Consider the following 1,153,433-nt stretch of genomic DNA (forward strand, 5'->3'; position numbering starts at 1 on the left):
TATTCACTTAGTATTTTGATTCAGCTTTGAAAGGGAAAGGAAATTTTTCAACTCATAACAAAGGACTAGTATCAAAACATAATTTTAACATTTAAACATAAATTTTTAAAACTCCAACAAATAATAATGGATAATAATAATAAAAGACAAACAACACAATAGAAAAGAAGAAGAGAAAAAAGAAGAGAAAAAGAAGAGAAAACCTAAATGGCCAATAAAGTTGTGAAAAGATGCTCAACCTCATTGCTACTTAGGAAGATGCAAATTAAAACAATGATATGCCATTTCATACACATAAGATTGGTGAGAACTAAAAATAACAAGTGTTGGCAGGGATTAGGGATATTCTCATACACTAAGTACAACCACTCAGAGGAGTAAATTTGCAATTATTTTTATATTGAAGGTTGAAGATACCCTATGGCTTACCCATTCCACTTCAAATATTTACTCTAGGGCTTCCCTGGTGGCGCAGTGGTTGAGAGTCCACCTGCCGATGCAGGGGAGACGGGTTCATGCCCCCAGTCCGGGAAGATCCCACATGCCACGGAGCGGCTGGGTCCGTGAGCCATGGCCGCTGAGCCTGCGCGTCCGGAGCCTGTGCTCCGCAACGGGAGAGGCCACAACAGTGAGAGGCCCGCGTACCGCCAAAAAAAAAAAAATTGTAGAAGGATACAAAACTGTACTGTATTTTATTCTCCATGTACCTAGGTAATAAATACATATGCAAGACAACTATAAAAACATGAACAGAAAGTTCAGTGAAGAGGTAGCTCTGGATAGTTAGGATAATGGAATGGGGATGGGTTTCAACTGTATATGTATTGTTTTATAAAAAAAGAAACAATATAAAGTAAATATGGCAAATGATTAACTTCTGTGACACATGTACCCCTGAGAGTACAAAAAGGTTTTCTAAAAGATATACTGGCACTGATAGTTTTAATGGAATGGACCAAACCATAACTTCCATGTACTTGTTTTCCTAAAAGTTATCTTTCTAAGAACTTGTCACACTGGTTCTTTCTGACCTCCTTTTCACATTTTGAAAGGCATCTTACTCAATCTTCTGAGTCTCAGTAGCTGTCAAATTTTCTAGAGCACTGAACAAAGGGACAATTTAAAATATCAGGTTAGATACTGAGAAAAAATTTGACTCAGTAACCATGTAAACAAATCCTTTTGCATCTGGGTGACTTTTGCATGGGAGGAAAAAAATTTTTTCCCTCTACCCTTCCTAGTTTCATTGGCTGGGGTCCTATAAATTAGACTGACAAAAAAGAGTAACAAGAAAAACAAACTGAAGTTTCTTAACATGATTCATACACATGGGAGTAACTCAAAGGGGTGGTTAGAACTTGGGCTTATATAGCATCTCAACAAGATTAGTGATAAAATAAAGGAAAAGGACTTTGGAGTTTCTAGGGTGGCAAATTGTGGGAAGGCAAATATATATGGGAACTAATGGAAAATGAGGGTTAGTTAGTAAAGTTTGTTATGTACAATAGATTGCTTTGGTGCCGTGTCTGGGCTGGTAAGGGTAACTTTTGTCCTTCCTGGTAGAGAGAGGAGGGGGCAGAACTTTACAAATTTATGTTCTGTTTTTAGGCAAATGGAGGAGAGGGCAGAGAGCTTGTACCTGCTGCTTCTCAATTTCCTTCAGCTTAAAATAACCCTTATAGCAAAGTGGCATATTCTGCTGCTGTTCACTTTCAATTACTTGTTTTCAATACCAGTGGAGGACTAAATTGAGTTGTCAGTTGATTGATCGTTATATACAATACCTGATAATAAATTACTGTATGATTTTTGGCATATTAAAACTCAGAAGTCATTATATTGCTATAACAAAATACCTTTTGTTCTCTTCTAAACTTTTTTTTTTTTTTGGTCCTCGTCGTTGCGCACACCTTCTCCAGTTGCTGCGAGCGGGGCCACTCTTCGCTGCAGTGCACGGGTCTCGCATTGTGGTGGCCCCTTCTGTTGCAGAGCATGGGCTCTGGTCGCACGGGCCTCAGTAGTTGTGGCGTGTAGGCTCAGCAGTCATGGTGCACCGGCTCAGTTGCTCTGCGGCATGTGGGATCTTCAGGGACCAGGACTCAAACCCATGTCCCCTGCATTGGCAGGTGGAGTCTTAACCACTGTGCAACAAGGAAAGTCCCTTCTAAACTTTTTAATATGGAAAATCTGAACACAGAGATGAAATCAGAGAATAAGAATGAATACTCATATCTTCCACCTTGATTGAACAATTGTTAACATTTTGCTACATTTGCTTTTGTTCTATCTGTCCATCCATCTACCTAGTTTTTTTTGTTTCTGAAACTTTTGAATACAAGTTGCAGACATCCTGAAACTTTACCTCTAAATCACACACCCCTCAAAAATAATTAACAATAATCACATAATGTCATCTAATATCCATTCCATAATCAAATGTATATAATTGTCCCCAAATTTCTTTTATTGCTAGTTCCCAATCTAGAATCTAGACAATCAAACCACGCACTTGGCTATTATGACTTTGTACATGCTTTTAATTTGGAATAACTCTCCCACTTTTTATAATGATACTTACTTTTTAAAAAAGTTTTATTGGAGTATAAATGTTGTGTTAGTTTCTGCTGTACAGCAAAGTGAATCAGTTACACATTATACATACATGTACTCTTTTTTAGATTCTTTTCCCATATAGGCCATTACAGAGTATTGAGTAGACCTCCCTGTGCTATACAGTAGGTCCTTACAGTTATCTATTTTATTTATAGTAGTCTGTATATGTCAATCCCAATTTATCCCTCCCACCCTTTCCCCTCTGGTAACCATAACTTTGTTTTCTACATCTGTGACTCTATTTCTGTTTTGTAAATAAGTTCATTTGTACCATTTTTTTAGATTCCACATATAAGCGATATCATATGATATTTGTCTTTCTCTGTCTGACTTACTTCACTCAGTATGACAATCTCTAGGTCTATCCATGTTGCTGCAAATGGCATTATTTTGTTCTTTTTCATGGCTGAGTAATATTCCATTGTACATATGTACCACATCTTCTTTATCCATTCCTCTGTTGATGGACATTTAGGTTGCTTCCTGATACTTACTTTTTGAAGGGTTCAGGCCAGTTATTCTGTAGAAGGTACTTCATTTTGATTTTTATCTCATGGTGTTGTTTAACTTGTTACTCTCTTTACATTTTCTGTAAACTAAAAGTTAGGTCTAGATGGGCTGTATTTGATTTGGAGTAGATAATCTGTCAAGAATTTCTTTAGAAAATGTTGTGAATATTATGTCACATCAGGAGACAGTGTCAAGATAACCCACTACATTCATGGTGCTAAATTTAATCTCTTGATTAAGGTTTAACTGCCATGTTGCTCCATGGAAAAGATTCAATTTTTTTTTTTAACTAAGGAAAATTCTAATACCTAAAGGAAATGGGAGGAAAGGGCTGAGGGAATGTCATAAACAAAGATACATAGTGGTATGTAGGACCCAGCTCATACTGGCTTGCAAAAGCTGACTGTCAAGTTCTTAAGAACTGGTGAGCTGGCTTCTATGCACAGCTGCTATTAAAATTTTTAACTGTATACATTTACAATAAGTTATATTAAAAATAGATACTATTCAAAACTCAGTTCCTAATTATTTTTACTACAGCACTATATTGTATACCATTATCAATGTTAGATATTTTATTTATTTCTATAGTATCTACACAATGGAAATATTATATAATGGGGTGTAATGTTCGTCTCTTCCCAACTACATGTTCAGTGACATTATGTTGACAGTTTGAAATTGATCATGGTGGGAGCATTTACACCATGGAAATATCAGCAAACACCATAAATCAGGGGTTGATTTATTGTTTTGTTGATAGTCTAGACTTAAAAGTGATGAAGATAATGTTAATAATATAGATTAAACTTAAAAATGTGTTATGTCTGTAGCTGTTACATTGTGAATAGCATTAAAAAACAGAGTAAGCAGTCTTCCAATATTCAGAAACTATTATTCAAGTCAGCAAAGAAGCTGATCACATTATTTTTGAAAGAGTAAAGTTTCAATATATGTCACTTTCATCCTACTGCTTAAAAAAATATCAAGCAACGTTCATGGAACTACACTGGTTCATCAATTGCAACCATATGTTGCTATGTCTACAAGAGTTCAGCAAAAATCAACAGTATTTTGTGAGAATCAATTGGCTATATGGAATTTACAATAGAAGACACTTATATTTTAGTATTTTTATAATAAGAGGATCCTTTAAATCAGTAAAACATATATATGGACTGAACTGTGTCCCTCCAAAATTCATATGTTGAAGCCCTAACCCATAATGTGACTATATTTGGAGATAGGATTTTTAGGAGGTAATTAAGGGTAAGTGAGGTAATAAGGGTGGACCCCTAGTTTGATGGGACAGGGTGGCCTTATTAAAAAAGGAAGAGATCTCCCTCTCTGTCCGTCTCTCTTTCCCTCCCTCCCTCTCCTTACACATGCACCCACCTGGAAGGTCATGTGAGCACATAGTGAAAGGGCAGCCACTTACCAGTTAAGAGAAGAGGCCTCAGAATGAATCCTACCTGCCAGCACCTTGATCTCGGACTTATCAGCTTCCAGAACTGTGAGAAATAAATTTCTGTTGTTTAAGCCACCCAGCCTGATGTTTTGTTAGGGCAGATCAAGCTTAGAGACACACACATATATACACACACACACACACATACACATGCACTCCTGGTAGGTACACAAATAATTATAAGAAATGTTAGAGAGTGATAACAATAGGGATGGAATAGGATAGTTATACAGGTAGTTGTAGAAGTCCCACTAGGGGATTACAGATAGGGAAACCCAGGGAACTTTGGGAGACCACTGTAAGTTAATAATCGTTCAAGAAACATTGTGGGGACTTCCCTGGTGGCACAGTGGTTAAGAATCCGCCTGCCATGACATAAATCAAGGCAAGATCCTTTCTGACCCACTTCCTAGAGAAATGGAAATAAAACCAAAAATAAACAAGTGGGACCTAATGAAACTTCAAAGCTTTTGCACAGCAAAGGAAATCATAAACAAGACCAAAAGACAACCCTCAGAATGGGAGAAAATATTTGCAAATGAAGCAACTGACAAAGGATTAATCTCCAAAATTTACAAGAAGCTCATGCAGCTCGATAACAAAAAAACCAGGGGCTTCCCTGGTGGTGCAGTGGTTAAGAATCCACCTGCCAATGCAGGAGACATGGGTTCGAGCCCTGGTCCGGGAAGATCCCACATGCCGCGGGGCAACTAAGCCTGTGTGCCATAACTACTGAACCTGTGCTCTAGAGCCCACGAGCCACAACTACTAAGCCCATGTGCCACAACTACTGAAGACTGTGTGCCTAAACCTGTCCTCCACAACAAGAGAAGCCACTGCAATGAGAAGCCCGTGCACCACAACAGAGTAGCCCCCACTCACCACAACTAGGGAAAGCCCACGTGCAGCAACGAATACCCAACGCAGCCAAAAATAAATTTAAAAAATTAAATTAAAAAAAATAATAAATAACAAAAAAACAAACAACCCAATCCAAAATTGGGCAGAAGACCTAAATAGACATTTCTCTAAAGAAGATATACAGATTGCCAACAAACACATGAAAGGGTACTCAACATCACTAATCATTAGAGAAATGCAAATCAAAACTACAATGAGATATCATCTCACACCGGTCAGAATGGCCATCATCAAAAAATCTACAAACAATAAAGGCTGGAGAGGGTGTGGAGAAAAGGGAACCCTCTTGCACTGTTGGTGGGAATGTAAATTGATACAGCCACTATGGAGAACAGTATGGAGGTTCCTTAAAAATCTACAAATAGAACCCAGCAATCCCACTACTGGGCATATACCCTGAGAAAACCATAATTCAAAAAGAGTCATGTACCGGGCTTCCCTGGTGGCACAGTGGTTGAGAGTCCGCCTGCCGATGCAGGGGACACGGGTTCGTGCCCCGGTCTGGGAAAATCCCACATGCCGCGGAGCGGCTGGGTCCGTGAGCCATGGCCGCTGAGCCTGTGCGTCCGGAGCCTGTGCTCCGCAACGGGAGAGGCCACAGCAGTGAGAGACCCGCATACCACAAAAAAAAAAAAAAAAAAAAGAGTTATGTACCAAAATGTTCATTGCAGCTCTATTTACAATAGCCAGGACATGGAAGCAACCTAAGTGCCCATCAACAGATGAATGGATAAAGAAGATGTGGCACATATATACAAAGGAATATTACTCAGCCATAAAAAGAAATGAAATTGAGTTATTTGTAGTGAGGTGGATGGACCTAGAGTCTGTCATACAGAGTGAAGTAAGTCAGAAAGAGAAAAACAAATACCATATGCTAACACATATATATGGAATCTAAGAAAAAAAAAAGTCATGAAGAACCTAGGGGTAAGACGGGAATAAAGACAGACCTAGTAGAGAATGGACTTGAGGATATGGGGAGGGGGAAGGGTAAGCTGTGACAAAGTGAGAGAGTGGCATGGACATATATACACTACCAAACGTAAAATAGATAGCTAGTGGGAAGTAGCTGCATAGCACAGGGAGATCAGCTAGGTGGTTTGTGACCAGCTAGAGGGGTGGGATAGGGAGGGTGGCAGGGAGGGAGACGCAAGAGGGAAGAGATATGGGAACATATGTATAACTGATTCACTTTGTTATAAAGCAGAAACTAACACACCATTGTAAAGCAATATTACTCGAATAAAGATGTTAAAAAAAAAAAAAAAGAATCCACCTGCCAATGCAGGGGACACGGGTTCGAGCCCTGGTCCGGGAAGATCCCACATGCCGCGGAGCAACTAAGCCTGTGCACCACAACTACTGAACCTGCGCTCTAGAGCCTGCGAGCCACAACTACTGAGCCCATGTGCCACAACTACTGAAGCCCGTGGGCCTAGAGCTCGTGCTCCACAACAGGAGAGGCCACTGCAATGAGAAGCCCGCGCACCGCAATGAAGAGTGGCCCCCGCTCGCCACAGCTAGAGAAAGCCCGTGTGCAGCAACGAAGACCCAATGCTGACAAAAATAAATAAATTAAATAAATTTTTAAAAAAAGAAGAGAAAGAAATGTCATGGAATGAAGCAGGCTTGCTTAACTATAAAGCAGGAGCTATGCCCCAGGTCATTAAGTAAAATAAAAATGTTACCACCCTTCTGCTGATTTGAATAAATGCTTATGACAGTCTTAGTTTGACCTCATAGGGTCAGACACTCTCCTGCTCCATAAGAAGGAGGAACTGCTGATGTAAACCTGATGGCTACTCGAAGAATGAGGAAGAAGGGGGTCGTTTCTCGCTCCTCCACTTTCCTTTGATTATAAAAATGTAGCCCACTTAATCCTTGGGGCAAAGCTCCCTCGCCTACCTGCTTGCATCTCTCACAAACGTCCTATATTAATAAAGCTACTTCTTGCCTATCACTTTGCCTCTCGATGAATTCCTTCTGCACTGAGACACAAAGAACCTGAGCCTCAGTAAGTCCAGACATGAGTTGACTGATTCTAATTAAAAGTCTGTGGGTTCAAGTCCCATTCTGGGTTTAGGCTGGGTTCGAGTCCCGGCACATGGGTTCAAGTCCCAATCAGAGGTGAACGGTTTCAATAAGTGCTATAAAAATATGGAGTAAATGATATGTGAGGAGTGCAGAAGATGTGGCATTTTACCTTAGATGGGTAATCCAGGCTGAAGATCCTGAGGACTTGAACTTGGGCAGTGGCCTTAGAAAAACAGAAGTTTACTGTAGTTTCTTTTTAAAATATATATATATTTATTTATCTTTGGCTGCGTTGTGTCTTTGCTGCTGTGCATGGGCTTTCTCTAGTTGCGGTGAGCAGGGGCTACTCTTCGTTGCAGTCTGTGGGTTTCTCATTGCGGTGGCTTCTCTTGTTGCTGAGCATGGGCTCTAGGTGCATGGGCTTCAGTAGTTGTGGCATGCAGGCTCAGTAGTTGTGGCTCGTGGGCTCTAGAGCGCAGGCTCAGTAATTGTGGCGCACGGGCTTAGTAGCTCCGTGGCATGTGGGACCTTCCGGGACCCGGGCTCGAACCCATGTCCCCTGCATTGGCAGGCGGATTCATTAAGCACTGCGCCACCTGGGAAGCCCCTACTTTGATTTTAAGATGGCACCATTTGACTTGTCAGCTACAGCAGACTAGCTCCTAAACTACTCATGGCTACTGGTGGAAATCTACACATCTAAGAGAAGTCAGAGTATTACAGAGTCATGGTTTTCAAGTGGGGTACCAGCTGCCTGTATATCTCTAGTCAGCTTCCTGCCCCCAAACCCCTCAGATTTTATTCTCAATGTCCTGCTCTTCTAAGTCTTCCTTCTCTACAGCTCTTCTCTAGGTCTCAAAAGATGACCTTCCGGGCTTCCCTGGTGGCGCAGTCGTTGAGAGTCCGCCTGCCGATGCAGGGGACACAGGTTCGTGCCCCAGTCCGGGAAGATCCCACACGCCACGGAGCGGCTGGGCCCGTGAGCCATAGCCGCTGAGCCTGCGCGTCTGGAGCCTGTGCTCCACAACGGGAGAGGCCACAACAGTGAGAGGCCCGTGTACCACAAAAAAAAAAAAAAAAAAAGATGACCTTCCTTCTCCAGCACACCCATATCTAGTCAGTCATCAAATCTTGGATGGTCTCTCCAAGTCATCTTTCCTCTTCTCTTCCCCCATAACACTGCCTGGTTCAGAATCCCATCACTTCTCTGCTATATATATGAAATGGTCTCCCTATTAAGCATCAGGCTTTTGATTTGCCTCTCTGATCATCCTCTTATCCTGCTTCCAGAGTGATCTTTTTATGTCTCACAATGTCACACTTCTTAAAATTGTACCATGGTTCTCTGGATTTCGGGTCAAGTTCAGATCCTCTCTTTAGCACACCTGCTGGCCTCTCTAACCCAGATCTTGCACAATGCACATCCTCCCCGGAACACACACACACACACACACACACACACGCCTCCCGCGCCCATCCCCGCCTCCACTGGCATGTTCATTGTGGTTATACTGAACAAGTTCTCTGTCCTGTTGCTTCACGCGCTTTCTGTTGTCGTCTGCAATACCCTCCCCCATGTAGCTACCTTCTCCTTGAACTACCTTAGAACCTAGGGCCAGAATTAGATTTTCCAGGAACCCTTCCCAGACCCCTCTGATTAGGGCCTCCTGTGATTAACTCGGCCTCTCTGCATAGGGCACAAGCAGTGTGCCGTGATTTCATCTTGCCTCTCTCTCCCGCAGTCTGTGTCACAACCACCTTTTTATCCTCCTTGCCAAGTATGGAGCCTGTCACACAGCAGGCCTCAGGAAGTGCTTGCTGAAAGAACTAATGTTAGAAGTAGCACCACAGGGCCTTACGAGCCCCTGGAAAAAAACAGCAAAGAAGACATTTCTGAGGCTTCTATATCAGGGAGTAGAGAGCCTTCGTGGTTTGCCATGGGCAGGGAGGACCATCTTTGAGCTGTAACGATGAGTCAAAAGCTGCTTGGCCAGCCCCGCTTCTTAGCTTACAGAGCAACTGGCGTGCACGACACGGGAAGCCGAAGCCAGAAAAACGACACTTCCCGTCATGCCTCAGGGCACCGCTGCGGGTTTCCCCTCTGCGTCACCGCCTCTTCCCCACGGAAGTGAAAGGAGCACTTCCGGGTTCGGCAATAACCTGGAGCCGGCGGCCTTACCTCGGCCCTGTAGGGCCTTGTTCCGAAGCTCCGCCTTCTCTCCGCTCTTTCTAGAAACCCAGCTTTGCTCTTGGCGGTGCCGGACAGGTATTTCTTGGCCGCTGCGGGTACCCGTGGGACAGTCCGTTGCACTGAAGCGGCGAGTCCTTTGCTCTGAGGAGGCTCGGAAGCTCCCGCCGGGAGCAGGAAAGCCAGTTCCCGGAGTCGCGGACCGGGCGCTGACCTTCCTTCGCTCTTTTCCCTTTCCGATTGCAGCGTCCCAGACGCGTGTGTGAGACCCCCATGGCGGATACGGCCCCGAACGGCCCCCGAGGGGCGGGCGCAGTGGTAAGTGACCGGGCAGGGCCGTGTGGCTTGATTTGCAAGTTAGGAAGGAGCAGGAAGTGTTGGAAGTCGGGTCCGAGGCGTTGCAGAGGCTCTTTGCTTTCAGGACTGGGATTACTGGTGTGGGTGGGGGTGGGGAGAGGGCCGATCGTGAGCGAAGACGTTAGAGGGAGCTACAGGTTTCTGTTTCTGACGCGACACCAGGCCGGCCTGGAGCAGGTGGCGCTCACCTGCATGCCCACCTGTATGCTGCGGAGATTGGGCCTTCTTGCTTCTTCCCACCCCTCGGTCCCTGTCCTGTGTCCTAAGGTTGAAGATGCCACCTGAGGTCGAGGCGTGACACACGCCTTGTTCCGCACACGCGTGTTGGCCCAGAACCGTTGTGCCCGTTTTTAAGCAGAAAGAGGGGAGCGGTCGTTCTCTTTTCCTTTCGTCGTTTTACGAAGAGAAATGTTACTATGCTTTTGTAACTTTTTTATTTTTAAGTTGCAGGCCTGCTGCTTACTAGTTTCTTGTACCAGAAGCATAATTGTCCTCTGATTTTAAACACTAAGTATGTGAACTGAGCCGAGTGACTTTTTTCTTTTCAGACATTTGCAACGTCAGTTTATATGCACACTTTTTCTTTTTTTCTTCCCTTAATTTTGCTGAACCATTTGAGAGTTGCTTACATCATGATCATTAACCCATAAGTACTTCAGTATTCTTCTACGTGACCACAGTGCAGTTATCACAGCAATTTTTGCAGTTAAATTTGGGAAATTTAACGTTGATACGTGTTATCAACCTAATACACAATTTATATTCAGATTTCCTCAGTTGTCCTTTAAAGCTTCTTCCTCCTTATCCAGACTAAATCAGGAAGTGTGCATTGTGTTTCCTGGCCTTTGGTCCCTTTTAGTCTGGAACAGTTTCCTTGTCCTCCTCCCATTTTTGTCTTTCGAGAGTTGAGACCTGTTGTTTTGCAGAACGCTTCTCAAATTGGAGTTGTCTGATTCCCACCCCCCCTCCCCCTACAGATGACTAGATTCAGGTTAAACATTTTGGTAGGAATATTAAATAAGTGATATTCCGTTCTTCTCAGGGCATTATATATATCAGGAAACATTTTATGTTGATTTATCTCATCATTGGAGATAAGTTTGATCGTTTGGTTAAGGTGGTGTCCACCAGAGTTTCTGTTGTAAAGATAACTTGTTTCCCTTTATAAATAAAAAGTGTTCTATGTCATGATACTTTAAGATTGTGTGAATAATTTTTCTCCTCAATAGTTTTTTCACCCAAAGATGCATTATATTTTTTGCCTGAATTATTTGTAACATGGTCAGTCAGTTCACTCTTAAAATGTAAACCAATACGCTTTTTTAAACCTTTTTTAAATTGTGTAGTAAAATGCACATGCATAAAAGTGTACAAGATGAAATGCACAGTTTAGTGATTTATCACCAAATGAACACCGTAAACAAATAGGTTTTAAAGAAAATGTTCTAAAATTAAATTTCAAACTATCACGTAGAATCTGAATATTTGTAGAGAAACTGAGCACTGTAAGCTGGATTCATCCTTCCACTTGACTACTGGTGATCATTTAACTTTAGAAGAGTAACAGTAGTAGGATTGGGTAGAATAAAGTGGAGGCATATATCTGAAATTACCTGCATACTGTTAGAAAGCATGCAATAAAATTAAATAAAAAGCATCCTTGAATTTTAAAAGATACTTGCATTTTTCCCCAAAACTTCTTTTATATCTTCTTTCAAATGATAAATAAGTTAGATTGCTTTGAGCAGTGTTTAAGACTCCAGGTTAAGACCAATTAGTGAGATTTGAAATCCTTTTCATGGAAACACTGTTTATAAAACATTAAATAGACTACAAAATACCAAAATTTATCACACATAGTAAAGATAAATATTGTTTTTGTGAGATTTTTATTTTATATACTCACATATGTCTGTATTGGGTCTTGATGTAAAAATTGTTTGTGTAGGTTCTATCAAAAAATGTAAAAGCCACTTTAGAATTTGAATACACAATACAGTTTGAATGAGAAAACTGATTTTAAGTTATTGCATTCGTGATGATGGACACATCTGTTGGCAAAATGAAGCAAAAGAAAAGATAGAATGAGGAAAAAATGGAGAAGAAAGTGATATATGGAAGTTTAATCCAGGGCCGCAGAAACCAGGCTAAGACTTGTCAGGGAGCTTCAAGAGGATGAAGAAAGTCATAAAATCGGAGGTGAGAATAATGGCACAATGTCACGTGCCATTAACACCTGACAGCCATATTTTGAGCCCCTACAGTATGCCAGGCTTTTGTGTGTACGTTGGCAAATCATCCAGAGGCTAAGTGACTATTACCATGGTTTTACATTTCTCCTTTGTAAGGTTGATATAGTCCAAATTGGCTTTGTGTGATGCCTTTTTACTCAGACCTGAGACTTGCCTGTTTGAATTTGAGATTTTTTTCTAAGAATAAGCATTATGGTTCTCTTGAGAGCAATTAATTCTTATTTAATGTTCTTTTAAAGTAGGTGAAGCCAGTATTACAAGTGTTGAAGGAATACAGACAATTGTAGTTAAATTTTTCTTGCCTAATTAGTCTTTTTTTTTTTAATGTCAACTGGTATTTTTCTATTTAAGTACTTCCTATCCTTTCCATATCAAAACTATAAGGAGGGGACTTCCCTGGTGGCGCACTGGTTCAGAATCTGCCTGCCAGCGCTGGGGACACAGGTTCGAGCTCTGGCGCTGGAAGATCCCACATGCCGCGGAGCAACTAAGCCTGTGCGCCACAACTACTGAGCCTGCACTCTAGAGCCCACGAGCCACAACTACTGAGCCCACGTGCCACAACTACTGAAGCCTGTGCACCTAGAGCCCATGCTTCACAGCAACGAAGCCACCACAAACAAACAAACTTATAAAATAAAAAAAAACTATAGGGAGTTTGGCTTTGTTACTGAGCATATACATGAAACAGTTGCCCTAAGAGTTTACACTTAATGATCTTAAACAATTGCTACAGGGGCATTGAGACATTTTGAATAGGAATAAAACTACATAATATTCATCCTTAAAAACATAATTTGCAAGCTTAATTTACTACAGTATTTTTCTTTTTACATTCAGCAATTCTTGATGGCCAATAAACTGGACACGGCAATGTGGCTTTCTCGCTTGTTCACAGTTTACTGCTCTGCTTTGTTTGTTCTGCCTCTTCTTGGGTATGTATTATACATGTTTCTGCCTTTGGTATTCACTTGTTCACTTTTTCTGGAATACCTTTTAGGTGTCATACTTGTTAAACTGCAAGGGGTTCAGGGACAAATAAGACACAGGTCTCATCCTTAAGGCACTAATATTCTAGTAATACCAACTGGAGGTATATTTTATATCATGTGCTTTGTGAAAAGTAACATCACATTGAAAATTGAGAGAAAATGGATGTGGGGATGAGATAAGTTCATGGTTTTTTTGCATTTTTGATTGTTAAAAGGAAGAATGACTGCTTTATAAAATTCAGTTGGGTATTGTACATCAACTATGCTTCAATAGAAATAAATAAAAATTCAGTTGGGTATATATATAAAGTGATGCTTCTAAAAAGGTATAGTAGGGTCAAGCAATTTTTTTTTCTATTGACAAGTAATAAATTTAGGTATTGTGCAATTGTGATGCAATTCACAAAGGAGGAAGAGACACAGTAGTTGTTTACATCTCATGATAACCTCTCCCCTGGTAATTTGCAGGTTGCATGAAGCAGCAAGCTTTTACCAACGTGCTTTGCTGGCAAATGCTCTGACTAGTGCTCTGAGGCTGCACCAAAGATTACCACACTTCCAGTTAAGCAGAGCATTCCTGGCCCAGGCTTTGTTAGAGGACAGCTGCCACTACCTGTTGTATTCACTCATCTTTGTCAATTCCTACCCTGTTACAAGTATCCTTTTGTACCTTTTTGACAGTGAAATTGCCTACTGAGTGTATAGGAGATCTCTTCTTATTATTTTTTGCTACAGGAAGGATTCAGCAATGAGGGTGTTCCATGAAGCCTGGGTTGGTTGGTTTGTTCACGCTTCATTTGAATGAAGATACATTAAGTGTAAGAATTTCTGACTCTGAAATGTGAAGTCCAAATTTTGAAGAGCTGATTGGGAATTTTAAACTTTGTATCTTTGATCTTGCCTCTTGTAAGCTTCTTTATTAGCAATGGGTATTTTAAAATTCAGATTCAAAGCACAAGCCTATGGAGGACTTATTTTAATATATGTTTCTTTCATTTAATTCACACATTCTTTGGGAAAATGCCCAGATGCCTTGCCTTAAGAAAAGAGAAGTCATCAGCTCTTTCTTTCAACTCCCAGTGAGCTAGAAACAAATGGAAATTAATCAAGAAATAACTTACTTAAGCTGAGAATGGGATAATTAATAAAATAAATAGAAATTAGTATTTGCTATGGATAGAGTAAAATATAAGGACACATGGATACTCTCTGGAGCCAATGAGAATTAAATAACTCATTTGGAATTTGTATGTTTATACATTTCCAAAATATGTTGTGGGATAAAAGTAGGTATTCTTAAAAAGGAGGGGAAGGGATTCTGCAGTTTGGTATGTTTGGGAAGCAATAGGTTAAACATTGTTAAATAGATTTCTTTACTGTAGGACCTTTGATATGGTAGTGTGCATTGTGAGACCTAAGAATTATTAGTGTTTCCTAAACTTAATCATTTTAATAGGTTGTCCACCCCCCACCCCTGCCCCCCTATGAATCATCCCTCAGGGGAGTATTATGTACTTTCAAAAGTACTGTTCTTAAGTGTTCTTGAATTATGATACAACTGTACATAATGGAAAGCACAATAAAATATATCTCTAACACTAAATACTGCCTATTTAGATAATATTTTCTATGTTCATGAAGTATCAAATTTTAAATAGATTGTTTTAAGGAAAAGAGAATAGGAGAAAAGAGAATAGGAGGAAAGTGACATTTTTTTGAGCACCTATTTTGCCAGTATATACAGACTTGACATACTTAATCCTTGCAACACTCTGAAGAAAATTATAGTGAGCATTATATTATTGATAAGGCTACTGAGGCTCAAAGAGTTTAAAGTAACTTGCCTGGCATCACATTGGCAAGTGAGTAGTAATGTAGGTAAAACTCACTAGGTAATTGTTGTACTACAACTGTAAATGATAAGCACATTTGTTTGGCATATCATCGTGTTGACCTGCTTTTGTCAGCCACATTCATTGAGGTCCTTTATAATCACCAATATTAAAATTCTTGCTTTTCTGAGATATAATGGGAAATTATATAGAGGTTCATATTTCTGCCCTTACTAGCTTAAAATTTCTTTGAAAAGAAAAACAAATGATAGAAGTTGTGTTTTCTAGATAATTAATGTAGAGCAAATTGAATACATCAATACTGACCTCTGGGACAGTTTTATTGACTGAATCCTGAGACGGTGCCAAATGACTCATGACAGTGAAGACAACCTCTCTGCCTTGTCTATCCAATTAGTTATTTGCTAGGCCATCTCTAGGGAATGTTGGCGATTAAGGATTTAATGTTCTTTAAATTCTTACAGGGAGGGGAGCGGGGAGTATGCAGTGGGAATAACATAAACTATTAATTGGCAAGAAATACTGATCTGATTGCTAAAGTAGTTGGGTATTATGTTAATAAAGGTGATCCCAAAGTCATGTTGTGATCTTTGCTCTTAGAAAGGTGTTGTATTGTCCTTTTTCTATTGTACACTCTTCACCCCTTGTGTTTTCTAAATAGTTTAAATGTAACAATGAATGCTAAGGTTATGAATCTCTTATCAAGGATTTGTGAACTATAGAATGTTAGAGATGTAAGACTCATTAGAAATCCCTAGGTTTGATCGCTGCAAATTCATATGACAGAAGATGGAACTTGGCCTAGGGAAATGAAGTTAGTGTCAGAGCCAAGAGTGAAACCCAGATATCTTGACTCTGAATTAAGGATTCTGTTAAAAGTGTAAAACTCTGTGTGTGTGTGTTTGTGTGTGTGTGTGTGTGTGTGTGTGTGTGTATGATCTCTACTCAGGAGATTGGCATTTTACTTAAATTTTATGAATGGCACAGAAGAATTAGTGAGGATATTAATCGGAGAACATTTATATTAGAGAGTTAGGATTTTTATAATACTTGGCTATAGGTCATTGTTTACTAGCCACCTGGAACTTAGGAACCTTTGGGTCTTAAATGATGAGTTGTGGTTATAATGAATTTGATACTCAGGTTATGCTGTAGTGGTCATTTCCCTCACACCAAGCTTTCAGTTGGTGTAGAAAAATATAATGGTTTATTTCTTAGAAATTGCTACTATTTTTAGGACAAGTATTTTTGCCCTTCATAATTAACTGTCTATATCATTTCATGGAAATAACTTGGACAAGTGGGGTTTTTTTGTTATCAACCTAGCAGAAATTGGTGTAAAGTCTTTTGAGCAATTTCCATTTTTCAGAAAGCTGAATGAAAATTGTATATTTTATCTATGACATAAAGCCAAACAGTGAAACTCAAATATAAGGATTCTTTGCTCATATCTGTAATAAAACTGATGAGATTCTCAATTGACTATATACAAAACCAAATATACACTGTCTTTTTTATTTGTACAAATTGAGAACACATTAACTGTAAAAGCTTGATTGGAACAGTATCTCAAAATAATGGGGTCCTTGTAGGAAAGAAAGAATTAAACATCTTTAGTTGAGGAAAATTTGAGAACTACTCTTTAAACCACTACTCTATAGTCTTTCCTAAGCAACTGAGTTGATGAAAGCAGTACAAAAGACTATTTTGGTATTTGAAGGCTAAGTTATTCTGTCCAGGATGACCATTGTAGGGTTAAAAGCTGTATTACTTAACGCTTTGAGATGGCCTAGATTTCAACTTAATTTAGCCAATGTTCGCAATATTTTATCCAATAGGAATAGGTGAAAAAGCTTTTTTCACTATTTTCTTCATAAAAAGAACTATGAGGTTTAAAAAATGCAAGTTGACTTTCTTCTTTACAGATTAAAAAAACCTTCATTTTATAAAGTGTATCAGTAGACCAAAAGCCATCACTGAACTCATTTTTAGCAGATGCCATTTTAGATCTGTATATTTGAACATAATACATAGCCTGTTTTGCAAAGTGCTTGATGAATTTTTAATGTTTTCCTTAATTATTTTCTTCAGTGAGTATTTTCCCAGTCTTGCTATTTTCTTTACTTCATGCTGCCACATACACGAAAAAGGTCCTTGATGTAAGTAAAATTGTGCTGGCTTTGTTTTTTGTTTTTGACTCCTGGATTTACAGATAGTTAACACAAATTTGAGTTTTAAGACATTTGGGCATTTGTCACAAAAAGGTCCTGTATTCCGTACAAACTTGCTCTGAATTCGTGATTTGAAAGTTTTGGTATTTTTTACTGTTTAAGTTTCGATAAAATAGTACATTTTGTAGATAAGGGGTTGTATTCAAGTTTACCCCCCAGTTCCTGGAGTAATTTCTGAAGTTTGAAATAGATCTTTTTATTTAAAAAAAAATCATATATTTTTGATTTGATAAGTTGTCAGAGATCTCTTGTTCTGTCAGTAATTTTAACATACCGTGTGTGTAGAGTGTACCAAATTTCTTTTACACTGACGTTCAGAACTGCTACTTTCCTAAAATTTTTTTCTTATTAGTGGGTTGGATCATTAAGCCTAGTAACTGCAGTGTGCCAGGCAGATTGACTGCATGTGCACTGAAATTTGAATTAAAATATCCAGAATTGTGCCTTGTGTTGGCCGCCTTATTTATCCCTATAGTTCTTGGATCACAGCAGTAATTGGACTCTGTAATTTCTACCTTTAATCAACTAAGGAGTCACAGATACTTTAACTGTATTTCTGGGTAGCCAGGTTTTGTTATGGTTGGAGAGAAATAACCACCACTTTTCTTGAAATAAGGAAGATAAAGTGTCTATGAATGAAAAGGACTTTTATTGAAGTTGTTTCTCTATTTAACTCTACAAATATAGAAAATACAATAAAGCAGGAAAATACGTTAACTGTTGTCCCTAAATAATTTGTACATTTTTATATCATCATTTTCAAATAATTGTCTTTTGGTTGTATTGTGTATTGGATATGCAATTTATCTAAAGAAAGAAAATAATTGAGTGATCGAAAATGCTTTTGCTATTTCTAATGTTTGTTTTCTTATGTTTTAGGCAAAGGGTTCAAATAGTTTACCTCTGCTGAGATCTCTCTTGGATAAATTAAGCACTAATCAACAGAATATTCTGAAATTCATTGCTTGTAATGAAATATTCTTGATGCCTGCTACAGTTTTTATGCTTTTTAGGTAAGAATAAAAATATACTTATTTTAGGAGGCTGGTGTCTAAGTGAACATAATAAATGTATCAACTCAAATTTTATCCTGCTTACATCTGTTGAAGTACATACTGAGATTCAGAGCTTAAGATGGATTTTAGCAATCATCTTTTCAGATGATAGTAGAGAACCTGAGAGTATAGTAAACTCCTGTAGTTTACTATGATAAACCTAGGCATTTGTCTTCTTTATTATTCCTTGTGATTTATCATTTAACATTTTGAAAATTAATTTCAGAATAACTACTTTTGAAAGAATCTTAGGAAGGCTAGTTTAGTCCATTCTAACATTATTGAGATGATTTTTCCCATACTAGAGAAAAATCTGAAAAATTAAGGTCTGGTATTATTAGTTGCTTACTACCACCTCCATGTTTTGTTCGTATGTTAATTATAGAAGGAATGCATGAATAAAGAAAGCCTTCCATTTTTTTTCTTTTTTTTTTTTTGTGGTACGCGGGCCTCTCACTGTTGTGGCCTCTCCCGTTGCGGAGCACAGGCTCCGGACACGCAGGCTCCTTTTAAAAATAGAACTTTAGGATAGTATTGACCTACCTATATTCTTGCATTTAAGTTTTAAAACCACATTTCTGCCCAGATTATTGCTTTTTCAATTTTCAGTTTCTCAAATAATAGGACGTTACAAATAAAAGCTAAAATACCATGACTGTGAATCCTAGTTGGGTTCTGTCCTCTCCTTCCCAGAGCTAAGGAGTTTGATATGGGTACATGTATGTAGTTCTTTTAAAGTACTTACACAGATGGATAGAAAATATATATTATTATTTTATGGGTACGGGGCTTTGTTTAGTTTTTTGGGTTTTTTTTTTTTGCGGTACGCGGGCCTCTCACTGTTGTGGGCTCTCCCGTTGCGGAGCACAGGCTCCGGACGCGCAGGTCCAGCGGCCATGGCTCACGGGCCCAACCTCTCCGTGGCATGTGGGATCCTCCCGGACCGGGGCATGAACCCGTGTCCCCTGCATCGGCAGGCGGACTCTCAACCACTGCACCACCAGGGAAGCCCTTTTGGGTTTTTTTTAATAAATTTATTTTATTTTTGACTGCATTGGGTCTTCGTTGCTGCGCGCAGGCTTCCTTTAGTTGAGGCGAGCGGGGGCTACTCTTTGTTGCGGTGTGCTGGCTTCTCATTGCGGTGGCTTCTTTTGTTGCAGAGCACAGGCTCTAGGTGTGCAGGCTTCAGTAGTTGCAGCACGTGGGCTCAGTAGTTGTGGCACACAGGCTTAGTTGCTCCGTGGCATGTGGGATCTTCCTGGATCAGGGCTCAAACCCATGTCCCCTGCATTGGCAGGTGGATTCTTAAGCACTGCGCCACCTGGGAAGTCCCTTTGTTTAGTTTTTATTTTATATCAAAGGCATCAGTTGTCTGCATCTTGCTTTTTTCGTTCATACAGTATGTTTTCATGACCTATTTATATGACATTCATATTTCTGGTTTGTTTCACTTAATGGCTGTATAGTGTTCCATCATATTATTATGCTATATTTTATTACCCATTCCCCTGTTGATGGCCATTTGTTTCCAGATTTTTACTTTTCCAAATGTTGATGCAGTAAACATTTTTTTTACCTGTCTGCTTATACTTTTGTGCGAGTCTGTACTTTTGCTGAGTCTAAGCTAGGTGCATTTTATATTTAATAGACCGTACCAAATTGTCCTCTAATAGGTCTGTATTACCTATTTTCCATAATCTCATTAATTTGTAACAAACTTGTTTTTGTCTATGAAATATTTCATTTTAATGTTCATTGCCTTGGTTAACTAGTAAGGTTTTTAAATACCTGGCAGTTACTCCTTTCTTTAGCACTCTTTCTTTAAGCTGGTAATAGAGTTTTCTAGATTTCCTCATAAATGCATCTGTACCATTCTTATAAATAACATCTTTCTCTGAAAACTCCAGGATCACCACATGTTGCTTAAGTTGTGGGGTTCAAAACTAGATAATATAATCTAAATAGGGTCCTGGAATGATACAATGGGAAGACTTCTTATTGGGTGTTTGGGAGCTGGATTCTAGTTGATTTGACCACTAACTTAGCCTTCTGAGCCTTGATTTTCTACACTTAAAAAATTAGTAGTAGTTGAAATAAGTAATTGCCAAAATTCCTTCTAGTTGTAACGTACCATGAATGTTGGGTATAGAATTTGATGCAACTGTATTTGTCGATGATTCCACTCTGAAATTTACACCCTAGAAGTTAGTTCATCTCTTTTTTGTGATCCTGATCATACACTTAAACATTTTAATTGGTAAAAGGAACCTTTTGCCCTCTTACTTTCTTGCTCATTTTTCTTTTTCTTGGGTCATCTGGTCTTGAGTCACATGAGGTTCTGTGATTTGTTTCATGTACCTGGGTGAAAGTTAAAATGTAGCTACCAAAACTCACTCTTCATGTGGAGGTAATTGGTGACTATATCTGAAACCGCCACATTCTGGTTAATAAACAAAATAATTTGTTCTCCTTTTAGGTAAGCTTAAGAGAATTACAATGAAATGCTGAGATGCCAGGCACACTTAAACAAAAACCTCATTTTTGGGACTTCCCTGGTGGTGCAGTGGTTAAGACTCTGCCTGCCAATGCAGGGGACACAGGTTCGATCCCTGGTGTGGGAAGATCCCACGGGCCGTGGAGCAGCTAAGCCCGTGCGCCACAGCTACTGAGCCTGCACTCTAGAGCCCGTGAGCCACAACTTAAAAGCCCACACACCACAACGAAGAGTAGCCCCGCTCGCTGCAACTACAGAAAGCCTGTGCGCAACAGTGAAGACCCAACACAGCCCTCCCCCACACAAAAAAAAGCCTCATTTTTGGAACTGCAGTGAATTTTTTGTTGGAGCACCAAGTTTTGACTATACTGGTATATTAAGTCAATTGTGCTACTTAATCTTTTATTTAAACACTTATTATGTACAAGTTGATTTTAATTTTTAAGATTGTAAAGGAAATGAGAATTTACCAAAAATATTTAAATAGGGGAATCACTTTGTTATTCTAAAAAATTAAAATTAAGTAATAAAGTTTTATTCAATCCCTAATAAGAAAAGCTATTCATGTTTCAAGTGTGTCACTTGACTACAACGCAAACTGTAAAATTAAAAACAATTTTAAGTCATTATTCCTTAAATGCTACCTTTCATGGTAGAAACACAGTCTGATATTAGAAGGCTTTATTAAGTTAAACTTGTAGCAGTAATGCATAAAGCTCTGTATTTAAAAGTGAACATTCTATGAGTTTTCTTATACATGTAGCGTATGAGTTTATCTTACATATACACACACACATGTGCAAAGACAAGTAAAAGGATGATCGTTGTAGTTTTATTCATTAGTAGAGAGCTTGTTACATAATAGTACATGCATAAGATGGAATATTTGAAGCTGTGAAAAGAATGAGGTAATTTATGTGTTGTGATAGGGGATGATCTCCAAGATATAATAAGTTTAAAAGTGGTTGAGAACTGTGTAGGGTATTCCCCATTTATATTTTGGGGTGTGTGTGTTTAAAGACATGTATATTTCTTTCTGCCTCAGTTTCTTCATCTTTAAAATCAGAATGATAATACCACTTCCCTCCTAGAGTTAAATGGATTCAGTGCATTACAAAATGAGCACTGTGTGTTAGTCATTATATACACTTGTTTATGTAAATTTCTGGAAGGATGCTATGACTTTGAGGAAGGAACTAACTTGGCTGATGGAAAATTTGTTTTTCATTGAATATTCTTTTCTACTTAACGTTTTCTGTAATATGTGAATTTCTCAATTTAAAGAGTTAAAGTTTTATATGATTTATTGGGGAAGGTGGATATTACATTTAGTTATAAGTTTGTAATCATGTAAACTTTTATTATGACAGTAATATCACATAGTTTAGGGGAAAAAAGGCTGAAAAAGGGAATTCCCTGGCGGTCCAGTGGTTGGGACTCCACGCTTCTACTGCAGGGGCCCAGGTTTGATCCCTGGTTGGGGAACTAAGATCCCGCAAGCCTCATGGTGTGGCCAGAAATAAAAAAGGGGTGAGGGGTGGGACTAAAAAAAATTAACCTAAAAAACAAACCATATTTAGCATCTTAGTGCATTTATTCCCCAAAAAAGTTTTAAAATATAGTTGTAGTAATATGTATAGCTTTATATTCTGCTTTCTTCAGAGTTACTGTGTAGTTTTCATAGTCAAGATTTTAAGTAGTTGCATACCAAGTCCATCAAACATATGATTTACTTAGCCCTGCTACCTAACTATCCATGTTAGTTTGTTGCTGCATTTTATCTGTAGTTATTTTAGTGAATATCTTAAGATAGTTTTTCCTAGGAAAGTATTCCAGACTTAGAATTTCATAAACATATATATGACTGTTGAGGTATTGTCATTGTTTTTTAAACGAAGAAAAATAGTGTAGGCTATGTAAATTTACTAGTGACCCTGTGTGGTTTTATTAGTTTTCTTATTTGCTTGTATAAAATAAATTACTTTTCGTTTTAAATATCTTATAAAGTTTTAAAACTTTATTATCAGTTATTAGTGGTAATTGTTGAAGCATTTATTTAATATTTGCTGGTTTATTTAAAAGCTTTTAAAAATTTAAAAAAGTAATACCTACATAAATACATGAATAACTTGGATTTAGATATGATAGATAATTCTGTGACCATTTGATGAATGAAGACACACACATTCTCCAATTAAATTGCCTTTAAATTTTGAGAGTATACATATGAATTGATGATGTGTATTTATTGCCCTTGTATTTGTTTATTTCAGTGGTCAAGGAAGTTTGCTCCAACCTTTTATATACTATAGATTCCTTACTCTTCGATACTCCTCTCGAAGAAATCCATATTGTCGGTAAGCTGGTGACTAGTTTAAACCTGTTTTATTTATTAAGAGTATTGTGAAATACAGTATTTGTAACTTTTAAGAGTTGTTTAACTTTTATATTAGAATTTAGAAGCAAGCAGTGTTTTTGTGAATTTAAGTTTTGGCCTTAGAACTACCTAGGATTGATGAGGAGGTGGTTGTACTTCTTTTCAGACACTAAGACTAGACTTTTCTTGACCACTTCTAAAACAGTGCTAAAGCTTAAGGAGTTTAAAATGTGTAGGACATAAGTCCCACTCTCAAGGCACTTTCCTAGTTGAAGAAACAAAAAACACATGTCAAATAATGAGAAAGGAAGCAGTAGTTTAGGATATGGTATTCACATGTCAATCTATGATGAATTGTCATGTTTGTTCTACTAGATCAGTACTATAGTCCACAACAGGGGAGAGATCATTGAGCCAGAAGAGAGAAGAGCCCAGGAAAGTTTCACAAAATAGAGATTTTAATTTGTTCTAGAAGGATTAAAGCCTTTGAATAGACAGAATAAGGAAAAGCATTTTAGGTAGGAAAACAGAACAAGTTCAGAGGCAAGAAGATAAAAGCAGAGTTTAAGGGGCATTGAGTAGACCTATTTGACTATAAGGGAAATTCTGAATGGTGAGTGCTTGGAGCAAAGATTTAAAAGGTATATTGGAGCCATATCATAAAACTTCTTGAGTTTCAGGGTAAGAAGTTTGGAACTTACTTTTTGGATGTATAGGAATGATGGTTTTGACATGATCATAATAGTTTTCTGATAGCCTGTGCAGAATTGTTTGGAGTGGAAAAATGAAGCAGAGAAATATTTTAGTAAATTATCATAATATTGAGGAACGGAGGCTTAAATTAATGTACAATAAATTGTGCCTTCTGATCTCAAAAATTAGAAGAAAACAAAAATGAATAGCTTTTCTTTTTCAAAAAATATATTTATTTATTTATTTTGGTGGGCTTTTCATCATGGTGGCTTCTCTTGCAGAGCACGGGCTCTAGGCGCGTGGGCTCAATAGTTGTGGCTCACAGGCTCTAGAGCGCGTGCTCAGTAGTTGTGGCACACGGGCTTAGTTGCTCTGCCGCATGTGGGATCTTCCCGGACCAGGGCTCAAATCCATGTCCCCTGCATTAGCAGGCAGATTCTTTAAACACTGTGCCACCAGGGAAGTCCCTGAATAGCTGTTTTTAATGGCTTCTTAAATATGTTACTCAGATACTAATGTTAACATAGTTTTTGTTTTCACGTTTAAAATAAATTCATCATGTAGTAGAATTCAGCCAGAAATCCAGTGAGTGTGTTAGCATGATCTCTATTATATTTTCACCAGCAAAGTAAAAACTGAATTTGAATGCTGGTCCATCATTTGCCAGGTCCATCATTATGACTTCAGGCGAGTTACTTAAATTTTAATTTCTTCACTGACAGAGAGAAAAACCTCCTTCTGGAGGTGAAATGAAGTAGTGTTTTTAAAAGTGCTTAGATTCTTTTAGGTTCTTAATAGTTTATTTTCCTTTTTTTATGCTTCTTATTCTCCTTTGAAGGGGTTTTTATGTTCTCACAGACAATGTCTTTTTCACAGTACTTCCTAAAATAGAGCTAATTTTCTTTAGACATAGGTTCTTAATGAGTTCCTAGTAAAAAATAAACCTTTAATTTTACTTGCTTCCATGAGTTTTTCCCTTTTGCTTTCTGGTTCTTGTATTCATTTTAGACATCATATTCTGGTTCCCTACCCTGGCATCCACTTTTCATCAGTAGATTTGTTTTTCTCTGCTTCTTTATATCCTCTTCTTCTCTACTCCTGTTTTCTCCACATATCCTTAAATCATATCATTACCTATAAAAATGTAGAAGTATTCAGTGGAATAGAAAAGAAAGGATAGCAGTGCTATAAGATAACACAAATATGTGCTAATAAACATCTCGCATTAGTACACATTTTAATCAAAACAGTGGAAAGGTAATGAAAAATATTTGGGCTTATAAATATGGATAAGCAGGCTATAAAACTACATTTTCTACACTATACTTTTTTTTTGTTAAGGGTTATGAGACAGTCTATATAGCCAGTTTGTACCATGTTCACTTATCACGATATTTTTTCTCAAGTTAGTCATATGAGTCCTTTGTTCATGTCTAGTGTAGATTGTGCAGAGCTGTGCTAATAGAACAGCCACCAGCCACATTTGACCATTTAAATTTAAATTAATTAAAATTCATAAAATTTAAAACTCAGTTCCTGAGTCAACACTAACCATATTGTTAAGTGCTCAGAAGCCATGCGTGGCTGATGGCCGCTGCATTGGACAAACAGACATTTTCATCACCACTGAAAGTGCTGTTGTTTATGCCAGGGATAGAACCATGAATACGAGAACGAGGCATGCCTCATCGGTAACCTGAAGGGGTTTAACTAGAGTGTTTTCAGGATGCCCTCTAACTTGATTCATTAGCGTCATTTATTCTGAAGACAGTGATTGTGTGTTGATGATAACAAGTTTAATGTGGGATTGAAATACCTGCTTTCTAGGGACTTAGAGCTGAGTGAATTAGATAGCTACATAAGTCAGTATGATGATGAAGGTGCTGTGAAGGCACACAGTGCAGAGGGAGACAGATGAGAATTCACGGAGGAGGTGGTAATAGAAGGCCAAGCCTTTTGAAGTCTGAGTTCTGGCATGTGGGTGCCTGAATGCGCTTGGCATGCCAGTAGTTGTCACTTGAGTTGAGGAGGTATATAGGGAAGTAGTGAAGATCTGTGCCCAGAAAGGGAGACAGGAACTAGATCATGTGGAAGGGTTTGGACTTTATTCTAAGGTAGGAAGAGCATTTGAAGTTTGTAATGTGGAGGGGTTGAGAACACGATAAGGTCTGATTTAGAAATACTATTCCAGAAGATGGATTTCAGGCTCACCAAAAGGACAAAAAGACCAATTTGGAAACTGTTAGAGAAGTCCAGAGCCTGAACTAATTCAGTGGTAAAAAAGGGATAAATTTGAAAGCTATTTAGGAGGGTTGGAACTTGGGGCTTAGGGAAGAAGAATAATATAAAGAAGACCTCCAGGTTTCTGGCCTGGGAACCTTGGAGAGTCATGAGTAATGCGGCTGTCACAAAGGTAGGAGATACAAGAAGAAGGTCAGGTTTTTAGATAAATGTGCATCTTTCCAAATTTCCTTCCTGTTTTTGTGTGAGAGTGTATTACATCCTTTTAAAAAACAGATTATTGCCTTCTCCTAACCATAAAAATAACACAGCATACAAAAAGGTAGAAGTTGTATCTTTATGTAGGATGAGTCAGCACATAAAAATATGAACAGCCAAAATTATCCTTCATGATTCTTTAAAGCACTTATAAATTACAGTACAGTATACATGATTTTGTGTCTGCTAACCTGTACAATATGTGTGATGTGTGTGTGATTACAGTATGTAATAAAGAGTACTTCGTAGGCAAGTGGCACAGTTAAGGCAAAGTCGTGATCCACAGCCAGCCTAGGCTCAAAACAGGCAGCGTAACATGGGCATCGTGGCAGAGAGTGGTAGGAGATGAAGCAGGAAAATTCAACTGAGACAAGATTGCAGAAGGCACGGGATGTTGAGGAGGTGGGATTTAGTCTGAAGGCAAACAAGAGCTTATTTGATCAATGGAATGATGCAGTTGGGAGGTAACATTTATTGAGCATCTTCCGTGTTGTCTCATTTAAACTTCACTGTGACTCCAATAAGTACATAGCCCCATTTTTCAGATGAGGAAAGCTCTAAGAGGCAGTATGTTCTTTTAAGGAAATAGTAGGTGGGATTGCTCATATTATATAATTTTCACTTTCTTGGTCTCTTTTTTAGAACTAGTTGAATTTGCCTAAGTCAAATATGAAAATTATGTGACTCAACTGTAAAGAAGATACAGATCATCCCTAACTAATCTCAGCCCTCAGAGAGAGCCATTTATTAAATGCTTTTGTTAAATGATTTTTTTCCCCGAAAAAGGAAACAGGTGATTTGGGGAATTTTATTTTGTATGTTCCCTACAGTGCATCCTGGTTACTTTTACTTCAAATTCTTTAATGGCTGTGGGAAAGTCCTTCATTAGCATTTGCTCTTGCATTACGTTGCTTTTTCATTGGGTTCCTGAAAGAAAACTGTTTTATGTTGCAGGACCTTGTTTAATGAACTGAGGATTGTTGTTGAACATCTAATAATGAAACCTGCTTGCCCACTGTTTGTGAGAAGACTTTGTCTCCAGAGCATTGCCTTTATAAGCAGACTGGCACCAACAGTTGCATAGTTTAACATCCAGCTAAGTTATATATAATATAAATACGCATTGTTAGCTGCTGGTACTTCTGCTATGGATGGTTAATTCCAGGTGTAAAACTGACCTCAATGCAATTTACATAATTTACATAAATGCATCTCGAAAGAAAAATGATCATTTTCCTGGCATGTTAAATCAAGCCTTTTAAACACTTTCTGAGAAACTTTATTGTAATGTATTGTTAATAGTTAGGGAAGTTTGAATCTTGTGATAAATGTATCAAAAATTCTTTAGATGCTGCTGTGCCTTTATCATGAAGTACATTTATTTCTCTGGTAAAAATAGCTCTAAAATGTGTTTTCATCTAATTGGTAACCTGAATTTATATCTGGCATGAGTTCATTATAGTAACATTAACATGTAAATTCAGTATATTTTGAGACAGTATTCTTTTGCCATTCAGTAATTTTGGTTGATGATTTTAACAAAAACACTTCCCACTGTATTTAATTTCAAATTGCTTTTAAATTGATTTTGTGCTGCTTTGTTAGGACAGATTTATTTTAGATGTACCATTATAATAGGAATTCTATATGTATCTTATACTATGACCTTCCAAAATTTTATTTTCATAATTATTTCTGTGGCTTTGAATATTTTTTTTTAAAAAGGCCCAACTGAAAGCTTGTTAACCAATTGGGTAAATATTTGTGGTCACCTAAGCGTTTTACATCAGAGAGCAATACAGTAGTCGGACAGTTTTCCTTTCACAGACCCATTGAGTAACATTTCTCAAATAGGAAATCCTTCTTTTAGAAATGTGGATACATAGGTTTTAGTATTACTGTAGTTTATACAATTACTTAGATCATATTCTTGACTGTGAGTTTTCTCAGTTTCTTAGGCTTGATTTTCATAGACAGTTGCAGCAATTCAGATGCCTTTTGAAAGGAATGTAACTGAAGATTGAGCGCATGATTAAACTTTGTATCTGTTCTGAAATAATAACGAAGATTATACATACTTACCCATCAAATCTGACTTAAAAGGTTAAATAGAAAGATTTATAGGAAAGGTTATTGCCTGGGAATGGAGGCAGGGGAGGAATTGTGGGGGAAATAGTACACGTTTCGGTGGTGTAACGCACAGCTGTATTTGGGGGGGTTGGTTGTATTATGCAACTGTGATTTGAGTTGTATAATATGTTAAATGTGTTCATTGAGCTTCCATTAACTCCTTTTTAAAATTCATTCTGATCTTTATTGTTGCATGATTGGAAATGTTTAAAACCTTGCAAAATGTAAATACAGAGTAATGTAACGGTTTTTTGTGACCAGTTTTCTTCTATGTGCATGTAACTTGGATTTCTCCAGTATACTCTGACTTATCAGTAACATCAGTTTTCTTTTTCAACTTTTTGATCTATAGAAATGTGATACCTACTTGATAGCTCAACTGTCACCAGCTACTTTTGTAATTTTGTAATATTTATCTACTAAGTTAGAGAAGCCTCGTAGTATACAGCTGATTGTAGGGGTGGGGCAGTCTCACTATCACTATGTATCACTATCTGATGGTTTTAAAAACTAAACTTTCTAGAGCAATAAAGTAATTATAAGGTTAAGTAAACAATATATTATTGATTTCTAATGACGTTTTTAAAAATTTGAATTGTATCAAGAAATTTTGGCAGCTGAAGGCATACTTTTAAGTTACTAGGTGTTTTTGTTTGCTTTTACAATTTTTTTTAATCTTGAGATAATTTTAGATTTGTAGAAGAGTTGTAAAAAATAGTAAAGAGAGTTCCTATATACCCTTTACTCAGCTTCTCCTTGTGTTAACAGCGTCCATAACTATACAACATTTATTAAAACTAAGAAATTAACCCTGGAGCAATGCTATTAACTATTAAGGTACAGAACTTATTCACATTTCACCAGTTTTTCCATTTATTAATTTTCTTTTTGTGTGCTCTTGTTTCTACCATGATGATGTTTCTTCGAATGATCTATAAGTATGCCTCTGTTTTTAGTTTTTCCTCTTTATGTTGAAAATTACTATTGGTCAAAAGGATTTTCCTAAAGGAAATAATTCATGTTTAACAAAAAGAATATAACATTAATACTATTACAATTTAAAACCCTCTGTGCTTCAAAAGTCAATGCTTTTATCACATAATGGAGTTATATTTCTGATATGCTCATGTTCTTTAAAGGAAGGCTTGATTTATAAACAAAATACTACTAAACTCATGAAAAAATAAATCTTACAATTTGAGCATTACTAGATGTTTAGTTAGCATGAACATGTAGTTAGGAATTTTGCAGTATGAATACATACAACTAGCTAATTTGACATCTGAAATTATAGGGTAACTTGCATATCTATCAAATTAAAATTAAGGAAATAGAGTATATAGAATGAATGTACTAGGAGAAGTTATAGCTGCATAGCTGAATTTATTTTTACTTACAGGTTTAAAAAAAAGTTGATTTAACATCCAGAATATTCTTTAGGAAGTGGTATAATGCTGCTGTTCTTCTAGTACTTTTAGATATTAAACCTTCTTGGACAGGTGGAACAAAATCTACTTTATTTCTAACAAAGATTCTATATTCCATTTGTATACTTGATTCCTCATGAATATTAACTATTTAACATCAGTCTAAAGAGAAATTTCATAAATAACAATTAGTATTTAAATTATCTTGGCGTAAAATTCACGAAGGTAGATGCTCCTAGAAGAAGTAAGCAAGAAAAAAAGCTAACCTTTTTTTTTCCCCCCGGAACGCCAGCCCCTCACTGCTGCGGCCTCTCCCGTTGCGGAGCACAGGCTCCGGACGCGCAGGCCCGGCGGCCACGGCTCACTGGACCCAGCCGCTCCGCGGCATGTGGGATCCTCCTGGACCGGGGCACGAACCCACATCCCCTGCATCGGCAGGCGGCCTCTCAACCACTGCATCACCAGGGAAGCCCAAAAGCTAACCTTTTTAAAAAAAAAAAAAATGAATTTAGTTATTTAGGAACCTCCCTTACGGGGAAAATCAAGGCATGCTTAACATTAAACCAGAAGTTGTGAAGGATTTATGGTCTGTTGTATAACTAAGAATTGTAAAGCTATCAAAATACTTCTTTTCCTCCCAAAAATCAGGATCAAAAATCAGTTTAGGTTTGTGAGTTTAGGACATGAATATTATTCATCCGAAAAAGGAAAATAAGTGTGTATATAATGCTACGAGCAGAACTGAGAGTTTTTGTTCTTTTTAAGTTTGAGATAAGAATAAAATTAATTTTGAGGGATTGTGGTAAAGATCCTTATCTAATGCTAAGGAATCTGTTTTAATTAATATAGTTCTGAAGCTCCCATCCACCCATCTACCCAAATCCCCTTTTGATCTGCTACCCTCAATGCTGTCACCCATATTGAGACTGATTTTTATTCTGTAATGAAAACCTCAAGGGAAAAAGTAACCACAGTTATGCTTATGAGCAGTAGGTGGCACTCTTTCCTCAAGTAGTCCTCAGCTGTTTTATGGGCCATGTTGGAAGGTTAAATGCCACTAAATCCTGAGTCAGCATAAAACTAAGGACCTGAATTCCATGACTCTTTAATATGTAATTATTCAGTATTCAGTAAATATTTAGTAAGCATTTACTATGAGTACATTTTAAAAATATTGAAATGTTCAAAAGCTGGAAGAAGTACCCTGTTAATATCTGCTTCCTAGGTAAATAGTAGAATAGGCCACAATTATTGGTGTTATTCAGATCATGGTCTCTCTGCGTTTTTTTGTTTTCATAAGTGCCTAAATTACCTAAACACATCAATTATAAAATTGCTCTTTCTCCTTCATTTCAGGTATGTAGAAAAATGGTACTTAAAATTTGTTCATGGTCATTTTGTAGGTGTACAAGGTGTAACTAGTTCCATCTCTTAAAATTTAGACTTCACAATAATACAAAAGCATATTGAAATTTTTGGATATTAGGAAGGGTACCTAGATTTGTAAATTCAGTTTGAGTTGCAGAGACAACTATTGATAGTTTCACTTATCATCTCGTTGGAATTTCTCTAGAGTTAAGAGAATTCTACATAGGTTATATGATAGTGTAGCTCAACAGATAATATACCAAAGGCATATACGTTTTATAAATCCAGGAGTTATTTCCAGAGATTGTTGTAATGAGCAGGCCTGTTATAATATTCTGGGTGGAAAGCTGTGACTGGATCTGATACTAAGGATAAGAAAGGAGCTGCTAAAAGTTTGGGAGGTTTCCTGGTAGTAATTACTCTATGACGTGTTTATCTTCAGAGGTGGTATTTGGGAGGGTTCTTAGAAAGGAACACATCCCTGTGTGAGGGATTAACTATAGAGTAGTCTCTCTCCTGTTGTGCAGCGCAAATAGGAAAACTGACCTGCACTGAATTTGAGTTGATGTGACAAGAGATAAAGTACAGTATTTTTTTAGTCTAAAACAGATTCTTTTTCTTAGAAAATGATAGAGAAAAATTATTATTGGGTATCTTTGCTGGAATCTAAAAATTAGCTCACATTCCAGAGGAAGGAAAGGCCCAAGAATCATTTCACTTTTTCCATCATAGTTTTCCCGAGCTACTTTTTTGATATGCTCAGTACTTTTAAACTAACCATTTTTTTTCTTGGTTCATGACAGTTTAGTTCCAACCTAGACTATTTTCTTTTGTAACTTTAAAATAAGACAAATGCTTTTGATATGAATTTTTGCTTGCGTATGTATGTGTAAGTTGAGACCAAATGGGCAAAGTCTTGGGCAGATAACATTTGTGATATGTATATATTGAAACAAATGTAAAAGGGTCACAAGGATTAGAAAGAGAGTCATAAAAAACTGCTTGATATATAAATGCATTACTTCTGGTTCTCTATATAATGGGATATATTGAACTAAAAAATCTGTATACACAGTATGTCAGCATTTCTTAGTAACTTCTTTTGAATCCATTTTTAATATCTAATATTATACAGGTTGGGGAGTTACATACACTTCAGGCCAATACTATCCAGACTGTATAAATTTATAAAATAAATTGAAAAATTCATCATTCCCCTGTATTCAAGATCAAAGCACATAAATGCTAATGTAGGGCTCAGAGGGGACATAATATTGCTCCTGAATATTTGAGAAAATGTGAACTCCTTTCAAGAAAATCTAATAAACATAATAATCCTAGCCTGCTGACACTAAGGAAAAAGGACCTCATTCACTCTTTCTTTTATGCAGTGATTTACTGGTCCCTACTGATTCTCAAATTGAATCACCATACTAAATTATCTGTGCTGGTACCTGTGAAAGTAAGCCGTGGGATCCATATTTGTTTTGTGTTCTGCTTAAATCAGCAAGAATGATAAATTTGATGGTGTGAAATTGGAAGTGTCAAGGGCTTTCTTTGGTGATTGAGCAAAATAATGTCTCCACTTGTAATTTATTGTGACCCTTTTTCACTGTATTTGCTTTGTATATCTAATATTTATTTCAATACAAATTAAATTGTTGTTCCCTCATCTGTATTGTTATATCTAAGATTTTATTGATGTAAAAATCAAATTGCATAATAAAAAAAATTTTCTCTGGATTTAAGCTGATTTGAAAATGTTATGTTGCAAAAAAACATTTAGAATTTAGCTTTCCATTGCTCTTCCTTGCCTTATTGTTAGAATAAGGTGAATTTGAACTTCTTTTTTTGTCTTCAGCTCATCACAAACAATAGAACTGGTGTAATTTTGTGATCTAGTATGAAACTGGAAAAAAAAATGTGGGCTAAGGTGAAACTGGAAAGAAAAGAAAAATTGTAGTGCATCTCTCGGCTGTTCACTTGCTTGCTCTCCTGTACTTGTTTGTCTAGTGAAATTTACAGCCTAGTGGATGAGTTATTTGTAACCCTAAAATGATTCACAATACACAGTATATTCAGTCATAAATCAACACAGGATAACATAGAGGAATATATTTCCCTTCCAGATGTTTAGAGCTGGCAGATATTTTGTGTGGCAATTTTAATAACTGGTACTAAGCAAAACACTGAAGAAGCAAGTTAAATCCTTGTCCACTTAGAGATTGTAGTCTAAGAGGCATTATGGAAATCAGTTGTATAAAGGCAATTTTGAGAGGTGAATAAATATTGAATTCGTAAATGAGTTGTCCTTGTAAGGGGAAAAATGTTTGATAGCTCAATAAATTGAGTGTTAGGAGAATTGATTTCCTAAAGATTCAGTGGTATAGGCTCTTAGGAACATATATTGTTAATTCATAATGCTCTTTCCCTGAGCATATGGGGATATTTGAAGCTGTTTAGGAAATAATTCTGAGCTTTGGGGAGGGAAAGGTCATGTCATTCCCTAAGCCTGGTTGAATGGAATGACTCCTCAAGGAAGCAGTCTGCCATTGCTTATCGGGGAAGGAGAGTTTCGAAAGCAGAAAAAAGGAGGAGCAGTCAAGAAACAATAGTGCAGCTGTGGGGCAGGGTCCTGGTTCCTCCTTAAGGAATATAACAATATCTTTGAGTTCTGTAGGAACTATGGCCCCCACTTGGGTGGAGAATGGTAACTTAAGGCCGAGCACAAGATGCCTTGAACACGGCTCTGTTACCTCACCATAGACCAATCAGAAGAAAGTGCACACGGGAAGTCAGATCCCTCTTCCCCAAATGATTCTCCCTTAAAAAACTTTCATAGTCAAGCAGAATCTTCAAAGTTGATTTTTGGATACCAGTCCATCTTCTCCCCAGATTGCTTCCTGAATAAAGCAACTTTTCCTTTCCAACCAGCACTCTCATCTCTTGAGTATTGGCATTCCAGCGGCGAGCAGCAGAACCTGAGTTCGGTAACAACACCACCTTCCTCCTGGGAGAAGAAGCTGGAGATTGAGTTAATAATTGATCATGCCTATATAATGAAGCCTCCATGAAAATCCCTGAACTGTGGGCTTTGGAGAGCTGCCAGACTGGTGAACATACCCGTGCTGGGAGGGTGGCGCAACCCAAATCCATGGGGACAGAACCTCCTACACTTGGAACCCTTCTGGACTTCCATGATGTCTCTTCATCTAGCTGTTCATCCACATCCTTTATTATATGATAAACGTAAACACATTTCCCTGAGTTCTGTGAGCTGTTCTAGCAAAGTATCAAACCTGAGGTGGTGATTGTGGGAATGCTGAATTATAGTCAGCCAGTCAGAAGAGTAGGTGACAACCTGGGACTTGCAATTGGCGTCTGAAGTGGGGACAGCACCATGAGCCTGAGCCCGTAACTTGTGGGATCAGATGGATGGTGTCAGACTGAACTGAACTGTACGACACCCAGTCGGTGTCTGCAGAATATCGCAGCATTGCTTGGTGTAGGAAACCCCACACATCTGGCATCTGAAGTATTATGAGTGTGAGTAAAGGAAGAAGTAGTGTTTGTTTTCCTTTCAGTGGACACAGTTAAGTAATGGCATAGGTAAATAACATATCCAGAGTACAATACGAAAGAATGAGGAGGCTCTGTGATGTACTGATGTGGAAAAATCTTTAAGATATAAGATTAAGAGAGAAGCAGATGTATAGTTGCATGTCTGTGTATAGATTTGTTGCCTACCCTGGGGACTAAGGTGAGGGTAATTTCATTACTATTTTATAAATCATGAATTTTCCATCATGCATTATACTACTGATGTATACATTATAGGCAAATAAAATTTAATAAAAATAATATAAACATTAAAAAAAAAGTTGTCAGCCAAGATCCCCGAGAGTTATGAGTCTAAACAGGCAATTTGTCAACAAAGGTTTGGTTTTTTTTAAACTTCTTATGGTGAGTTTTGAACATACATAAAAATAGAATAGTATGATGAACTTCCATATTATTATCACCCAGCCCTCATTAAATCCTCCACCATGGCTACCCCAGTCTACTTTCACCTCTATTTACTTTTTCTTCTAGTTTAAATAATTCACAGTATTCTATACCACTAAGTAAAAATTACATTGTGTTTCTAAAAGATAAGGATCCTGGGACTTCCCTGGTGGCACAGTGGTTGGGAATCTGCCTGCCAATGCAGGGGACACGGGTTCGAGCCCTGGTCCCGGGAAAGATCCCACATGCCACGGAGCAACTGAGCCTGTGTGCCACAACTACTGAGCCTGTGCTCTGGAGCCCGTGAGCCACAACTCCTGAGCCCATGTGCCACAACTACTGAAGCCCACGAGCCTAGAGCCTGTGCTTCGCAACAAGAGAAGCCACCGCAATGAGAAGCCCGCGCACCGCAACGAAGAGTAGCCCCAGCTCGCTGCAACTAGAGAAAGCCTGTGCGCAGCAACGAAGACCCAACACAGCCAAAAATAAATAAATTTATTTTTAAAAAATAAAAGATAAGGATCCTTTTGAAGATCAGTATTAAAAAATTAACAGTAACATAGGTCTTTTAGATTGGGTGTCTAGAAGTGATTGACTAACAGCAACGCTCTGACGTGAAAAAGGCTTAACACAATTTTATAACAATAAGCATAACATAAGGGAAAGGGAAAATTCTAGTGTTTTTCAGTAAAAGGAAGACTTTTTCCCCTGTGTTGCTGCCCTCAGAGAAAGACACAGAAACCACCACCCTGTAGGGAAAGAGGTAGGGAAGATTTTGCCTTCCCACTTCACTTTCTCCCTCCAAAAGGAGGTAGTGTGTCCAAGGATTTTTTTCCTTGAAAACATGGTGAGTGTGGGACTTCGGCAGTCTTACTGGAAACAGAGAGGGGTTAGGTCATTGCTTCAAAGGAAGGGAGTGCTGTTAACCAAAGATGGAGATAAATAACATTAGAACCATTGTTCTTATTAAATTACCTTTAAAACTATAGATATTTCCAAATAATTAAATAGTGGAATTCAGGTCAATTTATTCCCAATTTTTAAAAAATGATAGCCTTTAAAAAGAAAACAGTAGTTTATAGTATTTTTTTCATTTAAATTATTTAAATTTGGAGCTCTACAATTATTTATTCCTAGACTTCCAAGAGTAATAGGCCATTTCATTTAAGTAACAAACTACAAACCCTCAAGACAAAGAAATGAAACTTGCAGTGATCCAGAATAAAATGGGTATCGTTTTTTGTCATTAACTCATAAAAAATACAGTTGTATATGCAGGTTTCTCTGATCTGAAATAATGGTCCTTGACACTGTGAATTATCAGGTTCATGTTTTACAGTTCCGTTTAGTAATATACAAAGTATATAGTTCATCTTTTGAGGTATTTACAAATTACCTTTGTCTGAAAGGCTAAACTTCCCTTTAGGGCTTACTGTATTATTAGACTTAGTTTGAACTGAAGTTTTTAATATGAACTTTATATTTTCCTTTCCTGAGGATGATCCTCAATTTCAAAATAAAAGCAGAACATTTCTTACAAAAATATTGGAACAGTTTTTAGAAAAATATTTTAATTTGGGCTCTGATATTTTTAGTTATATGGATATATTGCTGGGAATAAAATATTCTTTCAAAGTGAGTAATTAAACGTTTACCCTTATAATTAGAACCTACCAGAGGGCTTTTTTCTTTCTTTTTTTTTCTTAACAGAAAGGATATTAACTTACTGTGGTAAAAATCAAAGAATCTGTAAGGTTTATTACAACTCCATTTGAGCTTTTATGTTCATTATACTTGCTCTAAAGTGGTTTTGTGCAGCTATAATTAACTATACATATTTATATAGTACTGATAAGCTTTTAAAAATATTTATTTATTTTTTTGGCTGCACTGGGTCTTAGTTGCAGCATGCGAGATCTTTGTTGTAGCATGCAAGATCTTTGCTGCCGCATAAAGGCTGTTAGCTGCGGTATGCGGGATCTAGTTCCCTGACCAGGGATCGAACCCTGGCCCCCTGCGTTGGGAGCACGGAAGCTTAACCACTGGACCACCAGGGAAGTCCCTGAAATGCTTTTGATAACATCCATATCTTTTAACCTTTCTATAATAAGATGCACAAGCAACTTTGAAGTTAGTTTATAAAATCATTCCTACTCTATTTTCTATATACTGGTAGTTATCAGATTCTCAAATTTTAAAACTTTAGAATCTTATTTTAATTACACTACAAGCAAAGTGCCCCTTGGTGGCAAGTTTTTGGAGAAATAATTCTATTGGCTCTCATTTTGCCTGTAATAAAAAGCCATGGGCAAGGGGTGGAGGGAGAGAAACATTGCTTGACTCTTGATTTTATTTCCAGTGGTTTTTACATTAAACACCCAATCAAGGATATAAAGGCCTTCTTACTAATGATTTCTACCTTTTAATGTTAAAAAAAGTTTTTAGACCATTTTCATTGGTTAATAATCACTATTAGTTTCCAAGGTACCTAAATGAGCTAATGAATTTTTCCATTATATTTATGAAACAAGTAGACTTTTTATCTCTGTTTTATGGCTGAGAAACCGAATTTCCACAGACAGGTCAGTGGGAATTCCTGACTGATAATTTGTGAAGGAAATCATTAGAGCCCTCATTCAGCCCACGTTCACTGAGTGAGTGCGCATTTTTATAGTCTAAGTAACAGTCTTGTGACAGCTTATGGATGTTCTTTGGGATACCATCATAATTTGGGTATCATAAGATTAGTTCTTTCTTTTTTAAAATTTTGTAGAATAGGGACTTCCATGGTGGTCCAGTGGGTAAGATTCTGCGCTCCCAATGCAGGGGGCCCAGATTCGATCCCTGGTCAAGGAACTAGATCCCGCATGCATGCCACAACTAAAAAGAGCCCACATGCCACAATTAAGAAGTCAGCATGCCGCAACTAAAGATCCTGCATGCCGCAACTAAACCCAGCACAGCCAAAGTAAATAAATATATATCTTTAAATAAAACAAAAATTTATAGAATAAATGATTCGATACTTAGGAGATGCCTCCATACATGGGCTGTTTGTCCAACCTTAAGGAGGTCATCTTGGACACTCTTACGTGTCTTCAAAGTTTTGAGCAAGGATAAGAGGAGGTAGATGCTCTTCTTCTATAAGCGAACTGTTTTTGGTTGTCATAGGATTCTCTTATAGATGGATCTCCTAACTACCATGCCAGGAAAAAAGTATTGCATATTAATTACACCAAATACCCATTTTTTTAACCTTGAAATAATACATTATCACTCACAGACATCAGTAGAACTTAACACTGGTTAGTTATTTCAGTGTCATTTCCATATAATCTTTTAGTTAAGACTGTGTAGCCCATCTCCTATATTTTCATCGTTTATTCTTACCATTCAATGGAATATAAAAAAGCCCTTTGAAAAATGCAAAATTAATTTGGGTTGTAATTAACCACTTAGTAAATCTGGTTGTAAATCACAATGCAAAGTCACATAGAATCTTTTGAGGATTTTTTGTTTGGTTTTTATTGTTGCTACTGATGTTGATCAAGGCTTTTAAAAAGAAACAGATGGCCAGGATCCCAGGTTTTCAACTCAGTATTTACTGTTACCCAAGGAAAATAAACGGAAGGGATAATGCCACAAACACCAATGTATTTAAGTTTCCTAACAAGAATAGGTGAATTGGCCAGTGACAGGAATGTCAGGAGCAGTGGGAAGACTGAACTGAGACAGAAAGTACCCGTAACGACATTCAAATTCAAGTTAAGAAAACGTTCTAAACACTGCCAGTCTCACACTGTGGACCCAATTTAGCTATGGGCCACCAGCTTGTGGTCTCTTCCTGGGCCAGTTCACACTGTTAATAGTAATGGGTTCTGTACTAGACCCTTTTGACTTCCGGTCCTGGTGAGTTGGGCTGGATTATGTTAACCCCAAGAACTCATTCCTTTTGCTGACGAAAACAGGCTTAAAGATCTTCTCTATCTCTTTCCTTTGTGCTCCATCCTTGTCACAGGCCTTGTCCTGACTCAGATGCCTTTTGTGAGAGAAAATACCTAGGTTTGAACTCTATAATGCTTCAATCTTCTTCATACTCTCTTGCCAATAATTCTCAATTTTGACCAGAGAGAGGAGGGGAAGGGAAAGGAGAGTAGGCACCTCTTAAGTAAGGAGAGATCCTCAGGCCCCTGTGGCCTAAGGCTTAGTTGAGTGACTCCATGACACCTTTCCCTTTTATACTCTGAGGTACAGAAAGACAAATCAGGAAGAAAGAACTTCTCTCTAAGCCTAGAGCTCAGCTTAGGTGAAAAGTCCACCAGCACACTTGGAAGGCCAATGGGCGAAATATCATTCCACAGGCAGTCCTACTTTTTCCCTCTTCCTCACCTTATCCTTGTCTTTATTTCCTTTTTCTCCAAGCACGTTGACATCATTTGAACCTTTCTTTTGGCAGTGTCCTCAACACTTGCCCCATGGTCCTGCTGTATCCACCTGGCAAAACCTCAACCTCTAATCTAAGATAATACCTAATACCTCCCCAGCTTCTCTTTCACAGCACAGTATTTTTCCTTTACACTTTTTATTAGTGTTGTTCAATCTCGTATATTCTTTCTTATTTCTCATCTGCTTTTACTATGATTCGAAAAGGTATGTCAGAGTCTCTCACTGTGTTAACAGATTTGTCAATTTCTCCTGGTAATCCTCTCAATTTTTGCCTTGTGTATTTTAAGGCTATATTATTAGGTGTAGGCAACTTTAGAATTTTATCTTCCAGTTGAACATTTTATATCATGGCCCTCTAACTCTAGAAAACAACTTTTGCTTTAAAATCTGTTTTGTTTGATTTTAATCAAGTACACCAGGTTTCTTTTGCTTAGTTTTTGCCTGACGTGTCTGTTCCCACTCCTGTTCTTTATGCTTTAGACGTGTCTCTTATAAACAGTTATTCTGGATTGTTCTATCGTCAGCTCAATCAAGCTGGGAACTACATTTTCCCAGAATTTCCTTTTCTGGGTTAGACTTGGCTCCCAAAAGGAATTTGTATGAGAATTGACAGGTAGATGTGAAGGAGTGGCCTTTACTTTGAAGGTTTGTAGACAGGGTGATGAGTAACTGCAACAGATGCCCAGCAGGGTCCAGTGTGTTTTTCTCTTTGTGCTTCTTACAGCTCTTCCTCCTGAAGGCTGCTCCAGGTCGGCCTCCACTGCTTGGCTGCGGACCCAGAGGTGGTAGACTCATAGGGGCAATAACTTCCCATAGAACTCTCCACAAATTCCTATTCCATATCCGCTTCGCGATAGATGGGATATGCTTTGTTTCTCATTTTTTCCTTATAGTCTTCAACACGCATGGCAGTGCTTAGGAGACTAGTCAGTATCTTTGATTATTTATCTCCCCTTTCTGGATATTGAGGTCTCCACCTCCTCCCCCAATTGTATAAAATCTACTTTCAGTATAAATTCCTTGTCTCGTAACGCAAAGTTCTGCTTCCCTGACTGAAACGTGACTAGCAATAATATATAGCTAAACTTTTAAAAATGGTTTGATAACTTTGTTTTTTAACTGCATAGTTTAGTCCACTTATAATTACTGTTATTACTGATATATGTGGGTTTATTTCTAGAGTCTTATTTTGTGCTATTTGTTCTGCCTTTTCTGTTTCTTTTTTCCTCCTTTTTTTAAAAAAATTTTATTTATTTATTTTTGGCTGTGTTGGGTCTTCGTTTCTGGGCGAGGGCTTTCTCTAGTTGCGGCGACCTTCATCGCAGTGCGCGGGCCTCTCACTATCGCGGCCTCTTTTGTTGCGGAGCACAGGCTCCAGACGCGCAGGCTCAGTGGCCATGGCTCACAGGCCCAGTTGCTCTGCGGCATGTGGGATCTTCCCAGACCAGGGCTCGAACCCGTGTCCCCTGTATTGGCAGGCAGATTCTCAACTACTGCACCACAAGGGAAGCCCTTTTCCTCTTTTCTTGTTTGTGTCTTTCGTTGTTTGTTTGTGTGGTTTTTCCCTTAGATTTTTTTTTTTCAACCCATTTTTCCCACTCTACTATTTTGGAATTTATACACACTTGCCTTTTTTTTTTTCTTTTTCTTTTTCTCCCCATTAAACTTTAGAAATTCGAGCATGCAACAGAGTTTTGGGTTAAAAGGATTTAAATTTGCTTCTGCCAGGTGCCTTGGGGCATTACACACTGGGACCACTTAAACTCAATTCTTAGCTCTTAGCTCTTTTTTTCCCCCACACAGGAAGTGTAAATTTAGGGTACAAATGTTATGAATACTGGCTTGTGTTTACGAATTCTTAGGGAAGATTTTTCTTCCCTCCACCTGACACCAAGGTAGAAAAAGCCAACTTTCCTAGCTGTCTCTAGACTTCAAATGCAGTTGTTTGTTGTGCAAACTTCTGTTAGATTGCCCTCCTTGCGTGGGGCCTCTTCTTTACCTCCTGCCTTTAGTGTCCTGTTCTGGCTCCCACCCCTTACCCTAAGTTTACCAGGAGCTGGAATAGCTTACCTGTGTGTATTCACTCATTCTGAAAATTCTTTACATTTTGCCATTTTGGGGTTGCTTTTAAGATGTGTGTGAGGGGGGGAATTTTTTTCCTGTTTAACATGATTTTTTTAGGTTGATTTGAGAACTAGTCAGCATTAACAAGAGAAAAATGAAAAAAAGGTTCCTTTGGTGGTGTTTCATTCTGAAAAATCTGAAGGACCCAAAGCCTCCTTCCCAGATAGATGGAAACTAAAGGCTCCTTTATTGCCAGTCCAAGATAATGGGAGGCAGGAGATAGCGAAAGATTTGGGAGAAGGGATGAATAGAGAGGGAAAGTGATGGTGGAGAGGTAGAATCTGTGCTATGATAGGAGAAAAAACTCCATGGGAAAAGTAAATAAAGGCTTTGCCACATACTCTGGCCTCTTTTTTATTCAGGATGTCTCTGGTTTTCTTTTTGGTGATGGATTCAGGTGACATACTAGCTCACATGTTAAAACATAATGAAGGAGTTAAAATACATGCAACATCAGGAGTAATGTCAAAAAGTCCACACACGGTGGTTCCAATCTTTACAGACATTCTTTTAATTTCCTTGGGCCTCAATTTCCTCATTTGTATAATATGGCCAGTAGAGAATTATTTTGAGGATTGTTTGAGGTGAACTTGTACACTGTGAAGTTTTGTACAAATAGCTACATTTTATATTATGCTTCTCATTTTACCTTAGGAGATTCTGGGACTCCTGGAATTTAAAGAACTTCCTTCAAAATCCTACTTGATGAGTCAGTGTTGATTAAAATTTATGTTGCCATGTTTTAAGTCAGCACCTTTCAGGGAAAAAAAGAAACTCTGGACCCTTTAAGAGAATGTTGTTCTTTTTCCCTTATTAAAGTACAAAGCCTTATGTTGATAGGTGGATTTTTTTTTTTTAACCTCTCACCATTCCAGGGACATAAAAGTTTATGCAAGGGACAGAAAGCAAAACTGCTATTACTTGGCAAAGTCAGATCAGCCTCTGTAATTGCAAGAGTTCTCTCCACAAGTACTTCTTCAAAATCAGTAAATGATTGAAAGTCCTCTCCAAAACATGCTCTTTCTAAACGATCCCAAATGAATTCTTAAGAAGGATGGAAAAATAGTCTAAGAAATGCTCGAAACTAAATTTATCTGTTAATGTGCAGAGAATGATGCCCAGAATTACAATTTTATTTTCTTTAGATATGGGTATGACCTGAGACACATAGGAAGTAGCAGAGATAAGATCACTGGAAAGGGCTTCCCTGGTGGCGCAGTGGTTGGGAGTCCACCTGCCGATGCAGGGGATTCAGGTTCATGCCCCAGTCTGGGAGGATCCCACGTGCCGCGGAGTGGCTGGGCCCGTGAGCCATGGCCGCTGAGCCTGCACGTCCGGAGCCTGTGCTATCACTGGAAAGCAGTAGAGCACGACCAGGATCTAGGGCTCTGAGATCAGACAGACCTGGTTTCAGTCACTTCTTAGCTGTGTGATTTCTGTTTCTCCTGTAAAATGGGGATAATAATATCCTATCCATTGTGAAATGATAAAATGAGCTCAAGCATGTAGAGTGTTTAGCATAGTGCTTCACATAAAGGGCTCAAACATTTTGGCTGTCACCGTCGTCATCTATAATTTAGGACAATTCTGTGGAGTGCTATACTGAATAAATTGAAGAGTTGTTAACATAATTTCCCACTTATTTATATCCCAAATAGTCAGAAAATAACTATAATTATTTTCCAGGTACTGTTTAGTAATAATTGATGTTTGTAACAATGACCACCTCCCATTTTCTCCCCTACCCAGGTACTGTAAAATTTTGAATTGTCACTAAATTTTGGAGATTACGTGATATTGTGATATAATGGTAAGAGAACAGAATAAAACTCAGAACCGGGGTTTCAGTACTAACTACTTCTACAGATCTATGACCTTGGGTAATCCATTTAAACACTTTCCACATATGTTCCTCTTTTGAAGAACAGAGGGTAATATAGGATCCAGATCACTAATGTATGTATGACAGGACTGGGTTTTCTTCCCTACCACTTCCTTCCATTTTTCTAGAATGTTGAATTCTAAAGCCTACATTAATAGAAGGGTTAAGGTTTTTTGTTTTTTGTGTTTTTGTTGTTAGTTTATTTTCCCAAATAAAGTTCATCTTTTTTTTTTCTTCTGTAGAAGAGTGTTTTTAAAATGTTACCTAAGGCAATGAAGGAGAACAAGTATCAGTGCAATGAGGAAAGTTCTAATTGCAATAGATATTTTATCTGGGAATCAGACCCCCATGAGGACTACCCCCCCACCTCAAGCATACTCAAGTTTTGAAACCTGATCACTATCAAAAGCAGAACCACTTGGAGCAGAGAAAGATTGACAGCATCCTTTGAAGGCAAGACCCAGGAAAAACTGGAGCTGAGACTTTAAGGAAAGAGTGAATGTTTCAGAAGGACCAAGAGGGACTTCCCTGGTGGCGCAGTGGTTAAGAATCTGCTTGCCAATGCAGGGGACTCGGGTTCGAGCCCTGGTCTGGGAAGATCCCACATGTCACGGAGCAACTGAGCCCATGCAGCACAACTACTGAGTCTGTGCTCTAGAGCCCGCGAGCCACAACTACTGAGCCTGCGTGCCACAACTACTGAAGGCCACGTGCCTAAAGCCCGTGCTCCGCAACAAGAGAAGACACAACCTTGAGAAGCCCGCACACCGCAACGAAGAGTAGCCCCCGCTCGCTGCAACTAGAGAAAGCCCGCGTGCAGCAACAAAAACCCAACACAGCCAAGAGACTGCGTGTGTGTATGGAGTGGCACTGTCCAATAGGAATATAATGCAAGGCACACATGCAAGCCACATATATAATTTTGAATGTTCTAGTAGTTGGGAACTCCGTGACGGTCCAGTGGCTGAGAATTCCTGCTCCCAATGCAGGGGGCCTGGGTTTGATCCCTGGTCAGGGAACTAGATCCCACATACATGCCACAACTAAGTGTTCGCATGCCACAACTAAAGATCCTGCATGCCGCAATGAAGATCCCACATGCCACAACTAAGACGGGGCTCAGCCTAAATAAATAAATATTTTAAAAATGATAAAAATAAAATGTTCTAATAGCATATTAAAACAGTAAAAAGAAACAGGTGAAATTAATTTTTATAATATGTTTTATTTAACCCAGTATATCTAAAACATTATCAACAGTTATTAATTATTAATAATTTTACATTCTTTTTTTCATATTAAGCCTTCAATATATATTTTATTCTTACAGCACATCTCAATTCAGACTAGCCATATATCACAGGCTCACTCTCCACATATGACTACTGGTTAGTGTATTCAACAACACAGATATGGAAGGTATGAAGGAGATTGTCAAAGATTCTCTGGTGACCTTGGTGTTACCACATGCTGTTCCCCCAGAGTCTGGGACTAAGACTCCATGGCTGTGAATGGAGCTTAGGGACAAGTTGAACAGATTAAAACACTCCACTGGCTTGTGTACTTATGGACTTTGTGTTGTTTGGATTGCATGGCCTGAAAATGAAGTGCGATTGAACATCCTTTAGGATTTTGTGTGTATATTAAATTGACCAACATTAAGACTGCTTTATTATAGAGTAAACCACCTTGCTCTTCCATTATATGGTGTATTAGTCTGCTCAGGATGCCATAACAAAATATCACAAACTAGGTGACTTAAACAGCAGAAACTTATTTTCTTACAGTTCTGCAGGTTGGGAATTCCAAGGTCAAGGTGCCAGCAAAGTAGATTTCATTCTGAGGCCTCTTGGTAGCCACCATCTCACTGTATGGTCAGGTGGCCTTTCTTTGATGTGTGTACTTGGAGGGAGAGAGAGAAGGATATTTCTCTCTTCCTCCTCTTATAAAGCCACCTATTGGCTTAGGGCCCCACCCTTATGACCTCATTTAACCTTAATTCCCTCCTAAAGGTCCTGTCTCCAAATACAGTCACATTGGGGGTAGGACTTTAACATAAAAATTTGAACAAAATCCACCCCAGTTAGTTAAACAGAAAAGGATTTTTTTGAAAGGATATTGGGCAGCTAACAGCATTTTTTAAAAGGAGGGGAGACTCAGGCTTGGAAGCTCTATAACCAGGAAACGACACAGCTTCCTATTTCAGTTTCCATTGACACGGTGGTCACTGTTGCTGGGACACGCCCCTGGGCTTCTGTCTCTACTGCCTATGAATTTGTGTATTTGTGCCTCACATCTCTTCCCTCATCAAAACGTGTTCCATGAGATGCCATGCTTTTCCCATTATTTTCTTGCAAGTTGAGGCTTCTCACAGATTTCTGATGGTTGGTTGGAGCCTCTGTCACATCTGCGGGCCCTTGCTGGAAAGGAGCCTGGGAAAGCAAATGCCAGCCTTCCACCTTGGGGAGTTAAACCCACAAGGTGGGACATTCTCCAGATATTGGAAGTGTGTTCAAACTATGCTGGGCAGCCACAAAATATAAATGTCCTTCACTGGCACTGAGTTCTATCATTCGAAAAAATATTCCAGGTCAAGAGGCCTAAATTTAGTTTAAAAAACTTTGTTTAATCCAGAATTTGTTTCCAATAACAACTGTTAAACAATCTGTCTGCTTTCAAATTTACTTTTCTTTATTCCTGACCTTGCTTCTAAGCTTTATCAGTTGCATATTTTCTCATTTGACATGTTGGTAAGTAACAGCCAAAACCCATTGCCTCGGTTTCATCATGGACTGGGGGGTGGAGTTAGCAAGCAACATGATGCTTCACTTATGGAAAAGGAATAAGAGTGTGAGCCCATTATCAAAAAAACAGCAGGGGTGTAAGACATTGGGCCATCTCAGAGTGTCATGCCTATTACCATAAAATCCACAGTATTCAGCAGCAAGGTCGGTGAGAAGCCTGTTGCCCAGTTCAAATGGTATATTAGATTCTATGACTAGTCTTGACACCACATAACCACTTTTTCAATAACCTTTAATATTTCTTTCCTTTTCTTTTTTTTTTTTTTGAAAGCAGGAATGACTCTGCTAAATTATTAGATATTTAAGTTTAGAATTCATTGTCATTTCTGCACAATTCAGTTGCTGAAATAACATGTAGCAGATGCTACAGTGCAAGTTAATGAATAATTATTTTTTGTACTATGGCCTCTGACTGTAACATCTGTCACAACCCTGTGGGTTTAGTAATTATTCTTTTGACACTTTCTCAATTTTTTTTTGGCGGAGCCGAGCCGCATGCAGGATCTTAGTTCCCAGACCGGGGATGGAACCGGCGTCCCCTGCCGTGGAAGCACGGAGTCTTTACCACAGGATGGCCAAGGAAGTCCTCTAAAATGTTTTTAGCTTTAAAAAAAAACCAAAACACATTGTTTTTTAATGCTTTGCTGCAGTCTTTAAATTTTGCTTTTGTTTGTTTAATTATTTTCTATCTATTAAATTCTTCCATTTGTCCTAATTCTTTTGAAAGTGTAGTGGCTCTTTATGGTCTACTTTTGTTTAAGTATAAAGAGGAATGTGGAATTCTTCAATTGATTTTTTTCTTATTGTAAATAAGCCAAAGCCAGGGTCAAGCTTATTTCCCGTTTCTGGGGCACAGTTTAGCCTTCAGCTCTCAAGGGCATATTTTCAGCTTGTTACAAGCCATGCTTTGGCTTCCCTTCTTCAAAGTTGGCTCTTTCTTAACCAGGAAACAGGGCAGGGACAGGATTATTTTCTTCCCATTTCAGTTTCTCTATAACTGCTGTGTCCAGAAGTAAATATGGCATAGCCAAAATTAATACCAGAATTGACTCAATCCAACCTCTTTTAAAAAAAAGGCTAAAAATAAAGGCCTGGATATTTTTAGAAAGATCAAATAATCAGTGTCAAATTTCACAGAAATCTGATATATATAGATTGATGTCACGCAAAAGTATTTCCAGCAAGCTACTGAAAGACAAAAGAACAAATGTTGGAGGTGTTAGGAGATAGTGGAGTGAAGTTGATGGGAACAAAGCGGCTGTAATGAAGCATGTCCACGCTGCTGAAATATTTGGAGGATGGGTTCACAAGAGGCTGAGAATAAAACAAAGCTAGAATCTAGTCCTGTGTATCTTTTTACCTTCCCATCCCCACTTGCATAGATATTGGAGGCAAGAAGATGAGGAGTACTCCCTGTTCCTCTCTCCCTAATTCCCACCAGTGGTGCTGAAATGGGGAAGTGGCTTCAGACATGGACAGACCTGGTGGATGGGAAAACCTGTCAGTATCAAGATGCATATGTGAGGATTTAGGAGTTAAAAAAATACACACACAGGGCCTTCCCTTGTGGTGCAGTGGTTAAGAATCCGCCTGCCGACATGGGGGACCAGGGTTTGAGCCCTGGTCTGGGAAGATCCCATGTACCATGGAGCAACTAAGCCCGTGAGCCACAACTACTGAGCCCGCGTGCCACAACTACTGAAGCCTGCGCGCCTAGAGCCCGTGCTCCGCAACAAGAGAAGCCACCGCAATGAGAAACCCACGCACCGCAACAAAGAGTAGCCCCCGCTCGCCACAACTAGAGAAAGCCCGCGCACAGCAACAAAGACCCAACACAGCCAAAAATAAATAAATAAAAATAAATAAATTTTAAAAAAGAAAAAGGACATCTTTATAGAAAAAAATACAAACACACACACACACACACGCACATTTGGTAGAAGCTGATGGGCATTGCCTTTAATATGTAATTTCGAATTGTGACTCGGAAGAAGAGTTTTTCAACAGCAGCTCTGTTGACATTTCGAGGAGTCTAATTCGTTGTCGTGACAGGCTACCCTGCTTATTGTAGGATGTTTAGCAGCATCTTTGACCTCTACCCACTAGATGTCAGTAGTTACCAGTTGTGAGAACCAAAATGTCTCTAGACGTTGCCGCTGGTTGAGAGTGACTGCTGCAAAGCCAGCATGATGTGGTTAGGCGGGAGAACATGGGACTGAGCTGGGGCGGGCAGGCTGGTAAGGTTGGAGGGGCAGAATTGTGAAAGATGGGAGGAGGTGGTGGATGAGGAAATTGAGTGGAATGCTGGGGATGGAGCAAGCAGTTTCCTAAAAGAGAGGGAAAATATCCTAGAGGCTGAGGAGCCTTTTAGGAATGTAACCAAAAGTCATGTAACATTTAAGGGGAAAGGCTGCTTGCTCTTCCGATGGTGGGGTCAGGAGGTCAAGAGGCTAAAGGGCAATATCTTAAGTATTGCCTAACTGTGGGAAGGTTGCTGTCCCCTTTCTGTAGGTCAGTGCGGCTTATCTTGCTCACTGTCAGTGAGGATGAATGGGGATCCCAACAGGCCCCACGGAGGAGAAACTCGGTCCCAAGAGCCCCCTATTCTTTGGTAGCTCCTTGCAAGTCTTGCTGTATCTGTCAGCTCACTCCCAGCTGGCGGTGGTGAGCTACATTCATCTGAAACATACATACCTCTTGCCCCATGTTGTGTTCCATGGCAAGTCTGCAGGCCTCAATCTCATTTACTCTCGGTGATTCCAACTCTGAGTTCTGTAGGATCAGACGGGATCCATAGTCTATATATCACAGAAATTCTCTCTAGTCGCTGTACCATCTCTCTTCAATGCTCAAAAGTTTCCTCCAAATTCATAGCATCGGGACAGGTCAGTAAGCTTGGTGGCTAAGCAAACATCCAAACGGCGATGGAGATATGTCTCCTCTTCTTTTTTTTTTCTTTTGCGGTACGCGGGCCTCTCACAGTTGTGGCCTCTCCTGCTGCAGAGCACAGGCTCCGGATGCACAGGCTCAGTGGCCATGGCTCACGGGCCCAGCCGTTCCGTGGCATGTGGGATCTTCCTGGACCGGGGCACGAACCTGTGTCCCCTGCATCGGCAGGCGGACTCTCAACCACTGCGCCACCTGGGAAGTCCTGTCTCCTCTTCTTGAAGACACCCAAGAAGACATCTTATTCTTGCATGGAAGTGGCAAAGAGTGAACCTAAGTTTAATGGTAGTGGAGTACTCTATGATCATTTCACAAATAATTGAGAAAAAATGCCCCCACAAGTACCTTCATAGAATAATGCTGGGGGAAAACCCATAAACCTCTGTCTCTCCACCACCTTCACTGACGTGTATAACACAGATTTGGAGTCGGAGGGCCTGAGTCTGACTCCAGGTTCTAGCACATCCTTGCTGAGTGATCTTGGGAAAATCAATCACCTTTTCTGAAAAATGGAGAGGAAAGTTAGCAAACTGGTCAGAAACCATGTCAATTCCACATTTCACTTCCTGTGCTTCGGCAGGAGAGGTCTGCCTATACACGCAACATGTGTCTGTGCAGACCCCCATTGCTTCTGACCTTGGTTGTATAGCAGGCAATGACACCCTTGGTGTGGTCATTTTCTTTTTGAAGTGTTCAGATAGGCAAACTCCCTCCTTTCTCAACTTCACAGGGAAAAACATCATGACACCAACAAATACATCCGTGTTCAAAATTAAATTTGTGTTCTTGGTAAGCTTCAGGATAAAGCCACTGACTTTATCTTGTAATGGATTATCTAAGTTTTCCAGATAAACAGTTAAGTTGGTCTCATGATCAGAATCATTTTCCCAACGCTATCGACAGGATGAAACCAAGGAATAGTCAGCTCAACTATAGAAGCTGTAAGATGTGGAATTTCTGTAAGATGTGGAACTTCTTCAGAGTTAATGGAAAATGTTGCAGGAGTTGTGGTTAATGATAATAATCAAATGACACTTCCCATTTTCCTACTTCTATTTCCATCTATCTGACTTAGTATTCCCTATATTTAGGCATCTATTTATAACAAAAATTCTCATGAAATAGACAAATTAATATCATGTTGCTCACACAAAACAATGGGATATAAAATCTGGGGAAATGCTCTCTCTTGACCTACTGTTCAGAAAACAGCAAAAGACCTTATATTTTCTTCCAAAGGACAAAACCCACTGGCTTAGAAAGTAAAGTTTGGTAGTTAAGAGAGAGACGTGCCTTGGTTTCCTCATCTATAACTTGCTAAGGTGTTATGAATGAGATAATGCAAATAGAGGGTATGGCAATTAGTAAATGATCAATATTGCTACTACTACTATCACTATTTGAAATTATATGTGTTTATTTTTAAATTTTCTGTCTCCTCCAATAGAAAATAAGCTCCGTGATGTTACCTGTTTAGTACATATAGGCACCTGCTGAATGTGTCTCAATTTGAGCATTAAAGTAAAGGAAGGATGAGAATCCTCAAAGAATTTAGGGTCAGTGGAAATTCCCCTAAGGAACTCTAAAACTGATGCTGTTACTGAAACCATGCAACTCAGACTGGGACTTGAACCCATGGGCAGGGACTCAAACCCAGCCCAAACCCAGATTGGAACTTGAACCCATGATCTTTTAACTGAGATCGCATACCTGGTCTCAGGACTTAATGATGCTCAGGTTCTTGATGTCTCATCGCAGGAAGAATTTAGTGAGAGACAAAGTGATAGGTAAGAAGTGGATTTATTTAGAGAGAAACACCCTCCACAGACACTGTTGTCCATCTCAGAAGGTGAAAGCAGCACCAGGGTATGGGATTGTCAGTTTTTATAAGGGTGGGTAATTTCATAGGCTAATGAGTGGGAGGAGTATTCCATCTATTTTGGGGAAAGGGTGGGGATTTCCAGGAATTGGGCCACCGCCTACTTTTTGACCTTTATGGTTGCCCTTGGAACTGTCATGGCACCTGTGGGTGTGTTACAATGAGCGTCTGTATACTGAGGCTCAAGGTCTAGTGGAAATCAACTTGTCTGCCATCTTGGACCTATTTGGTTCTAATCAGTTTATGTCATGTCCTTGGGCTATGTCATTCTTTTAAAAGTTGTGCCCTGCCCCCGTCCCTCCTGTTTCATTACCTGAAAACTGGGTTTGCTTCTTGGTGGGTGTCCATCCAAGAGACACAACCAAGCCAAAGAGGGGGAGAAGGAAGGATTTATTACTTGCAGCAAGTAAGGAGAACACTGAGGATCCTTTCCAAAGCAGTGTCTCCCTGAACAGCAAAATTGGGGTATTTTTTAGCTAAGGATACATGCATGTTCATGAAGGGGCTTGAGCAGAGGAGAATTCAGTATAGAATTGGGGCAAAGGTTGACAGAGTCCAAACTGGAGTTGACTGAAGTCATGAGGGTCAGGAAAATTCATCATCATTCCATCCTCCACCTAGGTGGGGGCCTTAGTGCCTACAGAACTCAAAGATAAGTATCAGATTGTTATATATATCCCTTGAGGAGAAACTAGGACTCTGTTTTATCACTGGACTATTGTTTTTTGACTGTTTTTCTTTTGTTTCTGCATTCCCTCGAGATCATTAATTACTAAGACCTGTTCAAGGGCAAGCATCGTGACCAGGCTTAGAGCACACGATGGCTTAGGCCAAAAATGTCATCTCTTATGTCAAGAAAGCCATTCCTAGTTCTCTTTTTCCAGGGGCTCCCCGACTCTGACTGCTTACAACATTGCCTCAATTTTCAGCACTTGGGGAAATTTTTGAGCCTATCCAGCAAGACGAATATATGATGACAATATAGGTGTAAATACCAAGACAAGTGCAGAAGTATTTTAATACAAGTCCATGGAGAACTTATTATGTGATACAGCATTGTGAGGGTTAAAAAAGATAACACAGCATGATTCACTTTATTCTTGAAACTTTTGGCAAGTCAAGTCTTCTAGAGGTTTATTAACATTAATAGTGTCTGTAAGTCGAGTTATACGATGCTATATTGCCCAGCTATATCAGGGGAAAGGAGGGTAGGAAAAAAGTAGCACGTGGTGATATTGTGGTATACACCAGCAACACGTTCTTCACATCACACAGCTGTTATTAAAATTATTTTAACAACCCTGCAAAAGAATGTATTTAAAAAATGTTTCTTATCACAAAAGGAATGAATATTCCTCTAAGAATTATTAGAAAATACATATAAAGAAAAATTAAAATCCTATTGTACATAAAAGTAAATCCTATGAAGTTTTGACCAGTCTTGATTAAAATGATAGTTGAAACTAGGGGTCAACTTTAAGAATCCAAGGCATTTAAGTTAGCAATATAGTAAAGGCTAACGCAACATATAGTTACCATAAAATTAGAGTTAAGCCTTTATGTATTTTATATCATAAAGCTGGATTTCTGCTAAAATCTACTTATAAGGAAAGGATAAGAACTTTCCAGTAATATTCAGATTTTTCAGTAATCTTGAGGTTATAAATATTTAAGGAACAGCATTTTTTTAAAAGAAATTTATTAATTTCTTTATTTTTGGCTGTGTTGAGTCTTTGTTGCTGCACACGGGCTTTTTCTAGTTGCGGCGAGCGGGGGCTACTCTTTGTTGTGGTGCGCGGGCTTCTCATTGCGGTGGCTTCTCTGGTCGTGGAGCACGTGGCACATGGGCTCAGTAGTTGTGGTGCACGGGCTTAGTTCCTCTGCAGCATGTGGGATCTTCCCGGACCAGGGCTCGCACCCGTGTCCCCTACATTGGCAGGTGCATTCTTAACCACTGCGCCACCTGGGAAGTCCCAGGAACAGTATTTTTTAATGTTTAACCACTTAATGTTTTAATCTATGTTTGTCATAGGAAGTTGAATTGCTTACCATTCTTGTGATAATTTAATCACTGTCACCTCACTGGTTGTAGTTTCTCAATCAGCATAAAAGACTGTGTTGATTCTCTTAAAATTGGGAACATAGTAATTTATTTCCCCTTGAATTAGTTATTTTGTAGTGAAACTGAGCAGGACCCTGTGGGGCCTTTCCATGTCCCCTGTTTCTTACTTATAGGAAAAAGGCTACAGCCTCCCAGACCCTCTCCAAGTTACGAGTTATTCAAAGTTACTAATTAGGGTAGTGAAGGAATGCAGAAACAAAGGAGGAGCGGTCAAGAAACAATAGTGCAACAATAAAGCAGGGTCCTGGTTCCTACTCAGTAGATATACATAACAATATATCTCTGAGTTCTACAGGAACTAAGGCTCCCCACCCAGGTGGAGGATGGTAACTTCCGGCTGAGCACAAGCCACGTGGACCCTAGACTGGTTGGAACCAGAAGGCTGATGATTGAGATTCTTGGAATCTCAATCTCAACCTGCTACCTCACCACCAACCAATCAGAGGAAGGTCACACACCCTGCAGACCTTCATCCGAATTTTGCCCGCAGAAACTCTTCCCTGAAAACATTCAGGGAGTTACGGCTTTGCTTGGCCCTGCAATAAACCCTTCTCTGCTCCAGACTCCTACGTCTTGGTTTGTTTGGCCTCTTTGTGCATAGGACACACGAACTTGGGTTCGACAACAGTAATACTACAGTTAAATGACTCATTAATTTTAAAACAAACCATCATGCATTCCATTCGATTAATTTATTTGTGTCAGGCACTGTTTTAGCCCCTGGAAACAGCAGTGTGCAAAACACAAGATTCCAGCATCACGATGTTTATTTTTTATTGAGAGACAGAAAATAAAAAAATAAATACATATATAATTTCAAATATCTATAGACATTTTGAAGAAAAGTATACAGGGCAACAGGGTAGATAATAAACAGGCCTATTATAGCGTCGGGAGGAAGAAATTTTCCTCTACCCTTCTAAGTCCTAGTGTTACTGAGTCCAAGCTCGCTCTCTGCTCACCAAACGACAGGCCAATATATCAGAGACAAGGCGTTGAGGCAAGGAACACGACTTTATTCGGAAAGCTGGCAGACGGAGAAGATGGCAGACTTGTGTCTCAAAATAACCACCTTATGGTAATCTGGATGTAAGCTTCTTTTATAGAGTCAGAGAGGGAAGTAAAGTAAAAAGGCAGAATAGAGAGGGAGAGGTGGGAAAAAAGTAAAGTAAAAAGGGCCATCAGTCTTGCAAAACATCTCCTGGAACGGCCAGGCTCGGGGACATTCACAGGTGGGTAGGGTTCCCTGAGGCAGGCCATCATGTATGATTTTAATAACAAAAGCAACGAAAAGCAAAGGCTAAAGTCGAAGAAACAGATCCAACATGGAGTCAAAATTGGCTCTTCCGTTACACTAGCTGGTCTAAGAATTAAATTAACATGAGACAGATTAACAAGAGAAAATCAAACGAAAGTTTAATAACATGTATACATGGGAGAGACCCAGGAAAACTGACTAACTCTCCAAAATGGCCCAAACCCTCACCGTGAATACCATCTTCAGCTAAAGAAAAAAGAGGATGCTGGGGGTAGTAGTTTGGGGCTTCCAAGGGGAGGAAGGCAACTGCTAAGGAGACAAAAAAGCAAATGTTTGGTAAACAAATGTTTGCTGCGCCCACAGAGACAAGAGGACAGAGAGGAATTTTAACAAGCGACTTTGCTAGGTTCCTCCCTGTCTATATACCTAGTGTGTACTACAGTTATCTATGGTGATAGCTCCCTTCTTGGAACAAGTTCTCTATATTCTTTTAGGCAGGTAGGGGAAAGGTCAAAGGTGATGAGTCTTTCGGGCCTTAAAAAAAAAAATCAGCCTAAATTAATTCTCTTGCCAAAGAAACCCATTTTGGGGTGGCAAATTTTGCTCCCTTACAATAGCTAGGGTGGTCAAGGCAGGCCTCATTCCAGTTTGAGCTAAGACCTGAATGAGCATGTCAGATAAACAACACAGTTAATGCTTGGTGAATATTGTTCTCGTCTCCTTCTCCCTGGGGCCAAACTGACTCCTATTTGCATGTCTGCACATCTGCTTTTACCCAGACAAATCCTGAACGTTTAAGTCTTAGTACTGTATATTACAGACAGGAATCCGACGTTCAGACGTTACTAGGGCAAGTTAACTGATTCTGTGGGTACTTGCCTTCACGGTAATGGCTACACAACGCTGTTGTGATGTACTGTGTTCCAGGTCCCGAGGGCACTGAGGACAAATTAGCCTAGGCTTGGGATTATCCACAAAGGCTCTGGAGAGGGAGAGGCTCAGAAGGCCACTGTCCTTCCTTCCCACCTTACCTCCCATTTCCAACACCATGGCCCAGGATCTGAGCCCAGAAAAAAGAAAAAGGCAGAGCCCTCAACGGCTGTCACTTCTGCCAAGGCTTTCCTGGCGGTTAAGAAGCAAACAATTAACTTGTAGATATCCAAGCAAGGTGCAAACGCAGTAGCGCGTTAAGACAAAGCGAACACGCCAAACTTTCTGCGCAGCCACGCCCTACCAAGCTCTTCCGGGGCAAGATCTCGCGATTCGCGCTCTGCGTGTACGTCATTTCCGCTGCCTCCGCGGCCAGGTCATTAAATAATGTTACCATTTCCGAGTTCGCTAAGGCCGCCTGCGGCGGCGCAGGCGTTGGTGTTCGGTAGTGTCCGGTCTATGGAGTCAGTTGGTTTCGGCGGCGGAGCGGAGGTAGCAAGCGGTGTTCGAGTGGGGGCCTTTGCCCCGCCAGGATGTTACCGGGCTTGGCCGCCGCCGCCGCGGCCCACAGATGTAGCTGGTCTTCCCTGTGCCGGCTTCGTCTGCGCTGCAGGGCGGCAGCCTGCGGCTCCAGCGACCTCCAGGGTGAGTGTCCTGCGCCGGCCTCTGACTCCGCGGAAGCCGGACTGGAAGACAAGGCCGGTCTCGGCGCCGGGCGCCTCGCCTCGGAAGTATGCCGCCTTGCCCTTTCCCAACCCCAGAACCTTCTTGTCGGACCTCCGCCTTTGCAGTTCAGCCTGCTCAGCCGGCGGCGGCCCCTACAGGCCTCCCTGATCCTGGTCTCGCCCACGGTCCCCGCGGGCATTTGGGGGCAATTCTCGGGCCGGGTCGCATCCATGAAACGGACCACTTCGTTTCAGATAAAACATTACGTGAGCATGGCAGTGCCCGGCGGTGACCGCCCGCCTCCCCCCGCAGCCAGTGCGAAATTGCTGACTCCACAAAGTTCCAGGGTCTTTTGAGCTCACCGCCTTACCTTTTTTGAGCACTTTGACCAAATAGATTTTCTTACCCTGTTCCTTTTCTCGTACTCCCAACCTGTGTTATTAAATTTTCTAAGGAGGAATTTGGGGGTTGCTACGCAACATTTACGAGACATCCTTTAAGATGGGGGTATGACCATCCTACAGTTGTTGAATGAGACCAGTTCGGTTGAACAATCTTTTTGGTGAAAAAGTGTCCACTGGAGCTGAACTCAGAAAAAAGTGGTTGTCGGGAGGTTTTATCCCTCTTTTTCAGATGTCGTTTCTGACTCAAATTTAAATTGACAATTTACAAAAGAATCTTGAACTTGCAAGTTTTAATTAGGCTTACCTCCGTTTTTGCCGTCGTTGGCATGCCATAGGTTGCTTGACACTTGGGAACTGTTAGGAACAATGAGGGAAGAGACAGAACCAAATCCACCCCTAATCTAATCCCCCAGGGTCTTGGGGATGAATAGAGTGTTTACGGAAACATTTACCCAAAATTTATGTTTGAAAAAACTTGTAGCATGTTTGTGACCTTGCAGTAGAAATTGGAAGTCGTAGTCATTCAAGTTTATAAGTAACATAAGCTAAAATAATGCCTATTCTGTGCAATTATTTAAGAATATGGTCCTTTTATTTGCAATAAATATAAAAACTGGCTTTTAAGATTTCGGAAGGGTTAATTTTAACAGCACTATTTTGGGTGCTTTTTGGTAGTGATAAAAACGTGTAACTGTGGATTTTTCCTATAATGGAAATGTACCTGATTCTCTTGTGAACAAAATGATTCATCTGGTTGTACTGTACTCCAAAATCCCCAGTTAAACTTTCTGGCCTAGTTGCTTTTATTGACCAAGCAATTTCGGCATTTTACACTTAAATTACGTGGAGTGACTGTTGAATTTAGTCTAAACTGCCCTTTAAGGGTGGGTAAAAAGAAGTTGAAATAGTGTAATTTGTAATCCATTATTGTCTGTCGCTGTCAAGTCGAAAATTATGTGCTCTTTGTCTCATCCCTCTGTGAACTACAGATAATAATCACCTGTCTCACCAGTCGGAATGACTGCAAAGTTGTTTGCAGTGTTTATTACCAAAAAATTAAAATGTGTTTTCATGCTTAAAAACAGTAGATGTAAAAAGTAACCTTGTTTGTGCAAATTTAGTTTCAAAAATACTGAAACAATTTTTAAAAGGGCAACCATAATTATGATAAAGCTTAAAAAATTTATTTAGAAAAAGTACTAATTTAGAAAAAGAGTACTAAGTACTCTTTAGAGTACTAAGAGTACTAACTAAAAAGAGTACTAAGTTGGATGCATGTAAGAAGAAAATATTTGCAGAACTTTTGAGAAAGAATTCTAAAAATAAATATTTTTCTTTGTCAAATAAAGTTTAGTTTATGCTTCTGAAACTGCTGTGTGGCTGGGAAAAACTTATAAAGAATAAGTTGAGGAGGAAATCTTGAAGGAAACAACTGCTTCATTTGTATACTTAAAAATGAGAAATGTCTGTGGGTCAAACTAACACTGAAAACATTTAAAGGCAAAAAGCAAGACAATATTCTAGAGCAGATCTGTCAGAAAGAAATATAATGTGAACCATGTATGTTATTTTGCTTTGTCTGATAGCCATATTTTAGAAAGTAAAAACAGATGAAATTAATTTTATTAATATATTTTATCCAGTATATTCAAAATATTTCAACACGTAATCAATATAAAAATTATTGAGATATTTTACATTATCTTTTCTTACCGTCTCTGGAGTCCAGTTTACACTTACAGCACAACTTAGTTCAGACCCCACATTTCAAGTGCTCAGTAAACAGTGAGTACTGTATTGCACAGTGCACTTATAAAGTTAGTATCCCTAATTTATAAAGAATTTTTACAAACCAACGTACATTCCAGTAGAAAAATGGGCAAAGGAAATGAATGGTTTCATAAAGTCATTCGAGTAGCCAATAAAAATGCAAAAATGTTCCATACTTACTAATAAGCATAGAAATATAAGTCTAAAGGATTTACTACTCATTGTCTCATATTAGCTAAGTTTTTCATAGTGATTCTTCATATTGAGGATGCAGGAAAGCAGGAACTCTCTTACTACTGATTGGGACATATAGTTAGTTGAACAGTGTTTTGGAAGTCAGTTATTCTTTATATTAAAAATAACTTTAGGACTTCCCTGGTAGTTCAGTGGTTAAGAATCCGCCTGCCAATGCAGCGGACACGGGTTAGAGCCCTGGTCCGGGAAGATCCCACATGCCACGGAGCAACTAAGCCTGTGTGCCACAACTACTGAGCCTGCGCTCTAGAGCCAGCGAGCCACAACTACTGAATTCCGCATGCCTAGAGCCCATGCTCTGCAACAAGAGAAGCCTCCGCAATAAGCCACACACCGCAACGAAGAGTAGCTCCCACTCGCTGCAACTAGAGAAAGCCCGCGTGCAGCAATGAAGACCCAGTGCAGCCAAAAGATAAATAAGTAATAAATAAATAAAACCTTAAAAAAAAAAAAACTTTATGGGGGCTTCCCTGGTGGCGCAGTGGTTGAGAGTCCGCCTGCCGATGCAGGGTACACGGGTTCGTGCCCCGGTCTGGGAAGATCCCACATGCCGCGGAGCGGCTGGGCCCGTGAGCCATGGCCGCTGGGCCTGCGCGTCCGGAGCCTGTGCTCCACAACGGGAGAGGCCACAACAGTGAGAGGCCCGCGTACCGCAAAAAAAAAAAAAAAAAAAAAGAACTTTAAAGGTATATGCCTTCTCACCCAACAATTCTATTTAAAGGGATTTGCTTTCAAGAAATAATCAGATACATATTAAAATCTGTGCACAAGTTTATTATTAATAGTGGTAAATAGGTAACGTTTACAGTTATGAAGAATAGGAAATGTTATGGTACAATTATTTTTTATTTTATTTTTATAAATTTATTTTTGACTGGTTGGGTCTTCGTTGCTGTGTGCAGGCTTTCTCTTGTTGCGGTGAGTGGGGGCTACTCTTCGTTGTGGTGTGCTGGCTTCTCATTGCAGTGGCTTCTCTTGTGGAGCACGGGCTCTAGACACACGGACTCAGTAGTTGCGGCTCACAGGCTGTAGAGCGCAGGCTCAGTAGTTGTGGCGCACGGGCTTAGTTGCTCCGCGGCATGTGGGATCTTCCCATACCAGGGCTCGAACCCGTGTCCCCTGCATTGGCAGGTGGATGCTTAACCACTGCGCCACCAGGGAAGCCCTGGTACAGTTATTAAGGGCTGGTGATAGATGCAAACATTTTTTTTTTTAAATCATAATTTAGAAGAATATTTAGTGACGTGGGAAAATGCTCTTGAAACTAGAAAAAATGTAGTAAGAATATATACTATGATATTACCAGTGACTTTCTCTAGAAAATTTTTTTAATTAACTTTAATGTTTTTCAAATGATCTACACAAACATATACTTCTAAATAATAAAAATATTACTTAGTTTCTCTAGTAAATATGCCCTTTTTTAAAAAAGTTCTTTTGGCTTTGCATAAGCACTTATTTGTTCACGTATTTATGTCTTGCCTCATTTGACAATGATTTGAGATGGGAAGGTGCTCCTTTAAGGACTACATGCTAAATCAACAGATATGTGCTTTTGCTTAAGTCCGAGATTGATAAAAGTATAGTTTTTAAATATAAATATAGAAATTGACCTTTGTATTTTTTTTTTTTTTTTTTTTTTGTGGTACGCAGGCCTCTCACTGTTGTGGCCTCTCCCGCTGCGGAGCACAGGCTCCAGACGCGCAGGCTCAGCGGCCATGGCTCACGGGCCCAGCCGGTCCGCGGCATGTGGGATCTTCCCAGACCGGGGCACGAACCCGCGTCCCCTGCATCGGCAGGCGGACTCTCAACCACTGCGCCACCAGGGAAGCCCGACCTTTGTATTTTTAAATTGCTGTCTGCAATCTGCTAGTATTACCATATGAAAAGTAGAGTGGGAATTTAACCCCTTAAATAACTAATAGGAACATTGACAGTTATAAAAGACCATTTTGGCAGGCTGACAGCATGATTCTGTGTAGTTCAGGTTAATAATAGGGTTACCTGTAAAATGAGGTTAACCACAGTATGTGCTTCATAGGGTTTTTGTGAGTGAGGATCATTCAGGAAGGAGGTTGTAGTTGCTGGTGGTGCAGTACTGAACAAGACAGACACAGTTTCCACCTTTTTTGGAAATGAGGAATGAGAAAACATATCTAAATGCTATAAAGGAAATAAGCAGAGTGATGGGCTAGAAGGTAGCCAGCAGGGGCCATTTCATTAGCTGTGCTGGCCTGGGACTCCAGCTTTCCTGAGGTGGTGGAAACTGAGCCAAGGCATGAAAAATGAAAATGAGCAAGCCAAGTGAACATCTGGGGCAAAGAGCAATCCAGACAGAGCAAATAGAAACCCTAGAGACTAGACTTGTATTCAGGCGCAGGAGGAAACGTGCTGTGGCTGGAGTGTGGTTGGAAGGGGGGGAGGGGTGTGTGAAAGGAGATTGGGGAGGCATCATAGCCTTTTGGGTTGTAGGTTTAAAAAAAAAAAGCAAGTGTTTAAAAAATATCATTCTGACTACTGTGTAGAGAATGGATTGGAAAGGGAAGAGTGTAAATAAGGAGATCACTGGGGGCTATTAATTAGAGTTACCTACGCAAACAGGATTGTGGTTGGGCCATGGTACTTAGCAATGGAGATGGAGAGATGTAGATGGCTTTGAGGTATGTTTTGGGATATAAATTATAGTGTGATAATACAGGTAAAAGCATTTAGTACAGTGGCACTTGGCAAATCCTTAATGTATTTGATATTTTTTCCCCCTTTTCCTAAGCAAATATTTACAAGAATTAAGGCAGCAGAGTTGGTGTGCCAAGATGCAGTGCAGGAAGTTGTATATTCTTTACATACTCCAAAAAAAAAAAAAAAAGAAAAGGATTCCCTATTGCTTACTCTGTTCTGGTGAAAAATCACATCAGCGATAGTCCTGAAGGTTGAGCCACCTGGTCTAGGTCACACTTTTGCTTGCCAGATGATTAGACATAAGAGGGATTTTCCTGCATTTTTTGTTAGCTGAAAGCATAAAAGTAAACTAAAGATAGTCAGTGTGTTACTATTAGCAGTATAATATTTGAAGTAATTTAACAATGGGTGTATTTTTAATTTAAAATTTTAGGCATTTGGGGAACATACAGAAAAGTATAAGGTATAGAGTAAAAATTATGCATAATCCAGATATTTCACCAGTAGCATTTTTGAATAGTTGAAACCAAGCTGTATTAGTTTGTCTCCTGCTTTTTTTAATGCAACATCATGACTCAGTTATACACACACACGTATATTCTTTTTCAGAATGTATATTTTTCAGAATATACATATATATATATATTCTTTTTTAGATTCTTTTCCATGGTAGGTTATTACAAGGTATTGAATATAGTTCCCTGTGCTATACAGTAGGTCCTTGTTGTTTATCTGTTTTATGTTTAGTAGTGTATATATGTTAATCTCAAGTTCCTAATTTATCCCTCCCCTCTTTTCCCCTTTGGTAACCATAAGTATGTTTTCTATATTTGTGAGTCTGTTTCTGTTTTGTAAATAAGTTTATTTGTATCATTTTTTAGATTCCACATATAAGTGATATCATATGATATTTGTCTTTCTCTGTCTGACTTCACTTGGTATGATAATTTCTAGGTCCATCAATCTGCAATGGTCTCTCTTTTTAAAAAAAATATTTATTTATTTGGCTGTGCTGGGTATTAGTTGCGTGCTGCAGGGTCTTCATTGCTGCCTCCGGGATCTTTAGTTGTGGCATGCGGGATCTAGTTCCCTGACCGGGGGTCGAATCTGGTTCCCCTGCATCCGGAGCACGGAGTCTTAACCACTGGACCACCAGGGAAGTTCCTGCAATGGTCTCTTAAGAAAAGAGAGTGGGGCTCCCCTGATGGCGCAGTGGTTGAGAGTCCGCCTGCCGATGCAGGGGACACAGGTTCGTGTCCCGGTCCGGGAAGATCCCACATGCCGCGGAGTGGCTAGGCCCGTGAACCATGGCCGCTGAGCCTGCGCATCCGGAGCCTGTGCTCCGCAGCGGGACAGGCCCGCGTACCGCAGAAAAAAAAAAAAAAAGACGACGACTTAGGTGCAGGTTTGTCTCTGGTCCTGAAATTAGCCTGAAGCAAAACATTTCAAACCGTTAAGAAATCTTTTTGTTTGTTTTTAGTTATTATTATTGCAGAAGCAACATACACAGTAGACAGAATTGTCAGTTTGCGTGGGAGAAAAAGAGTTTTTTGTATTGTTCTATTTGTATTGTTTTTGTATTGTTTGTATTGTTGTAGTATGAAAAGGCTAAATTTCCTCCAAAAGCCAGAGTAAGTGGTAGGTGACAAACAAGATTGGAGAGAGGACAAAGGGTGATCAGTAGCAATGTTATTAGGAGTTGCAGAGGCAGTAACAGTAAAATAAAAGCAGAGAAAAGTGATTGTTTCGACTAGACTGATAAGATACCAGTAGCTCTGCAGTCTCGATGAACAGCCTTGTATATGCAGCAATGAGAAGTTCCTTGTCCAGGCCCATAGAGTAGTGAGCACCAAACTAAAGACTAATCTAACCATAACATAGCTTATTTTAGAAGTCACCTTGAAGAAAGGGTATGAATGGTGGTTACTTTTTTTTACTGTCTTTCTGCCTTCTAGAATTAATTAACAAATTCAGTAATTTATTCAACAAATGGTTGAGTTTCTACTGCTGTGTGTTAGGTATTCTGTTTTATTGAATCAAATGTGGTCTTGTGTATTTTTTAGAATATAAAATGTTAAAGGTAGAAACATTATGCAATTTCTGTGTAATTTTCAATCTTGTGTTCATGGCAAATGTGTACTTTTAAAGCTGATACCTAGCGGCTTCCCTGGTGGCGCAGTGGTTGGGAGTCCGCCTGCTGATGCGGGGGACACGGGTTCGTGCCCCCGTCTGGGAGGATCTCGCATGCCGCGGAGCGGCTGGGCCCGTGGGTCTTGGCCGCTGAGCCTGCGCCTGGAGCCTGTGCTCCGCGGCGGGAGAGGCCACAGCAGTGAGAGGCCCACATGCCGCAAAAAAAAAAAAAAAAAATTAAAGCTGATACCTAAAATTCTTCTAAAGTTAAAAAGTAATTACTTTTTGAAACGGTGAGCAAGGAAGCTATCAAGATTACTAAGATAGTGTCAAAGGACACAGGAGTTGGGAATTCCCTGGTGGTCCAGTGGTTAGGACTCTGTGCTTTCACTGTTGAAGTTAAGGGTTCGATCCCTGGTCAGGGAACTAAGATCCCACAAGCCGCGGGGAGAGGCCAAAAACAAAAAGGACACAGGAGTCAATTTGAAGAGACCCCTACTGGCCCAAAACGGGATGGACAGTTTGGACATAAATCAGGATAATGACTAAAATGGATTGATATACATCAAATAATGTTTAAATCTATGGAATCATAGTGATACATACACATGCAAATTATTGTGTCACTATTGCAGGATGGTAGGTAGTGAACTCATTATTCTGAGAACTGGTAAATAAAGGGAAAAAATTAAGCATACAGCCTGACTTTCTTATATGAACTATACTGCTGGATAACCAAATACATGAAGGGAATTTTCTCTTTGTAGAAGTATTCTGACTAAAAAATGAAGGATAAAACTATAATATCACCATTTTGTAACCACCTGAGGAATAAATGATTCTAGGCATTGAACAACAGCAGACACTATCACAAATAGAGATAACCAAATATTATGTGGCTCCTGATTAAAGAACACATCACCACTTATCAAGTAGTGTTGTCCTAATAAAAAGGAACCTGAATTTGGATAAAGCCTTTATATCCATCGATTTATAGAACACATAGAAGTACAGGTTAAACAACACCATGGGAATTAAATCAGTAAAATTCAGACTGGAAAACAGGACAAAAATTTAGTACAAACAGCTGGTTTCTTCAATATAAAAATTGCTCTAAAACACATATCCTGTAGAAAAGAGACTTAAAAGACATCTCATTCAATTGTAGTATGTGGACCAAATTAAGATCTGTTCACATACACAAAAATTAGGACTTGTAACAGTGGAAATTGGAAATTGAGGATATTTGATGATATTAAGGATTTTTTTTTTTACTTGCAATGGTGGTATGGCTATGTTTTAAAAAGTTCTTATCTCTTAGAATGCATACTGAAATATTTATGAATGAAATTATTTTATGTCTGAGATTTACATCAAATTAATATGTAGGTGGGGAGATGCAGGTGCAGGCAGAGGTGAAACAAGGTTGGCCATGAGTTGATAATTGTTGAAGTAATGAGTATGTGTACGTTTATTGTACTGTTTTTTTCTACCTTTGCATATAATTGAAATTTCTGTAATAACGTTTTAAAAATTAAGGAGAACCTTGAAAAAGATCTAGGATCAAGTCACGAAAACATTGTCCTCTTCTGAGGAAGGATTTTTAGACTGTAGTAATCCCTCTTTAAACACCTTAGCACAGTCTCTATAGAAGTGTTTCATCAGTGGGTAAAAAAAATGTTGGTGTCATAGTGTTTTTGTTAGGTAATAATCACAAAAGATATTTTGAATAGGGCTGACAAGTCGGAACACCAGTGGCTGTGGTAAAGAAGATGCTTTCCTGGAGGGTGGGTTTCTTAGGAGAATTTGCTTTAACCCTTTCTTCACTAATTTTGCTGGTAGGTTACATATTTTTATTTATTTATTTATTTTTTGTGGTACACAGGCCTCTCACTGTTGTGGCCTCTCCCGTTGCGGAGCACAGGTTCCAGACGCGCAGGCTCAGCGGCCATGGCTCACGGGCCCAGCGACTCCGCGGCATGTGGGATCTTTCCAGACCGGGGCACGAACCCGTGTCCCCTGCATCTGCAGGCGGACTCTCAACCACTGCGCCACCAGGGGAGCTACGTATTTTAACGTGCAAGAAGATACATTGTTATATTCACTTTACTCAGCCTTTAATAAGTAGAGGCAAATGATCAAAAAAACATGCTGGGGGACTTCCCTGGTGGCACAGTGGTTAAGAATCTGCCTGCCAATCAGGGGACACGGGTTTGATCCCTGGTTCTGGAAGATCCCACATGCCGTGGAGCAAGTAAGCCTGTGCACCGCAACTACTGAGCCTGCACTCTAGAGCCTGCGAGCCACAGCTGCTGAGCCCATGTGCCACAACTACTGAAGCCCACGTGCCTAGAGCTCGTGCTCCTCAACAAGAGAAGCCACTGCAATGAAAAGCCCGCGCACTGCAACAAAGACTGGCCCCCGCTCGCCGCAACTAGAGAAAGCCTGCACACAGCAAGGAAGACCCAACACAGCCAAAAATAAATAAATTTATTAAAAACAACAAAAACAAAAAAAACATACTTGGCCTTCAACAAATATTTGCCAAATAAATGAAAGAGTAAGTTGGCATCAGAAAGTTTTTGAAGAAAACAAGTTCTAAGCCTGAAATTTGAGTGAATACTTATGCTGCCTTATGTCCTCATGCTTTTCAGATTATCTTCAGTGTTCACAATAATTGTTGTTCCTGATGAATTCTCTGAGCCATTAAAAAATTTATTTTTCTTGATTTTGGCAGGCAATCTACACATGCACATACATGAATTAACATTTTGGGAAGATCATTATTAAGCAGTTAGAAAAGTTTCAACTTTTTTTTTTATGTTGTGGGTTTTTGTTGTTGTTGTTTGTTTTTTTAATAAATTTATCCGTTTATTTATTTTTGGCTGTGTTGGGTCTTTGTTGCGGTGTGTGGGCTTCTCATTGCAGTGGCTTCTCTCGTTGCGGAGCACGGGCTCTAGGCGCATGGGCTTCAGTAGTTGCAGCACATGGGCCCAGTAGTTGTGGCTCACGGGCTTAGTTGCTCCGTGGCATGTGGGATCTTCCCGGACCAGGGCTCGAACCCATGTCCCCTGCATTGGCAGGTGGATTCCCAACCACTGCGCCACCAGGGAAGCCCCAGAAAAGTTTCAACTCTTAAGTGCTTAACCCTCCACTCTTGGAGAAACTTGACTGTTTCTAATGATATAATTTCATTATTTCACCTAAAACTTTAGAAAATATATAAATTATACCTAAACAAGATTTTCGAGTTTTAAGTACTCAGCGTAAAAAAGTAAAAGCAAGAGGGTCACATGAGAGTAGAGACAGATAGATTTACTTTTCTACCACTTTGATGCAAATGTGGAATATATTTTCCTTCTGTATTTCAGCCCTCTAAAGCTCACAGTCAACCCAGATGCAACAGCTAAAGTGCTTTATAATTAGTCTCCTATTCTTCCCTCAATTAGAATTCCCAAATACCGAGAAATCTCACCAAATGTTGATCTAATTATCTGATTTAAAAACATCAGTGACAGTATGAATGACTGATTAATATAATTCACATATTGATTGTGAAATGAAAGATGACTCAGTCTCCATCTAGCAGAAGGAAGATGCAGGGTAGTTTTGAGTAGGACACCCTCCTGACCTTCCCCTTCTCAGAGTTCTTATTCTGAAAAGTACATTATGCTATTTTTTTAATCATGCAACCAGCATACAAAATAAAGAATATCTTTTAAATGCCAGAGACCTTTCAGAACAGCTGAATAATACAAATATTTTGATTTTATATAATTTTAAAAGTTACCATATAAATAAATTTGCAAATTAGGGGAAAAATATTTTCTTTTCCTTTACAAAATATAGACCCTGTATACCTAGGGCTCAATGAAACACCTCCATGGAAAGGGTGGCTTAGCATTGTGCATTTGGATATTTAACAGGATGAAAGTTTTACTGTTATTCTGTAAAATTATTCTCTTATCATAGGTATGTTTTATTGGGTATAAAAGTCCTTATTTGAAATTTGTTTGAAATTAAAATTTTTTTCTTTTAGAATGGCAGAATTTAGTGACATTTGGGAGCTTTTCAAATATTGTTCCCTGTTGCACACTGAATCAAGTAAAGTCGTATTCCACAAATGTTCAGAAAGAAGGACAGGGATCACAAACTCACAAAATGGAAAAAGTACCATCATTTGATGAAGCAGGTATGTATAAATCTTTTAAAATAGTTTTCTTCTGTATACTGGGATAGTTTGCATAAGATTATTTGTTCCTTGAATGTTTGACAGAACTTACATGTAAAACCATCTGGACTAGTGTTTTCTTGGTGAGGAGTCATTAAACTGCTAACTTAATTTCTTTTAATTTTTCTATTTCTTTTTGACTCAATTTTGGTAAGTTCTGTTTTTTTCTAGCAATTTACCCACTTCAACTAAACTTTTAATTTATTGGCATGAAGTTTATGGTACTCTCTGTATACTTGTAGCAGCATATGTAGTTACACCCTTTTTTCCATTCCTAGTGGTGTTTGTCTTATTTTCTTGATTAATTTTGCCAAAACTTTGTCTATTTTATTATTTTTCCAAGTAATTTTTTTTACTTTGAATCTATATCATATGTTTGTCTCTTATTTCATTAATTTCCACTCTTACCTTAAATATATTCTCCTTTCTGCTTCCTTTGTATTTACTCTGTTATTCATTTTTAAACTATCATATCAGTTAGCTATTTTGCTCATTAATTTTGAACCTTTCTTCTTAAAGTAGGAATTTAAGCCATAGTTTTATTGGGTATAAAAATCCTTATTATTAGTTTGTTTGAAATTAAAAAACTTTTTTTCTTTCAGAATGGCAGAATTTAGTGACATTTGGAAGCTTTTCAAATACTGTTCCCTGTTGCACACTGAATCAAGTAAAGTTGTACTTGAAAGTTGTACTTTCTTTTAGTTTTACCTAAAATTTTGCATCATGTGTTTTGAAGCTATGTTGTTAGATGCATACACATGTAGAATTGTTACATAACACTGATGAATTAGACCTTTTATTGTTATGTAACAACTCTTTTTTTTTTTTTTAGTGACATCTTCACCAGATTTCATTGGTATTTGCCAATGAAATGGCAAATGGTGTAATTTTTCCTGTCCTTTGGCTTTAACCTTTTTTTGTCCTAATTTGATAATCTTTGTCTTTTAACTGAAAATTTAGTCTGTTTACATTTACTGTAATAATCGATATGTTTGGACATATTTCTGCACATTGTATCATGTGCTTCCCTGTGCGTTTTTTTTTTTTTAAATTCCTTTTTTGCCTTCTAAAAAAAAACTTTTTTTTCTCATTCCATTATCCCCCCTCCCTCATACACAGAAACAACACACACTTACTTGGGAGTTATATACTTTATGTCTGTACTAAAGTCTAAAGGTAATTGAAAAGTTTACTTTCCTTCTGAAAAATACAAAGAACTTAGAATGTTTTAACTCTGGTCACCCCCTCCAAACTCACATGTGATTTGTTTGCTAGTATTTTGTGTCTATTCTGCTCTCTTTTCCTTCTGTAAAATAAACATTGCTATTTGTTCAAATTTATCTAAAATCTTTGTTAACCATCTTTTCTTATTTCTCTGCTCTTTCTGTCTGATGTAGAATACATCCTATAGAAATTCCTTTAGGTGAGGATCTTTCATGGTAAAGGCACATTTTAATATCTTATTCCACTGTCTTTTGGCTTTCACTGTTGCTGTTGAGAAGTCAGATATTTTACCTTTGTTTCCATGTCTTTTCTGTTTGTCTGCTTTTTAAATTTGATTAACTGTATTTTGAAAGTCTTTTTCTTTGGTGTAAACTGCAGTTTTACTATGAAGTGACTGGGTGTGTATTTCTTTGCATTTACCCTTCCTGAGATTTGTTGGGCTTCCTGGATCTGAGAATTGGCATTTTTCTATCAATACAATTCTGGAATTCTATGATTCTCTGTCACTGTCCCTTGAAGTATGTATTACCCCCTCTCATTTCTCTTTTATCTCCTTTTGGAACTCTAGTTAGAAATATTTTGGATCTTCTTGCTTTATTTTCCATGTCTCTAAATGTCTCTGACATACTTTGTATTTCTTCATGTTTCTGGCCTAGATCCTGGGTTATTTCCTTAGGCCTACCTAGTTCACTAATTCCCTCTTTAGTTGCCTCTAATCTGCTGGTTGGTACATCTGTTGGGTTTTTAATTTTAATGATTATATTTTTCATTTCTAGAAATTACTTCTGTTTTTCATCTTGCTTGGTTGGTCTCTTGCTCCTGGCTTATGTTTTCAGACTTCTTTATTATTAGGCGTATTAAACATAGCTATTTTATAATCTGGGACTGAAAATTCTGCTCTCTGAAATCTTTTGGTTCTTACTGTATTATCTTTTTCCTCCGTTTCTTGCTCTCATTCATGATGCCCTATCTGTTTTTAAACTGAGAAGTGTTCATTTTCCATGTAGTTTTATATCTTGGAACTATTTGATGTCTCTTATTGAGGATGTGTTCCTGCATAGAGAGTTTGCATTTGCCTATGTTAGCTGCTGGGGACACAACTTGGGACCACATTAAATTAAAGTCAGCAGGGGCTTCCCTGGTGGCGCAGTGGATGAGAGTCTGCCTGCCGATGCAGGGGACACGGGTTCGTGCCCCGGTCCGGGAGGATCCCACATGCCGCGGAGTGGCTGGGCCCGTGAGCCATGGCCACTGAGCCTGCGCGTCCGGAGCCTGTGCTCCGCAACAGGAGAGGCCACAACAGTGAGAGGCCCGCGTACCGCAAAAAAAAAAAAAAAAAAAAAAAAATTAAAGTCAGCTTAAGATTTTTGGACCACGTTGGTAGCATGAATCCAGACTATAAACTTGTGTGAGCTGCCTTATCCTTAGGATTTTCAGGGGAGTTTTTCTCTTCTCCACTATGTGACACCAGAGTAGGTGCAGGCTTGCTTCCTTGCTATCCCCTTCTCTGTGTGTTTTTTCTAGGTCACAGTAATGCCAGGTGTCTAGCTTTTTTTCTGGGTATCTCCTGTTAGACTCTCCATCTTTAGCAGAACCTAGTTTTATTCTTTGTTCTCCCATGCCACTTGCAGCTGTGGAAGTAGAATCTCAAAGAATGTAAGCTTCAACAGAAATCATCAGGGAAAAAACTGGCTTTGGTCTGCTCTCTTATTCTACAGAGGTCCTGCTTTCCCTTCATTTTTGCCCTCGTCACATCATTTTGCTAGCTTAGCAATGCATTTGAAGAGTTTTTTTTTTCCTAGTCTGCTGTGCAGCATTAAAAAGAAGTCCTTGGGGCTTCCCTGGTGGCGCAGTGGTTGAGAGTCTGCCTGCTGATGCAGGGGACGTGGGTTCATGCCCCGGTCCAGGAGGATCCTACGTGCCGCAGAGCGGCTGGGCCCGTGAGCCATGGCCGCTGAGCCTGCGTGTCCGGAGCCTGTGCTCCGCAACAGGAGAGGCCGCAACAGTGAGAGGCCTGCGTACCGCAAAAAAAAAAAAAAAAAAAGAAGTCCTTTATTTATTCATTTATTCATTAATTTATTCAAGGAGTATTTATTGAGCACTTTTTATATGGCAGCAAATGAGAATGACTCTCTGAGTTTATATTCTCTTTATTACTAAAATAGAAAATTAAGCAAAAAAAGTATAGTAAGTACTGTGATAGAAGAAATACTGTGTGCTGGAGGGGCACCTAACTGAGTCTTGTGTGGTTGAGGAAGGTTTCCATAGGAAATGATATCTAATTAGTGACCTGAAAGTAGGCATTGGTGTGATGAATGGTGGAGAAAAAAGGTAACACTGCAAGTAACTTAGTGTGTCTAGACTAGTGAGTAGAGGATCTCGTGGTGGGGTTGGTAGTTTTGAAAGTACTAGGGGTGAAACTCAAGAGGTAAACAGTAGTCAGATTAGGGTTTTGTTTAGGAGTTTGGGCTGTTTTTTAGGCAGTGGGAATCTATTGGAGTATATTAAGTAGAGGAAGTACTTAATCAGATTTAAGATTTTAGAAAGATAACTAGATGCAGACTGGAAAACAGATTGCAAAGGAGGGAGACTGAAAACAGTAATACAAATGAGGCTGTAGTCTAGGTTAATGTCAATGATTTTTTTTAAGGGAGTAGGTGAACGCAAGAGATTTAGGAGCTGAGTAATTAAGACCTGGTGATTGAATTTGGGGGACTGAAAGAGAGAGGGTCAAGTAAAGGACAGTGCATGGTTACTGGATTGGATTGGGTGATTGTGTTGGTGATTTCATTGATTTCTAAAATTAAGGGACTTCTCTGGTGGTGCAGTGGTTAAGAATCTGCCTGCCAATGCAGGGGACGTGGGTTGATCCTTGATCTGGGAAGATCCCACATGTCGCAGGGCAACTAAGCCTGTGCGCCACAACTACTGAGCCTGTGTTCTAGAGCCTGTGAGCCACAGCTACTGAGCCTGCGTACTGCAACTACTGAAGCCCGTGCGCCTAGAGCCCGTGCTCCGCAACAAGAGAAGCCACCGCAATGAGAAGCCTGCGTACTGTAACGAAGAGTAGCCCCCACTCGCCACAACTAGAGAAAGCCCGCGCGCAGCAACGAAGACCCAGCACAGCCAAAAGTAAATAAATAAAATAATTAATCTATAAAAAAATAAAATTAGGAATACCAAAGCTGGAGTATATATTAATGAGAAGGTGAGGATTCATTCTTGGACATCTGAATCATAGGTGCCTCTGGGGCATCTTAGCAGATGACTAGTAGGCAGTTGGTTATACTACTTTTCTACTGTGAGACATGATCTTTTGGCTGGATTAGTGCAGTAGCCTCTCCCGGGGCTCCTTAATTCCACTCTTACTTTCTCATTATATTTCAGCCAAACCAGTCTCCTTTTGGTTCTTAGAAAATACCAAACTTATTCTTGTTTTAGGGTGTGTGCTCTAGTTGCTTTTTCTTTCCAAGATGCCCTTCTTCATGTGGCTGACCGTTTTGGTCATTTACATCTTTTTAAAAATATAAATAAACTTATTTATTTGCTTAATTAATTAATTAATTTATTTACGGTACGAGGGCCTCTCACTGCTGCGGCCTCTCCCGCTGCGGAGCACAGGCTCCGGACACGCAGGCTCAGTGGCCATGGCTCATGGGCCCAGCCGCTCTGCGGCATGTGGGATGCTCCCGGACCAGGGCACGACCCCGCGTCCCCTGCATCGGCAGGCGGACTCTCAACCACTGCGCCACCAGGGAAGCCCTATTTTTAACTTTATTTTTGGCTGCGTTGTTTCTTTGTTGTTGCGCGCCGGCTTTCTCTGGTTGTGGTGAGTGGGGGCTACTCTTCGTTGCGGTGCGCGGGCTTCTCATTGCGGTGGCTTCTCATTGTGGAGCACGGGCTCTAGGCTCGCGGCTTCAGTAGTTGCAACACGCAGGCTCAGTAGTTGTGGCTTGTGGGCTCTAGAGCACAGGCTCAGTAGTTGTGGTGCACAGGCTTAGTTGCCCTGCAGCATGTGGGATCTTCCTGGACCAGGGCTTGAACCCATGTCCCCTGCATTGGCAAGCGAATTCATAACCACTGCGCCACCAGGGAAGTCCTGGTCATTTACATCTTAAATGACATGTCAGCTCTGCACACCCAGTCAGTCTTTAATATTACACTCATTTTAATTCTCTGTGTAGTTAGCACTTATTACTGACTGATATTTTCAGTATCTGCTTTATTTTTCCCGCCGTTTACAAGCCTCGTGATAGCAGGAACTTCAGTGCCTAGAGCAGTGGCTTGCCCATAGTAGGGGTTTAATATTTTGTAAATAAGTGAATGCATAGAGTTCTAACCTGGGGATAGAGATTTAGGAGTTATTAGCTACACCCAGGTGGTAACTGAAGTCATGAGTGTGTTTGAGACAGTATAGGGAGAGAGTTTAGATTGGGGAGATAAGAGCTAGTACAGAATCCCCAGTGAGTAAGGGACAAGTGGAAGAGGAGGAGCTTGCAAAGAATACTTGAGGAGGTGCAGTCTGGAGAGGTAAAAGAAAAGCCAAGCAGAGTATGGTGTTAGGAGAAGAGAGTATTTGAAGAAGAATAATAAACATTTCAAGACTGTCTTTCCTATAGTCGGATGTCTTTCACAGGGAAGATTTTACAGATTCCTTGAGAAACCTGTGTTTATGTTTATGATGCCTGTTTTTCATCCTTTTCCCTAAGCTTCATCTTCTTTTGGGCTTACTATGCAGTTTTAGCCAGTTTCTTCTCTTTTCCTTGTGGTGATGGAGAGCTGCTGGGGTAAATATTGATTGAGAGTTTGATATTAAAGGATGAAGGAATGGAGGGTGTCATGAGTTCCTAAGTTCCAGAAATAAGCATATTTATTAGAACATTGAAATGGGAGAAGAAACAGATGATGAAATAATATAATTAAAGGTAAAACATGTTATAATGCTTTTCTGAGATGAACATCGACTCAGGCAAAAATATTTAATGTTGGTTCCACTATACAGAAGGCTTGAAATTGAAATCTGTGACTAGGTTTCTTTTTTCTCTGCTGACTGAAATTAAGATGTTAGTTTATTTTATTATATTCGGAGTACATTGTTTATTGATTGTTTTATTTTGGGCTCAAGTTTTCAGAATTTGCTTAGGCCAAATTAGACCTTGTTAACCATCAGATAGACAGCAAGTAATTGCTTGATTGAAAGATAATTTGTATATTTAAGAGTTTGAGATCGACTTCTGAATAATTCAGATCACATGATAAAGTCAGAAACAGCTCATTAAGAGGCAGAGACTTGCTAAGGAATCCTTAAGTTTTTAAGGAGCATTCAAATGTTTTAAATTTTAGTAAAATCAGTTTTAATTTTGCTAATGACAGCAGATGTGTGGCAAACAGCCAGGGCTTGAGCTTAAAACAAACTTCTAGAGATATTCATGGATAGAATGTCTGGTTACTTATTGAAATCATAAAGATTCTACTCCAGTGATCCAGTGTAAGTTTATTAAGATGGTGGTGTGCAAAAAAAGTATTCATACATGTGTTTGAGCCATTTACTAGCATTTCTTGTTTGTGATTCTTTTTTGCTGCACTGGGTGGCTTGTAGGATCTCAGTTCCCCAACCAGGGATTGAACCTGGGCCATGTCAGTGAAAGCCCAGAACCCTAACCACTACGCAACCAGGAACCTCCCTGTGATTCATAACACTATATAATTAGTAATGTCTAGACAGTTTGTGGTGAGAAGAATATCCAGAAGTATCAGTTTTAGGGCTTCCCTGGTGGCGCAGTGGTTGAGAGTCTGCCTGCCGATGCAGGGGACGTGGGTTCGTGCCCCGGTCCGGGAAGATCCCACATGCCGTGGAGTGGCTGGGCCCATGAGCCATGGCCTCTGAGCCTGCGCGTCTGGAGTCTGTGCTCTGCAACGGGAGAGGCCACAACAGTGAGAGGCCCACATACCGCAAAAAAAAAAAAAAAAAGTATCAATTTTAGAGCAACTTATTTTATGTGATTTGTTTGAATGACTTTGATCATTGTAGAAAGGAGGGTTGTCTGTGAAACTTTAGACAGTAGATTTCAGTTGTTCAGACACTAGGTGAGTGTTGAAAGCTTATTATTCTGCCACTCTGTCCCTTCACTTTTCTCTGCCCAGGGCTGTATTCCCCAAAACAAAATTTTTAAGTAATTGATATATAGATTCTATAGATAAAGATACTTTAGAATTAGTTTGCTGTGTAGGTAGACAAAAATAAAGTATCAGTTATTTAACTGATCAATGTCAAATGTTATAAGCCATAGTTATTAATTAATTAAATAGAAGTGTTTTTAAGCCTTTTTTTTTTTTTTTTTTTTTTACTACTATGCCATCATAACCTACTTAGGATCTGATGAATAGTTAAAATAAAGCCTTTTGGGATTTTCTGCACATTTTGGTTATCAAAAAATACCATGTAGGAAGCAACCTAAGTGTCCATCAACAAGATGAATGGATAAAGAAGATGTGGCACATATATACAATGGAATATTACTCAGCCATAAAAAGAAACGAAATTGAGTTATTTCTAGTGAGGTGGATGGACCTAGAGTCTGTCATACAGAGTGAAGTAAGTCAGAAAGAGAAAAACAAATACCGTATGTTAACACACATATGGAATTTGAAAAAAAATGGTTCTGATGAACGTAGGGGCAGGACAGGAATAGAGACACAGAGAGGGGCAGGACAGAATAGAGACACAGACGTAGAGAATGGACTTGAGGAGTACTCATATTTTGAAACACAAACTGGCAGAAATAAAAGCAGAACAAGGAAATCTGGGAAAGAACCAACTATAGAGCTTACAAATAAAAGTGTGATCACTAAAGTAAGAATTTAATAGATTAAATAGCCATAGTCAAGTAGAGAATTAGTAAATTGAAATTCACCCTGAATGAGCATAGGAAAGCAAAAAGATTTTCCAAGAAAATGAAAAAGCTTTAAAAAGGCATGAAGCTCTAGCCTATATTTAATAGACATTTCAGAGAGAGAGAGAGAGAATAGAGAAATGGTGTAGAAATTATATATAAAGAGATAATGGATGAGAATTTTTCAGAATTTGAGAAAAACAAGGATCTTCGGATCAAAAATACACTTTTAGTACTAAACAGGGTAAATGAAAAGAAACCCATAGATTTCAAAACTGAAACAAGAAACAACCCAACTTAAAAGTTGCCAAAGAGAAAGTCAGCCTGCTATCAGTACAATTGTTGCTCTCTTGAAGTAGACTTTTTATCTGCAACAATATGCAGAAAATAGGGGAGGAGTGATTTGGAGTAATAGCCATGAAAGGGTAAGAGGAAAAATAAATGTTACCCTAGAATTTTATACTTGTCTAAATAATCATTCTAGAGGGAAGGCAAAATAAAAACATTTCACATATATAAAGATGACTATCATTTACTACTAACCTACCCACATTAAAAAAATCTATTCAAATATGTATTTCCATAAGATGCAGAGTAAACTCAGGGAAAGAAGCGTTGGGATATAAAAGGGACAGTGAAAAGCAAGAAGTGGATAAAATGTGTTGGAAAGTTAATTATTGATAGTAAAAATCATAAACATTTTATACTAAATGCCACAATTTTAGTCAAGAGTAATAAGATAGAAGAAGTTTTCAGTGGTTAAAGGTTTTTTTCTTGTTCAGAGGAAGGTAGAGATGGGGAATAACAGATGGTTAGAAAGATTTATAGGAAAGTTATGTATGTTAAATTTCTAAATGGAATCATGAAAACAGTAGAACTATAATCTTATAAATTTGAAACCAGCATGGGCGTGGGGTGAGAGGAGGATATAGAAAACTTTATAAATCTAACAGATGGCAAGAAAGGCAAAAGAAAAATAAAAGCAAAGGAAAAATGGATGGTAAACCGAAGTCAGATGATAAGATGGCAGAAGTCTAAATCGGGTAACCAAGTAGTCAGTCAGCTTTCATGGTGTTGCCTATCATTTATATATACTCATATTCTAAATATGTAGAAATGGTTCATTTCCATTTATTTCATTATTTCCACCTCTATATAAAATAAAATCAATATTTCCTTGATTCCATCCTCTTTTCCAGCTCTTACTGAAAGTCCAGATATTGCTTTCACTTTCTCATCTCCCATTCTCACCTCAACCTGTTGCTCTGTCCCTACTCTTCCTGCTGAAACTGCTGTTGTCAGAAGGTTGCCAGTGATCTTCATGTTGCTGATCCAGTTTTCACTTCTATCCTCTTTTCCCAAAAATACACAAATATCTACTTATAAATCAATTATTATTTTAAACATAGAGGTAATGTAGGAAAGTGGTTAAGAGAGGAGACTAATCGAAATGACTTGGGTTTCAATCCTGACTGTGCTTCCACGTTTAAAATACTAGCTGTGTGACTTTGAGGGAAGTTCCAAAACTTCCTGAATAAGATGAAGATAATAATAGTACTTACCTCAGAGCAGTTTTGTGAGGATTAAATGAAATAATGCAGGTAAAACACATAGTGTACTGTATGTGGCACATGGCACATACTTAGTAAATGTTAGCTATTGTTAGTAAGCTCCAAAATGTTATATTATTGAATGAAGATATGATAAAAGGTTTTAAGGGTGAGATTTTTATTACAAAATATTTGATACATATAAAAGAATACATGCTATGTATATGTAAGTTAGAAAGAATAATAAAATCAACGCCTGGGAATTTACCACCTAACCTGAGAACCTTGCATTCTTTTTTCTAAAACCTTTTTATTTTATTTATTTGTTTATTGTTTATTTGCAAGCTGCATGCGGGCTTCCTCTAGTTGTGGGGAGCGGGGGCTCCTCTTCGTTGCGGTATGCGGCCTTCTCATTGCGGTGACTTCTCTTGTTGCAGAGCATGGGCTCTAGGCACGTGGGCTTCAGTAGTTGTGGCACACGGGCTCAGTAATTGTGACTCGTGGGGTCTAGAGCGCAGGCTCAGTAGTTGTGGTGCACGTGTTTAGTTGCTCCGCAGCATGTGGGATCTTTCCGGACCGGGGCACGAACCCGTGTCCCCTGCATCGGCAGGCGGACTCTCAACCACTGCGCCACCAGGGAAGCCCGAGGCTATCATCTCTTCATATGTTTATTGGTTATTTGTATTTCCTTTCCTGTGCAAGTTTGTTCCTGTCTTCTGCCCTTATTTTTTCTAATGGTTGTCTTTTTGTTAATAGATCTGGAGGAATTCTTAAATATTCTTGATAGTTATCCTTTGTTGATTATATTTGCTGGATATATCTTCTCCTGTTTAAGTCATTAATTTACCTGGAATTGGTTGTTTATGGTGTGAGGTAGATTTCAGTTTTCTTTCATTAAATTTTTTGGAGGGGAGGGAGTTGTGCAGTTGTTCCAATAACCACTTAATTGTCATCCTTTCTTCATTGAATAGTATCTATAGAACAGTTTTGGGTGGAAGAATTGACAGCATGTGCCCTTGTTTTAAAGTGATGCATCTAAATTTTCACCATTGAATGCAATATTTGTTATAGGTTTGCTTTACCCTTTAAGGAAATTCCTTTTTGTCCTAATTTTCTTAAAAAGGTTTGAAACTTGCATGGGTGCTGAATTTTATTAAATGCTCTTTGTTTAGCTCCTGAAATGATTCTATAGTTTTTCTCCTTCAGTCTGTTAATGAGGGGAATTAATAGCTTTTCTAATGTTTAACTACTCTTTCATTCCTAGGATAAATCCAACTTGGTCTGTGATAATATTATCTTTTTTTTTTTTTTGTGGTACACGGGCCTCTCACTGTTGTGGCCTCTCCCCTTGCGGAGCACAAGCTCTGGACGCGCAGGCTCAGCGGCCATGGCTCATGGGCCTAGCCGCTCCGCGGCATGTGGGATCTTCCCGGACCAGGGCACGAACCCATGTCCCCTGCATTGGCAGGCAGACTCTCAACCACTGCGCCACCAGGGAAGCCCATGTGATAATATTATCTTTTTTATACATTGCCAGATTGTCAGCTAATATTAATTAAGTTTATAGGTTTGTATGAAAACAACTGCTTAATATCTTTTTAAAAATGAACTTTACAGCAGAGAATATTGGTGCAGAACTGAAAGCTCCACTTATTAAGCAAGAACCTCTCCAAGTAAGAGGTAAATATATTTTATTCTATTTTTTATTATAATGGTGTTTTGAATTAAATATATAAAGTTAGTTTATATAGAGCTCTTTATAGTTATAAGGGTATGTTCATTTTTCTTTAAATATATTGACCATAAGGATTTATTCCATTTATACACTAATTTTCTACTGAAGTTTACTTTGCATTTTAGTCATAAATTTTATGCAAGTTCTTTTTGCAAAAGCCCAAAGAAAGGAGTAATGGCAAATAAAAATCAATTGCTTTATCATTTTTAGAAAAGTAATGTGATTAATAAAGAACAAGAGGCCAACACCTACAGCTTGTTCAAATCCAGGTAGAGTTTGGACATTCTTGTCTGATTTCCTTTTCTGGGAGTGATTGAGTGATGAAGGAATTCTCGTTTGCAGCTCTCTTCTTTATAACGCGCTATGGCTTCCATCTCCAAAGTAGCATGTTTCATGGAGGTACTAATTCTGTGATTAGGAGCATCATGGCTTTGGCGTCAGATAAAAGTGGATTCAATTTGTAACTTCAGGACATACTAGCTGTAAGACTTTGGGCAGTTTACTTTATTTCTCTGAGCCTTAGTTTCCTCCCTATAAGATTGTGCTAAAAATGGGACTTCTTTTCTAGGATAACTTTGGAGATGATAGTGTACAGTCACAATTAAGACTACTTAATGTTGTCTTATCATCAGTAATCTGGGCTAGGACAGGCCAACAGGGATTTCTAGCTACTTTGAAGAAATTATTAAAAAGTAATGTAAAAAAAAACCTAATCTTTTTGAAGAGCAATGTAATTCTCCTGTCTGATCCAGAGAAGTTTATTTGGACTTAGAATTTTAGGATTTTTAGAGTAAGGTAGTTTAGAGAAACTCATGCAAAAAGAAACCTGAACTTCTTTATATACTTTTTTTCAAATAAGGTTTTGGTTTTTATATTGAACTTTATTTTTGAAATGTTCTTGTTAACTTGTTAATGTTCTGTTATTTGTGCCTTTGATTTTAATAGTTCGTGTGTTATTTTAAGATTCTTTTTACCTACTGTAGTGATGGATAATTTTAGTCTTAATTTATTCTTTCAACTTGTAAGTACAATAGAAAACTCAATAGTTACTAGACATTAGAATAGAATATGAAGTGGCTGGGTAACAATTTTCAGAGGTTTGCTTATGTTATTTGTGTTTTGTGACCAAAAGTCTCACTATAAAAATGAACAGACCAATGTTGACTGTAATTTTTAATTCATAGACTATAATTGATGCCAAATTGGTATTTTATTTTATTATTGATGTCTCTGGCTTTTTTATGAACAGGTTGATACTTGATAATAGGAAAAATTTAGAAGGCAGTATTTTACCTATAGTCTATAATTAACTTCCTATAATTTTTAACTGATAAAAATGTTCCTTATAGTTACTTCATCTTCGTTACATTATGTGAAATTGCCCAATGACTTTCAGACTTTTTTGACTGCAACCCACTTAAGAAATACTAACGATCTAGTATATATATAGATTACTATATGTAACTGAAACAAGTTTTCACAAAAAGTGCTTGTTCTTCATTATGTGCAGTACTCTTTGATTACTTTCTATTTTCATTTTTTATAAAATGCTGGTTTCACCAGTGTTTGTAAAACACCGAACCAACGTCTAATTTTTTATTGAAACTTCAGTTCATTTTCATTTAGACCCTAAGCAATTTAAATTATACTAGTACGATTTAAACAGACCAGTAATACCTATATAAGGTATCCTTTAGACAAAGGGTTGACATTTTGTCATCATTTACTGATGAACCATGGAGATAAAGCTGGGTGGGTACAAGTGTAATTCTGTCCTGTTCTGTACTTGGAGTAAACTTTTTTTTTTCTGACGCCATTCAGTTCATCAGGAAAAACAGTTTTCTATGGAATTCATTAGTGAATCCACTTAAAACTCAGCATATGTTCATCTTCAAATGTGACTTCCAATGTACATATTTAGTATGTTTTCCTATATTTTTGGTTTTAGTCAAAGCAGTCCTTAAAAAGAGGGAATATGGACCAAAGTACACTCAGAATAATTTCATCACTGGAGTCAGAGCAATGAATGAGTTCTGCCTCAAATCCAGGTACAGTAATTTTTAAAAAATGGGGTAGTTTGCTCTATCTAAATCTAAATAGCCAGTTATTTCCTAGAATTTGTTAACCCGCTACCATCCATGTGGAAACCTTACCATGGCTCCTTCCTAAATTGAAGAAGTATTTTTATTCAGTTAAAAAAAATGTTACAATTTTGGGGCTTCCCTGGTGGCGCAGTGGTTGAGAGTCCGCCTGCCGATGCAGGGGACGCGGGTTCGTGCCCCGGTCTGGGAAGATCCCACATGCCACGGAGCGGCTGGGCCCGTGAGCCATGGCCGCTGAGCCTGCGTGTCCGGAGCCTGTGCTCCGCAATGGGAGAGGCCACAACAGTGAGAGGACCGCGTACCGTGAAAAAAAAAAAGTTACAATTTTTAGCTTGCTAAACTGAAGGCTGCTCCAGCACGAGCAGTTCCAGTGTTTCTTGGCTCCTTTAACTCAAAAAGGTAGGTTCTTCAATATCTTTGTGTCACACAAGAACCTTAGGAGTTTATTGTTATGTTAATATGTAGTAAAATTATCAATAAGATTATTTGCATATTTGTATAACTTTAAAATTTTGGTTTTTTTGGTAAAGCAGTTTTATTATGTTTATGTTCACACTCCAGCTGTGATTCACGTTGAGTATAAATTATTTTCCTTCTCTCTGGTATCTTGTTATTAATTTTCTTGTAATTAAAGAGATTTAGTGAGGTATTTTCCACAAATTTAAACTTTTCCCCCTCTTTTGTGTGTTTACCTAGAAAAACCATATTTATGTGCAAGATGTCTTGGTAATTTCGACATCAGATGATCTAGCCTCTCCCACCCCACCCCACCCCCAGCCCATGGTCATATGATCTATGGTAGAATATCAAGAAATAAGGATTCCTGTAATCAGTTTTATAACTTCCATAACTATTGAAACAACAACCAATTATAATAATGATATAAAACTATATTCTGTTTCACATACAACAATTTTGTGAGTTAAGTAGGTTAAGTATCGCTATCTCCACATTATAGGCCAGGGAACATAATAAAGAGTGATGATGTAGCTTATTTAGTGAGTCAGTGACAGAGAGGGAACCAGAATATATATCTTTTGTTACTTGGTCCAGACTTTTTTTTTTTTTTTTTTTTGCGGTACGTGGGCCTCTTGTGGCCTCTCCCGTTGCGGAGCACAGGCTCCGGACGCGCAGGCTCAGCGTCCATGTCTCACGGGCCCAGCCGCTCCGCAGCATGTGGGATCTTCCCAGACCGGGGCACGAACCCGTGTCCCCTGCATCGGCAGGCGGACTCTCAACCACTGCGCCACCAGGGAAGCCCCAGACTTTTTTTTGATGTGTGATAGTTGATTGTTAAACTTACTTTATTTTATTTTTACTTTTTATTTATTTATTTTTTGATTGCGCCACGCAGCTTGCAGGATCTTATCCCTGACCAGGGATTGAACCCAGGCCACGGCAGTGAGAGCCTGGAATCCTAACTATTAGGCCACCAGGATATGCCCCAGATTTTTATTTATAGGTCTTTTCGTTGCTATTACAAACTTTCCTTAGGAAGACCAATGATCAAATTTAGTATGACTATTTAGCAGTGACTTGATGAATGTATTAACCTTTCAGAATTTAAGAGAAAGGAAAATAATTAAATAGCATGAAATTGACACATATTCTTTATAACTTGGTATCTGTGAATGATATTACCACTTAGTATTAATCTGGATATAAACAAATGACTGTAAATTTTAAATTTAAATTCTTAAATAGAGGGATAATACTCTAATCCATGTTCTTTCCACTTTTCACTTTCTTTCTTCATACATCAGACATTGCAATGGTGTGTCCCTAGCAGATAAAATGCAAGCACTAATAAAGGAATTGACTCTCTACATATTATGTTATGGTATCTATATTGAGCATCAAGAATAATTCTTAGTGTTTCAACTGTCTCTAAGTCACTTTTGTGTACAAAATGTCATCTTTAAACTGCTTTTTATAGGCTATACAGATTTAGCTATTAAAATGAGGATCAGTGTAGTGGCTTTTATCTGCCCTTAATCCTTTTAAGTACATGAACCATATGAACCTTGTCTGAATAAATTCAACATATTTCTTTCTTCAGTGATCTAGAACAACTTCGAAAAATCAGACGACGAAGTCCTCATGAAGATACCGAGTCCTTTACTGTATACTTGAGATCAGATGTGGAGGCAAAGTAAGAATATAGTTCTTTTAGAATAAAAATACAAGCTGAATTTGGGATTAATAAAAATGTATTTTAGACAGACTCAGAATTTTTAAAATGACATGTTTTAAAAGCAGAATATTTTTACATTTCTAAATTTATCTGAGAGTTACTAGTATGTACTAGTTAGCAAAAAAGTCATAATTTATGAGAAAATTTGCTGTTGAATTCACTCTTACTGTTTAGATTTAATTTAGAAAAATTTAAGTGCTTTATATTTTTCCTAAAGGACCTTATGCTTTGTTGTTAAATTCTCATATAGTTTTAGTTATCTAGATTTAAATATGATTATAATAAAGTCATTAAAATTGTCATTGTTGGTGATTGTGTGTACATAGATCTTTGGAAGTTTGGGGAAGCCCTGAAGCTCTTGCCAGAGAGAAAAAACTTCGTAAGGAAGCAGAAATAGAATATAGAGAAAGTAAGTATATTAAATTTACAGCTGAGTTAACTGAAAAGCAACTTGTAAGTAAGACTTGTGCCTATAATAACTATGCCCTCCCTAGTGGTTGCCCACCTCTTGGCTTTGGCTTTGTTGCTTCTAGCAAATACCAGTTTTCATTTTGGGATTCAATTATTTTATAAAAACAGTATTATTTGTTTTCTCCTCTATAGCTTTTTAAAGATCATGAGAGCAAGCAAAGGTAGTTTGTGGTTTCTATAAGATATATGAATATTAAAACTTAGGGTCTGATTTGAAGATTGTACCTGTTTAAAGGTAAATCCTAGTTTCTAAGGGGTTTTGGCCTCTCAGAAGAAGCAAACAGCTGTTGAGCATCTTTATATTCACAGATATGCTAAGAAGAGCTGCACTTAAATCCACAGGAATGAAATGTTTAGTTTCTTTTTTTAAAATTTGTTTTTCAGTGAGGTAACATTGGTTTATAACATATATTTCATGTGTACAACATTATATTTCTACTTCTGTTTACCCTACAGTGTGATCACCACCAAAAATTTAGTTTCCATCTGTTACTGTACAGTTGATCCATTTTACCCATTTCACCCTCAAGTAACCACTACTGTTTTCTGTATCTACATTTTTGGTTTGCTTTGGATTGTTCATTTATTTCATTTGTTTGTTTGTTTGTTTTTTATATTCCACATATGAGTGAAATCATATGGTATTTACATCTCTCCATCTGACTTGTCTCACTTAGCAGATGGTAAGAGTTCACCTTTTTTATGACTGAGTAGTATTCCATTGAGTAAAAATACCACATCTTTATCCATTCATCTGTTGTTGGGGGCTTAGGTTGTTTCCATATCTTGGCTATTGAAAATAAATGCTACAATGAACATAGAGGTGCGTATATCTTTTCTAATTAGTATTTTCATATTCTTTGGATTAAATACCCAAAAATGGGATAGCTGGATCATATGGTAATTTTATTCTTAATTTTTTGAGGAATCTCCATACTGTTTTCCTTAGTAGATTGCACTAATTTGCATTCCCATCAACAGTGCATATGGTTTTCCTTTTCTCCACATCCTCACCAACACTTGTTTTTTCTTACCTTTTTGATACTAGCCATTCGAACAGGCGTGAGGTGATGTCTCATTGTGTTTTGATTTACATTTCCCTAATAAGTAGTGACGTTGAACATCTTTTCATATTCTGTTGGCCATCTGTATGAAAAAATGTCTTTGGAAAAAATGCCTATTCAGCTCCCCTGCTTTTTTTTTTTTTTTTTTTGCGGTATGTAGGCCTCTCACTGCTGTGGCCTCTCCCCCTGCGGAGCACAGCCTCCGGATGCGCAGGCTCAGCGGCCATGGCTCACAGGCCCAGCCGCTCCGTGGCATGTGGGATCTTCCCGGACCGGGGCACGAACCCGTGTCCCTTGCATCGGCAGGAGGACTCTCAACCACTGCGCCACCAGGGAAGCCCTCCCCTGCATTTTTTAATTGGGTTTTTTTGTTGTTGTTGTTTAATTGGGTTGTCTGTATTTTTTGGATATTAACCCCTTATCAGATATTTCATTTCTTTTCCCATTCATTAGGTTGGTTGTCTTTTCATTTTGTTGATGGTTTTTTTTGCTGTGTAGGAGCTTTTTAGTTTGATGTAGTCCTGTTGGTTTATTTTTGCTTTTGTTTCCCTTACCTGAGGAGGTATAGCTAGAAAGATAGAGTGAAGACCGATGTCAGAGTGTACTGCTGCTTATGTTTTCTTCTAGGAGTTTTATGGTTTCAGGCCTTACATTGAGGTCTTTAATCCGTTTTGTGTTGATTTTTGTTTAAGGTGTGAGATAATGGCCTAGTTTCATCTTTTTTCATGTAACTGTCCCATTGTCCCAATTTTCCCAACTAATGAGTTGAAGAGACTGTCCTTCTTCCATTGTATGATGTTTGCTTCTTTGTCATAAATTAATTGTCCATATATGTGTGGGTTTCTTTCTGGGCTCTAAATTCTGTTCCACTGATGTATGTCTTGTTTTCTGCCAGTACCATGCTGTTTTGATCACTATGGCTTTGTAGTTTAGTTTGAAATCAGGGCATGTGATACCTCCAGCTTTATTCTTTTCTCTCAGTATTGCTTTGGCTATTTGGGGTCTTTTGTGGTTTCATAAAACTTTTAGAGTTTTTTGGTTCTATTTCTGTGAAAAATGTCCTTGGGGTTTTGATAGGGATGTGTTGAGTCTGTAGCTGAAATGTATTTTTTTTTTTAAATTGGGGTATAGTTGTTTTACAGTGTTGTGTTAGTTTCTACTGTATGGCAAAGTGAAGTAGAGTTTCCTGTGCTATACAGCAGGTTCTCATTAGTTATTTTATACATATTAGTGTATATATGTCAATCCCAATCTCCCAATTCATCTCATCCCTCCTTTTCCCCCTTGGTGTCCATACATTTGTTCTCTATGTGTGTCTCTATTTCTGCCTTGCAAACAGGTTCATCTGTACCATTTTTCTAGATTCTACATGTATGCATTCATATACAATATTTGTTTTTCTCTTTCCAACTTACTTCACTCTGTATGACAGTCTCTAGGTCCATTCACATCTCTACAAATGACCCGGTTTCGTTCCTTTTTATGGCTGAGTAATATTCCATTGTATATATGTACCATATCTTCTTTATCCATTCGTCTGTCAATGGACATTTAGGTTGTTTCCATGACCTGGCTTTTGTAAATAGTGCCACAATGAACATTGGGGTGCATGTTTCTTTTTTTTTTTTTAATACATTTATTTATTTTATTTATTTGTTTTTGGCTCCTTTGGGTCTTGGTTGTGGTGCATGGGCTTCTCATTGCAGTGGCTTCTCTTGTTGCCGAGCACGGGCTGTAGGCACACGGGCTCAGTAGTTGTGGCTCGTGGGCTCTAGAGCACAGGCTCAGTAGTTGTGGCACACGGGCTTAGTTGCTCCATGGCATGTGGGATCTTCCTGGACCAGGGTTCGAACCCATGTCCCCTGCATTGGCAGGCAGATTCTTAACCAGTGCGCATCGGCAGGCGGACTCTCAACCACTGTGCCACCAGGGAAGCCCTATTTTTAGTTTTTTTAAGGAACCTCCATACTGTTCTCCATAGCGGTTGTATCAATTTACATTCCACCAACAGTGCAAGAGGGTTCCCTTTTCTCTGCACCCTCTCCTGTAGCTGAAATGTTTACTTTTTTTTTTTTTTTGGCTGCACTGCACGGCTTGTGGAATCTTAGTTCCCTGACCAGGGATTGATTGAACCCGTGCCCTCTGTAGTGGAAGTGCAGAGTCCTAACCACTGAACCACTAGGGAATTCCATGAAATGTTTACTTTTTTTTTTTCTTTGCGGTACGTGGGCCTCTCACTGTTGTAGCCTCTCCCGTTGTGGAGCACAGGCTCCGGACGTGCAGGCTCAGCGGCCATGGCTCACGGGCCTAGCCGCTCCGCGGCATGTGGGATCTTCCCGGACCAGGGCACGAACCCGCATCTCCTGCATCGGCAGGCGAACTCTTAACCACTGCGCCACCAGGGAAGCCCGAAATGTTTACTTTCGATGAAAGAAATACATGTGGGGGTCAGAGAGCCCCAGAATTGTGGTATCACTATTCAGTTAATGGCTTCCATTGGGTTTCTTTATAGGCAATACAGGTGCTAATATAGGATATGATGAAATCTTCGAGTAGGGCGTAATCCATTGGGGAATTAGATACTTGTACTACAGTTACAGTTCTGTTACTCTGTGGAACTGAACGGTAATGTGGCAGGATTAAAGTAGAGATAGACGTGCTAGTATTTGCAAAAATTAGACTTTTTTTTTGGTCAGGCTTTATTTAGGAGGATTCTGACTTCTTTAACTATATTTCTAAGTTCTGCATAGGACCAAGGCTTAAAGGTGACAATATTTCCTTCTCATGAGTTGGAGAAATTTCTAGGTGGAAATTATGAGACAGTTGTGGTCAGTAGCACAGGAAGAAAAGGGGTTGGGAGAGTGTTTTGAGTGTATGGGTGTTCAGTGTCAAGAGGGACAGCAGTGGGTAGGAAGGAGATCAGGAGATCGGAAGAGCATGAAGAAGACTTGCAGGGAAGGAAAGAACAAAGTAGGCAAAGTCGTAGTGCTCAACTTCACTTTGGCCAGTGGAAACATCTCACATTGGCTCCGAAGTCCTTTTGTCATAATCCAGGTACTGTTGTAGCATCCTTGCTTTTAGGTACAATAAGATGTTTCAGGTTTATTTAGTATATTTCCTGCCCCAGATTGGGAATCAGCCATTTCTAATAGGAGACCCTTTCCTTTTAAAAGGAAATAAAATTGAGAGACCTGTGGGCATTAGGGATACTCATTCTTAACAGGTTGATGTATTTTTAAGGTCTTTGCAGTGGACAGAGCTAGGAAGTACTTTTTGTTTCTTAAGAAAAAACACATAGGTTATTCTGATAAACATTGTTTCTTTTCTTTTTGTATCTCTTACACTGAAAATCTTATTTCTTAATTCATTACCATAATTAATTACATTTTTGGTTTGTTCTTATGTGGGTATACACACATATAGAGAGAATACAGTGTAGTTTCAAACTAACAGGATCGATATTGCTATCAAGGTGTTTTAAGATTTCTGGGTTTTTTTTTTTGTCATCATTATATATCCCACGAGGGATATATAGTCAAATGTCTATGCTTTAAAGTCACTTTTAATTTCTCATTGTATGGATAAACCATCTAACAGATGTAAAATTAGTTTCATTTGTTTCATTTTGCTTTAGATTTTGAGAAATTATTTTTATTTTATAATTTTGTAAAATGTTTACACAATTCCAAAGCGACCTTTACCAGACAAAACACTTCAGAGAAGTTTAGCTCCCATCCCTGTCTTCTCTACCCTACTCCCTCTCTCTAACATGGGTAACTGTTTAAAAAATTAGTTTGGGGTCTTTCCTGGTGGTGCAGTGGTTAAGCATCCACCTGCCAATGCAGGGGACATGGATTCAAGTCCCGGTCTGGGAAGATCCCACATGCCGCAGAGCAGCTAAGCCCGTGCACCACAGCTACTGATCCTGCGCTCTAGAGCCCGCGAGCCACAGCTACTGAAGCCCGCGCGTCTATAGCGTGTGCTCCATAACAAGAGAAGCCACCGCAGTGAGAAGCCCGCACACCACAACAAAGAGTAGCCTCCGCTCGCTGCAACTAGAAAGCCCATGCACATCAACAAAGACCCAACACAACCAAAAATAAATAAAATAAAATTAATTAATTAAAAAAAATTTAGTTTGGGGGTTATTTTTTCCCTTTAAAAATTGCAATAAAATAGCATACATACTGGTAATTTAGACTCCCCTTTTCATAAATAAGGCATACTATGCATACTTTCTGTGCTTGCTTTTTTTTTTTACTTGATAATATGTCCTGGAGAATATTCCATAGCAGGAAATAGAGACATTTCTTCATTTCTTTTATAATACTCCATTTTGGGGGGTACAGCATAGTTTATTCAGTTATTTCCTCCTGTCATTTCCAGTTTTTTGCTAGTAAAATAATGATACCATGAATAGCCTTGTACATATATTAAAGGAGATATTTAAAGTACAGAATTTGAGAAAGCACGGTAATAGAAAAATATTTTTTCCTGTATTTTTAAACTTTGAGCTAACAATGAAGAATTGGTTCTTGTATTTTTTAGTTAATTCTGAGAAGAGACTCTTAGCAAACTGCCTTTATCTCATTGCAAAAATACGACATAAAATTTATCATTTTAACTGTTTTTATGTGTACAGTTCAGAAGTGCTAAGTATATTCACATTGTTATGAAACATTTCCAGAAAATGTTCTTCTGGAACCTTTTTCATCTTGCAAAACTGAAACTATGCATGTTAAACAATTCCCTTCTCCCTCTCCCTCGAGCCCCTAGTAACTATTATTCTTTTTTCTGCTTCTATGAATTTGGCTACTGTAGATACCTCACATAAATGGAATCATCCAGTATTTGTCTTTTTGACTAAGTTATTTCACTTAGCATAATGTCCTCAAGGTTCATCCATGTGACAGGATTTACTTCCTCATAAAGTCTAAATAATATTCCATTATATGCATATACCACATTTTGTTTATCCATTTATTCGTCCATGGATGTTTTGGTTGCTTTCACTTCTTGCCCATTGTGAATGGTGCTGCTGTGTGCTGCTGTGAATTTGGGTGTGAAAATACCTCTTTGAGACTGTGCTTTCATTTTTTTTGCGTATATACCCAGAAGTGGGATTGCTAGATCATATGGTAGTTTTTTTTTTCCAAGAAGATGTTGGGGGTAAGAGTTTTATTAATTAATTAATTTATTTTTGCTGTGTCCGGTCTTCGTTTCTGTGCGAGGGCTACCTCTTGTTGTGGCAAGCGGGGGCCACTCTTCATCGCGGTGCACGGGCCTCTCACTGTCGCGGCCTCTCTTGTTTCAGAGCACAGGCTCCAGAAGCGCAGGCTCAGTAGTTGTGGCTCACGGGCCTAGTTGCTCCATGGCATGTGGGATCCTCCCAGACCAGGGATCGAATCCGTGTCCCCTGCATCGGCAGGCAGATTCTCAACCACTGCGCCACCAGGGAAACCCCATATGGTAGTTTTTAATTGTTTTGAGGAACCTCCATGTTTTCCATGGCAGTTGCAATATTTTATAATCCTACCAACATACTCAAGATTTCCAATTTCTCTACATCCTTGCCTATACTTGTTACTATTATTATTTTTTTTTTGACTGCGCTCTGTGGCGTGCGGGATCTTAGTTCCCTGACCAGTGATCAAACCTGTGCTCCCTACGTTGGGAGTGTGGAGTCTTAACCACTGGGCCACCAGGGAAGTCCCTATACTTGTTATTTTCTGTTGGTTTTTTTTTTTGTTTTTGTTTCTTTTTGATAGTAGCCATTCTGATGGGTGTGAAGTGATACCTCATTGTGGTTTTGATTTGCATTTCTCTGATGATTAGTGATACGAGCATCTTTTCATGCACCTGTTGGCCATCTGTATATCATCTTTGGAGAAAAGTATTCAAATCCTTTGCCGGTTTTTTAATCAAGTTGCAAATTCAGATTTCTTCTAATAACATTTTTGTTGGTAGCTAGTAGATGATTTAATGTAGTCTTAGAATAATTGTGTTAATCTAAAATGTGACTGATAAGAATATGTATGACCTAAATGTATTGTGTAATTCTTTTCTTATAGGGCTATTTAGAAACCAAAAAGTATTGAGAGAATATAGAGAGTTTCTGGGAAATACCAAGGTAAGGATATCTTTCTGTTAATGTTATGTGTGTATGTGTTGCACAGAAAATCCTAGTATCAGTCCATGGTGAAAATCTAGCATGTCTGTGATCCTATACCAAGATTTTCTTAAGTAGATTGTAATTTACTGAATTACAGTCTCTTTGCTTCTGTCTGTTTTTCTTAAAATTAAAAAAAGTGGGACATAAGTTCTCTTTAAATTCATAACTGTGTTATACACATAAGCATATAGATATAGATGATTTATTTTGTTAGATTTTTAGCAAGATTTAGCTCTTGTATACACCTTTAATTTCCTTTATTCTTTTTCCTTCTACTCTTAACCTTGTTTAACATTCAAAGTGCTAATCCTCTGCTTGTACCCAAGAAGCTCAGCCCTTAGAGGAGAAAATTGCACAGCCATTTTGATGATTTTTTTTCTTTATTATATAAGTGTACAAAATCTATGGACACTCAATATTTGTCAGTCTTACTAAACTTCCATAGTATGTTCACTCTTCCATTCTGTGAAATACTTATTGCATACCTTTTCCTCTCTTCCCAAACTTCCTGCAGACTCGCTTTCCCTCTTCAGCTGATGACCTTGTTTTATATTTCATTGAAAAAATCTAATCTGATAGAAGTACCTTATCTTTCCATTAGCAGACTTATTACCTTATTGACAAGTGTGCCAGAATAACTCTTTTCCTTCCTATCAGAAGGAAATTAATATTGGGACCAGTACAGAAAGTTTACCTTTACTGTCCCACTTCTTTATTTTATTTTTTTTAAACTAGATTGCCTGTTTATTATTAAAGGATATATAGTTCAGGAACAGCCAGATGGAGGAGGTGCAGGAGGCAAGGCATGTGGGAAGGGGGTCAGAACTTCCATGCTCTCTGGGCAGCCACTCTCCCTGAATCTCCGCACATTCACCAAACCCCCTCCTTTCAGGGTTTTACAGAGGCTTCATTACATAAGCATGACTGATTAAACCACTGGCCATTGGAGGCTGAACTCAATCTCCAGCCTCTTTCTCAGCACTGGAGGTTGGAAAGTTATAACCCTTTAATTACATGGTTGGCTCCTCTGGTGACCAGCCCCAAATCTTACTTTCTTTTTTTTTTTTTCAACTAATTTTTATTGGAGTATAGTTGCTTTACAGTGTTGTGTTAGTTTCTGCTGTACAGCAAAGTGAATCAGTTATATGTAGACATATATCCCCTCTTTTTTGGATTTCCTTCCCATTTAGGTCACCACAGAGCACTAAGTAGCGTTCTCTGTGCTATACAGTAGGTTCTCACTAGTTATCTATTGATATTTTATATATAGTAGTGTATATATGTCAATCACAAACTTCCAATTCATCCCACCCCCCCCTTCCCTGCTTGGCGTCCATACGTTTGTTCTCTACATCTGTGTCTCTATTTTTGCTTTCAAATAAGTTCATCTGTATCATTTTCATAGATTCCACATATAAGCGATACTATACAATATTTGTTTTTCTCTTTCTGACTTACTTCACCCTGTATGACAGTCTCTGGGCCCATCCACGTCTCTGCAAATGGCACGATTTCATTCCTTTTTATGGTTGAGTGATATTCCATTCTCTATATATACCACATCTTTTTTATCCATCCCTCTGTTGATAGACGTTTAGGTTGCTTCCATGTCCTGGCTATTGTAAATAGTGCTGCAATGAACATTGGGGGGTGCATGTATCTTTTTGAATTATGGTTCTCTCTGGGTTTATGCCCAGGAGTGGGATTGCTGGGTATATGGTAGTTCTATTTTTAATTTTTTAAAAATTTTTATTTATTTATTTATTTATTTATGGCTGCGTTGGGTCCTTGTTGCTGTGCACGGGCTTTCTTTAGTTTCGGGGGCTACTCATCGTTTTGGTGCACGAGCTTCTCATTGCAGTGGCTTCTCTTGTTGTGGAGCACGGGCGATGTGCGGGCTTCAGTAGTTGCAGCACGTGCGCTCAGTAGTTGTGGTTTGTGAGCTCAGTAGTTGTGGCTTGTGGGCTCTAGAGCGCAGGCTCAGTAGTTGTGGCGCATGGGCTTAGTTGCTCTGCGGCATGTGGGATCTTCCCGGATCAGGACTCAAACCCTTGTCCCCTGAATTGGCAAGTGGATTCTTAACCACTGTGCGAACAGGGAAATCACCAGCCTTGTTTTTGTCCATTCTTCACACGAAACTTACTTCTGTTTCAGAATCTTTGAGTGTGTTGTATACTCTGCCTCAACCATTTTTCTTCCAGATTTTTCATGGTTGCCTCCTTCTCATCGTTGAACTTCTTTCCCTCACTATTCTAACTAAAATAACCCTCTCCATCATACCCCCCCAACACTATTCTCTCAGTCTGTGTTTTAGTTTCTTTATTATATTTATCACTATCAGATATGACAGACTTATTCTCTATCTTCCTGTACTAGGCAGTGAGATCTATGAAGGCAGGGACTCTGTTTTGTTTACTGTTGTGCCCCAGCATCTAGAACTGTGCCAGGCATATAGTACTTGTACCGTAAATATTTCTTGAATAAATTACATAAGGCAGAATATATGCCGTACTTCAATAGAAAAGTAAAGTACAATAATAAATGTGTAGCAGAGTGAGTATTCTCTGTGGGGGACCAAGGAAGGCTTTACGTAGGAAGCTGACACTTGGCCAGATACACAAGAAGATGAGTAAAGCTTGCCCAGGTTGCAGCGGACGATGATAGCATTCCAAGGAGAGGAAGGAGCAGGAGGAGAAACACAGAAAGTATAAATTCAAGGAATAGCAGAAGAACATTTGACTGAAGAAAAATATTTTCCCTGAATATGTTCTTGTTTGATTTCCTTTTGTTTTGGTGTGTTTTGAAATTAAACACATTGTTAACACTTGATGTCTTTGGTTTTTAGAGAACAGTCATGAGTTAAATTAGAGCAACAAACTTGTTGGCTTTGGCTGTTCCTTGTACTATAAGTTAAGAAGTTGCTCAAGAAATGGGAAAATTTTAGAGTATTTCAGTGCAGTACATTTTTATCACTTTACTTCTGGTTTTTATGTAACCAACTCAGATTTTTTTCCTGAAGTAGGCAGGAAATGAATTACAAGGAAATAAACAATTAAGGTTCTGCAAAAGGACCCACATGTACTTTCAATTTCTGTCTTCTCACATCTTAAACAGGAAATTCTAGAGAAAAAATTAAATAAGTAAATCTAGTTGTTTAGAGGCATTGATAAAGGAGGTATTTTCTGGTGTGTCAAGAGTCACTTATTAGCGTCACAATGCTTCTCTGGGAAATGTTAAGAGATTTTTTGTTTTTGTTTTTGTCTTATAGCCACGCTCTAGAACGACATCAGTTTTTTTTAAGGGGCCAGGAAAGGTGGTGATGGTTGCCATTTGCATGTAAGTACTGAAATATAAGCCTTTTAAAATAGAAATATTTTTAATGTATATATCCTTGAATGTATAAATTTATTACTTGGTACCTAGATAAAGATAAAGGTGCTATCTGAAAATTTTTCTCTCATTTTCACTGGCATTTATAGAAGTCTTTTTTAAAAAGTTGAATTGGCCAAGGTTATTTTTAGAGTAACTAAAGCAACCTGGGTTATAACTACTGAAGAGTACCTGCGCTTTTATTTTTCTCCCACTTAACCTTGGTAGAACATAATTAATGCTTTTGCCTCTTTCTCTTTTCCTCTTTCTTCTTTTTTTTTTTTTAACTTTTTATTTTATATTGGAGTATAGGCAGTTAACAATGTTGTGATAGTTTCAGGTGCACGCAAAGCGACTCAGCCATACATATACATGTATCCATTCTCCCTGCAAACTCCCCTCCCATCCAGGCTGCCACATAACACTGAGCAGAGTTCCCTGTGCTATACAGTAGGTTATTCATTTTAAATATAGCAGTGAAGTACTCCTCTTTCTTCTTGATTCCTGTTATTTTGCCTACCTTTTATCTATTTTGCTGAATAATCTAATTTTGTATGTTTGTGCATTAATTCCATAATTCATTAGTTCTTTTATTTCTAAAATACATATGTTACATGTGTCAGGAATTTTGATATGGTCTGGAAATGTAAAGGTAAAATACATAATTCTTATCTTCAAGGATTGGAGGGACACTAGACTAGAAGAAGTCATTTGTAATAATACAGAAAAGATAGTGGTAGTAGGGATGGAGAGTCACGGTTAGTTTCAAAAAGTATTTAGGTGGTCTGGTTAGCGATGGTGCCCAGGTTTCTGATTTGGACAATTGGATAGATATTGCACCATCACTGAGAGAAGGAATGCTGGAAGGAGGGGCAGGGTGGGAGTAAAGGAAATAATGAGTTCCTTTTTGAGTTTGAGCTATTTATAGGGCACCCAAGGGGAGTTGGTCAGCAGAATTAATTCTTTTCATTAATAAAACAGGATTAACAGTGAAAGCTTTTTACATTGGAGGAATGTATGTAATGTATATAAACTGCTTAGCATAGTACCTGTTACATAATATGTACTTAATAATTATTATTGTTAGTATATATGGCTCCGAAGCTCAGGAGGGATTAGAGATATAGAGTCAAGAGTTATTAGTGTATAGATGATAATTAAAGCCATAGGAGTAGTTAAGATCACCTGGAGAATGTGTATATAGTGTATGAGGAAGGAGAAGCTCTTGAGAAAAAACCTTGAAGAACGCTAACATTTAAGAAACGGGTAGAAGAAAAAGAGCCTGCAGGAGAGACTGAGGAAGAGTAAAGAGAAAGGTAGGAAGAAAACCAGTAGTATTGTGGAAATCAAGGAAGACAGTGTTTTCAGAAAATAGTGGCAAATGCTTCTGTGAGATTAAGGAAAATATTAAAATGTTTTCAGGAATTTAATAGCAAGAAACAGTTGATATATTGATAAAAACAATCTTATGAGGTGTTAGCGGCAGAAGCCACTGTTTAGTGGATTGAAGACTGAGTGCAAAGTGAGGAAAACTGAGACAGCAAGAGTGGATATAATTCTTTCAAGAAATTATTTGAAATGGAGGAGAGGAGAAAAGGGTAGCTGGAAGGGGATGTACAGTTTCCTCATTTATAAAATGAGGATGAAGTAACTACTACAATGTTAGCATTTGCATAATAGAATTATAATAAAACATGGTAAGTGACTATAGTATAGTGCCTGAGATAAATTATACTAGTTATTACTGTTGGAATCTGAGTACAGCTGGCTTCCTCAGAGCTAACCATGTTTATTTTAGCATGTATGGCCTTCTCATATGACACAGACTATTTGGTCTAGTTTTGTCTTCACCTCTGGCATCTGCCTAATTAAATAAACCGACCTTCACCAACATCTTCCCTTTGACACTGGCCTACTGAACAATACCAAGTGCACATAAGACACATAATTTCCTTTCTGATTCCATTTTGTTCATATGTAGAACACCCTCTTTTCTCATCTTCTCAAAACGTACGTAAGTAATTTGCTGGCACGTATCATGCCTCTTTCATTTAAATATTTAATGAAACCATAATCTGTGTTCTTCAAATTTGTACTCCTGTTGCCTAAAACATAGTAAATCTTAAAGACTAGGGATTCTTTCTAATTTACTTTGAACAGAATCGTGTGTGTGTGTGTGTGTGTGTGTGTGTGTGTGTGTAAATTAAGTAAGCTTTTAATGGGAATTTTTATTTAAACCTATGCTAAGTTATTTTCTCTTTCTCTCCTAGCAATGGATTAAACTGTTTCTTCAAATTTCTTGCCTGGATTTATACGGGTTCAGCAAGTATGTTCTCAGAAGCTATACACTCTTTATCTGATACTTGTAATCAGGTGAGGGGTAAAAGCTTCTTTCTTATTAAAGTAATATATTTTTTGAGGCTTTAGTCTAAAAGTTGACATATTTAAAAACAATGATTCCTATAGTTGGGTTGTGGAAGAAAATGAAAGTTGTTTTACTTTTGAATGATGATGTACATAGAAACATGACATAGTATTTGAAAGCAGTTTGTTACGCTTTAAAAACTTTTAATAATCAAATATGAAGTGTAAGATTATCAGTCACAGAGGCTATTGTAGAAGAGATTCTTATATTAGGTAGAAATTTGGTCTGTGAATATGAGTTCTTATAACTGTAAGAGCCGGTGGATTTAAGTGTTTTGAATAAAGATATAAAATAGTCACATGTGATTGATGAATTATAATGATTTTCACCTTAGACTAGTATTTTGATTTTGAATACTACAAATCTAAGCCTTTTTTAAGAACACATTTCTACTTGTATATCATTTCACATTTTAAAGAATGTGGCCTGTTAAGGAGAAAACCTTTTTAGTATTTATTTATTTATTTATACTCCTGTTATGTAAGAACAGATTTGGGAGAACTTACAATAAAAGACACAGGTATAATAAGAATATTTAAGAGAAAGTTAAAAATAATAATAAAATGGTAAGAAGCAGGGAGGGCAATCTTAATAAAATTAAACCTGAGAACTCATGTAACTCACTGTCAAATGGATTAAAACGTTTTGTAAAAGTAAGGAAACAATACAGGCATTTGCTATTAGTACTAACAGTCATTCTCTTGAATTAAATTTTTATACTCAGTAAATATTTAATAACTACTATTATATAATATTTTGCCTGTTGAGTCGGGGGAGAGGAGGGTGGGAGAGATATGACACACAGTACCTATTTTGTTGAAAGCTTATGTGAACATAAGAAAATTAAAATGTGAAAATATTTGTACATTTGGCCAAGGAGATATGTACATATTATTAATTTTAGTATTAGTTGTTATTTAAAACATTAAAGACAATTTTTTAAAAATTTATTTATTTTATTTTTGGCTGCATTGGGTCTTTGTTGCTGCCCATGGGCTTTCTCTAGTTGTGGAGAGCGGGGGCTGCTCTTCGCTGCGGTGCATGGGCTTCTCATTTGCAGTGGCTTCTCTTTTGGCACAAGGTGCGCAAGCTTCAGTAGTTGTCGCAGATGGGCTTAGTTGCTCCATGGCATGTGGGATCTTCCTGGACCAGGGCTTGTACCCGTGTCCCCTGCATTGGCAGGCGGATTCTTAACCACTGTGCCACCAGGGAAGCCCTGAATACAATTTTTAAGTGTCTGTACTCTGAAATACTATTTAGGGATTTAAAAACATGTGGTAGATAGCTATGTACTGATCTGGAATAATAACCATGATATGAATAAAAAAATCAAGTTGTAAAACATTATGTACAGAACTTATGTTTCTAGCCATGATGGACTAATGAGGATTGGACTTTAGCCTTTTGCTATAAACAGCTAAAAAACTAGACAAAATATATTAAACAATATTTTCAAACATTGGACAATAGCAATGCAAGACCATGATCCCTGAGGAAGGGGAACAGGTGAATTGAACTCTGATTTCTCTGGTGTTTTGCTTGGAGGCGCATTTGCGATAGTGGAACAGGGTGGGAGACCCATCATAGAGCTGAGAAGGTAGAAATTAGGGTTAGTGAGTCTGAAGTGACTAGAAATTACAAGGCTACAGAAGTCTACATAGGGTTTTCCTTGAGTTGAATCTTCGCTGAGTGTTAGATTACACATGTGTAGGGTAAAGCTCCATGAGACCAGGCAAAGAACCAGCAGGGAGCGTTAAGCTGAGTAATTCCTAGAGCTCACATCGGGCTTGGATTAATTAAGTTCTGACGTTCTGAGATAGAGAGTCCTGACTGATTACCCAGGCCAGTAGAAGGCTCAGACCTTAGTAGTAGGGCTAAATTATCTTAGTTGTAAAGACTATCCTAGAACAGGGGTCCCCAACCCCCAGGCCACATACCAGTACCTATCCTTGGCCTGTTAGGAACTGGTCCACACAGCATGAGGTGAGTAGCGAGCGAGCAAAGCTGCACCTGCCGCTCCCCATCGCTTGCATCACCGCCTGAACCATCTCCACCCCACCCCCCACCGTCTGCCACTGGTCCGTAGAAAAATTGTCTTCCACGAAACCGGTCCCTGGTGCCAAAAAGGTTGGCAGCTGCTGTTCTAGAAGCTTTCTAACAAAGCTCTAAGGGATCACACTGATTTACAAGTAACTTAATTACCTGTGAGAATAAAGCCCCACATGCTATTATAAGGAAGACAAAATCCAGACACACAGTATAACATTCACAGTGTCAGCATCTAATAAAAAAATTAGTAGACGACCATGAAGCAGAAAGTCTGACTCACAACCAGGGGAAAAATTAGTCAGTAGAAAGACTCAATTGACATATGGTAGAATTAGCAGAAAAGGATAAGTGGCTATTATAACTACGTTCATGTATTGAAAAGAAAATATGAACATCATGAAAAGAGAAATGGAAGATACAAAGAAGAACCAAATGGAACTTTTAGAGCTGAAAAATATATCTGATGTGAAAAATCCATTATATAGAATTAACAGCAGATTAGACGTCATGGAAAAAAATGATGAGTGAACTCAAATATATGGCAGTAGAAAACATTCATACTAAAACTAGAGTGAAAAGAGACTAAAAAAGATGAAGGGAGCCTTAGACCTGTGGGACATTATCAAGAGAATTCTGTCAAACATTTAACGAAGAAATAATGCCAGTAGTACACAGACTTTCAAATATAGAGTAGAAGGAAACACTTTTCAACTCCTCTAGTAAGGCTATCATAACCCTGATACCAAAACCTTAAAGTTATTCCAAGAAAAAAAAATACAAACCAGTATCTCTCATGAACATAGATGCAAAAATCCTTAAGATATAATCACATTGAATCTAGCAGTACACAAAAATGGTAATACATCATAATCAAGTGAGTATTATTCCAAGAAGCATGGTTAGTTTAACATTCAAAATCAGTAGAAGGTTAATGTACAAAAGTCAGTTGCAGGTGCTTCCCTGGTGGCGCAGTGGTTAAGAATCCGCCTGCCAATGCAGAAGACACGAGTTCGAGCCCTGGTCCAGGAAGATCCCACATGCTGTGGAGCAACTAAGCCCGTGCGCCACAACTACTGAGCCTGCGCTCTAGAGCCTGCGAGCCACAGCTACTGAGGCCCGCACGCCTAGAGCCTGTGCTCCGCAACAAGAGAAGCCACCACGATGAGAAGCCGGTGCACCACAACGAAGAGTAGTCCCCGCTCGCGGCAACTAGAGAAAGCCACGCACAGCAACGAAGACCCAACACAGCCAAAAATAAGTAAATAAATAAATTTATTTTTAAAAAAATCAATTGTATTTTTACTATCAGGAAACAAATGGAGAGTGAAATTTTTAATAAATTCCATTTATGATGTTAAATACTTAGGAGTAAATTTAACAAAAAATGTGTAAGACTTTAACACTGGAATCTTAAAATGTAACTAGGGGAAATTAAAGATGACCTAAGGGGCTTCCCTGCTGGCTCAGTGGTTCAGAGTCCGCCTGCCGATGCAGGGGACACGGGTTCGTGCCCCGGTCCAGGAAGATCCCACATGCTGCAGAGCGGCTGGGCCCGTGAGCCATGGCCGCTGAGTCTTTATGTCCAGAGCCTGTGCTCCGCAACAGGAGAGGCCACAATAGTGAGGGGCCCGCATACCGCAAAAAAAAAAAAAAAAAAAAAAGACCTAAGGAGGTGGAGAGAGATACCATGATCATGGATTTGATAACCACGTTAATATGTCAAATTTCCCTAAATTAATCTATAGATTTCATATAATCCAGCAGATTCTTTTGTAGAAATTGACAAACTGATTAAATTCTAAAATTTATATGGAGGGACTTCCCTGGCAGTCCAGTGGTTAAGACTCCACTCTTCCACTGCAGAGGGTATGGGTTTGATCCCTGGTTGGGGAACTAAAATCCCACATGCCGCATGGCGTGGCCAAAATAATAATAAAAATAAATAAAATTTATATGGAAATGTAAAGAACCTGGAATATTCAAAGCAATCTAAAAATAAATGAAAGAAATTTGGAGGGCTTTAAAACTTATTTCAGAGCACAGTAATTAAGACAGTGCGGTATTGGCACAAGGACTGACAGACCAGTGGAACAGAATAGAGGGTCCAGCAACAGACCCTCAGTTACATAGTCAGTTGATTTTTGACAAAGGCACCAAAGCAATTCAGTGAAGAAAAGAAACTCTTCAACAAACGGTATGGGAAAGGTTGGATATCCACATGGATAAAAAAACGAAGGACCTTGATTCCCACTCATGCCGTGTACAAATTTAAGGTGGGTCATAGACCCAGATGTACAAGCTAAAACTATGAAAATACTAGAAGGAAACCTAGGACAATATCTTCTAAGCCTTTGGGTAGGCAGAGATTTCTTAAACAGAACACAGAAACAAAACCATAAAATAAAAAAATTTACAAATTAAACTTCATCAAAATTAAATACTCTTACTTATTAAAGGACACTTTTTTTGGGGCTGCATTGGGGCTTTGTTGCTGCACATGGGCTTTCTCTAGTTGCAGCGAGCAGGGACTACTCTTCATTGTGGTGCACAGGCTTCTCATTGCAGTGGCTTCTCATTGCGGAGCACAGGCTCTAGGTGCGCAGGCTTCAGTAGTTGCGGCATGTGGGCTCAGTTGTTGCGGCACGCAGGCCCTAGAGCGCGTGGGCTTCAGTAGTTGCAATGCATGGGCCCAGTAGTTGTGGCACATGGGCTCAGCAGTTGTGGCTTGCAGGCTCTAGAGCACAGGCTCAGTAGTTGTGGCACACGGGCTTAGTTGCTCTGCGGCATGTGGGATCTTCTCAGACCAGGGCTTGAACCCGTGTCCCCTGCATTGGCAGACGGATTCTTAACCACTGCGCCACCAGGGAAGTCCCTGAAGAATACTTTTAAGGCAATAAATAAGCAAGCTGCTCATAGGGAGAAAATATTCACAAAGCATATAATCTGACAAAGGACTGGTATCCAGGATAAATAAAGAACTTGTATAACTCAATATTAAAAAGACAGTCCAGGGCTTCCCTGGTGGCGCAGTGGTTGAGCGTCCGCCTGCTGACGCAGGGGACACGGGTTCGTGCCCCGGTCCGGGAGGATCCCACATGCCGCGGAGCGGCTGGGCCCGTGAGCCATGGCCGCTGAGCCTGCGCATCCGGAGTCTGTGCTCCGCAACGGGAGAGGCCGCAACAGTGAGAGGCCCTCATACCACAAAAAAAAAAAAAAAAAAGACAGTCCAGTCTTTTTAACAAGCTGAAGACTTGGAAAGGTACTTCACAATGATACCTGAATGTGGTTGATGGACACACAAAGAGGTGCTCAACACTATTAATCATCAGGAAATGTATATTGTAACCCCAACAAGACATCTCTACACATCTGCTATTATGGCTAAAATTTAAGAGCCTGACAATCAAATATTGGTGAAGATGTAAAGCACCCAGACTTTTTAGACGTTGCTGGTGGAGTATAAAATGTTACAGCTACTCTTAAATTTGTCAGTTTCTTGTAAACATATGCCTACTGTTTGACTTAGCAATTCCACTCCTAAGTATTTATCCAAGAGTAATGTGAACAAATGTCCACAAAGACTTGTATAAGAATGTTTCTAGCACCATAAAGGTGCTATAATGGGCAAAAAACTGGAATCAACCGAAATGTCCATCAACAGTGGGATAAACAAGTTGTTGTATAGTCATACAATAGAATATTATCTAGAAATAAAAAGAAATACTTATCCGTAAGTAGCATATAAGCATCTCTAACAGTATGTTGAATAAAAGAAGGCAAATACAAAAGAGTAGTTACTGTGTGATGCCATTTATATTAAGTTCTAGAATAGAACTTTGGCTTTAATCTTTGGGGGAGAACAGGATTAGCGATAGTCTATGATATCTTATTTTTATAAGAAGAACTAATAAATAATGGCCATATTCAACTTATGAAACATTGGTCATCTCACACTTCATTGCACAGCCAACCTGAACATTAAGTACGTTAAAAATAATTGAACACTCATTGACTATTATGTAAACATTATAAACACAGATACATATATAGTGTGAATTGATAATGAATATTTCAGTTTTAATATACAGATTTAAAAATTATATGTTCTTAATTTACTCTCATTCTCTTAGTTTAATTCACTGAAAAAACATCATCTGTGTTTTAGGTAGTTTTGACTCTCTTTTCCTTTGGAATACAGTAGAAAAAAACTTGTAATATTCTGTATATTTTGGATTGGATTTCTGATATCAAAACTTAAAAGTCAGTATATATTTGTTTTAGCCTTTTTTTTTTTTTTTTTTTTTTTTTTGGCTGTGCCGCAAGGCATGTATTGTAGTTCTCTGACCAGGAATCGAACCCACACTCCCTGCATTGGAAGTGTGGAGTCTTAACCACTGGACCGCCAGGGAAGTCCCTGAATGGACTAGCCATTTGCAAGGTGGTATAATCCCCATGTATTTTACAAGAGGGAATGTTTCTATAAATGCCCAGTAACCTACAGAGAAACTTCATCCATGAAGAATTTGGTAATCTTGAAGACTTACCTATTTGATTATTTGATACAATACTGAAAAAATGCAAAAACCCTAGCTTAGTCAAAAAAAATCACATAGGGTATTCACTCAGGCTTTGTGTTTTTATTAAATAAATAATTCTAGTGTAATCTTTTTCAGATTTCTAAATTTACATCAAATTAAGAGAAAGGATACTAAGTGCAAGCATAATATTGAGCGGTACCAGTGGATAGCTCTTTTTAACAAAAGATACAATCAAAAAAAGAAACAGAAATAAAAGTAAGAAAAGATGAAGGCAAGGGAGGAAGGAAGGAGAGAAAGGTGGTAACTAGGATTAAAGACTTACATTTTTCTTATATTTACTTTAGACTTTTTTTCCGTAGAGAAATAAAATTTTAGTTATAACTAGTCTTCCGTCTTTATTTCTTCCTTCCACACCCCAGATAGTCACTGCTCTGTATACATTGATGTGTATACTTCATGCGCATGGTTTTGCAGTTTTACTAGAAATGTAAATGTATCATGTCCACATACAGTTTGTACTCACTCTTACTGTCTTTGGTACTTGCCTGGCGGTCCAATGGTTGAGACTTCGCCTTCCAGTGCAGGTGGTGCGGGTTCGGTCCCTGGTCGGGAAACTAAGATCCCACATGCCTTGAGCCAAAAAACCAAAACATAAAACAGAAGCAGTATTGTAACAAATTCAATAAAGACTTAAAAAAAAATGGTCCACATCAAAAAAAAAACAAAACAAAAAACTTTTACTGTCTTTTATTTGTGCAGCTATACAAGTTATTCTTCCTGTAAAAAATCAGATATTACAGACCACGCTAAACCTACTTCTCTCCTCAGAGGTATAAACAGAATTAAATGTGAGTTCTTTCAGACCTTTTCCTGTGCTTTACATTATATGTCATTTACAAAAACTACAAAACATAAGTTCTTTTGTATTGTACGTGCGGTTCCTAAACTTGCTTTTTTCCCGTCCACTGAATGGTACGTCTAGGAGCTTTCACCATGTCAGTACAGAGAGCTCTATTCCCTTTTACACTGTTGTAGAAGTAATTTATGGTTTGGTTATACCATGATTTATTTTGCCACTCCCCACTGAAGGAGTTTTAGGTTGCTTTCACATTTTACGTCATTATTCAGTGTTGTTTTGAACCCCTTTCGGTTCACCTTTATTTCTCTATGGTAAGTACTGGAAACAAGAATTGCTGGGCTATTGGACATACACATGTTAAGTACTTCTTTGTCATTGTCAGGTTGTGCCCTCCAGACTGGCTTATTATATTCCCTTGCTAATGATTATTTACCTTCTTCTCTCCATAGGCCTTACTAGCATTGGGCATCAGTAAGTCTGTTCAAACACCAGATCCTACTCATCCGTAAGGACGTTGTCTTTATTTTGTTTTCATGTGTTTTGGCAGCAAGTAGTTGAATTATAGAAATCTCTTGCAATTTATAGACCTGCAGTTTTGTGTTAAAGATTTGGTCATTGCTTCTGCTGTTGTATTTAAAATGCAGGACTCAAGCTCTGTGTCAAAGTAAATTCAAGATATAATTTGAAAATGAGGTTCAAATTATTTTTATGCTTTGTAACATAGCAAAGAGAACCTGTCCTCTTTGTATTTGATAGTTAATAACAAAGCACGTGTTTTGATCTTAGAGTTCTGTTTTATTTGGTCAAAGGAGATATATATATTTCACATTTGGACTAATAGGCCACTCAATCTAAAATTTTAGTGATAATTTCTATTAAATTTATGCTTAATGTATTTTAATCCCCCTGTTGTGATTTGGAAATAGGATTCTATTAATATTTCAAAATTACTTATTTGTAAAATGAGTATGCTCTTTAGGGTATATTATTTTGAATTATATTAGTTATTTGATACAAAGACTTTTTTTCTGTTGCTTCTACTAACATAACCAGGTGAAAATTTTGAATTCCACATGTATTATTTTGTTTTTAACAAGCTTCTGTAGTAGAATTTGAGCAGTCAAATTTGCCTTAAGGCAAAAAACAAATACACTTTTATTTCCATAAAGGAATCTGCCTCTGTGCTTTATATAAATGCCTTTCTTTACTTGAAAGTCAGGCACTCCTGTTTTCATATAAATAATAGCATATTATTGAATATCCTATAACTATCAGTAAGCTCGGACAGAGAACAGCTACCTTTCTAGTCTGCTAATTACACATGGTTATAGTATTTTACTCTGTCAAAAAAAATTTTTCCGGACCAGTTTTATATGCCAAAAATTTAAAAACGGTAAAATTTAAAAGTTTTAGGTTGTAAAGATTTCTTCTTAAGATATTTTCAACAACCTACTTTAGTACTGCCCAATAGAATTTTCTACAGTAATAGAAATATTTATTTATATCTGTTCATTGTGATAGTCACTAGCTGCATGTGGCTGTTGAGCACTTGAAATGTGGCTAGTGCGACTGAAGAACTGTATTAAAATTTTATCTAGTTTTAAGTAATTTAAATTTAAATAGTCTTATGTAGCTAGCGACTTACATTGGACAGTGCAGATCTACATAGTTAAAAATTTTAGGGACTTCCCTGGTGGCGCAGTGGTTAAGACTCTGCGGGCTCCCAATGCAAGGGGCCTGGGTTTGATCCCTGGCCCAGTACTAGATCCCGCATGCATACCACAGCTAAGAGCTTGCATGCCACAACTAAGACCCAATGCAACCAAAAAAAAAATTTTTTTTAATGAGAATCTCCAAATTCCTTGAAAACACATAAAATGAAAGTAATGCCATTTAATTTAGATCTTAATTTACCTTAACTTAAATAAATAAATAAGTATATCTCCTTTCTTACTTTGAGGGGGAAGCTTTAGAAGAATATAAATTGTTCTAAATCAAGCTGATAGAACACCATCACATCTATAAACTGATAATTTCCTATGGCAAGATTACATATTTGCAAAAAGAATTCAAAAAGCAATTTTAATTCAGAACTCTTGTTTAAATTTGCATCTGCTAGAAGGGTGCCATAGAGTTTGGGTTTGGGAGTAAATTTCCCAGAAAATACTTTTATTAATGAATGATTCTTTTCCTCTTGTAGTATCCCATATTTTAAAATTTCTTATTACTCAGTATTTTATTGGTACATACAGTAATACAGAATAATGCACACACTGACCAAAAGACTTTAAAAAACCCCTGAGATTTAACCAAAAAAAATTACCATAAAAACACCCAGAAAACTGAAGCTCTTAGTCTTTTAATGATGGTAATTAGTGGCACTTCCCTGGCGGTCCAGTGGTTAAGACTCCGCACTTGCACTGCAGGGGGCGTGGGTTCGATCCCTGGTCTGGGATTTAAGGTCCCACATGCTGCTCGGTGCAGCCAAAAAAAAAAAGATAATAGTTAGTTACTGTGTGTTACACTATACAGAAACAGCAAAAAGTATCTAGCGTCAAGTTATAAGTAATATAAATTGTAGGAAATATAAATTATAGAAGAAGACAAATGAGAAGCTGCATTACAAGTAAATGTTACCATCTTCATTAAACATCTGAATGCATTTAAAAAATAAATTTTGCCTGCATTTGTGTTACATAAAAGTAAAGTTGCTCTAGTAAATCAAAGCAAATATATGAAAGAGGGGTTAGAAAATACCTGAATTAAATCATATTCACTCTCTTTTTATATAGTTTCAAAGATCTTGCAGTTTTTTCCACTTTATGTATTGATTTTCTGATTAGATTTGAGTTTGGCACTTACATTTTACTTAAATATAAAATCATAACATCATGATGTTATAAGAAGTTTTTTTTTTTCATTGACCTGTTAAACATTTTGAGAGGAAATCATTTGTATTTCTTGTAAACTATATTATCTTTTTTATTTTTCAGGTATGGATTTTCAAATATGCGCTATATTGCTTCACTAATTAGTGGTGTTGGTATTTTCATGATGGGTGCAGGATTATCTTGGTACCATGGAGTCATGGGATTGCTTAATCCTCAACCAATAGAATCTCTTCTATGGGTAATCTTCTCCCCTCCTCCCCCCTCAGTTTTGAAGTAATATGAAATAGTGATTAGGTACAGTAGAATGCCTTTGTCATATTGATGTTAAAGAATGGGACGAAATATACCTTTTTTTTTTTTTTTTTCCGGTATGCGGGCCTCTCACTGTTGTGGCCTCTCCCATTGCGGAGCACAGGCTCCGGACGCGCAGGCTCAGTGGCCATGGCTCACGGGCCCAGCCGCTCTGCGGCATGTGGGATCTTCCCAGACCAGGGCACGAACCTGTGTCCCCTGCATCGGCAGGCAGACTCTCAACCACTGCGCCACCAGGGAAGCCCGAAATATACCTTCTTGACTGTAATATAGGGTTATGTATCTGTAGTTGTGTTTTTTAGAATGTGACTGGACATGACCTCTAAATCCATATGATTCAGTGATGTTGAGCAAGAGTATCTCTGTAGGTACAGTTGTTAAACACTTTGTCCTTGGTTAAAATTTTGGGCAATTCTGTTAATTTCTGCTGTTACTTTTGAAAAGCAAGAAGACCTCTGTTCACTTTTAGTCCCAGGAATAAATGTCCTATCAGTAGTTAAAATAACCATTCCTTTGTAACAGTCATATGTTAGAATTTTATTTAAAGTTAAACCTTCTCCTTTCCCTCATTCTGGTAGGAAGCCTACATTGAGAGAATGGGAGTGTGGTTCCCTTCTGTATTTTTTCACTTAAGGGCTTCTCTTCTCTCCTACTCCATAGATTGCCTCTGGCAGCACTGAAGGTAGAGATAGGGGACAGAAAGGTACTACTTTACTGGCACCAACGTCATCTTGCACTGGTTTCCACTGGCCTTTGTAGATACTTAAAGCTGTCGTCTTTTCCTCTCATGGAAACTTCTTGGAGATTACTCTGCTTGGCAGCTCTGACTGTAGCTCCCTTGACAAGTGCAAATTGGGCATGTGGCACCCCTGTCAGCTTCTGTATCTCACAGTGTAGCTCCAGACTATTTTTGCTGATGTTGCCAGTAAGATTCAGTGGAAAGAGCCTAGAATTGAGTTAGGAAAACCTGTATTCTAGTTCTTATTCCAATACCATTTCTATTTACTCAAGCAAACCACACAGCCTTGGAAATCTCAGTTTCCTTGACAGAATTAGAAGAGTGTTGGACTGGGTTCAAAATTTTTAAACCTCTGTTTCAGGGAAGCCTAGGGTTCCGAAAAGGTAATATTGAAAATTCTGTAGATATTTGATTTGAATTTCACTTAAAATTTAAAAAAATTTGTGTTAATTATTTCTATATATCTTGGATTAAAGCTATTCTTGGTATCTTTATCTAATTCAAGAGTGTCTGGGATTGTAAGGAAAGTGGTGTTATCTTCCTCCCCCAAATTGTTTACTTTTTATAACTGCTTATCTTTCTGAATGAGGACTGAGGAAGGATTCTCTTGGTGCTGGGCAAACAAAATTGAAAGTTACTGGGTATGGTTGTGTATCTTACTGCATCTGGTATCCACAACCCTAGATTTCAAATGCTTGTGTTCATTTTGAAGTTCAAATTTTTTTTTTTTTTTTTTTTTTTTACTAATTAAGTAATTCTTTTATATCATGAATTTAACTTTAGTCATGGTATAACATTCTACACTGGGGGGTGCGTGTGTGTATTACTTTTCCAAGTATTAAAAAATGAGATGGCCAAAAAAAAAAAAAATGAGATGGCCATCAAATTTTTAACTTTTAATTGTTTCTTCTTATGAAGATACCATCTATCTCGTCCTCATTTGAACTGTTTCCCATCAAAATCCTTATCTGGCTAGGATTTGAATTTATGTTTCCATCTTAAACATTAAGTTTATGCATGAACTGTTGTAATTCTTTAGTGAGATATCAACTTATGCTTTATTTTTATATTTCCTAGGCATATTGTATTTTAGCAGGATCATTAGTATCTGAAGGAGGTATGTACTGTCACAGAATCTTTTTATTCTTAGTAATATATATTCAGCAGTCTATTTTTATAGATTGCTAAGTTCTCTTGATTAAAGAAAGCTGTGGAAATAGGAATATACGTTTTATCTTCTTTGAGGGAAGAAATTCTTTGTATAATGTACTATGGTTGTTCCTGTAAGATGGGGCAAGTTTGGAAAAGCTTTTTATTTTGTTCTTGAGTATCATATCATTTGAAATGAAGTATAAAAACATAACTAACTATATACTGAGGTTTTTTCTTTTTTTGGAAAGTAAAAAACATTTTTATTTTTTTATACAGCAGGTTCTTATTAGTTATCTATTTTATACATATTAGTCTATATATGTCAATCCCAATCTCCCAATTCATCACACCACCACCCCACCCACTGCTTCCCCATTTTGGTGTCCATACATTTGTTCGCTACAGATCTCTCTGTTTCTGCCTTGCAAACCTGTTCATCTGTACCATTTTTCTAGATTCCACATGTATGCGTTAATAAACGATATTTTTCTCTTTCTGACTTAACTTCACTCTGTATGACAGTCTCTAGGTCCATGGAGTATAAAAACATAACTAACTATATACTGAGTTTTTAAAAATCAGGTTTTAGTAACGTTTATCAGGGAGGACTGTCTTTTTGCAGTACAAATATGTTAATGTTTCTGAAAGTTTCAGCCATAGCAGTATTATGACAGAGAAGTGCTAATATCATGTGTGAAACTGCCTAATTCACTGCTGTACTCACAGTATGCTTACTTCTAAAACATTGTCATTTTTTATGCATCATCCTTTCATCTTTGGCAATCTTATAAAATGGTGATAGCACCACCTGCCTCAAAAGGTTGGGAGGATCAAAGTGATTGTGCTTAGTGTGGTGCCTGCCAGCTAGTAGCTGTCTAATAAATTAAGGCTGTTGTGGTGGTAATGATATTTAAATTATTGTGGTTTAGAAATACGGGATTCATTATATCATAATGATTAATTGGGGTCTTGATAATGACTGGTTTAATATAGAACTTTTCCTTATTGACAGCCCTTAGCATTAAAGTGTTGTGCCTATTTATCTTTTGAGATGCCATCTTTAAAGTTTGGAGGCATGAAGTTTCTTCCTTGCTGATATGAATGCTTTTCTTTCAGCAACACTTCTTGTTGCTGTAAATGAGCTTCGTAGGAGTGCTCGGGCCAAAGGAATGTCACTTTACAAGTATGGTATGTATTTTAGAAACCTAGGTGTATTATTTCATCTTCTTTGTTTCCTTAAAATTGCCTAGTGCTATTATTGCTTTGTTCCATATAGATGTGTACAAAATATATCTCAGTGTCTTCCCTATGTGGCTCTTACTTATATATCAGCTCTTTTAAAAAGAGAAATGTAGTGTAATTTGAACAGCAGTACTTTATATTTGGATTTAACTTATGTGAACTATAGTATTTCTGTGTATGCTTATATAACTTGAGAAAGTAATTTGACTTTAAATATCTGTTATTGTTAACATTTAAACCAAGAAATTATATTTATATTGAACAGGTTTTAAAAATCAGGATCTCATACATTTTTTAATCTTAATTTTTTTTTTTTTTTTTGACTGCACTGCACGGCTTGAGGCATCTCAGTTCCCTGACCAGGGATTGAACCCTAGTCACAGCAGTGAAAGCCTGTAATCCTAACCACTAGGCCACTAGGGAACTCCTTCTTAATCTTAATTTAATTAAATTAATGGATACTTACTAAAGTGTTATCTGATAGTATTAAATTAAGATTTCAAAAGTTTCTTTTCTTGTCTCTACCCCAATGATTAAGTAATGGAAAGTCGTGATCCTAGTACAAATGTTATATTATTGGAGGATACTGCAGCAGTGTTGGGAGTGACAATAGCAGCCACTTGTATGGGCCTTACTTCTATAACAGGTAAATATTTCTCAAATTACAGGTGCTTTATTTGTGCTACTAAAATAATTCTCTAATATGTGGGAATTTTCCTTTATATCATTGAATAATTTTAAGCCAATAGATTGTTAAATGTGAATTTCATACTAACCATTTGTTTGTATAAGACAAATAAGATGGTAAAAGTGTTCAGATTTTTGAAATAGAAATTTCTTAGTTAGAAATAAAGAAGGCTGCTAATAGAGCATTTCTGTAATGCTCGAAGCCTTTCTAGCTGTGACTTAATAAGCTACACAACTACACAGAGCTTTAAGTTCTTTACCTATAAAGATATTAATAATATTTGTCCTAGTGACCTCGCAGGTTTAAGATAATATATGAGAGAGAACTTCAATAAACTCTGAAGTTTAAAATAAATATACATTGTAGCTCTTGTCCGTTTGTCTTCTTCTACTATTAGTACCAATAATAACTGCTGTTGCTTTCCTGTTTCCTTGACTCTTTAGTTGCTTCCATCCTCATTTTGGTAGCTAGATAAATGTTTTGAAGGCCAGTACAGCACAGGCGGATAAGAAGACAAAAACCATTTTATTTTTATTTTCTAAAACAAAGGAACCATTTAGTATGAAAAGACTCAATTTCTGAGGTTGGAATTCTCTTGAAATGGTACTACCATTCTTACCTGTTTGTCCTAGCGTATTTTAAATAATTTTAGGTGATGAGCTTCCACAGTTTTGCAGTATTTCTTAAAATAGCCTGAAATATGAATAGGTCTTTCTCATTTTGAATGTATATTTTAAGAGTAAACCAGCATTCTCTGATGTTCACTGTGATCCAAAATATTTCTAATTGTTTTGATCGTTTTTCTGGTTGACCTTACCATTTTAGACATTTTTTTAGACCTAAATTATTACTTAGCAAAATTTTAGGCTTAAGGAAAGTGTGACTTGATAGGTAAGTTGACTTTTAATAGATTTTTTTTAACGTAGTATTATAAACCAGTCAAATCAAACTTATAAAAAGTTTTGTTTCAAGAAAGTTTCACATTAATTTTTATTTAATTATTTAAATTGTCATTTAAATTAAATAACATGCCAAGAAATAAATAAAATATTTTCCAGCTAATAATTCTGTGATTTCTGTAGGATTATTAATAGATGTATATTTTAAAATGAAAATAATTAATTAACTTTGGATTTCTAAAGAGCAATATTTGATTTTGAACTCTATAATTACAAACTTGCTAGTGGATTATGTTTTACAAATGGATATATTTTTACACTTTAGTAATACAAAATAAGTCATTCAGTTTTTAGTGTTATATTTTGACTAAATGTTAATAAAACTAATGTAAATTGCGATTTTTTTAGTAATACAAAAAATGCTTTATCAAGCATTAAGAGAGTTAAATTTAATATTGACATTTGATCTTTGGAATAAAAAGACTTTTCATTATAAAAGCCTTGTGTGTAAAATTTATTATAAAGATTTAAAGTATAATATTTATTTATGTCTGTTATATAAATATTAACCTATGCATTCATAGATGATAAATCACCTCTTCTCATTGGTTCTGGAAGAGAATAAAGCCCTAATAACCTAAGGCAAACTTTAGAATCAGAATCATCTGGCAGGATTGGGAAGGCACATAATGCTAGACCCACACCCACCCTACCCCAAACCCCAGATTTCTGATGTAGAAGGTCTTGAGCGAGGCCTCAGAATTTGCATTACTACCGTGTTCTTGAGTGATGCTGACGCTGCTGGTCAAAGGACTGCACTTTGAGAACCACTGCTCTGAGGTAGCCATTAGAGGCAAGGAATTAACTTCCTTTTTTTTTTTTTTTTTTTTTTTTAAATCTAGAATGATACTAGCTATGTATCATTCTTCGTTGAATGAGATAAGAGTACCTCATATAATTTTTTGTATGGCTTAGTTCTTTCACAGAATCTTGGTAAGAATAAGACACAAAAATGGTTATTTCTTTTAGCTTTTGATTTTACAATTATTTTGTTAACTTGAGATAGGAAAAGTGCTACTGATATATCAAAAAGAAATGGACTCTTCATTGTATTATTAGTATGTCTCTAATTTGAAAATGCTCTGAACCCTCACCCATGTGACCAGGTGCAAGAAACAGATCATAAGTAATTCAACTGCATAGAATAGTAAAACTATTAGGAGAAAGTCATTAAAGGAATTAGAAATGAATTTACAGTCCCTTGATTTACTAATTCTGGTTCTTTGCTCACTAAAGCTCATTGAAATAATAGAAAATGTTAATTTACTGACTTCTTTTGTGCTTTTATTTAGGCAATCCACTGTATGACAGCCTAGGTTCTTTGGGTGTGGGCACCTTATTAGGTGTGGTCTCAGCATTCCTCATCTACACTAACACAGAAGCACTCTTAGGGCGATCCATCCAGCCAGAACAAGTACAACGGCTTACTGAACTCCTGGAGAATGACCCATCAGTAAGGTCAGCTTATTCCAGTGTTGCTGTTAAGGTTTACAAAAACGTATTAAGAAATAGAAATGCTTGTTTTGTAAATACTTCCAGAAGACGTTTTGAATTCCTAGTCTTTAGAACTTTTTTTTTTTTTTTTGCGGTACGTGGGCCTCTCACTGCCGTGGCCTCTCCCGTTGCAGAGCGCAGGCTCCGGACGCTCAGGGTCAGCGGCCATGGCTCACGGGCCTAGCCGCTCCACAGCATGTGAGATCTTCCCAGACCAGGACACGAACCCGTGTTCCCTGCATCGGCAGGCGGCCTCTCAACAACTGCGCCACCAGGGAAGCCCTAGAACTTTTTAATCTTATTACTTTGCAGCATTGCAACCTTACAAAAAAGCAAGTGAAAGCGTGTAAGGACACTCCCTAAGTTTCCTTTTAAATTTGTATATCTTTAATTTTTAGAATAAGGAACAGTTAGATGATGTAATGGGAACAGAAGTTTGCAAAGTATTTGCCTCTTTAATATGGAACCACTTATATGAAACCTTCATATTTGTATTTGCCTTATATTTGTATTATAATTCCAAATTAAATATATTAAACTTAAGATTTTTATTCATGGGGATATGATTACCAAGTTGAATATAATTTATACTTTTTTTGAAAATAGACTTCTTGTTTTAGATTATATTAAATGTTTTTTCCATATAATCTTTATCTTTAAATGATATACAAATAAAGAATTGAAGAGTTAGGAGGTAATCAGAAGAGATGCAAAGTTCTATTCTAATAGGACTTTTTATTGAACTTCAGCAGCAGTGTAGTTTCAGAATGAAGGGGAAGGAACAGTCCTTTAAAATCCTGCTTTTGGGGACTTCCCTGGCAGTCCAGTGGTTAAGACTTCACCCTGGTTGGGGAGCTAAGATCCCACGTGCCTCGCAGCCAAAAAACCAAAACATAAAACAGAGCAGTATTGTAACAAATTCGATGAAGACTTTAAAAATGGTCCACATCCAAAAAAATCCTGATTTTTCTACTACTTACCTACATATGCATATATAAACTTTAAAATAAGAATGTATTTTTCCTAATTAAAATCTTTAAGTTAAATCTTTTAAGAATGACCTCTAGGACTTCCCTGGTGGCACAGTGGTTAAGAATCCACCTGCCAATGCAGGGGACAGGGGTTCGAGCCCTGGTCCAGGAAGATCCCACATGCCGCAGAGCAGCTAAGCCCGTGTGCCACAACTACTGAGCCCATGAGCCACAACTACTGAGCCCATGTGCCACAACTACTGAAGCCCATGCGCCTAGAGCCCGTGCTCTGCAAAAAGAGAAGCCACCGCAATGGGAAGCACACGCACTGCAGTGACAAGTAGCCCGTGCTCACCACAACTAGAGAAAGTCCATGTGCAGCAAGGAAGACACAACACAGCCAAAAATAAATAAATTAATTAATTAAAACAAAAACAAATGACCTCTATATCTTCAGTAGAACAAATGAGTATGTGAGTAGTAGATTTATATTCTAAGCTCTATGTGTTTACTCTTAAGAAGTAATTACCTACTGGATCAAGATTTGAAATTGAGCATTCTTAGAATCAGTATTAGGCTTAGTAACTTAATGTGAGATACTCCATATTAATATCCTTCCCTTGTGATGTCTTTGTCTGATTTTGTTATCAAGGTAATACTGACCTTATAGAATGAATTGGGAAATGTTTCCTCCTCTTCTGTTTTTTTAGAAGAGTTTATAAAGAATTATTATTTCTTCTTTAAATGTTTGGTAGAATTCAGCAGTGATGCCATCTGGACACGGGCTTTTCTGCATGGTTAGTTTTTTGATTACTTATTCTATCTCTTGTTATTAGTTTATTCAGATTATCTATTTCTTCTTGTGTCAGTTTCAGTAGTTTGTGTCTTTCTAGAAATTTGTCCATTACTTCTGAGTTATCTAATTTGTTGGTGTACAGCTGTTCCTAGTATTCCTTTTTATTCCTTTAGGTTTGGTACTAACGTCTCCTCTTTCATTTCTGATTCTGGTAATTTGAGTGTTCTTTCTTTTTTCTCTTGGTCAGTCCAGCTAAAGATTTTTCAATTTTCTTGGTCTTTTCAGAGAACTAGCTTTTGGTTTAATTGATTTTCTTTGTTTTTCTCTTCTCTGTTTCATGAGTTCCTCCTCTAATCCGTATTATTTCCTTCCTTCTGCTTGCTTTAGGTTTAGTTTGCTCTTTTTCCAGTGTCTTAAGATGGTAGGTTAAGTTTTTTATTTGATATCCATCTTCTTTTTTAATATAGGCTTTTACATTTATAAACATCCTTCTAAGCCCTGCTTTCACTGCATCCTATAAATTTTAGTATGTTGTGTCTTCATTTTCATTCACTTTAAAATATATTCTAATTTCACTTTAGATTTCTTCTTTGGCCATTGGTTAATTAGGGGTGTGTTGTTTAATTCCACATATTTGTGAGTTTCTCAAATGTCTTTGTTACTTCTTACTTCATTCCATTGTGGTTGCCGAACATTCTTTTAATTATTTCTGTCATTTTAAATTTACTGAGGTTTGTTTTATGGCCTAGCATATGATCTATCTTGGACAATGTTCCACGTGTACTTGAGAATAATGTATATTCTTCTGTTGAATGGAGCATTGTGTCTGTTAGATTTTATAGTGCTCACGTTTTCTAGTTCCCTGTTGATCTTCTTGCCTAGTTGTTCTATCCATTATTGAAAGTAGGATGTTAAAGTCTCATGCTGTTATTGCTGAATTGCCTATTTCTCCTTTCATTTCTCTCAGTTTTTGCTTCATGTATTTTGGTACCCATTTGATAGGTATATGTGTGTTTATAATTTTGCATATATTGTTTATAATTAAAGTCTAAAGAAAGAACTGTAAATGGAAGGACTCACTGTGGCAAATTTGAAATTTTCTGGAATAGTGATGATCTGTAGATTAAATTGTTGGAAAAAATAAATGTTAGTATTCCAGGAAGTTCATACAGTTTTTTAATCAATGTATTAGTTATCTATATTGCTCTGTGACAAATTACCCCAAAACTTTGTGATTTAAAACAACATTTATTACCTCACAGCCTCTGTGGGTCAGGAATCTGGGCACGGTTTACCTAGGTCTCTACCTTAGGGTTTCTCATAGACTGCAGTCAAGGTGTTGGCTAGGACTATAGTCATCTCCTGGGGAAGGATCAGCTTCTAAGCTTTCTCATGTAGTTATCAACAGGATTTAGTTCCTTGCCATGTGGGACTGTCCAACATGGTAGCTTGCTTAATCAAAGTATGCAGATTGAGAAGACAATAGATATTGAGTATGAACACGATAAAAGTCACAGGTTCATCATCTAATCTTGGAAACGACATATCATCATTTTGCCGTGTTCTGTTGGTTAGGAGCAAATCGCTAAGTCTAGCCCACAGTTGAAGGAGGGAGGGTTGCACAAGGGCCTGAACACAGGAGGGGGTGGGGGGGTCATTGGGAACCATGATAGAAGCTGCCTATCACAGTTTTCTGTCTGCAGTTAGTTATGTGTAAGAACATAGGGAAGAAGTATATCAGAACATTTTTATTAACTGCTAATTAAGCATTAGTCAAATCATGAGTATTTTAAATCTTTTGTTAAGACTGAGTTAGATATGCTTTTTTTAAATGAATAAATTATATAACCTCTTACCAATCTGGACAAGTTCTATTTCAGTCTGGGCATACATAACTTTATAAATATAAAATCATTAATTCTTATTTTCATCTATACTTCTTTATTCACATAGATAAAGAATTTTAGACTCAGTATTTAGTAACTTGCTTAAGATCTCTCAGAAATTAGAGTCAGATGTTTTAAGAGTACTTGGATTCTCACTTAGGCTTGTTTTCCCAGTAGGATGTCTCTATGTCCTCAGAATTCAGAGTGTTTATAATTTTATTATGTATCCTCTAAAGAAAAGATATTATAATGATTACTCTAGAAAGAAAGGAATTTCTCAGTAGTTTTCTGGAGAAAATTGATTCCTGAGGATTAGGGCAGGAGGTATGGAAAAGCAATTATGCTTGAGCATCTGCTTCCTTTTCTGGAAGGCAGAATGGTGTAATGGAAAGACCACTAGGTTTGGGTATCTAAAGATCTGGGGGTGAGTCCTGGCTCTCCTGTTGCCTAGATGAGTTACCTTAGGCAGGTCACTTATGCCCCTCTGGGATTGTTTTATCTGTAAAGTAAAGATGCCATCTTAATCTACTTCATGAATGTCATTGATTAAATGCCTGCTGTGTAATTGGTAGCATATTAAACATTTTATATATGTTGGTTCATCATTCCCCACATCAGTCCCATTAGGTAGTTATTATCAACCTCATGCTAATGGAGTACTTCACAGAGTTGTATGAAGACTTTTAAAGAAGCTATTGAAAAAAGGAAAAAAGGATTATAAGATAAAATGACAACATTGTAGAAAAGCAATTTTTTTTTGTTTTTTAGAAAAGCAATTTAGAGTTGATTTTTTTAATCCACAAACTATGTAATTCATATATATACAAATTACCATAAAATAGTATTTATTGTTTACACCTTCATATGGCATTATGCAAAAAGAGCTAAATGAACATTTGTTTGGAAAATGATAGGTGGTGCTTAATGGCGAACACTCTGAAAGCCATCTTAGTCCATTTTTCATCACTGGTAGTAAAAAACAAGAATTCTAGACTTTTTGCCATTAAAATATATGTCTGTGTATATAAATTTGTATGTATTGTTTTTGGTTGCAGGGCAATTCATGACGTTAAAGCCACAGATCTAGGATTAGGGAAAGTAAGATTTAAGGCAGAAGTAGATTTCGATGGACGAGTTGTTACGAGATCATATTTGGAAAAACAAGATTTTGACCAAATGCTACAAGTAAGTTAAAGTATTTATTGATTTCTTCTTATATAGCCAAGGGTTATAAAAATTACTTCCTAAGTAAATAAAACTTTTTCTTTTATAAGTCTTAAAAGTCACTTCAGGTTTCAACTGATTCAGACAGTAGAAGAGGTAACTTATTATTAAAGTGCTTGTTGTGTGCCAGGTGTTTTATATATGTTACTTTATTTACTGTCAACAACCTGTGAGGTAAAGAAATAATATTTTCATTTTTATATATAGGCCAATTCAGGCACAGAAAGATTAAGTAACTTGCCTAAAATTGCAGAGCCATCATATGGGATCAGATGTGAATTCAGATCTCTCTGACTCCGGAATCCATGCTTTTTTTATTAAGAGTACTTTAAAAGAAAATTTATACAGGATAATATAATGAACAGAGCAGAAGCTACCGCTTGCCTTTGTCGAATATTAACATTTTACTGTACTGTACTTGCTTAAGATCTTAAAAAAAGAAAGAAATCATTACAAAAATATTACAGCCCTTGTTTCTCCTTATAGATCCCATTCTCTTTTCTCCATCCCCAGAACTCACAATTATCTTGAATTTAGTACCTGTCATTTCCATTCAGTTTTTTATACTTCTCAACATATTTTTCTTAGCGTAATATGTAACATTTTAGATGTTTAAAAATTGGTATAAATTGTATCATAATGGTTTCCTCTATAAGTTGCTAAACAGCATGTTTTTGAGATTCCTCCTCCATGTTAATATATATACCTCTAATTAATTTACTTGCTATTTAATAGTCCATATTAGTAAGATGTTTGCTTATCCAGTCCCTACTTCACGGACAATTATATTGTTTCAAGTATTAAACTATTGGAAACAGTGCCACAGTGGCATTCTTATAGATGTTTCCTTGTTTGCATGTGCAAGAATTTCTTTAGGGCATTACATAGCTAGATTTAAAGTATAGGTGGGCCATTGGATGAACATATCTTCAACTTCCTTAGATATTGGCAAATTGTTCTCCAAAGTGTGTCAATTTAACTCCCACCATCAATGTATCAAAGTTTCTATTGCTTCACATTTTCGCTAGATTGTATTGACAGAGTTTCGAAATTTTTATCATTATGATAGATATGAAATAGTATCCTGTTGATTTAATTTATATTTCCCTGGTAGTAGTGAGGTTAATAAACATAGAAATTTATTGACCACTGGGATTTCCTGTACTTGCTTTGTTCGCTTAATTTCTGTTATTCTGACAGATTTATAAATGTTTTATTTTTAATATACTAGTTACTAATCCTTCCTCAGTTGTGTATATGCATTTTCCTCTAAAAAAAAAACTTCCCCAGCACTATTTATTGATTGTCTATCCTTTTCCCACTGATTTTGCAGTGCTACGGTCTGTAGACCGTTGTACTCAATTTTTTCTCAAATTGAGTTTTGTTTTTGAAATATGTGGTCCATTGCCTATGGCTTGAAAGTTTTTCATTTTTTATTAAACTTAACGGTGTTGGTTATAATTTTTAAAAGAAATTATCAGTGTACCACTATGACTTTCTTAAGAATCTGTTTCATTTTTCTGCTATCATTTTCTTTATAGGAAATTCAAGAAGTGAAGACTCCTGAAGAACTAGAGACCTTTATGCTTAAACATGGAGAAAATATTATTGATACTTTAGGAGCTGAAGTAGATAGGCTTGAGAAGGAACTGAAAGTAAGATGTATTCATAATAATAATATAATACAGTGTCAGCTACTTTTTGAGTGCTTATCTATGTCAGGCACTATGCTAATTGCATCAGTTATGTGCTTTTATTTTCTCAGTAACCCCATGATGTATCAGTAGTTATGGGCAAGAAAATGATTGGGTTAGAGAAGTTGGATAATGTATTCAGGGTAGTATAGGACTTGCGATTTGAACCTTTGCTGTTCAATTTCAAATTCCATACTTTTAACCACTATTCTATACTGCTTGCTTAGTTTCTAAAATAATCAGTTTTTTTCTTGTTTGTTTGTCTTTAAATAAGAAGCGTTTCTAACATTTCTAGAGAAAGGTAAAAGGGAAACTTTAGACTCTGTTCTAAAGTTAAAAAAGAGTGTGACCTTAAACATATACATACATACTGCTTTAGCCCGTCTGACATTATTTTATATTTTCTGTTTGTTTCTGTTCAGTTGGAGATCATTACAACCTGTTGGTTTTTTACTGAAATATTACCTAACCAGACTGCCTTTAAAAAAGTGTCAGTGCTCTCAAATTGTCATTTATTGACATTTGAATTCTAATTGTTTGCAATGAAGAAAACTTGTAAATGATCTTTAACGTTTATAACTTGTTGAAGGCAATGTATTTTCTTTAGCTGATGTTGATTTTTGTTTAATTTTGTTAAAAATTGAAGAGAAACAAAGACAAAAATTGAAGGGAAACATTTCTATCACTATTTTACTATCTTTTAGAATCTAGATATGTGATCAGATTAATAGAAGCACTTCAAAAGAGATGATTTTGTTAATGTTAATATTATAGTTCATGAGCTTATCAGGCATGATTTTCAGAATTTCTAGATGAACAATTCTCGATATTTTGATATTAGGATTCTTAAAAATTATTGAGGACTCAAAGAGTTTTTTTTAGTTATATTTATTTATATTTACCAAATTATTAATTAAAATTGAGAAATTTAAAAATATTTATTCATTTAGAAAACATAATAAACGTATTTCATGTTAATATAAATAACAGTTTGAAGGAAAGTAACTATAGTTTCCAAAATGAAATAAATAGAAGAGTGGTATTTTACATTTTTACAAAAATCTAAGACAGCTAGATTCCCATTTGTGCTTCTGCATTCAGTCTATTACCATACGTTATTTTGGTTGAAGAATATGAAGAAAAAGGAGGAGCCTTTTTAAGTATTCTTATAGTCTTTCCAGATACTTGGTATTCTCTTTTAATATTACACCAAAACCTGACAACCGGTAACCTCTTAAAGCATAGTTGTGCTGTGAAATCTGAAACCATATCGATGAACTTTTCATATACTGTTTGTGAAGTTAGGGGGCACAGTCCAGAAGACCACCTTCATTTCTAACACCAGTTGCAAAGTTCACGTGGTTCCTAAGACCACCCTCAGGTTTGATAATTCACTAGGAGGACTCACAGAACTCACTGAATGGTTTATTATAATGAAAGGATACAGATTAAAACTAGCCAAAGGAAGAGATGCATAGGGCAGAGTTCCAAACCTGGAGTTTCACTTGTCCTCTCCCCATGGAGTCATGGACGGTGTTATTTTCCTGACTGTGGTGTGTGACAGTTTGCATGGAGTATTGCCAACCACAGAAGCTCAACCGAGCCTTGGTGTCCAGAAATGTTCTTGGGGCTCTGTAGTTGACTGCTTGAGTGGATGACCTTTCATCTCCAGCCCCTCTCAGGAAGAGCCGACAGCTTTAGTTTCCACCTGCTTCTGGAGGTAGAGCAGATACTGTGTGGACAAAGATAAACAAAGACATAATTATCAGGCAGAATATTCCAAGGACCTAGAGATTACCTCCCAATAGCCAAGAGCAAAGGCCAGACCTCGCTTTGAGTATGATTAGCAGTCTCCTATACACTATAGGAGACTGCTAATTATATTAAAATCTCTTGGTCTGTCTTTATACTCTGATTGAATCTTTTTTTTTTAACATCTTTATTGTCTGATTGAATCTTTTTAACCCATGCTTGATTCTTTAACATTATGAATTGGTCATTTGGAAAATACTGGCTCACTGAATTTATGCACATCATGCAAATGTTGATACATTTCTAAGTAGTGGGAAGCTGTCAAGCTCATGGTGGTGGATATGAGTTTTTCAACATTCTAATTTTGACTTGAAAGCTTGCATTTTATTATTAGCAACAAATACTGTTGTTTTCCTTGAAGTAGTAGACTCATTTTGTTTATTTCTTAAGAAGATGCCTGCCAAATACCCAAATTTGAATAACCATAGTTTGTTAGTTATTCTTTCAAGTAAAAAGGGTGTTGAGATAAAAACCGTCTGATTGAGCTCATTCAAGCAATCACAGGGATGCTTTTCCTTGTGACAACATCAGACTTCAGCGTGAAGCACAGCTTCCCATTTTGTCACCGAATATTTTTTTAAAGTGTATTCAGGAGTTGAAGTTTAATAAATCAATACTTTTTACTACTTCATGAAGGACATTTTAAAGTCAAACTGGCTTTTTTTAAAAAAAAAAAAAACTGGGTGGCAATAAAGGAACACAATGACTACCAGTATGATTTGGTGCAAGTTGCCTTGAGTTGTGTGAAGGTGCCAGCAGTTTTATCCATGCCATCAGAGGAAATGTCAGCATAGTAAAAAAAGGCAAAAAATATCTTACTGTAATTATGAGAATAGTTTTGACCTCGGAGTCCCCCCTGAAAATGTCTCAGTAACCCAGTAATCCTTGAACCATGCTTTGAATACCATTGTTCTCAATAAAATGTGAGATGATTATTTTTTTGCAAGGTGATTGGAGAATGAATAAATGTTGCATTTCCATTCTATCTGTTTTTATTTCCCTGGCAAGGAAAATAATGGACTTTTAAAACTAACTATTTTGGCTTTACTCTTTAATAGAAATAGTGTCAGAAGCCGATTTAAGAATAGTTAACAAGTTAGCCATTCTTAATTGTATTTACTCTTATCACAATCAGATATGCTTATTATTATTTTTTAAGCTAATTTTGTGCTTTAACTAGAAGCTATTAAATCATTAATAGACTGAATTATCTCGTGTTTTTGAATTATATAAGTCTTTCAAACCAAGAAGCCACATTTTGCCTACACTTTCAGGTGGAAACATCCCTAAGGTGGTAATAAGGTAAATTAATCTCAAGTGAAAAGAAAGTTCTTCATAGTTAAGGTACCAGACCGAGAGAGTGCATGAAAGTAAGCTGATTTTCTTTTGAAAACAAAAACTTTGTACATTGGTATTTTCGCTCCTTTTTAGTATCTAAGCATAGTTGCCTTCTAAGTTTAAATTTTAATAATTATTGAATTACTTTGGAAGGTCACACTCAGTGATAAAATTCTGCAGGATTATAGCCATCTCTTTGAGTAAATGCCATTGATCTAAGTATTAGAACAGGCGATATTTTTGGCTTGAAGTCTGTAACTTATAGTGCTATGTTACAAATAATAGAGGCTAATTTATAAAGTCCCATATTATAATGTGAAATACATCTTGTTCTTATTTTGAAATTGTTTGAATTGTTAATGTAGATTTTTGTTGTTGTTCTACCTCTATATTCAATCAGTAGATAGACTCTTGTCCTATATCTCCATGAAGTTTTTTTGTTTGGGGGGAAATAATTCTATCGGAAATTAATTCAGTGGGAAGATGCCATAGCAAATTTCTAATAAATTCCAGTTAAATGCTCTGCCCTTTACTATGTCTTTTGAATCTCTAATTACATCCTCCTGTAGTATTTTCTTTACTTGAGTCTACAACATTGTAAAATAAATTATGTAATTTGGTTTTTATCTCTGTATAATATGAGTGTTGGAAAAAAATCTGTGATGTGTAAAATATTCCAATTCGCATTGAACAGTGCCTGGGACATAATAGACCAATAAGTATTTGGTGAAAAAATGAATGAAAATTATAAGTTGGACACCAATTACTGATTTTCAGTTCTATTTAACAGTTATATATTCATGAATATATGAATATATTAATTTCTACTATGCACATGATATCTTGTTTACACACTAAACGTTAAATTTTAAGGATATTAATCCTATTTCTTTTCTCATTCATTCAGCAAACACACTGTGTGTGTCTGCTTTGTAATGGACACATACATTTTAGGAATTTGGTTAATTTTCTCTCTGAAAACTTGATTTTAAAAAGCAGAGTAAATTAACTTTTTAGTTTCTTTTTCTTAAGATCAGATTTTTTATTAGTACACATTTGTTATATAGTGCTTTTTAGATTGAATAATTTTAAACTTTCCATGAACAGCTAAAATTTTTCAAGTCATATTGGGATGAGTAAGTGTTGATTGGAATGGGAAAACAAAATTCAATTTCATTTCTGTTTGAGGAAGTCTTTTTTATTCCATATTGAATTTAAGAAATTCTAGACAGAGGGAATAGTTTAAGATAAAGAAAACACTGAGAACAAAAGTGTCATCTGCCACCCCCTTGTGGGGTCCCTGGTCACTCTTACCTTAGGACCCAAGAGGAAAGCACCCCTAGGTACAGTTGACCAGCACTAGTTGTAAGAAAAATCCCAGTGCACACTAAACAGAATGAGTGCTGTAGCTGGAGCTACACTCCAGTATTATACCAGGTTTTTGTCTTTATAATTAAATTTGTTTAATATGAATAGTATGCAAATGTTCCTGGGATATTATTTTTTAAGCTAGGAGTTATTAATCCTGACTGATTATTAGAATCCCTTAGAAGAGCTTTTTTCCCCTTGTTGATTTATTTATACGGTTTTTATCAAATAATACACACAGTTTACAAAATCAGAACTGAAAAGCTTATACAAAAGTGTCACCTGCCTCGCCTTCCTCAATCGTTAGTTCTACATTTTAGAACCATGTTTAATAGTTTTAGTATTTTATATTTACTGCCGTATTTCTACGTAAGATTCTGACATTGCTCCTCCTAACTTAAACGTTTCCTCTTAGGTAGGTATAGGTTTAGTTATTTTATAAGTCTCTTCTGTCCTGCAGTCTCACAATATCATTATATTCACTTTATTAAACTTTTAATTCCCCCCCACACATTGTGTTAGATGTCCTTCCTTTATGTATCCATAGAGGAAAAATCCCCTCAAATCTTTACTTTGCTCTGTAGTAGGAGACTATTAGAATCGCCTGCTTACTTACCTGTATTTTCTCACTAGAGATAAGTTCATTCAAGGCAAGTGCTGTTTATTTCCCATTCATTGTTGTATACTTGAGTGCTTGGTACAGTGTAGGCATATAATAAAGATATTTTTAGGGACTTCCCTGGTGGTCCATTGGCTAAGACTCTGCGCTCCCAATGCAGGGGGCCCAGGTTCGATCCCTGGTCAGGGAACTAGATCCCACATGTTGCAACTAAAGATCCCACACGTGGCAACAAAGATCCCACGTGCTGCAACTAAGACCTGGAGCAGCCAAATAAATATTTTTTTAAAAAGATGTTTTTCATCGTTAATGAAATTCCTTAAGGTTTTTCACAGTCTGGCTTCTGCCTGTCTTTCCAACCTCATTGCTTTTTGCAGCTGCTGTTCTAACTATACCATACTGCTAGTGCATACTTTCCAGGCTCTCTTGACTTTACTCATGCTATTTCTTTCATCTAGTCCCTTTTCATCATCTATCTGGAAAATTCACCGTATTCAAACCTTGTTTAGATACTATATCCTCTGTGAGTTCTTTCTGGATCTCATGAGCAAAAGTAATCTCATGTTTTTGTTTCCAGAGTTATTATTTAGTACATTAAAATAGTTAGGAGCCTTGGGGTCTGGAGTCAGGCCTGGAATCTATCCTGGCTCCATCACTTACTAGCTGTGTGACTTTGGACAGGTTAATTTCTTTAACCTTCATTTTTCCTATATGTAAAATGGAAATAATTGGGTTATTATGAGGATTTTAAAACACACACTTCCCGTGAACCCCCTTACTTATTATTAGCATAGTACTTGACACAAGAGTAACGGCTCAATATATGTTAACTGGTTATTATTATTAGCTATAATGCTTTTTTTTTTGGCTGTGCCAGGTCTTAGTTGTGGCAGGCAGCCTCCTTAGTTACGGCTCATGGGTTCCTTAGTTGTGGCATGCAAACTCTTAGTTGTGTTGCGGCATGCATGTGGGATCTAGTTCCCTGACCAGGGATCAAACCCAGGCCCCCTGCGGTGGGAGCGTGGAGTCTTAACTACTGGGCCATCAGGGAAGTCCCTATTAGCTATAATGCTTTTGCTCGTAGAGGTTATTCATACACTTTTCTCTCTGGCTAAACTGAGTCCCTCAGGGTAAGGAGCAGAGTCTTATTTAATAATCATAGCTCTACTTTCTAGCACAGTGCTAGATCAAGACTATACGGATTGTTACTAGAACATATAAAATAAGTTAATATCAGTTTAGTCTTTCAATTATTATTATTGCTTTGCAGTGATTTTCACCACAAATGAGCATATTTCCAGTGCTTTGCAGTGCTTGGCACATACTAGATTCTTAATCCATTATTGTATTAATGAACATATGGACAAAACTCAGGGAGGCTGGACTACTTACTATATATTTTATAGTGTATAACTGGCCTGCTCATCTATTGATCTTATGTTTTTCCCTCTGTAAATATTTCTCTTGCTAGTATGCTACAATGAAATAGTTTGACCAAATGTTTTCATTGGCTTTAGTGACCAAAAGGAATAAAAGGAAACAGAAAATTGTCTTTTGCTATTAATAACGTAGCGGTGATTTTTTTCCTTCCAGAAACGAAATCCTGAAGTTCGACATGTAGATCTGGAGATATTATAGACTTGATGGAATGAATCACCTTGGAGGGAGTCTTGGAAACAAGTTTGCCAAGACTGCTTTCCCACACTGAAGGAGTCAATGCCATTCAGAAGCCGTTTTTTTTTTTTTTTTTTTAAGATGGAGGAAATATTTATGTAAAGAGCAATTCAACAGTCCACAGAACTAAAACAACTTCTTCTAAGAGACATATTACAAGTTGAATCAATTTGAAAATCGTGTTTTTATGTTTCAGCAGGAAACATTTTGGTTACTTAAATTGTTCATAATTTCTTATTTTAGCCTGTCATTGTGTATTGTACCTTATAATCATGTTTCCTTTCTTCACATTGGTAAAAAATAAGCAGCATCTGTAAGATTATGATTTTTAATTTTATTGCCAGTGAAGATTTCACTCCGTCAAAACCTGTCAATCTTGAACATTCTGGCTAAATCTTGGTTTGCGGTTTTTAAAACAGTCACTCCATTTCAAAGTCTGTCTTTCCTTATAGAATGTAGACATTATTTTAACGTACCTTGTGTTTTTTGCCCTGAGCACGAAGAGGAACACTTTCCAAACCTAGTTATCCATAAACGTTCATTCCAGAAAGGGCTTTGTTACTGAATGGAAGGAAGAGATTTCAGTACACTCTTTTTAGGTCATGCTACTTGCCATTTTGTAAAATTTCTTTTCTCTTCGTTGCTTTTTTTTTCCTTATTTAGTTTAAGTTTCCTAGTGATAGGAAATATAAAATAGCCCTAGATATTTCCATGGGCCAGTGTGATGACTGGTTTTTTGTTTTTGTTTTTTAACTGGCTTCAGTCCCATAATGTGTATTTACTAGGAGATAATGCATTTATAAGCATTTTAACATGTAAAGTGGACTAGAAATATTTATAATTTCACAGAAAAGACAGCATTTTATTTTTAATTTATTTTAAAAGAGGCACTACTTGTGTAAATCTGAACTGTGGGATAGTTCTTTCTTTGAGAGATAGAGAAGTAAACCTCTTATGCAGAAACTTGTGGCCATGACTTTTGTATAATATCATAAGACAGTAGTGTGTCTGTAACATGAGTTTCTTGCAGTTACAAATGGGCATTTAGCATACTGTATGATTATAATATTATGTGATAAGTAGCTTTCTAATGATCATAAGGTATCAAGATGAAAAAACATGCAATTCAGTAATTGAAAATTTAGTGCAAAACTACAGCTGTGTCTCCATTCATCAAAAGAATTCATATGCACTTTAAATTGTTCAGGTACCAGTGAGCATTGTCCATGCAAGAGTGGTAGCTGGGTGAATAATCTCTTTGCTGGGTAAGTGAGTGCTTAAGAACCTAGGTCAGTGTCTAAAAACTTACTTAGATTGAAGTTTATGAGTTATAGCAAGTTATAATGCTGGAAACAAAAAATAAACATTTGATTAAAGGGTTTGTAATAGTAATTTTTTGATTCAGAACTGTTGTTTACTGGAAAATTGTGAAAATTTACATTGGTGTACGCTTTTTACCACTACAAATCATTTTGTGTGCTGTACATTTTAAGTGAAATAACATTCCAATTTTATTTTTTAAGATATGAAATTGTTTTATACATATATATGTACATACACGCACACAATTTGGGGTTTTTTTTGTTTTTTTTGTTTTTTTTTTTTGCGATACGCGGGCCTCTCACTGTTGTGGCCTCTCCCGTAGCGGAACACAGGCTCCGGACGCTCAGGCTCCGCGGCCATGGCTCATGGGCCCAGCCGCTCCGCGGCATGTGGGATCTTCCCGGACCGGGGCACGAACCTGTGTCCCCTGCATGGCAGGCGGATTGTCAACCACTGTGCCACCAGGGAAGCCCAATTTGTTCTTATGGTTTCAAATTCTTCGCTCCTACTTTTTAAAAAACTTTTTTACCCATTATAATTAACTCTACTTTCTGTGTCTTCCTCCTTCCCCTTTCCCACCTGCCATTTTGTTTATTCCATGTCAGTGTGCCATGTGGGAAGGTACCAAATTATATCCAATTTCCTCCTAGTAAAATTACTCTAAAAATTTTCACATAGACAAGAATATTAACTCATTTAAAAAAAAACCCAAAAGCTGATGTGCAGTAGTTTTCCAAATGGTAGATTTTTTTAAAGGACCCCCTGAAAGAGGCCAATTCCTGATATTTCTTTGGGTTTTCTAACCTTATTTTGATTGAAGTCATACCTATTCTTAAATAAAAATTGAAGGCTTATGTTTCTGTCCTTTCACTGCAGTTCTGTTCTGCACTGATACCTTAAAGTTTGTTTAAGTGAAATTTGACATAAAGAAGTACGGCCTATCTAGGAATTTAATGTATGACATCACTGGTCCGTTTTTTTTTTTTCCCCTTCCTTTTAAACTAGAGTCAAGTTTGAATTTTGAAACCAGGGAATTTGGTCCCCCTTCTTTAAAAATAAGATAATATCTAGTTGTTCAGGTTTCTTATTTTTGTTTTTTTTCCAAATTAATACTTCTTACTTTGTCTTACCCTCATGCGTAGTGTTCGAATATTTAAGCATATAAATCTTAATATTTTTAAGGAAGATAGCTTCTGTAGTAGAATAATTGCAAAAGTAATGTTGGACAGAGAAGAGGTCAGTCAAGGCCATGACTCCTGTTTGTATTAAGCTGAAATCTGGAAACCAGCAAAGGTGAAGTATATTTGTTTTCAGCTCTGGCTGTAAGTAACAGGGCCCAAACTGGAAGCTGGCACATTTTTTAGACCATGGCAGATGGGGGATGAGGGGTGGAGATCTATTTTTAAGTGGACCATGTTGGTGGCCAGTAAGTAGTATTCAGTTCCAAAGAGGGAGATTCCTGAACATATACTGAGGAAACTGTAAGATAGAATCAGATTGGAAATTTTTCAGGTTTTTTCAAAAACAAAGTTAATATCTGCATACATCCTCCTACACACCAAATAACCCAGAACAACAAAAGGGCATTAGGCTTGAATTTTGGGTGTATGATTTTAGTGTTACCTTAATTATCCTGTACTTTGGACAATGGTTTTTGCTAAAATTATATCATATAAAGGAAGCGGCTTAAGTTTTAAATGTGATAACTTTGGGGTAGAATGCTAGGAACTACAGAAAATTGCACAGGCATTTGGAATTTATACTGTTGTTCTTAGATGCATTTGTCAAGCTTTGGCATTTCCTTTAAATGTGATGACCCCCAATTTGCCAAACTGTCAGAAGTCAGTGAAGCAAAGAATTGAAGATAAAATGTTGATTCAAAGATTGTCCCCCCTAAATCCCTCATCCTGGTCTCTGAAATGGAAGTTGGGAAGGCAGTTATATAGAAGATTGGTCTGGCAGCCTTTATATTTGCATTTAAGTTTACTAGCATCCCTAATCTTGGTTTTATGGAAAAGAGAAAATTTTTGTTTCTGTTACATTGTATTTCATCTGTCTGATTTCTGTGGCAGGTTAAGATTTTCCTGGTCCATCAGGGTGCATTTTTCCTTAATAAATGCTGTATGTAAATAAGAGCAGTTCACTTCTTAGTTTGGGATATTTTCTGCTGATAAATGTTTGTTAAACACTTCTTTACCTCACGTGCTAACCTTTAAAAATCATGCCTTTGTTTTTGAACAGAATTTATTATTCCTTGAGTATGCTTGTTAGTTTGTGGGTGTCCTCATTTTACAAAACCAAGATATAAAAACTCTTCATTGTTTTATGATCCACTTTAAGTATAGAGAGAACTATTATTAATATACCATTAGGATGTCATGTAGGTTGGTAAAGTGCAAATTCAAAAAGTTATATCCCTTAGTGACACAGTATATGATTACACTTTGACAAAATAAGATTATTTAAACATGTTAGTTGGATTATTTCTTTTGGGACTGTGTCTATATAGTATAGTATATTTGGGGAAAAAATACAAAATTAAAAACACCGCAATGTAGAACCTAGAGCCAGCCTGCGGAGGGATCCAGGTTGAATTCTATACTAATCCTGTAGGAATTGCAACTGTGTTTTCTTTTTCACAAGAAACTAAACCAAAGTAATTTGGTATTTTGAGAGGGCATATTTCCCACCCCAAAATCAAAATGTATTGAAAATAGAAGCACTGTAGTTTAGAATTTGTGTAGCAAAATACAGAATTGTGTCTGTGTCTTTAAGGGCTTGTAGAGGTTTTAAAATAGACTTAAAAGTAAAAAAAAAAAAAAAAAAAAATTGTATATAATAGCTATCAACAGGATAATTTGACCTGTTTATGCCAGGTACCATTTTATATGTACAAGCATTCCTCAGAAATACTGCAGGCTCGGTCCCAGACCACTGCAATAAAGCAAAGATCAAAGCCAGTCACACAAATCTTTTGGTTTTCTAGTGCATATAAAAGTTATGTTTAGGGCTTCCCTGGTGGCGCAGTGGTAGAGAGTCCGCCTGCCGATGCAGGGGACACGGGTTCGTGCCCTGGTCCGGGAGGATCCCGCATGCCGCGGAGCGGCTGGGCCCGTGAGCCATGGCCGCTGAGCCTGCGCGTCCGGAGCCTGTGCTCCGCAAGGGGAGAGGCCACAACAGTGAGAGGCCCGCGTACCGCAAAAAAAAAAAAGTTATGTTTACACAGTACTGTATGTAGTCTATTAAGTGTGTAATAGCATTATGCCTAAAAGCACAATGTACATACCTTAATTTAAAAGTACTTTATTGCTAAAAAATGCTAACCATCATCTGGGCCTTTTGAGGGGCTCTTTGCTGGTGGAGCGTCTCGTCTCCATGTTGGTGGCTGTTGAAGGCTGGGGTTGCTGTGGCAATTTCTTAGGATAATGAAGTTTACCGCATCATGTGACTTCCTGTTGCGAATGGTTTCTCTGTAGTGTGCAATGCCATTTGATAGCATTTTACCCACAGCAGAACTTTCAAAATTGGGGTCAATCCTCTCAAACCCGGCCCTGCTTTATCAACTAAGTTTACATAGTATTTTCAGTCCTCTGTTGTCATTTCAATAATCTTCACAGCATCTTCACCAGGAGTCAATTCCATCTCGAGAAACCACTTTCTCTGCTCATTCATAAGCAACTTCTCATCTGTTAAAGTTTTACCATGAGACTGCAGCAATTCAGTCACATCTTTAGGCTCCACTTTGAATTCGAGTTTTCTTGCTGTTTCCTCCACTGAAGTCTTGAATCCCTCAAAGTCATCTACGAGGGTTGGAATCAACTTCTTCCAAAGTACTGTTAATATTGATAATTTGTCTTCTTCCCGTGAGCCACTGAAGTTCTTTTTTTTTCTTTTATTTTTGGCTGCGTTGGGTCTTTGTTGCCGCACACGGGTTTCTCTAGTAGTGGCGAGCGGGGGCTACTCTTCGTTGCGGTGCACGGGCTTCTCATCGTGGTGGCTTCTCGTTGCAGAGCATGGGCTCTAGGTGCGTGCAGGCTTCAGTAGTTGCAGCGCACAGGCTCAGTAATTGTGGCACATGGGCTTAGTTGCTCTGCGGCATGTGGGATCTTCCCGGGCCGGGGCTCAAACCCGTGTCCCCTGCACTGGCAGGCGGATTCTTAACCACTGCGCCACCAGGGAAGTCCAAACCACTCATGTTCTTAATGGTATCTAGAATGGTGAATCCTTTCCAGAAGGTTTTCAGTTGACTGTACCCAGATCCATCAGAGGAATCACTGTGGCTTTATGAAATGTATTTCTTAAATTGAAATTACTCCTCGATTCATGGACTGCACCATGGATATTGTATTGGCGGCATGAAAACATTCATCTTGTGATACATCTCCATCAGAGCTCTTGGGTGACTAGGTGCATTGTCAATAAGCAGTAATATTTTGCAAGGAACCTTTTTTTTGAGCCATGGGTCTCAACAGTTGGTTTAAGATATTCAGTAAATCTTGTAAACAGATATGCTGTCATCTAGGGCTTTGTTCTTGCATTTATAGAGCATAAGCAGAGTAGATTGAGCCTAACTTTTAAGGACCCTAGGACTTTGGGAATGGTAAATGGGCATTAGCCCCTAACAAAAGAGTCAGTCTGTCCTTTGAAGCCTTTAAAAAAAAAAATTATTTATTTTGGCTGCGCTGGGTCTCAGTTGCGGCATGCGGGATCTTTGTTGCGGCATGAACCTGGGCCCCCTGCATTGGGAGTGTGGAGTCTTACCCGCTGGACCACCAGGGAAGTCCCTCCTTCGAAGCTTTAAAGCCAGGCACTGACTTCTCTCTAGCTATGAAAGTCCTACATGGCATCTTGCTTAATGTAGCCACTTTCATTTATTATCTGAGCCAGATCTTCTGGGTAACTTGCTGCAGCTTCTACATCAGCACTTGCTGCTTCACCTTGCAGTTTATGTTGTGGAAACGGCTTCTTACCTTAAACCTCATGAACCAGCCTCTGCTAGCTTCAGACTCTTCTGCAGCTGCCTTGCCTCTCAGCCTTCACAGAACTGAAGAGAGTTAGGGCCTGGCTCTGGATTAGGCTTTGGCTTAAGGGAATGTTGTGGCTTGTTTGTCTTCTATCCAGACCACTACAACTTTGTCCGTATCAGCCATAAGACCGTTTTGCTTTCTTATCATTCATGTTTTCACTGGAGTACCACTTCTAATTTCCTTCAAGAGCTTTTCCTTTGCATCTACAACCTGGCTGTTTGGTGCAAGAGGCCTAGCTTTTGTCCGGTTTTGAGACACCTTCCTCACTAAGCTTAATCATTTCTAGCTTTTGATTTAAAGTGAGAGAATGTGCACCTCTTCCTTTCACTTGAATGCTTGAGGCCATTGTAGGCTTATTCACTGGCCTAATTTCTATACTGTTGTGTCGGATGACAGGGAGGCCTGAGGGGTGGCAGATGGGGGAATGGCTGGTTAGAGCAGTCAGAACACACACAACATTTATCCACTGTTTGCCATCTTACATGGGCACACCGTGCCTCGTGCCTCAAAACAGTTAAAACAGTAACCTCAAAGATCACTGATCACAGATCACCGTAACAAATATAATAATAATGAAAACGTCTGAGATACGCAAGAATTACCAAAATGACACAGACACAAAGCGAGTGGATGCTATTGGAACAATGGTGCTGATAGACTTGCTCGGTGCAGGGTTGCCACAAACCCTCAATCTGTAAGAAACACAATATCTGTGAAGGCAATAAAGCAAAGCACAATAAAACAAGGTATGCCTGTTCTAACCCATTTAATCCTTACAAAGAGCCAGTGAAGAGGGAATTATTACTCATTTTTTTTTGCAGATGAGGAAGCTGAGATACAGTAGTTACATGTGTCTGAGGACACTCAGCTGATAAGGGGCAGAGTCAGGATTTGAACTCACATAGTCTGGTTCTCTACAAGTCACTGCTAAGCAGAAGAGCCCAAGAAAGCTAACACTGTATAGAAAGTGGAGACAAAATTTTCATTTTGGTATAAAATGAGAAAATGAATTAATCTTCAGTAGACAGAATAACTAGCTGGATCTAACTTGAACTGCCTGGAACAAGGGAGTTGGTGGGGTCGGGTGGCGGGTGGGACACTGACATTGTGTGGAAGCTGAGGAATTGTGTGTCACCTCGAGATTTATTTTCAAGCATTACTTAAAGGCCACCTTAGAGACATATCCAGAAAACGGTATTTAGTTCACTTGCCAGTCATTGATTTGAACCATGCAGGAAAGAAATTTAGGGAAAGTTACAGAAATTAGCATTAACCAAAATTTTTTTTAAAATTTTAAACTTATATTTGAATAGACAAAACATATGACCCAAAATTAAGAATGTTCAAACAGATATATAGGGTGGCAGAAAAACAGAAACATAGGTCAATGGAACAAGGTAGAAAGCCCAGAAATAAACCCACGCACCTAGGGTCAACTAATCTATGACAAAGGAGGCAAGGATATACAATGGAGAAAAGACAGTCTCTTCAATAAGTGGTGCTGGGAAAACTGGACAGCTACATGTAAAAGAATGAAATTAGAACACTCCCTAACACCATACACAAAAATAAACTCAAAGTGGAGTAGAGACCTAAATGTAAGACCAGACACCATAAAACTCTTAGAGGAAAACATAGGAAGAGCACTCTGCCATAAATCACAGCAAGATCTTTTTTGATCCACCTCCTAGAGTAATGGAAATAAAAGCAAAAATAAACAAATGGGACCTAATGAAACTTAAAAGCTATTGCACAGCAAAGGAAACCATAAACAAGATGAAAAGACAACCCTCAAAATGGGAGAAAATATTTGCAAACGAATCAACGGACAAAGGATTCATCTCCAAAATACATAAACAGCTCATGCAGCTCAATATTAAAGAAACAAACAACCCAATCCAAATATGGGCAGAAGACCTAAATAGACATTTCTCCAAAGAAGACATACAGATGGCCAAGAAGCACATGAAATCTGCTCGACATCACTAATTATTAGAGAAATGCAAATCAAAACTACCATGAGGTATCACCTCACACCAGTTAGAATGGGCGTCATCAGAAAATCTACAAGCAACAAATGCTGGAGAGGGTGTGGAGAAAAGGGAACCCTCTTGTACTATTGGTGTGAATGTAAATTGACACAGCCACTCTGGAGAACAGTATGGAGGTTCCTTAAAAAACTAAAAATAGAATTACCATATGACCCAGCAATCCCACTACTGGGCATATACCCAGAGAAAACCATAATTCAAAAAGACACATGCACCCCAATGTTCATTGCAGCACTATTTACAATAGCCAGGTCATGGAAGCAACCTAAATACCCATCGACAGACGAATGGATAAAGAAGAAGTGGTACATATATACAATGGAATATTACTCAGCCATAAAAAGGAACAAAATTGGGTCATTTGTTGAGACGTGGATGGATCTAGAGACTGTCATACAGAGTGAAGTAAGTCAGAAAGAGATAAACAAATATCGTATATTAACGCATATATGTGGAACCTAGAAAAATGGTACAGATGAACCGGTTTGCAGGACAGAAATTGAGACACAGATGTACAGAACAAACGTATGACACCCAGGTGGGAAAGAAGCAGGGAGTGGTGGTGTTGTGATGAATTGGGAGATTGGGATTGACATGTATACACTGATGTGTGTAAAATGGATGACTAATAAGAAACTGCTGTATAAAAAAAAAAAAATTAAAAAAAAACTGGGCTTCCCTGGTGGCTCAGCGGTTGCGAGTCCGCCTGCCGATGCAGGGGATGCGGGTTTGTGCCCCGGTCCGGGAAGATCCCACATGCCGCGGAGCGGCTAGGCCCGTGAGCCATGGCCGCTGAGGCTGCGCGTCCAGAGCCTGTGCTCCGCAGTGGGAGAGGCCACAGCAGTGAGAGGCCCGCGTACCGCAAAAAAAAAAAAAAAAGAAAAAAAAAGAAAAAAAACAAAACCCAAATATATAGGGAATATTCTCTTTCTCAACTCTGACCCCTAGCTACCCATTCTTTTCCCAGAGGCAGCTAATGTTACAGTCTTGTGACGTATCCTTATTGATACTTGATGTATATATGCACACACACATATATACAAGTTTATAGTATATATTTCCTCTTCTACACAGATGGTAAAATACTTACACGTTAATGAATCTTATAATTTAAAAAGTACGCAGCCAATGGGACTTCCCTGGTGGTCCAGTGGTTAAGACTCTGCACTCCCAATGCAGGGGGCCTGGGTTCCATCCCTGGTCGGGGAACTAGATCCTGAGTGCCGAAACTAAGAGCCTGCATGCGGCAATGAAGATCCCAAGTGCCACAACTAAGACCCAGTGCAGCCAAATAAATAAATAAATATTTTTTTAAAAGTTAAAATCATGTGATAAAGAAAAAAAAGTATGCAGCCAGGGGCTTCCCTGGTGGTGCAGTGGTTGAGAGTCCGCCTGCCGATGCAGGGGACACGGGTTCGTGCCCTGGCACGGGAAGATCCCATATGCCACAGAGCGGCTGGGTCTGTAAGCCAGGGACGCTGAACCTTCGCATAAGTTTAAAAAAAAGTATGCTGCCAATTTTCAAAGTTTTGTGTTCACTGAAAATTATTGTATCGAGGATGTAACACAATATAGTGCTGTGCTTTACCATATGGTGGCCATTTGTGACTATTTACGTTTAAATTAATTAAATAAAATAAAAAATTCAGTTCCCCAGTTGCATTAGCCACATTTTCTTGTGTTCAATAGCTATGTGTGGTTACTGGCTACCATGTTGTACAATGCAGATATAGACCATTTCCATTATCACAGAAGGTTCTTTCAGACAGTACTAAAGATATATTGATATATAATTAGTTATTGGGCTATAACTTAAGGCTACCAACTAGTTAGCATTACTTTGAACAAGTAAATTTCTCATCTTCAAAATAGTTTGAACTTCATCTCTCATTCAAATGCACAGTCAACGTTCTGAACATTAGGGAAGAAAACCCTAAAAAAGTGTCCCTCACAACCCTCTATAAAATAGCAAACCCTATCCATTTCTCTCCATTTCCTATACAATATAGGAATACAATATACAACCCCTTAGCAAGAACTACTGGCTCTACCTCCAGAATATATTTGGAATCCATTTCTCCTCATCTCAGTTATTATCTTAATGTTAGCCATCATCATATCGTGCTTGAATTTTCAAAATAGCCTCTTAAGTGATTTCCCCCTAATAGCTCACACATTCTATTTCAACACAGCAGCTTGTGATTTTTTGAAAACATGTCAGATCATGTCCCTTCTCTTCTCAAAGCCCTCCCTGTGGTTTCTCATCTCACACAGAATAACATCATCTGTTCTGAGGAAGCATACAAGTTCTCCATGATGAGTTTCTCCACTATCTCTTGGACCCCATTTTCTACTATTCTCTCCCTCACTGTTCCAGCCAGACTGGCCTCCTTTCTGCTTTTCATACATCCTAAGCATGCTATCAACCCAGAACCTTTGTACTGTCTGAAATACTCTTCCCGCCACATACCTGCACAGCACGCTGCTTTACTTCTTTAAATGTCTGTTGAAATGACACGGTATCAGTGAGCTCTTTCCTCACCACCCTTTATAAAATAGCAAACCCTCTCCATTTCTCTCCTTACCCCCTAATATTTCATTGCTTTGTTTTTGACTATAGCATTTATTACCTGCATACTATAATTTTATTCTTCTTTATTATCTATCTCCACTAGAATGTAACATCCATTAGAGCTGGATCTCCAGAAACTAGAATGGCATCTGACACATAGTAGGCATTCAAAAAATATATGTTGATAAGTGAATATTTATGTATGATGCTGTCTCTAGAAGTATAAAGATAAAAAAGACCTAGACTTGGGATTTCCCTGGCGGTCCAGTGGTGAGGACTCTGTGCTTTCACTGCCAAGGGTGTGAGTTCGATCCCTGGCTGGGGAACTAAGATCCTGCACACCACATGGCAGGGCCAATAAAAAAAAGACATAGACACTCACAGTCTAGTTAATTGACAAAGAAGAAGCCCATACAAATAATTGCAATACAGTGTAATAATGTGCTTATCCAAAAACAGTTAAGTGGAGTAATATTAATCTTCATCAAAAGTAGGTTTGTGAGATAGGTCATGCTGATATGTTGCTCATGGGAGTGTGAAATGGGGCCTCCTCTCTGGAGGGTACTTTTCTAGTAGGTATCAAGAGGGGAAAATGTTCACACCTTTTGACCCAGTCATTTCACTTGTAGGAATGCAATCTAAGGAAATGGCATTGCTCTAGTATAAAAACATTTGAAAAAAATTAGGTAAATAGTTAAACAAAGTATGGCGTATTTGTAAGATAGACAGACCATAATGCAGTCTTTGGAATCATTTTTGGCAGAATACTTAATAAGATGACAAAATGCTTATGATAGAGAAAAACCTAAGAATACGCACCTATCACTTTAAGTTGTTACTGTTAAAGGTTGAGATTGGGGTGGGAGACGTCCTTTACTTTTCATTATCAATACAAAAATATTTTATGATCAAGAATTAGTTTTGCCAACTTTAGAAATGCTTGACTAATTTTTTAGTGGAAAAATAAAAATAGGACCCTAGTATATTAAGAATAATTTCAATTTTATGTACATAGAAAAAGGCCTAAAAGGAAATACACACACTAAATAGTAACAATGCTCATACATGATTTTTTTTTTTTTTTTGGTCATTTAGAGATTTCCTATGATGAACTTGTCTTTTAAAATTTGTTTTTAATTTTTGGCTGTGTTGGGTCTTTGTTGCTGCGCGCAGGCTTTCTCTAGTTGCGGCGAGCGGGGGCTACTCTTCGTTGTGGTGCACGGGCTTCTCATTGCGGTGGCTTCTCTTGTTGCGGAGCACGGGCTCTAGGCGCGCGGGCTCAGTAGTTGTGGTGCACGGGCTTCATTACTCAGTGGCATGTGGGATCTTCCCGGACCAGAGTTCGAACCCGTGTCTCCTGCATTGGCAGGCGGATTCTTAACCACTGCGCCACCAGGGAAGCCCTGTAAGTTTGGGTTTTGTTTGTTTTGTTTTTTAGATTCCACATATAAATGATATCATATATCATATATGCCTTTCTCTTACTTATTTCACTGCACATAACACCCTCCAGGTCCATCCATGTTGCTGCAAATGGCAAGATTTCCTTCTTTATAACAGAATAACATTCCATTGTGTGTGTATATAGATACATACATATATATTATATATACACATTTTCTTTTTTTATTGAGGTAACATCATTATGTAAGTTTCATGTGTACATTATATTTCTACAACACGCTCACCACCAAAAATTTATTTTCCACCTGTCACCATACAGTTGATCCCCTTTACCGATTTCACCCTCCACACCCTTCTTCTCTGGTAGCCACTATTGTGTTCTCTGCATCTATGTGTTTGTTTCTGTTTGGTTTGTATACCACATTTTCTTTATCCATTTATCCACTGATGAACGCTTAGGTTGTTTCCATATCTGGGCTATTGTAAATAATGATGCAATGAGCATCATTAGTGTTTTTGTTTTCTTCAAATAAATACCCAGAAGTGGAACTGCAGGATCATATGATAGGTCTACTTCTAATTTTTGAGGAAACTCCATACTGTTTTCCACAGTGGCTGCACCAATTTACATGCCCACCAGCAGTGCACAAGGGTTCCTTCTTCTCCACACCCTCACCAATGCCTATTATTTCTTACCTTTTTGACAATACCCATTCTAACAGGTGTGAGGTGGCATCTCATGGTTTTGAGTTGCATTTCCCTGATGATTAGTGATGTTGAGCACTTTTTCATGTTCCCTGTTGACTATTTGTATGTCTTCTTTGGAAAAATGTCTATTTAGATCCTCTGCTCATTTTTTATCAAGATTTTTTTCTTTTGCTACTGAATTGTATGTGTTCTTTATATATATTCTGGATATTAACCCCTCATCAGATATGTGATTTGCAAATATTTCTCCCATTTGGTAGGTTGCCTTTCCATTTTGTTCATGGTTTCCTTTGTTATGCAGAAGACTTCTAGTTCGATGTAGTCTCACTTGCTTATTTTTGCTTTTGTTGTCTTTGCTTTTGGTGTCAAATCCAAAACAATCACTGCCAAGACTGAAGTCAAGGCGCTTACTGCCTATGTTTTCTTCTAGGAGATTTATGGTTTACTTACTTAACTTTTTGAAATTCGTCTGTGGTCCACTACATTCAGCTGAATTCCTCTTGAAGATTTACATTCCTAAAACTTAACTGTAGAATTAATTTTCTCCTTAATAAAGATAGTCATCACTGACTATTCTATCAGAAAAGAGCTTCCTTCTCTTCATTAGTTATTTTCATTGGCATTGTAAATTCTGTTGTCTCTTCATAGGATCAGCTAGAGCTGTGTTTCTCAAATTTTAACCTGTATACAAATCACCTGGGAATCTTGTTAAAATGCAGATTTTTTGATTCGGTAGGTATCAATTAATTCTAAAGTAATTAATGCTAAAGTTGCTGGCCCATGGACCACACTTTGACTATCAAAGCCTAAGATTATTTTCAGATGTTGTATATTAAGCCTGCTGGCACAGTAATATCTCATCTTTTACAATAAACGTATCTCTAAAGACATTTGATAGTTACTGTGGTTGTAAAATTGAAACACTTTTTAAAGAGAGATCACTATGAATTCTCATAAAGAATGCATTCTTACATAATTAATTATTGGGAGTAAATCCTGAATTGTATCCAAAGTATGATCATAAAATAATGTCAACAGTATTTTTAATAAACATTAAAGCTCAACTATGTGTTCCTTTAAAAATAATCCCTTGTGTAAGCTATTGCCTTAGTCTAACAATGCTGCCATCTTTAGGATATGTTTGGAACACCTGCTTGGGAGTTAACTATAGTATTTGTAACTCATTTGTAAAAATAGGCCTGATGAAGTGATGGATATCGTCATCTTTTGAGGATAAATGGAAATGTTTTGGGAAGCAGTCAAAGCTAGCTGGATCCAAGACTGATGAACATGGTGGATGGGTATATGCTGGTTATTATCATTTTGGGTTAAAAATAAGGAACACCGTAATGAAATCTATTTTGTGTTTGCAGTTTATCATTTCATTCTGTAGGAGGAGCCCTAGAAACAACATGAATATTGTTTTAATGAGTTCATGTCCTTTCAAGGCAATTACTAATTTGAAGAATAATACTTATCTGAGCATATAAATTCTGGTTTCTTTGTTAAAGAAATCAGTCTCATTATCAGAGTTTCAAAATATGTGAGGCAAAACTGATAGAACTGAAAGAGAAATAGATAAATCCACACAACGCCCCTCTCACAATAAAAGTAGACTGGAAAATCAGTAAGCATACAGAAGATGTGGACGACACTATCAACTAACTTGACCTATTTGATATTTATAGTACATTCCATCCCAAAACAGAAATGAACATTCTTTTGAAGGTCACTTGGAATATTTACCAATAAAGACCATGTGCTTCGCCATAAAACATGTGTCAATAAAGTTAAGAGGATTTAAATCATACAAAGTATGTTCTTTGACCAAAATGGAATTGAGTTTAAAAACCCATAAAATGTAGAATTAAAATATATGACAGCAATAGCGCAAAGGAAGTGCATTGTTGTAAGTTTCTTACACTGTTAATGAAGTGGTATGTCTTTATTTCAAGGCAGCCCGCGATGTTAAAGATGTATATTGTTAAGTCATGGAGCAACCGCTAAAACACACGCGTGCGCATGCATGCGCACGCACACACACACACACACACACACACACACACACACACACAAAGAGGTATAGCTAATAAGCCAACAGTGGAGATAAAATGGAAACATAATAAATAATGAATCCAAAACAAGTCAAGTAACAAAGAAAAGATGAGTCAAAGAGAAAACAAATAGCAAGATGTTAGGTTCAATTCTTATGTTAACTCAAAGAGGTAGATATTTTACAGATAAGGAAACTGAGACCTGGAGAGAGTTAAGTAATTTATGTATTGGGGCTGGGATTTCAATTTAGGTCCCCTGTCTTCCAAGGTCTCTGTACTCTATCTAATGCCAAGGTACTGTAGTAGTGTGTGTGTGTATGCATTCTAGCTACCTGTGTGTAGAATAATTTGGAGAACTAAACCCCTATGTCTTCTAAGAGCTGTGAATATGATTGACATTTACATTTCCGCATGCCTGTATAACTAAAATAAATTCTTGCTTTTCGAATTACAGTGAAGTTATATAGAATTATTTCTTGAGGGTTTTCCCATCTGTCTTCACTTTCCATCACAGGTCAGGATGTGCATAGATTCTCTGCAGTTGAGGGAGTGGGATGAAATGGTGCCAGCGCTGCCACAGTGAGGACAACCTAAGTCATTTCCCACAAACCTCTTCAAATCTCTTAAAAGCTTCTTGCTGTGTTCATTATCTACGTATATACACATACATGAGCACAGTACACTAACATGTTAAAATATTTTGACACTCCATACAATATGCCAGGTTCTGTGGTAGGCAAAAGATATAAAAAGGTGAAAGAATTAATTATGTCCCCTGATATCATAGAGTTAAAAGTCTCATGAGGCATACAAACTTTATACAAAGAATCATACAAATATATATAATACTGTCATAAGTGCTATGAGAGCAGCAGGATACCATGACAGTTTAACAGGATGACCTATTTGCAGGTCCTCAATGGAAAAAGTCATTTTCTTTTTTTTTTTAACATCTTTATTGGAGTATAATTGCTTTACAGTCATTTTCTTCTTATACAAACATATTAAAGACTTTGAAACTATTACAAAGCCACCAGGCTAGAAGTTGACTATAAGTCAGGTAAGTTAGTAATAAAACAATTCTTTCAACTTTAGCATGCTTGGAGCCACGTGATATATTTCTAACAGAGTCTCTTCAGTATGAAGGGCTGTCACCGGCAATTATTTTGAAAGTTATTCATCCTTCTCTTTCCAATTTGCGAAAAGAATGATTTTTAAAAAAATATTATTTATTTATTTGGCTGCGCTGGGTCTTAGTTGCGGCATGCGAACTCCTAGTTGCAGCATGTGGGATCTTAGTTCCCCGACCAGGGATTGAACCCGGGCCCCCGAGAGTGAAAGCCTGGAATTCTAACCACTGTAGTCCATAACATTTTTGTTAGATGAGAATAAAGATACACATCTTAAAGCTGTATTTCAAAACCACGTTTTAACCTCATTTATTAAAATTGGACAATGCGTAAGTACAAGGTCCACAAGATATGCTATTTTGATGTAACTCATCCCACCTTATCTGTCTATCATCTATCTATCTCTCCATTCATTCATAGAAGCAAGCGTATTTCTTAAACATCAGGATCAATGAATACAGAGGACTACTGACAGGCATTGAGACTGTGTCTCTACGGATCTTTAGGACTGAATCAGAACCAAGACTCACCTGGGACCCAGAAACTGCACCAATATTAATCTGGGAATTTTTTCAGGATTTTGAGCATCAGTCTTCTCGGGCCACCTTGAGAAATGAATTATAGTTGGATCAGCCAAAGCTGGGTAGACTTAAGAAGTAGTTACTGTTTTATCAGCCTCATTGTTGCAACTTTTTCCCTCAGCCTTGCAAATCTTCAAAGATCAGTTTTATTGGAGTCAGTGAAACACGGGCTTCTCACCTGGAATGGGCCGCCTGGATCAGCACCTGGCCTTTAGCGCTTCACCACCACTAGCTCTGTGACCTTGGGCACATGTCTCTAAGCATCAGTTTACTCATCTGCAGAGTGGGGATAATATTAGAGTTTACCTCGTAGGCTGTAAGAAGATTCACTGCGATAACGATAGTAAAGCATTCAACTACTGACTTAAAAAATGTTAACTATTCAAATTATTAAAAATTAAAAGGTCATTTATGTAAAGATGTCGACTCTCAAGATTTCAGTGAAGGGGAACCAAAGAGATCTTTGAACTATCTTAACTCATCCCCACGATCAATTGTGATTCACTTCTTCCCTTTACTGTGCCTCCGCCTTGCTCTACGTCCCAGGGGGCTGACCTGTGTGGACATCAAGGTGCTCTCCTGCCCTCTGGTTTCCAGCTGCTCGCAGCTAGAGGGGAGCATCGTGAGGAGACAGAAGTGAGTTGAGAAGTAAGGGTACTGATTCTCCTGGCTCCCTCCCTGCAGGCTCTGCAGAGTCTATCCATGTTTCCTCACAGGGAGATCACATTTCCTAGCAGGGAGCCCTCATTCCAGTACACCCACAGGCTCACCTCATCTCTTCAGTGACGACAGTGCCCTGCCAGTGCAAGGTCTGGACACGACACTCCTCACTGTAGTTTCAGGCTGCCCTGCTCACACCTTTGGACTAAGTGTTTTTATCCAGCTCTTCTCAAATCAACCGTGCCATCTGTTTCCTGACACACCGGTTGAAACACTAGGTATGGACCACTAGGATGGTGTCTATGTGAGGCCTGAGCAACGGCTTTAAGGGGAGAGGGGAAAAAGGAAAAGAGAAAATAGAATGATTCAACCAGGATTTGGGAGCACACCAAATTATGTACGAATAATTCTTTCCCTGAATTGGCATGTACTTTGGCTGATATGGTCAGATTGAACTATTTTGGTATGATAGAGACAGACTCAGTGACCTTTATTTTCTCTCATTCTATGCCTGATTCAGCTTTGTAAATACAGCTTTATTGGGGGAACAAGTTGCCTACTGGAACTTGGGATTTTCTCATAATTCATAATAGGTCTCGGTCATTTTTCTCCAACTGTTCAGCCGCTGGCTGTATTTATTTGGTTCTTGGGACACAGTACCTGATACAGGCAAGCACCTCAGGCTCTCAGTAAATATACTGCATGAATGTGTAATCAACTTTAAAGGGTCCATCCATGTTGTAGTATGTATTAGTATTTCATTCCTTTTTTATGACTGAACAACACTCCACTGTGTGGATATACCACATTTTGTTTGTCCATTCATCAATTAACGGACATTTGGATTGATTCCACTTTTTGGTATCATAGGGCTCCTGTGAACATTTGTGTACAAGTTTTTGTGTAGACATGTCTCCAATTCTCTGGGGTATATACCCATGAGTGGAATTGCTGGGTCAAAGGATAACCTATATTTAACTTTTTTTTTTTTTTTTTTTTGCGGTATGTGGGCCTCTCACTGTTGTGGCCTCTCCCGTTGCGGAGCACAGGCTCCGGACGCGCAGGCTCAGCGGCCATGGCTCATGGGCCCAGCCACTCCACGGCATGTGGGATCTTCCCGGACCGGGGCACGAACCCGTGTCCCCTGCACCGGCAGGCGGACTCTCAACCACTGCGCCACCAGGGAAGCCCTATATTTAACTTTTTAAGGAGTTGCCAAACTGTTTTTCAAAGTGACTGCACCATTTTACATTCCTTCCAGCAATGTATGAAGGTTTCAATCTGTCCATATCCTAGCTAGTATTTGTTACTGTGTATCTTTTTCATTGGTATTTCACTGTGGTTTAATTTGCATTTCCCTAATAACTGGTGATGTTGAGCATCTTTTCATGTGCCTAACGGCCATTTGTATCTTCCTTGGAGAATGTATATTCAGAACCCTCGCTCACTTTTAATTAGGTTATTTGTGTTTATTGTTGAATTGTAAGAGATCTATATACTCTGGCTACAAGTTTCTTATCAGATATATAATCTGCAAATATCTTCTCCCATTCTGTGGGTTATCGTTTTGTTCTTCATGTTGTTCTTGGAAGCACAAAAGTTTTTCATTTTGAAGTACAATTTATCTTTTCTTTTTGTTGTCACTTATGCTTTCCGGTGTCATATTGAAAAAAACATGGCTTAACCCAAGAAGATTCACTCCTGTGTTTTCTTCTAAGAGTTTTATAATTTTAGCTCTTCCATTTAGGTCTATGATCTATTTTCAATTATTTTTTGCACATGGTATAAAAGTAGGGGTCCAATTTCATTCTTTTGGATGTGGATATCCTGTTGTCTCAGGATCATTTGTTGAAATGACTATTCTTTCCCCAATAAGTTATCTTGGCACCCTTGTTAAAAATCAACTGACTGCAAATGTAAGGATTTTTGTTGGCTATCTGGATTCCTTGCAGTTCCATCAGAACTTTAGGGTAAGCTTGTCAATTTCTGCAGAGAAGTCACCTGAGATTTGCGTAGAAATTGCAATGGACCAGTAGATCAATTTGGGGAGTATTGCCATCTTAACAGTATCGATTCTTCCACTCCATTATCATGGGATGTCTTCCCGCTATTTAGATCTTTTAAAATTTCTTCCAATAATGTGTTGTAGTTTGCAGTGTACAAGTCTGGCATTTGTTTTTTAAAATTTATTCCTAAGTATTTTGTTCTTTCTGATGTTATTGAAAATAAAACTTTTCTAAGTTTCATTTTCAGAGTGTTTATTGTTAGTGTATAGAAATACAGTTGATTTTCCTATATCGATCTTGTATCCTGCAACCTTGCTGAATCTGTTCCTATACTTTTTTCATCTGTAGCTTTTACTCTGTGTGACCTGCTACAAAATATTAAAAAACCGAAGTTACTTAATAATCCTCTTTTAATGCTTTAGAATAATAAAATAATTTAAATTTCATTTTAATTGATATCCCAATTCAAACTCAAATTATTTGGACTAAATTATTATTTTTTCATCCAAAACTACTGTTCAGAACATTGCATCTTGTAGTGCAAAAATAAAACATCTCTTTTCCCTAAAATGAAAAATGTGTTTTGTCTTAGTTTTTACTTATGAATGACACTTATTCAGTTTCGCTGTTCAGTAATGGTTGATACATCAGATTTATATTTTACGTAATAACTAAAAGTGGGAAGCCACCACTATGCCACCTTATTTAGCCATAGCTACTTTGCTTTTGTAGTCAGGTCACTGTTCAAAAACCATAAACAAGCAGCGTCTGTTTATCGTTAAAGGTCAAGAGTAGCAGCTGTGGGGTTTCCTCCTCTCCCTGATAGAATGGAACTATAGAAGCATGTATGTTTAAAATGTGAATGTACAAAATACTGTACAGAAATCTTGGATTACATGTCCCTGGATCATCATTGGTTGTCCCATTCATTCACTAGATCAAGTGAATTTTTGGATGAGTTCTGGTCGGTTCCCTGACATAACCATCTTTTCTGTTTAAAAACAAACAAACGAACAAACCAACCAGAAAAGCGTCTGGTTGAATTGGAGAAAGATGCAAAAAGCAAGTTAAAACACTTAACAGAGACTTGACATTTATTGTGCAATTTCATCTCCAACAGAACATGTGGCATTCTAGAGGTATATGAGGTAATAAAATCAATACTCCAGTTAGAACACCTGAAATAATTGGCTCTAGTAACAAATGTTTCTTATAATTAAAAATATTGAATGTTTAGAAAACTCTTATAACATTTTCAGTTCCTAAAAGGAAAGTGCTAACACTTAAAAAACAACTTACTCTTCTATATAAATTGTTCACAGAAAATCTTGCTATTCTATATTACACTATGCATTTATAGTTTTATTAACATACCTCTGGTGGGTTTTAACTCTACACAGTACAATCAAATAGAAATTATTCATAGAGAATCAACAAGACTTCAACAATAAAAATATTAGGATCAATGGATTTGTCACAGTTTCTCCACAAGTGTTCATCATAGAAAATAGAGTAAAGGCAAGTTGGCCCCAGTGTTAGGCTGCTACATGAAGTTCCAGAGAGGAGAGACACACGAGGGCAATGCTTAAATGGGGCAGGGTCGGACTAGACCAGGGACCTTGAAGGTTTCAGGACCCCTCTCATGGACTGGCATGCCCTATTCCTTAGAAACAAAGCCAGGCCCTGGTGGCCACGGCAAGCTCTTGAACTTAAACACAGCCAGAGATGTTAAAGCCACAACTACAGGAAAGAACAGATTACTGTATTTTTCTACAAAAACTTCACGACAGTTCTCACAGTGACATCATAGATTGAAACCCTCCCTTCCAAACCAGACTCATCAATTCTAAGGCTATGAATACAACAAATGTGAAAAGTGAATGGACATTGGCTCTGACGTCCAGTGCCATTTCTACCATCTAGCCGTTCCCAAAGACCATCACGTCACTGAGTTCAAAGTTTTGCTTTTATATCCCTGCGTTTTTGTACTGGGAACCTATGACAGAAATGTGAACAAATTTTAATTTATTCACTACCTCAATTAAACAACAAATCCATTCCAAAGTGTTTAAGGGGTTTGAGAACCTTAACTACTAGGGAAAACTGAACTAGTCATTCTGCTTACTAAACCCAAAGATTTCCTCTTATTAGCTGAGTACCTTGGGCAGTGTCCTTATCAATAAAATGGGGTGGTAACAATAACACCCTAGAGGGTGGTTGTGAGGATTAAAATGAGAGGATGCATTAAAGTGCTTACCAAAGTACCTGGCGCACAAGGGCTCAACGTATATAAGCTATAGCTATTGTTATAGTTGGGGGTTTTGAATGGGCCAATGTGCACAAGACCCATCTGGCTACTTGTAGTGGGGCAATTATTCTGAGAATGAACAGGCTTTTGAATAAGTCATCTTAGCAGATGAATTTTCACTGTAATTTGGGGAATTGCGATTCAGTGAAAACCTAGCCTGTATATTAGCCAGCTATGGATGGTCAGGAGGAAATTTAATCTGGTTATTTTTACCACAAAGATTTGGTAATTTAGTGCTTTCAAGAGCCAAGCTTACCGAGCTGGTCATTAGATGAGTGAAGTCCAGACCTCTCAATGTTTCTTGCAACTGAATACACTGTGGAGGGTAAAAGTGGTCTCTAACGTGTAAACATATCCGTTATAGTTTTGAATGTTAATTAGGAGGCAAGTTTTGGTGAGTTACTATTTTTGCACTCCATGCTGTCTGGTTATCAATTCTTCACTCTCCTCTAAATAATAACACAAATAGAAGTGATGCCACTGGCTCATAAAATGTAAGTAACTGCGGAGGGCCATCAACTGGGTGACATTTTTCTACATTATTCAAGTGAAGTGGTTATTTTTATCCAGTACTTACACGACTGAAAGAAGCCATCACTGTGTTTACAAAAATATATCATAATGATACATACTGCTGTTTAGACACATTTACACTAGAGTTCTGACTCAAGCATCCTATTTGACATGTTTTGCCAAGCAGTTTTGGCAAGTGTCACCACATTAAACACGCACCAGCAAGGCTTGCACCATATGTGCAAAATCACTTTCTATTACATTTCTAAAAACTGGTATATAAGAGCTGTCAAAAATTACAAACAGCTGTACTGTGAAATGAGAAAAGTTTAAATCTTTTTTAAAACGAAGTTATCCAAGAATGAGACTTTTTAAAATGATAGAAATCGAAGAAAAACTAAGGAGGTAGTCAGTGGGTATCAGGTTTAGGTTCTAGAGTACACACTGAATGACAGAATTCACATGAGGGCAACGTACGTTTGCTTTCCGGAAAACAGTGCATGCTTCATCCTACTTCATGCTCCATCCGTTTTCTGATAGCAACAGGAGGTCAAGCCATTAAAGGTGGCGGGAAAATGTAGACAACACGAACTTGTAGATTCCCAAGTTTGTATTATTGTCTAGATTTTTGGAAAACATCTGATATCACAAGAATATACTGGACTTAACCATTCTTTCGATATCTGACACACGGAGGAGCTGGATCAAATAAGATATTGAGTAATTTATATCGCCTTATAATCCTGGTGAACAATTCTCTCGGGTCAATGTGTTTATGACTGATGAAGGGCTAAGGAAGATCCAGGATATAAAATGACCCACTTGCCCTACAGCTATGAAGTAGCCACATGTATAACATATCTTCCAATTCCCCTACCAAAGGAGATGATGGCTATTTCCAGCAAATGCTCAACCAAGAGAGTGGAGCCTGGGTTCAGGGCTGAATATTTTCAATTGACAGTTTTTCTCCAAAGCATTTAATACTGAGGTTAAACCATGAGATTGTGAATGGTGGACCTTCAAAAGAGACCGTGAGAAGTGGGAGCTTAGTAACTGCTCGCAGAATATGACGCATCCCCCCACCCCAACTCCCGGTTCCTGGCCTACATCCCCCAAACAGATCACTGAAGGGTTATGCTGGGCCAGGTGGAACTGCACTTGGCGTTCCATTCACTGGGAAAGCAGGCATGCTCTTTGTGATATGACTTTAATTTGGGAAACCTCAGGACACATCAAGACACTGTCACTGAGAGTAGGTATGGTTGCCTTGATAGATGGGATTATGAACCATGCCCAGTCACTGACAAAATACCAAATTTGGTCTGTGGTGTCAGGCCAGACCTATGACCTTTTCTCTCACCAATGAGGTGGAGCAAAGCGGCATCCTGAGCTGTTTTAATTCAATCTATGTTATTCCAGTGCTAAAATGACTCAGGGAAGCTGCTAAAAGCTGACATGAGTATGAATGTCTCCTCAAGAGAGCAATTTGTCCAACTGCCAGACAAAGATGTAGAAGATCAAATCAAGAAAATATACAGGTCTCCAGGTCTCCAAAGAGATCAACGGAAAGGCTGACAGAGCAGTGACAGCATCCAATCTTCTCACTGGTGAGCTTTTAACCTTGCTACAGAGGCTGCGATGGCCTTACCAAAAAAATAAGTGAACGATCCTTGCAAACCCTGACTTGAAAATCAGGTGACCATGCAGGCAACCACCACAAGCCAGGTAATATACCAGCCTTAAAGGGGAAGTGCAAATAGCAGCATGTGACATGGACTAAGGAGAGGACAAAGCAGAACAGCCGAGCAGATACTGTGTCACAGCCCGAGGGCCATTGGTGCCCGCGTCAGGCGGTGGGTTCGGCTAAAGGAACACAGCAACTGCATCAACGGTGAAGAGTGGAATGGAACGTCTGACTGGGGACAGGGGATCGTAGGTCCTAGACCCAGGAGAGGCGTTAGAACTGGCCGTGTGATGCTAAGTCAGTCATCTTTCTGGGCCTGGATCGCTCATGTGCGTAAGAGATGACCAGTGTGCAGCTCTGAACATTTTAGAATTTGTGAAGTATTGGAAAACAGCTGATAGAGAGATAATTCACCTGAAAACAGGGGTGGGAGGGAGAGATCAGGTGTACCTTCGAGCAAAGGCTGGTGCGACCACGGGCCTTGAGGGGCAGAGCCTCCTGACCCCAGGAGCCTTCTCAGGGGATGATAACAGGAGTGGAGCAAGCACTTGTCTGAAGGATGCCGACCTGTAAGGCTGTGGAGAATGAATGCAGAAATGCTCCATCACCACCTTCCGTGAAGATCAGCCCAACACTCGGCTCCATGATGACGCGTAGATGTGAACATGTGTGGAATTCGCAAGCTTTCAGGGAAACGATAAGAATTGGAAGTTCTTTTGTTTTTTTTTTTTTAAGGCAGTGGTCAAATATTGCTGCTATAGAACAAAAAAGGACAGTGAACTCAGCAGTAAGGATAACTAAAGTCCAATGCAAAGAAAGGAAAAGTAGGATGGAAAGACAGGTGAGATTATGGTGGTATTTTTCTCCTGGCAAAGATTTCATGTCACCAAAGATTCTTATAAGATATTGACTTCTAGACCTTGAAAACGCCTCAGGGAGTATCTTTCTTCCTCGGAGAGCCAAAGATACTAGTCTCATCGTTCCCAGAAGCACCGCATTTGCCCTTATCTTTTCCTTTACCTGCAAATTTTAGCTAAGTTGCTCCAAAACAGGATTGAAATATTAGTTCTCCCCATACCATTTAACAGATCTGACAAATGACCATCTCTATAAACAAACTTTTCAGTGGGCGAAACTAATAATCGTAACAAAAGCTAAACAAGGACCTATTGCTAGGGTCATGCACAGAGTTGATGCTAATTATAGAAGATAAAGGGTAATTTATTATTTTACTTTGTCAAAAGGTGGCAAAAAACCCTCTTTATGCATGGATGCTCATAAACTTGAAATGAATTTCCAACCCATTCTCAAAACCCTTAGTCATGTTTGTAGATGACATTAGCAGCCTTCACTAACAGCTGCCCATTTAGCCCTCGACTCTAGAAAGAATGCAGACATCTGGATTAGGCTGATAAAGGAAGCCTCCCCTCCCACCCAAACCCGAAGCACTCAGAAAGATTCTAGCATCTCTAGAGCATCTGCGGATAAGAAATGGTTCCAAAGACATTACTACTAACTTCGCAGATGATGCTCAACATATTAAACCGGGGAAAGTGGGTGGGAGTGGTCACCGCTAACTCAGCCAGAGCCAGTAGTTCAGGGGGATACTGGCGGGAAGGAGGCACACAGCAGTTGGGATGAAACATTTCCATCGGTGACAACAAGAAACAAGATTTATGCAAATTCTGAAGATCAACTCAGCACAAAAAGACCCTCAAATTTCTGAGAAATTACAGACAAGCCCATTGCATAGTTGTCAGAATGGCCTTGAAGCTGTGTGTATACAATTCCAGAACATCTGGTCAATTCAGTGAATCCCATCAGTCACATCACTTTGTCTGGTCCTCAGTGCACCAAACAACTAGCTGACTGAGATGCTCATTGTTCAACCCAGCGCTTTGGCATCGTGTCAACAAAGCCCGATTTAAGGCTATGGAAACTGTGAACTTACAAAATCGAGCATCTGAAAATGGTTTTGAATCTTTGGATGTTTCTTGACTGATACGGTGAAAACTATTACTGTTTGTTAACTTCAGAGATCATATAGTGCCTTCCTGATCAACACAGGAGAAATTCTTTTGTGTGGTAAACATAACAGCTGACTTCCAATTAATCACTGTCTAGAGGTGGCTTCTGATCTCTGGTTTCTTTTTAGTAACAGGCTCTGTCAATGTTAGACACAGCATGCAATGTCACCTATCTTATGTCTTTGCTGAGAAGTATAAATTCAAGTCTTTGGAAAACATAAAGACAACTTATTTGAATTAAATAAAGAGAATGCTTGTTCCTTGTCCCTTAGGATAACGCCATGTCTCTACCTTCCCCCATGGGCAGGGACACTAATCCAATCTCCGTGGGGACCAGCTCTGCTCAGGAAACAGAGCTCACTTGAAGATTTCGGACAGGTGACCAGGAGCTCACCTCTCTTTTTTCACCCTCACCGTCTAACTAGTCATCATTTAAAATCAATTGTCATTTTTTCTTTGTATAATGTAATACTGTGAAAATCTCTGTAGGCTCCATAGACTTCCCAAACAACCCTAAAGTGGGTTTGTACTAGGAACTGTGGCAGTAGGTCAAGAGTTAAGGTTTAGGATGTGTAAACCTTTAACTCCGTTAGGATGTGACAGAGTGACATGCTCTGGATTCTAAAGTGATGGTAACAGAACATTCACAACTGGAACTCTTGAGAGGACCGGCTGCTAGTGTGGAAACATTCTGTCCACTAATCACCAGACCCGTCCTGGGAATTTTTAGTGAAGACTTCATCCTGGGAAGCCTGGTGATCAATCCCTTCATAAAAGGAGCCTCCGTTGTGCAGGAAAGTCCCCACTGCCCGCCCCTGCCGAGCGTGACCCACAGCGTCACTGAACACTTTGTTTATCTGCTCCTCCGAGGGCATCCACCAGTCGGGGTTGGAGGTACAGTGCATCCTAATGAATTCTGTAGGAATACACACAACAGTAAAAAAAAAAAAGAGAGAGAAAAACAGCTGGTTTTTGCAGCGAATTATAGGAAGGCTGCTTAAACTTTAACAGAAGCTCTATAAGAAAAGCTTTATGGGACATCCGATGTAATGCCATGATGATGTCACTTATTAGACCCAACTTACGCCATACACATTTTCTACTCAGGTGCAAAAGTAAAAATTACATAAGTGAGAGTGATTCCCTCTAAGGCACGATTGCTATGAAAGGTAAATTTGATTTGCGAGGCGTGGTATGCACCATGCTTGGTAAAAAAAAAGTTAAGAGTACATTTCAAAACCCTGTTGTTAATATGCTCACATTTTTAGAATGTTAACTATCTCCAGAAGCACAGCAAATATCATCAGATGGTATTCTTTAACCAGCTACTGATTTGTAGATTAAGTGCAAAAAAATAAAATCTCAATGAGTAAGAAATTGCCTAAGTTTTGGTTCAGGTTTTCACATTCTTAAAATGTTACTACAGGCTATACTTTATTTCTCTAATTGTGATGTCTATAAGTGTACTGACAAATATTTTTTAGATGACTTTTCCTCTAAATATTTAATATCACCAGAAAGCAATTAGCATGCCTGGAAGAAAGAATATACAAAAAGTAGCTCAGACTCCAATGAAACAAACTTGGCCTCCCTTGGGTTGAGCTCACATTAACCCTTCCTCTATTTTCTCAGGGAGTCAGGGGACATGTATAGTTCCTACACAGCTATTTTAATATGGACATCTGTAAACTGAAATGGAAAAAGTTCGACTGAAATGAGCATTCTGGGAAAAGTTCTAAGTCAAACTGTGCTTTTTTTCACAGCTGACTGAAAGTTCAAGGTGACTGCCATTTACACACCATTTCTTCGCCAGCACTGCTCCCTCTACAAGACAATGGTTCTGGCTGTAGGACTGGATTTGTCTGAAATTTATTTGTGAAATCCCGACCCTATTTGCCCATGGAAGCTGATGCTTTTAAGTACCTGGACCCGAAAAATCCCATGAACTGAACTGTGCCCATCTTGGCAGAGACGCAGGGGCATCCCCTTCAACTCCATGCCTGAGGTGAGAGACTCGTTCACCTCGCCTAAGTCCCAGCCCTAGTGGCCCTCCTGGGGGACACAACTGTGTTTATTCAGCTCCTCGCCCTGCAAAACTGTCAGGAACCAGATGGCCTATGCTGGGCTACGGGCCTAGGAAACACCGAAGGATGCTTTTCAAACCTAGGTCGTGGTCATTATAATGCTGAGCAGAGAGAAAGCAGGTATTCTGGGACCACGAGTGCTCAAATATCTAGTCCTCTCCCTATTATTTTCCTTGCATTCACGTCTATTCATTATGTCCTCAAATCATCTCCAGCCAGGCTATCAACTCCAGAATTCAGGCATTCTGTTTTCTCTTCCTCTGTCTTCCTCAGGTTCCCTACCTCATGTGTTCAGGGAGTATGCAATAACTGTTTAAGTAGTTTCTCTCTCTCCAGATTCCCCACTCTCATATGAACACAGAGAAATGAAAGACTCCAAGTATCCACGAGAGGAAGTCAAGGCTAACTGCTGAGGATGCCGCAGCCCCGCCCCTCTAAGAACGTGCTGCTCTGTGACACCTCCCTCCCCCTCCCCCTCCTCAGTGCCCGCTGCTGCAACAGGACTTCCCCTAACGTTGTGTCAGACTACTACAGGCTAAAAGCAGAGCTCATTCTGTTACACGGATAGGAAGTGTCCTCACATCACTGACCCCCCCCTTCCTTCCGGGGTCAAACCACCCTGGGGACAGGCCAGCCTAGAATTTGATTTCATTCCCCGAAGCACCCTGCTTTCCATCCCTCAAGTGTCCAACTGTCTGAGGCTTCCTTGGCCATTCTAATCTTGCTGACCACAAGGGTGTCCACCCTGGGAGTCAGCAAGCATAAACCTGCAGGAGGGGAATCCCATTTAGGTCACAGGAAGGCCCCAGGATTTCAGCCTTTGGGACAGACATAAATGCTCTAACCAGCCGCCCCGACACAATCAGCAGTTCTTGCCTATGCATTCTCCACCCATGGGCGGGTGGAAGCCTGTGCGTCCTGCCCAGCTCTCCCTGCTGGAGAGTGCACATTCTGGTCAGGCAGCCTGGGCTGCATCTGTGTCACAGTGGGTCCCGCAGCACTGACACTAGTGCTTTGAGACGTATATTAATCCCTCAGTTTCACTGACTTGCTTGTTAAAATATAAATCGTTTAACAAGGATTTCTGGAAAGGGATACCTTAGTGGGGCCCCTTATCCTGATTCTCTTGTAAGCCTCAGGGCAACTTCCAGAGTACTCGCGGAGCGGGCTCTCAGGACAGCCCCCACACTCACCGCTGCCTCTGCTGCCTCCGTCTGCTCTGACGATGCTGGGGAATAAGGGAAACTATGGCTAGTCTGCTAAGACAGACCTTGGAAATTTCCATTACCCAGTCACTCTGAGTAAGTAGAATTTTCAGACTGGCCAACAGGGGGTGCTCCAGCATACCTGTGCTGAGTTAATGCTGGTGTTTTCATTCTAGGTGGTTTTCTCAAGTCTAGGCCACCAGCCTCAATCACCTGGGGTGGTCGTGAGGTGCAGTAATGCGTGCCTCCCCTGTCTTCACGCCAGACCCGCTGAATCAGAAGTTCAGGGTGGGTCTGGGGATCTCCGCTACTAACAAGTACTACACAGGCACCTTAGGCACGCTGACAGTCCCTGTGGGCAGGCCCAGAGGGGTGTAGGAGTGAGTGTCCCTTCTGATGACTAAGGCCTTATCAGTGATAAGGTTTTTCAGTGTGATTTCTTCACCAGGAAATATTTTGATCCCTGTCCAGAGTAAATCTTTATTGTCTTTCCAACCAATAAGATCACTCTTGAACTGTACAGGTTGACATTTGAGCTATTTGATATGGGTTTTTCAGGTGTGAATGCGCTTTTGTTGCCACTATAGTGTTTCCACTTGTCTGTGTTTATTTATTTGCACCCACTGAGTCAACCGTATACACCTCCTTACCCTCTGCCTGGCCTATCCGTAGTGTGGATCAGCTGCAAAGTAATCAGCTGTTAATGCTGAGGAAATGGTATTATCTGAGTAGTATTTTTTAATACAGAAACTTTAAAAAAACCGAACAGAATAAAATCTGAGTGGGCGAGAAATACTTTAGGCCTAAGGAAAATTGATTCTAAATAAATTTAAGGAGTTGGGCCAAGTATTCTTGAGAAGGTAGCTAGATTGGGGGAGGGCGTCATAGGCTGCAAATGAAATTGGGATAATTTTTGAGGTTCCTCGGCTTCTTTTCCTCTGTGCTTTCCCCAAGTGCTCCAGCTTTGCTGGAGGTCGCCTTCCCGGGCGGCAAAGAAAATCTGAACTTAAAGCGTGAAACATGAAGTGCTATGCAGTGCTATGTGCCATTAAGTGCTAAAGCAAACGAAGAATTTTTAAAGGACTTCTTGATACCAAGGAGATGGGCCACATGAAGCCTATAACGTCTCAGCGGAAAGAAACCAAAATACAGTAAAGGCTGAACACTTGCACGGGGGAGCCACAGCCAATGCGGTGAAATGAGATCACAGATGGACACTGAGTGGAAGGATGCAGTACCTCGGAGGCATGTTACTTTAACTGGATCCAGAGGGCGTCTTTCAGGACCTGTCTCTCCTGACTGCACTGACCTTTTCCTTTTCCCAAGGCCGCATGAGTACTTAAGCTCATCGGTTGTGAAAACAAATCTGATGAGGTATCGAAGGAGCCGCCTCCCGTCTTTCTTTGAAGAATTTACAGCCTCGTCCCACTGTTTGCTCGTTATGTAGACAGGATAGTTGTTCAACAGCTGCTTGCTTCCCTGGAAAAGCGAAATATTTTCTCATTACCTACCTGGCCGGCCAGCCAGCCAGCAGCCCAGGCGATCTCCATTTCAAAGGCAAACATGCTTTTTAACCAAGTGGCTATACTGACAATGAACCAGGTACTGAAGAGCACAAGTAATTGCTCACACTCAGAACGGGGCACTTTTCAAATTACATTTGCATTTTCTATAACAAGAGCCAATGAGGTATAATGAACACCTTTGAAAGAGGAGCTATTTATAACTTGCATTTTAACAGGTAGGTTAAAATGTGTCAAGATCCAATGACAGGGAACACTATTTAAATATAACCCGTAACTTTCCTTTTCAATCTATTAAAATATGCAAAAATGACTTTGAAGAGTGTGATCAAACAGGTCTCTTCATCCTTTGGTTGGCGGTTAAGTACTTTTAGAAATGATGCTGGTGGGCTACTTCCATAAGGTATTTTTTTGTGTTTCATGCACCTAATATCTGATAGCCATTGTATTTCAGTGGAAACATTAAACAGTGAATTTTAAAGAGGGGGCATTGTGGAAACAAACAAAAATCACTAATAATAATGCAAAACAAGTTTTCTCATAGCTTCTGCAAATGCCACTATGTCAACTCAAAATTTTTCTTACTTTTCACCTTCATAATTTATGTCTGCTATAAAATTCCCAGGCTAAATAGTTGCACTGGGACTAATTACAGGAATTTCTGTAACATTTATAAGCCATGTTTAAGTCAATTGCACCTACACGACCATTATTTTAGCTCTGGTTGTCCATAAAATTCTACAGTCCAGGGCAAATTAATTAACCCATGATCTCAGCTTTAATGTACTTCTTCCCCAGTAATTAAGGTGTACAAAATAAAGAAGGGAAACTCACTCAGTTTTACAACTCTGCAAATTTACTACAGGTTATAAATTTGGCACTATTTGGAACTGATAGGTTTTAATTTTAAAAAGTGCTCTGTTCAGTTAAGCTCTGAGAAGGGCAAATGGTTTAGGAGCCAACAGGAAAGAAAGAGGCAGTAGGTATGGCTATGAAACTGTGACTGAATTATACCCATGGAAACTCATCACCGCAGCATTCATACTCCCTTGAAATAGCAGGAGTGTGACTTTGTGTCCTTTTTAAGGGAAGCAGCTGAGGGAGGTGGTTTGTGGTTTGAATTTAGAGTCAGCCTGGGTTTGAACTAAATCTCGGTTCTGGGTTTTATTTGTTGTTTCGTGAGCAAATTACTTTAACTTGTTGGACCAAAGTTTCCCCATCTATAACACGGGAAGAACTAAATTATCATGGGTTTAAAATACGAGTACTCGGGAGCATAAACCAACCCCTGGCTCTGTGTACTACGTATGATCAAAAGATGGGCAGGAGCCCAGAGGTTCCGAAGGGTCCTTCAGCCCAGGCTGCTGTTTCACGGCAGGAGGGGAGAGATGGAGGGACGACTGGAGTGACGGGCAGTGCCGATGGAGAAGTGAGGATGAGAGATGTAAAACCAAGGTGGTCAGGCAAACAATCCACTGAGCCAGGGTACGGGGGACTGAGGAGTGAAGATGGTTTCCAGGTGCAACGGGGGTGTCCTCCACAAAGATAAGGAACAGAAGGTTATGGCTGGGGGGAGGAGGAGGCAGATAGCAAGGAAGAACAGTGCCTGACATATACTAGGTGCAATGAACATCCATCGGGTGGGTGACTGATGCAGTAAATACTACCGCGGCTGGCACGGAGCAGACACTCAATACCGGTGGCTACAATGAAGAGTTCTTAATTTTCTTTTTTTTGCGGTATGCGGGCCTCCCACTGTTGTGGCCTCTCCCGTTGCAGAGCACAGGCTCCGGACGCACGGCCTCAGCGGCCATGGCTCACAGGCCCAGTCGCTCTGCGGCATGTGGGATCTCCCCGGACCGGGGCACGAACCTGCGTCCCCTGAATCGGCAGGCGGACTCTCAACCACTGCGTCACCAGGGAAGCCCCACTATATGTTTTAAAAACAGCTTTCCCTCGGGTGTGTGAGCTCATCTGGCAAGCCAGAATGCCCGTGGCTGTTTGGCCAAGAAGGTTAAATCCTCTCCCAAAGTCTCACAAGTCAAAAGGCACAGCTGGGAACCCTGTCCCCAAATTCAGAGTTGCCCCTAAAACAAGAGCTGAGGCTATTTCAAGATGGGAGGTACTTGAGATGAGAGAGCTGGCAATCCAGGGAAGGTGCCCTCTCCAAGCTTGAAAGCATCCACTCCTGCAGAAGAGCTCAACAGCCCTTCCAAAATGTAGAAATACCATTTGGAGGCCATCTTCAAGAAATAAAGAAAGGGAAGGAGGCAGAGAGGAAGGAAGGGAGGAAGGAAGAAGGAGAAAGAGAGAAAGTCATTTATAGCCCCAAATGCTGTGGATGAGGTTACCCATGCTGTTTCAGCACAGCTAATAGAAATCAAATATGATTAAATAATACTACTGAGAAGATGCTCATTTGCCTGAAATGACAATAAAAATAATATAGTAATAACGATGATGATGGGTAATAAAGTTTTAAATAGTCCTATCTGGAGGAAATGTAGATATTTCCCTTATTTTTATATTTTTATAGAATTCTCTTCATATTAGCCACCAGAAGGGTATTGGTGACCTATACCAACTCTGACCTATTGTCAAGTCACTCTGAACAAACCAATTTGAACAGCACTTATTTAATGTCTTCATAGAGTCATATCCAGATGGAAGATGGAGGTGTATACTAACTTTTAAGTAAGTTCTGATTTAGTCTCATGAACAATGTGCTCTCTGAGCACAGAGGAGTGTGGCAATCAGGAAGAGCTTCTGGAAGAAGTGGGCTTTTCAGATGTGCTTTTTGTATAATAGAAATGTCAAGTTAAAAAATGTGGACCCGGGACTTCCCTGGTGGCGCAGTGGGTAGGACTCCAAGCTCCCAGTGCAGGGGGCCTGGGTTTGATCCCTGGTCAGGGAACTAGATCCCACATGCATGCTGCAGCTAAGGAGCCCAAAAGCTACAACTAAGGAGCCCACCTGCTGCAGCTAAGACCCGGCACAACCAAATAAAATAAATAAATTAAAAAAAAAAAAAAAAGGAAAGAAAATGATTGGAAAGACTTTGGGTTTAAAAGAGGGGTCGGTTAAAAAAAAATAAAATGTGGACCCTATTTTAGGGAGCAAAGGATTTTAAGCATGTGACATTTATTTTGGATCTGTATTTTAGAAAAATAACTTTCCAGTGTGGAGCACGGAGAAGAAAGAATCTACTGCGACAGCCCAGGTGACACGTGACTGAGAATGAACTAGAGACAAGAGACTGTTCGACGTGACCGTCAGGAATGAGGAAGAGGAAGAGTCTGTGATGCCTCGAAAGTTTCTGCCCAGGGTTGGTGCTGCTTTTATTGAAGAGGAAACAGGAGTAATGATGGGTATTCAGAGGAGGCATGGTGAGTTCCACTGGTCAGGCAGTAGGACACAATGGTCTGGAGTTGAGTCCTGGGGATTGGGGTCTAGATCTAAATTTGGGACTCGTAAGTCCACACATGGTTGATGTTCAGAGAGAGCGTAACTGAGCAGAGAAAGGTAGTGCAGAGATGAAAGGTCAAAGTCCAGAGAACAGTGGTTGGAAAACTCCTTAAAGCTTAGTAAGAAACGGACGGGGAACCACAAGAGAGTCCTGACACAAAGGCCCAGAGAAAGGGAGCAGCTGGAGGAGGGGTGAGGCCCTGCGGATGACGAGGGCTGGAAAATGGGCCCCTGGACTGGACAACTGGGAGAGTAGCAGGCTGGGGGGGCTCTCGCAGACCATTCGCTGCGTCGTGGAGGTGGAGCCGGATTACGGAGGCAGGGGAGGGCAAAGGAGAACTGAGAGTGGAGCAATGAATATACACCAGTCTTTCAAGTGTTTAATCACGGAGAAGAATGAGGTCCCCATTCAGCAAATGCCTTCGATGACACGCACTGGGGATGCCAATGGGGACGAGACCTGGGCCCAACCTTCAAGGAGCGGGATGTGTCGTGGTGTAGGATGAACGTGCCGATAGGATGCTTCGGGTGATGGAAGGAGAAAGAAAAGATAATCACTGAGGGATGGAGGGAGAATCAAAGGAGGGCTGATTTTCAGGGTGGGAAGACTTGGAACAAACACTGGCTCTGCCTGAGGGAACGACAGGTGGGTTCTCTGTGCCAAAAGAATGGGGGGAGACTTGCCCGCAGGATTTAAACTATGTCTTTTTCTCCCCCTCAGAGTACAGAGTTGAATCTTCACGACGCATGATCTTTCTCCACAGGATATATACTCACCCATAAACCTCAGAGTCAAACATGTATTTTGCTAGCCAATCTGTTCTGGTATATATCTACATGGGTAAACTACCAGGGTGCTTCATCTTAAGGAAATTCCACACGGAATGAGACCTACCTCGGCCGGCTGGTCGGCTGGCTGTGGGATCACAAGCTGGTTGTAGTGCTGAAGCAACGTCTTCAGGTAGTCTAAAACCGTCTGGCAGGGCACTGGGTAGAAGAGATTGCAACAATTGCACATTAGCTATTTTGTGCTGGGAAAATAAAAAGCTTTAAGGTTTAAAAAGATTTTTGATGCAAACTTCTAAAAAAAAAGACTCATTTTCTAAAGGAAATAGAATCTTCTCTCATTTGACATCTGTAGTTATTTCAGTTTGTAAATATAGAACAGATGCTATGGTTCGGGGAGAATTTTTAGGCTCAGCACAGCTCACTGAAAACTTTTAAGTCAAACCTACTCTAAGATGAATTTGGGTTAATAATAATGATATCACACTGAACAACTCACAGAAGAGACATGTCTTCTTTGACTCAAGTTGGAACATTAGCACCCGACGGTACTTTTTAAAATTAAAGTACTGAAAACTAATGTTTCACTGGTTTTGGATCAATGATATAATGATCATTTGTAGTGCCATTCATTCCTAGTTCTTCAGGAAAGCAGTAAGCCATGCACTTTAGACCTGCTTCCTGACACAGACACATGTAGTTTTTCTGGTAAGTGTCTCACTCCTCCCCTCTCCAGAAACTCACCTGATCTGGTCCAATTCAGATTCGGTTATTATGTATTTCATTAACTGTTGCACTATATTTTGTGAGGCACAGTCTTACAGAATCACTGAATAATCACAGTAAAACGGAACAGATGTTAACCCAACATAGAGTCTGACATTTTTTTTTTGTACCATTGCATAAATAATTCTTATATTTTAAGATTTATATTAGAGCCCTTTCCAGAGTATTAACTGATTGCTTTTAAAGGTCTTGGTAACTTAGTAAATAACCTAACGGATACGAATTATTGCCATCATCTGTCTTGGCTGTGTGTTTTCTTAAGATGTTTTTGTCACATTGAAGAAAATAATAAATATTTAACCTAAACCCTAATTTTAAAGTATCACCACTGAGCCTTCTTCACTTCATTTTTCTCAGCACTTTTTTGAGAGCAAACTGAAATTATCTTTATCTCCTGCTAACAGCTCTGCGTTTTTCAGGTGACATCACATTGCAACATAAATCAAAAACTACATCACCATCCTTTTGAAGAATTTGAATGATAAGAAGTAGAAGTAGGTTAGGAAATTTTTCTTCTTGCCAAAAAATATTTTCTTAAATAACATCCTTATAGACTTGTGTCTTACAGACCTGTGTCATAGGTCACTCTTGTATAGTCATTTGAATATATTCTTCAAATTAAAGAAGCAGTTTCAGGACAACCGCAAGATTGTGCCTTCAACAAAAAGAAGGCACGTGTGTATCAGTTTGAAGTAGGACTTTTATTAAACCAAAGTTTAATAAAACCTGTCAAGTACCTCTAATTTCATCATCCTATTAAAAGACTAACCCACTTTAGAGCCCACCCTGAGGTAACTAAACCCTTTGTTTTATTTATAATTCGGCCAGACCTTGCCCAAGTTCCTTTTAAGGGGCGCACTTACTGGCCAACACTTCTATGTTCTGACAGACACTTTCACCCTGGGTATGGCTGAGTAGAGACTCTGAGTCACTGAGAGCTAGAAAATCCACTTTCTAAACCACACCACTCCTGCTAGGGTATGCAGTGTTCACCAAAAAGTCTGAGCAAGTTAACTGAATGACAAACAAGAATTTCCCACATTACTAGAGTTCCACAAACAAACAGTCTAACCCACTTTGCTCTCGGTGAGTGAGAATGTATCTTCTGGCAATGGGCACGGATTACAGGAGAAAAGCAGAAGCCGTGAGAAGCTAACGGAGACAGGAAACAAGTTTGCTGTTGAGTTCTGGCTTTTCATTAGCTGTGTGGCCTCTGGGACTCCATTTAACTTCTGTGCGTGAGTCCCTTCTACACACTGCTGAAAAGAAGGATCTCGGTAGCAGCAATGCAACTGTGTATACGTCACTGCTTTTCCAAGTGACACGTGAGAGGTATTACTCTGAATTTAGTTTGGAAGTTTTAGTAAAATTTGTAAATACTCACTGACTAAGATTTGAACGAAACTTCTTCTGATACTTTATCCATACTTTACGTTTGTTTAGGGAAGAAGTGTTTAAGTGAAGCACAAAAACGCTTACAAAACTGAATATTCAGTGTGACCTCAACCATGTTAAAAATAATTATGTGCGCAGAGAAGAGATTGGAAAGAAATAAACCAAAGTGTTAATAATTTAAAATGATTATATTTTGGTAACAGAATTAGGGCAGTTATTATTACCTTTATCCTTTATCATCCTTGTAAAAACCAGTTTAAAAAAAGTTCTACAGTGGGCATGGATTATAACTACTTAGAAGTTGTTTGAAGAATGTCTACATGACTGTTATCTCCCCTTCCTTTGCTATATGACCTTCAGTGTTGCCTGTGTAGCCCTGGAAGGGCTTGGAGGACGACTCTCCCATCCCTACACCCCCAGTATTTAGGCAGCAGTGCTAAGCCCTGAGCGAGGCCGGCTGAGGCACATGCGCTGGAAGAAAGTGGAATTTCATGTGACTTTACTGGCTGTAAGGCTCTCCTGAAGGCAAGTGGGTCCTGTGGGTGGTATCTGGGCACAAGGCCGAAGGCCAGGAAGACTTAGCTACTGAATTGACTCTGCACAGTTGGCGGCTGTACTGTCTGGGAGACTCTTAAGTAAGGGCCTTCCAAGGAGAACTGCTCTGATTCTGTTTTTGCCTATATTAAGGGTGCTTGGGTCTCGAGTACCTAATTTTCCTGGCAGATCATTGCATTAACATCTTGATCAGTTTCTCTTCTTGTTCCTCAAGCATTATTTAATCTACTTTGCTATGTAATTGTTTTTTTTTTTTAAGAAGATGTTGGGGGTAGGAGTTTATTAATTAATTTATTTTTGCCGTGTTGGGTCTTCGTTTCTGTGTGAGGCCTTTCTCTAGTTGTGGCAAGCGGGGGCCACTCTTCATCGCGGTGCGCGGGCCTCTCACTATCGCGGCGTCTCTTGTTGCGGAGCACAGGCTCCAGACGCGCAGGCTCAGTAGTTGTGGCTCACGGGCCTAGTTGCTCCGCGGCATGTGGGATCTTCCCAGACCAGGGCTCGAACCCGTATCCGCTGCATTAGTAGGCAGATTCTCAACCACTGCGCCACCAGGGAAGCCCTATAATTGTTTTTTAAAGACTCAAAACATTTACCTCCAAGTATACCACATACAATTCTATAGGGAGATTGAAATTGTTTACTGTCCTCTGACGACCATGCCATCTGTGTGCTTATTTCAAGTGTCCTATTCATATCGTCTCCATAAAGTATAAGTTCCACAATTGTAAATGTCTAGAAATAAACAATGAGCTTTAAGTGTTACTCAGCCTACAGACGCACGGTAATTCTCTTGATTATCACAATGTCCTGTCTCTGTTTAATTTAATTGACGTGTGTAGCTGCTACAACAGAACGTGCCTGACACTGGGCTGGGAATCGGGGTTATGAGGATGACTGTGACTTAGTCTCTATCCTCAAGGACCTTACACAGCCTGCCTCTCCTCGTATCAAGACCCCAGAAGAGACAGACACACAGAGAGTAAAAACTGGCCCTGATACAGACTTCAACAGAAGCAAGTATGATGTACGACAGCAAGTGGTTAATTCTGCCGGGAAACTGGGGGAGGGCTTGTTATGGACAGGTGTCGCCTGACCTGGGTACTGATGGCTGAAGAGGAGTTTCTCGAGTGGGGAAAAGGAGGATATGTTGGAAGGACAGCAGGAGTTAAGGGAAGACCAGAAGCAAGGGCACAGCGGCTCAGGAATCACAAATTGTCCAGAGGGGTTGGAACACTCGGTGTATGGTGGGAACTGAGGGGCGAGTCTCCAAAAATGAACAGGAAGACTCAGGCAGTGAAGGATGTCACGTGCCACACTGAGGGGGCTGGAGTTTACTCCATGGGCCAATAGAGGCTTTTCAGCAGTGGGTGACGTGGGCCTTTTCAGTTGGCAGAGCCTGGCGTCTGGGGGAGTTGAGTGGCTATCGCAAGAGTCCATATGGTGAAACAGGCCTGGATGAAAGCAATGGGGAGAGGGGGGAGGACCCCATACCGGTGGGTATGTACGAGGTGGAATCCAGAGGAGAGGAGGCTGACATCAAGGAGGGAGAGAGATGGTTATGGATGGAACTGCGGCTCCCAACCTGGGTAACTAACTGAATGCTGACCTTTTTACAAGGTAAGACTACCATCAACAATCTGAGAAAACCACTTAAGATTTCTGTATGATCAGGCACAGGACCATGTCCCTGTTTCTTTTTTTTTTTTTTTTTTGCGGTACGCGGGCCTCTCACTGTTGTGGCCTCTCCCGTCGCGGAGCGCAGACTCCGGACACGCAGGCTCAGTGGCCATGGCTCACGGGCCCAGCCGCTCCGTGGCATGTGGGATCTTCCTGGACTGGGGCACGAACCCGTGTCCCCTGCATCGGCAGGCGGACTCTCAACCACTGCGCCACCAGGGAAGCCCCCTGCCTCTCTGTTTCTTAAGGTTGCTCTTTGTTGAGTGCTTCCTGGAACACCTAGCAGGCACTCGGTTGCTACTTAATGAACTTAATACTTCCAGCATTCCAGTATTATTAACCTCACCTTACAGAAAGGGGAAACCGAGGCTCAGTATGGTTAAGTAAGTTGCCTAAAACCACAGATAGCAAGTGGCAGGAGCAGAAATCCAAACCCAGGTTTGACTCCAGGGCCATTTTCTTCAGCCCACGCTGTTCTGTGTCCCTCAGTCTCACAGCTACCGCCAATAGTCGTGCTGACTTCTACCAAATTCTGAGTAAAAGAACTCAATCCTTTATTGCTCTCTGTTCCTATCACTCGCTCTAGTTTTCTACTCAGAACATTCATTCTCCTTAGAACGCGCACGTTAAGCTTGATCAATGTGTTTCTCGGGACCAGAAGTCGACCTGAGCCTTCTCCCACAGGCACTTCTGGGCACGTGGGCTGGAGGGTGGCACGAGCACGGGAGAGCACTGGCATTGCGACACCACTTACTCCAAGGGCTTTTTGTTCTTACAAAACTAGTTATCCAAAAACAGACACCGATTTATCTTTTTAAAATCTTTGTACGTAGAATATCCTTACCTAGGACCAGCACTTTGTACGTAATCCAAGGTTAATTCTCTAGTTTGTAGCCTCCTGAGTTAGTACAGTCGATCCTCATTATTTGCAGGTTCTGGACCTGCAAATCTGTCTACTCGCTAAAATGTATTTGTAACGGTCAAATCTGTATTTGGGGTGCTCTTGCGGTCACTGCGGACTTTGGCTGGTCACTGAGAAATCTGAATTTCTGGAATCACACACCCCCAGCTGAGGCTGAACAAGGTAACACTTGGCTTGCTCGTTTCAGCCCTCATACAATAACAAGGGTTCTTTTCATGTTCTGTTTAGTGCCATGGTTTTTGCATTTTTGTGCCTTTTCTGCTTGGTGATTTCGCTGTTTAAAAGGAGCCCCAAACGGAGAGTTGAAGTGGTGTCTAAGTGTTCCTGAGCGCAAGGCTGTGATGTGCTTCAAGGGGAAAATGCGTGTTAGATAAGCTTTGTTCAGGCTTGAGTCACAGCGTTGCTGGCTGTGAATTCAGTGTTAACCAACTAATATTATATATTAAATAAGGGCTCGTTAAACAAAAACATACTTAAAACGACGTTTTGTCATTGGCTGACGAAAATGTTGCAACCAGAGGCTCTCGGGAACCGAGGTCTGTATTTCCCCTCAGAGTAATGCCTTGCTGATTCAGTGCTCACAGCTTACAGAATAGAACGACTGTGAATAATGAGAATCGACTACATTTTGAGGGTGGAAGAGGGTAATAAACTAGCTCTGGAGTCAAGAGGCTTCGATTCTAATCTGAGGTCTGCCACAGACTTCACCTGTCCATGTTGCAACCTCTTTGTCTGTAAAATGGGAATATTAATTTTTGTTTGGAGTTATGAAGATAAATTGAGATGATCATAAATGTACTTTTTAGAAAGTAGAAAGTTCTTTACTAATATCAACAGTAAGTGTATCTTCTCTATATTTGGCACTTAGAAAACGTCAAGTTTTGTTTTTTTTTTTTTGCGATACACGGGCCTCTCACTGTTGTGGCCTCTCCCGTTGCGGAGCACAGGCTCCGGATGCGCAGGCTCAGCGGCCATGGCTCACGGGCCCAGCCGCTCTGTGGCATGTGGGATCTTCCCGGATCGGGGCACGAACCCGTGTCCCCTGCATCAGCAGGCGGACTCTCAACCACTGTGCCACCAGGGAAGCCCTACCATTCTTCTTTTAATAACCTCTCAGCTCTTTGTATTCCTGATCCAAATGTCTTCCTTTTGTGACTTTTTCTTCTTTTAACCTATTTTCACTTTCTTTTAAAAAATTTAAACTTTTAAACAGACTTTCTATTTTCTAGTGTGATAATCTAATGTAAAAGAAAATGTGCTAATGCTATTTCCTGGGATAAAATATTTAATTGCCTATATCTGCAGATAACTCTGGAAAGTAAGTTAGACAGCACTTTCTCGAAGCCCCTTGTTTGCCTGTAGTTGATAATCAATAAGACTTTGTTGAATGTTTCACAAATAATACAATAAACAAAGGCCCTCTCGGGTGGTGCCAGAAAGAATACCCCTCCCCGGTCCCTCCTTTCGGTGAGGGCTGTCACCTTCCTTTCCCCCTTTTACAGCTACCCAAGTGAAAGCATTTTTTCCTGTAGACTAATAGGCTCATTTCTTTTGAACTCTCAGTTCAAGAACTGCTCCCAGATATAAATGCTTTATTTAAGGGGGGGGGGGGAAAGAAAGAAACTGGAATCTCAGAGTTGCTCAACAGCCTGACTCTGGAGAGAGAGGGAAGTGCCTGAGGAACACTGCCCCGGAACTGACCCACTGCAGGTGCTCCCATCATCTTGCTCACCTTATTTCCTCCGCTAACTGCTGCGTGCTCCTCTCCCCTTTGTGCTCATCCACCCTGCTCGGCTGTAAGAAGAGCGATCGTACAACATACGGGCAGATTCTACAGGAAGAAAGCCCCAGGTCCTTCCATGGAAATGTACGGCCTCTAGGATAACAGAGGCCTACTGGGATCATTGGGAAGCACGGATACTGCTTAGGGAAAATCGATCCCAAATCTCACAGGAAAGTTACGGCTTGCAAAATATTCTTGTTACGTACAAAACCAGAGTATTATTGCTGTACTTTTCTTCATATGGATAAAAGTAACAGATTCCCCCTCGGCCCTGCCCACACCAAAGGCACAGCTCGTAGAATGCCAGAGTGGATTCCTGGGTGATCACCCACAGGCTGGTTTGCTGTTTAGCCAAAGATGGAGGTTGGGAGGTGGGGAGGGCAAGAGGGCAGTTATGTCTCTCTTTGATTCAAGTCTTTCATCTCGAGGGGCACTTTCAACCTGACGCCCAATACTAAGGTATCCCTAGGTAACGAACCCAGGAGTTAAGTAATCACAAATGGCTAATCTTTCCTGCATTTCACACTATTTTTCTTCTATTCATAATTGACAAACTGAGTTTCCTCTATATCGTTGAATTTCAGTATGGATTATTTAAAGCAATCATGGCTCTCCACATAGAACTGGTTCAAGTTCATGGAGGGAACTCTTTACAGTAACAGTGGTGGAATGTTTACAGTAACAGTGGTGATCATTAGCTTAATTTCAACAACTGTCCTTCAATGTCTGACCATCAAGAGGACTCAAGAAATTGCAGCATTCTCGTCTTTCTGGGAAGCAGAGAAGGACAATGATTAGTGGCAGGCCAGCAATGAGTTACCCCTGACACAGACATTTCATCCGTATGGATTTAGGAAACAAGAGGTGGAGTGAACCCCAAATTTGCTTGGTAAGTTTACCAAGGGCAGACGGCTCACCAAATATTTACGGTTAGGAATTAGGCAATAACACTCTGGACATTTGTGTCACCTGTCCTTGCACTCTGAAACTCTTCCCCACAGCTCTGAATGGCTGATGCAAGGACCTGCAGCTGGCTGATCTCCAGGACACTATCTTCTCCCCTAATGAAAGAGGAGTGGGGAGTAAGATGCAACATACCCTTTTGGCGGTAAAACCAATAGTTCACATAATTTATGAAACTGTGCAAGTTGTAAAATCCCAGTGTGTCCGCTGCACCCATATCTCTTTGACTCGGAGAAACCAGTAGCGCTCTGGTTCCACCGCATTCTTCTGGGTCCTGCCAGTCAGTCTCTCTGCTGCAGTCAGATCCGGCCTGGCAGGGACAACGCCAAGACTCTGCATCTAACCCCAGGGCTCAAATGTAACAACAGAGAATGGATTTCCTTCACCTCTTGCTTCTCTCCCACAACTGCACTCAATCTAATTCCAAAACGTTCTGAGCCAAACCTCAGCTCTATTTGGGCAATTCTCTTAAATGAAAGGACAGAAGGAAAATAAATTTCTGATTTGGCAATTCTAATAAGCAAATGGGTAACTTTCTTCAACACTTCCTTCTTTTTACCTCAGCTGCCAAACTGGGTGGTGCAAAGACACCGAGTTAGGAAAAGAACGTAATTTCTATTTCTATTTATGGATCAGCCTTAAAACTTTTAAATCTGTTATGTATGCTTTATTTTGAACATATTAGTATGCAAGTATATGTATGTAAATAACCAATGAATGTGTACATTGGTAGATACACGCTCAAAAATTTTTATCAATGGGCTGCATGATTAAAAAGGTCTTAATGTCTTTTATAAGCCACAGACATGCAGGAATGACCTCAAAGATATAGGCAAAATCAGGAGCTTTCCAAATAGGGAAAAAAAATGGCTTTGCAACCCAGAGAAGATCTTGCCATAAAGATGACTTTACTACTCTGCAGATCTAGTGTCTCTGCGAGGCGGTACAATGCCTCGCGTTTAGCCAGGAGCACAACTAGTTTGCGACCAGCTTAATAACTGGTCTGTCTTTGAGATATTCCTTTTAGTTTACAGTTGCATATTAACTTTAAGGGGGAGTTTGCACGCTAAAAAGAGACCATGCCTATTGAAACTTAACAAGAAAGGGGAGAAGTTAGTGGAATAGAAGAGACCATTTTGTTCTCTGAGCCCTGCCTCTGTAGTTATCATTTCATTTTAATTTCTCTCATGGACTAATAAAACACATATATCAAAGTCTTTAAAAATACAAAAGCCATTTTAAAGGAACAGGGTCACTTTTTGAAGAAAGTTCAAGCTCACAGAACCTGGCCTATTTCAATCTCATTGCACTACATCTGGGAATCACTTTTGTATCAGTGGAGACATCTTTTAATTGGACCATAGTTTTCAGGCCTACACCCCAGAAGACTGTGGCTTAAACACAGGACAAGGCTAGCGGCTCATCTTGAAATTTCCATTTGGCACTGGTAGGCTAAAACTGTGCATGCCTGTTTTTCTAACTCTTCTACATCGCCGGCCCAAACAACAACAAAAAGCCACACATACACGCACACGTGCATACATACATGCAGATGGGACACTGGAAAGGAATGAGTTGCAGGTGGCTTGCAAGGAACAGGGCAGGGTACCTGGGATGCTCTCTAACTTTCTTCTGAGCTCTTCATTTTCTTGTTGCAGTGACACCACCTCCTGCTCCAGCTCTTGGCACCGAGGACAGTAGCCCTCCTCTTCCTCCTCCTCTTCTTCCTCAGGCAGCGTAGAAGAGGATGGGTGACCGTGGGATTCGGATGTCGCTGGGGAGGTCCAGCCACCTAGCGTGTGCACGGGGGATGTTGCTAGAGGATCCACGTCCGCCAGGTGGCCATACTCACTGACTGAGGAGGTGTTTGCAGTCGGAAAGCTCCCGGAGAGCAGGTAATTTTGTAGGGAGTCAGTGAAAACCCTCAAGAAGGCAGAAGTCTGTTGTTTCCTTTGCATATATTGCATCTCTATGTCTACACTGTCTGAGGTCTGACTGTGGATCCCTTTGCCAACAGGGCACTGCTCCTGTCTTTCAGTGTAACTTGAGCCTTCCTGCTTTACGCAAGAAATCAGGGATTGAGAATGGCTGGAGTCCAGAAGCTTTCCTCCACAATTTAAGAGGCTAAGGACTCGGCTGCATTGTTGAGCAAAGGCGTCCAAGATCATACGACTCTCTGAAATACAAGAGAAGACACGTCAGAGACTGCCAGCCAAGACAAGGGACAAGTAAGGTCCTCGACCTAGAGTTTAACATTAAAAAATGTCAAAAACATGGACTTCTACTCCCTGCTACACACACAGGTGACATGGCGCATCCACTCCTAATAGGATGCATAGCTTCCGGCTGCTCTGTGACTGGTGGGGTGCCTGATGAGCCACCCCTAACTTGACTCTGGGAAATGGCTGGACTGCGAGACGGGGGCACCGGATAGACACTCCCTCTGCGTGGTTATTAACCGGCCTGCACAGGTCTGAACTCACACCTTTGGCTTCATTAATATCCTTACTCTAATGAATCGAGCCAGCCCTGCAGACTCAACTCCTCATTGACAGGAGGGCTTACAGCAATCATTACGTCTATTTCTGGAGTGCCCTCATGCCCTTGCTATTAATCAGCTGATACAATCCCTGCTGAGAGTACGTTGCTCCCAGATGCAAAATGGAGAAGAACGATGAGTCTTTCTGAAGAGCTCACTAAACGTCTAAGGTAAAATAAAGAGTGGGCCTACAAGGCAAATAGTGAGGAGCCCCGAAGCAAGCCTGTGTCATCCAACATCTGTGCTCACCATTCTTTTATTTTATCTGCTAATTTAGATTTCTTGTCAAGGCCAGCGTTTAGCTTGATCTATAGCAGCAGCATCTGAAAAGCAATAGTGCCTCTTCTCAGGGCTTCTCCCACCAAATCTCTTAAATGGTATGTGCTGAGGGTGCCAGTTAGTTTCCACAAGTGTATTCTAAAGCATATTAACTGTTAATCAGTGGAAAGCAAAAAGCGAACAGAAAACAATCAGTTCACTTCAAAAAGAAAGAAAGAAAAACCCAATGTCCTGAAAATGTGATTTAATGTTGCCAGTCTAAGGGGCTTGAAAATTCACCCTAAATGTAACCGTCACAAGAACACTGTCTTCTTTCTGGACCACCACCCAGAACGTGCTATTTATATCAATAAATACCCACAGAGAGACAGATAACTTTTTTAGGGCTTATATAGAGCTATCAGGGTACCTCTCATTTCCTCTCCCACCCTACGCGGAATAATGGTAACAAACAAAATATTGTAGGTTCTAGATGCCGAGATCCGTTGTTTATGATAGAAATGTAACGAGTCACTTGCTGTCTCTGGAAATGTTGACTAGCTGTATTTTTTTCTGAGGGGAAAAAAATAACCTTGAAAAGTGAAAAGTGGTGAGATGCTTGAGGGCTTCTATGGGGACAACAAACTAAATAGCTGTGATTAAGAAATTGATTTCTCTAGAAAACCCAGGACGATGACCAGCAAACCAACCTTCAGAAACCTCCAGGTGGTACTTCAGCCTCTACTTTGTTTTTTCTTACTATTCTTCCTGAAGTAACTAAGATATCAGGGGAAGGGGGTACAAGTCTCCTATTTCACTTATTTAATAAGAATATACATAAAGCCCAGAGCATAGAGCAAGCACCTCTCATATCTCCCAAATCTATAAAATGCTCCCATTCCTAAATCTCTCAGGAAAAATGACAAGTCAGAACACAGAGGCCAGTTCTTCTCAGTTCAGGAGAGATTTATAGACTGTATATTCCATGAGTGGACTGGGGTTTGAGGGCCAGCGCAGAATCTCTAGAAATATTTACTGAATACATGTGGGGACTCTTATAAATAAATAGAGTATCTTAGTTTACAGCATTTGTACCCTTACCCTGAATCCCACATATATTAGGCACAGGCCTATTTTTTACACGATTATTTTGAGTACTAAAGAAAGAACTAGATGCCAGGTATAGTTTTAGGCTAGAGCTGATTGATGGGCTGGGAACCTGGCTGAAGTAGCGGCCAAGATAAAGTCGGCTTGCTGCCTTGGAGAAAAAGGGATGTGGATATGGGAAGGATATTTCGCACACCGAACACTGGAAGTGATGATGACTCTGCCCCCAGCCAGGTGGAAAGGAATAACTAAGCTCATGATTTGAACCAAAACTTAATGGAGAAAGATTTCAAAGAGCTGGGTGTTATATCTTACAATGACCAAAACCGAATAAACGAGAAAGTAAACAGTTGAACCATACAAGTGGGGAGGTTTAAGATGCTGCATTCTCATTTCTTCACTCCTGGCTTTTTGTTCTTTTATTAGTAAAATCAAAGGACAATATTGATTGGCGACTCTCAATTCTAGCACACCAGCAGTTTTCACTCATTTAATCCTATAATCCCATTCTAGATCTAAAGTTGTATTTACTGTTTGCATTTTAATCAGAATAGTCCCAAGTGATTTACAGCCTATACACCTATAACATAACCTTGATGAAAGGAACGAAATATGAAAGGAAAGGCTAAAACAGAATTGCCTAGAAAGAACTGCTCGAATGTATCTGTCCACTGTCCTAAGGAGCTCAGTTGTTTTAATCATGTTGATAAAACACGTTAGGGTATAGATTTTAAGGGAAAAAAAAAAATCTGATGTAGAGACAAGCATGATTTGTTTTCTTAACTGAAGGATAAACTCGTAATATGCTGAGAAAAAAATCATTATGTAATATACTACATTATGAAGATAATGTATTAAAGTGCACTCAGAATATCAGAGAATAGTTACAATCATAAAACGGTTCTTGCCTGCAGTTTTTTCAAATGCTTCATTCTGAATTTGTTCTCAGAACGAATATATGTAAAAATGCCAACTGTAGCCCTAAAGCTGTATTCTCTTCTTTTCACTACCTTATAGTTGAATAGTATTTTATGTCAATACATTGAAGAGTATGATGAAAAATACTACTATTATACTTGGTGAGAAATGGCAAATCTTTACACTCAACACACATTGCAGCCAGCAGTGCTTCAGCTTTCCATACAGAATATAATTAGAACACAAGTACTGTGCGATGCCCATTATTGCTGAGAAATGGAGAAAAGTTCTGTTTTCATATGAACACGATTGAATGGCCACTGATCCACGATTCTTAACTGAGCAAAGTGTGAACATGTATTTTGAAATTTTTAAACTCTTTTCCCCCGCTAGGCACAGAATGTTCCAGTCAAGTGATGGCAAGGAAGTACAAAGTCAACAGTTTATAGAGAGGCTTTAAAACAACCTAGTTGATCCCTAACTTCTTTAAAATTAAACACCGTAAAATGTTAATAAATCACAATCACAAAGCACTCTAAAACGACCACATCTCTCTCATTTATTTTGCTTTATTGTGCAATCTGTCGGGATCTAATATCATGTTGCAAATTGTGCCCAGTCTGATTCCAGAATCCGAACCCGTGTTATTTTTGTAATTAAAAACTTCATTTCTAGAATTTCTTCAGAATTTAAGTGGTTTAATCCATCCTAAATCTGATAAGTGAAGAAGAGGGATGGGAATTCAGCAATGAAACACAGGCTCCCTACTTTAACATCCTTCTTTGTAAGTAAAGCCTTGAATGGAATTTGCCCATCACAGCAGATCCCCAAGAGTATTCTGTTTCTATGAAGGAGATCACAGTAGTCAAGATTAGTGGTAATCTTTTGATTTTAGCCCACAAAGGGTGAAATATATTAATACTAAAAATGCAGAGGCAGAAAAAAAATTTTTGTGACCTATACGACCCTGTATCCATATATTACATCTATCAAAAGGATTTGCAACTAGTTCAAAATAGATAATTTCCTTAAAACATTAATATAACTTCTTTTTATGAGAGGACTTCGTGGCACAGAAAACAGAAGTTAGAAAATGAAAGCATCTTTGGAAGCATCACCCCTGTCTTAAATCAATGAACTACTGTATGTCTTTCAAAAAAAATGCCATCCAATTTTTTTTTCCCTAATGGCAAATATCAACACAGCAAAACAGGATGCAATTTTTCTAAATAAATAAATCAATGATGTGTCAAAAATTAACAGATGAGTTAATATACTCAGTGCTATCAAAACCAGATGGTGCTTCCTAATATCCATCCTGCTCAGTCAATCCCTGAATATTTTCTGGACCATCGGTATATAAAATAGGATGCTGCTATTCGTGATGGCAAACAAAAGCAATCATGCCTGCCAAGCACATACTATAACAGGCAGCATTTCAGCTCTGCTAGACAGAAAGTAATTAGAATGCTTTTAATGTCCAAAAGAATGATGCTGATAGGCTGCCGCAGATGTGTAGATTTATGAATATTTATATGGTGGTTTATAGCTGACACTTTTATCAGTTGAAGAAGATAAAATATCTGCCTGCCTCAAAAGCTTGACAGTCAGGTTAATAAAATCTCATTAAAGAGAATGACCTATGCAATTATATAGGATTTATTGTAATTCATTTTTGATTGTACTCTGCTTAAAGATGCAATTTCCCATTTCCTGATGCCAAATTTAGGCTGCATATCAAGATCTACGTGGGTTTTAACTCTAAGCCTCCCACAGAGGAAAAATAGGCTTTTAGAACCACGGCATATTACCGCTTTTAAGGAAAATTATACTCTTCAGGAGATTTTACAAGAATGTTGAAAAATCTATTTTAATCATGTATTTCTCCTCTCAATGGTTTATGGCCCTTAATGGCAAATAAGGTTCACTTCAACCCTTTCATCTTTTCACTGCATTTTCTCTGGACACTCAGTTATCTCTCTTCCATCCTTGACTCATTTCATCTCATCGACATTTTGACTATTTTCAGTTTACGAGGTAGCCTGAGACCCTGCAGTACCACTGTTGTGAGGGTGCCACAAGCAAATCACCACCCCTACCCCTACCCCACCCAGTGTGCTAGGATGGCTGTCTGTACACACATGCTTATTGGTTCAAAGTGGAACCACTAGTTCCTCAAAGAGCCAATCAGCTCTTCAGGTGACTGTCCCTCTGATGGCCACTCACATCACTGTGCCTGTTAAGAGATGGCTTTGTCCCCCAATGATTAATAGTATGACCACAATTCATGATGTCTAGTACTATGGTCTTTTTTTTTTTTTTTGCCCCTGACCATTTTCCTCACTGCATGGCAGAAAACTACCATTCAATTCCCATCTTTCCAACAAGTACATGGCATCCTGTCTTGGGGCTATCTAGCCTACCTCTCTATGACCTCTCTTAAAAAAAAAAAAAAAAAGGCAGCAGCAGCACTGAAAATAAAAGGAAATAAGAAACACAGGGAGTTGGAGGGACATCAAAAAGCCCCTTTCCACTCCTTTAGATTCAGTGATATGATTTCCACCTGCGGACAGAGACAAACTAAACAGGACGTTAGAAGAAACACTGAAAAAGAGGACATTCAGAACAAGGTAAGAAGGAAACAACAACAGCAAAAACTCCTTATGGATAAAAGAGTGGGGCAACTGCCAGAGTAGAAGGCACCATGGAAAGGATAGCAAGTGACTGGCGCAAAAAAAGAAATATAGGAAAAATAGCAGGGAAAGGCAAGGTTAAAACTATGGATGAAAATGGAAATGAGAAGGGGCAGATTTATACTGTATGAAAAAAAGTAGAAGACAGAAAGAAAGACAGTCCGCAAAGACTGAAAGGAGAAAGCAGGATGAGATTAAAGACTGAACTGGGCAGATAAAGAGGGGGGAAAACCCCAATGAACATGGTGGCACTGAGGCTGTGCAAAGGAGTAAGCAAAATATAGAATGTGGAAAAAAGGACCCAAACTTCTGAACAATGTAAAGATAAAGGAAGATAAAGCAGAGCCGGGAAATAAACAAGGAGTGAACAAGAAGTAGTATATAAGAAAACCAGACCCCAAGCCCAGAGAGCACACAAACCTCACTAAGAAGGGGGGAAAACAGAAGAAAAATGAGGAAAGTGAAAGTAGGCTAGCCTCACAGTGAACATAGAAGCACAGCGGAATTAAAATACAGGGAAAAAAACCACACCTCACAAACAATAAGGACATCCACATAAAAACCTCGCCAACATCTCCCAGCCAGTGAGGGATGTGACAGAGCAAGTCTTCACTATAACCTGTAATTAGGTTTTCTTTCTCAAAACCAATCCTTCCTGTGTCAAAATACTGACAAACAACAGAACATGAGCTTAGGCATCTATAACGCATTTCAAGACAATGCTCCTATTTTCATTAGGAAAAAAGGAAGCCGTGGATTCACTGATATGCAGGATTTGGGGGGCTCCAAAGTGCCATACAAGGCCTGAGCAGGAACTTTTCGTTCTGAGCGGCGGGATACACGGGGCTGCGAGTCCAAGGGGAGCAGAGAGCACACTTGGGCGCAGGCCCCAGGCTGTGACCTCTCCACCAGCCCGTCGCCCTCCCCGCCGCTGGGCTGGAGAGCCGGCTTTTCTCAGGAGTCGCGTACCCTGGGGTGGATGCTCCCCGAAAGGCAGTCATTTCTAAGGGGCCTGGGACCCCGCGGTGCAGCAGCGCCCACCCGGCGGGGCCCAGAGCGCCCGGGGTTCCCGGGGCTGCGGGGGAGGGGCGGGAGGTCTCCGTCCCTTAAGTCGCGGCCGCCGGGGCGAGCGCCAGTTCCAACCGCGCGGCTGCTGCAGAGGAGCCTCGCGTCCTGCACACACCGGCGGGGACTCTGGGGTGGCCGGGGAAAGGGGGCCAGGGAGAGGCAGAGACAGCGCGCGCTCGCCAGGAAAAAGCAGGAAAGCAGCCCTAGGGCCAGCCGCGTGACCGCGACAGAGTGAGCGAGAAAAAGAGAACCAGAGGGCAAATGAGAAGGGAAAAAGAGAAGGAAGAACAAATGGAGGAGAGAGGCAGATAAAGGGAAGAAGCAGAAGGAGAAAGTGAAGCAGCGGAGGGGAAAGGGAGGGCGTCCCCGAGAACCGCCAGAGTAGCGCCCGCTTCTCCCCGCGCCGCCGCCGCTGTCACCCCACGGTGTCCCGCCCCCACTCCCCGCCTGCGCGCCGCCCCCGCCCCGCCGATCGCCCCTGCCCGGGCGCCGAGCGGGACGCTAGCGGCGGAGCCACCTGTTAAGAGGCGCGCGCGCCATCGGAAGCCCCGGACGCGGCGGCGGTGAACCTCCAGAAGTTGCTGCCGGCGCGTAGAGGCCTTGGGGGTGCGCTCGGACGCCCCGACGCTCCCTCAGCCGGCTCTGGGAGCCTCCCGCTCTCCCCTCCCACCCCCCACCCACCCTGCTGGGCAAGGCGCGCGGGAGGCTGTCCTCGGTCCCCGCTTTCTCTTTCCCGGGTCCTACCCCTCCCCCAACCCGTGGCGGGACGGAAAGTTGCTCCCGAGAGTTGGTACCTGCGCTGAGCTCCAGGCTGGCGCCGTTGCCGCCCGCGCTGCTGCTGCCCGCGGCGCCTGCCGCCGGGCCCGAGCCGTACCTGACGACGGCGGCGAAAGATGAGGACGACGACGCGGCGGGGGCCGCGGGCGGCGGCGCTGGGGTCCTCAGGTGGCCCTGGGACGTGGCGGGCGTGCAGGACGGAGACGACGACGAGGCGGCGGCGGCGGCCCGGCCGGGCCCGGGTGGGTAAGAGCTCTGCGCTTGGAACTGCTGCGGTGGCGGCGGCGGCTCGCTGCTGCTGATGGAGACCGCGGCTTGCGGCGCGAAGGCCGGCGGGGGCGGCCGCACGTGCGGCAGCTCCACCAGGGTGGGTCGCTCGTACCGCTTGGCCAGCGTCGGTCTCTTGCTGGGGAATGTCTTGAGGACGCTGTAGGGGCTGCGCTGCTTGTAGATTTTGGGGACGCTGGGCCCCTCTTCCGCCGGCTGCATCTCCTCCTCCATTCTGCGCCTCTGGGCAGGTCCCGGGTCGCACGCCCCCTCCGCGCCCGGCGCCTGGCTCCGAGGGTGCCTCTGCCGCCCGCCCAACGGCTCTGCCCGAGTGCGCGCGCGTGGAAGGGTGGCTGTCTGTGCCGTGGCCGCCGTCGTCGCCGCCGCCGCCACCACTGCCGCCTGTCGCGAAGGCTGGCATCGCCGAGCCCCTGCGCGGGGGGCTGCCGCCCGAGCGCTGATTGACAGGCTGCCTCACCAATGCCTGGAGGGAGAAAGGAGGTAAAGAGCAAGTGTTTAGGGTTATATCTGCTAATGATAATGGGGGCGGGAGCGGGGCCTGGCGCCGCCGCTGCCGCCCGCGTGGTCGCCCAGCCGGGTGTGCGCCTCCGACGGGGGAGGGGAAGGAATGAGCCGGGACCAGGAGGGTCCCCTGGTAACAGCGCGAGGTTCCGGCCGGGACGAGACTTCGGAGCCCCAGACTTGCACTTGAGGCTCCTGCTGCTGTGGGCGGGGTTCAGTTTTAGGAAAGAGCTCTTGGCGCCGCCTGCTTGACCCCGAACTCTCGGGGTTGCCCTGAGGGGCTGGTAGTAGTAGGGGTGGGGCGGTAGCTAGAGTGCATGTGCGCCTTGGGAAGATATTACAACCCGTTCTGCTGCTGATGGGGAATTGCTCCCCCAGCCTTCTGAAAGGAACATCTTCAGAAGGTCTTGACCTAGGTCGCTGCGAGTTGTTTGCGCGCCCGGGGGTTTCTGTCTATACCCAGCTCCTGGCCTTCGAGCTTATGTTGTCCTAAGAGCACACAAAGCATCGGGCTTTCACGTTATTTCAGTTAGTTCCCTACAGGGCCCCTGAGAGGGCGTAACAGAATTGGTGTCCCCATTCCACAGATGAGAAAACCGAGGCTCTTGGAGGAAATTACCCAAAGTCAGACACTCAAGAGTGTGTGGCTGAGTTGCACAGATGTACTCAGATATTCAAATTCACATTTCTCGTATTACGTAGACTCTGTGCAATTGAGGGAAAAAAGTATGACCTGATACGTCCTTTTGGGACGGTGACTAGATACTCGCAACAATGTCATTTGATATATATTTATTTGTAAGTGCTTGTAGCATCAAGATGTGCCGAAAGCTCTTGCTCCCTGCGTTGCCCAGGCAGCTCCTCACTGCACCTGGGGTCACACGGCCAGGGTTTCTGGAGGACACACAATTTCAGTAGTTGTTTGAATGAGGGAAGAGCCTCTGTGGTTTGGAGGAGGATCCCATGAGCTAGAGATGTCTTCAGATCTAGAGGACTGTCGTCGCTTCTCCCAGGCACTTTTGGGAGCAAATCACCCCTCCCCTAGGTCAGCTCCAATACCAGCATACTCCCTTCCCTGGTTTGCTTTTCAGCCTTCAATCTTCGCTCTCCAGGTTAGAATTCTGGGTACATCTCCTCCTGGATGTGTGACCGTCATCTCTCCACTCTGAAGTTAGGTTCCTTTTCAGAGCTTTCCTTTTAGACTTGGGAAGGTGACCTATTTTCTTCTTCTGAGGGTTCAGGACCTTGGCCTCTCATTTGCCAGACCTCCCTTCCTTTGGAAGCCATCTCTCTCTTTGCAGGATCAGCTTCTGTGTTTCTCCACCCTAGATAGTCTCCCTCTCTGCAGCCTCCTCAGATCATGCTGTGGTTTCTGCCCCCCCTCCATTTATTAGAGATGAAATAAATAATGCCATAAATAAAAGTATTTGGGAGTCCAGGAACTGTCAGGGCTGATTAGGGCATAGAGGACATTTTCTTTCTCATTATGCAAAAACATTTCATGGGGAAATAAAAGAGGTTTCATTGTAACTCATGCATGTCATATTTCAAGGAATTCAAGATATTAATCATATTTAACATTATTTGCAACGTTTCTCCCTGGCTTCTGAAAACTGCTAAATGAGGACACGTGGATCACTAAGAAAAAGGGAGACAAGCATGAGAGGGACAGTTAAGAAATAATGAAATGCTGGTGAGAGACAGGGAGAAAGAATGAGATGCCAGGGAGATGTTTCTTAGGCACATGAGTGAGAAATGGGGAAGCTTCTTCTGAGACGTGAGACAGCTGAAATTGAATGATATACTGGAGGAAACAAATGATAACAAACCTCCCCAAGCTTTTCTTTCTATAAAGCAGTTCTGAATTTTGCATTGAAATGTTTCTCTCCCACTTTACTCCCAGATAATTTGTCAATAAGTCCTGGCTTTTGAAAAGAAATTGGGTGGTGGCAGTGTGTGTGTGTGGTGAGGGGGAAGGGGTTAGAGGGGAGAAATTCTTCAGTCCTTCTACTGAAGAAGTAATTTCCTATACCTGGGAGCTTTCTCTTCTGCTTATGTATTTTTCATTTGTATCATCCTCACCACTTAAGCACCTTAAGAGACTGGGAACAGTACTTCTGTTGTTATATTTTACCAACGAAAAGGACCTGGCCATCCTGTATGCCAAAAATGGATGTTTCTATAAAACAGAATGGTTAAAATTAGTGATTTGGCTAAAAAAATAAAAAGAGGTCCTAGAGGAAAAATATTAGAATTTTTAAAATGACCAGCTTTTAGATCCTCACGCTAGCAGTCACCTATGTCTGGGTCCATAGCAAAATGAAGTGCTTAATATTCACTCTTTAGAAAATAAAATGGGCATTTACTCCAAGTGTGGAATTGGACTCAATTTTAAAATTGTAACTGACCACTATACCCTGGCTGGGGTTGTACTTAGTTGAGTATCGTACATGAATGTAATGTATTGAAGTGTTTATAAAATCATTGGCAGTACTTTGTAAGCATCTTGCTGTAAATAATACTCCAAATTACCAGATGATATTCTCTTTAGGGTCTCATAGGGGCTGACAGGATCGTAATTACACCCGTGCTTTAAATCTTTTTAGGTATTTACTCTTATTTCAAAAAAAAAAGATAGTGAACTTTTAAAAGCCAAGTGACTATTTATGGATAGGGTGATTTTTTGATTGGCAGCATGTCAATTCCTCGAAGCCATCCAGAATATAGCTTTTAAATAATAAGTCAGCCATGGGAAATGCTTTTTATTGCACCAATTTCAGTGATATTTAATGAGCTTCTGATTGACTGTTTGATCTCCCAATGTTTTGTGCTACTTTTAATTCATTTCATATAATAGAAAAAAAAAGTAATTGGAATAAAATTTTGTGACAAGATAATGACCTTCCACTTTGAAATTAAATGTCTGATTAGCTTCAACATTTTAATGCTGAGATGATATTGCAGCAGGAACAGGGGTGTGCATACTATCATTCGGTGGAAAATGACTGAGGAATACTCCTTTGCTTTTTCCATTTGCATAGCAGAAAGAGCATGGTGGCCACAGAATCATAAGCTCATAGTCCTAGAAAGGACCAAAATGGTCTTTTATTCTTGTGACTGAGCATATGCCCATGGCTTTTCTATGACCCTGTCAAGCGGTTGTACAAACCATGCTTAAATACCTCCAGTGGTGGGAACTTCACTACTTCTGCGAGCAGCATTCACCCAGGGATTTCCTCAACAAATATATATTGAGTGCCTACCATGTCTGCTAGGGACCTTTCTAAGCACTGAGGATACAGCAGAGCCAAATTTCAAGATCCTACTATTATAGAATTGGGGTGGGCAGATAAATAAACTAGTAGCTAACTGAACAGTATTAATATATTTATATAATAAATATATTGGGAGATTGGGATTGACGTATACACACTACTATATATAAAATAGGTAACTAATAAGGACCTACTGTATAGCACAGGGTATTCTACTCAATACTCTGTAATGGCCTATATGGGAAAAGAATCTAAAAAAAGAGTGGATATATGTATATGTATAACTGATTCACTTTGCTGTACACCTGAAACTAACACAACATTGTAAATGAACTATACTCCCATGAACATTAAAAATTAAAAAAAAAAGGGCTTCCCTGGTGGCGCAGTGGTTGAGAGTCCGCCTGCTGATGCAGGGGACACAGGTTCGTGCCCCGGTCTGGGAAGATCCCACATGCTGCAGAGCGGCTGGGCCCGTGAGCCATGGCCGCTGAGCCTGCGCGTCCGTAGTCTGTGCTCTGCAACGGGAGAGGCCACAACAGTGAGAGGCCCGCGTACCGCAAAAAAAAAAAAAAATATATATATATATAATAAATACATTATGCTTATGTAATAATATTTTAAATATGTTAAATAATATATAATGCATAATAACACTGTTATTATTATATCAGATAGAAATAATTATGATGAAAAAAATAGGATGGGTATGTTACTTTTGAGAGAGTGCTTGAGAAGATCTCTCTGAGGGTGGAACAACTGAGCTGACAGTTTACTCTTAAAAAGAGCCATCCATGAGAAGAGCAGTCCAGGCCGAGGGACAACGGGTGTACGAGCCATAAGGTGGGAACAGACTTGATGTTCTCAGGGAGTTGAAAGAAGGGCCAGTAGTCGGAGTGTCCTGGCAAGGGGCAGAGTGAGGAGATGAGGCCTGAGAGGCAGGCTGGGTCCTGGCTGGGCAGGGCCTTGTCCATCTGGGGAAATGTTTGGGATTCATTCCAAATGCAGTGGGAAGCTAGGAAGCAGTTAAGCTGGGGAGTGACGTCACCAGATTTATGTTCTTGAGAGAGAGTTTTCAGAAAAGGTAAAGTCACGACTCCCATACATAAAAATGAACAGATGTTAAAGATTTTATTTAACTTGCTCAATGCCCTCATAGTATTCAAAGGACAATTTGACGTGGAATAAAGGAAGGTTGAATTGAATGTGTAAATGGTTTTTTCGTGTGTAAGCTGGTTTTCCCATGAGGAATGTGGGTGAGGGCTGCAAGGGAACCTCTACCAGGCAGGACTGTTTGCACATCTCTCAGTTATCTAACCTTTCAAAGTTGTAAAAATAGTTCAAAGACAATGAAAGAGTAGAATCAGGTAATTGGGGACGGTGTGCTGTATGTAGACAATGCAGTTTTCCGATGAAACACAATTTCTTTACTACAGCGCTTTAAAAAATAAAACCTTTTAATTTTGACGTAATTACAGATTCTAAACTTATTATTTTGAAATAATTACAGACTCACAGGAAGTTGCAAAGATAGTGCAGAGAGGTGCCAGGTACCCTTCATCCATTTCCCCCAATGGGTACATTTTATGTACCTTTCGTTATGTAAGTGGAATAAGGCAATGCATGATCTTTTGAGAGTTTCCACCTACTTTAGTGCCCTTGAGATCCATCCACATTGATTTATCAATAGCTTGATCCTTTTTATTGCTGAGTGAGTGGTTATCCCACACTTTGTTTAACCATTCACCTGTTGTAGGATATTTTCGTTGCTTTCAGTCCGGGACTATTGCAAATAAAGTTGCTCTGAATAATCAGGTACAGGTTTTTGTGTGGATGTAAGTTTTATTTCTCTGGGAGTAAATGTCCAGGAGTGGATTGCTGGTCTTTCTACAGTATTTTAAAAGGTTCATTCTGCTTTGTGGACAATGGACTGTAGAGGATCAAACTGGCAGCTGGGTAACTATTTATTTTCTAAAAAGTGACTGAGTAAACTTTTCAAAATATAATCATGTTTCTCCAGCGCCCTCCATTATCTTCCTCCTCTGTAGAGTAAAATCCAAAGACATGCATTCGCCTACTGAAGGCCCCTCAGGATCTACAACCATCCCTTGCCTCTCAGGCCCCATTCCTTCGGTCGCCTCCTTCACTCACTCCATTCCAGCCTCGCTGGTCTTGAACAGGCTCCAAATGTCTTGTGTCAGGATTCTTACAATTTTTTTTTTTTTTTTTTTTGCGGTACACGGGCCTCTCACTGTTGTGGCCTCTCTCGTTGCGGAGCACAGGCTCCGGACGTGCAGGCTCAGCGGCCACGGCTCACGGGCCCAGCCGCTCCGCAGCACGTGGGATCCTCCCGGACCAGGGCACGAACCCGTGTCCCCTGCATCGGCAGGCGGACGCTCAACCACTGCGCCACCAGGGAAGCCCAGGATTCTTACTCTTAATGTTCCTTCTGCTTAAAATGTTCTTTCCCCAGATGTCTGCGTAACTTCCTACCTTATCTCCTTCCAGTCTTTGCTGTAGTCTTTCTCAGTGAGCCCTTCACTAATCACTGTATTCACAATTGCAACCCAGCTTCCCCTCCCCCATACTCCCCATCTCCCAATCCAGCACCTATCACCATCTGTCATGCTATACAGACTACATGCTATACAATGTCTTGTACATTGTACAGTCAGCCCTGCATATCCTTGGGTTGTGCATCTGTGGTTTCAACCAACCATGGATTGAATTTCAAAATTCGACCTGCTGATACCTGGGGCTGACTGTACCACTGCCATTTTATGTAGGGGACTTGAGCAGCCATTTTGTGTAGGGACTTGAGCAGCCATTTCATGTAAGGACTTGAGTAGCCATTTTATGTAGGGTCTTGAGCAGCCATTTTGTGTAGGGACTTGAGCAGCCATTTTACATAGGGTCTTTAACAGCCATTTTATGTGAGGACTCGAGCAGCCATTTTGTGTAGGGACCTGAGCAGCCATTTTATGTAGGGACCTGAGCAGCCATTTTGCATAAGGGACTTGAGAGTCCGAGGAGCTTGGTCCCTGCAGGGCGTCCTGGAACCAATGCTGAGAAATGACTCACTTATTTACTGTTTGCTTCTGGGGAGTAGAATGCAAACTCCTTGAGGGCAGGGATTTTTTTGTCTGTTCTGTTCCTTGAGTCTGCAGCTTCTAGAATAGCACCTAGCACAGAGTAGAGGCTCAGGAAACATCTGGTGGATGAATGGGTGACTTTAGGAGGCCCAGGCAGTAGTCCAGATCAGAGCTAAGACTGCTTGGGCCAGTGCAGTGGTAGTTCCAATGGAAGGAAGTAGATAAATGCAGACTATATTCAAGAGGCAGTCTGCTCCATTTTATACAGCTTCGAACAGCAGAAAGTTTATCCTTATGTCAAGCCCAAATTTGCTTCTTCCAACTGTTGGCCCTTGGGGCTCTTCAGAAGAAGTGAATCCTCTCCTTAACCTGGCTTTAGAGTGAAATCTACAACATGTTTTCTTTCCTTCCTATGACGGTTTCTAGGACCTTTTTGAAATGGCTCCATCCTTTTAAACAGCAGAATAGGACAGTCATCTTTGCTCTAATTACTGTTTTTCTCACTAATAAGATTCTGTGTTCGTTAGGACTCTTTCAGTAGCGAGTGACAGAAACCCAACACAAATGGATTAAGCAGAAAGAGCTTATAGCTGACATATCCCTGAAGACTAGAGGTAGGGCTGGTGTAGGGCAGGCATGAATGCTCATATGGTATTATTAGGAATCTACCTCCCTCCATTTCTCACCTGCAGTTTTCCTTCTGTTGATCCATTTTCTGGCAGGTTCTTCCTTTGTGGTGTTCATCTGGCCACCAGCAGTTGTCACTTGTGTGAAAAGAGGACACCTCTTTCCCATCAGCACCAGGAAAATAACAGAATTAACTATCATTGTTTAATTGTGTCTTGACAATGGATTAGTTTGTTTGTTTGTTGACCCTTCCAATATTGTGATGTTGAGGCTGTTTCTCTTAAGGTGAAGAGAACTAGAGAACAAGGAATTGAAGGAATTTCCCCAAAGTCACAAAGCAAGTCATTGAAGAATTTAACACAAGTCAAGATTCTTCTGTTTAATCAAAGTAGCACATATAACTTGTCAAGCTTAGTAAATTTAATCTTTTATTCTCTATTCCTCACTTCCCTCCAATTTCGGAAAGAACATTCCTCCCAAAGAGCTAAAATCACCCTGGACAGAAGTATGAGCTTGAGAAATATAGGAGAATCAAGCTGGATATTAAAGCTGGGAGGGAAAAAGGAGGAGCAAGTCATTAAGAGAAAGTTGAGGAGATGTAGTAACAGCAAGTTGAACTGTGGGTGATTCAGTTTCTAAAAAGAGTTTGCAGTCTCCACCAGCAATATCAATTTCCTTTCTACTCTCTCTTCATTTCTTTATATGAGTATGGTATTGCAACAGGACACGATCAGTTCCTAATGTTAATTAGTATTTAAGCCAGAATTTTACTCCATAGTACCACAGGAGGACCAACTTCCACGGAGAAGGTTCTGAAATGAGCCAGTGAAATACAATCTTAACTGGCAGTTAAATGTTGAGGTTTTGTAACATCACACATTATACGCTTTATTGGAATTTTTACAAATTAATCCATACCATATGTCCCCAACCAAGAGAGCGACTGGATTTGTCTGCTGTCCTGGTTGCTTGGAGTATTTCATGGTTTGCTAACAGAGCTTCTTTATTTATTCTTAAAATTTTATTGAAGTACAGCTGATTTACAAAGTTGTGTTCGTTTCTGGTGTACAGCAAAGTGATTCAGTTGTACATATATATAAGAGTTTGCATTTGCTAATCCCAAACTTCTAATCCATCCCTCCCTCACCCTCCTCCCCCTTGGCAGCCACAGGTCTGTTCTCTATGTCTGTGAGTCTGTTTCTGTTTTGTAGATAAGTTCATTTGTGTCATATTTTAGATTCCACACATAAGTGATATCATAGGTTATTTGTCTTTCTCTTTCTGACTTACTTCACTTAATATGATAATCTCTAGGTCCATCCATGTTGCTGCAAGTGGCATTATTTCATTCTTTTTTATGGCTGAGTAGTACTCCATTGTATATAAGTACCACATCTTCTTTATCCATTCATGTGTTGATGGACAATTTAGTTTACTTCCATGTCTTGGCTATTGTAAATAGTGCTGCTATGAACATAGGGGTGCATGTATCTTTTTTGAATTAAAGTTTTGTGTGGATATATGCCCAGGAGTGGGACTGCTGGATCATATAGTAATTCTATTTTTAGTTTTTGTGAGGAAACTCCATACTGTTTTTCATAGTGGCTGCACCAGTTCACATTCCTACCAACAGTGTAGGAGGGTTCCCTTTTCTCCACACCCTCTCCAGCATTTGTTATTTGTAGACTTTTTGATGATGGCCATTCTGACCATTGTGAGTTGGTACCTCATTGTAGTTTTGACTTGCATTTCTCTAATAATTAGCGATGTTGAGCATCTTTTCATGTGCCTATTTGTCATCTGTGTGTCTTCTTTGGAGAAATGCATACTTAAGTCTTCTGCCCATTTTTTTTTTTCTGCCCATTTTTTGATTGAGTTGTTTGTTTTTTTCTCTTATTGAGTTGTATGAGCTGTTTGTATATTTTGGAAATTAAGCCCTTAGCAAAGCTTATTTAAGCACTCATTTTTGAAAACCAGTAGAAATATGTTTTTGCTGCAGAAACTGTGATAATTTTCTAGCTGACTTCTGTAATGTGCAGGCACCTGGGCTTTTTGCGGTACGTGGGCCTCTCACTGTCGTGGCCTCTCCCGTTGCGGAGCACAGGCTCCGGACGCGCAGGATCAGCGGCCATGGCTCACGGGCCCAGCCGCTCCGTGGCACGTGGGATCTTCCCGGACCGGGGCACGAACCCGTGTCCCCTGCATCAGCAGGCGGACTCTCAACCACTGCGCCACCAGGGAAGCCTAGGCTTTTTGTATCTGTTTTCTAGGCTAGGAAACAGGAAAGCTTAATTTGTTCCCCCCTCTTCTTTTGTCTTCAAAAAGCAGCTGGTAATAAACATTATGTGTTGTATGAAGATCAACAATAACCCTTTGACTTATTGTTTTCAGGTTAGTCAGACTTCTACGTCTCCCGTCTCCCCAACAGCTTCAAAGGTGAATGATTACAGAATCATAGACTTTGCTTTTCTGTAAGGGACTATTTTAGTTTCCTAGGGCTGTCGTAACAAAGTAGCACAAATTAAGTGGCTTTAAGCACAGAAATTCATCGTCTCACAAGTTTGGAGAAGTCTGAGATCAAGCCAGATTGGCTTCCTTCTGAGGGCAGCGAGGAAGAATCTGGTCCATGCTCTCACCTAACTTCTGGTAGTTGGCTTGCTGGCGATCTCTGGTGTTCCTTGGCTTGTAGAAACATCACCTCCATCTCTGCCTCCATCTTCCCATGGCATTCTCCCTGTGTGCCTGTCTCTGTGTTCAAATTTCTGTTTGTGGTACTTTCTTACCTCAACCCTAGCAAACTAATACATATACCACATAGGTAGATTATATGATAGTCTCTAGTAACAAAAATGAATTAGGACAGAAAGGTCAAATGTTTGATTTTTTTAAAAACAAGTCTACCAGAACTTGTATGATTTAATATACACTGATAGAAGACTGATTTGCACACAATAGATATGCACACTTGGGCACAAACAGTGGCTTCCCATGAGGTTACAAATCACAGGGCCAATGTGTACGTGACGTTCAGAGCAGGGACCTTTGATCATTCCTATCATGCTCTTTGAATTCAATGAATTCAAGCACAACCCCGGAAATGCTGAAGGAGAGTTACACAGGGCGAATGCCTCCATGCCTTCTCCAACCCAACCCCCAAAAGTATGGTCAGAAAACAAGTTTAATTAAACATAAAAACTATTAAAAGCATGTATAAATATATTTTTAGTCAGCCGGTCTTAATGTTGGCTGACTAAACTTTGCTGGGAGAATTTTCAGATACACTGTCGCCCAGATCCTTCCCCAGACCAAATAAAACAGAACCTTGGTGGTTTAAGCATCTCTTTGGATGATTTGAATATACAGCTATACTGAGACCGACTGACTGAAGCAATGGCAGTGTCCCTAGAATAAACACATCATGGTATCAAGGTAGCCATGTGGAAGACCAGTATACATTGGGATGCTTGAGCATTTTGCTGTTAATGAGAAAACAGGGTAGCTCCCTGTCTCCCCCAGCATAGATAAGTGGCTACAGTTAGAGAGCAATCCCATTGGCCTGGAGTTCGGGCTAAGCAGGGATTAAAAAAGGGAAGAGGGCTTCCCTGGTGGCTTGGTGGTTGGGAGTCCGCCTGCCAGTGCAGGGGACACGGGTTTGAGCCCTGGTTCGGGAGGATACCACGTGCCGCGGAGCGGCTGAGCCCGTGCACCACAACTACTGAGCCTGCGCTCTAGAGCCCGCGAGCCACAACTGCCGAGCCCATGTGCCACAGCTGCTGGGGCACGCGCGCCTGGAGCCCGTGCTCCGCAGTGGGGGAGGCCACAGAGGTGAGAGGCCTGCGCACGGCGGCGAAGGGTGACCCCCGCCCCCAGCTGCAACTGGAGAGGGCCCGCGCAGCGGCGGGGACCCAATGCAGCCAAAAGTAAATAAAATAAATTTTTTAAAAAGGGAAGAAATGGATTGAATGCAGAAGAGGATTGAGATTAGCAAGACAACAGGTTTATTGGGTATGAAAGAAACTCAGCCCTTTGTGAGAGGGGAAAATACATTCAGCTCAGACAGGCACCTTCTGTGAGAGGTCAAGGCGGCGATTTAAACTTTTAGTCTTTTATATTATGACTCTTTTGGTTGCAAGAGACAGAAATCCAACTCAAATCAGATTAAGCACAAAGGGAAGTTTGCTGGCTCATTCAACTCAAAAGCATGCTGAAATATCTTACAGGAAAGGTGAAAAGGACTGCAGGAATTAGAGTCTTTGAGATTAGAAAAAGGGGCTCACTGATTCTCGAATTTTCTCTCTCCATCTAACTCTTATCTCTCCATGTTTCATGATAGGTGGCCTCCAGCAGACACAAAGTGTCGTCATCTTCTCAGCTTAAAATCCACAACAGAAAGACAGCTGGTACATGCCGTCCTTGGACCCGTCTTCATTGTTTGGGGGAGAGGGTTCCAGTATGGGCTAGGCTTGGGTACTGCATGTGGGGAAGTGGTTCCCTGAGGAAGGGATGCAGGTAGACAAAAGCAACTGCTCTCTACTGCATCTTTGAGAGTGAATTAATAGCTCCTCTTTCAACCTTTCATAAAAGCCATTTCTGTGGGATAAGAATGCTCCCTAAATCAAGGAAAGAGCCTTCTTTGGAAATCCAAGGGAAAAATGAAATGACAAGGGAAGAAAATCATGAATGTCAAAAGGGAGAGTCAAATGGTTTTATGCCTAGCTGTCTCTCTTTTCTAGTTCGTGAAATTTAGGAGGATTGATCTGGACTTGTTTGTTCACGGACAGATACACCTGTGCAAACAATGACTTGGCTGGCTGTCCGCACACTCTGCTCTGTAAAGGAGGTAATGCATTTTCTGTAACATGCATGACAACAGCTGTTACTTAGGTTACTTTCTCTTTAAAGAAAGAACCTAGTGGTTTTGTTTTGCTTTTCTCTCCCATTGGGACCCCAGGCTTCCCAAGAAAGGTCATCCATGAATTTGGAAGCTAAGAAACAGACCCATGGGTGTGACCCCCATCTCCATCTTGAACCTGGGGGGCATGTGTTTCAGCCTATTGAAACTATCATAGGTGTTTCAGATTTCCAAGAACACCGATATGGTTTCAAGTATATAGATTTGTTTTTCTATGGAGTAACATTGAAAGAGATCCTATTTTTTTTCTAGAAACTTGTAAGCTTCTCCATGCCCCAGGTGTCTCATTTTTGCTAGTAGAAGGGTAGCATGAGTGTTGTTCTGAGTAAAAGTTTGGGTGGTACAATGCAGAATTTCAAAGTTGTGGGCTGTGCTAACCATCTATTATCTGTGTGTCTGAGAAGTAGAGAGCATAGAATAGAAGGTAGGGGTATGATGAGCTCTGGAGCCAGTGCCTTGGGTTTTATGTTGGCTCTTCCACTTACCAGCTGTGAGTTCTTGCACCAGTTACTTAACCCTCAGTGCCTTGGTTTGTCCATCTATAAAATGGGGATAATAATAGTGCCCGCTTGGCAGCATTGTTCTGAGGATGAAAGGAATGAATATGTGGCACATAAACAGAGCCTGGCACACAGAAAACACTCGGCAAAGATTAGCTCTTACCATTGTCTGTATCATCACTGGATATAGTCAAGTGAAGTCTTTTGGGTGTATCTTAATCCCAAAGGAACAACTGCCCCGGAGAGGGAGCTGTGAAGCTTACGCTCCTCTGCTGGCCTCTCCCCAAGCCCCGTGAAGAGCACAGACCTTGGAACCAGCAGCCCTGAACCCAAACTTAGGCTCCACCACTTACTGGCTCTGAGACATGGGTAAGTTGTGTGACTGCGGGCAGATTTGGCATGCCTGTGGGTCCCATTGTCCTGGGTGGTGAAACCAGGACGGTCACACTACACTCACTGCTCTGCTGGGTGGGCAGGTCAGGGAGATGGTGTTTGCCAGCTGCCCCAGGCCTGAGGTCAGCAGTGGTGAGTGGCCAGCGGCTCAGATGCATCCGTTCTCTCCTCTTCTCCCCACCGGTAATGTTTCAGTAAACGGAAGCCACCTACAATGCACTGTGACTTGTTTTTAACAGTCTCCCGTTTTGTCTCTGTCTTGCTCTCAAGATTTTGCTATTCCGGATTTCAGAAAATAGTTCAGTTGCCAAAATTGGTTGAATGAGCTACTTTTAAAATTAGTCAAGTGATACGAAGTATCGCTTTGCAGAGTGGTTCTAGCAGTTTCCCTTCACAGAACCATCCTATTAGAGAGTGTTTTGACAAAAGGGGAGGCTTTACAAAATTCACTTTATGAGCATGCCTCTGACCGTCCACACCCGGGAAAGTTCGTGTTGTAGAAATCTCTTCCCTTCCCTAACCAGAGCATCACAGGAAATCAAGACATGGGTCATCTTCAAGTAATCTTAGTGGAGGCATCCAAAGATAGACACGTTAAATTTATTATCATTATTCACTTCAACGGTGAGGTCCTGCTTGGACTACTCGTTTGGTCCTATCTGGACAGCCTCAGGTTTCAACCTCAGCTATTTAATTTCAACTCAGTTCAGGAGCTCATGTTTATGGATAAATGAGCAAAACAGTAAAGATCAAAAGCAAAAAATAAAATTACTGTGGAATTCAATATTTCAGAAGCTAGAGCCGGGTAAATGTTAGTGAAGTGTGGCGTTCAGAACGAGAGGCCTGCACTTAGGATAATATGCCTAACAAGGAAATGAGATTGACACAGCAATTCTCTGTTTTTGTCGTCCCCTGAGGTTAGAGATTATGCAGTGCATGTTTCTGTTTTTAGCTTCTTTGGTAATTCCTATGGTGAGAGGCAACTCTCTGCGTATTTGTCAAGGCTGCACTCCTGCAAGGTGATGGGTCTTTGAGGTAGTGCAGGAAACACTGTTCTTATCTGAGCCTTGAATTCTATCCCTCCCCACCCTGGTTCCCCCGTGATCCAGGGCCCCCTTCCCATGGCTGATATCTTTATTTATGCTCAGTTGCCAGGGAATTCCACAGAGGAAACATAAGTCTATCTTAACCACATTGTTGCTGTGAGAAATGTTGAAATGGGTGTCCGGAAGACAACATGTTTATGTTCTTTATTTGATATCTCATTGTAATCCTGAGGCCTTTTAAAACCAATTGAAGGTAGCCTAAGAACAGGAAGCTATGGAACATCAGCATGGATTTGAATGAAAAATAAACTAGTTAGGTTTCTTTCATGACAAAGAAACGTGGGTTTGGATCCAGTGCCTCTTTTTATTTTTTTTGCTGTATGCGGGCCTCTCACCGCTGTGGCCTCCCCCGCTGCAGAGCACAGGCTCCGGACGCGCAGGCTCAGCGGCCATGGCTCACGGGCCCAGCCGCTCCCGGACCGGGGCACGAACCCGTGTCCCCTGCATCGGCAGGCGGACCCCCAACCACTGCGCCACCAGGGAAGCCCCCAGTGCCTCTTTGATAATAGTTATTGTAGCTGAGTCCTTGGGTTGAAGTGGCGTCAATAAATTCAACTCAGGCCAGCTGAAGGAGCGAAGGGCTGTATCAACTGACATAGCTGGTAAGGTTGCGGGGGTAACAGGTTCAATGCAGCCGTCAGGGCTGTAGTCACTGGCACCAAAGTGTCGGTGCTGGCAGAACTCCCTCCTCATCCACTCCTCAGCCCTGCTTGTCTTGGCTTCTTTGTGAGTCGCCCTTACTCTCTCCTGCTGAAGATCTATCCTGTCCACATGTCGGAGCACACAGCCACCCTCAGCCTCAGCTTAGTACCCAGGCAAAGGGAGCCCCTTTCATCCAGTGCTTGTAGGTAAATCCCAGGCAAGGAAGCAGGTTCCCTCTACTTTGGGACATAGGCCCAGCCCTCGACCAGCCAATCTCTGTGGATGGATATTGTGATGGGTTGACCTGGGTCTGTTGCTTACTACTGTAGCCAGGGCAGAGGGTGAGTTCCCAGGAGAAGGGGGATGCAGTAGTTGTTGTTGGAGTCCAGGACAGTCCATCCCTTGGCTGTCTGACATGCATTTCTTACGATCACGAGAATGTATTCATTTATCATAACTGTACCCATGTTCAACCAAAGCACACTCACATACTCTCCTGAGAGAAACAACCTCTTGTCACACCCAGTTATTACATCTACCTCCAAGGGTAGCATTTCTGGGCAATGCCTTTTCCTCTAGGTCGAGTTCAAGCGTGGCTCTTTATGGTCTGGCCGCCTGTGACTAACCGTCTCCAAATATCCAGCGGAGGTAAAAGAAGATAAATGCAGTTAAAACTCCTGGATAGAAAAAAGGGGAAAATGGAGAGCAAAATGCAGCAATCACTGGTCCTTAGCCTTTTCCATATCCTGCTAGGCTGACAAGGAGAGCAAGCAGTCCTTTCCCTAGCAGCGAAGCCTCTCCAGAGATCCAGTCACTTGAACTGAAGTGGTTTTACTGGCAAGCTTGTAGTCAAACAATAGGATGGGTATGGTACATTAGCTCAGGGCGATGCCGAAAACATACTCTGATTCCCAACGTCCATGCCATCCTCAAACCGCTCTGTTTATGGGTTGGGTGATGGGCTGGTCGCATATTCCAAAACCCGAACCGAGCTTCCTGGCCTGCGATTCAGGATTTGGATGACAAAACATTAGCTTTTCAGGTACTTTCTTTTTCACGTGAACCATCTGTATTGGAACCTCTCTACAATATAAAACATACTTCTCTGCCTCTTAAAAAAAAATACGAGCAATCTGTATTCATTGTGAAAAAGGAAAAAATACAGATGAACAACAGAAGTATCACCTGTAATCCCACTATCCGGAGAGCGACTGTAAACACTTGACTTACATTCTCCCAGATGGTCTTTGTTGGTACGTGCGTGGTGCTTGTGTGTATGCTTAGCAAAAATGGAAGCATGTCAGACAACTTGGCTAAAAGCCTGCTTTTCTCCTCCTGCTTTGCTAAAAGGTGATAGGATGACTCAGGAGAGAGGGAAGGGAATTGGTTTTTTTAAGTGCCTGGGTATATGCACATTATCTCATTTAATCAGGACTGTGAACCCAGGAACATAGGAATGTATAGTGGTCCCAGCCCAGGACTCAACCACTGTGCCCTGCCTGGACCTCCCTCTGTCCCCTTTTCCTCATCACTCCTGAGGGTTAGTTCCCCTTGGAAGAATCTCTCTTCCTCCAGCCTTCCCTTCTCTTTCTTCTCTCTGTGACAGAGACCCTTGATGCTTTCTGTTCGCAGCTTTGTGGGAAGCTCTTCAGGAACATTTTAATGATTTGTGGAGCCAGTGGGATACAATATGTGGAACCATGACTGTCCCGGAATTTCTAGGACCAAAGGTAACGCTCAAACATCAGAGTAAGTGCTTAGGTCCTGGTAGATAGGACATACTTCAGTCTGGGGCCGTAATTCCTGGTTCTTTCATCAAGACTGAATTTTAGGATTTGGGTCAGGTGCAGTCTTTTTGGTTTTTTTCCTTTCTTCTCCCCTCAGGTTCTCCTTGGTCACTGTACCCCCAAACACTTGCCTGGACCAAAACTGAGTTCTGAGGATAGGCCAGAGGCTGTAGACTCAGACTCATGTAGAACCTGACTTCCTGTGGAGACGCAACTCTATACTCCTTCCCGTACTACCCTGTGCTTCTCTGTAGTATGTTTAAAAAGGCAGAATGGCTGTTTTCTGCATCTTTGCAAAATGGCCTCTCAACCCAGTTTCGAACATCTCAGTGGGAATGTTGAAGTTGAATTGGTGGACAGGTCGGACCTCTGGAAGTTCATCTTCATCTTTTTTGGGAACTTCAGGTCAAATATACCCAGTGCCTGTACTGCTGCCGCCAGAGGGATGTTTTCTAAAGGGAAGTCGGGTCACGTCACCGCTCTGCTCAGATCCAGAGCGGTTTCCTCTCTCACTCAGGCCAAAGCCCACACCATGCCTGCCAAGGCCCTTAGTATCTACCCCTCTTGTGCCTCTTGTTCCCCCTCTCTGTCCCCACCCTCCTGTGCTCACCGCACTCCATCCACACCAGCCTTGCTGTTTCTGGGGCACTTGAGGAGCTGCCCCAGTCCAGCGCTGGCTGTTCCCTCTGCCAGCATTCTCTTCCCCGCACATCCACACGGCTTGCTTCTTCAGCTTTTTAAAGTCTTTGATCAAATTCTCCATGTGATGCCGCGGAGCGGCTGGGCCCGTGAGCCATGGCCGCTGAGCCTGCGCATCCGGAGCCTGTGCTCCGCAACGGGAGAGGCCACAACAGTGAGAGGCCCGCGTACCGCAAAAAAAAAAAAAAAAAAAAAAAAAAAAAAATTCTCCATGTGAGTAAGCGGGCCCCGAGTGAGAGCAAAACCTCACTTCTCACTGAGACCATCCCCGCCCTGCCCGCGCACTCGCTGACCTTCTGCCTGCTTCCTCTCCAGACTTTATAACTACTTTTTTCTGCTTGTTACCTTCGTTTGTGGTGTACCTCCCCTCACTAGAAAGGAAACTCTATGGAGACAGAGAGTGTTGTTCATTGCGGTATCTCCAGCACCTAGAACACTGCCTGGCTCGATAAATATTGGTTTGAATGAATGAATTGAAGGCAGTTTCCTCAGAGCCTAAATGATCATCACCTAGAAACCCTTCCCCCACTTTTAAAACTAAATACAGATGTCCACTCATTAATGGAATAGATATCTTTTTGTAAGTTGGCTATAAAATCAAATCTGCTTGCCTCTTGATTTTCGTTATGAAATTAAAGATGCACTTCTCTGAAAAAAAAAATCTCCCTGGAGATTAAACAAGGATTAGGAAAGCTTCCAAGCCTATGACATTCTGGGCATCATTGTCATGCTGTGTTTACTTGCTGCCTTGGCATTCACCAATCCGTTCCTTCCACTTGCAGCCCATAGTGGCAATTCTAATTAATGCTGCCTCTCTCTCTCCAAGGAGGGTTTTTTTTTTGTTTTTTTTTTTTTTTAATGCTGGGCTCTCCTCACTCCGTGTCAGACAATGTTCTGAGCCTTCCTTTCGTTTCCTTCTCCTAAAGCCTGATGTATAACAGTATTGTCCAAGGTTATCAAGCATTCCATCTTACAGTTACAAATGAACAGTAGCACCAGCTTAGATTCCCTGTTCTTACCTTCACTTGCGCTGCAGAGACCACCTCACCTAACCGATATTTCTTGGAGTCCTCAAAGGGGAGCCCCACAACTTGAATGTCAGCTATAGACACCATTTGGTGTCCACCATATTCTTTTTCTCTTGCTTTGGCTCTTCTGAGTTGATATGCAATGCCAAAGACATCTCTTGGAGGACTCTCAGCATTATCATCAGTGCAGGTGGTGTCCACTGGGAGCTGCTGCTTCCTGATGCTCCCAAGGCTGCCAGGCCTCTAGAGTTCTCACCGCTGAGAAGTGGAGGAACGACCTGGTGCCAAAGGTATTGCTGCATTTGGTCCTCTGGGCATTGAAAAGCACTGCTTGGGTTTTTCTTTTTGGTTGCTGTTTGTTTATTGTCTGCTTGAAGCTTTGGAGTGATGGTTGACTTGACTTCTACCATTCCTACAAATGTTTCAGAAATCTTAAGGTCAACTTTTAATCAGAACTCAAGCCCAAGATTCCATGGGCTTCTTGATGCTGTGGGTGCTTGGAAGGATTTGAACTATCCCATTGGGGAGGTTTTGGGAATGAGAGCCTTGAGAAAATGATGCTCATCTTGCTCTAAGGATTGCTACTTTTTTCTTGCGTAGCAGAACATGTTACCCCAATGAAGCTGACTGTTGCAAATATCCATGGTAGTGTCAGCACATAGCTCACATTGTGTTCCATTCATTCCTTTATTCACCAGATCCACTGAGCACTTACTCCATGCTAGATGTTGGGGAGACAACAGTGAGTGATACAAACATGGCTCCTGCCCACCTGGAGCTCACCTGTGGTCCAGTGAGGGAGGCAGATAGATAGTACACAGGTAAGTGCACATTGATTACAGATGAGTTAAGACCATTAAAGGAAAAGCCCAGGTTAACTGAGATTGTATGGGGAGGAGTTAGTGGGACAGCCTCCTGGGTTGTGGGAAAGGGGTTCTGGGACAGCCCCCTGAGGACTGACAGAGAGGGAATCTGAGACCTGAAACATGGGTCAGAGTTACATAGGAGTAAAGAGGAGAACAATTTTCCAGGCTGAGAAAACAAACAAACAAACAAAAAATTTCTTAAGATCAAGTTTTCAGGAATCTATAAAATATGTAAAACATTAAATCATCACTAGCAAAGTGGCTGACTGCAGCATATTAGCTTCAATTTAAACATGGGTTGTAGCAATGTCCAAAATAACCCATCTTATTCCCAGTGACTCGGGACACATTTTCTTTGCACCTGCTTCCTGCTCTGGCAAAACCTGTGTTAAGTAAATATTAATAAGAATTCCAGGACTCTTTGGTTGAGCAATTTTTTGGTCTAGTTTTGTTTATTTAAATCATTTCCAGGGAATTCCCTGGCAGTCCAGTGGTTAGGACTCTCACTGCCGAGGGCCCGAGTTCAATCCCTGGTCGGGGAACTAAAATCCCACAAGCTGTGCTGCACGCATTCCCCAGCCCCCCAGAGAAAATCATTTCCAGAATCTAGTCCTTTGCTTAAGCCATGGAATTCTGTGGTATGTTTCTTAAAGTGGTCATCAGCTTTGTGCTTTGGTTGGCTGGATCAGCCCATGGAAAGTCCCTAAATGTACATATAAGGGAATCTCTGGATCTGACACACAAATGAAGAAAAAAAAGATGTTGCATAAGGAAGGTGCAGCAAGAATTTCAGTATGGACACCTTGGATATCAGACCGCGGTGATGCGGCTTGATGATAAGCACAGTTAATGCTCTGTACACGGGTATAAACTGTTTCTGGGAACTGACATGGCCTTTTTGGAAGAGGGTGAGGTAGAAGCAAGAAGCCAGGGATCCCCCTTTGTGTGGAGCCTTTGGACCTGGTGGGTTTTTTATGAATCATGGACCACAACCTTGGTGGATGCCAGGAAGAAACATTCAGCAGTAGCCTTTGCTTTTTTAAATTTATTTTGCTTTATTTTTTTTATTTTTGGTTGCACTGGGTCTTTGCTGCTGTGCGCAGCTTTCTCTAGTTGCGGCGAGGGGGAGCTACTCTTCGTTGTGGTGTGCAGGCTTCTCATTGTGGTGGCTTCTCTTGTTGCAGAGCACGGGCTCTAGGTACGCAGGCTTCAGTAGTTGTGGCACATGGGCTCTAGAGCGCAGGCTCAGTAGTAGTGGCACACGGGCTTACTTGGTCCGTGGCATGTGGGATCTTCCCAGACCAGGGCTCGAACCCTTGTTCCCTGCATTGGCAGGCGGATTCTTAACCACGGCGTCACCAGGGAAGTCCCAGCCTTTGCTTTTTGATAGTTTCTGAGGCTTGTGAGTAAAAAACAATAATCTGCATTCGTGAGATTCATTTCCACCATTCACAAACCCATCTCTGTTTCTTCGGAATCTAAGCCTAAGACACAAAATATGGATGTCTAAGCAACTTGTACTCTTGGGTGTTATGTAAGTGATACCTTCAGTGTCGCTTTTTTATGCCAGTTTTGACAAAGTTCCCATATTTGTCTATAGAATAGTATTGACTTACACATCCCAGTTTAAAACTACCTCATGAACCATGCATAGGTGTCTCATTCATTCATTTAATCAGCACATGTTTATTGAGCACCTCCTATGTGTCAGGTGCTGTTTTATAGGCTGGTGGTGAACAAAACAAATTTTTTATCCTGATGAGCTCACATTTAATTGAGAGGTGCAGTCATTGAATAAATATATACATAAATAGAGAAATATGTCAATCATATAAGTGCTAAGAAGAAAAAATGATAGGGGATAGAGAGTGACGGGGGCAGAGGTGTACTGCTTGGTACAGGGCAGCCAAGGAGATCTCTCTGAGACGATAATGTTTTAGCAGAGGCCTGAAAGAAATAAGGGAAGAAACCACGTGGTTTTGTGGGGGAAGAGCATTTTGCACAGAGGGAACAGCAAATGCAAAGGAGCTGAGGAACGAGTATGTTTCACCTGTTCAAGGAATAGTAAGCACAGTAGTGGGAGTGGAATGGGACACCAAGGCGGTGGTGGGTGGGAGGGAAGATGTGTTAGGACATAAAAGTCTGAGAGGTAGTCAGAGGCCAGAACAAATTGGGTGAGGTAAGGACTTCAGGTTTTAACCTCTGTGTGATGGGCAGCCGTTGGAGGGTCTTGAGCAAGGTCTGACATGATCCCACTTAGGTTCCATTCAAGGAATCCTGGGGGTGGCAGGCTGTCGGGCTGGGAGTGGTTGTTCCTAGAAGTGCTCCAGGTCACCCACCTCTCTCTAACCAGGGCAACCTCACTTTGATCTATTTCACGTATTTGGCTTCTGGGTAGATTTTTTTTTTTTTTTTTTAAAGAAAGGTTCTCATTGTTTCAAAAACTTCCAGAAATTACTGTTTTATATTGCCGGTGATATTTATAAAAATGGGTGGCAAGTAGAAAAATTAAAGTAGTAGGAAATGAGTATCTCATAAATTTTACTCTATTGAGAAGACAAAGATGGAACCTACTATGAAGACAGGGGTGGTCAATCTGAACCTCAGCTGGACCATCTACATTTAAAGCAGTTGAATTGTTCCTTTGTGTTAACTACAAAGGAAGAGAGCAAAATTAAAAGTGAGGATTATATAGGGTATTTATAATACTTTTTAGTAGGGTGGGAATAGAAGTCTGTTCAAAACGAGTGGCTTCTTCACATCCATCTTTAAGAACACATGTGTAGTCAAGACAGGTATCCCCTGTGCAGTGCAAAACTGAAGTTTAAAAACACGTGCTGTCGGGCTTCCCTGGTGGCGCAGTGGTTGAGAGTCCGCCTGCCGATGCAGGGGACATGGGTTCGTGCCCCAGTCCGGGAAGATCCCACATGCTGCGGGGCGGCTGGGCCCGTGAGCCATGGCCGCTGACCCTGCGCGTCTGGAGCCTGTGCTCCGCAGCAGGAGAGGCCGCAACAGTGAGAGGCCCGCGTACCACAACAAACAAACAAACCAACAACAAAAAACACAGGCTGTATATTTACAACATTTTAAATAGAACTTGTCATTTTTGCTTCTTTCCCTTTGTATTACACTGATGAATGGAAAAAATCTAATGTTTGAATTTTTAAGAATTGATATTTTAAATTGATATTTATTTTCATGAATTTTAAAATTCATTATCTCAGAGAGGTGTTATTAAGTTGTCGCCTGACATTTATTGAGTGACAACAATATGATAGGGTCAGTGTTTTTAACGCGATTGATTTAAAAAGACATAAATTCTTTAAAACTCAAAACCTCAGTAAAAGTACATCATTATTTAAAGGAAGCCTGCTCTCTGCTAGCCTCTGTGTTGAACATTTTGCATGCATTAAATGTTTTAATCCCGATAACCACCCAGAACCGGGCATGATTTTACCCACTCCACAGATAAGGAAACTGAATCACAGAAAGTAAAGCGATTGACCCCGAGTCATGAAGCAAAGGGGTGGTACAGCTGAGCTTGGGAGGTGGATCTGTCAGCCTCACGGCCGGCCCTTCTGCTGCTGCAGGGAACCATTCTCCCAGGAAGGGAAAGGTGGTTTGTCTGGAATACTCTAGATGGGGTCTAGATGTAGGTGGCAGAGAAATTTCACATCCTCCGTGCCTTTGCAAAAACGTACCTTTACTTGAGCCCATGGTCCAGTGACCACATAAATGCTGTTTCTAATGCTCTGGGTTATGGAACCTTAACATATCAGCATTTTGGGGTTCTTTTGGGGATGGAAAATGAAATTTGAAATAGATTTTTTTTAAGTACATAATAAAACCTCAGAGCTTCGATATCCATAAAATAATGCTAATGGTTCTTGCCAGCAAAGTGTGTCGCTGGATGTGAATCCCTGATATTGAGATACGTTTGTCAAAATCTTTCTCCTCAAGGAATCAAGACATGTAGGAATATCAGTCCTTAGGATGTTCATTGCTCTAATAAAGTTATTCCATGGTCCTGCAAACATAAATGCCTAGTCTATAGTCTTTGGATTTTAATGTGTAATAAAAATGGAAATAGATTAAAAGTTAGATATTAACACTAAAGGGGAAGGAACAGACATAATTGTATGAATGCACTTAGGTCACAATGTGTTCATTAAATGTTGATGGAAGCTGACCTTCTTCAGATGGAGGAATCAGTCTGAGAAGGGACTAACATAGCCCCAGGGTCAGTTGTCTTCAGTGTCCGCTCTCTGCCTTCTCTGTCTCTGCTGTCTCTCTGTCTCTTTCTCTCTCTCTTTGTGGCTTTCCCTTCATCTTAAAGAAAAAGAGTACTAGGGTAACCAACAAAATTACAAGAAGTAGGATAAAAAGTGGGGACTTAGCCCAGTAATTTGAAAACATATTATAAGGTTACAAATAATAAAACAGTGCTTGGCCAGGAATTAGGCAGCAGATAACACATCAAACTAGGAGGTCAAGAATCAGATTTACTTCCAGGTGGGTAAAGGGAATCAGAATCAATCAGGAAGTGACTGGATGGATTTTTCAAAAAATAATTTTTTCTATCATTTTCTAATTCCTTAGGGAAAAAAAGTGACAAAGTATTTTCTCATTGCTTACATCAAAATAAATTCCATTTGGAGGAGATTTTAATGTAAAAACAAAACTCCATAAAATATTAGAAAGAAAATAAATATCCTAAGCTGGTAAAGGGCTTTTAAAGCATAACTCTGAAGTAGAAACAGGAACAGGTTGATCGATTTTATTAAATTTTAATTAAGAACTTGTATATGATTAAAAATATAATACCCAATTGAAAGACATGTAGACTTGGACCAAAATATGCAATTGTATAAAAGTTAGTATCTTTATTATATAGGGAGGCCTTATAAGTAGAAAAGATCATTACCCCAATATCATAGTTTAACAGAATGATGAACATAATGAACAGAAATTACTCTGAAAAAACAACTGTTTAGTAAGTACTTAAGAAAATACTTTTAATGTCACAAGTAATCAAATAGATGCATGTTGAAGATTTTTTTTTTTTTTTTTTTTTTGCTTATCAGACTCTCAGAGATTACAAAGCATAATATTTAGTCTTTTCTGGGGTATAGGAAAATTGACACCATGGATAAGAGCATTATATAATATTTCTGGTGAAAAATTTGGCAGTGTGCATCAAAAACTTTTAAAATGTTTATAGCTTTCAACCCATTAATTTCACTCAAAGTATTTATCCTAAGGAAATAATTAGAAATGTGGACAAAAATTTGTACAAAATATTTATTATGGCATTAAAGATCATAAATATTGAATGCTATAAGAAATTGCTCATGACAAAATTATATGTAAAAAAAGATGATCTCAATTTGATTAATTTTCTCCACAGGGATACTGGAAGAAAATATATCAAATTGTTAATAGTGATTATCTCTGGCATTTTAGGTGACTTTTGTTTCTATCTTTAAACTTTTGTGAGTTCTCTGACATGTCTACAATACTCATGTATTTTCTCCACACTTAAAGGAGAAAAGATTAAATGTTAAAAAAAAAAAGTTCCTTCTCTTTGGCTTCAGACAGATTTTGAGCACATCCTCCTTGGATGGCTACCAGTTAAATTATCAGTCTTTCGTGTTGCAGTGTGAATTAATTTAGGTATCTTTTCCTTTGTAGCTAAGAGAAGCGTCCTTGACAAAGTCGTCAGAGAGGGGAGGCAGACTTAGGCAGGCTGCTTTATCCCCTAAGTGCTTTTGCTTTTATGGACCACTTCTTCCATAAAAAAAATCAAAAATTGTATTTTAGAATTGGGTTGATATGTAGGGGAATATAATCCAGGGTAGATTATATTCATTTTTTTCTTCTGATTTTAAAAGATATTAAAACAATTTTGTGGGCTCCTGAAAGCATCATGGCCCTAAGTACTGTGCTAACTGGGCTTTAACAGAGGAGTCGGCCCTGGGCCCCGGTGTGAGGCTCAGGGGTGCAGGAGCTGGGGGTGGGGAGGGGCGCACAGAGGATTCTAAAAGGCACATTCTACTCCACTGAGTGGCCTTGAGCATTTCCAATTTACTTGTTGTCTTTGTGAGAAGAATCCAAATTTCAGGCTCCCAGGGAATGCTTTCTAAGCCCTGTAGTGAATTGTGCATGACATTTTCAAGGCCTTTAATGGGAAGGCGTGCTAGACTTCTATGTGAATTTCTGATTGGGGGGTGGGAGTGGTTCACAAAAGGCAGGACGACTCCCAGACTTCTGACCAGGACACCTGGCTCCGTGGTGGTGCCACTCTTCAGTGTAGAGGTCATGAAGGAGGAAGATTTCTATTTGGATATGTTGAATTTTAGGTGACTTGGGACACAAGAAAGAGGTGCAAAGTACAGTCGTTGGGATGTCCTAGAACTCAGAGGGGAGAGGTGTGCTGGATTCGTGGGCTTGAGACACCAAGGGACAGGGGGTGGATGATGACACGAGCATGGGTGAGTGACTGGGAGAGCAGTGAGAAGAGAGGTGACATAAGAACAGAGTTCCCAGAATGCTTCCAGAGGATTCGGTGGAGGGCACCTGGGGGCAGGAAAGAGGAAAAGCTCAGGCTAGTGATGCTGACACTGAGAAGGGATACAGTTCCCAAAGGAGGATGTGATTCACAGGTTTAAAAGCCACAAAGAGGTTTAGCAAGATAAGGATTAAAAAGTAAGACATTTAAAGGTTAGGCAGTGGTTGGCGACCTTCGCTCAAAACATTTGGTGCCAGGCCAGATTAAAGTGGGCTTAGGAATATACGGATGGAGAAATAGAAAGATGACTCTCTTGAGAAGCTGGCTGTGAAAGGGAAGAAAGAATTCAGGTCATAGTAGGGTTATTATTGTTCTTAAGCTTTATTTATAAGAAAGGAGATAGTAGAGCATGCTTATACTGAGGGAGTAGGAGAACGTTATGGGTTGAGTTGTTTTGCCTGAAATTCATATGTTGAAGTCCTAACCTCTAGTACGTTAGAATGTGACTTATTTGGGTAAAGCGTCTTTGAAGATGTAATTAGTTCATATGAGGTTATACTGGTGTAGGATGGGCCCCTAATCCAATATGACTGGTGTCCTTATATGAAAGGAAAACTCGGACACAGGTCTGCAAACAGGGAGAACTCCATGTGAACACAAAGGCAGAGATTGGGGTGATGTGTATACAGGCCTAGGACCACCAATGATTGTCGGCAAACCACCAGAAGTGAGGGGAGGGGCCTGGAACAGGTCTTTCTCTAGCGCTTTCAGTGGGACCATGGCCCTGGCAACAATTTGATTTCCAACTTCTAGCCTCCAAATCTGTGAGACCATAAATTTCTGTTGTTTCAACTAATCTGTTCATGGTACTTTGTTTTGGAAGCCCTGGGAAAGAGAGAGAGAAAAGAGGAGGAGAGGGGAGGGAAGGGGAGAGGAGACCTAAATAAATCCTAACTTGAATGCTCTGGCTAGGTGGTGTTGTCAGAGCAGCATTCTGCTTAGGGACCACCATAGGAAATATGTCAAAGAATACATGGAAATGCCTCCGAACCAACTAAGCGACACGAAGAGGGCTACATCCGGTGTTTTGGTTGTATCTCTTCAGTCAAATGACCTAGAAGTCATTTCTACACACTGTTGCTGGAGACAAAAATCCTTGTGAGTGTTTTTTCTAATTGATCATTTCTCTATTATATAAGTTCAATAAAATCTAACATCACAAAGCATAATTCATAGTGCTCTTAGAGATAATAGTTACAGGAACTTGGCAGTATAAATCTTGGTAGTATTGACAAAAAGTGTTTATGTAGATATTTCCAAATACCTCAACTTGAGCAGAAAAGTGGGAGTGAATAAGTAACAAATTGCACTCAAATTTTAACAAATTGATTTCCACTAAAATCAAAATGAAAAAAGATTTATATCTTGGCTGAATATTAATTCTTATGCTCTTTATAGAGGGCCAAATTAATCTTTAGGGTAAAATTCATAATTCAACCAAATAAGAATTACATACATCAAGAAAAAGAGCTAGAAATTTATTCAATGAAATGCAGCTGTTTCTCAACTCTAACTTGATCTTCATTTATTTACTTTCGGGGAACAAATGCATTATCAGACATTTGCTACCTTATTTACTTTGTAAATGACTTTTGATAATGTTGTTTGTGCTAAAAGGATATGAATACTATGTTGAGCAGGAGAAAGGCTGTTTCATGTTTATGGATTGCCCAGGAAAAGCTGCGTCTGAGAAGAGGGCATGTTCCATGCTGGAGTATGAGGTGAAGAGGGAGAGAAAGGAGCAGTAAACAGACACGGTACAACTTGCTAAGCTTTGTGGCCTTGGGCAAGTCACTTCACTTCTCTGGGCCTCGGTTTCCTTACCTCTAACATAGAGTTAATCAGACCTACTTCACTATTGTATGGGAAACATCTAGAGTGTCTGAGGCAGAATAAAAGTGCAGTTGATGTTAGTAGCATCTCTTTTATACCAGGATCTGTAATGGGAGACAGTGTGGTATTGTGGGAAACAGGTGAGTTTTGGAATAGGCTGGTCTAGATACAAATTTTAGCTCAGCTTCTTACTAGTGTGTGGTTGACTGTTACCAAGTTACCGAACTTCTCTGAGTCTCTTTTTCTTCATCTTACCACTCTTATTTTGTAAAGTTGTGTATTGATTAAATGAGACAACATAAAAGAAAGCATTTGGCATAGTGACTCTCAGGGTCACTGCTGGCCTGTATGACATCTTTATGTGAACTGCAAAAATCAACCCCTTCCCCAAGTGATTTGACTTCTGCCTATTAGAAAGTCTTCCTAATATACTGATAATTAGAACAAAACACTTTACGGCTTACAGTAATTTTCTAGAGCCGTAGCAGAATACCACAAGCTGGGTGACTTAAACAACAGAGGTTTATTTCTCACAGTTCTGGAGCCTGGAAGGTCACGATCAAGGTGCCGACAGGGTTGGTTTCTCCTGAGACCTCTCTCCTTGGCTTGCAGACTGCCGCCTTCTCACTCTGTCCTCACATGGCCTCTCTGTGTGCTCACATCATTGCTGTCTCTTCCTCCTCTTATAAGGACACCGGTCCTATTGCATCAGGGTTCCATCCTTATGACTTTATTTTACTTTAATTACCTTGCTAAAGGCCCTATCTCCAAATACAGTTACATCGGGGGGGTTAGGTCTTCAATATATGCATTTGCAGGGGACACAGTTCATGCCATAACACTATGGTCTAGCAGAAAATTGTCAGAATAAATATGCAAATCTATGGTATCTACACTTTGAATGTGGTGCCTTTGTGCAGAGTGCAACTTGGGGAGCGTCCCACAAGGCTGGCACACAGGTGCTGATTTAACGCATATTTCCTCTTCTTCCCTCTGTCTCCTGTCTCGGTCTTCCTTTCTTCCTCCCAGGCATCTGCAGATCTTGCAGCCTTACCTGAGTAGTTGTCATCCTGAATGGGGTTGTACGACCCCCTAACGAGGAGTCTCCGTTGGGAGCAAATGTCACTTGAGTTTTCCTGCCTCCACACATACCCAGAGTCAGGGTTGATACTTCTACCCTATGTTTCTCTTTATCCCACTGCCTCCTCATCTCCTCAAGCCAATCTGTGAGCGTGAAACTTGAGGAAATCAAAAAGGAGCCCCTTAGCAGGAAAAAGCAGGTGAGCTCTGGGGAGCAGTAGCTAAACAAAGAAGCAATGGGTGAAGAGGAAGTGATGCTGGACAGGTGCTAAAGAGTCTGCCCTTTCAGCTTAGTTCCACCATTCCTACTCACTCCTTGAAGACTTTTGTCCAACGGTCTTTCTAGTCACCCCTATGCTTGTCAGCACTGATGACTTCCACTTCTAAGAGTTGATCCATCCAACACCTGAGCCAGTGACTTTCATCTCCATTCCATTGCAGCTACCAGCCCAGAAACCTGGGAGTCATTCTTGATTTTTCTGTCTCCCTTACCTTCCATATCTAATCCATCACTAAGATTTTGGGCTTTATCTCCAAAGTATCTTTCCAGTTAGTCAACATCTCTCCATTTCTACTACCATCAGCTAAGTGCAACCACTTAGCTGCACCTGGACCACTGCTCTTAACCTATCTTCCCAATTATATTCTTGCAGCTCTCCAAACCACTTCCCACACAGCAGCCACAGTGGATGTTATACAATGTGAATTTCATCCTTTCATTTCTCTGATGAAGACTATTTAGAGACTTTCTGTTGCTTTCGGAATAAAAGCTGAATGCCATTCCATGTCCACACAAGCCTTCCCTGCATGGTTTAGCTCCTGCCATATTTATCACCCTCACTTCATGCCCCCTTTCCCCTCACTCACTCACATCACCTTTCACTTTTCTTCAACATGCGTCCTTTCTTTCTGAACCAGGAAGCAGGCTCTCACCTGCAGACACTGAACCTGCCAGTGCTTTGATTTTAGACTCCCCAGCCTCCAGAACTGTGAGAGAGAAATTTCTGTTGTTTATAAGCCACTGTGTTTATATGTTTCTGTTGTTTATAAACCATGATGGCATTCTGTTATAGCAACCCAAACAGACTAAGACAGAAATTGGTGCTGAGGGAGAGGTTGCTGTTGTAACAGAGGCCTAAAAGTGTGGAAGAAGCTTTGGAAGTGGGTAATGGAAAGAGGCTGGAAGAGTGTGGAGATGCACGCTAGAAATACATCTGATTCTGATGAGGATTCAGAAAGAAAAGAGGAGAGCTGTAGAGAAAGCATCAATCCTCCTAGAGAATACCTAAGTAGTCATGAACAGAATGTTGATAGAAATATGGACAATAAAGGCCTTTTTGATGAGGCCTCAGATGGAAATGAGGAACATGTTATTGGAAACTGGAGGAAAGGCAATCCTTGTTGTAAAGTGGCAAAGAACTTGGCAGAATTGTGTTCCTGTTCTAGTGTTTTGTGGAAGGCTGAACTTGAAAGTGATGAAATTGGATATTTAGCTGAAGCAGTTTCTAAGCAATGTGTTGAAGGTGTGGCTCGACCCCTCCTGACTGCTGATAGTAAATGCCAGAAGAGAGAAATGAGTGGAAGATGGAATTGTTAAGCAAAAATGAACTAGACTTACAGATTTGGAAAATTCTCAGCCTCTCCATATCACAAGAAGTGAGAAAGCGTGTTCAGGAAAGAACACTGTGCGGCCAAGTGACCACCGGATTAGTAAGTGTTGGAACCACGGACCTAATCAGCCTTCTCGATAGAAGCCAGGTGTTATTCTTCAAGACGAGGGGGAAATGACCCCAAAGGCGACTCAGAGATCATTAGGACTGCTTCCTTGGTTTCAAAAGGGGGGACCATCGCCTTGCTTTCAACAGGCCAGGTGACCTCTTCCCAAAGCTATGGGGGCAGGGCCATCCTGAACCTGGGAGGCCCAACCCCTGCCTGACAAAGTTTCAGGGACAGGATCACTACTCCAGTGGGTCCAGGAAGTGGGACTCCTGCCCCAGTGGGTTTGAAAGGCGACACTTCTGTGCCAGTGGGCCTGGAGCACAGAGAACTGAGCTAAAGGGGATTATTCTTGAGCTCTAAGATCTCATGGAGTTTGCCTTGTAGTTTGGACGTATTTGGGACTCATTAACCCTTTCTTCTTTCCTATTTCACCCTTTTGGAATGAAAAGGTCTGTCCTATGCCTGTCCCACCATTATATGGTGGAAGCACACAACTTGCTTGGTTTCACAGGTTGGCACATGAAGAGTCATCTGCCTCAGGATGAGTCATACCTCCAATCTCACCCATATCTGACTTAGATGATATTTAGATTGAGACTTTGAACTTTAGACTTTAGAGGTGTTGCTGGAACGAGTTAAGACTTTTGGGGCTGTTGAGATGTAATGCATGTATTTTCATGTGAGAAGAACAAGAATTTTGGGGGGGCCAGAGGTGAACTGCTATAGTCTGAATATTTGTGTCCCTCCAAGTTCATATGTTGAAACTCTAACCCCCCACGGTGATGGTACTAGGAGATGGGGCCTTCGGGAGGTGATGAGGTCATGAGATTAAAACGGACCCTCGAGAGCTCCCTCACCCTTTCTGCCATGCGAGGACACAGGGAGAAGACAGTCCTCTGTGAGCCAGGAAGCAGGCTCGCACTAGACACCAAACCTGTCAGCACCTTGCTCCTGGACTTCGGTCTCCAGAACTGTGAGAAATAAACTTCTGTTGTTTATAAGCTACCCAGATATGGTATTCTGTAATAACAGGCAGAATGGACTAAGACGCCTTCCTTGGGGCTTTGATACATCCTGTTCCTCCGTCTGGAATTATCTTCCCTTCAATCTTTGTTAGGCTGATGCCTTCCCAACTTCGAAGTCTCTTCGTACATGTCCACCCGCTGGTGGGCAAGAAGGTCTTTTCCACTCTTTGTCAAGCGTGCCTCCACCTCTCTTCCTCTCTCTCACAGCGAGCTCTTCTTTGACTTCACAGCATTGATCACGAGGGTAATTTCATATTTACGTCCTTGTTCTTGTTTATGTCTGGCTCTCCCACTAGACTGTCAGCCCTGTGAAGGCAGGAACCGTGTGGGGTCGTCCTCCATAGTGAGCCCAACACTTAGCATAATGCTTAGCCCCTAGGAGACACATTTGTTGAAGTTTTGAATGAACCAGCCGTTAGATTTTGGTTAAGTCAGTTATCAGTTCTGAACTTAAGCTTCTTCACCTGCATTCCCTAAAGTATCACCCTAAGATTTATAAAATGATTATGAGAAACTTTATGAGTCATTATGTTTTTAAAACGACATGTTTCCATTTTAATTAGTACCTATTAATTCCCTGCTAGGAAAGGTGAGGAAATTAGCACTCCCACTTCTTTCCACTTTCCTCACCCACCTCCCGTTTTTGTTAGTTGTATTATTTTATTATATATTGGCAAAGTTTGTAACATTTACACCTGCTTTGTATCTCGAATTCCCTCAGTTACTTAATCTTAGCTTTCTATTTAAATGGATTAACTGCTCACCATCTGTATCAATTTACATTCTTGGTTTCAAACAACAAAGACCAACTTTTGTTAATTTAAGCAGAAAAGGAATTGATCAGAAGGATGTTGGGTGACTCACAGGTGGGACGGCTGGGGAATCCTGCTCAGAGCTGGGCAGGAACTAAGGGAGGCTGAGCAGTGAGCAAACTCGGCTGAGGTCCTGCCATGTGAGCATCGGGTTAGGATGCACCGCAGAACCCCCTCCCTCACTGGACCATCCCTCCCTTCCTTCTTTCTTCCCTCTTCCTTCCTCCTTTTCTCCCTTCGTCCCTCGCATTTCTCCCTCCTCCTTTGCTGTAACGTGCGTCGAAGCTTTCTTGTCATCTCTTTTCATTTTACTTATGATTAATCTGAGAAGCTTTTCCAACCGGTATCTGCTCTCGTGTCATGTGGATGAATTCCCCTGGACCCTTCCCTTCTACTGTGTCTGAAACCTTATCATTTCCCATTCTGTGTTGTTTGAAGGCTGGGGGTGTTTTGTTTTCTTTCCACCTCTTTTTTTTTTTAAGCCTTGGGAGCGGACAAAAAAAAAAGAGGGCAGATGGGGCTGAAGATATGGGAACTCTCCACCAGAAAACCCATGCTTTGTTTTGTATTCTAATTTTGTCTAGTGTACTTTATGAGAATTCACCCCAACTAGTTGGGGTAGATCACATTCTCATGTGCCGTGGTCCCTGAGCTCCAGATTATTCCAGCCGCACGGGTCCTAGATCCACTGAGTGGTCCTAAAGCCTTCATTTCTGGCAGAGAAAATGGCCCCTGGTGTCTCTTCCTATTTCATTCATCCATCTATTTTCTATTCTCTCCCATTTCTATTGGGAGACATTTCTATTCCCTCCCGATAAGAAGAGGGAAAATATGAAGGTGTACCCTCAATTCATTTCTCTCCTGATTGAGAATAAAGGAGTTGCAGTTTACGATTTTTTTGATTCCCTGTTACTGCATCTGGTGGGCCAGGGGTGGGTGATGGTATGGCTGGAGGGGTTGGGGGCCAAAGGTCATATTTGGGAGCTATGCTAGGTCAGAAACTTCTGCTTCATTCATTAGCTGCCCTCCCCTTGTTTGGTTGATATCGGTGAAATTTCTGCTAATTGTTTGACTTTAAGGTTTGAAGGGGGAAAGTCTGTCCATCTTCATTGGTTCCAGCACCCTGATAATATACCCCCTATTCACTTAATCTGATTCAAGTTGGATTTCTGTCACTTGTGAGCCAAACTCTACTAACACATGGAGTGCCATAGACGCAGGAGGCAGCCTTCTGGTCAACAATGAGAGACCCAACTTGTATCTTATCAACTCTCTACCTTTTCTGCTCAGAGGTGGGTCATAGGGAGCCTATGACCAGGAGCATCTCTTTCTCCAGGGGCAACATTGGGTTGTTTGCTTAAATACTCAGTTTGCAATCACATAAAACTATAATGTTAAGCATTAACAGACCCAGTTTAGACTGGATCATTTTAAGAGTAGCTTGACTGTTAATTTTATGTGTCAACTTGCTTAGGCCATGATAGCCCAATATTTGGTGAAGTTATCAGTCTTGATGTCTCTTTGAAGGTATTTTAGAAATGTGATTAACATTTAAATCAGTAGGCTTTGAGTAAAGCAAATCCTCCTCCTTGATGTGGGTGGGCCTTATCTAATCAGTTGAAGGATGAGGTCCCATGGGAAAGAGGGGACTCTGCCTCCAGACAGTCTTCAGACTCAAGCTTCAACGTCAGCCATCCCCTATGTCTCCAGCCTGCTGTCCTGTCCTACAGATTTCACAGTTTTGGGTTTGCCAGTCCCCACTATTGCTTAAGCCAATTTCTTAAAATTCCCCGTATATATGTGTGTACACACACACACACACACACACACACACACACACACACCCTAATTCAAGTAGCAATTACTGAACGCCTCAGTCACCACAGATTTTCAATGTATCTCCTAAGGGGCAACTAATTTTGCCTGTTGCTGACTCCTGTAGGATTTGCCAAGATGAGTTTGCTGCAAAGGGAACAGGCAGGCTCTGGATTCAGACCGCTTCAGGCAGGTTTCAGTCCCCAGACCCACCACTTACCTTGCTGTGTGACTTGACAGCTTCTGCACTCTCCCTGTGCCTCAATTTTCTCATCTGTAAAATGGGACAGATGTTTGGATGTACCTTGCAAGGTTCTGTGAGGATTAACTGAGATAATAGATGCAAAGCATTTATAACAGGTTCTGATACGTTGCAACTTCTTAATAAGTTTTGGCAATTATTACAGGTCCACTGTAGTCCCATATCTGAAGCCTACAGAATGTATACTGTGTGTTCCATAACACCACCAGCAGGGGCTGGGTGGCCCCTCATAATCAAATTCACTCATATTTCTGCAGTGAAATCCACTAAGAGGAGTAAATAAAGACCACAACCTATTAGTTCAGGTCAGTTTTTGCCACCGTATGAGTTCAGGAAAAACTTGGTTTTCAGAGCTCTTTAGGTTTTGGAATTGTGGCTAAGGAATTGCAGACCCACATCACACGATAATGTTTTCAAGATTCCCCCAAAACGAGTTGGCTGGTTGGGTGAGCTTGTTTAATATTTTCCACTTGAACACTGGAGCATGTCTATTCATAAAAGTAATTTTTGTTTAGGCATAATTGATAAAGAGCTATTTTTTTGGACTCAGCACCGATATGAGTTGCTTCTGGAGACTGCTCCTGGTTTGCCAGATGAAAGCTATGCCCTCAGGGTAGAGAGGATGCTTGTCTCCATGCTGTGCTGTTTGTCACAGGGTGGAGGGTGTCCTTCCACTTCACACGGAGTCCTCCCTGTTCCTTACACAAGCCGCTAGACTGAGGGACCAGACCTGCCATGTGCCGGGAGGAAGCCAGGCTCTTGGCGGGATGTGGGAGAATTAGAATCATACTCCTTTATCCATTCAACATATATATTTTTGAGGACTTGCTCTGTGCCAAATATTAGAAGCTGTGTCTATATGGCATTTTATTATTGATCAAGCGCTTTCACATTCATTGCCTCTTTTAGTAATCTGATGAGGAAGATACAGTCAATGGGGTTATCCTTGTTTTATTGGTGAAGAAGCAGAGTCTTAGAATGTTTGTGTCACTTTAAGGCACAGATGTAGCTGACCTGAGACATAAAACCCGGTTCTTCACTTTCTTCTTGCACTTTGTGAAAATAGGGGTGAATATCTATTTTTGAACCCATAAAGAGTAAAATGCCTGGCAGCCGTTGGTGCCCACAGTCAAAATAGGATTTGAAGAGCTTTGGCAAAACGCCTCATGGAACCTGTTTCAGCTTAAGGTGGATAATCAGGTATTTCATGTTATATGGGGTTACCTTGTGCTTTGGCTGGTGTGCTGCATCACCCGATCCCCTCTTCAGGACGGAAGGGCTTAGTCCCTTAGCTACTGGGAAGGTTGTTGGCTAATGTCACTCTCTGGGAATTGCCATCAGGTGGGGAGAGAGCCCCACTCCCGCTTTGGGGGCAGCCTGCATCCCGTGATGCTGATATACAAGCCCCGTCCCCTTCCCCTGACTGGGGACAGCTCTGAAGGGCCATTCCTGCTCTAGATTTCCTGTGGGGTTCGCTGAAACCTTGCTGTGAAACGTCCTTATTGTATGAGAGAATACCCACTTCTGAGATTTCCTGTCTTTGTTCATTAAAAGCAAAAGCAAAAAAAAAATGACCCCTCTTGAAATTTACCAGGTCTTTTGGTTGAACTAGACACGGCCGTTTGTTGTCTCTTTTTATTTATGAACATTCACTCTAGTTTTAATTTAACTCAAAATACAAATAGCCAAGCCAACTTGAACCAGTTTCACCACTGAAATTTTTGCAGAACAGAGAATTACAAGAGGAACTTAAAGGACAAGGCATTAGTTGGAACAGGAAACACAGAACATAATAGCAGACTGGAATACTTTCGGTGATGATGCATGGGGTTGAAATGATGTGAAAGGGAAATCATTTAACCATGGAAATTGAACAAAGGAGAATTCCATGATAATGATTCCAGGCCTCAGTTTTCAGGAAAAGAAAATGGTAGGCATCAGAATAAGGTCACCCTGGCACATGTGGCATTTTGGATCCATTAGTCCATGTGCGTTTGGCAACCTGGTTTATTCTCTGCCAGAGCATGAGTTAGCTTTTATCTCAACAGTCCTTCTGCTCCTTTGAGGATAAAACACAGGCCCATTTTATAGTATACTGCAAGATACCTCAGGGTAAGAGCTACCTTAGGGAAGGAGCATTTTCACAGACAAACTGGCGACTCAGTCTGAACTGGAGTTTCCAGGTTAAAACAGTTGCATTCGCTGGAGAAAAGGAAGAGGAGGCAGGGCTGTTCTTGTGATTGTTTTTTCTAATATTTCCTACCAAGCCACTGCTTTGGGATAAAAACAAAATGATTTCACTATGGAAAAATGCAGAGAAAAGAAACTGGGGCTGTTTGATTGGCTAATAATGAACATAAAGGACTTCATGCTTGTTGAATGGCAGATTGAAATCCAGTGTGTATTCATGCAGATCTTATGGGGGTGGTATTGGATTAGACCACAAATTAGTGCTGGCATTAATGAGATGAAAGCTATAAAATACCGAGAGTTCCACTAACCATGATCTCTGATAGGGCCCAAGTGAAAGCACCCAGACCTTTCAGACAAGTCTTGTGTGAAAGCAGAGCCACCACCAACAAAGACACCTTCAAAACGGGGGAAAACTGGGGATTATATAACGGACTGAAGTGGTGTTAGAAATCTTGGTTAAAAGAACAGAGCACAGCTGAATGACAAACATAGCCTTGCCTAGAATAATGATTTTTAGAAACAGACCCTGTTTAGATGCTACTCAAATGATCAGGGAGAAAGATTATGCCCCTTCCTTGTAGAGAAGTTAGTCTAAACAGGAACCTCTCTGTGATGATACCGCTATTGCTACTACCACTACCTATACACCTTATATGTGATATGTATTGTGATTTAGTGTTTAGTGCACCCTTGATATTTGTCATCCTGTGTAATCCTCACGATATTTTCACATTGATAGTTGAATCCATGTCTGTGCACGCAGTTAGCGTTTGAATTCCACGACTGCAGAAACTGGGTCTTATTCATTTTATGAAAATCCTCCTCTTTCCGTTTAGTTTTTCACGTATAGGTAATTTGTTTCAAAGAACACGGCCAGGTGGAAAATCTCTCTTTCCCAGAATTTTTGGGATTACCTGGCATATAGAACAGATACTGTTATGACAAAATTATGTCATATGATTAAATTAAGTTGATAAATGAGCAGAAAATACCATGTCACATTAACACGGGTGGATTGAATTTGCACACGCAATTCCTGGATGACCTCAGTCTGCAAAACTCATCCACAGCAACTGTCACTGTATTCCCTTTCTCAAGTACTCTAGCAAGGTCTTGGTGAACATGTGTGCATCTCTGTTCAACCTCCTGGTGTCCTAGAACTCCATCAGTAAGTTTTCAGGAATTCTTCTCAGTTTTGTCTCAGGTGAACCAGATGGGACCTCTCCTGTTGGTGCTACCCATGCCTATTTGTTGCCCATCATCCAGTGTTTCATATCCTGTCGCTCTAGGGAAGCCCTGGGTCATGAAGTAGCTATTGCCTGTCCAGCACGCTTTATGTTCGAGGAACACATAGTGGTTGCTGTGTTGCTATGGGGGACAGGATTGGGTGGGAGAATTTATTTCATTTCCCTGATGGTCACCATCTTGGCTGCGTCCTTCCACATCATTTTCCCATATAGCTTGAGAGTTATTTCAGTGCCTGTAAGTCCTTCAAGGTCTTAACACCATCCTTTAACCTGCTTTTTGTAGTCTGTCCTTTCTACTAAAGTTTGATGTATTTGTGCCCAGCCCAGGGCCTGACATACAATATATGTTTATTTAGTAAATGTTGAAATGAATGCAACTACTACCCTGTGAGAGAGAGGCCCTTCCATATTCATTGTACATATGAGGGACAATTAAACCAAAAGAAGTTATATCAACAATCTTAGATAAAAATTTACAGCTGGGAAAACCCTTAGAAATGAACCAAGCCTCCCAATCTCATCTCCACTGTTTGTGTTGATAAGAAAATTAAATTAAAAGGGAGTTGACTTTCCCAGTATCTAGTAGTTAGGGGGTGGTTTAGCAAAGTCTAGAACCCTGAGCCATGATCACTGTCTGTCTCCCCACATGTCTTTCTCAAGGGTAAAGACAGGAGACGTAGAGATGCTTCTGTGCACATCATGTCAATCTTATTTCAACATCTTGCTGCCAGGTATGGCATGACGATGGATTTTTATTTACGCTCCTTGATGACTGCCTGTCTTTCCACACAGAGAACTTAAGAAATGTCAAGGAAGCAGAGGCTGGAAGGCTTCCTGAACTGGCTGGTACAGAATCATAGAATCTAAAGGTCAGAAGAGGCTTTGCATGTTCCTCAGGCCAGTCATGCTATGAAGTTTGAATCTCCATCTATGACTTTCTGCCAACTGGTGAGCCACATTCTGTTGGCGCATTCATGGCCTCTCTCTTTGGGCAGAGCTGACTCTTAAGATCTGACTGAAATTCATCTGCCTGGAGCCTTCACTTGAGGTGCAAGTCTACCCCCCTGGGGACACTCAGAACAACTGAATTTTTGGCCCCCAGGGCTGCTCTTCTGGCCTGGTGTATCCGTGATGTGTCTCCTATATGAGCGACGTTTTTCTACCAATGTTTCCTAGGCTTTTGAATTCCAAGGCAGATGTCGAAAATGATATTTGCATGACATCCTGGGGTGAACCCGAAGCAAATTAGGGATGTCTGTCTGGGGATTAATGAAAAATTCATTACATTTTCTTTATAGCAGTACATAATTATGATACGAAAATAAAATATAAAATATTAGGGAGGATGTTAAATATTGAATTTGTACCTAGCTTCCAAATAAAATCTTTTTGAAGGTTTGACAGCAAAACTTAGCTTAATTCCATGAATGCAACCTTCAATATCATGTTTTACGTTTGAAATGGCTACAGGTAATTCCTGATCAAGACTTTTTAATGACGGTTTCTTCAAATTTTTGGTAGTCATGATGGACAAGGAGCTGTGATTTAAACTTTAATACCCTTTTTACAACCTTCAAAAATGTGTAATAGTTGACGTTATAGTTAAAGACTCTCATAGCTTTTCCTTTACTTTCATTGACAGATATAACGTTGAAGTTTCTAATGCTGGTGAGAAAGGACTTCTAATCCAACTGAACTTTTTAAGTGTTTCAAACTATGCTGAAGCTCTACTTTGCAGAATGCAGGCGCACTGTTAGGGCGCCCAGCCAGAACCCAAATAGTTCTCTGGGTAAGTCCACACATATTCCTATGTGGATGTCTCCTTCAGGGGTCCTTAAGCTACCCAGGGAGGGAAGAAGTTGTTGTATGTGAAGAGAGGCCCTGAACAGCACCAGAACTACATCCACAGGGCCCCTGCCAGCCTCCCTCCCCCGCCTCCAGCTGGCAGCACCTAGGGTCACACACTGTGCTCTTTGGGCATCTGGAGTATGAACTGCTTCAGCAGGAGGTCCTCGGTCCCTCTTTCAGGATGGGCAATAATGTGCTCTGCTTCTGTCTGCCAAGGTAGATGTCTCAGGTGGTACAGCACCTTCTTGTCTATGCTCAGTATATCCAGGCTGAGAGCCAGTGCCAAGAGTCACTTTTTGTGCTTTCCCCTGGGGGACCGTGAAAGGCATCCTCAGGCCCACTGTGCTTGAACAATACAGAGCCCTTACCAGGGCCGTCTTGACCACAGCTGGCTGGCATGGGGTTTTTTGCTGTCCTAAGTCCTGCTCAAGGGCTGAGTGATTCGTGTCCAGGTACGGCGTTAAACGATTCGGAGCACACTGGGATGCCAAGGCACATGGATTGGGAAGATAGCCTTTCAGCCATTGATTCCATGATGTAGATTCAAGTTCTTTCGTCATCGTGGCCTCTCTCTGATGGTTGTGTCAGGCTGATTTCCATCCTTTTCACAGCATGATGCCCAGACCTGAACTCCAGGTGCAGTCTAATCCACAAAGGAGACCCCCAGGAACCTTCACCTCTCTAGACAGAGATACTATTAAGACAACACATCTGGTGTCTTCGTCATGCCATTGGCTCCTATGAAGCTTCTTGTAGCCTTTAAATGAAACCTAAGCTTATTTTAGCCTTTAAGTGGCTTAACTTGTTTCGAACAAAGCCTGCTCCCCTGGCTACAAACGACTGGGCCAGTGATTATTGTGTGAGTCAAAGGCAGAAACCATGGTTGAATACAGGGAGAGCAGCTGTTTCTGAGGTGACAAAATTCTGCCACATGGATGGTAGCATCTGTCTCCTTACCTTGAGGGAGGGCACTGAGTACGAATGCTAGTTAGATGGGGAGAAGGCATGTTACTCCTTGCAAACTTAAAGGGCCTTCTGATATTCCATGCTAAGGAGCTTAAACTTGATTCTATGGGCAATGGGGACCATTACAAGTGTTTGAGAAGGCAAGCAACGCAATCCAGTTGTGCACTTTTATTTCGCTTTGGGTTAAGATTCTTTCTTGCAGATTCTCTTCTTTCTCAACGAGCCATTTATATTTGGAGTATGTATAAATAAAAGTGCACCGATAATAAATGTACACCTCAATGAATTATTACAAAATGAACATACAAGTCAATAAATAGACCATTACCAGGAATCTAGAAGATTTCTTTTTTTTTTTTTTTTTTTTGTTTTTGCGGTACGCGGGCCTCTCACTGCTGTGGTCTCTCCCGTTGCGGAGCACAGGCTCCGGACGCGCAGGCTCAGCGGCCAAGACTCACGGGCCCAGCCGCTCTGCGGCATGTGGGATCTTCCCGGACCGGGGCACGAACCCGTGTCCCCTGCATCGGCAGGCAGACTCCCAACCACTGCACCACCAGGGAAGCCCTAGGTTTCTTACTTCCCTTTCCCAATCACTTCCTCCTTCTTCCTGTCCAGAGGTAAACCACTCTCCTGACTTCTAATGCATAGATTAGTTTTGCCTTTTCTAGATTTTATAAATGAAATCATATAATATATGATTGACCCTGACAATATATTAAAACTTTTAGAGCAACTCCAGATATTCCAAATTGGTTGCTCAGTGTTGACGATCCAGTTGAAGGATAGTATCAGCATCCAGAAGCACAAAATGAGTTAAACTAATAAAAACCACAGAGCTGGGCTTCCCTGGTGGCGCAGTGGTTGAGAGTCCGCCTGCCAATGCAGGGGACACGGGTTCGTGCCCTGGTCCGGGAAGATCCCACATGCCGCGGAGCGGCTGGGTCCGTGAGCCATGGCCGCTGAGCCTGCGCGTCCGGAGCCTGTGCTCCGCAACGGGAGAGGCCACAACAGTGAGAGGCCCGCGTACCGCAAAAAACAAAACAAACAAAAAACCACATAGCTAATGCTAATTTAATTTTCTATTGGCCAGGCAATTCTATGTTTTTACATTTAGTAATTCATCTAATCCTAATAACAATCTTGTAAGGTGTTATCATTTCCATTTTCAGGTGAGGAAATTAAGTCTCCAACAGGTTAAGTAACTTACCTAAAGTTAACCAACTAGAAGGGCAAAACCAGGATGGGAACCCCGGCAGCCTGGTTGCAGAGCTTGTATTAGAACCATTGCTTTACACTGTTTCTGCTGAGAAATTCAGCAGAGAAAGAAATACCTGTTGGTTATTTTCACCTTGTGTCCTGTTGAGGAAAATTTCCTAGGTAAATAGTTCTCTGGGTAAGTCCACACATATTCCTAATGGAAGCCTTGCATAGTAGTTGGGTGCAGAATCCTAACCCACGGTGGAGAGGTTGAGAGCGTGGGTTCTGGAGCCAGAGGCCATGGATTTGAAGCCTTGCTCTGCATCTTATTTCTTGCAACTTTAACAAGTTACATAACATCTCTGAGCCCTGGTTTTCTTCTCTGTAAATTAGGGATAGTCATTTTTACTTTTACAACATTTTGAAAGTGAAAAAATGTAGAGCACAGGGAGATCAGCTCGGTGCTCTGTGACCACCTAGAGGGGTGGGATAGGGAGGGTGGGAGGGAGGGAGACGCAAGAGGGAAGAGATATGGGGATATATGTATATGTATAGCTGATTCACTTTGTTATACAGGAGAAACTAACACACCATTGTAAAGTAATTATACTCCAATAAAGATGTTACAAAACGTATATAAAATACTTAGCGTGGAAAAATAATAAATACTCAATAACTGGTAGTAATAGTAGTAGTACTACTAGTGGTAGTATTAGCTGTGGCACCATGAAGTATCTTCTCTCTTTAGATATATTTCTTGTTTGAAAAACCGTTCATCTCTAGCCCTCTACAATCAGAACTTTTTCTCTTTTGAGCAGTCTTGAGAGAAAACAGACTCCTTTTTCTCCAATACGTACTTTTTTTTTATTATAGTAAAATGTACAAAACATAAAATTTACCATTTAAATCATTTTAAAGTCTACAGTTCACTGGCACTATATACATTCACACTGTTATGGAACTATCACCACCATCCATCTCCAGAACATTTTTCATCTTCCCAAACAGGAACTCTGTACCTATTAGACAATATCTCCCCAGTCCTCTTTGCTCCTGTTCCTGGCAACCACCGTTCTGCTTTCTGTTGTTATGAATTTGACTACTGTAGGTATCTTATATAATTGAAATCATACAATATTTGTCCTTTTGTGACTGACTTATTAGCATGATGCTTTCAAAATCTGTTCATGTGGTAGCATGTGTCAGAATTTTCTTCCTTTTTAAGGTTGAATAATATTCCATGGTACGTATATACTACGTTGTGTGTACCCATTCATCTGTCAGTGGGTTGCTCCCACCTTTTAGCTGTTGTGAATAATGCTTGCTAAGAACGTGAGTGTAAAGATATCTGTTCGAGTGCTTGCTTTCAGTTATTTTGGTATATACCCAGAAGTGGAATTCTTGAATCACGTGTTAATCCTGTGTTTAATTTTTTTGAGGAACCACATACTGTTTTCCACAGTGGCCACACCCTTTTATATTCCCACCAGTAATGCACAAGGGTTACCAATTTCTCCACACCGTTGTCAACACTTTTTAGTTTCTGGGTTTTTTTGTGTGTTGTTGTTGTTGTGATTGTTTTTAAATAACAGTCATCCTAATGGGTGTGAAGTGGTATCTCACTGTGGTTTTGATTTCAGTTTCCCTAATTGTTGGTGACATTGAGCATCATGTCATATGCTTTTTAGCCATTTGTTCTCTAATACCCATTTTTTTATTATTTATGAAAAGCACATGCTCCCACTCAACTCTAACATTTCATAAATTCATACTAGGCAAGTCATAATATAATACACCAGTAATTTCCTTTATATTTTCATGATACGTCCGTATCTTCCTAATCAGCACATTTCTGGACTTGTTACCTGTGAGTTACGTGTGATAGATGTCCAATCTCAAATAGTAGATGTTGATCTTTTCTACCTTCAGTTTCAGAGGGTGCTTTTTCTTCCATCATGTTGCCATAGTCTGATGAGCAAGAAAGCTTTTGGTAGGGATTACAGTGTGAAAGTAGACCCCACGTGTTGAATGAACTCATGATGCCTTCTCAAAAGCAATTTAATGAGTATACCTCGAGCAGCCCTTGACAATGTTGACCACTTTGTTCTTTTTTTTTTTTTAATATTTATTTGCTTGGCTGCATAGGGTCTCAGTTGCAGCACACAGGATCTTAGTTGCAGCACGTGGGATCTTAGTTGTGGCGCGAGGGCTCTAGAGTGCGCAGGCTTAGTTGTCCCATGGCACGTGGGATCTTAGTTCCCTGACCAGAGATCAAATCCCCTGCATTGGAAGGCGGATTCTTAACCACTGGACCACCAGGGAAGTCCTGACCACTTTGTCCTTTTTAAACCTTTCTTCTCCTTTGGCTGTCCTGACACCATTCTCCCTGGTTCTCATCCTACCTCTCCAACATACGTTCTGAGTCTCATTCTTTCCTCATCCTTTGTCCATCCATTACAAATGGTGTTTTCCATTTCTGCTTTGGTGCTCTTTTCATCTGCATCATCTTTCTCCCACACCCACCATTTTTTTTTTTTTTTTTGCAGTACGCGGGCCTCTCACTGTCGTGGCCTTTTCCCGTTGCAGAGCACAGGCTCGGGAAACACAGGCTCAGCGGCCATGGCTCACGGGCCTAGCCGCTCCGCGGCATGTGGGATCTTCCCGGACCGGGGCACGAACCCGTGTCCCCTGCATCGGCAGGCGGACTCTCAACCACTGTGCCACCAGGGAAGCCCCCACACCCACCATTTTAACCTCCATTTATATACGGAGAATTCTCAAACCTGTCTCCTGCCTAAAACTCTGAGCTCCAGGTTCATTTATCCCATTGTCCATTTCTACTTGGAGGTTCCCTAAGCACTTCAAACTCAACATGTCTAAAATTGAACTCATGATATTTCCCCCAATAGTATGTCTTCTCAAGTCTTCCCTAAATTGATGAAAGACACTGTCATCTAAAGTCACAAAACAGGGGTATCATCCTGCCTTCTCTCTAGCCCTCACCTCCCCACATCTGGTAAGTCACTGTTGATCCTGTCTCCTGTATATCCTTCGGCTCTCCCCTCTGGTCTTGCCCTCTGTCTCTGAATTCAGTACGATAAGGCTTGCAGTGTGTTGGCTCCATTCCTGGCCGTCTGTAGCATGTCATACACGGTAGCTATTCCTGTTGGTAGGAGTTGCTTCAAACCCTTGTTACCATTTACGTGGACTGTGGCAATCATCTCCTGTTCTCTCGCATCCAGTCTGGTTCCCATCAAATCCATTCCTTAAATACTTTCAATCAGTATGGATTTTTCTCACAGCACGATCTTATCATCTCACTCCTCTGCCCAAAACACCTTAGTGGCTCCCTATTGCCCATTGATTACGTTTCTAAGCTCAGCACACAAGGTCCTCCAGGATCTGGCTCCTGGCTCAGTTGAATCCATCTTTGGCTGCTTCCTCACTGAGCCCCATGTTCCAGAGCAAATGCCTTTTTTTTTTTTTTTTTTTGCAGTACGCGGGCCTCTCACTGTTGTGGACTCTCCCGCTGCGGAGCACAGGCTCCGGACGCACAGGCCCAGCGGCCATGGCTCACGTGCCCAGCCGCTCCGCGGCATGTGGGATCTTCCCAGACCGGGGCACGAACCCGCATCCCCTGCATCGGCAGGCGGACTCTCAACCACCGCGCCACCAGGGAAGCCCAGAGCAAATGCCTTTGTTCCTCTGAACATACCACCCAGGTGCATGAGTCTGTGGCTTTGCACACACTCCTCCCTATATATAAAACATGTTCTTACCCCTTGTCCTATGACCACATTCCATCCTTTGAGACTCACCAGGTGACTTCTACCTGTTGCCTTCCCTGACCTCAGGTTTTCCGGAATGGCTGATCATCCCCTCATTTGTGCTACTGTAACTTGCACATTATCATAGGCAATTCAGGTCTCCGATCAATAAGATAGTAACTGCTGACAGCATTTTAGATGGTCGTTTTTCCAGCATTGAAAATAACATAAAATTGTAAGGTCCAGTCCTTACCAGCAATTCTGTCACAGTACCATTTTTTTTCCAGATTGCTTTATAATTATCTTTTTAAATGTCTGCCTCCTGACTAACGTGAAATATGGGGAAAGGCCTGGGTCAGAGTCTTCTCTGCCTTTGCAGTGCCTGGCATGGCACCTGATAGCAGGTATTCATTGAACACCATCTGTTTGCCAAGCTCTGCTCTAGGGGCTGGGGGTATCATAAGGAACAAAATTCCTGCCCTCCCTGAGGGAAGCCTGCACATTGCCCATCATTTTCCAGTCTCTTTCCTACCCAAAAGGTGATGGTATTCCCTGAGTTTTCTGTGATTAGTAATATAAAGGGGGAAAAAAAATCACTCAGAGAGAAAATATGAACTGTCAGATGAGAATGAAATTATAAGTGGTAAGAGGAGAATTAAATTAAGAGCAGTAAACATTATGGATTTATAAAAACAAGTCATGTCAGACAAATTTAATTGCTTTTCCTGATGGAATTGCCAAATTAGGGGATGGCGGTGTGCAATATCCTGAGAGCAGTTTCCTTCAACGACCAGGTAATGAATATTATTTTTGAAGTTAGCAGAGCCCTTTGAAATAGTATCTGTTGAAATTGTACAAAATGAATTCACACTGACTTTGATGTGAGTCTGGTTCTCTGACTTGATGGCAGATTAAAGAGGAGAAGAGCTAAGGCAACTACAAGCGATATAGCACTAAGCTTAAAGGTATTGCCTAGCAGGAGCTTGGGGGCCTTTATGCAGATGTGTTTATCATGATCATTGTCAGGGTCAAAGTGTGATTTTATGGCATTTAAAAGACAACAAGAGAAAATGACAATACTTCGGGGAAACCTTTGCGTGAAGCACAGAAATGAGAGGGTTCTATGTCATCATTATAATGGTATGGCCCTTGCAGTGATAATACCCAATATTTTGCGTAGTGCTTCAAAACCTTGCTACTCCAAGTGTGGTGTGCAGACAACAGGAGCCTGGGGAGCATCTGGGAGCTTGTGAGAAATGTAGAATTTCAGTCTCCACCTCAGTGAGTCTGAACCTGCATTTTAACAAAATCCCCACGTGATTCGTATGCACGTTAAGGTTTGAGAAGCGCTGCTGGGTTTATTTCATATTATACTACATCTATGACTTGACTTTTAGACCCTTCTCAGAGGGTCAAGACGTTAGGTTGTCCCTTTAACCAGGATTAAGCCCAAGTCTCAGTAATTCCACTATTTGCCCCTTTTAATTTCCTTACGGTCAAGCATATGAAGCTGACGAAGTTGCACCCTCAGGGAAGTTATTTCAGCCTAGTGGGCCACCCTGTCAGAGGGACTGACAGCCGCTCCCTCCTCATATAGCATTTTTATGTGCCGCACATGCTCCTCTTCTGAGAAATATATTGCTGTTCCCATTTCATAGATGGGGACATTAATGTTTGGAATGTTAATGTAGTTGGCATAAATTCATAGTTTTACCAAGTGGCAGAGCCGGGATTTAAACCTAGGTTCTGTGTGACTCCCCGAGCTATTTCATATCTAGATGTGACGAGGGCTCTAATACAATATGTGAAAGGAATTTCAGAAGCTGGGACCAAGAAGGGGATTCAGTTAAGAAATTTTTATTGAGCACCTATGATGTTTTAGGAACTACAGAGACTATTCATTAGGCAATAAAATAGACCTGAGACCTGCCTTTGTGAGGTTTATAGCAGGGATGGGAAAGCGTGTGTGTGTGTGTGTGTGTGTGTGTGTGTGTGTGTGTATGTGTGTTTTGAAGCGGGCAGAGTATGGGGACATTGCTGTGTGTGTGTGTTTGTTGAAGTGGGGAGAGTATGGAGACATTGCTTACAAACTTGTACCATTGGGATAATGCAGATATCAAAGATGTTGGAAAATTGCTCTAAATCTGAGGTCAACTGGATGACCGGAAGACATGAGAGTATGGAAACATATATTAAGATATGTAATATACTATTGAGCTATTAATGATAAACTTTTAGCCAAACGTTTTGCCTCTTTAGAATTTATTCCAACCTTGTAAAGAACCTGACTGGGCCCTTAAAGAATTCTGTTATTCAGTGTATGTCGATGAGAGCTTTGGAAAGGAAAGGTGAAAGAGGAGATTAAAATGCCATCTCTGTTATCACTGACCTTGGCCTAGTGTCTAGGTCCCACTCTCTTTTGGTATTTGACACTGAACTAAGAGAAAGATACTTGTTTTCAGTGTGAATCTGGTCTCCAGAAAAATGCTGGGTGACAAGTATTACAGAAATCCAGAGCCCAAGGGTCCTTAGTGGGGAGATGGTACACTGAGAAATGTGGGATCAAGCATCCCTCACATGTTTTTCTCCTATGAACTCTCCTTCATTCCTCAAGTTTCCTTCCTCAGTCAGGAAAGGCTTTTCTGTTCCTGCAGTCCAGGTCAGGGGGATGGTGTCCGCCAAATGGTCCTGCACAGCTTTTCAGTTTTCCTTCAAAGTCCTCATCAAATTGTAATTTTTAAAAATATTCATCTCTCCTCACTAGCTCTCAGCTCCATGGGCACGGAGCATGTGTCTCTCACAGTAAATACCGTACCCCCAGGACCTAGCAGAGTACAAGGCATAGAGTAGGTGTTAAATCAATGATTCAATAGTTAGTTCTATTAGAATTTTGAAATATATTTTTAAAAGTTCTTTTTACTTTAAAAAATGTGGCTCAATAAGTATCTTTTATTATTTTTTGTGGTAAAATACACATACCATAAAATATACCATCTTAACCATTTTAAGCGTACAGATCAGTGGCATTAAGTACATTCACAATCTTGTCCTACCACATGAAATCCATCCACAGAACTCCTATCTTGCAAAACTGAATCTCTGTACCTATTAAACAGTAACTCCTCATTTTCTCCTCCTCCCAGCTCCTGGCATCCACCATTGTACTTTTTGCCTCGAGGAATACAAGGTACTCTAGGTACCTCATACAAGTGGACTCTTCCAGTATTTGTCCTTTGAAGACCTTTTTACTTTTATCATCCTGAGTTAGCAAAAGGGACACAAACTACGTGGTGGTGTTTGTGGGAGTGAGTCGTTTTCCATCTAATTTAAAGAGAAATATGCTTCTTCTTGGCCTGCTTATATTGCTAGAGTCAGAGAATAATAGAGAGGAAGAGCCTTCTTCAGGCTCCTGGCTTTGAAACCTCAGGCATAAGGTTTGTTGCTGGACTAAAATTCAAGTGGTGCAGGAATAGACCAAGTATTTCCTCCCTGAATGTCAACCTACTGAATGTGAAAATCCAAGGCAGTGTAATTAAAACAGTGTTTCCCCTACACTGCTTATTTTCACATCTTACTCAGACGTCCAGCATAATATTGGAGGGAGAGCACAGAGTCAGCCTAAGAAATGCAAATAAGAAATAAAGACAGGGGCTTCCCTGGTGGCGCAGTGGTTGAGAGTCCGCCTGCCGATGCAGGGGACACGGGTTCGTGCCCCGGTCCGGGAAGATCCCACATGCCGCGGAGTGGCTGGGCCCGTGAGCCATGGCTACTGGGCCTGCGCGTCTGGAGCCTGTGCTCCGCAACGGGAGAGACCACGGCAGTGAGAGGCCCGCGTACCGCAAAATAAAAAAAAAGAAATAAAGACAGAATGAATGTGGCAGAGATCCTTGGGCGGTTGTTTAATACCTGAATCTGGGGGACAGTGAAGGTACGGGCTCTAGTCTCTTTGCTCGAACAAGGCTGGGCAAATTACACGATTCCAGTTTATGCTTTGACTGTAATATACTTACCGAAAAAATCTTGACGGTTTGGAGATGGCAGAAAGGGTTTGCCGAAGGTCAGATCTACACATGCAACATCTCTTGACAGGACAGTGAATTGAGACCCATGTTTAGGTTAGCTGTCTGTATTACTCAAATTGCCCTTTCTGTGGTGCTGGGAGGAGTGGGGGAGAGGGAGTGGTTGGTGGTCTCAGTGCTCCATGGGCTGGGGCTGGAAACAGGAGTCTCCTCTGCAGCCTTGAACATCATGAGATTCTCGGGGACACATGGAACAAAGAGCTGAGTAAGACACCAAAGTCCAGTAAGCCGGTTTAGGAGGTCTGAAGGGTTGCAAAATGCGAAGGGGGTCAGAGATCATTGTCAGAAGCAAGAACTTGAAAGGTGAGGGTTTATAAGCAACAGTTAAAGCACAAGTGAGCTGAGGTCTGGGGCAACATTGAGGGTGGGGTGATTCCTGTGACCATGGCCCATGATGAGGGTAATCCAGGCCAGCGTAAAGGGCTAGGAAAAGTACAGGCATATAAGTGCCCAAATTGCTAAACAGGTTGCGTTTATTTTACTTGTTATTTATTTGATTATTGTCCAAGGTGCCACGTCACCGTGTCCTTTCCCTGAAACCTGCCTCCTCCACATCTGAAACCTTAGCCACGGTTTTGTGGCCAGCCTCACACCCCTGTTATGGATCAACCACCCGGACGCCAAACAGTGTATTAGTTTAATGGGGGAGGGGTGTTCTAGCAAGATAGGTTCTCTACCTGCCACGATTCTGCCTGGAATTATAAATGTTTATCCCACTTTGAGAGCCCTGCAGTTGTCTGAGAAGCTTTGGGTCTTACACAAAACCATCTTCATGGGCTTCCCTGGTGGCGCAGTGGCTGAGAGTCCGCCTGTCGATGCAGGGGACGCGGGTTCGTGCCCTGGTCCGGGAAGATCCCACGTGCCGCGGAGCAGCTGGGCCCGTGAGCCATGGCCGCTGAGCCTGCGCGTCCTGAGCCTGTGCTCCGCAACGGGAGAGGCCACAGCAGGGAGAGGCCCGCGTACCGCAAAAAACAAAAACAAAAACAAAACCATCTTCATGTCTTTAACACACACGTTTAGCTCTTACTTGTGCAGAAGTGATAATGGGCTTCCATTTATTCTTTCAACTTCCTTTGACTATTGAAAGAAGTAGTTGCAGAGTTTGCTGAGAATCTTTGCAGCCCAAGTGCAAGTAAAAATACATGTATCATGAATAATATATATATATATATATATATATATATATATATATATATATATTACATTTATGTTATCCATGATAAGATGGCTTCAGAAATCAGCAGACAAATGTATCTTAGCTTTTGCAACCTCAGGTCCTACTTCTGGACCAGGTGATGCTTTTCTTCTTGGGTCATATGATATGTGCTTCAGTCTGAATAACATTAAAAATACTTCTCTTAGCAGGATGTGGTGGGTTGTTTTCTTTTTTAATTTCAAATAACACCACTCCTTGAACTGGGAACAAACAATTCACTTGCAGCTCAGCTCTGCATTTATTTGTAATTTTCACATAAATCAACTTATATGAAAATGTATTCATAATTTGAGCTTTCTCTATAGCCATAAAATGTTTCTGCTTCTGTGGTAGAAAATAGCTTATTATGCAAACAACATTGCCACTGTTACATTATGCATGGGATTTACCTGGAGAACATCACAAAAGCTTCAAAAACAAAAAAAAGAAAAGAAAGGCCAGGGGAGGGTGAAGGGTGCTTCATTTACTGCACCATTTACCTATAATATTAGCTACAAATGAGCTAATATCTGTATTTAGCAACTTATTTAATATTGCTTTGGTTAATTCAGTGAAACAATGGGAGGAAAAGAAAAAAATACAAGGGAGGTCTCCTGACAAATGGTGCCTTTCAGGATGTCAGCCCAATGAAAAATGAGATCTGGTGGTCTCAAACGTAGGCCAGTGGTGGAGAGTAATTAATGGCCAACTCATTTGAACCTGGGTGCTTGATCTAATTTGGGATATTGCGAGTTCACACTGATTTGCCTTTAAAAGAATGTCACTGTCAAATAAGGTGATTGTATAAGATTGATATGGAGAGCTCTGACTTGGATGTATAGCACATTTTATATTTAGAAAGGAAGCAGCAAACAGTATTCTTCCTAACTGTGTGTGCAGTGGGACCACCATTTCTGGAGGGAAAGCTGGTGTCCTTTCTATGTAGGATCCAAGCAGGGATCACTCCGGGTATAAATGGTGTATGGAATTTATTTTTTCAATCACATAACAAACATATTTTGAATGTCTTTTCACTGTGTTCAGGCCTGTGGATAAAGCAATCATACAATATGGCCTCTTCTCTTATCTTACCTCCATTGTAATTGGGTAAGGCAGTGGGTAGGGAAAGAACTAGTAGCACAAATACATAAAATAATTGCCATAAGAGTGATAAATGCTATGAAGGAAACATACAAAGAGCATGATTTAAGGAGTATGGGGTGTTCCATCACCTTTAAGATATAGAGTATAATCTTTGACAAATGATTAACCTCTTTAAACTTACTCTTTGTAAATTATTGAAGAAGATGTGTACATGAATTATCATTACTTTACATAGTTATATGCAACCCTACACAGTTACCCCTCATGGATCTGCCATCTTGAATCACTGTTCACGTGGTCCATTTGCTCCATCTGGATGATCCCATTTCAAAGGACCAAATGCCAAGGAGATCATTCTGTGGTTGTGGCTTCCCAGCAATTCATAGCTCTTGTTTGTAAGGCTTGTGACTGTTCCATTGGGTGTTCTCCAAAGGGTGACTTTCTTTTGTTGGTCCTGCTGTAGGATTTCTGCTCTCTTTTGTTTAGGTCAGGATTTCAGGCTCATCCCTCTAGAGAAGATGTGGTACATGGTAGACCAAGGTCCAGGCCTGGAATCAGAAGACTGGTGTTCCATTCCCAGCTTCGTACCATAATAGTTACTTGACTTTAGTCAACCTGTATACTTTTCTGAACATCTACTCCTTGCCATGTTTAAAAGTTGTATAACAATAATACCCTCCCTCCAAAAAGCAAGCAAACAAAAAATACCCTCTGTCATAATATCTAACAATACCTTTCTTAGTTTATAAAGTAAAATTATGAAGTAAAATGAAAATTCCTATGGTATTTAAATAATTTCAGGCCATAGGAAAAAAAATGGGCAGTTCCTGAATTCATTTTATAAGCTAATGTAATCTGATAATTATATATTGATTTCACTTATAAATATGGATGCAAAAAGTCTAACTAAAACATTGGTTTACCAAATCTAGCCCTGTATAAAATGAATAACACACCATGACTAAGTAGCGTTTATTTCTGTAATGTAAAGGTGTTTTAATATCAGAAAATCTACATGAAAGTTCTTTAAATCAACAAATTAAAAGAGGAAAAAAATCATAGGATTAAATCATTAGATACTATAATATAATTTTATAAAATTAAATAATTATTCTTGACAAAACTATAAGCAACATGGGAATATAAGGATATTTACTTAAACATGAAAAGACTATCAAATCATTTTAGCAAATATAATAAGCAGTCCAATGTTGCAGTTATTTTGTTTCAAATCAGGAACAAAATAGGGCTCCACTCTATGAACACAATTATTGACATCGATTTGGAGGTACTAGCTAATGTAATAAGATGAGAAAAGTAAATAATGGATACAAATATTAGGAGAGATAAAATTGTTGTATTTGGGGGTGATATGATTGGTTAACAAACCCAGGAGACTAAAAAAATACTAGATTTGATAAGAGCTTTTGATAAGGTGTTTAGATATTTGATAAATATACAAAATCTGTAATTTTTCTTTTTACTAGTGTCAGTCAGCTAGAAACAGACTTTGAAAAAAAACCCATTTATAAGAGCAACAAAATATAAAATACATATGGGTAATTTTATAAGATTTGGACCCTCCATTAAAAAAACCTAAAACAACTATTTAAATAAATGGAGGGATGTACAGTCATCCATATGGAATACTTAACGCTGTACAATTTTCTGTTCTTTCAAATTCAATAAACATATATTTGCAATTTCATTCAGAACTTTAATGGGTTTTTTTGAATAAAATAATTTAACTTCAAATGGAAGGATAGGTATCTTAAAGTACAAAATGCAAAAGAATAGTAAGACATACTTACCTCACTAGATATTCAAACTAACTTTAGAGCCGTTGTAATCAAAATGGCTTGTTATTGGCATCAAATCAGATAAATTGATTAGTGAAACAGAGTAGAAATTCCAGAAAAAGATCCAGGTGTTTATGAGAACTTCCCATATGTCAACAGTGGCATTGCAACCTATGAAAAGGGTGGTTTATTTAATAAATGATGCTGGCAAAATTGGCTAAACATGTGGCAGAAAGCAGAATTTGTAATCCCTACCTCCTCATACAAAAGGTAAAATCCAGATAGATTAAAGAAAGTAATAAGTCAATATCTATTAAAATGAGTAATGTACCTAAGCTCTGACCTTGCAGAGTGAGTGGGATTCTAGCCAATAGAATTAAAGCACCAGTATGTAAGGACATGTGTACTAATATTTATTATAGCAGTGCTTTTATTGGCAAACAAACGAAAAACTGGAAACAACCTCACTTTCCATCAACAGAACTATTGAATAAGAAAATCCATACATTGGATTTTGACACAGTCATTTAAAAGAATGAGTTCCACTTCTAACTGTTGGCTTGGAGGGATGTCTACAATGGAATTAAAGGAGAAAAGCAAACTGCAAAATTATGTGAAGGGTATGATTCAATTTTTGTATCTATATATTATATACATACAAAAAGGTTTAAAAGTGTATAGCTGGCTGTTAATATTGGTTTTCTCTAGGAAGAGAGTGAGAATGGAGGAGAATGTAAAGAGATGCATAATTTTTTCTTTATACATTGTTAGATTGTACCATTTGTTACAATGAGCACATGTTCATTTCAAAATTTAAAAACTGATTTAAAGTATTTAAATGACCAAATGAGATAGTGGATGCAAAGTGCCCTGTCTGACTGGCATTATTTCTTGCCTCTGCCTAATTTTTTTCCCCCAAGAATAGAAAATCAACCTATTGAGAGTGGGCCAATTCTCCTCTAATTAGGTTATATTTTTCCAAACACACTCTATGAAGTAAGACTTCCCAAAGAGTCCTAAAATCTCAGATCCTCAAATCCCGATTACTTCCCTTCAGACTCAAATTACTAATGTTAAAAAAAAGTACACTGGACAATAAGAACAATTTATAAAAGGTTTAAAAACCTTTGGTTGGAAAATGTTGTGGGGTCAGTCTCCAAAGGGATGAGTCCTAGGGCCTGCGGAGTTCTGAAAGGACGCTGGTGTCCCAGGCCATAATGCTGGCCCCCCTCACGCCTGACTTAGAATATGGTGTTCTTTCCACAGCTCCACGCTGCCTCTCAGTCTGCACAAAGGGCACCACACCTATTCCAAATGGAAATGTTTTTATCTCCCACCAATTTGAGAAGACCTCTGAACCGTAAGTATCACACAGCTCTGAGAAGGGTCAGCTTTTTTGAACTCTTTGGTTTTTGAGACACTGAGTAAATAGAAATTTTCACAGGCTGGCCCTGACCATTTCCTTCCAGACCTGGCATGACAGCTACAGTCAAATCGATGCCCACTTCTGCCTGTCTTGTTCATTTTACTGCCAACCCAGGGAAGGTTAGAGACGGTTTGCAACCTGGTGGGAAGTGGGAGCCTCTTGGTCCAACACCACAATTCCCTAGGTTTCTGACGTGGGCCAGGTTAGCTAGGAGAGGCAAGCTGGTGGAATGGATGAAACACATGCCCGGGAATTAGAGAGCACGGCAGCCCAGGCTTGTGTGTGTGTGTGTGTGTGTGTGTGTGTGTGTGTGTTTGCAAGGCTCAGAATTGCCTCGATAATGATTACAAGCACTTCCTGATGTTTGCAACCTGTGGACAGATGCCAACAATTGACTGACTGGCTGGGCTAGATGAGTGTCCCAGAGGATGGACCACTGGCAGCTGTTCTTGGTGTACCTTCCAGCATAGTTACTTTTGAGAAAAGAAATAAAATTGGATCAAGAGAACAGCTTGGCTTCATTCCTTTAGCGGTGGGAAGGGGTTCTGACTCAAACTCATCTGCCTGTATCCTGATGTTAAGAGTAGCTCAGATGTAAATTTCAAATTAAATAAGAAAGTCTGAGAGAATGCCTTATGAGCTCAGTGCTCAATGAACAAAATAGAAAAACTCCCTTGGCCAAGGGAGTTAATTTTATTCTGGGGATGAGTTTCTATTTCTCCTCTTTAAGCAGGCTTGGAATTCAGTCCTGAGGGTCAAATATTGGCATTTACAAGATGACTTCTTGTATTATACAGCATTGGGAATGAATAACTGTAAGTACAGTCATCCCTCCGTATCCACGGGGGATTGGTTCCAGGAGCCCCCTGCCCTCGCCCCAGCTACATGCAATATTATGAACAAATCGCACAAACATAATGTCAGCTACAAGAAGCCAGATACAAACGAGTACACGCTATGATTCCATTTAAATAAAATTCAAAAACAGGCAAAACTCATCAGTGGTGTTGGAAGTCAGGAATGTGACCGTCCCTGGGGGCAGGAATGACAGGAAGGGGCGTAAGGGTCGTGCTGGTCCCAGTTTCTCAATAGGAGTATGTTCAGTTTCTGAAAATTTCATCGACCTGTATACTTCTGATGAGTATATTTTTCTTATATGTATGTCAGTAAAGAGTAAAAAGAAAAATCAATCTCATGTGCCTTTCTTACCTGCCCTTCCTTTAGTTGGCCTACTTAGCGTCCTTGGTAGATGGCAACTGTTCTTCTTTCCCCATGACGCTCCCATCCTATGGGTAAATCTTTAATAAGGGCTACGATTGACTAGTATTATGGTCGGCCTTCTGTATCCTCTGCATCCGAGGAGTCAACCAATGTCGGAGTAAATACATTTGGGAAAAAAATTCCAGGAAGTTCCAAAAAGCAAAACTTGAATTTGCCCCATACCAGCAACTATTTACATAATATTTACATAATCAGCTATTTACATAGCATTTACATTGCAGTAGGTATTATAGGTAATCTAGAGATGATTTAAAGTATTCGGGGTTCGGGGGGACTTCCCTGGTGGCGCAGTGGTTAAGAATCCACCTGCCAATGCAGGGGACACGGGTTCCATCCCTGGTCCGGGAAGATCCCACATGCCGCGGAGCAGCTAAGCCTGTGCGCCACAACTACTGAGCCTGCGCTCTAGAGCCCGTGAGCTACAGCTACTGAGCCCGCGTGCCACAACTACTGAAGCCCGCTCACCTAAAGCCTGTGCTCCGCAACAAGAGAAGCCACTTCAATGAGAAGACCGCGCACCGCAAGGAAGAGTAGCCTCTGCTCACCGCAACTAGAGAAAGCCTGCGTGCAGCAACGAAGACCCGACACAGCCAAAAAATAAAATTAATTAATTAATTAATAAAATAAAGTGTTCGGGATGTGCACAGGTTCTATGCAAATTCTACACCATTTTATGTACCAGGACTTTAGCATCCTTGGCTTTTGGTATCCGTAGGAGTCCTGGAACCAATCCCCTGCGGATACCGAGGGATGACTTATAAACTGTTTTGAGTCGTTGACTAAGAATGAGTTCATTTATTACAATCTTTTCCACCTTATATTTTACTGAGGGGGCAGCCTAATAATAGAGAGAACAGGTGCAGACAGCTTGAAATAAATGTTAGGCATGAGGAAAATAAGACCCATTAGCTTCACACAGTGAAGGGTGCTGGAACTGTAGATAGAAAGGCAGCTTTCATCCTGTTCACAAATTGCCCAGGGCCTGGTCACCTAACGAAGCTCTTAATCTTTGCTCTGGGTAGTTTGTTCATTTATTCTCTGTAGAGGCACGGCATTGACTGGGAGCCCTCTGAAGATCTTTTCTGCTTTTTCTTTCAGATAATTAGTCTATCAGGGGCAATAATCATGAATGGTAAAGCTGTAGAATCTTTCAAGCAAGGTCAGGAGGTGAGGATAACCCTCTCATAAAAGTAAGACCTCCAGTATCCCAGGGCCATGAGTGGACCGCTTCTGCTGTGGGTGGTCCCAGGCAGGAACCACATAGGCGTGAATGAAGGCGGTGATGAAATCTGGTTGGCTGCTAGGGCAGGACATCTTGCCTTCAGCTCATAGCGTCGCTTCAGCGCCTACCCGAGCCCTTTCCTCCTGAGTCCACCCCAAGTTGCCATGGCCACACTCACCTTTGGTTTGTTTGCAGATCTTATTTAACCCCTACTTCTGTTGAGATCTCCTGGTACTCATTCTGCACGAATCCATCTCTCACCACTGAACTGTGTCCCAGGCATCATTTTGAGTGGCTCCTGTCTGTGAGGGATGGCCATCCACTTAGCACTTGACTTGCCTAACTTATGCTCACCTCTTTTCTCCAAGAGGACTCCACCCCAGCTTACCTTGGAATGTTTCTTCACTGGGGCTTGTACTGTCCCTTCCTCATCTATCAATGACCCTTAGCTGGCACTAAACAGACGAAAAGGAGAAGGAAGGGGGGTGAGAAGAAGAAGGAGAAACTGATAAAGGGTGCTACTCTGTCTTGAGGGTGCTTTAGTTCAAATGTTACTTTCTTATTGAAACATTCTCTAACCTCCCTTTCTAAAGTGACACCATCATTTTCTATTATATTACCCTCTTCTGTTTTCTTTGTTACTACCAAAATTATCTTGTTCATTTGTTTACTTGTTTGCTGTCTAATTCTCTACTTCCCCACGGCTGTGATCTCTGTAAAGAGATACTTACCTTTCTTGTTCACTGTGATATTCTAATGTGAACAGGTAGGACTTAACTAATATTTTGGAATGAATAGATGAATCACTAAAAACACTCTAAAACATGAAGAAAGATTGAGTTACTCTCACTCTGAGTATAATATATAAAAATTTAAATAGCCTCGATCAGTGAGGTAGTCAGTGATTTTGTCTTGCAATATCCAACTGGCCAAAGACTCTAGAACACTCACTTGTGTTAGTTACACTATGATGCTGATGTAGAATTTCTTGGGATAAATTGTAGATTATTGGAGAGGTTGCTTCTGACTTTGGAGAAGAGTATGGCTTTTAGTTACCGAGTTGGGAAGGCATGCAAGGTGAATTCTGAGTTAACTTCAGGATTTGACTCCCTAGGGAGACCTAGAAATGGCTAAGGTCTTACATTCATATGTAACCAAAATTTAAACTCGTTATTTCAGCAAGAAGGAATAGTAAATAATGCATTGCTTCATGAAAATTTGCTTAGTTTATTTACTTACATTATTTATAGGTTATGTTGGGAACAGACTTGGCCTGCTCTGCTTCGCTCACAGTAATATTCCATAAATATAACAGCAAGCAATAAAACAGCATTGATTCAGAAGTGAGCTCATAACTTCGTACAACATCAAACATAAAAGTTGTGTTACAGTGATAAATACTAAATCTTTAAAATATCTTTAAATTATCATTGGCTTTTGACTGCCGTTACTTATGCAGAGTGTATTTCAGATTTCCATATTCAGTATTGTATATGAAATGTACAATGCTATGAGTTATATCCTGAGCTTTTGGTGCAGCGTGTACAAATTAGGCATTTTGAAGTTGTGGATGGGTGGCAGAAGAACTTGATTCAGGTTCAAAAGGCCATCCTAAATCGTCCAGGAAAATCTCAGGAAGAGAACAAATGGCAATACAATATATTGGCTTTTTTCCCCCTATGAGTGTGAAGTTTAGATTCAGGCAAAAAAAAGCGAGACTTAATAGAAGTCTTTCACTCTTCCTGTGGTAGGAGATGTCCTTGTTCTCCTATCTGGTGTCTCCTTGAGTTTTCTCAATATTCTGGAGTCTCTGCATGGGCTCATGTTGGTCTGAGGTAAGCCAAGATGGTGCTTTGCAGACCATGGGAGACGGATTTGTAGTAGTGCTAAGATCTGGACCTTGCAGTCAGGTAGATCTGGTGCTGGCTCTGCTATTAACAAGCTGTGTGTTCTTGGGCAAATGACCGCGTGAGCCTCAATTTTCTTGCCTGTGAAATAGAGATAATACCATATTCCTAATAACGAGATTATCCAATAAGGCAATGTTTGTAGAGCACAGTGCCTGACACATAGTGAGGGTCTGTAAATACTGCACTGCCTTGCAGATGTGCTCATGGAGAGGAGATGAAGGTATTGTGGCTGTGTAACCAAACTAGAATTTGAAAATTACCTGGTATTTATGACAGAAATGAATTATATGAAATGGTCATAATTATACACTGAAACCTCACCTTAACACTGTTTGACATAAGGCATGTCTGCCTTGGACCCTTTTTAAGGAAATTTTTAAAAACTGGTATAACAAAACGGCCTGTCATGCAGTGGATTTATGCATGTCTATTTCCGTGGCAAAGGCCTGAGGGCAGTGTGAATATATTTTAAAAACACAATCTGGGGCCTACCCTGGTGGCGCGGTGGTTGAGAGTCCGCCTGCAGATGCAGGGGACACGGGTTCGTGGCCCGGTCCAGGAATATCCCACATGCCGCGGAGTGGCTGGGCCCGTGAGCCATGGCCGCTGAGCCTGCGCGTCCGGAGCCTGTGCTCCGCAACGGGAGAGGCCACAACAGTGAGAGGCCCGAGTACCGCAAAGGAAAGGAAAAGGAAAAAAAAACAAAAACAAAAAAACCACAATCTGTGATATAGGTGAATCTGAGTGTTGCATAACATAATTTTGTGATTTTTTTCAAAGCCCTTATGAAGGTACAGCTGTGTTTTTGATATAGTGAAAGACTGAAATAGGGATGGAGATGGAGTGGATCAAGCCCATGGAGGGACGAAAGGTGAGGAGGGCTGACAAATGGACCCCAAATGGAACCATTCAGAGCAAGCCTCAATATTTATGGGGCACCCCTTTCTACCCTGCAGTCGGATAGCTCTGTTTTTGACTTGCAGATCGGAGAACAGTGGCTCTGGTGGTTAGATCCCCTTGTGAGGTGATCTGAATTATAGCTTCCGTACACTGAGACACGGGGAATTTGTTACAAAATTATCTTCTATCTCTTATGGAATCCTCAAGATTTACTTAATCCCCTCTCAAAGTTTGAAGAATACATACGAATTATTATATCTTGTTGGGAATATCTTTGTAAAAAAATTTCACCTTTTAATTTGCAAAGTTTCATCTACTGCAAAGTTCAGGAGTGATGCAGTGAACTGCCACATGTCTTCACCTGGGTCAACCTGTTGTTATTATGGTCCCACATTTGCTCTGTCTATGCATATCTATATGATATATGATATGTAATTTATTTTATATATTTGTTTCTTGCTGAACCCTTTGAGAGTAATTTGCAGAGGTCATGATTGTGGCAGCGAATGTTTCCTAAGAACATTAAGTGCGTCAGTATTATGAACCCATCACCTAGGGGATTTCACATTGATCCAAGGCTATTATCTATTACACTGTCCATATTCACATTTTTCTACATGTCCTAAAAGTGTCCTTTCTAGCAACTGTTTTTCTGCTCCAGGGTCACACATTTCATTTAGGCATCATGTTTTTTTAGCCTCTGTTCATGTGCAACTTTCCTTGGACTTTCTTTTTTATTTCCTGACATGGACATTTTTTTAAGTGTGCTGGCTCCTCATTTTGTAAAATGTCCCCCAATGTGGGTTTGTCTGATTGTTTCTTTTTTTAAAAAAATATTTATTTATTTGGTTGTGCTGGGTCTTAGTTGCGGCAGGCGGACTCCTTAGTTGTGGCTCGTGGGCTCCTTCTTTGTGGCTCACCGGCTCCTTAGTTGTGGCATGCAAACTCTTAGTTGTGGCATGCATGTGGGATCTAGTTCCCTGACCAGGGATCAAAGCCGGGCCCCTTGCATAGGGAGCGCAGAGCCTTAACCACTGGAGCACCAGGGAAGTCCCCGTCTGATTGTTTCTATATGATCTGTTTCATTTTTGTCAGGAATACCCCTGAAGGGAGGCTGTGTCCTTGTCAGTGCCTCATCACAGGGGCTATGCAGTGTCAGTTTGAAAATTTTCATTGGCATTAAAAAATATTTTTAATAGTTTTACTTCTTATTCGTTCAAATGAAGACTCCGGAGAATTTCTTAGTTGGAAAAATCTTAATACGTGAAACATTAGAGCCATAAGACTTGCCACCGTTTCTTGGAAAAATGGTTGTAGATTCATCCTTCTGGTCTTTATCACTAGAAATAATGCTGATGCGTTTGAATGCTTAAATATCTTAGGGACTTCGCCAAGATGCCTTGTTATCAGGAGAATTTCATTGTGCTGGAAGTCTGAGGGTGCTAATTAATCCCCCTCCCCCTCCTACAGGTCCTTAACACAAGGAGTAAAATGCTGATGAGCTTTTTTACTAGTAAAGCTGGAGGATACCTCCCTCTCCAAAGCAGAGTCTTTGATACTATCCCAGCCCCGACCTATTCATACTCAGCTCATATTGGAAAGGTTGAGACCTGGCTAGGCTCAACGTGTCCGCCGACTAGTTGGGAGAGGAAGGAGCTGCCCATCTTGCTGAGCACGTGCAGGTCTGAGAGGCCGAGTGCAAGTGAGAAGGGGAGGCCAAGGCTAGCCCCACTCCCGGGAATGGCCCCGGCTCCTGGACAGTGTGGCCCATGAGCGTTCTGAGGAGTCAGTAACAGAGGAGAGAATGATGAGATGTGCCTCAGTTCACACTGATGGGGCAGGAGGTCATGACTGGACTCCCTTTGGTAGGTCTGTGCCCTCTGCGTGCTGGGCAGTGCTGGGCAGCTGGGAGCCTGCCTCTTCCAACCCTGCTGCTGAAGCCCCGGTCGAGGTGCTGCCGTGCACTTACCTCCTCGACTTGGAGAGATACGCCTCGATCGGGTGTGGGAGGGGATTGACTGGGGACTGAGGCCAGTCCCTGAGAGGAGAGGCTGGGGTCTCCAGGAAGGTGGATACTTTAACAGGAATGTGCAAACCTGAGGGTGCGGGTCCCGGGAAGGACTTAACTCATCATATTATCCTCTGGAGGTGGCACCTGAAACCCCTTAGCTGCCTTTTGTGCAACCCTTCTTGCTTCAAGTCAGAAGAGAGAGTATCAACATGAAAACTCTTTTTCTTAAGAAGAGATGCCACGGATCACGGTGTATGCGCTTGTATTAAGGAAGAACAAATGACATAAGTGGATTTGTTATTAGGAATTCTCCTCTCTTGATGCCTCTTAATATCATTAGTGAAAGACTTATTCCTTTGTTTAAGATCTAATGGGATTTTACTTGGCCAAGCTTTGTCATGGGCAGAAGCCTAATGGGATTAGTCCTTGGGGAAAGAACGGTTCCCTGTGGGCCTCTCAGTTTTTGTATCAGGAGAGGTTGGGGGGTGGGAGGAAGAGAGAGAGAGACAGAGGGCGAGGGAGAAAGAGAGAGAGGGAGAGAGAGAGAGGGAGAGAGGGAGAGGGAGAGAGGGAGAGGGAGAAAGAGAGAGAGGAAGAGAGGGAGAAAGAGAGAGAGGCAGGGGAGAGAGAGAGAGGGAGAGGCAGAAAGAGAGGGAGAGAGGGAGAAAGGGAGAGAGAGACGGGGAGAGAGAGGGGGAGAGAGGGAGAGGGAGAAAGAGGGAGAGAGGGGGAGAGAGGGGGAGAGAGGGAGAGAGAGAGAGGGAGGGAGAGGGAGAGAGGGAGAGAGAGAGAGAGAGGGAGAGGGAGAAAGAGGGAGAGGGAGAGAGAGAGGGAGAGGGAGAAAGAGAGAGAGAGGTAGAAGGAGAAAGAGAGAGAGGGAAAGGGAGAAAGAGAGAGAGAGGTAGAGGGAGAAAGAGAGAGAGAGGGAGAGGGAGAAAGAGAGAGAGGGAGAAAGAGAGAGAGAGGGAGAGAGCGGGGGGAGATTGGGAAAAGGAGAGGCAGTGGTAGATGTTAACAGCCTATTTTTTTATTGGAGTATACTTGATGTACAATATTATGTAAGTTACAGGTGTACAATAGAGTGACTCATAATTTTTAAGGGTTAGAGTTGTTATATAATATCGGCTCTATCCCCTCTGTTGTGGAACAGCCTTTTTAAGAAGGGGAGATACATTTTAATGTCTTCTTTGTGACATTTCACATATATGATCTTATTTATTCCTAATGACAATCTTATGATGTCAGCAGTATGATTGTTTCTTTTCTATAGAGAGATAAACAAATTAACCAAGAGCATAAGTAAATCTCCAAAGTCACATAGCTGGGCAGTTGTGGAAACAGTCCCCTGCCTTTAGTCTTGTACCTCCCAAGTCTGTTCTTTCTACTGCTAGAGAGAATTAGAATGGAAGGTTGCTGGGAACTCACTTGTGACATGGAGGAGTTCTCCTTTTCTTCCCATTTGTCTTGGCGTTTCTCTGACACAGAAGACTCTGTTCTGAATGAGCTACCGGTGAGAAGGAAGGATTGATGGGGCCACTGAGCCCAAAAGGGGTGGGAGGAAAGGAGTTGGTTCATTTGTGTTTCACACTCTCATATGGTGAACACAAAATCTGTCTTGGTTTAAGAAAAAAATCTTCCTTAGGAAATAAGAGAGGGTGAGTTTGTGTGAAAAATATCTTCCTGACCTAATCATGTCAACAATGATTAGAAAGCAATATGGATAATGCACTGGTGGGTAATCAAGAGTGAATATTGCACAAGTCAGTGTAATGATCATCATTTCTTTTTTTTTAATAAATTTATTTTTATTTATTTACTTTTGGCTGCGTTGGGTCTTCGTTGATGAACGCAGGCTTTCTCTAGTTGCAGCGAGCGGGGGCTACTCTTTGTTGCGGTGCGCGGGCTTCTCATTGCGGTGGCTTCTCTTGTCGTGGACCACGGGCTCTAGGCGTGCGGGCTTCAGTAGCTGTGGCACTTGGGCTCAGTAGTTGTGGCTCGCGGGCTTAGTTACTCTGTGGCATGTGGGATCTTCCCGGACCAGGGCTTGAACCCGTGTCCCCTGCATTGGCAGGCAGATTCTTAACCACTGCGCCACCAGGGAAGCCCTGATCATCATTTCTGGAATTTCAAGGACAGAGTACTTTCTTAGAAAACATGGGAATATTGGCTCAAAGGGTTCTCCCTACTGCATGCTGTTTTTACACAGAGAATACCCTCTGTGTAAAGGAAATTTGGGGTTGGGGCAGGAGAGGACTAGGCTAACCCAAGATCTTTCTTTATTACTGGGTAAAAATAGGAAAGAGAGCATGAGAGGAATAATTGTTGACAGAAAAGTTTGTTCAGGAAGAAACATGAAGCCACCCCTAGCTCCATCTGGACCATATCATGCTGAAGATGTTTAACCTTCAGACTGACAGGACATGGGGCCAGACAAGCTAGCCCGTGTATAATAACACTCTTGTCCCATGCTTAATCACATTTTGAGGTCTTTGAGGTTTAGAGAAGATTCCACTGCCCTGGTAACAAACTAAAACAGCACTATACTTACTAGTAGACTTCACTAATGCCTACCGATATTTCCAGTTTCCTCCCCTCCTTGGACATAGGGAAGACTATGTTTCCCTGCCCCTCCGTAAGCTGGGTGGAACGGTGTGACTAGTTCTAGCCAATAGGCTAGGAATAAAAATGGCGTTTGTCCCTTTTGGGAAAAGCATTAAACCCTGGCGTGTTATTTTCCATCTTCCTTCTCCTAGCATGGTGAACCAGGAAGCATCATGTGGAGATGGAGGTGCCCAAGATTGAAGTCTGAAAGGGTGAGCCACTACGTGGAGGACAAATGTGCTGAAGAGACACCTGGGTCTGCAGTGGATTTAGTGTGAACCAGAAGTAAACTTTTGTTGTGTTAATGCCTGGAGATTTGGGGTGATGCTTGTTACCACAGCCTAACCTAGCCTATCCTGACTAACACACACACACACAGAAGTCAAGAAGAATAAAATACACCATCGGTTCTGTGTCTAATTATATCTTCTAATTCATACAGATTGCACAGATGATGGGGTTTCAGGTGTGAATTCTCTCCTCTGCCTTTTGCTATCCACTACTCAGCTGGGCTACCTGTAACCTCAGCTCTTAGGGCCACCTCCTGTGCTTACTTCTCAGGTGATCATTGCTTGCACCCAAACTCTTTGTTCTAACTCCCCTCACCCAAGGTCTGGCAGCTTCTCCTTCTCGCCTCTGGTGTGCATTTCAGTCATTCCATTTTGTCCTGAGGATAAAACAGAAGGTACTTAGGATTCTTGTGTAAGGATCATCTTTTTTTTTTTTTTAGTAAATTTATTTATTATTTTTTTTGGCTGCATTGGGTCTTTGTTGCTGTGCACGGGCTTTCTCTAGTTGTGGAGAGGGGGCTACTCTTCGTTGTGGTGTGCGGGCTTCTCATTGCAGTGCCTTCTCTTGTTGAGGAGCACGGGCTGTAGGTGCACAGGCTTCAGGAGTTGTGGCACACGGGATCAGTAGTTGTGGCTCGTGGGCTCAGTAGTTGTGGCTCATGGGTCTAGAGCACAGGCTTAGTGGTTGTGGTACAGGGGCTTAGTTGCTCCACGGCATGTGGGATCTTCACGGACCGTGTACCCTGCATTGGCAGGTGGATTCTTAACCACTGCACCACCAGGGAAGCCCAGGATCATCTTTAGCACAGTCAGAATTTTCCCATCAGGATGTCGCCTCTTAGCAGGGATTCTAAGAGTTCTGAGGCTGAAAGAATCCAGTATCTGGATAGTCTGTACGTTGGTCTGTACTGTGTCTCAGGAAGAGGTGTTTATGTGTGTGAGGAGAGATGGCAAGAGCAGGGAAACAGACCACCTTTCCTGCCACGCTGAGAGACAAGAAAATGAGGCTCATCCCTGCTACGATTCTATGGACGCCCAGAAAATGCTGATAATGATGACACCCGGCTTTTCATATATAAATGATTTTCATTCATTTTCTCTCTTTGTTTCTGCCCTAACCTGAATGTGGTGTCAAGGGAACTATTAATGACTGCTCTTCAGGGACATGTGACTTGGTATTTATATATTACCTGCCCACTTCATCAAGTGCTAATGAATGTTTGCAAAGCTCTTTGAAATCCTCTGGTGAAAGGTGCAATGTTAAGTGAAAAATATTATTATTATTAGAAGGTAATAGACAGCTTTGAATGATTGGTCATAAGAATAATTGACATAGCTTTAGAAGAAGTGCCAGAAATCATCCAGACCGTTTCAGCTCCTCCAGCCCCATCAGCCTCCACATTACATATATTACACTGTTTCCCTGACACCCATCCTAATAACCATATAATTCACACATTAAATCACCACTTCCAGTGAAAGGTTGAGCTCACTCATAGCTCTATTGATAGTGACACTGAGAGGGTATTAAGTGCTGAAAGGTCTAAAATGGAGAAGTGCTTCTCAGATGGAGAGACCAGATCCAGCCACTGAATGGCTACCACATTTAAGAAGGGATGAGAACGGAATGAGTCAGAAATACCTTGGAAATGGAGAGGAAACTTGAAAATAGGTGTGAGATTGGAAAGCCATGAAAGCAATAAAAATCTAAAGTAAGATTGCCTATTCACAGCAATATTCTTTATTGTATGCCCTCTCTGGTTTGAAAAATACTGGCAGCACAAACTGATTTTGGTTTCCTAATTTCTTTAACTTGGAGTTATTTAGAATTCCTGTCTTCTGAATAAAATGCAGTCTTGGTCAGAGTTGGCGAGTTGGGTCCAACTTACTTGCTAGCTCTGGTTGGATGGCAGTAGCTGCCTGAAGTACAGTGTTGAGAAGAATGATGGGGGTGCATGGCTGGAAAGCGTGCTATGATCCATTAGCAATGTCTGCCACTGGAGAGGGAGGAGGTAGGGTGGCACATATGTGGGCCAGGCATGACCAGGTGTGAGGATGGCTAAAAAGGTCAGCTTGGATGTAGTTCAAGGTTGCTTTTATTATGACCTTTAACCAAAGGTATTAAAAAGCAGTCTACCTGCGCGTCCGGAGCCTGTGCTCCGCAGCGGGAGAGGCCGCAACGGTGAGAAGCCCGCCTACCGCAAAAAAAATAAAAAAATAAAAAGCAGTCTAAAGGCTTTACTCTTGGTCAGGGTATAAGTGGGAGTGCTTTCTCATGGAGCACTACTTCAGTTTGGTGGCCTTGGCAGCCATGTGGAAGAAGACAACCCCAGGTCACTCAGAATAACCCGTTGTCTTTTATGCCCAGAAACAATTTATGCTGCCTCCTAAGGCTGTAATTCTGCCAGTCAGCAAGCTCGTCTCCCAGGCCTGGTGTCTGGGTTCTGGGGCCTCGGCTGCAGGGTCTGGGCATTTTCCACTTACATCCACGACCTGTGGGGGGCAGGCTTGACTGTGCCCCCCCCCCCCCCCCCACTGTGCGCCACAGAGTGTCTGTGTCACAGAGTGGCTTCCAGTGTAGCCTCCGGGAGATCTGCGAGCCTCCTTTGGATGACAACCTGCTTCTTGAGGACTTATGATTCATCATGAAGGGGTTTATAGTGCAAACAACTTTGTTTTTAGAACATTAGAATTCTCTGATTTCCATTTGATTTAGAAAAATGGATGGCTGCAACAATGTTTCATCAGTAGAGAAAGGAGCAGGGGAGCAGGTAGCCTTTGGGGATCATTTGCTCAATAACCTTTATAATAATAGTAACAGTTAACATTTATTGAGCACCTAACTGTGCATGAAGCATCATTTTTCTAAATTTTTGTTTTTATTCCCTCACTTAATCCTCTCAACGGCCGGACTGTCCGTTTTACAGACAGGAGCACTGAGGCTTGGACTTTCTCAAGCTGCATAAGCGGGGAGTTAAGGTTGGTTTTGAACTCAGGTCAAGGGGACTGTCACTCACTGCAGTGCACCCCTCCCGTGTGCTGACCTGAATCCTGTTGCAGCAGATAAGGCTACCTCCTTTGACCCACCCCCAGTGGTTATTAAACAGTCTCCACAGAGAATTAAAATAAACTATTTTAGTTGTCTGTTCTCTTCCTTTGAAAACTTCAGTCTCACACGTAACCTTCGGATAATGTGACCTACTGAAAATGTCACATTTACAGCTCGTCCCAAAGGGCTTTGGTTTAAAACAGTGGATAACATTTCCCTCTGTTTTCCATTATTTGGTTTAGAAAAAATCATAACAAGACAAAAACAAATTGGTAACCTCTATCATCAATAAACTTTTACTTGATGCCAGGCATCTCTTTTATTTAAGTTAATACGTAGAAGCAGTATAGATGTTAATTCTCTTCCTTCTTCAGGTGACATATTGCCATTTAAACCAGCATGTACTTCCATATCCTTTCTTACTAGCATTTTAGATTCTTGTCAACCAACTTTGTTGCTTCAGTGAGCAGACTCTGGGTTTGGGGGTTTTATAGCTAGAAAAGCACTGAGTACTTTTATAGTTTTACTATGCATTCTCCTCAAGGCAAAACTGTTATGCCTATACTGACATGCACTGACTATGGGACATATCATTAAAAATCACTAGTCACAGAGGAGCTGAATCTCAGAATAGAGTTGCTAACTTATTAAGATTCTAGTGAGGATCATGGAATTGCCTTAAGGGATTTCATAGGTGGGTTATGGATGCCTTTTGACTGTGCAAGGTTAAAATGTTGAAATGTTTTTTCTTTAATTTTATTTATTTTAGGCTGCATTGGGTCTTCGTTGCTGCACGCGGGCTTTCTCTAGTTGCGGCGAGCATGGGCTACTCTTCGTTGCAGTGTGCGGGCTTCTCATTGTGGTGGCTTCTCTTGTTGAGGAGCACGGGCTCTAGGCACACGGGCTTCAGTAGTTGTGACACACGGGCTTAGTTGCTCCGCGGCACGTGGGATCTTCCCAGGCCAGGGATCAAACCCATGTCCCCTGCATTGGCAGGCAGATTCGTAACCACTGTGCCACCAGGGAAGTCCCAAAATGGTTGAAATTTGATAGCATGAAAAGTCATTGGCTTACTGAAAATAGGCCTTTTCTTGGATTCTCTCAGGTTCCCTTGAGCCAATTCCGCTAGAAAATCATTAGCATGTTTACATGAATAATTTCAAACCGCCAGCAGGTAATGTGGAGATCTCAATCCAGTTTTTTTTTTTTTTAAGTGGAACTTAAAATGTATGTCTAGATACATTCTTCTCTTATTTTCTCCCATCCTGATGCCTGCCCTGTTTGTCTCTACCGGACAGATAGCAGTAAGAGAAACAAAGACGGAGGAAAAGAAAGGGAGCCAGTTCGTTCTTAAAAACCTTGCGGGACTGCAAAGAAGCTGTAAGTCACAATGCACAGAATATAGCTGGAAAGACTCTTTAACTGTCGTTACTGAAATCTGTGTGGCATTAAATAATTTAGAGCAGGAAATGATCTTAGAATTCTAGAAAGAGTCAAGTGATTAGATAGTTGGAGAGTGAGGGTTCACGCTGGACCATTCACTTCAGGTGAGGTCCGGGGAGTCACTTAAGTCCCTGCCAAGAGCTTTAACCGTCTCGTTTGGGCTCCTTGAAGACAGGAACCAGGTCCTAATCTTTTCTGCATCTACAGCGAATCGAGTACTACAGTAGTAGGTGCTTCATAAACATCTGTTGGATGATTGAACTGTTGGCTCCTAATGTCACCAAAGGATGGGCGTCACTGTTCCCACACAGCTGTGGTGCCCATGGAATCAGTGATAGCAGTTCAATTATTCAGTTCACTCTAAACCTGGCTCATTGGATGCTCTCAACTCTGTATTTGGAACCTCCTTTTCCTGTTCAGTAGTGTCTCCCATAGGACTTCTCGGCCTGATTCCATAACTTATGAGCCACGTTTGGTTACTAGAATAGTTCCTATTGTTTTATTCAAGACTCAGCGCTCTTCGTTTAAAAAAGTCAGGCTTGCATGTGATTCAGATCTTATGCCCTCCCCTCTCTCCAGCATAGCCTAGAGCTCTGGCTAGTGACTTGGAGTATAGGTAAGGGTGGACGTGTGCACGACTGTGTAAACTTGTGTCAGTTTGTATAAGTGTGTGAGTGTGTAAAGGCTTGGACATCTCTTCATCCAAGAACTCACTTCTCCAAGGTGCTGGGGGCAAGGGAAGGAAAAGGCCAAACATCTTCCTGCCATCCTGGGCAAGTTTCATCCTCTACTGACCACGGGCTCACTCCCAAGCCGTTCCCTAAGAATTAGCGAATCCTTTCAAGACACAGCTGCATCTTACAGCAGACCCCTGGCTCGTGGCATTCCATTGCATTTCCCCCATGTCTGCACCTCATTATCCTTCATGCTGTGACAGTCCCCAGGCTCTGCTACCAGAGCTAGAGCTCTTTAGCAGTGCAAGTTCTACCCTCTGTACCTTTCTCCTCCAGGGTCTCAAGGGGGCGGTCCTGGCTTCCTCTCTCCTGGCAGTCTCATGCCTGCCTCTCCCTCCCTGCCATGTTGCATTTCCATAATTCTCTTTCTCATGGTCACAAGCACTGGGGTCAAATCACAAGTCCCCTAGCTAAGCAGTCATCTAACTAAGAAATGAAAGCTTGGTCTCCGCTTCCTTCAGGAGCCCTTTTCTCGGCCAGTGAGTCTCTTGAGGCCCCTGTTAGGACGAATGGGGGGAACAGTGTCAAATACTTCCCTCTCCCTAGTGCCACCTCCTCACTCTTCAAATCCCCCCTTTATATGGACTAGGGTGATGTGGAGGGAGGCAGTCGGGGGTGGAGCCAGTCCAAAGATACTTCTTGGCGATTCTTGTAAGCCCTGAAGAGAGGAGACCATCCCTAAATAACGGCATATGGACAATGTGGTGTATTGGGCCTTAGCTCCAGTTCTAGGACAGTTAAGAAAAGTTCTAGTGAATTTTTTTTTTTTTTTTTTTTGCGGTACACGGGCCTCTCCCGTTGCGGAGCACAGGCTCCGGACGTGCAGGCTCAGCGGCCATGGCTCACGGGCCCAGCCACTCCGCGGCATGTGGGATCTTCCCAGACCGCAGCACGAACCCATGTCCCCTGCATCGGCAGGTGGACTCGCAAGCACCGCGCCACCAGGGAAGCCCTCTAGTGAATTTTTAAAAATTAGTTAATTAATTAATTTTTGGCTGTGTTGGGTTTTTGTTGCGGTGCACGGGCTTCTCGTTGAGGTGGCTTCTCTTGCTGTGGAGCACGGGCTCTAGGTGCGCGGGCTTCTGTAGTTGTGGCACGTGGGCTCAGTAGTTGTGTCTCGCAGGCTCTAGAGTGCAGGCTCAGTAGTTGTGGTGCACGGGCTTAGTTGCTCTGTGGCATGTGGGATCTTCCCGGACCAGGGCTTGAACCCGTGTCCCTTGCATTGGCTGGCAGATTCTTTACCACTGTGCCACCAGGGAAGCCCAAGAAAAGTTCTAGTGTATTTTTGCATAGGCTTCAGATGAGCATTCTAACTCTTTATTTACAGTCAAACTACACTTACCTTTAAACTTAACAAAGAGTACAAGCTAAGAACTAAAATAAGAGGCAAAAGGTAAATAAATAAAATGAAACAAACTCAAAGTATAAAGCAAAATGTTTAGTACAAATATAACTTTTTTTTTTTTTTTTTTTTTTGCGGTACACGGGCCTCTCACTGTTGTGGCCTCTCCCATTGCGGAGCACGGGCTCCAGACGCGCAGGCTCAGAGGCCATGGCTCACGGGCCTAGCTGTTCTGCGGTATGTGGGATCTTCCTGGACCGGGGCACAAACCCGTGTCCCCTGCATCGGCAGGCAGACTCTCAACCACTGCACCACCAGGGAAGCCCTATAACTTTTTTAAATAATAATAATAATAATGGCTTACTATGTGTCAAGCACTGTTCTAAATTGACATGTATCATCTCATTTAACCCTTGCAACAATGCTATAAGTTCTTTTATTATTAGCATTTTATAGATACGAAAATGGAGGCACGGAGAGATGATCTGTACTTGGACACAAGTGAGTGCACCAGCAGCAAGTGTATTAAAAAGATATTGAGCTGGGGACTTCCCTGGTGGTGCAGTGGTTAAGACATCGCACTCCCAATGCAGGGGGCCCAGGTTTGATCCCTGGTCACGGAACTAGACCCCACATGCATGCCGCAACTAAGAGTTCGCATGCCACAACTAAGGAGCTGGCGAGCCACAACTAACGAGCCCGTGGGCCGCAACTAAGACCTGGTGCAACCAAATTAATTAATTAATTAACTTAAAAAAAGATACTGAGCCGATTTTTGTAATTAGCGTTCTATGTGTGCCAATTACAAAAACAGTTTTTAGGGCACCGTCGCAAAATCTAGAAATTTAAGGTGTTTAGCATCATATCCTCCCAAGAGCAGCACAAGTGTAGTGGTTAAGCACACAGATTCTAGAACCAGATTATATAAGTTCAAATCTTGGCTTTCCTTTTTACTAACTGGGTGGCCATTTACAGCTGGGGTCCCTGTGTCTCAGTTTCCAGTAAGTGGTATTTAGCCTAAAAGGTTACTGGCAGAGTTAAGAGAGTTGGTATGTCTACAGCAGCACTGTCACATAGAATAGCATGTGAGCCATCTATTTAATTTAAAATTTTTTAGTAGCCTCATTAAAAAGGGGGGAGAAGGAACAGGTGAAGTTAATTGGAATAATATATTTTACTTAACCCGATATGTCCCAAACGATATCATTTCAATGTGTAATTGACATTATTAATGAGATATTTTACATTTGTTATTTTTTGTTCAGAGTCTTTGGAATCTGGTGTATATTTTACACCTGTAGCACGTTCAGTTTGGACCAGCCTCATTCCACGTGCTTAATGCCCACGCGTGACCAGTGGCTCTCGGAAGGGACAGTGCAGCTGCAGAGCACTTAGAACAGTGCCAGGCACATAGTAAGTGTTACTCAAACGTTACTGATTATTTTACCTTCCAAATATTTTTCAAGTCACTCACTTCTCTCCTTCTCCACTGACATGCCTTAGACCAACTTATCATCATCTTTGCCAAAAAAGGTGGATGAGCTTCCTAACTTGGCCTCCCTGTATTCACTAGCCACAGCCCTCGGCCGTCTATTCTTCATACTGAAGACCAAGAAATCCTTTCAAAATATGTATCTGATCATTTCCTCGCTCCATTACCCCTGAGCCTTCCCTGTACCGTATTCCTGCCTCTCTGTGCTTCAGCCACTAACCTTTGTTCTGTTCCTTGGACTGGCCAGATACTTGCTGAGCCCTTCCCTCCGGAACCCCCATTGGTACTTCCTCTGGCATCCCTGTTTGTACTTCCTCCCTCTTTATATCTTCCTCAGGAAGCCTTTTCTGGTGGCTTCCAGTCTCTGTCAGATGAGTTTGTTAAAATGCCGTCATAGAATCATGTTGCTTTTTTTTTTTTTTCCAAAGCTCTTATCTCTGTAATTTTGCTTTCATAGTGCAATAAATTAATTAACCTGTCTACTGTCCCAACTAGACTTTAAATTCTTTCAGGGCAGACACTGCATTTGTTTTTGTTCACCATTTTGTCCCCTATACCTAGCCCAATGCCTAGCACCTTGCTGACCGTCATGAAATATTTTTTAATAAATAACTGAAGTAAGTAAATATGCAGTTATTGTACGAGACCCTAAAAAATCAGAATGAAGGGAATTTAAATCCAGGAAGAAAGTGCCGCAAGGCCAGCTTTTAGTTTAATTTAAATTCTTTTTTTTTAATGTCTTTATTGGAGTATAATTGCTTTACAATAGTGTGTTAGTTTCTGCTTTATAACAAAGTGAATCAGCTATACATATACATATATCCCCATATCTCCTCCCTCTTGCATCTCCCTCCCACCCTCCCTATCCCACCCCTCTAGGTGGTCACAAAGCACCGAGCTGATCTCCTTGTGTTATGCAGCTGCTTCCCACTAGCTATCTATTTTACATTTGGTAGTGTATATATGTCCATGCCACTCTCTCACTTCATCCCAGCTTACCCTTCCCCCTCCCCATGTCCTCAAGTCCATTCTCTACGTCTGTGTCTTTATTCCTGCCCTGCCCCTAGGTTCTTCAGAACCACTTTTTTTTTTTTAGATTCCATATATATGTGTTAGCATGCAGTATTTGTTTTTCTTTTTCTGACTTACTTCACTCTGTATGACAGTCTCCAGGTCCATCCACCTCACTACAAATAACTCAATTTTGTTTCTTTTTATGGCTGAGTAATATTCCATTGTATATATGTGCCACATCTTCTTTATCCATTCATCTGTCAGTGGACACTTAGGTTGCTTCCATGTCCTGGCTATTGTAAATAGTGCTGCAATAAACATTGTGGGACATGACTCTTTTTGAATTATGGTTTTCTCAGGGTATATGCCCAGTAGTGGGATTGCTGGGTCGTATGGTAGTTCTATTTTTAGTTTTTTAAGGAACCTCCATACTGTTCTCCATAGTGGCTGTATCAATTTACATTTCCACCAACAGTGCAAGAGCGTTCCCTTTTCTCCACTAAATTCTTAAAGAATAAGAGCAGAGGAATTCTAGAGTAACTCCCCATGTAATAAGATTCAGAAAATTTCACAAATATGGAAATAACAACATTTAGACTGACATGAGACAAAGACAAGCATGGATTATGCCCTTAACCACCCCAAGCATGGAAAACCAGCCTGAAAAACTGAAAAAAGGAGATGAGGAACAGGAAGGAGTATTGTGAGCCACGTTCTACTTCTCATGTGCCTGAAAAATTAAGTATGAGTTGAGCATGGGGAAGCATTGGTGGTAAAGGAGGCCCGGGAGCCAGCTTTAATGCTATGGTCCTGTACTATTTTCTTGCAAATAGTGAAGTATCATGGAAATTCTACTATCTCAGCAAATAGCAATTAATTGAAGTTGGTCGATGAATCAACAAGTATTTGTCTTCCATATTATATGTGATGAGAATACAGAGGAAAACAAGGCAGCTGTGGTCTCTGTATTATAGATTTAGGGATGCCATCAGTTCTTTCTTCCTTCCCTCTCAGTCTTATGTCAACTGAGCCCAGACCTGAGAACTAGATTAGGATTAAAGTACAGTGTCAGGACATGTAAAATAAGTGACAGTAATGGTGGTTCAGTGAATCTCACGAATAAGGTAGGTAACTCATTCTTCCCACTCACCTTCTAGGAGATGGTGGAGAAACCGAGTTGAAGAGTTCTCCAGCACTGCTCCCTCCTGGAGTGTACAGTGCATGACTCCTCCTCTCTAAGAAAACGTGAGAAATAGATGAGCATATCTACTCATTGCTAACACTGAGTTTCTAGCCTTATCAGTTGAGTGGAGAGAGAACGCTAGAAAGAGGAACATGTTGGAAATGGGAGGAGGAAGAGAGATCAGATGACTTCCATTCGGGATGAGCTAAGTTATTCTCCGATAATAAATTAGTCACAAAATTCTCAGCGGCTCACCTCAGCAAAGTTTTAGTTCGTGCTCACACCATGTCTGCTGTGCATTTGGCAGCCTGCTAGAGCGACTCCCCTCCAAGCACTGAAAGAAAGTCGCTCTGTGGTCTCCCCATGACTTCCAGATTTCCAGGTGATTTCTAGATTGCAGGGGAAGAGAGAGCAGGCGTTCACTGCCTCAGCCCGGAAGTCACATTCACGTGTGTTCACAGTCCATTGTGCAGAGATAGTCACATGACTTTCCCTAACTGCAAAGAGGACTGTAAGATGTTGTCTTCTATGTGCCCAGGAAGGAGGACAACTAAACGTTCACATACGTTAAGAATGTCCAGGGCTTCCCTGGTGGCGCAGTGGTTGAGAGTCCGCCTGCCGATGCAAGGGACACGCGTTCGTGCCCCGGTCCGGAAAGGTCCCACGTGCCGCAGAATGGTTTGGGACCATGAACCATGGCCGCTGAGCCTGCGCGTCCGGAGCCTGTGCTCCGCAACGGGAGAGACCACAACAGTGAGAAGCCCGCGTACCGCAAAAAAAAAAAAAAAAAAAAGATATAAATGAACTTATTTACAAAACAGAAACAGACTCACAGATTTTGAAAACAAACTTATGGTTACCAAAGGGGAAGCATGAGAGTGAGGGATAAATTAGGAGCTTCTTTCACTTTTAATTTCTAACTTAATGCATATCTTCCTCACTGGACTGTAAGCATGTAGCAGCGGCCCCTCTGTCCTATTTCCTGCGGAACCCTCAGCTGGCAGGGAGCGAACATTCCATAATGTTTTCTGAACAGAAGCATCAGTCAGACCATAAGACGGCAGGAGAGGGCACAGGTAGAAGGAGCACTGTGGTGACTCGGGAAACTGTGCCCAGGTGGGCTCTGATTGTGTCTGACCACGGCTGTGTGGGAGCTGTGTGGGTGCTCCGTGTCTCTCGATGTAGCTAGAACTCACCCAAACAGCGTTAACGTGAAAGCCCGTGTAATTGTAGCTGCCGGGCAAAGTTGATTGCAGTATAAGGTGATAACAATATTGAGCATTTCTTATATAATCAAGCATAGTTATTTTGTCTGTAGTTTAAAGTTGTTTGAGGTTCAAGATTACTCAATTAAAAATTCTGGTTTGTTTCCAGAGGAGTACAGGGACTAGAAAAAAGGAGCTGTTTCATGAGATTATTCGAAAGAATATAACTCCCTGAGGAAGCATCAGAATCCACATGTAAGTTTTTGTACCTAAATTGGTAAAGATAAACTGCTTATAGCAACACATCTGTTATTTCTGCAGCTTTCATCCAGCAGTGTGCCTCCACAGCCCCACCCCTTTTATCTAGTTGCAGGGTGGTTGGGACGTGGGATGCTGGGGCATCATTACATAACCCAGGGATTTGCAAATTTTATTTATAAATACTTAATGTTTTGTGGGCTATACAGTCTCTGTCGTAACTACTCAACTCCACTGCTGTAGCCCCAAAGCAGCCATGGACAGTACTTAAAAAATGAGCATGGCTGTTGTATTGCTTTTATTGCTGTGTAATAAATTACCAAAAGCTTAGTGGCTTAAAGCGGTAGACATTTATTATCTTACAGTTTCCATAGGTCAGGATTCAGCTTAGCTGGGTCCTGTGCTCAGGGTCTCACAAGGTTACAATCAAGGTGTTGGTAAGGACTGCAGTCTCATCTGAGGCTTGGGATCCTCTTCCAAGTTCAAGTGTTTGTTGGCAGAATTCATTTACTTGCAGCTGTCTAATTCATGGCAGCTTACTGATGATAGACAAGCTATCTATCTCATCTAACTCATGTCAGCAGGAGGCTTAGGAAAGGCCTATACCATCTTTTAAGTGTTCACCTGATTAGGACAGGCCCACCCAGAGTGGTCTTTCCTTGGTTACCTTGAAATCAGCTGATTAAAGGCCTTAGTTACATCTGCAAAATCCTTTTATCTTTGCTATCTAAGGTAATATAATCATAGGAATGATACCTCATCATATCCACAGGTCCCACCCACACTTGAGGGGAGGAGAGATTTCTACAAGGCATGTATATGATAGGGGGTTGGGAATATTGGGGGCCATCCTAGAATTCTGTCTACCACATCTGTGGTCAAATAAAACAGCCTATGGGGGCTTCCCCGGTGGGGCAGTTGTTGGGAGTCCGCCTGCCAATGCAGGGGACGCGGGTTCATGCCCCGGTCTGGGAGGATCCCACGTGCCGCGGAGCGGCTGGGCCCGTGAGCCATGGCCGCAGAGGCTGCGCGTCAGGAGCCTGTGCTCCGCGGCGGGAGAGGCTACAGCAGTGAGAGGCCCGTGTACCGCAAACCAACAAACAAACAAACAAAAATAATGTAAAACAGCCTATGGACACTGAAATGTGCATATCAGAAAATAATATTTCTGATATTCTGTCACAAAAATAATATTTTTGATTATTTTTTTCGACCCTTAAAAACAGTAAAACCATTTTTGTGGGCTAGAAAAAATAAAAGCCAAGAAACAGGTAGCTGGCTGGATTTGGCCTGTGGGCTATAGTTGGCCATCCTCTGATATTAATCTGTAAAATGGAGTAAGATAGCCCTGGTAGCTTGGTTAAGAAATGGTTTCTAGAACCAGATGCTGGATCTAGAGGGTATGGCTTTGCAATGTGTGGGAGCAGTGCTGGAGTTTAAGGGTGACCTGCTGGGTTATAAAATGCTAGATCCCTTCTCTCAGAGGTTGTTCTTCCTGTGACTTGGAAAGATCTACGCCTGAACAGACCAAAGACCAGAGCCACTGCCCTAAGTGCACATCCCATATGAGGACAGGGGGAAACCTGAGAAGCTGGGCTACCAAACAGCCCGAAGCCCCATATCGCCCAGTTGCTTTACGAAGGTGTCTCCTTTGTGCTTATCCATGCAAACTATAGCTTCTTTGCCTTTTTCTGTTCAAGTGCCCGATCGAATCCTCTGTGGGGCTACTACAGCTTCACACAGTCAATCAAAGAGCAGCACGCTTTTTAGTGTTACTGAAAATGTAATTCTGCTGAAATGGAATTTATGGCATAGGAAACAATCATTTGCTCTTCACATCACAAGGCACAATGATAGTTTCAGATAGTTGGGTTGTACATCTAGGCTAATTTTCATATTGTTCAAATCTAAATTTTCGTCTGCACAAACCAAAAGATTAAGGATGTGAAAAACATTCTTGCTGCAGAAGCTCAAGAAAACTATAATAGTACTGTGGGAAACATTACATCTTAGAATCATGGTATCCTGGTGTAACCACAAATGTACTTATCAAATGTTTATATTGTGCTTACTGTGTGCCAGGCACTGTTCTAAGCATGGTACAGATATTACTTTATTTAACCCTCACACTAACCCTTTGAAGACAGTATTATTATTGTCATTATCCTTGATAAGGAAAGAGAGGCACAGAGCACAGTTAAGTAGTAACTTGACCAATATCTCCTGCTTAGTAAGTGGCTGCCCTGGGATTTGAACCCCAGCAATTTCATTCCAGAGTCTGTTCTCTCAACTACTATCCTATGCTACTTCTCCAGCATATAATAATAATTTTAAAATGTTTCTGGAATATGCTGATGTAATTCGTGGCATACAAATAATTAATAAGATATTTTAATGAAAATACTGAAATTAGTGTGAAAGTTCTTGAAGGTGACATCCTGCCAGGTGACTGAAGTGGCCAATTAAATGACCATCTTCCCTCTTGTCTAAGCTTCAGCAGGCTTGTTGATTAGCTTGTCAGCATGTCATCCAATATTTCTAACGCCAGCTTTGAGATGCTTTTCCAATAATGCCAATATCAGAATCTCAATAAGGATCAGTTACATGGCACACATTTGCCACAATTGTATTAATAATTCATCAGATTTTTTCAATTGATGTAGAAGTTTTTATTGTAAAATTATTCAAAATTTGTTACATTTCTATAATACGAGTGAAGATACTGAAATAACCATGTGATTTTATCAAAGACAAATTTGGTTCTATTCAAACATAAGATTTCTGATAGAGATGCCTGTTCTCAGAAGAATACTAATAATGTTTCAACTACCAGAGGCTTAGTTTTTATCAGTTGAAAGAGTTCCATTGTCAAGACATTTTCCAAAGACCCTAAATCAAAACAATGCCATTGCAATTTTCCGTGACACTTTTTTCAAAATGAAGAGGCAGAATATTTCTCCATGTGAATTTTTGCATTTTAATCAGAACTGAAGAGAAAGATAAAAAGTGAATGGTTGGGCTTCCCTGGTGGCGCAGTGGTTGAGAGTCCGCCTGCCGATGCAGGGGACACGGGTTCGTGCCCCGGTCCGGGAAGATCCCACATGCTGTGGAGCGGCTGGGCCCGTGAGCCATGGCTCCTGAGCCTGCACGTCCGGAGCCTGTACTCCACAACAGGAGAGGCCACAACGGTGAGAGGCCCGTGTACCACAAAAAAAAAAAAAAAAAAAAAAAAAAAAGTGAATGGTTTAATTCTAAAAATAAAAGAATTTTATAAGAAAATTACTAGTAATGTTAAATAATCATCGTGATGTGGATTTAGTGAGACTGATAAGGGAATAGGAATTAAATTACCTACCTTTAGAGGAGATATATTGAAAAGCCTTTAACAATTTTGTTTTATTTGGAGAAAACAACAAAAACTTGTAAAAAGAATGATCTGAAGAAAGCACGGAATAATTTCTAGAATATTTTATTTTCTATTATTATGAAGACTTTTCAAAATGAGATCCTTATCTTAAATTATTGCTTGAATACTTGTTTGCTGAGTAGAAGTAGAAGAAAACAAAATTCCTCAGAAATATTTTCATAGATAAACATATTAATACTTCAGGATTTCACACTACCTGGTATGACTCCAGTTCATCAGATCATTTTTGCTAACAACTTTTGGGAATTACTAAAGTAATTGATATAAAAATCTCTCTTGATAATCCAAGTGAATTACTCAGACTTTCCAAGAGATGTTTGAAAAGGTAAAGAATAAATTCTAACTTCACAAGTTGAATTCTACAAATGAGCGTAAAAATGGAAAACTCTGTCAATCAGGTTCAACAGGGATGATGAAAATGACAAAAATTGTATTAACCCAACTGTAATTTTTGGCAGAATTTTGTATTCATTCTCATTTACTCTTGTCAGTAAAAGGTGACTGGTTAAATATATAGCTTACAAAATTTAATTTTTCTAATTTTTGAGACTTTCTAAAAATAAATTCACAAATAAAAAGCATGATTTGTCAGAACATGAATTCAAACTTGGGGCTTGTTGTAAATATGGTCACCATATGAGTGTTCTGGACCAGAAAGAATGAGGCCAAGAGGGAGTCACAGTGAATGGAAATGAAAGAAAAATGAAGTGTGGGTGATTTGAAGATTAATCGGGCCTTTTTTCTGTCCAGAAGAAAAACATTGCAGACATAAGACGATTCTTGATAAGGTAATAATCACTTACTATAATCAAACTCTATGTACTTCAGCTAGAAACTACTGAGCACTAGGAAAGAGCTATTAGGCATTGTTAAAGCAATTGATCACTTCCATCATTGTTTGTATGGCTGGAACTTCACAATCAGAACGTATCATACTGCATAATGAGGCCTGCTGAACTTCACAAATTTGGAAGGACAAATTGGCTGGATGTTTACAAAACTGTAAGGCTGACATTTCCGAATTGAATGTCGACAGAGAGTAAAAAAACATCATAATGTACATACATTATCTAGGCCCCCCGTGTTGGGATAACGCATATAAATCTGACATTAGGCATGAAGAAAAGAAGCAAATAGTCTAAAAGATCTGGTAGTTAGTGTTTTGGAACAAGCAAAGGTTTCTGGCCGGGGCGGTGGAAAACACTCCTATTTCCTGAATAGAAAGTTATGAAATGGTTCATTCATTTGTCCAACAAATATTTATTGAGTGTGTGTATGTGCCAGGCACCATTCCAGGCGTGAGAAATACACTAGTGAAAAAGATGAATCATAGGGCTAAGGGTCCAGCAAAGCCACAGAGAGTGAGATAAAAATATCGTTGTGTGAAAGCTGGATTGACTTTGTAAAAAAACAACACAGACTTTATTTACCCTTTGTATTGCCACTGTTAAGTACTACTGGATGTCATGTAAATACAGTCAAACTTCTAATTAAAATTTCTTTTTCATGGAAGTTATATTTGACTAATACAGGTTATGCCACGGAATTGCACGTGCTTCTTTTAAAAAATGTAATATTTAACTATCACACAATCCCAGAATTCTGTTCATCTAGTTTTTTTTTTTTTTTTCAAGTTTCATCCATGCTGTAATTTATTCCTTTTTATTTCCAAATAATATTCAATTATATGGATATATCACGTTTCATTTATCTATGCAATAGTTGATGGACATTTGAGTCATTTCCACTTTTTGGCTATTATGAGCGATGCTGCTGTGAAAGCAGCGATGCTGCTGTGTACATTAATGTACAATTTCTTTCTTTTTTTTTTTTTTTTAACATCTTTATTGGGGTATAATTGCTTTACAATGGTGTGTTAGTTTCTGCTTTATAACAAAGTGAATCAGTCATACATAAACATATGTTCCCATATGTCTTCCCTGTTGCGTCTCCCTCCCTCCCACCCTCCCCATCCCACCCCTCCAGGCTGTCACAAAGCACCGAGCCAATATCCCTGTGCCATGCGGCTGCTTCCCACTAGCTATCTACCTTACTGCGTTTGTTAGTGTGTATATGCCCATGACTCTCTCTCGCCCTGTCACAGCTCACCCTTCCCCCTCCCCATAACCTCAAGTCCGTTCTCTAAGAGGTCTGCGTCTTTATTCCTGCTTTACCCCTAGGTTCTTCATGACATTTTTTTCTTAAATTCCATATATATGTGTTAGCATACGGTATTTGTCTTTTTCTTTCTGACTTACTTCACTCTGTATGACAGACTCTAGGTCTATCCACCTCATTACAAATAGCTCAATTTCGTTTCTTTTTATGGCTGAGTAATATTCCATTGTATATATGTGCCACATCTTCTTTATCCATTCATCCGATGACGGGCACTTAGGTTGTTTCCATCTCCGGGCTATTGTAAATAGAGCTGTTCATCTAGTTTTTCAAGAGAATTGTAGGCTGTTATACATGATCAACCAAATTAAAACTGATCTGCGAAAAAGCAGATTTAGCATATATGACCTAGGAAAATTCCAACTTTGAAGAAAACGCAAACTCCATACAGCTCCACTTTATACTTTCCTATAGTTAAAAGTGTTTCCAAGGAATCCACACATTTGAAAAATATTTCTAATGTACTAAATTTAAGATGTTTGCATTATTTCTCACATGTACCAGGAAAATATTCTGATAGTTTTCTATAGACTAGTCCTGAAAAGCAAATAAAAATTTCCAAGTATTTCACACAGTGCTTGACACATAATAAGAACTCATTTAATACTTATAGACAAGAGCAAGCAAATTGGGTATGACAAGTTAGCATCACAATAATTAAGTAGTGGTCAGATCCAGTTTTATGGAATCTGAAGCTTATCTAATTAGGGGGTCCCTCTTTAAAAGAAAGAATACAAAATCATACATATAAAATTAGCCATGAGAGTGAATGTCTATTTAGAATAAGAAAATAAATTACTACAAATTATAATATTTAAAATGATAGACAATGACAATGAATTTCTAAAATATGTTTTTGGCTCCCACCAGAATGTTTCATTTCATCATATTTATCAATAATCTACGAAATATAAAAAATGAATCTGAAATGAAGGCACACAAAACCGGAACACAAATGCATTTTTTAGAAGGCTGCTATGTTTTTTGGGGTTTTTTTTTTGCGGTACACGGGCCTCTCATTGTTGTGGCCTCTCCCGTTGCGGAGCACAGGCTCCGGATGCGCAGGCTCAGCAGCCATGGCTCACGGGCCCAGCCGCTCCGCGGCATGTGGGATCTTCCCGGACCGGGGCACGAACCCGTGTCCCCTGCATCGGCAGGCGGACTTTAAACCACTGCGCCACCAGGGAAGCCCTGCTATGTTGTTTTGAGCTACATAATTGTGTGACCAAATTATTCTTATTACATGTAGTAATTTAAGAATTTTGTTACTGGAACACTTGTTCTGCCGTTTTGCTGTGCTAGAGGCAGATTTGTGTGCCACTTCATATGGAGCTGCCAGACCTCATGGGGACAGGATGTATCAGGTATGGTAAGATCTGATCCGGTAGACACTGGGGTACGTACAACATGTGACTTCACACACAGGTGTACTCACTGCTTATCGTACCACTATAAGCTTGTACCCTACGAACACGGGAATTCTATTAACTTCTGTTTAATGAGATCCCATCAAAAGATAGAACTATGTATGTTGTGTTTATAATTGCATATACTGCATTACTGAGCATATGTCTAACAGAATGGGACTCCCATTTTGACTAGGCACTGTTGAGAACTGAATGCCCCGCTTAAATTAGACATGTCTGACAATTAGAAAGCTTTTCCACAGACGAGCTATATTTTAAATCTTGTTTTTCCTGCACTAGCCACAATCTACCAGGTCTGGATGCTCTAGGACAGGTTTTTCTCTCTCTTTTTTTAATATTTATTTATTTATTTGGCTGTGCTGGATCTTAGTTGCCACACGTGGGCTCCTTAGTTGTGGCTCACAGGCTCCTTAGCTGTGGCATGTGAATTCTTCATTGCGGCATGCATGTGGGACCTAGTTCCCTGACCAGGGATCGAACCTGGGCCCCCTGCACTGGGAGCACGGAGTCTTAACCACTGTGCCACCAGGGAAGTCCCGGACAGGTTTCTCTTAAAATTCTACCCCTGAACCTGGACTTTGTGTCTGACACTAAGTGAGCCAGCACAGTGCAGGTAGAGTTGGAAAAGGGTCAAGTGGCCTTCTAATTTTAGATGGACCTCTTTATCCATTTGTTTCCAGACTTGGGGCCAAGTACCAATGTTTGGGTTTCACAGCATTCAGTTGGCTGCTTGTGAATGGTACCAACTGCTGTTAAGACTAGCTCCCTTCCCCAGACCTGCTCACTGGCCAAGAGAACTTTACCAATGGGTTGGCACCTAACGTTGACACCGATTTGCACAATGGTGCAATAAAAGGCATCCTTCAAGTCCCTTTTCTTTGTAGCTTATCAATAAAGGGGAATCAGAGCTTGTGGCAACTTGGAGATGGAGACAGCCTATCAACAGGGATTGTACCTGGGACCTTGATGCAGACTCATGCAAGAGAGGGAAGCTGTCAGGAGGGCTCTCATGCTGAATCACCTCCCACCCCTGGTACTACTGTTATGCCCTGAACCCTTTGGCCCAGACCTGCCAATTCTCTCCCTGTCAGGGCTGGATCCTACTAACCATTTTCCAGTCCCTGACTGGGGTCCTGTTCCCTCCTGAATGCACAGCCTGGACTTTAGAAAACTATCACCCTCTTGTGCGGCAACTCTTTTAGCTCACCCTAACCTCCAGATCCTTCCAGAACAGATGGAGCCCGAGGTCTCTGCACCCTCGGGCACTAAGATCAAGTGGCGCCTTTTGCCTCCCTGTAGAAAGCAGACCTACGACTGAGCTTGCCTCCAAACTCGGGCGCTGCCCTTCTCTTCCTCACCTGGCACTGTTGAGGTCGCGGGATCCCTGGTGTCAAGAATGAGTGGGTTGTCATGGGCTTCCTGGCGGATTCCCTAACTGCTCTCCTCACACACAGCCCGGGGGCTGCGCACTGAGAAAGGTGACGCAAGACCACCTAGACCCAGGCTTTACCTTCCTGAGGTCTACGTGGACAAGAACAGGCACGTACGCGCGCACAGGAGGACCGAGGCCGGGGAGGAGCCACCTGCCCAGGGTGCCGAGGGCTGAGGGTGGGCATGGGCCCGGAGCCATGGGTGATGCCCCCTGGGAGCTGGTGAGCCGTGATGGTGGTGATGGCGCTTTCCTGGTCCCCAAGTGGTTCAGGTAGGAGGGACAGAAACAAAAAACTCTGCGGATATCCAGCACTCCTGTTCTCGTGGTTCCTGTGATTACACGTAGTGTGTGCACCTGTCTTACGGTTCAAAACCGGACTTTTTTGCGGTACGCGGGCCTCTCACTGCTGTGGCCTCTCCCGTTGCGGAGCACACGCGCAGGCTCAGTGGCCATGGCTCACGGGCCCAGCCGCTCCGCGGCACGTGGGATCCTCCCGGACCGGGACACAAACCCGTGTCCCCGGCATCGGCAGGCGGACTCTCAACCACTGCGCCACCAGGGAAGCCCAAAACCGGACTTTTTAATATACCTATTATAGTTACACACTGTTTAATAAAAAGTGCCGAGAAGCAGTGTGATTCTTTTGGATCCTTGCTTCTTTTCCTGACAATGAGCAACAGGCGCCACTCACTTGAGACTTTCCCTATCACTCTGCCTGGATTCCAGGGGGAAAAGCGTGTCCTCATACTGCATACTAGCTTTCTCTCCTGTGTCTTTCTCCTCTGCCTGGGGTACGCTTTGTCCCCTTCTTCATCTAGCTAATTCTTCATCCTTCACAATACTCCCCATCTATCACCTCTTCAAGAAAGCCTCTTCTGACACCCCTGAAGTCTGGATTTGGTCCCAGCCTGCATGCTTCTGTGACAGCCCTGCCTACCTCTGCCGTGACGCTCAACCCACTGCCTTTCTAGGCTGACTGCCCACCCATCTGAGTTCCCAATAACTACGACATCTTGAAAAGAGGAATTACATCTTTTATCTTTATATTTCGATGCCTAGTGTCCAGTAAATATGCAGTAGGTGTTTGTTGAATGAATGAATGAGATTTATTGACTTTGGGGGGCATCAAACCATTCCAGACCCTAGTGATCTCAAATCCATCATATTCTGCAGAAACTGATTGAATATCGATCCCTTGCCATTGCTTCATATTTTAAGGAAAGGTCTTTTGAAAATATGATATGCAGCTGTAAAACAACAAAACTGATTCTACAAGCCACACATAAATATCAGTCTCATTATTTTATAATCATCCTTTGTAAGTGACTAACAAAATTTGAAATGATTGAGTTGCACTCAGATTTGAACACATGCTTCAAGAATCATAACTTTGCTCAGTATAAAACTTAATAGTTTTAATTACAATTGTTGGGAAGAATCAGGCTGGCAGAGATTTTCAAATAGGATTTAATTTCATTTCTATCATAACTTTACCTGGTTTATTCCTATGTCCTAGCTTTCAAATTCTGTTTCTCAGTGAAATCTACACCCGTGTCCTTGGAGACTCTCGTCATTGACATAAACCTGCTGCACAGAGAAGACGCTATGCAACTTACTCAGTTCCACAAAGTGTATTGAATACTTGCTACTCACACTGTGCCATTACTGCGATAAGATCACAGAGACTGGATATTTGTATACAATATTTTTTGTTTTTGAAGCCTTCATTTCTCAATTCCACAAACATTGTCACACTTTCACATGAGTTCATCAGACACTGCTGTAAATGCCATGGTGATAGGGACAGGGGAGATCAATATGTTCCTGATTTCAGAAAAATTCCAGTTTAGCTTGGGAGATAAAATACACAGATGTAACATGTTTAACATCAACACTGAAGTTTAATAGCAACACGAACTGATAACATAACAAACATCTTATGATTAAGTCCCATCCCTCCTGGCTCTCCCTGGCTTTCGGGGTTCACCCTCACAGCAAGCCAGGCTGTGCTAGAGAGACAGGGGTTTCAGACATAAGCTGGTGTTCGAAAACAGGGGCAAGTTACTGGCTTCAGTTGCTTCACTTGTATCTAGTGTGCATAGAATTATTGGGAAGAGTAAACGTGGAAAAGCAGGTAGAAGTGGTGGTAGAAAACTCTCAATTCCTGTTCTCTTTCTTCTTCTAGTTTCTAGACGAACTAAGTACAGCCTGTGCTAAAGCAAGTTCCCAACGATCCAGGTGCCTGCCACGCCTTCCCCAGGGTTACAGGTGACACCAGCACCAGCCCTGACACAGTCAGCCGAAGACAGCACTGGTTGGGGGTGAGAGAAAGAGTGGCCAGATTCTTCAGTCTATAGAGAGTGGTGTTGGCGACAAGAAGATTTCCTCTCTTCTCTGTGGAAGAAGGAAGAGGGGGCCTTCGCCCACCCCTAAGCCTAATTGGAGGGCAGGGGGCTTTGAGAAACTCTTGTTTAGATTGGGGGTGTCAGCACCACAGGTAGGAAGGCATCTCGCTGCCCAGCTGAGCTGTCATTGCCTGCCCTGGAGCTACTACTGGGGCAGAATGGGGTGTTTGAAGGAGTCCTCAGGGGAACCTGAAGGTGAGGGATGTATTCAAACATGGAAATTAGTGCCACTCTCTTCAAGAAGTAGGAAGAGTTGCGAGTAAACCTGGGAGGGAAAGGATGAATGCAAGCCCACTCGCATTCCCAGGGGCCTCTAGAGGGTTTGGAGGAGATGGAACAGGACCACGCTGTTGCCCACGGCCCCCAGGAAGGGGTGGGAAGTAGAGGAGGGGCCCCGGTGGCTTCTGGGGCCAGCCAGGCAGTGCCTTTACTCAGAGAACTGGCTGAAGGCATGGATTCCTGGTTGGGCCAGGTCACGACTGCCTCTTTGAGATAGTCCTGGGGACAGAGGAGCTGGGGTGAAACTGAGCAGCACCCCAAGAAATCTACTTCCATCGTCTATAAGGAAACCACCGTATAAAATCAAACCAAATCAGAATGAGGTCTGAGAGCCGCCCTACAGTGGTACCACTCTCCCACCAGAGAAGACAGCTTTGAGGGAGAGGAGGCTGGAAATGTTTCAGAATGACACCAGGCCAGCACCCTGTTGCTCTCCCCCTGCCAGCGCTGGAAGAAAGGGCAAGAAGTGGGATTTAAAGCACCTTTCAGATAAGCCCGAAACTGAGCTGGGCTTTTATAATCAAAAAGGATTGCAAGTTATAAAAATCTGCCCAGGACGTCACTGGCAGAAGAAAAAGGAAGGTGATTTGACATAGCACAGCTGGAGTAATGATGGGAAGAAATGAAATGGATTCATGTTTATCCCACTACTAAGAGTCCTTAACAAACTCCAGGCCCACGCTGGGACACACACGAGCAGAGATGCTCGTCCCCAGGGAGTTAGACAGGAAGGTCATCTTCAGGGACGTGCTGGTGGCCTCCCTCCCCTCACCCCCTTTCCACGTCTGCTCAGAATATGACTCCCTACACCTCAAGCAGGAGGAACAGGAACCTCCAGCTTAGCAGGATGAGGGCTTAGATCAAATTAGATTGAGTTAAAAAGGGCTGCCTGCGTAGTGTCTGGAGCCAGAATCCTGTGTCCTCTTGGTTAATTTTTTCAACCTCAGCTTCTCCACCTATAAAACGAGGATGAATAAGAAACCTGCCTTTGAAGGTTGTTTGGGGTTCTTTTGAAAAGAAAATGAGTTTATGATTATAAGGCACTTAAAACACTGTCCTGCATGTAGTAAGCATTAAATATATGGATATATATTTGGGGGATGTTTCTTGCCTGTGCAAATTTATGAAGTAAAAATTATGCCTCCAACTTCCAGTTTCCTGCTTGGCATAGAGGAGCTTAGAAGTTACCACTCCATCCTAACAAGTAAAAAACTAAACAAAGTGGAAATTAACAACTCTTCTTAGGGCTGTCAGAGAAGTGAGGTCACAGGGCAAGCCACAGTCCCCAAAATTGGAGAGATAGGCAGATGCGGAGAATCACAACTTACCAGAGCAGGAACCCACAAACAGAAACTTCTGCAGGAAATTAAATAACATGAATTTAGTAAGCAGCACAGGTTCATTTTGAACCCAGACTGTCTCTCCGCATAGCATGCTTTTTTCACGCAATGAACATTTATTATGTGCATAAGTGCCAAGCTCTGATACAAAACAGGTTAAGATGGTTATGCTCTTACCTTACCTGTGTGGTTGGTGACCTTGATGTCTATCTGGGGAGATCCTAGAGACGCTCTGTTTAGGAAGACAAATTCCCTGGAGAAACAAGAAAAGCAACTGGAGATACTGGCCATGTGCTCCCACTACTCTTACAGGTAAAATCTGTCTGATTCCCAGGGCTGCAAGTACACAAGCTGATGTCCTTGTACGAGAGGCTTCTTCCTTCCACTTGTGTCACCTAACCTAAAAGGCATGGCTATAATGGAGAAAATGAGCATCTGCCCTGAAGGAGCTGAGATAACCTTGAAGGGAATAAATGATCGTGCATATCGATGGACCAATTTGAGTACTTATTGATTCCTGGTAGCTTGGATTCTTAGCTCATATAATAGGTGGGAAGGGTTACTTATAATTAAGGCTACAGAATACTTTTTTCTAAACTCAATAAACCCTCGGGGGATCTTTTGATTTTTGTTTATAAATACTCAATTGATGGAGGATGCAGCGTGGCCTGTGGCTTTGTGGTTATTGAGTTACAGGCCTAATTAACAGAGCCTCAAAACCGATAGGTGGCTACAGAGGCAATCCTGAGCAGAGAGCAAACATGCTTCCCTTTCGGGAAATTGATAATGCAGAAAGGAATTCTCCTAATGGGAGTGCCTATTGGAAAGGAACCCTGTTGATTTTTTTCTTCCTGAAGGAGGGGGATTCTTCCTGGAAGAATCTACCTCACTCTAAACTGGATCAAGTGCAAAAACCAGGATCAAGAGCGAATGTGATATGTCTCGGATTCTGCTTCTCTTTCTACTCAATCACACACAATTGTTAAGTCACTTGCATTTATTTAATGTCTGGCACTCTCAAAATAGCCTTCCAAGATCTTCCTTCTTTTTTTTTTCCATCACCATCTTGCCATGAGGCAGACGGAAAAATCATATTCTTGGCTATGTAAGAGAGCAGAATGAGGCTGAGAGTCCCTCGATGGATTCCAAGGGAATGGACACTTAGTAATATTGCAGTTGGAACATCCATTTATCTGTCTGTCCATCCATCCATTCATCTATGCATCCATTATACATTTATCAGACATTGTGTTTATATCTGGAGATACATAGATAAACAAAACACAAAGCCCTGGCTTGGGAGCTCACACTCTCGTAGGGAAGAAGGGAAGACAACTGTGCAAGCAAATGTAGACATCCTCCTTATCCAAATTTAATTTTTTTAAAAAGTGTTGGATTGCATATTTTCACGTAAGGTATATTTCAATATATGCTATTGTTTTATATTGGAAAAATGACGTGTCCCCATCCCATTGAAAAACCCCAATTAGGGCTTCCCTGGTGGCGCAGTGGTTGAGAGTCCACCTGCCGATGCAGGGGACACGGGTTCATGCCCCGATCTGGGAAGATCTCACATGCTGCGGAGTGGCTGGGCCCGTGAGCCATGGCCGCTGAGCCTGCGCGTCCGGAGCCTGTGCTCCGCAACGGGAGAGGCCACAACAGTGAGAGGCCCGCGTACCGCAAAAAAAACAATTAATTTCTCCAAAAATCTCTTAAAACACTTGCAAACACCTATACAACTATCCACTAAAGATTTCTGGTTTAATATAAAACATCTAAACACCAATCATCTAATTTTTTAGTACTTAATGAACTCCCTATGGTTTTGTGTAGTATACAGTGACATGGAAGAGCACTGGGTATGAATCATGTTTTACTTCTATTGCAAAGGACAGATCCTCAGTGCATCCCATTCAGATTGTGGCCATCAGGCCATTGTATGTGGTCTTTCTCTAGATTTAAAAGAATCTTGCCATGTCCAGTGAAGCATTCCAGAAACAACAACACTTGCAAAATTTTTCTGCACTGGTCGGGATTATGATGGTGGAGTAGAAAGATTCTGAGCTCCCCTCTTCGCATGGACACACCAAAACTGCAACTACGTACAGAACAACTATCTGTGAGAACAACCTGAAGACTAGCAGAACAGATCTTCTGCAACTAAGGATATAAAGAAAAGGCCACACTGAGATGGGTAGGAGGGGCTGAGACTCAGTCTCATCAGAACCCACATTCCCAGTGCAGTGACCCATAAGCAGGAGGGCTATCACAACCTCGGAGGTGCCCCCTGAGGTGTGAGTTGTCTGAGCCCCATGTTGGGGTCCCCATCCTGGGGGACCTGCACTGGGAAGATGAACCCCCATTATGTCTGGCTTTATAAAACCAGTAGGGCTTATATCTGGGAGAGCTGAGGGCTGTGGGAAACTGAGATTCCGCTCTTGAAGGACTCATGCACAAACTCACTCACTCCAAGTCCCATCACAGAGGCAGTAGCTTGAAAAGTACCTGGGTAGTACAAAAAGGAAATTCATTAGTTAATTTTAGTGCATGTGCTGGAGGGGCAGGGATCTGGTGGAACTTTCTCCAGGGATAGAAGTGCTGGCAGTCACCATTTTCTTTTCACTCTCCTTCCACCTACTTGTCCTGGTGCTGGTGAATGCCATTTCTAACACTCTCCATCAACCTAGATAACACTGTGTGCCCCATCCCAGTGTTCCCCTGAGGACCCACCCTCTCCAACCTGCCCACCCTAGCTGGCCCCTACAAACACTCCTGCCCTACTCCACATGGTGGGCTGCCCTGGCTGACAATGTTGCCCCTCCAAAGTGGGCACTCTGGGAGTCTAGCCCCACATATGAGCACACCCACAACAGTTGCAGCTGGGCCTTGTAATTAGTCATGTTGAGGGCCAGTCCTGCACATCCACACACCTGCAGCAATTGCAGCCCAACCACAACAGGAGGGTACACATAGCCCACACATAGCCCCCAGAGCACCTGGCTCTGGTGACCAGGGGGATTGTACCCTTGAGCCCCACATGATGTCTCTACGTAAGACAAGTTTTTCAAACCAAAGACATCACTGATATACCTAATACATAGAAACAAACACAGAGGGGCAAAATGAGGAGACAAAGGAATACTTTCCAAACAAGACAACCAGACAAAACCTCAGGAAGAAAAGTAAATGAAATAGAGATAAGTAATTTACCAGATAAAGAGTTCAAAGTAATAGTCATAAAGATGCTAACTGAACTTGGGAGAAGAATGGATGAACTCAGTGAGAACTTCAACAAAAAGACAGAAAACATACAAAAGAACCAACCAGAAGTGTAGAAACAATAACTGAAATGAAAAATACACTAGAAGGAATCAACAGCAGATTAGAGGATGCAGAAGAATGGATCAGTGATCTGGAAGTCAGGGTAGTAGAAATCACCTAACTGGAACAACAAAAAGAAAGAAGAATTTTTAAAAATGAGGATAGTTTAAGGGACCTCTGAGACAACATCAAGTGCTCTAATATTCATGTTATAGGGATCCCAGAAGGAGAAGAGAAAGAGAAAGGGACGGAAAACCTATTTGAAGAAATAATGGCTGAAAACTTCCCTAACTTTGACCAAGGAAACAGATATTCAAGTCCAGGGAGCACAGAGAGTCCCAAACAAGATGAGCCCAAAGAGACCCACACCAACACACATTGTAATTAAAGTGTCAAAAGTTAAAGAGAAAACCTTAAAAGCAGTAAGAGAAAAACAACTATTTATGACAAGGGAATCCCCATAAGACTATCAGCTTATTTTTCAGCAGAAACTTTACAGACTAGAAGGGACTGGCATGATATATTCAAACTGCTGAAAGAGAAGAACTTACAGCCAAGAGTATTCTACCTGGCAAGGTTAACATTCAGAATTGAAGGAGAGAGAAAGAGTTTAATAGATGAGCAAAAGTTAAAGGAGTTCATCATCACTAAACTGGCCTTACAAGAAATGTTAAAGGGACTTCTTTAAATGGAAAAGAAGAAGCCATCACTAGAAACAAGAAAATTATGAAAGAAAACATTCTCACTTTGTAAAGGCAAATATATAGTAAAGGTAGAGGACCAGCTGAGGTCAGGAAAATCCTGGGCTGAAAATCAGGGGACCCCACTTCAAGACCAGTCTGGCTTTGGGACTATAAGGGAATAGAGGCTGTAGGATCATGATATCCCTAAAGACTCCACCAAAAAACTATTAGAACTAATAAATGAATTCAGTAAATTTACAGGATACAAAATCAACATACAGAAATCTTTGGCATTTCTGTACGCTAATAACAAACTACCAGAAAGAGAAGTTAAGAAAACAATCTCATTTACAGTTGTATCAACAGGAATAAAATAACTAGGAATAAATTTAACCAAGTAAGGAAAAGACCTATGCTCTGAAAACTATCAGATATTGATGAAAGAAATTGAAGACTACACAAATAAATGGAAAGATAGGCTGTGACCGTGGATTGGAAAAATTAATATTGTTTAAATGTCCATACTACCCAAAGTAATCTACAGATTCAGTGCAATCCTTATCAAAATAACAATGGCACTTTTCGCAGAACTGGAAAAAATAATCTTAAAATTTGTATGGAACCACAAAAGACCCCATATAGCCAAAGCTTAAGCAAATCTTAAGCTTAAGCTTAAGAAAGAGGAACAAACCTGGAGGTATCATGCACACTTATTTTAAACTATACTACAAAGCTATTGTAATCAAAACTGTATGGTACTGGCACAAATACAGACACATAGATCAGTGGAACAGAATAGAGAACACAGAAATAAACCCATGCTTATATGTTCAATTAATTTATGACAAAGGAGCCAAAAGTATACAGTGGAAAAAAGACAGTCTCTTCAATAAATTGTGTTGGGAAAACTGGACAACTACATGCAAAAGAATGAAACCGGACCACTTTCTTACACCATATACAAAAACAAGCTCAAAATAGGTTAAAGACTTAAATGTAAGACCTGAAACTATAAAACTTCTAGAAGAAAACATAGGCAGTATGCTCTTTGACATTGATCTTAGGAATATTTTGGTGGGATCTGTCTCCTCAGGCCAGGGGAAAAAAAAACAAAAATAAATACATGGGACAACATAAAGATAAAAGCTTTGGCACAGTGAAGGAAACCATCAACAAAATGAAAAGGCCTCCTACCAAATGGGAGAAGATATTTGCAAATAATATGTGCAATAAGGGGTTAATATCCAAAATATATAAAGAACTAACAACAACAAAAAAGAACTCACACAAGTCAATATAAAAAGAATCTGATTAAAAAATGGGCAGAGGACATGAATAGACATTTTTCCAAAGAAGACATACAGATGGCCTACAGACACGTGAAAAGATGCTCAACATTACTCATCATCAGGGAAATGCAAATCAAAACCACAATGAGATATCACCTCACACCTGTCCGAATGGCTATTGTCAAAAAAACAACAAATAACAAGTGTTGGTGAGGATGTGGAATAAAGGGAACATTTGTGCACTGTTGATGAAAAAGTAAATTAGTGCAGTTACTATAGAAAATAGTATAGAGGTTCCTAAAAACATAAAAAATAGAATTGCCATAAGATCCAGCAATTCCACCTCTGGGTATGTGTCTGAAGAAAATGAAAACACTAATTGGAAAAGATATATGCACTGCTATGTTCACCACAACATTACTTACAATAGCTAACACATGGAAGCAATCTACATTTTCATCTATAGATAAATGGATAAAGAAGATGTTGTATATGTAGACAATGGAATATTACTCAGCCATAAAAAAAGAAATCTTGACATTTGCAACAACACAGATGGACCAAGAGGGTATTAAGCTACGTGAAATAAGTCAGAGAAAAACACAAATACCATATGGTTTCTGTCATATGTGGAATCTAAAAACAAAAAAAAAACCCAAGCAAACAAACAAGAAAACTAAAAACAAACAAACAAAATCCGAGCAAACAAAACAGAAACAGACTCATAAATACATACAAGCAGGTAGTTGCCAGAGGGGAGAAGGGTGGGGGGATTGGATGAAATAGGTGATGGGATGAAGATGTAAAAAATTCCAGCTATAGAATAAATAAGCCACCACGGGGATATAATGTACAGCATAAGGAATATAGTCAGTAATATTGTAATATCTTTGTATGATATCATTGCACATCAAGTATACTTCAATAAAAAAATAAAAGGGAAAATTTTTTTCTGTATTTTTCATGCATAGAAAAAATAGTATGCATAGTAGATGGGGATGTATTCGTGGCCAAACCTGGGTCCTCCGTGTGTTTACCCTCTCTCAGTGTTCTTTGTCACTTCTAATGTATGGACTTTTCCAGGCATCTTACATTTATCTACTCTCTCTGATACGTCTTTGGTGACATTTTCACTTAAGATTGGGGGATACCTGAGAACAACAATGCATAGTACAGAGCAATGGAAGGTCGTGATAAGGTTGTTTTGGGAGAACAGTTGACCTATGACCACAGGGCACTGTGTTCCCTTTTGCCTGCATTTCCATGCAAGCTAAATATGCAGATTTATTGTGATGGGTTTCTGATTTGGGTAGAGACCTATGGGTGAACATTTTTGCAAGTCATTACAGCAAATGTGCATATGATGAGTCCTCAGATAACAAGGGATACCTGTAATTTCAAGAGGGGTGAGTATAAGGTAACATGGTCACATAGAGGAGAGTGATGGGCTCTGCCTGGGAGGGTCAGGGAGGGCTGCTCCAAAGGGAAGCAGGGCCAAGGAAGAGCTGCAGGATGGCTGTTCAGCACACAGGCCAGGTGGAGAGGTCCAGTGCAAGGCATTTTAGACAGAGAGAAAGACATGAACAAAGAAAGGATAAAAAAAAAAACCCAAACCCCAAACTCATCATACTGTGTTCAGGGAACTGAAAATATTTCCATATTGCTGAAGGGTAAGGTAAAAGGAAAATGAGACTGGAAAAAGTGGCATCAATCTGAATGAAAAGGGCTTTGTTTGGACTTTATTCTGGAAGACACGGACCATAACTGAAGGCCTTTAAGCAAGAGAGTGTTGGCATCACTTTTGAAGTTTAGAAAAATACTCTAGAAACAAAACAGAAACAGAATCTGAGGACCGAGACCTGTAGCTAGAGATGACAAGGATCTGAGCAAGGGTCATTGCAGAGACGATGATAAAGAGGATGGGGTGGACCGCTGAGGAGGCCGGAGAGGCGGAGTTGATAGGAATTAGTGATCTCTGTGATGGAGAGGACAGCTCTTTTTATCTCAGTGTCATAGATTAAGAAATTAAGATCAGGGGGTTGTGTCTTTTACATTAAGTATCTCCCAAACCTAACACAGTTCCTGGCAGATACCCAATACATGGTAAATGGATAAATTCCATTGTTTAAACAACACATCCTCAGCAAGGTACTGAGAGGATGAGTCAAATAATGAATCAGTGAGTGAGTTACTAAATGAAAGTCTGCTTTCTTGGTAAGGTCTGATGGTCTCCCATAGCATTCTGGCTTCTCTTTTTAATTTCTACCACCATTCCCGTCACATGGGAGAACAGGAGTCTCAGTGGAATGTTGCAATATCCTCCTACAGACTCTATTCCCTTACACTCCCAAAGCCAGACTGGTCTTGAAGTGGGGTCCCCTGATTTTCAGCCCAGGATTTTCCTGACCTCAGGTGGTCCTCCCCCACTCAACTTTTTTCCTCATTTCTCTCTCCCTGATGGAAATAATGATCCTTATTCATCCATCTCAAACAAATATTGGACAGATTGATTAGTTAACGCGCAAAAATTGCTTTGAGGATGAAAAGTGCCGATTATTATTATGTTGTCTAAGAGAAATTCTCTGCCTTTTAAAGGGAGCTGCAGAATGGTCACTGACGTTTCATTTGAATGCTCTGCATCTCACATGTGGAATATTTATTTATCAATAGAGAAAAATATATCCACATAGAATAGCTCCCTGAAGCTTGTTCATCTGTTTTTAAAAGACGCGACCAAATTGCCATTGTGGAATGGAATTGGGGCGACTTGGTTAAGGTCAACGTCCAAGCTGTTGTCAGCAAGGGGTTTGCCATCTTATCCAGAGGCACTGATGCTTTGCCTTTTGTCAGCTACCTGCCACCTCAAATGCTACTGACATCAACCTAAATCATATATAGGGTCTCAGAGATGTATATATAATTTTTCTCCCTTCCAGAACACTTTGAACTTACAACCTTTCACCTTGGCCAGGAGTGAATAGTGGTTTCTCAGGGACATCTTTTTTCTTTTCTTTTTAAAAATTTTATTACATTTTATTTTTATTTACTTTATGTTTAAGAGCTATCATGTAAAAAACAAAGAGCTATCATGTGATAGTTTAGTTAGATGTAGAGGTGACTGTTTACAAATACTGAGATGATGAAAACAGAAATTGCAAACTTGAGTTTTAAAATTTTTTACCTCTCAAAGATAACATTATTTCTATGGACCACTAATTAATTAGCACTTTAAGGTTATATCCTTCTACTATATTTAACTTCTAATGCAGTTCTCATCTTGGTTACTTATTCTTTAAATTCTCACCAAACCCCAAAACCAGTTAGATAAGAATCTCTGGGGTGGAACTCAGGCATCAGTATTTTTTAAACCTCCCTAGGTTACTACAGGACACTGGTTGAGAACCAGTGTTCTAATTCATTTTTCCATTTATCTCTATTCTGAGGTGATTTTTATGCATATACCTCAGAAAGTCCAGTATTGGATAACAGCAAAAAGAACAACAACAAAAAACAAGTGAATATGTTGAGTTTCCTTTTTTTTTTTTTTTTTAAAGTTTGGGGCTTGATATAAAGTCAGGGAAAGTTTTAAGAAAACTTTAAATTATATTTAAACAACAGGGAAACAACCTTTAATTTGAGGTGTGTGAATATAGAATTGATAACTGATGCTGGTGGCTTGATATTCCAAGCTTGATTTGCTGCTACTTTTCTTCAGCAACTTGGGCTTTTAGCATGATTTATGCCTAAACTTTAAGAGTAAAATTTATGAACTGCATTAAGTGCTGAGGAAAAAACATAAAAATCAGTAATTTGAGAGTCCGGAGAAGTAGAATACTGTGTACAAATAAGCTAAATGGAAATAATAGGCTAATAGAGGCATCAGAGAAAAACCAATGGCTTTCTGACATCAAGGAACCAGAGTTTTGGGAAATTCTTTAATTACCATCTAATTGGCTGGATGAGATAGTGTGGCCAAAGGTACATGAAATCAAAGAGCTCTCATTTAAAAATGAAACAAGCTTGGGTAGGGAAACTGTGAAGTGTATGGCAGAGTTTCGTGAAGGTGGTCAATTGGACCAGAGTAGAATATCAGAGAATCCCCATCTTAGGACTTTGCCCAGCAGGTGGCAGAAGTGAGACTTCAGGACCAGGTGTGTGTGCTGCTGGGCCAGGATCTGTCTTCTGAACGTTGTCCCTGTGAATGCAGATGCATTATCCAGACGGTGGGGTCTGGCTGAGCAAGCCTCTGGAGCCATCTTCCTAAGATAATGAACGTCATGTGTCAGGCTGGAACAGCTCTTATCGGACCTGGTCATTCTGCACCTTTGTTCTTGCCTTTTCCCAAATGTGAGCCACGTTCCTCTTTCTCCCACTGTTCCATTTCCCAAGATTCCTCCGCCAGCCATGTGGTCCCCTGGGCATATCTATGTAGTTTCCCTCCAGCCTTTTCTCTTTACTGGAGAGCAGTTGCTCTGGACACTCGGACCTCTATTCTCTTTGCTGTCCAAAAGTGCTAATAGAATGAGCAGAGGATGGGGGAGTTAGTGTGTCCGGTGCTGAGCTAGGAGTTTCATGTCCACCCTTCTCACAACCCTCTGTGATAGATCCCATTTTCCCTTTTGACGGATGAAACAGGCTCGGAGAGAATAAGGAGCGTGCCTATGGTCCACAGTAAGTTTTGAAGCTGTAACGTGTTTTTTTTCCTCTCAATGTTTCTTGATCCTTACACCAATTCCTGCGGCACCGAGATTCCCTGGCATCGTGAACATTCATGATCTCGGGAAAGGGTTTTACAGGAATTGGACAGGGTCTCAGAGCATAGAAAAACTTGATGACTCAGGGCAAGGTGAAACCCTTGCGCCAGTCCTCTCAGGCTACGTAGAGATTCTCTGGGTATAGTAGCCAAGGTTGTCCAGAGAAACAGGATAGATAGAGGATAGATAGATGATAGATAGATAGATAGGGATTGGGTGGTGCCCCCCCATCCTGGTGAGGCTGATCTTCTTTACTCAGTCTACTGATTCAAATGCTAGTCTCTTTAGGAGACACTCGCAGACACACCCAGAAATAATGCTTTGCTAGCTTTCTGGGCATCCCCTAGCCCAATCAGAGGGGCGGGGTCCAAGTGCAGAGCGATCTGTGATCCTCTTTCCAGATAGGGGTGAGACCCCCAGGAGCATGGCTGTGGTGTGCCTTGGCATCTGGGCCTGGGGCAGCCTCGCTGGATTCCTCAGCAGCGGTGACCTCCCGGGCTCAGAACAGGCACGGGTCCTGCAGGGGAGGACAAGACCGGAAGGAGTCTCCGAGAACAGAGAGGATGTTCAGCAGTGACTATGTAGTGACGCAGCTGAACACTGGACGGGAAGGGGAAGGCTCAGTGGATGTGCCAGAGGGCAGAGGTAACGATCAAGACCAGCCACCAGCTTGCCATGCTGTGACACCACACAATCCCCTTTCCGTCCCCATCAGGTGCCAACGTGGAGGAGCTGTAATTTACTCAGATCACGTTTCTGCCCCCTGGTGGAACAGGAGCTCATTACAGAAATTAAGCTAAATTAGAGCAACTAAAAAGTTCGTTTCCTGTTTGTGGACTGGGATCTGTACCCTCAAGCAGCATCGAACCCAGGGTTTTCTGGCTCCGAGAACGGGTCATTTCAAGCAGGAAGCAGCACTGACAGATCCAGGATTTGACATAATCAGAACCAACTGCTATCTCTGAATTATCTAGATGCCTAATATTATTTTAAAAATATTCCACAGTTCAAACTAAGTCAATCCAAGGTTCATTTTCCCCACATCATTTCCATTCAACTTAATTTTTGTTTATTTGTTTATTAATTTTTGGCCACACCGTGGGGCATGTGGGATTTTATTTCCCCGACCAGGGATTGAACCCACATCCCTGGCAATGGAAGCTCAGAGTCTTAACCACTGGACTGCCAGGGAAGTCCACACTTCCATTCAACTTAATGAGATTTTACTCAGTATTTTACAGAGGCAAATCACCAGGAATCTCTCTTAAAATATTTTTAGTGTGTTATACAAAAAGAGGTACTCTCTATGAGTAAAAAATATTTTTTTTCCCATGAAGACGTGAATAACTTCAAGATAACACATAGTTTCCAATCACACCATACATCAGGGCTTCTCACATAAGAATGATTCATCTATTTGAAGTGAATTTTCACACTTTAGTGTCATTCAATTGTTCTCAAAATTCAGCATCATATTCAAGTGCAAGGAAGAGTTCAAAAGTCATTCATAACAGTATTTTATTGGCTTATGCCCCCCAACCCCCAAGCTGCTGGTGCAACATTTCCAGGATATCCTCAGCCTTCATTTTAAAAAGTTACCTGATTTGCCCAGGGTCCTGCGGGTTGCTGGTGGCATTGATCCTAAATGGCATTGATTGGTCCTCTGCCATGGTTTGTGCAACCTCGGAGTAAGGGGAGTGAGGTGGTCTTGTGGGGGTTACAGAGATTCACCTATTGGGCAATAATGGTTCTTACCAACACGGAAGTGAAGACCAGCCACACCGTGGGTTTGCAAGGCTTTTTCCTGGTTGAATTCCTCCGCAGGGGCTGAGCTGTCCTCTGCTCTGGGGTCGTCCCAGGAGAGAGAAGCATCTTCACAATGGTTATTAATGCTCATTAAACTTCATACAGACCAGGTCTTACTATGATCAGCTGTACTGGATTCAGCTTTGAATTACAAAAAAAAAAAAAAAAGAAGCCGAAAATGGACCTAAACTTTGCACACATATCCTGAGAAATTGATGCTCTCCGGAAATTAGGCCGGACAAGAGCGGCTCTAATGTACCCAGTTCTCCTGTGTGTAGCGGCAATGGAGACAAACTTCCTCTAGAGGGCACTCACAGCTTCTCCATGAATCGAGAGCTCTCGAAATCGCAGTTTTACAGAACGGGCACAGACTGCAAAACGAGATTCATATAAACAGATGAATGCGGTTGTGCAGATTTTTTTTTTTTTTTTTGATTAGCAAATAATACCTCTTTGTCTTTTTCAGATCGGCATCAGTGAAAATCATGCACGTGTGGGAATGTAAAATATGGACAATTTCTTTTGGTTTCCTTTGTGAAAGAATACCGAATCCTCACCTCTAAGGGAGTTTGCTGTAGTTCACTGCTGTGTCATATTTATAATTATCAGGAGAGGGAGGGAAATTGAAAGATTCAACTGCTTAACTCTTCAGCAGTTGAGCTGTCAGCCCTGGGGACACGCGGGGAACTTCAAGTTCTGGCAGAGCTCTGTGGAAAGCCTCAGGAATTGCCCTTTGACCTCTCCCTTGGCCACCTGAGGAAATCAGCTTTGGTTAGATTAGATGGACCGTAATTGGCTTTTGAGTTGTTGAAGCACATTCTGGGTGCGCATTTCTCCGTGTTTTGAAAGGCGTGTGTTTTCCTTGGATCAGATCAGTGTCGAGGGGAGTCAGTCACGGCTTGGGCGGGTGGATGGACAAGAATGTTGTTTCCGGAGACCTGCTCTGCCTCTCAGCTTCCCCAGGGATAGGGTGCCTGATCAGCTCCTCCATCCCCTCTGCCCCCTGCCCTTCAGGGTCAGGGAGAGGGGTGAGTCACTGTGGGTCTGCAGTATAATTTGCAAGGGAAGTTTTGGTCTGGATGGTTTTGAAGGGTTCTTTTCAACCCTTAAGGTCTATGGCTCCATGAATTTGCAGACTCTGAACTGAGGAGAACATACAAATGCGTCAGGGTGACTTCAACATTATAAATGGTATGACTATTTTCCTAGCCTCTAGTCACGCCCCTCCCAAAACCATTCTCCAGCAACCAGGATGAGCCTTTAAAAATGTGTACGGATCGTGCTTTTCTTTTCTGCCTAAAGTTCTTCAGTGGCTCCATACGGCCTTCATGAAAAAGCCCAAACTCCCTAGCACACACCATTGTCAACACTCTTCACGATCTGCAACCTCAGCCCTTCCTCTCGAATGACGGGCAGCTCTCCAGTGCACTGTTCTCTCTCTCTCTTCCGGGTCCGTGCTGTCCCTTCCACCTGGAACTTAACCCTCCAGCCCCACAGCACCCCCCCCCCCAACATACACGCTCCTTAACTTGGCCGATGTTTTCCATGCTTTAGGTCTCAGCTTGGGTGCTTCTTCCTCTAAGAAGCCTTACTGTTGCAGGAAAGGGGACCCCTTCCAGGGTCCAAGAGTGGGCTCTTATCTAACACTCAGAAATGAATTGTCCAAGGAGACACACGTACTGACAAAGCAAGAGACTTTATTGGGAAGGGTCACCCGGGCAGAGAGCAGCAGGGTAAGGGAACCCAGGAGACCTGCTCTGCCTCGAGGCTCGCAGTCTCAGGTTTTATGGTAATGGGGTTAGTTTCCGGATTGTCTCTGGCCAGTCATCTTGCTTGGCCCGTATTTGGTCTGACTCAGGGTCCTTCCTGGTGGCACGCACATCTCTCAGCCAAGATGGATTTCAGCATGAAGCATTCTGGGAGGTTGGCAGGACATATTATGGGCTGGCATATCCTTTCTCCTTTTGGTCCCTCCCGAATTCTCCCGGTTAGTTTTCAGTAGCAGCACCATCTTCCTTATCGGGACCTCCTGTTGTGAGACAACTCATGCAAGTGGCTATCATTGTGTCTGGCCAAGGCGGGCAGTTTTGGTCAACGGTTCCCTAACATTACTGACTCTCGAAGACTGGGTTGGATACCCCTTCCTTCGTTATTTTGCGTTCTGTTCTATCCTTAACCCTGTGGATATAGGGTTTGCCCTCAGAAGCTGAAAGGGCTTCTGCGAGGATGCCTCGTAATGCTGTCTGAATATTCAAACCTATCCAGAGCAAAGTTCAGACAGTCTTCTTAGCTACCTCCGAACCAAAGCTCTCTACCCCTGCACTCAGGCTGGACTCTGAGAACTGGAGCCACTCTTTCCTATCTCCATGAACATGACTTTGTACTACTCCTCTGCCTTTCTTAGCATGACTTTATTTTTCCAGGAGTCTCCTGTCCAGGCAAATATATTGATTGTTCACCACAGGAACTTCCCCAAAAGGTCTTCCAACTCTTCAGTGGAAAACATCAACAGACAGGTAGTGCCCTGAGAGTCTTTGAATCCCTTGCCTCAAAACTCTTGCCTTGCTATTTCCACCAATTCTGGACTGTTGTGTCGTGATCCTTATCCAATCCTAACAAGCTCCCTGCTTTGGGAGACCTGCCTCCCAGTTCTACTTCTCAATAAATGATTACCGCGCCTTCCTCCCTCAGAAATAGTCAAACGGTCGCAAGATGACATTCTCCCTTCGTGTGGAGGTGACAAACTCAGCTTCGTCTTATTGACAGGTTGTGTTAGTAATGTCTGGGGAGCCAGCTTTGGGCAAACCTCTGTAATCGGGAGGGCTGGGCGCTTACCCCTTAAGAAAGGATAACGAGCCCTATTGAGCTTCTGAAAAGCAGTTTGGCTGGATTTGGGCATTTGAGTTCTGAACCTAGAGCTCCCAAGGGATGGCTCAGGAAATAATAACCTGGTAAAGCCAAGGGTGTATGGTCTCTGTCACCTTCAGAAGCTTGTTCTCTACTTACTCACTAGCTTACTATACCTGTAATTTTTTAAATGTTCCAGTTAGAGATCTTAGTAAGGGGCAATAATTCATCCACATAGCTTTATGGAAAGTATGGGGTAGGGGAACCTCTTGCAAACCAAGCACAGCCAGCCTTCATGGACCTGGAAAGTTACAAAAGAGCCGTGCCGGCCATGTGTCACCCACCAGGAGCACGTGGTCTTTGGGCTTTGCTTTTCTTGCGGCATGTGTTCCATTCCTTCTCCACTTCCTGTGGTTCTGGGGCAAGTGCCTGAAGTTGCATCTTGCTAGGATGCTGACATTGGACCTGACTCTACCCGACGTCTGGGGACCAGTATCTACTGTGGTCTGGCTCTCATCTCCATGTCTTTGGTTCATATTCATGAGAAACTTTGATTAGTCAGTGACCAGCCAGTAGAAGCTGGCTGGAAAGGGATTTGGTCCAATCCTATCTTTCAGGGGTTTAGGGTCACCTGACCTTTACCCTCCCAGCAATGGTTGCAGAAGACAGCAGAGTGTGAAGGTTTTATGACTTGAATAGTCAAATTTGCTGACGTAACAGGGATTCTACTTGCTAGAATATATGAATGTCTTGTTTCCTCTTCACCCCCTTGAACGGGCCTTCCCCTGTATTTGGCCAGAAGCACCCTAGCGGAATCTACATATAAAGATGGAATCAGTGTTCAGCTTTGACTTTAAAACAAGATCTTGAATTCCACAATCAAACAATAGTCTTGAAAGGCAGGCTTTGTTGAGAGAAAAAAGAGATTTGTCAATTACAAAAGCTTCTTTTACATATCAAGAGTAGAAAAGGGGATGCATTCGAACTGGTGATCTGAACAGAGAGTTTTATTTTATTTTTATTTTTATTTATTTATTTTTCCAGTTCTCAGGCCTCTCACTGTTGTGGCCTCTCCCGTTGCGGAGCACAGGCTCCGGACGCGCAGGCTCAGCGGCCACGGCCCACGGGCCCAGCCGCTCCACGGCATGTGGGATCTTCCCGGACCGGGGCACGAACCCATGTTCCCCGCATCGGCAGGCGGACTCTCAACCACTGCACCACCAGGGAAGCCCCGGGATTGAGTTATTTTTAATTTGCAAGTTTCTTTTCTACAATCAATAGGAAAGGGGCTCAAGATCACGATATGAACAGTACAAGAGACAAAACAGATTATTTTTTTCACTGAGTCACCCTGTAAACTTTGCTTTTATTAGAGTGTTGGGTCTACTAAACCCAAATCCTTCTACCCATCATTATTTAAATATATATACTGGGATAGGCAAGGAGTGTGTACTCTGACTTCTTTTTTCAATCAATCTTTGTTGAACAAGTACTATGTGCTGCCTGTAGGAGCATAGCATGGAATGAGACAGGTGTCAACCGAAAAAAAAAGTACAGTGTGAGAGCTGTGAGTTCAGTTTTATTTGGGGCTCACTGACTATAGCCCAGGAGACAGCCTCTCAGATAGCTCTGAGGAATTGCTCCAAAGAGATGGTGGGGGGTGGGGTGGGGGGGTAGGTCAGTATATATGTGATTTTGGTGAAGGGGGTACATGCAACCTTTACTTTGTAAAGGGACAAAGTAGGTGATTAAATAGTTAACCCCACTAGGGGATTGTAAGTAGGGAAAAACTATGGGAGACTCCTGTAAATTAATGATTACTCAAGAAAGCAGACTTGCTTAACAACAAAACCAAGCAACAGAAGCATGAGACATGCCCCCAAAACAATAAAACAATGGTGGAATGAGACCCACATCCTGCCCAGTGAGGTCAGTAAGTTAATAATTCCTAGGACATGCTCCTCTGTGCACATTAAAAACAAAAACATAGAGAAAACATGACATTATACTGAAACCTGAGATGATTTACCATTTTTTAGTGTATATTACCACCCTTCTGCTGATTTTAATAGTGCCATGACAGTCCTAGTTTGATCCTATAGGGACAAGAAAACTCCCCTGCCTGACGATGTGGAGGAGGAACTGATAACGGAAGCTTGATGTCTACTCGAGAACGAGGAAGAAGGTGGTCTTCTCTCCCTCCCCACTTTTCCTTTGATTATAAAACTATAGCCCACTAAGTTCTTGGGGTGGCACTCCTTTGCCCACCTGTTTGCATCTCTCGCAAGCATCCTATACTAGTAAACTCTTTCCTTACCTGTCACTCTGCCTCTCGCTGAATTCCTTCTGCACCGAGACAGAAGAACCTGTGCTTTACTAAGTCCTGAGACGCGTTCTGCAATTTCAGAAGGCTACTGCTAGTCACAAGGAACAGATGTCTCTGTTAATGATTTTAACGCTTTTCTAGTATGAGAATATGCAAGAATTTGGGCTCATAAAACTTTCTCCTGAAAATATCTAACGATCTGAAGGCCCATTCTGCCAATTTTTCCCCAGAGCACGGAGAGCCTCATTCCTGATCTTCCCCTTGAACTCCTTTCAGGGTGCATTGAAGATCGGTGACTGCAGTGGCTAATGACTTCATGCTTGTAGAACCAGATGGCGAGTGACATTCTTTCGTTGGCACAGGGGTAGTCCTTTCCCTAAGTAACTGGTTTGGAATAGAGGGCGGGGCAGGTCATTCTTCTATCTGGGTGAAGATTTGTCATTGTTCTTTGCACACTGAGGCCACTTGGAGGTATTTTCTGACCACACTATATTAGAAAGTAGTACAATTTATATATTGGGCAACGTGGGAAGGCAGAGTTAAAACTCCAGTTTAAAATTCATTCCAACACAAATTTGTTGGAATTCATGCTTTCTGAGTCATTCCAACATGTATTTGTTGGTTGATCATTACTTGCCCAGCAAATATTTGTTCTGCTCCACTTTATAGGTGCTCAGTTGCCAGAGATACAGCTGTAGATGAGGCCCTTTCCACCTTCAGTCTTTGACTGTCTATTGGGAGACATGAATAAATCAATAAACATGGAAATGGGAATGCAGCTACCTCTGCCTGAGTCGTGTGGTGGGGAGAAGGCAGGTCTGCCATTTATGTTGTGCAGGATGTGCACTGCACAAGGGTGCCAAGCCAGGGGGACAGAAAGTCAGTCCGAGGACCCTGGTACGGGGCTGCATACACCCAGCTAAGGGTTGTTTTTTTGTTTTGTTTTTTTTTGTTTGTTTTGCGGTATGCGGGCCTCTCACTGTTGTGGCCTCTCCCGTTGCGGAGCACGGGCTCCGGACGCGCAGGCTCAGCAGCCATGGCTCACGGGCCCAGCCGCTCCGCGGCATGTGGGACCTTCCTGGACCGGGGCACGAACCCGTGTCCCCTGCGTCGGCAGGCGGACTCTCAACCACTGCGCCACCAGGGAAGCCCTAACGGTTGTATTTTTATGTAAACAAGGGGCTACATACACCCAGAGGAAGTAACTCCTTTCTAATTTGCACAATCATGATTTCCACGCAATTCTGAGAGAAGAAAGGACGTTTGAACTGAGTTTAAAAGATTGAATAGAGTCACAGATGTAGAAAACAAACTTATGGTTACCAAGGGGGAAGGTGGGGAGGGATAAAGTGGGAGATTGGGACTGACATATACACACTACTATATATAAAACAGATAACTAATAAGGACCTACTGTATAGAGCAGGGAGCTCTACTCAATATTCTGTAATGACCTATATGGGAAAAGAATCTGAAAAAGAGTAGATATATATGTATAACTGTTTCACTTTGCTGTACACCTGAAACTAACACAACATTGTAAATCAACTATATTCCAATAAAGAAAATTTACCTGGAAAAAAAAAGATTGGATAGAAATTGGCCAGAAGACAGATGTGCAGGAGACTTTTCCAGGCAGAGGGAGCAGTGAGTGCAGATGTAGTGGGGATGGAGAGAAGACGGTGTATTGGAGGAACAACAAAGAGTTGGGAGAATTCTGGGACACTAGACCACAGGATGGACAGAGGCTCTCTCCAAAACTCTGGCTGGGCAGGGAGGAAGCAGAGGGCTAGATCATTCTATTGCTATCACGAAGGGGTGGGTGTGCTGAGGGGTTTGGCATTTGTCCTGCAGCTTTGGGGGCCTTTGGAGGATTTTAAATATCACCCCCAAGTCAATATATTCAATGTGGCTTAATGCTTCCTCACCAGTCAGCCCCTCTCTCCCACCGGCTTCTCTGTTTCTCTGACCTGTCCATTTCTTCCCTGCCTTGGCCACATGCTTTGGGATTTAATTACAGTCTGCCTTGTTCACCATCTATCCGCTTCCTGTGAAATCTTCCTCTCCTTTTATCTCTCAGCAGATGGAAAGCTTTGTGACTGTGAGGGCTGTGCCTTGTACTCCTAAGGAGTACCTCCTTAGGTACTTAAGTACTTAGGTACACCTCTCTTTTAGCAGCCTGTCTCCAAGTATGCTGTATGTCCCATCGCTGGTAAGTGCAGCGAGTTTAAGCAGGACGCTAACAAAGATTTTTCTTTTAATATATGTATTTTATGGTATAATGTTTTACAAATATTTTTATTTTAATGTCTAAGAAGAAAAAAAAATACCACAGGCACGCCACATCCATGATTTCACTGTTTAGAATGAGGCTGAAACAAAGTTGAAGTTAAAGAATTAATGAATTTAAAGAAAAAAAATATACTGATGATTCAGACGTAGGAAAAATTGTAAAAATGGTGTGCAAATGACTGATGTTTGAGATCCAGCTCAGCGTTGCCCCTGCCAAACAGCTGTTGGAAAATTGACTTGATTTTAGTTCGTTTAGTACTGCATATTCAGGATGTGTGCGCCTAAAAGGTAACAGTCAGTATAAGAACTTGGAAAGAAGGAAGGAGAGGGGGAAAGAGAGAAGGAGGAACAGGATGGGAGAGAACAAGGGCTAGCGGGGGGCCTCATGGCCTGGAGGAGCTTTGGGTCCCCACTGCTAGGCTCAGGGCTAGTGAGAAGGGCTCAGAGTCCTGGGGGTTTAGGGGGTCCCAGGTGGCCAGGAAGAGGTGGAGTTGCATTCCTCACGGGTGAGAAGGTTACCCAGGGCAGGGGGCAGAGTTATGCTTGTCTTCCCCTCGTGCAGCTCTGCTTTGCTGTCTCTTTCATCCTCAGAGGTGATGCTGTTTCCTCTCCTCCCCTAACCGCCCCCCGACACACACACGCCTCCTTCTCAACGTCTCAGGGTGTAAGGGAGCTGACCCTCCGAGTCTGACCCCACCCGAAACCAAACTGTGATCATTTCAACAGGTTTCCTCTGTTTTTAAGTTTTTAATGTCTGATCACCTCATCGAACACTCTCTCTTTGGTGAAAGTAACTTCGGGTAATAGCTCAGAGGTGGGAGAGCGTGTGGGTTTTAGGAGCGGGCCTCACCCTTGGCTTTGAAATCATAGCTCGTGTAAGATGACGACGGGGTAAATGCACTTTGGTAGGTCTAGGATGCCCAGCTACGGTGTCACACAGCCCTCTGATCCTCTCCCTTGGTTTCCGTGTCCACAAAGGCAGGGGGTCCTAAACCCATTTTCACAAACCTCTTGTATTAGTCAGGATCAACAGGGGACACATGGCACACTCAGAAGGTCTAGTTAGGGAGGGTTTAGTGAAGGGGCTACTTACTGAGGTTACTTAAGGGAACCCACATGGATGGTGACGCTCCCCAGACCTGGCAATGGTGGGACCCATTACCGTCCCCAGGCTTGAAGAAGCTGGGGTGGGATGATGTTACTGAGCCCATGTTACAGGAACTGTGGCCATAATGGAATGCAGTCACTGCCAAAACTCTGGCTGGGCAGGGAGGAAGCAGAGGGCTAGATCATTCTATTGCTTTTTCTTCCCATCCTTTGGGCAAACCCAACTGGAAGCCAGAGACCGGGGAGGCTGGGTGACACATCCATACAGGTCAACCTCCCGGGGCCCAGAGATGGTGAGGGGAAGAGCGGGGTGGGGAATGGATCTGATGGCAGAGAGAATAGCTGGCATCCCCCGGCCTGACTGGTTCTTAGAGACTCCCAGCCTCACCCACAGCTTGAAAATCATGATGCTCTGCAGGAGTAGATTTGCAGGATTAGGGGGGAAAAAGGAAGAAAGGAAATAGAGGACACCTTTATCTTTTCCGCCTTACAGAGCTCAGTGATTTTTTTGCACCTTTTGTTTATCTCACAACAACTTTGTAAAGTACATATTACAGAAGTTGATAAGTATTTCTTGCTCAAATCTTATGTACTGGAATCCGGCCTTGATTTGACCTTCTGTCTCTAAACTCTTCTCTTTGCTTTGGGCCAGTGTCTTTCAAGCTGTGGGTCTCAAGGCATTGGTGAGCCTTAAACCCATTCAGTGGGTTATGACCTGCATTGGAAAAATAACGAAATAGGATGGAAGAGAATAGATTAGAAGATTTCAGAGTTTATTACCTGTAATAGGGGTAGATATTGTTTCTTGAAACTCATTTCAGTTGTGTACACACACACACACACACACACACACACACACCCCATATGCTTATGTGTACTAGGTTGTGATATCACATATGTTTCTTCCTGAGGTGTCTGTTTGAAGAAGTCTGAAAACACTGCACTGGACCATCCTACCGCTCTTCCCACTCTGTGATGTTTGTTTTTTCTTTTATTTACTTGTTAATTCATTCCCGTTTATTAAACACCTTTTATGTGCCAGATTCTGAACTCTCTGTCACCCTCAGGTGCGCATCTCTTTCAGTGCAAATTCCGTCTCCATTCTCTCCTTACTCTTCCTTCTTCACTACTTTCACTTCCCTGAACAATCCACAGTCTTTCTTCTTAGGGGTCTTTGCCAAACTTCACTCATCCCTCTCTCCTCTCTCTTTGAGGGAAAGAGTCCTGCCTCTGTCCTCAAAGACTGGCTTTGGTTCTTGAAGCAATTTTAAAAGAAGGCTACAAATTCTTTGATACTTGCTCCATAGAAGGGATGAGACGATGTCACCTCCCCTTGAGGCTGGGTGCGCTGGTGACTGATTCAGCCAATAGAATAGGGTGCAAGTGACTTCTAAAGCTAGGTCATAAAAGGTGATGTAACTTCCACCTTATTTGCTGGAAACACTCACTTTTGGAGCCCTGAGCTGCCATGTGAGAAATCCAAGTATCCAAGGCCACCATGCTGGAGAGGTAACATGTGAGTGCTTCAGTGGACAGTTTCAGCGGGACCCAGCCTTCTGGCCATCTTTGCCAAGGGGCCAGGCGTGTGACTGGACTGTCTTGTACCCTCCAGAGGAGCCCACCCACCAAATGTATACCAGCGAGTGGCCTCCACTGATGCCATGATTAACAGAATCACTCAACTGAGTGCATTTGTGACCACAAAACCATGAGCTATAATAAAACAGTGGTTGTTTTAATGCACTATGTTTAGGGGTGCTTTGTTACGTAGCAGTAGATAGCTGCAACAATTCTCTCTCTCTGTGCTTCCACAGCCTTCTATCTTATCCCTGCTGTGGAGTTTACCGTACTGTAGCTTAATTTCCCAGTAGCTACCTATCTGTCTTTCCTAGTAGAAAATATGAGGCCAGAAATGATGTTTTGCTATTATATTTCTTTTTTTAAACTATAAATTTTATTTACTTATTTTAACCTCTTTATTGGAGTATAATTCCTTTACAATGTGTGTTAGTTTCTGCTTTATAACAAAGTGAATCAGCTGTACATATACATATATCCCCATATCTCCTCCCTCTAGCATCTCCCTCCCACCCTCCCTATCCCACCCCTCTAGGTGGTCACAGAGCACCGAGCTGATCTCCCTGTGCTATGCGACTGCTTCCCACTAGCTATCGATTTTACGTTTGGTAGTATATATATGTCCATGCCACTCTGCTATTATATTTCTAATATCTAACATCATTCTGCAAAACAATGGACTTAATAATTATTTTTAAACCTTAGGATGAGTTGAATTAAATAGAATGGACCAGCGCTGATTATAGGGAGGGTGTCCATATATTCATTTTGCCTGGAACCTATTGATATCTTGTAAATATCAATAAAGTCGTCTCTCACTCTCAAACTTAAAGTATAAATTATAGGGCGCCCTAATTAGAGGGATCTTTATGGGGTCAGGGCAGGGTCCCAAGCAGTACCCATTGGGTTTATTAGAGTTTGGGGCTGGCTCTAGTTGGAGAAGAATGTTGCATTTTTAGGTGAAAAACTTTGAAGAGTGACTTATGACTCCTGTTGCCATTATATTTTGATTATGTGCTCTATGATTAAATGTTCAAAATACTAATGCATATGAATATGTAATTGATTTGATTACCCATCCTGACTACACTTTGATCACTTTTGATAAATATATTGATTCCTATTTTATTGACTTCACAGAATTCTTTGTATAACCATGCTTTGATAATATCTGATTACATCTTAATATGTGATGGCTTTGAGTAGCTCTTGTTTTAACCATTGGGAAGTTGGATCATATTAGCTATGATATATCTGACTAGTGGTTATGAGCATACATTTTGCAGTAAAACGTGCCTGGGGCTGATATTCCCTGCTACTTACCACTGTGTGACATTTGGTAAGTCACTTAACCTCTCTGACCTCATCTGTGAAGTGGAGATAATAATAAAATATACTCATAGGTGGATTAAATAAGATAATATATATTAATAGGGTAAACTGGCTGGGCCCTGGCATTCTAGATAATTCCAGTGTGTAAGTGATATTCCCTACTCCCGTCCAAATGTCTATTGGCGTGAGCTGATATGCATTGAAGCATTTGTTGTTCATGTTGCTCAATGAGGGGGCTCAGAGAGAGGGGAGGGGTAGTTTAGGGTAGGGTGCTGGTGAGGGGAAGAAGGGAGAGGAGAAGAATGAAGAGGTTGGTGGCATGGACACCATCTTCCTATTCGGGCCACAAGGCACAGGTGTTCTCTGTAAAGTGGGCCTGGCTAAAGGGGCAGGTGGGGTGGAAATCCACGCCCCGACACAGGGCTGTGGCAGTTTTGGGGAGGGGTGTCTTGTCTAATTCACACAGAGGAGCCCTGACAGCTGCTTGGGGGAGCCATATGAGAGAGGGCCTCGTGCCACCGGCTTGAGATCCAGTAGCAAGAGATAGCAAATGGCTGAAGGACCTGAGTAAGTGAAAGATCGTGCAACTCTAGGCACAAGGGGGGCTGTTTTAAGGCCCCCGTCCCACCCCCCTTCTGCTGTGGCATTCTGCCCTGGATCTCGGCGTCCCCGATGGAAGAGGGCTGTGCCTGGAGATCAGCATTCTCAGGAAGTTTCGAGACCTGGGGGTGTGTGTGTTGGGGGGCGGGACATGGAGTGAGTGAGTGTTGTGGGGTGGAGGCCGTGCGTCCAGCTACTGTAACAGCTGGACATCACAGGCCCCCTCACTCTGCCGACACTTTACACACATGCTCACGTTTAGTGGTCACATCAAGCCTGTGACAACAACCACTGGCACTTTTATCATCTGTGTTTTGCAGGTGGGAAACAGAGGCAAAGAGGGATGAAACAACTTCCTCCAGTGCCACAGAGAGTAACTGTCAGGACCAGTACAGAACTCCCTCACATTTTGAAAGTGTGCTTTCAGCCAGGGGTCCCCAAGCCCCGGGCCACAGACCGTTGGTGGGCTGCAGCCTGTTAGGAATGGGGCAGTACAGCGGGAGGCGAGCGACGGGGAGAGCGAGCAAAGCTGCATCTGCTGCTCCCCGTCGCTCCCCATCGCTCCCCACCGCTCCCCATCGCTCCTCACCGCTCCCCACCACCCCCCATCGCTCCCCATCGCTCCCCACTGCTCCCCATTGCTCCCCACCGCTCCCCTTTGCTCCCCACCGCTCCCCATCGCTCGCATCACCGCCTGAGCCATCCTCCCCGCCCCCCGCCCCCTCCCTGGTCCGTGGAAAAATTGTCTTCCACAAAACTAGTCCCTGGTGCCAGACACCTTGGGGATCGCTGCTTTACAGCACTTTGCTTTCACCAAAAACCTACATTAGTACCTGTTTTCACTAACTGAAAGAAATCTGAAGAGGATTTTCGTTTATAAGAAAAAAGGCAAACAGTGAAAATAGCATCCAGTGCTTATTTTGCACTGAGCAGTTACAGAGACAGCATGCACCCCCAGCGCCGTCAGCCGCCAGCCTCCTTCTCTGGGAACTACGCTCAGCATCTCAGCGTCAGGCCACCATCGCTTTGGACTGTGTCTGTGAGCATCTGCGCTTTATCTTGATTGATTTTGTGCATCCATTAGCAAGACGTGTCCTAAGGTAATTGCTTCTTCGCTTTACACCATTTCCGCTTAAGAAACAATTCATAGGAATGCTCTGCTTTCGGAGAGCAGGGGAAACCTGTATCTGAATCCAGGCCGTCAGATGCCAGAGCCACTGCTCTTAGCTCTTACCCCAGATTGCCTCCTCATCAGGGAAACTGGCTCAGTTCCTGAGCCCTGGTGAGGGTCCCACCCCTACCCCTGGGGAGCCCTGGAGTGGGGAGGAGGTAAATTCCTGCATGAGCCGGTGATCAGGAAAATCGTTGAAATCTGGCCATCTGTGTTAAGGTGACCCCATCTCTTCCCTCAGCCTAGAGACCCTCTGTGTTTTTGGATTTACTGTACATTTGCCTGGGACCTGGCCCACACTTACAACTCAGGAGAGGGGTCTCTTTTCAGTGTTATGGATGACTGGTGAGAACATGGAAACGCTCTTAACTAAACCAGTGCCCTCTGTGGCCTCTCGTTGAGGCTGTCCTCTCCTGTGACCTGGTTTGAGCTCCACAGGGCACTGGAAGGAGACCAGGGAGTGAGTAATTGTCCCCTGGCATCAGGCCATCGGAGAAGGCCGTTGACTGCCTATCGGCTGGGGTCTCTGGCTGCCTTCCAGAAGATCCCAAGGCCCTGGGAACATGTAAAGCAATGACCAGATACCGCCCATGTGCATGGAGCCCCAGAACCACCATCCTGAGCCTTAAAGGACAGTTTTACAGAATCCCGTAGGAATAACCACAAATTAGCAAGTACCTTGTATTCCTTCCTTCCCAGAAAACCATTTAACCCATGTCCCTGACACTGAGATGCTCTCTCTCTTTTCCGTTACTCTATATTATAACTTTTTGAGTGTATACAGTATTATTTTTAATATGTTTGGGATTAGCAAAATTAAAATGACATTTCTCCTTTATATATGATGTTAAAATGTTTTTTGTCATGCATGGATTAAAAAACACTTGGAGAAAATAATAGTAAAGTGCTAACAACTCTGTGGGCGATGCGATTATGGGTTATTTTAATTTTCTTTTCTATTCTCAGTAAGCATGTTCTGCTCTTGTAATATGAAAGGAAGAGGAATTGGTTTGTATGTGTGGGTGTTTTTTTAAATTTTAAAATTTTGAGATCCGTTGTCTCCTTCGGTATGGTACGGACAACTTTTATTTCGAGTAGGTATGATGTTTTTGTTTGTACTTCATTGTACTCCTGGGAGAATTCCTCCATGGCAGATTTGTCCAGCTGGGATGGAGGTAGATTAATGACCAAAAGTACAGACCCAGCCAGCTTCTCATCTGAGAGTTGAATGGAAAGAGCTTTGGACTGGGAGTCTCAAGGGTGAGTTCAAGTTCTGATGCCACCAAACACTGAGGCCTCAGCCTCCTTGTGTACAAGTAGTCTACTACCCCTTCCAGGACTAAGCTTCAGTAAATCTTTGGTGCCTTATGGGAGTCAATGGGGAAATAGAGCAACCATTAGCCTACAGCTGACTTTGTTAGCTTATAGCGATTTAATTACCTGGGAATTTGGTGGTTCAAATTAAGTATGAGAGTAGCTGTTCTTACTGCTGAGTAAAGGAAGTAAACTCCGGTGGTGGCCCTCTGGCAGGGTTTCCTGGAATTGGTATTTGAAGTGATATTTTTAAGGTCGTGAGCGACATGGATGGATATGGACGAGGGAGGACAGCCTAGGACTTGTGGGTAAAAGTGTAGTGGTGGCATCAAGCCCATCACGTGTGGATGAAGGATGGGAGACAGAAAGGCAAAACCCCAAGGAGGAAGCCTGAAATGTCGCTAGCTGGAGGGAAGCCCAAGGATTTGGGGGTCCATCTTCTCATTCATGGTGCCCTGTGGTAGCCACCCAATGGCAGTCTCCATATATCCTGTGACAGTTACCTAATAAATTCTGTTTTTCTTTAATTTAGCTGTAAGTTTAAAGTAAATATTGATATTTTCTAAGATATAAAACCAGTCACTCGTCACAATGCATTTCAACAAAACTAAACAGTTTGGTGCCCTAGACTTACAGAGGTTTCTCTAATTGGATAAAAAGATGAGGTCTGTGCTTTTTCATTTGTCTGATTAATTACTGCTCTGAAACCCTTGAAAACAGACATGGTCTGTAAATGGTATCTGTTATTTAATCGAGGACAGATGTTTTCAGAAACCTTTTAAATAGGCCTGGAGAGTTACCGACTCTTAAGCGAAGTGAATCATTGAACTGTATGTTTTAAGACTGTAACATGCCAGCAAAAAGCAATTTTTACTAATTGTTCAAGTTATGGTCACTCTAACTGTGGTTTGTCCTAAATCCAACAGCATCAAGAAGCAGCACAAAGATAATGATAGAAAATGGCATCACCACCCACCCAGGGGTCTAGGCTAAAAATCTAGCCATTGCCCACAACTTTCTCCTACCTGCACTTCCCTCCCTGTCCCTGCTGTGTCCAAGTTCTCTTGTCAAGTTCATCCCCTAAGCATCTCTCCAGGGATTTCCTTTAGTCTATTCCTACCACTACTACCTAAGTTAAGGCAACAGTATCAATTGAGTTCGATAGGAAAATAAGCTCACCTCATATGGTCTGAATAAAGACTTTAATGGGGAGACCATCTCTGGGTGTGTGGTCAGGGCTAAGGACACAAACGAGGGAGAGAGGTACCGGGGAGCAGGAATGTTGGATGCCATTACCACTCTTAGGCCAAGGGGCCATGGGAGGACGCTGTGTTCCCAAAGCCCGGGGAGAGCCCCGAGGAAGCTGCTGTGGTTGAGGAGTGGGATAGCTGAGGTGATGCGGCACCGGACCCGGGGAGGCCGTAGATACACCCACCCTTTTCTCTTCCTCTTCTCCTGTCTCCTCTTGGCACCTCCTACTGGCCAAACCCAACTGCAACCCTGTGCTGAGGGAGCCCCTGAGATACAGTTTTCAGGGTCAGCCTCCTTGAGCGCAAAATCAAGGCTAGGAATGCTTTTGCCAGTGATTCGCTCAAATTTTTTTTCTGAGTTTTACAGATAAACACGAACAAACAGAAAACAAAGAAGTGGCAGGGAAACCCATTTTTGTCATAGAAAGATGAGATACAGGAATGAATTTTCTTGATTGACTAAATGAAAGAAGACTGTTGAAGATATGGTCCGGAAGACCAACTAAGATTTTATTCTGTACGTATTTCCCCATGCATAGTTTTAGGGATATAAGCAATTCAAGATTTGGACCAAAGTATATATTTAATAAAACAATTTATAGCAAATATCTTGGTGGCAGTGTATTGAAATGGATATGTTAATTTCCCCAAATCTTTCTAAGTGTGTCAGATTAAACAAGGTGTCCTTCATTGAAAGCATTTGTACGTTTAGTATAATTTGTATAATTAGTGGTTAACATGTAAGTCCTAAGAAAGTCTTTTTAGAGTACGTCATAACCACTGAGAAAGTGAACGACTAATGTTGGGGTCCAATCTTTATGCAAATCTGATGGTTTGTAATTCTTTGCATTTAAGAAAATTATAATAGAGTTTAATTGGGTTTTCAATTGATAGAACTTTTAAATTTAGCTTTGATAGTGGCTTACTCTGTAAGCCATTAGCATTTACTTCAGAAGAAGTTCAAATAATTGAATGACATGGGTCTAACCAAATTCCTTCCATTCACATTAATGTACATTTCAGGGCACCATTTCTCAGCACATATATCTGTTATAAACAAAGAAGAAAATAAAATGAATAAAATTGAGAAAAAACATTACGAATTTTTTAAAAGGTATTTTATTCTAGTCCACCCATGTGTCAAAATTCATTTGGGACATCTTCTCTGTATCTGTCTGTCTCTCTCCATAGTTGCTGTCAATTTGGACATATCAGGCTGCGTGTGGGGCCGTGTCCTTAAGTTTTTTAGGAACCTGATTGTCCAGCCAAAAGGATCTCATCCTAGACCAGGGCTACTCAGAGATGCAGCATCAGCACCATCTGCAGCCTGTCCAAAATACAAGTTCTGTCTTTTTTTTTTTTTTTTTTTTTTTTTTTTTGCGGTACGCGGGCCTCTCACTGTTGTGGCCTCTCCCGTTGCGGAGCACAGGCTCCGGACGCGCAGGCTCAGCGGCCATGGCTCACGGGCCCAGCCGCTCCACGGCATGTGGGATCCTCCCGGACGGGGACACGAACCCGCGTCCCCTGCATCGGCAGGCGGACTCTCAACCACTGCGCCACCAGGGAAGCCCCAGAATACAAGTTCTTAAGCTCCTCCCCAGATCTACTGACTCAGAGTCTCCGGGGGGGGGGGGGGGTTCCCAGGTGTCCGTGTTAACAGGCCTTCTAGGTGACTCTGGAGCCTGCTGAAGTTTGTGCGCACTCTACCATGTAAGGATGCCAGCTTCTTTCTTTTAGAGTTTGGTCATTACCCTGAGGACGTGGCTTAACTGGCAGTGCCCAGGATTGGTTTGTGTTTCCCAGATGTATCTTGATGACCCTATCCTTTTTTTTTTTTAATTTAATTTTATTTCTTTTTTTATACAGCAGATTCTTATTAGTCATCCATGTTATACACATCAGTGTATACATGTCAATCCCAATCGCCCAATTCATCCCACCACTCACCACCACCCCCTGCCGCTTTCCCCCCTTAGCGTCCATACGTTTGTTCTCTACATCTGTGTTGACGACCATATCCTCGACTTGATCTTTGTTTCCAGGCTGTATGGTACTTGAGAATCTTTAACTGGCTGGAAAGTCTGGCAATGAAAAACAGTTTTATTTTCCACCCAGGTAATTCTGAGCTCTCGACAAGCCCTCTAACTTCTGCTTGCAATCTCACCAGTTCTTCTCTGAGCAGTACCGTGTCATATAGAGCTGAAAGCAACCAACTACTGGTTGTCATCTTCTGCCTGGCAGTCTCCTTGCTCAAGTCTCAAGTTCATTAGATACAATTTCTAAGTTAACTTAGGTGACAGTTTTACCAGATGTTTTGTCATTGCATAATATAGGTGACACTTTTCTAGCCTTTATAACTGTTTCCTTGCTATTTTTTTCAGCCTCTGTCTGTCTTCTAAGCCCAGAGCTAATACCATGTATTTTAGGATTTTACTGAGGCACCAGTGTCTGCAAGGGTTTGATATTACTGCATACCAAACCACTCCAAACTTAGTGCTAAAACAATAATATTTATTATTGCTCACATGTCCGTGGGTTGACTGGGCTTCAGCTGATAGGCTCGGCTCCACGTGTCTTACATCTTCCTTGGACCATTGACCCCTGGTCCCCGTTCTTTTCATCAAAATGATAGATGTGCAAGAAGGCAAGTGGGAATATGCGACACTTCTTAAGTCCTAGGCTCAGAACTAGCACACCATCACTTCTGCCCACCTGCTGACCAAAGCAGCAGGTCAAGCATGGTCAAGCATGGTCAAGTCTGAAGCCAAGGGACACCCATGATGAAACCATGACAAGAGTCTGGATACAGGGAGGGGTAAAGAATTAAGGACTTCCATCTGGCATTGCTTCCAGCATAAAAATAGGAATCTCTCCTATGTGCTGGCAAAACTCTTAAAATTTTCCTCCCAGAGCATTTGTCATTGTTTTCTGTTTCTTTCTCTCACCAATTAGACTGAATTTCAGAAGAGCAGGGTCACGTCACCATTGTGCCTCCAGAGCCCAGACAGTGCCGGCACACAGTAGATGCTCAATAAATATTTATGGACCAAACAAACGGCTAGATACAGGAATGAGTGCTTTCTTAAAGGGCGGCTTGCCAAGTTAGAGCTATAGAGACTAGGAATTAAGTCCTGATTTGGAACATTGTCTAGACAGTTAATTTGAACCTTCGAGATTTTCATTGGTAGGTCTTCTTAGGAAAATAAAAGCTTACCTTTGCATTTGGACTTCATAGGAGCAAAGTGATGCTTAGCCTTTGGAAGACACCATAAACTGAAAAAGAGTAATAAAAGAAAAAAAAATGGAACCAAAGAGAAATTGTTGAAAGGGAAGAGCTGATGAAATACCTGTGTGGATTTTCATGCTACTTTCTCCCTTTTTCTCAAACGTTTTCTTTCAAAAAGGATGAGTGAGGGAGTTCTAAGTAGCTGTCTTAGGGGTGCCCAGCCTGTCACTGCTTGTGTTTTGTAACCTGAGCCAAGAATCCATCGGGGAGGGGGATAGTGGTGCAGTAAAACCTTCCCGCGTCGGTGGGCCACGTGGGACAGTGTGATGTCTGCCAAACCTGTCCACACCACCCTTCCCTCTGCGCTCACAGCTTGGCTGTCACCGCCAATAACAGCGGCAATATTTCTCCCCTTCGTAACCCACTCTTGTCTGTTCTTCTCTTTCAGAATTGTATTGTTACAAACATATTGCAGTGCTTGGGGCTGAAAGGAGAGAGAAATATTTAAATTCCACTTGACTCTAAGATCCATGGAAATCAGATGACTCCTGCTAGCTGGACAGTCTTAAGCCTTCTCTGCTTTTCAATACAAGCCCTTTCCTTCGGTTAAGTGTCATGATTTTGCTCCTGCTGTGCCTGGCCTTTCCTCCGACGTTCAACAGAACTCACCCCATCCAGCCTTCACGTGGGGAAACATCACACAGAGCACAGGTGAAGGGATGGTCCTGGCGTGGATTCAGATGCCAGCTCTGCTGTTTACCAGCTGTGTTACTTGAGGAGAGTTATTTAACCTCTCTGAGCTCCATTTTTTTCACTTGCAAATGAGAAAAGCAGAGGATTGTTGTGGGCGTTAGATATCACATAATATTTAGCACAGAACGCGCTCAGTGAGCAACTTTTTTAAAAAGGGACTCGTTCAAGGGCTCTGCCTTCTCCTTCCTCAGACTCCTCAGGCAGAATTTGCCATCTTCGGAGACTTCCCTGGTGGCGCAGTGGTTAAGAATCCACCTGCCAATGTAGGGGACAGGGGTTTGAGCCCTGGTCCGGGAAGATCCCACATGCTGCGGAGCAACTAAGCCCGTGCGCCACAACTACTGAGCCTGCGCTCTAGAGCCCGTGAGCCACAACTACTGAGCCCATGAGCCACAACTACTGAAGCCCATGTGCTGCAACTACTGAAGCCTGAGTGCCTAGAGCCCGTGCTCTGCAACAAGAGAAGCCACTGCACCGCAACGAAGAGTAGCCCCCGCTCGCCGCAACTAGAGAAAGCCTGCGCGCAGCAACGAAGACCCAATGCAGCCAAAAATAAATAAATTAATAAAAAATAAATAAAAATGAAAAGAAGCCCTTGAGTGTGCTGTTGGTGGGGATGTGAAATTGTGCAAGCACTGTGGAGACCAGTACAGTGGTTCCTCCAAAATTAAACGTAGAATTGCCATATGGGGACTTCCCCGGCGGTCCAGGGGTTAAGACTCTGCGATTCCAATGCAGGGGGCGCGGGTTCAATCCCCGTTCTGAGAACTAAGATCCCACATGCCCTGCGGTGTGACCAAAAAAAAAATAAATTAAGTAAGTAAATAAATAAATAAATAAAAATAGAGAGCTGCAATATAAAAATCTACATTAAAAAAAAAGAAGAATTGCCATATGCTCCAGCAATTCCACTTCTGGATATACACCCAGAAGAATGGAAAGCAGGGACTCTAACAGATATTTGTACACTCATGTTCATAGCAGCATTATCCACAACAGCCAAAAGGCGGAAACAACCCACATATCTATCAGCCACTGAGTGGGTAAACATTATATGTTATGTACATACAATGGAATATTATTCAGCCTAAAAAAAATGAAATTCTGACACATGCTACAACGTGGATGAACCCTGAGGATATTACGCTAAGTGAAATAAGCCAGTGACCAAAAGACAAACATCGTACGCTTCCACTTATAGGAGGTACTTAGAGCAGTTAAACTCGTGGAGACTGAAAGTAGGCTAGAGGTTGCCAGGGGCTGGGAGGAGGGGAAATATAGAGAGTTATTATTTAATGCCCAGAATTTCAGCTGCAGAAGATGAAAAGAGTTCTGGAGATGGAAGTGGTGGCTGTACAACAATGTGAAGGTACTTAATGCCACAGAGCTGTCCACATAAAAATGGTTACGGTGCTACATTATGTGCTATGTGTATTTTGCCACGTTTAACAACAACCAGAAAGAAAAGGAGAGCCCTGGGAGACGTCCCTTTAGACCTAGGGGTTACGGGTTAGTCTACCCTCCTCTTTCCCTGTTCTCAGAGGGCTGCTCACAGGGCAGGGATGAGCCTGGGGTCACACCTGAGAAGATTCAGTTAGTGCCCTCGTGGTTGGTGTGCTTGGTGTCAAACTCGGCCTCGGGGCCTAGGCTCATCCACAAGCAGGAATGGTTCTCTCTTCCGTCCGGATCTCAGTGCACGTGGAACCAGTACAGGACCTGCAGACGCCAGGTTCCACAGTGGAGTCAAGAGGGCTGGGGTGGGGGCATGAGAAGCTGTTAATCCGAGGCAGTGACCTTTCCCTGCGCGAGTGTGGAAATGCTCATTTTCTACCCAAACGTGGAAGCAGAGCTCTCCCCCAGGTCATCAGGACCCTGCTCTGGAGAAGGTCTGTCAGCGAGAAAACAGCAGATGTGCTGAGGAAGGAGGCCAGGCTCCTGGAGAAGGTTGGACCCTCACTCAACCTTCCTAGGGGCTGCACGCGGGGGCCCAGAACCTACTGCATCTCTCAGGTGGGCCCTGAAACCAGGACTTCAAAGGCTGCTGGGGTTTGAGTCTCCTCATTTTTCCCTCAAGATAAGATGGGTTTTGTGGGGCTTAGCATGAGCGGGTGCTTGGGGTGAACTGACCCCTTGGAAGAGACCAGCAGGGCTGAGATTTGCATCCACTGCTTGGTCCACAGCGAAGGTGGGCTTCACCTGGGCTTCATTTCAGGAGGCCTGAGAAAGTTGGCATACAGCCTCTGCTTCTGTGGGCGCCAAGTATTAGACTTTCCCTTTAGGACTCTCTAGGACCAAAGAGAGTTCTTGACAATAGATTGACAGACTCTGGGAGGAAAAGATACACTGCTGCAGTGGCTTGCCCCGGGTTCATGCATATTTTATTTAACCAGCCCTTCCCTAGCACTCCCCAAGTGCTTTATGAATGTTAACTTTTATAATCCTCCTAACAACCATATGAGGGATCTGTCCCATTGTACAGGTGAGGAAGCTGAGGCACAGAGAGGTTAAGTAACTTGTTGAAGGTGACCCAGCTTGTAAGAAGTGTTGCCAGGTAAACCTGATGTCAAATTTATTCTCCTAGCCACCGTGCTCTACTGCCCTTCCCTTTGGACAACCAGCTATAATACGGGGGAGGAAGACTTGGAAAGTCCGGCAGAAGTCCTTCTGTGGCTCTGTCTTTAAGAGCTGCAACATTTGGTTCCCTCTGACACGTCCACTGGGCTTTACAAAAGCAGCCACAGCTTCAGCACTGAAGGCTTACTTTTCTGAGGCTCGACACACTCTGAGTCCTCCTTCTGAGAAAAACGGAGCCAGCACATTCTGCTTTGGTCAGCCTCCGGTGGAGCCAACAGCCAAGCATCTTGGGGATGGAGGACTGTATGGGGTTGAATGGTGCGGAGGCTAGCGCAAGCCTGACCCTCAACCCCCAGGTGGCAAATACCTGATTAATGCTCATTAGAGAGACTGACTGCTAAAGGGAGACTTCAGTTTCTTGCAGGAGCCGAATGATGTGATAAGAAGAACAAAGTTTGGAGATAGAGGCCCAGCTGTGTGACCTTGAGTAAGTCACCCTATCTCGGTAAGCCTTGTTTTCTTGTCACAGAATGGAGTCAGTAGGTGTGTCTGAACAGACTGAATGAGGTAATATACGGCTGATCTGCCAACAGATCTGCGACAGCCAACCGGGAGAGGTAATGTTCCCAGAGGATGTACCATAAGAAGACTGGGAATCTGGAGATGCGCTCTGGGACGGGAACGTTCCCTTAAGAGCAGAAGCTGAGTTCGCGGGCTGGGTGGTGCAGTTGAAGGAGAGAGGAGAGACCTGGGAGCCAGCCACTTCTGGGTTCAACTCCTAGCTCTCTGCTACTTGCTAACTGTGTGACCTTGGAAAAATTTCTAAACTTTCTAAATTCAGTTTTCTCATTAATAAAATTGGCATGTTAATACACACCTCTCAGGGCTGTCAACTTTTATGAAATAATGAATGTAGAGGGTGTTAAAAATGCTGATTTTCTCAGACCCTATGGTCTATAGCTTCATGTAAAATAACTAATAATATCATCTCTGAATGTTTAGAGCAGAAAAGCACCTATCCCAGTGTTCATTGTACCTATCGTGGCTATGACTTTTAGCCATAAACCTTGTTGAACCCCTTATAATTGCAGAAGGAGGGAGGGGCATCACACACAGTGACTAGACCTCATCAGAGGCCACTCTAGCAACCAAACATTGGGGGAATTTTTCCAGTTTCCCTCTTCTCAAAGTCATTCCTATGTGTTGATGGCATACGCTTAACCTTTGTATAAGGACTGGGAGACCCAGGTTTTGGGAAGGACAGAGGCAGGCATGTCTCTCTTTCCTTCTCTCCTATCTTTTCCTCTATAAAATCACTTCTTGACAACAAAGTGGGGCACTTCTGTTCCAATAATACAAGAATCTCTAGTGGGTCCATGAACGGGCTTGAAACGGGGTGCATGGACCCCTGAAACTGGTTTACATTTCTCCAGTTAGAGGATCCACAGCATTTGTGAGGCTCCATGACACCCCTTCCCTGACAAAGGCTAAAAACACTGTTCTGAAGGAAGACGGATGCAGAAATGCTACCCTATTTGGGACCTAAACACAATTTATTTCTGCAAATGGATGGGAGGCAGATTTCACTGGAACATTTCCCACTCCCTTTAACACAGAAGTTGTAGCAGTAAAAAAGATCTAAATCTTTTGTGCAGTTTCTTTCCCCCCTAGTATTTATTTTTGCCCTCAGGGGAGGAAGTCCTGTGTCTCTGGCCCAGAGTACCCCCATCTCAGGACCGGCCCACAGGCCAGGTAAACTTGCCTTTTCTAGAAGATCTTTGTCCTTGTAACCCTTAACTCAGTGATGAATGTTGTCATTAAAAGCCCACAGACAAGGGCTTCCCTGGTGGCGCAGTGGTTGGGAGTCCGCCTGCCGATGCAGGGGACGTGGGTTCGTGCCCCGGTCCGGGAACATCCCACGTGCCGTGGAGCGGCTGGGCCCGTGAGCCATGGCCGCTGAGCCTGCGTGTCCGGAGCCTGTGCTCCGCAACGGGAGAGGCCACAACACTGAGAGGCCCGCATACCGCAAAAAAAAAAAAAAAAAAGATGACGTCATTAAGTTAGGCCCTAATCCAATGTCTTTATAAAAAGGGGAAATTTGGGCAGAGGGACAGCCACACATAGAGGGATGAAAATGTGAAGTTACAGGGAGTCTACACGCCAAGCCATCTACAAGCCAAGGAACACCTGAGGCTACCAGAAGCTAAGAAAGAGGCATGAAACAGATTCTCCCTCACAGCCCTCAGAAGAATCAACCCTGCTGACACCTTAACTTTGGACTTGCAGCCTCCAGAACTCTGAAACAATAAATTGCTGTTGTTTAAGCCACCCAGTACTGTGTTACGGCAGTCCTAGGAAACTAACACACTTACCAAGCATTTTCTCAATAAATATAATGTAAACACATACTTGGGACAAGAAACTTCTTAGACCTGCCTTTACCTTAGGTTCAGAGGGTCCTAGAACTCAGAAGTCTTTGTCATCCCTGTCATCATAGTCATTATCACTATTTACTCTGTGCCAAGCTCTGCATTGAGTGCTTTACTTCTATTATTTCATTTATTTCTGAAAAGGTAGATAACAATATATCCATTTTGCAAGATAGTAAACTGAGATCACCCATCTGATTAGTGATGGGACTTGAGTTTTAACTACTATACTAAGGGGGCCAGGACCTTGGCTTCTGGACCTCTGAAGGATTGAGAGCCATTTGTCATATTCCGTATGGTAAAGGAGTCTTAGGGGGTTGGCCCAAGAATCTATCCACCAAAAATAAGATCAGATGTTTGGGAAAGTATATTCTGAGTTTCATATAACTAATGAATCTTTAAAACATGTTCATTAGCTCATCGTGGTTTTTTTATAGGTTGCCTGACTCACTAAGTTGAAATGTTGCATTACCTATAACAATTATTCAGAATTTTGAAAGATATGCAAACGTATGCTCTATGTTTTTGCTAAATAATGGCAGAAGATCTAAAATAGATTTTTTCTCCCTACTGGATGAAGCAAAGTGATAATGGGATTATTTGATTACAGATTAGCAGGATGGGAACTAAATTGAAGGGTGCAAGGTTTTCGTTCATACAGCACTGACATTTACAAATTAAAAATAGGAGTGGCAAGAAAGACTGTTCCCACGAAATCAAATAACCACACTTTTTGGATTGGTGAAGATGGCCCTCTTCACTCCCTTTTCTCCCCATAAACATTTTATACAGAATAAGAAGTATAATCATCATTAATTAATGTACAGAATATGTTTTTTTCTGAAAACTTAAGAAATCCCATAATGAGAATTACCTAAGAAAAATTTAATCATAAAGTTGGTATATACATTGATTAGTTATAAAAGATACCTGATAGGGCTTCCCTGGTGGCGCAGTGGTTGAGAGTCCGCCTGCCGCTGCAGGGGACACGGGTTCGTGCCCCGGTCTTGGAAGATCCCACATGCCGCGGAGCAGCTGGGCCCGTGAGCCATGGCAGCTGAGCCTGCGCGTCCGGAGCCTGTGCTCCGCAACGGGAGAGGCCACAACAGTGAGAGGCCCGCGTATCGCCAAAAAAAAAAAAAAAAAAGATACCTGATAGATAGTTAAGAAATGATTTGCTAATTTTCTTGGTCAACACATTTTGGAGATACTGTATTAATCAGATCTTAGTGGTATGCAAGTCTAAGAAGTTTAAGTCAAACTAACTTAAAAAAATGTGCATGGGGAGGAAGGAAGTGGGATTAATCAAGTTACCTAATTGAAAATTCTAGTGTAATCTCTGTTACTTAATAAAGACAGACGTATGCACCTCCTAAATAACCAGTCTCACCTGTTGCTAATAAAAATGTGGTGTGAATGTGAACCTAAATTTCATAGTTCTCTGTACATTATCTTTGGATTTTATGAGTTTGAAACCACCCAATGTCAGTGGAAGAATGGCAGCTTAAAGATAGACTGTCAATTTCATGTAATTTTTTAATTACCATAAATATGTTGGTTGCTTTTGAATGCCTAGAGAGGCATTTTTAATTTTGAAAAAATTTAAATTTGATGGTAAGTGTTATTTTATCTTTAAATGTTAGGAAGAATGGGAAATGGGTATCAAGTTAACTGAATAACTCTAGCACTTCCAAATAAAATATCCAGTATATCCCCAGATAGTACTTGACCTTCATCATGTGCCTGAAAGTGTCCAGCTTTTAGGAGAATGCCTCTTCTCTGTCTTACCTTTAATGTCCCATTAATGTGATATGAGTTTTATACGCATATTCCTACATGTTGGGGCAAGACCTAACTTCCATGCTGTAGATTGAAAAAGGGGGAGGCGTGAGTTAATAGGTAGATCTTGCTGTGTGAAGGGGGAAGAAATGCCTTTCTCAAGTAAAGATATTTTCTTTTTTTAGAATCATGGAACTTTAAGAAAAGCCACATTCTAAAGACTCCATTTTGCAAATATTTTGCTCAGGGTTGATAAAAACTTTACTAGTTAGTGGGAGACCGTGGCATGACATGGAAGAAGTGCAGGAATGGGAGCCAGGAAACACAACAGTCTTGGTTCTAATCTCCATTCTTCCATCACCTTGGAGGCTTTTCTAGAAGGATGGTGATACCATTCACCAGGGCAGAAAGCATAGGAGGAGGTGCAAGAGGGAATCATGCAATTCCACATCCACAGCAGAGCTGCCCAAAGTTCCATCTCATCTCTGCTTGTGTTTGCTTGATCATCACGGCACTGAGGTGATTCGGCGGTCCTGTTAAGGGTAGTAGTAACAAGACTCTCACTCCTATGTTACACTCAGCCAATGGGTAACCAGAGGAAAGCTGCCATTGTCGAAAGTCTGACCAGTCTTTCAAAAATTACACACCCACGGATAATCACTCCAGGGCAGATGCCCATGCCTGGGTGGCTGTTGTGGATTTCAGTATAAGCTATTCAGAGGCCTCCACTCACCTGGGCTTTGGTGGGAACTCTGACATTCTGAGTGAGGCTTTCTGAATAGAAACCACATGGTATCTTCCAATGGTCTGGTCTCGGTAGGGCTGAGACCAGTCTATTGCTTTGCAACTTCCTGGGAACAAGGACAGGGATTCAGAGTTTAAATTCCTTTTCTCCAGGAAGTTCAACCACGCTTAGGAAATCTGTGTAGGCACGTACATATATATTAAAAAATAATGTCACTCATCCTCATTCACCATCAAGCATCTAAGTTCCCAACGAAAAGGGTAAAGTTGTGAGAGGTGATTCCCAAATCCACCATTGGGGCCACCATTGGCCTAAAGTCCAGCAAAACTATCCTCTTACATTTGTTTTCTGCCTCAGAAATTCTTCACATTTGGCAAGTGTGATGCTGATGAGGAGGGAAATTAGACTCTTTCAGGAGGAATGGCACATTTCACTGCAATATGGTTACTCCAGTTTTCTAATCTAGCTGTATACACACATGCTCTGGCTTAAGCAAATCCTACAGCATTTTTTTTTTTAAGATGTTGAGGGTGGGAGTTTATTAATTAATTTATTTTTTGCTGTGTTGGGTCTTCGTTTCTGTGCGAGGGCTTTCTCTAGTTGCGGCAAGCGGGGGCTGCTCTTCATCGCGGTGCGCGGGCCTCTCACTATCGTGGCCTCTCCCGTTGCGGAGCACAGGCTCCAGATGCGCAGGCTCAGTAGTTGTGGCTCACGGGCCTAGTTGCTCCGCGGCATGTGGAATCTTCCCAGACCAGGGCTCGAACCCGTGTCCCCTGCATTAGTAGGCAGATTCTCAACCACTGCGCCACCAGGGAAGCCCCTCCTACAGCATTTTTTAGAGTTAATAATGACCGTAACGTTGTAAAAGCTCAAGCTCGATTGACAGAGCAAAGAAAGAAATGTCAAGGTCTTCAACAGGACACAGGGTAGATGATTACTCTCATGATAATCATGTAACGAGAGGCATATGCAAAGACCAAGAATGTAACTGCTCATTGAAAAGATTACACAACTCTCTCTTATTTCTTCTCTCCAGACCGTTGAATAAGATGGTGACCACAGCTGTATCTCGTGTGTGTGGTTTTTTTTGTGTGTTTTTCATTTTCCTTTTCTTGTTCGATGATCCTGTTCCATTTCTATAGAATTCTGAGGAAACAAAGTAGCAGGAGGAGATTATAGTTGGAATCACGTCCGCAGGCAGAAGCCAGGAGTTTGAGCACAGACTACCGCTTGTTAGCTGTGTGACTTTGAGCAAGTTATTCATCCCTGCAAAATGAGGATGATGGTATCAAACACCCCCTGTGGTGGTTGTGAGTATCAAATGAGATTGTGTGTGAGAAAGTGCCGTGTAAAACAGAAAGCAGTGAGCAAATACTACCTGCTACTCCTGGTCAACTTGCAATGGAATATGATTCTATGCACTTAACTCCCACGGGCTTTCTCGGTCCCTCCTTTAGGATCACTATCTTCTAGTAGCCACTGACAGGTGTGCCCAAGCATAGACATTCTCTTATCATCACCTACCGTAGAAATGGTAGGGAAGCACCCAGGCTCTCAAGAACACATTTGTAGTAACTTTTCTGGGCTTCCTGTCAAGGTGAGAACTCACATCAAAGACCTATGCTTGACAAAACTGTTTTTTCTCACTCTTTTCCAGTACCTAAAAAGGATCATATAGTCCTAATTAGGCCTAGAGAGGTCCACAAAAGAAACGTGTTTCCAAGAGCTTTGGATTTATGAACTGAAAACTGTAGCTACTGTGTATTTTCATATATTCAGAGAGACAATTAAGATAACTTTAGTTATGATTTTGGAAAACAGTCCGGGCAGCATTCAATGGAACATATAGCCTTTCTCTGTCAAAAACCAAACTGAAATGACATATCTGGAATCAACTCACTCTGTTAAAAGCAACCAACCATCTGAAAACACTCAATGAATTGGAATAAAGATGTACAAAGTTTTGTGATCCTCCAGAGAGGAACAAAAATTTGGAAGTAAGTTTAGCTGCCAAACTTCAGGAACAGACAATTCACAAAGAAGGGAGTTAAATGGCCTACAGCATGTGAAAAAAATGTTCAACTTCACTGAAGAAAGAAATGCCAGTTAAAGCAACAAAAATGCCATTGACAGAGATAAACACAATTTCCAGTAGCCAGTGTCAGCCAGGTTGTATAAAAAACGAGCACTGGTACCCTATGGTTGGGAATGTAAATTAGTACAATCTCTTTGGATTATAATTCGGCAAGATCTAAAGTGAAACTTTAACTTCACAATTCTGCTTCAAGAACTTTGTTCTAAGGAATTTATCATAGATTTCTTAAAAATTATGAATAAAGGAGTTCACTGCAATCTTATTCATAATGAGAAAAACTGGAAAAACCTGAATTCAATAATAGGAGAACAGTTACAAATGCTGGGGTATAGACATCTGCTATGACCTGCATGTTCGTGTCTCTCCATTCTTGTGTTGAAACCCTAACCCCCAGTAGGATGGTATTGGGAGGTGGGGCCTTTGGGAGGTAATTAGGTCATGAGGGTGGAGCCTCCATGATATTAGTGCCCTTACAAGGAGAGGAAGAGGGTTAGCTTTTGCCTTTCTACCATGTGAGGATGCAGGAGAAGACAGCAATCTGTGAACCAGGAGGGACTTCACCAGAACCCAACCATACCAGTATAGGTATCCTCTGCTTCTCAAAAGTTCACTTTAGGTCACTTCACTTTTACAAAAGACCTACATTAGTACCTGTTTTTTGCTAACCAAAAGAAATCCTAACAGGCTTTTCACTTTTATGAAAAATATGAAAAAAGTTGATTGCTTCTTCGCTTTACGCCATTTTGGCTTATGAAAAGTTTTCATAGGAATGGTCTACTTTCTGACAGAGGGGGGACCTATATCCTGACCTTGGACTTCCAGCCTCCAGAACTGTGAGAAATAAGTTTGTTGTTTCAGTCATTCAGTCTGTGGTATTCTATTACAGCAGCCCAAATGAACTAAAATACCATCCATATATCACGTGTTATTTTATTATTTTGAATTTTATTATTTTGAAAATATTTTAAATTTTATTATTTTGAAATTTGCTTAATGATGTGGGGAATATTGTTCTATAATGTTAATTATAATAAAGGAGGATGCAAAACTGCACCCAGTGTCTGGGAAATCTATGTATAGAAAAAAAGTGAAAGACAATATAAGAAAATGTTCACAATAGTTACCCCTGTTAGGTAAGGTTATACAAGGCTTCTATTTTCTTTTTTTCTTTTTTTAATTTTTTTAGTTTTTATTTTTTCGGCTTCTATTTTCTTTTAAAAATATTTTTGTACTTTCCAAAATATAAGTAAGTATTATATATTAATATTTTAACAATAAATAAAAATGTAGTATTAAAAAGAGTAAATATTTGGTATCCTCTCAAAACTTACAGCTGAGACAGCTTGAGCTGACAGTGGAGCCTCCACCTGCCCAACAAGGAGGGTCAGCCTGACCTCTGCTCTTCCTGAGAAGGATTCCAGGAGCAGGAGATGTGTCATCAAAGGGAACACAAAGACCTTTTAGTTCTGTCAACCATCGAAATCCTATTGAGTAAGTACAACAAGAATTAAAGGGGAAGAGGGTGAAAAAAAATCTCCTGGTAATATTTCTGTTATTTTTCTGGTTTTTTCCTTTCCCTTCAGTATAAATTCTGTGAAGTTTTATTGTTACATTCTGCTCAACAGATAATCTGGAAATGGAAATAAAGGAACTGAGACGTTGGGAATTTTCCTGACAAGGTTAATTAAAGTGGCCTGGGAAAGGTATGACTGAGATTTCATTTAGGTTTGAGATGAGGTGATGTGTTTCTAGGGTATAGTGGCACACTTGTGAGTCTAGTTGTTTCTAGTTTTGCGGATTGAGAAAGAGGCTTTCTCCTTTAGACTGAGAAGAAAATGACTCAAACTTGTCTAGTACATCTGAAAAATAGGCTCCAAATCACAATGCACAATCAAGAAGAAAAAAACTAGTTGTTGGCTTCTGTGCTGGATGTCTTCCATGTGTCCCTCCAGACATTCTTCGCATCTCTCAGCACACTCCCCGTCTGAGAGGACTACCATGAAGGACTGCATCGATGGTCCGCACCCTCTGAATTCCACCTAGGTTTGACCAATGGGAGTCAGAGGCAAGAGAAGGACAAAGGTCTTAAAGTCCCCTGGGGCAGCAGCTGCATCCCCCGCCCCCCACGTTCCCCCCACCTTCCCTTTCCCTACCCCTGGGACAGCTTATTCCAACAGCTACAGCTCTCTCTGGGTTCCAGTGGCTGATTCCTTGCTTACTCCTTCAAGAAGTAGGTAGTATCAACTTCCTGCTGGTGCTAGCCCCTGGGTGTGGTACCATCTTTGCTGGTTTCCCTTAAACCTGCCCAAGCCTTTTAAACAGTGCCTTCATCAAACTCTTTTAAATCTCCCTTTTTGAATTTGCCATCTCTTTCCTGCCAGGACCCTGAGCTTAACATCTTAGGGGGGCTTCCCGGGTGGCTCAGTGGTTGAGAGTCCACCTGCCGATGCAAGGGACACAGGTTCGTGCCCCAGTCTGGGAAGATCCCACATGCCGCGGAGCGGCTAGGCCCGTGAGCCATGGCCACTGAGCCTGCACGTTCGGAGGCTGTGCTCCACAACGGGAGAGGCCACAACAGTGAGAGGCCCGCGTACCGCCAAAACAAAAAGAAAAACAAACAAACAAACAAAAAACATCTTAGGGGACAGTGCAACTTCATTCTGTGTCATGACTATACATGAGAATATTCTGATGGTACACTGGACAGAGCCCACTTTTCATAATTACTATGATTTGTAGAAGAGTTTGCAAACATCTCACACTGTGACAGTGGTCAGCCTTAAGCCCTCAGGACCTATAATAATGGCCCTTAGCAACTGGGTTTCACAAAATTCTGGTGCGCCAAAAGAGATGTATCCTGGAGTAATGTGTTAGTAATAATGAATAACTGAGTTTTGTGCATTAAAAATTAATGAGTGGATGCATTATTTTCATCATTATGCCATTTTATTCATAACATTCCAGTATGCTTTTTTGAGACACAGGGAAAGGAGATAGAGAGTTCCAGCAAATGTATCTGAAATGGCCTGTAATCTGCATGTATCCTTAACTGCATGCCAGTCCATAAGAATGACCCTGGGAATATGTCCCACATGTGATATCACTCAGCTTATGTGTAGTGGTAGAAAAAAAGGGGAGGCGGACTATTCTTGGGTCACATAGCCATTTTTTATGGGAATTCCTTTGACTTAGCAGCTCTATTCCTTGTCCTATGATTTTTCTCATCAGTCTGCAGTATAAAAATTACTAATATTTTACTTAATAGTTCACTAATAAGTATCGTAGATCTATTATCTTACTTAATCCTCATAACAGTTCACATTTTGCCAACTAAAAATTCACCAGTAGGCTGAAAGTGAGCCAGGCTTTGGAGCCCATTGCATACATTCATCAAAGAGCTCTCTCTTGGGTCTCATGGTACAAATGAGAGCTGGGTTATACTCATAGCACTGTTTCCTGCTGAGACTGTAACTAATAGATCTCAAACAGTGAACAGAAAAAATCAGTTAAAATCTCTTCCTCTGGTCAATTTAATTCAATTCAATTGTTAGATCTTGGGGATACTGAGATGAATGAAACACAGTTCTGTCCTCCAGGAATCTAAAGCTTAGTTGGTAGACAGGAGTATAAATAAATAATGAAAGAATTGTAATAAAATGTGATTAAAATGATAATAGAAGCATGTTTAAAATTTATTGGGGAAACAAATGAGGGAGCAATTACATCTTTGAGAGGTGGAGGGGTGTCATGAAAAATTATGTACCAAAGGTGATGGTTAAACTTGACCTTGAAAGGTGTTTAGGAGTTCAACATCTAAACTGATGGAGAAAGAGGTGTTACAGCAAAGGGCCCAGCAGGGGTCTTTCTTCTCATTCCTGCCAAGGCTTAGATTCTCCAGTTGCTTTTTCAACATTGCACTTCCTATGACCTGTCTAGATTTCTCACTTAGTCCTCTTTGGGTCTAAGGGATTAAAGTACCTTTGGAAGAGAGGCACTAGGAGAGAGGAGAACTGGCTGGCCTAGAGTAAAATTGTAAAATCCAACCACTGATCTCGGTCTCAGCAGGAGCATGTACCAACTACTTGAGAAAACAGCTAGAGACCCCTGAGTCTGAAATCTGACAAAAATGTCCAGTCTGAGATGCGTACCATGATTCATGGGGCCTAACTCTGACCTGCTTTTACAGATAGCCCTGGAGACAACGATCTATCAGAGATTCCTCTGGCCACATGGAGTTTGGATTATGAAAGTATTAGGGAAATATTAAGAAAGGAGAATTTATAGTAGGGATTTATCTACTCAATACTATTACTCATAAGTATACTGTATTATATCAGACCAAGAAGAGGAAAGAGGATTTAGAAGACTGTCTAAGACGTCACAAAGATTGATAGAGTTTACCTGACTGAGTAAAACAGACCAGTTAAATCCAATTTAAGATTTTTAAATATGTCCGAGTCCTGAAACTTCTTATCTTTGCCCCCAGACAGATGTGAATTCTTTCTTGCTAAGACCTGAAGACCTTATTCACCACTGTCTTATGTCGTCTTGTCTTAAACCTTAGACCTACTATTGTTTCTTATTCTCCCAACATGGTCGATAGAGAGACCCTCAAGTCATGAGACTAGGGAAAGGGAAAACAAAATGGGGTGCAAAAGAATATATTATCCTTATTTAGAACCCAAGATCAAGTGCCTGGATAAGCTCGGCTTCAAAAAGTAATGGGATGTAGCAACAAAAAAGATACAACACTTCGGAATAAACTAAAAATAAATGTACAGATTTTATATGGAAAAAACCTTTAAAGCACTCTTGAAAGACATAAAAGTAGACTTGGACAAATGGGAAGAAATCCCTGTTCTTGGATAGGATGGTTCAGTATCACAAGTATCACAGAGGTATAAGCTCTTCTTAAGTTAATGTGATTCCCAACAAAAACACCAATAAGCTTTTTTTCTGGAACTAGGCAAGTTGATACTAAAGTCCATAAAGAAAAACAAAACAAGGTATGCAGGAATAATTGCGAAAAACACAGGGGAAGAGCTCTCTACCAGATATAATCATACACTACAAAGCCTCTGATTAAACCAGTGTGATGTCGGCACTTGGATAGACAGTCATACCAATGGAGTAGGATAGAAAGTCAAGAAATAGACCCAAATATATGTGGAAATTTAGTACTTTATAAAGATGGTACCTTGAACTTTTTAATAACTGTTGGGAGGGCCACTGGATAGCCATATACAAGAATAAACTCCAGATGGATCAAGAATTAATACCACCAGTGTTAGGGGAAAATGTGGGTAACTTTCTCTATAACGTAGGTGTGAGGAGATGCTTTGTAAATACAACTCAAAATCCAGATGTAACAACAAAAAGGACTGATAATTAGAACTCCTTAAAAATAAAATATATTTGCATGGGAAATAAAAAAAATCATGACAAAGTCCTAAGACAACTGGGAGAAAACATTTGAAACATATATCACAGTTAAGGAGCCAATCTTCCTAATACATGAAAAGTAACTGGATGTGGGAGGTGAGGATGCTTCTCAGGCTTTTCCCTGGCTTATCCTTCCGTCTTCACCCTGGGTTTTCTACAGAGGCCACAGAACTTAGCTTGCTATTGGGTTGGTCTGATTTAACATTTCATGTCCACTTTGTTGTTATTTTTTGCTAACTTGTACTTTCACTCCCTGGGACCTCTTTGATTTATAAGTGTTTTCCCAGATCACATTCTGTGCTGGTCTCTGCACCTGGTGTTTTCCCTGGGCCAGCAGCGATGACTGGTTTGCTGGGCTCTCATTTCGCTGAGGGTTCCTAGTGAGATCTGCTCCTTTGTGGGGTGGGAAGAGGCTCAGGGAAGGGAGTGGATTGAGGGTATTCTTTATCAGAGATTTAATGCATCCCAAAATACACTTAGTGTACCATCTTGGGGATTTTCAGGTGTTATAGACACAGAGGGTCCTTTATGCTATCCCAACAGGAATGGATTCATTTTCAAAGGAGGGGGGTAAAATAAATAAGTTTTAGGTTATGGATATCTAAACTTGGTCTTCATTTTCATCTTTGTTACTTGAGGAATCATAGTTGAATGCACACAGACTAAATCTCATTGTCATCTAATACATTAAAGTGTCATGAATGGACAAGAAAAAGATAATGATGCTTTGGAATGTGAGAATGTTCTGGAAAATAAAAGGAATGATGCCCAAACTGCCCCACCTCCACCCCCTCGTGACGCTGGGGAGCAGCCTTAACCAGAAATTCATGTTCACATCAGGACAGACGAATGCCTTTCCTAGAAGCGTATTTTTGGAGATCATTGGTCTGGGTTTTGAGCTAGATTGACCCACAATTGACGTGCTAATACCACTACAGCAGCACTTTGCTTTCTGCTTTTTGAAAGCATGTATTTCACATCATTGACCTCATTTGCTCTCCACACAGCCCTGTGAAACAGGCAGGGGCAGATATTACTGTCCTCATCTGCAGGTGAGATAACTGGGGCTGAGGAAAGCTGAGAGATGTGGGGAGAGCCAATGGAGGAGGACTCTGGATAAGGAATTAGGGCACCTGGGATAGATTCCCATCTGGCCATTTACCACATGTGGTGTCTTGAGTAAGTCAGTTATACAAAGGTCTCTGAGCCTCCACTCCAGCTTTAATTAAGAGAGGTTTGCACAAGATGGTCCTTGAGGGCCCTCCCAGGGTGAATGTTCCAGGATTTTATCACTTGCCAGACTTCACCAGGAATTAGTCAGTGGATGAGAAATGGTATACGAGCCCCCTGAGATGCAAAATTCTCCTCCTCCTTCTACCCCACACAGTGGAGAACCGAGGACTCACTTGGGATAGGGGGGAGAATTTTTCCTTCTGCAGACTACAGATGGATTTCCTGCCTAAATACAGGAAGTTTTTTAAGTTTAGCTTATTTTCTTGTAATTTTTTCTATTTCTCCTATGTCTTCTTCTATTAACATTTTCCAGCTTTACTGAATTTTACTTTGCATACCATAAAATTCACCCACTGCAAGTGTATAATTCATTGCTTTTTAGTAAATTTATAGAGTTCTGCAACCATCACAATCCAGGTTTAGAACTTCTCCTTCACCTTAAAAAATTCCTTTGTGCCCACCTGCTTCAGTCTCCACTCTCCCCTGCAGCCCCAAGCAACCACTGCTTTCTGTCTCTATAAATTTGCCTTTTCTGGACATTTCCTGTAAAGAGAATCATATAGTATGTAGTATTTTCCATATGGCTTGTTTAACTTACCATAATGTTTTCCAGGTTCATCTATGTTGCATTATGTATGAGTACTTCATTCCTTTTTAGGGCCAAATAATATTCCATTGTATGGGCTTACCACATTTTGTTTCTCTGTTCATCTGCTGATGGATATTTGGGTTGTTTCCACATTTTAGCTACTATGAGCAATGTTGCTATGAGCATTCATGTACAAGTCTCCATGTAGACATATATTCTTTATTTCTTTTGGGTAAATTCCTGGGAGTAGAAATGCAGGGTTGTTTTCTTTAGTTTTTATATAGTATTTGAATCTCTACTTTTAACCTTTATATCTGAATAAAAGATTCATAGAAAATGTGTGGGAGAGTTAATGGGTAACTTGTTTTAATAAGCTTTCTTAATACCCGGCAACTTGTCTTGAAGTAATGTAATTATACAGAGTAGTGGTTTTTATGGACTGAATTGTGTCTTCCCAAAATACATGTGTTGAAGTCCTAACCCCCAATACTTCAGAATGTGACTGTATATGGATATAGGGCCTTTAAAGAGGTGATTAATGTTTAATGAGGTCATAAGAGTGTGGCCCTAATCGAATATGATTGGCGTCCTTATAAGAAGAGGAAGAGACACCAGGGGTGCCCGCACACAGAGAAAAGACTACCTGAGGGCACAGCAAGAAGGTGGCCAACTGCAAGGCAAAGAGAGAAGCCTCAGGAGAAACCAAGTCTGCCCACACCTTGATCTTGGACTTCCAGCCTCCAGAATTGTGAGAAAAGGAATTTCTGTTGTTTAAGCCACCCAGTCTGTAGTATTTTGTTATGGCAGCAACAAATGAATACATGGGTCTATATTTTAAGAAATTTGCTTTTCAATGACACTGGAAGAGTGTTTCTCTCATATTAATTGCCTTCACACATTGTATTCTCTGTTGCCCTTCATGTACCTTGTCACAGCAGGTCTCTCTTCTGTTTCTCCACGTGGTGGGCTCTTCCTTGCATCACTCCACTTCACGATCACATCTCCAGTCACTCCCCATGGCAGCCCAAAAGCCACCTCCTCCATGAACACTTCCTCCCACTAGGAAGCAATTCTCTAAATCCCCCATCTATTTCTCTGTGCATCTCTTATGGCACAGGCTGTATCTACACTGTATGCTGGCTAGTGGGTATGTTTTCTCTCTCATGCTAGACTAAGAGCTCCCTGTGGACAGGGAAAGTGGTGTTTGCATTTATTGTCCCTCTAACCTAACCTCTGGCTCAATGTCTGACACAAAGTAGGAACTATTTTAATTAATTAAAACTGACAACTCCAGCTACCAAAATATTTATGAAGTTTCAGAACTTTGTGAAGACTCATAAAACACTGGTTAGTGAAGTGTGAGTAGAAAAAGGATGGCTACATATTTGGGAATAGCTAAGTGCATATGTTGGAAAATCACTGCTGGTGACCTCCAGCCAACTCACTTCCCTGCTTCAAACCTCAGCTTCTTTATCCCCGAAAGTGTTGATCTGGCAAAGGTCTGCTCAATAGTGAACATTTTACCTCCCTAAATCTCTTGGTGAGTTTTGCAGGATTCCTCTTTTTGAAGTGCTTCCTTAGTTACGTGGCTGGCTGAGGAAGTTCAAGGTCTAAATTACACTGCAACTCAATTAAAATGAATTTTGAGTTTCTGTTTTCCATGGAGAGCTTTTCCAAATACGTAGAATTTAGAAGTGCTAGTCACTGCCTTCTGGGGGCCTAAATCCCTAAGAGGAGGTGAAGGCATAGGAACCTACATCACCATCCTTTCGACAATGAACAATTTTAAAGAAATGCACACACACACAGCGAGCTTGGAACCATAGAGCATCATGTTCAAATCAGACCTCACTAGGAGAATGGTTTGTGTGGGAATTACACCATAAAATAAAACAAAACACAAAATTCCCCAAATGATAAGAAAAAAGAGCCTGTGTGGTAAACAGCCCCAGAAGGGGCTGTTGTACTTCTGTACAAGTGGCCTCTGACTTTCTTGGCCCAACTTTTCACTTCACCCTTGGGTTTCTTTAACGTTTTCCTCCACTCTTCCTACCAGTCTCCAAGGATTTGTAGATCTTTATTTCTTTAGGCAGAGGCACAGACAAAAATTCTTTTTTCCTTCCTTCACTCAGCAAATTAAGAAAACAAACAGCTAAGAGAAATCAAGAGAGAGAAGGAAGGGCAGAGGAAGGAAGTACCACTGGGCTGAGAATGCAGTGTATGGGTCTCTGATCCCAGGGGGGTTAAATCCCTACCCCAAGCTGGCAGGCATTGCTGGTGAGGCCATAGGCCCATGATCCTTTTCTCCCTACTCCCGTCAGCCACTGTTCTACACTGCCATCTCCCTGCTTAAAATGAATCCACTTAATATACCTGAACCATCAATAGCAAAGACCAGTTATATGACCTTTAGGAAGTTCCCTAGGCTTCAGGGACCTCGCACCAAATTATTTTTTAGCTTCTATTTATAGCTCTTGTTTCATTGGCTGAGCATTCATAATTGATGCCATTAAAATCCCATCCCTTTCAGTTTTTCCTCAGTTCCACACAACAGTTTAGATGTTCTGGTTCGCAAAAGGTGGGAAACAGCAGATTTCCAGCCATGATCCTATGGCAAGACTTGACTTCCTTTTCCCCTTACCTATCTCGGGTGGGAAGGCTCTCTTTGGTAAAGAGTCTGGGACATTGTTCGTAAAATAATGTCTTGAGGTTAAAATAAATAGATGCTCAATATTTGGAGAAAAAAAAAACGTTTGTCTTGCTTAGAAGAAAATGTTAGTAGTTCTTCAAGTTCTCCAAGTGTGTTCCCCAAACCAGCAGCTTTAGCGTCACCTGGGAGCTTGTTAGAAATGCAAATTCTCAGGATCCTCCTCAGGCCTTTTAAATAAGAAACTCCGGGGATACAATGGTCTGTATTTTAATAAGCCATCCAGATGATCCCGACACTTGCTCTGAGACACTGGGTTAGACAATATCCATTCTCTTCTTTTTTCTCCCATAATAATAGAACAATCAGGGCAGCAGTGTGTTCAGCTAAAAGGTAACATTCCTTATCATCCTTGCTCATAGGGTCGCTCCATGTAATGTAAGCAGAAGTCCTTAGATGAGGCTTCTTGGAAACCTCATTAAAGGGGGCTGCCTCCATGGGCAGAAATAGCCTCGCTGTTTTTGCTTCCTTCCTTCTACTTTCTGCCCGGAACTAGAAGTCCAGCAGCTGTCTTGGACGATGTGGTGACTTTGAAGATGGAAGTGACAAACTAAGGGAAGTGGAGAAGAGAGATTGAAGGAGCGCTGGCCCCTGATAACGAGATACCATATCAGCCTGAACTGCCTTCCTTCAACGTCTTTAGAAGAGAGAGAGAGAAATCTCTGTCTTGTTTAAGCCATCTGGTTTTCTGCTGTATGCAGTTGAATCCAATCCTGATACATTTTATATTACAGTTGACCTTTGAACAATGCAGAGGTTTAGGGGTACAAACACTCAGTAATCAAAAATCCGCATTTAATTTTACAGTTGGCCCTTCTCTGGGTTTCCTCATCCACACGTTCAAACAACCTCAGACCATGTAGTACTGTAATACCTATTTATTGAAAGACATCCGCATGTACGCGGACTCACGCAATTCAAACCTGTGTTCAAGGATCAGCTGTATTTTGAATTGCTTTGGTAGTACTACTCTGAAAAATATTAAGAGCTAAAAGCCTTCTCCAGCAACACATGGTGAAGATGAGATGTTATTCTCTAGGGTGAGGCACAGACCTGAAGGAAGGGATGAGGAGAAAAGATGGAAAGGACAGTGGGGGGATAAAGGAAGGTAAGACCAGAGAAACGGTCATTCTCAGATGCCCACCCAACAGGGGCTCTTCGTGGACTGGAAGTTGACTTCATAAGTAAAAGGATTATTTCTCACCATCCTCTGGACTTTATATATGTCAGCTGTTGCCTTGAAACAAATCAGATGCCAGAAACTTCTCCAGCAGAGATGGGTTTATTTGGGATAAGCAGATAGATGCAAGTTGGGGTCCTTTAATGATTTTTAATTTAAAAAGAGGAAGATAAAGGATGAACAGAAAATTGGAGGTGAGGAGAGAAGGCGGGAAAGAATAGTTGGAAACAGGAATATAGCTTCTTAGAAGAAATCACAAAGCACAGCCCTTTGAAGGAGACTCAAAGTTACAAATCTTTATCTTATTATTTTATTTTCTTAAAGCTAAGAAAATTAAGCAATTAAAATATTCATATTAAAAATCCAAAGTAAATCACAATCATGAGCTCTTAATCTATTGTTTTGTTTTGTCTTGTTTTTCTTCCCTCCACACGTAGAATTACGTTTCATGTCAACTTCCATTGAAATCCCAGCAACAAAATTGTTTTCCATGGAAGGGAGGCTGGGAGGGGGTCTTTTCATATAATGTCCCCTCAGACAGAGTCCTGAGAAGACCGTGTATGGGGCAGTCTGATTATTCACATGGGCGTAAGTGTAGAGAGGAGTTTTCAAATTAAATACAACAATAGAAGAAAAGAAAAGCTATCAGGAAAAGGGTATCTCTTTACTCTGACCCGGGCAAGATGTCAATCATGTGGTATGTTGACTCTGTAAACAAACAGCAGGGTCTTCATTGGAGATTGTAATGAGGTAAGCTCAGATTGCCAGAGCAGATGGGAGGCCCGAGCAGGGGAGGGGAGGATTTCACCAATGGTCAGGAGGAAAGGAGAATAGGGCTTTCTTCTCCGGTAATCCTCTCCCAGCTATTCATCAACCAGATGCATATATAGGAAAGAAATTGCCACAGTCAGTTTCCACTGTGGTTGCAGACATTAGATGGTGGGGCTGAGGAAGGAGCAGTGTGATCAGGGTGAGAATCAGGGCTTCCCCAAGTCCTGTTTTATGTATCTTTTTCACCAGCAACAAACTGGAGTCTGTCTTGCCATCAGAGTCCAGTCACCCAGTACCTTTGAAGACCACCTTGACAATTTCCAAATGCCCTTGAATCAAGACAAAGTCTCAAGAAGCTGCCAACGTAGACTTCATTGTCCTCCACTGTTTTAATTAAAGTGTTCTAATTAAATTTCTCACCACCTTAGAGCATGTGGTGTGGGAGTCTGATTTAATTTGATTTATTAAAGTAATGTGCTGCTGAGTGAAATTTATTTCTGTCTCTAGTTTTGTCTGTAGATGGTTCACTCTGAAGCCTGACCAGGAGAGGGCTTTTCCCTCCAGTCTTTCCTCAGAAGCACAGGCTATGTAGCTCCCTGCTCCAGCTCCCTCAGGGAAACCAGAACGGAAGCCAAAGTAAGAACTGAAGCAGCAGCCATAACAGCAAGGCCAGGGATGCAGAAGGACAGCCCCCAAATCCCAAGGGACTATGGAGAAGGGAGGCCAGAGGGAAACCAGAGAGGAGACACAAGGTTAGACTCAAGGGGAAGAGTTGAGAACTCTTCCACCATCTTCTGGATTTTGTGTTTAGCCTGAGTATCTCACAGTAAGATCTACTGTCTGCTAATGGACTAGATCTTCCCAGCCTTACAGCCATTAGGGTGACACCAGGTCACATGCCGACCCCTAGAGCCGGGCGAGTGGTCTATTGTTAGGCCAATTCATCGCTTCCTTCTACGGGTTGGCCTTCTTCTCTCCTCCTTCATTTGGTCCTTTTAGCTCAGCAACTCCAGTGGGAGGAAGCGTTACTCTTTTAATGCCCATTTTACAGTCCCAGGAAAGCATTCTGTTTGGCATTCTTTGGGTAATCCAGCAACAACAGCTACCAAAGTTCACTGACCAGTGAGGACAACAGCACTGTAGTTAACAAGACTGTATTACATACTTCAAAGTTGCTAAGCGAGTAGATCTTAAATGTTCTCACCCCAAAAAAGAAATGGGAATTATGTGAGGGGATGGAGGTGCTAGCTAATACTGTGGTGGTAATCATTTCACAATTTATAATTGTACCAAATCAACATGTTGTACACCTAAAACTTACATAGTTTGTATGTCAGTTATATCTCAATATAGGTGGGGGGAAAAGAGGTTTGGCAAGTTTCCACCCACCGTCCTGAAACGTCCATCCCCTGCCACCAGTAGAACATGCCCCAGGTACCCGTTACTACTTTAGTCCCGTCAAAGAGTGAACAGCAGACCTCAGCCCAAAGTCCAGCCCAGTCCAGCTAAGCCCAGGGGAGATCAGCTGAGCTGCAACTCATTGGCAGACCTCTAATTATGAAATAAATGCTTGTAAGCTGCTGAAATTTGAGGATGTTTCTTACATCGATTATTACAGAAGAGATCTGACTAATGTTCAAAGGGTAGGGCAGAGAATTACAGCTTGAATGACTGGGAGAATGAGGGGCTGGTTGTAAATAGAGACTTGGAAAAGAGAAACAGAGCAGATCTGGGTGACAAGAAGAGCAGCATGATTTTTGTTGTGTTTTGATTTGATTTATAAGTAATTGATAGTGTCCTTACCTGAAGTTCTACTGAACGATCATGTCTTGGAGAACAGAAGTGGTATTTTGATCGTCCCTGTGCTTCAGGGCCTAGCATCGTACTTGACACATCACAGACACATGACATATATTGGTTAAACAAAGGAATAAGTGAAAAGTGGGATGATAACAGGATATCCAAGAGGCAATTCTCTAAACAGAAACGTGAATCAGAACTCAGCTGAGAGGACTGAATTTAATATAACGAATCAATTAGTGTAGAGGTGATAGTTAAGCTGTAAGAGGCTGCACAATCCCGAGGAAGAAGTGTAGGGACAGAGAAGCAAACAGATAGTGACAGGTTCCTGGGGGTCCAGTATTAGAGGATGGGGGGGCTTAGTGGGGGTCTGTGATGAAGACAGAGAAAGAATGATTAAAGAGGGTGGAGGAGGGTGAGGGCCTTGTGGGGTCACTCACACCAAAGGAGGGAAGGGTTTCAAGGGTCAATCATATCTATCCCAGGAGAGAGGTCAAAAAGAATGAGACTGGGGAAGAAACATAGAATTTCTCTGACCAATGACTGACCAAGGCAGTCATCGGTCAACTTAGAGAGAGATGCTTTCTATCATGTGTGAAATTTCTATTAACGTCCAACAGAAAAGATATAAAGATAGCTGAAATCATATAGATATCAATAAACTGTAGAGGCAGAGGTCTATTGATTTAAGGCAGCACACGTAACTGAGAGCAACTTTGGCTTCTAGGGTCATTATCAAGAAAATGTCGTATGAAACTAGATGCACAAAAATCATTTTAAAAATAGAAAATCAGACACCGTCACCTCCCTCAAATACACTGTATTTTTTCTTTTTTCATTCTTTTTCCCTTGGAAACAAAGAAAGCAGCTATAGAGAATTCCTGCAGAGAAAACATATATTTTCATCTAAGCCAAGTATTTGGAAAGCAGGGGACAGCTAGGCTCCGTTAACAATGTATTAATTCACGACAGCAACAGGCTTCATAAATAATAGCTAGATGTCAACAGGCCCCTGCCATGAACTAGAACTGAGACGAAAAGCTGAGAGTGCAGTGTGAAGCTCGTTAGTGAAAATGAACTTGGGGTTCCACTTTAAATGGGGATGACTTACTTGGTTAAATGTAGTAATTAACCAAAGAGTGATTACAGGGTCTAAGGGATCCGTTTATTGGGTAGAGAGTAAGAAGCCAATTTCACTGAGCTTTGTGATAGATGCTAAAGAAGCATAAGGATGTCCAATGCCTGCAGGCAAACTGATACCAAACTTTCTTGTGAGCTGTTAACTTCAGATAGACTGCCAGGAGGCTCTGAAGAAATACTCTGTTGAAACAACAGTAAGAAATCCTACAGCCTAATAAATACCGTAGGGAGAAAGGAGTTAGAAATAATGATAGTTTAAAGATCAATTATAATGAAATTATTAGTAAGTTAATAGTAATAGAGAAGGAAAGAAAACAGTAACTCCTTAAAAAGGATTGACCAAAATATCCCAGAAGAGCAATATAACATGCTCATTTGTTTTTTGGTTTCTTATCGTTATAAATGATGGACTATCTCAGCAACAGCAAACCCATTAATCAAGACTGTAAACAATTAAAATCTCTTTCCAGATCCGGGAAAGCATCAGAATGATCAAGACAGTGCCAAAAAAAGGAACATAAATTTCAGCCAGCTCTTTGGATCTGGGAAGTGTTTAGGCTACCCAGCCAAAAAGTCAGAGAGCAAAAAGTCTAAACTAAGCTGATAACAACTGATCATTAATTAGAACTGAAGCCAACTATCTCAGTCTACAGAAATGTCTTGGCTACTCAGCTAAGAGCCAGAAAGCCAAAGGTCCAACTTGGTTCATGATGATTAATCACAGGCAAATCCACTGTCCAGAAAAGCCCCTATTAATGAAGGGCCTTTGAGAAGAAGCAGCCCCAAGAGAAGCTGGCAGGGACCCCGCCCCCAGGGAAAGGGAAGAAAAGATAGGGGATATTGTCCACTCTGCTTAGGAGCTCAAAGTAAGGCTGAAGCCCTGGAATTAATAATCATGTATAGCGAATTCCAGCATTAAAAAGCAAACTGAGCATTTGATAACTCATCTTTACTGCAAGGATTTTTTAAAAAAATGAGACTCTGGTCTTTGAATACCATTGAAATAGGAGGAAGGTACAGGTAGGAGAGCAAGGGAGCAATAATGGTTATTTAAATAAAAAGTGTCCAAAAGGAAATTAACCACTGATGGCACCAAAAGTCAGATACCAAATGGAAATATGTAAAAATGACAGGATGTGATGGTGGGAAGTGACTTTGTAGCGGTAATTTAGAGGGGATTTAAGAATTGGATGTCATTTATCAGCTCATGCATACTGACATTTAAATTCATTTTGGCATCTATAAAAAAGCATTTCTCTATCTAATCAGAGAAGGCACAAGGACCTTCTTATGCACACATCCATTTTCCTTCTAATAGTTTCGTATTTCATGGATTCTAGGCTGCACATTATTTTTACACTTATTATCTCTGAAGTCAGTGCGTATCTTACAATCATGACATGTCACGATTTAATTGGAGGTGTTTTTACTTTCTCATTGGTACCCAAACAGTGGCATTTCTTACAATTGATGCCATTTAGATATGATGTAGTCCAGATGGGTGATACGGCTACACAAACACCATTTGGTGCTGCAAAAGAGAACCCCAACCCTTGTCCCGTGAGGTCTGAAATACGGAAAGCTGGGGGCATATCTGAGGGCCACGGATGCATGCAGAGCTAAGCAGTCCAGAGAAGAGTTTGCCTGAGTGTAATATAGAGAGAACAGGGGTGTTCCAACTGTGCCCTGAGATCTTTGCATGCAGTGAGATCTTTGAGCTTGCCAGGTCGTCCTGTACAGAGCACAGGTTCTTCTTGGAAACACGGGGGAGGTGACGGGCTACAGTTGGATCCTTCCCTCACACTATGTGCTCAGGACTTATTCATGCCTCATAACAACGCAGTACATTTGGCACTAGAGTATCCTCCGCATTTCATAGATGAGGAAACCAAGGCTCAAACAAACACGGTGAATAATCTGCCAAGGGTCACACTGCTAATGAGTGTGGAGGTCAGTAACCAAGCATAGGTCCATGTGACCTCAGAGCCCACGCGCTTAACCATTACATCACCCTGACTCTACCAAGACAGCCTTCGGACAATTCCTACTGTTGGTGATTCACAGGACTTGGTAGGAGAGGAGGAGATGGAAGAGAATGGAGAAAATTAATTTTAAGTAAGAGGAGAAAGTAAAGGTAAGGAAAATACTCACCCTCAAGTTTTTTGTTTTGTTTTGTTTTGCGATACGCGGGCCTCTCACTGTTGCGGCCTCTCCCGTTGCGGAGCACAGGCTCCGGATGCGCAGGCTCAGCGGCCATGGCTCACGGGCCCAGCCGCTCAGCGGCATGTGGGATCTTCCCGGACCGGGGCACGAACCCGTGTCCCCTGCATCGGCAGGCGGACTCTCAACCACTGCACCACCAGGGAAGCCCCACCCTCAAGTTTTGATACCATCTATAATTGTGGGGTTTTATTGCATGAAGGTGGCTTTGTGAATGGTAGCGCTGCTGACTCTGAGCACACGGCTTCTATATCCTTGTAGAAGGGTCACAGGAACCCGAAAGAGTAAGCTATTTAGTCCTGGGATTCAAGTGATATGTGATAAAACCTGTACCGCTTTTCTACCACCAAAAGATGCAAGTTTTATGCTTGGAAAAGTTGATTAAAATTCTCAGTGTCTTAATTATCCAAAGAAGGAACCAGAAAAACATTATATTCAAATCTGAACTCTGATCTGTGTGTGTGTGTGTGTGTGTGTGTGTTCGTTCAGAGATATATGCCATTTTAAAAGCTGTAAGACATAATTACTTGGGTAAGCACTGAACATGTGTGCTATTTCAGAAATATCACTCTGATATATCTAGGTTATGTTTACACATTTTAAGACATATTAGGGTAATTTCCATGGGAAAAATGTGTGTTTTGCCCCAAATTCTATGTAAATGGTAATTTTGAATACGTAAGTACATTTTTGGTTAAAGAGAACATCAGTGTCACTTAATATGTTACTGGAGATATACACAGATGTTTATGTTTGCATTTTATGTAAATTGCCTTTCAGTGGAGAAGAAATGTATACATAAGATTTCAACTTGTTATGTTTTACATATTTAGTGTGTGTCGTTTATATTTCACAGAAAGCAAATATAAGAAAGCAATAGAAACCAGCACATTGCATCAAGCTTTCTGATAGTTTTAGTGCTCTGCATTTGTTAACCTTTACAAATGCCGAGGAATTATGAGACACTACAGGAAGGCTGTGTCTTCACTGTACTCCATGCACAGCAGTTTCAGCTGTCAACCGGTCTTTTCACTGTTCCCTGACAGCAGTCATTCCAACTATTATTTCTTTGCTCATGATATCTCTTCAGAACCTATTTCCATCTCACCATGTGCTTCCTGGGGTCTTGTCAAATCTAACCCATATTAGTGTCCTGAAGCTGCTGTGACAAATTACTACAAACATGGTGGCTCAAAACGACAGAAATGTATTCTCTCGAAGTTCTGGAGGCCAGAAATCTGAAATCAGTTTCTTTAGGTTGAATCAAGATGTCAGCATGGCTATGCTCCCTTGGGAGACTCTAGGGGAGAATTCATTCCTTGCTTTTTCAGCTTCTGGGAGGTGCTGGTCGCTTTTCTAAAAAACTTTTTATTGGAGTATAGTTGATTTACAATGTCGTGTTAATTTCTGCTGTACAGCAAAACGAATCAGTTATACATACACACATAGCCACTCTTTTTTAGATTCTTTTCCCATATAGGCCATTACAGAGTACTGAGAAGAGTTCCCTGTGCTACACAGTAAGTCCTTATTAGTTATCTATAGTTGTGTGTGTATGTCAATCCCAATCTCCCAATTTCTCTCTCCCCTGCTGGCCATTCTCAACTTGTGGCCATGTCAGTCCCACCTCTGCCCCATGGTCATATTGCCTCCCTTCTGTGTGTTTCATCTCCTTCTGCCTCTCTCTTATAAGGACGCTTGTGAATGGATTTGGGCCTTTTTCCTCAGGTTGACCTCAAAAATAAAATAGCCAGTTTTATTACCAGTTATTTGACCAGCAAAATGGGTTTATTTGGGACTAGCAGAGAATTGCAGTTCTGGACAAGCATGCTATAGCAAAGACTATAGGCAAGTCTGGAGGAATAAAGGAGAGCAACCATTGGGAGGGGCTGTTATAAACAAAGTCCATTGGAAAAAACTGGGAGTTCAAAGCATAGTGGCTTTCCATTGGCTGAGTTGTGACAGTCTCTCATTGGCTGGGCTGTTGCTGGGTGAGCAAATCATCTTCCTTCCTCCTGCTCAGGTAGTAAAGTAGGAACCTTCCTGCTGGGAATGACAGGTACCTCTCTTCCTGTTGGGGTCTGTAACTGACATTGAGAGGTAGTCTGTGAGAGCTCCCCCTTCTGGCCTCCCAACTCCATTTTATTTTATTTATTTATATTTTTTGCGGTACGCGGGCCTCTCACCGCTGTGGCCTCTCCCGCCACGGAGCACAGGCTACGGACGCGCAGGCCCAGCGGCCATGGCTCACGGGCCCAGCCGCTCCGCGGCACGTGGAATCCTCCCGGACCGGGGCACGAACCCGCGTCCCCTGCATCAGCAGGCGGACTCCCAACCACTGCGCCACCAGGGAAGTCCCCAACTCCATTTTAAATGAGGTTTCCTTTATTCAGTTTTACGGTTATGACGTTTACAGGTTCCAGGGATTAGGACCTGATATCTTTGGGTGGCCATTATCCTGCCTACTGCACTACCCATTCTTCTAACTCATCTCAAATCCCACCTTTTCCATGAAGTAGGAAAGTGGAAAGAGCTCTGAACTGGGAACCAGAAGAGCTAGACTCTAATTTTGACTTAGAACTAACTTGCTGTGTTACCTTGGACACCTCACTTCTTTGGGCCTCAACATGCTTGATTGTAAAAATAGATGAGTTAGATGCAATTTTGTCAATAGGAATGCCTTGGCATTTGGGGTGGGATAATTCTTTGTTCCGAAGGACTTTAATATCCTGGCCCTAATGCCAATACGGATCCCAGTCAATGTGACAATCCCCACCCACATTTCCCAGAGTCCTAGGGTGGGGTGAGGGAACAATATTGTCCCAGTTGAGAGCCATTGTAATAGGATGTCCCTTTTAAAAAGAATAATATATTTATTGATCATATTTCTCCCTGATTTAGAAATCATGTATGCCATGCCAATTTTTAAAAATACTTAAAAAAGGGTTCTAAGTATCAACAAGAAATAATTGCTATAAGCATTTCGACATTGTCCATCCAGTCTATTGTGCCCCTCCTCCCCAGGGACTGCCGCTTACTGCCCCTCACCGAGTTGGTAGTTGGTAGAGTTCTCTGCATATAGCTGCCAGCAATTCATCAATTGCAGTCCCAGTTTTCCTACCTTGGCCCTGGTTTCCATGGTGGTTTCCACTCCTGAGTCTCTGCTCCACTAAGCTGTGACTCCCTGTATTCACCTGTTGGTCTTTCCAGTCTTGGGGACAGTGTTTTACCCTGGGTGCTCCCCTCTCTTATGGGTCCAAGAGGAGTTGTTGATTTTTAGTCTGTTCAGCTTTTTACTTGTTATGACACAATGGCAACTTCTAAGCTCCTTACATGTGGAACCAGAAATCTCCAGAGCAACGAAGGAAACATTTCAGGCTCTGCCCTCAAGGAGCTTGAGGGAAGCCCAGATAATAACCAAACCTAGGCTAGGCTCTCAGGTAGTGACGGCTATTGGGAAGAAAAATAAAGTGGCAGGAAGAGGACCAAGTGGGTTGGGGGTGAGGGATGCAGGAGGGTGGCTACTTGGGTAGGATGGCCAGGGGACAGGTGAGCAGAGCCTGGAATGACGGCGTAAGCCACACAAACAGCAGAGGCAGAGAGTTCCAGGCTCTTGGAACCTCATATGAGCTTGACGTGATCAGGAAAGCCAGTGGGACTGGAAAGTGATGGGCTAGGGGCAGAGGGGCCAGAGGTGAGATTGGAGACGGATTCAGGAGCTAGATCACGCAGGACCTGAATATATTGTTAAAAGAGTGACAGGGAGACAGTGATGGATTTTGAATCAAGAAGAGATTATTTGATTTTCATTTTATACCTTCATTATAGTGCCATGTGGAGGATGGCTTGTAGGAGGACAAGGGTAGTAGAAGCTGGGAGACATTAGGAACGACTGCACTGGTCTAGGAGAGAGATGACATGGCTTGACTGGGGCCCCATGGAAGGAGTGAAAAATGGTCAGATTCTGAATATAATTTAAAAGTAGAATTGATGAACTGACTGCGGCAGTGTGAGAGAAAAAGAGAAATCAAAGATTTCCCCTGCCAGGGGTAGGTACAAGTGGGGAGGGATGCCAAAACAAAATCAAATATTAAATTTGGTTTGCCTGTTAGATATCTAAGTAAAATGTTGCATAAGCATTTGGACAGGGGAGAGTTCCATGCTGGAGATCTAATTTGGGGCACGTAGATGTGATTTAAATCCATAAAACAAACATCGTATCTAGAGCTGTGCTTTCCAGTATGCTAGCTACTAGTAGCCACAGTGGCAATTGAGCACTTAGAATGTAGCTAGGGAACCAAGGAACTGAATTTTCTTTTTTGGCGGTACGCAGGCCTCTCACTGTTGTGGCCTCTCCCGTTGCGGAGCACAGGCTCCCGACGCGCAGGCTCAGCGGCCATGGCTCACGGGCCCAGCCGCTCTGCGGCATGTGGGATCTTCCCGGACCGGGGCACGAACCCGTGTCCCGTGCATCGGTAGGCGGACTCTCAACCACTGCACCACCAGGGAAGCCCAAGGAACTGAATTTTATTTAGTATTAATTAATTTAAATGTAAAAATAAACACTTGATTCAGTTATTGGAAAACTTTTAAGTATGTTCAGAAAAACTTAGCAATAATTTTTAACTGTAAATTTTATAAAATCGGGCATTTCCTATGAAGTGGAGACCAGACATTTTTTATGAAAGTGTAGCATCTGAATTAAGATGTACTATAAATGTAAAATACATACCATACTTCAAAGACTTGGTACAAAAATATAAAATAACTGAACAGTTTTAGTATTGATTACATGCTGAAATGATAATACTGACATAATAAATGTCACGAAAATTAATTTCACCTGTTTCTTTTTGCTTTTTTAACAATGTGGCTACTAGAAAATTAAAAATTACATATGTGCCTTGCGTTTGCTTTCTATTGACTAGGAGAGAGTGTAATAAAAAAGAAATGTCCGGGGATTGAACCCTTGGAAATAGTTTATGACTTAGAGGTTCTGGAGAGAGGGATAATCCTTTGAAAAAGCCTCAAAAAGAAGTAGCCTCAAAGGGAGACCAACCAGGAGAGTGAAGTGTTCTACAAACCAAGTGAAAAAAAATGTGTTAGGAAAGAGAGAGCAAGTGACTGTATGAGAGGCTGCTGAGAGGTTGTTAGGTACAATGTAGACTGAGAATTGGCAGTTGGATTTAGTAACATGGAGACTGTTAGTGAACTTGATGGTTTCTGTGTGTGTGTGTGTGTGGGTGGGTGGGTGGGTGGGTGGGTGGGTGTAGGGGGGCACAAAAAGCTGACTGGAGTAGATTATTTAAAAATCAACTATAGACTACTCCTTCAAGAAATTTTGATTTGCAGAGAAGCAAAATAATTGAGATGTTGGGGAATGGGGGCTCAAGGAAGGATTTTTTTAATTTAATGGGAAATATATTTTTATAACAGCTATTTGTTTTTTACTCTCTATTGAGCTTTTGACCTAAATAAATCATCTTGTAAATATCTATTAGCTAGCAGGATAATTCTAATTTTATTTAATCAGAGTTGAGGAATGCTAAAAATTTTAAATGAGTACCCGTGTTTTGCTCGGCCCACAGAATCATTGTGAACAAAAAGGTCTAGGGGTTACCAAAATCTGTGTTTAGGGTTACTAAAATGACTAACATAATGGACTGTACACAGTTCCCTAAAATATAATACGTGACATCATCTGTGTTGCAGTAGAAGTGTGTGGAATTCTCTAACTTTGGAATAGAACACAAATGCCGAACTTGTATTAAATTTTGGTCATCATGTCTTATCTTAATTTCCATAGTACTTAGTGTAGGTTCTGGCTCATAGTAAGTGTTAGTATAACTGAATGAATGAGTAAAGATAATCTCAATATCCTGAAATAGTAAAGGGACCAGCAATACCCGAGAATTCACCAACAGATGGCCCCATGCTGTTTCCTATATGAGTTTATGTAGAGACAGTGTTAATACAACATTCAATTCTTAATCTCAAGTGCTGGTTAAGGGGGAAAAATGAAGTCCCTGGGGAATGTATTTTGCTCTTTCAAATTTTATAATTGAATTATTAAAACATGTTCATATGTATTTATTTATTACAAATGTCTATGTTCCTACTCTAACTTAGACACTTTCCTTAGGTCAGACCTTGAAAGAAAAGCAAATAAGATTGATTTGTAGATAAGAGAAAGAAAACATCCACGGGCTATCACTATTAAACTGTTTGTGAATGCTAAGAAGTCAAGCTGCTAATTTATTCCCCCTCAGAGATGAATATCCTTCAATGGCAGTGAAACCCAGGATGTTTTGTAGACTTTGGGAGCACTGGCATGATGCTTTAGAGAGCAGATGTTGCATTTTGCAGTCCCAGTGTGTTCAGACTGAAAGTGACAAGGACTAAACACACAGTGTGCTTTAAAAACAAAACAGAATGAAACGACTCCTAACCCCATACGGTCTGCACATCCAAAGTGTAAAATATTCATCTGAGTGCCATATGCAAACAGCGCTCCCGTCATGACCCACAATTATTTTGATTTTCTGTAGAATTGCTTGTAATTTTCATAATTCCCTATGCCTATTACTTCTCCTGCAGATCTGAGAAGTGAATGGATGTGTCCTAAGACAATAGTGTTGTGAAAAGCCAAGCCTGGAAGCTTGGGGTCCTGCTCACACACAAGACAGGTGGGACAGCAGCACAGCATGGATGATCCCACAGTGTTAAGTCACTTGCTTAAAATTTGAGAAGAGTGACTACTTCCACAATTACTTTTTCGTCAAGAAATCTCTATCTCAGATGTGCATACATCCTTGCAGATAAATGCGATGGGTCAAAGGTAAGAAAGTGGGTACTTTCAAAGTGACTGGGTTCTGCTGTAAGTGGAGCAGGACAGCAGATGCCCGCAATGCCCAGCACCGCCAGCCCCCTCTACCCCGGGAGCCTGCTGGCTGAGGTTTCAGGAAGGGCCAAGCAGGGCTAGTCTGGGCCTCCCTGGAATATCAGTAAGAACCACCCAGGTGCTGGTATGTCTAAAATGGCCAATACTTTGCCAGGAGGGTTATCACTGTGTTTCTCGATAACAGCACCACTATGAACTTAAAAATATATGCACATGAATTACTAACTATTTAAATGACACATCAATTATTCTCCCTGTGTTTTCTTCCATCTGAGCATGCTCCTCAGTTGCCTTTGTGGGTTTCTTCCGTCTTTAAATAGAGGCTCATCCCAGGGCTTTGTAACTCACTCTCTGACTCAATTACCACCCAGAGGATGAGGATTCCAGATCTCTCCCAAGCTCCTGATTCCTCTCTCCACCTGCTGAACCTCTCTTCTTGAATGTTCCCTCAGTATCTCAAAGACAACATGTAGGGAAACAAAAAAACCTCATTATTCTCTTCCTAAACCTACTGCCCTTCTGCATTCACCTCTGTGTATGTCTCAGTTTTTCAGTATAATACTTGATACTTTAAAAAAGAACATGCGTTGGGCTTCCCTGGTGGCGCAGTGGTTGAGAGTCTGCCTGCCGATGCAGGGGACACGGGTTCGTGCCCTGGTCCGGGAAGATCCCACATGCCACGGAGCGGCTGGGCCCGTGAGCCATGGCCGCTGAGCCTGCGCGTCTGGAGCCTGTGCTCCGCAACGGGAGAGGCCACAGCAGTGAGAGGCCCGCTTACTGCAAAAAAAAAAAAAAAAAAGAACATGAGTTATGTAAGTTATGAAGCATAATTATAAAATACATATTCATGAAGCTTAACTTAGGAATTAACACATTAACCAATAGTGTTGCATCTGTGTAGGACTTCACGGTCCCAACTTCTTGACTCCTTCTTATAGTGTATTCATTTCCTATTGCTGCCGTAACAAATTACCACAAATTTAGTAGCTCAAAACAACTTAAAAAAAGTCTTGCAGTTGTGAAGATCAGAAGTGTAAAATGGATCAGCAGGGCTGCATTCCTTCTGGGGGCTCTAGGGGAAAAGCTGTTCCCTTGCCTTTTCCAGCTTCCAGAGGCTGCCTGCATTCCTCATCTCATTGCCCCTTCTTGCATCTGCAAAGCCAGCAGGGTAACATCTTCAAATCTTTCTCTCTCTCCCTTCTATATGGTGTCTGAGATAACACAAAGGATCAGATTCTCAAACAGACTCACATGAATCCGAAATCTCATCCACTGTTAAGCTTTACTGATAATTTAAAGGATACAGGTAACTTTGAAGCATAGGTGAAGCAGCGGGAGGTCTGAGACCATTAACATCGTTCTTCACATCCTTTCTTACCACATTGGATGCACCCTGGGCCCAGATTAATATAAGAAGTCTCTAAGCAGTGTGTGAGATTCACATCACTTATACAGGGGGAGGTCATTTTGAAAATAAAATGCCTCCATCTATGCCCCACCAATCCACAGATCTCAAGTTTCTTTACCATGATCAATTCTAGACAACAGATATATCCTGCTAAAAAGCAGGATAAGGACCTTTCCATTCACAAATTCCATTAATTCGTTTGCCAAGGTGTCTGTCATGAGTATGTTTACAAGGAGATTTAGACACTGATCCTTTTTTCCTGGAGTCATTTCTCCTCATTCCCCAACTGGAGAGACTGAATTACAGACCTGCTGCATAACCATTTATTTCCTGGTGTCTTTGATTAATACGTATGGTGTGAGGTAAAAAATCCAATGTAATTTTTTTCCTATATGGATAATCAGTTGTCCCAGTAACATTTATTGAATTTCATGAAAAAATTTTTATAGACTATAGTCTATATAATATTCAGTCTTTGAAATATGTAATGTTCGGAGATGAGTTTTGAATTAGTATGTGGTCGAGTTTTGAAATATTTTATATGTATTGAGGAAGATGGTGTAATTTTTTTTAATATTGTGTTTTCTTTAACTGTTAAAGATAGGTTTTTTTTAACTGCTTAGTAAATCAAACTGATTGTATATTTTTCAAGTTGTCACTTTCCCGATTTTCACAAAGATTTATTATATTTTTGACTTCTGAATAATTGAGATAGATGTGTTGAAATCTAATATGTTATATGTCAATATTCTTCTGTGGTCCTATTGATTTTTTTTCTAGGTACATGAAGGTTTCATTATTGAGTGCATACAAGTTTAGAATTATTCTATATCCTTGGTGAATTTATCAAAATAGAGTGACCATCCCATTCCCTATTAATGCCTTCATCTCTAAGTTTACTTTGTCTGCTATTACTATAACCTTACCAGCTTTATAAAGTTAATATTTGCCTCGCCTTTAAAAAAAAATCTTTTTACTTTCAACATTTGTAAGTTCTTGTTTTAAGTGCGTCTCTTGTAAAGAGACTATAATTAGTTGTCTTTTCTTCCAGTCAAAAAAATCTTCAGTTGTTTTATTTAATTTACATTTATTGTGATTACTGACATATAGGAACTCATTTCTATCATTAATTTTTTTCTCCTTTTCTTTTAAAAGTTGATTGTGTTTATCATTGTTTCTTATTTCCTTTCTTCCACCTACTGGATTGAATGTATGGATGCTATTCCTATTCTTCCATCAGTACATTTGAAACATCATTATTCATATTTTAAAAGTATGAATAAGTAAGTAAGTTCATGTCTTGGACCCACCTCCTGAACAAAAAATTACTTTAGAACGTTTTAATTTCAGTCACTCAATTTTTCTTTTTCTGGAGATGTTATTTTCCTCAGTTCTTGAAATATAGTTTGTTGGCTATACAACTTTAGACTGATAGTCATTTCTCTCAGTGTCTTTGAGATTTTATGTTACTGTCTTTTGACTTCTATTATTGCTATGAGATGTTGGCTATATTCTAATTGTCATTTCTTTGTAGGTAATTGTCTTTTCTCACTGCCTGCTTTTAAGCTCATCTCTTTTTCTTTGGTGTTCTGCAGCACTATGACTATGTGAGTAGGTGTGAATTTCTTTTTATTATTCTGCTTGGTACAGGTTGTGCTTTCAATATATGTGGACTTGCGTCTTTCATCATCTTTCTGGAAAATTCTCAGCCTTTATATCTTTAAATATTGCCTCTCCTTCATTATTTCTAGGTTTTTTTTTAATTCCAGAACTCAAAATAGGTGCATGTGAGACCTCTTGTTCTATTTTTAATATCTCTTAATCCTTTGTTCATATTATCATTTCATATCCCTCTTCTGCTGCATTCTGGAAAATGTTTTAAAATATATCTTCCAGTTTACCAGTTCTCTCTCTCTTTACCTGTGTCTAATCTATTGTTTCACCCATCTATTATGTTTTATATTATAATAATTTTTACTTTGAAAAAATTATATTTGGTTATTTAAGTTTACCTGTTAATTTTAATATGCTTGTCTCTTCTTGACTGCTTATTTTTAATTCCACCTTTCTTTTTTAAAATCCAACATATACATTTAAAAAATATTCTGTAACAGATAATTCCAAGTTCTGAAGTACTAGGGGGTCTAAATCTATATTTTGTTGTATCTGCTGACTCTCACTTACGGCATTTTCCCTCCTAAGTGTGTTTTTTGTCTTTATGGTGAGGTCATATTTGCTTGAAGATACATTTTTTTTCTGAGAGGATATTCATTTGCCAGGGGATCTAAAATACCTGTGGCAATTTTAGCCTCCATCTAGTTTTTCCCAACCTAATGTGAGGGCTTGCAGTTCAGCACTCTAGCCTTGCTACTAGTCCAAGGCTTGGACTCACCAAGACAGGACTCGATGGCAAGATTTGCATGTGTTCCTGCTACAGTTTTCTTTCTTTTTTTCTCTCAAAAATTTTCCCTCATCTTGAGATCCCAGTAATGCTTTGAAAATTATGTTTTATGCATGATCTTCTTGGTTTATAGTGTAGGACCTGGCAGAGCATCTAGCACACCAATTACAGTAGAGACCTGCCAGAGCATCTAGACATGGACTTGTATTTGCTTTTTAGTGGAAATGCCACTAAAATAGACCTGGCTGTTACCCTAAATATACTTTCAAACATATCTCCCTCAGTTTTTCCAGGTCTGGCCTGAGTAATTTCTCTTGGATTACTCAGAACCTCCCACCCAGTCTCTGTTTCTCCAACTCCATACCTTCTACTGTAGCCCCTACAGAATCACTAGATTTAGTGCCTAGAGTGACCTGTTAAAAATGTGAATCTCATAGACGCCTTTTCCCTGATAAACATCATTTAATGGCTTCCCAGCATGTTCTGAATAAAATGAAAATTCCTTATCCTTGTACACCTGTCTCCATCTCTCTCTCCAGCTTCTCAGATGCCCCTTTACCCCTTGCTCCTCCATGACCAAGCTCATGGCCTTTCCACAGAATGTTCTCTGCCCTCTTTTGGGGAAAAATCATCTCTAGCTAGACATAAGTTATCAGATCCTTTTATTTGGAAGTCTATTTCTTCTTCTTCCTACATAACAACTCTCCTCTAGAGGCCAATAATTTTTCAACCCACAACATTTAGTGAGAGTTGAATATTACACAAGTGTGAATGAAAGAAGAAATTCCCAAAGTCAACTTTAATATACTATATAACCAATCTATTACTGAAAAAAAAATTGTTTTTAACTGCAGAAAGAAATATCCAAGGATGAAAACTTAATTCAGTTCTGATCCTTGAAATCTGAGCTTTTTAATTAAAAAATGAAACTATGGAAAGACACCTCCTCCAACACTAATACGTTTTAGACTGTCAGCCAACCTAAGGTATGCATAATGTTCAGTGTGAAGGGGCTGTTTGACAAGTCTAATTTCTTAACTTTCTGCAAATTTGCCCTGTGACTTAAGAACTATGTGGGGGCCTGGGCTCCCCAAGTAGAAGCTAATCAATATATTAACTCTCAAACTATGTTGGGTGGATTGAGTAAAAACAAAAGAGGTATTCTATTTATTGGAAGAAAGGAATCAACTTGAATTTTTGTATCCCATAAATAGAACAGCCAATTAATTAAATTATTCCCTATTCTCATTGCAGCAGACTCATAGTGAGTAGACCACCCAGAGGATGAATTTAGACTCTGGAGTAGGTGAGAACATGGCACATTGGGCACCTTACTTAAATTCTGAATCTTCTCATAGGGTTGATGTGACCATTAAACAAGGTAGCACATGGCAAACAGGTACCACAGTACCTAACACAAAATAGGAACTTAAGCATTATTCAGAAAGACCCTCCACACCAAAGAGTGTATTATAAAATTAACTGTCACTTTGTGACCTTTATATTCAAGGGAATTTTAAAAAATCTACAGCAAAAGCTTAATGCAAATAAGTTAATGTTTCATTGACGAAAAGGTGATCACAAAGTTACCCTGAGTGAATCAAAAACCCCAAATTCACTAGTTATCATCAATTTTATATAATCTCCTAAACAGAGTGTTTCTTGTGTGACTATTTTTCCTTATTTCTTTTCTTATTCCTTTTCTTATTTTTCCTTCTTATAATGAAGCCTCTGAGGTCTAGCTATGCCATCAAGATGGTCGAATATTTTCATTCAATTAAATTATGTAATGTGAAAATGAATGATGGCCAGGAGGCTGATGGCCAGTGTAATTCTGGTGAGGAATTATGTTTCACGCATTGGTTTATTTAGTTAGAATTTTCTTTGGGTAATAAAAATAGTGTTATATAAAACTTAGTTGTATCTAACCTCACACACACTGCCATAAATGACTCTGGCAAATCCTACACTCTGAGAGACAGTGACAAGTCTCCCAGAAGGCAATTTTACAGTAAAGTAGGGCTATCCCAGACCTGCTCAGAATGACTTCTTTTGGACAGCTGAATATTCCAGACATCTGATTTAAAATAACAAAACAGTGAACATTTCAACTATTTGGATTGGAACATTTTTTAATTGTGTCATACACTTACTTTTTTTCTTAAACAGGTTGCATAAGGATTATGATGCAAACTTTTCTTCATGACACATTGTGACGTGGATGTTAAGGAATCAGATCCAGATCTTGGCATTTGAATGATTCCTTCCATGTTACTCCTGGATTCACTTTTCTTCTTATGAATTGGCCAAAAGCACAAGATATAATAATTCCAGGGACTTCCCTAGTGGTGCAGTGGTTAAGAATCTGCCTGCTAAGGCAGGGGACGTGGGTTCAAGCCCAGGTCCGGGAAGATCCCACATGCCGTGGAGCAACTAAGCCCGTGCGCCACAGCTACTGAGCCTGCGCTCTAGAGCCCGCATGACACAACTACTGAGCCTGTGTGCCACAACTACTGAAGCCCGCGTGCCTGGAGCCCCTGCTCCACAACAAGAGAAGCCACTGCTATGAGAAACCCGTGCACCGCAACAGAGAGTAGCCTCCGCTCCTGCAACTAGAGAAAAGCCCATGCAGTAACGAAGACCCAAAGCAGCCAAAAATAAATAAATAAATTAATTAAAAAAAAAAAATTCCAATGACCAGCCGCAGGGACATTGTTTTTGGCAGGGATACTCTCCAGATCAGCAAAGATGAAGGTCTCAGCAGACTCATCTTGCACCACCTTCGCCTCTTGCATTTTTGCAGAGTCCTCTGTGATCTGGCCTCTGTCATTCAGTGTGCAACCAGGAAAGGAACTCAGGGGACCCGTGAGGAGGCATTGAGAACCATGGCCCTTGTCTTTAGCAGTTTCTGTGGGTCAGTTGACTGTAGTTTGCAAATCCAGAAGGATGTCCCTCAAAATGTCCAGGTCACAAACTCATTGTTAGTGAAGGTGTGTAATAGCATTTCTCCTCTACATGCCAAAAGGTAGGGAGGGGGTGGTAAAGTTAGTAAAACTGGCCTTGGTTGTTGCCATTGCTGCATTAACTTGCATCCTAAATGGGAGGAGAGATGAAATGAACAAATCTAAATTTAAAAAGGGGATCTAAGGCAGGGGCTGGCAAACTATGGCTTGGAGGCCAAATCCAGCCTGCTACCGGTTGTATATAACCCACAATTAAAGAATGATTTTTATGTTTTTCATGGTTGAAAAAAAGTCAAAAGAAGCATATTTTATAACAATTGAAAATTGCATGAAATTCAAATTCCAGTGTCCATAAATAAAGTTTTATTGGAACACAGCCATGTCCACTCATTTACGTTCATCTATGGCTGTTTTTGTGCTACAACATCAGAGTTGAATCGTTACGACAGAGACCATATGGCCCACAAAGCCTAAAATATTTACTATCAGGCATTTTTTACAGAAAAAGTTTGCTGACCACTGGTCTAGAAGAATAAATTTTCTTTGTCTTCTGCCTAGAAATTTCTTTTATTGGACAGAGAAGTAGGGCTATTTCCATACTCATAAAAGCCCACCCACTCTTGTAAATAATGATGAAGAATTATCCCAAAATCTCAGGGGAGAAATACCAAGAATGTATATGTGTGTTTATGTGTACAGAAACTAAGTATTTAAAATACCTAAGTGTATTTCAAGCTGACCACCACATGTGATGATAATTATGAACATAAATTGTTCTTGTAAAAGGATAATATTTATTAAATTATGTCAGTAATTTAAACAACATATCTCAATTTTTGTAGCCTTTCCCCTAATCAGCCAAGGGCATCCATTTTCCTCAGGGTATTCAGAGTTTGTTAAAACAGGAAAAAAAGAGAAAGCAAAGGTCAATGTCCTGGTTTAGACTACCAATATGGCATTTTTCTTTTTAAGTCCATAGAGAGACAATGGTCTTGAGAATCCTGAGGATTTTAAAAATTCCTTAAGCTCTCCTTTACTCATTAAGAGCTATGTCTGTGTGACTTCAGGCTTATGGTAAGTCATTGGTAGAAATAACTCAGTAAATCATGTAAGGAAAGACCTTGACCCATGGGAAAAAGGGAAAGCATCCCCCATCGGGCCCCAGTGGAGTATGGGTAGGAGCAGGGTACACATTTAAGAAGCAACTGGTGAGACAGGTGTGTTCTGGTTGCTCCTTTCCAAACCCAAGTCCCAGAGAAAACAGAGAGATGGGAAGGTGTCAGAAAATTCAGAGTAAAGTCAAGAGCAGAGTAGGGTTTGCCCCTTTCTCTGTTTGGGACTCTTGGGAGAGACAGCCATGATGTGTGGTTTTGCTGCAATGGGAGGAAGCCAGTTAAAATGGCAGTGAGGGTGAACAGGCAAAGAGAGAGATTGAGCCAGCATCCCGGAAACTCTCTTGGGTGCCTGTGTATTGTGGAGGGATCTAAAAGGTCCCTCATACTGAATGGAGCAACATGGAAAACGGTTGATGATGCTGGCTGGCGGGCTTTCTGTGTTGAGGGTGATTTACCCTGTAGCCAAGGGCCAGGGGTGCACCACGGCCCAAGACAAGCTAGACCTGAGGCAGGGGGTAGGAGGGGTGGGGGCAGGGTGGGGATATTCATAGCCCCGGTGAGAGCCAAGGCCAGGAAAGGGACAATACCTCATGCGCTTGCCAACTACACACTTCTTCAGTGGACCAGCGCCCCGGCGAAAGGTAACAGTGAAGATCTGGAGAACTATGTGCATTCCAGACTCTCTCTCCTGTCCTGGAGAGCTGAGGCAAGCAGCTTCTCTCCTCCACCCCTTACAGTAAGGGGGAGGACGAGGGGCCAAAACAACCCTGAGAAAGAGATGAACTGCAACTGAATAAATAACTCAGAGGAAGCAGTCTTAAACTGGAAGAGCCTGATACCTTTACTTAACTGCTTTAAATCCATGCATGACTCCTACCCATCCTCCCGCCGCATGCATACCTAGCAAGGTCAGGACTGAAGGAGCAGTTATGGAAAACGGGCAGCCACCTTTACTTAGAACACAGGAATAATAATGTGCTAAATATTTTGATTCTTCTGTTTTATTCAGCGTTGTGATGCAGTTTTGTTCTAAGTGGTGACTTTCAAATGTTTTGATCATACCCCTCTGTAAAAAAAAAAAAAATTTATATCCCTGTCTAGAACATATATACTTACACAGATGCCTGAAATAAAATGGTGGGAAATCAAACTTACCTTTACTATGGTGACATACTCTCTATTTTGTATTCTATTCTTTTATTTATTTATTTATTTATTTATTTATTTATTTGTGGTACGTGGGCCTCTCACTGTTGTGGCCTCTCCCGTTGCGGAGCACAGGCTCCGGGTGCGCAAGCCCAGCGGCCATGGCTCACGGGCCCAGCCGCTCCGCGGCATGTGGGATCTTCCCGGACCGGGGCATGAACCCGTGTCCCCTGCATCGGCAGACAGACTCTCAACCACTGTGCCACCAGGGAAGCCCTCTATTCTATCTTTTAACAAATGCCATTTATGTCCCTGTAAATTGATTTCATGATCCACTCAATATGTTGTGACCGACAGCTTGGAATGTACAGTCCTAAAGGCCTAATGAGGTAAATAAAATATTTGTCCCTTCACGATATAGCCACAGGTGCTGTGCTTTCATATCATTCTATTTTGATAATTTTACCACCCCCCTAATTGCAGGCAGCAGTAATTTATTAAAGCTGTCTCCATAATATTTATTGTAGTAGTCAAGATGCTTTCAATTATATATGATCAAAACCCAACCCAAACTGGCTTAAGCCCAAAGTGAATGTATTGTCTCGTGTTAACAGAGAAGATCAGGATATGGCAAGCTTCAAGCACAGCTGGATCCGGGACTCAAACATTTTAGGTTTCTCCCTTTGATTCTTCTCTTGCCTCTGTGAGTTGGCCTTATTCTCAGTTAGGCCTTCTCTACAAGATAAGGATCATGTCTTCGACTGCCCCAAGCAAACATCTCCAGTGTTCACACTCTACAAATAAGGGAAGCCCTCTGCAAATCTCATGGAACGATTCTGATTGGCCATGCTTGAGTCAAGTGCACACCCCTGAACCAATCACAGAGTCCAGGAAGACAGGAATTCTTATTGCTTCACTAAGGTCTCATGCCCAACCCTTAGCCAGGAGTGGAGTGCCATGATTGACAGTTCTTCCAGGCTCACGTGGAATGGGGGAAAGTGGGTTACGTTATTAGACTAGGGGGAGGAATTCTACTCAGGCAAAGTGAAAAATCAAGAGGATAGATAGAGTACATATAGGAAGATAGGCCCTGTGTGAGGGTGTAAACCACTCTCATCAATAAAATAAGCTAAATTTAGTACCAGACTCTGTAAATTTTTCTTTTGCGGTACGCGGGCCTCTCACTGTTGTGGTCTCTCCCATTGCGGAGCACAGGCTCCAGACACGCAGGCTCAGCGGCCATGGCTCACAGGCCCAGCCGCTCCGCAGCATGTAGGATCTTCCCAGACCGGGGCACGAACCCATGTCCCCTGCATCGGCAGGCAGACTCTCAACCACTGCGCCACCAGGGAAGCCCTGTAAATTTTTCTGTCATCTTAGGAAGACAAGACTGCTGTGTTACAGGGTGGGAGCAGTGAAGATTATTTCCTGGATTTCCCCTGTCTTCAAGAGGGCTGAGGTTGCCAAGTAGCTAAGTTCTAGATAGAAGACGCAGAATGGCACATAAACTAAAGAAATACTGAACCTTAGTTTTTTAAATACTAAACTGGAATAACCATGCAGACTGCTACAAATGTCGTCTCTACTTCAAGCCCAGTTCATGTGGAGAAGCCAAAAAAAGATGCCAAGGATGAGTTTTCTTCTTGTCCTTGATTACAAAAAATATGTTAAAGAAATATAAAGTGGCGGGATTGTACAGAATGAATGGTTGCATAAAATCAGATGGCGGAACAGACAAAGCAGAAAGAATTCCAAAGCACAGTTCTGAGGATAAGATGAAGGGCACATTACAGAGATGACACTGTTGACCCATTTGCTGTAGGAGTGTGTAACACTGAGTTCATTTCCCCTGCTGCATATGGATTGTGTCTGTTACATCCAATTTCTTTGGCTGGTGCCCTCAAACAACTCACAGCAGGTGTTTGCCAGCCAAGGTCAAGTGTGCATTCTGTATTCCTGAGACAGTGGAAACCTAGTTGACCCACAGGGGTGGAAATTAGGACCTTTGCCTCATTGACCCTTATGTTACCCACAGAGCTAACAAACTACAGGCTATTTAAATAAAGGAGAAAACTTAAAAGATACCTTTGACAGCCATTGTATAGCAGCTCTCAAAAGAATTCCGTATGATTTACAAACTTTAAGGGTGACAAAATTTTTCAAAACATTCTGTGTGGCTGGTAAGGATAAGAAGAGGCATAAGAAAAGAAGACAAGCACCCTCTGTGTTTTCTTTCTCCTCTGTAAACCTTCCCCCCACCAAAAGAGCACATGGCCGCCAAGCAGCAACTCACCATTTTTTCCAGGATCAGTTAGTTCGCTTTCCGTGCTGCTCTAAACCCTGCTGAAAGCCAGCTCCTTGGGGAGCCCCAGGAATTGGGGCTAGCCTCTCTTCAGTCTGCAAGCACTGGGAAGGAAACGCCCCTTGCTGAGAAAGGGGTCCCGTTGGTGGGGGGAGGAATCCATTTACTGTCAAGTAAGTTTCGGTTAAATACGGACGCCAATTAATTTAATTTATATTTCTGCATGAAAAATATCATTCTATTATACATGCACTGAAAGGATGCCAGGAGCCCAGGTTAATAAATTACATCTCTACTGACATAATATAGAATCACAGACTAATCGGAGACTTATTAAATGCCCACCTGTGCTTGGGGCTACACCTTGTAGAAATCTAGCTGCAATAAGGTCTGTCCAGCAGGGCCTGTCCCTACCCTGTGATCATCTGACACCACCCTTATTCCCTCTTCTCCTAGCTTTAGTGCGTGTCTCAGGAGAACGACTCCAAAAATGAATAATCAATATTCAATTGCCGGTGGTTATGAATGGGCACATTGAATGAATAAGGGAATGGATGATGGAGAACTGTAAATTACCCACTCAAATTAATCAGGGCAGAGGCCTATACTCGTTAGCAGGAAACATGCCATGATTATTTCACTATAGATTCAAACCAGCTGGTAGTAGGTAATATCTACTGGTTCTGAAGCCCTTACTCTGAGCCAGACTTGCTATATGTTTTATTTTGAATCCTTACAAAAATCCTGCAAGGTAGGGGTTACTCCCTCCCACTCCCCTCATTTTAGAGACAGGGAAGCTGAGGTTTCAGCAGTGGAAATGACCCTGCTGAAGGTCAGGTGATCAAAAAGAGGCACACGCAAGCCCAGACTTGTCTGACTCAAAACTGGAATGTTCTTTCTACTGTGCTGGTTGATTTTCTCTACATCACAGTTCTAGTCTCTTGGACAAGTGTCACCACTGTCTCCATGAGGGACTGGCTGGTGACTGCCCTATTCTAGGCAGTGCTGATACTCTGGACCGTTCTTGATGAGCTATGTTTACAGTTAAATCACCAGGAGTTCACTCTACGAATATCCCCTGCCCTGGAAATTCACCCTGCTTGCCACTGACCCAGCTCCGAGATATTCAACTTGCTGCAGCTTTATACGGTTGTGAGGCGGGTGTCTCGATTGTCACAAGTCCTCAGCCAGTTGTCTATTGTCTACAGTCAGTTACACTCAACATTTACTGAGCACTCACCATGTATCAGGTGTTCCGCTAGGTCCCAGGATACAAGAATGAAAAAGGAGAAGGAGAAACCAATGGAGAAGAAGATAGATGCCCTATCACAGAATTACCATGAGGTATGGTAAGTGCTTAGAATTATTGAAGGAAATTAGTCATTTCATCATTTATGCAACCATTCACTATTCCCTTTATGACTATTTATTTTCTGAGTCCCTGGGATGTGCCAGGCAACAGGTCCACTCTCTCATGCGTGAGCCAGGGCTCTGGTGGAGGCCACCAGCCTGAATCTGCCCACCCCCTCCTTCATCCCATCCCAGACTCCATCTTGCACTGCAGGGGCCTCTCATGTCCATGTCTGGACATCCTAGCCTGCCTTTACAAGTTTTTAACCATCTCCCCCTAGAACCACTTATGACCTGGAACAAGCTTTTGCGAACCCTAGAAGCCAGCTTGGGTCTGTTTGGGTAGGGAGTGCTGGGGTCTTAAGGCCCAGAGAGTGGTAAAGAAAGGGAGGAAACGGGCTTTGGGTGGGCCAGTCCCGTTGGCTGTATTCATTCATTCCCCTGTGGGTAAGGGCAAGGGCAGAGAAGGCCCAGAGGGGTACAGAGGATGGGCCTCAGACCAGCAGCCTCTGCATCACCTGGAAACATGTTGGAAATGCAGAATCTCAGGCCCCTCCCCAGACGCTGGGAATCAAAATCTGCATCTTAACACGCCAGGTGATCCTTGCGCACTTGTGGTTTGAGAAACACTGCTCTAAGGGCCCTATGTGTCTAATCCCCTCTTCACAAAAGAAGAGTCTGGGGCTAAGGAACAGGGCGGAGGGAGGGGCACAGCTTGGGGCTGGGCTGCTGGGGTCTGAGAGTACACATCTGGGCACCTTGTATTCTCTAGTGGTGAATAAGTGCCAACGCAAATTTGAGAAAAAATACCTTTTCAGTAACTCCGATTGACAGGTTCCTGGATTAAGAGATTTCTAGTGAGTGATCCAAGCAAGAGGATTCTATTACGTCACAGGCGAAGTAATTAAAGGAAGGTTAGTGATAATACTTCACTCCAGGAAGAAACTGGAGGGAGGGCTGAGAAACTTTTGTTTTCTATTTTATTTCTGGATCCAGTGCACTTAAGCTGGAGGAGATTTCCATAGCCAAAGTTAATTGTCCTTTTTTTACTTATTTATTCCCTACTGCATTCCATCGGCCTTTTCTCCCCCTTTCCTTAGGGCATTTTAGTTCCCCACCCTTTCTGATGCATCCATTTGGTCCTGTTTTTCTTCACTTCTCTGCATTTGCTTTTCTTAAGTCTTTCACTCTACTCCAAACAACGTAAAACAAAGAGAAGTGAATGGGACAAGGTTGAGAAGTATGGTCCGGTGCCAGTTTTATGCTGCTACCGACTCCCATCTACTAAAAATGGTTTTAAAAATGTAATTTTTATTCCTGTATAAAAATAGAAAGAATTGCATTTCCATTTTGCCAGTACCCTTCACCCAGTGACAATTATCAACATATTGTCAGTTGTGCTTCAGATTCTCTATCCTATCTTCACATCTCCATTTCTCCCTTCCCTCCCTCCCTCTCTTTCTTCCTCCCTCCACTCTCCTTCTCTGTCTTTTCTTCTCCATATCCTCCTTCCCCCTCCTTCTTTCTCTCCCCCTCTCCCCTCCCCCCACTCTCTCTCTTTTTCTGGTGTTTATTAAAGCAAATCCCAGACATCATATCATTTAACTCATTTCCTATAGCATTTCCCGGAGGCCGTGAGGGCCACAAGAGAATGTAAGCTGAGGAAATGATCTCTTATGATTGCGTTCTTCACCAAAATATGGAATTTGTGTTACTGAGATAAGGGAAGATATAGAATTTCTTAAAACCTCGGCATAATACCCCAGATGGTGCAGATTGTATTTTCCATCTCCATGTCCTCTCCCTAGAGTCTTTGAGGGGGGTCTATAAGGACTTTTTAATCTTCCTTTACTATGAAAGTAGTAACACAATAACAGCAACCTTGGATGTTTATAAACCTAAAAAGAAGGGTATGTTCTCTTCCTGTTTGCAAACAGCATTCTGAGAGCATCACTTTTGCAGTATAAATCTGTCAGTGTAGAACTTGAGGAGATCTTCTATGACAATGAACCAAACACACTCCCCGCCCCAACCCCGTGCAAGCCCCCAGAGCTGATTGTTGTGATGGTATAAAGTTGCTTCAGATCAGGACCTAGATAAGAAAGCATGGCGTACAGTTGCTTTAATGTTCACACACATCAGATCTAAGGAGTATCAAGTACTTTGGAGGTTTGGTTATTTTCCATTAGTAAATATCCAACTAAATTTGAGTAAAATGTCTTCTAAATGAGTCAAACAGACAGGACTTTGAATGAGGGAATTAATTATAGCTCGTATCCTAAGGAAAAGAAGCCCACTGTGGCAGAGAGAATGTAATTAATGGGAGGTAAGTGCCAACAAATCATTCCCTAAAATATTAATGCTATCAAAGAACAGCTGGATAATGAGAGAAACTTGACCCTTGGGGGACTAGCAGAGGTTGCTGTAGAACTTTAGGTAGTTGTGATGTCATGGAATTCCTCTAAATTTAACAAGAATAATATTAAGAGGTGTGGTTCTGGGAAAGTTATTAGCAGTAAACATGTTTTTGTAGTTTTATCATCTTATTACGATCACTATATCTCATTGTTTCTGTGGCTCTGCATGACTTTCCTCCTTAATTGCTCAGGGTTTATACAATCCAAACAGCACTCCTTAAAAAAAAACAAGAAAAACACACCAAAAAAACCCCTTTACGGTGCTTTGTGACCACCTAGAGGGGTGGGATGGGGAGGGTGGGAGGGAGACGCAAGAGGGAGGAGATATGGGGATATCTGTATATGTATAGCTGATTCACTTTGTTATAAAGCAGAAACTAACACACCATTGTAAAGCAATTATACTCCAATAAAGATGTTAAAAAAAACCCAACAACCTTTAGGGCTGGCAAGGATTTTTTTTTGTACGTAAAAACAGAGTACCTAAGAAATTTCTGCAAAAACAATTTCCCATATGCTTAAGTTCTTTAAGTCAAGAAAAACTGTCTCATTGTGGATAAAAGTCTGAACTTAATTTGGTTTTACTTAATAACATATTATTGTCCCAAGAAATATCTAAGGAAGCAATAAAATATTTACACAGTTCTATTTAACATCTGAAATGTTGGGCATTATTTTTACATTCTCATAAATAAATGCTAATCCCAATATTTAAAATCAGAAATCAGAAGTGATTATTTACTTGGAATATCCTTGAGCATACATTTTAAAACAGAAACCGTTTCATTCAGAGTTAAAAAAAAAAAAAAAGAAATATGCTTCTGTGAACGAACTCGGACCCTCGGGAAGCCGCGGGCTTGGTGAACGCTTTTGACCGCACACTTTTATGGCTGGTGCGCGGCAGACTTTGTCTTCTTTCACTCAACTTGCCAACAGCTAAATCAGTGACACGGGCATTCAGCGTGTTTGACAAATAGGTGGAGATACGCGGGACATATTCACACGTACGAATAAACGATGACAGGAAGTTCAGGATGCCGTAAAAATAAATTCTTGAGTTGAGCCCAGGTTTCACGTAACGCCAGTTTCATAAGGCACTTACACCGCCAAAGGAGCAGTGCCCCTGAAAATAGCACACGGGGGACACATCATTTAAATAAATGTGTTTCTTTGCCCGAACAGAAGTTCAGATCTGCTCAATTATCATTAATTTTGTTCTTTTATTTCTTTTGCGGGCGCGAATGGAGAAGTCGTGCTCTTTGAGGTTTTGCGAGCTGCCCTCGGCAGGCGGAGGTGACCGGCGATTCTTCGCCCGGTGGCGTTCGGGTTAGGGGGGCGGGGGAGAGTGCGAGTGTGTGTACATTTGTGAAAATGTGCCGTCCCTTCTGGAAAAAGTGGAAACTTAGGTGGAAAACTCAGCGCAGATGTGGGCGGGCCCTAGAAAGTATGCTATCCGCCCAGAACTCTCAGAACAGGTGTCCCAGGAACGAGGCCAGATCTGTGCAACAGACGACAGAAGATTCTACAAACCCCAGTTACCGAGTTCGTTTTTGATTACATCCCTAAAAAGCAAAGCCCTGGTCTCCACCCGCGCGCTAACGCGCGTGGATAGATGCAGAGACCCGGCGGCCCTGGCCCTCTGCGGAGTTTGCTGGGCTGTGCGAGAGCTGGAAGGTGTGCGTGGAGAGGGCCTGATGCCCCAGGTTTAGGGTAGAGTCCTGGGGAAGCGTGCTGGGCGGGGGTGGCCCGGAAAGGCGGAGGGGGGCGCGCGAACCAGAGGGCGCACAGGACCGGCGGTCGCGCCGCGCCCGCTGTGATTAGCCCCGGCGGCGCGCCCCGGAGGCGGACTCTTTCTTAACCCTCGCTCTCTCCCCCTCCCTCTTCCTTTTTAAAGGACGCCGTGGAGGCAGAGCTGTCAGCAACCGGGAGGCCGTTTGTACTTGGCCGCGGCCAGGCGGACTCCAGCTCCCGTGACAGACAGGGGCGGGGAGCAGGGGGGGGGGCGCCTGTCCCGGGGCTCCGCACGAGGGCATCTCCCATCCTCCTGCCTTCGGGCTCCGCTCTGGACCCAGCAACGGACGCAAGTCGGGGTACTGCGCGGCCCGGGAGTTGCCAGACCCGGGCGCGATGGCTCCTTTGAGGAGTGGGGCGGTAGGTGGCCGAGGGCTGGGCGCGCCCCTCGCGCCGGGAGCGTTATGAGCCGGGCAAAGGGCCGCTGCAGCAGCCCCAGCCTCAGCCTCGGCTGGCGCCTTCCGCCGGCCCTTGCCCACTCGCCCCCGCGCACCATGCCGACCCCCGGCCTGTGGAGCCCGCCGTGCAGCCCCTTCCTTCTCTCTGGCCCCCGCTAAACCTCGCGGGAGTGGCCTTGGCCGCCGGAGCAGCTGCCCAGGCCGCGCCCCGGGGGGAGGCGGAACCGCGGGGCGCCCGGAGCCCCGGCTCAGCCCTTCGCTCTCCAGCCGCGTGCCCCTCTCGGCCGCCCAGCGCGTCCGCGGCGATGGGGGCGCTGCTGGCGCTCTGCCTCCTCTTGGGCTGGCTGCGCGGGGGTCCGGCGGACGCCCAGCAGTCCGGAGAGTACTGCCACGGCTGGGTGGACGTGCAGGGCAACTACCACGAGGGCTTCCAGTGCCCGGAGGATTTCGACACGCTGGACGCCACCATCTGTTGCGGATCGTGCGCGCTGCGCTACTGCTGCGCCGCGGCCGACGCCAGGCTGGAGCAGGGCGGCTGCACCAATGACCGCGGCGAGCTGGAGCACCCCGGCATCACGGCGCGTGAGTGCGGGCCCACGGGGGGCAGACCCCGCCCGGCCGCCCGGGCTGCCGTGTGTGCCGGCCGGTGTGCGCGCGGACAGGCGCGCCAGGCTTTCCCGGGTCTGAGCAAAGGGGAGGCTAGAGGTGGGAGGATCAAGGGAGGAGTGGGTGGTCGCGTTTCAGGTCGGGCCCTATTCCTTTGCAGTCCCGATTCCCGCCACAAGCGGTTTCCGCGGGTCTGCCCAAGAGAAAAATTTCAAGGGACAGTGAGGACCGCGGAGCTTGCATCCGGTGACCCCGGGGAAGAGAGCGGGAGCCTCGGGCGCTCGCGACATTGCAGACAAGGGCTGTAGGGGCAGCGCAAGGCTGGACTTGGGTTTTAAAGGACGGTGAGGGTGCCTCAGCGCGCGCCCTGGGCGCTCCGGGAGCTTTGAGAAGTGGCCATGGCGCAGGGAACGCAACTCTTGGGGCGCGCTTATCTGTAGCCTCACGGGCGTAAGGAACTTCAGACACTTTTTTTTTTTGGTGGCCTTTTGGTAGCGTTTCTAAGCCGCTGCCCTATTCTCCCGACTTCCTTTCATTTCTCTGCATCGAATTACCCTCTCCGGCCCACCCCCTATTGTCACGCTTTTCAGAAATGCCCAGGTCCTCCAGCTGGAGATTTAGAAACCGGGGTCGCAGGGGTTTCCCCGCCCCCTATTCTCACATCGGAAAACGCGGGTCAAATTTCCACTAACTTCAGAGCGGAATAAATCACGATCCCAGCAGAGAGATTTTACACCTTAAAAAAAAAAAGAAAAAAGTTTTCCACCTGAATCGGAACTTCAGGGCAACCCTTTAGAGCTACAGGCGATGGTTTTATGGCCGGGAAACCGGAGGAGCGGGCGGAGCTAAGGGCCGCGACACCCCAGAACTCCGGAGCGGAGGTCTGAGGCCGGCAAAAGACGGTCCCTGGGAAAGACGGGGAGAGGCTGGAGAGGTAATTGATGGCGCTGGAGCCCCGGTCCCCCTGAGACTGACAACCCAGAGGAAAGGGGGGCCTGCCCTTCCTTAGAACCCCATTAGACTTCCAAGAAATTTAACTTTGGAGGGCAAAATACCAATCTGCAGGATTGGGGAAGAGGCTTCTGGGAAAAAGATGTTCAGTGGAAAGGAGAGAACTCTAGGCCGGCCTGGCCTGTTAGGAAAATACAAACTCTTTCCGTGGCTTTACTCCACTCACCCTGGGGGGCCCGGTTGCTCTCTGCAGAGCAATCGTGAGTGCCCGGCCTCCAGCAGGGACTCCATCCCGGCCTCCTCGGGCGAGCTCTGCAGCAGATGAGGCAGTCTCCTCTCTCACCAAGGCTGGGTGGGATCTGAGGAAGTCTCAGGACCCGTGGCTCTCTTGCTCGCCAGCTTGTAACCTTGGGCAAGTTACTTAACTTCTCTGGGCCTCTTCTCAACTCTAAAATGGGCATATAGCTCTCAGAGGAGTTAGGTTGCGCATTAAAGGAGTGCATGAATGCTTAGCAAGGTGCCGAGTAAGTAGTTCGTCCCTTTAGACTTGCCTTCCACAGGGCGCTGGTAAATGGGGCAGAGTGGGTGAGCTTACACCCAGGAGCCCACAGATCTCGGGGTGGATAGTTACCTGTCGCTCATTGCCTGGGTGTCTTTGGGAAAGTCAACAACTCTCCAATGTGCTTCCACATCTGGAAAACAGAGAGTATCACGCCCACCTCACCGGGTCTCCGTGAATCCGACAATAAATACGAAAGAGCCAGGCACACAGTAGGGCCTGTCAGCGCAGGCTTGCTTTCATCTACCTCTAAGCCAGAGGTTTGCATCCAAGCGTGGCTCTATCAGGCAGGGGACACACCTGGAGCAGTGCCCCGGGGGTGCCTCCGGGGTAGGAAATTTTATGTCTGCCTTATGTAGAGAAGGAAACTGGGGTTAACTCTGATTAACTCCGGGTGCTCTCCCGGAAAGTCTGGGCCACTAACACCAAGAACTGCATCACGATCTATCCAAGGTTCGGCCTGACCTTCCCAGAATTTGGGTGGGAATTGGGAGGCAGAAGCATGGCAGCTGGAGGAGGCATCCCAAATTGTTTCTGGAAAGAAGTATTCAGAGGTGACAACTTGTGATGCAGTAGGAGACACAGTTAATTGGGGCCCACTCTGGATTTCTTTATCCTGTGCTTTCTGTAGTCTTGTACATTCCCGGGGGTTTCATTTCACAGGCCCAGCTCTCTTTGCTTAGATTGGAGATTCTTGGATAGGATTTTCAGCCTTAGAGCCCTTAAGAGCCCCACCGTGATAAAACTACTAAAACCCAGATTGAAAACCAGTGTTATAGTAACCCCCCAAACTCATCCTTTCCCTCTCCCCAGTGCGTGAACAGGAGGATAGAGTCTGTTCCGACTTCCAGATGTGCAGTGTGATGGCTAATTGCTAACAGAGTCTACAGTATCAGTTTGCTTCCTCCCTGCTAGGAACAAGAATATTCCATCATCACAGTTTGCACTTCAGAGGTTGCCAGTCACAGGCTCTGAGAAGCTGGGCTGACAAGGGTGGTGATGTGGACCTCCCACCTCCCACCCCCAAGCAGCCCAGAGTTTGGGAGACTCTAGTCCCAGCATCTGTGCCTGTTTTTGCCTTTTAGAGCCTGTGTACGTTCCCTTCCTGATCGTTGGCTCCATCTTCATCGCCTTCATCGTTCTGGGCTCTTTAGTGGCTGTTTATTGCTGCACCTGCTTGAGACCCAAGGAGCCCTCGCAGCAGCCAATTCGCTTCTCGCTCCGCACCTATCAGACGGAGACCCTTCCCATGATCCTGACCTCCACGAACCTCAGGGCACCTTCCAGGCAGTCCAGCACAGCCACCAGCTCCAGCTCCACAGGGGGCTCCATCCGAAGGTTCTCCTTTGCCAGGGCAGAGCCAGGCTGCCTGGTGCCCTCACCACCCCCGCCTTATACCACAGGCCACCCAATCCACCTGACCCAACCGTCCGGTTTCCTGGTGTCACCCCAGTACTTTGCTTACCCACTCCAGCAGGAACCACCACTGCCTGGGAAGAGCTGTCCAGACTTCAGTTCCAGTTGACAGGCCATGCATGGCTACAGATCCACCGCGTAGTGCAACGGCAGACCCACGGACGCTGCTGCCACGGCCACCAGGATTTCTGAGGAAATTTCCCTTGAACCCAGCAATGTCATGGAGAAAAGCGCAAGGAAAATACAGCACCTTCTAATCTTGAGGTTCCTGGCTCCAGTCGCAGAATGGCTGTTAGAGAATCGCTTTCTGTCTTTGAAAACATGGTGACTATTACATTTCAATTTATGTTACTTTTATTCAAAATAGGCAGCAGTCCGACTTTAAAGTTACAAATTGGCTGAAGATGTTTTATTGGACAACTCAGCTATCCTGCTTAGAAAAGGCCTACGTTGTTCTTTTTTCATTATAAGTTGTGTAGTGAGTGATAATACAAATATATATATAAATAAACCAAGAAATATACCTGATTGTAATTATTGAAGGTTCACTTAAAAATTAATTGCTAAGTAAACTGAGGGGACAGTGAACAACCTATTTATAATTTGGGGAGCAACTTAACTGTGAATAATATTAGCATCATGGGAACAGTTACTTTTTAAATTAATAGCTAAATTTTGTTTAAAATATAAGAGCGTCTTGAGAATACAAGATTTCAATAACCACATGAGAAGTTAACATTTTACATATTTACTTAGATATTCATTGTAACAGAGATCTTTTGTAAAAGCGTTTCCCCCACCCACCCGAGGGAGTATTTATTGCAGACTTTTTGTTCAGCAACATTTAGTGTTTAAATGAAAGTTGGACAGTTGGGTCTTAAAACATTTATTTGTAAAATGACTTATGTACAAATGTAAAGATTTGTAATTTAATGTATTTACCACATTGACGGTACTAATTAGTAGTCGCACTGTAATTTTTTATGTTAATAATAAGTGTGGAGTTCAAAGTCCAGCTTTGGCTATAATCATCTGATATTATGTATCTTAAGTGCCACTGAATTCCATGTCTGATGACTAAATATTTGGGCATATATATATCCTGCTGGATTAGAATAAATAAAATCTTTTATGTTTTCGTGAAATCTCTTTGAAAGTTTAGATCAAAGTGCTTCATTTTATCGTCTTAATGATACTCTTTGCTATTCAATAAAAGGAAATGTCTTTGCCTAACACTTCATAATTTGAAATGAAAAAAATCCTACACTGATTTTGAATTGCGTTAGAAAGCTATTTTCTGCAGCGGGACTCCTGAAAGCAGCCAAGGAAGTGAATTTTTATGGAGGTATCAGCCTGTGGGCTTCAGCCCTCGGATGTGTTATTTGCATAGATTTAAAACTTGGGACATTTCTCATAAGAATCTGAGTTTTGGCTTCTCGTGGCAGGAAAAGGTGCGGCACCAAGGGTCCTGCTCTGGCAGGGGGTCAGGAGGTCCTTTTCAGAGAGGACAGTTGCCTTTTGCCAGCCTCCTGCCCGGTCTCCCCGACCTGGCTCATCTCCTTCAGTTTTGTTGCCTCCTGTCCCTTACGGATGTCCTTTGAAAACCCAGGTTTATATGAATTCATACCATCATATGACATCCTCAACAGCTCTTGTCAAATACAGCTACTTAGAGGTGGAAGTCTGACCTAGGGAAAGTCATCTGGCCTTGCCCTTTGCTTTCTAGTTGAGGAAACAAGTTGGAAGATACTATGCCTTTGCCCACTCTGATGGCAGAGGAGCTCTGACTTCTAGTCCCCTGCTTTCAATTAACAGTGGCCTGACTTCCAGGTATCCCAGGATAGCCCCAATAATCCAGGAATAAAGGGAAGGCAGGAAGGGAGAGCAGGAAGGAGGGAGGGAGGAAGGAGGGAAGGAGGGAGGGAGGGAGTAAAGGCTGAATGTGAAAGGATAAACATTTGTGAGAAGTTCTGGAACTCACTCCTGTGTTATTAGGCTGGCTTTATTTATGTTTGTTACATTCTGCTCCTTTGATATTTTAAAGTTAATCTTTACTGGGCTTTTATGACCCAAACACTATTCTAAATATTTACATGTACTAACTCATTTTATCTGTAAGCAATGCAACAGGGAGGTATTATAATTCCTATTTTCATAGATTTGGAAACCGAGGCATGCAGGAGTGTAGTAACTAGCCCAAGGTCCCGCAGCTAGTCAGTCCTGGAGCTGTATGCATAACCATATTCAAACAGCAAGGGAACAGGTTTGCTACACTGGCAACTCACACCCCAGAGGCGCTCTGCTGTTAATGTGATGTTTTTTCCAAATGAAGCAAAGTTCGGTCTTCTTTTGATTTGCACAGTTGTTTCATATCTGGAAAATTCAGTGTATGTTAAGGCAGTGGGGAAAACACTCTTTCAGTACGATGGGATTAGGTTTTTCCACCGAAAGGAATGGAGGGACATTTCAAAGTCATGCCCCTGGACGTCAAATCTTTGTTGGGTGGACTGTCCCATGCATTGTAGGATCTCTGAAAAACAGAAGTTCCATATTTTGAAAAGTAGTTATGCAAATAATGGGTAACATTTATTAAGAACCACGTGTGTGCTGTATGGCGTGTATCACTTAATCTTCACAAACCGTAAGTCGGGACTATTATCACACCTATTTTGCAGCTAAAGAAAGCAAAGCAGAAAGGTTGAACACTGTGCCCAAGGTCAACAATAACAGAGCCAGGATCTGAACCCAGGCAGTCTGCTTTGAAACTCTACATTAACTTTATGGCATGTACCTAGAAGGCCTAATTTTCTCAGGAAAAAATTATCCAACCTACTTTTCAGAAAATCTGTTTGGGGAGGAGTGATTGACTGTAATATGGTACATACCCTGCAGATAGAGGGGATTGTAACCATCAATAGGATTGGTGCTACATTATAAGAACATAGACTAATACAGAGCACAAGTAGAAACACTAGAGGACAAACATTTCTCCCTTTATACCTGAGACACTTGAGAGAGCAGAGGGTGATTTAGATGGATTTTGGAGTCAGAGTGTCTGGGTTAGTTTCCTGGGTCTGTTTCCCATAAGCTGAGTGACTTTGGGCAACTGACTTTACATCACTGTGTCTCAGTTTTCTCATTTGTGAAATGAAGATGTTGATGGTACCCTATTGCTGAGGGTTGTCTTGACGAATCAGAAGTCAGAAGCACTCTCAAATCACTTGCAATCTAGAGGGTAGGGAGCTGTGTAGTAAGTCCACGATACACAGTAGAAAGCAGATGAAATATCCCAGCATATAAATGCAGGACTGAGTTCTGTGGGAGGGCAGATCCAACGCTGATTGGAGTGCAGGGGACAGAGAAAATGGCCCGACGGTTTGATAGAGTTAGTCCCTGGTAATCCATGGGCTCCTTCGATACCTGGCCAACTTCTCCTTATTAACTGCGACAGAGCACCCTCCCACCCTGCACTCATGGCCTGTGGATTTATTTTATCATCTGCTTTAGAAAAATGTATTTAATAAATTTGCTTTAAAATGGTTATTCACTCCAAACCCAACACATTGTATTTTTAGTTGTCCAAATGCATAGGTGTTCCCTCTTATTTTCCCACCTGTTTCTTTTTCATTGATGTTATTCTTAGCTATTCCTCATGGTGGAGAATTTGCCAGATTGACTTAAATCTATAGGAAATTTTCTCTCTAAAACCAGATAACCAAAAAGTTTCCTGAAAATATATACAATCACAATTAGGAGTATGATACACTTCACTGGGTCCAGATCAGTTTACCTGTGCATAACCTAAAAAGCTTACTTAGGATATGTTCAGGAAAAATAAGGATTTACTTACTTAACTATTAAGGGAACAAACTGTCCCATATTTTTATGTATAACACTTTCAAAATTGCAATTAAACAGTTATTAATGAAATTATTCGGACAGAGAATTTTTTATTCGAATTGCTGGTTATATAGTTTGTACTTGAAATAAAGACTGAACAGTAAAAAAGATTTCATTTTCCAACAATTTTTATTAGCTTTTTAGTGAAATGATCCAGGTTCGGAAGATCTTTCTTCACTAAAATGAGTGGCTCTGTATTACTGAAATGGAAGGTTTAGGTCTGAGATGCCATAAGCACATAAAAACAAACTTTAAATGGGGATGACGCATTGAATTTATGGGAATGTATTTCAAGTTTGCTGTTTCCTTATGGTGGTATTAGATGACAGTGCTTATTTTAAGGGGGATGGAGTTGAATGTGAAAATATTTGACATAATTCACAGGTAACTTTTCTGAACACTGTTTTGCTGTGGTTTTGCTTGGGCGGGGGGGGACCCACACTCAATCGTTGCCCTTGGAAAGGCGGTGGGAAAGGAAGTCGGGCCCCAGACAGCAAAGCACACACTGCCCCTCGCTCTTATGAAACCAGAGGCTGCTCACATTGCTTGCCCAGCGCTTGCCTGTGAACTAATCCTGTTCTAGCAGTTTTCCAAATTGCATTTCAGTTCCTTTTACCGAACAATGGTTATTTTTGATTAAGCTCTTGTCCACGTTTCCAATGTTTCCTGTATTTTTGTCTCACGTGGCAATTTTAGTATCTTCTGGTTTTACTTCCTTCAAATTTTATTAGCTAAATGCGGCCACTTTCTCATATACTTAAAAAATTTCGGTGGGTTTAGAAAACTGAAGACATTCATGCTATGTGAAAGGAAGGAGCTGTGAATTAGCTGTTGACTTAGAGGCCGATTTAAATCTGTAATGAGGACAATCCTGGGAGGCTTTTCTGACTGAAGAATCAAAATATGGTAATTTTATTTTAAAAATTGTTTTTTTGATACTTAATTATCAACACTACCAGCTCATACAAAACTAGAGCTAATATACCCCACTTTATGTTGGGTTGAATGGGATTACAATGCAGGGATATTTTGTATATCACTGGGGTTGTAAACAAAATGTTAATATTGTTATTAAACAGATACACCTTCTCAGACTATAGTTAGAGCAGATTTGAGGGTTTTATAAAGCAATATAGTTTCTAAAACTAGCAATTAAATCTTGAACAATTTTCTTAATGTAATGGTAAAGTTTATTTCATTTTTAACAACAATCAGGAACAAAATGTTTAAAATTTGCCGTTTAAAACATGCACATTCACAAAAGGTCAATGACACATAACACTGCATAGAATTGAATATTACTCGACTTTAATAACTATTTATAAAACAGTGCATTGAACATCGAGATAAACACACCTGAGAAAACTACTATAATCACAGATTCAATACTCTCCACTCATGCAGCTTCACAATTTCTACAGCAGTTTCAGCAGGAATGGTTTTTCATGGAGTTGAAAATACTATTTTATCTTTAATGCAAACTGCAATTTTCCATAGTAGCTGCCTTCCAAGGCTGCTTTTTTTAACCTAATAAACTTGAAAATGTGAAAAATGAAGCTTGAAGTAGTAAGACAAACAACAAACAGTATTTACTGCATTTATGGCTTCTAGTCTAGAACCATGAAACATAAAAATATATACTTTTAAATATTCTGCTCACATCTTTGCAAGAGCAGATTTACCTATGGAAAGTTGCTGTTAATTCAAAGTAAGCAAGTATGAAATCTAGCTTTTTTTTTTTTTCCTACTTAAGGGAGATTTATTTGCTGAGAAGTTTTGTGAGCTTTATTAAGAAAAGTTCTTAGAGGCAAGCTAAACAAAAGTCTCAATTAAATTAGTTCAAATTTGTTTGTAAAATAATTTACTTATTAAAAAAAAGTTGTGTGGAGGACCAATTAATTTGTCCACTGAATATGAAATTCCAGGTAGGCCATGAGAGACTTTTATAAGGCAGAAATAAACATCAAGATTTACAGCAATAGCCATGCACTGGCCTAAGCCACTTTACATATTAATTCATGCAAACCATAAACCTATCAAAAACACAGCTGCTCTCATATAGAAAATAAATCAAGACGAAAAATGGAAAACATTTATTTCCTTTCCTTCAAAATTTAACTTACATTCCATTTTAATAGCTGTTGAAGGCTAATTAAAATGCAGCAAAGTATAACAGTTTCACAAGTGACTTCAATTATTTTAACGTGAGAAAAATCAGACTATGGTCTCTTTAAGAGGCATTATAGAAATGCTGATCATTAAAAAGCATTTATTAGGCACCGAACTGCATGGTGTTACATTAAATAATTTACAAAAAAGAATTCCATAGGTCTGGTTCATATGATGTGAATAGGGTGGGAATTTTCTCAATGAATTTTGTACATAATTATAGACTTATTTGGTAATATAAGTTTTAGAACCAGGAAACATCAAAGGGCAAACTGCACAAAAATAAACACCAATGATTATTTAGCTTTGTAATAACGATGACATTTTTAGAAATAAAAAATTGTGAATATGCAATCTAGTACCTTCAGAATGGCATTCGTTTCCTGAAAGAATATTTAAATGACAGATTATAAGTGCTGTACCGTGCACAAAATGCAGAACTATCATGTGACTTTCATACTGGATATTTAGAATGCAGAATTGCAAAATTAAAATATAAAATGTTATGACCAGAATAAGTGTTGATTTCTTGAATTCATTTTTTCCCCTGGAAATTAAGAGGAATCGCTGAGTCCATTCAATGATCATACAATTCATGTAAATGGCTAAGACTGAATAGAATACACGATCACCTGACTTCATTAGAAAAAGCTTTCAATTAACTTTGCCACGTTGCTGAAGCAGGCTCACGCCAGACAGAGTGGCGTGTGGGAGGGTAGGCAGCACATATGTCATTTAAAATTTACTACATTCCTGAGAGACACCATTTTCCTGCTAATAATTTCTACCATACAGCACCTTTCTGGGTGGGAGATACCAATATATTTTTATATGAGTATGTAAAACATTTAGAAAGTTCATGCTCAATATCACTGTGTACTAGTTGACACTAAAGAAGCAACCTCTAGCTTTTCAGGGTGAAATGAATGAGGATTTTCTGCAGTAAGTAGTATTTTCCGAATTGTAAACACTGTAAAGCAACGGTGTTAGCGTTTGCCGGAGTTCCAACAAGGGACTTTTTAATCGAAGAGTGTCCCTTATTTCAGAAAATACAGGTTAAAAGTCACCTCAACTGTTTATTTTAATCCTGGTAAAACTCTGTTACTTCCCCCACCCAAGGTTAAAGAATCAGAGGGTTTTCTCTAATGAACACTACAAAGTCACTGCAATTGCAATGTTATCTTTTAAGTTGTACCAAGGTGGTCACTCCGTGCTGCCTACTCCCAACTCCCACCCAAGAAGCTAAGAGACTGACTTAATGTTGATAATTCAAAAATAGATCCATGGGACCAAAAGGCATAAATTAGTCATGTTTCAGATCATGATCTTCCACATGATTAACCATGAGTCTTCCACTCATGTTGAAGGGCTCCACAGAAACGATCCAGTTTCAGGATAAAAATAAAGCGTTTCGTTTAAGTCATAAAATTCAGTTCTATGACACTCATCACATTTTGATATTAAAGTTTTGGGGAAGGATGTCACCTATGAGGTGAGGGGAAATGGAAGCAGCCCTTTTCTGGAACTGCTATGAAGTGTTCCTCCAGGGGGATGTACCTCATTCTGCTTCTTTTTAAAAAATCCTTATTCGTTGTACTTGATTTTTGTTTTTCATTTTTTGTGGTTTGACCTCAACTCTCATCATGGAGGCCCAGAAAAGCTGCTCTGAATAGTGATTCAGTAGACAAAGACTGTGAAATCTGAATTTTGAACATGATCTTAGACCCTTACGCCTGTGGTCTTGTTAGATGTTTGAATTTATGATTTTCTTAATCTGATCCCCAAATGGGAAGGGTCTGGGGAGTGAAGTATGTCAACTCCTTGTCCCCTTTAAGTTCAAATTATGTATGTTATAACCTCTCTTATGTGTAGAAAATGTGGGAGGCATACAGGTAACTAAATAGCTAAAAATACAGAGAAGGAAATAATATATAGCTGAATTTTAAATCTAGATTGAGAAAAAGGACGAAAAAGATGGGAATTATTAAACTCAAGGAGTGATTTGAAAATCTCCTGTCTTCTCACTTGTAGTCGACTTATTTTTTTTTAAGAGGAAGTTGTACCAATTTTGCTGGTAAGTCCACTTAAAGGCAAACAGGCTTTTGAATACAAGGCAAAAAGTTTGCTTCAATCTCTGAGGTGTATCTGAAAGCTAGAATTCTTTTTATTTCCACATGAAAGCATTATGTTAAAAATAGTGTAGAAAACTGGTTGTGGTTTTTAAACAGCCCCTTCACCATTGATTGTTGGTGGCAAAATAGGCCTTTTCAGATGTCTTGAAAATGCTGAAAATAATTAAGCTGAACACACATTTTAAAGCATATTAACAAAAATCTACTTTTCTTTGTAAAGTTATAGGCTTGAGTACAATAGATGTGTTTAAAATGGGTAAAAGGTACTACTTATTTGTCCCAATTAGCAGTGTGTGACTAATTTTGGGAGCTGCTTGACTAGTGAACTGTGAAGTCATTCTCAGTCTTATGTACGGGGCAGTCACCATAACACTGGGCGTGCCATTGAGGACAGCAGGCATCTCGAGTGGGCAGTAATAGGGAAAACCAAAACACAGGACACAAGCTGAGTCTACGGACATTACAAAGGCCCATGCATTTATCCAACATGGTATTCCAAACACCTGGACAGAAGCATTGGGAATCTCACTTGTAAGATATGTAATATCTTATATGTAAGATATTACATATAAGATATGTAAGCGTATTTTTCTTAAAAGAGAAAACTGGAAGCGTATTTTTCTTAAAAGAGAAAACTGGAAGACAAAATGACATCAGTCTACAGCAGAAGCCAGGTTGTTAGAAAAATCTAAATGACAATGAAACCTCATTAGAAAGGATGGAGACATAAATACAGTTTTAAAAATCAGTATCATAAAGACAGTCACATACCACGTGTGCACTGCAACTTGAACAAATAGACAAGACGAACGAGAAAGAAGCATTTGTAAGGCTAAAGGTGCAACATCACAGATTTTAGTAGCAAATGCCTTGAAGTACTCGTTTTTGCAAATCACTCTTAGATTTGTAAAGTCAGGCATGCAGATCTTACAGCAGAACTAGAGGTAAACCTTCTCTTAAATTTCTGGGCAAATGACTACTGAATGACAAAGACATTTATTAAACTTCTTTGGCAAACATTTATAGTGACAATTTTTGACACAAACACATTATTATTAATGTCTTGTTTAGAAATTTTGCTCAGTGAGTCGCTTCCGTAAGAAGGCTGGTTTTTCTCAGCATATTCTGAAATCTAAAATGGATATCAAGGAGTCCCTTTAACTTACTACCATTTTAGAGATTTGTAAAGGTCGGTCGCTTTGTGGTATATCCAAGACACTGATAGTTAGTGGCAGCCCCAGAGTAACAGCATAAGAATGCTGACCTATTCTCAGTTTAAGAAAACACTCTGGCAAGATACAAGGTCATTTTCCATTTCTGTTTACAAAGACTTAGTAAATACTTTAGAAAATCTGAAAGAGATGGTGTTACAGTGTAGTTGCACAGTGCTTATGTCTATAATATACATGAATCTGAATGTCAGTCAATGAGATGAGTTCAGATCCATTTCCCCTCCTTGGACCAGGCTGGAATTGGTCAGCAGATTCTGGTGAAGACCTGGGAGCTCCCCTTCGAGATGTGTCAGAGCTGGCCTCTCATCCCTCCCCCCGTCACCACTCATCGGGTCTCTGCTTTGTGGTATCATACGCTCTAATCACTTCAGACTGTGAGACGATTCCATTTTCATCTTGAGAGAAAGCATACCCGTCTGTAAGTTAAAGATAATATAGAAATGGTCATCTTGAAGTCGTTGGAAATCTCTGTTATTCTGAGTGTTGAGCGCTCATTTCCTAACTTGGGGAACTAATGCATCCCTCCCACCTTTAAAAGCATGAAGACACTAGTTTTTAATGTCTGTAAAAGGTATAGACTCAACTGCAAAATGAAGAGTGAGATGATGGTAGCTTAGATTCTAGGAGCTGTGTTCCCTAGACGAACAGATGCTCTCGGCCCCCCTCAATTCTCCCTTCAGCATCTCAAGTCCAGCCCCTCTAATGTCTGCTTCCTGACTAGCAGAGGGGTGGGGAGTGCAGTCAAGTGGGTGCGTGTATTCCATATAGATCAGGCGGATGAGAGGGAAGGAAGAATAAAAGCAAGGGAGAGGAGGAGATAAACACACACAACTTCGAATAGTGGAAGCGTGCTCTCCTTCCCTCAGAAGACATTATTCTGGGCGTTCAGCATCTACAAATAAACTCACTCATGCCCCAGCCTGGTCCAAGGGGGCTTGGGGATAAGAAATGACCTCCAAGGGAATCACATCTTTAGAAAAGGCCTCTTGAAGTATAAAGAGCAAAAGCATTAAACATGAGCATATATAAATGAAAATAAATTACATGTGGAAATAACATGAAACAAATGATATATTACTAACACACATACATTTACCACAGGGCTTTATATATTATATTCTTTTTTAGATCCTTGAAATGTTAAGAGGGTGCGATACCTAATAATTTCTTACAACTCTAAATATTCATAAATATTTTTGAAGGGGAAAATACATGTTTCAATTGTGCGATGTTTCACATACATGTCATTGCGTATGAAAGCTGAAAAGGCTCTTGCAAAGTTATTCAAGTAGGAAAGATAACAATACAGAGTGAGCTTTTAAGAGTTAAGATTTATTTCACTGGTTCTTTTTAAGACTTAAGGAAACAAGGGGCATGCCGGAATATTTTTCTTGAAGTGAAAGCAGCAAGATTTTCAAATGCTCTATCTCTTTTGCTGAAAGTGAGATGGCTGTGGTCAAAGGATTCTTTAAACATTTGCTATTTACATAACATGTTGCAAATGTGCAAAACTTGTTTTAGGTGTTAACTGTAAATAGTTAAATATCTCTAAAGTTAAAATACTGCTCTCAGATCCTATGAGGTAATGGCAGAGGATGTGTTTAAAAAATAGAACTCAAATACTTACGGAGCAGGTTTTGTTGCAATGATTCTGATGGGTACAAGTTCACGTGGTTCTTCTTAAAGACATTCTTGAGCAGTTGCGCCCTCTCCGTGAGGCTGCAGAACAGGTGCAAACGTGTGAAATGAATTATCAACTCGGTGGAGAACCCAGAGAGCCCACAGGACCACCAGAGAGAGTCAGACTGACACAAAAGATTGCTTGAGAAATCCGGAGTCTAGTGATTATTTCAACCCCATTTTCTCAGACAGCAAATGAGGTTTCAAGTACTGGATACTTTTGAGGCCATTTTTTCCCCCCCTGACAGCTAAGGAGAGTTTTGTCCCCAGTAGTCCAGTCAAAAGATTTCCCCACCCCCAGTTATATTTAAGTCAAATACAGACACAGAACCTGCACAATATAATTAATAAAAAATACAAACTCTACCAGTTGTGTTAGTGGCTTCTAAAATCTTGGAATTTAGATTTACTACATATAGCAAGCATGGCATTTTAGAATTAAAAAAATTAACCATTACTATACCTTTTTCCTACTTTGCACATATTCTGGTGTAAAATAATTTTTTTTAGTTATACAGAGAAATCTGAAAAATTATGCAAAGAAGAAATTTCACAGACTTTTTAATTAGAAAAATTCCATTACCACTCTAATATGGTAATGAAATGTGTTCCTTAATTTCATTTTAAAATAAAAAAGCTGTTTTCAGAAAATAATTTACTAGGTAAAGTGACAAGAAAAAACACATTTTCCAATAAACGTTTAGAAGAATCTTCTCTGCAGAAACAAACCCATGTAATTATGTAACTTCTAAAAGCAGAATGTAAGAAATAATGCATCTGTTTTTCTCCCCTGCACACAGAACAGTGTTTCACCCAGTAGGGAGTCAAATACTTGTCGGATAGATGAATTTGAGTAATAATTCCAAAGTGCACTTTTAAACATCATCAATCCTCCCAATCATGCCGTTTCTCCATTGGCTGATTTATAAAACTTTGCTTTGATATCAAACACATAACAAGCATGAAGAGCTAATAAATAATCCACATGTGTTGCAGCAAATGTTTATGCAATTTTGTTTTAATCACTGGAATTGACTCAGTGGACAAATTTCCATCTTTTAGTTTCCCCACTTTAAAGCTTTAGTTAACTGCTGTAAGTTATGTTAGTTCTGTATTTTGCCAATTTTTTTAGACCCCGAAAGGGAACAATGTTTATCATATGCAAAAAAAAGGATCATCTGCAAAATGAACTCATTGTAATTACACAAACATTTAGGCTTTTGCTGAAATAAAATATTTAGAAATGTTGACATCTGTAGTAGTCTTACACACATTTTTAAAAGTCTAGCGGTGTTAACTGCTATTTATTAGACATATTTTATTGTCACTGGGAATTAAGGCAAGAAAGCTAATTAATCTTAAAACTCCAGTGGTTTTGCAACAATTTGTAAAGCTTGTTTTTGCTAGTGAAATAAACAGATATGGGGAATGAGAAGGAGCCATTTTTACAGAGTGACTTTTCTTACTCTGCTCTTAAAATGATCTACCGTTACAGACCCGGGGACTCACAGGGACACTAAAATATGTAACCGCTTGGAGGAAGTCGGCAGCTTTAGCAGCAGGTGGTCTGATGTTGTTAGCAGAGCATCTTGGATGGGGTGCTTGGCAAGTCTCTGGTGTTTAAAACTGAAATGACTACAGAAGACTAGAGGACGGCAATGTATCATGCTAGAGCTTCTTCTTCCCAAAATACGTTTTCCAGGTTTCGGGCTGGCCTTCCTGAATGCATGATACTTTAATACTACGACATGACACTTTAATATTACAATTATGGAAGCGATAAGAAGGCAGATGTGAGAATTGCCCCTTTCATATTATGGCAACCTAAATATATGAGATAATGTAATTTTGTTTTGTAACGGTTCATATAAGGCTAGTTTATCACTCAGCTGTTACATCAAGTTAATGTCTAGTGTTAAAAAAAAAAGGAGAAAAGTCTCTTTCTGGGGAAAGAAGCACACTACTGTGGAAAGAGCCTGGGCTTTGCAGTCTTACTTTGGTTTAATTCTGAGTCTGTTACTTATTAGCTGGGTCACCTTAGGCAACCTTTCTTGGACATCTCATGGAGAACAGGACAATTCCTAACCTCGGGCTGACAGGAGGATTCAGGGAGTTGTATAGCTTCAACCACAGTTACTGGTACTCAGGAACCACTCAACACTTAGAAGCACTAGTTCTTCCCACCCTTACCATCCCCCAGATCCCACGGAATTTATTATTTAAAAAACCCCAACTAGAACAGAGATCATCACGAAACAAAAGATACTCTGTGAGGCCCATTTCTGATGCCTTGGTTTATATTCAACATTACCTCAACAAGAAGTCTATTGCTGAACATGAGTTTTAACTTATAATGCCCCTCACTCCACTTCCTTAGGAAAACTACTAGGTTTTTTTGGTGTGTATTTTGCTTTTTGCCTTGGCTACGCTGGACCTCTTGATAGAACAAAAACTCCCTCCTCAGAATATAAATGCCGTTCATGGGAGGGTGCTTAATAAATAATAACTGATGATGATTTGTATCTCTCTAGTACTATCCCACTTTTGGAGAACTACTCATCATTTCAAAGTTATGCAGTTTCTGTACCATCAAGGTTTATGGGTACTGATATCACTATCAAGCCACATTATAAAATATACTGGTAACATGTTAATATTAATAGACATGTTAAAAGTTTAGTTTCTGTTGAACAGTTTAACACAGTGTGAGGAGAAAAAAAGACTCTAGGATGCCTTCTAACTAAAACCACATCTTATTCACAACTCTCGTTCAGTAGTTTTACTCAATTTGTAGGGTCTTTCATGTACATACCAAGCTATGTAAATTTTCGATTTATTTAATGCAATCACACAATTACCACTTACGTTATTTCCAAGCCTGTTAAAATGCTGCAACTTAGATATCTGATGAGGTGAGGTGGAAATATACCACGTTTTAAAATAAAATTTCATTTAGAAATACTAAAAAAAAAACCGTAAAAACTCATTTACTGTCCTGGAACATGTTGTCTTAAGGTATTTTCAGTTATCTTTGAAGAGTGGTCAATTTGCATTTGTTGTTTTATTGGGTTGCCAAGCTGTTTTCATTCATTCATGAAATGTTTTAGTGCATAGCATACGACAGCTGTCCTGTAGTAGGCAGTGGTGGTGGGGAGATGAACGATGAATATAAGAAGCCTAAGTAATCTCTGCTCTGGAGGAGGTATTTCATCGTTCTGTCACGTTTCTTTACAAATGTTGGATGGAACCCTTATCACAGGGATGAGAGTAGGCTGGGGGAAAACATTTGATATGTCCTCCTATCCTAATCACCTCCCCCCCGACCCCGTGCCTCTGCCCCAGCCTCAAAGAAATTTATGTAATCCTGATATAAAACCCAGGTGAAAATTGAAAAATATAGTTTCTTTTCTATTAGTTCTGGGGCAATGTTAAAATTGCTTTTCATTAAGATAAACAATACAGAGAAAAGCTGGGAGAGAACACCATCACCACCCCCATGACCAAATGATCTGACATCCATACTTCCCTACTGTCTTTTTTAAAGCTAAGGCTGTGGGCCACACAGTGGTGATGGACAAATTAATAAGGACTGACCTGAAGATCTTGGGCTAAAATTCTATTTAGTAACGGCTGATGATGATATGCTGGCTAATGTCTACAGTTAGATACAAAAAATTATGAGACTCATTATTCATACTGCCTTACCATAAGATGCATTGCTTCACACACACGTGAAAGGTATCCAGTAATAACTGCCCTGTCTCTAATGAGCCCATTGTCCACAACCCCTTACTTTAAATCTTTGGGATTCTGAATTCACATTTTGTTTTGTTTTGTTTTAGAAAAAGTAATATGTTACACACAATGTGTAGATGTAATACTCCCAAGTGGCATCTTAGAGGCCCATATTCCAAAAATTAATATTCCTGCTATAAAATACAGGAATATTACATTGTAGAAAAATAAACACGATCAATGTCCTTATATTTATAGTACAAATTGTTTTGGTTTTTCCAGCAAATTTTGCTAGAAACCTATGGAAAAAATTGAATTTCAAAGCTTTTTGGACTTTGGGAATGAAGATGTTTTGGCTCCCTAGTGTTGGAGCAAAGAAAGTAAAAGTAAAAGCAAAGAACAGGATTTCACAGCTTAAAGTCATTTTCTTAACACACAAAAATAAGCCATGGCTACACAGTATTAGGAATAAGGTTTGGCTTTATTCTCCCAATTTTTTAGACTTAAACTGATTTCTACCATAACCCATGGCTCAAAAGCAATATACTTAAACGATGAAACATACTTTTTTCCTCAAAATTTCGATGTAAAATTAAAATATATCTAATTTGCTGGAAATTATGATAAGTGGCATACTATTTCTATAAAAAGGACTAATTCTTTTAACCAAGGCGTTCCAATTTTTGAAAATGAGTAGAGATGAGAAATAAATTCTTATAAATACTAATCTGGATACGGTGCTTACAAGTAAGTTATAGTTTCTCTGACACTCTTTCATTTTACATCTAGGTTGACTTCATAGTAGTGCTTAGTGAAGATTAAAAAAATTGGGATGATCAACCCGCAAGATCTTTCTTAAGAATTGCATCATTCTATGACAAAAAAAGTAAACAATCATTAACGCTAGGCGTTACTAGTTTGGGAAGTGTAACCTATATACTTCTATGTTCTTGTTATCACATTTTAATTTAATTACCCACAGGTCAACCCCACTACTCAACTATCCTTTCACCCACCCTTTCATTCGTTCGTTCATTCATTCCTTAGTTAACTCTCTTGGCCATACATTCACCCACTCAACAAATATTGACTGAGTGCTACTATGTTCCTGGCTCTGTGGCCGGTTCTGGGTTGTAGTTAAGACCAGGACAGAGGCCTCTCCTACAAGGAGCTCCGTCTAGTAGGGGAGACGAACAAGCATAGGGCGAACAAATACACTATATCATAATGCAATGAATGTAAAAACAGAAGAACAAACAAGATACAGAGATAGCAGAATAAGAATTGATTTTACCTGTGAAAAGCTGAGGGAATTGCATTTGGACTGGGTTTTGAAAGCTAGGAATTGGATTACCCAGTCTGTAAGGGGTATCAGCTCTAGACAAGGAACAGCATGTGTGGAGACCGGGAGGCGTAAAATAATGTGGTGTTTTGGCACTCAGGGAAGCCTGGTATCACTAGAATACACAGAAATCACTATTTCTTCCTCTTTGAAAAATGCAGATGAAATTAGCTAGTTTTTTGAAATTTGACATGAGTCTTATTCTCCAAGGTTTCTGAAAGAGTTCTATCAATAAAATCTATCTGACAATTTCTAAACTGCCTTAGAATGTAGTTTGGTGTTAAGACTTTTCCAACCAGTTGCTACTTTTCCCCTTTCACAGATCTTTTTCTCCCCCTTCCTCTAGCTACCGTTTAGCAGGGAGACACCATGCCGCACTGACCATCGCCATCCTTCTCTTCACCGATTGGCAGCAACGGCAACACAGGGTCCCTACTGTACTAGGGGTTTTTGTCTGGGGTATTCAGCTAACATCTAACTTAGTCCTGAGTCCTTAAGAAAAGCTGAACAGCTGTTTTAGGCAAATGAGCTGAGCAGCAGCAGGAAATTTATCAGATGCATTTTCTTGGAGAAGCTGGTTGTCAGTTACGGCGGAATTCACTTCTTTCCTTCTAGGTTCTCTGACTTATTTAATGTAAGGGACTACACACATCACAGACTCAGGTCTTTAGGACCCAGAGGTCAGAGGTCATCACAGGGAACCCTCAGCCTGACTTATGAATTGCTGAAGTCACCGATATACTATAAACGATGGAAAACCAGTATCACATGGAGGGGCTTAACGTAGGTTTTATTAACATACAAATAGGAGAAATTTACTAAGGGTAGTAACAATGCTATCAGTAGACTTTCCCTAATAATTGTGAATAAATATTTTGGTTCACAATTTTGTGAGCTAGAACTCTTACCACATCCTTTTTACAGCTAGAGTGAAAGAGGGAAAAAACATTTACTGAGGAACTAGTTATGAAAGGCAATAGAATAGATGTTGACTTGGAGGTGAAGGGAAGAGATGAGGAGAAGGTGGAGGGAGGAGTAGCTACACCTGTAACCGCAAAGGTAGCAGCCCATCAGGTACACAGGGACACCGACTCGGAGAGGCTATGAACTGTCATGTTAGCGGCAGGCTAGTTTTGCTGCCATCCTACGTTCTTGAAAAGCAGCAGCAGGAGGCAGAATAGTGCATGGTTAGCAACAGGGTTTCTAGAATCAACTGACATGGGCTCAAGGCCCAGCGTGGTCATTTCTGACCTTGAGAACCTGGTCTGTCTAAGCCCCGGTTTCCTCATCTGGAAAAACTGGGGATGATGGATTTGTACAGGGTCGTTGCAGGAGTGTAATGCAATAGTACCTGTGAAGTGAGGAGTGCAGCAGCCAGCACGTGGTGCACGCCCCACAGATGCCAGTGCTGTTATTTTTAAGAGAGGCACAGACTGGCGTGTGACGTGCTCCTTCGGCCTAATGAGAGCACGAGAGGGCTGGAAGCCAAGGTCTCAGCCTGAGTTCCCAGTCTGACACTCCACTGTGTCAAATTGACTAACAACAGTGAACCACGATGAAGGTGACACAGACCAGGGCAAAACGTTTCCTATGGTTGAGACAAAACTTTAGCTCACTTTAGTGTGATGAAAGACAGAAAGAATAAATTCCTCGTATTTTCTTCATAATTGTGGTGTATCACAGAGTGCTTTCATATAAGTTTAAATTCTTTTCTATAACGTTTTGTGAAATTTAGTCAATTCAATTAGCTTTCTAACCTTGCTTTTTTGCGGGGCGGGGGGCGGTAAGGAGGACTTGGAAGACATAACTGACTTCATATATGACAGACATATGCCCAGGTCAGTTCCTAACAATGTACTGAACCACAAAGGTAACTGTGGGAGAGCTGACTTTATGTCAAGCTCTGATTTTGACTATATTCTACTGTGTTATTTTTTTTCTTTTTCAGTTTAATAATAAACACTATTTGTACCTACCATTTATTGAGTGCTCATTAAGCACCAGATGGCAAGCCACCTGCTTTATCCACAGTATTTTATGCAATTCTCACAACTGGCCATGAGGGAGGTATTATCACTCCCATTGTATAGATGAGAAAATTGAGGCTCAGCAGCACTAAGCAACTTGGCTAAGGTCACCTGCAGCTTAGTGAAGAAAGATGTGATCTGAATCTGCATCTCTCTGACTGCAAAATTTGTCAGTGACACTGCTAGCTCCACGTTAACAGATAAACACGTTTAACTGCTTATTTCCAACCACTAGCAAAAGACATTTAAAGTTCACTTGGAAAAGAACATATTCAGGTCATATTTTACCTTTTCCCAAGCACAACTGCTCCTGGGTCTTGAGATTTTGCCTCCAGCTCCTGAACTTCATCCACTAATGTTTTAAAAGCAGTCCTCTTGATACTGCAAAAAAAAAAGGGTAGAAGTATTCGTGTGAAGATTTAAGACTTTATGAAACTAGTTTTGATCATGCTGCTGCTAAGTACAACAGTAACCAGTGTACAAGCAATTTTTCCATAGAATCTAAAAAACTACAGTAGGGACTTCCCTGGTGGCGCAGTGGTTAAGAATCTGCCTGCCAATGCAGGGGACATGGGTTCGAGCCCTGGTCTGGGAAGATCCCACTTGCCGCGCAGCAACTAAGCCCGTGTGCCACAACTGAGCCTGCACACTAGAGCCCATGTGCCACAACTACTGAAGCCCGCGAACCTAAAGGCTGTGCTCCACAATAAGAGAAGCCAATGCAATGAGAAGCCTGCGCACTGCAACGAAGAGTAGCCCCCGCTCGCTGCAACTAGAGAAAGCCCGCGACCCCAACACAGCCAAAAATAAATAAATAAATTTATTAAAAAAAAAAAAAGACTACAGCAATTCTGGGCATTAATATAATTATAGAAACAATAGTCATAAAATAAATCGTTTACGTTTACAATATTAAAACTCTCAGTTATTAAATAAGCATCACATTAACTAACATTAATGATATCTTTTTTGTGGGAAGAGAGGACACTTTAAAACTTATAATCCTTGAGAAAGATTAGTAAAGTTGTAGTTTCTTCTATCCTGTTTTATGCATGTTTAGAATCAGGCAAGCAAAAATTCCCTTTCACAACTACTGTTCAGTAAAATTTATATATATATGTATTTGGAGGTAAAAGAATTTTTTCTTCTACCTTGAACGGGTTTTTCAGGCTGATTAACAAAAATGTTAATTGAAGCTACCTGCTTTACTTCTGTTCGCTCTTTTAAACTAACTTAGTTTTCTAATTCTTCAATCACTCCTTTCTTCTTTATGTAGAATTAATATTACTAATTCCTATTCTGTAAGCTCTACACTAGAGTTAATGTTACAACGAGAGAAATCTGAGGATTAATATGCATCTGTGTTGTTAATGACATAACTGAGCATTATACTTACACTTTGTACACCACGTCAAGAAGCAAAGATGCCACAGGGATAAATAACAGGCCTGTCCAAAAGACTCCGGAACTGAACAACATGGCTGCCTGAGTAAAAGCATCAGAAACAGTATTACTTTAAAAACCAAGAAACACATCATTCATGTTTAGTTTTCATATGATTTCAAGTAAAATAATTTTAAGAATCTCATTCTGCAAGAGAGTACACAATAACTCTGAATTCACACTTGTGAAATATTTGGAATTAAAAGCCAAATGTATTAAAACATGCATTTTCTACATTTCTTTTTTTCCTTCAAGTAGCTAATACAACAAAGTTTTATCACGTGCCAAATCTTTTCATAGTTTTATGTGAAATTTTTATTACTGTGATCAAAACAATGGAGTAATAAACTTTGACCTTCTTTTATAACTTAGAATATAAAAATTTATCTTTTTGAGCAAACTTCAAACATACACTGGATTAAATTCTCTTATAATACAACATGGAAAATCAATCCTAATTAAAAGCTACATTTACTATTGCTGGCACATAAAAATTTGCTTTTCTAAAATATTGCATGATACTAAAAGATCATCCAGATAAATCATGAATACAGTATAAACAAATTAATTAAGGAATCTATGAAAAATAACAATTTGATATTAGATAGGAATAATATTAATTTTTGTTCAAAGATTTACATAACTTGTTTCGGTGCATCCTGTTATTGCTAAAGTCAAGCCAAATGTTTAGTATGTAAAACCCAAATAAAAATGTATTAAAATAACTTTAAGCATTCCTTTGTATTAAATCCCAAATTGCTATATCAGAGCCTTTGGGGTTGCAAAGAAAATGATTCTATAATAAAAATCAACAAATTCTATTAGTTATTTGCGATTATAATAAAAAAAATCCCTTTATAATGTAATTAGATTACTAGAGCTTAAAAGGGATAGTGTCATATAATAAAACCAAAAGGGATATTTTGCTTCACTTCGAGTCTATTTGTTTATCAAGAATAAATTTGCAGTACCTATTTAAATCCATAGACATATTGTTATAACTCCATTCTGAAGTAGCCAACCAACGCACACACATTTACATCCCATTAAAACTCACGCAAGAAATTTTTTTTTTTAACCAGGTCAGGAATTAAAAATGATTTAGAGTTTAATTCGTATAGGCAGGTTCACAATTACACATAAACAGTCCTAATCAATCAATCCTTATCAAATACAAAGATTACTAATTTTAAGTTGTGTTTCAGATTACCTATTCATTTTGACTCTCAACTGGAGACCAGGAGCTGCTGTTTAAAATTTTTTCTACATTAACACAAGCTTATTGATACGGACTCTTGGTACAAGGATACTCAGGTTTCCCTCTATCTAGGCTGACACAGCTCTGAACACAACGTTAAAATAAGAACATGCTATTACCCAAAATTTCAGAAAGTAAATGTTGCCACGTGGATTCAATGGAATAGCACCCACATTGTAGATACCACCAAGACGAAAGATATTCACATAAAAGTCATTTTATTTTATAAGCAAAACATGATCTTCGACATGCTTGCTGACATCCTCAATAGTGAAAACCAACAATAACTGTGTAATAGGAAATGTCCATCAAGTCAGTGGGTTTTGTTTAGTTGGAAGGAAGCTTTTGAGTTAGGTAATGACTGCAAAATGGCACATTTCTTTTTCCTTCTACGGGAAAAAGGTAAGATGAGATTCTAAGTCATGTAACTGAAAATGCCTCTTTTACTTGGCTTAATTTTATAATCTCTTTTAATTTGGGGGCAAGAGAAGAAAGATTTATTCTCGCCTTTGCCACCCTGTATTAAATGTCCACTGGTGGTGAAGGAGGCCGCTAATTCTGACCATTGTAATGTTAACTATGACGGGGAGACTGGCGCCCACTATTCAGTCCACCAGCCTTTGGCTTTGCAAATGAACGCCATGCATTGAAGGGAAAGAAGTTTTTCTGCGTCATATCTGAAAGCCTGTCAGATTTTTTTTTCTTTTGCAGAGTTAATCCAAACCTAAAAGATTTAAAGCCGACATTCGCATTAAAGACAGAGAGCCTCTTTGTATTTTTTGGATGAAGAAGGGGGGGGAAATAAAATCCCACAGAGGTATTTCCTTCCTTTCTGTACAAGAAAGCTCCCCCTCACTCTGTAGAGACCATTTTTGTCTCTAACTTTTCACATCTCTCCACTCGCAGGCAGGTCGGCTGGGAAAAGACGCCCGATCCCGCAGACAATGGGGGTGGGGGGTCAGGAGCCGCCTGTTCGGGGCCGGGCTCGCGCTCCCTCCGCCAGCGGCTGGCAAGTCGCTCCTAACATGGGAGATTGGGGGGCCACGCCAAGCAGCCCCGATGCCCCTCCTCGAGGCCCTTTGAAACCAAATGGAATCTGCCACAAAGGTGCCTCCCGGGGGACTTGAGAAAGGATCAGCCCAGGGAGCTGCAAAGCCAGTACACTTGAGGGCACAGGTCCCGCTCCGGGAACAAACAATTGCTTGTCTGCAGAGCGATGCTGTCTCAGCATCGGGCCACGCGGGCTTCAAAAATGAACCATCACTGCCTGAAAACGCAAGCTGCGGCAGAGGAATGAGGAATTGTTTTGAAATTTCCCTGTGAACTTGCAGAGAAAGAACGTTTGAGAAATTCCTAGCTCATGTGCAGTTAGCTAAGCCGAAGGGCTTGAGCAGATAAGAGGGCTTACCTTCTGACCCACAGTGAGGTGACCCCTTGGTACCCACGTTCCCACACAGAGAGGAACACTTACTTTTTCACCTGCAGTGTCTCCCATGTTCAGTCTTGGAGGAGAGAATTTCGATGTGCTACCTGCCTACAAACTTTCAGCAATGCACTTTTTAAGTCTGTCCCTCCTTTTACCCTATAAATGTCCAAGTGGGGAACTAGGATGCTGATTCTTCGCTTAAGTACAGACACTATCTAAATAAGAAGGCTCCCTGGGGAGTCCTAAAACTATATCCGCGGACCCCAACTAGAGCAGGGCTGGTGATAAACAGCCCTGGAAGTGGTGGTGGCTCTGCCTGTCCCAGCTCTCAGAGATGGAGGGAGTAACTTCGGGGTCTCTGCTTCCTCAGCTGTAAAGTGGATTGTAAGAATTAAACCAATAATGTTTATAAAGTGGCTGCTTTTATTACTACCACTGATTATTAACAAACGTTCCTTTCTTCATTTTAATTTTCAAATTCCTTTAAACACTCGAGTCTTGTGTTCTTTTCAGTAATCTCTCCCATGAGCTTCAAGGAAGGAAATTTTTATCACAACATCAAATTAAGTGTAAGTTTATAAATGTCATGGTTTTCATCACATTAACATCACAGTATATACTCATCTCAAGACTGAAACTGGCCGAGTAACTGAACCCTAATAAATTGCCATTCATCTCAATTTGCTAATGTAGGAAATGGAGATAAAATTGTTTTCATAAAAATTATTAAAGATTGCATGGGCACAATATATTAATTTGGAAGGGAAAATTCAGAAAACAGTGCCGTAAAACTTGGTTAGTTTCTTCTGTCGGGGGGGGGAGGGCAGCAAGATAAATTAATATAAATAATATAAATACCAGAGGAGTTACGAGTTAATGTTAATAACAACAACAAAAAAACAAGCAGTGATTATTAAGTGTCTAGATAAAACTTTATAAAAGGACTTTCTAAGCTTAAAAACAGTGGGAAAAGAGCTATAAAAAGAAATGCTTTAAAGAACTGACCCATGAAAATGGAGAAGTTCCACGTGTTCAAAAAGAACTTAACTAAAAAATAAATGATACATAAGAACTTGGGAAAATGGCTGCCATAAGTATATGAAATTCTGCACTAAAACCTGATTATAAAAATAGACCACTTATCTTCATAAGAATAGCTAAGATTCCAACAGATAGGCAAAAGACCTGAGAAGGTATTCACAAAAGCAGCAGCAAGTAATCAACAACATGGAAAAATGCTGGGCCTCTCTGTAGTCACAGAAACATTACCAAATTAGATCAGATTTAAACAATTCATGATCACACTTGGGGGAGTGCGGAGGTATGGTGAAACAGGTATGTGGAGTAATTTACATTCCCATCAGCAATGTACTTGCCTTTGGGAAAGGTAATTGACATGTGCATCAAGAACACAAACATGCATTCCTGTTAATTTGATAATTCAACTTCTGGGACTATGTGTTGAAATCTGGTACAGCTTTTACATACAGGTTAATATCCTATGAAACTGTTCTGTGGTCACTAGTCCTGCAAGCGCTCCCTCCAAAAGCCTGTCATGGCCCAAGGCTTAGTAAAGGTATAAACAAACCACAGCATACCCCTCCTGGAGAGTCACAGGGCAGAGTAGCGTGTTTAAGGCTTTGAGAAATCACAGTAAAGAACCTACTGAAGAGTTTTTAAAATCAAGGTTTCCAAAATACATTTATCGACCATGGAACACTTTTTCCTATATATTGCTTTCTAACATCCCAAGGAACTAATTTTGCGGAATGCAAATATTCATTGTGCGTTTTTTTAAAAATAGTAAAACATCAGTGAAAACTAACAGGAAAAACTACGTGGCTGGTTAAGTAAATGTACATCTATATGAGATAATACTGTCCAAGCTATTAAAGATGCTGTTCGAAGAGTGTAATTGTTAGGAAGCTGATTGTTTGGACAAGTCCTGAATAAAGGGAAAGGTAGACTATCCTGGCATTCTCTCAGGAGCCTTCTGTTATCATATACACACACTCCCTGGGAAGGTTGGAAGTTTCTATTATCTACATGGGGATCAGTCACGGTCTCTCCCTGTGGCTTAGATCTCTTGCCTGTGCTTCAAACACAGACCAGCCAGCTCTGAACTTGAATGTCAAAGAGGCACTTCAAACTTAATACATTCCCCAACTGAACACACACTGTCTTCCTCCCAAACCTGCTCTTTCTTCGTGCAATCTCTTCAGGGAATAGCTTCATCACCACCTGCCTGAGACGGAAGCTGGGCTCTATTCTTGAACTGCCTCTTGATACTATATCTGCTTTATCACCAGGTTCTGTTGTGCTTTAGTATCTTGAGACCCACCTACTTCTCGCTCACCCTGCTGCCATTACTCCAGTCCAAAACTTGCCTGTCCTCCTAATAGCCTCAGGCGTGGACTTGGTGACTCCCGTCCTGCTCTGCTTCTAGCCAGTCCCCCCACTACAGCCAGAGCCACAGTGCAAATTAGCTTTGAGCAGTTCTTGGATTAAACCCTTTCAGTGGCTTTATACCACCCTCAGGATGGAGTACAAAAATCCGTAATATGATTTCATGACCTTTCCTACCTGACTTCTGATTACGTCCCCTACAACATCTCTCAAGCCAGCCCCCATCTCTAGCTTCACAAAGTGTTTCAGATTTTGGAATCTGCCCAAGCTTACTCTCGTCCTTGGACCCTGTATCTGTGACTCCTGCTTGCTCTTTAGTTTTCACATCAGATGTCACTGCTTTCCTTAGACTTGGGTTAGCTGACCCTACTTTGTGCTTCCACTTTGGTGGTAACTATTACCCATTTTCTAGTTACAGACTATAATCCTTGTAAGAGGAAGAAATATATCTTGATGAATTCTTACAGCCCAAGTGCTTAACCACCAGCCAGGTGTTCAATAAATAATTGTTGAATAAATAAGTTCTTACAACCTAGTGTTTAGAGCGATTAAAGGTCAAAAAACACCAGAGCCTTGGGACTATATTCCTGAGATGTTGTTTGGCTTTCTTGTGCTCTGGCATGGAGTTATTCTGGGAGCAGTTATAACTAGATATTTATGTGATTTGGGGAGAGAGGAGAAGGGCTTGATTCAGCTCCCTAACCATCCTTTTCCAATAGAGGTCATTTTATCTGTTACAAAGGCTGAGTGACATGCATTAAAAGCTAAGTATGTTAAATTACCTTCCCCATCTCCCTTTTGAATCAACAGAAATATTTTGGCAAATCCAGGGAAAGTATGATAACTAAAAGTAACAATTTTTTTGTGGGGGGGGGCAAGGAAGGGATGTAGAATGGGCAGGAAGAGAAGGAAGGTCTCATACCGGCATTAATGAAGACTTTTCTTAACTACACAACGTGACTATTTTGCTACGTTAAATAAAAAGAATATAAAACCCCAGTCTTCCCTGTCTCGGCAAATATAAACTTTATCCTTCCAGCTGCTCTGGCCAAAAAACTTGCTTTTCCTCCTTTTTTCTCTCAGACCACACTTCCAATCCATTGGTAAATCTGATCTGCTCTATTTAAAAAAAAAAATCCACATATCAATGTTTATAGCAGTATTATTCACAATAACCAAAAGGTGGAAACATCAACAGATGAATGGATAAACAAAATGTGGCTTATAAATATCATGTGCTGTCATTCAGCCTTAAAAAGGAATGAGGTTCTGGCGCAGGCTACAAATAGATGAACCCCGAAGACATTTCGCTAAGTGAAATAAGCCAGATACTAAAGGACAAATATTACAGGATTCCACTTACAAGGGGTACCTAGGGTAATCAAGTTCAGAGACAGAAAGTAGAATAGTGGCTGCCAGGGGTTGGGCAGAAGCAGTAACGGGGAGTTATTGTTTGATGGGTCTAGAGTATCAGGTGGGGAAGATGAAAAAGTTCTGGACGTGGATGGTGGTGACAGCTGCACAACACTGTGAATGAGCTTAATACCACTGAACAGTACACTTAAAAATGGTTAAAATGATAAACAGTAAGTCATATATATTGTATCAAATAAATTTAAAAATTAAAGAGATTCTGGGGCTTCCCTGGTGGCGCAGTGGTTGAGAGTCTGCCTGCCGATGCAGGGGACACGGGTTAGTGCCCGGGTTTGGGAAGATCCCACGTGCCGCGGAGCGGCTGGGCCCGTGAGCCATGGTCGCTGAGCCTGCGCGTCCGGAGCCTGTGCTCCGCAACGGGAGAGGCCACAACAGTGAGAGGCCCGCGTACCGCAAAAAATGCAAAAAAAAAAAAAAAAAAAAAAAAAAAAATTAAAGAGATTCTAAGGGCAAAACTCCCTTCTCCTTAAATCCAGAGTCTACCCACTTCACAGCCCCTCCCCCATGCCTCATGCTCCGCCACCTCTCTCCTCTGGATTACCCCCCCAACGGCCTTTTCATGTGTGCCTTTCCTTCTGTTCCCATAGCAATCTATCCTCAGCACAGCACCCAGAGCAATCATTTAAAAAGCCAGACTGTGACTGCGCTCAACCCTCCAGGGACTCGGGAGTCTAAGCGCATCTTTACAATTGTCTCTTGGCCAGGGATGCTCTGCCCCATCCCTCTAGCTCCTTTACTACTCGCTCCCTCCTGCCCTCGTTCTGCTTCCGCACTCTGGCCTCCTCAGTGTCTCAGCACTTGGCCATCTCTCCTGCCTGCAATTCTTTCTGCTGGCGGCCTCAGGGCTTCCTCACCCCACTTCCGGTCTCTGCTCGAAGGTCATCTTTGCAGTGATCTCCCACGGCCACTGCACCTAAAGCAGCACCACACCGCCACGGCAGTAATTTCTAGCTTTTTTCCTGCACTACAGTGCTCCACAGCACTTACCATCCGCACGCTCTAGAATGTACTTTTGTTTCTCTCTTTATTCTCAAGAATATACGCTCCCGAGGGCAGGCCTTTTCTCTTTTGTTCACTGCTGTATCTCCAGAACCTAGACTAGTCCTTTGATATATATTTGTCAAAAGAATAAATTATCTAATCAAAGATAAGTACACAAATTAAGGATAGAAAAAGACTGGACTCATATGTTTACAGGGATTACCTTTGGGTTGTGAAGCTGTTGTTTTTTTCCTTCTTTTTTCAGAAGTTTATTTAATGACTGTAAGCTAACCATATAATTGAAAACTTTTTATTATGAATTTTATTTAAAAAGCAAAAACATCGGGGCATCCCTGGTGGTGCAGTGGTTGGGAGTCCGCCTGACGATGCAGGGGACACGGATTTGTGCCCCGGTCCGGGAGGATCCCACATGCCGCGGAGCGGCTAGACCCGTGAGCCATGGCCGCTGAGCCTGCGTGTCCGGAGCCTGTGCTCCGCAGCGGGAGAGGCCACAGCAGTGAGAGGTCTGCGTACCGCAAAAAAAAAAAAAAAAAAAAAAAGCAAAAACATCAATTTTTACTGATTTGGGAGGTATTCAGAGGAAGAGGCCAAGGCTTCAGCTAGCCAGGCGAGGGAGGGTGCATTGTCTATGACCTGTTTCCTACTCCCGGTTCACCAGCTGATCAGAAAGTGAAGAATAAGAATTTAGGGAAATACTGTGTGGACACGTTTGTCACCATGGACATTGCAGAGTCGGGAGGCATCTGAGGGGACATACACTCAATGGTATCTGTCTAAACGGTACAACTAAACAAGTTATAATAAAGCTGCCCTTTTCAGTCACACTCTAACCTTTTTCTGCACTTAGAATTATTTTCCTAGGTTAGATCACAATCACAAGGAGAAGATGTATTTTTTTTTCTTTTCCCCCAAACAGTTCTCTAATGGAAAGAAGTGATGATTTAATAGTGATCCTCTTATTCAGAGACATGGTATGTTTATTTATTCAACTCGTTTAAAAAATATTCTCTCATTTTTGTCAAATTTTCCAGTTTTTTTTCCCATTAACCATACACACATCTGGCTAAAGTCTCTCCTTGCTGTTGTGAATGAGACCTTTCAAATTTTTGGGGTAGGAGGGCTATTTATCTTTGAGATTTAGGGCTTTTCCAAGGGAGTTAGCAAGTTTTGGAGAAAACTCCAAAAGCTTATATTACATATAGCTTGTATATCCTGTTATGTGCTTCTTAGGATTTGGTTGGGTGTGGTGTCCAAGAGTTTAATTGAATCTGAGTTTAATTGTTCTTTCTGGCTCTGGCTTCTTTGAAACATCCTGGTAGAGCAACTCTTCAGAGATGATCTGTACTGTGATGTGGTTTTGTGACCCTCAGAACCCACAACTCCCACTTTTCTTTTGTTTCAGAGCCATCTACCAAGTTATGAGATCATTTAACTTCTCCTGCTTCCTCCTATGTTTCAGTTAACCCTTCTGGTCTCCTCTGGAACCATCTTCTTCATGAAATCATTTTCATCAAAAGAAAAAAAAATCAGTGCTCAACTTCAGGTTATGCAGGTATTGTTTCTTTTCATACAAACTTTCTGGACCTTTCCCACCAAGTTGTGGCTCTTCCCTCCTTACTGCTCCTCAATGCTTCGTCTCTGCTGTATCAGCTGAATGTTTCTTTGGAAAAGGTAGACTCTCTTGCTGTATTTCACTTTCAGTCCCATCTCATCCCACCGCAGTTACCCACATGGTATCTCCTACTCCAGCTCCCTTTCTCAGGGGACTGGGGAGGCTGACTCACTGAGCCTGAGATACAGTGATACTCTTTAGTACCCTGAAAGCTGAAACCCACAAGGTTAACATCTATATTTTAATGGCAAAATATCAATGTTATATACACAGAATGCTTTTTTTTTTTTTTTTTTTTTTTTTGCGGTATGCGGGCCTCTCACTGCTGTGGCCTCTCCCGTTGCGGAGCACAGGCTCCGGACGCGCAGGCTCAGCGGCCATGGCTCACAGGCCCAGCCGCTCCGCGGCATGTGGGATCTTCCCGGACCGGGGCATGAACCCGTGTCCCCTGCATCGGCAGGCGGACTCTCAACCACTGCACCACCAGGGAAGCCCCACAGAATGCTTTTAACTGCATCGAAATTGTGCCTTCTCCTGGCAACACTGCCACTGATGTATGGAAACGACATCAGATGATCAAAATCAACTCTGCTTTCAGATATTATTGTGTTATTTGAATGTAAACTTGCAAAGGTTTCTTAAAGTGTCTTTGTGACCAAAGCCTGGGAAACACCATGGCATGACAGAGATTTCCAAGTTGTGGGAGCCTTTCTCAGAAATTTAACCCTTTCTGTCTGAATTCGTTATAGTACCCGGGCATGGAGTTGAACTGAGAGGTACATAAGCATAACTGGGTCAACACTAAGTGGTGAACTCTGCACTTTAACCAGAGAGAAATTTCAAGCTCATGCGAACTTTGGCTTGAAGAGGTGAACTTCCACTGAAAGTCTTCAGTGGCTACACATCTTGGGTAGTGAGGCTCAAAACATCCCTCGGATAAAACCCAAAGACAGAGGAATACCCATGCCAAGTTCTATGGTCTGGAGCTTATCACTGAGAAAGGTCTTTGATGTCTTATTTTAGCTCAACAGAATTCTTGCAAATTTTCAATTATATTATGTGATATATATTCATGCCAAAATATAAAAAATGTTCTTCATCACTCACTAGCTTATTACTAGCATTTATATATCACGTCCTCTGACCTGAATCTGTATTCTATGGCCTCAGGTACCTTCTGGAATACTATGTATTTCATAAGGAATTGCAATCTGCCACGGCTTAATGTAATGATGTAAATACATTTGGGTAACTTTCTGTGACCTGGTCTTGGCTACACTTCTCAGTTCCAGCTCCCTCAGGAACCCCAACTTCCCTCTTTGCTTGGGCTGCTCTCTAGCTGGAAGGCCCTTCTTTCTCTTGGCTTCCTGCACAGTGTGGGGAACAGCAGTACCAAGAAACCTTTCTAAACTCTCCGAACTGTAGCCTGGGGGGTTGAGTGCCCTCTCCTCTGCTAGCCCCTGCGAGTCCTGATCAAAATAACTAGCGTCTTACATTCTAATGATCTGTTGATCTGTTGGTTTACTCATGACTCAAGCTCCTCAGGACTCTCTTTTTTCAACTTTTGATCCACTGACACCCGGTATAGGTCCTGACACAAGGCACTCCATAAATCTCAGTTGAATTGAGCTAAATTGGACTCTTATATGGGATGAATTATTACTTTCTCCATAAAAGTAGATAGAGCAGAACACCCAGAAAATAACTAAGGAGAAGGGTGTTTTGGATAAACCCCAATATGTTTGCAATTATACCAGAAGCTCTTGATTACTCAGAGACAAAGAAAACCCTTGGTTTGGATTATCCCAAACAAACAAACAAAAGTCTTAGAAAATATGCAAATTGTTCCAAACAAAGAAAATCTTAGAAAATATGCAAATCAGACGCCAGTTCACAGCGTTTATGTGCTCTTTTTCCCCTTGGACATTCCTGGGTGGTGGTGAGGAAATGAAGAAGGCGTGATCACCCTGCGGGACTAAGAACCAATATTCAATCTAGTTGAATGATGAAAAAAACAACCTTTGCATCTCCACCCTCCGGAAATAAATGATTAAAAGAGATGTTCAGAGGAAAAGGAGGAAGAGCTAGTTGGGACCTAGATCAATCAGAAGCTAACTTTTTTTTTTAAAGTAAAATTTGACTGTGTATCACTATATACTGAGAATTGAACATGCAAAAATAGTCCTTCTAAAAAGGAATCAAGAGCACTAGAAAATGTATGGCTCTGAAACTTTATTTTCTAGGGATATAGTTCCCAGAATAGTAAAAGTAATTAAGAACAGAATTTGTTTTGCTTTGTTTTATTTTAATCTTCTTTATTGTGCTGTTTAAAAAACTTAAAAGTACCAGAAAAATGAGGACAAAATTAGTAACAAAATATTCTTTTTTATTATGAGAATTATAATTTTAAAATGTTCTGATGTTACTGGAGAAGTTGTATAAGATAGGGCACCTTATCTCAATGCTCAGTATGTTTACTTGTTATATCATTCTTACAAGGTTTTATAATTTTGTGATGGCTCTGTATTTTATCTTCTTAAAAACCATCTCATAAAGCATCAATTCTCTGATTACTAGTAATTCAATCTGTGAAACATAATGGCCTATATTTCAGATTGTAGGAAGTTTTTTCTTTAAAAAATTTATTTTCCTGCTTTACTGAGATATAATTGACGTATAACATTACATAAGTTTAAGGTGTGCAGTGTGTTGATTTGATATATTTATACATTGCAAAATGATTACCACCGTAATATTAACTAACACCTCCATTCCGTCATCTAATTACCATCTGTTTTAGGAAATTATATTTTAAAAACTCGAAACTTCAAAAACCATTTACCTATGGACATATAAAAGCTAATATATGGCTGAGTAATATTCCATTGTATATATGTGCCACATATAGCTGATTCACTTCGTTGTACGGCAGAAACTAACACAACATTGTAAAGGAATTATACTCCAATAAAGATGTTAAAAAAAAAAAACTAACATGTGGCTTATGTTGAAAATTTATTGACTTTCATGGCAGAGACTTCTAGTTGCCTCCCAGTATATCTCCTCTCCCCTTCTTAGATGCAACCACTTGAATCTTGGGTGAACACCTTCTCCTCTAGCTCAGACTGTGTTCCTCTGGCTCTCTTACTGCAGCTAGGTATGGCCATGTGACTAGCTTTTGGCTAATGAAAGCTAAGAGGAAATGTGGTGGGCAATGTCTAGGAAAGAACTTCAAAGAGAAAGGGTTAATCCTTCTTTCCTTTCTTGTTGGCTGGAATGTTGATAAAATGGCTAGAGCTTAAGCAGCCATTCTGGACTACGAAGAAGGACACGAAAGTTGACAGTGCAGCAAGATAGAAGAAATCTGGTCCTGGATGACTGTGCAGCTGCCATACCAGTCTGGAACTACCTGACACCACTGGACTTTTTTTCACATGAGAGAGAAATGTTTCTATCTTGTTTAATCCACAGTTACTTCTTTATTTAACGTAAAAAAATATGCCATAAAATAACTTGCTTTGCATGATACATGCTAGGGAGCCTTACTGATAACTTGGAACCAAGCAGCTTTTGACCTCATTGATGATCTCTTTTCCTTACCATCTCATGGAATGCAAGAATTGTGTCCAGTTGTGAGCTTTATTGAAGTAGATGGCACAGTGACATTCATGGTTTCTTTTATGAGCATTTTTGATTGCTCCCTGGCACGCAACTCAAAAACAAGCTGTACGGTCTTATGAGCCAGAGCGCTGTGCTTATAGGGGTGATATGCTTTCTGCCCATCTCACTGGCTCCATCTCATAGCACTCTTTCCCACTCTCTCTGCTCCAGCTACACTGACATTTTAGTCTTTGAATCTACCAGGCTCATTCCTGCCTCCGAGCTTGGGCACGGGCTGTTCCTTCAGCCCTAAAATGTTCTTCTTCACATGAAGGCATCTCCACATCATTGGAATTTCTGCTTAATCATCTGTTCTCCAAAAACACCTTCCTGGAGCAGCCATTACAGTCCTGTCCCTTACTATATCATCCTGTTTTCTTCCTATCACTTTGTGAAATTATCTTTAGTCGTTCAACATTTAGTCATTTGTTAACAGACTCAGTGACTGTTTCTCCCTCTCCTTGCTTCTCTCAACCTGAACGCTAATGGGTATCTTGTCTAATTAACCCATTACCTTGACATGGTGCCTAGAGCCGATTAAGCACTCGATAAATAATTACGGAATGAACGAACGCGAGAATGCACTGACTCTAGAGAACAGCCAAAGTTCTGCCGTACTAAGAGCAGCTTTGCTCAGCTTTCCACGCCTTGTTCACTGCCATGGCACTTGGGGTGCACCACATCATCCCTCACATTTATGACGTCAACAGCTCATCAATAAAAAAATGAGACCCTTAAGGGAAGTGACCAATTCTGTTCACCCTCTGCATCCTCCACTGCCTAACAAAGAGCCCGTAACACACATACACTAGAGACTCAATATATATTTGCTCTGTATGGTAGGAAAGGGTGCTGTGTCTACAAAAAGCAATGCCAGCTCTCACAGTGACTCTAAAGAGAGCTTTAACTTTAAAATGTGTGCCAATGTCCTGACTGGCCATTGCATTTGTCACATCCATGTCTCTCTTTGCTTCTCAGTGTTTCTACAAGGTTTCTCTTTACAAAATGGGCTTGGAAGTGGCCATGCAGCCAGCTTCTTTAAGACCCGTGATGGTGTGCCTGTCTCATTCACTGTCAGGGCCCTGACCCATGGCATGTTTTACTGGATGGGATCCCAACTGTTGGCTCATTGAAGAGCATCTGACAGAGTTTAGGGTTCTTGTTCCCTCCAGGCTACTTGGCTAAACCCAGTAATCTTGCATGAAACTCCTTCATATCGTAACACTGCTCCACCCTATCTGCAAGGCCTGGTCTTGTGACCAATAAATTATTACATGCTATCTAGGTAATTAAAAGCTGAGAGATGAATAAGGACTATTTTAAACCAGGAAATTCCTCATATGCAAAGTAATTCATTATGCTGGTAAAATGGGCAACAGCACAACTTAGGAAAATCGTATCACTAACGTGGTTTATTAATACCTTTCCTACAGGGGTGACACTAAAAGGGTTCAACAAAGATTTTTATTGTTTTTCAGAGAGACTTTACTAACCTCAATCAAGAGATCTGAAATTCTGTAAAACACATGCTCGTTCCCTAACTTCAATTTCCTTCAGTAGTTTTATAGATCCCTCAGGCCAGGGAGAGCAGAACCAGATGCGCTTGGGAAGACTTTACAGCGTGTGTCTGCAATGCCGCGATACATTGAAAAGCTCTGCCGATACTAAGCTTCTGGTATAAATCGTGATATGAAACGATCCTCGATGTAGCGTACTTTTTACTTTGTAATCTGGTCTACTAATCATAGTGCCTAAAATATTTTCTTCTGGAAATTCGAAAAATACCCAGTAACATCATCTAGACAAGTTGAAAAAGCAGGCCAGCATATGTTTATATAACATAGCACTTCTCCCCAGGGCCTACCTTGCCCCATAAATTGTGGTACCCGTGTGAAAAAATACAAGTCAGGTCTGAAGAAAAAAAAAAAAGGCCTCCTCTTAAATCACAACCATATTTGTGAGAGGAAAGGAAGACAGAGACAAATTTAAAGTTGCAGTCAAGCTTGCCACGCTATTTTCTTTTTATTTTCCTTTCCTAAATAATTTCTTATTGTCGCATTTTCCACCTTTGTAGAATCCACTCTCCCCCTACCCTGATGTCATAATTCTTTTTTAATTGTTAAATAGTTCAGTCATTTGTGGTACTGGGATACTTGTTAATCATTATCATTTGAATCATTATTAGGGGAAGAGATGTAGAATTACTGTAGTGGAAACAACACTGTAGGAAGGAATGTTTCCCAAGTGGCAACACCCTGCCCACCAACTGAGAACAGCCCTCCCTAGCTGCGTCTGGAGAGACTGCAGTCTGCCCTAAACGCTCAGGTATCTGGGGGATGGATTTCTGGTAACTTCAGGCATGCAGAATGTGCTGAAGGAAGGGGGAAAGAAACGATGCCTGATCAGTGATACAGGCAGCTGGGCAGAGCTGAAGATGGAAATATTACATGCAGATAACGGATGGCTTAGTTTACCAACCAGATGGAAGTAAGTACTTAGATTGGGGCACTGACACTAAAAGGAATTTATACCTTCGAAGTAGATAAGGCTGGGAGAAAAATGCAGAGGAATGAAAAGGTGAGAGAAGAAATGTAAAAGCGACAGAGAACAGGGTGTATGGTGGTTAAGGGAAAAGACTGGCTGGGTTCCAACAGCAGCTCAGATACTTACAAGCTGACCTTGGGAAAATTATTTAACCACTCTGTGTCAGTGAAATGTGTAATAGGAACTACCTCACAGTGTTGTGTGAAATGCTCAATGTTAAACGACTGAAGACATGAAAAGTACTTATGACAGTGACTGACTCTCAGTAAATGGGGCCCTGCTACCATCTGAGTGGCAACTGTACATTCTCTGATGATGTGGTTTTCAATTTCATATATATATATGTATATATATAGTCATCATCGCCAGATTTAAAATGAGATGTTAATTGTTCGATCCAATTTTCCTTCCCGGATAAGTTTTTCTTTCCTATCTCTGTCGGTTTTGAAAACATAATACCAGAAGAGGAGGGGCCCAATTCCAAACAGAGCTCTTAAAAGTGAGGAGCTCTCAGGAGTGGGTCTGAAATTTGGGATAGATATTTTCTCATCCTGCATAGGTCCAATGAGTCAAGGCAGAATCTTCAATGACCCCATGACAGCTGGGGTCATTGTACTGAAGCAGGTACTCCCGTTTAAGCTGGGATCTTACGGCCAGCCACTTGGCTTGTGCCTTCCGGGTTTCCAGATATATATATATACATTTTTTTTTTTCCGGACGCGCAGGCTCAGCGGCCATGGCTCACGGGCCTAGATGCTCCGCGGCATGTGGGATCTTCCCGGACTGGGGCACAAACCCGTGTCCTCTGCATCGGCAGGCGGACTCTCAACCACTGTGCCACCAGGGAAGCCCTATATACACATTTAAAAAAAAAAAATGAGCTGGGTATTACATATGCTGATTTTGCTATTAAGAGGACATGAGAGGCCAGGATACAAAGTGAGGCAGAATTTCTATACCTGTGTTGAGGGAGTTAGGTGGGTGTTGAGAAGAGAGAATTAAAAATCTTGGCACTTTTAAAAAGAGACAGGAATGCTTTTATATCTGGCTAACTGAGGGAAATTGATCATGGCCCTGGGTATCCTGGGAAACAGCAGATAAATCAGGGAAATCAATGGAATGCAAGGAAAATGGCTGCAAGGAGAAAAGAAAGCATTCCCATCTGAGAGAAAGGAATAGGAATGGGCCCTGAAGAGAAGGTAGTTACTCAAGATCTGAGAGTAACCAATGGGATTTGAGGAGAAAACCTGGGATGAATTCTCTGGGTCACCTGCTATTGCTCTGCTTATCACAAAGGTTTGTGATATGGATTTAAAAGAAACAAAGAATGCCTGGTGCACAATAAATATTGGTTCCCTTCCCTCCCCCTCGTGGTGAGCAAGGATTTTCTTTCAACATATTGAGAGAAATGGCTCTGTCTTCAGATGGGGGCTACAAAGACAAATCAAGGACATAAATTGGAAATGACTGTAAAATCCTGATCTACGTATGAATATGCGTCCAAGCTGAATATAGAAGCATGAGATCCGTACCTGTAAGTTGCCTAACTTGTGTATAATTTGCACTCTGAGTTCCAGTTGACATTAACTAGAGCAGAATAGTCTGTGCCCTTCAACATTTTAGATACTCCTCTGGAGAGAACACAGTGAAGAGAAGTCCACAGAAAATCTGAATCCTAGGAGTTGGAAGCAACTTCGCAGGTGCAGGTGAGCAAGGCTCCGCTGAGTAGCACTACTGTCCGATACTGGGGCTGGTTACATGAGACCAGCATTCTGTTCTGCTGCTGGAAAGCGCCACGTTGGGGAAATCTCTGGATGTTAGCAAGATGTTCTTATCTGAGCTGAACTCTGCCTCTATGTCACCTCTACTCTATCATTTCTCACGTGTTTGTGCAAAACAAGACGCAGACGTAGAGAATGGACTTGAGGACACGGGGAAGGGGAAGGGGAAGCTGGGATGAAGTGAGAGAGTGGCATGGACATATATACACTACCACATGTAAAATCCATAGCTAGTGGGAAGCAGCTGCAGAGCACAGGGAGATCAGCTCGGTGCTTTGTGACCACCTAGAGGGGTGGGATAGGGAGGGTGGGAGGGAGGGAGACGCAAGCGGGAAGAGGTATGGGGATATATGTATAGGTATAGCTGATTCACTTTGCTATACAGCAGAAACTAACACACCATTGTAAAGCAATTATACTCCAATAAAGATGTTAAAAAAAACCCCAATAACAACAAGCAAGGAAAACAAACTTACTTCACGATCCTTTACTTAACATTTATGGGGCACTAGGAGCCTGAGGCCATTATGTCAGAGCAACCAGTAAAGACACGAAGGGGCAGTGGACACGTGAGGAGGAGGGTGATCATTCTGGCACAGCGGCTAGGGTGTAGAGGACGGAGGGAGGAAGACCGGGACGACCGACATGTCCACACATGTGAGGGGGAAGAGGTGTGGGGGAACCAGTGCTGTCAGGAAAAAGAAAACAGAGATTCCCTCGTCCACACAAATCCTTGAAATACCTGCCACGAGGGGCAGTCCCTTTAGACTTCTAATTTCCAGATTATACACCACAGAATCCTTTGAATAACTATGATCAGAGAAGCAGCACCGGGCAGTGTATAAGGTAGCTGACCCTGGGACCACACAGCTAAGTCAAAGCGTACCTCTGTCACTTAGTACCAGTGGGGTATCAGATGAGGTACTTAACTTCTCTATGCCTCTGTTTTCTCACCTGTAAAACAGGTATGGTAACAAGTTTGCTGGGAGGATCCAGTGAGCTGAGGACAAGCACGTCCTGAAGGTCACGGCCAACACGACGGCATCCACCTTGACTTCTTTTCCTCTCACTCCTCACGTCCAATCTGTCAGCAAATCCTATTAACGCTACCTTCAAACTAGATTCAAACTCTGACCACTTTCACCACTGCCACCCTCCTGGCCCAAGCCACCATTACCTCTGGCCTGGGTTACTGCAATGATCTCCTAAGTAGTTCATAACACAGCAGTCATAGTCTTGCTCTGAGAACATAAGTCAGATCATGACACGCCTCTCTCAAGCCCCTCCAATGGCTCTTTATTTGACCGTGAGTAAAAGCCACAAGGCGCTATGGGAAGCAATGGAAATCATGGTTCTCGGTTTCTCTTGCCTGCTGTGTTCTCTACAGCACCTACATCGGTCTATATATTTCACTTAATTATTTTATTTGCCTGTCTCCTTTCAGTAGAAAGTTGAGGAGGTCATGGATTTTTGTTTATTTATCCACTAATGAATCCACAGCGCCTGACCCACAGAAGAATCTCAACAAATAATTGTTAAATCGATTGAATGAGTGCACATCAAGTACTTAAAGTGTTCAATATACCTTAGGTGTTTTTGGTGTTACTTTTTCCCAGATCTTGGTTGTCTTTTTGAAGAACTTCTCTATTGTGCGAATGCTTTTTAAAACCACACAGTACCTCATCCTCCAAAATATCACCTGAACCAGGATGGGGGGAATGGGGCTGCTATTTTCGGTCTTGCCTACCCATCTCTATTAACGCTGTACTAAGCTGGGCGCCCTTATTACGCCTTTAGACAACCCAAACATACGGACATATTTAATTATTTAGTTTTGGAAGGAACTCATGCCAAACCAATACAGGGAAAAACTGGAGTCCTTGGGGTATGGTCCTTGGATTAGACACTCAGGGCCCTGGTGGTGGTGACAGAAAGTTGCCTTCCCCACACCAGGAATGCTTTGCAATAGCGTTATGTTCTGGGGGATACCTTGTGCTGTGTTTCATTACACGGATTACATAAAGCATGTCAGGTCCGGAAATGCTAATATTTGTACTTATCCTGGTGTTATTTACAACACTATATTACTACATGTAATATATAATAATATATATGTAAAATGTATTATAATAGTATATTGCTATGAAAGTTAACAGATGAATAGGTAAGTTTTATTCAGGATGGTTGGCCAATTATATACATACATATATATATACACACACATACAGATATAACTATTGGCACATAAATGAATGTTTCACATATATGTATTTGGCTATATTCTTGACTGAAACATAGAATTTTAAGATTAAAAAATGTAAATCTAAGGGTAGTTACTTCTTTCTGAAATTAACTGGATTGTAATAGAACTAGTGACTATGCACAATAAAAATGTTCAAAAGTTGAGTACTGACACAACATTTTTGGGTCCTAAAACCCTGGTGCCTAGGAAACAGTAAACGTAGGCTATCACTCCTTGGGAATGTGAGTGGCGTTCTTGTTATCTTCCTTTTTTGCAGTTGTTGTGAGGCTCATTTACACACACATGCATACCAAGATGCTTTGCAAACAGTAAGTACTAAATAAATTTAAATTATTATTCTTTTCTTTAAATACATTAAACAGATTTACATTTTGGACAACCAGCCAAGCCTACAGCTGAATTAATCCATTCTCCCTACTTTCGATGGAGCACCAGCTATTTAAACATTATATTCAAAGTATCAGTAGCAATAAAACAACAAGAAAAAGCAGCCCTGTTAGCACTTTGCACTGTATATGAAGTGAACAGAAATGTGATGGGGTACTGACATCCATTTCACTTTGAATTAAACACAGCATCACCGCAAATCTCAAGAGATGATATTAAGTTTTGTGTTTGGGTAATACCAGGAATTCTACAGGCAAGGGTAGAATTATATTTGGTTGGCTAAAAGCCAGTCAAACTTCACACTTGTCCTAGAAGTAGGTGGTCAAAAACTCTGTTCTTGTCTTCAAAGCGATTGGCTACAGCTGCTCAAACTATCTCGATTTCAAAATCTTTTGTGTCACTCATTTTGAAAATAAAATATTCGGACATGAGGTAAAATGAGGTCTATTGAAAAAGATATTAAGTTAGAATTGACCTTGGGGGAAAAGCAGGTCGAATCGGACAGTGCACATCAAATAAAAACAGAGAATAGAATTGGAATTTCCAAGTGGCATCAGCAGACATACACAGTCTTTGATTTTATTTCTTCAGGAAAAAAGGACTCAAACCAAGGGAAGGAGGTGATGCATTCACAGCTTTCTCTCTGTTCTCCTCAAAATACATGCTGTAAATTTTCTCAAGTTCACAGTACATGTTTCAGAAGAAGCCTTCCCTTTGGGTGGAAGGAAGTACATGCTCCTTGATATGTCTGGTTTTGCTGTAATAGTATGTAATGCCTCTCTCTAATAAATTTAACCACAAAATTGTTTTTTTAATGTGCCTGCATTCTGCTAATTTATAAAAAGCAGGATGCTGTCAGATAAAATTTCATGAACATGATCTATAAACCAGACTGTCAAAAGTGAAAGGTACTCAGGCAGTACTTAGGGAAACAAATAATGGAAACCCCTGGAAAGGTTTCCTGTGACTGCAGGAAAACAATGTACTGTAACGGAGCTCACATTACCTTGATTTGCAAGTTACTGTGAGGTCACAGGAAATCCTGAAATGTTTTCCACATTTTCTTTTATACATTTTATGTCAAATTTCCTGCAACTGAAATCATACACCCTCCTACTGCTGGAATCTCTTCTGAACGAAAGGAGATCTTGTGACACTCCCCCACGAACACCTAATAATTCAGTTCCTACCAGTGTAACAAGAAAGTGACAGATGGAATTGAGAGTGGACCATGATAAGGCTGAAATGTCAGATATCCTAACTCTTTCAAAATGAAAACTGAACTGATGTCATTAAGACAACTCTAAAAGTGCATTTAATCTAGTGACAGTAGCCTTTTCTTTAGAATAAGAGATAACAAAAAAAAAAAGACAGACTGTCCCAAGACATAAGCTCACCATTTCTCCAAATCTCTTGTTCAAAAAGTATGCATGGATTGATGGTCTAATTTTAAAATGGCATCCTCTATATGGATATTCTTTTTTTTGCGGTACGCGGGCCTCTCACTGCTGTGGCCTCTCCCGTTGCGGAGCACAGGCTCCGGACGCGCAGGCTCAGCGGCCATGGCTCACAGGCCCAGCCGCTCCGCGGCATGTGGGATCTTCCCGGACCGGGGCACGAACCCATATCCCCTACATCGGCAGTGGACTCCCAACCACTGTGCCACCAGGGAAGCCCTATATGGATATTCTTAACATGATTCAAGCTCCCGACAACCACATTTTATTAACCCAGCTATGCTTACGAAAGGGTAAGTCAGATTTAAGTAAAACATCCAAGTTTAAAATATTCTCTCAATTTTTATACTCACAGCTGTGGAGTTTAAAAATAGCTTTTAAAATGGACGAATACTATTTTAATATAAACCCAAGCCAAGTAATTATAACTCATTAATGAATACCAATTTTTAGGGTTTGTTAGATCATGAGTGATTAGGATACATTACCTCTCCTGACATATCAGGGGCCATGGGGACAGCAGGCCACAGAGATGAGTAGATTCCAAAAAACACCACCCAGAGTGCGATGCTGCCCCAGATCGCTATGTGGCTGAACTGTGAAGGAAGAGAATCTGAGTTAAAGGACTATCAGGTAGTTGGAGGACTCCCACACTGATGACGCTTTCACAAATTTCCTTATTAATTTTTTTACTACATCCATAAGATATTACCCATGGCAATTATTAACTAAATAACTGCATGTTTTAATTGGATCTTTCATTAAACACTCATCTCTTCCACATCGGTTATAATGCTGGTGGTACTGGCATGTAGAACCGTTCCTTCTCTACCCCTTTGGCGGGTCTCACCTTTCACCCTTACCTTTTTTATCCGCTACCATCTTTAAGCCTCCTTAGTTTTTGCTCCAAATGCTCTTACTGAAAGATGCTAAGACACTTGTATGAATATTAATCTCTGTGTTGATGACTGTCAAATCCAAATTTCTTGTGCCCATCTTTCCCTTGAGCATCTAACTTTCTTTTTATTTATTGGGTCTCTCTACCCGGATGTGAATATACTTCAGTACGAACATTATCTAAAATGGAACTTGTTTTATTCAGACTGGATATCTACAAATGTCTGAGGACAAATCTTTCTCTGATATTTTTGGTCTTCAGAATCATTTTCCAATGAGTTTTCTGCCAGTCTTGGGATACACTCTACTAAGAAAAGATTCCTAGTCAGTAAGTTTGAAGGCTTCCTCCCGTCCAGGGATATTTACAATGTACAACAATATATTAAGGGCTCTTGAGAAGTCTTGTGGTAAATAAACTTATTTAAGTTTTACTCAGTGTTTCCACACTAGAGTCTCCAGTTCCCCCTAGTCCATTCCTGACTGCTCTCCCCCCCACTATAATGATCAACCTGTGGAACTAGGGTAAAGGGACACATGCAGTTAGAACGAAAAACAACAGCAAAAATTAGTGATGACACATAAGTAAATGGGATATTCCTTGGTTGTGACTACAGAGTCTCTTACCCAGGTCCAATACGATGTCTCCAATCCAGCTTTCAAACACACAGTTATCACCACAAACTAAAGCAGAAGGGAAATGTTATTTTATTTCATAAATATGATAGTTCATCAAATTGGACTGGTAGATTACTCACAGCTTGACTTGTACGTCCAACAAGCAAAGAAACAAGTGAGTTAGCTGGGTGGCTGAACATCATGACCACGACCGGCTGGAACTGCCATTTACAGCATCACGTTCCCGACTCCTTTCCCTGCCTTCCCCTCACCCTCACTGGCTGACAGTCCAGCCGTGAGCTTCTGAGCATGGGCCTGGCTACTTCGTGTACAATTCAGGAACAGTGATGGAGAATCATCTATAGTAATCTTGGGTTTCCAAGCTTGCTTTAATTTTATTTTTTATCAACGGTAGTACTTAAAGCCTCCATTTTCTAAATTTTAAAGATAAATTGTAAAAGTAATATAACTGGATATTTAGAAATCTGAACACTTACTCTGTAACTTTACTTACCTGAAACCCTGCAGAGTAGAATGTAAGAGCCTGTTACATCTCCATGCTGTACACACCCGCTGTCACTGGTGCCCATGCTACTAATTCTAAAGCAGGGGGACCCGGGTTTAACGAACTGCGCTGTGTCTTCCATAGGATAGCATAATGGCTAAATGGAGTCAGACTGTATTGCCCTGGAGTCAGACTATTTGTGCTCAAGGCTCCATCATTTATTAACTGTTCTGATAAGGCACAAGGCAAATTACTTGACCTCTCTGTGTCTCAGCTCCTTCATCTGTAAACTGGGACTGATAAAGCTCACCTACTCTATAGGTAAAACACCAAGAACAGTGCTTAGCACTGCAGCATTATCTATTATTATCTATTTATAATCAAAAACATTAAATACTGTTGGTAGCCAAAGGAATTTGGGGCACTTTCAGTAGTTTGGCGGGATGGAAGTGTGACGCTTGCCTAGCACTGGTGCTCAGTGGTGAGAGCTTCAAGGGCGCAGTCCTACTTTTGGGCACTGTTAAGGGTTTGTACACAGTATTAGATGCTTTCCAGTGGCGTCATAAAGTCAGGACAAAGTGAAGCATTTGAGCTTTCTCAGCGGGATATCTAATAGCAATTTAGGATAAATATCTGTAGAAATAAAACTCTTGTTAAAATTTAAGTGTTTAATTTAAGCTATATAAAAAATTCTAAAACAAGAGAGAGGTTTTGACACAAAGTTAAAGAAACACTCTCTCTTAAGCCTTGGATACTTTAAAGTCCCTCAGAGACATCTATGACATCTACTTTATTTCTAAACTTAGTCCATCAAGTATTATTTCTGTTTTGCACTCGTGTTGTATGAGAACAAACCACTAGCCCCCAAAATGTGTTTTCCCTTTTTTTTTTTTTTACTACTTCATTGAGGTCAATGCAAAGGAGAGCCTCGATTTGCCAAAACCTTAATCCCTCTGTTACTTAATGGTCTTAACTTCCTATTATTCAGTTATTTAAACATTGTATTATAGTTTTTCCACCGAGTCAGCCGTACCAATGGCCACTTAGTATTTAGGACAGCGCACTGCCCCCACTTGGGGGCCATGGAGAGGAAAGGACACTGGCTGGAGAATTCAGAGTTCAAGGTTGGAGTAAACTTTTATTAGAGACTAATTGTGTGACCTTGAGCATTTGCATCCAAGTGGAGCTTTTGACCTTAGAGGGAAAAATGGTTTTAAAACCTTTTTTGGTTCTTTAATGGCAGGGTGCAGCTCACACTCAACTGTGCATCCTCCTTAAGTGTTTGACATAGTGACTTAACACAGCGAGGTCCATGCCTCGTGTGGGTTAAATGTCCCAAAAGAGTGGAGATTTCTCTCCCAACTTTATTTTCATTAAGTTCTAGAATAATTATCGGTTAAACACCCAAGTAGAATGGTACTATTTGCCATAAATTTAGGAAAGCAAAAGAAATACGAACAAGGGCAGTAAAATAAAACTGAGGAAGAAGGGACAAGGAAGAGAAAAAGGGAAAGTGAGGCAGTAAGTGTAAAGAAGGAATATTGAAAATAGGAGCAACCAAAGGCCTATAAAGTCAGTGAACCTAAATGACATTTTTATACCCTAATATAAAATAATCTCTTACTAGTCGAAACATCTCATTTCATTTTTAAGAGGAAGTGTAAACAACCCCTAAATCCAGAAATGCACACATTTAAATTTGAAAACGAGCTCATATGAAAATTCAATTTTATATGCAAACGAGGCAAACGTTCCACACTCACAGTGTAAACGAAGTTTCCCAACAGCAGGTAATCAGAGGTCTTCCCATTTCCAAATACAGTACCTGCATGAAAAGAAGAGAGACTTGTTAGAACTGAAAATAACTGAGGTCCTTTCAGAATCCTTTCAAAGACAAGTCAATTTAGGAGTGCTGAACAAAAGAAGGGTAACCAAGAGCCATACAATGGAGCCAGAAATGAGGCTAATTTAACAAAACACTGTATGAAGTCTCATAAGGTTGCTTAACATGGGTCACAAATGAAAATCAAATTTCCAACAGTCAACATGAAGAAGGCAACTGGACTTGTTAACCAATTCTCAGGGTTCGTGAGATTAAAAAAAAAAAACATCATTCAAGTGGAGCTTAATGCTATGGGCAGTAAGACAGAAGGCATTCTGAACCCTTAGAAAAGAACTCTGTTAACAGTATAGATGAGGGCTTTAGGGAGCCTTCTTACTATCTCTCATAGTTGTTGGCATTGGACCGAAAGAGCAACTTACAGAGGGCTGGGGAGCACCAATATAACTCCAGGCACATGGCTCTTTGAGGATCTGGCTGAATTCAGGGGTACATCTAAAGGTATTCTGTTTTTCTAGCAATGACTAATAAACATGCCTTTAGATGAAGGGAGTGGTACTGACAAACCAAAATCACTATTACTGATTAAAAAAATCAAATAAAAAATTTAAAAAATAACAATAATTTAATCATTGGTACCATTGAAAAATGTAAAACCCATGGTATGTGTCATACAGTAGTTTACTTCTGCACATATTTGACAATAGCTATTCAAAGCCTAATATGGAAGTACAAAATATGTTAGAGTAAACTGAGAGGAGACACGGAGCATGGTGCTGGTATGAAGAAACAAGGAGAGCCAGGTGAGCTTTGGACATACAGATCAGGCGAGGTTCTGTTACAAGTTGTGTCATCTTGGTTTATTTATAATCAATCTCCACTGAATTCAGTTTCTTCACTTAAAAGATTGAGTGAAACTCCCTACTTTGGAGGAGCTTTGAGATTACAATAAGTTAAATATATAAAGCACCCAGCCATGCTCCACAGTGTGACCCTGCCTCCCCTCTAAGGTTTTCAGATAAAAGTAGCCACGAAGCGCTGCTTAAGGGGCAGCCCCGAAACCTAGGAGACTACCTTTCTCTATGGAGTATCCCACGATGAAGGACACAGGATCTGACATGCTAACATGTCTTGTGGTATGTGGTGGACAGACATAAATGCCTGCAATTAATCTGTGAACTTTCATAGAACCAAATTAACAAACTCAAATCTACAAAATAACTGAAAGCATCTTGTGATTACTTCTGGACTTCCATACTTCTGCTATGTGGCACGTTGGTTAGGTCCCTTAATCAATATAAGCAAGTTATCAAAAATAATCGTAGTTGGGTCCAACTAAACCTTCTAGTCATCACTGGTTTGTCATAAGCTGGAGATTCATTTCAAAATCGAATCGAGGAAAAAAGTTAAAAGCCTGTTGTTGTGTTTATCAGTTTTGGCATTTGGATGATTTACGTAAATTATTCGTGCTAAAACTTTCCGGTCTCTGGACCCCTTTATACTCTTAAAAATTATTAAGAATCCCTCAAAGCTTTTGTTTATGTGGTTTATATCTACCAATATTTACCCAATTAGAAATTAAGACAGAAATTAAAAAAATTTGTATTGATTTACCTAACAGTAATATACCCTATATATGTAACATAAAAACAGAGTTTATGAAACATATCTATTCTCCCAAACAAAAAAATTAGTGAGAAAATTGGCACTGTTTTACATTTTTACAATCTCTTTAATGTCTGGGTTAATAGAGCTGGATTCTCATATTGTTTTAGTTGCCATATATGAGGGAAATCCAAATTCACAGAGAGATGGAGTTATAAAGGAGAGAAGTATTTTAGGAATCTTTTCTAATAATTGTGGTTATTCCTTGATACTACTTTAAAACTCAAGAAGTTTCTTACAGTGGCGGAGATAGTTTCCTAAAGGTTAGTAGCAGTGTAGAATCTGAAACTGTTTTGGTGGGAAGCATGCTGTCGTGCATACTGAAGTAGAGATATACTGTTGTACACACAAAACTTACATAATGCTATAAACCCATGTTACAATAAAAAAAAATACACCTAACCTTAAAAAAAATCCATTGGTCCATTTTGCATTTTGAATGGATCTTTTACTTATGCACGATTCTGTAACCTCATGGAAGTAGCTGGCTCAGCTCACAACTCAAACAAGCCCCAAGACACTCTACCTTGATAAAGCTGCTGCATGGTTGGTATGCAGCCGCTTTACGCATACTTCCCATTTTGTCACACAGAATATTCCTAAGACGTGTATCGAGTTTCAGGATTTAATAAAAGTATTAGGTTTACAGCTTCTTCAAGGGCATTCTTAAGTGAAATAGCTTTTTGGGGTTGTTTTTTTAACGTGGGTGCATGGCAGTGAAGAATGACTCCTAATACAATTGTACCCCTGTTTGTGTCAAGGTACCAGCAATTGTACCCACTATTCCTCTTGCATCAGCAATGAAAAAGACAAATAATGTCTTGATAATATAAAAAGTCTGAAACTATTTTCAATTTTGAAATTGAACTAATTTCAATTTCAAATTTTGACCTCATTCATGGACCTGAAAAGGTCTCGAGTAGTCTCAGGTGACCAGATTTTGAGAAACGCTGAAGCAAGTCGATGAATGAATACTTAGCCATACATTACATAGTTATTTCTATTTCTTCTGTACCCCATCCTTTCAAACGCTAAAGAAAACAAAAACTCCTTATGTAAAAATAAAAACAAGACAAAAAAAGCAGAATGTTAAAACACAATTTGTGCTATATGCTATTATCTCTTAAGAAGAGGAAGCACACGTTCTCTGGACTTGGCTGGGTTTGGGTTCCTCAGACAGCACCCCTTGTGAACTGGTTCTGCTGAGGCTGGCTGGCTTTGGCAGTTCCCCAGACAAATGCAAAAGGAGACTCTTCTGGGGCTGGAATTACTTAGGAATTCCTTTCAAACCCTGTCATTGCTAAAGTGTTCTGGATTGGTAAGGTGATGTGGAGGCGGCTTGGTTTGAGCTACTTTTGATATGAAGTTTCTTTTTTTTCTGATTTAGAACCCTAAAATAGCAGTTTCATAGATGGACATGCCTAGTTTTTCATACCTACATTGATTTTGTGTCATGAAAATAAACTACCTGGAGAACTTGTCTAAAGTCCTTTATCGTTCCCTAGATTTCAACACCCTATGTCTCCCCTAAGTGAAAGCAATCCAAGTGTCCATCAACTGAGGAATGGATAAACAAAATGTGGTCTATACGTACAATGAAATATTATTCACCCATAAAAAGGAATGAAGTACTGATTCATGCTGCAACAATGATGAATTAAGGTCACATATTATGATTCCATTTATATGTCCAGAATAGGCAGACCACAGAGATAAAACTCAGTGGTTGCCAGGGGCTGGGGGAGGGGGAGGGGAAATGAGGAGTGACTGCTCATGGGAATGGGGTGATGAAAATGTTCTGGCATCAGAAAGTGGTGACATTGGCACAATTCTGTGAATATACTAGAAACCACTGAATTGTACAATTTAAAAGGGTGAATTTTATGGTATGTAAATTTTATCTAAAAAAAAAAATGCCACTGTGATTCTCCTGGCCCACTGGGTTAATATTTTATATTTAATTAGATTTTCTTACCACACTTATTTCTATGGCCTAGAACATGAGAAGTATTCACCGTTGGACTGTCAGAGTAGTTAATAAAGGAATGAGATGAAAATCTCCGACTAGGACATGAAAGTACTGCCTTCTCTGTGACACTCACACCCTCCCACTCATGCTCTCATGAACTTCTCCACAATGGACTGGGTGCCGACGGTGAGCCTGGCACTGTTCTAGGCACTACGAAAACAACAGTGAACTAAATGGACAGTTCCCTGCCCTTCTGGAGCTTTGATTCTAACAGAGGAGAATGATAGTTATAAAAAAAAAAAAAAAAAAAAGCAAATATATCACACCCGATAGGCAAGCACTATGAAGAGGATACAGGAGGATGGGGAGAGGGGGGCAGCAGGGGTGGGGTTGGTGGGTCTCCGAGGCAGGGCAATCCGGGAGGGCCTCTCTGAGCACAGACCCGAGGGCGGGAGGAAGAGAGCAGCTGGAACATCTGGTGAAGATGAGGAAGAACACAACGGCCTGCGGTCTGGAGCACAGGGACGGGGAGAGCGGGCTGGGGAAGAAGGAAAGTCGGGTGTGGTTAGCCAAGGCTGGGGCTGTGGATTTCTTTCTAAATGTGATAGAGCCTGTGGGGTTTTGCGGAGGGAGGCACCTGGTCTGATTTACGTTTTACAAGGATCCCTCTGTAGGTGGGATAGAACATCTGGCACTGCATTTCATGGGCCAGGGTTAACTCACAGGCTGAGAGGACGGCCAGCACCTCTAAAGGACGCACAGATCCTTGGGTGGAGGTGTCATGTTTGAAGTACTGTAGGTTGAGAGCTGAATGGTCAGCCATCTTCCTCAGGATCTCAGGGCAAGTTCTGCTCCGGACACAGTAGCACCAGCTTAAGCATCCCAGAAACCTCTTTTCTAAAGTGTCTACTTAATCATTTTTATGTGCAGAGGAAATTCACCATAAGCCTATCTCTCAAAACTGACAAAATAACATCACCCCCTCAAAGCAAGCAGAGAAAAGTTTACACTCCAAGATGAACTTAGAAACATATTAAAAATCTCATTTAAAGCTCCGGCTCAAGTACTTGAAAGTACTAGCATGTCTGATTAGGTTCAGTATAAAGAGTTGATACAAGCCTCACAGGTATAATAAATAGATCACATAAAATATTAGCACTATTGTCTTCAAACTGTACATCAACAGAGGAAAAGAAAGAGCCCTAAAATTTAACTCTCTGCAAGATTGGAAAACATGAGAAGTAGAGAAGAAAGGCTTTGCATATATTAAATCACTTTGCTCCCAAAGGAACAGTAAAAATCTTTAAAGTGTGTACAACGTTTAGATGCATGTATTTTAGGTTAAGGAAAAATACCATAACAAGAAACACTGCTATAATTTTTAACGTATATTGACAATGAATTATTTTTCTAAACAAGTAAAAAGTCATCTCTTAGCATGCATGTCCTTTCTACTTACCATACTGAAGGGCTTTTAGTGGAAACCAAAACAGAATAACTGAGTGGAAGAGGCCATTTAAACAATGAACCCAGAAAACCTGAGGGAAAACAAAAATCCATGAGAACCATTTGCGATAAACTAGCTCTGTGAACTCTGACCTTTCTTTTTATCTGTGAGCTAGATTCACAAAACGTGTTTCTCTCGGGCCACCACTGTGAATTAATAGAACTGACAGACACTTTCTGCCTCTTAGACCTTCATGGGTCATTTATTTATTTTTATGTTTCTCAAAATGTTTTTTCAGCTTCACTGAAATTTTTTCTACTTCTTAAAAACCAAGTATTAAAAGTTTAAATTTCTGCCTGAAAAAGAAAATAAAATTTCAAATAACTGCAGACCTTGAAATTCTTTAAGTGGGACTATTTTCATAATTCCACTAGAATAGACTTTTGAAAAGATTGTAATTTAGTGAAATCCCTACTTTCTCTTTTCCATGTGCAATAAAAGTGTAAACTTTTTAATGGTAAGGATATAGTGCATTCTCTCTCTCCCCCTCCACACACACACACACACACACACACACACACTAAATATAGCAAGTATAACACTTAAATTGTATAATTCCTTAAAGCAAAGCATTTTCACTAGGACCTAAGTAATAAAAGACTTTCATAATTTTTAAACACCTGTCAACATTAAACTTCATACAATTATAACGTAGTTTAACTGTTATTGCTTTCTCATCTATTGTATTTTAAGAACAAGAAAGCAAGTATCACTGATCTTTTCTTTGTAACATGGATGTGAAAGATTAAGTTATAGAAAAACTGTTTAGAACTCTTATGGCCCTTTGAATGGTTGCAGTTTTGTCATTCAAAATTGCTTCTTGCAAACAAAACTTATGCTAAATAAAATTGGCATGCATTAACAGTTTTAAGCTGTTCAAACAACAGAAATTAAGTTGCCTGCCTCCCAAAATTTTCCACTGTGATCTCAACCTCCTTTGTTAGTTCACCCAGCCACACCGCGTTGTATGATCCAATTTACGCTCCAATACATTACACATTTGAACTTGTGTTACTCATTAACCTTTGTCTCTTCTCCTCACTATGTCATTACTGCAAGTTTTTATTTGACAGAAAGCACAGGTGGGTGCAAGAAAAATTAGTTCTACTTTTCCATTTTCCTGACTGATACTTATTGTCACATGTTAATTCTTTAACCCCTGTCATGACCTCAGAACCTCCGACCCTTTTTACCATAACAAACGTAATCATCATCATTCAGGGCAACAATGCTTCTACATTGGGGACCCGCAGCACTAGCTGTGTATACACATATGCATTTTGTAACCATGTGTCCCTGAATTTTAAAATGTTCATATGGGATTTATTCAAATAATTTTCACTGAAATCATTAGAAAAAACCATAAACCCTATAAAAATTGTTGGCATCTTGTGTATCTATAAATATTTAAATGGATACTGGAGCTGTAGAATCTATTTGGGTTGATCTGGTGACTTTTCTAAACGCGTGGGCTTTGCAGACAGTGAAGTACTTTGTATACAACAAAAGAATAGCAAAAAGTACAAGGAAGGATGCTCACACATTAAAACTATATATGACCTGCTACACTTTTTCACTGGCCGCAAGGCTGTTTCCAAGTTGCCACATGCAAAGCGCATGAAAGGATGTGACTTTCTAGCAGAGTTTTTTTTTTTTTTTTTTTTTTACTGAATTTATTTATTTATTTTTGGCTGCATTGGGTCTTCATTGCTGCACGCGGGCTTTCTCTAGTTGTGGTGAGCAGGGGCTACTCTTTGTTGCAGTGTGTGGGCTTCTCATTGTGGTGGCTTCTCTTGTTGCAGAGCACGGGCTCTAGGCACACAGGCTTCAGTACTTGCAGCATGTGGACTCAGTAGATGTGGCTCGCAGGCTCTAGAGCACAGGCTCAGTAGTTGTGGTGCACAGGGCTTAGTTGCTCCGTGGCATGTGGGATCTTCCCAGACCAGGGCTCGAACCCGCGTCCCCTGCATTGGCAGGTGGATTCTTAACCACTGTGCTACCAGGGAAGTCCCTCTAGGGGTGGTTTTGGGTAATCCTGTGAGGATCAGTTTATGTTTATAAGCAACAGTACCATGGCCAAGGTAGTGGCTGGGAAGTTAACTCTCGAGAGAGCACCGTGAAGCCTGAGCTACGGGAGATGTGGAAGTGTGACTGAGGTTGATGTAACTGCCTGGGTCGGTGAGGATTACTGTTAGCATGCCAGTAGGCCTGGAACCTTCCTAGCTCTCAGATTACATTTCCAAGGAAACAAGAGCTCATGGTCCATTGTATCTGCCCTGATATGGCTTTCCGTCACTTGAAAATACTCACCGTAAGTAATGAAAAACATTACAGCAAGGCAGTGGAATTTAATACAAACTGGACATGAAAATTAAATTTTAAAGAATCAAAAAATAAAACATTTAAAAATAAAAGCATAGACCTTGCATATTATAAATAGTAAAGGTTTTAAAAGACCACTAAAAATACTTTTTAGAACCAATGGTGTAAGTCAAAGAATGCTTTAGTTTTTTTCTTTTTTTTAATTTAACCAAATTCAGTTGTTTAAAACCATGCCCTCGAATTGTATGCATCTGCACACCTGGACACACTGTGCACAGTGCATTCTTGAAGACCTCATCTCAGAAGACGAATAACATCCTGGTGGTAAACTTAACATTATCATTTACTGTATGAGGTTAGAGGCACTGACACACCTGTTTCACTCTATTCCCTTGATATACTGAGAACAAATGTCATTTGAGAATTTTATGAAATAATAAATATTTTAAAAATCCTACATTAATTTCCTAAATTCAAAACACTGAATTTAGCTTACAGGTAGTTATTAGTAACATAACATGCATAACATAATAAACATGCACTATATTGACTGGGAAAAAATTCTGTGAAGGTGTATTTGATACTTTTATTATCGTTTCAAAACGGCATCCACCTTGACTGTTATAAAATTAAAAAAATTTTTTCCTCCCTCACACTGGATAGAAACACGAATTACTAACATACTACTGGAAACATTTTAGAATAAATAATTGCAGGAAAAGTAAACTCTTCAGGAAATTAGATATTTTTGTTGCTGAGATGAAGAAATACCATGGATCACAAAGATGACAGGAGCCCATGGCTTGTTATGTAGGACATAAACCCGGAATATGATATTAGATAAAGTGTTGGTTATTTAATCTTGTATTAAATTTTATGTCTTGGAAATACTGAGTATTATGGCTGAGTTATCTACCAGAGACTATATTTTCAATGCCCAATACAAACAACCTAATATTCCAATAAGGACAAGGTTATTCCACAAAACAGAAAATTAGAAAAGAATGATATATTACCTCTCACCACTTTATATGTGTAAGGACAGTCCTTGTCAGTCCTGCAGTACTGACCCCTGTGAGGAGTGACCATTGCCCCAGAACACTGCAAAGACAGAAAGTCAGAGGGCCAAAGGGGCACCTCTTCTGCCTGCTAGACCTGGTTTACTGCTGCCTGGCAAACCCCAGTGAATTGTGGCTACAGTTTAAATTTATAGCAAAACAAAACAAAACAAAACAACTTCTCAGTCCATATCAGAACCCTAAGCAAATCTGACCTGCCATGGTCAGGACCCGGGAGTTGTTTCCTTGGCTTTAGAAGATCCAATGCCCCAAGCAATTGGAGCAGTAAAGCAAGTCCCACCAGGGCACTGGTTCCTACCTTGGTGTTGAAGTCCAGGGCATTCTGAGATGTTTTGTACAATTCAGGATACTTCAACATATTCTCTTTTCTGCATGATCTCTCAAATATTCCCAGAGTTAAGGGCGGCATTGCTGTAAACATCTAAAGTGCACAAACTCGTCATTATACCAGGCAGCCAAACTCAGGGTGAATGTCTATCTCAAAGTATTCAATAGAACAGGAATAATAAAAAGTCCTAAACTTACCACGTTATAAAGACCTATGCACCATCTCTCAAAGAGGATCTGTCCAGAAAAGCCATTAACAAAGGCAAACCAGATCTAGGAAGAAAACAATCCCAAACCCCCCAAATTAGAACACAAAAACCATAAATTCGTTGCTTAGAATCTGCTGTATACTCAACCACTGCATAAAAGCCTCACTGACATAGTATTTTCACGACTCTCTTGAAAATGGCATTTTTTTGGTTTGCTTTTTAATTCGAAGGGATTCTTTCGTAAGGTCTTTGCTATTTAAGTCAGAACTGGTTCCACTTGTTGAATCAAAAAAGAACTATATCAATGGACAGTCACAGACTCTAAAAAAAATTAGATATAACCTTGTTTCCTAAAAGGCACTTACGAGAATATATTTTATGCAATTAAAATTTTAGAGCTTTAATTCCCTTTTAAAATATCTACCTTCTGATAGCTATTTAAAGATTATTGTTGTTTTCATTATAATTAAAAATTTGTTTATTTAGAAAATAAAATAGTTTCCTATAATAATATCATCACCATTTATTTTCTTCCACTTTGGTTGTATTCATGTAGTAGCTCATTTATATATATTCATAGATTTATCTTACTGGGAAGCTGTATGTAGTGTCATGTCCTGCTCCTCTCCTTAACATTATATAATACACATTTTTCTTAAGTTGTTACATGTCCTTTTTTTTTAATTTTTTAATTTTTTTAACGTCTTTATTGGAGTATAATTGCTTTACAATGGTGTGTTAGTTTCTGCTTTATAACAAAGTGAATCAGTTATACATATACATATGTTCCCGTATCTCTTCCCTCTTGCGTCTCCCTCCCTCCCACCCTTACATGTCCTTTAAAACGATGTTAATGGACATATATCCCCTACAGTGTGGCTGTAACTATTTCTGGATATTTAGCTTGCTTCCGGTTTTTGCTATTATACATAATTCTGAACTGAATATTCTTGTACAGAAATCCTAAACATCTCTATTTCTTAGGATGAATTATTTTTTAATAAAAATAGCTTTACTGAGGCATAATTGACATACAAAAATGACACACATTTAATGTATACAATTTGGTGAGTTTGGACATATGCATGCATGCATGAAACCATCACCTAATCAAGGTAACAGACATATCTATTACCTCTAAAATTTCCTCATGTCCTTTTTTCTTTTTCCTTTTAGGATGAATTCTTAGAAGTAGAATTAATGGGTCAAAGAACATAACTTTTTCTTTTTTCTGGTTCTTGATAATTATAGCCATCAGAATGCAAAATTTGAATACATTAAAATATATTTTTTAATATAATAAATGTGCTTCTTTATATAAAAATATTTTGTAGCTTAAATTTATGCTTTGATTAAAAACAAATCTTTAATAGAGCAACACGTTCTTATACATTTTGCAGTTCTCTTAAAAACTGAAAGCTTAACTTTGGCTACAAAATTAAGGGGCAATATAGGGAAACTTTCTCCAGCATGTTTAAGACAAATGGAAAATTAAAGTGAGTATCAGTAAATCAATAATCCCTGAATTATTTTTTTTAAAAGCAGACATAAAATGTAATTAAAAATCACATTAATCTGGAAGAGTAAAATGTCTGGTCCAACAATGAGATTATATAAACACAAACACAAAGCCAAAACATAACAACCACCACCGAAAACCAGTTAGGGGACAGCAGTCTGGACATGCCGGTCAAGTGAATTTTTGAATTGGAGTTGCAGGGACTTTGCTACACTTCACGTTTCATTTAACCTCATTATGGAAGCATGAATTGCTACAAATTCACCATTTATCAATATGTACCCAGGCTGGCCTCCCTATGAACAGTTTCTGTACCCACATTGATCTTTTTCCTTTTTATAGCGGAAAGGAATGACTGAGCGTATATAAAAACCAATGTGGGCTTCATGAGATGGAAAAGAGAACAAAGTAGCAATAGCACGTGAAAAATAAGTCCAAATTGTGTTAGGCTTGTAACACACATTAACAACAAAAAGAACAAAAGCACAGAAATCAGAGGTAAATCTGAAATTCTTACTTGCTTTGCTACATATATTTACAGAAAACATTTGAACATGTGCCCTCTGCTAGGAGCCAGATCATTCACTGCTACATGCAAACTTTAAAAGAACCTAGCATCCTCACATAAGTTAAATTTATTCCTTGGGGTGCTGCTGAGTTTTAAACTTTTTTTTGTTTTTTTTAAAGCATTAAGTAGACACCAATGGACAAGACAGACTTCAACGCTATCTATTGTGTTTTCACACTTGGCCTTTTTGAGATGTGGATTATGTAAATACATATTTGTGATGCTCTGGGTGATGGTAATGTTCTCCCTGAAGGCGACTGTGATCTATTGTGGCATTCAGATTTCTTAGGGTATGATGGTAATATAAAGAATTTTTAAACACAAACTTTCAGTTATGGCCTTAGTAGTCTAAGAAGATACAGTCTAATCTTCATTGGTCTGAAGAAAGCCAAAGCTGCATGCATACCAAATTCCTCTAATGGGCATGATTTGGCTCAAAGCTTATAGTTATAAATGCATTGGTAATCATCAATACTGCATAATAGGAGAAATTTATGTTCATAAATGTGTGTGTTAATAAACATTTGTAAATGTGAATGGTCTCCTGGCCTCTTTGTACGTAATTTTTGGTGTTGATTAAAACACCACTATGAGCTTGAAATTCAGGAATCTCCCTCAAATCAATGGATATTTACATAACATTTCCAGTTCAAAATAACTTGCAAATAAACCAGCATGCTCACAGTCCAAGTTTATTTTAAAATGCACCACTTGAAGGTTTTATGAGAGAAATGCACACATTGTTAAGTGGAAAGCTATCAACACGTTGTTACCATTTCATTTTTCCTACTGAAAGGTATGTGAACATGTTTCTAGAAATACTCTTCCTGCACTTTAGAAAGTTAATATTCTAATTTCTTTTTTTGAAAAAGGAGAAATGACTAGATAGGAATTGATCCTTCCGATATAGTACACATCTTCATACAAATATTTTGGCATTGAAGTTTACATATCTTAAAGGAAAAGAGGTTTTTTTTAACAGTGAAGAAGTCTACCAGAAGGCTGATTTCAAGTTAGTCTGAGATTTGTAGTTAAAAGATATATTAGAAATGCATCCCGTACTTAATGAAACAACACCTAAATTACTATAAACACATAAAAGTCCCTCCTTTGACTCAACAAAATCATGGATGCAGAAAGAAAACATCAGCCCCTCTGGGGAGGTATCTAAATTATTTAAAGTCACAGGAAAGCCCTATCCCAGCACAACTTGCTGGGAAAGTATCACCTCATTGACTTTAATCAAAGCTTCTGGAAATTAGAAACGCTACACTGCTTTGGGATCTTCCTGGAAAACCTGGATGTGACTGATTATTTGAAAGAAAAGGTCTTATTCTGCTAGGAAGGAGTCAGATGTTTCAGAGAAATTGAAAAAAAAATCTCTTTAGAAAATGTCAGTAATTTCAATGAACACCTAGGGTTGCTGCTGGGCAGCCACCATAAGCAAGTGCTTTATACTGCCACCTGCCAAATCCGTATTTATTTGTTTGACTGTAATTTATGGCAATGGAGTAGCTAGATAGTGACATTCCCGGCAGTATGGCAATGGCAAAAGCAGTTTTTGCAGATAATCTATAAAACCCATAGCATTCCATACCATTCCTTTATTAGCAAGGGAACTTCAGACCTTCCTGTCTTGGTATTATTTTCTAACTTCCATGTCCTAGTAGAGGCGTGGCAGTTAAAACTTCACAGACATTTCCCCGATTCCCCGATGGAGCATTTCTGCATATTAAACAGCAGCTTACAAATAGTCAGTGAGTATTCTGCTCCCACGCCTGAACAGCACAAAAAACTGAAAGGGGAGATTCGAGACTGGCAGTTGTCCTCACTAGAGACATTCAATGATGTGTTTTCTGTCTATTCATTCACAGTATTGACGTGAGCCATTAACATCTGCAGAACTTGTTTTAGCTGGCAAAAGTTGGGTATCTGGGAATTGATTTAAGAGGTCAATTCATTTCCAAGATAGTTGAATTATATTCAAAATACATTTCCATAAACTGTTAAAAGAAAAATAACTTAAGAATGAGATTTCCAGTAAAGTTTAGGACTTGCTTCCCTTTCAACATGTATAGAAACTGATCAGTGTTAAATATCTCTCAAAGAGGCTTTAAATTCAAAGCCTAGTAAAATTTAGGGCCAATCAACCACAAATCACATAACTCTGGATTTGAAACAGAGCATGCAGATTTAGTTTTTCATTTGAGTTTAATATATTTTATTTCTCCCATTAGACATAATTTTGACCACTTCATTGTTGATTGTCAAATAGATTTAAGAAGTGGCAAGTTGAGTACTCTTATTTCTTTTCACAAAATTTATACTTTGTAAGCAGATTTGTTGCTGCCAGTGGCTTTAAACTCCTCGTACCTTCAAGAGTATACGTAAATAAACTATAAATGGATATTCTTTTGAAGGTCAATGTCTTGGGATGAGAAGAAAATATAACTAGAAAAGTTAGGACTGGGAATTACAAATAATTATATTAGAAAATAATCACAAATTTATATAAACAAAAAGAATATTTTGTATGATCTCATAAGCTATTTTGGAAGTGCAGTTTGCTTCAAAACACAGACTATTCCAGACCAAATTCAGCAGTAATGAACAATAAGTAAATTCATAGATTATCTTATTTATATTTCCAAGTATTTAAAGTGTCTATTTTATCTAATGGGTTGCAACCTAATTATAGATTTTTAGTGACCAATAAATAAAACTGCCTGTCCACTTCAAAACTAAGTTTTATTTTTATTAGTCTGACTCATAATAAGAACTAAGCTCAATCAACATTTTGCTAAGGAGATAAACATTCAGACAGAGGCATAAAGAACAGCTGAAGCAAATATGCAGCAGTTCCCAACTAATGTATCAATAAGGGAAATGTGGAGTCTACTGATTGTTTTGTTTATGGTGTTACTTCTGTGGTGTGAAGTATGGGATATTATTTCCACATGGCATATGGTTAGGTTGTGTCTCTTCTGATAGATGTGCAGAAACAGTCAACAGAGTAGAGGGCAAGGTGGCATAAACAAACATCTGTAAGGGACCCCAGGGCAGATTTATGAGGGTGTAGGCAGTTCCTCTGACAGGACTGGAAGATGGAGGGTTTTCTTAACAAGCTATGGAGAGCTCATTGTCATGCTTTGTGAAGCTGCAAGAGGAGAAAGAAACTGGTAACACCTAGAGTTTAAGTATTACAAATACAGCTTCTGATGATAAAATGGTCATATGTTAAAAAAAAAAAAGATAAATAACTTATTTATCACATCCTGAGTGTTCAGTTTACTTATTCATCTACTGGTGCTGTGCTATCCAGGGGGGTAGCCACTGGCCATGCGGCTCTTGAACACTGGAAATGTGATTAGTCCAAACTGAGATATACTGCATGTGTAAAATACACAACAGACTGTGAACACTTAGTATGAAGAAAAGAATGTGAGATATTGCATTAATAATTTTTATAGTGATTCCATGTTGAAATAATACTATGGAGTATATCGAGTTAAATGAAATATAATTTAAAATTAATTTGGGCTTTAATTTTTACTTGTGGTTAATGTGGTTCCCAGAACATGTAAAATTACACATGTGGCTTGTTCTACATTTCTATTGGCAAGCTTCTGGAGGATACGGACCTTGCTTGACTTACTTCGTACTTGGTGAACTAAGCCTGGTGCCTGGCATCCAGTAGGTACTGCAAACATGTTTGCAGAACAAAATGCATCCTTTTAAAAGTGATATTCCTGACCCAGGTTAACTTTTCATGTTAAAAAATGATGTTATGTGTGTACATGAAAAGGGATATAGAAATTCCTTTGACACAGGAACTGAATTATTCTGATAATTTTTAGACAAATTCCTCATTATCTAGACTCTTGTTACCTACCAAACTCAGAAACCAAAACAGGCCCGAACAGCAAGAATACTTGTATATAATTATGTAAGTCTGAGACATAATAAGAACTACAAGATGACCAATATTAGCAAAACTACTTGTGTATTTTTCCTGATTAGACCCCTTAGTAGAACTGATAGCCTCAGTTTTATGTCCACTATTCCCTTCCTTTTCTTTTTAAACACAGTTTTGCTTGTGTACATCCCTAAACAGTGTACTGTCTTCTCTTGTATGTTTTTGAACTTTATAAAAAAAAAATGCTACATAGTTTGTAGTCTTTTAAAAGCCGAACACATTACTTCATTAGCAATTATAATTCATCATTTCTTACCAAAGCAGTATGTTTTTAGCCACAATTTCAACATTATTCTCCATTTTTGACGAACTTTTTGTTTTAACATATTTAGAAGTTATAAAAAGTGGGCAAATGAAGGATTAATTAAAATGATAAGGAAATGTCTTCACACAAAAAAGTTTCAAATATATATGCAAATGACAAGGATCTTTAAACTGAACTTGGGATTACCTCAATAATATAGAGGACTATATTCTTGTAGAAGCAGTACAAAATGCACTTGGAGACTCTGTTATAGTTCCAGGCACCATGAACCATCAACAAATTCTTCAAATATTTGAACTAAAATAAGAATGGAAAAAAAATTAGTATTTTCCTCTTCATAGTGTCAGTTGACAAACAGTGTGTTTTACAGAAATGATGCTTTACTTGAGCTATGGAGTAGTCAGAAGAATTAGCTGCCTGAAGGCCTTCATTGCCACTTATTCCAACTCCAACATGTGCCGTCTGTATCATGCTGACGTCATTTGCTCCATCACCAATGGCAAGTGTTATGACTTTAACTTGTTTCTTAACCATCTCAACAACTTCAGATTTTTGAAGAGGAGAAACCCTTAAATTAGAACAAATTATTAATCAATTTTGTTTTTTGAAAAAAGGGATTTTAAGGTGTCATTGTCTTGAAGCATAAAAGCAGCAGAAGAGACAAATGAATAGGTCTCTAAAAAATCATCACGGGGGCCTCCCTGGTGGCGCAGTGGTGGAGAGTCCGCCTGCCGATGCAGGGGACACAGGTTCGTGCCCCGGTCCGGGAGGATCCCACATGCCGCGGAGCGGCTGGGCCCGTGAGCCATGGCCGCTGGGCCTGCGCGTCCGGAGCCTGTGCTCCTCAACGGGAGAGGCCACAACAGTGAGAGGCCCGCGTACCGCAAAAAAAAAAAAAAAAAAAAAAAAAAAAATCACGGAAAAGTCTTAGGTTTACAAATGTTTAGTTCTCTGTTAGCCTGGTTTGCCACTTTAAAGGAAAAATAAAGGCTTGGAAGCAAAACTCTAGGTGACAGATAGACGCTACAATGCCTTGTTAAGTACTAGTTTACCAGAATGTGTGAATAAATTTGTTTTAAAAAATGACATTTGAGTTCAGAAATTCCATTACTTCCTAACAAATAATATCAGAACTTCTAATTCTTCACTTTTGAATGAAAAAGAAAGCCAGAAAGGCTGTTGAATGGTAGTCCAAACACTAACTGTTCTCCTATACCTTGAAAATAAAAGTTTTGCGCCTCCATAAGCTGATCTTAGATGATATACTATACATTTAAAACAACTTAAATTAACAGTAGGGAATTAGCTAACTTCTCAACTTGTTCTCAGCCACCCTGGTGAATCAACCGAAGTAAATACCAAGCGCTTGATTACACAGCTCACGTGCCTCAATTTTCTTCCGAAGCTACTAACCATGGCCAAGTAGAATCAAGTAACCTTTTATACAAAGGTGGACCAGGAACAGAGAACACCAGCATCCATACCAAAATCCTATTTGGTATTAACTTTGGAGCAACTTATCACAGACTTTTAAACGCAATTTGAGAAACAGTCACCATGACACTCACAGAAGAGTTCAATGACAGAATATGCATTGGCCTGATTAACTTAATCTAGTATCCATGCTACCTTGGCGATTAGAGAGAAAGAAAGAAAAACTGAACAGTGATCTGGCTCAGTAAACTATTAAGATAGTAATGAACTACTGAGAAACAACTAATATACACAATGTTAGTGGACAAGAGCAATAACCCAGAGCTAAATTCTTTATCAAGGTTAAGTACAGTAAGTATCTGCTGGAACATCTGGTAAATCATTTATTATTCAACTTAGAAATGAAGATCATGACTCTGAAAGACTCAATCCATCTTTGCACATTTCCCTGATTATCTCCTTAGGGAAAAATTCCTAGCAGTGGATGTTCTGCACAAATATGTGCCTTCAGGAGGTCCAGCTGCCCTTCTCAAAGCCTTCAGCCAAGAACAGATCTGGTCTGAGTTTGAGAATCATTGTGTTAGACTGTGAGTTGCTTGCAGGCTGAACCAGGCTCCTCATCTTGGTATTCTTAGCGCTGATCCAGAGTAGGTGCTCAATAAATGGCTGCTATATGAAAGAATCATTTTTAATTCTTCCCTTGGAAGAACAGCAACAGCACAAAATGACAACAGCACAAAAATGACACAACTGTGAATACAGCAAAAGAATGGATGAGTATCAGGCCATTAATGGGCTTTTCCACTGTCAGCCCTCATTTTTCTTCAAAGCAATTTTCATTTCATTTTCACATTTTATTTAATTTTTCTTAACAGGCTAATATAAATTGGTTAGCCCACTGGCTCTAGGCCAATGTTTTAAACATGGACTATAGCTGACATTTAGTAAATGTCAAAAAAGAATTCTCACCAAGAAATGATCTAAAAAGCAAATGGGAAATGGGCATGAAAAGGGAGAAGCATTTGAAAACATTTATCCAATTCCCTTTACAACTTAACAGGCTCACAATGTAAGTACACTGTGAAGTCAAACCGTGGGATCATGGGAAACACTGGTATTTATTTTGTTTTTTTTTCATAAGCTGAATGTGTAATAAAGGATAAAATCTCTGCACGGTGAGCTAATATTAATGATTTAAAGAAGCATCAGAAAAAAGCTGGATTAAATTTTGTTTTCTTTTTTCATGGCTATTACAACCAACTACTGCTTTCTCTGCTTGACACTGCAATTTTCAATGCCCCCAAATTAAAATTGGCTGAGGGTTTTTACCAACTCTATGGATGTGGCTAACTCAGGTGTTAAAAGCAGAGCATGAATTCTCTAGGCAAGAACAATGCTTGCTTTTTTTTTTTTTAAAGACGATGACGTAGTGAGAAACTTCCCAAAATTACATTGCAACTGCCACGAGCAAGGGTATCTGCTTCCATTATCAAGATACAAGTAGACAACTGGGTTGGAAGAAGATTCAAGAAACAGTAGAAGCCTTGGTATCTGATGGGTTTGAAATAGTAGTTGGTTGCTAAACAAAGATGTCAGATTTAAGTGAGAATTCATAAAATATATGTACTTAAAACATTTAACTCAAAATATAAATGTATAAGCTTGTGATGTAGGGCAAAGAACCATAAGTTGCAAAGGGGTTTGTGTTTGAAACTCTGCATATTTTTCTTACAGAAACCTCACTCATGAGGCACAATCCATGGTTTGTTTCAGTTAGTGGAAACTACAATATAATGATGCCCTCCACCCAGTTTACTGTTATCTTATCCCTAGATTCAACAGCAATTTTTTTCAGCAACTCAAGAAGTCTTTCTATAGCATTATATCTGGTTCTCCTAGCAACAATTTTGGTTAGATTATTTTTTGGTGGCTTATGAAACATTTAATTCAGTGATGACTACTTTAAGAAGTACAACAGGAATAAACAGATTAAGGAACAAACACCCCCAGATTCCCAGTAAGCACCAAGTCGACTCATTGAAGCAAAAGTGCAGGCATGCACTCAAGAATGTCCTTCCAGCCCAGTTTACTTTCTTGACTTTTGTAAACTTGCTTCTATATTTGTACAATTTCCAGAATAGTCTAGAACAACCTTACCACACAAGTTAATTCTTTCAAATGCCTATCAAGAACCACACATCCATGGTTGAGAGTATCTAAAACCTAAATTTTTACAAATATCAATAGTGATCCAACGCATAACTCAGGGACATCATAACAGTGCTCTGTTTTCTACCCTAGATTATTATTTTTTTTTAACCACCCATGGGTCTGCATCAGGACTTAAATTATTCATGGTTCTCTTCTCTTCCACTGTTGCTCTTTCTTCTTTGGAAGAAGTCAGAGCCTCTGCGGAGAAGGACTAAACATGCAGCATTTGCTATAAAGTCGTTTTCTTTCCTGTGGCTCCACAAACAGAGGGTGGTCCTTTGTGATACAACCTAAGCAGCACACTGAGTGCAATATGCTTTTCAGATATTATCTTGGCTGCAGTTTCTGCACGTGTTATTCATTATTTTTCTTATTTGCTATGTAGTAACTCTCACTGCCCTGTGAACATTAGGTTGGAGTACTGGAAATTTTTACCATTTAAACTGGAAAGTATATAGGGTGGCCCATCTTATATGAGCCTCATTTTGCACCCTTTTAATGGGATTAGCTAAATGAATCACCTTTTTGAATGGAATATGGATAAGGATTATATGTGCGTGTATATACACAGTCACATAATAAAGAATATTTTAAGGGACTTTTTATAGGTAGCTAAAAGAAGTACAATAATTTATCTTACTGTATTGTGTTTTTAGGTTAATAACCTAGAAAAATCTCACACATATATTAAAAATTAGGCTGATAGTATGTTAACTTAAAAACATATTGCAAACTTAAAAGTTACTATAAAGTTGCTTTTGGAAAGTAAATCTAGAAAAAAAATTAAGAACATAGAAGAACACAGTATTTCTTAATTATCCTGAAGTGCTTTGTATAATGACCCTGTATTTACAGAGCCCCTGTATTTACGAAGCTTGAGGACTGCTCCTGCTAACTCTCTAGAGGTCAGGATCATTAGTGGGGCATCTGCTTTACTTCCTTTGCAACAAACTTCCCAAGTTTTCTCTTTGTGAATATCAGTCTATTCCCCATTGAGTCATATTCTGCTAATAAAGAAATTACAAAAAGAGAGAAAAACCTAAGAGAAAAATTTATGAGATCTTACTTAACTCTTTGAACTAAAATCTGTAGGCTCATTTATAAAGTTTTGAATTGAGGAGGAGTTAAATATGGCAAAAAAATCTGTGTTACATGCACCAAAATTTATGCAAATATTGTAACACTTCCAGAAACTCACCATCAATTTACTACTGGAATGAAAACAGCCGCTTAAATAGCAAATCCTAAAAATGATTCTTAGCATAGGGTACATAATGAAACATTCACCCACTTCTAGGTAAGAGTGTTGTGTTATTCAAATGACTGATGAGTGAGTGCTTTCCTAGTCTCCAAAAGCAACATCTGTTGACACACTGTGAAGTCAGAGGCATCAAGGGGAATTTATAATACAGGGAAATTGAGTCTACAGAAACAAAATACAGATAGCCTTGCCACAGGGCAAAAAAAAGAAAGTATCTTTAAAAAAGATTTCCTTTTGCAATGCATTTTAGATGCAAAACTTCTCTTTTGTGGAATTTATGTTGTTATAGGTAAACTTCCGTTTCAATGGTATAGATAATATTTTAAATAATGACTGATCACATTGACAGTGTATGTTGGAATATGCATGTGTGTGTGTGTGCACAGGCATCCTGAACTATTAATTGGCAAACAGACCTTTAGTGCGTTTAAGGCACTAAAAAGAAAACTCCTAGAAGAAATCTTTATTATAGTATTCACACCATAGAAGAGTTTGCCACAGTGGTACTGTTCATTAAAAAAAAAAAAAAATCCATCTACCCATCTATCCATCCATCTAATTATCTGGGACCTAGCACTGTACTCAACACATAGCAGACTACTCTAAGCAATAGGAACTAAAAAAGAATATAGTAGCAGTGCCTTAAAAATATTAATTTGGACTGTTCAAAAGATATATACATACCTCAATTAAAAATACTTTATTGCTAAAAAATGCTAACCATCATTTGACAACACAGGGTTGTCACAAACCTTCAATTTGAGAAAGCCTGAAGAATCCAATAATCCTTTACATAGTTCCTCTATACTGTAGGTACACAGCAGACTGCCTTCTAACAGTGAACTGTCAAACATGAATAAGAGTTGTAATCTTAGCATCATGGATAATTAGATGAATTTCTCTTTCTTGCAAAATTTCCATTTATTCAATTCCTTTACTATGTGATGAAATTTCTATGGAAGAATATAAGGAGAAGAAAGGAAAAGAGAGTAGAAGATCTCAGAACCCTCCTTCTGCCCCTAAGAGTTATTACTTAAGGACTTTTATTGAGCTACTGTCTCAGAAGTTAAATATTAAGAGCCTATATAACAGGGGTTTCTCTATGGACTCTCGCTTTAAGAAGACAGGAGTGGTAGAGAGAGACAGAAGTTTCTCCAACATGGGACAAGGCCCAGCCACCTCTTTTTGTCTAGGGAGCCTCACTTGATAGGACTGGTGGGCTTCCAACTAGGAAGCACATCCACTCAAGAAGGCTGAGTGCTTCTCCCTTTAAGCTCTGCCCTATGGTGACATGGCTCTCAGAGTGGTAAGACCTATGGCCACCATCTCTTCCCATTCACCATATCTGTTCGGGGACCATATGGGCACTGATTTTCTTCCCCTTTCCCATGACTCTGGGTAGGTAATGAAAGGCTGGAGCTTCTTTAGGCTTAAATAAAATCAACTTGCCCTTCTTTCCTTCCATCCTCCATCCCCCACTTGCCTTTTTTTTTTGAATTCTCTCCTACGTGGATAGGTTTCTCCAAGGAACCTTCTCTCAGAAATACCTAGTAGAAGATGGAAAAAGTGGCAGCACAGACTATTGACAGAAATTGGAATAAAACCCTGACGATGTCATGAGTTGAAAAAGGAGTTCACTAGATTTCAGGGTCACAATTATCAGTTAACACAAAATCTGTGATAAACCTTTGGGGAAACAGGAAATGATGGATGACTATTAGAAGGTAAATGGCATAGAGAGAAAGAGTGGTGTGCCAGAGCCCATAGATGAACAATCAGGTGGGAGAAGCTTTCCAGCTGTACTTTTTGCTCTCCATGGTACCCTGTGCAAGCCCAGGCTGACCAGTGTGAGGGGGTTGAGACCAGGCTGGATGGAGCTAAGGGGCTCCTCTCTCATTGCAACTGCGAACTTTGGCTTAGGCCTGGAACCTGTCGAAACTCAAAGTCCACAAAATAATGTGCTTGAAAAACAAAACACACCAATTCCAGGATTATCCTCAATGTTCTAAAGCTTAAAACCTCAGGAAAATTCTCACCTCATGCCTTGGAAGAGGAAAGTCAGAGCTTTCTGGTACACCTCAGGGCATGAAGCCAGGCAGGGACAGGTGCCAATAATATGGGTGTGCTGGGAACCCTTGAATGTTACCTCACTCAGGCAATTCCATCACAATGTGGCTGCCTCTAGCAAGAGCAGTGCTTGGGTAAAGGAACTGGGGGAAAACAGGGATTCATTAAGCTCAGACTGAACCCTGTCTCCAAATTTGCCTCAAGTTAGGACCCAGCTTTCACCTTTCCCCTAAAAGGAACATTACTGCCCACTAGAGCAAATGGGGAAAAACAGTCTCACAGGGAATATTTATAAGACAGAAGATCATGAGCACAAAAGAAATACAGTAACTTATAAGAAAGAAGAACTTGTAAAACCAGATAGAACAAGAATTTAAAACAAGTATGGGAAAAAAAACCCTGGAAAGATATGGAAAGATACTGTTAAGAAATGTTAAGAAATGTTAACAGAAATGTTTCTGTTAAGAAATATTAACATTTCAGAAATGTTAAGAAACATTTCTGAAAGCTTCTAGAGAGAAAAAGTAGATCACTTACAAAGAAAGTAACCTGACTGCTCCTGAATGCATGCACAAAATTACTTTAATACATTCAGTACCTGTCTCTTTATGGGGGAGGGGGAGGGAAGGGAAGACATACTAATACATATAGACAATGAGCACAAATATGGTTATCAAAAATTAGAAATAATCAGACACAGCATAGTTATAGATTGTAAAGCTTTCAAATCAGATGAAGAAAATCTGATTCAGACAATGGAAGGAGGGGGAGAAAAAAGAAACGAAAAGCATAATAAATGGAAAACACAAAATAAGATTGAAGACATGAGGCCAAACATGGCAATAATAATAAATATAAATGGGTTAAATTCATTGATTAAAAGACACAGATTCTCACATTACTAAAACAAAAAGATCCAGCAATATGGTGTCTAAAAGAGACACACGGGCTTCCCTGGTGGCGCAGTGGTTGAGAGTCCGCCTGCCGATGCAGGGGACACTGGCTTGTGCCCCAGTCCGGGAGGATCCCACATGCCGTGGAGCAGCTGGGCCCGTAAGCCATGGCCACTGAGCCTGCGTGTCCGGAGCCTGTGCTCCGCAACGGGACAGGCCACAACAGTGAGAGGCCCGTGTACAGCAAAAAAAAAAAAAAAAAAAAAAAAAAATTAAAAGAGACACACTTCATAATAACAGCTAATATAACACTTATTTGTTCACTATGTTCTGAGCACTTTACTTGTTTTAATTCGTTCAATTCTCAGAAGAGCCCTATATGAGATAGATTACTAGTATTGCCATTTTATAAATGAGGACACTGAGGCACAGAAAAATTACATAACTTAAAGTAAAACAGCAAGTAAGTGGTGAAGACAGAATTCAACACTAAGCAGTGTGGATTTAGAGACAGGACAGCATTCTTAGAGGCTACGTTATACAGAAGGATTGAACGAAAGGGTTTAGTGGGGAAAAAAAAGACAAGGCCCATACGAAACAAAGGAAAGCCAGGTTAGCAATTTTAATACCAGACAAAATAGAATTTAGGTCACAGAAAAGGCCACAGTGGTCAAAGAGAAATCTTTATAGTATTCCTCTCATCAGAAATGTTCAATTAGCTATATAAAAGAAAATTTGATAGCATTTCTAAGAGAAGCATAATTTAAATAATGCACTGAGTATGTATATTAATCCATTTATTCCTCACAATTCCAGGAGGACAATTATTTTTATCTCTATTTCAAAGATGAAGAAAACTGAAGCTGGAGAAGTTAAGCAATGTGCTACTCAGCTAATAAGAGGTGGAGCCTGGACTTAGACTCTGGAAAGTCTGGCTCCGGAGCTTGAGTTCTGGATCATCTGGCATTACAAACAGAAGAAAAGGGTGGACTGTTTAGTAAGCAGTGTTGGGAGAATTTGCTCACTATGTAAAAACGAATAACACTGGATCCCTTCTCATTCACAACACAGATATAAAAAAATAAGCTTAAAGACCTATCCAAAAAACAAAAAGCCGTAAAGTTAACAGAAGGAAATGTTGGAGAATACCTTTGTGAGTGAGAAGTTCTTACTATCTCCAAAGCACAAACCATAAAGGGAAAAATTAATGGAATTTGACTATCTCAAGGTCAATGACTTCTGTTCAAGGAAGAATACCACAGGCAGAATTAAGAAGGGAATCAGATGAGAAGATATCTACCATGTCTATACTCAACAAAGAACTGATATACAAAACACACAAAGAATTCTAGTACACAGGCAGAAAGAAATACAGGAAACACAAGAGAAAGCTCTGTATCCCTATCCTTTTTCAATGTGCTACTTTTCTTCATAGCAAGTGTTACCACTGACTTTATATGTCTGTCTGATATATAATAAATTGTTACTATCCACAGACACCAGCACTTATTGCCTTTTGAATATGCATATGTGTATTTATTTTATTGAATAATAGCTACAATGTGAAGGCAGGGAGTATTTTTTTCTATTGTTCACTGCTCTATTTATAGCACATATAAAGGTGCCTGGCACATAACGGGTTCTTGAAAAACACTGGAAGGAAGGGAGGGAGGGAGGGAGGGGGGAGGGAGGGAGGGGGAGGGGGAGGGAGGGAGGGAGGGAGGGGGAGGGGGGAGGGAGGGAGGGAGGGAGGGGGAGGGGGAGGGAGGGGGAGGGGGGAGGGAGGGGGAGGGAGGGAGGGAGGAAGGGAGGGAGGGAGGGAGGGAGGGAGGAAGGGAGGGAGGGAGGAAGGAAGGAAGAAAGAAACAAAGAAAGAAACAAAGAAAGAAAAGACTTCAAAAGCAGAAATCCAGAGAGGTAAATTGTTAAATAAAGAACTACTCAATCTCCCTAGTAATCACAGAAACAAAAATCAAAACAAGGTGCTACTTTTCAAACATCAAACTGGCAAAGTTATAAAATAAGGAATAAGGTGTTTGGGGAAACAGCGACCTTCCTACATGGATATGGGAGTACACACTAGTGCAGCTGTTTTGGAGCAATGAGACAATTCTGGTTGAACTGAAATACATATATATATTTCCCACAGCCAAGCATTCCCATTCCTAAGTATATATCCTAGAAGAACACTTGTGTGGGTGCATACATTGGATATTCATTTCAGCACTTTCTTTGGTAGTAAAGATTTAGGGTCAACCCATGTGGCTATCACTATAAGAGATAAATAAAATGGTGTATATTCATCAGGAAAATAGTAAGTGGTGGTGAGAAGAAATGAACTTGTCCTACATATGGTAACATGAAAAGGTCTCAGAAACATGTAGAAAAATAAAAAAGGCAAAAAATTTATGACGGAATGTCATTATAAATACGTGTTTATTCCTCAAATCGAATCACATATAACAATATTATATATTTTTCATAGCTACACAGATATACAAATAAAGTACTGCAGATGGATGGGAACATATTAAATACTTGAGACTGTTTGTCTAAAGAGGAGTGAAAAGTGACTGGTGATGAAGGGCAAACACTAAAATAATATATAAAAATCCAAGAAGAATTTCCTTTAGTTCAAGATTCCACGATGCTTCCAGCTTAGGGAGAAGGTGAGCTGGCATATCTTCCACCTTGATTCCTTGGCTGCCCTTGTCTTCTAGCACCTTGCTGGCACCTCCCCCTAGAGGGAAGGCACTGGGGTGACAGAGCAGGATCCATGTTTGTGGTCCTGGGTTCCTCATATATCTCTTGCTATTGACACTTCATTTTAAAACAAATTGACTTCAGGAAATATCCACATTTTAAGGAATTTTCTTGAATCCAAGGGCACAGAAAGATTGAATGGAGATGCCAGACTGTGCAGCTGTCACCACAGAAAGAATATCAGTCATTTTTGAGGAATCATGAGGAATCATGGAGGAAGGGAAACATGCCAGGTGAGGAGAGATGGGCAAATGTCTCAGTTTTCAAGAAAATAAAAGAGCGAGCCTATAAATGTTACAGACTAGGGAGTCTGGGGTGAACTCCATCAATATTACAGAAAAGATGTGTCAAAATCAACTCCCTTTACTGTTCATTCATGAGCAATCGACATTCCATAATGGGTTGGCTAACTATGGCCTGAGGGTCAAATCCAGGCAGCATCCTATTTTTACATAAAGTCTTATGTGATCATAGCCACACCCATTCACTTACATATCGTCTAGAGCTGCTTTCAAACCACACTGTCAGAGTTAAGTAGTTGTGACAGAGACTGTATGGCTTGCAAAGCCTGAAATACTTACTATCTGGCTCTTTACAGAAAAAGTTTGCCCACCCTTGCTCCATTTTAATGTTCCCTCTTGGAAAATGCTACGTGGAATCATCTCTTCTTTCGTGCCTCAATATAAAGCCCATCAGGAGGAGCTTCAAGATGGCGGAAGAGTAAGACGCGGAGATCGTCTTCCTCCCCACAAATACATCAGAAATACATCTACATGTGGAACAACTCCTACAGAACACCTACTGAACGCTGGCGGAAGACCTCAGCCCTCCCAAAAGGCAAGAAAATCCCCACGTACCTGGTAGGGCAAAAGAAAAAAGAACAAACAGAGACAAAAGAATAGGGATGGGACCTGCACCAGTGGGAGGGAGCTGTGAAGGAGGCAAGGTTTCCCCACACTAGGAAGCCCCTTCGCAGGCGGAGACTGTGGGTTGCGGAGGGGGGAAGCTTCGGAGCCGCGGCGGAGAGCGCAGCAACAGGGGTGCGGAGGGCAAAGCGGAGAGATTCCCGCACAGAGGATCGGTGCCGACCGGCACTCACCAGCCCAGGAGGCTTGTCTGCTCGGCTGGGAGCTGAGGCTCGGGCTTTGGTCGGATCCCAGGGAGAGGACTGGGGTTGGCGGCGTGAACATAGCCTGAAGGGGTTAGTGCGCCACAGCTAGCCGGAAGGGAGTCCGGGAAAAAATCTGGTGCTGCCGAAGAGACAAGAGACTTTTTCTTGCCTCTGTTTCCTGGTGCGCGAGGAGAGGGGATGAAGAGCGCTGCTTAAAGGAGCTCCAGAAACGGGCGCAAGCCGCGGCTATCAGCGCGGACCCCAGAGACGGGTATGAGACGCTAAGGCTGCTGCTGCCGCCACCAAGAAGCCCGTGTGCGAGCACAGGTCACTCTCCACACCTCCCTTCCTTCCAGGGAGCCTGTGCAGCCCACCACTGCCAGGGTCCCAGGATCCAGGGACAACCTCCCCGGGAGAACGCATGGCGCGCCTCTCAGGCTGGTGCAATGTCACGCCGGCCTGTGCCGCCGCAGGCTCGCCCCGCATCCGGACCCTTCCCTCCCCCTGGCCTGAGTGAGCCAGAGCCCCCAAATCAGCTGCTCCTTTAACCCCATCCTGTCTGAGCGAAGAACAGACGCCCTCTGGCGACCTACACGCAGAGGCGGGGCCAAATCCAAAGCTGAGCCCTGGGAGCTGTGAGAACAAAGAAGAGAAAGGGAAATCTCTCCCAGCAGCCTCAGAAGCAGTGGATTAAATCTCCTCAATCAACTTGATGTACCCTGCATCTGTGGAATACCTGAAGAGACAAAGAATCATCCCAAATTGAGGAGATGGACTTTGGGAGCAATTATATATATATATTTTTTCCCTTTTTCTCTTTTTGTGAGTATGTATGTGTATGCTTCTGTGTGTGATTTTCTCTGTATAGCTTTGCTTTCACCATTTGTCCTAGGGTTCTGTCTGTACATTTTTATTTTTTTTATTACATAAAATTTTTTTTTAATACTTATTTTTTATTTTAATAAATTGATTTTTATTTTACTTTATTTTATGTCCTTTCTTTCTTTCTTTCTTTCTTTCTGTCTGTCTGTCTGTCTTTTTTTCTCCCTTTTATTCTAAGCCATATGGAGGACAGGCTCCTGGTGCTCCAGACAGGTGTCACGGCTGTGCCACTGATGTGGGAGAGCCAACTTCAGGACACTGGTCCACAAGAGACCTCCCAGCTCCACGTAACATCAAACGGTGAAAATCTCCCAAAGATCTCCATCTCAACACCAACACCCAGCTCCACTCAACGACCAGCAAGCTACAGTGCTGGACACCCTATGCCAAACAACTAGCAAGACAGGAACACAACCCCATCCATTAGCAGAGAGGCTGCCTAAAATCATAATAAGGCCACAGACACCTCAAAACAAACCACCAGACATGGACCTGCCCACCAGAAAGACAAGATCCAGCCTCATACACCAGAACACAGCCACTAGTCCCCTCAACCAGGAAGCCTATACAACCCACTGAACCAACCTTAGCCACTGGGGACAGACACCAAAAACAACGGAAACTATGAACCTGCAGCCTGCGAAAACGGGACCCCAAACAGCAAGTTAAGCAAAATGAGAAGACAGAGAAACACACAACAGATGAAGGAGCAAGTTAAAAACCCACCAGACCTAACAAATGAAGAGGAAATAGGCAGTCTACCTGAAAAAGAATTCAGAATAACGATAGTAAAGATGATCCAAAATCTTGGAAACAGAATGGAGAAAATACAAGAAACGTTTAACAAGGACCTAGAAGAACTAAAGAGCAAACAAATGGAGATGAACAACACAATAAATGAAATTAAAAATTCTCTAGAAGGGATCAATAGCAGAATGACGGAGGCAGAAGAACAGATAAGTGACCTGGAAGATAAAATAGTGGAAATAAGTACTGCAGAGCAGAATAAAGAAAAAAGAATGAAAAGAATTGAGGACAGTCTCAGAGACCTCTGTGACAACATTAAATGCACCAATATTCGAATTATAGGAATCCCAGAAGGAGAGAAAAGGAAAGGAACTGGGAAAAAATTTGAAGAGATCATAGTTGAAAACTTCCCTAATATGGGAAAGGAAATAGTTAGTCAAGTCCAGGAAGCACAGAGAGTCCCATACAGGAAAAATCCAAGGAGAAACACGCCAAGATACACATTAATCAAACTATCAAAAATGAAGTACAAAGAACAAATATTAAAAGCAGCAAGGGAAAAACAAGTAACACATAAGGGAATCCCCATAAGGTTAACAGCTGATCTTTCAGCAGAAACTCTGCAAGCCAGAAGGGAGTGGCAGGACATATTTAAAGTGATGAAAGACAAAAACCTACAACCAAGATTACTCTACCCAGCAAGGATCTCATTCAGATTTGACAGAGAAATTAAAAGCTTTACAGACAAGCAAAAGTAAGAGAATTCAGCACCACCAAGCCAGCTCTACAACAAATGCTAAAGGAACTTCTCTAGGCAGGAAACACAAGAGAACGAAAAGACCTACAATAATAAACCCAAAACAATTAAGAAAATGGCAATAGGAACACACAATTTGATAATTACCTTAAAAGTAAATGGATTAAATGCTCCAACCAAAAGAGATAGACTGGCTGAATGGATACAAAAACAAGACCCATATATATGCTGTCTACAAAAGACCCATTTCAGACTTAGGGACACATACAGACTGAAAGTGAGGGGATGGAAAAAGATATTCCATGCAAATGGAAATCAAAAGAAAGCTGGAGTAGCAATTCTCATAACAGACGAAATAGACTTTAAAACAAAGACTATTACAAGAGACCAAGAAGGATACTACATAATGATCAAGGGATCAATCCAAGAAGAAGATATAACAATTGCAAATATTTATGCAAACGACATAGGAGCACCTCAATAAATAAGGCAAATACTAATAGCCATAAAAGGGGAAATCGACAGTAACACAATCATAGTAGGGGACTTTAACACCCCACTTTCACCAATAGACAGATCATCAAAAATAAAAATAAATAAGGAAACACAAGCTTTAAATGTTACATTAAACAAGATGGACTTAATTGATATTTATAGGACATTCCATCAAAAAACAACAGAATACACATTTTTCTCAAGTGCTCATGGAACATTCTCCAGGATAGATCATATCTTGGGTCACAAATCAAGCCTTGGTAAATTTAAGAAAGTTGAAATCGTATCAAGTATCTTTTCTGACCAAAACGCTATAAGACTAGATATCAATTATAGGAGAAATCTGTAAGAAATACAAACACATGGAGGCTAAACAATACACTACTTAATAGTAAAGAGATCACTGAAGAAATCAAAAAATACCTATAAACAAATGACAATGAAAACACGACGACCCAAAACCTATGGTATGCAGCAAAAGCAGTTCTAAAAGGGAAATTCATAGCTATACAAGCCTACCTTCATAGCTATACAAGCTATACAAGAAACATCTCAAATAAACAACCTAACCTAACACCTAAAGCAATGAGAGAAAGAAGAACAAAAAACCCCAAAGTTAGCAGAAGGAAAGAAATCATAGAGAACAGGTCAGAAATTAAACGAAGGAAACGATAGCAAAGATCAATAAAACTAAAAGCTGGTTCTTTGAGAAGATAAAATTGATAAACCATTAGCCAGACTCCTCAAGAAAAAAAGGGAGAAGACTCAAATCAATAGAATTAGAAATGAAAAAGGAGAAGTAACAACTGACACTGCAGACATACAAAGGATCATGACAGATTACTACAAGCAACTATATGCCAATAAAATGGGCAACCAGGAAAAAATGGACAAATTCTTAGAAATGCATAACCTTCCGAGACTGAACCAGAAAGAAATAGAAAATATGAACAGATTAATCACAAGCACTGAAATTGAAACTGTGATTAAAAATCTTCCAACAAAAGCCCAGGACCAGATGGCTTCACAGGCGAGTTCTATCAAACATTTAGAGAAGAGCTAACACCTATCCTCAAACTCTTCCAAAATATAGCAGAGGGAGGAACACTCCCAAACTCATTCTGCGAGGCCACCATCACTCTGACACCGAAATAAAGATGTCACAAAGAGAGAAAACTACAGGCCAATATCACTGATGAACAGAGATGCAAAAATCCTCAACAAAATACTGGCAAACAGAATCCAACAGCACATTAAAAGGATCATACACTATGATCAAGTGGGGTTTATCCCAGGAATGCAAGGATTCTTCAGTATACGCAAATCAGTCAATGTGATAAACCATATTAACAAATTGAAGGAGAAAAACCATAGGATCATCTCAATAGATGCAGAGAAAGCTTTTGACAAAATTCAACACCCATTTATGATAAAAACCCTGCAGAAAGTAGGCATAGACGGAACTTACCTCAACATAATAAAGGCCATATATGACAAACCCACAGCCAACATCATCCTCAATGGTGAAAAACTGAAACCATTTCCACTAAGATCAGGAACAAGACAAGGTTGCCCACTCTCACCACTAGTATTCAACATAGTTTTGGAAGTGTTAGCCACAGCAATCAGACAAGAAAAAGAAATAAAAGGAATCCAAATCGGAAAAGAAGAAGTAAAGCTGTCACTGTTTGCAGATGACATGATACTATACATAGAGAATCCTAAAGATTGCTACCAGAAAACTACTAGAGCTAATCAATGAATTTGGTAAAGTAGTAGGATGCAAAATTAATGCACAGAAATCTCTTGCATTCCTATACACTAATGATGAAAAATCTGAAAGTGAAATTAAGAAAACACTCCCATTTACCATTGCAACAGAAAGAATAAAATATCTAGGAATAAACCTACCTAAGGAGACAAAAGACCTGTATGCAGAAAATTATAAGACACCGATGAAAGAAATTAAAGATGATACAAATAGATGGAGAGATATACCATGTTCTTGGATTGGAAGAATCAACATTGTGAAAATGACTCTACTACCCAAGGCAATCTACAGATTCAATGCAATCTCTATCAAATGACCACTGGCATTTTTCACAGAACTAGAACAAAAAATTTCACAATTTGTATGGAAACACAAAAGACCCCGAATAGCCAAAGCAATATTGAGAAAGAAAAACGGAGCTGGAGGAATCAGGCTCCCTGACTTCAGACTGTACTACAAAGCTACAGTAATCAAGACAGTATGGTACTGGCACAAAAACAGAAATGTAGATCAATGGAACAGGACAGAAAGCCCAGAGATAAACCCACACACATATGGTCACCTTATCTTTGATAAAGGAGGCAAGAATATACAGTGGAGAAAAGACATCCTCTTCAATAAGTGGTTCTGGGAACACTGGACAGCTATATGTAAAAGAATGAAATTAGAACACTCCCTAACACCATACACAAAAATAAACTCAAAATGGATTAAAGACCTAAATGTAAGGCCAGACACCATCAAACTCTTAGAGGAAAACATAGGCAGAACACTCTATGACATAAATCACAGCAAGATCCTTTTTGACCCACGTCCTAGACAAATGGAAATAAAAACAAAAATAAACAAGTGGGACCTAATGAAACTTAAAAGCTTTTGCACAGCAAAGGAGACCATAAACAAGATGAAAAGACAACCCTCAGAATGGGAGAAAATATTTGCAAATGAAGCAACTGACAAAGGATTAATCTCCAAAACATACAAGCAACTCATGCAGCTCAATATCAAAAAAACAAACAACCCAATCCAAAAATGGGCAGAAGACCTAAATAGACATTTCTCATAAGAAGATATACAGATTCCCAACAAACACATGAAAGAATGCTCAACATCATTAATCATTAGAGTAATGCAAATCAAAACTACAATGAGATACCGTCTCACACCAGTCAGAATGGCCATCATCAAAAAATCTAGAAACAATAAATGCTGAAGAGGGTGTGGAGAAAAGGGAACTCTCTTGCACTGTTGGTGGGAATGTAAATTGATACAGCCATTATGGAGAACAGTATGGAGGTTCCTTAAAAAACTAAAAATAGAATTACCATAGGACACAGCAATCCCACTACTGGGCATATACCCTGAGAAAACCTGGACATATATACACTACCAATAATTCAAAAAGAGTCATGTACCAAAATGTTCATTGCAGCTCTGTTTACAATAGCCAGGACATGGAAGCAAACTAAGTGTCTATCTACAGATGAATGGATAAAGATGATGTGGCACATATATACAATGGAATATTACTCAGTCATAAAAAGGAATGAAACTGAGTTATTTGTAGTGAGGTGGATGGACCTAGAGACTGTCATACAGTGAAGTCAGTCAGAAAGAGAAAAACAAATACCATATGCTACCACATATATATGGAATGTAAAAAAAAAAAAAAAAAAGAGAAAATGGTCAGAAGAACCTAGGGGCAAGACAGGAATAAAGATGCAGACCTACTAGAGAATGGACTTGAGGATACAGGGAGAAGGAAGGGTAAGCTGGGACAAAGTGCGAGAGTGGCATGGACATATATACACTACCAAACGTAAAATAGATAGCTAGTGGGAAGCAGCCGCATAGCACAGGGAGATCAGTTCAGTGCTTTGTGACCACCAGAGGGGTGGGATAGGGAGGGTGGGAGGGAGAGAGATGCAAGAGGGAAGAGATATGTATATGTATAACTGATTCACCTTGTTATAAAGCAGAAACTGACACACCATTGTAAAGCAATTATACTCTTAATAAAGATGTTAAAAAAATTACATTAAAAAAATAAAGCCCATCATATTACATGCATTTGTTGTTTCTCTCACTGCTCTCTTGGCAATATGCCTTTTGTTTTCCAAGGATCATTTCTGCTAGGATTTTGTCTCTCTTTTCTCCACTCCATGTCGCACAGCTTCTAGACAGCCATGACTTACTATTCTACATGATCTCAACTCCTGGAACTCTAGTCTGGATCAAGACACTAAGCCTTTAATTTTCCCTAAGTGGGGATCGCTCAGATAGGTTTATTAACAAGAAGATAATCACTAGAAACTATGAAGGGTTCAAGGAGAACCAGTTATACCAAACTAACTCTGCTTCCCTTTCCCACATGGTGCGGTCACTAGTTTGACAGATCAGATAATGCCGTGGATTCTATATACCATGTCTTTAGCAAATTGGAAAATTAAGTCCTTTCATTCTATCACTGTAGAACTGAAGGAGAAGTGTAAGTTATCTCTTAGGTGGATCTGTATTTGACTGAAGAACATATTAGAGTAGTACCGATTTACTGATTGATGTAAAGCTTTAGGGAGGCCTTTAGTGTGAGGCTGCAGAGCTCTGTACTTAAAACTGCTGAACAGAAAAGAATCATAAAGAATTTGAATGTAGCTGCGGAAGACACATGTTTACTCCAAATGAGCAAGATACAAAACAGAAAAAGACTGAAATGAACAAGATATAACTTAAGAAAGATGGTGATGGAAATCAAGTTAGCAGTTATCCTTGGGAAGATAATAAAATACAGGAAGCATGAGGGGGCATCTGGGGTGCCGGTCATGTTTGGGTGATTGATACGGGAGTGTGTTCACTTTGTAAAAATTCACTGAGCTTTACACTTATGCTTGATGTACTTTCCAGTACAGTCTAACTCTGTTTTATCAGAATTATACAATCTGTGGTTCTAATTAGTGTGTGTTTGTGTGTTAGTGATGGTGGTTTATGTAAATTGAGTCACATCTAAAACTATATAACGAATTACAGTGGGATTCTATAGCATTTAGATTTCTCGTAAGTTTTTAGATATTTTACTGTCCAATACGGACTTCCCTGATGATGTACATCATCATAATTGGCTACCAGCCTATAATATGGCCACTTATTTCCTTTAACATTACTCAGTGGAGGTAGAAAAGCAAATGAGATGAACAGGGCTGAGCAACTTATTATTATGTTAACACAAAATATGGGCATTTTATGAAGTTATAAGATTTATTCAGTGTGTCCTCTTTTAGCCATACATGTATGAAAGAAATATTCTCTCAACATTGCCAACATTTATTCATATTTTCTTGGAAGCAAATATACGGTTGACATTCATTAAGCGTTTGTAAGTCTTCTCAAAGCCAAACATCTGCTTGGCATCCAACGTGTTCACAAACTTCTTTCTTTAAAGGAATGTCTGTTGAGCATTTATTAGCTTCATTTGTGCTTTATGACTATCCTTTAAGTAGAACATTTATTTAGACAAATCCTTAAAGTTTAAGACAATCCCAAAAGATTCAAGAAGCGGATCTGTCTTGACCCTTTACTTAACATTCTCAGGCTATGACAGAAAGTATTCAAGGTGTCCCTTTAGACGCCTTCTTGGAGGGCCCCTCGATCGGACTCAGGTGAAAGGTTTTGCCTGGAATGCCACTCCCGAGTGAGGACACTCACTGAAGTCAAGTGTTTTCTTATGCACTATGGGGAAAAGGGCCTAAAAGGGGGTTAAACTTTGATTAGAGATGTTGCAAGTAGGGAAAAATGCTTACTTCAATTTCACTTCTGCTTTTCAGAAGACATGAGTACATAAATTATGTAGAAGAACGGTGATTACTAGACAGTCTAAAAGCTTGGAGGCTCTAGGCCAATTTTCAACCAACTGTCACAGAACATAAGTTTCAAAATATGTTTAAGCTAAACTGACAACTACAGAAAAAATGTAAGATTCTTTGAAAGGCTGGCTTATGTGAACTGACGAGGATCTCTGAAACCACATGCTATTTAACACACAGCGATACTCCACTGCAACGTTCCCACTCTCTTCTGGAGGGAATATTAAAAGAGGTAGAACAGATGCTTCCCTGAATTAAGCAGATCCAAGCAGTAGACAGACTCTTCCCACAGAGTGGCCAAAAGAAGTAGGGTTCATCCAAAAACTGAAAGGGCTAGGAGAGGTCCCCTGGCCTAGTAGCTCTCAAGCTGGAAGAAGCTAACCCAGGAAGGGTGCCTGTGTGCATGGGTTTCCCACCTTTCTATGCCAGAGAAGCTCCAATCTTAACTGCTGTAGACATCCATTCTCCCTGGAATATTTGACTCACTGCTACATGCTAAGCTCTTCATTTTACAGGTCACAAAACCAAGGCCAGAGTGATTCCATTAGGTATCCAAAGTGCCAGGGCAGCAAAGCTAGAACAAGCATTCCATAAATCCCCGGCTAAGGTGCCCTTCTATCAATTATACAACCTGTAAGACCTTAGGGCGTAAAATATTGGCAGCTGAGATGAGAAAGTATTTATCTGCTACAGTTAGTTTGTAGAATAGCTCTTGATCTTAGCTGTGTGATCAAATCTCCATGAGTCCTGGAGCAAGCCTTTTCCCCCTCGACCTGTCCAAGGAGTTCCAGGGAGTCTATGAAATCCCTGAAGCGGTACATTCAATTTAACATGTCTGTGTAAAATTCGTCCATAGCTTTCATTTGTTCTTCAAAAGTATCTGTGATCACACCAAATGGTAAAAATCAGTGTACCTGAAGAAGGGACTAGGAAAACTTGCCAGAAAGTCCTTTAACATAACATGCATGTTTACTATTAAACTACTCAGGTTATACAGGTAAATTCACACAGTGGTGAAAACAAAACCTGCACAGTACCTATGAAAATACAGTACTTGGTAGACTGATAAAAACAGATTTTATTTTACTTCTTGGATTTTACATAATTGAAAAAAGTATTTGATGTATAACATGCAACCTTCACTCTGTAAACCAAAACCAGCACTCCAAAGCCCTGAATAATTTGGGGGCTAGGGGATTATTGCTGTCTCTGAGTATTCCCTTTAGAAACTGATGGTGAGTAAGAGATGTCATGACAACTGACAGAGAACAACTGTTTCTTTCAATTCAACTGTAGACTCTTCAGGGAAAACGCTCATCTTTATAACTCTGTCAATTAGGCAAACACTAAAAACTGCCTCCTGCCCTTCATGCTGATAATGTCAGGGAAGACAAGTGGCTGATGTAATCCTGAAGATGGAGCTAATGTCCAGAGCCTCATTATCTATTAAGGGAGGCTTTCCCCCTACTTCCACTCTAGCAAAGGAAGAGCAAGATGCTGAATTATCTTCATGTGTGGACTGACAAGAAATAAACTGTAAAGTCGTTTTGAGGGAAAAACCTAGAAAACCAGCATGAACATAAACTAATTTGAGAAACAGTGCCCTACTGTATTTTGAAATAATATTCAGTATTTATCCAGAGGGTTTCTTATAATGGAGTAAAATAGAGAATTTCCTGAGGCTAGGAGATTACAATCATCTGAGAAACCAGGAGTAAGAATGCGTGCATTTAACTGCAAAGAAGGATATGCAGAACTGCCCACCTAGTCCTCACAGTGAGGACTCATCATGGAAATTATGCTTCAAGGTCAGTAAGCTAAATGACAAGAAGATGGTCTGTGCCAATAATTTAAATGTCAAGCGGCACCGGGCCAAGAAGGTGCACAGATATAAATCGGGCAGTGGCACTGATGTAATTATGGGCTTAGACGAATTCTCAAAGCCAGACCGGAAGCTGAACCACAGTCTTTGGGGAAAAGAGAGAATATGAGGGTAATTAGAGGAAAAAAGCAGAGGAAAGTTTTTTACTTTTTAAAAAAACCCCTAAAACTCTAAATAAAACTCAATGTCTGCAGAGGGACCTTCATGGTCCTCAAACATGCATAAAACAGGATGGAGGGAGGAAGGGGCCACCCACATCTTTATAAGCTCAGTGTCAGAGCAGAGCTGCACGTGCACGGCAGTGTGTGTCCCTCCCAGGGGCCTGGGACCTGGAGGGGTGCTCAGGTCCATGTGACTTGTGAGCATCCAGAACGAGGATCTCAGGAGGGAATTTCACAAGCACAGAACGTATTTTTTTCTCCCTGGACTCTGCTTTCTAGTTTTTCTCTCCCTCTGCTATTGTTTAATTTTGTGGTTCGACTTTTTGAAGAATGGTGGGAGGTACCGTGTTAAGCAATGCTCTAGGAATGAGGCTCAGCGGCGATGAAATCGGCCTCCCACGTCTTTCAAACCAACTGTGAGTCTGCTTAAAACACAAGGCAGACACAAATACGAAGAAGAGCAGGCAGGACGTCCTGTTCATCCTTGTATGTGCAGCATCTCTCCCCAGCACACAGTCGGCACAGAACGGATGCAGGCTCAAGGAAACCCGTCATTTTATCTAAACAGCTCTGTGGTCCGTTCTGTTTCTGAATAGGAGCCAACAGCCATATCACTTAATGTGCTTTTGAGCAATCTTTTGTTGATCCTTGTGCCTCCGTTAATGAAAGTGATTAAACAACCAAGTCTGGCTCAAAATTATCCTGATGGCAGAGCATCAGAGTTGAACATGGTCAAGAGATTTACAAAGGAGCCAAGAAACATCACTGGAAAAGCAGATATTAAAAAATCATGAGTATCCTCATGCTTTTAATTTTTATTTATTTATTTTTAACATCTTTGTTGGAGTATAATTGCTTTACGATGTTGTGTTAGTTTCTGCTGTATAACAAAGTGAATCAGCTATATGCGTACGTATATCCCCATATCCCCTCCCTCTTCTCATGCTTTTTAAAGAAGACAGTCAAAATAATTTCCAATTTTTTCTTCATGGTTAAGCAGAGTCTGATTATTACTAATACTAAATATCTGTACACTGTATTGCCTAAAAGCTTTATAGTAATAGTATTTATTAATACATGCCACAGAGAAGAAAAATTAAATGAAATAATTAGATTCCTAGGAATAATAAGCAACTCTTAATGCTCTGAGTATAATATAATTTTATAGGCTGAAATGACACTTATCAAGGATATTTATTAAGTATGGTTTAAACTATATTTCACAAAAACAACCCACTGAAATTTAGGAAATACCTATAAGGCATGGCTTATAAGTTTGGAGACAATATCATATACAGGATATTTAAGTAAATAAAGCCTGGACCAAAAAAAGTTTTAAAAAGCAGAAGATTCTTTTATTCATAAATATATTTTAAGAGAAAAATAAAGTTTTACAAATAAAGTTTGTAAAACAAATAAAGTTTGCCAATAGTACAGTTTTAAAGATAATGTTAAAAGCACAGATTCTGAGAAATTCTCCAGAAGCCCTGCTAGTATTTCATCTCGCATGAAGAGAAAGCAATTTGAGAACTGCTACCCAACGCCTAGTCTGACCAGCTGGTAAGATTCAGTAAGTGGGTGGCAAAGAGGAAAATCCTTGCATTTCATGGTGACCAGAGGGGAAGAGACTGGGCATAGTCATAAATATACTTTAAATTTTAGGAAGACTTTGTTAAAACAATTTAGTCAAAGACATGAGGAAGATTCTTTGACAAGAAGTTCAGGAAGGATTGGAGCTAAATAGTTCACAAAAATACAATTCTACGGAGTAGGCCTTGATACCTCAAAACAGATTTTAATTTAGGATATAGGCAATATTATAAATTAGAGGGCAGAAGATTATATGGTCAATAAACAGTCTTCAGAAAAATGCTCAGCTATTTGGAAAATGATTCAGTTAGTGTCTCCTATCATGCATTCCCCCAAATAAGTCCAAGCAACAGAATCAAAGATTTAAGTGTAGAAAACAGAACCTTTAGAGAAGCAACCCTGGATGGAAATGCAGGTAAATAAACACAGAATGGCAAGAAACCTGCCAATTCAAATTATGAACAATAATCATTAATGATTGTCAGGACTCACTTTTAAAACTCTGCTAATAAATGCTATCCCAGTTTGTGAACCCTGAGTGAATGAATTAATAAATAACCTGACATTTATGATTCTGGATAAAATAACTTCAAGGAACTTTAAAAATCAAGAACTTAGGATCCAGTTGCTCATTACTGAAATCTGACAATACCATGGAGAACTTACCTGCAGCAAATGACAGCTTTGCACGACAAAGCTAAGTCCAGAAAATACTGCCGTACTCCAAAAGTTAAGGCATACTTGAGAGTTTTCCCATCAATTATAAGAGCAAAGTCATTCTCCTTCCGAAGAGCATCACCAAGGGTAGTGCAGTGACGACTGAGAGTTTCCCTTGTTCCCTGTAAAATTAAACAAAAGATGCCCTCAACATTTACTCCCATTTGTTCTACCAAGGTTGTTCAGCAACTACTTTTAGTTATTTTTAGTGCTTTTTATGTTTCAAATTGCTTTCACATACCTCTACTCATCTGATTCTCACGAAAGCCCCTCAGAGAAGACTGGACAAACATTGTCAGAAAAAGTGAGCGACTCCCTTAAAGCCATACCCTGTTCCTAGCACGGTTGGGACTTGACTACACATCACCCATTCCCCTGCCATCTTTGCTCATTATTCCAACCACACGGTCGCAATCTTCTTAAAATATTTTCAGTACATTATCTTGTTAAAGCATAACAACGCTGAACTAGTCAAAATTGCTTAGCTATGAATCAAGGGGAAAAGTTGGGGAACGTAATTTAAATAATTTATGGGTATTCTTTCAGAAGTTGTCAATGCGACTGAAACTTAATTCTCAAGAGGAGGAAATGTAGTATCTGTAATCTCTTCCCACTTCATGAATTGGCGTCTATAACTTTAATCGCGATTTCATGATGTGGTACTTCAGCTGGGGATGGTGACATGTGGCCTAGTAATCTTGACGGATTGAATAAAAGAACCCCTTCCATCAATGAAGAGTTCATTTTCAGGCACAATAAAAACCTTTAGTGTCAAGAAAGGCTTTGTTCACCTCAGCTATATAGAGAGGTTGTATTTGTTTCCCTCTGTTAAGAACTATTGCTTTCCCAGCTCTTCAAAGGGAAAAAATTTCAAGATACTTAATTTTTCTCCCTAGATCCTGTAGACTTTTCCTATAACCTGATAGGGACAGCTTCTTATTTCAACGGAGCCCTAACATTATGAAGACACAGAACACGGGCTCTGCACAAGGAAATGTAAGGAACAATTACTTTCCTATTAGAGTTTTGTTCTGAGTGCTAGTATCTGAGCCCGCAGTTATTTATATAATAAATTTAACAAATCTATGTTTATATAATAAAATATACCTATAGTAAAAAATAATACATAATAATTTTTGTTATATTCAAAGGAGATATAATTATCGTTCCAATTTAAGACTGTGGTACAGTTATTTGAGTTATCTTCACAAAGAGGGAAGCAAAGACAGAGGTAATTAAAATTTTATATTGGGGATTTTTGAAGGTGTTTCTACATTCGTATTTCAAATGTGGTTCACACTACGTTCTGGAATTTCAGGATCTGTTTATCGAAATAACAGAACAGTGTTGTACCATAAAGTAAGCATGCCCAACCCTCCGAACGCTGGAACTTCATTTAACACTTCCCCTGTTCGCTGTTACACACAGTGACATGAAGGGCCGCCATATAGCAGCATTCTTTGCAAAATTTTCTGTTCACACTTTACATCGGGGAGAAAGAGCTGTTTTAATTTACAGGCCTTACGCTCCTATTTCCTACTGGAAATTTTTGGCCCAAGAGAATTTTAAGAAAAGGAGGTAAAAAGTGTCAGCAAGACTCTGCAAGCAAATTTATCAATGACTATCCATAGCAGATTACCCTGGATTGTCTTAAAAGCAAATTCCCATAGATGAAATGAACAAACAAGCAGATTAATACACAGATAAAAAATGAAAATAAAATAAAACAATATTCAGCATGTACCACACACCAGTCAGTACACACACAGATACAGTACTTCAGTTAACACTTACTACAACCCTGTGCAGGAGGCACAACTATTGTCCCCATTCTGCAGATGATAAGCATGAGACTTAGAGTTTAATTTCCTTGCCCCAAAACACATGGCTACTAAGTAGAGAAACCAAACTCAGAATTAAATTTCTGTACTAGCTAGTCATTCTCTACATTATCCAGCAAAAACAAAACCAACAGTACCAGGCATAGCAAATCATAAGTGAAATCCCCATACCATTTCCCCTGTTGTTTCCCTAGAGCCCTCATCATCTGTCTCTCATCTTGTCTTTACCACCAACAGAGCCTTCTCTTTACAAAACAAACTTGAAACACAAATGAGTCTCTTCTTGCTCTAAAATTTTTCAATGGCTTCTACTGCTTACATGATAAAATCTAAAATCCAAGTCCAGCTAACTTTCGTTCGCTTTTCTCTTCACAACCTTGACTCCTTTATTCCCTCTCTCTGGACCACCCTTTCCTCCTGAGATATTCCATCTTTGAAACCAAGCTGTCCTCCCAAGCCCTCCCAGACTCACTCCATGCTATCATGTGTAATTCACTCTATGCTAGCAAGACCCTCAGTTCCTTGAGGGGAGAGACAACGTTTAATGTGGTTCCCAGCCACAAACAGTGCCTGTAATTACAGACGCTCGGGAAAGACATATTTATGGAATGAGAGCACTGATAAATTTTGATTTCACCCCACTGGAAGCACTCCATTTCCCCTCTATTATCACTTCTGATTTGAGAGAGAGACAGACAGGCAGTCAGTCTTCTCCTTCGTGCTCTTTAATTTTCTAGAGAATAATAGGGATTATTACTTCAACAGTCTTTCAAACCAAGGCACTGTCCACTGAAATGCATGTGTGTGTACCTGTGTATTTATTTGCTTGCCTGCCTATCTACCTATCTACTTACCTACCCATCCATCCATCCATCCACCCATCCATCCATCCATCCATCCATCCGCTACTCTGTTTTTTTAAGTTTTGCCCAAGTCACTCCTGATCTGAAAACCTAAATGAAACCTGAGATGTACCTCAAGAGGACTTCAAATTTCTTTATAGATCAGCTGCAAAGCAAGACTCAAAGTCAAGTAAACCCCTGGCTGTGCAAGCCCCTCATGATCCTGTCTGTTCGACACAGTCCTGTGCACCCCACTCTCCCTTCTTCTGAGGGCGTTCTCTAACATCTTAAAATGTACTGAGAACTTATTTGTGGGGTCAGCATCCCTGGGTTTCCTGGGTGATTATCACAGATCTGCAGCAAATCAAACAGTGTCAGGAGATGTAATAGAGATCACATTTCAGAAGGTGAGTGAAAATCTTCGCACAGTGAATTCTCCAGTCAGCCTACCTAGGGCGCAAGGTAACAGCAACAGAAAAGCTGCAAACACTTTCTTATTTTCGTTTACAGTTTTATTTTGTAAGCAGCTCTGTTGTTGGCTGTGTGCTGCCAGTTACATGTTATATTTCACCCTTATTTATACTGCCAGGAGTATTTTAAAATTCTTTTATTTATGAAAGTTTATTGCTTCTCCTGTAAGCCTGGGAGCCATACTTTACGGCCATATTGCATTGAAGCTTATCTCCTGTAGCTAGAAATAAATTTATTACTACATTAGCTGTTGCTTTGTTTTCTTTTTGGTTACCGAAGGGGGAAATGTTTAAACGTTTAAACTTAGTGACATGTGAAAGTGTAAATATATAAATGAGAAGCTAACTCAGAAAAAGGATAAAAGACCATAGAGTACAACAACATAAAAGTTCTGTATCTCCTTATGCTACAAAGTCTTATTTGTGGGCTGAAAGAAAAGGAGCATTTGTTGCTATAATCAGGGAGAGTCAGAAGTAAAGGCAGTTTGGGGAGACAGACAGGCATTCAGGCGTCTCACCAGGCGGGGACCCAGGTATGGGAAGGAGCCGCAGGGAAAGCGGGATTTGCCTGCACCTCTCACAGCCTGCATCCCATGTGGACACGACAGTTGAGCATTCAGCTCTCCTCTCCCTGTCCCTGGGCTGCACCTAGCCAAGTGCTCATCAGGGGCCCTTATGAGCTCCTCCAAGCTTTCCTGCTTTGCCAAGTCACAATTCAGTCTACAGCCAACACTTCTCTGTTCTTAGTCCTGACACAACAGGGACTAGAAAGGGAATAAAATCACCTCCCCCTGAGGACAGGCTCTACTCCAGCTCTCCTCTCTTATATGGGTGCTCATTACTGCTGATCTATACTTTCACCCAGGCCTAGCCAATTCCAATGTTCCCAGAGGTTACTCCAGACCTTTTCTTCCCTTCTTCAGACTCCAAATTTGGCTCCTGTTAGTGCAGCAAACATCTCCCTGCTTTACTGAGAACATTCGTAAATTATTCTCTCAACTTTCCTCTCTTAATCTCAAAACTTCCCTTTACCTAATCCTCCCTAATTCCTGAGCTGGGAGGAAGACCTGCCTTCTTTTCTCACCTCTGTTCCTCCCTCTTCTCCCCTGCATCTTTATTCTCCCCCACTGTCACTCTTTCTTTCCCTTAAGACTACATACGGAAAGCAATGAACAATAAATAAACCAAGAAATGTCCCCAACTCTATTTTTCCTGAGTCCTCCAGGTGACATGAATACCTCCACCTTCTGGATTCTCCAAATATGTGTTTATACTTACACAATGTAGCGTGATGTATAATTGCTTATCTGTTTATATCTCTACTTCCCTGCAGGACTGAGGTCCTTGATAAAGAGATGAAATAAAATCAATACAAGCTTGGTAATAAAAGAATAACCAAATTATTAATGATTGGAGAATACCTTGTGGGAAGTTACAATGATTTTGTTGTGTGACCATTGTTTTTTACTGCCTGTAAAACTCCTGTGTAATCTTGGACACTTTTAATTAGAGCAATAAATAAAATGTTAGTGTGCTTATTTTATTGCAGAGGAAATGGAGAACAAAGTGGTGGTTATGATCTAACATCTCCTTCTATCTCATATAACAGAAATTGTCTAATGAATAATGGAATCAACACCTAGACTAGCTACTTAGTGATCAAGCAGGTTATATAATAGTGGATTTATGAGAAGACAACAATGTGTATTTGGTTTATAAGAAACACGCTTGGAAAAGAAAAAAGAAAGAAAGATGCTTGGCAGATAATGAGGTCAAGTACAATTCCTCACAAAGATTAGCTCAGACCAAAGGGCCTTAATAAAGTTCTATTTGCATCTTTGTATTGCCTGGCAAAATAGATAACATGTTCATACAATACCTGTCGGGGAGGGGGAAATTTCCCACCCTCTGCTTCTTGAGTTTTTTTGGCTGGCCTAATAATTAAATTGGCACAAGACAGATTAACAGGAGGGAAAAACCCCCAAATTTAATTAGTACACATGGAGGTCTCATAGAAATGGGACCTAAGAAGTGACCAAAGCAGGCAGTTTTTATAATTTTTAGACAAAGAAACAACAAATTTGTAAAGAATTGACAAGACAGAGACGTTTAAGCTTGGGGTAGTAAATTAGTGAGGCAGTAACAAATTTTGTTTAAACAGCCTTCTTGGCCTGGAATTTCCTCTCTCTAGTGATAAGGATGTCTATCTACCTCCTGGTGCAGGGCGGGTACTTTTCAAATGGGAGATTTATTTCTTGCTTTCTAAAGACAAAGGAGGGTCAGAATGTTCTTCTTGGATTGGCTGTTTCTTAAGTAACTTTAATTCAAAATATTCAATATGCCAGTCTGGCATATTTTAGGGTGGCCTGCCCTGACCCCCACCATACCCTCCAATAAAATAAAATAACAACAATTTTTAAGAAATCAAAGACTGGCATCTTTATGATAATCTTTTTTTTTTTTTTTTTTTTTTTTTTTGCGGTACGCGGGCCTCTCACTGTTGTGGCCTCTCCCGTTGCGGAGCACAGGCTCCGGACGCGCAGGCTCAGCGGCCATGGCTCACGGGCCCAGCCGCTCCGCGGCATGTGGGATCTTCCCGGACCGGGGCACGAACCCGTGTCCCCTGTATTGGCAGGCGGACTCTCAACCACTGCGCCACCAGGGAAGCCCTATGATAATCTTTTAAAATTACTTTTACATGACGTTTGCCGAGGAAATCTTTGATAAAAATCACAGAGGGCACCCTAGACAATGAACACACTTTTATAGTGAAATAAATTGAAAGCCCTGACTTGTTTGGAAAGTATCATAGTGTGCAAGATGTCGTTTGCATTTTGGCAAAAACTCTGCTTGGAACACTCTAAAGAATCCAGAGGCCAGATGTGCAAAGAACATGTTAGGCCACCTAAGAACTATGATTTTGATGGCCCCAAATGTAATGTTGCAGAAAGCACTTGCATAAAAATGGCCCTTTTCAGCCTCTGGCCTTTGGTTTTTCTTCCTGATTCCTTTCAGGGGTTTACAGAACAGAGAGTCTTACTTAGGAACATATCCAGGAAACACCCCAGTAGAGAATGTGGAAATATCCCTAAGGAGAGGTAAATAAAAGCCTCTTGCCTTTGACTAGAACACCAGTCTATTCCAGTCTAACCAGCAGAAATGATGTGAAGGTTACAGACAGTGTAAAATGTTAACACCTAAATGTCGTGGTGTGGGTGTCGTATGGGTGTCGTAACACCCACATCCTGCTCCAGGGCCACAGTTACTTATAGTGACAGAAGAAAATGTGTGATAACTCATCTTATCCCAGAAGGAGTCATCAGCAAGGCTAAGCCCAAGAGCAAAAGTTAAAGGAAAAAAGTATACATATAATACTTATTTAGTTCAAACTATATGTTGGTATTTGGGTCAGAATACAAATAAGCCTTCAGCACCTGGATTTATTCCTGGGAATCTCTTAAATGTGTGCAGGTCAAATGATAAATTTATGTTTATCGTAAGTTTATCATGAGTTCACCACCAGTTAAGTGAAATAAGCATAGAATTTTGGCTAATGCTGAATCACTTTTGGAAGACACACAACTTTCACCCTTGTCAGAATGGACTTAAGTTTATGAAGCCTGTGCTTCTCACTTCAGTAGCAGCACAGCGGGTTTCTGTTTTCACTTACTTTCCACCAAAAGGACAAAATGCAACATAATGTTACAGGAGAACATCTTGTGGAACAAAGACGGTGACTGATGAAATAAGACAACTTGCTGGAGGTTGGGTCACTGTAAAATAACTCTTCAGAACTCATCAGCTGATGTGCACAAGTTACCAATCAGTGTAGAGAAGGCAGCCATCAACATATAACAAATATGTAACCATAAAAAAGTGGGGCTTTTTTAGTTAGAAAGCCAAGGATGGCCATGAGGGTTCACATGATGCTTCTGGGCACCAATAACATCTGAAGCAAAACGATGACGCCACATGGTAAAGGACTTAAGTTCCAGAAGCTGTAACATACCCCATGGCTCAGAACACAAGGCTTTCCTCACCTTTAGGTGGTTGTAGAATATAAGGTGAAAACAAGCTAATCAAGCATTTTTCACCTTTCTTGGAAAGGAAATATTAGGTGTTTTATTTTGAAAAAAAGTTCCTTATGAAAAAACTAAATGAGAAATAAGGAATGGCTTCAACCACTAACTTAAGACACCAAGAACCCCAAAATACTTTTGGATCAGGTGGCTACCTAGGCTCAGCGTTCTACAAAGGATTATATCCCACATCATAGGTGTCACAGGTAAGTTTATTTCATGGCCTATCGATAAACTTCTTCACCAGGAGTACATATGTATTCCAATCTACCTCGTCCTTATTTATTTTTTCACTTGACTAACTAGCAGTAATATGGTATCAGAATGACTCGGTTTGAATCGTTGTTCTCCCACTTCATGGCTGTCTTTCTTCAGGCAGGTTACTTAATTTCTCTCAATCAAATTTTTCTCATTCATAAGATTGGGTTAATATCTCTTTTGTAGGGTTATTGTGGTGACAAGATGTGCTAACTCAGGTGTCCTGCCCAGTGCTTGGCTCAGAGGTGATTTCCAGGAAAGACTAATTCTTTTCCTTCCTCTGACATCAGGTCTAAGAGAGATGTCAACATCCGAAGAAGAATGAATGTTCTGCAACCTGTCAATCACTGCACAACATCAGTGCAATCCAAGTGGTATATTACTGAGATGATTTTCAGTTTCCTTTTGAAATCTCCTAATGGCAATTTTATTTCAATCTACTTTTTCATTGCTAACACCCAACTCTACTAGCTACTACTTCTTCTACATAAAAACTATCTGGAAACCTGTCTTCCCTCAATTACAGAAAAGATGGCATTATCTCTTCTCATATGGCATGTAGCTCTTGCTAGATGGTAGGAGGACAAATATTTATAAAGTTAACCTAGACTGCTTTTCTTTATCTCTTAATTTGTCTCTAACCTGATACAACTCTTCTTTAAAAAACTAAATTTATTTATTTATTTATTTTCAGCTGCACTGGGTGTTCGTTGCTGCTCTAGTTGCGGTGAGCGGGGGCTACTCTTCATTGCGGTGCGCGGGCTTCTCATTGCGGTGACTCCTCTTGTTGTGGAGCACGGGCTCTAGGCGCGTGGGCTTCAGTAGTTGTGGCTCGCGGGCTCTAGAGCGCAGGCTCACGCAGTTGTGGCGCACGGGCTTAGTTGCTCCGCGGCATGTGGGATCTTCCTGGACCAGGGCTTGAACCCATGTCCCCTGCATTGGCAGGTGGATTCTTAACCACTGCACCACCAGGGAGGCCCTGATACAACTCTTGAGCAGAAAATAACTTGAAAGTTACAAAGTGATTTGGCATTTCTCTCATACTATGTTTTTTTGCAGATGACCACATCAATATATGTTAGACTTTAAGCTCTCATAAAGATATATATATATATATATATATATGCAGTTACATAAAATAGCATTATATGCAAATGAGAGCTTCACAAATAGTAGGTTGAAAATAACTAATGATAAACAAAACATAGAGGACTTATTTCGCTGGCATGTTCTTCAGCTCTAACACCATCAACTTAACTTCTTAGGTATTGATGATTTTTAAAAGCAGATAAATAAATACTCTGTGTGTGTGTGTGTGTGTGTGTGTGTGTGTGTGTGTGTGAAAAAACCTTAGCTTACCTACTTGGTTTTAAAACCTACTATCAGTTAAGTTAAAATGTCAAATAAGAGAATATATATAAAAATCTTAAACTAACACCTATTTTATTAGCTGTTTTGGTGGTTTGTGGCCCCATCTCATCATCATTTAAGACATGAGGTATTTACAAATTTATGGCCAAATAATGTTTCATTCTTTCTCTATTTTTGCACTCTCCAAATGTTCATACCCTAAAATTACAAATCAATGGAACATTCCAATGACATTCTTAATAATACATTCTGACCATATCAAGTATGGACAATGTTAGCACGTTCTTAAAGAGTGAGTTATGATTTCCATGACAGCAACGTCGGTAAACCATTGGGTATTATCTTTTGACACTGTATTATTGATTCAGTGGAACACTGGTCATTCCATATAACCCTATGCAACACATATATCAACTACTTCTTTAGCTACTGCAGGCGGTAGTAAGTGGTAAAGAACATATACCTGAGAATAAAGAGAAATTACGTTTATATACAATTGGTCCATTTAGTATTCATCCCCGTCAGGATCACTCCCTCTCTTGGACAGTTTCTGACCAGAAAAACTGGTGTTTCTAAACTCCTAGGCTACATTAGAACATAACCTTTAAAAACATACTTGTATAGAACCAAACCAACATAAAGTCATTTTTCTAAAATAGGTAAAGGCAGACAGAAGGTGAAATCATTAAAAACATATGGCCAAAGAGGTCTTCTAAAACAGCTTAGTGGAAGGCAGCCAAGCAAATGCACTTAATCAATACATATTGCTAAATATAATGAAGAGGGAAACAGAGAAAAAAAATTTTTTCATGCTTTGCTGATACACAGATATGAGCTTTCCAGGGCAGGCGTAGATATGAAACACTGTAATTGAGGAAATGGCCCAATCTCCCAGTAGGGTCATGCCATCTGAAACAGGTCAAAGAATGGAAGAAGCTAAGAAAAGGAAGTTGCAGCGCTGGGTAAATTGCTCTTGGCCCCTGGGCAGAGGTTTGGGATTTGGGGTTATGATAGGTTCCATCAGGCAAATAATTCGTTGTGAGGCATCTATTCTCGTTTTGGGTACCCTAGAGAGAAAGGCAGAAAGTGTCCAATCTGGGTCTAAGTCTATCTTTCAGTGTTGGGATGGCGGCACAGAGCAAAGACAGACAAATCCCGGGAAAGGAAGGAAGAGTGAGGTAGGGGATATAATTATATAATTTAAATAGTTTTGTGGATAAAGGCTTTTACCAAAGCTCTCACAGTAATTATTTGAAACCACCACTGAAAGTCTCCTAAACACTTATTTTGAGCTTGGCATTAAATATTCTCCAGCGGCGGCGGTGACTCAAGGGCAGGAGGAAGTGTCCTGGAGGAACTGGATGGGCAGACATCCAGTCTCTCGTATGGCCTTCAATTCAGCCAGAAGAGGCTGCGCAGAATATACAACCGGTTTTTTGAAAATAAGCAAATTACCAAATCAACGGTTTGGAGACAGTAACAACTGGGGTCTGTGAGAAATTCTTACCCAGAACCACAAAGAAAGCTGATGTTGGGCCCATTTCCCTAATGATTTGAATTAATTAATGTAGGAATACCGAAGAATCATTATCTGCTGTGTTTTCTCACTGCACATTCCAAATGCACACCATGTCCATTATTTCCCACATCCATTCAAATAAATCTATGTACAACTGTCACAGTAAAACGAAATATAGGGTCGTTCCCGAATTTCGTAAATACAAGATGCCCAAACGCCACCATCTCCCAGAAGAACATTCCTCTTTCAGCTGCTCTGCAGTCCTGGTGGTGAGCGGGAGAGGAGGTAGGGACAAGCTGGCAAACGTGGGGCGTGCCTTCCAGAATGCTTTTTTCTGAGACTGAGTCCCCTTTACCTCTGGAGAAGGAAGGGTTATTTAAGAACAAAAAGAAAAACAGTTTTGGACTTAGAGCAATCTAGGTCAAGAGTCAGGATCCCACAGGCGTTAGCTTTGTGAACTCAAAGTCTCCATCTGTATTTGAGACAGACACCGTCATCCGTATAGAAGCAGAGGCTAACGCGTGCAGATTTACCTGACACATAGGTTTCCTGTAAACTGTCAATTTTATGGCTATGCTGATTCATCAAAAGATACAAAAAAAAGAGATGCAAAAAAAGTCACAAGGCATGGTCTGCTCACCTCAAAAATGCCATCAAGCTGTTGGGAGGTGGCAAGAGGGCAGACTGATTAGAAGGCATTTAACGGTAATTCTAGGTCTCAGAGAGTCTTAGAAGAGCTCAGATGTTTAGCCAAAAAAAAAAAGATAAAGACTATTCAGGCTTAGGGGGAGGAAGAATTTCTCAGAACAGCAACACTATGAATCTGTGAACAACTTCACTTAAGGATCTGAACACAACCCAAGATTACAGAATTTTGTTTGAGCAAAGGGGACACATTTTGTTTTTATGAGACCAAACAATGGGTTTGATGGAACTTTTTCAACCACAGTCTTTGGCTTGTGGCAGACATCATCTTAAATCAGAGGAACAGAGAACAGATTATTTGTTCGTATGTTATTTTCTTTTTTTGTAATGTTTATATATAGTTTTTACTAACCCGTTTCTCTCAAACGGAACAAAGTTGGCTTTCTTCACTGAGAGCTACTTGAAGTAAGCCGTGTGCCAGACAGCATTTGAACAATCATCCTGCAATGGGACATTATAAAAACACATCTTTGCTTTTGATAGGGATACATTAACACCTTAAAAGTTAAACTGAGACCTTACACATTTTCAGGCCAAAAAAGCTGAAACAGCTTTGCTAATGGCAAAAGAGAATTCACAATACTAAAGTTCCCGAGCTGGCAGTGGAGGAAAACTCAGTGTGGTTTAAAACCTGCCTGAACTATTTTTCAAAGCAATACAAAACGTACTGCATTAGACTCATGGGACATATCAAGACAAAACTTGAAGTAGCCTCAATTCTCTTTTTTCCCCTCCTTTTCCGGAGTCAAGTCAATAACTTGCTTATTCTGGACTTCTTTCAGAAGCCGTTCAACAGTGACTGGTTCCCCAAGCAGTAAGGTTTGTCTGCATAATACATATAAGTCGAGCTTAAAAGGGTGCAGATGACAACTTCACCATTTATGTCATGAATGCCTGTAAGTTACATTTGAAGCTTACATGGTGTTAGAAAATCAAATTCGGCTAGGAAAAAAAATGTGCAATCCCATAAAGGGCTTTCTTTTCCCGTGGTGTTGAAAAATATATATTCTTATCCTTGTTAATATGAAATGTGGTTAACAATTTATTTTCTGTAAAATATATGAGGGAGGGAAAAGACTGGTATCCATAATCAAACCTAGGCTGGCTTAAGTTCATATTTGCAAATTAAGTAGAGAAATTTAAGTAGTGAGGAGGGCAGCTGTTTAAAATCACCTCTTACAGCAGCTGGCAAAACGAAACTCCCCCTACCCCCAGGAGTAATGATGCTAAAAGAAATGATCACGATCATGGTAATGGTCCATACTTCTTATGTGCTTACTAAATGCCAGACCTTGGACTTAAAAGGTACTGTTTTGTTTAATCCTCACAACAACATCCTAGAGATGGATATTATTATTATTATTTTATAAGAGTCACTGGCAGCTGAGGCCCAGAGAACTCTTATTTTCTTAGACTCTGGAATCCAGTGACTTAGGTACAGCCTCCAGGGCTGCTTAGCACTAGAGGGCAAGTTAACCTTTCAAGATGGGGCATAATAGTATCTGCCTACTAATGTTTTCAGGTGTAAATGTGATTGTCCTTGTAAAATCCTTAGTCCGGTACTTAGTACAAAATATAAGCACTTATAAACATAAGCTAGTGTTTTTCTTATGACTATAATAGCCACGCATAGAACCCTGCAGGGGTAAGCAGTTCCCTTTTCACACAGTCAAAAAGCTGCATATTCCTTTGGGATCCATACTCTGCTTCCTTATATTGGGTGCTGACTCCTAATCAGGCTAAATGTAAATGTCAACAGAAGCAGAAACTGAAAAAACTGTGCCCAGATGATCAGCAGGAGAGGTGGGCAGGGCTTCTCAGGAGTTCAACTTGGGAAAACTGGAAGCCTTTTGACTCTGAGTGGAAGAAATTTATTTCTCCAAGTTCCTCACATACATATTTAATCATCATTTCTGTTGATTCAATAAATATATAGTAAGTAATTTTCCTCTCTGCCCCTTTTTGTTTCCTAGGGAAGCCAGACAGTAGAAAAGAGGAGAAAAAACAAGAACAAATTTAAGATCCAGCCCTACCTCTCAGGACAGATCCCACAACTCTCCACATAAAAAAGATGCTAAAAGGAGGAGAGGCCAAGGTTACAGGTATATCATGTGAGACTCAAGAAAGATGATTTGGGTACCTACAGGGTTAATGGCTTAAGAAATTATGGTTCCTCCCACCTACCCAGACTTGACAAATGAGGGTAGTGAAATCCTGAGCTATCTCAATGAATCAGTCTTCAATTTCTTTCTACCTTTTAGAAAAAGTTAGATCATATCCATCAAAAAAGATATTCTGGGTCACCTGAAAGTATTTCCAGAGATTCACAGAGTTGGTATGCTATGGGGGATGTGAATACTATAATAATCACACTCCTTAATATAACATCAACTCAGTCCTTCCAGAATTGTTTTACTACATTTTGAAAGATGCTGTAATCAGACACTGGGAGCTAAAGATAGGTCACATAGGAGGTTCCCTAGCTCTTAGCTCACATTTTCAGATGTTTCCAGTTTTAACAGACAGGATCTAGGTCATTAAGTGGAAGGGGTTTCTGTGAATTTAATGGGATACTTCCTGGGCATTTCTGTAGAGTTAGGGAAGAAGTACAAAATATCCTTCAAGCCAGTAATTTAAAATTTGTGCTTTTGCAGACCCTTAAGAAAATGTCTCATACCAAGATCATAATCAGAACCCAAAACAAAGTGGTTCAAAGTCACATGATAGAAAATTCTGTTACCTAACAAATATCTAATAGATTCTGATCTACTTTAGATTATTAAAGGTACTCCTCCACGAAATTCTTACTTTCTAAATTAAAACAAGTATGATCAAGCTTTTTAAGAAACTCTTTTGCTGGCACTGTCAGGTAACTGGGTGAGAACACCTAGCTTTGCTCTCAGGCGTCATACTAGCAGGGCGTGCTGCTTTTGCTGTGAAAGGAACCGGGGATGTGCAGAGGCAGAAAAGCCCATCAGATTTCCATATTAGGTCTGTAGAGCAAGCCTTCAACATAGACTACTTTTCTACACAATTTTGTAACATATCCTTTTTATACGTGCCATGCCTTGTGCTAACCATACCAATCCAAGGGTAACATTATCCTCACCTGACAGGCAGCACAAGTGGCTCAGAGAAGTTATCTAATTTCACTTTGCCCAGGGTGCCCCACTCAGGTGGGGCAGAACTGTACCTTAACCACTGTGCTACTGCACAGAATGATCTGAGTACGTTAAAATTGTCACTTGACAAAACTCTGAACACCCACAATTTATTTCCTATTATATTAATATTATTTCCTAAGATGGCATATTCCTAAGTTTATCACCTAAATGTTAATTATTCTTTGTGCTGATGGAGTGGTAACCCTATCTCTTACTATTATCAGTACAATTTGAACACATAGGATGCTTTTCTTTTCCATGGCAATGAAAAATAAATAATGATTTACCTAGACTCATTCTAATGACCTGCCTGAAATCTCAGCCGTGGGTTGTATGACACAAGATCTGAAGGAGCTATGGTGCAAAGTGCTGTTTCCTTTCCTGCTGAGAAGCGAATGAGTTTGCCACAGCAGGTCTCACCCCAGACAGCCAGATTTGTAAAGTCACCACTTAACTCCCTGGGAGAAAAACCTTCTCCAGACAGCAGTGCGAGAACCCAAGGTAGCCTGGAGCTGGATGCGTCTGTCAGTTCATTCAGCCATAGTGTTTGCCTGTGATCTTCCACACCTAACTGGCATTTGCATTGCTAAGGACATTTCTAAACACTTGCTCTTTAAGTATCAGATATGATCGATTACTACCAAACTTAAAACTGATACACAACCTTTTTCTGTTTTTAAAGGAAGCCCTTAATTAAACCTTATTCAGTGACTCACTTCTCAAATATTTATGGAGTACGAACTATGGGCTAGGCAACTTGCTGGGGAGTGAGAGAGAATGGCAAACCAAAACAGACAGAGGGGTGTCCCTGCTCTCACTGAAATTGAGTATTCCCCTGAGGCTCTACGTTTGGTCCTGCAGCAATAGGTAGTGCAAGTACTTTTGAGGTGTTTATTACTTTTCTTTAAAAAAAAAATTATTTATTTATTTGGCCCCATCAGGTCTTCGTTGAGGCATGCGGGCTCAGTAGCTGCAGCACTCAGGCTCTCTAGTTGTGGCACATGGGCTCCAGAGTGCGCAGGCTCAATAGTTGTGGCGCATGGGCTTAGTTGCCCCATGGCACGTGGGATCTTAGTTCCCTGACCAGGGATTGAACCTGCATCTCCTGCATTGGAAGGCGGATTGTTAGCCACTGGACCACCAGAGACGTCCCAATGAGGTGTTTATTACTTTTGAGTTGCCATCTTGGAAACTTCAAAATGGAAGTAAATAAACTTGTCTTAACAATACATGATTCAGTACATTGAATATTTTTGGTATTTCAGTTTTCTCTTTTTTTTCTTGAGATTGCTATTTACATCACTTGATACTTAAAACACTTCAAGACTGTGTTTGTCTAAGAGTTGGAGAAAAATGATGAAACAGATGAAAACAAAAGAAGCAATGCTTAGCACACTCTACGTAAAGTGAAAGCCTAAATCCAGAGAAGAAGGATGTCAAATCAAGCATGGTCATGCTTCTGCTTTGACCTCACAGGTCCCACTTCTGACTTCCTTCAAGTGTCAGAAAACCTGGGTACCACGTGTAACCCATGATGCTGACAAAGGCCTAATGGTCTACAGGGATTATGGGGATGTTTACACTGAGGGTCTTGTAATGTTGTGAACAACTGCAACCCAGTTCTGGAACCACCTTCGATGGCTCCTTCTCAGGGACCCCATGGGATAAGTTTCCCTGAATTTCACACCACATTGCTGGCTTTGGTGCCCCTATTTCCTCCTCCCTAACTCTTATCCTGGTCCCTTACCTGCACCCCATGCCTCCCACCCTTCCAACTTGCCTATGTAGAACTGCTTCTAACCATCACACCTCTTTTAAGAGGCTGATGTAATTGCTTCCCTCGCCTATGAAGGCAAATTCTCAGACCTGGCCCAGCTTTCCACAGCTGACCCGAGACTAGCTCTCCAGTTTTAACCCCCCTCTGTCATTTCTTTATGGCTGTCTTATAAATACTGTGCCACCATTAAAATGAATTAGGTAGCTTCACACAGACCATTATAAAATAATTGTTCAGATATATTAAGTGAGAAAAGCAAAGTGCAGTATCAAGCAGTGTGGACAGCATGCTGCAATTTGTGTTTAACAACAAAGGATGCATCCACAGACATGCACATCTGGGACATGCATATCCCTTAGGTAAGTCAGAACATCTCTGGACAAACACACAAGACTGGAACTAGTGACCGTCCCTAGGGAGGTAAACGAGTAGGCTGGGTGTAAAGGTGGGCGATTCATTTTTTGCCACCTAGACTTTCCCTTTTTGTAACTTTTAAATTTTACATTCTGTGCCTACATTTATTCAAACAAAACATACTTAAAAAATTATAACCTTGTGCTCAAGTTTAATGTTCCTCTTTCATGCCCCAAATATGCCTTGAACTTACTTCCAGTAACTTTCAGCTTTTTCTGCTTTTGTCCCCCTTACTCAGGTACTCACTTCTATGTAACTAAATGCCACTTACTTTGTAAATAGTTCCTTAAACATCGTGATATTTTCACAGCAAGCTATCTACCTTATTTACATATCTGTTACTTGAATGCACTTTACCTCCCTTATTATTTATAAGCTTCTGGAGGGCTGGCTTTTTTTTTTGCGTGTGTGTGTGTGTGTGTGTGTGTGTGTGTGTGTGTGTGTGTGTTTAGGATTAAAACTTCATTCACAAAAAGCACTTCCCCAATAATGAAAGGCATAAACAACTCTCATAATTGCAAAATCTTATATTATTCTTCAGGCTACAAGGTGCTTAAAGATTTCACAAGAAAGGGAAGAGTATCACAAGGATTGTTTTAAGGACAAATAATAAAGAGGTCATCATTTCAGTTTAAAAATCAGAAGCTAAATACTTCTTACATGTAATTTGTTTTATATCCAACTTCAAAACATCTGCCTCTTCATCATCCCTTCTACAGAGCTGGTCTCGGCTTCTCCAACATCCCTAATTATCAGGTTTGCTCTGCTCTGCTCTTTGCATCACAATGACTGTTTCAAGCGGTTGTATAATCACCTCTCCTGTTCTGTCTTCCACCTTAAATTGCACTCACCTTTCCTTTAAAATATTTACAGGTCATTTGACCTACTTTCTTTTTTTTTTGTTGTTAACTTTTATTTTACACTATATTCCTAAAATATCTTTCCCTCTTTTCCAAATATAACTTCATGTGAACACAGCCATGAAAAAAGACATCCTAGGAATTCATATTTCAGCCCAGAAGTTAGGACATTAAAAAAAAAACTTGAGGGGCTTCCCTGGTGGCACAGTGGTTAAGAATCCGTCTGCCAATGCAGGGGACACGGGTTCCAGCTGTGGTCTGGGAAGATCCCACATGCCACAGAGCAACTAAGCCCGAGCACCACAACTACTGAAATCCGTGCGCCACAACTATTGAAACCCGTGCCTAGAGCCCGTGCTCTGCAACAAGTGAAGCCACCGCAATGAGAAACCTGTACACTGCAATGAAGAGTAGCCCCCGCTCGCCGCAACTAGAGAAAGCCCTCGTGCAGCAACGAAGACCCAACGCAGCCAAAAAAATAAATGATAAAAAACAAAAAACAACTTGACTATTGGTTATTTGGTGTTGTTCAATAGCTTTCACATTTTTTTAAAAGAAGCAAAATATCAACACTGGAAGCTAAAGCAGACATTAAATGCTTAATATACAAAATACCCAGGCAGATACAAATAAGTTGCAGTCACTCAGCAACCTCCTGACATAATGCTTTTGTAAAGCAGCTTTCTTGTCTCACAACATTAAGCAAATCATTTAGCAATTTCTTTTAGCTGTCATAGATACAAAGCTAGCATCTTTTTACATCAATGGTTCAAAACAGTGTACGTTTGTTCTAGCAGAACAATAGTAGTAAGGTATCTTTTAACCTCAGGAAAATAAAATATTTCCACAGCTAGCTGAATATAAAATAAAATGCTACAAGATAATTAAGTTATTAAAGGTTTTTTTTTAAAAAGATAATCTTACTTACATCAAGAGAGCCTTCATTTATAACAATCATTCCCATGTTCTTCCTCAAAAGTTTGCAGGAGTGTCCTATGTCCAAACAGAGTAAATAGATTGATATAATTAATTTCTCTAGAGAGAAGAGGTGAAGACGTTAACACGATAATACTACAAAATTCTAAATTTTATCTATTTTATTTGATAAAATTAAAATTTTGTCTATTTTAATAGAAGTGATGGCTGTTTTCTAGGTTTGCAGGAAGTTTAAAAAAGAAATGCTCTTGCTTGCTGTAAGAGGGATAAGATACAAGGACATTACCTGGAGTGTTAAGGCTGTCTTGATAAACAAATATGGAAGAGATTACAGTAAGGATTCTCAACGTCCTGAAAACTGATAAACGTGTATGAAATAGCCTTCACGATGACCAACACGAAGAGCAGAAGATGGGCCAGTGGTTGTTTTGGGAGAAGGGTTCAGGAGGGTTGTCTGGCTCTCTCTTGGACCATTGATCCCATCACAATCTTCCTGCCCTTGGATTGCATCACATCCTCTCCTCTCCTGCCCTCTCTTGCTTTGCTATACTTGCTGCAGGGCAAAATCACCTGCTGATTAAACCAACTCGGCTCACTCTGCACCTGTCTGCCTACAGCTGAACGTGGCTGGAGAAAAACAGGCAACCTTGTTGGCGGGCCTCACATTTAAAACAATACCATCTACGCTCACTCCCTTTGTGATCTCATTCCTTCCCAAGGTTTTAAACACCATCTAAATGTTGACCACTCTAGAACTCATAAATCCCCTTCAGACCTCTTTCCTGAACTCTAGACTCTCACATGCCAGTGCCTACTTAATAGCAGACATTTAGGTGTAAAATAGGCATCTCAAACTGAACGTATCCAAAAACCAGGCTCTTAACCTCCCCCCAGAAAACCCGTTTCTCCTTGAGTCTTCCTCATTTGATTAGTGGCAACTCCATCCTTCAGTTGCTGCGGCTAAAAGACCTTGAATTTACCCGATTCCTTTCTTTCTTCCATACCCTACATCTAATCTATCAATCAATCCTGTTGGCTCTACCTTCAAAATCCATCCAGAACCCAACCATTTCTCACCACCTCTACTGTTATTACCTGGGTCCAAGCCACCACCATATCTCATCTGGATTAATTCAATACCCTCTGGCCTTCCTGCTTCAACACTTGCTTTCCTTTGAGTCTACTCTGTCTAGCAGCCAGACAGAGATTATATATATATATATATATATATATATATATAGTTTTGTTTTTTTTTTTTTTTACAGGCAAGTCAGATCAAGTGTTTCCTCTGCTCAGTTCAGTACCATCCAATGGTTTCCCATCTCACTCAGTATAAAAGCCAAGTCTGGACAACGGTCTGGGAGGCCCATCCAACCTGGGCTCTGCTACACTGCTCACCTCTTCTCCTCCTCTCACACTTTGCATTTCTGTTCTTTCTCTAGAACAGAAGACAGCTCTCCCGAATCATCCAAGTGACATCTTTTCCCCTCTTAGGTCATTCCTGAGATGTCGCCTTCTCAAGAATTCTTCTTGACTTCCTGATTTAAAACTGAATCCCTCTGTGCAATGCCCTATTCTCCCTTCCTTGTTTTATTTTTCTTTAGAGCAATTATTGCCATCGAATATACTACGTGTCCTCATTTACTTTATTGTCTGTTTCCCTGACTAGGATTTGAGCTCTGAGGGCAGAGACTCTGATACGGTTTGTTCCCTGTTCTTAACGGATGCCTGGCACCATAGGCACTATCATCATTTGCTGAATGAATGAATCTTACCTTCCCTTTTCTAGGAACAAGTATGGCCTAAGATTCTAAAGGTTAAATGTTGCTAGAAACCACCACCATACTCTCCTTTCCAGAGGAGCTTTCATAATGGCTACAAATCTGGAACCATCTTGAGGATTGCTTATTTTGCCCACATATTACTCTTTACCCACCATGCATTTTTCCTCTATCTGTAGTCATGTTGCTTTATCATATCTGTGTGTTCCAGGTCTCCTGATTCTAAAGCATTCTGTATTCTCACACATCTTCTTTCCGTTTTGTCTCTAACACCAGTGATAATTTTTATAATCAAAATTAACAACTTGTTTGGCCTGTAGGTTTAAACTTCTACTGCTCAGTTTTCTTTTAAAAGTTAAGTTTCCTCTATTAACAACATCAATTTACTATAAATTTATAGCATTTATACTATTTAATACAAATACTACATTTATAAATACAGTATTTATCACAGAATACTGTCATTACTCACACTTCTAAAAGGAGTATTAGTTATATGTTTTTAGATACATGATACTTGATGACTTTCTAAAAATGGTTTCATCTTGTGAATACCGCTGAAATGCTTTCTTTAGTTTTGGGAGAGTTTTACACGTAATTCATAAAATCAATATCATCCAGAGGTTACTGTCAGGGTTCACAGTGTTCAGGCAACAAACTATTACTGAATTGGGGGAAAAAAGCAATATTTTTCTTGCATATTATTGGTACTATAGGCCTCTAACAGCGAATATTAGCTTTCTCCTCTGTTACAGACTGAATTGTGTCCCCACCTCCCCATTCATATGTTGAAGCCCTAACTGCCATTGTGAATGCATTTGGAGGTAGGGTCTTTAAGGAGCTACCTACAGTTAACTAAGGTCATAAGGGTGATCCCTAATCCAACAGGACTAGTGTCCTTATAAGAAGAGGAAGAAACACCAGATGCTCTGTGAGAATCCAGAGAGGAAAGGCCAGGCGAGGACACAGAGAGAAGGCGGCCATCTGCAAGCCAGGAGGAGAGGTCTCAGGAGATACCGACCTGCTGACATTTTGATTTGGACTTCTAGCCTCCATGACTGTGAGAAGATAACCTTCTGTTGCTTAAATCATCTAACCTGTGGTATTCTGTTATGGCAGCCTGAGCTGCCTAATACAACCTCCTTCTGCAGAATTGGAATTAACTGTAGGATGAGTGAAAACTAGCAAGAACCTTACTTCCTATCTCAGAAATAACCTTTGGTCACAGAAACAAGTGTCGGTATACAAGCCTGCCATAATCCCCACCTCCAGACTTTGGCAGACAGCAGCAGAACGGTTACCTACATGTGTCAATTATGGATGGGAGGTGGGGCTAGGCAGGGATACAAAGTTGAGAGAGGGCGTTACATAGTTGCAAGAGCTGAAGTTTGGCTGTACATACAATCATTGCAAATTTAAAGGGGCACTGGGGCCATAAGTAAATAGACAAGCCCAATGATATTAACAAATATGGAAATCTGAAAATACCAAATCTTTCAAATCTTGAAATATCTCAAATCTATCTTCTAAAATATCTCAAAACATGTTAAAAAGCACCATGACTTAAAGTTTAAATTAGGTGAATTACCAATGTTAATGGCAGTCTCCTGCTTGTCTCCTGTAAGGATCCAGATTTTGATGTCTGCTTTCATTAGCGTTTCTATGGTTTCAGGCACTTGATCTTGTAATTTATCCTCGATGGCTGTGGCTCCAAGTAGCTGAAGATTCTGGAGAAAGAGAGTGGCAACATTTTTTAAGATTAAAAAAAAAAAAAAGTTTAGATTCTTTAAGAATGAAACATTGAAGTGTATATATGTTTTAAAATCAGAGACTAAATGATAATTCATGAATTTGTTGTAAATTCCAAATACCCCATTGAGTTTTCTCTCTCAAGGATCCCTAACTTTCATCCAGTACTTTTGGCAGGGGACTTAGGCTCCCTGAAGCTACCTGTCTTACCTTACTCCTCCCTAAGGTAAGGAACTGATTCTAAACACACACAGATGTAGAAGGGGGGAATCAAACACAGTTAAAAAGGAGCAGGCAGCTATTAAGAAAAAATAAAAACAAAAACTATGGAAGATCACCAGTGAAGAAGTAATCCAAGTGATCTGTTTGAAAAAGAGTAAGGTTACAGGCGAACACTATTAAAGTGTAATTTGATGCAGTGTCAGGAAATGTAGACACAAAATACAATGAGAAAGGATGAAGAAAGGAGCAATAAACAAAGTGATAGCATTAGTCTCTTAAAGAAAGAACAGGGCTGAGTGTTTTTCACATGGTTCCATGTTTGCACAGTGGAAGGTCAGAGACCATTAAAGATCTCTTGCTCCTTAGATGGTATCTTTCATACAAGACTGAACACAACCAAAACACTGTGGAAAGCTGTTCTCATCTCTGACAAAGAAGAAGAATGGTTGCTTCTCTCATCTTCCTAAATGGAGGGAAAAGTGAGAACAATCTCCTGGCTGTTAGGGAAAACCGGCCTGCCAAATGGAAACAGATAATGGTGTTCTCGGTCCTAAATACATAGGAATGGGCAATAATGGATTAAGATTTAAATCTTTCTTTCCATCATGTGACCAGGCATTGTCACTAGTTGGGTACCCTTCCCAACGGTGTTCTGCAAGCCACAACCGATTCTCAGTCTTACCCATTTTCCCCATAACCTAACCTCCAGAATGAACTACTTCAGCATTTATCTTTCTTCTCAACTATTTTCTCCCTTCTTGACTTCACTTTTTAATTTACAGTATCAGAGAAGGACAGACTAGATATAAGGGAGATTACTGCAAAGGATAGTGTCTGGGTTGATAATAATAAAGAAAGCATTCCACTTTCTATTTTTCCCTTTAACATTAAGTCCTATTTACTTTGCATCACAATTCAAGTCTAAAAATAACCCCAAGTCTTGGTAGGCATGGAAAATAAAGTTAAATATATATACAAACACATAAGAGTGAGTGTGTGTAGTTGATGAGTATATTGCTTAGGAATGTTTTTGGCTATAAATAATAGAAAAAAATCTGACTGAAAGTGGCTTAAATAAAGACTTCTAACATCACTAGTACTGAAGTGGGTAGCTATGGGTATAAGTCGTTGGCTTGACTATATTTCCACGCATTCTCCAGATCTCTCTCAGTGTCTCAAGGTGGCTGTCGCAGCTATAATTATAACAGCCACACTGAAGACAAGAAAAAGGTGGTAAAACCAACTGTATCCAGCTCTTATTTGAAAAGCAAAAGGGTTTCTAAAAGTCCTCAGTGTATTTCCAAATACAGCAACTGGCCCGATGGTGCTCCATGGCCATCCTGAACTGTTAGTATTTAGCTCTTCCAGCCTCAGTGGAGGGGCAAGGCAGAAGGGCAGTAGGAATAGCTGTTAAATTAGCTGGCCTGCAGTCTCTGCCACAGGGCTTAAATATAGATGGGCGAGCCTATGCATCAGTGTTAGCATATACACACATGCACGTGTTTACGTGCGTAGGTATGTGTACAGACACACACACATCCACCACGGCCCTGCGTGGTGAAACGTGGCTCATCCTGGAAGTCCAAAAGAAGTTTTCCTTTACTTCTTAAAACAAGTTTTCCCCTCTGCTGTGCTCTGATAGAACTTTGCTCATCTTTACTTACTTAATTTATCATATTAAGATTACCTGTTTAAACGTACGACTCTGGTAGTTTTGTTCAAAATTAGGGGTCATGCCTCCAAGCTCCTTGTTTCTTCACAAATGAGGAGACGGGAGCCCAGAGGGGGGCAATGATTTGTCACAGTGACATAACTTGATAGATTACGGAAGGGCAGGGCTTGAACCAAGATCCTCTGTATTGCCCATCGCGTTCTTGTCCCTTTGTGTCTAGGATGGTGCCCAAGATAGTGGTCAACTCCCAGTCTCTGCCCCATAAATGTTGGCTGAAGTAAATTAAGTAGGCATCAGTCTGTGAGGGGCTAGCGTTGATTTCTTTAAGTTCTTTTCTACTTAAGTAATATTAGGTAGAGGAACAAATGCAGCTCCTCCTCTGGTTGTAGGCTGATGTCCCTATTCGGCATGAGGGAGTGAAGGGCCCTTAACCTGGGCATATTCCTCATAAGAATGCTGGCCTGAGCACTAAGTGCTGACTCAAAGAAGGCCCTGTGAGCCCAGACATACCACATCAGGTTCCGAGGAGATGCTGGAGAAGAGCTCTGGGGAGTCTTTGGTCCCTGGCTACCTATAAAAAGTGCAATTTTAAGTTGAAAAAAGGAAAAGTAGGGACCAGGTTCTGTTCACCTTTATACTGTATCTCCAGAACACTGATAGTCAGCATTTGGTATATTTGCAGAGTGAGTGAATGACAAAACAAACAAAAAACAAAAACAAAAAAAACCTCAATCCAAATGTTCTAAAGTATTGTTGCAATCTAGACTATTTTCTCTTCAATATATTCCAAATAACTTATGCAGCTATTAGATTCACTTGATGCATGACTTCCTAGTATATAATATATAAGACAGGAAGGCAAATTTCCTTCTTTAAAAAGGTATCATTATTTTATTATCTTTAATGGGAAGCAGATTTGAAATCTATCAAAACCTGATGAATAATCATCATCAAGAAGTTCAAGAATGAAAAGGAAGACCAGTTCAGCATCAACTATGCCAACATCACAACTGCTGTAATTTCAACATTGAGACAATGGTTCCATCAGTTCTTTCAGCTACTCTTAGGAAATCAGTAGCTAAATCATTCTGGCCCACATGCCAGGGAAGATCAGGATATAGTTGTGTTCAAATGTTAGATATTCCACAGAAAGCATGATAAGATTTTAAACGATCATGAAGATAGTTCAGTAATATAAGCTCTCAAAAATTTTAAACCAAAAAAGTATTTTTTTTTTGTAGTATGTTTCACAAAACCCGGGGGTAACTAGATAATGTGAGAGCCAAGATGTGAATACACTAATTAGAAATATATCAACAAGTTTATTTGCCTATTTTCTAGTTCTACTTTAAGGGGATATATGAGCTCAGGAAGTACATGGGTATACACTACTCTGCACAAACCTAATAAAAAGAAAATGACTGCATGGGGGAGATCACACTGAAAGCATATTTGAAAGAAGGAAAGCAGCTGGTTTTGCACAGGTAAAAAGGAAACATTTTCCAAACCAGGCAAAGATAATATAAAGTACCAAAAAGGTAGGGCCAGCAATAAATACGCTGAGAAGTGTTACAAGTAGGTTAACTTGGAGCATGTTGGTGGCTATGATAACAGGAATTTCTAATGAAACATTTCTGAATATTTAGCAAAATTGCAGTGGGTCTACTTTGATGCCTACGAAAGAAAAACTACATTTGAAAGCCTGTTAATTTTCCCTTTATCCTCAGGTACAGCATTTACTAATTTTAGTGGAAGGCTCTGCAGGCTCCTTTCCTTTGGCCCTGGTGTCATTTATTGTGAGATTAGATCTTGAGTGATAGGCTGTTCAGCCTCTGGAAATGAATATCTTTAGCTACACAATGATCATTAGGAAAAAAGATTTGAACTTTGCGTGCTTTTCCTGATCATAACACAAGAGCGTTTAGGCCATAATCAATTTCATCCCAAACATGTATTACCTTACACAGATGGCCACTAATGGTCACAATGGGAATTACATATTCAGCAAGTGTTGAAATGTGATAAAATTCCCATGGCATTTATGGAATTAAAAAAAAAAACCTCCAAAGACTAATTTTACTTTCAAAATGTCACTGTGCCAAAAGTTATAAAGGTTTCAGTTGATGCCTCTTTGATATAATATAGATTTAGTTATCACTGAAAAATCATGAAATAATACTTATTTACCTAGAAAAGTCATCGATAATCTTATCTTCTCTTTTAGATGTTCATAATGTAATGCTTTTAAAAAGGGATATAAGTATAAAATTTCTACCCTAGTGAAGATACAAACGTCATGTAGAGTATTTTAAAACTATGGTAAAATGCATTATGACAGATTTGGAAACTGTGTTTTTTCCCCAATACATTTATATTACATATATTGGGAAATAACGGAACCTTAAAATGACCTATTTCCATATAAGCAAATATTGTGTCAGGGCTTAGATTATTTCATATTTTTTAAAAGTTTAAGATATGTTCCTAAATGAGGAAAAGCATAGTTATCAAACTCATATCAACTTGGGCTTCAGACGATAACATGGACTATCGGGCAGAAGTTTCTTTGAAGACAAATAAAAGGAATAATACTGGTAAATAAAGTTTTATCACTGGAGTAAATATGAATAAATAGTAGTAACATTTGGGAACCTTTGTTACAACATAAAATAAGATTGTGACTAGGCAGATGAAGAAACATTTCCTTAGCACAGAAATACCAGATACTGCTACGTGCTTTACACTGATTCATTCAGTTAATAGCTTCAGGGAGGTTGAATAAATGATGTCAGGTCAAACTGGGGTACAGCTGAGCTAGGATGGTAGAAACAAGACACCAAGAATCAATACACACCCCAAGGCAGCGAATGGAAAGTAAAACTGAGATTAAATGAAAGTTAGAATTTTATGTAAATCATCAGGTTTTTAAACATTTGTCTCTGTTGTTCAGTTTTTGGTAATACTCTGTTTCTGTGAATGGGTTTCAGCCTCAGTCCTGAGGCATTCCTGCCAGGGGTACCTGTTTCCTGTTTCCACCTGCAGGCCCCAGACTCACATTTTGGGACTGGTTTCCTTCCACACACACACGTGTGTCTGCATTCATTCCCTCACACACACACCGAGCAGGTAGTTCTGGGCAAGATGGTGGGACACAACCATAGTCCCTTCCTTCCTCGAATCTGTACTTCAGAATCCATTCTTTGGATTCTCCCTTCCTTGTTTTCTGACTGTACCCCCTTGCCTTGCGTTGGTACCTGTTTCTCCTAGACCCTGCTGCCTGGCCATCATCAAGCCCCAAGTAATTAGCCACAAGAGCAGAAATGGAGAGCAGCGGTCTTCAGATTTACCTGAGGGGCTTATTAAACACAGATCAGTGGGCCCTACCCGCAGAATTTCTCACTGAGTAGGTCTGAGATGAGGCCTGGAAATGTACATTGGTGACAATGCTGCTGGTTTGAGGACCTAATTGCTTGTCTCCAGCAAGATTGACAAACTTTTTCTGTAAAGAGACAGATGGTAAATATTTTAGGGTTTGAGGGTCGTACATTCTGTGCTGCAATGACTCAATGCTGTCACTGTAGTGTGAAAATGGCCAAAGACAATTTGTAAACAAATGGATGGAGCTGTGTTCCAATAAAACTTTATTTACAAAAATAGGCAGTGGGTGAATGTGGTTCTTGCGCTGGAGTTTGCAGACCCTTGATGCATAATACTGGTGAGCAGCGCATCTCTGCACCGGCCTCCATCCTGACTGATTGCTCTTGATACTTCCTGGGTCAGCTCTGACCCTTCTTTCTTAGCCTGGCCTTAGGTCCTCTGGTCCCAGTTCTCTCTCCTCTCCTTGCAATCCCAAACTATAGACAGAGCCTCTCAACTGTAATATACGATTACCATCAGAGGAAAACAGTACTCTCCCTAAATAATCAATTTACTATATGCTATATACTATCTTAGAAGTAAACACAAAATGTTCTGTGAGTACAAAAGATAAAAACAGGAAATAAGCATTTTCTTAGTTGGGGTGACTCAAAAAAACCATCCAACACGAGTTAACATTTGACCCAAAATCCTAAACGAAGAAGTAAGAATTAGCCAGGCACTTGGGAGAGGTGGGGAGGGATGCGGGAAGAAATCCCAAACAGAAGAAATCACATGTTGCAAAGACAGAGGTATGCAAATGCACATTGTGTTTGAGAAGCTGCCATTTAGTCAATATGGAACCGATAAATGAAGCGAGGTGTGTGATTTAAATAATGCTAATTTAATAGGGTTGTTCTGAGGATGAAATTGGATCAGTCATCTCAAACTCTGAGTAGTAAGTTAGGAAAACGATAAGCCTGAAAAACTGGCAGGGAATGGAAATCAAAGGGGCTATTTTTTATGTTTGGGATTCCAAAGGCAAAGGGCATCTGGGGAAGAATTGTAGAAGGGGAGGGACAGGATCAGAATTACACTCAGAGAGTTCACCGGTGGCCAACTGGGGATGGATGGGGAAGAATGGAGGTTGCCAGACCTGTTGGAAGACTGTGGCAGTCACCATACTCTGTAGCTTTAAGATACGGTACCTCTGGAATACAGAGGCCCTGGTGGCCATGGGATTCTCAGAACCATTCTACAACGCTGGCTCTCAAAGATCACCGGCTTCTCTCTGGTCTGCATTCCACTGGGCATCATTCACTCTTGTGCTTCTCTTCTCAACATCTCTTTGCACACAACAAAGGGGTTTTATTTAACAGAAGAGACTCTCATACCTCTGTCCTTTCAGTTTAAGCTGAGCTAGAGTACACGAAGACTAACAGCGTTAAATCACTGGCATGGCTCATTAGCCTGCTTCTGGAGAAATCAGGCAACCAAGGCCAAGAAGGAGGTTTTAACTTGGTGCTTTTTGAACCACAGAAATCATATTTGAATTGTCACAGAGCCAAGGGCTTGCCAAATAAGGTCAGAATTCACACACCCAGCTGAAAAGAATCAGGATTTGAGAGGCGACTGGGTGTAGCCTGCAAAAACAACACATCCATCTTATCGGAGTGAGAAGAGAGCAAAACCCAGTGTGGAAAGTCTACCTCAAAGCGTTCATAATTAGGGATCGATCAGCCAGAAAGGAGAAGCGTGAGATCAGAGATCTAAGGGAACATTAAGTACTTTCACTAAGAAGACTCTAAAGACGAGTTGAGGGAAAATCATGAAAAACATATTCCCACCTTCTTTTTTTTTTTTGCGGTACGCGGGCCTCTCACTGTTGTGGTCTCTCCCGTTGCGGAGCACAGGCTCCAGACGTGCAGGCTCAGCGGCCGTGGCTCACGGGCCCAGCCGCTCCGCAGCATGGGGGATCTTCCCGGACCAGGGCACGAACCCGCATCCCCTGCATCGGCAGGCGGACTCCCAACCACTGCGCCACCAGGGAAGCCCCCCACCTTCATTTTTAAGGAGGATAGAGTACATTACATTACACAGAGTGCACACAGCCTGCCTCATTTCCTACGCAGACGGGTCCTGAATACCATGCCTCCCCACCCCAAGGGCTGATCTCATGATGACTCAACTACACACGTGGTTACATTTTACTTTTCAAGTCACCAACATTTTACATACATTCTTGCTTTCTTTTAAACCGTGCTGGCAGAATAACATACGGATTAGGAACGTGAGATCTGGAATTAAGACAGAACTGGGATTTGAATCCCTGCTCTGCCAACTACTGGCTATGTGTCCTTCAGCAAATAACTTAAGAATTTCTACATCAGCAAGATAAGGCTAATAATATGGCTGTACTAGAGTTGTTTTGAGGATGAAAACAGATTGTTTATCTTAACCTTTTTTTTTTTTTTTTTTGAGTACAGGTAGGAAAAGATGTTGAGTACTTACCTAAGAGTAGGTGTGTCTATATCTTTTGTATAACCGATTTGCTTTGTTAATGTTAATAAATTATATACATTGCAAAATGCAACAACAAATTGTAAAAAAAAAAGATGAGTAAAACATAAATAGAAACAGAAGTTATAACATTTTCTTGCTTACCCCAATGGTTCATTTTGTGTACCCCACGTTAGAGGCCCCTGGAACTAACTAATCAAGTTAAGGAGCAGAGGACTTGAAGCTTAGTAGAGGCTCAAAAACTGGCAGGTCTTCTTAGTAGATAAGCTGACAGACTGCAAATGTTCTTAAGCAAACAGTAAAACAGGAAACTACTGGAATTTGAAACCACAAAATCACCAGTACATCATGTAAATTTTCATCTAGTACGTTTCAGTTTTTAGTACAAATGAAAGTGATATTGGCAGCTACTAAGAATAGAAACGGGTGGTTTTATCTGAAAAAGTATTCAGTTCGAATACAGAAATGACTGTGAATTTGGCAGTCATAAATATTCAGGAAAAGTTCTGTTTTTCATTAACTTTTCTATTTCTCTAGGAATCCTCTACACCACTCCCCACCATATGTTGGGAAGGGTGCTGGACTGCTGTTAGTTACCCCCGAGTGTAGTGGTCAATCTGTATTATGCCACATCAAGGCAGTCTTCTAAAAAAATCCCAGAAATGTCAACCATATTTTGGGAAGGAACCAAGGAGATAATATAAAAAAAAAGACCACTAACTACCTCACTGTCCTATCTCGGTGCCTATCGCGGAGCCCAGGGTGCTAAGCCCTGTCTGCAATGACATTTTCCAGTGTTTAAGTTTACTGCCTATCTCCCTGCACTGAAATGAAGACAGGGATTTTTCCATCCTTTCCCCCTCCTGTGCCCCCAGAGTCCACAACAGAGCCTGACAAGTGCTGAGGCATTTGTTGTTGAATCTTTGCGACCAAGTGTGTCCCACATTCATCTGTTAAATAAGTAGGAAGACAGGTTTTTAAAAAAATGACTGAGTCTAAATTTCTAACGAATGCATCCTTTAAAATCCTTCGCTACCTTTTCTAACACATCCCTAAAGTATCCTTAGTGACAATGCATTTGAAACCAACATCCTCAAATGTGCAGAAAGCATGAACTATGTGGGTAACAGAAGGCAGGCTTTCGTTAAGCAAGCTCTTACTAAGTAAATTTAGCCTTTGAATTAATTAGTTAATTGACTCATTCATTTATTCATAAAATACTTATTCAGTGATTAATACAGGCCAGACAGGCAGTTCTTGGAGACACAGAGATGAGTTCGATAAAAACGATCCCTGCTCTCATGAAGCTTCAGTCTAGTGGAAGATATATATTAACTATGAATTATAAAAATTTGTGCATATAAGACACAACACAGCTATCTGATTCAAAGGGGTGCTAAATGCTGCCAAAATTGTAGCTTTTTGATTACTCTTAAGCTCAAAAATGATCCTCTCTGACCCATAATTAATCTAAAAAATATTAACAGATAAAAGTATGGGGTAAGTTTTGATTTTTCAAAAAGCATATTTTGTAATTTATGCCTCATAATAAGAGAAGAAGACAAGAACAATTTTATCACCAGGGAAATACTAGACAAGTATTATATCTCACTGTTTTCTGTAATGCTCAAGATAAATAATTTGCTTTCTCAAACATCAGAAGTGATTAGAAGGTAATTTATGCAATTGCATTTCCCTATTGAAGCAAATAAATATAAAAATTTTTCAAAAACTCTATTTACCATGAAGGAATATCTTCATATTTCGACCAATGGTTTAATTATAAAATATTCCCCAATAAGTAAGATCAAAGCCCTCTGTACCACTAATTTTCAAAGGAATCCAGCAGCATACTATAAGTATGAGGCAAATAAATTTGTGTCTTAGAAATAAATATAAAGTAGCAGATCAAAGAGGAAGGTGAGAAATTACAGAGAAACCACTGCTAATGAAGTATAAGACTTGATAATTATTCTGTTATTTATTTGCAATTCTTTCCCGACCAAATAACAAATAAATTCTTAATTTAAAAAATAATCTAGGGCTTCCCTGGTGGCGCAGTGGTTGAGAGTCCGCCTGCCGATGCAGGGGACACGGGTTCGTGCCCCAGTCCGTGAAGATCCCACATGCCGTGGAGCGGCTGGGCCCGTGAGCCACGGCCGCTGAGCCTGCGCGTCCGGAGCCTGTGCTCCGCAACGGGAGAGGCCACAACAGTGAGAGGCCCGCGTACTGCAAAAAAAAAAAAAAATCTAATACTTAAAAACATAGACCAATACTATAAGTGGTTTCATAATCTAAATTACAAGTCCAAATACATTGTCTTTCAAAAGAAATAGGCTAAAGAAGGTAAAAGAGGTCAAGTGTGCTGTCTGAAAGAATGAGACAATTGTAAATTCTTTCAAGTGGTGATGAACAGAGACGAAAAGGTGTTTTCTGTCCACAAAACCCAAGTGATGCTACAATTCTCCTCAAACTGGGTAAAGACACCTCAATATCTGATGTGATTCTCATAATCCCTTTGGCATTTTAACTATGTGAGCCTTCTTGCTCCTGAATGTCTTGGGTTTCCTAGTAATAAATGTCACCTTCCTGACCTTTATTTAGTAAAAGAAAAAAGATATTTCAGGAACATCCTGAAACAACTCATAGCATCAGAGAAATGATTTCTTTTTAATCCTGAAAAGTCTACCATCTGAATGCAAGTGTTGGAGACCAAACTGTACAACTGTGTAGCAGAGATGTTGATGATATTTTATAGATGGATGTAAAAGTCCTAAATCCTCTAAAAATGACTGTTACTAGGGAAAACCCTATCCAGAGAACTTTTTCAAACCTTTCACATCCTCTCTCCCTTACTGTGCCCTGAAGGTGAAGGGGGGCATTCTAGTGCTCAGATGAGCTGGGTAGAAAAGTAACAAAGCATTGCACCAGGGGACACATGGCATTATCTTCTTGGATGTTCTTGGCTTATTTTGATACATGTTTTTGGAATTATGCTAGGAGTTATAGCCCCCAAGGGAATAAGGCTTTTAACTAAATTTTGAAAACTGAATTACTTGTTTGAACAAACACTGGAGGGATAAGACAGCAGGGTTTAAAAGTACAACCTTAACCATATTATAACATTTCCACTTATTTTGTAACTTATTAAAAATACATTCTTGATTTCAGGAAAAGCTCTACAAATCTTCCACATTTTAAATGCCTTTAATGTAATGCTACCATTAATGTGTCAATGGCATTTTGCATCATTAATTCAAATATGGCCAGAAACGTCTTGTGTATGACCACAAGGATGTTCTGATCTTTTGTTGAAAAGCGAGGGAAAATATCTATAGAAATTTTGAGAAGCACATTTCCTAAAAATTTCACACACATACGGAATATTATCTGGTTTCCAAACTGTGCTCCGTGGAGCCCCAGAGTCCTGAAAAGCCACTCGTGGACCATGATGAGGGCAAGGGTCTGAAGGGAGAGACAGTTAGGGGCTTCTCCCCACCTCTCCACTTGTTAACCCGAGAAGCTCTGCTTCTGTATATTACATATACACTGAAAATATATAAATATATTCAGGCAATATTTAGTTTGGAAAATGGGTCCTGCTCTTAGAAAAAAAGAGAGATTTGAAAACCACTCTCACAGTTTAAAAGTCATTATCTTACAAGTCCAATATTATGGTCTATATAAAAAACAGATCCCAAGCATATGAAAAATAGATTACAATAAATGAGTCTCATTTAAAGTAGCCAAGGAAGAAGCCAAAACGGATGAGCCTAGGACTATGACAGCTAAATTTAAGTTAGAGTGACACACCAGCAGAACCTGCGCTGACACACTGAAACCTGCCTCACTACGATGTGTGGTAACAGTCCCCCACAACTCCTCCTGAATACCAATCCCAGCTGATTTTAACAAAGAATGGAAGCTCAGACCAAGAGAGACCCGCTCTCACCCCACAGTCCCCAAACGATCAGGGGGGAGAATCATTTTTCAGAAAAGCAGCTTTTAGTTGCAGGGACCCCTCTGTGTCATTGTGCCTATTCTTTTTCTTTTAAGAAGACCTCTGCTCTCCTTTAACTGGTAAAATAATCTTTTGAGGCTCATTTCAAAAGTTACCACCTCTCTGAAAGCTTGCTATGGCCCAAGTTTGTGGGTCACTCCTCTGGCTTTCCTGGAGGAACTGGTTCAGACCATGACACTCAGAGGGCCACACTGAGTGTTCCTTAATTGGTTGTGCATCCCTGATACCTAGCAACCATTAACCGCTTAATGAAAGTTACCTAAGTTAATTACTGAAAGAAACGATGGTTTCAGGGGATTTAGAAAATCAGTCCTTATATGGAACAAGCTGGCTGACCATGGGAACCCATCTCTTCACCTTTCTGATTTTTCAATAACAGAAAGCATGGCTTATCATGAAGTAAAGAGAGATTAGCTATAAATTCCCTTTTTCATTTATTTTAGGTAAGAGACAGTCATAAGGGAGGCTTCTGTATCTGTAAACTAAAAATATATAAATACATGTAATGGAGTTCCCCAGGCAACTTAAATTTCAATGTGACTCGCGATCGCCATCTGCTGGAAGAAAGGTTGAACATCTGTTTTAGTTAAAAGAGCGAAGTCAAAATTTAATGACATATTAAACACACACACACACACACACACACACACACACACACACAACTGTTAAACCTATAAAATCGAATCTATAAACTCTAGGACATTCACAGTAAAAATGTTAGGCACATTAAACATTGAACTCCAGAATCTGCTACAGTGCACTTCAAGTTGAAACAAAATTTAATGGTTAGAATCCACTTAAAATATTTTTATTCAGTTATTATATATTAATTCTACCATTGCCACAGAGGAAAAGGCTACATTATATTCAGGCTGTGTAGGAAAGGAGACAGGAGAAAAAGAATCATTTCCAAACAGTTTTTTTTTTTTTTTAACTTCTCAAAAGAGCAAGAAAAGCCAAAGATTAAGAATCAATACCATTAGTACTTTAAGACAATATGGGACTTTGGTTGGAGATATTGAAAGAGATTATAGTCATGGTCTCATAAATAAAAAATTACTTTATTTCACTAATATTCCAAAGACATAACCATATATAAGGATATTAGAAAAAAAAGGGAGAGAGAAATTCAATAAATTAATAACAAGTCTCCTGCTGTGTGTGCACATCTAAAATTGGTGGCGGTGGTGGGATTTATCGAGTTGGAGGGTTCCATACATGCTATCACAAGTCTTCTGAGAAATAAGGAGGATACAAAATAGGTTCAAATATAAGGGAGAGATGAGACACAAACTAGCTTCTAAAGTGATCTCAATCCACTGAGAAGACAGGGGAACAGTAGAGTCACAAGTGGCAACTGCATACCAGAGAAAACCACCTCCAGCTGTACCATGCCACTGCCGGTATTACACAGAGTGGGCGGCATGCGGGGACAGGAAGGAGGGAAGGGTCCAGGGAGACAGGCATGGTGCTGGCTACCATCCAAGACAGGAAGTACATTGAGAGAGACGAAGAAAAAACATGTCAGTCGTCACTCATCTGAAGGCAAGATCAACTTGAAGCAAGCTTGAGTCTATGCCTTATAAACATGAGTATAGTTGAAGGAATTATGTAATGAGGAAGTCAGAATGAAGATACTCGAGTGGCTAAGAGTATGAACTCTGGAGCCAGAGTGAGAATTCTGGTTCACCCTCTATGAGCCGAGTAATCTGTAAAATTACTTAACCTCTCTGGTACCCTGATTTCTTCATCTGCACAGCAGGGATAATTAACACTACCTACCTCAAAGGGATGCTATGAAGATTAAATAATTTAATACAGGGGTCCCCAACCCCCGGGCCATGGACCACTATAGGTCCGTGGCCTGTTAGGAACCTGGCCCACAGCAAGAGGTGAGCAGCGGGAGAGCGAGCGAAGCTTCATCTGTTTACAGCCGCTCCCCATCAATCGCGTTACCGCCTGAGCTCCGCCTCCTGGCAGCATTATGGTGAGTCGTATAATTATTTCATTATATATCACAATGTAATAATAATAGAAATAAAGTGTACAATAAATGTAATGTGCTTGAATCATCCCGCAACCATCCTCCCTCCCTGGTCTGTAGAAAAATTGCCTTCCATGAAACTGGTCCCCGGTGCCAAAAAGGTTGGGGACCGCTGGGTTAATAGATTCAAGTGCTACAAACAGCACGTGGCACACGGTAAGCACAACATAAAAATGTCTGCTAGTTTTAATTTAGGAAGCGAGATTTCTTGCTATTTATGCAGCATCAATCATAGTGTATCCATCACTTTTTTGGCTGAATAGCCTTGGTTTCTTTGTTGGTAAAATGAGGATATTTACAGTTGTGGCAGAAATGATGGATGTATCTAAGTGAACAATGACAGGCCAGGTATAAGCACTGGGTTGTTCACTTACACATTCTATATGATTGGCTATGGAGTCACACAAGCTGTATATTTATTATATTACTTTGTATTACACATTATATGCCTTCATTAACTATATACACACATGCATGTGTGTGCAGTTTGTGTGCATGTCTGCGTGTGAGCAGGAGGCATGCACACCTTCAGCAATGCTGATGCAATGGAAGATTTTGGCAAAGGTACTGCTAGATGACACTAAATTTGATCCAAAATTGTGAAAAGAGCCCAGATCTATATAAAGCAATTCCAGAGACTTTTCAGCAAAAACTTTAAGAGCTGTCAGTGCTTAGACCGGAGGAGATTCAACAGTTTAGTGGTGTGTCAAGATATTTTGATTTTAATTTTATTGGCCCCTTGAATTAAGACAAGTTTTCTGGAAACCAAACTTTCCTTACGGGCAAAACAGTCTTCCACGTACCTTTTCAATTAACTCGTAGCTCTCTTCCAGTTTGAGCAGCCTGTTCTGCACGGACGTGGACGCCCGGTGATAGACCGTTCGCCACTCCTGAAAGTCGCTCTCTGAAATCTCAGCCACGGCAAAACACAAAGTTCTCAACCCTGAAAAAAGGGAGCATACACCCCCAACCACAACATCAAATAAGATTTTGTTCAGAAGTCTGACACTTCCTTATTTTTTTTCCCCCATAGCACAGTGATATTTATCTGGTGCTCAGGAAATTTATAGTTAGGTAGAATGATGCTGCAGCCACTCTGCAAAGCAGTTTGGTACTTTCTAGAAATGTTAAACATAAATATATGACCCAGCAATTTCACTCCCAGCTATCTACCTAAGAGAAATGAAATCATACATCCACACAAGGACTTGTAGGTAAATGTTCATTAGCAGCACCATTCACACCAGCCCCCAAAAGGAAACAGTCCAAATGTCCATCAACTGGTGAACAGATAAACAAAAACTGGTGTATCCATACAACAGAATACTCTTGAACAATGAAAAGGAATGGAGTAGTGATGCACACTGCAGCATAGATGACCTCCAAAACCATTATGTTAAGTGGAAGAAGCCAGACACAGAAGATCACATGCTGTAGAATTTCATTAAAAGTCCAGAAAAGGTAAATTTATAGTGACAAATAGTAGGTTAATTTTCCTGGGGGGTTGGAGTGTGGGTAAGGGGTGTCTGCAAACAGCATGAAGTTTCATTTTGGGGTGAAAGAAGTGGTTTAAATTTGGATTGACACTTCCATTTTTATTTAACGAAGTCTCATTTCGAAAACACTGACTCAGTTCAAACAATATGTTGAAATCTGATTCAAGTTCAGTGGAACCTTAGTGTCCAATTCCCCAGCTCTTTCAATCCACCCTCCATGCCTCGAGTAACTTGTCTAAAATCTGAATGAATCTCATCAGGTTATTCCTTTGCTTGAAGTCTTTTAATCGTTCCCCAGGATGAAGTCCAAACCTCAGAGTCTGGCTCAGTCACCACATATCAATTGCCTTCCACCTCATTCTCTGCCATTCACTTCCCATGGTAGGGTCTTTGCACAAACTGGTCATTTTTTTCTCCATTCCACCCTTTCTCAATCCCCCTCTGCTGCCTGCCTTGCATCTACTTTAAGACTCAGTTCTTAAAACCATCTCTTTGAAGCATCCTCCTCTCACCCAGACCCCAAAGGCAGAAATCCCCAACACTCCTGTGGTATGAATGACAATGTTTCATATTATTTTCCTTGTGATCTCCTACATTAGCTTGAAGCTCCTGAAGGGCAGGGTCCCGGAGTTCTTCATACCTGTAACTCCAGTGCTGAACACAGTGGCTTCACAGACGCTTATGAAGTAAGGAAGAGAGGGACCCCAATGGGGTCTACTGGGAGAGCCACCTTCCTCTAACTGGGATATATGGTTGTATTTACTATTGCTCTTTTACCACTGTGAATCTGTAGTATAAAGAGTCTAAAAAACTGAGGGACAGTGACTCTCTCCCATTGCGGAGCACAGGCTCCAGATGCGCAGGCTCAGCGGCCATGGCTCACGGGCCCAGCCACTCCGCGGCATGTGGGATCTTCCCGGACCGGGGCACGAACCTGTGTCGCCTGCATCGGCAGGCGGACTCTCAACCACTGCGCCACCAGGGAAGCCCCCCAGCTGATGTTTGAAGTGACCTGTTTCTAGTGTTCAATGCCTATCAATTTTATAACTCACTTGGAGGCTACCCTCAGCCAGAAAAAAGTTGATGAGCTGGAACAAGGAAGAGGCAGAAGCATTTACCAGCCATGATAAATGCAGTTAACTAGGTTCCCAAGAAGACAATGTCCTCGCTCAAGGTCATTTAGCTCTCAGATAATTAGGTGCTAGTGATCTCAAGTCAAATGAAATATGGCTGGGACCATGTCAGAAAAAGAAGCAAAGAAGAGGGGCTTCCCTGGTGGCACAGTGGTTAAGAATCTGACTGCCATCAAAAAGAGTCATGTACCACAATGTTCACTGCAGCTCTATTTACAATAGCCAGGACATGGAAGCAAACTAAGTGTCCATCGACAGATGAATGGATAAAGAAGATGGGGCATATATATACAATGGAATATTACTCACCCATAAAAAGAAATGAAATTGAGTTATTTGTAGTGAGGTGGATGGACCTAGACTCTGTCATACAGAGTGAAGTAAGTCAGAAAGAGAAAAACAAATACCGTATGCTAGCACATATATATGGAATCTAAAAAAAAAAATTGTTCTGAAGAACCTAGGGGCAGGACAGGAATAAAGACGCAGACAAAGAAAATGGACTTGAGGACACAGGGAGGGGGAAGGGTAAGCTTGGACGAAGTGACAGAGTGGCATGGACATATATACACTACCAAATGTAAAATAGATAGCTAGTGGGAAGCAGCTGCATAGCACAGGGAGATCAGCTCGGTGCTTTGTGACCACCTAGAGGGGTGGGATAGGGAGGGTGGGAGGGAGATGCAAGAGGGAGGAGATATGGGGATATATGTATATGTATAGCTGATTCACTTTGTTATAAAACAGAAACTAACACACCATTGTAAAGCAGTTATACTCCAATAAAAGATGTTAAAAAAAAAAAATCCACCTGCCAATGCAGGGGACACGGGTTCGAGCCCTGGTCTGGGAGGATCCCACATGCCGTGGAGTAGCTGGGCCCATGTGCCACAACTATTGAGCTTGTGCTCTAGAGCCCGTGTGCCACAACTACTGAAGCCCGCATGCCTAGAGCCCGTGCTTGGCAACAAGAGAACCCACCACAATGAGAAGCCTGCTCACCGCAGTGAAGGGTGGCCCCCGCTCACCACAACTAGAGAGGGCCACGCATAGCAGTGAAGACCCAACACAGCCAAAAAAAAAAAAAAAAGCAGCGAAGAAGATAGGACATAAAGTGGCCAGAGGACACCATCTTCCAAGAAAGGAGTAGGGTTGTCCAATACCAGATCATTTCGAGTAGAACTTAAATCTTTGGGCCATATTAGGACATGTTTTTCTCTTCCGGAAGCCTGGCTGGAAACTTACTCTGGGGTAGCCATGGTGCACAAGTGCTGCTCACCTAGGGCCAGACAGAAAGGGGTGGAGGTGGAGGTCAAGCCAACTGGAATGTGTCTAGGAGCTGGACTATCTTTAACACCACAACCAGAGAGGAGAAAGATGCTCCCCTAACCCTCCTCAAAAAAGGAACCTGTGCTGTGTGCTGGGTAGGTTGTACCTGCCAAGCCCCTCTGAAGTTGCGCCTCATGGAATCTGAACTACAGACGTGTGGGTCTTCATGCTCTTCCATTTTTGGAGGAGAAATGGGAGAAGGTTCGTCATGTTCCTGCTTTTCAAAGCTTAGTGCTTTTAAAAACATTCCTATCTTTCTGTAGCTTGGATTAAGAGGAAAAGGATTGGATCAGAGGTCAGGCTCAGTGCCACTGGCAACAGTTCCAGCAGATGCAGACAAAAGTGAAAACTTGGATGGGAGATTCAGATACGGCGCTGGCCACTTTTGTTAAGTTTAGAGATAAGATTCTATAAATTCCTGTAGGAACTGACCCTAATGTGTACCAACTCTCACTTCCTTTCATCTCATCTAGATCATCTCCCTAGACTACATTTCAGTAGAACAGAGACAGAACTAAGCATGTTTGCCATGGATTCTCAGGTCTCACACAGAGCCTGGCAGGTGGTAGGAGCTTAATAAAAAGTTCTGAGTTGACATTAAGTTGAATAACTATTTTAAGAGTTACAGAGATTTATTTATTTCTTCTCCTCTTTCTTAGATTAGAATACCCAGTTCTTCGACTCTTGTTTCTTTCCTTCTGCATTGCTTGAGCTATAAAGCATTTAAACTGTAAACAGAGAGAGGTCTGGTCATTGGCTTTGGGGTATCACATGACCAGTGACCCACACTCTCTAGCTGCCCAGGGCTGCCATGTTGGGAGTGTCTCCTTGCTTCCTTCTCTGCCCAGGTCCAAGGCTGTGGGTGACGCAGGCCAGACCAGGGAGCAGCCTGGCATCTCCTGAGTGGTGACCCAGTAGCCCGCTTCCATCTTTTCCTCAGAACCTGCTCCTCTTTCTTGCCAGCGAGGCAGGGCCCAACTTCCTCTACAGTAACTTAGTTTCTGTGCACTTTTTTTTTTTTTTTGCGGTACGCGGGCCTCTCACTGTTGTGGCCTCTCTCGTTGCGGAGCACAGGTTCCAGACGTGCAGGCTCAGCGGCCATGGCTCATGGGCTCAGCCGCTCCGCAGCATGTGGGATCTTCCCAGACCGGGGCACGAACCCGTGTCCCTGCATCGGCAGGCGGACTCTCAACCACTGTGCCACCAGGGAAGCCCTCTGCGCACTTTTAACTGATCTCAGAGGTGCCTGTGAGGTGTAGAGTAGGAAGGGACAGAGCTGCTGAGGGAGTAGGGCTGAGAAGTCCCTCACATCCTCCAGCATGGCCTTTGAGCCAGGCCTTAGGGACCATGCCTGTCACTTGTGGGTGCCCTTTGTTACCATTTGTGTGTTTGAAGAAAGTCTGAAATGCTGGAAAAAAAAACACCTGTAAACAGTATTTATTCTAAAAAGCAAACAGATTAATAGGCCCTACATCCCCTAAAACGTGGGGGCAAAGTCTCTCAGAATTTTAATAAATACAGGAGAGCAAAATAAAATAAATGGGTGGGAACAGCATAGAGTATAATCTAAATTATCAACATTTATTTTCATCTTACTTTAGGAATCTCTAAGTAAAATAATAAGAATGATACTGTAATATATTGGTAGTACATGATTTCATTTTATTTTAATCATGCTTTATTGCCATATTACACTCACCTTCTGTAGCAAACTGCTCTAAATGTTTTAGGGTAATTTCTTTGTATTTTGAAGTCTCTGCTAGTCGGTCATAAATTACAGTGTCCTGGAAAACGAACAGAAGGTATACACACTTAAACTAAGAATTCTGAGTTTAATAAAGTTGATGTTGGCAACATTATTAGCAGCAAATGAGTATTAAAAAAATCACTTTTAGCATTAGTGTTGAAGTACAAAATATTTTTCCCTAATAACACTGTTTCCCTTATGACACTAAGAAATAAGGTTCTGGTCCTATATTTTCATCTTTCTCCTTTCTGAATAAATCCATAATTACTGCAATGTTCAAAACCTCATATTCTATCAATACTTCGCCTACCTGTGATGTGCTGCAGTATCTCCCCCAACCCCTGAAGATTTTGCAGAACAATGCAGTGTTCACAGGTGCTATAAGGAAGAATGGTCCAGGACTCAAAGAGTTTGGAAAATGCTGGAGTAAACAAAGCGAAAGAGCTTGCCCTGCTGCAATACTTCTTAGAGCCTTTAAAACGCTAATGCGCATGGTGGTTCCAAGGGGGCGGTATGGTATATGCCCCAAACTTACTACTGAACCTCTTAGAGGTTAGGGCATCTTCATGGGATTGGTGCTCACAAAAGAACAAACTCTCAGAAACACAGGTCTAAATTCACGGAGTGGGCTGGTGGGTAGAGCAGGGAGGATCTTGGACAAGCCTAGCATTGCCTTACAGATGAATATTTCTCATTGTGTTACTTTAGCTTTAAGGCTCAATTTATTTAGTCTGTAAAATTAAATTACCGGATTATCTTTAAAGTACCTTTCAGCTTTAACTTTAAGCATCAGTACGCTTCTCTAATTCTTGTCCCTTTATAAATTGCCTATTGTTCCTTTAGTTGTTCTTCAGCTTGGGTTTAATGTTTTAGGAATTTTAGTATTTGGCCTTCATGGTTTTATTAGACCAGGAAAAAATAAATCATTTACCTGCAATTACTTTCTCAGTGGCATTACTCATTTTGGGGTCTCCAGTCTCAGGGCTGAGATTTGGAAGCAGACTAATGGAGTATGATTTAGAACCCTTGAGAGAAACAGAACTTAGTGACCTCAGAACAGATGGAATATTCCAGGCTCCGATTATGAATTTCTCTTCATTTTTCAGTGGTGGAATAGGAAGAGGGGCAAAGCAAAAGGAAATGATAATTTCCCCTCATGGCTCCTTTCTGAGAACGAAAGGTATAACTTACAAACTAGTTTTTTGAGAGGCTAATGAAATTTTCCATGAAATTAAAATAGGCCATTTTAAAATTAAGAAAATCTTTAAAAAAATTAAGGTCATGAAAACAAAAGTGATACGTAATAAAGCTAGGGAGATTAAATTCTGCAATGTAGTTAAGCATTCTAGTGGAAGAAACTGATGATCACCCTAAATGGATTTACGTATCTGGTGTCTTAGCCCTTGGCAAGGTAAAAGTGGAAAATCATGGTTGGGTGATGCTGCTGGAGTGGCATGCACTGTCAGATTACAGTCACTTATGTGAAGAGCCTAGGCTTCATGGCTAAGAAATTGTCTTCGGTAAATTTTCATACAAAGCATTGTTTTCCTGTTCATCTTTTAGTCTGAAGTTCCAGTGCTACTCTGTCCCTCACCTACAGTGCCTTGCACATGGCAAGAATTCAAAAAATATGTGTGAAATGAATAAAGCACTGATGTAATTCTCAGTTATCCCCAAATTTCACTTATATGGAATACCACATTATACAGTAAAGCCAAATAAAGAAGAGCTACACAATGAAATTTAAGAATCAATAATAATAAAGTATCAAGTAGGAAAAAAAAAGGTCTTATATAATTACTTAGCTAAGCACTGTAATTTATACTGATGTCATGCAGATAATCTTGCTATAAATTAGCCAGTTACTAATCATCAAGGAATCTGCCCTTGTTGTCCAGCTAAACACCAAGTTGAGATTGATCTGCTGCATGAAGCTGGGGCTGGAATATTTGCTAAAGACATTATACACATCTATATTTAAATACAGACAAACATTTACTGTGTTTATGTGTGCCATTCAGAATTATCTGCACTTTGCCTCTGCCGTGGTGGTGAATGGCTAGAAATAACTAATTTTAGATGTGGTCTTTTTTGCATATGGCACAGAATTTTATTTAGGGGGCACTTAATTTGAAAATTTGCACTCACTTTAAGGTCCCTAAAGCATTAAGTGTATTACTCAAGTTTCTAATTTCTCTCTTGAATATAAATATTGGAGTAGGATTATTTTCTTGAATAAATTAAATTTTTATTTGTGTAAATGTAACTTTCCCTAAATTGGCTACTACTGCAGACACAACTTGTGTATTGTGTACTTTTCCTTCTTTTTCACTTAAAAATTAACAAAGCAAGACAACCCAATTACTGAAAATCTGGAAAAAAGCAAGAAAAATAAGTCATACACACACACACACACACACACACACACACACACACACACCCCATTTCTTTGTGTGATATTTTAAATGAACTCTTCAAATACTATCTTCCAATTCACTAACTCCATCCTCACCCCTCCAACTCTATCTAGAGCTTATTTCATTTGTTGATGTTTTTTTCTTAAATTTATTTATGATTTCTAATTTATCTTACATGTAACCTATTCTCCCCTCTCCCCCAAATTTCTTTTTGATTAAAAATAACTGTAATTTCTTTATCATGTTGAGCTCTAAACATCCTCTGTCAGAACAGTTTACACAAATGATTTCATCTGGAGTGAGTTTATGCTCCAGTTGTTTACATGTTTGTTCTCTCTTCGACATGAGATTTCCTCATGTGTCTCCAAGTTTTGTTCTTGCTCTTTCCTTCTTCACATGCATTTCAATCTAGTGGTTTTCTGTACTCTCCAGTAGGGGCTTGAATGAGCTTTCCTCAGCTCTTCTCCTGGTTAGGAAGTTTACCACTATCTTAGGTTTTAAAGAGGGGAGGCTGGCTCCTATCTGCATTTTACAGAAAGTACTATTTGTGCCCATTGTCCCACAGAAACCAAACTCTAGACATTGCTCCCTGATTACCAACCCAGGGCCTGGGACTCCTACCCATCTCAGCTCAAGACTTCAGTTCAGTGTACCACCTTGATTTTCTATACCTATTTTGGTCTACCTCTGTTTTCTCTTTATACTATATCCATCACTGCTATGATTTTGGAATAAAGGAGGTGCATCAAACTATGAACAGATAATACCATGTTGACTGGAAAATATTCTTGAAGACTTCTTTTTTTAAATTTTTATTTATTTATATTTATTTTTGGCTGTGTTGGGTCTTCGTTTCTGTGCAAGGGCTTTCTCTAGTTGCGGTGAGCGGGGGCCACTCTTCATCGTGGTGCGCGGGCCTCTCACTGTCGCGGCCTCTCCTATTGTGGAGCACAAGCTCCAGACGCGCAGGCTCAGTAGTTGTGGCTTGCGGGCCTAGTTGCTCCGCGGCATGTGGGATCTTCCCAGACCAGGGCTCGAACCCGTGTCCCCTGCATTGGCAGGCAGATTCTCAACCACTGCGCCACCAGCGAAGCCCCTGAAGACTTCTTAATTGGCTTTCATTACTAAGGTATTCTGTTGCACTTGTCCCTGTTGATTATTCACTCTGCCAAGGAATCAACGGGCTCCTCAGGCTTTCCTCCAAATTTCAATGTCCTTCCTGAATCCTCTACTTTTCACATTTAGCCCTCCTCTCTTTTCATGCATTATTTTCTCCATATGAGATCTCATCAATCCCCTGCTTTTAGTTTCCAGCTACACTTTTAACTCCTATATCAGCACCCCATATATCTTCCCCTGTGAAATGCAGGTATCTTTGCTCTTATGGCCCAGATGTAGCTCCCAACTCTTTATCTTAGTAAGTGGTATCACTTAGTCTATTTAGTTAGCTAAACAGAAATCTGATAATCCTAGATCATCTTTTCCCTCATCACCCACATGTAATCAATTACTAAGTCCTAAATCTCTGTCCTCTTAATCCTCTCTGCAATTGTCTGTTATAAGGTTTTGATCCTTATCAACTTTTTCTTGGACTGTAGTCAACAGCTTCAACTGCTAACTCTCTATACATCTCTTTTCTGCTTTAAATCACCTTCTAAATGGCATCAGAATGATCCAGAAAGAAAGAACAAGTTCTCGAGCATGAAAAACCCATGACTTAACCCATGCTCACCTTTCTAACCTCACATTCTGCTATTCCCTGCCAAACTGCACATAGTTCTCAAATACACCTTGCTGTTTTACATGTTTATGCTTTTTTAGTATTCAACCACATATCATAGCTAATTTGGGAGCGGCAATAAGCAAGTTAATGTATGCAAACTATCTTCATGATTATTCAAAAAAGAAGTCCAATGTTTTTATTTTTTATTCAGTGCTTTAATGCCCCAAACAAAGTTTCTAGCTGGATTACTCAAAACTAAGAAAAGAGGATGTGGACTGGGTGTAGTTAAACTGGACACATACAAACTGTTTAAAGTGGGAGGTCTTAAGGGCTCTCTTTATTACTTTATCACTTAATGTATTACCACTGGGAGGTGGAAGATCTTTACAATATATTTTAATATTGTATCCTAATCTTCTCTTTATATATATTTCCCTGAGTAGTCTTAAGCTCCTGACAAGTTTTGAGTCTTATCTTCCTAACCTCCAAATCCAGCTGAAAGTCTAGTAGATAAAATGCACGCAGCAAACAAATGTTAGATGTTTGAATCAACAACCAAAGGAATTCTAAAACTACATTCACGAGACACCATGAAATAATTCTACCAAAATTCTTTAAAACCAAGCATTCAAAAATTACATTTCAATGCTTTAAAACCAAGGCACTGAAAAACATTCTCAACAGGAATTCAAATAATAAGCTTGGGTTTCTTGGTAAGTTCAGTTTCCAAGTTCTATGTAATAAAGCAAGATTGGTGATTATAGTTGAAATTGGAAAGTTCCAAGTTGGTAAGTTACCTGACTACTCCAACTATACTAGGTACCTGGAAAGGATAATTCAAAAGGGAAATATTAACTAATTTTAAGAATTAGAAAGAAAAGGCCCTGGGCAGTAGATTTCTTATATTTCCATGAGTGTAGACATATTTCAACTAGAAAAATTCAGTTAGAATGACTATTTTATCAATATAACCTACCCATATACCATAGCCAACCAATAGTTAGAAATTCTGTTATAATTAAACCAATGCAAATACAATACAAATAGTAATCTCCACATGAAGAAATTATAGCAGTAATTGTGATCCATTTTTTCCCCCATTTCTACGGCCTTTAAAAAATTAAATTCAAACTGGTATAGGTCACTACATCTCTAATTCAATTTTAAAATATTTTCCGTATTTAACTGGCTTCTAACATATTTCTAAACAACAAACCTCAAATATTATGTACCAAACATTGAATTATATAAATAACCCAGGCCAAACTTTTTCAAAGCACCAAATTTACCCAGAAGGAATTCCATATTTCACCAGAAGAGGCTGAACACTATTACTATAAAACACTACCCAAAGTGGACGTCAGCAGCTTCAGGCTAAACATCTGTGTTACATTTCCGTAGCAGAATGCTTAACGTATCCATTATAAACCATCGTAAATCAAAACTGTAAAAGACAAAAATAAAAACTTACGGCTCCTTTGCAGTAAAGTCGTAACTTCCCGGATGGAGTGCGAACAATCACTGACATTCTTTTTCTAGCACTGAAAGAAAGAGGTTTTCCACAATGTGTCAGCGTAGCGAGAAGATACACCTATTTGTTTGTCACGTCTCACATATTTTAATACTCCCAGTGAAAAAATAAATTTGACCAAATTATGAGGCCGATCCTTCCACATACACAAACCATCCCCTGGGTGTATAGCTGAGTCCTTTGAAAGTTACATTATGTTTTTTAAGGCACCAGGGTACCATCTGCTTCCCTAGAGGAATAATTTACAAAATAGCTCCCTAGAAACCTGCAAGAGTTAGTATCCACCAGGATAAAGGAGAGTTCTAGTTCAATGTTTTCAGATTTAAAAAATATTTAAGCCAGTATCTTTTTCTATGAATTATTAAAAAGAGAAACGATAATCAATTTTTTTGATATTCAAACATGGCTGATTTACCGTACTTCAAAGAAATTATCTTTTTTTGTCTATATGAACTTTTTTTTTCACACACACACTGTATTTTATTTTTACAAGAGAGAAATAAACTGACACCAAGCATTATAAGTGGATGACCACAACAAAAGCAACAATGATTGCAATTACCAAACACGAAACACTCTCATACTATGTCATAATATTGACATTCAGTCCAGGAATCCTCCACTGTAACAGCTCCTTTACTTTGCAATGAAAATTGATTTGTGTATTTTTTGCCTCTGAGTCCTTGTGGGATTTTTTTTTTTTATTCAAACAGAAAGTCAATTTTAAGTACACATCCAATCACACATAAAGGCAAACACTAGAACTTTAAAAACCCACTTAAGCCTTCATGACTATCATTTTTCAATGATTACTAGCAAACCACTGGCATCATGTAAAAAACCTAATTTATCTTGCAAATTCTAGTTAATGAGCACAAACAATTTAACATTATGTTGGCAGTACAGACAGATAAAAATTGTTAGTCAAACATACAACATCTTTTAATGCATTAGCAAAGAGATTGCAAGTAACAGTGAACAGAGTAAACAGGTATGGCATTGCACAGGATAAGCCTCACTTGGAACTAATTGTGTATAAGCATATTCTCTCCAGAAACCAGGGGTAAAAAAAGACTTCTCAAGTGTCTGTGTCTATTTGTGTTACCTTATAACGTTCTGTGGCTAAAAAACTGAGATGAGTGCAATATAGCAGTTAGATTTGATGTCATAGCATACAGCTGGAGTTTCCTTCAGAAATGTCTAGGAGTATTTAGTTCTCTCTTTCTCCATCTCTAATCCCCACTGTATTAATATCTCTGATCTTCATTCCTGTGCTTTAGGACTACATTTAATTGGGCGCCTTTTTGTAATCACATCCAGGTATTCTATCTCAGCCCTTCATGATTCATGTCTCTCTTAATGCAGCTTTGATGGCATGGTCCCAAACTCATCAACTTTCTTGCTCTTTCCTTCTCCTGGCAAAACTCCCACATCTTGGGTGAATAGGAACCCTTTCTGTGGTCCATCAGGGTAAGTGGACATTGCTGGAGAAAAGTCACCCAGCCAGAGATTAGTAAACACATGGTCCCAACGTCACTGGGTGCTCCATGCTGCCTCGTCATCTACATTTCTCTAATAAGCTTGCTTGCTCTTTGTCTCCCCACAGGACTATAAGCACCTCTCCATTCCTCAAGTCTCCAATGTGCCCTTGTCATTCCTGACCCTCAGAATTTTTGCAGTCACCTTGACGGAAGCCTCCAACAAGAAATCCCTATTCTTTCTGCCATTAAAACCTGCACATTTATCCACTGTGGACCATCCTCTGTCTTGTTTCTTGTTACCATGGAAGGAACACTTCCTTTCGTATCAGAGACCTTCCTTTCACATGCGCTGTGAATCTTCTCTCACCCTGCGTTCCTGGTCATCTCACTCCTAAAGCTGTGCTGCTCTCCCCTGAACTTGTATCTTCTCCTCCTGGAATGGATCCTTCTCATCAGTACTGAAACAGTTCTAGTCTCTCTCCTGAGAAATTCATCCCAAACAACCCTCCCCGCTGAGCCACACGCATCCCTTTTCAACGCTCTACTCCCCTTCACAGCTCAACTTCTCAAAACAGTTGCCATCCACAGTTCCCACTCATTCCCCAGTCACTCCCATCTTGTTTCTCTTTCCACCAGCTGTTGAATCTCTAAGTCCAACAACTACTTTCAGCTTTGTCTTACCTAACCTTGCAGCAGTCTCTGACACAGATGACCACTCCCTCCTGGAAATTATCCTCTTCCCTTGGCTTTATGCTCTTACACTCTCTTTCTCTAATCACAGAGCAGTCTCTTTTGCTAATTCCTCTTTGCTAATCAACCCTTAGAGTTACTCGTAGTTCAATCTTCAGCCTTTTTTGTTTCCCTTACTCTATTATTATTTTATATCCAGGAGATCCAACTCATGTTCATGGCTTTTAAATACCATTTACAGGCCAATGACTACCAAATTTATATTTCAGCCATAGGCTTCTATGTGTCAGGCCTCTATAACCAGTTGCCTACCTGACATCTCTATGTATATATATCTCACTGGCATCTAAAACTTAACGATTCAAACATCTCAGCCTCAGCATCTATCCTGTATCCACCATTTGTGTAAACAGTACCTCCATCTACCCAGTCACTCATGCCAGGAACCCTAGCCCCTCCCCCTCTTTTCTCCTGCCACATCCAATTCATACCAATGGCCCCCTGACATCCCTGCAAAGGGTATCTGCATTCTATCAACTTCACTTTATTTTCTCTACCATCATCCTAGTGTAAACCACTCATGTCTTTCAGAGATTATTTTAATACCCTTAAGCCTCCCCCATCACAGCATCCTGAAAGAGCTGCTAACTTTGCTTTATTTTTCTTCACACACTTACCACTTACATAGTGTTTCTAAGTGTGTGTTCGTAAACAAACATATCCAAATGCTAACTGATACACTATTTATAATACATTACAGACATAATACAAGTAGGCTTAGGAAAAACAGTCACTTTGATGTGGAAAAAAAAAGATGGGGGATACACTTTGAGAATATTCTATGACAGTTAATCATCCAACTTCTTCTTATGCATTTTTCTTTGAGCCTTTCAGTGCATACAAGTGAAAAAAACCACAATGTTTAAATAATAAATTAGATCCCATTACTTTTGATATTAACCACTGGCATGTGGTCACTCCTAACCAAGACAGCAACAAATGTTGGCACAGAAAAGAAAATGCCTCTTAGTGTACAGACTTGCCTTATGTAGGAAAAAGTTCAAGAAAAAAAGTAGACACTTATTTCCTTGAACAGCAGCATTACGTCCTGAAGATATTTTTAAGTGTCCCCTGAATGGTGACACAATCTTTATAAAGACCCTCTTGTCTGTAGCTGAGGTCATTTTGCCCCAAGAATGTAGGTTAGTTGGGAAACTACATAGTCACGTGGGAATAAAGAGCCCAAAACTCATAGAGATATCACTGCCCATAATGGAAGGCCTCTCTTATTTGACCTTAGGAAATAAAGTAAGTAAAATAATCCTTTTGCTTTCTGCCCTTGCCTACTACATGGGAACTGGTTTTATACCTAACAGAGAGATGGGTATCCCAAGATAATTAGATGTTATAATGAACACTTAATTAGAATGGTGGGTTCCTGACTCTGATTCATTTTCATGCTAAATAAATCTTGGCACCTCTAAGTATAACGATATTTCCAGATCACTGTCTTGGTCCTATACCCCCTACAGTTGTAATGCAGACAGTTACGTTCAAAAATATTTTTATATTGCCTCTAGGAGTAATGCCTTACAAGACTCTGAAGAGTGCTGTTTATGATTTACTTACAGATATGACAATTAAAAATTGCACTAAAGATTTTAATTTAATATTTGGTATAAATAAATTTAGTTAAATAAAAATGGAAGGAAATTTATGTCATACATACAAACCACAGAGCAGATGTTTTACCTGGTGAACTCCAAGACATTGAGCAATTCGTATCTTTCTTCCTGCCCCAGCTATGAAGAAAAGGAAAACTTGATTACATAGAGTTGGCATCTTTGGCGTCTTGGAAATAAACCCTAGTCATGAAATTTTAATGTAAAAAATGTCAACACAAACAAATTGTCCCTTCTGAAATACATCATCTTTAATTGAACTTACTAACTTTTCAAGTTAAGATGGAAGATTGAACATACACATTTAATTTTCATCCTTCCCAAAGCCCCATCAAAACTACAGAAAAAAAAAAAAAAAAAACACTTCAGAAAGAAACTTGCAATGGCAGGAAAATAAGAGAAGAGAAAATTGCACAAAAAACATGGAAACCAGAAAAGAGATCAGTGAGAAACGCATCCTTAGCAGATACAAGAAGTTTCAAAGCCTGCAGTAGCCATGGGAAAAGCTGAGAACCAACCCGATTTGTACCACATAATCCCTAAGAGGCTGAAGGAAGTGGAATAGCAGGTAGCTCTAGAACTGGGAGGAAAGAGAGGGGCCTAAAATGGGAGGACTGGGAAAGAGCTACTAGAAAAGTAGCTCTGGGCACTGGCTCTTCCTGCATACTGGCAGAAGACCGAGGCTTTGCTCTATAGAGGGTAAAACAGAGGCTCTTTCATCTAGAAGTCGACTGGCACACTTGAAGATACAGCACTGTTATCATATTTGTACTAGAGGCTAGGTCCCAATGACCCCAACCCACTTGGCCCCCACCTTCTGGCAGTCAGACCTTTCCAGGTGGAAACCAGAAAATGAAGCTCTGGGGAATTCACAAGACCAAGAGAAGCCCTAAAGGTACAGACAACCACGACTTCCCAAAGGAATCCCACCAGACCACCCCACAGTGAAGCCCAATGTTGACAAATACCCTCATGCTCAGAACGGCCACACCAGCTTTCACGTTCTTCACTCTTAACCATGAGAAAACCAAAGATTAATAGATATTCAAGGACAGCTATTAACATGGATCACAGATACCCAAAACAAACAGATAAGAGCAATTTGGAGGAAAGAGAATTCAAAAAGAAAACATCCATGTCGGCCTGTGGGGTGTCAGGCTCTGGGTTTCTTGATGGACGTGAGGGGCTGGTGGACAGGTCCTGGATGTCATTCAAACACCAGACATCTGGTCATTCAAACACCAGAATGAAGTGGTTTGTCATATGCTTTCTATGGGCATTTTCTGTTGTCTCATTGGAACTGGATTACTGTGGCTTCCTGGTGGCATAAAACTTTTTGCAGTGTTTTATACCTTTGGAAATATTGCTGTACTCTCCAGTATATGCTTTTTAATGGCATTCATGAAGCAAATGAAGAAAATGTTTGAAACAAAAAGATGGCTTGTACAATTGTTATGTTTTTGTGATTATTATTTAGGTCCTGTATACTGCTCTTTGGTGGCATAGGAGGAGACTGGCCTTATGATTCTGCATTTTGAAGCTCTTGTCAAAGAACTGGCATAGTCTAGTATACATCCCATATGCAAGTGTTGCAGTAATTAAATGCTGTTCTTTTCTCCTTAGTGGAGAATGGGAAACTCTGGAAAAGAACATTGAAAGTTGATATTTAATTTTTGGTGAAGTATCACTTTCCCATTGCAATAATCAAAACAACTATAATGACAGCTTAAGACCACTTTATATTCCAGTAAAAACCATATGCTTATTTAAACTGTTAAATGCTTGTAATTGTTGAAAAAAGAAAACGTCAAAAAACTATCATTATTCCTCCCAGAGAAGAAACATAAGTACAACACCTGTGAAACAAGAACAGGGTACTATTAAAAAAAAAAGAAATACTGAAAAAACAATAAAAGCTTCTAGAAACTCAAAACATGATAGCAGAAATGAAAAGAAAATCAACAGAAGTCTGAGAAGATAACACGGAGGAAAACTTCCAAAAAGTAGAACAAAAAGGCAAAGACATGAAGAGCAGGACAGAAAAGTTAAAAGATGCGTTCAAGAATTCTAAAAAGAGAGAGCAGAGGAAAAAGAGGGAAGGAAAATGAATAGACTCATTCAAGAAAATTTTCCATAATGGAAGGATATTGATTTCCAAATGGAAAAGTGTCCACTCAGTGCCCAGTACAATGGGTTAAAATATTCTCACTAAGGACACTGTCATGAAATTTCAGAACTTTTGGGACAAGGAACATCCCACAACCTTCCAGAGAGAGAGGGGTGGGCAAGTCACAAAGACTGGAGCCACAGTGGCTTATGACTTCTCAATTAGGTGTACTGGAAGCCAGGAGACAGAGGAACAGTAAAAATTCTTCAGGAAACTGATTTCCACCCTGGAGTTCTACATTCAGCCAGACTACCAATTAAGTAGAAATATAGGATAAAAAATGTTTAGACTTGAAAGAACTAAACAAAACAAAACAAAAAACCAAATAACTTTCCATGCACCTTTTCTCAAGAAGCCAATAAAGAATGTGTTCCACAATAACAAGAGTAAGCCAAGAACAAAGAAAATATGGGATCCAGGAAACAGAAAATCTAACACAGAAGAGAGGTGAAGAAAGTCCCCAGGGAGACAGGAGAACGATTCCTCCTGACAACCACGAGTAAGACTGAACTGTCCACCAGGGCAGCTTGGAGCCCTGAGTCAGGAGCTAAGTTTACTGAAGGCTGTCACTACTGTGACTTCCGCTTCTCTAATAACACCTTTTCAATAGGATGAAATTGACAGAAAATGTGTTCTATCAACACCAGCGAGTTTACTAAGAAAGAAGTTTTGACTTACGGGAAATAGAAAGTCCAAAACAGGAGACAATCAAAAGGAATTCCAAGTGCCAGAGAAGCAGGCAAAACTGGCCCAGACCAAGGAGAATGGAGGACTTCTGGAGGGATGTCTCAGGGAAACAACTACCCACTGGCAGATTATCTGGTGTAATTGTACCAATAAAAGTGCACTAAGAAGGTATGGAACAATTAGTAGTAGGTAGAAAGTCAAGCAATTGGAAAAAAGACAAGAGATTCATGTTTAGAAAATAAAGAAAAAATATTTATTTTCAGGAGATAATTTTGTATCTGGACAGACAATATTAAAGAAAAGAAAATAGGGACTTCCCTGGTGGTGCAGTGGTTAAGAATCCGCCTGCCAACGCAGGGGACACGGGTTTGAGCCCTGGTTCAGGAAGATCCCACAGGCCATGGAGCAACTAAGTCCGTGCACCACAACTACTGAGCCTGCGCTCTAGAGCCCGCGAGCCACAACTACTGAAGCCCAGGCGCCTAGAGCCCGTGCTCCACAAGAGAAGTCACCGCAATGGGAAGCCCGTGCACCACAACGAAGAGTAGCTCCTGCTCGCCACAACTAGAGAAAGCCTGCACGCAGCAACGAAGACCCAACGCAGCCAAAAATTTAAAAAAAAAAAAAAAAAAAGAGTATGCATTCCTCTGTGTCTGATTTTTTTTTTCCCCAGTATGATGTTTCTGAGACTTATTAAGGCTCTTGATGAATCGATATTTTACTCTTTTCTATCGTTTAGCTATTCCATTGTATATTACAATTTGTTCATCCATTCGCCTAGTAATGGATATTTGATTTGTTTCTAGTTTTTGGCTACTCTGAATACAGCTGCTATGAACATTCCATGACACATCTCTCTGTGGACATATGCTTTCACTTCTCCTGGTTAAGTATGAGTAAAACCGCTGGGCTGGGTACATGTTTACCTGTGTTGGAAAACTCTAAAAGGATTTCCAAAGGGATTGTACCATCTTACACGTCTACTAGCAAAAACAGGTGATCTACTTGCTCTGCGTTTTCCTTCACATTCGGTGCTGCCAATGTTTTTAATTTTACCTTTTGTGTGGGTATGCAGTAGTATCTCATTGAGACTTTAATTTGCATTTCCTTGATGACTGATGATGTGTTCTCACGTGCTCACTGGCCATCTGTATATCTTCTTTCGTGAGATGTTTGTTCAAGTCTTTTGCCCATTTAAAAATCTGGGTCCAAATACTTGTTTAACCAAATACTGTAATATAATTATAATACTATTGGGAAGGGATGGTGAGTCAAGAGAAATAACTCCTCATTTAATATAACTGAATAGAAAGTCAGTAGATATGTCTAAAATTGAAGAATCAATACATATATCATTCATCAAACATTAAAAAATATATATAAGATGTGTAAATGTCCGAAGAAATAGCTAAAAGAATAGAAAGTTTTTGCTTCTGGGGAGGAGAACTAGAGTTGGGAACCTCTATTCTATTTTGAGCTTCTTTGGTATTGTTTTATCTTTGAAGCTAAGCATATGTATTACTTTGATAAAAAACAGACTTAAAAATAAATAACTTACTGAATCTATAATCACTGAGTCAGGTGTTCTTCCAGTGAAAACAAAATTCAGTTGCTTGGCTGCTCTGACCAAGGCTCCTTCATCTGTTTTAGGAAAACAGGACAAAGCAAATATACAGTGAAAAAAAAAATTACCCCAAATACGACAGAAAGACACTATTGCAATCCAATTTTCTGCTTAATTTTAAAAAGAATTACAATTCTTTTTATTCTGGCTCCTTTTACTGAAATCCACTTCTTTTAAAATTATACGACAATGCCAAAGGAATGAGTAGAATGATCTTAAGAATCTGAGACACATATAGACCCCAGAGTCATATTTCTGAAGATTAAGTTTCACTGTTAGCCAAACATACCTAAGAAGGATAATTAAATATACCCCTTGGTCCAGCATATTCTCTGGAAAACTTTTCTCAAAATGAATGATGCATAAAAAAATGAGGAAATCCTACATTTGCCAACAACACGGATAGACATGAAGGCATCATGCTAAGTGAAGCAAGCCAGACAGAGAGAGAAAAATACTGTATGATCTCACTTATATGTAAGATCTAAAGGGAAAAAAAAGAAAACAAACCCCAAACTCATAGAAAAAGAGATCAGATGTGGTTAGCAGAGGTGGAGGGTGGGAGAAGGGGCAACTGGAGAAAGGTGATCGAAATGTACAAATTTCCAGTTATAAGATAAATAAGTACTAGAGATACAGTGATATATGTAAATTATTTCTTAATAAAACTGGAAAAAATGAATGGCATGAAATTGCCTTAAGTTTTATCCTTTTCTTCCTAAAATGTTTAATGTAGAAAAACTAATACTATTAATGTTGAGGGGTCAATTTAAATGGATATAAATGAACTGATGCTTTGTTGTATTATATATTATTTACTTACATCACCCTGTTACATCAGACCTTCTTGTTTCTTAGGGAAGGGTGTGGGATAAAACATTCACATAGCTTCTATCTTAATGATATGAGATCTTTTGGTTTTTAGGAATTTGGTACATTCTACAAGGGAGCAGGTGCTGGTTGATAATACAGTTTAAAACACTTATTAAAAAAGTTCCCCAAAGTGTGTTCATTCTTTCCTGAAATCTTACAATCATCAAATTGACTATTTACCCAATTTTTCATTGAAAATAAGCCTAAGTATTAAATAATGATAACTGTGCTAATACATATTTTATGGAATCCCTTCAAATGTGTAAAACTTTTCCCATCCAAATAAATACACAACGAACTCCCTGATTATCATCTCCAAGAGAAGACAGCAAAATTGGTATTCTAAAATGCGCTCTATTTAAGCAAACAGATCTTCCTTTTCCTGTCTGCTTATGTGCAAAAACAGTTTATGACTAACAGTTTATTCTTAGTTATTTATAAAGAAGGGAGAATTTACTATGTGTATATATAAAGTACCATTTTTTTTACTTGTGTGAATTTTGTTATTCAAATTTACATGTAATTTATGCCATATAACAAATGTTACACAAAGTTATATATTTTAAAATATATATATTTAATTTTGAAAGCCAAGGTTTATCTAATTAGTAAATAAAATTTGTAATCTGAAAAACATAACTTGTTTATTTTACTTCCTCAAATTAAATTTTTCTGAACAATCTCAAATTTCAGAACAATTTTCCAGCAAGAAATACCTCACAATTGCTTCATTTGTACCTGGAGATGCTGCCTGGTAAATAATCTTATCACCTTCCCGCTCTGGTACTGCTGTGTGACAAACTGCCATCATTGTAAGAAATTCACATATTATAGGTGCAGTTGGCTGTAAGAAATAAACACATAATTTAGCCACTTTCATTTAAACATTTGACACTAATGATAGTAATACTACTTCATGCATATTTACTAAGAGTGCAGCTGTTAAATATTGAAGGTGTGGAAGTCAAGAAGCCAACAACTATTATGAAGAAAAAATATTTTTAACTAAAATCATTCATTTGTGCACCCTCTCATTCCTTTTCTAAACATTTATATAAGACCACTTTGTCTTGTTAAATAGAAACCGTACAGCGAAAAAGGCAGATATGGTTGAATCTTGTTATTAAGGACGGGAGAGAAATTCTAAAATGTTCATTTACCTGGTTCTAATTCCTGATCAGATCTATATTTTAGGCATCTACTCTTACTGTGGTTCCACTACTTTGGGCTGAGATGATGGTGGCAGGGGATTCCTCTGTAAGGTTTGTCTTCTCTTTTTGCAAAAATGGCAACCTTAACCTGATACACGTTTTACTAAATAAAAAAGGATTGATTGAGAAGTCCTTTATACAATGGACTCTCATGGCCTGAGGAAGACAAGATCCTTTCTGCAAGAAAGCAGTCAGATTTTTAAAATTAAACATCTTCTTGTCTGGTACCTGATGAAGAAAAATGTCATTCGAATTAATAAAGGAAAAATATTCCTCTATGCTCTTGGACCAAAAAAGTGAAATGACTGGAAAGGTAAATCCGAACATTATTTGAAAAAAAACTGTGTTAAGCCTCGAAGAGCAGACAAAACAGACAAGGTCCCTGATATGTGAAGCTTTGACTAGTGGGGAAAACAGAACATAAATAGTATGCAAGCATTATTTATTTATAGTGTGAAAAGAGCTTCAAAGGATAAATGTGCAAATATCATATAATATGATATAGGCCAGTCTGTGGTTGTTCTCATGACAATGTGATTTTTAAGCTGCTGAAGTTTTAGCCTCATGAAGAACTAAGCACAGTTTTCCAACAAGCAGGAATCACACATGACTGAAAAGGTTCTAAAGGAAGAAAGAATGAAGTGTGTTTGAGAAAATAAAAGAAAGCCGGTGTAGCCTGAGGAGAAAGAAAGGAAGGGTAGCTCCACGTGAGGCCGAAGACTTAGGCAGGGGCCGGACCATGTAACTTTGTAAGTTGAGAGGGAAGCCCTCTGGCATGGTTTTAAACAGGAGAGTGATGGGACTTGATTTACATTCGCATCATTCCAGCTGCCACGTGCAACAAGAACTGGAGGGGGTAAAAACGGAAACAAGGAGAATGGTTAGGAGGCTGCTGTAATCCACCTGGAGGATACCAGTAGTCTGGACTGGGGTAGAGAAAGTGAGAATGAAGTGAAGAAGACATTTAGGATATATTACAGAAAGTCATATTGACAAGGGCTTAGTGACTCATTACAGATCTGGAGATGGAGGGGAAGGAGGTATCAAAAGCAACCCTAAGTTCCTAGAATGAGTAATAAGACAGTTAGTTGATGGTGCAATTTACTGAACCTGAGAACACAAGAGGGAAGAGGTGGGCCTAGGTCTAGATTTTGTGCATCTGGAAGCTCATGCTTTGTTGAAGGCAAAAATAACCACATGAACACATTACTAGGGCCCTGCCCAGGTGGTAAGTCCATCAGTGCTAGGAAGGGACTAGGTTTTGGGGTGATGAGCATGAGTTCAAGTTCTGACACATTGAGCTTGAAGCGATTGTGAGAAAAAATTGGGGGTTTAAACTTAGGAGACCATATCATTTGATCGGATGGAATTTTAGTTAAGTATCAGTAACTTGCATAAGTGGAATGTTCACATTGGGTGGCAGATGTCTGAAGTTCTTATTGTATAGATTTAGCACTGGCCAGTAATTCTGAGCAGGAAATTCATTTCTATAGATGTTCTGAAATTGTTAACAATGAGCTGCTTCATACAAATAGAGTTCTAGAATTAATATATAATATTTTTAAAAACAGAATGTTGATTAATGACAATTGTTAAAACTAAATTTCTAACAACCATGAATTCATGTTGGCCAAGTAAAAAGAATTTAGAGATAATAGATTTTGCTAATTATCAGAAATGATCATGAAACTAAAAAAAGGAATATTTAAACATGGAAGATAATTCAGAGAAACACTCATTAGTTTTCATTTATTAATGAAAAGATAATAGTATTATGTTGCTTACATGATTATTTTGGAGGTTTTCCAGCAATGATGAATCACTAAATGTTTTTTCATCTCCAAACTGTGAGCTCTGCCTAAAGGGGAAAAAAATTGGAGCAAACTTGGTTCATTTATACAAGCCCACTGATCTGTTTGTAAGTTACTTTTTTAAAAAAATTTTGAATTTTATTTATTTTTTTATACAGCAGGTTCTTATTAGTCATCCATTTTATACACATCAGTGTATACATGTCAATCCCAATCTCCCAATTCATTCCACCCCCACCCCCACCAGCCGCTTTCCCCGCTTGGTGTCCATGTAAGTTACTTTTAAAATAAATCATTATGCCTGCAAACTCTTAATAGATTAAATATAATTTAGTCTGCACTTCTAAATAAGACATCACAGATTTCATGACTGAATCATAAAATATTTTCCAACATTCTAAAATGTGAAAGTCTTTTGCAGTGTAATGAGTCTTTTACAGTTCATTTTCCTGGGGTAAAATTATGTTGTAGTCACATGAAATTTAAAAAAAGTAACAAAACTGCTGAAATACCTGGGACTGAAATTTTCTACTTCCAAAATTTTTCCAAGTTTAAAAATTTTTGAGAATTAATGGAGGTATTATAAAAAATAATATCCTTTTACTTTAGCCATGAGAAATTATTTGAAGTGACTAATACCACATGATTATCATATGAAACTAAAATATGAATAAACTGTTTACATATTTCATCAACATCTATCTATCACTAACAAATACCTGATATATTTATGTACATATCACATTTACTCTGTATATAAGGAGAACAAACCATAAAAGTGCATGGGGTTTTGTGTTGTGGTTGTCTTCAGATCAGCAAACATGAACTCCATATGAAACAAATCAAATCAGAATTGCTTCTATAACCTAGCTATTGCTAGTCTCATAGCCATGCGATTTAATATCAAAATGGTGAGATTCGAAGGAAGGACAAGAAACATTTACGTGGAAGTACCAAACCCCAAGGGTATACTTTTCAATGTTCAGTGAAAATATATAGATCTAAAGCTTTTGTGCACAGATGGAAATATCAGAAATCGCTGAGGAAAAAATAACATGTTCAATACTAAGTAATTGTAATCCAGAAAGCTTTTAATCACAGTTTTTACAGGTTACAAAGAGTATTATCAGTGTCAGTGTCCCAAATATCAAGAGTTTCATATTTTAAAGCCAGCTGCTTGAAAGGAAGGAGAAATCATTAAAAAAAAAAAGAGTGTGAAATCATTGAACATAAACCATATTGTCAATATATGTATTTTACCCATAAACCAAAGAAGGAAGTTAGAGTGTTTATAGTAAAATATGTCTTTATTTACATGTAATAGTCTGGTCTATTAATTCTCAAAATTGTAATATAATTCAGCTTTATTAGCATGTAGTAGATCAGAATTTTCAAAAACATCAGTGGGAGACAGAATAAACACATTATGTTTTATTATTATTACTACTACTATTATTTCTCCTCCTCCTCTAGTTTTAAAGATGAAAGGAAAAAAATCCAAGAACTTTTAAACAACTTATCAATGGGTGGACAGAAAAAAATTAACGTACATTTCTCCTCCAAGTAATTCTCATTTCTTAAAAATAGTTAATTATTCAAGTCTCTATAAAATTTCCCTATTATTTATAAAATGTATTATTAATAGTTCTTAGCTATACTTCCCCACTTTTTATTAGATAATAATTATTGAAATGTCAAGGAATATTCACAGTAACATCTTTCATGTGGAGATCTATTTTCCCTCTAAAGAATTCCAGGTTAAAAGCCTTTATAAATCTGAAGATATGTCTTATTAATCTCACCAGTAATTCTTTCATTTCATAAATCACAGTTAACACAATTGATAAAACTTTCAAATGTTTTATAACAAATAACACTAGATATGCAATTGAAATATTTATTAATACATGGACACATCCTGCCCTCTATTCATCAGTGAAGCCTTCTGACAAGGATAATGCTAAATAACTCTTCTCCCAGGAAGCAGCTTCCTTTCCAGGATCATAAAAACCACCAGCAATTCATCTGCTAATCACATAGCCTGGGTTGGATACCTCAGGCATGGAGCTCTCACTACCCCTCTCCAAAATCTCACAAAATGTTCACCTTTAGTAAAAGTAAACAGATAAAATTAGGAAGCTCAAGTCATTGCAAAATAAGGACCAACTGCATTAAATGTAAAATAGTTTTAACTGTTAGTTGACAAAGCTATATGAATCCGGAAACTGCTCAAAAATAAAAGTGCAAGGCAACATCTACATTTTGTTAAAATTTTCCATAGAAGTTTTCAGGTGACACTTTGCCTCAAAAGGAGACAAAGAAATTATGGTGTTTTGCAAAAAGTAATAAGGCAGGGGTTGTAACGTTAAGGTAAAGAGAAAACTGAGCAGTTAACCCACAATGTCATATAATTTGCAGCTTCTTGTAGGCTGATTTAAAAGCTGTGATACATTGTAAATAATTATTTCCTGATCATCCTAATATGAAGAATCTATTTTTTATAGCAATAAAAATTGAGAAGATTCAGAATTTTATGAATAAATATAAATTAGAATAAATATGGCCTAATCAGCATTAGTTAATTTCTTTTTTTTTTTTTTCCTTTGGCTGTGCTGAGGGGAATGTGGGATCTTAGTTGCCTGACCAGGGACTGAACCCTTGCCCACTGCATTGAAGTGCGGAGTCTTAACCACTGGACCGCCAGGGAAGTCCAGTATTAGTTAATTTCATACACGACAGTGTGGACTATGAAATCATGTCAACAAGAGAGTCATCAGAAAAAAAGGAAAAAAGTTCAAGCCATACCTTTTACCTTAAACCAATGGGTGAATGACTTAATAAAAGTACTAAAGTGAAAAATAATTATTTTTAACTAAGTTAAAAAATAACTTAGGAGTAGAAAAGGCCTAAGTATTATACATGATTCAGAAAACAAAACAAATAAAAAAATCTGACTGTATAAAGCTAAAACATTTCTGCATAGCAAAAACTATTGCAAGCAAAGTCAAAAGTCAAATGACAAACTGGGAAAAAAAAATATTTCCAACACATATAATGAAGGTTATTTCACTTAAAATAAAAAGGATTTGTAGAAACCAATAATAAAACAATCAACAATGCAGTAGAACAATGAGCAGAGGATATAAACACACAGTTCACAAAGAAGGAAATCCAAGTGGCTTTAAATGTACATGTAATTTTACCTCATAATGAGAGAAACGAGATTTAAATTTATGATTTTGGCAGAAATAAAGTTTGACAGCTCTACTGCTATGATTATGGGAAAACAGTTAAACCATCTATCATTGGTGAGAATGAAAATTGGTGCAATTTCTAAAAAGGGATATTGGCAATTTCTATCAAAATTTAAAATGCATGTAATCCTTTGATCCAGAAATTCCAGTTCTAAGAATTTACGCTACCTGGTGCAAAATGCTGTACGACCAAATTCATTCTTTGCAGCGCATTTTTAATAGCAAAAGATTAGAACTAACCCAAAGTTTATTAGGATTGTTGCTTAAAAACACTGTGGTACATCCACATAACAGAACGCTATACAAAAAATGGGAGGCTCTCCATGGACTATGGACAAATCTCGAAGATGCACTATCAAAGGAAAAGCTGGTACAAAACAGTATGTATAGTATGCTTCACTTTCTATAAAAATATGAGAGAAAAAAATACATGCATGTATATGAGTAGAGTAGATGTGGAAGGATACACTGGTTACATTGGCTGCCTTCAGGAGGGGAAATGGAGGTTAGAAGACAGGTAAGGGAGGGAAACCTTTCCCTCTTTACATCCTTTGAACTTGTAACATGTTAATGCATTATGAACTTAAAAAATAAATCAAATTTAAATTAAAAATAAAAAACCACAACAAAATCCACGTCAGAACAAAATCCAATCCTGTCAGCTGAAATATATACACATCCTACATACAAACTAAATGTATACCTTATATACATATACACGCTACACACATGCACACATGGGAAGACAAAGGCAGTCTGACTGCAAAGCACTGTTTTTTGAAAGGATCTACACCTTCTGCTTTTGAATGGTGCTACTGTTCCAAGTCAAAATTTCTTAAAGGGAGATTTTCAGAAATGAATAGGTTATTCAGTATCAGGTCCAGTCAAGTCCAAGAATATGAACAAGCGATTGAATTCAATTATAATATTTTTGTTAGACACCGGTTTTGACCAAAGTAATGAGATCTGCTCTTCTGTGTGGTTCAAAGTATTTCTGAAGGCAATTATAAAAGAGGAGTTCCAAAAACGTTTTGTGAAATGGTTGCTTCATTGGAATAAATAAATTACCTGTCAAAGTGACTACTTTGAAGACCAACACTAATTTGGATGTGTTAGATCTCATTATTATACAGTCACACCTGGAAGAATGTTTTAGTGAGCCTAACGATTGCAGCAGAATAAATAAATACCACTCATTCCATACATAATTACAGACCAAAACGAAATGAGAAAATAAGACCAGAAAATGGTACTATCCACTGATACCGTGATAATACTAAAAACCACAGTGAAATGACTAAGCACAGAACACTTTAAGGTAATCCTCCTGGAGAATCACCCTCGCTAGCACTTACTTAAGGAAAAACAACAACTATCAGAAAGAATAATGAGAAACCATACCAAATAGTTAAGAGAAAGTGAAATAATATGTTATTTGGGATTTGCCTCAAAGTAATAGCGAGGGGAAATATAGACGAATTGAAATTGGATTTGAGTACGTATTATTGAAGCGAGTGAATGAGTACATCTGTCTCCTTCTGTTTATGCTTGATATTTTCCACCAAAAAATTAGAAAAAGAAAAAAATGTAATGAAATATACAGTTTTGGAAAATAAGCGCATCTTAGGGCTGCATGGATGTTGATAATAAGCAGATGTTTTTGTGCATTCCTCTAAATATTGATACTATCTGTCTAGAGAATGGTAGTTTTTTAATAGAAATGAACTAATCTATAAGGTCATATGTTAGCTGATGGTACTTGGCAATAATAAGAAACCCATACCAATTCTGGAGTAAGTGGCTACTGGCTGGGAAATGATTTCATCTCTGTAAACTATTTATACTAATAGATTTAAGTGAGTAGAGCTACAGCCATCATCCAATTATTTTTAATGTCAAGAAAGTGTTTTTGAAACATTATAGATTTGCCTTCAAATTTGACTAAATGTAAATATGTTAAATAATCTACACACACTTAAGTGTTAACTGTTATGTGTTTTTTTTTTTTTTTTTTTCTTGCGGCACGCGGGCCTCTCACTGTTGTGGCCTCTCCCGCTGCGGAGCACAGGCTCTGGATGCGCAGGCTCACCGGCCATGGCTCACGGGCCCAGCCGCTCCGCGGCACGTGGGACCCTCCCGGACCGGGGCACGAACCCGTGTCCCCTGCATCGGCAGGCGGACTCTCAACCACTGCGCCACCAGGGAAGCCCTGTTATGTGTTTTTTAACTTGGTATTTTTGTGGCAAATATGGTTCACGTAGGGTAGTAAAATATATAGTACAGGCCTCAGGTTTTATATGTGGAATCAATGAACTTCACATTGAAAGGGGAAGCTGCTGACTGTCAGACAAAAATAAACTTTCAAATTTTGGATTAATATAGTCAGCTACACTCTCCAGTTTATCCCTGAAGACGAGCAGCATGAAGATATGGCCAGGTACCTGGAGCGTAGGATTCAACCAGGATAACACTTTCAATCTTGGTTTCACTGGCAACACGAAACCAAGTGTATCAGATTAGGCAGATGCCAGATTTAGGACTGTGCAAAGTTGTGTCCCCCCATGCTAACTTTTCTCAAGTCGGTCAGTTAAACTTTACTTGCTCTTGCTACCTTAACAAAACAAGAAAGAAAGAAAAAATAAAATAACAAATAGTAAGGATATCTTTTGCTCTAAAAGCAGATTTTTTTTTTTTTTTAACATCTTTATTGGGGTATAATTGCTTTACAATGGTGTGTTAGTTTCTGCTTTATAACAAAGTGAATCAGTCATACATAAACATATGTTCCCATATGTCTTCCCTGTTGCGTCTCCCTCCCTCCCACCCTCCCCATCCCACCCCTCCAGGCTGTCACTAAGCACCGAGCCAATATCCCTGTGCCATGCGGCTGCTTCCCACTAGCTATCTACCTTACTGCGTTTGTTAGTGTGTATATGCCCATGACTCTCTCTCGCCCTGTCACAGCTCACCCTTCCCCCTCCCCATAACCTCAAGTCCGTTCTCTAAGAGGTCTGCGTCTTTATTCCTGCTTTACCCCTAGGTTCTTCATGACATTTTTTTCTTAAATTCCATATATATGTGTTAGCATACGGTATTTGTCTTTTTCTTTCTGACTTACTTCACTCTGTATGACAGACTCTAGGTCTATCCACCTCATTACAAATAGCTCAATTTCGTTTCTTTTTATGGCTGAGTAATATTCCATTGTATATATGTGCCACATCTTCTTTATCCATTCATCCAATGACGGGCACTTAGGTTGTTTCCATCTCCGGGCTATTGTAAATAGAGCTGCAATGAACATTTTGGTACATGACTCTTTTTGAATTTTGGTTTTCTCAGGGTATATGCCCAGTAGTGGGATTGCTGGGTCATATGGTAGTTCTATTTGTAGTTTTTTAAGGAACCTCCATACTGTTCTCCATAGTGGCTGAACCAATTCACATTCCCACCAGCAGTGCAAGAGTGTTCCCTTTTCTCCACACCCTCTCCAGCATTTATTGTTTCTAGATTTTTTGATGATGGCCATTCTGACTGGTGTGAGATGATATCTCATTGTAGTTTTGATTTGCATTTCTCTAATGATTAATGATGTTGAGCATTCTTTCATGTGTTTGTTGGCAGTCTGTATATCTTCTTTGGAGAAATGTCTATTTAGGTCTTCTGCCCATTTTTGGATTGGGTTGTTTGTTTTCTTGTTATTGAGCTGCATGAGCTGCTTGTAAATTTTGGAGATTAATCCTTTGTCGGTTGCTTCATTTGCAAATATTTTCTCCCATTCTGAGGGTTGTCTTTTGGTCTTGTTTACGGTTTCCTTTGCTGTGCAAAAGCTTTGAAGTTTCATTAGGTCCCATTTGTTTATTTTTGTTTTTATTTCCATTACTCTAGGAGGTGGGTCAGAAAGGATCTTGCTTTGATTTATGTCATAGAGTGTTCTGCCTATGTTTTCCTCTAAGAGTTTGATAGTTTCTGGCCTTACATTTAGGTCTTTAATCCATTTTGAGCTTATTTTTGTGTATGGTGTTAGGGAGTGATCTAATCTCATACTTTTACATGTACCTGTCCAGTTTTCCCAGCACCACTTATTGAAGAGGCTGTCCTTTCTCCATTGTACATTACTGCCACCTTTATCAAAGATAAGGTGTCCATATGTGCATGGGTTTATCTCTGGGCTTTCTATCCTGTTCCATTGATCTATCTTTCTGTTTTTGTGCCAGTACCATACCGTCTTGATGACTGTAGCTTTGTAGTATAGTCTGAAGTCAGGGAGCCTGATTCCTCCAGTTCCTTCTTTCGTTCTCAAGATTGCTTTGGCTATTCGGGGTCTTTTGTGTTTCCATACAAATTGTGAAAGTTTTTGTTCTAGTTCTGTGAAAAATGCCAGTGGTAGTTTGATAGGGATTGCATTGAATCTGTAGATTGCAAAAAGCAGATATTTTTGAAGCCTGTCGGATGTAATATAACCAGCACGTACTTCATAACCAGGCTGAGAGAGGTTTTAATTCTTTCTCCCATGTTTACTGGTTGTATACTTTGGGGCAAGTTACTTATTAGCTTCTTTGCCTAAATTTCACCAACTTTAGAATGGTCATGTCAATTTTAACTCCTCAAATATGTCTTGAAGATTGAGCGAGAGACACCAGAGCTAACACTTTCTGTGCGCTTACTATGTCCAGACACTATTCTAAGCACTTTAAAAACGTAATTCTCTTAATCTTCACAGCCTCCGTATGATGTCCACATTCTACCAGATGAGGAATCACAGGCATAGAGGTTTGGTAATTGGTTCAAGGGCACCAGTAGGATCAGGATGTGAACTTCGGTAGTCAAAATCCTAAGTCTGTATCCTTGACAACTGTATAGGACCAAGGACACAACTAAAGTTCAAGTAGTATCTATTCCTTCATCTTTGCTGCCTACAGGTAACTACTGGATAGATCAGGAATCCAAGTATATATTTAAAATAAAGCTTACTTTGTTAGAAAGTTGGCAAAAGCCTTCCCTTTTATTTTAAAAAAGTATCATTAATATCTAAGTTTATATGTAACTGCAAGTGGAATGGTACAAAAATTTATGAAAAAGCTGGCATTTTTTAATTTGGAGTTACCTAGTTTAGAATATCAAATTTCCCAAAAGGGTGTTTTACAAAAAGAACTTGTTAAACAGATAAAATAACATCTTCTCTTTCCAATAGTGATAAAATCATGAAACAACCTCTATTGAAAGTAGGATATTTTAAATGACCTGAATAAACAACAATTTTTAACATTTCCATCCAATCTTAAGAAAAATATGATGAAGGTAATTTCCTTCTCTTAATATGTGAGTTACCTTAGAAAAACATATATTAATCCTACACTCATGAACCGTGTTCAAAATGAATAGAATTATGTTAATTCTACAGAAAAGCAACAAGATATAGTCAAAATTTTAACTACGTTCTCAAAAGATTAAATAAAAGGGAATATCTACATCATTAAACTTGAGTTACCCACCAACAGTAAGATGCTTTGGCACATTTAAAAAACACTAAAAATTATTTGGTTGTGGGTAGGTGTCAAAATGTATGATACTCCAAGCAGTGAGCTTAAATATAATGATTCATCAGTTATCACATGAACCAAACAGCTGCCTCTGTCATTAACCCTAGGTAGTATGAGGTTTACTGCAAATTGTTACTAAATTTCCACTTTACTGAAATAAAATCCAAGTTGAAAAATATGGCTTAATCATAAAATACATGTGTAATCTGAAAACAGAAATGTAACCACATATAAAGCCATGTTTTCTGGAGTTACCAGCATTAAAGGAACCTGTTTTCTAAAATTTCACTTGCCACCAAATCATGATGAATTATCAAAATAAACTTATACCATTCTAAGTAAAAATGTAAATCCATGGGGGGATTTTAAGGTAAGACAAAAAAACCCCAATACATACTGAAATTAACCCTATAAAATGCTGTATTTAACAATTCTAAAAGTAAGTCTGTTCCAGTTAACTCTAGTCCTTGGCAGCATGGTTTTCCAACATTTGTTCCAGACATTTAATTTTTAAAATGTTTATTTTCCAGCCTCTAAACAGCTTTAGGAAATTAACAAATATAAATGTAAAGGAAATTTTCCACTCTGTGGGTGTGTTTCAGTAGCAGCTTTTTGTAGCTCTGTAGAGTATGTAAATAGTGGCAGAAGGTGGCAGTGCTGAGCTAAAAAGAAAAAGAAAATTTCTCGAGCTGTAGCTGAACCTTAGGTAGTAGTCCACAGCCCAGGGACTCTGAGTTGATCATCACATATTTTATTACAGATACATAGCTCTATAAAACTCTAGCAAGCCTAAACTTTGAAAGAAATGTTTATAAAATGACTAAAGGTTATTTGATAGGAAATCAGGGATATTCAACAGATTTTAAGGAATACTTTACAACGTTGTCACCCTGCCTGGTCAGTAATTTTTTCAAAAGTAGTGAAATGTGTCTAACAAAACAATAAAATGCAAACCTTTTAAGGGGATCTATGAGACAGAAAGGTCCATGCAGCTTACCATTCATCAGGAGAGCAGCCATAATCCTCAGGTTCAGGGACATGGCTTCAGAAAGCAAGAGGAGGGACAGAAAGAAAGGACAAAACAATCACAGAAAGGCTGGAAACATAAAAGCATGAATAAGGGAAGTACTGAGAGACAGATCTTGAAAAACTTAAGAAAATAAACTTTTAGTTAATTTTGAAAGAATGGCAGTTAGTACAGTAAGTATGATTTATGGTAACTAAGCAGATTGACAAAGTTATTCTTTAACTGGATAGTCAACTTGCTCCTTCACCATGAAATTTCTTGATTTTATGCAGAGAATTCAGTATTCAGTAGGAAATATTGAACTTAATAGTTTAAATATATGCTAAAGCCAATGGAAAATTAATCACATATTGCATAATCAGAATAAATGGTTTAATGAAACAAACATGTTAATACCTAAGAACACAAACTATCACACTGATAAAATCTGCCAAGTATTGAAAACATTTCAGAAGTAAATCTGACTACCATGAGGGGATGGTTCTTTTTTTTTTTTTTTTTTTTTTTTTTGCGGTACGTGGGCCTCTCACTGCTGTGGCCTCTCCCGCTGTGGAGCACAGGCTCCGGACGCGCAGGCCCAGCGGCCATGGCTCACGGGCCCAGCCGCTCCGCGGCATGTGGGATCTTCCCAGACCGGGGCACGAACCCACGTCCCCTGCATCGGCAGGCGAACTCTCAACCACTGTGCCACCAGGGAAGCCCGAGAGGATGGTTCTTTAAAGAGTTATATTAAAGTAAAAATCAACTGCATTGCTATAACTAAAGGGGACCAAGCAAAAACACTGTGTCAAGTTCTGCCATGTCGCACTGCTGTTGTACAGCAGCCCTGGATCTCATACCTGGAGAGGGGCTTGTACTTCTCAACTCAGGCAGCTTTTGAAAAGCCTCAGAGCTCAAGGCTTAGGGTCGCTCTCCCTGGGTGTGGTCCAGCCCTGGCAGATGCCGAGAGCTATTCAGAATGTGATGAGGTGAGCAGCAGGCGACCCACATACCTGTTACTTATTCTGTCTGCATGAGTTTCCCCAAGATCATTGCTCCAGTGGCTCTGGTGTGTATGTGCTGTCTGGTTATTTGCCTTTGTGGGTCAGTGCTGTTATATCTGCTTGGTAAGTTCTTTACTTAAGCCAACTCATTCTTGATCGCAGCCTTAAGCATCACAGTCCCTGATCTCCCTGATTAGATCACCCTCCTCCTTCACTCCCAATCACAGGCTTACACAGACCTTTGTACTGTGCTATGATTTTATATTTGTCTGTATGATTTCTTAACTATATCCATTAACCTCCAATTAGACTATAAACTTTAGGAGGGCAGAAGCCATGTCAACTTTTGCTGATCATTAAATCTCCATCAGCTAACAAAGTGCTACATACATCTAAAGCACTTTGTTGAGGCATGTGAATGAACAAACGGTGTTTACCCAACTTTACCCACCAGTCATGGTGAGCAGTAAGATACATTTATTGGTTATAATATAGACCTTGGGACTATTTTGATAATTGTGAGGTTTCTCATGGTGAACCTCCTCTCAGTGTTAAAGAAGTTGCTGATTCTTTCAGTAAACATTGCTAAACAAAATATTGTGAAATGAAACTACTCACATACTGTTTTCATACATAAATAAAGATTGCTTTTAGGAACATTTGGTTTTTACTTAAAGGGAAAATGTCAATGAAATGTTTTTAATACTGATTAAAATGACTTGCCCATACAAAAAATATTGTTTAGTTTGCTTCACAGAATCTTTTTTTTTTAACCTTAGAGATTGTACTCAGTTCATCAGCTCATTCTAATAGTAAGATCTAAATCATCAACAAAGATAGTACTTAGGATTGTAGTCTAGAACAGTCACTGTATTGCAAATTCTAGCCACTAAACATAAAAGCCTCCTTACCTTTTCTGGCATTCAAGTAACTGTGATAAAACGGAATTATTCCCTATAGGAGGCAATTTGCTGAAATGATGCCTTAATAAATGTTTAACAGCAGAATTTCTAGTTTGTAATAAGTTAAATTACAAATATGACATCACTATTTACATTTAACTGAAAAAAATCTAATGAAACATTCTAATAAGTTTAAGCATGGTGGCATTTCTGACAAAGTTGATCTCTACAAAATAATCATCATTGCTAAATATGTACAAATCTAATGTTATTGCCCATCATGAATCCAATTTAGGGCCAAGGTTATATGAAATGAGAGAAAACTTACTAAGACTAAATTTTGGAGCATTGTTTTACGTGTTAAATATTTTCTTCCTACAAGCCTATGGAATACACTGAACTAGGCAAAGACTGTACTGTCAAGAGGCTTCAAGTCTTGCCCTTCAGACTGCTAAAAGCCAACAGAAATCATCTTTGACTCTATCGGGTAAAAGGAAGCTTTATTTTCTTAAAAAATGCTTAAGAAGCATCAGCTCTGAAATCATTACCCCAAAGGCATTTGTTAATACATGAAAGTTTCTGTTATTTTCCTTTGTTTTGCTGTACTCTGAGGAGATAACCACCATACTTTCTTCTGCTGGAGCTGGAAGTGTACGCATGTAATATCTCCCCATGTTAAACAAGTGTTAAACACTCCTACAGGGCAGGCTGCACAGTATAACCATGTTATGGTTCCTATAACCAAAGAGTGCCCAGAGGAAATGCCAACAGAAAGGTAAGTTTTCAGTCATCACTTTTTCCTGTGGAGTTTGGCGGAATTAAGTAACAGCCACACGTCTCTCCTACTGTAACCACCTGAGTAGTCTGATGTCTCACCGTTTCTCCAAAGCTTTCATATATCAACAACTCTCTACAATGCTGACATTCCAGTTGTCCATTGGGAATGTTTAGGGGAGGGGATGTTGATAAAAACTCGGTCGGGGTTAAGGATCCTAAGAGCACATACACAACTTACTGGAAGTAGTTTAACAACTGGCTTCACTCACAACAAGGCTCTTGGTATTCTTGAAAACATGACACATTATCCAAAGAAGAAACGTATTTCTGTTTTCACAGTTAAAAATTGCAAATAAAGGAATTCCTATTTTTAAATTTCTAAACATGTTAGAATTTTATACCTGAAAAAGAATCTTGGAGACCATCTGGTCTCACCACCCTCATTTTAAAGTGTTTGGAATATTTGAAAAGAATTGTCTAGGGTCACATGGTGAATTAATGACAAAGCTAGGACTATGACTCATGTCTTACAACTGCACATCAGTGTTAAGAGATGTGATTTTCCCAGGAGAGGAAATTTGTTTCGGTGCAAACTTAATCTAAATGATGACAATATTCAACTCTGAATACTACTTTAACATTTGCCAGTCTCAAACCCACCCTATCATAATACATAATACATAATTGTTAATGACCATATCACCAACAGATACAGGAAGAACAATATTCTTTTACGGTAGTTATTCTTTACAACTACTGCTTGAAAGTGTTTAAGGACTTGTTCCAAGAGTAAGAAAAAAATCTTATAAAATGCAAAAGAAAAGAACACCTAGATATCATCCTAGTTTTCTGTTCTGATAAGTTCACAATCAATAATTACTAATTTGAAGAACTTGCTTATTCAACTGGACATTTGACAAATGAAAAAAGGATGTCAATTACCAAACAGAACCCTCTAAAAGTAATATTTATGAATGAATGCAGAATTTGTGTAAAAACAAACATCACCATAAATCTGTTAGCAAGTATAATACAACAAACTCTAGAATCACAGTAGGCCTTTCCTTCTCTCAGCTGGGATAACTGTGGGTCGAACATATAAATGCAAAATGTCAAAGATTATGGTTGAACCTCTCCTGCCCCGGCAGCAAAACGAAGAGGCCTGTAACAACTGGGGGGAGGAGAGAAGAAGGCCTCTTTTGTCTAAGGGAACTGGGAGATCTTCAGATAAAAAAGGGAAGATGCAAAATGGCATTCAGCCCTGGAAATAGTAAATAGGCTTCTTAAGTTAGCGGCCTGCCCTTACAGCGTAAAAAAGCCATTACATCAATGCCTTTTTAGCTTCATTTATCCACATAGTTTGAAGTCAATTTTAGTCATACTCTCTACTGACCCAAAGAACATCTGTCTCCATCTATTTCTCTTTGTAGACCCTGCATATGGGAGTAATCACATGCTTTTAGAATTTTTTACCAAGTGGTCACTTATTTGGTTTTAAATAAAGGCATTTTCATAATTCAATACCCTATTTTTATACTGGCTTACTGCTTAGAGACAGAGTATGAGTGGGGAAGGGGTGGGCACAAGCCAGAAAACCCAAAAGCAAGTGCCCTTGCTTGCATGGTTAAGATACCAACATTTACCAGTCTTACTTGTAGATAAAGATAGATGGAAAACCTGATAGTAGGCCAAGGTCAGTCAGCCAGGATGATATTTCATCTTTTGAGCATGCCTTTTTAGGAAATGTAGAAATTAATTTTCTCACATTACCCTATAAAGTGTTTCAAAAAGAAGGCTTTTGAGCAGTTTAGGCAAGAATACCTGGAAGTAAGAAAAAAATGGGTGCTCAACAAGCACATTCTAAAGGAGCCTGATAAGAGTATTTGATGATATTTATTATCTCCCGGATTTAAGAGTTTTGTATCCCTACCTCCTTACCGTCATGAGAAATTTAGATTGCTCTGTGACTGCAAAGAGGAGAGATGATAAAAGAAATCAAAGGGCTAACTATCAGAGAAACAACAATATTTTAACTTGAAAACTTCCCAAGGATAGAATGAATGTTTTAACACATGCAGACTGTCCTCTGACTTCACGACATCGGAGAGGGAAGTGTATTTGTACCTTATTACCAGAGCCAGATAGAGACCTTCAGCAGCTCTAAACACTGAAATATTATTGGGCAGAGCCCCTGCCTCATAGGTAATTCCAAATGAAAAACAATACCAAACTATAAAACACAAAACGTACATGCATGCTAAAATTAAAATAGCTGCCTTCTAGATTAAAAAAACTCCCCTAATAAGAACTCCCCAAATTATACCAAAATGTTAGCATTAATTAAATCTGTATATCATACTCTAATTAAAGGGAAAAAACTCACCCATAAGCAACTCCAGCTATGGTGCACTTCTTAAACTGCATTACATTGCACGTCAAAGTACCAGTTTTGTCAGAAAATATGTATTTTACCTAAAAAAAGTTTAAAAGTTCTCATTAAAATTTCAGAGGTCTTTTTAAGCCAGTTTTTAATGAAGGGAAAAAGCCTTACATTATTCTTTCTATCAATTTTGTTACATTGTAAGGACACAATGAATGCTATTAACTGACTACTTTCTGCACATCATTAAGGAATATTTTCAACTATTTCTTTTCGTATTTTAGCAATGAATCATATATGAAAGCTAGTCTCTCAAGCTAGCAGAAAAACTACAGTCATATAGAAATCTGTCTTAGTATGCTTAATATGGTCTGAATTTCCACTAGTAAGTGCCTCTATAGCTACTTAACATGTATAGAGCACTAAAACATCGGCATTTCTCAACATAACAAACAATTATGGGATTGGCGATGGGTTGCAATTAAAATGAACTTCATACAACATCTGAATTGGTAAGAAAAAGGATAATTCTGGCTTAAATGCTATTTGAAGAGTAGGAGTTAGCAAATGGCAATGGTACAAAAAAAGAAGAATCCTTTCTTAACTAATACGTATAAATGAATTACAAATATACACATATATGTGAATATAGTATGAACTATAAATCTCAAATTCCTGCTTGACTTATACAACTTCATTGATAAACTAACTTTTCCTTCCTTTCTGGTCAAAAACTATACACAATTTTAATACTGGGAGTTTATAACTCAAAAGCACTCAATACTTTACATACTAATCAGATTATATACTGAAGGACATCTTTCTGTGTAATATCTTATCCTGAGAACAGAATATGCATTAAATAATCTTCTTTCACTAAAAATGAAAATTGAAAGTTAGGTACTAACATGTATTTATGCCAATCATTCAAAAAATGGAAAATTAGGAGCTGTCAATTCATCTGAAGTTGCCGCATATGGCAGAAATTACACCAAATCTGACTCCAATTCAAAATATCAATAAGAAATTTAGTTTACCTGGCCAAGTTCCTCATTCAGATTAGATGTTCGAGCCATAGCAGCAGTGTCTGTGGGTTCATAGTGCATGTCAAGATCCTTTTTTAAAAAGAAGAAAGAAATCCTTGAATACAACTCATAATAAGAGGTCTAGTACAATTTTATTTAACTGGTGAGCAATGTATGTAACACTCTCATCTCTTGTCATCACTAACCATTTCAGTTGATTTCCTAAAAAATACTCAATACAGAATACCATATTTCACAGTAAGGGCAGAACAGTATGGTAGGTAGAGCATGTCTCTGGAAGCAGGCAATCCTGGTTTACTATCATTCCACCATTTCCTAGGTATGTGACCTACTACAATATAAGGATTAAATAAGATAATGCATGTGAAGTGCTTCCTACTGTGTCTGGCACAATGCTTTACGTGAGCCAGAATAACAGCAACGAAACATTGCTCAAATAATTTAGACTTTAAATCCCTGGAAAAATTACTTAAGGGATTCCATCTTGTACTTCTTGGTCAAGTTTCTTACACTGTATATACTTGAAAGTAAAGAACATTTTACGGACAAGCCAGGGTTTACTGATTTTCACATGTCAAATGAAAAGGCCAGATCTGATCTCTCCTACATCTGTATTTCAGACTGATCAATATCGGTTCTGGAACAGGTACCTTGTTTTAAGAGGGATAGTAAACAAATGGGCAATGTTTAGGCAGTAGCAATTGCAATAGGGATTAAGTTGGAAATCATGTCAAATGAAGAACGGAAGGAGATGGAGGATACTTAGTCAGGGGGCGGGGATGACAGAAGAATAGGCATGATAGCCAAGTTCAAATATTTTGCAAGGCTGTCATTTGGAAACAAGATTAGACATGTTCATAAAAGATCTATTGGGAAGAACTAGAAGAAAAGGAAGGCAGTTACTAATCTCATTTCCACACAAGGAAGAAACTGCCTGGTAAGGGAAGACCTGTCAGGAATGTTGGAAAATCTCTGCATATTAGAAAGGCAGTTGAAAAGCATAAGCCTGCTGGGTTCATCCAATACTAAAATTATATAATTATTTGAAGCAAATATTACTTTTGAAAATCCAAATAAAAAATAAAGTGATTGACTAGTTATTTGATTTTCATAATGAGCTACCTTATTATTTCTGTAAGTGGAAAACCTTCAATAAGCTTTAATTGTACTTATACAAATTTTATTACACCACTTTTTAAGCAACAAATCTCCTGCATGAAATTATCTATGCCTGCAACTCATTTCAGATTTCTAAATTATACTGATCTTTCAGCAATGAATTTAGAGATTAAGGGTTGAAGTGGGTCCCTTACTATGGAAAGATAATGAACAGTTGCGAAAGTAGCATATTTTTAAAAACCCTAATATTGTTCATATTGAAAGACTTTCAAGTGATTTTAAAAAATCAAAAGATAATATAAAAATCAAAATAAAAGAGAAAATTAAACTTTCTGGCAGATTAGGTTTAAAGACTTAATTTACATAAATTCATTACTTTGAACTTTGGTAAAAATTACTGAAATTTAATTGACGGAGAGTAAAATTTTATAAACAAAACATTTAGGAAACAGATGTCTAGTACACTTTTCTAAGATTAAAAAAAATTGAGAAAATTAAAAATAAAAATTCAAGCCCAGCTAAAATTGTTTACAGTGTGGAAAAATAAACTACAAAGATTTATAAAACATGATAGAAAGCCTGGTTGCTACAAGTAGCAAATACGGTATTATTTCTATAGTGCTCAACTGTTTATGAAGTTGTTTGCTATGTCGCAAGCGTCCTTTGATCTATATAACCGCTGTGAGATGCAGGTAAAGCATGTTTTATTTATGCCCGTGTGATTGGCCAAGAAGATAAGTCTCAAAAAAGTCAAGTGGCTGGCAAAGTTCACACAGCTAGTAATTAGAACTAAAATCCATTATTTTAACTCTAAACCCTATGATTCTCGTTTTCCCCAAGACCACTATGTAACCAAAAAATAGGTCTCCTCAACTACAGACCTATTTTCCCCAGCGTGTCTGGTCTGTAAATTTGTGTGATTCTGAGATGAGAGACTTTGGTACGATTTTCACATGTCAAATGAATTTATTATTATTATATTATATTAGGCTCAAAAATATTTTGAAATGTTGTCTTATAGTCAAAAAAAAGTAAGGCATAATTAAGATTTTTTTCCTGAAAGATCAAAAGACGCTATCAGGAAAAAGGACAAAATGTACGTTTCATGTAATAAAAAACAATAATAATTCATATTTACCCAATTTATGAAGTATGCCTGGGTAAATTTCACCACTTCTAATGTAACCAACAAGCTGATAGGAATGAGATTATTGAAAAGGATGATGAAGGTCAAGAAATTCAGTCCAAAATTATTAGCACCACCATCTGTTGGGGGAGGTAGGAAAAAAGTCATTTACAGTTTTGTATTTTATTTGCATTAACCAGAATTTTAGCATAACAAGAATTTTCTGTATTATATAGTATATCTAAAAGTGTGGGAGGAACACTGTGCTGATAACATGTTCTTATTCTCAAACACAGTCTTCAAGATAGAATGGCATTATTTGTGTTCAAGATGTTGTGAACCCTTTTAAGGATTGCATAATGGTACTAAAAAGAGAAAGTACTACCACGTATTTCAAACCCATTCCAAACATGAAGTTTAGAGATATTAGGGATAGGACTGAGGTAGAATCTCAACCAGGTAGAATCACTTTCACATGAATTGTTTTGTTTTTTTTTTTTTTTTTTGCGGTACGCGGGCCTCTCACTGCCGTGGCCTCTCCCGTTGCAGAGCACAGGCTCCGGACGCGCAGGCTCAGTGGCCATGGCTCACGGGCTCAGCCGCTCCGCGGCATGTGGGATCCTCCCGGACCGGGGCACGAATCCGTGTCCCCTGCATCGGCAGGCGGACTCTCAACCACTGCGCCACCAGGGAAGCCCTCACATGAATTTTTGAAAAGCATTTCCAGTGTGAAGGATGTCTTAAAAGCAAACAAACAACTGCAGCAAAACCAACCCAGGTAGCTAAAACAATGTAGGGCTGAACCCTAGGTAAGTTCAGCTCTAGGTAAATTATATTCTTCCTCTTCAATAATGTAAGTAGAACAGTTATTCCAGATAATCTGTAAAGTATATGAAGAAACAAAATGATGGTAGTCTTAACAATTCTAATGTTGAAATAGCAAACCAACAACTGTTAAAAAATAAGAACCTTGGAATAGCTACAAAGCTAAATCAATATAATAAGAAACAACTGAGAAAATCAGTTGTGATACAAAATTTTACTAGAACTTGTTTTCACACACTTGGAAATTAAGTATTTATTGGTTAAGTGCTCATCGAAAGGAAATGTAAACTTACTTCCCAGAAATACTCAGTAAAAAGATAAATGATCCCAAAAGGAAATTACTTAATAGTACTTTCCCTCAGAAAAGATGACTATTGAAACAATTCACTGCAATCATGAGTTGAAATGAAAGTACATTCAATTTAAACACTTTAAAAACATGTAAAATATTTTTTGGTGCTTTAAATATACTCAATCTGCTTTCTTTACCAGATAGCTATGTAACCACTTGTGTTAAAATATTTAAAAGAATAAATTAATAAAATTAAAATAACATTAATAAAATAACATTTTATACTATTTTAGAGTACTCACTATATTTTTAAGGATTCTGAAATTTTAGAGATTGTAACATTTTACTTACTTTTACTGGAAATTGCATTGAAAAATAAAGATTAAATGCCCAGTTATCTTGGCAACAAGGTTTTCTTTTTAGAAATTGGAAATTCCAAGATCAGCTGTGAAACAAATACATGTTTTAATGAAAGGAAGAATAAGTACAATAAGTACTTTAATGCTCACAGTTTAGATTGAGATACCAGTCCTTTCCAGAATGCCTTCGATTCCAAATGGCTGAGCCCACAGAACAGACCAGAGACATGGCAATCAAGATACAAAATAAAATCAAAATCTGTACATTTGTAATCCGTTCTACATTTGAGAGTTTAAGTGGTGGACTTGTTGAATTCTGTAAAAAGAAACAAAAGATGAGTAATAAGAAATGTGTACAAATGATCTAGTAATGTGTATCTAGTATTTTGGTGAGGATGATAACGTCAGTCACAATTCAAAATCTACACGTGGTTCAACACATGAGAATTATATGGAAAACGATCAGATGTAATAAGCTGTCAAAGGTTAACCACCTCTTTTCCTTCACTGTATCCTTTTTATCCAATCCTTTCTCTACAATGTAAAGCAGTAAGAAAGAAGGAAATAACATTCCTTTTGTAGACATGGCTTTTGCATTGTGGCAGGTGAGATGAACAATGCATTACCTGACTACCTAAGCAAACAGGGTCGACTAAGGCATCTAGCATCTCAGCTCCTGAAGAGAGGCAGAGAAGGTGACCTATGTACCCATATAGCCAGAGACCTGGAAATTCCAGACTATGAAGACAACATTTAAAGGATCTCTGGTTTCCAGATTTTTGGGTGGCATTTAGTAATTGTTTTACTAAACACAGCAGCAATCTAAGTAGTGCTATCAAGAATAACAGAGGCAAGTTTCCTGAGCTGTATTTAATGATAAAAAATGATCTGTGCTAACCACGGCATCCACATGACAGAAACTTAAATGTCAAAAATCAACATAAAATGATGATTTATAGAATTTATAGAATAGTTAGGGGTGGAATCATTAACAGCAGTCCTGCTTGCCTGATGATAACACCTTTGTGCCTTTACAATGTACAAAGTTATCAGCCCTCAAAGCAGATTTTCATTTAGTACCTTAAAACTGAGTTTTCCACACCTACCTCACCACTGAACACTCGTGATATTATAATGTAGAGAAGGAGCAGCCACAGGCATGTGTAAATGTTGCAAGTGCTAGGATTAAAGCTGATTAAAAATGGCTCAACATAAAAATGCTGTGAAAAACAGTCAATATAATAGTTGACTATTAACAAACCGTTACAAGTTTTTCTTTCAATTTTATAAAAAATAAAAATAAGTTCTAGAATGTGATCCTTGTAATAAAATTATAAGATAAATAATGCAGAGCACTCATCGTTACACAGACAACTTTTGTCAATCATTGCAATAGTCAGTAAATGCTGCCAATGGACTGGTATGCAAAATCACTGGGTGTTCACGCCTTGGTGATCTCTGGTGGAACGTTCTAGTGTTCTTGCATGGAGTGAGCCATGTCACAGCCCCACTCACTGAAGAATGAGATCTGGATATAGAGTGTGGGGCTCAGGTATCTATGACACATGATCTGCTAGGTTTAGGACTACAGAACCGAGACCTACAAATAGCATATTTTCAACAGACTTGGATCCAAAAGGTTTTCATAGATAAAAATCCCACCTGCATCAGCTTGGTGTCATGTCCAGTGTAGACAACTATTCCATGAACCCACTGTGTATTTCTCAATTGAGCGCCTCGAAGAAGAATCTGATCTGCTCCCAGGGGAACAGTGCTATGACAGATTATGTTGACATTAGAAACGACATTTTCCAAAACGCTTAAGAATTCTACAGCCACTATATAGTTCCAAGAAAGGTCCTGTTATGAAAATAACCCTTCTTACATTTTACTTTATTTCTAGAAAAGAAGTAATTTTCCTACCAATAAGAATAATCTTCTTACACAAGGACAGCTGGAGGGAAGCATTTCAGTTGCTTCTTCTTACCACCAAAGCAGCCATTTCCTACAACTTCATTATCCAAGACAGTAGGCAACAGTATGGAATTCAGAGGCTCATTCTCAAACCTGTTGAAGACTTTTCCTGATTTAGCAAGTCCACTTAGGGTTCTGAGATATTTGAAAGTAGTGAGATTAGGGGATCTGTTCCCCCTCCTCCACCTTCCTTTAAATTAAAAATAGCTTTGTGCACAATAAAGATTCAAAAAAATACACAAGGTAAGATAAATACACAGATCTCATCATATACTTGCACTGCCATCCCTGCCCTCCAGAGATTAAGTCTCTGTATTAAAATCTCTAGGACATTCATTTACCGTATTTGAAGATCAGTCTTCCAAGAACTGTGAATAAAATCGTAAGCGTCTAAAAGTCTTAAACACTCCTCTGAAATGATAGCAAATTGAGGCTCTCCATTCCATATGATTTAAACTACATCTTTCATGAATAAGGGTCAAGCGGGGCCTTTTGTGGGTTTTTTGCAAGGCTACCCACTATGGTAGGCTGTGGGTTGATACAACCTCTCATAGAGCTATCAGAAGGCTACAAGCTATCGCAAATATAGTGGGATTCTTAATGGAAACGTACTACATAAAATCTAATGGCTCAAAGATTCCTATCACTACTGCTTCGTTTTACTGATTAAAAAAAGCAAAAAAAAAAAGTCAAATATAAATAAAAATTCATAAAATAAAAATTCCAGAAAAAGGAAGAGGCAATTCCCCCAAGAAAACTCTCCAGAAACACAGAATTTATTTGTCAGAGGACACAAATAGAGACTGAAGCTTTCATTTCTGGTGGATTTTTATAATCCAGTAAGTGTCTAAGGCTAGTAGTAGCTTGGGCCTGGGACCTTCTTTTAGGAACTACACAAATGTCACTGGCTCAGATGAAATCAATCGAGATAGATGGGTAATGACAGCACCTGAAGCCTTCTACTTAAGTAAGTAAATTCTTAGGAATTAGTGTATTCCAATTTAGTCAAAGAACACAGCAACTATATCTCTCATTCTTCATGTACAACAACATGCCTTTCAGACCCATCTTAAGATCTGGGGTGCACTTCAGGGATGGGAGGAGTCCTCAGGCCTAAAGCAGGTTTCCAAGAAGTTCTTGGGAAGCTGCTGGATTATGCTCTGGGGCACATATGTGCCAACTGTTTCTCACATATCCGATGGGGTATAACATGGCAACTGGCACCTCAGCACTTGTGGTGTGCATTGATCGGAATTAGCTACAAACTCTTCAAAAGAAAAAAAATGCTTTTCAATTACAAGGACTCAACAAGAATGAGTTATTAATTTTTCATCAGAGCTGGAATGCCAAAGTCTCTGGCATTAGACAATGACCCTCATCCTTAATGGCATCAAACTACATTAATTCTAAACTAAGCGGCTCTAAGAGCACTGGGTAATCACTGTAGAAGTCAAATGTGCTACAGGCACAAAGATACTGAAAATCTGTTTCCACCTTTCATGTAAATTGAAGCATATTATATAAATGCTATCTGTACCCCAAATCTTGGCACCATCATACAAAGTTTCTCCTTCACTGTGTGGATTTGCTTGGCATCGATCTGCTGGGGAACTGATAAGAAATGGAAGCTGGCCAGTTAGGAACGTCAGGCTACAGAAACACATTACTTGTATAAAAGTCCAAATCTATCATTAGTCTATGTTCATGGAAAGATCACTCTGTGAAAAATTTAGAACAATATATAATTACTTCAAAAATTACAGGAAAACTTTTGGTGGATCTGAATGAGGATGACAGTTCAGGGTACTCAAGTGTCCTTTAGAATTCAAATACTGTAATAATGGAATTACAAAATACTGAAAGCACCGATAATCTCTCAAGCTGGTGGCGTGAGCTAGTGCGCTTAGCTGCATTTAGTTGGCCACTACAAATGCCTAGTAGGAAAGGAGAAGGGAAGCAGAGGAGACCCCACCCTTCCTGCCAAGTTCTGCCCCATTTCTCTGCTCCCCTTTGTAACAGAACTCCTTGAAAAAGTTGTCTATTTTTCAACTCTTCTTCTGTTATCTCAAACCCACTCTCATGAGGCTCTGCCTGTCCTAATAGAGTTCAAGGATCTCCACTTGCTAGATCCAACTGTTAATTCTCAGACTCACTGTATTTGACTTCATGGTACTTGACCATAAGCAACATGTGACCCACTTTAGTCACTCCCTCTGCCTTGGTACGGTTTCTTCACTCTCTCGGTTTCCATGCTACCAACTTGATCTCAGTCTGTTTTGCTGGTAACTCCTCTCTTCCCAACCTTAATGCTGGCGAGTCTTAGGACAGCCCTTTCCACTTTTCTAACTATACCCTTTCACCCTTGGTGATGGCTTTAAATATCTATACCAACTACTTCCAAATTTATCTCATGAACCCGGACCTCTAGCACAAATTCCAGGCTTATATGTTTAACTGCCTCCTGACGTCTCTGTTTGGACATCACAAACTTATTAAGTCCCAAACTGAACCGCTGACATTGCCCCTTGAAACACTTCAGTGGATCCCCATTTCACTCAGAATAACACCCTTACAATGGCCTACAAAGCCTTGCATGGTCTGGCCCACTATTCTCTCTTAGCCCTTCTTCTACTACCCTCTTCCTTGGTCATTCCACTCCACACACACTGGCAACTCTGCTGTTCCATAAATACTCCAGGCACTTCCCCGCTTTCAGATGATGTAACCATACAGCTAATAATTTGCACTGTCTATTCCTTCTGTCTAGAATCTTCTCCCTCCAGATATTCAAATGGCTGACTTCCTCATCTCCTACTCACCTTTGCTCAAATATTACCTTCTCAATGAAGCAACATTTTACCTTCTGCAACCTCACTAACTAAAAGTGATTCCCTCCCAAGAACTCCCAATCTATTTTATCCTGGGCCATTTTTTCCAAAGCATTTATCACTTTCTAACATGGTATAAAATTTTTTATTTGTCATTTTATTGTTTGTCTGTTTGCCCTTCCCTTACTGCAAGAAAGTTAGCTCTCAAGGTCAGGCAGATTTGTCTGCTTTGTCCATTGCTGTCTCCTTAACATCTGCAACTGGCCTGGCCTGCTGGGTACAGGTTGAATGGATGACGGAAGAGGCAGGAAACAGGAGGGGAGGGGAGGGGAGGGAAGGGAGAGGGGTAGGAAGCAGGTATAAAAGATGACTACAGATAACATGGCCTAGAAAAGAGCATATGCAATTACACAGAGAAGACAAGAAATTATCCAGCAAATTAACCCCTGTGGGTAGAGTCTGAACTCCTTGAGGCATCTAGAGATTACAAGAAAGCACCTGGGCCATGGAGACTGACAGTTAAGCCTATAAGGTAAGTATTCTGGCCAAAGAGGAAACCACTAAACAATGCGCCAGAAGCTTGGCATATCCGTGAAAATATCCAGCTCCTAGGCTGGCAGGAACCCTGGGGAAGTCTTCAGCTATACCATGTGTACAGGGTTAAGAGCATTTTCACAAAAGAACTCTGGGTAGAATACAGAAATGCTTAAGAAAAAGGGTTTGGATTATCAAACTCAGAGTACAAGAAAATGTGTACCTAGGTCAACAATACCCTGCAACACAGTGACTTCTGTGTTTTTATGAAAACCGATTTTACATACCTGTGTCCATCAAGCCTTATGTTTCCAACAAAATCGTAGAGATGTCTGTTTGGACTTTCACACTCAATTCTGCCAGAAATTCTCATCAAACTGTCAATGTCTTTTATATCTGATGTTGCTGGTAAGCCCTGTTTAGAAATTTTTAAATAAGCAAAGAAAATATTAAATAAGTTGTATGTGGGAGGGAGCAAGGAATTCTGAATTCATCCACACCTTAAGATCTAAGAGATCCCACGGTTTTATAAGCAATTATCCCCCCACCCCTTTGTCAAATCGAAATTAGGGGATAACTTCCTCTCTACTTGAACATATATGTTTTTAGCAGAACAGGGCAGCTTTTGTGAAAACTCTAAAATATCTTAAAGAGATTATAAACTAGCCTCCGAAGATATTTTGAAATAAGTCCTCAAAGAACTGTTTGCTTCCAAAAATAAAACTACTATTTAGCATTATACAGTCTAAATCTGTCTGCTGAAGCTCCAAAAGGGAATGCAAAATAACTAGAATCTATACCCAAAGACAGTAGTTACGTTTTTGTTCTTTTAGTTCACTGAGAAGGAAAACTCCAAAACAGTTCCTCCCTCTGGCCACCTACAACTGGCTGGAATTGAGCAGCCCTCACTTCCTGTGGCAGGTTGAGTTCAGGTGCTGTGAGGACGACCTGCTTCTACCACAACCCAACCTTCCCACATGTCATTTTCACTATTTGTCTAGAACCCAAGAGAATACATTTTTTTAGTGTCCCTTTTAAAACTTTAAAAACCGTACAGTGACTTTCTATTAGGAGTAGTATGAGAAATAAATAGAGAAATCTAACCGATTCCCTGAGATTAGTGAGAATTTTAGAACAGCAATGGAAACTGTGTCTTTTCCATATGTCAAAGCAAAATAATATGGGCCAGGAGAACAGAAAAATAAATAAGTTAACACACATGAAAGCACTTAGAGCTACTGATGCTATCATCAGAGTGTTGGCTATAACAGAAAGTGTTAAAAATATTACAGAATAGTATCTATATGATGGACCACATTTAATTAGGCAAGTAAAACTGAATTTTCCATAATATTTAACTATTTCAGTTTATAAAACCACTTCATTGTGGCTCAATGAGGAAATATTTGCAAGTAGACAGAACTGTCTCAACTCAAGACAATAATACTAAGAAATAAAGCTATAGGGGTTCAGAAGGAGCCTCCTCAAAATGTGTCACTTTTGGAGCTTCCCTGGTGGCGCAGTGGTTGAGAATCTGCCTGCTAATGCAGGGGACACGGGTTCGAGCCCTGGTCTGGGAGGATCCCACATGCCGCGGAGCAACTAGGCCCGTGAGCCACAACTACTGAGCCTGCGCGCCTAGAGCCTGTGCTCTGCAACAAGAGAGGCCGCGATAGTGAGAGGCCCGCGCACCGCGATGAAGAGTGGCCCCCGCTTGCCACAACTGGAGAAAGGCCTCGCACAGAAACGAAGACCCAACATAGCGAAAAATAAATTAATAAATTAATAAACTCCTACCCCCAACATCTTTAAAAAAAAAAAAAGTGTCACTTTTGCATGAGGATTATTTTGAGCTACAGGCAATGGAGATCCTGAGGGTTCAAGAGAAACTACTGTCCTTCCCTTAACTACCTAGAAGAATTTAAATTGGGGATTTTTCCCAGAGAAAAGTTATTACCAGAGATAAATTTTATTTAAGTGGACCCATCCATCTGGTAGGGCAAACACCTAATTACCAAACATCTGCTCTTCTTATCATCCTATGAATGACCCTCCTGTCCTTGGAAGCCCCAGGACACTTATCCCATTCCTTACCTCAGAATGGCATGTATACCTCATTCTACCTTTCTGTTTCTGAGCCTCTCATGCGTGTGGGGTTCCTATACGTATGAAATTAAATTTGATTTTCTCCTGTTAATATGTCTCATGTCCATTTAATCCTTAGACCAGCCAGAAGAATGTAGAAGGGTAGAGGGAAGTTTTCTTCCTCCCCAGCAAAGCTCTCAATTCCATGTAAGAGAACAGCAATAATTATATAAACCTATATTAGATCTTACCTGTCTAATTTTCAAGTTTGTTTCACCATCTAAGTTGGATGTTTCAATGTAGCACATGGCCTGCGGCTCACTGTTTTTTAAAATTGAAAAGCACAAAGATTTAGTGGGGGAAAGAAAGCATACTAATAACTTATTTAAATGCTCAGACTCACTGAAGCCTTTCATTCTAAACAAAGGTTTAGTCGCCTAGTTTCTTGATGTCTTTCATTCTAACCACAAAATGCTGTGAGGCAGACCCCATGCATGAAAACTCATGGATCAGATGTGCAGCCAGCAGGACCCCAAAGCAACTTCCTGACAATTAGTACTGATCTTTAAGATAATGTAAATAATTAGATTTGTCACATTTTACTTAAATTGTTCATCATATAGACACAACACAGACTGTATCTGAAATGTAGAGCAGTTTTGTGTCCATATATATCTTTAGCTCAAAAATATCAAGTGAGATTTCATGCTCATAGCCCACATGTAAATTGATTAAGCGGTGGATTAGAAAATTCCAGATTATTGCTTCTATAAACTTGCATTTACATGTTCAGATTGTATTGTACTGCATCTTTAGAAACGATGAATAGGATCATATGAACCATAATATTTACATTTCAAGGCTACTTTAAAAAAACTGTATGAACAGATTTTACAATGAAAGTGGATATACACTTTCTTCCCCCTATTTTTTCTGTTTTATTTCTTAAAGTTGCTTCAGAGATTTGCATGGCAGCTAAAAGCTAAAACTAAAATTAGCCAACTTGGCTATGTTGTTCCTTGACCTGAAACTAGGAGATACATTCTATGGGTCCCCACCAGAGTGTTTCAGTCAAGTTTGGTACACAATGACTGGTATAAGGGGCCCATGCTCTCCAGTTTTATCACAGGTACACACCCGTGACTGTCGTATAACCTGACCCTTCACGTGCTGACTTTGCTTGCTCAGCAATTACAGACAGGTGAGTTTGCAGCCCAACTGTATAACTGATCCTCAGCTATAAGGAAAAGCATTTTGAAGTTAAATTAATCTTATTAGCACTTGCTTATATAAAAAGCCCAATTAATTAACATCCTATAAGTAATTATGAATGTAATTTCTGATAAGCATGGGTACTCACAGTTAGAGATTTCTAAGTCACTAACACCTGGAATTTTCTAATCAACTTCCAATTTGTACATGTGTAAAGCAGACGATTCTGAGTTTCAGAAATGAGCACACAGCTTAGTTTTATGGCTTGAAGACTTGTGAAAAGTACTGAAACACATGGTCATTAATCAAATATTTTACAGATTCATTTTAAAGTAACTTTGCAAGTTCTTTAATTTTTCTCTATGGGCTTTTTTTTTTCCCTTCCATAAAGGCTGATACTTTTTCCCAACCAAGTTTTGGGAAAACACGTTTTTCAGTATTTATATCTTCACTCTATCAATTAAATAAGGTTTAATTTTTTATTACTGTCATGATAGTAATTTGGTTTTGGCAATTGCTCCCAATTTGTAATTTACTTACATATACATTTGAAATAAAAATGGTTTATAAAACCAGTATAAAACACATCTGATAATACAGAAGCATGATGACAAACAAATGTTAAATGAACAATGCCAATTCCATATTTTGACAGTGAAATGCATTAAATTTCTACTGCTCAATATAACCAAGGCCATTCTCATATCAAAATAAGACTAACGTTCTAATTCTATCTTTTTTTGCCCCACAAAATAAGGTCCTTTTCTAGGACCTTAAATGGCTAGGAAGTTAGAAGCTTAAATAGCTGGCTTCTATTTGAAGTGGTGCAAATAAAATATACATCCAAATTCAGAACTTTCTTAATCTCTTAAGACAACTGTTACTGAATAAGTTCTTGACAATACTATGAAAAGGCAGCAAGAAGTCTCAGACAAGGAATCATGCTAGATAATAATTATTTCAGCAAATTATGATGACATTCAAAACACAAACTAGAGAAGGGCAAAGCAGGCTTTTTGATTAGTACGTGGAAAAATGAAACAAGATGCATATCACAATACAGACACTAGTAGACAGCTGAAATATATCAGAGTAACGTGCATTTTGTCACTAGTTACAAGTGGGATAAAAACTGATCCCAAAGCATGCGGTACCAAATGTACAACATCCAGCTTTGTGCAGGGGGTCCTCTGTAAACCCTATACAAGCCCAAATTATAGCATAACTGCTGAAGGGATTCTATTGAACTTAGAGAAAATTTCAAATTTAAGACATGTTTAAAATTGTAAAAAATTCTCGATAACTGTCTTTCATGTAAATCTTAACATTGTGCAAAACAATATCCTGGAGAGGTAATAAATTAAGCCTTGGCATTTAGCCAAGTTGTTAAATATGAATATAGCGTAATGATGCACAGGCAATTACAATCTACCTTTACTGGCGCGCCTCAAGGACTCTGACTCCTATTGATAACAACAGGAGCTGCATTTGCCCACTTGAGGGAGGAACGTCAATCAACAATGTATTCAAAAAAGGCCTTTGAAACATCTGTGAAACATCCATCACCAAGAAGTGTAAAATGTTTGTGTTTTAACGGAAGAGATACAGAGCTCAACCACCTCTGGGTGCAAACTGTTTTCTGGTGTAGGGTGAGGATCCACATACACACATCCTGTACAACTCAGTATTTCTAACCTTGAGGACAAGCTGATGAGATCTGCTGGGAGGTGTTCCCCATTGGTCACTTTCACTATTTCCCCTACTGCCACCTACAGGTCCCAGTTCAAAATAATTAAAACGGAAAGAAATGAATAACAGAGAAAAACAAACAAACAAATGGACAAAAGAGACAGAAGGTTTGAAATTATTATAGAAAATAATACATGTTAATAACAATGTCTAATGCCAATTTTTTCAAAACTCATTTTGATCAGGTCTAAAGGCACAAGAAAACAGAATATTTAAGGATCATTTATTTGCTTTTAAGCCCAATTTTCAATTTTTAATGCAGAAGCTTTTGAGTTCTAAAGTTTTACTCACAAGCATATCTTAGCAAATTAAATAAAAACATTTTTTTTTACAGAGAGCTACTTTATCTTATAGATTTTCCTTTCTCCAATTCCTCACTCTCTTGCCATCTCTTACATGTCCACTCCTACCCAAGAAGAAAAGAAATAATGGTGGAAACTATTCTTAGGCTTTTGAGAAACAAAGTATACTATATTATTTCTCCCCCTACACCCACTCTAAAAAAAAACTTTGTTAAAGTTTCCTGATTCCAAAACATTTTCAAAGTTAACTGCATAAATATCTTAATAAATTTAATGTAAAGCTGCAAGGGCATGGATCTTGGGAAGTTAGAAGTCATAACTGCAGCCTTTTGAATTATTTAATAATAAAGTCTTGGTAATGAATTGTCTTGGGAGGGTAAGCCTTTGAATTCAGTAGAAAATTTTCAGAGAAGGTATGAAACAGACATGCCAGGAACCTGTTTGGAATTGAATTAGTAGCTTGAGTTATTTTACTGTATTTTATACTTTCTAAACCCATATATGTATTTTTTGTTATATGGTAAAATTTCAGTTTCTTCATTTCAAAATGAAAATCAATGAAACACAGTAACTTTCAACCATGTTCATGCTTTAATTTCAAACTACTTCAAAGAACAAGCAATACTAGCAATTAATAATTTTTTAAAAATCAGAAATTAAAATATCATAAATTGTTGTTTATGCTTTTTGCATTTAGCATGGTGCTCACTTGCCGGTGAAAATCACCATGTCATTATTTTGATAGTGGACAGTGTAGTATACTGAAGATACTAGATTAGTATCTAGTTGGAATTAGTATCTAGTTGGAATTCCAATTAGTTGGAAGTTAGGTATTCCAACCCTGACCTAGTCACTGGCTAAAGTGAAATGACCGAAAATAAGAAAAGTCAAAATTCCTCTTTCTGTTAAATGATGGCAAAAGCTTCTACCTACTTCTTAAGGCTAATGTAAGTTCAAAAGGGCCAAGTAATGCAAAAGCCTTTTGAGAAAAAAAAAATTTTAAAAAACCAACAAAAAACCCCCTGAAAGGTGGTATTTTTGCCACTTGGATAGAACTATTTAACAGCACAAGCTTCATACTTTACTTTGATTCTATTATAACAAAAAACAATGAATCAGATAATATTTTTAATTTTTAAATGATTATTTGAATCATCTTTGAAGAAGTTAATCATGGTGGATGCTATATTAAGATACAGAAACTATTCTCATCTACCATTATTGATAGTCACCACTAAATGTTTTTAATGCTGAGAAAATAAATCCTGTAAAAATGTTTTAGAGTTTAAGAAATACAAGCACAAGAGCTTATTGGGAGTCTGGATTGGATAGAGGCAGACAAAAAATATTTTGAAAACTTTCAACTTAGAATTAAATATCAAGTCAAGGCAGTATAGTCAATGATCTTCATATTTTTGAGCATAAAAAATGAAAATTATAATTAATGTTTCAGCATATGATGGTCTTTATGGTAAGTTATGTCTCTATGAAAAGTTTAATCAGAAAAATATCAATAGTTTCTGAAATTGCTGGAATGCTTTACTATCCTTTTGAACTTTGTTATATGACATTCAGATGGTCCATCATCCATTAAATTTATCAAACTTTTACTTAGTATCACCAAGTGTACATCGTTCTGTTGGTTAGCCATTCTTAAAACTTAAATGAAAGATTATCAATTTAAACAGAAAGGAGAATCAGGGAGTTACTTCAACTACCTGTAGACTTACTTCTATAAACATCTGGCGAACTCTTACTTGCTCAATTAAGTTTCACTAACTTGTCATAAACTCAATCAGTTTAAATAATGACCTGATTAAACACATTTTGAAAAAAGGACACGTTCATATTTATATGTGGATTTTACAAATAAAACTGTCCAAGGAAATGGTGATAAACAACCTCTAAAATAGTAAAAACATTTTTCTTAATTTATATTAGGACTAGTTTTACAGTTTTTAAACCTAAAACCATTTGAAAGTCACATTCTTTAAAGTGTAACAGTGCCATATGTTCTGAATACTAATTCATGACTATCTTAAATATCAGCAAAACAAAAATTATCTAAATTCAGTAATGGAAAGAACTTAAAAGAAAGAGCAAAGTGCTTTAATTTTTTGGTTGGAAGAGTATAATATTTCAAAAGATATGATGATAAAAAAGAAATCATTTATCCATTTTCTTGTACCAATGCACCATAAAGATTGAGAAACGTGGAGGGATACACGAATGCATCATAAAGGAATTTATCATGAACAAGCATTACAAGATAAAATCAACAGAACCCAATCCATGTATTATATAAAATAAATGATAGGAAATCTTACAAGAGTTAGTAGTCTACACAAACAGATATGGATACATCCATAGGGACAGTAGACTATTAAATGTAATTATAATTTCTGAATTATAAAGTATAGTACCTATCACTTATTCTATATGGCAAACATGAAAGAGTCCTTTAAATCCAATCAATTTTTAACATTTAATTCAAAATCATTAGAGAGGTTTAAAATTCTTCGTTTATTCCTTATTTCCTTGGATAAATCACAAGGTCAATGCAGGGTAGAGAAACCATCCTCTACACTGTTTGAGCATCAGTAGGTATCTCTACCTTGATGAGAGAAGTACAGTGTCAGCAGGTATATACTCTTTGCCTTTTATTATAACTATATCTCCAACATTTACCTGAAAGAAAACTGGGAATCGGTTAATTATCTGCATTGAAAATAGTTACAAATATACAACCCATTGTATTTAAGCATAGAATACAGTAAAAATGGTTATTGGTAAACAAGAACCACTTATCTTCACAAAATGGCATAAAATTATTTAGGAGTGAGGCCAAGGATGGGGCAATCCTTTAAAAAACAAACATTGTATCTTTATTGTACCGGCTATATAACCTAGCTTAATAGAAATAAATTTTATCCATTCTGTCCACTTAATTGGCATCTCATCTTCCCATTATTCTCTCCCTATGACATAAAAATAAAAAGGAGGAATTTACCAAATGAAACCTTCACTCTGTTTAAGGAAATCTCAAAACTACTGGAAAGACTATCATATGTATATATATGATACTACTCCTCAGATGACCTTAGTTATAATTCATAATTTAGAGAGGAAGAAAATGACTCTTCGATTCTAAGTTATTTCCCAAGATCACAGAGGAAGAGCTTAGACTCAAACCCACATCTGACTGTCTGCAAAGCCTGATTTTGCATAAGCAAATATAATGAAACAATCACTGTATTTTAAATTAAAAAAAAAAAAAACAGCTTAGTCTCTTTCTCATTTTACTACCTGTTAGCATTTTTGTGAGCATGGTCTGAAGACAAATTAAAGATAAACTATGTCCAGAAACTCAGAAGTAATTTAAGGGATAGGTTTGTCACAGAGCTTTTGGCAAACTAATTAACAAGTTGGCTTGCTGACCAAATTCAGCAAGTTACACTGATGGCCACACTCCCATTATATTATGAAAGCTGCCCTCACTTTTAGTAGCCAAATGATCCTAAAAGCACGTCTTAATAATTAATCAGGAAAAGAAAAAGCCCTTTTTTTTGGGGGGGGAGCTTAAAGCCTTTTTGTTCTCTCCCCTCCCTAATTTTCCTTGAACCCCCAAATAACACTTTACTTGGAGGGGAGGGGTGGGAGAGAATGATGTCTTCAGTGGGAATCACAATATGAGACAGCCCCCTGTGGTTTACTTATATACTGGGGGAGGAACAGGTTAGGCAAGGTTGGAGGGGACTGTCTCATCTACGGTATGTATGCTGGTTATCCAGGTAGGGAAACTCTGAATGCCTTGATTTGAAAGAGGTTTATTTCAGATGAAATCTGGATTATCTCAAATTGACAAATTGTCAGGGATCTTGGAATCGAACACCCCCTTCCTCAAAAAAGGGCAAACTGGGAAAATAAAAAAACAGCGAGTATAGGTATAAACTAGCCCCTAAAATAATGTGTTGTGATAGTATTCTGATAGCACCCACTGAAAGCAAGATAAAAAGAACAAAGTTCTCTGCAGCCAGAGCACTTAGAGAGAATGCTACCCAGGTTACCATTTAATTGCTCCTTAATCACCTTCTGTGTATTAAGGTTTGCTCTCCCATCAGACTGTATGCTTTATAAAATCAGGATATTTGTCTATATTACAGTGTTAGGGATTTTCATAAGTCAGTTAGAGTCTAATTGTACAGTTTTCCAACACTTTATTCACTGTAAGACAAAAGAAAGCCTTACGGTTATTAAACTGAAGACTAAAAGAAAATATTAGCCTCTTATATGGTCTAACGGGTTCCCCCAGTGGCTTCGGAAAACCAAGGGCTCACTGAATGCTAAAGTCGTTCTCACGGCACTGTGAGGAGAGCAGGGAACTTACAGCCTCCTTCTGATGCCTATGTTTTAGCTCACTTTCTCAAACACCTCTTTCTTTTTGGGTTCTAAGCTCCTAATGTGGCATTCATTCCCATTTCCAGCCCGGTGTGTGCATGGGAACAGACAAGAGAAAGTCAAGACGGCAAAAATTCTTTGACCACGTGTTCTAGTTGGAGGAACATCATATGACAAAGCAGTTTTAGTCCCCAAAATACTGAAGTTAAAAAAACATTTAGGGCTTCAGGTCACTACCTTGAGCCTTCTGAAGTCATTGACATTAGTAATTACAATTGAGGATTATGAAAAAGGGTAAGCTTATTGAACTGTAACAGACTGACTGAAAATCTGATTTGTCCAATTGCAGGCCCCAGTATATTTATTTCTATTTTTACTGAGGAATTTTTGTAGATGTGAATTCTTAATCCAGAGAAATATATTTCATGGTGGAAACTTCATGCATTAAAGCAGCTATATAGAGTGACTTTTACACATGCAGGAAGCCCACCACTACATGTTTTTCTACAGAACCAGAAAAATGTGTCAATTCTAAGATTCTTCACCTAAATTCTATCCTAAGCAACTATCTCAAAAACATATGAACAGTCTCAGCTGCATCTCAAGCTTAAGAACTGATTTTTGTGGTAATGAAGACAGCTGTTTACTTTCAAGAGTGGAGATGCAATGCCTTGTATAGGGCCTTTTTTTTCATTTTTATTGGAGTAGAGTTGATTTACAATGTTGTGTTAGTTTCAGGTGTACAGCAAAGTGAATCAGTTATCCATATACATATATCCACTCTTTCTTAGATTCTTTTTCCATATAGGCCATTACAGAGTATTAAGTAGTTTCCTGTGCTATACAGTAGGTCCTTCTTAGTTATCTATTTTATATATAGGGCTTTGTAATTGTAACACTTTCTCAGAAAACCAGATACTGGCAACTTAATCTCGTGCAACAGATCAGTAACTGGAGGGATGAACTGTTAGTGTCTGGGAGCTGAAGTCTGCCCATCTGTGAATGGCTGGATGGACACTGCAAATTTGTAGGTCTTCTGAGAAACATTAAAAAGCAACCTCAGTAGCCACACACTCAGAAAGACCAAGAAAGAAAGAACGCTGAACTAAAGCCCATTTGCACTAAGGTTTACCATATTACATTGGCATGTGAATCAGACTGTTGGTTTTGGTTTATTGATTTTATTTTTAAATGCACAAAATATTACATAAGCTAAAGAAAAGACTTGCCTTATAATCTGGCTAACACAACAAGCCAGCCTGCCTTCACACCTGTCCACATAGTGTTCAATAAACCATTTTTACATAGCCAGCATCTTAGGGTACACCGTCCCGTTCTTTTCACCTCTGATTATTCTATGACACAGGAATCCTCATATGTCCTGCTTGCTATTGTGAGCTCACTGCTTGGCACATACACTCAATAAGTATTTGTTGAATGATGGTATAAAATTTTTCTGTGTTGCTACAGTATTTGAAATGACAGCTTTTACTTGTCACAATGTAGAATGTCATTATTTATAAATGCTCTTTCTATTGTTGGATATCCTCATATTCTAACTTTTCACTGTTACAAATAATGTTAATTGATAATTATTATACATGTACAGGTATCTCCCTACTTTATGATTATTTTCTTGGGATAGATTCCCAGAATCTTCTTCTTTTTTTTTTTTTTTTTGGTGGTTGTCAATATGAAGACCTAAATTGCTAATCCACAATAATATGTGAATAAAATACTTCATAAAAATTCTGAAATACAAGTTTTTTTCCTTGACTAGATAGCAAATGAGGCCTCAATAACGTTTAAATTTGCAACTTTTATTATTAGGTTGAATATTATACTGAGTCTGGTTGCTTATTATATTTCTTCTTACTTTTTGCCAGCTTATATTTCCTATCTAGATAACGATTTCAATCTTTTGTCATATTTGGTGCAAATATTTCTATATTCTCTCTGCTTATTTGCGTGATGTGTACTAGTTTTAAATTTTATATAATCAAATTCCATAGATTCTTGAGATTTTGATCTTGTTCTCCTCCAAATATTTATTAAGGTCTTTATTCTATTTGTATGTTTTTCAAAAACAATGTTTCAACATTTTCTTCTAGCCAGTTGAAATTTATTTTAGCACAGGCTGTGTCTTAGATATGAAACTGTATTATTCCTGAAACTGCTAATCTGTGGTCCCAACATGATTTACTAAATAATCCTTTAATCCGTGATTTTTGCCTCCTTTATCAAATATTAAATAGGCTTTATTTCAGGGCATCCTATTCTATTTTATGCTTTTCATCAATGTATATTTTTGCAACAGATTCACGCATTTTAATAAATTTTGCTTACCATTTTACTTATATTTAATCCTCACACTGTTAATTTTCCAAAACATTCTTCTATTTTCTCAACTGTTTATTTTTGAAATTACAATGAATAATTTAGTCAACTCTTGAGGAAAAAAAAAGATAATTTCCCTGATTATACTACATCATTACTTTTGAACAAGTGGTACTGTTTTTCTAGGAATTTGTCTTTTTGTGAAACTTTACACATTTGTCTTTTTGTGAAACTTTAACACCTAAATATTTTATGTTTTCCTTGCAATGGTCATATATATATTTCAAGTTTACCTGTAAGCATCCCACATGCCACCAGGAATGAGATCTCTTTTTCACTGTGTTTTTCTAAATTGCTATTGCTGAAAAGAGTGAAGTCAATTTCTGAATATTTATCTTGAATTCATCACTGAACCAACTTTTATTAATTCTAATTAATTAAGTATCTACCTCTAGTTATTAAGTAACATCAGCTCATTTTGGCTGGATGATTTTTGGCAACACCTTAAATTCTACCCCTCTGTATTTCGAAGTGGGATGCTCAGCGAAAATGTGGCACTCATCTCCAAGACAACTGAGAATGCTACCTCTATGGAAAATCATGGGCTGGTAATTTAATTTTTTTCTCTGTGGAAAATTGAAAAAGTAAGTTAAAATAATCCAATCAATCTTGGAATAATGACTATCTATTAGGAAAATAAAACATCTTAACAGGTTAATTTTAGGGGGAACTAGTAGATGGTTATCTCCTGACTTTACAACTGTTTATTTTCTAAGCAAGCACTCTAGGTAAGAAGAAACTGATATCAATTTATTAGGATATGCACTTATGTTAATTACCCTGACAAACCTAGTAAATGAAACACATTTATAATAAAATTCAATTTATCATACTTGATTATATCCTACTTGTCTTGGCTCTAAAGTGTTTAAATCCACAAGTACTATACAAGAGCATAAAAGAAACTTTTTTTGAAACAGTCAATTGAGCTTTTTTGTTATTTTTATCTTGCTCTGAAAAAGAGGTGACTATCACAGAAATAAGGAAAGCACAAAGTATTTTCCTCTATGTTACTTTCATGTCAAAGACCAGAGGGAGAGACTAGTGAGTTTTCAAATATCCAGAAAACGAGATGTCAATCTCTATTCTGGCTACTGATTTAAAATAAACAAAGATGTAATTAATTCAGGATGAATCCTGTTCCCTGTGGGAATACAAGGTGACTATGAACATCACAAGGTAGAATCAGGGCATGGCCTTTACCTGGGAAATACTGGAGTGCAAATAAACTGAGTGTGGGTTACACCTCCATTGTACTAGCAATCTCAGAAAACAAAGTCCCCTGGGTAGAATGGCCTCGCCTCCGAAAGTCTCTCACCAAGTTACTAAGGTTATTCACTTGTGGATGACTGGCGATTAAATGGTCTTCCAGAACTAAGGGAGAACTAACAATCATTGCTTACCTTTTGAAATTGAGGTCTGAAAAGCGTACGAATGCTTGGATAACACTTGCTAAATTATGACTCAACTCACTAACTACCATGTTAGAGCTCCTATGAGCAAATTAACTTCTCGATCGGACTGATTTCCAGCTCATTAGAAGATGATATTTAGTTAGTAAGACATTAAAAAAAATGAATTAGTAGTGTGTAAATGCGATTAGTCATGATATATGAATGTGAAGTAAAGTATACAAATGTGAACTATCAGAATCTAATTTTTGTTTTACTTGGACAGTAGATGATTAAAGCAAAAAATTACAACACAAAACAATCCATGGATAAGTGAAATCTAAGAAAACAGTACTCAAAATATACTATGAAAGGAACAAAAAGTTCTAAATATTACTTTAAGGTAATAGTCTTTCTAATATATTGCAAATTATTAAATGGAAGTGACTAACTGAAGATTCCATGTATGTTTACAACATTAATTACTAAATAGCTTTCGTATCAGTGGAATCCTTGACATTTGCTTATATTATATACAAAAATTACATCTACTAGAGTTACCTCTATGCATTTCTTCTCCTGTAACAAAATAAAAATCAATGCATACCTTTTCCCAGTGCACAATTTCCCAAGCACCACTTCTCAAAACTGGAAAGAGAAAAGGTGACAGTTTTAAGAATATTTTTACTACTTATCAAAAGCCAACCTCTGATGAAATGATCATTTTAAATGAATAGCTTCAAATAAATTAACTGGTAACAATTTTTATAGGTTTAAAAACCAATTATGACAGCAAAGATACATAAAATTACACAAAGAAACAACGAATGAACATTTTAGATCTCAAAATAAAATACTATTCTATCTCACTGGCATTGCCAAGGGCTTTCATCAGCACACAAAGGAATCACAGGGGTTGGCTGGAAGTGAAAGCCATAAAAATGCTTGGCAAAGGGAGTGACAAGCTTAAAATTTCAGAAGCCATAACAGTAGCAATGTTAAAAAAGAAAAAAAAAAAGATTTACAAGCATAGCAGGAATGGATTTCAAACTCGGTAGTAAAAATTTAATACATAAACCAGTAGATTAAAAAAATCTGTACCTTTAGCTTTAAAATAATGCAAAATAGCAAATGTTTCTATATTTGGTTTACTGAGAAGAAATAAAAGAAGAGCTACAATTAAATTATGATTGAGGGGTTGATATTTCTCAGTGTTTTATTACTGCTTTGCAACAGTAAAGTTACTCAGTATACCTTTCTTTTATTCCTGCAGTGTGTCTGTGGCATAATACTGAATATGCCAATAGACACTAGCAGATAAAACAAAACAAAAAAGAATAATGTGAAGTAGATAGCGCAGCACGTAGTACTTAAAAGGATTAAGTCAAGGTCAGTCAACAAATTATCCTCACAGTAAATTCCATGAGGGCAAGCTAATATTTACTTTGTTTAACACAATATTCTCTGGAAACAGTACAGTACCTGGCACAAAGCAGCTATTGGGTAATATTTGCAAGATGAATAATTTACAGGCACAAAAACATTAGATTCAGTTTCTTTTGATGTTAGAAGAGATGAAGGCTGAACCCTCTTAAGTAAATCACGATGATGATAATCCCCAAAATGTGCAATAGCAAATCTAACACTAATTACATACCAACAGGTCTGGAAACCAGTGTTACAATATAAATTATTTTAATCTAAATATAATCTCTTTGTGTTCCAAAATTCCCTGAAGCCAGGAGCTGTGTCTTATTCCTTTCTTTATCTTTAGCACTTCACAGCACTCCTGGCCCATAAGACACTCCAGCACTAGTTAAACAGATGAATAAATGCAATAAGGAATATCTTGCAGTGAATTTTGGTGAATCAACCTCATTAATTTAAATAATAATTCCAAGACGAAGAGCTAACACTAAAGTATTTCCAGTAACTATATGACTAAGTTAAAATTCCAATTTTGACAGTATTCATACAGTTAGGGGTGAAGGATCTGAGCACCAGGCATCTAAAACTGATCCCTATATTCTAATACACAAAACTCTAATGCCTGTAGAGTTCACCCAAACTGATGCCAGGAGTAAAACTGCTTGTGGATGTTGCTCCGGGAGTACAAGGGGTTCAGAGCGTCACACTTAAGAGTAAAAAAGCCCTTGGGGAAGTGACTTCCCTGGTGGCGCAATGGTTAAGAATACACTTGCCGGGGCTTCCCTGGTGGCGCAGTGGTTGAGAGTCTGCCTGCCGATGCAGGGGACACAGGTTCGAGCCCTGGTCTGGGAGGATCCCACATGCCGCAGAGCAACTGGGCCCGTGAGCCACAACTACTGAGCCTGTGCGCCTGGAACCTGTGCTCCACAACGAGAGGCCGTGATAGTGAGAGGCCCGCACACAGCGATGAAGAGTGGACCCCGCTTGCCGCAACTGGAGAAAGCCCTCACACAGAAACGAAGACCCAACACAGCCAAAAATAAATAAATCAATCAATAAATTTAAAGAATATGCTTGCCGATGCTGGGGACACAGGTTTGAGCCTTGGTGCAGGAAGATCTCACATGCCCCAGGGCAATTAAGCCCGTGCGCCACAACTACTGAGCCCGTGTGCCACAACTACTGAAGCCCGCATGCCACAACTATGGAAGCCTGTGTGCCACAACTACTGAAGCCCGCGTGCCTAGAGCCCATGCTCCTCAACAAGAAAAGCCACTGCAATGAGAAACCCGTGCACCGCAACGAAGAGTAGCCCCCGCTCGCCGCAACTAGAGAAAGCCCGCGTGCAGCAACGAAGACCCAACTCGGCCAAAAATTAAAAAAAAAAGAACAAATGAGAGCACTTTGCCCTTTAATCACTTAACCCAGTGACTGCGATATTAAGTACTCAGCAAGGAGTGTTGGCAAAGTGCTGTTCAAATCTGTATAACTGACTGACTGGGGCTAAAATCTGCATAAATTTAAATTAGAAAAAAAATCCTGTTTAATAGTATCTGGAGCTCTTCATTGCCGTTTATTTTCTTCTAATTCCACCTCATACAAGTAAACATTCCCACATTGCAATACTTGGGTTTTTAAAAATCAGTTTCCAATATTTGTAAAATCAAGAGGTTTGACATGAAAATGAAGACTTCAGGCTTATCAGCGGAGCTCAGTCAGTTACCGCACTGTGACGTGCGGCATGGACAGCAGTGGCCACCTCTTTCGATGGTGCTCACCACTCCATCGCCATGCCTGTTTGTGGTTTCCTGCTGCTTTATAGGCAGCCTACTTCCCTGTCCTGTATGTAGGACACCTGCCTGGCTCACACTCATGAGGTTTTCCTTTATTAATTGAAGTATAACTTACAACAAAGTGTATAGACCTTACGTATTCCGTTCAATGAGTTTTTTAAAAACTGTAAACACCTGTGAATTCACCACTCAGGACAAGATGCAGAACTCCAAAAAGACTCCTCATACCACTTTACAGTCCATTATCTCATCCCCAGATATAAATTATTTACCGTAAGTTAGTTTTGCATGTCATATGCACTGAATCATATAGTATTTTTGTATTTAAGGTTTCAATCAACATATCTGAGATTCTGTTTAAAAAAATCTTTCTTTCCCCGGTTAAACTGACATGGTACTATGGTGGATCAATTTCTGGACTCTGTATTTATTCCACTGATCAATTTACACATTTTCACACCAATACATACCACCTTGATCATTTTAACTTTATGTTAAGTCTTGAACTTAGGTAGTCTTCCCACATTGTTCTCTTTCAGTACTGTTCGGGCTATTTTGAATTCTTTGCATTTCCATATAAATTTTAGAATTGAACTGTCAATTCTAAAAAAACTCCAAACCCTCCTGGGACTTTGATTTGGGGCTCAAGTGTTTCAATTTATGGACAAGCTACACTTTTCCATTTATTTATGTCTTCATAAATTTTCTCCAATAGGTTTTGGAGTTTACGATGTATGGGTCTTTCATTAGATTTATTTCTTGACATTTGATGACTTTTTTCTTACATTATAAATTGTATTTTTTACTCCATTTTCCAATTAGTCACCGGTAGTATATAGAAATGCGTTAAACTTTCGTACACTGACCTTGTCATCATGTAATTTTGTAAAATTCACTTAGTTCCAGTAGGGTTTTTCTTTGGGGTGGGGGTAGCAATACTTTCTAAGAAACAATTTTGGCTTGTTAACAATGCTGTATTACGGTTTTTGGCAGTTTTATTATGCTCATATGCCTCACTGTTCATCTATTTTTAAGCTCTTCTGCAAAAAAAAAAAAGAAATCTTTGGAAATCATGAATAATTTTTACTACTAAAAATATCCTGTTGATTTTGTGCTCTAAACATATCCAATTACACCTTGTTTTATCTCTTCCACCATGACCAACACTGGCATCCCTACTTCAAGCAACCGTCATCTCCCAACTGGAGGTCTGAATTAGCCTCACCACTAGCTTCCTACATTCACTCTTGATCTCTTTCAAATTTAGTTTCTACAGTATAGCTATAATGACAAAGTACAATGATTTTACATACAATTATGGATTACTATGTATCAATTCATATATCCTTATACACATACATACATATACAACATTAAGTGACTCCTTGCTTAAAACTCTTCGACTGGCTCCCCTTGGCTCATAAAATAAGTCCAAACACCTCGAAGCCCTCTGATGAAGCAGCACCTGCCTAATCTCCATCACCACTTCTGACCACTCCCTCTGCCCCTTCCCCAGGCCCATCGTGCTGAAAGCAACACGCTTTTTCCTGCCTCAAACCCTTTGCACATGTTTCCATGACTGCAACACACTTTCCCTCCGTCCTCACCTAGATCTCAGCTTTAACACTACTTTCTCAGGGGACATTTTTTGACACCTACACCTTTACCACTACCCTCAAGTCTAAATCAGCTTCCTGCACTTCTCCTTCAGAGCACTTATGACAGTTTTACTATATACTTAGTTGAGAGAGGATTTATGTAAGGCTTTCTCCTTCCCCAGACTCCAAAATCTTTGACCACAGGAATATTCTCTATTCTGTTCTCCGCTGTATTTCCAGTGTTTCTGTGCAGCAACACAAAGATGCTCAGTCAATACTTGCTGGATGGAAAGTGGATCCACTGATGTTCCTATGTGTTTGGGCCCATATGAAGCCATAGTAGTAGTTACACAGATTTACTAAAGATACAACCCTGTTCCTTAATAGATCTCATGCGAAAAACAATATATACGCAATGTTTAAAAAATAGCTATACAGGAAAACACTCTGGCATTTCCTCAAAAAGTTAAGCACAGAACTATCATGATACAGAAATTCCACACCTATTTCCAAGGGAACTGAAAACATAATGTTCACACAAAAACCTGTGCACAAATGTTCACTGTATCATTGTTCATAATAGGCAGAAAGTGGAAACAACCCAAATGTCCATCCACCAATGAATGGTTAAACAATAGGGGTAAAGCCATACAAAGAAATATTACTCAGTCATAAAAAAGGAATGAAATGCTGATACATGTGACAACATGGATGACTCTTGAAGATAAGCCAGTCACAAAAGGCTACATGTTGTATGATCTCCTTTATATAAAATGCCCAGAACAGACAAATCCATAGAAATAGAATGTAGATTAGTGGTCATCAGGGGCTCATGAAAGAGGGCAATGGGGATTGACTGCTTATACGTCTGGGGTTTCTTGTGGGGGTGATGAAAGGATTCTAGAATCAGATAGTTGTGTTGGGTGCATAACGCTGTGAATATCCTAAAAAACACTGAACTGTATACTTGAAAATAATGAGTTTTATGGTTTATGAATTATAACTCCAAAAAAAAAAACCAGCTACATAAAATGATGCCAATGAACTATTTAAACATTTGCTTAAAATAGCCTTCTCAGTTTCATAAGTTCCTGAAATGTTTCCAATGTGAGCAGCTGGAAATGGTTACACAACCATTAGATACACTAATGTTCCTGTGTGTTTGGGACATGAATGTCCTCCGATGTCAGCTCTGGGCCACCCCTTCCAGCTCTGTAATCCAAACTAGCCCTCCTTGAAATGCTGCCACTTGGAAGAGACTGGTCAGTTCACATCTGAAAATAGCCCTGAACCACTCTACTGGGTTCCCCTTACAGGATGGAAGTGTCACAGCAGGCTTCCCAAACTCAGCTGACCAGACCATACCAGGGAGTCTGCTCCACCAGGGAGGTTGGAAGCCTGGCCACTTTCACTGAAACCTGGAAAACCATCTGAATCTGCTTCACTTGTCCATCCTCCCCACCTGCTCATCCCCCTCGCTCGGATGGTTTCTCCATGCACATTTGAACCTACCTACGTCCCTCCCCTACCTGACCCTTCTGCACCACCCTCCCTCTGTAAACTAGCCTGTCCTCCTACCATCTCTTAGGGGATGCCTGCCTCCACCCAAACAGTACATCCTCCTACTCTCTTCTCCCCTACGCTCCATCCAAAGGTTTCCTCCATTCATCCCTGAAGACACATACTGGAAACTACGGCTTACTGCAAAAACTGTTATGTCTAAGAAACTTTTAAATACATTTTCAGCCAACAATGTTTTCTAACAAGCTGCAGAATCAATGTATTATTGGCCAAGTCAACTGGAGTTATATAAAGGAAGAGCTGAGATTCTTTCCTCCTCTCATGCCACTTTCTCAAGGTAAGGAATGCTGATGCATCCTCACATACTTTTCTCTAGACAAGCATGCACATATGCATGTTTGTTCTCTTTCTTTTTAAAAATTTATTTCTCTGCAACTTGGTTTTCCACTTAACATGTACTTTCAGGACAAAGCACAGAGACAACCCATTTTTTGAGAAATAATCCCTGGTATGGATGTATCCATTACAAATGGGTCAGATAACTGAACAGACTCACAAGACTCCACAGGGTGTATTCAAGAAAAGTTTTAATCAAGCTAGAGGATATGGTACAGAGGGAAAATGAAAGCCCAGGCAAGCATCAGGGGCCTGAGAAACTCCTAGGCACAGCCCTCCAGGGTCCCTTCTCGTTCACCTCGGACATGGATTTTGAACCTCCATGATATGTATGATAAATATTAATTTCAGGAAAGCCTGGGAAAATGTTTCCAGGGGATCTTTTATACCCCCCAGTCAATTAGACAAGCCAGATTATGTTACAAATTAAACCAGGTAAGCCATCAATCTATATACATCCTTAAACTAAGCAGAGGAAATTTTGGGTGCTTCAGGGGAGTTTCAAACCCTGCAGAGAGCATTAATTCAACAGCTAGTCCATCTCGTCCTTCTTTTTTTTTTTTTTTTTTTGCGGTACACAGGCCTCTCACTGCCGTGGCCTCTCCCATTGCGGAGCACAGGCTCCGGATGTGCAGGCTCAGCGGCCATGGCTCACGGGCCCAGCCGCTCCGCGGCATGCGGGATCTTCCCGGACCGGGGCACGAACCCGTGTCCCCTGCATCGGCAGGCGGACTCTCAACCACTGCGCCACCAGGGAAGCCCTCGTCCTTCTCTTGGCCAAGGTTCAGCATCACAGTTCCAGGTGTCTCTGGGATCAGCACAGAGGTATTCCAGTCCAGCTGTGAAACAACTCTGATTTACACAACAGTTGTATCATAATGTATTCAACTATCCTCTTCTCAATGGAAATTGTGACTTCTACCTTTTTCTACCACCTCAAATAACACTGAAATATATTTATGTAATTGTACTCTATAGGAGAGGAGTCCCAAAGGAGCATTGCTGGCTCTAGGGTATTTGTGTTTGTACTTTTATCAGATACAACCAGATTACTTCCATATGGCAATCTACACTGTCACTAGCAATATATAAAGTTCCACTGACTATAAACTTAGACAAGCACAAACTGTTATCAGTCGCTTGAATTTTGTCAATCTGATGGGTACTTGGTAATTATTCTGAAAGCTACAGTGGCCTAGATTAATCCAAGTGTAAATTACCTTTATGTCCTACACTGAATTAGAATTCTAACTAAGAGTAACATACTTTTGGATGTAGTACAGAACCTTGCCACTCAACAGGTGGTCCAGAGACCTGCAGCATCAGCATCACCTGGAGGCTTCTTAGAACTGAGGATGTTTCTATCCCTTCTACCTTCCACCCCCAATTTCGTTTGTTTTTGATCTACAAAACCGTAACACAGAAATAAAAGCTAGAGGTGCATAGCTTCTTCAAACTTGAGGCTAGACCCATCTTAGGATATAGAGAACAATACAGAATTCTGGTGAAGTTAAAAATCAGCTCACGACATATAAAAGGTTTCTGGGGACTTCCCTCTTGGTGCAGTGGTTAAGAATCCGTCTGCCACTGCAGGTGACACGGGTTCGATTCCTGGTCCGGGAAGATCCCACATGCTGCAGAGCAACTAAGCCTGTGAGCCACAACGACTGAGCCTGTGCTCTAGAGCCCAGGAGCCACAACGACTGAAGCCCATGTGCCACAACTATTGAGGCCCACGTGCCTAGAGCCCGTGCGCCGCAACAACAGAAGCCACTGCAGTGACAAGCCCATGCACCTCAACGAAGAGTAGCCCCCGCTCGCTGCAACAAGAGAAAGCCTGCGCGCAGCAATAAAGACCCAACGCAAAAAAAAAAAAAGGTTTCTGCACAAATCAAGGCTTGGATAAAAGTCAGTCACAATTCATTGTTGTCTTTACTTCTGAACTGGTTCCTAAACATCCAACCATAGAACAGTTACAATAAACCATATCACATGTATTATGCTGGTGACTGAAATAGAAACCTAGTTATTTTTAATCACTGACCTCCTCTAACCCAGCTCTAACCAGGTTTAGAGGAAACAAGAAATGATGCTGGGTCCTTTGCTGAGCTTTTACCTTTCTTAGGCCCAAAGTACACTTACTTCACAACTTTAGAGAAGGTGAGCCATGGAGGAGATGATCAGTGATGCCTGGTGAAGGGAACTGAGAACAAGCTAGGAAAGAATTATGTCAATGGCTTGTCTTATGATGCTTTAACAGCTCTTCCTTTTAAATGCAAATCTCCTCCACCTCTCAGCAGTTCCCCAAACACACCTGCTATAGTTTCCACACTGGCTAATTAGTATGCATGGGAGAGCTCAGATTTTAAACAAATACCTCAAATGTCACCTGTTCTTACTGAGCAGGATGCTACTTAACAGCTTTTTGGTAACGGATTTTCTGTTGAAATAAAAACATTCTGTTAGAGTCCCTTGGGAATTCCCTAATCAAAGGCTCTGGAGAAACTGTCGGTCTTTCAGGACTCAATCAAATGTCGCACACGTACAGGTGCTGGCTGAGGGTCTCGCACTGGCTTCTCTGAGAGAAGCCATCACCACGGTAATCTAACTGGTCTACCATTAAGGACGTTACAGAGAGTCACTGGAGTGTGTGGGGTGTCGTTCCTGGGCAATCAAGCCACTTCTTTTTTTTTGTGGTACGCGGGCCTCTCACTGTTGTAGCCTCTCCTGTTGCGGAGCACAGGCTCCGGATGCGCAGGCTCAGTGGCCACGGCTCATGGACGCAGCCGCTCCGCGGCATGTGGGATCCTCCCGGACCAGGGCGCGAACCCGTGTCCCCTGCATCGGCAGGCGGACTCTCAACCACTGCGCCACCAGGGAAGCCCCAAGCCACTTCCTGAAATAGGTTAACAAAAGGCAAATTATCCAAAAGGATAACGGGCACTACCCTTGTCACAGGACACAGAGAAACCACAGCAAAGGCAGCGTGCTGCAATCCCTAAGTGGCAGGAAGCACTGCAGAGACGCTTTAGTGCATTGAGAAGGCTAAGAGAACCGCTGAGACTACAGTTTTGAACCGGGCAGAGAAGGAAAACCAGCATACCCATATTAAAGCATCAATTCATTCACCATGGAGACCCTTACAGAGACAACTTGAAGGCAAAAAACCTCTTGTGGTACAAACTGACACTGCACAAAAGTCTCCTTCGTGAACTTGCCTATAAAGGTCAAATTAAGCAACAATCTGCTTGGGATCGGACACAAAAGACAAAGGGAACATCCTGAGTTCCACTCTCATCCGTATTCTCTATAGAGATTTGTCAATGAATTGATACCACTTCTTCCAGCTTTAAAACTTTGAACAAGGGTCCTCACTAGCAGCATCAGCATCACTGAGAATTTCTTTAGAATGAAATTCTGGGGTCCCCTGTGAGGCCTACAGAAACTCTAGGGGTGAGTTTCAGCAAGCTGTTTGAGAACCAGTGACTTATCTTAAAAAAATATGGGTGAGATGATGGGATCAGTGCACAAGGGGCAGGAACCTCCTTCGCTCAGAATGTTCCCCCCCGCCCAATGCTGCACAGAGTCATGAATCATTTGCTTTTTCCTTTATGTAACTGAGAAATTCCTTGAAAGAAAAATCTCCTTGCATCCCCTCACCAGTCATTCCACCCTTCCTTGCAGCTAGGCTTCAGTTCTTCCAGCCCCACATCCGCTCTCCAGTTTAGAACTGGAACTCCAGTTAAGAACTGTGACTTTTTTTTTTTAATTGAAGATGTGATTTACAATATTGCATTAGTTTCAGGTGTACAGCATAGTGATTCAGATTTTTTGCAGATTTTATTCCATTACAGATTATTACAAGATACTGACTATAATTCCCTGTGCTATACGCTAAATTCTTGTTGTTTATCTGTTTTATGACTTCTTAAATGCTGGATTTAGTGGGTGTCACAGCCTCGGTCCTCTATTAATTCAGCATTTGGTGTTTGATGGGTTTTCCCCTCCTTTGCCAAGTCCAGTTGGATCTGTCCACTGTGTATTTTCCTTTGCCTTCTCATTGCTACCACCCTATTCCCCTTCCCTAATTAATCAAAAGTCAGTCTCCCTTTGTGCCTCACCCCACCCCTCCCCATACAGCTGTCACATTCCTTGTTAAAAAGTATGACTGGGAACCTAGCCACACCCTTCAGTAATTCTCTCCAAGTTCTTCACCTTGGTTTTCAAAGCCTCCAAATTATGACCCTAACTTGCCTTCCCGTCCCTGTCCCCACTGCTCTCTGCCACGTACCCTGTGCTGTAGCCAAAACGGACTGCATTCAGCCCTCTGTATCCACGGGTTCTGCATCCACCACTCATATGCCATTTTGTATAAAGGAATCAGATTTTGGTATCGGTGGGGGTCCTGGAACCAATTCCCCATGGATACCAAGGGACACCTGTATTTGCTCTTCCCAGAATATACCTCACGCCTTCCCATTTCCTCCTGGATCATCCCTGCACCCACCCCGACAGCTCTGCTTACTCAAAGTCCACTCGTTTTTGTGATCCTCGCATGTGACATCTCTGAATCCCCACCCCTCTCATTTGGTCTTTATTAGTCTTTCTATCTTGTATCATAGTATCTGTGAGCATCTTATTTTCCCTACCAGATTCTAATTTCCTACAGGGCAAGCATGAAGCCTGGTTTCTTTCTGTATTTTCTGCATTTTCTGCATTGGGTCTTACACAAGGCAGATGTTCAGCAAGACTTACTGAAGTGAAACAATAAATGTTCTAACTTGGAGTCACACCTGTTTTTCTCCTTTCACTTTATCTATGGCCCTCAATTTCCTCAGTGGATTTTGTTTCTTGGTGTGCTTTTATTTATGGGACAAATGAAAGATCATATGCAGTTGTACTTCCCCACAAATAAATACTTTCTCTTCATCCAGAGCTGTTGCTAAAAATATCTAACCAGTTCAGTTCATAAAATTGTACGATTTTAAAATTTTAATTTGAAGATATTAACAATCTTAGAGGTGTCTGAAAACATTCTTTAGCACATATGTGCTCAATTTTCAATTGCTCATGGAAACAATACTTTCTAAGAACTATTTATAGGTAACTGATGTACACGTGGCAGAGTACAGGTCCAGGCTTATGGATGGATCAGATGTGCCACATACCTCCAGGGAAACAAAAAAGCTGCACACTGGCTTTTTCAGTAAGCCACGAAAGTGGTGCTATTTTAAGTCCCTTAGCATGAAATGAACTCAACCAGATGGATTCAGCCTTGTTAGTAGGTCATTTCAGGCTTAACAACCTAAAACAAATTCAACCCACACCAACTCAACATCTTTTTCATAAAGGACTTTAAAGGTGAAATGGCTTGCAGTCAGAGATAAGCAACTATGTGCCCTGCAGGGAAGTAGCCTTGTTAGGGGTTATCAGTGGCCACCAACTCAACTCCACTTCTGAAATGGCTGATGTAGCTCTGGGAAAAGACGAATCAGGTGGAGATGAGATCTATTATTTTCAGCTATGTGCCTAGTTAAAAAGAAGTTCATGTTATCTTTTTCTAAATTAAATTAAAACAGAGCAAAACTGCTTTATTAAAGACTTATTCTACTGCTTTATTAAAGACTTATTCTAATCTAATACCTACGAACAAAACAAGGTATGAAACAATCTAATGTCAGGTGACTGATGGGCTGCCAGATGTCACAGGTGTCTCCCAGACATTCTCACCTGCAGAATGTATGGACACCATCCTTCAGGGAATATATCCAAACCTGGGATTTTAAAACAGCAAATCTACTTCATTAAGAGGCATCTTTAATTTTAATTTTTTAGATCCGAAATATCTTTCTTAGTCTGCACCTGAACCCCATCCTTCCCCAGGCCTCCATATTGTGACTTTATCTGAAACTATCATTCCACTTGAAATACTAGCCATAGCAGTTTTCCACAAAAAGTAAAAGCATAAGTTGACAATTTAAAAAGAGAACTAGCTCAATCACAACAAATTCTTATGGGGACTGGCTTCAATATACATATTATAATGATAATTACAAATGCATAATTAACAAATTTCTGCAGAACTAAGTTTGGCCAAGAAAACCCAATTTAGGACACAGAGTGAGAGACTGCCTCCTGTGTGTATGTAGACACGTGGAGGGAGGGTATGTCAGATATTGTGAGCTCAAATATTGAGGAAGAAATCAGAGAAAATAAGGTAAATTTCGATGCCAGGAAAACCTGGGGGTCCTGAATACGGCAGTGCTCTGGGCTTTTGGGCAGTGGAAGTGATAAGTGGACACAGTGCTGTGTTCACAGGATGCAGAGCAGAGTAAAATGATGATATGATGACTTCAACAGAGACAGTAAAGAGGAGGCAAGAACTTCTACCATGTTAGTTTTTTTTTTTTTTTTTTTTTTTATCTTATCAGCGCCTGTGAAACAGTCTGGGACACAGTGTTTTGGAAATACTGCTTTTCATCTTGCTCACACCCTAGATAATGAATTTTCAAGGAGGCTCCTTTCATTTCTAGTCTCTTCCTGCTTCCTATCTGTACTGAAGTATCTATACAGAGAGTGGTTCCTTCACTCACATAGAGCACCTGCTGAGGACGGTCCCCTGGGCTAGAGCTGTGAGGACACAAAGATGAGGAAGACTTGCCCTCTGCAGAATGCAGAATTTAACCCCTGATCAAGTTCATTAATTGGTGAAAATGAGGCATCAGACAGGTACCAGTCCACTGAAAATGTTGTAAGTGAAATCATGAATTTGTATTTCTGAAGTCACTAGGGAATGACAGAGAAGAAAGTCACTCTTTAGTGCCTCAATGCAAAATAAGGAGAGAAAATATTCATTTTTCTAAGAATATAGAAGGATTAATATTTGAATCTGAGGGAAAGACATCCTCATATATTACATGGTCTTGATAAACATTTAGAAAATGAAATTTAAGTAAAATACTAAAAATATCTGTCATGATTAATTGCCTGTCAAAAATAACAACCCCCTTCCCACTCCTACACCACTTCCTCCCTCAACTCAGGAAAGCAAATTCAATTTCAGTCTGGCCTATGGACAGATGGCTTTCATTTAAAGTATCAGTAATTTGAGTTATCTGACAGCAAATAGTATCCTACTCAAACATTTGTTATCACCTATCAACTGGAAAATCAAAAAGATGACCAGATACTCAAACTAGGCAAAGAAAAAAAAAAAGAACGATTCGATTCTCTTAGAAAACAATCAAGTAGCAAACTAAAGACCATAATTTCTTGAACATGGGCTTTCCAACTATTCTGACTTAAAATGATTTTTATATGTAAGCCTTAATATTTTATTTTTGACATGAGTTTTCTATACTATAGAAGACTTTCCTCTCACTTTTTAACCACAGAGCTAATCCTGTTAATCCAGAATGAATTGGTGAACCAAGAATGATAACCAAGAAAGAACCTTTTCTCTGAATAGTGGGCAAAAAGGGAGTATTTTTGGAAGTCGGCAAGTACCTGGAAAATCAGAGAACCCACCCATACAGGGTGTGGTAGCTTAAATCAACACGGCTATGACGGCTACTCTTCAACTGTACAATGTTGACTTCTTGTGCCAAGGCTTGAAAATAAGTAACTGCTAGTCCCTGAGGATAGGAGCCCTCTGCCAGAAGACACATTATGTACTGGAAAAAACAGTTACATATTTTTGGTTCAAAAGCTCTTACTGAACATTCTGAGCAACATGGCAACAAATGCAAAAACTGCACCACTTGCCAAAAATGCCAGTACCTGAAACATTTTTGCTTTTTTTTCCCCCCCCCTTTCAATACCTATGGCTGTCCCTTCCTACCTAAACCCCTAGAGTAGCTTAGTCCTCAAGCTTCTATGAGCCCCCTATTCCGTGTCACTCTGCTCTCCGACTTTAATCTGCATATTTACCTTATCTCTTTTTGGCTTGTAAACCTTCAACAGCTACTCAGCATACGTAAGAAAAGTTGGAATCTCCTGGCTTGGCATTCAAGGCCCTGTAAAATTTGACCCCGGCCTACCGTTCTGATCATGTCTTTGCTTCCCTTTGCCAGGAATCTCCTTTCCCCATCTGGCACTCTAGTGGTTCCACAAAGCAATCCAACAGCCGTCTTCATCTCTGCTCAGGAAAAGCTCTCTTCACCCTTCCTCACTTGGCACACAGGCAATGTCTTGCCCAGGTGCCTCTGCTCATCCGAACTTTTCCCGAAATTCAAGATCTAGCTCAAGTTACGCCACAATTCTCTCTCCTGCTTTTGAATCCGTAAAGCATTTGACACAGGAACGAGCATTTGCCACAAAAATCTAGAGACACTGAGATCACGTAATCCAAATCCTTCATTTTCCACACAAGATCATTTTTCACCTTTAGAGAGTTCCCATCTTATACTTTTTCATATGTCCCGTAATAAGTATAATCTCAGTAAATATTTAATTTATTAGGTGATACTTTAATAAATGTAACTTTTTCAAATGTATCAAAGATCAGCAGATAATCCCTTTGGTAGAAGGTGGTAAGAAGAGAAGCCCTAGGGCATTCTGACAGAGTCCCATAAAAGTCAGAGCCTTTAATTAAAAAATACTGTTTTTAATTACCAGCTAATTTTGGCAGACATGGCTGAGCCTCGTCACATCAGGGAACTTCAGAGAGATGAGATTCTCAGAGTGGGAAAGCTCACGGATGGGGTAAGATGTCTGTTTCACGTGTTCCTGGGTACTTTTTTTTAAAATTGAGAGCACAACAGTCTAATTGCTTGTGTTGAAGGTCATTTGGGTTTCAACTCCATCAAAATGAGACCCACAACAAAAGAGCCACATCAACATGCCATGTGCTTTCCAGAAGCTGGCCTGGTTTTAACTGTTTTATTTATTTATGGAGTATATAGCTTCTGCAAGTACAGGATAATTCAAAGTGCTTCCAATATGCCTTTTACTCAAGGAACATCACATCTGATTATTTTCTATAAAGCATACCTAGAGTACATCTATAGATCATATACACACACACCCAAAGACATTTTGTAGCACTTAACACTGTCAAAACAACTGCAGATTTTATGGACAGTACTTGTGAGTACATTGCTATGAGGCACTTAAAATGTATTAAAAATGTTACTTTTCAAAACTATCAATATTACCCCTGTAAATCGCTCTAATGTGAATTTAAGTGTCATGTTAATAAATGCTACAAAGGAAGAATCTATCCTGGAACAAAAACTTAAGAGATACACAGTGTTCTCAGTTGAATTATATTTAATTGAAGTGATTTGTATATATTACTATGAGTGTATTTGACAGATACGAGAAACAAAATGTATAATTCTTACCTTGGGTCTGTTTCTTGTTCACTGCATTATCAGCTTTATGTCGTTTCTAAAATTTAAAAGCAAAAACAAAAACTGTGAAAAAGTGGATGAGATTAACAAAACAAGATAGCACCTATTACAAAAGAGAGATTTTTAAAACTTATGTTTCTCAAAGCTTCTGTCCTTTCACACCCATATCAATTATTTTTGTGTGTGTGGCATGCAGGCCTCTCACCACTGTGGCCTCTCCCGTCGCAGAGCACAGGCTCCAGACGGGCCGCTCTGCGGCATGTGGGACCCTCCTGGACCAGGGCACGAACCCGCGTCCCCTGCATCGGCAGGCGGACCCTCAACCACTGTGCCACCAGGGAAGCCCCTACCCATATCAATTTTATAAGTACGCCCAGGGTGTGGTAATGGGAATAATCAGGGTATGCAGGAATTTTAAAATTGAAAGTGCAATCCATAGCATCTTTATATGCTACTCCTGTTCTGGGAGTACAGGGGCGTGGTCCTCAGAGGGATCTTACATTATTATACAGGTACGATTAAAATTTTAATGTACTAGAAAAGATGGAGCTGAAAGGCTGATTTAGACTTTTGTTTAAATAACTTACTTAAAAAAGAAGATCGCCCATGAGTATTACCTATAATAACTACCATTTAAATAATGGTACTGAAATATTTTCAGTTTCTTATGAAATTCATTATCTAATTAGCTGAGTACATCCTCTATAATTTAATGACGCGCCGATGTCTGTCAATGACGGGAACCAAATATGTCTACCGTTTGCACAAAGCTGCTTCTCCCCACTGTTCCCCTACAGCCCCCTCTCCCACTACCACAAGTCACTGAGTCTCATTTTCCCTCCTCCCAAAGCAAAATTAAACGGTAAACAAATGAGTTAGTCTAAGTCTAGGTGGGTGAGTTTGAAAAGCTACAGAAGCCAAGATTTTATAGCAGTAAGAAAGAGAAAGGGAACGTCAGAGGAAAGGTGAGAATTTGAGTGGCCAGGGGAGGCTATCTTCTCTACGGTTCAACTAGAGGTTTTCCACAGCTTCTGTCTAATCTTACAGCATCGAGCATAACACATCAGCCTCTGCTGACGCTGAAGAAACGTGTTGAGTGCAACTGACTCTGAGCTCAAAGATTCTATCATATAAAGCCCAGGGTCAGGTTTAGCTGCGCATACCTGACCACAAGGTGGGTTGGCATGAGTGTAGTAAAATGAGTTCCTAAGTTCCCCGTTTGAGAAGAAACATGGTTTTTAGAATCACAGGCACAAATGAAAACACTTTTCCAGAGAAAAGCCTGGGCTTGTAGATGAGCACTCCAAGACACAGCAGCACTGACGAGCAGTGGCATAATAGCTGGCACTGGGAGCTCAGTTCATCCAAACAATCAGTCACTGAACTGCACAAAATGCAAATAAGGCATTCAGAAAGCCTCTGTGGAAGGCTTGTTGAAAATGATTCCTGCCACGCCCATAGGCAGGAACACACCACAATTCTTTCTCAATAAAACACTCACTAATAAAAATGTAACAATGCAGACTTTTAATAGTCAAATTATTGCTTCCAAAAGTAAGCACACGATTTGCCAGCAAATGTTCTTAAATAAATTTTTAAAGTTCTGTTAAATTTGTAGCATCAGTGGAGAATATTTTATGATGGATAAAACTCTAAAATACTTACTCTTTCTTTGTTGTGAATAAAGATCTTAAGAAAATTAGGAAGTAACCCAAAATAAATTTTGGTCCAAAATAAACTTGGTCCAAGGCAAATTTAGATATCTGAAGGCAGTGCAAATATTTCCAAAACAACGCACATCTATGACAGACAATGGTTGGACTTCCAACTGAAGGAGACAAATAAAAGCTAATTAATGAAACCCTCCACTTAAACTGGAAATTTAATCTTAGTGAAACTTAAGGAGATCCTGAACATTTCTTTCCATCTGCAGAAAATTCTTATATAGGAGTCTCTCCTTCCTCAACCTTCCCACCACAGAATAAATTAGGTTACTTGTCAAGAAACAATTTTCTGAATATACATGAGGATCCAACCCAGATAGGTACATTCTAATCTTATCATTACATTGTATCTGAAAGAGATCCTATTTCTTCTAAAACTAATAGTTCAGAAGAAATTAATATAGCTATTCTCTGAGTTCAAACACTTCTACTGTCCTGTAATCAGAGTTCACTTAATATCACTGAGAGCTAGTGAATTATTTAATATTATCAATAGTTGATTGACAGTGGTCCAATAAGCTCTACTGTATAAATAGTGCCATGAACTTTATGGTTCTTAAGCATGTGGTACTGACCACCCCTTCCTTCTGGAAACCCTTCCCTCCCTAGACATATCTTAAGACTTCATTACCCAGGTGTTCTACCTGCACCATGGCCCCTTCTTTAGCTCTCTGAGATGGATTTCCTCAAGGCTTACTCCCTGCCCTCTCCACTTCTTACTCTCCACTCTCTTAGTTCATTCATAACTGTAATTTCAATGATAACTATTATCTTAATATATACCAGCCAAGACTCTCATCTGAGCTCCAGACTATTATATCCAGTTGCCTCCCTGACAGCTCCCTCTGGCAGTCTCAAAGGCATCTTACACTATGTCCAAAAGGCAATCTCTGACTTTAACCCCCAAGACTAAGTACTTGTCTCAGAATGGAACCATATACCATCCACTTGCACAAACCAGCAACTTGAGAGTCGTAAGTACCTTCTTTCCCTTTCACTCCCACCCAGTGTATTTCTTCATTCAATAAATGTTAACAAAATACTGTGTCAGGCCCTGTTACTACTGCTGATACAGCAATGAACAAGAGACAAAAACTCTTCCTCTCATGGAACTTACATTCTAGTTGTTAGAGATAGAACATTAATAAAATGAGTAGGATATACAGCATTTCAGATGGTGATAAGTCTTGTCAATTTTACTCCTAAATATATATCGAATTCATTTTTCCATATTTCTTTATCTTTACAATACCACTTAGTTTAAGACATCTTTATGTTTTCATACCAACTATTACCAAAATCCTCTCTTCTTTCCTTGCAATCCATTTTCTATATTTTAGTCAAAAAAGATCTTTGAATGATGACCACACAGTTAACATTTATTCAGCACTAATTATATACTAAGCACCACTCTAAGGACTTTAGTGCATCATTTAATTCTCATAATAGCTGGTGTGGTTACCCGAGTAACGTCTGTCCCCTGTACTAGACTGCAAGCTAGATCATAACTACTTTCACTCACTGGCGTATTCCCAGGATTTGGTCTCTGAACACTGTAGACTTTAAATAAGTATTTGTTTTATAATGAATAAAGTTTATCAGTGTTTAACTGAACAAGTGTATAGCAAAGAAGGCATGTTTTTAAAGATGAATATTATCAATTTAACAAACAACCTTGACTCTTACCATAAGAATTAACATTTGACATTATGCAGCTTTTTTTAAAACTAAGAGTTCTCCAATGATTCTATATTTTCAAGTAAGTGTATATGTAATTTGTTACTTACACACAAAAATAGGAAATCATATTATGTTAAGGTGTCCAAAGCATTGAGAGTTAAAATGTAAACTCGGTAGTTGAGTCTTAGGTAATTCTTACTGTTTATTGTAAAAATTTTTTTAAAAAGGTTGTTTAACAGAACATAAAGGAAAGCTTACTCGAATGTAAGCTTTGTTTCATTCACTGATGTAAGAGTGGTAGATTCACCAATATCTAATTCTCCTCTACTGCTATGGACACTGAGATTATAGCTCCCTTTTGTCATGTCACTAGTTCTAATATTGTGCTGTAAGCAGATGTGATATGCACCATTTCTATGTACCTCCATTCTCTCCCTTCCTCTGTTCTGGTGACCACTGACATCCCACACAGCAGAGCCCTGATTCAGCTGTATCCCTGAATGACTACATGAACAATGGTGCCTCCTGCCCTCCCTTCCTCCTGGACAAAAACCTGCAGTGTCTCTGAGTACGTGAAAAATCAACTTATGTTTAAGCCCCTGACATTTGGGACTTGATTACTGCAGCAAAAGTTTAACACATCCTAAAACATACCCTAATGAATGCTGGGTACCTAAGTACTGCTTCACATATCTTTGTTGAATGAATGAAAAGTTATATGTACTAATTATAATTACTGATAAAGATACTCTCTGTCCAACTATCTAAACGATTATCTGATTGTTTTTCCTTTTCTAGGGAGTAACATTTCAAACTTTCTATCACCTTACACATTGACATAAACTTCTTATTAAACCATTCTTACAGAACATTTTTAGTCAACTTCTTAACAGTGTTTTTCTTTATTGGAAAACTACTTCACATGATATCTTATTACCCACAATACTATTATTACATCCTTCAGGAACTGCCTGATTAGCTGCTTTCCAATAGTATCCAGTTATTACATATGCCAATAAGAGTTCTGTTAAAAACAAGCAAACTTCTTGGATACTATTTTATTTACCATGTATTTTCATAGAGAGAGATACTAGAAACCATAGCTAGAGAGTTTATAGTTTTGCTAGGGAAAAGGGAAAAAAAAAGAAAGGCAGTTTAGAGCAGTGATTATAAGGCAGGGGCTCTGGAACCAAACAGCCTTATTTGAATTCTGACAGTCCCAGTTATTAGCTCTGTGACCTTGGGCAAGTTAACTTACCCCTCTATGCCTCCTCTCCCTCATCTTTAAAATGGGGATAATATCAATAATCTTTAAAGTTGTTATAAGATTTAATAAATTAAAAGGACATAGAGCAAGTACATGGAACCCAGAAGCTCTATAAATGTTATTAATATTATCATTGGTGACTCGCTACAATAATACAGAGGAAGAACACTGGATGGGATGGAATTCTGATTCCACTGATTTCTTGCACAAGTTACACAACCTCTCTAAGCCTCAGCTTTCTTACCTTTAAAATGAGGCTAAAAATCTAACTTGCAAAGTCACTGAATGAATTAAATTTTTAAAAATTTGCAAAAATGACAGCACAATGTCTAGCAAATAAGAGATGTTCAATGAAAATTAGGTTAAACAAAGAAAGAAAGGGGAATATACATAAGGCAAAGAAAGAGACAAAACTGTAGTAAAGACCAGTCCTTAAGGACTGCCAAGTGCAAGTACAATTTAAAGGATGGTAACTCTGTGTGGAGTGATACAGGTGAGAAGAGAGTCCCTTAAATTTTCAGCTAGCGGTCCCCGGCAAGTATGCCATTTCCAGCTAGAGGACTATGATGTTTTACACACACACACACAACACACACACACACACACACACACACACCACACACACACACACACACACACACACACACACACACACACACACACACACACACACACACACACACACACCCTCTGTTTGTACCCCTAGACACCTGGATGTTTTTGAGGCTGATGATCTAAATGGTCAGTTGACCCATTTCTAATATGCCTAGTGATGTTACAGCTCATGTGTTCTTCATGAGATCCCAATTTGATTCTTTACAAAAATAATATCAATGTTTGTACAATTTTAATTGGAGCTTTCTAAAGAATGTCTCAGCCTTTCCTTGTCTTACCATCTGACTTGCCTAAGGCTTGACAGATGATCATTTCAGACAGGCAATGTATTTAAAGGGCACAGAAAAAAAAATATTAGCTTCCTCAACTAAAGTTGTGGTTTCTCAACCACTGCGCCACCAGGGAAGCCCGGGAGCATATTTTATGTTTAAATTTTTATTGAAGTATAGTTAGTTTACAATGTGTTAGTCTCAAGTGTACAGCAAAGTGATTCAGTTATACATATATATCTATTTTTTTTTTATTTAACATCTTTATTGGAGTATAATTGCTTTACAGTGGCGTGTTCTAACACATATATATGGAATCTAAGGAAAAAAAAAAGGTCATGAAGAACCTAGGGGTAAGACGGGAATAAAGACACAGACCTACTAGAGAAGGGACTTGAGGATACGGGGGGGGGAAGGGTAAGCTGTGACAAAGTGAGAGAGTGGCATGGACATATATACACTACCAAACGTAGAATAGATAGCTAGTGGGAAGCAGCCACATAGCACAGGGAAATCAGCTAGGTGGTTTGTGACCACCTAGAGGGGTGGGATAGGGAGGGTGGGAGGGAAGAGATATGCGAACATATGTATATGTATAACTGATTCACTTTGTTATAAAGCAGAAACTAACACGCCATTGGGAGCATATTTTAAATACTTTTAAGTTGAATGGGGATTTTAAACAGTCTGTGTCCAGAATTAAACAACTTAGGAAGAAACTAATTTTTTAAAATATGTATATAAAAATAACAGAGTTACATTTATTTATGAAAAAACAAATACTTACAATATCTTCTATTATCTCTTTGACAGCTGCCACAGCTAAAATAAATAAGAGAGGAACCAGTGTTGTGTAGCGACCTGTTGGTGATACATCAGGTATTTGCTATCGGAAGAGAAAAAAAGGATGAGAAATTCAGTAAGAACTAGAAGGTTTATAATAGATTTAAAAACAACAAAGCCTTGGAGCTTCTTAAAATATGCTTCATTGATTTTACCATCTTGGTAGACTAAACACTACATGAGGTAATTTGCTTGTACCTAGTATGTAGCTGGGAGAGAGGGTTAATTAGCTTCACAGCAAGCAGTTGTGTGTAGGACTAACACCTACAAAGGGGGATTGGTTAACTAAATTACAGCATGTCCATACACTAAAATTTCACCCAACCATTAAGGACGTTATTTTAGAAACACAATGAATCACACGGGAAAATACCCACACATTATTATATGGATAAAGCAGATGATAAGACATATATACTCTAAGATCCCCTTTTTGTAAAGTAAGTCAATTAACAATGCTTGGGATGAAAAAAAAAAAAAAAAGACCAGAAGGATAAACACCCAAATTTTAAGACAGTAATTTCCTCTTGGTGGTGGTAGAATAGTAAGAGTTATAAAATTTTTTCTTTGTTGTGTTTTCTTATTCTTTTTGCATGAACATAGACTACTTTTTAATAAAATGAAACTTTTTTCCTAATTACATATAACCCAAATACAAAATGAAAGAATTTTTAAATGGTAACTTACATTCTAAGGTTCAGAATTGACAAGGTTACTGTTACTAAAATCACTTACTAGTTTAAGAAAAAGTCCCATCCCCCTTTACCACCCAAAATGAATAGTCCCCGCCACATTAAATTTACAGAATGTTTAAAAGAAGTTGATAAAAATGAATCAAAAAAAAATGAATCAAAAGGCTTGATAAGGTAGCAGCAGTATTCTAACTCGGCTTGCAGCAGGAGCTGGAAATGCCCACCAAACCAGCTTATCTCTGTGCTTAGATAAGCTTCAGAAGATTGGTCATGGGCTTAAGAAAAACATTTATTAATATCTGAACACATGATTTTGAGCTAAGGTTTTACAACATGACTTTACCTGAAGCAGTGCAATAAAGAGAAAAAATGAATTAGCGGCTCTTCTGAACTGAGAGTAGAGAAATCTTGGAAGGAATGTGATTACGTTATATTTTGCAGTGCTAGAAAACAAAAATGAAAAGCAGCGTAAAAGTCAATTACTCCACAATTAGCACCCATGTTTACAAAATTCTATTATCACCATATAAAAAATTAAATGAACAAATGTCCTCTGTTTTAAATTGGGTGAATACTGCAAATGGTCATTAACCTCAAAGAAAAGGAGTGAAAGGAACTGTCTAAATAGTAAGAGTTTAATTTTCTGCACAATATCTTTTGTTATCTTTGGCCGATCATCCTGTTATCATTACTAGCAACGGCTTACAAAGAAGAGCACCTTTAGTTAAGATAGTGTATAATATGTTAATAGAAAATAAAATCTTGCAAAAAGAAAAATCAGCAATTTGAGCAAGACCAGAAACATCAAATAGAGGGACTTCCCTGGATAACGTCAGAGAAATGGGGAGTTTTGGGGGGTTCTGTCTGAATTTTCTTCATGGCTCCTCTAGAAACTTGGCTAGGACTCCACACCAAACATCAGATATGTCCACAATCAGGAAGATATCACCATTTAGGTCTCAGAAATATCCAACCTTCCTCTTGTTAATTAAATAGAAAGGAGATTAAAGGGACACATGCCACACTCCTTAAGCTCAGAAAAGTTACTGTATAATTTGAAGGTGTAAATATTAATTTTAAACGGTCATTTCACAAATCTAGGAGTTTTGTCACCAGAAAACTACTGGGCTGACGTGTGGCGGGAAGGGGGCTGGTGTTCACTTGGTTCCGGAGGCCACTTAGTGAATAGTGCTTATAACAGCAATAGTTTTACATTATTGTTGGAATGAAAATAGAACAGTGAAGTAATTCTCACACCTTCCATTCCTCGACACCATATGAAATTTTGCAAGTATCGAAAGCCAATATTTAAAGACTATTTAACAAAAAGGAGTTCTAAGTGAAGAACTGCAAAGACTTCTTTTAAAAGGTGAAAACTTGTTAATCAAAAACAACGGTTCATGCATCTATTAACAGGTTTAAGACAAAGGCACATACCCATGAACAGTTTTCATTATTCAGATACTGAAACTAGAACTGGTAGCATACATATGGCTGCTTAGCCCTTCTCCTTCCTGCTTCTAGATTCTTTTGTTTGTTTTTTTGCGGTTCGCGGGCCTCTCACTGTTGTGGCCTCTCCCGTTGCGGAGCACAGGCTCTGGACGCGCAGGCTCAGCGGCCATGGCTCACGGGCCCAGCCGCTCCGTGGTATGTGGGATCTTCCCGGACCGGGGCACAAACCCATGTCCCCTGCATCGGCAGGCAGACCCTCAACCAGTGCGCCACCAGGGAAGCCCTCTAGATTCTTATTAACATCTCCTTCTTGGCTAGAAGATGGAGAAACGGCTGATACACACTGCCTCCAGTAAGCTCTTAAATATTAAACTGATTTCACTGAAAACTCCTTGCAAGCATTTTCATTTTGGTCCGGCAGGGGAGATGTCCTCCCAAGTTCTGCTGTAATAGCTAGTCCCAAGCATTCTTTGGTTTCTTACCTGACATGGTTATTGCAGAATTTTGTCAGCTGGGGCTGGTTGATGAATATAGTCCTTACTTCCTCCTGGTCAGCCAGTGAAGTCTTCTCCGAAACATCTTCAGTCTTCTCATAACCTTAAAGAGAGAGAGTCTTATTTGATAAGAAATGTTTCATTTTATTATCCAGACCAAAAACACATTTCATAACTATCCTAGAGCCTAAAATCTGTTAAAAGCTATCTACTTCCCTGTTATTGGTGTTGCTTCTATTCTAATAAAAGGAAAAATCCCCACATTTAACGTTTCTACTAAATTTGAAAGGCAGCACTTAACAGTCATGTGAAAGCTGACCCATTTCAAAAAGAGTAACATCAATTTTTAATTTGTACCCATCTTTTCCCCAGAAATGTTCAACTTATTTCCTTTCATTACACAAAGATATGTCCAAAAGTAACACAAAATTGTAAAATGGTTTACACTTTTAGATAAGACTAACAAGACAGAGGTAATGACAATACATTCTGAAATTTTAAGCATACACATTTAATGCTTTTCTGGTTTTGCTCTTTCTTTGTGAATAAACACAGAGAAAAAGATCAACATTAAGGTTTAAATAGGCAACCACCACAATGATCTAACTCACTATGATCATCTTAATCTTTCCAGTAATTAGAATTTATGTTTATGAATGATCTTAAGTTTCTTAAGATCAAGTCACCTCACCATCACTGAAACAACGTAAACAGATACGGGCAATTTCTGCTGGGTAACACCTTGCTGCAATGTTGACAACACTTTAAAAAATACATGCAGCTTCTAGAAGAACAGAAAAAATTTTAAACTGCTTATTTTACTTTCCAGTGAGAATTAAATGAGACTGAATTAAATCAGTCCCTTACCCCTTTCCTCGAGTCACCAACAGTACTTTATCTCAAATACCCACTTTTCTTCTCTTTTCTGCCTAGTCAGTGCCAACTCCTCCCAAAAGACCTGCCGACAGCGGTCTCTTCTGAAGTATTCTCTGGTGCTAAAGTCAGTGCATCTTCACTATGTTCCCACAGGCCTCTGTACCTCCCCTGTCCCTTGAGTCTGTCCCCTACCAGAATGGAATTCCCTGGGGCCATAGCTGGGGTGCTACTTATCTTCCAATACCAGTACTAACAAACAGCAGGTACTCAATAAATGTTTGCCAAATAAATAAAAACTAAATGACAAAGGACTTGTTACGTGCCCATTTCTTTGAGAGCAAGCAAATGATTCTCCACCCACTGATAAAGAAACTGATGACAGCCATGTGCTGGTAACAAACTGTACAATAAAAGCTTGCCTGTGGGGTTCCGTTACCCTATGAAACCAGAAAATCATAGGAGCTTCCTACAAAGGGGCAGAACATGAGCATAGGGACCCGGCAGGTGAGAAACAGTGTAACTGTGTGCAGGGCAGTGCACACAGGACAACACTGTTGAAGAATATACAAAAGGCAAGGTAAAGACAGGTGAGATACAGTGCTGAAAAAGCACACAGGCCAGGTTTAAAAGGACCTCTCACGCTTGTGAAGAAGTCTGGATCACATCCTCTCGTTGGTAGTGAGCCAACGAAAGCTTGCCAAGGAGAGAGGCACAGGGTGAGAGCCACACTTTATACTCATCACGTTGGAGGTCACAGGGATCCAAACTAGGTACTGTCACACTCATTTTGCAGTCTTAGACACATCAGCAGCTTTGCCCATGGTCACATGGTTAATAATTATCTGTCACTACACCATGTTTTAGACGCAACACAAACTTTCCTCCCTACTGTATACAATCAAAATTCCATATAGGGATTGCTAAAGACTGAATGTTTATGTCTCCTCCAAAATCCATGTGTTGAAATCCTAACCCTGGATGTGATGGTATTAGGAGGAGAAATTTTTTCGAGGTGATTAGGTCATGATGGTGGAATCCTCATAAGAGGGATTAGTGCCCCTTTTAAAAGAGGTCCCAGAGAGATCCCTCCCCCCGCCCCCACCATGTGAGGACACAGCAAGAAGACGGTCCTCTATGAACCAGAAGGCAGGCCCTCACCAGACACCTAATCTGCCAGGGCCTTGATCTTGGACTTCCCAGGCTCCAGAACTGTGAGAAGTAAATTTGTTATTCATAAACCGGCCAGTCTATAGTATTTTATTAAAGCAGCCTGAACAGACTAAGTCATGGATTATCAGAGGCACAGCAATATTAAAATTCTTAGAAATCTTTTATTAGATTTTCCTTGATGACAGCACAAAGACCGTAGTGTACTGTTTACAGTACCTTAACTGGACAAAGTGCCTCAAGAAAACCAGCTCTCCACTCGGCTTTGAACTGATATCCTCAAGTTGTACTTACTTTACGTAACGTTCTCAGTTGAGGTGTTAGGTATCACTCCTTACCTGACACATCCATTTATACTGGGGTTTCAAATGCTGCCAGGTAAACTTGGACATCACCTCTCCCCATCACGTATGAATCTGTATTCAAAAATTTCTTGGGGCAAAGGACCCTCCTAGGAAAAAGGGATTGGAATCGCCTCTTTCCTTAAATTTTGGTCTCATACTTCTGGGTTACAGGTGAACACATCCCCTATAACCGATCAATATGCACCAGACAACTCTGTTTTTATGTTTTTTTTCTTTTAAAAATGTTCTCTGCAGGAGATTGGTTCAAGGTGGCGGAGTAGAAGGACGTGCTCTCGCTCCCCCTTGCAAGAGCACCAGAATCACAACTAACTGCTGAACAATGATTGACAAGAAGATGCTGGAACTCACCAAAAAAGATACCCCACATGCAAAGACAAAGGAGAAGCCACAATGAGATGGGAGGAGGGGCGCAATCACAATAAAATCAAATCGCATAACTGCTGGGTGGGTGACTCACAAACTGGAGAACACTTAATACCACACAAGTCCACCCACTGGAGTGAAGGTTCTGAGCCCCACGTCAGGCTTCCCAACCTGGGGTTCCGGCAATGGGAAGAGGAATTCCTAGAGAATCAGACTTTGAAGGCTAGCGGGATTTGATTACAAGACTTCGACAGGACTGGGGGAAACAGAGACTCCACTCTGGGAGGGCACATACAAAGTAGTGTGTGCACGGGGACCCAGGGTAAGGAGCAGTGACCCCACAGGAGACTGATCCAGACCTACCTGCTAGTGTTGGAGGGTCTCCTGCAGAGGTGGGGGGTGGCTGTGTCTCACCTTGGGACAAGAACACTGGCAGCAGAAGTTCTGGGAAGTACTCCTTGGCGTGAGCCCTCCCAGAGTCCGCCATGAGCCCCACCAAAGGGCCCAGGTAGGCTACAGTGTTGGGTCACCTCAGGCCAAATAACCAACAGGGAGGGAACCCAGCCCCACCCATCAGCAGACAAGCAGATTAAAGTTCTACTGAACTCTGCCGACCAGAGCAACAGCCAGCTCTACCCACCACCAGTCCCTCCCATCAGGAAACTTGCACGAGCCTCTTAGATAGCCTCATCCACCAGAGGGCAGACAGCAGAAGCAAGGAGAACTACAATCCTGCAGCCTGTGGAGCAAAAACCACATTCACAGAAAGATAGACAAGATGAAAAGACAGAGGGCTATGTACCAGATGAAGGAACAAGATAAAACCCCAGAAAAACAACTAAATGAAGTGGAGATAGGCAACCTTCCAGAAAAGGAAATCAGAATAACAATAGTGAGGATTATCCAGGACCTCAGAAAAAGCATGGAGGCAAAGATGGAGAAGATGCAAGAAAAGTTTATAAAGACCTAGAAAAATTAAAGAACAAACAAACAGAGATGAACAATACAATAGCTGAAATGAAAAATACACTACAAGGAATCAATAGCAGAATAACTGAGGCATAAGTGACCTGGAAAACAGAATGGTGGAGTTCACTGTTGTGGAACAGAATAAAGAAAAAGAATGAAAAGAAATGAAGACAGACTAAGAGACCTCTGGGACAACATTAAACGCAACAACATTCGCATTATAGGGGTCCCAGAAGGAGAAGAGAGAGAGAAAGGACCAGAGAAAATATTTCAAGAGATTATAGTCGAAAACTTCCCTAACATGGAAAAGGAAATAGCTACCCAAGTCCAGGAAGCGCAGAGAGTCCCATATAGGATAAACCCAAGGAGAAACATGCTGAGACACATAGTAATCAAATTGGCAAAAAATAAAGAAAAATTATTGAAAGCAACAAGGGAAAAAAGACAAATAACATACAAAGGAACTCCCATAAGGTTAACAGCTGATTTCTCAGCAGAAATTCTACAAGCCAGAAAGGAGTGGCATGACATATTTAAAGTGATGAAAGGGAAGAACCTACAACCGAGATTACTCTACCCGGCAAGGATCTCATTCAGATTCGAAGGAGAAATGAAAAGGTTTACAGACAAGCAAAAGCTAAGAGAATTCAGCACCACCAAACCAGCTCTACAACAAATGCTAAAGGAACATCTCTAAGTGGGACACACAAGAGAAGTAAAGGACCTACAAAAACAAACCTAAAACAATCAAGAAAACAGTAATAGGAACATACATATCGATAATTACCTTAGACGTGAATGGACTAAATGCTCCAACCAAAAGACACAGGCTCGCTGAATGGATAAAAACAAGACCCATATATATGCTGTCTACAAGAGACCCACTTCAGACCTAGGGACACATACAGACTGAAAGTGAGGGTATGGAAAAAGATATTCCATGCAAATGGAAATCAAAAGAAAGCCGGAGTAGCAATACTCATATCAGATAAAATAGACTTTAAAATAAAGAATGTTACAAGAGACAAGGAAGGACACTACATAATGATCAAGGGATCAATCTAAGAAGAAGATATAACAATTATAAATATATGTGCACCCAACATAGGAGCACCTCAATACAAAAGGCAACTGCTAACAGCTATAAAAGAGGAAACTGACAGGAACACAATAATAGTGGGGGACTTTAACACCTCACTTACACCAATGGACAGATCATCCAAAACGAAAATACATAAGGAAACAGAAGCTTTAAACGAAACAATAGACGAGATAGATTTAATTGATATTTATAGGACACTCCATCCAAAAACAGCAGATTACACTTTCTTCTCAAGTGTGCATGGAACATTCTCCAGGATTGATCACACCTTGGGTCACAAATCAAGCCTCAGCAAATTTAAATCATATCAAGCATCTTTTCTGACCACAACGCTATGAGATTAGAAAACAGTTACAGGGAAAAAAATGTAAAAACACAAACACATGGAGGCTAAAGAATACATTACTAAATAACCAAGAGATCACTGAAGAAATCAAAGAGGAAATCAAAAAATACCTAGAGACAAATGATAATGAAAACATGATGATGCAAAACCTAAGGGATGCAGCAAAAGCAGTTCTAAGGGGGAAGTTCATAGCAATACAATCCTACCTCAAGAAACAACATCTCAAATAAACAACCTAATCTTACACCTAAAAGAACTAGAGAAAGAAGAGCAAACAAAACCCAAAGTTAGTAGAAGAAAAGAAATCATAAGGATCAGAGCAGAAATAAGTGAAACAGAAACAAAGAAAACAATAGCAAAGATCAATAAAACTAAAAGATGGTTCTTTGAGAAGATAAACAAAATTGATAAACCATTAATGAGACTCATCAGGAAAAAGAGAGGACTCAAATCATTAAAATTAGAAATGAAAAAGGGGAAGTTACAACAGACACCGCAGCAATACAAAGCATCCTAAGAAACTACTACAAGCAACTCTATGGCAATAAAATGGACAACCAGGAAAAAATGGACGAATTCTTAGAAAGGTATAACCTTCCAAGACTGAACCAGGAAGAAACAGAAAATATGAACAGACCAATCACAAGTAATGAAATTGAAATTGGGATTAAAAATCTTCCAACAAACAAAAGTCCAGCACCAGATGGCTTCACAGGTGAATTCTATCAAACATTTAGAGAAGAGCAAAAACCCATCCTTCTCAAATTCTTCCAAAAATTGCAGAGGAAGGAACACTCCCAAACTCATTCTATGAGGCCACCATCACCCTGATACCAAAACCAGACAAAGATACGACAAAAAAAAAGAAAATTACAGACCAATATCACTCATGAATATAGATGCAAAAATCCTCAACAAAATACTACTAAACAGAATCCAACAACACATTAAAAGGATCATACACCATGATCGAGTGGGATTTATCCCAGGAATGCAAGGATTCTTCAATATATGCAAATCAATCAATGTGATTCACCATATTAAAAAACTGAAGAAGAAAAACCATATGATCATCTCAATAGATGCAGAAAAAGCTTTTGACAAAATTCAACACCCATTTATGATAAAAACTCTCCAGAAAGTGGGCATAGAGGGAACCTACCTCAAAATAATAAAGGCCATATATGACAAACCCACAGCAAACATCATTCTCAATGGTGAAAAACTGAAAGTATTTCCTCTAAGATTAGAAACAAGACAAGGATGTCCATTCTCACCACTATTATTCAACACAGTTTTGGAATCCCAGTCATGGCAATCAGAGAACAAAACGAAATAAAAGGAATACAAATTGGAAAAGAAGAAGTAAAACTGTCACTGTTAGCAGATGATGTGATACTACACCTACAGAATCCTAAAGATGCCACCAGAAAACTACTAGAGCTAATCAATGAATTTGGTAAAGTTGCAGTATACAAAATTAATGCAGAGAAATCTCTTTCATTCCTATATACTAATGATGAAAAATCTGAAAGTGAAATTAAGGAAACACTCCCATTTACCATTGCAACAAAAAGAATAAAATACCTAGGAATAAACCTACCTAGGGAGACAAAAGACCTGTATGCCAAAAACTATATGACACTGATGAAAGAAATTAAAGATGATACAAATAGATGGAGAGATGTACCATGTTCTTGGATTGGAAGAATCAAGATTGTGAAAATGACTATACTACCCAAGGCAATCTACAGATTCAATGCAATCCCTAACAAATTACCAATGGTATTTTTTACAGATCTACAACAAAAAATCTTGACATTTGTATGGAGATACAAAAGACCCCAAAGATCCAAAGCAGTCTTGAGGGAAAAAAACGGAGCTGGAGGAATCAGACTCCCTGACTTCAGACTATACTACAGAGCTACAGTAATCGAGACAATATGGTACTGGCACAAAATCAGAGATATAGATCAATGGAACAGGATAGAAAGCCCAGAAATAAACCCACGCACCTAGGGTCAACTAATCTATGACAAAGGAGGCAAGGATATACAATGGAGAAAAGACAGTCTATTCAGTAAGTGGTGCTGGGAGAACTGGACAGCTACATGTAGAAGAATGAAATTAGAACATTCCTTAACACCATACACAAAAATAAACTCAAAATGGATTAGAGACCTAAATATAAGACTGGACACTATAAAGCTCTTAGAGGAAAACATAGGAAGAACACTGTTTGACATAAATCACAGCAAGATATTTTTTGACCCACCTCCTAGAGTAATGGAAATGAAAACAAAAATAAGCAAATGGGACCTAATGAAACTCAAAAGCTTTTAGAAAGCAAAGAAAACTACAACAAGAGGAACAGACAACCCTCAGGATTGGAGAAAATATTTGCAAACGAATCAACGGACAAAGGATTAATCTCCAAAATATATAAACAGCTCATGCAGCTCAATATTAAAAAAACAAACAACCCAATTCAAAAATGGGCAGAAGACCTAAATAGACATTTCTCCAAAGAAGACATACAGATGGCCAAGAAGCACATGAAATCTGCTCAACATCACTAATTATTAGAGAAATGCAAATCAAAACTATCACCTCACACCAGTTAGAATGGACATCATCAGAAAATCTACAAATAACAAATGCTGGAGAGGGTGTGGAGAAAAGGGAACCCTCTTGCACTGTTGGTGGGAATGTAAATTGATACAGCCACTATGAAGATCAGTATGGAGGTTCCTTAAAAAACTAACAATAGAATTACCATATGACCCAGCAATCCCACTACCGGGCATATACCCAGAGAAAACCAGAATTCAAAAAGACACATGCACCCCAATGTTCATTGCAGCACTATTTACAATAGCCAGGTCATGGAAGCAACCCAAATGCCCATCGACAGACGAATGGAATAAGAAGATGTGGTACATATATACAATGGAATATTACTCAGCCATAAAAAGGAACGAAATTGGGTCATTTGTAGAGACGTGGATGTATCTAGAGACTGTCATACAGAGTGAAGTAAGTCAGAAAGAGAAAAACAAATATTGTATATTAACGCATATATGTGGAACCTAGAAAAATGGTACAGCTGAACTGGTTTGCAGTGCAGAAATTGAGACACAGATGTAGAGAACAAATGTATGGACACCAAGGGGGGAAAGTGGCAGGGGGAGGGGTGGTGGTGTGATGAACTGGGAGATTGGGATTGACATATATACACCAATATGTATAAAATGGATAACTAATAAGAACCTGCTGTATAAAAAAATAAAATAAAATTCAAAAATAAATAAATAAAATCCCCCCCCCAAAAAAAAATGTTCTCTGCAAACTGCCCCCTTCGACAGTTATGATGACCAGATGAAGACCTCTGTGTTCACACCTGGGCAATGCCTTCAGTGAGAGATTGATGTACAGTGGTGGCGAAGGTAACCGAAGGAAGGATCCCCCCGACCGACTCTGCCCCAAAGCGGGTAAAACTTAGATGGTACCCTTGTTATTCCTTCCCATACGTGGTCTGCCTTTTGTTTTAAGGAGGGAGGCTGTGTCCCTCGGGATTTGTTTAGTAATTTAGAGGCCTTGGTTACGTAAGTCATTAAAATTCACTAGTAGCTTTTAATCCACTTGTCCTGCCTTCTAAGGTCTACTGAGAACCAAGCCAGCTCATGTGTCATCCCCTCACGGAACGCAGTGGAGGAGAGTGAGGCCATGTATCCATTAACAGTTCTCATGGAGTATTCCCTGAAGGTCAGGTGAGCCTTCTTTGTCCTGAAGTCATGCAAAAGGTGAAGAGTGCCAACAGAAAGAAACAGACCTTAATCAGGCTCTGGAACCATCTCTCGCAGCTTTTCTTAGCACAAGAGTTGCACAAAGAAGGCACAGGATACTCCCACATTTAATGGAAATGGACTTCAAGGGGTCTGGGTGACTGCTTCTGGGATCCCCTCAGGCACCCATCCTCCCTGGGTTAGTACTGAGATGGTCCAGAGTGAACTCTGATGCCCATCTTGGAACACGTTCAAACCCCTTATCAAGTATAGTCAAACGGACAGCATCTGGCAAACAGCAAAGCCAAGAATAAAACGTGACTTTAAGTAGTTACTTACTCTCATTAGGCTTCAGTTTCCCAGTCTACAAAATTTTATAGAAATTTTATATGGAATAGTTGCTATTAAATGGAAGAATTTATGCAAAGTACTTAACAAAATGACTAATATTTGTTAGGTACATAACAATCTATTATACCTAAAGAGTTAATAGAAGTAAATAATGATAAATTGGTATGTGGAAGCTTACAGAAATGGGAGGCTGGCACGCTGCCTCCAAAGTAATGTCCAGAGTGGTCATTCCCTACCTTGTAATTGTTAATTCATCTGCTTCCCCTGTTACCCTGAGAGTTATCTGAATAGTACACCTCTGGCTCACAGTAAGCACTCAGTGTCTAATGAATTAACAAATGAGCGAAAATATATTTAACAATATATCAAGAACAGATCCTTCTCTTAGAAGTAGACACAGGTTATCCAAGCCTGTAAGACTGATGCATAAATCCAAAATGACAGTTAGTAAGTTTATTACTAGAGAAATAATTGCCACAGGAACTAGAGTAACTGAGGTCCCATAATTAATTGAATTCTCCCCTGGTGGCCTATGTAGAAAGTCCAGAGACCAAGTGATGGTGTCTGGTGAGCACTGAGGTAACCCACTGGTCGTTAGATGATATGAGTCTAACGGCATCGGGCCAGCACAGCCTGATGCACCCAATTCCACAACAGGGGTTGAGGCACTGTCAGACCAAAAAATCCAAAGTCTGTTGGAACACCCTGGCAATGGGGCCATGATACCAGATCTGTCCACCAACCCTTCTCTTCCCCTCCACAGAGCTGAGAAGAGTGCTGCCAATGTTGACCTCCCGGACTCACCCTTTTCCAGAACATTTCCATCTCGAAATTCAAACTGACATTTTATCTGCCAGTGGGATTACAATCAAAACCTGCAGGCCTAGGAACAAATTTGCCCCTCATGCAGGTGGCTCTGGTCCTATCATGTGTTGACCTTACACAGAAGTAAAAAGGTAAACTCATTTTCCCCCTTTCCAAGTTCTTGGGGGCATCTCAACATTGCCGCCAAGTACAGACACACAAGCTCATGATGATCATGCTACCAGGTACACAGTCCTTCCCCACGTTTTGGATTCTCCAGGAGAATCACTCAGGCATTCACCCCAGTGTCCTCAGTGCTCAGTCAGGTATTTGACATCCACTAAAGAATCATTACTCTTCTGACACTAACAGTTCTACAGAGGAAACCTCTGCAGCCACCTTCACACAGCCATTCCTTTAAGGATTAGAAATGAGCAAGGGCTCAACAGTGCCTTCTGAAATACCTTAGCTTCTTTTGATGTTATACTCTCCAAGTTCTATAATGTCTTTTTTTAAAATAAATTTATTTATTTATTTTTGGCTGCGTTGGGTCTTTGTTGCTGTGCACGGGCTTTCTCTAGTTGTGGTGAGCGGGGGCTACTCTTTGTTGCGGTACGCGGGCTTCTCATTGCGGTGGCTTCTCGTTGCGGAACATGGGCTTCAGTAGTTGTGGCATGTGAACTTCAGTAGTTGTGGCTTGTAGGCTCTAGAGCGCAGGCCGGTAGTTGTGGCGCATGGGCTTAGTTGCTCCGCGGCATGTGGGATCTTCCTGGACCAGGAATCGAACCTATGTCCCCTGCATTGGCAGGCAGACTCTCAACCACTGCACCACCAGGGAAGTCCCTATAAGGTCTTTTTTTTTTTTTTTAGTTTTACCTGTTTCCTTTTACCATTTAAAAAATTTTTTATTTTATATTGGAGCATAGTTGATGAAGAATGTTGTGTTAGTTTCAGCTGTACAGCAAAATGATTCAGTTATACATATACATGTATCTATTCTTTTTCAAATTCTTTTCCCATTTAAGACCAGCCAGAATCAAACCAGTCTCCCAAAATAAACTACTCTGGACTAGTTTTTATTGAAATAAATAAGGAAAAGGCCAAATAGTATAGACAATGATTCTGTAATTCAGAATTCCAGGTATACTGAAAATTCTGTATTTTGTGTTTGTAATATCCCACTTGATTATTATTTCCCCCAGCAGAAAAGCAGTTGTTTTCTGAATTGTGGTTTGTTTTAATTAATGATGAAATTACTTAGTATTTCCTAAGCACACACCAACCTGGGGATTTTACCAGACCAAATTCTGCATTCTTGGTTATAAAATGACCAAATGCTACTTCTAGACTTCTGAAGCATCAGTGATTTCAGTATAGGGAAATAAAGAGTCACACGTCGCTTTTAGCTACTGAATGTACTACAAGATATTACTTTGTATTACTAAATAAGGATATAGAAGCACCATCCTCCTGCTGTCCATTTCAACTTCCAACAATAATTTTCACTATCAAGAAAGCATAAGATGCTGATGGGACAGCACCTCGATCATGGCCCTGAAGTGAACACTTGGTTCATCCTCGCCTAACAGCATCTGATTATTAAACCCACTTAGTGGTTGTGAGGCGACCTCTGGTTCTTCCACTAATTACTTATGTGATCCTGTGCACATAATCCCTGGGAGTTATTCCCTTCCCTTGTAAAATGGGAAAGGTAGGCGAATACGTAATCTGAAATTCTCTTTCAGCTTTAAAATCCTGTGAAATTAGTATCCACTGGGCACCTGGATGAAAACAGTCAATACCTTATTTGTTCAGAAGAACAGGGAAATTAAAAAAGAAATTTCCTTACTTGAGCCAGATGTTTCAGAGTAACAGCTGCTTTACCTAATCAGCAGCCAGACACAGGCACAAAGTCAAACGGTGCTTTGTGCTCATGGCTGAATCTCCATATGTGAAAAGATAAGTAGTGACTATAATCTGTTGCCAGCAACCACCTGGCACCCACCCACTGACCAGTGTCTACTGGGTTACCGAGTATGTTGACACCTAGTTTTCCTTTCTTCCTCTGTCCAGATTCAGTCACGTGCTCAAATGCACACAGTATAATGCAGTAGAGAAGAAAAATGCTCAATAGCTAAGGCGAAAGGCTTTGTGCCCTCTCCTACAATTATAGCAGAAGCATCATCTCAGAAATTTTCCATTTCTTGTCATAATTTATCACAACCCAATCAGTAAGACCTGTTGTTCATTAGCTCATTCATTTGTTCATTCATTCATTCAACATATTTAAGTGCCTACTATGTGCCAGGCTTTTTTTTTTTTTAAAGCTGCAGAAACAGCTTAAAATAAGATAAGGTTCCCTTCTCTCGGGAACTTATTTTCCAGAAGAAAGCAAGATAATTACAGATCATGGTGAGTATGATGACGTAAAACAGGTGATTGATAAAATGATTGGCAGAATTCTCTGTGCCTCAGTTTCAGCATCTATATAATGGAGTCGATAATAATACCTACCTCAAAGGGGGCTTGTGAAGGACCTGGTAGTTAATCCATGTAGAGAGCAATGGCTGGCATTCAGTAAGAGCTCAGTAAATGTCAGCTGTTCTCACTGTTGTTGCTGTTATCATTACTGCTATTGCAGCTTTCTATTGAGTGGTAAGAGAGGTACTGAGAAGCTGAGCTGAGCCCTCAATGAGAAAAGATAAAGGACAGTGTAAACACAACCGGGGAACAGCAGGAGCAAAGCCAAGGTGGCAGGAATGAGCTTGGCATTTCCAGGAACATGAAGACCCGTGACAGTGAACAGGGGACGCCATCAAACAAGAAGGGGCACGGCCAGATTGGGAGAGACAAAAAGAAACCCGAATTTATATCCTTCATGTGGTAGGAATCCACGGAAAACTTTTAGGTAGGAAGATCATTTTGAGGCTACTGTGACAATTCAGGTAAAAGACAACGAACGGGGCCTGGGTGAGAGAGTGGTGACAGAGATGAAGTAGATGATACAGGATATTTTTTTGGAGGTGGAGCTGGTCTGACCCTCATAGCCTCTCCATGTCTCTCATCATTTCATCCTGTATGATGCCACATATACCCACTGTCTGATGCTACTCCAACCAAAGCCCAAGACTTGAAAGAAATCTAGAACTTTAAATATAACAAATGATTAATGACTTCACAGAATTCTCTTTACAACCAAACAACCCTAGCCTTAGATATCACACAGCTTTTTCTCATTATAACATGGTAATCAATAATATTGAAAACACAGGGTCTGATCAAGGAAGGCACTACAGAATCGTGACTGGTGGTACAGACCATGGAGTGAGAGAGAGACAGTTTAGGTCCCTTATTTGTGAGGTATGGTTATCTTAGATTACTTAACTCTAGCTGCTTACCTTCTTTCACAGGATTGTGTGTACAGACTAAATGAGATAGTGCATGTGTAAAAAGTACCCAGGACACTGCCTGGCTCTTCATGCACACACAAACATTCTAGCTCCTATTTTTATTGCTGAAATCAAAAAGGTAGACTGTGGGGAGAAGGAACATGTTTTGTAGTCAGATCTGTGTTCAAATTCAGATTATGACACTTCTACATAACACTGGGCAAACTGTTTTATGTCTGAGCCTCAGCTTCCTCACGTAAAATAGGGTTCATAGGAGGATTAAATGATTATGTTAGCAATGTAGCACAATACTATCACTCAAACGGTTCCTGTCAGTGTATCCTCTATCCAGAGATTATATAAAGTTAATCTTTCCTTCAAAACACTTGAGATGGGTAAAACAAGTCTTAGGAACACACTGAGGTAGGTACTAACATGTAAAAAACTTTTTGCATAATATTTAAAGTTGTGACCAGTGAATAAATCTAGAGAGTAAAATAAATTTTACCCTACAATTTTATAAATTAATATTTAGCAAGTACATGTTTTCCTAAAATTGTCATCTGTATGGGGTTATGTAACAGAAGCAGGGGTGGGTAGGTAGGAGGGAGAAGAGAACAAGACACGAAATCATTCTGTTGCATGGTAATATGGTTTTGAACCATTATGCTTTTGCAGACTCGACTTTATCACGATTATAAGTAAGGCTGTAATTGGAATCATAATATCTACATTATATCCTAAACATATTCAGGAGAATCCAACTATATATCCTTTTACTCAACGGCTTCTAATATTAGACACTAAAGAGACCATATTAATTGCTCGCATTTCTTGAGCTAGAATGAAGTCTTTAGACAACAGTGTAATGAAAGAATATTAACTGGAAAACTAGCCAGAGACTTCAGGGGTACAACTGCAGAACTTAGGTGTGATTAAAGTTAGGTGCTAGTTAGTAGGAAATTATGAGCATTACCCATGATCTTTTCCAAGGTTTAATAGGTTTTAATTTTGTTCCCTGCAAAAAATAATAATAAATTAAAAGTCCTCAACTTACATACATATTTTTTTGGTTCAAGTTTCTGGAGCAAAGCAATCTTTGGCTGAATAATTTAGACATTTGTATTTTATTTATTTTGCTTTTAGTGGTTACCATATATATTGTTTATTTAATTAGAAATACAGAAGCAGTTACTAGAGCTACAAAAGAGATTTGAAATCCCATGTTCTGCATTGTTGGAGCAGAACGGTCATTTCAAACGTTCAGTTGTGAGACTGACAGCAGCTGTTCAGACAGAGAGGGAACAAAAGGAAGGAACCACCACTCTGGAAACAATGAACTCGGTCCTTTAAAGGTTAAGACTTACATACTACAGTTTCAAATATGGCACTGAAGAAATAAACACCTTTAAAAGCACCGAAATTAAATAGAAACTATTCAGCAATGCATCTCAAATTTCTAGACCATGACTGCAATAGCCAGAGGGGAAATGAAATTTTCAATTGCATCAATACACCTTCCCTGTACCGAATATTGATTCAAGCTCTACGCAGTGAACATCTGTTGTTCATTCCAGCTCAGCGTCTGCCTCTCCTGAAAAGAGTCTTTGGTTTTCCTTGGAGAACTCCCCTCCCCCAACCGTAGGCAGTCTTGAGGGACTGGTCCATAAAAATACCATTCCCCCTTTTTTTTTTTTTTTGCAGTATGCGGGCCCCTCACTGCTGCGGCCTCTCTCATTGCGGAGCATAGGCCCCGGATGCGCAGGCTCAGCGGCCATGGTTCACGGGCCCAGCCGCTCCGCGGCACGTGGGATCTTCCCGGACCGGGGCACGAACCCATGTCCCCTGCATCAGCAGGCGGACTCTCAACCACCGCACCACCAGGGAAGCCCCCATTCCCCTTTTTGACTTAAAGGTGCGCACATGAGCCATGCTAAGCTAATCACAGACAACTTCCAGTCTAGACATATGAAAAGGCTAATAAGCATAGATAAGACAGATTCTGTGGCATCCGAAAGTAACTGTCCATTAGTCCAGCTGCCGTGCATGCTCCTTGACCTTCCTGTAAAAGCTTTTCATTTGATTCTGGGAACTACTCTACCTACTTATAAAGATTATGCTCAGCTTCCATAGTGTGGAATTTAAGCAGAGGCATTTCAGTCCTCTGCTGAAAGCCAAGTCCTGTCCCACCACGCATCTAACGTAGGTAGGCATTGATACTGGACCCGGACTGGGCCTTTCTTCTTCTTCAAGGAGCCGAATCCTGTTCTCTGTCCCCCAGTCACTAGCTGGCTTTTCTGCTCTGCATGGAACAATGACCTGGAACCACCTGGAATGCAATTACCCTGCCCCCCAAAAATATCATGAGGCTGCCTGGAACCCTCCCCAACAGGCCCTACTTGCTAAGATCTCCTCTGATGTTAACAGCTGCCTTATCCAAGCCCTGAGTCCAGCATGTTCTGGGATATCTAGGGGTTTCCATCCTAAGGAACTTGTACAACAGCCAAAAAGCTTCCCACATTCCCAGCTTCTCCTTTACCTTCTTGTTTATGCAACTGTGATGCCAGCTCATTACCCTCAAGCCCATTTAAGTTATAACAAAAAATATCCACTTACCCTGATGATGTAAAACACGGTTATCTGCTTCAAAAAAAATTGTTCTTCATCTTACAAAAGAGTTCACTCCACCCCACCCCCAGGAATTCTTCTCAAAATGATGAAGATGAGGAAACTTGCTTCTTGTGTGGAGAACTGCTGATGGTCAAAGGGCCAGTGAGTACCAGCGCCAGGATAATATTTGGAAATCGATGAAGTCCAACTCAGTTCTAAAGCTTTAACACTACTGGATGCATTTATTCATTCAACAGCTAAGCTTGACCTGGCCTCTCCCTCTGATCCCATTTCTCCTCTACTGGCCCTATTCCACCTCAACACAGTTTTTCCAGCCACGACTTTCCCCTACTTCATGGCAATGTAGATGCTATTACATGTCTAAGCAGTCTCCCTGACCATTCATTCTTGAGGTGTCACCTACAAAAGTTTTGAATATACAGTGGTCTTTTGAACACTCCAATATTAATCTTTTGATCTGTATACTTAGGTATATAGCAACTGACTTATGCACAGAGAACAGGACAGGCATAAGGGCACATGTGTGTATCTATCAGGTACTACTCTAATATGGAGAAGTAACATAAATAACACTTCAGGGAAGTCCCTTGAATGCAATAAATGTTTACTAAATTTTCTACTTTAATATAAGGTATCCAAAAATTCCTAGAACTTTACAATCTTGTTCCGATCCTGATACCCACTAATATATCTTCCTATTAGGACCTGTCTAATATTACCATACATGGTAAGTGATATTTTTCTGTGTCTTTGTGGGAACCGATCTAAAAATAAACAAGTGTAAAAACATATCACCATTATTCCTTGTCTAAAAGAGGAAAAAAAATAATGGCTTAACACTTCCTGCACTCATGCTGAACTGCAACAAGCTCCAAAAGTAGCACTACAAATTCTAAGTGGTAGAAACTGAAAAAAGTATTCCTGACATTCAGAGGAAAGGCTAGCCTTAAGCAGTATTACATGGAAACCTATGCATGCCTAGTGTTGGGCCTCACACACAGTAAGCACTCAATTTCTTCTGCTGCCAGCTTTGGATACTAACCTAGAAAAATAATCATCTCGGGCATGCTGAGTTACTGCAAATAATAAAGAAAACACTTATGAATGCCAAATCATGCTTAACAGGAAAAGGAAGCAGAACAATGAAAGATAAAAGGAATCTAATGATATCCCCTTGGGGATAACCCATAGATTCTTTGGTCAGTCAGCAGAAGTAAGTGGTATGTTCCCAATATAGATAAAACATTGGCATAGAAACAGACTGCACTAGCAGCGAGGGGTTTCGACCACCAGACATCCATCAGGCATCTCCTAGAAGGCTCAATTAGCTAAAAGCATCATTTACTTGTCTTGGCAGCAAATTCATCTCTTGAGAAGGTATAGGAAACAAGATGAGGAATTGCTAACTATGGACTGGATTCTAATCAACGCAGAAGTGATAAAGCTAGTAGAAAACATAACTGTACCAAAGAGCTTTTGGCAGTCAAAGAGGGAAATACCAGGCTAAGCCAGACATGTGTTCTAGATTTCAAGAGGATGTATTTCAAGTTAGCATCAAGACCCAAAAGGGGCAGAAAGAAGTCCGGAAGGCTGTCTGAAGTAACATGGTGACTAATTGTGAAAGGTCCTGTCTAGGGGGAAAACGGAAGTGTGGTCAAAGAGACCATTGTTGCAGCACAAGAAGTCCTTGAACAAGGAAAAGCAGATAAAAAGATCATGGGAAGGAAAGGTTGGAAATAGGCTTACATGTTTAATAGCCAATAATAACAGATGTACAGACATCTGAAAATGGAGGAAAGGTGTTTTAAAAAATGTTAGAGATTACAGAGGTGTTTTCTTCCTTCCATTTGGAATACAAGGAATTGATGGGGTAAGTCTGCTGCCTGCAATAGATGGTGTAATGTTAACGGACAATAAAAAGCAGAACTCCTCAACCCCTACTTCTCCGGCTTCACTTCATTCTCCATCAAGGATAATCATCCTAAAACTAGGAAGGTTGGAACAAATAGCTGGAGGAACTAAAGCAAAAGAGAAGGTAGGGAATTATTTTAAAAAGAAAAAAGACAAGGTAGCACCTAGATGTTCTAAATAGATTCATATCTTGTAGCATGTGTGTATACACACATGTATAGCATTTAAAAATCTATAGAACCATGAGAACTTGCAGAAGAATTAAGTGAACTGTCATTAACCACAGAAGAACCATGGTGAATGAGAAAGGTCCCAATGTTCTAAAAAGGAAAGTAGATGGATCCTGTACATTATAAACTACTGTTCATGAAAAGGGCAGTCTAGAGACATGCTTTCAGAGTTCACATATTTATATAATGAGATCTACAGCTTCTAAAGGATTTAAGGTTAATTTCTGAAAATAATTCAAAAGTTAAAAGGAACATTTCCCTTTTGTGTTGAGAATTCAGTTAACATTGAGTAGGGGTTCGTTGTTTTTAAAGTGGTGTTTCTCATACCCAAGGGAGTAAAAGGAATTTTTCCCCTATAAAAAAGATCCTTTACATTAACCTAAACCTGAACAATAAATGTTACTGGCCAAATCCTTAGCATTCTGAACTTCAACAAGGTTAGACTCACCCTGTTCTTAAAAACCTGAGACACTGGATCCCATGATTAGGTAACAATGTGGATTCACAACTGGTTGACAAACATCCACAAGGGGACGCATACTGGAGCCTTCCTTTGGTTCCCCCTTCCCACAAGCCCTTCTGAAGCAGTCTAGTCTGGGTCACCCCTGGCTCCTGCCCCTCCTCCCCTCTCCTGGCCTAGTCCCCTGGCCCTGGGAGTCATGATCAACAGGTGCACCTGACCAGCAGGGCCAACTGGACTTCCTTCTGAGAAAGTGGACTTGTGGTCCAGAGACGCAAGCAGGCAGACTCGGCACTGAGCAGGGACCAGACTGAGCCTGGAGAGTTCGGCTGGAGGCAGGTCGCGGCACCCCCCAATGAAGCCACGTGTATGGTGAAGGTATGAAGAGCATGGAGTAGATAGACAGAGAACAAACCAGGGTAATACCAGGCAGAGTGAGAGACCCCAAAGACTGAGTCTCATGAGGCTCTGTTATGATCCAAGGGACCCCTGGAGAGTTAAAGTAGGCGCATAACTTCCTGAGCGATCTGGAGCCAGACGGCCTGGGTCCCAATGACAGAATAAGATAAGGACATAAATGGCACGATTGATAAATGTGCAGATGACATAAACGAATCAATTCAGGAAGGTTTTGAGAGGTTCAATAAATTGAAGATCCTATACTAAGGCCTATATAAATCAACTGTGCAAATATAATATGGGGACATTTGGCACAGCAAGATGTGTAGAAGACAAATGATTTTATCACCTTTATTGCTTTCTTTCTTTCTTTTTTTTTTTTGCGGTACGCGGGCCTCTCACTGTTGTGGCCTCTCCCGTTGCGGAGCACGGCTCCGGATGCGCAGGCTCAGCGGCCATGGCTCACGGGTCCAGCCGCTCCACGGCATGTGGCATCCTCCCGGACGGGGGCACGAACCCGTGTCCCCTGCATTGGCAGGCGGACTCTCAACCACTGCGCCACCAGGGAAGCCCCCACCTTTACTGCTTTCTTAGCAAGAAAGAACTTGCTAAGAACTAGATCCATGTGAGAATGGAAAGGGCTGTTTTACAAGGGGGCGGGATTCCCGTCACAGAGTTCGATCAGGAGCTGGATAACCAATTGGAGAGGGCTGTACCGGGGACTGCGTACACAGTTCCCTCCAAGTCTAGAGTTCCATGATGCCATCTTCCTAAAAAGACTTTTTTTTAAAGACAGTTATGAGGTCATCAGAGAACCACTAATATAGTGCCAAGGCACAAGCAAGCTTTAGTCACTTTGTATATGGAAAAAAAAGAATTATTGAATTAGTGGATAAAAATGCGTGCAGGGTAGGTAACTCCACTAAGTTTACTAGCAACGCATTCATAGGAAGATACAACTGAATTATAGTTCTGAATAAGCCACCTCTTGAAACATACTGGAAAAAAAATAATAACTGTTCAGTTACCTGAATTGTTACAACTTTTATTTTTAGAGCTATTGATGCATTTTATAACATAAAAATGACTGGTTCCAAGACTAGTCCTCCTTTTCTCAAAAGAAGCAGAAGCATCCAAGTAAAATCATTTTGCTGCTGTATTGTTCTCAGAATGAGTCAGTGGAGTTTGATGGGCCACCTGCTTATCTCCATGGTGATTTTGCGAGAGAGAAAAAAAAAAATTCACGTTTTTAAAACCGTTGTCTCAAGTGTCAAAAACACTCAGTGAAGAAACTAAAGCCTACCTGCTAGCTTGTGGTTTTGGAGAAGCCAGTGCAGCACACACAGCAACATGAATCACTCAGGAGCCAGCAAGAACAGCTTTTTACTCTATAGAACCAGACACTACCCAGGATCAGGAAAGAGGTGACACCTTCCTCTGCCTACTGATGACAAGCAGTGTCACAATCTGGCATGTGAAGTAGCCAACAAGTCCAGGAACCTGGCTAGAAAAATAGGACACCCCTAAAGGAGCACTGGAGAACTCCACCATGCCCCAACATGACCCTGAGAGCAGGCATGGCTCTGGGATGGCTCGTGTGTCATAAGCACCGTGGGGCAGTATTAAAGAATCCACCAAGACGGGTTAGGCAAGACAGGCTCAGAGAAACAGGAGTCACCGGCACAAAAGCAAGGAAGGCACAGCTACCTTCAGTTTGTCAGGATGTGGCTCAAAAAGGAGACCGAAGCCTCCACTCAGCAGATTCTACCAGGATGTGTGAATGACAGCGGGTGGGCTGCAAAGACTTCAAAGACCCAGCACAGCGCCGGCTGACATTAAAGCAATGACACCTACACATGCGTGCAACTGCCATCAGCCCTACCCAATTCACAGGTAGAACAAGAACGCTGAGAGGACGGATTGCACAGCTGCTTCAAGAACCTTCTGACACCATAAATAAAAACCACCCAGTGCAGAAAGAGCCTCGTAATGCAGTGCTTGTGCCACCACATGCTACCACCACTAACCACAAACATGAAATCAGACGCTTAGATCTGCTGGGGTATCTGTGGCCACTGCTGAGCAACGTGCAATGGGCCTGGACGTGATAATAAGAAAACTCCAGAGATTTCAAGACCACGCCAGCATGTTAAAATCTCAGCTTCCAAAATCTGAACAGCTTGATGTTATTCCCAGTCACACACCAGATGCAAATTCAAGTAACATTTTCTTAACATCTACTTTAGAGCAAGTGCTTTAATTTTCCCCTCTGAAAGATGTCCCTGCAGTGTGGAGCACCTCAAGAGTCAAAAGAACACAATGATGACATAAAGACTGTTATCATCAACCCTGATTATGGAGTGAAAAGTCCCAGCAATAGAATGATCAATCCCAAACTTTAATCCATACAGTTCTTAGCTGTCTAAAACCCATAGAAATGAGGAACAGGTTAAGACACTAATAGTTATGTTTACTGAATTTCTAAAGAATACTAAGAGAAAAGAAGATGGAAGAAGTAGATGGAATTTAGGATAAACTCCTAATACTCTTTCCAAAAGAATAAAAAAAGTGTACGCAAACCTACATATTTTGGCACATACGGATCTGCTCACTCTTTTCTAAGATGCAAGGACGTTTTCAGTCCTTTGTCCCAGTGTTTCCTATCTTAGTAAATGGTGCCATTGTTTTGGGCTCAGGGCCCAAAACTTTAGTCATTCTCCACTTCTTTAACACTCCACATCCTATCCATCAGTAAATCTATTAGATCTACCTTCAAACTACTGATATATCCTGAATCTGACCACATCTAATCACCTCCATTGATACCCAGTAGTCCAAGTCACTATCATCTTTCTTTGTTTCAACTTCTACCCCCAAGATGAAATCAGAATCTCTAGGGGCGGAACCCAAGGATCAGCTAGTTTAAAGCCCCTCAGAAGATTCCAGGCTTGGTCTACTCTCTAGCCAACAGGCAGATGATTTATGGGTAGATATTATTACTATTTTGGAAAAGAAAAACAGGAGTCTTAGAGAGGTTATGTGACTTGCCGAAGGCCACACAGCTCAGAAGACCCAAAAGTCAGGTATCACTCCAGGCCTATTGGTAGTCCCAAGTGCCTTATTTCATTTTCTCTCTGGTCAATTATTTACAGGGCAGTAGCTTAAGATACTGAGGAAAGTGGGACAGCATTAAGTGAGTTATAGTCTCAAGTTTTGTTACTGTGTCACACAACAAATGGACTCTACTCTTTAAGTGGCTACTATATCATGTAGTCTGGTACCAAATAGACGAAAGACACATGAAGTATAAACAGTAAAGATGGTGATTCTATTAGCTTGTGTCACTAGAATTTAAAAAGAAAGACAATTCCAGCTGAGTATATGGAAGAATGTCTGAAATCTTACAAAGAAAACTATTAATTCAGACTGAAGACCTTGGTACATATTCAGACTTAGTTAAAATTAAACCATAGAAAAATAGTTCACTCACCAACCATAAGGATAAATTCCACAGAGAAAGTCACTTAATAAGATCAAGGGGGATTCAGCTGGGTACCTGGGGCCTTCTTCCTTCTTTGCTAATTATATTCACTTGGAAGTCAACAAAAGGCCAACTCATGTAATGATTCTTTCACTGAACTTTAAACAAAAACACACGAATAAGCCGCCATCTGGGGCTAAACTAAGCCAGTGATTCAGAACTCCAACGCCCTCCCCCAATCAAATCCTGGCTTTCTAAAACAGATGTCCATCTGTAGAGTACAAGTAACATTATCACCTAAAACAGTAAAGTGTAAATGCAGAAATGATAAAGATAGAAAAGAATATAAAATAAAGAAACAATCCCACAAAGTTTGGACACAATACACTTGATCTAAAGGACCGTGGAGCTTGTTTTCTACTCCTCAAAGTTTGAAATAATCATCACAACCTGAAGCAGACCCAGCACCTATCCATGAGGACACAGAGAAATCACACTGGCTGATTTGGGGCTCATGGTAAGTTTTTGTTTTCTGTACATTAACCTGTAAAAGACCTATCAACATCATGATGAGATAAATTAATAATTGTAAACTAAAGAAAATAAACCCCTTGAAAATAACATAGCCACTTTTTTTTTTTCAGAGACTTTTACCAAGTTGTTAAGGTATTTCTTCCAGGTGCAAATAACTATACATATGTAGATTACAAATATAGGATGTGTAAAGAGATTAATTACAAAAGTAAGTAGGTTAGCAAAAACTAGAAAAGACACTGCAGAGAGGCTCATATTCATCAAACTCCCAGAGTAGATATAGCAACAGCTAAAAATAAACTGAATGTGTTTACTCTTCATTTGGTTGTACTGAACTGAATGTTTAATTCAGAATTTTAAAGTCTTCAAAACTGAATAACTGAGTATCAACGTATGAACTTTATCATTTCTGAGGGGAAATTTAGAGAAGTGTAATTAGACCCATTAAGTAACTGGGCAATAGACAAAAAATCTACCAAAAAAATATCCATACGCTCTTGGTTTCTTGGCTGGCAATCTACATGACTTTATACAATCTATTCCTCCTCCTCTCTGCAAACAAGGAAATTCAAGGATCTACACCAGTGTTTTTCCATACTACTGCACATCAGAATTACCTGGAAGATACAATATCAGTGCTTGGTCCATATGCCCAATGGACCAGACTGACTGATTCCATTGTTCTGGGATGGGTCCAGGCATCAGTACTGTTTAGACAATTCTCATTTGATTCACTGTGTAGCCAGGGTTGAACACCACTGATGTACACATGACTATAAAACTATCCACATCACACAAGCCTTCCACTGCCCTGACCACAGTGGACACACTCTGCATTAAAGATGGCAGAGTCATTCTTCCTCACGTCATTTCTCTAACCCTGACTCACAAAGGTAGGGGAAAAAAGTTATGAAAGTCGAGTGAGTCCACTTGAGAACATTAATCACACCATTCTGGCATTAATGGTGGACTGAATCCCACTTAAGCTTAAGGTATAAAACGGCACATCAAATTTGGGTAAAATCTATAGAGAGAGATGTTTCATTTCTTTGGTCAGGGATAGGAGGACATGGTCTGATTTTAAAAGTAAAGTGAGACAGACGAGAAGGGGCTGGAAAGGGTCAACTAGTCACAGCCATCAGGATGACAATATGGCAGCAGAGCAAGGGATCCAGGAAAATGGTCATGGACTCAGAACCAAAGAACTCCAACATGGGGCAACGAGCGTGTCCAGAGGAGCTGGCCAAGGGCAACAACGGGGAAAGTGAAAGCAAATGATATTCAAGAGCCCTCGGCAGCCTGGTTTGGCAGTGAAACTCCTCACAAGTGCAGAGCCCTGGAGTCCAAGCTAGCATCAGGGACCCGGGTCTCTTCTCTCAGAGCAAGGCAGGGCCCCCAGTTCCGGAGCTCTAAGTTGCTATAACAAGCATTCAGAGTCACGGAAATGGTGACAGGGTGGTTCAAGTCACAATCCTTAAACTGCTAAGTCATAGTTCCTTAAGGGTCTCCTACTGCTAAGGTTTTCAGGGCTGGGGCAGGGCTACCTCTACATGGGGGTGAGGGAGGGAAAAGGGGAAAAGATGGGCTGCAGATGCTAGAAGGAGATTTCCTCTAAACCAAGTTAGCTTTACTTTAAGACCAGAGTTAGCCACAGTGACCTACACCAATTACAGAAGCTCAACTATTCTAAACTGGTATCAGAACAAACGATCTTTCTGATTCACCCCTGCAAACCAGTTTGCTTGCTTTACTCATGAAGGCCAATATTGTATTATAATTAGGTCTGGCCCACTGAACTGCTTTCCTGGTCCAGAGCCTAGATTGCCTTTGGCTTTCTTAGCAACAGTCTCCGCCTAAATTGTCACCTGACTAACCCAGTCCCATGAAGTACAACCTCAAATGGATCAAGATAAGTCATTTTCAAAGATGGCTTAAGCAAAACAACAGAGGCTCAATTCAAAACAACTACTTCCCTTTGCTCATTCAACGTGTCAATGACCCATGAAGCCAAGTTCTTCAGTCCTCTTAGATTAACAAGATTGATGGCAATGATGTATATAAAAGCATAGTACCCGAAGTTACTATCCTATGTACACACATCTTATGTTAACATTTAAATGAAAACTAATAGGAAGGTAGGGCAGAATGGTTTTTATCAAATCTATTTAAAAAGAATTGGACCAAAACAACAGGCTTCAAAAGATGCCACAATGAACTTACATCAAACCTCTAAATTGCCATGAGGGCTGGGTCAAAAGCAGTATTATCTAAACACTAACACATTTTGTGCGGTTTTATGAGGACACTGGAGAAGGTCTTCTGTTGGAAAGAAGTAAGTTAAAGGCTTAAATCTCTACTTAAGAGAGAAGTATATCTACACATGTACTTTTAATAAGGTTACTTTGAGCCTCACTTCCATTATAAAATGTTATATTCTAAAAAACTCTAGTAAATCCTTACATGTAAGCCCAAGCTAGAAGTATAACCTACAGCTGTGCTGTCCAGTAAGCAGCCGCCAGCCACATGTGTCAAGTGAGCATGTGAAATGGGACTAGTGTAAAGGGAGATGTATTGTAAATATAAAATATACAGCAGGTTTAGAAAACAGTACAAGAAGAGAAGAATGCAAACTATTTCATTATTAATTTTTATATCAGTAACATGATGAAACTGTATTCTGGATATATGAAGTTAAAGAAAATATATTATTAAAATTAATTTCACCTATTTATTTATTTTTACAATGTAGCTAGAGAATATTTAAAAGTACACATGTGTCTAGTGCTTATGGCTCACATTTTATTTCTCTCAGTGCTGATCTAAGACATGAATGCCAATTTGATAATAAGTAGATTTTACAGAACAATTCATTAATCCCAGCTGGTCTAAATTCTGACCCCTAACCCTAGCGAAAAGGATAAAAAAGAGCAATATCTTGACTATTATGTAAGGGCTACGTGAAACCTTAGAAGTAGTAAGTTGGAACCCGAGTCCACAAAACTTCAGCACATAAAAATAAACAAACCTCGCTGAAAAAAGTAGTGTAACCAAAATATACCTGGTAAGTCTAATTAATTGAAAATCTTGTTTAAAAATACTTTGCTTTATGATATATAATTTTAAAACCTACAGAGGTGAAAATTAACTGAAAAACTATTTAAAATAAAAGAATTCAGACTGATGGTCAGTTTCAAAATCAACAGCTTCCACCTTACATGTGCTAACAGTCACAAGTAAGAACATATAATTTTAGAAAGGACCCCATTCACAATATCTTCATAAAATATAAATCATCTAGGAATAAATCATTAAAATGCACAGGATTTATTTAAAAAAACTCTCCCCAGCACATAAAAGAAAAACCAATAAATGGAGAAAAAAACTAAGCTTAAACAAGTTAGTATACGAAAGATGTCAATTCTCTCAATATAAATTTATAAAATTAATGTGATACCAATAAATATCCCAACACATTTACTTTATTCAATGATGCACTCATTGGTTTAAATGGAAAAATAAGCATGAAAATAGCCCTCCAAAATTAGAGGAAAGAGCAGTGATAGGACAGTTATGAGGACAATTTTTATTAATTGCAATAAAGTAATTTGATACTAGGGGCCAAAACAGACCAAAATAGAGAGGAAAGGTAAAGAAAAGGGGAGGGAGTTACTGACTCCAGTCCAGAGACTGACTCAACTATATATGTAAATTTAGCACATAAAAGAAACACCTCAAACCAGTGAGGGGCGAATAGATTATAAAATATATGGTTATCATGTCAGATAATTGAGAAAAAATAAAATTAGACCCCTACCTTACATCCATAACAAGATAAATCCCACAGGAATTACACATGTAACTGTTTAAAGTGAAACCTAAACGTACTAAGAAGAAAATATAAGTGAAAAATTATCATTATCTTGACACGAGAAATATGACACTAAACCAGAAATTTTAAGAAAGAAACTGAAAGACTATACTTTATAAAAAGTAACTATGGGGCTTCCCTGGTGTGCAGTGGTTGAGAGTCCGCCTGCCGATGCAGGGGACACGGGTTCGTGCCCCGGTCCGGGAAGATCCCATATGCCGCAGAGCGGCTGGGCCCATGAGCCATGGCCGCTGAGCCTGCGCGTCCGGAGCCTGTGCTCCGCAACGGGAGAGACCACAACAGTGAGAGGCCCGCGTACCGCAAAAAAAAAAAAAAAAAAGTAACTATATACATGAGAAAATACCAAAAAAAAGTTAAAAGATAAACTATGAACAGTGAAAAGAGTTAATGTCTTTAACATATGATAAGCTCTTAAAATTCAATACAAGATAATCTTCATAAAGGAATGTACAATGAATAAACATTCAGAAAAAAATAGAAATAATTATTAAACTAATCAAAATGCATTCAACCTTATAAGTACAGCAATGTAAACTTAAAGAGTTTTTTTTTTTTCTTTTTTTTTGCATTGCATATTCATAAGGATAAAGAAGACTATCTGGTGGTGGAGAAGGGGTAAAGGAATAGGCACTCTTGTTCATTTTTAGTGAGGCTGTAAACTTGCATAATCTTTCTTGCATTTTTTTTGCCCTCATTATAAAAAAAAAAGGTACATACTTTTGCCCCAGAAATCCCTTTTCTCAAAGATTTTCACAAAGAAATAATCAGAAAAGTGTACAACGATGTATAAAGGTGCTTATTCAAGAGTGGTTTTTTTTTAAACAACTTTAAAGGACCTAAATACCCACCCACAGAGGATTCCTTAGTAAATTATTATACAATAACATGTATAATGCTAAGCTGCCATAAAATTCATGATCCATGCATTCAACAAATAACTACTGAGGCCCTACTAAGTGCCAGGCAGTGCTCTAGGCACTGAGGATATGAGTAGTGACGGTAGACAAAAAAATTCCTTCCCATGGAGAAGGTGGTCAAAAGTACAATACAAACTTCCAGTTATAAGATAAATAAGTTCTGAAGATGTAATGCACAGCATGGTGACTACAGTTAACAAGACTGTATTATATATTTGAAGTTGCTAAGAGAGTAGATTTTAAAAGTTCTTATCACTAGGAAAGACAGCTGTAACTATGTGAGGTGATTAATATTAACTAATCTTATTGTGGTAATCATTTTGAAATACTATATATACAAATATCAAATCATGTTGTACATCTTAAACTAATATGATTATGTATCAATTATATCTCAATAAAATTAGAAAAAATAAAATTAAAAATCCCATCCTTTGTAGAGTTTACATAAACTATATTTGACAGGCAAGGATGTGGGAAAAAAAGTTTAAAAGTAACGTGGAGTCTGATCTGATTTTTCTTAACAAATAAATATACTTCTCCTCTCCTGGAAAATAGTTGGAATGGATTAAATGTTAACATATATATTAAATGATTGTATTTGGATGGCATAGTTTGGGGTGATTTTTACTGTCCTCTTGACACCTTTTTGCCACGTGAGTTTTCTTCAATGAGCAGGTGTTACTTCTACAATCAAGAGAACAAATTTAAGCTCTTCTATTAAAAACAAAGAGTTACCTGTTCATCTGACAAACATGGAGGGCAACTATATGGCAGGCAAAGCTTTAAGTGCAGAGAATACAGCAGTGAACAGATCACAAAAAAATCGCTCCCTTTGTGGTACTCAGGTTCCGGTAGGAAGATATCAAGTAGGTCTGATTATAACGCATCTGTAGGACATCTCATCTCTAGGTCATAAAATTCATTTAAGTCAACCAATATCTGAGCTCCTACTATGCCCCAGGCAATGTCCTCAGTATATCAGTAAACAAAACAGACAAAAATCTCTGCCTTTAGGGAGCTTACTACCCAGAGGACAAGAGAACTGAAAGATGTGGGTTCCAGTGAGGAGTAAAGAATAAAACTGTTGGGCTTCCCTGGTGGCGCAGTGGTTGAGAGTCCGCCTGCCGATGCAGGGGATGCTGGTTCGTGCCCCGGTCCGGGAAGATCCCACATGCCGCAGAGCGGCTGGGCCCGTGAGCCACGGTCGCTGAGCCTGCGCGCCTGGAGCCTGTGCTCCGCAACGGGAGAAGCCACAACAGTGAAAGGCCCGCGTACCGCAAAGAAAAAAAAAAAGGAAAAATGAAACTCTTGCCTTTACTCACATTCTAGTGAAACTATGTGAATAGAGACCCAGGTGGCAAATATTTCATGAACTTCAAAAGTACGCTCTGATCTCTGCAAACTTTCCTATGGCTGTAAGGTACGCAAATGATTCAGTTCTCATTGTTTTTGAAATGATATAATGAAAAAAAAAAGAATGATGCACTATAGACTAGAAAACCTAAAATAATTTAGTTCTGCCACACTTATTATCTCCAGGATTACACTAAGCAAAATTACATGTATTGGGAATTCTCAAATATTGATCACATGAAGCACCGCTATGTTCACACACCCTCTCTGTGAAAGAGTGTCATGTCAGTTGTAAATCTTTTAACTCATTTCCATGGTTACTTTGGGGCATCCTTCATTCACCACACCTTTTTGTCCCACCATTCAATTAGCTGGCACACAGCAGATGCATAATACATGCTTGCTAAAGGAACAAAGGATCTTAGTCATCTTTTACTTGGACAAATGAAACAGCCTTCTAAAGGTTTCCTTTTAACAATTCTTGCAGAAATCATCTCCATGCTCCTTTTGTTATCTTTTAATTAAAGGAAATGTAGTATTCTTTATAATTACAAACATTTTAAAGGTGCCGTTTACACAGACCAGGCTAGGAAAACAGTCCCTAGGATGATTCCTAGATTTATCACTTAGCACATGTTTTACATAATCAAATGAATGTCTTACATTTTAGCATAATATTCAACAGAAGAAAATGCAAACCACTGGATAGGTATGTGGTTTTTTTGTGTGCATTTCCTTAGTTTCAAATAATGGTCCTAATTTTGTAAATTATGAGCTCTAGAACACCTCTTTTATTCAAGCAAGAGCCTTTGAAAATCTGATGGTGACAGTACCTGTCAGTTGCCAACCCAATAACCATTTTCCCTTTTTCTTTTAGGAATAAAACACTGAGTAATGTGCCAGATAGAAAACTCCATTTCCCAGCTTCCCTTGCAGAAGGGAGCCAATGCAAAATAAGCATTAGCCTTTGTGCGGTACTTTGAAGAAAACCCTTTGGTCTCACACCCTTCCTTTCTCTTCCTACCTGGGACTCCTACACAATGGCTGGAACCCAGTAACCAGGTTATGACTTTATGGAAGTTATATACTCAGGATGATGAGGCAGAAAGACGTAAGGAGCCCATGTCCCTTATGACTTTATGTAGTAGACATAGCTCACCTGGACTGCCTTCATGTTAGTTTTACAAGACTGAGAAAAATTCTATTTTGTGTAAACTGTTATTTCAGTCCCTGTTTCTAGGATTCCTAATGCTGAATTCAGAGACTTATTTGATTTAGCTGGAGTAGAAAGTGAAGAGACCTGTAATTCTTAGCCTTCTGCTTTATCTAGTCTTGCGTTCTGGCAAATTTATCTACTATCAGGGTTTCAACTATTATCTCTGAACTTGAGATTCCCATTTGATTTTACCCATATCTAACCTCCAAATTTCAAAGTATCCTCAAAACATGTCCATTTGGATGTCCCCCAATCACTTCAAAATTTGAATGTATATCTTCTCCTACTGTACTGGCCCTCTTTCTCAATTTCCTTATCTTTTAATAGATCTTCCCAATCAATCAGGTTCAAGACTATAAACCACAGTTCCTGAAAATGTTTCACCTGCACCAGAATATTCTGGGCAGCTCATTAAGAATGCAGTCCCATGGCAGATCTACTCAACAGAATCGTCATGAGGCAGCCCAAGAAACCACAGTTTTAATGGGATACCTGGGATCTTGTAAACATTAAAATTTGAAATTACTGTTTCAGAATCTCCTGCGGTATATTCACTATATCACTATGTCCTATGACGTGACCTTTGTCACCTCATTTCCTACTCTTCTCCCCCTCCCTGTTCCTTTAACACTCCTCTCTCCTGTCTTGGGGCCTGTCTGGAACATTCTTTCCCCAGATTCCCACCAGGCTTCTTTCACCTCCTCCACCTCAATTTTTCAATGAAGGCTAGCCTAACCAACCTATTTAAACTTGCAATTCATCCACCAACCTTATGTATCTTACCTTTTCTTTATTTTTCCCACAGCACTTACCACATAACAAAATCTATAATTTGCTAATTTTTTGTGTTTTCTTTGTCTCTTGCCTCACTAGAATGATAGCACTTCCAGGGCAGGGCTTTTTCTATTGTTCGTTCACTGATGCATCTCAAGTACCTGGAACGGTACTTGCAGGAGTTCAACAGATATCTGTTGGACACGTTAATGATTTACTGAGAAATATCTCTAATTCCTCCCTTCCCAGTGTCACTGCTCCACTCCAATACTAATCCTGGCCTTTGTCATTTTTAGACTTTTTTTTAAAAAACAACAGAGTGTATTTACAGTGTCATTTCCTCCAAACCATCCAACATACTTCCAGGCTTATCTCTCTAAGACACTGTTTGGGGATGTCACTCCCCTATAATGATTTGGCTCCTAACTGGCCCTGTTAGAAGTATTATACATTGGCCTCATGCTTGCATGAGAATTGAATTAGATGAACTCTAAGATCCTTTTCAGATATTTGATTCAAAATCCGAATGATTCATCTTGGCATTTAAAATGCTCTGTAATCTAGAAGTATTTACTTATCCAAATTTACATCCTATTCCTTCCAAGTTTCCCTTTGTTCCTGGCCAGTTTCTTTAAGAACTCTCAAATAAGCCACGGTCATGTTCACTGCTTTTTCAATTGGTTACTCTCTACCCTCAATGCCCTCCTGACTACTGAAATAGATGGCATTATCTTGGAAGCTTGGTACTCAGACTGTGACCTGCAGGCCAGCATCACCCAGCGTTACCCGTGAGCTTGTCAGAAATGCAACTCCAGCCCTACCCATTTAGAAGCTGCATCTAACAAGATCCCCAGGTGATTTGTGGGCATCTTAAAGTTTGAAAAGCACTGCGTGAGCACTCATTTCAAATCATTTCTCAATGGAATGTTTGCTCGGCAGACCTCGTGTTCTTATGTCTGATCTGCCACAGCTCTTTGTTACCCATAGCAGGCACGCTGTTTAATTAATAACATCCCCTGTTAGACTATTTATTTCTTTTTTTAAAAAAAATTAATGTATTTATTTATTTATTTTTGGCTGCATTGGGTCTTTGTTGCTGTGCACAGGCTTTCTCTGGTTGTGGTGAGTGGGGGCTACTCTTCATTGTGGTGCGCGGGCTTCTCATTGCGGTGGCTTCTCTCATTGTGGAGCACGGGCTCTACAGTGCAGGTTCAGTAGTTGTGGCGCACAGGCTCAGTAGTTGTGGCGCACGGGCTTAGTTGCTCCACAGCATGTGGGATCTTCCCAGACCAGGGCTCAAACCCATGTCCCCTGCATTGGCAGGCGGATTCTTAATCACTGCACCACCAGGGAAGTCCCAGACTGTTTATTTCTTATTTCATGGAAGTTCTTTCCCCTCAATTTGGTTATAAATAGCTTGCACACAGAACAGCCATGCATCTGGCCAATCTGAATGCAGGGAACAGAAGCCCATTCAAGTCACTTCAAGGAAAAAAAAGAGCCTGTTCTAAGGCTACTTGGGAACTGGGACTAAAAGAGTCAGGAGGGAGGTGCTCCAGGGACTGGCCACCCTCTCTCAGCGTGTGTCTCTCCCCCTCATTCTCTCCATCCAGTTCACTTTCTCTCCTATCTTCCTCTCTTCACGCAGTTTCTGTTTCCTCATACTAGCAGCATTCACACAACCTATTACAGCCAGCCATTCTCTCCTCTACCAGCCTATTCTCCTCTGCCCCTTTCTGCTTCAAACTTCACTCTAAGCCTCTAAGCTTAACTCTTCCCATGGGAGAGGTGATCACCACAAAGCATCTTTCTGAGCCAAAACACAAGCTTACAAGTGTTTGAGCCACCTATGGATTCTCTGCTCTTGGGTCAGGAGCCTGCCGTGGTCCAACCAACTGAAGCCAAGGACGCTGCTGTTCAGAACAAGGCCTTTAGGCAGCAGGAGCTGTCAAAAGAGACTATTCCTTAGGAAAGAAAAGTGTGGGCAAGGCAGGCAATGAGCCACATCACCAGCCCACAGGGTCATTATTGATTCTGTCCTCACCACAGTCCAGAGCAAAATGCTGGGCACATAATAAACTGAACCAACCAACACGGGGGGTAAGGGTCATTCACTAAGTGCCACTATGCCCCTGACACTGTCCTGGATGCACAGGGAATACAAGGATTAAATAAGAACCAGTCACTGTTTTCCAAAGCTGTTAATTCAGTGTGTCACTGAACTAGCTACTTGACCTTTGACACGTACCTCAACCACTTGGGCCACAGTTTCCTCAACTATCAGATGGGATCATCTTCACCAATCTCCAGGAGCACTTTAAGGTCCTATAAGGTAATCTTTGTAAAAATGCTTTGAAAAATATACATGCCAATCAAAAACAATACTGTAGCCTCTCGGTACTTAATGAAATCCTCTCATATGGCATAGGTTTTACATTATTTTCTGGTCCTTTCTCTTTTCCCATTTCCCATGATATAGAATCCATCAACTGCTATTATTTGAAAGAACAATCCCAGTATTACCACTATATTTTCATTACCCGAATGGCTCACTCAAATGATGATTAAGAAAATTCATTCACTATTGTCAAAAAGACAACAAACAACAAGTGCTAGTGAGGATGCAGAGAAAAGGGAACCCTCATGAATTGCTGGTGGAAATGTAAATTGGTGCAGCCACTATGGTAGTGTGGAGGTTCCTCAAAAAATTAAATATAGAGCTATCGTATGATCCAGCAATTTCACTCCTGGGTATTTATCCAAAGAAAACAAAAACACTAATTAGAAAAATATACGTATCACTATGTTCATTGCAGCATTATTTACAATAGCCAAGATTAGGAAGCAACCTAAATGCCATCAGTAGATGAATGAATAAAGAAGATGCAGTGTGTGTGTGTATGTATACATATAATGGAATATTACTCAGCCATAAAAAAGAATGAAATCTTGCCATTTGCGACAACATGGATGGACCTAGACGGTATTATGCCAAGTGAAATAAGTCAGAAAAAGACAAATGCAGAATGATTTCATTTCTATGTGGAATCTATAAAACAAGTGAACAAACATAACAGAAACAGCATCATAAATACACAGAACAAACAGGTGGTTGCCACTGGGAATTGGAGTAGGGGGTAGAGACACAGGTGAGGAAGATTAAAAGGTACAAACTTTCAGGTGCAAAATATGAGTCATGCATATGAAATGTACAGTGTGGGGAATATAGTCAATAATTATGCAATATCTTTGCATGGTGACAGATGGTAACTAGACATTGTGGTGATCATTTTGAAATGCATAGAAATATCGAATCACTATGTTGTGTAACATAAATTAACATACTATTGTAGGTTAATTATACTTCAAAAACAAGCCAACCAATCAACTCATAGAAAAAGAGATCAGATTGGGGGTTATCAGAGGTGGGGTATGGGGGGAGGGGAAATTAGATGAAGGCAGTCAAAAGGTACAAACTTCCAGTTATAAGATAAATAAGTACTAGGGATGTAATGTACAACATGATAAATATAATTCTTTATACATGAAAGTTGTATGTTATATATAAAATTTGTTAAGAAAGTAAATCCCAAGAGTTCTCATCACAAGGAAATTTTTTTCTGTTTCTTTAATTTTATATCTATATGAGTTGATGAATGTTCACTAAATTCATTGTGGTAATCATTTCATGATGTATGTAAGTCAAATCATTATGCTGTACACCTTAAACTTATACAGTGCCATATGTCAAATATAGCTCCATAAAACTGGAAGAAATAAGAAAAAAAGAAAATGCACTTCACTCAGAAGTGTAAAAAACGAATGTACACATTTTTACTGTGTACATTTAAAGACAGCACTATCATTTACTCAATGTGCATCTATGAGGTGCCCTGTATATTTTTTCATTATATTACAAATGACAATAAGAATGTACTAAATCCCTAAGTAGGACACAGGTTAGTTTTGACTCTTGTGTGGCCTTCTCCCCAGAGCAGTTTCACTGAGTACTTCCTAAGTGCTGTAATCCGAAAATCATAGCTACTAGAGCTCAGAGCCCCCATTTTTAACATGGGGGCTCTGAAGAGGAAAAATAATAAAATGGCCTGTTTCAAACCCCTATAATCCAATTCTCCTAAAATCTGTATCTTTTTTCCTAACATCACTTTACCACTTGCCAAACATTAAAGGGGGGAGGGGGCGGGGGTGAAGGAAGGACACCAGTGAGTGATGTTGTGAGAACATGAGCCACCCTTTATAGGATTCAAGTATGGGTTTATGTGACACAAAAATAAAACAAAGCTCCAGATATGCACTGTTTTGGCTTCGCTATGAACAAAATGAAAACATATTTACCAACTGACTGCCACATGCTAGGCCGGATGCTGAGGGCTCATCAGAGGATGAAGACAGCGTAGGCCCTCCAAAAGCTTACTGGCCTTTACCCTCGGGCATCTGTTGCTCATTGCTCACAAGTGTAGCCATTCAACATCTGGCCCCGGGTGGAGCAAAGAAAACAGCTTCCACCTTGCTAAAAAGTCCGCTCAGCTGGCCAAAAGGCAGGTATCAGGTAAAGGGAAAAACAAAACCTCAGACGGGAGCTGGGTGAGACTCCGCTGCAGGAGGCGGAACTGCAGAGACTGTAATGCACAGCACCGGCTGAGCGCCCAAGCCCAATTAAGGCTCCTCCCGCTCGGAGAGGCGAGGGGCTGTGGATCAAAGGATCCTGCAACCTGGGAAAGGCAGATTCAGTTCCCGGGGAGCCGTGATATGGGGGCTGCAAAAAGGTGGGCGGCTGGCTGGCGCTGTGCTCCCTAGAATGGAGAAGCAGACTGGAGACAGAGTGGTTTGTGCACTAGTGGGGAGGGAGGTGGGCAGGGCGAGAGCGCAGAGACCCAACAGTCACGCTGCAGTGTAAAGCGAGCCTTGGGGATCCCTCCGAGGACACCAATTTCGGGGCTCTGCAGCTGGAAAGGGGTCTGCACTGATGGCGGCGCAGGGAGAAGGGTTCGCAAACACACACACACACTCACACTCTCTCTCTCTCTCTCTCACACCGCCTGACCCTCGGCTGGCCCCGAGCCGCCCCCGCGCGCGCTCCGCACCCAGCTTCGTGCTGCGGCAGCTACTCACCCTCCGCGCGGGAGCGGATCTCCGACACGGTCCTCCGCATGGTGGACATCGCGGCGGCCGCCGCAGGTGGCTCTTCAGACCAGACTCTGCACCTGTCACTGCGCCGCGCAGGCGGAGGATCTGGCTTCCCCGCGCCGAGCGCTCAGCAGCCGCGCGGGCCCAGCCGCCCACCCAGGGCAGTGCCGCTGCCGGGCGAGGCCCTCGCACACCGGCGGGAGAAGGGGGAGGTAATGAAGGCGCCGGCGTCCGCAGAGCTGAGCGAGCTCTGCCTGCAGCCACCGAGGGAGCGGCGAGGCAAGGGGCGGAGCTTCGGCGTCTGCGTCCGGGCAGGGATTCTCAGGACGCCCACTCACTCGCACAACTGCAGCGCTGCGGGGAAGGCGGGAGAGGGGCGGGGAGAACGGGAGAGGGGCGGGGAGAGACTCCGGAGAGCCTCCTGCGGCCCGCCCTGCTTTGGACCGTACCATCCCTGAGTGGGGAGAGGCAGATGCCGGCCTCTTCCACCACAGGCGCCCTCGTCCCTCCCCGTGGCTTCGGCTCTTCCTGTCTTTTCTCAATGCTTTTCTGCTTCTTCCAAGGCTTGGCCAGAGAGGAAGGGGTACTGTGGCTCCTGCATCCTTGCAAATCCTCTCCCGCCACCCTCTAGTTTTAATAACAATGGAGTCGCCCGTGGTGCGGAAGTGGGGTTGGGTCTGAGTTGGCTGCAAAGCGGCGAAAAGGCCTGGGGCGTCAAGGGCTAGGAGCTGTGGCAGGGCACTGCGTGTTGGCCACCCCCGGTTGCAATTCTAGCCTCCGTGCGCCGCCAACAGCCCTCGCGACCTGAGTCGCACCTGCTCACTCGCCTGGTCCACGAGCAACAGGTTCTGAGGCCGGGGTCCTCGGGCGCTGGTGGCTCCTCCTGCCCATGGTGCTCATGTGCGTCTGGGGCCGGCCTGCGAGTGGCCGTGTGCATCCAGCTAGTGCGTGTTCTGCAGACTGACAAACCTCTGGACTTGCAGTAAAGTCAACTGTTGGGCCAGGTGCTTCAAATTTTGCTTTTAGTCAAACATGCAGGAAGTTGGGAGGCGTAGTTTTACCTGAAAAGGGGAGAGGGAGCCTAGTATAAAGTTCGTAAATACATTAAATTTTAGTTTGCCCCATATCCTACAAATAAGGGTAACTTCGTTACCTTTTATTTTGTATAAGGAGATCTATGCTAACAAGTTATCAGAACAAGTACGGTAGTTTTTATTTATCGTTGATTTCATCTTTAAGTTAGGCTGTAAGGTTTTATATATTGAATAGATAGTGGCGAGCCGCTGAAATGGCGAGAAAGGAATAAATTGAGTTGGAAACAATTTGCTGCTTCTCTCATCTTGTGCTCTTCCTCCAGCACTCGGTGGAAGAGGGCTTAACGTGGAGGCGTTTATTGTGAACTTCTTTCAGATCCTGAAGGGAGAGATCTGGAAAGGTTTGAACAGAGAGATAAGTGATTATTCCCAAGCCTCATGAAAAAATAAAACCTGCTGATAGCATCTTATCTCCATTTGTGGTGTTTCCTCTGTCTCCTGCAGGTAGCGTTTGCTAATCAGAGTCCTGCCCTACATTAATTCTGAGTCAGGTGCTCAGTACATATTTATGAAGAACCCACTCTACTTGGCTCTGATTCGGAGGCTGGGATTAGAACAAAGAAAATGTATTTCCAGCATTCATGAAACATTGCAGGGTAGAGCAGGACTCAAAGGTGTTTATTTCAGTGATGGTCTTGATTTACAAGTATGGTCTTCTAAAATTAAGAAATGAACACACAGCCTTTTCAGGACAGTCATCACTGGCCCTTTTTATTCCTTTCCAGGTCCAGGATCTCCTTGTATAAAGCAGACTCTCTCTGGCTTGATGAACATGCATCTGAAAAAAATTAAAAGGGTAAGTACCACAAGGAAATAGTTTTAAAAAATCAGCTCTAAAAGTTAGTGAACAGAAACCAGAGAAAAATGCAGTGCTTTTGTGATTAACATTTTAGATAGAATTTTATATAAAGCCAGAACCAGCTTCTATTCAAAATCAGTGCACAGCAGCATACCAGTATTTGTAATTCCTATGGACCCTGAAATGAAGTTCAATTCTGCTTATTTACAGATAGTAATTAACTGGAGTTCCAGAGATTACCTCTGTTTTCTATAGACCAATCTATTTTATATATGTCCGTGTGTCTGTGTGTTTCCCATTAACAACCCATCGGCAAAGTTGACAACATACATCATTCATACAGGAAATGACAAGAGTCTTTCATACAGAGAAGAACATTTCATGATATAGTCCATAGCTCACTGTGTGTCCTTTCCCAAGTTATGCTGTCACTTTATCCATAATGGCAAGAGTATCCTACCAAACTCATTTCTGTTTTGTTTATTTGTTTTGTTTTCCCCAGTTTTGTTTTTTAACATCTTTATTGGAGTATAATTGCTTTACAATGTTGTGTTAGTTTCTGCTGTATAACAAAGTGAATCAGCTATATGTATACATATATCCCCATAATCCCTCCCTCTTGCATCTCCCTCCCACCCTCCCTATCTCACGCCCCCCAACTCATTTCTGAAAAACTATTCATTTATGATTGTTAGAAAGCACACATGTTTTTATTGGTTCAGAACCCTGATTGAAGTTGAATGTTGTACTAATCTGCATGTGCTTGATTTCAAAGTCCTCTCAGATCTCCTCATCTTCCATTGCACAGTGCGCTAGCCCCTGGCAGGGAGCTCTGGTGCCAGCAACATGACCTTGTCACAGAACCTGTAATACAACTCAGATGTCAGCAAGATCGTTTAAAAACATTCAGGTCCTGCGACTGCACTGTTGATGGACTTAGAAGGAAGCGGGTTATTCAAGAATAACTTTAACAAGGGCCAGGTTTTATCCTCCACAAAGTATCCATTGAATGCATAACATGTGTGAAGTGCCCAGCCAGAATGCTAAGTTACAAAGACAATGCATTTGTTAAAGTAACCAGCAGTGTAACAAGATGGCTGACACTTAATGCCAAATAGGCCAGCAGCAACACTAGAAGCATTGAGAGAAGGGGAGATTCCAAGAGCTGAGTGATCAACATACTTGAGCTAGGTTTTGAAGTAGGGGTTAAGTCGGTAGTGAAAAGGAATGCTTGGCATATAGTTAAGTGCTCAATTATGATTTTTTAATGAATGGTTAAGGAAATGGAATGATAGAAGACTATATATGGTTGGGGAGAACCAAGAGACCAATTGGACTACAGGGATCTCACTGAGAATCTGTACACTTTATTTTTATTTTTTCTAATTTTATTGAAGTATATTTGATTTACAATGTTGTGTTAATTTCTGCTGTACAACAAAGTGACTCAGTTATGCATATATATATATTTTTCATATTCTTTTCCATTATGGTTTATCACAGGGTATTGAATGTAGTTCCCTGTGCTATACAGTAGGACTTTGCTGTTTATCCATTCTATATATAATAGCTTACATCTGCTAACCCTAAACTCCCAATCCATCTCTCCCCCCGACCCCCTCCCCCTTGGCAACCACACCTCTGTCTGTTCTCTATATCTGTGAGTACGTTTCGTAGATATGTTCATCTGTACACTTAAAATGTGGGAATTGTATGTTATGTGAATTATATCTTAATAAAGCTGTTTAAAAAATTGTCTCTAGAGGTGTGAGCCACAAAAATTATCAAGTCCAGCAAGTCAAAGAGATGTTGAGCATATTCCTGTCTTGGTGGTTTTTCACTTACTAATTACGTGATGTTGCCTTGAGTTTGTTGTTGTTGTTGGGGACACCGAGAATTAAGAATTGGTCCTTCTTGGGAGGAACTCATAGTTAACTAGGTGACAGAGGCATGCTCACTAATTTACTAATTTATGATATACCCAGGAGTGCTTTGGGAACTTACATCCTGAAGGTAGTTGGAGATGTACTTGAGAACCCTGCTTCTGATTGAGAAGGAGGAATGCAAAGTTGAATACTATACGACTATAGAATACAGATGCTGGATAATGCTGGCAACTACATTCTAAATTCTTTTGCAAAAGCACAAAATAATGGGGTAAATTAATCTTAAAGTTTAGATAATTATATCTTTTAGTTTAAAATTGAGGTTAAGATATAACATAAATTCTATCTAGTCGCAAAGCTACCTGGTTATTGTAAGAAAAGATGCTTATTACCTTTGGTGTGTGGTTGGTATATTGATTCAATGGATGGTGAAGATACTGTTATGGTTAAGAGATTATTATGACATCATTATGGTATGGTTAAGATATTATTATGCTGTTGGGCTTGTAAGGCATTTTCCCCAAGTCTTCCCATCTTGATTGCTCTTTTTCTATCACCATCGTTTACATGCACACCGCTCCGGTGCACCAGCAAGTTCTTTAGGCTCAGTTTTAAAAATATGTCTTACTTCTATCCACATTTCATCTCCACCTCTACCTTGTACAGGCCCCCATCATCGTTCACCTGCAGTAGCCTCCTAACTGATCTCCCTGCTTTTACTTTTGACGCCCATTCATAGTTATTATTATTTAAAAACACAAATGAGTTTATTATTTTAGGATGAGTCATGTCATTATTATTATTTTAAAAAACAAATGAATTTTAATTTCTTTAAAACACAAATGAGTTTATGTCATTTCTTAGGACTTCAGTGGCTTCCGGCAGCACCTGGATTGAAGCCCAAACCCTTTCTGATCTTGCCCTTGCCTGCCTCTCAGGCTCATCTCCTTTTACCCCTTATTTGGTCATTGGGCTCAGATTATCCCAGCCCACCCCAGCTGATATTGTCCCACTTCCCCAGTGCTAGCCACCACCACATTGCCTTAGTCTGTTTTTCTCATAGCACTTATCTCTGAAGTTTTCTTGTTTGTTGGTTTACCTGTTTATGATAAATAGGTCTTGCTCTGTTGTCTTACTTATTACAATTTGTCTAACGTTAAGAACAGTGTGTGTCAAATGGCACAGGATCAATAAATATTTGTTGAATGAACTGAAAAAATGAGTGTACTGTGAATAATCTGGTTCCTTAAGATTGGAGACTGGAAATAAGTCAAAGAATAGATAGTATTTTATTTGAATAGTTAATAAGTTTTACCCTTCATAAGCATGTATACTGGAATATATTACTTTGTCATGAAATAATAGAACATATTTGCTATGAAGTACTTGATACCAGAAGAAGCTTCTGAATACCATATTGGCTTTTGTTAAAATCAAATGATCGAATTTTTAAAACAATAGACTGATTGGAGTAGCTTGTTCTTGCTGGACTCACTGTAACAAAACCCATATAACAGAGATGTGTGTGCAAAGATATTCACTGAAGCATTTTGTAGGGGCAAAAAGAATGTAGTCATCACCATGTGCTGATATGGAAAGAGTATCAAAATATATTAAGTAAAAAAATGCCTGTAATAAAACAGAGTGTATAATATGATTCACTTTGGTAAATAAATGAATTATATATATTATTTTATAGAAAAGCATAAAACAATAATTTACCTTTGGGTGGAAGGACTGGGGTAGTGAGGAGGGAGGTTCCTATTTTTCCTATTTGATACTTTTCTGCATTGTTTGCATTTTCTAACTATAAGATTTTTTTTTAAGTGTCAATAGGGGTTATTTGGATTTTGCTTTTTTTTCTGTATTAATAAGTGTCATGTCTTTAAAGCACTCATGTTTTTAAAAGTGCACTCAGAAACCATCAGAATATTCAAGAGAATTTAATCAGAATAAGAAATGCCAGATGAAAAAACAAAACAAAACAAAAGAAAAACTGATTTCAACCGAAAGCTCTAAATCCACTGTCACTGAATAATCCAGTCACTTATTCTTACTCATAATGTTAAAATCAATACTTTTCTCTCATGCCTGTGATTCATTTCTCATGAGTTTACCATTCTCTTTCCAAACACGTTAGCAAAGTTTTAAGTCAAAGTTATAATGTCTTTAAACATTATTATCTTCTTCATATAGTGGGAATTTCCAACAAAAAACAGTACAATGATTTTTTTCTTCACTATAATTGAAAATATTTTGCTCCTGTTTAAATGAAATGAGATTTAAAATGTTGATTTGTTTTATATGAAAAGACTTAATAGAAAAAAATTTTAAAATATACTCCAGTACATTTAAAATAGTGTTTGATTCACACACAAGTTTTCAGAAAAAACATTTACTGAATTTTTTACTCAAAAAGTAAATGAACGTTCAAGGCAAAATAATCCTGGTATTGAGATCTTGAATTCAGACTTATCATTTCAAACTGATAAGAGACTAACTAAATGGCATGATTTTTACTTTAAAAACTTCCATTCTACCAGAGCCAGGAAGTGAAAATTAATTCTTAATTTAGAAGTGCTGTTTCTTTTCCAAAACTTAACAAAACAACATTCCAGTAATGCTGAGTCTCTGTAAAATATTACTGTAAAATATACTTCATGGATAATACATTTACTATAGTATTTTCATGAATTCTGATATTTTTAAAAGCAGCTTTATCGAGGTATAATTGACACACAATAAACTTAATATGTTTAAAGTGTAGATTTAATAAGTTTGGACATACATATAAACACCTACGAAGCCATCACCACATTCAAGATAATAAACATATCCATCATTTCCAGAAATTTCCTCTTGCTCCTTGGTATGGTTGTTATGTATAACTAGAGATGCTTTTTCTTCATGCATTCAGTGCAATTTATTGAGTGCCCACCACGTTCTAGATACTGAGCTGAGTATTTAAGATTGAATGGTCAGCTAAACCAATAGGTTCTGGACCAATGAAAAATTATGATCAAATGATTATGTAAGTAAATAAATATAAAATCACAACTGTATATCATATTCTAATGGAAAGATAGTCTACACCTGTATATATTGATTGTACTTAAAAGTATTTCTGGGTTTTCACACTTATATCTGGAACTCTTCAAAAATGTGTATATGTACCTTTATAATATATCTGAAAATAGACATTAACATTTTATTTCTACTGGATGTTATGGCATTTATCTTGAAAATGGTGTCATGTTTCTTATATGAAAAGGATAACCAGTGAAGACAAGAAATTTTATTTTAATTTATTTCTTTGATGTTTACCAGAAAGCCAATATTGGAAATGAAAAAACTCTTAAGAAAATTTCACTTCTTTTTCTTGCCATGTCATATTAGGTGTTATTTCAAAGGAGGAGAGGTGATAATAATGAGGTAAAAGTATTGAAAGAAAGGAATGTTTATTAAAAATTGAATATAGTGGTAAATGACATAAATATGATTATGAAATACAATTTTGTAGTTCCATCACTTTTAATTTGGAAAGAATGCCAGGCTTAAGATGGTTTCCTGATGAATTGAAATAAGCCATAGCTATCAAATGTGAAATATTTGCCGATTGCTTTTGGGCCTCTTGGATGATATATCCACTGCTCAGGTTCATAACTCACTGCAGTGTTTAGCAGATATATTGGAAAATCACAATGTTGTTTTTTTCCCTCTGACCCCAGAAATTCTCAGGAACAACATTTGCTGGAAAGAGGAATCATTTATCACTGTAGATTCTTTCCAACTTTGAACTCTGAGGAAATCTACCAAATGGAGAAAGAGAATCAATACTTAACTCAGGATTACATTTTAGTATTCACTCTAAAGAAAGAAGCCAGGGGGAAAACACTATAAAGAAAAGGTGTAAAGAAGGTAAACCAGCTATAGATTCAGGGCTTGTGGAAGCTGGATATTCCGGAGGCAAGAGTGAAGTGAGCTAGTGCCAAGGACGGGAGCAGAGGCTTGGACCTCTTGGATAGATCTGCTTCTGGACCTAGGCCTGAAATGTCAGCTCCTCTTCCCTGCCTGTGTTCTCTTGTCTGTTTTTCATTTAGTCTAACCTCTTAAAAGCTGACCTTTGCCTGTTAAATTGGAACCTCTTTCCTCCTGTTCCTGAATCCGTGCTATTCTGATTCCAGCTTGCCTCCCAGGCTTTCAGCAGCCATATAGCCTCTGATTGAAGTGGCTGCAGTCTGTTGCCTGCATATCCCCTCAAGGTTTCCAGTGCCCCTTGGTTTGATCCTGTGCCTAGTGTTGGCCCCCATTGGCTTCTTCTGACTTCCTCTTTTTTATGTGTGTGTGCGTGTGTGTGTGTGTGTGTGTGTGTGTGTGTTAATTTCTGTTGTACAGCAAAGTGATTCACATACATATATATGTTTTTTTAAATATTCTTTTCCATTATGGTTTATCACAGTATATTGAATATAGTTCTCTGTGCTATACAGTAGGACCTTGTTGTTTATCCATTCTATATATAATAGCTTACATCTGCTAACCCCGACCTCTCACTCCATCCCTCCCGCAACCCCCTCCCCCTTGGCAACCACTAATCTGTTCTCTGTGTCTGTGAGTCTCCTGACTTGCTCTTGATCTAAAATGACAGTGAAGGAGGAAAAGGGAGACCTGTAGGTTGAGAAATACTGAGAAGATTTGAATAAGTACATGGGAACCAAATTATGGAGGACCATGCAAATCAACAGAGGTGTTAGAATGAATGCACAAGGTGAAAGAGAGTTACAGTAGGCCCTAGGTAGCACAGGATAAAATTGTGTTTTAAAAAGATTTTTGTGGTGGTAACAATACGGAGCATGAATTACAGTAGAAGTAAAGAGATCAAGATGGAGACGTCAAAGATCTGTTCAATTAACAGAGGAAGTGATGATTTTTAAAAAATTAAGCTTGAATGTAACATGAGGCATTTTTCGTAATACTTATGGGACTATGGAGACTAAAGGATAATAGTCTGTTTATCTGAAAAGAAAAGATAATCTTCTCTGTGTAGTTACAGATATAAGTATAGATATAGATATGATTATGTTTGAACTTTTTACATGTTAGGTCGATTTTTTATTTAACCAGAAATTCTGACATTCACGGAGGGGAGATTACCTTCATTACTTTCTTTGAAAGGTGCTAAGTGTATGTTATATTTTAGCATATGCTTAATTGACAGAAGTGTTTTGTTTATCTTTTAATGTTACCATAGCTTTCAGTAGTCTGAAAAAAATGTATGATTAATCTAAAAACCTCATTGGTATCAATCCTGACTTAATGAAAAGAACTGGAATCAGAAGACCTGGTTTGCACCTCAGTTCTGGTTCCTTCTAGTGGTTGGATTTTGAGAATATCATTAAAAAACCTTTCAGAACCTCAGATTGGCTAGTGGGTTAACATATAGGCTTTACAATCAAACAGCTAGATTCATATACAGGTTCTACCACTTACCAGTAGTATGACTTTGGCCAAGTTACCTAACTTCTCTGTGCCTCAGTTTCTTCATACGTAAATGGGGACTAATTATAATACCTATTTTATCAGCATGTTGTGAGAAGTACATGAGATAATTTATTATAATGTACTGTACAAATTTTAGCTATTATCATCTGGTGCATCCAAACTGTTTTTATACTCTGAGTGACGTAAAATTAAATGATTTTAGGTACTAGAGGCATTTCCCTCAATATTGCCTTTCTTTGTATAGTCAAATAACATAGGTTTACTTAATCTGTCATTTGTATGACAGATGGCAGGAATGTTGAATATGTAATTTTAATGCAGGATTCTATTTATGGGTTTCAAGAGACTTGCTGCAAGAATGCTGATTAGTAATATTTATTAAAATGTTAAAACAAATATGTCTTCTTATGTCATTTAGAATAAGATTCAACTATATATAATAGAAAACCCAAAATAACGGTGATCTATATGAAGCGGGAGTTTATTTCTCTGTCATATAAAAGAAGTCTGAAGATAGACTCGACACTGGCATCAAAGAATCAGGGTCTTCCCTTTCTGCTCTGCATGCTAACATATGGCTTCCATCCTCAAGGTCACCTCATGGTCCTAGCTGTCTTCTGGTATGCCAGCTATAACATCCGCATTGGAAGATGGGAAAAGGAATAAAGATAAAAAGAGATCCCAGCAGGCTTAGATAGATCTCTTTAAGCATCCATTCCTGAAGTCTCCAAAGAAATTATGCGTAAATCTTATTAGCCAGAACTTAGTCTCATGGCCACACCTAGCTGAAAGGGAGGCTGGTAAATTTAGTTTCTTATTCAGCTGTCAGTGTACCTAGATAAAATTTGAGGTTCTGATACCAATGAGGAAGGAGAGGATGCCTTTGAGGGTAGGCAGCCAGCATTCTCTGGCTTCCTCATAAATCTCAGAAATCATTCTCAAGGTTGCATTATTAAAATCCTGGAGTTCTTCATGGACATCATAATGAAACTATGTTTTGTTCAAATTGTGTTTTTAAATATTTATAAGAAAAAAGGGAAAGAGTTTGCTTTATTTTAGAAACAGTCTTGATGAAGTAGGTTTTAAATTGATGGAGTTTAGCAAATAATTTATTAAATGCTAATTGAATATAATATTGAATTGAGTACAGTAGAAAATGGATAAATTGTTGATAAGTTATTAGTTATTAAGGTGACTTCCTGTTTTAAAGACACATAAAATTTAAACATTTATACACCAACAAATTGGACAACCTAGAAGAAATGGATAAATTCCTAGAAACATACAACTTACTAAGACTGAATCATGATGAAATAGAAAATCTGAACAGACAGATTACTAGCAAGGAGATTGAATCAGTAATCAAAAACCTCTCAACCAACAAAAGTCCAGGACCAAACAGCTTCATGGTAAGTTCTACCGAACATTCAATGAAGAATTGTTACTAATTCTTCTCAAACTCTTCCAAAAAATAGAAGAGGGGGAACTCTTACACACACATTTTATGAGGCCAAATTTACCCTGATACCAAAACCAGACAAGGATACCACAAAAAGGAAAATAATAGGCCAATATCCTTGATGAACATCGATGCAGAAATCCTCAACAAAATATTAGCACACAGAATTCAACAATACATTAAAAGGATCATACATCATGATCAAATGGGATTTATTCCATTCATTTAAATGGCTCAGCATCTGCAAATCAATCAGTGTGATACACCATATTAACAAAATGAAGGATAAAAATCATATGATCATCTCATAGGTGCAGAAAAAACATTTGACAGAATTTAACATCCATTTATGATAAAAACTTTAAACAAACTGGGTATAGAGGGAACATACCTCAACATAATAAAGACCATGTATGACAATCCCACAGCTAACGTTATACTCAACAGTGAAAAGCTGAAACCTTTTCCCTTAAGATCTGGAACAAGACAATGCTGTCCACTCTTACCACTTTTATTCAAGATAGTATTGGAAGTCTTAGCCAGAACAATTAGACAAGAAAAAGAAATAAAAGGCATCCAAATTGAACGGAAGAAGTAAAACTGTCAACATTTGCAGGTGACATGATATTATATATAGAAAACCATGAAGACTCCATCAAAAAGTGTTAGAACTAATACATGAATTCAATAGTTGTGGGATGCAAAGTAAATACACAAAAATCGATTGCATTTTACACTAATAACAATGTATTAGGAAGAGAAATTAAGAAAATAATTCCATTTACAATTGCACCAAAGAGAATAAAATACCTAGGAATAAATTTCACCAAGGAGGTAAATGACCTGTGTATTGAAAACTACAGGATATTAATGAAAGAAATTGAAGAAGACACAAATAAATGGAAAGACATTGCATGCTCATGGATTGGAAGAATTAATATTGTTAAATTGTCCATACTACCCAAAGTAAAATATGGATTTTACTGCAGTCTCTATCAAAATTCCAATTGCATTTTTCACAGAAATAGAACAAATGATCCTAACAATTGTATGGGACCACAAAAGAGCCTGCATAGCCAAAGCAATCTTGAGAAAGAAGAGCAAAGCTGGAGGCATCACATTCCCTGATTTCAAACTAAACTATACTAATTAAAACAGTATGGTACTGGCATAAAAACAGACACGTAGATCAATAGAACAAGATAGAGAATCCAGAAATAAACCCACACATATATGGTCAATTAATTTATGACAAATGAGCTAAGAATATACAATGGGGAAAGGACAGTGTCTTCAATAAATGATGTTGGGAAAATTGGATAGCCACTTGTGAAAGAATGAAACCAAATTACTATCTTACATCATACACAAAAATTAACTCAAGATGAATTAAAGATTTGAGCATAAGACCTGAAACCATAAAACTCGTAGAAGAAAACATAGGCAGTAAGCTCCTTGATATAGGTCTTGGCGCTGATTTTTTGAATCTGACACCAAAAGCAAAAGAAATAAAAGCAAAAATAAACAAGTAAGACTATATCAAACTACAGAGCTTCTGTACAGCAAAGGAAACCATCAACAAAATGAAAAGGCAACCTATTGAATGGGAGAAAATAATTGCAAATCATATATCTGATAAGGGGCTGATATCCAAAATATAAAAAGAATTCATACAACTCAATAGCAAGAAAACAAACAACCCAGTTAAAAATAGGCAGAGGATCTGAATAGACATTTTTCCAAAAAAATACAGCAGGTACATGAAAAGATGCTCAACGTCATTAATCATCAGGGAAATGCAAGTCAAAACCACAATGAGATAGCGACCTCACAGCTGTTAGAATGGCTATTATAAAAAAAGACAAGAAATAAGTTTTGCAAGGATGTGGAGAAAGAGGAACCCTCATAAACTGTTGTTGAGAATGTAAATTGGTGCAACCACTATGGGAAACAATATGGAGGTTCCTCAAAAAATTAAAAATAGAACTGCCATATGATCCAGCAATTCTGCTTCTGGGTATTTATCTGAAGAAAACAAAAACACTAATTTGAAGATATATATGCACTCCTATGGTCATTGTAACATTATTAGCAATAGCTAAGATACGGAAACAATCTTAAGTGTCCATCAATGGATGAATGCATAAAGAAATTGCATATATATATATATAGAGAGAGACATAATGGAATATTATTTAGCCATAAAAATAATGAAATCTTGCCATGTGGGACAACACAAATGGACTTCCAGGGCATTATGCTAAGTGAAATAAGTCAGAGAAAGACAAATATCATTTGATTTCTCATATGTGGAATCTAAAAATAAACAAATGAACAAAAAATAAAAACACAATAAGCTCATAGATACAGAGATCAGATTGGTGGCTGCAAGAGACAAGGGTTGTTGGGGGGTGGGAAAAATGAGTGAACTTTTTAAAAAAATTTAAACAAATTTAATAAAAATTAAAAAAGAAAAAATCTTAGGGGTGAAAACAAGACTCACAAAAGCAATGGATGAAATAAACACATAGAAAGGTCTTCTATTTCCATTTTGTCTCTCTTTAAAATCAGAAAAGGGAAAAATTAAAGAATTAGAGGTCTCTGAAGAGAGATGGTACTTAATAGCATTATGGAAGCATCAGTCTTTTGAGTTGTGTACAGACTGCACTGTGAGGGAAGAGTGGCATACCATATTACGAAGCTGCTGTGGCCGTCTTTTCGATGTTAGTTTTCCGTGTTCTTGAGGACGGCTTTTGGATCCCGAAAAAGTCATCCAAAGCAAACTTTATTTTTAAAATTTAATATTAAATGTATTAAATTTATATATTAAAAACACAGTTCTTTCTTAAGCTTTGAAATTCAACTTAATCATTTTATTCTACTTAAAAATGTAGCAAATTTTAAGAATTACTTTAAGGAGGTGTTAATGTTTGATTCTTTTCATAAACAAAAACTCCCTGAAATGTTTTAAACTACACTTATTAAGTTGGTACATTTTGTTTTCTTTTTAAGTCCTTTACTCACCTGAAAGAGCCTTCCAAGTACTTAAGTAACCATTAAAATAGGATAAATTTAACTTATAAAAATAAGTCTTAGGCTTTCTTAAATTTTCTAATACTGGTGGATCTCAACATAATCTCTTTGACTAAATCAATTATTCAGTCCTGTCAGTTTAGTTTGGAATCACAAGGATGAAATATTTCTGTAATAGGTAGAATTCTCTTAAATACATTGATTATTTCTAAACTTTACTAAAAAATATTAGTACTATAAGTTTGATTTACTTAACCATATGAATGCGTCATTCTCCAGGTTTAAAGCTAATAGTTCTCTTGAAAACAATTATGTCATCCACACAATTTTAGGGCTAGCATTCCAAGCACTTTTGGAGATTACACTCTCAGTTGGCTGAGGTTGAATATTAACCAGAGATGTCATTTAGGACATCTGAGCTCTAGAACTACAGATACCCTTGAAATTTTTCTAGCATCTGTGTCTGTCAACAGGACTCATTCTCTAGATTCAAGTAATCCAAATACTTCTCTCCACGTACAGAAGTCCATATTTGGTCCATTTGATTCATTTCAACTAATCCATTACTGTGTTATTCTATTTTACATTCTCTTCATATTTTTTCCTGTCAACATTAATGTGTACAGTTCTTTCAACGACATTGGATTGGATTCCGTTTATTTTCCAAGGCTTTTTCTAATTGGTTACTTTTAGTTTTAAGATCTAGGTACCCTGAATGATGATGGTGAATTGAATAGAAACAAACAAATGGAGAAATGGAGAGTTGTCCTGAAGGGAGCATAGAGAGTAGATGTTAGGGTTGGTGATGGATTCTTAGAAAAGGAAACACTGAGTAAAGACCTCAGAGGTAAGGTGGAGCCCTCAATCCCATTACTCCCCCATCTCTTCAATCCCCAGAACACAGCTCTCAAATCTACGTGAAAAGTACTTTGTTGAGAGTTTTGGAGTTACTGAAAGGGATTATATAAAATGGAAAATAAGAGGATGTTTCTTTTTAAATTTATGGCACTTAAGAAAGACTTTTATGCTAAGTAATTGACCTAATGCCTTTCTTATGAAAGACATTGAGGCAATTTGTTCCATAGACCTTACGGAGTCCTTCCCTTCTGTTATGTGGGAAGCTTAGTTCCTGAAGGAGATCAAAGTCACTAAACTTAAAAAAATACCATTATCACACCTATAAATTAATATTACTTTCTTAATATTATTACACATCTAGCAAAAGCTGAAAGTTCTTTAACTTTTAGGAATTCTTTGCAGATAAGTTGAATGGAAGATGAGGGGAAATATTCTCATTATAGAAAAACTCTCGCTGTTAGAACAAATGAACAGTCATAGTGAAAGGAAACATTTTACTCAACATATAAGAAATCTTACTGCTTCTAGTATTTCTTTGTAGATTAGATAGTGGAAAAATTTATAGAGTAAACCATAGGTATTTCTTTTTCAATGTCTGCTTCCATAACAGATGTTTAGGGAATGTGTGTGTTGGCAATGAGATACCACTTTCAGCAAGAGAGAACAGGAGTAGCACACTTACTGAAATTTCCATTCTGCCAAAAACCTGGTCCAATGCATGTTTCACCCTAAATATTAAGGGGGAAACCTCATCTCACATTCTCTCAATTTCATCGCAGTTTGTTTTCTGGCATTGGGAACGAAATAGGGACTTTTGCTTTTGTTTCTGTTTTTTTCTTATCACAATGCAGTAAGACTTGGAACAACTGACAACTGAGAATGTTGAAACAGTGAGTGAATTATTTGGATTGGTCACCTTGAAGAAGCCTAAAGAATTTGGCAGGCATTCAAAAGCCAGAGATTGAACGAGTTAAGGGTAAAATTGACCTGTCTTGCAGCTTTCTGTCCAAAGGACTGCCTCCTTCTATTGCAGCTTTGGAGTCTGAATTCTCTTGTTTAGAACACTGAGAAGTTTTGAAAGCCCTGACATATATCCATAAAACTCTATCAAGCAAGGTGGAGGAAACTGCTTCCTTCCACGCATACACAGGTATCCAGGCAGCTTGCTCAGGCATACAGAGAGCAACTCAGAGCAAAGCAGCCTGTTCCCCTTGAGCTCTGTTCTCTTATTTCCTCGGAGTACATTCAGCCATCTGAGCATCTGACTCAGACATAGCGGAGATACTGTTGCTGCCAGAGGGTAATAGTTTGTTCTGTTTTCCTGGAATGCCCTTGCACTGAGAACATTAGAGGCTGGGGAACTCAATGAATTTTCCCACTAAGTGCATTTCTCACTAGCTCTTCCTGCCTCTTATTTCTTCCTACCATTTTAGAGGGAACAGCCATCCCACTTTTTAGGCCACCAGCTTGTCTGTGGAATCGGTTGAGTGCATTTAATGCGTACAGGAGAGATGCTTACAGAGCAGGTAGCAGAACTAAGAATAGGAAGTTTCATTTTTCCAATCCCTTGGAGAACGAGATATTTCATGTAAGTGTATTTTTCTAGACAGCTGAAACTTCTGCCCTAAGCATCAAAATTTGTTTTTAACTTAGGGAAGTGGTATAGCGTAGTGGTTAAGCACACAGACTCTAAGACTCTGAGACAGATTGTCTGTATTTAAATGCTGACTCTGCCACTTTCTAGCTTTGTAACTTTGGGCACTGTACTTAACCCCTCTTGCCTCAGTTTCCTTATCTGTAAAGTGGGGATAATAATAGGCTCTATCTTACAGAGTTTTTGTGAGGATTAAACAGGATTCAGCGGGTTAATGTATGTAAAGCCCTTAGAACAATGCCAAATATGTTAAATCATAGAAGAGTTGTTACTATTATTAGTAATTCAACTATTTGTATACAAATATTGCTGCAAAATGGTACTCATTGTTTTACAGAATATATTGAACATTGAGTATCTCAGTGCCTTTGCACACAGAGAAGTAGTATATTCATGCCTTCAGACAGTGCTGTGAAGATGTTGATGATGAAATAATAGTTAATATTGTTTACTGAGCAGGTTTCATGAATGTTACTGGTAATTCCTACAATGAACCTCTAAGATAGATATATTTGTAAATAGGTTTGGAGGATTTAAGTACTTGCCGAACTTCATGCATCTAGAAGCAGACGATGTGAGATCCAGACTCAGGGCTGTGTGACCCCAGAGCTGGTGCTCTTGGTCACCTCACCTCACCGACTGGCGGCTAGGACTTCTTGTCCTCACACCAGTGTTTCTTAAACTTGGGTGTGTGTTAGAATCACCCTGACACTGGCTAGACTGCCAGCTTCCACCTCAGAGGCTGAGAATTGGTGTATTAAGTTGCTAGGTGACGTTGATGCTGCTGGTACAGAAATCATTTGTACTTTGGGAACTGCTAGCCTACAGTAAATCACCCCAGGCTATTTTCAATACCATTCTTTAAAAAACTGTTTTTTTACCATCAGTTGCCCCTTGAAGCTATCAGTGTGTGCTTTTGCTTTCAAATTCCATCACACACACATTCACCTGTTTTAAAATCCTCTGTGACTCACATCTTATGGTATTGAATTTGTGGATTTTACGAGCAGCAGCTGCCCTTTGGAGGTTTCTTTCACTTGCTGCTCGGTTCCCTGGTGCACTTGGTTCTTTAACTCTGCTAGGAGCTTGACTTACTTCCTTGCATGTTGCTTCTTTATGTTTTAATGAAGGAAAAGTTTTGAGTGACTAAGCTTAATGGATTTAAAATCTCCATCACGTGCCACTTGCTCTCCTTTTCGATGTTGAGGGCTTCACAGCATCAGAGATGATTCTATAATAGAGCATAGCAAAGTCTAACACACCCTGGCTTGGCTTTTTAGACTCCTTAACACAGGAATCTCATTCCAAGAATCTGGTGTTTTGCATCTGTTTCTCCATAGCTAGTCCTGTCTTTTATCAATATAGTTCTAAAATCCTGTGTCAGCCATGGAATCATCACAGAATTAGGTCTAGCAAGATTTTTTTCTTGGTAGAATGGTTTTTTTTTTTTCCTCTTGCAATAACAGAATATGTAGATTCTTGATTCCTGAGCTGTTCCTCTATAGCTTAACAGTATAAGAGACAGAAAGCTCACAATTGTGGCTTCCTCCAATGTGATTCCTCACTCTATTAAAGCATAGATAACTTTGGGTGTACTTCTGTGAGAAACCAGGGCATGAGGAGCTATGTTGGCTCACTTGTTCCCTCGATCTCATATTTATCTTTTGCATTGCTTTTTTGGCTGTTCGTGGTAGATTGAAGTAAACATAACCTTAAACATAGCTCAAGTCATCGTTCTAGACCAAACTTTGTGGTATGGCTAATTCATATTCGCTCCCGGTTTCCTATTATAAACCCATACTTTTATTTCTGTATTGCTCAATACTTTAAACATACATCCTTTCTGTATTACTGTATGTCACTCATCTTCTATCCCTACTCTGTACCTACCTCTGGACTTAATGTTGAAAGAGAAAAATAAAAATTTATTAGTTTAAAGCCCTGTATTGGGGTTTCTATTACTTTTAACTGAATACATTCCTTAGCTGATCCTCTTATATTATCAGAATTCTGTAAAGTAGGACTATTCTAGGATTAGTTATTTCAGTGGCTCAACAAAGTCATCAGAAACTGCAATTCTTGCCCTCTTTCTATTTTTCCATTCCCTGCGCTACAGCAGATTACCTCATGGTTGCCTGATGACTGCAACAGTGCCAGACATCACATATGCTCATATTAATGTCTATGTTGGGTCTCTCTCTCTCTCTCTCTTTTTTTTTTTTTGGCTGTGTTGGGTCTTCGTTGCTGTGCATGGGCTTTCTCTAGTTGCGGCGAGTGGGGGCTACTCTTCATTGTAGTGCATGGGCTTCTCATTGCGGTGGCTTCTCTTGTTGCAGAGCATGGGCTCTAGGCACGCAGGCTTCAATAGTTACAGCACATGGGCTCAGTCATTGTGGCTGACGGGCTCTAGAGCACAGGCTCAGTAGTTGTGGTGCACGGGCCCAGCCGCTCCGCGGCATGTGGGATCTTCTTGGACCGGGGCACGAACCGGTGTCCCCTGCATCGGCAGGCGGACTCTCAACCACTGTGCCACCAGGGAAGCCCTGTGTTTAGTTTTTTAAGGAACCTCCATATTGTTCTCCATAGTGGCTGTATCAATTTACATTCCCACCAACAGTGCAAGAGGGTCCCCTTTTCTCCACACCCTCTCCAGCATTTGTTATTTGTAGATTTTCTGATGATGTCCATTCTAACTGGTGTGAGGTGATAACTCATTGTAGTTTTGATTTGCATTTCTCTAATAATTAGTGATGTTGAGCAGCTTTTCATGTGCTTCGTGGCCATCTGTATGTCTTCTTTGGAGAAATGTCTACTTACGTCTTCTGCCCATTTTTTGGATTGGGTTGTTTGTCTTTTTAATATTGAGCTGCATGAGCTGTTTATATATTTTGGAGATTAATTCTTTGTTGATTCGTTTCCAAATATTTTCTCCAATCCTGTGGGTTGTCTTTTCATCTTGTTTGCAGTTTCCTTTGCTTTGTAAAAGCTTTTAAGTTTCATTAAGTCCCATTTGCTTATTTTTGTTTTCATTTCCATTACTCTAGGAGGAGGGTCAAAAAAGATCTTGCTGTGATTTATGTTAAAGAGTGTTCTTCCTATGTTTTCCTCTAAGAGTTTTATAGTGTCCAGTCTTATATTTAGGTCTCTAATCCATTTTGAGTTTGTTTTTGTGTATGGTGTTAGGGAGTGTTCTAATTTCATTTTTCTACATGTAGCTGTCCCGTTTTCCCAGCACCACTTATTGAAGAGACTGTCTTTTCTCCATTGTATATCCTTGCCTCCTTTGTCATACATTAGTTGACCCTAGGTGTGTGAGTTTATCTCTGGGCTTTCTATCCAGTTCCATTGATCTGTATCTCTGTTTTTGTGCCAGTACCATACTATCTTGATTACTGTAGCTTTGTAGTATAGCCTGAAGTCAGGGAGTCTGATTACTCCAGCTCCGATTTTTTCCCTCAAGACTGCTTTGGCTATTCGGGGATCTTGTATCTCCATACAAATTTTAAGATTTTTTGTTCTAGTTCTGTAAAAAATGCCATTGATAATTTGATAGGGATTGCATTGAATCTGTAGATTGATTTGGGTAGTATAGTCATTTTTACAATATTGATTCTTCCATTCCAGGAACATGGTATATCTCTCCATCTGTTGTTATCATCTTTAATTTCTTTCATCAGTGTCTTATAGTTTTCTGCATACAGGTCTTTTGTCTCCCTAGGTAGGTTTATTCCTAGATATTTTATTCTTTTTGTTGCAATGGTAAATGGGAGTGTTTCCTTAATTTCTCTTTCAGATTTTTCATCATTAGTGTATAGGAATGCAAGAGATTTCTGTGTATTAATTTTGTACCCTGCAGCTTTACCAAATTCATTGATTAGCTCTGGTAGTTTTCTGGTGGCATCTTTAGGATTCTCTATGTATAGTATCATGTCATCTACAAACAGTCACAGTTTTACTTCTTCTTTTCCGATTTGGATTCCTTTTATTTCTTTTTGTTCTCTGATTGCCATGGCTAGGACTTCCAAAACTATGTTGAATAATAGTGGTGAGAGTGGACATCCTTGTCTTGTTCCTGATCTTAGAGGAATGCTTTCACCATTGAGAATGATGTTTGCTGTGGGTTTGTCATATATGGCCTTTATTATGTTGAGGTAGGTTCCCACTATGCCCACTTTCTGGAGAGTTTTTATCATAAATGGGTGTTGAATTTTTTCAAAAGCTTTTTCTGCATCTCTTGAGATGATCATATGGTTTTTCTTCTTCAGTCTTTTAATATGATGAATCACATTGATTGACTTGCGTATATTGAAGAATCCTTGCATTCCTGGGATAAACCTCACTTGATCATGGTGTATGATCCTTTTAATGTGTTGTTGAATTCTGTTTGCTAGTATTTTGTTGAGGATTTTTGCATCTATATTCATGAGTGACATTGGTCTGTAGTTTTCTTTTTTTGTAGTATCTTTGTCTGGTTTTGGTATCAGGGTGATGGTGGCCTCATAGAATGAGTTTGGGAGTGTTCCTTCTTCTGCAATTTTTTGGAAGAGTTTGAGAAGGATGGGTGTTAGCTCTTCTCTAAATGTTTGATACAATTCACCTGTGAAGCCGTCTGGTCCTGGACTTTTTGTTTGTTGGAAGATTTTTAATCATAGTTTCAATTTCATTACTTGTGATTGATCTGTTCATATTTTCTATTTCTTCCTCGTTCAGTCTTGGAAGGTTATACCTTTCTGTGAATTTGTCCATTTCTTCCAGGTTGTCCATTTTATTGGCATAGAGTTGCTTGTAGTAGTCTCTTAGGATGCTTTGTATTTCTGTGGTGTCTGTTGTAACTTCTTTTGTATCTCCGTTGGATACAGTTTTCTTTAGGTATCTAAAATATCTAAAGTCGCTGCATTGTTTTGTTAATAATATGCATATTTCGGCTTGTTAAAAATCATTTCTTAGTAAATGATTACACTTACAAATATAAATTTAGTTGAATCATTGCCTCTATTGAATATCCAGTGATCAAGCATTGTCAATTTCAAAAGGTCTTCATATCAAAGCAGTCTCTCTCCTACTCCCTCTTAGAAATAAGTCATGAAAATGAAAGGGCATGCAATATATTTTTATCTAATATGAAATTAACATTAACCCTAGGAAATTATTTTAAATATTTTACAGAGAGTCTTGTTGAGATCCAGATCAAAGCACCTTTATGGCTGCCTTAGAATGTAATGTGCCAGTACCAAGCATCAGCTTTATTTTCTTTTGGATCTGTATAGATATTATTTCTAGGTGTTTGAATGTTTTCTTATGTAAGATTACTTAGAATACATCCCAATGATTAGACCATAATGAAAGACAGTTTACATAGCTGAGTATTATCATCTTTCAATGGTAGGCAGTATAAATGGGAATAGAATAACAAAAGCAAACAAAAATGACAGAAGCAACAACTAAAATTTTTTTTAAATCTTAAAAATTACATTTACCAAGGCGAGGATTATTCTTCATAATTTTATCTGGAAATGGGTACAATATTGGTAGGTAGGAATGTGTAGTAGATTATTGTGTTTAATATTACTTTGTATAAAAATATTGGCATTCGTGTTCATAGGACCACTGTGGTTTTTATTTTTATGAAGACCCAGTAGCAAGCACATTTGTAACATGAAAGACTTGGATACAATTCCATTTACATAAACGCAACCTCATACACAGAGCTCATTAGTTTATCCTCAACTGATATATAAATTATTGAACCAGTCTTGATCTGCCAGCTAAGTGGAATATGAGATCTCACAGCAATATTTATTAATTTCTATGAGGACTTTATTTCTGCCCTGCTTCTGAAAGATACAAAGGAAATTGCAGCTTTTGTGGTTTCTTAAGGAATGAATACAATCTAAATGACCCTAAATTTCAGAGCAGGAGTTGAACTTTAGGATTTCTTTTGTTGGCTTACCTCCAGCTGCCTTATAAGAAGAACATGATTTTTGGTTCATATTTATATTTTCAGATGTTGACTCATCCCCTTCACTGATTTTGTCTTTTTATTTAAGAAAATATCCTTCATGAATGATTGAATTGTTAGACTCATGCATCCATTTGCTCTGTCTCCTGATATTACAAAGACTTTTTTCAGAAAATGACATTACAAGATTCCTGGCAGATGATTGGATTGGCAAATAATTCATGCAGATGTGAAAATAATACCAATGACAAATAAGAAAAATTCAATACATGTAACAGTACCAAGCATTCATGAGGTTGTGGGGGAAGATGAAACCACATACATGTTGGTTGGAGTGTAAATTGGTTTGCTGACTTTGGAGAGCAATTTGTGAGTACTTTGTAGAGGTGAATTTGCACCTGGTGTCCATCCTACTATTTTATTACTTCTTTACCCTAGAAAACCCCAGGCATTTGTGCACAGGGAGAGTCTTTGAGCAGGTTTGTAACAAGGGAAATAATCCGTTTAACAGTGAATAAATGTATAAACCATTGTTTATTCAAACAATTACTATGCAAAGATTTGTAATGAATGTTCCAGATCTACAAGAGTAAGTATGGTTTATTTCAAAAATGCAATGCTGAATAAAAAAGAGTAAGTTGCAAATTATACTTTAAGTATAATTCATTTATGTAGAATTTAAAAATAGTACTATTTATGGATGCTACATATGTAATGAAGTAGAAGAATGTCATGAATCTAATACACATCAGCATTAGGATAGTGGTTACTGCTGGGGAGGAAGATGGCAGATTGAGTGTAGAGATGTAGGTGTAACATTTCATTTTTTAGAAAAGAAAGTGAGAGAATTGAAGTAAAGAAAGCAAAATATTAGTGTATGCTTAATCTTGGTATTTTAGCATTGTTACACTTACAGGTATCTGTCACATTGTATTTTTACTCATATTTTTAAATGGTTTTATAGTTAAGGGAAAAAAAAGTCCTAATTACTGGTTGTGAAGGGCTGCGTTCAACCAGGTGAATGTCAACTTCATGGGGTAAAATCACCCCATGAAGTAGGGAATTGAAGAGGTTTTCTCCTAAGCTGGCCCAAGGGAGTAACAAGAGGAATTAATTTATGAAGGAATGAACTTTGAAAATAGACCAGGACATATTGCTGTTCTCATGGGAACTTAATCTCTTTCAAATAGTCTTCTTTAAAGAAACCTTAAGAAGTTAACTTCTCCAATGCTCATATTTTCTCAGTAATAAAAAATAATGATAATAATATTGCATAAAATTTAATAAGCACTTATATTCAGATTCTGCTAATGATTTATACATTTGTCTCATCTAATCCTCACAATGTCTCTATGAAGCAGGTATTATTATAAACCACACTTAAAGATGGGCCAAGTACTTTCCCTACTCACATGGCAGAGCTAGTACATTGCAATAGCAAGATTAACCATTAGAGGCCTTTACAAGAACAACAGATTAATAAGTAAATCAGTGAAACATGAAAGGTAATGGGGATGGTCCTTTCAACATCCCTCTGCTTTCATTTTATAGTAGACTGCCCCACTGAGTTGCTACCAAAAAAGTTTGATAATTAATTTAAGAAAGATTAAGTTTATGTACTAACAGACACTGTACCATCCCTTTTGAATATAACATTTAACAGAGTTTCTTTTTGTTTTAGTGCTAGGAACTTAAAAGCTAGTGAGTGTGAATATGTGAATATTCAAAATATTTTTTAAACTTATATAAACATAAGTTTGTGTTAATGGGCATCTATCTGAATAGAAAAGATACTGCTACTTCTGAATTTCCTTCCACCTCAAAAAATTCTGTTTGTGTAGTTAGATGGATTAGATATTAATTCTACTTCTGAGAAATAAGAAATAATAATCTTTTTATTAAGAAATAGCTCATTTGAGCATTAAAAGATTTTAAAATTGAGAAATTGTATAGGTAGAGTTTTGATATAATAAAATCGAAGCAGAAAAATTACCTAAAATATACTTGAAGTATATTTTTTCCTCTCAAATAGGAGAAAACTGATGAGGATGGGGTGGGATTTTGTACTGGACCAAAAAAGCTAAGTTTCTGAAGTTATTTGGGAGGAGGCTTAAGTTTTATTTTAGAATTAATTATAGTTAAATTTATTAAGCCATTCAATGCTCCAATAAGTAATTACTATTTTCCATGCACTGGACTGTGCCTTTTTACGAGTAGGATCTCACGCAGTCCTGACAACGTTGTGTACTCATTTTGCAGATGAGAAAACTGAGGCTGTGAGAGGGGAAGTAAAGGGCTCAAGGTCACACAACTTGAGGATAGCAGAGTCATGACTCAACCTAGAGTAGGATTCAGATCCAGGTAGGCAACTCTGCTTTTGTGCCTCTTTCAGTCTGTTAAGGTGTCCCAGTGTGAAAACCTCTATAGCTGGTTGGGGGAAGAGCAGGTGAATCTGAGCTCTGAAACCTGCAACCTTGTGTGTGTGTGTGTGTGTGTGTGTGTGTGTGTGTGTGTGCGCCAGGCTAAGCACTTTTTGCTTCTTTATGAGAAACAGTCATAATTAAGGGCAATAGTTTAAGGATACCTCAATAAGAGAGTTCTTAAAGATGGGATAGAGTTTAATGGAAAAAAATGTTCTGCTTGGAAAACATGCTAGGGAGCTATGAATGGTTTTTTTCTCCTTTTCATCCATAAAAAGATTAGAAGTGTAGTACTCTGAATTACTTTTCAGGCAGAGAAACTATAAAACACTGTGAAATAGAGAATCAGGATTCAGAATGTTGCATTTTGTTTTTTATTACAAAAGAAATACATGCACATGGTAGAAGATTAGAAAATACTGATAATAAGAAAAGAAAAAAATTTACAAAATCTGTAACTATCGTTGAGTGATAAACACCACCATTACCTTGATGTGCATAACTCTATGTATGTTCTTTAAAAATCAAATCATGTTGTGGAAGCTGTTTTGTTACCTGATTGTAGCTTTTTTAAAGGTTAAAGGCATTTATTTTTGTACTTTAGGGCATAAATGGAGCTACAGAAATGTCGATACAATAAGTGTATATCCATGAGATTTTGGACCACCTTTCCATAAGTCTTACTTGAATGCAGTGTTATTTTCTTCTGTTTTTTATTCAAGGTGGTGCATCACAATTATGATGTAGTTCTTTTTTTTTCTAAAGATTTTCTTTTTTTTTTTTTGATGTGGACCATTTTTTAAAGTCTTTATTGAATTTGTTACAATATTGCTTCTGTTTTTTTATGGTTTGGTTTTTTGGCCGCGAGGCATGTGGGATCTTAGAACCTGCACCCCATGCATTGGAAGGTGAAGTCGTAACCACTGGACCACCAGGGAAGTTCCTATGATGTAGTTCTTGATGCTAGCTACTGGGTGACTGTCAGGACTTTCATGAAATGAACTGTGAAATTGACAAACCTATATGTCAATTATGATTCTTCCAGGATGGAAGACTAATCCAGGGCCAAAATTAAAACAGAGATAATCATAATTTTTGAAAGGTAGAAGAGATCCTACAGAGTGAGTATATATGTTACACACAAGGGAAGAGAGAAAATATTCCGAAACAGTGTCCAGGGCCATACAACTAGTTATTGGTGAGAGATTGCAACTGAAATCCAGCTGTTCCGACTTCTAGTCCATTGCTTTTTCATCTATTGCATGTGTCTCTCACTAGGAGCCCATTTCATGAGATTGCAGAATAGAGCACTGTGTGGTCCGGCTTTCTTAGGGGCAACGTTTCCAACCTCCAGACTCACAGCCCTACATAAAGAGAGGGCTCCTGGGAACCTCTCCACCGTTAAGAAATTCCGCGAAGCAGAGTAATTGTCCCTATTAACTCTTTAAGTCCTGTCTATCATGGGAAGAACAGAATGACCATTCCTGGATCTTAGGATTTAGGACAGCCATTGGAAAGATTTTTTAATTTATTTTTGAAGTCCTATGCAATATAAGGCATGGTGGGAGTTTAAGGTGGAGGGATAAATGTGGGGCAGAAGCTGGCCAGAAAATAGCCAAAGATTTAACTTCACCAATAGGAATGTTTTTCTTTTTTGTCCTCCCTCTGTCAGTTGTCATCATCCTCTTCATCATCACTATGATTTTTTTTTAAAAATCTAACATATCTCATACTTACTATAGTCAGACACTGAATTCAGTGTTTTCATATGCATTATCTCATTTAATCTTATGAATCAAATTGTTATTCCCATTGTACAAATAAGCAAACCGAGGCTCAAGTGACCTTAAGTAATTTGGTCAAGGGCTTTCTAAGCTGGTAATCAAGCTAGGATTCTAACTTAAGTCTTTGGGTCTCCAGAACCCATGCTCTTTACAATCTATTACACTGTTCCTCTTATAAGCATCCGTGAGGGGTTGAGGTTCAAAAACCCAAGTCAGATTGCAGAGTAATCTTGAACTTGATATGGACAGTGGCATGAAAAGGAGGTCTAAGCTGGGGCACATGAGGTCTATGGCAGTGAGCTTTCTAGTTCACACAGTCCGATACTAGAAATTTGATTTCTCTGTCTATCCTTGAGGTCATACTGGGAGTGGGGGTGTGAGAAGGATCCAACATGATCAGGCTGAAGGTCACAGCTATGCTGTTTTTCTAGCAGGAAACATAGATGAAAATTAGGAATCAGGGCAGACATCCAGCTGGGTAGAATGGCTCTGAGATTTATGCCAGATGCTCATGAAGGTACCATGGGGACACAGTTCACTCTGAACACCCGACACACAGGCATTGATGTAGCAGACTAATTCCAGAAGAAATATGTGTAGTTTTTACATATGACACCTGTTTCCAAAAAAGAAACTGTAGTGGAACTAAGTGCAGCTTACATGTTATGCTCAGTTCTTGGCTAATGAGACACTTATGTGTGTTCAGGCTCAAGACACAGATGGGAATGGTGAGGATCTCCAGCTAAAGAAAAAAATGCAAGTGACCATGGGATGGTGAAGGAGCCTACTCAAGGTAATAGATGTCACCCTGGGAGGCAGAGGGACAGATTTCTCTCTCTATTGCTGCTGGTAAGGGGTGCACATTTTTCAATTTGAATATCTATAGCGGTAATTCTCAAAGTGTGGTCCCCAGACCAACAGCACCAGAATCACATGGGAACTTATTGGAAATGCACACTCTCAGGCTCCATCCCAAACCTAATTAATTAGACACTCTGGGGGTGGCGACAAACCTTCCAGGTGACTGGGATGCAACTGAAGTCTGAGACCCACTGCCCTGCAGCATTACAGCATTTATTTATCAAAGCAACCATATGAGTTATGTATTGTCATCTTTGTTTTGCAGAAGGGAAATCCAAGAAATGTCAAGTTAGTGTTAAGTATCATGCCCAAGATGACACAACTAGTAGATAGTAAAATTGAGATTAAACTTCACTGTTACATGGCTGTAGTTATGTATGCTTCCAGATATTTTTAACTTAACTGAATTTAATCTTTTAGTTAATGTGTTTGGATATTTTCTTCAGAGGTGATTACCATATCATGTATATCATATGTCATATCATGACATGTCATATATCATGCCATATATCATATATAATATTATACTATATATTTATCTTGCCTCTAACATAGCATTTAAATGATATAATAGGAGCCACCTTCTACATGGAATTATCTTGAAGAGCTTCCATATTAACCACCTTTCCCTCCTTTTCCCTTTAGCTCTTTTTTTCCACAATTTATTTTGAATTTCAATGCTATGAAAGTTGAGAATAGTCCAATAAGCAACACTATATTCTTTATTTAGAATTACCAGTTAACATCTTGCCACGTATGCTTTCTCTTTCTCTTTCTGTGTGTATATAATCATGTGTATCAAACACATGTTTCCCTGAATTATTAGAAATAAGTTGCAGGTGTTATAACAGTTCACCTTTAAATAACTTAACGTGTATCTCCAAGGACAGGAACTTTCTCTTATATAACTACAATACTACTAGACAGCAAATAAGTTTAATATTTGTTCAGTAATATAATCAAATATTTGGTCCATATTCAAATTTCTCCAGTTACTAAAGAAATATTGCATATGTTTTTTTAAATTCAAAATGCAACATAAATCATGCAATGCATTTTGCTGTCATGTCTTTTATTTATTTATTTATCTTTAATTTATTATTTTTTTTCTGAAGTGAAAAAATAAATTGTAGTTTATTGCAAAAGAATTTACATTAAAATTAAGGGCTTCCTACAACTACTGATCTAGATGTTTGCATAACATCTGAGATATTTTTATTCAAGTATTTATTTTTTTTGAATTTTATTTTATTTTTTTATACAGCAGGTTCTTATTTGTTATCCATTTTATACATATTAGTGTATATAAGTCAATCCCAATCCCATGTCTTTTTCATCTTGTTTATCTAGAGCCATCCCTCTGTCTTTTTGTTTACTTTCATGCCATTGACATTTCTGGAGTGTGGGTTAATTATTTAGAAAAACGTCCCACTTCCCACTTGTGTACTTCCTGTTGCATCCCATTAAGTAGCACGTGGTGTCTGTTTGTGCCATTCTTGATGAACAGCTTGGTTATTTAGTTAGGTGATGTCTGCTATAGCTCTGCAACATAAGGTACCCTTTCCTTCCTCTTGTAAATCAAAAGTGGTATGTGGGATGATACTTCGAGATCATAGGATGTATTATCCTGCTTTTTTAACAACTTTTCACTGAATGGTATTAACATCCCTTTGGATCCTTGTCTGAATATCACAGATATCACACGGGGTTGCAAAATGGTGATTTTTTTGAATTCTATTACTTCTACATTTATTTTCTGGCATTTTTCTAGAAGGAAGAACCCCGTCCTCCATCATCTTCCCCTTTTCCTCCCTTATTTTTTTATGTACTAGGTATTACATATATATGTATGCATGTGTTATCACTATTTACTTTGATTACATTTTCTTAAGAATGTCATTTAATTTCATGTTTTAGGTTAGTAAATCTATTATTATCTTTCGAAGAGAAATACATCATAATTTTTGATGAATGATGCTAACTATATGGTCACTGGACTTATACCTAGATAGAAAAAATAGAAAAAAGATTAGATGACCTGTGTATCAAATGGGAGGGTTCAGCCCTTTACTCTTCTAGTTTTTATTACTCATTAGGACTTCTTCGATGTACTTTGGGCAGAATGGAGGAGGGATGGCCAGAAAGAATCTTTTAGATTTGATTTTTTTTCAAATTCCTGTAATTATACTCTACTTTTAAGAGAAATCTGTTTTGAATTTGGGTTGTAGACTTGATCTATGGTGGATTTTTACATCTCTGTGAGTTCAGTAGTCTTCTAGAAGTATTTTATATGCATGTGAATGTGACATATTCACATGTATATAAATGAATATGAAAATGAATATAGTTCCCTGTGGTATACAGTAGGACCTTGTTTTTCATCCATTCTAAATATAATAGTTGGCATATGCTAACCCCAATCTCCCACTTCATCCCTCCCCCACCCTCCTCCCCCTTGGCAACCACAAGTCTGTTCTCTATGTTTGTGAGTCTGTTTCTCTTTCATAGACCTTAAAAGAGGCATTAATTGCTATTTTTTTCTCATTCTATTGTTAACTCTTCTTAATGTGGCTGATTCTCACTGTTACTTCATAATTTTTTCCTGAGAGTTTTTGAAAACTGTTCCCTTTGGAAGGAAGCAAGGCAAGACACCAGTAAACTAGTCTCTTTTGTTATCAGACTTTAATGTCTTAATAATTAAGCAATTTTAATATAAATTTATATTGCGATTATTGTTCTGCTTGAGTGATTGTTGATATGTTTAGCAATTTAATATTGCACTGAAGTTAATTGTCTTTATGTCACTTATGGAGGAATCTGAGAAATGATGGTGATGATTCATTGAAAATAGTCATTCCCTTCTGATACTTTTGGGAACATAGAACAATGTTATGGTTTTGATGTTTGTAACATTTAAGCTTGACAGGAGGCCCAAAGTAAGAGTGGCTTAAAGAAGGTAGGGATCTATTTCTCTTTCTCATAAACAGGAAAAAGAAGTAGGCAATCTATTACTAATAAGGAGACTCCACAGTCGTGAGGGACTCAGTCTCCTTCTATCAGGTCCCTCTGCTATCTTTTTTTTTTTTTTGTGGGTATTCCTATTTAAAAAAAAAAAATTATTGAAATATAGTTGATTTACAATGTTGCGTTAGTTTCCACCAACAGTGTAGAAGTGATCCTTTTTCTCCATGCCCTCACCAGCATTTATTATTTGTAGACTTTTTGATTTGACCATTCTGACTGGTGTTAGGTGATACCTCATTGTACTTTTGATTTGCATTTCTCCTATAGTTAGAAATGTTGTCCCTCTGCTATCTTAACACATAGCTTCCCTTGGAAGGTCCAATATGGCTGCTCCAGATAAAAAGCTCATATGTGCTCTCAACCAGCATGAAAGAGGAAGGGTGCACCCCTCCCTTTAAAGAAGAACGCTTCCTGGAGTTCGCACATTCCTCTTCTGCTTATATCTTATTGGCCAGAATCTAGTCACATGGCCATGTCTAGCTATAAGAGAGACTGTGAAATGTAAATTTTATTCTGGGCAACCCTATTCTGAGCTAAAAATGGGTGGTTATGTTACTAAAGAAGTAGGGGAAGATGCATATTGGGGCAAATTAGCAATCTCTGTCATAACCTTGTAATAATCTGGGCTTTATTTGTCAATATTTTCCAGGGGCAATTATCAACTTGTCCACTTTTTAACAGTTGACAAATTCTCCTTGAGAACTTTATCTGTTTTCTGGAATAGTTCAATGCATTTTTCAGTAGTTCAATGACATTATTTTAAAGCATAAGAAAAGGAGACTCTGATCTCTCTTAAATGGTAAAGGAGAATGGCAGGGGGCACATGGATCTATGTGCTATTTCTCATCCATCTGCTCTGACACACAGATGTACCCAAACCTCCACAGGTCTGTTGCCAAATTTTGGTCAATGAGCAAAACATTAATTTCTGTAGCTGATTGTGCATATAGTTATACAGTGTTGCCACTTAGAACATTGAATGTATACAGCATGTATATGGCAGGTATACCTGCATTAGATGAGGCAAGGGCATTATGAGGGGGTCTTTGTTGGGGATCCAGGCTCTATCTGTGGATTGGCTATCATCAACATAGGGCTTCCATCGTCCACCATTACTCCCAAATTCCAGCAAGTAGGAATGGGAGGAGAGGAAGAGAGGAACACACTCCTTCCCTTTCCGGGCAGTGTCTAGAATTTGCACACATTATGCGTGTGGATCTTTTTTCTTTTTATTGAACCATCTCTTACACTCACACTTTTATACTGATTACATCTAAGATGATTATATCTAAATCAGTCCCTTAGACTTTTACATTATTTGCTATTTTTTCATGATTATAAACATCAGTATATACATTTTGAAATATGTAAATCTTTAAATGTGTTTAAAGATAAGCATTTAAATGTTTAACAATATAAATTATTGTCTGCATTTTGAATGGTATCAGAATTGGGACAAGCACAAATTTGATAAATATTGTCAGTTTTCTTTTTAAAAAATTAAAACAGCACTCTCATCAGCTATATTTGAGAGGGTCTGTTTATTGCAAACTTACTAGTGTTTTGTTTTCTCATACAGTTTTTAAAAATATATAAAGTTTCTTCATTCTAAGTGAGGTGAACATTTATTGTCTATCTGTAACTTTTTCTCTCTTCCTTTCTTATTAAGGAATCTTATTAGATATTTATATATAAATAATACTAATTTTTCTTCTCTTATATTTGTTACTTATAAATTTCCATATATTATGTCCTTTTAATTTAGCTAATGTTTCTCATTGAAGGAGAGAAATATAAAGTGCTCACAAAGTCAAATTTATTAAGTATAAATGATGTGACTTTTTCCATTGTTTTTAAGTATACAAGATATTTCTCATCCTGAGATCCAGAGATTGCAGAAATATATACCTTCATTATCTTCTATTTTAATTTTTCTGTAATTTAACTTGGTTTATGATATGAGGTAAGTCTCTAATCCATATATTTTTTCCAAATAGCCAACTGTGAATCCCTGCTATTTATTAGGTAATCTTTTTCATTTGCATCAATTTGTAGTGTATCATTCTATAAATACACCAACAAAAAATAATATGTATTTTCAACCTGTCTATTCTGTCTTATAGGTGCCAGAAATGTTTTTGTAGCAGAATATTGGTATGTGATGAGAAATTTTGTTGTAGGGAGTGTTTTTTATGTCCTTACAGCACAGTTATTACCATTTTGAGCCTAGAGACAAATAAAAGCATTTCCTTTTTTTTTTTTATAATGTGAATTTAGAAAGTGCTTTTCCACATGAATGTCCTGTGGGCACATCAAACTCACTGTGTCCAAAAGAATGCCATTATTTGTGGCCCCATTACAACTCTCCTCTTCTAATGTTTCCTAGTGCGGCTAATGGCATAGCTTTCATCCAGTCTCCCTAGCCACAAACCTCAGCATCATTTCTGACTTTTCCCTCTGCATTTCACCCCACATAGAGCTATTCCCTAGTATTTTCTAACTCTATCCTGAAATACTACTGGAATCAGTTCTTTCCCTTTGGTTATCACTGCCTCTGCTCTCAGGGCCGTGCCATCTCTGCTGGACAGCTTCAGATTCTTGCCTCCAGCCTGTCCACCTTCAGCATAGGTACCAGTTATCTCTCTAAATTACAGATCCAAGCACATTACTTCTTCTGCTCTTAATCCTTGAGTGGCTTCACACTGTCTTGAGAATAGACTTCAAACTCATTAACATGATATTCAAAGCCTAACAAAGGGTGGCTCTTCATCTTACTTTCCTTTTTCAACTCCCTTCATTCCTGGCCACCCATGAACCCTGTGTTCCTGTCACCTTTTACTTTCAAATATTTCAGCATTCTTTTCCCTTGGGCTGTTTTGCCCATAACTGCCTTTCTCACTTTGTTTTCACAATCCACACTCTTAAGTCTCAGATCAAATATCATTGGCTCTGGAAAGCTCTCTTTATTCAGTCAAACTTAATTGCCCTGTACTCTGTGTTCCTATTGAATTTGTGTACACATTTATCATAGTCCAGATTATTTTCTAAATTGTTTAAGATGCAGTATATCTGGTGAGACTCTATACATTTTAAGGGGACCAAAGTGGCCATCTGTCTTTGTAGACACAGAATATGTAGCAGATTTTCTTAGTTTGGCGTGATGGGCTTGTGACTGCAAACTAAATGAGATAAAATTTTGAAAGCCAAAGCACAAAGTATCACTGCAGCCTCTGCAGAGATCTGACCCAGCAAGGATGACTTAGCAGCCAAAGGCAAGGACCCATATTCAATAGTGACACCAGATGGTAGCAACAGAAGTGATGAAAATTGTAAACTGAGGCTCACAGTGCCCTGATCAAACTCTCTAATTTTGTCTTGTGGATTTCAAATGGTCCTCTTTGAACTGAATAAGCAACTCTGCCCCCAGATTTCTGCTGGAGAAAGAGCTTAGATAATTCAGGCATGGGGCAACTGGATTATTAAAAGTGTGACCATATTTGTACTGCAAGCTGGTTAGGCAGGTTATCCAGGTTACACTTGGTTGTGTTTCCTCGACCACCCTGTACATATCTGCAAAGTGGGGCCCTTGTGGAATAATCTTTATATCTCCCTGCTGATGAGAACTGTGATTTGAACATTGTAAATATTTGAATTGAATTGCTTCTGCCCTATGTTTATTTTAATATTTATAACGACAGTCATAAAACAAGTAACGTTTTAAAGTTTTTTGTCAAAAATATTTTGCATTTGTAAATATTCCTGTAGAAGGTATGGGCTGCCTGGAAGCGCTGCCTGTGCTCTTTGGGATCTCAAGCTGCAGTTACTACTGTAGTAAATTCAGTTAACTACTGCAGCATAATGTCATTAGCATTAATATAAAACCCCGAGAGATAGAGTATCATTACATTAAAAAAAACTATTTTGTCTACTTAGGTTGGCACTGGAGAAGATTGCCCCACAAAAGCAGTTCGCAGTTCTCTAGTTGCCAAATTTTGCAAATTTGCTTGGCTTTGCTCTCTTATATAGAAATTGGTTACCCTCCATTGCAGTTTAAAATATCATTTTTCTTGTTTAGAGAAGAGGTTTCTAAGTGCACCCTACTACTGGAGAATGTTTATGCTGACATCCTGTAATTTAGAATATGTAGCTGTGCTCCCAGGGACTTGTGCTGGCTCAGCCTTTCCCCTCAACTCTTCAAAGAGACTTTTGTACCAGATCCACATGGTTTCTATTGTTAGTTCCCTTTCCCTATTACTGTTGTCTGTTTATGTGAAAGGAGGGTCGGTGAATTGCTTGAGCTTTAATTTTCATGCCCTGTATGAAACCATGTGCTCTATATTCTAATGGGAAATACACATAGGGTGTAGTCCTGTAGCTGAAATTTACAAGAAGTTTTGTTAAAGAAAATACAAAGGTATTTTGTAAGGAAAGTAGTGTTGATCTATCTACATTATCTATGTATATATGTAAGTATGTACATTTACATCTATCTATTTATCTATCAATCATCTGTTAACTATCTACTGGTGTGTTAGTAAATAAGCTGGTAAATAGACTCTCCAGGAAAAAAGAAAGCTCTAGTTTGTAACATTTGCACATTTCCACGGCATAAATACTCCCACCATGGCTCATTTTAAGCTATCAATATGACATCGTTGAATACAGAGCTGGGAAGTGATACACAGAAACCTTTGTATAGTATTTTTACCATACAGTTACAACAAATGTAAATAACTTTAAAAGCATAGATAAATGCAAAATATAGTAAAAGAAGTAGGAAGTACTCAGTTCTGAGTATTTATTATATTTGGTTTTATTCAGATTTACAAATTTTGATAATATATTTTATTAATTTTTTGTTTTATTTTTTAAAATTTTTATTGGAGTATAGTTGATTTACAGTGTTGTGTTAGATTATCTTCATTTTAAATGCCGTTTGTTTACTGTAAGTTCATGTAATTTAGTTTTTTCACAAGGCTCTCTTTAAGAACTGCTTGCAGAATTCCTGAAAATATAGCAACTGGCTCTTGCAAGCTGGTATAAAGTGGCCCCAACACAATACTGTATTAATCTATTTCTATCCACTTCTTCCTTTTTCTAAGAAGGGTAGGCCCCTGTGGCTGGGAGATCTTTGTTGAACTTCGTGGTGGGGGGTTAGGTAAACAGGGCTGGAGGAAGAAGCAGAAGTAAATTGCAGAGTGTAATAAAGGATGGAAACTTTTGTGTATGGCGTGGGTAGGTGCTAGAATTATGGGGGATCAGAGGAAAGGTTTACATTTATTTCTGTGATAATTATCTTTCAAGTTGTCAGAGTAGAATGATTGAAGTCTTCAGGAATGTGTCCGTTATACAGCATAACACACTGTAGTTTGCCATGGGGTATTTGATGCAAGTCCCTTTTTCCATTTCTTATATGAAATACTTAGTAAAACCTACATTGCTTAGTAATGTCTTTCTTGGGAATGGATTCTTCTTGGAGAGGGAAGTAATATAGAGTTCTATATCAAAGTTGAAGTGGGGCAAAAGCTGAGACTGCTTTCTGGGTTACAAGAGATATTTGAAAATGGTGTATCTAAGACTGAAAATTAAATCACATTAGCTGAAGTACAGAATCATTTGTTAAAATCTAAAATATAAGCAGCATAGCATGGTGCTTCAGAGTACAGATTTTATAGCCTAACTTTTGGAGTTTGATTATAGATTCTACCACTTATTATCTGTGTGACTTTGGGCAAGTTATATAATACCTCTGTGTTTTGGTTCTCTTGGCTCTAAAACAGGAATTTTAATAATAGACGTTGTATTGGTTTGAGGATTAAATGAGTTATACGTAAAGCACTTAGAATAGTTCCTGGCACACTGTAAATTATAGGATTAGCTATTATTTATAATTGGTCTAGGGACTTAGGAATATGATTAATTAGAATATAATATATATGAATATTATGTATGCTGGGTTTCTGAGGGGTCCCAGTAAGGACCCTCTTCCCTGTTTGAGTTCTGAACTAATTGAGGTATAGGAAACAAAACTGATAACCATGGAGGAATCCATGGAATTACCCTTATTACTGATAATGGTGATAAAGCACACTGTACTTGCATCTGTAGAAGAGTGGGCTTCCTAATCCAGAAACTTAGAATTTGGCAGACTTGCCCAGCCATTGGCAGCCCTAGAACTCTGCAAGCATCCTCTTTGGGGCCAGACCCTTTCACCATGTGGCTGAGGGCAGAGCAGAGCACACACTGCCTGGGGGTATGCTGACTTCCAGAGGAAAGGGGAAGGGAAGAGACTGGGCTCTGCGTGCCTGACTTCTACTTCCACACTCATCAGTCAAATGATTTTACTCTTTTGTCAGTGGCTCCATGGTCACATGGCAGAGAGAAGCCAGGATTATTCCATAACTGGAGCTCCTTCCCCTCTATATCAATGTTCAACCAGTAACGCAGAAACTACTTCTGGTGTTTTATTTTTTTTACTTCCGGTGTTTTTAATAGAGCACATTTAATTTGGTTATTCAGGCCACAAAGGAGTTGAGAGACTCAGCTGGGGATGGTGAGATAACTCAGGAATTTATAGCAGCAGGAAGACATTGCCTACCTTCACCAAAGGGAGGAGGTGCTGTTTGGCAGAGACCAGGGGCTGGAGTTACCCCCAAAGAAGCTGGAACCCTGGTGGGTCTGTCCAGGAGGAGCTGGAACCACAGAGGTACTGCCTGAGGTGGAGAGACAGTGGGAGAAATACCCTGGTCTCTCCTTTCCCAGCCTCGCATCCGTCTCCAGCACCTGGGAAACACAGCCTGCAGCGGTGAGCCCCACTGCTATATAGAGCAGAGAGGGGAAGGGACGGAATAGATCCGGGGACAAACGGGGACTGGCATGTGCGCGCATGCACACACACACGCACACCCCTTCTATTTCGTGCTACTTTGCTTTTGGACTCTTTGGACTGTGTAGATCAAAATACTCATTCAGAAGGTATGATTTTTTGACATTACTTAAAAACACTGTCTATGGAAGTCAATTGAAGAAAACTGAAAATCAATATGCAATTTGGCCCTAAATTCTCAAAATTCTGGTGAACCTCCTCTGCAATATTCGTAGGTGATGCACTTCCCGACTACTCCCTAATAATGTCAGATTATTGCCTAAATTCTTTATTGTTTGTGGTCCTTTTAAAGATAGGCTCAGATAATATTCTATACTGTACTCGGAGTCCGACTTGATACAAGTGGAACAACGCCAGCGCTCCACCTCTTCACCTCCTCTGCGTCAGCTAATGGGCACCGTCCAGCCTTGCTGCCTCCATGAAGTCTTCATGCACTGTGGCCCTCATGGAGAGGCATTGCTGAACCTATTACACTTATTTTCGGTATTTGCCTTGTGCAATTATGTGTTTATTTGTCGTAACCTCTGTATCATTCTCCTTAAGAATTGGCTTGTCATAAAAGCCTGTCATGGACTCCCCATGGAGCTAGCTGCTTAAAGCCAAATTGTGTGCATCTAGTTTAAAAGTCCATCATTATGCTGTTGCTGAACAAAGTTTTCTTGAAAGCAGTTCATTTTCAGACTGTTTAGTACTCATAGGCCATTTCTGAAGATTTTGAACCAAAACAATGAAAGAAATGGAAGCCTTGGATTGCATTTACTCTGCAGAGAATTGTGAGGACTCTGGAACAGAGCTGTCCACTGTCAAGGTCTGGTATGAGAATCAGTCTATAGTAGAGAGGTTAAGAGCCAGAAGGCCCAGGATTAGATCCTGATGTAAAAAAGATGAGCAAATGACAGGACCACTACATGCCTTGATTTCTTATGTGGAAAGTGGGGCTAAAAACAGTACCTTCCTCATTATTGTATTCTATGAGATTACCCATGCTTATTACTTGCCTCACTGCCTAGGGCTCAGTGTTAGTTATTATAATTCAGTATGCCTGTTGTTTTTTGAAGTTCGTTTTTAGGTAAAATTCTCAGAAATATAAAAGGTTGAGTTCCTACTTTCTGGAGAACAATATAGCTCATATGCTTAACTGCAGAACTGCATCAGGGAGCAGAGAAACTGAGCAGCTGCCTAGGGCATCAAACCCTAAGGGATGGTAAAACATCACTGTAATTGTGGCAAGAGGGAGAGAGAGAGAAGTGTGAAGACTGGAGTTCCTTTAGTGGGGCTATGGCATTTTAATGGAAGGGGTGCCTGAATAAGGCCCTTGAGTTAGAAGAGTGGGAAAACCCCAAGGGCTATGTTTACATGCTGATAGGTAGCTCCTCCGTCACCTTCTCAGGAAGAGGCCCAGGTTAACTGCAGGGATTTCACTTTGCTGACGCAACTTCGGGCCAGTTTAGAGCAGCAGTGAAAAGACTGAGAGCGCCCCTAGATGGTCTTTCTCCTCTCTTCCCCCCAGTGCCACTAAGCTCCAGAATTCCTCAAAAAATGGTATCAAACAATAGTTTCCCAGAATGGGGCACCGATATATTAGCTCATTTGGTGTATGTGTGTAACGCCATGGATTATTTCAGTGGGGGAACGTGTAAATCAGTCAAGGACCAAGGGCTTTGAACGGGGTCCATATAAAGAATTGCTAACAAGATATAAAAGTTGTTAACTAGGTAACAGAAAGGGCCACAAGAGAATTCTGAGGTGTTCGGGAGGTAGCAATTGCAGGAAGCAGCTAAGGCTGAGGGGACAAAGGACAGAGGCTGGAGTTACTAAAATTCAGAGTGTTTGAAGACACAACCTGGAGAGCTGAAACTCAGACCTCTGAGGAGGCGTTGCTGCTAAGCTGGTTCTGATATTTCTGAGCTTGGAGAGGGGCCTGAGGAAGCGGTGCTGCCTGGCTGAAGAGTCTCAGGGATGGGGTGAGAGTCTCGGGACGGGGTGGGATTTGATCAAGCTGGCCCTTCAAGTGTTGGAAAAAAATGCCAACTGGGCTCAGCTGCTACTTCAGGAAAGAACTGCCCTCAGGGTGAAGAAACACTGGGGTGATGCTCATAGGAATAGGAAGCAGGTAGGAAAGAGCGAGCCTCTTCTTCCTCCTCCAGCCTTGCTGCCTCCCTCTGGTTTTCCTCTTGGCGGGGCCCAGTCCAGGTGGCAGAGCAAGGTATAAGGAAGGGAAGGTTTGGAGCCCAGAGAGAGTTACTTCATAACTGGGACAGAAATATTGTGAAACACAGAACAAGCCACTTAGTAGATATTGGTGACTGGGTCTTGGGCAAATACTTTACAGGGTATCTACTCCATGCTCCTGGGAGTACAGAACTGAATAGGACCTGTCTCTGCCCTAAGAAAGGAGGGAAGGAGGCTGATTTATAGGATAAATGATGGTGTAATGTGAAACAGTTATGATCATGGGAGCATAGAGATGGGAGTCAACTGAATAGGTAGTGAACCTGGTCATCTTTTCTTCGTTAACTAGATGCTATTTAGGTAGCTTAATTATATGAAAATAGAAAAGCAGCATCCATTACTGGTGCCACTTTAAAGGTAATCAGTAAAGATCGTGTGGCACAATTTTGAGTATTTCCTTATAAACGTTTCCTCCAACTTAATCTCCTTCAATTTGTCAAACCAGTACAATTTACTAGTGTTTATTTATTCATTTTAATCTCAAAGTATTCTGATGTTGTCAAATTTAAGGTATTTCTTCATTCAAGGAAATAACTATACATTAATTTTGTTGAGTGTTACCTTTTAGTATTCTACTAAAACAGGATATTTCATAATTCTTGAGTCATCTTGGTACAGGTAATGTTCTTGTGATATTTTATAAAGGTATTCCAATTTACTTACATTTATTAACTTAGCTACAAATATTTGCTTTGTATTTCACTAGATTCTGGGGAAACATACATTGAATAAGATGGGCTGTGGCAGACTCTTGGTTGCTAACACGTGAACCATTCTGCCACCACTTCCTTCCCTACAGAGCCCAGATTTTGTCTAGGTGTTGGGGATTATAAATCCAGTCCGGGGCAAATCATGGTTGGTTTAAGACAATTTTACTAATCCTGTTCCCCTTTGCTAATGGTTGAGGTTGGGGTTTGTGACCAATTCTGACAAATCCATTTTAAGGTAAATTCCGCTGCGGGTTTCTGGGAAATATTTCCTTCCCTGGTCAAATGTCTTATTGGACATTTTTGTTTGAAGACATGATATTTGGGGTCATGGCAGTTATCTGAAAACCCTAAGAAAACAGCTCCAAAAATCACAGAAATTCCAACTGGAGTCCAGTCATTGTTGACCCACTGAATTAATCACCCTGGACCAACCTAATTTTCTACTTATCTTTATTTGAGATAAGAATACCCTTATTGTTTAAGCCATTTTTAGTGGGGTTCTGTTTTAGATGAAACCAAAGTAACCTAAAATAATATACATGGTCTCTATCTGACACAAATTTTTACATTTTTAAAGGGTTCTAAAAAAAACAGTGTTTCGCTGCACATATATCATTCTAAGTTGCCAAGTGGAGGTCTCAGGGAGTAGATACCATGTAAAACTGCCAATAGGGTATCTTGCTCAATAAGGGACCCTCTCTCCTTTTTCGTGATATACATTTTTTTTTCTTTTAATTCTCAAGTGGATGAGATTTTGACCTGAAAATCCACCCAGAACTCTCCACACCCCTCCCCCATCCCTGCCTCCCTGAAGCTATAATTCCATGTTGAGTTTTATTTTTATGAAGCCATCTATTTTATTTTATTTATTTAGCTATTCCCAAGCAAAAAACCCACCAAAACCAAAACCACAACAACCAAACAAAAAAAAACCCAAAATAAACAAACCAAAACTCCCTCAAACCCAGGTGCTTGTTACATTGTTCTTAAACCAAACAAAGCTGTTAACAGGGTGAAGAGTCAATATACAAAGTATTCATGAAAATTATATGAAGCCACTCTAAAAATATCGTTAGGGCAAATCCATTTGTGATTCATATTCTTGACAACAAATAACTGATGAAACTCATTGATTGACTCTTCATTCCATGGTGGTAGCTCTTAGGGACCGCCCCCCCACCGTCTTTTTTAAAGGGAGTCATCCCCATGGCCATGCAATAGACTGGGGAGCCTTCTCGTTCCTATAGGGTGTTCTTGGCCCTGCTCTGCCTACCTCCTTTTCCTTCTATTAGAGATCTCTTAGATAAGGTATGTCTGGACTTCCTTGGAACCACCAACTTGCTGCTGAAAGTAAGAATTTTTAGGAAAGTTCAGACAGGTAATTTATGGCTTGCCATTCAGTAGGCATTTTTTATGAGTACAGACATCCAGTGTTGGGGTGGTGTTTGGAAGGGCATCCCTGGAGGCAGAGAGCAGGGTTGTGACAGCATTTATGTGGTTACCGTTTCTTGCTGTCAGAGAGGATGCTCCCTGGGTGTATCTGATCTGAAACTAACCCCGCAATAAACTATTTGATTTTGTCATTTGCTCAGTATCTCTGGCCCACTGCTGTAAACTCTTCTAAATAAATTAACCCTAAAAAACAAATTGACGAATGATGTGACTAGAAAATTTACAAAAGAAGACATACAAATAAAAAGTGAGGAAAGTGTTTAACCTAACTAAAAAATAAATTAAAATAAATATAGGGAAATATTATTTTCTGTTTATCAAAGTTACAAAGATTTAAAAGTAATAATACTCAGCTGGTGAGAGTTGGTGATACAGTCTCAAGTACTGCTTGAAGATCAACATATACATCTTTAGGAAGAATTTTAGCAATGCATATTAAATTTTCAAAAATATTCTTACATTTCAAATTAGCTGTTCCAGTCCTAAGCTATTTTATTCCATTTCTGTTGATCCTAAAGAAACAATTTTTAATGTAGAAAAATCAACATGTAAAGCTGTTGATTACAGCATTATTTGTCAAGATGTACAGTTATAATCAACCTAATTATTCAACTTTAGGGGAGGTGTAAATATATTTTGGTACATCTGCAAATATGAAAATTATGCAATATAAAAATCATGGTGATACTACAATTTTGTATTCAGTATTAAAGGCTATTGTTATAATGTTAACAAAAAATCAAAATCAAAATTGTGTATACTTTATATTATAGCTTTACTATGAAAAATCCTATAGAATTGGAGAAAATATGACAAAGATTTTAGCAATGATTTCCTTTGAATATGAATGATTAGTATTTTCTCCTATGTATTTTTCTGTATTCTATAAATTTTCTGCCATAAGTATATATTACTTCCATAATCAGGAAGGAAATAAACAGTTTAAGAAAAAGTTTAACACTTCTCTTATAAGAACTGCTTCCCTCTGTTCTCTAAAGAAGATTTTCCAACTGCTTTTACTTTTAACCTTTAAAAAAATCATACTGTATAGCACAGGGAACTACATTCAATATCCTGTGATAAACCTAATAGAAAAGAATATGAAGAAGAATGTATGATATGTATAACTGAATCACTTTGCTGTTCAGCAGAAATTAACATAACATTATAAATCAACTATGCTTCAATAAAATAAATTTAAAAAAAAACATCAAGCTACTACAGTGTAAAGCTTTTTTAGGTCTCTAGGTTTGAAAGGTACAATGAAAAACAAAGGAATTTGCTGCAATTTTGTTCTTTTTCCAATTGTCATGACAATGCATTTATAACGGGCAATTTTCTATTCTCTGGAAAACTAAGTATATCACATTAAAAACAGATTTCTATCTGGTGTCTTAGAACATTTCCTATTGTTCAAACAATGATGTATCAGCAGTCTTTTCAATATGTCTTTCCTTTTTACAGTTTGATTTTCCTGTTTTTTGTAAAATCTGCACTTCTGTTGAAGACTAGGTAGATACAGCACGCCTGCTGGCTGTGGAGCAGTCGATGAAGGAGTAGGGAATGGGTAGAATGAAAGCTATCAATAGCGGGCATGTGAGAGCACACTCTTGGCCTCTTTGTGCCTTTTGAGGATTGCGTGGGTGCCTTAGGGCCATGTCTCTGAGCAATTACAAGCTAATGGTGTGTGTCATCCCATGTATACATTAAGGAAATGTTATTTAGTCCTCTGGTCCCCTTTCCAGTTTGTATGTATATATAAAATCTTTAAATTTTATTTATTTCTGATTTTTAAAATGATACATTCTCATTTAAACACTGGGGACATATATACTAGATTCCTATTGCTGCTGTAACAAATTACCGTAAACTTAGTGGCTTAGTACAAACTTACTACCTTAAATTCTGGAGATTTGAGGTCCAAAATGAGCCTCACCGGGCTAAAATCCAGGAAATGGAAGGGCTGCATTCCTTTCTGGAGGTTCTTGGGCAGAATCCATTTTCTTGCCTTTCCTGGTTTCTGTAGGCTGCCTGGACTCCTTTGTTCATTGTCCCCTGCCACTTTCCCCACCAGCAATGGCCAGTTGAGTCTTTCTCAAATGGCATCGAAACCACAGAAATGTGTCTCGGGGGCTCCAAGGAGCCCTGGTTCTTTATGTCTAAGTGCAGAAAGAATTCAGTGAGAGGCAAAGTGATAGAAAAGAAACGATTTACTAGAATAGGATGCTTGTGAGGTTTACAAGCGGGTGGGCAAGAGGGTGCCGCCCTGTGAACTTGGTGAGCTACAGTTTTATAATCAAAGGCAAAGTGGGGAGGGGGAGAAGATCACCTTCTTCCTTATTCTTGAGCAGATGTCAAGCTTCCATCATCAGTTCCTCCTCCTTGTTAGGTAGGGGAGTTTTCTTGTCCCTACATGGTCAAACTGGGACTGTCATAGTGCAATGGAAATGAGCAAAAAGGCGGTAACATATGCTAAAAATGGTAAATCATCTCAGGTTTCAGTGTCATGTCACCTTTTCCTTATATTTTTATTTTTAGTGTGCACAGAAGAGCATGTCCTAGGGATCATTAACTTACTGACCTCACTGGGCAGGATGTGGATCCCATTTCACCACTGTTTTATTATTTTGGGGCATGTTTCATGCTTCTGCTGCATAGTTTTGTTGGTAGGCAGGCCTGCTTTCTTGAGTGATCATTAACTTACAGGGGTCTCCCATACTTTTTTCTTTACTTATGATCCCTTAGTGGGATTAACTATTTAATCATTTACTTGGTCCCTTTACTCTGTCCCTATCAGCATCACACTGGCTCTGAGTCTTCAGCTTCCCCCTTCCACATTTAAGGAGTCTTGTGTTATTGAGTCCACTGATAATTCAGGAGAAACTCCTTACTTAATGTCAAATACTAGCCACCTTAATTCTATCTGCAACCTTAATTCTTTTTTTGTCATGTAACCTAACATTTTCATGGATTCCAGCATTTCAGATACAGACATCTTTCAGTTGGGGGGGGCAGGGGGCATTATGCTACCTTCCACAGAAGAGTTCCAGAAATGTAAAGATATGTAAATAAAATCCTTAACTCACGTCACCAAAGGTAACTACTGTTAACATCTGGGAAAATGTTTCGTCTTATGATTTCGTGAAATCATGACCTAATTAATTTAAATACCTAATGGGGACTTGAAATATTTTTTGAGTAGATAATATATATTCTCATAATTGGAATATATAAAAGTATTCACTAAAAAGTCTCTGTCTCCCTACCAAAGGTAATGACTTTTAGTAGTTTCCTGTGTGTTCTTGTAGGTTTTTAATGTAAATATATGTACACTAACATCATTGTTCCTTGTTTCATATCTGGTCCTTACCTTATCCTAGAGTTGGAGTGGACATAGGGATAATAGTAATGACTAATATTTGTTGAATATTTACTATGTGCCAGACATTGTAACAAGTGTAATACATTTAATCTTTGCAACCCTAAGTGTAGGTTCTACTATTATTTTTATTTTTAAGATGCAGAGCCTAAGACATAGAGAAGTTAAGTCATTTACCCATGGTCACTTACCTGGTAGATTAAAAACTGGGGTTTGAGCCCAGATAGTCTGACTTTAGAGCCCTCATGCTTAATTCCTGTTCTCTATTCCCTATCCTATATGATGAGTACATTACTTGCTAATTTAAAGAGTTGGTGAAAATTTTTGTGATCTCTAAAAATCCCTTCCATAAAAGTGACCACATTCATATGCCTGCTTCACAATGTCATGTGTTTCTGAGGAGGTGTGTCTGACACTCTTGGTTGGCTGCCCAAGAACTATACCCAACAGCCATTCCCAATGGCTTTCTCCCTTACTGGTGCCCCCAGTAGAGCTGACAAAACAGGAACTTGCTCTCAAAACCTCTATGGAGCAAGGACTAGCTATATGGCTCAGTTCTAGCCAGAGAGACTGGGAAAATTTTCTGAGAGACTTCCGAGAAATATTTCATTCCTGGCGACATGACAAAGGCAAGTCAGGAAACTTCTCTCTCATTCCTCCGTCCACTCCTTTGCCCCACTTGGGACATGACCACATGGAAATATGATATTCAGAGCTAAGGCAGACCTCTTGCAGCCATTCAGGGTAGATTAAGAGAATTTCAGAGATTTTGACATAACCCCTGACGTTCTGGATTTACCAAACTTGGCACCAGCTCTCTGCAGACTTCTTGTTAAGCCAAACAGTAAGGAGTATTATATTTCAAGCCCCTGTTAGTCAGATTTTTCTATTACTTGCAGCCAGACACAGCCTAACTAATATGGAACTCAGTAGTGCTGCTCAAGAGAAAACATCCGGAGTGTACAGTAAAATCACTGTCCTACCTTTTAAGAGGGATATGGACAAATGTGTAATAAAACAGGAAAGCAGCCTACATGGAAGGGGTTTTGAGACCTTGTTGTAGGAACTGGGTGGAATTATCCTGGAAAGGATGTCAAAGAAGGGGATATAAGTGTCGTGTGCTTGAAGGGCTTTCTGGTAAATTGAAGATGTGGCTGCAGATTCTTCCCATCCCTGTGCGTGTCACCTTGCAAAGTGGCGTTTCTCTTCTTCTTTTTAGTAGAAGTAGTGGTGATGTTTTTTTCTCTGTTCCTTGAATCTCCGCTTGGCCATGTGTATTCGTTTCCTAGGGCTGCCATAACAAACTACCACAAACTGGGTGGCTTAAAATAACAGAAACTTTTTCTCTCATGGTTTTGGAGGCTAGAAGTCTGAAATCAAGGTGTTGGCAGGGCCATGCTCTCTCTGAAGGCTCCAGGGCAGAATCTGGTCCACGCCTTTCTCTTAGCTTCTGATGTTGATGGTAATCCTTGGTCCCCTTCGGTCATCACACAGCATTCTCCCTGTGTGTTTCTATGTTTCTTCTTTTCTTCTTATGAAGATACAAGTCCTGTTGGTCAAAGCCCCACCCTATTCCAGTGTGACCTCACCTTAACTTAATTACAACTGCAGTAATCCTGTTTCCGAATAAGTTCACGTTATGAGGTTCTGGGAAGGACATGAACTTAGCTCTCTAGCCCAGTACACTCATGTGCTTTGCTTTGGCCAGAAGGATATTAGCAAACATCGTGCATCAGAGGCTGAAAAAGTATTGCTCTTTGGAACCCTGAGATAATGATGTGAAGAAGCCCAGAGTGGCTACTAAAGGATGAAATACCGTGTGGAGCAAAGACAAACTGTCCCAGCTGAGGTCACCTCTAGAACCAAGAGCCTGACAACTGTCAGACATGTGAATCAGGCCACTCTAGACCATCCAGCCACATCTGAGCCAGCCAGTGGAAGAATTACTCAGATGAGAGATAATAACTATTTGTTGTTCAGGATGTTGGAGATGATTGGTTATCCGGAAAAAGCTAACTAATATGGGTTGTAATGTGATAAGGAGATTTAATTTGATTGTGGACATTCTAGAGAGCAGAACAGTCTTGAGATTCTTGCCAACGTGTTTTTTTTTTTTTTTTTTTAATTTTGGCCTCACTGCGCAGCTTGCAGAATCTTAGTTCCCTGACCAGGTATTGAAACTGGGGCCACGGCAGTGAAAGCGCTGAGCGCTAACCATTGGACTGCCAGGGAATTCCCGCTTGCCGACTTCGAAATGCTGTGGTCTTAGGATTGGTTTTCTGACCAGCACCTGAAAGTAATAGAAAGGCAGATTTTATTGAATGAAAGTAAGGACTTTCTAATAACTGGATCTGTCAAACAATGTAGCTGGCTGCCACCTGAGGGGAGTGTTATAAAAGGTTGATGTTGTTTGGGAGACTGTATTAAAACCTCTAATATCCATTTCAAATCTAAGACTTTAAGGAAAAATAGTTTGGATTTTAGAGTTTTAGAAATGGGAAAATAATCATTGATGATTTAGTATTCTTTTGTTTTTTTTGCGGTGTGCGGGCCTCTCACTGCTGTGGCCTCTCCCGCTGTGGAGCACAGGCTCCGGACGCGCAGGCTCAGCGGCCATGGCTCACGGGCCCAGCCGCTCCGCGGCATGTGGGATCTTCCCGGAGCGGGGCACGAACCCGTGTCCCCTGCATGGCAGGCGGACTCTCAACCACTGCGCCACCAGGGAAGCCCGATTTAGTATTCTTTTAATGCATTGTTCATGCCAGAAATTATGGAAAGGCCAGAAATTACTCAGCATACTCTGTAAAATTCCCAGTGTCTACTGGCATGATTGCACATATTCCTTCTAAATTGAATCTTGGGCTAAGAGTTGGAAGGGAGCCTTTGACTTTGGGTTTCTATACTGCCATCCCCATTTCATTTTGTCTCTTGTAGTCCCCAGGGCTAGAAACACTTTGGTTTCCTGCCAGCTGGTGCATCAGTATAGAAGTAACCTGGCATTGGGCCAGGACTGAAAGTGGTGGACTAAAGCCAGAGCTAGAGCCACAAGGCAACCCTCTAGAATGATGTCATGTATCTCCTGACATAACACCAAAAGGAGGATAATGAAAATAGCCAGAGAGAAATGAACAAGCTGCTATAGTAAGATGCTTTGGATGGCTTCTAAGAAACACAGGTATGGGGGATAGAACATTCTTGGGATGTCGTACATTGAGTATAGTTATGCTAGATAAAACATAAAGAGGATTTAATTCATAAATGTGCTAGTCCTGTTTTATCAGCCAATATTAGACCCTTGTCAGGCTTTAGCTATAGTAAGATTTTCTGTGCTATCTCAGGAAAGTAAAAAACTTCTTTAAGCTTCTTTCTTGGAGGAATTGGTCTTAAATGATTTCTAAACTTTTGTATAAGAGTAAAATTCTATTACTGCCTAGAGGCATTACTCTCAGATATTAAAGTGAGGGCTCAAAAATTCATTTATATTTCGTTTAGAATGTTGAAATTATAATTCATTGAATGCTTCCTGAATGCCTGGCACTGAGAAAAGAAGTTTGCATCTCTTATCATTTGTATTTATCACAATGACCATATTATACAAATGAAAAATCTAAGGCTTAGAATTGTCACAAAATTGGTAAATAGATTTCTGTGCTTCAGTTTTCTCATCTTTAAAATAGATATTTATCCTAGTTATAACTTATCAGTTTTGTGTATATTAACAATTATTGGCAAAGAATACACAGAAAACAACACCCTAATATTCTATAGTCTGTAATTTAAAATTATTTCAGTATAAACAGTGTTATCTGAGTGCATGTATAAGTGACCTCTGTACCTTAGGGATGGCATCTGTCCCATAACCTGGGACACTGGTGAGACATGGGAAGAGGGCCCAGACCTCTGCTGTTCATGAAGTGAAAGCTCTTCTCAAGAAGCATTTCACTCTTCCGGGAACCAACCCTCCCTAGGCTTTACCCTCTCTTTCTATGTAAGAAAGAATATGTAAGGTCAGAATAATAGCTGACCTTGTCACAGGAGGAGGGGCATGGGTTGGAACTTAAAGAATGGGTATTATTTAGGTAAAAAAGGAAAAAATAAATATGCGGATGGAGAGGAGAGAATACAATTGAGGAGCGGTCAGGAGAGTTGTCTCTACAAATTAGGAGATAAAGATAAGGGTCTGATCAGATTATTGGATGGGTTTAAAAGCCAAGCTCAGGAATTTGGGACTCTTCCTGTAGTCAAGAAAGAGTTGTTGATACCTTCTAAGAACATGGAGAATTTTGTTTGCTTTCATTTGGTTTCATTTTAGGGAGACTTCCCTGGTCTCGTGGAAGGGAACACAGACAATACCAAATATCACATAAAATGAAAGCCATGTACATTTGCCTTGGGATGGATGGCATTACATGTGTGGCTGGATCCTGTCTTGAGAGAGTTAGTTCCTATGACATATGCTGTAAGGAACTTGAAAATGAGAAGAGGAAAAAAAAGTTTCCAGGCTTCCCTGGTGGTGCAGTGGTTGAGAGTCCGCCTGCGGATACAGGGGACACGGGTTCGTGCCCCGGTCCGGGAGGATCCCACGTGCCACGGAGCGGCTGGGCCCGTGAGCCATGGCCGCTGAGCCTGCGTGTCCGGAGGCTGTGCTCCGCAACAGGAGAGGCCACAACAGTGAGAGGCTCGCGTACTGCAAAAAAAAAAAAAAAAGTTTCCTTCCTGCTCCATCGCCCTACCTTTTCTGCAAGACCCACCTAGTTCAGGAATTCTACAGGACTAGACATTTCCTGCACCTGAGAAAAATGAACAACACTTTGTTTTGAAAGCTTAGGCTATCCTACATTTGAATATTTTCACAATATAAATTTTCATCTTTTATTCCTAGCCACGCAGCTTGTAATTCTGTGCTCATGTCCAATCAGATAATCGTGTATCTGTGCCTTTTCGATAGTCTGTTTTCCTTGCATTAGTGATTCTGTATATGATGAGTGTGTAGGGATTAGTGAGTGAGTGAGTGGATGAATTTGTTTTCAAGCCATTAATGCCACTCTCTTCCTAGTAAACCTGGTTCTATTGTAGTCACCGTTACAGTGACAGCTATTTTTAATGTTGGAAATGGGTCTATTCCTCACCTCTCTTAGGGCAGATAAGAAGCTGCAAATCATTGTTGCACATTCTTCAAGACCCAGGTCAAATGCTTCCTCTGTAGAATCTTTCTAAACCTTAGTCCCTTTCCTCTCCCTTGTTTACTCCCTCTAGTAATTACATGGTAATTTCCCTCTTCTACCCTTGCATGAACTTTGGTTCATTTTATGGAATTTATAACTTGTGACTCTTTATTTTGGTTTTCCAAAGTTATTTTCCTGTTTTACAGCTCCTGATATAAGCATTTGTTGAGTGATCAGACCAGGTCTGTCTTAGGGTGGCTGAGGGCTCTGAGGTTTCAGACCTCGTTGCAAATGTGTCTCAGGTTCTTGTAACTTTTGGTTGTGTCTAATGTCAAGAAACCCATACACACATGCTTTCAGGTTAAACAGCAACAACACAACGATGAAACTGATCCTTATCCTCCCTCCATCAGCAGGGGTTAGAGGGAAGATCCCTAATAGATGTCTGGTAGAATAACTGAGAAGTAAGAGCCTGGCTCAGTAAGCTGAGTGTGCTCTAGGACGCTGGGTGGTTCTCTTCTGTTTAGCAAAGTGCTTTTTGAAACCTGTTGGACAGGATCAGCATGGTCAGAGAGCATCTTCCTGGTGGGTGGAGCTACCCTGGAGAGAGAGAGCAGTGTTTCCCTTTTAGGAAGCTTATTGAGTAGAATGTATGCCCAGCTGCTTCACTGCCCACTCCATGCCTGCTAAGAAATACGCTTGTTTGAAGTTCAAATCAACATGTAGCATCACAACAAAACAGTTCACTGCTCAATTACAAACTTCTAATAATAGCTAGCATTTGTGCTTGGTATGTGCCGGGCATTGTTCTAAACAGTCTACAGGTGTTAATATATTTGATCTGTACAAGACTCCACAAAGCAGGCACTGATGTTATTACCATTTTGTACAAGAGGCAGAAGAGATACAGAAAGGTCAGATGATTTGACCAAGGTCACATAGTTAATGCCAGAATTGGGATTTGTGCTCAGACATCGATTCCAGAGTCTGTGCACCACTCAACAGTTGATTCCCCAACTGCATAAACCTGGGGAAAGACAGACCCCAGGGATGTTCTGGATTTTTCCTTCACCTAGAAGGTGTGTCCAGTCTTGAGATTCCCTGATTTATGAGGTCATGTTCTCTACTAGTTTGCAAAACTAATTAAGGTACACATCAAAAACTTCCTGGGGCTCCAATTCAAAAGGAAATACTAAAATCTCACCGGAATGAATGGGAAGTATGGTGTTCATCATGTAACAGTTCCATAAATAATTTCTTACACAACCAGAAAAATGCATACTGTTGCTGCTCTCTACCTCTAACTACGTGGGGCCAACAACTGGAAATTTTAAACAAGTTCCTCCCAGGTGCTCTTTATTCCCATGTAATATCTTTGGGATACACAGGTACACTGGGTTGTGCCGCCCACTCTGAAACCGGCCAGTGACAGTTCCCTAAAGTTGGCACACACAGACATCTAAAATTCTGGAATTGGGCAGTGCTATTTGATGAGAATAAGTGCTTTTTTGTATTATCTAAAGCTTGAATCTTTAAGTATGCCTCCCAAGACTTCATCTACTTTGAAACTTGCAAAAGAAAACTGAAAAGAGATCAGGAACTACAAGAAAGGAGGAACTATTTTGCCAACATGATAGCCGGAGGAAAAAGATCTTTCAAATAAATATTTGTTGAACAATTAGCTGTAACTAGAGTCTTGTGATCTACCTTGATCCTTAATGAGTATGACTTATTAACAGTATTTAATTATGAATGACGGAGAACTGTGAACAGGAAGAATTTTGCAAATAAAAGCAAATTTTTTATTTTTTGGCTGCGTTGGGTCTTAGTTGCAGCACACAGGATCTTCGTTGCGGCATGTGGGATCTTTTGTTGTGGCGTGTGGGCTTCTATCTAGTTGTGGCGTGTGGGCTCCAGAGTGCATGGGCTCTGTAGTTTGCGGCATGTGGGCTCTCTAGGTGAGGCGCATGAGCTTGATAGTTGTAGCACGCGGGCTTGGTTGCCCCGCGGCATGTGGGATCTTAGTTCCCCGATCTGGGATTGAACCCATGTCCCCTGCATTGGAAGGAGGATTCTTTACCACTGGACCACCAGGGAAGTCCCAAAAGCAAATGTTAATTATAGTTTTAATGAATGATTTTGGAATAAAGAAAATATATAATTTTATTAATAGGATATGTTTCTTTCCACTGCCACTAAATAAATATTGAATAAACATTTAAAATATTATTTGTCTGTGCAGGGCATCTGTGTCAGGTTGTCCCTAATAGCATGTGAGCTCCTTTATCCCTGATTGTGTCTTTACGTCATTGGTATTATTCAACAAGTTTTCTTGAATGTGTGCATAAATGAATTATTGAAATAGATCTGTACAACTTTGATATGTAGAGGTCCTCTCTAATTTGAATGTTTTTTTTCTTCTTTTTGTATGTCCTGGATAATTGAGTTTGTATACCATCTGAGCAAATAAATTATCTTAATTCCTGTTATATGTTGAGTTGTTTATCCCTAAAATTCATATGTTGAAGTCCTAACCTCTCACACCACGGAATGTGACCTTATTTAGAATAGGGCTGTTGCAGATGTAATTAGTTAAAAGGAGGTCATATTGAAGTAGGGAGGGCCCTGAACCAGTATGACTGGTGTCCTTATAAAAAGGGAAAATTTGGACACAGCCATGTACACAAGGAGAATGCCATGTGAAGACAAAGGCAGAGATCAAGGTGATGCTTCTACAAGCCAATGAATGCTATAGATTGCTAGCAAATCACCAGAAGCTGGGGGAGAGGCATGGGACAGTTTCTTCTTCCAGCCAACAGAAAGAAACAACCCTGCCAACACTGACACTGTGATGTTGGGCGTTGAGCCTCCAGAACTGTGTGGCAACACATTTCTTTTGTTTAGGTCACTGAGTTTATGGTACTTTGTTTCTGCAGCTCTAGCAAACTAACATGATTCCCATCCTTTAATGAAAGGAGGCTAGAGTCATGTGGCTGAGATGGAATGACTCTGGGATTTTCTTATCATTTTGTCTGGATCATTGATTACAGAATTACTTTTAAACTGCTGTGGGCTTTGAGAATTGAAGCCAAAGGTGTTTGTTTGCTTAGGAGGACTATGTGTTATTGAGGACTTCAGAAGCTGAGTGTTTATTTTCCATGTAAAAGGTTGTTCCAAAAATTTCTAGTATTATATATATACTTTTAGGAAATGTGTGTAAGAGCTGGATGCTTTGAAGTCTTAGTAATTATATTATGATTATTTAATCTGCTAAAAGTAGAAATATTGGCTGGTAATTTGCCTTCATTTTTCTTCCTGGAAATCTAGCATTTCAAATTTTTTAGCAGCATGAATATTTTTTGGACTCTAACAGTGCAAATAATTTGCAGCTGCAATGTGTCCGTATCATGCATGGTCAAGGGTCTGGGAACCTGAGGAACAAATAGAGCACCACAAACCAGTTTTTAAAAAATATCCTGAGAACACTTTGTCTTTTGAGGGTTATGGCTAGTGAGCATAAATCTCACAAGAACTCCCAAGATTTCCTTCATGATTGAAAAGATAAAGCCCATCTTTCCAGTTACATTTTGAAAAAAATGGAAGAAAGTACAAATTAAAAGGCTTTGGTATCCCTGAAACTGTTTAGTCTGCAGTGGAGATAAACAGACACTCCTCTCATTGATGCCTATTTAAAACCTCAAAATTTAGTGTTAAAAGTAATAATGTTTCCATGTTTTATGGTTTTCGACTCCTAAGCACTTGCTAGAACTTGTGATAGTGTAAATTATGACTGTGATAGCGGAGTATTAATTTACTCTCCGGGGAGCGTGGCATGTTCAAGATTTCCTAAAAGCAGATTTTTACTGTATACCTTATATACTATACTTATAATTTCCTTATTTTAATTTGTTGTCTGGGTATGTTCACTAGGAGGTTCATGTCTGTCCCCACCCACTTCTATTTGCCCCGCACCTTCTGGTTATTTGAGGAGACTCCCAGATATTACATCATTTCATCCATGAATATTTGTTTGTCTCTTTAAAAGATAACGAATTGCTTAAAAACATAACCGCAATACCACTTTCACACCTAAAGAACTGACAACAGTTCCTTAATATCAACAAATATCCAGTGTTCAGATTTCCCTGATTGTCTCCAAAATGGTTTTTTAATCTTGGTTTGTTTGAATCAATTTCCAAACAATGTTCACACATTCACTTGGTTCTCACATGTCTCTTAAGTTTCTTTTAATCTATAAACTCCCCCAATCTTTTTTCCCTTAGCAGATTGTTGAAAAAACAAAGCAGTTTCTCGTAGAGTTTCTTGAATTTTGGATTTTGATGATTGCTTCTTTGTGATGTCATTTAACATGTATTGTTGCCGCCTGTATATCCTGAATACAGGCAATTTTATCTAGAGGTTTGGCTTGATGGTTTGATCTGATTTAGGTCTTTTTTTCAGGAATACATGAATAATGTCTGTTTGTTTCTCTTTTTGTGTGTGTGATCTTAGTAATCATTGATGAGCATTGCCTAGACTCATTATTTAGGGGTTTGAAAAAAATTATGACTAACATTTCTTCATCATTTAACAGCTGGAATATTACACTTTCCATTTTATACCAAGTGTTATATTTCTAGAGCTACACAAGTTTCCTTGATACACCTTAGGCTTTTTGAGTGTTTATGTGATCTCAGTTGATCCTTAAAATAATCCTGAGAAGTGTTTGTGGTGAAGTATCACTATCCTCATTTTACAGAGAAGTTAAATCACTTGTCTAAAGTTCAGTGGCAGCTGGAGTATTTGGAACCTGGTCTCCTGGTTCCTAGTCCATGCTCATTCAAAGCTGGCTCACTCGTGAGGCACAGAGACCATAAAGTTCCATTTGGAAAGGAAGAAATAATTCCATGGTTATAAAATGCTCAGAGTGTGCAGAGTGTACTCAACTTTGCTCATCATTCAGCACACAAGAAGATAGAATGTGTATCTTGAGAAAGCTTAAAGAATACAAGACAGGCTGATCCCAGAGTCCCTAGCTGCCTTCCTTTCTGCTGCCCTCCTCTTAGGGAATAACATCCTTTTCTTTTATGAGCTTGGCTATCAGTAGAGCATTGGATCTGGTTATCTATCATATGCACAGGTAATAAAACTATGGCCCCTCTCTAAAATGCGTTAATAAGAATATTAAGTTGATCTCTCATTGTAGTTTTGATTTATATTTCCCCAATTAGTGATGTTGAGTACCTTTTCATATACATGTTGGCCATTTGTATGTCTTCTTTGGAGAAACTTCTGTTAAGGTATTTTGCCCATTTTTAAATAAGGCTGCTGTTGTTTGTTTGTTTGTTTTTGCTAGTATTGAATTATAGGAAGGAGTTTTAAAATGTATTTTGGATATTAACCTTTCATCAGATATATGGTTTGCAGATATTTTCTCTCATTCCACAGGTTGCCTTTTTGACTTTGTTGTTTCCTTTGCTTTGCAGAAGCTTTATAGTTCGATGTAATCCCATTTGCCTATTTTTGTTTTTGTTGTCTGTCCTTTTGTTGTCAGGTCCAAGAAATCATTGCCAAAGTCAACGTCAAGAAGTTTATTCCCTATGTTTTCTCCTAGGAGTTTTGTGCATTCAGGTCTTACATTTAAGTCTTTAATCCATTTTGGGTTGTTTTTTGTGTACAGTGTAAGAAAAGGGTCCAGGTTTATTCTTTTGCACGTGGATATCCAGTTTTCTCAGCACTATTTACTGAAGAGACTATCCTTTCCCCATTGAGTATTCTTAGCACTTTTGTTACAGATCAGTTTGCTTTATATGTATGGGTTTATTTCTGGGCTCTCTATTCTGTTCCTTTGGTCTATGTCTGTTTTGATGCCAGTACCATCCTATTTTGATTATTGTAGCTTTGTAAAAAAATGATATATGGTATACTTAAAATTTTTCTAAGAGGGTAGATCTTACGTTAGGATCTTAGATAGATAGATAGATAGATAAATGAATAAGGTGGGAGGAAACTTATGGAGGTGACGGATATGCTTATGACATTGATTATGTTAATGGTTTCATGGATGTATATATTTCTAAATACCTAGAATTATATACGTTAAATATATATAGCTTTTTGTAATATGCCATAATATTTCAATGAAGTGGTTTAGAAAAAGTATATTGAGCCAGCATGTGTACTACAAATACTTATAGCACAAATTATGTTTGGTGGTGAGAGATAAAGGAAGGAGGACATGAAGGAAATCTTAGATAATTTATGTATATATATATATATATATATAAAATATATTTTTCTCCTTTTTCTTCACTTTCTTTTTATTGATGTATGGTGGATGTACAATATCATATAATAAGTTACAGGTGTACCATATAGTGATTTACAGTTTTTGTTTTCGTTTTTGTCAATCCCAAACTTCCTGCTTTATCTCTTTGAGGATATTGTTTTTCTTTTATATTCTGGACCCAGTGGTTCCAATAGTTCTAATTCATGCGTATGTATTGTTTGGCTCATTGTCTTTCTTTAGTAATTCTTGGGGGTCTCATTATTTAGGCTTCTGAACGAGTGTGTGTGTAACTATGCTTTTTAATTTTGTAGAGCTGGAGTAATAAATACTCTACCAAACTGGAAGTAACTTGTTTAAAGAAAAAAAGATTCCCTTCAATTCCTCTTTACTTGTATAAGAAGCATTCACTAGGTTAAACTGTCTGAAGAAAAGCTTGGTAGACATCAATTCAAATTGCTTTTCCTCTCAGAACTCTTCTTTTATGAGGAATTTTTCATTTTTACTCCTCCTTATGGGTAGGTTGAATCCCTAAAGTGATTTGGATATAGTAGTACTCACAGAATACAAACAAGAGAGTCAGAAGAAAAAGGTGTTTTTAAGTAACAAGTGCTACATGTAGCTTAATTTCATTAATTACATTTTCAATCCCTTTTTTCTCTCTTCTCCTCTTGGGACCCCTATAATGTGAACGTCGGTACGCTTGATGTTAGCCTAAACATCCCTTAAGCTATTCTCATTTTTTAAATTTGTTTTTCTTTTTGCTCTTCTGATTGGGTGGTTTCCATTACTCTATCTTCCAGATCTCTTATGTGCTCTTCTGTATCACCTAGTCTACTGTTTATTTTTCTGTAGTGTGTTTTTCATTTCAGTTTTTGTATTCTTCAGTTCTGACAGGTTCTTTTTTATTTTCTAGCTCCGAGTTAAAATATTCACTGTGTTCATCTGTTTTTTTCCCTAGTTCAGTTAGCATTCTTATTACTAATGATTTGAATTCTTTACCTGGTAAATTGTTTGCTTCTGTTTCATTAGTTGTTTTTTTTCACGGGTTTTCTCTTGCTCTTTCAATTGAGGCAAATTCCTCCATCTTCTCATTTTGCTTAACTTTCTCTCTCTCAGTGAAATTAGGTGCAACAGTTACCTATGCCGGTCTTAAAGGGGTGTCCTTAGGTGAGAACATCCTTATACAGTGTGTGTGTGCCCAGGGTCTTTGGTGGGAGAGCTGGATTTGGTGTGAACACAAGTCACATCTTTCCTCAGGATGTGCTGGCAGCTATCACCTTGGTAGGAGCTGGGGCTGGAGAAGGAGTGGCTAGGGCCAGATCCAGGTGTGAGGTGGGTCTTCCCCTTGGTTAGTGGCTGTCATCACTCTATAGAGGCAGGGGCAGGTCCCATGTTGCTGGAGCAGAAGCCCTGAGGGTTGGCCTCAGCTGGCTCAGTTCCCTTTAAGTGTGTGCTCTTTCCCCTCCCAGCATCAGCACCCTTGCCACAGAGGGGAGCAGTGCTGGAGCAAGAGGGGCTGGCGGGGTGTTTGGTGAAGGTCAGCATGTGAACTGTGTTGGACTGACTGCCGTTAGAGATCCAGACTGCCTCTGATGTGCTACCTGTGCCATCGCCAGTAATGGCTGCCCCCTCCCTGATCAGATGCCACTTAGGGTCAGTTTATGAGGGGAGCATGTTAAAGAAAATAATACAGCAAGGAGGTATCATCAGCATTTATATAGATGCTTTAACAATATAGCCTCAAAATATACAAAGTAACAGTGGCATAATGGTGGGGATAAATAGATATATCAACATATGTTGCAAGAGATTTTAACGTGCTTCCCTCATAAATTGACAAATCAGACAAACACAAACTAGAGACATAGAAGAACTGAGTAATGTAATAAAAAAGCTTGAACTATTTTATATACGTAGATGTATGTATGTATGTATTTATGTGTGTGTTTGTGTCTATGTGTGTCTGTGTGATTATACTGGGCACCTGGATAATCCAGGACAATATCCCCATGTCAAGATTTTTAAGTTAATCACATCTGCAAAGCCCCTTTTGCCATATGTACTGGGTTGAATTGTGTCTCCCAAAAGATACACACATACACAGACACACATAAGCACAGAACACAACTCAACACTGAAGCAACTGGGAATACAAATGATCACACAGATTTATTTACAAAATGTTCTCTCATGGAAAATTTACTAGACCATAAAGGAAGCCTCAGTAAATTCCAGGGAATCGATATCATGTGGGCTATATTCACTGACCATAATTGATTGACGTTAGAAGTTTTAACAAAGGAAATAAGTGTGGTTTACATAATCTTAAATGGCAGGTTTTATATTAATAAATAGGCATGGGGCTAAAAAGGAGATCATGAAGGGAATTATGAAGTTTTACAACTTAAACAACAATAAAGCCTCATATGTCATATTTGCTAAGGTATGGTTAACACAGTCCTTTGACAGAAGTGTATAGTTTCAAGTAAATTTAACAGGACACAGAGAGTTTGAAAATGATTAAGCTAAACATTCAATTCAGGAAGTTGAAAATGTAACAGAGAAAATCCAGAAAAATAAACGGAAAGAAACAAGGAAGGAGGAATTAATAACAATAAAAGAGAAATTAATAAAATAAAGAATTAAAAACAAGAAAAATATCAACAAAACTAAAAGTCTGAGCAAGGAAAAGAAAAAACAAAATGAAAACAGAAACATACAATGAAAAAGAATAATAACTACAAATATAACATTTTAAATCAAAAGCAATGTTATGAACAACTATATAAGAATTTACCTGATAACTTATAAGAAGTCATTAACTATTTGGAAAAATATAAAGTGTCCAAATTAGAAGAATTGAATAGGTCGATAAGCAGTAGAGACGTTAAAATGGTGGCAGAGGACCTCCCTCCCACCAAAACTTTGTAGCCCCCGTCTGTTTGAAGGGAATTTCTACTAAATTTTCAAGGAAAAACTCTTAGAAATTTTATTCCAGAAAAGAAGCACTATCAGCTTATTTGATGAGATTGGTGCAATCTTGATTCCAATATCAGATAATGGCAATAAAAGAAAATTATAAGCCAATTTCACTTGTTAATGCATGTTTCAATATTATAAATTAAATATTAGCCAATTGAACATTTGATTATTAAACAATAATTCATTATTCAGATCAGGTTTATCCCAGTAATCCCAGATCTCAACATAAGAAAATATAACCAGAGAATTTACCATAATAACAGACAATAAAGAAAATAATATGACTTTTTAAATTGATGCAGAAAAAGTATTTGATAAATGTAAACACCTATTTGTTAGATAAATTAAATAATATGCATAGAAATATGTTAAAAGCTAGAGGGGCTATACTAGAACTATATGTTCTAGGATCTAGGACAAGCTTAGAGTTTTGTTAATGGCTTGGTCCCATCACTTAATTCACAGTACTTTTATTGAAGTTGGTCTTCCATCCCCAGAAGGCCATTAAAGAGGACAGCAAGAATTTTGCTGAAGTATAAAATGACTGGGCAGAAAATAGTCAAAGCAGGGGATGAGTTTTAGCTGCAGCTTTTCAAATAGCCTAGGGCAGAGTGGAATGAGCACTAGGAAAATCAATACGAAAATGTTTATAAGCCAAGACATAGACCATTAGTTGCCTGGACAAGTTTACTCATTCATTCCCTAAACAGTAAACCCCTATAACTTAACTTTTGCTCTTATAAAAATAGTGGAACTTCTGGAGAAAAGATAAAACTATTTCAGTAGGAAAAAGATCCTACTTCTCAGCCACAAGCACAGTTAGCACTTTGGTCTATGGCCAAGTATATATACCGTGGAAGAGAAAAAAATAATCCATAACTATAATGGACTACCAGTCTGTTTTGTTAACCAAAGACTTAACATGACTTAATATGGCTTTGAACTTTCTGAGTTCAGCAGGTGTTTAAAGAAGAATTTTTCTCTCATGAGGTTTTCAGAGCCCCCCATCACATGTTTAGGAGCTTCTTCCTTGTAGTTCTCTTGTGGTAAGTGACGCACTCTCCTCTTACTCTCTCCTCAGTTGCTAGCAGTCTAGCAGGCCATATATGCAAAGTGGGTTCTGTTGGATAGGACATAATATAAACCTCCACAAGGTCTCTCTTTTGTCATGACCCATATCTGGTGCACTGGAATCCTTGATGTACCCTTGGACTTGATAAGCTGTACAGTGGAGGTAGACCCCACAGTCCTTGGGTTCATTCATCAACAGCTAATCACCTTACCTTTAGCTCTTTATATTTGTCAGGTGGGAGTCAGATTCCAGTCTACTGGGTTTCCCATACTGCATACATACTAAGCTCTTTCAGTAGTACCCGCGAAGGTCCTCTAACTAGCTTTCAGGTGAGAATGAGCACAGCAAACCTCTCCGTTAGGGGCAATTTATTAACAGAGTTCTTACCTGAGAAATCATCTTCAAGAATTTTCTTCCCATTGAAAGAATCAAGCATTTAATCACCTTCTCCTATATGAACTATACCTCAGGGCAGTCAAACAGTTCATGAGGGTGTTTCTCTCTATAAAATTATCATAGCCAATAGACAAAGAAGGAATAATAGAATGCAAATATCACCTTTTTGTGAACCCTCAGTGATATAGTTGATCTAGGAAATGATCATTTACAGCTGTTACCCCCACAAAAAGAGAAACTACTAAACATTTTACGCTTCTTGATAGAAGTATATACCACCATCTCTAAAGCATTCTTGCCAAAATTTTTCTTTGAAACAGATCAAGCCTCTAGATTTAACTAGCAGCTTACAGGAATTACAGGGGACAGACAAACATGTTAAAAGACACCATGGGGAAGCAGTCATTAAAATCCAGAGTGTGGAAAGCTTTATTGGATAAGTGATCTTATTTTTTTTAAATAAATAAATTTCAAAGGGGGAAATGTGGGCATGGAAAAATCTTAAGAAATTTAAGAAACACGGTCAAATGCAATATGTGATTCTTATTTGAGTCCTGATTTAAACTAAACACTTTAAAATGTACAAGACAGTCATGGACATTTGAATACCAACTGCTTATTTGACCATTATTAAGGAATTATGGTTCATATTTTAGATGTGGCAGTGAATGACACCATGGCTGTGTTTGAAAAAAAAAAAACGGCCCTTATATTTAAAGGTATACAATGAAGTAATTATGTATAAATTGATACTGATGTTTGAGGTTTGCTTCAAAATAATGCTGAGAAACTTGAACCCAAGCAGTTTCTTGCAGAGCCTAATGATGAAGTTATTCTGTAAAGAAATAAATGTGAAAAAATAAGGGATTTGTCAGGGAAGAGTAACTGCCCAGTTTTGTTGGTCTCTAGGGGCATGTAGGGATAGTCAGAGATAAACTTAGAAAGGCAGGTTAGGGTCAAAGCTTGGAGACCTTGGAAATAGGCTAAGGAGCTTTAAAGGAAATCATTATTTCAATATGTAGGGCACCATAATGTTCTGTACCAAAATTTGTTTTAAGATTTAGTGCTAATTTGGACTCTCCTGGTGGTGCAGTGGTTAAGAATCCATCTGCCAATGCAGGGGACACCAGTTCGAGCCCTGGTCTGGGAAGATCCCACATGTTGCAGAGCAGCTAAGCCCATGCGCCACCATTACTGAGCCTGTGCTCTAGAGCCTGCGAGCCACAACTACTGAGCCTGTGTGCCACAACTACTGAAGCCCGCGTGCCTAGAGCCCATGCTCCACAACAAGAGAAGCCACCACAATGAGAAGCACATGCACCGCATCGAAGAGTAGCCCTGGCTCGTCAAAACTAGAGAAAGCCCGTGCTCAGCAACAAAGACCCAATGCAGCCAAAAATAAATAAATAAATAAATTTATATATGTATAAAAAAGATTTAGTGTTAATTTAAGTGCTGGTCACCATGGTTTGTCAAAATATTGGAAGCTCCCTTTGATGGAAGATGAGTTTTGAAAACATTAGATCTATGGAAGTTGAACAATGGATTTTGATGACATATTCTTTTCTTAATGGTGATAGGAGCTCTTTTTAAAATAATTTAATTTTATAGCCTAGATTATAAATTTTTAGTCTTGAAGGCCTAGGAGAACCAGAGTTAAAAGAATACACTTGTTCTGTGTCCTCTAGAGAAGGATTGAACCCACCAAGTTTCCTAGTGTTATGATTACAATTAAGATTTAAATTCTCTGTGGTCTTTTTTATTTTGTTTTTAACCTCAATTTAGTGTTTTTTGAATCCATAATATTATATATTATTTCTAGAAATATTTCCCTCTATAGTACAATGCTGATTTGTGACTTTGTTTTGCAATATGTTTTTTTAAATTGGACTTTTGTGGGAAATCACCTGAATGATAATTTATTATAAGCAGAATAAATTTTATGGCATGTGAAAATTATTTTAAAAGTCATTTCTTCTTGTTGTAGATGGCCTCTGTTTCAGTTTTCTTGGCCCATACAAAACAACTAATGTGAAAGATAGGCTCTCTGTGATTGCATGCTTCCTGCCTTTAGAGTAATGAAGATTTTGGAAAGACATCATCAAAGCAGAAATAGAAAGCTTGTTGCCTCTTTTGAATTAACAATATTTTATTATATTTATCATAAACTCTAGGTTCCTAACTCAAGTAATATGAAATGCATACAGGGTTTGTGTTATCTACAGATTTAATTTTAATCATTTGGTTTCAAGTTTCAGATTTGATGGAATCTGTCAAGTTTTACAAGGCATGTCTAGCAGAGCACAGTTTTATGATTCACAAGTGTCTTAGCTGGGGTTTCTACAAGGAGAGTATGGGATAGGAATTCTTGTTCCAGTGGTTTTTTTGTTTGTTTGTTTTTTTAGGAAAGCACTTTCAGGGGAAGGAAATTGAGGAAAATAGGATAGGACAGGAAAAAAAAAGCAAAAAACTGAGCCAGAATATGGATCTGATTCCACAGGAAACCGTGGAGGACAAATTGTACAACCAAGTCATTTCCTCCTGATGAGAGTCAGTCAGGGCAGTGGTCTTCTTCCCTTGGGAGGGGTGGGCGGTCATAGCCTTCTAGGTGAGGCTGCTCCTGTTTGTGTGAGGGCAAGTCACTAGAAATGGGAGTAGCTGTGAGCTGTTATCAACCAATGCTCACAGTAGCTGGGGAAAAGGGGGACGCCCCTGTTTACATGACGTGGATGGGTACCAACAACATCCTTTACAGTTTACCCTTCGAACTCAGATACACTTACATTCAGGCACAGCCTCTCGAGCATTCTGATTGGAAAACCTTACAAGAAGGTTACTGGGATAAAATCCAGCTGCTGCTGCCGCAGTTTGTCCTGAGGCCATGTGTAATATTCATTACCTCCTGCCTCCACTACCAGTTCTAAATTCCTCTCCCCATTGATGAGCATTTCTGCCAACGTGTGGTTTGCCTGGTGGGGGTGACCCAGGCCCCATCCTTAATTTGTGAGTTGTGAGCCTCTTGGTCACTCTGTCTTTATCAGGTCATGGTTGCTATACTTTCCCATTTACAGTAACGACTGGGAATGAAAGTCACCTGGCTATCCAGAGTGAGTCCTTGGTGATGCTGGATGGGAAGTGTGGCCAGGAAAGGAAAGGCAAAGTGCTATCTGGAATACAGGGTCAAGCATGGGTAGCATGGCTAGCCCTTTCCAGAGTGTAAAAGTCTGGTTTGTTTCACTGAAAGATTATTCCATATTGGGGGCATACTGTAGTTCTCTGCTACTGGCAAGTTAGACGTTCAGCAGTGGCAATAGCTAGACTAGCATTGGTGAGAAGGATTCCAGGCCCATGTGAAGGTCCATTTCTTCCACCATGGCCATTCTAGTTCATAGCTATACTATTCAATTGCCAGAGAAGCTAAAGACCGAGGCTGGGCGACTGAGTCATCCTGTCCACTTGAGTGCTGGATGCCTCTTCTGAAGTCTGTTCTCCTAGCAGACATTAACATGTGATACAAAGGTCCTCCTTTGTCTTCCTTGAACAGGTTTTTAGATGTACTGTTTTCTTAGTGGTTGCTTTAGGTATTACAATGAACGTGTGTAACTGCAATAACGATCTACTGAAAAAATACTTTACTACTTCAAGTGGAGTATAGGAACCTTATTTCCATTTAAATCCCTTAACTCTCCCCATTTAAAAATTTATTTCCTTTACACACATCAAGCACCCCCTGGGGTGGTGTTATAGTTGCTGCTTCAACCACCAGACATGATTAAAAATCCATGAGAAGAAGGATAGTCTATTATGTTTACCCCCTCCCTGCTTTTTTTCTTTTAACCTACTGCATTGTTATTTCTACCTTTCTGAAGTCATTTTCTTTCTGTGTGAAGGATTTCTTTAAGGCATTCTTTAAGGGTAAGTCTACTGGGAACAGATTCTCTTAGTTTTCCTTCATCTGAGAATGTCTTTTTTTCCCTTCATACCTGAAGGATATTTTTGTGAAGTATAGAATTTAGGGCTGACAGTTTTTTTCTTTCAACACTTGAAAAATGTGCTAAATTTAATATAATATAAACCAATATTTCTAGGGCTAAAGTTGCTAAAGTTTAATTATATGATTGCCACCTAAATAGCCTGTTTTGATTGGAAAAAGAAAAGGGAGGGTATAATTTCACTCTTGTTATATTATTAGAAATATTTCTTTTTGACTGAGGGAAAATACACATGAAAGCTTTTTTTGTTTGTTTGTTTGACTGCTTTCTAGGTAGTTGCTTCTTTCTTTTTCTTATGAAGCATGCAGAAAGAAGAAGCATCTGTTCTGAGGGCAAAGAAGATGAAAACATAAATTAAAAATTCAGTCCCAGTGAGCCGCCTTCTGTATCTGAGTCAGAGAGAAGAGAGCCAGTTACACAAAAAATCATCTGTGGGGAAGCATAAGGAGTTTGGAATCAGCCATATCTGCCTTTGAATCCTCTCTGCCATTCACTAGGTGCATGATCTTGGTGAGTTTTTTAACCTCTCTTGGTCTTAGTTCCTTGACTAAAATTGAAATAATAACACTTACTCTTTGGGTCATTGTGGGATTAAGACAGACGAGATGTATAGACCTGTAGGCTTCTCAATAAGATTCTTTCAGTTGTCTTCCTCTTTCCTCCTTTAATATTGAGGAAATTTAAAGTTAAGGAAAGACCACCAGAAAAGGTGTTTGACTTCCTCTTGGGAAACATGGTGAACTGGCAAAGTTAATATTTCATGGGAAAGGTATTATTTGAATTATTTATTTCTTTAAAAGTTGTGATGTTAAATTATCATCTTTGAAATGTATAGAGTTACTATTATTTTAATTTCTTTGGTTATTTTAATTTCTTTGGTTATTTTAATAAAGGTAAGTGTAACTGTATTTTATCCGTATGCATATTATCAGGAGAGAAAAATCATGAAGTGACTTGAACAGGGAAAATTTAATATAAAGAATCACCAACTCTAATCAGAGATTGGAGCAATGCCTCTTTCACTGGTGAGAAGTAAAGAGAACACTAAAGAATACAGTATAACGGGTATAAGGAGCAGTCCTTATCCATAGGGCTGAGAAGATCACCCAAGGAAGAGTTCCTCCGCCCCTCTCTACACTCCAGGATTGAGATCTGGAACCTACTGCAGAAGGCACAGTCCTCACTGGATGTCAGAAAAGTCCCTGTGATGCTACCCTCGGGGAGTTTGTTGGAAATCTGCTCTCAGGAAGCTGCCTTTCTCTAGTGCTCCAGGGAAAGTTGTTCGTGAGGAGGTATCTCACCTGAAGCAATGCTACAAAACTGCCCAAAGGTGGTATCACTCTTCTCCTGACCACTCTGCAGGAACCTGGCTCTGGAGAAGCTGGGCACACCGTAGGAACCTGGTGCTGGAAGCTGCCTGAGCTGTAGGACCTGGGCACTAGGCACGTGCTGCAGAAGTCTGCGCAGAAGCGAGCACATGAGAAGCAGGAGGCAAAACCCTTTCCCCCTGTAATGTCCCTACAGCAATCTCTACTGATAAAGTGTGACATGGTACAGTTGACAGTGGAAAATATTTAAAGGGCCCATTTTCACAGAGCAGGGAAATAGAATTTGGACCTGAGAGGCAATAATTTATGACAGGCATATAAGGGGTAAAGAATTCATGATTGGAAATCTCTGTTAGGTCTTGATAAAAGTGATTGTCTTAAACTTATACAATGTATTGGCTTAATTATTCAAACCCTGATATCAATGTATCAGTGCCTCCTGGTGATAGCATATTGAAATTGCATCTCAAATCTTTGTGCCTATTAGAAGCAGCTTTTATAATCAAAATTTTAGAACAGGCTATAAGATTGTAGCAAACATTTCTCTACATCCATAGTTCCTAAATTACAAATTACACTTTAAAAAACTTTCTAGTTAGAGGAACTTATCCTGCATAAGAGATATTATATAAATTTGAATGTGGTTTGATTTGATCCTGAAAGATTTATTTAAGTACTAGGGTCAGGAGTTCAAATGCTAGCTAATCCAACTGCTCAGGTAATCCAGATTAAGACCCTTACAATGGGCCAGTACCAAAAAGATGTCCAGGTTGGTTTCCGACTTGTAAAAGTGGTTAGATACATGGTTGTAGAGTAAGTTCCTAATTCTAGTAGCTGAGTGACTGCTGAGCATGTGAAAGGGTCAGCAGGACTGATGAGTATTACTAACAGGGTATTAAAAGAAAATGCAGTGTATAATTTTTTCACTCCAATTTGTATAAATATAGATTTTTATGCATATTTAATTTATATTTACCTTCTCCATGATATTTGGAATTTTTTTTTTTTTTTGCGGTACGCGGGCCTCTCACTGTTATGGCCTCTCCCGCTGCGGAGCACAGGCTCCAGATGCGCAGGCTCAGCAGCCATGGCTCACGGGCCTAGCTGCTCCGCGGCATGTGGGATCTTCCCGGACTGGGGCACGAACCCGGGTCCCCTGCATCGGCAGGCGGACTCTTAACCACTGCACCACCAGGGAAGCCCGATATTTGGAATTTTTGACAACACATTTCTTTTGTAAATTCTCCTCTCCTTTGTTTCACATGACCCTGTTTATTTTCCTTTTCTAGGCTCTTTTCTTCTGGAGCATCATCTTAAGTGTCAGTATTCCTTAGAGTTCCATCCTTGATGCCCTGTCTCATTCTATATATTCTTTCCAGGGTAGCAGTTTAACATCACACTTAAAAATAGAGAACTTCAAGTTAGAGAAATCTTGGCTATTAGCTCTGCAACTTTCTGCTTTGTGATCTTGGGCAACTTAATATCTTCAGTCTCGATTTCTTCATCTGTAAAAATGAACTACCCTCTCTTACCTTTCAGAATTGTTGAGATTTTGAAATGAGAAATTATGTAAAGCCCTTACATTAGTGCTTGACTCATAGAAGTTGGTGAATAAATAGTACTTATGATTATCTATTTTGTCAATTTCAAATACTATGCTTATGATTCTAGATCTTCCACTAACGCTTCTCTATTGGACCCCAAATCTCTATATGTACAAACTATTTCATTGGTTTTAGTGCCAATTTGTGGTCTGTTGTAAGTCAGTGATGAGGATTATGTTGGAAAAAGAGGAACGGAAAAAAAATAAGGACATTTTGGGACTTCCCTGGGGGTCCAGTGGTTAAGAATCCACCTTCCAGTGCAGGGGATGCAGTTCTATCCCTGGTCAGGAAACTAAGATCCCACATGCCACAGGGCAACTAAGCCTGCGTGCCACAACTACTGAGCCTGCGCACTCTGGAGCCTGTGCGCCACGACTAGAGAGAAGCCTGTGCGCTGCAACCAGAGAAGCTTATGCACCGCAACTAGAGAAGCCCGTGTGCCACAATGAAGATCCCGTGTGCTGCAGCTAAGACCTGTCTCAGCCAAATAAATTAATTAATCAATTTAAAAGAAGGACATTTCAGTGCAGTTTTAAAATGAAGTCAAGTTTACTTAATTTAATAAATTGGCTTTTATATTAAGATTCACTCAGGTTTTGAAATATCCTTTTATAAAAATGAAATATTGATATCAGTGGATAGATTTTTTTTAAAACGTATCCTGACTTAGCAAAATGAAAAATTGGCAGTTTTAAATTGGTCCCTCATGTTTATTTGGAAATTTTGCTGGTATGTGAAATCTGGAAGCTTAGGAACCTCTGATCTGTTGGACAGTTTTACTTGAATAAACCATAAGCTCCTCAGACTCGACACTGTGAAAAGTATATTTGTTGCTTCCTTCTTCCCCTAAACACAAAACTCATTTTTATTATGTATCATAAAGTACGTCATAACTGTCCATCCCAGTTGGTTGTCAGAATATGTGAGTTATCCTCAAACCCCCCGTGCAGCTGTTACCCTTACATTCAGTTGATCACCAAATCCTTTAGACTCTCTCTTGAAATTTCTTGATTCATACCCAATGCCACTTTTGTAATTTCTTGTTGGAATTATTTTCTTTCTACCTCCGGACTCTCTTCATTTTAATTCATTCTATCCTAAGCCGCCAGAATGATCTTTTACTTCCTTGCCTAAAATCCCCCAAGGTCTTCCTGTCTCCTTTGGGGTTAAACTTTCATATAGCCAAAAATTCCCTCCCTTCCCATCTGCTCCTTCTCCCTCACATGGATCCCTCAGTGAGCCTGCCATAATTAGCTGCTTGCTTCTCTGTTGCCTTGCAATCTTTGAACATCCAGTTCCAACTTCTGGTAAATATCCTTCTCTCCTCATCTAGAAAGTTCCACTTAGTCCTTCAAGATTCAGTGTGAGTTTCTACCATCCTAAGCCTTCCCAACCACCCCCATCTGAGTCTTGCAGCTCTTTTCTTTGTCCCCAAATCTTTGTTACAGCACTCTACCACAGTGGGATGCAATTTTGGGGGTACATAACTCGGTTTTATTCCCATCTGTGAGAAACTGATGGTGGTAATCACGCCTTCCACCTCAGGACTTAATACAAACCCTGACACGTTATAGGTGCTCAACAACTACTAGCTGCATGACTATAAGCTTAACATCATCCAGTTAATGATTCTGATAGACCATCTTTCTGTTCCTAGGAACTCTGCAGATCAAAGTGTTAAGAGAAAAATGATAGAAGGCCATAGTCATTGTATTTCTATTATAAACTCCCTACTCAGGAAATCAAGACAGAGGTATAAAAACTGTGTTTAATGTGTTGGCACTTTTTTTATACTGTTTATTTTCATTATTGAATAAAAGTGTGTGGCTGAGGTATGAGTGGGAGATGGGCAAAGGGAATAGGATGCATATTATTTAGCATGGCTACACATTCCTAGGCTCCTTCTCTGCTCTGCAACCAGGATTTGTTTGTAAATATGAAATGTGCCCTCTCCTTTTAGGTACTTAGGTATGTCTTCTATGCTGTGTGTAGTGATAACCAGAAGTATAAATTTTTTTTTTTTTTTTTGTGGTACGCGGGCCTCTCACTGTTGTGGCATCTCCCATTGCGGTGCACAGGCTCCGGACGCGCAGGCTCAGCAGCCACGGCTCACGGGCCCAGCCGCTCCGTGGCATGTGGAATCCTCCCGGACCAGGGCACGAACCCGTGTACCCTGCATCAGCAGGCGGACTCTCAACCACTGCGCCACCAGGGACGCCCCAGAAGTATAAATTTTAAAAAAAGATTATCAAGTAAGATCATCTCATCAAACAGCTTGTCTTCTTGAGGAAAATTCCTAAAATCTGAAGAGTCATGCATTATTTTCTTAAATGATGATCCTTGTTGTGAATTACAACTCAAAATTCAGAGAGGACCCAGAGCGGTATCCATTGCTTATCCATAACTATGCCTTTCACCTCAGTCATGCCATCCAGAAGGGCATATCAGAGAAAATAAACTCCCTCACCCACTCGGAGAGGGCAGCTGAGCTCGATGAAATGCTTCTATTATTTAAGCCTGATCAAAAGCTTAACTTTCTTTATAATCTTGAGCATCATATATGTTCTTGATGGTATGAAAACGCTCTGATACTGTTTCAGTTAGGATGCGTAGGTCTGCAATTAATAAACACCCAACGATCATTTGAGACATTTTTCTTCTCTTATATTAAAAAGAGTCTGGAGGAGGCAAGACATCTAGTTCATCAGTGCAGTGATGTCATCAAAAACCCAATTTCTTTGACCCTTTCTGTTATTAAGCACATTTAATTTTTGTCCTCCTTTATTGCATCATGGTGGCAAGATGGCTGCTGAAGTTCTAAGCGTCATTATGACATACCATTATCCCAAATAGGAAGGAATCAAAAGGAGACATTAAAGTGATTATTGGTAAGACTAACCCGTGATTCAGTCCTTGGGGCTGGGCACACTGTCAACCCAAACACAGTGGGCTTCTGTTAGCAAGAAAGAAGGGAGAAGATGGGTAGACAACTAACATTGTCTACTTCCTACTCCTTCCCTTTTAACTTCGTGAAATATGACAGTGTCACAAAGGCTTCACTTTGGGGTGTTACTTCTACTATGTCTGTAACCAGAGCAATCTTCTGTCTTCTCCTTTCTTTCCTATTCCCTCCACAACTTATAACAAGTTGTACTATATATTTACTGCTATGTGTTAGGTTAAAAGACACGAACTTAACAATATTAACATTTTTCCCAAGAAAGTTGAGCGATTCCCCCAAATAATTCAGGATTAATGGAAAATGAATAACCGTGGACAGTAAGTGAATAAAAGCTGCTTAAAGCCACCAGAGAATGTTTTTAAAAATGGGGGAAAAATGTAATTTACAATTTAAACCAGTGAAAGATTCACATTGGACATTTTCATTTGGAAAAAAAGAAAAAATCACCTGTTAATCACGTTTAATGACATTTTTAGAGGTTGACAATAATGGACGAGGAAATGTCCATTTTTATTTCTTAAATTTGAGGAATCTATCGAGTCATGTACTGCAGAGAGAAAATGTATTACCTTGTGGCTTTCTTTAATAGTGTAAACTACCATTTACCTTATGCCTTCTCTCTGACCCAGTTGGAATTATCACAATGGCTGCACATATATTCAAAAAGACATGGAACTCAATGGAGAAGAATTAATCTTCCTACAGTAGAACACTTTAAAAAAGATGAGTGGAAAAAGCCAGCACAGAGGGGAAAGACAAGTGTCTCAAACACACAAACATGGAGCAGATCCAGCACTTTGCAGGGGCCATAGCCAGACTTTGTAACAGGAGAGGAAGTCATCTGGAAAATGGCATTTCTCACACACCAGCTGTAAGTCAATCTCCTGGGTAAGAGTATCAAATTAAACTACCTTTGCAAGTCTCTCATTTCTATGAATGTAATAAGATTCCAGCAACAGAATCATTCTTTTGTTCAGTGGTTTCCCACCTGCGGCTCACATCCTGCTAAAGTCATCTTCTTCTCAAAAGTCTTGCCCATCAAGTTTCATATGCTTAGTCCCAAATGTCTCTTTTGTGGAAGAATTAGATTAATATTATCAGAAGTCACCCTGATGTGCAGCCATAAGAAATAAAATTGAGTCGTGATCATTAAAATGTAGGTCATTTAACAGCTGGGAAGGACAGTGTGAGAGCTCTTGAGGAAGTTAAGAAATGGGAGGAAAGAAAGAACTAAATAAAAATACAAAAATGGCAAAAAAGCAATGAAGATTTTCAGAAAATAAGGGAGTAAAAAGTAACTGTGTTACACACAAGACAACAGCAAGGTAAGAAAAAAGAATTGTACTGGTTGGGAAAGTGTGGATTACAGTTCTGACTTCACTTATTATTCCTGCAATTTTGAACAAGACACTTAATTTTTACTTTTTAAAAATAGGTTTATTAAAACATCATTTATGGGCTTCCCTGGTGGTTGAGAGTCCGCCTGCCGACGCAGGGGACACGGGTTCGTGCCCTGGTCTGGGAAGATCCCACATGCCGTGGAGCGGCTGGGCCCATGAGCCATGGCCGCTGAGCCTGCGCGTCCGGAGCCTGTGCTCCCCAACGGGAGAGGGCACAACAGTGAGAGGCCCGCGTACCGCAAAAACAAACAAACAAACAAACAAAAAACCACATCATTTACATTTTATACCATTCACTCATTTAAAGTATACAATTCAATGCTTTATAGTATATTCACAGAATTATACAGTTGTCACAATCTAACTTGAGAACATTTCATTATCCCCAAAGAAACCTAATACCCATTAGCAGTCACTGTTTATTCACTCTGCCCCCAAACCTGGCAACCACTAAGCTACTTTCTGTCTCTATAGATTTGCCTATTCTGGACATTTCATATAAATTTCACTTAATGTAATGTTTTCAAGGTTCATCCCTGGAACGGCATGTATCAGTACTTCATTCCTTTTTATTGCCAAATAATATTCCATTATGTGGATATACCACATTTTATTCATCCATTTAGCAGTTGGTAAATATTTGAGCTTTTCTCTCTTTTTAGCTATTATGGATAATGCTGCTATTAGCATTTGTATAAAAGCTTTTGTAAACCACTTAATCTTTCTATGACCTCATCTGTAAAGCAAAACTAAGAGTTTATGCTTTATGTTTCCACATTTGAAGAAATCTCCATTTTAGGTTTCTAATTGATTTATGACATAGGTATTGAAGAATAGAACATAGATACAACATAGATGCAGCTGATATTCCTAGTAAAACAATTAGCAGTAGCATATACTACTTCCCCCTTTCAGTTGATAAATAGATGAGAGTTCTTCAAATATTTGTTAATTAACAGACCATTTAATTTTCTTTTGTATTCATTTAGCCATCCATCCACTTATTCATCAGATATTTATCAAATGCTTATGAGTGCCCATAATGTTCTATTTCCACAAGATACATAGTGGTGGATAAGAGAGAACTTACACGTAAGGAATTTATATTCTGGTAGAGAAGAGAGGACATGTATGCACATCCATAAAATATGTGGTGAAAATGAAAATGACATTTATTGAGACTCAGATACAGCCTCAGTGGGTTCAGAGTACAATTCTTTGCCTACCATGATATTTCAACAAATTCTTTGTTGTTGAAATGAAACTCTTTGTTGAAATTATCTAGGAAAGACTTACGTATATATAGAAAATGGAAAGCGTTCAAGGAGGAGGTACTTACTGTTGAAAGATACTGTTGTTGTATATGTTACAACAGTGTATAATAATTGCCAAAGAGATCTGGAAGTGGTGTTAGAAGCACGTTACAGAAGCTCAAAACTTGTGCCTTATGCAGCCGTGTGACTATACTTTGGCACAAAACAAATCAGCCTATATTGCTGTCCAGTTTGTTTGAATATACCCCGCATTTCAACATCTTTTTGAAATAACCGTTGGCCTTTCCTTTTACATCATTCTGGATTTCTGATAAAAAGCCTTATAAAGGATGTAACATCTAAAATTGTAACATAATAAAGGAAATTCATTTTGTTAACTCATTAGGTATCATAATCCAGTCAGTATTTACGAATACTCCCAGTAGTCAGTGTCATGAAATGTTGCTGGTTACCATATTTCCTCTTCTCAGAACTCATGACAACATTTGATACACTGAGAAAGTTTTGCTAATTTGGTTAATGTATGAAAAAATTATATAAGTATGAATACAAAGTTTATTGATTTCACATCGACCTGAAATAATCTTGGACATCATAGCTTACAAATGGATTCATTCCAATCATAACCATTTGCCATCTGTTTCCTTTCCTGAGAAGCAATAAAAGAATGTATTAATTTGTAATCAGAATGTGATGAGACACTACATCCATGAATATTAGAATCTATCAAGAGGTTCCTTTTGGTATAGTACCAGTTAATCAGTCATTGCTTTATGTCCCAGGAGAGTGAGCTATAGGACCTACGTAAAGGCTCCTTTGCCCTCTGGCATCAGGTTGGATTTCGCCAATGGAAGTCACCAGAGATTGGAGAGCAGGAAAATGATGAGGGATATTCTTTCCTTTATTATCTTCCTCAGGCTGAGGGATTGCCACTGGATGTGTTCCTCTATCAAAGTCCACAGTTGGCGTCTACAGCTTTAGGTCTCAAAGGGTCATGGTAACCATTTGCTCCGTTATCAGACCTGGTGGAGCTACTGTTGCTGATCCCAGGGTCCCTTCACCATTTTTGGTTTCTCTTTCTTGACTCTGTCCATAATTTCATAAATGGATTGTTCATTAACTCACTTCACTCACTTTTTTTTTTTTGAGTGTTTCTGATACTTGCCAAGACCTTGAAGATAAACTTCCTTTCTATTTCCTTAGCAACTACTCTCTCTTGAGAAAAATTGTTCAGAACTTGTAAATAACGCCAAAAGGTGAACAGAATGTCCTTTTATTATCATATGGGGTCATTGTTTTACAGGTCCACGTAAGGATTATCTAAGGAAATGTACTCTGTTCAGCTCACAATTTATTATGACTTAGTGAAGTTACATGCATAGTTAAGTTATGCATTTTGCCCTATAGTGATGTAAATAAGGTCTGTCCACTTTTTCTCTTATGTAAAAAGATAACTCCAAAGGCTTCAGTTTTTTGCTTTCCAGGATATTAATCATTTTGCACTTACTGAGCAATCTTATCCTTACATTTCCATATTAAATTACTTATAAATAAATCAGCTATTCAAATCACTTTGAGCTGGTCTTACTATCTTGAGTTACCTCTTTGTTTAGTGAGTTGAAGGCCATCTTTGATACATGTTCATTTTATATCTGCATGAGGGTCCTGATTTTATCTTTTTGAAAATTCTACTTTAGCATCTCTTTGGACTATCTCTCCTGTCTTATCCCCACATCTTCAATCTGCCCTTATCTGTTGGTTCTTTCCTATGTTCATTTAAAGCATATTCAAATCTCTCCTTTCATTAAAAAACAAAACAAACCCTGGAAGTTTCCTCTGTTTGCATTTATACTTTACACTTCTTGAAACAGTTGCCTATGTACACACACATTTGTCATTTCTTCAATTCACTTCGACTTCTCTTTCTATTGACATGATTTCTTCCTCCGATTCTAATGAAACTGCTCATATCAATGTAAATAAAGACCTCCTTATTCAATCGAATAAACACTTTAAGTTCTGAAGTTATTCGAGTTCACCATAGCACTTGACAATGATGTCTCTTTTCTTGAAATATTCTTTTAGCCCCATGGTATCCTGCATTCTTGATTTTCTTCTTTCTAGTCGTAATTCTAAGTCTTTTGACTGTCTTTGAGTGGTTGTGCTTCAAGGGTTCTCAGCTGAACCTTTTTTCTTCTTGTTCTTCATATACTCCGACATGATCTTGTTCTCTTTCATGACTTCAATTACCATTTAGTTCCATGGCACAAGCCTAGCTTTATCTCCAAAGCACCAGATCTGCCTATCCAACTTCTGTTGAACATCTCAGATGTCCCAGTACATCTCAGACTCCTTATAGTATCAAAAGAACAAAATGCTTTCACTGTCTCATTTGCTGCATGCTCTATGCTCTCTACATTAGGGAAGAGTGCCACCGTGACATGGTTGCTCAAGGCAGAAACAGACAATTTTCTTAAATTCTTCTTCCTCACCTCTTGTATACAACTAAACTCTAAATTGAGACAATTCTACCTTTTAAACATTTCTCAAGTCTATTCTTATCTGTATCCTAACTCCTACTTTTTGGGTCAGGCTGCAATCATTCAACTGCCTCCAAATTAGCCTTCCTGCCTCTATATTTGCCTGTTCCATGCCATTTATATAAAATGCAAATCGAATCTCTCTCACTTTGAACCCTCAAATAGCTCCTGTTTTCTTTGGATAAGTCCAATGTCTGTATCGTGGTATATAAAACCCTTCATCCTCTGACCCTGACTTCTGCTGCAGCCTCATTTCTTGTATTTCGTTCACCAACTCTTTGCTCTAGTCATAGTAGGTGGGGATAAAAGCCAAGCGGAGCCCAAGCATTGAACTACATCGAAATAGGCTTGCTCTGTGTTCTCTGCAGAATAAATAAAAATTTGCAAATTTTGGTCGATGATTTATTTGTGCTTATATAATAATAGTTTTGTGGGAGAGAGAGTCCTTTGTAGGCTACTTGGCTGTCCTTTATGTCTTGCTGAGTGTGCTAAGATTGTAAGGCCCTAACTGCTGTTTACTGAGGCCATTTTTCAGGGCTGTTTATGCAGTTGGTAATCTTGAGAGATGAGGTGATATCTCCTTCTACACCCACACAAAGAGTAAGCTAGTTCACTCCTTTCTATAAATGTGATGGATTCCCCAATCTCAATGTTTCTCAGCTGGGATGCACATACTCTGCATGTATAGCATCCATCTGGCCCCCTCCCCATCTCCTTGTGAGATCTGGGGGCAAGAAGAACCATTGTAAATATACTGATGCTCCAGCTGTTTGCGGTGCCATGAGTGACAAAACCCTTTTTCTCTGACTCAGGAGTTTTATCTCTTCTACCAGCATCCAGGAAAGAACAACAGACTAATTTATTAGCTTGTAAATCAAATCAAATCTTAGACCTGACCATTTTATGTTTTAAAGTAGTTCTTTTACTTCCAAGTAATTTTAAGAAATGTTGATAAAAATGCTGCTTTTTTTCTGAATAAGAAAATAAAATAGTGAATGGTCCAGGTCAATATTGGCATCTGGCAACAGTACTTGAAGGCAGTTTTAGATGGGATTCTCAATAGTGATAGGTCAGCATTTGGTGTCAACTTCTATATGATCATGGGACCTAAGACAATGTTAGGAATGTGAAGTCATGTTATTCTCAGGGGCATCTGAAGGATATTAAGTGATTCATTATTTGTTTTCTTTTAAAAATGTTAGCACTTAAAAAAAAAGCACAACATGACAGTTGTGAGTTAAGTTTTCTTTGGGGTCAAATGAGGACTATAGCCCAGAGACAGCCATTCAGATAGCTCCGAGGAACTGCTCCGAAGAGGTGGGGGGAAGGTCAGTATGTACGTGATTTTAGTGAAGGTGGATACATGCGGTCAGGCACACATTTTGGCAAAAGGTTGCTGCTAGTCATGAGGAGCCAGATGTCTCCATTAATGATTTTAGTGCTTTTCTAGGTATGAGAAGATGCAAGAAATTGGGCTCATAAAATCTTCTCCTGAAAATATCTGACGGCCTGTTCTGCCAGTTTTTCCCAGAGCACGGAGAGCCTCATTCCTGATCTTCCCCTTGAACTCCTTTCAGGGTATGTTGAAGGTCAGCGACTACAGTGGCTAGTGACTTCATGCTTGTAGAACCAGATGGCGAGTGACAATTTTTAGTTGGAAGCACTTCTAACATATTAGCACAATCACAGGAACGTGGATCATCAAATCCTGGTTAGAGTACTTGAACGAATGGATGGACACTGACCTGAATGAGGAAGTCCAAAATCAAACTCATTCTTTCATTAATTTATTCTGAGGACAACAAGCACTTACTAATTTCCAGGTACTATTCTGGAAAGTATGGATATAGAAATAAGTGACAAGACCCTTGAATCCTTATAGAGATTACAGCTAATGGGAGAGACTGACATGCAGACATTTCTAATATAACGTAATAAGAATTTTGTTAATAATAATCATATAGCCATAGTAAAGTGCCAGTGTGCGTGCTGCACGTGCCCCAAACACAAAATACCTTTATCCCACCATCCAGAAAAGAGCACTACTGTTAGCACTACTGTTAATAGCTTGGTAAATTTGGTAGATATCCTTATAGTCTAATATTTTACACCCCTGAGAATACATGAATACTATATATATATACTCTCTATATATAATTATTAAAATACATGATAAATGCTATTAAAACACATACTGTGCTATGAATTTATGAAACTATCTCCCAGAAACCTTTATCTATGAGAGTTTATATATATAACTATATATACTAATATATATACTAGTTTATATATACTTTATATCCATATATACTTATTTATATTGCTTATAAACTAGTATACTCATTTACGTATATAAATCATCATATAAGTTTATATAGTTTAGTGTATATAAACTAATATTATATATTTTTGTATACAGTAATATATTAGAATATACAGTGGAGAAAAGACAGCCTCTTCAATAAGTGGTGCTGGGAAAACTGGACAGCTACATGTAAAAGAATGAAATTAGAACACTCCCTAACACCATACACAAAAATAAACTCTAAATGGATTAGAGACCTAAATGTAAGACCAGACACTATAAAACTCTTAGAAGAAAACATAGGCAGAACACTCTATGACATAAAGCAAGATCCTTTTTGACCCACCTCCTAGAGAAATGGAAATAAAAACAAAAATAAACAAATGGGACCTAATGAAACGTCAAAGCTTTTGCACAGCAAAGGAAACCATAAACAAGACCAAAAGACAACCCTCAGAATTTGAGAAACTATTTGCAAGTGAAGCAACTGACAAAGGATTAATCTCCAAAATTTACAAGCAGCTCATGCAGCTCAATAACAAAAAAACAAACAAACCAATCCAAATATGGGCAGAAGACCTAAATAGACATTTCTCCAAAGAAGATATACAGAGTGCCAACCAGCACGTGAAAGAATGCTCAACATCATTAATCATTAGAGAAATGCAAATCAAAACTACAATGAGATATCATCTCATACTGGTCAGAATGGCCATCATTAAAAAATCTAGAAACAATAAATGCTGGAGAGGGTGTGGAGAAAAGGGAACACTCTTGCATTGTTGGTGGGAATATAAATTGATACAGCCACTATGGAGAACAGTATGGAGGTTCCTTAAAAAACTACAAATAGAACTACCATATGACCCAGCAATCCCACTACTGGGCATATACCCTGAGAAAACCATAATTCAAAAAGAGTCATGCGGGGCTTCCCTGGTGGCGCAGTGGTTGAGCATCTGCCTGCTGATGCAGGGGACACGGGTTCGTGCCCCGGTCCGGGAAGATCCCACATGCCGCACAGCGGCTGAGCCCGTGAGCCATGGCTGCTGAGCCTGCGCGTCCGGAGCCTGTGCTCCGCAATGGGAGAGGCCACAACAGTGAGAGGCCCGCGTACTGCAAAAAAAAAAAAAAGAGTCATGTACCAAAATGTTCATTGCAGCTCTATGTACAATAGCCAGGACATGGAAGCAACCTAAGTGTCCATCAACAGATGAAGATGAATGGATAAGGAAGATGTGGCACATACATACAATGGAATATTACTCAGCCATAAAAAGAACCTATATTGAGTTATTTGTAGTGAGGTGGATGGACCTAGAGTCTGTCATACAGAGTGAAGTAAGTCAGAAAGAGAAAAACAAATACCGTATGCTAACACATATATATGGAATCTAAGGAAAAAAAAAAAAGCCATGAAGTACTTAGGGGTAAGACAGGAATAAAGACACAGACCTACTAGAGCATGGGCTTGAGGATATGGGGAGGGGGAAGGGTAAGCTGTGACAAAGTGAGAGAGTGGCATGGACATATATACACCACCAAACATAAAATAGATAGCTAGTGGGAAGCAGCCACATAGCACAGGGAGATCGGCTAGGTGGTTTGTGACCACCTAGAGGGGTGGGATAGGGAGGGTGGGAGGGAGACGCAAGAGGGAAGAGATATGGGAACATATGTATATGTATAACTGATTCACTTTGTTATAAAGCAGAAACTAACACATCATTGTAAAGCAATTATAATCCAATAAAGATGTTAAAAAAAGACTATACTAATCATCATAATGTATTAGTATATATATACTTACATATTTATATATACAAATATATATACTAATCATATGTATACTAGTTTATATATATGATAATATATATAGTTTATATATATAAACTATATATATATGTGTGTGTGTATATATATATGCTAATCATCAGGGATACTAAATTTGAATTATATTTATTGTCCAGAGAGCCTGGAAAGAGTGCATAATTTGCCTAACAAACCTGTGTTTTCCTGAGTCTTCATAAGAGAAAATGAGGATATTCATCTTCAGTTGTATTCACTGAGTATACACAGGGGCAAATATTTCTGTTGCGAGACTTAGATGACAGATTAAATTTAGGAAGAGTCAAGTTTGCTTGCAGCAAACAGCTTAGTATTTTACATTTTAAACTGTAAGGACCTGGCAGAATTGGAAATTTTTCATGTGTTGTGCTTGCATTTTGGAATTTCAAGGGCCTGCCCTGCATTCGATTATGATATCCACCTCATGTAAATTAGAATGTATCTTTGAATGAATTGAGTACAGTAGCAAGACTAAATATATTTGCCCATGAACAAAATTTCTTGTATAGGAAAATCTTTCTTCTGCTTGCTGCCAGACCACTGGAATATGACTGCCAAGGGAAAAATAGCTGTTGTCCTCTTCATTAAAGTGTGACCCCAGGCAAAGTAAATTGATCTCTTGAAAATGTGACTGTGGTGAACATGGTGGTTTACCACGCCATCCCCATACACAAGCCCTTCTCCCTAGGGAACGTGGTACTGGCCTATGAGATGTAAGCACAAGCGGGCTGAGCGAGGTGTCCCAGATGCCATGGCTTCTCTGATAAGGAGGGAGAGGCACGCAGGAAGGCCCCTTTGGTCTTGTTCTTTATTATTTTTCTCCAGTCGCACTCTTCTTTCCTTGATATCAGGCCTGCTGGTTCAGGAGCTATCTAGAGACCTGGAGGCCACAATGGTGAGAGGAAGGTCTTTTATTGTGGCCAGGGCACTGGAACAAAGAGAAAAAAGTTCCTGAATCCTCAGTAACGTCATTGAGCAGTCAGTGAACACCAGATACTGCCTTGCCCTGAACTTCTTGTTCTGTGAGGAAAAAAAGAAACTTTTTTTTTTTTGCAGTACGCGGGCCTCTCACTGTTGTGGCCTCTCCCGCCGCGGAGCACAGGCTCCGGACGCGCAGGCTCAGCGGCCATGGCTCACGGGCCCAGCCGCTCCGCGGCATGTGGGATCTTCCTGAACCGGGGCACGAAGCCGTGTCCCCTGAATCGGCAGGCAGATGCTCAACCACTGCGCCACCAGGGAAGCTCTAAGCTACTCTTAATCGTGGTTTCTTTACTTGCAGCTAAACTTATTTATAACTGATAGAGTAGGAAATACGTATTTCTCTCCCTAAATGAATATTAAATTTTTATTGCCGTCTTTAAATTATGGGAAACTTACAGCTCATAGCTTATTGTCCTTTGACTCTTTAGGAAAATTCAAAATTTGACATTACTGTTTAATCCTATTGGGGGAACACCATAGCCCAACTTTAACAGCCTATAGCAGTAATTGTTTAAAAAGCTTTTAATAGGGAACACTTCTCTCTTTCAATTCTTGCTGCTTTCGATCTATGTTTCTATCTTTCTTTTTCCTCCGTTTTCCCTCTCCCTCCACCTTCTTGATCTCTGTTGCTTTCATCTATATTTCCACCTATATCCCTTTCATTGTATTCCTAACCTAGATAAAGATTATACTTATATTGACTGAATATATTTTTTCTGTTTCCTATTGTAATTAAAAATGGATGAGTAAAATATTTTAATTTATAGATTTATAATGCTGCCTTATTCCAAAAAGGATTTGTATTGCCATGGTTTGTAAGTTTCTTTAAAAAAAAAAAACAGCTACTTTCCTAATACCTTAGGTTGCCTCTGTGAACTTTAATTGTTTTTGAGCTAATTATTCTTGAAAGAAAAATAGTCATCCCTTTTCTGAGAATGATGACTAAGATCATTATAATTTACTTTCATAAATTAGAAGAAAAAACAGAAACGGATAAAACCCTGTATTTCTTCAAATGTAGAGGAAACTTACTTGGACCTTGTGATTCCAAGGATCCAGTGCCATCTTTAACTTGTTTGTCATTAGTTCATTCATTCAACAGATGTTTATTGAGAGACTGCCCTGTGCAAAGAACTATTGTCTCCTCTATTGCCCCCGCCCCCGCAAAGGGATAAGTGGGTAATTAAGATATAATTAACTTTTATCATCAGAATCACCAGTCCTAGAAATAAAACATATTTATCTCATGCCTGCTGAGATAAAATATATTTATTTCATGTTCTCTCCAGAACCAAAGAGAGAATGAAGAGAGAGTGCCAAAGGGTTGGAGGCATAGTTTTCTTCCCAGGTCTTAGAGGTGTTGGTGTCATTTTGCTCAGTGACTTATTGAAAATATAAAATCCTTATGATTAGTTAAGGTTATCTTAGCCAGTTTCCTTGTTTTTGCAATGCAAACCCCTAGGAAACCTGGAAAAACTGTGAGAAAGCTCTGAGTTATTTAGGGTCATGGAAAACTCTGTTTGGAAGAAGTACGTGGTAGCACACAAGAAAACAGAGGGCACAGTCTCTGAGGTCTTAATAAAAGAGGTGATGAGGAAGTGTGTCTGTGGTCAAGATTTCCTCTCTGCAGGAGGCCTCCACTCTCCCACTTTGCATAATCCCCTTATTCAAGGCTTCTCAAGCAGCATTAACGAAGACAACATATTGAATGTTTGGGTTCCTAAGATCATTTTTTTATTTTATATACCATTGGTCAGGTAGTTTTAGGGTTTAATATTAAGTTCTCTGTTTCAAAATTTAAAAGATACGGAGAGACCCTAGGCAGAGTTCAAAGGAATGAATCAAAGAGAAATATAGGACTTGTGAATAAAGATTTAAGAAGAAAGGCTCTACAAAGGAAACATCATTTATTATTGGCAGTGAAAAAGAGATGAAAATTTATTTCATCAAAATGAAAGAATGGCTGCTTTTCATGGGTGCTGAACATAGAATAATTACAAATATACTTTAATAACGGAGAAGCTTAATATTAAAAGAATGGATTACGAAGAAAAGGCTTACCACTTCTTGGCAATTTTATGCCTTTTGGTATGAAGCCAAAATAATTGGCCAAATTGATTTTAATTGTTAAAAAAAAAAGGTAATTCAGTGTTAATTGATATACCCTGGTGAAATTTATCAAGGGACAGGGAGAGAAAAAACATCTAACCTACAAAATAAAATTGCACATACATGAACAGTGTACAGTCTTATGTAAAAAATTTACATTGTAATGGACAATTTCACACAGAAAATTACTTAGCAATACTGAATCAAGTAGAAACAAAAGAAAATCTTAGTAGACCTGTAACCTTTAAAGAAACTAGATCAGTGTTTAAAAATCTTTCCCTCTTCTATATAAAAAGCCAAAATGAAAACCCAAACAGAACAAACAACAGATCTAGATCAATTAAAAGGCAAGTTATGACACATCATCAAGAAACAATTAATTCCAAAACCATATAATCCTTCCAGAAAATAGAACAAAATAAAACAGGTGACATCTTACAAATAACTTAATGAGGCTAAATTATCATGATGCCAAAATCAAATAAGGATTTTATTGATAATGGATGATTAAAAGTCATTCTTCCTTGTGAAAATAGATGCAAAATTCCTGAACAAAATATTAGCAAACCAAATCTCACAATGTGTTGAAAAAGTACATCATGAACGAATTGGCTTTTCCAAAGAATTCAAGGAAGGTTAATGTTTAAAAATACATTGCAAAGCATGATACAACCATTCATTTAGATTATTACTATTTTTTTTATTGAAGTATAATTGAATTACAGTCTTGTGTTAGTTTCAGGTGTACAGCACAGTGATTCGTGGGGTTTTTTTGAAGATTATAGTCTATTTTAGATTATTACAAAATATTGGGTAATAATTCCCTGTGCTATAGGGAATTGTTGCTTCTCTATTTTAAGTATAGTAGTTTTTATCTGTTAATCCTGTACTCTAATTTGTCTCTCCCCCTTCCCTTTCACCTTTGGTAACCATAAGTTTGTTTTCTGTCTGTGAGTCTTTTTCTGTTCTGTATATAGGTTCATTTGTATTATTTTTTAGATTCCACATATAAGTGGTAGCATATAGTATTTGTCTTTGTCTGATTTATTTCACTAATCATAATATTCTCTAGGTCCATCCATGTTGCTACAGATGGCAGTATTTAATTCTTTTTTTGGCTGAGTAATATTCCATTGTAGATATAAGCCACATCTTCTTTATCCAATCGTCTGTTGATGGGCACTTGGGTTGCTTCCTTGTCTTGGCTATTGTAAATAGTGCTGCTATGAATGTTGGGGGTGCATGTATCTTTTCAAATTAATATTTTCTTTTTTTTTTCCAGGTATATATACAGGAGTGGAATTGCTGGATCATATGTTAGTTCTATTTTTAGTTTTCTAAGGAACCTTCATACTGTTTTTGCATAGTGTCTGCACCAATTTACATTCCCACCAACAGTGTACAAGGGTTCCCTTTTCTCCACATCCTCTCCAGCATTTATTATTTGTACACTTTATGATGATAGCCATTCTGACCTGTGTGAGGTGATATCTCATTGTGGTTTTGATTCACATTTCTCCAATAATTAGCAATGCTGAGCATCTTTTCATGTTCCAGTTGGCCATCTGTATGTCTTCTTTGGAAAAATGTCTATTTAGGTCTCCTGCCCATTTTTTAATTGGGTTGTCTGTTTTTTAAATATTGAGTTGTATGAGCTATTTGTATATTTTGGATATTAACCACTTGTCAGTTGCATCATTTGCAAATATTTTCTCCCATTCCATAGGTTGTCTTTTTATTTTGTTGATGGTTTCCTTTGCTGTGCAAAAGCTTTTAAATTTGATTAGGTCTCATTTGTTTATTTTTGCTTTTACTTCTTTTGCTTTGGGAGACTGATCTAAGATAATATTGCTATGATTTATGTCAAAGAATGGTTTGCCTATGTTCTCTTCTAGGAGCTTTATGGTGTCATGTCTTACATCTAGGTCTTTAAACCATTTTGAGTTTATTTTTGTATATGGTGTAAGGGGATGTTCTAATTTCATTGTTTTATATGTAGCTGTCCAGCTTTCCCAACACCACTTATTGAAGAGACTGTCTTTTCTCCATTATATATTCTTGCCTCTTTTATCATAGATTAATTGACTGTAAATGCATGGGTTTATTTCTGGGCTCTCTGTCCTATTCCATTGATTCCATTGATCATGCCAATATCATGCTGTTTTGATTACTGTAGCTTTGTAGTATAGTCTGAAGTCTGGAAGGGTTATACTTCCAGCTTTTTTTTTCCCCCCCCCCTCAGGATTGTTTTGGCAATTCTGGGTCTTTTATGGTTCCATATAAATTTTAGAGTTATTTGTTCTAGTTCTGTGAAAAATGTCATGGGCATGTTGATAGGGATTGCATTAAATCTGTAGATTACTTTGAGTAGTATGGCCATTTTAACAATATTAATTCTCTCAGTCCAAGGACATGGGATATCTTTCCATTTCTTTGAATCATCTTCAATTTCCTTATCAATGTTTTATAGTTTTCAGCATATAGATCTTTCACCTCCTTGGTTAAGTTTATTCCTAGGTATATTTTTTATATGATTTTAAATGGGATTTTTTTTTTACTGTCTCTGATATTTCATTATTAGTGTGTAGAAATGCAATGGATTTCTATATCTTAATCTTGTATCCTCCTACCTTGCTGAAATCATTTATTAATTCTAATAGTTTTTGTGTGGAGACTTAGGGTTCTCTATATAGAGTATCATGTCATCTTCAAGTAGTGATGGTTTTACCTCTTCTCTTCCAATTTGGATACTTTTATTTCTTTTTCTTATCTGATTGCTGTGGCTAGGATTTCTAATACTGTGTTATATAGAAGTGATGAGAGTGGACGTCCTTGTCTTGCTCCTGAATTTAGTGGGAAGGCTTTCAGCTTTTCACCATTGGGTATTATGTTGGCTGTGGGTTCGTCATAAATGGCCTTTATTATGTTGAGATATGTTCCCTCTGATGAGACTTTTTATTCTGAATGGATGTTGAATTTTGTCAAATGCTTTTTCTGCATCTACTGAGATGATTATATGGTTTTTATCTTTCCTTGTGTTGATGTGTTGTATCACACTGATTGATTTGTGTATGTTAAATCATCCTTATGACCCTGGAATGAATCCAACTTGATCATGGTGTATGATCCTCTTTATATATTGTTGGATTTGGTTTGCTAATATTTTGTTGAGGATTTTTGCCTATATAGACAATTATTATCAAAATTATTACCTTCCTGTTAATTTGAGAGCCCAGAGAGGGCAAAATTGTGTCTATTTTGTGCACTGTTTAATTCCCAGTTCCAGGTATAAGGGCTTTTGGTGGGCACTCAGTGAAATTTTTTTTCCTATTAAATTACATGTGGTTGGATAATAAAAATTTAGTTTCAGAGGTATTTATAGAAATCAAAACGTGTTAGATGTCTTAATTCAAAGTAGAAAAGAATATTCGTTAATATTTTGAAAGGTAGAGGTAACGTCCTAAGGAATTCTTTTCAGTTCTTTTGGAGTCAGGATGGCCAAAAATATGTATCCAGTCCTCCACTCCTGGCTAATATTGGACTCTGAGCCACAGATTCTTTCTCAGAATCCTCAACACGGTCCTGGAGTTACTCAGTATCAGATAATTGGAATTGGTGCATGCAACACAACCTATTTGGTATTTCTGTTTTGTCTCAGGAAAAAAAAAAATCACATTTTGTACTCTATCAAAATATTTAATTATGTATTGACTGATGATACTAGCATAGAAACAACCTTAGGAAAGCCTACCTTTTAATATAGATTCAGTCTCTTCACTTTGCTTTCCTATTGTACTTACTATATGACCTTAAGGCAATGGTTTGGGACAAATTATTTATCATTTCAGATTCAGCAAAAATTACTTTGGGTTTTTAAACTGTAAAAATCTGAATGATTTGGTGAAAACTTGGATTCTAATTGCAGCTTTGTTTTGGCAAAGCTAAACCTAGATTATAAATATTAATGTGTCTAGATGATATATCTCAAGTTATTGTCCAAAACTTTTAAATAAATTCCAGCTAGAAAAAGAAACACATTTCTCAATTACTTTTTTTTTTACATTTTTTTAATTGGAGTAAAATTGCTTTACAATGTTGTGTTAATTTCTGCTGTACAATGAAGTGAATCAGCTATAGGTATACCTATATCCCCTCCCTCTTTGACCTCCCTCCCACCTTCCCCCATCCCACCCATCTAGATACAATGGAATATTCTCAATTACTTTTGAAAAGCCATATGTTAAGTGGCCAGAGAGGTTCAAGGTAGTTCTAATAAATCACATAATAGAGGCAGTCTTAAATTGTAGAGAATTATCTTGCATAATTAATTTGAGGTTCAGAGGCAAGGTAATCAGTATCATTTTCTCTAACAATCAGACATCTTTAATTGAGTATTGCTCCTCTATCCTTAGGGGACCTTTTTCCAATTTGAGCATGAAGTTGAAAGTGTCAGTTACAATCAGTCTTGCACCAGAGGGTACCATTTGCCCACATAAGTATCATCAAAGAGATTTGAAGATGCTTTTTCTGTGAGGGCTTAGATATTGAACTTCCATGATGAATTATGTCTTTCAGCATGCACCAGAATCTCAGTTTCTCTCCAAGTGAAAACTGAAATTTTTTCCAATTTTAATTTGCCTTATTGTTTACAGATATAATGCTTTTCTTATTTTAATTAAAATAGTGAACAACCAAAGATTTTCATTTTTTGTCTCGTGTATGGATGGATAAAGTATATATCTTGGCATTTGTTAAGTAGTTGATTTAAAATTTTTGTCTCATATTAAAAGTAATTACAACTTACTAAAGACAATGACAGCTTTAGAAATACACTGCTCTATAAAAATTAGAAAAGTTATGTAACTTCCTGGAAATAATTAGGAATATTGGGCTGAAATGGGTTTTGAGTACATAAAATCATAGCAGAATAAAAATATTGAAAATCACTCAAAATGTTAGCACTGTCTTTTAGACAGTTTTTATTGACAGAGTTTAAAAAATCAAGTGATTATATAAATTTTAATAAAAATGGTAAAGATTATTTAGTTCATCACATTATAAAAGTAAGGAGGTTTAGTTACAGTTTTGTGAGGAGTTAAAATTTCAAGTAGGGATATCATAGAGAAATGGTAAAAATCAACTAAAAATATCAATGCTTCTAGGAGGAGCTAATTCTATGCCTTGGGGAAGAGAGTTTTCAAGATTAGGCTAGAAATGTTTGTTTCCAGCAGGCAAGTGTGCTTTGAAATGTTCTGATGTGGTGTTGACAGGACTCAGAAGCTAGCTTAAAAAGAGTTCCCACTGGGCTTCCTTGGTGGCGCAGTGGTTGAGAGTCCGCCTGCTGATGCAGGGGGCACGGGTTCGTGCCCCAGTCCAGGAGGGTCCCACATGACGCGGAGCGGCTGGGCCTGTGAGCCATGGCCGCTGAGCCTGCGCGTCCGGAGCCTGTGCTCTGCAACGGGAGAGGCTACAGCAGTGAGAGGACCGCGTACCGCAAAAAAAAAAAACGGTTCCCACTGGCTAATTTGTGACAATTTGAGCATTAAAAAAAGGTAATAAAAATCACAGTTGATTAAAACAGCAGAGCCTAGAAGAAGCCATTATTCATAATTATGCTTAAAAGAAAATGGAACTTTATTTTCTCTTCATATAAATGGTTCTACATTCAGGTTAATTTTTTAAATTTGTTCAGGTTAATTTTTGAGAGGAAAATTTCCTCATAATAATATATACATAATATATATATATAATATATAACATAATAATAATAAAATATTGATGTATGTTTGTAGATATTATTTTTAAGGTAAGGTCATATCCATACACAAATAATAATATGACCAGCACCATTGTTATTGGTATTTTGTGGAATCTGCTTTGTTCATCCTTCTTGTATGCTTTTCTGACATCCCTTTATGGCTAATTTGTCCTCTTCTAGAAGTATATTTTAAGTGCTTTTATTTAGAATCTATTAATAGAAGAAACAGTTTGTTTTCATCTAATGATTTACATGTTTTGCCCGCATTATTGGATGATAATTTTGTTGGACGTACATTTCTAGATTGATTTTCGAATGTATTTTTTGAATACATTTTCTCAGAATTTTCTGTCTTGTATTGTAACTGCTGATTTGTTTTCAATCAAATTGTCATACTTTAAAGATACTCTTTCATCTATGGATGCTTTTTCTCTCTATTTTTGTTAGTTTTTTGAGAAGAGTGGCTTTGTGTTTTTTTGTTTACTCTGATATCATCAAAGCCCAGAATAATGTCTCACAGTAGTTGTTCAATAAATACTTCTTAAATGAATATTGTAAAGGTTTTCACCATTTTAATATGACTTTGTCATAGAGTTCTTATATGAGTCTAAAGAGCTTAGTATGGCACTGAGCACATAATAACTACTCAATAAATGATAGCTTCTGTGTTTATTGAGAGAAAGGGATTGTTAATCTCTGTAATAGGAGGAGAAGGAGCTATCTGTAAGTATATGTATCATAAGCTTACATTCTAGAAAGTAGGCAAAACAAAAGAACAACACACACGCACACATACACACACCGTATCTTCTCATCATACTTCCAAGTTTAAATACAAACATTGATTTTTGTTTCTTATTCTTTTCCCTTTGGCAGCCACAAAAAAAGTTTGAAGTAGTAAAATTTACAACAAAAACGTACAAAAAAAGTTACCTCTCCAGTTCTATTTAATGGTGCTACAAATGTAAAACCAGAATTGCTTGCTTAAGAATAGAATATCGTCTTTGCAAACTGAAGAGAAATGTATTCTGTAGAAAGGCCGTTTTGATGAAAGTTTGTTCATGCAGTAAAAAATATTAGACCAACTTTTGAAATAAATTGTAAATGAAAATATTAAAAGTAGCAACTCAGGGTAAAGGTGATATTCTTGGGCCACGTCGTTATTGATATTTCTTCTTTCAGTGTTTTCATAGAAGGCTCCTGTTCCATTATACCAAGACATCTAAACTTCTCCCTAAAGATCTTCAAAGAAGTGAATAGACATTTCTCTAATGGTGTTCCAGATCCATCAGATAATTCCATTTGAGATTTCTGAGGAGATTCTATGCCAGTATTTTTCATTCTTCTAATTTTTTAGGATATGGCTTTTTAAAACTTCTAATTAGAATTCATTACATTAGCATGTCATTTATAATATTTATATGATTCCAAACAGTCACATATTCAATAAAAATGAGTCATCAAATTATGTGATCAATTTGTCTTTATTTACTTTGCTAAAACTTAAATTTATAAAACCTGCATGCTGATAGCATCTTACATTTGATGAAATTCAGTGTTCTGTGGTTTCCACTTGTGCACATTCAACAAGATTGGTCTTTATTTACTTTGCTAAAACTTAAATTTATAAAACCTGCATGCTGATAGCATCTTAACATTTGATGAAATTCAGTGTTCTGTGTTTTCCACTTGTGCACATTCAACAAGATTGGGTCCTATTACTAGAAGGACCCTATTGTGTTTTATGTGATGATCCTGCAGCTTGGAACTTCACAGTAAGTGAGGTATTGATTTGAGCTCAGAAAGAACACTAGTTCCTCAAAGTGCTAAAAAAAAGTACCTGCTAAATGAAAGAATCTTTCAACCCTGGAGTGGGGAGAATGATTTTTAATAAATGTGAGTGGTTTTTGCATGTTGCAGGGAATTTTGAAAATATCATTTATCCTAAATATACAATCCAATGTGATTTATTTGTTTTGCGTGTGGAAATGTCACCTGCCATATCAGTAAACAAAGGATATTGCAGTCATCAAGCCATCAGCCACTGTAGCCGCCCACAACTGTGCACCTTGAGGGGATTCAGGATGGAGAAAAACAGGATACTTGCCTTTGATATCAAGGCCAGATATATCATATCAAAGGATTGATTTCAGTGAGGCCAGACTCTTGCATCTTCCTATATATAGAAAAGCACTAAATTCATTAACTTGAGATGTCTGGTTTTCTTTAGCAGTAATCTTCTGATGTTCCGACTACCTGGTTTTTTTTGCAAAAACTCCTATATATATCCTGGCTCCTCTCATACTTCTTAGGAGCAGTCCCTCAGAGCAAGCTGAGAGGCTGTCTTCCAGGCTTATGTCCTCAGCAAGTCCACCGAATAAAACATGATTCTCAACTTTCGGGTTGTGCATTTTTTTCAGTCGACATGCCTTTTTTCTCTTTCATGGAAAACTGGCCATATGTTGGGGTGAGTGGTAACAGGTCCAGACACATGCAGGAACCCATTGCTCTGGTTCCCTCCACTCCTCTCACACGCAGCACATGCCCATTCCTGCAAGCCCTTCTTCAGAAAATTGTGAATCTAAGGGTCCACGTCAATTTGTTGTGTCTCTTTTTCATCTAGTACCAACAGAAAAGTGTTGAGAGAGTGGAAGAAAGTTCCTTTCCCAAGGAGCTCAGTGAATATATTCCTTTGCAATTAGAGAGGAAATTAAACTGTGGCTGAACCTTTTTTCCTTTTTTCTTTCCAAAAGCTTTCTGCCGTTTGATGTCCAGGATGATTGCTTAGACTACTCAAGGGGCCACTGGAGTAATAGGCTTGCTCACTTAGCAGAGCCTGGATATTTCTTAAATTTGAAACAAAGCTGAGAAAGATAAATTTTGTCTTTGTAGTCTGTGTTTACAGTTTGTACTTGGTGAGACTTGTCTGTAATACATTGCATCTAAGCAGTGGGGTAGTTGCTTCTATACCAATTGAAAGAAGAATGTTTAAGTCTGCCAGATGCTGTTTTCATGAAATTGTTATGATACTTCTGTTTATACAAAGTTAGGTGAAAATGATCTCATAGGTTCCTATCAGCTCTACAGTTCAGTTTCTCAAATGACTCAATGATTCCCCTTAAATCCATGGCACTTATAATTTCTGAATTATCACATAAGAAATAATTTTCACATTTGCTTTTAGAAGTCAGAAGTTACCATATGAACTAATGGGTGGATCATAGATTAATACAGCTGCAGGTTGGATAAGAGAAGCACTGTACATTTTAATACTTAATGTGACTTTTTAAGAGACAGTATAATTTATTGGTTTAGTACATGGGCTTTGGATTTTGGGCTGTCCTGGGTTGAGATCCTGGCTTGGTATATCAGTTAGCTAAGTTTTTTTTTGATTGCAAAGAAACAAACGTTGGTCAGCTTAGGCAAAAAAGGAAATTTACTGGCAAACAAAGATTGGAGAACCACATCTTGAAATAGGAGGAAATCAATGGTTTCGAGTGGAGCAAGGAAACAAGAACTAAAGGAAATTTCTCAAGACAGGAACAGTCAGATGAGAATGCTGCTTCTAAATGAATGGGACCTCACCATTTTTTAAAGCCTTGCACCAATTCTTCAAGGGTAGAAGTCCCAGGAAAGAGTGTTTGGCTAAACTTTTTTCCCCCTTGCAGTTCCAGTCTAGTGGAAAAGGATCTGGGCCTTCAACTTTTATAATGGAAATCAACTGTTTTACTACTTATTAAGACAATTGCTTATGAGCTATGATGCTATTACATTATTATTTTGTAGTTTCTACAGTTCTTTCACATACATTTGCTTCCTTAAATTCTCACAATATGCTGTTAGGTAACTAGTAGATTTCATTATCCTTGTTTTATGGATGAGAACCCTGAACTTAGGGACACTGACTAAAGCCTAAAGCCTGATGTTCTTCCAAACCGTGTGTGTTTCGTTCTACAGAACGCAGCCCGTTACCACACTGTCATCGGTTTGGGACGAAAGACGAGTGAACAACACTGAGACAGAATGTTCTTTCTGAGAAATAGTCGGATCTCGATGAAATTCGGAGCAGACTCCTTAGCAAGAGGATTGTTTGTTCGCTGCTTGGCTACAGGTTGGTTGGGCTACTGTGTGTTTCCTAGAAGTCGATGTTCTGAGAGTGAAACCCTGATACACACTCACAGGATGGGATCCACGTTGCAGTTCAACCCTGTGATCTTGTGATTTCATTGCAAAGATACCCAAGCCTGTAAAGCTGAGTTTTGAAAGTTTAGCTTTGATACTGTTAACCTGTTAAAATGTGACAGTACAGAAAAGCAACGTGTCACACACCACAGAATTTTCCAAAGCAGTTCTCAGCTGCGTGTGGGGGGCAAAGCTGCATTTGTCTTCCTTTCAGGTTGACACCTGGACACCTACACTTAAGAGTGGGCTAGTCTGTTTGATAACAGGCTCAGTTTTTGTCTCTGCAAGGTGACATCTCTGCTGGGATAAATACTTACCTAGTCTAGGAGGCTGTTTTTGGAAACCATGAAGAAGCTAGCATTGTCTGGGGTCCATCTTCCTTTACTGCTCTCTGCAACAAGAAAGCAGAAGTATGTTGGTAGTAAACAAAGTCAGCATTCTCCCACTTCACTAAGAAAACTAGCAAGAAAGGGATCAGAAAAGGGAGAACATATTTAATTTCTTTTGGGACCTCCCGACTGGGTCCTCATTTCTTTTATGTTACTTTCTTAAAGCACTTGACATGAGATTCTGAGAACAGCCCATGTTGCATGTGTTCTGCTAAAACCTCAAGGCTGCCTGGTGTTCAGCATCCTTTTCAGTACTCACCCTTTGCTGCTTCTTATTTGAGTTCTTACAGTTACGGTCTGTACCTCCTATGAGACTGTGAACTCCGTGAGAATTAGAGACTATTTCTCATCCATTTTTTGGCATCCTTTAGTGCCTCTCAAAGCGCAATCTGTGGACCAGCAGAATTGGCATCACCTGGGAGCTTGTTAGACTCTCCTATTTTGCTCCTGACTTACTGAGTCGGAACCTTTGTTTTAACAAGATCCCAGGTGCTTCCCATGCACATTAAAAATTGAGCAATGCTGCTCTGTAGCACTTTTCATACAATATATGTTAAATAATAATAAAGATAATGAAGCATAATAAAGCATGTGAGGCAGGTAATTATATATCACTGATAGAACGCCCTCCACTGCCATTTTTTTTCTTTCCACCTCTTTAACATTCTCGAGTCACCCCAGAATCCTAGAAGCAATGGAAACTTGATCCTTCTGAATACAGATGAAGTTGGTAGTTTCAGAATCTACTTGCCCAACTCAAAAAAAAAAAAAAAAAAAGAATTAAAATAAGTGATCATGCAGTGAGGAGGGATGAAGGAAGAGAGGCAGTGCACAGCAAGCTTAGTTCTTTTGTGCTTCACTCAAAGACTGCTTGCTGCCTACACATGGTTGTCACCGTGAGCTCCAAGGAGCAGTAGGGATCCTAAGGCTCTGTCTCAGTTTCCCTCATCCCTCCATCCATCCTCAGCTACCTCACTCACTTTTATCTGTTTCATTTATCGATTTTTATGCTCATGCTTTATTTGGAGGAAAAAAAAATCACAACTTAAAATGTGCACCAAAAAATAAGCACAAAATGATCCCCACCCCAACTCAAAGAGCCAAGTTAAAAACCACTTTGCTAAGCCATGCATTATAATATTGTATCATCAAGAAGTGGGTTAATAGTTACTAATGTGCTCCATGCTCAGTATACTAATTGGCATTTAAAAATTTTTAATTAAAAGGGTAAGGAGGGAATTTAACCAAAGTTCACCAGTGATTATTTGCCTTCCCTGCTCTTCAAGTTTCTTATGTTGGAAGCTGGCTATTTTGTTTACCCACAGGGTTCATTCTGGGGGTAATTATGATTGCATAAGCTCAAAGCGCTGTTCCAAAAAGTTATTGATATTTTAGTTGAGTTGGGCTCTGTTCAGTATTTGTTGACTGCATGCTGTATGGCAAGGACTGAGGTAGTAGCTGGGTCTATAAAGGGGAGAATGACACAGTCCTGTGCTCTTGAGAAACTTGTAGGCTGGACAGGTATGTAAATAGATCATTTCGAAAGACTAATTTAAGTGTTACGATACTGGGATGCTCAGGGTATGCGGGTCTCAGGGGAGAGGAGCATTATGTGATTGGAGAAGAGACACTTCTGGGACTGTGTTTTGCATGAGGGGTGGAGGCAGGTGAAGAAATAATTGCTGGAAACACATTCCAGGTAGAAGTCACAGTGAAACTAAAAATGCTGATGTATGAAACAGCATATTCTATTTTGGGAACTTTGCCAAGTGCAAATTACAGTGCAGGAGAGGCAGACAATGAGGCTAGAGAGATAAGCTAGTCTCTGGAAAGAATCTGCCAAACTTGACATGCTTGAATTTGTCTGTAAATAAGTGATGTCATGAATTCTACATTAGGAAAACAATCACTCCCACCGCCACCGCCACTGGTTCAAAAGAAAAATGCACTCATTTTCCACCTTACTGTGAAAATATGCTCTTTTTTCCTTAGGGTACGCTGATCTTCCTCAGTAGGAGAATGGCTTATGAAATTACGTCTCTTCCCAGTGTCCTGAGGGAAACAGGCATGAACAGTGGGAAAGAACTGTAGTCCAATAAGATAGTATCTAAGTCAGCACTGCATTTATTGAGGGCATTAAAAAGAACACTCAACATTTTGCGTGACTTTGATATACACTGTATATACAGCTGTAGTGGTATAGAGCGGTGAGCTGACCTATGGAAAAGGGAACAAAGTCTTTGTTTTTGCAGAAACCACCGCTGATGCATTGCAGTGTCTAGAAATTTACAGTCGTGGATATCAGAAAGAGGCATATTATTATTAATAACTTTATTGAATACACTGTAAGAGGAAGGAAGAAACTACTTTTGTATCCCCCATATACTCTCTATTTTCTTCTTGGTAAAGGAAATGATTTATGGTAAGAATTAAACTCCATGAGGGTTAACGTATGCTTTTTGTTGTTGTTGAATTCATAACATTTAAACATATTGTAGGCACTTAAGAACTATTTACTGAATAAATGGATGCATGAGTTAATTCATTAATCTGAAAGGGGATAGACTGAGTGTTTCTGAGCAATGTCTTATTAGCTACATACTACCACTGATAAAAAATAATGAAAACTACAGGGAATAATATCCCTAGGAACATGGAGATGAGTGACATATTCTAAAGGTGGGAACTCCTGTTGGTCAGAGGATTCCGTTAGGCAGTGAGGGGGTAGGTGGTGGGTGATGGGGGTAGATACAATTTGAATAAAAAAGAAAATGTGGAAATGTTATCTGGGATTCTAAGAAATTTTCAGTGATATTTTAAAAACATAAAATAAATTAATACTTGCTTATTGATAAAATTCTAGCAAACAAAGACATAGTTATAAACCTAGTGTTGCCCTAGTGTGGTGCAAGAACAGACCAGTAAATCAGTAGAACCAAATAGAGGGCTCAGATTGGACCCATGTATACATGGGACCCCAGGTGGATTTATTGTGAAGCAAACAAAGCTTAGGCTTCAGGGCTCCTTACTTGCTTTGGGAGGGGCCCTCCCAAGATACTCACACTGTTGTATGTTTTAGTGAAATTTGCAAGACTAAGTTATTTTTATTGCAATTAGTGAGGACCACTAGCTCTTGCCACTCTGACTGCCCCTTCATTACACTTCCCTTTTGTGTCATATTCGAGCGTCCATGGACAGTTTGAATCCAGTTGAGAGGAAATGAGTTGGGAATGTGCCATTTTAACTACAATTTGCAAGATGCATAAGGGGTATGAATACACAATTTAGAGAAGAGGAAATTCCAAAAGGTAACAAGTATGGTCAAGGTAACAGTGTATGTCAAAATACTCCTCATAGCTGGTAATTAGAGGATCCCAAACAAAATGCGTCATCTCTGTTGTAATTATTACCCCCAGTCAGTTGGATAATGGCATATGTTGGCAGGAATGTGGGGATATAGGGATCTTCATGCCCTGGTGGGAGTATAGTCTGAGTGTATTTACTTTGGAGGTGGCGGTATTTAATAAACTAAGTATATTTGTTCCACATGGCCCAAGAGTAATGCGCTGGATTAAATATCCTAATGAGGTTCTCATATCTAAAAATATTGACTGCAGCATTATTTCTGCCACTAAGGAAGTGAGACAAGCTGGCTGTCCATCATTAGGAGAGGGGATAAACCAAATGGAATAGTATGCAGCAGTTAGAAGCAATGGATTAGGTGTTCACGTAGCAATGTGGATGGATCCTAAGACACAGGACTAAAAGAAACCAGTAAGAAACAGAATTTTGATGTAAATATGCAACACAAATAAATATTGAATACAAACGTATATACGTTTGTACATGCTTACAAAACAATACACATACTTCGAAAATGCATCAAAATAAGAGATAAACTGTAAACACCAGTAAAGGATTAATAAACAGGTCTAAAACTTGGTTCCTCTCTCCTTGCCTGAGGTAGCTCTGACCTTACCCAGACCCCTTTGTTAGCAAATTGATGGAATTTACTAATTGGAAGGTAACTGAAAATCTTCCAGGAGGTGCCATGTTCTGATTTCTTACCTAAGGAATTTTTATAGCAGGATGTACCTCGTCTGTCTGGATTATTTATTATAAACTAGTCTTCAGTTCATGGCTTTATGAGCCATAGCTGGGCTGGATAATGGAAGTTAATCACATAGACCTTCTTACTACATAACCAGAAAGTATAAAGATTGAGAGAAGCACAGAAGTAAAGGGCTTCCTTGTGCCATTTTGTATTGCCCATTGTGCTTCTTGCTCTGAACCCAAAATGCATCCTAATGTGAAAAAGGGATTTATGATGCGGCTCCTTTGTGTAAACTTGACTAAACATTAGTAAAGCTTGGTGCTTGGTAAGACATGGGTTTTGTGAGCCTGATTGATGATTGAGCTCATTGTGTTAGTATAAGCACATTATAAGAGTTGCCTGGGAGCACAGGTAGAGTACTAAGAGGGGGATAAAAATAAATAAGTAAATAAATTAGTAAGTAATATAAATAAGAGAAAGCCTCACTAGGACAAATGATGGTGATATGCTATGAACTGAGGATGTGATTTAACTTTCATCAGTTCTCATCAAAGAAGGTCCACTGTTTTAGGGTGAGTTGTTACGAAATGATAGGTAACAAGAACACATTTGGGTATTTGGAAATGGGACACTGCCATAAAAAAACAGTGAAACGTGGACTTGATGGTGGGTAAACTCGGGGAGATGTTAATAAAATCTTAAGAGCCATGAGGACCACGTTAGCAGTAGCTAAAAGGGCCTCAAATAGCCTGTTGGTGAGAGATTAGAGAGAAAATGTTATTGGAAGTTGTAAGAAAAGAGACACTTGTCATATAATAGAAGAAAGTTTATTAGCACTGTACCCTGCAGTAATATGGAAAATAGCAAATACAACTGATGAACCCCATGATCTAGCTAAGATTTCCAGGCAGAACTGTGACAATGCCAACTTCCGTCATCTCATTGCCTTTCATAAAATACAAATAGAGGGAGATGATTTAAAAAAAGAAGCAGTTCATTTTTCAAGCATAATTTAGAGGAAACAAAAGATTAAGGACTTGCTGGATTCGAAATAAAATTTTTCATTCCTGGTCTCTCCACGTGATGATAGATTCTCAAAGTAAGAAAGATCATCAGGCAAGTGATTAAATCCAGAGAACAGTGGGAGAAAAATGGTATAAAAATAAAGCAAATAGTGTGTGTTTTAAGATCCTTTCCTAAGATAAATTAGATGTTTCCTATCTTCAGAAAGTTTGGATTCTGTTGTAGATTCTGGTGGAGGAGACAGACAAGTAAGCAAATAGGTACAATTTAGTGTAATAAGAGCCCCAATAAAAGAAACATGGGATGCTATGAAAGCATGTATTAGGGACACTTTACCCTGACTTGGGAAGGAGGAAAACGTAAGATCAGGCTTTCCAAGAGGGCCATGCCTAAACTAAGCCTTGAGGAATAAAAAGGAGTTAGGGAAGGTGGTTGGGGCAGCGGGGGGAGAGGTGATGATTTCAAGTAGAGAGAGTGGAGTCATGTTAAAGGAAACCTCAGAAAAATCTCCCAAAGGAGCCCTGAACCACTCTTGGCACTCCTTGTAATCGTTTTCTCCTTTTATAGGAACAAGTAGGATCAACTGGCTATAAAAATTCATTTTTTTAGAAAGATTTTTGTTATAATTTTAAAAAACTTATGCAGAAGAAGAGACTAGTATAATTAACTGTCGTGTTTTAATCACTTAGCTTAAAAATAATCAAGCTTATGGCCAATCTTATTTTGTTTATGTTTGCCCCCTCCCCCATTGCATTATTTTAAAGCAAACCCCAGGCATATATAATTTCATCTGTAAACACTGTAGTTATCTTTAATGCATAAAAACTTTCTGATTAATAATATAATACTTTTATCACACACACACAAATTAACATGAGTTCTTAATATTGATGCTTCCTTTTGCACAAGCTAGGCCAGTGGGTTCCTTCTGGGAAATTGATCACTTAAGTCACTCTAGTGCAGAAAGTGAGTTATTCAGTATTTGAGGTCATTTGTTAAAAATTCCTTTTCTTGGGGAAAATTATGCTAGCTTCCTCTTTTACGAGTATTTATGAGTAATAGGCTAGGGAAAAATCTGTCCTTAATTGCCCCAAGGAGTTATAAAAATGTAAGAAATGAAAGTCACTATGGGATCTTAATTTTGTTCCTGAGTGAAGTAATAGAAAGTATTGGGCATTTCCTTTAGGACAATGGTCCATTTATTTTTAGGGAGGCCTACCTGCTGATTTCAGAAAATCCCTATCTGGTTTACTCTTAGTGCTAAGTCATCTCATCTTATACTAGCCTGGGTTCTGTGCTGATCTGGGTGGGTGAATCTCCCTTACCTTTATTCAGAGGAACAAAATTCATTGTTGTGAATAGCTAGCACTGTAGATAACAGGAAATTAGGAGATGGGGTAAACAAGACCAGCCCTGGTACCATAGAATCTCGGGACTTCTGTTTAAGTATGAATTACAATCAAATGCTATCTAGCCTTGAAGTAGTAGCTACAGGGAAGAAATATTCAATTTGACTGAACCCAGGATATATGCCTATAGATTCAGAGATGAGAGCATGACATGTTCTAAGCTCTGCAAGAATTGAGTCAACTATAGGGTTGGTAAGGCAAGTGCTGGCAAAGTTAGTAGTCACCAAATGTAAGCAAAGAAATTAGGAATAATTGAAATACTTTAAGGAATAGATTGCTGTGATCAGACTTGTGTTGGAGCGGGGCACATAGGACGGCACAAAAGCCAACAGGAGACTATTTTATTACAACTAAGAGATGATTAGTGCGTGAATGAAAGTAGTGCCGATGACAGCCGTGACTGTGGAGAGCATGGAAAGATGTCTGTAGATCGAATACATAGTACAGGCAGGCCAGTTGGACAGGAAGTTTAGAGGAAGGAGTCAAAGATGGCTCCCGGGTTTGTGTCCTGACGGTCCTGAAGATTGGTGGGATGCAGATGTTCAACTGCAGTGTTTCTTGGCTGATGTTTCTTGGCTGATGTTCAACTGCAGTGTTTCTTGGCAAACTACTGGATTACTTGTCAGTGGTCATCGCCACTCTAAACCCCATTCAGTATTACAGCAGTGGCATTTCTGAGGTCAGGGCTATGGCCAGAGGGTTAATTAGGGGATGGGTCAGGCAGTTTGTATTGGAGCAAAATGGTTATTCATCTGACCTGTCCTCTGCTCAGCACAGAAAACAGTCCCCAAGTTCCCATGTTCCAATGAACTTCATCATATTCCCTAAGGCTTTTAGTTACTCTTACACTAAAATAAGGCTTTATTTGGTCTTTCCAAATTCTGGAGTCTACTTGACGATCTATAATCTTATAGATTATAAGAAAATAAATTGAAACACACTTTGATTTAAAGGGTATTGCATCCTAAAATTAAAACTTTCATAAGTTAGATAGGCCTTCATGTGTTATGTATCCCTGCATCTTAATATTGATCACTTATTAAAATCTTTAAATTGATCTTTATCTCTCGTCCGAAAAATGATTCTACCTCTTGGGCTGTTTTCCTTCTGGGTAAACCAGAAGAAGAAGCAGAATATTTAATAATAGATTGTTCTGAATCCCAGGGTCTTAACAGGCTTTATAAACTGGATGTGGAGACAGAATCTTTTGTTCTTTTTCAGAATAATTTATACCAGCATTTATGGACTGGAATAGTTGGTTTCAGCCCCCTGTTTTCTCCGTGGACTGTTTCTTCCCTGTATAATATATATTTCTACACTTAATTCCAAAGGTTAGTCACCTGGCATAGCCAGAAGGAAAGCAATACAATGGTAACATTTATTCTCTGGAAGAGAGGCACATTTTCCTCTCATATCTTTAATATCTAATACTTCTTTCTAGTTTTCAAATTATGCAGCAGCAAAGTGTTTCACATACCTGGGCAATACCTACTAACTGGCGAACATGCAAAGTCCAGGAAAAATTTTTGGTGATTTTTTTAGTAATGGAACAAATTTTTAATTTATTATCTTGTACAGAAGTTAGTTTTACTGGTGACTTACTAGGCTCTGGCACTGATGGTTGATTTGCTGTTATATCAGTTACTTAATTAAAATGAATTATTCATAGTTTTTCCTGATGAACGACCTAATTATTATGCTAATCATAATAATCTAAGTCTTCAATGTTTTCTGACGCATCCTGCCTAATGGGGTTATTAACTATGTGTATAATTATAGTCTTATAAAAATTCAGAAACATGGTTTGACAGACATTTTTATTTCTATTTAGACCTTCAAAAACATCAGCTATAAGATATCTTTTGCCCTGAACTCAATTAATCTCTTAAATGTCATTTTCTCTTTCTAATATAAAACTGAACGAGTATAATAAATAAAATGACAACCAACTTCATTAGTAATACTAAGAAGTGGAAGAGATTTTATACCCAGTCCTGCTTTTGAGAGCTTTAGCATTAACAAGAAAATGTTCCTCCATGATGTGGGGATTCTAATGAAAGCAGAAGCAGTGAACTGACCTGATATTTATTGTTATGTTGTGAAATCTTACTTGTTCATAGGAGAAGCAACTATGCCATCCATGGGTTCATTAACAATTGACTGTATCAGGGACATCTTTCCTTTACTTCTCTATTACTTTGTTTAATTTCTCAGCCCCAAATCACCATACTTGCATATGCTTATCTTATTTCAGGGCAAAACTTAATATTTAAAGATATTAGGTTATTCTTTTGCATTCAGTAATAACAATGACATTAATAACCAACTCCCAAGGGCATCTAAAGCTGGAACATCTGGCACACAATCAAGGTAATAGGAAGTGATATTTTGATATCAGGTCCCAAATCAAGCAGTCTGACAACCCATAGCTGGGTATATATAACCAAGAACTAATTAGGGTTCAAAAACACATGCTCAATTTTGTTGCAGTCTAGGTGTTAAAGAGATTTTTTGAGACTTGAAAACAGTAACTCATGGCTTTTGTGAAACATGAAGCCTATTCTGAAGAAATAAGACTGACTCTTTTTGGTTGCAACTCATTTTGTCTTTGAGCACACAGGTATAGATGATGAAAATGAACATTTTCCATTATTTAATGGCTTATACTTTTTACAAGATTTTTTTCCTTATTTTAATTCCCTTATTTTCTCTAGCATTTAAAAACCATCAATTTCCATTTCAAGCTCTGAGATCAATAATTGTGTCCTCTAGGACCTGCAAGTGGAAGACATTTGAGGAACTTACAGTCTTGCTTGTCATTCTCCTCTTCATCCTAGTCCTTTTAGAGAGACGAGGTCCAGCCACGATAGGAGGCAAACTTGTGTGCTGTGGTCTGATAAAATGCTTTCATTCCCATCTTTTGGGAGCCACTGTGATTGAACACGTTATTGGACCGGCCAGCTCAGGTTGTTGGCCTGAGTGTACCCTCTATACAATGATGCTGATTCTCCAGTTGCAGGTTGGGGGGTGTCATTTGAAATGTTGGGCAGCAGAACAAAGTTAAATAGTTTCGGTTCTGCTTAAATGATTTTTGTAATTATGTAGGATATAAATAAAGAAAAATTAAACTAATTCCTATTTCTAGCATCTTGTTGAGGCAGCTTCAGCTATATTTTGGCCCTGACTTCCCTTTTCCTTTGGGGTCTGTCTTAGTCTGTTTGGGCTGCTATAACAAAACACTACAGATTAGGTGGTAGCTTATAAACAACAGAAATTTTTTCCTGGTAATTCTGGAGGCTGGAAGTCTGGGATCAGGGTGCCCACATGGTTGGGTGAAGGCCAGACTTCTTGTAACCTCACGTGATGGAAGGGACAAGCAAGCTCTCTGGGGACTCTTTTCTAAAGGCACTAAACCTATTTATGAGGTCTCTGCCCTTGTGACCTATTTATGAGCGCTCTGCCCTCAAGACCTAATCACCTCCCAAAGATCCCACCTCTTAATACCATTGCCTGTGGTGTTCGGATTTCAACATATTAATTTTTGGGGAGCGGTGAGAAACAATGTTCAGACCATAGGGTCTGTAGAGAAAGGACACTGTAAAGCTGAAAAGCATTTTAAAGACTCTCTTTCAACTGCCTCATTTTCTCCCCTCCCTAAGGGGGACTTTATCTTGGCCCTGGTTGCTTCAAGGATGGTGGGTATGATATAGCTCTGAGATACCTCCTCTCCAAACTCTCCTTAAAGTTCAGTTTCTCCATTTCATTAAAGGAGGAGGAGGAAGAGGGAGAGGAGGTAGTTACCTTAATTGGTCAGCAGTGATGTCCTTCTTTTGCTGCTTTTCTGACTAACAGTAATTTACAATCAATGTCCTTTCCATGGTGGGTGACCGAACACTGACTCCTCATGGGACACACATATAGGTTTGAGGGGGAGGCTTTGGAGGATGACACTGCACATTTCCCTGCACTGTAAGCTCCAGTCTGGCCCTTCTCTTTCCACTCCCCCTTGACTCTGGCCAAAAGAAGCCATCTTTTAGCCTCTTATTGGTGGGATTCTGTCACAGGTGAACTGAGCTCTTGAGTGGGGTCCTGCCAAGATAGCTCAAGCCCAGCTGCCTTCTCTGTTGGTCACACGTCCTGTGGGAAACTCTGGCATCATTTCTAGGGTTGTCATGAACAACTCTGTCCGTGTCTTCAGGGACTTTGTGAGAATGTCTTTTGGACATACACCCAGGTACAGTATTTCTGGGTCATATGGGACATGCATTTATTTTGACTAGTGCCCAGTTGCTCTCCAGGAAGTTTGCACTGGTCCGTATTTTCACCAGCAGTGGACAAAGATTCATATTTAACAACATCTCTGCCGATAGTTAGCATTATTCAGCTTTCCAATTTTTGCCAGCCTACAATCACTTAACTTGTATTTCTGTAATTGCCAGTTGTTTTGATTTGTCATCTGTTTGTCAGCATCTTGAGTTTCTTCTATATTGGATATTCATATTTCCGACTGATTTTTCTATTTGGGTTGTTGCCTTTCACTATACATTTGTAGGTGTTTCTTGTATATTCTAAACATTAATCCCTGGCTGGTTTTACACTTTGCAAATATCTTCTTCCATTCTGTCAGCTATATATTAACTTTATCCATAGTATCTTTTATTGACCAGAAATTCTTCACTTTGACGTAAGCAACTTAATTACTCCTTTTTCTTTGTTTGTGCTTTCAAAGTTTTGTTTAAACAATCCTTCCTTCGCCTCAGATCTGTAGCTATTCCACAGTTTATTCTATCAGCTTTCTAGTTTTATTCTTCACCTTTAGATATTTACTCCTTCGTAGATTCCTTTGGTGTGTAGGGTTAAGCTGGGATTCACTTTTTGCAAACCATTTTACTAAATAATTCATTGTTTCCTCATGAATTTGTGATGCTATCCTTATCTTATATAAAAGTGTCCCCTCTACATGGTTTATCCCTGAGCTTTCTATTGTGTTTTTTTGGTCCATATGATTGTTCTTATGACAATATCTTTCTTTTATTATTATGAGTTAAAAGTATGTATTTATATCTGGCAGCTTGCCCTTCTTTTTTTCATCTTTTTAAAGTTTGGCTTCCTATTAAATAATAAAATTAATTTATTTAATTCTTTAAAAATCCAACTAGAAATGTGATTGGTATTACATTGAATTTATAGAATAATTAGGAATAGTGAATATCTTTGTAATGTTAAGTCATCTTACCTAAGAGAATAAAATGTCTATTTAATTTTGTAAATCAACTAGTATACCCTTTATTAGGGTTTTTACGTTTTCTCCATACCGTGTGTTCTTATGTGTTCATGTTGTGTGTCCTTGGTTAAATTCATTACTAGATATTTTATAGCTTTTTTCCTTTTCTTTTTTTTGCTATTGTAATGTTTTCTAGTTGGTTATTGCTGGGGTAAGTTAGTGCTATTGATTTTTTAAGTTGTTATTTTCAGGTAAATTTCTGAACTTTCTTATTTCTAATTGCTTCATTTGGTGATAATTCTGTGGTTTTATTAGGAGATGGTAACATCTAGTGCAAATAGTGATCATTTTTCTCTTTTTCTTAATTATTTTTCTTTCCTTTTAGTATTGGTAGGACTTCTAGTACTGTATCAATCAGTTGTCATTTATTGGGTATGGTTCTATAATTTGGAGGGTATGCTATCTGTGTTTTTCCACTAACTGTAGTGTTTGCTATAAGATTTTGGTATATAAGGTTTACCAGTGAGAGGGAGTTCTCTTCTAGCCTTAGTTTGCTAAGATTTTTGAAAAAGATAAATAGGTCCTGAACTTTATTAAAATCTCTTTGCCTCATTTAAATAATGATATAACTTTTTTCCACTCTACTAATAAGATAAATGGCATTGATGAGTTTCATGGAGTGTAACTAATTTTGCGCTTCTGGGATTAACCTCATTTGAGCATGATGTCAATTTTGGGGTCCTTTTTTTCCAAATGAACTGTTGGATTCAATTAGCTGGCGGTATGACCTTGGGGAAGCCATATGACCCTTCTATGCCTGAATTCCTTATCAGTAACATGGAGATAATAGTCAAGGAGTTGTCTTTGAATTACATATGTTCAGGGCTTAGGCAAGTTCCTGACATAATAAAACCTATGTAAATGCTTATAATATAAATTTTTTTTGCGATCAGTTAAATGAGCTTCTAATTTTCTTTTCTTCTGTACTATCTGATTTTGATAGCAAAATGATACTAACCCCCAAATGAGTTGGGCACCTTTGGACTTTTAATTAATTTTTATAGGAGTATAGTTGCTTTACAATGTTGTGTTAGTTTCTGCTGTACAGCAAAGTGAATCAGCTATATGTATACATATATCCCCCTCTTTTTTGGATTTCCTTCCCATTTAGGTCACTACAGAGCATTGAGTAGAGTTCCTTGTGCTATACAGTAGGTTCTCATTGATTATCGCTTTATACATAGTAGTGTATATATGTTCATCCCGATCTCCCAATTCATCCCAGCCCCCTTTTCCCCCCTTGGTATCCAAAGCAAGCACATTTAAATAGTACTTAGTTACCCTCCTGGTTTGAGAGGGTTTTTTTGCCCCTCTTTTTCAAAAAGACAATAATGACTATTGAATATGATGTTAGCTGTGGGTTTGTCATGTATGGCCTTTATTATGTTGAGGTGTGTTTCCTCTGTGCCTACTTTCTGAAGAGTTTTTACCATAAATGGATGCTGAATTTTATCAAAAGCTTTTTCTGCATCTATTGAGATGATAATTATGGTTTTTATTCTTCAGTTTGTTAATGTGGTATATTACACCGATTGATTTGCGTATATTGAAAAATCCTTGCATTCCTGGGATAAATCCTACTTGATCATGGTGTATGATCCTTTTAATGTACTGTTGGAGTCAGTTTGTTAGCATTTTGTTGAGGAGTTTTGCATCTATATTCATGAGTGATATTGGTCTGTAATTTTCTTTTTTTGTAGTATCTTTGTCTGGTTTTGGTATCAGGGTGATGGTGGCCTCATAGAATGAGTTTGGAAGTGTCCCTTCCTCTGCAATTTTTTGGAATAGTTTCAGAGGGATAGGTGTTAACCCTTCTCTAAATGTTTGGTAGAATTCACCTGTGAAGTCATCTGATCCTGGCCTTTTGCTGGTTGAGTGTTTTTAAATTACTGATTCAATTTCAGTCCTGGTAATTGGTATGTTCATATTTTCTATTTCTTCCTGGTTCAGTCTAGGGAGATTGTACCTTTCTAAGAATTTGTCCATTTCTTCTAGGTTGTCCATTTTATTGGCATATAGTTGCTCGTAGTAGTCTCTTATGTTCCTTGTATTTCTGTAGTGTTAGTTGTAACTTCTCCTTTTTCATTTCTGATTTTATTGATTTGGGCCCTTCCCTTTTTTTTGATGAGTCTAGCTAAAGATTTATCCATTTTATCTTTTCAAAGAACCAGGCTTTAATTTCATTGATCTTTCCTATTGTTTTCTTAGTCTCTATTTCATTTATTAGAGACAATAATAAATGGGATAGGACAGATGTTTAAACAACATAAACAACCCTTAAACAGGGTACAGACCTATGAGTAGTAAATCTAGAGATCTAGTGCACAGTACAGTGAATATAACCAACACTGTTACATTATAATCATCAAACTTACTAAGAGACTAGGTCTTAAGTATTCCAGCCACTAAAAGGAAATGATGATGTTATGTTATAGAAGTGTCATGTTATAGTGTAGCTAATTATTGCTACAATGGCAGTCACATTACAATATATAAATGTGTCAAATTATTGTGCTGTACACCTTAAATTTACACAATCTTGTATGCCAAATATATTTCAATAAAAATATTAGATCTAAAAAAATAAAATAAATACAATAAAAATTATTAAAAAACAACAAAGAGAAGAACTAGCTTTGGAAAAACATGGTATCTTTTTAGGTTGGAAGCTAGCAGTCTAGGAGTTTGAGGGAAGAGGGGTTGGAGGAGTAGATTTTCCAGTTCGTCCAGGTAGCTCACATATTTTCATCTACTCTTCACCCAGCAGAGATTTTGCAATGCTTTCACCAGGGCGACTGGAACTCATGTTGCTGATTTCTATAGTGGAAGGCCAGGCTTTGATCATCCCAGACTACTGTGGAGAGATGCGAGAACTGGCCTGGAAGGGTTTCTTCTCTTGCGAGTGGTTTTGGCTCTCATTGGCCCCAGGCTGCAGTTTTCTACCTCTCACACCCACCCAGTAAGAAAAGCATTTTGTCCCCAGGGTTTCATGAGCCTATGCATTTTGTTTGTGCATTAGCTCCTGTAACCCATACTTCTATATTCCTCTCAGACTGTGTAGAGGAACCCAATAGCCCTTGCTCTTTGCCATCTCTTTTGGACTAGGACACCATGATTGTACTTTCACTTTGGTAATGTGCTGATTTGACTTAGTAGTCCTGACATGCCCAGGGAGCACTGAGACTCAGAGAAAAACTTTTCATCTTTGGCACATTCTCAATGCTGTGACAAAGGACACAGTCTCAGGTGATTGCTCTGCTGGACTTTGACTGGGGGCCTTGTTATTAACTAACTTCAAATGAAATTTTTAAAAAAGGATATTTTTCACATTGGCATTTGAGAAGTTGTGCTACAGGAAGCAGTACATACTTGTCCTTTCACTTGACAGAGAACACAAAGTACTTCGGATTGTTCATGGCTCCCTCAACGCATTTCAGCAAAAGAAAAGCTGACATTTTAAATTTATTGCCAATCCTAGAGAAGAGCTTACTAAATTCTTCACTGAGCTGAAATGTAGCCACGAAGCTACCATTAATTATATTAGTTACATAAGTAGGCTCTAATCAGTCACTAAATTAAATTAAAACATCCTTCTGAATTTCTTTCATTCTGTTATATTTGGTTTAGACCTGATGGGTATATGTAAAATATTGGTCATCGTCGCCACTAGCAGTTATCAAATGAAAACAATACATTATTTCACAGAGGGTCTTAGACCTTGTGTTGGGGTATGTATGGAAGTGTAAAGCAAGTAGTATAATGCGGCTGCATTTCACGTCGGCCTAATCTCTCTCAAGTATAGATATTAGAGTTTTATCTCTCATATAATCACCATTACTTTTGACATCAAGGACTCCATTTCCTATTTTGGGTGCTTTATGGTTCTGTTCATCACTGCACAGGGGAATCTGTCCGTCTGAGGCAGTTGAGATTAAGTTTAGCAAAGTCCCAGCTACAAATGGACATCACTTCTGCCTGCAATTGTTAAATGTGAAATTCAATCATTAAATGACTTATTCGCACCAGTGAATACCCTCAGCAGATGACAAGAAGAACAGCTAACCTGCATCCTCAACAAAAATGACATTAAAATATTCTCTTAAACTTACTAACTTAATAGCACAACACGTGTTTATTGAGCATCTTCTAGGTGTCAGGCACTTTTCTACACTCAAGGAAGACACTGCAGGGAACAAGTTAAGTCAAGTTCTTCCCCCATTATTAACAAGGAGACAAAAATTAACAAAGTATGAAGCAAAAATAAGTTCTATAAACATACTAACAGTGTGAGATGTCACTGACTGGGGACCTACTTCTGCTTGGGTGGTAAAGGAAAGGCTTATGCAAAATGACATCTGAGCCAACGCCAGAGTGATATGCAAAGATTCGGAGACAGAGCTTCCCAGGCGGAAAGAAGAGCAAATACAGAGGCTCAGAGGCTTGCATTTTCATGAAGAGAACTAGGGTCAGTGTGGATTGAACTGGGTGATGGAGGGAGAGAGCAGTGTGGAATAAGAATGAAGAGGTGGATAGAAGCCAGTTCATTCAGGGATTTTGAACCCTGACCAAGAGCTTGGATATTATTCTAAGGGTAATGGGAAGCACTTCCCATCCAATAGCAGTCGTGCCATCTATGCCTTTAAAATGTATTCAGAATGTGACCACTGCTCACCATTACACCAACACTTTCACTTATTTTAATCAGGAAAATAGCAGGATCAAATTCAAGTAAAAAAACAAACAGAACTCTGCTGTTTACAGAATGGTACAGAATGGATTGTGGAGAAGAAATTATTTTATGGTCCAGATGGGAGATAATATTGGCTTGGACTAAGGTGGCAGCAATGAAGATGGTGAACAATGGACACATTTGGGGTAGATTTTGAAGGGGTAGTTTGACAGGGCTGCTGTTGGATTGGATATGGGACATGAGTGAAAGAAAGGAATAAAAGATAGCTTCTAGGTTTTGGAATGAGCAGTTAGGTGAATGGTGGAACAATTTACTGAGGTGGGAAGATTGGAGGAAGAACACATTTGGGGTGGAGAGAGCCAGAGTTTTGGGTTTTTTAAAAAAATTTTTATTGGGGTATAGTTGATTTACAATGTGTTAATTTCGGGTGTACAGCAAAGTGAAGCAGTTGTACATATACGTATATCCACTCTTTTTCAGATTTTTTCCCCATATAAGTCATTACAGAGTATTGAGTAGAGTTCCCTGTGCTATACAGTAGGTCCTTATTAGTTATCTATTTTATATATAGTAGTGTGTATATGTCAGTCCCAATCTTCCAGTTTATCCCCCCCTGTAACTGTAAGTTTATTTTCTACATCTGTAAAAGAGTTTTGTTCTGAGATACAAATTAAACATTCTGATGGTGTTGTCAAGAAAGCAGTTGGATATACAAGTCTGGACTCCACTGAGTTGAGAGCATATATGTGGTATTTAAAGATATATACAACACTATGTATAAAATAGATAACTAATGAGAACCTACTGTATAGCACAGGGAGCTCTATTCAATGATCTGGGAAGGAAATCCAAAAAAGGGGATATGTATACATATAACTGATTCAATTTACTGTACAGCAGAAAGTAACACAACACTGTAAAGCAGCTATATTCCAATAAAAATTAAAAAAAAAAACCTGATGACACACAAAAGGAGATGCACGATGTTTATAAAGCTGGATGTTTGGAAGGCTCAGCGCTGCCACATCAGATGTTTGGAGACACCCAAGGAGGCAAAGAGTGAAGCATTGTGGCAAATCCAATGTCGACCTTCCTTTCACTGGGAACCAGAGCTTTGCACCATGCTGAGCATTTTGCTATCCATGAAATCCACATTTGAGTCACTGGAAGCAGAGCCAGTTCGATCGTGTGGCTCTCTAATGCCCAGCTGAGAACAGTAATATGTTTTGGAACAACTTAAGGAAACCCAGAGGACTGTTGACTAGCAGGGCATCCCGACATTATTAGCTTCCTTCTGATATGTCAGTGTTCCCAGTGAATTTTAGTTTTCCCCAAGGTTCTTTCTCATCTTGAAGGCAACAGTGGATGTGCTTCTGGACTCTCAGATTTGCACTGAATTCAACTGATATTTCTTTTTAAGACTTGAAAGGATCATAAGTTACAACAGGCTTTTTGGCCTCAGAGCAGTCATGGCCCTCAGCTGTGGCAAATGTGGGCAGTAAATACGCGCCTTGATGGACTAGACTTTTGTAACCAGCCCCCCTCCCCTCCCCCCTGTCTTGGAAGGAATAAAAGGAAACTTTATAGACATAAGGAGATAAAGAATATGCTTTATAAAATCAAAATATGATTTATAAACAAGAAAAACACTCCAATAATTTGGGCTCAAGTTGGGACTTCCAGTTTAAAAAAGTCTTAAATTTCATAGTGCTTTGATAGTGTTTTTGTAAAATTTCACATGATCCTCAGCATACAATACCATTCCATTTGACCTCTATTTGCTCAGTGATAACATTTGATTGAAGTCCTGGAATTCTTGTCTCAACAGGTTTATTAACCTCAGTGTTGCAGGTCCTATAATCAGTTGTTGCTACTACCAATTTTGCAACATTCAAACTTTTATCACGTTAAGAAAATGATAGCGTAGTCAGAAAAGTATGTTAATGTTGGTTCTAAACAAGTTACTTAAATTCTCAGTGAAGTAGTGGAAGGAACACTGGCTAAGTTTGATGACATTAAGTGTTAAAATGTGGATTTTCCTGCAACAAGCTAGAGGACCTCGGACAAATTTTTTTAAACCTCTTTGATTCTCAATTTCAACATCTGTGCTTTGGGGATAAAAATATTAACCTTCTAGTGCATCATTTATTCACTCCAGAAATTTGCTGAGCAGCTACTCTGTGCTAGGCACTATTCTAAATGTTGGGATACAATGCTGAATAAGATACTCAAAGTCCCTGTCCTCATGAAGCTTGCCTTCTAGCTGGGGAAGACAAACAGTATGTAATTAAACAGCTCTGATAGTCTTAAGTGTTATGTAGGATACACATTAGGATAATGTGGTAAGAATGCCCTGGCTGATGGGGCAGCCCAGCATCACACCTGGTGATCGGGGAAGGTGCCTCTGAGGATGTGAGATTGAGGATGACCTGAATGACAAACTGGCACTAGCCTTGTGAGGGGTCAGGGCAAGTGCATTCTATGGACAGGGAGTAGAAGTACAAAGGACTTAAAGTAGGTGAGAATGTGGAGTGTTTTAAGTACAGACAGAAGATGGGTCTAGAGGAAGGCAGGGGCCGGATCACGACGTAATGCATTTCAACCATAGTAAGGATTTGGATTGTCTCTAAGGGCATTGTAAGTCATTGGAAACTTTTAAGAAATGTAATGACATGGTTCGATTTGTATTTCAAAAAGTTGACTGCTGTGTAGACAATGGACTATGGGGGAATTCCCTGGTGGTCCAGTGGTTAGTACTTGGCGCTTTCACTGCCGAGGGCCCGGGTTCAATCCCTGGTTGGGGAACTAAGATCCCACAAGCGGCACAGCCAAAAAAAAAAAAAAAAAGGACTATGGGATAGATGTTAAGAATGGTAACAGGAAGAACAGTTAGGAAGCTATTCTAGGTACGAGATGATGGTGGCCAGGACTAGTGAAGTAACAATGGAAATGGAAGTGATGGATTGGGGATGTATTGTAGAGGAAGAAATGTCAAAACTTGCTGATGGATTGAATTTGACGGGTTTAAGAGAGAAGTCTGGGATAAGTCTTAGGTTTTTGGTTTGATGGGAAGAACCAATCAAATGGTGTAAGACTTGGGAAGAAACTGGTTTGGGCAAAGAAACTGAGAGTTCCCTTTTGCATATGTTAAGTTTAAGTTGTATTTTAGGCTCCAAGTAGGGATATCAAAGAGGTATCTAAGAATAAGAAGTACAATATACAAACTAGAGCTCAGGGCAAAGCTCTGGGCTGGAGATATAAATTTGGGAATCATTAGCTTTGTTGATATTTAAAGCCATAGGCCCGGAAGAGGACTCAGGGAGAAAGAATGAACAGAGATTAGGAGACCTGGGGCACTCCAACATTTAGATGTCATATTCAAAAGAAAGAATCAGCTGAAGAGTTCGAAAAGGAGTAGCTTGCAGACAGAAAAACACAAGACAATGTTTTATGTCTAGGAAGGGGTTATTTGTATCTATTGCTGCTGAGAGGTAAATGAGGATAGAGACGTGGCCTTTAGGTTTGTTCACAGCGACTCAAAACAAGTGCACTTGCATTGGAGTGATAGGGACAAAAGCCAGACTGGAGTGGATTGTTATGAGAATTATAATCAACACAAAGCAAGTGTCTGTACACAGTGTGTGCTTAACATATGGCAGGTATTACTGAGAAATTATAATTTGGTGGCAGATTTTGTGGGTTGCTTATAGCAGCCATTCTCCTTGCCTCCTTCTCCCATCCCCTACTTCATTTTTCTGGCAGACAGCCCCCACCTCAATTTGTTCAAGTTTCCCACTCTCCCATATGCCTAAGGATGAGCCATTATTAGTCTGGGTCACTCTTGGTGGTCTCTTTGCTCTTGTCAGTGACGAGTTTCAGCACAGGAATGCAACTCAATCCCAGCCAGTGCGATCTGAGAGAAGTCTGGTGAGGGCTTCTGGAAAAGGTGTTCTTTGCTAATAAAAGGATATTCATGGGAAGAAATGCCCCTGTTCTTCACTGAATTACGTCTATTGGGGATATCTGGAATTGTTGCAGCCATCTGCATAGCAACTGAGAGAGACAGGCTGTGGATGGCAGCGTGGAGATAGGGGAGGCCATCTTTGTAGACCTAGTGCTCAGTCTCGTGGGGGTAGTAAGGCACTCTTTAAGTCAGTGCTTCTCAGGATATGAATCCCACAAAGCTCTGTACGATGCTGATTTTACTTATAAATTACCTAGTGCCAGACGGTCTAAGCTTTACTTAATATTTTACAGATGAGTAAATTGAGATCAAATGAAGTTAAGTGATTGGCCTGGGAGATTCAAACCTAGGTTCCCTACCTACCGTGTGAATGCCATATCTTTGTAGGTCACAGTAAGTAAGTAGGGCATCTGTAAATAAAGGTGTATTTATTTGGTATCTGTTTTTAAAATGATGGGTTGTTTTAAAATTTATTTTCTAATAGTGCCAACTGGTTTGAGACTGAGTTTCTCCTTTTGTCAACTAATGAGCCTGGAAATGCTGAGGAAGTGTGTATTAGCAATCCTTGGTCCATGTATATGTTGGGTGACAATGTGCTTGACTAGAGGTACCAGAATCCAAGTTTGGTACAGATTAACAGTCTAGTTGTTTACATTGCTAATTTTAAAACACATATAAAATTTCAAAAAAACTATTATTAATTTAGGGCTTAATATATGACCTATCTTATATTCAGTGCTCTAAGTACATTGTTTCACCAAATCTTCACTGAATCTTGAGCTCCAAGAAAATATGATTTTCGGCATTTTTATGATTGAGGAAAGTAAACCGTGGAGAGTTTTAATGTATGTTGTTCCAAACTACTGGATTTTAATCCAGGTTTGTCTCATTCCGAAGGCCATGCTCTTAACAATCCAATGAATACATTAAATTCTAACTAAAATTGTGGCATAAATGTGCAGGCTACCTAGTACACCGAGGTAGCATGTTGTCTCTAAAAGGGTTTGTGCATAGAAAAAGCCTGGGAGGAGGTAGATCAGATCAGCAATAGTTTTTTTTGCTGTTGGGAATTACAGTTAATTTTTATTCTCTGATAGATCACTGTTGTTAAAAGAAAAACTTGTATGTGCTGTTTTTAAAAAGTCAGGATTTTTAGTTTACAGATCTGGTCACCAGATGCTGGACAGAGATGGATTTCCCAAGGTAATGTAGGACCACTTTGCTACCAACCACCAGGCCAATTGGGCAGTTGTCCCTTTCTTTTTGTCTTTCATTGTAACTTCCACTGTAGTGCTAAGGGAAGAGACATCAGTCCTCTTTTTGTTCACCAAACTCTTGCTTCTTTCTGTAAACCACAGATGTCTTCTTTCCATCTCTCTGGGCAAGACTGAATAATTGGAGTTTTCATGTTCTAAAGACAAACAGAAACCAGTTGCCCAAGTATTTATTTTGTGTTGGATTGATTGGTACTTTTCTTTTCGCATTTTCTTTTCGCATCATCTGTAGATAAAACAGGCTTACTTATTGAGTCGCTGGGGTTCCTTTTCTATTGACTCTAGCTAAAGCCACGTACTCAACCACAGGATAGTGGGTGATTACTTAGTAAATAACCCCGATCACCTCTGAGATTCCTCCTTCATCAATATATGTAGAGCAAACAGAACCTTGATAAGACCCAGGTTGATTGCAAAATGAGTTTCCTGTATATGTTGCCAACAGTTTTTTTTTCCTGACGGCTTAGTTATGTTTTGCAGGTTTATATGCTTTTTAGAATTTGCATTCTGCCACCTTCATATAAAACTTTGAGTGATATTTACGGAATGCTGTTAGTAATATTGTAAAATACAGGTGGTCAAGTTAGAATTGAAATAACTCTGCCAAAGATTGAGGAGAAAATTTTATAACTTATTAAGTATTTCAGCCAGGAAATGACAACCGTTCTTGTGATAAGAACCGAAATACTGTCAAATTCAAGTGATGGTGTTATAAGAAGACATTAAAATTTCATGATATGTCCTGAAATTTGAGTTATAAAGTGGATATTTAATGAATGACACTGTCCTTCACTGCCATCTGTCCTTCAGATTTACTCTGTTGTGTTAAATCCTTAAGTGCATAGATTTTTTTACAGTTAAATTCAAGCTCCAGTAACACATCGCCTATTTTCCTTCATCAAAACATTGCCAGTTTTGGTCGTTGCACTGCCTTCTTCCCCCATCTTTCAGTTTGTAGTACAGACCACAGTGGCTTTCTGAATCACGTGAGGAAGAGTGCTATCCTTTCTCTTCCTCTCCCAGATTTTAGGCCTAAATCATTTTCAAGGTGAAATGGTTAACAGAGGACTCGAAAAGTTAGCTCTGTCTAAAGTGCCTGATTGGCCTGCCTCACTCAAAGGTGATGACCTCGTTCTTCGTCCCCTCAGGGAAGAAGGGAAATGCCTGCACATCATCCTACAGAGACAGTAGTACGATGCTGTGTGTAGGGGAATGTCTCCTAGTTTAGCTCAAATACTTATGTAAGTTCACTTTACAACTTGAAGGTAGAGAAATGAATTCTTGATTCTGTGCACTAGTTTTACAGTGTCAGAAGTATTGCTGGACCTGTAGAAGACAAAAGAAATAGGCATATATCTATGTTCAACCAACAACAAAATCTTCAGTACTTAAAATTGTTGGTACATTTTCTTTCAAAAATATTTTATTCATATAAGCACACAAATATACCTATGTATGTAATTGAGGAATTTACTCTCTATAAAATTTTGTTTTCTTTTCCCTGCATGTAAATGCTACTTTATAAACATTTTCTTATTTTATCAATAGATATTCGGAAATATTTTTAAATAGCCAATGTATTTAACTATTTATAAATTTTAGGGCATTTAGGTGTTCACAATTTTTTTTCTGTTATAAATAGTCCTGCAATATATACCTTGGTTCATAATCTGGCATTTGTATAGCACCAACTGAGTGTCAGGTACCTTTCTAACCACTTTATATGTACTAAGGATATGAATCCTTCCAACAGGCCTTAGAGATGGGTACTATTATGACATTCATTTTATAGTTGAGGAAGCTGAGACGTGGGGAAGCTAGTTTCCAAGACCACACACTGGCAACTGGTAGGGATCAAATCCAGTCCAAGCAGTCTGACACCAAGATCTCCATAAACACCATGAGATTTTCATTTCATTTCTTAATATTTTCTTAAGGGTAGACTTCTAGAAGTATAATGAATGGACTAAAGGGTATGAACTTATTCAGGCTCTTAATTAGTTTATACAAAGGATGCACCAATCTGTATTTTCACATCGCTTCATGGGGAAGCTTGTTTTACTACGTTTTTATCAACATTGAGAAATGTGAACAAAAATCTTTGGTCAATCTGATAGGTGAAATTTACTATTTCATGTTGCTTTATTGGCATGTCTTTGTGCATAGTAGCATGGGCTCCAGTTTATCTGTGCTTGAATCCCAGGGGTATCTCTTTATAGGATGGTTGTGAGAATTAAGAATCAATACATGGGCTTCCCTGGTGGCGCAGTGGTTGAGAGTCCGCCTGCCGATGCAGGGGACACGGATTCGTGCCCCGGTCCGGGAGGATCCCACATGCCGCAGAGCAGCTGGGCCCGTGAGCCATGGCCGCTGAGCCTGCGCATCCGGAGCCTGTGCTCCGCAACGGGAGAGGCCCCAACAGTGAGAGGCCCGCGTACCGCAAAAAAAAAAAAAAAAAAAAAAAGAATCAATACATGCAAGGCTCCTAGAACAGACCTTGTATACAGGAAGCAATAGATAGATGCTGGTTATATTAGTATTTATTTGGTAGTGATGGGGTTCAGAACATACTGCCCCAAAATATGGCATACTTAATATTTTAACTTGAAAGAATATAGGAAAACTGCAGGTCCTGGAAGGACTCTCTGACCTTCCCCTTCTCCCCTGAGCAGGTCATAAAACCCTCTTGTGAGTGGTGCCCTCCCTATACTGGAGGAAACGAATACCCGTATCTCCAAAGATGAGGGACACCAATAGGAATGTGAGCACACAGCCTTGCTAAGGTTCTCCCAGTTTATTACCTTAGCTCATCACCCTTTGTCCTATCATATCTTTCCATGACTTCCTTCATCAGACCTCGTATTAAAACGCTCAGGTTTAACCATTTCTTTGGATTTTCATTTCCTTATGAAGGTTCCCATGTCAGGTAAAATTTATATTAAATAAACTTTTATGCTTTTCTCCTATTAATCTGTCTTTGTCCGGCCAGTTATAGAGCCCCAGCTGGAGAACCTAGGAGGCTAGTAGGAAAAGGAATCTTTCCTCCCCTACCACAGTAAAGGTGAACGTTGTTTCTTGTGTTTCTTGGCCACTTGTGTTTTTCTTTTGCAAATATCCTATTCATGTACTTATTTTCAGAAAGCTCATAGAAAAAGGATTCCCTACAATATTCCTTTAAGATAGTATTGCCGTATTTTATTTTTATTAAGGAAGGAAAAGAGACAGAGTATTGATTGAATCAGACTTAACATTTGAATGAAACTCTTAAAATCTAGAGTGCATTTAAGAAAAACAATAGTGGGAGAGAACACCTTCTTTGGCTTCAGCAATCGATGTGTAGACCAGAGCATGTATTGCTTTTGTAATTTATCAGTAAAAAGAAAGATAATGGAAAAAGCCAAGTTTCGGTGTAATAAGAAACACTACAAACACATTTCGTTACAGAGCTCAGAGGACCATGCAATAATTCATATCTTTGAATTACAGAATACATTTTGAGTTTGACATTTTGTGATGAGAACACTGAAATGTTGCAGCTAGTGTGGGGAGAAATGGGCTTAGTGTATAATTAATGGAGACAAGCCATTACAGAGAACAAAAAAATAAAATTAAATCAAATAAGCATACGTGTCAACTGCTCGGGGGAGGTGGAGTAAAGTGTGAATCATCGTATTTTGGATTAAAATAGCATGCTTTGATAATTGTAGTGTGGGGCTTTATATCCATTCTCCTGCGGTGCTAAGCGTCCTCACTGAGTTAAGTCACATTAAAGCAATCAACAGAATTAGCATGAACCTAGAGCCAGAACATTTAAAGCAGAAAAAAAAAAAAAGCACAGATCTGTAGGTCTGCAGAATGCTTATGAAAGCTAGCAGGCTCACCAAATTCTTGTTCTAGTTGGCACAAGTCCACTGGACTCCCAGTGAGCAGGAAAGCCAAGGAATGGGAAAGGGTGCACTAACCCAGATTATTAACGACATTAATAGCAACAGTCAGTGTTGAAGTGTATACTCTGTGCGTGCCCAGTGCAGGGCCCTTCGCATACAGCTCTTCATTTCATCCCCACAACCCATTAGGGAGGGATTATGATCCCCACAAAAGCCTGTAGCTGTTAAGAGGCATCGCTGATATTCAAAGCCAGGTCTCTTTCCAAAGCCCATGTTCTTATTCACCTGGAGGTGCTGCCACAGTATCTCTTCCCTAACCCCATTAGTTTTTGCTGTTGTCTACTACTGTCCCAATTTTTCGTTCCTTCATGCATTATATATCAAATAGCAATGAGATTCTTAATAGGCGCCCTGCCCTGTGCTAGATGCTCTCGATACAGCAGGGAAATCAATGCCTGCTTCTTCCATTCATGGAACTTACAGTTGATCAGAGGACACTGAGAATTACTAATCATCATCGTCAAACAGCATTTATTAAGTACCTAGAAAGTGCAGTCTCTGTCATTTTTGCAGCAGTACTTTACTTTGGTATTATCACCTCCACTTTACATATAAGGAAAGGGGCTCAGATACATTTGGCAGTTGGTTCAGTTCAGATTTCAGCCAGCTGTGAAGTGTCTGGTCTGGGATGCCAGCCTTGGCCTTTAGGATGTTCCGTTGCTTCCTCACGACATCACCCTGCCTCATTACTATGCCTCTTGATTCTTCAACGAATTTCTCATCAGGAACATAAGTCCCTGTGCCACCATCTTTTGCATTTTTTGCCTCTACCATCTTGTCACTTTCCCTCTAAGTTACTTCCCTTGTCAGAATCTCCCACAGATAGGATCATTTCTGTACAAAGTAATGTGTTCAAAGTAATGTGCTAATACTGTCTCTAATAGTCTCACCTCCCATGAGAAACACACGTGCACATGAACACACACACACACACACAAACACACACACACACTTTAGCCATAGGGGCATGTATTAAATGAACTAATATTCAACATGATAATTAAACATTTTCTGGAAAAGTCAGATTATAGTAGCTTTTTGCTTTTCAAGGCACACACAGTGCAAATTCAAAGCAAGTTTCAGCAGCAACCACATTAGCTGTATTGCCTCTAAATCAGTCTTCTTTTAGGATGCTTCATAATCTTTGGTAATGTGACACGACTTAGACACATCATCCCAAATCATTTCAATCACTCCTGTAAATGTGTCATAACCATATCCTAGCTCTGGCAAAGTGATAAATTTCCCCTCTACTGTAAACTATCTTCTCTGACTTGTGGGAGTATCTGTCTAAGGAATACATGGGCTATAGGAAGCAGCTCTCTCTTTATATACTGGAAGTTCTTTGAAGAACATTAAAAGATTTCAACATAGAGTATCTTAATTAACTAAGTAATACAGGTGCCTTCAGGGCTCCTACCTTGGACTGTGATTGATGGATACCCTGTCCAGGTGTCACTACAGTTGCCCTGCTCCTTGCTGTATGGCAAGTTTTCAATCCCTCTGTTAGTCTAAGTTTACTCCTTTTTAGAGTTGAGATAATATCTGTAGTGGCTTTAAAACTGGCCCCAAATTCTATGACATACCTCCCATCAACAGGTTGGGTCTGTGTCCCCTCTCCTTGAAATGCGTGGGCTTGTGACTGCTTGACCAATAGAGTACACTGAGGTGATGCCATGTGACTTCCAAGCCTAGGTCATAAAGGTCCTGCAGCTGCCATCTTGCTCAGGGAACACTTGCTCTTGGAACCTTATGCCTCCATGCCGTAGTCTTATTACCCAGAGTGCACCAAGCACTGCAGTTGACAGTCTCAGATGAGCCCAGCCTTCTAGCCATCTCCACTGCGGCACTAGACATGAAAGCAAGGTCATCTTGGGTCCTCTAGATCAGTCCATCTGGCAGCCAGATAACACCAAGTGACTGTCATCGACATGATGTAGAATTTCACCTCTCCAAGTCATGACTAAATTTCTTACACACAAAATCATGAAACATAATAAAATTGTCGTTGCTTTAACCCACTATGTTTGGGGTAGTTTGCTATGCAGCAATAGGTAAGTAAAACACTTATCTCATTCATCGTGAAGGATGTAGCAAGACTCTTAGCTTAGGGCCTGACCTCTGGTAAGCACTCAGTAAATGCTATTTTTATTTCTTGAGCATCTACTATGGTCACAAACACACATAAAGTGTTTTGAGGCATAGGAAAGAAGTGTAAGATATACTTTTTTCTCTTACAATTTTGGGAGTGGCAGTAAGGATGAATACACATGAAAAGATAATGTACCTTTTGTTAGAGTAATAAATGCTATAATTGCTGTAAGTGTTTAAAGAAAGGACAGGTAAGTCACTGTGAAGAAAGTGGTTCTTGAAATCTGAGGCCCCCATCTTCAGGAAGAGTAAGGGAATATTTGTTCCAGAGACTGTGCAAGATAATTGATCTGATTTTAATTCACGTTGCATAGATTAAAAGACAAGAGAGGTGATGCATATGTTTTGGTCACCTCCTATTCACCCTGTTGGTGAGGGAGGGATTCCTGCACTAGGGCTATGGGGATGGGAATGGCTGAATACAAGCCACTTGATAGTGGACAGATGAGATTGATAGCAGTTCAATAGTTGCATATATCCACAGTGAGGGGAGGAAGACATTGTATGTGGCTATGCAGGGTCACGCAGGTTTGTGCTCAGGAGCAGAATGAACAACCAGGGGCTGTGGGGGGCAGGCTTTATAGAATCAGGAGGGTGGAGTGACCCATGGTTTCCAGGAGGGGATGTGACTTGGCTTGAATATTTCTTAGGACTTGGAACTGAAACTCGATATTCAGGGATAAGTATCCTCTGCCTAGGTCCTTTGATGGAAAGTGTTGTCTGGGTAGGCAACCTTACTCACAGAAATAGACGGGAAAGGGAGACTTGCTGTCGGGCCATTGGAGACCCTCCTGGTTTTATCAGTTACATACATAAAAAAGCAGCACGTGATATTGAGCATTCATTTTTGGCCTTAAACTACATAATAATCTGCTCAAGATGGCAAAGCCAATGAAAAGTGCAGCTTGGTTTTGAATCTGAGTGTGTCTGGCCCAAAGTCCTTCATGAGCTCAAAGTCCGTGCACTGGATACAAATGAAGGAGTGGACAAGTTTATGAATACCACTGCGTGTGTGCTGCCTCTTTCTATGCATCCTCCTCTATTTCACTGAATTTAGTCTAATCACGAGGCACCCAATACCCTAAGAATGTTCATGAGTATCTTATTACAGTTACAAAAGATGTCACCATTGGCAGAAGTGAGGTAAAGTGTACACAGGGGTGTTTTTGCAACTTCCTGGGAGTCAATAATTATTTCAGAACAAAATAAAATTTAAAAATGCTCAGGGGCCTAAGGTTCCTGGCTTTGGAGATGGTCACTGTAGTCACTATAGGGCAGCAGAGTCATGGTCAAGCTTGCCATCTACATGGGCACTTTTCACTGTTTCTCACCCCACCTCATGTCCTTAGTCTCTCCATATCAAGCCTAATTCTAGGTAATTATTAAAATCACTCTCTTGCACCCACTTCCAATTCCTTGTCTCTCTTGTTTTGGCTTCCTTGTGTTCATTGGCTAAACTGCAGCCCTGGTTAAATCCAACTCTGCCTCCACTGTGTCTTTACCAGGAGACCTGGATCCTGTGGGAGAAGAGCACACAGCCAGGCTGACTGGTGTTTTTTTCTTACATCTTGTATCTTCAGTGCCAAGAATAGTGCCTGACACATAGTAAACATTTAATATATATTTGTTTAATGAGTGAGTGAATAAAGAGTCATCTCTTGAGGGCTTCAGGCATCTAGGCAGCCATAAAGATGGCTGTATTAAGGACAGTAGACATATTCTCCCCTTCTCTTTATCTTTTATTCTGTTTACAGTGTCTCCCAATTCAGTCTGAGTAGAGCCAGCATTCAACAGGAAACTCTAAAGAGGGCTCTGATATTTATTAGTTCCTGAATGAAGTCTTCTTATATGTCACTCCAAAAAGTGGCATATAAGAAGGAGGAGACATTCATTATAGACATTATCTGATTTGAGGATACCTTCCACTTAGGTAGAGAATCCAGTTGTGTAAGTGAAATGACAGAAAGTAATGAAGATGCCTCTGTCCAAATATCTTGATTACTTTCTTAAAACTGAAATCCGAGAGACCTTCAAGGTGGCGGAGGAGTAAGACATGGAGATCACCTTCTTCCCCACAAATACATCAGAAATACATCTGCTGTGGAACAACTCCTACAGAACACCTACCTAACACTGGCAGAAGACCTCAGACTTCCCTAAAGGCAAGAAACTCCCCACGTACCTGGGTAGGGCAAAAGAAAAAACAGAGACAAAAGAATAGGGATGGGACCTGCACCTCTGGGAGGGAGCTGTGAAGGAGGAAAAGTTTCCACACACTAGGAAGCCCCTTCACTGGCAGAGATGAGGGGTAGCTGGTGGGAAGCTTTGGAGCCATGGAGAGAGCAGCAACAAGGGTGCAGAGGGCAAAGCGGAGAGATTCCCGCACAGAGGATCGGTGCCAACCAGCACTCACCAGCCCGAGAGGCTTGTCTGCTCACCCACGAGGGTGGGTGGGGGCTGAGAGCTGAGGCTTGGGCTTCGGAGGTCAGATCCCAGGGAGAGGACTGGGGTTGGCTGCATGAACACAGCCTGAAGGGGGCTAGTGCACCACAGCTAGCCAGGAGGGAGTCCGGGAAAAGGTCTAAAACTGCCTAAGAGGCAAGAGACAATTGCTTTGGGGTGAGCGAGGAGAGGGGATTCAAAGCGCCATCTAAATGAGTTCCAGAAATGGGCGTGAGCCGCGGCTATCAGCGTGGACACAAGAGACGGGCATGAGATGCTAAGGCTGCTGCTACAGCCACCAAGAAGCCTGTGTGCAAGCACAGGTCACTATCCACACCTCCCCTCCCGGGAGCCTGTGCAGCCCACCACTGCCAGGGCACCGTGATCCAAGGACAACTTCCCCAGGAGAACACACGACACGCTTCAGGCTGGTGCAACGTCACAGTGACCTCTGCTACTGCAGGCTTGCCCCGCATCCATACCCCTCCCTCCCCCCCGCCTGAGTGAGCCAGAGTCCCCGAAGCAGCTGCTCCTTTAACCCCGTCCTGTCTGAGCAAAGAACAGACAACCTCAGGTGACCTGCACGCAGAGGCAGGGCCAAATCCAAAGCTGAACCGAGGGAGCTGTGCAAACAAAGAAGAAAAAGGGAAGTCTCTCCCAGCAGCCTCAGGAGCAGCGGATTAAATCTCCACAATCTACTTGATGTACCCTGCATCTGTGGAATACCTGAATAGACAATGAATCATCCCAAAATTGAGGCGGTGGACTTTGGGAGCAACTGTAGACTTGGGGTTTGCTTTCTGCATCTAATTTGTTTCTAGTTTTATGTTTATTTTAGTTTAGTATTTAGAGTTTATTTATCATTGGTAGTTTTGTTTATTGATTTGGTTACTGTCTTCCTTTTTTTAAAAAAATATATATATATTTTTTCTTTTTCTCTTTTTGTGACTGTGTATGTGTATGCTTCTTTGTGTGATTTTGTCCATATAGCTTTGCTTTTACCATTTGTCCTAGCATTCTGACTGTCTGTTTTTTTGTTGTTGTTGTTTGTTTTATTATAGTTTTTAGCGTTTATTATCATTGGTGGATTTGTTTTTTGGCTTGGTTGCTCTCTTCTTTCTTTTTTTTAAAATTACTTTTAAATTATTTTTATTTTTAATAATTTTTAATTTTAGTAACTATTTTATTTTATTTATTTATTTTTTCGTTCTGTCTTTTTTTTTCTCCCTTTTCTTCTGAGCCGTGTGGCTGACAGGGTCTTGGTGCTCATCCGGGTGTCAGGCCTGAGCCTCTGAGGTGGGAGAGCCAAGTTCAGGACATTGGTCCACCAGAGACCACCCAGCTCCACTTAATATCAAACAGCAAATGGGGATATATGTATATATATAGCAGATTCACTTTGTTTTAAGGCAGAAACTAACAAACCATTGTAAAGCAATTATACTCCAATAAAGATGTTAAAAAAAAAAAAAGGGCGAAAGTTCTCCCAGAGATCTCCATCTAAATGCTAACACCCACCTCCACTCAACAACCAGCAAGCTACAGTGCTGGACACCCTATGATAAAGAACTAGCAAGACAGGAACACAACCCCACCCATTAGTAGAGACCCTGCCTAAAATCATAAAAAGGTCACAGACACCCCAAAATACACTACTGGATGTGGTCCTGCCCATCAGAAAGACAATATCCAGTCTCATCCACCAGAACACAGGCACCAGTCCGCTGCACCAGGAAGCCTACACAACCCACTGAACGAGCCTTAGCCACTGCAGGCAGACACCAAAAACAATGGGAACTACGAACCTGCAGCCTATGAAAAGGAGACCCCAAACACAGTAAGTTAAGCAAAATGAGAACACAGAGAAACACACAGCAGATGAAGGAGCAAGGTGAAAACCCACCAGACCAAACAAATGAAGAGGAAATAGGCAGTCTACCTGAAAAAGAATTCAGAGTAATGATAGTAAAGATGATCCAAAGTCTTTGAAATAGAATGGAGAAAATACAAGAACCATTTAACAAGGACCTAGAAGAACTAAAGAGCAAACAAACAATGATGAGAAACACAATAAATGAAATTAAAAATTCTCTAGAAGGAATCAATAGCAGAATAACTGAGGCAGAAGAAAGGATAAGTGACCTGAAAGATAAAATAGTGGAAATAACTACTGCAGAGCAGAATAACGAAAAAAGAATGAAAATAATTGAGGACAGTCTCAGAGACCTCTGGGACAAGATTAAACTCACCAACGTTTGAATTATAGGGGTCCCAGAAGAAGTAGAGAAAAATAAGGGGACTGAGAAAATATTTGAAGAGATTATAGTTGAAAACTTCCCTAATATGGGAAAGGAAGTCCAGGAAGCACAGGGAGTCCCATACAGGATAAATCCAAGGACAAACATGCCAAGACACATATATTAATCAAACTATCAAAAATGAAATACAAAGAAAACATATTAAAAGCAGCAAGGGAGAAACAACAAATAACATAGAAGGGAATGCCCATAAGGTTAACAGCTGATCTTTCAGCAGAAACTCTGCAGGCCAGAAGGGAGTGGCAGGACACATTTAAAGTGATGAAAGGGGAAAAACTACAACCAAGATTACTCTGCCCAGCAAGGATCTCATTCAGATTCGACGGAGAAATTAAAACCTTTACAGACAAGCAAAAGCTAAGAGAATTCAGCATCACCAAACCAGCTTTATAACAAATGCAAAAGGAACTTCTTTAGGCAGGAGACACAAGAGAAGGAAAAGACGTACAATAACAAACCCAAAACAATTAAGAAAATGGTAATAGGAACATACATATCTATAACTACCTTAAATGTAAATGGATTAAAGGCTCCAACCAAAAGACATAGACTGGCTGAATGGATACAAAAACAAGACCCATATATATGCTGTCTACAAGAGACCCACTTCAGACCTAGGGACACATACAGACTGAAAGTGAGGGGATGGAAAAAGACATTCCATGCAAATGGAAATCAAAAGAGAGCTGGAGTAGCAATTCTCATATCAGACAAAATAGACTTTAAAATAAAGACTGTTACAAGAGACAAAGAAGGACACTACATAATGATCAAGGGATCAATCCAAGAAGAAGATATAACAATTGTAAATATTTATGCACCCAACATAGGAGCACCTCAATACATAAGGCAAATGCTAACAGCCCTAAAAGGGGAAGTTGACCAACACAATCATAGTAGGGGACTTTAACACCCCACTTTCACCAATGGACAGATTATCCAAAATGAAAATAAATAAGGACACACAGCTTTAACTGATACATTAAGCAAGATAGACTTAATTGATATTTATAGGACATTCCATCCAAAAACAGGATATTACACTTTCTTCTCAAGTGTTCATGGAACATTTTCCAGGATAGATCATATCTTGGGTCACAAATCAAGCCTAGGTAAATTTAAGAAAATTGAAATCGTATCAAGTATCTTTTCCGAACACAAGGCTATGATACTAGATATCAATTACAGGAAAAAATCTGTAAAAAACACAAGCACATGGAGGCTAAACAATACACTATTAAATAACCAAGAGACCACTGAAGAAATCAAAGAGGAAATTTAAAAATACCTAGAAACAAATGACAATGAAAACATGATGACCCAAAACCTATGGCATGCAGCAAAAGCAGTTCTCAGAGGGAAGTTTATAGCAATACAATCCTACCTCAAGAAACAAGAACATCTCAAATAAACGACCTAACCTTACACTTAAAGCAATTAGAGAAAGAAGAACAAAATACCTCAAAGTTAGCAGAAGGAAAGAAATCATAAAGATCAGATCACAAATAAATGAAAAAGAAATGAAGGAAATGATAGCAAAGATGAATAAAACAAAGCTGGTTCTTTTATCAATAGACAAAATTGATAAACCATTAGCCAGACTCCTCAAGAAAAAAAGGGAGAAGACTCAAATCAATAGAATTAGAAATGAAAAAGGAGAAGTAACAACTGACACTGCAGAAATACAAAGGATCATGACAGATTACTACAAGCAACTATATGCCAATAAAATGGACAACCTGGAAGAAGTGGACAAATTCTTAGAAAAGCACAACCTTCTGAGACTGAACCAGGAAGAAACAGAAAATATAAACAGACCAATCACAAGGACTGAAATTGAGACTGTGATTAAAAATCTTCCAACAAACAAAAGCCCAGGACCAGATGGCTTCACAGGCAAATTCTGTCAAACATTTAGAGAAGATCTAATACCTATCCTTCTCAAACTCTTCCAAAATATAGCAGAGAGAGTAACACTCCCAGCTCATTCTGCGAGGCCACCTTCACCCTGATACCAAAACCAGACAAAGATGTCACAAAGAAAGAAAACTACAGGCCAATATCACTGATGAACATAGATGCAAAAATCATTAACACAAAGTACCAAACAGAATCCAACAGCACATTAAAAGGATCAGACACCATGATAAAGTGGGGTTTATCCCAGGAATGCAAGGATTCTTCAATTATACTCAAATGTAATAAACCACAATCAGTGTGATACACCATATTAACAAATTGAAGGTTAAAAACCATATGATCACCTCAATAGATGCAGTTAAAGTTTTTGACAAAATTCAACACCTATTTATGATAAAAAAAACCCTCCAGAAAGAAGGCATAGAGGGAACTTACCTCAACCTAATAAAGGCCATATATGACAAACCCACAGCCAACATCGTTCTCAATGGTGAAAAACTGACACCATTTCCTCCAAGATCAGGAACAAGAGAAGGTTGTCCACTCTCACCACTATTATTCAACCTAGTTTTGGAAGTTTTAGCCACAGCAATCAGACAAGAAAAAGAAATAAAAGGAATCCAAGTTGGAAAAGAAGAAATAAAGCTGTCACTGCAGATGACATGATACTATACCTACAGAATCCTAAAAATGCTACCAGAAAATTACGAGAGCTAATCAATGAATTTGGTAAAGTAGCAGGATACAAAATTAATGCACAGAAATATCTTGCATTCCTATACCCTAATGATGAAAAATCTGAAAGAGAAATTAAGGAAACACTCCCATTTACCATTGCAACAAAAAGAATAAAATACCTAGGAATAAACCTACCTAAGGAGACAAAAGACCTGTTTGCAGAAAGTTATAAGACACTGATGAAAGAAATTAAAGATGATGCAAACAGATGGAGAGATATACCATGTTCTTGGATTGGAAGAATCAACATTGTGAAAATGACTCTACTACACAAAGCAATCTACAGATTCAATGCAATCCCTATCAAACTACCAGTGTCATTTTTCACAGAACTAGAACAAAAAATTTCACAATTTGTATGGAAACACAAAAGACCCCGAATAGCTGAAGCAATGTTGAGAAAGAAAAACGGAGCTGGAGGAATCAGGCTCCCTGACTTCAGACTGTACTACAAAGCTACAGTAATCAAGACAGTATGGTACTGGCACAAAAACAGAAATATAGATCAATGGAACAGGATAGAAAGCCCAGAGATAAACCCACGCACATATGGTCACCTTATTTTTGATAAAGGAGGCAAGAATATACAATAGAGAAAAGACAGCCTCTTCAATAAGGTGTGCTGGGAAAACTGGACAGCTACATGTAAAAGAATGAAATTAGAACACTCCCTAACACCATACACAAAAATAAACTCAAAATGGATTAAAGACCTAAATGTAAGGCCAGAAACTATCAAACTCTTAGAGGAAAACATAGGCAGAACACTCTATGACATAAATCACAGCAAGTTCCTTTTTGACCCACCTCCTAGAGAAATGGAAATAAAAACAAAAATAAACAAATGGCACTCAATGAAACTTCAAAGGTTTTGCACATGGAAGGAAACCATAAACAAGACAAAAAGACAGCCCTTAGAATGGGAGAAAATATTTGCAAATGAAGCAACTGACAAAGGATTAATCTCCAAAATTTACAAGCAGCTCATGCAGCTCAATACCAAAAAAAAGAAACAACCCATTCCAAAAATGGGCAGAATACCTAGACATAGACATATCTCCAAAGAAGATATACAGATTGCCAACAAACACATGAAATGATGCTCAACATCACTAATCATTAGAGAAATGCAAATCAAAACTACAATGAGATATAATCTCACACCAGTCAGAATGGCCATCATCAAAAATTCTACAAACAATAAGTGCTGGAGAGGGTGTGGAGAAAAGGGAGCCCTCTTGCATTGTTGGTGGGAATGTAAATTGATACAGCTCCTATGAGAACAGTATGGAGGTTCCTTAAAAAGTAAAAATATAACTACCATATGACCCAGCAATCCCACTACTGGGCATATACCCTGAGAAAACCATAATTCAAAAAGAGTTATGTACCACAACATTCATTGCAGCTCTATTTACAATAGCCAGGTCATGAAAGCAACCTAAGTGTCCATTGACTGATGAATGGATAAAGAAGACGTGTCACATATATACAATGGAATATTACTCAGCTGTGAAAAGAAAGGAAATTATTTGTAGTGAGGTGGATGGACCTAGAGTCTGTCATACAGGGTGAAGTTAAGTCAGAAAGAGAAAAACAAATAGTGTATGCTAATGCATATATATGGAATCTCCAAAAAAGAAAATTAGTTCTGAAGAACCTAGGAGCAGGACAGGAATAAAGATGCAGACGTAGAGAATGGACTTGAGGAGGGGGACACGGGGAGGGGGAAGGGTAAGCTGTGACGAAGTGAGAGAGTGGCATGGACATACATACACTACCAAGTGTAAAGTAGATAGCTAGTGGGAAGCAGCTGCACAGGGAGATCAGCATAGATCAGCTCAGTGCTTTGTGACCACCTGGAAGGGTGGGATGGGGAGATGCAAGAGGGAGGAGATATGGGGATATATGTATATGTGTAGCTGATTCACTTTGTTATAAAGCAGAAAGTAACACAACATTGTAAAGCAATTATACTCCAATAAAGATGTTAAAAAAATAAATAAAAAGAAAATAAAAAAATAAATCTTCAGGAAAAAACCCTGAAATCCACTAGCAATGATACATAAGCGTTGCATTTTATGCTATAATTTAGTATCTGAAAATAAAACAAGCAATTAACAGTTATTTCCATACCTTTTTTTATGAGTTAATTTGAGTAATATTTCTACCCTTGTTTTTGCTACATTTATTTTATTTTAACAACTTTTAACACAGCGGTCTCTCTTAACAGATTGCCTTTTCTTCAAGGGGAGTGAACACAGACTATTGCTTTGTACTTTCCTAGTGCTTAACACGGTGCCTTTGGGACTTCCCTGGCGGTCCAGTGGTTAAGACTTCACCTTCCAATGCAGGGGGTGCAGGTTCAAACCCTGGTCAGGGAGTTAAGATCCCACATGCCTCCTGGCCAACAAAACCAACACATAAAGCAGAAGCAATATTGTAACAAATTCAATAACGACTTTAAAAATGGTCTGCATCAAAAAAAAAAAAAAACTTAAAAAAAATACAAACCACCACAGTGCCTGGAACATAAGAAGCAGTTCCTAAATGTTTCCTGGAAAAAATAAAGATGTGAATGAATTTGTACACAATCATATTTATCCCACAATACTCTCAGCAATCCTCCTACATAGGCACATAGTAAACTTTGAGATGGGAGGAAGTTATGCCTTTTTTTGTATGGTGGGAGAAAGATGATTATGAAATAGGAAGTGGGAAAAGATCCATCATGATAACTGGACCACAGTCATGTTCTCAGCACAATTTTGGTAGAATGTATATGGAAGTGGAGAATCTAGAAATTGATATTTTGTATTGTTGTTTAAACGTTTTATTGTGATAAGAAAATAACATGAAATCTGTCCTCCCAACAAACTTTGGATACATTATTGTTGATTGTAGGTGCACTGTTGTACAACAGATCTCTAGAGTTTATTCATCTTACTTAACTGAAACTTTATATCTGATGATTAATAACTCCACATTTTCACCTTCTCTGCAGTCACTGGTAACTACCAGTCTGGTCTTAGATTTTATGAATTTGACTATTTTAGATACCTCTTATAAGTGGAATTATATAATGTGTTTATTTCTGTGCCTAGCTTTATTTCACTTAGCGTCATGTCCTCAAGGTTCATCCATGTTGAATGTTAAAACAAATTTCTAGGCCCAAGATGTAGGCACTCCTGTTCAGGGTGCCATGTTAGCAAACCAAAACTTAGATAACGTCTGTGTACCTGTAAATGTTCCACTTGACTGGAAGCGTAGTATATCCTGTCAGCCAGTCCCCAAACACCAAGCCAACTCTGGGCTCTATACTCACTTCCTTGTTCCTTGATCATTCTAAATAAGGTCATATGTGCAACCACAGCCAATCAACTTAAGCCCAATACTTCTTGTTTCCTGCTTGCCTTTTTCTATAAAGGCTTGCAGCCCTTTTCCCTTACTTTGCTGTTCTCGGCACTCTTGATGGTGGAGCCTGCCTGCTTCAAGAAGTGTTACATAAAGTTTGTTTGTATTACCTATATTATCTTATTTAATCATTTGACATGTTGCATATTGCAGAATTTTCTTCTTTTTTAAAAGCTGAATAGTATTTCATTGTATGTATATACCACATTTATTAATTTTTAACTTTTTTAATATAATTTTTTATTGAGTTATATTTGATGCACAATTATATGATTACAGGTACAATATAGCAATTCACAATTTTTAAAGGTTATACTCCATTTATAGTTGTAATAAAATATTGGCTATATCCTCTGTGTTACACAACATGTCTTTTACCTTATTTTATACATAATAGTTTGTACCTTTTAATCCCCTACTCCAGCTTGCCCCTCCCCCCCTTCCCTCACCCACCTAGTAACCACTAGTTTGTTCTCTATATCTGTGAGTCTGTTTCTTTTTTGTTATATTCACTAGTTCGTTGTATTTTTTAGATTCTACATGTTAATGATGTCATAAGTATTTGTCTTTCTTTGTCTGACTTATTTCACTTAACATAATACCCTCCAAGTCTATCCATATTGTTGCAAATGGCAAAATTTCCTTCTTTTTTATGGCTAAGTAGTATCCCATTGTATGTATATACCACTTTCTTTTATCCATTTATCTGTCGATGGACACTTAGTTTACTTCCATATCTTGGCAATTGTAAATAATGCTGCTATGAACACTGGGGTGCATGTATCTTTTTGAGTTAGTGTTTTTGTTTTCTCTGGATAAATACCCAGGAATGGAATTGCTGGTCCTAGAGTAGTTCTATTTTTAGTTTTTTGAGAAATCTCCATATTGTTTTTCACGGTGGCTGCACCAAGGTACATTCCTACCAACAGTGTGCAAAGGTCCCCTTTTCTCCACATCCTTGCCAACATTTGTTATTTGTGGTCTTTTTGATGATAGCCATTCTGACAGGTGTGAGGTGATATCTCATTGCGGTTTTGATTTGCATTTCCCTGATGATTAACGATGTTGAGTATGTTTTCATTTGCCTGTTGGCCATTTGCATTTCCTCTCTAGAAAAATATCTATTCAGATCTTCTGCCCATTTTTTAATTGGGCTATTAGGTTTTTTGATGTTGAGTTGTATGAGCTGTCTATATATTTTGAATATTAACTCCTTTGATCAGATAATTTGTAAATATTTTATCCCATTCAGTAGGCTTTTTGTTTTGTCAATGGTTTCCTTTGCTGTGCAAAAGCTTTTAAGTTTAATTAGCTCCCATTAGTTTATTTTTGCTTTTATTTCCTTTGCTTTAGGAGACAGATCCAAAAAAAATATTGCTATGATTTATGTCAGAATGTTCTGCCTGTTTTCCTCTAGGGTTTTATAGTTTCTGGTCTTATATTTAAGTCTTTAATCCATTTTGAGTTTCTTTTTCTGTATATGGTGTTAGAGAATGTTGTATGATGCCAGCATCACCCTGATACTAAAACCAGACAAACATATCCCCAAAAAAGAATATTACAGGTCAATATCACTGATGAACATAGATGCAAAAACCCCCAACAAAATATTAGCAAACAGAATCCAACAATACATTAAAAAAGATTATATACCATAATCAAGTGGGATTTATCCCAGGGATGCAAGAATTTTTCAATATCCACAAATCAATCAGTGTGATAACGTCACATTAACAAGCTGAAGAATAAAAATCATATGATCATCTTAAAAGATGCAGAAAAAGCTTTTGACAAAATTCAACATCCATTTATGGTAAACACTCTCCAGAAATTGAGCATAGAGGGACCTTACCTCAACATAATAAAGGCCATATATGACAAATCCACAGCTAACTTCATACGCAGTGGTGAAAAGCTGAAAGCATTTCCTCTAAGATCAGGAACAAGACAAGGATGCCCACTCTCATCACTTTTATTCAACATAGTTTCGGAAGTCCTAACCACAACAATCAGACAAGAAAAAGAAATAAAAGGAATCCAAATTGGAAAGAAGAGGTAAAACTGTCACTATTTTCAGATGACATGATACTATACATGTAAAATCCTAAAGATGCCACCAAAAAACTACTAGAGCTCATCAATGAATTTGGTGAAGTTGCAGGATACAAAATTAATATATAGAATTCTGTTGCATTTCTATACACGAACAACGAAATATCAGAATGGAAACAATCCCATTTACCATCACATCAAAAAGAAGAAAGTACCTAGGAAAAAACCTACCTAAGAGGTAAAAGACCTGTACTCCAAATACTACAAGATGCTGATGAAAGAAATCGAAGATGACACATACAGATGGAAAGATATACTATGTTCTTGGATTGGAAGAATTAACATTGTTAAAATGACCATACTACCCAAGGCAATCTACAGATTCAGTGCAATCCCTATCAAAATACCAATACCAAAATACCATTTTTCACTGAACTAGAACAAATAATTTTAAAATCTGTATAGAAACTTAAAAGACCCCGAATAGCCAAAACAATCCTGAGGAAGAGGAACAGAGCTGGAAGAGTTATGCTTCCTGACTTCAGACTATACTACACAGCTATAGTCATCAAAAAGTATGGTACTGGCACAAAAACAGGCACACAGATCAACAGAACAGAATAGAGAGCCCAGTAATAACCCCCTGCACTTATGGTCAGTTAATCTATGACAGAGGAGACAAGAATATACAATGGATAAAAGACAGTCTCTTCAATAAGTGGTGATAGGAAAACTAGACAACTACATGTAAAAGAATGAAATTAGAACATTCTCAAATACCATATGTATATACCACATTTAGAAATTAATATTCTTAAAACCACGCATGCCCAGGTACCCATTGAAAAATGATCCTGCATTCTCAGGGCTATGATACACTAGGCCGAAGACTGCTCTCTAGAGGGTAAGCTCTGTAAGAGCTATCTTGGACACCACTAAATCCTCTGAACTTATCATAGTGCTGGACACATAATAAGTACTCAAAAAACATTCATTGAATAAATAAATGAATGAGATAGGCTCATCACTGTTGTTGCTATTTCTTCAAATCTTGCTTCTTAACTAAATCTGATGCCTGATTAAAAGCCACCTTCACTAACTCATCTTAATCCTGTTTATTAAAAAATTTTTTTTTTTACCAAATCCCATTGTACGGGGCACAATAGAGACTCTTTATTGGTCTTAATGATCTAAATGTACTTAGGTTAAGGCCATGTAAGTAGACTACCCACTAAAACATCCAGGACTTGGTTTTGCTGTTCTGTATTTACTTGGATGACATGCTAGGAATTATTTTTCAGTTCAAATGATCTTTTCTGTCTGCTTATAAATTCTTATTGTTTCAATGCCATCCATGGCTAATTCAAATAACCATTGAAAAAGAAAGTTCATACCATTTTTCCCCTTGAAAGGTTACTCTTTTTAGTTTAATTGCTATTGTTGTATTTTAGCAAGGTATTGCTGCAAACAAAGCTAAGGTTTTTTATAGTGTAACTTCTTTTAAAGCTACAGCAACCTTATAATCTCAATTGGATTGTCACAAAATCATTTGTATTTATAATTAAGTTTGAACATTAGAGCCAGTACTTTGAGTCCGACTGATTCGAGATATATTTATTTAAGCTGACAAAATGAAATTATATTTAAGGCAGGACAAGAAATATTTAACATAAACTTTTCTCTGCTGTTTGAGCCACTGTCTCCTCCTCTTTAGTGTGCATTGCGCATCTACATTGTACCTTAACTAGATCCCCTTAGAAAACACAGGAATGCCTGCTCACCAAAGAAAGCAATTAACTCCTGGTGCCAGCAAGATAACTCCTTAGGAGATAACATTCCTCCTCAATCCTGTAAGGGGTCATGATGACCTACTACTCACCTTGTTGGACTGTGCAAACTGTCATTATGTTACTTTGATGTATAACCCTTTGATGTGTAACCCTTTGTCTCAAAAACTTATATAACTGTGCTTTGACTTCTAATGGGGAAGTAGTCCTCGGTAGTTCCTGAAAGACTGTGTCCTGCGTTATAATCCTCAGGTTAGCCGGAATAAAATTCTCTATTTCTTTCTTAGATTGACTGTTGACTAAGATTTTTTCATTGACAAAGCCTTCATACTATCTGGGGCATATTGTTCAATTTTTCATTTAAAATAACTCTCTCAACATCATTTACCATTGACTGCGAACTTCTGAATTTGACTTGTTTCACTAATCCTGGCCTACTTTGCAATGCATTCCAAGTAACTTTATTTTATACAGGTTACATGTAGTGAATGAAAAGCAAGTATGATTTAATGCTTTTGGGGTAGAGCATATTTCAGAACATAAATATGTTTTCTTAATATGTGATTATAATGATGTCTTAAGATATAAAGACAGTTGGTCTAACAAATGGTAATTTTTCTTAATGGAGGTAGCATGTAAAAGCAACATCATAAAAATACCTTAGATATGTGTGTATCCCATAATTCTACAGATTATGTTAATCTTAGAATTTCCACATAAAAATACTAATAGTGTTCATTTAGACTCAGGTCTCACTCACTATTTAGCAGGGCACTCATACCCAGATCTTTCCATTCAGACTGGAGTTTATGTGAGTTTTTCACATGTGCTCCGAACACTCTCTTTCTAGACAGAGAATAGTATAAGAATACCCCCATTGAGAGGAAGGCAGAAAGGGAGGAACACATTCCTAGAAGTGGGAGCATTCCCTGATCACTGCTGACACACCTATTCACTAATAAACATGCAGTGTCTTAGTAATACAATTGCTATTACTATTACCACCACGTATCTTACTTCTCTTCTGCTTCCCAATGACCCGCGGTTCACTCTTCAACTTTATTTTAAAGGGACATCATCCTATCCTGTATTTGGGGTCAGGCAGTGGTGGCGGCAGCTAGTGAAAGGTAGAGTTAGAAACTAGGAGCAGGCAGCAGGGGGAGCCAGGTTGCAAGAAGCCCGGTGAAAACTGGTGGAGAATGGTCAGTAACATGAAGGCCATAGAGCCAAAAAGGTTCAAACCAGCAACAGGTTGTCCTGAAAACACAAAGCCTGAACGTGCCAAGGCAACACTTGGGAAGTAGGCAGAGATAGTGATATCCATGTTCTTCTGACCCTGTCGCCTGCCCTTTTTGGGACCATCCTCTTGAAGCTCTTCTTTTGGGCATCCGTGTCCTTTCCCAGCCTGCAGTGTTCACGCCACCTCAGAGCGGCTTGTACTGTTCTGGTCCCTTTTTCTAGTATAGACTTTTCCTGCTCAGGGCTCTAAACCTTGAGGAATTTGTTCTAGGTGATCTGGTGACCAATATATGCCAAGGGGGTAGTAGGTGCTACAGTGTAACGCCACCTTTTCCAAATGAAGTTCGTGCAACTTACATTGATGCATCTAGAAGAAATAGAAATTTCAGGCAGATCAGAAAGGAAACAATTTGGCAGAATAATTTGCTCTTTGATGCCTCCAAAATTTTGTCTCCTAAGAGGTCTTTCCAAAGTGTTCAGCATTCATAGAAGAGATTTGCCTCAGAATCATAGGATTTTATAGCTAAGGAGGGATTATCTCTGCCATTATTTTCTAATGGCTCCCAGGACAGGTCTCCACAGTGGGTGCTCACACAGTGCTTGTTAATAAACAACATTAACAGAGAAATAAAAAACTTCTGTCCTATAATGACATCTGCTGTCACTGTTTGTGACATGCACAAAATACAGTGGATGAAATCCATAATCGAAGTATGAAAGCAGCTTTTTACAGATGTCCTGGTACTGAATTGTTACAAAATAACGGCACCTCGATTGGTCTGTTTCATTCTAATGTGGTTGCTATAGGTGAAAGCAATTTTAGAGCAGTCTCTGTCTATGAATGGGAGAAGTAAATTGACTACTTCAGGGATTTTAAGGCTGCTGAAAAAACCCTCTGCCATCTGCTCCCTAAAATATCTCCCTTGCTTTCTGTTGCCTGAAATTCTGCAAATGGTGCTCCAGATTTTCCCTTCTGTTTCCTTTCTCCATGAAAATAAAATGACAAAACAGATTCACCTGGGGAGATAATAGAACATTCCCCATGCTTGGACCTGACCCCCAGAGTGCCTGATTTTATTAGTCTGGATCAGGGCCCAGGTATTGGAATTGTTTTTAAAAGTCCCTGGTAAGTTTAATATGCAGCCAGTGTCCATAAACACCGTTAGTGAAACACTAAAATGTACTCATTTGCACCCTAGTGTGGGCATTTTGTTCTTGTTTTCTTTTCAATCATATCTTCCTCAAAAACAGGTTATTAGAAGGGAGAAGGACAGTAAAGAAAACTGTGGATTCTAAAGGAAATTGACGGTCAAACTGGAGAGACTGGAGTGGAAGACCTGGAGATTCCAAAAACCTGCATTGTCCATTTCACAATGCTTGAAGGTTAGCCATGCTAGGATTAACGACAAACAATGGGGAAAAGACAAGCTGTAGCCTCCCCTGCCTTCCCCCGGGCATTTAAGGAGACCTCCACAAGTAGGTCGGGGGAAATAACACGCACACTGATCTGTAGGCCGCAGGAGAAGTTTTAAGATGTTGCTGTCACAGTTGCTTCTGCCCTGCCAACCCATCAGGGAGCTGCATCGTCTCTCCTTTGAGTTGAAATTCCAGATTAATGAGCCTGAAAATTGGATTAGCTCAGTGACTGCTCAGAGATCCATGGTGAAATGAAAACAAGTCAGGATAGAAACAATCTGTGGCTAGGTGCTACAGAATCTTTTCAGCTTGGCGTTTTCAGGGTTAAAGTGAATCTGAATTGGTAATACAACATGGGCAAATCAAAGTTAGGGTTAGAGCTAAAATGTTCTAAAATGTTCTCAGGTGTCAAAATGTCATAGGGTGAACAACCAATACATAGACATGTTTTCTTTCCGGCTGTGAATCCTTTGCTTTTCTTTGCCTAGATGTTCCTCAGGTTTTTCAAAGCAGCAAGACTGGTCCAAGAGAATAAATAAATTAGAAGGGGCATAAAGGTAGCCTTTGTAAGGAGTTAACTTATCTTTTTAAACTGCTTGAGAATCCTAGAACTATTTTGCCTCTTATGAACAAAAATGGAGGCATCTGATTAGGTTGGCTCCCTGGCATTGCTTTGGGGATGGATCTGTGCAGAGTTGGATTTCCTTTGAAGCTGAAGCCCCAGGGCCCCTCACTTGCACTAGCCCCATCTCAAGCCCTGCAAGGAGGGGCCCTAGCAGTGGGTTCTAATGGTCATATGTTCTGTAAATTTGAAAAAATATGTAATATTTTAATAGCAATCAGTTAAGACTATTTTCTCTACTCCAAATTTTCCTCTGACATGCTTTCTCTCATGGTATGTGGCCTTGGAGGGACTGTATGCATTTTGGGGATCTGGCTAAGGGATTTATGAGATCAGTTGTGTAGTTTGCAGTCACTTTAGTATATACCTAAGTTATTGCTAGGTGTTCTAATGTTCACATAGTTTACAGGGACACTCCTCTGCTCCCTGTCTATATGCTCATCTGGCATCCTCACCTAAAGCTACAGTATCATGATATAAACTAGCTCCAGAAGTACGTTGGTAGGAAAAGGGGTGAAACAAAGCTTGGAATGTATGGAGCCAGAAACTAGTCCATGGAAAATTCTCTCAACTCTCAGACATGTAAAATTGTAAATGGAGGATTCAGTTCGTATTGATACCTAATTAAAGCAGAAGTTCTTTCTAGTCAGTAACACTCCATCTTTTGTGTGTGTGTGTGGGATATACATGAAATAGAATTGATCAGAATTACTGTGTTTATAGGACATAAATCTATAGCAGTAGGGCCAACTGAAGTTGTATATTTTATGTACTCCAGCACATCTGATGGCACCTTAGAATATCTGATATATCTTGCCTAAGTTGGCAGTTTCAGACCAAACTGCAGGTAAAATTGTCTGCAATAAAATGAACAATCAACTGTGCTAGAAGAAAACAATGACTTATTCTGCTAGTCTCTGTATTGGAAAATGTGTCAAAATGATTATATGAAGAAGTGGTCAGAGTATGCAAAAAATGGAGGAAAAAGGTATTATAGAGGTGTTTTTGTTAGTTGATAGATATGTTATCTTTTTGGTTTTGTAATGTTTTCATTTTTAGGCTTTTTTAAAAAAATAGATCTTTATTGGAGTATAATTGCTTCACAATACTGTGTTAGTTTCTGTTGTAGAACAAAGTGAATGAGCCATATGCATATGTATATCCCCATATCCCCTCCCTCTTGAGCCTCCCTCCCACCCTCCTTATCCTACTCCTCTAGGTGGTCACAAAGCACCGAGCTGATCTCCCTGTGCTATGCGGCTGCTTCCCACTAGCTAACTATTCTACGTTCAGTAGTGTATATATGTCGATACTATTCTCACTTCTCCCCAGCTTCCCCTTCCCCAGCTGTGTCCTCAAGTCCATTCTCTATGTCTACATCTTTATTCCTGCTCTGCCACTATGTTTATCAGTACCATTTTTTCCTTTTTTTAGATTCCATATATATATGTTAAAATGCGGTATTTGTTTTTCTCTTTCTGACTTACTTCACTCTGTATGACAGATTAGGTCCATCCACTTCACTACAAATAACTCAGTTTCGTTTCTTTTTATGGCTGAGTAATATTCCATTGTATATATGTGCCACATCTTCTTTATCCATTCACCTGTCGATGGACATTTAGGTTGGTTCCATGTCCTGGCTATTGGAAATAGTGCTGCAATGAACATTGTGGTACATGTCTCTTTTTGAATTATGGTTTTCTCAGGGTATATGCCTAGTGGGAATGCTGGGTCATATGGTAGTTCTATTTTCAGGTTTTTAAGTAAACTCTATACTGTTCTTCATGTTGGTTGTATCAGTTTACTTTCCCACCAACAGCACAGGAGCGTTCCTGTTTCAGCACACCCTTTCCAGCATTTATTGTTTCTAGATTTTTTGATAATGGCCATCTGACCAGTGTGAGGTGATACCTCACTGTAGTTTTGATTTTCATTTCTCTAACAATAGCAATGTTGAGCATCTTTTCACGTGCCTCTTGGCCATCTGTATGTCTTCTTTGGTGAAATATCTATTTAGGTCTTCTGCCCATTTTTTAATTGAATTGTTTGTTTTTTTGATATTGAGCTCCATGAGCTGTTTGTATATTTTAGAGATTAATCCTTTGTCCATTGTTTCATTTGCAAATATTTTCTCCCATTCTGAGGGTTGTCTTTTCATCTTGTTTATGGTTTCCTTTGATGTGCAAAAGCTTTGAAGTTTTGTTAGGTCCCATGTGTTTATTTCTGTTTTTATTTCCATTACTCTTGGAGGTGGGTCAAAAAAGATCTTGCTGTGGTTTATGTCAAAGAGTGTTTTTCCTGTGTTTTCCTCTAAGAGTTTTATAGTGTCTGGTCTTACATTTAGGTCTTTAATCCATTTTAAGTTTATTTTTGTGTATGGTGTTAGGGAATGTTCTAATTTCATTCTTTTACATGTAGCTGTCCAGTTTTCCCAGCACCACTTAATGAAAAGACTGTCTTTTCTCCATTGTATGTTCTAGCCTCCTTTGTCATAAATTAGGTGACCATATGTGTGTGGGTTTATCTCTGGGCTTTCTATCCTGTACTGTTGATCTGTATTTCTGTTACTGTGCCAGTACCAACCATCATACTGTCTTGATTACTGTAGCTTTGCAGTATAGTTTGAAGTTGGGGAGCCTGATTCCTCCAGCTCCGTTTTTTTTTTTTCTCAAGATTGCTTTGGCTATTCGGGGTCTTTTGTGTTTCCATATGAATTGTAAAATTTTTGGTTCTAATTCTGTGAAAAATGCCATTGGTAGTTTGATAGGGATTGCCCTAAATCTGTAGATTGCTTTGGGCAGTATAGTCATTTAAACAATATTGATTCTTCCAATCCAAGAACATGTTATATTTCTCCATCTGTTTATGTCATCTTTGATTTCTTTTATCAGTGTTTTATAGTTTTCTGAATACAAGTCTTTTGCCTCCTTAGGTAGGTTTATTCCTAGATATTTTATTCTTTTTGTTGCAATGGTAAATGGGATTGGGGGATTTATCCCAGGGATGCAAGGGTTCTTCAATATATGCAAATCAATCAATGTGATACACCATATTAACAAATTAAGGAATAAAAACCATATGATCATCTCAACAGTTGCAGAAAATAGGCATAAAGGGAACTCCCTCAACATAATAAAGGCCATATATGACAAACCCACAGCAAACATCATACTTAGTGGTGAGAAACTGAAAGCATTTCCACTAAGATCAGTAACAAGACAAGTATGTCCACTCTCGCCACTTGTATTCAACATAGTTTTGGAAGTCCTAGCCACGGCAATCAGAGAAGAAAAAGAAATAAAAAATTGGAAAAGAAGAAGTAAAACGGTCACTGTTTGCAGATGACATGATACTAAACATAGAAAATCTTAAAGATGCCCCCAGAAAACTACTAGAACTAATCAATGAATTTGGTAAGGTTGCAGGATACAAAATTAATGCACAGAAATCTCTGGCATTCCTATACACTAACAACAAAAATCAGAAAGAGAAATTTAGGCTTTTTAAAACTTATAATTTGTTGTGACTTCTTTTCTCCTTCTAAATAAATACCACTTTTATACCCTATTCTGATATTCTCAGTTTTTTATTCTTAAAGAGCTTCCAAATTAAGTGACAGGCTGCACAAAACTTGGATCTGGAGAGAAATTTTCACATTATGGACAAGTCATAAAGCATCATTGTCCAAGGGACTTGTGGGCCCTGAGCTGCTCTTTTTCTACTTGCTCCGGAGTCAGGAAGTTGGATTCTGTTCTGAATTTTGCCATTTATTGGCTGAGTGGTCAGACCCAGATCTCTGAGGAGTAGTAAAATGCCATTAGCATACCAGTGCTTTTCATCCCTGATCCCATTTAATCCTCACAACTGGTTTAAGAGATTGGAGGAAACTAAGATGAATGGATGAAGAGCTCACACCAAGTGAATGCACTGGAATTAGAATCTGACTTTAGGGGCTATGATTTTTGCCTTCACTTACAGATTTAAGACTCTCACATTCCTCAGTTATAAAATTGTAATAATTATGTCTTATTTACCTGTTTCCCAGGGTTGTGTCAGCCATCAAATGAGGGAGGCTGTGAGAAAGGACTTTAAATATTATTCTATAAACATGAAACAGTGCTTGAGGTGTGCAGCTCTGTATGCAGCCCATGTGATTTGGGGTATTAAATTATTCAACAATAACAGCTTTGAGATATTGCAGCAAGTGGAACTCCTCAAATGTGTTTCAAAAGCAGTGACACTGCAGGTTTTCTGTGCCCTCTGGGTTAGTTGTTTTCTGCTTGGACCCCAATAGAGATATGTCTCTTTTTACCATAGGAACTCTTGGCTCCACCCAGAGCAGAGAACAGAAGCATAGAAGGATAATCACGATGGTAACAAGAAACAAAGAGCTTAGAGCTAAGTTTGCAGAAAGAAATGACCATTAATACAAAGCATATTAGAGGAAGTTGTCATCCACCAAAAGCAGTTATTAAAGTTTTGTTCATTTCAGTGAACCTTGTGCTTTTGCAGAGTCTCAGAATAATATGTTAAATGTATTACAGGCTTAAATTACAAGGTTACTAGTAGAATTTGGAAGATGATAAATCCAGACGAGACCAACACAGAGTCTGTTCTCCTGGCCAGGCTGGGTAAGGGAGATAAATTTCTTATTGAGAAGGAACTTTTCGTTAATATCAGGATAAAATTGTAGATTTATTTAGAGAAAGTTGTATATGTCAATTCAGGGTAAAATTGTAGAATTATTTAGAGAAAGTTCAAGTTAACTGTATTTTAATAAGTACAGTTTCTTCATTTCGAAGAATATGATTAGTAGTTCTCAATTAAGCCATTTTTTCCTTCAAATGATATGAATTTTAAAATAATTCTAGGTATTTTTATAGATAGGTACTTGAATGAGGTAGATCATACATTATTATTATAGTCAAGATTCTCTTTTCTTGAAAAAGGTAAAACTGGGTTAGAAGAACTGCTTTAAAAAGGTTTATTAGTGGGGCTTCCCTGGTGGCGCAGTGGTTGGGAGTCTGCCTGCCGATGCAGGGGACACGGGTTCATGCCCCGGTCCGGGAAGATCCCACATGCCGCGGAGCGGCTGGGCCCGTGAGCCATGGCCGCTGAGCCTGCGCGTCCGGAGCCTGTGCTCCACAACGGGAGAGGCTGCAGCAGTGAGAGGCCCGCGTAATGCAAAAAAAAAAAAGGTTTGTTAGTGAATGGGCTACATGTAAGGCCACACTGAGATGTAGAATTTGATAGGCAGTTAAAAACTTGATCTTTTTCAGACAGAAATTTTAAAAATATATTTTAAACTTTTATACAGTGGAGGTGAGGAGAAACTTTTTTCTAAGAAGTTATGACGGGCAGAATCATATACAGACATCCCATGGAAATATTGCAGGTGCAGTTCCAGACCACCGCAATGAAGTGAATATTGCAATAAAGCCAGTCAGATGAGTTTTTTCATTTCCTGGTGAATATAAAAGTTATGTTTACACTATACGGTAGCCTCCTAAGTGTACAGTAGCATTATGACTAAAAAACAACTACATACCGTAATTACAACTACATACCTTTATCGCTAAAAGATGCTAACCATCATCTGTGACTGTGCAGAGTTGCCATAAACCTTCAATTTGTAAAACATGCAGTATCTTCAAAGCACAATATAGGAGGTAGGCCTTAATACTATCCAAAATATTTGTCAAACTATTTTCTATTTATCTAGTTCTTATCTTTGCATTTTTCTGTTATAATATTTTTAACTTGTAGATGCTATGGAGTTCCAAGACAACGTCTTAGAAGTACAGTTTTTTACTTTAGTAAACTGAACTACTCACCCTCATAAGCAGACCTATGTCTGGCTTTAGTTGTTTTTAGAACCTTAGCTCACTTTGCTGACATCTAACTCACTAAAATTATATATGGGTAGAGGGAAAATATTCAAAAGATAAAGTAGTAAAGAGATCATATTTGTGGTTACCAGAGGTGAGGGGTTGGAGGAAGGGAAATTGGATATAAGCAGTCAAAAGGTATGAACTTCCAGCTTTAAGATAAATAAGTACTAGGGATGTAACGTATAGCATGATAAATATAACTAACATTGCTGTGTGTTATACATGAAAGTTGTTAAGAGAGTAAATCCCAAGAGTTCTCATCACAAGAAAAAATTTTTTTTCTTTTTCTTTCATTTTGTATCTATATGAGATGATGGATGTTTGCTAAACTCATTGTGGAATAATTTCATGATGTATGTAAGTCAAATTTTTATGCTGTGTACCTTACAGTGCTGTATGTCAATTATATCTCAGTAAAACTGGAAGGAAAAAAAGAGATAAAGTAGTACAGTAAGGGGTGTTTTGAATTTTAATTTCATTCTGTCTACTTTAATGGGAGTGGGACCAATTTACGTTCTGTGACTTTTTCCCAGTGATGTTTTATTATTCATTAGACATCAGTGTCCCAAGCAACCTCCTGGCTTATCTGTCCATTAATCCAGCTCAAGGTCAGAGTTACTTATTTTGTTTTTCCTTGTCTAGATCTCCTCTTCTAAGTTATGTTTTGCTTGGTTCTTATTTTTAATCTCTATTTACATTTTGCTGTTTTATTTCATACTCTGCCATTAAGTCATATTAAATCTTTTGTGGAGAGTGATAAGGCATAAATCAAATAATATTGGCTGTTTCCATCTATCTTTTTTTTTTTTTTTTTTGCGGTATGCGGATCTCTCACTGCTGTGGCCTCTCCCGTTGTGGAGCACAGGCTCTGGACACGCAGGCTCAGCGGCCATGGCTCACGGGCCCAGCCACTCCGCGGCATGTGGGATCTTCCCGGACCCGGGGCACGAACCCGTGTCCCCTGCATCGGCAGGCGGACTCTCAACCACTGCGCCACCGGGGAAGCCCTGTTTCCATCTATCTTACCTGTCTCCTTTGTTTTCATCTCTTCCATCTGCCTCAGAGTGATCAGAATTCTGATGATATGGTGGCCTGACACATCCACTCTCAACTCTAATCCAACTATCAACTCTGTCTCCATAGAGAAACAGGTGCTTAGACTGCAGGGTGTGTGGGAACACTCTGACCTTTCCAGGGGCTGCATGTTTAGGATGGTTCTTGATTCTGGGCCTGGCAGTTGGCCTGGGAGGAAAATCTGAATTCTTTTGTTCCTGAAGAAAGATTGTACCTCTGAGTTCTGTGGATCCCTCAGAGGAAGAGCCCTGCCATTCCATTCATTGTCATTCTAGGAAGACCTGCTCATTGTCAAATCTTTGGAGCGGCCTTGATCCTCCTTATGTCAGAGATCAGCAATCAAGCTTTTTCCTGTGTTTGCAGAAAGAACTGAAGAGTTTCCAGTTTCATGTCCCTGTCTGTGAAGAGCAGTACTTCCTACCACTTGTGGGTTTCCATCACTCCCAGGTACCCTAGTAGCTTGTTATGTAAATAAACTCATGGGTATGCTAAGGAAATCATCACAATCTAAGGGGACCCAGCAGCAGTGTCTTTGAGATAGAACAAGGAGAGAGAGAGAGACACAGAGAGAGAGAGAGAGAGAGAGAGGTAGAGAGAGAGAGAGAAAGAGAGACAGAATGGATAAAAAGAATAGGAAAGCTTCTAGTATAGTAATAAAACTGTTAGAGGAGACAGATAATGATTAGAATAACCACAACAAAATGTTTTAAAAGAAGGCTCGAAGAGATTCTATTATAGCTTTATAAGACTTTCTGAAACTTAAAAATCTGATAATTTTTAAATTTAAAAACTGAGTGTATGGGGCTTCCCTGGTGGCACAGTGGTTGAGAGTCCACCTGCCGATGCAGGGGACACGGGTTCGTGCCCCGGTCCGGGAAGATCCCACATGCCGCGGAGCGGCTGGGCCCATGAGCCATGGCCGCTGAGCCTGCGCGTCCGGAGCCTGTGTTCCGCAACGGGAGAGGCCACAGCAGTGAGAGGCCCGCATACCGCAAAAAAAACCCAAAAAAACTGAGTGTATGAATTGAGGAAAGATTAGTCACTATAGAGACCATCCTGGAGGGTCAAGTAGAAGACACATTGTAAAACAGCAAAAATACAAAGAGAATGAAATCATGGGGAAGAAGCTGCAAGATTTGGAGGCAGCATCAGGAGTTCTGAAATATGGAGAAGAGAGATTCTAGAATGGCGAAAAAGGAACAGATAGAAAGAAACATAACCGTTGAAATAACCACTGGGAAAAACAACATTGGATTGAAAAAAAGACTTGTATATTCATATTGGAAGTGCCCAGGCAGGGTCGATTTCCATAGCTGAGGGCTGGAGATGAGAGGGAGAGAGAGCAAACAGGCTGTTGGATACTGACTTGGCTTTTCATTCTGCTCCCAGTGGTACCGCTTTGGGAAGAACATAATGCTATTGTCATGTCATGTGATGGAGGAACCTTGATATTCTCTGATAACACCATATGGTCACACCTTAAACTTCTCATGTGACATATCAGCTCTTGTTCCATTGGCTTCCATATCAACTACTGTTATCTAATGAATGAAAAAGTTGTGTATAAGCACCACTGCCATATAAGAGAGTGGTTCCTGTTACAGAAATTATTTTGAGTTGCTGTGCATGCTGGTCGGTTTGGATATACCAAATGGGCCTGAGAACTAGGTTTGGGTTGGGAAATGAGGAGAGTGAATTTCTCTGCAATTAGGGAGAATTTGGAAAGTCAGAAACAATCTAGAAAGGAGGGGTGAGATTGCATGTGGCTGGGATTTTATCTGGTGTAAAGTATCCAATGAAAAATCCCACAGGGAATTAATCCAAAGAAAATAATAAAGATGTCCAAAGTCTAATGCCTAATGCTCAGTTTGAAATTGCCATAAACTTTTCATGACTCTGCCCCATCCCTCATATTCCTTTAAATCTACTGTAATTATGAATAACCCTCTATGTGTCTGAGGCAGAAAGAAGTTTACTTCCCCAAATTGGTGCTTTAAATATAATTAGGCTTAAGGAAGCGTGCTAGGTTGGGTTTCCAGAAACATCTTTAGGAAGACTGCATCACTGTCCCACTAGGCAAACCACTGAGTCTGAGGCCTCTAATACAGCCTTGCTGGAAGCAAGAAGTCCCCGCTCTCACCAAACCTGCCTCTCAATTCATGGAACCAGAGAATGGACACTGGAATGCTGGTGTAGGAAGAACGATCTTATATTTCCATGACTTTTCTTGACAGCGGCTACAGCTGAGAGTTTCAGGAATATGGAGCTCACTGTATTTCTGCCTTTGGAATCTTAAGAAAAGGGCTTTGACGCACAGAACCTAATTTGCTTCCAGACTATAGCACCTGGAAGATAGTTGGTGCAAAAGTCGAGAGAGACAAACCAAAGAATGATTTTCAAACAATGCTGATTTTCAAGAGCCAACCAAGTGGGGACAGAGATTGTTAGTATTAGTAGGACATTAGATAGTATGGGGGCAGGAAGATAATTCATGAACAAGAAATCAGGGGGAAGCAGGATCTGAGGGACAGAAAAATTGTAACACCTCAATCTAGGTTACAGTTGTCTTTGGAGGACTTGGATTATCTTGGGTGCTTTATCGTGACTTAGAGCCAGGGTGATGGGTCATGTGATGACTAAACTAGCTCTTATATCCCAGCTAATAGCAAACATTAAGAATCTACCGTAACCTGCTATTTCCTGGGCATTAGAATCTTCAATTAAGCTGGTTAGTAATTCAATTTACCAATTGACTAGAGTTGGCACTAAGAGAGAAATGAAACCTATTTGCTACCCTGCTTGTCAATACTTGTGAAACAGGCTTAAGTAGTCCCACTTGCTGCATATCACAGAGCTGTTATTGTTTAAAACTTGATAACCAAAACCAGTGAGCTGTACACAGAGCTAGAGGCCGTACATGTTATTTCATTTTTATAAACTTTATCAGGAGGCAGTATCTATCTATGTATGTCTACTGTTAGAAAACAGCAACCAAAAACCAAAAGATGCTAGGTAAGGGTGGCTGAGCATAAACTAGAGGGTCTGTAATTGAACCATTGGTTGAAGTGATTTAACCTTAGTATTTCTATCTAACTATTATATTGTTCCATATTGTTGATGGTCTTAAGAAACTTGTTTTCATCTTGTGAAAACAGACATGAAGAAAGCAAATGTAAGTATACTAATGAAATGCTAAAAACTTTCGTATGTAGCAAGGTATATATATATGTCTGCTAGGGGTTTAATTGTGTCTTCCCAAAATTCATATGTCCTGACCCCAGTAGCTGAGAATGTGACCTTATTTGGAAATAGGTCATTACAGATGTAATTAGATAAGATGAAGTCATTAGGGTGGGCCCTAATCTAATGTGACTGGTATCCTTATAAAAAGGGGAAGTATGGGCACAGATACCCGCACAGGGAGAACATCATGTGACAATGAAGGCAAAGATTGGGGTGCTGCTTATACAAGTCAAGGAATGCCAGAAATTACTGCAAACCACCAGAAGCTAGAGGAGAGGCATGGAACAGATGCTCCTTGACAGCCCCTAGAAAGAATAAACTCTGCTGACACCTTGATCTCAGACTTCTAGCCTCCAGAACTATGAGACAGAAACTATCTGTTGTGGGAATTCCCTGGTGGTCCAGTGGTTAGGACTCCGTGCTTCCACTGCAGGGGCCATGGGTTCGCTCCCTAGTCAGGGAACTAAGATCCCACAAGCCACGCGGCATGGCCAAAAACAACAAAAAAAAGCCTACAAAAACTATCTGTTGCTTGTGCCACCCAGGTTGTAGTACTTTGGTTGTTATGGCAGCCTTAGCAAACAAATACAAATTATAAGAATTTTAAAAAACATATAAAGAATATTGAATTGATAAAGTAAAAATGAAGAAAATTGAACATAATGACATTATGTAAACTGTTGCATACACTCAGGGCCCGATCAACACCTGTCCAGATGGTGGAAACTTTGGCCACAAATCTCAGCATGACTGAACCAGCTATAAGAAAATTCTATGCTGTTATAAATCAATGAATTAAAAAAAGATATTTAGCCTCTTAGTAGCGATATGAAAAATTTTGGTTAGAAATGGAACCTTTGGAAGCATTCTTTACCAAAACAACATGAGGCAGTAAAGGAAGGTGAATCAGAAATAGAAGGTTAGTGTCATTTCATAAACTGTATGTGGGTATATTGCTTCATTTCTGACCTAAAGTGTCCTCTGTGGTATTATAATAAAAAAGATAATCAACTTCAGAGGAGTGTCGAGAATGAAAATTACCTAGACTTTTGACATTTAGATTTTCATGTGAAATGGGGCCTGCTTCCAAGTTGATATAAAAAATAGACTTGTAAATAGATCTACTGGTGCATATAATTCAGTGGTGTCTGCCCTAGAGAAGGTATAAAGTGGCCATATCACTAATTCCTCCTCCAGGAGAACACACGTTCAGTCTTCTCTCTTTCTATCCATAACCAAGTCTTATACCCAAAGCCTATAGTGTTTTGTAGCAAGTCTAAATACAGGGGAAAGCATTTTTATTAATGTGTAAACCTCTAACAGTTATAACTAAAAAGGTTTTTTTTTTTTTTTTAATTTTGTCCTTCTGGAGTCCGCACATTTCTGAATGTTTTCTGTGTGTATTTTTTCTACTAGTGTTCATACTTAGTAAGAATCTGGCAATTTCAGAAATGAGAAGGCATTTTAACTTTCCCTATCACACAGGAAAATCAAGATTATATCTCAGCTCCTTGGGAGAGTTTACATACTGCTGAAAATGACCACTTCAGTGCAGTCAATAAAGGTCTATGTCTAAGTAGGAAATTATTATCTACAGGACAATATGAGGATGATTTTGCTATAAGGCCAAGAAGGAAACCAAGAACTCTTGGTGTTAATTTGAACTAGGACTCAAAACTCTTTTGAAAAGTTAAGTATTTGTATGAAAATAGCTACTAGTAGCTATTATTTGTGGAATGTTTACTCACCTTCATACATACAGGATTTTTGTGAGGACCAAAATTCTGTATGTGAAAAACTTTGGAAACTTGAAAGTTGCTGAGCTGGGTGAAGCTCAAACCCAGGACTAGAGTCTGCTGTTCACCAAAACACATATCACAGGCTGTGCTCACATATTTGAATGTCCTAACTCATCAATAAATACTATTATAAAGAAACCCTAAAAGGGTTTTTATCTATTAAAATTAATTCATAATGGCAAACAATGAGAATTGCAATGTTCTGCTTTGGAATGTAAAAACGTTTAGTTTAGTTATTACTGAAATTGGGGCAGGTGGGGTCCCCTGTTCAGTTTAATTTAGGACTTAAATTTAGATGCATTGTTTCAAAACCACAGGAGCTTCCCTGGTGAAATGTGAAACTGCCTCCACCCCCAGCCCCGGAGGGCAAGGAGAGACTGAAGAAAGGGGCAGGCTACTCCAGACTGGCAGGTGGCAATTTTTTGCTTTTGTTTTTAATTAACATATATATTTATTTTTTAAATTGAAGTTTAGTTAACTTACAGTGTTGTGTTGGTTTCAGGTGTATAGCAAAGTGATTCAGTTACACACACACACACACACACACACACACATATTATTTTTCAGATTCTTTTCCATTATAGGTTATTATAAGATATTGAGTATAGTTCCCTGTGCTATACAGTAGGTCCTTGTTGTTTACCTATTTTATATATAGTAGTATGTATATGTTAGTCCCAAACTCCTAATTTATCTCTCTCCCTGCCCTTGCTGTCCCCTTTGGTAACAAAAATTTTGTTTTCTATGTCTGTGGGTCTATTTCTATTTTGTAAATAAGTTCATTGGTATCATTTTTTTTTAGATTCCACATATAAGTGATATCATATGTTATTTGTCTTTCTCTGTGTGACTTACTTCACCTAGTATGATCCATCCATCTAGGTCCATCCATGTTGCTGCTAATGGCATTATTTAGTTTTTTTTATGGCTGAGTAATATTCCATTGTGTATATATACCACGTCTTCTTTATTCATTCATCTGTCATTGCTTCCATGCCTAGAAAAAAATTTTTTTTTAATTTGTATGGAAACACAAAAGACCCTGAATAGCCAAAACAGTCTTGAGAAAGAAAAGTGGAGCTGGAGGAATCAGGCTCCCTGACTTCAGACTATACTACAAAGCTACAGTAATCAAAAAAATATGGACTTCTTAATTTTTGCCAATCTAATGAGAATAAAATGATATATCATTTTGCTCTAAAAAAGCCCCAATATGGCACTGGCACAAAAACAGACACATAGATCAATGAAACAAAATAGAAAGCCGAGAAGTAAACCCACATACTTATGGGCAATTAATCTACAACAAAGGAGGCAAGAATATACAGTGGAGAAAGGCAGTTTCTTTAATGAGTGGTGCTGGGAAAACTGAACAGCTACATGCAAAAGAATGAAATTAGAACATTTTCTAACACCATATACAAAAATAAACTCAAAATGGATTAAAGACCTAAGCGTAAGACCTAAATGTAAGACTAGCTATAGAGGAAAACATAGACAGAACAGTCTCTGACATAAATCACAGTAATATATTTTTGGACCCATTTCCTAAAGCAATGGAAATAAAAGCAAAAATAAACCAGTGGGACCTAATTAAACTTAAAAGCTTCTGCACAGCAAAGAAAATCATAAACAAAGTGAAAAGACAACGTACGGACTGGGAGAAAATATTTGCAAACAATGCTACAGACAAGGGATTAATTTCCAAAATATACAAGCAGCTCATGTAGCTTAATATCAAAAAACCCAAAAACCTAATCAAAAAATGGGCAGAAGACCTACATAGACATTTCTCCAAGGCAGGTGGCAGTTTTAATAAGCAAGGGAACTTACATATGAAACTTGTCTTGGGCAGCCCCAAGTTGAGTAGATCTCCATACGCACCCACCAGAATCTTGAAGATTTATAGAGAGGTTTTAACTGGGTTCAGTCAAGTATACCATCCAGATGGTCTCAACAACATATTACTGTCTCAAGGCTGCATTTGAAATGACTCCAGCAGGGGAGAGGGTGAGGAGCCTCCAGTTGCCTGGATCTAGCTCGTGAGTCAGCTGACAGTCATGTTCTCTTGATGACCTCCTCCAACAAGATGATAAGTAGATAATTACAATGCATAAATGTGTGCAGATTATAAGAATATTAAATCATTATTTATTCCGTTAGGTTTATATACATGTTTACAAAAAAAAAAGAGGTGGCAGCATAATCATTTTGAAATTCATTCCAAGTTGTTGATATCTCGGTAGTTCATTCTTTTGCTACTGCTGAGTGGTTTTCCATTGTCTAGATAGATGAACCACAGCTTTTATATCCATGAACTCAGCGATGGACATTTGGATTATTTCCAGTTTTTGGCTATTACAAAGAAAGCTGCTGTAAACATCCCTCTATAAGTATTTTTATGTACATATACTTTTATTTCTTTCGGGTAAATACCCAGGATTGGAATGGCTGGGTTATTTAGTAAGTGTATGTTTAACTTAAGAAACTATCAAATGGCTTTTCAGAATAGTGTCAGTTTACATTCCCGTCAGTGGCATGTATGCTCATAGCCCCGCAGTGCTTGGTATGACCAGTCTTTCTATTTTAGCCATTCTAGTGGGTGTGGTAGTATCACATTATGGTTTTTGTTTGCATTTCCTTAATGATGGATAATGCTGAGCATCGTTCATGTGCTTATCTGCCATTAGTAAACCTTTTTTGGCAAAATGTTCAAATCATTTACCTTTTTTTTTTTTTTTTTTTTTGCTGTACACGGGCCTCTCACTGTTTGTGGCCTCTCCCGTTGAGGAGCACAGGCTCCGGACGAGCAGGCTCAGCGGCCACGACTCACGGGCCCAGCCGCTCCGCGGCATGTGGGATCTTCCCGGACCAGGGCACGAACCCGTCTCCCCTGCGTCGGCAGGCGGACTCTCAACCACTGCGCCACCAGGGAAACCCCATTTACTCTTTTTGTTTTTTACCTGTTATGTTCTAATAGTTCTCTTTGTATTTGGATAAAAGTCCTTTATCAGATATGAGATTTTCAAAGATTTTCTCCCATTCTGTGGTTTGGTCTTTTTTTTTCTTTTAATGGTGTCTTTTGGAGAACAGAAGTTTTTCATTTTGTTGAAGCCCAAATTATTAATATTTTATTTTATGGATTGTGCTTTTGATATCTTATCTAAGAAATCTTGACCTAACATAAAGCACAGAAGTTTTTTCTTATGCTTTGCTTTATAAATTTTATAGCGTTATATTTTACATTTATATCTGTACTCCATTTCTGAGTTAATATTTGTATATGGTGCAAAATTCAATTGAAGTATATATATGTATATGTATATGAATATCTGTTTGTTAAAAAGACTGTCCACTGAATTGTGTTTGAAGCTTTATGGAAAATCAATTAACTATATATCTATTGTATATTTCTGTACTATCTATTCTATTCCATAGATCAATCTACCTATTTTGGAGCCAATACTTGTATCTAGATTACTATAGTTTTATGCTAAATTTTTAAATAAGGCAGAAGAAATTTGTTCTTTTTCAGTTATTTTGGCTATTTTAGTTCCTTTGCATTTCCAAGTGAATTTTATAATTGTCAACTTCTACAAAAAAACTTCTGGGATTTTGTTAGCAATTATTTGAATCTATACATCCATTTTAGAATAATGCCACCTTAATTAAGTCTTCTGATCCACAGGCATGACGTTTTTCCCCATCTAGTTAGATCTTCTTAATTTCTCTTTTCAATATTTTGTAGTTTTCAGTGTCCATATTTTAACAGATTTATCCTTAAGTAGTTCCTATTTTTACCCTATTATAAAAATATATTTTAATTGCAACTTCCAATGGTTGCTAATAGAAATACAGTTGATTTTCAGACATTGATCTTTTATCCTGAAACCTTGAAAACTCACTTGTTAGTCTTAGTAGCTACATAGATTTTCTGCATAGATAGATTATCAGGGCATCTGTGAATGACTAGTCATATGTATGGGTGGTAGGATTATGGAGGAAATTTGGGATGGCCATCATGTTTGATATCACTATCATTAATAAGGATTAGAAATGTAGAATTAATAATATGTTTTGCAAGAAGAAAAATGATTAAATTTAATGCTAGATATGTTGAATTCTAGGGTCCCATGGGAATTCCAATGGAAACATTTATCTATTCTTAGGGGAGCAATCAGGAATGAAGAAATGTATTTGGGAGTCATCACTATAGATGATGGTCTGCTTTGTAGAAATACATAAAATAAAAAGAAGAATATCAAGGATAGAACCATGGGGAGCATCATGTTTAGTTTAAGATGGAGAGACTTGGATATTTTCATGTGCTGAGATAAGAGAAAGGAAATTACTTTAGAAGGAGACTCTTTAATTTCCTTTTCCTTAGTGCTTTGTTCAGAATCACTAATATCTTTTTAAATCCAAGAGAAAGTATGTTGATTCCCATAAGGGGTCATATCTCTATCTCTGGCTTCTGTCTGGATTCAGGGTCCATGAAAATAAATTTGTTTCTCAGTCTGACATTGCATTTCTGAAATTGTAAATCTGAGAGACAGTTTCTATGTGATTGTGAGCCCGCCAGTATGTCATAATTTTTTTAAAGGTTTTTAGGAGAATAACTTTTTTATAGTTACAGAAATAATGCAGATGCATTATAGAAAATTAGAACACAAAACGAGCAAAATAAAAGAAAAACAAACATTACATTCCCACTCCCTTACGGATCATCACCATTAATACCTTAGTACATATTAATATTGTACATCCTGTTTCATAAGCTGCTTTTCTTAGTCAATGATCCTCATCTTTCCTGTTGAGTAAATTTTTATCTCATCTAATACCCAGATCATATTCAAATTTCCACAATTGGCTAAAAAGTGTCCTTTACAGTTGATTTATCTAAGTCAAGACCACACATTGCATTTGGTTATTATGTCTCTTAGTTTTTTTTATTTTAATTTGGCACAATTGCATTTTCTGATGATCCTGACTTATCAAAGAGGCTGCCGTATATCAAACTCCTAAAGATTTTGTTTCTACAAAGCAGATAGCCTGTTTTCATAGAGCTGTTCATGGAAAAATACTGTCATAACAAAAATCAGTAATCTACTCATCAATTTACTAGTGTACCAGTCAGTACTTTGTCAAATCAGCCATAGTTATATAAGATGCAGGCAACAAGAGCCAATATGTATGATGGAATGATTAGGACTGTTTCTGTGGGATCACTGGGCCTGGAATGGCAAGACCTAGATTCCCCTTCCATCTCTCCTTGTGACTCCAGCACATACCTCCAGCACTGGTCTTTATGGCTCTGACTCCACAGTCCTTGATCCTTGTAATATTAACTCTTTCTGTTCTCCCCGACAGAGGGATGGTAGCTCCTTCCTCTGCCTGGTGGTTTTTAAACATGTTCACAGATTCTCTGACATTCCTCCCACTAAGAGATGGGACCTATGTCTTCTTCCCTTATACCTAGACCAAACTTACTGACTAATCAACCAACAGAATATGGCAGAAGTGATACTAAGTGATGTTTGAGCGTCAGTCATAAGGGGATGGATTTTTTAACCTTTCTCTTGGATTACTTGCCATTGATGTCTGAGCCATCAGTAAGAAGTCTGAGACTGTTATGTTGTAAGGAAGGCCAGGCCACATGGAGAAGCTCTATGTGGGTGTCCTAGCCAACAGCCCTTGCTGAGGTCCCAGCCAACAACCAGCATCAACTATCACATGTATGAGCAAGTAAGATTTCAAGATGCCTCTAACCTCCACCACCATCTGACTATAACTGCATGAAGGAATCCAAGTGAGAGCCACCTAACCGAGTGCCCCGTTGCCCCCAGATCCTAGAAGTCTGAAAGATAATGATTTTAAAAAAATGATTGTTTTGAGCTACTGAAGTTTGAGGTACTTTGATATGCAAAAACAGAGAAATGGAATACTCAGTTACTCATTTCTGAGTTACCTCATCACCCCTGGTTTTCTCTCTTACCTCATCTATCATCAGTGTATCCAATCCCCTCAATTAAATTTCCTCTCTTTGAAAAACCTAGAATTGTTTCCATTCTCCTCACAAGAACCTTACTGATAACCCTCCCAGGCAGGGCCTGCACAAAACAGCCAGGAAAGATTGAAAAAAAAAAAATCCAGATCACATGTTGATCTTTTTTAGTTACAAAGCTTATGATGTTTATTATCAACTGGTTTGTAAAACCAGCATCCTAAAATGATTCTGTTCTCTCAGAAACTATAAATGTAACCTTTTGAACATGTGTAGAAACCTGCCCTATATTTGAATAAGTACAAGATAAGAATTTCAGAATTTGTTAAAGTTCTAAAAAAAAAATGTGATTCTTAGTGGTATCTTTTTCCTTCACTACAGCAAATTGCCTTTTATTTTTGTGCCTACCAAGAAAAAGGGAGAGAGCTTTAAAAACACACCTTTAATTTTATTTTTATTTTAATGTCTTTTCCTTAGGAAAGTTATAATCTTTCTTTGTAATATGAGGAAGTATAGTGAAGATGATCCTGGCATAAAATAGCTTTCACTACTTAAAAGCTGGCTTTGCTTGTGAACTGCAGCACATGTAGTAAGAAGCCTGCTGCTCCCCAAGCATTGTAGGGTGCTTAAGACTAGGGACTTAGATTTATGTAGATGGAGGCGATAACTCCAAAACTTCATGGGAGTATTCCTCTCAGGGTGTCAGGCTCTGCTGGATACTCCAGGGAGTAATTCCAAAGTGAATCACAGGGAGTTACATTTTACAGCCTTGGAGTGTGTGGGTCCTGAGCTGGTCAGAGTCCAGGAAGCTAGTCTTCGGTGCCTGTTTCATGGAGAAGGAAACTTCCCAGAGCAGGCTTTGCCACAGTTTCAAAGATGTTTTTTAATGGACAGCAAGTCTGCTTCCGTAGTTAGTACTGCAGTATTAGTTCTGCTCTCATGTTTCCCTTTACCATCAATTTCTTTGCCTCCTCTGACGTCATTCTGCATGCTACACATGGCCTGGGTCAGCTTCAGTTTTCTCTGGCTCAGCTTTGGGAACTGAGGTCTCACTCATTTTCTGACACAGTAGAGACTAAAGTAGGAGACTCCAATCTGTCAAGCAGTAGAAGAGAAGACAAGTTTTGCTGCCAAAAGCCACGAAACCAATGCTAGCCCCATGAGGCACTGAGCTGCAGCCTTTCCTTAGGATCTGCACTGTTGGTCCCCTCCACATGGCTGGGTTTCTACCTGTCGCTGTCTCGTTGCATCAGGTCCTGCTGGCACTCTCCCTTAGTCCTGAACCCTTACATACTCTGATGGTTCTCTGACAACCTGCCCAGTTCTGACCTGCTCTTTTGCTAGCTCTCTCTTTACCATCCATGGCTGGAAACTGTCTCATGTTTACTTGGGCAGGTAATGGCGTCTGTCCCCAGAGAATGATAACTCACAGCCCTGACCCAGTCCCCTCACCCACCTCACCTTAGCCTTGCACCGAAAGTGACCCCTACCTGGACTCTGCTGCTGCCATGCCCCAACTTCCCTACCACCCAATGAATTCAGGCACTCATCCGAATGGAAGGTGAGTTTGCCATACTCTTCTGGTTATGGATTACTCCTCTTGCTCTGTTTTCTTGTCCCTTGTTTGAGCCTGCCTGAATTATGACACTGTTCTTTGGTCTTAACCTTTCCCCTGGCCTCTATCAGCCTTCACTTTCCTTCTTGTCATTCCAAATAAAAGCACATAAAAGGCTTCGCGTTGAAATTTGAGAGGGGAAGAAGATAAATGCCAAAGTAAATTTGTAAAGCCAGAGGCTGTGGAGCCCAACAGGTGTGGAATAGCGGGGAAAATAATGGAGAAGCAGGTGATCAGCACTTATCAGGAGAAACTCATAGGAAGGAGGATCCAAAACAATACTTACAGCTTCAGGTGGCTGTATGTTTAACAATGTACAGAGCATAACAATAAAGAAAGTGAACTTAATACTCAACCCAAGAGTGCGAATATGATCTCTTAGGCATTATTGAGACTTGGTAGCATGGAACAGTGGTAATGGAACATTGTCTCCACTGGAAGCCAGTCTTCATTTGGGTGAAGTCCCTAACTATCCATGTGACCACCCTGATTCTCTCCTTTGAAAACTGGTGAAATGGATGAAACTCAACTTGAGCTCCAAGTTTCTTTCTTAGTTCTGACAGTCTGTGAGCATGGCCCACGGCCCATTCTCACAGTTGAGCCTATACATGATGGGTTCCGCCAAGTGCTGTTTTCAGGTTCTTTAAATAGTTACCCATGTCCCAGAAACAGAAAAAAAAAATATAGTTGTTGGGAGATGATGGCATGTGAAACCAGCTACAACGATTGTAAAACATGAGTCATTGCTGTGCAGTATTTAATTTTTGGTTTTATAACATTTTGACATCCAGCTCATGAAAGATCGATCACTGGTTACATGAGTTTATACTACCCTCTGGGGACCTTTTTTTTTTTTTTTCCTTCCACTTGTTGCTTCTAAAAGGTTCTTAAGAGATATTTGAGTGAAACCTGTCTACTGTGCAGAGCCTGTGGGGATTACAGTCATAGAATGATGAAACTTTAAGGGTAAGGAGGTTTTTGCATTTCCTGGACATGGAAGCAGGAACCCAGTTTCAGCCAGAAGTGTGAATGAAAGGAACATCAGTGAGTTGGTCTTTCCGTTCTGATACCATGATGTCTATAATATGGAAGGCAAGGTTCAACCAGATTTGCATTTGAATCCCAGCTCTGCCTTAATGAGTAAGGTATTTAGTGTCTCCAAACCTCAGTCTTCTCAGTAAAATGGGGACAATATTACATATTTCATACGCTTATTTTAAAGACTAAAAGAGGTAACGTATGGAGCATTTTTTGTCACATAGGAAATACTTAGTAAATGTTACTTTTATCATTGTTATCTGTTATTTATGAAGCATCCAAAATGGAGACTATCCAGTAGGAAGTACACCAATATAAGCTAAAATGAGTTTCTCACTCCAAATTACACTTTCTAAGTATCTGAATTCTTATTTTCAGTTAGACTTCACAATTTAAAATGACAAAATTTCGTTTCTGAGAAATTAAGAAAAATGTAGTTCACAGATGAAAAAGCAAGAATATTTTGGCATTCAAGGCAGTAAACAATCTAAACCAACTAGATTGACCGTGACAATGGAATATGCTTTTGTACTTTCCAAGTATGAAAAGCAACTTCTCAGTTTCATGTTACAATTATGATATTATTTGCAAAATAGCAAAATAATTTGCAGAAACATTTCTATTTAAAGAATTAATTCTATTTTTTGAACAGCAAGTTACCACAACTGAGCTTTCTGTTTGCCCTCTCACTTTGTTTTAAAACTGAGTAGACAGTCAAAAGAAGTGTTGAAATCATGCCTTCAGATAAATAGTGTTTCTGAAAAAAAATTTTTTTTATAAATTAATTTAATTTAATTAATTAATTAATTTATTTTTGGCTGTGTTGGGTCTTCGTTGCTGCGCGCAGGCTTTTCTCTGGTTGCAACAAGCGGGGACTACTCTTCGTTGCTGTGCGTGGGCTTCTCATTGCAGTGGCTTCTCTTGTTGAAGAGCGTGGGCTCTAGGCACGAGGGCTTCAGTAGTTGTGCGGCACGTGGGCTTAGTTGCTCTGCGGCATGTGGGATCTTCCCGGACCAGGGCTTGAACCCGTGTCCCCTGCATTGGCAGGTGGATTCTTAACCACTGTGACACCAGGGAAGCACCCAGGTAGTGCTTTTGGATACCCGTGCTCTGAACTGTAGCTATTATACATATATATATGTATATGTGTGTGTATATATATATATATATATACACATATATATATATATCCTTTTTATAAAGAAAGTGAGGAAAACCCAAGAAGCATCTGTGGATTGTTAAGAACTCTTGAAAAGGAAATATTTGGGTAGATTTTCTAATCTAAAGCCTAGTTTTGGAAAAAAATAATAAAAATAATGACTTTAGAATTATATGATATTTTATAGGTATTCAATAAACCTGTATTTACAGGTGTTCTAAAAAACCATGTTTTTAAATGAAGGGACTGCTATCCATTATTCTTTCCACTGAGGATGAAACTAACAAAAGGAGTAAATTTTTTTTCTTTAAATGTGCAAGCAATTATTTCTATTTCTATTTGACTTTACTGCATAAAGGCTTTTCTTGAACATTCTTGGGAATTGTAACAGCAGTAACTATTACTAATTTTTTTTGCAGAACCTCCCTCTGACCTTCTACATTGGAGACTAAGCATCCTTTCTCTCCATATTCCTCTGTACTTCATTTATCTCTGTTGTACTGCTTGTCAGACTGTACTGGAAATTCTTTGAGGGCAGGAGTTAAGAAACTTTGAATCCCTGCTGTTTGACATGATATTTGCTCAATCACATGGGTTGAATGAACAGTTGAAAAATTAACGGTACAAGTGTCTCGGGGAAGGAGCGGGGTAATATGCAGGCCCACAGACAGAATTAACATCCATGAGATCAGGATTCCCATTTAGATGGGTCTAGCTGGGAAGGGAGGTATCTGAGAATTCTAGAGTATTAGAAGGGCCTGGGTTAGGATTCAGTCCCTATTCCATCTATTTTCCAAATCCCCATAATACTAGTGTGGTTTGGGAGAAACTGAAGATGAATTAGTTCAGTGGTTCTTAGGAAAGGAAGTACTCCCCCACGGGAGGCATTCCGGAAATTGTGAAGGAGTGTTTTGGGGTTGTTAAATATTTGGGGGTGGCTCTCTATTGTCATTTAATAAAGTTGGATCCAGGGATTCTAGTTGCCTTGCCATGTGTGGGAGAGCCCTGCGCAACAAATGTATACATATCCTGTGCACATTTCAAATTACCTTAGCCTGGAAATGAACTCCAGCTGACATGTGAACACAGGTGCTTTTTATGCAGTTTTAATATGCAGTTTATCTTCCAGGAAGTGCAACTGATGTGTAAATTGAGAAGAGTAGGGTATTTTGCTTTGTTTGGAAATTTCTCAAAAGTTATTCATTGTTTCCGAAAATTATGAAACTGTGTTGGTTGTGCATTTGAGTGGTTGACAGGACCCCCTGCCAGTTTGCATGTGTGTCTGTCATAACAGTGATGGATGCTTCTGTGTCCTGGTGCAGGCACCAGACCACTTCAACACATCTTCCGCTATGTCAGGTCTAAGGGCTTACATAATGAAGTATGTGTGGTTTCTTATCAGTTAACATCCTTTTATTTCTTCTTCATGCTAGAGTTAGAGTGTTATATTGAGTTTTTGTGTGAAGGTAGGTTACCTATAGTTCCAAAAGTCATTTTCTGAATCTCTTAGCCAGAAGTGTTTTCAGTCTTTTTCAGATTTTAGGAAGCCAATGAAGTACATACACCTGATAGCATATGACACTCTTGGTGGATATGGGAGAACCCCTGTAACCAAACACATTGATTTTGCTGTAGCAAATATTCATAATAGGCGGGATAAATAGACATTTACTCTCATTAGTTCAGGTCAGGGGATGCAGGCATATGAGGTTAGGTGCCAAAATTTGGTAAAAGTTTTCAGATTTCAGAGCTTGTTGGTCTTTAGAGTTATGGAGAAGAAACTGTGGAATGAATGCATTATTTCTGTATAGATGGATCATAGTGACTGTGTATTTTATTCCAGGACAATAAAAGGGGTATTAAAATATTAGGTGCAAAAGGAGATTTGGGGTGTGATGCAGTTAGGGATCATTGATGGAGTTGAAGAAACTCAGACTTCTAAATAACCATATGCAGTGAATCACTGACTGAGTTACGGCCTAGACTTGATTCTGAAATAGTTCCCTGAGGCTAGAGTCCATTCATAAAGTATTGAAATGTACAAGCCAGGTTATTTATCTTTACCTGCTTTTACAACAAGGGATTGCACTCAGGACCACTGGTGCTTTGTTGATATGAGAATGTTATGTACTCCCGTGAAAAATGAAACATAAAGCAACAGTCAAAAAAGCCAGATGGGCTCTCCAGGTTGTTAAAAAGGGGTTTTGTCCTTTTCCATTTCCCATAAAAGCACAGCTGTGCCTTCTAAAATTGGAACTTATTCGTGTGCTCACCAGGTGCCAGCACATAAAAATCAAAAGTGGAGAAAGCTGAAACAAGATATTTTAAAAATAGAAGTAGGAGGTGAGAATAGGCAAAGAGGTAAATGAAAAGAAAGTAAACGAAAAGGTAGAAAGGAAAGAAAAAGTAGCTGTATGGAAACACGTTGATGGGGTAAAGTGCACATAGAATTTTATTAAACAGAGTGAATTTATTGGATAAGAAATGATCATTCGTCCACCTAATTGTTTTAGTTGGGGTGGGTGCTCGGGCTCATCCATTCAAGTTCTTTGGCTTATATTTTTTTCCATTTAAAAACACAGGATCCAAAGGCAGTTAGTAGAGAGGTTTGGAAAAAACCCAGACCTGCCAATTCTGAGTGCAGTTTTCTTTTCACACTAAAACTTGGGCTTAAGTGAAGACTCTTGAGAATGAGGAGAAAGGACAGACGTGGGGTTTGTTTCGAAGGGAGCACAAGCAGTACTTATGGATTTGGAGACCATGTAGAGAGAGACAAAGGAAGGAATTCCTTTTAAAAGGAATCTTTTAAAAAGAGGAGTGCGATCGTCAGAAGTGGAGATGATTAGAAGGAGGAGGATAGGAATAATGAAGTTCTATTTTAGATATTTTACACTTAAGGAACAGAATCACATTTTATTGAAAATGCCTAGTGGGCATTTGGAAATAAAGAAAAGTCATCAAGTGGCTTTGAACCATCAATATATTTTCATTCAAATGCTCCATTTTCCTAAAGCCCAACTGTATACACATCAGCTCCAGAGAGTTAAAGATGTTTGGAATTTTGGGTTCCAGGGAAGTGAGCACCTGGGAGTTTTGGCCTGGATGGTATTTCGTAGTAATGAGAAGAGACGATTTTGGTGAATTCCCCCAGTGACTCGGGGTTGTTGGTTATAAGCAACATGAAGTAAACAGGTGGCTTAACTAAAGGTATACATGGCAGGACATCATGCCAGGCCTCTTGAGGAGGCAAGAGCTGGAAACCCCAGGAATCCAGGGGGCTGCTTCCTCCACCTTCTCTGCTGGAAGCTCCTAGAACTGTTGTGTTCTAATTCCAGGTAATGTGACTGGGCCAGCCAACGGACAGGGTCGTATGACCTTCTGCCCACTTGCTAGAGCTGCTGGAACAGACACTCTGTATAGGGGCATGGCCACGGCAAACAATTTGAAAATATGCCTGCTAAATACCATTGGCCAAGCCCTTCACTGAGTACGTGGAGGGTGGTTCAGGAAGAGGGAATGCTTGACCATTCCGAAGACTTGGGTCATGGGCATTTATAATTTTAGAATTTTTAAAACTAGGAGAGGAGTGCACCATGGCATTGCCTACTCTAGGAATGACACCTCAAAGACCAGCAGTGTGAGGACTGGCTGACCTCTCCTGTTGGAGCCTGACCCCTGATACAGGTGACTGTCAGTGTCGGAGCAGAAGCATTGCTTGTGCGTTGGGAGCCCTTTCCACACTATGGTCACAGGAAGATGGCGTTATGGTGAGGCTGCTTTGTAGAAGTCTGGCTCAATTTGTGGCTCTATTTTGAGAAGTCCTTTCTGTCTGGAGACTTGGTATAACCAAAGCCAGATGGCTGCAGTAGGATAAACCGCTGCCTCTCTTTCCTGGCTGCACCCTTTGCCTCACACAGGGGCCTCTGCTTCTAGGTGTCCTCATAGAGCTTGGGCGCTCACCCTGCTTCTGTGGACTGTCACAGTTCAGTTCCTTGAGCACCCTGCAGCTGTCTCCTTATTGCCACCTGTTCTCCATGCGCCCTGCTCAGCTCAGTAAGGTCATATTCTGTCAAAAAACTACACTGGGGTTAATAAGCCAGGGAGCCTAGCAGCTTGGGGAGGTTGGACCACTTATGCTGTATTAGCTTTTCCTTCCCCTCTTCATAAAGTACCTATGGAAAGAAAGATACTGTGCTGGATAACAGCAGCGACAGCACATTGAGATTAATAGCTGTTACTCATTGAGGCCAGATACTTTAAAAAACTGTTTTAAAATTTCAAATCTTGGGACTTCCCTGGTGGCACGGTGGTTAAGAATCCGCCTGCCAATGCAGCCGACACGGGTTCGAGCCCTGGTCCGGGAAGATCCCACATGCCACGGAGCAACTAAGCCCGTGTGTCACAACTACTGAACCTGCGCTCTAGAGCCTGCGAGCCACAACTACTGAAGGCCATGTGCCTAGAGCCCATGCTCTGCAATAAGAGAAGCCACCGCAATGAGAAGTCCGTGCATTGCAACGAAGAGTAGCCCCCGCTTGCCACAACTAGAGAAAGCCCGCAGACAGCAACGAAGACCCAATGCAGCCAAAAAAAAAACCCCCAAAAAACCCCCCCAAAACTCAAATCTTTACTCAACTGTGAGACAGGTATAATACTGTTAAGTTTATCCATATGAAGTTATTTATACTCTTCTCATTTTGTCCTACAGAAATGACAGTTTCATCTGGTTAGACCTAAGGTTTTACAGGCAAAGAAAGGGAAGCTCAGGGAAGTTATAAAATGTTACCAAAGTCACACACCCTGATTCAGAGCTAGCATTTTAACACTAGGCAGTTGGCTTCTGGGTCATTGGTACTTGCACTGTGCCTGCCTGACTGCTGCATCTTGTAAAAGGTACAGTAACTGGTTCTTTCTTCGGAGAGCTTTCAGGCTAGAACATACAGCTGCAGAGGGATTTGTAGAACCTCCAGAATCCCTTAATCCTGCAGAGCACTGACCCAGTGCTGGGATATTTGAACCTGAGAGTGAGACCCCAGTTCCCAAACTCATGAATACTAAGATGGCACTGTGAGGTTAGAAGTTGAAAAGGGAAGTGAGCAAAATTGTCAACTCAGAGGGCGTCTGGATGGGAGGACCTGCTAGGACATTGCTATGGTCTGAATGTGAAACAGGAGGCTTCCGGAAGCCGAAAGGCAGAAGCCAGCACTGTTTCCCAGTGGGGTTCTACCAAGCCCACCAAGAGATATCTGAAGGCAAATAGGCTGGGAAACTGCATTCTCCTGCAACTGAACCAGAAGCAGTAGTACGAGTGAGACGAGGAAGCAAAGCTTATCTCTCTGTCTCTGTCATGCCGCCACCCTGATCCCAAAACTCTGATTTTGTTTTCCTCTGGGTATCTATATTTACTCTTTCCCTGTCTTTATTAACAGCTCTCTCAGTTTCTTCATGCATATGGTGAAAAATGACCACCCCAAGAATGCCCCTAAATTCCAGTGGCTACAAACACTGGTGAAAAGCGCTGCATCCTAGTTAGAAGTTCCCCAGAGAGATATGCCTATCTATCAGGCTTGGGTCAGAGGTCCTCTGAGGCCAGGGGTAGGTTCAATGCACACTCTCTAAGGAGGAGACCTGGTACTATAGGCAAATTGACAGGCTTGTTATGGCTGGTATTAAGCCAAATTGAGAAGCTAGCTAGAAGTTTATTTTTATGCTTTTTTTCCCTCTTCTGGTGTGTCTGTGCTCACTCCCGAATCTTCACAGCTTACCCCAATGTTGTAGTCTGCCTTCCCTCGTCCCAAGCTTCCATGCCATAGGAGGCTGTGTTGGCCTGTTTCCATGCTCCCCTGGAACTCCTTTGAAAATTTCCAGAAGAAAAATAAGTCCAACAAATGGGGGTATTGGTTCAAGTATAAGATCTGTTCTGATCTTAGGTAATGTGAGAAGGAGTGGTTATAATCTGTAATTTTTTTAAGGTATGGGCGTATACATTTAAAGAATAATCCCTTAAGATTTGTAAGAAAACAAACATTTGGAGAGATATCATCAAGTCAGCCATCCCTTTTAGTCTAGGACTGTACCTGTTTTAGCACTGAAAGTCCCTGGCCCCAGGGAACCCCTCTTTCTTCCAGGCACCCTGGGACTATTTGCCACCCTAGAAGTCCAATGAATGCCTGTTTTACCTTTCTAGAGTAGTTATCAAGGGTGAAGAAGCCTGTATTTCTTCTCCTCCTCATAAAGTGATTGGGTTAATCCACACTGTTTATCTATACTAGCTAAAAAATTGTGTATTTCTTTGAGCTAAGTTTCAAGAAGCATCCAAATTTGACAGATGTGGATTTATTCCATAAGGTATGGGTGTAAGAAATATTCTCTATAAATATAAAAAATATTCTGTTTTACTTGTTCCAAAGCAGCACTTCTCAAACTTGGATGTGCTTTGGAATCCCCTGGGGATCTTGTTAAAAGGCAGATTCTGAGTCAGTAGCTCTGGGTGGGGTCTGAGGGACTGCATTTCTAACAAGTTCTCAAGCCATGTGATACTAATGCTTTGAGGACGATCCATTGACTAGAAAGTTTCTAAATCATAAAATCTATTGCTCAGAACCCCCAGTTTGGGGTAGACAAAACTTCAGTTGGACTCTTATTTTGGGGTGTGCCCCTCTTGAATTATATAAGAATTGTGAGGACTCATTTGGTGATTGGAAAATGGAGAGGTGCGCTTTGCTTACAGCTTCCCAAAGCAGTGACAACAGAAGAGAAACTGATGTCTTTATACATTTTCCTGCATCACAAATATACCTTTCAGGCGTTCGATTTTAAACTTGTGTATTTTTTTTTTTTTTTTTTTTTTTGCGTTACGCGGGCCTCTCACTGCCGTGGCTTCTCCCGTTGCGGAGCACAGGCTCCGGACGAGCAGGCTCAGTGGCCATGGCTCACGGGCCCAGCCGCTCCGCGGCATGTGGGATCTTCCCGGACGGGGACACGAATTCGTGTCCCCTGAATCGGTAGGCGGACTCTCTACCACTGCGCCACCAGGGAAGCCCTAAACTTGTGTATTTTTAAAGCTCGAATTGGATGTGCTATGCATATAGAACTTGCTGTGCTTCCGGTAATAGATGTCTGAGTTTGCAAATAATTACTGGTGGAGTAGCTGACCTCTTTGGCTGCCAACATTAAAATCTTCTCTCACTAAGAAGCTATGTGGGTGATCATTTTGCAAAATCAGCTTCTTCAGATGCTATTTCTTTGATCTGATGTGTAAGACACAGCATGTGAGAGCCACTGGAAACTAAAGCACTAAACGAATGCAAAATCTTATTCTCATAGATTTTATGATGGGTTGAGTGCCAGCTTAGTAGAAATGCTTCTCAAGGTGTCAGCTTAGTAGAAATGCTTCTCAAGGTGTCCTTGGTCATCTTTTAGATTATAGATCATCACTTGAGGATCTTTGCATATTTCTGATAGGAATAAGAAACCTGAGGCAGGAATAAACATAGAAGTGCTAGTGCATTTTCTGTGCCCCCTAATTGATACTCCTTTGGAGTGTGTGTGCAGTGCTGGCCGAGCCTGGGCAGACTTTGATCTATCTTAAGCAGATGCCTGTAACAAAAAGTTAGCTGGGCTTTAGGGACGGCTAATGTCTCACAGGCTGCAGAGTGTTATTAAGGCTTGATTGCAATCTCTTGACATGATAAAACTGAATTGTAAGAACAGGAACTAGCTGCTTGGCAGCTCTGATGGCAGTTGGAAAGCTCAGAGAAGACACAAGCATTAAGGAAGAAAGAACGCTGACAGAAGCTGGGCAGGCAGACAGGGCTATTTAATTCAGAGGGGTGGGTGTTAATTAATTTATTTGAGTTGAAGGAGATCTGATTTCTAAGCCAGACGACAAGCTGTTGCCCGTCTAGCTGGGGACAATGTCCTCACAGCTATAGGAATATCATCCGTCATCTGGGTGGCCGATCTCATACCATATCCATCTTCCTGGGTCCAGACTCACCATACTGTGTCAGCTGGACGCCAGCAGCTCGTTTTTCTTACGCTTCAATGTTACTCTTACTGTGCGTGCCTGTCTAGCTGCTCGTCTCTGCTTCTCATTTCTCCCAGAACTCCCTTAGAGCCCCAAAATGATCCATGGCAGGTGGACAGAAGGAAACCAGGAGTGAGTTGGAAGTTATCACTCCTAAAATGGCATTATTTTAAATGTATGAAGTTTTGGCTTCCTGTACTTTTAAGATGGGTCAAATGTTATCCAGAAAAAAAGGTTAATCATTAAAATTCACTAAAGCAGATGTCAGGTTCATGATGTCTTGATTTCCTGTCTGGTCTCTGTTTTCTCACTACCCAAAATTATTTTCTCTCAATTCCACTGTTTCACATAACAAAGGGCCTGTCTGATGATGTCCTCCCACATGCAGTTCTATGGAGGCGTTTATTATAGTAATTAATTTTTCAAGGCAAAAAAATGGTATGATGTATTATAAAGGGCAAACAGAAATGAGTGAAAGTTTGGGGGTAATTTTTAAAAGTATTTTAATGTAGTGGAAAGAGCACTGGATTTGGGTCAGAGGGTCTGATTCAAGCAAGTCAATTAAAAATACAAGGAGCCCTGTACATGTTTGTCAAAATTCCTCCATCTGTGGCATTAAAAGGGTGAAATTTATTGTATGTAAATTAAACCTGTATAAATTATAACTTGAAAAAAATCTGAGGAATAACTATGCTTTATTTATTAAGTATGAAGGTAACACATGCTCATCTGAAAATATAGAAAAGCAAACACACACACACAAACACTAGCCATAATATTTCAACCATGAGATGATCACATATCTATCTTCTGGTGACAGTGGGGTGAATTAATCATATCCTGCCATTCAGGGTGCCTCTATCACCACTGGCCCATGCAAAGCCTCTCCTTCCCCCTTCATCCCCTCCTCCCATTTCGTTCCTGTATCTTGTGTGCACTTACAGAATATACCTCATTTTATATCACCCTTATAAAGTATGCAGTGTTGTTTGTGCATACATTTGTTTTTATTCTATTTACATGATATGTTATTGTCTGTAGAACCCATTCTATTTCTGAATTATTTTACTCAATGCTTATGTATTAAAAATATATCGGGATTATGTGTAAATTTAGCTCATTGATCCCAATTTCTACAGAGCATTTACCGGGCTATTGTTTCCAGTGTCCCACAACCCCACACAATATTGAAATAAACCTCCTTAGACACGTCCCCTCATGGATCTGTGAGGTCACGTCTCTAGGTTATATGCCTGTGAGTAGGTTTGCAGGATCATGGGATCCAGAATGTTTGTATCAGTGTATTCACCCACTAGTTATTTTAGTTATTTTTTCCACACATCGTCCAGCATTTATGTATCTAATTAGCTTTCTGAATATATTTTTTAAAAATGAAATTTTTTTGTCATATAATTTACTTTTTTTTTTTTTTTTCTGTACGCGGGCCTCTCACTGTCGTGGCCTCTCCCATTGCGGAGCACAGGCTCCGGACGCGCAGGCCCAGCGGCCATGGCTCACCGGCCCAGCCGCTCCGCGGCATGTGGGATCCTCCCCGACCGGGGCACGAACCAGTGTCCCCTGCATCGGCAGGCGGACTCCCAACCACTGCGCCACCAGGGAAGCCCATAATTTACTTTTAAACGTGTTCTACGGTGGACATTTTTTTTTCAGATTTAAAATAATATTCTAAAGTTATATTCAAAGGTAGGCCTTAATTATTGGACTGTCATCATTTGTTTAACTGATACCCTATTCTGTGATATTCAGGAAAAATATGCTTCCAAGATAGGACATAAACAAGTCTACAGTTGAGGAAACATGATTATCAAATTAATAAATTGAATCACTGATCTTTGGACATGGGTAGGGACCTACTTCTTATCAATCTTGGAGTGTTGCTAAATGTAACATTTTGTTTAGAGGAAACTAATGAAATTTCGAAGGTATTAAGAGAAGTAATTCAATAAGTAAAAGGATAAACTGAAAAGAGATGAAAACCTGACTTCCAGAGCAATACTATCCATCATACACTCTTGAAAATCAGGTTGCTGTGCATGCAGTTAGTTAATGGAAATAAAAAAACAACTATGAGGTATACCATATCCCTTATGTAGAGGGATACCAAATCTAAGTGCCTAAACTCATTGGTGGGAATTACCTTAGGATAGAATGTAATTAAAAATAATAAAATTCCCCAGTTTTAACAATATACTGACTTTTCATATGCAAGTTTCCTTATGAAGTTGAGTAAAATTAAGCCAACATTTACGCTGCATGGTTCAGTGATGCAATATTTCGGGTGTTTGATGTACGTATTGATTATTCCTTCACCACCCCGACACCTACCATCTCTGATACAAATCTTCAAGTGTGTATTGAATGTTAGGATGATACTATGATACTTTCAGATCATCAATGATTTGCCATAAACTGGTTTTGTAGAATTCAATATTGATATGTCAAGCAAGATATCTGAGAATAGAAGGGATTTATTTCAGCACACAAAAATTAAGTTAGATCCACAGCCTTTGATTAAGAAGCGTTCTTTGAGAGCTTCCCTTGTGGCACAGTAGTTGAGAGTCCGCCTGCCGATGCAGGGGACACGGGTTCGTAACCCGGTCCGGGAACATCCCACATGCCGCGGAGCAGCTGGGCCCGTGAGCCATGGCCGCTGAGCCTGCGCGTCCGGAGCCTGTGCTCCGCGACGGGAGAGGCCACAGCAGTGAGAGGCCCGCATACCGCAAAAAAAAAAAAAAAAGAAGTCTTCTTTGAAAGAGAGTCGTCAGCCTTTTCGACCAAGGATTTTTAGGCATAGAGTGTACAACATGATATATGTAAAAGGAATTTCAGAATCCCTAGTGTAAGAAAAAGAAAGATGAGTGCTGATTGTAATTCTTTTCTAAAATGTAACATTCTGCATCTGTCTGACATTTAGTTAGACTTTTATGTAGGGGGTGAGGAAAACTGCTGAAAAAAATGAAATAACCTTGCATGAAAATGTTCTTTTTTGATGATAGGATGTTATTTACTATGCACTGTGCTTTATATCAGGACAGCATAATTTAAGTTACTTATTTATGAAGGGTAAATATATCCATACTAAGAGAGCTCAAAGCAGACTTTATACTAGGAAATTCCTCACTCTTTTTCTTGTTACTTACTTGGAGCAAAGAGAATTATTTTCTATGAAGAACACTATTTTTAGAATACTACCATTTTAAACACAAATAATTGCAGGTACCTTGGGAACTTTTGGAGGTTAAAATGTTCATATTCAAATTGCTCTGTGTTGGTATTTGAACTGGATGGCAACTTGAAGAGGAAGAAGTAAAGCAAGTCACTTTCTGTATGAATGAGGATTAGCCTTGTTCATATTTGCATGGGCAGGGCCAAAGCCAACGCTGGGTACATGAAACATGCTAAAAAGTATTTGATGAATAAATTAATGAGTTGGGAAATAAAGCAATTGGATTTGTAAGGGAAAAAAGTGAAAATATAAAGATGGAGATTGACTTTCTGAAAGGTTACTAGCATTCAACTTCAATTCACATGTTTCATTTACACAGGACACACAATTGTGGGATAAACAATGAACTAGGAATAATTTCATCTTGTGCCTCACTTTCTTCAGTCTGGAAAGTGGATATATTAATATTTTCCTCCAATCTTTATTTTTCCTATGCTTCCCTTTTCAGAGTTATTTTAAATTTATTTTATGTTGCTATATTGTATGCATTTCTGGAGGCTTTTAGTCTCTATAAGAATTGGGTAGACATAAGTTGAAGTGATGATAGGTCTTTTGTGTAAAATCAAGTTAGAGGCCCCCTAAGGAAGGATTCAAACTTTCTTCATAAACAAGCATTTGTAAACATATATGAAGGATCATTTTAACACACACACTCTGCTTATCACTCTTCTAAGCAAAATATAAGATTATTTTCCCCCAATGTCAGTCACCGCTAATGGGCTGCTCTAACTCCAGAATCTATTGGCCCATGTTAGAGTTAGTGCCTGACTAACTATTTAGTCCCATCCATAAAATGGATATTTCATAATCCCCTGTTCTCAGGAATGTTATGAGATTAAATAAGGTAACAGGCAGTGTTCTCTGTCTATTTAACCCAGTTCATTTCTCCCCATCCTCACCCTGCTGGCAGGAACATCCCCTTCAGCAATAACAAGTTACATCTATGCCATAAGATGTGATCAATATGGGCAAGAGAAATCTTGGTGGTTTCAGAGATGCTCTATTCTGAAATATCTTAAAAACCCGAGGCTGTCCCCTTAGAGGAGTAAGAGGGGCCAGAGTCAGTGGCTTTTTTTTTTTTTTTTTTTTTTTTTTTGCAGTATGCGGGCCTCTCACTGTTGTGGCCTCTCCCATTGCGGAGCACAGACTCCGGATGCGCAGGCTCAGCGGCCATGGCTCACGGGCCCAGCCGCTCCGCAGTATGTGGGATCTTCCCGGACCAGGGCTCGAACCTTCATCCCCTGCATCGGCAGGCGGATACTTAACCACTGTGCCACCAGGGAAGCCCGAGTCAGTGGCTTTGACCACATAGAGCAACAATCAAATGGAGGTGGGATCCTGGGAGGAGAGCAGAGAGGCGGAGGAGGAAGAGGGAAGGGAGGAGATGGGAATGGGGAGAAAGAAGTCTCAGATGCTCCTCTGAGGCTGACTTTAATGGTTAGAAAGGTGACCCTATGGAGATAGCAAATAAATTTATGGCCCATTTTCTGGATCCCAGTGTGTTCCTGACAGACCTCTAGTAAAAATACATATTTTCTGATAATGAATTTCTTTGTTGCCTGTTCCTCTGGATGTTAAATAAAAGTTATACGTATGTGAATATTGTGGCATATGCTCATATTTCATTGACTCTAAGATGATATCAGCTGGAAGACGCATCTTTATTTTATGAGCCACTGGGAAAGGAAAAAAAAGACCTGCTAAGTTAACAACGGCACAATATTTTCTCACTTGAAATTTTTAGTTTAAACGTGGGAAAAGCTTTTTAAGATGTATTTACACATAGACTGCTCATATATATCACTCTTGAGCATACATATAAAGGCAAATAAATACAAAATAAATTGATTTGGGTGTTCCTAAATGCGTTCATACGCAGAGTTTAATTCTCATGAATCACCTTTCCACTCAGAGCCGTTGATATGTGTGCTTTTTCACACAGAGCAGTTCGTCCTTTCTGGAGTCAAGAGCACCGATGATGCAGTGTTTCTTAAAAGTGTGCTTTGCTATTGTCTTGGATTTTCTTCCAAGCTGGTGACACCAGTCAGCAAGTTTAATATGCAGGCAATGCCGGCTATGTCATGACTGTCAGGGAGTGATCCGATGGTCAGATGCCCAACAATTTCAGAGATGTTAACACATGTGAAAAGTGCATGTCTTAGAACGAATGAAATACTCTAATGTCCTAGGACCCTCAGATCCCTCTATAACTACCTGGAGGTTGAGCCTTTCACATTTAGTGCACTGGCGAATATGTGTTGCAGCTTCCACAGCCTGAGGGAACAAATGTTTCCTAAGTTACAGTGGCTCTAGGGTTCAACGGATGGATGGATGGACCTTGAGGTCCCCAACTCCACAGCCCCCAGAATTATTTCAGAGAAGGGGGTTCAGTGAGTCTCACATGAAAAACTACACAACTGACTGTGAGCCCAGCCCTGTGTGGCATGTTTTCTCCCTTTGTCTCCTGCTGATCAATACCCACCACACCTGAAACTGCCTAAATATGCCTTACAGATGTCAGCTGCTGCCCCGCCCTTTGTGAAGCCACAATGTCTGTGCCCAAGGGTATTGTCTTCTAATGCTCCCAGTGATTTTTATCTCCAGGATGTCAGAGCTGTAGTTTTGATGCATAGTGGTCCTCGTCTCATTTTATCACCTGGGTGCCAAAGGAGCAAGGTTTATCCCTAGAGTCCATTGAGTCTTCCAAGAGACTCCCAGCTTCTGGTTGTCATCCTTGCAATATTAGGGCTTCAAACCATTCCAAGATTCCAAGAGGGAGACAGATACCAAGATATCATTTCTATTATTCCCTCGTATCCCTCACCTATACTCTCTGTTGGCTTCCCTGCCAAGACAAAATACAGCAAATACTTATCACCCACCCATACTTCTTTCAGCCACAAATCAGGAGTGATTTGCAATTGTGCATTGCACACTTGTGCAAAATGAAGAGACAGTGGAGGTATGATGATCCATATTCTACCACACTAGTTTTAGCCCAGGAGGAATGATGTTTCACTCTGTTTGCACACATATTCCCTTCTTTGTAATGAATTTAATTTTAATCATAGTTCGTTCCTCTCAAGAAGATGATAAACTCCTTGAGAGCAAGGATTATCTCAAATTTCCTTTGTGAATATCTTCTAGTGGTGGGCAGTAAATAGAAATGATTATTTTTTTTTCTGTTTCTAATATGACATATATTCATACTGGAAAAAGATTCTATTTGCAAACAAAGCAGAACAAAGCCCAAGTTAGCTAGATTACCTTAGAGTTTCAAGTTTATATATGCAAAACTCAAAAGCTTTGGAAACTGCATTAACTCATTTTACAAAAGATGCTGCAAATATATGTCTGCAAATGCCGTCTCTTCAATGCGTAATTGGTACTTTGGGAGAGTTGAGTGAACTCTGTGCTTTCTGAGGTGATGTGATTTTTCAACCACAGACCTCACAATCCATATCCCATCATGCCTTCTTTTCAGGGAAACTTTCTTGGTCTTTCCAGGGCACCACTGAGTGCTCTTAAAAACTTTCTATTAGTTTACTTTTGGACTCAAAATTACAGTCTCACCAGAAACACAGAAACATCTCTAGATCTCTATATGAACACAGATTTTTGTTCTGTCTTGCTGGTTCCTTGTTTTTCCTCTCCCTGTCAGTTTTAACCTTCATCTCAGACAGTAGAATCAACAGGCACCTGTTACCTTGGCAACGATGATAGGATAATAGAATTAGAATGTCCCAGTGCTTCATTCTAGCATCATGCTCTTGGAAGAAAAAGACAACACAATTATGAAATATAATTTGTGGTACTTCAAAGTGACAGTGTCCATGCATTTTAAGTACATGCCATGTATTGATGAAAGATAATGTATGTTGAAATTTCAGTGATTTAAAAACAATTCAACCACAAGAATAAGACAGACAGTCTGTCTCAGGATAAGGATATCTTTTATATACTTTTTTCAGTCAGTCTTGCATGTTTCTTTTGGCAATTCTACTTTTTCATCAATTTAAAAATAATGACCAAGAAAAATTTATCAGCAGGGTAGACTTTGAGAGAGTTGCTATTTTATCTGAATAGATTTGAAAATTCTTTAGGCTCTTGATACTTCCTACAAGCACATTCTCACTATAGAAAAATAAATTGACACTCTGGGGATTTACACTACCAAGCTACCACATTCAGCACTGATATTCTGTTGAAATATGCTGCTGATTTGGAAAAGTAGCTTTTGCTGATGTTTCTAATACTGTGACTCTACTTCCCTGTTCTCCTGTTTCTATCCTGATTCTGGAAAATCTCAAGCATAAACCTTGGTCTTTATGATACCAAGAATACCTTGAGTATTTCTGGGTCTGATTCAGTATTTTTTTTATACTGATATATAGTTGATTTACAATGTTGTGTTAGTTTCAGATGTAGAGCAGAGTGATTCAGAACAATACATTATATATATTATTTTTCAGATTCTTTTCCATTAGAGGTTATTACACAATATTGAATATAGTTCCCTGTGCTATAGAGTAGGTTCTTGTTGTTAATCTATTTTATATGTAATAGCATGTATCTATTAATCCCAAACTTCTCAAAACTCCTAATTTATCCCTTCCTCCCCTCCTTTCCCCTTTGGTAGCCATAAGTTTGTTTTCTACATCTGTGAGTCTATTTCTGTTTTGTAAATAAGTTCATTTGTATTACTTTTGTAAGATTCTGTGTATAAGTGATGTCATATATTTGTCTTTCTCTGATTTACTTCACTTAGCATGATAATCTCTAGGTCCATCCATGTTGCTGCAAATAACATTATTTCATTCTTTTTTTATAGCTGAGTAATATTCCATTGTATGTATATACCAAAATTTCTCTACCCATTCATCTGTCCATGGGCATTTAGGTTGCTTCCATGTCTTGGTTATTGTAAACAGTGCTGCTGTGAGCATTGGGGTTCATGTATCTTTTTGAATTAGAGTTTTCGTCTTTTTCAGATATATGCCCGGGAGTGGGATTGCTGGATCATATGATAACTCTATTTTCAATTTTTTAAGGAACCTCCATACTGTTCTCCATTGTGGCTGCACCAATTTACATTCCCACCAACGTGTAGGAGGGTTCCTTTTTCTCCACACCCTCTCTAACATTTATTATTTGCAGACTTTTTGACGATGACCATTCTGATTGGTGTGAGGTGGTACCTCACTGCGATTTTGATTTGCGTTTCTCTAGTAATTAGTGATGTTGAGCTTTTCACGTGCCTGTTGGCCATCTGTGTGTCCTCTTTGGAGAGATGTCTGTTTAGGTCTTCTGCGCATTTTTTTGTTTGGATTGTTTGCTTTTTTGATATTGGACTGTGTGAGCTGTTTGTATATTTTGTAAATTAATCCCTTGTCAGTTGCATCATTTGCAAATATTTTCTCCCATTCTGTAGGTCATCTTTTCGTTTTGTTTATGGTTTCCTTTGCTGCACAAAAGTTTTTAAGTTTAATTAGGTCCCATTTGTTTATTTTTGCTTTTATTTTCATTACTCTAGGAGACAGAACCAGAAAAATATTGCTACGATTTAGGCCAAAGAGTGTTCTGCCTATGTTTTCCTCTAGGAATTTTAATAGTATCTGGTCTTACATTTAGGTCTTTAGTCCATTTTGAGTTTATTTTTGTATATGGTGTTAGAGAAGGTTCTACTTTCATTCGTTTACAAGTGGCTGTCCAGTTTTCTCAGCATCACTTATGGAAGAGACTGTCTTTTCTCCATTGTATATTCTTGCCTCCTTTGTCATAGATTAATTGACCATAAGTATGTGGGTTTATTTCTGGGCTTTCTATCCTATTCTTTTGATTTATATGTCTGTTTTTGTGCCACTACCATAATGTTTTGATGACTGGAGCTTTGTAATATAGTCTGAAGTCAGGGGGCCTGATTCCTCCAGCTCTGTTCTTCTTTCTCAAGATTGTTTTGGCTCTTTAGGGTCTTTTAAGTTTTCATACAAATTTTTAAATTCTTTGTTCTAGTTCTGTGAAAAATGCCATTGGTAACTTAATAGGGATTGCATTGAAAATGCAGATTGCCTTGGGCAGTATGGTCATTTTAACAATACTGAGTCTTCCAGTCCAAGAACATGATATATCTTTCCATTTGTTTGTGGCATCTTCAGTTTCTTTCATCAGTGTCTTATAGTTTTCAGAGTGCAGGCCTTTTGCCTCCTTAGGTAGGTTTATTCCTAGGTATTTTATTCTTTTAGATGCAATGGTAAATGGGGTTGTTTTCCTAATTTCTCTTTCTGATATTTCATTGTTAGTGTATATAAATGCAACAGATTTCTGTATATTAATTTTGTATTCTGCAAATGTACAAAATTCATGGATGAGCTCTTTAATAGTTTTCTGGTAGCATCTTTAGAATTTTCTATGTATAGTATCATGTCATCTGCAAACAATGACGGTTTTGCTTCTTCCTTTCCAATTTGGATTTCTTTTACTTGTCTGATAGCTGTGACTAGGACTTCCAAAACAATGTGGAATAAAAGTGGTGAGAGTAGGCAACTTTGTCTTGTTCCTGATCTTAGAGGAAATGCTTTCAGCTTTTCAGCATTGAATATGGAGTTAGCTGTAGGTTCGTTATATATGTTTATTACGTTGAGGTAAGTTCCCTCTATGCCAACTTTCTGGAGAGTGATTATCATAAATGGATGTTGATTTTATCAAAACCTTTTTCTGCATCCCATATGGTTTTTATTTTTCAATTTGTTAATGTGGTATATCACATTGATTGATTTGTGGACATTGAAAAATCCTTGCATCCCTGGGATGAATCCCACTTGATTATGGTTATGATCCTTTTAATGTATTGTTAGTGTCAGTTTGCTAGTATTTTGTTGAGGATTTTTGCATCTATGTTCATCAGTGATATTGACCTGTAATTTTCTTTTTTTGTTGTATCTTTGTCTGCTTTTGGTATCAGGGTGATGGTGGCCTCACAGAATGAGTTTGGAAGTGTCCCTTCCTCTGCAATTTTTGGAATAGTTTCAGAAGGATAAATGTTAACTCTTCTCTAAAAGTTTGGTTGATTTCACCTATGAAGCCATCTGATCCTGGACTTTTGCTTGTTGGGAGTTTTTAAATTACTAATTCAATTTCAGTCCTGGTAATTGATCTGTTCATATTTTCTGTTTCTTCCTGGTTCAGTCTTGGGATTGTACCTTTCTAAGGATTTGTCCATTTCTTCTAGGTTGTCCATTTTATTGGCATATAGTTGCTCATAGTAGGCTCTTATGATCCTTTGTATCTCTGTGGTGTCAGTTGTAACTTCTTTTTCATTTCTGATTTTATCTGTCTGTGTCTGTTACCTTTTTTTTCTTGATGAGTCTGACTAAAGTTTTATCAATTTTGTTTACCTTTTCAAAGAACCAGCTTTCAGTGTCATTGATCTTTTTAATATTTTTTTTAGTCTCTATTTCATTTATTTCTGTTCTGATTTTTATTTCTTTCCTTCTACTAACTTTGGGTTTTGTTTGTTCTTCTTTCTCTAGTTCCTTTAGGTGTAAGGTTAAGTTGTTTATTTGAGATTTTTCTTGTTTCTTAAGGAAAGCTTGTATTGCTATAAACTTCCCTCTTAGAACTGGTTTTGCTGCGTCCCATAGGTTTTGGATTGTCATGTTTTCATTTTCGTTTGTCTCTATGTATTTTTTGATTCCTTCTTTGATTTCTTCAGTGATCCATTGGTTGTTTAGTAGCATATTGTTTAGCCTTCATGTGTTTGTGTTTTTTGAAGTTTTTTTCTTTAGTTGATTTCTAATCTCATAGCATTATGGTCAGAAAAGATTATCTATATGATTTCAGTTTTCTTAAATTTACTGAGGCTTAGTTTGTGACCTAGCCTGTGATCTATCCTGGAGAATGTCCCATGAGCAGTTGAAAAGGATATGTATTCTGCTGCCTTCAGATTGAATGCTCTATATATGTCAATTAAGTCCATTTGGTCCAATGTGTTACTTAAGGCCTGTGTTTCCTTACTGACTTTCTGTCTGGATGATCTGTCCATTGATGTAAGTGGGGAGTTAAAGTTCCCTACTATTACTGTGTTACTGTTGATTTCTCCTTTTATGTCTGTTAATATTTGCCTTATATATTGAGGTGCTTCTATGTTGGGTGCATATATATTTAAAATTGTTATATTTTCTTCTTGGATTGATCCCTTGATCATTATGTAGTGTCCTTCATTGTCTCTTGTAAGAGTCTTTATTTTAGAGTCTATTTTGTCTGATATGAATATTCCTACTTTAGCTTTCTTTAGATTTCCATTTGCATGGAATACCTTTTTCCATCACTTCACATAGGTCTGAATGTGTCTCTAGATATGAAATGAATCTCTTGTAGGCAGCATATATACAGGTCCTTTTTTTGTATCCATTCAGCTACTCTATATCTTTTGCTTGGAGCATTTAATCCATTTACATTTAAGGTAATTATTGATATGTTTTTTCTCATTGCAATGTTGTTAAATATTTTGGATTTGTTTTTGTAGATCTTTTTCTTCTCTTTCTTCTTTCTCTTCTCTTGTGATTTGATGACTATCTTCAGTGTTATGTTTGGATTCCTTTTTCTCTTTTTTTTTTTTGCGGTACACGGGCCTCTCACTGTTGTGGCCTCTCCCGTTGCAGAGCACAGGCTCCGGACGTGCCAGCTCAGTGGCCATGGCTCACAGGCCCAGCCACTCCATGGCATGTGGGATCTTCCCAGACTGGGGCACGAACCCGTGTCTCCTGCATCGTCAGGCAGACTCTCAACCACTGCGCCACCAGGGAAGCCCTCCTTTTTCTTTTTGTGTGCATATCTATTACAGATTTTTGGTTTGTGGTCACAGTGAGATTTTTGTATAGCAGTCTATATAAATTCATGATTGTTTTAAGTTGCTGCATCTCTTAAATTCAAATGCATTTTAAAAACCCTGCATTTGTACTCTCCTCCCCTCATGATTACTATTTTTGATATCATATTTTACATCTAACTGTATTCTGTATCCCTTAACTCTATACAAATGATTTTACTACTTTTGTCTTTTAACCTCCCTATAGCTTTGTGTGAAAAATCAGCTGATAGTTTTTGTGGGAGTTCCTTTGTATGTTATTTGTTGCTTTTCCCTTGGTGCTTTTAATATTCTCTCTTTAATTTTTGTCATTTTTATTACAATGTGTCTCGGTGTGTTCCTTTTTTGGGTTAATCCATATGGGACTCTCTGTGGTTACTGGACTTGGGTGACTGTTTCCTTTCCAGATTAAGGAAGTTTTCAGCTATTATCTCTTCAAATATTTTCTCAGGCCCTTTTCCTCTCTCTTCTCCTTCTGGGATTCTGGGACCCCTATAATGCAAATATTAGTGCCCTTGATGTTGTCCCAGAGGTCTCTTAAACTGTCCTCATTTCTTTTCTTTTTTCTGTTCAGTGACAGTGTTTTCCACTACTCTGTCTTCTAGCACATTGATCCGTTCTTCTGTATCATTTAGTCTACTATTGATTACTTCTAGTGTATTTTTCATTTTAGTTATTGTATTCTTTATCTCTTTGGTTGTTCTTTATATTTTCTAACTCTGTTAAAATCTTCTAACTTCTCACTCTGTGCATCTATTCTCCCAAATTCTTTGATCATCTTTATGATCATTACTCTGAACTCTTTAATTGGGTAGGTTACCTATCTCCACTTCACTTAGTTCTTCTGGCGTTTTATCTTGTTCCTTCATCTGAAACATATTTCTCTGCTGCCTTGTTTTGTCTAAGCTGATATTTGTATTTTTATGTATGTGGTAGGTTAGTTATGTTTTTCGACCTTGGAGAAGTGGCCCTCTGTAACAGATGTCCTATGCATCCCAGCCGTGAACTCCCCTCTTGTCACCCAAACTCTATGCTCTAGTGGTTCCCCCTAAATGGGTTTCTTGGGTCCCTCTGTTGTGGCAGGCTATCATATGGGCAGTCTGGTAGACTTGGTTGGTCCCTGGTCCCATTGGCTGCCAGGCTCTGCCTTATGAGGATGTTGCCTGCTGCTATTTAGTGTGGCCTGGTTATGACGCAGCTGGTTGCAGAACCAGTGGGTCCCGGGGCCCTGGGTCCACTGGTGGGTGGAGTCATGGTCCCAAATACTCTAGGGATGTTGCCCCCCCACTGGCAGGTGAAGCCAGATCCTGGAGTTAGTGCCAGTTACTGTCAGGCACAGCTGGTTCCTGGAGTCTGACTGCAGGGCCCAGGGATCCCAGAGCTCATTTCAGGTCATTAATGGAAGGGGGAAGTTCCTGACACAGTTGGTTATGGGGCCCAGTGTGTCCTGAAGGTTACTGTGGTCTGCTAGTGGACAGCACTGAGGCCCACCTGGTCTCAGGGTAGGGTCTGGGTTGCTGTTGGTGGGCTTAGTCCACAGGCTGCAGGATCATAGTTTTCTTGCTTCTAGTGTCTGCCCCCTGGTGGGTGAAGCTGGTCTAGAGCCTAGTGCAGGCTTCCTGTTGGGAAGGGCCAGTGTCTTCCCAGTGGTGGGTGCAGCTGGGTCTTGGCCTTCTGGTAGGTAGGGCCATGTCTGGGGGCATGTCTAGAGGTGGCTGTGGGCTCAGGAAGTCTTTCAGCCGCCTGTCTGCTGTTGGGTGGGTCTGGGTCCCTGAACACTTAATTTTTTGGCCTGAGGCATACCAGCACTTGTGCCTATAGATTGTTGGGTGTTGGCGCTAATGAGTCAAGATGGCAGTTGCCAGCAGCAGCGTTCATGTGTATGACTGGTCTACAATATTTTTGCCACCAGTGTCTATGTCCCTAGGGTGAGCCTCAGCCTCCTCCCAACTCTCCATGAGACTCTCCAAGACCAGGAGGGAGGTCTGGCCCAGGATCATATCAAATTACTGCTTTTTCCCTGAGTCCTGGTGCATGTGGAATTTTGTGTCTGCCCTTTAGGAGTGAAGTCTCTCTTCCCCCAAGTCCTGCGGGGCTCCTGCCATTAAGCTCAACTGGCCTTTAAAGCCAAATGCTCTGGGGGCTCATCTTCCTGGTGCCAGACCCCTGGGCTGGAGCCTGACGTGGGGCTTAGAACTCTCACTCCTGTGGGAGAACCTCTGCAATATAATTATTCCTCAGTTTATGGGTTGCGCACCCATGGGATATGAGATTTGATTATATTGTGAGTCTGCCCCTCCTACCCATCTTGTTGTGGTTCCTTCTTTATGTCTTTAGTTGTTGAAGAGCTTTTCTGATAGGTTCCAGTCTTTTTTGTTGATGGTTGTTCTGCAGGTCATTGTGATTTTGGTGTCCTCATGAGAGGAGGTGAGCTCAGGGTCTTTCTACTCTGCCATCTTGGCCACTCTCCCCCAGTTCAGTATTTTTGATGCTTTATTCATTAATATTTATTCTTGAGTGCCATATTCATTCATCCTATCTGACCTTTTCTCCATCCTGGGGCAGTTGGATTTGTTTTTGTTATGGTTCCATGCAGAATTTTGAAAAGTATATGTCCCATGTGTAGGATAAATGTATGCTTAATTTTATTTATTCATTTTTCTCTTTATTGGTAATTAAGAGATGTCAGATCCATATGCCAATATCCTGAAGTAATAATGAAGGTAGTTCAAAATCTTTTTATTGATACTATAAGACATATTTATAAATATTCTACATAGTGACAATCTGAATGAACAAGGACATAAAAGTGAACTTTCTTCCTTCCAATTTGAAGAAACTTACTACAAAATACACAAGAAACTCCTTATTCAAGAGAAAATAGCAAAATCCTTGTTTCATGCTCGAGAATGAAGCTTGAGCTTATAGCTACTTGCTGCTAAGTGGACTGGACGTTTGAATCTCTTGGCTTTTATAAGTTGAAGACAGCCAAGTCAAGGTTTCAACACCTAAATAGGTAGACTTGATTCATTGCTCTTTGATTTCTTCTAGGACTTGGATTCTACAGGTAGAGTATACCATTTACTCTGTAGCATTCAACAATTTCTAATGTAGTGTAGATGTTGCCTTTAATGACACCAATAGCATTATATGGCTTAGATTTTTGCCTGGAAAGTAAATAGACATTATATCCCACCTTGCATATAGACTGGAAGCAGGATAGAAAGAGATGAAAGCAATCACGTTGGTTGTAATTTACCTGTCTCCTAAATGTGAGGTCAGTTTGTTCTGACATTAAAATCTAATTTAGCTAATTTTAAATCAGCAAACATTTCTCTGGGTGCCATTTATATGCAAAACACTCTACAAAATACAGTAGTGAAATCAAAGATGAGAATTGAACTGTGAAAGTCTATTTTGGGAAGCTGCTCCTCTGGGACCTCTTTATTGGTCCTCCTTCATTGGTGGCTATGTTAATTTTATAATTGAGGTAATTATGTAACGAAAATGCTCTGTGCATGTTGAGTCCACAGTTGAACAGCCCCGGGACTCTGAGACAACCATGCCCTCCCAGGATCCAAGGTGACAGGTATAAGCCAGCGCTGAAACCCCCTGCTCCCAGTACAGCACTTAGTATATAGTCAACAGTCCATAATGGTATAGAGCAGACAAGCTTGTGCAAACTGGAGCCCTTCTCCTAGGATCTAAGTGATGACAGACTGATTCAGCCTCCAAGCCCTCGAATCAGACCACAAAAAAATTGCCTTGATTCTCTGTCACTTAATTATGCTCACCTGGCTCCATTCTTCTCACTGTCCTCCAAACGGTACAGTCGGCACTCCATATCCATGAGGTTCCACATCCATGGTTTCAAACAACCATGGATGGAAATATTTGAAAAAATTCTGTAAAGTTCCAAAGAACAAGACTTAAATTTGGCACACACTGGCAACAATTTAATAGCATTTACATTGTGTTAGGTACTATAAGAATCTAGAGATGATTTGAAGTATATGGGAGGATGTGTGTAACTTATATGCAAATACTATGACATTTTACTTTATTTCTTTAATAGATCTTTATTGGAGTATAATTGCTTCACAATACTGTGTTAGTTTCCGTCGTACAACAAATTGAATCAGTCATATGCAAACATACATCCCCATATACTCTCCCTCTTGGGCCTCCCTCCCACCCTCCCTATCCCATGTCTCTAGGTCATTGCAAAGCACTGAGCTGATCTCCCTGTGCTATGCTGCTGCTTCCCACTAGCGAACTGTTTTACATTCAGTAGTGTATATGTGTTGATGCTACTCTCACTTCGCCCCAGCTTCCCCTTCCCCCACTGTGTCCTCAGGTCCATTCTCTACGTCTACGTCTTTATTCCTGCCCTGCCGCTAGGTTCATCAGTACCATATATATATATTTTTTAGATGCCATATAAATGTGTTAGCATATAGTATTCGTTTTTCTCTTTCTGACTTAATTCACTCTGTATTATAGACTCTAGGTCCATCCACCTCACTGCAAATAACTCAATTTCGTTTCTTTTTATGGCTGAGTAATATTCCATTGTATATATGTGCCACATCTTCTTTATCCATTCATCTGTCGATGGACACTTAGGTTGCTTCCATGTCCTGGCTACTGTAAATAGAGCTGCAATGAATATTGTGGTACATGACTCTTTTTGAATTATGGTTTTCTCAGGGTATATGCCCAGTAGTGGGATTGCTGGGTCATATGGTAGTTCTAATTTTAGTTTTTTAAGGAACCTCCATACTGTTCTCCATAGTGGCTGTATCAATTTACATTCCCACCAACAGTGCAGGAAGGTTCCTTTTTCAGCACACCTTTTTCAGCATTTATTGTTTCTAGATTTTTTGATAATGGCCATTCTGACTGGGGTGAGACCATATCTCGTAGTTTTGATTTGCATTTCTCTAATAATTAGTGATGTTGAGCATCTTTTCATGTGCCTCTTGGCCATCTGTATGTCTTCTTTGGGGAAATGTCTATTTAGGTCTTCTACTGATTTTTTAATTGAATTGTTTGTTTTTTTGATATTGAGCTCCATGAGCTGTTTGTATATTTTGGAGATTAATCCTTCGTCCATTGTTTCATTTGCAAATATTTTCTCCCATTCTGAGGGTTATCTTCTCGTCCTGTTTATGGTTTCCTTTGCTGTGCAAAAGCTTTGAAGTTTAATTAGGTCCTATTTGTTTATTTTTGTTTTTATTTCCATTACTCTTGGAGGTGGGTCAAAAAAGATCTTGCTGTGGTTTATGTCAGAGTGTTTTTCCTATGTTTTCCTCTAAGAGTTTTATAGTGTCTGGTCTTACATTTAGGTCCTTAATCCATTTTGAGTTTATTTTTATGTATGCTGTTAGGGAGTGTTCTAATTTCATTCTTTTACATGTAGCTGTCCAGTTTTCCCAGCACCACTTATTGAAGAGGCTGTCTTTTCTCCATTGTATGTTCTTGCCTCCTTTGTCGTAAATTAGGTGACCATATGTGCATGGGTTTATCTCTGGGCTTTCTATCCTGTTCCATTGATCTATATTTCTGTTTTTGTGCCAGTGCCATACTATCTTGATTACTGTAGCTTTGTAGTATACTTTGAAGTCAGGGAGCCTGATTCCTCCAGCTCCGTTTTTCTTTCTCAAGATTGCTTTGGCTATTTGGGGTCTTTTGTGTTTCCATACGAATTGTAAAATTTTTGGTTCTAATTCTGTGAAGAATGCCATTGGTAGTTTGATAGGGATTACCTTGAATCTGTAGATTGCTTTGGGTAGTATAGTCATTTTCACAATGTTGATTCTTCCAATCCAAAAACATGGTATATTCCTCCATCTGTTTATGTCATCTTTGATATCTTTCATCAGTGTTTTATAGTTTTCTGAGCACAAGTCTTTCACCTCCTTAGGTAGGTTTATTCCTAGGTATTTTATTCTTTTTGCTGTGATGGTAAATGGGAATGTTTCCTTAATTTCTCTTTCTGATTTTTTGTTGTTAGTGTATAGGAATGCCAGAGATTTCTGTGCATTAATTTTGTATCCTGCAACCTTACTAAATTCATTGATTAGTTCTAGTAGTTTTCTGGTGGCATCTTTAGGATTTTCTATGTATAGTATCATCTCATCTGCAAACAGTGACAGTTTTACTTCTTCTTTTCCAATTTGTATTCCCTTTTATTTCTTTTCCTTCTCTGATTGCTGTGGCTAGGACTTCCAAAACTATGTTGAATAAGAGTAGCAAGAGTGGACATCCTTGTCTTGTTCCTGATCTTAGTGGAAATGCTTTCAGTTTTTCACCATTGAGTATGATGTTTTCTGTGGGTTTGTCATATGTGGCCTTTATTCTGTTGAAACAGGTTCCCTCTATGCCCATTTTCTGGAGAGTTTTTATCATAAATCGGTGTTGAATTTTGTCAAAAGCTTTTTCTCCATCTATTGAGATGATCATATGGTTTTTATTCCTTAATTTATTGATATGGTGTATACAATTGATTGATTTGCATAGATTTGCATATATTGTAGAATCCTTGCATCCCTGGGATAAATCCCCCTTGATCAGGGTGTCTGATCCTTTTAATATGTTGTTGGATTCTGTTTCCTAGCATTTTGTTCAGGATTTTTTCATCTATATTCATCAGTGATATTGTTCTATAATTTTCTTTTCTTGTGATATCTTTTTCTGGTTTTGATGTCAGGGTGATGGTGGCTTCGTAGAATGAATTTGGAAGTGTTTCTCCCTCTGCAATTTTTTGGAAGAGTTGGAGAAGGATCTGTGTTAGCTATTCTTTAAATGTTTGATAGAACTCACCTGTGAAGCCATCTGGTCTTGGACTTTTGTTTGTTGGAAGATTTTTAATTACAGTTTCAATTTCACTTGTGATAGGTCTGTTTATATTTTCTAATTCCTCCTGGTTCAGTCTTGGAAAATATACCTTTCCCAGAATTTGTCCATTTCTTCGTGGTGTCCATTTTATTGGCATATAGTTGTTTGTAGTAGTCTCTTATAATCCTTTGTATTTCTGTGGTGTCAGTTGTGATTTCTCCATTTTCATTTCTAATTTTATTGATCTGCATCCTCTCCCTTTTTTTCTTGATGAGTCTGGCTAAGGGTTTATCAATTTTGTTTATCTTCTCAAAGAACCAGGTTTTAGTTTTATTGATCTTTGCTAGTTTTTTCTTCATTTCTATTTCATTTATTTCTGCTCTGATCTTTATGATTTCTTTCCTTCTACTGACTTCGGGTTTTCTTTGTTCTTCTTTCTCTAGTTGCTTCAGGTGTAGGGTTAGATTGTTTATTTGAGATTTTTCTTTTTTCTTGAGGTGAGATTGAATTGATATAAACTTCCCTCTTAGAACTACTTTTGCTGTGTCGAATAGCTTTTGGGTCATTGTGTTTTCATTGTCATTTGTTTCTATGTATTTTTTATTTCTTCTTTGATTTCTTCAGTGATCTCATGGTTATTTAGTAGCACACTGTTTAGCCTCCATGTATTTATGGTTTTTACAGTTTTTTCCTGTAATTGATTTCCAATCTCATAGCGTTGTGGTCAGAAAAGGTCCTTGATACAATTTAAATTTTCTTAACTTTATTGAGGCTTGATTTGTGACCCAAGATGTGATCTATCCTGGAGAATGTTCCATGTGCACTTGAGAAGAAAGTGTATTCTGCCACTTTTGGGTGGAATATTCTATAAATATCAATTAAATCTATCTGGTCTATTGTGTCATTTAAAGCTTGTGTTTCCTTATTTATTTTCTGTTTGGATGTTCTGTCCATTGGTGTAAGTGGGGTGGTAGTGTCCCCTACTACTATTGTGTTACTGTAGATTTCCCCTTTCATGGTTGTTAGCATTTGCCTTATGTATTGAGGTACTCCTATGTTGGGTGCATAAACATTTATAATTGTTATATCTTCTTCTTGGATTGATCCCTTGATCATTATGTAGTGTCCTTTCTTATGTGTTATAACAGTCTTTATTTCAGAGTCTATTTTATCTGATATGAGTATTGCTATTCCAGCTTTCTTTTGATTTCCATTTGCATAGAATACCTTTTTCCATCCCTTCACTTTCAGTCTGTATGTGTCCCTGGGTCTGAAGTGGGTCTCTTGTAGACAGCATATATATGGGTCTTGTTTTTGTATCCATTCAGACAGTCTGTGTCTTTTGGTTGGCGCATTTCATCCATTTACATTCAAGGTAATTATCAATATGTATGTTCCTATTACCATTTTCTTAATTGTTTTGGGTTTGTTTTTGTGGGTCTTTTTCTTCTACTGTGTTTCCCGCCTAGAGAAGTTTCTTTAGCATTTGTTGTAAAGCTGGTTTGGTGCTGAATTGTCTTAGCTCTTGCTGGTCTGAAATGCTTTTGATTTCTCCGTCATCTGAATGAGATCCTTGCCAGGTAGAGTAATCTTGGTTGTAGGTTTTTCTCTTTCTTTACTTTATGTGTATTCTGACACTCCCTTCTGGCCTGCAGAGTTTCTGCTGAAAAATCAGCTGATAACCTTATGGGGATTCCTTTGTATGTTATTTTTTGTTTTTCCCTTGCTGCTTTTAATATTTTTTCTTTGAATTTAATTTTTGTTAGTTAGATTAATATGTGTCTTGGTGTGTTTCTCCTAGGGTTTATCCTGTATGGGACTTTCTGCGCTTCCTGGACATGGGTGACTATTTCCTTTCCCATGTTAGGGAAGTTTTCCACTATAATCTCTTCAAATATTTTCTCAGACCCTTTCTTTTTCTCTTCTTCTTCTGGGACCCCTATAATTTGAATGTTGGCGCATTTAGTGTTGTCCCAGAGGTCTCTGAGATTGTCTTCAATTCTTTTCATTCTTTTTTCTTTATTCTGCTCCTTGGCAGATATTTCCACCATTTTGTCTTCCAGCTCACTTATTCATTCTTTTGCCTCATTTATTCACTTATTGATTCCTTCTAGTGTAGTTTTCATTTCATTTATTGTGTTGTTCATCTCTGTTTGTTTGTTCTTTAGCTCTTGTAGTTCTTTTTTAAACATTTCTGGTATTTTCTCAATCTGTGCCTCCATTCTATTTCTGAGATTCTGGATCCTCTTTCTTATCATTACTCTGAATTCTTTTTCAGGTAGATTGCCTATTTCCTCTTCATTTATTTGCTCTTTTAGGTTTTTACCTTGCTCCTTCATCTGTGACATATTTTTTTGCCATCTCATTTTTTTTTCTTTTTTTTTGAGTGGCATTGTGTTCCTGTGTTAGGTTGTTTGGCCTAAGGCTTCCAGCACTGCAGTTTGTAGGCTATTGGGTAGAGCTGGGTCTTGGTGCTGAAGTGAGGACCTCTAGGAGACCTCACTCTGATGAATATTCCCTGGGGTCTGAGGTTATCTGTTAGTCCAGTGGTTCGGACTTGGTGCTCCCACTGCAGGAGCTTTGGTCCTACTCCTGGCTTGTGAACCAAGATCCTGCAAAACACATGGGGCGGCAAAAAAAAAAAAAAAAAAAAAATGGTGGATAAGGCCTTGGCAGTGGAGGGCATGGCCTATGCATGGGTGAGGTTTGGGTGGTGGGCAGGGCCTATGCTTAGTACTCACAGGGCTGGAAAAGTTGGGGGGGTGGGGGGGTGGGGCTTAGGCTCAACAGAACAGAAGTGACCCATGCCCAGACCAGAAGTGGCCTCTGGCCTCAGAGGGTGGGCAACCCCACCTGGGAGCCCAGCAGGCTTCCTGGGCTCGAGTGGGCGGGGCAAACGCCCTCCATTCATCTCCTGCTCCTCCTGTCCTGGAGAGCCCCTCCTGCAAGCCTCCTGGCCTCCCTCCTATGTCCCCAGGACCCACTCAGCCTGTAGTGGGCTTTGGAGGGTGGGGATCTGCTTGGGAACTTAGCAGGCTCCCTGGGCCTTAGTGGGTGGGGCAAACGCCCTCCGCTCCTCTCCTGCTCCTTCCATCCTGGAGTGTCCCACCTATCTGCCTCTCCTGATCTCCCTGGACTCCCTCCTATGCCCCCAGGGCCCACGCAGCCTGGAGTGAGCTTTGGAGAGTGGGAGATCGACCTGGGAGCTTAGGGCCCCAGTGGGTGGAGCAAACGCCCTCCACTCTTCTCCCACTCCTCCGGTCCTGGAGGGCCCCTCCTGCCTGCCTCTCTTGTTCTCCTGGATTCCCTTCTATGCCCCCAGGACTAACCCAGCCCGGAGGGGACCTCTGAGGGCGTAGGACCCGGCCTGAGAGCTGGCCGACTTCCCCGGTGGATTGGGCAGGGGAAATGCTGGGCCTGCTCCCCCCTGATCCAAGCCCCTGAGGGTCCCCCCAGGTATGGGAACCCCTCCCCCACTCTCAGCCACCGTTCAGGCGTCGGTCCTGTCCAGCCTCCACTTCTCCCCCCTCAGTTCCCCCACGCTCTACTGGTTCGCTTGGGGGTTCTTCCCATCTCCTTGGGCATTGGGGTCCCCCATCAGTGTCCAGCAGGCACCCTAGTTATGGGGAGATGCGAACTCTGCATCTTCCCACACCGCCATCTTGACTCCTCCCCCCCTGCCTTTTTTTTTTTTTTTTTTTTTGCGGTCGCGGGCCTCTCACTGTTGTGGCCTCTCCCGTTGCGGAGCACAGGCTCCGGACGCGCAGGCTCAGCGGCCCTGGCTCACGGGCCCAGCCGCTCCACGGCATGTGGGATCTTCCCGGACTGGGGCACGAACCCGTGTCCCCTGCATCGGCAGGCGGACACTCAACCACTGCGCCACCAGGGAAGCCCCCCCCCCCAATGCCATTTAATAAGAGACTTGAGCATCCATGGATTCTAGTAACCATGGGGGTCCCGGAACCAATGCCCCAGGATACCTAGGGATGACTATATGTATGTTTAGCTATTTTAAGTAACTTGGGATTTATAGCTACCCTCTGTTGATCAGCATTCAATGCACTTCATATATATCATTCTAGTCAATCTTGCCAAACATTCTATGCAATAAAAACTACTGTTTGACTGATGAGGAAACTGAGGCTCAAGGTCACTTAGGGGTGGCATATCCAAGGTTTAAACCCAGCATTGTGTACACCCACAGCCCCCATTCTTAACCACTAATCTATAAACTAAGAAATCATCCATCTTTCTCGTTATATAATAAAATAATAGTCCTGTTTTCAAAGAATATTTTCTTTAATGCACTGAGTTTCTTTTCTGATTAGAAGTTCTCTGCCCTTCAAATGAATAATTGAGCTGTGAATTTTGATTTGCAAATTCATGTGTGTTAAGAAAAGTTCAATATTCTATAAGCTGAAAAGTTTCAGGGGTAGCTTGTTTTTCCTATTTTACTGATGGTTAGTAAATCTTTTTTTTTCCCTTCTAATCACCAATGTAGTTAGAAAATAAAAATTGATTGGTTCTTTCCATCCAAACAGAAGTTCTGAGAACAGCACTTGGGGAGTGAGTCATGATTTATTGCTTCTCCAGGGACAAGTGTTGCTGGAGAAAAGACCATTACCTTGCCAACGACTGGCAATATTTCTGCAAGGCCAAAAAATAAAGTAGTGAATATGATAGCTGTAAAGTAGCAGCAAATGGAGACATTTTGCACATATTTACTGTGATCCAAGGGATTAAAAACTTATGCTCCAAATGCTAGAAATATGGTTAAAATTACTTCTCACCATGCAGTGATAATCACACACAGAATAGTATGTGGGGCAATATTTGGAGACAAGATGAGTAAAAGAATAATTATATTTTTATGTCATACTTTCTCTGCAAATAAGGAAATAATTAGATGTTCTGATTAAAAAACTAATGCCAACAAGAAATATCCAGGCCTAGGTATAGCTGCTAGGTTATTGTTTCTACTGGGAATTGAACAAGGAGTATTTTTTTCTTTGAATACATCATTCATGGTAATTTCCAAAGTAGTTCTAGTTTGGTTAATGAAACATTTGACGCTCTATAGCTTCCGGAATTTTTAACTTTCTATTTTAAATAAATAGATGCCCATTGGTAACAAACTTGAAATATTTCTGTATTGGTAATATGGCTTATCATGTTAATGGGGATTTGGTCATGTTTTGAGGGGTAGCATAAATCAAGGGTTAGGTTAGGAAGGAAAGGTCTCGCTAGTCTTGCCCTCTTTTGAGAAGAGCTTTGTAGAATGGGAGTTATACTTGTCTTTGGCCACTCTGTCTTTTTTTAGTGCTTTCAACGAACCTATTGTTTTCTGCCTCAGGGCCTTTTCACTTGCCGCTGAAGTTTAGGAACTATCTCCAGCTACTCCTTCCCACCTCAATCAATCTCTTCTAATTTTGCTAGACCCTAGTTTAATGTCTTCTCTTCAGAGAGGCTTACTGTGACTTTTCTAAAGTAGGCTCCCTTATATCATTTCTGATTATATCCACTTTTTTTCACTTGGTCATGCTTGTTACAGTTTTCATTATTATCTTTATTTGTTTATTGAATGTTATCTAACTCTCAAGGCAGGGATCATGCCTATTACATTCACCTGCATAGATCCAGCAACTTTTTGACATTTAGTAGGTGCCCAATAAATATTGTTAAATGAATAAATGATGGTAAGAATACCTCTGAAGGAAAAGAAGGAAATTCTTGCTCAAGGGGGGGATGCTAGACTGGCAAAGCAATTATAATGTAGGGAATAATAAACTGATACTGGGAAAAGGTGGCAAGTGGAGTAGTTAGAAAGTGCTGCGTTCACATTGAGTAGCTGGGAACAAATTGTAACCAAAATGAGAGTGGAGAGTGTTGAGAATAGCGATCGTAATGTTTTATTGGCGACGACTAGAAATTTTGTTATTTCAAGAAAGAGGGATTCTGTATGTGCTTAAAATACACTGTGTTGAACTATAGCTATTTTGTCTAAGCATTATGTTACCAATGGAAGGTATGGGACATAATTTTATATATCTTTATATTTGCTATAGTCGCCAGCTATGTCTTACTCTTGGGTGGCACTCAGTAGATGATTGTGGGATACTCATTGCCTGAATGAAAAATGAATTACAAAGATTTATCCACTGAAGAGAAAAGCTTAATTTTTTATTTTAGCTTAAGACAGGTGTGTGAATTATAAATATCTAGGGCATATTATACATCAGGGCACATATCTTCTTACACTAGCATATACTTCCTTTTATTTGTAGCCCAATGCAGTGGTCGTGGCTGTGAGTTTCTCTGTGATTCTGACAAGCTCAGCATATGACAAGATTGCTGGCGCCGTCCAGGTAGCAGGTGGGAAGAGAAATAGCATGGACAGGACACTGTCTGTCAACTGCCTTGGCCCACAAATGACACATCACTTTTGCTCACGTCCCCTCGGCAAAAGCTAAGCATTTGCTTCCTCTCCCTTAAATGCAGGAGGCTGAGCAATGTAGTTATGTGTGCATCAGAGCATCTCACCTTCATACACTGGAAGACATTTCACAAAATTACTAACATCTCTGGTGACGTTAGTTGTGACTTTTATTTTCAACTTTAAGCTGTTTTTTCTGAAGTAAGTATAAATTGAGTTTATAATCAGGTAAAGACTTACAAAGATAAAAAAAGCTTGAAACTCAGTATGAGAGCCAACTGAGTATCCTCCCTCTGGAGTTTCAGACAGGTTGGGGCACTTACTATGGTATAAGTTCCAATATGTCCTTGTATCTTAGGAGCTTCTTCAGGTGCTTGCCAAAGTGACAGAAAATCCACTGAGCACAGCGTAAGGCAGACCCTTCTCTATGCATGGGTGATTTGGATATGATATTTATCAATGTTGATCACCTGGATTACTTTGGCTGATCTGGCTGGCTTGGAGGATTTTCCATTCTTCCCTCGCTGTTCCATGTTTCCTTTCCAAAACCTTTCCCTTTGTCAAAGAGAGGAGTGTTTTCTGCTAGCAAAAGTGGGAAAGCAACAAAAGAAAAGATATTCCTTGTTATAACCTGTTAAAAAGCTATTCTTCAGTAAAACTACTTGTGCATGAAGATGAAGGTGTAGATTGAAAATTCATCGTATACAATATGGATGAAGTCTAACTGATGATTTAATAAGAGCTAATATTGATAGCTCTATGCAGGCATGTAATATGTTCACTGCCCTTTTTAAAGAGCATGAAAGACAGAAGGAATAAGCACTGTGAGAAGACTATGACACCTCCCATCCTACACATTTGATTCCATATTTTATCCCTGGTCTCCATTCTGAGCTGTTAGAGGTATTTCTGCTGCTAAGGTCCTTTTCAACACTCACCACTGGCTTCAAAGTCCAAGTCTTTCATTTCCTTGCCCCAGACTTATTTTCTGTTTCATTGCATGCTACTTTCTTGCACTTGTCTTGCTAAAGCCTCCACCATGGCTATTTAATATTTAAAGGCTGGGATCACTTTGCAGGTTTTAGTTTAAAGGTAACCATAGCACACACACACACATTCATTATTAATAGCAGAGATGCACTGTAAGTTCTTGGGAATCTTCTTTCGTTTTGATGTTAGTTTCATATGAGTGCTGCTGTCACTAGAATTAAGCTCTGGTATTGCTATATGGAAAGTGGACTAATGCAGTAACCAGGGAACCAGAATTATGTGAACAACTTATTATGTGGATGGGACCATGCTAAAAAGGGAGATGAAGCCAGAAAATGACAGGTCACGGAAAGTCCGGTTTCGGATCGCGTCATCTCACAGTGGGCGAGTTCTGAAGGAGGTATATGAAGATGGGCGACCGGCAGGCTCTTTGGATTCTGAATGTGCCAGTATCTGTGGCATAGATGGACTCAGTGAGTCTGATGGACAGCAGAATGGCCACATAGGATCGGAAGGGGACGAGCAGGAGAATGACCAGGATAACTTGCTGGTGTTAGCAAGGGCTGCCAGCGAGAAGGGGTTTGGTACAAGAAGAGTCAACATTTTAAGCAAAAATGGCACAGTCAGAGGTGTTAAATATAAAGTCAGTGCTGGACAAGCTCTATTTAACAATTTGACCAAAGTATTAGAGGTAAGTCACTGTACTTTGTCCTTCCTGATCTTTGTTTCTAATTCACCATCTCAACACCTCTCTGTTCTCCAGTTTAAAGCAAACCTCTCTTATTCATGATTCCTACATACTTCATGAGTCACTTCTACATCTAGGATATTGTCTCAACAGCCATTGATTAAAAATAAGGTCATATGCTTAGCAAACTAGATTGACCTCTCAAAGCCAAATTCCTAACATTTAAGTAGTCGTCTTCTAGGGTGTAATGACTAAAACAATATATCTGTTTCTTAGCCAAGGAAGGGAAGAAGACAAACTGTAGTCTTCAAAGCATTTGAGCAAAGCTTAGGAGTTAATTTCTGGTTGATCATCCTTAAGACACCAGTTTAGCATTTATCATCACTTGTATAGATATTTAAACCAGAAAAGGCTGAGTACTGCGTTCAGTGGAGTTGGATTCAGCTGGAATGTTATGTAGATATAAAGACTTCCTCCCATTCCTGGGGAGGTTGCAGGTTTCATCTGAGGTGCATTTCTCCATTAATTTGCTTAAGAACTCTAGAGCAGCACTTGAAAAAGTTATTCTATAAATGTACAGATTGAGATCCAGATTTTATAGTAAAAAATTAGCCCTTAAGATATGATAGATTCTGCGCAGTAATGTAGGAATGTATTATTCAGGTCCTGGGCCTTTGACAGTGATCTTATGTTAAGTTTTTGAAATTGCCTGGAAGCATTGGTGAAATGATTTTCTGTTAAAAACAGGTATCATTATTTCAGGAATGGAATTCATAATCACTACCATTAAGATAGCAAGCCAGTATTTTTCATTGTAATACAATTTTATATTATTCTCAATATTTAAATAAAATGATCTCTTGTGATGAATTATTCAATGCCTTGACATTATATAACAACACGGGAGTGGTGGGGATTTTAACCAAAGACACTTATTTTTCACTTAAAGGAAGTATTTGGAAAAGTCACATCATGAGGATTTAGAAAAGAAATCAAAGGATAAAAGCAGTTAAAAGCAAAGGTTTTTTTCATTTATAGAATTTATTTATAGAAGGATTCTATATAAAGTTCATTTATAGAAGGATTTCACAGATTAGGGGAGGGGGTTGAGAACCAAAAATCAGAAACTGATGACTATGTTTTACTAGGTTGGAAGCAATCCTGTGTGGATTTCTAGTCATTAGGTTGAGTTCATCTTAGTGGCCTCTGTGTTCCACCCAATGCAGAAATTGTTATTGCTAAAGTGTAGACCAAGACTCTGTAACAATTGTTTAAAAATGTTTGCATTCTTGTGATTAATTTAACTTGTCATGATTTCAATTGCTGTATGATTTGGAGGATTATTTACAAAACTTCTGTACCAATTTTAGTACTTAGATTTGAATTTGTTGTTCAAATCTCTCAAGAAACCCATCACTTATGAGTAAATATCTTAAATCTTCAAAACCTATGAGAGAAGAGCTTTTCCTCCTTATGGCTTTATCCTGGTACTGCTATAAATTCACAAGGAGGAAATAGAAGAACTTCCAAAGTCCAAATTTAGTACTAGATTAGGTTACAATATTTACTTATATTTTTATGCATAATTCCATCCCACCCTTTTTTGGCGAAAAAAATCTGTCATTTTCTAGTAATTTAACCTCATTCCATTTACCCCATGCTTTAAGAAAACAATAATGGTTTCTAGCAGAGGTCCCTCAAAGTCTGATATTTAATCAGTTTCTTTTGGTCATTCTTTTTTTAAAATAATTATACAGTAATCAGCACATTGTAGGTATTCACAGATTTGGGCCATCATCGTTAGTGTTCATCATCATTATCATTGCCATCATTGTCATGGGAATATTCTCCCATCTCTCCAGGATAAAATGTTAAAGGAGCTCCTACCTTGAATCAGGCTGCCAGCTGCACTATTCTAAGGGGCTCCATTCACATCACTGTGTGAGCAGCACCGCTTGGAGTTGTGCAGTGCAATCTACACAGCGTTATGTTGAGAGCTGACTTGGATACTTGCTGCTTGCTAAGAGATGTGTATGTCATAACGGATGACAAATATCTTAGGCATATGTCTTAGGATGACTGAGTAGGGCACACCAACAGGCATCCCACAGTACAGTAGCAGAGAATCCCCAGGGGGGTAAAAGCAGAAGTTACCATTCAATTACTCCCCTAAGTGTGATATAGGGGCCAGATGTGACTCTTCCCTGGATCTCTGTATATTTTCCGAATTCCTTGGAAAGTAAGCAGCAAACTTAACTAGATGTAACTGTAATGTAGCAATTTCTCTCAGTGAGGAAAAGTGAGGAGTCAGGAGTCATATCTTGGATATTTGATTAAGGTTCCAATGCACAGCCCATCTTATTGAAGAAAGGAACTGTGATTGAAGAAACAGTCAAGTTTTTCTTCCCTTTTAGGTTACACAATCTTAAAGCACTCAATCTGAAACTTGAGAGGGAGCCCTAAATACAAATAATATCTTTCAAAGACCCTGTAAATCACTTTGCTTCCTCTCTATTAGTTTTCCATTATGTTATTGCTGTCTCATAAAACATTGGCATGTGCTTTGCAAAAATTTCAACTGTGCAGAGAGTAGTCACTGAAATTATTTGCTCCAAACGTTTACACTTCTTAGCAGCACTTATTTAGAAAGTTGTCTGTAAAAGGGACATCAGAACAAATTTTCATTTCGTTTGTCAATTAATTTACCCTATAGAATTCTGGGTAATTGAGAATGTGCAGTATTAATCAAGGTTTTGAAGGGTACTGATGGGCCAGGAGAGAAAAGGTCACCTGGATGATCAGGTGGCCCTTATAGACTGTGGTTCGTTGGTGAATCACTCAAGAGCCTGGAGCTGGTCTAAGTTATGGCTTTTCAGATGCCTGACTTTTTCATTTTTCTCAGAGATGACAAGAATGTAATGCTTAAGAGAGGCCAGTTTGGAAATCTGAAAACCTAGAATCTAGTCATGGCCTGGAAATGGGCATGTATTAGAAACTGTTTAGGTTGTTCTTACATACAGTAAAGAGAATTATTGACCTAGATGTAAAAGGAAATTTTAATAAAAAATATTCCTTAGTGTTCAATGTTTAATGAGGAAAATGAAGAAGATATGTATTGATCTATGATTTTTTTTTCTGTTCAGGGTAGATCACCAGGAGGGTATTTCCTGAGCCAAAGATAAATACAGGTATACTGATAGGCATGTTTCCTGTTGGTATCCTAATTTATCCATCACTAGTTTGTTTAGAAACAGGGCCAGAAATCTTACCATTATTCTCTGATATAGGTGTTCTTTTTTAGTTCTCTTTAAGAAATTGTACTGTAATGATGTTTCTATCTGATAATAATTTTACCCATTATTTGAAAATTTTAGAGATTTTTTTATTTTAAAAAATTATTCCTTTTTATCTCATGCAAGACAAGTTGCAAAACGACTGCATAGCTCATAGCTCTCCACCCAGTTCACATGATTGAATTTGAGATACACCTTGCTCTTAGCAGCAACATTATTTCCAAAGTCTCTTAGGGTGGGTCAATGATACAGACAATTAAGGTCATTAATTTTTTCTAATTTATTTTTACGAGATTACATTTCAGATGGTAATCTTTTCTTGACCTTATCCTCAAACTTTGTAAGCATACTCTGTTAGAATCACGTACTATAATTTCCATAATTTTAGTTCCCTCTCTTTCTGCAAATTTAACATTACTGTATTAGAGAAAAATAGATGCAAAGAAGGAAGGTAATTACAGCACATACCATAATTTGCTGGCTCCTTTCTAAGAACTCGAATTAGACATTAACCTCCATCTGTGTATGTACATGCATACCTCTGGCCATGTGCTCATACTTATGAACATTCTAACATTTCAAGACAAATAAAATAAAAATAATAATGCACTTGCAGAACAATTTACATCATGCAAATGGTTTTACAGACATTATTTTACTTAATTGTACCCTAAATTTTGTGAAATAAACAGGATATTATTATGATGATGATGTCTGTTTTAAAATAACTGAATATCAGGGAAATTAATTGTTTGGCCCAAAGCTAGAATTCTGCCTTTTGCTGTTTTGGCTTTGTTCGTTTTAAAAGTATAATGCTCTATGCTCTATAAAATTCCCAACTTTCCCTTTTGAAATGTTATAATAATAACAAACATGAAGATTTACAAGACTAAATATATCATGTTATGATATCATCTGGTCTTTTGAAACTTCAACATTTGGTTAGCAGCTTTTAAAATTTATCATTTATTGAATGTTCAGTCTTCACCTAGGGGAGGTTTTTCTGCAGTTAAATAGCTTCTATCCAGTTTTAAATTATACTTTTAAAATTTATCAAAACATCATTTCTATAACATCATTTGATTGAATTGTCATGAGATTGGAGGAGTTGAGACTGCAGGGGGATGGCTAGGTTCACTCAAGGAGGACAGCTGCTCAGCTTTGCTTACTGACCTTAGCACGCAGCCATTAATCTGTATTAACAGAAGTTTCAGGTCATACTTCTTATCCATCTCTGGTTCACTGAATCTAGCTTTGGTAATAAGATAATATTCCAGAAAAAAGGAAGCGATACTCTTGACTCTTTAGTCCCAGTGGTTTATGTGGACCACTCTGGAAAAACAACAGCAAGAATGATAGTAAACACTGCTTAAGTACTTCCTGAATGCCAGGCACTGTTCTCATTATTTATGTGCATTGACATATTTATTCCTCATAGCAACTCTATAAGGTAGTATCATTATTAATCAATTAATTACAATTTGAGCTCTTTTCTGTATATGAAACATTAAGTTGTAGGATTTAAAATCACATTTATCCAGGGAAATTCTTATGCAATAGTCTATCAAAGCAAGCATCTACTAATGGAATATTGCCTTCTTAGCTTAGTAGGCAAGAAATTCTAGGATTTTTTGATACAGTTTCAAACAATGCAGAAAGCTACATTAAGAAATTAGGTGACGTCATCCAAGAAGCAGAAAAAAGCACCAAAAAATAAGTTGGTACTACTGCTATATTATTTGTGTACAATTAAAGAATTGTTGTAAACTACAGAGTACTGTGACCACCTTCCACATACCATCACTTTGCTACTCTTTATCACAGCATTTGACATTGATACTAATTAGGACCTCAATAAATATTCTTACTTTGAGTTAATGAATTCAGTGACATTCTCTTAGTGGTTATTTCCTTCTTTTCCATCTCTTTATCTTTGGAGATTTCCTGTATTGAATAGGAATAGAGTTTGCATGGTGAAGTATTGGTAGCTTGTTCCAATCAATTATTTCTGATGTGAGTTATCTTTAATATTCATTCAATCATTTATTTAATAACCATTTACTGCATATCTATTATGGAGCAGGCACTATGCTAGATAAGGTGAGGAATAAAACCCAATTCCAGCCTTCATGGAATATTCAGTAGTGTATAATGAATGGTTGTGTAAAGTGATTCCTGGAAGAATTCAGATACCACACTTGACTTTGTTTCCCATCTCTAGAGAATTCCCCTCCTCTGTTTTCTTGTTGGCCTATCATAGCCTCTGCCACCCATTTTTCACTTCTCCAATGCTTATATTTTTCTTGGTTTTAGTCTTTCTCTTGTTAGACCATCATTATATTAGATTCCTTTCTTCAGCCTCTTCTTGCTTTCTTTCTAATGTTATTCTGATCTGGGCCCAAGAACTGAAAGGTAATCTGTTCCCAAGATTACCTGCAAGTCCCCTAAAGTCAGGAATGGTGACTCTGACCATTAGCACTCACTTATCCAAGTCTTGTGAATCTTATTAAAATTTTCTCTCCTTAGTGCAAGAAATATCTAAATTGGAATATATCTCATTTTCGTCAACTTATCAGAATTCTTGTATCATCATAACATTTAAATTTGTGGAAGCTTTGTTTTAATTGCTTGAAGATAAATCCCATGAATCTATCTTAATTCTGACTTTAGAACAACATGCTGAGCAAACCCACAGATTCCACAAGCTGACGTGAAACAACTTAATGAACTCTACTGGCAGACCATGATTACCACATAATTAGGGAATTAGCACCCAAAGTTTCCAAACTTCGTAAAAACAGTATAAGAGTAGGACTAAACAAATATCCTCTGGCTGGCCTATTCATGCTTGTAGATTTCTGATCATTCTCCTAAATCCAGTATTCTGAATATTGTATAAAGCAATATAAACATTTAATAGTCTATAAATTGACACACTATAAAAAAAATATCAATCCCTCAGTCATTATTGCCTGGAAGGAATTTTCAAAATGATACACAGAATAAAATACCATCCAAAAATTCTTGGTTAAGGAAATTTTATTTATGTGTACAAATCTATTCAACTAAGAATTTGGATCTCTTTGCTTAATTTTATTTTTCTAATAATTCATTATCTCACCTAACTGCTGACAAACTTTTTTAAACATCTTTATGGGAGTATAGTTGCTTTAAAATGTTGTGTTAGTTGCTGCTGTATAACAAAGTGAATCAGGTATATGTATACATATATATCCCCATATCTCCTCCCTCTTGCATCTCCCTCCCACCCTCTCTATCTCACCCCTCTAGGTGGTCACAAAGCACAGAGCTGATCTCCCCGTGCTATGCAGTTGCTTCCCACTAGCTATCTATTTTACATTTGGTAGTGTATATATGTCCATGCCACTCTCTCACTTCATCCCAGCTTACACTTCCCCCTCCCCATGTCCTCAAGTCCATTCTGTACGTCTGCATCATTATTCCTGTCCTGACCCTAGGTTCTTCAGAACCTTTTTTTTTTTTTCTTTTTTAGATTCCACATCTATGGGTTAGTATATGGTCTTTGTTTTTCTCTTTCTGACTTACTTCACTCTGTATGACAGTCTCTAGGTCCATCCACCTCACTACAAATAACTCAATTTCGTTTCTTTTTATGGCTGAGTAATATTCCATTGTATATATGTGCCACTTCTTCTTTATCCATTCATCTGTTGATGGACACTTAGGTTGCTTCCATGTCCTGACTATTATAAATAGGGTTTCAGTGAACATTGTGGTAGATGACTCTTTTTGAATTATGGTTTTCTCAGGGTATATGCCCAGTAGTGGGATTGCTGGGTCATATGGTAGTTCTATTTTTAGTTTTGTTTTTTTTTTTAACATCTTTATTGGGGTATAATTGCTTTACAATGGTGTGTTAGTTTCTGCTTTATAACAAAGTGAATCAGTTATACATATACATATGTTCCCATATGTCTTCCCTCTTGCATCTCCCTCCCTCCCACCCTCCCTATCCCACCCCTCCAGGCTGTCACAAAGCACCGAGCCAATATCCCTGTGCCATGCAGCTGCTTCCCACTAGCTATCTACCTTACTGCGTTTGTTAGTGTGTATATGTCCATGACTCTCTCTCGCCCTGTCACAGCTCACCCTTCCCCCTCCCCATAACCTCAAGTCCGTTCTCTAGTAGGTCTGCGTCTGTATTCCTGCCTTACCCCTAGGTTCTTCATGACATTTTTTTTTCTTAAATTCCATATATATGTGTTAGCATATGGTATTTGTCTTTTTCTTTCTGACTTACTTCACTCTGTATGACAGACTCTCGGTTATTTTTAGTTTTTGAAGCAACCTCCATATTGTTCTTCATAGTGGCTGTATCAATTTACATTCCTACCAACAGTGCAAGAGGGTTCCTTTCCTCCACACCCTCTCCAGCATTTATTGTTTGTAGACTTTTTGATGATGGCCATTCTGACCAGTGTGAGGTGGCACGTCATTGTAGTTTTGATTTACATTTCTCTAATGATTAGTGATGTTGAGCATCCTTTTGTGTGTTTGTTGGAAACCTGTATATTTTCTTTGGAGAAACGTCTATTTAGGTCTTCTGCCCATTTTTGGATTGGGTTGTTTGTTTTTTTGATATTGAGCTGCATGAGCTGCTTGTATATTTTAGAGATTAATCCTTTATCAGTTGCTTCGTTTGCAAATATATTCTCCCATTCTGAGGCTTGTCTTTTCATCTTTTTTATGTTTTCCTTTGCTGTGCAAAAGCTTTTAAGTTTCATTGGGTCCCATTTGTTTATGTTTGTTTTTATTTCCATTTCTCTAGAAGGTGGGTCAAAAGGGATCTTGCTGTGATTTATGTCATAGAGTGTTCTGCCTGTTTTCCTCTAAGAGTTTTATAGTGTCTGGCCTTACATTTAGGTCTTTAATCCATTTTGAGTTTATTTTTGTGTATGGTGTTAGAGAGTGTTCTAATTTCATTCTTTTCCATGTAGCTGTCCAGTTTTCCCAGCACCACTTACTGAAGACGCTATCTTTTTTCTCTGTTGTATACTTTTGCCTCCTTTATCAAAGATAAGGTGACCATATGTGTGTGGGTTTATCTCTGCACTTTCTATCCTGTTCCATGGGTCTGTATTTCTGTTTTTGTGCCAGTAACATACTGTCTTGATTACTGTAGCTTTGTAGTACAGTCTGAAGACTGGGAGCCTGATTCCTCCAGCTCCGTTTTTCTTTCTGAAGATTGCTTTGGCTATTCAGGGTCTTTTGTGTTTCCATACAAATTGTGAAATTTTTTGTTCTAGTTCTGTGAAAAATGCCATTGGTAGTTTGATAGAGATTGCATTGAATCTGTAGATTGCTTTGGGTAGTATAGTCATTTTCACAATATTGATTCTTCCAATCGAAGAACATGGTATATCTGTCCTGCTGTTTGTGTCATCTTTAATTTCTTTCAATAGTGTGTTATCGTATTCTGCATACAGGTCTTTTGTCTCCTTAAGTAGGTTTATTCCTAGGTATTTTATTCTTTTTCTTGCAGTAGTAAATGGGAGTGTTTCCTTAACTTCTCTATCAGATTTTTCATCATTAGTGTATAGGAATGCAAGAGTTTTCTGTGCATTGATTTTATATCCTGCTACTTTGCCAAATTCATTGACTAGCTCTAGGAGTTTTCTGATAGTGTCTTTAGGATTCTCTATGTATAGTGTAATGTCATCTGCAAGCAACGACAGCTTTACTTCTTCTTTTCCAATTTGTATTCCTTTTATTTATTTTTCATCTCTGATTGCTGTGGCTAACACTTCCAAAACTATGATGAATAACAGTGGTGAGATTGGGCAACCTTGTCTTGTTCCTGATCTTAGTGGAAATGGTTTCAGTTTTTCACCATTGAGAATGATGTTGGCTGTGGGTTTGTCATATATGGCCTTTATTATGTTGAGGTAAGTTCCCTCTATGCCTACTTTCTGGAGGGCTTTTTTCATAAATGGTGTTGAATTTTGCTGAAAGCTTTTTCTGCATCTATTGAGGTGATCATATAGTTTTTCTCCTTCAGTTTGTTAATATGGTGTATCACATTGATTGATTTGCATGTATTGAAGAATCCTTGCATTCCTGGGATAAACCCCACTTGATCATGGTGTATGATCCCGTTAATGTGCTGTTGGATTCTATTTGCTAGTATTTTGTTGAGGATTTTTGCATCTATGTTCATCAGTGATATTGGGCTGTAGGGTTCTTTCTTTGTGACATGTCTGGTTTTGGTATCAGGGTGATGGTGGCCTCATAGGATGAGTTTGGGAGTGTTCCTCCCTCTGCTATATTTTGGAAGAGTTTGAGAAGGATAGGTGTTAGCTCTTCTCTAAATGTTTGATAGAATTTGCCTGTGAAGCCATCTGGTCCTGGGCTTTTGTTTGTTGGAAGATTTTTAATCACAGTTTCAATTTCAGTGCTTGTGACTGGTCTGTTTATATTTTCTATTCCTTCCTGTTTCAGTCATGGAAGGATGTGCTTTTCTAAGAATTTGTCCATTTCTTCCAGGTTGTCCATTTTTTTGACATATAGTTGCTTGTAGTAATCTCTCATGATCCTTTGTATTTCTGCAGTGTCAGTTGTTACTTCTCCTTTTTCATTTCTAATTCTATTGATTTGAGTCTTCTTACTTTTTTTCTTGATGAGTGTGGCCAGTGGTTTATGAATTTTGTTTATCTTCTCAAAGAACCAGGCTTTAGTTTCATTGATCTTTGCTATCGTTTCCTTCCTTTGTTTTTCATTTATTTCTGATCTGATCTTTATGATTTCTTTCCTTTTCCTAACTTTGAGGTTTTCTTATTCTTCTTTCTCTGATTGCTTTATGTGTAAGGTTAGGTTGTTTATTTGAGATGTTTCTTGTTTCTTGAGGTAAGATTGTATTGCTATGAACTTACCTCTTAGCATTGCTTTTGCTGCATCCCGTAGGTTTTGGGTCATTGTGTTTTCATTGCCATTTGTTTCTAGGTATTTTTTGATTCCCTCTTTGATTTCTTCAGTGATCTCTTGGTTATTTAATAGCAAAATGTGTAGCTTCAATGTGTTTGTATTTTTTACAGATTTTTTTTCCTGTAATTGATATCTAGTCTCATAGCGTTGTGGTCAGAAAAGATACTTGATATGGTTCCAATTTTCTTAAATTTACCAAGGCTTGATTTGTGACCCAAGATATGATCTATCCTGGAGAATGTTCCATGAGCACTTGAGAAGAATGTGCATTCTGTTGTTTTTGGGTGGAGTGTCCAATAATATCAATTAAGTCCATCTCGTTTAACGCATCATTTAAAGCTTGTTTCCTTATTTATTTTCATTTGGGATGTCTGTCCATTGGTGAGAGTGGGGTGTTAAAGTCCTCTACTATGATTGTGTTACTGTCAATTTCCTCTTTTATGGCTGTTAGCATTTGCCTGTGTACTGAGGTGCTCCTATGTTGGGTGCATAAATATTTACAATTGTTATATCTTCTTGTTGGATTAATCCCTTAATCATTATATACTGTCCTTCTTTGTCTCATGTAATAGTCTTTATTTTAAAGTCTATTTTGTCTGATATGAGAATTGCTACTCCAGCTTTCTTTTGATTTCCATTTGCATGGAATATCTTTTTCCATCCCCTCACTTTCACTCTGTATGTGTCCCTAGGTCTGAATTGTGTCTCTTGTAGACAGCATATATACGGGTCTTGTTTTTGTGTCCATTCAGCCAGTCTGTCTTTTTTTTGGAGCATTTAATCCATTTACATTTAAGGTAGTTATCGATATGTATGTTCCTCTTACCATTTTCTTTGTTGTTTTGGGTTTGTTATTGTAGGTCTTTTCCTTCTCTTGTGTTTCCTGCCTGGAGAAGTTCCTTAAGCATTTGTTGTAATGCTGGTTTGGTGGTGCTGGATTCTCTTAGGTGTTGCTTGTCTGTAAAGATTTTAATTTCTCTGTTGAATCTGAATGAGATCCTTGCTGGGTAGAGTAATCTTGGTTGTAGGTTTTTGCCTTTCATCATGTTAAATATGTCCTGCCACTCCCTTCTGGCTTGCAGAGTTTCTGCTGAAAGATCAGCTGTTAACCTTATGGAGATTCCCTTGTATGTTATTTGTTGCTTTTTCCCTTGCTGCTTTTAATATTTTTTCTTTGTATTTAATTTTTGATAGTTTGATTAATATGTGTTTTGGCGTGTTTCTCCTTGGATGGGACTTTCTGTGCTTCCTGTAGTTGACTGACTATTTCCTTTCCCATATTAGGGAAGTTTTCAATTATAATCTCTTCAAATATTTTTTCAGTCCCTTTTTTTCTCTTCTTTTCTGAGACCCTTAGAATTCGAATGTTGGTGTGCTTAATGTGTCCCAGAGGTCTCTGAGACTGTCCTCAGTTCTTTTCATTCTTTTTTCTTTATTCTGCTCTGCAGTAGTTATTTCCACTATTTTATCTTCCAGGTCACTTATCCGTTCTTCTGCCTCAGTTATTCTGCTATTGATTCCTTCTAGAGAGTTTTAAATTTCATTTATTGTGTTGTTCATCATTGTTTGTTTGCTCTTTAGTTCCTCTAGGTCCTTGTTAAATGTTTCTTGTATTTTCTCCATTCTATTTCCAAGATTTTGCATCATGTTTACTATCAGTACTCTGAATTCTTTTTCAGGTAGACTGCGTATTACCTCTTCATTTGTTTGGTCTAGTCGGTTTTTACCTTCTTCCTTCATCTACTGTGTATTTCTCTGTCTTCTCATTTTGCTTAACTTACTGTGTTTGGGGTCTCCTTTTCGCAGGCTGCAGGTTTGTAGTTCTCAGTGTGTTTGGTGTCTGTCCCCAGTGGCTAAGGTTGGTTCAGTGGGTTGTGTAGGCTTCCTGGTGCAGGGGACTGGTGCCTGTGTTCTGGTGGATGAGGCTGGATCTTGTCTTTCTGGTGAGCAGGACTATGTCCGGTGGTGTGTTTTGGGGTGTCTGTGAACTTATTATGATTTTAAACAGCCTTTCTGCTAATGGGTGGGGTTGTGTTCCTGTGTTGCTAGCTGTTTGGCATAGGGTGTCCAGCACTGTAGCTTGCTGGTCGTTGAGTGGAGCTGGGTCTTAGCATTGAGATGGAGATCTCTGGGAGACCATTTGCCATTTGATATTACGTGGGGCTGGGAGGTCTCTGGCGGACCAATGTCCTGAACTCAGCTCTCCCACCTCAGAGACTCAGGCCTGACACCCAGCCAGAGCACCAAGACCCTGTCAGCCACATGGCTCAGAAGAAAAGGAAGAAAAAAAATAAAGAAAGAAAAAAGTAAAATAAAGTTATTAAAATGAAAAAAAAAATTATTAAAAATAAAAAAGTAATAAGAAAAAGCAAGAAGAGAGCAACCAAACCAAAAAACAAATCCACCAATGATAAAAAGCACTAAAAACTATACAAAAAACCCAAGAAAAAACCCCCAAACAAACAGAGAAAGAACGGACAGACAGAACCCTAGGACAAATGATAATGTCAAAGACAAAATCACACAAAGAAGCATACACATACACACTCACAAAAAGAGAAAATGGAAAGAAAATTATATATATATATATATATATATATATAAAATTTAAAAAGGAAGAGAGCAGCCAAATCAATAAACAAATCTACCAGTGATAATAAGCTCTAAATACTAAACTAAGATAAACATAAAACCAGAAACAAATTAGATGCAGAAAGCAAACCCTAAATCTACAGTTGCTTCCAAAGTCCACCACCTCAATTTTGGGATTTTTCGTTGCCTATTCAGGTATTCCAGAGATGCAGGGTACATTAAATTGATTGTGGAGATTTAATCCGCTGCTCCTGAGGCTGCTTGGAGAGATTTCCCTTTCTCTTCTCACAGCTCCTGGGGTTCAGCTTTGGATTTGGACCCGCCTCTGCATGTAGGTCGCCTGAGGGCATCTGTTCTCTCCTCAAACAGGATGGAGTTAAAGTAGCAGCTGAGGGCTTCCCTGGTGGCGCAGTTGTTGAGAGTCCGCCTGCCGATGCAGGGGACGCGGGTTCGTGCCCCGGTCCGGGAAGATCCCACATGCCGCAGAGCGGCTGGGCCCGTGAGCCATGGCCGCTGAGCCTGCGCGTCTGGAGCCTGTGCTCCGCAACGGGAGAGGCCACAACAGTGAGAGGCCCGCATACAGCCAAAAAAAAAAAAAAAAGTAGCAGCTGATTAGGGGGCTCTGCCTCACTCAGGCTGGGGAGAGGGACGGGTATGGAATGCTGGGGCGAGCCTGCTGCGGCAGAGGCCGTCGTGACGTTGGTACAGCCTGAGATGCGCCATTTGTCCTCCCAGGAAGTTGGCCCTGGATCACAGGACCCTGTCAGTGGCGGGCTGCACAGTCTCCCGGGAGGGGAGGTGTGGGTAGTGACCTGTGCTTGCACACAGGCTTCTGGTGGCTGCAGCAGCAACCTTAGTGTCTCCTGCCTGTCTCTGGCGTCTGCTCTGATTGCCACAGCTCACGTGCATCTCTGGAACTCGGTTAGGCAGTGCTCTGAATCCCTCTCCTTGCGTACCCCAAAACAATGGTCTCTTTCCTCTTAGGCAGGTCCAGAGTTTTTTCTGTACTCCCTCCCAGCTAGCTGTGGTGCACCAGCTTCCTTCAGGCTGTGTTCACGTAGCCAACCCCAGTCCTCTCCCTGGGATCCGATGGAAGCCCGAGCCTCAGCTACCAGCCCCCACCCACCCCAGTGGGTGAGCAGACAAGCCTCTCGGGCTGAGTGCTGGTTGGCACCGACCCTCTGTGCGGGAGTCTCTCTGCTTTGCCCTCTACACCCCTGTTGCTGCGCTCTCCTCCGTGGCTCCGAAGCTTCCCCCCTCTGCCACCTGCAGTCTCCGCCTGCGAAGGGGCTTCCTAGTGTGTGGAAACTTCTCCTCCTTCACAGCTCCCTCCCAGAGGTGCAGGTCCTGTCCCTATTCTTTTGTCTTTGTTTTTTCTTTTTTTGTGTGTGCCCTACCCAGGTACGTGGGGAGTTTCTTGCCCTTGGGAAGTCTGAGGTCTTCTGCCAGCCTTTAGTAGGTGTTCTGTAAGAGCTGTTCCACATGTAGATGTATTTTTGATGTATTTGTCGGGAGGAAGGTGATCGCCACCTCTTACTCCTCTGCCATCTTGAAGGTTCCCCCTGACAAATTATTTATGTCTTAGAACCTTTCATTAGGAGGGAAGAAGTAGATGTAATTTTTGTCCATGTAACTCTCCCCTATAGTTAATAGACCAAATTAGAGAAGTATTCCTTATTTTATTGATTCTTAAACAATAAAATTAGGCCATGAAAGAATTAAATTGCTCCTTTATGTATCTTTTATGTAACTAATGATATGGAAATTAAATATCTTTATTATATGAAAACTCTGAAAGCTTGACTAGTCCACAGGTGGATAGAGGAACGAAAGCCAAGGTATTGATTTGCAAGAGACAGTCTGTGTTAGAAGAGTAGGCGCTGGGGAATTATGCTCTAACAGGTCCGTGGAAACAGAATAGGGAGAAGTCACAGTCCCAAACCAGTGGAGACTAAATGAGGGTCATCTTAGGAAGGGGAGAAGAGGTGGATGGGTCTAGAGGTTGGGGGATGGGGCTTCATGGATTCGAACTGGGTCAGCATGGAGAAGCTGCAGGCAACCCTGCTTACGGGGGCCCTAGAAGCAGCCCATGCTGGCAGAGCAGCTCTTCTCACCTGCATGGTGCCTTTGGTGTAGAGCCAGGTTCACATGTCCCCTTATGGCTGTCTCCTGAGCACTTTCCTTTGACAGCTATCAGCACATTGCTTATGGAGCATCTGGCAAAAGTGATGTCCTCTCATGTCCCAAGATTCTGGGTGCAGTCCCCTGCACCAAACGGTCCCAAGTAAATACTCCCCTTTTCCATAATACGGGACTCATAATTTTCCTCTGAAATGAAAAGCGGGGCTTTTGGCATCCAGATTAGTCATGCTGGTTATGTGAAAAATACAGCCTGCAGTATCCATATTTAGGAAGGACTGAACAATGATAATTACCTAGTGTATTAGTTTCCTGTTGCTGTTGAAACAAACTGCTACAAACTTAGTGGCTTCAAACAACACAAGTTTATTGCTTTGCAGTTCTAGAGGTCAGAAGTCTGAAATGAGTCTTAGGGAGCTAAAATCAAGGTTTCAAGTGGGCTATGTTCCTTCTGGAGGCTTTAGGGGAGAATCCATTCCTTACCTTTTCCAGCTTCTGTAGGCTCACATTCCTTGGCTCGTGTGATGTCTGCTTCCACTGTTACCTCTCTTTTCTAGCTCTTCCACTTCCCTTTTTCTCTTATAAAGATATTTATGATTCCATTGTGCTCTGCTGAGTAATCCAGGCTAATCTTTTTATCTTAAGATCCTTAACATAGTCACTCTGCAAAATCTCTTTTGCCATTTAAGGTAATGTATTCACAGATTGTGGGGATTAGGGCATGGCCATTTTGGGGTGGCTATTAGTCTGCCTAGCACACCTCGTAGCTGTGGTAAGTTTATTTTGTCTATGAGAAAACTAGGGCTTTGATTAAATTAATCAAAGATTAAATTATTGGCTGTTTTTTCCCTTTCCCTGTAGTACACTGACACACTTCTGCCATGGCTACCTGAGGACAGGAGTGACTTTAGTCTGGCCACATGACTCCCATTGGACAATGGGATGGTAACAGATGTAGCACATGCAGAGGCTTGAAATATGCTTGCATTTGGGGGGTCTGCCTCTTGCACTCCTTCCATCACCAAAAGAAGGACATGCTACAGAAGTCTGGCTGGTCCTAGAAGAGTGAGAGACACAAAGAACAGACCTGGACCCAACAACAACTTGCCAAGCCCTGCAGAGCTTAGCCTAGATCCTAGATTGTTAGTCCCCACTCAGACTCATGAGCAAGCAATAAGTGCTTATGGTTGTATTCCACTCAGTTTGGGGTGGTCTGTTAAGCTGCAGAAGCAAACTGGTCCAAGCTCACGGATATTGAGTACCTTCGTCAAAGTCACAGGATGGTAAGTGATATAACTACCAGAACGTTTGACTCCAGAGATTGAGCTCTTATCCACTGAGCAACTAGTGTCCAGCCTTTAATCAGATGCCTGAATTTTCTCTATAATATTTCTGCCAAGAAGACCTTATCTTTTTGACTCACTTAATCATCTTTTCTCAATGAAAAGATTCATGAAGTTTAAGCTTTCGGTCCCATAAAACATGTATTTTTCATTTAATGTGATACTGTTTTGTTAGTTTCCTTTCTGTATATATGTACAAGACTCTATGTTCAACAGAATATGATTTTATTGTGTTAGTCCAGGCTGTTGAAACCCTTTTGGACTCTGGTGTTATACCACGCCCCCATACTTCCGTACCTCACTGAGTCAGCAGAACACAGTTTTGAGCATGGCACATTATCAGCATGGAGTAATATCAAGTGAGTGAAGAAATAAATTTAAAGAACATTAAGAATCCTTAATGAAGTGGCAAGTGTATTTTAGTAAGTATTAGGAACCAATAAAATTAAACTAGTAGTCAATCTAATATGAAAAGAAGAGAGAGACAAATGATGTATAAGTGTTTGTGACATAGACTATGTCAGCCTTAGAGGACTCCATGGGTTTCCTCTTACTACGTTCTTTAAAAATGATCCTTGTACATAACTCGTATAGTGCCAGAAACTTTTTATCAGTAGGGGAGTCATGTGTCCTGAAGAGGTCATGCATCCTAATTCCTACAATCTGAGGGCAGTAACTATGATCTCTGGGAAGGAGATAGCTTGTAGTCATGGCACAACATTGCATGTTGAATCAATTGAATTAATACTCAGCAGTACTGGGCTTCTAGAGTCCTGAAGCTTCCAGCACAATTCAGATGGAGCAGTAGGAGCCTGCAGGCTGGAGTTTGCCTCTCTGAGTGTCTGGTGCTTTTACCTGTAGGTTTAGTGCATACAGTTATGCATATTTTTCAGTTAAAAAAGTATTAGGAAATCTGAGAGTTCCCTGGTGGTACAGTGATTAAGACTGTGCCTTCTGATGCAGGGCATGCGGGTTTGATCCCTCCATTAATGGGTAAGAGCACTATTCTCTGGAGGGAGATGGCCTGGTTCCTGATGCAAAGTCTGAATATCCTAGGTGGATATTCTAGGGAAATTTACTTAACTTTTGTAAACCCTAGTTTCCTCATCAGTTAAGTGGGGGTAATGATAGTGACTAGTTCTTGTGAAATAAATGAACTATTGTGTATAAAGCATCTTATACAATGCCTGGCACATTGTAAGAGTTCAATAAAACTGTTATTATCTTTATTATCCATCCAACAAACTGTGAGTCAATCGTTGTTAAGTACTCTGCTTGGCAATGAGGGCACAGATATGAGTAAAGCATGATTTCTGTCCTCAGGGGAACTAGTCATGAGGAAGACAAACTCAGTTACTGTAAAGTATGGTGAGTACTCAGGAGCTTACAAAGGGATAGAGGCAGGGCATCTGACCCAATTCTGTAAGTCTCATAGCGATCCTGTTCCCCTCACATAATATCTTTTAAAAGACGCATAGGACGTCCTGGGCCACTCCTGAAAAGACGTCGTGGTACTGCAGGCTTTATTGGCTGCACTCACTTCCCTTCAGAGAATCTCAACTGCTGCCTCTAAACTTGGCTTAGCCTCTGCTACATAAATCTGTTTTCCTGAGGCCAGTGCCTCTGCTGCAGCTCCTGTCCTGGCTCTGGTGCCTACCTGGGCCTTTTGTCTTTGACTCTCTAGTTTTAACCTCCCGTGGCTGCTAGGCCACATGGTTACGAGCCTGGCTGCATACCTGTGAGCTCAGCCAGCCGCCCACGTGCCTTGTGTCTGAGCATTCCTCTACAACACCTGTCATCCTGAAAGCTTGGCCTGCTCCTTCCGGGTAGAGGTGGATTCCATCTCTTCCCTAGTAGTAGCCTGGATTGACTTGTCATGCCTTTCAACACTAATCCAGGGAATTATTTGTATTTTTATGGGATGCACTCAGCTATAAACCACAGAGTAGACTACTAGACATGGCTTAAAATACAGACGTTTATTATTATCAGTTCAGAAGAAGTTTAGAAAAGGCTGTTTGTTGCTGAGGTTGTTGGTTGGTTGGTAAGGTGATAAACAACCCAGTTCCTGTTGTTCTGCTCTATCATCCTTGGCTTATTTGTGAAGTTCCCTCATGGATCCAAGATGGCTGCCAGGCCAGAGCCAAAAACGGAAAGGGAGGGGTGGCAAACGAGAACGTTCTTTGTAGGTTTGCCTCTCCCATCAGAAAAGAAAAGAGAATTCCAGAAACTTCTCAGAAGCATTCTCTGACATTTAATGGCTAGAATAGGGTCTTATGGCCACTGTTTGCTTAATAGAAGGCTGGGAATGTGAGGTCATGGCATTGCCTCTGTGGCAGAGGAGAGCTTGGAGCCTGGGGTTGGAAACAGCTGCTGGGTAAGCAAGCCACTGTGCCTGCCACACCATTATCCAAGAGCTTTGATGTGACTTAATTTTTATTTTATGCAATTTGACTCACATTGAACCATACAAAAGCATTTCAACAGTGATCTTATAGTATAATCTGTGTACATTTTTTTTTTGGCCTGTCTTTGTTTTTTCCTGTCTTTCCAGGTTTACTTCTTTCTAATTTTTTTTTTTTTCAGTATTCATTCCTTTGGATTTCTGGATGCCATCCTTGTTTTCTCAGGCCTAGAGCTTTTTACCGGATGGCTTTCATTATTCTAACACTAGAACTTCAGAAACCTCAAATGACATGAGGGATGGTAAACAATTTGTTATTAACTAATAGCAGTAAACGTGTAATTATATTAGTTATCTATTATATCTAGAGTAGGGTCTAATTGTGTAATTTTAAAAAGGGGCGTGCCACACTTGACCTAGGCTGAGCCATCTAAAACAGAAAAGAACTTCCCCCAAACAGTGCATATTGCTTTATTTTTTTCCCTCCTGCTTTCCTACATTAAATCAAAAACAAAATAAAATACAAAACACAGCGACTACGGAGTCACAGGGCTCCTTCCCACAGCTTCTTCCTCCACACCTGCCTCGGAAGCTGTCCCCTCCGGGCTCCGCAGGTAGTGAGGTGGAACTCATTTTCCATTTGAGGAGAACGATGATAAAGCAGCTCTCTGCGTGCAGAGCAGGGCAGACCCTCTCTCAGCAAGCCTCTTAGCAATGCTGTTCCAGCTTTCCTGATTCTGCTAGTCATAAACAAGGTTTAAAAAATTATTTAAAGGAATAGTATTAGGAATAAGAGCAACGCTTTTTGAATGCCTACACTGACAGAAATTAACTTAGGTACCTTGCTTATAAATACTGTTTCTTCGATCCTCACGGCAAATTTGCAAGGCGGATATTAATTTATTTTATATGATATAAACTGACAACATCCCAGTTCGATGAAAGAACAATGAAAAAACATTTGTCCCCCAATATTTTGACCTTCATTTTGATCTGCCATCTGAAATTTTTTTCCATTATTTTTCTTTCTCCAGAGAGCTCCTTTGTCCTTTTTTTTTTAAACATTCTGTCTCTCCATTTATTTAGATCTCTTAAAATTTCTCTCATCAGCAAACTGTAGTTTTCAAAATATAAGTCCTGTATATGTTTTGTTAGATTTATAAGTATTTCATGTCCTTTGGAGTCATTATAAGGGGTATTGTTTTTTTTTATTGAAGTATAGTTAATTTACAATGTTGTGTTAATTTCTGCCATACAGTAAAGTGATTCAGTTATACATATGTATAGATTCTTGTTTTTTGTATTCTTTTCCATTATCATAGGATACTGAGTGTAGTTCTCTGTGCTATACAGTAGGACCTTGTAGTTCATCCATTCTATATAGAATAGCTTACATCTGCTCACCCCAGGCTCCCACTCCATCCCTCCCACAACCCTCTCCTCCTTGGCAACCACAAGTCTGTTCTCTATGTCCATGAGTCTGTTTCTGTTTCATAGATAGGTTCATTTGTGTCATATTTTAGATTCCACATAAAAGTGATATCATATGGTATTGATATTTGTCCTTCTCTTTCTGACTTACTTCATTTAATGTGATAATCTCTAGGTCTATCCATGTTGCTGCAAATGACATTATTTCATTCTTTTTTATGGTTGAGTAGTATTCCATTGTATATATGTACCACATTCTCTAACAGAGATACAGATGTAGAGAACAAACATATGGATACCAAGGGGGAAAGGGAGGGGTGGGATGAATTGGGAGATTGGGATTGATATGTATACACTATTGATACTGTGTATAAAATGGATAACTAATGAGAACCTACTATATAGCACAGGGAACTCTACTCACTGCTCTGTGGTGACCTAAATGGGAAGGAAATCCAAAAAAGAGGGGATATATGTGTACATATAGCTGATTCATTTTGCTGTACAGCAGAAACTAACACAACATTGTAAAGCAACTATACTCCCATAAAATTTTTTTAAAAAAAGAAACATACACCCCTATGTTCATAGTACCACTATTCACATCAGCCAAGATGTGGAAACAAATGTCCATTAACAAATGAATGGATAAAGAGCTCTTTTGTCTTAAGTCAAGTTCCCTAGAAGGAGAACCTGAGATTGGATTCTTGTGACAAGTGATTTAGTGAGGGAGTACTCTCAGCAGAAAAGGGATGGAGGAAACAGGTTAGGATGGCAAGAAAGCTAAGCAAAGAAGTGACCTTGGCTAGAGACCAGCTTCAGCCTGGATACTCGGAGTACAAATTGTACCATGGATTTGTTCCCATCTTGCAGGAAGGGGCTGGCATTTGTCATGCCTGTGTTAGTCTGTCTTTGGCCATTGGCAGTCTGTGTGTGTGTGTTTATGTCTGTGTGTAACAAGGTATCATCCATTCTGCTGAGACATTTATCCAGAGAAGGGGGAAGCTGTGAGTTTTTAGCAGCCAATATTCACAATGGCTGGGGGGTGGGTGAACCAACATTGTGGAGGGAGTGTGGAGCATACACAACAGTCTACCTCTTGCACTGTTCAGGTTTACTTGCTTCTCCCATAGAGTTTATTTCATCCAGGCACAGCCATGCCCCAGTTAGTGGGAGAGTTAGTGGGATAAATTATAGCCCGCACACTGCAGTTGGTCTCAAAGTGATTTTTGTTTTATCTGTCTCATACTTTCCATTGTAGACCTCCTCCTCCTAGCTAACCCTTCTGCTTGTCGAGATGTCTTGCATGGTTGGGTGACCTGTATTCTCAGTCCCTGTGGATTCTGAGCCTCTGGTCACTATGCGCTTATCAGGCAGTGATTGCTATACTTGCCCATTTACATTTAAAATCAAGTAAGTACCAAGAGTGGCCTCTGAATACCAGACATATTTTTATCTGCCCCTAATATATAGTGGAAGTTTACCTCCTTGAGACAATCCGTGTTAGTTACCCCTGCCAGTGTGGTAGCTCCTTTTTATGCCACTTGGATCACTGTCATGACGAACCCAAGGGGACTACATGTCAACTATAGCTTTAATTTTTAGTGGGCCTCTTCCTGTGTTGCTTAGTGGAAGTATTCCCTTCTGGGAACACAAGAATTAGATTAATGATGTCTCAAATTGCAGGAATGGAAAACCCAATTCCCCAGGTGGGTCACTGGGAGTGATGGGGAATGGGATCATTCTTGCATCTCCCCATTGGTTCCTGGACCCATGAATTCTAGATATTGGCAGTATAGCACCGTATGATGACTATTGGGTAAAGGTATAGTTGGCATCCCGAAGAACGACACCCTTTCCCACAAGGTGCCGTCAGCAAACTGATTCATCATCTCTGCCTTCAAGCTGCTGTTCTACGGCTGTGTCAGGTGGCAGGTTCTGGACGGTGTGGGACATGGTAGGGCCAGTGCTCCTTCTTATTCAAGTAGCTTCCTTGAGCCCTCTGAAGTCACTTGAGCCTGATCTTAGGTAAATCACTTTCATTTTAAGATGAATTATTGCTAGATATACTTGACCTTATGACTTTGTGGATGTGACAGTATATATTTACAAACTATACATCCAGAGTAGTTCTGATGGCCTGCAAGGGTGAATACTCAGTCTCTACCGGGGCCCTGGCCATGCCAGAAGCTGCTTTTCAAATATTGTAGTTTCTCCTGCATACAGCATGGTCTTGAGCCCGAACCCTAGGGGTTGCTGCTATGTCTTTCCTACTGAGGCTGGCCAGAGATTTGACACAGTGCGCTTCTCCACTACAGGTAACTCTAGTAACATGGGATCTGCTGGGTTGCGTGAATCACACTTCAGGGCTGCTTGTACCTCGGCCTGCAGCTGTTGCAAAGCCCTTCTTTTTGTGAGCCCTACTCTAAGACTGGCAACCTTCTGTGCCACTGGATACATGGATGTGTGTCCTCTAACACCTGAACGGGTCCATCCAGCACTGTGCTTTTTACTTAGAGATAGAAGGTGCAAAATAGAATAATTTGTCATTTCCCTTTGAGGGGAAGTTCCAGCATGCCCCAGACCACCAGACTCATACATGATTAACCAGGAGTTGCAAATTCTTGGGTCTTTGTGGCGTTTGTCTCCCACACTCTGGAGCAGATATGTCTTACCTCCAGGCATTTAATATTCCTTGCTCATCAGGTCTTACTAAGATGAGTTATTAATACTAATGGACCACTATGTGGTTCTGGGTAATGTCCATAATTGCCCTTCCTCCCTCCAGTCTCCTGGATGAAGGGGGTAATTCACTTCTGGATGAAGTCTGGATGAAGGGGCAGCTGAGAATGGTTAGCAGCCACCACCCATGGCAACGGAGATGCTGTACCAACCTGGTGAAGGGAAGGGAGGGGTGGGGACACACACCACAGCATCCACTACACCATGGAAACATACAGTGATGTTATCTGGAGATAAGGGAGGAATGGTGCTGAGTGGGGAAGGGATCAAAATTCAGGATACTGGGATCTCTCACTAAAGCATTGCATTGAAAAGCAGTCCCGTTTTGATAGAAAGGAGATTTGTTGCGAGAGCTCTGAGTGGCCAGGTACCTTTTGCTGTGGGAAGTGGCAGTGGTGTGATGGGGACAGGATTGTTAAGTATTCATAAAATCTGCAAGTCAGTTGTCAAATCTTGGCAGTTTGAAATTGGCCATGGTGGGAGTATTCCTAGCACGGAGATCAACAAATACTACACATTAGAGCTTTTTTCTCTCCCCTGAAAGTAGTTTACCAGCAGATCATGGCTACTGAAAAGTTTTTTGAAAAGAATAGCAAAACAGGAGAAGGTGAAGAGCATGAGAGCCCCGAAAATCAAACTCTAACTAATTAATATTTTTTCCTGGAGCCAGAGCTAGTCCCTGCACAGTTTCCTTTTCCTAAAATGCAGTCAGAAAGTGCCATCTAGTTAGCCATTTTTTTAAGGTCATTACTGTTATTTTCTCATTAAAAAACTCATTTGCTTCTGGGGATTGCTTAGTGAGCTTATGCTGCAGGAGACGTGAAGAAACTCTTCCTAGTTCATTTTCCAGCTTCCAGGCTTTCCTCATACAGCTGAAAATCTTATCATGTTACTCCCCTGCTAAAAGCAAGCCTGTTGTTCTCTGTAGCATACACATATAAAATCACACTTCTTAGTCTGGTATATAAGCCTGAGTTTCTCTCAAAATCAGAGTGTAAAATAAGGATCTGTGTGCAGGTGGTTTACTGGGGAGGTAACCTCAGGGCACGAGGAAAAGAGGAGGAATGTGGAAGAGGGAAGGAGCATTTCTCTTCTTGCCACTTTCTTCTCTCAGTTAACTCAATCTTTTGCACTAATCTCAGATGTGACTCTTTCCTGGAAGCTTCCATGGTTCCCCCTAGTTAGTGTTAAATGCCCCTATAGCTCTTGAAACATCCTTATTATAGCCCTTATTACAACACATACTAGTTCTAACACACAAATCTGTTTACTCCTAACACACAAATCTACCACATAGGTTTATAAGGGGCTATATTTTAGATTTCTGTATCCTGAGTACCTAGCATAGTACTTGGCTGTATAAAAAAATGTTCTGTAAATACTTGGGGATGAAAAGAATGAGTGCATTTTGATTCTGCAATGGCTTGCTTTTACCAAAAAAGAAAATCTAATCTGAGCCCATTCCAAAGAAATGGAAACATGAATATATTTTGAAAGAAGTGTGCTAGGTATCCAAATAGGTCTCTGATTATATATATATATTTGTGTGTGTATATACGTACACATATATATGTACATATTTAATCAATAAAGCAGTAACAATGAAATGTAAGGAAATCAAGCAATATATCAATAATAATGACCATGTGGCTCCTGCTCTCAAGAATTAGATAGGTAAGACATGAGCACATAATGAATAATAACAAACACATAATGAACGTAATAATAATAAAAAAGGGGAAAACAACACACTGAGATATGAAATATTATAAGATATTATGGGTGAATGGGGTAAATAACTAGTAGAAAATATATTGCTATGATATCAGAGGATTCTGACATCTTCTGGGGACAGAAAGACAAGGGGGTTTCTAGGCAGCAGATAAGATTTGAATTAGGCAGTATGTGTAGGGGTTTATAGCAGTGACTCTGGAAAAGAACTCCTAGGCTCAAACTCCTAAGTCACATATACCTATTCCTGTGTAACTGTGGGCAAATTTTGTTGGTTCATCTATAAATCAGTAATTCATGTGGTTATTGGTAGGATTAAAGAATACTTAATACACATATAGAGATTAGAACAGTGCTTGGCATATAACTCTTCTGTTACATATGATATACTTCCCTTAAAAAAATGAGGAGGTTAGTTCTTAGCAGAAACATAAGATACATTTGGGAACCAGAGAAAGCACTAGTTTACTTGTAGCAGAGTATTTATGTGGGAAATGGTGGGAGATAAAACTGGAAAACTGTTTTGAATTCCTACTGAGGACCCAAAAAGTCAGCTATACCCAGTAATGAGAACAAAGAAAGATAAGATGATTGTATGTTTTGGTTTCTCCTGGATAACTGTGGTTTAAGTATTGTCTTGAAATAATTATAAGATCACCTTTCACTCTCAAAAGTGTCTTGTTTGGATTAAAGATACCCCAAAATGATATTTCGACAAGGATCATGGGGATTTCTGGAGATTGTCTGACATAAATGTGTAAAATGCACTGGAGAAAAGCAGTTTTATAGGTTGGTGGCCACCCATGGTGTGTTTATATAAAATCATATTAGTTTCCATAAATTATAAAACTCAGTACTGAAAGGGACCTGGAGATAATCTGGTAGACTTCATTCTTTAATTTTTATATTGGCATATTGTGATTAGCTTTCAGTGTATTTGGAAATGTTCAAAGAAGCATGTAAAACTGAAATCTTTTTAACAAAAACAAAAATAAACAAAATACAAAAAAAAATAGGGAAGGTCAAAATTCATTGCAAATAAACTACATACATACATGTGTTTAGGATGTCCTTTACTTCATTTTGAAATAACAGCCCTGAACTATTTTCATATGCTAGATTTGGAGTTGCATACATTAGTCAATAGTTTAGTTTGAACAGCAATGACACCATTATACAGCATGTTCGTGCAGTGAGTCCTTCTGCATTTTGCCCTTGTTATCTAATAAATGTAACTGGGAAATTGGGAAACAAAAGTACTGATACTAGTGATAATGAAACATAGATCTCATCACTTTAATAAAACAAAATTTGAAACCATTAGTTGTGCTCATAAAAGCATCTCAATCTAGTGTTAAGTGGACCTAAGTCCACTCCCTGGGCAGGGGTAAGAGGTGTGGGGAAGGCCTTTGGTGAACGCTGTTAGATTGCACCCTCTTGAAGTTGGTTAGAATTCATGCAAAGCTGGTATCCCAGCAGGGAATGGGGTATGAGAGATGTGAGGCCACTAGGATCTGAAGTGGTATGTGGGAGGTGTCTGAGGCAAAGTCTTTTTCAGATTGCATTAGCAATTTCATTTCACCTGTACTATTCTTCTTAGAGTTAATTTTTTTTCACACATTTGGAATTAGGGTATGCAGGATCATCTTGAATGGAAGCATATTTTTTTCTTTTATTTTCTCCTCTTCCCTGTTTAATAGTTTTTTGTGCTGTCACTCAGTCTAAAACCACCTCTTAAATGGTGTCTTACAACCTGTTCTCCGGTGATACTGGGTATATCTTAGATCCAATTTCAAAGCCAAGGGGGTAGTTTGGCTCGGGTATTGTTTGCAAGGCTTGTTTGTTTCTTGCCATGTTTCCTATAAGCTGTATTTCCAGGCAAAGAGGTTATTATTATTATTTTCCATGTACGTGTCATAAGATGGGAGCCCTAGCCTAGCCTTATTTCAAGCAGTGAGTCTGGCTTCAGTCTATTGCTGTGGGAGGTCTATGACTTCATCCCTGCCTACTACTTTGTTTCTGTTCTATTTCTGTTCCTTGACATGAATATCTTGTTTTGATTTTTTTTAAAAAATCTACTCTTTTTTGTTTTAATCCCCATACTCCTAGGAACATTGAGTTGGGGCACATGTAAACCTAAAGTTACAATGCCATCTTGACTGGACATCTCTTGGAAAAAAAATGATTTTGAACAGATAATTCTACTCCCAGCCAAATCAAGTGTAATTGTAGAACTAATCAAGTATAAGTGTAGAACAAAAATGTTTCCTTATGTGTAAAGTTTCAAGAGCGTTTACCTTGCTCGCATCATTTCAGAAGAATAAAATTGCTTAAGCATGCACTTTTGTAAAAAAGAAAGGTACAAACCAAGAGATTTGGAATTTAGGAAACACTGAATCCAACTTAAGAGAGCAGTAAAGGAAGATTCCAGGATAAAAGTCTTTTTAGCAGACCTGGAAAGCAATTGGTCCAGATTGGATTAACAGAGTAAATGATAGTAAGAGGAAAGTCCTCCTGCTTAAAGAGGGCTACCTGGGATACACAGGTATATTAATCCAGAGAAAAGAAAGTAAACTATGAACACCAGGGAAGACCACAGAAGCTGAAAAATAGTCGTGATACAAATACGTAGCAAAAAATTTGTCATTTTTGATATGATAGTTTCTCAGGCCTTTTTTGGTCTTTCGTGCCACTGACATTTTGAACAATATTGGCCAGTTACTTAAGAGAATACCCCTTAATCTGGGTTTCTTTGATGTTTCCTCAGGATTAGAACCAAGTTATGCATCTTTGGCTGTGATAATGTATCATTCTGGGGGTATCATAGCTGAAGGTACTTGGTATTCATTTGCTCCCTATTAGTGATATTAATTTTGATCACTTTATTATGGTGTTTTCTAATTTCTCCACTATTTAGTCATTTTCCCCACTTTAATTAATAAATAATTTGTTGGGAGATACTTGAGGCTGTGATTATCTTGTTTCTCATCAAACTTCCACACCCAAGATTAAGCACCCATTGATGATATTTGCCTGCATAAGTTTTTAGAATTATGTCTGCAAAATTATCATTTTTTTCCCTGTAGTAATTAGTCAGCATTTTCCTGTAAGGAAGATTCTTTGTTTCTCCTTTGTTTATGAATTTATTTATCCATCTATTTATATCAGTATGTAGACTCATAGATTCTTATCACTGAGTTATAATCCGTCACTGTTTTTATTTATTTTAAAATTTTAAATATTCCAGTTTGGGCCAGTGGGAGCCCCTTACAGCTGGTGCTGGTGTCTTTTGACATAGCTCCATCAATTTTCTGAGCATTTCCTTACTTTGTGGCATAAGGTGTTCCAGGATCATCATACAGTTTTCCTGCACATCCCAGGAATCAACCATTTCTCCAAAGAGCTTTGGTACCTTTTGGCGCAGAATGGTACTAGGAAACCAAAATCTGGGTGGTGGGTTTGCTCACCGCTGCCGGCATGTTGGTCCTTTCAGTGAACAAAGCTGATGATAGTGGTAGAGGGAGGGAGAAACGTTGTAATTTGCATTTATTTTAAGCTCATGCTATTCTCTCCCTCCTAGTAACGCTCAAGACATGGGACATGTGTGGTTTTATTTTTGCTTCTTGTTGGTCTTCTTTTGGTGGGGAGGAGGTGTAGAGTGATTCGGATTCAGGAAACCACCATTATCTGAGCGCTGACAAGAACCTTCGAGATCCAAGATCTTCTGGTGTTTCGCATATCCAGGGCACTCTCAGTCTCCATGGTAATTAAAGTAAAGATTTTCAATGAACTGATGTATGTGCTGATGAAAACTGGGAGAATAGAAATTTCTGCTCTATCTCCCTATGATCTTTCACTTTAATAGTGTGTGGTTGCTTTAGGGTCAAAGAAGGCAGCTTGAGAGGAAACCGAGCCAAGAATACTCCCTTAAAATGAACACTGATAGGAGGATGGCTTTTGTAATTTGCTTTTATGCCTTGCCTTCAGAAGCTGTTGTTACATTTGCCAATTTCTCTTACATATTATATATATCACATATAATATATATAGCCATGTTATATATATCATAGATACATATATGTATAGCCAAAAGTGGAACCCTTGGCATTTATAAAAGTCTAATCTGATTTTATTGCTGAAAGCAGAAGTATATGGAGAAGAAAAAAAGTATCCTGTTTCCTTCAGTATTGATAGAACAAATGAGAGCTTAGTGTTTCATTCCAATGAGCTTGTGGCTTTCATTAATCTCATGCTCACAGCTGATGAATGAAAATTGTTTTGTCGTCCTAGGCAGACTGCTCCTGCAGAGTAATTAATCCCAGATGAAGGGTTGGAACAACTTGCCAGTGAAAATGCTGTGTGCCTTCAGCTCAGCTGGGACTCACCAGCGAGGACTTCACTGGCAGAGACTCATGACTTTCTGATTCCTCTCACTTACATAGGGAGTGACAAATGGAGCCACTGACACTTGCTTTAATCGAACAGTCTCTGAGACAGGTGGCCAGTCAGGATGAAGGAGGTACAGAGGGCTTCTTAGATAAGAGCTTCTTAGGGTGAAGGAATCTCACAGTGAAAGAAGCTGTCCTGAGCAGAAAAGCTACCTTAGTATTTCTGGGTAGAACAGGATCAACTGGGATTATGAAGCATAAACCACAGTCCTCTAATAGGGAAACAAAATGAGAATTAGACATAATGATAGGAAGAAAGGAAACGCATGAAATATTCACCTTAATCTTTAGTTTGTCAATATTCTGAGATCTAATATGGAACCTAACAGGTGAATAGGCATTTTAAGACTCCAGCACAGCCAGCACTTACTTATATCTGAGTGCGCAGTGGTTTGAAATCAGTTTTCTATGCATAAAATATTTCTCAAAACTCCTCTGGTGGGTGTCCCCCTTACCACACCAGCCTCACTTTCATGAAGGGGTGAACCTAGAATCACGATCATGTATTTCTTGAGCAACTCTATTTCTAAAAAAGTTTTCTTTTTATCCCCTGGGGCACTAAAATTCCCAGAAGGAGTCAAAAGCCTCCTTGCTTCTCAACATGCCATCTAAGAAACAGCAGCATCAGCGTCACCTGGAAGTTTGTTAGAAACAGAGGATTTGGGGCCCAGCCCAGACCTACTGAATCGGAATTGCATCTTAACAAGATGCCCAGGTGATTCCTTTGCAAATTACAGTTTGAGAAGCCATGCTGGTGAGGACTAGACCTCGCCACTGACCTTATGGTGTCCCTCCATTTTCCTCTACATTCCAGCTCCATTTTCTGCCTCCCACTGTTGCTGAGGCTCCTGAACACCCCCTGCCTCTGCCCCTGCAGGTGCCCATGGGGTCTGTGCTGATGCGCTCTGTGCTTTGAGGGAGTGGGTGACAACCCAAAGGGTGCTCGCTTGTTCCCATCTCTGCGGCCTCGCATTGATTTTGTAACAAGTTCTTGTGCTTTGACCATCCCTCTTCTGATACATGAGTTCTTTTCCAATAGGTACCTCAGTTTACTCACGTGAATAAAGTGCTAGAGGACTCTCCCCTTTGGTCTACATACTAAATCCTAGGGTGACTCTATCTTAGGTTCAAGCTGGGAGCTCCACCGGTCATTATTTTAATAATAGCTAGCGGGCTTCCCTGGTGGCGCAGTGGTTGAGAGTCCGCCTGCCGATGCAGGGGACACGGGTTCGTGCCCTGGTCTGGGAAGATCCCACATGCCGCGGAGCGGCTGGGCCCGTGAGCCATGGCCGCTGAGCCTGCGCGTCCGGAGCCTGTGCTCTGCAACGGGAGAGGCCACAACAGTGAGAGGCCTGTGTACCGCAAAAAAAAATAATAATAAAAATAAAAATAGCTAGCATAAGGATTTAATAATACTCTGGGTTAAAGAGAGCCTATATTAGCTTCTAATATTTTAAAATGAGGAGATTTTGCATAAATCTGTATCAGGGGCATCTCTTGACAAACCTGGGTCTACATTTCCTCTTGTGATATCAGCTAGAGCTGTGATGGAGGGTAGTGGGTAAATTTCTTTTGAGCATTTGGGGCAGGGCGTGTGGTGCCCAGAGAATCCTGTAGCTGTACACACATATACACACTCAGTCATCTCCAAACAGTCCATTGAATAGTCTGAATTTGATGAGATTCAAACAATCAATTGTTCTGCTTTTTTCAAATCACTGTCTTAAACATGTTTCATCCAATCTCGTTTTTATTTCATCAACATGTCAGACAAATCCCATAATGATTCCAGGTTTTTCTATTCTTAAAGCATTCTTTCTCTTACTCCATTCTAGGATTTTCTTTCCCCCATTGCTGTTGTGACTTAGGGCTGGAAAGACTTGGAGAGATGAGAGGTATGGTCTGCTTGTAAAACATACCACCTGCCTTCCTTTCCTTCGCCCCACTTCCTTTCTTAGGTCCCCATGCCTATTTTGCAGGAAGGAGAAAAGTGATTGAAGGTGACAAATGTTTCTCGTTTATCTCGTGGTTGACACTGGTTGGCTGCCCCAGGTAGTGCTCTGTTGCCAGGTACCCCTAATATTTTTGGGGCCTGGGGCATGAGTATGGATGGAAGCCCAGACATCCTATGTCTAAATATTAAGAAGTTATATATCAAGCTAACAGAGTATTGAATAAATATACTACTCCATGTACTTATCTTGATAGATACATTTCATAATGACCTTCAAGGCCAGGTTGGAATTTAGAGTCCTTGAACTCCTTGTAATTTTCTATGTTAACATGGTGGCATGGGATCAACCGTCCTTGCCCCCCTCCCCACCCATGGCCCAAGGCATACTCTCCTTATCTTTCCTGGATCTCACACTGATAGTGGCCTTGTACACCTGTGTGTAGTCACTGCAGTCAACAAATTCAAGCTCTGTTTTACCTTCTGTCACCTGCTGCAAACAGCCACCCCATGGCTACTTCTTGGGCACAGGGGTTTTGTTCCTCAGGAGAATGGGCCCAGGAAAGAAGTCTGTGTAAGATCTGAAAACAGGCTTAGGACCATTTGGAGAAAGAATTCTAGATTACTCGGAGCATGATCTAGAAGAGGGTTCAGGCTTCAGACAGGCAGTTCCCTTTGCACCTCACCTTGCAGAAGTGGGCATGGCTGTAGGAGGGTGAGAATGGGGTCCTCTAGAGAGCAGGCTAACAGCTACCTCCTCCAACGATTCTCTGCTCCCTTATATATTCTGCTGATATAAGGTAGAGGGGTGAAAGTGGGGTGGGGAGGTAGTTGGAGGATAGCAGAGTTTATTTGTTTCTTAATAAGCCCATGGAGAACTGTCGATCCCCCATTATTAGGTAATTTATGCTCTATGTTCTCAGCTTACAATCTGAGTAGCCCATTCCAGAGGCAATAAGAATTGGCTCACTCCTCTCAATATCCTAATATACATGCAAACAAAATATCTCTCCTAATAGAGTAGGTAACTTTGTCAATTAAAAAGAAAGAGGACTATTTAGCCAAATATTTACCTTGATCTTCGCTTTTTGTGTATAGAAATTTTCTTTTACTCGCAGCTATACAAATAGCATACTTGTGATTTGGCTTAAAAATGTGTTTGGGCAACATGCAAATTACCAATTTAATACCTTCTCTTTCTAGCTTCTCCCCACGCTTCTACGCCTCCACCTGTCACGAGTCTAGGCAATGCACATACACAGTATTCCCACAAATACCAATTCCATCAAAATCTCCAAAGGTGCTCCAACATTTTTTTTTTCTTCTGAGACATAAATAATAGATATTGCTCACTTACCAAGCGTTGTTCCATGTGCAACAGGGAAGGTGATGTACAGCCTCTGATATGGTACCTTTATTCACTCACACATCCTCTCTCACTAAGGAGAACATTTCAGAATGCTAGTATGTGAGCATGAAGTTATTATGAGGATAACCTTGAACTCACTCTATTCTATATTAAAAGGTAAATCACTTATAAATAACAAAGCTATTATCAGTAATAAATTACCTGCCACAAATTGCACAACTGACTGTGATACTAAAGTTGACAAGCAATTCCCTAGATGATCGAAAATACAAAAAGCAATAGAGAGCAGGATGTTATAACAAAGGGAGAGGATCTGATTCCTGAGAGGGACCCTAATTTATGGAAGGCCTTAGATACATGGACCAGGTCCTATAACTCACTTTCAGATTCATCAAGCACTCATTAGATACTGACGTGCTTCTACATAGTTGTCATGCTTTTAGAAATATTTATGTGAAGGTAAGAGTTGTATATTAAACATGTGTGTGTGCAGATACACATGTAATGAACCAGGAATAATAATTGATGGATTGATGATTTTACCTATATTATCACATTTAATCCTTAAAACAACTCTGTGGGAGAGGTAAAGTCAATTCCATTTTATATATAAGGAAACAGATGCTCAGAGAACTTACATAATCTGCCCAAGTTCGTACATGTAAGAATCAATGAACTGGTACAGGCACTATGGAGAACAGAATATTTTCCTCAAGAATTTAAAAATAGAACTACCACATGATACAGCAATTCCACTTCTGAGAACATATCCAAAGGAAACAAAATCAGTATCTCAAAGAGATATCTGTACTCCCATGTTCAATGCAGCATTATTCTCAATAGCCATGGTATAGAAACAATCTAAGTGTCCATCCATGGATGAACGGATACATAAACTTAAATGTTCTCACTAAAAAAAAGGTAAATATGTGAGGTGATGGAATGTGTTAATTAACTCAATGAGGGACATCCTTTCACAGTGTATACACAGATCAAATCATCATGTTGTACACCTTAGATATCATACAGTTTTGTTTTTCGTCAATTATACCTTAATAAAGCTGGAATAAAAAGACAACCAATACAACAAAAACAGCAACAAAAGAAGCAATGAAGCTGTGTTGCAATTCAGGACCTTCTAACTCCAAGACCAATGTTCCTAACCACTATTTCCTTCCGTCCTTTTGAGTTTTCCTTCTTTCTTTTACTTAACAGAAATAAATGGAACACCTGATATGTGCCAGGTATGTTTCTAGGAGCTGGGTGTACAGCAGGGACAATACAAATTCCTGCCTTCCTGGAACTTACAATCTACTTGGAAAGGCAGGTTATGATCAAGCAAATACATAACTATATAAATACACAATGCACCTTCAGGTAGTGACAAATGCTATAAAAAGAAATCTCCAGAAGGTGAGGAGATTGAGAACGAGGGATGGGGTAACAGGTGAGAGCAGAGGCAGGGTGCTTTTTCAGGTATGGAGGTCAGGAAAGTCTAACAATTGACATGCTTCACAAGATACTGCCTGTTTTATTGAAGGATCTAAGTTCCACTGTGGCCCTGTAAAAAATACGCATTTGTTAGCAGAAACCCTTTGGTGCTTTCTACAATTTGTTTGTAGTTTATGGTTTCTTATGTAGTATTGGATGCATTTGCTCTGACTATCCCCAGTGAAAGAGAAAACTTTGTGAGCTCTTTCTAAAAGCAAGTTAAGATGTCTGAGTATATTTACAAACACTAAGTTTTTATATGGCAAGCAGATAGAAATCCTGTATTTAGGTTGGATGCCCCTTTAACTAGGGCCAATATTACATGTTTTGGAAGGAGGAAGAAAATCATTCTGTCCAAGCCTAGGTGATATATGAGTGTAGAAATGGGCTATGTCCCACGCATGTGGAAACTGCTAAAAAGGCTGATTTTCTCTACAAAAGATTGTTTCTGGAAGGGCTTTTATTTCTGGAGAGCAAGAATGTAATCACTAAAGTTTATGGAATCTGCTGAAATCTGGGGTGCTATAACAGTATCTTTGATCACAGCAGAAACATGACCAACTCAAACAAAAAACTCAGAAAGAGGAATTTATTTGTTGACTCATGTCATAATCCGTGGCCATTTCAGGGACGGAGATGGAAAGAAAGGTGGAAATACTGTCAAGAATCTTTCTTTCATCTCTGCTTCTTTCTTCCTTTCTTCTCCACATTTGGGGGCGATGGGAACCATGTTTGTCACCTTCTCTACTTAGATTCTTAGAGCTTGGGAACCAGAGAGAAAGATGCTCTCTCTCTCCCAGGGCTGGCTGAGGATGTGACAGTGGAATGCAGGTTGGGGACTGTAAATTGGTCTCTTCAAAGGGTGGTTGTTTCTTAGATTACCATTCCAGTAGGTGCTACCAGGTAGACGTGGATGTTGATGAAAGACCAACAGGCTAGGCTTTCCTTGGGCACGGCTAACATCTGCACAGGCATTTAACCACATCTTACTGGAGCATAATGACGCTCTCTGTTTTATTTTAAAGATGGTTAGTGCTTCACAAATATGTATTTTGGAGTACCACTTCACAGAATCATCATTAACTTGAATAAAACTACATTATTTCATTTTAATTGTAAGTGCTAGTCTTTTCGTCTTTTTCTCTTCCATATGTCGTTAAAAACAATAAAATGAGGACAAGTGAAAGAGGCCTTTGGTGATTTCTTTGAATGCATCCTGTTGGCTGCTGTGCAACTCTCAGCTTGCAGCTCTTGGCCTGGCAATGTAGTTTCAATTTAATCAGAGACAACCATTATTAAATCATTCCAGCCAGACTTATCTACACCTACTGAATGGCCAGGCAACAGCAACAACCTGCATTTTCGCTTTGGGCATTTTGCTAAGAACAAATTAGTCATTATTATTCAAAAATTTGTTAATGAGATAGAAAAAATATACGCTGTAAATGTTCCCCTAAGTTGCAATCAGTTTGATGATATTCTAGTGAGGTTTTATTGATTTGCCTATTTTAGATGAAAAGCATCCATTTTCTTTTCTTAATTTTCCCCTGTATCATGCTGTATTGTGTTATTATAGCAGGAAGTGCATAAGCTTTAGGATCTGACGGCCTTAAGTTCAAATTTTGGTTTGTTCTTCATTCAACAAACATGTGCTTAGTGCCTCTTAATAGACACTCTATTAAGTGTAAAGGATGTAAAATAACAGAAACACTGATCCCAGCAACTTCATAGTCTCATGGTAAAGGAGGAAGGGGTGGTGCAGAGTGCATGATGGGATGCAGAAGTTGGGCAGCACCCAGCCCGTTGGAGGGAGGAGTGGGAGAGGCTCCCTAGAGAGATGCGGCTTGACCTGACTTGTGTTGGTTGAGAAGGAAGAGGAAGCAATGGAGGGAAGTGTTCCAGGCACAAGGACTACATAAGAGAACGAACGTCATGGGTCCTAAAGAACATGGCGTGTTTTGGTGTGTTGGAGAATTTGGCACATCGTTGAAACTTATAAACATTAGTCAGATAATCGGTACAGGGCAAGGTGTGCCATGGGAAAGAATGCTAGGGGGAAGATAAGAGCCACATCACAGAGGGCTTTATAGGTGAGTATTTTGACCTTATCCTGAAAGCTATGGGAAGCAGTCGTTTATTATTATTTTATGTCAAGAAATGACATGATCAGATTCTTCTATGCATTCTGGAGAATGGATAGAAAGGGCCTACTTTAGAGGCACGGAGACAAGTTAAGAGGCTGTTGTAATCCAGGCGAGAATAGTGGGGTCCTGAGTTAAAACTGTAGGAGTGGGAACAGAGGGAAGGAGACAGGCTTGAAACATAAAAAGAAAGAATTGATACTTGATTTATAGAACACAGGGGGTGGTGAGGGAAAGCGCTGGAGAAATCAGGACCTCCCCAGATTTTCAGCAGCTGGTTGAATACGTTTAGTGGCAATAATGAAGTTAGCTTCAGGCATCCTCAATGCAAGGTAGAGAGGGTGTGTTTCTCCAGGTGGAGATGTTACAATGATAACCGGACCTTCAATCTGGAATGCTGGAGTGCAATCTGAGCTGAGGATATACCCTTGGGAGTTCACAGCCTTCAGTTAACTATTGAAATTTTGGACGAGCTCATCCAGAGAGAAGGAGGTAGACCAAGCTGAGAGCCCATGAGAGCCAGAATTCTTAGGGAAAGAGAGACCCTAGCTGAACGTGGAGAAGGGATAACCGGACATATAAGAGGAAGTCTAGGAGAGAAGGATGTTATATACGTCAGTGGGAAAAGAGTTTTGTGATTTTGTGCTTTGAACAAGTTTGCAATCTCCCTGTGACTCACTTACTTTGTCAGTGAAAATGGAATAATAATATCTATTGCATTGCATATTGTGAGGATTATAGTGATAATAAATGCATTCATCTGCTATAAAGCCTGCAGCATGAAAATCATCAATGAATATTTTTTCTGCTTCCAGTGTTGATTGAATTATGAATAAAATTGTTGATGATAAAATCTTCCACCTAATGAGACTTATTATTTCCTTCAGTAATTTAAGCAGATCTCTTTCCTAATGACTGAATTTCCAAAATCTAGTAATCAGCTCCAGTAAGGAGTTCTGGTGTCAAAGCCAGCAGTGTCTGGTGAAGAACATTTCCAGAAATATTTTTGTTTTCTTCCTTCCAATAATACTGTGATCAATCTTGTTTAAAAACACCTGCATTGGGCTTCCCTGGTGGCGCAGTGGTTGAGAGTCCGCCTGCCGATGCAGGGGACACGGGTTCGTGCCCCGGTCCGGGAGGATCCCACATGCCGCGAAGCGGCTGGGCCCGTGAGCCATGGCCGCTGAGCCTGCGCGTCCGGAGCCTGTGCTCCGTAACGCGAGAGGACACAGCAGTGAGAGGCCCGCATACCGCAAAACAAAACAAAACAAAACACCTGCATTTATTTCGTATTTGAATATGCAATCAATATGAAGTGTTAAACTTCCTTTACAAAATTACATTGATCATCCCAAACAGTACAGTATGTACTTGAAAAAATACGTTTTTTATGGTTTTGAGTATTATTCTTCACATCTGCTTCTGTAGGTTTCATGTGCCTCACAACTTAGTTCCTTTTATTAAAGCAACCTAATCTGGGGAAATCTGAGGAGAGATGGGAAGGCAACGTTTTCTTGCTTTTGAAATCTTACTGTTATTCGTTTGTGCGCTTTGAAGTGGAACTGAAAGACTTAGCTAGATTCCTTTGTGCAGCACACAGACAAATTCAACCTCTGGCTTTATGCAGAAATTTCAAGCATTTTCATTTCTGTTTTCCTTTTCATGTAACACAAAGTACCTCCCTCATTTGATCATGCTTCGTGTCTGGTTTTCAGAGCAATTTCTTAGGCTTGTTTGACATATGCAAGGCATATTGCAAGGAGAGTGGTAGGAAGGAGTAGAAAAGAGAGATGAGACACACTAGATTGATTAAAGATCAGGCAAATCTTTCTTTAATGCACTTACTCCTTTTTATAATCTTTCCATTTCTTCAGCAGCAACTTGGAGAAGAGTGCTGCTCACAAGTGACTGTATCGAGGTCTTGAAAGAACAATGTGTTTCATGCCTGCCTTACCCTCATTGTGTGTTTATAGGAAGTCAATAAGCGCACTAGTCCAATTACCAGAGGTTTGAGTGTACTCTTGACACTGTCATACATTTGTTCAAGTTGGGCTAGATGATCTCCAAGTTTCTTGTCTGTTTTAAGATTGTGTAACCTGAAGTCCTTTAGCTCCTAAACCTGTGATCCATGACCTTAAAATTAATCTATCTCTATTTGTCTGTCTATCTATCTGTGTATCTCTCTGTCTCTCTATAGGCTTGTCACCTACTCCTCTGTTTCCTCATCTGAAAAGCTAAGATAATGATAGTACCTATTTCCTTCAGAATTAAAGGACTTGATGCTCATAAAATACATGTATCAGCTTCATGTGCCAACTTCCAAGCTACCCATCAGTGCTGTCCGGCAGTTTCTTCCCCTAAATACTGTGTTTAGAATCTGGAGTGGAGCATACTTAGCAGAGGTTGAGACTGACATTCAGAAGAGTCAGAGGGACATCAAGGCTTAAACCTGGAAACCTGAGGAGGAGGCAGGAATGAGGGATTTGCCTGGGGCTGGGTCCACTTTTCTCAACCTCTGAGTGTCCTCTGCCTTTGAAATAGACTCTCAGTCTACTCTGGGAGTTCCACAGAGACTGAGATCACTTCTCATCATAACACCGGAATTTGTGAAAGCATCAAGCTGAGACGAGATGCAGGTATTTCAAAATCCAAAGTAGACTCTTATCACTTCCTAACCCACTGAAAGGGATTGACTACATTTAGCTAATTATTCAGGCATTTTCTTTGATGTAGAAAATCCGGAAAGATTTTAATCTTTTATTGTTTGATTTTTATTCATCATATGTATATATTTGGAAGAGTGGAAGATAAAGGGCACCTTTCCCTTTAAGAAAGCACAAGGGTTTGTATAAAGTAAAAAGATGAAAGGTGTTATGAAAATGATCAAGGCAGAACTAAGCACTTATTATTCTGATGCTGTTGTTCAACATTTTAGTCCAGTTTCTTCTGGTTTCGCAACTTGAATCTTTCATAGGATGAGAGGGAAAATATGTTTTTTCAATGCCTCCATTTGTAGGGTGTTTCTGATTCATTTGCTGCCTGGTTTTTCGCTGTGGCAAGCACATCACTTTGGGATTGGATGCTCCTGAAATGATGATTTTGTTGTTCACCTCAATATTAGTGTTATCTGCAGAGATGAGTAGAATTGCAAATGCCAATAAATCATGTTTGTGACAATTTCTATAGAAACCAAATTATTCATATTGGAAGAGAGATGCTTTTGTTTGGGAGGAAGGTGGTTTCCATGAGATCCTAGTTCCTCTTCTCCCAGCTGTGTGACTTTGGGGGATAATGATGGCTGGTGTGTTTGTAAAGTTTTATAATTTACAATGTCTTCAGGTGCATTTTACCTGTGATCCTACAACTCCCTTATGGGCTAGATTATAGCTACACTCATAAGAGAGAGAGAAAAAGTAGTCCCAGAAAAGTAAACTGATTTTTCCAAATTTATGCAACTCCTAAGTGCCAAAGTCATGGCTCCAGATGGATTTTCTTTCCACTGCAACACGTTGCTTCCTAAAAAAGTTTGATTCAAATACTGAGACTGTGAGTCTCAATTTCTTCCCATATAAAGTGTGCATATGGACTAGATAATGACATCACTAACTCAGATCTAAAGGGGCAATGCAGACAATGTTAATGAGAGATGTTGTCTAGATATAAAGGAATGATATTAAATGTGGCAACAGGAGACATGTGTCATCTAAAGGGAGTTGTTGCTGTCAAGCTCCAGGTATTACTTTTGCAGAGGAATGCAATAAAACTAGTGTTGTCAAGTTTTCTGCTTTTTAAAGAGAAGACAAAAATTTCGATGTTCAAGTGAAACCTCCCTGTGCTTGAATAACGCAGAATTGAGAGAACTGAGACCCCTTTCTAAGGTCTTCATGAGGTGGGGAACACCTTCATTTCCAATTAAGTCTGATGTGCTGTAAAGTCAGTATTGTTTCAGTTTAACTTTCTGGAAAAATGTATTTCTTTGGTCTGGAGGATTCATTAGGTTCATTGACTTTTCAATTCATGTCTAGGCCAACTCAGTAATTGATTTGGACAAATAGATAATTTCTGAAGCATGAAAGGAAATGAACTATAATGAATGATATAAAATGAACTCCATAATCTTGGAGCATTGTGAAAACAGAATGCTCTCTACAGAAATCTTTGGGTGCAGAGATTGTTACTCACGTGTTTCTTTCATGCCACCCAGAGGGCAGCTGAACTTAGACAAAGAGGGATTTTTATTACATCTTATATGCATGGTCTCCTCTATTGTTTTCACTCTCAGAATTGATGGCGCATCCAAACAAACGTAAGTGGTAAGTTAAGTCATTAAAGAGATTTATTTTTTCATCATCGTGTAATTCTGAAGTTAAACTTTGCCACATTCAGACTTCTGAGGTGTGAATTTGGACTTGTTGGTTATAATCATAGTGGTGATAGTGCTGCTGGTGTGTGTCCAAAACATTTTGTACTAATGATATTAATAATAAAGAAATGGCATTTGTTGAGGGTTTATTATGCATCAGGCTTCATGTTAAGGGTTTTTCTATTCATTAAATTATTTAATCCTCACAAATTCCCATGAAATAGGCATTGATGTCTATTTCACAAATTAGAAAATTGCAACTGAAAGAGGTTAAGTAACTGGTCCAAGATTACTCTGTTACTAAGAGGCAGATTCAAACCAAGTTTTAATTAAATGTATGGAGAAGAGGTCAGGAGGTATTTCCTGAGCATCTACTATGTATCAGGTAATATTCTAGGTTCTTGTGTACAAAACGAATTCCTGCTTTATTTAGGTTATATTTTATTTTTGGAGATAGACAGTAAACCAATCAACGTACACAATAATGTCCAGCAGTACTAGGTATCCTAAAGAAAAGAACTGGGTTGGAGGATAGAGGGTCTGTTTTACATGGGGTGATGAGGGAAGGTCTGCCTGAGGGGTGACATGTAACCAGAGATATTAGAATAAAGTGGAGGGATGAGCAATGGGAATTTCTAGGACAGTCCTTTTGACAGTCCCTCTGTGGTATACAGTTCACTACTCAGGTCTGGAATGGTATGACCCATCGGTTTGTTGTATTTAAGAGGGTTATGTAGTATCTTCCTAAGACACGAGCAAGGACATAGGAGGCAGACCCGGGTTAAAATTCTGGTTCTGCTCCTTTTTCCTCTGAGGTATTTAGACACCTTAAGTTTATCTTCAAGCTTTAGTTTCCTCCTCTATAAAATTTGGATAATAATCCTTATCTCTTATGATAAGTGAACATTGCACACATAAAGTTCCCCTTTGCAGCCCCGGAACTACATATGTATATGCAGGAGTCCTGCAACAAATAGTAGGTATTGTAATTATTTTTATAACCTGTGTCTTACAGCGGGACATGGAGAAGTTCCCCGTGGTGTTTTGTGGTCAATGTGTAGGAGGGAATACGGCATAGAACAGGGGTCCCCAACCCCCGGACCACCGACCAGTACCGGTCCGTGGCCTGTTAGGAACCAGGCCGCACAGCCGGAGGTGAGCGGCAGCCCAGCGAGCGAAGCTGCATCTGCCGCTCCCCATTGCTCGCATCACCGCCTGCACCATCACGCCCCCGGCCCCCGTCCGTGGAAAAACTGTCTTCCATGAAACCAATCCTTGGTGCCAAAAAGCTTGGGGACCGCTGGCCTAGAAAATCACCATGTACCCTCAGAACTGAATAGGGAGTGTGGTCAGAATGGAATTAGATCCAGGAAATAAGCTAAGAGAGGAGCCTGGTGTGGATAAAGTGGGTTTTCACATCACAGTAGTGAAGCGCAAGAATGAGAATTCAAAAGGCGATTTGAAAGCAAGGGGGTTATTTATTTATTTAAATTTAATATTAAGAAGCATCCCAGAATATGCATACGGCTATAGAAGTTTACAGAGTAGCATGGAGAGGGAGAGAGAGAAAAAAAAACTCCCGTCCTTTACAAAGCCCCACGGCCCTGCTTCCAAAGGCATGTGTCTTCTATTTAAAATGGTGGTCCCTGGAGCCAGTGGGTTGGCCCAATGCCTGATAATCAAGAAATAGGTCTAGTCCCGGTTTGCCTTCTGATATGCTGTATGGCTCTGAGCTAATCACTTCACCTCTTTGCCTTCAGACAGCAGAGAAGAGCTCTCTCTACTTTGTCCATTTCAAAGGTATCCTTTTAGACAGGAAAACATTTACAGTGTCCCTTCTGTGATGCTACTTACTGTTAAATGTGGGCACATAATTTAGTAAAGAGGCAAATCTCTTTAGATCGCCAATATTATCTCATGGGCACTGAATTAGGTCTACATCAGTCTGTTTTGGCAACAACCTGATTCTGGGGCAGCGGTAGCAAACCAAGAGTGTGGTTCAAGGGTCCTGCTTGACTCAGTAGAAACCCACAGACTTTGAAGGGTGTGTATCTGGGCTCCAATTTTCTAACTTTGCTGTAACTTTAACTCTGTCACCTTGTCTAGGACACTTATCCCGTCTGAGCCTAGGTTTCTAGATCTATAAATAAAGACTGTTACAGCATGTAAGTTATTGGGAGGATTAAGTGAACGTAAAGTTATTAGCATGATGTCTGCCATCGCCATTTAAAAATGTCACTTTTTATTATATTTTAAAGTTTTGTTTAAGACCTGAGTTCCTGGAATTGTCTGGAGGCCCAGATTTCAGGAGGCCTTGTCAAACCGGCACCAGGCTGTACAGTCAAAGGGGTCAAGTGGAAATAGCCCACTGGATCTGGATCTGCTCCAGCCCGGGGAGCTGGGTCTGCGCAGAGCTGATCCTCTGTCGGGGAGCCGTAGGGACTAATCCTTGGCCTGAATCACTGACAGTTCCAGTGGATGTGAGGCCTCCAGAAGTGTCCCTGGATGCCTAGGTGACTACAGAACTTACTGTTGACAGTGGCTATTGCCGGACAAGGTGCAAGCTGAGGACATACGTTGGCTACAAAGTAACCCCTTAGTCTTTTTTTTTTTTTAACATCTTTATTGGAGTATAATTGCTTTACAATGGTGTGTTAGTTTCTGCTTTACAACTAAGTGAATCAGCTATACATATCCATATATCCCCAGATCTCTTCCCTCCTTAGTCTTGTTCACAGCAATTTCCGTCCCTTACCAACACATCTACGTTTGCTGCAGGTTGTTGTGAGGCTTCGGGGCACCCCAAAGAGTCAGCTTTTTTAATCAACGGAAAGGAAGAAACGGCTTGCCTTTATTAACATCTAGGTCGGCTTTCTCAGAACAAGCGGGCTGCAAATCCCAGTGGCTTCTTAGCGCTGTCTCAGATGCCTCCATCCTTCATTACGCTATTCCCATGGTAACTCTCAGGAAGGGAGAAGAGGGACAGCTAACCACTGAGGGGCTATTTTTAGCTTTCTGGCCAAATGCTCTGACAAATCTGTTGAGGGAAAGAAAATGAGGCAAGTGTAGAAGAGGATTTCTTTTTCTAAAGACAATATCATTTAAAACTGATATTATGAAACTGGAAACAACCTTGAGGAATCATTTAACCCACTTCTACCTCTAGAAAGATCCACTTTCAAATCATATCAAAAAAATTGTTCAGTGAGATTATTTTTAGAAAATTTTACTTAATAGCCTATTCTACTAGATAAACTATATTTCCTACCTTGAATTTACCCTGGATTCAATCTCAGTTTTCAGACCAAGGGAGTTGGGAATGAGACTGAGTACGATTGCTCAAGTTGTGGAATCACACAACCCTGGAGGCATCCTTCCTTTATTCTTTGCTAATAATGACAGTCTCTAGGTTTGTGCAGTGCACATCCTGTGCAACTATCTGCACTGGCCCTGCTTCACTTATTTATTTATTTATTTATTTATTTTGCGATATGTGGGCCTCTCACTGTTGTGGCCTCTTCCATTGCGGAGCACAGGCTCCGGACGCGCAGACTCAGTGGCCATGGCTCACGGGCCCAGCCGCTCCGCGGCATGTGGGATCTTCCCGGACCGGGGCACGAACCCGCGTTCCCTGCATCGGCAGGCGGACTCTCAACCACTGCGCCACCAGGGAAGCCCTGCTTCACTTATTTTTAAAATATGTAAACCCCTCCCATCCTCCTTAAAAGCCTTCAGGAACTTCTCATTGCTCTTAGGTTAAAGGCCATAGAGTGGCTATAAAATACAACATGATACTGATCCTACCTGCGTGTCCAGAATCATTCAGTATTCTTATAATTCTCCTTTGTGTTTCAGCAAATACCTTCTTTCAGAGTCTCAAACATGCCATCTTCCTCCATCTCAACATCTTTGCAGTTATCTGTGACTTTTTCCCCATGCGCTCTGCCTAGTTAATGCCTGTAACTCTTTCTTATCCTTTAAATCAGAGCTCAAATATCAGAAAACGCTTTTTCGACCTCTAAAACAGAAAAGGCCCTTCTGCCATAGCCTCTTCTAACAACTTGTGCATTTCCTTTGCATCACTTAACAGTTTGTAATTCTATATTGATTTATGTAACATTTTAGTTTTTTTATTACTTTAAACTATGAGCTCCAAGTCGTTAGGAATTATAATTTTTGCTCCCCATTATATATATAGTGCCTAGCATATGTTTGGCAAATTATTCTAATGACTGTATAAATGACTAGCAGTTATTTTAAAGGGACATAAACCCAGTTTCTCTAACAAGTCAAGCTGCCTATATGTGACTTCACCGGGGCTCCTCAAAAATATAATGTGCACCCAGATTTCCCAGAGAACTTGTTAAAGTGCAGATTCGGATTCAGTAGATCTGGGGTGAAGCTCATATGATTCTGCATTTCCAACTGGTATCCAACTAGCTCTAGAACTTGGTTGCACAGTGGAATTGCCAGAGGAGATTTCAAAAAAAAATCACTCTGGTGATTCTGATATAACTGGTATGTGCTTGGCCTGGGCTTTGGGGATTTTTAAAGCTCCCTAGTTTATTCTAATATCCAATCACTGATTCCAGGCAAAGCTCATCCTCAACAGTAGGCAAAGGGATATTTTTTGTTACCCTTTGCACTGAACAGCATCTAACGTGGCCACTTGATAAGGGTTCATGTTATTACTATTTTTTAAATGTCTATCTCTTAGAGATACACAGAAAAGTGGTACTAAGCATATGTTGTAGGAGCAGAGAGAATCCTGTGTGAGAACAGAATGGCCCAATCTTAAATTTTCCCACTTCTTCACATGGGGAAATGTATTTCTTATAAAATATTTCAAAAGTAAGTGTACTATTGAAAAAAGTGGAACATTTTGGTAGAAACAAATGCAGTTACAGCAGTCTTTGCAGCCAGAGGAACAATGCATAATTACTCAGATAGTATCAGGAAAAAGAGAAGTTTGGTGCTCTTCCAAAAGCTGCAGCATTTACAGTGAGTTCCTTGATTCCCAGCTTGTTCATAATTGTGAATATGAAGAGGAACCAGAGGCTCTTGGGCATTTGGTTACTCTTTTTGAAGATCAATGCTTCTTAATCTAAAGCCTAGTAATAATCCTCTTTTCTTGTCATTAATTACATTGATATTTTCCATTGATTTATTTTTGCTTGTGGTCTTAATCTTAAAAATTCCACAATGTGGAGTGTAATATCTTTGCAGTGTATAACTCAGCACACAGTACTATGTTTTAAGCCCTACACTAGTTGTTTTCTTAATCTTCTCAGCAAACCTATTAGGTACCTACCACCACTATTATCACATTTTACAGATGAGAAAACTGAGGCTAAACAGCTCATTAGCTTCCCAAAGACAGAGATGGCCAGAGACAGAGTCCAGGTATATCTGATATACCTCCCTGGGACTCTCTCCTTTCCAATGTTATAAATTAGCAGTATATAGGCCAAATTCAGCCTTCAGATATTTTGTCCAGGGGTCTCAATACATTTTTAAATGGGGTGCCACTATTTAGAATGCAGAAAATTTCCTATAAAAATCCAGATTTCAAGTTTATATTTACAATAATCATATCTGACGACACTGAGTGACATTCCTGAAGCTTGCCTGAAGCTGAGTTATGTTTTTCCCTTTCAAATGACACTCTCCCTGCTTCTCACTAATATCTTATTTACTCCTGGTCTGCTCCAGCATTTATGACACCTGCTTGGCCCCTCCAGGCCTCTGGTTTTCAACTTAGCTTCTAAACTCTATTGAGGAAAGAAAAGATTCTTACATCTTTAATACATTTTACCATTAGGAAAAAAAAAATGTCCAGTCTCTCGGTGAAGTGGAGACCACTGCATAGCCATTTCCATCACTTCATATCTTTCTAGAACTATCTGTATTTGCATCTGGCAGAGTGGTCTGATTTCTTTGAGTACAAAGTGGTGAAGCTTAGTATCTTACCTTCTGGTTCTAGTATTTAGCCATCTGGAGTGGTTTCAAATCAAAATTTTGATTTCACAGGAGTTTATAAGTTGTGTGGTTGTCTTTCAACAACTGTAGCACTGTGGAGACTCACGTATCCCTTGATCTCACGGTATATAGTTGGGTTCTGTTCAGTCTCCTTCAAATAAGGCTATAATAAAGAGGAAGAGGGTGATGTCACCCTGGTGATGTCAGGACCTAGCTGATAAGGCCCTCGCAGTGCTGGCAGGGTTTGAATGCAGTCACTGATTTCTGATGCAGCAGGAAACATAGACAAAAAGAGATTCTCTCTTTAGGAGTCTTCACCTTGGTTTTGAGAGTTGCTTGCCTCCATTTTGAGAGTGTAAGCTAAGCCTCCAATTGCTTACACTCCATTGCAGTGTACTGTTTCCTTGTTTCCTTTTTATGCCTGGCTTTGACCTGCTGCCCACCTTGATATTGGTTTCTATGCACTCTCTCTGAGCCACTATATCTTCTGTTCCTCACGGCAGAACCTTCTCACTGCACACGGGAGCCTGTCATTCAACAGAGCTCATGCACCCATTGTATGCCTCTTAAATCTCAGAACAATCCTATGATATAGATCTTGTTATTCCCAGTAAATTTTGGCTCAAAAAAGCTGTAAAATTTGGTAAGTTGATGAGTAGAAGAATTTTCAAATGGTTAAATGCTAACTTTGTCTATTCTGTTCCATGTTTTGCTTTGGGTATAAGAGGCAGCTATTGTAGTTGAATGATGTCTACAAAACATGAGAAAAATAATTCAACCATTCCTTATTTCACCACATGGCATGCCATGTGAGGCATCATCAATTTTAAGATATGCCAGTTACAATGGAATATTACTCAGCCATAAAAAGAAATGAAATTGAGTTATTTGTAATGAGGTGGATGGACCTAGAGTCTGTCATACAGAATGAAGTAAGTCAGAAAGAGAAAAACAAATACCGTATGCTAACACATATATATGGACTCTAAAAAAAGAAAATGGTTCTGAAGAACCTAGGGGCAGGACAGGAATAAAGATGCAGACGTAGAGAATAGACTTGAGGACACGGGAAGGCGGAAGGGTAAGCTGGGACGAAGTGAGAGAGTGGCATGGACATATATACGCTACCAAATGTAAAATAGATAGCTCGTGGGAAGCAGCCGCATAGCACAGGGAGATCAGCTCAGTGCTTTGTGACCACCTAGAGGGGTGGGATAGGGAGGGTGGGAGGGAGATGCAAGACGGAGGGGATATGGGGATATATGTATATGTATAGCTGATTCACTTTGTTATACAGCAGCAACTAACACAAAAATGTAAAGCAGTTGTACCCCAATAAAGATGTTAAAAAAAAAAAGATATGCCATTATCTGATACGCCATTGGGAACAGAAAAAATACTGTCAATTAAATTATGTCATTTAAATTATGTTGATTGTCATCCTTATTGCAATTACAGATGTTCTAAAGTATAAAGACATGTCTTAGAATTGACAAATATGGTGCTTATTCAACTTTTATTGCAGGCCTTTAATGTGTAAGACGTTGGCTGAAATGTTAATTGTCTTAAAATAAAGAGATGTAAGAAAGCAAATGCCAAAATATTTACACTATAATATTTTCCTACAGCAACCATCCATTGAACTAGAATTTGACCGCGTAGTGATTTATACGACTTGCCTTCGTGTGGTACGGACAACCTTTGAAAGGTGTGAACTGGTAAGAAAGATCTTCCAAAACCATCGGGTAAAATTTGAAGAGAAAAACATAGCTCTGAATGGTGACTATGGAAAAGAATTAGATGAACGATGCCGACGGGTTTCTGAAGCTCCTTCGCTTCCTGTCGTGTTCATCGATGGCCATTACCTTGGGGTGAGTATCTGCTAAGGAAAATCTTCTTTTTTATTGAACCCAACCAGTGTTGATAGAAAGCTATAAGGCTATGACAAGGCAACTTGCATCATAGCTACCAGCATACTAGCTATTTTTTTAAGTTCAATCCAAAGGGTTTGAAGCACTTATTTCTATCCTAAATGATGTGTTGCCACAGTGTTCACCCCTGCAGGGTCATGGTGAGATGAAATCAGCATGAAATTGCCTTTTTGAATAGAAATACAGTTTTTAAATGTTTAGTTGACTTGAGTTTTGCATTGTGAAGCTTGACATGTGGGATAAAAACTTTTTTTTTTTTTTTTTTTAGTGCAGGCAAGAAAAATGGGATATATGAGATATCCATTTGTGAATTCTCCTATACCCCATTATCAAACACTCAGTTTCCTACTTAATGAAACTAAGAGGACAGCCGTGAAATGAAATCAATAAGAAATGGGGCCCGGAGCCAGAATTTTAATCTGCTTGTTTAAAATGATTCTTGATTTTGGTAATGCGAGAACGTGAGACACAAATGCGGGCTTACGGGCGAGCAGAGAACTCCCAGAGCAGCAACAAAACATGACTGCTTCCTTGCTCTTTGAATAGCACGGTTAGCATCTTTAACCCCCACTGATCTATGAACAAGCTTCATCAGTACGAAGCCCAAGAAGGGGGGCTTTGGAGAGTGCAGTTTGGAAAGAGAGAGAGCAAAGGGACACCAGCAGTTGAGGGGGGTGGGACTGACTACAAGGTCACTGATCAGAGAACAAAAAGCGGCTGTCAACCAGAGATGGATCCTTGCATCTTGGTTTCATTTCAAATCTGGTCTTAACCTTCAGCTTCCAGGGAAGGTTAGAAAAAGCCAAAGCAGGAAATGCTCCTGTTTGTTACAGGGAGCTTGTGTCCTGATATCCTGTCTAGAGCCATGGCTGTTAGAGGCCGCCTGTCATCTTACGGAAAGGTTAATGCAGAGAAGCCATGATTCAGTAGCTATGACGTTATGCAATCTTACTTTTAACCAGAGCTGGACACAGATAGATTCTGAACTAGAAGTATTTTGATTCAAGTATTGAGCCTCTTATCTTATACTTCAACATATACCCTGAGGTCCCAGAAACCCATAACAATGGCAGTGATAAAAATGACAGAATGAATGAATGAATGAATAAATAAATAAATTTTAAAAAGTACTATACTATACTCTCAGCTTATATGTGTCATCTCATCTAGTCCTCAGGACCTAGAAATCAACTCTCTGGTGCACTGGTTAAGAGGCAAGACAGCTTTGAAGTCGGGCAGCATTGTTTCAAATTCCTGCTCTGCTACTTCTGATTCTGGGAAATTTATAAATCACTCTGTGCCTGATTTCCTCATTTGTAAAATGAAAATGATAATCATAATAGAACTTTTCTTAGGCTAATTTTGAGGATTTTACTGATATATACACTGTATATAGTGTGTGTGTGTATATATATATGTGTGTATGTGTGTGTGTGTGTGTATATATATATATATATATATATATACACACGTACACACACACACACATAGCTGGGTAATTGGCAGGACCAGGACTCAAAGTTAGGTCTGTCCGATTCCCCAGACCCTTGCACTCTGACACATCACCTCAAGGAAAGTGATCTTTGCTAGTTTGTTTCCTGGTGGGTTCTTAGCACCTAGAACAGGGTTTGGCATAAAGTGCTCAAAAACATATGCTGAATGGATGTAGGAATGATGCTATATTGTCTCCTCATATTCTCTCCTTCTCTCCTGAGACATTCTTCCACAAGGAAAGAAAATCTCATAAACTCATCCACATTGCGGAGAAAATCACTGATAAGGGTTGTGGGTATTTGCATTGTAACCTGGGGGAAATTCTTCTGACAATGTAAGATGTTTTTCATTGTGGAATTTTAAGTTCTGTGAAGCTACACAATTAATCTTAGTGGGCGACTGCTTACTTACACAGGTACAAGGTGGGCCCCACCTGCTACTCTGCTCTCGACCAGGCTCATCTTCTTCCTACTTTTCAGTGTAACAGGCAAAATGCCTCTCTTGCTATTTGTCTTTAGGTTTCAGGGATAGGGGAGAGTGCAGCAGAGGAGGTAGGGTGCAGAGTTCTTTCTCGATTGCTTTGTCTCTGTGATCACTTTATTTACACACATGCCTAGAGGCAGAGGGATCACAGAGGTGCTACCTGCTGCTTCTGAAATTTGAAGCTAATTCCCCAGATCTGGAGAGAGGCCAGAGACGAGATTTTTTTCTTTTTTTTTTTCTTATGAAAGGGGAATTGCTTCTAAATTTACAATTCAAAATGGAGATAAACACTCCAGAACAACTTATGTAACAAATTTCCCTACTACTACAGTAGCCCCTTTATTTAGATTCCAGTGCACAGTTGCAAATGGAGTACATTGCCAGAATTGTAGAGCCTTTTCCCTGCAGTGTTTGCACATCTGAAATGGAAGGATGCCCTCTGCTGGGTTTTGGCATGTGGTGAAGCATAATTTTGGGGGCGGAAAAGGAACTGATGTTGGTAGTTTCCTTAACATCTGTGATGATTTAAACAGTTACATGAAACCATTTGATTTAGTTTAAATTTAAATAAATGAGAAAATTCAAGATGTGTGAATCATCTGCACAAATACAACTGTCTTTAAGGATGGAGAGAAAGAAATAGACAAACAGAGCCAGAGAACGAAATAGACAGAGACACAGACAGAGGCATATGGAGGCAGAGTGCAGGAGACAGTGAGATGGGATGGAGAGAGGATGAGGACATTTCACAGCTCCCTAGTTTTACTGCCATCACTGCCATCAGACCCAGGGTGGGTGGTGCCAAGGGAATTCAGTTATTTTCACTGAACGGAAGCTAATAGGACTCCTTCTATGGACAAGAATGGAAGAACTGACAAGGATGCTCTTTTTGCCTGATGACTGTCTTCCCCAGCCAAACTAAAAACTCAAGATGGAAGCAAAGGAATAGTCAAGGGAAAGAAATGACTTTAGAAAACAAATCTACACTGCCCTGGGATGCTCACTGGTGGAGGGAGAGAGATGGGGGGAGGAGCAAGTTCAGCTTGGAACTTACTTGGGGCAAGTGCCCTATTGTTTTGGCATCAGAAAAGCTTTACACAAAAAGATTGTGTTCCAACAGTTTGGACATAAATAATCTTAGAAATACCCGTAGGAAATGAGTTAGAAATAGTATCTTGATTATGGACCAACCATAAAACTCTACAGTAAGAGTTCACAAAATCCACGTTGGAACTGAGCTATGAAACGTGTAGAATGAATCCAAGTGTGGACTTCAGTAACAGAGGAAAGGCTGGTGATCTAGAGGGGTCTCTTAAATTAGCTGATATTGAGTTGTGACTGCTTGATAATTCTATATCTATTTAAAGTACTGTTTTATTCAATTTAAGAATGAAGGAATTATTATTGAGCATAGATAGTAGACACACTAGAAATACAGACTCTAGGCATGTTTCTAGGGACTACTTCCGAAATTTCTCCAATTTTCCAATTACTTCCAATTTTCCCAGAAATGGGCCACCAAGGAAGCCTCTGCCACAGTCTGGAGGTGGTCAGCTCCAGTAACTTGCTGTCTTTGCCATGGTCCACACCAGCAAAATGGATGACTTGTTCTCTGCCCTTCTTTCTACAAAATTCTCTTCCTAATAAAGTCTTGAGTGAGTGTATCTGTTTGTGGTTACTAAATAAGTCACATGTGAAAGCAGTGAGGGAAAATGGGAAATATGCTTTTTAGGTTTCTAGCCTCTATACACTGCTATACACTCTATAGCACAGGAAGACATTCTAGAAAGAGTCTGGATAGGTTACTGAGTGAGACAAACCACAGTATCTGCCAGATATGCTGTTTTCATTTATTTTGTTTTGTTTTAACCAGCTTTATTGGGGTATAATTTACATATAATAAACTACACGTTTAAATTATACAATTTGATGAGTTTTGACAGATGTGTACACCCATGAATCTACCAATACACAAAATATAGAGCATTTCCATAAGCCCCCAAATATTCCTCATGTCATTTAGCAGTTAATCCCTTCCTCCAACCCCAGTCCCCTGGCAAACATTGATCTTTCTGTCAATATAGTTTTCTGTTCTTCTAACGTCTTTGTCTGGTTTTGGTATTAGGATAGTGATGACCTCATCAAGTGTGTTTGGAAGTACTCTACCCTCTGCAGTTTTAAGGTCTGGTTCTGTTTAATCCTTGGTGTAGAGCATCATATCCATTTGACATCAGTTTTCTTTTATGTGAAGGACTTCTTACATACTACTATTGTAGTGTGGGTCTGCTGTGGATGAATTCTTTCACGTCTGAAAAGTTTTTCTTTCATTTTTATTTTTAAAAGATATTTTTGCTGGGTATAGAATTCTAGGTTGAACGTTTTTTTTTTCTTTCAGTACTTTAGAGATGTTGCTCCTCTATCTTCTCATTCACATTACTTCTGATAAAAAATATGACCCCTCCCTTATCTTTGTTTCTCTGTTTGTGACATGTCTTCTCTGCCACCCCCAACCCCACTACTTTTAAGATTTTCTCTTTAGCACCAGATTTGGGAACTTCAATTATGATATGCCTTGGCATACTTTTCTTCATGTTTCTTTTGCTAAGGGTTCATTGAGATTCTTGGTTCAGTAGGTATATAGTTTTTTATCAAATTCAAAAAACTTTCAGCCTTTACTTTTAAAATATTATTTATATCTTCCTTTCTTTCTCTTCTTTTCAGAGGCTTTAATTACCTGCATATCAGGCTGTTTGAAATAATTCCATAGCTCACTTTATTTCATTTGGGATAGTTTCTATTGCTGTGTCTCCTGGACCCCTAATCTTTTCTTATATAATATCTAATCTTCTGTTAATCCCATCTCTGTATTTTTTATCTCAGATATTGTAATTTTTATCTTTAGACATTTGATTTCTTTAAAAAATGTATTTTCCATGTCTCACTTAATATGTTCAATATTTCTTCTAGCTTTTTGATCATATAATAACTTTTAATCTCCTTGCATGACACTTTCATTATCTGTGTCAGTTCTGGGTTGGCTTCAATTAATTGAAATTCTGAGTACTATTTTCCACTTCTTTGCCTTCCTGGTAATTTTGATTGAATTCCACATATCTGGTTGGATAAAAGTATTTTTTATTGGGATATTTTTGTATTCATATAAATATTCTTGGGCTTTTTGCTGAGATGCAGTCAAGTTACTTGGAAATCATTTGCTATTTTGGGTTTGTTATTAAGATTTTCTAGGCAGGGCCAGAATAGTGTTTAGTCCAAAGCTAAATATTCCTCAGAATGGGGACATAATCTTTTGATAACTTTACTCAATGCCCCATGAATTTTAAGGTTTTCCAGTCTGGCTGATGGGAACAGGCAGTATTCCTAACCGTGCCCCAGACACTGTCCCTTTTCATCCTTTCAGGTGGTTCTTTTGCTGGCCTTGAGTAGTTTCCTCACATGCATGTAATGATCATTTACTCTGTTGAACACAAGCTGGGCCCTCTGTCTATCTCCAGAATTCTCTGTAAAGCTGTTTACTTTCTGTCCTGTGAACTCTAGCTATCTTAGTTTCCTAGGCTCTCAGGTCTATTTCCTTAACTCAGGGAATCTACCAGGTTCTGCTTTAAATTCCCCTTTCCTGTATATAGCTTGGAAAAGCTATCATGATAGTAAGCCTGGGAAACTGTAGAACTCACCTCATTTGCTTCCTTCCTCTCAGAGGTCACAGTTCTTTGTGGTCTAATGTTCACTATCATGTAGACTATCCATTAAAATCATTACTGTTTATCAAAGTGAATCATCAAGTGGTCCACTTTTAGGCAGTATAACAAAGTAAAGTGACATTTTTCAGGCTGGGTGTGTACAGCATTTGTGAATTACATTTTTTTCTGAACAACAATGATTTATTTCTAAAAAAAAAAAAATCCCTAAACAAACCACAACAAACCTTGAAGCCTTAAAAATTAAGGGTTTTATCTTTTCTCACATAAAAAATGTACAGGAAGATGCTCCTGGGAGGGTATAAAGTTCCATGATGTCACCTAGGACCACTTTCTATTTTATAGTACTTAGCACATGTCTTCTACCTTGAAGGCCTCCTGATGGACCTTATGGTCCTAATAGTTGCTGAAAGTATTGACATCATGCCTGCATTCCAGGCAGGATGGGAATGAGAAAGAAAAGAAAAAAGAGAAGGGCATCCTAGCTAAAGGAGTGCCCTTGTAAAGGGTTCTTCCAGAAATCTTACCCATCTTTGCATTTTATTGTTCACGTTTTGTTGCAAAGTAGACTGGGAATTGTGCTCTTCCAGAGGGACACATTGATATGTTGAAAAAAAAAGGTTTTTCTTAGAATAAATGAGGGATCATGGATATTGGGTAGGAAGTTAGTGTCTGCCACGCTGAACAAAACTCTTTTTGAGTAGTTGACTAGAATAAGCTCCTTCATGCTGTGTGTTTTACACTAATTGTTTCCTTGCACCAAGCAACTCCGTAGTATTCACTCTGTTAATGAGGGCTGCAGAGATGGTGGGAGGACTAATGGGAGGGAATCTTTGGTAAATTTGGTGTTTCTTTATGGGAATGTGTTATATGAAATTATAACTATTGTCATAAACCATCAACATAAAGTTAAGTGTTTTGTTAGGTCTTGAAACTATTCTGTCTTAAACCTCTTGAAAATATTTACCATATACTTGTGAGAAGTGGTTTTTAAGTGTTGGAGTCATATGCTTCTTTGAAAATCTGTTGAAAGTTATAGACCTTCTCAGTGTACATAGACACAATCTTCTTTAACTATCAGGGCTTTCTGAGAATGTATCCCTAGATAATTAACTTTTCATTAAAAGGAGTACTTTGGAGATGGTGCCTACTGAAGTGTACCCCACTTCTTGGTCGCCTTTGAGTATTTTATCTAGTAAGCGACCCACTTCACTACAGGTAATTACCATCGTATCTAATTTTGATTTTTTAGCATTTAATTGTGGAATAGGTGAATTTTAGATCTTTATCTTCTCTTCCTTGTTCTTTGCAAGTCATATTTTTGGTCATTTCCTTGATCATTAACAATTTCAACAGAGATCTGGATGAGAGAAGAATCCCCTGAGCTTTCAAATTTACCCCTTTTCCTTGGATCTTATTTGGTAGTAGACACAGCACATATTCAATCTTCAAGCCTCCTTATTCAGGGTCATGAAATATTTGTTTCTGGCCTGTTCACTCTACTTCAGAAAGTATGGGATGGGGAAGTTTGGAACCTAAGCTTTAAGTCAGGTTCTTGGAATTTAAATGAAGCAGTACTACTCTGTCATGTGATTGCTTCCTTGTCCTTTTTCCTGAATATCTGAGGATAGTTTTTAATAGCAACAACAATGACAATGATAGTAAAAGCTAACTTGAATGATACACTATGCTAAGCTTTCTACATGTATTATTTCTTTGAATAATATATTAAAATAAAAATGTCAATAACACCCCTCTCATCTCTCTCACCCCAAATTTTGTTAGAGAAATTAAGAAACTTAGAGAGGTTAAGAAAATCTTTAAATACCTTCAGATCATAAGGCAGGATTCAAATTTAGGAGTGCCCAACTCTAGAGCTCAAACTCTTTAAATTTGAGTCATAAAGTTCCTTAACCCTTATCTCCAATAGCTTTCAACTCCACTCTTTAGCAGCATATTTACATCCTGAATTACTTCATCACTTAAAAACACTCCACATTCAAGATCTTGAACTTAGAAATGTCTTGCTCTGACCATAATTTTCTGTCCTTCAATCTCTCCCCTTTGTCTCTCTATTGAACTTGCTCCGTCATCATTGGTATTGTTTATACTTGCTCCCTTTCCATTTCTCTGAGCTTATAAGCACACTTTTGGCTTCACTTGTTTCCCTACCATTCTGTATTCAGGAATATAATAATATCCAGTCTGTTAAGACTTGGCGGACCAGCTCTCTTAACTTTCCACATTTATCAGTTCCTAGTCCTATGCAACTCCCTCTGTTTTTCTTCTCTCATTCCAGCACGTCAAGGGCATTATTGGAGAAAATCTCAAAATTATAGTGAAGAAGTCTACAACAAAATTGTATCAGCATTATCTAGGCCCATTATCTAATACGCCTGGTAAGATCTTGTTGGCTTTCTGTTGTGGTCCACATAACCAACTGCTTTAAATGTTTTCTAATTTCCCCCAAACAGAAGTCTCACTGCCATCTCCTGTTCGCTCTTTTTCACATCCGATATTATCTTTCACTTTTTCCAGTCTTCAAGTCTATTTATAGCTACAATCTTGTAGGGTATGTTATTTTTTTAAAAAAGATATTTTACTTCAACATTAAAAAAAAAACACAGAAAATTTCTTCAGTATTAATTTCTTATTCCAATTCTCTGGTTTTGATAAATGACCCCACAATTCTCCCAGTCACTCAGACTCCACATCTCAGTTTTCTTTGACTCCACATCTCTCTCTTTCACTTGCCAAGATTTACATTGTATCCTATGAGATCTCAGTTTTCACATTTTGGGAGCTCCTCCTAGAAAGTAGTGACAAAGCAAAGTAGAAGCAGACATCTGGATATAAGAGTAAGCTCTTTGTCTTACTGGTATGGATGTTAGTCAAGTTGTTTAATCTCTCTAAGATGAAAATAATAAAATACTGATGACTGGGTATTTTGAGAATTAAATGAGATGAAGCAGAAAAACAGTGCCTGGAACATGGCACACATTAAGTAATTCTTTGCTAATATTATTATGGCAAGAGCTTTAAAGAAAGCTTACATTTAAGGTCTAGAGGTGGAAAGAGATGGAGAGAATAAAGAGAATTAAGATAGGATTGGATCAATAAGTCATGAAAGGAGAAAAGGTACAGAGTCTTATTGAGTCCACCCTCACATTTTAATTGTCCAAGTAGTCTGATTTGTGGTGGCAGGATGCCGCACAGCATTTGAACTTCTGGATAGTGGTAATGTTTTTAATATGAAACAAGCATCAAGGTCATGTTTCAGATACTAGTTTCATGTGAGCTGTTACGTGGGCTATTAGAGATATTCCATCACCATTCATGATACTTTTCTATGAATATTAAACATAATTATTGAAATAGTGTTGTATTTTTCATTTTTAATACCAGGTAATTAACAATGCTATTTAAAATATATTAATAATAGTTTATAACATATGAGATTTAAAAATTATTAACAACATACTTATTTCCTCTTAAAATGAAACAGAAGACTTACATATAAGACAATATACCGTCATTGTAAGACACTATACTGTCATCAATTTTTCCTTACAATATGAAACTTTGATTTTTTCCCCCTCTCTCTTTTTAATAGTAAATCTAATTTTACCTTTATTCAACTCACAGTGAATTTCATTATATTAAAGCATGAATAGGTGACATCTGATTTGTTCTTTATTTCTAGAACAAAACTAATAAATTTAACATGTGTGCCCAACTAAGAAGTAGAGGGGGTGAAAGAGTTAATGCTTTACATTCTTCTGTTAGCACCTCCCCTCTCATATTCTCTCAGATTAAGACCAAGTTGGGAAACTGGTGGGACAACTATTAAGATGAAGTTGCAGAAGATCTACTTAATTATTAGGCTTTGTAAAGACAAATGTGATAGATAGATGCACGCAGGAGTTTCATACAGAAGCATAGAATCTTGGATTTGGAAGGAACCTTAAATGTCATCTTGTGTAATGTTCCTCCTCTCAGTGCAAAATTCTTTCTACCATATCCCTGGGCAAAGATGAACAATCTTTGAACACACCCAGAGACAACAACCTCATGAGAGTTCAAGCCAACCTATCATACTGTAGTACTCCTGTAAATATTAGAAAGTTCTTTCTCATGTTGAGAACAAACCTGCATCTAACTTCCTTCACCCATTGGTCTTAGTTCTTCTACCTAGAGTAATTCGAATGGAAACTATTCCCTCATCCTCGTAACTAAAACTTCAGGTGCAAAAATGTTGGCAAGTTTTCTCCATGGGTTCTTTAAAACTTACTCTTGTCGCATGATTATCTGAGCTTCGACATCATAATTATTCTCCTTAAGACATATTCTAGTCTTCAAGTGCAGCACCCAAAACTAGAAGCAATCTTCTAGATGATTATCTCCCCGAATAGGATCTCTATCCCTCTATTAATGGAGCCTAGATTTACTTTAAGCATCTATATCATACAATTAATTATACTGAGTCTGAGGCCAGTTAAAAGACTCGTGTAACTTTCATGTGAACTATTTCTCAAGTGAACTCCTAATACCCTTGGTTTTTGGATGCATTTTACTAGGTCCCAAGACCTGTTTTCCATGGATGTGTGGTTAATAGGCAATAATTAATATCACAAGAAATAACATTTTTTTTCTGTGAAACATAGCCTATGATTATTTTATTTTATTTTTGTATACAGCAGCTTCCTATTAGTTATCTATTTTATACATATTAGTGTATATATGTCAATCCCACTCTCCCAATCCATCCCACCACCACCGCCGCCCCCGCCGTCTGCTTTCTCCCCTTGGTGTCTATACGTTTATCCTCTACATCTGTGTCTCTATTTCTGCCTTGAAAACCGAATCATCTGTACCATTTTTCTAGATTCCACATATATGCGTTAATATAAGATATTTGTTTTTCTCTTTCTGACTTAATTCACTCTGTACGACAGTCTCTAGGTCCATCCATGTCTCTACAAATGACCCAATTTCATTCCTTTTTATGGCTGAGTAATATTCCATTGTATATGCGTACCACATCTTCTTTATCCATTCATCTGTTGATGGGCATTTAGGTTGCTTCCATGACCTGACTATTGTAAATAGTGCTGCAATGAACACTGGGGTGCATGTGTCTTTTTTTTTTTTTTAACATCTTTATTGGAGTATAATTGCTTTACAATGGTGTGTTAGTTTCTGCTTTATAACAAAGTGAATCAGTTATACATATACATATGTTCCCATATCTCTTCCCTCTTGTGTCTCCCTCCCTCCCACCGTCCCTATCCCACCCCTCTAGGTGGTCACAAAGCACTGAGCTGATCTCCCTGTGCTATGCGGCTGCTTCCCACTAGCTTTCTATTTTACGTTTGGTAGTGTATATATGTCCATGCCACTCTCTCACTTTGTCACAGCTTAGCCTTCCCCCTCCCCATATCCTCAAGTCCATTCTCTAGAGGGTCTGTGTCTTTATTCCCATCTTGCCCCTAGGTTCTTCATGACATTTTTTTTTTTAGATGCCATATATATGTGTTAGCATTCGGTATTTGTTTTTCTCTTTCTGACTTAATTCACTCTGTATTACAGACTCTAGGTCCAACCACCTCACTACAAATAAATCAATTCCGTTTCTTATTATAGCTGAGTAATATTCCATTGTATATATGTGCCACATCTTCTTTATCCATTCATCTGTTGATGGATACTTAGGATGCTTCCATGTCCTGGTTATTGTAAATAGAGCTGCAATGAACATTTTGGTACATGACTCCTTTTGAATTATGGTTTTCTCAGGGTATATGCCCAGTAATGGGATTGCTGGGTCGTATGGTAGTTCTATTTTTAGTTTTTTAAGGAATAGCATATGATTTTTAATGACTGTCACTCTCTTTCTGTAAGCAATTCATCTGGTGCTAGTACCATTCCTTAGATCGGGAAGCAATGAAGTTACCAGATATCTCAAACTTCCATCTCCAGAGAAATATGGTCATGGGACTGAAACAAACCATAGCCAAAGTTTGGGCACTATGATGGAAGTAATTGTATCAGTTAGCTTTTGCTATGTAAGGAACCAACCCAAAACTTAGTGGCTTTAAAGAACTGTTTTGTAGACTGCAGTGTTGGCTGGACTTGGCTGTCTTTTGTGGTCTTCTGGTGGCTTGGCTAGTACTGGGTGGTCTAGGATGACTTCTGTTACATATCTGGCTTCTCAGATTTTCTCTTTTCTAGAAGACTAGCTGGGGAATGTTAAATGGTGGCAGTTGGGTTTCTAGCAATGAAAGAAGGCAAGCCCTAATGCTCAAGCACATTTCAAGCCTTGGCTTGAATCATGTTTGCTTTTGTTCTGTTGACTAGTGCAGGTGACATGGTCAGGTTCAGATTTAAGACTGTGAGAACAGACTCCACCTATTGATGGGAGGACCACCCACATCACATTGTAAAGGGTATGCGTAGAATGAGGCATGAACAAACTGGTGGCAGTTACCTCAGCAATCTACCAAAGTGCAGAACTTCAACATCATCTAACCCTGGCTTTTTGCCTAAGTCATGTGTGCTCACTGATATTTTCATGTTGGAGTATTGCATACTTTTGATATCCTAAAGCTAGTTAATTATGCTTTAGCACTCCATGTGCCCACAAAATATTTGTAGAGCAGTTTGGCATTCACTCACAGCTGTGTGGAACTAAATCAACATACCAAATCCCCTTCAAATTTCCAGAGTCACACACCATCATCTTGTTCCTTTAATAATCCTGTAGCCTCACCAGTAACATCTTGTGATATCCTTGGTCCATTGACTGAATCTTTGCCTTTTGCCTCACTGATTTGTCTGTCACTTATTCTCACAGAAGAAATGCAGAAGTGCTATGATTATAATTTCTTCATCTCATATTTTGGTGCTGAAATTAATTCAATGACATGAAAAGTCATATAGTAGTAAGTACTTTGAAATATGTTTATGCACAATTCAACTTTCACTCCAACACTTAGAATCAATTAAAGAGAGGGAACTTTTGAGGCATACTGGCACTAAGTGTTCCTAAATTATAGGCCCAACAGCTTCATCCATACAGTCTTTTCTAAATATGTATCCTGGCTTTGATACTCAACCAAACTTGGGTCCACTCATCTGTGTTCAGTAAAGTCAATCTATTGACACTGTTGTGGTGAAGGAAAGTGCAGCATTTATTGCAAGACCAAGCAAGGAGTATGGGCAGCTAATTCTCAGAAGACCTTGCCTCCCTGATGCCTTTCAGGGAAATGTTTTTAAAGACAAAGTGAGGGAGAAGGTCATAGGATGCCTGATCAGCTTGTGGACATCCTTCTTTTGGTTGGTGGTGAGGTAACCAGGGGGTATTTCAAGAGTCAATATCACCAATCTTCTGGTTCCAGTCGATCTACGTGCTTGTGGCCCACAGGCAGTTGACTTCTTCCTGCCTGGTGCAGGTTTCAGTATCTGCAAAACAACTCAGAGATATGGCTCAGAATATAAATCTATAGTCCTGGAGGAGGAACTAAAGATCCTTGACTTTGTATTATGGCTAAACAACTATTATTTGTCTTGCTTGACTGTTTGCCTTTGTTTCTTCATTTTCATACTTCTCTGGTTAAATTTGCCCTTTGGAACTCAGGGAAGGCCTAATTGAGGAAGTTTTTCTACAAACGAGAGGTAGGCGGAGGACATGGTAGGGTCTGTCCCGTGAAAGCTCCACAGCATCCTGCTCAGTTACAGCTTTATCATTTTACAAATTTAAATCCATTGTCACATTTGTCTAAGACTTTGCCACTTCTAGTTTTTCCTGCTGTAATTCTCTGTGTGGCAGGATACTTATAAAGTGTCTGGTAGGTTCATCATTTAATTATTTGCATATGTCAGATGCTGAGTCTTAAATTTGGTCCTTTGGACCATGGCAGTATAAAAGCACAAAATAGTTGTGTCTATTTTCAACTTGGCCACAAGTTAAAAGAGGACACAGAACATGCCACAAAAGGGCTCCAGGAGTCAATTTACCTACATCTCAATTTAGATATAAATTGCTAACTATTCTCAATCTGATTGAAAAGAAAATGTATTTGTGCATAATCAGTGTTTTCTTATTTGGATTTAAAGATATAATATTTTTATAAGATTAAAATTTAAGATTTTAAAAAAATTTTTTTTAATTTAAGATTTTTTTTAATTCTAGAAAACGCATAAAAATAAATTAATGTACCATTGTATGAGTAGCTGAAAGTTAATAGAAACTGTAATAAGTAACCATTTCTAATAGAACTTGAAATCAGTATCTCAGTAAGGAAGACTGGTTGATAATGAACTCTATTTCTACTCTTATGCACTTAGAGACTTAGTATCTTCTCAACCACCAGAGGGCTCTCACGATATAAGAAAATATATTAAATATATAAGAAAATAAATGAAAATAGAAGTCATTTTTGAAATACCTTTTTTTTTTTAGTGTTCAGTTAAAGTTAAATATCTTAAATATATGGATTAGATACAATATTTCTAATCCAGATTTTCTGTCAGGAAAAGAACGAAATTAGGAGGAACAGTTTAAACTTGACAATTCAAAAACTTAAAACAAACGTAATAACTATTTTACTATTTGGGGGCCTAAATCCTGAATCAAACGTTTATACCATTCATTTATGTTTTCACTGGAAAAAAAGGAAAGTGAATATATTTTCTCTGAGAGTTTCTGGCCTTTAGGGCCTATTTTTCTGTAAACATCTAGTTTGTGACCTTGATATCATATATGATTACAGCTGAGCAAACATCTCACAAGGGATTCGACAAGGAAAATAGCTCCTGTGCCAAGTGTCAGGCTTCCTTTGGCTCAGGTAGTATTATGATACACTGTGTTGTGGTTTTATTTTGTTTTTAATCACTCCTTGGACTCCCAGTTTGGTCGAGCTCAGCCCAAGATGCCTCTATCTCCCCAAACAAAAATTAAGCTAAAGATCTGACCATATGTTTGGTTCTGATGGTGTTTATTCTCTGGATCAGATTCAAAGAATGAATAGAGTGAATCAAGTGAAGCAAACCACTTGTCCAGCAATGAGCCCTGAAATACTGAAGCGAGGGGCTCATCACAGGCTTCCTCTCTGGATTGCAATCAAGGTCAGCCTTGCAGGAAACCAGCAAGGGTCAGTGGCCCCAGGGGCCGGTGCTCATCCATTTGTTGCGAATTTTTGCACCTCTCTTAGACTCGTGTAGCCTGTCTGAGGGGCTGAGGAGACTGAACCAGAATTAGTGGTTATCAGATTGGTCTCTGTGGTTCCCTAGAGGTTCCTTTGACCTTTTCTTAGGGGACACCTGATGGGTGGTGTGAGTGGGAGGGATTTCAAGCTCTCTTCCAAACGCTAAACTAAACCCTCAGATGCACACATGTTACTGTATTCCACTTATGGTTTCCCTTGAAAGATTTGAATAAACAAAAAGTTTAGCTGAAGGACTTGGGAGAACAAAGAAACAAATGTCTCGTTTTTTTCAATAGTTTTATAATATTTCAATTTCTCTGGAACTTGGGGCCATATTGCTAAAATACAGGGTGGAAGTGGTGATCTACAATCAGGTAGGGCAGGTTTGGATATGTCTCTTTACACAGCCTCCAGTCTATAGTGAAAGTCATCACCCTGAAAAGCCTGGAAGGAACAAGGGGAACAGTCATGAAGCAAACATTGAGCACCCTCTGGGTTCAAAGCATGGTGCAACATTTAGGATTCAGAGATACACAGCCTCTGCCTTCTAGGCTCAAAATTTAAGGGGCATGTGTTGGGGGGAGGGGGAGTATGGATACATATCACTCTAAGCTAGTTGTGCTAAGTGCTAAGTTAATGGTAAAACAATATTTATTTAGAAGGAGGAGGAGAGAGACACATTTCCATCAGGGCAATAAGGGAAGGTTCTAAGAAGGAGGCAGCATTCGTGCTGTGCTTTGCAAAGTGAGTAGGATTTCAATAAGAAGTGGTGACAATGTGCTCCTAATTCAATGCCACATGTGTGCCTAAAATAAGAGATTTCTAGAGAGAAATCTAGTGCTATGCCTAACTTGTGAACATCTTTGATTCCTTCTAATAAGTTGTGATTCAACTGAGTTCTGGGAAAGATGTAGGTGATGAAATGCAGGGCAAAAGAACTCTAGGGACTCACTGAGGTTTCCTTGAAGAAATAACAGATCAACTTAGGTCTCTGTAAAATGTTAGTACCTGAGGAAAAAGTTATGAGCCTTCTCTGACATATAGCTTTGCTCCATACTGATTGCATCCAGTTTCCTTGTGATCTGTCTTTGAGGTTGCCAGATAGAAAACCCCAAAGGCAGTGGAGTCCACCGAGGGCAGGAGAGTTCTTCCTTGTTCTTATTGGGGGCCTCAGATGTCACACATTTTTCGGAGTGTGCTGTGCTCTGGAGCTTGAAAGACCTTCGTCTGAGCTTCAGTCTTTTAGTTTTCCCTTGAATCAGTCAAAAGAGTTTAAACATGTAGCCAAGGGTGTGAGAAGGTGGTTTGAAGGACCTGGGTGTAGGAGAATGCCATCTCTGCAATGGGTATGTTTGCTGAGAATCCTGGCTCCACTCTGTCTATTGTGTTTTGTCCCTGGGGTAAAAAGGGTGAGATCTACATTCTCAGATTTTTTACAAGTAAAAAGGAGAAATAAATCAATTCCACTCTGTAATTGACTGAGAGCACTGATGCAGAATGACACCAAATCGTAGTCCTTCCTTAGACAAATGATACAATAAAAATAACAGTATGTTTTTTTCTTGAAGACTGTTAATCCAGTCTACTCTTTCACTTTGGGTGGTGCAGAACTCAGGTTATTCACAATAAATATTCTTTCAACGTCACTTTTTTCCGAGGTTCAAAAACATATATTTAAAATGCATTACAATTCATAGTATAATAAATTATTATAATATTAGGATTGAAAATATAAGTGAATGCTCAGTTATATTTTTATTTTGTAGAAAAAGACTTGATACATTTTTCTGAACTTCCCATCATTGACTAGTTGAATACATTTGAAGTGGACAATTAATAAATGAGTGAGAACCTGTTATGTGCTGTGCTGGACCTTTTGGGGGATTTAGTAGCAATGTAAGCTGTAATGTTTGCAAACCAGAAACTTGTAGTAAGACTATGAAGACAAGAGTATATATAGATAGCGAGAGAGAGCATATACATAGTTATTTTTTTTTCTTTCAGATTATAAATGCTATAGGACATCAGAGGAGGAGAAGATTAATGAAAGGTGGAGTTATCTGGAAAGACTTCTTGTGCTCATAGAATTCCATTCTTTCGTAATCCACCTTTCTATAGATCTAACTCAGCTTTCCGGTAGAGTGACCTTGAGCCTATTGATTTAGCACTCTTTCCAGGGGAACAATTGTATCTTCTTCACAGGATTGTTTTTTAGGTATTCTTTTAAACAGTGGAAATATAAAAATAATACCATCACAATTTCTGCCCACAAGGAACTCAACAGTTAGTGTGAAGGTAGACACGGAAATAAATATGTGTCTCACAGGATGAAAGCACAGTAAAGAAGTATGTACTATAGTCAGTACATTATGATATAAGAGGACCTCAAGAGTGACTGTGCCTGAGATACTCAGGGTAGGTTTCACAGAAGAGGAAATGCTTAGGTTTCACAGAAGGGGAAATGAGATACTCAGGGTAGGTTGCACAGAAGAGGAAATCTTGCTTGATTAGAAGTTTATAAAGTGGGCAGAGGCAGTAGCAAGGACAAAAAGAATGTGCAAACTTGCAGGGATAGCCATCTCTGAGTAGCTTAGAGTAACTAGGGTATCAACCGTGTTTCAGTTATCAAATTCTTTGTAACAAGTCATCCCAATATTTAGTGATTTAAATCAATAATTTATTATTTCTCATAATCTCCTTTCATCATCAAATACTTATGGTGAACTATTATATTTTAGTTTTTATTAATTTGGATTCATATATTTAAATATATCGAGATATATTCATGACTTTTCTAATAATCATCTTTGACAAATTAATGCTTTTTGGCTTGAATTCTTCTTTGTGTTATATTACTATTTACACAACCTGCTCCATATCTCCCATGTTTCATTTATGTATTTTCTTTTAGTTTGCCTATATTTCTTTGCTTGTAATTTTGCTTTAGGTATCTCTTTGGTAAACAAAAACATAATTGGATTTATTTGACATAATCTGTGAATCTTTATGTTTCAGTAAGAGAATTTAACCTACTTAAATTTATTGTGCTTACTAGATTTGTTTTTCCTTAGTGTTATCATTTGATATTTTGTGTATTTTGTTTTTTTAAAAAACCTCCATCTTTTAAAAATGTACTGTGCTTTCTTTGCAGTCTAAGGAAAACAAAGAGGGAGATTGCATGTGAGCTATTTGCAGCAATACATTGACTCTTTAATGAGGCAGCTACTGGCGTTAATTGTGAGGCAGCTCTCACTTATCGCTTGTGAGCCAAGTGTGCATGCCACCATCCCTGCTCAGTGTTTGTGTCAGAAGCCCTTCGCTGTGTAGCTGATACTGTACAACAGTGTTTCTCAATCTTTTAATTTTTCATTATTGACCCCTATCTGCTTGAGTACTATATGTACATCTGTGATTTACATACAAAAAGAGTAAGTTTTTGTTACTCTTTCTCACCCTTAAGAATCAATTTTCACCCACTTGGAGACAATACTGTGCTTACTGAGAATACATGTGGTACAGGGAGTTCCCCTGTCTGCCACTCACCTGTGAATGGGCAAGTGTCAGTCATGTGTTTGAAGTTATTTCCCACTTTCCCCCCAGGTAGACGATTCCTCTTTATGGCAGAGTCCGTGGAACATTCAGTCCTGTCTGCCCTCCCTTTTGCAGCATTTTCTTTAAGCACCTGACACGTGGATGTTACCTTGTTCTAGTTTTTAAGCACCAAACCAAATGCCTCCCCCCGCCAGCTCTTATATTCCTTTTTCTTTTCAGGGGGAATTTGCTAGTGGAGGATAGAGGAGTTAGACTCATGGGCTTATGTCACCAGCTTACCCAGAAATCCATTTCGCTGTTTCCTAACAAAATTCTGGAATACAACCATAAGCTTGGTATTAAAATGAAACTGAACAAATGTCCTTCTTCAGAGAGCTAAATAATTTATTATGATTGATAATTAATAGTCAGGAGAAAGGGGAGTGCTATAAGTCAAGGCTGGGATAATCATTTTATTGGAATGTCAATTTCTCTGCACACCACAAGTCACTCTTCAAATTGATTACAACACAGATGACTAACAAGGTGATTTTGTGCTTCACGTGTTATAATGTAAGCCGTATTATGCTGACTGCTATTTTTTCTACCTTGAAATTTGTCAACACTTTATTATCTAGATTCATAATTTTCATTTTTTTTTCTCTTGTCACAATTTCCCTGCTTAGATTCCACTATTAGTGTGGAAAAGAGTTGAAAATCAGATTTGTTGACATTATTTTCAGTCCATTCGTAGTGGATCGTGCTGTTGCTTCAGTAACCTCAAAGTCCTTGTTTTTGTTTTCCTATTGGGATTCAGAAGCTCATAATGTTTGGTAGCTTGATTCAGGCAAATAACGTGCTGAGAAAATGACTTTGCATCATTTATAGCTGTCAGTACAATCAGGATATTGAAGTGAGGTGATTGTGGGTGGGGGTAAAATTCACATGTTTTAGTATAAGTACTTAAATTAAATTAATGAAATATAATTAAAATGGGTTTCTTAAAAAGATTTTAAAACATTTTTATAAAGGTGTTAAGATTTTTGTAGTTCTTTTTATCTGTTTAAAAAATGTCTTACATTTCTTCATTATACTCCCAATTTGGAGAGAAAAATAAGAAAAGTGTATTTGCTCTTAAAAGTTGTTTTTTTTAATCCTTTCCTTTCTGAGCAAACATTACACATACTACACTTTATTTCAGCTTTAAAAATGGCAAATGCTGCTTTAATCAATGGTGGGATTTCCCCTCCCTCCCTCCCTCTCTTCCTTCCTCCCTCCCTTCCTTCCTTCCTTCCTTTGAACTAAAGAATGATTTTCCTTTCACAGGCAAAACATACATGAAATTCAAGGAACAGCTGAAAATGTGCTCCTGGCCAGATAGGAGCAATTCACTTCCATAACATCTCAGAAACACTCCCTTTATCTTCTTCTGTCTCCTTCTTGCTTTTTCTGGACTCTGGGTTATTAATTCCTTGATGCAACTCTGCTTGAGCTGAAAAAGTGGGAAAATATAGTGAGGGTATAGACTTTTACCTTAGCCTATGGCGTCAACTTCTGAACCATAAGTTCTAGTTTTCAGTGACTTATTTTCAACTGAGAAACATTATTAAGATCCAAGTAAGTATCAGTGATTGTGATGAATGCTGTGTATATTCCGAAGAGTAGAACAGACATGTTGTCTCTTGTTTATCTCTTTCATAAAGAAGCAAGTGCAGGAGGAAATCAACCAGAGCTCTGTGAGCATAAGTCTTTATTTGGTAATGCTGACCACGAGAAGGCTTGGAAGGAGTTCTCTTACTTGGGAAAGGAGGACAAAATGTTTTACAGGGCTGTAGCAAGAGTAGGTCAGTAGAAGTTCACCAAGTCCAAGGAATAACTGGCCAAGGATTGTTCTTTAAAGAGGTGCATTGTTCTTGTAGATTAGCAACAAGTGTTGGTCAATTTGGATTGTATCAAGAAGGATGGAGAGAACTAGTTAGGGGCTGGAGTCCTGTGCAAGAGAATATGGGCAGAATCAGCTGCAGGAGACAAGGACAAAGGAGGCCCAAGGGCAAAATCCTCATTCCTTCAATGTGTCTTATTCAAGATAATCTGAGGGGTTGATAAACAAGAGGAAATGAAAAGACAGAGATTCTTATGAACCACAGAGTACTAGGTAATTCTAAGATCATCAAAATTCTTATGTGTATTGGTGAAAATTGCCAAAATGAATGAAGGACCACAGCTACACCTTGCTGTGGTCCAGCTCCTACTGCAGTGGGAACAGGAAGTTGTGCAAGTTAAATATCTTGTTGAGTATGTGCTGCTATTCAATATGTTCCATAAATTTTCTTGTGTGCGTCCTATATATACAGTATTTCTCTCATAATCTAGTGGAAGACACAAACTAGCCATCACCCTAATGAGTGTATAATCACAAAGTGAGAGCTTTGTTCTGAGGAAAAGGAATAGGGTCTTTGAGAACACCTAATAAGATACGTTTACTCGGTCTAGGGGCTTAGGGAGGAGGAGATGAGTAGAAGTTGGAAAGACCTGATTAGATGTGAGTTTTGAAAAGTTCATTATAGCTCATCCTTACATGTTACTATGAAATAAATTTGCAATATAGACATTATCTTTAACATTTTTTCTTGGGAAGATGAATGATTTTTAAGCATTAAAATACCTAATAACAGTGAAGATTTTTAGGGACAATACTCTGTATGATACTATGATAGATACATATCATTATACATTTATCTAAACTCATAGAATATACAACACCAAAAGTAAACCCTCACGTAAACTATGGACTTTGGGTGATAATGATGCATCAGTGTAAGTTCATCAATTGTAACAAATGTACCACTCTGGTGGAGGATGTTGATAACAGGGTAGGCTATGCATGTAAAGGTGTAGGGAGTATATGGGAAATCTCTGTACTTTCAATTTTGTTGTGAAACTAAAACTGCTCTAGAAAAATTGCGTTTAATAAAAGAAACATATAAAATTACTGCCTTAATACAATCATGTTCATTTTTTTATATTGCCTTCCAGTTTGTATATACATGCATATATGTACTTCTATGGTGGCATTCACAATAAATGGACCATTTTTACAGTATCTGTTAAGCATAATATTTTATCAAGAACATTTTTCATTTTTTCCCCTAGTACTTATAATTAAACTTGAGAATGATTTTATCATAAGTCATAGTGGTGACATATTTGAATTTGTTAAAACATTTACCTCTTGTTGGAAATTAAGGTTTCCAGTTTGGGGGTTTGTTTTATAGATTATGTTGGATATAGACCTTTGTTCCTGTTGAAATATATTTTTAAGACAAAATTCCAGAGATGGGAGTATTGAGTTATTGTTACAGTTTAGCAATATCCATCAATAAATTTTAGTTTTCCTTCTTTGCATACTTTGCCATGTGCTTTTTATTATAAGGAATTTAAAAAATGTTTATTTATAAATGTATTTTGTTAGCATGTGCAGAAATGATCCACTGAAAAATATTTCTGATGGCAATAATCTTTTTATTTTGGAAGGGAAAGATTTTTGATTTTTTCCATTCTTTTTGACTTTGCTGGAAATACATATTTGCACAGTTATGTACCACCACTAGAAGTCACTAGTTTACCACATCCTCATTGTAAAGAGTATACGTACAATCCTATGTACACAACTGAATTGAGTGGCATTGAGGAAAGCCACATATGGTGCTAATCTTACTAAAATGCCAGCACATTTACTGCCTTAAAAAGAACATGAAGGGGCTTCCCTGGTGGTGCAGTGGTTGAGAATCTGCCTGCTAATGCAGGGGACACGGGTTCGAGCCCTGGTCTGGGAGGATCCCACATGCCGCGGAGCAACTAGGCCCGTGAGCCACAACTACTGAGCCTGCGCGTCTGGAGCCTGTGCTCCACAAGAGAGGCCACGATAGTGAGAGGACTGCGCACCGCGATGAAGAGTGGCCCCCGCTTGCCACAACTAGAGAAAGCCCTCGCACAGAAACGAAGACCCAACACAGCAAAAATAAATAAATAAAATTAATAAAAGGCAGAATAGGTGATAGTGTGCCCCGAGCACACTATAAAGAAAACAAAAAAAAGAACATGAAGTATATGCATGCCACACTTTAGATCAATAAAATGAATTGGTAAATTAGGGAATGCTATTTTAAATTTTTAGTGGCTCTCTTCTAAGGTGATGTGCAGAGTAAACAGTTTTATCTTTGAAAAATTGGAGGGTCCATTCAGCTCAGGATAAGGTCTTCTTTAGTCTGAGAGCTTAGAAGTTGTTTAAAGCAAATGATATACTTGATATACTATGTATATCATAGTGATATACTATGATATACTTGCTCATGATATACTATGATATACTTGCTCAGGACAGATGTCAGACAATACCAGGCTTTACCTGCCACTGTTTAATTGTACCAGAGAACTCCTCAGATATACACATCCTGAAGCTTTCAGATTTCTTCACCATTCTGCTTTATCATAGGCAGCATTTAATCAATAAAGAGTGTATGTTATTTTTTTAGACTATTGATATTACTTTAGAAACCTGCAGAAAATGTATGTATTTTTTAAATGTTCTTAAATTTGAATTTAGGGTCAAAATAATTTCATTAGAAGCAAAATTATTATGGAAGTGAAGTAGAAATTTAATTTGATTTTTAAATCCTGCTTTATATGCAATGTCACAGAACTCTATCTCTAACATAAATAAGAGTTATAGTCATCTGTCCTTGTGACTTGTGGTTTGCTCTGCTGTGGCTAATACTGTCTGATTAAAAATACACATGATGGCAGAGTAGAAATAGCTTTGGTTACAAAATGACAGGGAACAAAGCAAAGACATAAATTTACTACATCCAGTGCTATTTTATAACCCTAATAAGTCATCTTTGACGTAAAGTTACTTGGAGAATAAATCGTCTTAGTTTTCCCAACTTGTACTTTTTGATATGTGGGCCCTTTGGTTTGCACAATGAAGAAATCTTGACTAATAATCTATGTATTTAGAAAATGTATTTTTATAACCCTAGTAAAATAACAGATTTGCCTGTGACCAAGCCTTTTTTCTTTAAAAATTGTCAAGCATTCTCTTCGTTGTGAATTTAGACAGCAAAACCATAAATCGTACACATTTAGATTTACTGTGGAGAGCTGTCGTCTTTAATTGTTAGTGTTTTGAGGATGACTCTGTAATGTACCCTCAAAATTGAAATTATAAAAGATGGTAAAATAACATACTGACTGTATAAACAATAACTCCAATAAATACTATAAATTTTATAAATTAATATTTTATATTAATAAAACAGACATATTAATAAAATATAAATATCTTACAATATGCATGTATATTCCCCTCTTTATCTCTTTCCTCGCAATGGGATGGTCACCCCTGGTTACAGTCTCTTGGCCACCAAGTAGTCTTGGTTCTTCTTCCTGAATATTATTTACTTCTGTTTCTTTTGCTTAATTCCCACTACGTTAGTTCAGTCTCTTATCATGCTTAGTCTGTAGCCATTTTGACAATTTGTTGAGCAAATGGATGACATACAAACTTCTCTGTATGTCTCTGGATATTTTAATTGATATATGTAGACATATTCTATATTAGTAGGAGATTATTACCCATAGATATGATACCTCAGATATTTGGTGGTTATTTATTTATTTATATTTTATAAACATCTTTATTGGAGTATAATTGCTTTACAATGTTGTGTTGGTTTCTGCTGTATAACAAGGTGAATCAGCTGTATGGGTTATTTATTTTTTAATTAAAAAAATTGAAATATATTTGATGTATAACATTGTGTAAATTTAAGAGGTACAACATACTGTCTTGATACTTTTATGATAGTGGTTATTATTGATCACAGAGTAGATCTGGAAATTGCCATTTTAATGAGCAGAAACATTGTGTGTCTGTTTACACAGGCCATAACCTGTCAAATGTTCAAACTCCTACTAAAATTTGTGGCAGAAGAGAATCATAAACGTGTGTAGCTGACACTGGAGGGAGTGCCCTTCCCAGGGATAACGAATTCCTAGAGATGGCAAACACTTTGCCCTGGAGTGATTCTTTGATATGCAAATCAGCCGATCCAGAGCCACACCCTCATCTATCTTCTCTATCACACTCAGGGCCACTATCCCTCTTTCCTAGTCATCCTAGGGCTGGGTACCCAGCCACTAGAGACAGTCCCTTTACCCCAAAGCCCCCTAAAATTATTCAAATTAGCCAGTTCTAAACTTGCTCATCCTGCCTTCCATTTCCTGTGGAAACCACAAGACAGTTTCTTGCCCACATTCTTTGGCCAAAGCCTGTGTTCCACGTTTGGCCCATGCGTGGTGTGGTGTGCCCCTTCTTTGTGGGAACTGTGAGTGTTAATAGCTATTAACAGCGATTTTTCAAGGGCAGTCATCTCCTGATCGGTTGGTCTCACCGTATATGAATATAAAACTTATATTTTAAAATAGGAAAGAGTTTAATACTTTTTAAAAATCTTACATTTATTGAGTCCTTTGTGACAGGCAAAGTGGTAAATGCTTTACATGCAGGATCTCACTACATCCTGCAAGCTTTATGAGGTAGATGCTATTGTTACCCTCCTTTTAAAAATAAAAGGACTGAGGTTGTGAAAGGTTAAGCAACCTACCCAAAGTTCCACATGGAAGTGGTAGCGCATAGTCTAGAGCAGGGCTTTCTGAATACAGGATCTGTATTCTCAGCCACCAACCTCGGATTATGCTTCCTTTTACTTGACTGTACTTTGTCTAAAAAATTACCAAATTCCTCCCCTCCCTTTCTATTCATACTTTTATTGATTCATGGATTCCTTTATTTTCTTTTCCTTTTTAAAAAAATAAATTTATTTATTTATTGATTGATTTTTGGCTGCGTTGGGTCTTCGTTGCTGCACGTGGGCTTTCTCTAGTTGTGGTGAGCGGGGGCTACTCTTCGTTGTGGTGCGTGGGCTTCTCATTGTGGTGGCTTCTCTTTTTGCGGAGCACAGGCTCTAGGCATGTGGGCTTCAGTAGTTATGGTGCATGGGCTTAGTGGCTCCGCGGCATGTGGGATCCTCCCGGACTAGGGCTCAGACCCGTGTCCCCTGCACTGGCAGGCGGATTCTTAACCTGTGCCACCAGGGAAGCCTCCTTTCTTTTCTTAACATAGAAATAAACTTGAAAGGAATATATACTGAAACTTCAACCTCATCAACAGAGAACTCCATACTTTTATTTACATAATCAATGTGCTCCACGTACATGTGACTAAGTAAAGTGCAAAGACTATTTCAACATATCTCAAAAAATGGAAAATATGAAAATCACAATTTCTGAAGACAATATTACAGAACTACAAGTTAATGATAAATTGTAAAAATATAAATGACTGAATAAAAAGTCATCAGAGTAGCCAGGTTTCATAAGGACAAGAAGAATCTGTCCATGCTCTTAAAAAGAAGCAAATACAACAGGTTCTGCATTAGAGCAGGCAAACCTTACTCCCACATTTATGGCATTTCCCCACAGGAAATCATTTGTTCTAAACATTACGTATTTCTTCTTTGTATAGGTTCTTTCCTGCACCAGAGTCAGCCTTGATGTGAAATTCAGGCCTTTTCTGGTTTCTCTGTACATGATACCTACAGAGCACGTGGGAGCAGAATTTACTGGAGACTCAGAGGAATGTTGAGCAGAGAGGAGGAACGTGCTTTGCACTGAACAAACTTGTTTTGACAAAGCAGCTTCCGATTAAGCAGGAACTTCTTCAGAGTCCTTTTGGCTGCACGACCCCTTCAGGTTTCTTCACCACAGGGCCTTAGATCACCCTCCCGTCCTTGCCCTCTCTTCTGCCCTCTCCCGTTTCTTTGAAAGCAAAGAGATTCTGTGTCTCCTGCAGAGCACTGAGGCCATTCTCCTTTGCTCTTTCTGAGCTGCTATCCCTGTCCCACCCTTAGGCCCACTTTTTCCCTCAAGATACCTGCAAATCAGGACTTGTCCCCGAAACAGCTTAACCCTTAAAAGGTATCTTGCTTGGAGCAACTTTTAGAAATTTTTAAAAACGTGTATAAAACTCATCATACACAGAATCAAGAAAACAGCTTCAATTCACTAACTCCTAAGAAGTAGACAAGCTCTTAAACTCATCCAAAGTATATGGTTGGCTCCTTAGTTTGTAGGCATCGGTTAGTAAACAGTAAGCCCACTAAATTCCTAAGATGGTTTGCTATCAGGTGGTTGCTGGAGATTAACTTCTACTTAATGAACATTTTGTTACCTGTTGTGATATGTCAGCCTATGCTGATTGTGTTTTTACCAAAACATATCAGGGGAAGTGGACTATAAACCAATTCATATTTTTTTCAGCCATATACTAGGGACAATGTGTATAGCGGTAGGCATTTTTTTCCTCCTTCAATTCAACTCTTACATCTTTCTCAGAGATTATTGGATGCCTTTGCACTAACATCAAATTTTTCTTCGTTGGTCATCAATCAACTGTGTTTGCAGTGAGCCTCTACTTTGTTTCTTTTGTTTTCCCCAAATACAATTGTCTCATTTATTTATTTAGTTTTTGAATTCACCTTGAGCAAGGGCCCAGGCCCATCATGACTTAGTGGATGATAGTTTGGCATGGGGCTTGATGCTAGACGTTGTGAAGGGTCCAGCTTATTCTCTTAATTGAGTTTTTGACTCTTGGAAGGTATCCCATTTAAAACACTGAAGTCAGGAATCAGTGACAGTTACTTATTCTGCACTGTAAGGAAAGGTATCTGGATTTATGTGGAGTTTTTCTGGAGGAGAAATCTATTTATTTGTACTCTTCAAAATGTAGGTTCTTAGCAGTATATGCACCTCACTGAAAGCTTCCGAATGGTTTGCTGGTAATTGTTTGGGCTTGTGTTGGACATCCTCCTTATATTTTAGCTGATTTCGTCCCTAAATGCAGGGCTACAGGAACCAACGGTGTGCCTTTTCCCTGCTTCCTGTCCTCTTTTATCCTGCTTGCAAATACTGGGAGCAAAGAGATGATAGTTTATTTTGGTCTCACAGGAAAAGGAGGTACTGATACTTATGGTCTGATAAAGACGAGACCTATATTGAGTGAGAGTTTAGTTTCTGAGGTTTTCTTCTTTAATTCACTTCAATTTTAAAATTTAATCTTAATTTAATTAAAATCTTTCATTTAAAAATATACCTGTGTGTTGCAGCAGCCTTTGAGAGGCTGACTGGGTACATTTTATTATTTGTAGCACATTCTTTACCTTTAATTCTATGCTCCCTTTTATTTTGTGGACCGATGTGTATTTATTATGTTGAACCATAATAAGTTCACATAATAATTGCACTGATGGCAATGCCATGCTGTTCAACGTTATGTTGTTCAAGAACAAAGAGCCACTGCAGGAAGGGAGACTGTGACCAGATTGCAAATTATAGGCATCAAGGAGCCAGGCTGCAGCATCTCCTCTTTCTGTACTGAGTTATCCTAACACTAATATCTGCGGGAGGCAGTACCTATGGGGTGTGAGATGCCGGACATGGGCGAAGGGCATGGAGACCAATCATTCAGCTTTCTGTTCCTTGGTTCTGATCTGGAGGATCTTTATCTATTAGGGAGACCAAAACTTTGAAAAAGAAGCCCACAGCATGGTCTTTCATTCAGCAAATATTTATGAGACACTGATGAGTCTGGCTCCATGCTAGGTGCCAATTATATAAAGCGTTGAATTAAATAGCTATTGTCTCTGCTCTCATGGAGCTTACATTCTACTGGAGGAGAGGAACAGGTAAATAAACAGGTACTAAATTACAGACTGAAGATTGCTATGAAGTTAACAGGATCTGAGATCTAGAGTAATTAGGAAAAGAGGTTAATTAATATGGGTGATCAGAGAAGGTCTGTTTTAGGATCTGAGACTTGAAGCTAAGACTTGGGACATTACAATGAGGTCACCATAAAGGGACCCTGGGAGCTGTGAATTCTGACTGTAGAGCTTCTGTACATTCAAGCAGGTGCTGATGCTCTAAGGCAGGAAAGAGCTGGCATATTCTAGGAGCTGTAAGAAAATGGAAAGAAAGCCCAATGGGAAGATCATGAGCTTGAGACAGAGGTGAGGCTGTGAAGTAGGTTAGAGAATTAGACGGGGCCATGCTGCACAGGATCCTATAGATCATGGAAAGAGGTCTGGCTTCTGGTATAAATGGAAGGCAAAAGTGTTCAACGTTTGTAACGAGGGGAATGGCAAACGAGGTGACCATTTTGACTTTGTAAAAGATTATTCTGATCTCTGCATGGAGTAGAGATTGGCGGTGAGCAGGAATAAAGCCAGGGAAATAATCTATCCAAGTAACTGGCCTTATAAGCCTGGAGAGTTTCCACTTTAGGTCTTAGAGGCAGCCACATTTATATAGTCTAATAAAATTCCTTGGCTTTTATTTTCACACTTTATAATGCCTTAACTGGTCAATTTTATATTTTCAAATAGTTTTTGTTTTATTTCTAGAATGTTCCTGGGCTCTCTTTATCTTAATTTTCTTAGCCTGCTGTGACTTTGGTTATTATAGTATTTTATTGCACTAGTATTTTTTCCCGTTTTTATTTGCTAAGTTTTATCTAGCTTTCATTGATTATATTAAACTTATTCTTGGAATCTACTTTTATATTTTACCTTTTAATGCTTTAGGTATGCTTTCATTTCTTAGTTTTTAAAATCTTTTTAGTATTTAGTATATTACCTTTTATCTGTGACTGTACTTTGCCTTATTAAGTGGATCTAAGATAAATGGTCATTTCATTGATTAGCCCACCCTTTAAACAAGAGACTATATATTTGTTCTCTGGAGTCCCTGAAACAGACCTGCCTATGTCCTTTAACAAACGACCTCTATTTCCATCTATTTGCTTTTGTTCTGCACAGGAAGGAAAATAGAGATACACAAGTCAGAACTTTACAGCATAAGTTTGCCTACCCTGAGGGCATAAATGAAATGCCGAAACACTCTGTGAGGCATAAGAAATGACAAGGTCTAAAATCTATGTTCTTTATTATCTACCATCACTTAACATTAGACAAAATTATATTACTATCATAGTGTTTTAGTATAATAATAATAGTAATGGTAAGTATATCATTAATATTAACTGATACTATTGTTATGCACTTTCTATGTTCTATATATAACAGTGACTTAACGTGTGTTAGTATCATGCTATATTCTCATAGTGTTCCTTAAAAGTAGATATTACTTTAAAAACATATATATATTTATAAGTGACAAAAAGTGAAGTTCGGTGAAGAAAAGCATAGACTTTAGAGCCAGGTAGACTTAGACTGCAATCTTGACCTTGCCAGCTGTTAGCTGTGGGGTGATCTTGAACAAGTACTCTTAAAATACTTCTACAATTTCTTTGAGTCTTAGTTTCCCTATTTTTAAAACTAAGGATTTTACAAGACAACTTGCAGGGAAGCAGTGAAAAGTAAAAGAGTGATGCTTGGGCTTCCCTGGTGGCGCAGTGGTTGAGAATCTGCCTGCCAATGCAGGGGACATGGGTTCGAGCCCTGGTCTGGGAAGATCCCACATGCTGGGGAGCAACTGGGCCCGTGAGCCACAACTACTGAGCCTACGCGTCTGGAGCCTGTGCTCTGCAACAAGACAGGCCACGATAGTGAGAGGCCTGCGCACCGCAATGAAGAGTGGCACCCGCTTGCCGCAACTGGAGAAAGCGCTTGCACAGAAATGAAGACCCAACAACACAGCCAAAAATAAATATAAATAAATTAAAAAAGAAAAAGAGTGCTGCTTGCAGAGCACGTGGTTAATGGTAGGTGCTCATTAAGCTTCTCCGTAGAGAAGAGGCTTCTCCTAGGGTCTACTACTGTGTCACTGCTCTCACTCCTTCCTCCACAACCCTTAAGAACTGTCCTCCTGGTATTGTCCTACCCACTGAAACAGCCAAGAGAGGAATCACAGAAGCCTTGTACTCTGAGAAAATGCCAAGCTCGCTTTCTTTGGAGGCCACAGATGCCAGGACAAAAGGAGATGATAAAGGAGTACCAAGCTTTATCCTCAATCCGGATTTAGAGACCTGAGTTTATTCATCCTTCTTGAACCTGCCTACAAAATTAGTGCCTTGATTTGCTTTTCTGGAACAGGAGATAGTTCTGTCAAGGAGAGTCCCTGGAGAAATGGAGGAAAGAGTCCAAAAATAGCTAAAGGAAATCTCTCTGGACCAGGTTATTATTGTCACTCTGATTTACTTTTTTCCTAAATCTTGTAGCTAAAAAAAAATCTTAAATTTTAGGCAGTACCCAAGAGTTTGGGTTGGCCTCCAACTCACTCTCTCTGATGTCATCCTCATCCTGTCTCTTCATCTCTACCTCTGTCTCATCTCCACATAAATCTCTCTCTCTCTCTTTCTCCCTCTCTCTCTCTCTCTCTCTCTCTCTCTCTCTATATATATATATATATATATGTATATCTATGCACATATATACCTATACGAATATATATTTATACCTATACGTCTGTATAAGTCTGTGTATCTATTTTTCTATCCTCTGTGTGAATCATGCATAGGTTATTGGTTTAAACAAGGTAGATATTTATTTGTCTCTCAAAGAAGTCTGAGTTGGAGGTGGTGCAGGGGTACAGATTGTCTCTTCTCCAAGAGTGATTCTTCTAACTTATTGCACCTCCCTTCAGGGTGAGTCCTCACTTCATGGTTCAGAAAAGCTCCATCACATTTTTTTCCAGCTTCTTAAAAGGTAAAAAAAGACAGTAAGTATAGGATGATCTACCTGCTTTTAGGAGTATGGCTTGGAAGCTGAATGCGTTACTTCTGCTCACATCTCACTGGCAAGGACTCAGTCTTTTGGCTGCACCTAACCACACAGAGGCTGAGAAAAATAGGATTTCACTATACGATCTGCCCAAAGAATTCTCAGGGGATTTTCTAACTAAAAAGGAGAATGGAGCATGGATGGTGATAGTAGAGCAGAGGTAATTAGTATTCCATCTACACTATTAATATAGAAGAAGGATAGTCCCCCTATGAGAAGGTCACTGCAGTTCATTTCAAAAAAGAAAGCAATTGACAATGAGTCTTTCCAAACACATCTTTGGAATTAAACTAAATGGAAAATACATTTCTTCTGCTAGTGTGCTGAAAACAACAACAAGAAGAAACAAATATTCTCATTTCCGAGGCCTGGCACAATGCTAAGCACGTAACAGGCATTATCTCATTTATTTCTTACAACCTACATGATAGAGATATTTTTCTCTTCATTGTATAGCTGAGAAAGCTGAGGTTTGGAGGGGTTAACTGCCCAAACTCACACACCAAAAAAGTAGCAGAGGCAGATTTTAATCAGTGGCTGAGCCCACTATTTTTTTTTTTTTTTTTTTGTGGTATGCAGGCCTCTCACTGTTGTGACCTCTCCCGTTGTGGAGCACAGGCTCCGGACGCCCAGGCTCAGCGGCCATGGCTCATGGGCCCAGCCGCTCCGCGGCATGTGGGATCTTCCCGGACCGGGGCACGAACCCCGGACTCTCCCACCAGGGAAGCCCGAGCCCACTATTTTAACCCCAAAGCTACAGCCTTCCCAACATATTCTGTTACCCATATGATTTCCTTCCCCTTAGAATTAAAGGAAGATGATCATCATCCTTATTCTCTTGTTCTGAAGACACATAATAAATGGACTCTAATAGGGATCAACCCCAGTAGAATGAAAGGAATCATCGGATTCATTGCTGGATGGGTTCATTACTTTCGGTTTTCTTTTCCAGATTCATTCTCTCCCCTTCTCTAGCCTGCTCTGGGAAAACGTTACAGACTGCACAACTCAAATGCCTTTGTCCTCTGACATCAGTCAGAGGGAGGCTAGAGCAGGATATCTGAGTGAGGCAGGATACAGAGGTATTTATTTTCTTTGGTCCCTTCATTCTGAGGTGCAGTTTGAGCAGACCCTGAGTTCCTCTTGGCTTCTTTCCCACGGCTACATCTTTTGTTGGGTTCTGTAATAACAACACCTTCCTCATGAACATTAGACTCCAGTGTAGTAACAGCTTCCTGTTTTTGCCAGCACCTGGGTGCTTCATCAAACCTGTTGGTTTACTTAATGCTGTCCATGCTTCTGTAGTTGAGCCCTTCATTAAATGCCCTTCAATGAAACTCTTTGGACATCCCAGTTTCCTTCTGGGATCCTGAAAGATGCATTGGGTTATTCTTATGAATTGAACAAACAAAATTTATTTATTTATTAGACAACCCCATGACTCTTTTGCATTGTAGAACTTTATAAAAATGGGATATCTACTTTACTTCATGAACATGAACTTCACTACAGAGAAGTCTTTATAGGTAGCAACTAGGTAGGGGTGGTGCCTCAATCTTCTGATAATTTTACTGAGATAGTAATATTTAAAATAAAGTAATTTGTATTGAATGTATAAGCTTCAATGATGAGTCTTTAGTAACCTATCTGTGTCTAAACATCCTTGGATCCCATCTGGGATTAAGTCCCATTCAAGTAGGAGCTCCCTCCTATTTATGAAATTTTAATTGACATTTTGATCAACTAATTATGTTTCTCACCATATGAATCTTTCTCAAACATTTTTCCTGCTGAGTGATTAAATATCCATGTGGTCCCAGAAAAATAATCAACTCAATTTTCTTCAGCAGTGTTTTTCACTAACTCTGCTTCCTTTTTGACTCTTGAGAGTCCTAGTCGAAAGCTAGTTAAATCCCCCATAATAAAGAATACTTTAGCCATTCTACAACTTAACTGAGAACTTTTATGGTCTGGAAAGTCCTCAAATGTTGTATCACCTTTTCTTTTTAATAAGTTACACAATTCAGTCTTTCATCCCAATGTTTTACATGAGCCCCCCCCACCCTTATTACATTCTCTTTCACTTTATGGTGACATTACCCCAAAACAAAGTAAGACTCTTGTTGATTTGCATTTACCTTTTATTATTTATTGACTGTAGATGGAAAATGTTTGTGGACCAAATTTGAGAGCTTGAAGTTGATTCTAAGTTATAAATGTTCTCAGGGAGTTGAATAATAATAATAATAAATAAATAAACAACTACTATTTATTGAACTCCTATCATGTATCATACAATGTTCTAGACTCATATCATCTCGTGTCATCTTTCTAACAATGCTGTACACATTTTTATACCCAATTTACAAATAAGGAAACTGAGACTTAAAGCATCTTTGTCCAAGTTAAATTAATTTGTAAGGGAGGCACTAGGATTTAATCCGGAGTCTTATTCAAAAAACCTTTGGTTGCAAAAATAGGCAAGTGGGACTACATCAGACTAAAAAGCTTCTGCACAGCAAAGGAAACCTGAATATCAACATGGAGATAGCTAATATCTGTATGTGCAATTTTACATAATTTTGTATTTGAGAGAAAAATACTTAGATGTTTGTATTTGTTTATTTTGATTTTTTTTTTTTTTTTTTTTGCGGTACAGGGGCCTCTCACTGCTGTGGCCTCTCCCGTTGCGGAGCACAGGCTCCGGACGTGCAGGCTCAGTGGCCACGGCTCATGGGCCCAGCCGCTCCGTGGCACGTGGGATCTTCCCGGACCGGGGCACGAACCCGTGTCCCCTGCATCGGCAGGCGCACTCTCAACCACTGCGCCACCAGGGAAGCCCTATTTTGATTTTTTGATAATGGTGTTTGGAAACTCTTGACCTAGCAATTCTTTCCAGAGATCTAGAAGAGTGTGCTAAATCCAAGCTGGTTTATACCAATCTATTGTTTTCTTCAGCTTATAAAATATATTGCTTATGCTGTGGCCTTGTATCTTACCTATATTTCCTCCAGGGCACCAAATCAAAATACAGTACAGAATCTCATAGAAAGTTTCATTGAATATAGCTTTTCTTATCTTGAACTGGAGAAAATGGTGACCCCAAAGGGACATGCATGTATAATGTTTGGTAACCTTATTGCCCTGGAAATTAATATCCTTCCTCCTTTCTATCTCTGTGCTCAGTTAACTGTCATTAAAGACAACAACTTAATCATTACTTTATGGAGAGAACTTTCCCTAACCTTCTTGAGTAGGTTAAAATCACCATATTATATGCTTTCACAGCATCTTGTGTCAATGTCTCTTTTGTAGTATTTATGACAGATAAATTTACATTTATTTGTGTGATCTTTTGTGTAATACCATCTCCTCCAAAGCTGCGAGTCTCTTCTTTGGTAATACATATATGAGGAAAGGTTATATAAACAGTCTTATCTTCGAGAAGCTTGTCACACGTAAAATAAAGTGGCTTGTTCACATGTCATAGCTCACTGCTCAGAATTTTAAGGTGGGAAGTGGTGACTGAGAATAGAGCTAATTTCATGTATGGAAGGTTAATGAAGTAGGTCCTTTCTTGGCATATTGAAATAACTGAATAATGCGTGGTGCTGAGATAAAAAAAAAAAAAACTGGGATGTGCTATAGCTTCTCTTTCTGTTTGGAGTCATTGCTGTGAAATCTCTCATTCGCTTGACCTTCTTGGGCACCTAGTCAGCAGAGAGGTGTACCCACAGATTGTCATGCTCCCCAGACAAGAAGTTATCATTTTCCCACTAATACAATTATGTTGTATCAGTGAGCAGGCAGTATGCTGGCACAATGGAAAAAGTGTGGGTTTTGGAGTCAGCGTGACCTGAATTCAAGATCTGTCCAGGCCTTGTATTGATTAACTGAAAGGCCTGGGGTACCTTCCTTATTCTCTTCAAATTTTAGTTTTTTCTTTTCTTTTTAAATTTTTATTGGACATAGTTGCTTTACAATATTGTGTTAGTTTATACTGCCAGCAAAGGGAATCAGCTGTACATATACATATATCCCCTCTTTTTTGGATTTCCTTCTCATTTAGGTCACCACACAGCACTGAGTAGAGTTCCATGTGCTATACAGTAGGTTCTCATTAGTTATCTATTTTATACATAGTATCAACAGTATATATGTCAATCCCAATCTCCCATTTCATCCCACCCCCTGACCTTCCCCCTTGGTATCCATATGTTTATTCTCTACATTGGTGTCTCTATTTCTGCTTTGTAAACAAGATCCTCTGTACCAACTTTTTTCAGATTCCACATATATGCGTTAATATACGATATAGGTTTTTCTCTTTCTGATTTACTTCACTCTGTTTGACAGTCTCTAGGTCCATCCATGTCGCTACAAGTGACCCAGTTTCGTTCCTTTTTATGTCCAAGTAATATTCCATTGTATATATAGAATATATATATTGCACATCATATATATATATATATATATATATATATATATATATATATATATATACCACATCTTCTTTATCCATTCCTCTCTTGATGGACATTTAGGGTTGCTTCCATGGCCTGGCTATTGTAAATAGTGCTGCAGTGAACACTGTGGTGCATGTGTCTTTTTATGGTTTATGGTTTATGGTTTATGGTTATGATTTATGGTTTTCTCTGGGTATATGCCCAGTAGTGGGATTTCTGGGTCATATGGCAGTTTTATTTTTAGGTTTTTTTTTGTGTGTGTGTGTGTGTGTGCTACGCAGGCCTCTCACTGTTGTGGCCTCTCCCGTTGCGGAGCACAGGCTCCGGACGCGCAGGCTCAGCGGCCATGGCTCATGGGCCCAGCCGCTCCACGGCATGTGGGATTTTCCTGGACCAGGGCACGAACCTGTGTCCGCTGCATCGGCAGGCAGACTCTCAACCACTGCACCACCAGGGAAGCCCTATTTTTATTTTTTTAAGGAATCTCCATACAGTTCTCCATAGTGGCTGTATCAATTTACATTCCTACCAGCAGTGCATGGGGGTTCCCTTTTCTCCACACGCTCTCCAGCATTTATTGTTTGTAGATTTTTTGATATTGGCCATTTGACCAGTTTGAGGTGATACCTCGTTGTAGTTTTGGTTTGCATTTCTTTAATAATTCGTGATGTTCAGCATCTTTTCATGTGTTTGTTGGCCATCTGTATGTCTTCTTTGGAGAAATGTAGTTTTTTCATTTCAAAAATTGTAATTATAATACTTAATTCTCACTGATGGTTAAAAAAGCCAGTGTCTGTAAACCACTTAACACATCACTATTATTCATTATTTTCAGGAAGGTATTAATTTTCAGAAAAAAATGATTCTAAATTAATTGAAAAATATACTAGAAATATTTCCATAGATATCTTGTCAGTCTTGGTAAACTGTGCCAAGTAATAGAATGATTAATTAATTTCCACTTGCATGGAATTGGATGTGGGGTTATATTTTAAAAGTAACAAACTCATATGTGACATTCTTAGCCAAATACCAGCCAGGAAAATATTATTTCCTAAGAATGTTGATACTTAAGGAAATATACTCCCTTTTGTGGACACAAGAGTTTCATTATAGGCCAAGTAATCATTGGAAAGCTTTTGATAGAAAACTGCAGGGAATAAGATCTTTGGAATATGTAAATGCAGTGCAGACAGGTCAGGTTGGGAGTTACCCTGGTAAACGTCTCAAGTCTCAGGATGGGAGGGATCTAAGTTTTCCCTAAAACTTGCCGACTAGGCTGAGATCCCCATCCTGCTGCTGCTCCCCAAGAGCAGAGAGGACACCATCTGATTTCCTTGTCCTGTAGGATCTCACACTTAGGTTCAGCAAGGACAAGATCAGGTGGAGGGTGGGGATGTGGAACCCCATGGAGAAGCAAGGGGTTTTGGCTATTGTATCTGCTCAGTCGGTAGCATAGGAACCAGAGGGCTCCTCCCCAGGAAACCAGCTGAGGGCTGGCCACGTGGACCTGTGGGTGGAAGCCACAGTGAGAGGTTGGAGATACTCAGCTCCCAGTTCTTTGTTAGAGAGCAGAGTTTTTTCCCATCTTAAGCACTTGGTCCACCACCTGTGCACTCGGCACCCAGGTGTCTCCAAGAGCATCGACTCTCAGGCCTTTAGTTACATTGCTTGATGTGAGCAGAGCCTGAGTTTCTCCTGAAATGTGGAATCTGCTGGATGGTGCTGATGGTACTGATGGTGCTGGAATGATTTGGCTGAGGTGCTGGAATGGTGCTGATGGTGCTGGTGGTGTACTGATGGTGCTGGAATGATTTGGCTGAGGAGAGCAAATTTCACATATCTAGGGGTAGTGTGATAGTCCTTTCCTGGCCTGTGCATGGTATTCTAAACAGTGAACTAAGGCACCCTGCTAAGGTAAGAAAAGATCTGGGAAGCAGATGTATGATAGCTGTGCTGGTACATTTGTATTCTTTGGAGTCACTGGGGTACATTTTCTTTGAAGAAAAATGAGCCACATATTCTCCTTACTGCTTAGTTCACGTACCAAATTCCCTGAGGCTTCTCCCATTTTAGCTTAGCTAACTCATAAAAGAAATAGAATGTAGCGAAAGTAAAATATTACCAGTTATTGTGCTTTAGGCTTTAATGTTTTGTTTTGGTGCACTCCTTACTTTGTTCTCATGTCTGTATTCCTGGCAAAACCACCGACAAATGAAAGAATATAACTTGCCTCATAGGGCTACATGTGTTCCCTGTAACCCTGTGTATTCATTCATTGTACTTTGTTAATTTATCAAGTTGACATTCCTGATGGTGATTAAGATGATCTGAGTTATGTAAAATAAACTGAAGTAAATGAAACCCAGAACTAAAGACTCCTGTACATCTCTGCCTGACTTGCCTACCCTTAGAAACCTCACTTAATCTTCAAGGTCCACATCAAATGCTACCAACATCAGAAAGTCTTTTCCATAAGCAGATCTTTTTTCCTCCCTGCTAGGATCTCCTGGCTCATCTTTTCTGCATCATTAACATTTGGCAGTTATTTCCCATTCTACATTGTGGGTTACTTGGTTGTGTGTTTACATAAAAAAAATTGTAATCTCCTAACGCTAGGGCCTTTTTATTTTTTAAATTAGTCTTTGTGTTTTCCACCCTACCCAGCACAAAGAGAAATCCAAGAAGTATTTTTTATGTGATGGTATTTCTGTTTGTCTTGTTGATGGATCAAAAATGAATTCCACACCTATTTGCCAGGGATATGATGTGAAAAAGGCAGATGTGGTCTCTGCCTTTGATTAGAAATAATAACTTTGGGGAAATGAGCTGCTGGCTGGAGTGGTGAGCAGCCTTGCTGAGCATCAGAAGAGTGACCTAATACAGCTAATCTGCAAGGACTGGAAAGTGAATTACAACAGGAGAAAATCAGACTTCCATGCAGTGGATGCTTGATGCATTTTTATAAGCCTAAGCCGTGTGGCTGACAGTGTCTTGGTGCTTCGGCCAGATGTCAGACCTGAGACTCTGAGGTGGGAGAGCTGGGTTTAGGACATTGGCCCACCAGAGACCTCCCAGCCCCATGCAATATCAAATGGTGAAAGCTCACCCAGAGATCTCCATCTCAGTGCTAAGACCCAGCTCCACTCAACGACCAGCAAGCTACAGTGCTGAACACCCTATGCCGAAGAACTAGCAAGACAGGAACACAACCCCATCCATTAGCAGAGAGGCTGCCTAAAATCATATTAAGTTCACAGACACCCCAAAACACACCACCAGACGCAGTCCTGCCTACCAGAAAGACAAGATCCAGCCTCATCCACCAGAACACAGGCATTCGTCCTCTCACCAGGAAGCCTACAAAACCCACTGAATCAACCTTACCCACTGCGGACAGACACCAAAAACAATGGGAACTACAAACCTGCAGCCTGTGAAAAGGAGACCCCAAACACAGTAAGGTAAGCAAAATGAGAAAACAGAGAAATATACAGCAGATGAAGCAGCAAGGTAAAAATGCACCAGACCAAACAAATGAAGAGAAAATAGGCAGTCTACCAGAAAAAGAATTCAGAGTAACAACAGTAAAGAGGATCCAAAATCTTGGAAATAGAATGGAGAAAATACAAGAAACGTTTAACAAGGACTTAGAAGAACTAAAGAGCAAACAAACAATGATGAGAAACACAATAAATGAAATTAAAAATCCTCTAGAAGGAGTCAATAGCAGAATAACTGAGGCAGAAGAAAGGATAAGTGACCTGGAAGATTAAAATAGTGGAAATAACTACCGCAGAGTAGAATAAAAACAAAAAATGAAAAGAATTGAGGACACTCTCAGAGACCTTTGGGACAACGTTAAATGCACCAACATTTGAATTATAGGGGTCCCAGAAGAAGAAGAGAAAAACAAAGGGACTGAGAAAATATTTGAAGAGATTATAGTTGAGAACTTCCCTAATATGGGAAAGGAAATAGTCAATCAAGTCCAGGAAGCACAGAGAGTCCCATACAGGATAAATCCAAGGAGAAACATGCCAAGACACATATTAATCAAACTATCAAAAATTAAATACAAAGAAAAAATATTAAAAGCAGCAAGGGAAAAGCAACAAATGACATACAAGGGAACCCCCACAAGGTTAACAGCTGATCTTTCAGCAGAAACTTGGCAAGCCTAAAAGGAGTGGCAGGACATATTTAAAGTGATGAAAGACAAAAACCTACAAACAAGATTACTCTACCCAGCAAAGATCTCATTGAGATTCAATCGAGAAATTAAAACCTTTACAAACAAGCAGAAGCTAAGAGAATTCAGCACCACCAAACCAGGTTTACAACAAATGCTAAAGGAACTTCTCTAGGCAGGAAACATAAGAGAAGGAAAAGACCTACGGTAACAAACCCAAAACAATTAAGAAAATGGTAATAGGAACATACATATCAATAATTACCTTAAATGTAAATGGAATAAATGCTCCAACGAACAGACATAGACTGGCTGAATGGATACAAAAACAAGACCCGTATATATGTTGTCTACAAGAGACCCACATCAGACCCAGGGACACATACAGACTGAAAGTGAGGGAATGAAAAAAGATATTCCATGTGAATGGAATTCAAAAGTAAGCTGGAGTAGCAATTCTCATATCAGACAAAATAGACTTTAAAATAAAGACTAATACAAGAGACAAAGAAGGACACTACATAATGATCAAGGGATCAATCCAAGAAGAAGATATAACAATTGTAAATATTTATGCACCCAACATAGGAGCACCTCAATACATAAGGCAAATGCTAACAGCCATAAAAGGGGAAATTGACAGTAACACAGTAATAGTAGGGGACTTTAACATTCCCACTTTCATCACTGGACAGATCATCCAAAACGAAAATAAATAAGGAAACACAAGGTTTAAATGACACATTAAACAAGATGAACTTAATTGATATTTATAGGACATTCCATCCAAAAACAACAGAATACACTTTCTTCTCAAGTGCTCATGGAACATTCTCCAGGATAGATCATATCTGGGGCACAAATCAAGCCTTGGTATATTTAAGAAAATTGAAATCGTATCCAGTATCTTTTCTGTCCACAATACTATAAGACTAGATATCAATTACAGAAAAAAATCTGTAAAGAATAGAAACACATGGAGGCTAAACAATACACTACTAAAGAACAAAGAGGTCACTGAAGAAATCAAAGAGGAAATCAGAAAATACCTGGAAACAAATGACAATGAAGACACGATGACCCAAAACCTATGGGATGCAGCAAAAACAGTTCTAAGAGGGAAGTTCATAGGAATACAATCCTACATCAAGAAACAAGAAAAATCTCAAATAAGTCACCTAACCTTAAACCTAAAGCAATTAGAGAAAGAAGAATTAAAAAAACCCTAAGTTAGCAGAAGGAAAGAAATCATAAATATCAGATCAGAAATAAATGAAAAAGAAATGAAGGAAACAATAGCAAAGATCAATAAAACTAAAAGCTGGTTCTTTGAGAAGATAAACAAAATTTATAAACCATTTGCCAGACTCATCAAGAAAAAAAGGGAGAAGACTCAAATCAATAGAATTAGACATGAAAAAGGAGAAGTAACAACTGACACTGCAGAAATACAAAGGATCATGAGAGATTACTACAAGCAACTATATGTTAATGAAATGGACAATCTGGAAGAAATGGACAAATTCTTAGACAAGCACAACCTTCCGAGGCTGAACCAGGAAGAAATAGAAAATATAAACAGACCAATCACAAGCACTGAAATTGAAACTGTGATTAAAAATCTTCCAACAAACAAAAGCCCTGGACCAGATGGCTTCACAGGAAAATTCTATCAAACATTTAGAGAATATCTAACACCTATCCTTCTCAAACTCTTCCAAAATATAGTAGAGGGAGGAACACTCCCAAATTCATTCTACGAGGCCACCATCACCCTGATACCCAAACCAGACAAAGATGACAGAAAGAAAGAATACTAGAGCCCAATGTCACTGATGAACATAGATGCAAAAATCCTCAACAGAATACTAGGAAACAGATTCCAACAGCACATTTAAAGGATTATACACCATGATTAAGTGAGGTTTATCCCAGGAATGCAAGGATTCTTCAATATATGCAAATCAATCAATGTGATACACCATATTAACAAATTGAAGGAGAAAAACCATATGATCATCTCAATAGATGCAGAAAAAGCTTTCAACAAAATTCAACACCCATTTATAATAAAAACCCTCCAGAAAGTAGGCATAGAGGGAACTTACCTCAATGTAATAAAGGCCATATATGACAAACCCACAGCCAACATCGTTCTCAATGGTGAAAAACTGAAACCATTTCCACTAAGATCAGGAAAAAGACAAGGTTGTCCACTCTCACCACTATTATTCAACGTAGTTTTGGAACTTTTAGCCACAGCAATCAGAGAAGAAAAAGAAATAGAAGGAATCCATATCAGAAAAGAAGTAAAACTGTCACTGTTTGCAGGCGACATGATACTATACATAGAGTATCCTAAAGATGCTACCAGAAAACTACTAGAGCTAATCAATGAATTTAGTAAAGTAGCAGGATACATAATTAATGCAGAGAAATCTCTTGCATTCCTATACACTAATGATGAAAAATATGAAAGAGAAATTAAGGAAACACTCCCATTTACCATTTCAACAAAAAGAATAAAATACCTAGGAATAAACCTACCTAAGGAGACAAAAATCCTGTATACAGAAAATCATGAGACACTGATGAAAGAAATTAAAGATGATACAACAGATGGAGAAATGTACCATGTTCTTGGATTGGAAGAAGCAACATTGTGAAAATGACTATGCTACCCAAAGCAATCTACAGATTCAATGCAATCCCTATTAGACTACCAGTGGCATTTTTCACAGAACAATAACAAAAAATTTCACAATTTGTATGGAAACACAAAAGACCCCGAATAGCCAAAGCAATTCTTGAGAAAGAAAAACAGAGCTGGAGTAATCAGGCTCCCGGACTTCAGACTATACTACCAAGCTACAGTAATCAAGACAGTATGGTACTGGCAGAAAAACAGAAATATAGATCAATGGAACAGGATAGAAAGTCCAGAGATAAACCCATGCACCTATAGTCCACCTACTTTACAACAAAGGAGGCAAGAACATACAATGGAAAAAAGACACCCTCTTCATTAAGTGGTGCTGGGAAAACTGGAGAGCTACACGTAAAAGAATGAAATTAGAACACTCCCTAACACCATACACAAAAATAAACTCAAAATGGATTAAAGACCTAAATGTAAGGCCAGACACTATAAAACTCTTAGAGGAAAACTTAGGAAGAACACTCTATGACATAAATCACAGCAAGATCCTTTTTTACCCGCCTCCTAGAGTGATGCAAATAAAAACAAAAATAAACAAATGGGACCTAATGAAACTTAAAAGTTTGCACAGCAAAGGAAAGCACAAATAAGACGAAAAGACAACCCTCAGAATGGGAGAAAATGTTTGCAAACAGAGCAACTGACAAAGGATTAATCTCCAAAATATACAAGCAGCTTATGCCGCTCAATATCAGAAAAACAAACAATCCAATCCAAAAATGGGCAGAAGACCTAAATAGACATTTCTCCAAAGAAGATATACAGATTGCCAACAAACACATGAAAGGATGCTCAACATCACTAATCATTAGAGAAATGCAAATCAAAACTACAATGAGATATCACCTCACACCAGTCAGAATAGCCATCATCAAAAAATCTAGAAACAATAAATGCTGGAGAGGGTGTGGAGAAAAGGGAACCCTCCTTCACTGTTGGTGGGAATGTAAATTGATACAGCCACTATGGAGAACAGTATGGAGGTTCCTTAAAAAACTGAAAATAGAACTACCATACGACCCAGCATTACCACTCATGGGCATATACCCTGAGAAAACCATAATTCAAAGAGTCATGTACCACAATGTTCATTGCAGCTCTATTTACAATAGCCAGCACATGGAATCAACCTAAGTGTTCATCGACAGATGAATGGATAAAGAAGATGTGGCACATATACACAATGGAATATTACTCAGCCATAATAAGAAACGGATGGACCTAGAGTCTGTAATACAGAGTGAATTCAGTCAGAAAGAGAAAAACAAATACCTAATGCTAACACATATATATGGCATCTAAAAAAAAAAAAGTTTCTGAAGGACCTAGGGGCAGGACAGGAGTAAAGACATGGACGTAGAGAATGGACTTCAGCACATGGGGAGGGGGAAGGGCAAGCTGGGATGAAGTGAGAGAGTGGCATGGACATATATACACTACCAAATGTAACATAGATAGCTAGTGGGAAGCAGCCACATAACACAGAGAGATTAGCTTGGTGCTTTGTGACCACCTAGAGGGGGTGAGATAGGGAGGGTGAGAGGGAGATGCAAGAGGGAGGAGATATGGGGATACATGTATACCTATAGCTGATCCACTTTGTTATACAGTAGAAACTTACATACCACTGTAAAGCAATTATACCTCAATAAAGATGTTATAGAAAAAAAAAAAAAAAAGAACCAGACCATGCTGGCACCCTAATCTTGGACTTCCCACCTCTAGAACTGTGAAAAATAAATGTCTGTTTTCTTTAAAAGAAAAAAAAAAGAGAAAGAATAACTTCTTCCTTCTATGGCCTCTATGACTGCATGTTGAGAAGTAGAGTGGGAGAAGGTAAGAAGAGGCTGGAAAGGAAAGGAAAATGGGGTAGTTCAAAGAAACATGATTAGTTTGTTGGAAAGTGCATACATCATCCCAGTTCTCATTTTCACAGTAAAGTTGTTTTTTTTTTAAAAACATCTTTATTGAAGTATAATTGCATTAGAATGGTGTGTTAGTTTCTGCTTTATAACAAAGTGAATCAGCTATACATATACATATATCCCCATATCTCCTCCCTCTTGCATTTTTAGGTAAAGTTCACTTTTTTTCTTTTTTTTTTTTGCGGTACGTGGGCCTCTCACTGTTGTGGCCTCTCCCGCTGTGGAGCACAGGCTCCGGACGAACAGGCTCAGCGGCCATGGCTCACGGGCCCAGCCGCTCTGTGGTATGCGGGATCTTCCCGGACCGGGGCACGAACCCACGTCCCCTGCATCGGCAGGCAGACTCTCAACCACTGCACCACCAGGGAAGCCCAGGTTCTCATTTTTAAGTAGAGTCTTACTCCATTGACTCTGGAGTAATTCCCCTGTCTGTGTTCAAATTCCCACTCTGCTTTCTCTCTGGGTGACCTTGCAATTGTTATTTAATCTCACAGAGGCTCAATTTCTACCATTAAGTGAGCCTAGCACATCAGATTAGATGATGTTGGATGCCTGGCTCCTAATATGTGCTTAATTACTGTGGGTGGTTATTACTTTTATTATCATTATCACTATTATTAGCTGCTGTTATCTTAATAGCATTAAGGAGGGCATGTCCTTAAGGACATGGATTCTAAGGATTCTGAGTGGGGCATGTCCAGGACTGCCTGGAACAGGGCAGAGGCAGCCCAGGCTGGGGATTTGCTCAGAGGCTTCCTTTCCCAGGTGGCTGGCTTAGGGTCCCTGAACAGCTCTGAAGGGTGTGCTGGAACCTTCCATCTCGGGACTTCGTCTGACAGGCATGGATGGACTTCCCAGTACTCACCTTCTGCTGGCAGTCCTCCTTTTGCCCACAATTAGCCTTACTAGATGGGAGAGTATGTGAAAGGAGAGAGAAATTTCCTCTCCTCTTTGGCCTCCTGGCTCTGAGTTTACTTAGATCTGAAGGGAAAAATCCTGTTCAGTATTTTGTGAGTTAAACTTTCCTGGCTAGAACTTTGTTTTCTCAAATACTAACAAAATGGATTTTCTTTCTCCCCTACCCTCTCTTGTTAATAGGGTGCTGAGAAAATTTTGTCAATGAATGAATCAGGAGAACTGCAAGACCTCTTAACCAAAATTGAGGTAATTGTGCTTTTAGCAACTTATTTTTAGTAATCAAAACATTCAACACACTCTGATTGTAATTGAGTTTTCCTAATTGAATTTTTCTCTGTGTTCTTACAAATATGTAACAGGATACATGTGGCGGTTTTAATTTGCTACCACCTACGGTGAGATTTCCTCCAGCTAGAGTGACTTTAGTGTTAGTGTCTAACAACCTCGTAGTATTAGGTGAAAATTCCAGTAGGCTTTATTAGAGCCTAATTCTCTGTTATAGAGATGTTGATGAGGTGTTTCATGTCAGGCCGTTATCTTGAAGCACATATAAAATTTTTTATTTAAATTATTTTATTTTTCCTACAGACCAGCTCATCATTTCTAAAGATTAGAGAAGAAGTTATTTCTCCAAAAGTGCACCTTTTAATTTTGTTCCTGTATTTATGATGACAACATCTGAGAAATACTTATTCAAATATATGATGTATCAAATGAATATGCAACCAGGAAACCCTTAATACCTCTCTGCTCCAGTATTTTATCAGCCTACTTCTCTCTATATGTAGGATAAAATATATATATTTTTTATAGTCTAAACTGGGACACCTTGAGAGTGAAAAGGGTGCATTAATAATTATTCTGTGGCAGTGAACCTGAACCCAGACTTTCCCAGGGGAACTATGCAATATGGTTACATGGTATCTATTGTGCCACGCCAGCTCTTTTTGGTCCAATCTCCTTTGCTGACCTCATTTCTGATTCTCTACCATTCCTTCCACTTCGTGGTTTTTTACCACCATTCCTTTGTGCAAGCCTGCTATTGTTCCATTTCCTCATTCCCCTTCACCATCTTCAAGGCGCATCTGCAGTATCACCTCTTCCCCACATCATTCCTGATCTCTCACACCTTTGCATTCCTGTATCCCTCTTTTTCTTAGGTGCTTATCAAAGTCTTTTAATTTTTGTATTACTTGTCTTTGGGCATTTAATTCATGTCCCAAATGAACTATATACTACTTGGTGTTAGGAATCATGTTTTATTCATATAGTAATTTTACCGAGAAAGACAAACACAATGAGGGTGTGTACTTGATAATCTAAAATTCCTCTCAGCTCTAAAATCTGTATGGGTGGGTTCATTTCTTTCCTTTTGTCCCTGTACTCTACTCCAACTCCATGAAACCATCAATTTGGGTTAATATGTATGTTTTATTTAAGTGATTTAACTTGGTTAATATGTATTATTATTTTCTCTGCACATTTTTACTCTTACAAATGATGTCATGTAATGTACCTAATTGTGTTTCAAATTATTTTCTTAGGCATTATGCTTCTAAGAACCATCGATATTGCTATGCGAACCTTTAATCCATTTCTTCTAACTGCTGTGTACTTTCCCACAACATCACTGTTGAATAGAACTTCCTTTGATGATGGAACTCTTTTATATCTGTACTATCCAAAACAGTAGTCACTGGCTGCATGTGGCTGTTGAACGCTTAGCATGTAGCTAGTGCGACTGAAGAACTGAATTTTTAATTTTATTTAACTTTACTTGATTTAAGTTTAAATTCAAGTCAAGTAAAATTAAATACAAATTTTAAAATAAATAAACTAATTAACCAGATCTGACCGATGGCTCCTACTTTGGACAATGCAGCTGCATGGAGCCCACCCAGTATTTTTTATCTACTCATTTTTTCCACTGATGTCCTCTAACTTCTCCCTCAAACAAACAGTGCTGCAAGGAGCAACCTTGACCATGTTTGCTTGTGGATTTCTCTGAGAGTAGGAATCACTGGGTAATAGCTTATGCATATCCCCAGTTTTTCAGGTAGTGCCAGATGGCTCTCCATGATGCTTGCAGCATCCAACACTCCCTCCTGTGGAGAAAGCGGTTTCATATGTTCCCACATTCCTGGCAATGTTTTACATCGTTCTCCAATTTTCTGTTGTCTGATTTTTGCCAGGGTAGTAGGTATAGAGAGATATTGCCTTATCATTTTAATTAATGTTTTTCTGATAACCATTGAGTTTGGGCATTTCCTTGTATGCTTGTTAAATTTTTAAATTTCTTCTTCTGTAAGTTGTGTATTCTTATCCTTGCCCATGAAAAGTGTTGGAACTGTCTTTTTTGTTGTTGTTGTTGATTCTCAAAAGATCCTTCTATATTCTAGATATTAGCTTTTTTTTTTTTTTTTGCGGTACGCGGGCCCCTCACTGTTGCGGCCTCTCCCACTGCGGAGCACAGGCTCCGGACGCGCAGGCTCAGCGGCCATGGCTCACGGGCCCAGCCGCTCCGCGGCACGTGGGATCTTCCCGGACCGGGGCACGAACCCGTGTCCCCTGCATCGGCAGGCAGACTCTCAACCACTGCGCCACCAGGGAAGCCCCCTGTGCCAATTTTTTATTATAGTAAATCCCCATATGTACCTGGGTCTTTGTCTGAGCTTTCTAATCCGTTCCATTGCTCTATTTGTTCCTGTTGTATCAATATCCTACTGTTGTTATTTCTGTGATTTAAAAGCATCTTTTAGAGTCTTATAAAGTGAATGTCCCTCATTACTCTTCTTTTTAAAGGTTGACGATTGACTTAGCTATTCATAGACTTTATTCTTTTGAGTCTATAATTTCTTAATTCTGCAACTTGATTAACACCGCCATGCTATATATTAACATAACCTCTCTCTTTCTCTCAGCTCAAAGAATTTTGAAAGAGGATTTTATGCTCTTCATTAAGTCTGTCTCAATTCTACAGATGACATAAATAAGCCAGAAACATTTAAAACTATTCTTAATGTTGAAATATATACAATAGTACGGTACTGGCTTCTACCGTTCATAGGATTTATAAGGTGTTATAACTCTGTTGGGCTGCTTTGTCATATAACAAAACTGGTAGAGAATTTGCAGCTATCCAGAAAGCCCTGAACTCTGCCTGTGAGGGACCTGGGGTTTAAGGCAAACTCACCCAGGCAAAGAGACTGGCCTTGGAGAAGCAGTTGGAAGAACCAGGAAAAGTGGATAAAGGACAAGATTCAGATCCAAACCCATTCCATTCTTCTGGTTGGCTTTTGGCAATGAAACAGGAGTTTAATATTCCTGAGGTAGGAAACATTGGAGTCCTTACTAAGTAGCAAGTAATATTCTTGGTATTATACGTATTAAGTTATTGAAACGTTACAATAACTCTGCAAGGTGGGTTCTATTATTATCCTTGTTTTACAGACAAGAGAATGGAGGCACAGAGGATTAAATCACTTGCTCCAGACCTTACAAATAGTGTTTGATTCATGATTTTAATGAGCCTGACTCCATAATCTTAACCATGAATCTATGCGGCCATCACTCTCAAATTAAGTGTCATGTAGGTATCTGGGAAATCTGATCAAATGTGGCAGGAGCCAAGGCCCAGATGAGAAGTTTACTGGGAGGTAGGCAGAGTACTAGGTCCAGGAAACAGACTGAATTTTAACACTTGGATCTTATGCTAGTGTGGCATTGTGGAAGAGGGGAAAATTGGCAATAACTTCGGAGAGAAACCAGACAGCTCCTACTAAGTTCTAATTTGCTGTTACTTGGGTGCTGCATAATTCATCACCCTGGTCTTTGTAATTCAGGCCCCAGTTTTCAGCAGTTACCCCAGTAATGACGAGGAAAGAGGCTTAGCATCTGCAGCTGGGTCATCAGAAACGGTGTCAGCAAATCAAATTTCAAGTTTTCTGGCCCAAGAATTCTAGCATACTTCCCATCTAAGTGAAAATTGCTCGGGGAACCTGAGGGGGCCTGATTCGCTGATGAAGACTTGTCAGTGGCCTCAAACATGAGGAGCTGGCCAAAAGCAGCAGAAGCAAGTGAAATATGGCGATAGCTGGTATGAGACTTGGATTTAATAAGGCTACCTGTACCAGTGCGGGTTCTGCTCCTGGGACAGTTTGCAGGGGATCTTCCCAGTAACATATGAGCTCTGCATGGACACAGATTCTTGCCTATTTTGTTCTGTTCTTTACCTCTAGCGCCTAGAACAGGAATTGGAAAATAATGGGCACTCAATAATTATTTGTTGAGTGAATAGATGAATGAATCCTCTTTCATCCAAGGTTTTTTTTTTTTGTCTGTTTTGTTGTTTGTTTTTGAGAAGGCAAAGCAGTTAATCAATGAAAAAGAAGAGAAAAAGAATTATTTTATGTAAGAGAACACTTGGGTGAAAAAGATGAATAAAATCACCATTGGGGGGTAAAATTTATTTATATATTTATGTATTTACTTATATAAATAAACAGGCTAAAGATCAAAAGCGAAGAGATGTCTAAGGATTTCCCCCAAACAATAACCGAGATGGATAGCTGATCCTGATGTTTCCCACACAGAGGAAGTCAGGGCATCCCTGAGATGATTAGCAATCACCTTGTTATGGCAGGTACTGGATTAAAGATCTCAGATGGTAGAGAAGCTCTAAGTAAGCTTCTGCCTTGCTGTTTCTTTTAAAGATATGAGCAAACATTTTGTTGTCATTGCTGGTGAGATTGCCAACATAGTGTCCACTTTTGTACATTTTTCCTTGTAAAGCCTGATTTGTTATTTATGAAGAACAGAGGTAAGATTCCCATCTATACACTGAGGATGCTGGAAGTGGCACAGGCTGTCTGTACAAGGCATTGGAGCTATCAAAGACTGGCCTGACCCTCCCTGGAGAAGCACCATTCCGGGTGATGTTGCTTCTCTGTGGGGTGGATGGCCGCAGCATGTTCAGAGACTACAGCAGCAGAGTACCACCTACTCACCTGGGAAATCAGGCCAAGTGCTCTGGCTGCCTCTCTCTGGAATTGGAACATCTTTTTAAGTAGGGTTGTGGCAGTACATCCCATTGGGTCAAGAATCAGACTCGTCCATCTGGCTTATGCATTCGGGAATATAAGCAACAAATTTCCTCTGTGTCAGCATTTTGTTCAGGGGCTTCTTTCCCAGCTCTGCAAATTGAGAATGCTAGGAACTCTAATTATCAGGAACGATTCTGTTTATTAAGAGCTAGGTCAGACAGAGAGTCGTTTATTAGGCACTTAACAAGAATTTGCTGAATTAAATTATTGAATATAGTTTAAAACAAAATACATAGAAAAAGGTGAGTCATCCAGAGATGATTATATGCCAAGTGTTCACTCTTTGATAATCTGTTACATGGAGTGAGTCTGCTTCATAGACAAGCTGGATGATGGGGTTTATGGTCGTGGAGACTCAGATAAGTTGCTTCCTCTTTGGTAAAATACTTAAGAGATTTTCTAGCTCTCCTAAAATAAGGTTAGATGATCTGAGTTCAGAAATAAGAAGTGCATTCATTTCCTGATCTTGAAGAAAACACAGAAACCCTTGATCTTAGCATCCTGTTCCTATGTTATATAACAGCAAAAACTCTTTATATTTATGAAATTTGAGTTTGTGCTACAAAGGAAACCCATTTGACAATCATTCATGAACTCCCCCCTTGTCCCCTTGGTCCTTTGTTAGAGACTAGGGAATGCTTGGGGGCTTCAGTTCAGATGACTGCAGTATGGAGTGGACGTATTCGAAGACCACAAATAAATTTCCTAAAATAAAATTAATATATGAATACAAAAAGCTACATCATCATTTTTAAATGGAATCACAAATAGACCAAGGCCATCCTCAAATAATGTCGTCAGAATCTCTGCAACACTATGATGAGATCTGCCTTTTACTCAAAGGGTTGTTGAGAAGATTTAATGAGTGAATCATGTAAAGTGAATAGAACATTGCCTGGTATGTAGTAACCACTCAATAAGATTCGTCATTATTCATCATTATTTCACTAATAAATCCTTATTTGTAGCTGAGAGCTACTACTAAGAGAACAGGGAGGTCCCTGGTTCACTGCTATATCCCCTACACCTTGCACAGTTCCTGGCAATGTGGACTAATTTGTGGAATGAGACCACTGAGTTTTATTTTTTTAAATTCCCTTGCCAAGAATATATGAACAGAAAGAGGTAAAAGGGAGGATGATTTTGCACTCCTTTTTTCTTGAATTCCACCCCCCAAGGGACAGGCCTCTACCCAAACCACTATTCAGAAAAGGGGCACTCCGTAGATTTAGTTCTCTTACTGGGTGCTATTCGCAGCCAGGTCTGCATGGTTTCAAGCTTTGCTGGGCTCCAGGACACTGAAGAGCTACCCTAGATTTCTTAATTGCTTGAAGGTCAAAGTGTCTCTCGTTAACCTCTTCATTGAAAGTGGAAGTCTGTTTTGTTACTACCAATAATGACTATTGTTAACTTCAGTTATTCCTGCTTCCTCCAACCTGGAACACTGTTCAAATTTGGGGAATTTTTTAGCTCTTTTTCCATCTTGCACTGACGGCAAAGCTGTCTACTGAGGTATTGGACTTAGGGCACAGGAACATGTAGTATAAGCCAGCTCTTTCTCATTGTTGGAACTCTTTTACGTTGGAACCGGAGTTCCAATATAACAAAAGCGCTCTTTGAAGGAGATGGCTAGGAATGACTGAATTATTTACTATTATTAGAAGAACAAGTGGAATAGCTTATACTGGGTGATGTAACAGGAATAGGATTTCTGGAGGCTAGTGGAACACTGGGGGAGCCTTAGTGGGTCCCCTCAAGACCCACTCCCACCCCCACCCCACTTCTGCTTCATTTGCAGCATTTATCCTTTTAACGGTTTTATGTTTTGGGAATCCCATGTAATATATTATTTGGGAAAAAATGGATGTAAGTAAAGGTTGAAAACTACTCTTAAAGAGGAAAGGGCATGCATATAGTTCTTGAAGAGAGTTCTCTAATTTCTAATTTTCAAATTCCACTGTGACCTGAACATTTTTTTTAACTCATTAAGAGACTTTGTTTCATCATTTGTGAAATGAAATAGTCTCTATTACGTCAGGTTCGTGTGAGAATTGGATATAGACACTACATCCTGTGTAAGCTATCCCTTTCCTCTCCCAAGTTTATGGCTGAAACAGCTAATTTTTCCTGAGTGGAAGTGGCCTCAGAATCTTTCCAATACTGTGCTCCAAGACATCAGAATTTGCACGTGAATTGAAACACATTTACTCTCCCTTTCTTACAGTGGTAACACTTTAGACCAGAAGACTAAATATAGAAGTGTTTAAATAAAATGACTCTATGAATGGTAGAAAATGGTTGTGTCATGTGACCACAAGCAATTTAACTTGAGGCAGCAGTTAATAAAAATCTCTTCAAATAAGGATTTATTAGTGAAATAATAACTAATCATGTCTTGTTAAGTAGCTACAATGTGCCAGGCAATATTCTATTCACTTTACATGAATTAACTCATTAAATTGTTGAGACAATTTAATGAGTGAATTAAAGTAAAAGACATATCTTTTAAGTAAAAGACATATCTCATCATGGCATTGCACAGATTCTGACATTGTTTTATTTGATTTATTTATTTTTTTCTTATTATTATTCTATTACTTCCTGTTCTTGATCAGTTGAATCAACTGATTTTACCATCTTACAAATATAAAATTAACAGATGTTTTAGAATACAAAGAAATAACCATCGTAACTGAAGTGACCATCTGTAATGGTTAATGACTCTTCCATGGGCTTTTCCCATTTGGAAAGCTTGAAGGCAAAGAAAGATATACTAGATCCAGTTTGTTTAAAGTATGGACTACAGCACTGAGTAATCTAATGAAAAGTTCTGTCTCTAAATTTCAAAGTGACAGCCAAATTTAAACTGAGTTTGAGACAACAGAGCTTGACAATTTCTGGTATGTTCATTGTGCTGGTAAACAAATGGCTGGAGATTCCTGGGGAGAAACTCTGTGACCACCAGTTTGCAAGTGATGATGCTATTTTAGAATGACCTTGGTCTATTTGTGATTCTCTCTAGAAAGAACAATGTGGCTTTTAGTATTTATATATTAACTTCATTTTAGAAAATTTATTTTTTCTGAATTGTGGAGAAACTTTAAGAAAGAGCAGACTCATTATATATTTAACATTTGATATTTTGACCCTTTGAAAGTAATTTTTGTAAGTCATGTTCCAGGCCCATGATATAAGATAATGTTACCAAACCAAACTTGGGTCCACTCACCCATGCAGTAAAGCCAATCTACTGATACTGGCGTGTGGTAAAGGAAAGTACAACGTTTATCGTAAGGTGCCCAACATGGGGCCAAGCAAGGAGTATGGGCAGCTCATGCTCAAAAGATCCAAACTCCCCAGTGGCCTTCAGGGAAGGGTTTTTAAAGACAAAGTGAGGGAGAGGGTCACAGAGTGCCTGATCAGCTCGTGAACATCCTCCTGATTGGTTGGTGGTGAGGTAACAGGGTGGTATTTTGGGAGTTAACATCATCAACCTTCTGGTTCCAACCTGTCTGGAGTCTACATACTGGAGGTCAGCATGCAGTTAACGTCTTCCACCTCGTTGGCAGTGGGGGGTCTTAGTATCTGCAAAACAACTCCAGGATATGGCTCAGGATATTATCTTTAGCCCTTGAGGAGGAACTAAAGGTCGTTGACTTTGTTTTATGGCTAGACTATTATTATTTTGTCTTGCCTAACTGTTTTCATTTGTTTCCGCATTTTCTCACTTCTCTGATTAAATTTGCTCTTTGGAACTCAGGGAAGGCCTAGGAGGCTAAAGCTTTTCTATAAACAAGAGCCAGGGGATGGAGTGGGGAGGTGTCTGTCCCCAGGAAGGTTCTGCAGGGTCCTGCTCAGTTTCAATAATTTTTAATTGTGTTGCATTGCGTTATCATTTTGGGTTCTCTGTGTTTAGAGCCTGGTGTTTGGAGTGAGTGACATCGCTGGTGAATGAACCTAGGAAGCTTCCTAGTGCTCACATGTATTCTAGCTTTGTTGTTCTTTGCTTGCCATTGCAGATATATTTTATGGGAAAACCATAGGCTATTCAAGAATTTGAAAATACTGAAACATATTTATACTGGTTGTTAAGATATTAAAATAATTTATACTGGTTGGTAAATAGCTGCTACCCCAAGACTCCCAAGAAGCTCTCCTCTTCCCTGTCAGCAACTCCCCTGTGAGGATTGCCAGGTACAATATAGGGTGTCCACTTACATTTAAACCTGTTGTAAATTATGAATAATTTTTTTAGTTTAAGCATGTCCCATAAAATATTTGGCACGTACTTATATAAAAATTTATCTGTGGTCTGTCAGAAATTCAAATTAACTGGGCGTCCCAGTTTTTTAAATTGCAAAATCTGATGATCCCACTCTACTTGGAATCCAGTCCTATTTACAATCCAGCACTAATGGGTGAAGTCCTGGATTCAGGGCCCTATTAGTCCTTTCTGACTAGTTGGTGTTCTTTCGTACAAGTCATTAAATTTTTTTTAACATAATCTCTGGCATGGCTTTAATGCATGTCAATGGCCTATCTACTGTATCATATTCTTTCTAAAATTTGATAAGAATAGCATTACTTACTAATTCTCTATGTTTTGCTTTTAGACTACACTCTTTTTTCACTGTTTTTGTTTTTACTGAAAGTTTTTTTTTCTAAAGACATTTTTATATCATGCAAAATTGTAAGTCTGGTACACCATTTTTTGGTCAACCTTGCACAAAGAAATGACAAAAACCCAGTTACAAAGAAACTAAATTACTACATACAATCTAACTTTTTAGAAGAGCTTTGGGTATCTACAAACTTGACAACATTCCTTGTTTGTGTCATTCAGACTGGCAATCACTACTTTCCATCAAGGTAATTCTGTGTTACTAAAAATAAGATATTCCATGGATTTTGCCATCTTGATATAATAGCAAAGTCAAATGGTAACTGTAAACAAATCTTACTATATACAGAATATGCATCTCTGAAGAGTAGTCTGGGAATATATAAATTTTAAAGCAATCATATCCTTAATGTTTGTTTCCCAAAGTACATTCCACAGGGTACTGATTATGAGAAAATTATAGTTGTTTTCTGGGAAAAGGTTTCTTGCCAGGGACATGGTAGATTAAACCTAGTTAATCGGTTACCTTTTCAGTTGGATTTTTTGGAGACTTTATTAAGTACAGTTGTGAACTTCCAGGGAAAATCTGTATGTATGTCTAAGTATGTAAGGTATGTTTGAGTGTGCTTGTGTGTGTGCGTGTGTGTGTCTGTGTCTACATTTCCCAAGCTTACTTTAGCAATTACTCTTGTCACAAAGGTGGGCTTTCAAACATTGCTGCAAATTCCTATTTTGCAAGTCAGAAGCTTGGTATTAACTCACGTTCTCTTTGTATTCATTCTGTAATCAATCCTAATCTCCCCCCAGCAAGTGGATGCCGCTAGTAGACTCCAGTAAAGGTCACATGCTCAAAAAAGCAAATAGAAATACGTATGGATAATTTTCAAAATATCCTTAACATCCTTGCTAGTTAATTTCATTATACTTTCATGTGTACTTTACTTTTACTTGAGGTAGAAAGGCTGATAGCTACTGTGGGTAATTTTACAGACTTGGATAAATGTCTTAAGATTTCTATGCCTGTTTCTTTAAATATAAAATGAGGATAATGTTGCTTGAATTAGCTGCTTTACAGAAGAAGGTGTCAGTGTGTGTGAAGGGTGGGATGAGGGAAGACTCTATATAGTCATGCATTTGAAAGTGCTTTTAAAAATACAAAGCATTATTCACACGTGCAGTATGATGATGGATCTTCGGTTGACAGTGGCTCATCCACTCCAGCTTTTAGTTTTCCGATTTTCCATACTCACTATTAGTCCTACTATTCTATAAACAAAGATATAAAACTGTGACGTGATACTAAAGGGAAAGTTACAGTATTTTCCTTTAATGCAAATGACCATTTCCTGAACTACTTGATTTGTAAATATGTGCTTTCATAGGATGGATTTCTGGAAGTGTGTGCCCTTTAACCTAAAAGGTACCAGCCCTTACACACCAAGGTTATGCTATTGATGGCCGTCAATGAGATAATGAAGGAAACTTCAGTTAGTGTATTCCCTGCGTCTATTGTATATCAATGGTAGGTGATTTCAGGTCCCCAGCCATATTATGCCGATATTGTTTTATGACCATCCACAGTACAGAAAGACAGGAGGGCTGATGGAGTTGTCATGCTAACACATGTTCTATCCTCTCTTGTCCCCCCGCCACCTATCCAGAGAGTGCAGCATCCACACGAGTGTCCCTCCTGTGGAGGCTTCGGCTTTCTTCCGTGCTCCATCTGCCACGGGAGCAAAATGTCAGTGTTTCGAAACTGCTTTACGGACTCTTTCAAGGCCCTGAAGTGCACGGCTTGCAACGAGAATGGCCTTCAGCGCTGTAAGAGCTGTGTTGGTTAAACAGAGCTCCCACCCATGGGGCGCCTGGTTTCATTGACTGAAAGCAATAATTTGGTTTATACTTTTTTTAAAAAAATGGCTATGTTTCTGGATTAATCAATAAACTTTGTTTATTAGAATTTCCTTTGTTTGGAGCTTTTGCTGTGACCACTTTCACTGATGTTTTAAATAAATGTTTATTCAACCGCTACTATGTGCCAAGCCCTGTGCTAGACCTGGTTTCTAATTGGAATTAATGGAGGGCCTGATAAAATTCCAAGATATCCAAAGTCTGGTTCCTTATGTGTGTTTGATTTTCTAAAGAAAATATACAATGTATCCAATGGTGTCTATTGCAATGCCACCCTATTGTTTAGGATGAGTTAATTCAACTCTCCAGATGCATACATTTTATGTGAGCCTCAGCTGTAGGGAAGAAGAGAGCTCTGGGTAGTGGGAAAGAATATGATCTTACTTATACTTAAGGAGTAAATTATTTTTAAAGCTGTAAAGTAGTCTTGGAGCTGATGATATTAATGATAAATTATTAATGTTATCCGATGAATTTCTTAGTGATGATACAAAAGCTGCCAGAAGACTTATCTGGATTTATTGTTTTAAACATCTGCTTTGTGCTATTGTCCCTGAAAACCCTGCGGAAAGATGCTGTTATGGTTCTCTTGAGCTGGACACAAGATATTACATAGTTTGAAAACATAGTAGACGATATCAGCAAAGTGGACAAAAGGAATTTCTGCTATAATTATTAGCTGATGCCTACCTGTACATGTGTCTGTACTCTGATGGATTCCCTTATGAATGGTTTTAACAAATCACCTTCACTATATCTGTGATAAGGTAATTAAAACATTTTACATCTTGGTTTTGCAAAAAGCTATAAATATTTACCGAGTACTTTCTAATCATCCAGGCGTAGTAGAAGGCATGGTTTCTGCTTTCATGGAGCTCACACTCTAAGAAAGAAGGAAGTATTAAGCAAATAATCGTAAGCAAGGTGAGTCTTATAAATACTACACAAATGGTACCGTGTGCTCTGGGAATGTGTGGCAGGAGGGCCAACCTAGATGAGTTAGAAAACGGTAAGAATAGACTTTGTTGAGCAACTGATATTTAAGCGGAGACATCATGGGTAACTGGTCAACTAATTAGTCACAGAACAAGGGGGATAATACTTCAGGTAGAGGAATAGCATGTTTGGGGACTCTAAGATCAGATAAAAGTTGTTTGTTTGAGTGTTGGTGTGGATATGCATAACTTAAACTCATACATTGCTAATGAGAATGTTAAATGGTACAACCACTTAGGAAAGCCATCTGATTGTTTCTAATAAAGGTAAAGATATGCTAATTGTATGCTCAGCAATTTTACTGCTACTTATTTATTCAAGAGAAATAAAAACATATGTCCATACTTTATAAGAGTTTCATGGAAGCTCTATTCATGATAGCCAAAAAGCAGGAAGATTTCAGACACCAATGACAGGAGAAATGATAAGCAAACTGTAGTATATTAATACAGGTACACACTTCCTAGGAGTAAAAAGGAACAAGCTATTGATTCTAGCAATAATATGGATGAATCTTAAAAACATTTTATGAATAAACTTAGCCAGATACAAAGGGTATGTACTATGTGATTCCATTTATATGAAGCTATAGAATAGGCAAAATTAATCTATAGAATGGCTGCCTCACAGTGGGGAGGGGACCGGAGGAGGAAATTAAATATGAACAGAACTAAGACAGTGGTAGAGTTATGGCTAGTTGAGAGTAGATTTCCCCTCTGTCAGGAAAAATGAGTTTCTTGCATCAATGAACAGTTTCTCATCACAATTCCAATACGGTCCTGAGATTCTAGAATTAAGTAGTAAGGCCTATCCAAAAGTTCCTGACTACTCAGGCCTTGGCTATGTTTTTGCAAGTCCAACCATAGTCCCAGTGTCCTCTTGTCTGGGGGTACATTCAGGATGGAGAAATACAACAGTCCAAGAAGTTCTAATTTTCAGGCCCCATCTTGGACTATGGGTTCAGAGGACAAAAACTCGCTGACTTTCAACTGTGTTCATGAGGCATTTGTTTTGCTTTCTATCTTTATTCTGTTTTTCATGTACTGGCATTGAACTAAAGTGTTATGTTCTCTGCTAGTTATTGGTGAGTCTAAAGAAGAGCATTATGAAAGAGTGATGAAATTTAAAAGAAAATCTTAGACATCTTGTAGAATTGCAGAAGTTAATGAGAGAAAGAGGCTCAGAAAATAAGCTCGTAATAGGCTTATTTAAACATAAATTTGTGTTAACTTTCAGAGAGAACTTGGTTTAGACGCTTCACATCTGTCTGCTTCAGTCTTATAAAGTGTAAATGTGAAGTAATTAAACCTGATATATTTATTCTGCACCGTTGTTGTGTGGGATTAATTAGAATATATAGGAAAGTACTTTAAAAACACAAAGCATTATACAGAGGCATAGAAGAATTTCCTAATCACCATGAAAATTATGCATCTTCAATATATCCTTTTACTGACCAGATAAGGAAATGAACTCACATTCATTGGACCCTTCTGTATGCTTGGCTTTTTAGAAGGAATCTCACTTATTCTTCACAATACTGTGAAGAAACTGAGATTCGGAATGTTAATTCACTTTTCTAAAGTCTTGAAATTTATCCTAATTTGTTGTATCTTAAGTGTCCATGTGAGCTGCCTTTATCTCTGGTATAAAATGGGAAATCAGTCGAGAGCAAACCACAAAGCTGCTCAAAGATAAACACCTACATAACCAGTAGAGTCGAAATGAAGAGAAAGGTCTGTCCTGTGCTTCTGTGCTTCTTCTCTGGAAGTATTCATTGATTTCAAAAGCCAGGAAGTGCTGACTGTTGGCAAAGGACACAGAGTAATGCAATCAGGCTGTGGATAATTTTTTTAAAAAGATTAAGAAGAGGAAATCAGGAGATGATGCATACCTAATAATATAAATATATAGTAATTTTTTAATCTTCTTGTTGTCCCAGGGTCTTTTTTAAAGATAAATTATTGGTATATTGATTGCAGTTTTGTCTGGTCTTTCATGCACAAACCTCACACATCGCAGAGAAGCTAGTCTGTAGTTCCTCAAAGCAGAGAGAAAAATTTAAACTTTTTTGGCAAGCAATATGCATATAATATCCTTTTAGATTTCAGGTATTGTTTCTCCTGATCTTTTGTAGTTTCCTCACCTATAATAATTTGACAGTAATTTTTCTGGTTTTTTACTTGACTTCATAGAGTTATTTCTAAGGCATTAAACTTACTTTCCATAGAATAAAATATATTTCTCTTTGTTCTCGAATTTAACCAGTCTGTGTAATATTTCGTTGTAATAAACTATTATACTCAATAAAAATTAATGTGTTATTTACTTATATAATTATACACATAATTGTAAACCCAATTACAAGGCAACGATTTGGGAAGAAACGAAACTGACTCTTGATAGATTCTGTTTGCTGGTAGCAGAAATATGCAGGCGGAGAGAGTGTTTCTCCTGGTGGTAAGCATTCAGCAGGCAGGAGACATCCGAAGGAATGGGGAGCGTCTGCCAACCTTGGAAGTCTGCAAAGTGGAAATGGACTATGAAAGCTTGAGCTAACTGATGTGACAGTAACAGTAACCAGGGACATTTAATAATATGCTCAAAGTCATTCATCCTCACCTTCTGCCTTTCAGGTTCATCAGCAGCTGGTATTGCTTAGCTACCAGCATTTCAAAACGCAGCCTGTGTTTGACTTGCAGTGTTTGACTGGAGACTCAGTTACTTTGGAAGATATGTTGTTCTCTGCAAGGGTGAAACACTTCCACACCTGCTTCACTTAGAAAGAGACAGTTTCTCTCTGTGTCTGGCTTATTTCCACTTCACACAATGTCCAAGGCATGATCTCACTTATATATATGGAATTTAAAAAGTTGAATACATAGTAGCAAAGAGTAGAATAGTGGTTACAAGGGGTGGGGAGCAGACAAACAGGGAGATATTAGTCAATGGGTACAATGTTGTAGTTCTATTGGATCAATACGTTTTAGAAATCTAATGTACAGCATGATGACTAGAGTTACTAATGCTGTATTGAATACTGGAGATTTGCTAAGTGAGTAGATTTCTGGTGCTCTCACCACACACGCTTGCATACACACGCACACACACATGCACAGGAAAGGTAATGGTGAGGAGATGTGTAAATTAACTTGACTGTAGTAATCATTTCACTATGTATATGCATATAAATCATCATGTTTTACCTCTCAAATATATACAATTTATATTAAAAATAAAATAAAATTTAAAAATTAAAAAAACAGACAGTCTTACTGAACATACTGACCCTTTTTTGCTTTACTGGAAGCCATTACAGGGTTCTTATCAGGAAGCACTCCTCTTTGGAGAACCATTGGAAATTCTTTGATGGGAGAAAAATATTTTTCAAGTATGGGGGAGTATCCATGTTTCAAAGCATAATTCCTCTAAGAAAAGAAAGAAGACCCATTCTGATGGAAACTTTTGTTCTGTCCCTATTTGGAACTTTTTGAACTTTTTCATTGAACCTAGCATAGAACACACTGGAAAACTCAAAATGCATGATTCAGTAGCAAGGTAACTTTGAAGAGAATATAACTTTCATAGAAGAATATAAGATAGCCTAAAAGCTTTGCTTATATGTAGCAAAACTGAAGCCGACTCTTAATACATACCTAGAAAACCCATATTGATTCTCTGCATTGTACATGGCTCAGTTAGCAATCTCTGCTCTTAAGTAGTTACTTTTTTTCCCTCTGTTTTCTGTGATCTTAACCCTTTTCTTTCCATCCCCTTGTTAGAAGAATATCGATATAAATGTTATCTGAGTACCCAAAAGAGAGGTAGATAGATCAGCTACAAAGCAAAATATTTGCATCATCTAGAAAATGGTGCTAGATGTGGTCCCTATTTTATACAATAAAAGAAAAATGTTAATACAAATGGAAAATAGTGATCTTTTAAATGTTTTCCTTATAAATTGCTAGTTGCTTTGGTCCATGTTTTGCATATTGTATATTTTTGTACACTGCTTTGCATTTGACAGATGAAGGCATTGTGAAGCCCGAAAAACCCCCAGGAGAAGCATGGGTACCAAATCTAAGGTGCTGTTTCCTGGAAGACCAGATGCCGCTCATTGCTGTGAAGTTTACATATTTGCTTTGACCTTTGGAGGTCTGTTTTGAGTGGTTTCCTGTTTGCTGTAGATTTTGCCTGGAAACAGAATTGTCAATATATTTTCTGTCACATTTTTTTTTTCTGACTAGGAAATATTATAGCATGTTTAATCCTAGGAAAGAGAAATATATCTGTTTTTCAGAACATTCTTCCCTAAGGTAAAATTGTACTCTGTATTTTTTCAGTAGTTGCTATGAATCCTTTGCTGTTATAAATATGTGAACAGCTGTAGTAGTGTGTTACCCCCACTAGATATGTCCTCTTCCCATTTTCTTCTCCTTCCATGTTTGTAGAAATGGGAATTGGGGAAGCTCTTTGAGCCTATTTATAAAATAGAAGTCTCTGAATAAAATATATGTTTGTTAACAATGTTATTGTGATAAGTAATTGTGTGTAGTAATTCCCTGAGTTTCTGGAATCAAAACTAAGCATGGGATTCTCAGTTAAGAAATGTACCAGGTATTGTGAGGGCTACAAAGATGAATATAATATGACTTTGTCCTAGCGTGATTGGTGAGATAAGACAGGTTATAGGTAAATATAACACAAACTCTGTCATGTAGATTATTGGTTCTCAGATGTCTGGTAAAGACGCTGAATAACGTAAGTTGCTCAAAAGGGCAGAATATGTGAACATGGGAGCCTTCTTTGAGGGCTTAGCTTGAAGCAGTGCCTTTAATAATAATCTAGAATTTCTATAGGCAAAGATACGGATGGAAAGTCATGCCCAGCTCTGAACTCAGGCAGGTGGAAAACAAGGTGCTTAGCACAACGTCTGGCAGATGGCAAACATCCATTACAGGTTCCAAATGATCCCAGAGATGATGATGATTCCAATGTGTCATTGTGATTAGGAGCACAAGCTCTGGATTTGAATTATTTGGTTTTGAATCCCAGTTCTGCCGTTTGCCAGCTCTGTGACTTTAGGCAAGTTTCTTATACTTTCTGTGCGTCAATTTTCTTATTTGTAAAATGGGAGTAACACTAATACCTAACTTATAGAGTTGTTGAGAGTATTAAATTAATACACTAAAGTACCTGTATGCTTCAGTACCTGTCACACCGGATTAGAGATAGTTTGGGACTAAATTGTAAAAAGTTTGAAAGCACAGGGGTTTGTATTCATCCTGTAAGCAATGAATGCCTTTTCAGTCAGGTTATGTATTCCATGAATGATTGTTTTGGTAAATGAAAGTAATGATATGTGTCTATATAATTTTTGCCTGCACTGAGCATCACACGGACCTTAGTTTACCGACCAGGGATGGAACCTGTGCACCCTGCAGTGGAAGTGCTGAGTCCTAACCACTGGAGCCCCAGGGAAGTCCTGAAGTAATTATGTATTAAAAGAAGTGAGGTACATATATGTATATGTATAACTGATTCACTTTGCTGCACACCTGAAACTAACACAACATTGTAAATCAACCATACACCAATAAATATTAAAAAAAAAAAGAGATTCCATAATTTCATCCCTAGAGTCTTATTCAGAGAGAAAAAAAAGAAGAGAGGGACTCGGGAAGTAAAAACTTAAGCATTTAGAATGCAGTAGGCACTCTTCACCAATGATATATATAAGGCTGGTTTTTGCATAATCAGAATATATGAATCTGGAAACCAAGAGGAGTGAATCCTCTAAATATTACTCATATTTTGGCTCAAAATATTTTTGTTTCTTATTCCCATGATGTTAGGCTATTGATATCTTAGTATTCAAAGCAGGAATGCTTCCACCGGGAACCAAAACAGTGGTTTATTGAAATGAAAGTCATGACATTTATAAGGTCATTTTTAGCTTCTGATGACACCAGACCTACAGAAAACAAGGTTACAGTTCGGCTGATTTATCCTGTTTGTCAATGGAAAATAATATTGGTGCTACACAATGTGTGCAGGCAGGAAGCTATCTAGAACCAGGCAGCTTCTCAGACATCTCCTAGTACTGCCACAGCCAGTGACGGAGGTTAATGGAGGATAATAGTCTCACAATAAAAGCAGGGCAATCATAAGGTGAGGTAACCTGGAGAAAAAGATTTGGATCACCCTAGAGGAAGAAATTTGTAAATACAAACCATGTTTTATGACCAGCTGTAGAAACACAGATGAGAGTTGTGATCCACATATTATCACTTTCCCCATTATCTCTCCCCATTGTTTCTCTTTACGTGTGTCACTTAACCTCTGTACTTTCTCCCCCCTTACCTTCTACTATTTTTCAGAGTATGGAGTTGGTAATTAACTTTATAAGTGAGTCTATATTTAACTTTAAATTCATATCAAAACTTCATCAACCATGTCAGTCATTGTCTCTATCTTTGGGTCAGCTTCATTCTTTCTCCAGTTCAGTCAGATATGTAGGGGCAACCTGGGTTAGAACCAAAGACTTATAGGTTCTTGTTGGTGGGGTAGATATTTTTCCAGCATATCATGTAGCTGATGAGAATAGTGTTTGTTTTTGTTTGTTTGTTTTTGTTGTTTTTTTTAACATTAAGCTAGTTTGTCATTGTGCTTTGGAGAACAGTGCCTGGGAATGAGAGTGTGAACTAAAAACAAGTATAGATCTGATTCCTTTCCTGTGGCCTGGATGGGAATCTGGACTAGTAAGTGCATCCCAGTAAGAAGTGACAAGCAGCAGTTGTCAAACTGTGTAGGACGTGTCTTTGACAATGACCTGTGACTGTGAAAATCATGCCACTATTGGAATAATCAGATAATCAAAATGAATTAAAGACTTAAATGATCAGCTAATGCTCAGGAAAGCAGGGTCCCCCCAGAATTTTGGAAAATCCAAGGGCTTAGAAAACTCTCACCTGAGAGATATTTACTCCCTACTAACTCCCTGCTAATAAGGAAGAGGTTGATCTGGACAATTGTTGGAAAAATTAAAGTAATGTACAGTAGGTTTATGCCAGCACATTTTCTTCAAGTATCTGAGTAGTAGGCGTGATCTTTGATGTCTACAATAACTTACTTCTGAATATTACATTTATACATGATTGCTATAGCTTTTTGTAAAATAAAGGGAAAAAAAGGAAAAAACCTACCACAATACACACTTTGATGTTGTTTCCTTCAGAACTTTTCACCTATGACCTTTGTAAATTTCGACCAGCCTCTTTTTTTCCAGCTTTACTGAAGTATAACAGACAATAAAAATTGGACACAACTACATTTTAAAATGTGATGTTTTGATATTTGTATGCATTGTGAAATGATTACCACAGTCATGCTAATTAACTGGTTTGAATCACCTCACATAGTTATCTTTGTGTGTGTGTATGGCAAAAACATTTAAGATCCAGCCTCCTGGCAAATTTCAAATATACAATATAATATTATTAACTATAGTCAGCATCCTGTACGTTAGATCTCTAGAATTTGATTATTCCACGTAACTGAAATTTTGTACCCTCTGACCGACATCTTCCCTACCCCTCCTCTCCTAGCAGACCACCATTTTACTCTCTGCTTTTATATGTATTCTAAATATAAATATAAATGTAAACTTTTTAGATTCTAAATATAAATGAGATCATGCAGTATTTGTCTTTCTGTGCCTGACGTTTCACTGAGCATAATGTCCTCTAGGTCCACTCAGGTTGTCACAAGTGACAGGATTCCCTTCTTTTTTAAGGCTAAATAATATTTCATTATATATATATGTACCACATTTCCTTATCCATTCATCCATCAATGGACACCTGTTTATGCTCCACTGAGGGGCTGTAATCTCACCTGAAATCCTTCGCTCCTGTGAAGGTATTTTTGTGCATGGATAGATGTTCAAATTGATGTTTCTGTGAATAGAGGAGCACTTGAAACTCCTATTCTGCCATCTTGCTGACATCACTTTCTCTCTGTCTCTCTCTCTCTCTGTCTCTCTCTCTCTCTCTCTCTCTCTCTCTCTCTATATATATATATATATATATATGTAGAAGTGGTGATTCACTCCTAAATTTTCCTTCATGGTTACAAACATTATTACTTTTCCAGATAGAGGTAGGACAATCACATTTCAGATTATAAATTAAAGTTTTCCTGACACTAGTTAGAATTTCCTGTGCATGGGCATCAGTCTACAGTAAACCTGTTTTTGTTCCTCAGAGAGAGTTAATTCTCCCTCTTGTTTGTCAACAAAGATATCTTGTGTGGAGAAAATGAAGTGTGCATCCTAAATGCCACAAAGATGCTAAAAGGGACCAAATGGATGAAACTCATTGGAATACTCATCTTGGAAGATTATTGAAAACTTAGGACAGAATTAGAGACTGTTGGATTACAAAACAAGAGAAACTACCTCCAAAGCCTTGGTGTATATGTTTTAAGTAGCACCAGAAGTACAGTTATGACCTATGTATTTAGCAGTTTCTGATGCTCTGGGTTACTATCCTTATACTAAAGCATATTCACTAATATCCCAGCTCCTCCATTTTTCTCTCCAGGTGCTGGAAATTTTGGTGCTGCTCAATAGAGGTCTTACCTCTAGAATACACAGAAGACACAAATCTTAAAAATGAAGAACTGGAATGCCATTAATTTGTGCTTCTTTTAATATCTAGTTGTATTTATTTAAAAAAAGTAACACAGGATTTAGGTATTACTTTGCAGAATGTATTAGTGTTGACGTTCCATCTGACGACTTTAAAAGAGGTTTTAAATTGAATTATTCAGTGATGTTTATGGGCTTAAATAATGATCCAATGAACAAAAATTCATGACATGTATAAATATGACTTTCCCCCATACAATTTCCCTGACTGCATTTTCACAGTATTGTTCTAAAAAATTCTATCAATTCTTCCTTGCCCAGGCAGTCTTAACACAAAAGCTACTAGTATTTCTAGATTTTTTTGTGTGTACTTGTATGGGTGGCAGTATAGATTATGAGCTCAAACATAGAATGGAAGATTTGACATTCTGAGACCTGAAAAAAACTCACATGATTCAATGTTTTGGACAAGGAAACTGATGGTAAATTTTTAGTAAAATGTCCTCTGAGATCTAACGTAGGCATGGGCTCTCTTCTGAAATTTTTGCTGCCTCTTATATTTAGAGCTTGTATACAGCTTGAGGGGGAGACACTCTAACTCTACTTTAAAGGAAGTTTTATTTAACTTTCTCCGAGCAGATGACAGCCTCCTGCCATCTTCCTCCATTGCTCTTTTTTCTGCTCTTTCCTCTCCTTTGAAGATTAGTTCAGCATGTGGGAATAGAAAGCTCTTATTTTCTTTCGTATTTTCTTCTTCTTCAAACTGCTGTCTTAAGAAAATCCAAGTGATGAACTAGCATGTTTGCTAAAAATGTGCTGCTTAATGATATATAGAAAATATACTAAATATTTCCCTAGTCGTTTGAAAAGTAAAGTCTCTAAAAAGTCAAAATCTGGATTTTCACTAGGTGAACGTGCTTTAGAATTTGAGGTACATCTGCCCAAGATATAGGAAAAATTGATTAAAAATCAAAATATGTAATTAGGTTCGTACCTTTTTTTTCCTACATAGTGAAGTTAATCAACACATGAAAATTAAATGTAATTGAAATAAAATGGTCAGTTTTTGTTTTTCAGTCTTACAGACATTTTTCAAACTCTTGCCAAAATTGCAGACCTAGGTGAAATGTAGTGACAGTTTTCATGGTCTGAAAGAGGGTTGCAGATGTTGGTGAAATATGTGCTACCACTTTTCACTGCTTGACATACCACATCCTGGAAGTCTGTTTCGTTTTAATGTAGACATTGTTCTGAAATAAGGAAACAAGTTAAGGAAATTACTGCCATATGAAAAACAAATTTCCACTTGAAACTCTAACAAGGGCTATAACAATATAATACCACCAACTGCTGGGTGTCAAATTCTGCTGAAAGACTTTCAGAAAAACTTTGATAATTATGAATCTATCTTCACCAACGCCTTCCAATTAACTATAAACTTTATCTCATCACCTTCACAAATTCTAGCCCAGGAGAATAATCAACTATCCATAGACATGTTTATTTTAATGTGAAATTCATTGTAGAATTTCACAGTAGAATCCAGTGCCTTTTGTTTCAAAGTGAAAAAGTGGGTTTCACCAGCTGGGTTTCAAAGACCATACAAATTGGAGCTGGATGGGCCACTGGAGTGTGAATGAAAGACTTATTGCCTTTGGCCTGCTCATTTGGAGCCCTTTTCTAGCTGTGCACATGTTTTCCCAAACCATTCATCTTGTATTGAATTTCCTGCAAACATACAGATACTTCAGCCCCATTGCACAGCCTACCTAATGCTTTATTCATTGGATTTGATTTATTTATACTGTGCTTATTTCTCCCAGTGCTCTGATGTGAACTTAATACAAATTTTATCCAAGGCAAAGACAGCAGCCAAAACTAGTTTTAATAAAAACAAATACCAGAAAAGTATGGAAAGATGAGTCATGTGTTATATGCTAGGGATCCTATCAGTAGGGAGCAATGAGCAATGAGGTTCCAAAGGAGTTCCAAATGTGTTTCAAAAATAAAGATACTTGGCCTCTGGAAATTTTTAGGGAACACAGTTGGGTTGGCAGTCACATCCAAAGTAGTACATGAAAGAGAAAGGTAGAAGTTTTGAAGGCAACTTTTTGATGATAACTGAACCATCAGTCTTTAAGACTAATTTATGACTCTTGCCAAATTTTGTTCCCCCAGGCCTTCAGATATGTTTAGGGAAAATGATATTTTTGAAAGAAATGACATTATACTCTTCTAAAAAGAAATACAAGCAATGTTTTGTGGGACTTCTGCATTTGAGAACTTTTGAAAAGTTTGGTCACCCTGTGTGAAAGTGATTAGACCCTGGATCATATAAGCAGAAGTATTATTTAAGATGAACACGGTGAACTGAGGACCTCGAATTTAACTTTAGAGTAACTGAGAACATAGACTCTGGAGGATTGTACATTTTATAGCCTATGAAAAACACAGCTGATAGCAGATTTCAATAATATTTTTGTCAGACCTGTGAAATCAAGAACACAGAGGCCACTCATGTATTCTAGGTATAAAAGATTTAATATATTAATGAAAGAGGTACCCAATTGTTGGAAGAGTTGGGGGTCCAGGGAGCCACTGTTGAAGATCTCAGCCTGAAACCTCAAATAGATGGTTGTCAAGTCCTTATCTGGAATCTGCTGCAATTCTTAAGCATCTCCAGGAAGCTCCCAACAACATGCTAAGGTTTCAGTAGTGAGGCTGGTGGTTCTTGGGCTCCCTAGGAAGACTCTAGGTCTCATGTTTGTCCACACATCTGACAGCAATTGCTTCTGGAAAATAATGGCTTCATACAAATCTCATGCATATGCTTCTCATTGGCAAGTCCTAACCCAGAACCATGCAAAGGAGAAGGATGGTGGTAATTATAGTCCTTACCTTTACGGTCCTTACCTGAAGTCTTAGAATTGACCTCAGAAGAGAACGGAAGTCATGATAAATTGACAGTGAACTCTCCAGCCTAGTTTTTGAAGGCAAATTCAGGGAAGTACAGGAAATTGTGCTTCAGTTATAAAACCTGAAAAATAGGGCTTCCCTGGTGGCGCAGTGGTTGGAAGTCCGCTTGCCGATGCAGGGGACACGGGTTCGTGCCCCGGTCTGGGAAGATCCTACATGCCGCGAAGCAGTTAAGCCCGTGAGCCATGGCCGCTGAGCCTGCGCGTCCGGAGCCTGTGCTCCGCAACGGGAGGGGCCACAACAGTGAGAAGCCCGCGTACCGCAAAAAAAAAAAAAAAAAACCTGAAAAATACCAGTGAAGTAGACACTGGAGGGGGAGAATTAAACTCTCAACTTATAAAGTATCTTCTACTCGTGTAGACAAAACATAGAATTCCGGAAGTCTAACTTCTTACTGTTTGGTAAATTACTTTAAGAATGCCACTTCTTAAAGAACATGACCTAAAAGACAATGGTGAATATATAGTAAGTATCTGCACAGCTTATGAACCAGTAAACTCTCCTTTGCTAAGGAAACATATGACAACCCTAGTTCCCAAAGCCACATAATGAAATCCTTGTTCACAAGTTGCTTTGACCATGAGAAGGCATTTGGCTCAACAAGGCTGATAAGATTTTTCCTCCAGGGAATCTTAGGTGAGTCTGGGCTTTTCCTGAGCATACCAGATCTAACCTTGGGACATCGGGTTAGCCAAGGTCTGCAGGCCATGTGGACTGGGAAGCTGAGCTATGGAGAGAGAAACAAAGAGAAAGTTGAGAGCAGCAAGATGAGGGGTGAAGTGAGAGCTCGACAACTTTCCAGTTCCTTCTTGCAGTCTCTTTTGGAGACCTGGAGTTGCCGCCCCTGGATTCTGCAAAATATCCCTGTGTCTATCTAGTAAAGTCTACCCCCTCAGTCTGTCTCAGCTATATTTTTGCTTTTCCTTAATATGTCTTGAGTTGGTTTCTGTTACTTGTGATCATAAACCACTAAAAAGGATGTTCATTGTATTTAAAGTACTATTCAATTCAGGAATATCTCAATTTAAGAGCGTCTCTAATGAACAAAATAATGCCACTATTGCCTTCATATTCCCTTTTTGATTCATTTATTCATTTCCACATTCTTATTTTTCCTACAGTCCTGTGATTCTGGAACTTTTAACTGACCCTCCCCCTCCTTTCTCCCATCTTCCTAACTGATAAGAAGATGAGAAGAGAAATAAAATCTGAAACTCAAACCATGTGGTTTAGACTTGCTAAAATTAACAGTAAATGAGAGACCATTAAATTTAATGACCTAAATGAGGCTCTAACAAGCCTTCAAGGTAACCTCTTCCTAATCCTGTGGGGCAAGTAAAGCACAACTTCATTTCTTAGCAATATAATCAAAGCTACACTCCGCAGAGAATGCACTGGATTTCACATCAAATGACAGATCACCAACTTCTCTTTAGCAAGGTAATTGGCCATGCTGGTAAGTATATTATTGTTAATATAAAATATTGTAATAGGTAATAGGAAACCTGAATCAGCAATGGCAGATTTAGAAATGAGTTAAAAATTGGGCAGAGGAACATTTATTGCAATTGACTTTCATATAAGGTAAAAGAGAGACAGACGGAGGGGGGAAGGGAGGAGGCAGCATTTCTTTTGGGCACAAGGCTTTACTGAAAAAACAAAAGTAAGAAATATATATTATTGGCTGTATCTACTTCATCATTTTCATAAGAAAAAAACATTGACAGTTACTTCATGTATTATTTCTAACCATTGCTTTTGTATTATTGCATTAAAAGCTAATTTTATTCACTTAGGCCAAGACACAAAATGTGACCACAAAAGCATTCAACAGGAAACATTTATGCCCTAAATAATTCAGGCAGCAGAAGAATTTAGATAACTTAGTTTCCTTTAAATAATTTAGGTGTGGCACTTAAAGACACTGAATAATCCATCCTTGAATTGAGAGGCAAAATTATGGTGCATAATTTTTGATATTTAAATTTTAGATGTCTTTTCTCTTTTATTCCAGCATAATCAATCTGAAAAGAATTGTTTTAAAAGGAACGGGTTATGATAGACTTTCAAAATATCAGCTCTTAGCAGCTCATCAGCACTTTTTTGAATGTTTTGCAAGGAGCTAGAAGATTATAGCCTAATCTAAGGCCCATCTAGTATAAAGTCTTGCTATGTTTCCCTTGAATGACTCACTTTACACAAATCATTTTCCCTTTTATATATATTTCACACTATATGTTCCTTTTATAAAGAAGGACCACAGTCCCCTTGAACGTTTGGTATATTGCTCTTAAAAGACATTAGTCCTGTAGCAATTAAAAATACTTTCAGTTTTAGAATAGAATAAGGCGTGTTCAGGTACACCAGAGTCATGACAAAGGTTTTGGTACAAAACATTTCAAATACTTTATAGGAGATGTGGATAATGAAGTCACAGAGTTCCTTTCCTTGACCAAACCAATCAAGCTATCTGCTTGCATCGTTACACGAATTGAATTGTTTGGTGTTAAAACACGACAACATTGTTTTAACAAAGCATAATTAAAGTTAAGCTATTAGGATAAGAAAAACTTTCAATAAATTTACATATTGAAGTGGTATGGTTTAGAAATTTTGTTTCTATAATGGGATTTTATTAAATATGTAACATTAAAATTAAGAGAGATAAGCAAATTAAATACTTATAAGCTTATTACATTTGCTAGCTGATTAAATTTAAATAAATAGGTAATTTACCTCTTCATGACTGCTTATTAAAAATGTTTCCAAAGAGAAGAGGTGCAACTGGCTTTTTAAAATGTATTGCTTTTATTGATATTTTACTTGTTTTTCTTTTGTTACCATTATTTTTTTATATTGGCAATATTTTATTTTATTTTAAAATCAACTAAAATGGGGTATAATTGCATACAATAAAATTCAACTTTAGATTTTTGACAGCAGTGTACGCCTGCCTAACTACCATCCCAATCAACAATGCACGTTTCCATCCTTCCAGAAAGTTCTTCTGTGCCCATTTGCTGTCACTCTCTCCTGATATCCCATCCTCCAAAATCAGGTAGACCTGAATGCTATTATTATGGGCAGTTTTTTGTGTTCTAGAATTTCTTATACACAAAATCATGCTGTAATTATTTTTGTGTGTCTGCCTTACTTCACTTAGCATAATGCCCGTGAGATTCATCCCTGTTATTGCATGCATCAGTATTTCTTTGCATTTACTTACCTAGCAGTATCATGTTGTATGAATGCATTACAACTTGTTTATCCATTTACCTTTGGACGGACATTTCGGTTGTCTCTAGATTTTGGCTTTTGCGATATTACATTAAATTAAATTATTTATTAGAATAATTTAAATTCTGAAATAATTTCAAACTTAGAATAACACAAAGAATTTAGTTTTCCTCTAGTCATTTAAGAAGTAGTTGATGATATGATGTTCCATTACCCCAAATACTTTGGTGTATACTTCCTATGAACAAGGACATTCTCCTACATAATCACGACGCAACCATCAAAATTAACATTGATATATTATCATCATTGAATCTATAGACCCTCTTTAAATTTCACCAGTTTTCCCAAGAGTTTAAGCCAAGACTGCATGTTACAATCTCTTTAATGCCCTTCAATCAGAAACAGTTCCTCAGTCTGTCCTTGCCTTTCCTGATCTGAATAATTTTTTACGATTATTTTTTACAGTTACCTTGTAAAGTGTTCCTCAGTTGGGATTTTACCTGATGATTTTCCATGATTAGATTCAGGTTATGCACTTTTTTGGCAAGACTATCAGAGAAAGAGTGCTGTGTTCTTTTCATTGTATCTGATTAGGTGTTACACAATTTTAATTTATCTGGTTATTGGTGATGTTAACATTGATCATTTGATTAAGGTGGCATCTGCTATGTTTCTCCATGTAAAATTACTCATGTGCCCTTTTGTGATTAATAAGTATTTTGTAGAGAGTTACTCTGAGACTATGTAAATTCCCATTGCTCATCAAACTTTCATCTGTTCATGTTAGCATCCACTGATATTTCTTGGGTAAATTAATATTACTATGCCAAATTGTGATTTTCTAATTCTATCATTTATTTTACATTTATTAGTTGAAATTATGCCAAAAGAAAATGCTTTCTCTTATCAGCATTTATTTATTCATTTATATCAGTATGGATTCATGGATTCCTATTTTTTAAATGGCTTTTAATCTGCTACAGTCATTATTTTGTTATTCAAATTGTTCTAAATATGGCCATATAGTCTTTTTCAGCTAAGTTTTTTGTTCTTTTAACATGTCTCCATCATTCTTTGAGCACTTTCTTCTTTCTAATACAAGATTTTCCAGGCTAATTTTTAAATTTTCCCTGCTTCATCTTTTTTTTTTTTTTTTTTTTTTTTTGGCGGTACGCGGGCCTCTCACCGTTGTGGCCTCTCCCGTTGTGGAGCACAGGCTCCGGACGCGCAGGCTCAGTGACCATGGCTCACGGGCCCAGCCGCTCCGCGGCATGTGGGATCCTCCCGAACCGAGGCACGAACCCCTGCGTCCCCCGCGTCTGCAAGAGGGCTCCCAACCACTGCGCCACCAGGGAAGACCTGGATTAGACTTTGACTTAAGGGAATGTTATGACTGGTTTGATCTTCTATCCAGACCACTACAACTTTCTCCATATCAGCAATAAGCCTGTTTTGCTTTCTTATCATTTTTGTGTTCACAGGAGTAGTACTTTTAATTTCCTTCAAGAACTTTTCCTTTGCATCCACAATGTGGATGTTTGGTACAAGAGACCTATAGCTTTTGTCCGGTCTTGGCTTTTGACATGCCTTCCTCGCTAAGCTTAATTATTCTAGCTCGTGATTTAAAGTGAGAGATGTGTGACTATTCCTTTCACTTGGACATTAGAGGTCACTCTAGGGTTACTAACTGCCCTAATTTCAGTATCTTTGTGTCTCAGAGACTGGGGAGACCCATGGAGAGGGAGAGATGGGGAATGGCTGGTCCATGGAGCAAGCAGAAGACACACAACATTTATCCATTAAGTTCGCTTTCTTATATGAATGTGGTTTATGGTGCCTCAGAACAACTGCAATGGTAACGTCAAAGATCACTGATCACAGATCAGTATAACATATATAATAATAATGAAAGAGTTTGAAATATTGCAAGAACTACCAAATATGACAAAGAGACATGAAGTGAGCAAATGTTGTTGGAAAAATAGCAGCAATAGACTTGCTCTGTGCAGGGGAAACAGATGGAGTCTTTCCCTTCAGGAGTCCTAACAAAAGCTCCATCGTGTTTCACTGTGTTTCAGTATGTCATATGTCCATCCCTTGAGTAATTACTGTGGCTAATTAGAGCTGTCTGCTGAAGCCAAATCTCCCAAATCCCCTGGCATGCCTGTAAAGTAGGTGGAAAGTAGCTTTCCACAGGAACTTTGGAGTATTGTTTTATGAGAAGAAAACTAAAGGGATGTTAGTGGCAAAAGCAAAGGATTTTACTAAATGTCATCATAAAGAATTATTATCCAGCAAAGCTCTGATTCTATTGTAGCTAACTGCCGTTTACACTGCCACAAAGGGCCGATGTACCTCACGCAGGAGAGTTTTGAATGTGCCTGAGGTTTTATGGTCACATCATGACCGAGAACATGGGCTTCCTGGGATTGAACAAGGGGTCAGAGCACTAGGCTACATGTTCACCAGCCTCTCTAAAGCCTCTGCCAGTGTCTGGGCTGCAGATTTTTCTCATCCCCGCCCCCCCCCCCCCCCCGACCCTCATCTTTCTTCATTCCCACAGTGTACTTTTAGCTTACTTCTTCACTTCTTCTGTTTGGTATCTGCCGTCACTTAGTTCCTGATTTTTACCATATTTCTAATTTTCCCTTTCCTAAGCAGAGAATGAAATTTCAAAAATGAAAAAAAAGTCATTCCTACATTTCTCATGTTCTTCCAATATGACCATTGAGAAGGACAAATTCATACATTAAACTTTATATGTCACATTTCTCCTCTTTGAGACTTTAGTAGGTACATGGTTTATTGTCTAGGAATAATCAGGTATATTTGTCTTCTCATTAAGTAAAAAATCTGACACATTGTCCCAAAGCAGGTTTTGTCCTGTGAACTCCTGAATAGTTATCAAGCTCGGTGATTTTGTTCTAACGAAAATTATGAAAGATAGAAATTTTAAAGTGTAAATTTGTGTGATTTCTTTTTAAATTCCATATTGAACGTCAGAAAAACATTAGATTAAGAATAAGTTAAGGAAAACTAAATAGAATTATTTGTTAATTCACCTCATGCCAGGTTTTGGAGCCAGTGTTTCCAGCATATTGTTGTTAATTGAATAACTTCTTTCCTGGGTGTAATTCAGTCTTGTGACTTCTCCCTTTCAGTTAAAACATTTTTTTTTCTTAACTGGTTACATCTTTAATGGTTAAAATTTGCCGAATTTGACCATACAAGAAGATCAGACATAGACTTATTTTTGGATCTCAGAAGTGTAGTGGATCTTTGAGAAGTTAGGAGTCACCCACGGGTCATTGTAGCTCACCTGTCCCAGAATGTGGCTGTCAGAATCTTAGCTAAATTTTCTTCTACCTAATTTGCATGTGTGAACCACTAGTCTAGGAGTTCCTGAGCACCAACTCATGAGTACTTTTTGGTCATAGTAACAGCAGATCAGTAAGTTACTCTAAGTGAAGAAGAATATATAGTTACATATTTATGCTATTTATTTGATTTTTTCAAAGCTTAAAACATGATCTTAAAGCATTAGGAGAGATTATAATGTCTACAATATCCATTAGCACTTGACTGGTAATTTGTTTCCACTCAATGCAAAAATACCCAGGGTGAATCCCTTCAAATCACCATTAATAATAATAAACTTTTATGTACCAAGACACATCAGGATTCAGAATCGTGTGTTGTGCTAGTTAGTTAAAATAATAGAAATCTTTTTTTAGGGGAAATTGCTTAACCTCCAAATTCTGAAATGGATGCCACAGGTAACTAAGAGGGTGTGACGAACTAAAGAAACGACCTGAAGAATTACTTGGAGAATGCATTGAAAAAGCATTTTATTTCTCCTTCATAGAGCTTGCTAGCTGGGGTCAGACCATCTGCCACTTCACATTCTGAAGTAAAACAATGTGGAAGCTCTTTTGAAAAAACAAAGAAACAAATAAGAGAAAGCAAACTTTATGCAGCCTTCAGTCAGTAAAAAGTCATAAGCTGTAAGTAGCAACAGTTCTTTCGAATGATGACCATGTTAGTAAAGTAAATTGAATTTGTGTTTAGTCATGATATGAGAAAGTTTTTACAAGCCTTAGAAAAGCATTGATAATAATTATTGTTGAGAAATACTTCGCGATATGCACTTCACAAACACCACCTTTCATTAGGTGCCCTTATTTTTGAAGAGCAGTTGTCAGTTATCTGTGACTACAGATCTAAGAGCTAACTCTGTAGGTGTCTGTCTATACCCCAGGACGTACTTTGCATTATGAATAAACAGGGCCACATATTGGCACTAGATTATAACCTGGTTTATTTTTGTTTCCTTATCAGTATCTAACATATTACTTGGCACAAAGAAAGTGCTGAATAAAAGTTTGCTGATCACCCCACACTGAAGTTCTTACTGCACTACAATGGGATGGCTTGTTTACTTTTTTTTTAAACAAATGAAATAAAGATTTTACTTATTTATTTATTTATTATTTATTTATTTTTAACATCTTTATTGGAGTATAATTGCCTTACAATGGTGTGTTAGTTTCTGCTTTATAACAAAGTGAATCAGTTATACATATACATATGTCTCCATATCTCTTCCCTCTTGTGTCTCCCTCCCTCCCACCCTCCCTATCCCACCCCTCTAAGTGGTCACAAAGCACCGAGCTGAACTCCCTGTGCTATGCAGCTGCTTCCCACTAGCTATCTATTTTACATTTGGTAGTGTATACATGTCCATGCCACTCTCTCACTTTGTCCCAGCTTACCCTTCCCCCTCTCTGAATGATTTTATTTATATATTTTACAATGTAAAAAATGTTTTGCTTTGTTTTTATGATATCTCATTTGATGATTCTTCTTTTTGCTTGTACCTTATTTTATTAAAAAAACTTTTTTACTGAAGTATAGTTGATTTACAATATTGTGTTAGTTCCTGCTGTACAGCAAAGTGATCCAGTTATACATATGTATACATTCTTTTTTATATTCTTTTCCATTATGGTTTATCACAGGATGTTGAATATTGTTCCTTGTGCTCTACAGTAGGACCCTTTTTGATTATTTGACTCATTCAAAGTAGATCCCTGTCTTTTCAACACTGAATCCTCATAGTTAAGTGTCAGGCTTAGCTCCTACCAAGAGTTCAGTAAATATTTGTTCCACAGACAAATGGAAGTTGAATTAATTATGATACCCTTGAATAGGACTAGGTGAGAAATGACCCAAATGTGAGAGCTGAAACCAGAAGTTTATGGTGGATTTTCCCAAAGACAGACAACAGATTATGGAGACTTGAATTTAAGTACTTGATTTCCTATTAGCATGGCTTATGAGCCCCACACATAAACCTGTTATGCCTGTCACTGTAAAATCAGAAGTGCTTAATCCCTCACCAGCAGCTATTTTTGAACAATAAGCCATTAGCTTCCACTGCTGATCGCACTGGAATATTTTCTACTTGGAGAATATTTTCTACAAACCAACTCCCCCTCCCTCCCATTAATATCTCCCAATAAAATAGAAAATGTTTGAGAGATTTCAGTACCAAGATAATTTCTGTCTTGCTATTTACATCCTTATTTTCTCTTACTTGATCTAGCTGTCCTTTTGAGATTTTGGTAGTTTCTTGTCACAAAATATTTCTCAAGCCTGTAAAATGTCCTTCATAGTCTCCTGAGTGTGAATAAAATTTGCAGCTTTTAATCCTTCACCTATAAATCGTCTGTTTAGGTCTTTGACAGTGTGGAGCTGATGCAGCACAGTTGTGCCTGTCCGTATACTTTTCCTTAACTGAAACCACAGACATTTTCCTGCTCTCTGAAGATTCCCAGCGTCTCAAAGGGAGGCTTGTGATGTACCATGCCATGTGATGACACAAGCTTGTGGCATAGATATGGAAAAGACAGGGCTTAGTATATATGTATTACATGCTGTCGAGTTTTTCCATGTACAGAATTACATGTAGGGATAATGAGGAGATAAAGAGGAGATAATCGAAATAAAAGTATTTAAATTTATGAAATGCTTTAAAATATGTAATAATGGGAAAATAAAATTACAAGTTTTCTAAAATAAATGCTCTAAGAAAAAGAAGGGGAGGGGAATTTTTCCCCTTATTTTCAACAGGGAATTTTTAGTGTTAATTTGTCCTTGCAATACCACTTTCTAATGTATACTATTCTCATTTTTAACATATCTATCATTGCAGATACTGCCAGCGCCTCTTCCGTAGCCCCCCAAGCCCAATCTGGTTTCCACACACAGAACGTTGTTAACTGAACACCTTTGACTCTTGATCTGAGCACTTTGGCTCCAGAGCAGGGTGAGCTGTGTGCTAGAGACTTAATGCCCACAGAGCAGCCTACAACCAATGATGGATGGGAAGTTCAGGAATGGATACTCTAGCCTCTCTGCCCATTGATACAAATACCTCTGAAGTTCTTGTCTCTCTGTTTGCCAGTGGAATAAGGCTTTCTCAAAAGGTAAATTGCTTGATAATGCAACTTTCTGGCTCCCTTCACTTCCCTGTTTTGTTCCCCACTCCCTGTGGGTGTTTCCTGGGATTGCTTCCCGAATGAACTGCTTATGTTTAAATCCTTGCCTCAGGGCATCCTTCTGGTGGAAGCCATAGCTCATTCATACTGCAATGAACTGAGAGCAGAGATTCTAACTGCTTTATCCATTCATCTCACATCATAGCGACAACAGACTTGCACAGAGCTGGCATTCAATGCTGATTGTGACTTTCTGAGTTTTCATAGTAATAAATTTTGCTATGAACACAGATTGGTTTGTAATATTAGACAGTTCCCATGAATCTTCAAGACATGCTATTAAGAACTAGGTAATAATTATCATGTATTGAGTATCTATAGTGGTTGCTAGATTCTGAGGTAGACGTTTAGAAGGGACATCTTATTTTACCTTTTTTTTTTTTTTTTTAGATGTTGGGGGGTAGGAGTTTATTAATTTATTTTATTTAGTTTTGCTGTGTTGGGTCTTCGTTTCTGTGTGAGGGCGTTCTCTAGTTGCGGCAAGCGGGGGCCACTCTTCATCACGGTGTGCTGGCCTCTCACTATCGCGGCCTCTCTTGTTGCGGAGCACAGGCTCCAGATGCGCAGGCTCAGTAGCTGTGGCTCACGGGCCTAGTTGCTCCGCGGCATGTGGGATCCTCCCAGACCAGGGCTCGAACCCGTGTCTCTCGCACTAGCAGGCAGACTCTCAACCACTGCGCCACCAGGGAAGCCCTCTTATTTTATCTTCATGGAAGGATCAAGAACTGGTTAAGAAGGACATTGTTTCTGGGGTCAGGCTGACTGGTTTCATGGTCCATTGCAACTTTGGAAACCCCAGGAAAAGAATTTTCTTATCTATGCCCATTTCCTCTCCTATAAAATGGGATGAAATTACCCACCGTTTAGGTAGGTACAGTGATATATGTAAAGAGTTTAAACAATGCCTCACATACTTAATAAATATTAGCTATAAAAATGGTTAATGAGATATACCATTATGAGAAGAAATGACTCATTAAAGTTGTAGTAAGTGTGATGCAGGGGGTTCAAGGGAACTGCCCAAGGTTGTACAGTTAGAGTGTCTGTCTGGATTTGACACCTTGTCCTTCTGACCTTGAACTCCTCAATCCATCCTCCTCTTCCCATACATACTACCACTACCTTTGTCCCAGCCACTATCATCCTTTACTTAGGTTTCTGCAAAATTCCCTTTTGTTCACTCTGTAGCCAGAGTGATCTTTCTGAAACATTTACAAATCTGAATGTATCACTTTCCTTGAAGGACTACTATTTTTTCTCAGGTTATAATCCAAACTTTTAAATATCCCCTACAGAATCTTTTTTGAATGAATCACTATTTCTGTAGTCAGTACCACTGCCCTATCCCTTCTTTCCCCACTGCATCTCTATCCACCTTCTGCTCAAACTTTGAGCAGTCTCGCCCTGAGACTTTGCATGTCCTGATCTCTGAAATTTGAAACTTCTCCCCTACTCCAACCCTCCAGTTCTTCACCCAAAATCACACTTCTTTTAAGCTTTAGCAGAGATTTCATGCCCTCCACATAGTCTCTGTTGACTTCACACCCCCGAGTATGGTGCTACTGTTGGATTGTAGATGGCCACAAAATGTTTGACACCACTTTCTTTCAGGATATGTGATGGGCATTTAACATATGCATCTCATTCAGTGCTACTTTGACCAAGACGTAGGTCTTAAGAGACTGGTAGTGTCCACTCCTTGTGTCTTGGAACACTCCCTCTTAAAGCACTGAACCTCCATATAAGAAGTCTTATTGCTGTGAGAAAACCAAAGCTAACAATATGGAGAGGGTGGAGATAGAGAGAGAGACAGACAGACAGAGGCAGAGAGAAGTGTTTGGGGAGCCTCTGGCTGTTCCAGTCCCCAGCAATTTTAATTATTCTAGCTGAGATGCCAGGCATCATGGTGTAGGGATGAGCCATCCTCTCTGTGCTCTGCTCAAATTGCTGATCCATGGAATTATGAGATACAAAAATAACAAAACATTTTGAATTATGAGATATAAAACAACTAATTGTTTTAGCCACTGTGTTTTGGGATAACTTGTAACATAGAAATAGATATCTGAAATTAGTACCTCTCATACATACTTCCATAGCACCCTGTCCTTACCCTACTATAACACTTATCATAGCGTCTCATAATTGTTTCTTATTGTATGTTTCTCCCATGGGCTTGCAAATACCTCACCTGCAGAGATAGTGTCTGGTTCACCATCATTTAATACATTCCCTAACATAGGTGCTCCATAAATATTAGTTGAATTGAAACAGAGCCCCCCTAAAACTGAGTTTCTCTGCTGACTTTATGATTAATCTCTCTATCCAAAATTTTATTCCCTTTCCTGTCCTGCATCTGTTCCCCTCAAGACCTAGGAGTATCAAAGAAAACAGGGCATTATAACTGAGCAGCACTTTATGGGGCCTTCCCAGGACAGAACCACCCCCTACCCCCACCACCAATATCCTCTGCCTGTCTTTTATTTGTAGAAAAACTTTATCCTTCTAGGCTTTCCCTAATTTCCAAAGAACAAACTTAATCAGAGAAGTGAGAAAATGCAGAAGCAAAGGAAAACAATCAAGCAAGACAAAATAATAATAGTTCAGCCATTAAACAAAGTCAAGAACATTTAATTCCTCCTCAAGGGCTGTAGATGATATTCTGAGCCATATCCTTGAGCTGTTTTTCAGATACTGAACCCCAGTTATTGAAAGTTAACTGCATGCTGACAGCAGGCACAAAGACCCCAGACCAGTTGGAACCAGAATGTTGACTCCTAATTACCTCACCACCAAGCAATCAGAAGAATGTCCACTAGATGATCAGGCACCCTGCGACCCTTTCCCTCATCTTGTCTTTAAAAACCCTTCCCTGAAATCCATGGGGGAGTTAAGGTCTTTTGAACATCAGTTGCCTATACACCTTACTTCGCGTCCTGCAATAAATGCCGCACTTTCTTTCACCACAACTCGGCATCAGTAGATTAGCTTTACTTGGTGAGGGTGAGCAGACCAAGTTTGGTTATGTAACAGAAAGAATGAATTAGATATTATTTATTGATACAAAATTATGGGAAATAAAATCGTTTTCATTATTGATGATAATCTTTTTTATTTTTTTCTCACAAGGTTCCTGTTATCTCTATCACTTTTTCATCAAGTACTTATGGTATATATAATATATTCCAGACATCATGGTGAGTGTTGGGAATATAGCAGGGAACAAGGGAAACACGGCTCTTGCCTTCATGGAATAGATTTTACAAGTTTGTAAGGGTGACAAACAAAAATTTGCATGACTAAAGATATAATCATAAACTATGTAAGTGTATGATTATATCAGCATTTACCAGGGAGTCATAAGATTGCTTGAGAGGTCTGGAAAGCTTTCCTGAGGAAGTGACTTGAAGAATAAGTAGAAATTAGGCAAAGAATTGGGGGTGACCTGGGGTAGGGTAAGCATTCTAGGAAGAGGAAGCAGCTTATGGGAATTCTCCAAATAGCAAAAATCTTTGTGTGTTTAAGGAACTGGAATAAGCCCAGTGGAGCTGGATCTTAGTTTTTTTTAATTCTCAACATTCTAGAAAGGCTTACCTTCATTTTTTCAGCAACAGAGTTTCCCTGTCGTATCTTGTAGGGTTGTTTTCAATTTCAGAGCCCTTTTATTCACCTTCAGAAATCCAAGATTTAAAAAAAAATTAAGTCTTAATAAAATAAAGTTAGTTCTTACTGACTCAGAGGTAATTTTTCAAAAGTTCTTGGGTTTAAATATTCTTTTGTCAGCTTAAATTTAATTTCAGGGGTTTTAGAAAAAGAATAATTATATGCTAATTCTGATCTCAAAATGTCACTGAGAATAATTAACCAGAAAAGAGTATTGTATTTAAATATTTTCCACCAGGATAATTTTTTTTAAAAAATGGTCTTATTCTTCTGGATTTTGAGCACTATCTGGGTATACCTCTGTTTATGTTATTTAATGTTTCTAAATATTTAAATAAAAATTTGAGGAGATTCTGGTGTTAACAGCTTTATGTGCAATAAAATTCATACCAATTTCATTGATGTGGAGTATTATTAAAATGTTTACTGGTTTACAATGTAAATATTTACAAAATAATAAGGTTGGCATAATAACAATAGTTTGATGTCTGAATGAAAAACATTGCCTGCCATATCAGTAAACAAAGGATGTGGCAGCCATCAAGCCATCACATTACAGCCGCCCCCAGAGGGCGAGCCCTAAGGAGACTCAGGATGAGAAAACACAGGATTCTGGCCCCAGATAGCTGAGGTGCATATCAAAGGAATGATTTCAGTGAGCCCAGACTCTTGCATCTTCCCGTACATAGAAAAGTGCTAAATTCCTTAACTTGAGATATTTGATTTTTTTAATTAACAGTAATCTTTTGATATTCTGACTATCTGGTCTTTGTTGCAAAAACTCCTATATATCTGGCTTCCCTCCTTCCTCTTCAGAGCAGTCCTGCAGAGTTATCTGAGATGTTGTGTCCCAGGCACAAGTCCTCTGTTTTGTCAACAAATAAAACATAATTCTTAACTTTTAAGTTGTGCTTTTTTTTTTCAGTAGACAGATGTTACCTATAAAGAGAAAGGATAAGTTTAAAATCTTCTTGTTTTTAACTTATAATTTTGTGCTAACAGTTTTATCAGTTAAATTAAATGAGATCATCTGTATAAAATACTTAGAAGACTACTTAGCACATAGTAGCATTAATTTTTTTTTATTGCTGCTTTGCTACATACCGTCTCTATGTTTCTTTCCAAATACTTCCCTCCTATTCACCTACAAGAACCTTAACAGCCTCTGAAAAGCAAATAAGTTTTTGTTTACTATTAATCACAAAGTAAGATTGACCCTAAAATATAATGGACCTGAAATCTCTCTTCTCCATAAGCAGAGCTCAGCATCAACGACAAAATAGAAACCATTGGGCCACTTGTATCTGAGTAATTCAAGTCCAAAAATACTCTAGCTATTTCTTTCTCTTCCTTGCCATTATTTCTAAAAATCAGCCAATCCTACCATTATGAACACTTTAATGATAGAATAATAAATGATAGAACAACAAATAGACAACTCATCCACCTTGGAGCAGGAAGTGCTTCTCACCTCCAGACCTATAAGAGAGAAGTGCATTTCCTCATTCATTTTACCCCTCCTTGCTACAATCTGGGGTCTCAGTGCCTATGACGCCATGATTCTTTCACTGGCGGGGGCAGGGGTGGGGTAGGGGGGTGGGGGTGGAGAGGCAGTCTGTGAATTACTTCTGTCAGAGCTCTCAGTTATCATCTTGTAGAGGTTGTGGTTGAACCCACAATCCAGGAAGATCATTAGTGATCTTATAAAAAAAGCAGGTTCAGGAAAGCTAGATACAAAAAAACAAAGTTACAATTTACTCCTTCATGGAGGGTGGGTAGAGAGTTAAGAGCTGTACATATAACACTGCTTAAGAGAGAGCGTTTGCAGACATTTTGCTAACAGTGAAGTCATGGAGAAAAGGATTGACGAGGGCTAGAGCCAGGTAAGACTCTATGCTCATAAACTAACATGAAAAAGCACATCTCTTGGCCTGTTTGAATCATTTTACTTTATATATATTTATTTATTTATTAACATCTTTATTGGAGTATAATTGCTTTACAATGGTGTGTTAGTTTCTGCTTTATAACAAAGTGAATCAGCTATACATATACATATATCCCCATATCTCCTCCCTCTTGCGTCTCGCTCCCACCGTCCCTATCCCACCCCTCTAGGTGGTCACAAAGCACTGAGCTGATCTCCCTGTGCTATGCAGCTTCGTCCCACTAGCTATCTATTTTACATCTGGTAGTGTATATATGTCCATGCCACTCTCTCACTTCATCCCAGCTTACCCTTCCCCCTCCCCGTGTCCTCAAGTCCATTCTCTATGTCTCTGTGTCTTTATTCCTGTCCTGCTCTTAGGTTCTTCAGAACCTTTTTTTTTTTTTTTTAGATTCCATATATAATGTGCTAGCATATGGTATTTGTTTTCTCTTTCTGATTTACTTCACTCTGTATGACAGACTCTAGGTCCACCCACCTCACTACAAATAACTCAATATCGTTTCTTTTTATGGCTGAGTAATATTCCATTGTGTATATATGCCACATATGGACACTTAGGTTGCTTCCATGTGTTGGCTATTGTAAATAGAGCTGCAATGAACATTGTGGTACATGACTCTTTTTGAGTTATGGTTTTCTCAGGGTATATGCCCAGTAGTGGGATTGAATCAGCTTACTTTTAAGCTCTCTTTGCCTTTTCTTGGGGGGCAGGAGATCCAACTCCATCATTGCTGTGTCCTGCTTTCTCCACAGAAGTGCAATGCACTGTGAATTTTATGACTAGTGTCTAGGTCCTGAGGACGCCTCCTTGTTATCTGTAAACTGTGGCACCATCACTAGTGAGGCATTCAGGGATCCCACTGGTTCTGCCACTTCTAAAGCATACCTAAAGCATGAGAGGCTTTGCAGAGCCTGGGGACCCCGTGGTGGCTGAAATCCCTAAGCACGCTGTGCACCAATTCCTTTTTGCAATCTGCCTCCTTCTTGAGGTCTGGCAACTTTGAGGGCTATCTTCCCTCTCTCTATGTGTTCCTCAGATGGACTCCTCTAGGTCAGATTTATTCTCTCTCTCTAGGAGACATACCTCAGTCTCTTTAGTGTGTTTGGTTTTGGCAAACAGCAGCAAGGAAGGAGATTCTTTCAAGTAACTTTTGCTTTCAGTGATGCTACAGTATCTCCATTAAGCAAAGATGTATAGCACAAATTAATACAGTTTAAATGAAGAGACAGCAGAATGTACAAGAACAAAAGAATACTTCCAAAGTCTACCTGAAACATGGAAACAAAAGAAGCAGTAGTTTAGTGAATGCTTTGATAGTTGCTTTGATCATATTAGTGATAGAAGAAAATTAAATTGCATACAGGAATTAAAACAGTATTTTATTTTATATATCTATATCTATCTATATCTAACTATCTAGGCTTTAAAGTTTTCTGACTGAGGAGTTTTTGAAGTGGAATTAGCTGTTTGGGACCAAATTTTAGCTGTAGCTCTTATCACCTGAACAATGGATTTAACATCTCCCACAATACTGACCTCAATTATTTCTCCAAAGAAGTACATCCCTTATGCCGACAAAGTAGTGAGCATAAGTGCTTCAGTCATCTTTTCTCCCCCTATATTGACTCACTTGGCCCTTGAAGTTTCCTGACAGAGCCTTACTGATGCCCTGTGAGATTGCCAGAACCCAAAGAGAGTTGTCTTTCCAAGTTGTTCCAGAGCAATAATCCTCGTGCCTGGAGGTCTACAAAGGCTTTCATAAAAACAGCTATTTCATCTGCTCCCTTCTAACCCTTCTCTCTTATAAATACTAACATTTTACTGCCATCTCCATCCCCTTCCATCCCACTTTTACAAGAACACAAAGTAATTTGGGCGAGTGCCTTATACGTCTTAATTCATATACAGCCAAAATCAATCTCTCAGTACCTCTCCTAAACCGATAATTTTAGGCAGAATAATGGTCCCCGAAAAGTCCATGCCCGAATCCTTGGAACTTGTAAATGTGTTGTCTTACACAGTAAAGAGGAATTAAGTTGCTGATCGGATGACCTGAAAATAGAGATATTATCCTGGATTATCCATTGAACTCAACATAATCATGAGGATCCTTATAGTTGGAACAAGGATCTAGAAGAAGAGGGTCAGCGGGAGATGTGATTACATAAGAATGGTTGGAGCACAGAAAATAAACCTTGAGATATAGACATGTGTTGTAAGGAATAATTACGTTATTTTAACAAAGGGTTTTTTGATGATCAGTCTGGTGCAGACTTGGAATAACACCATGGCAAGGCATGTGAAAGTGGAATAGGTTTATTACACACACAGGTCCTAGAAGAGGGAACACTCCATGTAGGGGGCCATAACAGGAGAAGCTCCAAGAGGGTGGGCTCACTAAGCAGGTGGGGAGCTGAGAGAGAGGGAGGGCCTGTGGGCGAGCACCCTGCGGGTCATGTAGAGTAGGCAAGCAAAAGGCATGCGGGAACTTTATTGGTGTGTTTGAATGGCACGAAGTCACAGTCAAGCGAGGGCATGAAAGGGAACTGGCGACAAAGACCAGCCTTATCACACGGGTGCACCTGGCTACCCAGAGAGGACCCTCACAGCCTGTTTGTGGGGATGTTGAGATATCGAGAAAACAGGAAGTTTTTAAAATTTACAATATAATGTACCTGCTCCAATTGGATTGCCAGCTTTTGCAAAGCTCCTATGTCTCATTTCTCAGTGGTGAGTTAGAATATGCAGTGAAAAAGCAAAGCAGACAATGAGATACTTTTCATTCGAACTGGGATTTTGACCTAACGGAAGTTGACCCACAGATTGATAGTGGACTGAGGCTGCTCTTTATTCTTCCGTGTGTTTAATTCACTCCTTACTAGGAACTAGCATTTACCCAATCATTGGTCTCATATGGCCCAGAGAATAATTCAGGTTGAAAAAAAAAATTATAACCTCGCAATAAAAGCACTGACTCTGTGGACAGACTGAGTGGGTTCAAATCCTAGCCCCTTCATGAACTAGGTATGTATAATAGGTGAAGTTATTTAATCACTCTGCATCTTGATTTATTCATCAATAAAATGTGGAGTATTTCACATTTCAATTCACAGGGCTGTTGTAAGGATTAAAAGAGTTGATATACATCAAGCACTTGGAAGAGTGGTGGCATATACAAGGTACTTAATGAATATGAGTGATCATAATTTTATAGTTATTTATTATTACCAAGGGGGAAATTCTAGTGTAGTGAAGAACACTGGAATATGGGTCCAAAGACCTGAATTCTTGTCTATATTAGCCATGTGAAAGTGACAGATACAAAAGTCAGGCTAGATTAAACAAAATAAAGAAGGAATTTACTGGCTTATGAAACTTTAAAATTTTAAGAGTAAGTCTGGTTTTGGGCACAGTTAGATACTACATTCAGGAATTCAAATGATGATCTCAAATATCTCCTCTTCTGTCTCTCATTTTCTCTCTCTCTCTCTCTCTCTTTCTTGGCATTGCTCTCCTTTAATTGGGATTAATTGTTAGGCAGACATTTTCCATATGACATGTGATGACTTTGGTAGATCTATGTTTCCAGCTAAGCATCTTATACAGACCCAGGAGAAAAGGAGATCACCTCTTCCTTGATAAATCTAGTAGGAGTTACAAAGCACACTCTGCACATATGAGTGGTGTTAGTCACTTTAAAACTACATGATCAGAGAGGGAGAGTGGTGGTTTCCCCCAAACTAAATCAAGGTATTATTTTTAGAATAGTTAACAGACGCTGAGCAGACAAAAATACAGCAGATGCTCACTATAGACTCAGCTCTGAAATTTACTAGCTATATGACCTTGGACAAGTGACCCAAGCTTTCTGAATTTTGTTTCTTCAACTATATAATGGGAGTTAATGCCAGATTTGCCTAATTCATTATGTCAATAAGAGGGTTAAATGAAAGAATGTGAGAGCTCTTTGTAAACAGTTAGCCCTATAAGAGCATAAGGAAGCGATATTATCCTCTCCTTGACTTCTCTCGGGTTTGAAGCATCTATCACTTCCACTATTTCCTATTTATTTAAATTGATGTGCTTTAAAAAATCTCCTTCTTGAATCCATTCAGTAAAATATTAAGCCAAATGAAAGGCATCCTGGACTTCTATAGATTATATTAATCACATCAGCCCAACTCAGCACACCGTCATTTATCATTACTCTGTTGATTACATGTCAGCCAGTCTTGAATCCATTTCATGGGAGCCCTACCAATACTAATTCATTCTAATTAGTGAGACTCTGCATCTCTGTGACAGAGCAGTAGACATTTTGCTCAAGAGCACTTTTTCCCAGCAGTGTAGTGACTGCATTCCTTCTTTTTCCCCCGTTTTGCTGGTTGTACTTAAAATGGCTCTGAAGTTTACATGTTGCAATGTGCTTTACTACTCAGAGTACACTCTCAGGTAAAAGTGACCTAATCTTTTTTTTCTTTAAACAGTATTTCATTTCATTATTTTGTCAGAAATGGAAATGATATGAGCACCGCTAGCTCTCAGGACTGTCCTCTTCGACATGTAAAGGATGTATTACAATACAAACACCAGTAGCTTCTTCAGACCATTGCACCTTACTGCAACCGTAATCAAAGACGAATAGTGCATTTTGCGAAAAATTGATTCTGCAAACCTCACTCACTGACTCCTCATCTAACAATCTTTGTGGGGTATTATAATTCCCATTCTACAGATTAGGTGCATGAGGTTCTGAGAACAAACATGTTTAGCACAGCGTTACACAGTTTGGAAGTGGTCATAGCAGGACTCAGACACACATCTAACAGCAGAGATCCACGGCCTCACCCTGCATCCCAGATGAGAAGGGGTTGGGAAGTAAGTCATGCTGTCTACAGAACAGCCACCTCTGACTGGCATTTCTACTCATGGCAGGTTGTTGTGCTCAGCAACTGGAGTATATGGAGGTTTCAGCGGCAAGTGCAGAAAAGGGCATTTGTCGTGCTCTGGGAGCTTTGAATCAAGTCATGGCGAGTCAAGAGGGCTACCCTGACACCTGATGCACACTGCAGGTTGCTAAGTCTAGAATGGGTGGTTTTTAATTCTTTCTGTCATTTTGTCTTAAAAATATTTTTAGCAATTTTATGGAGGTACAATTGACATAATCAGCTGCAATATTTAAATTATACAATTTTGTAACTCTTGCCATATTTAGACACATAGGAAACCATCACCAAAATCAAGATAAGGAAAATGTTCTTCACTCCCTGTGTCCTTCTGTCTCTTGATAATTTCTTCCATTCTCCCCTCCTACACCACTCCCCCTACCTCCAGGCAACCAATGATCCACTTTCTGTCACTATAGATTAGTTTTCAATTTTCAGAACTTTTTGTAAATTAAATCCTATAATACATACTTCTTATTTTTTCCTCTGGCTTTTTTCACTCAGCATAATAATTTTGAGACACATCAAGGTTGTGGCATGTATCTGTAATTCTTCGTATGGATATATCACAGTATCCATTCACTTCTTTTTTTAAAATTTTATTAAAGTATAGTTGATTTACTGTACCTGTGTATATTAACACACTTATATGTTGTGTTAATTTCTGCTGTACAGCAAAGTGATTCAGTTATACATATTCTTTTTCATATTCTTTTCCATAATGATTTATCACAGGATATTGAATATAGTTCCATGTGCTGTACAGTAGGACCTTGTTGTTTATCCATCCTGTATATAATAGTTTGCATCTGCTAATCCCAAACTCCCAGACCTTTCCTCTCCCACCACCCGCCCCCCTCCCCCTTGGCAACCACAAGTCTGTTCTCTATGTCTGCGAGTCTGTTTCTGTTTCATAGATATGTTCATTTGTGTTGTATTTTAGATTCCACATATAAGTGATATCATATTGTATTTGTCTTTCTCTTTCTAACTTACTTTGCTTAGTATAACGTCTAGGTTCATCCATGTTGCTGCAAATGGCATTGTTTCGTTATATTTTACAGTTGAGTAATATTCCATTGTATATATATATATATATATACAGACCACATCTTTATCCATTCATCTGTTGATGGACATTTAGGTTGTTTCCATGTCTTGGCTATTGTAAATAGTGCTTCTATGAACATAGGGGTGCATGTATCTTTTTGAATTACTGTTTTGTCTGGATATATGCCCAGGAGTGGGCTTGCTAGATCATATGGCAACTCTATTTTTGTTTGTTTGAGGAACTTCCATACTGTTTTCCATAGTGGCTGCACCAATTTACATTTCCACCAACAGTGTTCCATCCACTTCTTGATGGGCATTTGGCTTGTTTCCAGTTTCTGTCTGTTACAAATAAAACTGCTATGGACACTCATATACAAGTCTTTGTGTGGTCTTAAACTTTCAGTTCTCTTGAGTAAACACCTGGGAGTAGAATGGCTGGGTCATAGAATAAGTGCATATTTAAGTTTTTAAGAATCTTCCAGTTTTCAAAAGAGATTACAACACTTACATTTCACCCATAGTGTATGAAAGTTCCAGTTGCTCTACATCTTTGTCATTATTCAGTAAAGTCAATAAAAGTTATTTAAAATAATTTTTAATGAAAAGATGTCTGTTTTAGCCAATCTAATAAGTGTAGAGTGTTATCTAGTGTCTTTAATTTGCATTTTCCTAAAGACTAGTGATGTTCAGCATCTTTTCTTGTTCTTATTTGGCATCTGTATATCTTCATTTGTGAAGTGTCTGACCAAATATTTGTTTAATTTTTAATATGGTTGTTTTCTTATAATTGACTTTTTAGAGTTCTATATACTGATACATTCTGGATTTAAGTCTTTTTTTAGATATGTGATTTGCAAATATTTTCTCCCATTCTTCAACTTGTCTTTTTATTATCTTAACAGTGTCTTTCAAAGAGCAGCAGTTTTGAATTTAATGAAATCCAATTTATTATTGTTTTCTTTTATACATTATGCTTTTGGCTTCGTAGCTAAGAAAGTTTTGCCTGATGCATGGGCCCAAAGGTTTTCTTTCACTTTCTTCTAGAAGTTTTATAATTTTAGGTTTTAAGTTTGCATTTATGATTCATTTTGAGTTAATTTTTATATGATTCAAGCTATGAAATAAAGTTAAATTATTTTTTTGCATATGGATAACCATTGTTCAAGCATCTCTTGTTGAAAAGACTACCTTTTCTTCACTAAATTGCCTTTGCATGTTTTTAAATATCAATTGGCCATATATGTATAGATCTACTTCTGTACTCTGTTCTGTTCCAATGATTCACCTGTATTTATGCCAATGCTACATATCTTGAATACTGTAGTATTAGTTCCCCAACTTTATTCTTTTTCAAATATATTTTTAGCTATTTTAGGTCCTTATGAATTTTCTTTTTGAATATGAGTCAACTAGTTAATTCTACAAAGATAAACGATATTATGGGTAATACTTTCATTGCTCATGAGCGAATACCAAGAGTGGAATTGTGGTACCATATGGAAAGTATGTGTTTAACATTTTAAGAAACTGCTAAACATATTTCCAAAGTTGTTATAACCATGTTAAATTTTTCCAGTGGTGTGTGAAAGTCTACAATCTCTGCAATACTTGGTATGGTCAGTCTTTTTAAGTTTAGTCATTTGAATATATGTGTAGTGGCATCTCTTTGTGGTTTGAGCATCCTCCTTAATAACGAATGATGTTGAGCAACTCTTCATGTGCTTATTTGCTATCCATATATCATCTTTGGTGAAGTATCTGTCTAAATATTTTTCCAATTTTTAATTTACTTGTTTTCTTATTATTGAGTTTTGATATTTAAAATATTATATTCTTTTTATCAGTCCTTCATCATAATATGATTTGCAGATACTTTCTCTTCATGTTTGGCTGTTATTTTACATTCTCTTAACAGTAATTTTCAAGAGCAGAAGTTTAAAATTCATTCTTTTATGGATTGTGTGTTTAATTTTGTATATGAGAAATCTTTGCCTAACCCAAAGCTACAAAAAATATGTACATTAAAAAGTCTTGTACATGTATGTTCATAGTAGCTTTATGTGTAACAGCGAAAAACTAAAAACAACAATGTTCATCAACATGTGACTGGATTTGCAAATGTATTTTATCCATGCCATGGAATACTACTCAGCCATAAAAAAGAATGAACTACTGAAACATGTTACAACATGGATGAATCTCAAAATAATTATGCTGAGTGAAAGACACAAGACTTAAAAGATTACATGCTGTATGAGTCCATTTATATAATATCCTAGAAAATTCAAACTAATTTAAAGTCAGAAGCAAATCAGTAGTTGCTTGTAGATGAAAATTAAGGGTAGAAAGGGAGAGTGGGAAGGAATAAAATGGGATGTGATGAAACTTCGGGGAGTGATTTACTAACTTGATTGTGAGAACGAGTTTGAAAGAACATACTTACACTTCCCATAGTGCAACTAATCAAATTGTTCACTTTAAATATATTCAGTTTACTGTATGTCAACTATTCCTCAATAAAGCTGTTAAAACAATTTTGTGGAATCTGACTGAGATTTCCTCCAGACTCAGAAGAAGAACGTGCCAAGTCGAAGTGGACGATTAGGGATAAAGAGGAGCATTGTTTTCTGAATGGATTCCAAGTATCTTGCTTATTCACTACATTGGTTACATAATTTAAAAACTGAAAATCTACATAAGACTCAGCAGAAAAGTAAAAACAAAAGAATATGGTTTATACATACTCTTTCAGCTTTTTACCTCTTATGGTTCCGCCAAGAAGAACTACTGGGCCACCTGGATGACACAGTCACAACACTGATCAGATGGGAAGGAATCGAGTCAAATTAAAGCATAACTGCAAATTGTACAGCCACAATGAAAGCAAATATGGTGTGGTAATTTGGTCGCGCACCTGAAACAGTTATGCAGAATTTTGTAAATGGAGTGGAAAAAGAGCTGAGATACCTTATACAGAGAAGAAAGCGGGGTAATTTGGCAAGAGTCTCTTGGGTGGTAATTCAAATTCACCATCCCTCCCAAATAACTATGCAATTTGACAGTACAAGTGATATTATAGATGAAAAGAGGTTTTAATGTACTGTTCTGGTGAAAGCTGGACAAAGCTTACTAATGGCCATTGAGATTGATTAATATCAACAGGGACACAGTATTCCACAGTAGCCAGGGTATTAGTTATGGCCCTGTTTATTTTCACATTAAGCTAGAATCAGATCTATGTCTTTACTTGTTTGCTTGGCAAAAACCTAGTATCACACCCTTGGGGTCCCCATTCTGGAATGATTAGGAACTCAAGGGACCTGTATAATCCAAAGGAAGTTGCATATGGTTTCCCTTTCCATCAGGAAAAAGCCCTCATGTTCCCAAGTTCGTCACTGCCATGGGTGTCCTTGATTCTAGCTGCCCCAAGACCAGCTAATCAGACATTCCCAGTCCCTCCCTCACTGGGGCTTCAGGATGCAACAAAGTCTCTTTCCTGGACTCCATGTCCAAAGAGGGAAATGTCATAAGTTACAGTTTTCCCTCTGGAGTGTCTAACCTTGGCCCTAATGGCTGCAGCTTTAGAGTCTGTCCTGGCAGGAGCCTCCATTGCTCTTTCCCTTCAATCCTCACCCCTCAGAGGCACTGGCCCTGGAGCAGATTCAGGTATTCACCTGGTGAAACCAGCAGATACTGAAGCCTTGTCAATCCTAGGGTGTAGGAAGTGAATCAGTTTTATGCCAGGGGTTTAGATAATTTGCTTTCAATTTCCCAAAACCTTCTGGTTTATTCTCTGTTTTCTAGCACTACCACCAACTTTTTTTTTTTTTAAGCCACGAAGTTGAATGGCTCATCAGGAAAAGCCTATATTATAAAAACCTCAAGGCCTGTTATCCTTCCTGGAAGTGAGAGTACAGAATACTTGCCCTAACTTTGCCCCTCAATTCCCTCCCCTTTTCTCCAACCCTGACCTTTCTTTCCTTAACATTACAATATAAATAATTTAAAAAGTGCTTGATTTGATAGCCAATTAAAGAATATGGTAGAAAATTTAAAATGTGGGTTGAAAAATACACTACTACATCTAAGTGGTAGAAAAAGTGGGACTATACATTACACTTCTGCAACAAAAATAAGAGATGCATGGCCATTGTATCAGCAGAAAATGCTAACCCTTCTTCCTCTGACTTGTAAACTTACAGCTTTGGGTCAGTGCAAGCGTGTCAAAAAGTATCCTGACTGTGCTTCGTTGAAGTTTAGGGACTTCCATGAATAATCAGTCTAGAGTAGGATATTTCTGTCACAACTGAAAAAAGTCAGTGAAATGAATGTATGCCTCTTAAATATTGACATTCACTCCTGAAGAATAAATATACCTTCTCTCCACAGCTGAAAATTCCCAATTTGCCTTTTGTTTTTAGGTTTTGGTATCCCCAGGGATAGTCATACTATCACCTATGACAACCTGGTTACTTGCTCTGGTTAAATGGCTTTCCTGGCCAGTGGTCCATCCTACAGGTCTTCAGGAGCAGAAGCCATCAGGATGCTTTGAAGCCATGTTTGGAAATTCCCTACCTACATCTCTTTCTTTCTTTTCCCACATCTGGCCATGCATTTCCTCCTGCGTTGTGTGGTCTTGAGGCAGGGTGGGGAAGGCAGGGGTTAAGAGACTTTCCCATAGAATCGAGGAGAGAAAAGTAAATGAGAGAGAGTTCTGCAGCCCTTTGGAATGGTTGTTTAAGGTAAAATTAGCTGGACAGAGACACATAGTTATTCCCAGAATAAACTCAAATCAGGCAGAAATGCAACTTTGCATATTGCTTTGTATTTTCCTTTATTCTTCAGGTGGATGCATTTTGAAAGAGGTAATCCAAACTTAAAAGAGGGAAAGTGAATGCAGTTAATGGCATATATGACATTTATTGGCTCTTATGTAAAGTAATGGGGTTAGCAGGGAAGAAAAAGTTAAGAGGAGGGAACTCAGCATATCTCAAAAATATACTAATATACAAAAATATACTAACGGGACCTAATGAAAGTTCAAAGCTTTTGCACAGCAAAGGAAACCATAAACAAGACCAAAAGACAACCCTCAGAATGGGAGAAAATATTTGCAAATGAAGCAACTGACAAAGGATTAATCTCTAAAATTTACAAGCAGCTCAATAACAAAAAATCAAACAACCCAATCCAAAAATGTGCAGAAGACCTAAATAGACATTTCTCCAAAGAAGGTATACAGATTGCCAACAAACACATGAAAGGATGCTCAACATCACTAATCATTAGAGAAATGCAAATCAAAACTACAATGAGGTATCACCTCCCACTGTCAGAATGGCCATCATCAAAAAGTCTACACTGCAATGTTGGTGGGAATGTAAATTGATAGAGCCACTATGGAGAACAGTATGGAGATTCCTTAAAAAACTAAAAATAGAACTACCATACAACACAGCAATCTCACTACTGGGCTTATACCCTGAGAAAACCATAATTCAAAAAGAGTCATGTACCACAATGTTCACTGAAGCACTATTTGCAATAGCCAGGACATGGAAGCAACGTAAATGTCCATTGACAGATGAATGGATAAAGAAGATGTGGCACATATATACAATGGAATATTACTCAGCCATAAAAAGAAATGAAATTGAATTATCTGTAGTGAGGTGGGTGGACCTAGAGTCTGTCATACAGAGTGAAGTAAGTCAGAAAGAGAAAAGCAAATACTGTATGCTAACACATGTATATGGAATCTAAAAAAAACAAAAATAGTTCTGATGAACATAGAGGCAGGACAGAAATTAAGACACAGATGTAGAGAATGGACTTGAGGACATGGCGAAGGGGAAGTAGGTGAGTTGGGATGAAGTGAGAGAGTAGCATTGACATATATGCACTACAAAATGTAAAATAGATAGCTAGTGGGAAGCAGCCGCATTGCACAGGGAGATCAGCTCGGTGTTTTGTGACCACCTACAGGGGTGGGATAGGGAAGGTGGGAGGGAGAGGCAAGAGGGAGGTGATCTGGGGATATATGTGTATGTATAGCTGATTCACTTTGTTATACAGCAGAAACTAACACGACACTGTAAAGCAATTATACTCCAATAAAGATGTTAAATTAAAAAAATACCTCCTTCAACAACCCCAGTTTAGGGGTGAAACTGAGACCCAGCGAATGCCCAATGACACAAAGCCAGATAGTGAGAGAGCCAGAACTGGGACTCTAATCCTCTAACAACCAGATTCCCTAATTCACATTTCAGTTTACTTTTCATGCCAATATTGAATCTCTCTATACTCTCTCAAATGTTCAATTTTCCAGATATGTTGATTTTATTTTTTCTCATATCTCAAGTAGGGATTTCATCCATGTCAATTTAGCCAAACTGTTTGATATATTTTACCCAAGAATCCATGTTTACTCCTTGATAGCTTATAGCTACGGAAAGACAATGATGCTCTGTATACCTGGTCTGTATATTGTACATGACACTGGGGGCCTAAAGCATCGCAATGACCATGGGGCTCATAGCAGAATCATCAACCAGCTGACCTTTAATGAGGTGTTTATACCCCAAAATAACACATCAGCACATTCTTAAGTGAAACTATGCATAATTAAACCCAGCGCACGTAAAAGTTTTATGTATGCTCAATCAGTGGTCCTACCCAAACAGCATTTTCTCTTCTCTGTTTGATTGAATAAATTCAGTCAGGATGACAGAGGTTTTCTGAACTACATTGCTGGAGGGAAAGGTGTTGAAATAAATTCAATTATGCATTTCTGAATAAAACTAGAAGAATATAATAAGTACCCACTATCTTCATTCAAGGACACAAAATAACAGCTTTTATGGACTTCTAATTTTTAAAAAGATAGTTTGTTTCTAGTGCCAAGAAAAAAGAGCGCCTGCTGCCACTTAGACCTATTTAAAGGATTCATTGTGAAATAAACCCTTTCATATAGCATATGGCCAAAACAAGGTATACAGTAAATGTTATTATTTTGTTGCCTTTTATAATTTAGTCTTTTGAAATTCTCATCCTTTTGAAGCCAGTGGTATTATGTAGTTTCTACAAGTAAGTCTCTTGGATATAAAACAAAAAATAACTTGTCCCAATTATGAAAACAAATTGAGTCAAGTCACTATTAGGTTTAGGAATCCCTAAATCTCTGTTGATAGGCTTAACATAGTCTACTAAAAACTGTTGAAAAAAAAAACAAAACCTCAGAAAACTTAGAACCGGGAGGAACCCACTGAACTATCTAATCTATCACTCATTTAAGGAAGAATTTCTCCCTAAAATATTGCTTACGACAAGTGTGACTGTTAGATTTTAAATGATATTTCATTCTCATTTCTAGGCAGGACTCCATGGTCCTTATTCCCCATCTCTCTCTGGAGCTTACTCCAGTAAGCCATATTTCAACACATTAAATAAGGAATCGTCTAATGTAAACTGTGCTACTATAATTCCCATTGAAACTCTATTAAGCAAAGAAAAGCTGTCAAGTATAAAATCTGCTGATCCTTAGGGATGAATTGGAGGACATTTTTGCTTTAACGGCTTCATGCTTTGCCAAGTCATAATTCACTTATATGTCTATCAACAGCTTCATCAGTGTGTGTGTTTGACTTTCCTGAGAATGACATTATAGCAACTTTCCTTACTATGCAAAGTTATTGCCTTGAAACCTCCAAGTGGGAAAATGAAAGCTTTTAGTTAACTCTGCAGTGACGGAATACATTATAGAACTTGACTCTATTGTTTATATCACAATAAACGTTTTTGCTTCTTAAGAAACCTTAGGGATGAACTAGGCAGCACAAACTGAGTGATTTTAACCACAAGAAACTGTAGTAATTCTCCTAAAGTGTTTTTCTTGGATTACTTTGTAGCATTAAGGAATTGAATTTAATAATAAAATTCTAGCAGATTTTCAGAGTTAACAAAGTAATGAAATTATTGATATAGGAAGAGAATAAAAGGGACTAGCTTTGTTCTTATTTATTTTTAACCTTTTAAAATAATGCAGGAAATATTGAAGTTATATTTTACATGTTGTCTACCTATAAAATTAAAAGAAATATATCCTACTTCACCTGGGAGTGGATTTAAGTAAATTAACAGTGTAATGGAACTTTGATATTTATATGAAAAACCTTATAGAATGAACATATATATTTGCATGTATATATATATATATGTGTGTGTGTGTGTGTGTATATATATATACCTATATGTGTGTGTATATATGCATATAAACCACACATGCATACACACACACACATACACAAACACACATATGTTTGTGTGCTTATCTGAGAGGAAAAGCCAGCTACCTGCACTGCTGCTGCTGGGCCATATTAAGAAGAATCTAGGGCTTATGCCAACATTTAGTTGCCTGTGTCAGGACCAGGTGAGAAGAAATGCTGTTCAAGTTGCAATTTGGAAATCTGTGCCATGACTCTCTTACTCAGAGATGAATATCTAGGAGTGAGTTAAAAAACACTGTTTTTCCTGCCTCTTATGCTTCTTGCTGCCCAGTTTCAGAATCTTCATACTTTTTCTCCTCTGAAGAGTTATTCCCAGAAAGAGCTCAATGCCTGCATTAGAAGACTCTAAGGGTAGTTGAAGCACTATTTGGACTAAAAGCAGAGAGTAGTTGAGGAGCAGAGGTTGAGAGAGACAATGCTTGCTTGTCCACAGTTTACAGGAATAGCAATGACCCTGTGAGACCCAAGGGAGAAAGGACACACCTAGGACCTCAGAAGATGCTACTACTGACTTGCACTACAAACAACAAACTATGAGGAAACCATGATGGGACATTTTTCTATAGAAGGTGGCCTCTGTGGTCCTCACTAGCCTACAAGGTTATAACACTTCCACAGGTGAAAAGGGTTGCCCCACTTTTGTGGCACGTGGGGTTCTCAAGTCACAGAGACTGAGTCAATATTCAAATGTATGTATCTTACTGAGGAAGGAATGAAGGACCGAGGAAGGGACAGCACACGCAGCCTGGGAAAGATGTGGTGTCAGCAGGAAGCTAGCTCCTGCCTGACCCCACGGAGAGCTCTGGAGTATAATCACAGAGTTGATCCAGCTCTGAAGCAAGGAGCAGTCTTTTCCATCCCGGTGTCATCAGCTGCTGGCTGCTTCACTGGTGCAGGAAGCAACAGAGAGGAAGGAGGCACAATCTCTCCAGCCAGGTTTCTTCCACTTGTGGAGAAGAATTCTCTAAGGGAGGGTGCATTTATGGACTCAGCAGCCAACGCTCAAAAGGGGAGTCGGGCAGGGGACTAAAATGTCTACTACAGTTCTCTATTAATGATGCACCCAGATATTTCTGGTGGAGTGAAATTTCATTGTCAGTTCTTTTCCATTTTAATTTTTTCTGCAAAATTATGTAACAGTGTCCTGTGGATCAGGAAATAGACTAACCATCTTATCTCACACTTTCAAAAGGCCATGGTAATTTTTATTTTAATACCAGAAATGTATCAACTTATCCTTTTGAGGTTTTTTCCCCAATTTCAATTTTTTATCCTAATCATTTTTCCATTGTGAAATACCCTTCAGGCCATAGAGGAAAAATTAAATCTTTCTCCACCATGTTCTTCTCATGCTAGTCTTACATCAGAATAATCGTTTTTTCTCAGTATCACTGAGTTTTAGTGATATGTCATCATTAGTTTTAGAAAGTGAACAGCAGAGGATTTTCTAAACAAACATAAAGCATGTGGATACTTATTGATTTGTCTGTGGATGAATTAGGGAAATCTGACATCATCCCATTTGCGGTCTACTATTATTCAAGTATTTGGTGCAGAGGGCTGTGAATAAAGACTGAAATTATATTCAGGATCCTAGTTTCCTCAGAATTTATGGAGGAACAAGCAGTATATTTCTTCCTCTTATAGATTGTAAGTCCTGGCTAATGAAAAATCAATGACGGGAACTCACTGTTCGTTGCCCACCAAATGTTTATCTCCTACTACTTTGCCAAAAGTCCTCTGATTTTGTTTGAGGTAGCAATATAGCAGGCCCTAGGTCATAGGTCTCAATTTGTGTAAACCAACAATGACAATCATTTTCCCAATGTTCTCAGTTTCCTTTGTAGCTTGGGGTGGCCATGTCCCTCCCTTATGAGACTAAAACCCAAGCATAATTCTCTTGGGAGACAGGCGTGGGCAGTTTTGAAAAATATATGTTGTGACTCCTTCCCCTTTGTTCTTAAGTTACAAGTGCTACACCTGAAGCTATAGGAGGCATTTGTGATCATGGAGGAAAGGCCTAATGAATCATAAGGACACTGTTCTGTATAGCTTGGCTAAATAAATATTTTAAAATTTGTGATTTGTGAAAAACATAAAGTCCAAATTGTTTAAGTTCACTGTGTGTCAGATGTTTCTGTGACGTGCAACTGAACACATTCTTAACAGGTATTTGACAGTTTAAGGGCCAGGCACCTTGCCACCCTTGGATGAACCATGGTGTAAAATGCACGAGGGGAGGATTAGTTAGCTTATATAGATGCTCCATCATTTCACCGAATCTTTATTCATTGCATATCATCATCACATTTGACATTTTTTCTTGCTTCTTTATTTGGCATTTTTATTATCTGTCTACAACACTAGAGTATATGTCCCTCACAGCGTGGGCTTCGTGGGTCTCATTCACTATTTCATCTCCACTCCCCGGCAGAGTGCCTAGCATGGAGTATGCATTAGCCTATGATATCTTGTTGATTCAACAAATGAATACCTGGCCTGCGCTGAAGCAGAAACTAAGACTCAGGGTGTAAGACAGAAATATTTGGCCGTGGGCCTGCAAAATCAGAAGTTCCCTTTCCAGAGTAGATGAAATGGGGTCCATGGGGGAAAGTGGGGTGAGGGTAAGAAGAGGAATGTGGTAGAAGGACAACTGGGAATGGAGAAAAAGTTGTATAAATAGTGAAATCTGCTAACTGAGAAGGAGAAGTGTTTTCCATTCCCAAACCAAATGGGATGGACTCCCAGATGAGCTGTCCTCAATTTTAGTCACTATCTTTAGACATTTGCTCTTTATCAGACAGGAATAATTGTAAAAATTTAGAACATAAAGAGGCTGTGTGTAAAGAGTTAACAAAATCATTTATTCCTTCTGTATGAAAATTTGAACTTCAGTTAACTTCCTAGTTTTTTCTCTGAAAGCCTAATAAAAATGAAAATTCAACTACGTTACTAGACAACAATTGCTTATGGTATAAACACACTTTATCGGTAAATTTCATTTGGAATTGGAGAAATTATAAATAAATTAAAATACCTGATGGCAATGCCATTATTTTGGGCTTTTCTGAACGTGATCATTCTTAATGGTGAATATTCCTTGCAGGAATCCTGGAAAATATGTCTATGGAATTGGTATAAGAGATAAAATTCTCTCCCACTTGCCCATCATTCCCTTGCACTTGGATTAAGCAACAATGTTTAAAACTGGAAGTACTCTGAGTTACATTTAAAATTTATGGCCTTAGCCTGCATTGAAGATCTCTGAAAGAAATTCACATTCTGGAGTGTTGTTTTCGATATTATCTACTGCTAATTTATTTGGTAAATATCTATTGGACCACTCCATATGCATAGCACAGTTCTAGGTGCAAAATATCTGCAATAGATAAGTCCTGCTTCCAACACCTTACAATTAATAGAGGGAAATGGATATGAAACAGATAAGTAAGTATACAATTAAACCAATAAAACAGATAAGTAAGTATACAGATAATTAAGTATACAGTTAAACCACATTAATAAACATGAATGTGCAGGCAGTAAATTGTACAGGTGATAAGGAGAAGGGTAGATAAATGAAATGTCTAAGATTATATGGAAAATATGACACTGGATTTTGATCTCTTTTCCTGCCAATAGCAATAAATGGTAAATATGTACGCTTGTTTAACTTTCTAATCCTGTTGATACAGTTTTCAGCTTTACTGTGTGTGGTTTTCATTTTCAAATACTGCAAGTAATTTTTGATTTGGTTGAATAATAAAAATAATATTAGATTTTTAAAGCTTATTGTAGAGTGTTGTTTCATAGTTCTTAGTCATTCAAAAGCAATGCCATTGTTTCTATTGTATGCATGTACCCCTATTAATATTTATTAAATAATAATTTTTAAAATCAACTTATTTTTTACTCAAAAATATTTTTTAAAAAAGAAACTTTATTATACTACTGTTGAGGGAAACTATAGTTATAAAAAGTAGAATATAGTTGTTAAAATATAAAATAAAAAACAATGTTTTAAAAATTAAAGTAACTATGATATACAAGTAATACTGAGTCTGATAAATTTTACCAATTCTTCCCCTTAAAAATTTTTCAGTGAGGGCTCTTTATGTTAGGCTTATAATGAAGGGGTATTCAGGTTGATTAGTCTGAGATGAAGATAAAATTTTAAAGCAAAAAATGATTCGTATTAGTTTTGATGAAATTACAACCCAATGGTACAGACAATTGGAAAGAATTGAAAATATTTAACTGTCTTCTCTCTTTAAGATCTAATATTGGAAATAATTTTCCAAAGAAAATGGTGGGAATGACTTTCCAAAACAAAGTTTTTTGATGAAGTCATCTGTAGTAACTCTTATCTGTTTAATTTCTGAATAGGTCAAGTTTTGCAAAATAAATGAGTGCGATGGCAAATTTTTCCTCATTCATGAATTACTGTCATCTGGTTTGGAAAATATTAATATAGACCATTTATAACATTTCTCAAATGCCTCTGCATAATGGTCGTAATACATTTAGTGAATTATTCAGATGAGTTCACTAACAAGCCATTTAGACACCAAAGATCCAAGCTGGCTCAATAAAGCGGTGTACTCCTTAGCTCAGTTTCTCAATTATTCCACTTATTAGTTCCTGCACATGAAATGCTGGTGGAAGCCTCTCTTGTGAGAATAACTGTAAGTTGTTCAAATGGGCATATATATCTACACTGCATGTACATGAGCAAAGCACCTTGTAGCTGATGGTTTTCTCCAGAAAGACTTAATGTTCTTCCTACAATTCAAACAGGTGAATGAATATGCCTCTTCATAAAAGCCAATGAGCCTCAGTGTGATGTGGTTTATACTGACTGTCCTTCTCTTCATAAAGCTGAGAAACTGTTAGGAATTCAGTGCCCCATCCTTAATATGACTGGTGATTTTAGTAGATTCATTCAGTCTGGTCTCTGGAGGCTGTACAAGTTTGAATCCTGGCTCTATTACCTGATTTATCTGTAAAATAGTGATAATAATAGTATCTAGCCCAAAGAGTTGTTGTGAGGAATAAATATATTGGTAAATATTAAGCTATTGGAATAGTATTTGGCATATAATGTGTTGTTTAAGTGTTTGTGGTTGTTTTTATTTGTTCTTAAAATGTCACGTGCTATGGACTAAATTGTGCCACCCCCAAATTCATATTTTGAAATAATAATTCCCACTGTGACTGTATTTGGAGATAGGGCCTTTAGAAGGTTAAGGTTAAATGAGGTTATAAGGGTGGGGCCCTAATCCAATAAGATTGGTATCTTTATAAGAAGAGGAAGAGACATCAGATCTTTTTCTCTCTCTCAATCCTTGCAAGCACAGAGAAAAGGCCATGTGAGGACACAATGAGAAGGAGACTGTCTACAAGCCAGGAAGAGAGCCTTCAACAGAAATCAAATTTGCCAACATCTGTTCATGGACTGTTAGGATCCAGAACTTTGAGAAAATGAAATTCTGTTGTTTAAGCCACCCAGTCTGCATTATCTTGTTATGGTAGCCCTAGAAGACTAATACACCATGACTGTTTTGAAAGCCAGTGCTTCCTTGTATTTAACAGTAAGTATATTTATTTTTGGAAATGACATTTCAATGTATCAAAAAAATGAAATAAAACATATGTTCCCTGCTCTCCAGCAAGTTGGCACCAACTCTGAGCACTTTCAGGGGCACATAGATAGCCATGCAGGACCCAGTCTCATCCTCCAGTGGGCTGGCACCAGCCCTGAGCCTCCCTGGGCTGCACAGACAGCCATGTATGGAACTGACCCTGCCCTCCAGCAGACCAGCAGCCACTGCACAAGGCATGGCCTTGCAGCTAACCGGGCTGGAGGTCAGCCGAGTCTACAAGTGCAACCACAGTAGTCAACTTCACTATAACAGAAGGGTGCAGTCAAAGCCCCTAGGGGCTCCCCTAGAGCATAGAGCTCTGGTGAACAGAGGGAAGTGTGCTGCTGGGCCCCCTAGAACCTCTCCTATATAAGGCCACTTCTCCAAGATCAGGAAACATACCTGACTTACCTAACACATAGAAATAAACACAAAGGACTGGGCAAAATGAGGAGACAGAGGAATATGTTCCAGATGAAAGGACAAGACATAACCTCAGAAAAAGAATTAAACAAGAGTTCAAGATAATAATCATAAAGATGTTTACTGAATTTGGGAGAAGAATGAATAAAAACAGTGAGAAATTTAACAAGGAGTTATAAAATATAAAGAGGAACCAAATAAGCTTAAGAATACAATAACTGCAACAAAAATATACTAGAAGGAATCAACAGATTAGATGATATAGAGGAACAGACCAGACATCTGGAAGATGGAGTGGTGAAAATCACCCAATCTGAACAGAAAAAAGAAAAAAAGAATTAAAAAAAATGAGTTTAAAAGACCTTTGGGACAACATCAAGTGTACTAACATTCACATGACAGGGGTCTCAGAAGACAAAGAGAGAGAAAGGGGCAGATAACTTATTTGAAGAAGTTCTAACCGGGGGAAGGACACAGACATCCAGGTCCAGGAAGCACAGAGAGTCCCAAACAAGATAAAATCAAAGAGGTCTACACTAAGACACATAATAATTAAAATGGCAAAAATTAAAGATTAAGGGAGAATCTTAAAAGCAGCAAGAGAAAAGCAGCTAGTTACATACAAGGAAATGCCCACTGGACTGTAAGCTGACTTCTTGGCAGAAACTTTGCAGGCCAGAAGGGAGTCACATGATATATTCAAAAAGATGAAAGGGAAAAATTGTACTAAAAACTCATCAGTTTCTATGTGTAAGATTATATCTATTGTATCTGTGTGGTGGAAATACTATATAATAGTATGCTACTGTGATTATAACATGAAAGCATATGGTGGGACATTTTATACAACAGAAATTGGCAAACTCTACAATTCAGGATTTGGTTTATTGTTTTGATTATTTGCTGTGTCTTTAGAAGTGATGGAGAAAATGTTAATAAAGTAAATTAAATTTAAAATGGTGTCATTTCTGTTACCTGTTATATTATGAATGGCATACACACAAAAAAAATTGAGGAGACATCTTTCCATTATTCAAAACTTTTGTCTGATTTAGGAAAGGTGTCACGTTATCGATGGATGAGTAAAATTCCAGTATTCATCTTCATTGTTGACTTTTATCTTACTTGCTACAAAAACAAAAACATCAACAAACATTCATGTTAAAACTGCACTTGTTCATCAGTTGCAACCATAAATTTGCTGTAGATATAAGAGTTTGACAAAAATTAATAAAAAAATCTATGACTGCCTATTGGTTATAAAGAATTTATAATAAAGAATAATGTATATTTTATTATGTTTTGTAAATTGTGTGCTACATATCTTTTATATCAGTAAAATTTATAAAAAACAAATATATATATATTTATACACAGACAAATGCACACACACACATACACAAACACACACATACACACACGTCTCCTTTGTTGGAAAGATGGTTGTTGAACATTTACCACCATCAGTAGGCATACCTAACCAGTTCAGATAACTGATATATATGTCAGTTATGTATACTATTTATATATGCTATATTATTTATGCTACTATATGCACTATTAATATAAAATACATGAATATTTAAAGCATTTTAGAAAAATAAAATAGTTGCCAATTTTAGACCCTTTAGATTCTTACATCAAAGTTTGCACTGACAAGGCCACTCCTTTTCCAGGAGGAGAAAGCAGCAAGGTTTATTCCTGGTGTTCCTGATTAATATTTCTGTCAGCTATGTGTGGGAATCCCTCAAATCTTGTTTTTCCATGGTCTACTCTTGATTCTGGTTTCATCTCAATGAATCTCAGTGCTTCTTTTACTTCATTTGGCCCAAGAACCTTGACCACAAATCTATTTGCCTTCACTTCCCTCCAAACCTCAGACAGCACAGAAGAATTAGTGTTTCTTGAAGCAGATGTCAATGACTTAGAATTTCTTAGGATGCCTCATTGAGTTTTCCTGGAAATGGTGTAATTGCAGGTGAACATATTTATTCATAAATCATTGGACCATGATTCATGGAAGAAAGCCTTCATAACTTTTTTCAGGTGAGGATGAAAGCCCTCTAGAAAGACATTAATAAATATGTTTCATTGGTTGCATATTTTAGCAAGTTTTTAGTTTTGCCAGGATGCATAAGGAGGTTGGATGGATGCAGAAATCTGTGGCTATTATGAAATAAGGTTAGTAGTGAATTATTTTAAACAGGATTTGTGGAGAATACTGCAACAATGAGATGGATTACAAAATTAGTGGCAGTTGCACAGCCATAGATTGTTGAATTTTTAATTATATATAAAATATACACTGTTGGCATTTTGCTATAAAAAGGATTACTCAATTGAAGCTCAGATTTAATAAAATACTTCACTTGTTAAAAATCAATTGTATACATTATATTTAATGAATTATGATAGTATTTCATGTAATAATAAACATGTCTTACTGAATAAACTGACAGCTTCCTTTTTAAAATAATTAATTAATTAATTAATTAATGGCTATATTGGGTCTTCATTGTTGTGCGTGGGCTTTCTCTAGTTCAAGTGAATGGGGGCTTCTCTTATTGTGGAGCGCGAGCTCTAGGCACAGAGGCTTCAGTAGTTGTGGCACGCAGGCTCAGTAGTTGTGGCTCATGGGCTTAGTTGCTCCATGGCATGCGGCATCTTCCCGGACCAGGGCTCGAACCCGTGTCCCCTGCACTGGCAGGCGGATTCTTAACCACTGCACCACCAGGGAAGCCCCTAAACTGGCACCTTTCAATTTAGAAATATGAGTGTGTGAAGTATGGTCTTCAGTGTTATAGAGACAGTGAAAAAATGTCTTTGTTCTCACAAAAGTAGCAGAGCTCAGGAGTTAGTAGAGCCAGGAGCATATGAAGATATCTATTGATAGATGCCAAATTAGTACTGTAGATAATAACACTACTGGTAGATAACTGTTAATGCATACATGGTGTTTGAAAGACATCAGGTGATGTTTTTAGTGCTTTATGTATAAATTTGAATTTAAATTTCAAAACAAGCCTAGAGTTAGGGGATATTATTATACCTTTTTAAATATGAGGAAACATAGTCACATGTAATATAAATGACTGTATCAGGTAGGTGCTAGAGCTGGACTTGAACCCAGGTGTTCTGGCACCAAAACCTGTGCTCTTAATTCTCATTCTATACCGTCCAGCCAGGAGTTCTGATCACTGCTATAAAAAAGGGGGGAGACCACTGGTCTTCATGGAACAGCTGGAGCATGCACTGGAACTCAAGGAGAGAGAAGATTAAAATAAGGTAGAAAAGATTTATTCATTCAAAATATATTTATTGAGCCTCATTTATGTCCCAGAATCTAGGGTACGTGATCTAGATGTAGCTCTGAATGAGACTGGCAGTGTTTCTGATCACATGAAACTTATATCCTAGCATTAAAAGGATTTCAGGTACAGAGATAGTATAAACTGATTTTAAGAATGGAATATGCATGTACCACATCCAGAAGAAAATGAAAATGAAAAATAAGGTTATATAGCTCATGATTCTTCAGATCAATGATTTGAGCTGGGCTCAGCTGGGCCATCATTCTGGTCTGAACTGGGATTATCTGTTATCAACCGGCCTGGACTGGAGAAATTGTCAGGTTAGCTGGCTGTTGCCTGATATCAGATGGCCTCACTAACACGTCTAGTGGTTGGCTAACTATGAGCTACAGTGATGGAGGTCACGTGTCTTTTACCTTCTAGTATAGGCTAGCCTGGGCTTATTCACTTAACAATGGCGTTATAAGAGCAGTGGGGAAGAAAACTCCAATGCACAAGCAATTTTGAAGTGTTTGCTGGAGTTACATTTGCTAATTATCCCCCCCTTGTCCAAAACAAGTCACATGGCCAAGCCCAGAGTCAGAGGATGGGAGAGTCTCAGATTTACACGGCTGGAGCATGGGCACAAGGAAGAGATGAAATTGTTGTAGTTTTGAAACGTATGACAGGATTGAAAGGAGTTTGTTATAGCAGTACTACATATTACTTTGCCTTCTTTTTGAGTAATATAGCAAAACCCATACAGTGATCTATCCTTAAAAACTATTTAAAATAACTGATTCAATTAAGTGTTGCTTCAATATAGTTAAGAGGATAAATTTAGAAACTTACTAACTTACAAAAATGTTAGTTACTTGGTCATTAGTTTTTCACATTGTCAATTGTTGATTAATATATAAAAAATGTTTACCAAATTATAAAATGATAACTAGCTCTGTTCTCCTTTCACTTAGAGGCAACTTTGACCAAATATAGTCAGAGAGGCCTGAGAAAATTAATACATAGTTAACTGTATTACACATCTTCCAATACAATTTTTTTTGGCAAAATGCTTTTATCTTATAATGTGTGTCACCAAATTCTCGGAACTGCAGTACTAACTGATCCAACATATGGAAAAATATTTATCATAAAACTGAATTGGCAAAGCTATCCTCACGGTCAAACAAACTGTTTGATACAACTGTTTTGTATCAAAACAGTTTTGTCAGATGAAGTCTGATTTCATTTTCAATTAAAATAAATTTATCAATATGTGCTTGAGAGAAAGTTATTTACAAACCCTGAGAAATAGATTTTTGGATATAATTCATAATAAACTATTAAAATCTGTCCAATTAAGATTGAAATGCCTAAATATTTAGGCATATAAATGCCTAAATATAATTAATTCATCTATTTTATAATGTAATTCAAAATCAATCAATATGCTTTTTCTTATTATGTGTAATGCTGCTATGCACTGTATTCTGGAAATTATGTTGTTTATGAAATGTCATTTGATAAAAGGCATTGTATTAGTTTCCTGGGGTGGTCATAATAAGGTACCACAAGCTGGGTGGGCTTGACGAGAAATATAAGTCTCCAGTTCTGGAGGCTAGAGTTCTGAAATCAAGGTTTCAGTGGGGTTGATTCTTCTGGGCACTTTGAGGAAGAATCCACTCCATGTCTCTCTCCTAGCTTCTGGTAGCCTCAGGCATCCCGTGGCTTGCAGATGCATTCTCACCGTGTCTTCATATCATCTTCCCTCTGTATGTTTCTTTGTATCTGAATTTCTCCTTTTTGTAAGGACAATAATCAGATTAGGCCCATCCTAATGTCCTCATCTTAACTTGATCACTAAATCAATAGGCTAAACCCTATTTCCAACTAAGGTCATGTTCATAGTTACTGGAGGTTAGAATTTCAAAATCTTTGGGGGGAGACAAAATTCAACTTATAACAGGTATGAGGCTCCTTTAAAAGATAAGCACATATATCTAATTCAGTTGTTTGGGTTTGGAAATAAATGAGAATTAAATGAAAGTAATTCTATTAATTTTGTTAGACATTAGAATCTGTTTTAAACTAGTCAATGATGAATTCTAGAGATGAGTATTGAGAATGCATAAAACCAATTGTTGAAAAAAGCCACCTTTAGTGTTCAATATTTATTTTCAATGCTCTCTTTGCTCTACGGGACTTTGCTTCAAAATCTATGCCTTCTTTAACAATAGTCTGGAATGGAAGAGGCAAGTTTGTCAAACAAAACAATATCATTATTCACCTCATCTACCCATACCCAGTATTTGCACTCAGAAATGTGCAATTCAAGTCAAAATACTCCATTACCAACATTGTGATCCCACTTTAACAGAAATATGTATAAATAAGAAAAAAATGAGAAGTCCTCTGTGTTTACGGCATTTTGATTTAGCAAGAAAAAAAGGGATCTCTAAAATGAATAATTTGAACTATATATTTGTTTGACATTTTACCCTGCAGGGTAGTATACCTTACTAGGATTTGTGATGGGTAAGGTTGTTCTTTTCTTGTAGAATTGGAAAAGGGATATTGTGAATGCAAGCCTATTCCCAGTAAGATCAGTTTTTAGAAAAAAAAATATGAAAGTTGAGGATCTGGAAAATAATTTACTTAAAACCATCTATGCCTACATAACCCTTGGAAAGTTACACAAGTCTTAGTTTGAAGAGCATCGATGTACTGGGCCCACCACTTGGAATCTGTGATTCTGGCATTTGACCCTAAGCTTGAAGTCTCAGTTGAGGCAGTCCCTGCTCTAAACCAGACTCTCCTGGTCCAAGCATTCTCTTGCCAGTCACTCCAAGAGCATGTTGTGAAGAGCCGGGCCCCCAGCTCTGACTCACTTCTCTATCTGCCTCCTGTTGCTACTTCCCCAATTCACTCTCATGCCGGATCGGATGTGGTACTGAGCCAAGGCTGGGGTTCTTTTAATGGCCTGAACATTTCTCCTTTCACTGCACTCCAAAAAACAGGGCTCTAGATCTGATCTTCCTGGCTGGTAGCCTCATAGACATCTGTATGTTAAAACGGTGTCCTCAAGAGACAGTGTGAAATGTGGAGTGAAGGGTGGGAAGAGGAGAGCACTGAGGGTCTGAACATTTCTATCTCCCCTTTTCCACAATTTCTGGGATAGAGAAAGTGGACTTAGTGTTTCTCTTTCCACTGCATGACCTCCTTTCTACTTTGAGCTTTGGGCAGCAAAACTCATAGTCTAGCTTTTACCAGACTAAACAGACCCGGCCCATAGGAGGTACTGAATACATATTTGTTGAGTGATTGAATCAGTGAAAAGATGGTTTCACCTATATGCTGAACTGCTTGGCAGAATCTGATTCTCATGCTTAATTATAGATAACACTATTATAGTAGCTCTCCAGACTAGTGCTTCAATTAAAAATCATAGGGCTTCCCTGGTGGTGCAGTGGTTGGGAGTCCGCCTGCCAATGCAGGGGACACGGGTTCGTGCCCCGGTCCGGGAAGATCCCACATGCCGCGGAGCGGCTGGGCCCGTGAGCCATGGCCGCTGATCCTGTGCGTCCGGAGCCTGTGCTCCGCAACGGGAGAGGCCACAGCAGTGAGGGGCCCACGTACGGCAAAAAAAAAAAAAAAAAAAAAAAAAAAAATCATACATCATTAGTCAAAAGGTGAAGGGCATTTCAGTAATAATGGATCCTAACATAGACCCCCCCTCTTACCCCTCATCTGCACCACTATCTTACCTCATCATTAAGAAGGAGTGTTTTTGCTGAAGAGCAAGATTATGTGTATAGAAATGCAAAAGAGGCAAGCACATTAATATATATTTTCTAAAGTTTCCACTACAATTTATGTATTTAATTTATTTAATGTATATTACATTTTCATAGTTCATTAATTAGTTCATTCATCTGATTTCTGCACTATGAAGCAGTTATTTCATGTTTACTATCAGCAGCTCAAATGAAACATGGTAAAATTAGAAATCATGACTCTGCCATTGTCAACTGCTATTTCCCCAGGATTCCCCATCTCAGCCAATGGCACCAGTGTTCACCCAGTTGTTCTGTCCAAACACACAGAAACCATCCTTGATTCTTCTTTCCTTCATCTCTCACACCCAACCCATAATTCAGACCTGTCAGTTCTACCTCAAAGCTTCAAAATGTACCTTGGATCTCAACACATCTTTCATCAACTCTTCACTCTTCCCAGCCTAAATCTGTCACCATCATCTCTTAGCAGTATGATTTTCCTAATTGGACTCCAAAATAGACACTTCACACCTGGTTACTCTTTGTTCATCACCCACTATCCTTCATTACATTCTTCATAGTGCCTGTCATTCTCTTAAAATATATCACTTTGTATGTACCTTTTTTGTCTACATGTTTTATTATTTTTGCCCCTCTAGAATGTCAGTTCTGTGAGAGCAGAGGTCTTGCCTGTGTTGTTCACTGTTGTATCTCTACTGCCTGGAGAGGGCCTGATACCAAAGAGAGCCTCAGCTCTACTTGTGGAATAAACAAATGATCAAATAAGAGAATCCTGGCTATAGGACTGTGCCTTTGTGTTTTCTTGAGCAGAGGAATCATTCCAATCAAATAATTCAGTTTTGATAGGTCATTCTGGCATTGAAAAGATTGTAGATGTGAGGCAAGTTTGGAGAATATTATAAAATTGCAGGTATGATACATCAATGTGGAAATGGAAAGAAGCGGGTAGACTTACGACATTTATTTTTATAAATTTATTTTATTTTTATTTATTTTTGGCTGTGTTGGGTCTTTGTTGCTGCACGTGGGTTTTCTCTAGTTGTGGTGAGTGGGGGCTATTCTTCGTTGCAGTGCATGGGCTTCTCATTGCGGTGGCTTCTCTTGTTGCAGAGCATGGGCTCTAGGTGCACAGGCTTCAGTAGCTGTGGCACGCGGGCTCAGTAGTTGTGGCTCATGGGTTTAGTTGCTCCGTGGCATGTGGGATCTCCCCAGACCAGGGCTCGAACCCATGTCCCCTGCGTTGGCAGATGGATTCCCAACCACTGCACCACCAGGGAAGCCCAGACTTATGGCATTTTTATGGGGCAGAATTGATGTGACTTGAATGGTTAGACATGGCCAAATTAGGAAAAGGGATGAAGTTAGGAAGTCACCTAGGATTTTAGCTAAGGGGACCTGCTAGTGCTGATTACTGAGATGAGGAATACAGAAGGCAAAATGTGTTGGAGTGGGGGAAACTTAGTTATAAACATCATCTTTGAAATATTTCTAGGGTATTCAGTTACAGATATTTAGAAAACAGTTGGAAATAGAGACTCTGAATATAAGGAGAATGGTGATGACTGGAAGTTCAGCTTTGTGAGTCATTTATTTAAATTTAGGTGCTGAAACTGGGTCAATCAAGGAGAGTATAGAGAAAGAAAGAAAGACAGCTCCTAAGGGCTATTTATATTTGAAGAGTGGGACAGGGGTGATGATCTAGTGAAGGATACTGAATCAACATTTTCTCTCAACAACATTTCAAATGATTCCTTTTCATGTACTCATTATTCTTTCCAACTGGATCCTTTCTGAATATGCTCTGCATTTCCCCACTGGCATTCTGTTTACAATGTTTCCTCTTCCGGGAATGCTTTTTCTCCATTTCCACTCAATTAAATGGTGTTTTTTCTTTAATGCTAGTTGTATTTCTTTTAGGCTTTGATCTTATCAGATTTCTTTGAGAGAAAAAAAGAAGGCTTCTTCAACATTATTCTGTGCAAATAGCAAGTTTTCAATGAATATTTAATGATGACATCTGTCATGCATATGTATTGCGTTGGCCAGAAAGTTCGTTCGGGTTTTTCTGTAAGATGTTACGAGCAAACCCAAACGAACTTTTTGGCCAAACCAATAGATTGCATTAATTTCCCTAATTCTTCACCAGTCGCTGTGTCTGTGCCCTTTGCCTTGTAACTTGGCAGTGCTTTTCCTCTCTGATGCTGGCCTCACCCATGTGACTTTCTTTGGCCAATGTTAAGCAGAAGTAATGATATACCTAGTCTTTAAGAGACCTCGTATGTTTCTGCTTGCTCTGGTGCTTCTACCATCCTCCCGAGAAGGATATGTCTGGGCTCGCATGCTCATCTTGGGAAAAGGATGTGGACAAACTTTAAATCACTGCAGCCAGCCCTACATAGAACAGCTGAACCTGCAGAAGCATGAGAAATCAATATTTATTGTATGTCACTGAAGTGTCATTGTTCGCAATGATTTCATGGCTGTGATTTTCAGGTAATAACTAACAAACACAATTTTAAGGAGGATTTTTTAAATAAAGGAAGAAAATGAAGTCTCTGCACTTTAAGATAAAAAAATGAGAATTACCCAATGAAAAAGGATAGAATTATCTATAGCACTAGGTGAACAGACTTTTTAAACAAACTTGCAAAAACTAACATGTTTAAATTAGTATGGCCCTCAGAGCCTTCTTATTGCTAGACTGTTCAATTTTAATAATTCTGCTATAGGTTAAGAATTTCTCTTTGCAAATTACTTTCAGAGCCAGTTTATGGATCAGTAAAGAAAAGCTAGGTTATTTACCTCATACTCACATCTTCTGAATGCAGAAAACATTTTTTTAAAGCTCATTAGCACACTTCTGATATAATTGGTTGCTGAACTAGATGGCTTTAACCCCTTTAGCTTGATTAAACCTTAGGCAGATTTCTTCCTTACTATAAGCTCCTGACCTCCCTCTTCTTAGAACATTTACTTTAGAAAACTTGCAATTGTATATTCTTTCTTTGCCTTTTAGCATGTAAATTTCTCAGCCTCTTGCCAGTTTTACAACCCAGGAATGTCTTTCTCAAAGACCTGAGAACCATCCTTTTGAATGTAATTATCAAGAAAGATAGCACCTCTATCGTTCAGTCCCTGTGGAAGGATAGGAACCTAACTTAGATAAGCACTGATTAGCAAATACAGATGACCTAATCCCACTGACCAACCTCCACCTGGAAGTCCTCCACTAGTTTGCCACAGCTCACCGCTCACTTAAAAACCCTACAACCTTGTGTTCTGGTAGAGTTGAGTTCAATCTCTCTCCCCTATTGCAATAGTCTTGGGTAAAATCTTCCTTGCTTGTTTAACTCTGTCTGATGCAAATTTTCTTTGACAATGCCAAACCATCTGAACTGGTTTTCTCAAAACAAATCAAACCCAGCCTATATACCTTTTAAAAATTATAATTATTGTAACCAAACCAAATATAAAGAAGAAAATGGGAGTAATTTCATATAAATTCTTATCTGAGAAGTTCCTAAATGTCAATTTCCTTATGCTCTCACTCTTTTTGAGAGTTTTATGTTTAGTCATTTCTTAACACACTGAATTGGCACTTTAAGATTTGAAGGTACACACATCTTCAGGAATTAACTTTCTTCTCCTTTGAATTCATCCCCTTAAATTTTACTAATAATGAAGTAATATTCTCTCTCCATAGAGACTTCAGTGTTTAAAAGTGAAATGCAGGGATTTTCTTCAATGTAACTCTGACATAAAGGATATTTTGTATTTCCTTTTAATAGGGTATCATACACTGTTCAGTGGTGAAATATTTGGAGTAGGCAATTATGTTCCCTTAATGGGATCTCTTTTAAAGATGCCATAATCAATCATCATAATCAAAACCAACAAAACAACTGTGATAAAAATTATCTTCACTAACCAGTGGAATTTCTGAGGTTCCTTGGAGAAAATTTTGAGATTCTCAATGTTCTTCCTACTGATTATATTAATTCTGATTAATCATTTAAAGCTAGTTTTTAAAAAATTTTTTATTTATACACATAGGTGTATACATGTCAATCCCAATCTCCCAATTCATCCCACCAGCCCTATCCCCCACCGCTTTCCCCCCTTGGTGTCCATATATTTGTTCTCTACATCTGTGTCTTAATTTCTGCACTGCAAACCGGTTCATCTGTACCATTTTTCTAGGTTCCACATATATGTGTTAATATACGATATTTGTTTTTCTCTTTCTGACTTACTTCACTCTGTATGACAGTCTCTAGATCCATCCATGTCTCTACAAATGATCCAATTTCCTTCCTTTTTATGGTTGAGTAATATTCCACTGTATATATGTACCACATCTTCTTTATCCATTCGTCTGTCAATGGGCATTTAGGTTGCTTCCATGACCTGGCTATTGTACATAGTGCTGCAATGAACATTTGGGTGCATGTGTCTTTTTGAATTATGGTTTTCTCTGTGTATATGCCCAGTAGTGGGATTGCTGGATCATATGGTAATTCTGTTTTTAGTTTTTTAAGGAAACTCCATACTGTTCTCCATAGTGGCTGTATCATTTTGCATTCCCACCAACAGTGCAAGAGGGTTTCCTTTTCTCAACACCCTCTCTAGCATTTGTTGTTTGTAGATTTTCTGATGATGCCCATTCTAATGGGCGTGAAGTGATACCTCACTGTAATTTTGATTTGCATTTCTCTAATAATTAGTGTCGTTGAGCAACTTTTCATGTGCTTCTTGGCCATCTGTATGTCTTCTTTGAAGAAATGTCTATTTAGGTCTTCTGCCCATTTTAGGATTGGGCTTTTTTTTTTTTTAATATTGAGATACATGAGCTGTATATGTATTTTGGAGATTAATCCTTTGTCTGTTGATTTGTTTGCAAATATTTTCTCCCATTCTGAGGGTTGTCTTTTCGTCTTGCTTATGGTTTCCTTTGCTGTGCAAAAGCTTTGAAGTTTCATTAGGTCCCATTTGTTTATTTTGGGTTTTATTTCCATTACTCTAGGAGGTGGATCAAAAAAGATCTTACTGTGATTTATGTCAAAGAGTGTTCTTCCTGTGTTTTCCTCTAAGAGTTTTATAGTGTCTGGTCTTACATGTAGGTCTCTAATCCATTTTGAGTTTATTTTTGTGTATGGTGTTATGGAGTGTACTAATTTCATTCTTTAAATGTAGCTGTCCAGTTTTCCCAGCACCAATTATTGAAGAAGCTGTCTTTTCTCCATTGTATACCCTTGCTTCCTTTGTCATAGATTAATTGACCATAGGTGCGTGGGTTTACCTCTGGGCTTTCTATCTTGTTCCATTGATCTATGTTTCTGTTTTTGTGCCAGTACCGTATTGTCTTGATTACTGTAGCTTTGTAGTATAGTCTGTAGTCATGGAGTCTGACTCCGTTTTTTTCCCTCAAGACTGCTTTGGCTATTCAGGGTCTTTTGTGTCTCCATACAAATTTTAAGATTTTTTGTTCTAGTTCTGTAAAAAATGCCATTGGTAATTTGATAGGGATTGCATTGAATCTGTAGATTGCTTTGGGTAGTATAGTCATTTTCACAATATTGATTCTTCCAATCTAAAAACATGGTATATCTCTACATCTGTTGGTATCATCTTTAATTTCTTTCATCAATGTCTTATAGTTTTCTGCATACAGGTCTTTTGTCTCCCTAGGTAGGTTTATTCCTAGGTATTTTATTCTTTCTGTTGCAGTGGTTAATGGGAGTGTTTCCTTAATTTCTCTTTCAGATTTTGCTTCATTAGTGCATAGGGATGCAAGAGATTTCTGTGCATTAATTTTGTATCCTGCAACTTTACCAAACTCATTGATTAGCTCTAGTAGTTTTCTGGTGGCATCTTTAGGATTCTCTATAAATAGTATCATGTCATCTGCAAACAGTGACAGTTTTACTTCTAATTATTTGAAGCTAGTTTTAAAATGTTTCTAGGGGTTTCCCTGGTGGCGCAGTGGTTGAGAGTCCACCTGCCGATGCAGGGGACATGGGTTCGTGCCCCAGTCAGGGAAGATCCCACATGCCGTGGAGCAGCTGGGCTCGTGAGCCATGGCCGTTGAGCCTTCATGTCCAGAGCCTGTGCTCCGCAACGGGAGAAGCCACAACAGTGAGAGGCCCACATACCGCAAAAAAAATGTTTCTAGAACTGTCTAAATAGTTACCTTCTTTTAAGGTCAGGTTTTTTATAATGTGGGGAGGAGAACAGAGATTTTTCTGGGTATAAATTAATCAAAGCTGAGGAAAGAAATAAAATAGAGGTTAAAGAAAATTTACCTTTGCAAGATAGAAAGATATTCAAGTATGGTGATATTAACTTATTTTAGACTACATATAGGAGAAAGAAAGCACCCATTTTATAGAAACATATACAGACAAGGAACAAGGGAGGATGAAGGGAAGAATTTCTCACAACTAATGGTTCTTAAATACCTGTTCATTTAAGGTATGAGACTTTCTGCTTGGTCACTAGTCTGTACCTGGTACATTGATTTTACTTTTTGAATCATAAATTGGGGCACTTGTCTTGTTAATCATGAGTCTATGCAAAGAGGACAGTAAGGTAAACTGCTCTCTGTATATGCTGAAGTTGGACTTAAAATCTTTTTTGTGTGATTGTAGTGAGCTGAAGTTATCTACTTTATTAGGGCCTCATAGAGAAAATATGCTGGCTGGAGTGGTCATAGAGTTGGAGAGAAATCAGAGATTAAGAAAAAATGTGAATGCTAAACAGTAAAATTATGAAATTATCTTGTTAGAGGAAAACTGTTAAACACTTTGCTAGCTTTTCTATGGCAGTGTCAGCAGGTGGCGATAGTGTGCTACTAATAGGCGAAGGTCTGATGTGTAAAAGCTGGGTTAATGGGCTAGGCAGATGTACTGCTCTCCTGTGTAGAATGTCTAGGGATGAAGAAATGTGAATTCCAGTAAAAATATGAGATACATAACTCCTTTAGTGTATATATATTAAACATATACAGATAACAATTTGTATTTGTAATTACAAACATAATCATGAGTTATTTCTTTTAAAAAGTGCCTAATAATAAAAACATGCATTTGAAATTACTCAACATAAATTTTAAAAAATTTCCATATGTCAATTTTTCTAAATTTCTTTTAAGTTCTAGGCTAATTCATCCGCCAAGGGCCACAATATTTTGTAGGTAGGAAAATTGGCAGTGTGCTAGAGAGCAGAGCTCCTCAAACTATAATGTGATGCACACCACCTAAGAATTTTGTAAAATATGGATTTTGATTCAATATATCTGGTGGGCCCTGAGATTCTGCATTCCTAGCAAGCTCTCTGGTGCTGCTGACATTGGGGGTCCTCACAGTACACGTTGAATAGCAAGGCTATTGAGGAATCCACGTCAGACCTATGCCTAGCCCTGGTAACCTTTAACTAGATGTGTGACCTTGGTGAGATCATTTCATCACTTTGATTCCTTAATGATGAAACAAACAGAATAGTAAAGTAATATCTCTTCTGGTTTGTTTGTTTGTTTATAGCAACTATCTCAGAATCCTGTAAAATCCTGCATCATCTACCAAAGAAAATATTCAGTTATATTTTGTATATATTCAGACAATAAGTTGAGCATGCTGACCTGAAAATATTAGACAATGCTTGACACGTGAAGATAAACTTAATGGCTAAATGTGAAAAGTTTATTTAATTCAGATTTTCATTTTGTGGATGGACTTTTACCCCAAAGGATCATTAAAATACAGAATGAGTGTAATGAAAGCTATCTAAAATGAAAGCATTGACAGCAAATCTAAATATTGGGTGAAATACTTCAATGAAAAAAAGAATGAAGAAACAACAGCTCCAAATAATTTCATTACATAGTTATGATTTTAAGTGGGGCCCAAAGAAGAAATGAGAAAGCATGTTGGTCATTTAATTATGTGATTATCATAGTAAGTGAATATTCCAATGGGGGTATTGAGATCAGTAAAGACAGCTTAGTTGGTGCCTATGGTTCAGGGAGGTGGAGCTAGCCTGGACCGACACAGGCTCTGCTCCTTAAGTCTTCCTGCTAGTTCGATACCTGGTTCCTTGCTTGCCTGAGTAAAATTTCCCTGACACATACCGCTTGTCTACATATGTGTCTTAGCAGTACGACTGTGACTAACAGCAGTTTTATTTGATGGGGCATTTGTTACCTTTGTAATTCATGCTTGATATTTAGCAAGTGAGTAGTTGCAGTAAATGGCTTCTCAGGCTGGCAGGGGAAATGAAGCAGGATGCAGCCATAGGACTGTATCCAGAAGTGTTGTCTTCAATTGTTCAGTCATTCAAATAATGTTTTCTCTCTTCTTCGTGATGATTTTTGGAATCTCATTGCCTAAAGTCTTATTCCAGCTCCCAAGGTTAGTGACTTGGGTTTGCACAAGTTACTCAACTTCTCCAAGCCTCAGTTTCCTCATCTATAAAATGTGAGTATTAGCAGAACCGAGCTTTACAGAACTGTAGAGGAAATTCATTGAGACATGATACATGGAAACATAGTTCTGACATAGTAAGCCATCAGTGCCTGTTGGCTGCTATTATTGCAAATGCTATTATTGTTATTAGCAGTTATTATTGCTGGATTGCAGAAATGGATACTAGTTTATTTTCGAATTCTTAGTTGTTGTTACTCTGGGCCATATTAATAGCCAGAATTCAACTTTCAACAATGAACTATTACATAGTTTTATTGTTTCAGCCTTGTTTTAAAAAATATATTTTTCTTGTAGGTATTGTTTTAATCTTTGGTAAGAATTTTATCCTCTCTTAACATGGAGTCATGCTAACTGATTAAATACTCTAACACTCAGGTAATACTGTAAATATTTTTAACATTTTGGATAATGGTCATTACTAATGACTTCTGTAATTTTTCATACAAAAGCAGTAACCATCTTTTGCATTTTTCACATTGACCTTAAAGAACATGACAAGCTGAATTTTCCTAATGATGAATTCTCCTAAAGGTGAATCGAAATGTTCAAATTAAGTGCAGTTAGTGAATTTTATATGTGCTGTATGCTTTAGTGGAGCTATCTTCGTTGAGACTCACAGCAGTTCTATAAAGCACGTACGTAGATGTTGTCATCTGACTTCCACAGGTGAGGACTTAGGTTTAAAATGTTAGTTCAGTTCTTCTTCCACAGCCCCACAGTTTATAAGCAGCAGAGAAGGATTTCAAGCCCAGGTCTCATTACAGAACATCTAGTACTCTTTTTCAAAACCATGAAGAATCTTTGAACTTAACTATGAGGTCTGGGTGTGTGCTGCACAGGGATGTTGAGGTCAGCTTTGGGAAGGAGTATTCATCTGCTCCATGAAGTGATCAAAAGTTGGGAAAATTATAAATATGAGCAGTGCTATCAAGGGGAGGAGCAGACTGTTGGTACAGACAGTGAATTGGAGGTGGAGACAAAGTGGTCAGAGAAGGACTCTGCTCGCTTTACAAATGAGAAAACCGGGCTCGTGACAGATGGAAGGACTGGCTGAGGTCACTGAGGCAGGTGATAGGCTCACACCTGGACCTATATCTCCCCCCATCAAGACCCAGGCTTTTTCACTTGGTGTCTTTTTGTAAATTTGTATTTTCAGATAGCCTAGTAGGTTTTAAAATTCAGTAACTATTTTCTCAGATATATGTAGCACATGTTTTTAACATGTGTGTTAAAAAAAAGAAAAGGAAGCCCTTCTCCCCAAGAAAAGGCATTAAGATTAAGTATAATATTTAAGAATGCTATACCAAAGTGAATTTTTGCATAAAATCATTAATTAGATTTTTGATTACCTTAAGATAACTAGTAGGACCACACTGAGTTGTCATCACTTTAGCCAAAGGCAAAACTAAACTAAACTAAAACAAAACTTGCTGTTTTGATTAATCTGTGGAGTTGAATCTAAGACTAGCTTCAGTGTTTTTTAAAAATGGTAAATTGAGTAACTCATTGTTAATTGGAACTTCTCTGTTTGGAAATCACTGGGTTAAGTTTTATGGATCTTCCTTTCTCCCCTGCCCCCTTCTTTCTTTCTTCCTTCCTTCCTCCCTCCCTCTTTCTTCTTCCTTTCTTTCTTCCTTTCTTTCTTTCTTTCTCTCTTCCTTTCTTTCTTTTTCTTCCTTCCTTCCTTCCTTCCTTCCTTCCTTCCTTCCTTTCTTTCTTTCTTTCTTTCTTTCTTTCTTTCTTTCTTTCTTTCTTTCTTTCTTTCTTTCTTTCTTTCTTTCTTTCTTTCTTTCTTTCTTTCTTTCTTTCTTTCTTTCTTTCTTTCCCTTCTAGACTTTCGAGTTAGACATGGAAACATTTAATAAGTACATATTTGCTTAATATATATTGCATATGACCTCACTGTAGCAGTCAGAGTCCCAGCAGAAAATAGAATTCCACTCAGATTTGTGTGGCAAAGAAATTTTAACAAAGGGGCACCTTACAGAGATATGGACATGGTTAATGGAATCAACAAGGAATGTCGAGGCACACAGAGGATAGCGATGGTAGGAAGCCATTATCGCTTTTATGCATGAAGGTAGAAGAGGAAGAAATAGTAACATGGAGCTCTGTAAAACTTGGAACCTTAGAGGAAGGCCTCTTGACAGGAACTTTAATCCTGGAGGGATACTGATACTTCAGGAAATGTGGTGTCAAAGTAGGGAAGTTGTGAAGAAAAGATTCTTATCTCTCTTTCCTCCAGCTGTCCAATTCCACTTATTTTGGTGGGTTTTCCATACCCTAACTTAAAGATTGTAGAATTATGCAAAAATATTGTTTAGTTTTTGCATAATTTAATTTAGCATATAAGCATGCCATGGTAAAACGTTACTAAACATATACAAAAATTTAGTTCCTGACTTGGTTGTGGGTAATAAAATCAACTCAATTCTAAGGGCTGTGCAATGAAGAATGCCCTTTTGGAGTTGCTGTTATCATCAGTGGAGAAACATTTTCCTGCATTAGCAGTTTCACTAGAATTGGATCAAACATTCTGTTTCCTAGAAGAGCAAGGTTTACTTATACCACTTTTGTTTTAGAGGAAAAACAGCAGAATGATTCCCAAAAATATTTCCACAGAGGACATCAACTCTAGACTTGTATTCTTCTTCCCTGGAAATATGAAAGATTCAATCATATGTAAGTAATCATGGGTCATTTACATTCTAGAATCTGCCCTGTGGGCCCTATAAGAAATGAGAGATGATTTTCATTATCCTCAGCAAAAAGATAAGTTTCATTTCTGTCTAATCAATGGTCCTTAGGGTCTGGCACATGTCTCACACACTAGGTAATAATCCAAGAGCTAAAAGGATATTTATTAATTATTATAGGGTGTAATGATATTATTACGATCCACTCTTGTCAGTGCACATAAAAAATGTGTATTATTTGCAATTTCTCATTACATTAGCTTGATTCTACTCGATTTTAGAGGCACATAGATAATGTAAAATAACACAGCTCTCTAATTATTCTACCAAGGAGCCAACTCTGAACCTGATAGTCATCGGGTTTAAGGGCAAACATTTCTTCTTTAAAGTTAGCATAGAGTGAATCAAGTCTTCGTTTTCACCTCGCTGTCAAAGTGAGAAGCTTGGTGGAGTAGGGGTCGCTGAGGGGCTGATAAGGAGAAGGACGTAGCAAAAAAGACAAGGATACAAATGACTTCTTGGTTAAAATATACTTCTAAAAAAACTTTATGTGTTCTCCAAGTATTTTCATAAAAATATGTAAAAACAAGAACTTCATGGGCTCACTCTTTGAATATAGCTCTGTTAGACTGGGCTCTCTACTGAAACAGGGAAATATTTTTCCTATCTTTATGCTTAGTGATTAGTTCAGTTTCACCAATCACCCAAATCTACTCTAACCTGAAGGATGTATATTATAATTATGCATAATAACTTAGCACTTCCTTGGGTACATGGTTAGACTTCAAGTTTAAAAAAAGGAAAATGTCTGTAAGAGGCAAAATGATCACCTTTATTAATATTTATCTTATTAATTACTACTTCTGTGACAAGCTATTTAATCTCTAGGGGCATCAGTGGCCTCATATGTAAGTAAGGGATAAAATAGTTACCTGTTTTGTGAGAATTAAATGTCTAAATTGCCCAGCACAGTGACTGGTGCATAATGGGTTCCTAATTTTTGTTAGTTCTTATTATTTCTTATTTTCTTCTTCATCTAAGGTAATAGCCAATAGCTCTGTAAACTTAAAAGCAGTGCATTAATGCAGGTGTATATTAGAAGCCACTGAGAGCAATAATCTGTAAAAGCTTGAAACTAGAATATATTCAGCAGTAGCTTGTCCTAGACTGGCAATAGAAGCAGGGAACAGGAAGATGATAGTGCCCAGATCACCAAGAAAGAGAAAAGTACTGGCTAATGTGTCTGATCAAAAACACTAGAACTAGAAATGGGAGATGGTGTAATTTGCCCTGGAGACAAGCCTGCTATGTGTGGATGGAGACCGGTGTTCCAATGTGAGAAGAATCGGGAGGTACAAAACTGGAAACTTCCTTATTTTTGAATATTGGATCGCAGACTTGTAAATATTCTTGTCTACCTTAATTCCCACTCCCTGACCTTCAGAAAGTTACTTTGTAGCATCCAAGAATAAAGAATATTGACTGACAAATGTGCTGTTATTGTAACTGGAAATCATCCAAACGCCTCTAATAAAGGATTCTCGATTGTGAAGGAGCTGCTGAGTTCGCATTATTTCCCACTCACCAGTATCCCTATAACAATAGCAAATATTCATCATTTTATACATTTTGTTCAACAAATATTTATTGAAGAGCTACTAAATGTTAGGCACAGCATTAAGTGTTGGAGGTACAGAGATTTATCATAGTGTAAAATCTTTCCTAAAAGATCTCATAATCCAGTAATGAAGACAGCCTAGTACAATAAAAATGGTAACTTACTGCTTAATCAGACCTACATAATTCTGCACATGTACATATAACTAAAGGTTATTGAGCATTTATCATTTTCATTATATATCATTATCATTATATAGTATTCATAACTGCTAAGTCATATAACTACTGTTCCTATTTTACAGGTGGGGAAAATGAGGCAAAGAGAAGCTAACTGACTTACTCGAGATCATATAGTTACAAAGAGGCCAAGCCCAGATTTGAATTTTACCCTTTTATGCTGTTTGACTCCAACAGTGTCTGACTCTAACAGTTCATATTCCTGGGATGATGGAAATTAGACTACATAGGAGGGAGAACTAATAGTTTGGAATTTAAAAGATAGATAGATGGTTTTCAGGTGGATAAGCAGTGTAAGCGTCATCCACCTGAAAGAGAAGGCTATTCACAAGAACATGAGATGGCATAGCATGTTTCTGAAATAGGAGGTTGGATTTGCTGCGTCTGAGTTCAGGAGATTGATTGGCAGAAGGTGAGTCTGTGAAGGCAGTCAGGGGACAAGAAATTAAAAAGCCCTATACGCTGTGCTAAGCATCTTCCTGAGGGTGATTGGAGGCTGATAAAGGGTTTATTTCCTGTAGTGGCAAATACATGCTGTATTTTGCCTAAATGTTACTTTCTTGTTTTTTTGGCAATGTAGACTCTGGACTGTGAGGTGAAGCCTAAATGGCCAGTAGAAGGCTGTCGTTGCAGTTCAGGATTAGATGACGGGAACCTGAACTAGATAGGGTCAGTTAGAGAGGAGAGTGGGTTCTGCATGCTGAGTAGGTAGACTCTGTCAAGTGTGGTGGGCAGTTGGGTGTGGAGAAAATGGGGCCAGTGCAGAGTGGGTGTGATCCGGGAGAGAAAGGAATTCAAATGATGTATGTTTCAGATTCGGGAGACAAGTCGCCTTCAACTAAAAATAAGGATATGCAAGCAAGAGTAACAGACCATTTTGGCGGGGGACGGGGTGTGGGAAGAGGAGGTAAGAAAGTGAGAAAGGGAATGACAATTTAATTTTGAATATGTCTTGGATGTCTTCATTGGATATAGAGATGCAGTGCATAGTCATATATTTAAGGTAACATTCATCAAGGAGTTCTGTGTTGTAGTCTTATTTGGCAACTACCAAATAACCCAATACAGAGAGTTGAAAATTCTCTGAGATGAAATAATGACCACAATTTGTGCAGTCTTTCCTATATGCCAAGCATGGTATTAAACATTTTATGTGCCTATTTCTATTTAGTCCTCATAATAAATGAATGTAGTAGGTAGATTTCCACACTTAAGAAAATGTCTCTGGTATAGTTACAGATAAAATTTAACTGTTTAAGAGTGGTATGCCTGACTAGAGAGACTGAGCATGGTGAAAGGAAAAGAGATACATAATTAACCCTGAAAAACACTAAAGACCTAGTGTCAAGCGAAAGAGGCTGAGATGGAGTGATGAGAGAGGAAAAAGCATGAAAGCAGGTGTTACGGAAGTCAAGAAGTAGAGAGCATCAGAGCTAAGAGTGTCCAACACTACAGAAAAGCTAAGTAACACAAGCACTATGGGGGGTGTTTGCATTTGGAGACTGGCAGGTGGGTGGAGACACTGCCAACATGGTGGCGGGCAGACCTCAGGCTGTAGTAGATAAGGAGCAAACAAAAGTAGAGCCACTATACTCAACTTATTTAAGGAAAGTTTGGTTGAGAAAATGAGAATGAGAAGAGCCAATGGGGTAAAAAGGTCAAGGGAGAATTTTTCAAGTGTGGGGAGGATTGAGCCTGTATATAGTGTATGAGACTGGAGCCAGTGGGAGAGGAAACATTGATAACTGGTGAAGAAATGTTGGAGGAGAGAGGAGAAGGTAGAAGATGGAAGGGATTTGCTGTGAGGAGCCCAGTGATCTAAACTTAAAAGATGGAATTTTGCCTGAGGATGAAAATGTGGCTTTTTAAAAAAAATGTTATTGGAGTATAGTTAATTTACAATGTTGTGTTAGTTTCGGATGTACGGCAGAGTGATTCATTTATACATATACATATATTCATTTTTTTTCAGATTCTTTTCCCATATAGGTTACATACAGAATACTGAGTAGACTTCCCTGTGCCACACAGTAGGTCTTTGTTGGTTATCTATTTTATATATAGTAGTGTGTGAATGTCAGTCCCAAGCTCCCAGTTTATCTGCCCCACCCCCGCATTTCCCTTTGGTAATCACAATTTATTTTGAAATCTGTGAGTCTGTTTTGTAAATAAGTTCTTTTGTATCGTTTTTAAAAAATTAGATTCCACATATGAGTGATATCATATGATGTTTGTCTTTCTCTGTCTGACTTACTTCACAGTATGATAATCTCTAGGTCCACCCATGTTGCTGCAAATGGCATTATTTCCTTCTTTTTATGGCCGAGTAGTATTCTATCGTGTATATGTACCACATCTTCTTTATCCATTCCTCTGTCGGAAATGTGGCTCTGAAGTGGAATTGGGAATCGAACATTCTGACAGTGCCTCGCAAATCTGTGCCTTGCAAGGAGTGAGAGAAAGTGTCCTGTTTAAGAGTTTCAAGGAAGTGGGGTCTTAGGGAGGGAAAAAGTTTCTTTGGGGATAAGAAAGTGGTTGGAGTATCTTCAAAGACCTAAAACTGTGGGGGGCATGAGTTTCTAAAGGAGCTGAGATCCCAGAGGACACAGTTGGGGGGGGAATGGGGGGAATTTATGAGGTGATAATAATGGCTGTGCAGCTCTGCTCCATGTAGAACTAACTCAGTGTGCAGAAGTGACAGCTGGAATCTCACCTCGAAACAAATTTGTGCTGTTTTGAGTTGATATGAAACAAGGGACCATCTGGCCCCAGGCTTCCCCAGTACAGAGGAGGTAAGTGCAGCCTTGGGAAGGGAGCTCCAGTCAGGCTTGATTTTCCAACTCCCATCCTTCCCTGTTCTCTGTTTTCTTCCTTTTCCTCCTTCTTCCCCTTCTTTTCCTCCTCCCTCCCTCCCTCCCTCCCTTCTTCCTTTATGTATTTCTAACAATATATTAATGAACATTTTTGAGGTGCTTCACAACATTAAAGACCTTCCTCTATCTCTATTTAAACAATATGTTGAATAATGTTTTCTCCTGTTAAAAAAAAATTCAAGTAAATTTGAAGATCTAATTGCCTTTATTCAATGATTCATGGTTTGGCAGCGTCGCATCTAGCAACTAGAAAGGTGCTAAGGAGTTGTACAAAATGGAAGGTTTTTATAGGAAGGAGGGTGGAGCAAGGGAATTACTAACAAGAAAAAAGAAAGGATTAATTCAGTCCAGGCTATCTTCTTTGGGAAAAGAGAACAGAGGGTCTTTGTCATGCAGATTGCCTCCCTGGAGTTAATTAGAAAACTTCGGATTGGCTGTTTTAAAGGTCACATTTCTGGGAGGGGTTGAACTTGAAATCAAGTCTTGGTTTGCTCTTGTGGGGGAAAATGTTGCCATTTTGGGCTTGTTATTTCTTCGTAACACTACCGAAAATATGGTCATATTTTCTCCAGGGCAAAGGAGAACATGGCTTCACATCCTATGTGGCTTTGATCCCTTTTTTTAATGGTGAATTTGACTCAGGCTACATCTCTGAGCAGATACTGAAGAAAGAGATGGTGCATATTTGAGCTTATGAATATTGCGGATATTCACACCACCTTGATTTTTTTTTTTTTTTTTGCTTATTGAAAAAAAAAAATCTTACTTTCATTGAGAGACTACTAAGAGGAAAACATACATGATGATAATGTCCAAGACATCTTGGTGACTTGGTGTCCACTATAGCAAGTACCATGATTTTATTTAACCTTCCCTTCTATCACTCAGACTTTCTGATGAATATATATATAATCAATTTATTACCTTTTCCTTCTGATTCCTTCTCCCTACGCCACCCTCACCCCCACTCAATAAAGAGCTTTGTGATCTTTGGGTGACGACAACATCCAGTGAAATAATAGAATACATGGAATCAAGGTATCTTATTTTCTTGTTGCAAAATCAGCAGTAGCCTTGTTGGTATAATCCAGCTATCTTATTCCCCATGGACTTTTAAGAAGAAACGTTAATTTACTTTCTGACCGAATACACTGAAAATTTCTTCTTTTATTTTGTGTCTTGAGTTGATTGCTTTTATTGAACTGACTCACCCATCAACTGAGACTCTGTTTGTAAAACAAGAATTGGTTATATACATGTTAAACTAATTTATTTAGGGAACAGATTAACTTTTTTGAGAAAAAAAGATATTCTTGTTAAATAACAGTTTCAAAAGCCTCTTCCAAAAGAGAGACACCCCCTTAGGGGGAAAAAATTGCTAAAATAGAATTTTCATCTCTCTATATTGGGTTATAAAAATGAAAAAAGATCATATAGCTTGTGTTGCATAATAAATGAGGCTTATGTAACCCAAATGTTCTCTGGCTTGACCACTTATGACCATCCCACATCATCATAAGTAACTCTAAATATACGAGTTTCCAAGGCATCATCCCTATGTTGTTGAATGACAGAAATTAGCATCTCTCAACATGTCCTCTAGCTATTTTGAAGAGTTCCACAGATAGCTGTCACATGGGTGCCCAGAAATAAGTCTCCCGATTATTCTGCTTCAGCCCCCAGACATGCTGCCACGATGCTGGCTCTGCCCATGGTGGCTGTTGTGGTATCACCACTCTCTGGGCACAGCAGTCCTTCACTGATGACTGCTCTTGTCACTACCATTATAACCTTAAGAAAGGGACCCAGCTTTCCCTTTGTGGTGACTAATCAGAAACCTGGGAGAGATGGATTATAATTCTACCCAGAAACGCAAAGTCTAAGCACTAACTTTTAACTTGACCTCACTAAGTGTTCAGTATCATAGAAATGATGTAAAATTTACAATGTATACCACTGTATGTTGATACCCTGAGAAAGCATCAGGACACTCTTTTCCCTAGGGAAACCTCACTCAATCTGCTGCTATCTGGTTTTGTTCTTTGGCACTCCCATAAACTTTAGACTAAACATAATATTATTCTTAACATCTGGGTAATGCATTCTCTCTCAATATAGCATGGGAGGGCCATTGGAAGTCCAGATTTGGTCATCCTGTGCCAGGCTCAGGTCCATGGTCAGCACAGTCTCTCCCACAGTGAAAGTGAAGGAAAGATATACACTTCCCCGTGGCACCTTCCCCATCTCTTTCCTCCATGTATCTCAAGCAACTTTAAACAAACAATATGGAATTCTGCAAGAACATGCACTAATAGGCAGGCATAGAGAACTCAAACCATATGTAACAAAGAAGCTATAAAGAAAATGATCAACAGACAATCAGATCTGGCTACCCATTACAGAGCATGACAGTGTTGGAATGAAATTGTCTCAGGTTGCTCCATTTCTGGAAAGAGAGTTTGTTTGGTGTTTAACTAAACAGACCGATGGGAAGGTTTTTCCAGGAAAAAGTAATATTCTGAGGCTTGTGAAAGGAAACTCAAAATGGAGTTGATATTGCTCAGAGAGTTTTCTAAAATGGCGCCAGGACGCCTTTAAGGAAGTATGATTTATGCATATCTCAGCTGGGACGGAATCTGACCTTTTCACTCAGTGAAGTGATCCAGAACACCTGCCAGTAACTCAGGATACTTCTAGGACACTTACCCTAAAATAACTCATGACAGTCTATCTATTTTTCAGACCACGAGGCTAAAACAACTTGTGACTCCTTAAGGACAAATATTTTCTGACTTGCATCAGAGTCATTCACAGTTCTCACCAGGCAACTTTTAACAACCTTGTGGCTTTTTGTCTTTATAAGCTCCAGGCTCTTTCTCTTTCTCAGAACACTCTTTCGAGGTTCTGCGTCTCCAGAACTGCAATTCTTAAGACCACAAATAAACTCTTTTCTTATCTGCAGCCTGTGAGATCGGAGGCTATCTCCAGGGAGATAGTGACAGAATTGAATTGAGCTGTAGGACGCCCTGCTGTTGTCTGGGGCATTGTTTCGTTGGCGATGTTGGGGAAACCCCCTCTCTCCACACACTGGAATTGGAACCAGATCCCCCCAATACACACATAATACATTTCCAACGTAAATTGAATCAAAAAACAGTTAAGCAAAAATTAATTTTAAAATATCAGCACTACAACTATTCAGCATTTATAAATTAGATTATATCCTTCTAAATATTTAATATAACAAAAAATAATACCCTATTATTATCTAGATAAGTATATCATTAGAGGCAATATACATTTTTTTTCTGCTCTTGATTCAATGAAGAGAGCTTTTCTCTAAGTGCCTCTCTTTTCTCCTTTACTTACTACATCTCCATAATACCATAATCAAGGTCTAAAATTTTAGTTATGTTAAATGTGAGGTCATGTTGTTGTGAGGTTAATGAATGATCAGGGTGGGCTGGATGGATTTCTGAAGATCTGATTTCACATTTCAAGTTAATCCAAATTTTGACTACGTTTGACACAACCTTGTAGATTTTTATTGATCAAAGTTAAATATTGATGAAGATCATTCTGGAACCTAAGATTGGCAGGGACTATTAAACAGAGGCAGCAATTCCAAAAATCTTCTGGTTTGTTGGTGCTAATTTCAGCACTCTGACACAGGCAGATTTGGTCAGGAGAATGAATGGTGTTAGCAGAGGATGTACCACCCACCTCCCAACTTCCTAAAATGGGATTAGCTACCATTTCACTGACTTGTCTCAAGCCTCTTCCTCTATGACCTCCTTTCTCCTGAGGTTCGGGAGTATTATGTATTCCCACTTGATAATTGGGAGTCTGGAATCAGGAGAAAAGACAATCACAGTACATGTTACACATGAATTCACATTACTATAGAGTGTGTATGGCGGCAACACTTACTACATCTGATTCATAAATTGGAGAAGAATAACTCGTTCTTGCTTAGTGCTGTCTTTTTTTCTCTTGAGGTCAATTTGCCTGAAGCAGCAAGAGTGTGTGCACCACACAGGACTGTCCCAGTTGAGATTGCCACGAATATATGAGTAAGTCTTTCAGTTTTAAGACTCACTATTTGCAAACCATCTAGGAACATAGACTTAAAATCACATTTTTCAATCTAGCCTCTCTCAGCAAGAAAAGGGATAGTGTAACCGAGCAGGACCCTGTGGGGCTCCTGGGCATGGAAGCCTTTCTGTCTCCCCTTTTCTTGTTTGTAGGGAGCAGACCCCAGCCTCCGTGACCTTCCCTGAGTTCCAAAGGGCAGATTCTAACAGTTGCTAATCAAGGAAGAAGCAGCCAAGAAACCACCTGAGGCTACATTAAAGGAACAAGAGAAACTCATCAAGAAGATTACAGGAGACCAGATTAGAGGATTGCAGGCCCTGCACACACCCTAATTTTATCAGCAACGCCACCCTTGAACTGCTGTCATAAAACTCCTCACCAAACTCCCCTGGGTTGGGACACACAGTTTTTGAGGGCAGGAGCCTGCTGTGCCTCCCTTTGCCTGGCAAAGCAATAAGTCTATTCTTTTCTACTTCACCCAAAATTCTTGTCTCTGAGATTTCCATTTGGCACCAGTGCACAGAGGCCAAGCTTTCGACATCAATAGTTTGATTTCCCAATTTTCTTACTAAAATGTAAATTCTATTTCTCAGTTTACTCATAACCTGGGCAGAGAGGAAGGATCATATAGTTACTTTTTGGGCTGTCCTTCAAGATAATATTATGCATAACATATAATGTTAACACATATGTAATGTTGGATGTCTCCCTTTTCTCCTTAGACCCACTCCCCACCCTTCTCCATGTGGATCATCATTGGAGCACTAATATCTGTGGTTGCATCAAGAGGCTCCAAGGCCTCTAGGCTTCCAGGTGATGTCTACCAATAAGGACTACTGACAGAGACTCAAGGGAAGAAATAGGATAGATCCAGGTTTTTATTCCATAATTAACTTCCCTGATGTGGTCTCCAACAGTCTCTATCCCTTGATTGAAAGTCACTGTTTCTCTCAAGGCATTTAACTCCACGTGTCTCTCTGTTCTTGTTTCCAGTAACTATCCCCACTCCTTGTCTGTTGAGTCTAGCGTTGGTTAGAACTTGGTTACTGTCTAGGATTATTTCAGTATGCCCTGTGGTTGTTCCACAATGGCATCTCGGTAAACGTTCCCTTTGTTAATAAACTCCTGTGGGGTTATTGTGTTTTGCATGAACTGTATTTCCTCCTGGAAAACACACACACACACACACACACACACACATGCACACAAATATGAATAATCCAGTCATTCATCCATTCATTCATTCATTTATTTAATCAAAAAATGCTTTCTGAGTATCTTCCATGTGTTTGCTGCTAGAAGTGCAGAAGGAAGTATTATCTCTGCCTTTGAGGAGCACATAGCCTAAAGATAAGAAAAAACAACAAGTAATTTAAGCATAAGAAGATAGTGCTCTAATAGTTGATGAAAGAATCGTGGGAACATAAGAAAGTGCTACTGATCTGCCTGGAAATGTCACCAAATGCTTCACAAAGGAGCCACTATTTGAGATGTGTCTTGAGGAAAGAAGAGGAGAAGGAGATGAAGGCTAAATAAATAACCTTTATAAGAATATACTATAATTGAAAAAGGCTAAGAAAATTTAATATGTAGGAGCCTTAGCTATTAGGGAGTAAAGTGGAATAGGGATTAGGTTTGAAAGGTAAACTGGAGGTGTATCTGAAGACCCTTAGATCCATGGTAAGGGATTTCAGTTTTGTTCTCTTGGTAATAGAAAGTCATCAAGGATTTTTAAACAAGAAGGATGTGATAAAGTTTGATTTTTAGATCCCTACTATAGTGGTATCCAATTCTGAGCTGGCTTTGGAAGACTAGTGTTAAGAAATTAAAGAAGTGTATATTAATGGTCCAGGGATGAGATGAGCTAAGCCTTAACAAAAGTGGTCTGGCTGTATGTGGCTTAAGATTGCACTTAACACACCATCAGGTAAGGTTTCCAAACAATCTCTTTATAATTGTTCTCTTTAGGTCAGCCTCATTTCTCTTTCATTTTTCATACAGGTTAAAAATCTGTTCAGAGAGTTAGACTGCATTTAAAAATAAACATTGGCGCTTCCCTGGTGGCGCAGTGGTTGAGAGTCTGCCTGCCGATGCAGGGGACACGGGTTCGTGCCCCGGTCAGGGAAGATCCCACGTGCCGCGGAGTGGCTGGGCCCGTGAGCCATGGCCGCTGAGCCTGCGCGTCCGGAGCCTGTGCTCCGCAACGGGAGAGGCCACAACAGTGAGAGGCCCGCGTATCGCAAAAAAAAAAAAAAGAAAAGAAAAAACAAGAAAAAACATTGAAAGTTGAGTATTAGCTTACAAAGAAGTAAACTATCAATATAATTATTAGGTAACTATTAAAGAAAAAGACTGGTACATTTTGGCCATTCAAGTAAAGGTCACACTCATTTTATTTACATGCGAAATGTTTATTTCCATGTAAAGATTAATGGCAATTTTATGTGATATGTTAGCTATATTATTTTCTTATTCTCATTGAATTCTCCATTTTTGTACTTTTACTCTAGCTCATTATACATTTTTACATTCTATACCTATTTTGAGCATCAACAAAGGCAATTGTTACCCAAAATATTAAAAATAATTCATGTATAGCTGTATATCTTTGATAAATGAGAGTTATTTATCAGCATTTACCATATAGTGCAATGTGAAATTGATTAGTATAAATTTTCAAAAGCAATTAGTTGTCTAAGTTGAAGACAAAGGATTAAGTATAAAATGTTTCTAAAGCAAACTAAGGTAAATTAAACCCTACATATTTAAAAGTTTAAACATGACAATTTCAAGCTAACATTACCTTGCAACATGATGATAAATGTTATTGTGCTTCTTCTGGGTAAACAAAGGAAGTTCAATATTACAGTGACAGCTACAAGTCTTAAATAATTACCTTGAAACATTAGATGATAAGGTATGCCGGTTATTCAGTGTTTCTTTGCTGCATGGAAAAGAAAGTAGGGTAAACCATGCCATTCAAGGTCTATTTAAACTACACCAAGATAACTAGAAAATATCAAACAATCAAGAGAATGTGAATTTTCTTCCCTGAAATCACACCTTTTTTCAACTAAAGTGAAATCGCAATTTTATCATGACAAACCAATTGAACAAAGATACTAGGTATGAACTGATTGCTTTCATTCTTCATGCCCTTAATTAACTTGAATTATAACTTTCATTGATTTGATGGACAACCAGACTTTATAGCACCATAAAGATACATCTTCTGCTTCATATTTGCAAGAACTGATGAGATTTCACTGTTGAACTACAGTTCAAAAACATTTTTTGAACATCGTTATGTGCTCTACATTGAGCTATGTACTACTGTTTTATGAAGTAAGTAAAAGGAACAGAAATATAAACTAATAACCACAATCACTATACCACAAAGAGTGTTAACATCATAATACCTGATACAGAAGTACTAAATAGAAGTGCACTGCTCTCAGAGAAGGGGTGATATCTATTTTGTATTAGTAGGTGTTTCCCATACAGATACAAGTTTGAAAGGCAGCCTGAACAGAATGGGCAGAAAGTGTAAAGGCACATGTAATCACAAGAGAATTGGTATTTGGGGGCATGGAATATAGAAGTCATGAAACTAGAGAGATGGTCAAATACTACCTCGTAAATGCTTCTATTTGCTAAGTTGGGACTACATCTTATAGGTAACAGGAAACCGGTGACTGTGTTCAACAGAGAAGTAGCTTGACCAGTTTTGTTTTAGAATGATTTGCTTTGAAGTCAGTTTATAGAATGGATTTTAATGGTGATAAGCGAAATATATGCCAAAATATGCATAGGTGAGTGAAGATTTTAAGTAGCTCCATGTTGACACATGATAGACACAACACAAATGCTGATTTTTTTTTTCTTTTTCTTCCTTTCCTTTACCCACAGGTAGATATTAGACAGTGGCCACGTACTGTCATCAGTGTTAAAATACCCTTGTGTTTTACCTTTAGTACAGTAAAAATAGTCCATGTTTTTTTTGGATCAAAGTCTTATAGTTTTCATTGTACAAACCTTTCACTTCCTTGGTTAAATTTATTCCTAAGTATGTATTGTTTTGATGCTCTTGTGAATCTTATAGTTTTATTTTTCTTTCTTTTTTCTCTTAAAGTGTAGTTGATTTACAGTATCGTATGTTTCATGTGTACAACATAGTGATTCAATATTTTTGTAGATTATACTTTATTTAATGTTATAAAATATTGTCTATATTCCCTCTACTGTATAATATATCATTGGATCTTATTTATTTTACACATAGTAGTTTGTACCTCTTAATCCTCTACTCCTATCTTGCCCCTCCCCCCATGCAAATCAAAACCACAATGAAGTATCACCTCACACCTGTCAGAACAGCTATTGTCAAAAAGACTACAGATTAAAAATGCTGGCAAGGATGTGCACCAAAACATGATTGTATTGTTATTTATAATAATGAAACATTGGCAACACTCCTAATGTTCAATAATAAGAAAAAATTCAGGAAATTATGCTATGTTAATATTGCCTGTTCACTAAAATATGCCCACAAATCATTTTTCATACAATAGAAAAATGCATATTATAATCATGACAGGGTACCCCACCTTAGCTTTCCACTACTCCTTCTTGGGATGAGAGTTTGCAAGCCCAGTTCTCAGATTTTATTTTTCCTCTTTCTTTCTTTCAACCTTCCCTCCCTCCTCCCTTCCTTCCTTCCCTCCTTCCTTCTTTCCTTCCTTCCTTCCTTCCTTCCTTCCTTCCTTCCTTCCTTCCTTCCTTCCTTTCTTTCTTTCTTTCTTTCTTTTTTCACAATATGATAATATATGAGTCAGGGAAAAAAGGGATAATTTAGGTGGGGTGACTAATTTGAAACAAACAAATGACAAGTTGTAGGATAAGAGAAAGCAATGGGGGCTGGAGTTTTACAAAATTGTAGGTTTAACGTGAGAGTGGCCCAAGACAGCAGACTTAGTGAATGGTAGGTCTTCCAAGAAACTTGGTTGGAATGTTCTTCAAGACATGAAAGAAAGATTTGATTTCCTTTATGATTACCATTTGGCTGAAATTACCTTCTCCAAGTGTGATTGTAACAAACTTGACTCTGCATTGGATCTATTCCTTTAGCTCTAAACTTAGTGCTCTGTTGCCTGTGCTTAGTCATGCTGGCTCTGCGTCTTTGTAAAAGAATGTTGCCTATAGCCTGAAATATACATGACAGCCCATTCCCAAGGCTCTGCATCCCAGGCCTGACCTTTAAAGGTATAATAGTTTTCATTCATATAGACATAAAAAGTTGCAGAACAGAGAATAACATTTGTCTTGCTAGAGGTTTGCAGTAACATCCTGACCAGATCCATGGGGACAGCGACAAGGACAGCGACAAGAACAAAGGATAATCACATCCCTCCTGGGTCTGGCTGACACCAAGAAGTTTGCGACAACCAGCCACTCCACACCCCACTCCTTCATCCCCCTTTCAGTATAAAAGAAGCCTGAATTCTAACTTGGGTAAGATGGTTCTCTGGGACATTACTCCACTATTTTCTCGATCTGCTGGCTTTCCTAATAAAGTCACTATTCTTTTCCCCAGTGCCTCTTCCTGATTTATTGTCCTGTATGCAGAGAATGGTACGAGCTTGGACTTGATAACATGATTTCATGCAGGTCTGAGACAGATGTGGTCTCTGATTTTAAGATATAGGTACAAAAATATATTTTAATTAGAAAAATTCTCTATTGCCAATTAGTGGAAGAGAAAGAAATTAAAAGAGAAGGAAGAATAAGTGGAGGAGAAGAAAAAGAAGTAAGGAGGGCAAAAGGGAAAGAACAAAAGAAGGGAAAAAGAAAATATACATATAGAATAATTATATGATAAGAGACTGGTTAGAAAAGTCTACCAGATTCATAAGAGCTGTAACCTTTTCAGGGATTGTGTTTGCCTGACTGGACATTTGTTTTTTTCCTCTTAATTTTTTAGTACTCTTTTGGGTGTTTTCCATAGTTAGACCATATATATTCTTAACTTGGAAATCTTTCATTAAAAATGTCATATATGGTATATTTTCTCTGTCTCCTAGGTTGGATGCATGTTTTTTTTTTTTTTTTAATCACATCAAATAGTGTAAGTTAGGGTCATTTTAACCTTTTTGGGTTTTTATTAATTAATTAATTTATTTTTGGCTGTGTTGGGTCTTCATTTCTGTGCGAAAGCTTTCTCTACTTGTGGCAAGCGGGGGCCACTCTTCATCACGGTGCACAGGCCTCTCACTGTCGCGGCCTCTCGTTGCGGAGCACAGGCTCCAGACGCGCAGGCTCAGTGGTTGTGGCTCACGGGCCCAGCCACTCCGCGGAATGTGGGATCTTCCCGGACCAGGGTTCGAACCTGTGTCCCCTGCATTGGCAGGCAGATTCTCAGCCACTGCGCCACCAGGGAAGCCCCTGGATGCATGTTTTAAACAGTTTATTGTTATAGTAGTTTTGAACAAGGCAATTTATGGTCACTCAAAGAAGGCATCTCATGAAAGTCAATTTCATAGTACCATTTGTAAGACACATATTGGCTTTATACAAGGGGTATAAATTTTTGAATGTCTTTACTTATTATATGACACAGCAGAAATCTACCTAGGGTTTTATCTAGTCTGATTTTAAATCATTTCATGCTGTTGATACTTTTTCAACTTACTGTGTAAGATCTTACACTTTTGTGCTCAATTTTATCATGAATCACTTCCTGCTTCAACAATTCTGCCATATAATACAATGATATCCCTGGCTAAATGTTCAGGAAGTCAAATCCATGATTCCTCATTTCAGAGGCTAAGATGTGAGTAATTTCTTATATCAGAAACAATAATGCAGAATGAACTTGTCCCTTGGAAAATGTGATAAAAAATTGAAATCAGTATTTATTTAGCATCTTCCATTTGTTAGGTATTGTCTGAGGTAATTAATATGTTACACGTAATCCTCTCAAAGTAGATTATGGATAAAGAGACAGAGCTTTAAGGAGTTTAAAGAACCTGAACATGTTTCTACAATCAATGATGGGGTTGGTACAGCCAATAAAGAATTTCTGCTTTTTTATTCCTATCACATTGCTATGCTTTCCTCATTAATGAAACCATACAAATGAAAGTAAATGTCATTTATAAAAATCAAACAGAAAAGAATAAAAAAGCAAACGCATCTCTTTTATTAAGTCAAATGGGCACCAAATCCTATGGAAGTTCAACTTAAATTCATGATTCAATCTGTTCTACTACACCCACTTCATCCAGCCTTCATTTTTTTCCCCCTAAAGACTCATACACAAAAACAGAATTGGGCTATACCCTTCTCATTGTTTTTCCAGATATGTTCAATTCTGTCTGAATTACATGTGGAAAACAGTATAAACTCTCAAGTTGGAATCTCTGATATACTTCACATGTCTTTTAAACTAGAAGCTAATCATTGTGTTCTATGGGAGTCTTCTGAAATAAATTATAAAATAGACCCATATTGTCATTTTTTTTCTATTCATTCAGGTTAAAATAACTGGTTTATGTTCAATCACATCTGTGTAAGATTTCAGTGGAAAGAAGCCAGTTTGTTAATAAATTATTTTTGCTTCCCTTTTGAGAAATTGATGAAGAAGACAGCAAAGCAGTCTTTTTTCAATGGTTTATTTTAAAAGTAAGCATTTTCCAAAGATGTCCTGGTGTCAGTAGTGTTTCAGCATAAATTTATTTTCTATTTTATTCTATTCTACAACAATAATGAATGTACAAAGGGGATTCTGATTACTAAACCAGAGAATAATTATTTCATACTTATTTTATAGGGTTCAGACAAATACCATTTTCCAACATTTTCAACAAGGATTAAACAAAGTTTTCTACTAGAAACATAATTAACCAGAAAATAGTCTTAATAAAATACCCCATTTCCAAATGCCTCTTACTGAATAAGTCTTTGTGGAATTTTCTCATCTATCTTTCTCCTTTATTTCTATGTAGTGACAGCTCTGTACCCTTTGAATTTTCACTAAACTGTCATAAAGATACAACTTAAGATCCTTTTTAAGGATGGTAATTATTTTTAATACGTACAAAATATGTTTAATTATGATTAAGTAGGCAGCTAATTTTAAAACATTCCTCAGGGGGCTTCCCTGGTGGCGCAGTGGTTGAGAGTACACCTGCCGATGCAGGGGACACAGGTTCGTGCCCCGGTCCAGGAAGATCCCACATGCCGCAGAGCGGCTGGGCCCGTGAGCCATGGCTGCTGAGCCTGCGCGTCCGGAGTCTGTGCTCCGCAACGGGAGAGGCCACAACAGTGAGAGGCCCGTGTACTGCAAAAAAAAACAAACAACAAAAAAATAAAAAAAAATTCCTCAGATTTATTTTAAGAGCTGCTTGTTGATATAGTTGAATAAAGTTTTCCTTCACACTCAGAGAATATGCCAAAATGTGAAGGACAATATATAAACACGTGGTTCAATAAGACTCATAAGAACAGAGAAAATATTCAAGGAAGAACTTTAGCTTGAAAATTCTAACTCAAGAGAAAAAGGAATAGAAACAGACTTTAACTTTGTTTGACTGTTCATATAGTTTATTAATCTAATTTACATTTTCAAGAGTTTAAAAATTGCCCCCAAAGAAATTGATCTCTAAATGATATATGATATAGCTGTTTAATAATATTTTAGAGACAGAGAAAAACAATTTCACTACAAGGATAAAATTAAGTTGAACACTGTTTATATTCAAAGAATGTGGGAGTTCATATTCCTAAAAAATAGATTGATGTTGCACTAAAGCAAGCTTTATAAAGGGACCAGTTTTTCAGGTGGCAGAATGACACAGATGTTACTATACTCTGTGAAGATGGATTAATGAACTCTGAACTCTCGAGGTTTGTTTTATAACTCCTTACGTTAATCATGAAAAATGGGCATAAATGGTATTATTATGACTGTGAATACTGATTTGATATCTCCAGGTGATGTTATTTTTAATTTGAAACTCTACAATGAGGAATAGGGACTATAAGGAAAACACAGACATAAAAATTATTGTAGTGATGGCATTATTAGTCTCATTTTTTGTGCCACCTTGAACCTACCCTCTTTATTATGGACTGGCCCAGTGCCTTCACACTGTGGGCAGTGTTTATTTCTCTGCTTCCTGATTTTGTCTTTGGGTATGTGATTTCTTTTTACCGATAGAATGAGGTGGACGTGTTAGTGAGCCAGTTCTAATCCTAGGCACCAAAAGATCTTTATGCTTCTATTTGTTTTCTTTCACTTTTGCCATCACCATTGGAAGAACATGCCTTTGCAAACTCACTGGTTCCAAGAGGAAGATGAAATACAAGTGGAACAGAGCCAGCCCCGGTTGAGCCAAGCCCAGATCAGCAATCTCCTAGCTGGCCATAAATTCATACATGAGTCCATCTGAGACCAGTAAAACCCATCTCAACCCAGTTTAGGTCAGCCAGATCTTCAGAAGGTTTTCAGACTTGTGTGCTAGATAAATGCCTACATTTTAAATCTGTGAATATATTATGATATTTTTATGCAGCATTATTGTGACCATAGCTAAATTTTAGGAGTAAGATTTCTTTCTTTAAGAAGTTTATAATGAGTTGGGAATGGACATGAGTGACGGAGATCGTGTTGGAGGCTGTGGCAGTGTTCATGTGTCCAGTGATCTGAATCAGTTATTAGAAATTCGAATGGTAAGTAAAGGAGAGATGTAGATGGTATTTCAAGCAAAGTATGGACAAAGCTAGAAGACTGATACATAAAGAAAAGAAAAATTAATTTAAAAATGAATATATAATTTCTAGATCTTCATTGTCTGATAGGGGAGCCACCAATCACATATGACAATTTAAATATAAATCAATTAAAATTAAATAATATAAAAATTAGCTCCTCAGTCTCTCTAGCCACATTTCAAATGTTCAACAGCCATATGTCTTTAGAGGCTACCATATTGGATAGTTCAGATCATGAAACGTTTGATCATGGCAGAAAGTTTCTCTAGAGAGTGAGTAGCACTGTCTAGATGGTACCAAAGACTTTCTGAGCCCATCTTTCTTTATCTGCATTATGAACATAATAATTAATGCTGTAAATATCTCCTAACACAGTACTGAGGATCCAATTTAATGCATGAAATCACTTTGCAAACTGAAAAATGCTTTGTAAGCGTAAGGTATTAGAGTTTAGTAGAATGACCATTATGTCTTTGACTATCAAGAAGAATCCTTATGTCACAATATCTACAGGAATTGGATTCATTCATAACCAGTAACCTTGGTTATGCTCTGTTAGGAAGCAAACTATCACAGCATAAAAATATTGAAAGGTAAATTTTCCATAAATGAGAATTCAGATTATTGCTGAAGTTCATTCATTATTTTAGGGAATATATATATAAAACTTTATTTATCTTAACTAGATATAAGCAAGTAAACTCCTTAGCTCAAATTGTTAGATATTTATTCCTTGACTTTTTCATAAGTTCAGCTACTTATACCATTTTGGTAAATGTAATAAAAACTAGAAGCAACATTTCCATCAAATTTCAAATAATTTAACTCAGAAGATCATGCCTCCTGATGTTATATAAAAAAGTGGTTAATTTGGGAGAAGGAAAGAGAGTTAGAAGAAAGTTTTTTCAATACCTACTATGTGCCAAGAAATGTGTTAAGCATTTAATTTTCCATAGCTCATTGGAGTCTCACAAATTTTTTAGCTTGATGTTATTATTATATCCATATTAGAGTTTGGAAAAGTAAATGTTTTGCTGTGAATAAGTAGAACAACTCTTGATAGAAGTAAAGAACCAGTAAAACAATGCTCCACTTATAGAATAAAGATACAAGTAGAATAGAATAATGATCACAGACTATGCCATAGAATAGAGATCAGGACTGACTACATAACATGTGGAGCCCAGTATAAAGTGAATATGTGGAGCCTATTGGTAAATCATTACAAATTTCAAATCAATAGCAACAGAACATTAAACCAAGCATGGGGGCCTTGTCAGAATGGGGCCCTGCGTGACTGCACAGGTTGCATGATCATAAAGCTTGCCCCATAAGCAAATTTCAAAAATTCTTGTGGATGAGAAGTTGAATAATGTGATCTTTAATTTTTCTTCCTGATCTTGCTTAAATATTGAAGCTTTTGAAAGGAAGCTTAGAATACATGTCATTGAATCCACCAAGTGTTTAGATAGAGGCCCTACGGTTCATGGTCCTATGTCTAGGATCTAGCAGGTAATTTACTAATCAGGGACAGTGCCAACACAGGAACTGGGGTCTCTAGAGTTCCTTCCTGCCTTTATAAAGGAGGGAAGAATTTTTCAATTTTAGTCCTTTCAAGCAGAGATCACAAAGAAGGGGGAGTGGATGATACCCTGGCGGAATAAGATGTGTTGAACTGCTTTGTTTAAACATAGTTTTACAATCATTAAACATGTAAAATGCAGAATATTTTACATTAAAAATGAGGATAGCCACTTTCCTTTGAAAAGTCAGGCTATACTGGACAGGCATTCCTTCCCACATGTGTGATGATAATAGCTTAACACTGAGAAGCTGTCGAATCACACATCACCAGCTAGAGGACTGATGTCCTCCTGCGTATCTGTTTCCATACTCCTCAATTTTTTATATCAAGCCTGTTCTCTCCTATATATTATCTTCCTGGACCTTGTACCCAGTTAAAGATTTTGATTTCCGCCTTCAAGATTACATCTTCAGTGGTCCCTAACCTGAGATCATGTCCCTTCTTCAGAAATAGTGAAGAGTCCCATGGACTGGAAAATGAAATGTTGCTCCTGATGGAATGGTTATATGTAGTGAGATGCAGAGATGTTAAGATAATTTCATAATGTCTGGCTTATTATACTTTTAGTAAGTCAGGATGCTACCTTTACTTATTTAAATTGGAATATGCATGATGGCCATGCTATTTTTATGTATATAATAACTTAGCTGGTTTTTCTTTTAGTGGGGATTACCTGAATAGTTGTTCTCTGGGTAATAACTTTTACTGGAAACTTAGGCCTTAATTTTAAAATTCTTGAGGGACTTCCGTGGTGGTGCAGTGGTTAAGACTCCACACTTCCAATGCAGGGGGCTCGTGCTCAATCCCTGGTCAGGGAACTAAGATCCCACATGCCGTGAGGCACCACCAAAAAAAAAAAATTCTTGAAAGTCCCCTTGGCCTCTGTCTTTATACCCATTCCTCGTTGAGAATGAAAATGTGGAGATACCTAATTGAATGTCTGAGTGTATTCTTGTTTATATTGATGCACAAGTCCCCAAGGTCTGTCTCTGACATTGTCCTGCAAACAACACACATTTAGTAGAGGCATATCCTGACTCCCTGCTGTAATCAATCCTCCAGAGAAATTTAATTTTTAATTAAGTTCTTTTTCTCTAAAGCTGATTAATCAGAACTTTGTTATTTGTGTTGCAAAAAGGGGGATAAATTAACTATACCTTTAATTAGACAAGGGGGAATTTACTTTCACTCTCTTACATCTAGCCAAAGAAAAAGCAGACTCTCTGAAACCAAGAAACAGGGTGCTTTGAATATTCCATAACAAGTGGTGCAGGGGTTAGGCCTTTTGATAATAAACTTGTTAACTGGTGAGTTCTAGACTGTGTGTTCACTAAATTACTTATTAGGATAGATTACTCTATTATTTGTTTTAACCCTCATGAATTTTTTTCTCCTATTGCTCCCACTGAACTTTTGGGATAAATATCAAGTCAAATACTTCCCCCATTGTATTAGTTAGGGTTGGTATAACAAAATATCACAGACTGATGGCTTAAACAACAGAAACTTATTTTCTCAAAGTTCTGGAGGTGAGAAGTCCTAGACAAAGGTCTGGCAGAGTCGGTTTCTGGTGAGGATGCTCTTCTTGGCTTGTGGATCACTGTCTTCTGGCTGTGTCCTTGCATGGCAGTGAGAGAGTGAGAGTGAGCTCTCTGGTGTCTCTTATTAAGAACACATTACCAGTTCCATAGAATCAGGGTCTCACCCTTATAACCTCACTCAACCTTAATTATCTCTTAAAGACCCTATCTCCAAATATAGTCCCATTGAGGGTTAAGGCTTCAACATATGAATTTGGTGGCAGTTGCGGGGGGGGGGAGTTTAGTCTGCAGCACTCATGTAAGACTTCTATGCCCTCTAACTCATTATCTTTATCTTCTTTTAAGTAAAGACTTTGAGGCCAATGGGAATTCCCAGGTTGAATATTCTTTGCTCTTGTCAGCAGAAAAGGTTAAACTTTAGGAATGGAGACCCAGAGCTTATTTTATCCTGGCCCAGATATCACAGCTTTCTGTCATCTACTCCTTTTAATATATGTCATATTTCAGTTTTCCTATCCCAGGAAGCAGAATTGTCAGAATCCCAATAAATATATCTTATCTGATATTATAGGGAAGCCCTGAGCACTGGGTAATAAATTGAATGTGTGGCCATCACTTGGTCCTTCTTCCTCTGGCCAGAGAGGTTAAAATTCTGAATGCAAAGCTTGAAGCAGAAGGTAATCTTAAATATAAACTCCACTTTTCACAGTAACTTTCAAAAATCACTTTTCTCTGCCATAAAATATATCTCTTCAATTAGATTTTTTGGAAATGTAAAGCTTTTAAGGGAAGGAAACAGGCACAGTGGGGTGTATACACGACATACACGGACCTCCATGTACTAAGTGTGCACATGTGATTACTTTGAATCCTTACGAAACCCTCTATAGTAAGTTCTTTTAGCCACTCTATTTTAGCTGAGAAAACTAAGGTTCATACAGAAGTGATTTTTTTTTTCAAATTTATAAACTTTGTCAGTTAACAGAGATAGGATTTAAATCCAGCATTGCTTCGTTTGCAAATATTTTCTCCCATTCTGTGGGTTGTCTTTTTGTTTTGTTTATGGTTTCCTTTGCTGTGCAAAAGTTTTTATGTTTAATTACATCCCATTTGTTTATTTTTGTTTTTATTTTCATTACTCTAAGAGGTGGATAATCTCCAAAATATACAAACAGCTCATGCAGCTCAATATCAAAAAAACAAGCAACCCAATCAAAAAATGGTCAGAAGATCTAAATGGATGTTTCTCCAAAGAAGACATACAGATAGCCAAAAGGCACATGAAAAGATGCTCAACATCACTAATCATTAGAGAAATGCAAATCAAAACTACAATGAGGTATCATCACCTCATACCAGTCAGAATGGCCATCATCAAAAAACCTATATACAATAAATGCTGGAGAGGGTATGGAGAGAAGGGAACCCTCCTACACTCTTCATGGGAATGTAAACTGCTGCAGCCACTGTGGAGAACGGTATGGAAGTTCCTTAAAAAACTAAAAGTAGAGCTACCATACGATCCTGCAATCCCACTTCTGGGTGTATATCTTGACAAAACCATAATTCAAAAGACACATGCACCCGAATGTTCATTGCAGCACTATTTACAATAGCCAGGACATGGAAGCAACCTAAATGTCCATTGACAGAGAAATGGATAAAGAAGTTGCGGTACATATATACAATGGAATATTACTTAGCCATAAAAAAGAACAAAATAGTGCCATCTGCAGCAATATGGATGGACCTCAAGATTGTCATACTGAGTGAAGTAAGTCAGACAGAGGAAGTCAAATACCATATGATAATGCTTATATTTGGAATCTAAAAAATATGGTACAAATGAACTTATTTACAAAACAGAAATAGAGCCACAGATGTAGAAAAAAACTTATGGTTACCAGGGGGCAAGGTGAGGGGAGGGATAAATTGAGAGATTGGGATTGACATATACACACTACTATATATATAATAAATAACTAATAAGGACCTACTGTATAGCACAGGGAACTCTACTCAATTCTCTGTAATGGCCTATATGGGAAAAGAATCTTAAAAATGAGTGGATATATGTATATGTATGACTGATTCACTTTGTTGTACACCTGAAACTAACTCATTTTAAATCAACTATACTCCAATAGAAATTAAAAAAATAAAAAACGAGAAACATGAAAAAAAATCCAGCTTTGCTGGACACCAAGCTGAGGAAGACTTGTAAGAGAACCTGGACCCATTGTTGCTTTACCATTTTTTCATATAAAAGCTAACTCTATAGTGCCAAGAATAAGGAAATATAGACCTTTCTAAATAAATGGTATGATTCCTTCTTTGTGTGAATTGGTTTTCCCCTTTGCCTCTGCTGTCTTGAAGCTCTAAACTAAAAGGGAATCACAACAAGTATGTTGATCTTTCTATTGATACATTTATACTTTTATTTCCGACATTTGATTTCTACTTATATTTTTCTACTTATGAATATCTAATTTTGAAATATTCTACAAAAATTCCTTTGGAAGAGAGTGAAGCTGTTAAGTTTAAACTGCCAATAGTCTGCCTTAATTATTTCAGGAAAAAACTATTTTAGACAACTCCAAAAATCTATGTCAGATACAGAAAATGTGTTTATAGCAAGAAGAGCTAAAGAAGTTAATATCTTTTAAATTACATGATTATTTGGTGAAATATTTAAAAGTGATTTTTAAAAATTTTATATATCAATTTTAGGAAAGTATATTTCAGGTTTTTGGAAGAGTCATCTATAGATACTTTCATATATGGCTTATTTATTTCATTTATCCAACAGATATTTATTGAATACTATACTTTGGGCTACATGCTGGAGATCCAATGTTGATTAAATTCTCATGGAGTATACAGTGCAGTAGGAATGGCAAACATTAATCAAATAACCACACAAGCATGTAAAATTATAACCGACAGATGGTAAAAAGGCTAGAACCATACGTTATGATGTCTGTAATAGAGGTGTTTGATCAAGTCAAGAATATCAGGGAAGGCTTAAGCTGGTGTTTAAAAAATTAGAATTAATGAGGCAAAGAAGAGAAGGAACCATGGTAGAAGGGACCTTCATTGTGAAGAAGCTCTTACTCGAGGGCATATTGTCATCTTGACCCTTAGAGGAACTTGAAGTCAAGTGATATGATCATATTTAAGCTTTTAAAAGATCATTCTGGCTGTAATATAAAGAGTGGACTGGAGATTGTCATTGTTAGGAGACCATTATAGTAGTCTAAGCAAGAGTTGAAGGTAGAAAATTGTAGCTAGAGACTCTAGCATAAGTTGAAGTCACCTAAGCTACAGCTTTCATGGTTGGACTCCTGAAAAATAGAAAGATAAAAACATTTTAGGGGTCAGAAATTTGTTTTATAATTTTTTTAACATTTTCCCATTTTTTAAAATTTTCAAATAGTTTCAGATTTGCAAGAAACCAGAGAATTCCCATATACTCTTCCCCTAGATTTCCACATGTTCTCATCTTACATAAAGGCAGTATAATGATCAAACCCAGGAAATTAATACTGATGCAATACCATTAACTAGTCTGCATATCTTGTCCAAATCTGGTCAATTGTCTTAAGAATGTCCTCTATCTGACCTAGAGTCACAAATTTTGTGCAGTGGGTCAAAGAATTTCTAATACATTGATCCTCAGAAGAGTCTTTAATTATAAGGTAATTTAAACTCCCACACTAGTCATATACTGACCTAAACATAGCAGTTATTCTTTATTTTTTTTAAAACTTCTTTATTGAGGTATAATTGCTTTACATTGTTGTGTTAGTTGCTGCTGTATAACAAAGCGAATTAGCTATACATATATCCCCATATCCCCTCCCTCTTGTGTCTCCCTCCCACCCTCCCTATCTCACCCCTCTCACAAAGCACCGAGCTGATCTCCCTGTGCTATGCGGCTGCTTCCCACTAGCTATCTATTTTACATGTGGTAGTATATATATGTCAATGCCACTCTCTCACTTCATCTCTAGGTTCTTCAGAACCTTTTTTTTTTTTTAGATTCCATATATGTGTGTTAGCCTACGGTATTTGTCTTTCTCTTTCTGACTTACTTCACTTTGTATGACAGACTCTAGCTCCATCCACCTCACTACAAATAACTCAATTTCATTTATTTTTATCACTGAGTAATATTCTATTGTATATATGTGCCACATCTTCTTTATCCATTCATCTGTCAATGGACACTTAGGTCGCTAAATGCTGGAGTGGAAAAGGAGTCATTCTTAATGAGCAGACCATCCAAGATTAGTTACAGAAAAGCTAAACTCCTAAGAAAGCCAAACAAATTTTATAACCACTGTATAAAATAAATGCCTATGATAAAGGACTAATTAAAATCCAATTCAATTCAGACAGTAGAGGTGAGATGGGGAGCCAGACAGAACATAAGTGAGGGTAGCTTATTCCTAAAGCTCAAGCCCCCAAACTCAAATATCTAAGTGTCTGGAGAGATTCCTTAACACTATTTTCCCATAAATTAACCCTGTCCAGGAAAACTCTGCTCAGACTGTAGGGTCTATCTTCTGCGAGGTTCAGGTCTGGGAATTAGTTGCAAAACATTACATAGTTGGAGAACAAAAGGAGTCAGTTAAAAAAAGAACAACAAAAGACCCAACTCTCTGAAGCTAGGGTGGAAGGTTGTGGAGTTCAGGGAGTGATTGTTGGCCATAGCATTGTACTGGATTTAGCAGCATTTGAACAATTTCAATATCTGATTTGGCATGCAGTAGAAGACCCCTGTGACACTGCAACTTCTCTCTGGGACTTGGCATGCAGTTAAGCACTCAGGCGGGTGTGGACTTGGAGAAAATTGCTGAAATGTGTGGTTGTAAGAGCAGGAGGAAAACAGGGCCACGGAGCTTGAGGATATAACAGATACAGATAGATATAGACACACATTCCTAAACGTTCATATCAAATATTTTTTAACAAACTTGTGAGTCAGGAGAGAGTTAACAAGGAAAGTGATGGTTAAACTCAACTAGCTATCTTCTAAAATAAAAAGATGGCATTTGTGATTATTTTGGTGATTTTTTTTTCTGTAGAAAGTGGTTTTCTTACCTGCTTTAAGATGTGATTCGTTTGTAGGGAATATAAAAGAATGAGAAAAGCTGTGAGGTAGCACAGAGCTATCATCAGTTTTCTTTAGATGCTGTAAGCTCACCTTCTATTCTTGACACATTAGCGTGGAGACATAAGAAGACTAAGCAAGATTGTTAATGTGAAGTCTCCAGTCTCCTACACAAAAGAGCTGATCCTTTAGTTTTCAGGGGCAATTTATGACAGAATTTGTTCAGTTAATGACACATCAGTCTTACTTTAAGACACAGCTATAATTCTTTGTGTGCTCAGTATGCTGCTTCAGATCTTACAGACACTTGACTAAATCAACAATAGCAGGTATATTTCTTTTCTTTAATATGTTTTAATTTTTTGAATTTTATTTATGTTTTTATACAGCAGGTTCTTATTAGTTATCTATTTTATACATATTAGTGTATACATGTCAATCCCAATCTCCCAATTCATCCCACCACCACCACTAACCCCCCTCCCCCTGCTTTCCTCCCTTGGTGTCCATACGTTTGTCCTCTACATCTGTGTCTCAATTTCTGCCTTGCAAACTGGTTCATCTGTACCATTTTTCTAGATTCCACATATATGCGTTAATATATGATATTTGTTTTCCTCTTTCTGACTTACCTCATTATGTATAACAGTCTCTAAGTCCATCCACATCTCTACAAATGACCCAGTTTCATTCCTTTTTATGGCTGAGTAATATTCCATTGTATATATGTACCACATCTTCTTATCCATTTTTCTGTCGATGGGCATTTAAGTTGCTTCCATGACCTGGCTATTGTAAATAGTGCTGCAATGAACATTGTGGTACATGACTCTTTTTGAATTATGGGTTTCCCTGGGTTTATGCCTGGTAGTGGGATTACTTGGTCATATGGTAGTTCTGTTTTTAGTTTTTTAAGGAACCTCCATACTGTTCTCCATAATAGCTGTATCAATTTACATTCCAACAGTGCAAGAGGGTTCCCTTTTCTCAACACCCTTTCCAACATTTGTAGTTTGTAGATTTTCTGATGATGCCCATTCTAATGGGTGTGAGGTGATACCTCATGGTAGTTTTGATTTGCTTTTCTCTAATAATTAGTGATGTTGAGCAGCTTTTCATGTGCCTCTTGGCCATCTGTATGTCTTCTTTGGAGAAATGTCTATTTAGGTCTTCTGCCCATTTTTGGATTGGGTTGTTTGTTTTTTTAATATTGAGCTGCATGAGCTGTTTATATATTTTGGAGATTAATCCTTTGTCCGTTGATTCATTAATAAATATTTTCTCCCATGCTAAGGGTTGTCTTTTCTTTTTGTTTATAGTTGCCTTTGCAGTTCAAAAGCTTTTAAGTTTCATTAGGTCTCATTTGTTTATTTTTGTTTTTATTTCTATTACTCTAAGAGGTGGGTCAAAAAAGTTCTTGCTGTGATTTATGTCAAAGAGTGTTCTTCCTATGTTTTCCTCTAGGAATATTATAGTGTTTGGCCTTATATTTATGTCGTTAATCCATTTTGAGTTTATTTTTGTGTATGGTGTTAGGGAGTGTTCTAATTTCATTCTTTTACATGTAGCTGTCATGTTTTCCCAGCACCACTTATTAAAGAGACTGTCTTTTCTCCATTGTATATCCTTGCCTCTTTTGTCATAGATTAGCTGACCATAGGTGCATGAGTTTATATCTGGGCTTTCTATCCTGTTCTATTGATCTATATTTTTGTTTTTGTACCAGTACCATACTGTCTTGATTACTGTAGCTTTGTAGTATAGTCTGAAGTCAGGGAGTCTGATTCCTTCAGCTCCATTTTTTTCCCTCAACATTGCTTTGGCTATCTGGGGTCTTTTGTGTCTCCATACAAATTTTAAGGTTTTTTGTTCTAGTTCTGTAAAAAATGCCATTGGTAATTTGATAGGGATTGCATTGAATCTGTAGATTGCTTTGGGCAGTATAGTCATTTTCACAATGTGGATTCTTCCACTCTAAGAACATGATATATCTCTACATCTGTTTGTGTCATCTTGGATTTCTTTCATCAGTGTCTTATAGTTTTCTGAGTACAGGTCTTTTACCTCCTTAGATAGGTTTATTCCTAGGTATTTTATTCTTTTTGTTGCAATGGTGAATGGTATTGTTTCCTTAATTTCTCTTTCTGATCGTTTTCTGTTAGTGTATAGGGATGCAAGAGATTTCTGTGCATTAATATTGTATCCTGCAACTTCACCAAATTCATTGATTGGCTCTAGTAGTTTTCTGGTGGCATCTTTAGGATTCTCTATGTATAGTATCATCTCATCTGCAAACAGTGACAGTTTTACATCTTCTTTTCCAATTTGTATTCCTTTTATTTCTTTTTCTTCTCTGACTGCCGTGGTTAGGACTTCCTAAATTATGTTGAATAGTGGTGAAAGTGGACATCCTTGTCTTGATCCTGATCTTAGAGGAAATGCTTTCTACTTTTCACCATTGAGAATGATGTTTGCTGTGGGCTAGTCATATATGGCATTTATTATGTTGAGATAGGTTCCCTCTATGCTGACTTTCTGGAGAGATTTTATCATAAATCGGTGTTGAATTTTGTCCAAAGCTTTTTCTGCATCTACTGAGATTATCACATGGTTTTTACTCTTCAGTTTGTTAATATGGTGTATCACAGGGATTGATTTTCATATACTGAAGAATCCTTGCATTCCTGGGATAAATTCCCCTTGATCATGGTGTATGATCCTTTTAATATGTTGTTGGATTCTCTTTGATAGTATTATGTTGAGGATTTTTGCATCTATATTCATCAGTGATATTGTTCTGTAATTTTCTTTTTGTGTAGTATCTCTGTCTGGTTTTGGTATCAGAGAGATGGTGGACTCGTAGAATGAGTTTGGGAGTGTTCTTTCCTCTGCAATTTTTTGGAAGAGTTTGAGAAGGATGGGTGTTAGCTCTCCTCTAATGTTTGATAGAATTCACCTGTGAAGCCATTTGGTCCTGGACTTTTGTTCGTTGGAAGATTTTTTTTTTTTAACATCTTTATTGGAGTATAATGGCTTTACAATAGTGTGTTAGTTTCTGCTTTATAACAAAGTGAATCAGTTATACATACACATATATCCCCATATCTCTTCCCTCTTGCGTCTCCCTCCCTCCCACCCTCACTATCCCACCCCTCTAGGTGGTCACAAAGCACCGAGCTGATCTCCCTGTGCTATGCGGCTGCTTCCCACTAGCTATCTACCTTACGTTTGCTAGTGTATATATGTCCATGCCACTTTCTCACTTTGTCACAGCTTACCCTTCCCCCTCCCCACATCTTCAAGTCAATTCTCTAGTAAGTCTGTGTCTTTATTCCCATCTTCTGACTAGGTTCTTCATGACCATTTTTTGTTTGTTTGTTTTTTAGATTCCATATATATATGTTAGCATATGATATTTGTTTTTCTCTTTCTGACTTACTTCACTCTGTATGACAGACTCTAGGTCCATCCACCTCACTACAAATATCTCAATTTCGTTTCATTTTATGGCTGAGTAATATTCCATTGTATATATGCGCCACATGTTCTTTATCCATTTATCTGTTGATGGACACTTAGGTTGCTTCCATGTTCTGGCTATTGTAAATGGAGTTGCAATCAACATTGTGGTACATGACTCTTTGAATTATGGCTTTCTCAGGGTATATGCCCAGTAGTGGGATAGATGGGTCGTATGGTAGTTCTATTTTTAATTTTTTAGGGAACCTCTATACTGTTCTCCACAGTGACTGTATCAATTTACATTCCCACCAACAGTGCAGGAGGGTTCCCTTTGCTCCACACCCTGTCCAGCATTTATTGTTTGTAGATTTTTTGATGATAGCCATTCTGACCGGTGTGAGATGATATCTCATTGTACTTTTGATCTGAATTTCTCTAATGATTAATGATATTGAACATTCTTTCATGAGTTTGTTGGCAATCTGTATATCTTCTCTGGAGAAATACCTATTTAGGTCTTCTGCCCATTTTTGGATTGGGTTGTTTGTTTTTTTCATATTGAGCTGCATGTGCTGCTTGTAAATTTTGGACATAAATCCTTTGTCAGTTGCTTCATTTGCCAATATTTTCTCTCATTCTGAGGGTTGTCTTTTTGTCTTGTTTATGGTTTCCTTTGCTGTGCAAAAGCTTTTAAGTTTCATTAGGTCCCATTTGTTTATTTTTGTTTTTATTTCCATTTCTCTAGGAGGTGGGTCAAAAAGGATCTTGCTGTGATTTATATCATACAGTATTCTGCCTATGTTTTCCTCTAAGAGTTTGATAGTGTCTGACTTTACATTTAGGTCTTTAATCCATTTTCAGTTTATTTTTGTATATGGTGTTAGGGAGTGTTCTAATTTCATTCTTTTACATGTAGCTGTCCAGTTTTCCCAGCAGCACTTATTGAAGAGGCTGTCTTTTCTCCACTGAATATTCTTGCCTCCTTTATCAAAGATAAGGTGACCATATGTGTGTGGATTTATCTCTGGGCTTTCTATCCTGTTCCATTGATCTATATTTCTGTTTTTCTGCCAGTACCATATAGTCTGAAGTCAGGGAGCCTGATTCCTCCAGCTCCGTTTTTCTTTCTCAAGATTGCTTTGGCTACTCTGGTTCTTTTGTGTTTCCATACATATTGTGAAATTTTTGGCTCTAGTATGTGAAAAATGCCAGTGATAATTTGATAGGGATTTTATTGAATCTGTAGATTGCTTTGGGTATTATAGTCATTTTCACAGTGCTGATTCTTCCAATACAAGAACATGGTATATTTCTCCATCTGTTTGTATCATCTTTAATTTCTTTCATCAGTGCCTTGTAATTTTCTGTATACAGGTCTTTTGTCTCCTTACATAGGTTCATTTCTAGATATATTATTCTTTTTTTGCAATGGTAAATTGGAGTGTTTTCTTAATTTCAGTTTCAGATTTTTCATCATTAGTGTATAGGAATGCAAGAGATTTCTGCACATTAATTTTGTATCCTGCTACTTTACCAATTTCATTGATTAGCTCTAGTAGTTTTCTGGTAGCATATTTAGGATTCTATATGTATAGTATCATGTCATCTGCGAACAGTGACAACTTTACTTCTTCTTTTCCAATTTGGATTCCTTTAATTTCTTTTTCTTCTCTGATTGCTGTGGCTAAAACTTCCAAAACTATGCTGAATAATAGTGATGAGAGTGGGCAACCTTGTCTTTTCCCTGATCTTAGTAGAAATGGTTTTAATTGTTCACCATTGAGGACAATGTTGGCTGTGGGTTTGTCATATATGGTCTTTGTTATGTTGAGGGAAGTTCCCTCTATGCTTACTTTCTGGAGGGTTTTTATCATAAATGGGTGTTGAATTTTTTGAAAGGTTTCGCTGCATCTATTGAGATGATCGTATGGTTTTTCTCCTTCAATTTGTTAATATGGTGTATCACATGGACCGATTTGCATATATTGAAGAATCCTTGCATTCCTGGAATAAACCCCGCTTGATCATGGTGTATGATCCTTTTAATGTGCTCTTGGATTCTGTTTGCTAGTATTTTGTTGAGGACTTTTGCATCTATGTTCATCAGTGTTATTGGCCTGTAGTTTTCTTTTTTTGTGACACTTTTGTCTGGTTTTGGTATCAGAGTGATGGTGGCCTTGTAGAATGAGTTTGGGAGTGTTCCTCTCTCTGCTACATTTGGAAGAGTTTGAGAAAGATAGGTGTTAGCTCTTCTCTAAATGTTTGATATAATTCGCCTGTGAAGCAATCTGGTCCTGGGCTTTTGTTTGTTGGGAGATTTTTAATCACAGTTTCAATTTCAGTGCTTGTGATTGGTCTGTTCATATTTTCTATTTCTTCTTGGTTCAGTCTCAGAAGGTTGTACATTTCTAAGAATTTGTCCATTTCTTCCAGGTTGTCCATTTTATTGGCATAGAGTTGCTTGTAGTAATCTCTCATGACCCTTTGTATTCCTGCAGTGTCACTTGGTACTTTTTCTTTTTCATTTCTAATTCTATTGAATTCAGTCTTCTCCCTGTTTTTCTTGATGAGTCTGGCTAATAGTTTATCAATTTTGTTTATCTTCTCAAAGAACCAACTTTTAGTTTTATTGATCTTTGCTATTGTTTCCTTCCTTTCTTTTTCATTTATTTCTGATCTGATGTTTATGATTTCTTTCCTTCTGCTACCTTTGGGGTTTTTTTGTTCTTCTTTCTCTAATTGCTTTAGGTGCAAGGTTAGGTTGTTTATTTGAGATGTTTCCTGTTTCTTAAGGTAGGATTGTATTTCTATAAACTTCCCTCTTAGAACTGCTGTTGTTGCACCCCATAGGTTTTGAGTCATCATGTCTCCATTGTCATTTGTTTCTAGGTATTTTTTGATTTCGTCTTTGATTTCTTCAGTGATCACTTGGTAATTAAGTAGTGTATTGTTTAGCCTGTGTTTGTATTTTTTACAGATCTTTTCCTGTAATTTATATATAGTCTCATAGAGTTGTGGTCGGAAAAGATACTTGATACAATTTCAATTTTCTTAAATTTACCAAGGTTTGATTTGTGACCCAAGATATGATCTATCCTGGAGAATGTTTCATGAGCACTTGAGAAGAAAGTGTGTTCTGTTGCTTTTGGATGGAATGTCCTATAAATATCAATTAAGTCCATCTTGTTTAATTTATCATTGGAATCTTATGTTTCCTTATTTATTTTCATTTTGGATATCTGTCCATTGGTGAAAATGGGGTGTTAAAGTCCCCTACTATGATTGTGGGGACGATTCCTCCTTTTATGGCTGTTAGTTGATTTCCCCTTTTATGGCTATTAGTATTTACCTTATGTATTGAGGTGCTCCTATGTTGGGTGCAGAAATATTTACAATTGTTATATCTTTTACTTGGATTGATCTCTTGATCATTATGTAGTGTTATTCTTTGTCTCTTATAATAGTCTTTGTGTTAAAGTCTATTTTGTGTGATATGAGAATTGTTACTCCAGCTTTCTTTTGATTTACATTTGCATGGAATATCTTTTTCCATCCCCTCACTTTCAGTCTGTATGTGTCCCTATGTCTGAAGTGGGTCTCTTGTAGACAGCATATATATGGGTCTTGTTTTTGTATCCATTCAGCCAATCTATGTCTTTTGATTGGAGCATTTAATCTTTTTACACTTAAGGTAATGATCAATATATATGTTCCTATTACCATTTTCTTAATTGTTTTGGGTGTGTTTTTGTAGGTCTTTTATTCTCTTGTGTTTCCCACTTAGACAAGTTCCTTTAACATTTGTTGTAGAGCTGGTTTGGTGATGCTGAATTCTTTTAGCTTTTGTTGCCTGTATAGCTTTTGATTTCTCTGTTTAATCTGAATGAGATCCTTACTGTGTAGATTAATCTTGGTGGTAGATTCTTCCTTTTCATCACTTTAAATATATCATGCCACTCTCTTCTGGCTTGTAGAGTTTCTGCTGAGAAATTGGCTGTTAACCTTATGGGAGTTCCCTTGTATATTATTTGTCATTTTCCCCTTGTTGCTTTTAGTCATTTTTCTTTGTCTTTAATTCTTGTCAATTTGATTACTATGTGTCTTGGTGTATTTCTCCTTGGGTTTATCCTGCCTGGGACTCTCTGTGCTTTCTGAATTGGGTGGCTATTTCCTTTCCAATGTTAGGGAAATTTTCAACTATAACTTCTTCAAATATTTTCTTGGGTTTTTTCTCTTTGTTTTCTCCTTCTGGGACCCCCATAATGTGAATGTTGGTGCATTTAATATTGCCCCAGAGGTCTCTTAAGCTGTCTTCATTTCTTTTCATTCTTTTTTCTTCATTCTGTCCTGTGGCAATGAATTCCACCATTCTGTCTTTTGGGTCACTTATCCGTTCTTCTGCCTCAACTATTCTGCTATTGATTCCTTCTAGTGTATTTTCCATGTCAGTTATTGTATTGTTCATCTCTGTTTGTTTGTTCTTTAATTCTTCTAGGTGTTTGTTCCTTAATTCTTCTGCATTTCTTGCATCTTCTTGCAACATTTCTTGCAACATTTCTTGCATTTCTTGCATCTTCTTGCAACATTTCTTGCATCTTCTAGATCTTTGCCTCCATTCTTTTTCTGAGATCCTGGATCATCTTCACTATCATTATTCTGAATTGTTTTTCTGGAAGGTTGCCTATTTCCACTTCATTTAATTGTTTTCCTGGGGTTTACCTTGTTCCATCATCTGGTACATAGTCCTCTGCCTTTTCATTTTGTCTATCTTTCTGTGAATGTGGTTTTCATTCAACAGGCTGCAAGATTGTAGTTCTTCTTGCTTCTGGTGGATGAGGCTATCTGAGAGGCTTGTGCAAACTTGCTGTTGGGAGGGAATGGTGGTGGGTAGAATTGGGTGTTGCTCTGGTGGGCAGAGCTCAGTAAAACTTTAATCCACTTGTCAGCTTATGAGTGGGGCTGGGTTTCCTCCCTGTTAGTTTTTTGGCCTGAGATGACCCAACACTGGAGGCTAGAGGCTCTTTTGTGGGGCTAATGGTGGACTCCAGGAGGGCTCATGCCAAGGAGTACTTCCCAGAACTTCTGCTGCCATTGTCCTTGTCCCTGCGGTGAGACTCAGCCACCCCCACCTCTGCAGGAGATCCTCCAACACTAGCAGGTAGGTATGGTTCAGTCTCCTATGGGGTCACTGCTCCTGCCCCTGTGTCCTGATTCACACACAACTTTGTGTGTGCCCTCCAAGAGTGGAGTCTCTGTTTCCCCCAGTCCTGTCAAAGTCCTGTAATCAAATCCCACTAGCCTTCAATGTCTGATTCTTTAGGAATTCCTCCTCCCATTGCTGGACCCCCAGGTTTGGAAGCCTGACATGGGGCTCAGAACCTTCACTCCACTGGGTAGACTTCTGTGGTATAAGTGTTGTCCAGTTTGTGTGTCACCTACCCAGCAGTTATGGGATTTGATTTTATTGTGATTGTACCCCACCTACCATCTCATTGTGGCTTTTCCTTTCTCTTTGGATGTGGGGTATCTTTTTTGGTGAGTTCCAGTGTCTTCCTGTCAATGATTGTTCAGCAGCTAGTTGTCAACAATAGTAGATATATTTCTTAAAATAGAAAAAGAAATAATTACAACTACGTTTGAAACCATTTGCAGAAGAAGACAAGATTTACCACTGAAAACAATATTTAAAGGATAAAAGAACTACTTATAATGAGTTACTATGAGATAATGGTACAAGTCGTTTGTGTTTATCTCAGATATTTTTTATTGAATATTTGGTTTATTTTTCCATTAATTATATCCAAGTCTCTGTTATATTCAAGTCTCTATCATTCATGTGTATGTTATAAAAATTGATCTATCTTATATGTACTATTTTGTTTCAATGTCTACCTTATTATTCAGCTAATGAGTGGAGAATAAAATGTACCTTAAAAAATAATCCCCAGTAATGGGTAATAGAGAACAAAAACTGTAGAAGTTATATATGAAACTGATATAGTAGGCTCCTTCTATTTTGAATGATTCTTATCTTTGTTTTCGATTATTAATGCCTTGATGGAGACCATAGACATAACATCATGAGGTGAGTATAAGGCATGCTATTATGCTTTATTTTCATAACATTTTACCCTTTTAAGGACATTAATATTGTGATTAAATCTGTGAAATGACATCAGTAATAATTGTATGGTGGGGTGAAAGAGGAAATAATTTTTTTGGAAGTAGTTTAGGTATACAAAGGTTGAAATTTTAAAATCACAAAAAATCCACTCTATCTCTTTTTAATTTTTTCCCTTTTTTCCTCCTTTATTCAAAGTATGACCTGAGTTTAGTAAAAATAATATTAATAATTCATTTTGAATGCTAGTCAAGGTAGAAGTTATATCAACTTCTCATTTGAGGACTTTTGAATGACAGATGCAGTTCAGTTGCCTGAGCATCTGAATTGAGTCTGTAATATAATTGCTAGAAGATCACAACTGAGAAAAATGATTTATGTCTCTACCCAGTTTTTTCTAGCCCATGTCCATCATTTCAATGAGATGGAAACATCTGAAAAGTTGGCATCTGTAGACCAAGCTTCAAACAGTTATTGGCACTTTTCTATTGTATATATGACTTAAATGTCTTTGGTAGGCATATTTTGTGTTATAACTCTTCTTTCTAATAAAGTAGGGAGAGCCAACTTTTCTGACACTCATATTACTGGGAAAATAGAGATATTGATAAATTCATAATCATAAATAAAAATGACTGAAAATTTCCAATCATAATCCACTTACAAACATGAATATTTATGTTCTTAGTTAATAAATACTCTTCCTATAAATTAATAAGTTGGCATCTGATTTAGAAATCAATATTCTAAAATTTTGTGGGTGTGAATCTCTCCTCTGAGTGAACTAACTAAATCAGATTTCAGTTCTGCAAAATAGAGAATCAGCTTGGAATAGTTTCCCTCGGTGACATCTGGAAGAAATGTGTGAGTAGAACCTTTATACATTACTCAAGGAAAGGTAATACAAATTTAAAGTACCAGAAAGCTAGGATGTTCTGATAATGAAATAGTAATAAAAGACAATGAGAAAATGTAACTTCTCCTAATTCATATGTGAATCCAGATGCTTACTTCTCAATTGTTACAATGTATCCTTGAGAAATTCTCAAGAGGTTACTACTTGATAAAAACAGATTGGCTCAAGTGCTGTTTATTGGCACAGAACACCTTTGTGGTTTCAGCACATTAAGAGCTACAAAAAAACTCATTGCTATTTTAACAGCTGCAGAAAAATATATCAGTGAATGCACATGAGATACCTTCTGGGTGCTTCCAGAACTAATTCCCAACATAGATGAAGTTTAAATTCCAAAGAAATGTAGATAGCCACTGGAACCAGATTATTGTTAGCTGTAGTTAGCTGGACTTACTATATCCATTCAACAAATGATGATGTTCTCTTTATGCACAACTTCTCTGAACATTTCTCCTCCTGTGTCTTCCCCCACAAGGGGAGCCTTTGCCACATCATCCAAGGTGAGGAATAAATGTGATGTCTCATGTGACCATGCTGGCATATGACATTACTCAGTAAATACTAGTCTTTTCTCTTAACATTTTCGTTGCTTCTATTTGAAGAATCTGTGTGTAGTGAGGAGTATACTTTTGGGGTTGTGCTTTTCTCATTACACTGGAAAGCAAACACTGTGAAATATACTGGAACCCATAGCATAATAAAACATATCAAGTGTCCTTTTCACCTAGGAAAGGACATGAGTGAGAATCATTTCCTTTCCTCTGTGTAGCTATTTCCCCATGGGATGTGAAGAAAAATGGAAAAGAGGTCTCCATTTAGATTTGATGAAACTACTATTCAGAGTAGCCTTATTGCTATGACTAGTTATAATATAAAGTAGCCATATATATGTAACAAACTATCAGACTCATTGATTAAGGAGTTGGGGTGGAATCCCCAAGCTCATGTATTCCATGCAGCTGTCTGACATTCTTTGTTATGTTAGTTTGGCAATATTCGGAAGGTCAGTAAACCATCATCCCTCTATTTGTAAAATGGGAATAATAACCACTTTACTCAGGTGAGGAGTAAAAATGATACTTCATGTGACCATACTGGTATATGATATTTCTCAGCAAATAGTAGCCATTAGTTATTATAGTAAGAAATCTCTGACTGCAAACTCAGAAAATATGTAGTAGGTAGCCATATATCTCAAACTAAGTTTATTCTTTGTTACAAAAAAATAAAAAATAAAAGCCCAGATCTCTCCAATGTAAAATCTTTACATGCTTCTATACCATGTGTCATTTCAGAGAGAATAAAAGATTGGAGGTATTAATACATGTTGTGTGAAATAGCTCTATGTGTGACATCGTAAAGCTTTTTCACACAATATGTATTAATACCTTCAAAGCTTTAAGGTGACATACTATTTGTCCTTAAAAAGTGCCCAAGGTTGTGTTTCTAAAGGGAGTGTTTAAAATATAATTCCTAGTGATATAAAAATGAATGCATACAGAAACTTGGCAACAGATTTATCAGTTCCATAAATAATTATTTGTGGATTTATATTGTGATTTAGGAAAATATGCATATGATTACAGTTTACCTACAAAGAGAATGCAGTAAAATTTTCTGTAGTTCTGTTTTTGAAAATATCATAAATACCTGGAGAAACTTGATTATTAGTCATATACTCACAATTTTCAGAATATTAGCATCTAAATGAACATGTTCGGGTCTTATTAAAATATTCAATTTTAAGACCAAAACCTTTATATAAAAATTCATTCTTGGTACCATCCATTCATTCCACATGAGTATTTATTGGGTGCCTGAACTCTTTTTTTCTTTTTGTTATCAGTTTATTTATTGATTTAAAATTTTATTTTATTTATTTATTTTTGGCTGTGTTTGGTCTTCGTTGCTGAGCCTGGGCTGTCTCTAGTTGCGGCTAGTGGGGGCTAATTGCAGCGTGTGTGCTTCTCATTGTGGTGGCTTCTTGTTGTGGAGCATGGGCTCTAGGCACATGGGCTTCAGTAGTTGCGGCTCGCAAGCTCTAGAGCACAGGCTCAGTAGTTGTGGCGCACAGGTTTAGTTGCTCCACGGTATGTGGGATCTTCCAGGACCTGGGCTCAAACCTGTGGCTCCGCATTGGCAGGCAGATTCTTAACCACCGCGCCACCAGGGAAGCCCTGAACTCTTTACAATGCAGAGAAAATGACTTTTCAAGTTCAAAGTTGTGGTTTACATAGACTCCAAATTATCTCCATACTGACAGTCAGAATAGAGGGTAGCTAGACAGTGATGACGTTTAAAGGACAACACATGGTGATGTCCTGCATGATGTGGTCCTGTCTAGCTGGCAACATCATCCCGTGTCACTTTTAACCTCTCTGATCCAGATATAGCATCTCTTTAGCATAGACCTATTATATCTCTAACTAGATCCTAGTATAACATTTTTCTAGTTCTTTAAGCAGTAACTTGCTGAAATAACTTCCCCAAAGCCTTCATATACTCTTCTAATGGCATCTGTCCTATTATGGCTGCCTCTCTGCATTTATGGGAATCTCTACATAATGAGTTTCACCTGTCCAACATAAACATTGTAACTCAAAATCCCAGGTTCCTCTATGTTAGGAAGCAGATAGATGACCAAGACCCACAAATCTGACACACTCTCAATAAGCTTACCAAGGCTTGGAGTGGTGATTCTCTTTTTGTTGTCACTGAAGACAATAGAGGTATCTTTCATGGTGGAAACTGTGGTAGTGTTCCAGTGGTTAGAAAGTCAAATTCTTCATACCAAAGTGGTATTGGTAAGCAGTGGAAATGATTTGGAGAGAGAATCAATTTGAGGATGTGCTATTGAGTTGACTCCCACTGTGTGAGCCTGTGCTGTTGGATTATTTAATAAGAAGCCATATACTGGTGTCTCAGAACAGTCCACTGGGAGGGTAAAAGGGGCAAGAATTTATTCACTAACTCTTAACTTCTCCTCCATAAATGTATACTTTATGGGATGTTAAATTCCCCCTTTTCTGTTCATTGATAGGTGTTCAGAAGCATTCAACACCCTCAACAGGGGAGCACCAGGACAGGACACAAGGAGCACACAGCACTGGCAAGAAGAAAGGTGTGGTCAGGTTATACCTGCTTGAAGTGGAATGCAGCTCACACAGAGCTCCTAACTGAAGGGACAGCTCAAATTGTTACTGAGTCCAAACTCATTCTGCTTGCTGCACAGCAGGCCAATAAATGGGGAGCTGAGGTGCTGGCACAAGGAATAACGACTTTATTCAGAAAGCCCACAGACCGAGAAGATGGTGGACTAACGTCCTAGAGAACCATCTTACCCAAGTCAGAATTCAGGCTTCTTTTACACTAAAAGGGGAGGGGTTGTTGCACACTTCTTTGTGTCGGAATCCTTTGATCTTGCAGCTGTCCACCCAGGTCAGGTCTTGATGTTCCTGTAAACCTCCAACAAGACAAATGATATTCGCTGTTCTGCAACTTTTTACCTCTATGTGAATGGAAAAGTGTTATACCCTTAAAGGTCAGAGTCTTGAGAATGGCCTATCTGGCATATTTCAGGCTATAGGCAACGTTCTTAACTTGAAGAAAAAGCAATAAATTACAGAGGTTAAAGTGATAAAAGAAATAGATCTAATATGGAGTCAGATTTGTTACTCCCTATCATAAAATGAGGAAAAGATAAAATCTGGGAGGATGCCTTTAAGAGGAGTCTAACACACCTTACTTCTCAGACTGTACCCTGGAAAAAGAGTTGGACTGAAACCTTGCTCTGAGTATGTGTGAAGGACATCCATTACATTTTCTTAGATGTTTTTCTGTGAGAATTAACTCCCCATTCAAATTGCTGTAGAAAAGGCTGCTGACAATTTGTACTGTAGCCCTAGACCCATGGCCACTTCTAATTAGTTCAGGAGTGAGCACTTAAACTTTCAGTCTGGGGCAATTAGGGTCTCATTTTGGTGATCTGGAATTGGGATGGGGGGAGAGAGAATTCAGTCTATTCCTAAATGCTACATCTGTAACATTTAAAGACAAAAGCTTACAAATAAAGTATGCCTATTAAATTAAATCCTCTGCAGGGGCATTTTGGTTTACAAAGTTAAAATAACAGCTTAGTGGGAGCACTGTACTATATAAATGGAAAGCAAATACAGTAAGAGCAACAATAAACATGTTAGCATTCCATTAAGTTAATATCCTTGCACCTTTCTTCCCTGGAGACTTAAGGCTTCAGAGCTTAAATGGCTTTCATATCCTCTTCCTTATGTCCTCCTAGTAGTCTATATCTTTAGAGTTGCTCTCCTTCTAAATGCTCCTTATTTCAGCATCATTCGTACTCTGGACGCTACATTTTTATTGATCTGAGGTAAGGCGGACATAACACCTTCCCCTTCCTTGCTGGTAAATACTATTCCTGGTATCTAACTGCATACTTCTTTCCCCGCCTCCTGTGGACAAGGAAACAAAACAGAATGTAAGACAAGGACACATGAAAAAGGTGTGCAGGGGTGACATTTCTCCAAATTCATGCGTTTTCCTATTGTCACAAAATTTACCTTAAATTGTGCTTGTTAAATACAATTTGTGGATAGAGATATTTTTGTCCTATAAGTCTAAAATCACAGGCAGCTTAGTGGGAATGCTTGTGATTCTATAAGTTCACAATTAAAGTGTAAGCAACAATCAACATACTAGCATTCCATTAAGTTAATAATCTTTCAGTTTTTCTTTTAAAGAATTTTTAATGCATTCCCACTATTAACAGCTAAATTCAGAGACAATGTAGATTGTTAGAGATGGTAGTATTTTTCCTGCATCACTTTTTCACTTGATCTAGGAATGTGATAAGGTATCCACACTGGGGTCAGAAATATGTAACCTTAATTCTTCTACTTTTACTTCTCCCATTTCATTTTCTAACTGCATTTATTAAGCCTGAATTCAAATATTCAAACCTGTTTCTGAAGATATAGTTTAACATCCTTGACACTTTTTCAAAGAACTCTCTGAGCACTTGCAAAAGATTCTTTCTCAGGTGGAATGGAAAAAAATACAACAATGGTAGTAATAATTACACCTACAGCTCTCCAAAATATGTTACCAATTATTAGGGCAATGTTAGTCTGAATGAGGATATATGTAGACTAAAACAATGATTTTTTTTTTTCAGGCAGGTATGACAATGCAACAGGATGTCCTGCCGATTACAAGCATGGCTTTGGATTTAGACAAACCTAAATTTAGATCCTGGTTTTGCAATTAACACACTTAACTTACTAACATTGTGACCTTGAGCTCTGTTTTATCGTTGTTAAAATGGGTAGATACCTACCCCTGCATGGTAGTTGTACAGGCAAATAAGAAGATGGAGGGCTTAGCACATGCTGAGTACTCAACAGAAAGCTGCCCAGGAGGCAAGATAGCTTAGCTATTAGATCTACCACCTACTAGTCATGTGACCTTGCATGAGTCAATCGTCTCTCTGAGACTTGCTTTCTCAATTGTGAAATGATGGCTCTCATATATTTCACAGTGTTTTTTCTTCACTAAAAATTATATGATGTATATAAGCACTTAGCATAGTACCTGGCACATGACAAGTACTTAATAAATACTTGCTATAAGAGACTCAAGTTCGTCAGAAAAGATGTCACTAGTTATATTGAGGCTGCTTGAAAATTTTATTAGGGTACTATTCAGATCTTATAATTCAATTTTACCATCTGAATGTAATTAAGAGGCATTTTCAATATGCATCACCAGATGTAAACGATAAAAGAGACTTTAAAAAATAGTACCCATATTTAAAATGTTAACAACTGATCTATTAGGTAATAGTATCTACAGGACTTTGCATTTTTTTCCATTAACTATTTGCATGTAGACATCGTAATATAATTTGCTTTTTGAGGAGTACTTTTTTTTTTTTTTTTTTTTTTTTTTTGCAGTACGCGGACCTCTCACTGTTGTGGCCTCTCCCGTTGCGGAGCACAGGCTCCGGACACGCAGGCTCAGCGGCCATGGCTCACGGGCCCAGCCGCTCCACAACATGTGGGATCTTCCCAGACCGGGGCACGAACCCGTATCCCCTGCATCGGCAGGCGGACTCTCAACCACTGCGCCACCAGGGAAGCCCGAGGAGTACTTTTTAAAAGAAAAAAAGCCAAACGAATCCTAGCATTTTTAAATAATTTTTTAATTTCAAACTGCATTCATAGTCATAATTAAGAGTATCCTTCCTTTTTGATCTTTATCCCTATTTTCACATATCTGCCTGGTGTTTATTATTTCTGCTGAAGGCAAACCAATACTCATGGTACTTTGAATAACAAAAGAAAAATCTTTTAAAAACCAACATAAATATAGAAGTGATAATATATTTTAGAAAGTGCAATATCTACTATTACTCTCTTTTAGAATTTAATGTATCTCAATATTTTATCTGGATGATTTATTTTGGCAACTTGTTTATTCCTATGTTGTAGAAGCAACTTTCTGGAAGAAAAAACACTGATTGAGTGATTATAGCCTCTATTTGAGGCTATAAAGTCTACTTTTTCACTGTTCCTGGGACCTAGAGTAGTATATATTCATTCTTAATCGCAAAAGACCCATTTTTACACTAGGGCAGAAAATGTGGCATTTATAGAAAATATGTCTACTTCTTGAATGACCCCAGGCTGACTGTGATATTACTTTTATTTAGAATCTTCCATTTCAAATGCTTAAGCAGCAGTGTAAACCTACGTAGAAAAACTAAGCCTGTGAATACCTATTCTTCGGTAAAATAACTATCTAATATCGAAGATATGGGCTTTTATCTTTGTATTCCAGAATCTAACACAGATTATGAGTTTAAGAAATGAACAGATGAGAGGATATCTGTGTTTGTAAATTGAGGGAAATTTGTGACTATTCATATTTGTTCCATAGGATGAGCTCATTCTTTTATTGTTTTTATATTTTCACTAAAAGTGATCAAATTCTTTATTAGGCAGTTTGTTTTATGTTAGAACAGTGTGTGTGTGTGTGTGTTTTGTTTGTGTGCGTGTTTGTGTTTTGTGTGCATATTATTGAGTTCTTATTAAGCCCCTGATAAATTCCTTATGCACATTTTCTCCTCTAACCTTTACAGTAACCCTATGAGAAAATGCTGTTCTTCTCTCCATTTTATAGATAAAGCAACTACGGCAGAGAGTGATTAAGTAACCCAACCAGTCACAAAACTTGTAAGTGGAAGACTTGATGTTTTAATTCAGTTAGCTCAACTTGAGAACACCTGTTTGTAACAACGATGCTAGAATCCACAGATATATGTTCTCTGTAATAGTGCTAGTTTGGGTCCTTGAGTGGTGTGCTTAGTTGACTGTCAGATAAGTGATCCCTGCTCATTAGTTTTCCCTTAGATATTCAAGCTGTGCTTAAAGCATCTTCATAAGAGTAAAATAAAATAAAATAATTTTAATCGATTAAACAAGAAAGCCTCAAATTACTTCAGCCAAGGTTGATATTTGATAGAGTTGCAAAGAAAATATCATGGAATCATAATCACAGCCATTCCATTAGGGACGCTATCCCTGGTATATTCTGAATCTTGGAAGTTGTTTTCAAACTGGAAGGCACATTTTTTCCTAGAAAAGATTAAGGGATATAAAGCCCATTTTCCCCCACCATGGAGAAGCTTGGTCAGATGTTGCACTGAACACAGAGAGAAAGAGAGAGAAATGAGTGGATAGATAGGCTAGAGCTGGCAATTATGGTAGAACAAATTTGGGGTATTGCAACATTGCAAAGAGCTGTGCAAATAAGAACAAGCTTTAGAGATTTAGAAATATAGTGGAAGAAGATGCTGCACTTGATGTTTGAACTTTAGCACAGTTTAGGGACTGACATTTTTGTTACTAGAATTACATTCTTTGACACAGAAAAATGCCCACCATTGCACTGATGGTGTAGGACAAGGTAAGCGTGGGTTACAGAGAACATCAGCTGTAAACACACAGTCCGGATGACAACACAAGATAAACCAGGGTGAACTAGAGCAGATAAAGTGTCACTGATCCAATAATGAGTAGGGATTGAGGATAAGGTCAGATCACTTTTTTTCTTATAATGAGAAAGAGAAAAGCATCACTTGACATTATGAGCTGGGTCTTGGTGTTTTCTTGTTGAACATAAGTTATAGAATATCACTATCAGACGAGGCCACTCTATGATCACCACGGATCAAAATGAAAACAAGACCACTCAATAACCATGTTTGAACCTGTAAAAAACATGAACATCGTCCACACCGCAATGACGTGACCCAAACTGGCTAAAAGGAGTGACTGCTGCTTCTCTACCAATTAATTACATTCTTAGGCTCAATCAATCTTCTCTCCTTCTAGGTAAGGTGTAATAAGTTACCCAATCAAGGAATTACTCACACTTCCTGACAGCAGACAAATCCAGAGCACCACCCAACTTCCTTAAAACCTCCCCTCAAATTGTAAGTCCAAATCCGTGAGTCTGTTCTAACACCCTGTACTGCCCCATAGTTCCCTGGTGAGTGTTCTCCTTTGCTGCCATGTGCAATTAAATGGAACTTATTCAACCACAGGTGTATTCCTTCCTAGAAGTCTTTGACTGGAGGGCATTGGCAATAGCTTGCTGTAGAGATGATTATTCTGAAGCTAATTTTAGGAAGGCATAATTTAAAACTTTGCTATGGCAAGTAACATAAACTCACTTGAACTGGCTTAAACAAAACGAAAAAAATTTTTTTTAAATTAGAATACAAGAGTGGCTCAAAATATGCAAAAATTGAAATGTAGATGGGCTTGAGAAATACCTGGAAAGAGTGTTTTTTAAAAATAATTTTATTTTATATTGGAGCATATTTGATTAACAATGTTGTGTTAGCTTCAGGTGTACAGCAAAGTGATTCAGTTTTATGTATACATGTATCTATTTTTTTTCAAATTCTTTTCCCATTTAGGTTATTACAGAATATTGAGCAGCGTTCCCTGTGCTATATAGTATGTTCTTATATAGCAGTGTGTACATGTCAATCCCAAACTCCCAATCTATCCCTTCCTCCCACCCTTTCCCCTTGGTAACCATAAATTCTTTCTCTAAGTCTGTGAGTCTGTTTCTGTTTTGTAAATAAGTTCATTTGGATCATTTTTTTTAAAGATTCCACACATAAGTGATATCACATGATATTTGTCTTTCTCTGTCTGACTTACTTCAAGTAGTATTAAAGTCATCAGAAACATAGGAAGTTTTATTCGCTCTCTATTTTTTTCTCTATTTCTTGTTTAGTATATATTTTACCTCACCTCACTGTTTCCTTTTCCCTGCAGAATAGCTTTCTCTGGAATAGTATGGCTTCCTTCAGCTGCTAAGAGTACGTGTTACACTTCAGTTATACACACAGGCTGATTCCAGGGTTTACAAGCTACATAGTCACTAATGGGTACTTAATGGCTATCTTTCAGTGTTCTGTCCCTGTCCCATATAAAAAGAGTATGACTAGCTCAGCTTGGATCACATATCTTACGGTTGAATCAGCTTAAAAACTTGACTCAACTCTGAATACTACTAGTGATGGCTCATGGGCTAGGAAGATACAGTAAAAATATTTATTATGTGTCATTTTTATTCCATAAGCTGGTTTTAGTCTCAATTAATTATTTTGTTGTCTTTATGATGCTTAAGCAATAAACCAAATAAGTGCATAGTTTTAGAGATTAATTTGAGTATTGAGAGAAGAGTAAATTATAACCATAGCCAATGTTCCAGTGTCTCCAATTAGCAGAACTTTTTAAAGTATTCCAGACTAATATAACTTTTTTCCAGTGTGCACTATGCATTACATATTCATAAGATCACATCAGTTTGTAGTAAAGCAATAGTAAGACAATGTTTAAATCATTATTATGATCAAATCAAACAATTTTAGTTTTTTCCCATAAATATTTAGATTAGTGATGATTAACCGTCTCTTAATCCCTAATCCTTGGTCAAGAATCTCACGTTTACCACGTGACTGACTTTAGGATATAGCTGAGTCGTAAAAAATAAAAATATGAAAACTTCATCAACACAAATGTATAAAAATAGACTTGACGTCTATGTAAAGCAAAGGATGTTTACTGGATAAAGTTAAATGCTTAAAAATTAAATGACTTCACATTGTTCAACAACTTTCTCAGTCCCTAAGTGCTAGGTTCCATGAAGTCAAAATGGCATGCACAAAACCTATACATTTATGAAAATTATTTAGTTGTTGTTTTGTATTGAATAAATGTATGTGTGTTATTTTAGTCAAACATTTAATGATTTTGACCCATATAGATACAACTTCATTAATATTATAATGAATTGTTAGCATGGCTTACATTGGTAAATATCAATACTATTTTGATTGGATCCTTAAGTTTCAAAGATATATTTCAATATGCTTACATATTTAGGTTTGTTAGTAATTAAGTTTTCTACCTTTTCTTGCAAAAATAATGCAGTCTCTACAGTAGATTTATACTCATGTTAATAGATTTACACTCATGAATAGTGTTTCCAAAAGTACTCCACTAAACACCACCATCAAATATGCACTACGCTTTGGGATAAAAGGTTTTTGTGCAACAACATGCTTTAGGGAATTCTATTTACTGTGCCTCTCTGTTTGATATTCACAGTGCATTAAAAATGTGTTGAAATCTTGTAGCAAAGAGATTGGTTCAACCTTGTTTAACTTGGTGTTTCAAAAGCTCTTATATTCATGGAATTCTTTGTTTGTGAAATATCTCTTAGAATATATTTGAAAAATGTTGCTATAAGGAAAAATTAGTTTATTACTTGTTGATTCTTCTAATGATCACAAAATTCCTTGTTTGAAGGTAGGCAATGTCTACACTCAAATTTGAAGGAAGAAATTAAGGTGACTAATGAGGTAATGCATAGAACAACATTTATTGACTTTTAGTTCCATTTTAGGTGGACATAACTAATTAGTTCTGACACTAAAGTCCTAAAGACTTTTCTTCTTTCTGTTCAAGAAACACTCAATTCAGTAGCATTTACTGATTACTCGCTTTGGGCAAGGCATAGTTCTAAGCTCTATTAAGGATGGAAAAGAATCCGACATTAATTTTTGTCAAACGGAATTTCACCATCTAGCAGAAAATCACACACACATGCACACATTTATTACTCTAAGATAAATAATGATAATGCAAGAATGAGGAATGGAAAAATGTTTAGAAGTCTGGAAAGCACAGGGAACAGGAGATACAGACTTCCTGGAAGGCGCTACAGGAAAGCTTAACAGATTTGAGATTTGAACTGTATTTAGAATGATGGAGATACAACTGTCATCCACTGACAAACATTTTGAATAAAAAGAGCTTGAATGTGGCCAGAGAGACAGGGAATACTGCTTGCTTTTCAGAGAGCTGTAAATCCAGCTGACATAATGTTTAAGGGATGTGATATGATACATGATTAGGACTGGAAAAATAGTTACTGAAATATTGTAGGGGATCTGTAATTCCAGGCAGAAGAATTTGGGCCTGGGCTTCATGCTGTCAGCAATTGGATATTGAATAATCAATTGAATATTTAGATCAAGAGATTATATTTCTGAGTAAAAAAATAACTATTTTATGAAGATAATTCAGGTGGCAAGAGATAGGATAAATTAAAGGAGATATAACCTGGAGTCAGAGAGTCCCATTTGGAGGCTATTTCAATAATTCAGAAGGGAACTGATGAAAGCCTGACTTAGCAGTGCAAGAGAATATGCCAGTGGGACACATACAGGAAACATTTCAAAGACAGAACAGTGTAAATGGTTGAGGGACTGTGTGGGAGGGTGAAAGGTTTGAGGAAACACAAACCCCGGGTCATCTGGGAGGATGTGGTGGATTTGGTGTTCTAGGCAGGTGTACTCTCCTTCCCCACTTCTAAATCTGCACTCTCTGACAATCAAACCTTCAGACAGATAGGAATCATACTCACTCTGGAGTCCCCAAGAATTTGTATTTATCTTTGGAAATTCTGAAGTTTTAAGTCTAAATGGCTGGAGGGATGAGAATGCTATCAACTAACAGACAGAGAAGCAAGAGTGAAAAGGAAAAGACTGCTGTTTATCTTTGACTAAGTTCCTACTGTGAGCAGGAAATGATACCAGGGCTGAAAAACAATAAAGTATAAGACTTATCCCGTAACATTTAACATTCTACAGTCTAGGGAGCTTGGGAATAATCTAAAGAATTAATTAATTAGCAAGGTATTGTAAGTTCAGTTCAAAATGAGTGCCATAGAGAATAAATTCTCTAAAAATTCAGAGAAAATATCAAAGAGAACTAGGTTGTTAAAAAATCACTTAATGAAATGAAAGTTGATCTTCTATAGAAGGGCAGAACTTAGCTAAGCGAAGAAGGGTGGGGGAGGACATTTTACATAAGGAAAACCGTGTGAGTAAAGACAAGGATGCCTTGTGTATATGTAAGTTCATTTACTTACCTACCCATTCATTTATTTAATAAATTTTAAGTGCCTACTAATGCCAGGCAAATCTATAGAGAATATTCAGAAATAATAAAGTGAATATATATGCTGTTAAGACCTAAAAAGTTCAATATTGTGTGTTGCCTTGACATCTGTGGAACCCAGAGGACCTTGAATGGCTTACCATAAGTTCTCCTCCCCACTCCGCTCCCACAGTTAAGGTCTGCTAGCCAAACAGTCCTCTTTATCAAAGGGACCAGGCACAATTCCTGCTCATCCCTGAACAGTGGATTTCAGTTCCCAGCCAGTCTGTGGAATTATTCAAGCCAGCCAATCACATCCTCCAGTGGGAACCAGGGGACACTTCATCCTTTTATTTCTATGGAATTGGCTTCCCACAACTGCTGGGGGTTCACTCTGTTCTGAGTGCCACCTCTGAGTGGCCCTGCGTGGGCAGCATTCTCCTCACCTAGGCTTGCAGTGTATGTGACTGATAAACTGCTGTCCATCTATCTGGCCATAGCCACAATCCCAGGTCAGGAATCCCTCCCTACCGATGTGATGACTAGGAAGACGATCCAGACAACATGTTAATATTATATATTAAACCATTTCTTTGACCTAGTTCATTTTCTAAATTCTGATTTTAAAAAGAATAAAACATTTTCATGGCCCTCCAAAAGTAATGTGAGGCCTGGCCACTGTCTTTTTGCCTAATGGAGAAGTTAGCCCTAGTCCAATATCAAACTCGATTATAGTAGTATTTCCTATTGTCCTTTTATTCAATATAAACCCTTTGCCTCTCACATGTTGTCTAAGAATGATGGCATTAGAAATGCTTCCCACAATTTTTGTAAAGCAAAAACCTATTCTAAATTACTTTTTCTTTCCTTGTTATATTTAATATAACTAGACTTATGCTCACCCTTAAAAAGTCACTCCTAGATGCTTCTGAAGGATTTTCTTAAATATAAATGAATGCTGAAGCAGGAAAGGCACAGATGATATGCTTTAAATCATTTTGTGAGCTATAAAGCACTCCAAAAGTGCAATATGTCACTCTTATCTAGATCTGTAATTTGAAAACTACACTCAAAAAGCCATAGGGGTTCCTTCAGTGTGTCTGGAGGGTTGTTGGAAAGGCAGTCGGTGGTGTGTGTGTGTGTGTGTGTGTGTGTGTGTGTATGTGTGTGTGTGTGTGATCAATAGGAATCTGCCTCACCCTCTGCGCCTTCCTCTTCTCTCACTCCCAGGTAACCAGAGCATATCTATCTTGGCCAATCACAAAATGTTGTATTGGAAGCAAAGGTCCTGCTGCCCAAAATGTTTTAAAAACCACTAACCTTATTTATCTCCCACTTGCTATATTCAACAGGCATTTTCTTCCTATATCTAACAGGCACATTGAGAAACTATAAGATTATGGCAAAGTTGAATTCAATAAAACAAATTCATGTGAAAAAGAACCAGTTAATAACAACTTGGTAATAGTGACATACTATTAAGCCAAAGGCATGATGAAGTAGAAATACCAATTTTCGTTTTCCCTGTTGGAATATAAACATAAGGACTTTGAGAAACCTCTAGACAACTTTTTGAATTTAAAATTTTGCTGCCCATTATTTACATCAAATACATACAGGCATATGTTGGGCAGTGTCTGTCAGCAATGTGTTCCAGGGTTCCCATCTCTTGTTAACAGTAAATCTTTTCTAACAGCTAGCCTAACTTCCCTATGCTCTCCCTTGAGCCTTTTCCTTATATCTTGCTCTGAGTGGAGATGGAAAACAACTGGTTATCATTCTGCTCATAACAGCCCTTCTTATTTTGAAAAATTAATTCCCCTTATATTTGTCTCTTGTGCAAATGAAATTCCAGTTTTCTAAGCCTTTCTGCATTGTTGTTAATTTCCAATTCTTTAAGGATCTCTTGATCCTCTGAACCCTCTCCATGGTCTCTACTGTGCTTAAGAAGTGAATTGATATAGCCTCTACCAAAAACATTGGTATTTTCTAAGGAAAACTTCACTACACAAAGCAATATTTTCCTTGTCATAGCCATCAAGAATAGTTTGTTTTGTATTTTCTAATGACTAATATTATGAATATTCTACTTATTAAAAACTTTCTGAATGCTGGAATTATATCCTAAATAGAGATCGTCACCAAAACTCCTTCCTTGATTATATTTATAATCAAAATGATACAAAAGGAATAAAAAGTGTAACAACAAAATGCTCAGAGTCAATGTGGAACAAAAGAAGAGAGCAGAGCCAACAAAACCAAACTCACCTGTTTCTGGATGTATGGTTCATAAAATAATTTATATTCCAAGGGCTCTAAAGATTCTAGTGTGGTTTGTGGGTTAGAATTACCCCTGGCATTATGTGTAACTCCCATTACCTGAGGTAGCCTCTTAAAAAAAGTTATGGGCTGGTTGGTTTTTCTAATTATTAATTTGAATTATGTTTCCAATGCACCTGTGAGTGCATTGAGTACATAGAGTTAGTGATTCCTGACTCTAATCTTGCCATACTTTAAAATGTCTGCAAATACCAGAAAGGCTCCTGTAAATTCTAATTGCAAACTGGATTTCTCCACGCCACACCGAGGGTCATAGAAGAGTTGAAGGAAAAGTTATTTTGCTTTCCCTCTCCTCAAATTGTGTGAACTGCACTAAAAGTGTTCTCAAATATACCTCCACACTGTTGTGCAATTTCCTAAGGCTTGGCCTAAGTATGATTCTACTTTACCTAGTGAGATTTGATGTCTTCCTCTGCTTTTCCCATTTCTGGGAGCAATTTTTTTTTTTTTTTTTTTTTTTTTTGCGGTACGCGGGCCTCTCACCGTTGTGGCTTCTCCCACTGCAGAGCACAGGCTCCGGACACGCAGGCCCAGCGGCTATGGCTCACGGGCCCAGCCACTCCGCGGCATGTGGGGTCTTCCCGAACCGGGGCACGAACTCGTGCCCCCCGCATCGGCAGGCGGACTCCCAACCACTGCGCCACCAGGGAAGCCCTCTGGGAGCAATTTTTATGTGAGGTAGGTCATTCTTCTAATGACTAGCAAAGCAGCTAGGGACACTCAAGGTTACGTGTGCTGATCTAGGTGTGAATCCACTGCAAATTCACCCATGCTGACTCCTGTCACTGCCAAAGTTGCCATTGTCTGAAGTAACTAGTGCCATTGGAACCAACCTGGACATTTCTACCTTTTTCTGCAGTCAGTGTCCATTTGGGAGTTTACGGTATTAGTTCTTTCACCCTCTCCTTTTCTGTACACTGCTTTGACTAGGGTTCAGAAGAACGCCTATGAAAGCTGGACCAGCAGATAATCTGCTTGACAGACATTTGACTGTACTAAGGACAAAACATTATTATGTACCCTGACTCCTTTCTCCTGGATGAAAGCTGCCCCAGAAGCAGAGTGAGTTATTTATACAAATAGAGCCCTGGTGACCCAATCCCTCCAGTCTTTTCTAGATAGCTCTCAATCCGAGGGTAAACACACTTGAAGCTCAAGTTGGAATTCCCACTCTAATCTTCTAATTAGATAGATATTAATGTAATTAGCCCCTGCAAATGTCTAATCTAATTCCAAAGAATCCTCTCTTAAGTGACATTTTAATACTTTTAGGAAAATAGTTGCCTGAAATTTCTGGTATCAAAGGAGCCGCGTGAGTCAAGGCTGGAGTTCAGTCATATTATTCGATCTTTTCTGTGGAAACTAAATAGTATGAACCCTGCCATTTTCTACAACTACAGGGATCTTCCAACACTATATATGTTCCTGCCAGCACTCTGCAACAAATGCTGTTGGACTCATGTGTTTTCTTCTTGGACTGCCTGCAGGAACACAAACTAGTATGTGGTCCTTTTCAAGCATTATATGCTCAGATGCTCGGTAACTGTGTTTCATTTCATTTCATTGTATAATAATAATCTGATGCTAAGAACACAATTATTTTTATTTCTCTTTAATTTGAAGAATCTATCTATCCATCTATTTGTCTCCTGTCTACCTACTCCAGTCACCATACTAATCTATTTTTAGTATTTTCTTGATATCCATCTTACGCCAAGTGGATACTGAAATGACAGTAATGACTCCTGTCCTGAGAAGTGAGATGAACATTACATGAATACTTACACAAATAGTTACTCATGGTCATAAAAATACTACAAAGGAACAGTACAAATCACATTAAAAGCACATTTTTTTCAACTTGATTGACCATTTATTTATATATTTAATAGTCCTAATGTATTTACTTTTTGCTTTGACAAAATAGTGAAAATTATGGGAATGCTGACTGAGTCTTCTTTTGTACAGTTACATAGAGTTAAGGTTTCTCCTTTACATACAAAGAAAAATGTTAATAACAAAGTGCTTCATTGATCAAAAAAAGGCTAAGAGCTGCAACCATTTATTCACATGCACATCCGACCCAAGAACCTTGTGTCAAGGCACATAAACATGTGGGACGTGGTGGAGGTTAGGAAAACTTCTACCAGAAGTGGTCCTTATGCTACTTTCTGAAACAGGAAGAGTCTGCAGCAGAGGGCAGTGTGCCTCACAGACTCTCTCTCTCTTACCCTGTTAGGATCTTAGATGGTACCTGAATTAGATGAAATATAGTGATTAAATTCTCTGTCTTTCTTAAAAATAATTTTAGATTTTTCTAGGGCAGCGTTTAAATGACCTAATTGAACCGTGGTGCAGAGACAGTTTCAATTGCATTAATTTTAATTACAGTGCATTTAAATTGCATGGTAAGAAATTGGGTTATTCCTCATGCTAATATTTTTTTTGTGCAGCAGTTCCAGGATGGGTTTCTATTTCTGTGTGTAAGTGTTATAGTTCTTGCTTGTTTCAAGTGTAATTCCATTTCCATTTGCTTTTAAGGCAAACAAATTGAGTTAAATTATTTTCCCTTGCTTGAAATTTCATTGGCTCATTAAATTTCAACCACGGCATAAAATTTTTCAAAATGACACTATGTCATGTCTGAATAAGATAGGTCCAAAGGAGGGCCAATTTCCAAGAAGAAGCAAATAATAAAAATACAGCTGAAAAGTTGTAATAACGACCTATTTAAATGTTTGAAAAACATTTTTCCCTACAAGATATGTTAATAATTAGGGCCAGTTTCCTAGTGAAAAAATTAAAGTGAGGATTATAGTAAGTCCTAAGTATTTCTTTTTTTCCTCCATTTGCCTTTAAGAAATTTACAGAGTCAGAAGAAGAGAAAAGCAATTTCAAATACTATCTTTTGAGTGAGGACATAGGCATATAATTGATGAAATAATTCTTGACATTTGGTTGTATTTTCAGGTCTTTCACTGAACTCTTCACTAGTAACTTTCTCCCTGACCAAAGAATAGGCTACAAATTCCTATAATATAACTTTTTTTGGTCTATCACTCCTGAAAGGGTTTTTCTTGTTTATTTATCCCAAGCTGTTTATTTTCATTTGCTTCATACCTAGTGCCCTTTGCCCATCTTCTTTGGACTTGCTAATTCATGCTCTGCCTTTGCTTTCCTTTTTTTCCTTGGGACTTTCAGATCCATCTCCCTTTTCCTCAGGCCTGCAGTGGGTCACTTTTTCTTTTTTTCTTTTCTTTTTTTTTTAAAAATAATTTTTATTGGAGTGTAGTTGATTTACAATGTTGTGTTAGTTTCAGGTGTACAGCAAAGTGAATCAGTTATACATATACATACATCCACTCTTTTTTGGATTCTTTTCCCATATAGGTCATTACAGAGTACTGAGTAGAGTTTTAGCTTAGGTCAGAGCCACAGCTATCTGCTTAGTTAAAAGGAAATCTGGGATAGTTCTTGCCCTAGAATAAAAATCTACCCAGAGGAGTGAGCAAATCTTTGTTTATGTTGTGAGAAAGGCAAAACCATAATAAATGGTACAAGATAAAATAATAAGGATTAAAAACAAACAAACTTTCATCAAGTGTATTCCTGAAATCAAGGTCAGTGGAGGGGTCATCACACACATATTTATACTTTCACAAAAGATAATGAAGCTTGAAATTTCCCAGTGATCCTCTGGAGTGGAATAAACACTATACAGAATTTCCAAACAACAATTGAAACTTTTGGTTTGACAGTGTGAAAATCAGTTCTCATTCTTTTTAGACTTAAATGCTATTCATACATAGTTTTTATTTTTGAGTCAAGTGAAAAAAAATGGTGCTGGAACACCCCTACTTTCCTCTTTTCCCCTTTGATTTTATTTTATTTTTAAATACATTTTCCTCAGGTAGCTATTGGCTTTGCATGCATTGTAGATTATAAGTTAAAACTGAGGCCAGGAATAACTGCTTATCTTATAGTTTGAAGACTTTTAAGAGTAATTTTAATATTTGCTTAAAACATGTCTAAGACTGATAACCTAGATTAGTATCATTATTCAAAAAAAATTATAATGGTTCTACAGTAATCAATTAAGTAAGAAGAATTGTGGTAATACTACAGTCTTTACTTTATATCTGATAAATAGATCAGAATGTCAAATTTTGAGGTGATGATTAGATATTTGACCATTTTGATCAACAGATAGAAACATAGATCTTCAAAAAGAAGTGACGATCAAGAGAATCAGAAGAGAAACCACAGACTGGGAGAAAAATATTTGTAAAATAAATATCTGATAAAGGACAGTTATCCAAAATAAATAACTCTTAAAACTCAACAATAAGAAAACAAACAACCCAATTGAAAAATGGACAAAAGATCTGAACAGATATCTTATCAGAGAAGACATACAGATGGCAAATAAGCATATGAAAAGATTCTCAACATCATATGTCATTACGGAATTGCAAAACACCAATGAGATACCACCACATTCTTATAAGAATGGCGAAAATCCGAAACACAGACAACACCACGTTCAAGATGTGCTGCAAAAAGAACTTATTCTTTGCTGATGGGAATGCAAAATGGTAGAGCCACCTGGGAAGAGAGCTTGACAGTTTGTTACAAAACTAAACATACTCTCACCAACTCTAACCAGCAATCCTTCTCTTTGGTATTTACCCAAAGAGTTGAAAGGTTTTATTTACACTAAATCTTGTATGAGAATGTTTATAGCAGCTTTATTCATAATTGCCAAAATTTGAAAGGAACCAAGGTGTCCTTTAGCAGGTGAATGGATAAATAAACTGTGGTATATACAGAAAATGGAATATTTTTCAGAACTAAAAAGAAATGGGCTAAAAGACATGGAGAAAACTAAGATGCATATTACTAGGTAAAAGAAGCCAATCTAAAAAGCCTAGATACTATATGGTTTCAACTATATGACTTTCTGGAAAAGGCAAAACTATGGAGACAGTAAAAATATCAGTAGTTGCTTGGGGTTAGGGGGAAAGGAGAGATGAGCAGGCAGAGCACAGGACTTTTAGGGCAGTGAAACTATTCTGTATGATACTATAATGGTGCCTACGTGTCTTTAGGTGCATACGTGTCTTTAGGTGTTTGCCCAAACTCATAGAATATGTACCACCAAGAGTAAACCCAGGACTTTGGGTGATAATGTTGTGTCAATGTAGGCTCATCAATTTTAACAAATGTACCATTCTGGTGGAGGATGTTGATAGTGTGGAAGTCTGTGTGTGTGTGCTGAGGGGGGAGGAGGGTTTATGGGAACTCTGTAATTTCTGCTTGATTTTACTGTGAACCTAAAACTGATCTAAAAAACATAGTTAAAAAAAGGAAATTTGGAGCTCCATAAATAGTAAAAATAAACGTACATAGATATACTTTTTAAGTTCTCTAAAAGCTAAGTAATTGGTTAAAGCAAACACAGTAGCATATATATGTCCAATATATGTAAGGTTTTTAATCCATATAAAAATAAAATGCATAGCTGATGACAGCCCAACAGTTGAGAGGAAGGAAGTGGGTGTAAAGACTCTCCCAACTCCCTCCCATTAACTTGCACGGACAATCCATCCACTAGTCTCGATCCACAAGCCACAATCCATGGATGGTGAATAAGCAGAATTGGTTCAGCTTCTGTTTGATTGATCTGCCTGGTGTTGGTTCACACAGCATTTAAAAAATTGAGTCAGTTGCCAATATTTAAAAATCTGGTTATTTTGCATAAATTCCTGACTCGATTTTGCTTGAAAAAGATTTGGCTTCAATTGGCTTGCGTTTCTGCACGGCAGCAGTCAGCTTGAGCTGAGTAACCACTGCTCCCTTGAACTGAGTCAGGAGCTCTCCAGTTTTCCTTCACCTTCACCATTTCTGATTTTATCCTGATACTAAAAGTTGCCATTTCTCATCATATTCCAGTGCTGCTTGACTTGTTTCCTTGAGTTTCCTTGAGTTATCTGAAGCCAGCAGTCTTTTTTTTTTTTTTTTTTTCGGTACGCGGGCCTCTCACTGTTGTGGCCTCTCCCGTTGCAGAGCACAGGCTCCGGACGCGCAGGTTCAGCGGCCATGGCTCACGGGCCCAGCCGCTCCGCGGCATGTGGGATCCTCCTCCCGGACCCGGGCACGAGCCCGCGTCCTCTGCATCGGCAGGCGGACTCTCAACCACTGCGCCACCAGGGAAGCCCCGAGCAGTCTTTTGATTTGTGATCATTGACCTGAATGCTTAAGGAGAAAGAGAAAGAACTTAATAACTATTCAAGAAATGTATACCACCTCAAGTCAAATATCATATAATAATTGTTGCTATACTTGGACAAAGATTCAGCAGATTACCTCTAGCAATTTTTTTTTTTTCCCAATTTAGGATTTCTTTTTCCTTCCTTTAGTCATGGCACCTTGATTTTCCTTTGGGGAACCCTACCCACTGCTCCTGCTTTGCCCAATTCCTTGTCTTCTTAGTGCATCTGTTCATCAGATGGTCTGCCTCCCCACCCCACCCCACCCCAACCTTAAACAGTCAGACTGGTCATTTGAAGCCTGAGAGAAGATGGAGAATCATTCATTCTGGTTGTATGGCCCTAAAGAAACTGGCTCTTTGTTCTCAGCCTGGTTCCTATCTTTCCTGATAGCAGATATTTTAGCTCTTATATTTTTTATCTGTAAGTTGCACCATACTGTTCCAATAAAATGTGATTTTCTTTAAATTACTGAGAGGCAGCAAATATGGTTTGCAATCAAACAACTCTAAGACAGGACTGGATGAAATGTTAGGTAAGGTGCCACCTTCTATCCCAAATTCTATCTGAGATATGTGTATGGGGGTAGGGGTGGATTGTTGTTAAAATTTATATCCTCAAAAAACTTATATATCCAGAATTAAAGATTGTTTTTCCCATCAAGCTGAGTTTTTCTAATTTCTCTTTTTGTTTGCGTATATTTCCCCCTCTATTTCCTTATGCCTTTTCTATTATTCAAGTTTTCCTTATTCTGATTTTTCCCTTCTGCTGATTTGGCTGTCATAATTCTCCCTATACTGTTTAACTGATTTACTCTAACATTTTAATAGGGCATGTTTGATTGAAACAGTTTAAACAATCTAGAGATGATCAGTATCTTTACTCTGCTGTAGAACGATCCAAAGACCTTAGAATGCTTAACACAGGTTACTATCTTCCATCTTATATGCTTGGTTGTTCAGTAATTTAGTACCACAATTTACTTCCTTCTTCTAGGTTAATATTTCTTCTTCCCCCAAATTTACACCCTTTGTAAACAAGAAGCTGTTAGCAGTAAACTCAGTGTTTGACCCTGTGAATTTATTTTGTCCTCACTCCTGATGATATTTTAGAGTAATAGTTTGCTGCTCTTTTCTTTCAGGTACTGTTCCATTTTTAAAATCTGCTGTTTTATTATTGCCCTTTTATAATAATCTGAATTCTTACTTTTAAAATCTTTTCCATAATTTAAAATTCTGTAGTTATTTTACAATGTGTATAGGTGTGGATTTATTTTTATTTACTCCCTTTTTGAGAATCTAGAATAAGAAAAATGTCTTTCATCAATTCTAGAAATTTCTCAGGCATTATTTCTAAGAATATTGTCTTTTCTCCATTCTCTCTGTTTTTGTCCTTTGAAGTACCTGTTAGGTTTATGTGAGACTCCTTAATTCCTTTCTTATTTTCTCTCATTTTATATTGTGGTGGTACATTCTGAATACTCTCTTCCAGGTCATTAATTCTCTCGCTGGCTGTGACTAATCTAATTTTTAAACTCATCCAGTGAAGCTTCTCTTATATTTCAAAAACTGTATTTTTAATTTTTAGATACTCTATTTGTTCTTTTTCTTACCTACTTATTCTTTTTCATTGTGACTTATTTTCCTTTTTTATTTGTCTCCCATCATTTTAAACATACTTGTTTTATCATCTGTATCTGGTATTTCTGCTTTTGTGTTTGCTGACGGTAGTGTCATCAGAGGGCTTTATTTGTGGGAATTTTGTATGGCCTGTGTTGAGGGATAATTTATTGAGAGAGGATATTAGTTTGCTTTGGCCAGAAACTCTAGGGGCACCATTACCCTAAGAACATTGTATTTAATTTCTAATCTCTCAGAAGACATAGGTGGTTGAAACTGAACTCTGATAGCACGTGACATAAATTCTTACAGGAGACTAATTTTTCTACTCAGAGCCCAGGTGCCCAGGTATGAACTTCATCATTTCCTCCTTATGCTGGTGTGTGTATTTTTTAAGTTGATCCTTTCACTGAGGATGTAGTCTTTTGCATGTCCTGACTTTGGGTGAGATATCAGTTCAAAACTTCCTTTTGCACAGGTGTCACTATCCTAGGTGCATTAAAACCCAACACTCGAGGTTATCAATACAAACAATTTCCCCAAGGCTGCTGAGTGTCAGCTCTTGTACTCACCACTCTGGTTTTCAATGACCTCTTTGCTTTAGCATCTTGGGGATTTCATTTAAAATTTGCTAGTACAGCTTTGAATTCAAAAGAACATATGTTATATTTTACTCAGCATTTCTATTTGCTTTGTGGAGAAGGGTTTTCAGAATACCTAATCTGTAATATTACAGGAAATGGAAGTTTCCATACTCAAAAGACATTTGCATTTATTTCAAAAGCTTTTACTGTCTACAATTTGACAGGCAACGTTATTTTACATTTTTAAAAGATGGTGGTGCATAAATCAATAGAAAAAAATAAATAAGTGAAATGACAGTGTCCATCACTATTGCTAAGGCAACCTTGTTTTATATTTTATTCCAATGTATTTTATACTTTGAATACACTCAGAAAATAGCACTCTTGGTATGTGAATTTTTTTTCCATTTCATAGCCCAATAATCCTTATTTCACTCTGACCACATTTCATTTCACCCTGCCTTTTACTTCCTGACTTTTCATTTAAATGTGAATAAATAAATGTTTATACAAACAACATACTTCATGTGTGGTATATCTTTTAACAGCCACTTTCAATTCAAGGGTCAAAACCCATAGAGGATCACGCTATTTTCTATCTGACTATGAATAGAGATATATACTCAGATTTGTGATCTCCCTTGACCTTACCTGCTCTGAGGTGATTTCAAATAAAGGAAATGATTGAAGCCATGACCCCTAGAAAGGTAATATGGAGATGAATCAAATGCTTTAGCCCTTCTAATCCTTATTAAGTCTTCTCTGCCTCCACCTTTCTAGGCTTTCCATAAATATATGATCAGAATAAAAATAAAATACTTGTTACAGAATCATAGACTACAGATGAGTCCTCTGGAGCAGTGCTTTTTAATCTTTAATGTGAATGTGAATCCCTTGGGAATTTTGTTAAAATGCAGATTCTGATTCAGTTGATCTGGGGTGGGGCATGAGATTTTGCATTTCTATCAAACTCTCAGTTGCTGCTGCTCCTTGGCAAAACCATTAGCTGCAAGACCTAGATACAACCAGATTGTCTACTCTTAAATCCTTCTAAGTAGTACATTTGAAGTGGCAAATTCAAGGACTTATAAATGTTGCATATTGGACACATAAATGACAATAACAGAGAGGAGAATTATAATTTAGTCAATAATTATAACAAAGTGTATATTTACTGTTTTTATATGGAAATCACCAAAGTATAAAAATAGATTATTTTGTATTCAATAAATTTTCTTTTTATTAAAAATTTGTATTGCTTTTGTTTAATAACAAATCTAATTAATTATTTCTGCAAAAACTTCAAACAATGTAGATATCTATGCAATAAAATATTTATATGATAATATATATAATAAATATAATATCTATCTAATAAAAAGTGAGTTTTTTAACATCCCCATTCTACTTCCAGAAGTAACCACTGTTGAGTTTATTTGTTGTGTACACTCCAAAGTATTTTTGTCCCCTCTTTAAATATGTAGGCATATATTCAACTATTGTTGGGTTATGAGAACAAGATTTTATTCTGTGTCCTGTTCTGCAACTTGTTTTTTAAACTTAATATTTTGTGATCATTTCCGTTTCAATATATACAGACCTTTCACATTTTTACTGGTTGCATGCATATACAGTTGCATAATATTTAACTATTAAAAAAATGACAGACATTTAGGCTCATTCCAATTTTTGTCTTTAATTAAATATTCTGTACACTTAAGAAAAATGATCTACCAGAACAATTATAACTCAGTAAAAGTAATCTGCATGGAATGTGTATACCTCTCCCATTCACTACAACTTCACTTTCTACAGAGATCGAATCCAAGGAAGTTCTGAGTCCTTTAACCATGGCACCTCCTTCCAAGCCCCAGATAACCTCCAGACTCTTTACTTTTGGATCTATAAGGGGAAGATGATATATCTATTGATTTTCAGTCTGATTGCTAATGATAATATTCCTCAAAAATATATTGAAAAAAGCAAGTGAACTGGAGGTGTTCAAATGGAGTATGGTGTCCAAGGCAGGTTCTATGTGCATAGACCAGTCCTGTATTTTAAAACCGCACTGAAATTAACATGTTCAGATATCTTTGTTTGGTCTGGATAAATAGCCTATGGTTTGCAGAAAAGAGATTATATGTTTATTCTAATTTATAAAAAAAAGCATTTTAGAGATAGGAATTGGATATGGGCCTTGAGAGTTATGAGACTTTCTCAGTCATAAAATTCACATAGCTAGTTTTCATATATTTAAAGAAATCAGTCTACAGCGCTTTAAGTCTAGACTCTAAAGGGAGAAATATCATTTCCTCTAATGTATATTTAATAATTAAAACTGTCTACACAGAATTGCTAATAGAAATTTCTTGGTCTACCAAATATTCTCTGACCTAAAAGAAGGCCATTGGAGAATGTTTCTGTAATATTTTGAAAGAAAAATCAGCCGTCTATATCTTTTACTTATTGACAGACTACTGGTAGTGACAGGTATAATGAAAAATCTGTTTCCTATTGTGTTCTCCCCAATGGCAACTGCACCCTTTTTCTATGGACCCTGAAACAATAAGACCACTTCCAAAGCCACAGATAACTTCATTTACAGCATTTGTAAAAGTCTTCTGAAATGCACTATCTCCACTCTCTTCTCTGACCCTTAAAATGTGTCTGGAGCTTTACCAATCATCTTTCCCTTGAGTTTACAGAAAGATGTCTCCTTGCCCCTTTCCAGAAACAAGCTCTTACCTCTGCCCTCAGTTTTATGGTATAATTTTACTGTTTCTTTGTATATTTTTTCCTCACTGGATTAAGCTCCTGGAAGACAGAATACTATTTTTCTTACACTTATATTTCCTCAACACCTATCTCGTCCTCTTATATGCCAATCCTAAATTTTAAGATATTAAGAGTAAATTTTCAAGCATGACAGTAGTGCTTTCATCTTAGGATTGCATATCTCTCTTAAATCTTTTTCGGTTTTATAATCATTTAAAAGTTTTTTCTCACCATTTTGTTCAATAGCTCTTTAAATCATTTTGGAGGTAGTTTTGAAATAAACACTAATAAAATGAGTGGTTAATAAATATTGGAGACATCAGAAATCTTACTGGTTTATATTTTGTGAAGTAAAAAAAAAAAAGCCAGAATAATTACTACTCTCTTTAGCACACACACTTTATTATATTGAAGTTTAGAGTCAAATTAAATTCTACTCTTCCCTTTCATTATCTTTTATTGTCTTTAGTGTTTAAAAGTTACAAAATATATTTATTTACTTCATTTATGGTCTTTACAATTGTGTGGTTATCTAGGCTTCTGATATAGTACTTCGTTTAAAAGATGGGCACTTTGTATTGTCTTAGGTTATTCTTCAGGAACTGAAAAATTAATCTCCTAAAATGCCAAGAAGACTATATTATACCCCGCCTTTCTCCCCAGCTCCTGCAACACAAATAGCACCACACAAAAATGTGTGGCTATAATTGATACGGTCATCTCACCTATAAAGATATGGTTTGGAAAGAAGCCTGAACTCAATGGCTGGGTCATGGCATGCTTTGGTATTACTGTTCCAAAATCTCTAGATAAGCCTCTGGTTCCTAACTCTGACATAGGGTTGGGGTAAGAGGTAAATTTATTGGTCTCATTATGGTGACATCTCACCAATGTAGAGAAAACATACTTAAATAGAAGTAAATAGAGTACTATACCTACTTATGCACCTTGTTTAAATAAATGCAAAAATTTATTTGTTCAGTATCTGCTTTAGATGAAGAAAATGGCCAGAGAGAGTCTTTATGGAGATAAGAGAAATTTACATGAACATTCACCAGGTTGAAGCTCCAGAGAGTGATGTTTTCTGTGATGTACACAGTCATTGACCCTTTCAAAGAAAAAAAGCCTACCATCTTTTCAGGGAAATCCTGAGTCAAAGTGTAGTGCCAAAGACCTTGTCAGTTTTTGCAGCAGTTGGAACGTAGGACCGGAAACAATAGGTTTGGTCCTTAATCATTCATCAGTGAAAGCCTCAAGCTAAACCTTTCCAAGGCGAGGCAACACAGCAGGAAAAGGAGAGTAAAGATTCATTTAGTGATACACTTATAAGACTTTGGGATGTGAAAGCAGGGAAGATCGCACCTGAGGGGAAGGCAGTTTGAAAGGCAGGGGAATGTGGAGAACCAGCCGTGACATTGATGCTGTTCTTGAGGAAGAGCAAAGCCTAACAGCTGAATCCAGGAGAGAAGGGAGCTGTGAAATGGAGAGCAGGGGAGACACACCTCAGGAAACTGCAGAAAGCCAAGAGAACGGTCGAGGAGCAAGACTTGCTTTCGTGGAAAAGGAAAAGAATGGGCAGGAGGAAGTCACCAGTTGACAGGGAAAGGAAGTAGTAATAATACTGGTCATTGAGGTAGGAGAATACTTAGCGTTTGAGGGTTGACTTACACTATGAACGTGCTGGTTTGTTAGAGCCTTCTCTCAATCTTATTCACAATATTATTTGGCACTCTCATAAATCTTGACTCCCAGTCCACTGATGTTGTTGTTACACTATGTTAAATTGCCTATGAAGAAGGAGGAATGCGTTAGATTTGGGTAGATGAACGGTTGCTGCTGACAAGATATTTTTGAGATAAATGAAGGAGGACTGGAAAAAGGATCCTTTGTCTATGCTTTTAGTAATTTTGGAGAGGTCAACTCAAACAGCTGAGAAATGGAAATCTTGGGACCATTTATTCTAGATTTTTTTTTTTCTTTTCCCTTAAAGTAGATAAACCCAGACTTTTGAAAAAAATGGTGGCAGTTATTAAGAGGAGAGATTCAGTAATGGGAGTACATGTTGAAATGCCATCTTCTTCAGAATTCAAAAGCTGACCAGAACTATATGTAAATTTACATAAAACATAGCTCATTGAACATGAATCTATGCCTCCTGTTCTCCCTAATTGGTTTTTGTGTATCAGTATGAATTAAATCAATCAGTATCTGTATCAATTAAATGCATATTTTGTGGTGAAATGTTGAGATCAGTGATTCACAATGAGTGTTGCCATTCAGTGGAATTTTGAAGTACTAGTGCAAAGATGGCCTGGGTAGCTGCCACCAACTTTGATTTTGCCTGTAAAACATTACAAACAACACAAAAACAAACAAAAAGGAACCATTACCTAATGACCTCATGATTTCCAAAAAAAAAAAGGATATTTTAAAGCCAAAAATTTAAGAGGAGAAAGGAACTGATTCAAAAGTAAAACAGGGGCATCCCTGGTGGCGCACTGGTTGAGAGTCCGCCTGCCGATGCAGGGGACACGGGTTCGTGCCCGGTCTGGGAAGATCCCACGTGCCGCGGAGCGGCTGGGCCCGTGAGCCATGGCCGCTGAGCCTGCGCGTCCAGAGCCTGTGCCCCGCAACGGGAGAGGCCACAACAGTGAGAGGCCCAAGTACCACACACACACAAAAAACCCCAAAAAACAAATCGAGTACATTTAGCTCTTTGAAAAATTCACTACTTTACCCTATCTTTCTCATTTTTCCACAGGTTGCTGAAAGCTATAATGGATGTCCTGAGATCACAGAAAGGCACTTGGGAACTACTGGGTTAGTTTATAGTGTGGCGGCTCTGGAAGCGGCAGTGAGATTATCAGCCTGCCTGATTTCCATTTCCAATTCCAATCCAGTGTTCTCTTTGTCATGTTTTTACAATACCATCTCTGATATACCAGATTTGACTAAGTTCTGCTTTTTTTCCCCTTACGCATTAAAGGAGATGTCACAGCTCTAGCTCTCTAGAAGCAGATGCTGAGATGGTGTTTGCAATACAAGGTATTTTGTAAAGATCAATGCCTCTGAAAACGGGTGAAGAAGCAGGATTGAAGAGGAAGAAATCAAACTATGACCCAGGTCTGGAGGTCTGAAGCCTCAGCTAACTCATTGTGGACATCTGGAACATGAAGTATTCATCAGACTTGTCCTTTTCTCTTTCCAAATGGCTCAAGCTTTGGATCCCCCTTATGTGAAGTGACTGAATGTGGGGCTGCCCCAGGATGGCATGGTTTGTGGCGAGGTGGGTCTCTGCAGCTGAGGTAGACCTTGAAGGAGCCGAGAGGTGGAAACTGTCCACTGACTCCTTCTCTAAAGGGGAAACTGAGCAGCATTTCTCTGTGTCTCCCTCTGGTCACTTGTGACTAGTATTTAAATGGGTGGAGCAAAACTCTCAGATGAGTTATTGGGTTGTTTTAATCAATTTTTCTAGTCTAATTCTTTCACTTCAAATTATTATTTCACAATCATTTCATCCCTTCTTTTATCTTTGAATAATGATTTTGATTCTATAATTTACCTTTAAAATACAAACATAAAGGACACATAAATCTAATAGTTAATCGGCCATGTAGAAATTCATCAATAAATACTTGAATGAATGAATAAAGATTTGCTTGCATATATTGTATATTTCATTATGTCAAAAACTGAAAAATGGAGTGTTGTTGGAAACTTTCCTGAATTGAAAACTGATGTAGGGCTCATCATATCTTAAATTTTTTGAGAAAATATCTTGTGGTTGACTTTAAAAAAGAAAAAAGTCATTTTGTCAGAAAGTATATGCCTTCAACATGCAAATACCATGTTGGAAATGAATCAGAGTGAGATAATTCTTTTTTTTTTTTTTTTTTTTTGGTATGCGGGCCTCTCACTGTTGTGGCCTCTCCCGTTGCGGAGCACAGGCTCTGGACGCACAGGCTCAGCGGCCATGGCTCACGGGCCCAGCTGCTCCGCGGCATGTGGGATCTTCCCGGACCAGGGCACGAACCCGCGTCCCCTGCATCGGCAGGCGGACTCTCAACCGCTGCGCTACCAGGGAAGCCCGAGATAATTCTTATATTCAATTTAATTAGTATATAAACTATAAAAAAATTTGAAATGTAAGCCTATATGCCTATTTGGTTTTTTACATGATGATCACTTTTAGAATGATCTGATTAAATAAGTCAAGTAGACAGGATGATTCTATTAAAAAGAGAAAATATCAATAGATCATTAAAATCTATAACAATACCATAATTGTAAACTCTCTGTTCTGTAGCTCTTTCATGCCAAACACAATGAAAAATGAGTTTATATTTAATCATTTATTTTTTCATTCACTGACATATGGTAAATTTACATGATACATTATAGTATGCAAAAATATGTGACCCATTAAATACTTGATCATTTTGAAAAATGTTTTGAATAAAATTTATGACTTATTATGATTCAAGACACTTCCATTTTCTGATGTGTAAAATAAAAACTGAAAATCTGAACTTATCTTTCAAAACATTATGAAGTTATAGATGAGGGTGTGCCAATCTCCTAAAATTAATCATAAATATTTAGACTTTTAGTTTCATCTACATAGGATAGACTTATATCTATTTTATCTCAGAGAACAATTTTATTGAAGCATTAATTTTGCCAAACAAAATCAACAAAAGGATGGTTTTTCAGGATACTTTTAAATCTCTTAGTAAAACCAAGAGAAATACAAACCCAAACACGAACTACAGTAAACCACTGCACTAGAAGAACTAACTGTACCTAAGAGATATTTCAGGTCGAAACATTCAAAAAGTATATTTCAAACAACAAAACAAAACCTTATATCAATAATGCCACTCGTCTTGGATGGTTTTGCTGATTCTACTCCTGTGGCTGGGGCAGAATTGATTCTCATCTTTTTAGATGACAAAGTGAACATTGTGTAATGGAAGGCTGTTAAAAATCTATTGTGTTATTTTATGATGGTATTTCAGGCTTTGAAACCAGAATCTCAGAATGAATAAGATTAACATTCTAGATACAGGTTACATTGTCTTTTTTTTTTTTTTTTTTGGATGAGATACTCATGTTCAGGTACTGAGTTGTCTGGGAAAATATAAGGAACTAATAGTAGTTGTTTAGGGTAAGAGATCCTCACCTAAAATGTCTAAACATTGTTGTATAAATGTTCTGGATCAAAAAGGATCTTGCTGTGATTTATGTCATAGAGTGTTCTGCCTTTGTTTTCCTCTAAGAGTTTTATATTGTCTGACCTTACATTTAGGTCTTTAATCCATTTTGAGTCTATTTTTGTGTATGGTGTTAGGGAGTGTTCTAATTTCATTCTTTTAAACGTACCTGTCCAGTTTTCCCAGCACCACTTACTGAAGAGGCTGTCTTTTCTTCACTGTATATTCTTGCCTCCTTTATCAAAGATAAGGTGACCATATGTGCGTGGGTTTATCTCTGGGCTTTCTATCCTGTTCCATTGATCTATCTTTCTGTTTTTGTGCCAGTACCATACTGTTTTGATTATTGTAGCTTTGTAGTATAGTCTGAAGTCACAGAGCCTGATTCCTCTAGCTCCACTTTTCTTTCTCAACATTGCTTTCACTATTCAGGGTCTTTTATGTTTCCACACAAATTGTGAAATTTTTTTTTCTAGTTCTGTGAAAAATGTCATTGGTAGTTTGATAGGGATTGCATTGAATCTGTAGATTGCTTTGGATGGTACAGTCATTTTCACAATGTTGATTCTTCCAATCTAAGAACATGGCATATTTCTCCATCTGTTTGTATCATCTTTAATTTCTTTCATCAGTGTCTTATAGTTTTCTGCATACAGGTCTTTTGTCTCCTTAGGTAGGTTTATTCCTAGGTATTTTATTCTTTTTGTTGCATTGGTAAACGGGAATGTTTCCTTAATTTCTCTTGCAGATTTTTCATCATTAGTGTATAGTGTATTTTGTATCCTGCTACTTTACCAAATTCATTGATTAGCTTTAGTTGTTTTCTGGTAGCATCTTTAGGATTTTCTATGTATAGTATCATGTCATCTGCAAACAGTGACAGTTTTACTTCTTCTTTTCTGATTTTGATTCCTTTTATTTCTTCTTCTTCTCTGACTGCCATGGCTAAAACTTCCAAAACTATGTTGAATAATAGTCGTAAGAGTGGGCAACCTTGTCTTTTTCCTGATCTTAGTAGAAATGGTTTCAGTTTTTCACCATTGAGAATGATGTTGGCTGTGGATTTGTCAAATATGGCCTTTATTATGTTGAGGTAAGTTCCCTCTATGCCTACTTTCTGGAGGGTTTTTATTGTAAATGGATGTTGAATATTGTCCAAAGATTTTTCTTCATCTATTGAGATTACCACGTGGATTTTATCCTTCAATTTTTTAATATGGTGTATCACATTGATTGATTTGCATATATTGAAGAATCCTTGCATTCCTGGGATAAACCCCACTTGATCATGGTGTATGATCCTTTTAATGTGCTGTCGGATTCTGTTTCCTAATATTTTGTTGAGGATTTTTGCATCTATGTTTATCAGTGATATTGGCCTGTAGGTTTTTTTTTGTGACACCTTTGTCTGGTTTTGGTATCAGAGTGATGGTGGCCTTGTAGAATGAGTTTGGGAGTGTTCCTCTCTCTGCTATATTTTAGAAGAGTTTGAGAAGGATAAGTGTTAGCTCTTCTCTAAATGTTTGATAGAATTCGCCTGTGAAGCCATCTGGTCCCGGCCTTTTGTTTGTTGGAAGATTTTTAATCACAGTTTCAATTTCAGTGCTTGTAATTTGTCTGTTTATATTTTCTATTTCTTCCTGGTTCAGTCTCAGAAGGTTGTGCTTTTCTAAGAATTTGTCCATTTTTGCCAGAATGTCCATTTTATTGGCCTATAGTTGCTTGTAGTAATCTCTCATGATCCTTTGTATTTCTGCAGTGTCAGTTGTTACTTCTCCTTTTTCATTTCTAATTCTGTTGATTTGAGTCTTCTCCCTTTTTTTCTTGATGAGTCTGGCTAATGGTTTATAAATTTTGTTTATCTTCTCAAAGAACCAGCTTTTAGTTTTATTGATCTTTTGACCCACCTCCTAGAGAAATGGAAATAAGAACAAAAATAAACAAATGTGATCGAATGAAACAAATGCTTTTGCACAGCAAAGGAAATCATAAACAACATGAAAAGACAACCCTCAAAATGGAAGAAAATATTTGCAAATGAAGCAACTGACAAAGGATTAATCTCCAAAATATACAAGCAGCTCATGCAGCTCAATATCAAAAAAACAAACAACCCAATCCAAAAATGGGCAGAGGACCTAAATAGGCATTTCTCCAAAGAAGATATACAGATTGCCAACAAACACAGGAAAGGATGCTCAACATCACTAATCATTAGAGAAATGCAAATCAAAACTACAATGAGGTATCACCTCACACTGGTCAGAATGGCCATCATCCAAAAATCTACAAATAAATGCTGAAGAGGGTGTGGAGAAAAGGAACCCTCTTACACTGTTGGTGGGAATATAAATTGATACAGCCACTATGGAGAACAGTATGGAGGTTCCTTAAAAAACTAAAATTAGAACTACCATATGACCCAGCAATCCCACTACTGGACATATACCCCAAGAAAACCATAATTCAAAAAGAGTCATGTACCACAACGTTCATTGTAGCAATATTTACATTAGCCAGGACATGAAAGCAACCTAAGTGTCCATCGACAGATGAATGGATAAAGAAGATGTGTCACTTGTATATGATGGAATATTACTCAGCCATAAAAAGAAACGAAATTGAGTTATTTGGAGTGAAGTGGATGGGCCTAGAGTCTGTCATACAGAGTGAAGTAAGAAGTAAGTCAGAAAGAGAAAAATAAATACCATATGCTAACACATATATACGGAATCTAAAAAAGAAAATGGTTCTGAAGAACCTAGGACCAGGACAGGAATAAAGACGCAGACGTAGAGAATAGACTTAAGGACACGGGGAGGGGGAAGTGTAAGCTGGGACGAAGTGAGAGAGTGGCATTGACATATATACACTACCAAATGTAAAATAGATAGCTAGTGGGAAGCAGCTGCATAGCACAGGGAGATCAGGTCGGTGCTTTGTGACCACTTAGAGGGGTGGGATAGGGAGTGTGGGAGGGAGACACAAGAGGGAGGGGATATGGGGATATATATACATATATATGTATAGCTGATTCACTTTGTTGTACAGCAAATACTAACACAATACTGTAAAGCAATTATACTCCAATAAAGATGTTAAAAAAAAAAAGTGTCTGGATCCATTTCCGGTCACACACCATTTTGTGAGTTTGGGTTACTTGGTAAAACTCAAACTTTTGATTGCTCTAAGTTGTTTTTGAATTTTTAGGAGGATGGTGGAATATTAAAAGCTTTTAATCTGGGGAAGGACAGACATTTTAGAGCATTAATTCAGACAGTGGTCTAGAGAATTGGCAAAGTCAGAATGGATCCAGAAAAACCAATTAAAAACTTCTGCAGTATTCAGACAAGTAAGGTGAAAAAGAACAAGTTGTTGGTTATGGATTTGGAGAAGAGGAGTATAGTTTAAGAAACAGTAAGGAGGGCTATCTACAAAAGTTAACAGGCTTGTTTAAAGGGTCAAAGTCATAAAATTCAAGGAAATACTGAGGGTGGTCCCAGACTAAAGGAAACTAAAGAGACATGACAAATAAATGTAACATGTGATCCTAAACAAGTGTGTTTTTCTATAAAGGACATGATTGGGGTATTGGTCATATTTGAAAGACTCTGAGGACTAGATGGTAGGAATGTATCAATATTAATGTCCTGATTTAGATGATTGTGTTATGGTCATGTAGAAGAATGTCCTTTTTTAGAAGTACAAACTAAAGTACTAGGAAGTGTTGAGCATTAACTTAGCAACTTAATCTCAAATAATTCAGGGGAAAAAATGTACTGTTTTACAATTCTATGTAAGCTTAAAATCATTTAAAACTTATTAAAATTTTTTGTCTTTGTAATGACAATGTAAATATATATGTAATAAATATATATAATAAATATAATGGTGTGGTACAACATCATTATAAAAACAATGTTCTTACTTAAGAAGCCCATGGCACAGAAATGTACTTGATACTAGTTGTACATACATAATTCATAATTAGGCTTTTAAAAAGTCTGCTTTAGTCAATCAGTTGAAATTTAAGCTGAGACTGTTAAAATTTACATGCACTTTTATGTTTATGGAACATAAAATGCTGAACAACCCTGTGGGATCAGTCTTGGGGCTTAAACTCCTGAAATCGCACCATTTTCTCTCCTGCTTCTCCTACTTCATGACTGGTTTCTCTGGAGCAAACCTCTTTGTAAAGCACTTTCTTCCAAATACTTAGCTTGGTCACTGCTCTGGGAGAAATCAAGCTAAAAGAGAAGGTAATTAGAATTAGAAGTCAACTTGAAACCGCCAGTACAGCAAGAACTTGGAATTGAATTCTCACAGTGATCTAACTAAGTTTCAACTTTTTTGGGGGACTTTATCCCTTCTGTCTTACATTAAGACTCTAAATATCAGATGTGGTATTGGGGAGCTGCCTTAGAAAGTGAGGGAGAAGACTGCTGTCTAATAGATGACTGTTTTCTTTCCTCAAGAGGGTAGCTGTTCTGCTTGATCTAAGACTCAGCGGCATTGCTGGAGCAAACAAACTAGGGAATATTAGTGGGAAAACACCTATTCCATGCCTGGTGTTTCCTTCTATACAGGAAAGGTCTCTTGTTTTTTTTAAAATTTTTATTTTATTATTTATTTATTTATTTTTGGCTGCGTTGGGTCTTTGTTGCTGCACATGGGCTTTCTCTAGTTGCGGTGAGCGGGGGCTACTCTTCATTGTGGTAAGTGGGCTTCTCATTGCAGTGGCTTCTCTTGTTGCAGAGCATGGGTTCGAAGCACGTGGGCTTCAGTAGTTGTGGCACGTGGGCTCTAGAGCGTAGGATCAGTAGTTGCGGCGCACGGGCTTAGTTGCTCTGCGGCATGTGGGATGTGCCCAGACCAGGGCTCGAACCCATGTCCCCTGCACTGGCAGGCGGATTCTTAACCACTGTGCCACTAGGGAAATCCCAAAAGGTCTCCTTTAGAATAACTTTTGGTTACATGGAAACCATCATTCAGTCTTCCCCAGGGGAGGAAAGACTTAATCTCAACAGTGAGTTTTTAAAGATGTTAGGGATATGTTTCTCTTCTTGGGAGCAAGCTGTTTGCAGGGAGCGTTCCTTCTTCTCTGACTCTATCATCCATAAATTAAAAACAAGCTTCAGGAAGGCTGCTGCTACCTTCTCAAGCCCTCATGTTTTCGTTTTCTGTTTTGGTCTAGTGCTGTTAAGACTACCATCACTCACAACCACTCATTCCAATGCCCATACTGTTGATCTCTTGTTATTCCTTCTTTTAAGTCATCTCCTTGTCCATTCTGCCTGGCCTGAGTATGGCTGACACATCACTCACAACTTCTCTAATTCCCACCTCTCAGTGAATGCCTTCTCTCTCTCCTGGTCTTTGCTACAATTATCTCTCTTGTTTTCATTTATTCACTCAACAAACATTGAGTACCTTCTCAACAGGCCTTCCTCTAATAGTCAGTACTTTACAGAAGCTATGTACAAGTTGTCCCTCTGTATCTATGGTTCCACATTTGCAGATTCAACTAAGTATCAAAAATATTAAGAAAATTCCAGAAAGTTCCCAGAAGCAAAACTTTAATTAGCTGGACCCTGGAAACTATTTACATAGTATTTATACTACATTACATTGTATTAATACAGTGTAATTACATTACATTGTGTTAGGTATTATAAGTAATCTAGAAATGATTGATTTAAAGTATATGAGAGGATGTGCTTGCATAGGTTATATGCAAATACTATGCCATTTAATGTAAAGGACTTGCGTATCCATAGATTTTGGTATCCTCAGGGTTTAGGGGGTGGTGGTGTGGGTCCCTGGAACCAGTGCCCCTCTGATACCAAAGGATGACTGTATTCTGTCCCATAAACTTAGGAAGGAATGAATTGATTACCAGGATAACAGATTTCTTTATTTTATCTCACCCTTAACTATACCTTTTTTAAAAAAGCCTCAAACTTCTAGGTATGAACAAATGATACAACTGGAAAATAGCAGATAATATTCAGTTTGCCATAGTTCAAGCAACAAGTGCTTTTTTTTTTTTTTTTTTTTTTTTTTTTGCGGTACGCGGGCCTCTCACTGTTGTGGCCTCTTCCGTTGCAGAGCACAGGCTCCGGACGCGCAGCCTCAGCGGCCATGGCTCATGGCACCAGCCGCTCCGTGGCATGTGGGATCCTCCTGGAGCGGGGCATGAACCCGTGTCCCCTGCATCGGCAGGCGGACTCTCAACCACTGCGCCACCAGGGAAGCCCAACAAGTGCTTTTTATATAGTTTGAAATCAATTAACTCTTTTCTTCTCATTTTGTAAGTGGAGGATACTATATTTGTACATTTATATTGATATGGATTAGGGTGAAATATAAAGGTAAAATATACAAGTGAAAGAACAGTCATACCAAGTGAGAGCAGATGTAGCCTTAGAGTGGCAAAATTTTATCTAATGATCCAGTACTAACATGAAATACAAAGGTCCAGGGTGTACCTGTGATTCATGATTCTGACTTTAAAATCTTTTCAGATAATAAGCTGTTGAAGATCAGCAGTGATATATCTATGATTCCTTCTAGAGAGATTCTAACATCACAAAAGAGGACATAGCAGTGTTCAATAGTGCAGTTAGTGAATAGAGAATGACTACAATCTACACTCTGTTAGAGTGGAGGGAATTCTTCTCTGCTTACAAAAAAGGAAACATCGATTTGGCTAAAGATCTTATACAGTTGAGGGCTGGAGCCCAATATGTTCAAGAGGAGGTACTCTTAGCTTCTTTCCTTTTCACAGTCTTCATCACTTACATTCTATGTTTATGCTGATGACTTTCAAATTTTTTCATTCATTCATTTCTCCATTCTCCATTTATGAACAAGGAACTGGTCTAGATGTGCCTGAGATACAGAGAAAGGCTCTTAATTTTTTTTTTTTTCTGACAAACTCCTACTTCCCTTCCAGTATTTTGTTCAGTTATCATCTCTTCTGGAAGTCTTCCTGATCTCACTATGTGACTTGGGCTAGGGTGTCCATTCGTTCTTCAGTTGTGCTGTGTTAACAACTCTTTCGTGGCACTCCTGTTCTTCTAGTTTAATTGTGAGTTTATTAGTCCACCTCTTATCCTGGAGTTGAAGTGCCTTGAGGATCAGTATCCTGGCATTATCATTTCTGTCAGGTGTACCAACAAGTATTTATTAAACGTATAATATTTACTGGTGTTTTGCTTATCTAGTTGCTGTGTAAAAACTACCCAAAAGTTATTGGCTTTAAACAATAACCATTTTATTTGCTTACCCATCTGTAATCTGGGCTTACCTGTGTTGCATTTAGTTGGTGGACCAGCTAGAGACGGGCCCCCCCTGAAAAGCCTCTCTCTTCTCTCTGTCTCTGTCTCTCTCCCTCCCACTCACTGTAATCTTAGGACCTCTTCCTCCTTCCTCTGAACTAACTTCTCTGTTATGATAGCTGGATTTCTTTTTTTTTTTCTTTCTTTTTTTTTCACGGTACGCGGGCCTCTCACTGCCGTGGCCTCTCCCGTTGCGGAGCACAGGCTCCGGACACGCAGGCCCAGCGGCCATGGCTCACGGGCCCAGCCGCTCCGTGGCATGTGGGATCTTCCCAGACCGGGGCACGAACCCGTGTCCCCTGCATCGGCAGGCGGACTCTCAACCACTGCGCCACCAGGGAAGCCCGATAGCTGGATTTCTTACCTGGCAACTCAGGGATCCCAAGAATACAAAACAATCTTTCTGGCTTTCTTAAAACAAAGGGATGGAACTGGCAGAGTGTCGCTTCCAGCACATTTGAATGAATGAAGAGAGGGCCCTGCCAATATGTGAGCAGAGAGGAATAAGACAGAGAGGGAACACCAGAGCCACGAACAGAGTAGACCACCATATGCCATTTTTTTGCTACTAGAAAGCCACATTTCTCTCTCACTGAAGTTACACTCCTTCCTTGCAGACCGCCCAGGGGCCTCATCCCTTTATGGCACCTGACTCAGTCTCAAGTCCCATATCCAGGTCTTTAAATCAGGTCACAGCACAGATGAGGCCCCTGGAGTACGTTTGCTGAGGCACAGCTCCTCGAGGCCAGGTCTTCTGAAGATGAACACTAGGGAATTGATGGGACAGTTCTCTTCCTCACACTTACCCGACATACAATGACTGGAGAGGGACAGATAAGCACAATAAACTCCACCTTGTAGGAGTGAGGGTGGAAGCAGCAGGGCTGTGGCACAGACAGGGAGGGTGATGCGGCTGTCTACCCAGTGTGGGTAATAAGGCATTGGGTTGTCTGTAAGAATTTAAAAACTAAAATATACCTGCCTAAATCCCCGAGTGTCACCATGTACAGGTGTGTGGATACAGTGTCAGTGATAAATACTCCTCCCAATAAAGGCAGCTCTTTCCACTCCTCTGCTTGGAACACATGGCCAGCAGACACGCATCCACAGCAATTCTGAGATCCAGCGGGCATGGACCACCAGTCCCTCAATTGGGTCCAGTCTGTCCCTGGGGAGTAGCTCTTCATGCCTTCTCTCCATTGTAAGTAGTTCATCTCAATAGTTAGGATGAAAAGCTCCACAACTCGCCAACTGTGTGACCTTGACCAGGTGACTTTATCTTTTTGAACCTCCATGTCTTCATCTGTAAAATGGGGATGTTTTTGAATAGTACTTACTGTGAGACTTAAGTGTTGTGAGGCTGTTATAAGACTTAAATGCGATATTACACATAAATCAGTAATAGTTTATACATATACATGAGATATTATATATAAAAATGAGATGTTTAAATATATTACATATAAAAATCTTAAACAGTGACTGGTGTGTAATAAATCCTCAATAGGTATCACTATCATTATTATTTTACATGTGTCTCGGCTCTATAAAATGTAACATGAAGACTAGAACGCTATTGGGCCCAGCAAAGCACTGTATGCTGTTCAAATAATATATGAATATATATATTTTTTCCCTATGTGTTCATTTATATAAGAAGACAATTTGAAATTGTCAGTATATTTTTGCAGCTGGGAAGAAATACTTGGAGATGAGAGGTGAAATAATTCTGAAGATCAGAGCCAAGTATAAACCTTAAAATAAAACTGAAACATGGATTGATTTAGATCACGTAGAGCACAAAATCAGTGTAAAAAGCTGCAATGAAGTTAAGTTTTCCAACATATTTAAAACATGCCCAGGGCAGCATGAGGGATTTTGTAATGGTCTCTTTTGTTATGAAGAGGGCACAGAATATAAAATCAGATGTCATGGTTCTCGGAGGATGGTATCCAATTATCCTTATCCATTACTAGGAGACTGCAGTGAAACTTTACATGGTGGCTGCTTGCAGAGTCCAAAGTGACAGTCCTGTCAGTCATAGCCTACTTACCCTTCCAGTGGTCACTGAAATATTGAAAGAAATCAAGAAGAGTTGAATCTTTTGGGAAGACTTGATGTGATGATGTATTGGAAAGAGACAACGGGTGCTTTAGATGTCAGGACTATTCTTTGTGTTACAACTTTCTTTAAACCATGCTATCTGCCGCTCCTTTGCTTGGAATCTGTCTTTTCATAGCGTCTCTTGAATCCTTTCTCCAATTTGGACAGATTCAGACCTTTCCAGGTTTTTAAACCAATTTTCAAAGAAGCAAGGTGCAAATCACTGTAAAAATAATCTTTTCTAAATAATAGATGAGGACTTTAAATCATGTGCTCAGCTCTAGAAGCCTATGGCCCAATACTTGCTCTTGGGTTACTGGGTTACCCTGAATCTCCTGCTTTGTGTGTTTGACCCAGGATTTCACAAATTCAATGTCTGACTGCCACTGCCCACTTCCTCAATTAGTAGAATCTGACTTTTTCCTAGGTGCTTGCTATTTTAGGCTAGTTGCTTCTCCTAACACAAATGTACCACCTTTACTAAATGATAAAATATACCCAGTATTTTTTATGGAGACCCACGTACACCTGGTTGACAGTTGCTGGTCACCCTTTGAGACATGAGGTCTTGCCTTTACGGTTTAGTATTTTGGTGCCTGCTGCATTACTGATATTATCTACAATGACTGTCACAATTCTATGATCTGAATTCCTTGCTTCCCTATCCCAGCGGCTTACTACTTCTGTCAATTTCTAAAACAAATCAATAGACTGTTGGTGTCCCTTGGGTACTTACTCTATCTAGATGACACTTTTTGGAATCAAGACAGTTGCCCTTGGTAGTTCTTTGTTCACTCCACATCCCAACTTGGTCCACTCAAATACCAAATAGACCATAGCTACTCAATTTAGGACATGTGTGATTTCTGTTTTCACATTTAATGTGCTTCTTATTGCTGTTGAGCGAAAAGCCATAGGGGTAAATCAGCAGATTTGTTTTTGTTTGTTTTCTAATTATACTATCCCTGTAGGTTTCAGCCAAAGAAAATGTTGCATTTATTAATTAGCTTAACTGAGCAGGACACAGTCCATATGAAATAATTGAGTCTTTATACAAAATTCTTTTTAAAATTGAAACCCAGAGATAATCCACATACTCTGCCTTTGGTAAAAAGCATCTTTTTCTTTTTTCTTTTTTGTTTAACTGAGCACCAACCATGCCAGAGTGACTAGTACATAATCAAGTGAGCTGATAGGATTTTTTCATTTTGTCTTCCCCATTATTTGATAAAAAGAATAATAAATACAAAATTCACCAGCAGAAGGTGGGGGAAAGGAAAGAAATGTCCCTAGATAAGTAGGAATTGAACATTTCTTGTTTCTACCAGTATTAACCTGAGGTGGTTGATGAAGGAGACGGTAACTTCATTAACCAGACTCACTCACTGGAAGTGGTGTAAGAACATACCCTAAAGCTTCATGCAGGGATAATTCTTTAGCTGTTGCAACAGGAAAGCCAGACACGATCCTCTGATCCAAAGGGTCCTACAGGTGGGTCCAGCCTGTAGACTGAGACCAATGTCTTCTTTGGACTGAAGATCTGCAGGACAGATTCCTGAACAAGTATGACAGACTGTGTTTTTCAGAAAGGTCAAAGCAATATTTCAGTCACACATGCTCTTCCAGAACCTTGCTGTGCCCTGTCAGGAGGTTGAGTCTATTTTCTCTCCCTTTGAACCTGGGCAGGCATGTGACTGCTCTGACCAACAGAGTACAGCAGAAGTGACGCTTCATGTCTTATGATACAGCTTTAGTCTGGCTCACCTTTTCTGTGACACTTACTCTTGGGACCCAGACCTCACATTGTGAAGAAGCCCAAGCAACATGAGTGTTCAGTATAAAGAGATTTTTCAGGCAACAACCCCAGCTAATGTGTTTGACTGAGTTTTTGTAATACGATTTCGGTATCCAGCTTTGAGACTGCAGCAGGCCTCAGATATCCTAGAGCAGAGATAATCCCTTCCTGCTATGTCCTGTCTGAATTCCTGATTCACGGAAGCCAAGAACATAATAAATGGTTGTTTTGTGCATTGAGTTTGGGGATAATTTGTTTTGCAGCCTTAGTAACTGGAACAACAAGTCTTAGATGGCTGCTTCTTAAAGTGGCCTGATAGTCTCAGCATATATCCCTGTGTTATATGTCATGTGACTATAGAAATGAAACAAACAAAAAACAAGTCGTAATTTCTCTCCTCTCCTCTAACTGGAAAGCCAGGTATACTTTCAGAAGTTTAATTAAGGTTTCTGTGTTTTGTGTCACAATCTGAAAGTTCTCACCCATTCTGAAATTGATAAATTTAGTTTTAAAAGCCCCCCAATTTCTACAAGACAAACTCAAAAGAGAACTTATTTACTGAGGGTAAAAACATATGCAACTCACTTCACGTAAGGTTAATGTCCTTGACTTATAGTGTTCCTTCAAATCAATAAGAAACAACAACCTGATAGAAAAATTTGGAACAAATATATGCAGGAAATTCAGGGAAAAAAATTGAAATGTTTGTTAAACATGAAAAAGACTTCATCTCACTCATAATCAGAGAAATGCAAATTAAATTGAGATACTAGGATATTTTTTCACATATAAGATTGGAAAAGATCAAAAGTTCAGTAACAAGTTGGTAAGGGTGTGAGGAAATAGACATTCTCATACTTTCCAAGACAGTTCAGATAAGAACAATTACACACACACACACACACGATGTATGTATAAGGTTATTATTTGCTGTAACATTGTTAATAATGGCAAATGTTTGAGAACCACCAAAATACGCTTCAACGGAGCTTTATATATATAAATTATGGTATATCTGTATGATAGAATAGTACATATCCAAATTTCAAGGCAAATGAGAAAGTTCGTTATGATCAAGTGATATACAAAGTGTCAGAATTAAGTGAAAAAAACAAGCTGCAATATCTTTTTTATTTTTACAATACTGTCGTAAATTTAAAAAAATTATATATATATATATATATATATATGCATATATACTTGTTTAAATACTCATGGAATATCCCTGGGAGGGTATATAACAACTGTTAGCATTGTTTACCTCTGGAGAGGGGAGCTGAATAACTAGGAAGAAAGGTAGAAGGCAGAAGTTTCACTGTCTTACATTTTTGTAACTTTTGCAACATATAAATATATGATCTATTTTTAAATACATAAAATATTTTAAAAATTCTGATTCAACCCTATTATAATAAATTTCTTTATGTGTTTGTATCTCTTGCTCGACCAGGAGCATCTAGGGTTACCCCTCTATATGCCTAGTGCCTGCTGAGATCTTAGCAGAGAGCTGGCATTCCTGTATTTATGGAAGGACTGCAAGGTGGCCTCTGGTGACCAGGATAACATAGCCATAGTCTGCCGAGTTAAAGGGATGCGGGTGATTTGAATGTGAAATATCTCATGGCAGCCTTTGGGAAGGCTTCTGGGAAGACCTGATGCTTAAGCTGGTCCTCCACTCAAAGAAAGGAAAGATACATATAGGATATAGGATAGGGCAGGAGGGCTTTACAGGCACAAAAGGAAAAAATGGCTTCTGGAAGATGTGAGTAAACTGAGGTGACTGAGCAGTCTTGCAAGAAGGGGAGAGAGTATGCAGTTGAGAGAAAAGATCAAGGGTGATTTTTATTTTGTGAGCCTAAACAGGGAACATCTGTTGTTTATCTAGTTAATGCAGAGGCCCTAGCAGTCAAAACAAAACCTGGTGCATTTTAAATGATTGATGACTAATTGATTCAGGCGGTTGCTTCCTGCTATAATTCTTTAGCACTTCACTAACCAAGCCACCTTATGTGGCTCCCGAGACAGATGCTAGCTGCTTGGAGTAGGGAAACATAACTCAAAGAAACAATTTTTAATGCTATAGTGCAGATTTAAAAGTCATTCTGTCGGCCTCTGAAGATAAAAAATGGACAGAGTCATCTGATATTTCTAAATAGATGAATTCAGTTTATATTTACATTTTACATCTCTCTCTCCACACATAAATTAGCAGTTATAGTATTAACATCTGGTGTTTATATAGTACAGACAATCCCCAACCTTGCAGTTGTCACCCAGAAGTTCATTTGTGGGTTTGTTATTTTCCCATAGAAATAATGTTGTAAATGATACCCAGATCATCAGGCCAGTCTGCAGAAATTAAATTAAGTATTATGTTCCTGAAGTTTTATAAGGAGAGTATTCTTTTAACTCTATATCAATATTATTCACTCCTCTGCATGTGTGTCTGAGAAAATACATTGCAACAACAGGAACTTATTTCTTTCTGTATCGCAATAGAGAGAGATAAAAGTACCAGCTTCTCAGCATGAGCAAGTTATTCATTCTCTGTTGTTTCTACCTCTCTACTGTGCACAGTGAAGATGCTAGTCTGGGGACATTATACTCTAAGTGTTCACAGATAAGTGACAAAGGACAACTGCCCGTGGCTTTGACACCAGAAAGTCTTGGGTGCAAATCCAACCTCTGCCTCTGATTTGCAATCTCTCTTGATAAGTTAGTCAACTTTCTACCTCAGGTGCTTCATCTGTAAAATAGGGATAAATCTGCCTATTTTGCTGGTCTTTGTAAGTATAAAATGCCATAATATACACACAAGTAGAAGCAGAATAGTGGAATGTTAACATGTGGGCACCCTAGTCATGCTGCCTGGGTTCATGTATTTGACCTATTTGGTGCTAAATGATTGGCCTTGGGCTAGTAATTGAACCTAGTGGCTCTCAAACTGTGTTGTATATTAGAATTACCTGGGAAGGTTAAAAAATTCCTGCTGCCTAAGCCCCACCCCATATCAGTTAAATTAAAAAATAGTCCTGTGGGTAAGACTCAGAGGTCAGTATTTTTTTTTTTTTTTTTTTTTTTTTGCGGTACGCAGGCCTCTCACTGCTGTGGCCTCTCCCGTTGTGGAGCACAGGCTCCGGACGCACAGGCTCAGCAGCCATGGCTCACGGGCCTAGTCGCTCCGCGGCATGTGGGATCCTCCCAGATCAGGGCACGAACCCGTGTCCCCTGCATCGGCAGGTGGACTCTCAACCACTGCGCCACCAGGTAAGCCCAGAGGTCAGTATTTTTAACCCCTTTTTCCCCAGGTGATTCCAACCTGCAGCCAAGCTTAGCTTCTGTTCATCATGTGTACAATGGAGGAATTTACCGTTTCTGTCAGTGGAGTTAGAGAATTGAAAGAAATAATCCAGGTGAAACATTTAGCACAGTGCCTGGCCCCTATTAAATACTTGATACAGCTTTGGTCTTATTCTATAAAGTGACTGTGACAGTGAAATTGATCAACACATCTGTGCTTTTCAGAAAATTGATTATTTCCTGTCCCAGTTCTCTCCTGCACTCTGCATTCTCTATGCCCTGGATCATCTGTCATAGTTTTCCTGTTTAATAAAATTGTAGTGTGTGGGAAAAGGATGAACACCTGGAGTGCAAAACTAGATTTACCCTTAAATGGCCTTGTATTTAGGGGTAAAGTTTTAAATCTGGGCAAAGTTTTAAATCTGTCTGTGCCAGGTTTCTCTGTATTTCCCATAGAATCTATCTTACAAAATACTTGCATACTTGAAAGGAAAGAAAGGCATTGAGAGGCTCAGGGAGACAGGACAATAAATATCCAGGACTCTGTGCCCCTCTTGGTTTTTCCTGGCAATAATTGCTGCTGTTCTCTGGGGGGAAGATGGGTAGAAGATAGGAAAATGTACTTTTGTTAAAGCAACCCAAACTAAGTTAGAAATTGGTGCAGAGAAATGAGGTGCTGCTGTTACAAATACATAAAAATGTGAAGCAGCTTTGGAACTGGGTAATAGGTAAAGGCTAAAAGAGTTTTGAGGTGTACGGTAGAAACCAAGATTGATGTGAAGGAACTTTTAAAAGCAATTCTGGTGAGAATTCAGAAAGGAAAGAGGGGAGCTGTAGAGAAAGCCTCTGTGTTCTTAGAGGGTATGCCTAATCATGAACACAATGTTGATAGAAATACATAGGGACAGTAAAGGCCATTATGTTGAGGTCTCAGATGAAAATAAGAAACATGTATTTGGAAACTGGAGGGAAGGTGATCCTTGTTATAAGGTGGCAAAGAATGTGGCTGAATTGTGTTCATGTTCTAGTGTTCTGTGGAAGGTAGAACTTGTAAGCTATGAAATGGACACTTAGCTGAGGAGATTTCTAAGCAAAGTGTTGAAGAAGTGGCTCGGTTCCTCCTGACGGCTGATAGCAAAATGCGGGAAGAGAGAAATGAATTGAAGAAGGAATTGTTAGACAACAAGGAATCAGAACTTAAAGATTTGGAAAAATTTCAGCCTATCCATACTGCAAAAAAAAAAAAAAAAGAAAAGAAAAAAGAAAAAAAAGGCAAGAGAGAGAGAGAGAAATTGTGGTTGGAAGAGAACACGAAGGGTGTGTCCAAGCTACCATTTGATAAGGAGATTAGGATAGATATGAGCCACAGGTTTAATCAGCCATCTCAACAGAAGCCAGGAGCTATTCTTCAAGACATGGAAGAATGACTCTAAAGGTGATTCAGGGATTATTAGGGTTTCAGAAGGTGGGGAGGCCATCACACTGCTTTCAACAGTTCAGATTGTCTCTATCCGTAGACGAGTAAGCAAGGCTTCCCAGAGCCCTGGGGGCATGAGCCCTGCCAGGCCGAGCTGAGGGGCAGGACTGCTGCCCCAGTGGGGAAGAAGGTAGGACTACCTTCACAGTTTGCATCATTAGATTTTGGACTTGCTTGGGGCTACCATCATTCCTTCTTATTTCTTCCTTTTGGAATGGGAATATGTATCTTACGCTTGTCGCACCATTGTATTTTGAAGAAATACAATGGTTTGGTTTCGCTGGTTCACAGCTGGAGATGAATTTAACCTCAGGGTGAATTGTCTCTCAAGTCTCAGCGTGTCTGATTTAGGTGATATTTTGATGGGACTTTGGGTTTTAGACTTTAAAGTTGATGATGGAATGAATAAAGGCTTTTGGAGTTGTTGGGATAGAATGGATATGTTTTATCAGTGATAAAGGCATGGATTTGGGGGGGGCCGGGGTGGAACGTTACAGACTGAATGTTTGTGTCTTCCTCAATTCATGTTGACATCTTAACCCTCAAGATGGTAGTATTAGAGGGTGAGGCCTTCAGGAGGTAATTAGGTCATGAGTGTGTAGCCCTCATGAACGGAATTAGTAAGAGATATGAAAACTTTCTCTCTCTCCTCTCTCATCTGTGTGAGGACATAGGGAGAAGATGCCATTTCTGAACCCAGAAGCAGGCCTTTACTAAATATTAAATGTGCTGGTCACTTGATCTTTAACTTCTCAACCTCCAGACAGTGAGACATAAATTTCTGTTGCTTATAAGTTACCCGGTCTTATGGTACTATGAAATAAAATTCATATTTTGTGGCAAGACAAAAATTTAAACATAAAAATTCTTCTCTGCCCTTTGGCCTTCTCTCTCGCCCACACTGTGCATGGTGTATCTGCATGATGCATCCATCAGACCTCCCCCATCGGCAGGAATACCTGCTCAACAATAAACAGCAACATTCTCCTAGCGGCAAAAAGACAACTCCTTCAAAGATAGTATTCCTTCTTGATCTTCAAGGGGTCACATGACCCACCAGAATGACGCTTAGATCTGCATTGTGTAAACTGTCATTTGATGTAAAGCCCTCTGTCTCAAAAAAACTTTTGTAATTGTGCCTTGATTTCTAACTGGTGGAACAGTTCTCAGAGCTTTCTGATATGCTCTTCCTGGGTTATAATCCTCAAAGTTGGCTCGAAGAAAATTTTCCATTTCTTTTTTAGACCAACTAACTAATTGTTCATCAACAGTACTTTGTTATAGCAGTCCAAACTGACTAAGACAAACTTTCATCTCTTTCCTAATTATTTTTAATCAGATACCTCCCCCAGCCTTTTTTATATCCACTCTACTATAAAATATTTCTACTAAAGAGAAATCACTGAGACAGTCTTTCTAAGAGCCTTTTCCCTTAAGGCATGTTTGGAATAAAACTCTGATGTGTGTTCATAACCCATTTGTCTGAGAAGTTGCTCTAACATATTTTTTATCACTGTAACCAGGTCGTTCCGCCAGTGGCCAATTTGTCCCATTCCACAAGACTGACAGCAAAATCGGAGAGTTAACATGGGTATTGGTCCAGCCTCTCATCAGCACTTACTCTAGGAGAGGTTTAATGGGGTTTTCCAAGTCATGTGCTTTCCAGTTAATTAACTTTGTTGAAGCCCGATTTATTAGACGTTACTGAGAATTAAGTGTTTTCAGGCTTCAGCTGCAGGAGGGGCACTGAGACTTCTGTCACAAAAACCCTCAGTTAGTAATAATTACAAAAGTCACAGTTATCCCTTTGTGAATATTTCCCCTGACACTTTCATTTAGAATCTCTGCACAGGCAAAAGGTGAGGAAATTAAATGTGCAGAGTGGTAGGAAATAGGAAGCCAAAAGCTCAGAGATGTTGGCTGGTTCATAGACACTCTGGAAAATCGTAATTATTTTCCCACCCTATTATTGCTTCCTTCCCTCCTTCATTCAACAAATACTTGTTTCATACATATCATATGCTTGGCGATGGGCAAGGCACTGTAATGCAGCAATGACTAAGATGGAGCTGGTCCATCTTAGGAGGAGTGGAGACTGACGCAGAATTTAATCCTTGATGTCCTATTAGGAATCTCTGATTAAGATGAGAGTGAGTTGGGCTTCCGTGGTGGCGCAGTGGTTGAGAGTCCGCCTGCCGATGCAGGGGACATGGGTTCGTGCCCCGGTCCGGGAAGATCCCACGTGCCGCAGAGTGGCTAGGCCCGTGAGCCATGGCCACTGAGCCTGCGCGTCTGGAGCCTGTGCTCCGCAACGGGAGAGGCCACAGCAGTGAGAGGCCCGCGTACCGCAAAAAAAAAAAAAAAAAAAAGATGAGAGTGAGTGGAGAGGGAAAAGGTAGGGGCAAGAGAAGCTGCCAGGCAGGGTGCTACATTCATGGTCAATTCATGGCCAAGGCTGAGTCTCTCTGAAGGCTTATCTGAAATTAAAGTTTAGAAAAATCTGAGCTAACGTCAGACAATGGCGTCTTGGTGGGTGAATCGTTCAGGTCACTGACCAGTGCTACTTCAGCCTGCTGAGAACTGAGACTTCCAGGAATGAGTCAACAGAACAATTAAACTTTGAAAGCCAAGAAAGAGGTTCAGAGTCCAGAATATCACCAAAGAAGGGAGATCTGAACAGTTTCTCGCTGAGAGCATTCAGGATAACCTGTGGCATTGGCCTACTGGGCACCTGGGAAAGCGTACTTCCCAGGAAGGAGATGGAGGGAGAGAGGGAGAGGATAGAGGGACAGGAGAGGTGAGAGAATAAGCTAACACAAAGGGGAAAGGGATCCCAAGGCAAAGCTCATCTCTTTAAGGTCACCTAAAATAAGGGACTTCTCAAAGAAAGATCACTGTACATTTTGCCAAAATGAGTGGTTTGGTATTTGGGCCCTGTTACTACTTTGGTGTGTGTTCTTGGGCTAGTTATTAAACTTTCTGAGCCTCCGTCTTTCTTATGCCTAACATGGCATAATAAACCTCTCAATAGACTTATGAAAATTCATTAAGGTCATGTGTATGAAATAGCTCTGTAAACCTTAAAGTGCTATAAAAGAATGCAGTATCATCACACTCTACTACATCATCTCAACATATATAGTCTTGAGGACTGGGCACATAAGCTGCTCAGTCAGAGAGAGGACTCTGATTTTTTTTTTTTTGCGCTACGCGGGCCTCTCACTGCTGGACTCCAGGCCCATGCTCAATGAATCAGAATTTCTGGAAATGGAATCTAGGATCCTGCATATTTTAGCAAGTACCTCAAGATTAGTCTTAACTATGCTAAAGTTTGAAAGCACTAGACTCCAGATTAGGAACCTAGTTAGAGAAATATTGCATAGGAGAAAGAACATATGAGCAAAAAGGATGGAAAGATGTAGAGAGATTTTAAAGATACTTAGGGTGTAGGATCTAGAAGAGGGCAAAATGGTCCAGCTATTGACCCTATGATACATAGTCGATTGACAAATAATTTAATGTACATAATGAACAAATTCACACCCAGGTTTTTACAATTTATAGGTCCTTGGTATATTACTCTCCTTCATTTGAAAAAAATTTTTACATTCTAACTGAAGATTCCTGAGGAATAAATCTGCAAATGTAAAAGTTTAGGCTCCCTGACAGGTGGAGAAAAAGATATTTTAGGTTGGCACAAATGATTGTGATGAGAGTGAAGCATAATGCAGAAGCACCCAGATGACAGAGCAGGCAGACAATTTAATTCTAGGGGAAAAGGATTGCAACTGGCATACTTCAGTCTGAATGCTACTCTAACAGCATGGGTAATTTTTTATACTAAAAACTTGAGTTCTTCTGGGAATTAATGTAATTGCAAACGTTGAAGAAAAATTTATGATCAACACAGGCCCCTAGCAGAGTCTTCATTAATCTCAACATTCAGTTTTTAAATTCTAAACCGCAGAGGGTCTGAATATATAGCCTTATGTTGATCGTACACATATTTTTTGCTATGGTTATGAAAGATGTCCTTGGAAAGACAACCCTGGAAGTGTTTGTTGTTTATGTACCCAGAAATTTGCATTGTAATGAGGTTCCCAGGTGATTCTGATGCCCAGGGATCATATCCTGAGAAACACTTTCCTTGATTACCTAATCTAAAGGAGCACCTCCTACCCACCCCTGCTGGAGTTATCTTTATTACATCACCCTGTTTATCTCCCACAGAGCATTCATGAGGTCTCCTTTCTCCCTTTATCTCTAACTCCTAGCCTGGGGCCTGGCTCGTAATGGTACTCAATAGCTATTTTATGAATAAATTTTATGAATAAGCATTTTATGATTGAATAACTTGTTCTAGGCATCGTTACTCCTGATCTTCGGTACACTCTTCCCATTGTTTTCAGAGTTAATTTTCAGAAGGACATTTTTGATCTTATTGTTTCCTGCCTTTAAACTTCTATTGTCTCTGGACCACTTACAGAGGACATGCAAATGCCTTAAAACAACATAAAAGAACTTTCACAATCTTACCCCAAACTACCTTATAACCTAATTTAGCATGGCTATCCCCAATATACTTTCTTCTTTAGCTGTATCATTTTTCAAAAGTTCCCAGCTTTTATTTCACATGTCCATGGTTGTGCTCATGTCATTTTCTTAACTGTAATGCTCTTCCTCCTTTTTTATTTTGCTTTCTCCAAACCCCTGATCGAATTCCTGTTCTTCTAAATTTTACATAAAACGTCACTTCCTCTATGAAGTCTGCCATATTTTGCCCTATTTCTTTTAGGGAGAGAGAGAGAGAGTAATTTATTGGTTTGTTTGTTTCTGGTGGTCCTACCCCACTCTTTCCATGCCATTATTCAGGCATTTCCTATGTTTTTTGGTGTCTCTCATCTTTGTATCCTGAGAGTTTAGGTCAATGTCTCTCACGTGATAAATATTTAATAAATGATCCTTCAAGATGATCTATAAAATATACTTTTTCCAGAACTGAGAATGATACTTGGAAAACTCAGGTAACTTGAGTGCTCAGATGTGAAGCCTCTTCATCAATCTTGGCTCTAGTGGAACCAGAAAGAAAGAGGAACGGGGAGGACCATATTTGATCCAGTGCCTGAAATTTTCAGCATTCAATATTTTGTTTTTAATGACCTTAAAAATATTGTATCAGTAAGCATATTACTGGGGGTTTTGTTCTGTTATTTGACCAGTTGAGGGCTGAGAGATATAAAGTTTGAGTGGAGAAGGGAAGATTGTCCCTAGGATTTATTAGGGTACTGAAAGGGTAGATCCAGCTCAGTTCATGTGATATGAGGGGACTAGGTGAAAGGACTAGATTTTTAAGGTGTCAACAGATTTCCAGTGGTGACTTTTATCATATATTATCCATTCTAATCCATTCAACCGTCCTTTCATCCATCCACTTATTAATTTTTTCCATTCTTTAACTGTCCACCAGACTAAGAGAGGACTCAACAGAAGAAGGTGATAAGTAGAAATAGAGGCATCAAACACCTCTGCTGATGGGGTGTGAAGAGTTTGTGTATCAAAGTTTTTACATCTAAGTTTCTAATGAAACACAATGATATGGTAAATGTGAAATTTCATAGTTAGGTCCAAGATCACAAAGGACATTATTTATAAAAGCAATGGGGAGGACTATGTCCCTTGATCTCCTCACTTATTTGTAGCACACACAATTGTTTGGAGAGTGGGGAATAAAGTTTTCTCAACCAGTTTCTTTGGAGAGAGTTTTTGCATGCCGTTATTATTCTTCTTTCCTTCAAGCTTAGTGAAGAGGGCTTCTGGACCACTTAAAGATACTCAAGTGGAACAAAAATGGCTGATGTCTGATTCTTGCTTGAGGAAGATAAAATGACTCAAGGCAGCAGAATATAGATTACTGGGCACTTTGTGGATTTGTAAGGGCAAAGTGAGAGAGCTAGATGGGTGCTGTTTAATTCTACCCCAAGGGGTCTTCTTCTTAAGGGCAAGTGGATCTCAAGAGTAATGCCCCTGTGGGGTAGAAACTCTGGGAAACCAGAGTTTGAGGGCTAGTGCCTAGGCCATTTAAAGGAAAACATGCATTTCCCACATTAAGGAGCTGCACTGGAAGTTCCCAACACGTGAGAATTTCCCAGAATCCCACAGAGGTGTCCCGGAGAGGGTGAGTCTTAAACATCTGTAATCTAGAGCACCCCAATTCAGACAGTAAAGACATCCTTTATGAAAATGTGTCTTTTCCTCAATCTTTAACATGAGAGGATAGAAACTTACCTAAGCAAGCTGGAGAGAGAATGAAAAGGTAGGCATGGATAAAAGGAAATCTGACTGCATACCTATTCCTGGATTAGAAGTTTCTGTTTGCTGCAGATCCCAGGTTGGGGGGAGAGGAGAAGATTTTCTGCTAAATTAAGTATGGGGCTTGAAGACTGCTTAGGATCAAGCATACTAATTACAATCTGAGTCTGTGTTTATGAGTAAAAGGGGACTGTGAGCTACAAAGTAATCCCAGTGTGTATTCAGGTCAACTAGAAATTATCATCTCAGGGCGGGGGAAGTAACACTGAACAAAATTTAAAGTGGCAGCGAGAGATCAAATAACTAAGTCAATAAGTAAAACGGGAAGTAACTAAACAGAGAAACCAGTAAATGCAAAATGCTTTGATTCTGTCATGGTTTTGCTCGTGTAACGTCAATTGTACAAGAGCTGTGAGACGTCCACATGTCTGTCCAAGAGAGTTCTCCTCCTTACCCTGAAGGAGAGGGGAATGTTAGTCTCTAAAGAGTAAATTCTGGTCATCTCTGGGTTCCAGGTACTGAGAAGAGTTGAAAGCACGGGGGAGTTGCCGTAGTGATGACAGCAGGATTATGTGAAAGTCTGAATACTGAAAGGGAAGAGCTCTGCCCCTCTACCTATTTGGTTCAGAGAATTCCGGCATCAGTCCTGGGATGAGATTGTAAGATTTCTCTCTGGAAAAAATGGGCAGGCCAAGAGAAAAGACTGGCATACAGATAATAGCACTGAGGTATGATTTTTAACAAAGCCCAGCATTTAGCTCTCTGATTTCCCCTCTCTATGTGCACAAACGTCCAGTGAGCAATTTCCTGGTTTACTCTTAAATGGGAACAGAAATTCACAGATCATCCAAGAAAATCTCTGTCATGAAAGACAAGGACCAGAGTGAATAAGAGGAAGTATAGACAATGCAGGGGAAAGACAGAGAAAACTAAAGGAAGAAGAAAAGAAAACCATAATTAATATCCTTAGAAAAATAAAATAAGATATTACAAAAGTGAAACCAGAAAAGGAGAGTGTAATAAAGACTCAGAAAGCAAGAAAAAGATTTTGGAAGTTTAAAAGTCCTTATGATTTCAGAAATGAGAATTTAATAGAGGGCTGCAAAAATTAAGTTGAGAAAATCACCTGGGAGAAGATCACCTGGAAGTAAAATAAAAAAGAAAAGGAAAAGAAGAGAGAAAGGAGTTCCCAGAGCAAAGTAAGAGAAGTTCCAGAAAGAAGGAAGAGTTAAACTGAAAGGGAGAAAACTATCAAAGAAATAATTCAAGAAAATTCCTCAGGGTTGAAAGGAGCTATGAAAATTCAAGTTGAAAAGACCCACTGATTGCTGAGCGCAATGGAGACCAAACTCACACAAAAAGGAAGATTATTGTGAAGTTTCAGAGAGTATTGGATAAGGAGGAAATTTTAAAAGCTTCTCCAAAGAAAAAAATACATTGAAATGTTTTCTTTTCTCAGGAAGCAACAAGAGTGTACTCTCCAGTAAAATAGAAGAGAAAACTAAGATGGGGATAGGATTAGGGGAGCGATGAAAGGAATTCCCAGGCTGGTGGTGAACAGAATTCCCAGTAGTCACTCTCAATGCATGGCCCATCTTTTCCCCACCCTGGCAACACAATCTTGACTGCAGTGGTCAAAAGTGTCTACTTAGTCCTGTGATCTGTCTACAAATATCTAGAGGATAACTTTTCATTGGAATTTTACAAAAATTCTCCAAAAAATCACAAATTTTTCGCTTCTACATGAGAACTCTTCTATTTACAATATAGTTAAACATAACTGTATACAATTGTGAAAACATAATTTATTCTTGGTCAAGAATAAATTTTCTCTCTTGCCCTATTCATTCATTCATTTATTTATTTATTTATTTTTTCTGCTCTGAGAACTGCATAGACTACATCTTAAGTAATCAATTCTGCCATGATTTTCTCTGCTTCATTAGGGCAGTGAGTTACTTACATTCTACTCTCTTAGCTGTCGAATTCAATTTCCTTATAGGGGATCTCAGTTTACATGTCTCCTATTAAATAAAAGAGAGAGAGAAAGAGAGAGAGAGAGAGAGATGGCCTGGAAGTTTCTATATTTATCATCTCCTACCTCCCAGACCCTGTGACAGCACTGACAACATCTTACATCCACCTTTCTCTGGGATATACACACTTTAACTTGTGACATGGATAAGCTGTTATTACTTTCTACTTAGGCTTCCCAAAGACTTAATACCCTGAAGAAGGTTAAGGTTGTGCAATCCATAAATATTCATATTCTATAATGGGTTTCCCATTAAATTATAGAAACCAAATGTAAAACACATTTAGTAGTTAGTATCTATATAAAGTTCTCAATTCAACAGTTAGTAAGCACTTACCAATGTATCTAATACTGTTGTAAAACTATGAAACATTCAAAAATATGTAAAAGGTAGTTCCTGACAGTGAATTCCTTTGCAAGACCAAATATCCAAACATGCAACAGAATATAAGATACTGTTTTTTGATTAAGTATCTACATGTGTGGTACAGACCATGGATGACTTCGGAAGCAGGAGACAAATGTCTGCTTCTACAAAAAGAATAATGGCTGTGTCCCTATTACAAAATGATATTGATTCTAGCTGGCAGTAAGCTCACAGATTGGGAGTCAGCCAGCAGCTGAACTCATGCAAAGAACCATGTGTCAAACTAGACCTTTTGTGAATAATGCAGTCTGTCCGCAGAAAAGCCTTTGTAACAGACAAATATTTTAAGGTTAATCCCAGGGTTCAAAAGTTATCTTAACTCTTAGTGGACATAAACAGAAAGTAGACAAAAATAAATTTCGAGGGTCCAAGAATATTGCTTCACCCATCTGCCCTGAGAAATATAATTGGAAACTCCAAGTTTCCACAAAACGACAAACCTTTCTATATGAAGGGATTGCTTTACTGTCCTCCCACCCCCAGCAGTACGTGTTTTTTTTTTTGCGGTACGCGGGCCTCTCACTGTTGTGGCCTCTCCCGCTGAGGAGCACAGGCTCCGGACGAGCAGGCTCAGCGGCCATGGCCCACGGGGGCAGCCGTTCCGCGGCATGTGGGATCTTCCCAGACCGGGGCACAAACCCGCGTCTCCTGCATCGGCAGGTGGACTCTCAACCACTGCGCCACCAGGGAAGCCCAGCAGTACGTGTTTTGATGTGAAGAATGATCCTTAAGATAATAAGGAGATCTTATTTTCTTCAGGGGCACTTGCTAAATGTCAGTTTATGCCTAGGGCAGAAAAATTATAAAGAAGTGGAAGAATTTATTCCATGAGATGGAAATGTTCATTGTAAGAGACTTGAGGCTTTAAAAATGTATCTGAAAGGAATTCAAAAAGCGTTAACAACCATTAAGACTTTTGTCTGTCTTCAGGGGAAATATTGTTGATTTTCATTCATGTTTAGAAATAAATGGAGACACTTAACTGACACTGCCTAAAGTTAACTTTGGTTTCAGGACTTCGCTTGAATGAGGTAAGTTGTGCAACTGTTGAGTTTCCTAAATTCTCCAAAGTGTGCTCCAAGAATATACTTATTACAAGCTTGGGCATCTCACCAATGGCAGGTAGTTTATATTAGATTCTGCTTGCTCTTGTTGGGCTGCCTAGTGATTCCTCTTACATACTGTCTTTAGTCTGCTTCTCTCTAAACTAGGAATATGCATAAGAGAAAAATGTCTAATATCAGGAAATGCTCAACAAATAGCAAGTTGCATAAATGTAGCAAGTTCTAATTTTCCTTTGGTTTCTTTCTGCAGATTTCTTGACACATTTCTTAAAGTAGAAGTAAAATCTCAACTTTTTTCTTATACTATTTTTGTGAGACCCAAATATGAACCATAAGAATTTTGCATTTTTGAAGTCAAATTTCAGCCCAGCCTACAAAGTGACTTAAATATGGCTTAAATGTCATCCATCCTAGGCATGAGGACCATTTGGTATTAAGTCAGATGACCTCAGAGGTCTTCTTGGAGGAGGTATAATAATCCATTTGGAAGTGTCTTCAAAAAGTGTTTAAGGGACTTCCCTGGTGGTGCAGTGGTTAAGAATCTGCCTGCCAATGCAGGGGACACGGGTTCAAGCCCTGGTCCAGGAAGACCCCACATGCTGCAGAGCAACGAAGCCCGTGTGCCACAATTACTGAGCCTGCACTCTAGAGCCCATGAGGCACAACTATGGAGCCTGCGTGCCACAACTACTGAAGCCCGTGTGCCTAGAGCCTGCGCTCCCCAACGAAGAGTAGCCCCTGCTCGTCACAACTAGAGAAAGCCCGCGCGCAGCAACAAAGACCCAATGCAGCCAAATATAAATAAGTAAATAAATAAATCTATTTAAAAAAAAAGTGTTTAAGACAACGACACCTTATCTTCACTTTTCAATTCACATCTTTGATTTCCATGTTTAAAATCAGTCTCATTTAAGAAATCCCCAATGACGTATTTAATTATTTAAAGGAAAATGACGATGTAGGCTATAACATAGAAGTAGACCCTGGAAAGCAATTACTAAGATGAATTTGAACTTCTTTGGATTGTAATGAAGACCACATTCCAATATCTTTATGGGAATAGATTCCCGTGCAATTGCTAAAGGGGGTAACTTGAATAAAAATGAATTGCTTGGGCTTCCCTGGTGGCGCAGTGGTTGAGTGTCCGCCTGCCGATGCAGGGGACACGAGTTCGTGCCCCGGTCCGGGAAGATCCCACATGCTGAGGAGCGGCTGGGCCCGTGAGCCACGGCCGCTGAGCCTGTGCGTCCGGAGCCTGTACTCTGCAACAGGAGAGGCCGCAACAGGAGAGGCCACAACAGTGAGAGGCCCGCTTACCGCAAAAAAAAAAAGAAAAATGCATTGCTTGGGGACCCTGTATGATTTTCTTGATCTGTGCAATCAGTGCAACTGCACTAGCCAACTCGAGTGTTTCCTCCTGTGCAGAGCTTGTGGGAGGTACTCTCAAAGCATATGGTCAAGAGGTATGGTGTCCAGAGTAGAGCAGTGACCCAGATAGCGACAGGCTTCTGAGAGCTCAAAACAAATTTACCACGAGATAACCAGGCTCATGGAAATGATTTAAAAAACACTTCAAAAAAAATCACAAGCTGTTTCCTGAAAGAGCCCTAAGCAGTTTGGTTTCTGCCAGCATTTATGGAAAGTGACAAATGTGAGTTTGAAATGAAGAAGTGTCTGAATGCATGCTGTTCAGTTAGAAAAAAAATTTCTTCTTTATATAAAATACTTAAATAGAACTTTTTCACGCATCCCATTGTACAACTTCATAAATGTTGCTTTCCACAGAAAGAAGCTGTCTTTCATAATGATAATTAATGGGGAGAAGTGATGTTTTCCACCTCACATTCTATGCTGATGAGCCTATTTAAGAAAGAAGAGGAAGAACTTGATTTTCAATACGCAACTGACAATTACTAATATGTCAATTAACTGTTTAGGTTAGGATTGATTAATGTCGGGATGTTTGCCTCTAAGACTTACCATACTCCCTACTGAGTCTATAAAACATCAGGCCTTACAATTTCCCATATGGTCAGATCTGTCACATAATTTATGCTTATTTCTGAAAAAATAATCTTTCTGGGAACCCTCCAACTTCCTATTCATTCTGAAGTGTTTTACTCTATAGAATACTTTGCTAGGGGATTCCCTCTAACACTTTGCTTTGAAGAGTCTTTCCTATTTTAGTTTACTTACCTCATTTTTGCTGGAAAATATCCTCTGGCAACTGCTTAAGGAAACGTATATGGGAAGTACATTTTTAAGAGACTGAAACTTTGAAGATGCCATAATTCTACCTGCAACTTTGATTAATGATGTATGTTTGTATAAAACTTTATCAGGAAGATTATTTCCTGAAAGAATTTCTTTTTTGTTTTCTTGCTTCAAGAGTTGCCTTTAAGAAGTCTATTCCAGTGCTGATATCCCATTCTTGTATGTGACCTGTTTATTTACTCTGAAATTTTTTATAATGTTTTCTTTGTCTTTGATGTTTTAAGATTTCATAACGATGTGCCTCAGTATGAAGCTTTTTGATTCGGTGGGTTGCATTCTGGAGAGTCACATCCATCTAGATTGGAGAAACGGTCTTTATTTCTTCTCCACACGTATTTTCTGTTTTTTCTTTCTGAAACTGGGCTGGTGAACCTCATGGATTGCTCCTCTAATTATCTCTTCTCTTCTATCTTATGTATAAATATCAAAAAAATAAATTGTTAGCTTTTCCCATCCTCTTTTGTCCATTCTATTGAAATTTCTATTTTTTATATCTTTTTTTTTTTTTTTTTTTTTGCGGTATGTGGACCTCTGACTGTTGTGGCCTCTTTCGCCACAACAGCGTATTCAAGATGTGAATTGAGGATATATGCTCCCCCTACAGATTATATTTCTTCTGTGATTTCAAATAGAATCACAGTGTTTTCTTTTCCATATTTATATGGTTGTTATTATGATTATTGCAATTTAGTAAGATTTATTGAGTTTGGGTCGATCCTAAAGACTTCAGGCAAATTAAAAAAATTTTAAAGTTAAATTTACCACTTTTCCTTACAAAATAAAACTCAGGATAACTTGTTAAATGCATCCATTATCATTCATCTTTTAGTTATGCATTGGCTGTTTTCTGGTGAATTAGTAAATTTGTTAAAAATAGAAATAAAGAAGTCCATAGCCAAGAATTCTCTGATCATGTGTTTAAATTATTGAACAGAGCTTGGGCATCTGTCACCCTGTTGTGGATTGGGAAAGACCAGCCTGTCTGTCGCTTGGCTTCTGGAAAGCAGAAACATGGCTTTAGGGAGCTCTAAGCTTGGTCTTACTGCATGGAGAATCTCTTGGTTGAAAGGGAGACTTTGAATTGCTTCTACTTAAGCCTTTGGACCAGACTTTGGTCTTAACTCACAAGACCTTTAAGTGCCATCTCTTCTGAGCTTTTGATTCCTCTGAGCCAATTAAGCAAGGAGTTGGCGTGTGACAGCAGCACCAGTGGGGGTGGCTATAGGGTAGAAGTTAAGTGTGTGTGTGTGTGTGTGTGCGCACTCGTGTGTGTGTGTACAGAACCAACATCCATTAATGCATAGTTCTAAGACTAAAATGAATCAGTTTCAGTCTATAATAAATTATTCTGTAGATAAAACCAAAGTTGATTCAAAATGGAAAATTGTCCTTTTGAACTAGTGTAGAAAACATGACTATATTTATATAGAAAGCGGAATGTACACATGCCCACATTTACCATTTTCTTGTAGACAGAAACCTTAGTATTGTGAAAATTTCCCATTTGTAAACATGTTTCTAACAGGTATTAAATCACATCTTTAATATTTTGACAGGACTGCTAACATTTGATAAAATGAATCTTACAGATTAGTATCCTGATTTACAACTCCCTATGCTCTTGGAGCTTTTAGGAGAGTATCTTGAGCTAAATGAGATGAAATAGGTAAGTAGAACACTGGTTAAAAGAAAATCTCTTCTTGTTCAGAAGTAAGGGTGGAATACATAGCAATGAAAAGATGCTCTAATTCAGAAATTTAAAAAATTAAGTCAGAAGAACACCAAAGTGAATAATTCCTAAAACAATACAATCTTATGAATAAACTCTTATAATGGTAGTCAAGAATTCTGGATTCAGTTCCTTGCTGTGATGCTGAAGCTGTATCTATCATACCTGTATACATTTAATCATTCAGTACACTCTAACTGAACAGCACCTACTGGAAGCAATAACACAATAGAAAAGATGATGAACTCTGGAGCCCAACTGTGTTTGAATTCTGGCTCTGCCCCTATTGCTGTGTGGCCTTGAGAAAGTCATTTAACCCCTGGATGGCTTAGGTTCCTTAGCTGTAAAATAGGGATAATAAAGGTACCTTGTACATTTACTTTATTTATTAAATGAGTTAATATGTGTAAGGAACAGTGCTTGACACACATTACATACTATATGCATCTTTGCTCTTTTTAATATAGAACAAATTGAAGAAATGTTTATTTAGCAGTCAAAGTAGGAGAGTTAACACATGTACAAATGTGAAATAGAAATAATTCTGTATTAAATAGGATGTATATAACTACTGGTCTGCTTCTGTGCTTCATCTATTACCCTTTATCTAAACACCACCTCAATTTTAGCACAGTCCACGTGGCCCAAGTAGAGTTTAGTCTTTTGCCCAATCTATACCCTCAGTTCCTGAGGTGAGCACTTCTCCAGTTATGACTGGTAAGTATATTCTATTCCACTAGCCATTGCATTTCATTCAGGAGGAACATGTGAAATAATGTATTTCTAATGAGATAAAACACTAAAAATGTTGCTGATCTATTTTACTGGAGAAGCTCTAAGTCTGTAGGTAACCCTACTTTTAATTATGATGTAAGTCTAGAGGTGCCAGGAATGATGATAGAGACAGAGTTTAAAAGAAAAGGAAGTAAACCAGAAGAAAATAGTGCCAAGGTATGGAAAAGAGAGAGAGAGAGAGAGTCCTCATGAAATCAGTTATGTTCCTGGATGCAGCTGTTTTTGCAGTAAGCATGTGTCTGGGATTTTTAACGTGCATGGGTCAATATGTTCTCATATTTCTTAAAAAAGTGTGAGTTATGTGTCTTCTGTTTGCTAACAAGAATCTTAATACACAGGAGTTAATAATTGCCATAAGAGATGTGCAAATGGCATGTTATTGATATTCTAAACATTAAAGAATTGCTTCGTTAAGGGGTAGCCAGCTTGAGTAATATTAGAGCTTTAAAATCCCTAGGCTTTAACAATTTTATTATATATAAAATCTTTACATAGGACACCTGAAAAATGATGTTTTAATCCATGCTTTTCAATCTACCTGTGTCATATGGTTTTCCCCAGCTACAAAGGCTGGGCAGTCATCCCTCTTTGGTTCTCCCACACACTCTGTTCATAAAGCCCTGACCGGTTTCCACCTAAATTTATGTTTTACATCTATGTCTCCCCAGTGAGAATGTAGACAGCATGAGAGCACAGGCAACGTCACCATCATCCTTGCAAACTTTGCACCTGTCGCAATGCCTGAAACTTTGAATTGCTTTATATTTGTTAAATTCCAGGCTCAGGAATTAAAAGCTGAACAATTGGGTGGTAACATTCATCAATAAATGGTATTAACTTAGACAAAAAAATACAGAGACCAAATATATTTCTTTCCTAGGTTGGCTGTAACAAAGTACCATGCATCTGGATGGCTTAAACAAATTTGTTTTCTCAGAGTTCTGGAGGCAAGAAGTCCAAGATCAAGGTGTCGGCAGAGTAGTTTTCCTCTGAAGGCTCTCCCCTTGGCTTGTAGATGGCTCCCATCCTCTCCTCTGTCTTCATATGGCCTTTCCTCTGTGTGCACATGTGCCTGTGTCCAAATCTCCAGTCATTGAATTAGGGCCCACCCTAGAGACCTCATTTAACTTAATTACCCCTTTAAAGACTTATCTTCAAATACAGTTACATTTGGAGGTACTGGAGGCTAGGGCTTCAACATTTAAATTTTGGAGGGACACAAAAAATGTACAAAATGACCTTTTACTTTGGATTGAGTCCTAATTATACATTAGAGTGAAAGTGATAATATTTTAGTGGATTGTCCTCTCTCTATTTAGCTCATCCTTGGTTGGGAGGTGTTCATTCCAGCCCAGACTACCCCATATTGATACTTTCTTCAGGTCTGTCCCACATTCTAGCTTTTCATATTTCCACTCCACTTCAGCAATTCCCTAGCCCTTTGCAATCTCCTCTCCTTTCCCTCATCACCTTTCCCTCTGCACCTCCCTGCAAGGAGCTGCCTCACCTTTCCTTCTGTGCCTCAGGTAGAATGGTCTACCATTCATTTTCACCTAGTCTTAATTTTAGAGCGCACTGTTTTGAGATGGGTTAGGGGAGGAGATGATAAGCTTTCAATCTGCAAATGAGAGAAGGGAAGGGGGAATCTATTCATCAAGGTCTGGCCCTAGAAAGTGTTGTCTACAAGAGTATTAGTGGATTGACTATCTTTTTTTTTTTTTTTTGCGGTACGCGGGCCTCTCACTGTTGTGGCCTCTCCCGTTGCGGAGCACAGGCTCCGGACGCGCAGGCTCAGCCGCCATGGCACACGGGCCCAGCCGCTCCGCGGTATGTGGGATCCTCCCAGACCGGGGCACGAACCCGTGTCCCCTGCATCGGCAGGCGGACTCTCAACCACTGCGCCACTAGGGAAGCCCAGATTGACTATCTTTAATATACCCCCTGCAAATAAGTAAAGTAAAAGTTTACAGCAGTTCCCATCACAAGCATATAAAATAAATTTGGGGTTTTCACTTAGTGACCTGCACTGAGGAAAAACAAATATTATGTCCCAGACAAGAACTATCATTGGCCTATTTATGGACAATTGATGCTGTCAGTTCTCTGGTGGCAAATGCCCTCATCTGGTATCTTAAGCTGCTGGCCTAATCAACACAGGAAGGAGCACCATTAAATGACAGGATTCCCTAGCATTGAAGAAAATTACACAACATATATGGTCTAGTTTTGCAGTAAGACTGTACTTATGAATAATTGAGAAGACAAAAATTCAGACAACAAAAAGTTAAATACTCTTGCTTTGAAAGTGCCTTGCTAATGATAGTTAATATTTTATGATGATATTAGCATGCGAAATGTACTGGCTCCATTCTAATAAAAACATGCGAAAACGTATATTATAAGGAAGCTACAGTATCATGGTTTTATTGAGAAGTTTACTATTATGTTTGCCATTCAACTATTATGACCTATCATGTACACAGTCACTGTTTGGAAAAATGCACACCATTAGTTACCATGATAAAAGTTGTACACATCTCAGTGAATGACCATAACCATGACAGAAAGCTTATTCAGACTGGAGGACAATTGAACCAGCAGTGTAAAATTTATAGACAAGGGACAGCACATTTTCTTTAGAATTCTTGAGATGAATGAGGATGTTGGTGTATTTCAGTACTGAGAAATTCATAAATGGAGTTTGGTACATGTGTCATTATTTTTAAAAATTTCTGTTTGGTTTCAGATTCCTTTTAAGTTATTCCATTTTATTTTCCTCCTACTGGGAGAGTAACAGAAATAATGATAATATTAGCATAATAATAATTGCTGACACTCTCTGAATGTTTACTATATGGTAGGCACCATGCTTAGCCCTTTCCATGGACTCCTGTAGTTCAGGTTCACAACAACCCTAAAGATTAAGAACTTTGATTATCCTCATTTCGTGGATAAAGAAACTGAACTGAGGTATGTTAAGGTGAAATAATTGGCCCAGGATCATACAGGTAAAAATTTGTAAAACCTAGTTTCTTATTCAGGCATTCTGACTCCAACACTGGTACTCTTAATACTTAACTGGAAATTGTCAGATCAATTAAAGATAACAGCTAGTTTATACAATGTTAAGTTTGATATGCGGCGAGCAGTAAGGAGGTGTTAGAAGAGCCCATTAACTTTCCCATGTGCTTTTAAATCCAGATTTGCTTAGAGTGGAAATCGTCATGCACTCCTTAGTATGTAGGGCATGACCCCATTTAAAAACCGGTTTCCTCATTATGCTGGAAGGTTTGAAGTACCTGTACTCCATTCAAACCAATAATAGTCTCCAACTATAATAGACCCTGGTGAGTTCTGATTAACCTTTTCATTACAGGTTCACATATAGGATAAAACAGCAACTGCAGGAAAGCCATTAAGTGCAGTAATAAGTTATGCCAGCAGGAAAGATTCAGCAACTTTCAGAATAAATTATTTCTCAAGTAAGAGTGTTTCTGGAATAGGCTATGGCTTCCCTTTCTTTACAGTAGCACATCCATTTTCAGTAAGGATTCTTTCTGGAATTAATGTTCCTGCCAGTGCTTTAGTAAACGGATAGATGTATGTATTGATATCTGTCTGTTTGGGGGCAGGAAACTACAAGACCAGTTCTTCTTCAGGAAAATAAGCAATATCTGTGTGTGTGCTTCGTATTTACCTGTTTACTTATCTCTCTGGAAAAACACATGTTTATATAAAATCATTTTGAAGAATTATTTTCAAATCTTTAAAAGACTTTCAAATTCAATATAAAGAGAAAGAGGAAGAGTAAGTGAGCATATGAATGACTGAACAATAGTTTGTTCCTGATACAATATTTAGACCTGAAATAAAACAGTGAAAAAAATCATGGACTAAAAGTCAAGAACTTATGGTTTCCTGACAACTCTACTTGGATTCTTTCTCTTGATTTCTCCTTAGATAAGGTTTTTAAGGTTTTTCTTCCTTTGGTCTCTAGCTGCTCTCTGTTTTTCAGTGGTGCACGGGATTAAATGTGCACACCGTGCCCCTCCCCCCAGTTCATATGTTGAAATTCTAACTCTTAATGTAATATTATTTGGAGGTTGGGGCTCTCAGAGGTTATTAGGTCATAAAGGTGGAGTCCTCATGAATGGGATTAATGCCCTTTATGAAAGAGACCCCACAGAGCTCTGCTGTGTCTTCTGCCTTATGAGGACACAGCAAGAACCATGGAGAAAGGTCCTCAGAAGATATTGAATTTGCTGGCTCTTTGATCTTGGACTTCCCCGGACTAAAAGTGTGAGAAATAAATGTTATTTATAAGCCACCCAGCCTATGGTATTCCGTTATAGCAGCCTGAACAAATGAAGACAAAAGGAAATGAAGGAAAACATAAGAAAAAGTGATTCCTTTTACTGCTGAACCCAATCCCACTCCCAAGGCTTTGTCTTGTGAAGTGTGTGGCATTGCCCTGTGATCCATGATGCCTTTTCGATTCACTTTCAGTCAACCGTAAATAGCTTATTTCCTGTTTTCCTGAATTGCCTTTTGGTTTTAGGATTTCAACACTGGGGCCAATGCTAAGGAAGTTACCCAAAGAGATCAAACTATCTTGTTTTAATGTTAATAACTGAACTAACACTTTTGGAAAAAGCCAAACAGTAGAAATCAGATTTTGTGTTTATTTGAGATGTATGTTATTTACAGCAAGTTATTCAGAAGCCTAAATACTGAATAACTTTTTGTTTATGTGTTTAAGCAGCCCATTGGTAAAGAGTTCTTTATCAAAATCTATAATCTCTTCCCTTTAATTAACCAATTCTGTGGCTATTTACTGCTGATCCTGGGATGGTCAGACCTGTGGATTTTGCTGGCCCTTTATGTTGAACTGCTCAAGGCAAATGCCACTTCTTGGAGTTTGTATGGTCTTCAACTGAGCAACTGGGGAGTGACAATAGAGAGTGAGAGTTCAACCTGCTTTATCAGTAGAAAGAAGTTTGTGGAGGTCTGAGCTAAGTGTCTATGATTTACGGGGAACTGCCTAGGAGCTCAAGCCACTGTGTTCCTTTTTATAGCATAAGATAGTTCTGCCGGCACATTTCCCCCCCAGCTCATGCATTGGCAGATAATACGTTTTTCATATGGGTCTGTAGACACATGAACTTGAAGCCTCAGCAGCAGTAAGGGCATATGTAAAAGCGCCACACAAACTCCAGGAAAGTCAGTAGAAACTGGGTGAAGAAAATTTTCCCATATTCAAGGAATGTTCTCAATAAAATACCTCCCGGTGAATCTTAGCGTTAACCCAGAAAGCTGGCTCTTTTGATTTCTCCTCTTTTGCAAGAGATCTGATTTGATTCTGTGATGCAGAAAAAGTCTGATCTTAAGCTTATGTCTCAAGGGCACTTCCACGGTGCTTGAATGCACTCGTACTGCTATCTAGGCACTCAAGGGCTCATAAAAAAATTCTGTGCAACAAAACCCCAAAGTGAAAATGTGAAAAGAAATCATACAACATTTTAAGAAGCAATTCATCATTCACAGTGGCATCTAACCAGATATTAATTGTCCTGCGAGAAAGAACAAAGCTGTTCCTCAGTCAAAATATTGAGTCTCATGCTGGGTTACAATGTTATGCATTATTTATCTAAGTGGTGTCTAGAAATGAAATAATTGTTTGTAGGATTCTATCACCACATACAGCCTCACGGGTCTGACTCATTCCTCCGACTCATCAGCCCCACACTGTTCCCTTTGGGTAAGTTAGGCAGAATAGCAGGATATTGACCACTGAAACAATTTTATGGGGTTAACTTTCCAGTTAGTGCTAGATGAAATTTCTGATTTTTTTTTGGCGGTACGCGGGCCTCTCACTGTTGTGGCCTCTCCCATTGCGGAGCACAGGCTCCGGACGCGCAGGCTCAGCGGCCATGGCTCACGGGCCCAGCCGCTCCGCGGCATGTGGCATCTTCCCGGACCGGGTCACGGACCCGTGTCCCCTGCATCGGCAGGAGGACTCTCAACCACTGCGCCACCAGGGAAGCCCAAAATTTCTGATTTTTGAAATGAGTCTCTTGTGATCTCACCAATGAACTACTCTGCTTTAACGAATTCACCACAAATATATTTAAAAAGAATTCTACAAAATAATTTGCAACACTGAATAGTAAGGCATTATGGAAACTTTTGGTGTGACACTTCTGATTTTAAGTTTAAAGGTATAATTAAATGCTATTGTTTCTGCAGTAGCACATACGAGCTAAGTAGATTTTAGCACCACATTTGATACATTAATAAAAGATTCATAATGGAATTGTTGTCAATATTTTTCTGGAGTTAGAGAGAAGAAAGTGTGTCCCTTAAGGGAAGATGAATATCTTCTTATTTTTTCTATCTTTTTTAGTTAAGTGCTATGCTTGCTTAATTATACCAACGTGGCTTCCACTTTAAGATAGACACTAGTGTTGTACACGCTTACAAGGATGTAATTGTCCTCATTTTAAAAATGTAAGGTTTTATTATATGATGCTGTAAGTATATATTATATGCAGAAAAACTCATATGGAATGGCAGCCTTGATTTTTAAAACAAAATTTAAAGCATAATGAGAAAAATGAAAAAGGATGTCAATTACTCATCCATTCTCAAGCTGCTGTTATTAAAATGATTCTAATGATACTGAAAATGACTCCATTTCACCACTAAGAAAGATGCATTCTGCTATCAACCTACCTCATAATCTTTCCAGATGAAATAAAATAAGCCAGTTAAAACTTTATCTAGAAGGAGGAAAAAGCTCACAAATTTAAATGCTTTTTCATTTCAAAGCAAGATGTGTTGCTAACACCTAACATATTTTCTTCCTATTCTCAGTTTGCATATATGGAGAAACAGTCAAAATTTAGGCCATTTATTTATTGCATTTATTCTGCATATGTTTACTGTGTCCCAGGCATTACTCCAACACTTCTGATCAGATAAAATAGACAAAAATCTTTTTCCAATGGAGCTTGCATTCTTTTGCTTTGTCTTAAATCGGACCAAGATGGAGAGTAAGACAAGGCAAATTGTTACCCGTCATCAAATGGCCTTTAGATGAGCAAAAGGGCACTTGACAGTCACCCCAGTCAGTATTTGGGGAAATCATGGGAATTTAACAGCACACACACCCACACACACACATACGCACATAACACACACAAATGTGTATATGTAAAGATGTGTGTACATTAATTATCATATATGCATATCTATATGCTTATTATTTACTTTAAGGCTACAGTAGCCTTTTAATCATTATATAAACCCTTGAAAAATACATATTTTATAATAAAAAGCACCCTGTAGAATAAAAAGTATTATCAGAATATTTACACCCTATTAAACATGTTTCTGTTGCTAGTTAATATTTATTCAAGAGCTGTGATGTATTTAGTGAAAGATTGAAAAAATCAATACCATCCCTGCTTCTGGCATCTGATAAAGTGTAATGCAATCTTTCTCAATGATTTACACATTCAAATCCTGTTTTCTCATAAATTGTTGTAAGCTCTTTGCCTACCAGAGCAAACGTTGTGAAACACTGTTCATTTTTCCCAGAGAATTATAAATCTAGAAATAGAAAATATAGGATATTAAAAAAGAATCTTTTTTTTTTAGAATTATGAATACAATCATTATATGCTGAGGGTAATTAAGCCCTGGGCATGTGTTAGCAGTTATCCTTGGCTGCAGAAGCCGTTTGTAATTTTTTTTGGCAAAGCCCATACAATTTGTCTTTATAACCGGAAAGTTAAAGCTTCATGGAATTAGGTGAGCACTGAGATACTCAGAAGAAACCTATTTTTAGGTAGAGAAATTTGCCACTCTCTGGCCTTCCACATGTTTATTGTATCAAGTACCTGTGGTGGATACACAGGCTACTTGCAAAAAATCTATTTCATGGGTAAAATTCATTGGTAGCCTAGATTACAGGATTAATGTTAATACTGGGTCCAGTTATAAATCACTGAATGGTGTGTGGGTGGATCACAGATGGGGGCTTGAGATGGAGAGGACTATGTTTTAAGGAGAAGGCTTGTTTCCCAATAGTGAGAACATAGATTTTGTTGAAAGACCATACTAGCTTCTCATCCCAACTCTACGATGTACTATCCTGTGATCTTCAGCAAGTCATTTAATCCCTCCGAGTCCTGTTTTCTAATTAGTAAAATGTGGATGATAATCCCAGCCTTGCAGAGTTGTTCTGAGGACTTGCTAAGAATTTAGTAAGCTTCTTATTTCTTGTGTAGTCAAGTTTTGTTGACAGCAATAATCTTCCTTCTCTAAAGGAAACCAAGAAGGTACAGGGGCAAGGAGGAATTTCCGGTGCAGTCAGTCGTCAGAGCAGCTAAACAATGGTGGTATTTGCTTTATTCGACACTATCTTTAGGATTTGTGGCATGAGGTTCTCACCCTCAAGAAACAGAAGAACTTGGACTGAGGTTAGACCTATCCCAATCTTGTAGAATAAGAGTGTCCTTTTAACCTAGAAAATGGCAGAGTCAATCTCAGATTCAAAACGCAAGTTCTTGATTTCTAAATTCACTAAGAAATCTGAGCTAACACTCTATTAGTTTTCTATTGTCACAGAACAAATCACTACCAGCTTAGTGGCTTAAAACAATATATATTTAATATCTCACAATTTCCAGGGGTTAGGAGTCTGGGTACCACTTAGTTGATTCCTCTGCTCCAGGTCTCACAAGGCTAAAATCAAGATGTCAGTCAGACCTATAGTCTCATGTGAAGCTTAAGTTCTCTTTCAAGTTCATGTGGTTGTTGGTAGAAATCAGTTCCTTGCCAAAGTATGAATGAACTCCTCAGGCACTAGAGGCTGGCCCTACCATACGATGTTGACAGCACGGGTGTTTGCTTCTCCCTGGAGAATCTCCTACTGCACCTTCTTTATAAGTCCCTCCTGATTAAGTGAGGCTCACTCAGGGTAATCTCCCTTTGATTTACTCAAAGTCAGCTGATTAGAAACCTTAATTATATTTGCAAATTCCTTTTAGCTTTGCTATATAACTAGAGTTGCCAGATAAAATACAGAACACCCAGTGAAATCTGCATTTCAGATAAACAACAAAATATGTGTATATATATAAAATATATGTATACATGTATTTATGTATTTGTTTATTTACTTTTCTGAATACACCTTGTCCTTCCAAGCTTTCAGTCTACATCTTTTTAATAAACATACTGCTTACTTTCTGGATAACTTCCAATCCCTCAGTGTCTGCCTATTTTTCCAGTCCATAGATCAAAAATTCTAAGTCAGACCAAATCTAGGTGTTTTGTTTAGTAGACAAGCTCTATTTTTCTTCCGTCCGTCCGTCCCTCCCTTCCTCCCTCCCTTCCTTCCTCCCTTCCATCCTTCCTCCCTTCCTTCCTTCTTTCCTTCCTCCCTCAATCCCTCCCTCTCTCCCTTCTTTATTTCTTTCCTCCTTTCTTCCTTTCCGTCCTCATTTAGCCAGAGCCTACTCCCTCTAGTTGTCATTGGCCCTGTCTGCTCCTGTTTCATATTCATTCCTAACTGCTCATTTATTTCATCTCTCCGACCCAGAAGGCATTCAAGTCTTTATCCCTGTTCCAGTTCATCGGTGTGTCTTGCTTTCACTTGCCTCCCTACACAGATAGGAGAACCTTATTAGCCATGTTGACATCAACAGTCCTTCAGACCTTGAGCCACTTCTTTCTTTGATGTTCTCTGGTGCTCTTCTCACTTCCCAGTACCCCATCTCTATCATCTTCTATGGATAAAGTTACTCAATTCTTAACATTGTTTCAATGACTTGTGTATCTCTAGCCAATGCATTGCTGTCAGTGATGAGATGTGTCTTTCTTGGCTAGCATATACACCACAGGGGTCTAACCTAACCATTTTTATCTCACCTATTTCTCTCTCCTGAGAATGGTCCAACCACAATAACCTTGACTTCCCAATTTGCAGCCTTAAAAGTAGTTCTCCTTCTTTACCTATCTTCTCTCTTTCCGTTTTGTGAGTGAGGAAGATTGTCCATCCTCATCTCCATGGCTAATCCTTGGCCTGGACTCTCTTATTGCTCTAATGTGATTTGAGAATTAGAAGAAATGTTTTTTAAATCCTGCTTTTCAAATATCTGTCTCAAATCAAAAATTCTATTTTTTTTTTTTTTTTTTTTTTGCTGCACAGCTTGTGGGATCTTAGTTCTCTGACCAGGGATTGAACCTGGGCCCTCGGCAGTGAAAGCACGGAGTCCTAACCACTAAACAACCAGGGAATTCCCTAAAATCCTATTAATGGAGTTTGATTGGTCCTAATTTCAGGTTTTGATCTGAAAATTCATATATTTGTCTAGGAGAAGAAATTCTTTGTGGCTTACGTGTCCACAGTGCTCCTTTTTAAACCTCCAGTTGGGCAGTTGTCACTGTCACATCTAGTTATCCTGTGTCTTTATATATCAACTCCACTCCTGGTCTGTAATCAATTCCAAGACCAAAGACATGAACTTATTAATGTTAGCCCCAGTATATGATGCTTAACGCATACTTGGATTTAATGAGTGATTGTAGAAGAAATAAGTGTCAAGTTGTTTTAAATACTTACACTAAAATGCATCATTCCTTACACGTTTTGTATGTTTGGTTCAGAGTTTTGGTGATAGTGTCCAAATGAATATGTGTGCTGTTCCCCATGACTTGACAGATCAGGAGAATATACAAGTGTAATAATAATCTTTTATTAACCAGTTTAAAATAATGAATTATTAAATAATGATAATTAGTAACATTTGCTGGTAATTTTTCATGAGTCAGGATATGCTCTAAGTGAAAAGTTGGCCAACTATAGCACAGGTGCCAAATCCAGCCCACCAGCTGTGTTTGTACATCCCATGAGATAAGAATGGTTTTCAAATTGCTGAAAACAAAATCTAAAGAATAATAATATTTTGTGACTAATATTTAGATTGTGGTAACCATAATTAGTTTCAGTTTTATGAATAAAATACCTGTGATTTTTCTCTCTCTCTCTTTTTTGCAATAATTGTTTATATAATATCCTCAGGTTTTCCTCTTGGTCCACAAACCCTAAAACATTTACTACTAGCTCTTGAGAGAAAAAGTTTACTGACTCCTATGCTACATGATTGACATTCTGAAAGAGGCAAAGTCAGTGGCCCACACTGATGCAGTTAGTATGTAAAATTCTGGCTGGACCAGAATTTTAATTCAAGTTAAGTGATTCGAAATTCTTTTAACTTCAGTACTCACTAGGAGGGATAGTTTTTTATTGTCCTCATACATAATAATGCATAATCTATTGAGAAAACATGGTCACTGGTCTCCCCATGTATGTGCAAAGACTTTCTCCAAAGGAGTTGATGCCATTTTTCGGTGGCCTTTGTCTTTTTTTTTTTTTTTTTTTAGTACTTATATTTTTATTTTGTTTACTTATTTTCTGTATTTACCACTAGACTATAATATGCATGACAATAGGAACCATATGCATTTTTTTCACACTATATTCAGAAACTAGAACAGTACCTGAATGTGGTAATGCTCAATAAAAATCTGCTGAGAGAATAAATATATAAATGAAAAGAGGAGTTTTAAATTTTTAAGTGGTTAAATCTGTCAGTCTTTTCCTTGATAACTTTTGTTTTTCTTTCTTTTTTTTTTTAACATCTTTATTGGGGTATAATTGCTTTACAATGGTGTGTTAGTTTCTGCTTTATAACAAAGTGAATCAGTTATACATATACATATGTTCCCATATCTCTTCCCTCTTGCATCTCCCTCCTTCACACCCCCCCCATCCCACCCCTCCAGGCGGTCACAAAGCACAGAGCTGATCTCCCTGTGCTATGCAGCTGCTTCCCACTAGCTATCTACCTTACGTTTGGTAGTGTATATATGTCCATGCCTCTCTCTCGCTTTGTCACAGCTTACCCTTCCCTCTCCCCATATCCTCAAGTCCGTTCTCTAGTAGGTCTGTGTCTTTATTCCTGTCTTACCCCTAGGTTCTTCATGACATTTTTTTTTCTTAAATTCCATATATATGTGTTAACATATGGTATTTGTCTTTCTCTTTCTGACTTACTTCACTCCATATGACAGACTCTAGGTCTATCCACCTCATTACAAATAGCTCAATTTCATTTCTTTTTATGGCTGAGTAATATTCCATTGTATATATGTGCCACATCTTCTTTATCCATTCATCTGATGATGGGCACTTAGGTTGTTTCCATCTCCAGGCTATTGTAAATAGAGCTGCAATGAACATTGTGGTACATGACTCTTTTTGAATTATGGTTTTCTCAGGGTATACGCCCAGTAGTGGGATCGCTGGGTGATATGGTAGTTCTATTTGTAGTTTTTTAAGGAACCTCCATACTGTTCTCCATAGTGGCTGTACCAATTCACATTCCCACCAGCAGTGCAAGAGTGTTCCCTTTTCTCCACACCCTCTCCAGCATTTATTGTTTGTAGATTTTTTGATGATGGCCATTGTGACTGGTGTGAGATGATATCTCATTGTAGTTTTGATTTGCATTTCTCTAATGATTAATGATGTTGAGCATTCTTTCATGTGTTTGTTGGGAATCTGTATCTCTTCTTTGGAGAAATGTCTATTTAGGTCTTCTGCCCGTTTTTGGATTGGGTTGTTTGGTTTTTTGTTATGGCCTTTGTCTTCTGAATGAAAGCCAGATCCGCTGCTTCACCCTTGCCAGCTCCTGCCCTGGGCTTATGCTCACGGCTTGGGAGTGGCTGGGAGGGAAAGTGCTGAGCTGTGGGATTGGGACAGCTGCTTTTGCAGCTTCAGATCCTAAATGCTGTAGTTTCACACCAGTGTGCCTCAGCACTTCTTAATTGTGAGCTATAAAGTTCTACAGCTGTCTCTGTCAAATGTGTCTAGATTCTCACAAATTCCTGGGGAGGATGATTGGTGTGACACTAAGACACATTTTTTACTCACCCCCTAAACTCGGTTTCTTTTTAGCTAAAGGCAGGCAAAGTGTTCTTATTCTTCGTGAGTTCCAAGAGCTCCTGATTCTCTTCAAAGACATGATCTCAGAGTTTGACATCGATGGTAACCCCTCTCTCCTTGTGTTTACCTATGGAAATGCAAGATTATTGAAGACTAGATTTAAAGATTCCAAATCTCTCCCACAGAGCCTGGGATATTTCCAAATTAGTCACAGTGGCTAATGACATCATAAGAATTACTCAAAATATATGTATGGACTGAACATCAGTGATGGCCCTGGCTTTAACAATGGCTTGGTAAGTAATCCACTCAACAGACGATCTTTAATGAATGAGCGAACACACGTATTAAAGAAAATATCAAACTATGATAAAGTCAAAGTTATTACCAAAGATTCCTGATTTTCAGTTACTTAAAATATGGATTAGTCTTTTGGGATTCCCAAAGAAAGTAGATTTGAAGCTTTATGTTTAAATAATATATACTTTCAGTTACTGATTGATATAACACGTAAGTTCATATGTAACAAGAAAATACCATGATTCATATCATGTTCTCACGAATGTTACTGAAATGTAATGTGATTTGTCAAGACTAAATATTAGACTTTCAATTTTAAGTATTTTCCACTAGAAATCAACACTTTTTATTTTTGTTTTTGTTTTCTTCTACGAAGAGGTATAGGTCATATTGTGCCCCCCTTCTTTCATAGTTATTGCCTCTAATGGTTCAGGATGATAGCCGACTGTCTTCCCCACAAGGAAGCACCTCACAAAACTGTTGGGTCACATAGAATGTCTTCAGCAATGGCATATTTCTCCAGTACACTCCCTTCCTTATAGATTTCAATTTTGTTACAGATTTATAGATTAAAATCTCAAATTGATTTAGGAAAAGTTGTTAGGATACTTGATATTTTTTAAAGGAATGCATCTGAAAGGCCTCTTCTCTCTTCCATTTATTTGGCAATGTGATCTCATTTTTGATATCTGGTGCAGTTTTCTGAGTGCAGCCATCTTTGCTTCTCTTGTGCACAAGCTCCTTTATCCTGCTTTTTCCCTGTCACTAGAGCTACTTCTACTGACCACTGACCCCTCCGCCTCAGGCCTGCCTTCAAGCGCTCCTCAAAAACTACTATGGTTTAATTTTTGGTTATTGTAAGTTTGAGAAATAAGACCTATACTTATTTTAATTCTAATTTTTAAATTAACAGTTAGGTTAAACATTTTTATTTTATGAGTTTGGCCCATATATTTTGGAATGATTAACATTTGTGTACTTCACATGTGTCTCTCTCTCCATGATGCATATTTCATACATTAACTTGTTTAATCCTTTGAACTTTTGTTGTAGGCTCACACGAAATGGTAAATTTTGAATAATATACATTTTTATGTTTATGTTCATGTGAGTATTATTTGTATTTGTTTTGTTCGCTGCATTATAAATTCACTGAGAACTTTATGGTAACATTTGAGTTGGAAATAGGGCAACAATTAGATCTAATTTGCCAAAAGTTAATTTTGAACTACAAACTGCTGCCCATTTTTCGTCTTGAGTCCAAGGTCGAAAAAGGAAACACCATGCCATGTTTTCACTGTATTGTAGCATTTTGTATAACCAGAGCCTTTGGGAATCTTGCTGCCTTTATTCACTTTTGCAGATGGAGACATTAATCTCGTCTGAGCACATGACCAGCTCACTTTCCACATTCTGAATATTTTACAATTTGTGACACAGTTGATGAGGGAGCAGGGAATGGGCATGAGATAGAAGGGAAGCGTTCAGGGTGCTACTCATCATAGTCTTTATATTTCCTAACTATTAAACATGACGAAACCATTTAAACCCCAGTTTCAAAGATAGTACTAAGGAGAACTGACATGAATCAAGAGTCCATTTTCCTTAGAAAGAGTTGTGCTTTCACATAAATTGTTAATGTTCTGTGATGTTTTCATGTATAGTTTCGACCTTTCCATTTCACCTCCCCAGTTTGGCTGTCACTCACTGCCAAGAAGAATCGTTAGTTTAAAGTTTGCTTGTTCAGTGTTTGTTCCTTCCTGCTGTTTGGTTTTTATGAACTGAAAAGTTTTAAAATAAAATTCATATTTGATTTTATTAAGCCCTCATTTCTCATAAAACCTGTTTTGCCTCTTTCATATTTTCACAGATTAGAGTATTAATGGATAAGCATAAAACTTCAGAGTGTAATTTCTCATTGTATTTTTAAAGGTGACTTTTTTTCAGGTAATGAATTATTTCAAATGACTAGACAGAGTCTTTGTTCCTCTTATTTTAGGAGATCCATTTATAATGCCTATTCTTAAATGTTTATTGGATCTGACCTAATCAATCCATTAAGATAGGAGGATATGCACTATTTTTCTTTTTCTTATTATTACCTTTTGATATTAATTTCACTTAGGACTGGTATCTAATTCTGCCACCTCATCTTCGAGTAGTCATTCTTCAAATCCAGAGGTTATCAAAGTGATAACTATCTAATGAGAGATATAACATCAGTTTTTTTCAGCTATTCATTCCCAAGCAATGAAATATGAAGGCACTTAAATCATGTTGGTTATTAATGAGGAATGAGAGAGAAAAAAAAAAGGTAGGAAGGAAGGGAGGGAGGAAGGAAGGAATAACAGTAGAAGATGAAACATTCTAAGGATAGAGTCTCTGGCTCATGGAATAGTGAACGTTTTTTCTTCTTGTCCAGTCTGGTAGCAATATGAACATTGGCTGTGTAGAACTCCATAGCATGCTAGAGCAGAACACTTATAGTGTGATGATTTGGAGTTTTCATCTCGAACAGTTAAGTTCAAAGGGAAATGGATAAATTGCTGACATTGTTATGGTTATTTGCTCATTTCTGGCCTAGAGATACTCTATTTTAGCTGATAACATGCATGATGTTTTTTCTTTTTGCATTTCTGTGTATTTCTACTCATCTTTTTTTTTTGCGGTATGCAGGCCACTCACTGTTGTGGCCTCTCCCGTTGCGGAGCACAGGCTCCGGATGCGCAGGCTCAGCGGCCATGGCTCACGGGCCCAGCCGCTCCGCAGCACGTGGCACCCTCCAGGACCGGGGCACAAACCCGCATCCCCCGCATCGGCAGGCGGACTCTCAACCACTGCGCCACCAGGGAAGCCCTCTACTCATATTTTTGATATGACTCTTCATGAATCAATATGAAAATGTTAATACCAGAAATATAGGTGATGATCTGCAATCCCACATATAACCAAACACACACACACGTACATATCCCACCCACCTTGGCTTTGTGATTGAATTACAGAATTTATTAAGGGACCTTACATATTATCTAGTGTAGACTGTTCACCACACAAACTTAAAAAAAAGATGTTAAAGAAATTAGATGATTTGAGCAGTTATGGATTAATCATGATCATTTGTGTATTTAAATGTATACCAGTCAGTATACCAGATTGTGATGTATGAGTTTTCTTTTTTATTAATAAAAAATCATCAAACAAATATTTCCAATTATAATGGTTCTTATGGGGAAAAAGAAGTTAAAGGATTAAAATAGAGGAAGAGGGCTTCCCTGGTGGCACAGTGGTTGAGAGTCCGCCTGCTGATGCAGGGGACACGGCTTCGTGCCCCGGTCCGGGAGGATCCCACATGCCGCGGAGCGTCTGGGCCCGTGAGTCATGGCCGCTGGGCCTGCACGTCCGGAGCCTGTGCTCTGCAACGGGAGAGGCCACAACAGTGAGAGGCCCGCATACCGCAAAAAAAAAAAAAAAATAGAGGAAGAATACAAGAACGCAGTTAGCATTATTTCAGCAACTTCTGGACCAATAATTTTATATGTGCATTTTATTCAGGACTCATGATAATTCTATATGGTAGATATTTTTCTCAATTAATAAATGACAGAATTATTGTTCTGAGGGATTAAAAATCTTGCCAAACTAAAAAAAACATTGTTTAAATTCAAGTCTGTCTCAGTTGAGAGTTCATTTTATTTAATAAAATCTTTAGAATTTAAAACATAGGAAATAATAATTACATTGGTATATACTTTTTATATTTTCCCATAATTCTGTATTACCCACCAGTCATTTATTTAAAACATATTTTTTTTGGAATTTACTACTGGTAGCCTCTATACGATGTGCAGAGGATAGAAGAAGATCTTCTGTTCCTTGGAGCTTACCATATGGTATTGATACTCATGGAAGTATGGCAATATGTCATAGGAGAGGTATAAGTGATACAATAATTCAAAGGTGATTCAAATAATCACTCTATGTTCTTAAATCATCAGTGGTTTTCATGGAAGAGATGGCTTCTTTTTTCTGACTGCAAGCTAGTGGGCAAATGACTCTCCGTGAGACGGGATGGCATGAGTCAATTATCAGGGGTTTGAAAGCAGAGAACATATTTAAGAAGCCCTGAGTACAATCTGACCAAAGTGTTCCTACTGTGAAAAAGTATATTACAAAACTATTCTGGTTAGATAAGTTGAGATCATATTCCAGGGGTCTTTGATGCCATGGCAAGAGTTTTAAGTCTTTTTCAGTAAGCAATGCAAAGGCACAGAAAGTTGACAAGAAGTTGTAGTTTAATCTGATCAGAATTGGTTTGAAGCCTTTCTCTAACACTTAACAGTTGTACAATACTGATCCAATTACTCCGTGTTTTGGGGTCAGTCTTGGTTTCCTCATCTGTAAACTGTAGAATAAAATGCCTTGTATTAGTCACCCCTTGCCACAATAATGCTAAGTAACAAACCACCCCAAACCTGGTAGCTTACAATCATAAGTATTTGTTCTCATGCTCACAATATGTAAATGGACTGTATATCATCTGATCCAGCGTGGGCTTCATGAAGCAACTCTACTTTGGTTGCTGGCTGGATTCAGCTCCACTCCATCTGTGTTTGTTCTGGAGCCCAAACTGAAGGGCGACAGTCGTCAGCAATGCGTAAGGATCTCTTGGAAAAAGATTCGAGATAGATATATGCAGGCAGGAAGTATATTGGGGAGGCTCTTGGGACCAATATCTGTGCAATTAGTGGGAAATAAGATTGGGCAGGAGAAAGAGAAGGACTCAATGATGTCACAACCAAGGTCTTAGCTAATTTCACTGGATGTCTGGAGCTAAGATCATGCATCAGAGTAGTACAACTTGCATGGATATCAATGTCAATTCAGACCCCATGTCCAATAAGTCCTTGAATTATCTGGGTATTATTCTGCATTTCCAAATGTGTAATTACCATTACAAATCTTTTAAGAAAAGACTGAGGAAATTATTACAATATTCTTTTGCTGTGTGGTTGCAGTGTCCTTCCTCCCTGGGGCCTGGTGAGTTCAGTATTTGTGTATTAGGACCAAAATCTGGCTCAGGTCTGGAACGAGAGAAAATATTATGACATTCTTTGGGGGCAACTGCTCCCTGACTCCTAATATTTCCTCCTTGATTGCTTATAATTTGCATAGATTCAGCAGTTCCAATAATGGCTCCCTATTTATTTCACTCTGATGAAAATTTTGCTCTATGAACTATCTCCACAATTCTCAGTGGGTCAAGCCCCCTTGATGATTTTTACCATCTTGCTACTCATTTTGATAATTGAGCTCATCTTACTTCTGACAAGCAAGCCCTGCTACCTGCCCTGTACTCTTTGGGGGTCCTTTTATATCCATTGTGCCTAGTAGTCTGGTTGAGTAATGGCATCGTTTACCATGAGACCTGGCCTACAGGGGTGATATCACTGAACTGAGAGACAGTGACCCTCTCACCAGCACATCCCTTACTGCTTTTGCAAATTATATATCCTCTGGGCCCTACCATTAAATATTGTCCTCTGGTCTTAGATGCTTACCCACTTTAACATCCCACATTTCTGAGCCTTTTATTTCTTTATTCCACTATTAGCCATGACAATTTAGATTACTACTTCACTTAGTGTGGCCCAGGGCTTTTTCCACACTTCCAAGAGCCATCTTTCAGCATGCCTATACCATCTCCAAAAGACTTTACAGGGTTTTTAACTTATATCATGAGACAGTGCTCCCAAATCAGTGTACTTTTATTCCCAATATTCCTTGGTCCAGCACCCTGAGAATCCAGTCCATGTGTATTTTTGTATCTTTTATGAAACATGTTGGATAAATCTATAGTTCCCTCTGGATGTAGTCTCTTTCCTTTATTTGCAGGCCCAGTTTCTCCAGCTGGGTTATCTTTTGACTTAACATAAATGACTGGCTTAGTGGCCAAGAGCAGAGGTGGAGGGGAGCAGATCCTGAGTAGGGGGTGATACATTTTGTCTTGTAGGGAAGAGGTCTCTGAATTGTCTTCAGTCAGTGGAGGGAGAGAGAGAGGAAAGGAATGTGGTAGCCCTTAATAAGGAGGAGTGGGCTGCTTTTGCAAGCTCATGTGGGGTTCATAGGAATCTAAAGTTTCAACATTTTTAGCTGAAAAAACCCAGATGTCCCTATCCCATGTGTCAGGGTTCCATTCTTTCCCAGTTATCATCTTGACTTTGATATAACAGATCTGCCTTGGTTGGAATTTCAGTTTTCCCTACTGCATGCCTACTCTTACCATTAATTTCTGTATTTCATCAACATTCTCTGACAACCCTCTGCAGGAGATAAGAATTTTGTTGACTTTCACACTTTAGGTTAATAGCCCAGTAATAACTATCAGCTTTTTAATTATCTTCTTTCCAGAGCATGAATCTAGCTTAGTGATAGCCCCGGGATTCCATTTTCTTTAGAGTTACTATTTCCCCCAATAGTCCTCAAATACCTACCTAATACACTGTATCAGTTAATGTATTATCTTCCACTGTTGTATCATCTCAGTTCATCACCAAAGAAAGTTTTAACAATTGTCCTGCTACCATGCTCCAAGGGCATTTTATGCTCTACCTACCACCATTTATAAGGTACTCAGCTCCAAAATCCCATTTTATTTCTTGGACCACCCCTGCTTCCAGCTGTCACAGGTTAGGTTCTTGGGGGCACTCTCTGAGCTGGGGGCTAAAAGGTGGGAAGCAAGACTAGACAGAAAGAGAAGTTGAGTGGTGATGTATCCCCAACAGAGGCTTCTGGTGATCTTATGGGAAACTCCCGAGCTCTCAAGCTGGGAAGGCCCATGTTGGGGTGATGGAACTAGGCCTTTTTACCCCTGCATTGATCAATCATTACATAAGCACAGCCCCAGGAAGGAAACAAAACCTTGGGAAAAATAATTTTCTTCAGCTGAGGCAATTCTGAAAGAGGGCTGACAGCTAAGGCACATCTCCTGGCAGGAATCCTAGCACCTGGGGGGAAAAATACCTCTGATGTTATTTCTGATGGGATTCGTATCATGGCATGCACCACCATCACTGTCTCCACTACTTTCATTCTAGCTCAGAAATCACCCCACGGCTCTCGGACTTTCCTAATCCTCACTCCACCAAACAGCTCTAGCAAAGGTCACCAATGCCCTCCTTATGACTGTTCTGGCCAAAAACACTGTGGCTGAATTATTTCCTTGGTCTGACCCATCCCAGTGTTATTCTGTCTACTTGGTAGCAGAAAATATGAGTTGGGGAGAAAACAGCCTGGCTCCGTGTAGAGAAAGGAGTCTGTCTTTATTGTAGGTGATTCCCTCATAGCCCATTATGCACATTTGGTCTTAGACTAACCACATTTTATTGCATTCTTTTGCATATGTGTGTTTCCTACTAAAGACTAAAATTCTTAAAGACAGATATTCATATTTCTATTCTCGTCAACTATTACAATTGCTAATACACATTATGCTAGTTTCCTTTTCCCTTGCCTCCATGGTAATAGTATCCAGAATGAGAACCTCCAGATGAACACCAATGAAGATGCTACCACAGTAGATCAAGTGACAAAAATTAAGGATAAACTAGGATGTGACAATGGAGACAGGAAAAGCAATAGGTAAGAAAGATAAAACAATTGATTTGACAGGATTTTTAATTTTATTTTATCTTTGGCTGCGCCTTGCGGTATGTCGGATCTTAGTTCCCTGACCAGGGATCGAACTCATCCCTCCCGCATTGGGAGCAGGAAGTCTTAACCACTGGACTGCTAGGGAAGTCCCCTTGATGGGATTTTATAGTGGATTCTCTATCATGGTTTAGGGAAAGGTAGTGGGAACAATAACGATGTTAAGGATGCAGAGAGTGAAGGAAGACTGGTTTGGTAGCGAAGGAAAATGATGAGCTCACTTTTGGCCATTTGACTTGAAGGAACTTGAAGGCCTCAATTTGAAAATATCTAGAAATCTATTGGAAATGTGAGACTGGGCATTGGCAGGTAGAGAAATCAGCACCAGAAACATACATCCAGAAATTATATGAATAATGCATATAATGGAAACCATTGGTGTCAGTTGCCTAAAAGAGCCTTTGGAGAATACAGAGGAGACAATCATGAGCTGAACTTGGGTAACACCTATATGTGAGGACATAGAAAAAAGAGGACACCAAGAAGGAAAGGATGAAGAGGTGAGAATAAAACAAATGTGGTGTAGTATCACAGGTGCTATTAACGAGGAGCACTTCAAGAAGGATGAATCAGCAGAAGCAGCAAGGTTACAAGGACATCAAAGAGAATGAGGAAGATGAATAAGGGCACACTGAACTCAGCAATTATTTATCCTAATTCCATTAACAAATATTTTGGAGCATCTGTTTTGTTTCAGACCTTGTGACAGACATCTGTAGATACAGCAAAAAACAAGGTTGATACAGTTTTAGTTCCTCTGGAAATATTATACAAGCATCCTTGAGAAAGCAGTTTCATTAAAGGGCTGGGAGCTAAAAGGACATAATTAGTCTCACAGACAAAGCTTTAAACTAGAGAGGTTGGATGTCTTTCCTAGATTCTCTCATCTGAATTCCACTACTTCTTTCCCCATTATGGATGATGTCAGGCAGTGTTTACTTATTTTACGAATGAAGAAATCAGCACTGAGAAATTGACCATCTTGCCAAAATTGTAAAGCTAGGTAGTGACAAAGCTAGGAAAAGAATTCTCATTCTGTCTTTTCTTTTATGTTGTGTTTTCACTGTGCAAGTCTGAGTATTATTGGAATTCGAAGCAATTGCTTAGAACTTTAGTATTTCTTATCAGGATATCATTTAAGTTATTTCCATATTTTGGTTACAAACGAAACATAAGAAAATAATATCCACTTACCCTGCTAGGCACTGAGATTTATTGGTGAGGAAAGAAAAACAGTCCCTGAATTCACAGATAATAGTGAAATGGGGAAGAAAAGAAAAAAATAATTTCACAAGAAAAAAAGAAAGGCTGTTGAGATCTTTGAAGAAAGAATACAGATTAATATTTGTACTTTATTATTATTATTATTTAATCATTTTATACAAATGTCTGCTAATCCATGCTTACCTCTATTCAGGCAAGCAGTTTATAGAAAAGTTTACTTTTTGGACCCGTTAGCACATTAATTTTAAAGCAGCAGATTCACTTAATGACCATTTACCCTGATGGTAGTATAGAATTCTTTGTCCTTATACAGACTATATATCATGTGAGTTCACACTAAAAACAGAACTCATTTCCCACACCCCTCCATTGGTCCAGAATAACATAACTTTGCATTCCAAGAATTAATAATATAATTGTAATAATCTATTTATATATTATGGATGATATAAATTTGTATACAGTGTGTTTACTTTTATATAATATATACTTATATATAATTTATATAATGTTATATAATAATAGTTGATTAATTATAACAATTAATTATAAGCCCAGGGTTTTAATCCATGCATGCAAACACTACCTATCTTCTGCTTACCAGTAACTTGCTGGGTGCTATGAGATACAAAGAAGCCTAAGTCCCAGGCTCTACTCTGGAAGAAGGCTCAGCTTCAAGAATATCAGGATATGAGGAATTCCATAACAGGGCATTTTGCAGAGAAGTGAAATCTACTCTACAGGGGATCAAATTAACACAAACAAAAGAAAATCATTTTAAGGAGATCTGTTTCTTAAAGGCATTACTTCTCACTGAGTACATCCTGAATATAACTTAGTCACATCTGACCTATTCAGGGTCATCTTTACCCACACCGCCCAGTGCACATGGTGTTAAGCACTGTCTGAGGGCTTAAGAGGCAAAGTATAGAAGTTGCTTGTACCTTCCACAAATAACTCCAGTCTATTGGATCTTTAGTTTTTTTTTTTTTAAATGTCTATTTATTCAGTCTTCTTTTATTCCCTAAAGTAGGAAATAAACACAAAGAAGTGACGTTACCCAAAATCAAGTACCTTAGTGACTATATCAGAATTAAATTCCAGTTCTATTTTTTTCTGCCCTGTTTTCATTATATAAGTCTAGTTATTTATTTCATGAACTACTATTGGACTGCTGTAGTAGGGAATCTCTTCACTTAGGTAAGTATGCTTATCTATACACCAAGTCAGTGAATGTTTGAGGGTTTTATTGGTAAGGGTCACAAAGAGTTAACAAGATTTTTTGATGATGGCAGACGTAGAGAATGGACTTGAGGACACGGGGAGGCGGAAGGGTAAGGTGGGACGAAGTGAGAGAGTAGCATGGACATATATACACTACCAAATGTAAAATAGATAGCTAGTGGGAAGCAGCTGCATAGCACAGGGAGATCAACTCGGTGCTTTGTGACCACCTAGAGGGGTGGGATAGGGAGGGTTGAGAGGGAGATGCAAGAGGGAGGGGATATGGGGATACATGTATACATACAGCTGATTCACTTTGTTATATGGCAGAAACTAACACACCATTGTAAAACAATTATACTCCAATAAAGATGTTAACGAGAAAGAAAGAGTTAATAAGTATTTAAAGGCAGTCTAGTAGAGGGTCTCCCAGCATACCATAACTAACAAGTTAGTTTCAGTAAAGGCAAATCCCCAGGAAAGGTACTTCTTAGTTACTGGCTGAAGCTATTAGCAGCCAGAAGGTGGCAGTAGGGGTGATGAATGTTGTTATTTAAAGCAGTAAGACAGGCTATTCCCTGAAATCCATTCTACGTGGTCAGATGCTTATAGAGTTCAGACCATGACCTGTTCCAGTGGGAGCAGCTCTGCTTTCTCTGGACAGATGAAGAGAACAAATTAGAATATAAAATACTCAACTTTTGGGACCCAAGCTTCCAGCCTCCCCCTTTGGTTCAATAGTTGACTTGTAATAAGGACACTTCCTGGGCTATGGTTGTTGAAGGAATAAATGTGCTATTTCTAGAGTAACATTTTCTACCTGACCACTTATTCTTGGCAGTAGATGCTAACATATATTATCTTGTTAATGATAAATAATTCATATGATGTGTCATATTATTCAGGGTTTTTCTATGAGACACTGACACTATTCCATTCACTGAAATCTTAATAATTGTTGCTCTTAATACACTTGCATCAACACAACCAGGCTGAATATTTCTGTAAAAATTATTTTTTCCCCCAATTTAGATAGATAGCTACAGTTAAGTCATTTAAGAAGTATTCTATTATGAATTTCTTGCTTAAAACATTATACCATGAAAAATTTTTAATAGTGGTACAAATATCTGGAAACCCACAGTGAGAACTGACATGGTAGTTCAGGATTTTCTTATGATAACAGTCGTTTTAGGAAATCAGAGAGGGAGGTGATTCTATCACTAGAATGAGGGCATAGGCTTACAGGGTGACCTGACACATTTTGGAGGGAGTAGACTAAATGAGTATTTGTAGAAACAGAACAGAGGCCAAAGGAATTTAGTGACCTAGATTGCACTGCACTGTTTTGAATATCTGATAATTGTATTAGATATAATAGACTGCATTAACATGATATTTAAGAGAACCTACTTTGAGCTACTAAATTAAACAGATACAGGGATGTTCTCCAAAGCTCCCCAACTCCCACACACAATGATTAGACACCATCAAAACACTGCCTTTTTTTTCTTAATTAATCTCTACTGCAACTCATTTTCAACATTATAGAGGGAAACTTTCATTTTGACTTTATAGATGCCGTAGTACAATTACTCATTGATTTTTCTGGCAAAATAAATCTCGTACAGATTTCAAATTAAGAAAGTCTTCAAACTTCACACATTTTAGGGTTAATTTAGTTTGGAGATCTGCAATTGGGAAGGAGAAATTATTGGGTTTTAATTTTTCTTTTAACTTTACCTCTGTCATAGGTATATTGACACCAGTAATATATGATTAAGATATTCCATAAATATTTATTCAGTGCCAAGTCTGGTCTGATACTGTAGATCTAGAAATGAGCAAAACAGATAACAATCTTTGCCTTTTTGGAGCATACTTTTCAGTAGAATCTCTTGTTTGCCTTGTCCTTTTGAGATTTGAAAAGCTTTCCCACTGTTTCTTTCCATCTATTTAAATTTCCTTAAAGGATAATTGGGCAGGAATTACGGGTAACAGTTTTTACAAATTATGAGAACAAAGCCTAAGTGAATTCCCCCAAAGCACACACATGGCAGACAACACAGTATTTTTCCCTAACCTTAAATAATACTAAATAATAAACTAATTCTGAGCGATACAATCTTTTTCTTTTTACCTTAAAGTCTTAGTATGCAGTGCTTTTATTTGCATGTTGAAAATAGAATGCGATACTTGGAAGCAGATACCTAGTGAATGATTCTTCTACTTACATAATGTTAAGTGTGGGCTGTAGCTCAGAAATGGCTATACCTCAAATAAATAAATGATGAGCTACTGCCCTTAGATATAAGAGAGTGATTCTTGTCTAATAATGACCATGATTTATTCTACTAATAAACATAATTAAGTGGCTCTTCCTAGGCACTTCAGACTCCACATGTGTCCATCTGAATGTAGCAGATTGTGGCGGACTGAGTATCAGTTGGAAAACATGATGGAACTGAGCAGAACCTTGCACCCCTCCCCCTCCCCCGTCTCAAGAACACAGTCTCATCCATGTCTGCTGCCTCCTGTGTGTAGAAAAGCTGCAGTCTCCCAGGCCTCCCTGAGTCACAAAAGAGCAGGCTCAAGCAGCTAAAGATTAGGACAATAGAGTCACAGACTTAGTGTCAGATGCGCATTCCTGAGTTGTGTTACAGATGCTGTAACTGCCACCAGGGGGAACAGTCTGACTGCGTGAAGACCAGACCACAGCCATGACATAAACTGCTCTATCTTGAGCAGTACTGAATCTGTGGCTAGCACAATTCCAAGATCTGGCCTTAAGAGAATGGGATTAACACTATTGTCCGTAATAATCTGTATCTTTGTGGGCATCAAAATAATTGTAGCTTGCTCTGCTTGTATATGTAAATGGGCAACTACAACTGTCAGCAGAGATGCTACAGACCCGTGTCGACATCTTCCACTCTACGAACACAGTGCCCATGTCAGCATGAAGAAGATGGACCTTTGCCCATGATCCCATAGAAATGAAATGATGCTCTGACAAGTGGGGATTTGTAAGCAGCTTTTGGCAGAAAAGAGCTCTCTGCAGGAGGCCCTTCGTCTTGTCACTAACCTCAAACCAGTCACCCCCATGCTCTACTCATCTTTGGTCCTAGCCCACCTTTCAAATCTTTTCATCACACAACTAATAGAAAAGATTCTGCAACTATCCATTGCAACAACACAATTTGTGATTGTTTACTAACAAAAACTTAATGAGAGCAGAGACTCCGCATGTTTGTGATTGTATTCTTAGTGCCTAAAAGAATGCCAGAAACAAAATAGTTGCTTAGTAATTATTTATTAAATAAACAATGGATGCAACACAGGCTGTAACAGAGGTACGCACAAGGTTTATTCTCAGGATTGTTTGGAAACTCAGCCAATAGGGGAAAAACTTTGACTGAGGCTGTAACATTTGTTAGGAGTGTACCAGGTATGTGATATATGAGAACAGGGGAAAAGATGGAATTTGCAAAAATGGTACATATGAAATAGCATTTCGTAGTGTGTCAATATGGCAAGTGTAAAGCTCTTGGGAGGACCAATGGATAGAAAAAGGTTTATAAGTTTAAATTTTTTTTTTTTTTTTTTTTTTGCGGTACGCGGGCCTCTCACTGTTGTGGCCTCTCCCGTTGCGGAGCACAGGCTCCGGACGCGCAGGCTGAGCCGCCATGGCTCACGGGCCCAGCCGCTCCGCGGCATGTGGGATCTTCCCGGACCGGGGCACGAACCCGCGTCCCCTGCATCGGCAGGCGGACTCTCAACCACTGCACCACCAGGGAAGACCTTAAATTTAAATTTTAAATTAAAAAATTTTTTGAGGCATTAAAGCACCTGATCTCCTGCTTTCATTCTGAAGTTCATCCTTTAGAAATCTTACGGTGAGGTCTGCTGGTAGTAAATTCTCTTAGTTTTTATTGCTTTTGTTAACAAACACAATTGCTTCAACCTAGTTTTTGAGTGCAAATCGAGTCATATATGAAATTCCAAAATAGCAGTTGTTTTCGCTATTTAGATATGATTCTATTGAATTCTGGCTTTCATTATTATTATTGAGAAAGCATCGTCAGGCTAAATTTTATTCCTTTTAAGGTAATATGTCTTTTCTCTCTGATAATTCCAAATATCTTTTCCAGCTTTGTAATATTCTCTTTAGCTGGATTTCAAATATATGGATGATGACATTTCTATTTCAGACCTTCACCTTCTTTTATCTTTATTCTGTGTTCTTCCTTGCTATATTCATTTCTGACTCTTTCTGGAGAGATCTTCAGCTCACTAATTTGTTCTCTGAATCTATTTGGCTGCTTACCACACACACTGAATTCTTAATTCAACAATATTTTTTCACATTTAATATTTCTACCTAGTTCTTCTTTCAAACTGTTTATTCTCTTATGGTTACCAAAGCGGAAAGGGCTGGGGGGAAGGAATAACTAGGAGGTTGGGATTAACATATACACACTACTATGTATAAAATAGATAAGAGTGTACACGAATCACTGTGCTGTACACCTGAAACTAATACAACATTGTAAATAAACTATACTTCAATTAAAAAAGAGCATACTTGAAAGTTATAAAAAAAAAACCTGTTTATTTCTTTGTATCAAAAATAGCCTCTCTTACTCTTTTGAAGCTATTCATTATACTTGCTCTAATTTCTTGATTTATCTGTTCACGTAATTTTGCTTCTTCTAGTATAGTTTATTCAATTCTTTTCAGGAACTGAACTCCTCAGAGCACTTTTTGTTATTTTTGCTGCAGGGTCATTTTCCTATGAGGATATTAGCTAAATTTCAGTTTGCTCTTCCTTTGCATCTTCAAAATATTCTCTTTACTTTATTCTAGTCTTCAAATGAGGTACTCTAGGCTCACTTGGATTCTGTCAGTAAATGATGTATGAGGATTGCCATTGATCCCACATTCTTCACTGGAAACTGGTTGACTCCCCTTCTCAGACAATAGATGATTATCACAGAACAGTGGGAGTAGATATCCATAAAGAGATATAATCCATAAATAATATATACCAGTATATATTTCTTAGCTATACAGTTATCAAATAGAATTGAAATGTGCTCCGATGTAGTACACAAAATAAATTGTGGGCCTCAAGGCGACTACATTTTGAATTACTATACTTGTGTTAACTGATCTGTGGATTATTCTCTAAGATGAAAAGCTACTCTCTGAAAATATCACATAGTGTTGGACTCTAGGTTAGCTAGTATTTGAAATGTTCCTTTATAAACTAGCCTATTGGAGCAATCATACTTTTTTGTAGGCCCTTACATTGCTCTCTAGATTATACAATAAAAATGATGGAAATATACATCAAAAATTTTATAACACAGACTTAAATATATGGAAGTAAAAAAACTTTTAGATGACATATTAATAACATAATAAAATGTTAATAATAGTGCAAGCTCTATTGTATGGGTTCAAACCCGGCATCACCTTTCATCAACTGTGAGACAACAGACAAGTTAATTAACTTCTTTGAGCCTCAATTTTCCCATATGTAAAATAGAGGTAGAGTTTTATGATTATAAAGCAAAGTAAAACATAAAAAGTGCTCAGAACAGTGCCTGATTCCTAGTAAGTTCTCAATTAATGTTAAGTTGTTAGTAGTATAGCCACATATAAGGCTTCAGCAGTATGTTTTTCTTCTCTTTCCTAGAGGTAATTTTTTTTTTTTTTTGCGGTACGCGGGCCTCTCCCTGCTGTGACCTCTCCCGTTGCGTTGCGGAGCACAGGCTCCGGACGCGCAGGCTCAGCGGCCATGGCTCACGGGCCCAGCCGCTCCGCGGCACGTGGAATCCTCCCGGAAGGGGGCACGAACCCGTGTCCCCTGCATCGGCAGGCGGACTCCCAACCACTGCGCCACCAGGGAAGCCCTCCTAGAGGTAATTTTAATTAATGAACATGCAAATGAACTTTTAGAAGATTTGGAAATTATATAATCATAGAGCTTTAGAGCTTGAAAAAGTTATGTTTTATCAGATCTAATCAAATATTTTGTATATTTGGAAACTGAAACTTAGCAAAGTGACAAATTTTACCCAAGATTACGTAGTTAACACCAGATCTTGTACTAGAACCTCTGTCTTTAGACCAATTTTTCATTCAAAGCAATCTCTGTTATCTAAGATGCTGGTAACCATAAGCATTGATAGAGGAATGTAAGAAAGATTTGGAAGAATTAAATGTGACACTTTCTAAATGTAAGTGTGGCAAGATATTAATGTGAATATGAACTAGTATATTCTTTTCTTCTCCATCTTGACTTCCATTTAGGCTTTGATCTAAAAATGACTTTGCTAAGTTTTTACCTCCATTAGAATGGAGCCTAAATGTATATAAAGTAGAACTACTTAAAAAATTAAATTGCAACTTTTTGCATACCTGATTCTGTATGCCTGTGAAAATACAAGGGGCAACGCTTATAGAGAACAGAATCTGATGAAGGAGACGGATTTATCTGGCAAGGAAAAAAGTTATCATAAATAAGACGAGATTTCAAAATGCCTGAGGCTTAGAAGTGCTAAATTTAAATGTTTGGGGTGACTAGATTATGAAAGAAAAAAAGAGTGGATCAATGCTTAATATTTAGGACTTCATGTAAGTTGTTTTAACTAATGTGGAGGGTAATGTAGTTTAAGCTTTGAGGCGTGACCTCTCTCCAACCTCTGAGAATTGGATGGCTCCTACTCATGCTTTACTCAGAAACTTTCTACCAGTTTTCCCTAGCTTTAGAGTTCTGCATTATTCATGATGGTGCTCTTTCTGTTATGCAGGAAAATAGGACATTTTAGGTGTCAGTTCTCACAGTCTAACACATCTCCCATCTGTAACATGATGGGACTCGCTAAAGCGGAAAAATATTAGAAAAGTATATCCTTTTATACTGTATGGTATTTAGGTAGTTGGCCCAGGAAAGAGGATGCATGTGTTTTCCAAATGCTACTGTTTTCTCAAGGATGGAAATGAAACGGATGTTTTCCCACCACCACCTACTGCTGCTTTGATAAGATTCCCTGATGCACCAGATGGTGGAAAACAAAGTTGCTCTTCCACAGCTCTTTTGGTGGAACGGTTATTTATGGGCCAGTAGGATCCATTTATCCACCTTTATTACAGTGTTTCATCCTTACAGACAATAAATCCAGGTAACATGATCCTGGTAAGTCGATAAAATTTACACAAGTGATGAGCTGAAGTGTATGGGGGTATTTATTGGACTTGCTGTTCACCCAGCAGTTTATTACTTTCTCCAAAGAGCAGAGGAATATAGAAACTTTATTACAAGGAAAATCATGTCTGATGTCTTAATAACTGTACTTGTATAAACAGCAAGGTGTACCTGCTGAATGAAATCAAATTCAATATGTTCAACCACCCTGTGAGGCACTGTTTTCTGGTACTTTCTCTTAACTTTTTTTTGATATGTTATTATGACAACATTTACCTATAACATGGTGTTTAAACTTGTTTATTTATGACAGTCCATAGTAATAATAGTAATAATAATAATAATGTGTATTTATTGACAAGTATTTTCCTGCAGACTTTTGCTTTTCCCAGTTGCTCATCAGCTTACCCTTCCATTACACTGCTCTTTGCCAACCTTTGAACAACAGCCACAAAAGAGAATTATTGTTCAAACTTCAGTTGCTCCTAAATTCTTAGTAACCCAGCAAGCCCTGAGGGGACCTGTATTCATTTATATCTTGCTGGACAAACAGACTCACAAAGTCTTCATTTTCAGTTTCAAAGTACAAGCTCACAGTGAAAATGTGAAGCTGAAATGCTTATTCTCAATTTCTCCCCCCCTTTTCACCCCACACTCATTTAAAGCTAAGCATAATTTGAGTTGTGGGAAATTCTACGTAAAAAAATGTACACAAATGTGTTTTCTTTTTCACACGTTATGAGGATGCTTGATGTTAGCCTCATGGTTTAGAACAGTGTTTCTCAAACATGAATGTGTATATGAATGACAGATCACTTTATTAAAATGCAGATGCCTTTATAGTTCTAAACAAGACATGATGCTGCCTGTCTTGGATGACTCATGTGTGGCAAGACTTTAGAATTTGCAGTCATTACCATAATAATTCAACTCATTGGATACTTGTAAACTTTTGTGGTAGAGTAATCTGCAACTTTTATGATTTGCCCTTATACTATGAATAAAAATTCAGATCAGGACTCTCATCCAGATTTGCCGACATTACACTCAAAATTCTTCCCACCACAAATTATGCTGCTGTTGATGAGTGGTTCTCAATTCTCTCTGGTTATCAGATCCACCTGGGAGATGTTGGCTCACTATGTCTGGCACAGGTCTGAGCATCAGTATCCTTTAAAAGGACTGGCAGATTATTCTAATATTCAGCCAGATTAAGACCCACTGTTAAAGATAAAGGCTGGGATAAAATATATATTTATTTAACACTAACCATGGATTAGGCCATTGTTTGTCAAACTTGAGTAGTGTCAGCATTTGCTGGAGGTCTTGTTAAAACACAGATTGTAGGGCCCTGTTCCCAAGGGTTTCTGCTGGTGTGGATGGGTGCCCAAGAGTTTTGCATTTCTAGCAGATTCCCAATTGCTGCTGATGTTAGTGCAGAACCAGTGAGTTCAGCTGAAGTTCAGATGATGACTTACACAGACTGAAACATTAATAAATTTACCTCTATATTTTGATTATTATAGGTCCTTAATATCCAGCCAACATGATTTATTCAGGTTGGATTTTAGAACCTATCATAATCAAACATAGAGACTTTCTAATAAATCATTTTTCAACAAAAATAACATGACAAGAAGGATGCTATGTAAGGAAAATATTTGCTGCAGGCTAAGTGTCTTTGCCATTGCAACGGCACTAGATTTCACATGGGATATTTCAAGGTACTACACTTTTTTCTCTCCATGTATTTAAAGAATTAAATCCATGCACCATAGGAGAGAAAAAGAAAATTATATGCCTCACAATGACTTGCTCTTTCAAATACTTCATTCAATCATTTAAATGATTTCAACAGTGCCTTCATTATTATCTGCAAGTAGTTAATCTCATTCTAGAGACACTGGTGATGAAATTTCAAATCACTCAAATTCACAGGGAGCAGTAGAACTTTTGTTACCTGTTTTTTCATTCAGGTTATAAAAGAAAATTATTATTGTACCTTGTACAAATATAAAAAGTCTTGTTAATTTCTTTTTTTTTCCTAAGAAAAGTCTTTAAAATACAAACCACACAAAATAAATCTTATTTATGTAAGAAATTTTGGGTCTTGGTCTTTTGTTTTAGATGCAGTATAGGATACCTAACCATAAGAACAAGGAATGGTCTTGTACAGTAACATGAATGTGGTCAAAGAAACAGGGAGTCATATTGATGTTAATGACTAAAATAGACATTCAACCCAAACTTCCTCTTTCTGAAATGAGAACACATGTTCTGGTGTCATCCATATTGGAGTTGAATCCAGGCTTAGCCCCTTACTAGTTATTTGAGATTGGACAATTTATATAACCTTCCATAGCAGTGGAATTAATTATATCTACTCATGAAAAATTGCAGTGAACATCAATAAAATGGCACCAGTAAAACACCCAGTATATTACCTAGCACATAATTGGTGTTCAATCAATGATAGTATTTCTCCTCATAAAAGGCCATCAAACTTCAGCATGAACAGATTTAGCACTGAGCTACTCATTCTCTTGTAATATACTTCCATTTATAGGGCAGTTTACAAATTGAGAAAGTTCTTTCTTGTGTCTTCACATACTTCATTTTCATCCACGATAAACTGCAGCAACCACAATATGTTAAGGAGTTAAAAAGATGAAATCTTTCAGCAATAATTGAAAGTATTTTACAATCTAATCTGAGCCTACCCAACCTTAAAGAAGTAATATAATGCAATGAATGTTATAAATCCCAAAGAAAGGTAAGAACCATATGGACCTTGATATAAACGTTTGTCCTAATTTTGATAACTAATGGGAAGCCATTAAAAAATGTTGGCATATGGGCTTCCCTGGTGGCGCGGTGGTTGAGAGTCCGCCTGCCGATGCAGGGGACGTGGGTTCGTGCCCTGGTCCGGGAAGATGCCACATGCCGCGGAGCGGCTGGGCCCGTGAGCCGTGGCCGCTGAGCCTGCGCGTCTGGAGCCTGTGCTCCGCAATGGGAGAGACCACAGCAGTGAGAGGCCCGCGTACTGCAAAAAAAAAAAAAAAAAAAAAAAAATGTTGGCATAGATTTCAAATTCTAGGGTTCTTTTTTTTTGCTCCTATCCTCCTTGATCCCTTGCTTGCATTTTTCATTTTTTTACAACTAGGATAGGTTAGCTTATGTTGCATAATAAACAACACAAATTCTCACTTGCTTACAAAAACAAAGAGATGATTGTCACACTACATGTCCAGTGAGGTCAGCTGGAAGATCTGATATGTGTTATCTTCACTCCTGGAGTCCTAAGTGGTAGAGCAGAACTTTCTGGAATGTTGCTGGTGACTATAGGTGCTCTGTCATTTAAAGGTTCCAGCTGGAAGTGACAAGGTTACTTCTGTTCATATTTTATTGGCCAAGTAAGTCACTTGACCATCCCTGAATTAAGTGGGGAAGAGTGAGACATGCGCAAGAAGAACAGTCTTATGTGACCAGGAGAGAACCAAACATTTGTGAAAAGCCCAAATAACTTCCACAGTTAACTCCACCCCTAAAAATACACCTTCTTGTGCTCTCCTTTTGTAATACTGAATTATGTTGGTTCCCTTCCCATCTCTATAAATTCTCCTCTGTGTGTTCCTTTTATTCTATTCCTTCTTCCGCTATATGTGGTCATTACCTAAGAGTATGCCCTTGGTTGGATTTTGTGTGTGTGTGTGCATGTGCACGAGTGTGTAATTCTCTCCCTTAACTTTATCTACCAATATATTTTTCTTTTGGAAAATCTCCTTGGACCCTTCTGTTTTCCTAATATTCCAGGAGTCAAAATATTCAGTAATTTTGTTCATTTTCTTCCAATCTATCTGTTCCCTTTTGTTTTCCTTTTTTTAATATTGTTTTGCTATCTAGCCTTCCTTCTGCTATCTATTCAAACAAGAAGTGAGTTCTAAGCAAAGTCTCTCTATGTATCATATTTCCTACATATAATTTGTTGATATATTTCAAGTTGGCTTATCTACACATTCCTTTGAATGAATATGACATTTTGTTTTTTCTCACTTCTAAATCTACTTCATATTTTTACTATTAGTGTACTTGACACTTCACTCAACTTCCCTATACCCCACCACAATGATTATTATTTCTTCAAGGGAATGTAAGTTTTTCCTTGCTTTGCATTCTCTGTAGTATGTAGCAAAGATTTTGCCATAGAGGTGATACTCATTTTTTAAATGTAATATGTAGATCTCAAAGCTCAACTCCAGCATTAATACCCCAATGGTAATTAATTAGGTTAAATACATTATATTTAGCAGACCTTTTTGTCTTACCTTGAACTTATTGCTTAAATTCTTAGTTCTTTTCAAATGAACTACTACTGAGTTGTGTGACTCAGCTCACACCTTTCTGTAGTTAATTTTTGCTTTATGCATGTGTAATTTTCACTTAATTCTGTTAAATTCGCTTTGTTGATTTTAACTCATTTTCCAAAATTTAAAGTGCTAATTTCAGAATAAGGCTCACAGAGGTGAGGTAAACACCCTATATACTAACACTGAAGACATACCTATTAATTCACTAAAAGAATCAAGCATTTCCATTTGGCACATTCAAATGTATGGAGTATTTATCATTCTTTTATTATCTTTTGCTTTCAGTTAAAAATAAATATGCTCTTTGTAGGCAATTTGTGTTGTGTTGAATTTTGTCCCTCCAAAAATGATACACTGAAGTTCTAACTCCCAGTATCTCATAATGCTATCTTGCTTGAAAATAGGGTCTTTACAGAGATAATTCAATTAAAATGAGGTCATTAGAGAAGACCGTCGTCCAAAATGACTGGTGTCTTTATAAAAAGGGAAAATTTGGACACAGAGACAGACATGCACAGGGGAAAATGAAGACACAGGGAGAAGATGGCCATGTGACTGGAGTGATGTACCTATAAGCCAACAAATTCCAAAGATTGCCAGCAAACACTAGACCCTGCAAGAGTTAATGAGGGATTCTCCTCTAGAGCCATCAGAGACCATGGCCCTGATTTCTCACTACTAGCTTCCAGACTGTGGGACAATAAATTTCTATTTTTTAAGCCACCCAGTTTTGGGTTTTTTATTATTTGGGTATTTATTATTATGGTACTTGATTATGGTACTCATAAACTAATACAGTTTGTATGCAAGCATTTAAATGGTGTTCTTTTCCTTCCTCTGAATTTCATGCTAGTATAATTCATTTTCCTCAGTTTATAACCACAAAAATCTCAAGAGGAAAGTTTCCACAAATCAGCACCAATAAACTTATAGTGACAAAATAGTAGAATAATGAGAGTTCTAGACCAATGGAGTTTTGTAAAGACATTCATTGCATCGACACTCAGGTATTTAGATACTCATCTGTGTGCCTGTAACAGGCATTTTAGCTTGTAAAAATTGCTCTAGAGATAAAGGCAAGACTTTTCTTTTAAGGCAGTATAAATTCTAAATAATTCACTTTTAAAGAGCAATACTAATTTCTGAAAATTAATTATATAAAATAAATTACCTTTGCTTATATATACTTGTTTTGCAGAGGAGAAACAATTAGGAGGTCTTTTGTGTCCCTTTGTGAAGCATTTGAATCTGTACAAATAATATCATCAGTAATTGCCTCTGTTTAATTCTATTCACAGTCCTTGTTCTTTTTTTCACAGTGAGATTGCAGTTTTGAACATTTTCCCTGATATTTGGACTTTATAGTTTCTGCAAAAATAGTTTAACTGAAGTTTTTCATTCACAAAGTGTAGCACTCTGCTGTAAGTCAAGGCTGATATGTTCATTCTTGTTGATAATTGTGAGAATTTACTCAGGCAAGGGATGACCCTTAGCATTGAACTTTTCTGGGTGCATGCAGTGCATTCTTAACCCACAGCTGATGGATTGGCCTCAAAGTTGTAGATTTTGTAATGGATTTGTATCATGGCAGTTTAGTACCTAACATGGTTGATGTTTCAAATTATGTCTCCTTGGGACTTCCCTGGTGGTCCAGGTGTTAAGACTCTGCACTTCCACTGCAGGGGGCTCGGGTTTGATCCCTGGTTGGGAAACTAAGATCCTGCATGCCATGTGGTATGGCCCAAAAAACAAAAAAACCAAATTATGTCTCCTTGGAGAGTGATATTCCAAACAGCCTCTAATGAAAGCAGTTCTCCTTGACCCAGTTTTGAGTAAAGAGTTTTCCTAGGAGTACTTGTTCAAAGAGATGTTCCATATCCATAGGAAGTCAGCAGGAACAGACTTTATTCTCTAGGATTGTGACTTGGTTTCAACATCTCTGTCAATGCTTTTAATTAAAAAATATGGAAGCACCAAGGGTAGATTACTGGCATTTTGCTTGGAATGAGTAGAATGAGTGCTGGCAAGACCAACCAAGCTAAACCAACCCTATTTCCTTTTAAATGGTCTCTCTTGGGGAAACAAACTCAGGAAAATAGTTATGGAAAATTTTAAGGTCATAAGAAGAGATTAAAAAATTTTTATTTTTACTCTATTTCCATGGACAAGATGCTTTTGATCAATTAAAGTTAATATCCTTGAGTCTGTTTTAAGACTATCTTTTCCAATGATATGTCTATTTACCAGTATTACCCTGTTTGAATTATTATTATTTTGTATTACATATATAATTTAAAATAGGATAAGAATGAAAACAGTATGAAGGTTCCTCAAAAAGCTAAAAATAGAACTACCATATGATCCAGCACTTCCACTCCTGGGTATTTATCCAAAGAAAATGAAAACATTAATTCGAAAAGATATATGTACCCCTATGTTCATTGCAGCATTATTTACAATAGCCAAGATATGGAAGCAACTTAAGTGCCCATCAATAAATAAGATGTGGTACATACACACACACACACGTACGTATGCGCACACACACACACACACACACACACAAGAATATTATTCAGCCATAAAAAGAATGAAATCTTGCCATTTGTGACAACATAGTTGGATCTACCAGATATGATGCTAAGTGAAATAAGTCAGACAAAGAAAGAAAAATACTGTGAATTTGATTATATGTGGAATCTAAAAAACAAAACAAATGAACAAACATAACAAAGCAGAAACAAAGTAATAGATACAGAGAACACGTGGTTGCCATTGGGGAGGGGGTTGGGGAGATGAGAGAAATAGGTAAGGGAGATTAAGAGATAAAAACTTTCAGTTACAAAATAAATGAGTCAGGAGTGTGAAATGTACAGTGTGGGGAATATAGCCAATAATAATGTCATATATTTACATGGTAACAAATGATAACTAGAATTATCATGGTGAGCATTTTGAAATGTATAGAAATAAAGAATCACTATGTTGTGTGCCAGGAATTAACACAGTGATGTAGGTCAATTATACTTCACAAACAAACAAACATGAACTTACTGAGATTTTATGACTTTAACCTAAATTCACCTCAAATTTTGAGCCTGTGTTCTACCCCTGAAGACTATGGGTCTGATGATAAAAGCAAGATACTGTTAAATAAAATGCTGTCTCTTACTGGCCAATATTTTTCTTTCCCAAGACCTGAGAAACAAGGCATGCTGAAGACAGTATCAACTTAGTATCCATTATGTCTTCTCCTAATGCAATACTCTTGACTCAACCCACTTGGGTGGGAGTTTTAGAACATTTTCTGATGAAGACAATGAATTAGTGCTGATCTAGTCTCACTTTCCTGTTATTATTATTTTTCATATATTTTAATTTATTTATTATTAATTGATTTTGGTTGCTTTAAAATGTTGTGTTAGTTTCTGCTGTATAGCAAAGTGAATCAGTTATACATGTACATATATCCACTCTTTTTTAGATTTCTGAGTTCTCAGTGTGGATACCAACAAGAGTTTGACTCTTCTAGACTTTAATTTTTTTTAACTTTAAAAAATAAAATGTTTGTGAAAACAAAAACAAACAAGCAAACTCATAGAAAAAGAGATCAGATTTGTCGTTACCAGAGGCAGGGCGTGAGGGGGACAGGGAACTGGATGAAGGTAATTGAAATGTACAAACTTCCGGTTATAAGATAAATAAGTACTAGGGATGTAACGTACAACATGATAAAGATAATGAACACTGCTCTATGTCATATATGAAAGTTGGTAAGAGATGAAATCCTAAGAGTTCTCATAACAAAGAAAAAATATCTTTTTCTTTTATTTTGTATCCATATGAGATGATGGATGTTCACTAAACTTATTGTGGTAATTATTTCATGATAAATGAAAGTCAAATCATATGCTGTGCACCTTAAACTTACACAGTTCTGTATGTCAATCATATCTCAATAAAACTGGAAGGAAAATTTCCTTCTTAATTTTTTTAGCAATTTCATTTTACTAATGTTTTAGATAAGTTTAGAAATAATTTCTCAAGTTAAAGAAATTTTCTATTTTGACTGAGATTTTGCTTCATTTATAAATTATTTGGGGGAATAATGGAAAGTTTTACAGTCATCAGTTCACTTTCATTAAGAAAAATAGCATATTTTCTTATTTATTTAACTATTTTCTGCCTTTCTGAATAGTTTCAGACATAATTTTCACATCAAACATAATAGTTTCAAATCATATTTTTGTGATGAATATCTTCAGATAAAAGTGGCTATTATCAGTTAGTAATTATATTTGTTTGACATGTAAAAAGAGCCTGAATATCATTAGTTTAAATAAGATAGAGGTTTGTTTTATTACTTGTAAATAAGTCTGGGTTTTGGTTGTCCAGCACTACCATTGGGCTTTATGGCATAATCAATGTTCCAGGCTTCTACTTTCCATTTGCATTGCTATTCTTAGGAAGCACCTTCCCTCTTAAAATTGCCTCATGGTTGAAAAATTGTGGCTGCAAAAGTAGCCATCGTTATCTACAAAACCAGCGTCACATCTACAATTCAGGAAGGAGTGAGAAGGAGAGGGGAAAGCCTAGTGAGTAAGCCCCCATAAAAACTTTATTTGAAGTCCCATCCAATGATTTCTGTTTATATATCAGCCAGCACCCTTGTCTTCAAGTGTATTTGGGAATGTAGATTTATTTTTGATAGGCATAGTTGTACCCTAAAATATAGTGGATCTTTTCATGAATAGATATTGGATAGTATCAATCTGTCTATCTATCTATCTATCCATTTACCTTTCTATCTAGATTTCTAACTCCCATTCCAGTTTCTCTGCATTTTAGAGATCAGTAAAATTCAATATTGGAATTTGTTTTTAAAAATACCAGTATGAGGGGATTCCCTGGTGGCGCGGTGGTTGAGAGTCTGCCTGCTGATGCGGGGGACGTGGGTTCGTGCCCTAGTCCGGGAGGATCCCACGTGCCGCGGAGTGACTGGGCCCGTGGGCCATGGCCGCTGGGCCTGCACGTCCAGAGTCTGTGCTCCACAGCGGGGGAGGCCACGGCAGTGAGAGGCCCGCGTACCGCAAAAAATAAAAAAAAAAATTCCAGTATGAGAAACTGAAGGACAATAAAACTGCATTATTAACCTAGTAATGTGTCATCAGTTCTCTTTGCTGCCCAGAGTTTTCCATCACTGATCTTTTTATCACTATCCTTACTTTTAATATACAATGGACATCTTGTATGACAAAAGTGAGCTCTAAATAATATATCTGTTCAAATATGAATATGAAACTGACTGCTAAATCACAGATTCTTTCACTGTACTTTATGCCTCGACTATCATTCATGCCAAGGAATGACTCAATTTCCCCACCATTTTATCTATACAAGCCTGTTAAAGTTTTCTTCATATAATATGCTATGACTTCATTTGTATGTGACATAAATGTTTGATTCATTTATTAAATTCTGTTTCTATTCTTTTCTCATTAGCTTGAGATAAAGTAACAATACTGTTATTTGCCATATTCTTTTTTGTGATGTCAAATCACACTTTCAATTTATTAAATAACTTTGGAAGTAAAAGTCTAAGCCTGTGAAAATGTCTTTCAATTATAAATTAACCAAGGATTTTATCTGAGTTCTGTCAGAAACAGAAATGACTCTTCGTATTGAACATAGAGGAAATTTAAAACTGGTAATTGGATATATGGGTGATGGAAGACCTGAGAATTTATACAGAGAAACATGAAACAGTAGAAGCAGCACAAAGAGGCAACCATCCCCAGGCTGAAAGGACATAGGAGGTAGTATTACCTCAGTCCAAAAGCCTGGACTTGTCTTACCCTGTAAGAGTTGGGACCATGGTGACAATGGCTCTCCAATGGTAGCTGGATCATAAAGGATACACAAACACTTTGGAGATAATGTCTAAGGTAGAGAGAGATGGAGAAAGATAGTGTGACTTTTGATTTCTTTCATTCCTACAATCTCTTCCCACCACCTTCCAATGACCAGATATGGTTAGAAACAAGATAGTAAGACAGTCTGGGAAATGCAGTTCCCTGTGCCAATGTCAGGTCAAGGAAAGGACAAGTAATGGGTCTGAGGGCAAACAGACAAATAAATAATAAGCACACCGCTCTGCTTTCCCCTACAAACTCATTCTCTGCTCTTTTCTGCCCAAATCTGGGGCCCTGAAAAATGACCCCCATGGACTATATCACTTGTCTTTTTGCTTTTTGGCTTCCATTTGTGTTTAGAACTGGTTGAAGATTGAGGAACTGGGAAAATTCAGTTGTAGGTATTTATTCTCCTGATTCCTCTGTGCCAGCCACAGTCTGAGTTTGATGGCTGGCTCTGGATTTTCCTTGCTTTTGGTAACACTGTCCCCTCACTTACCCTCCTGGGTTTAGGTGTAGTATCAGTTCCTTGTTCCTTCCAGTCCAGTGTACTTCATCATTCCTTACAGGTTCCCTTTTTTTTAATTTAAATTTTTTACTTTTTTTAATTGGAGTATAATTTCTTTATAATATTGTGTTAGTTTCTGCTGTACAATTAAGTGGATCAGCTCTATGTATACATATATCCCCTCCCTTTTGGACCTCTCCCCCATCCCACCCATCTAGGTCATCACAGAGCACCGAGCTGAGTTCCCTGTGTTTTACAGCAGGTTCCCACTAGCTATTTTACACATGATAGTGTTATTGAGGTCAAACCCAATCTCCCAGTTCATCCCACCCTCCCCTTCCCCCTCTGTGTCCACATGTCGATTCTCTACATCTGCATCTCTATTCCTGCCCTGCAAATAGGTTCATCTGTACCATTTTTCTAGATTCCACATACATGCATTAATATACTATATTTGTTTTTCTCTTTCTGACTTACTTCACTCTGTATGACAGACTCTAACTTCATCCACATCTTTACAAATGACCCAATTTTGTCCCTTTTTATGGCTGAGTAATATTCCAATATATATATGTACCACATCTTCTTTATCCATTCATCTGTTGATGGACATTTAGGTTGTTTCCATGTCCTGGCTATTGTGAATAGTGCTGCAATGAACACGGGGTACATGTGACTGTTTGAATTATGGTTTTCTCAGGTATACGCCCAGTAGTGGGACTGCTGGGTCATATGGTAGTTCTATTTTTAGTTTTTTAAGGAACCCCCATACTGTTCTCCATAGCGGCTGTATCAATTTATATTCCCCCCAACAGTGCAAGAGGGTTCCCTTTTCTCCACGCCCTCTCCAGCGTTTATTGTTCATAGATATTTTGATGATGTAAGCGACTTTTTCTTTCTGTAATCTTTTCCTTTATCACCATGTGTTTTGCGGCAGAAACTTTGTTTTCTAAAAATGGTTCCTAAAATCTTCATCAAAATCACCATCAACTTGGGTTGTTTTGCAGATTATGAAAAAACAGAAACAGAGAGTAGATAAGTGTTTTCCAGGGGTTAAGGAGTGGGAGAAATAGGGAGAGAGTGGTGAAAGGGTACAAACTTCAGCTATAACATGAGTAAGTTCAGAGGATCAAATGTAAAACACGGTGATTACAGTTAAGAAAACTGTATTGTGCAATTGAAATTTGCTAAGAGGGTAGAACTTGAATGTTCTCACCAAAAAACCGAAAAAAGAAAGAAAAGAAAAGATAAATGTTTGAGATGATTGATGTGTTGATTATCTAAATGAGGGGAATCTTTCACAATGCATATGTATATCAAATCACTATGATGTACATTTTAAATATCTTACTATTTTATATGTCAATTATACCTGAATAAAGCTGAAATTAAAACAAAAAAAAAAGAAAACAAAGTAGTCTTCTTTCTTGAAAGACATGTTTCTTAGAATTGATTTCTAAGTAAAATTACAAGTAGAGAAATGTTGGCTTTAAATCTTACTTCTGACCAATCCTTGCCCTCTTCCCGTCTGAAAATATTCAGAGTTTCGATAGCCTTTTGGCACTGTTAGTGGATGTTATTAGAGGCCCCTCTGGCTATGTCTAGAGTTCTTTCTTAATCCGCATATAAAACATGAGCTTTGTGACACATCCAGATACATCTACACTCCTTGAAATTTTTATTGAGAATTCTAGTAACCTCAGGAATCATTTTAGACCTTGCAGTCTCTTGAACTTAATTATTTTCCAAAAGATTTTTTACATGTAGTGGATGAAATTGAGTTTGACGAGCTGAAGCAAACAGGGTTTGGTATCTTTGTCTTTTTGACATTTTTCAGCTTCATTTTCACTTTGCATCCTGCAGTTCACTCTTTTCTGGTATCTGAAAATGTCATTTCACCACAAACACAGTTCATACCCCTCACTCACCACTACCAGTTAGGAGATAGAGACAACAAAATTGAATCAAGGTTTTTAGCTGCTTGTTCTTTGTGTTTCATCTGAATTTTTATTAAAAAATATAAAGAATTTTAAGATTAACTATTGCATCTATAATGCAAGCTACTATTTACTACTTCAATAAAATGGATTTTTGCCAAAATGTTATAATATACAAAATATATATATGTATAGTAAACATCCTATCTTAAAACTTTAAATATCTGATTTTAAAATTTCAATATTGAAGCAGCTCTTCAATATTGACTTCTACTTTACGTGCTTTAAACATTTCATGTGTGGATGCAAAAAATAATTGCCATCATTCTATGACCTTCTAAAATATACGGGTTCCCTCTGAAACCATGTTCATGGAAACTAATATAAAACTTTCCAATTGAAACAACACTGGTGTTTACATTATTTTTTCATTTTTTTGTTTTCTTACTTCAAAAACTCTATTTTCTTATAGACTATGCTCTTTTAGACACACGTTTTTATTAGTTGTTTTCTATCCTTTTTTCTATCCTTTCTATCCTTTTGATATTTCTATCAAAATATCCTTCACATTTTGATTGACATGTTTGTTTTCATTTATGAACTAACTTAATCTTCTTTTTTTTCCTTCCATGCTTTTTTTCTTCTCTGCTTCCTTTTACCCCCAGCTTTATTTAGGTATAGTTGACGTGTAACATTGTGCAATTTAAGGTGTACAGCAGGTTGATTTCATACACTTATTGTGAAATGATTACCACCATAGTAGTAGTTAACACCTCCACCCTATCACATGTATACCATTTCTTTTTTCATGATAAGAACATTTAAGATCTTCTTTCTTAACAACTTTCAAGTATAAAATACAGTATTATTTATTATAATCACCATGCTGTACATTAGAGCATTCCCTGGTGGCGCAGTGGTTGGGAGTCTGCCTGCCAATGCAGGGGACACGGGTTCGTGCCCCGGTCCGGGAGGATCCCACATGCCGCAGAGTGGCTGGGCCTGTGAGCCATGGCCACTGAGCCTGCGCATCCAGAGCCTGTGCTCCGCGGCGGGAGAGGCCACAGCAGTGAGAGGCCCGCGTACTGCAAAAAAAAAAAAAAAATATATATATATATATATATATATATATATATATTTTAACACAAATGAGTTTGTGGACTATAATATGTGTTATGTTATTATTGTGATTACCATTTTATTTTCATTATCCTTGTTCTTGTTACTGTCACTCTGTGAGTGAAAGGACTTATAGAAAAAAAATATCCCAAGGTCCACAATGCCAATGGTCTGAGGATAGAAGCACATTGCCCAAATCAACTTGGATAAAAATTTAGCTACTCATAACTTATAACCAGTGTAAAAAGTTCATCTTTCACTTACATATTCCCATCACACACACACATAATAATGCATTCAGCTTATCTCACTGCCCACCTGAAGCCCACTGTCCCCTTATCAGCAAATATAATTATATTTTCATGGGCTTGCTTCACATTTACATTTTTGTCACCTCTCTCCTGCCCCAGTGCATTCCCTCATGATTTGTGTAAATTCTCTTTTGCCTCTTACACCACTCAGCCTTGAGAGATTGTGTGAATTTCCTTGTCCCTGCTTTTCACTCTTGGGAGCTTTCACAGAGAAGTTTTATCTTATTTACTTATTTATTTATTTATTTTCAGGCTCACACTTTTCCTTTTCTCTAGGCTTCTTTATTTTACTTCTTTTTTGGCTGTGCTGTTGTTGGTTATTTTTTCTTTCTTTTTTTCTCTTTAGGTCATTCTTATAATACTCTTTAAAATGAAGGTAACTTATAATTTTAACTATATTTAAATCACCCTTCATATGAGGTAAATTAAGAATTTCAACCATATTAGTACTAGAGATGTTTCTTTCACAGTATTTAAATGGAAGGACTGCAACAGTTATTATCATAAAGGTCCCTTTAAAACTGTTTCTTCATTCACTCAGCGAAGGTGTATTGAGTACCCACTGTGCAGCAGGCTCATGCCAACCCATGTAGTTGAAAAGATGCTGTCCCTGTCCACAAAAATTGGGGGAAGTTAGATACGCCAAAATTACAAAACAAAGTGATCCTTGCTGTAATGTATAATGTTCAGAGAAAACCTAGGGGACTAGGGACTTAAAACTTCTTAATTTGAAGAAACAAGTATACCAAGGCCAACAAGAGCAGTTGTATCTAGGGAGGGGTGGGAGCAGGGCACTTCAGACAGAGACACCATGCAAAGCCATAGAGGAGTGCAACATAAGGGTCATGTGTCACAAAAACGTGGAGTGATCGTTGTGTATGGTTTGGAGAGGCAGACCGAGATGACAGGACCTAAGGGTGGATTTGATTCAAGATACTGAAGGGTCTCTTACATTAAATAGAAGCCTTTATATTCTACTGTGTAAGGTTATGCTTCTCAAACTCAAGTATGCATGCCCTAAGGGTATGCTTGCTTAAGCTCTGAAAGGTGTAGGATCAATGTGGGGACCCCTCCAGGAAGTTGTAAGGGTACTATAAATTTTTAGTCTATTTTAATGTGGTATGTGGGAGATTATTTTTATGTATTAAAACTCACCTGACTATTTGTAGTAGAAGATAAAATCTATATGATATTTAAAATAAAACAGTAGCTTTCAAAAATATTTGTCTTCTAGTGAACCACTTCGAATATTCTTCTGTCCCCAGGATTCCATCCCCTAATTCTTAATGAAAACATTTAAGAATTACTGCTTCGAGATGCAGAACCATCGAGGAATTTTGAACAGCATCATGGCATCACCAGATCTGCAAGTGTACAAGGTTGGCATGATGGTGAAAGATGGATTGGCAGATGGTGTAGATTAGAGGTAGGGCGTCTATTTGGAAGGCTATGACAACAGTGTAAATGAGAGATGATGATTGTATTCCATAATGGAATAAGGAGTTTGACTCCAGTTTTTGTGTTTGATTGATGATAACTTTTAAACCTCACTTCTCCCTAATGCCTCCTGTTTGAAAAAGCTGTTAAGAAAGTCTGGTACTGTCTTTTTTAGCTCCGGTGGCTAATGCATACCACACAACCCTCTGACCACACACTGGAATCCTCATTCTGACCTTAGATCCTAACCACAATAGAAAACCCCAACCAGTCTTCTTTCCTTTCTGTCTCAAGCCATTTTCTTGAAAAGCCTGTCCTTAAATCCCCAGAAAACTTTATTATGTAAGTAATAATACTTTTCATGCCCTCTTGGTATACGTGTGGAGTCACTAGTTTTGACATCTGAACCAAGCAGTAGGGGTCCAGCCTGCTTCTGTAGGGTGATCACAACACATAAGGTAAATGTGTAAAATATAAGAAGGGAAAGATGTTGATTAACTGGATGAGGGAATATGGAAGAGGATGGACTCTCTCAATATGGTAGAGAACAAGGCCAAGTCACACATATGAAATCCAATTTTCTACACATTTTCCAATAAATGAGTTTTCAAAAACTTTAAAAAATAAATTGAATGAGAAGAGAAGCAAAATGAAAAAGCAAAGTAGTCAAAGAAGGGCCTTTTCAACTGAATTTCTTTGGCCTTTGTATACTTTTTAGAGTTAATTTTAAAGGCTGACCATAACTATGTCAACTAAAACAAGCTTACATGATAAAGGAAAATAATATTTTTTTTTTTTTGCGGTACGTGGGCCTCTCGCTGTTGTGGCCTCTCCCATTGCGGAGCACAGGCTCCGGACACACAGGCTCAGTGGCCATGGCTCACGGGCCCAGCCACTCCACAGCATGTGGGATCCTCCCGGACCGGGGCATGAACCCGTGTCTCCTGCATCGGCAGGCGGACTCTCAACCACTGCACCACCAGGGAAGCCCTGGAAAATAATTTTTGATGTAAAGTTTTAAAACTGAAAATAATTTAACTGCAGTATACACACACACACACACACACACACACACACACACACACACACACACACACATGTATGTACCTTTACTCTGATTATCATGGTGGGTCTAGATATCTAAGACTGGGAAAAACAAGTGAGAAGAAGGACTAAGAGAACAATTGTTCTTTCCTCTCTCTCTATCCCAAGCTTGATATTCTTCTGATTCATTTGGTAGTTTGCTGCCAGTTTATTTTTTCTTCTAAAATACTATTTTTATATTACAACTTTCCTTAAAAACTTTCAATAGCTCTCTCTGTCTGTACAACGATATAAAGCAAATTAACTCCTCTCCCCAACCTCAAACCATTAATTTCTTCAATAGTCCAGTTCTAGACTTTCATTCTATCTATTGCATTTTCATCCCAATGAGACCTTTTCCCTCCAGCCTGTAAGGTCTACCCATTTTCTCAAAATACACTGATTATTTTTAATACACCCTGTGGTTTTACTCATATCACTTGCCCTATGTGAAAAACCTTAACCCTTCTTTCTTCACTCTTCACATACCACTCTGTTTTCAAACTCCAAATAAGCCCTCCATCCTCTGGGACACTGGCCCTGAACATCAACCAAGCAGTGACCTCTAACTTCTCCAAACCATTTGTTGTCCTTGCCTTCTCATTTTATTTTACTCATTATTTTCTAAAATATGCTTAGAATTTGAGGATGTATATGTCAATCTCTGCCATGAGAGAATCTTCAGTGTGGGGAGGAAACAAGCATTTTAGTCAAGTAATGGAGTATGATTTGATCTTCTTCACTTGAATCACTACCTAGATCTCATAGAGTGGTTAAATCTTATAGGTTTTTGATCATGCATAAGGGCCCAGGACAATATGTTTGAAAGGGACCATTTTTGCCTTTCTTCATGTTTCCATGTGACTCAGTCTTCCATTTGAGTAACACATAGTTTTTCTCTTCCCCCTTACTCACTCCTCTAATTAGGGAGAAAGCACTAATTTGCTTCATTGGCACTTACTCTGACTCATATTTTCCAGTACTGGTATTATCAGTAATAAAAGTTATATTTTCCCCTTCATATGCCTAGCCCACACCTCTCTCTTAGTTCTGAACTTGACTTGGAGAAAAAGGGTAATAATTATTAGGTCCACTTACACCCCAACACACTTCTTTGTACATGAAGTTATCTAAGAGATATTTGACCTACTCACTCTCTAAAATAATGATTTCCAAAATAATTTATGGTGACAAAAACAAGTTTAATTTAGATTGTTGAGTATATATCTGTTGTCCTTATCCAGAGTGGCTAAAATGAGGAAAGTTATTTCATTAAACTTCAAGCAGGTACAGTTTAACTTCTCAAGGTAGTCCAATTGTGATACATAGAAGATTCTTTAGAAAAATACCTCTTTTTCGTCAAATCCATGTATAATTTTGAAGGGGAGACGATGACAGGCGAAGTATTACTCAGGCTTATAGCTCAGTATATTTTCTAAATTCATCCTAGCTCTTGTATTTTTCATCTCCTCAGTGAACATAATGAGTTATTTTTATGAAGGAGGCCCTCTATCCAGAGACTGCAAAACCACCCATTTTATTTTCCCTTTTTGTATATAAAGTATACTTAGACACATTATAAAAAGTGAAAAGAGAAGACTCAAAAGTTAGCAATGGAACTGATAAATATGACATTTTTTATTATGATACTCTCTCCCTCTTTTACTTGAAAAGATTGTTTTCAACTATTATAGAAAACTCTGTTACATAAAATCTACAATACTATTTAAATAAAAATCTCTTCAGTCAGCTCTAAAATGTGGATAGCTAAGTTGTTAAACACAATGATTCAGAGTTATTAGATTAAGGAGTGAAAATGACATACTTGCTTGAAATTGTATGGACAATTTAGTCCGAGAATACAATTTCCTGGCATGAAATTTAACCAAGTCTCTTTAAAGTGGAAACAGAGGATCTTGAATGACAATTGTTCTGTATTGCTGTTTCACTTGAAAACTCAGTGAAAATGTATTGAACAACTACTGAGTTCATTTTTTTTCTTATTTACAAACTTATTTTCACTATAACATCAGCATAACCATAGTTCAGAAAGTTTGTAAAATAGAGGTAAAAAAAAATCAAACTACTTTTCTGATTTGGAGTATGGCTAATACTCTTGTGTTATTTTGAACAAGTTATTTAACCTCCCAGAGATACTGATTATACTCTGAAACAAGCAAAAATAAAATTAATTCCTGTCTTGCTGAGTTGGAGTAAAAATTGGAAATTATACATAAAAGATTTTATAGTGAGTTGAGCTTACCAAATTCTCTTAAGGACAATACAAAGCATAAATTCACAAAATAATTAGAAAAAACATGTAGAGAATTGTTTTGATATATCTCTTGCCAAGATTTACCTAATAGACGTGGTTCCATTCATTTTTATAGTATATGTAATACATACATACTCCCCCACCCCGGCACACACAATAGATTTTTCCCATAATGTTTCAGTAAGAAGTTTCTTCTGGAAGATTCTGGAATGACATCTCTTTAGGATGGGTGCACAATGGTCATTTTGGATTTTTCTTAACTATCAGTTCTGGGGATTCACTTCTTTTATCTCTTTTGTTGGAGCCTGTGATCACTCAACCCTATCAGTTTCTCTTTCTTGGTTTAATTTTTTGTTTTGTGGAACACATTTAACAACGTCATGAGTGTCCTAGTTCAGGTTCCCTGGAGGCTGGCTGATGCTCCAAAAGAAAGAAGAGCATATACATATCTAGAATATGTGTTGATTCCAGTCGAGATGAATAGCTGCCCCTTTCAGAGTGGAAGGTCCTAAGAATCAACTTGCCACCAAGTACATGTTTGCCACCGAGTATATGGTTGAAGAGATGTTTCAATACTGTGACTCAGAATTGGTCTTTGTTTCAGCAGTAGGTAAATCAGTGTTGGCGGGTGAGACCTTGTGCTATTAGGCTCATGAAAAGGCTTCAGTGCTGCCATCTTGAGTACTTTGGTCAAGAATCCATTGTTACAAGATAGGAATGTCCAAAGACAGAGGCTGGCTTACGTCAACTGGCTAAGGCATTCTGTCTACTTGGTTGTTTAGTGCCTCTCCCATAGTGGGTTATCTCTGATAGCCATTGGCATGTGATGCAAAGACCCTTACAATTCACAACCACTCAGATAGGTCCACTCACATGCTTCTCCTAGAACTTCTTGTCTCTTATCTACCAATCTTTATCTTTTCAGGCCTCTGAACAAGAAATCAAGTAATTGGTATCATGAATTCATGTATATTTTGCCTTGGACAACGTCTCTTTCTAAATGACATGGAACGGCAGATGCAGTGCCAAAAGTTTTTCCCACTAGAATGATTTCCCTCACTGCAGTTTTCAGGGCCATCCTGAGTGGGACTGTTCTGTATCAGCAATCTATAGTTCCGCTTGTATACGTGTAATGAAGTGACCCACTTATAAACCAAGCTTGGCCTTTCTCCTCCTAACACAGTTTCTCATAAGGGGGAGAGTGTCCCTATATCAGTAAGTTCTCTATATCCGTGTTATACTTAATCCACCTTGATCCAGCTCTTCAGATTCTACAACCATACATATTATTGTGGGTCTTACTAATATATGTTGGCTCTATTCTACAGCTAATTTTTTCAAGTACTTTTCCTTTTTTAATGGGTCAGCATATCTCTGGATTATATTGTGATTCGGCCCTAATTTTTTGTCTGTTTACTAGGAGGATCAGTGTTCTAGATTCTGAGTCATGTGTGTTGTCCTAAAGGGCAAAGGCCTCTGCATCATCTTAAAAAATGGGAGGGTTCTGGTCTTTAATGGGGAGGAGTGGGCCACTTTTGAAGGCCTAGAGATTTGGGTAAGCTCAGCTCTCAGGGTTCTTGACTGCTTCATACAGGTGTCTCCAGCAGTTTTGCAGTCCCACCCCTTCCTCATCTGAGCCCGGATTTTTGCATAGCACAATTGCTAGAGTTGACAAATCGACCTTCTTTGGAACCCTACTTTGCTTATAATTAAGTCCTAGATCTGATATTTAGCTTTTTTGGCTTCTGGCATCAACAGATGTAAACCTCATTTTCTTTCATCAATGCATCAATAGCATGAGCAACTTCTATCCTAGCCCATTGTCCTTATAATAACAACCTCTTCAGAACCTATCAAGTGCCTGAGATAGTGCACCTGCTGTTACATTTTCTTTAATTGTTTCCCATCCCACTTCACAATCAACGTACATTTTAAAAATTTCACTGCTATAATATGCCAGTTGCTATCATCACTCCAATTACCACCCATGATGCCCTTCTTATTGCCAGCCAGCTGGTGATGATCTAACTCCAAACTCTCATTTTTAGACTCTGCTTCCTCAACCACTTCTGATAAGAATTGTTTTAGTTGGGTTCCTCAGGAAATAGTCTCAAGAAGGAAATTTGTATTCAAGACGTTTATTCAGGGATGATCTCAAGAACACTTGTGAAGGAGTGAGAAAGTTGGGCAGAATTAAAGTTGAACTACAAGACACAACATAGTTCTCAGAAGATCCAAAAGGGAGCTCTGGAGCTGAGATAGCTCTTCAGAGTTATTGCAGACTGAGGATAAATGGCTTAGCATTTATACCCTCCCCCACTGGCCTGTCATTGGATGCAGCCTGTTGTGGTAAAACAGATATAACTTTAGGTAAGAATGCATCCTTCAGTCAAGAGCAATTCCAAAAGAAGGACTTAGCTGTGAATGGTTAGCAGTCAGTATCCCCAGCAGTTAGGAAGTCAATGCCTCCATCTGTGTGGAGGATGTCAGTGGGATTCCACACCATCCACTACCCAGGGAAAAGATGTGTGCAAGGTAAAATTTGAGACCTTCAAAGTCCGAAAATGCTTTTTAGTCTATGTTCATGCATAATTATTAGTTTGGGCATAGAATGCTAGCTTGAAGGAATTTATCTCCTCTGAATTTTAAAGCATAGTTCAATTATATTCTAACTCCCAGTGGGTGTCAGTCAGCCTCTAAAATGGCACCAAGTGGTCCCCGCCTCCTGGTATTCACATCATTTTGTAGTCCACTCCTTTTGAATGTAGGTAGTTCTCTTGACTATAGATTCACTTATAATGAATAGAGTATGGCAGAAGTTGTGGGGTATCATTGACACTGGATAAAAAGACTGGCTTCTGCTTGGAGCATTCATTCTTTCATTCTCTCACTTTTTTGCTCTCTTGCAGAGGGAAGCAAGCTTCCATGTTTTAAATGGCTCTATGGTGAGGCCCACTTGGCAAGGAACTAGTGTGTGTAGTCAACAGCCAACAAGAACCTGAGGCCAGCCAACAATCACGTGAGTGAATGTGGAAGCAGATCCTCCTCTAATTGAGCCTTGAGATGACTCCAGCCCCAGCCACAATTTGATTGAGCCAGAAGCACCCAGCTAATTCACTCCCAGACTCCTGACTCATAGAAATTGTGACATAATAAAAGTTTGTCATTTTAAGCTGCTAACTTGAGTATGGTTTGTTATGCAGCAATAGTTAGCTAATACACAGTGTTCCCATTGAGAAGTTCACTGCTATTTTGATCTGAATCTTTTATATAAATCTGTGTTTTGTTTATCTTGCTCTGTATTTCTCTATCTTGGTCACAAAATTTAAAAAAAATCACTTTTTTAATTTCCAGTGATCTTAATTTTCATAGTGACAAGCCTTAGTTGGATCTGTTTGTGTCTATTGGGCTGACTATTCTTTGCAATGTTCTTTTTTATAACATGTATTCAGTTTGGGTAGTTTTCTTGGATTGATTCTGTTTTAATTTTTTCTCATTCATTTCTAGAACTTTATAATCTTTTTATTGTGGACCAACAATATTATTAAAAAATGTTTTTTTCTCCCTCTAACTTTCCACTGATATTCTTTTGCCTATTCTTGTGAGAGATTTCCTAAACCTTATTTTCAAACCCTTCTATTGAATTGTTTATTTCTGCTATCATATTTCTGAGTTTAAACATTTTCATAATGTTATTTTTATAGCATTCTGTCTATTTCATGAATGCATCATCTTCTCTTATTTCTGGATATTAATGGTTATGAGGTTTTTTTATTTACTAAGTTTTATCTCCCTAGATAGTTACTATTTTGTTAACTTATTTTCCCCCGATTATTTGTTTTGCTTTGCTCAGATAACCACTGGCTAACTTCTCATGTAACAGAGATGTAACAAAAAATGTTTGGAGACTTTGTGCTTGTCAGTAAGTTTTGCTGATTGAGTCTTCATTGTACCATATCCTCTGGAACCACCTGATGTTAATAGGTTTAAGTCTTTTCTCTTGGTTTAATCAGATTTCCAAGATGAAACACTTCTAAGATAGAGCCTTGGAAGGTGCACCTTAGCTGTCAGATATGTGAGTGTGTCGAGTGAAGTTAGAATGTTGGAAATCTTAAGATTTATTATGTACATTTTCATGCATTCTCTATTTTTAGTGTAATATTTTTGTGTGCAACTATATCTGATATCATCTCTGATATTCAGGAAATTCTGTTTTACCTTCCAGTAAACTGCTGGGGTTTGGGAAAGGGAGCTCCCCAGGCATCAGTGCAAAAAAGAAATCTCTACCTAATGTGGAACTGTATTCCAGTTATCTATTGTTGCCTAACTATCCCATTCTTTCCTCAAAGCTTAGCAATATATAACTACTTTACTATGCTCACAGATTTTGTGGAAATTAAGAAAGGGCACAACATGGATGGCTCTTCTTCCTCCATGATACTTAGGGCTTCAGTTGGGATGACATAAATGACAAGTGATTGGAAGACAGAAGAGCTGTGGCTGGACAATCCACATCCAAGCTACTTTCTTCAATCAAGGCCCCAGTGGGGTTGCCTGAAGCGTGGCTTAGCTGAAATTGTCATTGACAATGCCTACTGTGGTCTTTCCACCACGGTAGTCTCAGCGTTGTTGACCCTCTTACATGGCTCCAAGAGTATATGTTCTGATGAACAAGACTGAAGCTGCAGGGCTTTCTATAATCTAATTCCAGAATTTACATGGTGTTGCCCTTGCTGAACTCTATTGGTGGAAGCAGTCCCAAGCCTGCCCCAATTCAAGGGGAGGACTCACACAGCTCACCTCCTGATGGAGGATTTTCAAAGAATTTTTGCCTATATTATAGAAACATCGTAAGTTCTAATTGTACCTTTAAGGTTTTTTCAACAAATCTTCCTGTTTTTAGACCAACTTAATGCCCCTTTTCAGATGTATAATTCAAAAGCCTTTGTGGTTCTGTGATGCAGATTTGAATGTTTCTTGGATTTATCACTGCCAGCTAATGATTCAGCCTTCTTTGATCTTCTAAGTCAGTTATCATACATCCATTTCCTTTCCATCTTCTAAAATATATAAATAAAAATTCTAAATTATTTTCTATTCTACTTTTTTGCCTTTGGAAATTTGTACCTCTTTTTTTTTTTTTCTTTTCTAAGAAGGACTTACTATTAATTTTCATTTAAGTGAGGCTAAGATGGAAAGAATAGCTAAATATGTATTCTCAATCTGCCACTTTAATTGGACGTCTCTGCTCTTTCTTTTACAAAATATCTCTTATTTACCAACAAACATTTATTGAGGAACCACTGCATGTTTACTATGTGTTGGGGTCTGTGCTATCTATTTTATACATATTATCTGATAATAATCTCATTTAATATCTGTATCTTGTTTAATATTGATAATCCTTTGATATACTACTATTAACTCTGTTTTACAGATGAGGAAACTGAAGCTAAAGAAGTTATGTAAATTTACCAAGGTCACTCAACTAGAAAGTAACAAGGCTTGGGACTGAAACTCAAGTTTGTTAACTCCAGAGCAAATGTAGCGTGCCTTCAAATATTATAAGTGTCTACCACTCTGTTTTCTGGATGGTTTGCTGTACAAATTTTGCCTGACCTTGCAGTTAACTATGATAATGAGAATTTTATCAAAAGTAGATAATATGGGCCACCAGCTAAGTTGGTCATGATGAATTCTCAGTCTCAATTACCTTCTGGACTGACAATTTACACAATATCCGTGTTCCAGAAAAGAGCTATATAAATCTACTTTTTGTAAAGCAACACACTTTTTAAAAGCCTTGAGGCACTTGTTACTCAAAGGACTCTTTTGATGAATTATTTTATAAAGCAAATGATTATTTGTTACAGCTCTAATGACATTCAAATTTACCAATAGTGTATATTGAGATTTTTGGTAATCGTATTGAACATATTTGTATTGATGTGTTATATCACTAACTCTCTTCTAAAATATTCACCATGAAGGGGTAAATTAGAATGGTGAAAGAAAGAAGAGAGCATTAAAATCCTCCAATCTCTCATTGTGCTTTTGCCTTGAAGATGGTAGATTGAATGTCTCTACAGAGAAATTCAAAGGCATAATGCCAGGTCACCAATAATATGAGCAGCGTAACAATAGAACTAAATGATGATGATAATAGTCTCGGCATTTTATTAAGAGGTTACACTATTCCAAGTAATGGGCCAAGCGCCTTCCATGAATTACCGACTTTAAGGCACGTAGACAAGCACTATGATTATGTCCATTTTTAAATCAGGTAATTGAGGTACAAATTAAAGGCAATTATTTTTCCCCAGTTAGTGAAACTGTTATTTAAAAGCAACACATCTGTCTGACTCTTGAACCCATGCTCTATTCCAGTGATTACCAGACATGCCAAATTATAAGACTTACTTAGTCATCTATTGAAAATACTGGACCCCTGATTCAATCTTACTGAATCAGCATCTCCAGGGAATAAGCCTGAGATCCTCATTTGTAAAACTAGCAGATGATTTTTTCGACCACTCTAGCTTGGGGAAATATTGTACTACTCTATTGCCTCACTTGATTTGATAAGAAATGATCATATAAAGTTATGGAGAAATTGCTGAGTCTTTCATGATTACTTCTAGTATAGTTAGCAGTCATCACATCATATTAGTTCTCTGATAGCTGCACGCTGTAATATCCATAGCATCTGCTAATACCACATTTCGCCAAAACAGCTCCGTCAAAGGTAGTCAGGCATCCAGATACTTTAACTACATGATCATGCATCCTGATGATGACTGCCTCATTTCTTCTTCTCTTTGGAAGATTGAAATTGAGGAGACCTAACTCCTTTGATTAATTAGTTAAGATGCACAGAGCAACAGTGTTCTGTTTATTTGAAGAGTTTGCTTCTTGTTAATTGGGGCACACATCCTGCCTCACATTCTTTTTTTTTTTTTTGCGGTACGCGGGCCTCTCACTGTTGTGACCTCTCCCGTTGCAGAGCACAGGCTCCGGACGCGCAGGCTCAGCGGCCATGGCTCACGGGCCCAGCTGCTCCGCGGCATGTGGGATCTTCCCGGACCGGGGCACGAAGCCGTGTCCCCTGCATCGGCAGGCGGACTCTCAACCACTGCACCACCAGGGAAGTCCCTGCCTCACATTCTTGACAGCTCTTCCCCATCATATCTGGTTCTGCGGTGTTCTTGGAGGTATATGCTGGAGCTGTTGTTTACCCACGTTACCCATGTCTCCCTGCCCTTTTCCCAACTTCAGATCTTCCTTACAGCCAACCCCCCATTATACAAGACTTTTTTTTAGACTTCTCATCTCTGTGATAACATGGGTCCATTTTTTTTCTATTCTCCTATTTTCTGTAGGTCTTATAATGGGGCAAATACACTTTGGGAACTATTCCCTTAGAGGAAAAACTTTAAACCTGCTTTATTTTGTGACGCTTTATTGTGCTTCCAGTTAATTTTTGGGAAGATGCAATATAATTTTAAATATTTCCTCCGTAAAAGAATATCTTATTATAAGGTACTTGGCAGTGGGAGGTACTGATGTGAAATCAAATAAATAATACTGTGAAAACTCTAAAAGAGCAATTTTACAGATCTCTTTGCTTGAAATGGTTAATATCCCTTCCAATATACGTACCTGAATTTCAAGCAGAGATTTAAGCTCCTCATAGAATTTAGCCTACAGGCTATTATTTATAATCTCTGAAGGAAAAAGTCTAAAATCTACCTTTTTATGTCTTTTATGAATATGCTATGTGTAATTTTAAAATATAATTATTGCGTCAATAAGAGATATAAAAGTTGAAGGAAAGTTTCTCAAACTCCACTTTTTAGAAAAGTTGTAGCAAGGAGCTAAAATGGCCTTTAGGTTCATAAGTGGTGGCAGAATGTTTAAAAATATGATCTTCCTCTTTGCTGAGACTGTAAAAGATAATTTTAAAGAGGCACTCACAAAACGTAAGCTCCTTCTCTGGGAAAAAGAATCATCCCCCTTGTATCCTGTGAAAATTCATCTTCTTCTTTTCAGCTGAGGTGGAGACTCACTCTGTCCTTCCCTGTAGGTATCATCTGTGTCCCAATGAGGCTGTTACTCTAACTCAAAGCAGACTTGCAAGAATAAAATAATCAATCTTCATCATACTGCTGCACTTTCGACAGTTAATTTTCTAGAGTAATTTGTCAGCACACGGTTTGTCTGAATTTGTGTCAAAGGTTATTGACTGAATTGCCACCTTGTCTTTTCAGTCAATCTATAAATATGGGCAAGTTTGGGCAGAGGCTAATGGCCTCTTGCTGAGTGGATGAGTGGATGCGATTGTCCAAGTTAGGCAGCTGGTAAGAGATAGAAATATCTATTGTTCCACTCATTCTTTGTGGTAGCCTTGATTTAGTGTTAATCTTAGAAACTTCTAGTGTTTTATTCATTTATTTTTTTTTCTGTAAAATGGGGCTAAAAGTAGTTGTGACCATATCCCAGGTTCCAAAAAAGCTAATCTATGTGTTAAAATTTATAACTTTATGAGTGACCCTATATTTTCCACAAAACTAAGGGTAAAATATTTTTATTTAACTTCCATTGCATTTTTATGGATAGTGTTTGGTTTTGGGGAAAACCATGTCATCTTTACACTGAGAGTGATTATCAACCTTAAGTCAGATTCGTGTTCCTTGTTTGTATTCAGAGTCTGATACTGAGAATGTCTAGTGGCTATATGAGGGATTTTATCATGCTTGCTGACCTGTTACTTTTTTTGCTCACATTAACAGTCTAATAAGAAGAGTAAGGTTATAAATTTTTATTAGGAAATACCCATTCTCAATTCCTGCCAGTGGTATGTTTCCTCCTTAAGACTGGCAGGGAGGGGGCAAGGGGGAGCAGAGAGAAAAACCAGTTCACATATTATGGTTAAACACTAATAAAACATTTGGCTGGGTATCTTAAGTGGGTAATTGTAGAATAGATTAGTTTAAAATACATCTAGCCCTGAAATACATAGTTGGATTATTTTTCATAGATGTTGATTCCTTTTGCTATTTCATTATATTTTTTTCATGCCCGTGTTTGAACTCCTGGAGGAAGTTACCATAGTAATGGTAGCAACAACTGCAGTAGAGAACTAAGAGCTGGTGTACCCTCCATGTCTGCCACACAGCGCTCTTAGTGCTTGATATGAATAATCACACATCACACTTACAATAAACATAGGAGGATGAAGAAGGCTAAATAATGGATTTCCAAAGGTGTCTACATCTCTTAATCACTGCAACCAGTGAATTATCACACTAAATGGCAGAAGGGACTTTGTAGATGGAGGTAGGGAAAAGGATCTTATAATAGGCAGATTGGCCTGGATTATCTGGATGGGTTTTAGAAGTGGAAGAGTGGATCACAGAGATGTGACTACAGGAGAAGAAGCAGGAGAGACTCAACCTGCATTGCTGACTTTGAAGACAGAGGAAGAAGGCCATGAGCTGCAAGGAATGCAGCTACTTTTAGAAGCTGGGAATAACCCTTAGCTGGCAGCCACCTAGGAAACTGAGACCTCAGTCCTATATTGCAAGGAACTGAATTCTTCCAGGAAACCTGAGAGAACAAGGAAGCAGATTCTCCCCAGAGCCTCCAGAAAGGAATACATTCTAGCTGACACCTTGGTTGTAGTCTGTGGAGAGACCCATGTTAAACTTCTGACCTGTGGAACTATAAGACAAATGTGTGTTTTTTTAAGCTGTTAAATTTGTGGTAATTTGTTAAGGCCACAATAGAAAACTAATGGAGAGGTAAAAACCATCTGCATTTAATAAATGAGGAGACCGAGCTGGGATACACCGTTAAACACTAATTTTTATCTCAGTTCTTAGTAGTGCCTAGCATAGGATAAGCCTTTAATGCGTTTGCAGAATGAATGAATAAATAAATAAATGAATAAATGGATTTTTTAATGTTTTCTTCCCAAACCAATACATATTGAATTCTTTCTTGAACTAGGTTTTTTCCTAATGGAAATATTTTAACTAGTCAGTGATTCTACACACCTATTCTGTTCATATCACTGCTTTCTGAGGGAATACCAGATTTAACTCCTCAATAAAGTACAATATATTTGAAAAGCAAAATAGAGAGCCATCAGAAATTCAATGTGTATACATTAATTATTCAATAAAATAGAAGCAACATTTTACTATAGTACCTGTGTAATTGAAAAATATATAAATTGCTATTGACCTCCTCAGTTTCAACCAAAATCAAGTAAATAATTCTCTCTGCTTCTCACACTGGAGAGTGCCAGATAGTGCTTTCTATGTGAGGAACAGCTCAATTACTACTCTCTTCCTGTCATTCAGAACATCTATATTTATGACTTATGATCTGAAAATTTTCAACCATTTTTGCCACCATTATATATTTTCTCTGTCCATGGTATCTTAACAGCAATGACATCCCTATAGATAAGAACGTTTTATACTTCCATTCTAACTGTCCAGGGGAGTGACTGCATATCTGCATAGCTCTTTACAGTACCCCTGTTACCAAAAGTGGGGTCCAGCTGTTCACTGCTCTAAAGCCAATAAAGAGGCAATGTTGGTGGAAAGAAAAGTTTGCTTTATTTCAGAGGCCGGCAACTGGCGGGGGGCAAGGTGGGGAGTGGTGGTAGGGCTCACGTCCAAAGGTGGGCAAGAGCTTTTATAGGCAGAGGGGCTACAGGCAGAGACAGCACAGTCAGTTCTGGCAGTCATCTTGAAATTGGTCCTGCGGTGGTCTGATCAGCATCATCTTGATTGTTGTAAGTACAGTTAATCTTCACTTCCAGGGTCAGTTTGTTCCCGTTTCTTTGAGGTCAGTTCTCGGAATTGTGGCAGCTTATGTTATGGCTACAGTCTGGTCATCATGCAGTTAACTTCTTCCACCTGGTGGGAGTTTCAGTATCTACAGGCCAGCTCACAGGATACGGCTCAGAATATCATCTATAGCTTTTGAGGAGGAACTAAAGGTCCTTGACTTTGCTTAATGACTAAACTCATTATTTTGTCTTGTTTGAGCACTTATCTTTGTTTCTGCATTTTCTCGCTTCTCTAATTAAATCTATACTTTGGCTAAAGTTTTTCTACAGACAATAGGCAGGCAGAGGAAATGGGGGGGAAGGACCATAGAGTGCTACTCTGTTTCACCCCTACCTTTTTCTTTTCCCCATAGTTAACTTGTGTATGTCACATAGCCTGGAAACTAGACCAAATTTCACGTACTCTCCAGTACTGGTGCAAATCAATACTCCAGTTTCAGCTGCTCTGAAGCATGACAGCCTATTTCCATGAAGGTTTCCATGAAGGCTTCATGGAAAGGTTGGTTTCCATGAAGGTTTCCATGAAGTTTTCCATGAAGTCCTAAACTTTGTGTAAGATATGTAGCCTTATTACAAGCGGCCCATCATAGACAAAACACCTAAATTTGGTGACAATCTTTCCATTTCATTTTGAATAACATAGTAACAAACAAATACAATGTTTTATTTATTTATATAATATTTAGATGATTTCAGAAAAAGTTGAGATAACCTCACTTTGGGTAATAAAAAAAGGACAACCCGAAACTGTGGAAATAGACTTAGGTCTTGAAATATATGTAAAACAGAAAGGAGGAAAGTAAATTACTCAGATGGAAGGAGAGCCTGGATAAAAGCAGGTGACGGGCAACGGCAAGGTGTTTCAGGGGAACATAAGCGGTTTAAATAGAATTGATTGTAAATTAATGAGAATTATAGGAAATAAGCCTGAAAAGTTTTGTTGGAGACAGAGTGTAACAAGTGTTGAAAGTTAAATAAGGAATTTGAACCCAATCTCAAGTCATTCCGTTTAGCTGAAAGTCTTTTAAGATGAACAGTGTTACCATGAAAGTATGTTTCATATGTTCAAAAAGTGTGCCTACTATGTATTTTAAAATATGAGTGGTAGCTTAATTCATGATGAATGATTTCTAAAGATATTATAAATCCATCCAAATGCCTTGATAGCTAAAACATATGTATGTTTACAAGTAGGAATGTTATAGATAAGCACACTTCTTTATATTAAGACATGACTTCTGAGATTGCACATGAATGAGACTATGTGTTGAATAAGAAATTGTGGGTGGGAGACTATGCATTCAGCAATAAATTGTATTTTAGATGGACATTTATGGATGTGGTGAGTTTCAATATCTGCCTATTGAAACATTTTGCTTTTACTGTTTTGGTTGAATATAGTGTTGAGATGAGAGCCTCATGTTCAGCCTAGCACTTCAGGTCTCAAAGGATTAACCTGGTGACCAAAAGAATCCCACTCTAGGAGAACTGATGACATGTTGTGTCCAACTGACTGAGATGAAATAAATTGACTTTTTCAAAAATACATGTGTTGAAAATTCAAGTGTATTGCAAAAAAAAGGGGGGGGGGTAAACAGAGTGAAGCTTTTTCATCAAAACAAGCCAAGTAATTTAAAAAATTCTTGGAGACAAATGCAAATCTCATGCTTCAAGGAAAAATCTAATAAATATTTAACATGTTATTTCATGAGACAGACTTGTGTATGCTGTTGACAGAAGGCTTAAGATGGAATAGACATTGCAAGTTAACATAATATTTTAACTTTTTAGAAGACAAAAAAATGCGATTTCAAAATATTTCTTTTTCTATTAGTTTTGAAAAGACTTCTCACAGAGACAAGTGAAACAAAATGGAACTTTCAAGCTGGTTTAAGAAAGACATCCAAATTAATTCAAATGAATTGTTATCATGAGTTAAAATTCCTGTTACTTCAGTGAATATTGGACAGAGTGTTAAATTTTTATTTTGGTGATCAAAGGTTACATGTCACAATAATTTCAATGTACTTATTCTTGGTTAAGGTGCTGTTTAACTAGTTGGAGTGACTATCATAACACACAGTGTGAGTTACAGGTGCAGAAGACATCAGTCACTGGAACAAGTCTAGTCCAGCCCCAGGAGCTTGAAATGTTCCTATCTGAAGGACTGTCCAGAAGTCAAGTTGTTCTAAGACAAAGGTCAAACAGATTAGGCTTCTGTAACAAAGAGAAAGCTAAGAATTCTCTGGGTCCCAGCATGGACACACACATTATGTGTCTGCTGTACCCTTATTTCTTTATAACAATATTGCTCTCACAATGAATTCTTACCATGCATTCTCTCCTCTTCTTCCTTCCTTCCTTCCTCCCTCCCTCTCTCCTCCCTTTCCTTCTTTCTTCCTTCCTTTGTTTTTCTTTCTTTCTGCTTAAATTTTCCTGTACTTTTACAATCAAACCAAAACCAACGATTTAGCCATTTCACTTGATATTGAATCTTTCCTACTTTTTTTGTTCGTTTCAGTTTATCTTCCAACCCCTCACCAACTTTTATTCCTGATGTCTTTAATGCTCCAAAATGCATGCCATTTTTTGATATTTGGCTTCCAGACTCATTGTTAGTGGGGAGGAAAGTATTTATTGACATCTATCAATAAAAGTATTTATTGACATTAATCATTTCCCTTAGCAAGGGACCTGTCTTTGACCATCTGCCAAGAGGAAGGTAGCCACTATGGGAAGGAAGATAAAGTCATGGGATCACGGAGTCATCAGGGACCTGGGAAAATGAGAGAAGTGGCTAAGCTCATCCCTCAGGCATGAATGGAAATCTGAGGGAAATCTGGGGTGCCAGTAGGGGTGAGGGAAACAGAAATGAGAGGATGGGAGAGAGGAGAAGGATGGTCTATTGTCAGACAAGACAGGAGGCAGGGGTGAAATAAAATTCATATCTTATGATAATACAAGAAAAATTTAAACATAAAAATTCTTCTCTGCCCTTTGGCCGCCTCTCTCCCCCTACTATGTATTGTGTATCTGCATTGTGCATCCACTAAACCTCCCCCATTGGGAGAAATACCTGCTCCACCATAAAGAGCAACATTCTCCTAGCATCAGCAAGACAACTCCTTAAAAGATAACATTCTTTCTTATCTCATAAGGGGTCACATGGCAAATGGCACATGGTCATTCTGGATTGTGTAAACTGTCAATAATACATCATTTGATGTACAGCCCTCTGTCTAAAAAAACTTATAAAACCGTGCTTTGTCTTCTTAATGGGCAGGACAGTTCTCAGAGTTTTCTGAGATGCTGTTCCTCGATTAAAATCCTCAAATTCTGCTCGAATAAAATTTTCTGTTTCTTTCTTCGATCAACTGATTGATTTTTCGTTGACACAGGGAATTGAATTGAGGATGTCATAGGGGCTTTTAGTAACTGGAACCACTGCCACAGGATTTGTAATTGCCTGAGTTGTTGCAATGTAAATTCCTACAATTTTTCATCACTTTTAATACCAAAGTCTTCCACATACACATATGGAATTTATAAGTAAGTGGCTGATCTAATATAAATTAATGTTTAAAAATGGGAGCTAATTCCATATCTGGTAGAATCAAAGACATGACAAACATAAATCAGAGGTCATAAATTCTGGCTCCCTGTGAAGTTAGGGAAATTTTGATAGATGATTTTTTTTCTTCTGTGTGGCAAATAACAGGGGTTGGATCAATTTAAAGTTGCTCTGAAGGGGCAGTGAAATCCCTAGGTTACACATTTTTTTTTTTTTTTTTTTTTTTTGCGGTACGCGGGCCTCTCATTGTCGTGGCCTCTCCGGCTGCGGAGCACAGGCTCCGGACGCGCAGGCTCCGGAGGCGCGGGCTCAGCGGCCATGGTCCACGGGCCCAGCCGCTCCGCGGCATGCGGGATTCTTCCAGACCGGGTCACGAACCCGTGTTCCCTGCATCGGCAGGCAGACTCTCAACCACTGCGCCACCAGGGAAGCCCTACACATGTTTTTATTGAAGTTTTTTTTCTTGAGAATTTCTGGAGATCTCTGTGCATTTGGGGTCTTTGGATGTGTGATGGTTAATCTCATGTGTCAAATTGACAGATCACAATGTGCCCAGATTAAACATTATTTCTGAGTATGTCTGTGAGGGTGTTTCTGGATGAGATTAGCACTTGAAATGATGGACTCAGTAAAGTAGATTGCCCTTCCCAATGTGGGTGGACATCCAATCGTTTGAGGGCTTGAAGAGAGCAAAAAGCAGAGGGAGGAACTTGTTCCCTTTTTCCTGCCTCATAGTTGAACTGGGACATTTCATCTTATCTTTTGTGGACCTTGGGTTGGGATTTACACCATCAATTCTCCTGGTTCTCAGGCCTTCAGTCTTTTTGTTTGTTTTTTGCGGTACGCAGGCCTCTCACTGTTGTGACCTCTCCCATTGCGGGGCACAGGCTCCGGACGCGCAGGCTCAGCTGCCATGGCTTACGGGCCCAGCCACTCAGCGGTATGTGGGATCTTCCCGGACTGGGCCACAAACCTGTGTCCCCTGCATTGGCAGGTGGACTCTCAACCACTGCGCCACCAGGGAAGCCCAAACCTTCAGTCTTGAACTGAATTACACCACTGGCTTTTCTAGGTCTCCATTTTGCAGATGGCAGATCGTGGGACTTCTCAGACTCCATAATCACATAAGCCAAGTTCTCATAATAAATCTCTTTACATATATAAAATTCTGTCCCTCTATAACCACTTTCACTACCAAAATCTGTACTAGTAAGGGTTCTCCAGAGAAACAGAACCAATAGTTTCTGTTTATAGAGGATTAAATATTCCAGAGGTGTATTTGTTTTATTTTTTTCCAAAGGGATAAAGCTAGCTTGATAAGTTATGCCATTCTCTTCTAATTCATCCATTTCTGCTTTTTGTCTTATTCACTTCTTTCTTCTGATTGTCTTAGTTTTAATTATTGCTCTTTTATTTTTAATTTTTTTGAGAGATTGCTTTAAAAGTAAAAACAATTAAGGATATGATTTTATTTTCATTACAAAAACATTTTATTTTAAAAGAATTTTAGATTTACAAAAGTGTTGCAAAGAAAGTACAGAGAGCTCTGATCTATCCTTTCCAGCTTGCCTTAATGTTAATATTTTACATAATCATGCAACATTAATCAAACTAAGAAATTAACATTAGTACAATTCAATTAACTAAAATACAAACTTCATTTCACCAATTTTCCCAATGTGTCCTTTTTCTACTTCAGGATCTAATACATAGCATTTAGTCATCATGTTTGCTTAATCTTCTCAGTCTGTAACAACTTTTGAATCTTTCCTTATGTTTCATGACTTTGAAAGTTTTGAAAGGTACTGGTCAGATATTTTGTAGAATGTCCCCAAATTTGGGTTTGTCTGATATTTTTTCATGATTAGCCTAGGGGTATGAACTTTTGTGAAGAAGAACACAGATGTGAAATGCCCTTTCCATCACATAGTATTGGGGTGTGTGTGTGATAACACTATAACGTTATTAAAGATGTTAACTTTGATCACTCATTTAAAGTGGCATCTATAAAGTTAATATTCTTCCCTTTCCATACTCCATTAATTAGAAGCAATAGTAGTCTCCTATAAAATGTAAACAACCCCATATATCCATCAACTGCTGAATGGCTAAACACATTGTAGTACATCAAATGATGGAATAATTTTCAGCAATAAAAAGAATCAGACTACTGGTACTTGCAAAAACACAAATGAATCTTGAAAGCATTATGTTATGTGCAAGGAGAAAGACTCAAAAGATTGCATACTGTATGATCCCTTTTATATTAAATTCTGGAAAAAACAGAAATCAGATCAATGGTTTCTAGGGCCTAGATGTGAGAGTAGGAAATCGAGTATAAAGAATCATGCATTTTGGAATGATGGAAATATTCTAATCCTAATTTCATAGTGGTTACATGATTGTTTAGGGTTGCCAAAATTTGTAGTAATTGCATGTATTAAAAATAAAAGTGAATTTTTCTGTGTATAAAATATATCTCGATAAACTTATCTTAATACAAATGTAGCGCCAAAATAGGCTATTAAAGACAAGGTTGACAGTTGCCATTAAATGCCCACGAGGAAATACTGAGTTCCCACTATAAACAAGTGGATCTCAGGGCGAAGTATATAAAAGGAAAGCAAAGTTTCATAAATATAGACTCTGTCAGTGCCCCATCATATAACCCTGGGCACTCAATATTTTCCTAAAACTGATGGCTTCCTACTCAGAGCAGAAGTGAGTCTTAGTCTCAAGGTTTTCTTTGACTACTGCAGCCCATTATATTCACGGACATGGAAGAACTAACCATTCCACTAGAACAGTCCTCAACCAATGACTTATCAGAGTTAGTGGGAAACCTCCTTGTCCCCCTGTTAGGACTGAGCTCCAGCACCCACATGGTATCCTGTTTGATAAAGCACTCTTCACTCTCTTTCTTCCCTTGCCTCCACTTCCCCACTGCCCTACTGGTGTTTCCAGGATCACAGGCTCAATAAACCACTTTTACTCACATCTTATCTTGAGGCCTACCTCTGGGGGAACCAATCTATGGAGACATATGGAACAAATTTTTGTTAATAAGTAACGTGATCCCTGAGATTTCATGATAGGATAGCACTCCCTCAAAGGGGAACTAAAAATACCAAAGCAAAGTTGTCTTATCACTAATATAAGGCCCGTACTTTATACTAGTAACAGGCCCTGTGGGGTTTATGGAGTGGTGACAAAGACTCTCTCCTTGACCAAATTTCAGTCAGGTTCCTTTGAACCCTGACTGAACTCCAACTTTGGGCTTCTGTGCTTGTCTTTACATGGCCTAGTTTAAGTGAGAATCCAGTTAATTCACTTTAGCAAGAATCCTCTACTCTCAAAATCTGATCACCCTGGCCTGCCTTCAGTAAGAATCCTGTTAAGTTCATCTAGTCAGAATCCCCCCAACCCCAAACGTTTCTATCTCCCAGCCCCTCAACTTGAGCCTTGGCTATAAATCCCCACTTGTCTTTGGACGATTTGGAATTCAGCCCAGTTCTATACTGAGCCCTCTTTTCCTTTACTGCAATCATTCCTCAATAACACCTGTTTTTACCAGTTTAATTACTGTCCAGCTCTGGTTTTCTTTGACGGTAGTTACAATTGGCAGATCCCAGATCAACAGACTCACGGGGCTAGAGCTACTTCAAATTTTCTGCCTTTGGTTCAGAGTAATCCCAGGCATAAAAGCAGTGCCAAGCAAATCATGTGGTTCCCATGATCCCAGCTGTGAAAGAGGAGAACTAGAGATACTGGAATCCTAGCCAAGTCTCAAGTAGATAGATTTTTAAATATTTGATGTTCGATTAGTGAACTCTACTGGTACAGACTACAGAAAGTATTTTTAGCCCAATTTGAAATGCCACATACATTGTATAAGCTGGTATTTATTCTCTTTCATTATTTTAACTCAAAAGTATTCATACTTTCATGAGTGATGAGAAAGTAAATTGAGTGACAATGGTCTGGGACAAGAAATATTAGAAAGTTCAAGATCTCTTAATAAATAATACCTGCAGTATCAAGGGGATATTTTTGAAGAGCATTACAGCTGCATATAAATGTGAAGAATTATTACTGTATCTGGAGACCTTCTACTTGAATTAGTTTACTATATATTATTTTGGTTTGGGTACATGTAAAAAATGAAGCAATGAAAAATCATAAACAGGGATTATACAAAAATTAAAGATGCAACGAATGCTAATGGAATTGTTACACTGGCTGGTAAATATTTCTGAAAGGACTTCAAAACGAAGAGTTATTTAAGTGAAAAAAATTCAGTCATTAACATATTGATCAACATTCACAGCATGTTTCCAGTTTTTGTTATTCTTTTTCATGCCACCAAATATAACTATTATAATAGTAATAAGAGAAAATATAGTTTTTTTTGCATTATCCAAGCAATTATTTTTATATTGTATATATGAAGTATATATATATGTATATTTGTGTGATATCTCTATGGGTAATAAGGTAATATTTGGTATCATTTCTATGAGTTACTGACCACTAGTCAGCTGATTAAAATGAGTTTGGGTGAATTACCATGTAAAATATGGCAGAAATATGAATAACTACCTGTATAATGAAGATTATTAGTAGTCAAGATAGTAAGAACAAGAGAGATACTGTTAATAACCTAAACAAATAGTACTTTCTCAGAGTCATTTTTGTCAGAAGAAAAATGCATGAATGTAATATTACAGGATTATTTCTGTAAATTACTTTATTCCTAACAACGATTATCAATTATTCCTTAAAATAATTTTCAGTTATCAATAGAATTTTTTTTCTTTTTCTGCTGTTAAAAATTTCTAAATAATACAAGAATTTCTTCATATGCCTTTTGTTTATAGCTTACAGATTTTAAAGATTTAATTCTGCTTGTTTCTTATCTAAAACTCGTATAAATAGGGCATAAGCATGCTTGATACAGTTAGCTTCTGACAATGCAGTCTGGACACAAACCCAGCAGCGTGAGCAAGTACAAAGAAATAGATGATCATTCTTGCACGAATGTTTCAGGTCTTCTGTGATTCAGGAAAGCCTGTGACGAGATTTTCAGCTGGTGACTGCTGAGGCCAGTCACAGTATGGCTGCCAGGGGAGTTAAGTAAGGAACTCTGGAACATGCTAAACAAAACGCAGTGGTGATTGTTTGGCTCTGTGTGATCTAAGGGGAGAAAGTCAGTCATCACTGGGAACACTGCACTGTTCAGATAAGATATGTTCAGGTTCTCAAGGGAACGTAAGGCACCCACTCTCACTAAATAAGCAGTAGAGTAGCATTCATGTGGCAGAAAGAGCACTGGCTTGGGAGTTGAGAGACGTGGTTCACAGTTTTGTCTCTAATAAATGTAACGTGACTTTTGAACTTAGATAAACTAGTACTTATAAGCATTAATTTTCTCATCAGTAAAACAAGAATAATAATACCTCTGACTACAAAAGGATCATTATAAAGATCACATGAAATAATATATGTAAAAGTTTCTGAGTTCCCAATATACATTCATAGGTATCGGTGTATATAAACAAAGAGATCTGTTTTGTGATCAAACATCTGGACTCAATCCTAATTCTACTACATACTCTCTTATTTTGTGTGTCTTCTGATTATCAACTTCTTTATCTTTAGAATATTTGTAATTATATGTCATCATACTTTTCTGGAAATTATATCAAGTAACACTTGTAAAACACTTAGTACAGTGTCTGGCACATATCAGAGCTTCACATAGAAACTGTTACTTTGTTTAGTAATTTCTAACACTTATAGAACGTTTACTTTGTGCTAGACACCATGTATATATCAACTCATTTTATTCCCATAACAACCTTCAGAGGACTCTATGATTATCATATCCCTTTTATAGATGAGGAAATCTAGTTGCATGGCAATTAAGTAATTTATCCAAAGTCATACAGTGAGTTAATAGTGGTGCCAGATTTCAAAATTAAGCAATAGAATTTCAAAGCTCTGCTGTTAACCATCATACAACACTGTCTCAAAGTGGAATTGTTGAAAAAATATTGTTCATAGTCATCTACGGTGTGTAGGACTCTGTTCTGAGTACTGTGCATATAAAGTAGAATAAGATTGAGTTTAATATATATTTAGTGAAAGAAGAGGTCTGTAAAAACCACGAATAATATAAGGGAGAATAAGTGTCCCTAAGTGTTTGGAAATAGAACCATCTCTCAGAAAGGTTATAGTTTCACTGCAAGGATGGAACTGTTCTTATGCTTTGAAGTCCAGGTGGACATTGGTGAGAAGAAGGCATTCTGGAGGAGGGAAGGTAGAAAATCAAGGGTGTCTCCAATGTGATTTTTTGGGAGAGCGACAATGAGGGAAAATTCTATTTCAATTCCTTGAGGGGTTGACTGTGATAAAATTTCTACTCTCAACAAGCTCATTATGAGTTTCTTCTCAGTGGCTCTATCAGGCTGAATTTCTGGATACAAAAAGACAAAGAGTCCTAACGGTTTGGAGAGTCTGATCAGAGGGTCAGAACTATTTTTGTTTGGTGATAATTCCTGCTACCATGGTGAAGATAGTTTGGTTTACCTTATTTATTACATGTGGATCTTTGGGAAGCAGTTTCTACAATGAGAATGTGATTAAATTCATTTCTAAGCTAGACTCAAGTCTGAATATACTCTGAGATTTCTTATCAAAAGGAAAAATTGCTACTTTACACCTGATAAAATACATTATTTTTGGATAATTTTAGATGGTAAGGCAGAACGATTAATAACCTGTAAAGATGGATCTCCCCCGCTTATCAGAAGACCTTGAAACTGGGCCTCAAAGAAGCAGGTGGCTTGTAGTCTGTTACTCAAGGAGAAAGTCCAGATTACTCTTTTATTTGCTAGGTTCAGTATAAAATTCTGAAATGAATAGAGTTTGAGGAAAGACTGATCAAAATCTGTCATGCAAAACTATTTTCACCATAAGCGGTTAAAAAGATAAATAATTTAGTTCTCTTACTCCCATATGTGTATATTTCACTGAAATTAAAGGGACGCTGTCCTGATACCTGAGAGTTGGAACAATTATTCTTCCCCTTATCTAGGTTGTCTAGTCAAAATGATGTGCCATATGTCTCCAAGCCATATGTCCACTGATTTTTTTTTTTTAATTCTAGTTTCTGCCAGAAAATTGACTCTGGCTGTTAATTTCTTCATGTTATGAATCCTGTCTGGCTTGTTCTACTATTTCCTTTGAACTTTTTCAGTTCCCTGGAATGAGGGAATTATGACCTGGATTTTCTCTATTCAGTTCCAGTGACATATTAGAAAGGAAAACACCGTATCTGCAACATACCTGGTTATTTAAAAATGCATGGAGATGTGCTCCCTGGAATAGAAAATCCTGTAATTCCATCAGAATCCTCAAAGGAACTTGATTAAATGATTTTATCTTAAAATAAGAATTAGCAAATATTTACTCTTGTTTATCGTAATCTTGCAAGCTGTTACCTATTTAGTTAACACTCTACCGTTTAGTAATTTGTTCCTCTGATGTTATCAAAAATAAATCTATGTGATGAACTTGGGATAGTTGAGTAAACGTAGTGCATAGGAAAAAATGCAATCTCTTTTTAGGTTGTTGTTACACGACACTACTAAATGTGCAAAGAAACAACTATTGAAAAAAATGATCAAGAGACAAACTAGCTTGTCTGGAATTGCCCAGTCAGTGGCTTTCTAAAGCTATGTGTGTGGAGCAACAAAGTGCAACTGGAATAGAAAGTACCACTGAGACAGCTGCTCCTGTCTTAAATGAGCTTAGTAGGAAGAGAAGTGCGTGTTGAATAAATGAATACATGAATGAATGGATGAAGCTATTTTAACTCCAACCAAACTTTCTGACTGCAGTGAAGGAAGGGTGTGATTCATGCCTTTTGAGTTAAAGGGAAGTTTATATTGAGGTTGACTTGGCCTTGTGCACAGTACTGGCTGGCACAGGGCAGACACCCAGAAACCACCAGGTAGGATTTTAGCATTAACCAAGTCAGCACAGTGAAGTTGAGGAAGCTTTCCAGATTTCAATTATAAACACATGGCGTTTCCTTCTCAATCCATTTATGTCTTGGTTCTGTAGGCATTAATGAGGGCCTACTATGTGCCAAGCAGTATGCTGGACACTAGGCATATAAACACAAGCGGTCTTTACTCTCAAAATCCTTTGGTCCAATGAAAGAGACAAACTAGCAGTTTGTTCCAATTCAATGTGATTCATACTATAACCGAGATTTGTTCCAGGCTTTATGGGAGCAGCATAGAAAACAAGCACAGAGGCTTTCAGAGTTGGAATAAGTTTTACCCAGGAGGTGGGAGGTAGAAATACCCAGATTCAGCATTGTGAATAGAGGACCAGACTCTGTAAAAACACAGACAAGAGAAGAGTCTGGTGTGGTTGGAAAATAGGAGGTGCTCTCCATGGATGTAAAGAACATATTTGGGTGGTAGCCAGAAGTGAAGATGAAGCTGGTAGAATCACTTGGAGATAATCTGTGAAGCCCTTTGTATGACATGTAAGAGGGGTTGAACTAATGCAGGCAACATGTATGATCTAGATCAATTGACAGGTAAGCCACACAGGTAAAGTTCAAGTGGACACAGACATTCTCTGAGAAGGTACATATGGAAGGGTACTCCCACGGAAGATACAGGATTATCTGTTGTCATCTTAACAAAGGATTGTTGTCATTTGTTTAGCTTTTGGTAATAACGAAGCATTACCAATGAGTAACGAGTAATGGTTGCTATGAATAATGGTTGCTATGGCCTTGTTAGAGACACCTGGAGAGACCTCAGGAAAAGAAAGGTGACATAACTTAGCTCTTTATGTGGTGAAGAGATTCTAAAATATTTATGATGTGTGTGTGCAAGTGCACACATGTGTGCATATATATTTATTTCTTGAGTTTAGAAGAAGGGGATTGTGCAGAAGATAACATAAAATCAGCTTTGGTAAGCCTCCAGGACCAATTGGAGCAGCTAGTTTTAACATGATAATTTTATGTACAGATAGACCAAATAACATTCTTCACTCAGTGCTGGTTTCCTTTGCATTTTAAAAAGGTAGCTAATTAGGTTCTGTCTGAGGATTTTATTAGAAAGTTAGAATTGGAATTTGTGTTTCCATGTTGAATTAGTCAATGATGACAGAAAAAGCATCATCCTGACATTTTCCTTTGTGTGCTTTTCAAGGTGAAGAAGAGAGAAGAGTTTTTTTTTTTCTTTCATGTTTCTCTCCTGTTTATGAAAGCAGACACCGACTGGACATAAAGCATTAAGTGATGTTCGTACAAGCACACTTAGGGTGATTTATAAACTTCTTGAGCAAGTTGCCTTATTTTGGGTAAACATTTTATATATACATATGTTCAACACATTTACTCACTCAGATTCCAGGAAAAAACAAATGCCTGTAGATCTTAGTTGTTACCTCTGTGATGTTAAAAAAAAAAAAAGAAAAGAAAAAAAGATCATTACCTGAGTATTTAAATCCAAATGAAATGCATTAAAACAACTCTATATTGGATTTTTAAACCTGAAGAACCAGAACTCCATGTATTTCTGAAGTTGATTTAAACCCTCATACTTGGAGTTCTTTTCTATTATAGTAAAAAACAATTTTTATTGAAGTATAGTTGATTTACAATGTTGTGTTAGTTTCAGGTGTACAGCAAAGAGTTATACATATACATACATTCATTCTTTTTCAGATTCTTTTCCCTTATAGGTTATTACAAAATATTGAGTATAGTTTGCTGTGCTATACAGAAAGTCCTTGTTGGTTATCTATTTTATACACAGTAGTGTGTATATGTTAATCCCAAATTCCTAATTTATCCCTCCCACCCTTCCTTTTCCCTTTGGTCACCATAAATTTGTTTTCTATGTCTGTGGGTCTATTTCTGTTTTGTATATAAGTACATTTGTATCTTTTTTTTTAGATTTGGAGCTCTTTTTAGAACCAGTGGAGGCTTCAGTTTAAGAAAGGCTTCATGGTAATAGAGGCAAGATGAGAAGTTCATTTTATATTGTAGATCATGATTTCCATACACCAGTAATTATATATGCAAGAGAAGAAGCAAATGAAAATTCTCACTTTATAATAAAGCTCTAATTGAAATTTACTTTAAACTCATGTAATGACTTCCTTGTGTGCAATTAAAAAGATTTCTTTATTTATAAAAAGGTTTTTGATGTTCCTTGCAATTTATATAATTATGTGCATAGCAGAATCCATCAGTACATGTGGATTTGTCTGTACTTTTGCAGAACAATATGGTAACTCAGTTTCCAAATTGACAGGAGTGATCTTGAGTGGCTTGCTAATTTCATAGACATTTTTCTTATCCACAGAATGTGGCTTAACAGTGCTCTATTACTTTTGTCATAGAGTTGTTATGAGGTTGACATGAGGCAAAATATGTTAAAGCATTTTGTAAACTACAAAAATACATAGGATTTTTAGAATATGATATTGAAAGTCTTGTTCAAAAAGTGATAATTAGCCATTTTATACTACAAATTTGCTTAAATTCTGATTGTAAAATCTTTCCCCACTGTATGTAAGATGTCTACTAACTCCTTCCCATTAAATAGAAAGATCTAATGGAGAGACTGACCTTTTTCTCTAGTGACAGCTTTAAAATACAGCTCTATACACATCAAAGTTCAGAGCTATTCAGTCCATTGGCTTACAGATGAAAGTAGATGAAACCTAGGCACACCTATTCCACGTTATTATATAGTGTACCATTTTTGTAAATACCTTTAATGAAATGAAAACTAAGAAATATAATATTTATTTAGGCCTCCAAAGAAAACCTTCAATTTAATTTTTAATAATGTTTATAAATGTAATTTAAACATCTTTCTGTCTCCTCTACTCATATTACAGCTGTCAGTCCTAAGAAAACTCAGAGAGACGACTGGATACAATTTCCTGCCCTGACTTTTTGGTCAGGATCAATCTGTTTATCATGTCCCAGTATAAACAAATCGGGGTGAAAAAGAGGGGCCAAGCTTTATTGGAAGTAACAGAAAGAAAACTCCATCAAGCTGGACGTTGTTAAAAAGGGTATATTTTAATAAGTGAGTTTTTCTGGGATGTGCTCGAAATTGCTTTCATGCTAAATAGAATTTGATCGAAAATGAAGTGTGTGGACAGCCAGTTATGTATTTGAGGGCTTTTTGGCTTGGCTTTCTTGGACTCACTGAACAGACAAAGTTTGCTTCTAAGTACATTTCTTGATGTATCAGTATGGTTTTGGCGGCACCGCTAAAGATAATCAAATGAAGTATCTAAGGGTAACTGAAGCAAAACAGACATCAACTTCATAAATTAAAGCCGTGAGTTCCTTGTTTTATGTGCACCTCTGCATGCTGGGTTCTATCACAGTTACTCAAATTATCACTTCCAAAAGAGCACTTGAGAAAAAAGCCTAACAACTGTTAGATACGACGTCTGTTCGTTAACGTTAAGTAAAACAAAGTAAAGAGACTTATTAGTTAGCCATTTAGATCTTCAGAATAAAGTGAGACAGATTACCCACCTGTTAACACCTGTGTTCCGAAAAGTTCACGTACTTACTAACAGGTGGCATTTATGAGTAATTTATGATGGAATAAGTGGTCATAAAAATCAGTAAGTACCTTCTGGCTTCCAAAAAAATAAATATATAGTTGTGATGCCTAATAATAACTTGTAAACATTGGGATTTAAGCAAGAACTGAAACTGTACATTAATTGTACCAGAGGAAGTTTAGCTGGTGGAATAGAGTTTTGAGTTGGACCATGAATATTGTAGAGTAGTCTAAAGGATATTTGTACTCATGTTTGAAAGGGTATGATGAAACTGTAAAAGAAAATAAAAATAATTAATTTTATAAACTTATGAATTAGAGTATAATAATCTCTGTTTATGAAAATGCAGTCACTTAGTGCATACTGGGTACATCCACAGGCAAAGAATGGTGTCTTAAAACTAAGTCTTGTGCTTTAAAATCATGATCAATTCGGGAGAAAATTGATTGCTTTATTGATAGGCTTTTTTACATATTAAGTTAGCATTTACTTGAAGTAAATGGTTGTTTTCCTTTGGAAAACATCTACATCATTTAAGGAGTGTTACCAGTGTGTCTAAATTGAAGTTTCTCATATGCTTACATAAAAAGGGAATTATTTCACATGTAAAAATGGATACTAACAAAAGTTATTATCACGCATGTATCCTTTCGACTGTTGAAAACAATGAATTTAATTTATTGCTGAGAATATATGAAATACACATTAATGTATATACACTGATTAAGCCATATAGACTTAAAAAATAAATACATTGAAATATATGCTATCAGTTGGTATATTTGATGAGTACCATGCTGCAGTCTTAGTGACGTTTTCTTTTTGTCTCAAGATTTATTTTGTTCATTCCACAGTTAATTTATTTGGATTGTATATAGACTCTGGTCAGGAAAATAGGGTGTCTCCAAGTTGTCAGTGAATATGATGCTTAATATAGGAATTTCAGTGCTATATTTTTACCAAAGGGAAGAGCTACAGGAGTTAATACCTGAAAATCTGCCTGTACAATTGGAGAAAGAGTCCCCCTGACACTCGCCCATAAGCAGCTCTGAAGCAGAATGGGAAAGCTGAGGACTGTAAGAAATGCCTGTACCATCATGATGCTGTAAAACCCTGTGAACCACTTTGACGGCAGAGTGGGAGCTAGTGAGGCAGCTGGAAGCTTGCTGAGTCTGTTCGCCTTGGCCCCTGCTTTGCTGAGCTTGATGATAATGGCTTCTGCTTTGCTGAGCTTCCTATTCTCATGAAAGTTCTTTGCAGTGACAAACTCTACCTCAAACATAAACAAGGAAGGAGATGCCGGGAAACAAAGTTCCTGATCTTAGAAGAGACAGGTGGTGATGATGCCAAGTTGACAAGCACTCCTGCACAGGTGGCTACTCATAAAATATTTTTTTTCATTTTTTGTTTTTGTTATCGTTTTTGAATCAAATTTAGATATGCTGTTCTTATTTCAGGAATAAACCACCCGCTATGTATCACTATTCCAACTATACCAAAATGAACTAAAGGACCGTGAAAAATGTCTCTATGAAAAAACAAAACAAAACAGAAACCAACACCTATTATCTGAGCCTTATTTGAGTCAAAAGGAAGTTAACACTAAGGTTGGGATTCCTAGTTAGGAAGTTGAGGGGTAGAAATCTAATGGAGGTTTGGAGCATAGGCAATTCTACCATCTAACTATTATTCTTTACAAATTCATAGCTGCAAAAACCCAATGTACTTTTTCTAGTCCTTCAACTTTTATGTGGCTGCAAGTTTCTGGATCAAAAATCCATAATTGATGCATCTTACAACATTCACATTATCCAGCAAATTTTATTGCTAATAGATGGCCTTTAAAAATTGTGTGTAGGAGGGCAATATAGCATAAGCACTTAACAATGTTTTTACTTGGATCAGAAAACAAAAAACAAGCAAACAAACAAAAACCTTGATTTGAGTCTTATCTCTCCATTTCATGACCCAAACATACTGCTAAATATCTTTAAGACAGGATTTCTTCATTTTTAGATGGGGATAATAATATATTGTTTACTTCTGGGGGGAATGCTTACTCGTTACCTTTAAGATTCCCTTTCTGTGCTTTGAACTCATTATTGCAAAACACATGGGCTTTCTTTCCTATAGTCATTGTCTCCTGTGAGAACAAAAGTGAATTATTAGATTGATAAGAATTGGGGAAAATAAAATGTCATGGTGAACATCACTCTTCCCTTCTTCCTCTTGGAAACACTGGTCCTGATGTGGAGGAGGTCCTGCCCAAGTTCAGCCCTGCTTGGAGCTATGAGGATATTTCCAGTTGATGCCAGTGTTCCATAAGCACACTTGCTTATCAGGCCTCAATCCACATAGTCCAAGCTGATTTCTTTTCACGGTGATACTTTAGTTTTTCAACTTTCATTCCTTCTTTTTATGTCTCAGTATGTTCAGAATGTGGGAAACTGGATGTAAGTTATTTGACCTTTTCAGAGATCCCAACATCCACCTTGTAGGACTGTATTGGTATTAAATAAAGTAATTCAGTTACAGTGCATTCAATAAACTTCATTAAACATGCTGGTTACTATTACCATAGGTCAGTCTGAAATTAAATATCTGTAAACCAGTCGTTGCTTGTGCCTTAGTGCATATATCATTTGCAATTAACATTATTTTTCCAAATGCTGCTCTCCTGGCATAATTTCAGATTTTGAAGCATTTCATTGCTAATGGTAGTGGGAATATGTACTAAAAGCCAGCTATTTTGCTTCAGTGATTAGTTAAAAAGTAATATAGAGAAAACATATTGGCTTGACTTATAAACACCTTAGAATCTCCTACCTTTCCACCCAAAACTGTTATATTTGATAGACCAAACATACTAAGAGCCTTGAGTTTTTCCCTGAAAAATTGAAATATCTGTATTCTCTGTCTTATGAAGATGTTTACATGATTGGCAATATCCACCAGTCCTGGTTCAATGAAATACAATAGAATAGAATTTACCTTAGACTTTAATTAATCTTTATTTACCTTTTGAGTTATTATATTTTACTAAGAGAGCTCAAGGACATTCTCTGGGTGATAAATCATTTTATTTTTTACAATAACCTATTTTGCCCAAATTATACTCTCAAACGTTCCATGTAATTACATTTTTCACATAGCTTTATTCTCAATAAACATTTCAAATTACGTTTGCAGCTTTTCTTCTGACTCATGAAGCATTTTTTCTACCTTGGTTGTGAAAAAATTGCTTGAATTATGATACTGATGATAATAAAGGATAGCAACATTGTTGAGTACTTACTATGTGCCAGGTAGCCTTATTAACATTCCCATTTTACAGATAAGAAAATGGTGATACAGAGTGGTTAAGTGATTTAGCTAAGATTACAAAGCTGTAAACTATGGAGCTGGGATTATTATAGTTTAGAGACTCTGGCTCCAATGCACATACGTTTTTATTTTTATTTTTTTAATTTATTGAAAAAAATTTTAACATCTTTATTGGAGTATAATTGCTTTACAATGGTGTGTTAGTTTCTGCTTTATAACAAAGTGAATCAGCTATACGTATACATTTATCCCCATATCTCCTCCCTCTTGCATCTTCCTCCCACCCTCTCCATCCCACCCCTCTAAGTGGTCACAAGGCACCGAGCTCATCTCCCTGTGCTATGCGGCTGCTTCCCACTAGCTATCTATTTTACATTTGGTAGTATATATAAGTCCACGTTACTCTCTCACATATGTTTTTAGAAATTACACCATTTTGTCTCTTGTGATCTATGTCTCCATACAACAGTGATGAAAAAGCTTAATTGTGTGTTATCTCGTACACTTTAATTCTAAAAGAACTCACATAATGCTTCTTTATCTCTTTTGAATGAGATGGGCTAGAATATGGTGATAGATTGATTGTACACTACCAATACACAAAAAAGTTATCTTTAACCTCAAGCTCTGTTCTGAGGCAAAATTAAGTAGGATATGTGAAGTGCATTTTAGAATAAGGATAGTAAACAATGTATTCTTATGCAAACCTCTTTAATAAATCATTTTGTTAGCAAGGTGAGATTTTAGTGTGAAAAGAGAAGTTGGCTAATCACAGACTGACTCTAAGAAAAGAATTATTCATTGAATCTGTCTGCAAGCTAAATAAAACAAAAATGGAGAACTTCTCTACAAATTCATTAAAGAACTTTGACTTAATTCAAATTTGAGTAAATATCAAACCTGTTATCTATTTGCTTCCAAAATTGTGTTCTGTTGTGTCCTTGGAATGTGTATTTAACATTGGTTAGATAAGAGAATTATAAAAGTTAATGCAGATCTGAACCATTTTAGTTTCTGTTAGGTTTTATATAAATTGTAAACTTGGCCCTAGAATACTCTTCCCAGAATTGACCTAGAATAATTTTGTCCAAGAAGAACAGGTATATTTCTAAAAACATCACTTTACACTAATACAGCAGAAAATAAGTATGTAGTTTCCCTCTATCCTGGTGAAAGGAAGTTATTATTTCCTTCTTTGTCATAGTAGAAATGTAATTTATTGCTTTTATGGAACTTCAAGGGTAAATCTAGGTTTAAACTTTACCATACATACATTATCTTGTTCATTTTCAAGCAGAATCATATAATGAAAATTGTTTTAATATTCTAAAATGGAAACTGGAAACACTTTAAAGGATAGAACTTCCCTAAGGGAAATAAAAGTGTTGGCTCACTTTGAACATTTGCTCAGGTATTAAAACACAGAAACTAAATGTCCTCCAAACGGCAAGGTGCCCTAATAACTGCAGGCTCAGAAATATGTGTGTCTGGTAAATGAGGCAGAGGAAAAATCTGGACCAGTGTCAGAAAAAAACCTATAAGATTAGTTCACCACCCATTGTTCCTGTTGTTGTATGTCATTTCTAAGACTTCAGGGAAACTAGTTCAGTATGTTCAGGCCACATTGCAATGTCATAATGGCCACAGATCTCAGAGGAACAAACTTGTCAAGTTCAGAACATTCTCATGTTACTGAGACAACATTGCAGCAACATTGCATTATGTTTGAGTTTGAGTGTCAGAGGAGGAATTCACGTAAGAAAAGAGAAAAGCATTTTCTGATAGATACAGCACCCTGGGGAAGCTGTGCATGGGAGTGGCATAGAGGCAGTACTTCACTGGATGGCAAAAGCACCTCAGCTGACACCTGGCCCACTGTGCTGTAATTGACATCCTAAGAACACCCCAGGGAATGATGTCAGCTTTGTGTCATCTTTCCTGTTAGAAGAGGATTTCTTAGATGTGATTTGTATATTCATTTTTTAAATTAATTAATTAATTAAATTTTGGGCCATGTTGGGTCTTTGTTGCTACATGCGGGCTTTCTCTAGTTGCAGCGAGCAGGGGCCACCCCTCGTTGCAGTGCACAGGCTTCTCATTCCGGTGGCTTCTCTTGTTGTAGAGCACAGGCTCTAGGCGCATGGGCTTCAGTAGTTGTGGCACACGGGCTTCAGTAGTTGTGGCACACAGGCTTAGTTGCTCCGTGGCATGTGGAATCTTCCCGGACCAGGGCTCGAACCCGTGTCACCTGCATTGGTAGGAGGATTCTTAACCACTGTGCCACAAAGGAAGTCCTTATATTCATTTTAGAACTGCCCTTCATAGTAGCTTCCTAAATCAATTGAAATGCATTCAGAATGTGTTGATGTTTTCACATAGAAGTCAGAGTTTGGAGTTATAGATACATGGAATTTTAAAAAATCTGTGACCTTCTGATAAAACCCGCTAAATTTTGAGCTGAATTTTGTCCCAAAGTTAGTTCTTTGTAAAGGCTCTGTCCAATTTATATCTTCCTGTTGGTCACAAAAATTTTGAAAGATAAATATTTTATGCAAAAGCAGAAGTAATGTGCTCTAGATCAGGGGTTCATGGATTTATAATTGGAGATAAGTAGCTTCAAGTTAGGAAAGTGAGGTAAAAATTAAAGTCAGTTGGAAAGCGATCCCCTTTTGATTTGTGTCATGAAAGGAAAATGGAGAAAGGAGATGTTCCAAACTCTCTTTGATGAGTGAAGCACTATAGCATAATTTGCTTATTGTTTTTTGTTTGTTTGTTTTGTTCATGCAGAAGAAATCTTAGAGAAGTAACTTATTCTGATGAACTGGGAGATTAGGAATTGGGTAAGAATATTGCTCATGGAAGAACACTGTTAAAGGAAGATACCCCATGGAGCCAAAGCAGACTTAGGCAATTTAGAATACATTGAACTATGGTAAAAGGGTTAATTAATATCAAGATATCAGACAGTAACTGGTATAATAGATAGATAGATGATAGACAGATAGATAGGTAAAGACATATATGCATTTCAAAACAGCAAAATGAGTCCCCAAATTGGAGAATGCACAATGGATAGAAAAGAATATCAAGAATAATTGAAGTGTAAAGTTTTAGATCTAAGGTGGTAAAAATTGAGCAAAAATTCCTGCAGGAAAGGGATGGCTCATACTGGATTAATTCAGAATAAAACAAGCAGACATAAAAATGACAATACATAATGGAAAATCCAGGGTTAAAAATATAATAATTAATAAAATTAAATTAAAAAATTATTTATCTTTCTCTTCCCTCGATTGCCCCAGTATATCTGTTGATAGCCAAGAGAGAGAAAAAGAGTGAAATAGTCGTTATGCCACTTAGGTAAGAGAAGGTAAGTCATTACCGTTAGGACTTTACCTGGAACTCTGGAGAGACACATACAGCTGCTAGGATTTCGAAACTATTAGAAAGCAAGTAGATAAGAGTCCATGTACTTTTTTCTTTGAAGTTCTAAAGAAGAGAAAGACTCAGAGCAATAGGAGCTAATATTAATTAGACTATAGAATCACAATTCAGGCTTTCTTAGCTTTAAAATTTGGTCTAAAGCCCTACATTAAAAATGTAGAAACTATTTACATGTAGAAATAGGGGTTGAAGTTCAAAATTTGCTGAGCTACAGGTTATGGAGGAGGTAAATCAATCATTTTAACAGTGTTTATCAAATTCTTTATAATAAAGTATCTAGAAATACAGAGATGGATAAGTATTTAATAAGCATCATATTAATAGCAGGGACATAACACTGGAAAAACATAGGGAAAGAAGGAAAATTCTCATGGGATGTGCAGGGGTAGCACAGGAGTGGATGATTCAATTAGAAGGCAAAATTTGTACCATGTTTTGTAGCTTGAATAGGATTTTGCCTGATAGAGAACAAATGAAAATTGTTTTAATATTTACCAGTGTGTGTGTGTGTGTGTGTGTGTGTGTGTGTGTGTGTGTCTGTGTCCTGAGGTGAGAGGCCAGAGATTTCTTCTTTTCTTCCTTCAGAAGAAATATAACTGGAACAGAGGAAAGAGAGAGAACACAACTTGCTTAGGGCTCATAAGACACCCATCTGATGGGATTCTTGGGTAAAGAAGGGCAGAACTTTATGCTGGGAGAAGCTGTAATATGAGAAAAAGAACGTTATGCATAAAATTCTAGGATAGCTGGGGAAGGCAAACTTGAAAGGTGACTAGGTGACTTCCCAAGGAATATGGAGGTTTTCCTGTGACTAGTGCATGGCTTAGGAGAAAACAGAGCTTATAGCACTGAGCCAGAGAAACTAGTGGTCATGTGAGATGGAGCCCAAAAAATAGGTGGAGGGCTGTGTGGGAATGAGATCCCTGTGTGTGTGTGTGTGTGTGTGTGTGTGTGTGTGTGTGTGTACACTGTAGCTAATCTTGCAAATTTTCTGAGTGTGATTTGGTCTCTTGTGAAGCAAAGAGAATGGGTGGTATATTGAGACCCAGGACTCATTGGGGGTAGAATCAAGGCAGCCTGCATGGTATTAAAAGATTAATCCCACAAAAACAGACTTACGTGGTTATCACACCCAACATTCATTTTACCTGCAGAGATTAAAATGTGCTAACATCCAAAAAGGGAAGCCAGAGGCACCATGGGTCATGGAAATTAGAGCTGGGTAGGACAGAGAGTTAAGTGTATTTTTGAGTCTTGTTAAGAAAGTTTAGCTTTATTCTGATGGCCTAAGTCAGTACAGGCAAGCATATCAAAATGTTTCTTCGTTCTTGATTTCTTCTCATTCCCACAGGAAAGCATGTAGCCAGCAACATCATTTACATAACTCTGTTGCTTTGTATCCTTTTTTCTTTTGGTAGTTAAAAAAAATTTTCTTGTCCACCACACCACGCACACACCCACATGCACAGACACTTACATGCACACACGCTCACACGCTCATGTCTTGTGCTCTGCTTTAGTTAATCCATCTCTTTGCATACTCCCTCTTTGATAGCAAAGCGAGATGTTATACATGCATGCAGGGCTACCACTTTGAGTCCCATCAATAGTACAGTGCATTGCCCTTGGTGACACAATAGTGATTCTCTTTGTATGTGGCAAGTCCAAAGTAGTGGTGAATGTCACATTCCATCTCAGGTAGAAAGTTAAAATTAAAATCAAGATAGAGCTGATAAATGTATCATCTCGCCCCATAAAATCTCTGTACAAGAAAACAATGGGCCACCTTTATTATAGATTTGATTAAGCATTAACTATAGCTTACAGAGAAAAGGTGAAAGCAAGGCTTCTTCCTAAACTATATAATTCATAAAATAAAGTAAAAATATCTACTGCAAAACTCAGACTTCCTAACTTTTCTGTACCAACTGCTTTATTAAAATCATTGCCAAAGCAGTGAGATGGTGAAGCACAGAACATCTTCAGTTTAGACCGTCTGTTAGGGGAGCTTTTGAATGTTTCTGTCATGTTAAAAAAAAACACTGTTGTAACTTATGCTGTACAAAAGGTTGTGATTTTACAAACTCTATATAAAGACAACATTCTGTTATTGAATTTGCCTCAATGCACTGATTCCTGCAAATAACTACAGGCAATCTCCTAAGGATTTAAAATTTTAAGTATTTAAAAATCTATTTTCATTAACCAACACCAATATAAGATTAAACGGATTTTACCCTGATATTTCTTTGAGTTAAATCACTGTCATGTATGCAATGTTCCATTTCTAAATAGTCATTCTTTGGAAATGAACAAGTGTTCAGTAGTATGGATGAGCTAAAAGAAGAAATGAAATGAACATCAGGAAAATCAGGTAGTGCCTGTAATTTTAAAGTGTTAAGTTGTAGATGGATATTTTATACTTATAAAACCCTTGGGGGCAAATGAATGCTTAAGTTGAATTAATACTTAAGAGAAATGACTTCAAGAAGATATGCCAAACAGATGTTTTAGATAGTACTAAAGTCTATTTATTTCCACTTATTTAAACAAAGATAAAGGGGGACTTACCAAAAAATTCCAATTCCTTGTAGTGCTGCCAACAAGTAAAATTTTCCACAGTTTGTCTCAATGATTAAGCAAAATAGGATAAGCTAGGTGGTGCACTGTCCGGCACGTCCATGTTCTGCTGGGGCCTGACACATCACATTCACAGAGGAAATAGCTTGGTTCTACAATTCCTCTCATTAGCCTGTACTTGTGGATTGATAAGAAGTGGCCATTAGCACACATCCAGACCTTAGTAAAAATTCAGATTCACTCACTGCCCTCTAAGAAATCTAGAGTAGAGCTATAAGGAGTGGACCCTCAAACTGTAGGGTCTTAAGTGGTTACGTTTGTATTGGGTATACATTTGGGAGATAGGAAATGAAAACAACAGATAATTAGGTGCATTCCTTTGGCAATTTGGGTATGAGCTTGGGGAGAGGTGGTGGCAACATATATTTACTGCCCACACAGCCTAGTAAAACAAACAAACACTGAACTGGCAGAG

At 39.0% G+C, this 1,153,433-nt stretch overlaps 6 protein-coding genes and 1 long non-coding RNA gene across 29 annotated transcripts; 4 read left to right on the forward strand and 3 right to left on the reverse strand.

Annotated features, from left to right (window-relative positions):
• The first annotated feature begins 9,665 nt into the window (after positions 1 to 9,665).
• TMEM33 (transmembrane protein 33) lies at positions 9,666 to 33,208 on the forward strand. 2 transcript variants are annotated; one of them, XM_067735841.1, is made up of 8 exons: positions 9,666 to 9,815; positions 9,984 to 10,055; positions 13,187 to 13,281; positions 13,807 to 13,994; positions 17,283 to 17,350; positions 18,302 to 18,435; positions 23,245 to 23,328; positions 27,495 to 33,208. In XM_067735841.1, the coding sequence occupies exons 2-8, from the start codon at positions 10,011 to 10,013 to the stop codon at positions 27,622 to 27,624; spliced, it is 744 nt and encodes a 247-aa protein (XP_067591942.1). In that variant the 5' UTR covers positions 9,666 to 9,815; positions 9,984 to 10,010; the 3' UTR covers positions 27,625 to 33,208. The 2 variants fall into 2 exon arrangements, with proteins under 2 accessions (XP_067591942.1, XP_067591943.1); XM_067735842.1 differs by having other exon boundaries at positions 9,667 to 10,055.
• Positions 33,209 to 56,234: 23,026 nt separating this feature from the next.
• Positions 56,235 to 128,892, forward strand: SLC30A9 (solute carrier family 30 member 9). 2 transcript variants are annotated; one of them, XM_067735832.1, is made up of 18 exons: positions 56,236 to 56,506; positions 67,805 to 67,957; positions 79,281 to 79,343; positions 81,347 to 81,446; positions 83,560 to 83,652; positions 84,021 to 84,103; positions 91,301 to 91,359; positions 94,670 to 94,737; positions 97,041 to 97,143; positions 105,091 to 105,146; positions 107,635 to 107,770; positions 109,661 to 109,700; positions 110,852 to 110,923; positions 111,516 to 111,623; positions 113,917 to 114,082; positions 118,827 to 118,956; positions 120,537 to 120,650; positions 127,420 to 128,892. In XM_067735832.1, the coding sequence occupies exons 1-18, from the start codon at positions 56,395 to 56,397 to the stop codon at positions 127,462 to 127,464; spliced, it is 1,701 nt and encodes a 566-aa protein (XP_067591933.1). In that variant the 5' UTR covers positions 56,236 to 56,394; the 3' UTR covers positions 127,465 to 128,892. The 2 variants fall into 2 exon arrangements, with proteins under 2 accessions (XP_067591934.1, XP_067591933.1); XM_067735833.1 differs by lacking the exons at positions 105,091 to 105,146; positions 107,635 to 107,770 and having other exon boundaries at positions 56,235 to 56,506.
• A 21,854-nt stretch (positions 128,893 to 150,746) lies between these two features.
• On the reverse strand, positions 150,747 to 180,807 carry BEND4 (BEN domain containing 4). Its single transcript, XM_067735844.1, has 5 exons — positions 180,070 to 180,807; positions 172,302 to 172,868; positions 162,721 to 162,812; positions 158,076 to 158,316; positions 150,747 to 154,464 (listed from the first exon to the last, which is right to left on the reverse strand). The coding sequence occupies exons 1-5, from the start codon at positions 180,551 to 180,553 to the stop codon at positions 154,247 to 154,249; spliced, it is 1,602 nt and encodes a 533-aa protein (XP_067591945.1). The 5' UTR covers positions 180,554 to 180,807; the 3' UTR covers positions 150,747 to 154,246.
• Positions 180,808 to 352,418: 171,611 nt separating this feature from the next.
• SHISA3 (shisa family member 3) lies at positions 352,419 to 357,348 on the forward strand. Its single transcript, XM_067735843.1, has 2 exons — positions 352,419 to 353,253; positions 355,873 to 357,348. The coding sequence occupies exons 1-2, from the start codon at positions 352,977 to 352,979 to the stop codon at positions 356,310 to 356,312; spliced, it is 717 nt and encodes a 238-aa protein (XP_067591944.1). The 5' UTR covers positions 352,419 to 352,976; the 3' UTR covers positions 356,313 to 357,348.
• Positions 357,349 to 365,011: 7,663 nt separating this feature from the next.
• ATP8A1 (ATPase phospholipid transporting 8A1) lies at positions 365,012 to 600,573 on the reverse strand. 6 transcript variants are annotated; one of them, XM_067735834.1, is made up of 37 exons: positions 600,236 to 600,573; positions 563,776 to 563,890; positions 562,185 to 562,284; positions 561,094 to 561,192; positions 554,743 to 554,788; positions 539,270 to 539,310; positions 530,121 to 530,194; positions 527,465 to 527,534; positions 525,416 to 525,543; positions 521,455 to 521,566; positions 519,943 to 520,108; positions 518,329 to 518,456; positions 516,063 to 516,140; positions 515,029 to 515,117; positions 509,954 to 509,998; positions 500,134 to 500,206; positions 497,876 to 497,981; positions 496,199 to 496,281; positions 491,857 to 491,906; positions 487,874 to 487,943; positions 482,215 to 482,299; positions 477,361 to 477,500; positions 462,561 to 462,699; positions 459,184 to 459,248; positions 440,905 to 441,077; positions 416,741 to 416,924; positions 416,543 to 416,653; positions 410,018 to 410,092; positions 409,791 to 409,913; positions 406,044 to 406,122; positions 400,874 to 400,935; positions 398,615 to 398,671; positions 397,582 to 397,689; positions 375,817 to 375,905; positions 374,709 to 374,801; positions 367,264 to 367,355; positions 365,012 to 366,052 (listed from the first exon to the last, which is right to left on the reverse strand). In XM_067735834.1, exons 1-37 carry the CDS (start codon positions 600,282 to 600,284, stop codon positions 365,955 to 365,957), a joined length of 3,495 nt encoding a protein of 1,164 aa, XP_067591935.1. In that variant the 5' UTR covers positions 600,285 to 600,573; the 3' UTR covers positions 365,012 to 365,954. The 6 variants fall into 6 exon arrangements, with proteins under 6 accessions (XP_067591935.1, XP_067591936.1, XP_067591937.1 ...); XM_067735835.1 differs by lacking the exon at positions 530,121 to 530,194 and adding an exon at positions 533,091 to 533,164; XM_067735836.1 differs by lacking the exon at positions 509,954 to 509,998.
• Positions 600,574 to 600,831: 258 nt separating this feature from the next.
• Positions 600,832 to 905,245, forward strand: GRXCR1 (glutaredoxin and cysteine rich domain containing 1). Of its 15 annotated transcripts, XR_010942966.1 has the most exons (8): positions 600,881 to 601,254; positions 602,070 to 602,140; positions 627,405 to 627,491; positions 665,411 to 665,648; positions 693,205 to 693,358; positions 844,490 to 844,579; positions 890,483 to 890,548; positions 901,408 to 901,830. XR_010942966.1 is itself a non-coding variant. In XM_067735845.1 (4 exons), exons 1-4 carry the CDS (start codon positions 796,101 to 796,103, stop codon positions 901,864 to 901,866), a joined length of 873 nt encoding a protein of 290 aa, XP_067591946.1. In that variant the 5' UTR covers positions 796,092 to 796,100; the 3' UTR covers positions 901,867 to 905,245. The 15 variants fall into 15 exon arrangements, 1 of the variants encoding a protein (XP_067591946.1); XR_010942975.1 differs by lacking the exons at positions 665,411 to 665,648; positions 693,205 to 693,358 and adding an exon at positions 746,806 to 746,977 and having other exon boundaries at positions 600,832 to 601,254; XR_010942967.1 differs by lacking the exon at positions 890,483 to 890,548 and having other exon boundaries at positions 600,875 to 601,254; positions 844,490 to 844,732; positions 901,687 to 901,826.
• Positions 905,246 to 1,036,436: 131,191 nt separating this feature from the next.
• LOC137223160 (uncharacterized) lies at positions 1,036,437 to 1,048,248 on the reverse strand. 2 transcript variants are annotated; one of them, XR_010942739.1, is made up of 3 exons: positions 1,045,576 to 1,045,938; positions 1,044,972 to 1,045,427; positions 1,036,437 to 1,039,177 (listed from the first exon to the last, which is right to left on the reverse strand). It is a non-coding gene; the product is annotated as an uncharacterized lncRNA (long non-coding RNA). The 2 variants fall into 2 exon arrangements; XR_010942738.1 differs by lacking the exon at positions 1,045,576 to 1,045,938 and adding an exon at positions 1,048,119 to 1,048,248 and having other exon boundaries at positions 1,036,440 to 1,039,177; positions 1,044,972 to 1,045,086.
• Between the last annotated feature and the right edge of the window lie 105,185 nt (positions 1,048,249 to 1,153,433).

This window comes from Pseudorca crassidens, chromosome 4 (assembly GCF_039906515.1).
Source record: "Pseudorca crassidens isolate mPseCra1 chromosome 4, mPseCra1.hap1, whole genome shotgun sequence".
Taxonomy (NCBI): domain Eukaryota; kingdom Metazoa; phylum Chordata; class Mammalia; order Artiodactyla; family Delphinidae; genus Pseudorca; species Pseudorca crassidens.

Bases quoted from the DNA above. Each gene is read 5' to 3' on its own strand.
- GRXCR1 (XM_067735845.1), top strand. From the start codon at position 796,101: ATGCTAAAAAGGGAGATGAAGCCAGAAAATGACAGGTCACGGAAAGTC. The intron at 796,485-844,489 runs GTAAGTCACTGT...ATTTTCCTACAG, and splicing joins ATTTGACCAAAGTATTAGAG to CAACCATCCATTGAACTAGA. The intron at 890,549-901,686 runs GTAATTGTGCTT...CCACCTATCCAG, and splicing joins ACCTCTTAACCAAAATTGAG to AGAGTGCAGCATCCACACGA.
- ATP8A1 (XM_067735834.1), bottom strand. From the start codon at position 600,284: ATGTCCACCATGCGGAGGACCGTGTCGGAGATCCGCTCCCGCGCGGAG. The intron at 554,789-561,093 runs GTAAGTATTTGT...TTTAAATTTTAG, and splicing joins AAGAGATAATAGAAGATATT to AAACGACATAAAGCTGATAA. The intron at 462,700-477,360 runs GTACGTGGAAGA...CTCTTTCTCCAG, and splicing joins GCTACGAGTTAATTGAAAAG to AATCTTCAGCTACTTGGAGC.
- TMEM33 (XM_067735841.1), top strand. From the start codon at position 10,011: ATGGCGGATACGGCCCCGAACGGCCCCCGAGGGGCGGGCGCAGTG. The intron at 17,351-18,301 runs GTAAGTAAAATT...CTTATGTTTTAG, and splicing joins ACACGAAAAAGGTCCTTGAT to GCAAAGGGTTCAAATAGTTT. The intron at 23,329-27,494 runs GTAAGCTGGTGA...TTTATGTTGCAG, and splicing joins CGAAGAAATCCATATTGTCG to GACCTTGTTTAATGAACTGA.
- SHISA3 (XM_067735843.1), top strand. From the start codon at position 352,977: ATGGGGGCGCTGCTGGCGCTCTGCCTCCTCTTGGGCTGGCTGCGCGGG. The intron at 353,254-355,872 runs GTGAGTGCGGGC...TTTGCCTTTTAG, and splicing joins GCACCCCGGCATCACGGCGC to AGCCTGTGTACGTTCCCTTC.
- BEND4 (XM_067735844.1), bottom strand. From the start codon at position 180,553: ATGGAGGAGGAGATGCAGCCGGCGGAAGAGGGGCCCAGCGTCCCCAAA. The intron at 172,869-180,069 runs GTACCAACTCTC...CTTGTATTTCAG, and splicing joins CAGCCTGGAGCTCAGCGCAG to AGAGTCGTATGATCTTGGAC. The intron at 154,465-158,075 runs GTACTGCATCCT...GTATTCCTACAG, and splicing joins TAAAGTAACATGCCTCCGAG to AATTCATTAGGATGCACTGT.
- SLC30A9 (XM_067735832.1), top strand. From the start codon at position 56,395: ATGTTACCGGGCTTGGCCGCCGCCGCCGCGGCCCACAGATGTAGCTGG. The intron at 56,507-67,804 runs GTGAGTGTCCTG...TTTTTCTTTTAG, and splicing joins CGGCTCCAGCGACCTCCAGG to AATGGCAGAATTTAGTGACA. The intron at 94,738-97,040 runs GTAAGTACTGAA...TTTCTCTCCTAG, and splicing joins GTGATGGTTGCCATTTGCAT to CAATGGATTAAACTGTTTCT.